This window comes from Chiroxiphia lanceolata, chromosome 2 (genome assembly GCF_009829145.1).
Source record: "Chiroxiphia lanceolata isolate bChiLan1 chromosome 2, bChiLan1.pri, whole genome shotgun sequence".
Taxonomy (NCBI): Eukaryota; Metazoa; Chordata; class Aves; order Passeriformes; family Pipridae; genus Chiroxiphia; species Chiroxiphia lanceolata.
The window spans coordinates 115,332,769-116,486,201 of NC_045638.1; the positions used below are offsets into that span (position 1 = coordinate 115,332,769).

Consider the following 1,153,433-nt stretch of genomic DNA (forward strand, 5'->3'; position numbering starts at 1 on the left):
CCCCCCATGCCCTGGGCTGATCCAGCAGGGAAGGGGGGGATTCTGCCCCTCTGTTGTCTCAGGTGAGACCCCCCTGCAGAGCTGCCTCCAGCCCTGGGAACAACAGCACAGGGACATGGGGCTGCTGGAGAGAGTCCAGAGGAGGCCCTGGAGCTGCTCCCAGGGCTGGAGCCCCTCTGCTCTGGAGCCAGGCTGGGAGAGCTGAGGGGGTTCACCTGGAGAAGAGAAGGCTCCAGGGAGAGCTGAGAGCCCCTTGCAGGGCCTAAAGGGGCTCCAGGAGAGCTGGAAAGGGGCTGGGATCAAGGGATGGAGGGACAGGACAAGAGGGAATGGCTTCCACTGCCAGAGGGCAGGGCTAGATGGGATATTGGGAAGGAATTCTTCCCTGTGAGGGTGGTGAGGCCCTGGCACAGGTCACCCAGAGAAGCTATGGAAGTGTCCAAGTGCCCTGGAAGTGTCCAAGGCCAGGTTGGAGAAACCTGGGCCAGTGGAAGATGTCCCTGCCCATGGCAGGGGGTGGAACAACATAATCTTTAAGGTCCCTTCCAACCCAAACTCTGCTCTGATTCTCTGGCTCTCTCCCTCCAGGTTTGGTAAGACAGAAGCTGAGGAGCAGTGGTGTGGAGAGGAGATGACTGTGCAAACCTCCAGGAGAGGAGGCTGGAGCAGTAACTGCAGAATAATTTCTCTTTTTTTTGTAGCCCCAAGGGGATGATGATGCCCACACAGAAGTGATCAGACAATGGTTTTAAACCAAAAAAAGGGAAAGCAATTTATTTTTAATGAACATTATGCAAGTCATTGCCCCAGGGTGCCTTGGAGGCCAAAACCCATAAGCAAGTTCCAAGAGGGATAAATGGCTCCTCCATGTGTTAGCACTTATTAAGCACAGGGGTCCGGCTGCAAGACCCAGCTCAGGAAGTCCCTGAGCAGTTCTTTGCTAAATGTGTGATATAAAGGGTAAGACTTGCTTGGTGCTTGCTGTATTTTAGGGGGTTTTTACCCCAGGATCTTCTCTCTGAGGGTGCTTTCGGTGAGGAGGGACCTTGTCCTTTGTTCAGTCGCTAGTTGGCCGATTTCTGCGCGGCAAACCTGCCCATGAACGACTACCGCAATCGGCTGTCCGAGGGCCAGAATTGAATACGGACGAAGATTCCTCCCAGACCAAAGGTGCCCACCCAGAAAGCTCTTGATGTGCACTTAGTGCCGAGAGTGGCATAACAAGGGCAGGTGAGAGACGGAGGGCCAGGCCTTTCTTTTTTGGCTGGAAGGGCAGTCGTTCGAGGGCAGGAGCCCCGTTAAAAAATCGGCCGTCCGAGGGCCAAAATTGAATACTGATGAAGATTCCTCCCAGACCAAAGCTGCCCGCCCAGAAACCTCTTGCTGTCCAAGTAGTGCAGAGAGTGCTGCACCAATGGCAGGTGAGAGACTAAGACTCAGGCCTTTCTTTCCTGGCTGGAAAGATAGTCATGCGGGAGGAGGAGAGCCACGCCACACTCGGCCTTCTGAGGGCCAAAACTGAATACGGACAAAGATTCATCCCAGACCAAAGGTGCCCGCCTAGAAAGTTCTTGCTGCCCACGGAGTGCCCAGGCTGCGCCACCAACTGCACCTGAAAGCCAAAGCTCCCAGGCTTTCTGTCCTGGGGCACAGGGCTGCTGTCCCCTTTGGTCAGCCCCGCCCCGCCATTGCCGGCCCCCGAGCCCCAAAACCGATACAAATGAAGATTCCTCCCAGGGAAAAGGTGCCAGCACAGAAAGCCCTGGCTGCCCATGGAGTGCCCAGGCTGCGCCACCAACTGCACCTGAAAGCCAAAGCTCGCAGGCGTATGGACGAATATTCCTCCCAGACCAAAGGTACCAGGACAGAAAGCTCTTGCTACCCATGGAGTACCCAGGGTGGCCCACCAAGTGCACCAGAGAGCCAAAGGTTGCAGGCTTTCTTTGCTGGGGGAAGGGCTGTTGTTTGCTTTTTTCAGACCTGCACTCCAGCTGCCAGTCCCACTGCCCAAATGGTGTACGGATGAAGATTCTTCCCAGACCGAAGGTGCCAGGACAGGAAGCTCTATGTGTCCATGGAATGCCATGAATTTTCTACACACTGCACATTCGAGGCAGAGGGTAATGTGTTTCTTTCCTTGGTTTCAACGCAGTCGTCCCCTTGCAGGAGTGCTGTACTGGAATTGGCACTCCGGCTCCCGAAGTTGAATTTCGTTGAAGATTCCTCCCAGAAAAAACATGCCATCACAGCAAGCTCTATGTGTCCGTGGAGTTCCAAGAGAGGCCCACACACTGTACATGAGAGACGGAGGTTAAGGTGTTTCTTTTCTGTGTGGAACATTTGTTCACTTGCAGGAGCAGTGCCCTGCAATTGGCAGTCTGACTCCCGAAATTCAATACAGCGATTCCTCCCAGAACAAAGGTGTCAGCACAGGAATCTCGATGTGGCCATTTGGTGCTACGAGTTGTGCACACAGTACACGTGAGAGATGGAGGGTAAGGGTTTTTTATCCTGGGTGGAATTGCTGTCGTTCACTTTCAGGAGCCCTGAGTTTGAATTGGCAGTCTGACTCCCAAAATTGAATACTGACCAAGATTCCTCCCAGAAAAAACCTGCCAGCACAGCAACTTTATGTTTCCATGGAGTGCTAAGAATGGGCCCGACACTGCACATGAGAGATGGGGGGTAAGAGCTTTCTTTCCTAGTTGGAAACGCAGTGCTTTGCTTTCAGGAGCAATAAGCTGGAAGTCCGACTCCCAGAATTGAATACGGACCAAGATTCCTCCTAGCCAAAAGGTGCCAGCACAGCAAGCTCCTTGTGTCCATGGATTGTGAAGAGTGGCCCACACACTGTACATGAGAGACATAGGGTAAGGGTTTTCTTTCCTTGGCAGAAATGCAGTCTTTTGCTTGCAGGAGCCCTGTGCTGGAATTGACAGCCCGACTCCCAAAATTCCATACGGACCAGGATTCCTCCCAGACAAAGGTGCCAGCACAGCAAGCTCTCTGTCTATAGAGAGCCAAGAGTGGCCCACACACTACACATGAGAGACGGATGGTAAGGGCTTTCTTTCCTGGGTGGAAATGCAGTTTGTTTGCAGGAGCAATGCTCTGGAATTGGCAGGCCAACTCCTGGAATTGCATATGGACGAAGATTCCTCCCAGAACAAAGGTGCCAGCGCAGCAAGTTCTATGTGTCCATGGAGAGCCAAGAGTGGCCCACACACTGCACTTGAGAGACAGAGGGTCAGGGCTTGCTTTCTTCAGTGGAATGGCAGTCCTTCATGTATAGGAGAAATGCGCAGAATTTGGCCGTCCGACTCCCAAAATTGCATATGGATGAAGATTCCTCCCAGACAAAAGGTGCCCTCACAGAAAGCTCTTGCTGTCCATGTGTCTCAGTTTAATGAGACAGCATTGTTTTTCTAAGGAGCATGAGTTATTTAGGTAGACCAAATTCCTCCCCCTAAGCAATTGTGAATCTGGAATTAATTGAGGAAATATGGAGAAAGAAAACATAACAGCCCTTTTTTAAAGTATAAATTGGTATTGGCAGAACAACAAAAGAGCACAAAAACAACTAAACAATAAAGCTGTACCCAAAAGTCTCCTTCAAAGAGGAAAGAGTTCTATACTTGCTGTCATTTTTTTGCAATTCTAATGACGATTGGCAGGAGACGCTGTTGGATCACTGGAGGAGCAGAGCCTGCAGTTGCTCAGTGTTGGTCAGCACGGGGCTCTTATGGGCTCTGGTGGTTGCTGCGTGAGGTCCCGTTTCATGGGAGAAGCCGAAAATGGAGGTCTTCCTCCCTAAACACTGAGAAGAGGAAGGGGGTCTTCCCCCACACACACTGAGAAGAGGAAGGGGGAAAAAGGGAAAAACCAAAAAAACTCTTCCCAGGAAACTCATGCTGTCTGCTGCTGGCTGTGGTTGGGAATTCCCTTTTTTCGTCGATGAACACATGCCTGCAAGTGGGACAAACCTCTCCAATGAAGTCCGAGCAGGTCCGGTCTGGGGGCAGAATAGGGTGCAGACAAGCCAGGGCCATTAAACAGCCAGATGACCAGGATGAGAACAAAATGACCTCGGAGCTTTTCCAACACACACCTTGCCTGAGGTAAGGCAAAAGTGTTCCCATTTCCGAGGAGAGGAGGAAAAACTCATCACTCCTCCTCACAGCTTTAGTGAGGGCCATCAGCTTGGAATGCAGGCCTGCTAGTTAGTGCTTTTGTGTGAGTCATTTACCTCTTCCTCCTTCAACACCTTTCTCTTACAGTGAGGCAGGGGAAAGAAAAATTCCCTGCTTGATTCTTTTTAGAACAAGTAAACCTATGACAGAACCCTACATCAATGCAAGAGTTTAAAGTGAGTTGGTCCAAAAGTATCATTCATTGTATGCTTGAAGAGTCCTGGCACAGGGGAGCCCACCTGGCCTTTCACAAAGGCTCTTTATGCAAATTACATAGCAGTTTAATTAGCGTCAGGAGAAATATGCATAGAATAGTAAATAAACACTTTTAGCATTCCTTGCTCTGAGCATTGGGGTTGAATATCCAGCTTGAGCAGAATTTGTTGCATGCCTTCGCAGTGCATGTTTGAAAATGTCACTGTTGCTGGTGATTAGGGCAAGAGATGATAAAGTTTTATGCCTTCCTCAGATAGAGGGTATTCCTTTGGGCTCTGGGGGAATAAATGAACTGTCAATATATACTGAACTTTTGAATTCATGAGGGACACCAGCAACATCAGGGAAAATACAAATCTAGTAAAAGGTAGGACAGCAAGGTAGCCCTGAAATAAGAACCAAATACATCATAACAAAGTTATAAGCCTCTTTCTGAAAGAAAATGATATAAAACAGTAATAAGCAGGTGAAGGGTGTGAAACTGTTTTCTCCCCATATGTAGTGGTTTTGGTGTTATAATGCTGGGAACAGTTTTAGCACCTGTATTTTGCAAAGGCTGTTTGGAAGCCAGAGGGAGTATGGAAGAAGACAATAAAATCTTTGAAGATGAGAGAACAATTTCTTTGTTTAGTTTCTCAAGAACAGGCAAGCACACTGTGATGTGATTTCAATTCTGAAAGGCATATGAGAACAAATGCCTGGAACTGGGAGCTAGAGAATGTCCAGGTAGAAACACACCATTGCAAGCAGCTTAAGACAGGCTCCATCCATCCTGGTAAATGGATGTTTTTGGGGGATGTGATTCAAAACAACTCTTAAGGGTAAAACCCCACAGGACATGAACATATAAGCTAGAGAACAACAGCACTGAAGATCAATGTCATTAGGCATTATGCAGATAAAAATGTTGATCAGTGTGTTCATGATCCAGAGGCACAATTATCCATTAGCATCAAACCCATCACACTCCAAGAAGAAGCGCATTTATTAAAGGAATATATAACTTTCAGATGGCAACCAGGGCTTCTGATGGAATCAGCTTAAAGTTATCATTTTTGAAGCGATGATGAAAATCTTTCAGATAACACAATTTTAAACAGTGACTACAAAATTTTTTAAAAGAACATTATTCTGAGTCTGAACAAAAAATTTGTTGCCCTCTTTTTTGTGTGTGTTTATGTCAATGCTGGAAATTGTGACTATTGAGTGACATCTAGTGGATGTGATGATGCTGAACACCAACAATTCAAAGGTAAAAACCTTTTGAATTAAGCCAGACTTGTAGTGCTGGCAAAGGGACCACATAATTAAAATGTTATGCATTGTAGCAACATGTAGGTAACAAGCCAGAGAGACAGAATCCACCTCTTCAAGGAAACAGAAACTTAAGCAAATATAAATGTACCATTTCTTTTATAGGTCCCTCCAATTCTCATGTAAAAAATCCCTATACTACTTCCTGCTCATTTTGCATGGCCTATTGTACTTTATATAATCTACATGCAGAAACCTTTTACCAGCACACTCACTGTAAATCACAATCTGTCACATAACCCTTGTATGGTGCTGAGGGCCTTCTCATGTTGTTTTCGATGGGTATTTTTCCTTTTTCATGTCCATTTCATTTTTTCAGTATTTAATATGAATTTGTCCTTGAGGCTTACTGGCCACAATAAGTCTGAATTGCTTTACAGTGAATTGATGACAGAAAATAGTAGTTTTTCATCAGAGATTATTGAAGAAGAATACCTGAAACACTTGTCTGCCTTATTTCTCTTTTTGGGAAAATATATTTCTGGAAAGACCACATTTCAGAATCTGAAATACAGAGACTTCAATTTTTGAAGCTGAAGGGAAAAAATGCCAACAGAAAGCTTTTATATCCAAAGGGCACGATTCATCAGGTGTCTTACAGGATGCTTAACTTTGCTGCTCATTAAGCACGTAATTATGAGCTCTGGATTTTTCATCTTGTCCACAGAACTTTCCCAGGGCTCTGCAGCACCATTTAAGCTCCCATTTAGTAATTTTATTTTACCCAAGTTCACAAGTGTAAATTTATTTTTTTTCCGTATTTATCAAATAAAATTTAAACAAGTCCCTGGATACAGCAAGACATTGCTATTCTATTGATAAGCTCAATCCCAAAGTTTCTAACTATGGAAGAAGTGGCAGAGAGTACTGATTACTGACAGATTATTACAGTGAAATATAAATTCTACGTATTCAGAATTTTAAGTAATTTCATCTATTGTGCCTAATTTCAGATAAGATAAATGAAATCTATGTTAGACAGAAATGGTCAGTAAAGATATTCTAAGTGTGGAGAATAAAGTGCAGTGAGATCAGTGATTTTATACTGATTTTTGTACCTGAGAGGGCTTTCTTAACAATAAATTAGCTTTTAGAGATATATGTTGTTATGGCATATCTGTTATTTTAAGTATTGGCATGTTGCAGCTTCATCTGTACCCACTCACTGATTCCTCCTGCCCAAGGCCAGTGAGATGTTGGTTGCAGAGACTTCAGACATTCCATGATACATCCCTAGGAGATGCTGCTCCATGTGCTCCACTCTCCAATCTTTATCTGGAGCCTCACGCCCTCTTGGTGCAGTCAGGAGGGGATGCTGGAGCTGCAGCAGTCACTGTTCCTGCTCCAGCCAGAGCCAGGGTGGCTCTGTCTTGTGGCAGGTGGTTTGCAAAGCTGCAGCCATCTGGTAGCAAAATTTCAAATAACTGTTCACGAGCCACTGCACGTTCCTAGCAATGAGCGTGTCAGAGTGCAGCAGTGCCTCATCCATAATGGTCTATGAAGGTGGGGAAATCAATACCACATACCTATAAGAAGGGGAGGAGTGGAGTGCAGGCTGCAAGGAAGGATTTAGAGGTGGTTTGGATTTTAACTCTCTTCCCCTGCTCCTTATTCACTCCCCTTCCCCAGATGAATTGCAGTAGCAATTTATCTTTTAAAGAGATTTAATTTGATTTATTTTTGTCTATACAAAACCCCTGCACTATATTTGCATGCAGATATCCCTTTTTATAACAACTGCTTGTCTTTGTATGACATCTTGTATCTGTGTGTGGGCAAGGGCTATGCTTTCATTTCAGAAAAAATGACATTTTTAAGACACAAATCTTCTTTCTCCTTCATTGTATATTAAGTCCGGGTTCACCAAATAAATAAATTGCAGAATCATTTAGGCTGGAAAAGATCTCCAAGATCATCAAGTCCAACTTTTGACCAATTACCACCTAGTGAACTAAACTATGGCACTAACTCAGTCATTGAATTGGGCAAATTTCATAGGGATTAGGCTATGTGTTATAGATAAACTAATGCCATCAATACCAAATGTACTTAGCAATCAAAATCCACTGAAGGTTTTTTTGTTTTAATTTGATCTTGTGTTACAAAGTCAAAGTTTTCTATCCACACATATTTTCAGCTTGAAAAAATGTGTGAGTGTTCCCAATATTCACAAATGAGAAAACAAGCAAGGAAGACCTAAGCCTCTGATCCAGCCTGAGACAGCAAATATGACTCATGAGTTAGGAGCTGCTTTGTCTGACACCACTGAAATATAGCAGAGACCCAAGGCTGCAGCAGGAGCTGCCCCTGCCCCAGAAAGGCAGGTTGAACATGATATGCTGTTGCTTGGCTGGTGTTAGATCACAGAGGGCTTCATGGGAGCCAATGCAAGAAGAAATGAGTTCCCATGTGGTGCTGCAGCTGAAATACTCCTGCAGTCTTTTAGTGAAATAAACTTGGGAGAATTAATTTAGGCTTTCAGCTCAGCTACGTGATATGTGCCTCTCAGATTACTGAGCATTACACGGAGTTTCTTTCCCTCTCTCTCTTTCTTCCATCCCGGCCCTCAGCTCTGGTCCGAAAACCAGAGATATGGAGACATTCCTGGCATGTGCTTGGAGTTTGCTGAGCCCTTCAGGGGAGGTATGAAGCAACACTCTGCTTGCAGCTAAGCAGTAATTTGAAATCAAGAGCAGCGCTGATTTGAAATCCCAGAACCAACAGTCTTGTAGGTCATAGCTGGCTTCAGCTCTGCAAGGCAGAGTTACTGCACACAAACTCTGCATGAACAGTAGGATCTTAGTGGGGAATAACAAAAATGCTGCTGCCATGAGCCAGGGCAGCTGGATACTAAAAGCTGCTTCTGAGCTTCACAACTTGAGACCATGGAACTTGATACGAGGCCCAAAGTGCAGCTGAAAGGTGGGGCACACTGGTTTAGGGTTTGGGGACACGTTTGTGGGTCGTGGACTGGAACTGATTCACAGCTGGAGAATACGGAGTGTGCAGCACTGCTTAGACCTGCTGCTAGTCTGAAAACATCTCTTTATTACTCTAGTCAAGTGTATGCTAGCAAATGAACAGTGTCCATTTCCCAGGAACAGACCAGGGAAAAGGTGGGAACTCCAAATCTGAGTGAGCTTAGCTGATGGGTTGGGATTTTTTTTTGCTGTTGTAGTTATTTTAGTAGGCAGTCTGGACTCTGACTGCATTTCTTTTTAACACCTTTGCTTATCAGCTTAGTCTGGCCTCCACCGCAAAGTCCAGGAACCACTCGTGAGGTTGTGTACTTTCCCTCCTGCCGTGCATGCTGCTGTCCTCAGAAAGGAAAAGTGAGAGAAATCCTGTTTCACAGCAATTTCATAGAGAGGGCTTTTCTTCTCCTGTCAGTTTTATGAATGTGAGGTTGTTAACTTCACAGATATTTGAAGTTTAAAAGGTTTGGGCATTTGTACTTATTTATTTATTTTAGGGATCAATATCTCATCTACTTCAAATACTGTTAGACTCATCCTTGCCAAAGAAGTTTCCACTTCAAATCTATTTCTTCTCTGCATGTACATAAAGAATTTCTACTTTTGGCTGTCCGGCTCTTGATGATCCAGAGTAAAAATAAAAAAAAATCCAAAAGATTATTTTTTTTTTTGCTGCTACTAAGCCTGAAATACCTGTGGTTTTAAGTGTTGTCTCAGACATTGTACTTGAACCATTAGTTGGATTCTTATTCACAGGGAGTAGATTTGTGAAAGAGAAAGACTCTCAATGTCACAATTCCCTGTTTTCAGAGTGGGAATAATTGGCATCTTTTTTTCATTAGGGACAGTTTGGGAAACAAAAATAGGTGAGCTATAAAATAATTTCCCTGATGTATTTTTTTTTCCATTTTTTTTTGTCGGGAAGCTCTGATCCTGCAAATTAGGCATCACAGGAGAATTCCTGTTGCTGTGCCAGATCGTGCTATCGTTAAAATAAGACAGTCATCAAGATGTCGGTCGTCAATTATAGATTTTAGCAAACCTACCTTTTGCCGAAAAAGTTTTGTTAAAAGCTACTTTGCTAAAGCTCAGAAACATCTTGGCATTGCTTTCCAATGCATTGCTGTGCTGTGCTTTGCAGATATCCAGCCACACAAAAAAGAGCCCCACTGAGACAAATATTGAACACCAAAAATGCAGCAGGAGTAGCTGAGGCAGCGCTGAGACTGTGCTGCTTTCTTTATGAGCATCATATTGACCCATACCCATGATTCCAGCAAGTCACCCAGAGGAAGGGGCTACTCTTGAAAAGCAGAAAATCTGATTAATCCCTTGCTTGGGGGGGGACACAGAAGGTCAAACTCCTGCCTTTCAGTCCCAGTGACTGGTGGAATTCTACTTTTGTACGGGGTGGAGAGTTCTTGCAAAAGTTTGATGCTGAAAACTAAGTGAAAGCCACTCTATTCACCAGCACAAAGGAATATTAAAAAAGCACAAATATTATTCTCTTTGTGAAGGTCAGAAATATTTTTTTATTAGTTAATAAGGGGTATCTTCTAGTACATATATAATGCTTTATGGTGCATTTTGTCTTTCAGCGGTTGCCAGAGTAAAATCTTTAATTAATCTTAAAATTTAGCCATGTTTCACAACAATATAGTGGTCATGTTTATTTAGCAAAGGTAATAGTGAAACAAGACAGGCCTATAAGACCTGAAAATGATAGTCATAGAAGTTAGTAACATTTATTTTATTTTGTAGAAAAACTTAGCAGGAGGCTTCTTTCTTTCGTTTCAACCTACTTCATAAGGTCATCATTCAAATACCCAAAAAAACAAAGCTGGGTTTTTTTGCTTGTTCATTGTAGAGACCCCTTGCTGTCTTTCAAAATCATACTAGAACAGCAGTTCTAGGCTCAGACCCTTAGCTTTCTCAATTATTAATATAAACAGTTTGGAAATCTTTAAAAATGTATACCGTAAAGAAAAGAAGAATTAGAAAGTTTCGAGCTGAGCCGTACACAAGCGCCATGGTGGCACAATCTTGTGCACATGAATTATCCCAGTGACCTCACTGGGATTTACTTGTATGGGCAAAGCTGCTCACAAAGAAAGAACATTTGCAGTTCTGAAGTCATGGTTACTTCTTCCCTGCAGAGAGAAATAGAAAAAGCTTGGTAACCTTAGCTATGGCTGTACAATGTGCCAAAAGCAAAAACGTGTTATTTGCAGTCTGATCAATGATAATAAATCATAACAAAAAAAATCAATTGTTTCTTTGAATCAGGATTAAGAGCAGATAGGATTACTTTGCAAATATGCCATGAGCAGGCAAGAAATATCAACAGCATAAGCAGATGAACAAATTAACATCAATTGCTATTAATGTCCTTCCCTTTCCCTGATAGGCAGTAAATAAAAATACAGAAACAGCACAGCAACTATTTTTTCTGTGTCAAGTCTCTCCAATGTTTAAATTAGGTTCATAAATTAAATTAGACATGTTATTCTATACCAGTTGCTGTTAAAATCGAATACTGTTTACTGCCCGTATCAATATATTATCTAATTCCATTTGTGGCTTCACCAGTGGTCATTAGTTTGTCTTTGGCATACCCTGTGGGGTTTTTACACAGAAGCTATTTAAAACATGTACCTTTCCCTATAAAGTCCAACCATGACACCAGTGATTTGAAAGCATAACCTGCCAGAATTGCTTTCAAGAATAGCGTCCTGAAAATTTACAATCTGTCCAGGTCAAATTACAAAGTTACAATCAATGAATATGAGACTCAACTAGACATTATTTTGTGGAGGGAGAACATCCACACATCTAAATTCTATCGATGTATAGTGTTCTGGTATTCACTACAGCTCCCTGTGTCTCTGTTTTGTCTAGATGGCACTTGGTTCCCACTGTGATCTCCTGAAGACTCTGTAAGAATTTATTGTAACAGTACAAAGGTGATCATGTGAAAAATCCCTGGGCAAACCTCTGGCTGCTTTCATAACTTCCCACTCCATATGCTGGCAATTTTCAGGATGATTGGAAAAGCTTAATGATTTATTTATAATCAGGATTTAAACAAAACAAAACCACAAACGTTTTTCTTGCTTGGCTATGTTTAGTTTTCTCTTTTTCCCTTTCCTCCCCTCTTTCCCTTTTCCCCTTTTTGTCTTTTCCCTTTCCTCCTTTCCTTTTTTTTTTTTTGACTCTGTTTCTTTTTTATTCTTTTTTTTTTTCCTTTTATCATAGCAAAGGACAAATCAAGTTTTGGGGGAGAGGTTGTAGGGTCTTTGTCTCTTGAGGCAATGATTAACATGGAGGGAATATTTTGCAATAGCTCAACAACCTCTGTCAGTTATAGTGTGAGTTCTTGCAGCAAAGACAGTCTTTATCTTCAGCTTTCATTATTCAGTGAAGTTAAACATGTTTTAACAATGTCAAGCAAAAGGCTTTGTCTGAAGTTAGAAAAAGTGGGCAAGGCATATAAAAGCAAGAGAGTTCATTTAGCAAACCCACATCTAACCACAAACACTTTCTTAGTCCAGACAAAAGACACAGTCTTAAACAACCAGCATTTTATTTAGTTTTTAAAAATTTTTAGTATTTTGTTTTCTTTTATTTTCCTTCCTTATTCAGAGTCTTGTAACAACTTCATCAGCATTGTTTCTAGAGTGCAGTAAATCACTGCATATTTATTGGTGTGATTTTTTTTCTCCCATTATTTCCCCAGGGGAAAAAGAAGACCCTCAGTATTTATTCAAGTACTTTTTTTTGGGGGGGGGGGGGAGAACTTGAGTTTGTTCTGTGTTTATTTTAATTTGAAACTTATATGCTTTTACGTATTTCTGTGAGAGAAGGCAAGGACAAAGAAAACTGTGGGTTGCAAAAGCAGCACTAGATGGTGCTGTGAGAAAGATATCTAAGCTAACTCTCAGCAGCCTAACTCGGGTGCTGAAATTTGGATAGCCACATTCATTAACTGTATAAAGCAGATACACATTACTGTTCAGAATGGCACTAAATTGCTTCCTTTAGGATTGGACAGTGGTGAGAACCATCATCTGATCAGTTCACAGCACAGGTCAGGTCCTCCAGCCAAAAGCCATAAAAATATAGATGTTATATATGACCTTTACCTCAGAGCCACAGGTGGCTGCCAAGACATACTCTCAGATGAGAACCAAACGGTAGGACAGGATTTTAAAATCTATGGAAAATCACTGCAGAGAGTGGAACAAAGGTATTACAGGTCTGTTGCAGCCAAAAAGATGTTGAGCACCATTCTGAACTAATTAAGGCAGCAAGGTTTTCCTAGCCTGGTATAGATTCTATGAAAGTGGTAACTACAATTACTGCTAAGGGAGAGAACATCACATCAGGAGGAAAAGTATTCCTCTACCCATTGTTTATACTCTTTCTTGACAGACATGATCATCTGCTCTGATTCAGCCTCCAGGCTTTGTCTCCTTAGGGGAATTTCCCCTTTGTTCTGCCTATCAGCACGGGGCAGGAGCAGAGGAAAAGGTCTGAAAACACAACTGCAGCTTGTAGTACCACATGGGCTGACCTGCCTCTGCAGGCAGTGGTGCTGAGTGCATGGCTTCTGGACTGGAGCAGCGTGGCAAAGTGCTGCATCTTACAGCTTCAAGCCATCCAGCTTGAAAATAGTCCAGTCCAAAGCTAACAAAGAGATATCTGTGCTCACCACCCTCGGCTTTGCCACGAGCTGAGTCCTGAATTGCCACCAGTCAAATAGTTTTCCCCCAGGACAAACAGTGCATGAGATTATCACCTGAGAGACAAGGCCAGCCCCACAGGGTGTCAGTGTTCAACCCCTCTGTAACTGCATTAGACATTTCTGGCATTGCTGTCTCCCTGGGCACCATCAATTCATTCAGAACAAGCCCCTTCTGCTCTTCTTTTCCCTAACTGCTGCAGTCTTGATCTATGAAAAATGGATTAATACCGTTTTATCTTGTGTTGGTGTTATTCCTAAGCTTCAAGAGGCATAATTCATTTTGCCATCCTTATGGTGTTCCTTCTTGTTCTTAAAATGCTTCTAAACACAGAAGATATACAGAAAGGAACTTAAAAACCCTTCTCACCAGACATTTAAGTTAAAATTATAGTATTTTAATACTTCACATGCAATGATCTCTTTGTAAAGTTTTCATAATGTCAGAGAAGTTCATAGAGTAAATTAGTTTGACTTCACTCAGAGTGCTAACATTTATAAATCTACAGTGCTGCCTTTCTGAATATATTTACTGCTGCAGAGAAGAAGGGGGGATCAAAGGGCTCTAATACTTATTTCTGCCATCACTGCTCGTCTACAGCAGAGTTTGAATTTTGTATACATAGCAGTTTTCTCCAGAGATGCCAGAAATTACCTGGAAACTGTTTACAGGACATTAGAATAGGACAAACCTGCAAAAGAGTAGATATTGCATAATAGATATTAATGGCCCACATAAGTCACAAATCCAGATTCTCTTGCAGATTTGTTATATGCTGTATTTTGCAGTGTGAGCTTGGGAATAAAACTAGAATCTGTCTTTTCTGAGTGCATTTCTCTCCTACATATTATTTTAGCTTTGACAGTAATAAGAGGAGATATACAGTGCAATATTAGCGATCAAAAGCATCAAAACACATGAGGAAAATGTCTAATTGTAAAAGATCACCAAAGCAACACCAACAGTAATTTCTGCTTCTGCGTGGCTTGATGCCTTGAGATATTAAATTGCTAGAACCTGGGAGGAGTATGAGTTCTTATCACCCCTATGAAATATCAAGCCACCCAACAATGTGCCCTTTTTCCCCTCAGCAAGAGGAGAATCTATTTTTTAATTTGTCAGCGGCATGGCTCACTCTAGGATACTGCTATTTGAGAAGCTCCACCAGATTGAGTCATAGGATCTCAGGGGAATTTCATGGTTTTGACAAAAAAAGCTGAAGTGACCCCTAGAAGTTTAAACCCTCCCCAAAGCAAATAAAGAGAACCAACAATTTCCCAACCATTGTTTCTTGGCATGGAGTTCATAACTTTTTTAGTGTTTTGGGATGGCAGTACCATGAAGACTACATCCTGCCCTTATTGTCTCAGTGATTTCCCATGTGATTGAATGAACCACCACCACCACCACAGCAATTTGAAGAATCACAGATAATATATTCTGGGTGAGAGAGGATGGAGTGAAGATGTGCCCCCCACTGTGTCTGGTTTTGGGCAGTATTAAGTACCTCTATAGTTAAAAAATGAATAAACATCTGCAGTGATATATTCTGTGAATTTAGAATTCTTGGGGGTCTTTGTAGCCGTGGGGCTTGACATTTTCTGTAGCACAGAGCAAAAATCTCCCCATGCATCTCTTCTTGGAGCCCAGAATACCTGAAGCATAGAATTCCTTCTGAAAGATAGCTGGTCTTAAGTGCTTCTTGTGTGTGCAGAAAAAGGGACAAGTCTGTTAGTGCAGTTATTACCAAATTAGATTTCTAATATTATTAATATCATGATGGCAGTGAGACCTCCTGAGTTGACTGACTTTTGGGCTGTTCCTTTGGCTTACAGCAGTCTAACCTGCTGACATCAACTCCAGATAGTTCTGCCTAATCTGTTCTTTGCAGACTTCCACAACTGAAACCTCCAGAGCCTCCACAGGAAGGTGGCACTTTGGACACAGTTGGGCCCTGGGGACAAAACCCTTCCAATTCTTTTTTTAAAACATCAGAAGGCAGTTTCACCTGGTGAATCAGCTGGAAGAAGTTTTACACTGCAGTTTTTTCTACAATTCCTGTCCATTTCTACATTTTACAACCTTGCCACTGTTGAAAGTAAATCGTCTGATTGAGAAGGAGTTTTTTAGGCTGTGGAATTTTGTGGGAATCAGAAGCACTCTATCATCTGCCATGCAGATTTTGCTGTTCCTTCAAAGCCAGGGAAAGGCTGTTCCAAAGTGATTTTAAGGATCTCTCTTCTTTTTTAAGTTATGGAACAGAGACGAAGTACTCATCCACGTAGCTAAAATTTTGTTACTACCAATAGGTATTAATAAATGTGACTTGCTTTCTTCCAATTTTCTTCTATCCTTATGGTTCTGAACTGCCAGTTTTGTGCCTTCAGTCAAAGGAGGGTATTTAGAAAGCAAATGAACAAGCAGTGGTTACTTGTGAAAATCAGTCATGTTTCAGAAAGTCACTGTGCATATATTTGGGGAGGTGGGAATTTAATCTTCAAACACAGCTCCCTAGGCAGCTTCCTGCACAATCTGGCATTGTGAAGGAGCAAAAAGAGGTTTTTGGGGTCGTCTCACACAACTACTACATTTCTTAAGTTGTAGAAGTATCCACAAATCAACAAAACAGCATTTACAAGAATTCTACCACCTTCTGTAGAACTGTCGTTGTTAGCAAAGAAGTCAGAGGTGAACTTGTTAATCCTCATAAAATCAGAGAGAAATGCCTTTGTAACAGAAAATTTGCAACATGTGAGGAGATCAGTGGATACACTTTTAAAACTGCAGCACAGAGGGTTTTGTTCCTTCCTCTTTTTAATTATTCTTTTTATTTTCTGAGGTAAATTTTAACAAGTAATTTAGTGGAGCATTGTGGTATTTTATTCATTACTGAATTATGATCCTATCAACAGTATTACATTTGTTATTATTGTTATTACTATTATTATTATTCTATTCCTTTATCTTCATGACCACACAATGCAGCTTCTGGAAAATAAGTGAATGCTGGCACTGCACCACCAACAAAATAAATACATTGACTAATATTTAAACATATTCACTTCTTTGCCATGCAACACTTTAATATAATTTGCTTTTCTATTTTATGTGGTAATTTTATTTCTGTCCACTGATAATTTAGAATTGCTTTTTATTTACATTGTTAAACTCATCCTGAATTATGCAACTGGTGTCTGCAATCCTCTGCGTTCTCACTTTACGGTTTCACTGACTCTTCTTACAACATCAACATAATTCCAAGGAAGAAGTGCAAAATATTTGTTTGTAAACTCATTTGGCATCTTTTGGAAAGGAAAGAAAGTAAAACAAAATGTGGATGCCATAAAAGAATGTTACCAAGAGCATTGCTGTGGCTGAATAGCAATACAGAGGACAGATTGAAACCACTAAAATGTGAAACTTAATATCGGAATTGTAATTTAGTTTTGAAAAAATGTTTTCCAGTCTCCTGGTATCAGGAAATAGTTACCAAGCAACACTGTAGATATTGGTAATGCAAGAAGATCTATTCAAATAAAAATTATTCAAAACTTTGTCATTATCAGGGGAGCCATGTTATTGCTTGATTCATAACACTAGGTATCTAGACATTTTCATATTCTACTTCTCGAGCAAAAATTTGCCTTTCCTGAAGAAGTGCCTCTAATGTTTCCTCTGTTAGATTAAGCTTGCAGGGATATGCCACCATCTGCTGTGGTTCCACCTGTATTTTGCTGGGCTGAATTCAGTAAGGGATGCCAAGAACTGAAGGGCAAAATAGATGCACAGTATGTGTGAGAAGCAGCAAAGGAATAGTTTTTTCCTAAGAACACTTTTGCAGTGGTAGACTTGGGATTTCAGCAAGAGCCTTTGTATAGACTTGTTCAGTCATTCCTCAGGAAAACAGCAAATAAATGGCTTTAGATCCAGAATTCTCTCCTTGTTACCTAGAATCAGTTTACAGTTTAGAAGCAGCAGAGTGGACAGCAAAAGCACTAAATTGGGTCTTGCAAGCTGGCTGCAGTATAAAGGAAGAGTCATGTTACAGAGCCAGGGGTTGCTTTTCCCCTGCCATGTGGATTTGGGTAGATCCACCTGGGATGTTGTTGCAGACTGGGTTGGACTGGTGGGAAAAATCATTGTCCTTCAGGTTGGCTGCAAGAGATTCTAGAGCACCTGAAAGCAGGGAGCTGAATTAATGGTGATCTCCGTCTGTTCAGTAGTTCTGTCTGCTCACTGCAAAGATTTGTGCAACTGCAACCCCATCAGTTACAATGGGCTTCCATTTCCATACTCTATTGAGCAGGAGTGTGTGGGTGACACACAAACGTGCTCTGTGGGCAAACAGTGGTGGTGCAGCACTGCCCAAGTATGTAAGGTGAGTCTGGCCTAAGCAAAGGTCCTGGCAGGCTCTTTCAGAAAGGAGATTTAAGGGTATGTTTTTCAACTCTTTGTGAAGTGGCAAAAAAAGAGGACTTTGCCTTTTCTTGAGAAGGTGCACGATTATCTACAAGTTATCTGGTGTCCCCATCAATTTATTATCCTGCATGAAACAGGCTGTAAGACCCTGCATCTTTTGCTTGACTTCTTGGGCCAAGCATGGAAATGGTCCTGAGACCTGTGACAGACAGAGGGAAAAGTGGCAAGAACACAGGGAAGAGCTATAAAGAAAGAGCAGCTGTTTGAAAGGCCTGATTTACAGCAATAATACCTACTCACCTCAACTTGTGCATTGAAAAGTTGCTCTAAAGATGTCCTGAGCAACTCTGCACTTCAAAGGAAGATCTCTTGTTTTGTGCTTTTTTTCTGTATGAAATGGCACAAGGAGAACATTTACTTGAGGAGTTTAGGACATCCCATTCCCATCTGGTATCTGACTCTTTAACTTGAGCCAGATATTGAGTGTTTTATAAAGACTCGAGCTCGGGCTAAATCAGCAAGTCATAACTGTCATCTTCTGCAAAGAGTTCTGAGGCAAACCCTCGTGAAAGGCTGGGGGAGACAGGAGGGGTGTCTGCCTTTGCTGTTATCAGTCTCCTGATTCAAGCAAACCAGGACTGCTGTACTCACCTCAGTAGTGCGAAAAGCAGAAAATGGCAGCAGCCAGCAGGGAAGGGATATTTGCTTTCAAACTCCTCTCTCTTGTGAGGGCTAAGGAAGCTGGGGAAGCCAGCAGCCTCCTGGTTCCCCTTTTAAATTTAGACTGAAGGAGATGCATCCATTTTAACATTTACATCTTCTCAAATGATAGCACCACCTTTCTTTCTTAATGCAAAGCTTGTGAGGGCCACAGTGTAGATCCTCAAGGGATGCATGCTGTGGGCAATTAAAGGGTTCTGATAAACATAAAGGTAATCTTTTATGGCAGCAATCTCTCTTCATAGGCAGTGGTGAGAGTATCCCTCTTACCAGGATGATAAACATTCTAAGCTGATGATTACAATTTTTAAAGGCAAACCCTGTGACAGAAAGCCACACTGCTGATCTTATCTTGTAAAGAAGCTACATGCTGTATGTGTCTGAACTTCTGTCTGTGCCTATCTTCCTATAATGTAGAGAGAAAATTATTTGTTACAGTGTTTGTACCCAATTTAATTTAAGATGAGAAATCAGTGAGTAGGAGGAGAGGGTGGAAGGAGGGGGGCAGGACCTGCTCCATTTACAGCTCTTAAAAATAGCATGTGAAGCCAGAAACTCATATAAAACTGAACTAGCCATCATCCACACGCAATGCATTTCCAAACAGAGGATATCTACAGTACTTCCCAATTATGTTCAGTTCACTGCAGTAGGTGACCCCAATTTCTTTGAAAAATCTTTATAACAGTTCTTTTCAGAAAACCTGCATGGGGTGCTGAGAAGAAAAGTCAAGGCCATAGAGTTTCACTTACTTGGGCTTCCTTGGAATAAAAGTGTGTGTATTACATGACCAGGGAGAAAGCTGGAGGACAAAGATGTGTCACCTGCACACTGGGCATTTAAAGCCACTGGCAAAACGAGTTGAAGATTATCAAAATGAAAATTTGAGACATCTGTTGTATTCACCACCTGGAGGGTCTATGCCCTGACTCTCTTTATTTCTCTTACTGCTCTCATGTGCCCCGTGGCTGCTGTGGGCTTTTGGCAGCCAGGTGGGGTTGACGCTGCTGGGGCTCCCCCAGCACCGGTGATGTTGCACACAGGGATATGTCCTGGCCCTTGGGCTCAGCAGGACTCAGCAGCCCTGGTGCAGCAAGGAGGTCCATGCTCGTCCCCACAGCACACAGCCATGTTCTGTGGCTGTTCTGACTGCTCTGACTCCTGCCTGGCACATCCATAATGGTGTGTAACCCTCTTGGACTGTGCCTCCAAAGGAGCTCTGTGGTGAGGTGCTGTGGCAGGAGGGCCTGTCCTGATAAGGCCTAGAGACTGATCAGGGAGTGCATAAAATTCAAGCTATCACACCAGCTACCTGTGATGAGCTACCAGCAGCACCATGGTAATGTTTTTGGTGTGGAATTATGCTAAAATCAACCAAACTCCAAACACACATCCTGCTCTTTTTGAAGTTGGATGTGATGACAGATAAGCTGGTAGCTGGCCTGTAAATTTGTGACTAGCAGTCAATCACTTTAGAAGTCCAGTCTCCTTTCATACAGTCAGGTTCTTCTAACATAACCCTTCTTGAGGTGTATGTGTGGAGATTCCTCCCTTGGGCTGGGGATGCTCTCCAAGGATACTCCTCAAGGTAGAGTAAAAGAGATCTCCCCATGAGCATCGGTATGGGTGAGTTATACCAAATCTCTACTTAATAATTATTTCTTTTTGCTATTTTTAATATAATTGCTTCAATGTAGTGCACTATCCTATCTTATACTACACTACTAGTAGTTTTAGCCTTTACATTATGTAGTAAATAATTCTCATTAAGGCTTTTTCTCTGATCATTTTTAATAATAAATGATTCATTTTATGTAAATATTCTCATTTTGACAATTGTTAAAACATTTGGGACGAAAGTGGTTCAGTCATACCTCTGTAATTACTTAAATTTATACCGTTGACATAATCTGCGGTTAATTGGAATCAGCTGCACCCAGACTCCTCTCTGAGAAGGAGTTTAGAAACAAGGGAGTCCTTTCTGCACCTTGTGTCTCAACAGCAGGGCTTTTTTAATAAATTTTGTCTAAGCTTTCCACCCCCACCCGTGACAGGTCCTTAGTGCGGATGGATCTGTAGTGGCACAGGGGGGCCCTTACTGGGATGCCTGCACTTGGCTAAGCACTTTTCTAGCTCCACATCTGTGCCCTTGTTAAAAGAATGGGCTCACTTTGGTTTCATGGCTGTTTTCAAAGCAACACAACAGAGAACAAATCTGGTTTTGCTTAATATTTATTTTGGTGCTGTCGGCACAAGAATGCACAAAGGAAATTTGCTGATGACACCATGAGGGGGCACCAGTGTAAAGAGGATCAGGCTGTCATGGGAGGGAGAACTAAATGACCTCAAGGGAAAAAGTAATAGAAGTGGAATTAAATTTTATAGTACAGAGTGTAAATGGGCTTGGGGACTATTATCACTTTTTTGCTCTATACTGGGAGCTCATTAGCTTGGGATGACTGACGCTGAGAAGGATCTGGATGTATTGGCCATGGGACAACTGAGAGCCACCAGTGCTGTGAAAAGTCAATGGCAATCCAAAAATGCCTCTGACAGGTTATTTTCAGTAAAGATGAGGGAGAGTTTGTGCCATTTTACAAGGTACTGCTTAGACCTCACCTGCAAAACTGTCCCCAGTTTTAATCAGCCATAGCTAAGAAAGATGAATTCAAATGGGAGCAGTTTGCAATGAAAGGCTTGGAGGTGTCTGAAAACAGAGAAGAAAAGTGCCTAAAAATCATCATGTTCCAGGAAAATATCAGCTATGTTGGAATTCGTATTTTGTTTATCTAGCTTTCAAAAGTCCAGTGCTAAAGCAAAAAACAAAAAAAAAAGAGCTGATGTAACAAATAAGACAATTTGCTTTACAGTAGAGAATCTCTCTTTTATCAATTTGCAATAATAAAAGTGTGTAGCTTTGTGCAAAAATGGCCAGTTTAAATTGGATTCCAAAGTCATAGTTCAGCCATCAACTTGAAGTTTCTTGTAACATGGGACTGAATACCTAAAACAATTTCCAGTGGTCTATATATCACTTTATGGAATTTGGAAGTGTGCATAGGAATGGCTCCCAAACCAGCAGAAGTTAATGAAAATGGAAAAGACCCCACCCCACAACAACAAAAAAACAGAAAAATGAGATTTATGTATTTTCATTGCAGCCTTAATTCATTGTAATACCTACTACAACATTTACTATTCTTATGCAACCCTGGTTGTATTTCATCATCTGTGTTATGCCACCACACAATTTCTGACTATTTTATCCTCTTTTCACTTCTTTCCACCCGGGCTCCATCTGCATGGCATGGCAGGCTCATGCTCTCTGACCTGAAGCTGGAACAGTACACCTTGACCATAAACTGCAAACAAGTAGGAGCCAAAACACCACAGCTGTCTCCTCTCTCACCCTTCGCCCTGGGTCTCTCTGGAGGCCTGGAGCCAAGAGGTGGTTTGGAGTGGAGAGGTCTCAGCAGTGCCCAAATCGCTCCCCAGCTGTCCCGAGGTTAGTGTGGGACCTGGGCATTTTGTGATGGTGCCACTCATCCTCAGCCTGGTGGTTCTCAGCTCCCACGGGGTCAGTCTGGAGACATTATAGTGGGAGATGCACAGCTTCAGCTCTGTTAGATCCAGGGGGCTGGAGGGAGCTGAACCACCACTGTTGCCTAAGTGCTGTTTCCTGAAATTTCCATCAGTTTTCTGTAGACTGGTTGAGGAGGGAAAGTCTCTGAGAATGATCTCACTATACTTCTTCTCCATAGCTTTTCAGAAAGTGTGAATTATACTTTTTGCATGCAGTTCCTAATCCTGAAAACGGATACATTTCCTTGTTTTTGGGATTACACCATCTGTTTACAATAAAAAACGTAATGGATATTAAACTCAACTGAGATCTTTTCTCAGAAGCTGCTTGGTTTGCCCAGATTTGGGTCCACCCTCTCTCCTCACCAGCCTTGGAGGTGAGGAACGGTTCCTCTGAGACACATCACAGTTACCTGCTCCTTTCACTTACTGCCAAAATACCAGGAATTTAAAAGAATTCCAGGCAATTTGAATGGAAACCTTAAATGAATGAAAGGTCTGAAGTACTGTTTTTTTAAATGAACAATGATTGAGCAAACATTTTCTTAGAGGCATCTCAGGGCAGGCATGAGTAACCCTATGTCCTACTTTCCTCTACCCTTTTCCTGAGGGACCTTCACAGCCTCTCCCTTCCCACACGACCTAATGACCATCTACTGCTTGACTATAATTTGGGACTTGGGTATTTCAGCTGTGTAACAGGTAGGAGTGGGGTCATGTTCAAGAAGCACTCATATACTTCACAGCATGTAGCAGAAGAGTATTTTCCCTGTGTTGTTACCTGTCTAGATGACTCGCCCAAAATTACTGGATATATTTGCAGGTAACGGTGTACCTGCATTTAGACCAGCTAGCAGCTGATGTCCTGTCCCATAATGGAGGATTAGAAGGGTCCCATACCTTCTTAGAGGGTGCAAGCTGTGTCTCGGTCCAAATGTTGGGTTCCAGTGGCCAAACTTCAACAGCACTGCGGTTTGGTTAGCACAGAAAAAAAGTTTCAAGGCATTAGCTAGATGATAATGGAAATATTTGCACCGAGCATCACTGTGCATAGCCTAGAAACCACCTGCTGCAACATTTCACAAAACATATTTTGAGACTGAAAGGCCAAATGGTATACAGATGCTAATCAGCTAAACCCATCAATATCTGTTTTCTGAGCATGGATCAGAGAACAGTATCTTGGATACAGCACAAACCGACAGACAATATTATTGTCAAGCAGAGAAACTATCAGGTCATACTTTAATTCTTCTCAGCTGTCCAGGGAGTTTATTTAATCTCCAGTGCAAAGGAAGGATTCACAGATATATCTAGATGAGGCAGAATTGATGTTGTAAAGGCGTATTTAATGGCATGTTGTTAAGATTTTATCATGCCCACCTGTGAGTTTTCTATGGCAAAAGAACCATTGCACCTTCCACATTTCCAAAGATATTCTTTTTAGTATAGTTTGTGATCTGCAGTACATAATCTTTACTGCAGAAAGCATGCTGAAGATTACAGGTTTTGTCTATTTCTTAGTCAATTTGACTTTTTTTTTTAATAGCCTGTGAAAATACCTGTATGTACTTTCGTACATGTCATCCAAGAGTGTGCCCTAAAGTGCAGGAGAATTCTCTCTGGTTTTGTCCCATTTCTTCAGGAGTATCTGGAAACATTCAGGGATGTTTCCGTACCAGAGGATGAGCTGAAAATAGTTCTAGTCTGAAGCATCCCCATATAAACCAGCTTCAGATTGATCAAATTAAGATAAATAATTACAATTACTGTCAATGAAAGTTACCCATGCGCTCCAAGGCCTCAGTCCCACAAACATGAGTTGTCCCATTAAACTGAACGAGCTGTTTTACGTGCAGGAAGTTTCTCAGGCAGAGAAGGTGCTGGAAAGATCTGCACGTGATACAACACCTTCATTCAGAGGGCACATGCCTACATGGCTTAGGGTATCCAAAAGGAAAATGATGTACAATGTCATCGGTGTTTTGGGTTTTTTTGGTTGGTTGTCATCAGAAGGGTTTTTTAGCAAGACAGAAGTGGATCTATAGAACAGGAATGTGCAACGTTCAACATCTCAGTCTTAACGAATTGCTGAAATCTGGGGAGAGCAATGGGCAGTACAACAGAGACACACTGGATTTGTCCAGCTCTAGTAGGATATGATTGACACTGAATCAGAAGGGAAGAAGCCATATAAGATCTATAACATGTCTGAACATCAAGTTTCACTCACAGCTCATAGCTGAATCAAATTGCTGGCAACTTGCATGACTGATGCATCATTTGTCCAAATATAGGCATCCTGGAACCTCTTTTCTTCCTGCCACGTTATCACTAATTTCACTGTGAAGGAGAAGGTAAAACTCTATGCCTGGTGTAACAGAAGAATTTGAAATAGCTTGTAGCTAAAAAGAAAACCAGGGAACCCCTTTTTGGCATCGTGGCAGGACTGAAAGATATTTGAGGGAGTGGAAACAGTTGAGCCAGCATACAACATCAGAAAGGCAGGCTTTTTAAGGATATTTTTACATTTTTTATTGGCTTAGTTTTAGTGCAGCAGTGCCCATGAGCTTCAGTCAGGGACACGGATAGCGCAGAGCAGCAGCAACAAAAAGTCTACTCCCAAGTATTTCAGACACTCACACAAAAAGGAGTAGAAACTTAAACTTTGGTCTTTTGGATGCTACTCTGATTTGGGTTTCTCACTCCACTCCCATGCAAACTATGTTAGATGTAGCAAACCCCACAGTTCTAAAGGTGATGTGCTAGCAATTTTTATTTAAAAATTTCAAAAGGGTAGACATTGGTGGGTATTTGTTTGTTGAACTTGTCTAGGTTTGCATGTTTGCTTAAGCCTCTAATATGGCATTAATGGTAGGATAGGTAAGCTATGGCCACTGCTTCTGACCCACATCAGTACAATGTCATTACAAATATTTCCTCACTATATGAAGCATCTCCTTCTAGGTCATTTGCATCAAGTCACATTTATTACAGCACTTCTTAACTTAGGACCACAGTTACCAGTGTTATTGATACTTAACCTTGCAGGTGACTAGCCAAAATTTCAACTACTAAACCTAGACATATCAAAGAAACAAATTCGCCCACCTCTTACTCATTTGCACAAATATCACAGTTTCTTACTGGTTAAAGTAAAAGACAAAAAAAAAAACCAACCAACCCATATTCACAGTGACTTTAACTGTGTCAACTCATCACGTTACGTACAGATTGCTTTGCTTGCGTGTCTGAAAACTTGCAAATCTCAAGAATTAGTATGTTAAAAAAAAATAAATTAAAAATTCAGTACCTACAGACAGCACTTTTGTGGGGAAGCCAAGCCCAACCAAAGCCATGTGTATTTGAGGAGTACTCTCAGACTATAAAGAGATAAAGCTGGGTGGGAAAGCATTTCTGTTCTGCATCTGTTAAGATATCTGGTGTGCAGAGGAACAATAAGACCACAACTGAAAGTGCTATTGTGCTGGCCTGTTTCTCAAGTCCTTGTGCCTGGGAAAGAAGAAAGCACAGAGAACATCACTGACAGTTCTGTTGCATAATGCTGGAAATGCTGTTACCAGCCTTTCTGTAATCACTTTTACCTTTAAACATATGATTTAGCTGTAAATTATCCCCCTGGCCACAAGCACTTCCTTCATAAACTTGCTGAAAAGCAAATTAACCTTTTCTGTCTAGAATGAACTCTCTTATTAATATGAAAATCAATTCAGTCCTTTTTGCTTTGGTTACCCCAGCCTGTTTGCACTTCCCAAGCTGAACAGCGACTGTCTAGTTAGTCACTTAAGCAGAATTAATTTTAAGAACCAATTAAAAAAATCCAACCCAATAATACAGTAAGTGATGTTCTGGAAAGCTTTTCATTACTGCATCTGTGGTTTCTAATTGCAAAGCAGAATGTCTAATTATTGCCCTGATTCTTCCATCCTGACCTTGGACCAGCTCTACAGGTGGTGAACACCAGTGCAGTTTAACACACCGGTACAGTTTAATAGCAGTCCATATCCCCTCCACACTTTTCAGCTGGCTGCAGATCCATTCCCTACATGTTCCTGGGCATATCTTTTAGGTCACTGTCCGTTTGATGCTTTTATCAGGATCAAACTTGCCTTTTCAGGTTGTAAATATTATTTAGCACCTGTTTTCAAGTGGCACACAAAAAAAATCTTTCTCACAGGAACACGAGGACTTTTTATTACCCAAGGAAAAATTCATTCAAAGAACAGAAGTCTACTAAGATCAAAGGAACAAAGTCTTCATGCAGTGAGGAAAGAGCTGTAATAGAATCCAAGTGCTGGATGGGTACGGGCATACAGGGTAATGGGAAAGGTTATACAAGGTTTTCTTTTGTTCTCACTTTCCTACAGTCATAGCAGATGCTTAGGAGTATTTTCTCCTCTGCTTGTCAGGCTATCATCTCTCTCACCAACAGACAAATATGGTTAGTAAAATAACATTTCTTCTTCCTCTGCTCTCACTTTTTTTTTCAGACTAAGTGATATAGCTTTGGTTCTCCTATATCTACCACTATCAATGTATTCCTCTTTTGCAACAAGGAATGCAGAGGAAGATGCAGCTATATCCAGTCTCACTAAGGAATGGGCTCTGAAAAATTAATGCATTCAGACTTCTGATAGCAGAAAAATAATTAAAACTGTAGTAAAACACTGACTCATGTGGTACCTTAGCAAAATGTCAAATTTCATGGTGGCACAGCATCACTTCTGTCCCCAGGCTCTCAGGAGTGTTGTTTTGCTCTTTGATGACTCAAAGGAGGTTGAAGGTATATGCTTTTAGGACCCTTTCAGATGCACATAAAAAATAAAAAGAAGAAAGCTGAGATTTTTTGGCAAAGGCTGAAGATCCTGCAGTGAGAAATGCTGAGGAGAGCTCTGTCACACAATTCCTATCTACCTGCAGGCTCAGGGACATGATCCAAAACCACCAGTGAAACCCCGGATCACTTCCAACTGATTAACATCCTAATTTTGGAGCTGCCCAAACACCACGTGAAACTTTCTCCTGTCCTTGTAAGTATATGAAGAATTGCTACATTTCTCAATGACTCATAGCAAAGCCTCTATCAGCTGGGACCTTGGTACAAAACCTTCCTCCAAATGAAGACTGCTCCATGGGTTTTTGGAGGACATGTAGAGAGAATACAGAGGCAACAAGTTGTTTTCTTTTAAAACACGGCCAGAGGAGGAGATGGGCCCACTTCTCACACAGCAGGCTTCTTGTGTGGGCAGTCACCCAAGAGACAAGAAAATGGGAGCTGCTCCAAGGGGTGTTGCAGTGTTTTATGTGCTTTAGAATAAGCCATTATTGGATCAACATCTTTGGAAGTGAGAGACCTCCTCTTTCTTTTCTGGCCCAGAGTACCTTGAGTTAGTTTAAGTGAATGCAGCACAATCTCTTTCTCTCTGTGACCCAGCAAACATTTGACTATTTCTCACAAAGGGAAACATGAGATTTCTTCCATTTCCCTGGGAATAATTGCCACATTGCAAAGCCTGAAAAACTTGCACACTGCCAAAAAAAATAAAATAAAAAAAAAGGGGAGTTGTGAGACCTCTCCCAGTTCCTGGGGGATAATTGAACACACCGGTGTACATGTGGGTTCACATTGGCTGCCGTCACAAGCTTTCACTGCCAAGGACAGAAAGCCCTTAACCTCTGTGTCTCGTGTGCATTTGGTGGGCTACTCTTGGCACTACATGGACAGTAAGAGCTTTCTGTGCTGGCACCTCTTTTCTGGGAGGAATCTTCATCTGTATTCAATTTTAGGAGTTGGACAGCCAGTTTCAACGCGGGGCTCTGAAAAGCGAACAACTCTTTTCCCCCAGAAAGGGGGGAATGCCTGGAACCTTTGGGTTTCAGGTGCAGCTGGTGGGCCAGCCTGGGCACTCCATGGGCAGCAAGACCTTTCTGGTGTGGCACCTTTGGTCTGGGAGGAATCTTTGTCCGTATGGAATTTTGGGAGTTGGACGGCCAATTTCTGTGCAGGGCTCATACAAGCGAATGATTGTTGTTCCACCCAGGACATAAACATTTGTAAGGGGAGTCAAGTGTCCATGTAGGTCTGGATTTAGCTGGCATTTGGGAAAAGGAGAGGGAACCTGGGTACAGAATAGAAAGTTAACAAAGAGTTCAGGGAGGAAAAAGTTCAGGATGCATTTTCCTGACACGTCTGATAATTGTGCATCTGCATGCTTCTGAATTTTGGGCACAAATTCTACTACAAATGTCTTTTTTATTATAGTTGTCTCCTGAAAAAAACAGCCCATCAATTCACTGCTTTAAAATAAATCTTTACCTTTTTACCAATATGTACATTTATGAAGGGAACACATAATTCTTTTTGGAAGTATAAAGTTATTATCTGTAAATATATTACTAACCTCTTTATCTTCTTGTTCTGCCTCTTGTCATGTGCCCTGGGCCAATGTTGCTCTAACAGCTGTATTGAGTAGTACGAGCTGAGCTGGAGCTTTGAGGTATTTTTATGTCTGTTCACTTCTTAAACGTGTACTCTGCTTTTTCTAGTGGTGTGAAACTGAACTCCCTAGATTAAGCAGTTAATGTAAGTCAAAATTAGTCCTTCAGAGATGGGCAGGGCTAAACTGTACTACTTGACTGCTCATTTAATTTTGTGGTGTTGTTGGGTACTTTTCAGTGTTTTCAAACATGAGTGGTAGCTTTGCTGAAATCATATCTCTAAACCTCCTTTATAATAAACTGCTGCCTCATTTCTAACTTTTTTATTGCTGATTCAGACCTACTTTACTAAGGAGGCCCTACATGTCACCTTTGCCCTCATAAATAGAAAGACCTCCTTAAAGCTTTCAAAGTACTTAGCTGCCCTACATAGTGTAGTGAAAAGGATGAAATGGAATATATTATGAAATGTCTTACCCAGTCCAAACTGGATGAGCAATTAGTGAACTAATAATAAGGTTGCAGCACTGTTTCTTCAGAAACCTTTAATTTTGACATCAATAGGCATCAAACATATCTCAGTGTGAAATAAGTCTATAGCTTTGGTTGGTCTGATCATAGCAGTGCTTAGAAAACAAAATAAAGGCATCTATGACACTGTTAATGGAACGATTAAAGCTGCAGATAAAAATGCACAGGAAAAGAAATGTACCATTAGCTAATTTACTTTGTGCTTTTATACTGTCTGCTATGGGAGGCTGTTGAATTCTAGATCTGGTTGCACAAATACAGAATGACTGCTAGCTCACTGCTAGACATATTAATCTCCCTAGGCTTCCTCTGCAGTCATTGAAGAGGCACAAGCCTTGTGTTGCCACTGATTACCCTGTCTCATTAGGCAAAGTTAATTTTCATGAATTAACTCTTCTGCCTCCTGCCATATTTGTTTACTGGATAGGTTAAAGCTATTGCAACTAATCCTCACTGTTTCAATCCCTGAGAGTTGCACATGGCAATGGAAAAGTTTTGTTTTGCACTACATGACCTCTTGCATAGAACTTCCTTGTTGTTTTTTTGAAATTTTTTTTGAAATAAGGGGAAAGGGGACATTGTCCAAGTTTAATAGCAGTTTAGCTTTATAGGCCTCAGTACAGGATCCATCATTAAAATTAAGCATGTAATTAATTGGTTTCCTGCATATGGATGGATTTAAGCACATGCTTAAATGCCTTGCTCACTTGAGGCCCTAATGGACCATGCAAGCTTAAAAGTTTGCATCTCATTGAGATAAATGGAGTGGGTAATCATAAATTTATCAGAACAGAAGCTGCTGCTCACTGTATATGTAGGCAGCATCTTGTAGTATTGTCCTCTCCCTCTGGCTGGGGTATCTAGAGCTTGCTGAAATAGAAAAGAAGCAACTGGTTTTTCTCACTCAGAGCAGATCAGCTGTACAGTATTTTGTGGGATGAGGTTGTGCATTTGCCACAGAGACAAGAAATATTTTTCTATGAAATGTCATAATTTAAAAAATTAATAGAAGTCAGGTGGAAGCAAAAACCCAAAGGAAACAGATGGGATAATTAGGACTAGAAAAATCCATAAACTACTTCATGACTGTGCCCTGTCTTTCCTAGATGTGAATTTAAGATTTTTTGTATGTTTTAAAGAGACAACTGTTGTCTCACAAGACTTGTATTAAGGAACTTAACAAAAATGTCCTACTTCTGGTAATAACAGCAAAGACCTGAAGATATTTCTACCGTAGACTGTGTTCCTGGTAATGTGAACCTTTTCAGCTCTAGTTCTTTGTGTTCTGATCTGATTGTTAAGGAGTATAAATCTCTGTTTCCATTCCTATTAATGGTTCTCTTTGTCATTTTCTCCGTGTTTGGTAGCAACAAATGGAAAATTAGCAGAAGAGTCCTACTATGGTTACCAGAGTGGACACAGCACTGATGAGGGTGCTTGAGGAACACTAATCTGACTCCCTTTTCCCTTGTCTCTGTTCCATTTACAGTGTGATAGGGTGACAAGAGTAGACTTGTAGCATGGGGCTGCTGATGGAGAAGGGCCCATTCCAGCTGTTTTATCCCCAGCTGCTCTTCAGAGCATCAGTTCCGCACTTCCTGTGTTGATGTATGGGGAATCAGAGAAAAACTGTGGTCTTGTTGGCAAGCAAAACTGTAGCAAGAAGGCTGAAGATAGAAACTTATAAGGGTCTTAAACCCACCTTATCTTCTCCCTGTTTATTCTCATTTATTTAGCAATTTTTTTTCCATCTAGACAAGAGTTGTTGCAGTGGCTAGCACTGAACACTGCCCACCAACACATTAACTGGCCAGCAACCTGCTCCCTGAGAAGCAGCCCAGCAAAGACCAGTGAGATGCAGACTTCTGAGTTTTTTCCTGTATTTGATGGTTGTTTCTTGTGTTTGATAATGATTGAACCCATGTTTCCTCAGTTAAAAATCAATATTTATGAGATTACTTGCCCCTGTTTTGGATTACATAAAATGTGGGAAATGGTACAAAAACTTTATGGATGTTTTATTTTGGCCTATTTCCCCTTACTACCAAAAAGATACCATGACTTCAAATGTCATTCCTTAGGAATGATTTCATTAAAGCTAATTGCAGTGGACATGTGCTGGATAATCCAGTGATAGGGTGCTTTTTAAAATAAAGTGTACAGGATAGTCTCATCAGTTGTTACCTTTGCTTATACAAGGCTCTCCATCTACCAGCTTTTTCTCTTTCTTTATATGTTACAATTTCTAGGTTTGTTTTAAACCATATTGGATCACAGAATTAAAAATGCTGGAGGCTAAAAGAGCAAGAAGCACTGTCTAGATAGGTGACAGCCAAGAAATTTAGTACCTTGTCCATTATGATGAATTTTACCAACCTATACACACTACATTATATAACTATTTTGCTATCGCTACCATGTAAACGTTTTATTGAAGATCAAAAAACAAAGTACTTATAAGAATTGTAGAATAACTTGGGGGTGAAATTCATGTTTTACAGTAAAACCATAAAGATAAATCTGTTTCATGTTTCTAAGATGAAAAGATATTAGACAAGATCAGACTGTCATTATGTAGATCTGTAATACAGTATTGCCATGGTTAGTAACATGCCATAAGCTTTGCACTGAGTTTGCAAGGTGTCAGGACTTGCTCTGTCTGAACTTTCCTTGACCTGCGTGCAACTTTTTTTTGGTTGGTTTGGTTGTGACAGAAATTTCTGTAACACTTCAGGATTTTATGGCTGATTTGCTTTACTTTTGTTTATCTTTCTGTGGTGCCACCATGGTTTTGCCAATACAGGTAAATACAGTCCAGGCAGGTTAAGAGAGACATGGGGTGCAGTGTGGAGGGGTTACAGACTTGGAATGATGAGATATGGGGCACTGATTGACACCAGAAACCCCACAGCTAAAGAAATGTGGACCTAGAACTGGACTACTCCTGCTTTTTAGGATAAGCAAGCAAACAAAAAAATAGTATCTAACATGCGTAAAGCCACCATAAAAAATGGCTAGAACATGGAGGTGCAGATTAATGAAATAAAGGCTAGCTGCAAAAGCATGTTAGCAGACATGCTATAAAAGTGACCCTGAACGAATCTGAGACAGAGAAAGAGGAAAACTTCAAAGTGAAATTATATTCCTCCTGGCAAAAGACTTTGGATGCCGACAACTCCCTGTTAACACAATCAGCACCAGAATGAAACCCCCAGCCTTAGGGGTGAGAGGAACACCAGAAGGGTGAGCATAACTTCATGGAAAGAGGTAGAAACTGAGTGCATGTGTAAAAATGTAACTGCATTACTGGTTTTATTACTGAACATTTTCTGCATAGAATTTCTCTTTCCATAACACCTGTACCTGGGCTAATAATCATTCTTAGTTAGACTGTTAGGATTTCAATTGTACTAATGACAAATTTTGACCTTATATATATATGTTTCTCCTTTGCCTGTAAGCAAGACTTTAACTACTTAAGGAAGAATTTTTGAAATCATACAGCTCTTTTACACTAGCAGAAAATGATATACTAAGATTCAGCTGTCAGAACCTGATGTGATAAAATAATGAAATTATATTTGTTATTTTCTGCCAACAATAATATATATATATCAAAACAAAAAGCAAACTGTGCTAAACCAGGAAAATAGTCTTAATAGGGAAATGTTAAACAGGAGTGTTTATTTTAGCTGTAGGAGTTTGCTTTGACTTTGTCCTTTTGCCAATGGCAAGCTTTAGGCAAGAGGGAAATAATGTGCTACTATAGCTCATGAAAATAGTCTGCCCTGCCTTCTACATTTGCCAGGGTGTTGTTGTTGCACTGGCTGCTGGCCCTGTCAGGCTCCCTGTTTATGCTCCCACAAGCTCTTCAAAAGAAGCAGCACTTGCTCAGGCTCATGGAGGTTTTCCATTAGCAGAGCAGAGTGAGGAGATTGTCTACATGCTTCTTAACTCTCAAGCCCAGGAAAAAATGCTCTGTGCAATGTTCACTGAGAGACCTTGGCTTTTCAGGGGCTCCAAAAGCTGTGCATAAAATGAATTTTTACTGCCAAAACGGATCTTATTATTTGGAGTGGTTTAGGCTACATTTGTACAAAGCAGCACGTAACTGTTCTTTGGAGAGCTACGGAGAGGCTTTATAAGAACACGGAATGGAAGCAAAGAGGTCACATTAATTTATGCTTTCATAATGTGGAGACTGTAAGGAAATACATTTTAAATAAGAATTGACATAGGAGACCTCTATGATAACAGCTTATATTGAAGGAAATCATTCTTATACAATATATTTCTCAAGGCTCATAAAAGATAGCAATAACAAACAACATTATGCAGTATCTGGGAAATTCTATTTACTTAAAATGCTTTCTGCTTTTATTATTATTCAGTCTCATTCCTTCAGTGTAAGTTCTGATTGCAGCTTGAGCAATGTGTATGATTTCATTACAACAGGGCTATATTAGAAAACCTGATACTGATAGTTCCAACAATGGCACCCCTCTCTTATTATCTGTCACCTGGCTACAACAAGAGCCGTGCAAATTTCCTGACATCAGATTTTGGCAGGTAGCTAGAAACCAATATAATATGTCGTGCATATTCCACATACGCCCTGTTGCACTCTGGTGGAAAAAAAAAAAAGCATGTTCAATATCCTGACTGAGGCTGTTTTGGAGCACAGCCTGCCCCACAGGCAGTGTTGGGTCGTGGGCAGGTTTATGCTTTGCCTGTGAATGTAAAAAGGGGTCACCATGGAGGCTGAAATATGGAAACACATCAACATAAATCTTTTCACTGTATTTCTTCAAGAATGTATGCAAGCATATATCTCCTTGCAGGCTTTGGTGCTGTGATGAGAGAGGGAAGGAGACAGAGTTTCCTCTAGCTGTCTCTGTGCAGCAATCCTAGAGTGATTCAACATTATTCCTTAGCTATCCTCTACTTTTGTGGGATTTGTCAGTACTGACAACTACACCTGGTGGTGTAGGGTTACCTGCTCACAAGCCCTACACCAGGAGGGCCTTGAAATAAAAAGCAAACCCTTCCCATCAATCAGAAGTTAATGGTTTTGTAGCTGTTTAAATCAGGATTTATTAGGGGGAAAAGAATTCTGAAAACCTCACATGCACTTAAACAAGCAGAGAAACCTCAGAACCTAAAAAGTGAGAAGTAAAACATATGAAAGCTGGAAAACCAATTTCCCTCTTGACAAGGATGGGTCCTTTTCTCCCAGGCTTTCTTTCAAATTTTTAGTAACTTTCATTGTTTCCGTGTTTGAGATAAAGTGACCTCTCCTGACTTCTCTTTGAAGCCCTTGTCCCTCCTTTCCTCTTCTCCCACCACTTGTTCTGCCCTTCCCTCCAGAGGAACTGGGAGTCTGGCTTGTTTGAATGCTCTAATGGAAGGTGTAGTTCCCCTTTCTCTCTTATTTCTAGGGTGTTCCTCTTCAAACCCCAGCACCCGCCTTCCTCTCTGCTATCGCTCTTCGCAGCATTCCTGTAATGACATAGCATGATATAAATTCCATTTGCCATCATGTGAGTACCTGCTCAGGTACTTGTGACAGCTACAGTCACATTGAGCAGCCTGGCCTGCTCTGAAATCTCTTTGTGGCAAGGGCAGTACAACCCCCTGTCTGAAGTGAACAGGCCATGCTCTCCCCTTCTCCTTTCTTCACTCTTTCTCATTCCGTAACATGGGGTTTTTTTTGCTCCCTTGTTGATAAGCCTTGGTGGAAGCCACGTGCTGGCCATTTGGAAGACATTTTCCGACAATCCGGTAGATAGACCTGCTGAAATAGAAAATTTCCATTTTGAGAATGCTACTTTTAATTTTTTTTCCAAAAGAATAAAGGTATCAAAGTTGCTAAAGAGAAGCTAATCCTTTCCCTTGGTTTATAATTTATAATTTATAATTTAACATTATAAATTAATAAAACCATGAATTTCATATAAGATGTTTTCTGGGATGCCTTTCTTGTTGCTGATTGTCATCTTTCTTAGTGGAATAAAGCCTCTTGCTTGGGGTTGTTGCTGACATCTCAAAGTATCTCATTTATTTGGGCAGTAAAACAGATTTAATGAACCATGGGAAACACATGATTTTTCATGAAGTGACCATAATGACAATGGTTCATAGATAATAACGGGCTATTTACCTGTGCCTGAATTGCCTCAAATTTATTTTCTTCGGACAATTTCCTCACCTCAGCTATGGTAACGATATGATAGAGCTGCAGGGCTACAAGCAATTTGTTAATTAAAATTAATGTTGCATATTGGACTGTTGCATTAAGCACTTAGGCCTTCTCGAAGAAAGCAAGATCAGCTAACCAAACAAATCTTTGGGTCTGACCAGCTTAAGAGATGAAGGATTTCTCTCCTCAGCTGCCTACAACCTTCCCGGCGGTTTGTGTGCACTTATAATCAGCATATCCTTAGGATTATTGATTCTCCCCCGTAAAGTGTAAAGCTTGTTTCTCTTGATGTCTGGGTTATTGGACTGATGTGTTTACCAAAGGGAGTAAGAAACTCTTTTACATTCTTATGTGAGCTAATCAGATTTACACATAATCTGGTCAAGTATGATGGATTAGATGGATGGGTGATTATTGGAGACAGAATCAACACTGCAGCTTTTCCTGCATGACAAATGCTTTCTATGCAGAGTTAACTGAACTCTGGGAGTGAAATTAGAGAGGAATTTGGTCTTACCTTGGTCAGAATATGATCTGATACCTAAGACAGCAGCAGTTGCAGGGTTAACATGTATACATATATAAGAAATAGATACAAATTAGTCAGGAAAAAACCACTAGGGAACAAAATAAATTCAGCAGAGGCAGATAGGTGCCCTGAGTTAGTTTTCTGTGAGATTTAGACAACTGAATCAAAGAACAAAACTCACAAGACCCTTTCTTAACCTCCCTGGCATCCCAAAGGCTAAGGATACTTGGGTTTTCACCAGAAAGTTCCCTGCTGCTCCTATCTTGCATCTAATCCCGCTCAGAAGTAACAAAAAGCACCGTCTCCCTTCTAATATCCCTTTCTCTATGAGGAGCCAAAGTTTCTCCTCTTTGCTTTGAGGTCTGTTTCATAATTCCATGTAACTCCCACAAATTCAAGACATTGATCTCACTGGGCTAGAGGATTGTGCTCCATCTTCTGTCCCTTCTCTTTGTCTCCAAAAGTCATATTCCTTTGTAATAAAATAGAAAGAAATTGTCTATCCTTAGATGGTAGATTGAGGTACTGACATCTGTGAGACTCCTTGGGTGCTAAGATACTTTGATAATCTTAGAGTTGGAGGAGCCCAGTGTCATTGGCTCTCCTTGGGCAGGTGGGATTTGCTCTTGGGGATCATTCAAATGCTTTAATGATTTCTGTTTTAGATCTAATTAAGGACCTGAGCTGAGATTTACTTTAATATTTTTGTGTAGCATAAACACCAAAGTACATAGCACAGCTTTCACAGACAAGCTCGCATTTCAAAATGAACTTCAGGATCTACATGACAGAATATGAATTTTAAACATTTTTAAGAGACAATTCTGGCACTTACATAAAGAAAAAAGAGGCAGAGAAAGAGTTGCAGTCATAATTTCCAATGAGCCAAGTAATCTTGATACTTTTTTCATATGCATTCCACACCTTTGAAAGGATACATACCGTGTCTTCTGTAAGTGGAGAGTTTTGAGATGTGCAACATTTCCCATGTAACAACATATCAGTTTCAGGCTGTGATGAGAAAAAATTGCTTTCAAATATTGTGAGTTCAAAAGTGCAGCTCAAATTTTAAAGTATTAGTTTCACATTCTGCTTAAGAAAAACTGTGAAAAGAGAAGCAGAGAGGAGACTGAGGATAAAATTCCAATAAAAATAAGATATCTATATCTAGCCAGACAGTTGGTGTTATATGTATCTATATAATACTGTGTGCATGACAAATATGGTAACAGAGCATTAAGGCTGCATGGTTAGGCAGTCAAAAGTTTGGAAACAGCCTAGTTAAGGTTGCTCGCTGTGCTGCTCTTCTCCCTCACATTGTGAACACATTGTGCCTTTCTTTAACTGCAATACTTCTCTACATAGTCATTTTTCAGACAGAATAAATATTTCCTTTATATAACCTCGGGAAACTTGAAATGTTGTTTATTCCTCTAAGCGTTTGTGGATTTTCATTATCATAGTGGTGCAGACAGTAACACAGATGCTCAAGCTGGTTTTTAGCCTTTTGTACCATTCAGATGACACAGAAGGGCCATAAAACAGACAACACCAACCCACCTCTCCACCCTCCTCCCATATTTCCTTCTGTTGTGTCTGATATGGATGCTTTTCTCCTGCCTCCCTCCCTCTGCCATTTTTGCATTAAGTGAAATGAAACACAGCAGTACAGCTTTTCAAATGAGGAAAAAGACCTGGCAGGACCCTTCCTCCATCAACATTCCTATGCATTGAAAAAGTTGCAAGGCAGCATCTCCTGCAAATCTTCATGTGATTTGTCCTTGTCTGCCTCTAAGGCTGGTTGAAGACCCTTCAAGCCTGGATAATCTAGGTCTGGCTTTTATTTTATACCAATCATAATTATGTTTTACCTCTCCCACCCTACTCCCACAGACACATGGTGTCCCTAAGTCCTCTGTTTGGAAGGACTACTGAGGCTGCAGAGAGCAGTTTTTTCCCACCTGAACTTGTGAGCTGTCCTTCTTGGCTCACTGCTGTGAGTCAACAGAAAAGCCCCCCAGCTACAGTGTGGCTCAGAGTCAGCTCACCTGCAAACTCAACTGCCTGATAAATAAACAAGCATTAACTGCTCTTCTCTCGAGGTTTTTTCCTTGACCCAGAATAGCATCTCTGAATTTGATTCCTTTAATTTTCATGCTGGTGACTTGAATGTATTCTAACCTTTCATTCTTGCAACAGTGCACAGTACTGTAAATCCCGTATCCACAGAAAAGGGGACCAGCCTACTGCCCCCTTAAAATAAAGCTATGAAATCAAAAGTACAGTATCTACATCAATCCCTTGGACACTCATCCAAACCCACTGATATCAATGGTCTCACAACAGCGTTGTCCTAATGCAGACCTAGACAATTACTTCTAATGACAGTCTAAATCTGAGGGTCCAAATAATTTCTGGAGTACCTTGTGGAGAGAGGAAAATATTTGTAATAAATCTGAAAATAATCACTACATCCCTATTCTGTATTATCAGGTAGTCTAGACAGCAAAATCACAGCTGCTTGCCAGTGGGTAAACACCCTGTTTTGGATTGGTTAAAACTTTACTAGTTCCAGATGATTATCTACACCCAGCAGATAGAGATCACTCTTCTTAATTCTGAAACTGCAGAACATGAATTGTCTTTCATTCCCTTTTGGGTCAAATCTGCAAGGTTATTTTACATTGCCTTCATCATCAGTTTAACCCAACCTGGAAACCTCAGAGATGAGGAGTAGCCACTGGCAGCTTTCTACCAGGACTTCTGTGTGTGCCATCACCAGCAGAGAAGCAGGAACAAATGGGGAGGGCTGCATAAGCTTGCAAAGCAAAGGCATTTTTATGCTTTTTATTGTATCTGCTGGAAGCTTCTTATTCCTATATTTGTTTACTCAGAGCCGAGGCTTCAGCATTAGCCTGATTCTTACATGTTCTCTGTAATGGGTGTGCGGGGGATTCAAACCCATTTTACTGCATGGCTGACTAAGAGACTAAAGTGAAAAGGGCAAAATCTAGACTGTCAGTATGAGGTGGAAGCAACATAGAAAAAAAATTCTTATTGTATCTTTTCAGCTTCTATTTCATTTTGGAAGATAGCATAAAATTCTTACCTGGAGTGGTGGTTTTAAAGCTTAAGGAACGCAACATGATTCTGTAATGTGACTCCATGATCTTTTACAAGCCTGTGCTTAGCTTAATAGATATCTATTCTAAAGTTATGTCAGGAAAAAGAAGAAAACATGGTGTGTTCAAAACTCAGAGTAAGATCAGCAGGCTGTATGAAAGAAAGAAAAAAAATGTTTTAACTGGGAAAGTCAGCAACTCTTCAGCAATTTTATTATAAATAACTCAATTATATTGTATAATTCCCATGATTACCAGAGACCTCATTGATTACTCACAATGGTACTGCATTAGGATGCTGATAATGAGATGTTTATTTTAATAACTATTCTCTATGTAGATGTACTAGTTTGCAGAAGCACTAGGTTAAGGATACTTCAGTTAAGTGACTCCTGAATGAATTTAACATAATAAGGAGGACAGATGGGCTTTCAACTCCACAGCAACAGTAAAGAAAACAAGACATCACTGCAGCATAGATCCTTTCACGCTGTTCTTTTTGCACATACAATGTACTGCCTTTCAGCACATTGGTTATTTCTGCTTAGGATGGTTATATCACACAAAGAACTCAGAATCTGAATCAATAAAGGCTAGACACTTCTGACACTTATGTTAAGCAGTAGCTTACCCTGGTAAGAGCAATTTTCTATGTTTCTTTGACACATACTGTAATAAACAGAATTGAACTGGAAATAAGGTAATGCATACCTTCAGCAATGTTTGCAGATTCTGGCCTAAAATTAGTGATTAAAATAATGAGGTTTGATTTTTACCAGAACTTCCATGAGAAATTAGATTCATTCTACCTGTTCCAGTTTCTAATCTCCATTTTGCAGGCAAATCTTGGTTCCCTTTACTGCCCCCGTAACACCTCTTTGATGAGCACATTTCAAAATGTGAGCTGTTATTCAGTGTAGAAAGCTCTCCTGAGAATCCAGCTGCAAGTCCATTTCTATGTTCAAAGTCATTATCACTCTGTCTGGATCCAAAGGCATTCGTAACATCTACAAACAATCAAGGAACAGCTAAAGATGCAGTTACTGAAATTGGAATTTAAAAAATCCATTTCAAATACAGAGGTACTGTAATCTGGACAAAATTATTAAATTTCACACAACTACTGAGCTATTTTGACATTTTAGTCCTTAAAAGTCTGTACCAATAACTATATTGCAAAACACAGAGGTATTGGCACAGCATGATGCAAGTCTCTGATCTCAAGTTAATCTTTAACAATAAAATGACCTAGAAAGAATTTATTTTTGTTTCTTACGTAGCTGAGGGGTTTGTGCTACACTCTGCACACAGGAGACACCTGCAGAGGATTTCATTTGATACTTCTCCTTGTCATTTCTGTTGAGCCTTCACTTACCCTCATTAATCTTACAACAGACTCTGCCCAGCGTCTTCCCATGTAAGCATGACTACCCTGTTGGGAAGCCTGAGCAGGGTGCTTGGTATAGCTTCCAACATTTGGGCCAACACATCATATGTTATGCACGAAAATGTCTCTGGATAGGTTTCAGAGGTGTAGCTGCAGCCATACGGTCACACCGAGGCTTTGCAAAAGCCTTTCCGAGAGAGCTTCCCATCTCCTGTCATCATGGCTTAATCTGCACTGGGCTTTGAGGAAGCTCAGGACTTTCTCTGCCCAACACTTCAAGCTCTGTCGGCATAATGGTACTCTACAGACCCTCTGCTTCCTGTGTTTGGTGCTTTGGTGTGAGGGTGAACCCACAGGGAAGCTCTCACAGGATGGTCTCGTGAGTCTCAGGCACTATTAATCAGTCCTGTCCATCACAGCTGCCTTTCAGACAATACAACAACCCCGGCCCTACTCTGGAGAAATCTGGTCGGAATCCAGATGTAGCATTGCTTCCCAGCAGCAGAATGAAACAGATTCATTGAAATATATACAAGGAAAATGTTGGGCAGGGCCACAGAAGGATAGTTTTGAAGAAAAACGTGACGTGTGTACCTGTGTGCACCTGGTTGTATAAAGAAAGGAATTAGAGAAGGTGCTGCTTTTATAAATACTGGTGTCTGACAAGTAAAGCAACTGTCACATGTATGCACGTCCTTTTCATGGAAAAGGGGTTATAAGGAGTCTCTCCTGATTCTCGGAATCTGCCATTATTTCACATAAAAAAATTACACCCACCATATAATGAAAATATTTTAGTGGATCTTGGTCCTTTTGAACCCAGTTATCCATCACTCTTTGCAAATAAAAACTGTAATAGAGGGGAAAATTCTCATCTTTTCTCTAGAAAAAGAAAAAGAAGTATCAAACCAAAGTTTATGACAGTTCATCTTCTTACACAAAGACAGAGGAATTAAACTGCACAAGGATCAATTCAGGTTCATGAAATCTGTTTTAATAACCATGATCAAGGGTAGATTTTCAGTCAGTTTTTTACTTTGAATCTAAAAGTCTAAGAGGTTCCCTGGAGACTCCAATGTTAGCATGCGTTGTAGAATATAAAACAGGTATTACAGTCAATTTAATAATTTTAACTAAAACTAATTGTCTATGTTTAAAATTTTACCTTCCTTTTATATTAGATAAAAGCATTAACTCTATTTGCTATATAATTCTTTTTAATCTCATCTGTTTTTTACTTTCTAGGATTAAGAATCCTATGGGAAGACTGGAACTCTTTTCTGATTTAATGCATTCACAGATTTGTCTTTCACCACACTCAAATCTCTGTCTTGTTTGTCAGAAGACATTTTCAGGGAAAGGCATTATCTCAAAAATAAGGCTGGCTTTCAGTCAAGTTTAAAGGACAAGATACCATAATGGCTGCTGCATGATTGATTTAAAAAGATTTTTTTTAAGAAAAGGGATGAGACCAAGCAAAGTTAACAGCAGCAGAAGGACTCAAAGAAAAGAAAATTCAGCACTATTGTGCTGAATCCTATATTTTTTTTAATTTGGTGTCTAGCTCTTTTATTATGCTTCTAGTCAAAATTAAACCGCTTAGATATTTCTCTCCACCTTCATTTATCTGAGCTGTAGATTCCTTAACAGCAACATGAGGACCACAACACTTCTCTATTTTAATTACTAAGGTACAGAAATAGGCTTTCTACCTTTATGCTCAGTATAAGTCTTATTTTTATAATCTGTAAGCACTTCTTCCCTGAAATTTCTCTTCACCTGAATAAGGTAGTTGGTTCCTTCCATTCTGTCCTCTGTTTTATGGTCTCCTCAACCGGCATTTAAACAGACACTTTAACACAGAAAATTCATCCTCCATGCCCAAAAGCACGAAAGACAAAAAGGTGAATGAAATCTATATTTGCCTCTCATCCTCCTTTCTTTTCTTCTGCAAGTGTATGGCATGGATAAATGTGTGCAAGGTAGGGCAGACGGGAAGGCAAAACTGCAAAATAAAATGGCTCTTGAAAAGCAGTAAAATATGGTTTGTTTGGTGTTCACACAATATCAGAAAGCTAAATGCAAATTTGCCCTCGAAGAAAGGAATGGAAAGGAAAAAGGTACTGGAAGGGATTCAGGAGGCTGAGTTCAAGTTTTCTTTTAAGTTTCAAGTTTGTCTGAAACAGAGAGAGAGTTTGACTCTCAGTGCTGCTGACATTGCATAAAGTGAACCCACCAGTGAGGTTGAGATGAAACCAGGGTAAACAGCAGCAGATTTCATGCTGTTCTAATACAGACCCCTGTGAAAGCACAACTGTTGGGAAAAATGTGTAATATACTTCAGGTATTTGGACCTACAAACCTCAAGAGGCACCACTGCAATGGTTCTAGTCGAACAACTTCTAATTTGACACTGAAGAGGTAACCTACCAAGTAATAACTATGAAAACTGCACAGGGACAATAATTCAGCTTACTGTAGCTGTGTTTTAAGCACAAGGAGTTCTGCTATATATTAGTGCTAACCTCAACAGAAAGCTTGCATTGCTATCTGATCGCTGCTCCGTGTTTTAGTGTGTGACCCAAACAAAAAACCAAATCACAGAACTTGTTGTATAGTAAACACAGACATGTTTGATGTACCACATTGCATATACTAATAGAAAAAAACAGAAGTATTTGTTGTGAAAGAAATAACAAGAAAAATTAAATAATTTTCCCTCTGCGACAACTGGCAAATTATCCAGGATTTCACTGGTCAGGACAGGTAGTCTCTCTAGATGTTTTATCTTAACCAAGACTAATTACTGAAGCCCTGTTCCATTACAACCATAAACCTTCTTCCTCATATAGCACTTACGTTTTCAAAGACCTGCTTGGGCAGCAGCTGATCAGCATGACAGGTCAATGGTAAGTGCCAGTATTGTGTCCAATTCCCAGAGGCACAATGGAGTTCAGCAGTACCAATCCAGGCCTGAACAGGAATTTAAAATCCTGAGTTCTGACCTGGCAATAGTTACATCTAGTCCCTATGAATCTAAAAGCAAAAATTAAGGAGAAGAATAGACATTTATTGATGCTGGTCTGCACTACTATTCATAAGTTGCATACTGAATTCCCAACTCCTTGCTCTGCAGAGACCACGAGCACTTAAACAAGCATGTCTCATCACTTCAGTAATGACATCTCCAGGGATCTCCAGTGTAGGGCAGATGGGGTACAAAATCTGAAAAGTGACTGATGTTGTCTTTCGTGGTGCAAATGCTGATTCCCTAAACCAAGAGCACAAGAAGCTGCAGCAACATGGTGTTATTAAAATCCTTAAAGATATGTTTATGAAAGAATATGTGAGTTTCATTACTCAGCTGGACCCCTCCGGTTCTGAGAAATCCTTTTCAATAAGGTGTGACACAGGGGTGACAAATTAAGATGCAGAAAGAAAAAAAAACAATTAAAAAAAATTGTATGCTCCGCACAAAGAAAGCGCAAGACACAACGTACGGAACCACACCACAGAGACACCGCAAAACCCGCAGATAACTCGCTACATAATCAGTTTGCTAATCCAGTCATCAGTCAGGACTAATAGGAGCTGCACATTTTTATTCCACCGTGCTTCGAAATCTGGGTCAGCCGAGCGCTCCCCCCCGCCCCGCGGCCGGGCGGCACTGCCGGCGCCCGCCGCTCCGAGGAGCCAGAAGGCAGCAAAGCGCTGCCTGAACAGATAAAATCCAACAGGCAGCGATGGCCATTTTGTTTCTAACACAAATCTCTTCGAGCGTCACGAAACTTCGGAAACGCTTAGCACCTTGGGGAAGACAGGCACGATCGTATTTATCGTGTCCCCGTAGTGAAATGCCTGACCTACCCCGAATGCAGGTAGGGAATTATTATGGCGTTCGGAGAAGATTAAAAAAAAACAAACAAAACTATTTGAAATGTTGGCAGGCTGTTTGCGAGTTGTAGTGTGAGCACCCGTCACGGGAGGGCCGTGCGGGCGGGGAGCTGCGGGACAGCAGCGCCTTTCCCGGCTGGATCCCGGCACCCCGACCTCGGCCGCGTCCTCAGCATCAACCGGTTACTGGAAAAACGCTCGTGGAGGTGGGTTGTGCTGCTGCCTCTCGGAGTTGAGGGCTGAGGAGACGACAAGCAAGGAAGCAAGGGCTAGCAGAGCAAGCAAGAATTCCAAACAGGAGGTGGGGGAGCGGGGGAAGCGAGGGCGGGAGCACTGAGCACCTCTACCATCTCCTGCAGGCACAGCTGTCGGACTGGGGCCACCTGGTGCTCCAGGGCCCTGGGTCAGGCGGCCAGGCTGTTCAGTCCAAAGATAAAAGCATATACCTGTGTTTACACCAGAAACACAGACCACCTGTGACTCTAAACTGAGAGCCAGAGGCAGCACTGCCTGCCCTCTCCTCAAGGAAATGAGGAGGATGAAGAAAGGGGAAGATGCAGCTGTGCCGTTGCCCCGGGAGCTCGTGCAATCCCTTCAGCTACTCTCATGTCAAAACCCCTGTAGTGGCTGCGAGTTTCTTAGAAACAACCTTTTGTCTGAGGAAGTTTCATCCAGCTTCTATCAAAGAGTTTTCAAGTTTTCCCAGAGCTTAGAGGTTTTTAGCTGTGTGAAGGCTCTGCCACGTGCCTGGTCCTCTCAGACACGTTAGGGCTCTGCTTTGGCTGTGGTCCAGGCGTGCACTGGGATGCTCAGGGTTTCTGCAGTTGTGCCATATAGCTCTGCTCATCGAGGATGATGCTTCCAGGACACGTTTTCCAGGATCTACCAAGAAGGAGCTCAGTGTATGATACATCCTTGAAACATTATCTTTACTGTTTGTGCACTGAACAAGTGTTTGGCACGTAGCTACATGACTCTGCCTGGGAAATCCCTTGTAGATATAGATGTGTGGAAAAGAGAGAGAAAGTAAGAAATATAGCAGATGTAGCTGGGAAAACAAAGCTTTGAAGGCAATTTACCCCAGAGGAATGACTCAAGTGCAATGACTTCCTCATGTTTTCACCTATATCATGCTTAAAGCACAAACTTGGATATTAGAGTGCAAGACACTCTCCCACAGACACCTGCATGTCTTCAGCATCTCATACTTTCCATTACAAGTAACAGCAACACCTTGCTTTTGTGGCAGAATTGCAAATAAAATCTCTTATAAAATCAGGCACCGCTGTGCAGGCAGCTTCAACCCCTTGCAATCAATACTTTATGGATAAGTTGATGCGTGCACTCTGAAGAAAATGAAACAAAATGTACCATGTCAGTTTGCATAATCCAAGAGCCAATAGCCTTCATTTTCTGAGCCACCAAAACGAAGATCTAAAATAAGGAGATTTGGAGGCTGGAGTTTAATCTCTGCATGTTTTGCCTTTTTATTTTTTTTTTAATGTCTCAGAAACCTTTTTAGGGGGAGAAGAAACAACTTAGAGTGCCCTAGCACTTCAGACACAGGCTGAGACAAGTTGGGAAAAATGCTTCATAAACACCCTTCTTTCTGTATCATGCTGACTGTGTGACATATTAGATATGTAAAAGGTAAACACTTTCAGTACCCATCATCTGAATTTACCTCAGGCCTTCAGTTTTCAACTTTATTTAGGTTCCCGTAGCACCCAAAATGAACCCGAGGGGAATAGTCCTGGCATTGTGGACAGCCAGGGCCGAGCCCATGCTGTGAGAGCATGATCTCACAGTACAAGGCTCTCCTTGCCTTCATTGCAGTGCAGGTGTTACAGCCATGTGCAACTGTAAAAGGTTTGGATGAGGAGAGCTCTTTAGGATCCCTTGTTTAAGCACCATTTTCACAGGCAGGTGATGGCATCCTTGAGTCCTGTCAGCTTCAGGTACTGGCTGTTCACATGAACATGCACATGGGCACTCTTTTGTGTATGGCTGGATGTACACAAAACTGATGGCTAGGTTGGAAAATATTGTCTTGTATTAAAGATGGAAACATTCATGCTTTGTCCCGTTGTTTGAAATAGATTTTTCTCAAGGATCAATTTCTTCCCATGGAATGATTTCAGACAGTTACTCTGATAATGGCTTATCAGATGTGTTTATGTGAGAGATACTTGGTAGCTAAATGAAAAATAAAAAAAAAATGTATTTTCTATTATTTGTAACAAATATCGCGGCAATTGTCATATAAATAAATGCTTAAAAATACTGTGAGGTGCAACCTCATGTCTTCCAAGCTGGCAGTTAGGTGCCTAAATACCCTTAGAGATCTGGAACACCCTAGTGCTACAGATGGTCCTGTCTCTCTGAGTAACCTATTTTCAGGGAAAAACCTCAGCCAAAAAACCCCAACAAAAGAGCTGAGCACTTTAAGAAAGGAAGAAGAAATAGGTTGTTCTTTATGTAGACACTCATCTTTTTACTGGAATATTTACGTATATACCTTTATGTATGCAGATTTTTACATTTACTTTTTGCATTCCTGCACAGCTCTGTCAATTGTCATGATTTTACAAGATGAAATGAAAAGTGAAAAAGATAAGGATAAAGCAAACACTACAAAATCCCTGAGCTTGAACACTGATACAACTGATACATATTATTTTAATCTAGTACTTCTTGGGCAACATTTACTTAATATTTAATATTTTTTATTTAATATTTAATATTTGGTTACATTTAATCAGGTAAGGTCTCAAGAGAAAAAGCTGACTAGTCGCTTTCTAACTCTGAGCATCAACCAAGTTATCCTAAATCCTCAACTTTTCTGCAGTGTGCTGTTGGAAATGACTCCATGTTAAGGGCCAAAGACATTAAAGAGATGGGCCTCACTGTCTAGGGGACCTTGTGGCAAGGGCTGAGGCCCTGCCAGGAAAGCAAAGTTGGAGTCTGCATGGAAGAACCACCTTTCAGCCATGTTGAACCGAGGTCTGAGGAAGAAGAAAGTGTTTTAGTGTAAATGGAGATATCAAAACCGACAAAGAAAACTCGAAACAAAGCCATCCAAAGCAATCAACGCAGCACCAATTATTCAAGAACAGAATCTGTTGCTGGGTGCTGGCCAGGAAGATAATACATTCACTATCTTCCCTGTTTTCATCTCCCCTGTCAGCTTGCCCCAATAAGTTATTTCTGTACTACTTTGTCTCCTTTACTTTAGTCTTCATTCTTGAATTTTCATCATGGTGCCTCCCTAGAGCTTTTTCTTCATCCTGGTCTACTAATCTGTGGGATGACAAACCCAGAGGACGAGGATTTTTTTACTGCTGTTCCAGTAAACTACCTTTTTTTTCTCTTCTTGCCCTGTCTGTTCTCCCATTCTTACTGATCTCCTCTGAAACACACAGGACAGTAAAGAAGCATAGGAAGAGAGGGGAAGTATAAGTGAAGTTATTGCCCAATGCAGAAGAAGGCTCACGTTTCAACATCTTTAGGCAGAAAAAGTATCAAAAGTAAGATTTTAGAAGAAGAAACGTCTTCCCTGCTGACAGCACCGTAAGGGATAGCTGCAGGGCAGAATTTTAAAACCAGAGGTTGTCTTGACCTCTCTCCAGCCTTGCATGGTGCTCAGCGTGATGGATCAGGGGAAAAAAATTATAGTGGGTCAGACACAAAGACACAGCACATGCAGCAGAGATGCAGTAGCACCCCTGGTTGTTCTGTGGCTGTGGATGGCAAGAACCAGGATACTGCATCCAATATGACCACAAGAAAGGCTGGGAAAGAGGGAGTTCAGAAAAGAGCAACAAAATAATTAAGGGACTGGAGGGATTTACCTGTGAGGAAGATTAAAAGAACTAAATAAATATGTGTAGTCTGGCTAAGTGATAACTAAGGAGAGGCATTCTAACCATCTACAAATATTTGACTGACATACACACTAGGGAAGGAAAGGAATTACTTAGCAGGAAACAAGCAGGTATATCAGGGAGTAATGGGATGAAATTAAGAAATGGAATATTGAGGCAGAATTTAAGGCAAATCCTCCAGACAATGAGTTCTAATAGTCTGAGGAAAACATAGCAGCATATATACAATAGGGAACAGTCCTGCATTGATAAGAAGAGGGACTTAAATGACTTACTGGGCCTTTCCAATCTCAAATATTTATGATTATATAATTAAGTATTATTAAATTTAATGGCATGTGCCATTTTTTTTTTCCAGCAAAGTCTGAATGTTCCCTCGGGTCATAAGTGTGCAATTATTTCCTAAGTAAAGGTCTTACATTTTGACTCATGAATTCTCCTAAAATTAAATAGGTTGGTCTCCTTTTTTTTTTTTTAAGCTTAAATTGAATTTTTGTTAATGCAGCTTCTCTTATTTTCAAATAGCAGCTATCTCACCCTACTAGCAGCTTGTAATTCCCTCTTTATGCAAAACAAGCCTGCACACTTGAAGCTTCATGGCTCAATGCCTGAACCTGGTCAGCCTCAGGTTGAATGCCTGCTGTGTTCAAGGGAACTGCTGTTCCGAAGCCCAGATGAGCACAGAGGCTCCTCTTACTCCAAGGATGAACTGCAAGCAACAAAGGGGAAAAAAAAAAAAACCATGTTCCGTGGTATTTTCAACCGAGAGCTGTTTATGAGGCTTTGAACCCACATCGTGGCCATATGAAAAGCTTCATGTCATTGCTTACCCCCGTGTCACAGCACCGTTCAGAAAATGAAAACAGGTGTTTATGTGGCAGTTGTCCAAGCTCCCAGCCAGTATCACAGCTGGCAGATAGAAAGTTTCCTCTATTTTGCACTGGCAAACTATTTCATTTTGGTGCATATGCTTGCTTATGCCAACATATACTTCAAATTGTCCCCTGAAATAAATGCAAATCTGGGGAGCAATCAGAAGGCTGTGATCTCATTGTGAGCAGTCGTTTTGGGGATCCAAGTGGTTTATTCTGATCTGCCTCAGTGTATGCTGCCTGAGACAGTTGCAGAAGGCAGTGTTGTAGTTTTTGCTGATATTTTACCATACAGTCTAATTCTTTGTGAATTATTATCTAAATATATCTTTTGTCCAGGTGACAGTGCTGCTCACCTCCCACTGTGGAAGGCAATCTGTGACACCCATTGCTTTTGTGATACTTTCTTTGGATTTCCCCCTGTAGTGCAGCTGCAAACTGGGCACACTGTATCATCAATATCTGACATTCATACTCCCTTCTTTCTTGACTACTTCCTTACAGCTCCTTTTTATTATATGTGCTGGACTTCAGCTTCAACCAAGGCAGTAAATGACAGCAGAGTTTCACCTGGCGTCAGGATGTGGTGACAGTAATGCCTGCGAACACGCTGCTGTAGCACAGCCAGCAGGGGCTTCCTCGAGAAGGATGAAATATATCTCTCTCCAGCCCCGACAGACACGTTACCTCTTCGTTACCTGCCACAGGAGTGTGTCTGATCCATGAGCCTGGTGCACTTGTCTGCCAGCGTTCATGATAGCTGCTCCACTGAGGAGACAGAGAATGTGAGAGGCTGGCTATTTATTTTTGCTGTGAGTAAATCCCCAGTGAAAGATCCAGGGTGCCAGCATTACGATATTCTGAACACTAATTACCAGAAATCTATTTGCCAAATCTTTGCACTTTTAAGATAACACCGTAGCAATCAACCCGAAGTAGGATAATTAAACAAAGTACTCGCTCCTCTCCCCTCCTCTCCCCATGACTCTGCAGCCCTGTCTGTCGTTTCTCAGCACTGAGCTGCTGACATGGGGGTGGCTGAGAAGAAAGCTCGATTTGCTGTATTCGTTTTACAGGAGGTGTGGCTTCGGTGCAGCTCCCTCACCAGCAAAGGGCCACAGGGAGCCCCAACTGCTCGTGTGGGTAGTTTACCACCGGACCGAGTCCAGACAGAGGCAGGTGAAAAGGCTGTAAGCAAAGGAAGGGAAGAAAGAACGAAAATATTGGCCCCCTCTCCCAAAGCAAGAACAGGCTCTTGCTCTCTTTTGAAACATGCGGATTGTGAATCCAGTTCTGACAGGCATGATGAATGTCCTGAAGGATCTAGATATTTGGGGTGCAAGAACTGGGTTGCTGCTTGTCAGAACTTGTCTATTTCTAATATTCTGTTCAAAGCATCAAGCAATTCAGTAATAACTTGCTGCTGACAGGTCTTCGTTAAGGTGTAGCAAGTTTCAGTCACTGGTTTAGTACACAGTCCTCTCTTTTCTCCACAGCTTCTATTAAAACAGCTTCTGAGACCCTTTACATGCTGCAGTTTTGAGCTTAAACTGAGAAGAGGAATTATGCTTTCATGTCTTGCCACCTTCTCCAGATCTGGATTTTTCAGGAACCCTTATTAGGTTATGTATAGCTTTCCCATTCTGGAAATTCTTTTGGAGTACACATGACAGTGAAGGTCAGTTTAACCTACGTGTTACTGAAAAAGGGGGAGAAAAAATCTTATGTTTTTAGATTGAAATCTAAAGCCAAGACTTGTGGCTTCTGAATATACATTCTTCAGAAAATGTGTGGAATTCTAGTTTTTTATGCATTTTCTCATTTAATAGCTAGGTATTTTTTTTACTTCCTTAACAGTTTTCAGCATTACAAAATGCTTTCCATTAGGTAATCTACATTTTTACCTTCTTAATTTTAGGCCAAAGTTTCTTCTCACATAGGCCCAGCCCCTGGGAAAACAAAATTCCCAACATGCATATTTTTACATCGTTCTGCTTACCACAGAAAATGAAGAGTAAAAAAACCCCCACAAACCAGCTCCCTTGCATTTTCTGTAGGCTGTTTGCTAAACTTTTTCATCCGCTACATTTTTCTGAACTTCTCTAAGGTGACTATTGTTGCTTGTCTCTTCAGTTTCTTGATTATTTCCATGGCCCTCAGCATAGAAACTGTTCTAAAAAAAAAAAAAAACCAACACAAAACACCCTAAAAAACCCCCACGACAAAAAACTAAAAAAGTCACAAATATAAAATCAAGAGGCTTTTTTCTCAGTCTTCTGAACTGTTAGTCAGGCACCCTGCATAGTTACCACACAGTGCTAGAAGTAATTTATATATTTACTTTCACACAGAGTTTTTGTTGAGCAGGGAAAAAAATACATGCTTCTGGAGATGCACAAAACAAAATAGCAGTTTACTTATGCATAGGAAGCAAATTACTTTTGGGTAGAATAAGAATGTTACAGTCCAAAATTGGTGCAGTTTTCGTGTTATCCTGAAGAATAATGTGAAATCTTTCCTCGCTGCATTTTTTTAAACGAAAATGGGAGATAACTTTGCACCACTGGGGTACTCAGATTCAGGACATTTGCACACTCTATGACTCGTAGCAGACTCCTGGCTTACTTCTGTGAAGGTAATTTCACTGTGACAGCTGTGAGATAGCATCTATAGATTGTTCTGCAAAATGTAACTTTCCGTTAGGAGCCAGGGTGACTATTCTCCAGTAATCAGAACTCTTTGATAAACATTTATTTTTGCCTCCTTCACCTAGACAAGACTCTGTTACAGCACTTGGAACATCTGCCAGGCTAGACCTAGTTGTATTTCTTGTAGCTACTGGAAATCTATATAGTGACAGTTGCTAGCAGTGATAACAGTGGTCAGACAAGAAATGGCATTTTTTTAAATTATTCTGTTTACTAAATCCCATCTCACAGAGAAGATCTTGTCTCCTTACTGCTGAGGCATAGCTGGGAAGGGGCTGGTCAAGGACAAGGGGACACACTGCAATTGCACCATGAGCTGTGCTTTTGGTATCTCCTGTGTATGTCAGAGCAATGCCTGCCCATGGAATGTCTGATCTCTGTGACCTAATGCTGGTAGTGGGCTCAAATCGCAGCTTTTGTCCTCTACATTAATCCCTCTCCTGTGGGAGCCAAAGGAGCTGGCTTTGTCTCCATCAGTTTTCTCTCAACAAGCAGATCATCTTGGGAGGGCGAAGTTCTGGACAAAACATTTGCAACAACTTCGGATTCCTGTGGCATCACTTGGGTAATGCACAGTCACCGGAAGAGTAAAACTGTTATTTACTTCTTCTAATGAAATCCTTGTTTGACACAGCTGGATATGCATTTGTTATAACCAACTTAATTCTTCTCCTTTTTACAAGAAAGGTGGCATCTCATTCCACTGAGCCAACAGTCTGTTTGGTATTTTGTATGTCTTCCTTGTTAATCTTCAGGTTTACGGTGACAGCAATACTTTTTTTTTTTATTATGATTAATTTAACTCACATATGGTTGTGGGGTTTCAAACTCCACAATTTCTCTCTTTTCCCTGCTGTTGCTTTCTGCAGAGCAGCTAATTTTCATTCCAAGGATGGTGTACAGAGCAGCCCACTAGTTAACACAAGAGGCAGCCATATGACAAAGGCTGGGAAAGGACTTGGGCTTTCTGTTCTAATAATCACAAGTGCCAGTAACAGGACAGGACGAGAGACTCAAACACAAATAAATTAATTAGCAAGGACATTATTTATGCACTGGGAATTCCTAGAGTATGTGGTGTCTACTCTAATAACCCATGGACAAATCACCTCCCCTTGCTGTAACACCTTAGGGAGAGGGCCAGCAGAGAAAGACAAATGTAAGTTCCCATCTAAAGGGGAGAGGATAACAAGCAGCTTGAAAAGCTGCAGGGAAAGACCCTGCATGTGCATAAAGAACAGGGCAATCCATATGGACACCTGTCCCTCACAACAGCTCCTCTTGCCCCTGGCTAGACATGTTCCACAGTGATCTGTGGTTACTATCAACAGGACTGTAGCACGAGGGGATCTGAGCTTGCTTTTCCCAGTGCAGTGAAACAGAGGTGAACATGGAGTTTTTGGGAGAAAAGACAGCCTTCCGTGAAGGATGAGGAAAACTAGGAATCTCATCCTTGCTCATGTATCGTTTCTGAAAACAATTTGGTTTTCATGAACCATATGAAAATGAATGAAAATAAATCTGTGGTAAGGACCCTTTACAACCTAGAGTGTTTGGACCAGATTTTTAACTGTTAAGGGGAACAATGCTGTGTCAGGGGAGCCCAAATTCTTATTTCTGACCCACAGTCTCTGTTTTCAGTGAGCAGTTTGGTTGGCTACTTGGGAAAAAAAGGAAAATAATGGAAAAGATAAACTCTTTGATAAACTCTTTTATTTCTTTGCTGTAAGTCTGTATGTGATGGACCATAAGATTCTGACCTTTAGCCCTTGTTTAGTAAAAATTCAAAAATAACATATTTATTAAATATGTTATGACAGCCTCATCTACAAACTACCTCTTTTTCTCCAGTATTGCTCAGTCACTGCAGTGTTCAGTACTATTCACAACTATTTAGAATTACATCTGAGCTTTTCTTGGGAGGTTAAATTTATCTGCTATTTCATAAAGAAATAAAAATGCTTCTCTACACACTTTTTTTTTCTCTCTCTAGTTGACCAGTGGACATGTAGGAGTTAGATGTTTAGTCACATGATGTAATTTATCACATTTGTTGCTGCAATAGTGACAGTCCAGGATGGTATGAAGCTATGATATTTAATACAGAAAAGAGTGATGGTATTGAAATCCACAGTACTTTACAGGATCTGAGGTTTTAAAAAAGGAAAGAAATAAGAAAAACTTTCCACAACATTTTTTAAAAACAAACATAACCATGTAATTTCTGTTACATGGTAATTACTTCTCTGTTTGAGCTGTTCACTGTTTTCTCCCATTGTAATTTCACATACTGGATAATGAGTATCCTCTGCACAGAAACAACGGTAATGGCTGTGCAGCAGGAGAATGGTTTCTTGATGGTTCTACAGTAAAGCATTGTCTCAGTTCTTCTCAGTGCATGACTCAAACACAGGTGTGCAGAGGAGTAAAACTGAAAGGCCAGAATATTAAGTTAAAAAAAAACCAAAAAGAAAGATACTTTGTTGACCAGTCCAGCAGAGCAAAGAAAAACCATACGGTATAAAATTGATATGAACGTGAACATCGGTTCATGGACTGATATGAACATGAGCATGAAATTGGTGTTTTCAAACAGTCCCCTGCAGATGACCCTTGGAATACATTGATTCCACGTGGAGGTAAGAAGAGGTGTCTCTTTGTTTCTGAGGGATCGGACACAAAACTTGAAATAATAAATCTGTGTAGAGTATTGCCTGAATACCCATTTTTAAAAGCTGTCTAATGATACAGTGCAAGAATGTCACAGTTGTATCCAAACGCTATTTCAGTTCTATAGAACAAGAGTATGATGTGGTAGGAAACAAATATGCAGTTTCCCTTCTAATATGAAACAATTGCTCGAGGATTTTATAATGGAATTTTTAAACTATGTAGAAGTGCCTGGATATTAAGTTAGTGGGGACATTTTAAAGCATTTGTTAGAGCCTTGTATGAGGCCTTAGATACTCTTGCCAAACTTTGGACTAAAAGCTATTATACTTATTCTCTGAAATCATCGTAATATTTAGTTTGAAATAGATTTGGTGATGGATGAGGCATTTAAATTTATACACTGTGCCAGTGCTTACCTGTGTTACAGAATTTGTAAAAATATATCCAGTGTGAACATGGTAAATATTGCCAACACAAGGTAAAACCCAATGCTTCAACAGGGCATGAACTTACTAGGACGAGAGAAAAGTCAATGCCAAGGTATGCTTAGGGAAAAAAAGTTTCCATATTTTTTGAGTGATAAAATTTGCATTTACAGATCTGAATAGATGCTTCTGTCCTTTGACAAAGATGCTTTTCACTTAGGTTGTTGTCGTGTTATTCTGTATTTTAAACAGGGTCAAACACCTTTCCTCATGGAGATGACCTGTCTGCTAAAAATGGCAGGGAAAATAGAAAGAGAATGTTCCTAAACAATATTTATTGGTAGGTAAAAACCTACTCTTACAGTCAGTTTTCCAAAAGTAAATATACAACAGTTAGATTGAGGCAACAGCCTAGAATAGTAATTATAGCTGATCTCAGCCAAACTTGAGAAATAATTTCCTGTGTATAGCCAAGAGGAAATAAAAATTCCTCAAACCATACCTGCCAAAAGAGGGTCTAAAGCAATCTCATATGTTGTAGAATCCAAAAGGTAATATTTGAATGCAATGCCATCATCCTTTTTCTAGGAAAGAATGATTTCTAGAATTCATTAGAACGTTATGAATTTCACCATATTAAAAATCAGTTTGAATTTAAACTGCCAGCTAATTCTCAATACAAAGATAAAACCTAAAGAGGAAAAATAAATCCTACAGAATCCTCTTAGAATTAATATTGGATTCTCCAAGTTCAAATTCCAATAATACCATCATCAAGAGGGTCCTCAATTAACCTCATCTGAACATTCCAAGCAGAATATTTTAAGGGTTGTGAAGCATGCAAACAGAAACTTCAATTAGACACTGACTTCATACATTGGACAGCCTGTGAGAATAATGTGAAAAATTATGTAACCAACCCAGTCTTTCGGTAAACACCCACAGATGATGGAGAGGAGACTGACAAAATTGAGGATCAGCATCCTAATTCCTTTCTCAGGCAGAGCCTAGAAGGATTAAGAACTTGTTTACACAGGGGAGCAGGGGCTCCCTTCGCATTCATTCCGAGCTGGGTTTCTGCACGTTCAGATCACCTGCATTCACACAGCATAAATCTTATTGGGTATTAAATGCTGAGATAAAATATATTCTGCGCCGCTTTTGAAGCCGTGGTAGATTCAGAGTGCATTAACTGAAAGCATACTGATATTCAGTGGCTGCAGCTGGACCACACACTCTCCTGGAGCCAAAAGCTCTTGCAGGGGAGAGCCCTGGGCTCCTGCTCCTGTCTTTGTGTGTCGCCGCTGGGTGTTGCTGCCTGTTAAACGCCAGCAAGCAGCTGGGGAGAGCCCTTGGCTGGTGGCAAACACAACCAGGAGGTCATGTTGCTGATACACCCTAATTTATCTAACTGTGCTTTGGTATAAGAGCATCACCTGCCTGGAGTTGGACAGATATCCTAGAGGAGAAAAGATGAAGGGTCAGGCTGCTGTGCGATGAAATGTGGCTACAAGGCTCTCTCTTCAGGTGACTGATTTGCTGATGGGTCAGTGCTGGGCTTTTCTGGACTGAAGTGAGAGGCCAGCATGAATCTTTTTACACCACTGGTATAAAACCTGTCAGCACTTTGCATAGGCAGCTTGTTAGTACCAGGAAAGTGATCTGGGCTTATGCCAATTTTTTCCCTTTACTTTTCTGCCTTTTAACTTTCCTTTTGCTTCCCTTAGATGCAACCAATATTATATATTTTGATACACCTCCACGACCTGTTTTTCCATGTATCTGCTGGAGAGTGTTTCAATTTTTAACCTTTCCTCATGCACTGAATCCAGTGACTGTGGCAGAGAAAAAAAAACTATTTAGACTCACTGTTTGTTGTGTACATTTAAAATTCCCTGCTCCCACTCTGACTGTCAAACAGGTATTCGTACGTATTTGCACAAGCCCTATTTTATTTCCTGCATGCTGATAGCCCTTTCACCTAAATGTTCAAAAGGGTATTTTCTATGTTGAAGCCCAGAAACACTGGTTAAAAAAAGTTGTAAGAATTTCATAGTTCATTATAGCCTCACCCCAGCTATCCATCCTCAACTGTTCTGTTCCCCTTTTCCTTCTTCCATCTGACACAATTTTCTCCTTCCACTCTTGTTTGGCTCTTCCCAGCAGGAAAGCTCCTCTTACCATAGCATCTCAAAATGGTGACTCCCAGCTCCTGCCTTTCCATGTGGAAAAAGAAATAAAAATATAAACACTGCCTCCCTACCCCCCCAAAAAAACTATTAATAGAAGTGTACTCACTGTGCATAGTGCAAACTAAGAATAGTGTTAAGTACTATATCCTAATTAGCAGAGTACAGTAACACTCTCATTTTAATCAATGGGTTTTGAAGTTCCAGCTTTCATGGTATGTAATGAAGTGCATTTCAGAATGCTGTATCATAGAACTCTGCAGCATATCTTATAGGCATTTTCTTCTTCAATTACAAAGGGCAGAATTTCTGTAGCAGAAACATATTTTTGAGGCTTTTTCCCAGGATAAAACTTAGCAGTGCAGCTGTAAGTTGGCTCTGCATAAGAAATGCATAGACTTAGGGAGCGGTGAGGCAGGAGGCTCTGGGCATCCTTAACCCCTGATGTGCTGGACAATTGTTTTGAAACACTCTTACTGCCTCTGTGTACTTTGTACCTGCCCTCGAGAGGTGTGGTACGAACCATCTTGTACAGCAAAGCCAAGGTGAGAAGCAGCAGGAAAAAAATTTATGGCAAATTTGAGGCTTAAAGGCTGCAAGGTTTTTTCTCTTTTTATGAATCAATCATTTCGAAATGTTGCACCGTTATGGCCCTTGCGATATTTTCTGCAACGCGACTGCTTTTCTTTGAAAAGAAGGCTTATACAAGAAAGTTTTCTGTGTACCTGTATGTCTGTCTTTCCTCCTTGCCTTTCCATAATATTCAAACTCACAGCAGCGTTTCAGCCACTTTTGGCAAAGAACTTCAGGCTCAAATATACAGAAACTTCAGGAAAATGCAGGGCTAGGTGGAAGACAGAAATGTGCTGAAGGGCAGGCAGGGCTGGCTCAGCCCACAGCCTTTCTGCTTGTCTCTCCCAGCAGACAAGGGCCATGTCTGGCTGGGCAGGCTCCTCATGCAGAGCTCCAAACCACCAGTAGTATATGGTGCTTCTTGCACACCTCATGTGTGCAGAGGAGATGGTTTACTGGGAACACTGGGGACATGGACATAGAGGGAAAGGAGACACACAGTATGTGAGGGAACTAGGGAAGACAGAGGGATGTTGCTCTGATGTGGTATGTGTGGGAGGGGTAATTGTAGGAGGAAGTATGGGGTTATTGGAGGCTTGGGGAGTACGAGGTGAAGGGATGTAAGGCACAGATCTGTTGGAAACCCAGATTGATTTCTACCCATGGATGGGAAACAATATGTTGGTTGCAACACGAGTAATTTTGCACAGTTTCTTGAAGCAGTGGTTAAATAGTTATACCTTCTTACTTGTATTTTGCAAAGATAAATATTTCCTTTATTCATCTGAGATATGTTTTTTTATGAGGCTAATAATACCAGCTACATAAAAGAAAAGTACATTTCTCACGCTTAAAATTATTTCATGGTTCAATAGACTAAGTTTAAAATAAAATGGAGTAACATAACCACAGACATAAAGTAGGAACATAACCACACCATACAGTATTCTCCCACTTTAAAAGGTCTTTGTTCAATACCCCTTCAACATTCACAAAGTAGTCTGTGTACTCCTTAAGAAATAATCTACTAAATGTTAATGAATTACAGAAGAAAATACTACACTCACAAAAAAAAAAGGGAGGAGGAGGGCAATCATATAGCCCCTAAACTCTGAACTTTTATCATTACTGTTTATCCTCCATAGCCTGTAAACTACAAAAGTCTTCTCTGACTAAGTGATTAAGTGTCCAGGGAAAATGTGATTTTGGGGAAGGAGTTTCTTTTCATTTCTCTGCTCTCTTAACTGTTCAAATCATAGCATGGAATTATGTGAGAAGAGTGGGTACTGCCCAGCAGCTGGTAGCCTACTTACAGTGCAATGTCATCTACCCTCAGTTTCCAAAATCATGTATCATCCTCCAGTAGCTTAAATTGCTCTTTCTTGTGATTTGTATTATTTAGAAAAAGGCAGGAGAGAGTTAGCAGAGTCTCCCGGGACAAAAATTCTCTCACCTCTACTAATGTGTTCAAGTGGGGGGGCCACTGCTATCTGTTTCACTAAAGAGAATAGGTCTGGCTTACCAGCAAGCAGTGCATCTTGTGCTTTTGCTAATCATCCTACAGTGATATTGATAAAGTTGCCATAATAACTTACAAAGCCAAAAGCCTTACAGAAGCTGGTCTGACTCTGAGCTCTGAGTTGCAGAGCTGAGGCCAGCAGGGGGCAAGATGTCAAACACGTGCCCTCTTTCGTGCCTGACACACGCTGATAGAGACCAGCAATGCAATACTGGGCACTTTTTATTCAAAGTAGCTTGCAAGGTACCAAACTGTCAAATGGGTAGGTCTAGGAACGGATATGTGTGAATTTTGACCCAGAATTGCAGTTGCAGAGAGGTAAAGTTCACAGCACACCAAAGGGAAAAAAAAAATCATGATGCTCATCACCTACACACACAAAAAATAGAACAGAGTGGGTAGGGAGGTGGAAGCAAGCTCTGAGACAGATATAGTGCAGAACTGAATATGCAACGGATAAAGGGGTCATGCTTTTGTGCAAACCAAGCAGGACACATAGAAAAGTCTGGGAGAAGCTATTTCTGCTGATATTCAAAGTCATCTGCCCCTTTTAGAGTGCCATTCCCTTGCTCTTCCTTATGTCCATTTGCACAGTGACTCTTCTCTCACATTCTGTAATTGTTTGTTATTTGATATCATCACCTACTCACTAGAAATAATAACAAATCGAACATATAGATTAAAAAAACCCAGCATCTTAAACCTGCCAATTTAAACTAGGTTAAGAAGAAGTGTTAAAAATAAGCTAAAAGCAAATTAGATGAAAACCAGTCTCTGCCCAAGAGATTGCCTCTACACACTAGAGAAAGGAGAGTCAACTCTCTTCCCCAAATAAGGAATCAGCTCTTATGCAGTGGCCAATATCACAAAATTCCTTTTTTTTCTGTCTACTTCTTAGGAAGATCCTCACTACATCCCACCAGGCACAGATGTAATCAGACAAGTTTTAATCTTTTCTTGTAAGTCAGCCCCCTTAGCAATCACTAGCTTTGCATTTCTTTGAGTTCCGTTCCAGCTGCTCTGCAACATTATGGTGAGAGGTTGTCCAGGCTCATATGCTGCCTTCTAAGGGCCAGGCCACTTCTGCATCAGAGGGACTCAAGGGCATTTAGTAGGAAACATTAAGCATCTTGTAGGACCAACTAAGATTTTCCATTTCACCATTCTTGAACAGAATGGGATTACTGTTCCTTCCTGAATAAAAGTATGATAGCTCTTCGTACGCAGACTGAAAAAAATAAAAAGAAAATCAAGTTCAAAGATGGCTGTTTTGCTGTGACACTGCATTGCAGATTCATGTCTAATCTTCTGCCAATGTTATCTACTCAGTCTTTTTCAATGTTGCTGTTTTCCAGATTTTTCCTCCCACTGAATCCGTTACGTTTGATTAATGTTTTCCCAGATGTCTGAACGTGAGGAAAAAAATGCATTTTCAGTCTCATTTTGTTAAGTGCTGGGAATCTCTTTGATGATCCATAACTAATTTTACTGTACTTGTCACAAAGCAGATGTATGGCAATAGTCCCCTAAGCATGCTGCATTCAATCACTACAGACTCCAGGCTTCTCCTTTCTATTTCCCCACCTTTTTTGTGTTTACTTTTCCATTAGTAATTAACCTTCACAGTTTATCATATTCTCTCTCACTGGCTTATTGAACACGTTTGACACCTGAGTCATACAGTTGATCCAATCCCGTTTTATCCCTGTCTTTTTAGTTTCACCCCTTTGTAGAATGTCAGCTTAGGATGCAGTTTCAGGAATACAATTCTTCATTTTGGTTATTTTGTCTCAAACACTTAGTGCATTAACACTTCCTATTTCTAATTTACCTGAAAGACTTTCCCATTCAAAGGATGGAGAGTCTTTAAACATTCAAAAAGAACTATTAACATGAAAGACTGTAAATAACTCCCACTTAAAGAAAGTGCACTCTGTTATCTCTAACTCAGCATCAATAATTTGCAATAGCTTCAAAGCTAATCTTTATTTCAATCCTCTCTCCTGGAAAGGTAGAAATCACCTCTGAATTGTCTCTCTTATTTCTGATAAGCTTTAGCTATTACAAAAACAGAGAGATGACTGATGCTATTGAATCTGACAACAGAAGGAATTCATGCAACAATCTAAAAAGAAACTACCCCTTTGTGACTGTAGAGAAAACATGACTATTTAGATTCACAGAGTAGCTGAGGCTGGAAGGCATCTCTGGAAATTATCAAGTCCAACCCTCTGCTCAAAGCAGTGTAACCTACAGATGTGTTGCTTGGGGCCATGCTTAGTTGGGTTTTGAATATCTCTAATGATAAAGACTTAACAGACTCTCTGGGCAACCTGTGACAGTGTTTAATCACTCTCACAGTGAAAAAGAAAAGAAAAACAACAAAAAAGTGTTTTTTTTAAATTATTTTTATTTTATTTAAAAAGAATTTTTTTTTACATTTCAATTTATGCCTATTTATTACTTTTGAAAGTCACATCTTATTACACTTACAAAACGGATTTGTTGGCAAGGTGTTTTCTGCAGGAGAAATAAATCAGCTACAAAAAGTGAACCTATTTTTCCTCAGAAGTTGTCAAAGTGCAATTGTAACAGCGACCTAGATATTTGTGCTACTGGACACATGGAAGTCCTTATGAAACAAAAGTCATATCTTATTCACTGTGATGCATATGACAAATACACTGGCTATACAGAGAAATGAAGGAATTATTAGCCAGTGGATGTTGGAATACAAGGCATAAAATAATTTATATCAAACAACAGTAGGTATGAAGCAAAAAATTTAGAAGGGGCAAATTCTTGTCCCTTCTAAAACTTCAGGAGAATTTACTTGTTTGGTTTTTACTGTTAGGTTCCATTTCAGTGTATGTGAGAGGTGTGGAGGCACATGTGTGTGAATGCATGCACAGTAGGTCTCTGAAGAAAACACTGAATGCAAGCTCAGAAGAATTTTGTGTTTGAATCTCAAAACTGAACATGGGAGAATCCAGGAGGAGCCTATGGTATAGTGTTTGAGCAGGGGCACCATGTTGACTATCAAAATATTATTGCACTTAAACAATTGCAAAACTAAACCTTGATGAACTTCCCTGAAAAAAGCATTGTTTCTGGTCCCTTCTCAGAGAGTCTTTAGTGCCCAGCTGACCACTTACATACTTATATTTAAGGGTGTTCTCCTTCCTTTAAGGAAGATGAAATACGGAACGCTATCTAATGAAGACAATTGTACCTGAATTTTTATCAAGGATCATTCTGCTAAACTTTAGCAGGTGGATTGCACTGGACATATCTTTTGCAATAAATGCCCAGGGATCATAGCTGGTCACTACTAGGTAAAGCTGTTTTTTATATTTAAGGTTCCACATGAGCCAACAACTCACTGGAACTGAATACTAAAGCTATTCACTCACTACAAGATTTTCCATACTAGGACTTGTAAAGCTGTGTCTAACCTGGGGAGCACTGCAGACTTTCCAGCCCTTGGGTCTGACTACTCATAGCCCCACATCTGGGTGATCTGACAGCCCCATCCTCTGCACAGCAACACTTTGTAGGATGGGAGCCAAGGAATACTGGCTGTGTTTCCCATCTGGATGAGCGGGCAGGAGCTGGACTTTGAAATATGCTTCCATGTATGCCTGCTACTCAGCCCAGACATGGCAAATAGCAGAAATGAATAATTGGTGTAATGGGTGATTTAATTTTGGCAGCTGAAGCTAGTGCTCTGACAGGCACCAAGGCATCATCTCCAGTTTGGAGGTTAGTCAGGTGCAGGATGAAATTTCTGTTCCAAAAAGGAAAAGCAAGCCCACAAAGATGCAAATGGATGGTTAATAGATGCTACTTTTTGCCAGAAAGATACCTGAATTTTAGGTCTCGTAAATCACAGATAAGTTCCTTGACCTTGGTTATTTGTAGCTGTGTTTATCCTTATTTCTGCCCTTTACCGTCCTGATATAAAATGTGTTTCTTCATGATATTTCAGCAGCTATGGTCCACAGCTGTGATCTGAACCTTTTTGATAAAAAAAACTTGGGAGGACATGATAGAAAGGGAAAGTATTACCACTTTTTGCTGGTTTTCTTCTTTTTTCTTTTTTTTTTTTTTTTCCTTTTTTTCTTACAGTGGGTTTGACAGTGGGTGGAAAGTGGTGACTCAGACATTGTCACAATGTTGAAACTCATCTGTCTGGAAGGGTGTTCTGCCATGTGCTGTGGGAGAAGGAGATGGCAGGAGGGAGGGAAGAGGAGGTGCCGTTTCTTGGATTAGAGCTTTTGTAAGCTTCCAGAAGAGAGGAAATTCAGATGTTTAGCTGGCAGCAGTTGGTGATGAGGGAAGAACCCTGGCTCAGTTCCCTGTTGGGCACAGGGAGCAGTTTCCCTCCATCTGTTAGGAGCTTCTGATTAGATGAGGTAGGTTAAATCTTTTTCCCCTCTGCTCTCCCTTCCCAGCGGTTGTGAAATCACTTATTTGTGTTGCTGGGAGCAAAGAGAAGAGAAATGAAACCACAAAGCCAGTGCAGGGCTTTTTATGCTCTTTGCAAGTTGCAGAAGCTGGAAGGAGATGATTAGAGTGATTGAAGATTGATGGAAGTGATAAGGTGGGTGAAAGGGAGCAAGGGAGCAAGGAATGATGCATTTACTTAATGGGATATCTTAAGCTTCTCTGTCAGGCTGCCTTGTTTGCAATCTGTTTAATACTTGCTCTTACCTTCTAAAGAATAATGGTGCCTCATTGTACACTTTCTAAAATTGTTTTGAGAAAGGACAAATTTATATCTGCAAGTGTGTGAATTGGTACTGAGAAAGAGGAGTTACCACACACATTCCATGTGCCAATATGGCTTGTCTCAAGGCCATGCTGAAGTAAAATCAACTGCATCATGTTATAGTGATTGTTTTCCACCTACATGCTCTTCTTAACCAACTGCTATACTGTTTAAACAGTACAGGATTGGAAATAGAGGCCAGAACAAGCTCTTCAGGCAGCAACTCACTGAGCAAAGCTCTGGCAGCTTTCAGAGCATTGAAACAGACACATAATTACAATAAATAAATAAATATTTTAATAATAAACAAACAAATAAATAGTAATAGTGATGGTAATAGTCATAATAATAGTAGTAGTAGTAATAGTAATAATAATGATAAAGAGTAAAGCCCAAATATACACAGGCACACAGACCAAATCTGAAAGAAAAATAAAAATAATATTAATTTTGAAAGAGAGGAGGAACCTTTCTTTGTTCTTCTTCTTGCCTCTTCCCTCTCTTCACCTTCTGTGACTAATCTCCTCGGACTCCTTACCTCTCCCGCTACGATATTGATCCATCTCCAGTCAGGGCATTAAATTGCATAACACACCAATACAAGAGGCTGCTCTATTTGTGTAGCAGCCCCCTGTGAATTCTTCAATAGTTGTCTGCCCTGGCACAATATAGTAAAAAAAAAAAAAAAAAAAAGACAGCCACAAGCATCCCGCAGCCCGGAGCAGCATCCCTTCCCTGGGTGTTGCCTCACTGCCTCCCGCAGTTTTGCCAGCCCAGCAGTTTGCTCTGCTGAGTCTGCCTGCTTTATCCTGGTGTTATCTCAGGAGCAGAAATGACAGCAGCCTCTTTTCTTTAAGAGGGGAAATGAATTTTGTGATGTGGAGTCCACATCAGCCACTAAACCAGCAGCTTTTCCGTTGTTGGGGGTTGACCAGAAATTAGGCTGAGATTATACAAGGCGCACTAAAGGTGGTTCTTTTCACTAAGTTCAAATTTGTAAGGTTATTACAGTCACAAGTTTTCTTAAGTGGGGATCTAAAGATACAGTTTTTCCTGTCTTAATAAGCAGAAAGAGGCCATAGCACTCCTTTCATACAATCACACAATCACAGAAAGGTTTGGGTTGGAAGGGACCTTAAAAATCATCTAGTTCCAAACCCTCTGCCATGGGCAGGGACACCTCCCACTAGACCAGGTTGCTCAAAGCCCCATCCAACCTGCCTTGAACACTTCCAGGGAACACATCCTCATCTTCTCTGGGCAACCTGTTCCAGTGCTTCACCACCCTAACAGTAAAGAATTACTTTCTAATTTCTAATCTAAATCTACTCTTTCAGTTTCAAACTGTTATCCCTTTTCCTACCAACAGACTAACTGATAAAACATCCCTCCCTGTCTTTCCTGTAGGCCCCTGTTAAGTACTGGAAGACCATTGTAAGGCCTCATAAGGTTTTCAGAGATAAATACTCCTCTCCCCCCAGGACTGGAAAACCAAGATGGCCAAGTTCCCACGAAGCATTTTTCAAACCTGCTCATTTATAACCCAAACTAGCTAATTTGCATCTCAATTTACATATGTTCCACAGTACTTTATTCCATTGATTAGATGTCTGTACATTTACATTTCCATCACTTCCACATAACAGCAGTGGTAGGTCACAGTGACCTTACAAATATCTTGTCAAAGCCTTTTGTGTCAAAACAGCACAACCTCAGAAAGGCGCTATCAAAACATCCCCATCATCCAATGTCAAAACAGCTTCATCACAGAGCCTAAGCACATTCAGATCCAACAAATTAACATATCAAGGCTTTATTGCTTTAATATCCAAGTAAAAAACAAAAACCTAATGCCTTCTCTGTGAAAAGAAAATTGTTCTTACTCCCATTTCCCACTGGTAATTAACAAAGCTCCTGTCTACTGGGGTGTCTCAAGAGTGATTTTTCTTTTTTTTTTTTTTTTTCTGACAGTGTCACTACAGTGACCAACATTTTCATTTAGCCAAACTTGCAAAAATGACTGGAAAAGGCTTCTGGGAACTTAGTCTCAGTGACTGTCAAGTCAGTAACATTCCTGGCTAGATACAGGACTGTTCAGCAAAGTGAACAAGACAACAGAAAAATTTCATAAACAGAACCAATGCACAGTTCTGGACCATCTCCTGTTGCATTTAAATTATCTCATTGTTCAATTTTCAGACCGAACCTACCTTAGTGCTTGGTTTCACTGCAAGAGACTAAATAAATTGGGGAGAAGTACACACTACACTCTTTTTTTTTTTTTTTTAAATAATTTAAAGGTATTGAGATAAATAATCCCCAAAGATTAAATCTGTTTATAAATCACAGCCTCAGTGGTCCCCTTGCCCTCCTGCCCATCTGCAGACCAGGCAGAAGAAGCACCTAACTTTTGTGCATAACCACAGTTTCACACCAGTGCAACTGAATCCATATGAATCCCACAATTTGAATTGTAATGCTTCTCCATCTCTGCTTGGTGAGCAGGGTGCTTACAAGAGAGGTTTTCAGGGGCACATCCCATCACAGGGCAGTGGATTTGAGTGTAAGCATACACAACATCCAAATACAAGGACAGTATACTAAACAACAGTGTTTACTGTATTCTTGAATAAAGACATGCAGAGATCATCAACTGAAAATGCAGTAGTACAGTAAACTAGTCTGGAATATCAGCACTGCAAATATTCGTGTTTGGGCAGCAATCACAATTTCAGGCAATGATTTTCTTAACAGGTAAAACATTTGAATACATTATAAATAAATATAAATCAGCTGGTTGCATTCTATTTTTGTTTTCCAGGATATTAGCTAATAACCAAAGCAATTAAATTTACAAGCAAGGAGAAGGTCATAGGCAATCTGCTCTTAACTAACTGACCTTGTAGTAAAGACATTATGTCACACCCATCAGTCCTGGGGCAGGATCTGTTGCATTTTGCTCTGCTTCCCACGAGTCATCCCTGTGGCAGCACAGGGTGCTACCATGAATTCAGATTGATTATATCAGGGTGGAACAAATCAGAAGCTGCAGCTGCAAGTTTGTAGAAACAGACCTGACTGGAGCATTTCTGTTATGCCCAAAAAAATTAAGTGGAGGCATGAACACATATCTTGATCTTGTATAAACCCTTTCTCTTTAATTTTTCAGATTCGGTTCACTCCAAAAGTCATTCTTTTAAAATTCGTTATTTGTTTTGTTTTGGTTTTTTTTTCATAATAGACATACAGCAGCTCCCATGTAAGCTCTCTCCTTAAAAATGGTGTCTCAGCATATAGGAGATATTCCCTCTATTTTAAATGAGAAGACTGCTGCAGAATTCATGAACTTCTTGAGTGTGACTGATGTGATGAGATAGAAAAACAATTCACTCTGCAATAATTGTGGCCTTTAGTTTATACTTAACTATGCTTTAATGGATCACTACATTTATTCATACTTTACTTTCATTTTCTAAACAGTATATTACTGACTTTCAATCTGTAGTCTGAGAACTAATCTCAGGATTTCAACGACCAGCTTCATAGCAGTAAAGTCTCTTAATATTAGTGCTTCTTATTTTCATCTGCTTCTCCAAGTTCTCCACTGAAAATGAGACGAGTAAAATCAATTTAAAGTCAAGGGGGGAAGTTCTTCAAATCTCTCTGTCAGAAACTTCTGCTGCCTGAGAGCTGGAAAGGAGCTGTTTTTATAGATTGATGCGAGCTGAAGGAATCAGATGAAGTGATACACATGTGTGTAACAAAAACATATGGAGGAAGAACAGCACCATGGGGCACTACAATTATAGAAAAGAATAGAAAAAAAGGAAGTGAAGTGATTAGGTGAAGAGTCAGAAGAGAGACATATGTATGAAGGAATAAAAAGATCTCATGAAATGGAAAGAAGGGCCAATTTCTTCCTATATAGCTTTGATTCCACTCAATTTTTGCTATCCAAAGAAAGAAGGATGGTTGAGACACCTGAGCAGCTTTGACAGGAAGGACCAGATGAGGCTGTAGGGCTGCATTTGCAGAAGGATTTCCAATGAAGGCACCTACAATGGTTGCTAATGGTGAAATGGTAAAAAAGCTTCTGGTACTGTGGTACACCCCAGAGAAGTACCGAGAGAAAGGCTGCCTCAACTGGACAAAAGCTCTATTATTAATAGATCCAAGGGAGCAAGAATATTAGAGGACGGCAGAGGATGAAACCTACTTAAAACTTATCTGATCACTTAGTTCTCTGCAAATCTACAGTAGGAGCACCAGGACCCCTCTGTGGCCGTATCACTTGGGCCTAAGGTGTCAGCACTGTGGGAGTCATTCTGGGATAACTCTGAGGCCTCACAGTGATGTGCCAGAGTGCAGAATCAGCCCTTGACATAACAAACTCTCTTGGCAGCAAGGAACCTGGCAAACTGAGGAGATAATTCCAGCATTCTTGTAATTCGTGGCGCAAATGACTTCTACCAGAACCTATTCCAAGCAGCTGAGGGGCTCTATACACAGGGCACCTGTCTGTGTTGCCCAGGGCATAGATCAAAGCTGGCACTAAACACTGTGGGATTCACTTTCTGTCTCTGTGGAGCCTGATAATCACCATGACCGAAAAGTGGGAAGTGACTCTCGGAATAAAAGAGCTTTCAAGATCCAGTTTAGATATGTTGGTGCAAATTACAGTTGCTCCTTGATTTATTATTACATTGGGAACATAACTGAGAAACTTGGTGTCATCTCTCTGACCATCCCCCAGGAAATAATTCCAGCTGGACACAAAGATTCAAACCCTATGGTAGTAAAACACAGCCCTCTTGTTTAAGGGTGTGGGGGTCATATTTTACATAATATTATTATGCAGTGAGCTGTTTGCTACTGTGAAACTCAGTTTGAAGCAGCAGTAACATTACATCATTTCTCCATGGCTGAACCAAGTAGAGGGAACTGTGCCTGTGTGCGCCACTCTTTGAGAGCCAGATTGTCCCAGAATATTGGCAATGGCAGCAGAGAGAAAGGGATAAACTGTTTGGATTGAAGTAACAAGAATTTAAAAAAAAAACGAAACCACAAAAACTTAAATATAAAACATATTTCAGTAACATTCAGCCATCATAGCTCTTGCAGGCAATTTCTCTTCTGTTTCGATATTTTAGCTCAACATGCTTAAGTCTTCAGAGGCTGCACTGACAAGCAAAAGTCTAATTACCATGTTTAGTTTGCTCTTTTTAGCATGCTCTGCAGGCCCTGTCATTATTTCGCTGTGACAAGAAGTTGGGTTTTTTTCCTTGTAGCAAGTTCTTCACTATTCTTGTTAAAGTAACACTGCACCAGAGATTGCTTTGATTGCTTGGTTATATTTAAATTGCCATTAATGCTGTTCTCCTTTGAAACTTCTTCCTGTGTGTTTACTTTTATACATCTGGTGGGGAAATGTATTTACTTTTTTGTTTGTTTACTGTAACACACAAGAGAATACATAAATCAAATGCTTTGTCCCTAGGGCTTTACTTGTCTTGTCTTTATGCTGAATCAAAAATTTCAATAAAAATTGTTTAAGTAATAATCCTATAAAGACACAGAAGTAAAATGTGGCACAGTGACGAATCGCTGGGAGTTGGATATAAAAATAATATTTTGGAAAAAGAGATGAATTGTCATGATAATTAATTTCTTCCTTCTTTATTTCTTTTTCTAACTTCAAGTTTAAATAGATTTGATATACAGAATCATATACTTGTGGAAAAAAAATCTCTTGCAACGCAGCAGAGATGGATAAAACTTGTAAGGCATTTAAAAGACCCAGTTGTATCTAACATGTCCTTATTTTGAATCTGATTTCAGTTATTATTTCTTCTTATTGTTACAACAGAGATATCTCAACAAACATGGATGGTTGCGCTGGCAGTAGACTAAGATCATCATAAGATAGGTGTCTTACTACCCAAAATAGAGTACAAGATCACTTATTTGTGTATTAGTGCAGGTTGCACATCAGTGGGGTACTGAATTTCAGTAGGCAAAATGTTGTTCATGGAGAAAGGTACGATAAAGAACGGAAAAAAACCAATCCTAAACTTATTCTCACATGAAGTGAGAAAGGTGGGAAATAAGAAGCACTGAAACAACTTTGCATTTTCTTCTGTGAAATCAAAAGACCAAAAGCCTGATCACATTGTCAGTCAGTAACCAGTCTAGTGCAACACGGAAAAAGCAGAGATGAGAATGGAAATTTTAAAAATGGCAAAATGTCCTACAATTTTATTGATCCTTTCAGTTCATCCAACTCTCATGTGACTGTTTGCTTTCGAGTCTCTCTTTTTTTGGTGGGTGTTTTGCCTGTTTCTATTCACGGCTTTATCTCATCCCGAGCATTTTTGCCTGAAATGTGACATGGCTTTTCTACTCTTCTGCTGTCTTCTCCATCTGCTGCCTGTCTCCTGCCTGTACAGTCCCAAATCAGTGCAATTCCCACTTTCACACAGCTCTGTGGCAATGGCAGCTTGTGACTGAAGAATCACACAATAGATATGGCAATAGTGACACTACTGTTGTCATTTGGGATAACGGTAATAAGCCTTGCAGAGTTGCTACAGATAAAACAGGCTGTTTTCTGTCATATTAAACCCACAGTTGATCAGCTAGTTCCTCTTTGTCTCTGTGGTCAGAGATTAAGAACTGATACAAAGGCATTAAATCCTGTACTAGAAATTATGGGAAAAATGGCTTCTTTTCAGCTCAGCCATTCTTTTGCTCAAAACACGTATTTGCCTCATTGTAAAGCTTATTATAAGCCACCACACCTATTGCTTCACTGCCATGCTATACACTTTAAAAAGTGCTGAAAGATCCAACCAAAAAAAGAAGTTTGGTATGAACCTATGTTGCAATAAATACATAAACAGGTCAAATGCAACAAGAAGCTTCTAATGGAAGTCAAAGCGTAATCAGCATCCAGAGCCAAAAACTTCTTGCACAGTTTCACTCAGATGCTTGTAATGAATTTTCACTGCTTTGTCTATACTTCTTTTTCCTTCTCAATAGCAGGTAGGAGATGTATTTTTGTTTGTTTGTTTGATTTTAAACTACTGGGGATGTCTGCAGATAAGAGAACTCCCACGTCCTCTCTGCACTGTTTTGCATGTTTTTTTATGGATTTGCTGTTTTGGATGTTTGTGCTTGGAGCTCTTGGTTGGTCATACAATGCAGTATGAATAACAAGTGTCAAATTCTCAGAAATACTCACGTGTGTGTATGTGTGTGTGTGTATTTTGAAATGGCTGAAATGTTATTTTTAAGCATTCATTCAGCTTCAAAGATCCACTTACCATTCAATAGTTGCATTAATATAAGCACAGTTTTAAGTAGAAGAGTTCATTCCTTATTTTGATGTAGGATCAGTCCTGCTGTTTCATCTAAACCTTATACTCTGTCATGCAGTAAAGCTGACAGGATGACAAAAAGAAAAAAAGACTTTAGTGCTAACAAACTTTGTTTCCCCTTCTGACTTCCCTAGTGTCACTGCTATTTATTTAAAAGGGGAAGAGGTCTAACACATATATGATATTTACAAATAACAAGACATTAAGAAAAAGAAAATAAACAAACCAACCAAACAAAACTCCTACAGAATTAGCAATTACAGCACTGCTAAAAACCAGAGATTCAGTTCGGGTGATCCTGTGCTACTTGCAAACATCTTTACCCCATGGGCTATGAGACCTTCCCTCAAAGGACAGCAAGAAATAAGGTTTCTGTGAACACTTTCACTGTCTGCCTTTGAGAAATGGAAAATTAATTGTCAGAGACCAAAACCCAAAAGCAATAGAGAGAATGCACCCCAGACCTTGTCTTCTTCTCCGTCCCACTCTCCCAGCTTTGACACAGCAGAAGAAGCACTTGTGCATGGTGTTCTCCTTGGCAGCTGTGGCTGCAACCCTGGCTTTGCCTACAGTGATCCCACCAGCTCAGCCAGGGAGCAGCCCCCAGCACTGCCAGGAGCCCTCTGAGAAGGTGTATCCCTTGGGGAGGAGACAGAAAAGCTGGGAGGCACAGCAACGCTGTCAGTCAGAGGGAGCAGCACGACATTGCCCCCTCACTGATGCTGAGTGCCTCATCCTTGTTCTCAGGAGACTGGAGCTCACAGGACAGTTTTTGCAAGGTTAAAGGTTTTTTAAACTGTACACATAAGCCAAGATAGTGAAAGGGAAAGCAGGCAACGTTCATCACATCTGCTGGGTAGCTGTAAGCTCAATGACATGCAGTGCGTTAATCTAAAACTTTAACAGCCAGCCTCCTCATATTCGCCAAGGAAAATGGGAGGGGGAAAGCTTCAAAATGTGCCTGATAAACTGTAAGGAGAAATTTCCTTCCCAGTGCAAAGTGCAAGAATGGTGACATATATGAAAGGAATTAATCCCTATTTCACCTCATCACTGGAGACTGCTGGGTAACTTCGAAGCATTTGCTTTACTGTGCTCTAGGTTGGTTCTAGTTGTGCAGGAAGACATTACAAAAGCAGATGGTTTTAGAAGAAGGAAAACATAACATTATTTGTATGTTACCTGTGGTCTTAGGCACTGCTTTCAAACTGGAAGGCTGATGGAAGGAGCCAATAGATCCAAGCAACTGCCCTTAAAGGGGACTGGAGGATATTCCAGCAGCTGGCTTTTTGTGTCTGGCAGGTGGAACAATTTTTCAGGGCCTGTTTTTCTACAACCTATACTATTTGAAAAGAGAATATAAACAGTGGCTTCTCTGAAGTTAACAGAAGTTTTGATATTGACTTCATTGGTGCCAAGATTTTGTAAATATATTTGTTTCTTCTGTTTACTAAAGTATTATTATTGTTGTCAACATGACACCTTAAGGTTGATCCCTGCACCCCATAAGATTAAATGGGCCTCTGCACTGTACAGAATATAACTTCTCATTGTTAGCCACTCTGTCTGCTCTATCTCACATCAATGATCAGAGGAGAAAGTCCTGCTATAGAATGTTATTTTGCCCAGAATACAGGTGCATTCAACATTGCAGAATCTTATGGGAGAGGGGGTATTTTTTATTAGGGAAACTATCATAGCACAGAAGTGATCAGATTTTGAAATGCACAAGCTTCTCCTCTGCTCTGATGAGAGCAGACACTTCTCCTATTCTTAGAACAACATCACAGGTATGTACAAAATGACAGCATATGGGACTTAGGAAGGAGATGGTCCTATCGAAAAGTCCAAAAATCAAATTGTTGTAGATCTGTTGGAAGAATGAAGGGTGCAAAATAGGCTTAAGATTGTGCAATAGCTTTGCAGTGAGAGAAGTCTTAGACTTAAATCTGTGAGCTGAATTTGGTGACCATCTTAAAGAGAGGCAATAAATAAGGGAGATTAACACTTAAATTATTGCATGCTGTGAGGAGCAGCCTGCAGATCAAAGATTTCAAGTTGTTGGAAAAGAACTTTCTTTTACAAACAGTCAGAGAATGAGACAGAGGTGAGTTGGTACTGGCCCTAGTTAGCTCCAATCCCTCAGGAAAATTGCTCAGAGACTGAGAGGTACTTGGCAGTAGCAATCAATATGATGCAGTGATTCTTTGATTGCTAGACACAAGTTCAACTATTAAACTCTAATGCAGAATCTCAAAGCAAATATTTTAGAATTTTCAACTGTGTTAAAAAGGATTAACTGGAAATATTGTCTTAAATTTTAAAAGTGCAGGTATGTAGTAGTAGACTGGAATGTATCTTAGTCAATTTTAGTAAAACTGGACTTATAGGACACTTATTTATTTGTAAGGACTTTTGTGGGGGGACAATGTTTTTAAAGTCCCAGAGTTTAGTTACTAAGCCACAACAGAAGTCGAGTGTTCAATTTGCTTTTCTCTCTTATTATTCATATTATGTACAGAACATGAATTGATTTGGCATCAACATGAGTTCCTGGAAAGGCTTAGATTCCCAATGCATTCAGATTTGTTTAATGGACAATGCATTACATTACCTATACTAAGCATTAATATTGTATTTGCACATCTCTGTCTACCAAAGGAAGTCCTATCTTTTGTTCTTTGTGCTTACCGGGGTCTCAACTATTTTAATGTACATTCTTAACTTTTAATAAATCCAAGAGAATTGTCTACAGCCACTAAATCCAGAACAGTGCAATCAACTCGGCAGATTCATCACCTATGCTGCACATTTCAACACCTTTTACTTCACATTTGTTTCCCTGGATCTCTCCCAGAAGAAGAATGAAAACTTCGAGGAAGTAATAAAGTAATAATTTTATCAATAGTAAAAATTAAAATTTCCATCTGTGACACTGTGCACGTCATGAAGTATTATAAAGCCCAATAGTGTAATTTGATTATATTGTAAACTAATTATACTTAAAACTTTTCATCTTTTTTACCATCCTAACATGCTGCTGATATCTATTCTCTTCATAGCACAGCGTATACAATGACAGAAATTATGGCAGTTCTAACTGATAATGATGCCAGCACAAAATCAGACACGACTTCCTGCAAACTCAGGCTGAAATCCACAGCTGGATCTGTGCAAATGTTTCTTCTGGAAGTTGGTAGGAACTTCTTACAATATACTTATCCAAGGATGGATTTTAGCCCTGGTGTCAGTAGCTGAGCTGTTTTCACTGTTTAGATTCTAATTACAAGTCCTGCCTTTAGTTTGAGCCAATCTTAAAACTGCACAACACTTCTCATTTTAGGATGTTGTCATCATACTGTCGCTTAATGTCACATTTTCCAAACTGCTTGTGTCTCCTTTGGAGTAATTTCTGGTGTGTATTGGGGTCTGTGGGATGAGGGGGAGGGGGTTTTTTTTACAAATTATCTTAGCTGGTTCTAGGGGTAGGATAAGGTTTTCTTAGCATTGGGTTGAAAACTCTAGCTTTTATTTGCTCTGCAGAAAACATTTGGCAAAGTGGCAGTAATAGCAGACGGTATATAGTGGGGCAAGAGACAGTCACCTTCATGTAATGGACATTTCTGTGTTATTCCCATAAAAAAGTTTCATAACCAGACACATTTTAATTTCTGAAAAATCTCAGTTTCATATGCTGAATGAGCAGTTTTTAAGGGGAGACAAGGCAGCAATAGAGACAGAAAGTACAAAACACCTTCAGAGGAGGCAGCAGTTGTTGGGTAACAGTGGAAGACAGTGGAGGATGCAAACAGAATGACACTCTACACAACAAAGAAGCATATAAACATATTGAGGATCATCTAATACCTTCCCTTAAAATCCCCTTCACAGGTAACGAGAATGAAGAAACCAGAGAGGTGAGTCATGAAATGATCTACTGGGTGAACCGTCTGATGGAGGAAGGCGTGTATGAGATCATGTTTTATGGCCAAAACCATTTTGTCCTTGACTGATAAACTAAGTGATGCAGAAGTTCTTGGCATGGAAAAAGTAATGGTCCTAAAATATCTTAGGAAAAAACCCAGCCTTTCTTGTCTGAGTGGAAGGGAGATGTCCCTTGCTGTGTTTCAGTGCCTGGTGACTGTCCTCAGCATGCTTGATAAAATCCTCAAAGCTTGAGCCCATCTTTACTCCAGACAGAGTGACTGGGAGCTCCTGAAAAGGAGCTGGGGGCCAGTTCAAATGCCTCACTTTCTGGGCTGTGAACTTTTGTCCAGGGACCTCTCATCAGGAGCCCACACATCTGACCAGAGTTCAACACTCTGAGGAAGGAGGCCTTATCCCTTGTATCAAAGATGTTGGAAAGACTCCGGAAAGGTTTTCCCAGTTTCCAGAAGCAACACAAGCTCTTGATCCTGTGGTAACAAAAATCATGATGTGGGGACTAACCTTGGCAGCTTGATAACGTTCTGTACAGCAGTAGAAAACCTGGGAGAGCAGAGCAGCTCTTATCAACATGTGATCAGCTTCTCTCCAAGCTGTTTGTAGCACTGAAACCAAACCTCTGAAAGGCACAGGCAGCAGTACAATGCTTTCACTGCTTCATTTCCCTCAGTACCTTATAAGACATTCTAGGTTGTTCTCAATGCACAGGCATCTGTCTCTCCCTAAGAAATCTTGCTGAAGACACAGATGTAGAACCATGAAATCAAATGGCAAAGATGCTTAAAGTCAGGCCCAAGGTTCTCCTCTAACTCCCATTCTTGAAGTCAACATTGATTATCTGTTCACAAGAGTACCTGGTGTGCATTGATTATTGTATTATCAGGAATTAGCTGTTGATGTGAGCTGCTAAGATCATGCTAAAACTGGGTATCTGACTAAATCAAATAAAATGTTCTATTTTCTCTTGAACTGCAGGTTTTCCATTGGTAATTTTTGAAATGTCTTTTCTCTGTTGTTTTTTGTTTGTTTGTTTGTTTGTTTTTTTTTTAATTTCCTCAAAACCCAGTTCCTTGGAAATGTAGTTTTTGAGGTTATTAGAGTGGGACTCATCATTAGCAAACATTAGAGTTACAGGCCTTACAATAATGTTTTCCAATATTATGGCTATTGCACAGACTCAAATAGACTGAAATGGCTCCAAAAGAGTCTAATTTACCACCAAAAGGAGTTTAAAGTAGGTTTTAAAAGAATTGTCTGTGATTTTGTTTGTGAAAGATGGCATTAAAACCATATAACAACAGAATCACAAAATAGTGTACAATAAACTAAAGCAGTTTTAAAGATCATCACACTAAATTTCTATCTTTGAGTCCCAAACATGTCTCAGTGTTATAACTTTGATAACTCTTATCTGTGAGTTGAGTCAGTTGACTGGCAGTTGTTGATAAAACGTTAATGTTGTATTGTCATTACAGCTCTGTGGCAAGGAATCACACAATGAAAGAGAGAGTGAAATGACATTATCAGGAGCCACTATCTCAGAATATGTTTCAAATTTGTATACAAAGCCATTATGGTACCCTGCTCTGGCTGCTGCAGTAATGTTTTACAGTACAATTTCATCTGCTGATGTTGCCAAAGGACAATATTCCGCTACATTGACTAATGTGTTTCTCAGGAAATAACCTTCTGGTTTTCGTGGGACTTGATGCTGCGTAAGATGCCATTCACCATGAATAAAAGTGTCAAAATATGGCCTGGAGTTATTATCTGTATAACCTAAACCTCGGTAAAGCAATGAGATACCCAGATTAATGGCTAATGCCTGGGATAATATTCCTATCTTAACCCATGCTGTCTGACCGAAGGTGAATAATAACGTGTGCATAGTGTGTCATCAGACTCTGAAATACAGTTGCAATAGTATGAAATTTCAGAATAAATATCTGCCTTCATTCTCTTTTATTCCCCTTGTGAATTTAAGTCAGTTCCCTAAAATATTGTTTAATATGATTTCAGAGATTTAATAGCATCTATTGACCAAGAGAGGACAAATGTCAGTTCTCTCCCCAGCTTGTTCTCTGTAGGATAAGTTTGTTCGAGAATGCTTTTTATTTTTAGTTTTACATTAAGAAACATCTTCTCAATTATCTTCGAAGCCAACAAACAGCTTTCCCCAGTTAATGGGAAGTCTTTAATGGTACCTAACAACATGTTCTATGTAGTACTTTGGGATGCTTTGAATATTAAAAGCATTACAACAAGCTGGATTCTATTTTTATGCTGGCTTGTATCATTTTCCACACCAGCTGAATTGCTAATAACAGCAAAGTCTAACTCACATAGGCACAACATGAAAAAAATTTAATAATAAGTGATAATTATGTTATTATGTAATTTTGAATGCTATATGGACATTAAATAAGAACTTACTTTACTGATTCCGTAAAGTAGTCCAGCATATTTATAAATATTCTAATAGAAAAGAGAATAAAATTAGCTATCATTCCTTTGGTAGTTCAAAGTCTTTCATTATTGTCTCTGACCAATTTTTCATGCTTGCATAATTATTTAATACAGCACAAGCAAGTCTGACAGAAATGAAGTCCATGTCCATAGTTCAGCAATCTGGATTCCCCATTGCATTTACAGTAACTATGTACAAATAAAAGGCCAGAGCAACCTAGGGCCAAATTTTGTGTTGATAAATCCAGATTAGGTCTGAAACTCTCTCCTAAGTGAAGACTTTCAACTAATAGTGAGATTCATAACAACCCAAACAGCACAAGTGTTCCCCAAAGAAGTGTGCATTTGAAGTGTTGACTCAGGGCTATAATCTGTATATTCTGTGTAGGAAATGCAGGCGCAAAGAGAGTTTTTGGGGAGGATGACTGGATTTTGGGGCAGCAGGACAAGAAGGCAACATATTATCACTACCCCAAAATTATGCCAAGATAAAATTACCTGGTGTTAGAAGCACAATTCTTGATCTGCCTTAGTCAGAAGTAGTTTAAGTTCGTGGCTTTGACCTTCCTGTGAGATGTGCTATGCAGGCAGCTGTTCACCACTCTGGGGCAAAGAAACACTCAATTGCAACCATACTGCAAAAATATCCATAATTCAGAGGGACAACCACACAAACAGAAGGAAATTAAGAAAATTGTGATTCTAATTATTAATGAGGGTGCTTATCTGGTAGGAAAGCAATAGAGGTGATATTTAAGAAGGGAAGTCTTCCGTTTCCCAGATGGGAGACATATTATGAACTTGTTCAAAAATTAGAAAATGACATCATCTCCTCTGGTTACAGTTTTGATAGAAGTGCCCATCACTGCTGTAATTGCAAAGGCAATACACTGAATTTGCCCAGCAGAACAGACTTCTCAAAGCGTAGAAAATGGTCTTAAGGCATGAAATTGTTGCCATTAGCTCAGGCATGATGACTGTGCTACTGGGTATATACATTTGCAGAGCTCAAACAGCTTAGAAAATAAAAGTTTAGGTGCTAAGGAGGTCTCACAGACCAAAATGGACGTTTGGGGATTTATGGCTCAGATCGTAGCTTTCAAGTGTTCTTATATTGCACTTGAGGGTGTCCAGCAGGGTACCTGACCAAAGCCAAATGTATTAAAAAAAAAATTGTGAAGAACTTGAGAGAGAGAGAGAAAAAAAATTAATTCAACTTCGAAGGAACGCACGTTGACACCTTTTCTTCTGTCATAAATTTATCACAGGAGTGTAGCTCATGCAAACACAGTGGGATCTTTCCTTTACGCTGGCTTCAACTCTGGGAGAGTTGCACTCAAGAACGGAGAGGTCATCCTTCTATAAATGTGTCAAAATATGCACAGCAATGAAACAAGCTGTGTTTTAATAAGCATTTGGTTCATATATATGTGCATGTGTGTGTGTGAAACACAGCTAAAGCTGCAATAGGGTAGGCAAAGTGGTGTATCCATTAGATAGATGTGTTGAAAGCAGAATTGCAGACCTTACAGATAAATAAATATCCTCCATAATTACAAAATATAAGCAACTCTGTTAAAAAAAAAGTTTAATTCCAGCTAAGCTATCTTTGAAATGAGATGTGAGTGTAGTTTTCTGAATGTTTTTGATGTTGACAACAAACAATTGAAATTGCTCTTCAATTGAACACCGCAGTAGGGAAGAAAAAAATGGTCTTACACTGCAGATTTCAGATACATCAGATATGATCTGTAAAGCCTGAGGTATATTGACAACTCAATACCCTTAATTTGGTGGGAAAATAACTCAAGGCAATCTTTATTGACTTTTACTATTACCATTAGCCACAGGAAGGAGAATTTGGGGTAGCCGGGATCATGAATTTTTTTAGGGTACATTTCAAGGGTTTGGTTCCTTCTTGTTTTGGATTTTGAGTAGTTGTTTACTTTTTTTTTTTTAATTGACTGACTGATCATCAAGATAGAGTATTTCTTGCAATTGAAATACAGAATGAGCTTTTGACATGCAGAGCACTATCATGAAACTCTGAGGTCCTGTTTTAAAGTAATTATTTAGCTTTTCTTTGAACAGTACTCTGTGAGAGATTATGGAAAAAAAAAATCATTATAAGGTTGCACATCAGTCAGGATACTTTCTGTCCCTTCTCTTTGATTTAGACATACACTGCCAAACAAATCAAAGATTGCACTTGGGAGCTGCATGTTGCTGTGATGGATCTCTGGAGAGGAGGAGAGAAAAAATGAAGATAAAAAAAAAAAAGGGGATAAGAAATGTGAGGAATAAAAAAAAAGTTTCAGCAAGTGTTGGCTTTGCTGTCAGTCAAATAAAAGAGAAGGGACAATTTGATGTATTGCAAGATCATAGCCAAGGATAAAGAAACAGAAGTTCTCCCTGATAGAAACAAACACACACGCACATTAATTTTGATTCACTCAGTTTTTTGGATTTCACTGTTCTTTTACAGACAAGAGCTTTCTCTGTGTTCTGGTGATATGCCAGTGCACTAGTATATCTCTTGAGCACGTAATGCACACATTCCATGACACCAAATTATATCCTGAAGTTGATAAAGCTGAGAAATGAGAAGCAAATAAGGATATTTCCCCTTAATTTCAGAGCTATTAAAGGATATAATCTCTTAGTGCCTCAAAAGACTTGACTACTGAACTTTGGCTATAAGTACCACTAATTAGAGGTCTGTAATGCTTGATATGCCTTCAGAAAAAAAAAAATTCCACAAACCAGCTCATTAAAACTGGGATGTTAGCTCACTGCAAACAGCTGCCAGCATGGGCAATTGGGGAGTGCATGTGGAATGAGAGGGGGAAAGTTGCTGTAAATGTAGCCTAAAGAAGGTGATGCACCAAAGCAAGCACACTGAGGTACAAGAGGGTGAGTCTGTGAAACTTCCACAGGTGGAAATGGCAAAGGTACGACACCTTGCTTCAGGAGTCCCCTCTGATAACTCCATGACATTTTCCCCTTGTGTACACTTCTCTGTAGTGACAGGACAAGCATTACTTCAAGCTGTGCTCTTGCAATTAGCTGCCTTAATTGCATAAAACCTTTTTTACCCGTGGCCGCACACAGCACACCTTGTACAACCTTCACCACAAAATGCTTTGTGCTGGAGTGAAGGGGACGAGGGAAAGATGCCATTAAATTGCAATCCAAACCCAGGGCAAAACTAAAAACTAAAACTTTACTTTGCCCTAGTAGAGCTGTGATGTTACAACATGCTCAGATTGATGGTGGAAGCGTCTCAATTTCATTTTTAACAGGCTGCCTTATGGAAATCTGTATCTAAGTGAGAGAACTCATTAAAAAGTGTAGCAGAGAAAAGTGTGGAATTAATCTATGAACTTTTATTCATGACTATCTGGCCTTAGAAAATTATTTGACATTGCATATGGATGTCAAATACTTGCAGACTGAATTCTATTGCACATAACTATCACTCCCAGCTTGCAGCTATCACAGGCTTACACTTGAACTTTCTTAACTGTACATATAGCTTAACTGTGCCTTTACATGTGTAAACCCTGCATGCAGAAATAACAACTTGAAGAAAGGGCATGTAAATTTTAATTGAGTACTCCTTTTTTTCTTCCTTTGAATATGTATCTCCTCAAAAGCAGAACATCTGCTTTGGAGTTGAAACTTGTGTTCCCTATGTGTCCGGTGAATAGAACACAAAAAAATGCAAGTATTTTGTGTATGTGTAGGTGAAAGGAACCTAAGTGAATTTTTAGGTAGGATTATTACAGCTGACCTAATGAAATTCTGTATTTTTTATTCAGGGCAGCAGGTCCTGGTCACTGCTTAGTGCAGGAAGTGCCTTTTTTTAAACCTGTGAACCAAACTTGAGTGTTGGATTCAGCTCTCCTGAGTGATGTGGCCTGTTGCCACTTGCAGGATTTGTTCTTTACATGTAATATCCCTGAAAAACAATACATGCTCCAAATAATGTACTATAAATAAAACTTTGCCTGTGTTTTCCTTAATTTTTAAGTGAGACCATGGATCTGTAGGATCCCCGCACATGAATCTGAAGGATTCTGTCCCTGCAAAAACTGGGAAGTAGAGCATAAGCTCATTGGTGCTTATGAGACATCCTGCATTTCTTGCCTTCCTGTTCCTCTTAGTCCCTCAGAAAATCTCCCACCAGTTGTAATCTCTGAGGAATAGTGAGAACTCAAGCTGTCTCTCAACTCTTTCCCACCCACCCTTCCTTTTACCTTGAAAAGTGAAGATTTTTCAAAAAGAATTGATGAACTGAGATAAATGTGCATTTTTGTGAGAAGAAAAAATTAACCCTGCTTTTTCTTAGGTATAGTCTGTGTTCCTTTTCTCCTCAGAGGGATCATATTGCATGGATTCACTTCCTTCTGAATTTATAGTGATTTACAAAACTGAAATAAGGCCGGTAGGAGCCTTCTAGGACCTTGATTGGGATTTTTAAAGGGGATATTTTTATCAAATGGCTGGGGTTTTGGTTTCGTATTTTTTGAGAGTAGATGGGGAAATACAATCTAAACATTTTTCCTGCATCTAAAAACATAAAGCCTTTAGATATATGTGGACTTAACATGCTATTTGTTCCAACTACATGTCAGTAATGTACAATCTGACAACAGTATTTATTTATACACATGTAGAGACATCTCTTAAAATACATTTTACTGTAAATTATAAGTCTTTCTGGTTTTAATCTAGTTTGCATGAGATAAAAAAGAACATTAGCTATCAATAAATAAAGGTTCAAATCACATAAACACTTTCTCTAAAAAAAGCAGTCAATTGGGAGCATTTTATTCACCCCATAACCCTATATGGCTCCAGCCACAAAAGAAACATATTTTTCTAAAGATATGTGCATTGATTTTAATTATATCAGATCAGCATAAACCAGTTTATTTTCAATAGATACTGACATTATATTCCACAACATATTGATTCTAAATTTTTTTTAGAACAGTTATAAAGAGAAAAGAAAATGCAACAGAGGCATGCAACACAGCCTGCTCGGTGGAACCAGGTAAATCACACTTTGCAAAATCATTTTCCCCTCTAATAGTGTCAAAAAATGGTTATTATTCTTTAAGGTTGCTGCACTTTAATTTATTCTTTCATTCCCAACTGCCTAAGCAGTTTTCTCAAACCTTGCACAGTCCATCATATGTTGCATCTATTTTCTGTTTGAGAGAAATTGTCTTGATTTTCATAACAAAATAATAACACTTTGTGCTATTGTGATAACACTACTGCAACAATCTGAGATATCCCCTAGCGCTTCCATCTCTGCCTTCATGCCCAACAAACTGAGATTTCATCAGCACCATCCTAATCCAGTAAACTAGAGCTGAAGCAATGGTCAAGCAGTATTTTGCATATTAACAACGCTATTCAGATGGTAATACCTCTTTTGTATGGAAGGACCTCTTTCCTTTTGGCACCAATAATGTTTTAGATCAGAAAGATGTGACAACTGATCTTGCAGAATGTGTGGCTACTGCTCACTTAGCCAAGAGTAGCCTAAGCAAATTGTTCAGATAGAAAGCCCAACTGTTTTTCTCAGTGTTGCAAAGAGCTGGCTAGCAAAGCAATTTTCTAGTTTTGGTACCGCATTAAAGCTTGAGGGTTTTTTGGGAATTGCAATTCCTAAAATGGCCATCTCTATCTCCCTACCCAGACCTCTCCTTTGAACCATGCCAGCCAGACATTTTCCTTCTTTCACTTCTATTTCTTTCTGCTGAAACTTCCAGCCTCCCAAAACTTCAGTACCTTCTTAGGAACATCAAGTGACTTGGCAGGCTAATTGCTTTTCTGCTCGAAGAAGTTATCAAGTGAGTACACTATTTTCTATAGTAATTACAGAATGACCCCAGGGCAGAATGTGTACAACAATAAACCTCAGTAAGAAAGCAGATATTTGCTATTGTAAGTGGATAAAACTCCTCTGATGTCAATGGGGTTGTATCTATTTCTGTGGGCAGATAATTTGGCTTGCATTAGTAGGTTGTTGGTGGATACTTCCCTTGTCTTTTTAGGAAGTATTCCTATATGAACTCCACCTCTCATTGCGGGAAAGCAATTACACCTTTTTTACCTCCAAGGTTATGATGGCCAAGACTGTCTTAGAACCAACAGTAGCAAATTTAGTTCAAATAATTCTCTCCTTTGCCAACATATGGATCAGGCTGCTCACTTTCATTTTGGAATATTTCAAGCTGCTGCTTGATAAAATCCCCAGATGGCAGAGAATTTAGCTTTCTTTCCTCAGTCAATAGCAAATGTATGCTCCTTTGATTGTCTCTATTAAAAATCTCAGGTGCAATTACATAAGAGAAAATTTTGATTCTCTTTTCCACATATTCAGTTGAGGATGAAACTTCTCTGTCCATTGCTATGGGATAGGAGTTTAATCCCACCAGGAATGGATAAGTCTGTTGCTTGTTCAGATTTGACTGCACCAAAGGGAAGCAGGAGCCATAAGTGGTCGGGTGTGTTTGTCAGTGCCCTGCAAGACAAGAGAAACTGCAAATAGGAACCTGAAGTCCGAGTTGTTACTCTGATTATAGTAAAGGGTTTAACCCATAAAACCATCTTCAAAGCAAGGGATGAAGGCCACGGGGACGAAGGGGATTGCTAGTGGTCAGATGCCCAAGTGAGATGCCTTGAAAGAAACCCCATGGGCAGTCAAACACAGAGTTAACCCTGAAACTGCAAAAAAGTTTGTCTTGTCTGGACTGATCCTATTTTTAAGATTACTAAAAAAAAAAAAGTGCAACATGGAAAGATAAATGATGACAGAGCTGGATCGCAACATCTACATCATAACAAATAATCAAATTAACATACATATATCTGCCTCATTTATCTCTATGAAACTGGTATTTGAAAAGCCCGTGGGTATAAACAGGAAGGTCTCTCATGCGAGCTCGTAGAGATATAAACAATCAAATCAACTCTCTGAAGGAATAGTAACCAAGGTCCTGACAGGGAATCTGTGTTGATTGAGATATGTGATGTTGTGATACCATCCCACATTTTGGTAAGTATTTTAACAAATATTATAACACTACCAAGGCAGGTCCCTGTATTCACCATCAGAACTCTGACACATTCACATTTTGATGCCTTTTTTTTTTTTTTCCTAAATAATAAATACTTCCAAGGAAGACCCATGGCAATACATGAGGATTAAACCGAGAGGTAAAAGAATCTTGGCTACATGTATTAAAAGAAATATTGAAGCTGAACCCTCACACATGCTCAAACTCATTCTCTTCCAGATTCTAGAATCAACAGTATAACTTGCACTGTTTAAATAAAAGTTAAAATTTTCCCATATGTCAAAGAAAAGAAAATACTACTCCTGGGTGCTTCTCACTATATCTCAATGCTGAAAAAAAAATTTGCAGTTATTTCTAATTATCAAGAGCAATGATGCTAACCACTACTTCTGAATGCATTTGTTGTAGTGAGCTGTCTGCATTCCTGTTTCTCTAACAGCAGTTCACAAATAATCCTGTCGGAGTCATTCCTTTTTGTGTTCAAACAGGGTTTTTTTTCTGTTCCACAGGTCAGGTGATACTTTGTTAGTTTTATCTGTACCATGTGTGACTCGATTTGAAAAAATGACTTCAAGTATATTTTGGTTTTGCTTCTTTTTAGTTTTGAAACGATATTTTTATTTTTAAGTGACAAAGTTACTGTATGCTTTTTTATGCAGTGTCTCCCTATGTCATTGTAAATACTCTAATGCCATTTCACTCAAAGAAAGATGGCATTTATTTGGAAAGGGTTGAGTCATTGTCAGCTACCTGGAAGACAAGTATGAATCTGACATCACTCTGACTGGCCCTGTTTGTTTATTTATTTGCACTTCAATTTCTGTCAGGAGTTCTAGATAAATTTACAGTAAAAACACTAGTTGTCACCAGAATTGAAAGGGTTTTAGTGAACAAGGCTGGCATTAGAACACCAACAGCAAACATTACCATGACATGAGAAAAAAAAAAAAAAAGAGGTGAGAAAGGAGACCTGGCAGGTTACCCAGAGAGTCTAATCCACATGGTGGGGGGGAAATTCAGACTAGTAGTCCTTGAGCTCTCCATGAGAATGACTGGTTTCTTCCCTTGAAAAGATAAGTACATTTACCTCAGCACCCCAGCTGTGAAGTTACAGCTTGGGGAATGATTTGCTTGTCATCACCAAAGGTTACAGCAGAAAAAAGAAGCCCAAAGATGTGCTCACAAGAAATCCTGATGAGCCACCTTAGGAAGTGTGTTTCCATCGTTTGTACATCTCCACAACAGTGGTGTTTATAACACCTTGATCCAATTCATCTGTTCAGCCTGCACGTAGATTCATTGTTCATTATCCGCAGATCACTTCCTAATCTCCAGGTACTTCACAGTCCTGACTCTTCTACCATGTCAATAGGTTTTGAAAGAAAGAAAACAAAGTACTCACTGCTTTAATTTTGATTTGCTAAGTGAAGTTAATGGTAAGAACCCTTTTCTCTATGGTATAAATACATGACTATTAAAACATATCTCACGTTGAAGTAAGGAAAAATTTCAGACTTGCTAATAATCTTCCACGTTTTCAAGCAGCCTAGGTAGCAGTTTCCTCAGACATTTTACCCCACAGAGTATGTATCTGTAAGCAGTACCTGTAAACAGACCTTTTTTCCCCCAGGGCACTGAAGTTTCACTTCAGAACAGCAATAAATCCTTTAATCTTCATAAACAAAATAAAAAAAATCTCAATAGTTGCCTGCTATTTGCATTACCCTTTGAAAAGGTCTTCTATGTTCTATATATTCAAGAGAATTTTCACCTTTATCTGAAAAATTCAGATTGATACTAAAAGCTGCATGTTTCCAAAATAGTACCACTCTTCATAAATTATCCTTTTCCAACAGAACAGTTGTGTTGAGAGTTGTTTTACAGAAAAACAATGCAAAAAGAAATTGAGACACTGTATTTACTAGTATATATATATATATCATCCCATTGCAAATTACTCTCTGTCTGACCAGTTACCTTTAGATAAAAAAGTTTCTAACAAAAATGCACTTGGGCATTAGTTGCTTTTAGACTCCTGGGTTTAAAATGTGTCTGAGAGCAGATGTTCCAGGAGAAGGTGCAAATTTCAATTCAGTGAAGTCTAGCATTTTGGAACCTGGGAATAAGATGCTTTTGAAAATTTTATGCATACTTTTTTTCACAGAATCTGCTGAGCTGGAGAGGACTTACAATTTCCTTACTGGTCATACTTTTGTGTCTGTACTTTTTTGTTAGATTCTTCTTTCATACATTTTTTTCTCATCATATACATTCTTTCCTTTTTTATATTCCTCCTGTTTTGTGTGGTTAAAATCAGTTTGCAGTAGAGGCTTTAGGAAGAGCTCCTTTGAATACCAGAGAAAAAAAGAATGGAATATCAGAGAAAAGAGAATATGGGCTTATCCAGTTCTTGTGTGTATATGTATATCTGAACAAGAACATGAAGTAATTAACATTACCTCATTATTGGTTAGCTTACCTGCTTCTCAGAGAGTGGACTCCTGACTTACCAAAATCTTGTAAAGAATTTAATCTGTATTCTAGAGGTTTCTCTAGATGTCTAGAAGCAATTTCAACTTTTCCCTCATATCAAGAAGGAAATTCGAGCCAGTGAGTGAAGAGTGTTCAGAGTAAAAGGCATTACATTTGACAACACTTTAAAAAAATTAGGCATGCAGTGAAAATGCAGCTTGGAGATAGAATGCACGTTTTGGGCAATTATAGGCAAGAGATTTTTTCTTTCGAGTAGCACGTTATTTGTGATGTCTCATTAAAACAACAGCTTCTTAGACAGGGGAGAGCAATTTGGTTTAATACAATATTCATTGCATACATATTACCATTTGGACACTGTAATTCCTTAGTGGAATAAAATTAAAAGCATGGGTTAATTGTGAGTATAGCCAAAAGTGAATTTCAAGAGAGATGACTATGTAGCAAATCCCTGTAAATTAAAGAGATGTTGTGTGTATGTGTCTGCAAGAAGGAAAACAAATGTTACCAGTTATAGGAGATATTTTGGCACACTAGTAATTGATTAAATATTTTCATAGACTTCCAACTGTCTAATGTCTAGATTCTTTTTGAAACTTCAGTGATTAACTTTGTTTTAAGAACCAAAGTACCTTCTGTACCTTCTGTACCAGCACAACTGAGGTATTTGGACACATCTTCAAAAACATGATAATTTAATTGATTCCTTCTTGATTTCCTTGCCTGAATCCATAAACTTCAGAAACAATGTCACACATTGTGTTAATGTCTTGTCTAATACGTGTTTATGTCCTTGTTACTTTCTTTATTTATTCCTTCTAAGCCTTTCACTTCTGTAATAAACTTTTTTTAATGCAATAAATTCCTGAGAAAAATAGAAAGGTTGTTACTTCAACTGCAATGTTAAATGATTTCATGGGACATGTGTCACCCAGAATTCAGATTACACAATTTCTATTTAGAAAACAAACAATAATACTGTATATCATAGGCTAGAGGAGGAAGTTTATATTTAAACTGAATGGATTCACTGTATCTGTTGGAGTACTAGGAAGAAATATGCCTTTTTTTGTTTAAGTGCTTTACTTAAAGCAGCTTCTCTAGAGAAGTTTAATACCTTTTGTAAGGGAAAAAGTTTATTGGTGGTTTTTCCTTTGTCAATCATGCTGTTTTCACCAGTACTCTTTTTTACAAGAGAAATTCCTCAATAAAACATTGCAAGTCATTGCTGAGTGGGCCCTGCACACCAGGTATTCCCAGAAATGGTACGGGAGGTTTTGGAGAAGACCTTTCGCTTTTTTAAAACATTATTTTCTCCATCTGGCCACATGTAAAACCAAGTGTTTTTACTCTGTTTTTTCCTTGTCTCCTGTGTTCTTTTCTTTCCCCTTCTTATATCTCATTTTTCACTGCTATGCCTCTACTTTCTGCACTTCCCTCCCTGCTCACTTTCTTTATTGCTCCCTCTTCCCATTTATTCAAAACCAAGGCAGGTGCTATGTAACCCCACAGGAGTACATTTTTCACTCTCCCTGAGTACTCTAATAGCTGTTTCTATCAATGCCTTATTTCCGTGCTGGACTTTTCCTGTGTCAACAGCCCCACTGAGTTTAGTGCATCTACACACTCAAGTGAAGTTACTCAAAAAAGGTTTTGAAGCATTTGCTGGATGAGAACCTGTAACCAGGGCTGGCATTTTTATAGAAATACTCAGCATGTGTTCCAGTCACTGCTTAAATATCAGGAGAGCCCCTCACAATAGGGTTTGTTGGACTGAAGTGATGCACAGACCTGTCTCAGGCTCTCTCTCCTTACAAAGGAAAATAACAGGAATTGCTGAGCTTGGAACTATGCTTGATCATATTGGAGGGAAAACAATAATGACTCAAACATTCTTGGGCAAAACTCGTGAAGACTAATTCAGAAGGTTAAAGGCTTCTTTATTAAAATTATAAAAAAGTATCAAAAATTATAGAAGTACCTGATGTTTCTCTTTCTGTGCACTTTTGGCACATAGCATTATAGCTGAAAAGTGAAAAAGAAAGGGTTGTGTTTTGCCCTTGAGAGTGATAATATGATTACAAGAAGACAGTTTCAGATCTGCTGAATATTTTAAACCATACACTTTAACGTGTGTTTCATTAACTTTGGGGTGGGAATGAAAAGAAAGCTCCTTCATGATTTTTTTCTTTTTTTTCTTTCTGTTCCACTTCATTATTAAGCAATGATGCCAAGCTGTTCACCGGATTGCTGCTAGCAGGCTTGAACAGCTTCTGCCAAGTGTGATTAATGCAGATCAAACAGAGTTTATTCCGAGGAAGAGATTGGCAGATAACATTTATCATCTCTTAAGAAAGTTGGGATTTCCAGACTGACGTCAGGCTGGTGATAAACTTAGAGGCTGAAGGATGTTTGACCTCCTAGTTTGCATATTCTTCAGAAGAAATTTGAATCCATTTTGATTAGATTTGAAACCTGAAGAGAAACTCATTTACATGCAAAGCCTCTTCCAGTGGTTAACTTTCTTTTAAAAGGACAAGGCGTATTGAGACTTTTATCAGTGATTGTACCTTTTTTCATAAGAAGAAAGACTGAGGGTCACTCATGAGTACAGAGCAGTCTGCTGCTGGCCAAAACAGAATCCTCAGGCTATATGTAGTGTTGGGGGGGTATGGGGGGAAAAGGCAGCTTGGATTTAATTCCTGGATGTGCTTTTTTACCTTGGGCAATCAGGCACTACCATTTTTTTTTTGCTCTTCGCTTGACAGTATAGACTTTTCAGAGGCCCAGGTTCAGAGGAGGGCTGAAACACAAGACAGTAGCTTGCTGTCTTAGGTGAATATCTTTTTAAATAATGAGAAGATTTTAATGAGAACACTAAAAGTTGTTTAGTCTTTACCTTTCTCAAAAGTCATTATCTTCAAACTGGTTTCCTGGCTGCTGAGCAACACAAAAGCTGTGTTGAGAAACTCATTCCGTTTCTAAGATCTATTACTTGGCCTTGAACCTCTAACACAAACCTCTGCACAAAGATCTTCTTAAAATAACAGTTTTCCACTTCCTCCACCTTCCTCAACCAAACACAGCCCTAATAGCAGTCAGTGTAATAAAAAGTGTCCAACACATGAAAGCAACTTGCTAACTGTAGTCAGCTAATCTCTGAGACACCCTGTGTTGTCTCACCTGTTTTGAGGCAGCAAAAAGCTCATTAGTACCAGATGAATCATGTCCCCAGGCTCAGCCAGCTCATCCAGCAGAGGTTATTGCCCATATAAAGCTGTCTTGGGCAGAAAGACCTTTGCTTCCCTCCCATTTTGCCTTACGCTGGCATAACCTATTCTGCCATAGTATGTATTTCTCTGCAATGACAAAAGTCCCTTTTTGATATCACTGTGACCTAAGACCTCTGTTTCTCACCACCGATTTCCATAGACTTACTCTTTTGAAAGTGTCGCAGTTCCCAAGGCTCCAAATTATAAAGTTTGTTTGGTTTGTCTTTTTACAGAAAGGATACCTCAGGGGAAAAAAAAAAAGATTGATGGTTTAGAACACACAGTTACTTTTCTATACAAGAAAAGTAAACAGAGAGAAGACTATTTTTGTTATCTCATTGTATGGCCACTTTCAGCTATTGCAGGTAGTGTTTTTCGGCACAGTGGTTTCCTCGGTATGGCTGAGACTATGGCTCAGATTTTGTATTCCTAAACAAAAACCTTTTAAAGGTGCCCTTTTGTTTATTTATTTATTTATTTTCTGAAGTGTTCTGAACATCTCAGTACTTCTTAGAAACACCTACCTGCTATTGATAACTCACTTTCCTATGGGTAACACAAGTTTAGAAGTATGGCCTCTCAGAGAGACCCTGTGCTAGACCTAATTACTTTAGCGGGAGCCTTGCCCTCACCAGTGACTCTGGCAAAGAGGCATTGCTGTCTGAGACTGAACAGCAATTTTAAAAGAAAATAACAACAAAACCCAGCAGCCCAACACACATAATCTAACACTGGAATTTGTACCATGGCTCATCTGGCAGATGTTCTGAAGCGTGTGCCTCTGACTATCAGAAGTCTGGTTTCTGTGCTGTTTGCAAATGATCATTTCTGCTTTCAGTGGTGATTCTGTTCCAGATCCCCACGGGCAACAGCAATATGTTCCACTTACTTTCAGCTTTCACTGGACCAATATATTTTTAAAGTCATAGTAATTTAGAGTTATGACCAGAGTAATAAGGCTGTACCCAATCTATCCTTGGGATTATTTCTGGACAGCTTAGTCTTGCACTTAGTGCTGGGAAAATGTCGGCTCCAAAGCCTCCTTAACATCTTCCTCCTGCCACACTGGAGGATTTGCAAGCCTTGTCCTTTGCCTGCCCCTGCACAGCAGCACCTTTGGGCTGCTGGCTCAGGCAATAGAGCAGCTACACGAGTTGCTGTGCTAAGTTCATTACTCTGTTTTACTCCTTCATTTATGCTCTAGAGGCAGGAGGTGTGACACTGGTCTGATCCAGGAGCTCAGAATACAGCAATGGTACCCCCATGCATAAATATCTAACTATTTTTTTGAGGTCTTTTTACAGCTTCTGAATTAAATTCTCTTCTCTTTAGTTCTCTGCAATACCGCTCTGGAAATTGTTGCAGCTCATCTCTCCTCTGGCAAACGTCCACCGCTCCACTGTCCCCCCATACCATGGTCAGCTGCAGTAAAGCTGCTGAAAGACCTTCTGATTCACATTTCAAGATACAACTGCAATCAAGCCAGCTCAAGGCTTTCCAGCAGTACAGGCAAAGTCACTTTTGTCACATGAAGAGTAAGGCACAAGCCACTTGAAGCAGTTCTGTTCTGAGCAAGGACAACTCAGAAGAAGACACAAGGCTTGGACAGTGAGGTGGAGTTTTTGTCTGTATCACCTCCAGTGATCAGAGCGTGACTGCCCACCCCAGTCACCATCCCCACCCTGCCCATCACAGCACAGAGGCAGCTGGAGCGACACCCTCCTCAAAGGTGGCAGCTGAAAGCACGGACAACCACTTGCCCCTTCCCTGCACACATCCACACCCAACCAGCCTGGCCTGCCTGTGACAGCAGTTACACCAAAGAACAAGCCTCTCACTTTCATCCCCAAACCTGCCTCTAGCAAAGAATGGCTGCAGCCCTTCCTAATGGTAAACCTGCACTGAAACACAATTTGAACATTCATAATCTCCTATATCGGCTTCTCATACCATTAATGCCACCAGTGATGTGACCTTCCAGCAAAGTGTCAGGTACTAGCAGCAGGCTCAGGATTGCAAACTTTAATTAAAAACTGTATTTTAAAATAAAACTCAGTTTAGATGCACCGATAAGTGATTTTTCACTACGTGAAATTTCATAGGGCTTTACTGAGGAAAAAAAATCATTGCAAGCTTCCTATTAATTTCTGGCTAGCTGGGTTTCAAGGACAATTTTATTAAAAGTGAGCAGAGCTTTCCATAATAAAACCTTTGCAGTTGTTATGACCACCTGTGCTACCTCCCACCTCGATCCACCACGTGACATAGCAAAGCTAATTTTCCCACTTCCTAGCAAGGAAATTGAGCTGTTACAATTTCAGACGGTAGTGCTTACATACACATATTCTAGACTTCATTATTTTTCTGTGTGGTAAGGCTGGAGCTGACAGAGGTTGTGTCTAAACAGCTTTAAGAGCTCTTTCTCTGTGCAGTATGGTATAAAAGTTTAGATAAAATCATTAAAGTTTCTGAATGGATATGAAAGCAAAAAAAAAGAGGGAAATAAAACTGGGTTCCTGGTTGAAGTACAGAGCTCTGACTGTACAGAAAAGGTCTCAAAGGAGACAATCTTAATGGATTACTGTTAATAAACATTACAGTTTATTAAACAGTTTATTAAACAGTTTATAAAACAAACAACAGGGTGGCACTCGTCTGAACTGAAACACAAACAGGGAAATGATGACTCTTGAGGCTTACTCACCACAGATAAATTGCTTCCTGCTCTCTCCTCAGCCCTAGGTCTAGGTTTTATGAAAACACTAATTGCTCCCCACTGTCACTCTCAGCCACCAGTGACTCAGTGAAAAAGAAAAAAACCCAAACAACAAAAAAACCCCATACACCTGCTTGATGGGGTCCCTGTGGATCAGCCTTTTTTGGTTGTGCCCACCTCTTTTTAATTTCACAGGGTAAAACCCGTCAGTCTCAGCCACAAAGAAAGGGCAGGAGAATTCACTTAAGGGAGAAACTTGGCAAGCTGAGAAATGGAAGGTAAGGGAGGAGATTATAATTTATGCATGGGGTAGTTTACATGCTGTCTCCTCTCCATGGTGAGAATGTAGCAAGCTGTCTAATTGGAGCCTGGTTTTTGGCTCCACTTAAATTCCTCAGAAAACATTGCACTCCATAGTCTGCATAGTTAGATTTTGTAGCTTTTGGCCACAGCAGAAGCCTAATAAAAAATACAGGGATGAAGAGAGCAAGCTATTTCAGGCAAAACGTTCGGGAGCAGTGCAAAGAAGTCACAACTGGTGAGAATCTGCACAAAATTGGATTAGGCACAGATGAAGTATCTGATCATCTTTCTGCCCAAATTCATAAATATATTAGCACACACAACCATCAGTGTCACATCTTGTGTTTATATCCAGCAACTGCACTCTTCACTGGTCTCTGACAATTCTGATCAATTGTTACTGCCCTTCAAAAGAAATTTTGGTTTCAATTTCAAATCCTACCCTGGGTGTTTCCAATAGATATATGTTAAAAAAGGTACAGTGACACTCTGGCAGGGGATTGGATGGAGATCCTTCTTGCATTTGCTCAGAGCCTATGCAATACCTACAAATGAACACTTAATTACCTAAATACTTGTTCAGTAGGTTATTAATTTGCAAAAAAGTCCTTAAAAATTTAATTCCCACTATGCAAAAACTAATGTTTAAACAGCAACAATGTCTGCTAATTCAGTCAAATAAAGTGGATACCCATCCACTAAATTATGTAGTTTTGAGAATCAGATCCTAAAGATGCAAGTCTGGAAGCCCTAAAAGTTTCATAGTTGACATTCGGGGGTGTGAATTTATTGAGTGAGGACAACACATCACCGGGCAGGGAAAAGGAAACACTAATCTTGAGTGTTAACATGAGTTGTGTCACCGTGGGCACCAGCCCCAGCTTCATGACCTCCTGTGCCTCGGTGTTCCTGCAGCCTGCAGCCAATAAATAAGAAGAGTTTAAGTAACATATAGACTAGAGGAAATCTGTATATTTTTGTAAAATGAAGTTAGGTATATGATATTTCAACTTCAAATGGATGTTTTAGCAAATTGGTGTGAGTTACCACTTTTGAGTGAAGTTAGAAAGTGCAACTAATAACGAGGTTTAAGGAAAGACAAAGAAAACGCAGAAGGGCAAAACCACAGCTTTGGAAGCATCCTCTGTCTGAAACTGTTAACTGAAGTCGAAACCTTTCTTAACTGCATTCCTCTCCTCCTAAAAGACAAAATTCAACTATAAATTATTTGGAAAGGCCAGGCTCTCCACATTAATTTACTGAGGCTTTCATCCTTCTGCACAGCAGTGTATTTTTAATACTGCTCAAAAGGTATCAAGTACCTTCTTTCCAACCTATTCACCAGCTCTAAATGGGATTTGACATTACGAGGTCAGCTTTGCTTTGCCTCTTAGATGACTAACAAATTTGCAGAGAAAGAGGTTCACTGTTCTCACATGGATCAATGTTCAACAGACCACTGGTTTTGATGGCAAACATTTAACTTTCAGCCATTAAGTAGAAGAGGAAATGCAGGTTGTAACAAATTACCTGGCATCTAAACAATGTTAGAGTTGTCCATTAGGAGTGCCTGTAGACAGTGCAACAGCACATTAGTTTTAAATTGCAAAGTTCAGTCAATGGAGTGATAGAGTTCAGATCTGAAGCATTTTACCAAGCTATTGAAAGGCCTGTACAGTGAAATGTATTTAAAGCGAACAAGAGTGGAATGGAAATACGTTTGGATAGTCAGAAGAATATTGCAATCCCCCTTGTCCTCCCCATCCCCTGCAAAAGCAAACAAAAATACTGAAAAGCACTGTAAACTATAATGATAGTTATAACTAATTTTTCTATAAAGTTTTCATATTCAATTGATTTCACTGTATTTAAATCATGTGTGCATCATGAATAAAATATATTTTTACACTGTTGATATCACAGTATGTTTCTCCTACCTGCTATGAGCTGCCTTTTTCTCCTTTACATTCATGTCACCTATATGTTTGTTCACATCAGCTTCCCAGTCAGGAGTAGTTTCCACCTTCAATAAGACTGGAAACCTATATAAGGCAGAGGAATACAAAGAAGATTATATAAAGAAGAAACACAGATAGTGGTGCTATTTGGGACAGTGGTGTAGGGATGAGATCTTTCAACATTTTTCACTTAAAAAAAAAAAAGCTTCATTGAAAACTATTTGGCAAACTTCATTTACCAGTTGCTTTTTACTACATCATGGATGAGGAAGCACAAAAATTATATTGCTCATGAAAGGTTGGTGTGAAAAAATTTAAAGATGCTGGTGAGAACAAGCTTCCAGAACAGATAGGAAGCATGGGTTTGTTAGTGAACCATGTGGAAATGCAGCCACAGGTGTGATGCAGGGAGCTCTCAAACAGACCAGTTACAGGTGTTTGGTTGGTTCTTGGTGTTTGCCTCCTCAGCCAGACTCCCTGCTTTGAATTCCTCTGCTCCATATTTGCTTGGCTCCAAATAGAAATCTCGTCTATTTATCTCTACTTTCAATTTGTGTTGCAGTTCCTTGAATAATCACATCCTTCTGCCACACCAGGGATCCCAAAAGGAAGCAGACCTGAAAAGAGAAGAGTCTGAGGGTTTTTAAAACATAAATGACAACATGAAAATAGAATTCATATAGATTGCAGAGAAAGTGAGAGTAAATTATGCTTTTCTGTTTCCTAATGTAAATATTGGGTGTATGTGCTTTGAAAAGAGGATGGCTAAACATGGGGACTCTCTTTGGAGGAAACCTGAGAGGCACAAAGGAGAAGAGAGACTGATGGAGAAAGGGTCAAAGTAAGGAAAAAACACAACAGGAATGAACTTCAAGAAACTGGAAGGAGAGAGGCAGCAGGAAGGGGAAACAGATTTAAGAAATAATGAAATTATTTCTTTTATACACTTTATTTGGTCAGGTCACCTAAGCTCTCTTCAAATGATTCCACTTTGTTCACAGTGACAGGTGCAAATTCACCAAGGCAATATTTGGCATAAATGTTTTTTTTTCCATTAACTACCAGAGATGTTGGTTATAAATGTATGAGGCAACCTCCATGCATTTTTACTACTCAAGAAATTTGCAGGTGGATAAATAAATGTCAGGCACAAAACTCTCTCAACCTGGAAGACCAGGAGAACTCCTCCCCCACGACCACTTTTACTTGTCAACACCATTACTTCTCAAGAATGCACAAAGATATTGTCACTTGTAACTCAGTGGAGAAATTTACTCAGCTTCACAAATCTAACAGCCAAAGGAAATAAATACCAGTAATAACATCTCTCATTTTCTTCTACAAAGACCGGATAATTTACAGACTTCATGCTCAATTTCTGCAATTATTGTGGTAATCAATGCATCAATACTCCAGAGACTCATCACTTTAGATATCCATTATAAATGTTTAGCTTTCCAGAAATCAATTGAAAGAAAACTGCCTAAGGAAACTACCTAAGAAAGAAAAAAAATTGCTTAAGAAAATTCTTACCAAAAAAAAAAAAAAAGCAAAATTCAAGCCCATTAAACACAAAAATTTTAAAACGTTAAAATTGAGCATCATATACCAACTTTCAATATGAGCCAAAATAAATCCAAAAATGTCAAAAAGGTGCAGCTTTTAGTCACTGTGCTTGCTTTGCATTATCTTGGAGTAGGAAGCATTTCACAACCAAAGGCCATAACAACGTTGCTCAGAAGAATATATCTAAAGGAAGAATTCTGGCTCCTCACTGCTGTTTGTATGGAAGTTACTGTGACAGATGTTTCTGTTCTTTGTTTGTAACTACTAAGACAGTAGTTGCTCTTATTTTTACAGAAAGAAAAATATTGTTTAGCTTTTTTTAGGACCAAGGACACAATTTCAAATCTAGTGCCTGTTAGTGTTGACCTCCAACTGAGGTTGGAGAAGAAGGAACCTTTCCTTTTAGAAGAAAAGGAAATATACACCCTGAAGATCATGGAACTTCACTGCTATACATGCAGTCGTGCATTATTTTTACTTCACATTAAAAGAGGATTAAGACATCCTTATTAAGATTATTCTGTGCAATTAGAACAAAACCCATCTACCCTGAATGAGGCATTACAAAGACTTTTAGGCATATTAGTACAATGATGCCTAGAGCACAACAGAATCATGCCATGGACCAAACCAAAGACCTCTCTGTTTTTCTTTTCTATGAACCAAGTATTTTGAATAGAAGCTTTTTTTTTTTTCCTCTCTTGATGCATGAAGCCAAAGAGTCTTCATATATATTTATGTTACTATAAGGAGAAAGCAACAATATACCATCTAAATGGAGAACCACCTGTATCTTTTTATACTTGCTTCTGCATCAATATCTCTCAGTTTATTCATCCTGTGGCAATGAAAACCAAGGTCAGATTAGCAGTATGATTAAAAAACCAAACATATATAAATTTGTATTAAATTTTATCTTATACTTCTACCTTACTGTGTGTGACACTTGTTTATTCCCTAATGAATTTGTTTTTTTTTCTACAGCCATTTTTTAACAGGTAGCATGGAAACTACAGTGTTTGAAGTGATTAGTCAGCATTCATTGAGAGCATTAAATACATTTTTCTATGTTAACAGTTCTCTTTTGCTTTCCTTATTGCTTAAGTCTTGTTACCATTGAGCTTTTCAGAACAGCACTAAGATCTTTTTCTTCAGTGGCTACAGGGGCACAAGAAAGGTTAAAAAAATCTTGACAATATTAGGACGTTCAGCAGAGAACAGAGCAACTTGGTAAGATGTGTAGGAGTTCCTACTCAACCATTTTGCACTTGTCAAGGTCAAGACTTCAGTTTCCCTAGTTTTCAGTGTCTTATTCTTGACGTCTTTAAGTTATTCTTCTGCTTTCACATACCAGATAATGACACCATTCTCTCAGGAAATTCTCCAGCAAGGAATAGGAGAGCACCCAATCTCACTACTTTTAGGTTTTTTCTCCATCTCTCCCTGCTCTGTGAGGGAAATTGCCATTATTTCCATGGAGAGAGTGTGAGCAATGAAGTTCTGGACTATATTTTTGTCAGTGATATCAACGATGAAGAACAATGGTACAGATGTGTCAGAGAGATATTCTTCCTGTCCTTTTTTTCCAGAAAACCTCACAATCGTTGCATAAATTAGAGTTGTTTGACGGTGTGTTGTGTTGGGACTGGGTAGCTGACAATCTGGGTACTGGACAGCTTTCACTTCGAGTTCTAAAACTCTAAATTCAGTTTGCTGGAAAATGTTGCCCTGGCAGCAGAGAAATCACAGTTGATATAGAAATAAAAAATAAAAAAAAAGATGCCGTTCCTGCGCACATAAAAAATGAGTGGAAAAGAAAGCATTAGCAGTCAATCAACACCCAGGGTGGGTTAAAGAAATAGCATATTTTCAACAGTATCTTAAGAGAATCTTGGTTATGTAAAGGCAAGGATGCCTCACCTGAAGCACCCATCCCATTTTACAACTGTCACCAGCTAGGCTCAAAAGAAATAAGTGCTAAACTCACCTCTGGTGACCTTGGTATTTGCATTTTAAAAAGAAAAGTTGTGTCATACAAGAAACCCATTTTCTTCCTTCTCTTAAACTTTTTTCCCCCAGTGGAAACATTACAACAAAAGCCACTTTGACAAAAAATTTCCACAGGTATTTCAGTGAAATATCAAACCAGAATGTTTTGGTGAAAATTGACAATGCATCAGTTTGCAAAAGCCAAGGCACAAACAGCTTACTGAATAACACTGGAAAAAACCAAATCTCTCCATGATCCCAAGATAAAAATGTCTCTACTTGAATTTTTTGGTGAGATTTCTTATTTAAGTCAGTTTTTAATAAATTTCATGAGAGTTGGAGTGGGTTTTGTACAGTGTTAACTTTTACACATAACATGAGGCCATATGTCAACTGCTACAGCAGCCCAGTGGGAAATACAACTTTTAAGAAACCTTTTCTATAATACATGTGTTTCCCTCAGATTCAGAGTCAACTGACTAATATAAAGCACCGGGGAATGCAATTTACTGCAGAGGTCTTTAGAGGTCAAAACTGACAACATTATTAATTGTATTACCAAAGAACCCAGCTGCATAAGTAACATAAACATCACCAAGCACTAAGTAAGGAGGAAGAAGGTGTACAGCCAATATCTATTCATCATGCCTCATCTTGATAGAACAGGTGATGCTTCCAGAAAAGCCTGCCAGGCTGTCACCTGTGTTTATAACACTCTTGGTTTCTTCACATATGCATTTTAGCATGGTGCATTATAGCTTTGCTGTTCAGCTTTGGAGAAATTCATCTACTACACAGTAGTGCTGCCTCCTCTGAGTTAAAGCCATATGGTGTTTCCTTACAGATAATAAGTTGTACTGTCAGGAAGATAACCGTATGTAGAGTGGCGATACACATCCATTTTGTGAAGTCTCTTAAAACTTACTTGGATATCAATTTAAACCCACCGGGTTAAAGCATCTGTGAGAAATTACAATTGTAATCGATTGTCTTGGGTAACGTGCTTCTGTCATGAAATCCTATTGCTACTTTCCAGTAGAGTAATGCTTCCCAAAGAGAAGCAGAAGGCTGTAATGAACGACGTGACAAAACTACCAATGCTAAAAAAAAGACGAATCGGGAAAATAATAGTTCTCAAATTCCTCGAGTAGAAATGCATTAAGTTAAGCCTAGGTAATGCCAATATACTGAGAGGATATGTACAAAAGGAACATTTGACATGGATAGCTAATATTTAAACAGTACGCATTTTTGTCCTTCTGAAAAATGTCCGTGTTCAGAGATACAGAATAGTTTTATTTGTACCCAGCATTAATCCAATCAAAAATGTCAGGAAGAAGGATAGTCTGCCTCTCCCTCTTTAAACCAGGGACCTATACCTCAGTGTGAAGTCAGCTGCAGTTTTAAATTCAATTCACAGAATAATGCATGCTGAAGTCTGAAATTTTTTCCAGCTTCTGAATAAGTGTTTGAATAAATAACTTAAACTGATTAAGTAACTCGCCTAAGAAACATAAATGCAGGTATCTTTATGTCAATCGCTGTTTGTGTTTGTGTATTGATATATTTGCCAAGGTTGAAATGTGATAGTGCAAAAATAACTTCGGAAAAACATTTAGATGAAATGTCCTGTTTCAACCTGTAATAAAATAAATATTTTTCCATAATGGCTCACAGGTTTGTAAGAAAACCAACCTAGGCATCATATCTTTCCTTGCGTCTGAAGAATATGCCTAAGGAATGTGAAATGATACTGGCAAATGGTCTCAGGTTGTCACATCTTTGGCTACACAAGACTAACAGCTCTTTTATAAAGCATCTGTCTTAGCAACACTCCTCAAGCCCAAAGGCTCAGGACACAAACTCTTTAAGGGAAAAGCAATAAAGGCTCACTAACATTGCTAAGCTGCATTTGGATCCAGAAGTAAGTCACAGAACTCATTAGCAGGTGGAATTCTAGAGATAATGGATGAGGATTTCTACTGCTTGGTCATATGGAAGCCTAAAGTATTTAAGTCCATTTTGCTTTATTACAGAGTTTTATGGTAATTTGCAGTCATGGTCTGCAGTTTTCTTCTCAGTGCTGTTTCTCTGCAAAGAACCCAAAGGGAGGCACAATAGCCAGAGAATCTATTTTAGTTCTCCAAGTTTAAGGCAGGAGTGACCACTCCATGGCTCACACGCCACAAGGGATGCTATATGTGCTCAGCTGTGACAGAGCTCATGTCTCAAAGAGAGAAAGAATGATAAACCAGCGTGGCACTCCCAGAAAACAAGTCTGTGAAGCAACAAAATTCAAGTAGCAAATAACCCAAAAGAACAATTTGCAGTCAGGAAGACACCCAGTGATGAAAAGTTCTGCATGTAGTCACAACAGCAGAAATCTTTAACAGCTGCCTGCAGGCCTGGTATTGCACAGTACAAGGTTCACCTCCTCCGTGACTGATGATGTTTCAGAAAAAGAAAATGATAAAAAATCCTTGGAGAATGTAGCCAGTGTCTCACCTTCCTCATTTTATGAAATAACTCCAAAAGTTACTTCAAATTTTGTTATAAGTGGCTATATTTGGATCATGGATAGGAAGGAAAAAACATCACCAAAATTAAAATTAAAAAAAAGTGATAACAGAGCAAGGAGAAAAATTAATGCAATATAGGAAAGCCATGTCTTATTTACAGGTTGGTTTTCAGCCTGTTTAGCTTGTAAAGCTACACTCATGAAGTTCGATATAAGGAAGAATTTCATAGAATCCACAAAGAAATTATTCCACAATATCTTGGCAAATGTTTTATGTGATAATCTCTCATGGCAGAAAGAACAACAACCACACAGTAAAATATTTATTTGAAGTCCATTCATTCTGTACACACAGACATCTCTCTCACTGTACTTTTACACACACACACATATATGTATGTGCATGCAGATATATAATGCATAGGATACATATATACAAAGATATATCTATACATATATAACAAAATAAAATGCAATATATGGTGATGACATGAAATAATCCTAATTCCAATTTACAGGAAGCAGTGAAGGAGTGAAAGAAAGCCAGCACTGACGTGCATTGCAGTGACCAAGAAAAAGTAGGCAACAGTTGATGGGACTGTACTTTCACATAATATATTGATGAAAAGGATTTGACGAGGTGCCCAATGCTATATCAACGCAAATTACTTTTTAAACAACTGCATATAAATAATTTTCACTTGCAAGTCACGGGGCTTGTAAATCTACTGTCACTACAGAGCTGAGTGGTTTCTCTTGGTGTTCACATGGAAACTCTGCTATAACTGAAGAAATGGCTTTGCTTGCTTTCTTTTGCCAGCACTGCCCAAAGTTTGTTCAAAGAGTTGAAAAAATGTCCTTAAAGTCTGACAGCTATTAGAAATGGTAGGCTTGGTTAGGACAGTGTATGTTCAAACGGGGTACTTACATTGACTGGTGAGGAGAACAGTTGTACTGTCATGCTAGAACATACAAGAAGGAATATGTGAGCTGCCAATGTAAGTTTTTCAGATACTTTTCACCTAAAAGCCCCATTTGAGTCAAAGACTTGAAGTCATTTGTTCATGTTAACAATTCTGCTCTTTGCTGCATCAGCTGTGTATGTGCTCATTAAATCACCAAAGCACTCATAACCTGTTAAATGAAGAAGCCGGAGACAATATTCTATTGAAATCTCATAGGCTGCGAAAAGGTAAAGACTTTTGGAGGTTTGGAAATTCTCAGGCTACAATGTTTGTATGAGATGTGTGAAGACTTGTTCATTAACAGTGCAATTCATTCAAAGACAAGGACTGGCTAAGCTTTTCCTACAAATTCATATTTGATCTCAACAGCTTAACACAGCTACAGTAGTTTAGAGGTCACCACAAACACAAAAATCCTGTAATTCATTGGTTTGTCTATACATTGGTTTGTAAAGTCCTTGGGTGAAGAAGCTCTGAATAGTTCTTACTTTCTCTTCTGTCTAATTTGGTAACTTGTCCACCGAAGTATTACTATGTCTTTGGAAAATTCATTGCTTTTCTTTCCTTCACTGCAGTGGATTTTTGGAGCAAATCACATTCATATCTTAGTCTTTTTTTGACAGTATTAAAGAAAAGAAAACCCTTCAGTGCATCTTTCCTTCTCTAAGGGGGGGAATGCTTGGACATTGTAAAACAGAAAAAGAAGGAAGATAATGAGATCTTTTCGGAGGGATTTCCAAACCTGTGTCATGGGTTACCTTTCACAGATACATAGAAGTTAGGCTGTATGATTCTGACTTGAAACTAGACTGCTGAAAGATGCGATTGTCTAAACCACTATTCAGGCTCTGAATGACTGAATATCTTTTACAAAATGTCTCCCCATTAGCATTTTAGTTCAAACCAGCAATTAAATTTTGGCTGTTTCTATTCACCATGCCTTTGTCTGCATAACAAAGCAGACTCAATGTGCACAAGCTACATCCTTTTGGTTCAAACTAAACCAAAGCATGTACTTTGTGAGCTCTCCTTTCATCCTTCAGCCATGGTGTTTGGTCCATGGGATCACTCTAAAGCCAGACCAAAGAAAAAAGAAAGAATGACAACCATCGTGTCTGTTGAATCTTCACACCATCTGCTTTTCCACCCTGAAGTTCTCCACTGTGCAGTTTACCTTGTTAAGGAAGGCCTACAATTTTGTTCTGTGCCTAAATACATCTGCAGAGGAATACAACCAGTTCACAGTTGTACCTTGAATGCCATCCAGACTATAACTACAAATCAGTTAGGGCTATCTAGGATGGTTAGGATTACCAAGGAAAAGATGAAATCATAGATTTAGTCCTGAAATAATTGGTGGATTAAATAAGGGCAGCACAATAGAAATAAGTGCAGTTAAAGTTGACTGTGCCATCTGTGAAGTTGGCTCACAGGCTCATGTTACTAGTTGATGTTGGAAATAAAATTGCAATGCACTAATAACCTGCTTCTTAGGATCCCTATAAATACACTGAAGCAGTGTATTTATACTGAACTTGTGAAGAACAAGTCTTCACACATCTCATGCAAACACTGTAGCCTGAGAGTTTCCAAACCTCCAAAAGGCTTTACCTTTTGGTAAAAACAATATGTTTAAGCACTTAGTCCATAGTTACTATTAAGATAAACTATTTTCAGTCAGCTCTGTGTGTAAAATAGCGGTCAACCCTGACAACCACACCACATTTCAAAATTTTGCCAAGTTCCATGGGTTTTAAACACGCACGAAACATCTTCTTGTGACCTATTTCAGACTATAACTATTTTCCATAATCTTTCAAGGGCATCTAATAAAGAAATTTAGTCATTAAACTTTGTAATCATATTTTTTCCCCTGTGTACGTTTAATTTGAAAACTTGACAATTTAAACTTGCATTTTAATAATCTAAATTATGCAGCATGAGATACACTAGTTTTCATCAAAAAGTTCCAAGATTGATAACCTGCCTCTTATTTTATTGTCAGTAGAGAGTACAGACAAAAGCATATCACATTCCCCATTATAACATTTGCAATGCCTCTGAAAAATAATTAGTGTTACTATGGCATTCATGAGATTCCAGATTCCTGAAGTTACACTAGTTGCTTGCATTGAAAAAGGAAGAGTTTTCTGGCTAACCCTGTACAACTGAAGGGTCCCACATTGTCTTGTGAATCCAGATAGCTCTCTCCTCCCTTCCTTATGTACTTCCAGCCAGAATGCTCACACCCTTTTTCTTATTTGGTCTCTAAACGTTTGTAGTGCCTGTGATGTTTCAAATGCATGGTTTCCGCTCCATGGGGCCAGATTGCTCTGCCAGGCTGAAGGGCGAGGGCAAACACATTTCCAATTTCAAAGCTGTTTGTTTTGGTAATTCTAGACAGAGAGGTTCTGAAATTGGTATACATTCATTTTTGTGTTTACCAAAAGGTTGTCTCAGATCAGAATTACTCCCACAGCTCTCAACTTGCCAGAGTCCCCATGTGCAACATAATGTCTAAGGAAGGATCAGAAGAGGAACTCCAAATATTTACTAAAGAAATATAAAGAAATGAAAAAATAGCACCCCATACTCAACATTTTTATAACACTACAGACTTCATTCGACTTAAGAAATAGCTCTTGCTATATAATAATTTATTAGGGATGTGGGGGAAAGTGTTGTCTCAAAGGCAATTTTAGCAAGAAAACTGAGAGGAAAAGCAGCTTTTAAACTATGTGGAATGGTGATAGCTTTGACTGCATCTTTCGCATGGAGAGAGCCCTCAAACTGAAGGACATTTGAGAAACATAGTGGTTTCACGTTACTACGGTAAACTAAACTGCAATCAAGAAGATACCTTGGGTTTGATATTTTGGTTACTAATTTGCAGTGCGTTGTCACAAGTTCTCTGAGGTTATTAACATCATTATGATCTTATCCATGTGAGAGCGGTGCCTTGAAGACTCTGACGAGATCAAACGCACTGTAGGCATTTTAGGAGTGCTCTTGTAGTCACTCTCACGTAAATACCAACGGAATAGAACAAAAGAAAACGACAAAGAATTGGAAAACCAGTTGCTCTGAGTCAAATAGCACAGGTGTGCTGCCTCGTGTTGGTCTGAGTACCCTCGGGCCTGCTGTACCCCCATACCCCACACACACCATCTGGAGGCAGCCAAGCCACACTGCCAGAAGTGGCTCACTTGGAGCAGCTGCTCAAGGCTTCCCTCTCTCCAAGCTCCAGGACACCAGCAAAGTCTGCAGCTTGAAACGGGCTTCTATCCAAAAAAATCTTGGATTCGAATGTCTTCTGGATCAACCATCTATTTCTGGGAGAATAGCCAGGGTGAATAAACCCAGATCCCCTCTCAGCCCAGTGGCTCAGTGTCCAGAGTACATTTTTTTCCCCAATAAATATGTACTCCACAGAAATAGTTGCCATAGCTCAAAACCTTTACTGTTATAAAGAAGTGAGTTAAATCCCCTTCCAACATTTTTGTATTGTCACAGGTTCGTGCAAACAGCAAGAGCTAGCAATATGAAATCTTCAGTGGGACCACTATCTTTATAAAAGTTATATACAAAAGAGAAATTTCATTCTCCAGGTAATTCATGTGTGACTTACACTTTTTATTATCTCTTGGTAATTTTTTCTCTCATCAGGGCAAGTTTCATTTGGTATATCATGTATCATATTTTAAATAACAATTTTTAATGCATGACATCCAATACCACATTCATTTTTTCTAAGTAAGACTAGGGAATCTAAAGCTACACAAACTCTTATTTATATCTAACTTCAGCACAACTCTGTTTAGATGTGAAAAGCCCCATCTGGTATGGGGAAATCAAGGGCACATATAGGAGTACTCACATTTACATGAGGTACACAACTGCATGCAATAATTGTCTAAACCATTCAGCTTTTCTGAGAGTACCCAATTCAGCCAATACATACCTTTGCCATCAACTGTGATCAACATGTAGTACAAAATTTAAAGTTGTTGGACTCCAGAATCCTGACCTATAATCTGTCTGAAATATTTTATCTGGTTTAGATAAAATAATCCAGCCAGTTTTGTCTACAATACTTATCTTCATTACCAGAACAACTTAGCTCTTCACTGTCTTTTAGTGTGAACATTCATTAAGAAAAGTAATTTTTGCTTGGGGTTTATAGACTGTGAATCTCTGAGCAGAGCCGCACAAGAGCTGCTCTGAAACATCTCTCCTACCAAAGAAGAAAGGCAGAATACAACTTCCAAAATCACCTGACAGGTATCAAATTTGTGTATGAAGGAGGAAAAAGTGAGCTCACTTCCTTTTGGATGAAAGCCACAAGATCAACTCAGCCAGCCCTAAGACTAAGAGCTTCCAACCCCAGGCTGCATTTCTCAGCCTTTAGAGTCCTTTCTAACCACTGCAGTCCCGTGCTCAGGGTGAGGAGCACATGCAGGATGCTGGAAGAGATTGGTGCATATATGTGGATTTTCACCAACCTCAGAGGAGTCACCTCACCTAAGCCACCCAGGACACACAGAGTTATACTTTTTCAAGATGTGCAGGTGCATTATGATGAGCTTCAGAGAGGTACCCCTCTGGGACTAAGGCTCTCTCCACCGTTTTGGAATTCTTGGTGTCCAGATGTGCTGTTTGTCACAAGGCAGAGGCTGTGTTAGTGGCTGCCCTGTATTTAATGACCGTGTGTTAGCTGCCAAAGTCCACCACATAGGCTTTCAGAATCTTCTGCTTACTTAACTCCTTGCATATGCAAAGTCAGGCTTTTGGCATGCTCAGAATATTTTTCCCCTTTGAGCCAAAAACCACCCAGGTTTTCTTCAGACAAATTATTTTTCCAGTCGGCAGAACCTGAGGATTTTTACCATCTGAGCAGAAAGTCTGGATGCCCCAAAGTGCCAGACAAATGCCACTGTAGATTCAAGATCAACTTAGAGCAAATGTACTCTGAGTTCAGAATGCCTTAGATGTGCTGGATACCACACAGATTAAATCTGACACATTCTGGGATTGCCGAGCTCAGCAGATGCACAGCCCGGTAGGTCTGCAGACATTTTAAAGTTTATAAACAGAAATAGGGAGAATGTCACTTACATTATTTGAATCTGTATTCTCTATCTTCCAGGGAAGGTGTTCTAGAAATGAGTGACAAGTGTTCAGGAGTGATCAGAGGCTCTCTCTTTCAAAGCTAGAAATAGTTCTGTTTATATTGAATAATTAACTAGTAACTAAATCAGAAAATGGGAGGAGGGAAGCCAGAGAGGATGTTACTACTTAGCCTGATAGTAAGGGAAAATAAAAAAAGGGTACTGCCATGATCTGCCATCTTTTCTGTAAGAAAGCATCAGACAGATTTGCTTTGACACACAGTGGGTCTGGCCATGCAGGCAAGACAGTGGAGGAAACCTTTCTTTGTAGTGGAGGAAACCTTTCTTTATGGTGGAGGAAACCTTTCTTTATGGTGGAGGAAACCTTTCTTTGTGGTGGAGGAAACCTTTCTTTGTGGATTGCAACACAGCTGATCAGAGCTAAATCCTCACCAGCATTAGGTGCTGTGAGGCACACTCACAAAGACATTTGAGCAGTTTTACTTCTAATAGTATAGACCTTCAGTGAGCTATTCAATGCCTTTTGAGGGGCTGTGTAGGTACCTTGCTCTTACAAAAACAAATGTGAATACAGGGATTCACATTATTCACATATCCTGGTGGATCTAGGCACTCACCTGAAAGGATAGCAGGTTTCTACAGCTGGGTCAGAGTGCTGAGCTCAAGAGTCTTGAATGCCAAAACATCCACTAAGCAACAGAACTAAATCATGGATTATCTTTAGCTTTGTAGATGGAGAAATAAACCCCCCAAAACAAACAAGAACAATTCAGATAAAATAAGGAAAATAGAAAAAAAAATCATAGAATTTACATCAAGTGGCAGCTGTTTTGAACTGTCTGGATTCCCTTCAGGTTTCTTTTGCGCATTTAAAGACAAAAAAATGGAATGGGAATTAGATGTTTATGATGATTTCAGTCTCTGATCCATGAAAGCACTGAAGCACCTGCTTCAGCCATACTTATTTTATCATAAACTTAATTATTTGTCTAAAGATTATATTGAATGAAGACATTATTCTAGAATGGGGTATTGGCTTCCCAGGGACACTGAAGCTGGCCAAAACTTCCAGCTCTATTTGGTTGTATATCACTGTTCAGATTTTTCCAGTTGAATTCTATATTGGAGAAAAATACTGTTTAAGGAATATTAAGGGGAACAATGTGAAAAAAAGGAAAGTCAAAGAGAAAGAGCTTAGGCCAGTCAGTTATCCTTCCAGTTTCCCACAGTCACACGACAGCTGAGATTCATATAGCTGCATCATATGGGTCTGAGATTCATATAAACCACACTCAGGAATTATCAAAACCAGAACCCTTTCCCTCCCTCCCCCTGACCCCAGGCCCCAAATCCAAGGGGGAAAGTATAACAAAGATAAAGTGCATTTTAGTCCCTTTTATCTGTCACTCTTCTCTTGTGAACTGGCCATAAATTTCTGCCCCCATAAAAACAATTTGAGGAGTAGCCAGTGTCCTGGTGAGACATCTCTCTAATTGGAATAGGTAAGCAGATTTTAGCAAGGGGATTTAACACATCCTGCCTTATTCTTTTGGCTTTGAGCTATTAGCTGAGATCTCTAAGTTTTGTGCCACAGCCCATTTAAGACATTTTTCATAAAACTTATTTCACATATGAATCACTAAATGCTGGATTTTGAATTTGATTCTTCCCCCAACTTCTTTTATAGATGGGAAAGCTCAAGGCTTTTCAGCTACAAATTCAGTTTTGTCCTTCCAAAGATCCTTCAAGCAAATTCAATTCAGCAGCATAAGCAACAGGCCAGATTTGAAGGAGTCACCTGCTGACAGGTGTGCATGTTGTGGTGAAGGGGAATGCTGAAGGGCCAGGAAGGGCAAAAGGAGCTGAAAACTCATATTTTTGTGATAACAAGAATGCAGTAAAATCTTGAGGCTCTTCATGTGCCAGAAAGAGCTTCAGGTGAGTGAGAGAGAGTCATAGCATTATTGGATAAATGAGAGGGATTTGGAGTCCGCAGCAGGTGAGGAGGAAAGGCAGAGCTGGGGGTCTGTGTGGAGAAAAGCAAATAGAGTAGGAAAGGGTTGGAGGATTTTTGGTGGAATAACCAGATAAGTGAGGGGAGAAGAAAGATGAGCTTGGGAATTTCATCTTTGTCTTGTTATTCTCCGGTTTGTCCCGTTGCTCTTCCTCACTCAAGACCCAAATATCTTTTTTGTGTTGGTGCCACCAGAGTGTGGGACTGCAGGAACACACCCATGCTGACCTAGGCATCCTCCAACACGGGCAGAACAACCTTTCCCTGCTGCAGCCTCTCTCCCTAAACTGGTGCCTATGTTTCCTATGCCATTTGCTGGCTCTGCTCCCAGGCATAAGCTCCAGCTTCTACAAATAGACCCACTGCAATCAGTGAGACTACTCATGTGAGTAATGGCTCACAGCTGGATGCAAACAGAGTCATGAGCTCCCTACATTTTTAGTTTTTGAATTTTAGTATTTTTCTTGTGTGTTTTTTTTCCCCCCCTTTGAGAAATTGGATAAGTAAATTGCTTTTCCTAAGCTCCGCTATGTTTAGGATCCCAATGATCAGCACAGTTAAACAAATAAAAAGGAATCTTATTAAGTGAAGTTATCCCAATGCTGCTGCAAATCACAGCTTTTTTTGTTGTTGTTGTTCTATCAAACGCTTTTGCTGATATAGTCTTTAAGAGCACTGAACAACTGTCCTGTGATTTCAAATCATCCTGAATTCTACTAAAACCAATTGAGGTGTTCTGAGCTTATCAGTTCAGAGATCTTTTGTGAAATCACACTAAACTTACTTTTCACCAGGTATCCCATTTCTGTTAGTATGTGGTTTTGGGTATGTAGTATTAGTCTCTAATGATAGTGCCTTCATCAAAAATCACTAGAAGAAATGGATGCCATTTTCTCAGATTGTTTTATTTTTAATAATCTAAAGGAAAAAAATACAAAAATCTCATGAGAAAGAAGGAAATTTTTGGTGGGGAACTGATTTTTAAATGCTTGTGTCTACAGTAGGACACATTTTTGAAAACTGTTCAGTGTCCAAACATTACTTTTGCTAAAAACAATGTCTAGATTTTGAGAGAATTCAAAGAGTGTGCTACTGGCTACTTTACTGATGCCTTAAAATATTTCAGGTTCTCTTGAGATCTTGACTGTACACAGACAAACTATCATCTGAAAATCCTTGTACTTCTAGCAAATGTCACAACACTCCTCTCTAAGAAGGATGTTGCAAATAACTTTCTCACTGACCCTTAAAAAAGCAAATATCTAAATCAATTCTACCTGAGCTGAAATCTGTTTGGAAATGTACTTAAAAATCTTATTCTTTACTAAATTCCTCCTTAAATTCTTTATACAGACATATTGCTTTGTGATTTACTTCTATGTAATTATCTCTCCATCTTCCTTTCCCTGTAGCTACCTCTGTACAACTTCCTTTACCTAATAGCTATCTTGTCTCTGGGTTGTATAGCTGATCATTCATGATTATTCCTACTGCTAAACCTGTTCTTTGCTTTGCAATGACTAAAATTCCTTGTCCCACTTGCTCTGCTCCTCTTCCCTCCCTTCCTCTAAGACAAGTTCATCTTCCTTTCTTGCTTTAGCTAGAGCAAGATCATTCTCCTTTTTTTCATGCTCTCCCTCTCTCCTGTTCAGTTCATATATTCTGACCTCACATCTCTATAAATCTCTTCTTCTATCCAGACCTGACCTCTTCTTTCCTTATAGTCTCATAATACACTTGAATTTCAGTGAAGGACAAAGAAAGCCACAAAGATTGCATGGGACAGTCCCACTCTGATTTTCAACCTCTTTTTTGCTGGCCTCTCTTATTTCAGTGACTCCCTGATTCTGCCCAAAATCCATTTGTGACATTAGAACTTTTATTAGTAAAATTTTTAGCACTGAAGCCCACATGAACTACTTGATGCGAAATTTTCTTTGTGTCAATAAAGTTTTAAAACCTGAAAAGTATCTCTTGGCATAGATTTCTAAGCAAATGGACTCTCTGGCAAATCACTTATAAGATGGTGACTTTTAGGTTAAAAAGGTAGAAAGATGATTATTTGAAAATCTTGTGTCTTTCTGAGGGGGAAACAAGTTTGAAGATAGGCATGTCCATCCAGTTGAAAGCAGAGGCATGCCATGTGTTTTAAATCCACATTTCTACACATAGCAGTCTTGCAACATAACAAATAGGTAAGGGTAGGCACATTGGCAGGATAATATCTGCCTTCTTACAGAGTTTGTCTGTACATATCAGAACTGTACCTTTGATGAAGTGATAAGGAAACACAAGCTGCAAAGGTCTGCCCACTGCCTCAGCTGAAAATAACTTCATCTACCACTGTCGGGAGAACCTCAAAAACAAACAGAGAATATTAATGCACACATGCAAACATCAGTTGTACTTATAAACTTAAGTCATTTTCTCTAGGCTATTGGTTTTTTCCTTCATCCTGTTCAGACACAGCAAATAGATGTGTCAGCTTTTCGTTGGTTCAGTAACAGAAAAATCTCTGGAATCCGATTATCCCTATTCGTATATAGTCTGCAGTTATTTAAAAATAAGTAGTTTGGAGATTTAGCTTTGCTTCAGAAGTCAAAGTAATCTTATTGTTCCCTAATAAGTACGGCATGAGTCACTCCACTGCAATAGTCCCTCCACATTCCAGCCTTAATTGTCTCCAAATTAAGAAAAGCGTTAGATGCAACTCACTGTGAGAAAATGAATATTTCTGATCCCTGCTGCTAAATAACGTGGCGGAAAATGCCTCTGAATGTGCACCAGATCTGTTTGCTAATATGAAAACTGTCCCTTGAATGCATTATTCAATCATTTTTCATTTCAGCAATTATTTGTAATTTGTTAAACCTGTAGACTAATTTCACAAACAAGAATTGAATGTTAGTTCTTTATCAAGAGGGGTCCCCGTGTGCTCCCAGCCTTCCTTAGTTCTTGACAGAAACTTGATTGTGATAATGAACCATTACAGCTACAGCTCTGTTAAAAAACCCTGCTTTTGTTTTTGAAGCAAGTTGTGACAATTGCCTCCCATTTGAATCAATTTTACACAAGCCTCAGAACAGTTTTTTACTCTGTCATCGTTTATTATGCATTATTACCTGAGTGCTCAGTGACTCCCATCACCGCAGAGGACTCACCCTGCTGAGAGTGACAGACAAACTGATGGGCAAACAGCCTTCTCTCCTGAGCATTCCCAGCCAAGGGTCCAAAACACGCCCTGTGTGTGACAAGAGGTGCTTCACCACCTGGCCACGCCACCAAAGGGGACATCGAGGCTGTGGGTGATGGTACAACCCTGCCAGTGAGAAGTGCACCTGTTTTGATCCAGAAGAGCACAGGGTGCTTACATTGTGCACCAAAGGACCCCATTTACACCATGTCCTAACATTTAAGGCAGGCAAGCCTACCCAGCAAAATTCACTGCGCTGGGAGCAGGATCTCCACCCCCACATGACTGTAAGGTCAGACTCAGATGCACAAAGATTCTCACTTGTTTCAATGGTGCAGGAGGGAGACCTAGATCTTTATGCAAATACTTCTCCTCACTTCAAAGAACTCTGGTTTTGACAGGTTTTAAAGAACAGACATGTTTGTCTTACATTAGTGCAGTTTCCACCTCAATAAAGCAATGTGGTTTAGGAAACATCTTATTAAAAACAGGTTCTGTTTTTGAATATCTAAGAAACCCTGCCCAACAAAGATGGGCTGTACGCAGTTCCTTGTTTTCTTTAGCTTATTCTGCATCATCTAACCTATAAAAAAATTCAGAAAGAGTATTTTTATGTAAAACCTGCCAGCAAAAATCAATGCATAAGTAGTAGAAAAATAATTTTGACTAGTGCTTGCATTATCTCCTACACATGAAATTTAACCAGCAGAGCTTGAATTCAAGGAAAAACATACATATTAAAAATTAAAAATAGCAAGTGCAGAAAATTGAATTGAATCAGGATTCTTCTGAAAATTGAATTGAATCAGGATTCTTCTACCACCTGGGAAAGCATATGGAAAATGTTTTATTGCACAGGAGAGTCCAGACAATATTGGACCAAGCCCAGCTTGAATTTCTCTAAAACATTTGTTGCACTAAAAACAACCCCTCAGAGCAGTGATTTATTTCTAAATTCCCTGGGTGTGTAGGGAGGCACAAAGGTCCTAAATCTGCTGACTTAAGATAAATTGCAGGTTGGAATGTATTTAAAAAATGATAATGCAAAATGCAGGAAAATATACAGAGAAACAGCAGATAGCAGTGGAATGGAGTACATGACCTGCCTGAGAAGTTACTACACAGAGCCAAAGAGCAGATATAACTGCAGACAAATTCCCTCAGCTTTCAGTACTTACAGAATTAAATTACTATTAAGAGAACACATATTTCTCCCTGTGGTGAATCCTTCAACTCCTTAGCAAAGATGACTGGGAAACTGGTATTACAGTAGGAGAAACAAACTCTTTATTGAGGCAGAGGAACAGTTAGGAGAAAGGAATGTGCTGAAATTCATGTAGGGAGTTAAGATTCCAAGACAAGAAATTAAAAAAAAAGTATAAGAAAGTGAGTATTAATAGAGACACCTCCTGCTACTCTGGCTGCCTGCTACACAGTGCCTTGTTTCACACTTAGAAGCATCTGGTGTTGGCCAGAATTTGAGCTGGGACACAAGATACAACGGACCAGTGGTCTAACAGGTCATGGCAATTCCTGCGGTCTTGTTTTGTAGAGAGGTGCAGCCAACCCTGGTTTTGGTTTGTATGTTTGTTTGTTTGTTTAAATCTTCTCTCCTCTCTCTCTCTGCACATGATGACTAAAGAAACATCTCATCAAGCTGTCACTACAAGTCTCTGGCAGACCAGGTCCTACCCTGGGCCAGGGCTCAGCTGCCAAGTAGCAAGTACAGAGATATGAGAGAAGCTCATGGAGCAATGAAGGTGAGAGAAAACAGAACCTTCCACCGCCCTCCACTCACCTGCCTTCAATCTTTTCACTTTTCCTGCTTCCAGGCACTAAAAAAAAAAGGATGAGATGCATGAAAACATCCCTCTGTCCACTTAAGAAAGACCTAATATCAGAAAAGTCCAAGCTGAAAATTGACACAGAATTAAGGGGGAATGTTAGAAGGGAAACTTGTCTTTGGTGGCTGAGAAATAAGACAGCTTGAAAAAAAAATAAATCATGCTTATAAATTAATTTTCTCCTACTCGGACTCCTTCCCATGCTTATGTTGCATTGCTTGTATGGCACTACCACAGTGTGGTGCACAAACACTAGAGATGGAAATAACTCTGCAGAGAATTTAAGGAATTGTTCTGGAATACAGACCTCAATTCACCTCCACAGAATCCATGGTAAAGTAGGGCTAACACCACTTAAAAAAAGAAAAGAAACATGAATATAATTTTGTCTCCATGTAAGAACTGGCTTCACAATCTGAGATGAAAGGAAAGGGAAGACACAACTAATTCCAGGATGAGCAGAACCTTTCCAGAGACAGGTTTCACTATCCCTCTGTTACGAGTATACTCCTAATTCCACATACGACTTAAACCCCTGGTCCCTGTGCCATCAGGGCATTACCATTTTTTTTTTTTTAGAAGGCCAGCCTTAGCACTTCTCCTGAGCTCTGGATTTACTTTGAGAAGAGGCCAGAGGAGCAATCAACTATTGACCTGGGGCTGTGAATTCTCCTTCATAGAACCAGGGACTCCAGTTTTTCTCCTGGATGAGTTTTCACAAAATAGGGCTTTCATCTTTGAGATCTTCTAATCCATCTAAGTCTTGGCTGAACTGGGGAACAATTTGACAAATAAGTGGAAGCAGACCTGAGACACAATGGGATAATATTCTCTTGCTTGGCTGTAAAATCAGAACTGAATTATGTGACTTCAAGCAAAATATGTATTCTGAAATAGAATTATTTATCCAAATATAAATTTATTGATGTCTTCATTCATTATTCTATTTCTCTAACTTTAACAAAGTATATAATCTGTTTTCTCACCCTGAGAAGGTCTGAATCTGCCAAGAAAATCAGATGAGGAAGGGCTTCCAGACATCTCATCAAGGAAAAAAAAAAAAAAAAAACCACAAAAACCTACCTGCTATAACTAACTGGATATTGCCACCGACTCATAGGAGTGTATTCCATTAATCCTCCTCTTTTATCTTTCATCAGCTCATGGACTTTTTTTATTGTGCTAAAGGAACTATTATTTTTAGCTAATTAAAGTTCAGTGAGGTCCCCATTTAGATGTGTCTGTCATCAGATGGGAATGCTCACTCCCACCACATGATTTATATTTGCAAGGCTATTCACCCACCCACCCACCCAGCAGCCTGCCAGCCGTGCAGCCTGCTGCAAGTACAGAAGCACAATTCCTTACTCATCCTGGTCTGTAATGACCTACAACCACCACAGAAACTCTCCTGGTACCCAGGTACCCATATAGGTTGGAGAGCCGGGCTGATTCCAACAGGATGAGGTTCAACGAGGCCAAGTGCCAGGTCCTGCACTTTGGCCACAACAACCCCCTGCAGGGCTACAGGCTGGGACAGAGTGGCTGGAGAGCAGCCAGGTAGGAAGGGACTTGGGAGTGTGGATTGACAGGAAGCTGAACAGGAGCCAGAGTGTGCCCAGGTGGCCAAGAAGGCCAATGGATCCTGGCCTGGATCAGGAACAGTGTGGCCAACAGGACCAGGGAAGTGATTCTTCTGTTGTACTCAGAGCTGGTGAGGCCACCCCTGGAGTGCTGTGTCCAGTTCTGGGCCCCTCAGTTCAAGAAGGATATTGAGGTGCTGGAGCAGGTCCAGAGGAGGGCAACTAGGCTGGGGAAGGAACTCAAGCACAAGTCCTATGAAGAGAGGCTGAGGGAGCTGGGGCTGTTCAGCCTGGAGAAGAGGAGGCTCAGGGGAGACCTCCTCACTCTCTACAACTCCCTGACAGGAGGGGGGAGCCAGGTGGGGATTGGTCTCTTTTCCGAGGCAACCATCAGCAAGACAAGAGGGTTCGGTCTTAAGCTGTGCCAGGGGAGGTTTAGGTTGGATATTAGGAAGAATTTCTTTCCAGAGAGGGTGATCAGACATTGGAATGGGCTGCCCAGGGAAGTGGTGGATTCTCCGTCCCTGGAGGTTTTTAAGAAGAGACTGGATGTGGCACTTAGTGCCATGGGCTGGGAACCACAGCGGGGTTGGATCAAGGGTTGGACTTGATGATCTCGGAGGTCCCTTCCAACCCAGCTGATTCTATGATTCTATGATTCTATGATGATTCCAGGGCAACTCTCCCTCTGTGATACGTAAGCACACAGAAACTTTAGAGGCCAAGCTTTAGATATGCCTTGGTTCTGGCACACAGTTGCATTTAGCAGAGCATTTAGTCATTTAAATCATGCTTATCTTTCAACACTACATGTGTGTGGTATAGACCCTTCACATTGCTCTGCTTTAGCTGGGTTTAATATCAGCAGTCATATCTTGGTGGTCAGAAGGGTATCCCACCAGGGACACTAAGCTTTGCTTTTCAGGGACATGACTTACAGTGATCACAGAATATTCTGAATTGGACAGGACCCACAAGGATCAGCAAGTCCAGCTCTTCAGTGACTTGCCCATATGAGCAGCAAACCCACAACCTTGGTGGTGTTAGCACCAAGCTCCAACCAACTGAGTTGATCTCAGGGTCTAGCAACTCTTGGCTGTGCCAAGCACAGTGTTGATGCTGGAGCCCACTGGCAGCTTCCAAAGAGATTTTTCAGGGTGCCTGGCAGATACAGCAGACAAGCTGATGCGTGTGGGGGGAAAGAGAAAAAATTGCAAGGGTGCAAGGTCTGCTTTCAGCCCACAAGAAGCACTTCCAGGGCTCCCACTTTGCAGAGGGGAGGACGGGGTGGTGGTACTGTGTGTGTGAAAATCTGGTATTTCAAACCATGTCCCATTTATGGAAGAGGCAGAGAACAGGCTGCTTGCTTGTTACGTGGCACAACTATAAGAGCACTACATGCCCAGGAGCAACCTACAGGAAAGCAGCTGACCTGCTAAAGATGGAATACTTGAAAGTAATAAAATTAAGAAAAACAGCCGTTAAACTCCAGAAAATTCTAAGCAACAAGAAAAAATGAGAGATCTGTGGTGAGATTGCTCCTGAGTTTTTCTTTTTTGGTTCTTTTTTTTTGTTTGTTTTTAAATTTGAGCTGTACAGCCAACCAGATTTCTCTGCTACCTGTGTCTTGTTCATAGATGAGTTGTCTTTGTGCTGCCACTGCTCTCAGCCCCTTTCTTCCCTGTCTGTGGCATTTCTTTCATCTGTGCTAATATCTCCTATAAGGTCTGACCAGTTCCAGCAGTTGATCAAATAACAGACTGGGAAAAATTATCTATGACTAAAAGAAGATGCTAAAAACTACCTTTGTTTTACTTTTTCCTTCTCTTCAAACCTGTTTGCCTACCACCTACACCAAGCCTTCTAGTGCTTTATGTAAAAGGCCAGATCCTGGCTCCCTTTGGCAACGTGTTAAAGAAACATGCATTCTTTATTGGATATGACATAGCATTTCCTACATTCTTGATTCACTCTTTGATCTCTCCTGACAATTTACTTTAAAGAATTTTGCTATCTTAAAGGATTATTACTGGTACATGTTTTCCTTTCAAAAGGATTAAAAAAAAAAAAGAAAAAAAAGGAGAAAAAAAAAGTGTGAAACATAACCTATGTTCTTTCTACTTTTAAAAAGTTCAACTAAGTTCACATTTACCAGTTAAGATATATTTATATTTGTTTTCTTTCCCTTCAGCAGCAAGCCATTAATGCCTCACGACACTTTTATTACAGCATTTGTCTGTGAATTGCTGCCTTCATTTCTTTGATCATGCGCCAGCAGAGACCCTCAGTGTGTCACGTTGGTGTCACTGTAAGCCGTGGTAGCAGGGCAGGCTGGTGTTCTTTTGCTCTTATGGACATTTAGTGACTTGTCTCCCTTGGAAAAAAATATTTAAAAGCCTTGCTATCAGTTGGGTGGGTATGTAGATCTACATCCCTGCTAAGATCAGCCAAATTTACTTCTGGAAGAAAATACCACTTCCAGAAAATTTATTAGTCAACAGTACTGCATTTTTATTTGTGTCTGTGCACTTTGGTTGCTCATACTGGCAGTCCCATAACATTAATTCCAGTTAATAAACACAGCAAACGCTCAGTTCCCCAGTACAAGTATCTCGGTGTTCCCCATCTCTTGGGTGGCTCCATGCTCCAGGATGCACAAGGATACAGCTGCATACATTACACAATGTAGAATGAGATACCAGTTTAATGTCAGTTTTTTCTGCCCTCCAAGGTATTCTGAATATTCCTAAAATATTCATCATTTTGTAAAAATCCTCGCTTCCCTTCCTACTTTTGGTCTTTCTGCCACGTGCATGGACACTGAACAGCTCTGCAGGATTCCTGGGGCTGATCTGCAGATGTCCTTTGCAATTCTGCATAGGCAGAAAGTCACCAAGTGTAACTAAAATACCATTTGAAGACACAAAGAAGAGGGTATAGAGCTTGCTGAAGTGAACAAGCAAACAGTGCTGGCTAGTGCAGGCACCTATCAGCCACACAAGCAAGAATGATACTTCAGGGTCTAACAAACAAACACTAACTAACTAACTAACTAGCTAACTAACTATCAGAACAACCCTTTCATGCAAATCTGGGTGTATTGGGAATGGCTGCCAAACTTTCCTCCAGGAATGGTTCAACCTAGATCACACCTCAACAGCTCAGAAGCAGAAAGGAAAATAACTTCAGCAAGAAAAAAGTCTGGTGAACCAGAAGACTGCAACTGCAGCTTGTACCAGGAAGGTGCCAGTCTCTGGGGAACCAGTTTCAGGTCAGAAAATACACAGAGACCAGGGCTGTCACTCAAGCATGCAAGGCCACCACCTGCATTTTTCTGTGCAAAGTCAGAAGGAAATAGCTTCCTGAAGAGCAGTGCAGTCTGAGATAGGACCCATATCCTAATGAGATTTTTTTTTTCCAATGACTACATAAAGAGGAAAGCTGTTAATTTTATTCAGTTATGTAAGCACCTGTCTCAAGTGGGAACATTCAGTGAATATGAATACCTGTGCTGGCTGGTGAAAAGTGGTGTGTAACACCACCTTCACATCCCTAGGAACATAAGTAATTTTCAGAAGGTGCAAAGAAGGATCTTTTCTCTTGACCAAGCCCTCCACATTTCTGGAATTGCAACATCAAGGTTAATTTTGTTCTTTGTTTCTCTCACTTTTGGTCCCATAAAAGAGACATCTGACTTGTACCACACAAAGATTCAGTAAACATTTGAGAACATACACAGATCAAATTTAATATACTTTTAGTTTTCTGAAAGGATATTAAAGTGTATCTTGAGTCAGACTGATATTAGCAAAGTTAATGTTTCTGTTATGATTGCTATGTACAGTGTAGTGAATCATCTTTATAAGCTAAGGCAACTATTAACAGCAGAGGTTAAAAGCACACTAAAATTAGAAAAGTTGTTTGCTAATTTTCAACATCCAGATACAAGGGCCTTTATGAAAGTCTACCGAGAGTCTGCTTGGATCAGAGAGGCCCTACAAGGTCTTAACACTGTGTCTGAGTACTGAATTTCCTACTTTTTTTTTAGAATATTGTTGTCTAGAATATTGCCATTAAGTGCCATATAAACAAATGATATGAATAGTTTGAGTGCTGTTGGAGCACCTAAAATCTTCTAATAAATTTCATAATAAATGTAGGCATTTCATTGAATGCAAGCATCAGAGAAAGAAATGGTGCAAGCACCCCACAACAAGCAGGAAAAGAGCAATGCATTCTGCAGATACTCATGACATTACTGGGGAGAACACCATGCTTGTACAGCACGATTTAGGGGTATAGGGAATGTCACGTATCTTCCTGATTTATCACTGGTATCCATTTGAAATAGAAAAGGATGATGGTTATGTGTGTCTGTCATAAGATGGGGAGTATATGGTCTCCAAAAGGTGGTGAGATAATGGCTTCATCTGATTTTAGTCCATAATAATCTGCATTACTACTATCTAACACTTAAGAATTAGCATTTTGGTGCCTTACTATTTTTTTCTCTAGAACCAGCAAAAGACTTTTTCATAAACAACCTGTGGACAGTACAGGTCCTCTGGCTCTTGATGAGTCTGACAGTAAAGAGGAGAGTCAATCTCCTGGCAGCCCAAACTGCTAGAGAAAACACAATTTTTTAGATTTCTATAGAAAGAAACAAGTCCTAGAGTACTTTTCTGAGAAATTATTTTAAGAGAAAGTGTTTCATGGAATTGTACCTCAGGAGTCTGTCACATCAGAGTGAGACCACAGGAGATGTGACAGAGAAAAGAAACCTTTTCAATGGGTCTCAGGTTTTCGGGTAGGGGGAACAGAAGAGCAGATGCCACAAAATCACTCCAGACGTCTTGATTGTGGCTGACATATTGCTGAGAAGGTTGAAAAGGGCTCGAGTAAGGCAGAAGCTGCCAGCAGCTGATGGCACGAGGGCCTCGTTCTACTCAGTTATTTGTGTGAAGGCCCACAAGAGCTGAGGGAAGGATGCAGGGGGATATTTGATCTGGATGGAAAAAACCGAAACAATTACTCCCAGAAACTTCAGAAAGGGCTTTTCAGCTACTCCAGGAAAATGCTGATGTTTAATATGAAGCATTAAAATGGCCTCTCTGTACACATGAACACAGAGAAAGATGAGCTGTCCTTGGCACGTAACACGGCAAGACAAGAAAGCAGAAGGCACACATCATGTACATTGCTATGTAACTGCCTCTTTACCCCTGTGAAAGTGCAGTGCAGGTGTGAGACATTTGAAACTGGCACAATTGCATTTCTAAATGGGACTACAGCCTTCTGCAATTTCTACATTTTCTGTGTACTAGGGGTTTATGAGAATTTATTCTTAAAAGCCGGGACCTCAGACTGAATCACCACCACTGTTTGTGAAGCATGTCTTGATATAGTTCATTTTATTTTAGTTACTTAGATCTGTAGATTTTTCTTTGTTGCTATGATCTGAATTTTTTGTAGTTCTTACTTCATGACAGCTGAAATTCTACTACTGGTATTAAGATGTGCTACATAACTAATGGTTCTAATATTCTCTTCCTTTATTGCTAGGTCTTTACAAAAAGAGTTATTTTCAAAATATATTCCTATATAACTTTTGGTCATGAAATGAACACTATCTTTTGAAGAGTGTTTCCAATCTTTTTTGCTTGGAAAAATAATTGTATATACTATTGCTACCTTAACTTCCTCCTTTATTGTGTTTTTTTCTGGCTTCTTTTCCGCTAAATTTCAGAGCACTACAAATGTCTAACAGAGTCTGAATTTTGTTGTATGTATCCCTTCTTCCTAGTCTCTGATGAAGTTATCTTTTTGGATGCATTAGTGCTTTTACAGCTACATCCAAGAGCAAGCATTCTCCTCCTTTTTGCATTTGCAAATATTTGTAGAGTTATATGTGACATGCAAACACCCTTGTTTGCCTCTTCCTTTATATATTTATATATTTAGGCAGGAGCAGCAGGGAGTTACCAGATGCTGTCCCAATCCCCTCTACATTCTGGTAGGCCTGCCAGAGATCTTTCACCTGCTGCTGCACCTCATGCCTTCTGTGGCCCTTGACTGCTGTCTCTGCAATGCCGTTGACCTGAATATTCCTGTTTTCATTTCTGCCTCGTGGAAACATCTGCTCAGCCCCTTAAACCACGCAGGGAGTAGGGTTTTATTCAGGTGTCAGAACGGCAGTAGGATTAAACTACTTCAATGGGTGCGTGCAAGCACTGACAACTTTTAGTAGAACAGAATAGGGAATAGGAATTAGTGCTTGGATCATAATGCTTTCTGTGCAGGCAACCACAGACCTACTACCAAAAGAAAAGTATTTGATATTGGGCACCAACTGTGCATTCAAAATAGAAAAGGCAGCAGGCCTTCTCTTGATGAGTTTAAGCATTCAGGGACACATTCTGTCTCCTTTTGTGCTCACTCTGATTAGTCTCTCACTTCCCTTATATTCCTGCTGTAACTGGGAGGGCAGAATGTGAGCTGTACAGTGGTGACATGGATGGCAGAATGAAGTCTACAATAAGCCACAAAAAGTACAATACCCCAAAAGAAAACAAAATTACTAGTATAGCGGTGAAGAACATTGACACTGTGTAATTAAATGGTGGGATATTGGTTAAAAAAAACCAACAAAAAACAACAGAAACCAAAATCACCAAAATTAAGTTACTGTATTTATCATTTATTTGTGCTCCATTATTTTACTGCACCTCCCTGGCATGTTTTATTTCTTCTGATTTTTGGCAAAAAGATTAGATAAATAATCTGGATTTCACCACTAAATAATAGAGTCTTTCCTGTCTTCAGCAATATAAACAATTTCCAAAGTTCCTCTTCTCCACTGTGTCCAGTGCATTTTCTATGCTAAATGTTTTGTTTTAAGCACACAGAGCTACGTTGTCCAACTCCAACACTGTGTAATTTCATGTGCTTTAGTTTTCGTGAAGAAAGAATTCTCCAGACTTATTTAAGCTGAAAAGTCACTTACCTGAGCCTTGCCCAAATCTGTTATGACATCATTAGATTCAAATGGATTAATATGACAAGAATGTTAATATTCAGATCATGGGGTGAGTTCAAATAATTTTTAAAGCCCACTCCAGTTTAAAAGTGTATGTGAAACTAGGTTACTCTTACAGTGACAAAAGCTGTGAAATACTGCTGTCTTTTTAAGCATCACAAGAGATGGATGCCAGCATGGCATCCCAAGGAATGGTAAATTCTTAACGTGAAGAATTGGATAATACATCATTTCCAAAAGTTGGGGGGAGTGATATGAAAGACTGAAAAGCCTTAAAGGACACAGTTGAAAGCCAGCTACTGCACATCCTTGAGATGTTCATACAAGGACTCTGTGATGTACAATGCTAAAAGAAGAGAAAGCTGTGGAGTCTGTTGAGACAAGGTACCTCTGTCAACGTTAATAAGAAGCAAGGTTATCTTACTGCTATGTTTAGGTCAGAAAAACACTGGAGTTTCTCAGAAGACACATGGCTAAAGAGATAATGAAAGAGCTGAAGAGCTACCACTTTTCCCACTGTCTTTCCTCAGTATGAGAAGATTAATGATGGAATTCTGTCACTCTGGAAACTATGCTAAGGCACATAGAAAATAAGGAGGTGACTGGTGACTGCCAACATCGCTTCACTAAGGGCAAATCACACCTGTCAAATTTAGTGGCCTTCTACAATGGGGTGACAGCATTGGTGGATAAAGGAGAACAAGTGATGTCATCTGCCTGTCCTATATGACACTCTTGTCTATAAACTGTGGAGGCACAGATCTGATGGATGGACCATGCAGTGGTCCATAAGGAATTGGCTGGACAGTGGCACTCAGAAGGTTGTGGTCAACAACTTGATGTCTCTGGAGGGAAGACCTCATTGTGGCCTTCCAGTACCTAAAGGGAGCCTAAAGAAATATGGAGAGGGACTTCTTCCTTCCCATAAGATGCAGGTTTAGATTACCTATTAGGAAAAAATTCTTTACTGTGAGGGTGGTGAGGCACTAGAATGGGTTGCCCAGAGAAGCTGTGGATGCCTCATCTCCAAAACCATTCAAGGTCAGCTGAGATGGGGCTTTGAGCAACCTGGTCCAGTGGAAGATGTCCCTGCCCATGATGGGAGGACACCAAATGATATTTAAGGTCCTTTCCAACCCAAACCGTTCTATGATTTTATGGTTCTGTGATAAATGGCCTCTTCATCTCAGTGAAGTGAGAGGTTCTTTTCTTCTTTTTCCCCTTTTCCTTTCTCTGTCTTGCTTAGAATTCTGACTATTTTAGGAGACTATGGAACTTTCTTGATCCCACTGACAGTGTCATTTTTATGGATATGTGCAGTGTACGGGCACTTAAAAGTAACACAACCTTTAAAAATCCAAGTAAAGACAGAACAAACAAATCATCCCCAAACCTACGTGGCTATAAGGTTGCAGCAAAATTAATTCAGGACTGAGGGCTCTGTTTGGGTCAGACCTGTTTAACACAGGTCTCCATAAAAAGCACATACTGATGGCTTCATGTGTTTTGTTTTTGTGTTTCTATCCATCCTTACCTAGCTTGACAGTAGTTTTTTCTTTTTATTTTTTTTCCTCTGAGCCATGGAGATAGCAGCATGGGACATAGAACAGGGATATATTGCCACACTGATACTTGGATAATCAAAAACTGAATAATAAAAAGAGTCCCTTTCCCTTACAAAAGAAAGATGGTAATGAAGAAATCTCACAAGAGAAAGAGAGAACTCCTTTCTGCAGCCACAGGGCAAGTTCTCTTACTCACCATCTGAGCCAGAGTCCAGGATGGATATAGAAAGTATATCCCCTGTTCCCTCTTCCATCTCCCCTTCCTGACCTTTTTTTTTTAATGTTTCTTCTCTCCAGTCAACCAAAGAGTAAGAAATGTTTTGTTGCATCAATCAGATCCAGTTTTGCTTTTAGTTTATTTGTTTGGTTTTCTAACTCATTTTTTTTTCCTGGTTTTTTTTTTTGGTAGGGTAACCTGAGGTTTTGTTTTCATTTCCCAACTTACGTATCTGCTCTAATGCAAGCCAAGACACAGACCATGATTTTTGAGTGGCATATAAATTAGACATTTGACTGGTCCCTTCCTTTCTGCCCACAGGAACTGGCCTCATCCTGCAAAGCTCCTGGGCACTCTGTGAGTGTTGTGCACTGCAGAGGACATGTATGAAGCAGAACAAAGGTGCAATTGTAGTGTCAGTGTACCCCTTGCTATTTTCATCTGGCTGGCACAGTGGTAGTTTTGCAGCAAGGATGATGTGCATTTCCCTGTGCAGGGGCAGCCAAAGCAGGTATAGAAGGTTTCTGGAGCATTTACAAACGCATACCATTGTACATTTAATACTTTTCTCAGTCAGAGACTGGTCTAGCCCCTCCTTAGTGTGTTCAAGCTCCTAAAACTTCAAAAGCAGAACTTTAATTCCTTGCCTTATAAAGCAGGGACAAATTCAAAGTAAGTCTGCATGTAAACCTTTCATGTTTGCAATACAGCAATATTCCTTCCTTAGCTGAGTCTCTTCTTCTTCCTCCAGAGATAATATGTCCTTTTTTTTTTTCTAATTTTCCAGGTTACTTTGATTTAGCATGTTGTTCCTTGTCATATTTTCCTTCCTGTCACATTCAAAATTGCCAGTACCCATATTCTATACATCAGCAGAACTCTATCTGGGGCTTTTTTACACTTGGGACAGACAAGATTAACGATCCCACCTTCTTCCTTGTCTACCAGGGGCATTATGCTACCTTTTGCCTGATAATCCCAACGATTCCTAATCCTCATTTACACAGCTAGTCAACAAACTCCCGAATTCTTTCTCTTCTCAAAGCCCTCCTTATATTCCTGCATCTTCAAATAAATTATATTTACTCTGATATGGCTGTAGCCCACTACAGATTGTGAGTTTTAGCCCATAAGCATGGAGAAGAGATCCATTTTTCCTTCCTTCAAGCAATTTCTGTAGTTTTAAAAAATATTATATGCTCCCCTTGATCTTCTTTTTTTTCTTTTCTTTTCTTTTTTTTTTTGGTATTTTTGGCTATGAAGTTTCAATTTGGTCTTTGATCTCAGATGCCAGTTTCTAGGACTCTAATTGTTCTTGTAAATTGTTAAAGTGTCTCCACCTGATCCAGATTTTTCCTTAAGTGAGCACTCCAAATTCAGTATAACCCTTTAGCCTTGAGGCCCTTGAATCTTTATCAAAGTTGAGCAGGATGGAAACACTACCTCAAGTGCCCTGCTGCCTCCCAGTATGGTATTTGGATTCACCACAGCAGTGTGACATTTTTAACTCATGACTCATGCGTATTAGCTCGTGGTTCAGTACAACCCCTGACCCTTTCCTGTATAACAGCTTTCCAGCCAGCTGCTCCTCATTCTTTATTTATGCAGTCGACTCAGCTTGCCTACGTGAAGTATCGTGCACTTCCCCCCTCTCCACTTCAGCTCATCTTCCCCAGGTTGCCAAGGTAATTTGGAATTCTGTTCTCGTTGTCCAGTCCATGCAGCTTCCTCTCTCTCCACTTCCCAACACCTTGAGGATGGAGATTATTAATGAACAACGTGCAGCACAGGGCAGCTCCAACACCACTCTGGTTTGATAGGAGAACTGATAATCGCCTACTGTGGGCAAGTTTCAAACAATTTTAAACATACACACTCTGTCCCAGATCCCTGCAGACCATACTTTCTTTACTTTTGAGAATATCAGGAGTGACAGGATCAGAAGACTTTCCAAAGCCGAGACACAAGGGATTCAGTCCTTCTTCCCTGGTGTGCTGTAGAAGTGAATGAAGTCTGTTGGTTTGACATAACTGCTTTCCCCAAAAAAATCCATGCTTTGGATGGAGCTTTGGTCTCACATCTTTCCAAAAATTATGACTACCTAATACAGCCCCATTTCACTGACTCATTCAATTTTTAAAGATAGGGATCTTCATGATAATGACCATGTCTGACAACACCACACTGACCTCACTTCCTACAACTGGATTCAGACCTCAGATGCTCTCTGTGAGATTACTGGCAACATCTACTTGAATTATTTAGGAGAACAAAATAAATAAGTCATTAAAATTATTATTCTGACTCGTCAGTAATACTAGGAAATGGTGGGAAAAATCTTTCTATCCATATTCCCTGATGATTTATTATCTTTTTGAATAAAAAGGCTCCATTATAGCTGTAAAAATTATCTTCATTTTTCTACATTTTCCCAAAATCCATTACTATTTTTCCTGTAAAAAAATGTATTTTTCAGAAAATCTACCTTTAAGAAAAGAAAAAAAAAGAGAGTAATCACTTTTACTCCAGACTACATAGTCTCAGTACACATATAACTTAATTCATCATGGATCCACAGTACATTCCAGACCCATCAAGATAACTTTGCCCATAATGTGATTTTCAGTGTTTGTGAGAATAGGTTATTGGTTAAACAGATGGGGGAAGAGGGGAGCGAGGAGAGCTTTTGAAGTTATGAGATCATAGAAAATTTATTCTGATGGTCGAATCAAGGGACTTGAAAACTGGTAATAAAAAAAAGGATTTTGCAATTTCTCATGTCTAGTTAAATTTGTATCTACTCAGGGCATTGCCCTTATACTGCAGCTGAAAAACCTGTAAGACATCCAAGGTTATGCTGCAGCAGGGCACCTTCCCTGGCTTCTAATAAATTTAAACTAAGAGGGCCCCGAGATATTGAGACTAAAGCTGAAATAGTCTTCTGTCTGACAGGTTAAGGAAAGCAAATGACCCTACCTGAAAGGATGCATTTTGCTGAATGGGCACTCAGGAGTCACTCTGCTACAACATACTTAAGGTGATGCCAAAACAAATATTCGTATTTGTGACTGCAATTATCATTTATATTCAGTATAAAGCACCGGACAGAACAGAAGGAAAATCAGCTTCAAAAGGTGGGATATCCAGAAACTGCAGCACCAAAGGATAACTGAAAGCTTCAAGTCATTTAGCAAATAGCTACAAGGGAAAAAAATGAATTCTTTGGTTTTGACTGAGCCAGGTGGCACAGTGATTTACTGTGAGCTATTCCAGGTCCTTGTATCTAAAAGCTTTTGCAGGGATTAGCCCCCAGCTCTGTGTCCTGGCAGAGGCAAAGTGCCCAGAACAAGGGACATAGACATCATCACTCGACCCCAAGATGCTTTGGTTTGAGCTCTTCCCCTGGCTGGCTGCCCACCAGAAACTACACTTCTCTTACCCTGTCCTTCATCCCTCAAAAGCTGCAGTGACAGACCAATTGCCTGCCCTTTCCTTACAAGGATTTCCCTTCCTCCCCTGGCACAAAGGACACAATTTGTATCATTTTGCGTCTGCAGGAGTTCTCATTAAAACTTGTGGGCCACTGTCCCTGGGGTTATCCAGCTTTTCTAAAATTAAGGGCAAAATTAGAGGAAAATAAAAACTGTTCGTGGCTTTCTCAGGGTAATAAATACGTATGCAAATAAACAGATAAAACTCCCTCAGATTTTTAGAGGATTTCCACAGACCAAATGGGTATAATTCTGCTTGCTTGATCCCAAATAGAAGAAAAATACCCCCCTTTTGTCACAAGTTCAGCGTGCTAATGCCTGTTATTGTCACAACTGTTATCTAGAAAAAGAGATATTAAAAAAAAACAGTTCTAGTTTTAAAATGTGCCAATAATTTTATTTTTTTTGTCAAAAAGAAGTGAGGGGCCCTGTAAGGGCTATAGAAGTTTAGTATTGAAATGCTTCTACAGGTATTTAAATAAGTAAATATGGGGGTACATATCTCCTTTTTATCACTTACTTCAACAGTTTTGATGTCAACTATTTTATGCCACTTCAAAAGTCAGACTTGTGAATTTATTCAGCCTCAAAAATCACACATCCACGTCAACAGCATGGATACATATGTAGGTCAGGCACATATCCTGTCCCAAACCCACAGACAAAACCCCTGCTTCTGTCAAAGGGGGTTACCCTTCTGTCAAGCTACTGAGTTAGGTTTTTTCTTAGACAAAGAATTCTCTCTTCTAAACACAGCTTCACTAGGCCACACTGACAGTAAAACAACAATAATAATGATAAAATTCAGCAAAGCATAAAAACTTGTAGAACAGTAATAGTGGTGATTTTGCCTTTTTTATGAGGCACTAATCCAGTTGCCTCATACGGAAGCAGATTATGGTCTCATAAAACAGCACAATGGATCTATGGCATAATGACTTTAGTAGGTACAGCAGCAGCTTTACTACAGCTCCTCTCTCGACAAATTGTATGATGTAGGGTGATAAGTATAAATATAAAATCAATCTAAATTTTATTTGATTGTGATTTCCACCTCATCAGGACAGAAAGGGATCACAAGAGAGTGTGAAGCAGCAAAGACAAATGCAAAAGCCCAACCTATAACAAAAGACAAGGCAAGACTTTCAGCTGCCTAACTGAAAAAATATTTTGGCAGATGCACAAAGCACTAAAAGTGTTTACACAATTCATACAAAGTAACAGCTTTAAAAGCAAGTCATCAGCTATACAATAGGAAAATATAAAAAGGCAGAATTAAATAAATGGAAGTACCCCTTCAGAAGCTGTCATTTCTATCACATCAGGTTGGTTCATTTCTCTGTATACCTTTTAAATGACTGTATCACACATTTTATGCCATCCTGGGAAAAAAGGTAAAATGAAAATTTTGCTTGATTGTATATTTTTTCTGCTTTGTGTACAAAGGAGTAATTATACGTATTTCATTTCATATATACATAAAAAATGTTTACTAACAGAATAAGACTCAGTATCCCAATTATTTACAGTACATAGACTGATAAACAATAGAGTGGCTGTATATATTTACTGAGGGCCTCATCCAACGTTCAAGAAGTCTACTGAATGCATTCTTGCATCAGCTACCAAAGTGATATCATAGTATTGCCTCTTTTTTTTGTGTCAATTTGAATTTAAAGATCAGACAAGGGCCTGCTTTTATTTTAGTGGTTGTATAGTATGTAACCTTGTGAAATCCAGGTTTGCAATTGTAGTGCCTCGTTTCTAAATGCCACTGTACTTCTAAATAAAACCTGAATCTCTCTGTTCATCCATAGTAGGACTTTGAAAATTGAAGTTACTCCCAAATTTTTCTAAACCTTTCATTGGACTTACAGCTCTATTTCAGAGCCATTAAAAAGCAGTTTGGATGGACTGTAATAGAATAGAATGTTGTGCTGTGCTTCAATAACATTACAATTTTTCACAGAGCCCTATGATTCACATTCCACAGGTATATGAATATCCTTGCAAAATCAGCCCTACCTGGTTCCATTTAAATGCTGCTTTGAGTTTTGGACTCTCCTTCTGCTTCCAAAAACCATTTGCCCCAAGCATCTCCCATGGTTGTATGGCAGGCCCTCATACAGGCTGTAATCAAGAATACCTCTCTGCTCCTCCACACTGCTAAATTACTGTTTGCATTCCAGGATTAAGACCTTTAGGCACCAGGAGAACAAATAACAGTACCTGCCCTGAAGAGTTTGTACCCTGAAAGATAAGTTGTGCAAATTTCTAGTATCTCGTGTTAACAAGCCTGCCCTCTGAAGATGGCATCTCAAGAATCTGAAAGCGCTATAACCTTACTCTCCCACATATTCTCTTCAACACTTTCATCTCAGAAACTCCACGAGGCAACTGCTACATTCCCTGCTTTCTGATACACCAATAACAACTGTTCACCACTGTTTCCTCATATTGCCTGATTCTGTCTTCAGACATGGGGTTTTTCTAACAGCAACGTGAAATTTGCCTGCTGAATGAACAGCAGATAAATTACAGATGTTTGCAAGTCCTCCATCCAAAACTGTGGTTCATAGAGATGAGCAAAATGTGGATTTTTGGTGGAGTTGAATAAAGCAGTCCAAGGAGATTTTAGCAAGACTTTTATTTACTCAGCCTTACAAAGCATCAGCTGAAATGCACTGGGATAGCTACAGTCCTTTGCTGCAGGAATTTACCTCAAAGTTGGTGGTTTGTTTGTTTTATACAGCCTCATCTGTTGCTGCAGGTTAGAACCATAATTATAGTAAAAATTATGGAAGACAGCTAGGAGGGAACATTTCAGGCATCCTAAGGGTCTTAGACTGAGCAGAGTAATGCCAAACAGCAGTCTCTGGTGAGACCAGGGGCAAAAAGACTCCTTGATTGAAACTGGGCTTGGCAACAGCTGTACATGCAGAAGACCTGGTGGAACACAACAAAATGTATCAGGAATGCAAGGGCCAAACGTGGGACATTAAAATGCACATATCCAACAGAATCAAAGATGTAAACAAGAGAATCTGTCTGTTAGCAAATAGAAATCAACGTAAATATATATGTCATAAGTGATTAAAAGAGTATTTAAAGATCTTTGAGGTTTTAGCTGCTGGATTTTCTCTGCCTCTCAACCTTCCCTTTACAGTTTCCCTCTCATTTCCATAATCAGAAGTAAGGCCATGAGGCCTGGGCAGCAGGATGTTATTGCTGTGGTTTGCAACAACCAGGCAGCTGTCTGGCAGGGGGATAAACTGACACAGAAGCAAAGTTATCTTACTTTTATGTAAATTCCATCTTTGACCTGCGCGCAGCTGACGGTGCATATTTTATTGTGTTCACTGGGTTTTCATTAGACCCCTTGTCATTTGCTGAAAGGTTTTTTAACTTCATTTAAATCTCCTTGTGCCTCAGAAATGTCAATAAATGTCATTGTTATCATCAGTTTTGTCCTGGGTTGACTTTTCTGAGTTTTCTGTCTTTGGATTTGATTAAAATCGGGAAATAAATAGCGAATAACATATTGATTGCAGGCTGGGAAAGGTTGCAGATAATTTATTATCTGGTGAGCATGATACCAAGGTTTTTTCTAGCAGAATCTTCAGGCTAACAAAATTCATTCTGATGGGAAAGTGGGGTTTATAGCTATTCTTTAGTGCAAAGTAGTTTTTCAAGTCTTTGCTTGGTCATCTATAGACCATAAATCAAGTTTAGATCAATGGTAGTTACCTCATACTGTTAGCTTAGCAGACCTTAAAAAAGAGGCTATTAGAGATTATTAAACCTGAAATCAAAATGCCTTGCTTACAGGTGAAAACAAAAAAAAATCCCAAACAAACAAAAAAGGAAAAATCAGCAGACACTGTCTGTGAACATTAATCTAAACCATAATTCATTTTATTAGCAGTAATTTCATGATATTGCTTTATCCAGCCTCACAGAAGAGCAAGTATTTGGAGCTATATGTTCTAAACTGACATTTTTACATTCTCCAATACTGCATCACTAGCCAAGAGAATGAAAACTTAACTCATCAGCATATGCTTCTGCATTTTTCATCATACCAATGAACCCACAAGAATGTTCCTGCTTTCAAATCTTTCTGTGACTGGGAAAATCTGAGCATAATAATGGTGATGATTTAGAGAAAGCAAAATGAGACAAAACCTGATAAGACATCAATAAGGTTCTTCAGTCTTTCCTGTTTACCTCTCAAAGAGTACCTGATCTGATGCCCATTTAGTCTAGAGAAGCTCATTTACAATTTCAGTAGTAATTACAGTTAGAGTCTTTGCCTCTAACTGCTGCACAAGAGGAGACTGCTGCTATTACTGCAAACCAAATTAGTAATCAGAAAATATATTAATATGTCTGGTGGGCTGAAGAATCACCATTGGATTTTATTCCCCTGAAATACCAACAGTGTTGCTGCTTATTAAGGCTACAGGGCAGCTCGTGTAAGCAACTGTTCTACCACAAAATAGGAAAGAATGCCAGAATGTCCAGAATGCCAGCAAACCCAGGAGGATCACTACCAGTAAGAGAGCTCTTGGTGGAAGCTGGACCCCAACAACAAACCCTCTCTCCACCTTTGGTCCCCCAGAATTACAGTAACCATTCTGTAGCTCAAATGGACATAAAGACTGGATGCCAGTGAATGCCATTGGTGTTAATTCCCGTTAGCACAGAAGAAATACATTCCAGAACTATCTGAGACACCCCATTTCCATCATCTCTAAGTCCCTGACGATCCTAAACCTACTCCTTCTCACTCCACTGAAAGCAAGGAACAGCCACAATCTCCTGCTGTCTGTTTTTCAGATGGAACATTTTGCATTATATGGGATCGTTTGCTGAGCAGGTTAAAACTGGTTCTGTGATTACTATAGCATCAAATTCAAAAGACCCTGAATTATTCAAACATTTCTCTAGATCGAATAGGCCTGGCTCCCTGTATGGCAAGTGCAGAGCAGCAGCAATACATAACCAACAAAGCAAAAGGCACCAGTTTAGGTATGTTAGTCCTAAAGTAACAGCAATACAGTGATACATATTCTATACATTAATCATTCCATTTAAGAGACATAGATAAATAACGCTCAGCAACATTGATATACTCATGATATCCATGCAAGAACAGCTTGTACATAGACCTATCTCTAGCTTCTGATCAGATTTTGCATGCATGTCCACTACCAGGAAAGCTGGCATTCTGAACTGTAACTACCAGCCAAACAATACATTAATAGATGATTAGTAGTAATACTGTGTAAGCCATTCTAGTTGTATTGAAGGGCCTGAATTCAGTGCCTCTGGAGCATTGAGGACAAAAACAGTTAAGTGATACAATATGAAAGGATTAATGTTATCTTCTGGGCATTTATAAAGAGTAAACTTGTTTTCATCCACAAACTTTGTGAGCAGTTGGAGAGCAGAATTGCCACTTGTTATTATCAAGAAAAGGACTCTTGTAAAAAAAGGAGTAGCCAGAAGAGCTGTCTCAACGATAACAGAGATAGAAATGAACTGTCTAGAGGCATGGTGCCCTCATGTAAGGTATTGAGCTACATGAAATTTGCTCTGTGTTTTATTCATTTGTAATGTAAGGGGGTCATGGTGCACTTACTAAGAGCCCAGATGATTGTATTGCTCTTGAGCTACTGCTGTTTCACTAATGTGGAAACAGAAATGTAAAGCATGCTGGAAAAATAGCCCAGATTTGAAGGTGAGCAAAACGGCAAACAGGACACGGAATCAACCCTGTGCTTCCATTTCAAGCTGAACCCTGGCATTAGCCTGTAAACCTTGGTTCCCAACCTCATTTGCTCTGTACCCAGATCCCTTTTCCACCAGCAGGCTCCTATGGTGTTGTTATTAAAGAAGAAGCAGGCTCTTATATGCAGTCCTTTGGGGACAGATTCTATAAAAGTAGCTTAAAGATAAACATTACTTAGGTTGTACTGTTTCTTGCCCCAAATTATCCAGACAGTGCCAATGACCCAAGCAACAAAAGATTACTACTCACTGTCAGTTGCAATAAACAGGGAAAAGATAGGCACTGGAGAGTTATTTTGCATAGAAATGTATCTGGTGCTTCACCTTCCAACATTTCTAACCAAGCTAGAAATGGATTTTCAAGAATTTCTAAGAGATTTCAGCAACACAAATTTCACTGACACAAAAGGGACTTTTGCTCCTAGTTGCTTTTCCCTCTCCTCATTAAGTCTAAGGCATTACTTTCAACATTTTTGTATCCTTGATTACAAATATGTGCAGCATTTCCCAGGGTACAATTAGACTTAGTAGCTTCCTACACTGCCCAAATATTAATACATTCTAGAAAATTGGAAAGATTAAGTCCAGATGCACCAGTTTCATGCCCTGACCACTAAGCTGCCCTCAAGCATTCGTATGTGGGGGAGAATATGTCAATGTCTATGAGAATGAAACCTCACTGGTACAGGCAACACACCTGGCTCATAAAAATACAGAGCATGAGCACTAGAGCTTCATTTCGGTGCAGTTCACACCTATCTTGAACTGCTGAAAATTAGTGTAAGACGTCTAATTGAAAAGATAAGCAAAGAAAAATCTTGGCATAACAGCTTTTTTAACTTGAGCATTATTATTCTGTGTTTCTGCTGCAGCTTCTCTTCTTTGCATCATCGTGTTTCAGGCAATGACAAACTCTTTCACCTTAAAAACAATCAATGGGATGTTTGAAATGGTATGAGGGGGAGGGAGATGTACATATATAATTTTTTTTCTGATTTCCCAAAGCACCCACTTAGCAAGGATTCCATGACACCCCCGCTACTCACTGGGCAGCATCTGTGTTTTAAACTGCAACATTGCATCACTTCAAAGCTAGAACAGAATAGAAATGCTCCCTACACTTGCAATTCTGTGCTAATGCCTGCTGCTGACACGGAGGCAACGCCCAATCAACTGTCTGAGCAAAGTGTTGGCAGATCCCAGAGGTGCTTCTCTGCCCGTGCCGTGATGAGAGGGCAAAAGGAGAAGGAGCAGAGTCCATTAACGACTTGAGGGGGGATGTCGAGGGATTAAATATTGTTCTGAGTTTAGTATGAGATATGGAATGACTCACAGCTCCTGCTGATCCACTGGGAAGAGAGGAGCAGGCTGCAGAGACAGACAGTGAGGAAGAGGCTGCAGAGGGAAGGTAAGCAAATGATGCAGTGGAGAAAGAGTAGAATTCAGCCCAAAGTTTTAGGTACAGCCCGTATTGAGAAGGAACATACAGTTGTGTTGTCTCACACATGTTCCCTCCTGAAGCCCTTGAAGGGTGCAATTTACACTCTTGCAGTTCTCCCTGAGGCCAGCATCAGGGAAGGGACTGATCAAGGAGGCACACTCGCCCTGTTTCTCTTGGTTTTCCCTTTGCCCACTGCCAGTGGAAACACCCAGAGTATGGAGGGGCAGCACCTGCCCTGTAAGCAAAAGCAGAGTCTATCTGCTTGGCTGAGTAACACAAAGCCATAATTTAGCTCCTTGTGACTAGCTGAAGCTTGAAGTTCACCTCAGAAAAGGGATCTGGAAAGCCCCTTTTCAGGCAGATGTCTTCTTAAGGTCCAGGTGTGGCAGTGAGCAGAACAACTTTCCTTACACACTTTGTTACAGTTAAACATCTGGTTCTTAACCTTCTGGACCTTGCAGACCCCTGCACATTTTCATTGTTCATTTCACTACACCACCTTCTTTTTCTGCATAAGTTGTGCTTCAGAAAACCCTTAGCAACTCTGAGCATTGTAAAGTTTGCTGAAATTAATCCAACTCATTAGTCAAGAAGAGAAAAAGCACACCATCCCTGCACTGGTTTAGTGAATGTCACAGAGTGTATAACAAAAGAAATGTTTAATTACACTGTTACTAAGTCTTATTCAGACCCCCACCATCCTCCTCATCCTGGTACAATAGCAATAATCAAGCTAATCAGGAAGCTGGTGTTTATGAATCAATTAATACATCAATTAATGTACTGCTTAATGTGCTGCCTAGAGCAGCTATTACTGGCAGTACATGTCTGCTAATTGCTTCCTTCCTACTCTACTGTCTCAGTGGGAATCAATTGGCAAAAGGCACCTCTTATGTTCGTTTTATGGATGTTGAGAAAGATGCTGGACTGTTACATTTGGGGGTGGTGGGATGCAACAACTTCTCTGTTCCACCGCCTCAAGGAAAAACTTCCTCCTCGACATCCTACCCTAAGAAGAGGGTCAAATGAATTGTTTTGGCAACATGAGACACGTAATCAAGGATGTTGCGTTTCCCACTGCATCACACTCAGCTCCCTCTCCCCTGGCAGCAGTGTCAGGGCCTGCCGAGGGACCGCGTGAGTCACAACGCCAGCCTAAAAATTGATGCTGTAGGATGGATGTGACATGTCAGCAGGGACCCTACACCTTTCAAAAACTGTTAAATGAGTATTCTGTGAAGTAGCTGTGAATAATTGCAACCTGTTTTCCCTCAACACAGCAGCACACCACAAATCAGAAATTAGCTTCGGAGGTGTAGTCGCAGAAGTCACAAAGAAGTTAATGTCACAGTAAGGGAAAGGACCTTATGGACCCCTGTCCATCAGTCTTATGCCCTGATAGTCCCCTGCCCAGTTTTAGCCGTGATATTTTTCCTGAGATTCACTTCCTTTAAATGTCAGCACATAAAACACAGACTCACCAATCAAGAGCAAGCTTGACTGCTAGTGAAACTTGACAATATACCCTGGAAAAGTCTATCACTGGTATAAGATGTCTTGCCTTTTTTTTCCTCTGATGCAAAATACAACAATGACCTGTAGTTTTAAGTAAAATGGCAACAAGTTTTGCACAATACATTTTTCACACCAGCACACACATGATTCTTCAGCACTGGTTAGTGCAGCTGTCAGTACCTATTAAGTATAGCCTTGCATTAAAATAGCACAAGGTGAATTATCCATTCGGATTACAGCGGAGGTTTCTAGGGGGTCGAGGTTAGGATTTGGTTTCATCTCGGGCTTCAACTAGAATATTGTGAAAAAACCCCTCCTTTTGTTCTTTTTTGAATTTGTTGGGTTTTTTGTTCATTTATTTTGACTTGTTTGGGGATTTTTTTTGGGGGGGGGGGGTGTCTGTGGGGTTTTTTTTGCTTTTGTTATCTGTCCACTAACAGAGAAGGGAAACAGCAGTGGCTAAAAATAGATTTGTTCAGTTCCAATCTTCATCTTGCTTTCATCTTTTCTTTTTCTGCCTTCCCTCCCTGAAGTGGGAAGACACCATCTTAACTTTCGTTATTGCTAAAAAAAGGATAAATAAGAAATTTTTTCTCCTGTGAGAGGTTATTATAGACTAGCAATCAAATTATAATTCTACTTAGCTACATAATTGTTCTAGTTAAGTTATATTACTTCAAGCATATGACATATCAATTCATTGGCTTTCTATACAATTAGACTGCAATGAATCAAAGTAATTTACTGCTATATTACATGCAGACACTTATATGAGGTCTTGTTATCTTCAATGTGCCACAAAAAGTTTTGTACCTTTGCACATGCAAAAAACACATAATAGTATATGGAAATGATTTGTCTATTTTTAAACTCTTAGACACCAGGGTTCTTTTGCACAGGTCTTAAAAGAGTTTATGTAGCTCTTTAATAAAAAACCAACAAGACAGAGGCAAACATAAAACGAAGTAGCAACAATACATTAATACTGAATATACTCCACAAAAACAAAACAACAAAACTCAAAAAAACCTCAAAACCCCCAAACCAGCTAATGCAAAACAGAGAGTGAATTAAACCATTTTAGTCCATAAAGTCCTCAGATGTGGAGACGCTGACTCCAGTCATCTTCAGACAAGGTGTTAACTCTGAACAACATCTTTATTAAGTAAGGCAAGGAAAAAGATAAATACACACCACAGTGTACTAGAAAACAAATGGGAAAATTGGATATTCTGGAGCTGGTGGTAACTTTGGAATGGATGATACTTTCAAAGGTCCTCTGTATTGACTGAGCAGTGCTCCGAATGAATGGAAAACAGCTCTCAGCAGCTGAGGGATCTGAGCTAGTTCAGTGCTCAACAATTTTGGAAAGCTCACTCTGTAACACACAAACCCCAGCAGTTTTCAAACTTGCAAAACACTGATTACATAAACTTCCACTATCCAAAATCCTGGGTTTCCACTACAGGTGCAGTTTGCAGCAGCACTTGTATCTTTAATGAGAGATTTGCCAAAGAATCCTTTTTGTCTTGAGCTAGCCACACAAATACAAAACTATTTGGAAAACTTGCAGCCTGTGCAATCTCAGCACTGGAAACAGGGGTAATAGCTCAAAACTGAAGGAGCATGCCATTCCCAAGCAAAAATGAGGGTATGTAGTCATGGTTTGAAGCATGATAGATGGCTTCAGATTGCAACATGAGAAAACAGCTTTAAAGCCCCAACACCCTCTCCCTGTTGGGAGGAACACCTTCTCCAGGATTTGTTTTTTTTGCCAGCTGCAAAAAGGCAAGGTTTTGGGTTTTTTTAACCTAAAATGAAGCTGTTTCACAGAAATGGACTGCTTTATGCCATGAAGTTTACTTTGTAGTTTTCAAGGTATTTAAACAAACAAACAAACAGTCAAAAAAATTGCCACCTTTCAGAAATACACAAGACCTTTTAACTATATCAAGAAATGTAAAGACTCAGGACTGATACTACCTGCCGTACAGTACCAATAATTCAGTTAAAAATTATGTGGAGAAAAAAATTTACATGGACATTTGCCGTAGATTTCTTGACCCTCTGGCAAGGTCTAAAAAGAGTTCTTTGCTCTTAAGGCCATGATTCAGCCCAGAGACATGATCTCCTGGAGAACAATAGCTTACACAACCAGAAACATTCTGCTCCTCTGTGAACTTTTCTTTAATGGACTTCACGGAATAGAATTTGTCAAGTGTGGAGATGCCACTGAGTTTCAAATACACCAAAGATATATTGGAGGAGGTGCTGGCATGATCCACTGTTTACTCTGAACTAAGACATAGAGGGCACATTTCTGGACAGGAATGTGAAACACTGCTAGCAAGGCAGAGCTGAAGGAGAGCTAACAGGGGAGAAAAGGATTTTCCATACACAATTTTTAGGATGAGAAGCTGGAAGACAGGAAAAAAAAAAAGGCAAAGAGAAGGAAAATTAGGTCCAGCAAATGGAGACAACAATAACCAAGATTAGGGAAAGAATAAAAAGAAAAAAGGAATTACCATAGTTAACTTAGTATGCCAATGGGCACCTATTAATAATACTACCATGAAGAGAAATGGAGGGAACAGCAGCATCCATTTTGCCACTCTGGGGTTAAAACTGACACATAATGCATATATATAGAATTAGTCAAACAGATTGTGGTCTTAAAAATACTAGTGAATGCTCATAATTTTATAAATAACAAAGTAGTAAGAGAGAGGATATGCAGCAAAAGAGCAGACTGATTTATATGCTCCACTGAGAAAGCCTCTTAGTGCTGATGACAAGAAAAGAAATCACCAGACTGAAAATAGACGTGCCAGTTCTATACAGGAAAGATTTTGAGAGTCATGGACCATTACAGTGTCTCCTATGAGGAGAAGCTGAGGTTACACTTCCTTATCAAGCAGAAAAGGCACCAGTCTCCTGACTGAACTGATACATTACTCCTGAATAGCTCCAAATCTTGCTCCAAATCTAATGCATCACTCTTACCAAGCAGCTCCAAATCCATCACAAGTTACTACTGAAATGTGAAATGGTGAGAGAAGTTTGTTGGTAGAACCTAGAGGACAGAAAGAAAAGAAGGGCAGACTGCACTTTTCCATCAGCAAGAACCAGCTGACATGTTTCTACAGATGACTCAGAGATGAGATCACAAAAAAGTACTTCTTTTGGTAAAATGGATCAAGATAATTATAGTTGCTTATTTGCAACATTGCAATATTGCAGGGATAAAAAGCCCCACCAAACCCTCAAACAAGAAAAAACACAACAACAACAATAATGTGCATTAACACTATCCAGAAGGCCAGTGGAGAGTTAAAACCACTTTTATAAATACAGATTGTTCAGTCTTTAATGATTTAAGCCTGTAAGGTGCTGTATAAATGTTAAGAATAGATAACTGGTTGCTTTCCCTATGACACTGCTTCTTTCTCCATCAGTGCATAGCTTTGCCTAAACATCAACTATAAAAAAGAACGTGTTTTTTTTCTCCCTCTCTCTCCTCTTGCACAGGTAATTATGTACCCACAGTCTTCAAAGCTATCTTAACTATCTCATATGAAACATCCATTTAGTGTGTTTGAATCACTCAACACTCACTATTGTAACTGTTGCCACTGGAAGAAAAAAAAAATCTAACCTATCTTTTGTTCTATTCCTTCTTATTACTTCTAATTTTTTAAGTGTTCCTTCTATGGAGAAAGATACAAATGAGAACTTTCTCTATACTTTTGATTATCTTCTGTTGTAACAAGGGCTCTGGGGATGTTAATTAAGAACTTTGTAATGCCTCCTGTCCCTGGCCAAGGTCATTAACTTAGCAGAACACATATTATCTTCTGTGTCTCAGAACTGGAAAAGCTGTACTCATCCAGCTTTTACTTATTCTCATTTGTTTAATGCTCTGTCATCCTAAGAGGCCATCACAGGCTGGAGGTGATGGAGGGCCTCATGAAGCTCAACAAGGCCAAGGGTAAGGTCCTACACCTGGGTAGGTGCAATCCCAAGCACAGATGCAGTCTGGGCAGAGAATGGATTGAGAGTAGCCCTGAGGAAAAGGACTCAGGATTCTTGACTGGCAAGAAGCTCAACACAACCTGACAATGTGTGCTTGCAGCCCAGAAAGCCAGCCATGTCCTGGGCTGCATCCAAAGCACCGTGGGCAGCAGGTGAAGGGAGGCTGAGATCTGCTCCGCTCTGGTGAGATCCCACCTGGAGTGCTGTGTCCAGCCCTGGACCCCCAGCAGAAGAAGGATGTGGATCTGCTGGAATCAGCCCAGAGGAGGTCCACAAAGGTGATCAGAGGGGCACCTCACCTATAAAGACCAGCTGAGAGAGCTGGGTTATTCAGCATGGAGAAGAGAAGGCTCTGGGGAAACTTTATTGCTGCCTTGCAGAACCTAAGGGGGGGTCTACAAGGAAGCTGGAGAGGGAATTTTTCCAAAGGCATGATGACCATCATGTCTTAAATGATCCTTGAACATATTAGTACAATCTTTACTGTTAAACCTCCTAGCTGATTTCCCATGCAATAGATGTAAGATTTTGATGATATTCCTGGCTTGTTTCCTACAATACATAAATGACAGCATATCTTAAGTACTATTTCTGCAGCATGCAAACCGCAAAGTGTTTTTCAAGTAATCATGAAATCTAAAGTGGGTTGCCTGCCATGACTGAGTAATGTATTCTAGAGATATGAGTGCTTTTGTATATACAACATTGTGATTTTCTCTTTGATCTTAGCTATCGCATTTAGAAGTATCCTAATCTTGGAGTTTTATAGCTCATCTTGAAAGTTTATCAAACAAAGCTTTCATGAACCATACACAGACACTTGGATATACCACATATTCTGGTTTCTTCCTTTTGGTAATCATCAGCCTCTTCCTCTCTATAATATTTTTGATCAAGGGTCACATCTCTTGACTGTGTTTCAGGCAGCCCATGTTGAAAACGGTCACTGCCTCCTTAAACTGTTATGAATTTTGCAGTTTATTTAAGGTAATTAGAAAACAGGAATGGAAAAAAAAAGCACCCCTGACAACATTGTGCATATTGCAACAAATTATGTGCCTCTACAGAAAACAAGATATTTGCAATGGTTTCGGAATGAAATAGGCTCCAAAAAGAGCAAATCGGTTTTAACGAACAAGGACCGTGTCAAAACCACTCTAAAGTCAGAGTAGCAGAATACACATTTCAAACTTTTCTCTCTACTTCCTTTTTTTAATGATAATGAGTTGATTGACATACTCCCCAGAGGGGCAGACTTCTGAGCACTGATAATATCACAAGCAGCTGAGCAGATTCTTTCACTAACTATTTGAAATTGCTGGGTATTGTCGGGTATTCCTCTGCTAGTGCTGACAGTAATGAATACCTGGTTTTGCACAGCTTCAACCACATGGGGGAATCACATTTTACTGTCTTCAATTTTCAGCTGGTAATCTCATACATGAGCATATTTAATACCCTCCTGATTTGTACCAGAACACCCACTAATAACTTCTCAAGCACACATTTTCAAATCCTTGCGCTTAAGGACTTCACAGGTGGGGGGTAAATTACAAGGATTTGCCTTCTAAAGATTTATCAGAAGTGCTGTTACCCCCTACCAGTGTGTCTCACTGTCCATGCCATATTATAGAGCTAGAATTACAGGATCTACCATAAATCTTAATTTTCTGGGCTTCCTCATGGGAGCAGATCTTGCATCTGGAATCAAATACACAGCTCCCTGCAAAAAATGAACATGCTTTTCTCCCTATCACCACCCCGTGGGCGTGTCCCCACAGAAGTAAAACAATAAACCTCACAATATCTAGGTGTTTATCCACTGTGAAGTTTTCACTGCTGTTACCAATAAGCTGCCAATCCAGGCTTGGTGATTTTTGGTAACATACTCAGGTGGATCCCCAAAACTGTAGGCATGTCTTTGCCACAAAGAACTGTAATGACAGGTTTCACAGGCTCTAGGATCTTGATGACACTTTCAGCTTCTGTCAAAACACCTCCAAAGGAGTCATGAGGTCTTATCTCTTTCTCCAGACCTGTTTTGACAATAACGTGGCACTAATAGCTGATTGTTGCTCTAAGTATCCAGATAACATGTCATAACTTGGTTAGAACATCTGTTATTAATTTACATTGGGAAACAGCCAGCAGGAGCTGCTATTTATTTCTCTTTTTTCCAGCACTGTTCTTGCTGTGTGGATGCTTCGGAAAAATGATGCAAGCACTGTTCACCTGGTACATATTTAGGCCCTTTACAGTGGCTGAACTGATAGTATGTAAAGCATCTGAGAGGACAGCTCTGCTTCTTCAATTGCAGTCAACATGTTAACCACATTATCTGTGGAAGCAGATGGGTTCTGACAATACTTTTTCAAATCTTACTGAAACACAACACTAGTCAACACAAGTGAGGTTGTGATCTATTCTGAGCTATCAGAATGATCTGACTTGTTCAATCATCTCTTTTGCAGCACAAAGTCTTGATCTGATGGTAGCTGTTTTTGAAATAATTTTTTTGTTGTCACTCAAGACACTGTGGCCCTAGAAGTTACGAAAGATGCATCAGAAGCTTGGCCTTTGATTTCTACACAGGCTCATAAAAACATTTGCAAATGGTTCCTCCTGGGATTGTAACACTCAGACTGAATTTTATATACAACCATCTAAATGTTTTCTTTCAACCCCTGAACAGAGAAGTCTTCTTTGTGATCGACTTCAAAGTTCTGGTAACCTGCTTGTCCAAACTGTACACAAGTCAATTTATTTGTAGGACCTTAAAGTAAACCAACAAGATTCCAACAAAACAAAACTGAGTTGTTTCAAATACTTTAATCCAAGGACAGTTACCTATATTTCATTTTGGATGACTGTTCTGCTTTGGTTCTCCACACCATATGTAGTCCTTCAATACTATATTACAGTATCTTCTGCATCCTAAAACCTCTCTTTCCTGCTGTGTTACAAAGCATACAATGCAGATCTTTAGCTCTCGTGCTAGGAAAAAAAAGCAACCCCAAAACTTCTTTTATAGGCTTCTTTAACAATATTTCAGCTATTTTGAGTTATGCAAGAAACCACACACATACAAATAACCTTGTTTAAGGTGCAACAGTTGGACCCAGGGGTGGTCTGGATCAACTTTTAAGCAGTACTGAGACACTTGCCTTCCAGAGCAATTCCACATTTTTCTCTTCAGAGGCATTGTTACTGTAGTGCTGGCTTTTGAACTCATGTTGCCATAGCAAACACTGCATATTGTCTCATTATTATTTATGCTTTGAATGCTTCTGTAGGCAATTATTTCAAAACTTAGGTGTTTGCATTCTTGAGACTGAAATGGTGCTGTGGGTCTTTGAATTAATAGCCCAGTGTGTTTCAGCTAAATCAGTTCTTGCATTTGACCATTGTAGGGGTTTATACTCCTTGTCTGGTATGTGCCTACTGGGAAGGTACTGGAGGGTCGTTTCTAGAGGAGAGAGGTGATAGGAACTGGGGCCTCACAGGCCAGTTTTGACAAAGAACATGGTGGGAGTTTTTGTCACTTCTGAGAGACAGCAGGAAGCCTTGGGATACTGAAGTTCTCAGCTGGTATAAAAAGCCAAAATCCCGCAAAACAAAGGTATCCAGCGTGCACACAAGTCAACCTTCCTTAACTCAGCAAGAGTCAATGGATTTAACAAGAGGTTAAGTACCTAATCAAGTGCATTACCAAGTTTCTCTGAAGCTAGTAAAGCTGCACATATTTTAATAACAACAAAAAAAGGAGAAAAAAGAGCGTTGTGCTTTAGGATTTCCTAGCTTTCCAACTCCATAAAATTGCTCTTCTCTTGTACAGTCTAGAAAAGGACGACATTATCTTGTACAGAGCCTCAGCATCTGCCAATCCTTTGTTACAGAAAGCTTGGTAGCGTGTAAACATCGGGTATTTTCACCATCAGTGTGTTCACCTCCCTTCCTCCAAATAGCTCTAATACTAATAATTTTTCCAGTTACTCACCTAGTGTGCAGTGTGTGTACCACAGAACAAGTAGAGTGAGAATGAGAGCAAAAACCCCCACCTGAGTTTTGTTCCTGTAAACTGTGGAACAAAACCTGGATCCAGCTTAACGCTCTGTGTTCCAGAGTCAGACAATACCTTAGAGATGAACACAAGACTGGAAAAACCCACCTTTTTTCCCAGTTCAGTGTTTTTTTGAAGGTACTGTGTTATCCACATCAGCTTTGAATACAACTAGCAGATTCTCCAACAAGTAAAAATGAAAACATATCAGCTGAATTTGCACCATGTATCATAGTAAAATCTTTCAGATGTCCTTCATTTTTTTTTTGTTTATTTCTTAACTTTACCATGGTGACTTTTTTACATAAATTGAAGGACAAGACCTGTTTTTCAAGATTGGAGTGGGCTTAGAAGATATTATGATTGTAAAGAGCACCTTAAATTTGTATCTAAAGTTGTTCAGCTGATGATCCTGCTATTTCTAGAGGGATATTTGTTATGCAGCTTTGGAAGTGACCCATAAGAATTAGTGTGTCTATTAGGATGTGACATGGTCAAATAAAATTGCATTGACAGCTACATACAAATACCTTTATTTGCCTAAGAATGGATATATAAATGCCTGGGATAGGTCTTTAGTTTCACATTTATTAAAATAATCTAAATTCTTGAACTCTTGTAGGAGAAAAAAATGCTGCTACTCACAACCACTTATCTGATTTTTGCACAACTGAGAGTTAGATTTATTTTCTTATTGTATGTAATTTTGTGTTAATATTGCAATTTTAAATAAAGATACCCTTGCACTAGAAACACAGTTGGCTGGGATTTTTAAAGTATTGGAAAGGCTTTGATAGCACTGTGGTTACCTGAGTAGCCACAGAAAAATGGACAAATTGAAGGCTGGTAGCTAACAGGAATAATCAAAGATGGTCAAAATAAATAACTCCTTAGCACCGACAGATTATTTGTTTGCAAAACAGAAAGAAAGGATACGGGGGAAAATACAATTTTAATAGAAGGTTAGTTGAGTGCACTGCAGCAAGGAATTTGAGTGTAATGCAAAATTGCATATTGTTTCGCTTGGCTTCCACATGCTTTCCTGCCATGCTAATGAGGAAAATGTCTTTAAAAGATCAACAAAGAAATATGAGTTTGTACCAGAGAATTAGATTTTGGACGCAAGGTCATAAAATTTAGGTCACACAGTCCAGCGCACAGAGCAGCGCTGATAAATTCTGACTGAGGTGGTAATCAGTTAGGATGAAAGGAAAATAAAGAATTAAGGAAAACAACAATTTTCACACGGCTGTGGTGCACTAAGCAATTTCTATACTCAGATGTAATACAAATAGCTTAAAAGAAAAGGCAACCTGCAGTGTGATAGCCATTGAGCCAAGTGCTCCGAAAGCTGAAGGGCAATGTTCAGATCCTTTCTGTTTTAATAAATAACACTGGTATGAAAACCAGGAAAAAAGAGGATAACCAGATGAGACCTGTATATGCTTAAAACAAAGAGTTCAGGTATTAATTTAGCCACCATATGACAGACTAGAATTTTCAGAATTCAGAGGCTGCTATTTACCAATATCATTCCAGAGTCAAAATAAAACCAACAACTCCCAGAAAATACATCTGAATTAAAATGCTGGATAGAATCTAATGCAATCCATGTCCTGCCAATATTTTCCTTCCTTGTATGAGTCTTCCTCTGTCTCACAGTCTTACAGTCTGGGTCCTACAAGTTTAAACATAATTTGTAATAGGAGTAGGATGAAGCACTGGCTAAAGCTGATGAAATTCTTTTCTGCAAATAATGATTCTATCAAATAGCAGAGACTCAACCAAAACAAATACTAAACCCATGTAATTTTCAGAATGAAATACCAACATATTCAAATCATCTTAATCTTTTAAAGTAATTCTTGCTTAAAAATCCTTAAAAATAATTGTTTCACCTTAACTAAAAATGTATATGTATGAGATTTTTTTTTTTTAAGTCATATAACGTAAGAAGTCGCTGAGTGCTCACCATTGGCATGCTGGCAGTGCATGCAAGCAGAGAGGCTGTGCTGAAGAGAGAGGAGCAGCACATTTGTTAAATCCTGATGTGACGTGATCAGAAAACAGCATTATGATAGGGCTTGGTAAGACAAACAAGAAATGCTCTCAATCTGAGTACAGAAGCTTGCTCATTTTAGGACTGGGTAATGCACTGCCTCAGTTTCCCCCCTTTCCAAACCAAATGGAGCTGACAGGTTGTATTAACTGCCTCTTTGTACTTTCTTTTTCCCTACAAAGACTAATTACTTTTTATTTAATGGGCTTGGATGGGATTACTTACTAAATCCAGGTTCTACCTTGTTTATACACAAAAGTATCTTATTTCAAAATCAACACCACTCAGCACCTATTCCTAATTTCATCAATATCCAAGTCTCTCAAGGGTTCAATAGTTCCTTTTTACCAATGCCTTACAACTCCATTGGGAACCCTTCTCAAAAACCCATTAAAAATGTTTTGCTCAGAGAAAAAAATTCTGCATGGTTTGTTTTTCCTTGTGTTTCACCGAGACCCTTTCAAGTTCCATCCACACAAAGCTGATATGTTCTACCTACAAAAGCTCTGGGGTCTCTTATTGTTCCGATGACTAAGATATAATATCAGTTTGTCTTATATGCACCTATATGTAGCCTGCCAGCATCATGAAATAGATCTTCTACCCCCAGACATCTACGTATTCCAGCATCCTTTTATCTCACAATACTATATCTCGGACCAGCAGCCTGGTCCTCAACTTCCAGTATTCCCAAAAATGGACAAGATGTTTTGCAGAAATAATTTGGTAAAAATGCCACAGTTCAAGCTGCCAAAAAAAACCCAAACAAACCAAAACAAAAGCCCTCACTAAAAATCTGTCACTGTCCCCATGTAAAGACACCCTGAAGTGAGCTAAATATAAGACATTGCCAGAGCTTAGTAGCTGGAAAACAGAGGCCAAAGGTTTAAAGGTGTGTTGTGGCAGGCAGTCAGCACTGGGCAAAGACACAGCCAGACTGCTACTTTGCTCTGCCTTGCTTGTTGCTCAGGGAGTAATTTTTGACAGAAACAGTGCTATGACTCACTGCAGAAGGTGCTATTTATCATAACTATGTGTAGAAGACTGAGGATCCAGTTTGAATAAAAAGTCTGATTTACATGTTTAATGTATGATAGTTTATATTTTAAGTTATTAATGAGTATGTTGATCTGAAGAAAGAAATTTGCTAAATATTTAATGTTAAACAAGCTTTGGATAAACAAACTGGAACAGAAGAAATTTCTGAAGTTGCAATCGCAGCATTTTTAAGCCACGAGTTTATCAATATTCAAATACATGTAGGAGATGTTTGGGAATCTAAAACCAAATAATGATCTTACACTTTTATAACTCCTTTAAATCAAAAGGATGTCAAAGTGTTTAACAAACTGCAGGCAAGGATCATTTCACCTATCATTAAACACAGTACACAGCTGCAATGAGTTTTGGAAGTGCTTTACCAGCACAGAGGATCACTGAACAATAACACAGGAAAAGAATAAAGAATGCTGCAACTTCAGAGACTCAGCATCAGTAGGGATTTAATCCTCAAGGTTTATGAACTCATACAAGAATGTCTGCAAATTTAGGTCCCCATACAATTAAAGAAAATGCAACCCATAATAAATTAGGTAGATTGAAAGCAACTAATCAACTACACAGAATATTGAGGTTAGCCTATGACTGTATTTTGAAAAGCAGGATAAGACTGAGCTCAATACTTATTTATTGAAATACAGCTTTTTCTCTCAACTGAGAGACAGTATCTTGGTAAAAGACATATTCTGTGGTTCTGGTCATGATATAAAGTAAATAATAATCCCCCAAAACAATTATGCTTATCAAATCGTTAACAGTAGGTCTCCTACCCTTTATTCACCCCCTAAAAAATTGCTTTTTTCGGTTACGAGTCTCCTGACAGAACAATGTCCCCAGGATATTAGTGCATAAACACTGTCATTGCTCAGTGGCCCCCTGGCCCTGAAGTGCTGGACTACAGTCTCTACAATCAGCTGGAAAACTCAGGACAGGAAGGGCAAAGCCAGGATGAATATTCACAAACCTTTGTTCAGAAGCACTTTCGCTGAATTCCACTGGATTTGGTTCGGTATCTAATTTGGTTTGACCTTTTGCTGTTTGAGGTATTTTGGATCCTCACTGATTGGCACTACAGCTCTGCCTCTTAGCCTACATGAATTCCTGTTTAAAAGCATGAAAGTAAACCAGCAGCAATGATGAAGTAAAAGCACTCACTTCTTCAACCCTTGCCTCAAGGAACGCTGACAGGAAACTAAGCGGAAGGCAGTCCATCATAATATACCCCCAATTCAGTTTTAATTCTGGTCAGCCTATTTTTACCTCATTTAAAAGAGATTCAAGCAGAGCTACCCCTGCTTCTCAGCACTGCAATCTGATCAGTTTATACATTTCTCTCAGTGATGCTCAAACTGAAAAATTCTGGCGCAGTCCCTTGGGCACAGAGTACCCCCTCAAAGAGACTTCTGAGGGAGACCAGTCCTCACTGGGTTGTAATGTCAGGTTACTGGGTTCTTAATATCTTTCCCTAGTATCCTGAATTTTTCACTCTGTGGTGCACCCTGTGCCACTTCCCACAGGAAGACAAAATCCATGCTCCTGTCTTGGTCCAGCTGCCCAACAGTATTGCCTTTGCAGCACTCCCCGAAGAGCTGGATGGTGAAAATTCAGTCTCTTTAAGCTGAATTTGCCATCCAAGTGCTGTAAGCACAACATTTCTGCCTAAAAGGGCAGCCCTAAGAGAAATCTGTCCATATGCACACAGATACAGCCTGGTTCTTAGCTCCTGTCAGTAGAATGCAGATAATTGGGGTGTTCCACACTACTCAAGATTTTGTGAAGTAAACTGTAGCAGAGAACAGGAATTACTCAGACAACCAGAGTAATGAGGAGATCATATAGGTTTAATAGAGAACTACAAGGTTGTTCTTTCTTCCTGAGTGTCTAACTTCCTCTTCCAACTGGTGATGCTCAGCAAGTATAATCCATGAGAAAGGCAGAGAAAGTGGCTACCCAGCTGGAAACAGGCAGCCTCCATCCTGCCCTCAGGTTTACAATTTTATAATAAATTGGCACTCTGCTCAGCCAACTGAAGAGCCAATGAGTCAGTGCTGCTTCTTAAACATGACCTCATACAAATCCAAAGTGAAGTATCCTGATGTAGTTTACAATCCAGACAAGTTAGATAACAGTGAGTCATCCTTTTGCTCTGCCCTGCTGGGAAAGAGAGCAAAACAAAACAAACCCCAAAACGCAAAAAACAACGAGCGTACCAAACGGTCAAAATGGAAAATTCCTTTCCAGTTGCACATATAACAATTAGTTTGGCCTTTATGTAAGAAAGAAGGGTCGTGGTTAAGTATGTCATTCCATCTGTTGTTTCCAGGGGGCAAAGGTAGGGTCCTTCCTTATATAGAGCTTTCTCAAGTGTGTGGGTGCAGGCACAAACACACGCACACACATATATTTCCAGGTGGTAGAGTGGCATTCATTATTAAAAACCCCAAAGGAGACAAGTAAATTAAAGAGTCCACTCCAACAGCCACTACTGGAGTTTCACCGGAGGGCTTCTTTTTCATGAAATGAAGGCCTCTGATGGTAATAGACATTGCCTAGGCTGTTTGTAGAATTTTTATGCCTTTTAATTAGCTAAGTTGCTTTATGAGAACTATTTTATATGAGTCATCTTCAGTAATTCTGTAGACAGCATATTAAAATTAAAAATTAACATGTAAACCAATCAGAACTGAAAAGACCAACATATTCCAATTGCTACCTCAATTTGGCTGTAGTTTTGAAAATCACTATCTAATGTAACTGACTGATCACAAAAAGTCCTCTACTCACAGTTGAAAGTGTGTGACTTCAAAATGTGCTTACCGATGTTGGAGCTTGATCTTTTAGCAACATTTTTTCAGCATGTCAGTGATATGGTACAATTAGTTCCTCATCAAAAAGAAATGCAGCATCTCAGAATTCCAATTTTATTATTGAAAGGGTTTGATTTAACATCCTGCATACCTAAACACTGGCAGGCAGCTGGGAGGGAATACGTTGCATTGAGATCTATCCTTTTTATTAAAAACATATTATACCTTAAGGGAAGTATGTTTTTCTATGGGGATTGCTCCACAATTTAATTACAGCAGACTATCCTCTCATTTTATGAGATTCATCGGAGCTCAGAAACCACAGTGTGATTTGTATCAGCGTATCCTGCCCTGTCAGAGTGGAACGGGTAGTTATGCTCTGTTCAGAAAAATAGTCTGGTTGGCAAAATTTCTTTGGACAAACTGCAGAACTGACAGTACACTGTTGCCTCCACAAGGAGACATGCATCATCCCACTAACAAACTATTATCCACTAGAAACAGTGCAGAAACATGTGCTAGCTGAGGGAATATAACACTTCACTATATCTTTTTTTCCTATAGAAGTCAGGTAACTGCTTTAAATTTCCAAAGTGGCTTTTCAGTTGTTTGTTGTTTGGTTTTTTTTTTCTTAGGGGCCCCCATTTCACAGAAACAGAAACACTGAAGAAACCCTCAGGACAACAAACAGTGCTTTTATCTATCTAATATGTTTCTTGGTTTTAACTATCTCTAAGCAATTCAGTTGCATAACACATAATATTCTCGTTCTAGCAGACACACACAAAGGGGGTTTAATTACTGCTGGATAAACCAACACATTTAAGGAAGTCTTATGCTACTGTAGTCCTCAACTCAGGATGGAAAATAGGGAATTTAATCTGGAGAGGGCAGCAAAAATTGGATTTTTTCTGCAAAGTTTGTCTTTGCAGAAAACATGTTTCTACCTAGCATAGAATCCCCATCTTATGAAAGGGAACTGATTATATACTTATATAAGTCACAAACTCATTAAGTAGAGTGGGGGAAAAGGGACTGGCTGACAGTGGTAAGAAAGATTTTCTTAATGACATGTTATTTCAAACACTCCCTAACTAAAGAAAAAAGTCATTCTTTTTCTGCCAGGAAATACCTTCATTAAGGTAAGGGTTCCAAGGGTTCATTAAGCAAAAGGGTTCCAAAAATATAAGTTGAGGGATCTCAGTCAAGACTGATGGTTTGAACATCTTGGTTGTCTCATGGAGTCCTGTTTGTCCTACTTTTTATTCCTCCAAGTAGTCCTCAGTGCCAGCATTATCAGAATGTATGAATATATCAGCTATCTTCTCTTTAAAACAAATTTCCAGCCTACACATTTTTGAGAACAAGAATGAAACATGACTATCATGCAAACTAACACCACAGAAATAAACAGCACAGATTAAAAAAAATAACAAACCTCAAAGTATCATTTTTAAAATATCACTCATGTTCTGTGATATTCTTGAGATTTGTTAATGCTTGGGATGTGTAAAATTGCTCATTTATTATCTGCCTTATCCTATTGTCAGCTATTTTTACTGTCAAGTCTTCATCTGGTAGTCATGTGCCAAGAAAGAATCATATGTCCTTGTTTAAGCATATCACAGCTGACAGATGTTGCTGTCTTCCCAGCAACAGTACACAAGGAAATGCTCTCCCGTCCTTGTTTTCCTCAAATCATGCAGTAGGCTTGCAGGAAAGACTGTCTTTGCATGCCTTCCCTCTCCATACTGAACATCTCAGACAGCATTTTAAGGATAAACCAGAAGGGAGAAGGTAAATGCTACGTCCTCTGAAACTGGTCTGAAACAAGAAAGGGTGCAGTAGTAGGTTGCTGTGTGGGTAGTCTTGGCATGGACAGTAAACAAATGCAGAAGAGCTGGAGAGAAACACAGTTGGCTGAGGGGAAATCTTATTTATCCTGTCCCTCAGGACCATGGAGAATGCATGAAGGACATAAATAATCCCAGCGTCCTTTCACAGTGGAGTAATTATCAAGCACAGTGTTTGTGACTGCCCTGCTTGAACAATATATCAGGTTAACATTCCTGCCATGGGTATATACTTCCCCTAAAACACATACATAATGCCCAAAAGCAAGCTGGCAAACTTTTAAAGTGATCCCGAAGAGGAGGAATAATTCTTGGGGGAAAGTCCCATGACTTCCTTTCCTGCAGCAATAGCATCACTTCTCTGTATCTGTCCTTGAGGGCTATCTGACCTGGAATCTGGTCTCCAAACAATTAAACTGACAGAGGGGAAAATAATGGGGAAATTGCACACAAAAGAAAAGGGAAACCTTGTATCTGAGCAGCTGTTTTGGCAGTATAGGTGCTGAATCACGGGCTACTATCAGTGAGGCCTGGGATATAGGATTTCTCTGGGCAAAGACCATGAAATGATTTATAATTTAAACTTGCATTATTAAAAAGGGGCTCTGTCTCTTTTGAAAGACATTTGTGTCTGTCAGTCATTCTCTTGATTTTACAAGGTACTGCCGTAGTTGGAGGCCAAGTTATTAAAAAATAATCTTCTCTGTTGTTGTAGTTATTGAACTGATGCTATCAAAAGGAATCTATGATTTATAGCATGTGTCTCTAGGGAGGCTTTAGTCCATTTCTTTTTTTTGTCTCTCCTCTTGATGTACATTTAAGTTTGCCACCCAGTAAGAATCCATTTCTCTCTTTCCTTGTGTGAATGCAGACTCTTGGGCTACTCTGCCATTCACAGTAACCTCAACTGGAGATGAGTTCAGGCTGTGGCACACCTTTCTTTCCTCTTTGGAATTTTTCTAAAATCATCCTCACAGTAAACACCTTGACAACAATACTTCACCCTGAAAATGCTTACATAAAAACTCCGTGATTGGTTACACAATCTTCGGTGCTTTCTGAAGCTTTGAAAGCAATATTTCAATGCCCCTGGCAGTTATTCTGCCTTGTTTCCTTTTACCACTTGCTGTGGAAAGGTCACATGCAGCATGTAGGGGAGCATGGTGCACACAAAGCTGTGTTGGCACTGACCACTGCAAGGTCTGCAATTGGAAACAGTGCAGGGCACAGTTAACAGAACAAAAAAATCCTATGAACTGGAAAGGTTTATTAGTCAGAGTGGATATTATAGCTTCTTAGGGTTTGGGATCCTGATTAATATCTTTACATAGCACCAGGCCCCATTGTGGTTTTTTAAAACTAGTTCAGGACATGCAGTGCAAGGCTGTTGAGCTGCCCAAAGAACCTCAAAACTCACACTCTATATGTCCTCAGCACACAGGATAGACATGGAAGGGACTCAGCCATTTACAACCAAACATCAGTCTGCGTTTGAGAGCACAGCAGGACCTCAGAAGTCAGATCAGGACCTAAAACACCTGTCATTCAACTCTTGCAGACCTCCACTTTTTCAACACATACCAAGTAGAGCAGCACTAAATACAAACAAACCACTATTTTAAAAAAATGAACCAAAAGTATTAAATTTTTCCAGGATTTTTTTTAAGGAGGAGAGAAACATGTACAAAAGCTCAGAGAGAATTGTTGTCTCACACAGACACAGTCAGATAAGAGTTAGAGGCCTCCTGAGCTCCTCTGGGCACAGCAAAGCAGGATGCCCAGAGAACTGCTGATTAACAGCATTTTACTCTGCAAGAGGCAGCCCCTCCTGGCTCCCAGTTCCTGATGAGTTCCTGTACCTGGGGAGCTGTTGCCTTTCCTAATGGAAGCTGGCATGTGCTCCTGTGCAAGGCTGAGGTTCTTTTAACACTGGTAACTATGCCCTCTCCCCTTTCCCCTGATTGGAAGCACAGCTATTTGGCAATACCTTGATACAGGTCTACATGGAGATGAAATATTCACAGTCAGTGTAGAGAAGCATTTACTTCCAGCCAGTGGCTCCTCTGATCCAGTTTCTGTCACTTAGAATGAATCAAATAATTTCTTATACTGACATTTCTCTCCCCTGATGATAAGTGGAGTCTAGAAAACTAGCACAGATCTAGATATTGTAGAAATCTGAAATTTGATGATGTGAAACCCTAATCTCCCCAAGCTTCCTGCATAGTCAGTAGAGAAAGTCATGCATCTTAAAAGCATTTCTAAGTTAGGCTCATACCCTGCCAAACACAGCTAAATATTTCTCTGGGAGGAAATAATCTAAGCAAAAAAAAAAAAAAAAAGCGAAAACAATCTTTCTGGAAGGAAAATAGAAAGAAGTATTACAAAAAAGAAATACTACAAAACTAACAGAGAACTGTGTTAAGCCCTTGGAAGTTCCTCAGGAAACATTTTTCAAAGAATTCTCATGTCTTTGCCCTAGTCCCATACCTCTTTAAGTGTTGCTGATTTAAAGCCAAGCTCAAGACATTAGCATGAAAAGAAATCTCAGCAGTTCTTGCCACATCAACAATTATCCCCGTACACTATTAAGTTGTTCAGACTTTCAAGGTCAATTATCTTGACCAGAAAGAGCTGACTCATCTTGAAGATTTGTTTTTTAAGCTATTTTACAGTATTGGGACATGCAGTGATGCTATGTGAAGCAAGGACCAAAAGTTTTCTCTCTTTTCTGCCATGGAATGCCTAACAAATAGGGTGTATAGCGATGTTCCTATCATTCTCTTTTTTCTCTGCAGTCCAACAAATCTTACAGTCTGTTCTGAAAATTGGAACAACTTCACTGTGAAGAGTGTAGTGTGATTTCTCTCCAGCTCAGTCCATAACTGAATCTCCTCAAGGAGATGGAAAATACAGAATTTAAATTTTTCTGGCTGAAACAGAATTTACATTCTTCTACATCTGTTACAAAAGCTTGCAAAGAGGTTTCCCAGCTTTATTTGCTTGCTGTCTGAAGCAAGCTTCACCGTCACTGGCAGCACTCACGCCCAGCTCTGTGTAGATCTTCAAAAAGGCAAAGAGGGGCCCTTTTCTTCTCTCCTTCCTACCTCACTTCTTTACACTTTCTACTAGGATATCCCCTTTCCCACCTATTCCACCTCAGGCAGGGGTCCCAAACCTACATGACCTCGGCAGCTCAGTCTAATGCCATCCTCCTGAGAGGGATCCCAGGAGCAGGACTTCAGTGATTCCCATGGGTCCCTTCCAAGTCAGCATATTCCATTACTCAAACTCATCGTGTGAGAAGCCACAGAGTGAGGTGGTGCTCCAGCCTGTAACAGCAACCAGCAGAGAACCAGCAGATCAAAAGTCCCACACAGGGATAGCTGCTCCCAGTGCCAGCCTTCCCTTCACAGCACAGACAATAGACTGCATGATTTGCTTGTGTGACAGGGCTCTTCCTGAGTCATGGGGGAAGTTTCTGCATCCAGGCAGGTGCTCCCACAGTCCCTGAGCCAGCACGGACAAAAAGAAGCTTCTCAATAGCACCTACAACTTAGAAAAGACAGAAAATGTTACAGTAAAGGAGGGAGGCTGAGAATGAAAACCATACAAAAACTAGGTTTTGGCTTCATCAGTGAGAATCAACCCTCTCATATGCCAAGTAAAATGGGCCCTGGGAGACCTTCTGTCTGTGAGGGTGGGTGAGCATATGAAGAGCGAGGGGCTGAGGAGGGTGGGGAGGTGAAAGCTTCTGTCTTCCCTGCTGTGCTTTCTTCCATCCCATTCATACTCAAGGGAACGCTTCCACTTTCCCTGTGTCCATAGCAGTTACCGGAGGAAGCGAGCCAGACTGTTCCTCAGCAGGAACTGTCTTTAACAAAGGGATATCCTTTCCTTACAATACTTTCACTTCAGGGTTATTTTAATCTGAAGCTTAAGAGAATATAGGAGCTGTTTTGGTTAAAAAGCCTCAGTGGACTAGAAGCATGACAAAGGACCTGAGGAAGATTTTTGTCTCTGCTTCGTCTTAAAAGTTCTAAGTCTGCCTTTCTACTTCAACATACGTTTTAGTTACCAGTGCCTGTAACTGGGCTATTAATAGCTGATAGGTTTGGGCTGGGACCAAAACCTATATTTCTTCTCCTTGCCTAAGGTGACCAATAATTCCTCTTCAATACCAATCACTCCCCAGCAAGGGCTTCAAAGAGCTGATATTAAGCTACAATCCGTTTAAATTATTAAAATATCAATTTAACAAAACCTAACAGGGTCTATAAAGTATTCCTGGAAAATTCAAGAAGTCGTGCAAACACAACATGGAAGAAAGTCTGCTTGGACCATAAAAACTGTTTGTTATGCCTAAACACATTATTTATGTTATCTGACATTGCAGAACTTGCAATGTGAATAAAAATCTAAAAATCTGATCTGTGATCTTCTTTATATTAGGGCTACCCCAATGACCTCCCTAAAGTGTATGGGTGTAAATGGGGTAAGCATCACCTCTCCTTTCCTGAATTACATCTATTCCCTATATTTCCCTACCTTGACATTCACGACAGCAGACAGAAATCACAAGGTCAGCACCCACCCCAAACCATTATAATTCATTGTTTTGAATGAACAGTCTGATTTTTCTGCCTTCATTCAATGTATGAGCATGGCTGAGTGCCAGCTGAACCACAACGATGCCCAAGACCCAGAGAGATTATGTGGGTAAAGCACTTACTGCAGCTGTGATGATATTCAGGAAGGGGCTGGATCATGCTGAGAGTTGCTTCTACCACACAGTAAATCAGCAGAATAAACAAGTATCCTTTATCTTAAGCTCTGTAAGCCCAGTACTTTCACAAAGATTGAGGGATGGTTCTTAGGTGGTATGGGGGGAAAAAAACCCAACCAAGCAAAAAAACCCAAAACAAAAGCAAAAGAAAAAAAACCACAAAGGAAAAAAAACCTGTGTGGATAAATCTGTTCATTTGAAAGGTCGGCCTGCCGCATTTCTGGAAATGTTGTTTGCAACAAAGAGGCTGTGCATTGTCAGCACAAATCTGCAAGGCTGTTTCATACAAACAATGACTGCATCTTTTAAAACTTCAAAATTTTCTGATTCCTCCGCTAATACCTTCAGCAGTGCATTCACACTCTGCTCTGAACAGGCTGTTGCTGTTACTGTAAATTTTTAGGCAGGTGCTGGGAAGGGTCGCCCCTGTGAGCACACACGTTACAGCACAGTCAATGAAAGCAAGCCAGGGGGTTCTGAGCCCAACAGCTCCAACACAGAAAGGGGCTGATACATCACTTATCTGAATACAAGGCAACCTTTCTACTGACTACAAGTGGCTGCTGGCACTTCTGAGCCAGCAGGCAAGGAAGAAGCTATCTGCAGAGCGACTCCAGCACTGGAAATCGCTACGAGATACATCCACTGGCATTCGAGCTGAAGAAAATAGCATAACTGGAAAAGATTTTTACAGTGTGACATTCACGTAAAGTGGCACTAATTTCAAAATTACCATTCACCACATTTGAATGAAATGAGATATTCTTCTGAATAAAGCTGTGATGCTGTAAGAATTATGTATTAATGAAATGCCTAGCGCTGAGAGAAAGATACAGTCTAATTTAGCTAAAATGAACACTTATTTTGAGGAGCAAATAATGCAAAACAAATAATTGAAAACCCAATAAGACGGATATTTTTGAAATGTAGACTACAAAAAAATTCATCCAGAAAGAATTTCGTATTGGATGAAGTTCTCAAGAACAGACATATCTCAATCTCTGCTTTCACTGAGATTTGAAGAACTCATGTCATCATTGTCACTGCACTGGGCTGAAGGGGCATCTCAGTAGCCACATACATGTAAAGCACAAACATAGGGAATATTTGAAGTGATAGTAAGTAGAAAGTCTTTTGGTAAGAGAATTCACCTTGCTTTCAGATCTATGTTTTGAAGCTCTCTGTTCCACCCAGCTTTGAACACTTTGAAGAAATAACACAGTGTACAGGGATACAAGATGATAAGGAATTAAACAACTACACTTTTACAATGTTGTTAGCATCCACACATTATTTGCACAAGGGCATAAACATATTACAATCTGCAAAGCACAGAAGGATTAATGGTTAGCAATGAAATGCAGCAGACTAATAAAGAGTGGAATGTAGGTATTGGTTTAATAAAAGTCATCCATTAGTATATATTTTAAATTTGGAATTTGTGCACCTGTTCCAGTGCATACTTCATGACAGATGTAGAAATGCTAGCAATACCAAAAGGAATATGTGTGGGATACATGACACTGTTTAAATTAATTGGCTAGTTTATTTCCAAAAGATTAATTTCTTACTATGAAAACAGGAAAGCAAGGAATGCAATCCTAATGAAGTTGCTGCTGAGAGGCTGCAAGTAGGGATTCAAGCCACAGTAGGCTTATAAGAATTCATATCAGAGGGCCCCCTTTTATATAAATTGTTAAAATATTGAAGCAAAAGGATATGCAGGCGGTTAGAACTGACAATACAACGAGGTCTTGACTTCTAGTGCAGACCCTGAAGAAGAGACTTCTAGTAAAGCTGAATAAACTATTTGCTATTTAGAATCTGTCCTGTGCTAAATTAATTTTCTGAAAATTTACAAATTAATTAACTTTCTGGAAATTTACAAATTTCTACTCATTCCTCAAAGACTTTCTACAGAGTTCAGACATGACTGACATATCTGATAGAGTTAAAAATGCATTGGATTTATGGGCTATCTTGAGCTGCATTTTAGGTTATATTAAAATCTTTACTTATTCTCTGTTCAGCCAGAAAGTATCTGCTGCAGTATTAGTGATTCTCCACTGCCTTAGTTGTTACATCATCAACAAAACACTGCTGCCCCAATAACAATAATAATAGTAGAAGTAGCGATAATAACTATAGTCCATTAAGATTTGGTTCTCAGAATGATAGACAAACTTTTTAATAATTGCAAAGATAATTTTTTTACTCCTCTTTGTTATCTATAACAAAATAACATTGCTTAAAGCTTTTTCCTTACCAATTTGACTTCTCATGTTGGATGCACACAATGGTTAGTTACAAGAGAGCTGCTCATTAGTGCTGTACTGTCGGTAATGATCACTGGAGCATTTGTGTTTTTACTAAAATAAACAATTAGCAACTGCTCTAAAGATATTGGATGTAGGGGGAAAGGGAACAAAGAAGGGTCAATGTGTTAAATTTCTGAGAAGCTCATAGGCTGGTGAATAACCTCAGTGTTACAACACCATTAATTGCCTTGTAACAGAGCTTACACAGATTGGGACTTACTTATTTGTTTGTGAAGACAAAAGGGCTTATTAGAAGGGAGAAGACAACAAAAAGTCATGGACAAGCCTCCTTCAGCATTAGGCATGCCATTATTCTGAAAGTGCTTATTTTTGTCATAAATATGTATGCCCTGTTTTCTGAGATGACAGTAGTGGTGTGAAGTACTGTTTTTAAGATTAGCAAAACTAGTTTCTTGGCTTCGTTTTCCACCCATATATGTGAGATATAAACCGAAATCAGTGCTGAGCACAGGCACTGCTACACCCCAGTCTGTTTTTTTAGACCTCCTGGGTTCACAGAATCGCTGAATGGTTTGGGTTGGAAGAGGCCTTAAAGCTCATCTAGTTCCAACCCCACCACCATGGGCAGGGAGACCTTCAGCTGGGCCAGGTTGCTCAGAGCCCTATCCAGCCTGGTCTTGAACATTTCCAGGGATAAGGCAGCCACAACTTCTCTCTGCAACATCTGCCAGTGCCTCTTCACCCTCTGAGGAAAGAATTTCTTTCCAGCATCTAATGTAAACCTGCCCTCTGTCAGTTTAAAGCCATTCCCCCTTGTCCTGTCCATATAAAAAGTCCCTCTCTCCCTCCTAGACATGAAGAAATGTGGTGTCTTTTCTTCAGTTGAAGTCTAGATGCTCCAATCTTTTATCCTTCTCTTTGCAACTGATAAGGAACACAGTGTTCTCTAATCATATTCTAATCATCACAGTGATTTTCATCCACACCACATTTAGAGGAGGCTTAGAAGATTATTACTCGATGATCACATGTATAATCTCCACATAAAAAGGAATGGCAACATCTGGGGGCTAATCCAACCTTGTCCAATGATCCTTTTAAAGGGGAAGGAGGACAGCAGGTAAGATTTTATGCAGGAAAGGTCAAAACAAGACAAGTAGGTGTTTTGATCCTATATGAAAAGGAGCACTTTCCAACTCTAATTTGCAATTGAAGATTCAAAAAAGTTTCAAAAAATAAAATTAAAAGAGAGGAAGAAAGGGAGAGACAAAAGGTGAGGTGAGATAAAAATATGAGAAATAAAAATACGGTTTTTTTTTATAAATAGGCACATCATGAAGTTGTAAGATATCCAAGTTCCAAGAGCTGAATTGGGATATCAGGGTCTCTTTTGGCAGGATAAGAGAAAAGAGAAGATTCTTAAAAATCAAATCTTTTAGAGCCATTTTGTACACGAGGTTCCTTTTCTCCTTGGGCTAAGAACAAAGGAAGATCCATCACCTTTGACAGGGAACGGCTTGCAGCCAATTGGGATAAAGGGAAAGCCCCTTTTCAGAGAAAAGAAACCTTATTAAGTAAAAAGGAATACATTAAAACTTATCTGAGAAGGGTGGGATTTTGGAAAACTATAAAATGGATAAGTTGCACGCCCATGGGGTCTTTCTCCCTGAAAAACTTGGTGAGAGAAGGACCCAGTGTGCTGAATAAATTCTTTGTTTCTTTGTTCCCTGGTTTATACCGTCTTTCCAAATTTAAAAGAGGGATTGTCCCCACATAAACACACAAAGTTTTAATTGACTTATCCTCCAGAAAAGATCATTAGGGCTTCTTGGCTATGACTAGCCCATCAACCTTTCCTATCAGCAGTCTGTGTGAAGGTGACACGAAAACTTTCTCTCCCTCCCACCCTTCTTCCTCTGCCACATCTCCAAAAATTCAGATTAGCATGAACATGCAAATTGCCTTTCTTTGCTGGAAAAGTCCTTAAGCAGCTTCCTCTGAAGCCTACCAGTAGGCTGGGCAGGATACCACTTTTGAGCACTGAGCCAGTACCGTCAGTGAAGCCTCAGAACTTGAACTTCCTAGCTGCAGGTCATCCCAAAAACATCTGCATTCTGCTGGGCACGGGAGGAGAGACCCGAGGCCCTGCTTCAGCTGTGCACCCCTTCTCCACCAAAGCACTGCTGCTTGCCAAGCTACAGTGCCAGCAGAGAGTCCCTTTCAGAGGAACTGTGGTGTTATCTCTGCGAGCTGCCAATTCTCTGAATTCCTCATTATCTACTCATGAAGTCCAGTGGGTGTCCAATGCCGGCTTAAACTACAAATCAACACATCACCAGCAACAGGGTAAGTAGGTGTCTGGAATGTACACAAACATAGCATTATAGGCAGGCATCTCTTTATGCTACTGTGCTGTTCTACTTTTGCAGTTACCTCTGTTATTTAGAAAGTTTGAAAGCCCAGAGAAAACTATTTTTCCGAGTAGAAACTTCCAGCCTGCCTGCTGCTGCCCCTGCTTAAGCATCACCAGTTGCACTCTTTGTCTTCCAGAGGGAAGCACCTCTCCTTGGTATTTTAATTAATGCTTATACTTCACATTCTTCAGGAGCTTTTGGAGTGCTGTGTTAACTTGAGGAAATGTGGAATGACCTCATTCTTTAGCATAACCTTGCAAGAGGACTTTTCGTTGAAACGGGATTCGTTCTTGCTCCTGTACATAAAGTTCCAAGGCACGTTACTCCCCTGGGTCTCTCTCCAAGCTGAATTTCAGCTCTTATCTCTTGAATAGCACAGGAGTGAGGTAGAATTACTTGCTGTGAAATATCTATATTTCTTCTGATTTTACAGTTCACAGATGCTCACATTAATTATATGTCTTAAAAATACATGCCCCTAAGATTAACCTGCAGAAATATAGTTTACACACATACACAAGTCTTCCCTTTACCAATAAAATAAAATAAAATCAATAGAAATCTGTATCTTTTTTCATGTTAGCAGTTAACTAACAGGTACTTCAATGACTGCCTTGAGAATGATTTTGCTTGTCTCTGCTTCTCTTGCCTCCCTCTGCATTTTACTTCATTTAAATCTTCAGAGAATCATAGAATTGTTAAGGCTGGGAAAAACCTTTCAGACCATCAAGTCCAACCTTTCACCCAGTGCTGCCACTGCACCACTAAACCCTGTCCCCACGTTCCATGTCCAGTTGTTTCTTGAACTTTTCCAGGGTTGGTGACTCAATCACTTCCATGGGTGGCCTGTTCCAATGCCTTACCACCCTTTCAGAGAAGAAATTTTTTGCTAATATCCAATACAAACCCTTCCCTAGTGCAACTTGAGGCCATTTCCTCTCATCCGTCTTTGTTACCTGGGAGAAGAGACCTATTATGGCAGTGTATACACACAGAGAGACCCATAAACTCTTTTGCTCTGGTGTCTCCAGTTTACTCCACCGTGGTGGATTTTTTTTTTTTTTTTTTTAAACTGAAAACTCTATGCTACTTCTCTAGGCTTCTAAATAGTACCACTGCAAATGGAAAAAGCCAGAAATAATCTTTACCACAGATATTTAGGAGTGAGAAATTCATGACCTTGTGACCTTAACCCACAAATACCTGTGCTTTTTAGGCCTTTTTCCGTGCTAATTTCCAAGTTTGATACTAATGCTTCTTAGCTTTTCTCCTGAGAGTGGGAAAAAGATACCCTGATAGGAATTAATTATGATGCAGTTAGGACCAATTAAAGCCTCTATAGCTCCATTTGCAGAACTCATAACACTTATGGGTAGCCACTACACACATAGAAAAAAAACCCCCACAGGGTCCAATCAGAGACAAAAATGAAGCATCATGGCACTTAACTACTCCTCAGCTGAGCTGTGTAGTTAATCTTTAGCCTTTTTCCATGTTGCACAGTGAATATGATAGCCACTGACAGTCTTCAACATGGGAATATAACTTACTGCATGATAACAAATAAGATAAATATGTCTAGTCTTCAAGGTGAAATTTTACTAACAGGGGAGCCTTGCTCATCTTTATCCCATAGTCAAGGCTTTTGTGTATGTGAGTGCTCAGTAATCAACATATCCAAAATGAGTAATTAATGCAATTGTTCACTCAGTAAAGAAAGAAAAAATTCCTTATTCACAGGCTTGTAAATATCCTTATTTTGTTTAAGAGAAGAAGCCAAGTAAATGAACAAACTAAGCAAATCTCAGGCTGTGGTTGTGGAAGCTTTCATATCTGGACTGAAAAAAACACCTTTGATGTGCTTTTCTGAGAGATGGTTGTAGATAACATGGGCTGGACACTGTTACCACATCCACTCTCATCCCTTTCCTCATTAGCAATGCTGCTTTCAGAACTCTTGGCCCAGTTCTCTGCCTCTCTTTTCCCAGAAGGGATAGGACAGTCTTCTTTTCTAGTTCATTTTTGTCTAAACCCACCCCCTACACCAAGAGCCTCTCCCAACCCTTCGTTCCTGCAATCTTATCTCACCTCTGGACTCTAGGACTTCTTCCCATCTCCCTTCCCTATTTTCTTTCCTGGAACCAAAATCAAAAAACAATTTCATTTGTATTTCTGAGAAATCATTAATTATTTCTGTAACTGACAACATAATGTGACATTCCAATATATAATAGCTCCCCAAAACAGTGGGAAAAACTGCCCACAGTATGAGCTCATTACACATTACATATCTTAGAAAAAAACCATTTTTTTGTGGAGCTGTCAGAAGTGTTCAATAATTCTTTAGTCATGAAAAGACATGGATTTTACCTTGACAATATTTATCCTCTTTATATATATATATATATAATTTTAAGGTGTGATGAGATGGGTAAGCAACAGAGAAAAAAAAAGGCATCTTCACTCTACTGAAATTTTACAGAATCTGTACAATGTTCATGTTTCCATACATCAGCTCCTGTGGGGGATTGCCCCTGGACTCCCTCATGTTTGTAGCAATCATAGAAGTTTCTGTGAGTCTCCCTTGTTGAATAATTTCCATATCCCTTTTCATTTAAAGCTTGTTTATATACAGATTCAAATTAACCAGAAATTGTCTGATTGGAATTCCAGATACTTTTCACTAGCTCTACTACAAATGGATTAATTTGAAAAAATACATAAACACCAGTTATAGGCTGCTTTACATATCTGATGAAAGAATTAACTGCTTGTGCAGAATTTGCCACAGATTACTGTAACAGTCATGGCAACTGCATTTCAAACAAACTGAATATTCCAATAAATACATATAGTTTTCTGAAAAACATATAAACTCACCTAAGAAACACCTCTAAAAGAGCAGGAAGAAGGCAGAAGATTTAAACAGTAGGGTTTGAGATATTACAAGACTTCCTTCAAATAGGCTGAGCCCTACTAATTAAAACACATATTCACACACACAAATCAAAGTGACAGATTCAATATAAACATAAAAAAACCCACCATAATAATAAATCCTTCCTCCATTAGGGACAAGAAATGAACAAAATGAATGTATGACCAATAAATGATAAGGCAACAAAAAGTATACTCAGTGAAGGTGCAAACATATCGGAGAGCCAAATTAATTTTTTACACCACTGTTTATATGGAAATGCCACAGGCTCCCATGCTGTAGTTCTTTTGACTCTGAGACTTGTCAGAGGGTCCACATGAAATTGAAATTGTTGTAGAAAAAGTCATGACACGAATGGACAACCTGAACAGTAGGAGCTCACCAGGACCAGATGGTGTCCACCCAGGATTTTCAAGGGAGCTCAGGGATGAAGTAGACAAATAGTGGGTTATAAATTGTTATAAAACTGTGCTGCTACTTGAAGATAAAAAATATGGTGTCATTAGAAAATAAAATAAAGTCAGGAAAAATATGCCAAAGGAATAAGATGGAAGTCTGATACCTGCACGTGGCCGGTTAGTAAAAGCCTTAATAAAAGACAAGGATGAACAGGAACTTGGACAAACATAATCTACTTGGAAAAAGGCAATATGTCTTTTCAAAGAGGAAACAATGCCTTAAAAACCCGTTGGAGTTCTCAGGGTTGGATTTCCACAGAAATCTAGATACAGATCATATATAACCTATTTAGTCTTCCAAAAACTTTCCAACAAAGTCTTTCACTGAAAGATTTTGGAGAACTGGATGGACGTGCACTAGGGAAAAAAAATCCTGGCTAGATAATTGGCTTAAGGTTGGGATGAAGAAGATGTAATATGACTGGATATCAAGCAGTGAAAGAAAATAATCAGTGGAATTTCACTGGGCCCCCTGCTGCTCTATATGGTCATAAATACAGCCTCCCAAAGGGGAGAGTAGTGAGCTGGCACAGTTTGCTGACAATACCAAGTTATAAAAGTGGGAAGGACAAGACTCGTGAAAAATTGCAGAAGGATATTATGAGACTAAGAGGCTGAGCAATAAAATGTCAGATGTTGTTCAATATAGCTAAAAGTACAGTTAGTCAGACAGAAGAAAAATAATCCCAACTCCATATTTAAAGCGGTGGCTGCTGAGCTGAGAGTTACAGCTTCAGAGTGTGATCTTTCAAATGTGATAGACAATGCCATGAAAATGCCTGCTCAGTGCTCAATAGCAGCTGAAAAAGACAAATCATAGTTAGAAAGTATCTTAAAATGAAGAAAAGAAAATGGAGAACTTCATTATTCCATTCTAAAAATACATGATATACCAATATCTTGAATGTTGTGTGTTCCTTAATCTGAGGACAAATACAGTAATATGAAATATGTGTAGAAAAAAAAAATCAGTGGAAAATCAAAGGTGTAGGACAGTTTTTGTACAGAGCACAATTAAGCTAACAGTCTCTGTCATGAAAATTAAGTAACTGAGGGAGGGTATGAGAAAGATTTACAAAATCATGACTGCTAAGAAAAGAGTGGATAGGAATGAACTGGTTAATTTTTCCTCTATAGAATCAGAACTAGAGGCATCAAATTAAGGTAGCAGGAGACAGACTCTACACGCATGCTGTGGGATGCAAAGCCTGGGTTCAAGAGGAGACAGACCATAGAGAGAAATCCACTGACAGCTACTAAGCAGAAGGAGACAGACTTGGCATATAGAGTTCCCTGACTGAAAACAGCTGGAGACCAGGAAAAATACTGAAAGGAAACACCCCTCATCTTTAACCTGATTTTGCTCTTCCCTAAACATTCACCTACAGGCTCCTACAGAGTCAGAATGAAGCATTAGATGAACCTTTGGTCTGACCCACTGTGATTGTCTTTATGTATTTATAGCTTTAGGATACAAGGCATGTAACCTCAAACACATTAATATTCTCCCCTGTGTATTAAATATATTAAAAGTGAAGAGTGAAAAGTTATTTGTAACTTCCTACAACTCAGTACTGGGGTCTGCCCCATACCCAGTGCTCAACCAGAAGGAACACTGAGCTCATATCTGCAATATTTCTGTCACATATAGCCCAGCAACCTTAGTGACACATCTCTCAAGGTTTTACTAGTAGCGGGAGAAATATATGCTTAATCTGTTATTTTTGCATGGAGTATGTCTGACAGTTTTCGTTTGATTTTTTAGATAATGCAATGGTTATTTAGTACTCTGCAAAGAAAAAAAATGCCAGAGATTATGCCTGAACTAGTTTTAAAAAAAACGGTTGGACAAATAAAATACTTATATTGAATAGATTTCACATTGCATTGCCTGGAATTTGGCAACAGACATGACAAATCATGAGGAATATAGAGAATACAGAATTTAATTAACGAAGCTAAAGATGGAAAAGAAAGCACACTGATATATGTAATGTGGCTCTCAGCTTCAATATTCTGCAATAAAATAACAAGTCAATGCTTCTAAACCAATCTGAAATGAGTGAAAAACAGAAGCAACATAGTTGGAAGGTTATATTTCAAAATGTAATTAGTGTCAGAATATTTCAGAACTGCTAAAAGCAAATAAGTCACCAAGTTCAATACAAAGGGAAACACACATGACAAAGAAGTAATTTAGAGAAGGAAATATATCTCATTATTTTTATTATTTAAATCTAATCATCATCAGATTAATTTAGAGGAAATTAAATGAAAGTAAAATACTACATCTTCATATTACCAAATAATTGGTGTCAAAGAAACTTTAATTTACTGGAAACAATCCCTTCTGTGCAATTAAAGAGGAAAAAAACCTTATTATGTATGTTAAATAGCAGCTTTCACTGTAAAATATAGCTCTCCAAAGATTAGCCATGGTTTAAATGATAAGGCCGCAGAACAGGATTTCCTATGTTCTGTCTTCATGAAATTAAAGACGACTCTGAAACAAGGGCTATGCGAGTATATTAAATAGGAATACTAAACTGTAATTTATTTACTACTGTACATTAAGGGATCTTTTGGACAAAACTAGTATTTTATTGTGCAAAATACTGAGATGCACTTTCAAAAAAACGCATGTTCCAACACAACTGCTGGGTGGGTTCTCATTTTATACCAGAATCCAGGTATTTCCACACTGTTCCCACAAAGCTGCAGCGCTGAGCATCGCCAGGATACCACTTACATGAGCGAGCAAGAAGTGCCACCTCTCTTTGGCTGTGACATGCCAGGTGCCTCATGCAGACATCTGAGCACTGTGAGAACACACTGGCAATGGCCCACATGACAATCCTCAGTGCTCCATCCCAGACTAACCTCTTCTACAGAAGCCTCACAGTCACTTCAGAAAACCCCCCCGGGGGTAGAGATGTTATTGACAGTTTTCTATTGGCTGCTGCAGGTTGAATACAATAGAGGTGGGCAAACGTTCACATTTTTTGATGTGTGCTTGGATTCAGAGAGAAACACCTCTTGCCTAGAAACGCATCTGGTGATGGGGAGACCAAGTGACCTCTTTCTTTCTGGTCAGCAAGAAAATGAGCAATCCTTGCACTGTCCTTCAGCTGTTTTGCAGCAGCCAGGAACTACGGACAAATGTTAATGTGTAAGAGTGAAAACAATAATATAAACTCGTATTGCTTTGACCCTTCCAAATTCAGGTTCAGCTTGGGGTCTGTGGGTAGTCACACCAGTTGTTGTTTTATCCCAGCTGCTTCATCCATCTCTAATCAAGAAGTTAGCAACCAGCTGTGTTGATCCCCTTGTATTCAGTGCACAGCTTTTCTGTGCTCCAGAGAAAAAGATCTCACTTTAGACTATGCTCAGCCAAGAGTGTTTTTCCATCAGGAATCCACAGGTGCAAGCTCTCTGGCTTTGGCTTTGCTCCACGTGAAAGCTAATTGCATATCCCTTGGATGACCACTTAGACCGGTGCCTCTTAACCTCTGCAATGCTGAGAATAAGCACCGTGTTCAGCACAGAAAAGGAGCAAACTCACCTAATTATCCCTCCATGCTTCCTCTTATAATGACATCTTCCAATGCACTGCTCTCTCCTTCAGTCTTCCCACTTCTACTCCTTCCCACTCCCCAGGGTAAAAGAGGTACCTTTTGCCAGTCTGAAGGAGTCATTGCACACTCCTCTCCCTCAGGTCTCTCTCTTCCTAAACCCTTGGGTGGCTTTTCAGAGTAAAAAAGAACTGGTTCCTGTCCCAAGGCTTCAGGTAAGTTAACTAAAGGAAATGCAGTAACAGCTGGGATGAAAGGGAGAATACAACACCAGAAGGTTGTACAACACAGCCAGTTCTGTGCGTGTGTGAAGGGGTTCAACTGGATGGTGCTTGGCACCTACCAGCAGAAGCATGGTGGGGTGACAGCTACACACCATGACATGTTCCAAGGTCCTAGTAATTTGTCAGATGGCACAGTGGGCCAGCAATTCAGTCCAGATACTCTGATTTCTCTAGTTTTAATCAATATTCAAAAGACCAATGCACACAGACTCGCAGTGCTCAGAACGTCTCTCCCCTTCACCCTGGATTTAGGCTTAGCTGAGGAGTCTGGATTTAATGAAGTACCTAGAAGTGGAAATCCATCATGGATTCCAGGTTCCTTTGGTGGAAGTAGCAAGTTTTGCTTGGCTCTTGTATACATGCAGTCCTCTACAGAAAAGGAAAATATACAGTCTTTAAACTACTGCTAAAAAGAATCTTTTATGGTTGGTCTCAGCAGGTACAACAGAGTAAAAGGGGACTGTGTCCTTGTCACTCTTTCAATTACAAAAACAGAGGAAAAGGTTCACTACCAGGCCTTTGCCACAGAAACCTTGCCACAGAAATTAAAAACTCCTGCTTTGCAGAGTTACATTGCTGTAAAACTTGCTAAAAGAAGCAAATTTCTTAGCACCTATTAAGAAAATGTGGCTAACTAACAAGATAGTAACCAGCAAGAGGCAAATGAGGGTGTTGGCCACGAGCACATCTGTGATGTACATATTGCGATGTGTACATATAATACAGCTAGGATTGCCAAACAACAGTGGAGTAAGTTTTTTTAAATATTAAAAAGACATCAGATAAGCTTGTCCAGGAAATTCGCTGATGAAGGAGGTTCTCACAGATCTCACAGTGTGGTGGGCTTTTTATGAAGCACTCTGATGGCTCCAGTAAAAGGATGGGTTATACTAGTGCAAGTGAAGGTGGAAAGAATGAAAAGCCAGGCAGCCACAAAGCTACCTTGGGGCTACAGATTCTCTGAAAGCAAAACACTGGTGCATTTTCTTTTCTGCAGCAGAGCTTAGGGTAGCCCTACAGTTGTGTTTGATTTACCTGATTCCATTCAGATGTCACAAGCATCCACTGCCCTTGAACAAGGGCCATGTCAGGTGTAGAAATGACAGCTTCCATGGGCTGTCTGAGGTGCATCTTGGAGCTTGGGCTCCTCCAGCAATTACACTGTGATAAGAAATCATATCTTGTAAACTTCAGCCCGAAGTAGCTGCTCACAGTCCATTTGTGACAGTGTTTGTTATCCCTGCTGTAATTTTTCAGACACTGTCATAGTCTATTTACTCACATTGCTGTAGCTTTTAGGAGACTTAATTTTAATTGATATTTTATTGTTCTAAGGTAATTCTACACCATTATTCAAATAATATAGGTGCACACATTTCTGCTGTAAATATATAATCAAATACACCCGTTATAATATTGGCTCCTCTCAAATTAAGTTTTAGATATTTTTAACGGTAAGAATACTACTGATGTGTATTTATGGACGGGAAGGCACAGTGCAACCTCCGCCCATCCAAAATAAATCATTATTTATTCCTTAAAACCATAATTCCCCAAAATTGCTGTTTAGTTAATCACTCAGAACCCATGCTCTAGGGATACTTTTATTTCTTTCATTTTATCGAGTAAGCTCTGATATCTCAGTCAGTTTAGCACAATACCAGTAGGTGGAGTAATGGTAAAGCAAATATCTGCTTCAGCTATTTATAAAGAGCCATTTTTAATATCTTTGCAGAGATTTGCATAAACCAGTTGTGTATATATATATATTTCTATATGCCAGAAACTTCTACACATATAAATATATATTACTCACATGCACATACTCAAAACCATATACATTAAAGGAACACACTTAATACTTAAGTGATGAAGCACTTTTTTGTCATAAATCTAGTATTGTCTGCAGTTTTCTTCAATTTATATGTATTGGGCAACAAGTATGCTGCAAATTGTGCTACGAGCTTGAAACCCTACATCCCCATGCACTTAAAAAGAACTGATCAGCGCCTGGAGGGAGTAAGGATTTGCTGCAAGTTCCACTTCGGTATTGAGGTCAGTCAAGATTTGAGAGACAGCTTTGGTTAATAGTGTCATGTCCTTGCCAACCTGCAGTTGTGTAGCGTGCCCAAAGCCTCCAGTACACTGGATAGGAGCATCATTAGCCAGACCTTTATCCCGTGTCAGGGTGGAGGGTGGCTGGCACGGATGAATGCCCTCACGTAAAGAAAAAGTTTCCATGAATGCAGCTGCTATTTTTCCTCCTCTCCATTGCATTAAGTTCTCTCAGTGATTCATCTGGGCTTCAGATAAACACTAGCAACTTCCAAGCATTCAGGTAGGCAACAAAGCAGAGCCTTAACAAGTGCATAAGAGTCCAACAGCACTGCAGCAGCTTGGTCTCTTACAGCAGCAATTTTAAGCTCAAATTAAAGTCACTCCCATATGTGTTATCAAAATATAGGAACTTTGAAAATGAAACTGATATGCACTGAAAGAAATCTCATTTGGACTGCAGCTTGTAGCTTGGTTCAGGCAAAATTCCTGCCAAAGTCAGATACAGGGGTTTTTTTTTCCTTTCTGATAAAATAAGCAGGCACAAGCCCCTCGGTCACTAAAAGAAAACTGATCAGTTATTATTAATGTCTTTTCTGAGTCACTGCTTTCAGATAAGAAGTGTAGTAGACTTCTGCATAGCTATCTCACATTGATGTCTGAACCATAATGAAGACAGTACCTTCCCTAATATCAGTGTTAATTTTGTAAGTAAGATAGCTGAAACTGAGCTTTGACTGCATTCAAAAATTAAAAAAACTTGGCCAGGTTATCACCATCATTCTTCAGGTAGGAGATTCACGAGAAAAAACCATAGGTGCCAGAGCTTCGTTTTGCTCCTAGGGATCATATTAAATTGCAAATACCAACACAAAAGGAAAAAAAAATGAGGACAAAATTTCCTCTGTAAAATTAATATAGGTCTAAAGAACTGTAAATATCAGTCTCATTATATCCACTGCCGAGTATAGGTAAGGTTATTTCCCCTATCACCATTTGTTCTATGCAGCTATGTGGAGATTATTAATATTAAAGAAACTCATTCTCCCCACCAAATCCACCAGTTCAAGAAAATATTTTCTCATATTAATTTTAAAATACTGAATCCATCTGTGCTACCTTCTTCAGTATTGCTCAAGCTTATGATAATTTTACTCTGACTTTGTTTGTAAATTACTTATGATTCATTTGGGATTTTTTTTATCCTTTTTGAATTCAGTAAGCCAAAAGAATCTGTATTCTTGCCCCTGCCAATGCAAGCATTGCAATATGATCATCTTCTACCTCCCTATTTTTCTGTAGGAGAAAAGGGGGAATGTGCAGAATAACAGATATTTCAAACTAACCACCTATTTTCTGTCAGAGAAAATATAGTCATACCCCTGAAAACAAACATAACCTCAACTTATACCAGAGAAAGCAAGCAAGAAGAAGGTGAGTATAAAATGTACCACAATCATTCAATAAAAGGAGCTGGAATATTTAGGGAGTAATGAATTAGCACGGTCTCAAGAGATCACACTCGAAATATCTGACATGTTTTGACACATATGGAAAGGGTAAATGAGTCTTAAAGTCGAAGAAGAAAGGAACATTTCACAGAGCTGTTGCCTCATCAGGGTCGTATTCTTCCATCTGCTGCGCCCCCCTGGCAGCCTCTGCAGCCTCACCAGTGAACGGAGTCACAGCCAGGGCACACCCCACACAAGAGGTGAGGTGGCCTCCAGCACTGGCCCCCTTTGGTAGTCAACAAAGAAGAAGACAAGAGCCCCCACAAAATCCAGGGCAGCACAGGCAGGTGCAAGACTGGGGGAAGGGGCCGCAGAAGTGGTGGATGAGTCGCACGTGGTTGGTGCGGCCTTTTCTCAGAGGGTAACTCCAATTCGCCCTCTGTGCTACTCCTTGCTGGCTTGTACATTGGCTGTTTGTTTCTTCTTGCTTTGTTGCAATAAGAAGTATGACTGTCTGGGGAAAAGAAATACCCTTTTTTTAGCAGCTGAGTGCATGAAATTCAGTTCACATCCGATCGTTTGGAGAAAGGGTGTGTGGGGGGTTGCAACTCATATCCCACACACTAGCACTTGTTTTTCTGCGGCCTTGCATCTCGTACACCTGGCAGAATAGGACCTACTACCTGAATTTCAGACTTGCCTTTTTTAAAAGGGACAAAAATGTCTTTCTTCTTCTTCTGTCCTTGTTTCTATCTTAATGGGGACCAAAACTGTTTTCTGATGAGGCTTTCATTCTCATCTCAGGAGGATTTAGGCTGAATAGGAATTCCCCCAGTTTTCAAAATGATTACTTACTGCTACTCAAAGGTTACAGGTTGATAGCTCAAAAAACCAGAGATAATATTTTCAGAAAAATCATTATCTTCTCTAATTTTCTAATTAGTCAATGTACTTGTTCCCTTTTCCATTTTTTTATTCCCCCCTTCCTCTTCCTTTCTGGCTAACACAGTTTAGATTTTCATAAGTTGTCTGGGAGAAGGGCATTGACACTTCACTATAGTCTTCTGTCTGCTCATGAGGTATCCTGTCCATGCAGAAAAGAAAATACTGTCACATTTATGGCAAGGACCTTCTCAACTGATAACAAAAATGATAAACCAGACTGTTTTTGCACTCATCCTTAATCTGACTACACAATTTTAAGATTAACTTCTAGCTTGTCATTCTCAGTTATGCACAGTATAAGGTCGGGAGGTCTGACATGAGGAGTTAGGGGATGATTTAGTGTATGAATTTGCCCTCTTGATATGTTTCTTCATGTTTCCAAGCCCAGAGAGCCCCTTTGCATAAATCTTATCTGATGCTGCCTAGAAAGGTAAGTTTACAACACAGTAGCCCCTTCTGCTGGTGCTATTTCATAAAGCTGCATCCCATTTCAGTGCCTGCTAGATGCTGTGTCTCTGCGTTATAGTTTGCAGCATTTTATACATTACTCCCTGGGCTCAGAGACATGGAGAAGAAAGCATTTGGAAGGCAAAAGGCAAAAAGGAGGTGGGTCTTAGATTTGCTATGAGGCAGAAATCAAGGGCAAATCTGGAAGCTTCTGACAGAAAATGAGACAAGAGAAAGTAAAGTGGTGGCAGAGGGGCATGAATAAAAACCAAACCACTTCGAGAAGTTGAATATACTGCAGGTGAAATCCAATATTTAGCAGGAATGTTTTTCTTCCCTAAAAGAACTGTAAAAAACTAGCAGAGATCTGCATGCAAATCTTAGACTTATAGATTAATTCAGGTTGGAAGTGACCTTGGGTGGTCATCTACTCTGACCTCTGGCTCAGAGCATGGTCAGAGCTGAATCTGTTCCCACTACTCATTTGTGAGCAGGCATGTAATAAATACTATATCTTCAACCAAGTGTCCTGGTCTAAGAAAAAAATAAAAATAAAAAATCAGGTGTTGCCTCCTAAAGTAGTTTGACATTTTCAAGGTAAAGAACACCCAGCACTAACTAACATAGGTATTCATTATGCTATCAATTCAAAGCACAGCTTTCACACGTTAGCAGCAGCCTTGTTACAGCTCTGCCTTATCTGCAGTAGCTCTAAATCTCAAGTAACATGCAGAAAAATGAACTATAGTAATGCTTCAGTGGTAGGGGGATCAGAGGAAACCTAAAGAAAGATGTGAGGAAAATGTCCTTAGAGTCTTCCTAAATTTTCTATATAGAACTGCAGAATATGCTATAGCAAGAAACGAGATTCCCCACAGAGTTCATGTAAATGAGAGCTCTAAAAATGTGTGCTAGATACCAGAGGATCTGTTCATTATTAAACTTGTATTGTGTTTACCTGTGTAGTGCAAGATCGAGGAAGACTTAATTGCATGCTATGTCCTTGCCCTCTGACCTTCATGTTAATTACATTTTGCTACAGTAAGAAATAGATGCACCATTTTCTCTTATTTCCCTAGGACTAAGACAGTTATTAATTCCTAATAAGCTAGCTTTTTCCATCTGCAGAAGGCTATATTTTCTTTTCATTGCGTGCACAGTACTCCCAGAAGCTTTTAATTTGCATATATTGAAGATCACTTCACCCATTTAACACTTCCAAAGTAAACTTGCTTAGAGCCACCATGTAGCTGTGCTCTGGGGTTTAATCTCCTTCTGGCCTGTAATCATGACACCCACAGAAAATTAGCAAGATGAGGAGGAGTGAGGTGTATGTATATATATATATATATATATATATATATATCTCCTCACACTCATACTGTAAGTGTGCACAAGGAGCATGGCTGCCTGGTATCTTCACTGAGGTTCATTTTTTGAAGTGTTAAATGTAAAGACTGATCTTCAACATTCTTCCCACTCTCTCTTATACGGAGCTGTTATTGCCATTTCATGTGGCTTAGTTTCCAACAAAGATGAGGTTCTTTTCTGCATCAGTAAAGATTATTTTTTTATAATCTTTAAGAATGTTCTTTTTATTTCAGATGGGATATTAATTGAAATTATATTCTACTCCCATCCTCACCTACTAGCTTAATAGTCATCACATTGCACAAATTATTTTTAATACCTTGAAAAATTCATTAAGTGAACAAAAGATCCTGACATAAGTCATAAGGTATTTTTTGTCTTCAAATGTGAAGTTAATAAAAAAGGACTCCAGAATATTAAGGTCTGCTTCTTAAGCCACCTTTCTTCCCATTTTAAAGAAGGGTCTTTCTGCTTATTTCCAGCAAATTTAGACACTAAGCTCTGACCAAAAATATCATTAAACCAGAGGATTTTGACATGCGTGAACCTTCCAGCAAAAAAAGGGAGATTTTCAGAATGAGTCTTGTTTTCTTTGTTAAGAGACTGAGCACAGAAGGTAGCAGTTAAGCCTCTTCTCAGATTTCAAGCAGGGTAAAAGCAGCCATTTGTAAGAGAACTTCTGTCCTCAGAAAAGTCTCTGCCACATAGGCAAATAGAATTGGATGGGAAGGGAAGAGAAAGTATAGCCTATGTGGTGACAGTGGAAGCATCATGCCCTGCTGGAGCATGCAGAGGTGCTGGAAGGGCTGAAAATCAGTTGTCATCAGTAGAGCTCAATTTCCTTGAACTGTCAAGCACAAAGAATGTATCCTTGTCTTCCTCAAAGTCCTGGTGGTTCTCCAGTGCTGCTGTACTCGGGGTTATGTCCATATGTACTCTGACTCCTCACCGCAGTGAACCAAGGTTATTATCAGGCTTCTCTGTTTCTATGAAAAGACTGTCTGCCTTTTTCTTCTGCTTCTTTCACTGTCCAGCTCCAACTAGATTTGGAATTTGAAGGAATTGATCCAGTGAAAGCCCTCAACAACTTGGGTTTGGGATAAAGAAGAATTTATGTCAGTATCGTTGAGGACAAAGCAGCAGAGAAGTGGACAGATCCGTTTATTCTCCCACAAACACATTTTCACCAAGCTTTTCCCAGCATAGGAAGCCATTTAACATAGTTTCCCATTCCCTAGTCAGTGGCAGTTCCTAAACTGAAGAGAGTTTGTGATCAGACACAGATCAACACACACAGCATGTTCCCACAGTCACCAGGAGGGCAGCTGGTGCCTGGGATGATTTTGTCCAACAGAAAACAACCAGGGTGACCAAGCTGGGTTCTGACATGGCACACCAGTGCACCTTTGGAGAAAGCCTTGTGGACAACAGCTAAGCCAAGAGAAAGACCAGGGATAAGCCTCACCTAAGTCCTGCATGCACATGATGCCCTTTGGCTCTTGAGCTGCGTTTTCACTTTGGTCCAGCCCCTTCCTGCAGGAGCACTGTTTCTCTGGCCAGAAACTAGACAGGCCTAGGGCAGCACCTGAGGGTAGAGGGACTGGGATTGATCCTAACAGCATTCCCTCCCAGCACAGCTTGCCTTGCTGGGGGCTATAGGGTGGCTGCTCAGGGAAGGAGCCCACCATACCACCTCACCCTCAGGGTCCCACCAGCAGTGTGCCTCACATTGTCACAGCTCCCTGCACTACTCAATTTCACATTAGTTTGAAGTCATTGCAAAATTAACAACATCAGGAATTTAGTCCATGTTAAGAATAGTAAAAGACAAACCCTATCATTTTTAGAAAAAATTCTTTTCTTTTACAGTTAAATCTGGTTTCGCATGTAGTGTAAATATCTAAACCTGCATGTGCTTATTTAAAAGGCTTCTTTTTTTCTACTTAGTTGAAATTTTCATAGATAACTGCATTGGTCAGAAATCAATAACATTCTCCACAGATGGACATAAGTAACTCATTATGTCACATCTTCTAATTACTTTTGAGGCCATTTTTTCAAGTTGCTCTAGATTCACCCAGTCTATTTGACCAGTGTCTAAAATTATTCTTTCCAGGAAGTTATGGGCAACTGCAACAGAAAACTGCTCATCTCTCCCAAAGCAATGCACCCTCAGTACATACTTGACTGAGGGTTATCTGGTGGGGTTAAACATCTGTCTAAGTGCTGTTTTGTGTGAACTGGCTCCCTTCACACCTGTCAGAGTTTTATGGGTATGTATTTGTCCGACCATGTAGAGCAGAAGTGGTGGGGAGGGTAAAGAAACCAAACACATCTGAAACTTATTTCCCTTTGTTGCATTTGACTGCAAGAAAAAAAACCCTCCCCCTAGATATAAACTAAGCCTTTCATTAAAAAAATCACTAGTTGACTGATTCAGATGGAGCTGTGAAAATCCTTCTGGAGCTCATTTTAGCAAAGGACCCTCCACAGCTGAGGAATTTATCCAGCTTTGCTAAACACCCCATTTTAACACGAATGCTTGATTAATGAGAACTGTTTGTAGCACAGTAACATCCCAGACATGCACTAGAGGCAGGGCAACACAAGACCCTGTAGAACATTTAATGGCTGCTTTCAAGAGGCAGCAAAAATATCAAGTGTTTGCAGTAAAAAGTTTCTAAGATGCGTAGGAAGAAGTGACATAAAATATAGTCACCTCCCCAGGCTTTCTACAGAAAGAGAGTAAATAAAAAATAGAGTAAAATAACGTACTCCAATAAAGAATAATACCTTTTTCTTTTTTCATTGACAACTGTCTTCCAGAAATTATCAAAGCATGTACAGTTTCCCATTGAAATCTGTGAGTTGACATTAAAGAAAAAAAATCATTCTACAAGTCTCTTTAAAACATATGACATATATATACAGAGCTTTTAAACCCTGTTTGACTGCTGTATGTATAGTGCACATTTTAGAGGAGCATCTAGCAACCTAATGTGGTAGGATCTTGGAAATTAATTAAGTCCTTGGCCTTTCTACTCTGACTTCCAATTATTGTCCAACGTAGTGATCACATTCTTGTATGTGACTGAGGGAATTCACTCTTGTTTTCCACTAAAACAAATCTCTGCACAGCTAATCAAACCAGGTACACTAAAAGCAGTTTGTTTGATTTAGCCTGCAGTCTGTAATGATCTCTGGAAGGCTGGATTCAAGAAGCTTCTAATAATCCACATCATTTCATTGTGGAAAATTAGGCTTAAGCTACTAGTTCAAATAGGCAAGAGAATAACATAAAGTTTGGTATTTGATACAACAGCACAACAAGTAATGAACATACAAACACACAAGTACCATCATCATTTAAGCCCTTGGCTTTTGCTCTTGGTTTGGGGTTGATGTTTTTTTTTTTTAAATTCATTCATGGGGACATCATAAACTTTGCAGCTGCAGGCCTCAGCACCAGGTTAAGAATTGCGTAACCATGCCAAAATTGTGTCTGCCTTTGTCCTTTACTGCACATAGTCTTAAATCCAAACAGGGTTGTTAAAGATTAAAAGCAAAACAAATGGTCTTTAAAAGCCAGATAAGATAAATTGTTACACATTATACACGTCTCAGTTCGAAATCATTAATGGCTCTCAGAGTAAGAGATTAAAAGACAAAAATAACCTAATTAGAAGAGATTTACAGTGGGGAGTTGAATTATTTGTGCTCAGAGCAAGGCAGGATTTGATCTGAAGCACATGACAATGCATTGGCAGTGATGATGATGATCAGGAATGTTAACTAGTACAGCTCTGCCCTAAACCAATCAAAATTGCGTGAAGAATAGCTGAAAACAATCTGGATACCATATCTTGGATAAAATGTCTGAAAACTTAGTTCACTTTGCACTGTCTGAACAAAAGGAATGGTTAATTACGAGCTTTCAGATATTGCTTTCGCTATACCTGTAGTATGCAAAGCAGTGAATTTCAACAGCAATTTTCAACAAAAGCATGTATATTTATAAGCAACCCTTATGTTACATTTGTGAAGGGAATACTGAATAAAAGGCAGCTATACTACCGAGGTTGGATGATTTCTTAGCCATCAGCAGGGAAGCTGCAAAATAATTTTGACTGAACTGAGCACTCAAGGGTAAATTCAGATTTCAGTTACCCATGTGTAATACCAGCGATTTGCATTCAAGAAACTGTGGGTAGAATTTGGCCTCAAGGAAATAGCTTGTGTTAGTGCCATAACCTTTGTTTTACAGGGAGTACAACATTTGGCCCAGAGGAGAAATACACCTCTTGTAAACCAGGCAAGCAAATGGGCACAAATTTGCTCACGACGTCCCCAGCATAAATCAGAAATCATCTCATTTCCATTTAAAAGGAAACTAACATTGTATGAAAGATAAATCTGCATGCTTCTTCCGATTTTGGTGTTAGAGAAGGATTTTGGATTGCACTCCTTGGATGGGTGACTAAGGTCTGTCTTTTTCATTCAAATTAATTTGTAATTTACCTTTTAGATGCTGATGGTTGGAATCTAAAGAATTTGTTGCTAGATTTCCTTAGTGATTAAATTCTCCCATAATCTGCTTCACCCATACATGGCTACGACAAAACTGCTCCATGCTCATATCAAGATCTGGAAGGTTGGATTCAAGAAGCTTCTAATAATCCACATCATTGTTTAAAACTACTATGTATCAGCCTACCAGCAATATCCTTGACTAAATGGTATTTAAATGTGATACTTTTGAATAAAAAAAACTTGGGGCGTGTGTAACCATATCGTCAATATTAACGTGTTAAATTCTCAATGCCAAAAATTCATTTACAATTGCCTTTTTAAATTCCATTGTAGTGCAAGATTGCTTATGTTTCTAGTAGTGTCTGTGCTTTCACCATGATTTTTCTGCCCTGCATTTTCACAGGTTCAGTGGGTCGTTTCCAGCCCAACTTACGTCCATTGCATAACGCTGTGGTAATGAAAAACCTTAAGAGCAAGGCTGAAGGAGCTCAGTGTACTCTTTGCCCCTGCCTATAGCCAAATGGCAGAAGAACTTGCTGGTCAGAGGACAGCCAAGCTGCATTAAATCTATTGTGTATTTTTATTGCTAGTTCTGGCCAGAAGGCAATGTATGAAGATGACATCCACTGCCTTATCCTAGTGAAGCTCCATTAGGAATGAGTAACGAAAACATCCCTGTGGGCACACTTCCCCTTGCTAGCATGCTGTCTAAAATTCCAACTCCAAATTTAGCTGGTATCACTGTGTTTATCACTGTTACCAGCCAGTGAAATGCTTATCTAATTACGCTAGCACTTCCTCCTTGTTTCCTGTGGTTAAATCACCTGTAAAAAGAGGTTAAAAATAACTTGCTCATCATTCTCTAGCTTTTTTATAACACTGCTAATCTGTGCAAACATATGACTTGACTGTCACAAGGATTTTACACAATCTCAAATGTTGCTGGGTATATCCGTCTTCTTTCCAAACTCTTACCTGATTTACAGGTGAGCCTTCAGGTACTAACACAAGGAATAAGTTTCTAGCCCATTGTAAACAAAAGGAGCAGGGTAAATGTTCCAAAGAGTGGATATATTCAAACCAGTTTGACAAGAGTGAAAATACATCTACAAATATCATCACTTTTTGTTTTAGAAAAATCTTCGGACAGCAAAAAAATAGACACGAACAAATTCTATCTAAGCAGCCATAAATAAGAAAAAAAACCAGAAATTTTTATTTTCTTGGTCTCTCTGGACTCACTACTGCATTACAAAAAAAAGAAAAGAAAACAAACAAACAAAAAAAACCCCAGCCAACCAACCACACACAAAAACCCCCGAAACAAAATAACACTTCAGTCCTTCTACCACCATGCTAGAGAAAAAAACAATAAGATATCTTCAAGGTACTCTAAAAAAGACCCCAAACTGACTCTGTTACAATAGCTTTAATACCTGTATCAATATGTTCATGAATGACTGAACTTAGGGTAAACAGAAATGAAGTCTGCATTTCAAATTCAAAAGCAAAACACAAAACAAATTTTGCATAAAATTTCAGCCTTAGAGGCTAAGTAGATGCATATTCTCCTGCTAAGTTTCCTTCCCGAGCCAAGGACATATCTTGCTTTCAAACTTAAAATACAAATAAAACATGTTTTCAAATCATAACCATCCAGTCCCTGAGAACTGAGAAAGCATCAGCTTGTCTTGTTTAGTCTATTATAAAACCATATTATTCCCATTGGAAGGAGATGCATCATCTGTGAGCAGGCCATCTAGTTCATCATTCCAGAACACGAGCATCTTTCTGTTCTCACTAAGTTGCACACTTTCTCTAACATGACATGTAATGAATTTCTGCGGGGGAAAAAAAAAATAAAAAAAAAAAATCTACTGCCAAGAATCCCATCCTACTGACAAGGGCATCTCCAGCACGGGGCAGGCAGCTGCTGCCTACAAGGGCACTGAGGGGACACTTCACCTCGGCATCTTCCTCACTCAGCAGGGCAGATTAGCCCCATTTGAGCTCTGGAAGGTTTTAGACACCTTAAGCTGGCAAAGGTATCTTTGCCTTCAGCCCACTCACTTGGAGAGTGCAGAAGTTCTCTGAAATCTGTGGTTTTCAGAATGGCTGTTATTTTTCTACACTGGTCATTGATAGTTAAGTGATAATTAAGCATGAGACAAATCACTTCAAGATCAAAAAGGAAAGCTGTATATCACTTTTATCCAGTACAATAAATACAATTAAAAGGAACTATTGCTGTCTCTCTTAGTTTTCCCCCATATATATCAGCTGTCATTCCAGCTTTAAAGTGCTTGAATAATAAACCCGCACAGAATTGAATTACTTCAGTAGCAAGTTGATTAGTTCCCACATCCAATAAAATGTCTGTGGTATCTCATATATTTGGCATTTAATGTTGTAATTAATAAGTCTTGATCACGTGCCTCTTACAGCCACAGGTCAGTGACAACAGTGACATTCCCTTTCTCAGCAGGAAATTGAGCCTCCAAGACATTTTCCTAAGACACTTTCAGTTATGATAAATTGTCAGATTTGCTTCAGTCATTTTGAAAACTGCTTCAAGTATATCTTCCCAGGTAAAAGCAGTGCAAAGCTATAAAGCAGAGTTGCTTGGTTTTTTGTTGGTTTTTTTTTTTTTTTTTTTTCTTTTGTGCAAATCGTATTTTGGGAGTAGTTCAGATTTTTTAGGATCATTATAGATTCCCAAGTGAAAGTCGTGCTTTGAAATGAGCTGATCTCAAGTACATGTCTTTCCAACTTAATCTAGCATTTCCAATAGAGGGACAGACACCAAATTGCTTTAAATCTGTGTAGCTCCATTGATTTCAATGGGTACATGTTCAATTTATTCCACACAGGGATTTGTCCCTTTAATTTAAAACGTTTTAAAGGCAATGTTGCAAAGGCATTTATATTCTTCTTCTTCTTAATGATGTATGCAGGAGGTTATTTTTTTAGAAATATTTTATTAAATATCAAGAATTTATTTGCTCCATTTTTCCACAGTTATGATGACAGTGTGCAGAGCTGACTATGAGAATACTAGTGGGCCCACAAAGGTGGAACAGGTAGAAGAATTTTTATGAGTTATTATCTAAAACATGTGAGATCTAGTCTAGACAAAAGGTTGGGAAAAAAAGGAAAGTAAAGAGTGTCAGTGCTCTGAAACCAACATTATTATAGCTGCTACTTTGGCATCTGCAGTAAAGATACACTGCTTTTTCCTATTTATGGGATTACCAAGCTCACCTTGCTTATTACAAGTGCAGTTTTAAAATAACGCTCTGCTTACCAAAAATTTTAAATACTGAAGGTAAACTAAGCCTATTAATTTATAATTCCTAGTAAGAGTGAAAGGTTGCAATGAAAGAGTAGAGAAAACCTTGCACTTAACCACTTTGATGCAACGTGCCAAGGGGAGAGCTGGAGGAAGAAGAGGGGAAAAAAACATCCCTTATGTTGCTTCCTTTTCCTGGAACTTTGTCCAACTCTCTGATCAAGAAATGTTTCCTCTGAATTGAATGCAAATGGTTGACAACTCTAATTATCAGCCTCTCTGCACATATTTGACATTTACTGTCTCACCTTCTTGTTCATGTATGTGATGCTGCCAGACCTGACACACACCCCATGGCTTAGACTCCAAAGATATGACTAATTTTAAGAAGAAACATAGTTTGGGTCCTCTTCTTCTCTGTCCTAGTTTTTCCTTTAGTCTTCAGGGAGAGACTTTATCAAGGTTTTCTTTCTTTACAATGACAAGAGCTAGAAACTTATTTCAGCTGAAGCTGAAATTTTTATACAGTCATGTGTCTGCAAGAGCTAGGATGTTAAGAGAAAAAGGAATACAAAATATCATGAGACCTGCTGTTACTGCAATAAACAGCAAGAATTTCTAAGACAGCACGATACAACATAAAATAGTCATACTTTCCTCAAAAAGAAGAATCCCCAAAGCTTCAGGAAGTGTGGTATTAGTCTTCTAAGTTTCACGGACTTAAAACCTTATGATAGAGAGCTCACTGCTTTGCCCAAAATCACAGAATCAATAAAAACCCCCAAACTAAAACAAACAAAAAACAACCCCCAAAACAAAACACACAAAAATCACAAACAAAACCAAACAAACCACCAAAAACAACCAAACAAAAACAAAAAGCCACGCCCCTCCCTAACTTAAGGTCTTGAGGTTTATCACCTGCTGACAGGGGGTGAAAATGCCGCATCTAGCTCTCAGCCTGGGATTCAATAATCCCTGACATGGATTCAATATTCCCTGATAAAATGTGTTACTTGCTCGAGGAGGCAAGCACAGGTGCTAGAGATATCAAGCACTGAGAGGTGGCAAGGGATGAAATTCAAACCTTTCGAGCAGGGACTGAGTTCCTGCCCTCCTGCACAGTTCTGAAGGACCTTCACACCCTTCTTTCTTATGTGGACACCACACAGCAGCGTGGGCAGACCTTTCAGGTTAGCACATGCTGATGCCAGTAACCCCAAATGGCACAAGCCAAGGCTGGACACACCAGCTCAGACCCAACAGCAATCGATTATTGCCTCAGGTGCTGTTCCTAAGTGAAAAAACTTTTCTGCTGCTGGAGACGTGGTAATCCCCGCCACCTATACTCTTCAGAGTCAGTTTGTGCAAAAGCCACTTTTGGCAGTCCAGGTATGTCCTCAGGCTCGTATCTCAGAGGGCCTTTAACTAACATTTAACACGGCAGCACTTGTATCGCAAACAAGAGTTTGTGTGTTTCTGAATAGAGAATGAAAATTCTTTTAGACATAATTTCCTCATGTGCTAAGTATGTACGAAACAGACACAAGTCTTTGCAACTTTTGCTGCTCTCAAATCCTTCTCTATGTTTCAAATACTACACAGTGAAGTTTGGTTTGACATCGCTCTCTAGCAAACAAATCCACCAATTCTGAGAGCGTTTAGGATGACCTCCTTCCTCCTCCAGATTCTGTAATATATTTGCTAGAGCTCCACAGAGGTAGTCAATGTACCTCATAAATGTGAACAGTAATTTATTTAGCAAATTAAAAAAATGTAAATAATCTCATGAAACACTTTAAAAATAATTACATTTGTATTACACATATAAGTAAGAAAGATCCAGAAAATTTGTAGGAGACTGAAACGAATTATCTCCTTGGAAACAATCATTAAAAAAACATGGACACCAACATTAAACAATTCAAAAGGAATTAAAACAACAAGAAGAATATTTAGAAGGACAATTGTTCAAATGATTAGAAGGGAAATGAGATAAATATCATAGACCGGATACAATATAGAGGTCATAGAGAGATGAAATTTAAATAAGGAAAGAGAACAATAACACAGAAAAAAATTACTATAATAGCATAAAAACATGAAGAAGCATCAGTGAAACCCTGATTCTCATAGGTAAACAACCTGACTGATGATAAGATCCCACTATTCTGATCTGTAGAATTGCACCCAAAGGTACAATCAAAGGATTTCCTACCCTTTGTCTTTATAATGTGCTGCTTTCTCATTTGTATGATTTTTATTAAATGCATATGATAATCCAAGCTGTTTAATATTTCCTGTTTGCAATGCACAGAATGTGGGAAATAGTTTGTTCATTTAACTAACAGGTAATCCATCAACCATATATTAGTTATATGTTGTTAAAAACAAAATCACCCACAAACAAAATTATTTCTTGAAAACAACAACAAAAAAAGCCATTAACTTATAATTCATCAGCTGTAAAGTAAATGTTGAAGGAGCTACTGAGAAACTTCAGCAATCATAATCCTCACTGGCTGTTCACAAGGGCTGCCTTTCTTATATAAAAATTAATTCCTGGTGTCTCTCAGATACTTGTACTTCCCACAACAAACTTTGTCTGCACAAAGTCATTTCACACCCGTTTCACCCACACCGGAGGTACCTCCATCACATCAATCTTCACTCACTGCTTTGTCATAAAAACCCTGACTCACCCCTATTCACCTCATTTGTCTGACTCACTGACTAGCAGGGATTTGGAATTTTACTGTGACAAGCCTATTCAATGAAAATAGGAGCATCTTGCCTAACCCACATGCTTTATACAGGAAAATCTCTATTATGTCAACATTTTATGTTTTCTTTTTCAGGATGGAAGGAAGGAAGATTGACTTTTGAGACTACTTGTTCTGAAACAAAACCAAACCATGCCCCTCCATTTTGAATTGGATTCATCAATACTCTCTCTCCCTACAGGAACTGCTGTGGCACCTCACCGGAGAAATTTGCTCTTTCCAGAGCTCACCCTTTCCCCGTAGGCACCTTTGTTGAACTACAACTACAAATACACACCACAGCAACCCCTCCAATTAATCTGTTAAACACTGTCTGACTACAGTACCTGATAGAGGATGTAGTGTGAGCCCAAATCTGAGTCAAAGGAGACAAGGAGATGAATTTTAGTTTTCATAAGGCACTGGTCCCACTAAGGTTGGCACAATGTGACATCCAGCCTAAAAACTTTTGACAGTTCCAATTTTTGTACAGTTTTCCATTCTAAGAAAAATTTTATTTTCCTCTTAATTCAGGGAAAAATGAAACATTGAAATCACAGATTTTTCAAACTCCTTCACATCACTTTGGGCACCGTCCAACTTTCATGCCCCTGCTGTCATTCACAATGCTCCTTAATGGACCCATCTGTCCTCCTCAAATCCAACCATTCTCACCTCTCACACCCATCATTTCACTCATCCCACCAGGTTTCCTGGGGGTTGGTCAACAACTGTGGCTGCACCTTGGCCTGAGTTGGGGCTCTAAGTTAAAAACAGAGTTTTTAACTTGGTCCCAAGCCTGCTGGGAGAGAAAGGAAAGCTGTTCTCCCCTGCAGATTTGGGAAGATGACTAGAACAAAGGAGCTGGAGGATAAGGCAATCCAACAGAGGTACTTGTGTGGCAGGGAAGCAGATGTCCTATGGGCTGAATGTCAGCTGGTTGCAGCACGAAGGGGAACCAGCATAAAGAAGAGGCAGGAAGGATGAAGTAATTGCTGATCTTTACAAGCCCTATGTAAAATACCATTCATAATGGTGATGACAGTAACTTTCTGCAGACAGGCACAAAGGGCTTTTTCTTCCATGGCACTGTGACAGTTTAGGCAGGAAGAGAGAGGTGGCTAGTGGAAGTAAATTGTCAGCGATCTGTCACCGAAGAGCAGATTGCTTTTCCCCTCCTGAATTTTCCCTCCTGAGTCAAGATTAGTCTCTATTGAAACCTAGGGTTCTGTTCATCACCGGCCAGCACCTACAGAGATGAAATTTCTTTATCAGATCTCTCTAAATAACTAGTTGAAGCTCAAATCACTCTGACCTTAGGAAGAGGAGGAACGGTTGTTGCCAAAATCCAAAGAACAAAGCACGCTGTAAAATAAAGCTCCATTTAAAAAAAAAAAATTAGAAAATGAAAAAAAACATTAAACCTATTTTTCTGCATGCAGGCTGCTGTAACACAAATTAAACCCAATGCAAACACAAGGGAATGAAGGCAAATAAAATTATTATAAATAAATTACTAGTCTTAAAACTGCTTTGATTATTCTATATTTAGTCACATATACAATAATAGAAATTAATCTGAGAAGATTCAGTTACACATGAAATTTTACTGCGTAGTACCAAGAGTTTCTGAAAGCAAGGGAAAGACTCTATTGTTTTATTTAACTTTGTTTTGATAATCACTTTGCTGTTTACCCAGGTATAATGTCATCTATGCAGAATATAAAGATCCATGTGGAAACTAGAAATATTTACTAATTATTTCCTTCTAAAAGCAAACAAACAAATGAAATATCTTGTATAATTGAATTTGAAAAATGCCAAGAAAGTTTGTTCTGTTTATAGCCAAAATTAAAGCAAATTATTTTGATGAGGGCATGAAATAGGGGGTGGGGGGAACACAAGTTTCCATTTAATTTCCAGGCGCACACACACTTTGTCTTTAGTTGTCGAAAGGTAGCCTTTCTATAAGAAGCTACAACAAACATGAAAAAAAAGGGCAAAGCCTCTGTCACAGGGGCTCTGCCTTTGTTCTGTGTTTGTGCAATGCCCATAACACTGAAGCTCTGGTTTCTAAGCCAGATATAAATAAGCGTGGAAGGAAATGAAAGAATAACACGAAAGAAATCAAATAGATGGGTAACTTAAAAGAAGGAATAAAATTGTATTTATGCTGTTTAACCCTTACTTTTCAAGCTCTTGATGCTGCCTTAGGAAAAAAACCTTATTTTATTACAAGTCAGCAATATTTGCAATAGCCTTCATTGCAGTGTGTCAAAGGTAGCACCAATGGAACATTAAACACATATATATTTATATAGCAATCACACTCTGTAACAAAATAGCTCAGTTTTTCCCCGTGGAGCGTGTCCCACTTTCACACAGCAGAGCCCAGGAGAGCCCTGAGTTATATAGGTCAACATATTGAACTTCTCAAAGTATTGACAAGGAATCTAGTCACTTGTTCTTGCCAGGGACTGTGGCAGTCTTTGACGTCTATTTACAGCCTCCAGAAACCCAAAATGTCTATTTGATCTCTAGGACAAAAATGAGAGCAAGGTGCCCACCTGCAGGAAAGGTCCCTGCTGCTGCTCCCCATTCCCAGCCTGTCAACCTCTGCAAACACTCTGTCCCAGTGACTCAGACTCTTATAGCACAGCACAACTGAGATATACCTTCCTCACAGGAGTTGTGTTCTTACCCCTTTCAACAGAGCAAATACAACCACCAGACAAAATGTCAGCAATTTTCCTGAATTGGTAAAATTTCGACAGCAACAATAGAATTATCTTGAAAATGATCCACCGACCACAGAAACGAGGCCTGATTTAAACTTACCTTACTGTGTTTGAAGAGGTATTTTTGTGGTGCATAACAACATGTGGCAATTAGATAGGGTACTTAATTACAGGTCTGTGCAAGCAACTAACCACGATGCTGTGTAACGAAGGAAGGAAAAGATGCTACAAGTACAGTCCCTTCATTTACATTTGTGGTGGGGGGAAACAGTTTTCCCCCTGAAGTTATAAAATGGTAAAACCCCAGGGGGTGGTGACCCTTGAAGTTTTGAGGTTTTACCCAATGAGCACTTCTGCAAAATATAAACATATCACAAGCAGCACGGAAGAGAAGGTAGTCGTAGTTGTTGTAGAAGAAGTAGCCATGTTGTGAAAGCCACGAGGAAGGGGCTCGGAGCCCCTTGGGGCCTCTGGGCCCCCCCCAGCCCTGGCAGGGGGGCTACAGAGACTTGGAACAGTGTAAGACTGAGCTAAGTATCTGTAGTTATAGGCTGGGGGATGTTTCTCCACTGTGAGCAGCAGCAAGAGATACTGAAAAGTGGCGGCAGAACTGCACTGACCAAAGAAACGGCGGCAGAGAGCCAGGAGAGATAAGGAGCAGTAAACAGCATGCAGCCAAGGAAGACACAGAGTTGTTCGAGAGAGAAAGAGAGCCAGCAGCAGAGAGACAGAGTTTGCGTAAGAACTGAAACTAAAACCCCTCCAAACTCCTTGGAGACCCCTCATGTCCTAGAAGGGAGGGGTGAAGTGCAGAATGGAGCTGAAAAGCTCCGAGAAGGAATGCAGAGAGGGTGACCTTGGTCCCCCCGCTGCTGGAGACAGAGCACAGAGCTCTGCAAAGGGGACTTGAATCCCCCTGAAGATACAGACTGTCACGAAGACCACCGTGCTTCGTAGTATGACGTGGTGACACGACCATTGTCTGGGTGAACACAGCCCACGGAAGACAAGACCCTCGCTTGAAGACGAGTGGCCGAGGGGCTTGGATACCCCCTCGTGTGTACTGGCAGAGATCCAGCTACAGTTGCTGCATGAGAAGAGAATCTGCTGCCTTAGAGACATTGCTGCTCCGAGAGTGGAAAGGGATCTTTTCCTTCTTCCCTCCTGGACTTTTATTTGGAGGGGAGAAGAGATTTGATCCTTTGTAAATACTTTTATGTCATGGTAGAAATAGTTAAGATTGTATATAATGTATTGCAGTATTTATTTGTACAGTCATTGTAATATATTCCCTTTCCCCCATTTTGAGTCTCGTGTGGTGTCTGGAAAACCCATCTCACATTGGTTTGAGATGTGGGAGGGGGTTTGGACTAGGGAATTGGATTTTGGAGCTCTCAAACCATGACAACATTCAACAGGGAATATTATCAACTGATATGCAAGACAGAACAGAAGACCAAATGCTGTCCACCCAGAGCAGGGTTTGTCCTACTTGGTATGATCAGCAGATAAACATGTAAACCATTTTGTGCTTATTGGATTACTGCTTTTCAATTGGAAATAGTAGAAAGAATGAATGGGATAGTCATGGTTATCTGGATATATTGTATTGCAATATCTTAAGTAGAAGTTTCAGATTTGGTGGTTGTGCTTTAGCTGCTTTGCAAAAATGAAACAAAACAAAACAAAACAAACAAACAAACAAAAAACCCAAAAAACCCCAACCCAACCCAAACAAAAAAAAAACCCACAAAAACCAAGCAAACAAAAAAAAGCAACCAACCAAACAAAAAACCAACCAACCAACCAACAACCAAAAAAACCAACCCAACTCAAAACCATGAAAACACAGTCAAGAGAATGAAAGTTGGCTGCATTCAGAGGGGTGTATAGATGTTTTTGTGAAGGTATAGCAGGAAAACTTTGCTGGGTAATTGTACCAATATTGTTAAGACACAACAGAGCTACAGAGCAAAAATTTATTGGTATTGTGATTTTACAATGTCATGTCCCCTGACTGAGAAATGCATTCATGACAACATGCAGAAGAGGTGAAAAGAGAGAGACAACAATATGTCTGATTTCACCAGATGACTGGAAACCCAGAGAAAGGAAAGGTTAAAGTGTCACAGTGGCTTTTTGCCTTTTTTTTTCTGCAGAGGAACCTGGCAGAGGCACTTTTGCTGTTGGTACAATTGCTGATGTACAACTGACATGAGGTTCCAATGGAGTTATTCTCAAATCATCCATGTGCAAAGAAAGCATCTGTGTTCTGTTTTCACCAGACCACAGCGCTAGTAAGCGAGACGCCAAAGAAACGAAAAGCTACAGCATCATCATGTTGCATTGAAGACAACAAGGCTATTTCAGAAGACAGTAAGCCTGATATTAGTTGATATTATAATCAAAACAAATCAAGCATGGACAATTTGGATCACCTCTCCGGGCTTTATGCACGCAAGAGGAAAATTTGTTGGTAGCCAGTGGTAATATGAATCTGATGTGCTGTGCTGAATGGCTACATTTGTCATTTAGTACTCAGAGTTCCCAGACTCAAATTCTGCAATGTCCTGTGATTGCTGATTGTTTCTGTAGGAGTAGTCAACAACTTTGCTAAATGAAGAGATGATAATACAGTAGATTTTCAAGCTGCAGTTTGTATTGGATTTCAAGCATTTGGGACGGAAATACCAACCTGCTCGCAGCTGTGGCACTTGTTGAATAGCACAGATCAACAAAGAATCAACACTGGAACTTGCAACCACACAGTGACAGCAGAAAAGTGAAGATGTACACATTTAAAAAAACCATATGAAATTTGTTGAAGAAATAAAAACTAGACTAAAAAAATCCCGAATTACAGCACAGTTACATAAACACAGACCAAAAGTCTGTTATATAGCTGAAAAAGCCCCACCCAATACAAAACATAAGTCTCTGCATCGATTACAGATAAAAGCAAAGAGAATAAGATAACGGCTAAAGCATAAAAGTGTAAAAAATGGCAATAAAATAATTTATAAAAGAAATAGAACTAAGGAAATAAATTAAGATAGACATGCAAGAGATGAGAGAAGAAGGTGATAAATGAAAGAAAGGGCAAACCAAAAACCTGCACAGAGATCTTTTAACTTAGCCAATTTAGTGAATGTCTTTGAGTTTTTTGTATTTACCAAGGAAATGCTGCTGAACAACTGAGATGAAAAGACTTTTAAGTTGAATATAGGAAGTATATCATAGGCCAAATAGTGTGAGCCAAACAGTAGAAGAAGCCAACAAAAATTCAACAAAATGCACACAAAGTCCTGTTAGGAGCTGCTAAATGGAGCTAGAAGCTTGATTAGATGGCTGCAGCACAAAGGCCTTAATCCACATTTGCTGATGCAAGTCTTAAATTCTGAGTGATGGAGGCTCAGATCATTTGTCTGGCTCTTCTGAAATTCCCAGTGCCAGTCTGCGGGCCTCTGATCAGACGGGGGATGGCACTTTTCCCACTGAATCACTAAGCCAATGACTCATCATCATGTCAGTGGCTGGGAGGGGTTGGTGCTGATGGAAGCCCTGTGTGTTTGGATTAAGAAACCCAGCAATTTCCCCTCCAAACAGATATACTGGCCCAAACGCTCCGGCTAAGTGCAAGTTCCATTGCAATCCTCCTACCTCAATTTTCGCTGTGGTTTTAATTGAAAGCTGTTTAGCTTACTGGCCATCCCAAAATATGGGCTAATCCTGGGCAGCTGCTGTGTTATGGCCCAGGGGTAAGCGGTGGAGTGATCCCCCTGTACCCCACACTAGTGGTTTCACTGGGAAACAGAGTGTCTTACTTAATGTTTGCAAAGCACTTGGAGATCCTTAAATGAAAGGCATAAGAGCACAAAACACCGTCATCATTAGCTATAAGAGCCACTGCAAAGCAATGGAAAATATTCCTTTTTCCCTGCCCATCTGGGGTTTTGCACACTGCCTAAGCAGTGCTCCCATCCCCTGCCAGCTCAGAGAGCAGGAGATCAAATCTGTGCCTCTGGCAGAATAGTGCAGAGTGCTAATTACAGAACTACCATAAAACATCTGCTGCTATGCATAACTACAATTCCTTGGCATGCACAAACGCAGCACCTAGACGCTCAGGGCACAGTGTTGTAAGCAAATCCTAGGACCCAGAGCGTAAGCGGCCCTCAGGTGAGTCTCAGCCCAGATAAAGGAGGGCAGAGAAGCACAGAAAGCCCTCATGCTCACAGAGGAGTTACAGCTGCGGGCTCTGCACTCACAGAAACACAGAAGCAGAGCCATTGGAGCTGCCATCTATTCCCACCCAGAGCAAGGTCAGTGACCTAAAAGGGAAGGAGGGCTCTACTCAAGAACATACAGATGGGAGCCTTCCTTTCACAGCCCAGGGTCACTGTGAATTAATAGTTTGTGAGACACTGTGAAGCATCACCCTGTCATGGGATGTCTCAGAGAGGCTTTGTATGAGTTAGTCATCCCCAAGACTTCTCATGGCCAGGCATTCCTTGATGCCACTACTAAATAGTAGGTCTTTGCATCAAAAACCATCAGCATAGACAAACAGCACGTTCACAATTAAGGCTTCTATTCATATTCATTTGGAAAGGGCTATTGATTTATGCTTTGAGTCAGTAGTTACTTACGGCAGTGACCAATAGTCCTCAGACACCAAATATGATGCTTTCTTTTTTTTTTTTAGGATTGGAGGGATGTAGACTCCACCCTTCCAATATAGCACTCTGTTTTAAAGGACTTGAGGTGGCCTATCTAAAACTCATCCAATACATCAGGCCTATAAACTGGATAACGAACTCCATCAGGATGGAATCTCAAGGAAAGTCATCAAATGTTTCCTCATTGCCGGCTGATGTGCATGGATTTGAAAAAGCGACACAGAAGGTACCTACACTCTGCACCAGGGTCACAGGGAGAAATTATCTGCTGGAATCTTTTTGTTAGTATGAAGCTTCTTTATGCTGCAGCCCTGATGTGTCAGAAAATATGTACTTCAGTACCTGCAGGAAATAGACGTCCTAGCCTATTACATCTCTCTTTTCGTCAAAGAAGAAGCACTTGCAGCCATCATTGCTATTACTTTAAAATATTATCACATTTTAAGCATCAACATTAAAGTAAATTTGTAATAGGAACCAAATCCAGACCTTGCTTTGCAAGAAAGTAAGGGACAAATGAAGCCATTCATTCCAAAGTAACAATTGATGGGCTAATGTGACTAGCCCTGAAGACAATCAGGACAACAGGAAAAAAGAGGGAAAAACCCCCCACAGAATGGCTTTGCAGCAGCCCTGTGAGCAAGCTCTGTGAAAAATGCAGAAGTGCACTGAGCTGTCCTGCTAATATCTTTACAATAAAACTGGAAATGTAGACGCTTATCCAGGCACAATGGTACAAGAGGAAGGGTATGTGAGAGATGCTTCAACCTGAAATGGATAAATGGAGATGAAACACTGCTTTTGATGCAAGGCTAATCAGAGAAATTGGAGAGTTTTGTGCTGAGCGTCTTGGATTTGTTTTGGCTGCACAGAAGCACCTTTAGACATTCAATATTAAAATAAGAAGCTTTCACAATGCCAGAATTGAATATCAAACAAAACTGGCACATGTGTCCTAATATCTGTGCTGGCTATAATGTATTCACCTGAAAAGTATAACTACAAAAATTCTATCTACAGAATGTAAGGAGCATAACAGACATGTGAACAGACCCTTATAACTGCATTACACTGTCAGTGCACCTAGAGAGGAGGCACTGTGGGGAAGACATAAAAATTTCAGTAATAAGTTGAAACTGTATTTGCAACTCAATGAACAAAATAAACTCCAGCTTTTTGTAGTTGATACAGAACGTTTATTATTTTAATTCATGTTTCCTATTGATTTATTTTCACTTAAGAAATGTTTTGTTCTTTGTCTTTGTGTGAGGTAAAATAATATTCTTAAATAGAAGACCTTTGTCAAAATAGAAATGTGACTCTACTAAACATTTCTAACAGTCAAATCAAAAGTAGCTAAAAGAAACCATCTTTGTAAGGAAAAAAAGCTGTAATTTTAATGAATGGAAGTCAGTAACAAGCATAGACAGAAAAGAGTAAAATACAAATGAATTTTCTGCTTTCCTGAGAGAGAATTACTGGTGCTTCCTGAACACTTCTCAGTTTATTCTGCTGACACAAAGGTCCTTCCCTTTTGTCTTTTAATATTAGATTTTGAGAGATTCGACTGACCACAGTGCTCCATTACCTAAATCAGTCAGCAACCTAACATGCAAGAAGTCTAGAAAAAAAAATTAAAAGGTGTTTTTTCCATAAAACCCAGAGATAAAGGATTTTATTGCTTCTGTCCTCATCACCGACCCGATTCTACCGAAGGCTGCATATGATGTTAAGCTGCTTCAAAAGCAGTGTGGGCAGCAGACTGAGAGAGGTGATTCTGTCCCTCTGCTCTGCTCCCATGAGTCTCCACCTGGATTGCTGCATCCAGGTCTGGGCTCCCCAGCACAGTAAACACATGGATCTGCTGAAGCAAGTCCAAAGGGATACAAAGGTGATCCAAGGGTTGGAGCACCTCTCCTGTGAAGACAGGCTGAGAGAGTTGAGGTTTGTTGAGCCTGGAGAAGAGGCTCTGCAGAGACCTTGGAGCACCTTCCAGTACTTAAATGGAGCCAACAACAAAGCTGGAGAGGGACTTTTGACAAGAGTGTGTAGGGATTGGACAAGAGGGAATGGTCTTAAGCTGAAAGACTGTAGAGTTCAATTACATAGTAGGAAGAAATTCTTTACTATAAGGATGATGAGGCACTGGAACTGTTTGCCCAGACAAATTGTGGCAGCCTCATCCCTGGAAGTGTTCAAGGCCAGATCAGATGCACCTTTGAACACTCTGGTCTAGGGGGAAGTGTCTCTGTCCATGGCATAGGGTCCCTTCAAACCCAAACCATTCTGTGATTCTATGATATGAAAGAATATACAGAAGAGAAATAAGAACACCATATTAGATGGCCATGTTATAATGAAAAGGAAAAGAAAAGGAAATAAATTTTTAAAGTATCTTGTAGGATCTGTGCTTGGCAATGTGATGTCAAACCCTTAAGGCCACTGAACATGCTTTGCTTGAGGTCTTTGGTACTCTTCCAGACACAAAGAATTTATCAAAGCCTGCAGAAACTGTATAAGCAGCTTGACACTGAATCCTGTGAGCTGCTGAGTATTAAGGGAGATCAGTACATTTCTTAAAGTTACGTCTGTGAATTCTTGATTTTCTTTACAGAATGTTGAGAAAAGTCGAGAAGTTGAGCGTTGTAAATACAACTCTACCCATCAAGAAAGAACAGACACATAGAGAGTAATTTGGGACTCAATAAAATCGCGAAATTAAATGTTCTTAGGAAAGTAAGTATTGAGAAGGACAACAAAATTAGCAAAGTGAATTTGATGAAGGAGGCTAATACACTCAGAATGCTGCTAGATCACATCCTCACAGGAATGAGATAAGCCTCAAGAAATTCTGAAGGACTAACAATTCCTTAAAGAAATTATAACAAAGGCACAAAACCAAACTAACCCAGTGTAAAGGAGGGACAGAAAATTTAATTAGACCCCTGTTGTCTAAATCACAAGTTCTCCGTTGACTTCATTTTAGAGGAAGCTACACAAGATTAGTAAGGATGTCAATAAAAGAATAGCTTAGTATATAGGGGGAATGTGAAGCATAGTTTACCAGCTAAGAATGTAAAAGGTAACAAGAAATCATCCTAAAAGTACACTACTGCGAGTAAGGCAAAAAAAAAAAAAAAAGTTAACCTCCTCTTCATAGAGAAACGATGCCCACACAGCTGAAATGGTACATATGCCTTCTTTGCTGTCAGTCTTCACTAGAAAAATGATGTCAGTAGACAAAGACTACAGAAGGGAAAAACAACTCAGAGAGACTTATGATTTGTTTTCAGACTTCATGAGCCTGCTAAACTTAGTTTTGGGGATTTTAAAACATCCGAAATTTCTTTCATATTAATGGCTGGTTTTCAGAATCCCTGGGAAATGGGAAAACCCTAGAACACTGGAAGAGATCAAAACCAGCACATATTTGAGAAAGATGAGAGAAATGGTAAAAATTATACATCAGTCACCTTAACCTAGTGTCTGAAAAACTGTCAGTATAATCAAATAACTTTTAAGAAGCAGCAAGAAAACAAGGACATGAGAAATTGTGAAGAACAATTCCTATCAAATTTATCCAGTATCTTTTTATGGTGAGATAACAGGTCTTCTGATCTCAACCTTTCTGTGATAGGAAGACTGATAAATCATGCACTGAGTCTGTGCTGCTTAAGAGGAAGGCACAGGCAGCAATGACAACTAATGAAGTGACCGAACAAAGTGTTCTAATTGTTAAATATAAAGGTGGCACTAACATGAGAGGACAGCAAGTATAATATAAGAGACCAGGATTCAAAATTATCTTGCATATGTATATAGGATGGGCTTTATTCATTTATTTATTTATTTATTTATTTATTTATTTATTTATTTATTTTTTGGAGTGGCATTCTACACAGACAGCTATAGTTAGAAAAACAAAACAAAATAAAAAGGTTGGACAAACACAGCCTGGAGAGTAACCTGCTAAAAACCAGACAAATACACAGTATTACAGTGGATCAGAGAAAGAATATGAATCAACAGTGCCATTCTCTGGAAAAAAAAGGTGGACATAGAAGCAGGATTACAGACAACAGCATAACCTCTACTTCTGTGTTCCTCAGCTTTCACCCATTTTGCTGTAGTAATGAGTTCAGCTTTGTGTATTGCCCACCAAAAACATGTGGGTTGCTCGCAAAGATTCCTGAGGATCAGAGGTCTAAGACACATCACCTAAAAGGAAAGGCTGAACAAATTGGGGTTGCTAACTGCAAAAGTCTTCAAGTATATTAAAGGCTTTTGCAGAGAGAGAAGTAATAATTTATCCTCCATGTCCATGAAGGAAAGAACAAGAAATAACAGGCTGAAACTGCAGCCAGGGAAATCCACTTTCCATCACCAGAATTTTTAAGAACAGGCAAGACAAGTATTTTTCAGGAAATGCAGACAAAGTTTGTCTTGTCATTTTCTGCAGTGTCTTCCCTCGGGGCATTCTGAAATCCCTTTAAACCCTATAATCTATGATTTGAAGTCAGTTCCCTGCCCATTCAAAGTATTTACTGAATCACTATATTTCCTTTTGCTACCCTGAAAGAATGTGGCTGGAATACTTCGAAAAAGGTTATATTTTTTGGCAACTGCTCTAATTAGTATGATTGTCAGACATGAATAAGACAGTATTTGCTGTAGCGTCTTGGATCTATAGTCTGTTTGTGATGAGACTTTCCATTCCTACTGCGACATTTACTATCTGAGAAAATTGGCCTCAAAATGATTTTTGTTTCTTACAAAGGCAAAAGCACTGGCCCTTTTAATTTCCTGTAACCAAATATCTGTTCTCTGCTGCAGGAAATATTTTATAATCAAATTAATTTATTATTTTTCTTATTTTTTAACTAAATTCTTCTCTGTTCTAGCTTATGGTAATCACCATGCAGTCCTGAATATTTCACGTAGTCACAGGGATATTGCCTAAATGGGAACATATTTTTTCTTTGCTATCATTCGTGTTGAAGCAACACCTAACTGTTTAATTTTGATTTTGGTTGTTTGTTGGTTTTTTTTAAGTTATTCATATGCAGAATCCTAAGACAGGGTCACACAGAGCACACTACCACAGTCTGTCTAGATATCTGGTAAACATAACTAAATCAAATTTACAAGGAATGGGAAAAAAAGAACATACACCACACTAAATAGTCTACTATATTACTTTCCACATTTTCTTGTTTGAAATTTTGCATTCACAGCTTCTAAATCTTAATGCTGTTTTTCGTTACTAGCACATAGGTCTGTACCATTTCCTCCACCCTTCTCTGGAGGTTGTCTCAATACATGTAGGTAAAGATTTCAGTAGAGTTTATTCAAAATAATTTTTACATGAAAGAAAAAAAACCTGAAGAGTTAGATATTTATACAAGAATGAGTAACTTTCATACAATAGCAGATACTGTCTGCATATGCTTTTAAAGTATTCCTGAATATAAATGTTCTGGACAAATTTCTCACATGCAATACTTTAAGATGAAGAGAATATACAATCAGCACCATCAACATGAAACTTTTTCCAAGCACCTCCTGCCCCAAATGTTCTAACAAGATGACCTATTTTACTACATCATCATCATCTACAGTTTGCCTAAAAATACATGCTGCTCCTAAAAACATACTGTACTAAGGCATGCATAAAGTTTACCTTAAACTATGTAATTCTAAAAATCTTCAAAAACACTTGAACAACAACAAAAAATCCCACTTAACTGTAGCAAAACATTTTGTTCAATGCAAAAGAGGTGTCCTGTGATGATATTGTCAGTTATATGTCAGCCACACGGCTCCGTGATGGTGCTAACTTGGAAAATTTCTTACTGTCCAGGCACTGAAACACAGGTATTTGGGGAAGAGGCCCCGAAAATGGTGTACTCCTAAGATTTCCACACCTTGTAACCAACTGAGCAGCTCTTCAGCTGGTCATTCCTACCAGGGCAAAAAGGACCATCAGGATTCAGAGACTGTGCCTCGTGGCCATCAGCTCCCGTAGTGGCACTGCTCCGAGGATGTCTCTACTGGGAAGAAAACTCTACTCTTTTGCTACTACTGCACCTCGTTGAATCTTACAACACAGAACTGTTGCTGGAACTCAAAGACATGAAGGATCAGCAGGACAGCAAATATGCTGACAACTGGACTGGGACGAGATAATGTGAAAATTTGTGAAACCGCTGAGTGAGATGTGGTGGAACAACACTGGCAAAGGCTGACAGCAGAATATATTTGCTGAAAGGGTGGGCTTGCTGAAACAGTGAGTGACAGGATTGCCAAGGAGAATTAGATGGTTGGGTCACTGACCAAACAACGGAAAAGTTTCATGGCTGTGAGATTACGCATGACTAATGCTGAGATGGGAACGGAATTTGCTCGAGAGGAACAGTGTTAAACTACCAGGAAATTAGGAAGACAGCAATGGCACACACCTGTTCAAGTAGCAGGCTCAGAAAAATATCAACCAACAATTTATTACTTGTTTATATAAGAGATGAAGCCAAATAATAACCCAGAGACACTCAGATTAAAATCAATTTGCGATGAATTTCTGGTCTCAAGAAACTGTAGATAAGAAGAAAGAGATGAAGATTAATCTGACTGCTTTAACAATGTAAAAGTATTAAACAGAAAAGGGAAATCAAGAAATATCAGACTGGAACTGAAATAGCCTACATCCATCTTCAGCACAAACCACTATCAGCTGTGCCAGTGCCAGCACTCATACTGGCTATAGTGACTCTTACTGCCCTATAACGAATCCATCAGTGAGGATCTTCTGTTGGAAGCTTGATTTGAGAAGGAAGCAGAGGTTCTGGCTTAGCTGGAAAAACTGGGCATTTTACAGATAGCAAGTATATAAAGAACCTGTGTTTGCTCTGAGACAGAGAAAAGCTTCAGGCTGGGGACTGTGCTGGTGTTAGAGGGGGTTTGCTTCATTAACCCCTCAATGATGGAAACAGTGGGTGATAGCGGAAAAAATGTAGGTTGAAACAGCTCAAGAAAAGACGAGGAGGAATCAGAATTAAGATGAAATGTGACAGGGAAGATAGAGAAAGGAAAAAACTAGGTGAGAAGAAGATGCAAATAGGAACTGACAGTAAGGAACTGCTTGGGATCATAAATGAGCTCAGTGGAAAGCAGTGCGGCACTCACTGGGCTGGAACGACTGAATTATGGGATTACACCCCCAGAACTCAGCACCACAGCATCCTCTCCCAGCTACCTGAGCAGCTGTAGATTTATTATACTCTACAGCTCCCTGCCTTTCTTAGCTTGTCCTTGTAAATTCATTAAAGTAAATGCTGAATGGAAAATCAACCAATCCCTCCCTCTCCTTGTCTTTTCACTTCTCATTAAATTAGAGAGAAAATGTAAATGTTATTTTCTCTCTCTTCACCAACTGTTGACAAGTCAGGAGCTAACAGTGAGAAGACCTCATTCAGGGCTTTGTGCTCTTGCTTCTGAAGCCAGTGGCCTTCACAGCTGTTAATGGGAACTAGTCAAACTGCAGCACTTTTTCTTTCAACTGGTGCTGTGACCAATGCCCATAAAACACAAAGGAAGAACTAAAAATGAAAGGCAACAGGGTGCTTTATGAAAGCATTTCATTCCAGCATTTAGTAATATTCTATGCTAAGCTCATACCAGGGCAAACCTTTCCTAGGACAGTTTCAAAAACTCGGACGTGGAAACTCCAGGAACAAAACCAGAAAATGGACATGGCTGTACGTGAAGTTTGCTTCACATAATTCAAGAAAAACCTGGGTGAGCCCTTCTGTTTTTGAAGGTGGTAAGAAGGGAGGGAGTTTGGCTTACTCAGCTTTTAGTGGGTTTCTTTGTTTCCCATTTTTGTTACTGAGTGTGACTCTAAAAATATTAAAACTACTCAAATACAGAAAGCAAAAGGGTTCTACATCCAGATATGGAACAGAGGAGATGTAATTTGTGCTCACTTTTCCTTCATCGTTCTTTTCTCTCTATTTCATCAGGTCTTCTGTCACAGGAATAAAAAGTAGGGACACCACCTGTGTGGTTCTTCTATTTTAATATATTATTGGGCCAGGAAAAATAAATGGTACAAGACAGGACATTTCATTTAGCTGGCTACCTCCATTTTCACAGAGGTGGGTTCATACATTTAGGCATGTAATTTCAGACCAAGCATTCTCACATCCATTTACCCTTTTGAGGAATCTAGGATTTATTCAATGTCATTACTCCTAGCCTCAGGACTGAGGTTTGCATGATGCCCTGACTCTTCTTCCTGCTTCCCTCAAAGGATCACACATTACAAAATGTTTTAAAAGAGGTAAAAGTATCATCCTTCTCAAAGCAAAATTCAACACTTACAAAAAAGTGCAAGATTTGATTTATTAGAGTGCAGTTGGAGTCAACCACAGGGTACAGATTTCTACAGAAATCTGTGCCAAGTACCATTTCTGGCAGATATGGTACTTGGCTCCTCTGTTGTCTCCCTTTTGCTGGGTAGTGCTTGAAGTAGAGCATGTAGGCTATGGCAGGTTATAATTTTTGTTCCATGGAGTTTCAGTTTATGGCAACCCTGCTCAGAATTCAGCAGGAGCAGATCCAGGCCCATCTCCTCATGCTTGTCACACTGAGGATCATTGTCCCAGGTGAGATGTTTGGCCCCCCCCCCCCCCCAACCCAACTCATCCCTGTTTCTGCAAAACACTGCCAGGGGAAATCTCTTTTTTGTTAGAACCCTGAGTCTGCCTTGCCCAGCATAGGGATGATGTTCTTGTATCTATCAGGATACTGAAAGAATGTCACCTGGAAGAGGCTAAATCTTCCTAATCCCATTCCCCACCAGGGAATTTCCCTAGGTGATGGAGCTGGCAACATCTGGGTGCCACTCTGGGATGGGCAACCCCCATAAGTATGGTTTCTGCCCTTGCCTGGAAGCTATTTGGTCTTTTTCTCCCTTCTATATTTCTCTCTAAATTTACAAAATCTCTCTTCCCTCCTTTCCTCCCCAGAGCTCTGAAAAGTCTGCTCCTGTGAGGAAGCACATGGAGTGACATTCTGCTGCCATAAAAGTCAACAACAAAACTCTCAGTGGTTAATTAGAATTGGCATTTAGTTTAACTTTACTTTTAGTAGAGAGTAACACTCTACTTTTCCAGGGATAGGCACAGCAGAGAACACAAAATCCCATGTTACAGATAGTTACAGTATCTATATATTGTACAGTTTAACAACAAGGAAAAGTTATGTCCTATTTTGCTTCAGTTTACATTTCCTCATTCCCTTCAGAATTGTTTAATCTTTTGGGGTTAGCTTTTTATTTTCTTTTTTTTCCTCTCTTTTTTTTTTCCTCTGTTTTTTTTTTCTTTCTTTTTCAGGATATCAAACTACTTTTAAGTAATCATAAGGGTTCTTGAAGAGTGAGGCCCTTTATCTTTCCACAGAATTACTGTAACACAGGTTCCTTTCCTGTGCAGCTGGAGGCATCCACTTCTAAGTGAAAGAGTGGTTCATTCTCCTCAGCCAGCCAGTTCTCAGCCAAGACTGTAACAAAGGGAAATGATTTTTGTGTTTATTTGAAATGTTGTTCCCCATTTTGCATCACACATTCACGTTGCTATATAGGACCAAGAGAGGACAAATTCCACCCCAAAGAAGTTAAAATAATGCTTTCACAGTTCTTCTCCCTCTCCCCAAGAATTGCACACTAGTCATTACAGAAAAATGCAGCAAGAGCTAAACATTACAACGAGGAGTCAAGTTGAGGAAAAATGTTCTTTCCTCTCTCCACACACCCTGTTCTGCCTCAGGGGCAAGAATACCTACTCCCACCTCCTCCTGGCTGGGAAGAGAAAAAAAGGGAAATAGGAGCAAAATAGAAGCTGTGGGATGAACCAGGCCAGTCTTTCTTCTTACTCTAACTACTGAAATGATGTTACACTCAAGAGCTGGGAGGGAACTGCAGAGAGCCCAGCAGGTCTCTGCTCCCTTTCCCTTCTCCTCTCAGCACTCCCACACTCCTTGGGGGAGGTGGTGCCTGCAGACACCCACATCAGGTCATCCATATGAGAACAGGGGGAGCAAATCCACAATAAGCAAGAGGAAAATCCTCAGAGAAACAAAAGGTCAAAAAGAGATTGAGGGCAGGGGAGGGACAGTAAGTGGAAAGAGTACCAAGACTCGTAAGATGAAGTGAAAGAGATAAGCTGAGTGAGAATAAGGGGGAAACATGGATGAGAATATGGCTTTTGAAGAAAAAAGGGTGAGATTTGGAAGAAGAAAATGAGACATATCAACAGATTATGAAAATGTTTCAGTGTCAAAGGCCTTTCCCTACTCTACATACTCCTCTCCCCCTGCTGCTGCGTTTTTTCTGGTTTTGTTTCCAAAATTATTACTAGAGGAAGAAGGCAACATTTGGGAGACAAGTAGGAACATACTAAAGACCATGACAAAAAAAAAAAAGTGGGAAGAGATGAAACATGCCTTTTTTTTAAAGAAGATATTGAAAAATAAACTCATGGAGTGCACCTGTGGTCCAGGACTCTTTTTACCTTCCTATTTACTAACTATAAGTGTTTAGGCCAAAAATCATTCCACCGATACGAAGTGGTTTGTGTGACAGTAGATGTTATCTACAAACTAAGATCCAACAACACTTTAACAGTAGCCAGCCAGCTGCAATCATGCAGTGGATAGGAATTTACATGGCTGAAGCAGTGACTTGAAAATATTGAAAGTACTATGATGGATATCTTTATCCTTCTTTTCCCACAGGCTAAGCAGAGGCTTATAGTTGCAAGAGGGAATTTTCTCTTTAACCGAGGAAAAGAAAAACCCAACAAACAAAATCAGTAGGGAAAAATAATCCACTGTGCATTCTCAGCTCTGCTTGGTTTTGAAATAAAGAGGGAATAAAACACAGTAAATACTTTCTGTTCTCAAGAACATCTTTTAGTCAGTCTCGATTCTGTCTCAAGTTGTACAGTCACACAAGGGAAATCATCCTCGAGCTACCTGCCTTATCAGCATGTTTAAGAAGAGAAAAGATACTTGCTGACTGTCCTCTTTGCATCTTTTCTCCAACTCGCTGGTGGAAGCAGCTGAGCAAACAAGAGTTGGAAAAAAAGACTTTAATTTACTACAATAGGGTAGCAGTAAATTCTTGCCCCCTCCAAACCAGTAGGATGAGCAATGATTCAGAGAACTGTCTAGATCACAGTGACTCCTGGACCTTCTTAGTCATACAGTATTTCAGGCTGCCCCTAAAATGCAGCTCTTGTTTGCTGAACATCAAGATAAATTTCAGTGCTGTTCTCTTGAACCGAGATGGACTGATATGTTCTTTGATTTCTTGCATGAGGCTCTTATTTAATATAAAGAATCAATATATATCTCAACAAGCTATGAATTTGAGGTCATTACTGAGATGTCAGAAGTAACTAAAGAGATTAGCAAGTGGACACGTATTTTGCCTTATTTTGAAAACAGTAAACAATTTTCGTATGCTTATTTGCACAATAAGGGAAAGCAAATGTGAAATGCAGTAGAAAGCATCATCCCTGTTAAAAAACTCACTCTTTTTTCCTCCTTCATTTGATCTGTGATTGAGGTTTCTGTCTCAAATTCAGGGTATTTTGTCTAGATGAAATTTATTATCAGTTGTATTAAAAGAACATGCACTGTTACTAATTACCTGTACAGGTAAATCTTCTTTAATAAAAAAAAAAGGAGGAAATAAAAAATCAACTTCAATTAGAAATATTAACTGAACCCAAAGTAGTGATTCTTTGCAGGCAGTTCACGTATGTCCTGGTGATTTTTTCCACAGTATTTTTAGTATGCAGTACAGTAGCTTGTTAATGCTGAGTGATACTTTTAAATATGAAAATGTATATCGAGATGGGAGATAAAAGTGTTACATGATGTTTGTCCTCGGATTAAAGGTTCCTTATTTGTTTGCAATGACATGAGAAATGATAATGGCTCCAGAAAAAGTGATATTGTTTGTCATGTCACAGATCCATTGAGATCTTCCTCTTTTATGTGACTTTTAATACAAAGGGAGGCCTAAAATTACATTAAGTCAAATCTTAGAGGCTTAGCTTAAACTTTAACATCAAAATAGTTGACATAATTCTTGATAAGTCTTTAGATGTGGGCAGAGTGATGCATAATAAGCAACGGGTTTAGATCTTGTATTCAGGTTATAAATGACTTCAAGGTACAGTCCCATACCGAGTACATTAACATTTAACCTTCAAGTAAAAAAGGCATGAAGTCTTATTATTCAAAATCAGCTTGAAGAGCAAACACGGCAGTTGTCACCTTGCAAGGCAAAAAGGGGAAAAATTGGTACCTTTAGCATGCAGAATCTCTCATTCTTAATCAGTAGAAATATATGCTTGAATTTCCATTCACCTTTCCATGCTGGGAAAAAATCACTCCAATTTCATTAATGCTGACAGAAAAAAAGACTAGTAGTGTCTCACCTGAGAGACCTACGAGCTGTAAGAATATTAGTCAGGAATTTTCTTTTGGGTAGGAATACGAAAATTCAAATGGCAATTTTAGACCACTGAATTTGAAGCCGAGAGGACCAAATTCATCTAAACAAGAAAGTTTATTGATACACTTGGAAGACCCTGTGAACATCGTATCCAGTAATAGAGAGAAATGTAAGACCAGAAGTTATTAACCCAAATTTGGAACATTTCAAACACCGTCTTAAAGGTAAATCATTCTGGATTTCTTTATTTTGTGCTTTCTGTTGCTTACTCTTCCCTTTTCCAAACACTCATCAGACCTAGAAAAGACATGTTGAAATGCAGGCCAGGGTGCTTTGGCTCAATTCTGAGGCTTGCAACCAGAGGAGACAATTCCTGGGAGCTGCCCAAAGCACTGCCACAATCCTCACAGATTAACCTTCAGCTAATTAATAGTCTTTTATCCAAACCCTCATCTGGACACAATTTAATTCATTCCACTAGCTGAAATATGACAACAACTTGTATGCTCTCATTCCATGTGTGCTCCTGAATGATTCTAACAGCATATAAATCCCTAGCAAAAGAGATGCATTCTGCATTCTCTAACACCTTGACAAGGGATTTTGGGAGACAAAGTGAGGAGTGAGCCTTACTCACATCTGCTTTTGTAGTCTCCCAGGAAGATAAGAATACAAAGAAAGAGCAATTAGAAAAGCATTATTCCCACTCCTCTAATGGAAGATCTGCACAAAGTGTAAAAAAAGATGATGTGACATGACGCGAGAAATGATAATGGCTCTGGAAAAAGTGATATTGTTTGTCATGTCACAGGTGGCATGGCATGGCAAACCTGTGGCACTTCATACCACGAGATGAAAACACTGGTCCACAATCTTCTTCTACCACCAGGACTCTGCAATCCCCTCAGCACAGCCACTTTGGATGCTAACAATGACATCAGCCTGGGACATGGGGAGGTACATGGCTTTGACTGGGATTACACATTAACACAGCATTCTAATGTACTACATTCTATCATTTTCAACACTGACAGGCATCCTAATACAACAATTTAAGTATCCAGAAGGGCTTGGGAAGTATGACTACAATCCAGAGTTTGCCATGCAGGGACTTCACTACGATGTACAAAAGAGTCTTCTCACAAAGATTGATGCTTTCCATGACACTCAGTCAGTGCAAGACCCCCATCTCTGGCACTTTGTTTAAAAGTCCCTTCCAACCCAAGACATTCTATGGTTCTGTGAAGTCAGTGATAAAACAGATGTGCTGAAAGACCAACCATGTTTCTAACTGTTTATAAAGAAAAAAAAAAAAGATAGACTATAACGAAAAAAGAGAACAAGTTTTTTTCCCCACAATCAAAATGAAATTATTTCTCTTTTAACAGTGTAAATATCAATATCCAGAATATCCCCTGTGAAATAGGGAAGAAAAAGAAGAGGTAAACCCATGGAATAGCAGTAATAGGGCTATTTGCATTCTTTTCTGCAAAAGTGGTAAAGGAGTCAGGCACAGAATTCCACAACTAAAATTCCACATGCTTTGAACATACTGGAGGTAGTCCGAACTTGTGTAACATGAGCATACACACACTTATCTGAAACATCTCTGCACAATTAGAAAAAAACGGACAAAAAAAGGTCAACCTGGAAATGAATTATAGCTAAAGCAATATATACTGCAGGAAAAGCAATACCATTGTACCTGGTAGTAATTGCACCTGGATGAAAAGCCTAGAAACGGGAGTTCCTGAACCCATAGTTCCACCAAAAAATAAACCTGTCAAAATATGTTTTTCTATACTGTATATTACGTTACACGCTATAATGAAAAAACCCAACTCCAATCATAGCAACGTGGATAAAGTAATCTATAGCCTGAAACCTATTCTTGATTAAACAGACATTTTGGAGGTTTATTATTCTTGTACTTGCAATTCAGAGTGGTAGCCCCAGTTTATGTAAAAGCATCCGTGCAATTAAGTGTATTGCTATGATTCCAAAAGTCATGTTTTTAGGTTTAAAAGACATGAAATGAAGTCATACAGCCTGGACCAAAAAAAAAAAAAAAGGGAAAACAAAACAGACACAAAAAACCCCAACCCAACCCAACCCAAAACCCCTACCAAAACCAAAAATAATAATAAAAAAAAAGAATAACCCCCCAGGGAAACAAAAATTACCAAAATTTACACTAAGTGTTTTTTGTTATTGCTTTAGTTGGGTAGGAGTTATATGACAGTTATTTTCATTTTAGCTATAAGAGATCTCTCTAAAACCGAATGAACTAATAAGGGGAAAAAACAGCCTGACCTGAGACAATATTACTTTCATTTGCTCTCCTTTACCTGTTAAGAGTTGTTGCAGCCCAAGTTTGTGCCCAAATGTCAGTGACCCCTGGCAGATACTTTAGTAACTGAGAACAGCAAGAACACATTAACAAAGCAACCCAGTCATCTTCTCTGCTGGGGATGCTGATGAATGCTGATATAAAACTGCTTTAGTCCCACTTCACCTGAGCAGCACAGAACAGCACATTCCCTGGACTGATCTCACTCATCTGCTTCCTGAGCTCTCTGTGCCATTGCTACATATTTCTGTTTTTGAAAAGGCAGAGATCTAACAGAAAAACAAACAAACAAAAAAACCAACCAACCGACAAAAAAACCCCAACAAAAAACCCACCACAAAACCAAACAGGGAGGGAAGGGAAGATGCAACAGGAATAGAAGGGGAAGGAAAATTACTCATTCAGACACATGAGGTTCAGGACGAGACTTGAGGAGAAAAAGAGTGTTGTTGAAGTTGGGGTTTGATTGCTGCAGATTTCTGTGTTTCATACAAGACACAACTAGTTTCCTCCTCTATCAGTAAAACAGATACAAGTAATGAGACAGTTTCTTTGTTTAAGTATTCCCAATCTGAGCAGGTTTTTTTTCCAGAAAGGTTCTCCACAGGCTTGCCTTCAAAGTCAGTTTGCAAGGACACTTCTACCACTCTCTGATCTTTGCTGATTTCTACACAATATTCAGGCTGCTGCACCAACTTCTCCACTGCATCCAAGAGCTGGATCTGCTGCTGGCATTTACACTAGGACTTGTTCTTCCATAACAACAGGACCCTTTTTGAAGAGTGAGGAACTGCTGGGGACTGGGAGCATGCCCCTGGCAAAGTGGGGCAGTCACATCCTGGTCGAATTGGTTAATCCTGAGAGAGTCCAGAGGCAAAAAGCAAGCACAGGGAAGGTGGGAACAGGAAGAACCTTTGAAAGAGAGATCACCCATGAGCAAGGTTGGATTCTGAATGGGAATAGTATGACCGGAGAGAGTTGAGCAGAGCAAGAAGGAGGGAGTCAACAGGTAGTAAAATCAAGGTGTAAGAAAATGTGAGCTTGCTGCTGAAAGGAGAGTTGGCCTATATAAGAAAAACATGGAAAAGGCCAGAGTACTTAATGCTTTCTTTGCATCAGAATTTACCGAGGAGGTCTGTGATCAGTCTCAGCTGGGGTAAACAGGAACTACCAGACAGGTAAGAATCAAACTACAGAATGCTTGAGTAAGCCAAGTGTGTCCATGGAACAGGACAAGGCATACAAAAGCACGAGAGCCATGAGGCCACTCTCTGACATCTTCAGAAGGCTGTGCTGACTTGCATGATCCCCAATGACAAGACAAAGGCAAATGTTGCTGCCATCTTTGAAAAAGTAATAATAAAAAACATCAGAAGGAGCTACAAGCCACTTAAGCACTCGTAAGTCCCTTGAAAAATTATTTATTTGACAAGTCCTCATGAAAGACAATTCTGTGCATGTGAATGACAGGAAGGTGCTTGGGAACAGTCAGCACAGATTTACAAAATTGCACTTGAGCAACATGATTACCTGCTGTGATGAAATGGCTGGCTCTGAGAACCAAGGGACAGAAGAGAATGTCATTTACTTTCAGTTTCTAAAGATTTTCACCAGTGTCACCTGGTAGATAAAGTTTCAGTGACTGGGTTTGAATGGGTAGTCTATGACGTGGCTGGACTGGATGGACTTCTGGGTCAATATTTTGAAGCTCAAGTGCCAGTCAGTGTTTTGACTGGGATTTTGCTTTTTTGTTGTTGGGGGGTTTTTATTTTTGTTTGTTTTTTGAAACAACTAACATATGATAGAGTTTGATAGTGGAGGTGATGATGTTAAATATGTATATATATATATATATATATAAAATATCATCATCACCTTTGAGCTGGATGACAGGGGGACTGACCCCTCAGGCAACTTGTGGATGGCACCAGGTTGCTTCTGCTGTGACAAGGTGGTAGAAGGGGCCAAAAAGAATATTCAAGAGGTTCAACAAGACCATAAGGAAACTTCTGGACTTGGAACAGAATACCTCCAGTCAACAGCAAAGAATGGGTACTGACAGGCTAGAAAGTGGCTTTGCAGTGGAGGAGACTTACATTATTTACAGCATAGCAAGTGCCTCTTCCATCTACTATCAATAAAAAGCAGGGCTACTTCATACACTAGTTTCAACTTTTCATTCCATTTCCCAGCCTAAAAATAAGTTACAGTAATCTCATAAGGTGTCAGAAAGAAAATTAATATCAGAAAGAAAATCTGTCATAATATAAAATAGAAGCAACTAGAGCAATAAATTTTCTAGATTTTCTTCCTCTCAAATTCCAAGGCTGGTTATCTGAGCTAGCCATGAAGGGGGACAAAAAACAAAAACCAACAACAACTAAAATAAAAATCTGATGATCCATGATGACCAGAGAGATGGTGAACAAGATGTGAATGAAACATTCACCAGATGCCAAATGGCAGATGTGCCAGAGGCTTATTTTAAAATAGGACTTTATCCTACTTTATTCTTTTGACACCATCACTTGTATAACTTATCATATCTATTAGACAGTGTATACCTACCTGCCTTTTACTTTTCATCTCAGGACGTTTAATCAACATTGATATTTAGAGATAAGACTGAGCTGACCACTTTGCAGTTCATAAGATCTATTAGGTTTTAGTAGAAATGTTTTACAAATTTATACATATATTGCACTGAATTTTGTGTGCTAGACAGTTTGAGTTCATGTTCTGTAAGTTTCCTAAAAAGCAGAACTAGCATCAAAGTAGAAAGTGCCCAGCTTTCTGTTCACTTTGTAGTAGGTTTGCATTTTCAAACAAAGTGAATAATCATAAGTGAAAAAATGAATGGAGTCAGTCAGAATTACTTTTGTAAAACAACAAATTATACACAGAATTTGCACTATAAGGACAAAGGAAAAAAAAAAAGAAAAATAAGGTGGGGAGGAGGAATGTCAGGCTCTCCTTATTTTGGAAAAAGAACAGTACAGCATAAGACTTCTTAGAATTCATTTCCATGAGATTTTAAGGCAACTACTATGCTTGTCTTTATGAAATGCATCTTACTGAAAGAGAACAAATAGAGAGACTTGACTTGGAAATGCTGAGAAACCACAGACAAAGCAAAGGGGCAAAATGCAGAGCACAGGTTCTTGCAATTAAAACTATTTTAGGTGTTTCCCACTGTAAGTACCTGTGCTTTCCAATTTTTTACAAGCCTGACAATTTGAAACTTGGACACCATCTACATTTGAATGAGTTCATCTGCCCGGATGAACCAGCACAACTCCGATAAAGCAATAGAGCCAAATGAGTTTAGAGCCACTGGGGGACTTTGTCTCATGCTATGACAATCAGAAAAAGAGGGGATTTTTTTTCCAATTATCTTTGGAGGCTTGACCATGCCACTCTTGTGAATACTTTCTCAGACTGTTTGGTAATGTGATGTGTTCAGGCAGAGACCACACCGAATCCCGACGACACCTCCAGCCCCGCACGGGCTTTGGCCAGTGGGGATGGCAGCAGAGGTCTCTCCCAGCCTCCCTGACAGCAGCCAGCAGGGCCCAGAGCAGTGTTTGCCCACAGGCTTTGCAGGTGCCAGTGGAGGAGAACAGAGAGGCGAGGGCTGACAGCTTCTGTCAGGCACGACCGGTCATTCCCTCGGCTCCCTCTCCACTCCGTGGGCAGTGGCCGTGTGGCATTTCATGCCCCGTGTGGCGTGGCAGGGTCACACCGTGGCATGGTAGAGCAGCTGCAGGAGGCAGAGGTGAGAGAAGAGGGAAAGAGCAAGCTGCTTTTGTACAGCACAGCCACTCTAGCCACCCAAGCCTGAAGCATGAGAAGCTGGCATTCCCGTTTCCAGTTCCCCTCCCATGCAGTCAAGCGGGAGCAACCATCTCCAGTGTAAGCTCCTGCAGCTTCAGTTCCTGAGGCTCAAGAGGCAGCCATCTGACCATAAGCTGATCTTGTCTGGAGCATCAGCCACAGAATTTGGATATTGCCCCCTGAGTAAATCAAGCAGGTTTCTTCCCTTTTTCATGTGAGTTTTCCAGCTTCTCAGTCAGGCTTTATTTAGCTTACACAGAAAAAAGTGGCATGTTTTTCCTTTTTGGCAAAGTATACATCATCTGAAACTTTTAAATGCAGTCACACACATTAATCACTCTAAAGCAGATGCAGGTCTTAGAAACCTTCAGTATAACTCCTAAAATTAGAAGTTATACGCAGGTGAAGACAGGCTTTTCTACCACAAAGCCATCCATCCAGTTGATGGGCAGCACTACCAGCTCTCCTCAGAAGTCCCAGGCCTTTCAGTCTGCTTATATTTCATTTCATATGTATTGGGCCAAGTCACATCATTTTAAGCTTCAGTCACTCATGTCAATTCTTATTTAGGAGTTGAACAGCCCTTTTAACGAAAGGAAGGTTTGCAGTCCGGGGCACACACACTGAATATTTAACAATCAGGTTCAACATGAGCAAAACCACGAAAACAGTTGAGGAAGCGCCGCAGTCTCCTCATTCTGTGTTCAGAGCAGGAGTTAATGGGAAAGCAGCTAGAAATGCTCCCTGAGCACCACAGTTATGAGCCAGCGTGCAAGGCAGCGGAATGCCAATGGCATCGGGCAGGTGGTGCCGCAGGAGTTCCACCTGGGAAACGCTGCTCAGATCACAGGAGGTCAAGCTTTCACTAGACAGCCACGTCTTTGGTCCGTGTACCTCCCAGTCCTCAGAGACTCAACTTCTAAGACCCAAGCCTACACAGCCCGAGTCATGTTTACTGCATGACACCTTGGCCGCTCTTGCCTCAGGCCTGTTTATCTCTGTTTTCCTTTCTTGCCTAAGGAATGGGACTGAATGCTTCCTCTGTAATGGGACTTTTGAGAGTTTGCTTTCAAACAACTAATAAAATTCAGAACAAGCCTTCCTGCTTTGTTTCTTTGGTACAGCATTCCCACTTCAGCTCCTGCCAAAGCAACCCTCCCAAGGCAGGCAAGAGTTTCTTCCCAACCATATTCCTCCCATACAATCATTAAACATTACTCCCAAGTCTGTACTTGCAGCAGACTTTCTTTTTGCTGACCACAAGGTAGCTGTACCCAGATTTTCAGCCAAGATCCCTTGCTTATTATTTTTTTTCTCTATTGAAGGAGCCCAAATTCACAGAGGTTATGCCGTACCTACCATGTTATAATACACACAGTACACTACAAATATTCTGCTAAAACTTGAGCAATATTAACGTATATAATTACAGAACCATCACATTACCATGTTGTAGAATTAGCAAACAATGTGTAATCCCAGGATTTTTTTTTTGTCTTGTCCTTTTTACCCACTAGGTGTTACAATTAATTATACCAGTGGTTTTTGTTTTGCAAGTATTATTATAGTTAATGATGATTAGTGTAGATAATTTTGTTAGGTCCCGTTTTCTAGCTTAGGGGTATCTCTTTCATTCTAAAGTGTTGATTGGTTCTTATCTAACTTTGAAAATGAGATTAGATAAATTTAAAATTATATTTCTTGTATTGTCAAACTATGTAGATTTATATGGTAATTTAAAATCTGATAAGCTATGAGTGGCATAAGATCGTGTAATAAAGCAATCACAGCAGTTGACACTTCAGAGAGAATTAAATTGAGTCTTGCTTTAAAGGAGAGAGACAAAAAAAATATGTACCACTACATGCTGGGAACCAAAACGCTGGGGGAAACATTTAGGGCTAGAGAATCATTACTTAACTTACAAGCAGTGCCCTCATTTTCTCTGCATGAGTGGACAGGTGCATCCATTATGTGTTATTTCAGGAGGAAGAATAAAGGAAATAAATGGCCAAATACCAGGAGCTGCCTAGAATGACACTGACTCGCTGAAGATTTCTGTGATGGGACTTGGATTACAGGCTTCTCCTAATGCAGTTCCCTTTATGTGCTTTTGCAGAGGCATGGATGGGAGAGTAATAAGGCAGGAGTGCCCCCAATCCAGTGGATGCAGCTTCTTCTAGAGGAAATTCAAATTCTCCTCACAGGTAGGGCAAAGCAAAAATAACCCTTTTGCCTTCAGATTTAAAAGCAGCTTCTAAACCAACATTGGAAATTGAATTATGCATAAGAACTCTGCACAGAGATACCCTCTTCAGCATATATGAAAGGGAAACAAGAAGCGAAACGAGTGCTTTTAGGAAAGGATGATGCCCCTGGGGACTGTTAGGAGGTACATAATTTTGCAGGATGGGAAGGTGCACATTGATTTTCTTCTTACAAGAAGTCACCCTTGTATATTCTTAGGATGTTAACTCAGGGCTGTCATGCTGGAGCTGAAAAGTGGTAGGACAGAAGAGGCTAAAAGTACAGTCCAGAGCGTGCTGGGAGGAATGTCTGTTTGAACTTCAGCTGTTGCACATGGGAAACATGATCTTGGAGCCTGCAAACACTTTAGCTGCCCTAAACAGGCCTGGGCAGCACTGTGACACCACGCCATCGTCACCCTCAGGCCACTCCGGCGTCTTCCTCTCCCAGGGAAGGATAGAGATCCCTCTGCTCCCTAACTCAGAGCTTCAGAGGAAGTTGGCTCCAATAAACAAACCATCATGAATTACCCTATAGCCAAAGCATGTCATGAGGAGGGCAGACTGGTGACTGGAGGAGACTACAGTCACAATGCATGACCTACCCAGAAAACATATTAGGGGGACTTTGAAAGTCTGCATTGTGATGGTGGAGGAAGGGATGGGCTGTGCCTTGTATAAATGATCTCATTTTTAGCAAGGTAAAAAAGAAATGCAGGTACACATGTCAAGCCACTGTGCTTTTAAGAGCAGCTAAGTCTCAGTCTGAGAAGCAGAGCTGTGATCTAGTTGTTTTAGCTATGCAATCCATATTTTATGACCACATTGTGATCAAACACTATTATAACCATTGTTCTTGCAGATTTTACATCTGAATAGTAGACACTGCTGTATCGTCAGACAGCTGAGCCACAACACAAGACACATTCCTTCCCTGGCTGTACAGCATGATTAGCTATCTGAAATAAAGAGGATGCAAGCCCTGGATCAAAGTAGGTGGTGGAGATCCTTTACTCTGTAACACAGTCATCCTGAGTTACCAAGATCCAAGAGATTAGATTCACCTTCACTTTTAGAAGAAAATTTTAAGGCATTTCCCACTCTCCTTTTCACTCCTGAAGTCTTGTATGTGTCTCGAATAATTTGAAAAAGGGGCCTGGAAAGTGTTGCTGAACTATGGAGAAATCCATGTGCTCTTCATTTGCTTTAACTCAAACAAAAATTAATCTAGTATCACATGTCAAGATAAATTAAAAAAAAAAAAAGTCAACAAAAACCCCACAAACTTTTCCATGCCTGAAAGAGTTTAAATGATGCTGTTCTGCTCTCCTCAGTTAACTGGAGTTTTGAGGCATGAATGCCTCTTCCTAACAGCAAGTGCCAACACGATGTTTTATCAGAGCAAACACTACCTCTTAACACCTCAGATCTGCCAGTGAGAGAAACGGTTTCATTCTTGCCTTCTCCTGCACACTGCCTCCCCTTGTGCTGGGCTGCTGGTACCACCACACTTCTACTCCCCTAAGTAGTATCCTTGCCTTATTCTTCTTTCTTCCTCTGCCCATCTCTTGCTCTACCCTCCACATGCACCATCTGCCTCCAGGCAGCCCCACTGCTCATTGTGGTGAACAGCCTCCCATCCTCCCTCTAAAAACCATCCTGGTAACACAAGGCACTGCATTCAGGCAAGATTGGCCACCAGACACCTGCCTCCCACCTTAGCCTCTTCCCAGAATACAAAGTAAAGAGCGAGTAAATAAAAACAGTATCCTCCCTCATAGTCCCAAATAGGTCGTGAGCATCTGAAAGATAAAAGACTTCTAGCAGAAAACCCAGAATAAAGAAGTAAATGCTACCCAGAAAGAGATAAGCCTCAACTCTTAAATCACTTAATGCTTTCCCTGAAGTCACAGATCTACCTTGGGCCAGGAAAGTCAAATCTAGTCTGCTCTGAGGGATGAAGGCAACGAGGGGCACTACAGGTAGGACTCAACTTCCTATCGTGCCCTTTCATCTTCAGCAATCCTTGTTTCTCATCTGACACGTCTGTGCTATAGACTGCAGTGACTTTAATACCACAGATTCATCCAGGATTTTTCTGTGTCAAACCCACAGCAACGAGCAGTTCTAACCATTTCTGGGAAATCTTTTTCTATCCTACTCCACCCCCACCAAACTCTCTTAACAGTATCAGTTAAAGAAAGCTGCATAAATCCAGTATAAATCATATGTTTTGCTCTAATTCAGGCTTGAAACTCTTTAGCATTATTGTGCTTTCATACTACTCTAATTCAGCTAAGTAACAAGCAGTATCTGTTAATAAAATGGCTTTTTTTGTGAGGTGCTTATAGATTATCTCTGCATAACCAAGAGCAAAAACAGTTGCATCCCTTGTTTTGGCAAACAAACAGCTAGGCAAGATCCTTAGCCTAACCAAGCAACATACATTAACACCACACGCTCAAGAATATTCATAATCATGCAAATATCTTTGGCCCATTGACTGAGTTTCCGCAAGTGAACAATTAGTTTCTCCCCTATAAATTTTAATAAGCATAGGGCAAACCATCTATGCTGTAGCTGTTAGCTTTCTCCTCGTCTCATTATTACAGAAAAATCCATTTGGCATTTCTCAGCTTTCTCTGAATATCTCCAGAATAAAATAGTTCTCGGTATTCAGCTGCTTCCTTTCCAATACATTGTCATAAACAAAACCATGCATTCATTGCTCCTCAGATTTCTCCACAGGACTCGAGAACAGAAAGTTTTGTTTGGCAGTTGTCAGACTTGAGGATATTTTTCAAAAGCAAATCACTCACCATTCATCAGCTTTATGTGGATCTACCAAAAAAAGGAAGTGCTCGCTCCACTTTTCGTCGACACACAGATGCAACCTCATTATAGGTCCAAGGATGAGCAACTCTAGATGCATAAACTCATAACCAATTAGCATTATGGGGAGATCTTCTGTACTTTGAAAACACAGTTTGTGCAGGTAGCTAGGGAAAACTTCCCCATGGTTATTAATTAGTGTGGGTAATTAAGACAATTAATCTTACTGATTTTTTTTCCTTCTAATTCACAGCGATTTACTTGGGAATAAACAACTATGATATTTTGGACAGTTCTTTTATTAGCCTTGAAGATGTTGTTGTTTTTCAGAAGAACAGTCCAGCATGGAAAGTGCTTTCTCTATGGCTGGTACAAACCACAGGTAGCAGAGCCCAATTCAAGTGTCTGTATCAAAGACAACTGAAGTAATTTAAATTGCACCTGCCACAGGTCAGTGGAAACCTCTTCACTACCCTCACACACACATTTGTCTGCTCAGCTGATCCCGGGCTAGAGAAAAGTGACAGGTAACAAGGCAGAAAGAGGAATTCCCTAATTTTGTCAGGATAGGGAATGATCTGATGCATGAGTACACTGTGCTATGCCTTTAGGTCTGCAACTCCTGCACTGGCACAGGGGTTCCTGGTATTATGACAGTGACTGCCACAGAGCCCTGCTGCCAGTTTTCCAAGAGGCCTGCCACTGGCTTGTTTTATATATCTAAAGGAATATTGCAACACCCAAAGGCAAAATTCCTTTTGCCATCTGCATTTAGCAAAACTTTTGCCTCTGATTTGTGATTTTTTTTTTCATACAAGCCTTGCTCTCCTGTAATGCTTAGCACCTTTCAAAAGCACACAAACCATTATCTGTCACAGCCAGCTGTTTCCCTCCCACACCTTCCCAAGAGAGCCCTGAACAGGGATTTTATTAGCTGGCTCTAAATGCAATAGGCCAGGTGTGGAGAGTATGTGACAGCAGACACCCACTAATGTAGGGAAATAAACAAACAAAGATTCTGTGATATTGCAGACTTCTGAACTGAACTTTATTGCTGCTATTGTGCAGGCAAGAGGGGTAGCACAAAGTGACACATAACATCACTAAAAAAGGATCAGGAAACAAGTTTGGGCACTGGACCCTGATCACCCAGACTGGCTGTTTCCTCACTGTTCTGACTATTTGAACTACACCTCTCCATCACATTGCCCAAGTACATCCAGAGATACAGCTCAGCTCCAGAGCTGATGTAGATGACACTTACCAGGACATGGATTCTTTTCTCTACAGAGTTATTTGTCACTGACTGAGAAGGTTCATGGCAGAGGAAAACCATTCTTCTAGGCTGCTACAAGAACTTTGATGTGATATGTTTCAAGCCGAGAAAGCCACACAAACTATTTTATAATAAGCAATATATAAATAAATAAAAAATTCCTTGGGACCCAGAGGAATCCCAAGTTCAAGGACCACTTAAGCACAGATTTGGCCAATCTGCTCATGCTGTCTGGACATGACTGGTGGATACCACACAGCCTTGGGGTGAGGGACTAGCCCCTCTTATTCAGAGCTGCAGATGTAGCGTGTGCACTCATACAGCCTCAGGGTGGATGGTGATTACCCCCTTGTAGATATACTTGGTGCTTTACAGACACATATTAAACCTGAGCTCCATCTCTAGGGGGTTGTACTCTGAAAACCATTTTAAGTTTTGAAACACAATCCAAATAGCCCTATAGCTATTTAATTTTCTTTTCAAGCTGGTGTGAATTTACACCTAGGCTTCTTCTTAAAAGGCCATTTTTGACCCAATGGCCCATGATGACTTCTTCAAAGCAAGTTACATTCTATCAGTCAACTTCTGTTTAGTTCACAGATCATTGATGTAATGGAATTTAACAGCTGCTCGGGAGCAATTATAGCCTTTCATGTCAATCTGGTTGTCAGGGGTGTAAAACAAATGTCAAAAATCTTCAAGAATAATTTTAATTGATATTTACTGACCATACATAAGTAGTAAGCCTTTCTGCCCTAGCTTTTTCTCCAAAGGGTAAAGCCAAAATACCTTATAACCTGGGAATTAGAGCTACCAGAACAAATTGGTCAACACAGTAAACATCAGATATATTCTTAAGCTGTAGGAGCTTAACAGCACATTTAGTCAATAAATCCCCATTCCTCATTTCACTCTTATAAAATAAAAGTAGCTAAAGAACAAAAAGAAGCTAAAAAGGGAATATATTTTATTAAGGCTTCACATTTGGTTTGCTATAGGTGTTTTCTGCCCCTAAAACACAATGCTCAAAATGTAATGAATGTATGAAGCCTCCAGAACTAAAAAAAAGGTAGGGTTATATAGAGGAACTATCTTTATAAGGCAGAAAAAAAGATTTTGAGGTCAAATATATCTTTCAAAGCATGAAGTATAATCACAGACAAAGTAATTAGTGGGAAGGAAAAAGTCCTTATGAACCAATTGAAAGTTAAAAAAATAAGAAAAAGTGAAAATCTCAAATTGCAGCCCTGAAATTTAACCTTGAGAAATCATCTGAACTTGCAGACCTCTATAGTATATAAAGATCATACTTTTTAAACTTCCCAAGCTCTAATTTTGCACATGAATTCAAATGTGCACAAAAGCAACTACTCCTTTGGAGGATGCCCTTGCCAAGCAGATGAGCAACTGCCTCTGCTCCAAATGCATTAGGCCTGTGGCTAAAGCATTCACATAAGAAAGGGTTCCAGGCCTTCCATTCAAAAAAAACCAACCAAACAAAACAAAACAGAAAAATCCTGCTGGTTCCCTAAAAAGTACACTAATCTTTAGGCTCTTGGTTAGGAGTTTATTGAACTTAAATCACTTATAGTCAAGAGGAAAAAGTCACAAATAAACAGCATTGTGTCCTGTAAATTCAGGGATGAACCCCCATATGTGTGCCCTCAAGGGTAAGCCCAGATGGGCTCTGTAGACGAGAGAAAGACAACGGGCAATTTGTGTCCCTCAATATTTCCTCAGAAGTGTTCTATGTGTCCTAGAATACACACCAAATACGTATCAAACAGCTGCTATTCAGAAGCCTAAGTTCTTCCACTTCCAGGAAACACTTTCCCAGAGTGACAGGGCTTTCTTTTTTTTTTTTCCTTTTTTCCCCCCCCCCTCCTGTCCCAGTAGATTCTGGAGATGTGTGAAAAGGAAATAGAAAGGAAGACTTGCTACTATAAAGCAGCATTCAGGTAAAGGGTAAGCATCCATTGTCATTCCCTCGGGCAGAGGATGACAGCACATGCTAAATTACTAGATTATAGGAAGTCACACTACCCACCTCCTCCACATCTCTTCCAGTAGGTGACTGTTAAAGAGCAGTCTTAGTCAAGAGCTGTAAACTAAAGGTTTTAGGAAGTGAAACTTGGTGGTTTGCACACAGATCACTCCTGTGCCACAGAAGGGCAGAGACATAAGGGCCAATCACATCTTCTGAGGCTTCAGAAGTATAAGGCAGCTGTATGTCCAGCATGCCGATTTTAAGTGGCTATAAAATGCACAGCAGGCTCTGTGCACCCTGCTCAAAAGAAGGCAACCCTGTCTGTGCACCTGTCCTGGCACCCACTGCATAGCTCTAGATTATAAATTCAGAGCTGAGGAGAGAATATGCTTAATTCTCAGGTATATCAGCTACTTATTTGGTTTAGCCCTCATTTTCCTTGTGAATAAAAAGAAATACTGGAAATCCAAGCCATTGCTGGGAGACAGCATCCCTTGCAGAGACAGTGAAGAGTACTTAGGTATCAAGGCAAATTTATTAGGAGGAAACTGCAAACACAGCCAGCATTGGAGAGGAGAACTTAGTCTCAGTAGAATGGAATGAATTTGAGTCAAAAGAAGAGAAAGGAAAGGGGAAAATTTACTCCTTAGAAAGGTGATATACAGGGAGGCATTATGTACAGATTTATACAAACAAATAACTGATAACATTTGAACAAAAATAAATTCTTAAAGCCAATTTTTTTCTGGTTTCAAGGTCAGAATAGACTTTCCCTTGTATTCAGGGGCAAAACTAGGATGCTGCATCTAAAGCTGTTTAGGACTAGGAAGGAACAACAATGCCCTTCAAAGCACATCACTCAAAAGTAAAAAAATATTAGCTATTAAAAAAAATTGTGTGTTCCTATAAAAAGTTTTTGAAATGTTTGTTCAAGTAGTTTGATTGCCACAGATGCATTACAAAATTGTTGATCTAGATTAATTGACCTGTTCCCTTTCAAAGGTGAGAAAAAGTGGGAAGTTTTACATAGAAACTTTTCTTTAGTTGTGCTGTTACATTTCTCAATCTAGGGGGCAAGAGAACACTCCTGCTTAAAAACTTTTGACTGCTTATTCCTGCATAAAATTTCACCCATATCTAAAATATCAAGGCTCAAAAATAGAGATCTTTTGAAAAGTAGAAATGAACAAAGTAGGCTGATCTTTTCAGTATCAAATCATAAGGAGAAATTAATAAGAAGCAACAGCTGAAGACCAAGTAAAAACTCAGTATTTGCATATCTGTGCACAGGTGGATTGAAGCACTGTGTATCAGGCTGCAGATAAATCAGAGTAATCAGCAGGACACATTAGAAGAAATTAGAAATAAGAAAGCTGCAAAGCGCTTTTTGCTTTCAACTCCATGAAATTTGAGTCTTCAAACCAAGCTGGGCTCCCACGTTTTGGCTTGGTGGCATTTTGAGAGATGAACTTTTGTATCTCTACAGAATTAACAGGATCCTCTCATTGTCCTGTGTTTACATGCTATTTTCCTGAAAGGAGTGACTGCCTGGGAGGAATCCAGGATTCCTGTGCCAGCCATTTGTTCCCCAGGAGCCTCTATACTTGTCAGGCAGGAAGCAGCCTTGATTAAGTTATTTGTATTCCTTAGAGGTTTACTACTGCCTGGGCTTGCTCTGCAGTCCTCTAACCCTGACCAGGAACAGCTGAACAAATGAAAATAGTTCTGGCTCTTATATGCCATTAAGATATAATGACTGGCTTATGAGCACAGAACACCAGCACACATTTAACCTGTGAGGCCAAAGCTTTGCTGCTCTTTTCATTACACCAGTCTATCAGAAATAGCCAGAAGAGTGGGTTTACAGGGACAGCTCTGATGCACAAACAGAAATCCTCAAGAGGACACAGAGTCCTAAACTCCTGCAGTTTACCTGTGTCTCTTGTTCTCTTTCAACTTGGCTTTCAGAGATGTCTCCCAGCTGAAAACATTTCATCAGGGGTTTATGGTATGAATCTGGACCCAAATGTATAAAACTTTGACTGGAGGAGATACTGCTTCAGAAAAAAAACAAGTGGCTCACTGAACAAATGGAGAGAGGACTGGGCTGTAAAGATACAAGACAAAGTGTCTACACGACTGCCTAGGGCTGCCTGCAACTTCTACAGCTGACTTTCCACATTCTCATTCTTCTCATAAGGATTCCCTGTCTAACTTAACCAGGTTAAAAATACTTCTAGCTCACCCTATTTCTGTTTTCTGCATCGTTGCTGATAACAGGGTCAACTGAGGAGGGGAGTTTTTAAATAAAGAAGGAAGCAAAGAACTGCTCAGTGTTCCTATACAAAAATGTAACACAAATGTAGTTTTCTCTCTGTCTTGTTACTCAATTTACAGGTCTGGTCTGAGAGAGTTTAAGTTAAATCAGTAAAACAAGCAAATATGGTAATGGGCTGAAGCAGATGAGTAAAAGCATGGCACTTTTATGAAGTCCTGTGTTTAACTAGCTTGAAAATACAAATCTAAAGTGATTTTCAAAATGCCTTGACTTTTTTTTCCTTATTCATTTCCTTTTTAAACAGGGAAAATAATGAACAAATATTATTTAAACTCCAAATATATTCAGTAGCTAATTCTGTAACCCATTAAAGGAAACTCTGAGGCAGAGAGGAGGATTTAGAAACTGCTAACCATCAAAACCACATTGTTAGGTTTTCCTGCAATACTTTCCAAAAGAATTTTCACATATGTCATTAGGCTCATTATTGCTTAAATATTACAGATATTAGCATCATCATAATACCACCATTCATACATATTCCTTTTTTTCTCTCTATTCCTTTTCTGAACTTGCTATCCTCTTCAAAGCAAAGTTCTTATACTTAAAAAACACTCTTCTCTCTTGTCAGCAAAGAACTCTCATTCTCTTCCTTCAAATCCCTCCATATAACCTACATTTCACTTAGATTGACAGCAGTGCTCTAAATGCTGTCAGTATCACACCCTATCTTACAATTTTACTCTTATCCTCTGTATCATATTCTTCTAAAATCAGATTCTAAATTGCTTGGGGCTTTAAGTTGCCTCTCTACTTTTCTTTATCTTATATCATTCAAAGGGCCAAGCTTTTCCCACCCTGACTGGTTAATTTGTAGGAGCTATGGGACTGCTTTATGGCAGCTAGAAGTACAGCCAACATTATTCTACCCATGAACCAAGAACCAGCTGAGCACATAATATTGCAGTTCCATGTTTTCCACTTCAATGGACCGTATCACTGGCATAGGACTGGTTCCATGGCATCTACAATGTAGATCAAGGTCAGCTGGTGTTGCTCATTTTCAGAGAGCTATCTCGACAGAGTTGTGAATCTGTTTTAATTTATTTCAATTTTTGTAAGGTAACATTAAAAAATATCTGGCGACTTATAATTATGAATCTCACATATATTATAATGTCCTTAAAATTATACAACAGCTGAAAAATACAAATTATTATCATGAAATCCCGACAGCAAAGGGTCTAATCGAGGCAAGTGACCTGTGACTGTGAAAAACAAGATGCTTTCTGATAAATGGGGGGTGCATACTGACTTTACAACAGCAGAATATGGCAAGGACTACACATTCAACACTAAATATAAAATGGATGTCTTCAGAAAAAAAAAGAAAAAAATCAATCTTGACGTTGAATGTGATAAAATGTTAAGCTTTTAATAAAGGAAGAAAAGCCTTTCTTTGGTGATAATGATATGGATTTAATGGAACTTCTCCCTGTCAAAATATTAAACCCAACTCACCCCAGGAGTCCTGACTATCTAAAACATACATCTTTCTCTACTCCTTTTGAAGTATCAGTATATACCAGTAAGCTTTTTAATTGACATTTTTTTTAAAATATAGAAAGCTTTCATAAACATAAAATGAGCCAATTTAAAACACTGATGGTCTTTGTACTGAGGTGCTGATGAGATAAAAAGCATATCTGAATTAGAGAGAGCACAAGATTTTTAGAAAAGGTACTTCTAAGAAATTATTAAAATAATTTTTGCTTAGTGATTTTCTACTTCAAGCACAGAAAAGCCATTTTACACTGACTTATTGTTTCCAGAAGCCAAGGTATCACAAGAGCTTTGGTCTGATTTTGTAGCAAAATAGCCACAATTCCGCTGAGGCACAGGAGCAGCTTTTGATCACTGCAGTGCTCTGGTCATTACAACATGGAGACATTCAGGCTCATTGCAAGTGGCAATATCACATGGCTCCTAAATTATCCCGGTGGAGGAATGGTAGAAGTCTGTGGCACACGAGGGTGGCTTCTTTTCCTTTGTCCTGTTCTTAATGAAGTACCTCCTGCAGGCACTTGCAGGGAAGGACTGCAGGGACTTGCCCTCTCATCAGAGCTGCTGGGAGTTGGTGTCTCACCCTGGGAGGACCCCAGGCCAGAGAGCCATGAGCATTGCACGACACAGAGGTGGCACAGGTCAAATGGGAACAAAAATCTTGTTTATAGCTTCCATAAACTGGAATTCACAAGAAAGAATCCATTGTTTGGTGTCAAAGGAAAAGCGCACATCTAAGTACAAATTAAAAAATAAAGGCCATCATTTCTTTCAACTAAAAGACAGAGCAGAGGTGATTAAAAAAAAAAAAAAACAACAATATAATGGGGACATGGCACTTGGAGAGCAGCTGGAATGCTCTGCATAGCAGCAAGGACAGATGCCTCAAAGCAGCTGGGCAGCAAAATGCACCAACAGCCCATTGCCAGACAAGCAGAGCATGTACACCCCAATTTCCAGCTCTGTGTTCAGCTCAGACTCTGCCTCATTGAAGATTTAAAGCCTCAACCCTCAAGAACTGCAAGATGTGAATCCCAAATATATCTACAGCTACACTCCAACACAGATCATCTGCCCTGTTGCAGCTGAGCATGAACAGGTAAACTTCAGGTGGAAGAATACTGGGATATCTTGGAAGCTTGTCCAAAAATACAAACTCATTACCATTTCCTTACGGAATCCAACACCTGTAAAGGATGCTTTATGAAGTGTCTAAAGCACAGATCAATATTTGAAGCTCAATACTGCCATTGGGATTAGCTCACTTTCCTGTACTCATCTGCTCTTTTTAATCGTGTACTCCAAGCAAAGGTTCAGTTCTACAGCATGGAGGCTTCAGGTCCTTGCTGTATTGGGGAGTTATCAATCTGTAAAGAAATTTTAACAGAAATAAAGCATAGAGGTGAGGAAAAAGCTAATCAAGACACTGCATCAGAGATGAAAAGTTACTGATCCTAAAAGAGAAAGTGAGTCCAGAAAGTTACAGTTAACATTCTCTTTGATCTGTGTACGAATTCTCCATTTAATTTGCTTAGGCTTGAAGAGGTGGGCAAGGAAGAAAAGGTTTTATGAGAGAAATGGTTTCACAGCAATCCAACTTCATTTGAGACTTCTGAAAAAGCGTTAACTTGTCTTTTATGTCTTTTAGACTTCTTCCCCCCATAGTTTAGTACAAAGTGAAAAAAAAATATATTTTATAATTATTTGGCCCTTGAAGTGCTTAGATCATCATGTTATAGAAGAGATGTGTCTCACTAAAGGTGAAAACCTTTTCAATAAGGTTACTTAATAAAACCTTACAACTGAAAAATTTACACTTAAAATCAGCTCTGTATTTATGATTTTTGAAGCAAACAGATAATGAATGTGAGATGGACTGATATGGAAAAATAGTAACATGCACTACTTGAGAGATGCTGAAAATGCTGTATAATAGATCTGCATAGTGCTTAATGCTGTCCAGAGGATTCTCAATGCCATGTTGAGGCCACACCCTCACAAATAGCCTGCAGGTCGAGGATTCGAATGTTTGTCCATGAGGGCACTGGGGTGACCACATTTTATTGCTGGTACCCGTCCCTGTGTCACACAGCTTTGGGACTGACAGGGGGATTTGAGAATGAGAACAAGGTCTTCCCAGCTTCTCCTGCCCACAGACCCTGGCATCTTTCTCACTGCTTTACCACTGGCCCTCAGCACCACAAGCCAGGGTGGTTTTCTGCCCTGGACACTGAGAAGTCACCACAGACAGAGTGCTTGTGCTTTCTCCTGACCGGTTTCCTCCAGCTTGGCTGACTCCTCAGGTAGGAGAAGCGAGGTGTAACACAGGAATGGACCACCACATGATTGTGGGGGCAGTCCACTGACACCATCCCAACATGTGTACCAACCACCCCCAGCACACTGAAGCAGCAATAACTAACTCTGCAGCTGGGCTGTTTTGCTCTCTGCCATTAGACATCTTTACAGAGGAAATGACTAACATGATCTTGTCAACTCTGTCTTCAAATATCCCTTCGACAGCCTAATGCCAGCACAAATGCTCCTATGAACATCAGAAAGGTATAATTCGGTCCTCAGAGCCCCTTGATGCCTTTTCCTCCTTCAGCCTTCCAGATAAAGAGTGCATCATGAGGCGTATTGTGTGCAGTTTTTTCAGAGGAGCCATTTAAAGCTGGTCCCACAGTCACATTAAAGGTCCCAGGGTACCTCTTGTTAGAAGAGAATAAGGACTTTTTCTGTGCTTTCTTCAGCCAAGCTCTCTTCTCCCAGGGCAGTGTACTAAGTACCTGCCAGCTGTCTTCCGTCTAGCAGAGGGAACTGAATGCCTTTCCTTTTTTTTTTTTGTAATGAAGGCCATTACATATATCTAAGCTATTAATTCAAAGACAAACAGGCACTTCTTTGATTGAAAAATGCGAGTCTGTGAGGTAGAAACGGGTTAATAAATGTGAAAATGAATCTTCTAAAGATAATGTGCCACTGTCAAGTAGCAAAACAGCTGAAGCACAGTTCTGACATATCCTCAGGACACATGATATTCTCATAAAATGTGGGCAGGGGAGAAACATTTGATGTCTGGCCCTACCATTTATATTTTTAGAAGGCTACACAACAATACTCTGACACCCTGAGGTATCTAATGGTTCAACAGTCCTGTACAGCCAGGTTCTGCCTCCTTTCTGAGGCACACAAATCCATAAACCCTCACTGACCTGTAGTGTCAGTATGTTCCTGCCTGCAGCCCTTTTTTTCTGCTGTGCTAGAAAGCCTGACGAGACTGCTTATTGAATTTCTTCCTTTCAACATCAAAGATACTAGCCATGCTCTCCAATTATTTAATAGATTCTGCTACAGTGGAGATCACTGATTCATTTTCACTGGAGATACCCAGTCATTGTAAAGAGCAATTACATATAATAACAGCCTAGCTGTTCTCAAACGGTCTTTTATCAAACACATAGTTCAGTGATTACCAAGATAGGCAATGATCTGCTATTGATAATAAAACTTAATGTCTTTTGTGTTAGTTTTACCAAAATATCAATGGTTTTGCTCTGCAGACCCGGGCGCTCAAAATGCAGTGGTTCTGTTTGGACTGCCTCTTGCTTTAACTGTTATATTTATTTCATGGTCACGCTTTTTAAGCCTTAAAGAAAGGTGTCTCTGATTCAGTTTTTTGTTGCTTGGCACTGCTGTCTGGAGGAATGACACAGGGAGACGGGAGATGCTGACTTCTGAGGCCAGTTCTGTCGCTGGGCAGCCTCGAGCAAGATGCTTTGTCTCCCTGTCTGTAAAACGCTCCTACTTAACTGCACACAGGGGCTGAAGATCAATTTGCTAATGGCTGTGCATTAGCACCATGCACAGCCTTTTGAACATATAATACATCCTAAAAATACTAACCCTTTTTGCCCTTACTCACAGATTACTTTTCAGACCCACAGATTAAAGTACTCTTTCACTAAAACTTTCACTGAAATGAAAACTCGGTGGTGATTACTTACTGAGCCTCGTCTCTCAATGGCTGAGGTGGTAAGTCCTCTACTTGAAGTAAAAACTTATCCTAACCCTTCCTTTTACAACTGTGATAAAACTAAAAGCAAAATTAGAATGGTGAGGTTCCCAGTGCTCGCTTGACCTTGAAGCATAAATTGTGAAGAGCAAAATGAGAACATCCACCTTCTCCAGACTAATTTTGAATTCAACTAGCTAACAAACCTGTAGTGATGAAGATAATCACTGTATTGAGCAGATGTTATATCCCCATCGATGGAAGGCAGCAGTATGTGATAAGTCCCCTGCTCTAGAAAGCTATTATGTCCCACAGGCAGTTTTCATGCACTTCAAAAAAATCCTTATTTTAGCCAGACAACATGGTCCTCTGTCTTTCATAACCTGTCCTTTCTCATCTGTAGGGTTACATCAGATACAAGTTTCCCTTGACGTGTTTTCTGCTTCTGCCTTAAAAGTCAGACTCAGGCCGACTGTGGCCATTTGCCTCTTAGGTAGGATACGAGCACAGGTCCTGCTGGAACAGGAATTGCAGCCATCACAGAGCCTGCCCACAGCACATGCGTGGGCAAATCCTAGAGTCACACACCATAAGGACAGCATGCTTGTGCATGAAATAAATTTAAATAGGGCACTTCAACTGCCTAAAGCATTTATCATTCACTCCATCCCCTGGATCTGGAGACTGCTGGACATCTCTCTTCAGGGTTTATCAGGCAGAAGCCTTAAGGAGACAGGCTTACTGGAAGGCAAGTACCTACAAGTACACTGTTGGCAGTGAGTAAAGAACAAACCCTCTCCTGAGAAGAAAGGGTAGGTGGGTGCATTTGTTCTACCACACGAATTCATATCTTGCACTCAGACCAGAGCCCCACACAGTCTGCATGCCAAGTTATCCCCTGGCTTTAGGTTGAAGCAGGTCCAAACTTTCATGAAGCCAGCAAACCTTGGCACAGCACAGGGGGCTGAGTCATAATACTATTCTGCTTCTAATGTCAGCAAGGGTATGGGGAGTATTCAAGAACAAGATATATTTTGTACTGAATTTAGTACAAAATTCATGCCCACGGACCAAAGTATGACCATAAGGCACAAATGCCTCTGCTGGGACTCTGCAGGAGGTCATGGCCTCTGGGAGTTCAGGGACCCTGCAGTGCTGCCAGGTGAAGCACTCCTTGCTGTGCTCTCAGCTCTGCCACCCCCAGTTTCAGCAGAGTAAGTGGCCTAGTTTGCCTATTGCTATCGACTGCTCCAGCTCTGCCTTATAATTGGAATTCATATCCTGCAAAAGCTCGAGCCTGCAGCTAACAGATACAGCAAATTATTCAGCATTAACCAGCATAACCTGCACTGGTTTTCACGGTGCCTGTTTCCCACTCCTCCCCACTCACATACAGGCACAGAGGAGCACATGTGGAGCAGCCACAGCAGCTGTGAGGGCAGCTGGGGGTGGGAAGGAATTCTGCTTGTCCACATGGTCCCTCTACTTCATATTCTAACACCGCATTCATGCTTTTTCCATGCCAGGCAGCTGTGAGGCTTTGGTAATACACCACCTGAAATCTATTTTCATCTAGCATTCAAAACATGACTGTAAATGGTTTATTGTTGTCGTACTTTTAGATTACTTTAACTTTAGGAGCACTGTTTTTCTGCTCTTCATTTTTCCTGGCAATACACAGTGCTTCTCATCCCTGCGAGGTGAAAGATGTATAGACTGCTAGTTGTCAGCGCTTGCAAGTAGCCATTTAAAAGCAGATATTTTTTGTCAGCATTTTTATTTGTGAAGCTTCTATGACAGATTTGGAAATTGAAGCCCTTGATTTATCTCCAGGCTGAAAACTAGACAGAGGCAAGGACACCATGAGCCTTAGGAATGAAATTACAAACATGTCATTACCTCCTTTAATCTGCCCTTGTTTCTGTGAAATTGCTCCAGACAACCCCAAAAATCCATGTGCTTTTACAACAACAACAAAAAAAATCCTTATTTCAAGCTTTTTTCCACCCATATTATTTGAGGCCACTCACTGTTTGCTTGTATAAAAACAAAGGCTAGTAAATATACTGCTTTTCAACGTGTGTAGGGAGTAAGCCAAGAGACCCGACCAAACTATAAAACAGTCATGTCTAAAATCCACCCTAGTCTTTTTTATTTCCCTTTTTTTTTGTATTAAATCTTGTCTGGCTCACAGGAGAAAACAGTTTGATAGTGAGTCACATTTGGCATAACATAACATCACATCTGGCACATTGAAACCATGACTGACAGACTCTGATCAAGATTTGCGTGGTGGGAGTAGCAGGGGTTATTGCAAAGCAGAAGTGAGAGGCATCAGAGGAACTAGAGTGAGAAAGTGGCAAAAAGCCCAACTCCCATTTGCCTGCTCAAGTATTTCTATTAGCTCTTATTTTTCCACTGCACTGTGGTCCTACTCAGAAATCAAAAGAACGACTACACATATTAGTTTGTGTTGTTACCCACGTGATAACATCCATGGGTGACTGAAAAGGCTCTATTCTGATGAGAAAGTCTTGAGTTGGGGTGCAAATAGTAGTGTAAAGTATAGCCCCTTTCCTGAGCCAGTCCCTAAGCTGGTGCTGGCACTAGTGGCAACTCCCAAGTGAGCAGCGCCAGTGGAAAATTGCAGTTGCCTCAGCTGGGTGTATAAAACTCCCTTCTCAGCAGGCTGATGTATGCAAGTACTCCAGTCATCCTTAACCTATTCACTGCTGAGACAGTCATCCAGAGCCTTGTGTTTTGTACATCTTGCTGAGGTGGAGGACAATTGACAGGTCTCATTTTGTCTCAAAAATCAGTCAGAAAACAGCAGCAACCATGTCTTCATATCTTACATAGGTTTAAGTGGGTAAAGAAGTCACCTGCTACAGAAAAGATCCCATTTGGCTTCAGATCTGGGAGAAGGTCACTTTCCCTGGGGTATTTCAAACCTACATCTTCCAGATTCTGTGCTGCTACCACATAGCTGAAACAAAAGCTGCACTGGGAAGGAAGAGGAGGAACGTGTTCTTCCCCTCCTTGGTCAGGTGGTTTGACTTTGCAGAAGAATGGGTTAGGTCCCTAGCTGTTAGCCTCAAGAATTATTCACGTCATCACTGACCCAGTAAAGCTGTGATTTTATTCTTCTGAGAGCTGGCAGTGGTGACAAACAAACCCTCAAGCAAATGTGGGTGTCTCTGCAGCCATATCACTTCACAGAGAGCACTCATGTCAGAACCAAAAACACTGACACCAGGGACCACACAACCCCATTACCCTTCCTGGTAAATCTGCTGTTTGACCTGGTTTCTGGAAAAGGTTCAGGTAAGAGGCTCCAGTACTGAGCCCAAATGAATAGCTGATTTATTATATGCTCAGCTAATTTGACAAAGCTCCAGAGAAGGGTGGAAGTTCAGGCATATCCCTTTTGTAAGCACCTCTCGCCATCCGACACTAGACATTGATTTTAAAAGCACCTGTTTTCAGAGGGCTAAAGCTGCAAAGCCACATCCTAGGCACCCAGATCCACCCACACAGACTTAATGCAGAGCTCTGCACTCTGCTCTGGCAGGTAGGCACCAAAGGTTAGATATCAAAGCACATGGCTGATCCTTAAACCCCTTTACCAATCCATGTCTTTGTGCTCAGATTCCTCTACGTGACATGAAATCACTACCCACCCTTTATCACAGGCATCTTTTGAGAATAAAAGCAGTAATCTCCAAGAAAATTTGGATGCTGTTCTGAACAAGGTTATTTACACTCACTGCCATGCTGCTGAGCCGCTGTAGTCTGTCTTCAGAAGTGAGAGCTGGAAGCTGTAGTGAGTAGCATTTAAGCAGAAGTGGGCTGTGAGCAAAGGTAAGAAATAAACAGTCTAATCTCTTCTCTCCTCCCACACCTGCTCTCCCTTAAAGAGTCAGTGAAATGGCAACAGCTGAGGCCAATGATAGCCAGGTGTCAGCAGCACCACAGTAAAAAACCACAGCCCTGTGTCTCCTGATCAGAGGAGCCAACCAGCCCAACGAGTAAGTGATGGGCAAAGCCTGCGTGGAAAGAAAGGAGAACTGGGCCTTACCACAGAAGAGAAATGGTGTCCTCCCCCCCTGGCCCTCCCCACTCACTTAAAGAATAACACTGTTGTCAGTAGATCAAGCTTCTTTTGGGAACTCAAATCTGTAATGGAATCGAGAGGGGAAAAAAAGTAAATTGTTAATCATCAAGGATTAACAAAAGTCATGTTATCATTAGCCAGTGGACCACCTTAAGGCTGATTTCTGTTGTTAGGTACTAAGGCCACAAATTACCTTCCCACAAAAGTTCTGTCATTGTGGTTTCTTTGTGATGAATGTATAAATTTGCTTCATAACTTGACCACAACAATGCAGAATTCTAGCTGTAAATTACTGTTTAAATCTTTCTTTCACTTATACATAAATAGTCTTCATTGCACAATATGCATAGTTTTGCCTATCGGCCATGCAGCGGCATTTTCTTGTGGGCATGTAATTTCACCATTTATATGGCATTTCACATGATTTGGGGACAGGTAAATTTAAAACACATCGTTGCATAATCTCCATTTTGGAGGAGATCTTTCGAGATAAACACATCAGGCATCAGTGCTTGGTGCTAAAATTAAATCTTCATCTGCTTAAATGTATGGGTTATGAGTGCAGCAGCACCATTTTCATGTCAGTGAGATGAGAATCAATTCCACAGAATGGAAAGATTACTTAATCTGAGATATGTTTTCTTGTTTTAGAACTTGTGATTGACAGACTACCTTATTACTTTTCCTTTTTTTCTTAACTTTAAGAATATCTAATGAAATTAATCACAGCCTGGAGAAGACAGTTTGAAACCTGCTAAGAATTATATATGTCAGTGCAAGCTTTACAACTCACTTGGACTAATTTGCTGCTGGCAAATATATCACTGTCACACACTTCTGTAAACTTTGCATTTGCTATCTTTTGAACTAACCATACAAACCGAAGCACTAGTTTTCAAGTCTAAGAGTCTGATAAAAGTGTTGATGAGAGGTTTTTAACTTGGTAATAGCTCCAATAAAGATGTATTGCTATAATCCCTTGTATTCTAATAATACTTATTGTTTAGACCATATCAGACATAGACAGAGTAAGAAAAAAATAATTTTGCTATTTCTAAATAAAGCATGGAACAGCTAAAATGGAAACCCAGAGAAACTGGTCTGTACAGGAACTTGTACTTTACGCAACCAAGTATCAGGCAATATCTTTAAATCGTTAATATTATTATTAATTAACTCACACAATAATTAATCTTTCTTGAATGGACAAAGAGCATTGTATTATGCTATATCCAGACCATCCAAACATTTTATAAAAGCAGCAAAAGCTAGAGGAAAGTCTCCAACAGTTTTGCCCCTTCAATACCTGTCACTACTGTCAGTCCCCTGTAAGTTACTGATTTCTGTTTGAAACAAATACCAGGAGCAATATCTGTGCTATTAAAACTCCTGCACTAAAGCAAAACCTTAATTACAACCTCCTATTCTCTTGAGTCAAGATACTGACACATCTGACTGTCACACAGCCCATCTGTTTCCAAAGTTGTTTTGCTTTACCTTGCTGAAGATGTGGTAGATGTTGCAGCAGGAGATGAGTTGTCCTGTGGAGGACATGCTTTTCCAGTGTCAGGATTCAGAGATGCCTGCTTATTTCCAGACTAGCTACTGCCTTTTCAGCTCTGACAGCTATCTGAATTGGGATTATTAGCAGATTCAGTACATCCTGCTGAATTCAGTTTCTTTCTACATGTGGTTGTCACAGCCATTTGCTCTCCTGATACCACCCAACCTAAGTGCAAATCCAATGGCATTTATAATATATGTTGAGCTAACATATAAGTAAGAGGAACATGCTAATTTTTAACATGACAATCTTTAGGTAATTTGAAAATACATATTACCTTCATTTCATAGATAGAAAAGATGGAATGATACCAGACTTGCTCAAAAACCAGTAAAACCTAGGTATCTTGATATTGATTTTGTTTCTGTCAGTTAAAGGGCTTTAGGGAAGAGAACACTCCCTAAAGTATGTCCTCCCCACCCAAACATGTTGACAACAAAATATATTTGCATAGACACACAGGGAGTCAGAGACAAAGGGATTTTCAATGATGCCTAGGGATTTGAGTAAATACATTTAGAGGCATCAGCATATATATTTTGAGATCGGTTTAGATGTGTATCTGTATTCTCTAGCCATGTTGCTATGGGACTTTTGGTTAACAAGAGGCACAGGTGCACTAGAAAGGGAGATAATCCTTGGCCTCATTCATCACAGCTCAAGTCCCATCTGAGATGCTGGTTTGCAATGTGTGGATAGACTTTCTAAGTCATTACAGTAGGAAGCAGTAAGAAACCCAGGTACTTCCACACTGTATTTGTGTTTAAAAAACAAGCAAATAAAGCAAAAATTTGCATATTGTTTAAACCTTTCTTTGTTACAATTTTCTTGGGGCTTTTCTTGACTATCATATCTTTCCTAAAGTTACCTGGTACAAATAGAAGTAGGAAAGAATTGGGAATATCGAGAAGCTAAGGGATGACCTCAAGATTATTTTTTAGGGTTTTATTAGTATTTTTTTATCAGTTCATGGGAAAGGGAAAGTATTCTGTTGAGAAATTATTTTTGAAGGGTCCTTTCACACAGTAGTCTTACAGAGACTTCTGCTTTTGGTCTAAAGCCTGGTTCTCCATCGAGGAAACGCTGCTGTAATCCTGTACCAGCCAGATGAAGCTGTCAGATCAGTCCCACCGAAAAAGCTTTTGCTGGTTCTTGGTGCCAGCTCTGTACCCACATGGGAGTTAGCTTCCAATAACAAACTGAGCATTAGAGTGGCTGTTTGGCCAGCAATGAGTGAGGACATGTGGGTTACTCACACTGTACCAGGCTCTGAGATCTTCAGAAATAAGATATTTGCATTTCTTGGAGCTCAGCACAGCTACTGAAAGCAGCTGTGCCCAGTGAATTTTATGAGGACATTTAATTCTCAGACCTTTCCCTGCAGGCCCACATTTCACTGATATAATAACTTGTTCTTAGGAATATCTTCTCATGGTTTTTCCCCTGTCATATTTGCCAAGTCCCCCTGTAGCCTATCACAAAAAACAAACAAACAAACAAACCAACAAACCAAACCACACCAACAAAAACCCCACAAAAAACCCCCCACAAAAAACCAAACCACCCTGCTTTCCCATGACTTCTAGGAAATATATAAACTGTCAGAAAAAACAAATACCGAGCCCCCCATTATTTTCAGATATTTTATTTTTCTGTCCAGCTGTAATTGCACATTTTCTGACTTAAAACATGGACAGTTCGCTACCAGTATATGACTGTGCCAGACACTAATCCTTCCCAATATCCTCCCACTCCAATTTCTATGCATTAACTTAGAAACAATCTGTGTAGTTGTCTCTGCTTCTTGTAAGAGGTCACCGCATTAACATGCTGCTGACTTTTATGGAGGATAGATCAGGCATGGGTCAGTACTGTACCACTTCATGCATTTTTTTTGGATGTCTCTGATGCTGCCTAATGAGAACTTTGACATAAGAGGTCATTCAAAGGGGGGAAAAAAAAAAGAAAAGAAATGAGGAAAAAAAGGCTGAACTAAACCTTTCTTTATTCCTTGCTCCAGGATGACACTACATCCAGCACTTTGCAAAAACAATAATTGGGTTCTATACTTAAGTACATCCAGATGAATCAGGAGTAATTTCGCAGAGGTCTGGGGGAGTTAGGCTGATTTTAAACTGAACCTGCTTTGGTATAACTCAGCCTGATTTCTGTGGTTCTCTGTTTCACCTTGTTTCATACATATGTGATCTCTGCCAAATCATTGTCGATTATTACAAAAACTAAATCAAACCATAAATTAGCTCACTCATTGGGGATATAGGGCAGCAAGGGCTTTCCTTTGTCTTCTTATATAATGATCCTGGTTTCTACAGAGTACTTCATTTCCATTTGCAAGAGAATTTCATGACTTGTACAATGAACTCTGCAGCTCATGAAACTCTGACAGTGGTCTTCACTCCTTTCTTTTGGTTAATTGTAACAAATTTCATTGGCTTCTTATAAAGGAGATTACCTCTGGGAAGGAAATTCCTGCCCGAGGTATATAAGGAGGTGAGAGATTTCCAAGTTTTGTCTCTTGAGCTTATTAATAGTGCATCAAGGTTTCACCTCCTTCAGTATGAATTTAACAGAGGGATTTTACAGTTCCTTTTAGCTATGAAGAAGTGAGAATGTCTCTGCCATTGTCAGACACTAACTATCTGTCATTCTTTTTGGCAAGCACCCGAGTAAATGGGTGGCAGCTGGTGACAAAGGCTATGACTTCACTTGCCATTTTCTTGTGATAGCTGAAGCAGAGCTTTGGCCTGAAGCAATTGCTGCTGAGTTCCTTACGTCTCCAGCACGCTTTGAGAGGGGAGTTGAGCAGATGTAAATATTTATATCAAATGTGCTTGTTCCCATTGAAGCTGCTAGTATACTTTTACCCCAAAAGAACAGGGAATGCTTTAGACTGCATCATCATTTCCCACCAGTTATGGGGAGAGGGTCTCTTGCGGCTACAGGAACCTCCAGCTCTTGCCTTCTGCTTTATTGCCTACTTCAGATTTTATGCTCAAGGTGTCGCCTGTAGGCAACCTGCTCCCTCTTGGACTCCTGAATTCAGTGTGGGTTTTTAGCAGTACCCTTTGTTCAGTTTGAAGGCCGCCTGTGAGTGACAGTGGAAGTCTTTCTGTTGGGAACCTGATGTGATGTCTCCTCAGTCCCAGCTCTGGGGACTTCAGGGCATATCAGCAATGCCGAGTGACACTCTGTCAGTCTGCCATCATCTTCTTTCAGAGGCATTTTTCTCTCTCTGCCTTAACTTTGAAATTTCTTTCATTCCCTCCCTGAGCCCTTAGCAGTTTTTGCAGTCTTATCTGAATCTTTGGCTGTGCCCTCCTTTAATTGTGAACCTCACATTACAATTTAATTATGAGACTTTAGGTGCTGAGAGAAGTATTGCATTTCCTCCTGCCAATACCTTTCTTTTTCTTACTTCTTTGTATTTCTTGTTCTTCTCCACCCCACACAGCTTACATAATTCTCTTCCCTCTCTTTCCAGTTCCTTACAAGACCAGCATTTGTTAGCTTTGTGCATTAAAGGCAAATACGAATTTGTTTGGTTTTGCCCTACAGAAAGGCAGGATGATTGTGATTCATTTCCTAAATGAAAATGTAGATTCAATGTCCCCGGGGCATTGAAACAATCTTTGCTATTTCTCTCCCACTTTGAAAGAAATAAAGAATGATGTTGGCAGAGAAAAGTATGTGATTTGGTGATCAAATAATGCCTGGATCTGGTGCTTCTGCTGACACACACCCCCTCTGCCAAATTACAGCAGAGCCAAAACCAGTGACACAACCAATAGCTTCCTTCCCATCCTTGGTTCTGCAACAAGCAGCTCCAGGTACTGATGCTGAATCTCTCTCCCCCTTCAGTGGATACTGCCCAGCTGTACTGAGTAGGGTGAGAAAATCCAAGATTATTTCCCCCGTCCCACTTTTCATATATTAGGGCCTCTTTTAGAAAGCCTGACTATACCTCTCGCTGAAAAACTTTCAACCAAAGTTCCTGATAAATTAATAAACCTAGAGTTAGTTTACTTATGCCACACAAAGCATCACTAGCAGCTGTGCAGGTAGAAAACAAACATTGAAAAAGAGAAAGCTGTGTCCTGAGATATTATGATAGATACAAAATCATGAGCTTGGAGTAGTAGAGAACATAGAACATATCTATTAGGCAAGAAGAAGGCATAGAAAAATACAGGAAGTGTTGTACTTATGTGTGTACATTTCTGTGCAGCTGTGTCTGTGTGTTTGTGAGCTCATCAGCCTGAAAAATGAAAACCCCTAACTTATAGCCCACCACGAAGAACCAGAGGGAGACCCTTCCTTCACATTTCAATAGCCTGTGGTATTAAAATATGAACAGATTTCTTACAGTCCCACATGACCCATCAGAGAAGTATATGATGTGTAATTGAGACTCTCTATGAAATGATGCAGCTCTCAAAGTGGTTTTTGTGTGCTGCACAAGGGTTGCTGTTAAAGGGGAAGGTGGTGACAGTAGCTTTTTCTGGCACCCAAGGAGTAGTTCTGGGAAACCATACCTCCATCTTGCAGCTGTCCAGCCCCATGGGATTAACCCTCTCCTACATCACCTTCAGTTTGCCCATGCAGACAGGAGGCTGGTTGATCAGATGCACTGCAATCACGTGCTGTCTGCACGAAGGGGGCATCAGTCTCGCTCGTGTCCAGGTAAATAAAATGTAGGGGTCAGTCTGCCCCTAGGGAATGCCAAAAACAGGCCCCAAACCTGATCCAGAGGTATTGCTATTCTCCCAACAGGAGTTCTGCTACCCTTTTCTACAGAGGGAGCTACAGCTTTTTACCACCTTTAGGCAATGAATTATTTTGAATGTGGTGGCAGCAGTTCATCTGTGTCAGCTGACCATGACGAATATCCTCCTGCACCCTCAAAGGCATGCAAAACTTGGATGTATCTCCTCAGTAATAAACAAGCTCAGCCTGCGTCCTACAGCCTACACTGGCTTCTTGTAGCTTTTGGAATTTAGTCTGAGGTCTTGGACTTTATTTTAAAGGCCATCTTTGAGTGTAGTTAAAAGGCTCGCTAGAGCTCATAAATGTAGACCATCATCAATAACTTTATCCCTCTATCACACTGAAGCTTTTACAGGGTGAATTTTCTAAAACTGGAGCATTGAATCTCACAGGAAGAAGGGATTGTCACAAACTGCACTGGCTTCATCTTTGAGTACAAAGTGCTTTTTAAATCTAAACTTCTCACATAAACATACGGGAAACACGAAAAAGATAAATAAATAAAAAAATAAACTGCAATGCTTCATTGCACACACATTCCTTCATGGGGTATAAATGAGAAAATGAATATGACAGCTCTTAGTCATGTTGCTTTCTGCTGTTCTGGAGGGTAATCTCATACCATATTATGTGATGTATTTGAACTGGATCTGCATAGTATATGCATTTTTGTCTCTGAGATTAGCACTAGAAAGAGTGAAAATGCACCATAAAAATTACAGAATTATATCAAATACTCTATTTGTCCTGAGACAGGACTGGCTGATACCGTGATACAGCTAAAAGCTCTTGCAAATTGTATTTTTTCATTTCTGTTGCTTATACGTTCTGTCCAACTTTATCTGTCAAGGTCCAAATTCTGATTTTCTTGTAACTTCTTTTCTTTGTATTCTATAAATTCCCACCACTCTATAAATTCAATCAACTCAAAGTCCCTGAACTGGGAAGCACTGCTTGTTTTCCAGGTGACGACATCAGTTTTTTTGGAGGCAGTTTCTTGCTGTTCAGTAGCTTTGTGATTCTGCTGGTTGGATCAGTTTCTTTTTGCACCTCTTTTAGCTAAATCTCTAGTAGTGAATACAGACTAAAAAGAAGAGTAACATGCTCCCCCTTTGGTCCTACACCCAGAGAGGGACAAACCTGTCTCCCATGTTCCTGGCATGTGCAAAGCTTTGCCTCCTGTCTCTGCTCCCTCTTTTCATCCATCCAGCTGGCACAGACCAGAGGATGTGCTCCCCCTCAGTACTCCAAGCAGGGATGGTTGCTATCCGTACCAGCTGACATCAGTGCTAATTTCCTGTAAGTTGCCACAGAATAAAGAAGAGGCCTCTTTCTAAAAAATCTTTCCGGCTTGCTTAAAAACACTCTCTGTCTTCTTTTCTTCCTGTGTGCAGCTTGAAGAATCAATAAGGCCTCAGCCTCTTAGCCCTGAGCAGCAGAGAAGCTATTGCTACAGACTCAGCAGGAAGAAGAGCTAGGGCAAGTAAGGAGCCCAGAGACAATCAAAAGTCCCTCCCATGGCTCAGGATGTTGCCAAGTGCTTGGAGCAGAACCAGAAGGCAATATACTACAGTGCTTTGTCAAGCAAGGAATCATCTTCATTATCCCCACTTAATTATCTCTGAATTTCACTAATTGCACTTACCTTTACCTTACGCTTACCAACAGGGCTTGGCCAAGTGTTGCTCTGTAATATCACTTTTGAAAAACTCTGTATATCTTCATATAGGTGCTTGATGACTATTAAAAGGGGCAAGTTGCCTCTTTTACACATCAGTGTATAATGCCATGACAGTCTGGTACAGAGATTATGTATGCAATGAAATCATTCTCAGTATTCAATGACATTTCAGGCAGCCTTTACAGTTTAAAAGAAACCCCGTTTGTTTCCCCTTACAGTATTCCTATTGAAAGCAAACAAACAAAAAACACCCCCCACAAAAACCCCAAACACCTCAAACCAAAAACCAACCAAACCAACCAAACACAAACCAAATCAAACCAAAAACCCATACAAAAAGGGCCTCTTTTCATTTAATACCACAGGAAGTAGGGATGAGGGGATGTATTTTGTTGGCTGTTGATCAAAAAAATCTGTTAGTAGCATTTAAAGATTTAGGACTCTTTTTTTTTTTATGGGAATCATGTGAGGGATATATCAGGTTAGAGTGATAACTGTAAGAATCTACTCTTGACTAGGGAAAGTCACAGAGCAAAGTGCAGTTCCCTTTGGGTAAACTTTTGGCTGATGAAGAAAACCAGGATAGCACTGAAATTACAGCTAGAATGCAGAAAACTATTAATATGAGGTGGATTGCATAATTTGCTGGACTCTGTCATTTTGCTTGGGTACACTGTAGATTTCCAGCATAATTTGCCCTAAATCATGGGCACGTGACTTTGAGGATCATGTGGAAATCTGCATTGTTGCTATATTTAAAAGGATTCTTATTGCACATTAAAAAATTGCTTCAGAGGACATATTTCGGTTTAGTGAAAAGAAGCAGCAGAGATAAGAACAAATGCACTGAATCCAACAGCAACCTACATTTGTCAAATGCGTGCTTCATTTAGGTCACAGGAAAACTCTGCCATCAGAGAGGCTCAACAGCACTGGCATATCCTCAGCACAGAGGTACCAAACAGTGTCTCTCTTGGTATCTGGGACTCGTTTCTTTTTCATAAACACGAACCTGCTCAGGATTTCCTCTTCCCTGTGACATTTGTCTCTTTCCCTTTGAGACCAGTGGCCTTCTTGCCCTTTACAACAGCAACTCAAGCACGATAAGTGGTGTAGAAAACCTTGCATGAATTCTCTAGCTCCTTTAAGAGGGCTAATCCACCATTTAAGTCCCACAGGCTTAAATGCTTTTTCATCACTTGACCTCTTCATAAGGATGAATTTCTCCTACAGTGAGGGCGGAATCCAACAGTTGTTACTTTGTCAGTCAGAAGAAACTATAAAGCAATACACAGTAAATAGTATATGAACACCAAACAAAATAATAAAATTCGTAATTATCTGTAAAATACCAGTGTCTCATGGATTATTTTCTTGGATTACTGTTTAAAATCTCAGAAGCAATATTTTGAGAAGAATATGATTACAACGATTCTAGTGGAAACAACAAAATATGGTCAGTGAACAGTCTGTGTGTACAGCCACTGGTCTAAATCAACTCCACTGCCAAACTGGCAAGCACCAGGCATTGTGTAAAATGAATAGACAATTCAGAAATGTCCAACAGATAACTAAAATTGAAATTTTATTTTTTTTTCAATAATATTCATCAGACAATTTTCTGACAAGACTTTTCTGAAAGATGAAGTGCAAATGGGAACCCTGTAAGAATGTTTAGAAGAATTGTACATGACATTTTTAAGCGCCACTAAGTACACATTGAATACTTTGTAAGTATATAGGCATAGCAACATGCAAGTGTCATGTACCCAACATTACAATATGCATTTTGTCTGCTCGAAGTTATTAATGAGGAAATAAAATGAAGTAAATGTGTCTTATCATCAGTGCAATATGTTTAATTCCCCTGGATTTTTTTTTTACAGGTCAACTGTTGTATTTCCGACCCATTCAAATATATCCTTCCCAGTGCCATAAATTGCCAGTGTAAGAGCAGAGTATACTGGAGTTCCTAGGAGAACACACTTACACTGACCATGAATAGATGAAGTTGTTATAGTCCTTTCACAAATTATGCCTTATTATTTATTCTAGGAAACTTCCTGCTGAACTGAAGGTTTTTTTGTAGTTATAAAATATCTAGGCTAAAAGTAAAGGATGCACAAGGATTGCTTTATAATTCTTTTGAAAAAGAGCTAAATAGCAACTCAAACATGTGCATTAAGGACTTGAGCCTTGTTCTCTTCAAATCAATAGGCATATTGTACTCAATTTTTATGGAAGCAGGACATATATGAATCCAGTAATCCATGAGCTCACTCTCTTGCCTCACTGTTTTGGCAGAAGCAGATGACTGTAGGTTATATTTGCATATTTTTATGGAAGCTAGAGAGGGGTATAAGCAAATCTGCTTTCACTGAAAAAGGACAACTTGTGCAACTGCATATTTACTAACATTAATCAATATGCATAGAAAGGAGAGAAAGAGGAAACGATAAAGAAATCAACCCAGCAATTAAAGATTATCGTCCTCTTTATAATCAACACAAAGGATTGGTGATCACCCTTACCATTTTCTTTACAAGTTATTACTTTAAAATCCCTCCCTTTAAACCTATTATATAAACCCTTCAATATTTCATTTTGGAATAAGACAGAGAAAATTAGCATGTTTAGAAGAAAATAGCATTGGTGATTTTCAGCACTATGCATAAGGGCAGGCTAAGGCTGTCTGTTTGTGTTGAAATGTGAGATCAGAGCTCACACATGAAACACTGCTGGCTTGACCCTGAACACAGGGAAAGTGCTGAAGTGCTGACCCCAACAGGCTTGGCTTTGCACCTGAAATCTTAAAAAACAGAAGCAACAAAAATTCTTGAACTTTTCTTTAATAGTAGCTCAGACTGCTGCTTTTAGAGGAGATACTTTTATTTTTTCCCTCCCTCCTTTCCAATTAGATCGCTGCTTTTAGCCCAGCAGAGAATAAATGTTTTAAGACACAGAATGTGGAGGGCAGATCTATAGTAAACATAGAAGCCACAAAGAATTTTTTTTTTTTTTCCATCTACTGCAAGGCTCTGGAAGCCCCTAGTACTGTAAAGTCATCATTTTGGCTTCACACCTTTTGTCTGGTTGTGAGTACATTAAACATTGCTGAAGAAAACGAACACAGCTTGACAACAAGATGATTCCTAGATGCTGGAAGAATTCCCTTAAGGGCTGCTGGAAGCGCACAAGGCTTGGAGCATCCTGAGGATGTGGAGTGATACAGAAGTGTGCTGTTAAACCATGTTTGTACCCTTATTTTCTCCTGAGTTAAAAGAAGTGCAGAGTGCTGGGTTGGATTCCTCGATAGCAAGAAGGAACTGTGCTAGTTTCTATTAATGCACAAGGTCCACTCTGAAAAACCAAGCAGGAAGTCTTACTCTTGAAAAGAGTTTCTACTCTGCTCTGTTGACATCAAAGGCTGTTCTATCCATTTAATTTTCTCCTACTGTTTGCAATAGTCCTTCTCTGCTCCCCACGCATTGAGTGTTTTTAATGTAAACATGCCCTGGCAATATTATGCTTAAATAAGTAAGAGACAAGTCAGGATATCTAAACAGTATTGATATTGCATATTTAATTCAAAAGCTTGCATGTGCTTTTAAAAGTTTCTCTTCGTACCTGCACGCCTTACTGGTAAGAACTGTGTTGCAGTTGGATTGCACATCATTATCTAGCACTGACTAAATATTGATGTGTTATAGCAGTTTATTTTTAAGCTGTTTGGGATGAATCCCCAGCCAGTGTAAATTGGCCCACGTTTAAGGCAACTGAGTGAAGCTGATTTATACCAGCTGAGGCTGTGTCTTTATGCCCTGTTAAAAGCTCAAACTATCCCAAAATTAGACAAGAATAGGGCAAGAATTATGAATCCAGGCAATACTCTTTTCTAATTTTAACAGAAAAAAAAATAATACAGTGATATCATTTCAAGACTAAACCAAAGATTCTAGTAGTATTTAATATGTATAGAAATATCTCATAGCTATTATTTAGACTAAGAGGTAGATGTCATATTCTAGGAACAGTATAGTGAGGAATGATGCTAATGGCAGTTTCTAAATACATGTATTTGCCTGTTACACAGGACACAAAGGAGGGTTATAGCAATGGCAACCACAAGAAGGCTTACAATATTTTCTTCATTTGCTACTCTATGTTATCTGTCTTTCAGTGCATTTCTTCTGGAAGGGAATGATGGAAAAGTGTCAAGAAGCAAAAAGCTCTGTAATACAAAACTTCATGTTTACGAAACGTTAGCTTTATAATTAAAGGCATCCTCTGTACTTTAATGGAAGCATTTTGTACTTACAATTTAACATTACCTGGGGTTACTGGGAAAGTAGTGGTAATTCCAGGTGAGGTGATTCAGCAAAATAGGGGTCAGAAGAATGCAGCTCTCTCTTTCTCTCTCTCTTTCTCTGTTGTTCATGCTAAAAATACCAGGGCATATGGCAGCATATTTCAGCATCTTAACATACTAGGTTCCCTTGAGGACAGAAAAAAGAGGAAACTTGTGCTGTTGAGCCAGAAATAAGATTACAGAACAGTGTTGCCAGACAGAGTGCTGGCAGCCAAGCCGTTAGCGGAGTCAGTGTCTTACTTTGCCTAAAGGTGTTTCAGTGATATTTAATGAGCCTCCAAGAAATGGAAAGCAAAGCTAGTGAGAATGAGGACTGGTATGAGCATTTTTATAAATTAGTTGTCATTGCAAGTAGAGGAATTACACATATTGCATTAGGATATCCACTGCTTGTATATGTACCTTCCACTTCTTCCTTGTGACTGTTAGGGGTCACCCCCTGCCTGAAATAATCAAAATGCATATTATAATTACACGGTTTTCCAATATCCATACACAGCAAGTACAAGATACTTACATGTAAGTACACTGTATTTACCTATATTTTTGCATAGTTTTTAGTGTGTACTTTGTGCCACTTAATAAAAAGCATTACTCGTTATTTTTGCTGTTGTTTGTTTTTCTCCATTAGACAGCTTATTAAATTAAAGTTGAAGTAGCTGGGATTTTTGGTATGTTCATCACAGATTACCAGTTCCTAGGAGTGTAGAGAATAGACATTTGGAGGAGTCTGGGTAAGCGGTGGGGGAAGCTGCAGTGTGAACATGAAGTTTTAAATCACCTCCTTAATTAAGAAATGCAATATCAGATTTACGATGCTAATTTAATAAACTTACCTTTAATTTGAACGGAATTGTAAAGGTAAGAACTCCATTTTCCTTTTGGTAACACTTTACAATAAGTGGCACTAAATTACACTATAACTGCTATGTTACAGGGAATTACATGTAACTACACTGTAACTGTTGAAATAGCTACTGTACATGTGCGTACATGGTAACTTCAGTGCTGTTACAATCATGAATTACATAATTACAGATGATTCTGTCCTTTCTTTTCATTGAAATAGTTATATATATATATATATATTATACTGCAATGAAAATACACAAGATGTTAACTTTCATGTCTTACTTAGAAAAGTTGGTTTTCTTCATGTATTCCTTTATAGAGGGAGTCTCAGTGCAAGACGAACCATCCTTAAGTAAATGTGGAAACTTTTTGAAGTGTTCTAGCTTAAACTCTGCGCCTCAAGTTAAACATCAGGTTCCTTAAACTGTCTCTTGGTTTGTCAGATGACACTAAAAGAGTGGGATGATGCACCCCCTTGTCTTCTGATGCACCGCTTTCTTGTTCAAAACATGAGAATGTTCTTGAAGCATTTAAAAAAAAAATAAAATCTACATCGAAAAGTTTAAAAATAATCAGCAATCGACACTGTAAACAGTACACTGGCAGAAACTAGCTACCTGGTCTTGAGAAAACTACTCTGCAAGTAAAGTGTGGGAGAGGATGTCACCTACATCGTAACAAAGGTGGTTCCCATTCAGAGCCTCTTGTTTTACACGCTCCGTGGGCACCTCACACCATAGTAAAAGCAATTTTTCAGAATGGGAACTTGGACAAAGGGAATGGACAACTGGCTTTTGGCCTACTTAATGTGATTGAGTTGACCATGCTGAGCCATGATTCTGCTTACAGAAAAGAGGGATGCCTCTTTACACCTAGTGTGGTAATTTCAACCCGTGAAAACCAGACAGGCCTGCAAAGTGCTACCCAGGTAGAATGCTCTGTGTGGGGTTTTTCACACCTGTGCTGTGCACAGATGCAAGGGACATCACCAGGTGCAAGATAACGGAAGATCAGCTGTGTTAAAAATGAGCACATGTGAGAAGTTTTAATTGAAAGCCAATAAAAAAAAAACCAACAAAACTGTTTTAACAGTACAATTTATATCAGTACAATTTATATATCTTTTTTTTGCCAAGTTGAAATGCTGTTTCTATGCCACCAGAGAAAATGGTTTGAAATTGTTACCACGAGGCCAATTCTCCTTTGGAAGGTCCTACCTGACCTTGGCAGTGTAATGGTTCAAGTAGCAATCCTGCTATTCCAACAAGCTGGAGTTAGGAAGAATGCAAAAAGTCGAAAACGCCACGCAGGTGGGGAATTCCACTCGAGCAAATAAGGCTCTCATCCAGGGAAGCACTTATTTTTTAAGCATATGAATAGTGCCTTATACTCCAATGGAACTTCTCTGATGCCCAAAGCTGACTATGTGCTTAAAAGCTAGGTTGAACTGGGCCCCAGGTCCTGAAATAAAAATTTGTCGTAAGTGATACTGTACTGTAGCTAATGTAACTTACTGCTGTGACAAGAACCCATATTTTTGGTATCAAATTGAATAACTTCCTTTGCCAGCCTTTCACATGTGTATGTTTTGAAAGACATGAATATCTTGTAAACCTATACTAGTTTTCAATGTGTCTAGTAGCACCTACCTGGTTCTCTCAAACTACCATATTATATTAACATATTATTGCATTTTTCCACAGATGGGTATGGAGTGAACTGTAAAAACAAGCATGCAATCACATCAATGCAGACTTATTTCTTTAAAATGTCATACTGTATATGATTTATTATGTTAACACTCAACCACATCATATTATTTATGTCTGTATATTTTGAAAAAAAGTGCTGCTTTGATTGACGTCACCTTTTTTTCTTAGAAATTAACAAGATAAATGCTTCAACAAAAACAATTAAAATACTCTAATATTGTCCTTAAAAGGTTTATATTCTTCTGATAAATAATCTGACACAGCACCTTTATCTTCCATTTTACCATACTACATGATGTCATACTCCAAACTCTCCCTTCCCCACACAAAAATAAAATCCCAGGAGAAAGTCCTTTACAGCAGACCATCATGCTTTTATGCTTCACAAATACAGCAACCAGAGAGAAATACTCTTTCGACAAAGGTGCAAAAGGTAGGAGCAAAACAAGCTCCAACTAGGCTAACTCACGTTCTCCAGTGTAGAATCGTTCCCAAGAGCTGTTATGGCAACCTTTTCATTTCATTGGAAGAGGAAATAAGCCGATGGGCTTACAGTGTTTTGTTGTCATATTTAAGAGCATGTGATTTTTCAGCTGTCAATTACACAAAAAAATTTCAGAAATAATCCAAACAGAGACTTTCACTGTGGAGCTAAAAGCATGGCAGGAATTCTCTATCATTCACGGTGACATAAGTTTGTACCTCACAAAATGCATAGACAGGAATTTAATATAAAGAATTAGTCCATTTACTGTATACACAAAACATATATATTTTGTTTTAACACTTCTATTTTTCTTTTTTTTTCCCTTTTTTTTTTTTTTTAAATTTTTTTTTTTTTGGCAAACCAACATAGAGAAGCAGCTCTGGAACTGCCAAATTAAAAATTGAGAATTTTAGCAACTCAATAGTATTTTTTAAGGATAGTAATCAAATGTGGTTGTAATTTAAAACCTGAGGCTGTGCACTGGTTGTTAGCTTAAAACTACCTTTCCATATAACATTGTGCTTCCATTGTATAACAAAGAAAAAATTAACAAGAACTAGAAAAGTTTGCTGCTGAACAGTGCTAGGACATACAGACAAAAAAAATACTAACACATGTTATCTACTCAGAATATTGATTTGAGTCATATCTAAAGGGATATAATGGACATTAGAAAATGCTTACTTGTGACTTGACAGCTACTGCCAAAAAAAGTTGAATATGTATCAAATAATGTTTAATTGAATTTATTATATGCACTATATACAGATACTAAAATGCCTTGCAGTTGTGTCCCATGAACACTTCAAATTTGAGTAGGCAGGTGAGTTCATGTTTAGCAAATAAATTATAAAAACATAAATGACTCAGAAAGTTCTCTAATCTTCGTGATTCCAAAAGCCAGTAAAAGGGTAGGACAAATTGTTTCAAATAAAGCACTATTATCTAACTTTGCAGAATCTGTATAGCTATTCAGCATGTTTTCACCACTGAAACATGGCATTGTTATCAAGGTACCACTTAAATCATAACAAAACAAAGCAAAACAAAACAAAAAATTCACTGGACTGATCTTTTTTTCCACCAAATCCAAACGTAAAGGAAACTATACTAAACAGATTTCAAATTGTGTTTCCAAGGGCAGATGTTTCAAAAACAAGTTGCTTTTCGAATTATAGATAGACATGTATAAAACATTCTTTGTAAACCTCTAATCTTAGACTTAACATTTTCTGTAAGTAAATTAGGACCTCACCTAATAGTATTCGTTATGAATTTTGTTCTATGACATACTAGTAGGGACATGATAAAAGAAAACCGAAAAAGAAAGCTGCATAACATTTAAAAATGTAGAAAACTTGGATTAAGATGATGATTAACATTGTTAAGGCTGTATATTCAAGCACTGTATGTTAAGAGAGCAGTGGATATGATTTTTAGGCAATAAGAAATGTCCTGTTTTACGCATGATACTGTAATTATAGAATGATGATGTCAACAGCTGATTGTTGGCATAAACTGGCTACTTATAGCAGGTATGCGAGTTAATAAAGATAGCAGAAGATGGCAGAAATGAATTCTGAGAAATGATAGCCAGTTTTTTCCAGCAGTCAGCCTGATAAGTAAAACTCCAAGATTCTAGCTCTGCATCTAAATGAAATACTCTTTTTTCTCCTCTGCATTGACTTGGCTGCCTTCTGCATTGATAATGGCTGTGTCGGCATCAGGTGCATCTTCAGCTCCTTTTGCTTCATTTGTTAAATATGTTCCTATAGGAATCAGTACAACAGAAGAGAAAAAAAAAAAGAAGAAAGATTAGGGTTCTTTTTTTTTTTAGCTTTACGCTGCATTATAGGAAGTACATTTCTAACAATGCTCTGATTATTTCATGAATGGACAAATATTTTTACACATAAAGGTATGCTCAGCTTTCTCATCTGCCTAAGAAATACTTACAGGTTTTATACTGCTAAGGCACATGCACAAACTCTATTTTATTCATAATGGTAAGGAAATTATATCCACAATAAATTAAGGAAATATTTTAATAAAACCCCACTTTCTCTAACTGCAGTAATATGCAATATATTTTGCAGTTCTAGAACAAGTGATAAAACTTTGGTTGTTTCATGGAGTAATTACCCATCAAAACCAAACTAACTTTGAAGACACAGATTTTCATGAATGTATTGTGTTTTTTATTTTTTTTAATGGTCACTGATTATTTGTATTTCTTTTCTTTCTTGATCATATCTATGCTTTAATTTTACAGAATTGTATCATAGTAGTTTCCAAGAATTACAAAATTGAGGCAGTTTTATTAACTGAACTAGCTCACATTATACTATCACAGCTATTTTTATGCTCTGGATATGAATAAAAAGAATTGTGTACAATAATCAAATTTCCTCTTGTGAAAAGCATTATTTATGTTGGCATAAGAAGTAAAACTGTTCATTCATAAAAGTAAAACAAAAGAGACACACTTTCATTGGCTCATTAAAAAAAAAAAATCTTAGTTTTCCCTCACAGAGCCCAATCAAATTAAAAAGATGTTTTTATGAGCTTATGTTTGCTAGGCATATGATTATCTAACATGAGGCTTAATGAATTAATACCAACACTCATCCTCTCTTCATTCCTTTTTAAAATTCTTTTGAGGGGAGTGGCAAGGAATCAACCTATTTTTAACAACAGGTCTACAAGACATGCAGAGGTTAAACCTCAAGAAATGATTTTGGAATTAACTAGGTCAAAATCAAATCATAGAGAAGTCAGAAATCAGTGTCAACCCATCCCTGTTATCTCTAAGGGCAGAGGGGACTGAAAATGAAAAGAGCAGAATTATTAAGGTGAAATCACTGAATAAAGTAAAGCTTGCCCCAGGAATTAACCCCTTATTCCAGAGGGATCCTTGGTAAACTGATTTGAAAATTCAGCACCAGTTTCTAATATTATATTTTGAACACACACTTAAAATATCAGCATAATATATTAAAATGAAAAGTCTTGTTCACTTGACATATATATATATATATATTTTAAGAATTGATATATAAAACTTTGAGATCATGTAATCAAGTGTCCAGGTTAAGGGCCAAAACCAAGGGGCAATCTTACCTCTTAGTCTCTCTAAATAACTGACTTATAAGAGGATGCATCCTTTGCCTTAGCCAGTCCACTGGAAAACTGGTCAAAATTCACAGGGGCTTCACTTGCAACTGGACTGGGAACTAAGCTCTTTTATTCAAACCATTTAGCAGATGGGGGAAGGCAAAAGGGAATGGCACTCCCAGGTGAATTCATGCCTTGCTTCCAAAAATGATGGAACTTCCGCTAAATCTGTCCTACCTTTATGTCTTGCCAGGTATCGACCAAGGAGAATTATAGAACATAGTGTTACAAAGACAACTACAGCCACTATTCCTCCTATAAGAGCGTGGTCAGGTCCGGTCTGTCCAGCCAGAGCGTTTGGATCTAGAGGGAGAAACAAAAAGCAAGAGTGGTCCTACACAGACAAAATATGACGGGGAAATTCAGAATACCAAGCGTTATACTGATCATCCTGAAAATAGGGCATTTCCTTCTTTAATATTCAGCATGGTTATTCCCACTTTTACCCCCAGTAACTTATCAACAACACAGTGCTGCTTGTATTCCCAGATTGTTAAAACCCTGAGGACATCACTGTTACAAAAAATATTACCTTATTCTTCTTTCGGCAGGGGTTATTAAATGGGAAAGGTTTCTAGTTTTGTCCTCATCATTTTACAACTGAAAACCTGGCCATAGCTATTTATAGAAGAAAAAACAAGGAACTGAGAATTGGGGATTGGATAGCATCAGCAGAATAATGTCTGCATAATACATAATTTATAGAATTGATTCTCAGTGGGGAACCCTTATATATTCTTTTCTCTTCGTTCCTATCCTATTGCACCAGAAATAAAAAGGTAGATAAAGTGCAGCCGTGCCAAGTTCCTCTGCACATGGCTGAGTCTGTATGAATTTGGTCAGATAAAGGTATCAGGCAACCTGAAGGATCATCATTCAGTCTCAAGTGTCAGTTTGTGAACTTACTATGACTGCTCGATTAACACCCAATGTGAGTAAGCCTGCAATAGTTATAACCATGTATTAGCAGGCTCATTTTACTAACTCTGTTCAGGGTTCTAGGAATACTGTCAGATTCAAGCTTTCTGTGCTGGTCATGAGCCCGTTACACTGCCTGATGCTTCACAAAAGTTGCAAAGAAGCAATCATGGGACATGGCACTATTTAGTGGTGATTAATTCTTTGGAGCTTTTCAACAATGAACCAGCAATCTGTGACTGTTGACACACCAGATATATGCAGAAGAAGGTAAAAATTCAATCTAAGGATCGCAGTAAGATTTCTATTAGAATGAAAACACCTCTGCTATGAAGTAATAGTAATTGTCTGAAGATGCTATGAGCATGTACTGTATGCTGCAATCAGGCCACTCTCACTGCTTCAAGGGCATTTCCCTTGCATGAGCTGTTTGTAGCCCACAAATAGTTTGCAAACAACTTCTTTGCTTTGCAAAAGGGAAAGGCAGGAAATATATTTACACAGAAAAGAGGGCGAGTCCGTGAAGATGATTAGAAGGGCCTGTGATACTGCTGGGGCAGTGTGATTCCACAATGCCATAATCACAGTCTGCTGACCATGATCGTTGAGCAGCAGCAGAATGTATGGGTACATCTGGTGTGGGAATCCCATGAGGTTTAAAAATGCCAAGTGAGAAGTCTGGCACCCGGGCAGGGGCAACCCCCAGTATCAACACAGGCTGGAAGATCAAGAGCAGCCCTTCTGAGAAGGACTTGGGGGGTGCTGGTGGATGAGAGACTGGACATGACCCAGCCATGTTTGCTGGCAGCCCAGAAAGCCAATTGTATCCTGGGCTCATCCCACAGTGTGGGCAGCAGGTGAGGAAGGGGATTGTGCCCCTCTGCTCTGCTCTGGGGAGATCCCACCTGCAGTGCTGCCTCCAGCTCTGGGGTCCCCTGCATAGGAAGGACATGGACCTGTTGGAGCAAGTCCAGAGGAGGGCCACCAACATTAATAGAGGCATGGAGCACCTCTCCTACGAGGAAAGGCTGAGAGAATTAGTATTATTCAGCCTGGAGAAGAGAAGGCTTCAGGGTGACATAATTGGGGCCTTCCATTACCTGAAGGGAGCCTATGAGAAAGATGGAGAGGGACTATTTACAACGGGATGTAATGATATGACAAGGGGAAATGGCTTTAAACTGAGAGATATTAATTTTAAATTAGATATTAGGAAAAAATTCTTTACTGTGAGGGTGACGAGGCACTGGAAGAGGTTGCCTAGAGAAGTTGTGGATGCCCCATCCCTGAAAGTGTTGAAAGCCAGGATAGATGGGGCTTTATGCAACCTGGTCGAGAGGAAGGTGTCCCTGCCCATGGAACTAGATGATCTTTAAGGTCCCTTCCAACTCAAGCCATTCTATGATCTATAAACATACAAGTGTACATAAATATAATGTTATATAAATAAAAGAATCATATTTCCTCCTCCTTTTGTAATCTGTGAGGCATTCTGAAACCACACTTTCAGATTTGCTGGAGCACAGAGTGGTATGGCCACTGTTACCGATTCAATTCTGCTCTTCGCGGTCACTGGGCTCATCAGACATGACTGTCACTTGTTGCTGGCTTTCAGAGCTCCCACATCATTCTCTTCTGGCTGCCAAGAGGACTTTGGGGAAGCTGATCACATCATGTGGACATGATGGCAAGTAGTATGTTTAGGGCCTCAAAAAAAGCTACAAACACCTTATAAAGTCAGCTGTGGCTGCTTCCTCCTCCATCTCCACAGAGCTCCCAGCGCGGTGCTGCTGTTGGTGGCACTATGCTGAGCACACATCAGTCCAAGGGCACTTAGGCTCTGTTTTGATGATTTAAACTGAACCCCAAGTTTTGTGTACCAGCAGACTAGCAGGGGGAAGCAAGAATGCCACAGCAAGAGCTTGAAGCGTGCAGCCATCCTTTCTTGTGCCTTGCAGGGGCTTTGTTTTCTGAGAGGAGCAAGGAGGAGGTGACTGCTCACTTGACAAGATGAGAGGTGACAGCTTGCTGCAGGAATGTCAGCCTGCTTGAGCCATCTAGAAAATTCCTCCTTTTGTGGTGCCTGTGGCAATGCTGACGTAAACCTCCTCCCTGTAGCACGAAGGCAGCGCCCACATGGGCTCTGAGGAGCAGGTCCTGGGTGCCACCTGCAGGAGATGCTCTTCTACAACGCTGGGTCAGGAGCAGCCAGAACATGTTTTCCCACTAAAAACTAACTACTCCTGCTGGTATACTGGCAATAACATTAAAAAATGAAAGGAGATATTTTAAGGGCTAATAAACTTCCTGATGTAGATGATAATTCAGACAAGGGTTAGCACAGAACTTCAGAGGCATGTTTTGAAAAGCTGATTGAAGTGCACAGCCTGATTTACAGTGTATGTCCTCTGCGAGCTTTAATAAACATTATAGATAAAAATCCTCACAATACACTGAGATGAGTTCTTCTCTGTGTTTTCATCCTATGTATAGTGAGTCACCATATATAGTGACTCACTCCTCCTCTGACACACTTGATGTGACTACATGAAGTGATCTAAAGCCAGTATAAACATAAGGTTTCCACCTAATAGCGTAGATTAATGGGATTATAATGCTGCTATAGGTTGAAATTTTTAACATTAAAATTAATGTAAGTATTTGTTGGACTGCAAAAGCAGTATTATATATTTTGCTATAATCTCAATCTTGCTATCAAGGCCAAATTATATTGGTTAGCATTGCTAGAAAAGTTTGTCCAGGAAAAACTTATACATGACCTATTACCAATGTACAATATTATACATATTATAATAATACATATTGCCAATGAACAATTTATTTATTGAAAAGAAAAAAAGAAAGGAAGGATAGGAAGGGAAAGATGGAGGAGAAGGAAATGAAGATTGTTAAAAGTGGACAACGTTTTCTTGGGAAACCAGCATTTTTTTTGTCTCAAAATGAAAATCTGTACAACATAAACAATATTCTGAACAGGAAGCATACCTCATGAATAGTCTCCTCATTGAAAAATAATGTTAGCATTAAATATAAATATGCTCTGCATTATGCATACAGAGTAATGCACTATACTTTGCCTTTCATGAAGTGACCTAAGCCCCATGAGTGAATTATAGATTTGGGGATATCTATCACCGTATAAATAATTTCTATATCAAAATGTGCCTGAGCAGTGTTTGAAAAATAGAAATACAGGGATTTGGAAACTATGCCTTTTTGTATTTTAGGCATCTATAAAGCATTATACATACTTATAACCCAGCTGTTTCCATTAAAAAAAAAAATTAGATTACACTGTTACTGTTTCACATATATACTGTTTTTTCCTGCATGGCCACAGACAGCTACAGTAGTCATGGCCTGAAACAGTGAAATTACAATTTTGCAATCAGACTAGATCTTCTTCAAAGATCAGTTCTTCTTCTGTTTATTTCATCTTTTGATGAGACTAAGAAAAACTTATAGAAAGATAATGACACAGAAGCTCTTAATTCTCTTTTATTTGCTTTTGTTCTAAATTTAGGAAGCCTCTTCAAAGTACTGATTGCTGATGCTGTGAAGATGTACCCATTTTCAGCTTCTGGGATTTGGCCATTACTGTTTGTTCACAAACAGTGAGTACACTTAAAGGAAATAACACACATTTAAATTAAATAACACTCTTAAAATGACTAAGATTAAAAAAAAAAAAGTATCATTCACCAGGAAATGAAACACATCAGTCAAATCTTAGACCCATAAAATAAGTAGATATGTGCTTTTATGACCTGCTGACAAAGTTTCAATGTAGAATATTTTAATATGAATTCACACTTTAGTTAAGCAGAGAAATTTTGGAACAGTTTTTCATGCTTTTGCATAAAGTATATGTTAATTATTCATCTAATTTCAGTTTCTTCATGCATAAGTTTCCTTCTTATTTATGCATAGTTGACTTGAAAGAGCAGGCTGCAGGAAAGGGTCAGATAACCCTTTCCTGAGCCAAGGCAGAACAAGCACATTTGTGAATGCTGAAATGGCATATTTTTGGGAATATATGCTCAAGTAGTTCCCTCTACTGCAGAACTTTATCAACATGTATTTTTATCTCACATCTGAATTTTTAAAAAAAAAGTCACTCTGAGATGACCTAGGTTTGAGGCATCCAAAACAATAATTTGTTTTGACCATTTCTACTAAAAGGAAAATTGGAAATAAAGGTCCTAATTTGCTGTGAAGCTTAAATAGCATTCATAAAATGACGAGATATTAAGTATCTGTATTATTCATAAATGACTGTTCCTTAAGGCTGGGAAAAGAACAGGGATGTCCCATTTCTCACAGAAGGACTGAAACCACCAACCTACAGTCACTTTTACTGATTTCATGAATAATCAATTGCTGTGGCACAGAAGAATCACTCCAACAAGGGATCCTGGGGCTCCATGTTACAATTTGGTGGAAAAATCTTCAAATGACTCCTGTTTTCCCCATATTAAGGGTCTTTCTGTCACCCCCAGTACAATTTGCCAACACTTCACACTTTTGTAAAAGCAATTGTTTGAAGGACCTGGCTCAAAATCAGATCAGTAAAGCAATGTGCATTTTAGGGTGGAGAAACTCAAAAAGTACAAAAATTAAATAAATTACTCTGTTATATTTCAAAGGCTGTTGAATTGGTGCAGACAGGAGTAAAAAGGAGTGGTGGGAGACAGTGAACATTTCTGGAGAGAATCTGTCAAGCAACCACAAATTATGAGGTATCTACAACTGCACTACTTTCAAGTGCTCTGGTCAGCAGAGATCAAACTGCAAAAAACTATGGAAAGTAAGTAGTTTTGGGTTTTGTGGAGTCCACCAGTGAATGTAAGTTACATTAGAAATATCACCCATTGACATTTCCCTGCATGTCAGCTTAATTTCCTAAGGAGAGATATCTTGTGTGATCACACTCTCTCCAAATTACTTAAGAACCATGGATCCATTACAGCAAGTTTTAAGAGGCAGCAAAGATCTCAAGATTATTGTTTTCCTATAACTAACCTGAGAGCACCGGTTACAGCAGGAGCTCAGACCGTATTGGATATCAGGGAATGTGTAAGACAGATACCTTTATAAAAACCCTAACAGAGACAAAAGTTTCAGTCAAAATCTCTGCCCGAGAATCAATTTTTCATTAGAGTTCTCAATTTTTCATTACAGTTTTGTCTCCATTGCAAATACTTTAGTGCCCAAACTGGCACAGATCCTGTTTGAAGCATGGCTAGGTGGCATTTATAACGTCTGAGCCCTTCTACCTCACCTTTTTCCTCTTTCCCCCAAAACCCACCCTTCCTTCTTCTCTTCCTTCCTGTCTCATAAGGGGTCAGCTCACACTGTAGTATTTCTATAATTCAGCTAAAAAGGCACTCAGCCACGAGGCATCTCATGGAAACCAGACAAAATTTCCTTCTGCAGCTTATGGCACAAACTTGGGTTTTAAAATGTAGTTAGACTAATATAATCTGCCAGATTTAGCCATAGGACCCATATGATATTTAACTGTCCCACCAATGCAAATTTTGGGAAAAAAAGCAAAATGTAAACCAAACCAAACTAACCAAATGAAAAAACCCCAACAGCAAAACCAAAGAAATCCCAAAACCTCAAAAACAGAACCTCAGTGATTTGGTCTCACATCAGTAGGAAAAAAGATTGAAGTAGGAATTTTCTCACAATATGGATAGAAGGTTAGACTGAAGTGATAGCTGACAAGGTATTTGCATTAGGAAAAGTGGCAGTAGTGTTCTCTGTGATAAATGCTGGTAAGTAGAATTTACCCATTTTAGCATCTTAATTTGGGCACCCCGGAGTTCAATTTCCCTTGCCTGGCCTAGAGTGATGAAATAGGTGCTTTTAATCTCCTTTTGTAATATACTACTAACCACCAAAATAAATGTACGTGAAACTTGTGAAAGTATTGTTAAGGGGGAAAAGAAAGTTTCTGCACCTTCATTTAAATTGCAAAGAGTAGCTGCCCAAAGGGGCTGGTTGCACAATTCATTGAAAATGTGTTTTGTTATTAACCAATTCCGAACCTCAAATATGTGACAAGCTTCTTTTTTCCTTCAGTGCCTAAAGCAAAGAACAGTATACTAATATACAGCATATATAAACTGCTATTTTAATAGTAGAGCATCATCAACCATACAGAAGACAGGCAAGGAAAAAGTTTACTTGTAAATCTTCAAAGGAATTTATAGCCTTTTCTTCCCATGTTACTGCAGTAGCACATTTGGTCCATTTTGCCTGTTTTTTTTTTCACAGTACTGAATTATATATACATTCCTATTAAGAAAAGCCCACATCCCAGAAGGGTAAGTCCCACACTAATGTTTCAGCAGCTGAAAACTACAGCTCCTTTTGAAGAGTTTGTGTTGCTTTCATGAATCTAAGACTTTTTTCAGTGGAGAGAAAAACCCAAATGTCTTCTGATGTGTATTTGTGAGTAGGTGGCCCTTGTCAAAGCGAATAAAAGCATTACCCTTACCTATTGATTTTGTAAATGTATGTTTTTAAAATGCTTAGAAGAGAACTGTATACCTACAATGTTAAGATGAAAAGTTTAACAATAATTTTCAGGGTTCTTAGAGCCTTCTTCCAGATTTTGTGCCTGTGTCATTGATACAGGTTTTTTTTTAAGATTTTTCTTTTTTTTAATGCTGCTTTAAAAGGGAACAGTTCCTCTAATTACAGTACATAAAAGATTTTTCTATTGACAACATTATATTTTTGGCTGTCAATAAACTCATTAATTTCTTCAGACTTTGTCTTAGAAATAAAAAGACCTGAAATCTGCAACTTTCTGTCTTTATCTTATTTTCTGTAGAAGATAATTAAGTCAGTTCTGAGTCTGAAGAAATACTTGCAGCCAATCCAGCTATAACTTCTTCCTGCTGAAACGGGAGGCTGTAGGGAAAGAGACAACTGGCACAGATGACATGAGAATTTCCCTGTTAAATTGAATGAGTTAACTGTTCCAGCATTTTAATTTTCATCTTCTAGTGAAGTTCCAGAAAGCTCAGTGCCTTCATTGCAGAAAACAAAAAATAGCAGACTGAAGTTTGGAAACATCTACCTATTAGATATCAAAAACCCCCAAACCAAACCAAAAAACCATCTCTATCTAGAAAATCAATCACTATAAGAGGATCCCTACTTTTCTTGGTTTTCTTCATCAGAAAAAGGCCAGAGACCAGATGGAGTAGGTGTGTGCACAACTCCTTTTCCTGTCACCAGAAGTTAATTATCTATATAAACATTAAACCATTCCCTAATTAACAAAGAAACTGGAAATGCCAATGTCCTTTCCTGCTCCCTTCCTTGTAATACCTTTTAGTTGTGGCTTTTGGTTGCTTCCTACAGACTTTGGTTTGCTGGAGAAAATGCGAACACGACTGTGTGGGAAGGGATCGTGGCACAAGTGCTCCATGGAATTTGCTGAGCGTGGGCATCTGTTGCTGGCTGCCATTGCAAGGGCTGGGGCCAGGCACTCAGATGGTCTCTGGCAGTCTTATCTTTCACATACTGTGAAAAAGCAACTCATTATCACCATAACTACACACCATGAACTATGGCGAGACTGCTAAGGGAGTGATCGCTCAAAGCATTTAAGAAAGTTACTTTGCTAAATTAAGGAAGTCCCAATAGCTTAAGCCTACTAGAAAGGAGCATAAATATTCCCACTGTGACCTCTTTGCCACCTTGTTTTTTGTGCTGTTATGTGAACTCCCTCACAGATTGCTTCTCAGAGCTAATCAGCGAGAGCTCAAATAGTAAATACCACCTCAAGTAAGCAGGGGAAGAAAGACACACTTTAAGTTAAGAAATGGCATGAAACAAGTGGATGGAGAGGATCAGTGAAGTGGAGAGAGAGAGAGAGATGGCAGAAGCTGGGGAGGAGAAGGCTTTCTCACCAGTAAAGCAGAGCCACACACGTAAAGTTAGCCAAGAACAGGTACGGCTGTATAAGGATCAGAGAGGTAGCAGCAGATTCACAGTTATACAAGGTACAGTGTACTGAATACGTTCATGAGAGTTTTAAAGCCAAGAAGGGCAGATTTAATTTAACTGAAGAACAGCTCTAATTAAAACTTAGTCTGTGGTGGAAGAAAACCTATTGTTCAAATGAATTCTTTATGCTTGTCATACTAATTTTTTCTTACCAAATCAGATTAGAATAATTATAAGCCTATAATGACATCAAAACACCCCAGTAAACCAGCCACTTACAGCCAGAATCTGACACCTTATTCATGCTGAATAGTAATTTAATCTGTCATGGGACTACTCAGAATGAGTAACTGTAACAGAATTTCTTCTTTGGCAGTTAATAGTAAATTTTATCTGTCAATATATCTCCAGAAGATTAGCCAGGCATATTTGAGGTTAGGGTAACTGATCCAAGAGAGGATGTTGACTGATCCAGCTCATCTCAGAAAGAGAGATGTGAGAGACATTAGCAGAGACAGTCTGTTGTAATGCACAGAGTAACTGAAAAGAGGAGTAAATTATTGATAAGAAGGTGTGCACCACTGTGAATATGTGAGGCATCTTCTATAGCTGTTCTAATTAGGGCATAAAATCTTTTGCAAATTTTTTGGGACAGCAATAACATAACGTGAAATTTCTGCCCAAAAAATAAAACTACCTTCAATTTGTTTGAATTTTAGCCTCTGGCTTAATTGAATGCTATCCATTCTTTTATGTCAACAATATTTTCCCCACTTAATAATGACATGCTTGATGGAATCCAATAGCTTTACCAAATTCTCCTGTGGGAACATTAAGACTGTTGTTTTCAGATGCCTTAAAGTTAAATACCATCCATTCAGCCATTAGTGAGACACTGTTTGCTCTTCATGCCATTGATTGGTAACGGATTTGCTAGGAATAACATTGATCTTTGCTTTTCTGAAGCCTTTCTGTATTCATAAAAAACTAAAGCCACAGATTTTGGTTTATGGGTGGTTGTGTTTTTTTTTTGGTTTTTTTTTTTTTTTAAACTTGGCAGCATGCATTCATTTCCAGCAGCATGATCTCTACTGTCAGCACCACTAGCTGCAAGGCATCCAGATTCTACCAAGGGGGTCACATCCACACCAGTTTCCAGCCGATGGATTCATTTCCTGCTTTCTCCTGGGACTGAAAAATCAGAGGTCCACTGTAATTACTATGTATATTTCAGATTAAATAAACGTGATAAAAGCCTCCATCTGGCTGTTGATCAAATGTGCAGAGGCAGGCTGATTTTCAGTGACATATTACAATATGTCTCTTGTAACAGTCCCTAATGCCATCCTGTAAATTACTTACATTTGGGATTACTTGACTACGGCAGACAGAAATATTACTCACTGTTTAAGTGCTGCCTACTGGGAGTATGGGAGACCCGGTCTAATCTTGAAGTTGTTAAGCAAGGCATTAAGAAATAATGGGGCCATGTTTATTTTACTAAATGCTGATTGTGCTCACACTATTTGAAGATGGCAAACCCAATTTAATAGCAGCCTGAGCTTGTTCCTGATGCTGGAAAGCTGTAGAAAGTCTAACACTGGGGAAATAAATGTAAGTAGTGTGCTGGAACAGTTCTTGAGGAGAACTTTAAAAATCAGGCAAGTCTGCAAAATGTGCCAATAGTGTCAAATTATACACTATCTGCAGCAAAAGAAATGCAGACCTCTCTCTGAACGGAAATTCGGTGGTTCTGGGCCTTCCCTTAAAGAAAAATCCCAACCAGCAACTTCAAAAAGAAACAATACAATTGTCAAGGGAAAAAATAAAAAATGATGCTGCCATTTCACCATTTACTCTACAGCTCTCCTTGCAGTGGTAGCTGCAACATGTGGAGAGTCAAAATTTAGTACATTGCTGAAGGTCTTCTAAAAACTTACGGTAAGAAAGAAAAGCTGGGCAAAAATGTCTGGAGGGTATTCACAGAGCAACAAAGGGCTGTTCTTATGATTTACAGCTTCTTGAGCTTTATAACCCACAGAACAAAAATAAAATTAATTCAAAATTGAAAAAACTGGTGCAAATACCATCTCCTAGTCAAACTATGGATATTTCTGGTCATATTGTCATGGTTCTTATGGAACATTCATTCTGCCCAGAAAGTGTACTAGGATATTCTGTGTAAATCAAGATGTTGCCTACCAAGGAGAGCTCTGGCCCTGTAAATTGTTGTTCTAAAGCTGAGCAGGAAGCCCTTGCTGCTCTACAGCTCTTAAAAAGGACAGCATCTTTATATTGCAGTGTTAAAATTAGTTTCCACCTTGACAATGGTTTGGAAAAAGTTCTTGGAAGCATTATGAGCCTAGGAAAAATCTCATGGGTCTTTTTTTGCTCTAGAAATGTTCTGTTCATCTACTATTTCATCACTCCAACAAGTAACTTTCCCTTCCTTTCCCTATTCAGTTATTATTCTAACTGCATGAGATTTTCCATATAAACCCTTCAACCTAAATTGTCTCATTAGCCCACATCACTTAGCATCCACTCTTTCTTAACTGAAGTGGTTCATTAAATGACATTTCCTCTTAAAAGACCTCTAAAAACTTAGTCCTCTCTTTAAGGAAGTCAAGAACACAAAATGTGAAAGCAGAAAACAATGTTCCAAACAAAGTTGGAATTAACACAGCTCATCCAAACGCCACTGCTGAGCTTCTTTTCTTTACCTCTTTCCTTCTTCCTAACAAGACTGCTCCCTTTACATTACACCATGTAAAGCACATGATGGTTCTCTCTGAAGTATTCAGCCTGCTAAAACTGATTAAAAATAAAGATGGTCTTCAATGATTTTGTTCATTATGGTATTCTGCTTGATGCAGAAGCTTTTGTTAGTGAAATTTTAGTTATGACTATGTAACCAACATCTCACCATGTAGCTATGTCACCAGCATGTAGCTCGTAGACAGTACACTCAGCTGAAATCCAGAGATTATTTCTGAAAGCTGTGAAGCCAAATGTGGATATTTCAAGGGTGTTACAGCCCTTAATTAAGTAAAACGTGCAGGCACCCAACAAATGGGACTTAAAACACGATTAAGCACCTTTGCTGAGCTGCAACTGGCATGTTAAATCCCAGCTTCAGTTTGCAAGGCACTGGCTACCAAAGGGGACACGGGTAAATTTAAGAAACAGGTAGGAATCCTTTAGCTGTGAGAAGCAGTGTTTTTGGACTTCTGGAAAGCCTTAGCAGGCTGCTCGTCCTCCCGTGGAGGTGGGATTCATGAATTCAGAGCCCATTGTGCCAGCTCCTCTCTGCCACCAGCACGCCTGGCTCTGGTGCCATCAGCACATAATCAAAGAGCCCCCCTCGATGGCAGCAGCCTCTCATCAAAGACCTGCTCTTGTCACCTGGGCTGAGGAGGCAGCATGTGGTCTGCTCCTTCAAAATCTATTTCTGTACTTAAGGTGGAAAGAGTTTGTTTTTTTTTTGCACCTCACAGTCCAGCAAAATCATAAAAAAGTGGACTTGCTCTGCTGAGCCGTGACTTAATCTGCGCCCAGCGATCTGTGAGGTGTTCCTCCAGGACATCACGCTGGTGACACCCTTTGAGACAAAGGGTTTTCCAGGGAATAAGCATGGAAAATCAAATTTAAACCCTTGCCTTACCGCAGATACCCGAGTGTGTGCTTTGGCAAAGTGTTCTCTTTATCTGAGCCACAGTTCCTCTAAAGTAAAGTGAGACTCATGAACAATGTCTTACCTTGACTAGCAGCATGACTTGTAAAAGAATGATTTTTACATATTGTGGTAGTAGTGGTAAGGCAGGTACTTCACCTGCCCTTACAAACAATATTTCATCTAAAAGTATTTAGAAATATTTGAAATGTATTTCTCTGGGTTTAATTTTTACCAAGCTTTTGTTGGATATATTTTTTTTTTAATAAAAGGACAGAGAGCATCTATTATTATGACTTTGCATAATGAAGAAATTAATAGCTGGATGCCTTTATTTCCAAGAGATAAGACTGAATAAGATAGCCTTACACAGCTACATTACTGAAAGGAATTCACACCAGATAATTGATGAAAATAAAATTAAACATAAATATGGGAATAAGCCAGAAATAAGATGAAATTACTTCCAGATTATAGAAACAAAAAGAGAAGTACTAGGGATGCTGTTAAATGTTGTTAAACAGGTCGACATGAACCCTTGGGTTCATAAATAACCTTGAATTTAATAGGAAAAGTTGTTCCATTTTAATGATGGAATCATTTGAAGATGTATGTCAGCTGATACAAGAAGGTAGAATAGAATTAATGTTTAAAAAATGAACAGCTATAGTCTCCTGGCTTCAGTTTTCTTTTTCATCCCAATAATGCCTACTTTCTCACAAGTGCTAATAATTTATGCATTACAATTAAACTTAGAAATTATGATGAAAACTTCTTTGTATTTAGTTACACTAAATTCCTAATATCTCTGAGGAGCAGTTAAATATTAGATGTTTTATTTGTATGCTAATCAAATGCAACAATACCGTTTGGAACTTTAAAATTACATGAAGCAATCAAACCCGTTTCTAGCTGTCAAGGTTTCAGGGAATGGTATTGCAAAGTAAGCCTACCATTTTTGTGACCACTGAGCAACAAAAGCAATCCCAACAGTTACAATAAGAGACCCATAAAATGTTTATGTTCTAAAATAATGTGTGTACAGGTAGAATGATTTCTCTTAGTAACTGTTGCAGCACATGAACATGTTTGGTAGTTCAAGGGACATTTGTGCCCTCCATTACCATGCTGTCTAAGGGGTTAAAACTTCATGGCACTCTCTGCAAGTAGGAGCCATAATGCAATATATTTCACATGTCTTAAGTATGCTAATGCTTGTGAATGACACATAATAATAAAAGAGCAGCAAATCCATAACCTGCCCAGATCAGCTTAATTTGTGGCTGCTTGCACTCATAGACAGAAAGGGTCAACAAGGTGGTTGGGGGCTGGAGCACATAATGCATGAGGAGATGCTGAGAGAATTACATCATTTTGTGCTTAAGAAGAGACAATTAAGGGAGAAAACACTATTGCTATCTCCAGCTACTACGTGGGAAGGAGAAGAGATGATTGAACCAGACTTTTCTTAGATGTGCGTGGAGATGAGAGACAATGGACACAAGCTGGAACATCAAAAATCCCAACTAGAAATTAACAGATTCTTTTTCACCACAAGGATGGTCAAATGCTGCACAAGTTACCCAGAGATGCTGTGGGTTCTCCACACATGGACATATGAAAAACTCACTAGAATGAGGCCCTGAGCGACCTGATGTATGGTGGCCCTGCCCTAAGGTGGGCTTGGACTAGTTGATCTCCAGAGATCTGCTAAAAATTTTATCCTTCTAGGAAACGGGCCATAAGCCACCAAAACAAAGAATAAATGGAGAAAAAAAAATAAAAATGAGATTTCTGCATCTTAAAATGGATAGTTAATAAATAAATGTCAGTTAATAATAACTAGCATCCAGCAGATGGATGCCAAGATCCTACTACTGCTTTAAGTTGTACTTTCTCTTGTCTTATGTTGTTGCCGTCACTGTTACACTCAAAAATTCAATAAACTCACCAATTACTTTTCTTCTACCTTCTAGTAAAGGACACACATGAATCAAGGAGCAAGAGTTCACATAAAACCTTAGAAAATACATCGCAGAAAGCAGCTGTATGTTGGCAGAGGAAAATTCTATGTGATATAAAGGGCAGTGTGTCTTCTTCTAGTAATTTATTTTTTCTTGAAATGTATATTTTTTTTAATCTCAAAATCAGGGTCACAGCAACCATTCTAGAAAAAAAATAATAAAAAAAAATCCACACTAGATTATTTCAGAGGGTGTTTTACAAAGCATTATACATAATGAGAATGTCAAAGATCAGCAAATTGTTCCAATGGACTTTCCATCAAATTAGATTTACAATTACTGAGGGGTTAGATTTGCAAAGAAATGAGCTGACAGTTCAGCATTCTGTGGCAATTGCAGTATTTTCAGTAAGGATTTCAGTTTTATGGCCAGCTTGACAAAACTAGTGTAATTCTGTTTTCCTCAGGTATAGCTAGGTTTATTTATAGCAAGGTCAACTCATTTGAAACATCCTGTATCTCTTTACTCACTAGAGAAATTGCCACACAAGTACTGCTCTGGATGGATGGTGTTTCTCTGTAATAGCAGGGAGTAAGAACCAGCAACCACAGAAACTGCTTCTCTGCCTGTAAGACTTGATATTCAATGCACAAAACATTTTGTAGATAAAAATATACTGAAGCTTATCTCCATGTAATAACGGTGAGCACGCATTTTTCAAAGTACACAGTAGACCCCAAACACAGCAGGGGCTCTGATGGAACTACCACATGGAAGCCCTCATCTAACAATCTGACAGCTAAATATATGGTCCAAATCTTCCACACAAACCCGAGGAGATACGATCCTGCCGCAAAAATTCTGGCCAGGAATTTCTCTCCGCCCCCAAGTTCTGTGAGAAAACATTCTGGAGTGCATCAGCCATCGCTCTTGTCCTCCTGCTCCCCTACATACCTTGCTCTTTGGTAACATGACTTCAAGCAGAATAAAATTTCTCAGAATATCTGTTAATGATATGACATCCAAGCTATACTTAGGAGTGTGCTTGCACACAGTTTTCTGTGTCTCCTGCCTTCCACAGCTCTCGTACCATCCTTCTTCTCTGCTGCTTTTTCGTGAAAGATGCTCACAAAGCTTCAGCAAAACTGACAATTAAAGTGACTTCCCCAGTGGCACATGCATCTGCACAAATCTTGTTATTGCCTTGCTAGTGTTTCTGTTACTTCCTGCTATTCCTTTGGAAATGAAGAATTTTTCCTTGTCCCAAAAATAGTCTCCAGGAGACCTCTGGCATCATGTTTTTAATTCAAAGTGCTTCTGTACTCAAGATAAGAAACCAACGCGCATTTAAATATCTTTAAGACGTCTTAAATCAAATTTGAGCAACAAAGCCACGAAGTGTGTTCACAAAAGCCTGGCTTAAAGCCATTGAAAGGACAGCAAGAAAAATGCCTCCCTGACAGACACATCCTTGGATAACTAATATGCGCATGCCCGGAGGCAGCAGCTTTTTGGCTGAGCTGATCATCTGTGTACCTGCCTGCCCCATAAAGTTGTTTTAAATTCACAAAGTAGGTTTCTCTGGCCCTAAGTTGCCTGAGGGCCCAAGTAATTTGTTTCACGTCAAGAGTGTTAAATACACACTTGAAAACACTGAATTCGAACCAAACTGTACTAACCACAGACATTTTATTCAAGATGCAACATGAAGAGGAGCAGAATCAGTTATGTCTTACTAGAGATGTGGAGATTAACAAAGAATATTTAAATAAATGCAGTTCTTGCATGCATGGAAGAGGGTGAAAAACCCTGAAAATAGTGAGGGCATCACCACAACAAAATTACATGCCAAGGCCATGACCATTTTTACACTGTGAGACAGAAATGTAGTCAAGTTCCCAGAAGTGGGCAGTCATTTTATCTGAGAAGCTGGGGTTTGTGAACTTAATTCAAGAAAACACCAATTTTGAATGGAACTGTCTTGGAGCACAGGCAGAGTGAACACATGGGTTACTGTACCCAAGAACAGTTTGAAATGTGTCATTCAGCACTGACCTCCTCTTCTGTAGCTGACTCCTTAGCACCATGCACTGAGTAGCAGAGTCTTTGGCCTCATTCTCTGTTGACTAGGTGCCCCTAGAAAGGTGAATTACCCGTGGAAAAATAATTCAGAAGACGGATGCAGTGACACGTCTCCTGACTCATCTCCCTTTCATGCACGAGCAAGTGTGTGCTGACCAGCAATGGTGTGATTTGCCCCTGGGTATGATCAAAGTGTTCTGGCATTCTTAATAAGATATGAACTACTGTCAGCTGGGCAGTTTCTTTAAAACACTTCATCTATGAATGAACTGGGATGCTGTATTTGAAGGTATCATGTATGAAGAACATGGCATCACAAACATGTTCCCCTGCTGTCTGTAATGACTAATTTGATTCTTGACTGGCTGTTCAAGAGAATACAGACATTCAGTTAAAATCTTCCCCTCTCTCTCCATCTTACTTCAGATGTGTGTGCCTCTATTACAGCTGTTGATTGGGACATGATGGTTTTAAGCACATGTTCCTTTAATTGATAGGGTATATTATTCATTTAGATTCACCTCTATTCAGTTTAAACAATTTACTTTTAGCATTTTATGACAGGAATTTATAGTTAATTGAATAATTTTCTTTACAAGTTAATATTTTTATAAGAGCATAGAAGAAAATAGTGAAATCTTGGAAATTTTTCTTCTAAGCATTGCTTTTTTACAGAATTTGTTTTCCAGTTAATAATACAAAATCTGTAGAAGTTAAGATGCACAGTTAAACGTAAATCACATTGCCTAGTGCTGCTTAAATCTGTTCTTTGAAACATCTGCTTTTCAAGCATTATTTACCTGTCTGGTGATAGTCAGACAAATTACTGCAAGATATCTTTGCCCGAAGAGATGTCTGTCATGTCACAGAAAGACGCAGAGGAAAGAAGCTGATGTGGCTTTTTCTGAAATATGCTGGGAAAAAACAAGCTTGCCCATACAAAACAAATACTTTGGTTTTTCCATTAGGTCCACAAAGAACCACTCCAGCCAACCCTTTAAACAAACTCTATCATGACTGAGTCCCTCATCAGAGGTTTAGCCATGAACAGTTTGACATTGTGTATGCTTCATGCCTGCTTTGCTTGCAGTATCTAAGGATGCAGCCTTCCTCCCATCTGACTCAATGCACATTTCAAGCTTTTAAATATTTTAACCAAGGCAAAATTACCACCAAGATCTGCTGGCTGACACAGATGATTCTCAGCCAATACAAACCACTTCTGGGAACTTCTTAGTGTGAAGTGCTCAAAGACGTGTTTCTTTGTATGCAGAATACAAAACCTGTTCTGAAAAGCAGTGAACAGGTATTTTCCTCATGCACATATATATGTCATGGCCTGGCATGCATATAAACATATGCATAACATATCATCAGGAAGACTTCCTGAACTAGATTTATAATCTTTAACGGAAGTCTTTTATCTCAGAGCAAAGAATAAAGTCAAGAAGTATGTACAGTTTGGTGGGACAGAACAACCTTTGTGCTGGTACATCTCCTGTGACCAAGTCCAAGCAGTAGAATTTCAATAAAGATAATATTTATCATTTTGAATTGGATATTTTGGCATAATGGTTTTTCATGGATAGGTGATTTTTTTTTAGAGACAAGTTTTATAACCAGCTACCACAAAAATCCTTGTTTAAAATGCTGGCAACATAATGGAAAATATTAAAAAATTAAGTCCGTAGACTCGCACAGAGAAACAAATACTAAGGGAAGTGCTAGAGAAAGTCTCTCCTTTAAATTCCCAGTTCTCAAAATCTAACTTCAAATTATTCCACCTCTTCATATGCCAACAGCAATGTAGATAAGTTTACTTGAGGAGCAAAATACCACATAGTGTAAGAACTTCAGAGTATCTTCCTTTAAAGAAGAAACAATGTGTAGGGGATCCATGACACAACAAAAGTACAAGTTCAAGGGGTTGCTTAAAGAGACAAAAATGTTGTGAAACACTCCAATACAACACTTTGAAATGTCTCATATGTCCCTTCTGAGGAAACATAAAAAAATGGTGGCTGTGATTGCTTTTCATAACTGACAACAGCGTTTGATATCAGATCTTCCCTTTTGAGGCAGAGCCCGTGTGAAACAAGCAGCTGTGCATCAAAACCAAAATATTCTTCCAAAGAGCTACAAGAAAGGCCCAAGACATAAAAGGACTGATAATTATAACAGCACAAACCTAATGAGCTCTGAGTGTAATTGATGGTGAGTTGAACTGTTCTTTCAAATAAAAAAAATCAAACCATTTTCAACATGCTTATGGAGAGTTATTCTAGTGCTAACATTTTAATAGTGTTTTTACACCTACATTGTGCAGGAACTTTTTATTCCCAGAACACCCTGAAAACTAGATGACTCATTTCAATAGGTCACACCTCATGAAACCTTGTAAACAAACTTGAAAATCAATTATAACAAAAGAGATGTTACACTGGTTCTGGAAATTTGGAAAAAGCAAAACCATGTTTTTTTCACAGCATTATGTGCTTAGTAACATACTCAATACAGGAACATAAACAAAATATTTTAAGAGATTTTAAAGAAACAGAAGAGACTGGAAATACTGTGAAAGGGAGAAAAAAATCTGTCCTATGAATGTAAACCTCTTTCCATCCATTTTTCTCATTTGATTCACTTTAGCTAATAAACACCATTGAATCACAGAGATGCAGCCATGACTTTTGGTGCTTCCTACATGAAAGAATGCTCTAAAATTCAACAGAAAGAGTTACTGTACTTGTGGATGAAATGAACCAGGACCAAGAAAAAGTACTGGATACATTTTTCTCTCTGTTTGGCAGAGTTGAGGAAAAGAGGTTCCTTAGAAGAATAATGAATTAAAATTAGTGTGACCTTCTCTTAGTTATCGCTGTTATTATTAGTAGCAGGAGTAGGAGTACCTGTTTTATTTTACATATGTAGCACTCTGTATCATTCAGGAAAATTAGAATTAGTGTTATAAACTGGTGCTTGCTTCCTCCATAGGCTCTTTTACACACTACTTCAAAGAAACTATATGGGATTCTTTAAATAGTGAATCTTTAAATAGTGAGCTCCCTGAATTTCACTATTGCCCATTTCTATTCTTAAGGCATTGAAAGACAGAAGCATACCGACAGAGAAATTAAACAAACGCCTGCATATCCCTGTGAATCTTTGATTTTTCTATGTGAAAACCACTCAAGCAGAAACCAGGTTTTAGGAGCTGCTGCTGTTTCCTTGCTGTGCAAAACGCAGCCCACTGGTGCCCAGAACTGCTGGTTCCCTTCCCCACACTTTGGGAATTGCCTCCTCCTGGCAGGGAACCAGCTCAGAGCTTTGCCCTGTTCATCTGTCAGAGCAGTTAAAACAGCAATGGCACAAGGGAGCTCGTGGGTTCTGCTTCATATTTGGCGTGTGTTCCTTCAATGTTATCAAAGGGGATGCAGAGGCATGAAATGACATCCTCTCTGAGTAAGGATGGGAAGAGCTACAAAGGTGAAACTCAGCCCCTCTAACATCAGCAAGAAGATTCAACCAGCAAAAGCAGATTTCAAAGCACAATACTGGTCAGTGCTCTATTCACTGTTGCATGATTAGCAAAAACCAGATGGGCAAAAAATACGTATTTTAGGATGCTTTCCCTTTTTGCCCTCCTTTTCTTTCTCCAATTAGTTGGTTGCTTTGCTGTTGCTAAATTCTTTTTCTTTTCGTAGAATCTCATTTTCTGTCCACTGAATCAAAACTGAAGAAAAGAAGTGAGAAAATGATGGAGCAACTAGGCAGGTAAAATCCTTGTAAATCCTACTCTGAACTGCTTAATATTCTGAATCCCCACTTCAGGGAGATAAAAAATCCTGTTGCATAGTCTGAGTTGCACTGATGTCTGAGCAGGAAGAGTTTACTACAGATTTGGAAGCTTTGCTTCTTAAAAAAAAAAGGAGAGAAAAAGCGAGAAATTAGGATTCTTCTGTTATGTTGGGGTTTTCTAAAACACAAGCCTCACTGATAAACAGAAATGTAAACAAACAGAAATTAGAAGCACTAGAAGTGGTCACAAACTGCTGAAGGTCTCCATTTAATTAGCATTCAAACTACTAGTGAACCGTCTAGCTCATTTTGATTCATTATGAAACACTACTGGAGAAACAGAAAAATAACATAATTCCTAATGATTAAGACTGCCATTATGTATATTTGTATAGGCATCAGACTCTTTTCAAGTTGCTGGGACCAAGCCAGGATTCCAATTTTTGCCTGAAGCAGGCAAGAGCCTCTGCTGAAATGAAACTTTACCATCCCTATTGCGAACAAAACCAGGCCTTGAGAGTGAGTGTATGCTCAGTTCAACTGCCTGAATACACACACGGGGGCAGAGTCTTCCTCTGCATCATCTGGTGGAAGAGAAGTGCTGTTACATATATTTGCTATATATTCTTTAATGTATTTCAAGCATCTTGCATAGGACAGTTGTAGCACTGCATTAAGCTCAAGTACGACCTTTTATTTTCTTTAGCACAAGGAGATGTAATTGGGATGTATTTAATGGATGGGCCAAGAATCAACTCAATACCTTCTTCACCCACCCACCCTTAATTCCCCCAGACAATCCAGGCCTGAATATTCCCTCATATATTCAATGCAACATGCACAATATTTTATACATAGAGCTACTAGGTTAGACTCACAGAGCCTGAGCACTGTAAGCTGCTGTTATTTGACAGTCTTTACTGATGTGAAGTAGCAAGGAGCCTGTTCAGGGTATATAAAACCAAGTAACTTGGATGAAAATGTCTACAGAGGTTATTAACTTCTACCTATTGATGCCTCTTTAGTTGTTTCCAGTAATTCTTCTCTCACTCATGAATGGGTGAGTATTGACAAAGAAAGGTAAAATCCAGACACTTTTAAACTTCCAGGGCCCAAAGTCTGTGTTTCTGATTTATGACTAGATGTGAAAAAAGTGTTCTTTCTCCTGCCTGTGTATCAGAGGGGGTTGGGTGGACTGACCAGGATGTGTGTCCTCTTAGCAGCTGGAGTTTCACACCAGGCACTTCAGTAAGAGCAGAAACCAAACAAGGCATGCTACAAATGAGAACAACTGCAGCATCTTCATTGCTCAGCTACAACCTGGGACCTAGAGACAGCATGACTCTCCTTGCTCTTTGCCCAAAAAAGCAGAACACAGCTCCAGTGGGGTGCCAATTTCTGGTATTTACTCTTTCAAGACAATAAGCTGTAAGAGCTCTGGTGATGTACCTCAGGTCACAGCATCACCTTTGCTGCATGATCTTCCTGGGAGCACGCCTGGATATGAAAATCAGCTTGAACTTTATGCATATCACCAGAAGAAAAAAAGATCAATAAAAAGTCTCTAATGAAACAGCATATTTTCCCAAAGAAAAACCAAAACCAAAATCAAAACCCAAGCAAAACCCACTATATTAATTATTTTCTTTAATGTACTACATACAATTCCTATTTTTACGGCTTCATTCATGGATTTTGTAACTTCTGAATACTGAAAAATGTGGGGATTTTTGGTGGGAAAGCCAATGCATCTGTATAAATTATTCACAATGTACTCCATGCTCGTATAAATTTGCCTTCATTGGTACTACATTCAAATTTAGATTTGTCTAATGATCACCAACTTAATCTAATTTTCCAAAAACTGTACCAAAAGTTTTACCAATGTTTGGTGTGGTAAATGAACTCTGATATGCATAGCAGCATATATGCATCAATAAGGTTTTAGCAGTAAATTATACTGCTAGAAGATTTAGGTTAGCTACATTGGATTAAGGTAGAAGGTTGTTACAGTTGTGATTTAATCATCTTGCAATTTTCAGCTTTTTTATCTGTGGCTATAAAATCTGAATTTGTATTACCTCTCTATATGCTTTATGTTGCCTATTCCTACCATTATTGTAACAGATGCTCTTTAGGTTCCCCTATTACTTTGGTTAATTGTGGAACCATTACTGCTATTACAACCTTGAGCCACCCAGACAGTATTTCTTTACACATACCAGTAGTGCCATTGTCAAATAGTTTGATAATTATTTTACCACTGAACTCACACAGCAGCTGGCCATAGAGAAAAATTATTTTTTCCCTTATAGCAATAAGAGTCACATCTGATGAACATTCTCATCAGATGGTATTGTTGATTTTTCTTCTGATAAAGTACATTATATTGTAGGATGAGTAAATGCCTTTTTCATCTGTAATTTTTATTTGCATAATTTGGAAGGAGGAAAACTCATAACTTGTTTTTTTATGATTTTATAATATCATTGAAACTGCGAGACTTGGCAATAAAGAATCTAAGTTAGTAATTCATTCTGTTAAGATGTGTTATATCGCTATTATTTATGTCAGTAATGGGAGAATTAAGCTGCACTCTCAAGCATCTCTGTTTTCTTTGTGACCATTAGAATTTTATTTGGCTTATTTACAAAGAAAAATTTAAACTTGGGGAAAAATTTGCAAATTCTGTAACACCAAAATAAAACATACTTTATTCAGAAGCATCTTTTAGGAAAGCACAATATACTTTACTGTTATGAGTACATGCATAATAAGTTGTCTTCTATGTTTTCAGAGTTGAGGCCTAATTAAAATACACCACGGCACCTTTAAAAAATTATTTTCAGTGACAAAAAGTTCCAGTATTTCCTATTTTTCGCAACCCTTCAAATTTAGCCCTGTCCTAGTCTTTAAATTTTACACAGGCAGGAAAATGTAACTTTGTAAAAATAATCCTTCAAAATATTAGGGACTACTGAAAAAAAAAATCTAGCTTTACTGGTTTATAGCAAGACCACCTCCAGTTGAAACTGTAACTTTTTTTTTTTCTCTTTACCAGACAATAAGGAGAGCTATGGCTTTGGTGTTGAGTTCCAAACAATGTACTGAAATAATAGCCCCATTTTCCAGGTAGAGCTAGGTAGGATGACAAAAACATTCTCACGTCGCATGAAGACGTTTCTCTAGCAGGCTTTGTCTCTCCCTGCTAGACCCCACTTTGCCACAAAATGATAGAAACCTCTTTTAAAAACGCTGTAAGTCAATAGAAATTTCTGAAAGATGAGTTCATGAGAAAAAAGACACAGTGGTGCTTGGAAATATTGATTTGTGTAATCATTACTGACTCGGTCTGATTTTGTAAGATCTGTATCTAATGATATTTACCTATGTTTGTTTGCTGTGCTATGTGAACTCTGACAAGGGCAGCAGTATATTTGCATTGTCTGTACATCAGTAAGGTTTTAATAGTAGATTATATTGTTGGGCGATTTAGTTTAACAAAACTGGAATAATGTAGAGGAATATTATGGTTGTCATTTAATCATCTTGCAATTTTCACTATTTTTATCTGTGGTTATTAAATTAACATATTTAATTATTTGTTCTTAACATTGCAACAAAAACACCCTCAAAGTCTACAATTATTTTAGTCAACAGTTAGAAAGATCCATTTTGATTTAATGATTTTTACGATTATTATTTCTAGTAATTAAAGGTATGGTTTTAGGTTGTTATGTTTTTCTTCATTTAAATGATGATGACTATGAGATCTGTAGTTTTTTTCCTGTGCAGAGCAATATGAGAACATTGGAGTGGCTGTATTAGATAGGAAAACACCACCATCTAGTCCAATTTCCTTTACAACCAGATGAAAAATAGAATACATAAAGTTTCCCTTGTTCACTCACCAATTTTTCAACTCCAGAGCCTAGAAACTTTCTGCATTAGTGACTGTATTCACATCATTCACTTTTTTCATGTCATTTCTAATTTAATTTAACTGCTGCCACCTCTCTCTCCAGCTATCTCTTTTCCAAGGTGAAGAGTGCTAGTCTGTTTAATCTCTCTTAGCACAGACACCATTTTCAAAGACCAGCCATCCTTCTCATTTTTTTTTCCCCCCATATCTATCATATTTCTTTTTCCTGCTGGATAGCCAGAACTCCATGCAGGATTTCCAGAGCAGAGGTGCAGTATTAAGCACGTAAGGTACACCCTAAGGTGCAGTCCTTAAGAGATGCCATAGACTTACGAAAGGACAAGGCAATGATTTCTGTTTGGGTTTCTACTTCTCTCCTGCCTTTCTGTGTCATCACTGAACCCTGACTTGTTGGTGAAGAGCTTGCTGCAACGATCCAACACCTCTTTGCAAAGTATCATCATCAGCTCTTTCAGATCTCACATTCACTGTTCCTGTGTGTAGAGCTGAATTAGTTTTCACTTTTAATACTTTCACTAGGTTGCTTCCGTAACTGTGCATTGCAATTTCGAATTTAGTTAAATGGCACATGCCCAGAATGGTCATGTTTTTTTTGCCTAGTGGTCTCTCCCTGCAAGTTACAATCCAGCTCTTTCTCCTCCTCTCTCTGCTTGGTAGCTGTCCTTTCTCTTCAGCAAAAGGCAGGAGTGCTGTGGGGCCAACTGACTGTGTCCATGACAAACCAGGGCCCTATGGCTTGTTTCCTTGTGGTGAAATAATTAATCCCACTTCAGGTAGCAAATGAAAGATTTTTGTACTCCTTGTAGTCTTGAAATCATAGAATCATAGAATCAGCTGGGTTGGGAAAGACCTCTGAGATCATCAAGTCCAGCCCTTGATCCACCCCTGCCGTGATTCTCAGACCATGGCACTGATGCCACATCCAGTCTCATCTTAAAAACCTCCAGGGATGGAGAATCCATCACTTCCCTGAGCAGCCCATTCCAATGCCTGATCACTCTCTCTGTAAAGAATTTCTTCCTAATATCCAACCTAAACCTCCCCCCCGCAGAGCTTAAGACCGAGCCCTCTTGTTTTACTGACAACTGGGAGAAGAGACCAACTCCCACCTGGCTACAGCCAGGAGTTGTAGAGTTGTCAGGTAGTTGTAGAGGGTGATGAGGTCTGCCCTGAGCCTCCTCTTCTCCAGGCTGAACAGCCCCAGCTCCCTCAGCCTCTCCTCACAGGACTTATGCTCCAGTCCCTTCCCCAGCCTCGTTGCCCTTCTCTGGACCTGCTCCAGCACCTCAATGTCCTTCCTGAACTGAGATGAGGGGCCCAGAACTGGACACAGTAAATGCCTCAAGTTATTTTACAAGTGGCTTGTGAAAACAGAACTACTGGACAGGAGGGATAGGGAGGGATCCCCTTTAATATGTGAAGGAAAAAGATACATAATTTCTGGTAGACTTCTACAAATACGCTGACACTGAAAATTATGAATCTTTCCTAATTTTATCATAAAAGTGATTTCAAATGTTATATGAAGTGCAAGGTAACCATGCATTTTTTTTAAACACTCTCAGAACTTAAAAGATGAAATGGGAATGGGGATTCAGCATATGAGTACATAGTTTTAATTTGTTTTAAAGTTCTGTCATAAAAATACAATTGTACTACTGCTGTCTAGTAGCAGTACTATTTAACATTATCTACTATGGTACTTCAGATTTTCAGATATATACTTGGAAAATGAGTAAAAATTTCAAGTCCCATTACTTTTTCTTTCTTTGAAGCAGGTTCTGTGGACACTTTAGACAGAAATTGGGTCTTATCTTAATATTAACACCTTATCAAAGTTGTGAAGTGTTACATAAAATGAGCAAATAGAGTAAATGCATGATAAGTGCATAACAATATAAATGCTTTAACCTTATCATGAAAATTATTTATCTATAATAACACAGACTGGGTGCCACGAAAAAAGAACAAACCAAAACCCTCATTTTTGTTCTACTTGTCTCAGTATGCAATGAGTAATTGAAAAAAAATCAAATTAATGGAATATTTGGGCACGACTAAGTCACAGTGCCTTCTACACAACCTTCCAAATAAACTTAATAAAGTTCAAAGAATGAGGTTTAGCTCTAATGTTAAAAATGTTCCTAATCTCCTAAAGACACACATGCATTTGAATTAAAAAACAGATGTAGCTTCCCTGATTTCCATGGGATTGCTCATTCTGCACAAAGTGCCCAAGTCTGCAGGATCAGGCCACTATCTGCAGCCCGATTAATGTCATGTGCCCAGAAGACAAAGAAATCCTATCACAGGAGAGCACTTAGCAAAGTGTTAATGTTGAGAATATCCTGTGTGATTACACAGTCACAAACTAGTTCAATTCATATGTAGTTATAATGGGTGTTTAATGTCAGGTAAAACTGATGAAAAGTTCTTAAGCTTTAAGTACAGGCTTGTCAAAAAGACACCACCTATAAAGTTTAGACTAAATAACACTCTGCTGGATTGCAGGTCCCATTCTTTCCAGTGCCTTTGCCTACTATGTATGTAAGTGGTGCTTCCAATGCAGCACAGCTCTGCTGCTGATACATCATTTTCGTTTTGATTGCTGAAAGAATAGCTGTGGAATGCAGACAGGATTAGTTTCACATCCTCTCAACAGTTAGTGGTCATCATGTATTTTGTGGCACTTGCTGCCACAGTCTCAAAAACCCCCACATTTTTCAGTACTACGCGGTTTTATTTCTATGTTTTTATCTGTATTTTTCTTTCACTAAGACACAATGCAATGTAAATAGAGTAATGAATGCTAATGAAATATCAGAGGATGAAACTGGGATCTTAAATTATAAGCCACTGATGGAAAGAATAAATTTCTTGACATAGGTCAATTCATTACGAATCAAATAAACAAAAGGGTTTTTTGACAGAAAAGGAGTGTTCATTCTTACAATAATCATTTTGGAAAATTCCATTTACTACATTCACTAATAAAGAAATCATCCATAGTTATTTTTGACCAAACTCTGAATTTAGAAGTAAGGTTTTAATTGATGTTCAGGACTCATAAAGCTGATTTTTGGAACTCTCAACTGACCAAGACTAACTCCGAGAATATCTGACTGCCATTTTCATTTTTCCCCTTTCCAGAAGACATCCTTTTAACATACTGTTAATATTGTAATATGGCTAAAATAACTGCCCTTTTCCAACGTTAGTCTTTTGAACACAGTACAAATGACCCTCTTCCAACCCTTACAAAGAGAATTAAAATAGCTTTTTGAAGCTTTGAAAAGCCATATACTGAAGGAATCCAGCAACAGATGAGGAAACCTACAACTGTAACACTTCTAAACGTTTGTGTGCCTTTTAAAAAATTATATTATATTCTTTCATAACTTGAATCCTTTGATTATAATTTATTTGGAAGAGAAGATGACCTAGATTTTCACGTGTGATATTAAATGTAAAACTTAGATCTTTTCAGGAACCTATCTCAACTGGAGGCTTGCAGGTCCTAGTGCAACATCAGGTATCTGCTATGGCTAACATGATATAAATCCTAAGGATGAATTGAATAAATTAGAACAGAATAGAACAGAATGGAAAAGTTTTGATGGAAGAGATCCACAACAATTATCTACTTCAACTGCCTGGCTGCTCCAGGCCTGGCAGGTAAAGCATCTTATTAAGGGCATTGTCCAAATCCTCTTAAACACTGACACGGATGGGGCATCGACCACCTCTCTCTCCAGGAAGCCTGTTCCAGTGTTTGACCACTCTCTTGGCAAAGAAATATTTCCTAATGTCCAATCTAAGTCTTTCCTGGTGCAGCCCTGAACTGTTCCCACACCTCCTATCCTGGATTCCAAGGAGAAGAAATCAGCACCTCCCTCTCTATGTTCCCTCCTCAGGAAGGTGTAAAAACCAACAAGGTCAGCCTTTTTTTCTCCAAACTAGACAAACCCACCATTCTTATCTGCTTCTCAATTTGATTAATTAATTCCAATTTTAACTCAGAATGAGTAGGGCAATTACAATATGGGCATATCCCCAATACTTCCACAAGTAAATGACTTCCTTTTTAAAACCAGGTAATCAATAATAAAAGTGGTATAAATAAAAAGTGAATGCTAATAACAAAAAGTGTGAAAGAGAAATACAAGGTGGAAATGGACAAAAATGGGGAACTTAGAGAGGTTACTATGTACAGAAGAAGCCACTAATTTTTTTTCTATTATCCAGCTTTTTCCTGTTGCCTTCCCCTGTTTAGCCAAGCACACACCCATTCAATTTTAGACACTTTTGATTTTAAATACTAATTAAGAGTTTCCTCTGGGTTCTCCATTAAAGTTTCTGAAAGCATGAAGAATTAGCAGCATTGTTCTTGTAGTCATCAAGTCAAAAGAGAGAGAAAGAAGGGTTTAAGATATGTCCAATGCTACAAAACCCAAATCAGATGACCCCAAAAAGAATGGAGACTGTGGTGTGTATGATCTCTCTTTAAAGCACATGCTAACTGTTGAGCAGGTTTAATTTTCATTTACATTGAGATACAAACCTGTGGTTTAGGCTTGTGTTTGAATACTGAACTAAGCTCAAATGCTGATGTGCCTCCACCCACCATCAATTTAGAGAATTTTTCACAAAATCATTATATATGTTACGATTTTGAAAGTAGTTCAGATTAGGAACCAGGAAAATGGCTAACAGGGTTAGTAGACTGTAACGTAAGACAACTCAGACACACTTTCAACAGTAAAAAAAGTAAAAAAAAAAAAACCAACCCTAAAAATATTTGAGCAGCATTAGCATCCAAAGCCCCCGAATCTGCTCATTGTGTTCTGTCTTCAGAACACAGCTTAACAGTTCATCACTTTTTTAATAAAACATACACATTAGAAAATGTTTTAGACTGACTATTGTGTACATTATTTAATCTGTTAGTATATACAAGTCCATGCACGCACTGCCTATAAAACATAAGGAAAAGTTTCCTCCCCTTGAACTTTCATGATGTTCTTAATTTCTCTGTAACACTGCAAATATAACAAGAGCAAGATGTTTCACACTGCATGCAACCCATCTATTTTATTATGATGTGGTAGGCAACCCCACACTACTCTGAATTTCTGTTGTGTATGAATTATTCTCCTGAATGTTTATTTGGTTGAGTGGGATTTAGAATTATGCAGAAATCCTACAGTCCCCTCGAATTTCACAATAAATATAGAGAAGCAAATTCCTCATGGGAAACCAAAACTAAAATCTCTGAGTGCCATAGTAGGAATTTGCAGCAAATCTTTCCACAGAAATGATTTGGTAAGAATTAGTGAATACTACTCAAAAGCACGGGGCAGTGAAAAGGTGGAGATTTCCATTACACAAAAACAATTAACACACTTTCCCACACTCATGCTGTAATACAGGGACTTAGGATAACAACAACAACAACAAAAAAGTCCCATAGGGACTGGGATCTATAAAACCCCTCACAAATTACTTGGCACAAGGTCTTGTGGTGGAGGAGATCCAACCTGATTGTAATAAAAGACTAATTTCTTCTCAGTGTTACTAACTTCAGAAATATTTGGAACAGATGCTTCAGAGATGAACTGGAGGGATAGGGCTCTGGAATTAAACAACCCTTAAAAACTTAAATAGCCCAGGTCTGCTATTGTTTTCTAAAACACACAGCTTATCCAAAAAACCCCCAAAACAACAGACAACCTGACATATGGATGTCCACATACAATAGTAACCCAGCATCCACGGCAACAACACTGCATTGTAGGGGATAAACAAGTTCAGGATTGATGGCAGTAATTGTGTCAAAGAATCTCAAAGTGTGCCTAAGAATGCAATTCAGCCCAGTAGCAGAGAGGATTCCTGCACTGGAGGCAGTAATTGAGTCAAACTCAAACGTTAAAAATATTCCTTTTAGATCTGTATTGAAAATTACATAAAAAAAATTAAAATTTGGAAAGGCTTTGCATATTCATTTTCTATGAGGTTCCCATTCTCTAACCAATTAATATAGTTTTAAAAGCTAGCTTCTCTCAAGTATGTCCAGGGACCTGATCTGAAGTCAATGCTAAAGTCCATTTTTTTTTTTTTTTTTTTTTTTTGACATATTCCCATAAAGATTTATATTCTGGCCTTTGTTGTCTGGGATCCTTGTCTCTTGCTCTTTACAGTGGAAAAGGAAATTGTACATTAACGTAAATTGCTACTCCTGATATTTCTTTCCCTTGACTGATGGTTTTCTATTACAGGCTTGCAGAATTCAGACTGGAAAGAAACCCAAGCATCTTGATTGAAAGGATTTGATACATTCTTTTCAAATTCATGCTATCTAAATCACAGCAGGATGACTTGTAATCAAAGTTTTTCAAAAAGAACATAAATTTGGGGAAAGGGAAAAGGCCATTCAGCCCATTGCAAGTCATCTTGGTTAACACAGTTCTTCCAGAATAGTATCTCCCTTCTTCTTTAATGACCCCAGTGCCTCCAATTCCAAACTAGGCTCAGTAGGCTATTGAAAAATTGTATTTCTCTTTGAGTGAAAAGTACTTCCTTGTGTTGGTTCAGAATTTCATTTTTTTCAGTCACTTCCATTTCTGCTTTCCCCTTCGGTCTTTTATACTCAGCCCAACAGCGAGTCAAGTGCTATTGAATAAGGTTTTCCACCCTGTATTTCTGAGAGTAGATGAGTTTGTAATTCTCTCTTTTTCTCAATTTTTTTACAACAACAACAACAAAAAAAATGGACTCAGCTGTGATTAGGTACAGCCATTTATGATACTGTAGACTTCAAACCAGACTTCTCTCCCACTTTGTTCCTTTTACGGTGTGTTTTAAGCTAATCTTTTAAAACATTGGTATTTGATTTTCGTTCACCTTTTTTTCACTTCGCCTGTGTTGACTCTGCTTCTCTGCACCCAGTGTGATGGCCACACTGTAGCAGAATACTGACCTTAAAAGATTTATGGGTTAGGGGTGTGATTTTGCAATTTATTTCAATGCTCAAAAAAAAAAAAAAAGATAAAAAATTACCTTAAGAATACCCTTTTTGGTATTCGGTATCTGAATAACCTCACATGCAAAAATTTATAGGTCAGATTAAATAATCTCCAAAGTCATTCTCTGTAGATTTTGCTTTTATTTTATTGTTCTGGGGAATGCTGTAGCTTCAAGTTTTACCAAGGTCATCTTTCATCCAAAAAAAATTTAATACAATTAGTATCAATTCTGCATTTTGTGAAGCTCACACTGGAAGTTATTAACTGTGTTTCAAGTGGAATGTCAGAGAAACGAAGGGCAGAGAGAGTAATCTTTTCAGCTTCAAAGGCACAGTTGATGACTTGAGTTCACTGGTTAGTGAGAAAGACGTGCATTTTTTATTAAAGGTGTTAGCAATGCATTTGAAACTATAAGCATTTTTCTCTCTTTTTTCTGTCCTTTCCTCATTTTTAGAACTTGGCACTGCTTCAGTCTTTTTTTTAACATCCCACATGGCAATGGAACAGTTGCTTCAGTTGTCCTTGTTGTTAACTCTAACGATATTTAGTTGTATACTTTTGCTTTTAACAGTGAAGAACAGAACTTGCCAAAATCTGCCTAACACAGTAATATAAAAAAAAAAAAAAACCCAAACACAAAGATATCAGGTTTTGCTGCTATTGTCTTTAAAATATCATAAACATCTCTCTAAATAAAGTAAAATTGTTAGCCTTGCGATCTCATACAAATACAGCAACAGCAAAACTCATTCAACAGAAACTATTATTCTAATCTTTCTCCCTGTTTTAAGAAATGCAATGTTTCCCTTAAGCCCATAACTGAAGATACACTTGACAACACCTTTGAAACAAACCAAAGCAACTAAAAGTCTTAACAAGATCCTAAAGATCATAGACTCGATTCTTTCAACTGAAGTCTAAGAATAAATTTAGAAGCTTATTTTCATAGCCTTCCTTACACTACATATTTACCTTTGAGAAGAAAATACATGTGGATTGTAAAGCCTTTTTACCAGGGAATGGTTTAACAAGAACCAGTCTTCTGTTGTTAACCTCACAGAAATTTAACTGAGAAGGCTCAAGCTTGCAATGAGGATATTTAAGTGCCAAAGAGAAACATCAAGGGGAATTGTGGATTCCCCATTTCTTTAGGCCCTAAATTAAGTCTACATATGTTCTGGTGGATGCTCTAATAAAATAAAGGTTTCTGTGCCTCCTTGTAGATCTATGAGAGTGGAAACCGTACAAAAATTTAGGCTAACTGACCCAGCAGGTACCTCTAGACTTAGCAGATCACAGATTTTATCTGTGAATAGCATACCAATAGTATATAGTCCCATACACATAGTCCCACTCAAAATTAATGGGCTTATGGATATGTAAGGTTTTACTTGGAAGAGAGAAAAGTACAGCCTGTTCTCCTGCAGAGAAGCACTTCACATATCTGCAGGTCATTGTCAAGCTTATGGGGCACTGCAGGCAGCACTGACAATACAATAAAAACAGCCTGTCTCTCTTTGGACTGGAAAATCCAGGTACATCCAAACCTCAAAACTACCTGTCATGTAAATGGGATAAACTCATTTAACCGATTTACAAGCCAAACTGCTTGTAGAGCTGGAAATACTTGATTCCAAAAGTCCCTTGAAACCAGTGGAATTCTGGCTTTTAAAGCAGCAGCTATGAACATGTAACATTATTATTATTATTATTATTATTGTTATTTTGAAAGTCACAAGACTTTTAAGCCTGAATAGACAGTTAGCACACATAATAGAGGTTTCATGCCTTGTTTACGTCTGAATGTTGAAAATCACTGCGACGAGGTCACCACTGGCTAAAGGTCAGGTGGAAATGGTTTCAGTCTTCAGTACACACTGACTCTGATGTTACACCTTGCACACAGGTGGTGACACTGATGACTTCAGTCCTTCCCAAGGACTTTTTCCAAAGGGCTGTGCTTCCCTGCTAGTTACATGTGCAGGCTGAGCTGCTGAGGAGTGCTAAGACCCTCCAGACTGTGGCACCCGAGGGAAAGTCTCAGGATGAATTCCAAGCAAAGGATGCTCTTTGCAGGCAGACAGCCCGCTTCCAGCGGAAGGGACTCTTAATTTGGAAAATCTCTCCTACTGCCAGCTCACAATAGAGACTGTTAGACTGCATAATTCATACGCAGCACCAAAAAAAAAAAAATAAAAAAACCCGCCCCAGTGTGATCAGAGCTTAGGTTAGGAATGTTTGAATTCCTGACGCACTGCTGAAGCCTCTCTGGAGCTCAGCTGTATAATGGAATCTTTATCAGACCATCAACCAATTGTGATACTTATCTGTACAGCGTTGCATTTTGGGTTAAGTGATAATCCATCAAGGCTGGAAATCATTGTGTACTTTTTAAGTTGCCTACTTCATTATTGCGAGCTGACAGCTGGATGGATTTGTTAGCACTAGAAATATTTGTTCCAGACACAAAGAGCAGGTTCCTAATATATGATATTATGATACTTTCTTTCATGTATTCAGCATGCCTGTAGTGTAATCTATGTCTCATTTATGATATTCATTTACTTGGCAAACTATTCAGATTATGAAATCCATCTTTATTTGTTCCAGAATGCAACAGCCTCATTTCATGAATAATATGACCAAATAACATATAATAATGACGACAGTTTTCATCTTACATCATAATAGCTGTTAAGCAGAGAAAATTGCCATTTTCTAAATGGCACAGTTCTTTCCTTAAGTCTGTAAAAGGTAAAAATTGAAAAGCACAAGTACTTTTCGTGGTTGTTGAGTTAACTATCATCATGTGGGTCATGTTGCCAGAATTTTTGTTTGGGATTAGACTGATTTAAAACTGTGCATGTTGCCTGGAGGATTACTCTTAGGTTCATAGTACAACTAAAAAACATCTTTTAAAAGTACTTGAGAACTGGGAATTCCACACAGAAACACTTGGTTCTGATTTTGATCTGCTCACAATAGACATCAGGATACTTCCATTTTTTAGCATGTAGCAATAATGCACTTTCTTATTTAGTTTCACACTGCATGAAAAAATACCTCCTTTCATAACCACATTCTGATGCCACTTAGTGCTCTGTTGTCTTATTTCCTCTAAGACACAGGAAGATATCTTCTATGGATGTACCAACACCCCAAATTCCTAGCCTTAACTTAAATAAAAAAAAAAGGAAAAGGTTATTTTCAGACTATGTTTGTAGAGCCTCTTGCTTGGAGCTGGTATGTTTTTGGTCCATGATCACCATGCATCTAAGCATGTACTGTTTGTTATGATTCTAATTCTCTGTGGACATACTTAGAAGTCTGTAGGAATCTAGCCAATAAAGTAGGAAACTGCTTTATTTTGGTTTTGTTTGTTTGTCTATTTTGCCTTGTTGGGCTTTTTTTGGTTTTGTTTTGCTTTTTTTTTTTTTTTTTGTGTTTTGTTTTGTTTCTGGATGTGTGGGGCTGAAGAGAGGGGTTTAATTTTTTTTTTCCACATGATATTATAAGAAGGCTTTTCCTGGCTCTCTGTCTATCAGATCTAAAAACCAAAGAGTTTTTTGAGGCAGAACAGATGCTACAATCTCCTCTGTTGATCTTAATTTTGTGAGCTCTGAGAATTTGCAGCATTAATTGTACCATGAAGCTTGGCCAGTGGGATGAAACCCAAATTAAATGTTGCTTTGGAAAAGGAACAAATACTCTGTTACCCTTAAAATGGGCACTTTGGGCTATGAAGCCTCATGAAAATATCGCGGTAGAATTTAAGAAACTCCAAGTCCTGTTCACAACAGCTATATTTTGATATAAAAAAAGAAAAATTCATCTATTCGATCTTAAACCAACTCTCAGATCTTGCCATCTCTCTGCTTGCCTGGCACTCTGGGTTTCTGCTTTGGGTTTGTCCTCCTGGTTACAGAGAAGCCAAGACTTGGCCCAGGGAGCCACGTGTCTGCTAATGAGCTGAGGCCAGGCACAAACAAAGCTGTGGTATTTTCTTCCAATGTCAGAGCCCTTGGCAGCAGAGAGAACATGGAAAAGGAAGCAGACAGGGCTGCACTCCTGCATCTCCTCTCTGCACCCATTAGTAGTGAATCTTGGGAAACTGGGCACCATTTCTCTTCCTGGTCTCCTCTATTTAGCCCATACGAGCACCAGTGAATGACAGGATGCTTTCCATCCCTGGCTGCAGATGCTAGGGAAGGTTTTCCAGCTACCCCTCAGCTGTAGCCTGCAGATGTTTCACCTGTGGAACAGCTCTGACCAGAGACAGCCCAGTTTCAAGCCTCAGGGAAAGAGGCTTGTAAAATAGGTTTCTGATTTCATGATGGTCTAACTTAGGTTTATTGTGATTTAACGCATCATGTAAACAGCTGAGAAACAAGCAGAATGGAAAAATAACAGTAATGAAAGAAATCATTACAAAATCGTGAAATGGCCATTCTTGAAAGGTGGTGCTAAAGGCTTGCTTGAATGTCTAATGGAAAAAAAAAAATCTGAAGAATTGTTGGTTTGAATCTCAGATTGTTTGGCCTCCCGAGAAATCTAGACACTGGATTCACTGGTAGGAGACTGGTGTAAAAGCAGGGAGAAAGAAGCAAAACCCAGAAAGTTGTAATTTTCTTCCCCAGCTTGAATAAAACTAAACACAAATTAGGTTTCATGTTACTGCTACAGAAGCATTTGGCTTCTGTCATAGGAAACTGCTTTTAGTGTTAGACAGCCATTATGTTTGTTACCACAGTTGAATGCAAGTAAGCATACACAACTATATTTAAGGTACAAGTCTGCCCTTATCTCCCTTGCCCCTCACATATTCTACAGCTTATCCTTGCTTTGCTGTGTCTTTCTTTGTCAATATCTCAAAGTGCCAAGTTATGTGAATCAGATTATGTGAAAGAAAAATGAAATCCCACGGAAAGAACTGGCAATGTTTAGCATTTTTGGATAGGAAAAGTATATGAGGGCTACAAGTACTGTCCAAACAGTTTCTGCATTTAAGCCATAAAGAAATAGTTATTCTAGTAGGGTTTGGTCTTATTTCTTAATATAGACTTCAAGGTAAAAATAGGAAATAAGAAAGCAATGTAATTTTTTAGCTAAGATGGTTGACTTTTATGCTATTAAACAGAAACATTCACAAACTAAAGTCACAATAGTTTTCAAAATTATTACATCCTCAGACTCTTCCTTAAACCACCATAAACTCTTCTTCTAAATTTAGCTCCACAGATCTCCTTTAAGAAATCTTTATTTTATACCAGAGCCAAAGCCAATAAAAGCAAAGTGGGTTCTAATAAAGCAGGGATTTCATTCACATATAAATGTGTACATTTGCTGGCTTTGTGGTCACCCTGACAAATAAACTCTTGAACTTCACAGTGCAGCTGCCTGGGAGCAGCATCATGTCTCTGCTGTACACAACAACTTCTGGAGATGCTTTTAGGCATTTCTATATAAAGCTTTAAACATTCTGGTACAGTCATTATACAAGTGAGTCAGCTGAGGCTGAATCACTCTGATATGTACAATGAACAGAGTGGATCTATCTTTTGAGCTTGGGATATTCTTGCAAAGTTAATTTTGCACCTATTTTGGAGCTGTTGGTGAGATTTCAATAAGAAGTCAAAATAAACAAGTTTTATAACCTCTTTGGATTTCCTCCCCCCACCCCGTTCTTGTCAGGAATAGTACTTAAATAAAAAGAAAAATTGTTCTGTTTGTGTGTGGGTGATTAACATAATGCCAGCCTGTGGGAGGGTTTTATGTACATTTGTGTACACAAGCTTTTTTACCTCTGTGAATCCAGAAACACAGAGCTATTCTGATTTGAGGTGGCTTCTCCTGGCCTGTTAATCACATGCCCTCTCCACCTACAGGACTTTGAAGCATTGGAATGGCATCATCTAAATTAACTTTATACTAACAAAGAATTTCTCCAGTGGAGGCATCCCTTATTTCACTATTAGGAGCAAATCCACAATCCTCCTGTGCCTCTTTCCAGTCATAAAAGGGAAAAATATCATGGATCCATGCACAGCTTTCACAAATAACATTACATAAATCTGATAGAAAGACAACTACTCACACAGTGTATAATTATTCTTTCAGCAGTCCTCCAGATTTGTTTCTTCTCATACATTTTATTCTCATTTTGTCGTACATTCCTCATCACGGTTATTAGGCTTTAAGATACCCTTGACAAATATATAAAGGGCAACACTCTTCACTGGCATCAAATTATGTTTAGATTTTTTGAGTTAGTAGGTAATGTACCAGTAAAAGAATAATTAATTCCTGAAGGACTGAGCACAAAGGCAAGCATACGTGTGTCTGAGAAAGTGAAAAGTTTGACTGAATAGGAAGTTTAGGAATTATCATGCTGTCATCCAACTGGATCAGTAGCTTTTTTCATGCTGTTTACTAAATGCCATGCAAATTAAGACAGCAATGGATCACACGGTTCCAGAATTAACTGATGACTTTTGGAGAATTTTTTTCCCCATTAATTCAGGCTTTTGGTAATGAGGAGGTACAATCACCATAATGCAAAATGCCTTAGATTTACAGATTCTCTTGCCTCTTTATATTCTGTATCATATTCCTGTGACTGGATGTGGAGTAACATATTCTCAAAGTGGACTGTGTAAAAGTCCTGCAGAATAGAGGAATGTCTTGTAAAATTTACCTGAGGTGATTCTTAAGTATGAAGTGATAATTTTAGAACAGAATTAGTGAAATCTGTCTATCAAGTTTATTATGTCAGCTATTGGAAATCCAGTTCAAAGATATTACTAAATAGATACACTACCCTATGATCTGGGGCAAACTTCTGTTTCTTTAAGGTATATCCAATAACATAAGACAAAGAGAAATGCTGCTTCCAACAACAAAAAAAATAGTTTTGAAGGTTGAGAATATATGAATAGTTTCTCAGTTTAATGTCCTTATATATTCCTTCATGTCAAAAATCTCACTGGAATAGGATGAAGTGTCAAAGGAAAGTATGTTTATGTAGTACTTTTTGCTCAGCCAACAACAGATACAATTGAAAATCTGCCCCTCTCCAAAATGGTTCTTGTGCCATTTGTACCTCTGCTGTGGAAGTGTTCTGACAATCTAGACAAGGTTCAGTCTAGTATTTCAGGATAGAAGAACTCTGCCTTCACAGCAGTCACTGTAAGTTTGCAAACATTATTTGTTTTATGGGTCTGAGAAAGGAGATGAAGGGACCTAAGGAGAGCATCCTGTCCATTTCTCTCTGCCATGGGAATCAAGCACTTTTAATGAAAGCCAGGACGAAGGAAGTCATAGAACTTAAATAGCTACATCAGAGTCACTGCCTCCTGTCTATTTACAAAGTGTCTCCACTAAATGCCTTTGCCACTAAATAAGGGGATTCGTTTTCCCCATTGAACTTGGAAAATAACTCTTCATCAGAGTCATATTGACTTCTTTTTCAAAAGCAAAACCAAACAAACTGATGCCTTCAGCTTCTTTTCAGAACATATCTTTAAATTTTCTGTCCTTGTTTTTTGATCTCTATTTGTGGTCATTTTTCAGTGTGACCCCCCTGGTAGAAATAGCGCTCTAGTTGTCATCCATTGTTGGATAAAACACCAATTGTTTCAGCCTTGTCCTCATCATTCATCAATAGGATCACTAAATTTCTTCATTTTTGTCTTTTATCTAGCGTATTTTTAAACACTTTTGTTCTGTTACATTTCCCACAACTTGCTAGTTTCATTTTGCACCTGGTTTTATGCCCGGTCTCCTGTTTCTTCCACACCGATCTACTCTATGATTTATGTTTACAGCAACCTCTTGTTTTGACGTTTTCATGGTGTTTGATTTCTCAGATTGTTAGATAAACAACTTCATTTAGTTTATTACACATGTCCTGTCTTTTCCTCTGCATTGGGATAGATTTTCCCTTCAATACAAGCTTTTCAGGAAACAGACTTCCCACACTCATTTGTCCTTTTGCTTATCTGCCCAAGAGACCGTAACTACCAATTCCTTGAGGCTGAAGTGGTTTCACCTTCTCAGTCATTTTGCTGGGAAAAGCGAGTGCTCATGTTTTAGCCATTGATCACCTTTACCCATATTTCATAGAATCATAGAATCAGCTGGGTTGGAAGGGACCTTCGAGATCATCAAGTCCAACCCTTGATCTAACCCTGCTGTGGTTACTAGACCATGGCACTGATGCCACATCCAGTCTCTTTTTAAAAATCTCCAGGGACGGAGAATCCACCACTTCCCTGAGCAGCCCATTCCAATGTCTGACCACCCCCTCTGTAAAGAAATTCTTTCTAATATCCAACCTAAACCTCCTCTGGCACAGCTTGAGACTGAGCCCTCTTGTCTTGCTGAGAGTTGCCTGGGAGAAGAAACCAACCCCCACCTGGCTACAGCCTCCTGTCAGGGAGTTGTAGAGAGTAATGAGGTTGCCCCTGAGCCTCCTCTTCTCCAGGTTGAACAACCCCAGCTCCTTCAGTCTCTCCTTATAGGACTTGTGCTTGAGTCCCTTCCCCAGCCTCGTTGCCCTTCTCTGGACCTGCTCTAGCACCTCAGTGTCCTTCCTGGACTCTCCCTCAAAGCAGCATCTCTTTGTAACTGTGGCATCAAATGACATGCATTCTCATATGTGTTAAGAGTTGAGGCTTAGAAGAGAGTTCTCCTGTTTCTGATCTTCCTCTTGGTGCTGGGCACACAAATGATAAAAATGAACGCTTCATAGTAAAGGAAAATGAGGCCCTAAACCTCACGTAGGAGGTAAGACAGTGCCTTAAAAACATGAATACATTACATATACGATCACAATGGTGACATGGTTTAGTTATGACCACAAAACAAACAGAACAAAACAATTCATAAAGGACAGAAGAAACCAGCACAGCACACCAAGAACTTTATCCTTCCAGTACGTGAACCCTCAGAAAGCTGGCAAGTTTCTGGTGCTTGACACAAACCACTCTCTTAGAAAGACATGATAATTCCTGTCATTCTGTTTCTTCTCAGGAAATGTTCTTGCAACCACTCAGACCCATGAGCACGGGACTATTTTCCATGGTCTATCCCCTTTTTTCTGGAGGAAAGGGATTACTATAGCACTTGTTCTCTTTTTCACTGAAACAACAATACGTTTTAGATTAAAAGCAGTACTAGAGCTTAAAAAATGCAATTTCAGGTTTGATGTCAGTTTATTCATGAAGGCCACAATATTAAAATACCAATACACTAAGGAGGAAGAAGTTGAGTGAACTGATACTATCATAATCTTTATACAATGGACTTGCAAATTAGCTCAGCTTCTTCTTGCAAGTTAGGTCACTACAACTGACTCGTAACAACATTTCCAGAAAGAAAAGATTGCATGACTCTGTCTTAACTTTCCTGGCTGGCCTAGTTGTACTTCATCATGTGAACAGCTGCAGTGTGGTAAATGAATATTATTTCCTCTCCCTTTGTGCAATGAAAGCTTTCAAGAGACCACATAGAAAACTTCTGCCATTTCATTTACTGTGAGAGATTCGTAGCTACCCAGAAGATGATAATCTGTGAAACCTTGCACACACATCTTCCCTATTTAACAAGTTATCTGATCAGTTGCTGAATAAAAGAGTAAAATTAACCTTTATATTTTGCACATAAAGAAATGAAGCATTACTAGAAACATTTGAAAAGCTATAACAGACAAAAACCCAACAGGATGGGGACACGGAGGGGAGAGAGAAATTTCAGCTTACTTACTCTAGTTCTGGTGAGATAACAACACCCCTAATTTAGGAATACCTTAAACTGTAAAAGACCAACAAGGGTGATGTAATGCAATGCCTCTGATATCAAGCAAGATTGCATCAACAGAAATTCCAGTGCTGAGGCACCTATCTTGTTTTAAATGGTAGCACCCAAAATAACCACTCTTAAAAGGTCAAGTTTATTTAAAAATAGCTTGCTTGCATTTTACATTAAAGTTAATTTACTAACCTTAAAAAAATTAAATGCAAATCTATACAAATAATTTAAGCATCCTGTCAAAGTTCACATACACACTGCTAGAGCAATGAAAATATTCAAGGTCATATGAAATCTTTCTTAACCGTGTACAATCCTGGTGCTTATTCCATTAAAGATATACAGTATACATTGAATTAAAATGTTTGAACCCTCTCTTTAGCAATATCTACTCTTCTTAGAAACAAAACCTAAAATTTCCTATTTGTAATGTGTTTTCCAGGCCATAACAAAGAAGTATACTGTACCTCTGATGCTGGTGGCTGTTGCCGAGGTGGTTGTGCTGGCTGTTAAGGCTACAGTGGTTGTGACTGTTGCAGTGGTAAGGGAGGGGATGACAGTAGTGGGAAGCAAAGTGTTGAAAACATCTGGTGAGTGGAAAAAAAAATATAAAATAAAATCATATCATGCAAACAAAGGAGAACCATAACAGCGGTTTAATTTGTAAATACAAGAATGTTGAAAATGACTAAATTAAAACATGATTAACATAAATTATTATGGGTACAACAGAGTACCTTTAAATTCTTGACATTTATCACTCTCAATTTTTTAGTCAATCTTTGAGCATATGGAATTTAAAACTCTGTTAAAATGACCGAGCTTCCACAGATCTAGAGAGTGATGGTTTAAGTGACAAGAATCCATTTCTTCACTGAGCCATTTTAAATGCCTCATATAGTAGAAACCATACACAGATGAAACATGCTGTGTCAGAGTGGGAGATGAAAAAAACACCATCATGCTAAAATAAACACACACATGTTAACGAGAAATGGCTGTATGTTAAAACACCCACTTTCAGACAGACTCAATGGAGGGAAAAAGGGGAGAAAATGCTACTAACTATAAGAGTTGCTTTTTCCGGATTGCTTTTCTTCTTCTCACACATTTGATTAAGACACAGTTGTCTGCTAAGATCCAGAGTAGAGTATATTTCAAAATCTTTACCCTAATCAGCAGGTACATTCATCTTTCAGTCATCCTTAACACAATTTATTGTTAGCACACACATCAGTATTCCTCTAAAGCAGCTTCAAACTAGAAATCAGAAAATTCTAATAATATTGCTATTAACAAACCCGTGCTTGCAAGTCAGAAAAAATACATAGCCCTGATGATGACAGTCCTACAAAACCCTTCAGCTCTTGATCAAGTGCAGGTGTGCCAGGCTTGGGGGCACCACTGCTTCACTGCAGAGGAACCAACAATATGTGTTGCAAAATGCTCCAGTACAGGGCAGAACATAACCAGATGTACAGAGAGAAAATCCTTTGATTACACTGCCAAAAGCAATAAAGACCAATAGGACTTTGCTTATAAGGTGATTGCAGCTTTTAAAGAACAAACAAACAAAAGCCCTGAAGAGAACCAAAGAAAAGCACTTCCATGAAGACATAAAAAGCATCTGACATTTTTCAGATTATTTATATCGCAGGTTTAAAAGGAAAGGACTCGTTTCTTGGCAGCTGATGGTGAGTAACCCATTCCATACTGATTTCAGTGAAAATATTTCTGAAGTGTGCTATTCAGTGCAATAAAAGAGCCAAAATCTGACCCACAATCTGTCTTCCCTTGCTGTGGAAAGAAATGCAATTGGTCTCTGAGTACCATCAATTCTGACTGAAATCAATGGAAGCTGAAGTAGCTCAGAGCTTTTCAGTATTGGGCCCTACAGAACACACTCCAGACACAGGGTCCTTGTGTTCAGCATTCCATAATTACTCTTTCAAGACCTCAAAGTAGCATACTTACCTTATTTTCATACTGGACGACAGATTATTTTGCAACTTTAAAAATCTCCTTGTTAGTTAACATCTATAAGTCACCTAAAATTTTCTGTATTCCTCTAGTTTTGATAAACACCAGCAGTATAGCCTCTGGAATCTACACTTCTGGGATTTTCCACTTCTGAAGCCTTCAGAAAACAGCACAAGATCCCTCTTTCATCTGTTGTACACTGATATTTAATCTATTTCTCAGTACAAAATATTTTCAGGCCAGAAAAATTAGAACAGGCTTTTAGAAACTCCCTCAGTGTAGCCACATTAATCACCAGGAAAAATGATAATATTACCTGGAGTGTGAGTACCACAATAATTAAACAGAACTGAGTATAACAAGCATTAGAAATAAATTAACATGTTAAAAAGAGACATGTCACATGTACTGATCTATGCAATTTCTTCTCATAAAGGGAAACTCCTTCCCTGATAAGTATCTGCTAAAAATGAAATCAAACAGAAAAAAACCCACCTACTTCATAAGAAGAGCAAAGCCTTGTTTACTAAGAAAGCTTTACAAATCATTCTTGTATGTAAAACCTAATTAGTGCGACTTATGGTTCCATTAATTATCTTTCTTGAATATGCCATTTACTTGAGACTCTGCAATGGCAAGTTAGGGTTTTATGGCAGTGCTATCTGTTCTGCAAACACACTGCCTACCTATTTTACCAAATAATAGCTTACATGAGTGACTGGTAAACTTAGAATTTGATTGCTTTCTGGTTTCTCTTCTGATTGAAGCATTTCCAACAAGATTTCTCATTTTAAATGAAAGGCTATCTAGGAAAAATTCAAGTTAACAAGAACTAGAATATAATATCAGCGTTTTAATACAGATGTGTTAAATCCATCTTCTCTCATCAGGTCAAGAATAATGAAAACTTTTGCAGAAATTAGTTTCTGACCAAAGTCATAAACTCTGATGCCAAACATCAAAATGGCAGCTTGCCAGAAGCCTCAAAGAAAAACATATGTTCTCAAAAGAAATGTAAATAGAAGGAATAACATTCGCTTTGTTTCTTCCTTTGCAGAGTAAGGTGAAATTCTCTGTGTAAATGGTTACAGTTGGTCTGCTTTGCTCACAGAATTCTAAAGATTTGCTCTTAAAGACCACAGTACAAGAGAGGAGCAAGGAATCAGCAGCCTGAGGAGCACTACACTGCCCGAGCAATGAAATCTGAGTCTGCTCTGGGCTCTAGAAATGTCTGGTTCATGCCTGCCCAGGTTCGAGGCTCTGCCCGGGGGATTTGCTCCATTAATGCTGTGAGAGTCTGCAACAGGAATGTGCAAAGTACACAGATGACACATTTTGGAACTCTTGGACCATATCTCATCCTTAAGTCTTGTTTTGGACAGCCCAAATCCAGGCACAGCACTCTGAAAAGCACCTGAGCCCCTCTTATGTAGATGGGGCCCCTCAGTCCTATCGAGTCTGACAGAAAGGCTCCTATCAGTCCTTCCAAAACTTATGGATTCTCATGAAAACTTTGCCTTTCCCTGGAAAATGCTTTAGAAAAAAACAGAAGTAATGTACAGTGGTCCTCAGTCTCCCCTCTCAGTATTGCAGGTTCAGAAGTTCCCAAAATCAGACAGACTACAGGTAAGAAGTGATACTTAACAGCACAGGCTTCTGATTAAGGCATCTGGATCACTGTGTTTCATAGAGGGTGTGCTGCTTCTTTTTCATGTCAGAAAAGGGAATGACAATTTGACCTGTTTCTAGTCCTGCAGGACTTTTTTTTATTTTATTTTTTTTTCTTTAATGCGGGGCAGAGCTATCTTACATCACTAGTGAGGCACACATTATGTTATCCAGAGCTCCCTGCTGGCAGCTGCTCAAAAACATGCTATCAAAGGGACTATGAAGATTTGTCCTCTTGAGCTTTCTGTCAAGAAGGATCTTAACAGAATGGATTTGCAGATTTCTGCCCAAGAAACCTGTGTCAGAGTGAAAATTCCATTTCCTTGTCTTGCAATTTCTGAATCTGGTTGTACACAATGTTCAGCTGAAAGCAAATTTTTGTTTATGCCTCTCATGCCACTAAACACCAAGGATCATTATGACCAAGAGACCTCATAGAGTGGAACTTTTTAATTCAAGTAGCCATACCCAAATCACTGCACGAGATTGCTATTTCAATAATACTAAGGTATTAATCCCTAGCCTCCTGTGAAGCAGAAAATAGCTATATTTTGCAGATGGGGAGTCAAAGAAGATGGAAAAGCCATGCTCAAAGATCTAGAAGTCAAGCAGTAATTGTCACCATTAATTTTGAAAGCTCACTTCTAAACTGGATGTCTGTTGACAGACAGATATTCAGCCAGAAATCCAATAATGTATTTAAGTTGGTATTAATTTCAAAACCTTGCTAGCTCTGCAATACAAACAATTCACGGAGAACTAATTGTTTCCATGGAAGTTGTTGGAAATAGAAAAGGGGTTGACCTTCATGCCAAGGGGACTTACTGACTCCAGTCCCAACTCTTTTTCACTTATGCTCCCATAGGTTATACAGGTAAGACCTGAACGGGATTTTTAACAAAAAATATGGGTTCCTGACCATGTTTTTTGGAGGTTTGATCTCAAGTGGATAGAGGAAAAAGGAGGAGCACACAACGCCTGGCAGAATAATGTTGTACAAGATCAGCTTGAAACAGTGTCAAGCTGTGCCTGATCAAAATTTCCTGTTTGCCTCCTTTCTTGAATTGATGCCACATTCCTCTTACTAAGGCAGAAGACATTCATCCATTTAAGTGCAGGGAGCCTGGACAATTTACTCTCACTGCCGATTTGGCCTTAAGCATTTTTACTCCCCATCTCCAAAGAAATGAGAAATGGTTCTGTTTGGTTTAGCAGGCTTATGTGAAAGATAGATCTGACCTATTGAAAATATTTGACTTCTTTTGGTAAAAACACAACTGATATTTTGACGTGACTGAGCACAAATTAGACAACAATAGCTGAACTTGATAAAAATGTAAAGGCTTTTGTTTCAAGCTTGACAAAGGCTGACAGAAAAATTAAAGGACAGAGTGATAATGATGGATGGCCCTTGCTGTATTTTGACTGAGAAAGAAAGAAATTTTAAGTGGTAAACTGAACTGAGTGATGACCTACCTGGGAAACAATCTCACTACTCTGTGCAAAATTTAATCAGTCTGTGGTATGTAGCACTAAATAATTTAGCAAGGTTTTAAATTCAAAGGGAGCTGCACTTACCCTTATTCTAAGAAAACGGGATTGAACAAAAGGATCATTCAGCTTGAATATCATGTGCCAATAGCTCCTTAGCACTTAGACTGAATGATCCTGAACGCTCATGGACATGAGGTCAAGGGGTTCTTTTTAGTAATTGATTCAGATTTATGAAGCTCTGAAATGGCAATTATGTGCTTGACATTTTTGCTAGCAAATCAGATGTCATTAAAAATATCCAAATCCTTTTAACAAAAGCTCCATGTAGATCTATATCACTAGTTATAGCATGAGAGACTTCTGGTGAATGAGTTCATATCGCAAGACATACAGCTGGGCTAAAATGGCTAGGCAGCCTAGAAGGAAAATAAAATAAATTCACATAGCCCCATGGTTGTAAGACATTTCATGGGCCTGTAGATGATACTACATGTTAGAAGATGTGAGACATTTCATTAAAGTTTCATTAAACATAATTTAGTTGCACAGTCATGACAGAGAAAAAACCCCAAGTGCTAGGAGATACTACAATTTTAATCCTGCTTTTCTTTCTTCCTGAGTTAGGAAGTGGTAAGAACAATAGCCTTCTCTTCTTATAGAAAGTTTTATGGCTTGGTGGTTGGTTTGTGGTTTGTTTCTTTGTTTTCTTTTCCTCCCATTTCAAAAGCAATAGGTTTCAGTAGCAAACGAAGCAGGAGGAAGTATTTTAAGTTACAGTAAAAAAAAGACTATTTCCATCTGTTTTCAAAGAGGCAACTAAAAATTGGAATCTGCACATCCCTGGACCAAATTCTGTCCTTAGAAAGTTTAAGAATATAACTCAAAAGAACAAAGCCTATTTCAACATTAGTACTTAGTACTGGCAGTATGGTGTCATCCCAAGTCACTTAAAATGAGGGCCTGATATCACACCATGGCACATTTTTACAACACACTCTCTTACCAGAATTGCTTATGACAAAATAAAAAATGTGATGAATATGAAAAAACAAGGTGTAGTAGCAAGTTATTTCTGATTATGCCATCTCATTTGACACTGAAATATGAAGAAAAAGCCAGCTGCCCTAAATTGTCTTGAAATAACTCCTCCAACAAATGAGTGAATATCTCATTTATTTTGTGCACCAGAGCAACAGCAGGATTCACAAAGACTACGGGTGTGTGAAAGGCTGATTTTCCACCAGTAAAGCAGGTCAGGCTCAGGACAGGTGTGGGAGCTGTCAGAAAACAAGCAGCTGTGGATCTCAGGCAGGTGACAAGAAAAAAGCAGTGTGAAGGAAGTGCCTCAGTGTGTTAGGAAGGACATGGTAAGTTCTCAGGGCTGAGAGCAGTGACCAGCTCTGCGACTTTTCTCCTCCCTCAAGGTGCATCTCTGCAGACTCAGGCCATCTCTCAGCAGTGTTGTGGGACCCTGGGTCATGTGGAACGGAAGGGTATTTATGTAAAACCCACTTCTGCCACCTTCCAAGGGGACTCTAACAAGCAGAGCCCCACCCTTCCCCTTGCACTGATCCGAATTTAGTAGGCACTGGGACTGTGTGTTCTATAACGCTCATGACTACTTGCTAAAATTCAAAGAGTAGCAGCAAACATAGAAAAAAAGGGCTTTTTTCTTTCTCATTTTTCTTTTTTTATTTTTTCTTTTCTTTTTTTTTTTTTTTAAATGGATAGAGAAACATGACCTTTCTGCACAGCACAGATGTTGCCACAAACACAGCTTTGTCACCTGGAGACCGGCGGAGTCTGTTGCACACACAGTTGGTGGAGCTGCACACAGGGACCCCGGGAAACCTGAACCAAGCATTTCACAGGGAAGCATCTAACACGAACATTTGAGGATTGCACTGGTGGCTCATAGCTTTCAAAAGGTCGGGTTCGACCTTTGAAGCCCTCAGTGCTTACTTTAGGGATCATCTTGCTCCCCACAGCACTCCACTGAATTTGCTATCAGCAAAAGCACTCTAGCTGCAGCTCCCCTGGAACAGAAAGACAAGTTTGCAATGAAGGCCCTGAGATGCTGGAACACGCTCCCATTTCCCCGTCCGTCAGACTTGTTGTTTGTCACCGGTCCAGCCATTTAAAAAGCTCACCATTCTTGCTCTCAGGGAAGCAGAAGAATAAAAGGTGACATAATGTAGGATCTCTCAACACATTTACCTATTGCTGTTCAGTTTTGGTGGGGCAGATAATATTAAGTGCAACATTTGGACTGTAGAAAATGAGTAGGCTGTAATGTGTTATTTCCTAATTTCTGCTTGTGCTAAAACCAGGTGATACACAGAGAACATAAAAGGATACATTTGATAATAACTTAACTAGGTGATTGGACATTGAAGAATATATTAGTACAAGAAAAAATTATATTCTCAATTAGGCAATTCTTTAATACTGAAGAATCTGTTTTCAAGTACTCTAAGTTTTACTTTACTAATGCTTACTAGTGCAAGATTTACCTCTAAGGACAAATCAAACCAAGTACTCAACAGAAAGGCTAATCTCCCATGTTCTGGAGTTATATGAATATAATACAGACTTCAAATTACAATTTACTTTAGCAGTAAAGTGTAAGACCTAATTTTTTCCCAAACTTAGCATAAGTTTTGCTAGCAGTTAAAAAAAAGTCCTTCCAATTAAAGAGTAGTAATAATAATAAAGGCTATTATTTTAAAGGAGTCAATCTCTCTTGTATAAAAGCTCACCTTTCTCATTAGTTACAAATACTGCACTGGGCAAATCACTCAACCTTATGCAACTTGCCTGAAAGAAATTAGTTAAATTTGCAGAGCATGCAGGAGGCTAAGGAAATTAATTTTGTAATTCAACATTTTAAATAAAAAGGTAGTTTTAGAGCATTGTTCGAGACCACAGCCTGAAATGAAGAAGCTTTACCTATAAAAAGGCATCTATGTATGTCTTGATTTTGTTCACAACCCTACATTAATAAATATATACACAGTAAAGAACGGATCTCTGCCTTGAAGATTTGTAAGGTCATTATTTGGACAGTACAGACCAAATGTTAGGGAAAAAGAGGCAGCATTATTCCCATTTCACAGCTGGGGAAACGAACACAGAAGAATTAAGTGGAATGTCTTAAATTTTACGGACTTGTGAGACTGACAGGGGAGTTCAAAACAGATCTCCTGAGGCTCATTTCAATCTTATACTAAAAAAAACCCAAAAAATCAAAACCACAAAGGAAAACAAAACCTCTCTCAAAACTGCATTTAAAAAAGCAGTTGTCCTTATACCTGCAGTGCCAATTTCACTGCATTCAAGACAAAATGTTACCACAAAAGCCACCAAACATGTTGTATGAATAAAGCCAGCATGATTTCTCCCCACTATTAATATGGTGTTCTAGGCCCATTGCCACTGCTTAAAAATCACATTAGGCTGTAATGTTCATTTTTATTCTTTTTAAGTAAACAGACAAGCCATATTTCCTTGTTTTTCCAAGGCATAAAATAGGGCCATTCAAAATTAAATGAAATAAAGTACCGGCAGCTGGCCCTTGAAAACCTATGAGGAAAAGCTAATGCACGACACAAATTCAGACACCAGCAGCCTTGAACAAAGATGACAGCTTTCCCTGAATGACACTTGACTCTTTCTGCACACACACACAAAAAAATAAATTAAAAAAGCTCAGCCAGAATTGCACTGAGAAGAAGAAAGAGGTCAAAGAGAATTTTCCCAAATTTCCCTGTAACGGAGGCATGTGTTGAAACTAAGTGGAGGCAAACAGATTGCTGATCTCTATTTTATTACAGTTGCTACTTTCATTTCTCTGAGAAATTCAGGACAGATCACTGAAATCACTTAAACAACTCAAAACTCACTTCAATAATTTTAAGGTTAGCAAAAAGAGATAGCAGAGAATGTCATTTATTTTAAATGGTTTTATTTCAAAATATAATCAGAGGGGTCCAAGACTAATCTGAAACACTTTATCACAGTGGCATAGCTGTATCTCAATGAAAATCACCTTGGGAAAGCAAATGGCATCTTTGCAACCTAAAACATAGATTATTGCACTTCGTTGCACTGTCTTTGACTAATATAATTAATTCTCACGTTCCTATCACCAAAGTACACTATATGAGAAAATAAGGCCCTATCTTTCTAGCTGTCAACCTGTAATGCTCTTTTCTTGCTCTAAAGAGTTCTACACATGTGGTCGAATTCCTGTCACGACTCTTTGCCCTTGTATAACACATAACCATGGATGGTGGGATAAATGCAACATAGTCAAGACTTAATTTTGTTAATATTATCCAGCTTGCCATCAGGCTGGCAGATATTTAGTGCCTTAACTATTAAGCCATCAAATAGGATAATTCACCAGCAGAATGTCACAGTATTTTTTTTATGAAGAATGCTTGATTGTATTGCTAATTTATTTTAAACAAAATAATATACAGAGCAGGGCAAAGAGGTTTCACTTCCTGCCATCCAGAGCTCTCCTCAATCAAGCACCAAACTAGCACTTCAATATGTCAGGGTCCTTCAACTCCTCCCTGTCTCCCACCAATCAAGGCTTACGAATCCTGCAGTAAATGTAAACCACAGAAATCACTGGGGGGAAAAACAAAGCCACTAGTGCAATGGCCCACAGTAATATCTAAAGAATAAAACACTTTAATGACAGTTTTACCCTGCCAAACTTTTTTCTGTGCTTCCTCCTCTCCTTTGGTTTGTTTTTGTCTTTGCTTGCCATGAGGATTAACATGGGTGGTTCCAGCTGAAAGATATCCCCTCCTCAGGCATGAGGCTACCAAGAAAAAGCAATTTTTATCTTCCAGGGTGTATGTGGGGAGTAAACTTCCCAGGGTGTATGTGGGAGCTGTGTGGACACCAGTGAAGGAAAAGTAATGAAAATGCACATCTGAGTGTAAAGTAGATAAGGCAAAAAACCCAGGCACTTTAATTCTTCTGCCTTGAGGCCTTGTAACAAAATAAAAGTAATCCTGACTGAAAATTGTTTGGATCACTCTCACAAATGACACATCACCTTCCACCATAACATGAACACCATCAGTTGTAGCTGATACCTGGAGACCTGCTCACAGTCAAGTTTCTTCAAACGGGGTTTAGAGCTTTCTTAGTGCTCGTGAGGGAACCACAGCCTCGTGAAACAAGTCAGGGTGTTGTGGGAGATCCTCATGTGGCATATTCCAGCCAACTTTATCAGCTTTGGTGGCAATGGCCTTCTTGGTTTGGTTTTGGTTCTTTTTTTCTCCTTGCAACTTGAGAATGGTTTTGAGATACACCCTTACTGCCCTGCTGATTATTTTTTGCTGTCTGTTCTCCTTTCTGTGAGAGACACACACAGAAAGATCGATGTGATGAGCTTTCCTGAAAGCTGCCAAAAGGGTTTGGAATCCTTGAGACAAAGTCAAGGTGGTTCACAGGAAGGCAGAGTAAGATTCAATTCAGAAAGTCTATGATAGGATTTAGCAAAAAAAAAAAAAAAAGTGACTTTAATTACAAAACAAAGAGAAATTTATTACATTGCATCAAGAATTCAAGAAGTAAGAGCAGGAAAAAATAGTTTGTGATTGTAGCTTAGAGGATTCCATTTTGGAGGGGGGGCTAAAGACACTTCAAGGTCCCAACACAAATTTTGATGGAACCTATGCTGTGAAGAAAGATCAGGAAGACTTATAAAATTTAAAAGATTTTTTTAAAGATTTTTTTTTTTCAGGAAAATTTCAAATTTTTGTCAGTATGATTTGATTTTTAGTTGAAAGGATACTGAAAACAAGTGGGGAAATACCTTATTTGCTGTAAAGAAAATGCTACTAGAATAGTGTAAGAAACATTTGATTGAATGTTTTCTTTCTTTATAGAATATCGAAATGCAGGCTGAGATAAACTCCAGAAAAATTTACCATAATTAAAATTTCAGATAGGAAAAATAGAATAATCAGTACTAATAATTATTAACATCAAATTACGAATGTTAGAAATATTAATGGCTTGAGATAAGCTAAGTGTCTACTTTTCTCTGAGCCTCCATACTCTTCCCATGTGATCAGAGACCTTAGATATGAAAGTTTTCAAAGGTCTGGTTTTTTGCAGAAGCTTTCCCTGCCCCTCTCAGTCTCCAAAGCATTTTTACCTATTTCCATTCGGTCAGAACCTTCCCAAGGTTCCCAGTCTCAGCTGGAACTGAGCACAGTTCTGATGTATCACCTAGCATTAGCTGTCATTTTAAGCAATATCAGTAACTAGAGTTCCATTTTCTTCCTTGAATTGAGTGAAAACCTGAGCAATCTATTCTCAAAAGAAAGGTGAGTTATAGAAGCACCACAGAGAGAGATAGGGACAGGATGCCCTTATTTGCATTCCACAGCACCTAATGGTGCAGGAAAGATTTCAGCTTAGAAAAATCACTAAGTCACATTAATATTATCTTTATAGTTTGAGTTTTGTGAATAATAAATGATTTAGATGGAAACAGAAGATCATTAGCAACTGTTAGACTATAACTTTATCAGCAGTCTCAAGTGAAGTTATTCAGTTAACAGTTATATTTTCTTCATGAAGATTGCACATGATCTTCACAGGCATGGTAATTTTACAATCTGACTTCTCAAACAGAAAAGCTCAGATGAAGTAAAGTTCAAGAAAACTGGGGGTATAAGCAGTAGCAAAGTGTGAAGTACAGAAAAGCTAGAGAGCAAGCTTTGCTACTGCAGCAAATCACTGATAATAAACTCGACAGCACCATTTCAGAAATACATGGCACTGAAGGTCAGAAAAAACAGTTCTCAGATAAAGCAAGAGTAGTAGATCTAGTTCAAGAAGTACTTCATTTTATATGCTCTACCCATATACAAGCATCCAAAATATTAACTTTATGCACTTATTGAGTATGGACAAACAAAAAAATCCCTCATTATAACTCAAAACAAACACACAACCTTTTCTTTTTCAGGAATCACATAAGAAATTCCAATCAAGAACTATCACATTTGCCAATTATAAGTATACACAGCAAATTAGATATTTTCAAGAGCTGTGTGTTATTAGAGACATTATCCAAAACTACAGGCTTTTAGAATACGTATGACATCCATTCAAATAGGAATGAACTACATATATTAGAATATATTGTTAGAGGTTGGACCTGGAGAGAGATTTGCTGCTGATTAAATGCTCTGGGTTCAATTATTTCAATGAGCACTCCAGTAACGAACAAAAAAAAAAAAAATTTTAAAAAATTTAAAAAGATTCTTCCATATGTTATCTAACAAAATCACTTTATTTTATTTTCAAAGATTTTTTTTTCATTAAACACAGTATTTTAATGTAAAAATGTAGAAGTGTCAAACATATTCCCCAAAAGTGTTAGTGTGGTTTGGAATGTTATTTACTTGACCTTTCCAAAATAATTTTAAGCTTATCTGGAAAAAAATTTGTATCTTATTTTTCTAAAGTCACCATAAATGAAGAAAGATCAGTTCACGCAGCTCAACCATACACCTCATTATTCAAGTATTTATCAACAAAAAGCAATTTCAAAGTAGCTGCCTTGAGAGCGTTCAGGGATAATAGCTGGACAATTCATCCATAAAATTAAGCCAACAATTCCACCATAAGTTTATTGACAGACTTTTCATACCTGAAAATGTCAGCTAAACACTATTCTTCTTTAATCCAATAATAAAAGCTGCATTACGCAATGATTTCTTAATTCATCTGGTTGTGTAGTGCTTTAAGGTTTGGACCACATCTTCTGGAGAAGTCAAATTTAATAATATGATAATTATTTAATAGCTTAATGTCATTTTAGAACATTGATTTATATGCAAAATCAAGACATTTCAACACAGTCTGAAGGGCTATGCTTTGAAGAATAACATATGTATGAAATTCTCAGGGTGTTTATACTGCTACCTTTAACACAATGTTTTAATGACTCACTTTCTTAGGCCTGACACAGTGTAATCTTGCTCCTCCTCACTTTGATTTTTGCTAAAACTATCCAGCTGATGTGGATTTCAAAGGATATGATGATGATGATGATGATGATGAAAAAAGAGATCTCTTCCTGGATAATTTAGCAGACTCTGATTGCTTTTGCTTGTGGGTATGTATGCATGCATGCATGGTGGGGAAGTGGAAGAGAGAAAAAAAAGAGATAGTTTAGGGGGAAGGAAGGCTTTTGAGATAGACAGTGTCTTCAAGAGCATTGTTTTATTTATTTTTCATCAGAAAGCTCAGGCTCCTCTGTCTCTGAGTCTCTATCATCTTCTTATAAGATGGGAATAGGAAAAACTTTTCGCATTTGTTTTAAGGACTCAAAATTGAGGCTTCCTTCTTTTAATTCAAACACAGATATAAAAAAGAAAAATCTCAAAACTAGAAGGCACAGGTATTCAAATGCACTAATTTTCTAATTATGTCCTAAGACGTCTTCTGAGTCCCACATTTTTGATATGCCTTGATAGCTAAAAGGGCAATTTTGTGGTTTTTTTTAACCAAAATTACCCACTATTGTAGCCATAAATGTCATTATCATTACATCACACCACAGGTCTCCACACTTCTCTTTTCTCAAAGCCCAAGTTTTGTTCACCCAAAGGTAGGATATTCCCAGAGGCAAAGAAAGTGTTTTCTCCACAATGTGTGTGTAAATGAGACATTTCAACTCAGAAACTTTAAAAATTATCCTGCTATCTCTCTTTTGGTCTTAACACCAAAACAGAGGGCAACAAGATTACTGATGAGCTTGCTGCTCCAGGTGGATGCTGTTTCCTTTCCTTTCCTTCCCACCTCCCCTGTGCCCCCCTAGTGAATATTTTTTTATGTGTTTTTTGATGTATGGTTATGATGATGAGGTGTCCAAAAGCACTACACAAGATTTATCAGAGTTCTCTAGTGAAAACATTTGCAAATCAAAAGATCTATTGCCTATTCAGTAAGCTTAGTTTTCCAAGAAAGCAGAAAATATCCTCACCTCCTCGGTTTTCTTTCAATTTACTGTTCGACTCAGTTTCTACTTTCTTGGAGAGATTTGAAAAGAAACTTGTATAAATTTAAAAGTGCACCACGCTGGAATTATGAGTGGCCACAGAAGATGGGCCTTTATATATGTATTTGGAGGTGGGATTTAATAAACCAAGGTGGCTGGTGCAGATTTGGTATAGGCCATTTACCAGATGTGCAGAACAATCAATCACAGAGATTTAAAACTGGAATAAAAATGAAGAAAAAAGGTGAAAAAAAAGACCACTAAAGAAAGAGAGTGGACACAAGGGACAGGAATCCAGGAAATGCAGAGTTTAAGATCATAACTAATGAGAAAATGAGACCAGGGTGGAAAAATCTGAGAATCTACTGAAGGGAAGCAGCACAAGTACAAAAGTGATTTGAATTGCCTACTTCCAGGACAAACAGCAAGAGAGGCCAAACAGCTTGTAGAGTTGGGAAGTGAAGAGATCAAGCAGCAGGCTTAAACAAACAAAAGAGAATACTTTTCCCTCAAAGCACGTAACTCAATTCAGAAACTTGTTGCCACAGGTTACTGTGAAAGCTAAGATGACAAATGTTTTGAAATGGGACTGGACAAGCAGGCAGAATATAAATAATGTTATAGTTAGGAAAGGTGCAGTGGGACCTTTGGTCTTACACACTGTAGGAGATCTTCTGTTTGAAAGCACATTTCAAAATACTAATGAGGATGTAACTTGGTCTTTCAGCTGCCTTTATTTGCAAGAAATAGCTTGCCTAAGAAAAAAGTACGAAATAGAGAGGCTGAAGACAAAGGAATATGCTATGACCCTTTTTATTCTTCAGAGATACTAAGTAACTGGCTCAAATGCTTTGTATGTATAATATGGGCAATATTATGTATGTAATGTATCTATAATTGGGGCAGTAAGAACTGCCTTGACCATCCACAGCTGCTGATTCATATTAGTTTCCATATTGCTCTTCTAGAGAATTGCTACATGACACATTATATCTCTGAATATTTCAATTAATTTAATGCTTGTCTGTAGATTGGCATATCAGGATATTTCACCAAGGTTCTCCATTTCAGATAGGTCAGCGAATTGTCAAATGCTGCTGTTGCCATTAAGAAGGTTTCTCAATGATGTGGACTTGTGTCACTCACTCCAATGTGATGATGAACTAAGTCTTCAGCAGTGACCTCCAGAGGTTATGAACTACTCCTACATAAATCACAGGTGTATCTTCAGTTTGATTATTATGGACCACCTCCTTCCTCTACTCCAGCTAAGTCAGTGCACTCATTACCTAAGCTTTGCAAGTAGAATCTATGGTTTTGGACTGAGCAACATGAGTCTGACAGTTTGCTCTGTTTGCTGATGATTAATGACAAGTATTTGGACAAAGGTAAACAAAAATTCTTAATAAATTGGAAGAGAGTGAAAATTGCCTGGGGCACTTTACCAAAGAAAGGGTGTAATATATCTAGCCAGAATGTGCACTTCTAAAGCACCAGGCTTACCAATTAGAATACAGAAATGACAACAGCTACAGGCATTAAAGCTTGTGCCTTTGTTACTGCAAGAGACAAATGTTTGAGCAAACTACATCTTGCCTTTGTACTTCTGCCTATAAACTCTGACTTTGTGCCCACCCTCCTGCTTCACAAAGTATTTTATGACATTCATTATTAACAATAAATGTTAAGAAAAATTAAATTAGCAGACATATTGATTCAGCAAAGCAGCATGAGCATATTTAATAGTCCATGCCGTTAACTTTATTCAAATTTGTTCAATTTCTCTGAAGTCCGATTTCTTTAATTATACTGCAAATCTAAAAAGATTTTTTATGTTAGCAGACACTAATTGCATTGGACAGATTGCCATTCATCGCTTATAGCAATATTTATTTCCAGTGCTGTCCCTTAACATCAAAACAGTTTTAACTCACCATCACTTACTGTGGAAAAAATACTACTTTTCTGTATAATTTTGTGTCTAGGTTGGTCCAGTTAAAGGCATGAGACACTCCGCTTGATTTGTATAATTAATATATATAAATACTTTGCTTGCCTTTAACTTCTAATTATGATAAACTATTCCTTCCATTTTTAGACAATCCTCTCTCTACACTAAAGCTGTCTAAATCTTCTCTCAGTTAGGAAGATAACTTAAGGAACTGACAGAATTATTAGATTGAGTACCACTGAGAGGGGGATTTCATAGGGGGGAAAAAAAGAATAGAAGCCAGATGAAGCTTTTATAACATTAACAAACAGAAAGACAGAAAATCTGTCAGAGTAGAAGTGAAGAAAAGGAAAAATATGTAGTCCACATCAGAGTATACATTAGAAAAGAAAAGCTCTGAATCAGGCTGCACTCCCCTGCCTCTGCAGAGGATACCTTCCACTGATGTCCTCTGTTTCCTCACATGGAAAATCTGGCATGTACTTGTATTAGAAACCTAACATTCAAAGTAAGAAGGCATACTTATGGGATAAATCAATTCTAGCTAAGAAGTAGGACAAAAAAATTACATCAACACATTAAGCACAGGGGAAGGGATGAGAAATCAAAGGATGCTTCCAGATATATTTAGGAAGATAAAAAAATACATCTTCTATTAAATGGAAGGATGCATCTCAGAAAGTGATAAAAAGTAGGTTTTTTAGCCCCCAGAGAAATAGAGAGAAAATATTGTATAATTTGGGGAGGATTATGTTTCACTAGAGACATTCATGAATATAATGAGCTAAAGAAGGGATAAGGCTGCTTAAATTGATCTATACAACTGATTGTTCTACACTTGATAAAATAATTGTGTCAGTCTCCTCTGTACTTAAAATAAACCTAACAGCTCTGAAATGCAGTAAGTTGTTAAGCACTAAACATCATCTCATACTCTGTCACATTATTCTCATTGTTTCAGAAACCTCGGAAGCACCTGACGTTTACCTTCTCTAGTTCCAACACTGGCATTGCAGAAATGCAATTAGGAAAACTCTGGTACTCATAACAGAAGAGGTCAGCAATGAGGGAGCTAAACCTGATAACGTGCCTAATGTGCTGCCAAACATAACAGAACACCTCCCTGATAATGAATGATTTTACGGGCTGCCACGAAGTTGTTGCAAGATAATCAGACCGACAGGGGGGCACGCCACTGCGAGAAAGACACACAGGAAATGATGAAATATTCTTTGGTAGAGGTGTATTGCAGAGTCATCACTGATGGGAAAAAAATCTTACTGTTATCAAAGGCCACATTTTCAGAAATAATCACATAAGTAAATTGGGCAGAAAAGACGAATCACAGAAGTTTCAACATACGGCAAGCGCAGAAGCCGTTATCTCATCAAAGGCAGTGCACTTTGTGCCTGCAGCCAACAACCACCACATCACCACCTCCAGGATGTAAAAGACATTTTTTTCTTTTTCTCTTCTTGTGGTAACCAATGTAACTTGAGGTCAGAGGGTTTCGTTTTTCTGCTTGTCTTTAATACAGAAATACTCACGCAGCAGCACAGGCTCTGTGTTCCTCATGCAAAGACCTTCTCCTTACTTGTGCCACTAATTCTACATAAACTAGCAGTGAACTTTAAGAAAAATGAAAAGTAATCTAAGGGTTTCTTTTGATGAATGACATTTCATCAACAGTGCCAATAAATAGCTCCTTACTGAAAGCAGCACTTATTAGAAGTTTTATGCCAAATACCTAAAGGCAGGTTAAACCTTGAGTGAAAAATGTTTTTTGAGACCTTACAACCATCAAAGAAACATGTATTTGTTATAGCCGAATTAATCATGAGCAAATAAAATCTACATAATTCTCATGTCTATTTACAGACTATCATTTTCATTAGATTTTTTCATTTTATTTTGTCAGTTATAAGAAGTCACATTTTTTAAAAAAATACACACAAAAAAGTACCTTCATGTACTACAGTGGAGCTTCTTCCTTTACATTCACTTAGATTAAAATTCAAATTATGGAAATCATCATCTTCCAGGAATACATATTTGTGATAAGAAAACATCATGTTTTGAGACTGCTAGATCCACATTGCAAGGCTGCATTAAAGGTAAATCCTAATTTTGTATTATAGTTTCTCCTATACCTGTTATATCAATCTATTTCACGATCAACTTACAAGGCAGCTATTCCTTTCACGTGATCCATATTGTTGTCTAATTAATTATGGAAAAAAAATCAACTGGAATTTAATATGAACCTTCCTGTTTTTCAATTTTATTAGAAGTAGTATAATGAATTAAGGACATAGTTTTGACGATTCACTGTAACCATAGGCCAGATGATGACAAGCTAACTTGTATAAGCTGAATTTTCTCAGTAGCAGATCTCCTGATCTCCTATCTTTGGTGGTCTATAAAAAACTGAACAGAAAACCTCAAACACTCATCTGTCTGGTATTTCTCTTCATATATCCTTTTGTGACCAGCTTCATCTGAACAGCTGGGCCTGAGGCAAGTGTTTTTAAAACAGTACCGACATACCGCAAAACATTTTTACAGGTGCTTACTTACCAAAAAGTTCACAGCATAAGTGACTATATTTTGTTTAAACTGTACGAAGAGAGGCATACCAACAAAAGAAAGATAACATCCGTCCCACAACTAGGTGACAGCATAAATAGAAGTGTAATTATACTACCGACTCTTTTCTTGCTATTCTTTCTGTAATGACCATAAGCAGCTGACTGTATTGGCTTGAAATGTTACATATGCATTACATGCACTAACAAGAACACACTCACCATGTACTATCAGGACATATTCTGTGCTGTTTCGGCCAATAGGATTTTTTGCTTCACATCGGTATGTGCCATTGTCTGTTTTGTTTAGGAAACTGATGCTTAGAACCCTGCCATTGACAACCATTCTCTCTGGATCTGGCAGTTCTCCACCGTCCTTTGTCCACAGTACTGGTTCTGGCCTGTTGGAGGATCCAAAGCAATGCATTTGTTTAGATACATGAAACATGTATATGCAACATATGCTTCAGAAATAGTAGCATCAGAAACTCATGAGTAGTAACCGACCATCAAAGGGTAATCAACGATAGTTTGAATTACTGGATAGAATGAACTGTCACTATTACAACCTCACCAGTAAAGAAAGTGAAAGAACAAGCAGAGAAAAGAAGAGAAGTCAAAAAGGAAGCAGAACAGTACTGGAACAGGCCAAGATCTTTCCTAAGTTAAAAAATAGTTCTTGCAAGGTTTTAGGGCCCACAGTTTGGCATGGTGCTTGGCAAGCTAAGTGAAAGCAGCTTTCTGTTTGTGTGATGAACAGTGTGGTTCTGTGTGGGTGACAGGAACCAGAAATCATGCGAGCAGGGTGGGTGAGATACATGTAAGTGATTTGTAAATGGATTCTCAAATTATTTAGGCTATTCACATTCACAAGTACACTCCCATGTGCTGAGGGTTTTCCCTGAACCGGGCTTATCAGTCTCAAAGCAGCACATCTTACACACAATCTAAATTTGTTTCGGCTGCTGCATTGTGTCACAAACCATCCCTTTTCCCGCCCTTTCTGCATCCTTCCCTCAAATAATTGCTTGTTACACGTTATCACAAGCGATGTAAGATTTCACTTAAAATCCTGGATTTCCTTCTTTTGTGAAACCTTTCCTCTTGTGCCTCATGCACTTGAGTCAACCAAGCCAAAAGCAATGCACTGGCAGTGATAACCCCCTAGGCAAGTTAAGGGCACCACAGAGAAGGGAACTGACCATCCTACAGATTCACACCTTCCCACTGGCAAGTGATACCTAACTCTTTCCTAAGACTCTCAAGAAGCTCCCCATTTCAGATTTGCCTAACAGACAGCAGGATGTATTTATTACTGCTATGCAGTCTTCACTCACACGTAACAAGATATACTTTCAAATTTACATGAGGCAAATCACCAAAAATGCAGACTCGTGACTGGGAATGAAAGGCTGCCTTCCTGAATCCTTTCTGTGTCACAAGCAGAGCATCTCAGGCCCTTAGATACTAATCACTCAAGCAAGATATATCACAGCCTGTGGGTTCACTGATACCTTACTTGTAGCTGGTAGCTTTGTACACTGTAACCCAAATATCAATCTCTTTTGGGTACATTATTTAAGTGATTTCAGTCCGAAGCTGTTCTAGATTGGCACATATATTTGATAGGAGAGTATTACATTATATTATCCTATTGAAATATGCAGTTGTATGACTAAGTAATGAAACTAAATATGATACAGTGTTATAAAATTAGCAGTTGCCAAAATGGTCACTAGTCTTACTCAAGAAATAGTTCATTTCATTAATTTGAAGCAGGTGTTCAAAGCCTATTAAATTTAATAAGTGATAAGAATAAGAATTAAACCTAAATACTTAAGGAGAAACATTTTGTCAAAATGTGGCCTAATGATTTCAACAACATGATTTTCTTTTAAGTTAGGCAAGATGTGAAAACAGGGAATTTTTCTGAAATGCACTTACCGCTATATAATTCATTTAACTCTTTAAAGTAAAAATACTGTGGGTCCCTTCCAATTCACAATATCCTGTGAACATCTGAAACATTTATCTTGAAACGTAACAGATTTATACGTGTTTTAGTGATATTTCTTTGACACCTCGCTAAAACATCATTGAACTTAGACTGGTTGTTCTCTGAAGTTATGACTTTTTTCGGAAAATCATATACCCAGAAAATAAAGCAAGGATTAAGAACTGTTGGTGTAATGGGCCTTGTTTATACCTCACCATAAACATGTCATAATACTCCTCCTAAGTGCACTTTCATGAACTGGTATCTAAAGGCACATGACAAACAACACACACACCTCCTTTCTGCTTAGTGCGAGCAGAGACTCTCGATGTCCACGGTGCTGCAGAAACATTGCCCTGCAGAGTTCCCAACATCAGGGTGTGATTTGCTTTGATGTGTTAAGGCGGATTTGTTCAATTTTCTAGCAAACTCCTCATTGTTTCCCCTTTACCAGCTCACTGTGAATCAGCAATCCCAGGAGTGGAGACTCTGAAACACTTCTGCTGCAATGTGCACCATTACCTGAACAAATGGCGTGTTAAAGCAACTTCTGTACAGTGGTAATTTATGGAACTTACGTTTTAAATTGAAACTAGATGGCGTATCCTAGGGGAAAACCCATAGGATAACAAATAAGTATGAAATGGAGACTCAGATATAAATTATTCAGGGGCTCTGTCACATTGTAATATACCAGCTGTAGTCTTACACAGAGCACTTAGCTGTGGTTGCAAAATGATGTGCGGCAGAAAAATCATGGCTTAGAGAGAGGTAGATCTGCATACTGTGGATGTTGGGGAAGCTGCTAATTAACAGTTAATATCAAGCCATCCCGTGCTGTATTGGTGGCAGCAGCAGAACAATTCCTGGGCTGCAGGCCCATAGTCAACACATCCTGGTCACCGGGCACAGCTCTCTGGCACGATGGTGCCTAAAGCAGCAGTTCTGTCACAGCCACAGACTTAAATTTTGCCTGTGCTGCTGGGAAGCTTTGAGACACTCTGGTCTAAACGATTCACTAGTTAGGCAGGAGTGAGCTAAGAACATGAGACAAGCTCATGCACCCAGGCCATCGTGCTGCTGTGGCCAGCGACCAGGGGATGGCTGTTTAAGGAAAGCACATGAGTACATCCCTTTTCTGTGGTCCATTCCTCCTGCACTCTGCCAGCACTCACAATCATTCTGTCAGGGATGCTGGAGGGTACATCTCTTGTTCTCTTTTGTACCTACTTGATATTTAGACCTGTTGCCTATTAATGTCACTAATATCTTTTGGAATCTGCTTATAATGTCCATCAACCCAGCCTCCTGTAGCAATGAATTCTGGAAGTTCCCTACCTGCTATGCAAAAATGTATTTATTTTTATCTGTCTTACACTGATTTCCTAGCAGTGGCAATGAATATTGCAGGATATGGTAAGTAACACTTCTGCATATTATAATCTTGTTATAAGTTATGACAGCCTTGTACTTAGCAGGCCCCTCTCTCCCCCTCTTTCTCTGTTTGAATTTGATACATTCTGAGATTGTCAGCAGGGGAAAAAAAAAATTCAAAAAGAAAGGGCAAAGGAATTTTAACTTTAGAGCATATTGGCTGTTCTTTGATAATTGCCTTGTCCAAAGTACAAATGCAGCTGAAACACTACTGGGGAAGCTTTCCTTCTCTGACACAAGGCACAGACAAGTTCAAAGTCCCCGTAGTTTATCCTATTGAAACATGGGTGAAAACCCAGATAGAGGTTTTTTTCTCTTAGCCAACATTTTGACTTAGGTTTGACACACTAAAACACCTGACAAATATGTACACTCCTTAATATCGCACATTTTTCCTCATTGCACAAATCTCTAACACTGCAGAATTTCAGTGCTTTTTCTCATACTAATGGGCTGCTATAATGCTATCTATCCCTGCATGGACTGGAACAAATAGGGTGTCCCCATGCCTTGGGTTTGCTCTTACTTCAAGTTGAATCACACTTAGCCATTCAATACCTATTTTTCTTCAGACAATCCTGAAAATATCTTCCTTGGAGCCCAGCCCCTATGAAATCAGAATAAACACTTCAGCCACTAATGCAATTGCACGCTGCTGCCTTCACACGTCTCCTGGCACAAACAAGCTCACTGACCCACTCTGTCCTAACAGGAACATGCAGCCTGTTAGTTACAATACACTAACCCAAAGAACTAGTCTGTCCTCCCTCTTCTGCTGCATTGGAGAAGAGCTGCTTTTCCATATCTGCGATTTAATCCCTCCCATGTGGACGCGGTTAAGTGGAAATGAGCTGTGCTACCACTGAGACCCTGCACTGGGTTGAAGGAGGCAGCAGAGCTGAAGCACCAGGGTGCTGTTTGCTTCCCCAAAACACAGCTCTGCTTCTGGCTTACCCATACTAATTTGCTCCCGGTGTGACACCTTTTAAAACAAAAACAAACAAATTAAGCATGCTGTACCGATGAAATACTTCCACAGACACAGCTCAACTGTGGCAGCCCCTGATATTTCTTTGACTGGTACGTATTGCTTTTACTGATTTGACTTTGCACTCAGCTGCTCAGGGTGGCATTATCAGGACTGTGTTAAACAGAAAGAAACCAGAGATACCAATCACAAACGTTATGAAAAGTAATGTCTCTGCCTGCCCCCCAAGAAATCTGAACTCTGCTGAACTGTTAAATGGGCTTAGATTTCATTATACGTTATGTTTAATCCTAACAGAAAAGCCCAGAAGCATTCAGTGACTGACTTATAAAAGGCAACTGGTTTTTAGGATAAATAAATGATTTCGTTGCATGTCTTCCCGTTAGCCTCAAAACCTGACATAAAAAGCAACAAATTTTGGTATTGTTTCCCAGTCAAACTGAAATGGGACTGCAACGAAGGTATCAAAACACTGGTGTGAAGTTGCACAATGACTCATGTTTTATACTGTGGAACAGGAGTTTTCTTGCAAGTAATTGAACAAAGAATTTGTAAATAGAGAAAAATTGTTTTCTAATCTTGAGGTTAAGAAAACTTTTTTTTCCAAAATAAGTCAAAGAGAAAGCTAAGGGTAAACTGAAATGTGTTGGAAAAAAAATGTTTTCAAAACAGAAGTTAGATTTGTTTAGAAAAGAACACTTGGGTGCTGACACCTTTTCAACAAGTGTTTCCATAACATGAAAGTCAACAGTTATATTTAAGTCCATATTAATATTTTCTTTTTATAACTGTGGCCTTTAAAATTACACAGTAATATTTAAAAAAAAAAATTGTTTATTTTCCATCCCTTTCTCCATCCTTAACCAAAGGACTGTGATGTTTCAGTGCTTTCTTATAAATCCTCCTTTCTAGTGGTATTTTTATATCTAGCTATGACAGTCAACTTACCCTTCATTTAAAAATGGTACATATATCTGTTGTATTACCTCTTCTTTCTGAACAAAGTGAATTTGTGCAATGCAATTCAGTTACACTTGAAAGGTTTTGGCTCTATTCATTTTTTTTTGCCCTTTTCTGATTTTTGTGTACAGAAAGGTCATGTACAAAGTGTTCTTCACTGAGACCTTAGTAAACAACACTTGGATAAGTCACTGGCCCTTAGTAATAGCACAGGATAACCTTTCTGCTTCCATAAGATCACACTCAAAAAACAAAAACAAAAAACCAGACCACTAACAAAAAAACAATGCCACCTTTTTACATGTTCAGTCTCACTGAGGATATTATCATCCAACTGGGTATCTAAGCATCCTATCAAAATTTTGTAGCCAGTGTGGGTAAAAATAAGAAGGATGCAAGAATTTGAGGAACACTAAAAAGACAACTATACTCATTATTTAAGTACAGCTCTCTCAAACAATACCTTTTACTTCTCTAAACAGGGTTACACTTGTATTCTCTGAAATCTATAAAACCATAATCTAGTGGATATGTTCAAATGAGTAATGGAAAAGGTATCACAACATTTATCAGAGTGTTTCTTGTTGAAACCCTGCTGCAAAGTTAAAAGTCATCTAAGGGATGCTTTATTAATTGGAAACACAGTTTCTCTGTATCAAGAAACTGGGTTTTTAGCTTTGTCAGTTAATCATCCAGTTCAAAGTCTAAACCCTGAGGGAACCTCTTGTTTATATAAAGCCTCAGTCTGATGAGTCATTTTGGGATGAGCTGTTTTGGGAGCATTTCATTTATCAAAAACATCAATACCCACAGTCACTAGTCTTTCATAAAAGGCTTGGAGAGATGGTTTTTATTTTATGAGATTAGAACTGTCTCTGATTCTCTAGCTCTCCAAAGCCTGAGTAACCTTCATACAGTGTTTTTCTCCCCAGAAGAATTAGTAAAGAATATCCTAAGTACCTTTAATGAAATTCTTTCTTTTTTTTTTTTTTTAAGAAGGAAGCTTTGAACATCTGAATTGTCTATTATATTTGTCTCTATTTTTCTTTTTAAGCATCTCAACAGACTAAGAACAGCCTAAGAACATTTATGATGTCCTATACTAACGTTTTTAAAATGGTTAAGAATTAAATTACCAAAATAGATTAAAAATGAGGTGGCAACAAACTATGGATTTCCACTTCTTACATCATAAAAATTTGACAAGAATTTAAGCTATAAAGACAGCAGGAAAAACAAGAAATTCTGAAGACTGTTGCAGTGTATTATGCCTTTAAAAAAGTTGCTTAAATAATAGAGATAATAAGATTCTCAAATGGTGTTAGTATTCATCATTTACAAGAAAAAAAAGAGAACCTCAAAAATTAGAAGAAAAAAAATAGAGCACAAAAAGAAAGCAAACAATCCAAACCAAACCAACCAAACAAAAAACCCCAAACACCCTTCATTCCTTGCCTTTTGTCCTAGATACAGATAAAGCCTTTGTTTTGTTCATCACAACTGTACTTTGGTGACAGACCTCCCTGCTTGTAGCTTGCCTTAGATAAATCCACCTTCAGTGGATTACAGGTACTAACCATGTCGATGTGATAGACTAAATTTGCAGCTGAGAGTCCTTATCCCTCAGCAGACTGTGACATCAACTGATTAAAGTGAATCACGAAGAGTCTTTTCAAAGCAAAGATATTTATTCTTTTACCCAAAGATACAAGTATATCTTGTTACAGGGCAAAAGAGTAATTTTTTGCATTCATATTTCCTCCCATCTACACTCCAATCTTTCCTTGCAACTTCTTTTAAGGTTCCTTCAAGGTCAAAAACCTTTGTCTGTAGGAATCTGACTATTATATCAATTATAACTGGAACTTTGAAACCAGCTTATCTCTAGCTTTTCCTTTTGCACATATCATGTACCTTCCCCCTCTCATCCTCAAAATGTTTCCTTTGTTAGTCATTTTCAAAAAGGCAAGGCAATATCAGACTAATATTCTGAAAAGTGCATAATCCATATATATATATGTAGGTATATACGAAGTTTCTTACCTAATTCCTGTATTATTCACTATCCTCTCAAAGAAGTGCAAAAACCCTGCTGTGAATAACATTTTGAAGAATGGCTTTCTCATAGTCATGAGACAGATCAACAAGAGAACTTATGTGAAATCAGAAGACAACTTATCAGTGAATTGTACCAGAAATATCCCTTGTATTCTACTATTGTAAGCAGCAGGGAGGCTAGAAATGGACAAAAAGATTGCCTAAAAAAAAAAAAAAAAAGAAACCCAACCAAAGTTTGTGAGTGAGATGCCATAGGGATGTGCCCAGAATTTCATTTAAATAAACTCCAAATCCATTGCCAAGTGAAAGCACATTTGGGGGAGTCCCCTACTTGTTCACAAAGTACCGTCCTCCCTCAGGTAAGTTTAATGCAGGAGGAAGAAGGAGACACCAAAGCAGTGTGCTCACTGCTGTGGGTGATCCACTGTCTTCCCATGATCCCCATTAGAAGTGAAAAAGTAGTTCAGGGAATTATGGCTCATTATCAAGAGTCACTGTGTGTGTGTTGGAGAACCGGTGTCTTGCCAGGGTTAGTTTGGTTGTGCAATTCCCTCTTGCCTACACACAAACGTTCACAGTGGAAAAAAAGAATCTTGTGCTTATACCCTCCACTTTCTTGACACAAATTAAGATTAAAAACATTTCATGCTTTCTAAGGGGCTGTTGATTTTTCCCAACCTTTTTCTTTGGCATCTGTGTCTGCTGCTTCCTCAGAAGCAAGTGGGAGCACTGCAGATGTGCTAATTTTAACAGGCTTTCATAGCAGAGAACAGGAAGGGCCTTCAGCTGCCTGGTCTGTATAGTTCCCATCCTATAACCTCTCCCTCTTGTATTCTATTTTATGCAAATCTCTCCCACATTTGTCGTATACTCCACCTACTTTTGAACTTCTGGTGTCTCATTTCACCCCCGCTCTGATTTTTTGCATTCTCTGAATCTGACCAACTTCTCAAACAATACATTGGACATGTCCACTCCTTTATTATTTCTCAAGACATTTCTGCACCAGGCAAGTAATTATACTCATAAAAGGTAAAATTTTCTGAACTACTTTATTTTGGCCTTCCCTCATCATGAATCTAGAAACACAAAACATAGGAGAGAGGAAGAGACTGCCATATTTCCAAATTTTCAAGGCCAGCCCATCACTTGGGAGCAAATGGAAATGAAGAATACAGGCACACTGATGCATACCATAAAGATGCATACCTCTTTTAAATACACTGTTAGGTCAGGGAATAGGCAATTACTTAATTTTTTTTCAGAATAAATCTAAAAAAGACCTGGATCTTTTAATGCATTTTTAGTAGTTCAAATTAAAAATGACTAATATTTTAGAATATTTTTAGTAACCAGCTAATAACCACACTTTTTTATATGTATTTTAAAATCCAAAGCTCAAAACATCTCAAGTTCAGACACAACATTATAACCTCTACAGCTTACAAACAGGTTTCATAAAAAGTGCTTTAAAATCTTCTGTCTTTAGAAAGCAATGGTACCTATGGCTATACTGTTCATTTTATGTTGCCAGTTTATAAATAATTTATATTTCTTTTAAATTTTGACCAGGAGAAAAAAAAAAAAAAAAAAGTCCTCCACAGAAGTGTAACATCACTTTCAAAAAGATTTTCAAGGCTAAAAATGCAGAAGGAGAGGTGTAGCCCAGTATAGCAGCAGAAAAGGAAAGAGAAGAAGAGAGAGAAAAGGAAAGGAAAGGAAAGGAAAGGAAAGGAAAGGAAAGGAAAGGAAAGGAAAGGAAAGGGGAAAGGGGAAAGGGGAAAGGGGAAAGGGGAAAGGGGAAAGGGGAAAGGGGAAAGGGGAAAGGGGAAAGGGGAAAGGGGAAAGGGGAAAGGGGAAAGGCAGAGCTAAACAAGAAAACCCAAACCAAACCAAGCAAAAACAACAAAACACAAATCACAAACAAACCAGAAAATAAAATCAAAAAACACAAACCACATTAAACAATCTCAAGTCATAAATCCTGCCTTACTTTGTGGGGAACTGAGACCTTGCAGAAGTGACTGCCACTGTCAGCTAAATGACAAGAGCTCAAGGACAAAGCAGTAGGCAATACTTTATAGGAAACATCCCTGGTTTGGCCTGGACTTGACCACAGATTAGATAAGGTGTTTTCCAATCTCTGTAAAGTAGCAATGCCTCTGGTTTTGTATCAGAACTCTTGTACTGAAGGCCTGACAGGGCGAGATTGCACAGCGTTGCACCTGGTTGGGTGGATGCACAATTATTATCTGCTGTGCAGTCGTTCAGCAGCTCCACAGGCAGTGGATAAGATATCCTTAATGACATATCAATAATGAAGGGCAAGTGACAGCCCTGTTTTTAGGGGACTGTGCAAGAAAGCAAAGAGCTAGAGACCTTCTCCCCAAGGTGCATCTCCCCTACTGCTGCAGGTAGAGGGGGAAAGGGAGACTCCGTGAAGAAGAACGGAAGAATGGGAAGTCAGCAGAGCCTGAGCTTGAGGCAGGGAAAGATGTGAGGTCTACTTGCAGAGAAACACTGACGCCCTGAAAGCTTCTTTAAAATTCTGGAGCTGAAAGTACTTTGGATCAGCACTGGAGCACGTCGGTAATATACGCCCTTCCCCTGTTCTGCCTGGGATTGGTGCCATATATTGATGTGCAAATTACAAAGACAAATCCCTTGCCTTTCAGCCTCATAAGCTAAGACCTACACTCTCAGATAAGAGTGGGGAAGTGGGAGGGGAGAGAGGAGAAACTATATACAGATAAGTGGATATAAAGAATAACTGTCACACCTTGCTTAAATATTTTATTGCTATTCCTAAGGGCTTTTTTCTTTCCTGTCAGAGTACAGCTCAAATGATAAATGGCATGTACGAATTTTATTCACATGAAAAATTGTTGATTAAACATTGAAATCTTAATGGCCTGGTTTCACTATAATTCCAGTTCTATAGGTTTCTAATTATGTAGTCAGTGTTCAAACAGCTAAATCTTTGGGCTTCTTATGCTGCTGTTTACACCTTGTTGATTCCTTCTTAACCTTTAAGAGCTATTGAGAAATTAGTAGATTATTCTTTTTCATCAGCTGTAAGTAAAGCATGACTGTAAGAACAAAGGACGATAGAAACTGCCATGGATTAAATGGACAATATCTGAAAAAAATGTATTTCAAAGACATGCAAATGTCAGCAGTATTAAGATAATATGGTGCTCAAGTGGATGCATCAGAAAGGCTGCTGAAAATTACTGGGATTAACCAGGAACTATGTTCTTAATGTTAATGAAGGAAGTACTGCTGGGGATAGGAAAGCAGCAGCAAAGCATAATGATAGGATGTGCACACCGTAGTTACTGTGCAGAGGAAAATAACATCTCAGCTGGCAGGCCTGCAGATCTGTTTATAACATCATGTCTCCTCATACCAGTTTACAAACATACTGCATCCCCAGCCAGAGGAGCAAGAGAATACTGATTTCTCAGAAATAACAGAAAAAAGCCAGCAGAAAGAGCTTCAGGACTGCTTATTTTAAATGCTTTACATTTTCATATTATAGGATTAAGAAAGGTACATTTCCTTAAACTAGCTTGTCTAATATAGGCTATGCTAAAGTGCCGCAACGAGATAATGGTGGGGACTACAAAAACGAGGAAGCAGAAGGTAACTACTGTCACACCACATTTTCAGCTCCTTTTCCTCTTTTTCCTTAATCAGTATTTTGTCTGCTGGTCATATCCCCACTGCCAGTTGAGGCCTGAAGTGTACATCAAGGTATTAATGAGGAAATATTATTAGGAGTTTTCTTTTCCCCTTTGACAAGTCAGGATTTTAGACTGCTTAGATATTTCAGGCTGACACATGGATGGATATTCACAAGCCTAGCTTGCACCGTTTTTGCTAAGAGCTGTGTCCCCAACATTCCTGAGAAACTTTGTTATAATAAGCTGAGAAATCCCATCTAAGAAACACCAGCTGCATTTTTTGAGTTCAGGTCAAATGCTTGCTGGCATGAGAATCAAAGAAGAAAATGAAGAGCGGCTGATTCATTTCCGCTCCTTCCATTAAGTAAACAGTTGAAAATCTCATTCACAGTTGCTTGCTTGTCCAAATACTACTTGTTTGAAATCATTTGCTGCTGATGTAAGACACAGCCAAGAAGAAGCCTCATTAAACTAAAATTCCTTCCTGCACTTGAGGTGCAGTGACAACACACGGAGAGCTGATAAAAGTACCAGTGCTGCAACTTGAATGACAAGCAAGGACTATACAAAGTCTTTAGTACCAACCCTCATTAAGCAAGGTATGCACTTCTTGACTTTCAAATGCATGTAAGAACATCATGAAGTTTGGGAGACGTAGCAGAATATCCTCTTTTCACAAAAGAAGATACTATTAATAACTAGCAATAACAACAACATTTCTGAGGTGTTCAGCTGAATAGTGGGTTCTTCTCAGCAAGTAACCAAGTGTTTGTTGCTATTTATAACAGCTTGTAGGAGCACCAAAGGAATGAAAATATACCATGAAACTTTTGTACCTCAGGTATTTTTTTTTTCACCAGTGTCAAAAAAAGTTGATGTTGAAGCTCACTGTATTAAACCACGATGAATAATAAAATGCTTTATGCTTTCCAGATAATATAATGCTATCTTAATAACAATACGCTGGGAACTCATGATTATTTGTGTTTCAGAGCTAAGTCCTACACCACGGTTTGTGTCAATTCCTTTTGCATCTAAAAATAATTATGAAACAGTAATACAATAAAGGGGGAAAGAGACAAACATTATTTACTTACAGGAGTTTGCTTTTCTTTTCCCAAATGTGTCATTATCTCCAGACAGAGGGGAGTGCTTTGGTTCGCGCAAACTTCTCTCACACAGAAAATTATTCATTAGTACCTTCATGGTAATAATTTTAGCACTGTAAAGGAGATATCTTCAAGCTCTCTACGGGATCCAGCTCCATTAGCATCCAGTCTAGCAAGCCACAACAGCCTATGTTCAAGGCTTAGCAGCACAGGAACAGCTGCACTGAATTAGACAAAAAGCTCAGCTCCCCCAGTGCCTTATCTCCAACACCAGGGATAAGGAAATGTAGGGAAGAGCCCAAGCACAGATCTCAGGCACTTCTGATATCAAGCACAGTTCAAAAATATTCTGTAAACCTTAAGGACTTGCCTTCTCATGAACTTATGCAGTTTTTCCTTGAATTATTGAGAGTTTTTGTCCATTGACAACAAATTCCCAAAGTTTACCAGTCAGTTTATGAAAAATTATGTCCTTATTTTGCAAACACCTGATTCATACTAGTTTAACTTAACCTTAACATTTCTATTTGAAGAGAGAGTAAGCCAGCAATCCTTAACAACTATCTCTGTGCCATTTACGGTTTTGGAAACATCTTTAATGTTTCCCTTCTATACCAAATAAGCCACCACAAGGCATATTTTCTGTGCCCTTCAAGGAACTCCAACGTTTATAAAATAGGCTTTTCCCTCTGCAAAAGGGATTTCTCCCCAAAGACTTTGGTATTACTCAGAGGTCCTTTTTATATTTTTTAGTATTTGAGAAGCTCAGATGTCAGTTCTACAGAAATGCACATTCTGGGATCTCTCCTGAAGCCTCATTGACCCGAGCTGGCAAGGTGGTTGGCATTAAGTTTCCTGTCACTGTTCATAATTCATCAGTCTCATCCTTGAATTCCCTTTGACTGCCTGGGTGAAACCTTTTGGTCATGCTGATTTCTTACTTCTCCACAGACACTTCCACAGTCCATTTAAGTAAATCTTGCTGGTGAGCACCTCAGAAAAAAGGGAATCAGTTGGTAACATATCCCATTTCCTCTACCACGGTAAATATGAATGTAGTAAATTCTTCTGGCTTTCCCTTAAAACTTGATCCTTGGTTGACCTTAAAAATGTCTGGCAAACTTCCCGATATATTTCACAAAAAATTAACTACTTTTAAGTTTCTTTGTTAGTTGCTGCTTAAACACTTCCCCTCCCCCCCCCTTTTTGGTGGTTTGGCTTACTGCTTTTTTATATTTAATCTGCCAAAATCTAAGAATCTTCTCTTTCCTTTGGGAAAAAACTTCAGCTTTTCAAATTATAGCTTCGCCTTTTTTTTATTACTTTGAATTCTCTTCTGTTTAGCCTCACCAACTTCTGCTTCTCAAGTGTTTCTGCTTGGTGATGTATATTGACCCTGTGATTCTGAACTCTTTTTTTTTTTTATTTTTCTAACATAGTCCTCAGGCTGCCTGGAAAGATTTAATTCTCTTAGTTGCCCCTTATAGCTTCTTTTTAACAAGATTCTTTGCCCTTATGTAGTTCCCCTTCTTGATGTTGATTACCATATAATTGCCCAGGCTTTGTTTTTTTTCCCTCTAGGTGCAAAAGGCAAGTAAATACATTTTTAAGAACGAGCTGGAGATGGTGCTGAGAGGTCCATCAGACTGTCAATCCCAGCAAACCAACTGACTCCCTTTGTAGCATTCTAGAAACCACGTGTGTGAGGTAAGAAGGCAGGTTAGGGATATTTGAGAGCAATAGAAAGTTAAAAAATTCCCAAGCAAAACTCATCATTAAAAAGCAACAGTGAGTGGAAACACCATTCTGTTTCCCTCATGCCATCCCCCCCAGACACTCAAACCCCCCTGCACCCCGTCAGCTGGCCCAGGTCTGTGTCCTGAGCAGCCACGGCTGGTTCTCCTGCTCCCACCACAGGGATACCAGAGTCCACCCCACCAGCTCTTCTAAACCCTTGCTGAAATCATTACAATTTCACCTTAAAAGTGACCAATGCCCTGTTTCTAAGCAGTGATAAACCAAAACAACGACAAAGCACGTATGGACAGACACAGCACCCATTCCCTGGAGCGGGGAGATGGAGGAAGTGGGAATGAAGGAGGCAAGGTAAGCCTGGGAGAAAGGGGTGGGGTAGGGGGAAAGGTGTTTTTGGTTTTTGTTTCTTACCATCCAGCTCCATTTTAACTGGACATAAATTAAATTTTCCCCACACGGAGGCTGTTTTGCCTTTGACATTAGTTGGTGAGTGATCTCCTTATCCTCACCTCATCCACGTCCTGCTGAGGGGGGCTGTGTGAGAGTGGTTGGGTGGACATGGTCAACTCACCACAAGTGGTGGCAACTCCCCTTAAACATGGAAGGAGATGCACAGGAGAAAGACACAGGGTCCTATACTAAGTAATAGATAAGGGTTTTTTTCTGTTTTCCAGCGTATAAACACTAAACACTCTCATCTTTTTTTGTATAATTTTGATAATGAATGGCTTGTGATGTTCTTCCCTTGTAGAAGACTCTTCCCTGAACCCTCTGCTGCATAACACACAGAAACAGGTATGCATGCAGCTCAGCACACACAGTTGTGATGAAATTCTCTATTCAGTGCCCCACTAGCCAAAAAAACCAGTAGATTCACCCCCGTCTCCCAGTTAAATCATTCCCTGACTTGGTTATCCACCATTCAGAGCCCTGACATGGCTGCTCAGCCCCTCACCTGCTTATAGCAGGTTCATAAATGAGGGGCACACCAGGCAATCAGCTACAGCAGTTTCTTGGCTGTTGTCTGCTCCATGTGGTTCTGCATCCTGCCAGTCCACTGCTTTTGCTCTGCTGTGCAAGGCTGCAAATCACAGACTCAGTCTTTCCTACGTCTTAAATAAATAAATAAGGCTTGGAAACAGTTTACTGTGATGCTTTATAGTAAGCCTTGAATCTGGAAATCTAATTTTAACCAACCAGACTCAGGTCTGAGAAATCCCTGAGGTCTTCCTTGCAACAGGAGGTCAGACTACCTAAACCAAACAATGATTAATTTGTAATTCACACTAATAATAAAGTGTGTTAATTTATTTGTATTCTTAATTGTTTCCTGCCATGCCCGTCAGAACCACAATCCCACTTATCTTGTCACCTCCACTTGTTTTGAGGTTATGCTCATCAAAGAACAGTGTTAAGCTCCTTTAAAAGTTTGGTGTTTTACCCTGCTAGCTTACAGCTTGTACATGTTTTCAGGGTACTGTGTTGCTATAAATGTGGGGCAAAAATGCAGATATTTAGTGAGCTGGTGCTCCCCATGACACTGGGTGTTTCAGATAACATCTGCTATACATATTCTGGAGTAAGTGTGATGAGCATGACTTGCACTAAAGGAGCAATACTTACGTGTCTTTTTGTACTCTACTGCTAATGGTTGGTTCAAGACCTCTATAATTTTGTGTGTAAGTGTAGCTAAGCACTTGTCTACAGAAACTGAAATATCTAAAAGACTGGGCATCATATCTTCTCCCAAAACTTTTTTTCTCATGTTTTAACTTCCAGTCTATAGAATTACTGATGCTGTATTTCAATTTTATTTATTATTCTATTTCCTGGTCCTTTTTATTTTAGAATGTGTTTCTACCTGAGAGTGAGGAAAAGAATTATCTCAAAAGGCATACACATGCAAAATGGATTTAACAGGCACTAAAAATGCTGCATGTAGTTGTTTTTCACACTGTACTTTCTGCACTTTTATGGGTAAACACTGCAGAAAAGGGACACTTAAAAAAGAGGAAAAGCAATTATTGAATTGAGCCTATTAGGCAATGTGATTATTTTACAGAACACTAAAGGGGAAGTTCTTAAGCACTGCAGGAGGCTTTATTGTAAAGTGTAATTTTCAGACAGGTACTAATGCTCCCACCTGTTTCTTTTTGTGTCACACTTTTTATAACACCTATTTCCCTACTCCCTGCAAAATTCTGGGAAAAAAACCCCCAATACTGTAGAAGGTCCCAGCTGTGAAAAGAAGATACAACCCCCTAGATGGACAGGATGTTTAACACAAACTGAAATTTAATTTATTAAATATATAAGCTGCATCTCAGCAAAAATGTTACCCGCTTCTTAATATATTATCTACCACATCATGGCATAATTTTACAATGGAGACGTAACGTCAATGAAAATTTGGTGTAGAAGGTTACAAGAATATTTACATTATCCTTTAAAATAATTGTGTTTTTTTTTTCTTGCAAAGACAAACTACCTATCTGGACAGTTTCACTAGGCAGATTTTTTTTCTACAATGTGATACTCTTCATAAGATCTGAAAATGAGCACTCAGTAAACACAGCATGTAACAGATGCATGCTAAATCAAGGCAGGAGATCTCATCAGCATGAGCTCCTTCAAAATGAAAATAATTTAAAAAACTGGTCAACTATCCAAAGAAAGTAATTGCAGCAACGATGGCGAAGTACTGGCAAATGTTGCCAAGTTTGACTTCAACAGAGATTTGGGCTGGCATCAGTGACCATTAGCTAGAGTTATTTTATAACTAAGCAGGACATACAATTTGGATGCTGGAAAGGTGCACTGTTGTCAACATTTGTGTACATTCCAACCTACAAAACTTCTGTCACTCACTACGTGATCAGTGTTATGTTGCACACGATACATTTTTATTTTGCCTTCCCGACTGAAAGAGCTTGAATTGTAGTGTTTGATATCAATAAAGCTTTCTTTATATATACAATGCTGCCTATGTGGGTGGAGAATATAGGTGCTTAACCTACAAGTCTGGCTGACAATAAGACATTTCCATGTGATTGACAATAACCATGGGATACAGAGTGATTAACATCAGCCAATATGGAATATATCTCATCAGAACAAATTAACAGTAGGTTAGTTTGGAGTTAACAATTACCTACTCAAATAGAATAAGTTCTTCTTGGAGAAGTGGAAACTCACACTTCTCCAAACAGCAAAAAAGTATACAGACAGCCTAAATAGGATAAAGATACAAAGATGAAAAGGCAGCGTTTAAAAAAAAAGAAGACAAAGGAGAAACATTTCAAGAAACTAGAACAAGGGTGAAAAGACAGACAACACAGAGATACCTTCTGCATTTGTAGGAGACAGGCTTTATCTAACTGCTGAACAAGACAAATTCAAAGCAAGACAACTCAGAATGGACAGAGAGCAAGACAAAAGACATGAACAGAAGAGCCTGAGCTATCCTGAGAGCTGTTCTCCAGTGATAAGGAACGCAGGGCTGGGAACTGTAAGGAGGGTTCCTTACCTTTGTCCAAGTCTATACCCACAAATACAATACTTATTCCTATATATGTAGGCATTTATTCAAGCATATATTTACAGAATCTTGCCCAAAGCTGTGTGTGACATGTGCTCCTGGAAACTTAAATGTAAACTCAGTGTTTCAGAAAGCATAAAATAGACAAAGGAAGAAACTTCAGTTAATGCTAGTTCTGGGATCAAGGCAAAGGACACAAGGGAGACTCCCAGTTTCTCAAAAGCACAGCAGTTTTGTTCAAAACTATCTACCTTTCTGCTAAGACAAAGATTGTCTAGATCTAAATATAAAGCAGTGGAACTCCAGTACCTAACTTCCCTTAATTCTTTTTCACCTACTTAATTTCAGTTTTGGGTAGGCCTTTCCAGAGAAACCTGGAAAAAGACTCTTACAATTCAGGATTTCTGCGAGCATCTGAAGCTTAGGAGAGAAATACTTTGATACTGCATTCATATTTTGCTAGAGTAGTATTTCATCCTGGATATGGGCAAATTCATCCAATTTTCCAAATCATTAATATTTATTGATATTGCCTGAGCATCCAGCTTGGGCTGTGGATTCATTCTGCACGGTGATTTATAAACACAGGAACATGCATGCTTTTGCAGATTCATTATGATAATTCATAAAGGCGGAGTTGATACCAGCATTTCTTTCTAGGCTGCTAGGTGCTCATGGCACAATGCAGATAATATTCTGCAGTGAATTAAATTTATGTAGAAAACGAGATCATTTCCTACAAAACCTCCATCTCACCTGCCAGAGAAGCTGGGAAGTGTATCATGTCAAGGCAGGACAGAAAAAATCATACACAGACAAAAATTGGCCGTCAGACTAATGATTCAAAACCTAAACCTGCCACTATGAGGTAGTTTTAAAGCAGTATTGGCAAACTACCTATACACCAAAATGTTAACAGCTGAATGTCGAGTGGGTTTCCACAATTTTCTCCCCCAGGTTCTGATTTCACTGTTGAGTATAGGTTTGCAGACATGCTAAGAACTCACTGTTCTCATCAAACCAGCTATCTTCTGAGGGTGATGCTATGTCACTCCAAATACTCTCGGGAAAATGGGAACTGTGTTCAGTGTTAGACACAAAATATATGTGACCTATTTGTCAGTTCTGAACTTAGGATTCTTTTCTGCTTCAGTTCCCAGTTGTAAATTCGAGGCCACTGAATATCCTAATCATCCACAGGTGTTACAAAAATAAACTTTTTTTTTTTTTGCTTAGTATTTGCTTATCATTTGCTAACTTCTCAGATACTATAGGGAAGAAATGTGAATACCTGTGAGGGAAGGACACTATTGAGAGGGACTTCCATAGACTGGAGGAACAGGCCAACAGTTCCTTCATGGGAGGTAGGGAAATTCAGCAAGGACATGAAAAATCCAACACCTAAGGTGAGAAGAACCTGAGAGTCCTGGCTGACAGCAGGCTAAACTAGAGCCAGTTCAAGTGCTTTCAGGTGACTGAATACCAATTAACTTCCCTAGGTTTTCTCTGGTTCACCTGGAGCCCTGTCAGGTCCCTCTCAAATGACACAGCCACTCTCTGGGGTCACTGACAGGATGGTGGTGAGTATTTCTCTGTTGTCATTAGTAGTTTTTTCCAGCAGCCTTTTCAAAATGTTTCTCTCACTCAAGGGAGCCTTCTTTAAATAGATACTAGAAAAGACAGAACGTTCTGTGGAAATACCATACACATAATTTACAAAAACTTTATAGCACAAGCTTGATTATTTGGTGCACCCTCATTATTAAAAGTGATCAATTTTTCTGATATTAAAATGTTTACTTGTCCAAATTTTATACTACTGGATACATATAATACTAGTGTTTATTACTGATTGTGCTTTTCTCTATAACTTTTTTGTGACCTTATGAATAATGTTATACTAACGAAGAATACCTATGTGAGTTTTCTGAAATAAAAATCTTCCCTATTTATTTCAAACAAGGCCAAATATTCGCTTTACATTAGTCAACCAAGTGTACTATGATTCCCCTGAGCTGCATGGAATGGAAAGACATTTCTCTAAAGCACACAGGAGACAGCTAACTCTCTGTTTCCTGTGCCCTAATTATTCCATTATATTTTGACATCCTTACTGCTGAAATGACACTGACTTAAAAAACTCACATATTTCATGCATGCTTTGATGAGAGTACTGACTAAGAATATAAAATACTGAACCTTTCTTTCACTATGGGACAGTTTTGAGTTTACTTTGGGGGCAGTTTTGAGTCAACAAGGCTATATTGTTAAGACATAGCATACAGAAGCTACAGCTTTCAGTAAGAAGACATTGGCTTTTAAAATATTTTGTAAGTGCAGATGGCTGTAAATGATCATTTTGTTCTTTACTTTTTATTTTTTTACAGCTATCTGATGTTTATTTTAAAATACTCAAAATATTGTCAGGCAATAAGACTTCAGAAAAGTATAGACATTGCATAAAAGGGATGTCTATGGGCAATAAGACTTCAGAAAAGTATAGACATTGCATAAAAGGGATGTCTATGATTTCTGAAGTTTAATTACATTTATTTCTTTGGAAAATAAACAAAGCCTATGTAAATCTATATTACGCTAAAAAAAGATTAAATTAAGAAGAGCCACTGATACTCTATGGACACATTAGGCAAGTTCATTTACTAAAATGTTATAGACTGACAACTGTCCAGGGATCCAGCCAAAAACATTGGAAAAGACAAAACAGCACGAAGGATTGAAAAGGCAATGAATTAGCTTCAATTTGGTTTGAAAGTATACAATAGTATGTCCTAAAAAGGAATTATATTGAATATTGATACCAATTACAGGGTGTCTTGACCTAAGTTATGTAGAAAAAAGGCTAAATATGTTTCTACTTACAATTTGACAAAAAAACCCAACCAACCAACCAACAAAAAACCCCAAACCTGGACATCACTATTATCAAAATTGTCAATAAGGCTGAGAAACTATCAACTGAGTCTTGCAAAAGGCAAGACTAAGGTAGCTGTTGGAATTTTTCCAAAAGAAAACTCTGAAATTTGGTCTACAAACTGGACATAAACCAATTAGACAAGAATCCTCACAAATGCTATATCTCATGTTCCATTAAAATATTACAGATAATAAGGTATGTTTCTATAGTGAGTTATATTTATCTGTGTTAAACTGATGAATATATTTCCTTTATTCCTTTGCACCAGCAGAAAATTTTAATTGAAATTATCTTTATGCACATAATATTCCAAATTCCAGCCTTCTACTGTTGCTTAGAATTGGTGCCCTAAGTGCCACACAATTGGAACAGAACACCAGCAAATCCAGAAGTGTATATCCATAAGTGTAACGATGTCTTTGGGGAATACTCAAGTTTGATGCTAGATCCTGAGTCAATAAGCAGCCAGAGCTATATATGGAAGCAAGAGGCAGGTCTTTTGGAAGGCAATGGATGAGGAAGTCTCCTTCCCTCCCCCTCCTACCACTGCATTTTGACTCAAGGCTGTGGTCACTATGCCATCCCACCAGGTGGGAGTGGTGTCATGACACGTCCCATCAGAGGCCCAAGGGGCAAAGCCAAGCTCTTGCAGTGACCTCCTCAGCAGCTCTCAGGCAGCCCATCTCAGCTACAACACACACTCCAGAGGGAACTGTGACAGAGTCTGTGAGGATCTGCTACACTTTATCAATCACCCACATGGCCTGCCTCTGCAAAACCATCACAGAACAGGCAGGAAAACCTGGCCTGTTCTTTTTATTGGTATCATCACACTTCTACAGCAGCAATACAGTGCCTACCCAAAAGAAGGTAATTTTCAGCTCCTGCCTTGAAGTAATTCCCCTAACAGAAATAAGCACGGGACAATGACCGGAGTCAGAGCTATTCTCACCCTCACAGTGACGAGCAGAGAAATAAAACAGCACAGTCACAGAATCTGTGCATCCTGTCTTACACCCTCTCATGTTGCCTCACTGAATCACTCAGAATGGCCCACTCACACTTCCATCTTTCTCGCCACCCCATCCCCCCAACTTCTCCCCCTTAGCTCACTCTCAGATTCCCTGTTCCAACATTGGTATCTGCATCAAGACCACAAATGTGAGGTGACACAAACTCATTCATAGCAATCAGGAACCTCAGAGTCTGAGATAATTCCAGCTCATCTCTCACTTGTGCCACACAAGTGCCTGAGGATGTTTTTTCTTGTCTGAAGTCATGGTCAAGCGAAATCTTACACCCTAAATCATGAAACCACAGCAGGGCCCTAGTTCTCCAGTTCTAACACACAGTAAACAGTTGTTTTTTGTCTTTCTGCTGTATCTCTGGAAGATGCTGTTTCAGCAGGAGATGCAGTGTGCAGTTGATCACCCAGAGGTGTTGGCCTGAGCAAATCTTCCTTCCCGTTTCCTGCTACGGGACAGTAAATTAGGCAGCGCTTTTCCTCAGGACTGTGTTGTAGATGGGAAAACCACAGTATTGGTGTAACTGTGATACACACGGTTTGAGGAGCAGAATCCCTGCAAGGAGGAGCTTGGTGATGAGCTGTAAGATGGGGTGTGTATGTTCTAGTTTTAGCCTCATTCTGCTTTTCCCTTTTGGGAAAGAATTACTCTGCAGCAGTTATCAGTATCATCAATGTCACCACAGCCACCACCTGGCTTCATTCTTTATCTGTTTTCATCTCAAATGTCATTTTGAAGCCTGGGAAAATTGCTCTGGGATAGAAGAGAAATGCACCTATAAGTAAGTGTTCATTTACTGCTATGATTCACTGCTGCCTACAGGAAACCAGAGAGACTGTTGCAACTGTGACAAAGTTGACACTCTATAGAAATTAACCCACGGTGGGCAAATGGCTGTGAAGGACCGTGGCTGGCTCTGAGCTCCTCATGAAGCCCAGAGTTCATCACTTACCTTGTGACACTGACATTTCTGGGCTCTGTGGAGCTCTGCAATTTCTCTCTCTCTACAAGCCACAAGGTAATCATAATGCAGGTTGGGAGCATGACATTACTGTTTCTCATGCTAAGCAACTGCAAGCTGCTCCCAGGAGGATGCCTATTTATTACTGGCTCTGCTCCCTGAAAGAATGACCTAATGAAGCAATACAGAGCAGCTGATGTTGGCAGTTCCTGTGGTAGGGACAATTACAGGTGCATTTATTGGCAAAATATTTGTGCCCCAAAGGCTGCCACACAGAGGTGCCCTGCCTTGATAATTCTCTGATGTGAAGTTTTTATTTGGCTGCCCTTTCAAAACCACATGTGAGGTTTGTATTTGAATCCATTAAAGACACAAAAGAGTTTTATTTTTGAAAAATTAATAAATCAGTAAACACCTCAATTGAAGCTCCATCTTAATTACTATGTTTCAACAAGAGCCTCCTAGTGGTATAAAGTATACCTATAATATTAAGTGTGCATGTCAAGGTAAAACAAAACACTTCTACAGTTTTTTTATTGCTTTCAGAAATGACTAACAAATAGAGGGGTCTGCAAGAGAATCTACTACCTGAGAATATTAATTGTCTCTTTTATTAACAGAGTATGCAGGGTTTGGCTGGGATAGATTTAGTTTTCTTCATACTACCTAGTATGGGGCTGTGTTTTAGATTTGTGCTGAAAACAGTGCTGATAATGCAGGGATGTTTTCCTTACTGCTGAGCAGGGCTTGCACAGAGCCAAGGCCTTTTCTGTCTCTCACCCCACCCTAACAGTGAACGGGCTGGGGGAGCACAAGGAGCTGACTCCAGCTGATCAGAGGGATATCTCAGACTATATGATATTAATGCTCAGTATATAAAGCTGGGGAAGAAGGAGAAAGTGTGGGGCATTTGGGATGACAGTGTTTTGTCTTCCCAAGTCACCATTACATGTGACAGAGCCCTGCTTTCCTGGAGGTGGCTGAACACCTGACTGCCCATGGGAAGTAGTGAATGAATTATGAAAATGTCATTATAAATTGTAGACAAAAGGTAAGATGTATCTTACCAAAATTAAACACAGATATAAAATTCGATAAGTCTCCATTTAGACATCTACTTTTGGTATTCCAACATACAGACATCTGACTGAATTAAGTGTCTAAACTCCATGTATTCAGTGGAAAGGAAGTAGCAGAGGTCTGGCTCAGTCTGGCTCTTCTGCAATTGTCTAGTGTACAGCAGAACAGCCATGTCATAACAGTGCCTAAATCTCTCCACTGAATGCAAAGGGAGGCCTGAAAAGAGCTGCTCAAATGTAAATTTCTCTGGTGCAACTGTTTGAAGACAGTTAAAATGATTCCTTACACTCTGAAACTGAAAAGCATCATGCCTACTTGCTGCAATACTCAGATGATTTCACTGGAGGACTAGAACCCCCAGTTGCTCTTATACATCCATTTCTCCTTCCTCCCAACGTACCAATTACATACAGGTCGAATCTATCTGTCTGTCTCGCAAAACTAAAAAAGAACAGAAAGAAGAAACAAACTCATAGCCTTCAAACTTCATTATTTAAACAGACTCCAAGTTTCAAGGGCCAAACTGCCCCTCCCAACAACAAACAACAGGTAATTAAAAATATAAAAATACATAATGACTGCCCTACTTCTAATCTTTTTCCCTCCAGGGAGTGCTAGATCAATAGTGAAAATCAAACACCTGGGGCTAGAACGCCTGAAGTCTATAAGCCAAAGAGAGGACTCTCATGTAATTGTCACCTGTTAAGTCAAGAGGAAAACACTGAGACAGGAAAAATCCTAAGTATCACCTAGCCAACAGTGCCCTCAGGGCAATCAGAACTGACCTCTTTCCTAAAATTAAGCACTTGCACATCTTCTGCTGATTTTAAAAATACTGGGGAAGCAGACTCTGTTCCTTGTGTTACCTAGGGGAATGCTCAAAGTGTATTAGGTAGATGAATAATTCCTTCTCCTTCAAGCTTCTTATAAAAGCAATAGGTGTCTCACAATTGATTTTTGTGTTACCTGCAGAGGTGTCTATCTCAGAAACACACACTACGTCAAAACTGCATAGGTAAGCAGAAAACCAATTACATTCAGCATCATTTAAGACTCACCGGACTAATCATGTAAGACTAAACCAGTGTTTTGGTCTCAAGCAGGGTAGAAGCCTGATTTAGATGCTGAGTTGCTCAGCCCAGTCAAGATCTAGATGGAGGAGCTGCTTTAAAATGATGCAGGTACATAATATAAAAAAAGAAAGGTACCTATGGAGTTTAAATGATGCCAGACATAACTCAGAAGAGCTTTTCAAAGTAGAAATTTTGGACTTAAATGCCTGATTTGACCTAAATCTGACTTCAAGTTCCTACGTAAAGCAATTCCATAAAGTCACTAAATTTACACCAGGGAGAAATTCAGCCATAAGTGACACGATTTTTGTCATGCAATTTGCACCTTTTCTAGACCCAAAGTATTACTGCATTACCATTTTCAAGACCATTCTAAAGCTGTGTATCATCACCCCACTATATATTGATCTTTTGAGCAGAAGGTCAATATTTAAGAAACCTGATGCATATTAACTTAATATCAAGCAATTAAATTATTTATGCAAATTTATGAGTAACTATATAACAGCTCTTCTGAGAAGATAGAGTTTTCAAGAGTGAAGTCTATTTAAATAGTAGATTCTGTACAAGGGCTAGTCTTTGAAGATCTGTCTTTGAAGATATTTATGGCAGAGATGTTAATTTTCAAGTAAAACAATTTATATTCTTAAAGCAGGCTACATCTTTCCAAATTCTGGCAGAAACAGGCGGCCAACTTGCACATATCATTAAACTTCAAATTCCCCTGTAAATGACAGCCAAAGCATCCAGCAAGTTTAATATATTTTCTCTGAGGCCAGCTGATGCAGGAAGATTTTCATGAGACATTTTCTCTTCTATCATCAGTTCAATGATGTAAACAGTGACTGATTAAGCCTGCACTCCTTTCAGGTTGATATACCTGACCAGAAAAAAAAAAAAGTATCTCACAGCTGGAATTCTTCCTAAAAAACTAAAATAGATGACAAAGTAAAAGACCAATCCTCTATAGACACTTAATGAAGACAGGCTTCAAGGGGTTTTTTATACCAGAGATTAATTTGCACTCCAGGATGAGACAAAACCAGAAGATTTCTGCAGTTGAGGATTGCAGTCACAGCAGAATAAGTAAAATAACAAAAAAAACATATTACTTGTTAAATCACTTACACTGGTTTTCCTTTGGATTCACAAGTCAAAATTATAGTTTGTCCTTCTTCAGGCCATGAATTGGAAGAAATGATTTTAACTAAAGGTGTATCTAGGAAGAAAAAAATAGACAACTTGTTGATATACACAAAAAAGATTTATTATCTAAGAGTACATTCTTCTCTATTTACAACAGACTAAACCATAGATTTAATTTACACTCGGAGACAGTTTCATATGGAGCCTTGTGCAATTCCCATTGTCTTCAGGAAGGTAATAAAAATGACCAGTGTAACTAAACCAGTAACTTTTTATATCCCTAGGAAATACAGATAGAAAGCATACATATACTCACAGGAAATAACTTTTTTATTCCTGTGTTTAATGCAAATACTCCATATGACTATTCCAAAGTCTGATATCTAACAACGAAATAAAATATACTGAGGATGAATAACAAGTACTCTATGCAATTGTTTGTCTATTTTCAGGTTGATATGATGGAATGCTGCTATTAGAGCAATGAATGCAATAGTATACATTTGAATAAGAACCCTCTTATTGTTGCAGAAGCTTGAAACTCGTAATAAGAAAGCCACAATGGGCTTTCAGATAAAATACCATGTTACAGACATTTTACAGGATATTATTTCTGAAATGCAATAATGCTGCCACTAAACCAGAACATTTTTTAAATAGAATTTGCAAAGAGAGTGTTTCAGAAATCTGCATAAAGCACCACAGAAAAGTCTGCAATCTGTTCTATATGATGGGATTGGTTTTATAGTTTTAATTGCAAAAAGATACACAATAAAGCTACGGTGAATTCATGTAGAATAAAGCAATTGAAGTAGATATTTAACTTTTGAAAAATTTTGCCAGCTGGCTTGAAAGGATATACTCTCACGGTCAACACAGGAGTTTAAGGGACACCTATTATAAAGAACAAAAAAGATCAAAAAGAAAGGAACATCTCTATACAACACATGTTTTTCCTTAGGAAGAAGTAAAAAAAAGTGAGAAAAATTCCCGGTTTCCTAATTTCCACAAATTCTTTTTTTTATCCATACTTTCCTAATACAAAACACTTTAACCTGCAAATCTAGGGTATCAAAATTTTGTCTCATCCAATTTGCAATTGCTGTTTTCATTAGTAGTGACATGACAGATGTCCTGTTATTAAGCAAATGTGAAGGAGCATGACAAAATGACTCCACAAAAATCAAATGGCAAAAAAAAAAAAAAAGATATGCTGTAACAATATAGTTCTTTATTGAGATGCCCATAGTCCTGTTGAGGGCTAAGTGGGATACGAACAATTAAACAATTAAAACAATGAAAAAAAATTTTCCAACTTTTGATTTTTATTTTCTGGCATGTCTCAGCATGGCATAAGATGAAAAAAAAGGGTAGTGTCGACTAGTTATAATTCCACTGAAAGTATTGTTAGCATCATTTATCTTGCCAGTACAGCTGCACTAACCTTACACCACTAGCAAATCTGTTCCCCAAGTTCATATTTTTAAGGACCCTGCAAGCCATTATGCAGGTGACTAATCCTTTGGAGGTCATGCTGGCATTTGCTTCATTTTTAGCACATGCTTAAGGCACTGACCTCAAGTGCCTTAATAAATCAGGGCATCAAGTACTTCTGTGATTTCAGTGGTGCTGTTGAAGATGAATGAATTACTCTCTTGACTATACATTGAACCAGAGGAGCAAATTAGTATCAGAGAGGAACACAGGAAGAATTTAACTGAGGGAGGGAGACAACTAATGCAATGAGATCAAGAGGTTTCCAGAGAAATATGAAAAAGAGATAAACTTTGATGGAAATAATCATGACAGCCACAAGTGAAGAAAGAAATTAAAGGCCCATCTAGCTACAATTACTGCCTTAAATATTTAAGAAATTATCAGCATTTTATGCAATACTGTAAATGACCCACATTAAAAAAAAAGAGGGGACTTCAGACAATTAAGTTTTCATTTGCATGGATCAATGCAGTGCTGTTTCCCCCAACTTGAAGTTCCCATTTCTACTTTAATAGGCCAGGCAGCTCTGTGTTCTCCTTGCACTTCTAAACAGAGCTTACTAACAGAAACTAAGAGAGGTTATATTTATATTTATGTTTCACTCTCTAATGAACAACAAAGTAGTGTAGGAATATATATTCATTCCCTAGAGGTTTTCCTTACTAATTGACTTAAACAGTAACTACTTGTTTCTCTAAAACAGGAAACACAGGGTTTAATTCAACATACACTTTTCAGGGAAGCTAACAATTGACAACTTTTGCATTTTACTAATGGCTTTTTTTCAAAAGCTAGATATCCTATTTTGAGTGTTTTATTCTCAGTGTTACTGTTTCCATTTTATTTTCATGCCATGCTTGATTTCTCTCCAGAATTAAAGTACATGCTTAAAAGGGGAAAACTTTTAATATAAACTTGTCCTCTACTTTCACATTCACATAAATATTTTAAATGAGAAGAAATCTTTAGAATAATTAAATCAAAACTAACCTAAATATATTGTTTTAACAAAGATGATAAACCCCTGCTGACTGGTATTTTTCCAGAACACAAAAAATACTACCTCCTGCTAGGACTGTTCATTTTAGTAGAATTTGAAAAGTATAAATGTACTCTATCAATACTCTGAGCTTTAACCTGTCACACTTACAAGTATTAATCATTACAACTGGAGCATCACCAGATCTCCAGCAAACATCAACAACACTAGAAAACAGCCTAAAGAAAGAAAATCAAGAACTGCAATAGAGTAAGAGGTTGATTTATTTTCAGTTTTCTCATCAGCTTATTATAAGTAATGTAGGCATGTCCAAAAAAACTTTTACAACCAAAACTAAAGGAATAGAGCCAAGGGTTTTGCTGTGGGTCAGATCTCTTGCTGCTCCTCCTCTATAGTTAGTAAAAGTATACCGACTTACATTAGTTAAACTTACCCAAATTTTAATAATTTGCATCTTCTTTGAGGATTTGGCCCAGTAATTTCATGGTAATAAAATATTGTAGATCAGTATTCAAAGCAGAATTCTTACGAACAAAGGACTGGTGACCACAGTTTTTTTACAATACCTACAAATATGTCCTTATTCTTAGTTCTAAGGACATTATGGAGGAGATAAATATTCCAAAAAGAATAAGCTCTGGGAAAATCCAATTCCATAAAAGCCCCACAGTTGTCTATGAATGCAACATAACAAACCTTCATGGTAAATCCCACTGACTTTTTTTTTTACATGTGTCTCCAACAGTGAGAGCTGTTTGGCCCTCCAGTCTTTAGCTTGAGTAATGAGGTACTTGTGAGCTGCATGGATTGGCAATCGGAATGGAGACTCAAACACATCTCTACACACATAAAAAGACATCTTCTATCCTCTATGTGCACAGAATCTGCCTTTTTTTTCTGAAAATGCCATCTTTGGAGTTGCTACAGATAAGAGCTATGGCACGGAGTTGGGGGCGTGAAATATCCAAAGGCAAAAATTCCACTGAGTGATCCTACTTCATCCGTCTTTCTAGGATTTGGGTACATCTCATTGCACAAGAGCAGGGAAACCATTTCAAAAGTTTGGGAAGATTTATTTATTTTTGATCAGGCTATATCATCTTCAGCAACACACGAAATCGGTAAATGCATGTGGAAAATTGATGCCAGTTTACACTGATAATGAATGTTATCTGATACATGAAGAAGTTAAACACTTTAACACAAGATTTTTGCTGTACTTTTAGCAATAACTAATGGCAGTGTTCACACCTTGTGGAACTGCTTTACTGATTAATTTAATCTCTTTGAAGTTATTTCAAAATAAAGGCAGTTCTTATCAGTCACTAGACCTTTGCTGTTGATCAGATCTTCAATGCTTAAAGGTTTATGTCTCTGTTTTCAAAATGCACTTACTGTTTCTACTTTGCTTGAAGTAAAAAAAGATTTCAGTATGTATTTATATTTTATCATCAAGGCTTTATAAGGTTATATGCAAGATTAAATTTCTTCACATAAATTTCCTTATGTAAAGTAATCGAATGAAAGTTGCTGGAAGATTCCCACATGATAAGTTATGTTATACTGTATGTGTAAACCCTTGACAACCACAGGGTAAAAATGGAAAACTGAATTCTTAAAATAAATAAATTTGCTTAAGATCATAAAACAGTTCACCAACAGAATCAGAAAATTAATCTGTAATAGTTTCTTAGTAATAAGATAGTAAAAAAGTTATTTGGCTTATTTTTCTTATTTATCTTTAGAAGTCCTTTGTCCTACCAGTCCTCAGCATGCTGGATTACCAGAGCTTCTGTGGATACCTTTCCATGGAGCTGGCTGAGTAACTAAATCAAAGTATAACTCTTATGCATCCTAGGGCATTAATCAGCAAAAGGTGTGTAGGAATAACCAGTACCTAGAAGAAAAACCATTTTATGAAACAAAGGGGCAATTATGATGATGTCATGATAGCATCATGCTTTTTTTAATCAAATAATCCCTCCCTAATGCAATTATCTTCAGTTAATGTAATTACAATCCTAGAAGCATAAAATAAGACCACCCTTTTCCTGGGCAGATGAAAGGGTGAGTGGAGTACATACATTGCATTGAGACTTTTAAGAAATGACTACTGGAAGTAGTAGACTGTTCAGGAGAAGAAATATTTCTGATCTCACAGTCATTATAATTCAAAGAGTGCTGGAAATGCCCCTATCCAAAGATACATGCATCAGTCTTTTGTCCAGATAATTTTGAGTTATATATTTGTTTAGCTGTAATGGAAACTACTTGCCACTTGACTTCTCTGCACTTTTTGTTAAAGGGTAAATATGTTGTTCAAATCTTAGTCTTCATTGGCTAAGGAGGATTAACAGAAATCTTAGAGGTTCTCCTCTGCAGAAACTTCCGAAGGAGTATTGTATCAGATCTAGAGATCCCAGTCAGGGCTCCTAATTTTCAAGTTTTTAGCTGAATTACAGGTTTTTTTAAAGAAATAGATGCAATAGCTTACTATGAAATTTAAACTCAGCACCCCAAATATCTTCCAGTGTGGCTAAAGTTCCAGAAAGCAGAACAGAACAAGGACACCTTCTTCTTTTCACTTACAGAGATAGTAATTATTAATCCCTGAAGAAGGGCCCTGTACTTCAGCACTCTACATTTTAGAGGCCCTCTCTAATCCCAAGTCTTAGGAAGCCATTTTGACACTCCCTCACTTACAGGTAATTTGAATTTTATGGGAAATGGTAATCAGTCCACCAAGATTAGTTATTAGAGCCCATACTCTAATTTATGAGAATTTATGAGAAAAAGAGGTTACTTACTCCACTGAGTACTGAAGTAATGACACTGAGCAGATCAGATCCAGCAAAATACTTATTTTACAGTAATTCAGAGATTAGAACATTCAGCCCTTCAGAGCTTGTGTTCAGGGTTTGGTATGATTCAAAGAGAGCAAGGGTTTGTGTGCTGACCTACCATGCAATAGCAAAGCTCTATCAGGTATTCTAAGGCCTCCCTTCCAGTCAGATTTTGAACTAAGATCTTCCTTTGAATCTGAAACAGCTTTTTTTTTCTATGTCCTAGTTTGGAAAAAGTAGGATCTTCTGACACACTATAAAAAACCCAGGTATTAGGACATTCTTAACCCAATCCACATAATGAATTAGAATTCCACAAGTAACTCAGTCCTGTTCAAATTTTCCCTATTTACATTCAGTGCCAACATAACATGGAATATACCCTTCATCTTACATGTAGAAAAAGGTTTCTAAAGCCAATTATGATATTCACAAAAAAAGAAAAACTCATAAAAATTTAATATTCCCCACACATTTCCTAGGAATGTGTCAATGCTTAGCATCAGGTGTAATTGGTGCATCCACTCTTGGGTTTTACATGCAAAACGCTTACTGAAATTTGTTTTCAAAGGCCTTTGAGCTTATGGCCTCAGAGTATCCTTACTTGTCAAAGATGGCAACATTTTTAATGTTTAAACTTTTTTTTTTTTTAATAAAATCACTAAATGTAACCACAGTGCTAGAAGCAGATATTAGATATTTTACTAACACCAACCCATATTTAAGAAGACCTTACTCAAAGTGGTAACAAATATATATTCAGCTAGGGTATTTATATTTCCACATTATTATTTCATACGAAGTGCAGTGCCCCTTCAAGTCTTTTGGTTTTTAAATGTGTTTATTGTATGTAGTCTGTAACTCCTGCTTTTCAAAGTAAAATGGCAACACAGAAGATCTGGGTTCTATAACTTTCCAATTAAAATCACCTGTAGTATTATCCATTTATGGATTTGCATGCTATACAGTGATTTTGCCAAATGTTTGGATCTTCTCTTTGTATATGGCTACCATCGTTTTGTCATGATCAAAGCAGTTCAAAAATAAATATTAAAATAAAGTCATTTACTGTTTAAGTAACAGTCGGTACATAAAGTAGTATTGGTCTCAACTTTTAGTTTTGGGCAGATTGATTCACACAACTTTTGAGGAAATGGGTGATGATGTCAGGCAGAAATCACATTTCTCTTGGCTTCCACTGTTTTTCCTACATCAGAGAATGCATTTTTTTCTGGTCTGTAGGATATCAAAAGACCTGGCACAGAAAAAAATGTCCCACTTAGTGACAGTAACATATAAAGTTCAATATATACAAGGTGTATAGAGAAAGATTAAATTCTTGAATTAGTTTCATTTATGAGCCTTTGGGGTTCAAAAAGAAGAATCCATTGGTCAGGTTCTTTCCTCTATGCATGGAACACATCAGCGTGATATATACTGTTTAAATCTCTCTTTCTTAAAACATGAGGGATTCTGTACTTTCTTTCCCTCCCCCCCCAATTCCCTACTTGGTCTTCCAAGTTCAAACTAGTACCAGAAGGGCTAAGCTTTGTGAAAATGGTAGAAAGAAAAGGAGGCACAGGTGGTGAAATTCTAGCCTGTTGTGAACAAAAACATACACCTCTGCCCAATGTATTACACCAAACATGTCAAACCCCCAAAACAAGGCCCTCCTATCTGATTAGTTTCCATGCAGACAAATTGTCAGGTGCCTATTTCAAACCCAGGGCAAACACAATCCCATACCTAATTGTGTTCTAAATAATTGAAAACATCTCATTAACATCATTTGACCCCAGGCCTCCACCAGAATACTTTGATTCCGACGTGTTTTTCCTTTGAAGGTGATTCTCTCCCTGTAGTTTATGCTATGAACATCTCTCCAGCTGCAGCAGGAAGCTGAGTTTGTTGTAATGAAACCTGCCATCCTTGCTGGACTTACTGTTTGAGTGCAAATTATGTTACCAGTAATAGGAAAGACACAGGAAAGACACAGGGAGGGGCAAATAGAGCACTTGCTGTGTTTGTCAGAGGATGCAAGTGCTCACAAAACATCAGGATATGCTACAAGTGTTACTTAAAATTCCTCCTCCTAAAAGCATTGATACTGCTTTCTCATTTAATCTTTCAGGACGATGACTAGATGTTTTTAATTCCCTTTTGTGTCACTAGAGATTTTCTTCCACGCACAATGACTTCAAAAGCCTTGAAAGCACTGCTAGTGAGAAAAGGCTTTGTTTTAATAACCTCATTGAGCCTTGGATCCAAAGTATGAAATATGCCAGTGGATCCATTCAGGAAAAGAGCTCTGCTCGTGTGACAGAGCAGTTCTTCCCACTGTGGTCAGTGAGCTTCCCATGGATTCCAGGTTTTACTTTCATGGACCCTAAGCAACACAGGTCTTATTAACTACCTGCCAGTCTGGAAAACAGTCAGATGAGCTCCAGGCAGCCCAAATAAAATACATAGGTCCTATCTATAATATAACAATCATGTTATGGTTGCCAGACTATTTGACAAAGGCACTGGAATTAGATTTCTCTTTCTCTTTAGAGGAAATTTTGTTGGGATTTCTAGGAATAACAGGAGGATTCTCATCTTCTCAGCAAGCAGGTTGTGCTTTGTTGCAATATATGAAATTCTGCTTTGGTTGGTTGGTGAGGCTTCCTGTGCTCTCCTCTTGCCATCACCTGCTGCATTATTTCTAAAAAGAGTCCCAAGAGCAATAGATCATAATAGCACATAATACATTAAAAGACAAATAGCTACCTTTCTGTCACTGAGGGTTATTGTTTCATGCTGTCTATGTAGCCAGCAATTGCCATTGCCCAGGAAAATTCAAAATTTTCCTGTCTCACCAAAAGGAAAATATTAAGCCCCACATTCCTACCATTGTCCACTGATTTTCCCAGGCTACTCTGAGATCTGACATAATCATTTAACCCTGTACAGCAGCATCTCCTGCCTAGATCTATAATACTCAGATTTATTTAAATTAATTTATTTACCTTGTTGTTTAATCTTTTTTTTTTGCACACTAACTACCATTTCCTCTTTGTACCAGAGTCTAAATTACTATAACTGATTAATTACAACGCATTTTTCTTCTTACAGGTTTAGCTAAATTATGAGCTGCCAACAGCATGTCTTTACTGCCTAGTTTTATTTTATGACCACAAACCTTCTGAATATTGAAAAGCTTCCATAAATTTCTCAGATATTTTATTGTGGCAGTGAACAACAACAGTTCTGGTGCTATCATTTTAAAAAATGTTATAAAACTCTAACAATCTGATAATAAAAGATTATTGCTACCTGATAATGAATGACTACCAGATGATAAGATTTTAAAAGTATTTCCTGAGAGACTAATTCATTTATTTTCTACCCATTTTTTCTGGTTTGGTTTTTTTTTTTTTTTTTCAAAATGAATATTTGTGAAATTTATTTATGTCACTGCCTTCCACATTTTTCATCGTGCTTTCTCTCTCTCTCATTTCCTTGGAACCTTTCCATCATGTCCAGATGCAAAGATAAAATAAGCAGATATCTCTGAAAATGATGATGTATCTACTTTCTAAATTAATTAGCACTGGAGTAAGCATAGGACATTGGTACTAATTTTTTTCTTTAGAAACCATGAGAAGAATAATTTTCATATATGGATAGCAATTACAAAACTCCTTGAAAATTCTGTATTCCTACATAATTTTATTAATATTTCTAAAAAATCTAAGTAAGCAAACCTAGAAACATATGCCACATGCTCCTAAAGGGAAAAAAAAAAAGACTTTAAAAGTAAATTCCAAGGACAAAACACTCTAATATGCAGAAAAAAACCCCATCAGATTGGATATACCAAATGAGATCTGAAAGAAGAGAGAGGAGTACTCTAATCAGCTCTGGGGAAGTGCTCACCATTTTTAATAGCTTTTACACTTACCAGCTGCATGCATCCTACAGCTGTGAGTCAGCACTCCCCAAAATTCAGCTTACTTTGTAAATGACAAGTAGCACGGCTTTTGTCTGTGCCCTCTTGGTTTGAATAAGCAAAAGACTTGCTTGTGAAGCAAGTCTGCATTGGCAAACTTCATCAAACTTACTCTTACAAAGAGTAAGTTTGATGTTCTGCTTCAGAATAGAAGGAATAACAGATGACAGAAAAACTTAGTGCTGTGTATTGGACAAATTATCTTATTAGTAGTATTTGTGGGTGAGACAAGCTAGTTCAAGTGATTGTGTCACAGCAATGGTACTTAATTTCAATAAAAGTATTCAACAACACTGTAAAATTAAGCTTTATGATAGTTCTCTAAATACTTAGGTTTGATCAAAGTGAATACTCAGTACCATATCCACATGGATATTCTAGTATCTTCTTTTTGCAGTCTTTTAAAAACTGCCTAACAGTCAAGCAGGTTCAGAAACAGCATATGGTCCCTTTGTTTTCCGAGATTCTTTGATGACTATTATGCCATCCTTAATTTCATCTGGTCTAATTTATTTTAAAACTATGTTTGTTGAAATAAAAAGCGATAACAGTTTGTACCAGAGGACCTAAAAAACACTCTCCTGGATGCAAAACAACAAGCCAGATGCCAATGTGGGGGAATAGAAAGATTGATCAGTGAAATATTCCCTCCTGACACTCATAACACATGAGTACCTGAATTCAAGCACCAATCTTGCAGGAAACCATTTAGGTTACTAATTCTGTGAACGCTGATTATCTGGTACTCTGTTAAAAATATTCACGGTACTTGTTTCAACATCTCACCTGTCGGTCATACCAGTCTCCTTCACCACAAGTATTAAAACAAAAAAAAAGTAAGTAAAATGTGATAGTACAAAAAAAGAAGTAAGTAAAATGTGTGGCTTGGGGTTTTGGGAGGGTGATAGAGAAGATGGAGGTTCACTACCAAAGCTCCACGTTCCTCTCTGCTCCCTTTCAAATGTGTTGTGACCTTACCCTTCCTTTGTCACCTAATGTGTCCATTGATCATTCTCACCTACTTTGTGCTTGATCTTAAAAGAGGCAGAGATAAATGTGAGCACAGTGTTGGACACATCATTAGACCCTGCTGAATTAAGTGGTAGACAGAGGGGCACTGTCTCCACAGTTCTAAATGTGTGCCCCCTCAGGAACATAGTTAGCATCAGACAACAACTACTCCCCTTTACATGCTCTTGAAGAATGGGTCATTGGTCTCCTAATTATCCATTAAGTCTCATGCAAACATGAATGATATGGTAGAAATATTATTTTCTTTGGTAGATCGCTTCTGTTTTCCTCAGTGAAAGACAAAGCTTAGTTTTACTACTTTCATCTTGTTTAATTATTTCTGCCATGCCACTTATTCAGACTAAACAATCTGTTCCATTTAACATCTCTGTTGCCCTACACTGTGCTTTCTCCAACTTATTTATATTTTATCTCATGTTTGCCATGTCACCTAAGAGATGTAAAAAAAAAAAAGACAAAGAAAAGCCTTCTGCCTAAACCACAGACATTATAAAGAAATGCCTAACTTTGAGACAGCACATGACCTTCCAATATAATTTCATCTCCTGAAATCCTCAGATTCTTTTGCTTAAGGCCTTCACTGTTCTGTTATGTCTGACTTAAATTATCTTGAATATGACTTAAGAACTGTAGCAGATCCAAAACTGTTGAAGGAGTAAATAAGAGCTCTGGATGCTCAGCATTCCCAAATACCCCTTCAAGCCCTTCTCTGACATTTGTATCAGGTAGTGGACACTATGAAAGTTTAGTCTGTATAAAAATAACTAAGCAGTAGCATCAAGGCATGAAAATTTGACTCGCTTCTTATAAACATACACTACACACTCATGAAGGTCAAGCTTCTCTTCCTTGTGAGGTTCTGCAAATGATCTCTACATGTTTTCCTCCAAACTGTCTCACCTCCTTGACAGTCTTTAGTTTTGGAAATACACAGCCCCTGAAAATGTTCTGTAGAGAAGGCCTGAAACGGGTCTGTCCATCTGTCATTAGGCTGGGGGGTGAACTATTACAGATTCTGTAATTTTCAGTCTCCTTCTAAAAGGATCTCATTTGAAATTACACCAAGTCTAGGATAGGTATCTTAACCATATTTTTGAAGGCAGCATGGAGCTTCATGGATCTGAGTCAGGTACCTGAAAAATTCTTGCACCAGTTGGGGCCTGATGTGGAACTTCTCAGACACTGGACTGCCATTCGACCTTTATTGTCTTGGTAGTGCTACCTGACACAAAGTAGTTATTACAAGTATATTTAAATACTTGCTTTCTAGTTCTTCTATAAATTGAAATTCAACTTTCCACTATATATGTCTAACATAGATCATCTAATATACTTACATTATATCAACCTCTCTGTGCTCCATTTCCCAGCATAGCCATGCCCTCTGTCTTTTCACTCCTTTTCCCACGGGTTGTGTCTTTTCCATGCCTGAAGGCTTACTCCTTTGAAATGGGATTTTATGTTTTATTTCCTGAATGTCCTACTTATTAAACCTTCCTTCCCAAACTTCCTTTGAAACCTTCTTGAGCCCTCTCTTAATCAGACAACAAGCATATGAATAATCTGCCCCAAACAGATTTTAAAGTTTCTGTGCAGAACAGTCAAGCCACTCTGTGGATTTTCTACAGAAGATTTTACCAAGAAATAAATTATATTAGATTATATTTCACTTGTAAACCATATTTGAATATAAACCTCCAGATGGCAAAGGTCAGGATTGTACATTAACCCTTTGAACTTGATATCCCCTTTGAAAGATGAAAGTTTGGCAGTAAATGGACTTACAAGTTTTTGAATTATTTTGCATTTAAATAATGGATTTCTTATTTTCATCCATCATTAACCTAATTGATCTCATTTAAACATGCAAATTGTGGCAGTGAACTTTCATGTTCACAGATATCATTCCTTATTGTTTACAGTAACTATCCTTTATGTTTCATTTGTTGCAAGCATTTGCTAATATGAACAGCTCAAAAAAGGATAATTGTACTTATTAACACAGTGCTTACATAATTATTGAGCTATATAATTAAATACAATAACTTCTTATTTAATTTTCATTCAATATGAAGAGATGTACATATACTGAAACTAGCTTTCAAATTGCATTCTTATTATTGCAATTTTTAACTGCATCTTACACTGGTAAATATAGAAATATCCCTCCTTTAAGGGAGATAGAATGAAAAGGTGATCCTCAAAGTATAGTAGTAACAGTGAGATATATTTATTGCCCGTATTAACATTCACAGTGGGATTCAAGAATAAATAAATAATAATAATAATAAAAAACCCAAACAGAAAACCCCAAACAAAAATCAAAACCTGTTTGGGTTGGTTGAGTATCACAACATGGGTGAGCCTTGAGTGGAAATCTGAATGTGTATAAAGGGTAAACTTATATAACACAGAGTCAACTGGAAGACATTGAAATTCTCTCATTCTTAAGGTCATAGCAGTCCTGCAGAACATATTAATTGAAAGAGAAAATCAGGAACACCACTCATATAGTTGACCTCTAAAGGATGGGAGCATCAGTTGAAGAAATGGTACCTCTCTTTCAGACTCAGGTAGCAAGAAAACACCCAGATTTTCCTCATGAGCTTCTAAAGGATCTAAACATCTTGAAAGTTTTCACTGAAGTGAAGGAAATCCCTGCTTGCTTAGGCTTACAGAGATTGTCTATGATCAGAGAGAGAGGCTTTGTGAGAGACCAAAGTCCTGACTGCACATCACACAGACAATACAGCCTTCTTGCTTTTTAAGCTGGAAAAAAAAAAAGTGGCTTTGATCAACAAGACCATTTAGGTTGGGAGATACAGAAACCCACTTGAAAAGTTGAGATCTAAGAACCTGAGGTCCTTTCCTCCTGTTCTGTACAGGTGGAGTACGCCCTGAAAACAATGCTGCCCAGTTGGTCAAGATTCTTGGTGGTATCTTATACCAACCAGCTGCTACCCTCCATCAACTCAGGGTGGGAAGTACACTTCATTGCTAAGGATAAAAGGACACATGTAAAAAAGATCCCTGGGACATACCAGTGCTGGAGCAAAACCCAGTACTCTTTAGTGTCTGAAGCCAAGACACCCACAGTCCTGATAAATCACTCAAAAAACCCCCCCAAAAACTGTTCTGGGTTTCCCTACTGTGGTCTATCATTCATATCTGGCTTTGTCCCATTATCAGAATGACTGATAAGAGATGACAGTCTGAGAATGACTTAGTGACTTCCAAAAGGCTGGGCCTAGGTAGCTGTATGATGTTGACAGGAGACTGTTCCCTCAATAAAAGAATACACAGCCTAAATGTGGCCAGTTTGCAGAGTTGAATATAAGGACTCTTGAAGAATTAAAGCATTAAAGCCATCAAAAGCATTAGGAGTATATCAGTTTGGAACAAAACAATTCTGCAATTCGGCTTCCTCAAAGGGAAATTTTCTTTTCCATTTGTTATCCACAGAATGCAATGGGATGAGCCGTGCCAGAGAATGTGCCGCTGCATCTGTGCCTCCATGCTACTCTTGAAAGAAAGCTAAAGCTTGGGATATTGGCCACCTTCCACAAATTCCAGAGGTCTCTGAGGTATCACAGTTCCCAAACACTCAAGTTATACTAAGATAAAATGGTTATAGCAAGAAAGCAAATCATGCTCGTTTGGAATAGAGAACCGCAAAGCCCTGGATGCGTAAATGCAAAGTTCTTTGTGGCCCTAGGGAATTATGCCCTTGGAAAACCCGTGTCTTTTCACTGGATCAGAAGTTACAGAATTGTGTGGTTAAACTCACTGACTAAAGTTATCACTAGATAGACAATGGTAAATTCAAATCTCATAAGCATTCCAACTATTTTCACTCCTTACTCAACATCCAGTCTATCTCTGTTTGAGTTGGCCTAAACATTTTGCGGCCCTGTTAAATGAAAAATTGCAAGGCTGTGACACCTTATAATCCTAGTTAGTAAACCATTTTCTGTCCATACAAAGACTGAAGGAGTGTGTAATCACACCAAATGTCCCCAAATTTACTTTTAGCCCAAATGTCTTTCAGGGTGTCACACAGTGTAATGAAGAGATGGTCGCGAGCAAATGAGAATGATCAACAATGCTGTTTACTGGTCAGAAACCAAAAAGCCAAGCATCAGTGAAGGAAATTTCATTTAAGTCTCATATTTTCTTCACTTTGGGAAAATGTGTTCTCTGCTTAGACAGTACAAGCTACTTCCAAAAAAGGGAAATGTGCCTTTTTTCCTAAAGTTATGTGTGCTACTTAACTCTGGGGTAGTTCTGGGAGACATACCACAAGCTAAGAAAATAAAATAATAACAATTAAAATAATAATTCTGAAGCGAAGGAAAAAAGGAGATATCCCAAAGTGCAAAAGCAACACTGTTTTTTAAGCACAAAGTTGGGGAAAATAACTGAATTAAGTAAAAAGAAGGGAGCAAAAGAAAATTAAAATCTTATATCAGTTGAACAGCTTCAAAGAGACAAATTGCCAAACAGTTGAAAGAAAATGAATATGTGATGCATATTTTACTCATTTACAGTACAGAAGGGCCATATGTAGGCCACAGGCAAAACTGTTCCTTCCTCCTCACCCCCCTCATCAGAGATAAGAGGTGTCCCATTTTGTGTGCTTCTGCATGGGCACACATCTGGCCCTTGTGAGCTACAAAAAGACAGGAAGCCCAGGCTGAGTCATCCTGAAGAGCCACCTACTGTATTTAACATGTGACTAATTCATTAGAATTGAACATTAAGACTTAAGGAAGACATTTTTTTTTCTCTAAATACTGTTCTGATGGGCAACTCTAAGTGTTTTAGGCATGTGTCATAGACAAAGAGTCAAGCAGTCCACTCTGCACGACCCTTCTCTTGCCTTCATTTGTAATGCCTTTTTTGGCATAGTACTATATGAATGTACACTACAATATATACTATTTAATGTCTTATATTTTCACATATTCACACACATTTTTACTCATTTTTGTTCATAATGTGCAATTCTAGAAACTCTTTTCCAAGAAAAACTTGAAACCAGCCAAGTAAAGAGAATGAGCTAAACTCTCTCGGTGAGCACCGGGTAATGTAGTTCTTTGATAAAATTACACTGCTTTACACCAGCAGAAATTCCAGATCCCTGTTGTCATCAGAGTAACTTCCATTTGTTGCTACATCTGGAATCAGAGTAGCACACTGTTGTTAGACACACTCACATATACACTGTGCTCTACATGGCTGCACAAGTGCACAGCTGATCTGCTGATCTGTAGTCTGCAGCACTCAGGGTCCTTTGTTTACTTAATGCAAAATCAATAAGTTTATTTCCAGGACAGTAATTCCAGCATTCTCTTGAAATAGCTGCCTAATTTTAAAGTCAAGTTCAGATGCTCGCTGCAAAAGAATCTAATAACCACCCACAAAAGAAGAAACCGCCTATCAGAAGAACATGTTGGAACAGCCTGCAGAAAGCTATAGACTTGTCAGACCAACAATTCACTGCACATCTGTGTCTGCCAACATGGAATTTACTCAAAATTGCCTCTCTAGACACTTCTTTACATAACACATATTTAGCTTATTAGTGCTGTCATTTGGGAGTGTGGTCAGCTTTTGAGCAAAATCTCACCGAGTCCATTAGCTGGGATTGCATCACAGCTGCCATTTTAGGATCACAATGATTAGGTTTGAAGTTCAAATGATTTGATTTCACTTTAAAGCTTCAAAAGCAGCCTCTGGGGTAGATTTACGCAATTAATTTTTACTGAGGTCTGCTGGGTAATTCACTGTAGTCAGAGAATCTTCACTAAGGTAAGGTAATTACCACTGGGTAATTTTACAGCACTCTGTTCAGTACGAAGCAACGTGTTGGCTGACCTGCTCAGATAAGACCTGGAAAAAAGTGAAGATGCTGCTTTTGGGAATCCAAATGTGCATGAGACACTGAGGAGGGATGAGAAGGACTCACTCGCTTCCCAGATGTGGACCAGAAGCTGTACATGCCCTCAAAATGTCTTTTCAGGAGGGTGCATGAGGACTTACAATCTCGTAAATGTTGTACTGAGAAGCTTTCAAAATTGAAGTACAGTACCCATGATTCTTTAAAACAGGAACAAAGAACGCAGCCTTTGTTTGGTTTGAACACAGAAGTAAACAATGAAATTAAACATCCCTTTGAGATTTGTATTTATCACTTACAAGAAACACTTCCTAATAATCAGTGGCAGCTAGGCTGACAAGCAGACTTCAGAGCAAAACCAGAGGGGATACAAGTCTATTTTAGGTTTACTATTGACAGTAAGGGTCAGAGGAAAAATAAACTCAGCAAGCAGTGTCATGCTACCACAAACCTCTGCTGGCCAAGCAGAAACTAAATTACTACCAAACATTTCAGCACGACAGAAACACTTGGGCAATTGGGCTGCCCTGCAGAGCACAGAGCACAACCTACACAAGAACAAGATTAAGCAGAAGTGAGATGCAACACAAATTAGTAACAGAGAAATCAAAAGATTGGAGGAGCTAATTATCCCATACTCTGGAGTGGGGTACATTGTGCTTACCCCTATTATTTTAATATTTCAAGTCTGCAAAATTAATCTGGAAAGTCCTGTGAAAACAAGGATTGATCATACTCTCCTTCAATATATCCCCCTTTTAGTTGATATAGATAATATCAACTACTAGACTGAACTTTAAGAACAAAAAAAAAGAGCAGCAGAAGGATTTATATGCTATTTCTGTCACATACATTTTATTATATATTATAAGTATATAATAAAAGAAAATAAAAATATTTTTATTGTAGAAGTTAATCCTCAGCTTCATTTCATGTACTGTAGTACTTCTGGGGAAAGCTGATTTGATTGCTGTATCACACTAATAAAAACTAAAATTTGTGTAAGGGGAAGAAGAGACAATAAAGCATATTCCATATCAATATTGCTTCTGATGGCTTTCATTTTGTTAAGTTTACTTCCTACTACAGCTAATGATAAAAGCTGCTGTGTGGACTCAAAGGTACCTCTATCTACATCTCTCCATGGACTAATTACAAATATCTGTTCCATATAGTCTCAGCATCTAAGACAGATTTAATTTTATTCTACCTTTCACTAGGCATAAATAAAAACCTGTCATTCCAACCACTATTTTATTTTCCTTTTTCTCTATCTATCATCCTCTGGATGCAAACACAATCCTCTAATTCTCACTGTTCTGTTGTTTTCCTATTCTTTGTGGGTTTGTTTGTTTGTTTGTTTTGATGGAGCCACAAATGTTTTGTCCATTGTCAGGGGCCAGTTGCTTGAAACAAAGAACACTTTTCAAATTTCAAGCATAATTATACAGGACAGAAATGGCCAGACAAGTTCTTAGTGATGATACACTGCTAATTCATAGGGAGCATCCATGTACAACAAATAAAATTTTTCAGATTTTAAGAAGGTGTTTAAAAATCAAGTGCAATTCTAGTGGGTGATACCTCATCATTGTTCATCTGTTCTCTGCCAAAATGATGCTCACCTGTGCTGTTCTGCTTGGCCATTTTAAGGTACTTGATTATCATTCTCCTATAGTTCTCTGCTCATTGGATACATCTCTGGGGCACTCAGAACAAGTGCCCTACTTGTGGCAATGCCACACTACTTGGTTGTAATTTTGGAGCCTGCGGATTAACAAATTCTCCTGACTTTTCTCATGAAGTCCCATAACTCCTCTCTTTTGCCAGCACTACTTTGAGCTGCTGCAAGGTGACACTGAGGATATATATTGGGTCAGGTTCACTGGGTGCTGTGAGCCTGCTTCTCATTAATACAAACAGGATGTCTCTGTATGTTTGAAGTCTTATGGATTGATGGAAGAAAGCACATTCCAGTGACTGCAGTAACACCCATAGTGATGGTGAGCAACACCAGGAGAATAAAATCAAAGGGCCCAGTTCCAGTGCAATGTGCTCCATTCAGTGTATTTGGGATTGCTCTAGTAAATAATTTTTCTCCTCTTTTTTCATTCAAGGCTCTCTGATGAACCACATCAGCAGTTCCTTGAATCTTCTTCTCTTTTTAAAAAGCTTCCTTTTGAAACTTGCCCAGCATTAAGACTTCTGTGTATGTTAACCATGGAGATGTAGGTGGTAAGGAAAAGGACGATAATAGGGTGTTCTTACTCTCCTTGTCACCAAATAGAATACTTTCTCTACAGCTTTAAGTGGTAGTTCCACCCTCTCTTCTAAACTTCAGTTTCTTTTGGCATATTTCTTACTTCTCTTTCCACGTATGATGGCTCTATGTAAGTGCTGGAGAGTATTAAATTGCTTGGTGGAAAATTAATGGAGCAAGGAGGAATGATAGAGAACAATCACTTATGCACTGTGGCTTTTGATAAGTTGGCAGTCTGAGTGGGCAATAACATGCAGCACATGAGTAATTGTAAATTACTCAAATTGCAGTTTGGCCTTTTCCAGAGAACTTCAGTGAACCCAGAGAAGAGAGAAAAGGGTCTTGTTCAAAACATGAAGCAACAGGTGCAGAGGAAGATGCACCTCACAGCTATTTAGCAAGGTAGTGTCTTGCTACCAAGGGTGTAAACTGGAAGGGAACAAAAAATATTCAAGAAGCTTTATATATGGCTTCTTTGCCTTATGATGCTCATGCAAAGCAGAACCCTGCCTTTACCTTCAGTCACATTACATTGCAGCCACCATGGCTAAATTTAAACCTTGTGTAGCTTGTGCCCTATTTCTATATCTACTTTTCCATTCAGTTTGGTTCATCTCCTGTGGTGGAACACCTTGAGCAGGGCACTGAAAGAAGAGCAAGACATTTGGAAGCGAAGGCACGAGCAAGTTCAGTGGCTGATGGTTGTGCAATGTAGAATTCAAGGAAATAAAGCTGGTAAGGATTCACATCTCCAGCACAGATGCATTTGAACACGTTAAGGGAGGTGTTTAACAGCCATTTGGTGAAGAAAGGCTCTGACCTCCCTCAGTAAAATGATGGGTAGAATGTTTCAGAAAACATTTTTATCACGTATGCTAAAATTTTAGCACGTATGCTAATCCATATATTCTTCATTTTCAGACTTTTGTGCAGATGGCATTTTTAGCAAAATTGTCAGCTTCCATGCATCAAGGGCTTTTGCCATCACTGCATTTCACATGTGCTACATGTCTTAAATGCTTATAGAAATATCCCTGTTTGGAGACAAGTTACATATGCCAGCAGTCCTTGACATGGTATCTTGGGAACTAGTTGCAGTTACCGAATGCTTGTCTGCTTTATGGACAACCCTGTCTGCTTTATAACAGGTTGATTACACCTACCCTAGAAACAGATTCATGAAAGGTCTGCTCCCTTCCCCTGTTCTGACATTATTTTGCAGGTGTCTGGTTTTGCCAGCTGGCAGTGAGATGCACAGGTATTCTGCAGAAATCCAAATAGTTGCACCCTGAAGAATGGTGGACGTTATGCAAGTGTATAGGAAAATGTCAGCTGATGGTGAAAAGGTGTTCTCTTGAGACTCTCACAGTTTTTAAGTGAAAAGAAACATTGACTCAAAGGACAACATGACTTCAGAGTAGGGCACACAGAGAAAAAGGCAGGTTCATTCAACTTTGAAACAATGCACTATGGAAAACATCAGGTCAGAAATGCTATTTGAAAAAAAAAAGCCAGTATATAAAGATACAAAACAACTGAAATTTGGATTATCTAGACTAATATCCTGTGCAGACCAAGCCTAAAAATAAATTCTTAAGGGCCTTTCCTCCTGGACTTGTTATTAACAACATTACAGAGTTTCATTGGTAGAATTCAACATTATTGAGGTAATCTGCTGCAAACTTTGCTTATCTATACCCTTGTTTCAAGTTTCTAGATACTTTCAAGGAAAACTGGGAACTAGGAAGTTCTTGATGTTTAATAACATTTTCACATCGCTTCAATGATAAACAAAACAGACAAATGCATTTTCTCTCAACTATTTCTCAAAGCAAACCAAGAACTTAGTCCCACTGGTAAAGCTTTCATTAAACTTTTTAGAGTAACTCCTGTAAAAATAAAATAAAACCCCCCAAACCAACCAAACTAATATAAACCACAGAATCTGGCTAAAAGAAAGACGTTGTCTGTCCGCACGATGGCAGAGAATTTTCCCCTGGTAGAAACTCTGAATCAAAGCAGAACTACGAAAGCAAGCACTTATAACATGTATTACTTACAGTGTATTTCTAGAACCTGCATTGCTATCTGAGGTGTCGAGTTTAGGGACTCGTGATCTACTCTGCAACTTACAACTGCACCATCATCACTGCGATCCGCTAAGAAATCCAGCGTGCTGCTGACTGTGAATGTTTTGCGGTTTGCATCTTCCTCTTTTAGATACTGAACATCTGAAAGAAAGAACAAACAAATGGTTTTCTCGCCGATATTTTTAGGAAAAGTGGTACCAGCATTAGACAGCTAAATTATCTATCAGACTTGTGGAAAAAAACCCAAACATGTCTTTTCTATCTGCATCGATCTCTTTGATATAAAAGTAATGAGGCTGTAGTTATTCCTCATTTTCTGTCATTGTCGTATCAACAGATTGAAAGAGAAAGTTTTAAAATTGGTTCCATGATACTGCATTCAAACAAATTCCATCCACTTTTATCTCCTAAATGTTTAGGACTAAATTTGATATAAACGTTCTCTGCAGGTCATCAGAAAACAATGTGGTCTCCTCCTACCCTCATTATCCTACATATTCACAGTGCAACTGAATATTAAACCTTCTAAGTTCATGTTTACAGTCTTTCACAATAATGTAATATATGAATATTACTGAAGGCATGTGCATGTAGTTAGATTAATCCTGTGCTTACTTTATTCCTTGCTTATTCTATTATTTCAGTAGAATTATGCTAATTTATGAATAAAACTAAACCAAGGTATAGTCATCAGTGGTTATGAACAACTGTAAATAGAGCATGTCATAGTATTTACTGGAATCTACAGACAAGTCTCAAGAAGACAAGAAATAAAATTACTTCAGAGACCTCACACTGACTGTTTTATATCCAATTCTAAATTGACCTATTGCTTTTGTGCAGATTCAGTTAAAAATCCGACAGTTTTCAGCCCAGGGACTAGAGAGCAGGGAGTCTACATCTCTGTTTAAGAAGTATCAACTCAGCTCAAAGTTAAGGTTCAAATTCAGAACATTTCATTGTAGGACATACACGCTAGAACTGAAGATCCAAATATTTATGCTAAAATATTTTAATGTTTTAACTGCAACGTGAGATCTTCTCAAACATACTTTAGAGTTGTTTTACTTGGTTTCCAGCTACTTATAATACTTATTGATCTTAGCTCATTTCAGAAAAATGCTAAGCTTGTTATATTGATTTATTGCAATGAAAGCTTGAAAAGACATACATATATAAATACTTAAACATATATATAAAATTACACTGAGATTGCATATATCCTCTGTGTCCTGAAAAAAAGTGAGAGTTTCTGTTTTACAAATTGTACTAAATCCCACTAGAGAAGAAGATGACCTGAATAAAATTTCCATGAAATATCAATTTTAGAAAGCAAATCTTCAATGGCTTAAGCTACACCTTTTTAGATTAAAAATACCTCTGATATCAGAAAGGCAGTCTTTTTCATTGTCTCCAGACAGATGAAAACACCATGAAGTTATAGAATTTCCATTTTCCCCTAAGAAATAATTATTTCTTGTATTTTTTCTGCCTGTTTGCTGCTAAACTTTAAAAGATTTCAATTTCTGCCATGGTCACTACTAATGTTTAGAGACAAGTAGATGAAGGAAATATTGACAGGGCTAAAGCAAAATTATTATAATCAAACAACAAACGTCTTCACTAATATTTAAAGCAAACACATGAGCTTTTGTTCCCAGAGTTAGGATTCCAGATTTAACAATAAGCACTTGTAAAGACAGCCTTCTGCTTATAAGCAATGTACACATGCCTTTGCTTACTGTCTTCAGGTAGAGGACAGAAGGCCCCTGAAAACAACAGCAACTTTAATTTTAGTGAGAGGTTGTGAATTCTTAATCCTGTAGAAAAACAAAAGCAGTTAATTTCCTAGAAGTCTTTCTCTAGGTATCTATGGTTTGGAAGAGTTCAACTCTTGAGTTAACCACCTCTATAAAAAGGGCAGTGATGCTATTCTATAAACCGTTGACATCCTCATCAACAGAAATAATTAGCTTGTCCTCCTCATCAGCTGTATTTTCTCAGATGTTTCTTCATAGCAAAATGAAGGTGGGATTGTGGCGTGTGCTACTTGAATGTAAGCCCACCTGGATGTAAAAGCACTGGAGATCACATACTGGGTATGTTACCACTCAGAATATTTACCCAGGATTTTTACCAGAATTTTTAAATATGTCAGTTGTAGTCCATTGTTTTGTTTATTTTCTTGCTCTTTCCTAACACTCCCTTGAAAAAAGGTTAAAAAAAAAAATCCATTACAAGAGCACTTTCTCTGGAAAAAACCATAATGGAACAGGTTGGAGGATGGTTAAATACAGAGTAGCTTTACAGAGGAGGAACTAAGGGTCTTGAGGACAAGTTGAACATTAGAAAACAGTGTGCCTTTGCAGGGCTGAAAGCTAAAAAATAACTGTCTTGCATTAATAATAGCACAGCCAGAAAGTCAAGGGAAGTGATTCTTCTCCTCTATTTAGGACTTGTGTGACTGCATCCAGAGCACCAGGCCCAGCTTGGGGCCTTCCAGTAAAAAAAAATATGTCAACAACCCTGAGCAGGTTCAGCCAAAACCACGGAGATGGCCAGTGGAGAGAGCACACAATGCACAAGGACAGCTTAAGATAGTTGAGATTGACTAGCCTGAGGAAGAGAAGACTAAAACCAGATCAAAAAAAGTACCTAATGCATGGTAAAAAGAAGAAAAGGAAAAGCCAGAGTTCTCTCAGAGGTGCATAGCGAAAGCTGAGGGCGAATTCTGATTATGTATCATGAAATATCTACATACAATGAAAATGCTCCACAAAAAGGGCTTTAAAATGCTGAAATATCTTGCCCAGACAGGCTATGGAGTCTCTGTCCTGGGAGATTTTTCAAAACTGAACAAGAGAAGGCCTTTAGCCACCTGATCTAACCTTTGAACAGAGGCTGGGCCATATGAAAAATCTGAGCCAATTATGGCCCTGCTTCTGTGACTCTGTTAGAGAGGTGCACATACATAGATATGCTTTTATTAACTAATACTGGTTTATATCTCATAAGTACACATGGTTGATAGTGAAAATAATAAATGGAAATGATGAAACGTCTTCATTCATCCATTGTTCATTAGAAGCTATTTATAAGAGCACAAACCTGTAACATTCACATAGAAACACTCGTCTTTTAAAAAGACAGTATTTCTGTTTTTACATGGCAGATGTAATTTCTTTTTATATTTAAACTCAAGTTCAGACATGAGATGGTTCTTTTATCTAAAAAAATTTCATATTTGATTTAGAGGTGCATCAAGACAAAATGTTCAGTGCCTCTCTGAATTCTTTGTGTATACTACAGATATATAAACTAATTCAAAATATCTTAATCTGTTGTAACAAAATAAACTTCTTTATTTTTGAAGCCTAACTTTGCTGAGAAAAAAAAATCTATTGAAAATATTCCTGAAACCTAAAAATAATTTTTTATATAACATTGTTGAAACAGCAGGTAACAAGTTCTGTTGATAAAATAGGTAATTTCAAAATGAAAAATATGCATTTATCTTCTCTGGTATTTTTCCTTTTGATAATCCTCCAGAAATGTCACCAGAATGATACAGTGCTGATCACTTTGTTAGGCTGGTGCAGGTATGAGTGACAGAATGCTAAAATAAAAGGTGTGGTACCCAGTGCTTCACATTCAGTCCCTCTCATCACTAACACTTACTTTATCAAAGAGTATTCCTTTACCAGATGATGATTCCTTTTTTGAGTAATAGCAGTGGAGCTACAATTTTAGAATGGCTTTTTTCCCCTTTGGTGCAACTCTGATCTCGATGCATCATTTATATTCGTTTGCACCATGTATAATACACTGTAACACAATTGGATTTACTGGTGCTAGACAGAAGAACTCCTAACCTTTAATGTCAGCTGCATTAGCATATAATTTCATATCTATTTTCTCAGATTTATCATTTCACCTTTTACACTGTACAAAGCTAATGTAACTTCTGCTGATGCCACTGCAGACCGCTTAGGTTATTTTATTTCTAACCTTTGTGAAATGGCAATGTGCTCTTCAGAAGACCTAGAAAACTAAACTGAAATGAATTTGCACAGTACTTTCCTCTGATTTCTGGTTGTTGGTTTTTTTTTCCCCCCTTTACTGTTCTTTTTCATACATTTTTTTTGTTCCTTCCTCACTCTCTGTTTTTTTAAAAAAATTCTCTTTAGGAATTCTTGAGAAGAGCAAAATAGTTAAAGAGTCAATTGCTTGCTGGCTTCAATTACATGTCAGTTGAAGAAAGGCAAGATTCTTACACCAGATTTTAAAATATAATTTTTAAAATAAAATCTTTTCAAATGTGTTGCCTTGTTGTTAGGCCAACTGTATCAGTGTTTCCCTTAAAGTATTGACACTGTTTGGAGTGATTTCTAATCTCTACATGCCTTGAATATATATATTCATCCTGTCAACTTTTCTGGATGACAGAATCTATATTGTGCCATGTGTATTTGCTGTGCTGGTAAATTCTTCTTTTTAATTACATTTGATTAGGTGCTGCATTTCTTTCATCAACTTCCTCAAACTGACAAAAGAATTGTTCTCCATTTCCTCATTTTCTATCCTTGTTGCAAATGTTCAAACACATTTCCAGTTATCCCAGTCTAAAATTCTTGTTTCTTTTAACACTATTCTCATTTTCATTGGAAATACAAAGACACTTCTCAAATAGACTGGATTCCTTATACAATCCACTGTAATCTGATTTATTTACTAATTTTGTATCCCAGCTCTGGTTTTGCACATTGAACTGTGGTAGAGAACAGTAAAGGAAGATAAATGGATTCTGCAATTAATGCCGTAACTTTTCTTGAGGCAGTTTATTGAGCTAACAAAATCCAAAATATTAGACAAATATGAGACAAAACAGATAATAGTGTTGGTTTGGTTTTTTTGTGGTGTTTGTTTGTTTGTTTTTAAAGCTACACAGCAAAAGTGGATTTTTAATCATTTATTTATCTGGTCTTATAGCAGAATGAATAGAGGTGACACAAATAAATGTCAATACCTTATCCTTTTTATTTATCTACTTTATAATGGGCACATCAATTGGCTTACAGATGTGACTGAGCCTTCTGCTGCAGGAAGCTCTCTTCACTCACTCATTCACCAATAAGGATTTAAAACTATCTCAGCATTGATAAGAATATGGACTAGAAAACTAAGTTCTAAGCAAAGAACCTACAAAGTGAAAGAGAAGATAGAAAAGAAATAAATAGATTTTATATGCAGCTCTTTCCTAGCTTGCTGCATTCTCAAAGGCAAATCCTTGCTGTCAGCTTTGGTTTTAGTCATCACCGACTTTTCAGCTCCAGCAGACTTTGTTCAACTCCTCCTAGTCCCTGTGAGGTTTTCCTGATCACCTTTAAAGTCCACCACCTTTAAAGACCACCACCATCCTTGCCTCAGCTGTAGATTCCCAGTTTCCCAGATGAGATTCCCTCAATTGCTGCATCCTGACTTTTCCTCACCAGAGCAGGCCCCATAGCTCCCCTATGGAAAGTGCAATCTCCTGTCTCCTCCAGATGGTCCTGCCTCACCTGGTCACTTTATTTTCAGGGGTGTAATAAATAACATAACTAAATCTGGCAACCGACTGCATCAGACATACCTCATATTAGAATGGCAAAGAGCAATGGAAAGGTAAAACATCAGGGGTGAGTGGTGTGACTGTGATAACAATAATCCACAAAACATCTTTCTATCAAGCCTCACAGTTGAGTTTATTATGCTGAACAGAGTTCTGAGCAATTCAAAACATCAGTTTTTACCGTTTGAAGAAACAATAAAAAGATGCTTATATGGCCATTTACAAGCAATTACCTTGTCTATGTACTATCACCTGTTCATTTAATGACTCAACATGAGAAAGTTTACAAACACAAATTAAAAAACATAATTCTAAAGAATGCATAGTTTTGGCAACTGGACCAAATTACACCAAAGTCCTTTTAAATACCTTTAACTTCTTTGTCGTTCTTGAACCATCTGATATCAGCTGCTGGTTTACTACCAGATGTCTTGCAAGTGAGCTGCATCCTCTCTCCCTCCATAACTGGTGAGGTAAATCCAGTAATTTGTGGCTTCTCAGGAACACCTAACAAGCAAACAAGCAAAATGTCTCTGATAGAGTCAGCTACTGCCATGAGTACGTGACCATCTTAAAGTTCACGTCTTCATATGCTCTAAATTCTGGAAACAGGATAATTAATTCCTTATGCCTTGTCAGTGAAGGCTTTTTCTTATTGTAAATAAACTATCAATCTGAACAGAAGTTGATTCTAAATAAAGAAAGAAAACAGAAATTAACCTGGTTTTCCAAGAGAAACAGATTGCATTTTAATAAATATCTTATCTATGTATATTCTGCATGCTGGTCTAGTCTGACTTGTTATAATGGTTAAACCACTCTGCATAGCAAGTAGGATGACAAAGCACGTTAGAAGCACAGCTGTGAGAATGAAACACAACTGGAAGCAAAAAGCTGAGCTGACCTAAGTTCAGAGCAGATGTTTAAACCTGAATAATGAAGACTTTAATACAAAATCCGGGGAAAAAGGAAGATGAAAATAAATACAGGAATCACTTTATCTTCACAGAACACAAACCCAAAACATCAAGAGGTATAATCAGAGCCCTATTGGCCATGGAAAGTTCTTCAGCTGAATCCAAGTCTTTTGGAAGAGGTCACGTGATTTTGATACACCATACACAAAATACTAAATTTGGAAATAGCGTTTTTTCAATGAACCATGAGTGATTAAAAAAAAAATATGGAGAGAATTGGGAAAGTTTTGATTGTTACCTATGTAAATCCGATTAACTTATGCAAACACAAGATTAAGTTATTTCAAAATAATACTGGTGACTGTAATTTTAAAATCTCAAAAAATGTCAGTTATAACTTGCATCTACAGTGCTGTGAAGCATTCATATTTGTGGCTAGATAAAGGGATCAGTCACAGTAAGTGGTCCTATGCCCTGTATTTCATAATTTGTTTTTTTTACATCTCTTTACCAAAATGACAGATTATGTATATAAAAAGAAAGGAGCAGTACCTATTATATAGCACATTTCTGTGATAAATCTATTCCTCTCTTTCAGGACAGGAAGTGGTGTCTGCTATAATACCTTGGCACTTAAATTTTCTAATCAATAACAGAGCAGTCAATAAAGGCATTATTAGTATATAAAAGGACAGTTTATCTGATTAAAAGACGTAATACATTTCAATGGAAAAGTTCCCCCTCTACAACAGAAAATGTTCAAGGAGTTCAAAATGTTATTCTGAAAATTACAAATACAAAATGAAAAAGACAGGAATCTTAAATGCTGCAGTTTTCTTTCTTGGAAGGTAAGTAGCTGACCTTGGTAAAACTCCATGAAACCGTCCCCTAAAATGAAGACAAAACTCACAGGACTGTGAAAGATCAAGTTACTTTTGTTAATAAATACTGGCTAGATGGGCTTTTTTTGTCTTTATAACACCTTTCTACATCTTTCTGCCATTTAACATGTTGAACTGGTGTATTCATCAATTGTTTAGATCATGAAATGCCTTTCTACAGAAAGGAAGATTAAGCACAGGCAGTTGCTATTCCAGACTATTCTGCTTTCAGTGGGTACTTTTTGTCCTTAATGGCAAACTTGTGAAGATTCTTGTAAAATAGTCTCATAGGGACTGAAAGGGAGATGTATTTCATATCCTAAGCACAAAACCAATTCCCTAGCTGGATTAATGTGAGTATTACCAGCACAGAGAATACCTTACATTAGTCCTATTAAATTCAACTGTCTGCCTATCTACGTATAAAAATAAAACAAAAAGAAAGAAAGAGTCATGTTCAGGGACAGAAAAAAAAAAAAAGGAGTAAGGAATAAAAATCAATCTCTAAAATCATATAACCTCTTTGGTACGCAGGTGTGTTTCAATGAACTACAGCAATTTTGGTTGATTGGGCTACTGACATTCAGAGAATCATATAAAGCTTCGAGCAGAAACTTTATTTCCTGGACATCTCTTGAAATCTATTGCTTTTCTCTGTGTATCTATAACCTTTGGGGAAAACAGCAGAGCACTTAGAGGATAAAGCACAAAAGAAGCAGCAAACCCAGTGAAAATTTGCACTTTATAGACCAAAAAAAAAAAAAAAAAGACAGTAGAATGAGCCAAGAAAATGCACAGCTAAGGAAAAATGATAAAGCTCTAAAGCCTGTTTTGATTTCATGCTTTCTGATTTTCTCCTCTTTGCCCTATACAATACGTTGTTAGGAGATGAACACATGCACCTTCTTTGCACTTCTGGTGCTCGGGATGTGGAGGTTATGTCCATTTTATGGAGCACTCACACCTTAGTGTTTGTCTGCTCCCTAATTCATTATCCTGCCACAGCGCCAACAGTAAGAGGCATGTTATTTTTCAGCCCGGCAATATAAAACAATAAACATCAGGGAAACCAGATCAGACGTTTACATTTATCTTCTGCCAAGCTTTAGAAAAGATCATTCTTATCATAATTTGCCAAAGCCCGAGGAGTTTAACGCTTGCTTCTTTATACTCACCGAGAACGGTAAGAAAAGCCTTGGAAGTTTTGACAGGCATGGTGAACAAAGAGCAGGTGTACTGCCCTTCATCCGACAGGGTCACGTCGCTGACACTGATACTCAGCTCGTGCCACGAAGCTCGGACCAGCTCAATTCTGTTGTCCCTCAGAGCTGAAAAACAAAAATCCACGTTAAGGTAGGACACAGAACGTTTACAAAGCGCTGCATGTTATCCAAGGGGCCCGATGAAGTATCCCAGTGAAACCAGGCCCTGGGACATGGGGATATGGACACAGTTGTCTATGCACAGGAGTTTGTTTTCCCTGTGGAATAAAGTATGAGAGTTTAGCAAGTTTTTGGGTGGCTTGTAACATATATAAACGTAGAAATTAAGTGATTTCAGTTACCTTTGACCTTCCTCTAAAAAACCCAACACCGAGTTTGATTTCTGTCCCCTCACAGCTTTGTTCAGTGCCTAAAATAAATCCTTCCTTTATGTCAGTGCCTAAAATAAATCCTTCCTATACTCAGCTTCTTTTTCACGCATTTACAAATGTTGAGAATCCTGTGTCTACCATTGCATAGTTTGCTTACAGATTTTTCTCATGTCCACTACTACTCATATTGAACTGGAATATCAGATTTCCTGAATTCTGTAACAGGGTATTTCTTATTATGAATAGATTGAAAATTCCACTTCTGCATGCATATATTGTACATTTAACCATTTGAGGTAATTGAGTATAAGTGGCCTTACTTTTTGGATTATGACTAAAATGATGATGTTGTATCATAAAATCCTTTCTATAAAATTTTACTGGCATGAAACCAATGAGGGAAAAGGAACATGTAGATTCACTCATGTTCAAAATGTCATTTAATTAATGCTTTAAAATTTAAAGCATTTTAAAACCTATATTTATATTAATCCCTAAATTCTATGGAAAACCAGCCAAAACATTACCAAACATTCTATTTCTCTGTGGTAAAGCTGTTTCAGGAATCGGTATATATTAATCAAGACTTTCCACAGCATAGAAATACTAACATCATAAGTAAGTAAACACTGTTATTCTCCTAAGCAAACAACAAAAAAGCCTCTTTAACTCAAGAGAGTTTAGCTGTGTACCTCTAGATTCAAATCTCTGACCTGACAGTGGTTGAAACTTCAGTTACTTTTTGTAGTAAACTTCTGAAAATCAAGAGTAAATTAGGACTATGGTATTTGTCAGGAGAGTTATGCTTGCATTTATGAAAAGAAACAAGAAGTTCAAGTCCTTAATGCTGTCCTCACTCATCTCTTTCTAAAGTCCCCAAAGGCTCTTAGTTTTGTCTAACATATATGCCTTCCAATGATAAAAAAACAACAACAAAAAAGTTTTGCTGTGGTTCTTTTGCTACTAAATCTAGACATTTCTGCCCCATTGCTGTTCAAGTCAATCCAGGAAGATTTACACCAAAATAAGCAGCTACAGTGAAGATTCAGCAAAAATGTCACTTGAATTTGTTTTCTTCTAAGGCTCCCATTCAGGTTTGTTTTTTTTTTCTCCATCAGAAATTTTCAGCTGAGTTTACTGAATATTTCAGGGTAGGCCAGCCAAAGCTGGACTCCCTTTCTGCAGGGTCTGATGACTGAAAGGTGACAGCTTAAGCAGCCCTAACACACAGTCATGTCATGAACTACTTCAAGACACATCAAAGTGACTGAGATTGTAGAATGGACATATTCCAAGCATAACTGAGACATTGGCTGGCTGGCCACAACAGGAAAAAGGTAATTACTTAGTCCAAAATATAAAAATGCATACAATGGTGAAAATAGGAGCAATGTTAAAGCAAACAAGCAAGCAAAACAGAGGCTACAAAATGAAAAGCTATGTGTACACCAATATGCTGACATAACAACCAAGAAAAACAAGCTCAGGACAACAAAAAGTACATAAAGCAAGCATCTACCAACCCCAAGTAGCAGGCAAAGCTGATGACTGGGGCTTTACCAGCCAAAACTCCTCACAACAGTGAAGCTGTTGCTATCTTTGAGGAAGCAGATGGGGACTCAGAATTCCTTTCTCAGCTTTTCAATTCTAGTCACATGCAAACTGAGCAGACCTAAGAACGGTAGTTTATTTCACATTATTGACCCTCCAAAAAAAAAATTGTTTTCAAAATGACTCAGTGCTTCCAAGTGGTTTGGTTACCACCACACCCATCTATAAAATTTGGCAGCAGCATAGAAAATAGGAAAGAAAACCACAACAAAATAACAACAAAAACAAACAAGCCAACCAAACAAACAAAAACAAATCCCCAAAACAACGAAAAACCTCTCAGCACTACATAATTTGAAAGTGGTGATTTTTGCTTCCCCTTAATCAGAAACTATCTAAAAAATAATGCACCATATCATATTACATAGTATTTTACTTTGTTATAATTTTCAATTGTTACAGCCTTGTGACAAAGATGATAATCTTTGTTGAAGTATTTGTTGAAATACTTTCCTACAGATGGGGCAGAATTTCATGCACTAAGAACAGTAATGAATTGCACTAGAGCACTGGCCTACAGATGATGCCAATAACACATCATTTCAATCCTACAATTGAAATACAAACCATTTCCATCAACTACATTCCTACTGCTCCCCTCCCTCACTTCCTCCACTCCATACCTTTGTACAATATAAAAACCTCAGCTGAGTCAATTTTCTGTAAAACCGGTAAAAACAGCCACTGGTCAAGAGATGAGATCAGATGTTCCATGTTTCAGTTCAAGGTGAATTTTTGTTGAAAGAACAGAAGGGTTGTTTTGTAATGGAAATACCAACACAGAGCCTTTGCAATGCTGCAAATAGCACCAACATAATACTCCTTTGCAGTAAAGCTGTTTGTCAGAAGCATTTTTGTAAGTGCTAAGTCTAAACACAATTAATTATCTGTGCCATCCCTTTCAAACCTACACATCTGTAAGTTTTCCTGCCTACGCAGATGTGAGAGCAAACCAAATTTTACTGCTATTGCTTAGACAAGGCCGACACTTAGATACTTTTCATAATCTTATTTTCAAGTTGTTTTTCTCTTATCTGTTTGTGTCTGTTTAGAAAGACACCAGTTTCGCTTCACTAAAGTGATAGCTGTGATGGATGCCAGAACTGGTTTGTTTCCATTTTCTGAATTAGATATATTTTGCTAAAAAGGCAAAGTTGGATGACAGAAAGAGTGGCTGTCTGTCTAGTCCTGGCTCCTGCACCCTGGGGCAGAGAGAGCCCTCTGGGAGAGGATGACTGGCTCCCTTAGACAGCAAAGGAAACATCAGCAACATTGGAGAAGCCAGGATTTCTGGCCAGCTCCCGAAATCCAGGCATCGTGACTGAGTGGAGCAGGATCTTGAGCACCACAGAGAGTAAAGTCTTGCCAAGTCTGGCTGATGAAGCAAAGAAGCCCGTGGAGCCCAAACAGAAGCCAGATACTCAAAGGTACCAACTGGAAAGCAAAGAGTTTTAAGGAGAAGACACAATCTGCAAGGAGCTACTGGATGAGAAGGGCATTTATTTACAATGATCTATTCAAATTCTTTCAGCATATCTTAGTTCTACTTATTTAATGACCTATCTCATACAGGTTATTTTTCTCCTTTTAAAGGACATGAGTTTCCAAAGCTTTCTGTAAGCTTTTTAATTGCTCTTATTTGAATGGAGAATTGTCCCAAAAGAGGGGACTTTCACTACGAAGTTTAAGCCAACTTGAGGCTCCACCACAGTAGTTCAAATAAAGTTCCATACAGTAAAATACAAAATGTTCTCTTTTATTTAATTAGCAGATGAAAACAAAAAGTAGAACACACATGGGGACATTCTGCACGAATTTGGAGTTTGGTACACACTAGTACACGGACTAGATTTCCTATATATTGAAATGTCTATTCGTTGTTCAGAACTTCATAATTTGAAAGGGGGTGATTTTTGCTTTCCCTTAATCAGAAATTATGAAAAAATAATGCAGTACATCTTCTTGCATAGTATTTTACTCTTTGAATGGTTACTGCAAGGGGAAAAATGTCAGTATTTCTAGCTCTAACTATTTAGTAGTTGTATTATGGTAGCAACTAGACAGCACAGGTGCTGGGCACAGAAGATAAAGCTTTATCCTTAGAGACTCTACAGGCTCTGTCCTCGTTTGACTTGCATGGTTTCCAGCCTCCTCTCCTACCTCTGCCTGGTCTTTCAAGTCTTTCTTTGAAACTGTTTTTTTTTTTCCATTTCACTTTGTTAGAAGCCAAACAGACCTTTCTGGCCTCTTCCTGGGGATTTTAACCTACATTCCTGAATCATCACCCTATCCATAGTTTGTATCCCTATATTTCGCATGATACAGAGATGCTAGAGAAAGGGTAAATAAACAGAATATGTATTTGACTCCTGGGAAATACACATATGCCAAAACAGTAACAAAGAATACCAGCACTGACATCTCTTTTCTGTATTCTTATGTTGCAAGCCCTTTAAAAAATACAAAATGCAACAAGAAATATAATTGCATAGTAAATTCCAATATGCCGTAAGTACATTATTTCAGTTTTCTGTAATTCCCAGGCACATATAATGTAGTTAATTTGCAAGGCATGAAATAATTATGCATAAAACACTTGTTCCTAAGCAGACACACTTCATTTATTTTACCTGACATTCTCTTTTCCTGTGGAAAAGATTGTCTTTCAGAATGTTTTCTGACACAGAAAAAAGCAACCTCGATAATTTGCATACTTCAGGTAATTATGAGTAAAAGATAGCCATGTATTTCAGCTGTATTAATTAGGAACTGTTGAGACTGACAACCACTGCAATAAACTGGTCTCCTTGTTCACAATCACAAAAAAAAAAAAAAAAAAAAAAAGATCCTATGTTGTCATAGGGAAATCTTGCAAGAGGAGAGAAAAGAAACTTAAAAATTCGCAGAAATGGAAAAAAACACGGAAAAGAAAAATTTGCAGAAATGGAAAAATCATCCCCGTGTCACACTGTCAGGAAAAGGCAGCTGGACCTGTCAGACATAGCCACACAGCAGCATCTCTGTTACTTCATCTAAAATGACCACATCTTCCCAGTATTTTGAGTCATTTATTTGAAGAATGGGGGATAAAACCCCCAAATCCTCCAGAGTAATTTGCCAATGTTTTGACAATACTAACTTGACACATGCTGCTGTCCTGGGATTCATTTAACAAAATTTTCATCCTTATGTTAGAGCTGTTCCCTCTGTCATGGGAATAATGTAACCATTAGTTGGAACCAGAAAGATTTCTGATACTCCACAGGTAATGCTAAACTCCCAGAAATTTAACACTTATAAAATCGAAAGAATCCCTCCGATTTTCACATTCCACCTTTCTGAATGCAGTACCATCATCGAATCTGAAATAGATTTCAAGGGTTTTATGCTGTGTTCCTGGATATACTTGGATAGACTCGAGAAGGCCTTTTTCTTTGCTCCTAATGAATTCAATATACCAAGATCCCTATAGGATGATCCTACACCACTTACTTACAATTGTGCATCAATCACCACCAAAAGAGAAAGAAAAAAAGAGACAGAACAGGAGTAAATGGAAGTAACCAAACTATTATTATTATTTTGTGTCTCCTAAACCTTCATATTTCTTTTCAAAACATTCACATTTCCTTTCAAAGACTCATTATTCTGTTGCTGTATTAACAGCGTGCCCAGCTGATACACAGTTATTCTATTGATGCCCAACCCATATCTAGTCAGTACTTGCATGGTATCTAAACTCCTAAGATTTTAAAACTTCTCAGTTGTTTGCATGTGGAAAGAAAACCTGTTTCCTTCCTCTTTCATTTCCAGTCAAGCAATTTGATTGCTTCCATACAAGTACACAAGGGTAGGAGTGTGGATATTTACTAATCCCATGCTTTTTATTTCTACTTCTGCATGTGGTGAAGCCATTTTTACCTCTCAGTGGAGGTCACTTTTCTCTCACAGCATTGTGTCCATGAAACTATCACTTTTTCCCTAATTACTAGTTGGTCATGACTTCAAATCAATCCAAAGGTCAGAAAGACAGATGAACTCTTAATCAGTCTAGAGCCACGATAGACTTCAGGACTGGGATAGAAGGTAGTGCTAATGCAGAGGGAAAAGCATTAGAAGTTTCTATGCAGCCTATCAAATTGGCTGACACATGTAAGGTTGGTGTCCTTTAGAGGTGACACCATTTATAAGTAAAATCAGCAGAAATCACATAAACTGAAGGTCACAATACTGTGGAGAGATCTTTGGCTAATTGGCTGTGGAACAGCCTAACCAATTTGCAGGTACATGACAATTTTTTCCCCCATTAGGAAGGTGATTAGTAACACAGATGAGTTCAATCAGACATTCCAAACAGTGTCAATTGAACACTTCCAATTCACTGAATTTTCCAACCCATTCATGTACTCAATAAATTCAGGGCATCACTAGGTTTCATAAGAGGTGCTAAGTAAGGTTCCAGAAATGGAAGAAGAACACAACAGTCCTTGGAGATAAGTTTTACTTTCATTCCAGTGCATTTCTGAAGTATTTGGTAATCAAAAGGAAGAAAGAATGAAGTCAATACCTCTTCTACCTCTAATCATCCAGACATCTTTACCTTCTGCTCTGGTTTGCAGTCTAATAAAACAAGACAAGGTTGTTTTCAGCTGAGATACGCTGCTGAAACATTTTATTTGCTTATTTAAAGAACAGGGTTCAACAGCAAGCTGCTTGCTTGCTCCTTTTCGAATTTTTCCAGAACTTTTGCATGTTGGATAACGCATATGCCAAAGGCACACAGCAAACTCCCTCCATCAGAAGAGGTGCTGACAGCCCCACTAAGAGAGGTATCTACTCTGTGCTTTCTTACTGCCTCAAAAAGGCCAAAGCACTGGGGACTCAGAACCTGTCTGTACAACATTATCTATTATTTATCAGGGTGTACAGCCCTAGAGGCTTATGAGGAAAATCCAAACAGCAAGGTAATTTCTTCAGCGAAATAACAAGTCTCTGTTTCCTGCAATCTGGATAAAATGAAAACAAGTTTAAGGTGACTTACAATGACTTATGATCTTGAACACATCTGCTAAGTGAGGTTTCGCCAACTGTTGCCAACCGACAAACACAGTCCAGGACAATTCCATGCCCTTCATGGATGGAATAAATATGGGAAAACTTTCCTGCATGGCAGATTTTCTGTGCCGAGCTATTTTGTCTCTCACAATTATGTTCTGCATTCGCTTCTTTCTCTTTTCCAGAGCATTCAAGAAACGTGACAATATGCAAGAAGAGAGGAACAGCTTGCCTTCTAGGGTGTTTATAATGCCTGTTTCTGGTATTAAAGAAGCACTGAACTTACATTTTTCTTGTCTTTTGAAAATCACAAGGATGACATTCACTGCCTGAGAAGCCGACTCTCTTTCATATAAGAAATATAAGTTTCAAATCCTTCCAAAACATGGAGGTTTTGAACTATGAATATGTTTTACTATGTTGAAATAATATTTAACTGTACTTCCAAATAATAAAACAAAAATCACATTAGTCAGAATGAAACATTGTCTTACAAGGTCTGCTCATCTGGTTCCTTCTGCAACAGGGAATTACAAGATTTCCTATTATACTAATGCAACTGGACATGTGCCACAGCACACTAGCCTAGAAAATGTTTCAAAATCCTACTTCTCAAATATGCAGCTGCAAAAATTAAAATTGCAAAATGATCTGGCAAGGTTAGAGATGGACAGAATTAAAATAAATGAGATTCAATAGATAAAAGTAATTGGTAATCTTATATACCAAGTTGGAGACAAATGTTTTGAAAGCAGTAATGCAGGAAAAAACCCCCGAGGATTACAGAGGAAATTATTTAACAATATGTTCAAATGCAGCACCACTCTTAAAAGATGAATCCTATTCTGGGTTGTACTGATCCTGGCAATTATGGTAAAAGAAAATGTTACAGTATTCCAAAATAGCACACATCACACTGTGCCATATATTGTAAATTACAGACAGAAACAGTCTCTCAGTTGGGAAGATAATTTCTGTAGGGCTACTGATGGAAAACTGCTGCACAACTAATATTAAAAAAAATGAGAATAATACAACAGAGACCTATAATAACAGTCCACACCTACATATGGAAGTAGTAACAAAAGTTAGAATTATTTTTGTTTTCTATAATTTTGAACACTACATTTCAGGCTAAATGAGAGCTCATTGCAAGTGAGAGACTGTTAAATAATGACTTTATTGAAGTAGAAGAGATAAATAAATACTAATCCTCTTGCAAACTAAACCAAAGTTACACAGGTTTCCAAGTTTGTTCCCCTGTGAAAACCAGGTAATTTTTCCTCGTGCACTGATGTTGATACTTATCATTGTGTTAACAGTGCTTAAATGATTGCTAACCAAGGTAGAGTTAAGCTTCTTTAGGTATCAAAAACTGTCTAGCCAAGTAGCACAGGTCTCTCTACCAAGACCATGCATGTATTTTAAAGCACATCAGTTACAATATACTCTCTTTGTCCTTGTCCAGGGACTGCCCTTTAAAGTCACTGCTGGTGACTGGTTTTAGCCAGCTTTGAATGCAAGGAGTCCTAAAAGGTAGGGGACACAGAACAACTAGGACAAATTTTACACTCTTAACACCACTGGAAATCCAGGTTCTGCTCAGAGCTGCCCAAACGCAATAGGGGTTTTGTACATGTCTGCAGCTGACTGTGCCTTAAGGAAGCTGCTGTCCTCTACTTCCCCGTCCCTGTAGATGGTGACATCACAATTCTGCTCATTCACTGGCTAAGCTTAATGATCCCATGACACTGAAAGTGCTTTTAGTGGCATGAATGAGTATTACTCATGGTAGAGTCGTGTTTATGGTACTGCTCCATATTTCTTGGAAAGCCAGAGTCTTCTCATTTCCAAAGAGCCCGCTCCTGTTCAAATACATAATTTCAGCAAAATATGGAGAGACTTTCTTGCTTCTTGATGATCTAAGAGAGATTTCTCTGTAAGTGAGAACTGCTCTGAGAAGCCCCTGTTCTTTCTGCACTTCTTGATCATTCATGTAGATACATAAATGAACATCATTCTTCCTGTAGCAGATGGCTGCATTGGCTAGAGATGCCAACATAGGAATACTCATTCTTCCTAGCTACATTAAGCAGTTAGACTCCCTAAACTCCTTCTGCAGCCAGTGGAGTAAACTATCTTCCTCCAGAGGCCAATTAAGAACAGGTCACTGTCTTGAAAATATTACAGAACCTGGATAAAACAGTCAAGAAATCATCAATGATTGATGAACACATCTGCAATCAACCTAGCAGTTGATTCCAGTACCAATAAAGAATCAAAAACTAATGTATACATCAATACTGAAGATATTAATGCTGTGAGGGATGACTCACAGACCTCACCACTGAGGGAACTGATATATGGAACAAAATATCAGGAGAGATCTGAGATGAGTCTAGTGCAATTCCAGGGAGGATTCTCAGAAAGCTCTTTGATGGTTTTAACAACTTTTATGATAGAGCCCTTAAAGTTTTATAATGTCTCTCCTACAGCCTAGCAGCAGACAATCTTTCTCTCAACCACAAGTACACAGATGCTGCCTCTTTTGTGGTATTTGTCTTAATTTTCCAGATGCAGATGTGCTGTGAAGGAAACTATTAGTGAGAAATGGTGTCAGAAGCAGATCATTAAGGGATTGGAGCATCTCTCATACAAGGAGAGCATAAGAGACTTGGGATTGTTTAGCACAAAGAAGCAGAAAATCCTGAAATTAATCTAAATTCAAAAGAAAAAAATTGCAGCAGAACTATCTAGACCTCTAATTTTCTGAGAAAGCTGCTCTAACTGGACCTAGTCAGAGAACCAAGTTGGACTAGATGACCTCCAGAAGTCCTTTCCAATGTGAAACATTCTGTGATCGTGTGATTCTGGATGTTTTTGGGGGTAAAGAACCTGCATATCACAAAATTCAGCAATGTGACCAATCCTGAAGCACCAACAAAAAAACCCTTCTGGTAGATATTCAGAAAGATTAATCTTCTCCAGCTTTTCCTGAGCATCTTTCCCTCTCATGGAGGGTTTGGATTTGAGTCCCTCAGAGGAGGCTGCCAGTCTCTCCCCTTTATAGCCAATGGAAAAAAAAAAAAAGGAGAGAGGAAGAGAAAAATTATCTTTTCTAGGCTAAATTTCTAGTTTATGCAAATGCACTTCTTCTGCAGCTATATTCCCAGAATATGGTGACACAAATGCAGCAACACAATATTTGGAGTCCATGGTGGTGGCCAGACATATTCACCAAGTGTTACAGAATATTATTCAGAAAAATATAAAAAACATTTGACATGTGATGCCATACTAAGTACTGATAGATGCACTGAATAAAATCTCCACTGTGAATAAATGCACTACTTAACCAACAGTAGATACTGACAGTAATAGATGTGTAGAATCATGCCACCATCACTAGCACTTATCCCCAGTACCTTACATTTTTTTTTGACCGTTCACATATACCAGATATATCTGATTACACCAGGAGAAACTTGTCCATGATTAACACCTATGTTTAGACAAAAAGCAGCTCAATGAATCCTGGCTTTTCCATTTAAACATTTATTGCAGGTATCTCCTTTTATAAGAGTCGGAGAAAAATATTATTCTGGTTGTTTCTTTCTGCAGTTCAAATTGTAGCAACAGGTAAAGGACAAAAGAGATTAATTTGAAAAGCAAATATATGGAGTAACAACAATTTACAGCTACTTACCCCTCACACTTGCAACAGTTGATTAGTATTATTGATTCTCATACTTCACTTCCTTTAACTGATATAGTTTTAAGACTCACTAAGAAACCACCATAACTAAACTGTGTCCACCTTATTGCTTTTGAAGGATAGATTTGTATATCATGATTGTCATATGAAGGGAAGAATTGAATATTTAAAAATTGCAAGGAGTTCCTCCAATGGTGATTGGAAGAACCACATATTTTTGTGGTTATTTTTAATAGACAGTGACTCACTTAAGCATTGGAAATACAGTCGAACAAGAATTTCTGCATTTGCTTTGTACTACTGGATTGTATATAATTGATCAAGGGCATCTTTCAGTTCTGCTTCCAAGACATGGCACAAGCAAAGGAGGTGCTTGGCCTTCAGGGCAGAGAATGTTACTGGACTCTTCCTTGTCTGTCAACAAACTGCCTGTCAAAGGACATTAATTGCACATTTGGATGATAAGAAGTTCACGGCGTCAGAAGTAAGAGAGTGCTGCAGTAACAATCTGCAACACTGCATACATGAATTTTTTTTGGTATCTAAGTTATAATATTCCATTTTTAATTATGCTGTGACCTTGATTCCTCCTTCTCTCTCCTCTCTTCAGAGCTAATTCATTTAACTGTTTTTTACATAGCATTAAACTACTTTTTGCACTTCTCCAGGCATAAAATTTAAGACCTCTATTTTTAAAAGTATTCAGAGATATAAACTTGTTGTCTACATACATGAATCTTCTTTCTCATCTTACTCAACTTCTGGTACACTTGACAGTTCTGGAAAAATTACAGATATCAAATCCACTTCCTGTGGTACATAAAGATATTTTAACACTACCACTTTCAATAAAAGCAGCATTTTTTCTTCCATTTTCTATTTTGTTTTCAAACTCTGTTTGCCAGGTTTGATGCTTTCCTCAGATCCTCCTCTTGCTCTTCTTTAATCAGAGTATTTCCAAACCCTTCAACAAAAACTTACTAAATAAAATTTTATGTTTAATTATTTTCCCCTGTAACAGCCTTTAGTATACTCAATATATGTTTATCTTACAACAGAAAATATTTACCCTGCTTCACTGATCCCATCTTTTCCTCATTCTTTACTCCTCTTACTCTTCAGCTTCTTTTGTTCTTTTTCTTCGAAATCTTTCCTAACTGCACACATAGTGGGTGTTGCCAATCCTTGGAATAAGCTGAGTTTTACTCCACTTTTTACTCCATCTAGTTGCTTCCTCTTCTCCCCGTCATTCTTTAATTGATAAAAACCCTGTTGGCATCCCTATTAGTAACACTTTTCCCATTTTCTGTAGAAAATAATTTTATTTTCTCTGTGTGATAGATGACTTCTCTATGAGAACAAGGTTAATGAAAAAAATATAAGAATAGGTTAAACCAATTCCATATACAATATGCATTGGGAATACTGATTAGCAACTCTCTAAAAGGGAAGAGTACTTAAATTAACTTATTACTTTATATTTCCAAACATAAACTCCAAAGTACATTTCATCTTTTCTGTAACAGAAGTGCAAAAATGTAACAACTGTAGATTTAAATTACTTTGCACTTATCAGCATCCTGAGCTGTACTAGGAAGAGTATTGGCAGCGGGTCCAAGAAGATCATCCTTCCCCTCTCCTCAGCACTGGTGAGATCACACTTGAAGTACTGTGTCCAGTTCTGGGCTCACCAGTAGAAGACAGGGTCATACTGGAGTGAGTAGAACAAAGGGAACTGGACTGGACTAGACAAGGAACTGGAACATCTATCATGGATGCCAGGTGCTCACCAAAGCTGCTCTATCAATCCCCTCCTCAAGTGGACAGCAGAGAGAAAATATAATGAAAGGCTCATGGGTTAGGATAAGGGCAGGGAGAGATCACTCACCAGTTGCTGTCATGGGCAAACCAGACTTGCCTCGGGAAAATTAATTTAATTTATTACCAATCAAATCAGAGTAGCATAATGAGAAATAAAATCAAATATTAAAACATGTGTCCTCCAACTCTCCCTTCTTCCCAAGCTTAACTTACTCCCCATTTTCTCTTAACTCCTCTTTCCCAGCAGTGCAAAGGGACAGGGAATGGGGGCTGTGATTAGTTCAGCACACACTGTTTCATCCTCTGCTTCCTCCTCAGTGGGAGGACTCCTCACATTTTTCTGCTCCAGCCTTGTACCCTTCCCAGGGAAGACAGTCCTTCATCAGCTTAAAACTTAATCACAGAAAAAAATTATTGCACTGTATTTTACTGCACAGGTTGCCCAGAGAGGTTGTAAAGTCTCCATCCTTGGACACACTCAAAATCTGACTGGATATGGTCTGGAGCAACCTGCTCTGGCTGACCCAGCTTGATCAGGCCAGTTGGACCACATGATCTCCAGAGGTCCCTTCCAACCACTATTTCATGATTCTCTGATTTATACAGCTTTAACCTGTCTCATAATCCTACAGAAAAATAAAAGAAATAGAAAAGGTTTTCAAGCATTTCTCTCCGCCTTTTTGGCTTTTAAATTGCTTTCTTATAATTAACAACTGATATCCTGCATAGCTCTCTGCTGAACTGTACTGAAGACAACTGTTTGGAAACTATCCATCCACAGAGATAAGTCTTACCTGCTACTGTCAAAATGTTGACAGATTAATGTTATCTCCTCTGGAAATGAGTGTTGTTCTGAGCAGGCCCTCCCACAAACATGTCTTTTCCCCCAGAATAAAAAACAATTCAAAAGCATTTGATTGAATCAGTGAAAATCTTTCTAGTTAGAACAACAGGCAGGGAGAAGCTGGAGAGAAGGCATCTTGCCTGATGTTTGCCTGAGTACATACAGGTGAGCTCTCAGGATCGTGTTCTAGGTGGTTGTGATCTGTTCTGAGCTGCTTTTGCTACTTGTAGGGCACCACAGGCTCGAGCCTCCCAAGAAAACATTTGCATCAACATTGAATTATAGCACCATGGTCAGAAATAACAACCACCACCAAGGTTTGGAAGCTCTGGCAACTTAGATGTTCAGAGTTATTGAAAAGCCCAATAAACTGCCTGTGAGGTTAACTTCCTCAGTGAGAAAGGATGTTACTACTAGCTGTAAATTTAAAACGTTTCCTCCTCAGACCAGCAATCCCATTGGTGTTATCAGGGTTCAGCTGGAGTCAAAGAAATCTATTTAGGAAAATCCCTAGTTGACAAAAAAGTGAGTTCTATAATCCAGTTATTAAAGGTGCAGTCATGACATACCTCCAAATGCTGACTTACTGAATACACTTTTGAACCCTCTATGCTTGATAGACAAGAATCATACTGGATTAATTTATTTCCACGAGGTCCATTCTGAGAGTAGGAAAAGAAAAATTGAATCATACAGAACTTACTAACCCTTGATTAAAAATCTGAATCAAAAAACTCCCAAGCAATAACTTAGTAGAAAAATGCTCAGAGCTAATCCTTTCTCTAGTGTTTCCTAAATTTGAAACTTTTTCTGCAGATTTAATTTCCTGTAGCTGAATTCTGGAAAGTATCACCAAACAATGACAGATTAAAATAAAACAATCCACCACCACTGCCACCAGAAGAAAAAAAGAAAAAGAAGCAGCAAAAAAAAGGAATGATCAAACAGTTCTAGCACAGAAAACTATAATCCTAGCAATTTAAGAATAGCAGCAGATTTAACTTCACAGTCAGGAGAAGAGTAATCAGAGCTATAGAGATTAACACTAACTCAAAGGCACTGTAAAGTTGTGTAGGAGACCATGGGGAAGCTCCTCCTATAAAATCTAGATCATGAGCTTTACACCAATAATTAGCAGAGTCTGCAATCAGGTTGATCTCTAGGGGATGGATGAAGAAAAAATTATATCCTCGTACGCAAATCCATCTTCCTAATTCTACCAGCAGATGTAAAACACTAAGTGGATTAAAGCCAAAAAGGGGTAAAAACTGCTTTTGTCTGCCTCAATAGAACTTTAAAGGATAAAGTTCCTTGAAGACTGCTTAAATTCAGAGGAAGGGAAGGGGGGTGGGGAGAAAGACTGTGGAACTACTTGAGGAACTACTGGCCCAGGTGTGTCCATCTAGATCTAATATAGACAGCTATAAATGAGCCTAGATGAAACATTTCTGACTGCAACAGGCAAAGTAGGATGGGAAGGATGATTACACTGCTCTACAGTGTGCATTGCGGTAGCCAAGGTGACGTGCTGAATTTTTCTATGAATGTAGTCGTTGATCATCCACCTTAAAATTAAAGGTATATTGTTCCCTGTGAAAATGAAATCAAAGACTCGACTCTGATCTCCCCCATTACAGAACAAATCAGATAATGTAAATCAAGTATCATCTTGTAAGGTGATCTCTACCGGAATAAATTTGGCAGCAGTGGCAGACATGTCAAAAAGCCAATACAACAATCCCAGGAAGCTCACTGGCACTCTGAACCATCACTCGGTCTCTGATATTTCTGACAATTTATTAAGGAACAGCACCTAGCTCTAGCTATGGGTGAATTTAACACAAAAAAATAAACCATAGCAAATATCAAAACCAAAACTCTTTCTTGCCCAAGGTAAACCTTTGGGCATTGATGAAATCCTTCAATTATGCAACGACAGGTACCTTAGCTGAGTCGCTGAGCACAAGGCTCTCAGAAGGTACAAATGCCTAAAGGCAACTGCCTGAATTCTCCAGGGTCACTGAACTGCGTGGGGAGGGGGGAGACGATGCAGTGTCTGCATCAGGGCAATTCACAACAAAGTGCTCCTCTACTTATTTCACCCAGGAGCACTACACATCCTGAGTTACTTGCCAGGTCTCCTCTGGCAAATTGTGATTCTCTCAAACCTATCTATTCACTGTCACCCTTAAAGGTCTGGTTAGAGAGCTCTGCTCAGAAGGGACAGACTCCAGAATTTCCAACTCACTTGACCATTTGAATGCCAGCAACACTGGACTTTTTTGGGGATTTGCTGTTAAAAGTCCCCTTCTAAACTGTCCTACTTTGTATGGATATACACTATACACATATAAATATAAATACATATTAATTGAAGCAAAGATTTAAACATTATTTTCCTGTGTTTCCTACTGCGAATATTGGCATATCTTTGGTAGGTAAAGGTGTGAGCAAAATCCATTAAGAAAGTACAGGGGCCAGATGGTTGGGATATTCTCTGAGGTGATTGGTTGACAAAAGGTCTTATTACTGATTTGCAGTAGACACTGTGGCAGCTAAAGAATTTGTCCCTTCCTTACTCATCCCTTAAGCAATGGTTCATCCAACTATTTGACTACTGGCTAGTCCAAGTAGCTTCTTCTCTGTGTCTTTGTTTCAGTGTGAGGAAGATCTGACCTGGCTTACATGCCACTTTTAGAGAATCCCAAGAAGCACTAAATAGCATCCTTTAGGCTGAAGTTGCTTGTCAAGGTTTTATTCCCCCTCATTAGGATTTCATAATGTTTAGCTTATACGTCTTCTGCTTCAGCTTGCTGTCTTTGGAGTACTCCACTCTTAATTTGTCTTGCTCTTTCCAGACATTTCTCAGAGAGTTTGAACCTGTAATCTGAGGCAGACATTTCCTTTAGGTACATCTGCCTTTTTGTGGAACCAGCCTATGGCTTCCCTAGTGAGGAAAAACTGTACTTTTCATTAAAAGAACATGTTACCAAGTCATTAACAAAAGCCAAATGTTGACTCTTCACACTGTTTGACTGTTTTCAAAGGCCAAACACCAGCTAAGATTCTCTTTTATTCCATCATATAATAAATGGCACAATTAAAGTGAGGTACTGGGTACTAGTTATCAATGTACAGTGCTGAAGTTCTATACAGATTCCACAAGAAAGTTAGAGGTAATTAACTTTCCTGAACAAAGCTTTTTTTAAAAAAAATATATAAAAGTTCTCATTGCTTGTGATATTAATATAATTAGTGTTTGAATATATGAGTTATGAAAAAGTTCTGTATAGACCAGAACTGATGGAGTGTGGAAGACGCTTATTTTCCTAATTTCTATCTTGGTGTAGGTAGGAAAAAAGGGTGACACTTCCACAGTTGAAGTTAAAGACACCTCTCCTCTGAAAAATGGATTCTGCTAACATCAACAATATACAATCTATACAGAGTATGTGTATCAGCTGAGAGGAAAAAAATTAGGAAAACAATCGTTAAGACAAGCAGCACACTAAACTAAATCTGACAGGCTTGAGTGATGACATAATACCCTCTTACTCTGTGATGGTGACACAAAAATGCCAAAGGACACAAAGCTGTCAGTCTTGTTGTTTATCTTCTATCTAAGGCTAATAAAAGGAGGTTGGTGACTGACAGAACAGACATGGGAACAGTCCTAGGCACTCAGTTTGCGCTCTGAAAAATGTATTGATGGATTTAGGGGTGGCTTATTTGTTATTGCCTTTTTCTGCGTTATCTTTGTGAGCTTCCACAAAGTTTTGATATAACTTTTTTTAAGACACTTTTTTAAATTCATGATTAGTAGTTATAATGCTGATATCACAGTGCCCTAGTAATTTATTAGCAGTATCAGCTTCTGGATAAGTGTCCAACTTAGTTGAAAACAAAACTAAGTTTTGCATAACCTCCTAGGTACTATCACGGTAAATAATGGAATATTATCAAACAATTCTATTTGTAGGTGTCTCAGAAAACAAAGCCTAAAAGCATCCTGCCACATCAGCTCCTAACTACTAAAAATGGAAAATGACACAGGTCTCTATAGAGCACAACAGCAAAGCAGCACAATTTAATTTTAGCTCATAAATCTGGTAAGACAGGTGAAACTACAAAGAGAGAGAAAAGGAACAATCTACATAGTGAAGCACTGGTGAAAAGAGGTGACTTTTCTGGTTATTGTCCCAATTACTCTGTAAGACACAGCTGGTAGAAAATACCCTGAAACGAACCAAGTACGTTTCAGAGTTCTGCAGATTAACTCAAAGGGGAAGTAAGTCTGTGTTATAAAAAACACAGGAGATTGCACTGTCAAAATCTTCCCCTAAACAAATGTGTGTGTGTGCACATGAGGATGCAGTGCCAACAAAACTCAAATTACTCTTCTTTATTACTCAAGAACCTCATAAAATTGAAGAAGGAACCCTATAGAGCCACGGTGTCTTGGCCTGTTCCCCAGGCCTGTACTAGCAAGGTACATCTTTAAGACTTCCAAGAGATCTCTTCTAAAAGCAAATACATGTAATAATTAGAAGGGACTTTAACTCCTGATTCACTCTTCCTCTCACAGAGAAACTAACACCGAGAGGCACAATCCTGAGGAGTGACAATGTGTGTTTCCCACTGAGGCTGGCCTGCTCCCCTGCAAAGCACTCAATGTCCTCCTGAGAAATGCGACTTCTTCTTTGGTTCCTGGCCTTTTTGTTTGACCCTGTCTGGAGTCACTTTAGCTCACTGAGCCTATGATTTCTAACCCCACGCGGTGACAAGGACTTTTCCTTCCATCTAACACTTGCTGTAAAGTGCTATTAGGGAAAAGGCAAGGTAACAAAGAAAGGTGGAGAGTCAGGTGTCATTCCGGAATGGACTGGAAAGCACTCCTTTATTGACACAGAAACACGAATTGGCTGAGTTTTAACGGCTCTATTCATCTCCCAGTTTCTGAGTGCTGGGGCAGCAGCCACAAGGACAGGCAGAAGGTGTTTGTTTGGAATAGCTGAACTCAACAGGCATTTGACAACACTTTTAAGTCCCACTGCTCTGTGTCCACGTGTTTGCTACCACGGCATTTGAGATGGAAGGTTCAGTTCTGGTCTCCTCACTGACTGCAAACTGATGCACCCTCCTCTCCCTTATTTCAGTGATTTTGAGTGATCACATACATATTCTTCAAGCTTCAACAAATAATTTTGCTTTAAAGTTGCACTTTAGCAGTAGGTTTAACAGTGGCCAATGTAAGCAAAACAATTCACAGCATGAAGGATAATCAGAGAACTCCCCTCTCTTTCCTGTGTTACAACTGCATCACAATGCCTTTATATATATTATAATGACAAGTGTCAGTGTGCAGCACTGTGCTACAGGCACGTTATTGCAGCTGTTGAATTTATTTCTCTTTGGCATCACATCACAGTACCTGAAAAACACCCAAAGCTCAGAAATGCACATCCTATCACGTCTTATTACTTCAGTAATGTAGAAAACCCGTCCACACAGTGAACTCGGCAGGAGGGAACTCTTCATCCATCCCCTTGTCCTGCACTCCACTCACATGTTTCCAGTGATAACAGAGTATTTCATTATTATTTCAGGTGCAGGAATCTGCCAAATTTTCAGCTATCTTGTCTTCCTTGGAACAGGACGGAGTAAAATATGTGAATGAAATACAATAGAGGTGCAATAGAGGATTTTTTAAGTTGCCAAAGTGTGCATTAGCTGAACTGCTTCTTCCTACTGCAGTATAGCCATTCACCTTCTTAAACAGATCAGCAGGTCTTACAAGCATATCCCTAGAATTTATATGGAATTTCTGCCTTTTAATATGAAGATCTGTCCTTTGTCTACCTTTTTTTTTTTTTCCAGAAAACAGGTTCTTCTTCTCATTTTTAATAATACACTAAAAAAATTTCTGATAACACTGTATCATTTCAGTCTTCTACATTTAAAGCAGTAACATGATGCACTGACTTGACTATCATTTAAAAATACAGCCACAAAACCGTGTCATTACTTCTTTCTCTGTGCCACACTCCACAGTGAAACTTAGTAACAATTAAATTAAACAAATTTAAACAAATCTGTGGTTTCAAGGGCAGCCTAAAAATATTACAAGACAGTCTGAAAGCACGATGTTCTTTGCACCCTGATGTCAGCCTCCTGTCAAAGTAGCTTTATTCTGACTATGAAAGAATGTGATCTTGACCGAAATAACAATGGAGGGAAGCACTGAGTCAGAACTGCTCAGATATAATTCCTGCTCTAACACATTCCTCATCATAAACAGATTCTCAGATGACATCGGATCAGTTAATTTTCTTCCTCAAAATTTCAGGTGCTTCACTAAAGTAACTAACAACTTTACAATAGTAAATGGAAATTACACTCTCAGCCACATGCAACATGTAAAGAAATGCTTGTGCTGGCAAGAAAAAAGCTCTTAATTGGACTAAAAGACTTGGAGAAAAATGAGACACGAGTCAAATACCTAGGAGGTAGGAACTGCAGATGCTTATCTCAGAATTTATACCCATCTCTTCTTAGTTTTTGATAAACCAGGTAGACTTTTTACTTTCTATTCCTACTTCAGAAATGCAGATGATAGTTACTAGCAGCAGAAGAGACACTGAGTCCATTAATGTAGAAGCATTCAGAGGAAAAAGGTAAAGAACATGACTTATTCAAGAAAATAAGTGACATTCCCAGCTGAACTCTTAAAACCACAATATCATTAATGACAACGTGTACAGGGATTTACACAGCAAGGTTTTGGTGGTGGGAGGGCTACAGGGTTGGATTCTGTGAGAAGCTGCCAGAAGCTTCCCCCATGTCCGAGGCAACCACTGCCAGCTCTCTGCTCCTCACTTGGGCATATTTGGCATTTGAAATCCCCAATATGATAAGAGGGTGGTGACTGTGGAGCACTTGAGAAGCAGTTTTATTACTGTAGGTTTTCTTTGTTATCTGGCCAAAGCATGTACCATCTCATAGCCCCCTGAGGATACACAGGAATGACACACCCCGCAAATGTGGGACATCACTGAACATAGTTGAATGCCACTGTATGAGGCTGGACTAAAAAGAAAGCTTGGCTAAGCTGCATCCAGAAGTTAAGGGGAAACAGGACACACAACAAACATGTGCTTCTCTATGCAAATGTTCTTCTTGGTAGTTACAGCTCAAATTAATGACCTTCTGAACAGTCTCAAAGTAATGCACCACGGCGGTGCTTTATCGTAAGGTACTGCAGTACAGCCACCACCAAAGCTGATTTTGCAGTGGAAAATGCAGCACCACGACAGGAATATCAGACCTAGCATGCAACTACAGGCATGGTGCACAGGTATCTGGTACCAGTCCAGCTGCATTAATTGGGCTCAGCAGCATTAATGCAAGCACAGTGATGTGGTTACATCATGCTGAGGACCTGTGATGGTGCTTCTGCACAGTACTATCCTCAGCTGCATACTCAGTGTCTCTGCCTCCTGACTGACATGTAGGTGTTTTTCAAGGCTTCTTGCAAGGCTTTTGTCTCACTGACACAGCAATGCTGCGACTGACTGTGGGAAATTTCCAAGTTTTTCCTATTTACTGAGTTGAATCTGATTTTACTGGCACATTGATTGCTGAAAAAAATAACCCCACAAAACAGAGAACTGTTTTATTCTTGTAATTAATAACGTGTAACCTTCATGTTAAGGCCTTTTATCCTTCAGATACTGTACTATGCCATTACAAAGTGGATAATAATTGTCCAGCAGGACTAGCAAGAGTGCATCAGAATTCACAGTAACGATTTACAGGACCATTGATTGCCTAAATATTTGATCAGCCAGTATCAATCATCTATTGCAATATTTGTTTAAGATTTAAGTAGTTTTCTATGCTCATTATCTCAGCAAATCATATTGGGAGTTGTAGTTCTTCAGATAAGTTTCTAAAGCATAGAATAAAAGGTGGCTCTTTTATCAGAAAGATAAAGCAGAAATTATTTTCTATTTTTCATTGCAAGGTGATCAGACTACCAGAATCAATGCACCATAAAAGATCATTTGGCACAGAGAATATTCATCACTGATAAGCTTAATTACTTTTCAAAGGGGAAAGAAAGTGCTCTGTGAAATATCAGACAGTTCTCATATTGGCCTGACATGAGCAGACAGAGCTGATTGCTGCTGTACCATAGCTCAGACATGTTTTACAAAACTGCTGCCACACATAGGTAAGTTACATCCTGTAACCGTGCTATAACTCACATCATTTTCACAGAAGTCTTTTTTACTCCATTCTACCAGAAACGGGCTCTAGTGGAGTTCCACAGGCCTCCATCTTAGGCCCAGTTCTCTTCAACCTCTTCCTTAATGACCTGGATGCAGGACTCAAAGGAATACTAAGTAAATTCGCCAATGACACTAAATTGGGAGGAGCTGTGGACTCCCTTGAGGGCAGAGAGACCTTGACAAATCGGAGAGATGGGCAATCACCAGCTGTATGAAGTTTAACAAGGGCAAGTGCTGGATTCTGCACCTGAGATGGGGCAACCCTGGATGTACAGACAGACTGCGAAACAAGAGGTTGGAGAGCAGCACTGTGGGAAGAGACCTGGGGGTCCTGGTCAGTGGCAAGTTGGCCATGAGTCAGCAGTGCCTTGGCAGCCAGGAGGGCCAACTGTGTCCGGGGGGGGCCATCAGGCAAAGCATCGCCAGCCAGGAGAAGGACGGGATTGTCCCGCTCTGCTCTGAGGTGGCCTCACCTGGAATACTGGGGCAGTTTTGGTCACTGCAATATAAGACAGATATTAAACTATTAGAGAGTGTCCAAAGGAGGGCAACAAAGACAGTGCAGGGCCTTGAGGAGAAGCTGTACAAGGAGTAGCTGAGGTCACTTGGTCTGTTCAGCCTGGAGGAGACTGAGAGGAGACCTCACTGCAGTTACAATTTCCACATGAGAGAAAGCGGAGGAGCAAGTACCGACCTCTTCACTCTCGTGACCAGTGACAGGACTCAAGGAAAGGGCATGAAGCGGAGTCAGGGATGGTTCGAGGTGGATATCAGGAAAGGATTTTTCACCCAGAGGGTGGTTGGGCAGTGGAACGGGCTGTCCAGGGAAGTGGTCACAGCACCAAGCCTGATGGAGTTCAAAAAGTGTTTGGACAACACTCTCAGGCACACGGTGTGACTCTTGGGGTGTCTTGGACAGGGCCAGGAGTTGGACTCAATTATCCTGATGGGTCCCCTCCAACTCAGCATATTCTGTGATTCTAGGATCTGGTGGAAGAGTAGGATCAGTGAGAGCCCTCTAAAACTGACACTACAGATTTACAAAAGAACAGTTAAGACAATCTGTCACTGTTACTCACATTGAGAAGCATCTTAATCAGCAGGAAGCCCCGCTGCAATCAATTACCAGGCAATTCCAGCCCCTCTGAGCCTTTGGCCCAAGCATGTCACAGTTCGACTCAGAGAGACATCTTCACTTATTTCCTCCTCCAAACAGGAGAATGTGGTTTCAGCAAAACACATATTCCCAAGGACTCATTGCTCAAGCAGTGAGTCCTCAGACGTATTGGCCCCATGGTAGGTAATTTGTGCCAGATTTTACCTTTTGTATCCTAAGCCTAACTCCCAGAGAAGCAGAGACAGGCCATGTTTACTCAGAAATTCTAGTTATGGTAGCCTACATAGCTTTTCATTTAATTGCCAAGATTTTGTTCTCCTTCCGTGAGCCCAAAGGAAGGGAAAAACATACTGATAGGACTGCACCATTGTAACTGAGGATAGGATAAGGGCACCATTTTAATGAATTGTGATTAGATTAACTGATGAAGAGAATTTGCAAGATCTGCCTAGTTTATATCTAAGATGGAGACCTGTGTGATGCAAATTGCAGGACCACTGAGGAAGACAGTGCATTTTTAGGAAAGAAAACATCATAAACATGACATTATCTTTCAAACTGTATGGCACAGTAGACATGCAGCCTCTAAGATGGGTATATAAATACATAAAAAACATTCAAGTACTTCTAGGTGTACTCAAAACAACTTTTTATTATTTTAATGACTTTTTCATGACTTCCCTAGTTCACATTAAGTATTGGTAGCACTGATTTTGTAAAAAAATATTCTTCAAAACACATCTCAGGAGTATACTAGACTATATTACTTTCATTGAATAGGAAGTTAGTGGCATAAAATCCTTCATCAATAATCTTAGTGTAGTCCTATTCCAATGCAATTTATGCTGCTCAAAAGCTTTCGAGGCACTTTCTCCTTGAATAATGATGCTGCTTCTTCTGCTTTGCTCTTTGTGGCTTGCACACCATTTCAGATTTGATAAATCAAGCCCTAAAACTTTTATGATTATTCTGGTTGTTTCAAGACTCCTTTCCACATACTATTTTCTTGTCTTATGTTTTCATTCTCTTTTCCATTCTTATGTCACTGTACTTCATAACTGCACTTTGTTTCAGAGTTTTACTAGCCTGGATTTTATTCTGTCTCTTTATTATTGTCTTCTACTTCTTTTATTCCTTTTGTTTTTTTTTTATCTACTTTCATGTCTCTATATTGTTGCAGTGTGCTGAAGTACACAGTAGGAGTGAAGCTGCCATGCATTCTGAATTTAGAAGGGGAAGGAATCAGCCCTAATCTGGGTACAGTCCCGTTTTTTTTTTGCTACAGTAACAAGCACAGTTACACAATTATGCTTTCAGTTTAATTACATTGAGTATTATTTCATTAGCCTTTCCTTTTACTAATCATTACAAGGCTTGTATGATTACATCTTTTGTATGGATGTACCCAACACAGCAATGGCCACAGTTTACATACAATTTAAATACATTGTAAACTGCTATTTCAACACACTAGAGTGACATGCACATTAGGAGATAAGACAGCATGAAGGGAACTAAATAGTAAATGACTGCATGCTTTCTGGAACAGTTGCATTAAATAAAAAACACATTTGAAAAACACAGAACCTGTCATGGTTCAGTTTCCCTGTTAACTAAATTTCTTCTTACATGGCAAAGGAAGGTGATGGAGCAATGGATTCAGAGCAACCTGCCTGCTCAAGATACAGACACAGTGACTGCACAGCAAGGGAAAATGGCCAGTCTCCTACTCTGTGTAAGAGTACATATCTGGTAAGTCTGTGCTAATGCTGAATTTCCTCTTTAGAGCTTTAGATACTAGTCCTTAAAAAACTTGTTTCCTAAAACCGCGTCATTTTCAGAATTTGCAAGAGCCAACACTTCCCAAATTGTCAACAAGAACAGGTAGAAATCACTGTGTGGCAGGTATTTTAATGAACCATTTCTCACTCCTGTTTCTCTCCCTTCTGTTTTGTTGGTTTTGGTTTTTTTTGTTTTTTTTTTTTTTTACTGTCCCTCTTTTCCCCTGCAAACATATTTCTGCTCTAAACTGTTTTTACACATACAGAACTTGTATACATGGAACTGATCCCATGAGTAGAAGACTGAGTGGCAAATAGTTCAGTTACGTCCGGCTGTGATTTCATATTTATATATAAAGTAGCAGGGTTTTGCTTTATTTTTTTTTTTTTTATAACACCATCTCAGAGGTACAGTTCTACAATCCACATTTAATCTACCAAATAATGATAAAAAAACCCGGTTTACTAATCAGTTTATATAACCATTTGCTTTTATTTTTGACTAGAGGTTCTCAACTATTACCTGCTTTTCTAATGATAATTATTTTGTTAATGCTATGAATCCATACTTCCATTAAAGTGCAAAATAACTGTGGGAGGTAAAGTCCTTGTTCTCTCTCACATTTAATGTTTTTTCAGTCTTTCAGTTATTCTCAAAATGTTATGAAAATTGACAAGTTTCCTATTTCTGATCTTACTTATTCTAGTAATCTAATTACTCCTTCTTGTTCTGTGATTTTTATGCAATTATTATGCCATGAAATCAGCATGTTCTGTCAAATTGTTCTTTTTGTTTCTTCATGAAGTGTTAGTACACTAAAAATAAGAGAAAGTGTTCTCTGTAACAAAGCCACAAATAACTCCTAGCATCTTTTTTTCTTTTAAACATATTTCTAAAACTCTTATTAATAAATGAGACCTTCCATTTACTGGAAGATATTGAGTGTATGAAAATAAAATCTTGCATCACAACACACTATCTCTGAAATGTTCTGTGCCAATCACATCAGATTGTTCTCATTGCCTCAATCAGGCACAATTTAATCAGAAATAAATTAGACTTCCTCTATTAGAGTAAAAATACACACTTGATTCTTATTCATACTCTTAACAGATTTGCTAATATCTCATAAGGATTAAGGAGCTCAGCAGGTCTTCTGGCAAAGTGATGGGTTTTCAGCTGATCCTTCAGTCTGTTTTCCTAAGTGCACGACATAGAAGGCATTATGTGTGATAATGGATGCCTTTTTGGCTGATGACACTGAGATTGTATTAAGTGACAAGCTGATAATATCTCTTTCCCTGTAACTGTACCTGTAGCCAGATGTCAGTTCTTTCTTTCAGCTAACCGTAGCTAAAATGAAGACCATTTTCTTGAATGAACTACATCTTTAGCCTAAGTAAGAATAGAAGGTTTTCTTAAAAAAAATTAAATAAAAATGAGTTTGACAAGAGAATAGTCCCTGTACAAAAATATCAGATGGTGCTTTATGGGTAACTTTCCAAATAAAACTGAATAAAGCACCAGGAAACTATACCCCAAAAAAAAAAAAAAAAAGAGAAATCTTGAATCAGAAAGGAGGTAACCTTCTGAAGAAAGAGATTCATTATCTTTTATCTGAATATCAAAACGTTAAATTAGTGTGGGCAAAATCTTCAGGTTCACCAAGCATATCTCAGTCAACGCTCCTGGAGGTGTTCAAGAGACGACTGGATGTGGCATTTAGTGACAAGCTGGTGACAGGCTAAAGGTTGGACTCGATGATCTTGGAGGTCTTTTTCAACCTAAATGATTCTATGATAATGGTGTATGTTTTTGCCTTTGTCTAGCCTCGGCTAATGCCCCATTTGGCCTAAGATCATCCAAGAAAGCTACCTTTTCCCTGTGCATAAGGCTCTTAAAGTCAAAGTCTTAAAGTCATCACCAAACTAACAGTATAATCCATGAAATAAGGCAGGGCTGAGAAGAAACACTTAGTCATTCTCTCAGAGGAAACATGTAGCCTCCTCAGGTCATACAGAATATGGTCACAACAATCTGCATCAGGCTCCAGGATGGGCTATTACGAGCATCTATCAAAAAAAAATAAATAAATATAGAAATGAGGGTTATCCTCAGATGTGATTAAAGAAAACACTGGAATTGCAGAACACTGAATGAGCTGCTGTCCTCTAAAATCCTTTAGCGATGAGACAGCCTTGATTCATTCCATGTCAGCAAAAATTGTCAAATGAATGACACACTTGGGCTTCGAGCACTCAGGCTTCACGTTGCCAAATGAAAGAAAAAGATGAAAAGGTCCATCTTGATACATTCAACTCTCTCCCTAATGGTTTATATAATGACAAGTATTATGTATCAAGCAGATGGGAGAATTGAAACAGAGGTGACATTTGATGCATATGTTTGCATCTCCTCATTCTCTTGCATGAGGTGCTTCACAAGGCAGGAAAAGAAAGAATGAATTAATTTTCCTTAACTTTAATTTCTATGTGAGGAATCTCCTTTCATGCAAGTACTCTAATGAACAGCTTATTTGCTTGGGAAGACCATGATGGTTGGAATGAAGAAGGTTACAGTCACTTTCATAGCTTCCCTTCCCAGCAAGTAATTTGGATGCTTGGTCCTCAACTCAAAAACTTTTCTTCCATATGGTCCCAAGGCCCAGGGATGCATAACACCCCACTGATGCAAAATCTATGGAAGACCTGCTACCGTTTTCTCCCACGAGCTGCATAACCACACTGATTTACCTCACTGAAAATTATTAAGTATGGACATGCGACTTTTATGTATTTATAAAAATCCTGGCTCCCATTTTTTCTATTAACAGCCGCTACAAGGAAGAAATGTAAGTGCACTCATCATTTTCCCCTTAGACTTTATAAAAATTAGGATAGCTACTCCAGATTGGCTTCTAAAATAATAAAAGGCATGTGCTCTTTTACACTGCTTCATTTTGCACAGAGTAGGAGAGCTCACCACCTAAGATGTTTATCAATTATGGTTTCAGCTTGCTACCATTTAATGGCTTGTTTCTCTGAGGCAATGAGAAGGCAATTTTACACAAACACTTCGTACCTCACATGCTCTCTCATACAGAGCTCTGTTCTCTTTCAACGTACCTATCAATCAATATATTTATATTTCCTTACAGAAGTTGAGTAAGAAGTGAGGGCAGTGGCATTGTACATGTATGGCATTCAGTGCACCCCGAATGTCTTGTTTAGATTAACTACTGCAGTGAAGTGCCTTACCTGTTCTTTGGAACAGGGAATAAAGGTATAGATCCTGTCTTTGTAGCTCCAGGCTGACAGAGCTGAGGCGACTGCTGTACCCTCTGAGGATTGTGCCTGATCATTGACTGGAGGGGGCTTTAATCCTTGAAGATTACAGTCAAAGAGATTGTGGAAAAACAATAAGAAGCAGTGCTTTCAATTTGTTCTTGAGCAGCATAGAGTTAGCCAAATTTTCTTACTGATGCCAGCTATTCTAAAATTGTGCTTCAAAGATTTGAGACATACATTTTATAAGTAGTTTTAAGAGGTACCAGTATCGTGCTGATTTAGAATAAATCTGCATTTGGTTGACTTGGAAAATCCTAAGCATAGAATCATTCGTGTTGGAAGCAAACAAGATCATCTACTTCAACCTCCCTGCCATGGGGAGGGACACTTTCTACTAAGATCAGCTTGCTCAAAGCCCCGTCCACCTTAACCTTGAACACTTCCAGCAATGGGGTATCCACAATTTCTGGCAACTTCTTCCAGCACCTCACCACTCCCAGAGTAAAGATGTTTTTCCTAATATGTGATCTAAACCTACTCTCAGTTTGAAGCCATTCTCCCTTGTCCTATCACTATGTGTCCTTGTAACATGTCCCTCTCCATCTTTCCTGTGGGCCCTCTCTAAGCACAGGAAGGCTGCAATTAGGTCACCTGAGGGCCTTTCCTCCAGGCTGAACAACCACAACTGTCTCAGCCTGTCTTCACAGGAGAGGTGCTCCATCCCACAGATCATCTTTGAGGCCTCCTCAGGACTCCCTTCAACAGGTCTACACCCTTCTTATGTTGGGGGTCCAGAGCTGGACAAAGCACTCCAAGTGGGGTCTCATAAGAGCAGAGTAGAGGGGGAGAATCACCTCCCTCAACCTGCTGCCCACGCTGCTTTTGATGCAGCCCAGGATAATAACCTGGCAATAATCCAGATTACTACAACACATACACTGCATCTCACTCTAAGGGAAGAACATATTGCCAAAACCACACACAACTGTTGGAGGATCTCTCTGGCTGTTTGCTAATCTCCAGAGAGGACATAAGATGTAGATTTGAGCCACACAACTCTGCCTGGGGTAGAGACAGCTGATACAGTGGAACTTTCCATGCAAGGTTGGGATAACCAGAAACACTTGAGCTGGAAAATGCTCAGTGCAGAATGGACTAAAACGAAGGGAAAATGCTTTTCCTGCCCAGCTTTTAATTCTGCAGTTGTTCTTGCCTTTGGCCAAAGCTGCTTACTTTCAGAACATGCTGCAGTGTGCACTGCACGTGCAGCCATGGGAGCTGGTGTCTTCATTTCGGCAGAGCTCGTTCTGTTGTTATTTTTCACTCTCCTGTTAGTCTTCCTCACTAGAGATATTCAAGACCTGCCTGGATGCAATCCTGTGCCATGTGCTCTAGGATAAACTTGCTTCATCTCGGGAGGTTGAACCAGATGACCCACGTTGGTCCCTTCCAATCCTACCCATTCTGGGGACTTTTTGGAAAGTAGATAAAAGCGTTAAGATATTTGCAGAGCTATCTTTGAAAAAGAGAGAGGGGAGCTCTTTCTGCATTTGCAATTCATACTGGACTGTCTGAGTGTTTATTAAGAAGGTAGAACACCTGGATCCATGTATAATCCAAATGGATTTTTTTTCTTTTTCTGTAAAACTCCAAGTGTATCTAAGTTTTGGATATCCAGATGTTAAAAGCATAGTTAAACTTCTGTAATTTCTGTGCAAAGGATAAATGAGGGTGCAGAGTACTAGAATAACGGGGAGACAGATATAAATATTCCTATTTTATCTGTATTTAGAAGCAAAAAAAATCCATTAATACAATGGCTGCTATATTTTAGTCATAATGAGCCACACAGGTTTTATTAATGCATAACATAATTTTTTAAAATTCCTTACAAAAAATAAAGTTATCATACCTGAGTGCTTCAGGGACCAGTATTTCCAACTGAGGCACATTTAGGGCCATTCGCAGAAGGGAAAGAATGAAGCTTTGGAAAAGCCTATGGAATAGTCTTCATTTTTAATCTCAGTCAGCTGGAAAGCAGATGTTTATGTTTTGACAGCTATTTAATGGCAGAGGACAAGGTGCAAGCCAGCTGTGTCAGTCTTTCTAAGCACATCATGCCAACATTTACTCACATGGATGATAGCCTGCTATCACCATAAGAACATGAAAATGGGCACATGAACTTGAAATATTAAAGTTCTAGGAAAAAACCCTACGCAAGGATGATAACTGAGTCACAGAACCCTTCACAGCCTCAGGGCAATACTCCTATGTCACTGTTATAGGCCTGCTTTTAGTGCATAATTTTAATCATGAAAGTGACAACAGTAACCACATTTATGAAAAAAATAACTTCATAAAGGTGGAACAAACTATAAACAACGTTCAGTAAAGCTAAGTGATGTTATAACAACAACTTTGGGTTGTAAACACCTCAAATATCCTCTGTGAGTTATAATACCTTCTTATATCTACTTTACTAAGCTTTAGTAACATATCCTAAGGAAATGCATATTGTAAGGAAAGAAATGGTCCTTTTAATTATGAAGCTTTTATTCACTTAAAATATTAGTGAATATAAAAATATTATCGTGTTTTTATGACTTAGTGGAAAAATACAACAGTGACTCCTTCCCTAGAGAAGCAAAATTTTATCAACTGGACACTACTGGTACAAAAGGTAAGTGTTCTGCAAGGGAAAATGGATAAGAGGATGAAATGAAGTTTCTTTTGACACTTCTAAGAAAAAGGTTCAGAGGAAAAAAATGCATAAACTTGATTATGTTCTGTCCTTATTCGAGCTGACAATTTAGGGAAATTCAGAATTCAAGAATTGTAATAGAAAATGGGTCAGTATTTCATAAACTAAGGTCTCAGGATTAAGGTATTAACACGTAATCATGTTGATTTTGCTGGATACAGTTTCCCTTGGAACCACCTGATGAGCCCACACCAAAGAATTAATTTAAAATTAGAATTCAATCAAAAATTTTTGAAGTACCTACGAGATCAGTTGGGACTCTTCCTTTTCTATAAACCAACTCTTGATTTTTGTAAAATACATTTAAAATGTTGAAATTACTTAAGCTATTAAAAATTAATAGGCCATTAAAAAACAACAATATTTTAAGATAACATTATTTAAAAATAATATCTAACATGACCTGTATGATTGACTTAATAACTGTTGTTACCAATCACAGAGACTTTAAAATGGCAGTGAAATATAAGGCAATAAGGGCTTTCACACTCAAATAACTGTTGTCTGGGACAGAAGAGAAAAATATTGTGATTGAGCAGTTTATGAGCTCAGGAAGAGACTGGAACTGAGTCTTGCAGTGTGACATAAAACTTAAACAATACTCTGAATTCTTAATTTCAATCCACTGCCAAATTTGAGATAGTTCACTATCTATGAGTCTTGGACAGGTGCAAGAATAAACCACTCTTTCTTTTTTATGAATGGCTGATAGAATCAAAAAATGGCAGCAAGAACATTAGTAAAGAAAACAAATTCTGAACAATGTTAATGTGCATCAGGCTGCAAATATAACAATAATCTGGATATTTAAAATGTAGCCCAAGGCATAAACCTAATGAAGTTTCCATTAGAGCATATTTAAAGGTAATCAAATTTTACTGTCAATCAGTTTAAGAATATTGCAAAGTTGAGTTAAAAACACAGGTCTCTCTAAACCACTTAGGAATGAAAGTCTTTCTGTGATTTACACTCCTGGAGAAAGAAACCCTTGTTAGTTGCAGCTTTTAGTTATAGAGTTTAACAAGGTCACAATGTACTTACAGCAGCAGCTGGTAGGACATTTCTCCTTTTAACAGTTTCTGTTTTAATTATCATTGTTATCAGAGATGATACTTTTCCTTGTGGCAGCACATAAAACAATATACAATTAAAAAAAAAAAGGAAAACAAATACTGAAAAGGACCCACAGATAAGAACGAAGTGAGTAGGTTTATCAGAAGTTTAAAAAATGGGTTTTGTAATAGAAAACATTTGGTATTGTTTTATGTGTATGGCATTCCAGCACCTCCAACCAGCCCATGTTACACTTCAAGCCAAAACCAAGACTGTAATCCTCTTTATTGACTTGATTCATTTGAAATAACAGTAGCAGAAACAATTCCTCTGAGTTCTGCTGACACTTACTAGGCCAATCAAATATTGAAACTGTCGAAGAAGAAAACTTTTTTAAAAGCTTGCTCTACTTCATTACTTTTTCAATGAGAATTTGCCTGCTTTTTAATGACAGACACTGCTGATGTCCTCCACACTGATGCAGGAAACGTAACTAAGCATGAATGCCATCCCCTTCTGCTTCTGGCTGACCTGTGTATCCGAATCATCTCAACTCCTTTATCTTATTCAAAAGTCCTCTTAAAATTCAAATCTGCAGAACTTCTTATCAGGTGAAAAAGGGAATTTGTCATCACAAGAACAAAACACACAGCACATGTTTAAGTTTACAGAACTGTCACCTCCTATGGATTAACTTTCTAGAGATGCCATGAACGAGTCCCACAAACAGCAGCTGAAAACTCCAAATGTTTGAACCCTCGAACCCCGACATCTTGGAAGTCATTGAAGTTTAATCAGTTCCTGACCAAGGACACAGCTACATTATACCACATCATCCTCATCCATGAAACATTGTGGAAGATGAGAATTTCCCCATTTCCTTTACACCCTCCATCACTGTGCACATAGCTAAGAGCTAACATGTGCTGGTTTAGAAGAAGGATAGAAGAGCTCTTTAGCATATTTATAGCATCTCTATATATCCATATATACACTTAATTTTATCAAAGAGCAACACTGCAGCATTGATATTTGGTGAAAGTTTCAGAATTAGAAGTAATCACAGATTTCCACCCTGAAAATCTAAACTGCAAGAGCTGGCCTGGGGCTGGCAATTGCTGCTACCACAGTTTCGGCTGAATGAGCTATCATTTGACCCTAAAGCACCTGTCCAGCCAAAACATATCACAGAATGGATGACAACAGCTATTTCAGCAGTATTTGTAGAGACAAGAACGCATCAAGAGTCAATAGTGAAAGTAATAAAAAAGGATAAACTTTCCATTACAAATAAAACCCAAGAAAACCTTTCTGATCCTGTTTGTACAAGAAATTGTGTATAATGCCAAGGATTAGAAGCGGAGGGGGAAAAATAAACTCCACATGTTATAACTGGTCAAATAAAAAAGGATGTCACTATAACCCCCAGAAACAGCCTTCAGGAAAATAAGCACATCTATGTGTAAGTAATTTTGCCACTGTGTTTACAGTTTCTTCGAGTATTTCTTATCTAAAGATATTAGCCATCTCAAAAGCATGGGTGAAAAAAGGAAAAACAAACCTAGGAAACCAACAACGAAATTGCTCTTTCAAAGGCACATTTGAAATCATATAATAAGCATTACTCCTGCCTTTTATCATTACTTAATGATGCATTGTTGGAATTGAGTGCTCAGTGAAAAACTTCACACAAAAGCCTTTGAACCTAGTGATGGCCTGACAATTTGAAAATTTTAGAATTAAAAAGTACCATGGACCTGGGTTTTTAAATTCTGGTTTGGTATTTCAGGGATCACAATATTAAGTATTTGTGAAGAATTGTGAACAGTGCTTTAATTGTACTGGATCTAGAGGAAACAAAAATATGCCTCCACACTATGTTTTAAAGCAATGCTTAGATAGGTATATTTTCTAATGTAACTCTTATTATAGTTCTATGTTACTTGTCAGACAACATAGCAGTCTGTTTCCTTCTAGATCTCATATATTGCTGGATTCTATGATATCATTTAACAAGAGTGGGATGAAAGATACACCAAACAGAGCTAACTATGTCCAAACTCATCTACCAACTGTTGCTGCCAGTAGGAAAAGGAATCACAGTAGCATGGATGCTGCAGAGAACCGTCCTCTGACATCAATTGCCACGCTAAGCTTCAGCTGCCACCTACCTTCACTTTTTACATTTGTCCTCACTGCAATTGCTAAAATGACTCTGACTTGTATCTGCACTGCAATCTGAAGGCAGGCCTGAGCTTGCACTGCAACCCAGGTTTATTTAACCTTCAGCATAACTGGCCCCAAGCGTAGAAGCTTTGAGTGAATCCCAGAGAGGAAAGGAAGCAGCAGTAGTGCTGTCACTCCGTCCCTTAGCACGGGGACTGCTTATTCCATACAGGCTTGTGGCTGTAAGAGGGAAGACAGGTGGACTTTGGGCTTTTAGGAACACTCCCACATCATAACCAGTGGAGGACACTAATAAGAACACTGAGGACCCAGTGTGTGCACCACAATGAAGACATGAGCTACTGCTGGCTACCAAATATGTGTGACATGCTAGAATTCATTCACTCTCTTGTCTGTGCTGAGCTGCCTTGATGTAAGTTGAAGGTAAATACTCGTACTCTTGAACCAGCTATTCCTAAAACCTTGAAATACATTTACTCAAAGCAGAACACCAGACCAAAGAATTTTGTATCTGAATATATAATTTTCAAGTAACGCAAACAAGAAAACTCCCTAAACCACTGCCTTTACACTTTCTACCCTGTGTAATTTTTGGGTAAAGCACCACAAATAATTATCCCCAACTATAAAACATACACCTTCAGCATTCTATTACTGCTTGATTTATTTCCAACAAACAGCAGTTTAAGCTATAACTAGCTTTCTTGAATGTGACCTGAAATTTTCTTTTTACCTTGGGAAAATATTTTCTTATAGCCTAATCTACAGAGTCTTTGGAAAAGGGAGCACTAGTTCATGATGTATATAAAGAAAAAAGAAGTCTCTGATATGCAAGCAGCTGTGACCTTTAACATATGTTTCAAAATCACAGGGAGCATTTCAATTAATAACTTTATCAAACTGCTGCATTAAAATTGCTACAAATTATTTACTCAACTTCATTAACAAAAGACAATTTCTGCAACACAGCCAAAATAACTCTGAGAAAAAGACAGCATGCTGTGTCTGGTCACGGGGCAATTGAGCCCATTTAACACAGAAGGGGAAAACAGCAGAAAGTAAAGGAAAAGTGCCACGATTGAGCTTGGAAATCTTACTGACAGAAAGTGATCACATTTCAAAAAGGCTGTGATAAAGAAACCGTCATTAAGCAATTCCTCTGTGGCATCAGAACACATTAGGAGGCAGGAGCCTGGAATTAGAATTCTGAGAAGGAACCTTAAACACAGAGCACGTCATTTTTTAACTCTGTTATTTACAGATTTATTGTGATTTTTTTCTTTTTTTTTCCCCTACAGCTACTTCTCAGCTAAGTCTGGAAGAACCTACACTGCCATCAAGCACCGTGGAGGTCACTCCATACATCTGATTACCCCCATGCTTGATTCATAGGAGTGTTGCAAGACACATACTGAAAGCTACAGTGAACAATCCGTTCATTCCTAAGACAGATGCATGTTACCAAATGCTTTTGGGCTCTGGATGCTAGAAGCAGCTAACTAAGTTTTATGGTAATAGTATGATTTCCAGAATAGTGGTTCTTCACTTTAAATAGTGGTTCTTAGGAAAAGGTAGGTATTGTTCAGAATAAGTCAGCAATTGGAAACATGGGCAATAATTTTATAAGGATGTTGCTAAGGGAAAGACTGTGATGGAAACTCATAAATTCACAAGGGAAAAAGCTTACTTATAAAGGCTCATATGTGGAATAAATAATGTATCTTTTCTGACTCTAGCTACAGAAACTCTGAAACAACCTTCATAGGGAAGCAAACCAATATTATTAAATTTGCTGCAGGTTATCCACTTGAATAAAGCAGAGTGGCCTCAAAGCCTGCTGCTAGGAAAATAACAATTACTGCTTGCTCTGGTTTTTATACAACACCTAAAACCACATCTTTAATTTAGAGTCACTGTGCACTAACAATGACAAAGACACTTTGTCCTCGAAGGTGTAATAAGTGTATAAGGCAAAGCAGACATAGAAGGGAACATTTAAATCCTCAAAACCATAAGCATCATAGAGAAGCTGAAAAAGATTGATGGTCATATTTTCAAAAATGCTTATCTGATGAAACAGAGACCACACCTGACCACTGTCTCCCTAGACATCCAGAGATGTAAGGGTTCCTAAAAGTCTGTCTAATCCCCATCCCGGTGCTGAAAATACATACAGGCTTATGAAAAACCCTGAACATTCATTTTCTCTGGACCACAATTTTATGAGGGACAGATGCAAGAGCACTTGTTACCAAAACCAGGCAATATACTTTCTTCTTAAAGAAATGAGCCAAAGCCCTCAAAAGCTTTTGCCTGACGGTCAAGGATCCTACCTGTGAAATTAGAAATGTAAATGTGGAGTCTTTTAGATGGAAGATGGCATTGAATATTAAGTCATTGAAGTAGGATTTTCTCTTAATGTTTATTTACACTTTTACCAGGGAAATGTCACAGAAATATGGCTAAACACTACGACTGACTTCATTAAAACAAAAAAATGGGTGACACGTGAATACTTCTTGCAAGGATCTTGAGAGAAAGAAGGAGAGAGAGAGAGGAAGAGAGAGAGAGAGAATAAGAAAATGAGAATCTGGAAACACAGAAAAATTAAATCTTGTCTTTGATACTAGCAGGGCTTAGCTGCTCTAGCTGACGTACTCCAGGACATGAACAGAAGCAGAAATCTACCTCTCTTGGGAGCTTTCCAGTAAAACAGGTATGCCTCTATCCAGTTCTAGACATCCCAAACTCACTGAATCCTATTTTATGGTCTTGTTTAAATCTTCCTTAAACATTTAACTTGCTTAGATGTCTCTCCTCTCTCAGTATGCAGGTATTTTTGAAAATGATAGCCCATCTTATTTACCAAAGATTACATAAGAAAACTTTGACTGAAAGAGAAATTAAAACCACATTTCACTAATCTTAACCCAGTACTTAAAGCATAAAAGTATTTCTTCTGTAATTACCAGCTTCCCCTCAACCAGTTTCTACCTTCACAGTCTCTAACTGAGAAGTCATTCTGCTACTTACACCTTAAGTACTACAAAGGGATTTAAGATTAGCTCTTTTTCTGTCCTGTTCTTTTAGATGTTCTTCTGAGCTCCTTTGGAGCCATTTATGTTCTTTCTTCATTCCTCATTTCTCTTCCCATACATGGCTTCTGCCTCCTCTGTCTCTTTGAAATCCTCATCTTCTACAGAAATAAGCAACACACAGAAGCAGCGTTCTGAAATCTCACCTCCTGACGTTATTTGAGACCTTTCTGACACTCAGTGCTCAAAATCTTGAGTCCTACAGAAATCTTCAGTGAAACTATGCAGAAGTGGAGGGAGTACCAAGGAGTACAGAGACTTCCAGATGATGTCAGAAGTGGAAAGTAAAAAGACCTCTTTCCACCATACAATAGGTTAAACGGAGTTTGGAAAGAACTTAACTTTGCCTGTAAAGTAATGAGTCAGAAAAGCAAGAGTCTAATTCCAGGTCTGTTCATTTGAACTAAACTTCCTTAGGACTAGACTGTTAGGGTGGGAGTTGGTGGTTTTCCTGTCAGTCTCCTCACCAAATGTGGCCTTCCAAAACCACCTGACTATACTTAAAGAACTGTAGCATCAGCCTAACATTTTCAAGCTAGCCAAGCAGTTCTGGAGAGAGACAGGTTTAATGATCAGAGGTTCTGTAATCTCCTATAATCATCAACATCAGAATCAGTGACTCAGAGGAAGAAGCTGTGGGGGAGTTTCTTTAAAAAGAGCAAGCAAAATAGAGCAAGAAAAGCACAAAACTAATTAAACTTCATGCAACAAAAAACTAAAGCATTTTTGATGCAATTTATTAAGGAGAAAAAGCTGTGAAATTAACAGCAATCAAAAACTAATTAAAGTTGATGCAATAGGAGCAGCCAAAGAATGCCTGATAACATTTATTGAACCAAAGAAACATGGCTGTCAAGTTAAAAGAAATCAACCAAACTCAGTTTTTGAATAGTAACACAAAGATAATTATTCTCTGAATGACACTTACAAAATAAGATTCAAGTCATTACCTCAAAAGACAAAAGGACTGACATGCTGTGTTAAACTGCCTGTGAAAAAGGGTCTTAATACAGAAACTTTATAAGTAATTCCTAGGTCTTGCATATAAACAAATATGAGTCATAAATTGAAAACAATGCATTACTACTGTTATATCAGTTACTTCTATAAACTAATATTTGACAAATATTTAGGAGAATAGCTTGTCTAAGAGGGTACTTCCAAGCCAGACTCCTGGTGTTTTCATCCTATCTTTGAAACTTGTTGCCTCAGTGCCTTGGGCAAGTAACTAACATCTAGGAGTCCATTTGTTTTAGGATTAGGATGCAAAACTCAATTCCTAAATGTCAAGCACCATTTAAGGTATGGCCAACTGCCAGAAACTGTTTCTTGTAGAAAGTCTGGGTGGTAAATAGTGAAGTGGATCTGCCTGCAGTGAGTGTAAGGCACTTCAGTTTTCCCTGTGTAGTTGCACATCTTTTACACCATGGTCTCAGATTTATTAAAAAAAAAGGAAAAAAAAACAAAAAAGAAAAAAAATCAGACAAAGCCAGGTGTTCATGAGGGGTATCATGAAAATGAACATATAATTACTTTTTTCAGTAGAATCTAAAGTATGTTAAAAGCTTATGTTTAATTAAAAATCCATCTTGTAACTCCTATAGGGAGGGTCACAGTGTCCCAGTAAAGTCAATCTCGTCCAAAGTACTCTGTTTCCAGCATCTTTATTCTGGAATTGTCATTTAAAACCAAATCAGGATTTTCCAAGTAAACCTCCAACATTATCATCATCCTCCTAAATGCTATCACAAGTCTTCCATCAATTCAATGATCAAATAAAAGTCTACCTTGTAAAACATGAAACCATAGGCCAATGTACAGATCCCAAGCAAACTATCAGACTTCTTTTGTTCTTTTAATCTCCTCAGCTGAGAAGTTAAGTTTTTTATAATTCAGTTCAATGCCTTTAAGTTTCCCCTTCTTATTCTAATAAAAAACCCCTACCTGTCTGTGGTATAAGGCATATCAAAAAATTATGCCTAAAGCCTGCTATACATTTCCAAAGAGCTGCAATCTGGTATTAGTGTGACATGGCTAAGGTAGGTTTCCATGTCACATGAATCCAGTTTTCATAAACCTGGCATTGTTTTTAGGCACAAAATAGTAAGTTAGTCTGTTTAATGGTTCTGATTTTTTTTTCCTTACTGCATTTTTACCCCCAAGGAATTTTTAGTGGTGGGGGAGATCCTCATTACCTGCACAATCTTCCAGCATTACTTCTTTCGTATAAAAATGCTCACCATTACATTGTCAAAATACCCATTTTACTTTCAGAGAGAGTCTACATCATTAACATGGATATTTAATGGATCCTTTTTTCCTAGTCTGTTCAGAAATTGCTTAGAATTCCAGAATGAAAGTTTTCTTCTTTATTTTTCTACTTTATAGCCAGTCAAGATTTTAAACCCCTTTTTACCTTGGGAATAAACACTGGCTTGAAGTGAGCACTTGTCCATGTTCACTTCAATAGCAGATGAAATAAAGTTGATTCCCAGTAAAAAGAGTATTTTCACGTTTGTGTATTATAGACTTCTGAAGCCTGGCACAGAACTTCTTTACACTGAGAATCACAGAGCCAAATTAACTTCTTACATAAGCAAGTTAATGTCACTGATGAGGACAGAGTTGTATCTGCTATTCCAGGTCATGATTTGGTCTGTTACAGACACAACATGCCTATTAGGCAACTGCTGGGAGCGAGACTGCTATAATTTAATTTCTTGAATACAGAAAGTTCTTAAAGGAATAGCTTTCCATGATTTTTAAGCCAGTTTTTCAGCAAAGAGCTACTGAAACATGAACTCCCCAGGCTTTATACCTGTCCTGTTTACATCACAGAAATTAATTTGCCCTTTTTACAAAAATTCCCAGCTTATTTCTCCATCCTTCCCTGCTAGGTAAAAAACAAATGGGATTTACTCTCCCTGTCTGGAGCTCTGCATGAGCTCTCTAGCTGCCTCATTCTCCTATCTCAGCTGCCTGATCAGTCTCTGCCTCTTTGAGTGGAGGAGAAAAAAATGCTACCTACCTTTCTTGCAGTAGCAGAACAAATTTTAATCGCCTTCTTTCATGCTCCTAATACCCACGAATTTATAGATATTCGATACTCACACTTTCTTTAAAACAGACTGGAACTGGACAACAGATTCAAATATTAATTTGGAAGAAGAGAATGTGAATTAACTGATGGTGCAGTCATATATGCTGCCATTCGCTAGGAACACTGCCAGAAAACAGGTTTTCTTCCAACACTTCAGATTAAATACACACTCACAAAATTCCAGAACAAGTCTGAGAAAACCACACTGGCAGTACACCCCTTGCAGGACCATGACTTGAAAATACCAGCTCCTTTCTAACACACGGCAGAAGGGAGCACCTTTGAAGATTCTCAGATCATACTGTTGTCAGCACCACATAAATTACACCAATTCAATTTCTATTACCCTCTATTCCAGGCCTATTAAATCTTTACTAATAGGTCTCCTTCATGTCATGCCCGTACAGTGAGATGCAAGGCCCTTTTTATCATAAGTAAAACTGTGGTAATGGGAGGGATGGCTGGGTGACATACTGCTCTCAGACAAGGAGAGTAATTTGCACATTTTAAAATAAGAAATTAATCCTTATCGCCTCTATAACAACTTGAAGGACGATTCTGATCTACTGCACCTTGATCAGCTTGACATAAAAAAATACCCATTTATTGTTGGTAGTTAAAAGAAGAAAGAGGAACTTGATACAAAATATGAGTGGCTGAATATCTTCCTTCAAAATTGTTACCAAGCACATAAAATGAATAAGGACGTTTTTGTATCACTGCCATTTGATCCTTCCCTTTGCTGCTCCCTCCCGTGTTTGAAAACATAAACATAGATGTAGGCTATTTGACTGTCTCAGGAGAAAGGGGAAGATTCTGTCACAATCTGAAAATCTGTATTAATAAGGGTTTGGGTTTTTTCCCCCTTTGTAAAATGGGTTTATTACTGACCAGTGTGAGAACCATTCCCTCAGGAAGCTGCAGTGCACTGATAGATTGTATACAGACCCCTTTAACTTACTTCATTACAAATTGACAGCGTCATTGCCAGCAGATTTTGTTAAACACAGATGAACTGCACCTCTTAAAGTCTTCAGCAGCAAGGCTGACACTTTTTGGACAGTAAATCCTCTCATTTTTGAAAAAGCAATGATATACACTTTAGGACACATCGATCTGGAGGATGAGTCCAAGCTCATCCAGGCTTAAAAATCTTGGAAATAGCACAGGCTGACCTGAGTTGCATTAGCTTTTCTGAATTCCTCTGTAGGCTCTCAAAAGAAGTGGTTCAAACATAACATGATAGGAAAACGTTTACAACTGTCGTCGGGAGCCTCTGCATTGTGTGTTGATGTGGCACTGCATCATCCTCTGATGATGAACTCTGGTTCGAGCAGTAGAGGCAGAACAGAAAGAAATATGTTTGGAATAAACTTTTCTTACATCACCTTAACTGGAATACAGGCAGACAGAGAATAATGTGAGTAATAAAGCAAGGATGTAGCAGGCAAGAGTGGGTAAAATATGCCTTTCTGCTTAGCACACTTTCATCTATAAATGGGTAAAAGTGTGCACCTCTTTGATAACTTCAATACTCAAACCAAGCTGTATTTTGAAAGTCTAACTCACTACAAAAGGGAGTTATTTTACACAAAGCCACAACATGTTTCAATATCATAGTTTTAATTTCCTCAGGAGCTGGGAGTAGAAGAGTTCAGCAAAAGAGCAGGGCATCAAAACAAAGATACGTCTTGCTTTTTCATCCTCCTATATTATAGAATGGATGTGACCAAGGTCCTAATTTTTAATGAGCAAAGAAAGAAATGGTTAGAGGACTTGTAAACTGTACCTTTCTTTTGTCCCTACTGGTGCTGCTTGCATTCTGAAAATAAGCAGAAAAAAACCCCTCAAGATGGCCCAAAGAGAAAGCAGCAATCTTTGCTTCTGCTGGGAACAAATCCCACCAGAAACTGGCACAAAAAGAATCCAAAATGATGCAGGTATCCTACTGCTAGACCACAACACAAAGTAATGCTATTTAGCAACACACTACCTTGTCATGCTGCCCCTTCACTTTCTACAGACAGGCACTCACAGGTGCCCCAGCCCTCAGCTGTTACGGAGCAGGAACTGAGCCTACAATTCCCAAACCCAGGGGCTTGATCCCTCCTCTGAGAGAACTGGATGTTGTTCTGACAGGGAATACTTGTGAGGAAGAGCCATTCTAAGCAGCAGTTTGTGTCAGTGGGATTTTGCTCTGTGGTGCCAAGGTGGATGCCTTGTTCTTATTTCCCAAAGGACTGAAATGCAGTTTCAGGTCAACTCTTCTACATATGAACCTGATTCTTGAAGTGAACCTTTTGATGGCTCCAACATACCACACCGGTAAGGTGATAAAACCAAGCCCTATATTAAATTTAGTTTTCAATCTGAAGCTATTGAATAGAGACAGAAAAAGGAATGATGCTTTGTCAGTGATCTGTTCACATGGGCTGATGTGAACAGAAACAAAAAAACCCACACTGACAAACCCATGTTATTCATTGAAAAAAATCACTAATTAATTGACGTAGTATTGCCTCACTTTCTACTTTCTATTTTAAAACAAAAAAATAATTGTGGTGATAGGATGGTGTGCTGGTTTGGGCTGGGGGTAGAGGTAATTTCCTTCACAGCGGCTGTTGTGGGGCTGGGTTTTGGATTTGTGCTGAACACAAGGCTGATAATACAGAGATGTTTTTGTTCTTGTTGAGCAGAGCCAAGGACTTTTCTGCTGTTTGTACTGCCGGGCTGGTGAGGAGGCTGGGAGTGACCTGGAAACTGGGAGGAGACACAGCTGGGACAGGTGAGCAAGGGGATATTCCAGACCATATGACATCATGCTCATGATATAAAGTGGAGGGAAGAAGGAAGGGGGACATTCGGAGTGGTGGCATTTGTCTTCCCAAGTCACCCTTATGCGTGATGGGGCCCTGCTCTCCTGGACATGGCTGAGCCCCTGCCTGCCCATGGGAAGCAGTGAATGAATTCCTTGTTTTGCTTTGCTTGTGTGTGCAGCCTTTGCTTTCCCTGTTAAACTGTCTTCATCTCAACCTCCTAGTTTTCCTACTTTAATCATTCAGATTCTCTTCCTGATCCCACTGCTGGGGGAGTGAGAGAGCAGCTGTATGGAGCTTAGCTGCTGGCTGAGGTTAAACCACAACAGATGGAAATGGAGTATTTTCATTTTAGAACAAGTTTCCATTCCATATATATAAATCTGAACTGAAATAAACATTTTAAAATTATTTTTAAAAATAGTATGTTTACATCGAGCAATTTCTCTCCTCTCCCCTAAATCAAGTTTGATACTCAATGTCACATTTTGAAAAGAGAAATAATAAAATGGTGATATTTTCTTTAACGCAGCAAGTCCAGATCTCACTCTGGTTAAGTTCTGAAGGAGCGTAGCTTTAAAAAAGAAATTAAGCTTTCCTTATTAATGCTCAACAGCTTCAGTAAAGAAGCTTGTTAATCATGAATACACAGCTACACCTGAAAGACAAACAAAGGAAAGATGTCTTGATGACTAAGTATGCCTGTTACAGAAGGTGTGGCTACAGGAGTCTAGTACTTTTTTTTCCAGATTTTTTCTGTTTTTCACTAGGAAACATGTTCCCTTTTCATAGCCTTTTACAGGAGTTAAAGGGTGAAAGATCAGGCATGTGTCATTCACATAAAACCTTGATACTTTGTTTATAACATAATTTTTTGTTATGACTGGTGACCAACCACTTTACCTGAAAAACACCCATGAGGTTTCTCAATAGCTTTACTATGGTGATCCTTCCACTTGAGTGCAAGAATAATTCCAGTATGAAATTGTACACTGCAACAAACAAAGAAGGAATAAACCCTCCCTTCCAAGGTTCCTTACCTGGCCCCACACTAACAGATGCTCACCCACAGGAAAAAAAAGCCATTTGAAATGCAAAAAAAATTGACCGGGCTGCATCAAAGCACTGTGAATTGTGAGGAAAAAAAAATTATAAGAAATTATTTTTTATGCTAATAAGGGGAACCTGAAGCCTTTCAACAGGTCTGAAAAAATACCCACTCACAATTCTGTCTTATCTGCCCAGGGAGAATATTCTGTATGTGTGAGTCAGTTGCTAAGAAAGCTCTGACTAATGCAGATACAAGTCTGACTTTTTAAGTTGACATTTCTACTTTTCCAGTGGATCAGAACTGTCAGGAATGTTCCCCAGGCAGACCAGAGGATTGCAGAGCAAAGTTATTCTGTAGCAGTCTGAGTTGTGGCGTAAGTGCTTTGATGGAATTAGTAATGGTGGTTTAAGAAACAGCCTCAGATTCTATTCCCAGCACTAGCAATTACCACTCCCATAACAGAATCAGAACAAAGGAACAAAATCTGATGGAAAAGAGCTGCATATTTTCCTGTACTGGCAGAGAGCAAATTCCCTTCTGCTGCTGTTTTCACAATGCCTTTAAATAACATCTGGTAGTGGGGCAGGACAGACAATTGGAGACAGAAGTATTTAAAGTGTTGCTACTAGACTTGCCAAGAGCTCAGCTGTACAGAGTCCTTCATGCCTCTTCTGGTTTTCTCACAAGATGTGACGATGATAAAACATTTATTCTTCAAAAATTAAAAATGACCAAAAATGTTTTTTTATCAACTACATCAGCAGAACATACAGTGCATCTGTAGAGGGATTAAATAAAATTTTGCTAGGTAGTTGGAGAAACAAGCCTTTAAAGATAGCATTTGGCATGGGTTAATCACCTCTTTCATTAAAGGAAGGAATACATACTGAGAACATCTTTCTGCCATCCGATTAAGCAATGAGCCAATACAATTGTAAATCTTCCAGAAATTCCCCATGGTTCAACTCAACAGAGGCAATTCTTTACTTCTCAGACCCTATCTCTCATTTTCAGATAATCATTGCATTAATTGTGTACAAAAACTTTCTATCATGCTGCTAAAAGAAATGGAATGTGACTGTTCCTTGATTCTCCTTGGCAACCTTTGACAGTTAAGAGATTGAATTATTCATATGTATTTTTAATATAATAACAGTTTTAAAGCTCGCTCACTACTCAATTGTTCAAGCAGCATGCAAAACCCAAACTGTTTGATTATAGTATAAACAGTGCAACTGTTCCTTTTCTACTGTTCTAGTGGCTGATACAACTCATATCTCTGTAACTGAGGTAAAAACGATTTAAGGGTACTATTTTATTCCCACAATCATATGCTGTAATCTGATTTGCAAGTCATTGGAATTTTTTCTTCCTTGAATAAGGCAAATTTTAAGTCTTGTCTGCCCTTTTTTGTGTTAGTTACAGGTATTATAAGTACCAGTTCTGTTCAACAAATATAAGATATATTTTCATGCCAGTTTGGCGTATTCATTGAACATGGTTTTCTCCTCAGTGCTAACAAGCAGCACAACCATGGTATCAAAAATAGAAAGGATGAGATTTGCACTGAGACTAATGATTATTTCTTTCAAGATGGGAAAAAAATACGAATGACACATGCTTTATTTTTAGGCTGAAAAAATGACTGAAAAAATTGAAGACTATCAGAAGGGAAAACATGTCCTGTATGAGGGAAAATAAATACACATGTGCTAAGACTGCACATTTCAATGTACATTTTATAAACCAAGCTTTTGTTCCCTGTCATAAACTGAACCACAACCAGATAACCTCCATGGGAAGAATGATCTAGTAAGATGGTATTCTATTTTTTGCTTCAAAGTGTTATTTTAGATAATGAGAAATTCTATTTAAGTTGGTTTGCTTCCATTTAACATACATTTGAGCTGTCAGTGTAGTTGCATGGCATTTTTATTCTCTTAGGCTGCTACTGGACAATACAGCTATGGATAGAAATAAAATAGTAATAGTTAGTGACAGATTGCATTTAAAATGTTTGATCAGACTGATCAATGGGCCTTTGCTGCAGAAGCTGAGCTGAGGTTCAATGAAGAAAAAGGTAATGGTTGGTCCAACAGTTTGTATATATTTCAGTCAACTAGAAGGCACTTGGGATGCAGCTCCAGACTTAACAAAGCTGCCACATACAAAAAATGCTTCTTTGCTTCTCAGATGTCCTAATGGAAATTCACATCTGCCTTTTTTTTTTTCAAAAAATACTTATATTAGCATCTATACACTAATCTTACATCTTGGTTTTATTTCAGAGTTCAGAAGCTTAATTTTTCTTACCAGTTTTGAAGTTATTTTATATTATTTAGCAGCATCTTGAAAACTTACTAATATTTGACAATGAATATGCAGATATCAATAATTACCCATCAGTTACTGTAGATTAACTGTTACAGGTGTGGAGTTTTGATTAATCTTTTTTAACATCTGTTAACATGACTTGAACTCTCTGTGCTACTGGTTTGTTGGTTTGGGTTTTTTTTCTCCATTTACACAATTACCTTTTGGTTTCTGTGTTTCCTCAAGCTCCTTTTACCCAGAGTACATTCCTCTGAAAGTAATCTCATTCAGGTTGATACAGTTCTCGTTTCTGTTCAATTTAAAGTTATTTTCTTTGGCTCACAGCAGAACATCACACAGTCTCTCACAGAGTTATTGAGGATTTTCACCCCATATCAGCAGCTCATCAGCAATTACTTCTCTGCACACAGATCCTTAAAGATCCAGGACATGATGATTTGTTACAATTTCTGTGCTGAAACAATCATGTTCCTTAAACAAGTTTCTACCAGGAAGGGAGTGGAAAGATGAGCACTTCTAATAATGGTAGATCCTTTGCTTCAACCTCAGAAATTGAAAATACTATTATTTTTAGGAACATCTAGGCACTATAAAAGCATACACTTACTGCCTCTATTTTAAATCTTTGGATATGTTAAAATCCTCAGCTTGCCTGACCTTAATACTGAGGTCGTGCTATGAGCTACTCCATCTGGCTTTTGGATTGGCTTCCTGATATCTGATGTTAGACCTGGTAAAATTTGTCTTTAATTTGTTTCTCACTTTCATTGGAAATTTCAATATAATATTCTGTTTTTGGCAATATAGCAGGATTTGGCAATATATTCACATGATAAGGTGTGAAGGTGATATGCAGGATGCATCAAAAAATTTCAGTTATATTTAGTACTCGTCTTTTACAAATTTGTTTCAGTGGATATATTATTCATGTTTTAACAATTTTTTTACAAGGATCTCTTCGTCCTAAACAAAATAAGGATTTCTCATATAATTCCTTAATATCACATAGTGCCAGTCTTATTTTTAGGGTAACTATTTAAAAATAAAATGTCATGCTTCTTTACTACAGTCTTTAAACATAAGCAGCCCAGTCATTTACACTGAGCCTTCCTGGGGCATACAGAGTGGCTGAAAGTGAGCCTTTAGCAGTATATTCTCTTTTTTTTAGGCTAAAGAAAAGCAAATTCATGCTACCAGTGAAAAAAGACCCCAGCTGTCTTCACTCTTGCTAAGTGTGAGAACAGAAGTGAAGGAAAGCATGCTGCAGAGACATTCACACTCCCTGCCACTAACCCAGAGAAAATTTATCTCCCCTAGCCAGCAGACTCTTAAGCCCTGCTAATGCAACATTACAAGGACATAACATCTTGGGTCACAGGTAGCTTTGGGAATTCTCTACCATATTTGCCTGAGCAATGTGGAAATTTTTCCGCTATCTGGCAAGCCTCCATCTTCTCAGAGAAGCTGTAATTTCAGAAGGAACAGGGTTGAAGTCCACAGGTACAACTATGTTATCAAACCACGTTCTGGGGCAGGTTTGGAATCAATCCAGTTGTGTCAGGCCTAGTTAATGCAGAGTGGGAATTCTGTATCATGCTGATAGAAGATGCTTTTCCTATTCCATTACTGTTTTCCTACCTAGCAGTCACTGTCCTCAAGTCGTATCCTTTGGAGTTCTTTTCCATCCACTTGGGTAATTCTCTAAAAATATGTAGTTGAATCACTCTCCTGAACTACATTTCTCCTCGACCTGCTGTGTTTTCATTCCTCCAGCATTTACTGACTGACAGTTAATCTCCACATTAACCCTTCTAAAAGCAGCTGGGATGGCAGTGACTGTACCACCTGCTGTTAGTCCAGGGCTGCTGTGATTTTATTGCATTCAATTCCAGTTTCTGTTTCAAAGTCAGCTTTTGAGTGACTGTTCCCAGTATCACAACCCGGTGTGTTGCAGAACCTTAAATTTTAAATGTGAGAAATTACATCCATGTCTATAAACTACGCTAAAAAGGGCTGTTCTTTTCAGCTGACCCAATTTGCTTGGAGAAACCTTGTGGAATTTGGACAGACAAATCTGCAACATCTTAGCTAGGTTAAGTGTTAGCTCAGATGCCTCTTCATGGCACTGTGCCATGCAGATATTGTCATGTTTTCAGGGGTTTCTGGTTTGCCCTTGTAAGAAGCTTGTCCTCCAGATGTAAAGTCATGACTATACTTGTGGTGTGGATTTTTTCTTATTTCTATATCCAATACATCAGACATCTCTGTCCAGGGAATACCTGAAAGTTCTGTGACTGTCTTTCCCTTTTAATCATAAATATTTTTATGCTTTTATCTAGTGATATGCCATTTCTAAACATTTGCACTTCAACCTTTTCCACTGCTGCTGTTTTCCGTTGAGAAGCACAATTTTCACTTGATCTGCAAATATCAGTTATCCTTTGCAAAGTCTGCTCTTTCTTTTCTCCAAAGTTAAATTTTCTTGGATTTAACAATCACTTAGAGGACAAAACACTCAGGTTCAGGCCTATCTGGTAATTCTCTTATTCCTATGACTGCATTGTACTGAATACACAGTGATACAACAATCAGCACTCTTACCTATCACTTAGTTTCTTAAAAAAAAATGACCTCTTTCTGTAAGAAGAAATGCTGATTTGAAAATAAATGTCTTTTCCTGCCCCCTTCACGTTTGTGTCCATGATGCACAATGTAGAGCTCTACTGCTCCTGGATCTACTGCTTATGGTCATGAGCATATTCTCCCACTTGCACTTCTCTGCACTCAAATTTTTCCTCACTATCATTTGGTCTAAGAGCTGCCTGAAAAAACACCAACGGGTTCAGAATTTAATGTAATAGGTCCATTTTCTTCAGAAATCCCAGGAAGTTTTGCTCATCCATGTAAACATGGAAGAGAGGGCAGGTATACGAAATTTCTCTTTGCACCTCTTCTGAACTTCACCCCCCCCCCCAAAAAAAAAAAAGAAATCTCACTCTTTGCACTTAAAAGATTCTTTGTCATTTAAAACAAAAACAGCCAGCAGCCTGAGCTGAGTATTGTGAAACTTCATTACAGAGAAATCTTAGCAGTGTCATCACAACTACTGCTTCACTTCATCATATTCCAATTTATCAGCTTCATTCTCCATTTAGCTTGAGTGCTGGTAAACTTAATTTTGCACATACCCACACTTCAGCACAATATAATGCAAACTCCTACGCTTTCCAACCATCTCTACAATATGGCCATTTACTCTCTCAATACTGCTAAGAAATTAAAAAATAAATGCTGTAAGTGGGAGTAGTTCCACTAATTTATCGCAGTGAAATAATATTCTAATGCATTGTAATACATTTTTTAAATGTAATTTTCATATTCATACAGACAATAACTGTCAAGATATTTTAACAGACTCCTGCTCTCTTTCATCACGTTATCTTTTTCAAGATCCACAAATGCAAGCATTCTGAGTTTCAAAAGTGGCAACCTGTTTTTGAAACCGTGGGTTTTAAGGACAAAGTGAGACGTTTCTTGATCTCAAAAGATCTAAGGCAGCTTTCTTTTTCTCTCTGAGCATTAAGGAACTAAATGACCCGAAGTCATTTAAGGTTGTTTCCTATCCATGACCTGGAGGTAAGATGTGCTGGGTTTGATAGGGATGCTTCCTGGCAGCCCATGTGGTGCTGTGGTTTGGGTTCATGACCAAAACCGTGTGGGAAACACGTCAGTGAACTATTTATTGCTAAGCAGTGTCAAGGCCTTCTCTATTTCTCACTCTGCACCCACAGTGAGAAGGCTGGGGTGGCCAAGAGGTTGGGAGGGGACACAGCCAGGACTGCTGACCTGAAGCGACCAAGGGGTGTTATTCCATACAGTACAGCAGGAAAACTTGGGAGTTGTTTTTCCCAAGCAAGGATTGCTTGGAGACTACCTGGGCACTGGTTTGCTGGTGAGAGGGGGTGAGTGATTGCCTTTCCATCACCTGGTTTTTTATTTCCATTTCCTTCACTTATCAGACTGTCTTAACCTTGATCCGTAACTTTTTCTCAGGGCAATGAGTGAGCATAAGAACAAATGTAAGAACCCATTAGTAAGAAACAAAATTGCAACTGAAAGACTTAACCCAGGTTATCTGTCCCTACATGTCATACTATGGGCCTCAAGGGAAGATAAGAGCTGGCCAGAGAGCTACTGAGAGTTGTGCAGCATAAATGTGAAATCAACAGATCTGACTGACATAAAAAATTAAACTTAACTACATACCTAGGGAGGGCTATTCTAAAAGATCTTTATGGAAAGCCCATTGTGAAAATGAGATTTCTTTCTCATACAATCTTTTCTTTAAGTGCCAGAAACCTCTCAAATATTATAAGGCATTTACAAACTATTGCTATTCAGCTCAGGGAGAAAAAAAAAGAAGATAAAATCCTGTGCCTCTGTATAACTTCCCCCAAACTTTTCCAGATGTTAATTAGTACTTCAATATTCGTCTGTATAGTTTTTTTGCATTTTTCCCATTGCTTTTGTTGCTACTTCATAGGTTCACTGCAAGGTATTATCTCATTGAAAGGGTTTATTAAACTCAAAGTAACAGTGAATCTTTAATTTATATGTGTACGTCAGGATGAGGTTAAGTTTGGTCATCATCTACTGTCTGATACCATCTCCACTCTATTATGTAATAGGAAACAGAGCATGTGAAGGTGGAGATGTAAGTCCATCCATCTTTGCTATTTCATTTCACATTACTGAAATGTTAATGCTCTCAGTCCTCCCAACAGTACAGCCTGTCTGCCTCCCTGTCTGCATAACTAATCTAAAGCATGTATGTTCTACTTTCCTTTCTATTGCAAAAAAGAAACATCAGTTTGCTTGCTCCTCTGACTCACATTTTGTACAAACCTATTCCTTTTGTCTACGTGTATACACTGCATCTTAAATTCAACTGTTTAATAGAATCACTAAAAGTCCTACAAGAGGTACATTCATCATTTCCCTCCAATCAGAAATAATCTCAAATTATTTTTGTAACTCACAAGTGCCTCTGCTTGTTTATGCGGATTAGAATCTGAGGGTGAATCGCCACAGATTGGTGTAAATTTGGCTTGTACTTAAATTCAATATCCGGAGTTGGCTTTCACAAAACAAGTTAAAGGGTAAATACAGCTAACCAGGAAGGAGTTCTATATCTGTAACATCAGAGAGACAGGATTTTCATTCCTGAAAGGACCAGTCTCTTATATGGCAATTCAATCACCATTTAGTTTTCAGTGTTATAGTAAGAAATTTCTCTGCAGTAATGAATCCTCCTAAACTGACACGTGTGACACTGTAACTAAAATCCCATACCTTGTGCACTGTGAATGTCAGTCTCCCTCTAAATATCTTTATATTCAAAAAAAAAAAAAAATACTTAAGAGTTGTTTTCATGGAGCTGATAGTACAGCTGGGTATCCCCATGGTCCCAGTGATTTGATTAGAGACATGTCCTCTCTCTAAACTTACACACAAGTTCTAACACAGTAGTGCCACCCCCAAGAGGAAGCAAATGCTAAACCTTATGGGCAGCTACTCTACCCAAACACGTTTCCACAGGATCACCTGAGGCAACGGGCCTATCAGGGAAGCTCTCAGGAGCTTTGCAAGCTCAGTGCCCTCTCATAACCCTTGCCTAGTGCACCAGTATCTCTGAAAGCTTTCAAGATGATAGGGAGTTACATAAATGCCAAGTGCTCTTACATGTACAAAAATCAAAGGTCATCTAAAGAAACATATTCTGCTGCTCAGGGACGAATAATCCTGAGGCTGGAATATGCTTGCTAATTTTTTACTAGGACATGAAAGTGCTACCACTTGAAAGCACTGGGGACCTGTACCCATCTATGATTAGCATCAGGCACGTGTCTCATCAAAATCTGGTGTGGCAGTTTGTGACAAATTTATCATGATCAATGTCAACACACACTTGTTTTACTACCAACAGACCTGCAAACTCCCCTGTTAAGGTGAAGAGCAGGTATTTTACACTTGCACTTGCCTGACTGAGCAAAGCTGTCAGGTAATGCATGCTCCAGGTACAACTTTCTCTTCCTTTTTATGGTCTGATTACACACTTTTGTGTTGACGAGATTGAACACCTCTGATATCAACAGCCATTGTTCAGTTGTACATGCCTCCTCTATAACTCAATATCCTGCTCCATATTTATCTATATTCCCTACTGAATGGGAATATGAGAAGACTGCTGCTATAGCAAGCTGCATAAAGGTGGGTTTTTTTCAGCCTTCCCTTTATCAACTATCTCTGTGTTTCCATGCTGTGCCCTTTTTCCTATAGACCTGCATTCATATTTATGTCTCTCTGTGTTTATTGCCCACTCAAAATCCTTAAGAAGTGACATTGCTGAAGACAGACTAAAATAACCTATGCTAATTTAAAATAATATCCTCCAGTTCTACACGGTTACACGTTGTGCTTCTTCCAAAGGCAGCGATGCAATTATAGGTACTAGGGTGCATAAAGTGATATGGAGGTTTCCATGGCAATTATTCAATTTAATTGAAAATTGTGTTGGGAAAGACTCATTTTAAGTGCAGCCTGCAATTTGAATTTGTTTCCAAAGAACCTGAACTTGCTTAGGCTGGGTTAGTGAATTCCTAATTTTCGGGAAGACACAGTGTTTAAAATTCTATCAGGGGGTGGAAAACCAAGGTAAGGTTGTTAAGCTTGTTAACATTTAAGACCATGTATCCACTTATGCAATACAGTGTTTTTTTTACTGTAAGGTAAATATTTTATGTTTCAAATTAAAGAGGAAGAGTTAAAAATCAAATCGATGCACAATGTCCTTGAAGCTACAAGGTAGAGGAACCAGAAAAAACACAGGTACCACAAAGGACAACAGGCAGACAGCATGCTGAAGGAGACAGGTCATCAATGAGATCAAGTCCACAAGATCAAACTTTTGTGTTTTCATATATTTTAGCTACTCTGTGTTAGAACAATAATGAAGACGAAATTAATTCCAGCCTTAATATGCTTTAGAGTGACAAAGTATGAATTGGAGGGAAGCAACTGGTTTATCTTGGTTAGATACTAAAACAAAGCTATGACTTAATTTCCTGGAGGAAAATGAGATTTCTTTCCTCTCCCAATTTCCATCACCACAATGAGTAAAACATATTTTAGGCCTAAATTTACAAAAAACCCAAAATAATCTACTTAAAGTGATGAAAACCCAGAAACAATCTCTGAACCTGGTTTCATATTCACTAAATTTATAGCATTGCCATTTCTGAAACAAAACTCTATTAAATTTCTATTTGTATCATTTTAAGACTGCATAGGCTGTGTGCCAAAAATGTCTCAAGCTAAAAATAGTCCTTGTCTCCTTCATAAATATTAAATAAAAATTAAATTGATGTGAGAGTAAGGGTAGAAGTGTTCTTTCCTAGCCATAAAATCCTCCTAAGTGGGAAAAACCTGTACCTAAAAACAGGTGGCCGTAGCAGTATGTGACCAGAAGCAGAAGAATAATTTTAACAATGTAGCTTTGGTATTAGTGTGTTTGTCTCATTGCATTTCTGTACTTATTCAGAATGTCTAAAACAGAAAAAGGAAGAATGACTCCTAACTTCCATGTCAATGATTGCATCACAGTTCAGAAGAAAGCAAAGTGACATGAATGTGCTTTTCATAATAGATATGTAATCCATTTTTAATTAACTGGACTCTAATAACAATAATGTCTAATAATAATAATAATGTCTTTTCTGGAAAGGCATGGGGATGGGAAGCAGAAATTCCAGGTTACCAAGAGACTCTTTTCTTGGCCCATGGCGAGTTCTGTTTTGTTCAGAAAATGTCTCTGCAAGACAGGGGAACCAATTTGCTTGAAAAAGAAGCACGAACCTGAAAGGGGTCCCACCAAGGACAATCTAGCAGTGGAGGGCTTTTCACTACCTGGACAATTTGCTCTATTTTTGGACCTGTTCTGCCATATGGTGGTGGTCCTAGGTTGATGGTTGGACTTGATGATCTTAAAGCTCTTTTCTAACCTTAATGATTCCGTGATTCTATAGGCTGACAGGTCTCACCTCCCTCATCTTTTGCTGTACATTCCACCCTCCTTTGATATTTACATGTCTTCCTTCATTTTACTACTTGACCCTCTCATAATTATTAAAATATATAGCAATCAATAGAAAGGTTTCTTGAATTATTTTTTTTTTATGCTTCCGGACATGAAAGAAATATACTCTCATTCCTATGTATGTCATTCATATAAACAGAAAATAACTTATTGAAGTTAAAAGTAAGCAAATTTCATTTAGTTCTGAATGTGGCAACACCCACAGTTACTCATCTCTGATGGATATAAAGGCTACTGGTGATGCTCCTTGTCTAAGCTTCTGTTTCCTACACAGAACATAACTCTATACCTATGCAAACTTTCATTAATTTTCAGGGTTGGAGAAACATAGTATTAAACACCAATGTTCATGATGTTGAAGGGATAAAGTAAGACCTGAAGGTTGGTTTTGGCTAACAATAAGAGACAGGTTTGAAAAGACTCTGGCTGAGGCACTGCTCTCAATAAATTAAATGCAATAACTGGATCCAGTAGAAAGCTACTTTTTTAATAGTCAAATTATGTGCCTGGCTGTGAGAAGTGGGACACGAGGAGAGGGAAAAAAAAATCAGCTTTACAGTTTCACTTGCCATCATTTCCTGAGAAAACCACCAAGATATAAGAGCCATAAATCTCTCCCTCCATTTTGGTTCAAGAATGCAAACATATAAAGAACATAAAGGAAATCTCTTTTTTACTTATAAGAATGCACAGAAAAAAAATTGTCAGTGAAAGTTGTACTTCATTTTCAGAAATGGCAGAATGATTTCCATGCAGGAATTGGATGTACTGCTCACTCCCCTCAGCAGACTCAAGACTGGAAATGTCACACAGAGTGGAAACCTTCACCAGCAGGAGACAGACTAAATATCTCTGATTGAAGGACCTGAAGTTTTTCTTGACCACGGGAAGACATTTTCCCGTCTAACAGATGCAGAGTAATTCCTCCATAAAATGAATTATCTACTATTCCTTGAAGTCTTGGGAAAAGCTGAAAGTTCAATAAAGAGTGTGGGCCTTTAAATTTACACACTTCAGCTCCTCACATTTCCTGTGGGGAATATAAATTGCTTCTAAGTACTTACTATTCTGCATGCCATTCAAATTCTGTTGCTTCAATTCATTATATTAAAAAGTAATACAAACTTCAATTATTCATTGTAAAATTACAAATTTAGCTAAAGTACACAGAAAATTCAATTCACACCAAAATGGCTACAATGTTCAAATTAATGTATTTGCAGTCCTCCCACGTTCTTCTCAGCATCCTTTAAAATGTCACTTATTTTCTATAAAGTTATAGATTTTTTGAGTATTGACGTGCTCTATCAACAGACAAGTTCTCTCTGCTTTTAGTTCTGTAGATATTACTCACCCATCCCAAATCACTAACGATTACAGCTAAAATAAAGGAGTCCATACGAGCAGAGGTTACAGCACTAGACTTACAGCTCAAAAGTTTGCACCTTATAAACCTCTCATCTTCAATCCTACATTCAAAAGGTACTTATGATTTCAAAGAAATTGCAAATCAAATGATTACACGCTACAGGAAATTAGATAAAAGAGAAAGGAACCACTTCAACACCATCAAGAGATTCTATTCAGCTATTATATTAATGGTAAAAAAACATATTTTGATTGCAGCTTCTGCAGGTATCAAATGACAGGGTTTAGATTCTCTTTTATTGAAGTGCACAGACCCACAAAGTGTATTCAGTCCTACAAGGTGTTTTAGTCTTGTAATCATTCAGCAGAGCATTTGGACAGCAGTTCTTTATTTTTAAGCAGAGTAATAAGTGCACTTGTTAAAATATGTTCTAGAGTATGTAGCACCTTTCAGAATAAATTCAAGCACCAGAATTAAGTATAAAAAAAAGGTTGAACTTCTGTACCATCAAAATCAACACCAAAGCTTTTACATTTTATAAAGCCAAGTGATGAATTTACTACCCCTAACTTTAGTTTTAATTTCTTTACAGAATCTAATGTAACCTTTATGTTAACATTCTATTATGTAAAATGCAATGCTTTTTCAGTTCAAATTAAGATAAACATCTCAAAAATAAAAACCACTGCAGATATAATGAACATCTTTTTGTAAGGAATGGATGTTTTCCTGTCTTTTTTTACGCTCTAATTTAACTAAAATTAAAAAAAAAAAAATCAGTGCATGGAAAAATTGGAAATATCAGGGCACAAAACCCAATTGTTTTCATTAGCTGTTAAGCAACTGTGCATTGCACTAACATCCACACTGCAGTACACTTGAAGCTAACAGTGGGATTATATTTTATATATATATATATATATATGTAGATAATATAGATATATATGCATGTACACTAATAAAAACAAGTCACAAAGTTTATTGGCTACTACTTCTCTTGCCAACTCTTGCCACTCATAAATGCTTTTCCAAGATATTTTGCAACAGTATTTTCCAAATTATCTTACAATCAGACTTTCAAATCCTATTCTTTTCCTTTAATAATTTAAATATAATTTTATATGCAAGAGAGTACTCCAGTGAATGCCTCTCCAAAAAAATTAAATTATAAATGGAAAAATACATTCTTAGTAAATATCTTCATATTAGAATATTAAAGAGAAATGGTTTTAAACATTTTTTTCTTACAAAAAATTGTGCAGAAGCATGAGTTGAGGAAACAATTTACCTTTCTTGTCATCGAAGTACAGTGTCTGTTGAGCTGGATTTGACCACTGGAGGGAGGTGTTATCATTTTGATCGACCCTGCAGGTCAAATTTGCTGTTCCCCCTTCAACAACCGTGACGTTCTGAGTAAGTGGAAACTGCCCTTGGCTGCCTGAGGAGGGAGGGGAGGAATGCAGAAGGGAAGAGAGTAAGAGGAAAAAAAAGAAAATATTTAGGTTGTAGAATTGAATCTATTGCAGCAGCTTCCCACAGATGACAGACCCTGAATTCAATGTGATCTATTCTGACCAAGGTAGCACAATAAACCGAAAAAAATTACATTCACAATATATTCTCTGTATTTGAGAAACAGATAGATGAATTAAGAAACAGGGATTCTTCCCCCCCCCCCCCCCCGTAAGACATACTATACAGTTACAAAGAAGTGCCCTGCAATTTTATCTCCTCAGACATACCCACAGATGACTCAGTACAGACAATATAGTTAAATCAGTGTTGAAAACATCACTGAAAGCATAACATAAAAATCCACACAGAGTTTTTCAAACAGAGGCACAGGGCAACCATGACTCCCTGTTTCTTTTTATATATTTTAAAGGCCTCTCAGGATGACGTTTTTCACGTCAGGTTTGGAAAGTTGTTGGAGAGCAAATGTAGTGTGAATCTAATACTCGATGCATACTCTGCTGAGGGAATATAACCTGATCTCATATGAAAATGGAAGAGATGATGTAGTAGGTCTCTTGCACATCTGTGATTCTATCCCAGAGCATTATGAATCACATTAAGTGCTTGCTGAAAAGTCACTGGGAAGATTTCCAAATGCCTCCACACAATACAGGAGCAGTATCACTCAGGTTCTTAAATCACAAGCGTTTTCAATGGCATAGTTAGACTAAAGTGTTTATGTGTGGGGAGAATAGCACAGCCCTTGTCAAACAGCACAACACATTCTGACAAACAGTATTGCAAGAAGGGAGCAGGGTAAAAACGTGGAAGAAAAACATGGAAGACACTTTTAATACGGGCAGGGAAAGAAAGAAACCTTCAGTAATCAGCAAGACACATCATGGATTCTGTGGTCATTATCTAGGACATATACTAATTTACTTAAGGATACTATGCAAAAGAAAGACAATCCAGTACTCTAAATCTTCCCCTCCTTTTATACAAGTTCTGTTAATAAAAGAAGCACTGAAGAGTAGGTAGAGCTGCTCACATAAGAACCATAATGCCAAGACTGACACTCAAGTGGGATGTGTCAGAAACTAAAAACCTCTCTACAGTCCTACAGGAGTAAACAAGCTCATAGACATGTCATAAGTACATCAAGGAAATAATATATAAAATATTCACTAATCATACCAATACAGAATCACAAATCCAGCACAAAACCTTCACAGAAACATCTTATTCTAGTGGCTCTCATCCCAGTTGTTCCCAACGAAGTTAAACTGAAGCATGTCTTCTACATAAAAGGCATGATAATGGAAATCTGTTATCTAGCATACAGGTTTTCAGATGAGCAGAATAAGGAAGTACAAATTAAAAGACTAACAACTGAACTTCTATATGACCTATTGATACTACCAAAGATGTAATTGTAGCCAGATTTCTCTATGGATTGGTTTCCCTATATAAAATAATTATGATGGCCTTAGATGTGGAAAATAAGTACCTACATCAGTGAAATAAATATTTTTGCATCAAACTGCAAATCTGAATAACTGTTATAATTTTTGCATAAATATCAACTTCCTAGAGATGTCTAAAGATCTACACTTACTGTGTACTGATATTTACTCTAAGAGGGTATTTACTATCCATAGGATAACAGACATAGTAAACAAAAAATAAGGAATGCTGAAAACACCATGGATAATCTAAATGCTGCAAACAAAAAATGCTGAAATTCTCACGACATCCTCTGTATCTGACACTTCATTAATCAAACCCTGCTTCCTGAAAGCCACACGTTGAGAAATACTTGATGAGTGAAAAATCATAAACAAGGACGGGAAAAAAAAAAAAAAGAAAACAGAAAAGATTTGTCATTTCCTTCTATTTCCCCTCTTTCAATTCCAATGTGTCAAGGAACCTCAAGATATTGCATAAATTGCTTATCGCTTAAATTAGAATTTTAAAGATCCAAAAAAACGCACACAGCCTGTTATTACTTCCACTAAATTACAAGCAACTTACCAAAGAAATAACCTTCTGAAGTATGAGTTGTGGATAGGAGGCTATGTGGGCTAAAATACTTTTTGCATACAAAAAGCATTAAACAGAACCTACTGCCAGAGATTAGCACAGTGAAATCTGTCATTTACATGAAAGACCTGGAATGAGAGATAGTTTAATAAAAAACCTGCTGTAATGATTTAGGACCTTATTAACACAATTTAGGAGATCTCCCCATAATTACCCTGATCTCCTCATAATTACCCTATATTCCCTTTCAGATATTACAGTTCTCACCTCTAAGGTGTCAGTGCACCTGCAGTCTGTCATGTGCTAATGACTGTGAAGTCACAGACTTGTCTGACCAGAAGAGTGGTTAGTATGTAAACTAGTCTGATCAAGGAGATAAATGGGTAATGGAGATGCCACAATCTGAAGAGGACGAAAGAACTTTCCTTTCTCTGACCACTCTAATGTGTGCTGATGTTTTGGAAACAAGAAATAACCTAGCATATGAAAACGAGACCCAAACATTCATCCTATCCCTTACCAACAGAGAAGCTGTGTGGACCTGGAGAACATGCACAGAGCTGCATAGGAAGCTTGGAGTGGAGAAAGAGGTACAGAGAAAACGAGCCATCTAATATGGAAACTAGCCCAAGTGGAAAGAAAGGAGCCCGTGCAGAACAGATGAAAATAGATAAAGTGAGACCACATGAATGGATACTGAACACTCCTCAATAAAGACAAAATCTATTAGCAAGGGGACAGGAGAAGGCTGTAAAACCCTGCATGAAACAGATGAACACTAAAGAAAGCACCAGCATTTTGTGTTTTAAGTGTCAAAGAGTGTTTTTATACCACTAAAGATTGCATATGGTTCCTGAAGGGATTGACTGTTTTATAGGAGACGCCTTGTTTCTGATTAACAGAGAGGTAGCATGTTCCCAGGAAGGATGCCAGGGAAGGTGCCAGCCCATGCAAGTGCTCAGTGAGACGGAGAATCCAGGCCATAGGTGGTGCAGGTTCCTGCTGCAGCACAGTGACCCGAAGCTGGAGACCACTGACCAGAATCACATCATTCCCCAAGGTACTTGCTTTGGAAAACCCTTTATGGCTGGGGTAACTTCTTACCACTGCCAAAAAACCCATTCATATTCCCAGCATTGAATAGGCTGGTTCTGATCCATTTGAATAGGCCCATTAAATCAAGAATAGTTGGTGATGAGCCTTCAATAAGAAGGGAAATCTAAAGGCCCTGCCACGTTGGGGCTATCGTAATTTCAACAACCCAACACCATCACTATGATTCTTTAGTATGAACAGTTTTTAATACTGGTATTAAACTCCCATTTCCTAATTTCTTCTTTAACTCTGGAAGCAGAGATTAAACAAGAAAATGTCCTCTAACAAAAGCATTTCACCTTGACTTAAGAAGTCTAGTAATGGAAAATTAATGGCCCCTTTGGTAACTTACTCAGAGAGCAGCAGTCATCCTTGTTTAAACAAAACTACAGAATTTACTCCTGGTATGTTGCTGTAACACTTAGCTTCCAGTAGCTCTTATATCTTTTACCCTGCTCTGAAGAGCTGTTTCTTATCAAATTTCTCTTGTAGGCACTTAGAGACTGTGATCATATCACCCATTAACCTTCTTTTTGATAATCTAAATAAATTGAGCTCCTAAGTCTTCCTGTAGAAACCGTATTTTTCTAATCCCTTAATTAGTCTGTGGCTCTTCTCTGTGACCTCTGCAATTTGTCATCTTTTTTTCTGAAGTGTGTTCAGGCCCAGACCTGGAAACCTCACTGCTGCAGTTACAGAAGGAAATAATTCCAAAGGTGATGCCACTTCTCCACCAGCACTTTGTGTTCTTGTTTGCACACCAAGATGAGTCCCCTGGGCCAGAGGATCAGGCAGGAATCCAGCTGTGACTGATGGTCTACCATGATGCTGGGAGTTTTTTCTCAGACACCATTCCAAAGACAGGCCCTCATTCCAGTTCTCCTCCTGTAGCTCTCAGATACACTTCCCTATGTTTCACTGCACTGAACACAGTATTTTAGGTAAGTTCAGTACAATTTATTTCCTACTTTGCTATTACCTGAGGTGATTGACAGGTATGATTGAGATAAGGAATACAACTCAGATGATCACCATTGTAAAGACAGGGCTACCCATCCAGCTGACTTGCTTTTCTCACAACAAATTTCTGGCAATGACATTTCTACCCTCCACCAGCAGGTCAAGTCAATCAAACACATATATATCCACCACTGTATATACAATTACATTCTGTTCCGTGATCAAACCTTGAGGCAGGACAAACTATTTTCCTGTCTGTATGGAGTACACTACTAAAGAGTAAAAAAATAAATAAATTACTGATGGCCCACATTACAATTCCCTTCTATCTGAAAAAGAAGCCAGGAGTTTCAGTAGGAAACACTACAATGTTATGCAAAGGTAAGTTACAACAAGCAGTGAAGCTATGGCAAAAAGGCGACTGCATTTAGACATCGCTGTCGTCATGTTGTATCCCAGTCCCTCTGCTCATTTTAGGAAGCTTTTTTAGCAAAATTATTTTGCTTTTTAGTAAAATTATATCTAGTTTGACTAGATGGAGCTATAGTTAAGTATATTCTACCACAGGTTGTTTCTGCAATGCTTTGTGGAGGACCAATACTGCTCTGCAGTACAACTGACGGGCTCGTATCTCATTAGCCACAGGCTGTTTCCTGTCAAGAAAAGTTTTTATTTTTTTTTTCCCCCACCCAGAAATCATGGCTAAACTGCTTCTGTGGATTTTAACATTGATTTTTACCTCAGTATGTGACAAGTCTATGCAGAATAATTATCATTATTTGGTCCAGTTTGGAAACATTCATCATGTGAGTTCGTCTCATGTTTATTTGTTTATGTTTGGGTTAGGTTTTTTGCTTGTTTTTGTGGGTTTGGTATGTTCGGGGGGTTTTTTTATTTTTTTTATTTTTTTTTAATTTTTTTTATTTTTTTTTTTTGCAATTACAATGAAAGCTCTTTAATGAGTTCAACACTTCCACTTGATGCTTAGGTGATACATTCTAATCAATTTACCAGGCTAATTATAAATGTGACCAGGTGGCTGTAAGCACTGAGAAAACATAATCCTCTCTTTACTTTTGTTTCTGCAAATATCTGTTCTTGTAGTAAACAGTTATGTTACAAATTAAGAGCATTTCACAGTATAAATGCAGGAAGCTTTGTCTACTCATGTCACTGTTTACCAGAAAGTCATAAAAAAAAAAAAAAAGTAGTTGTGGATAGAGAGGAGAGCCTGAACAAGAGGTGACAGCAGTGAATTAGCAATGTTTTGACACCTCAGCTCCACCTGCCCAGTGTCCCTATGAGGTAAATTAAGCTTGTCAGCATATAGGAGGGAAAAAGTAGAGGTTACAGTTCTATAGCAGAGATTTATCCTTTTCAGTCTTACAGAGAACCACAAAGCCTTTTATTTGATACCTTTATAGCATGAAGACAGCCAAAACCATAGCCCATAAAAATGCAAAGCTGTATCAGAGGAAATAAACAAAAAAAAATATTGAACAAATTATTTTTCAAAACTGTCTGATTTTTTACTACTGATTTCATTTGGACCAAGCCCTAAAAAAAAAACATCCCCAAAAACCCAAACAACAGAGCACATGTTTGGTTGAGAAGGTGAGGAACTTACTACTATCTGTGGAGAGAATACATCAATTTCAGCCTTCTTTCTTACTAAAGAAACTAAAACATTAGAAACAAAAGCCAGTATAATGAAACATCTAATATATTGAATCACTTTTTCCTAGCTTTCTCAATTTATATATGAAATAATGCAAACATCTCTCCAAGGAGATGAAGTGTTATTAGCTTGTCTTTATTTAATTTAAAGAGCAATGATACTGTAAACTGCATTTCATCAGGCACAAACTGGGGTCTGCATTACTGTGCAACTAGTGTTTCTTGTAACTTTCTAATAGGAATGAATCCCCTTCCCTATTTTTTTCAGCATGGATACCCAATAGAAGGTTAGTGTGCTGGAAACACCGAAGAAAGAAACTATGTAAGTTGTTGCCTCTATTATTTCACTTAATTTCTAAGAAAAGCCTTGAGAGCGTGGTAAAATATTGATGAGAGATTAAAGAAGATTAACTCTTGATACAAATCTACCTGCTTTGCATTACTTTAAAAGACAATACAGCAATGTACCTGCATCTTAAACTGTGTTCATATGGTGTTTTTAAAGAAAGAGAAATTTGCCTGAGCATAGCTGGATAAACAGTCTTTGATGAGGTGAATTCACCTTTGCTAACTTGCTGCCTTAAATGGCAATAATTTAGTCCTATATCTGGATAGTATATACTTTTTTAGGGTTTATGTCCCGGGGGAATGTTCTGTAAATTTTTGCTCACTAAAGAAACATTGTTTAAAAAAAAGAAACAAAATAAACAGACAAATTTTGTGTTCTAGTAACTGTTCCAAACTCTGGTAACAAAACCACTTGCAGAGAACACTGGAATTAATGACACAACTGCAGAAAGTTACTACTGTTACCTCTAGACTGTGCATTCAAGGTCATTTGGCTTTTTTGAAAGGTTAAGCAATTCTAAAACAATGTGAAGGACAAGAGTGCGCTGGTACAGCCTCTGATTTCAGGCTGCAGGATTTATGTTAGACATCAGTAAGAGAGAAGCAGGAAGTCTTTGTTCCTTCCTTCATTCCCTGTGTTTCAAGAGTATGTTTCCAAACCAGCAGCTAACTCAAGATATGATTAATTTGGGCTATATTACAGTGAAAGAGATTGCATACATAAATTGGGAAAAATGCATAGGGAAGCACAATGATTCCATAATGACAAATAGGAAAATGTATGAGAGAGACAATGGGAAAAAAAAGTATGCACAAACAGTGCTGTTTCCTAGGAACCTTGCATAAGTGACTATTTTTAGCCCCTTCAGGCTATCACCATGGTATTATTTGTTTGCAAATGGAGAAGAGTATCCAGGGGTATTATTTATTTATTTTGAAAGGGGAAAAAAGCATTCCCCTCCACCACCCTAAATTCCTGATGGAAGTTACAGACACAAACATAATTAAAGTGAACCCCATTTTCCCACAACTGTGATAACAAACTGATGAATTTTCTGGTTCTCACAAGTGTAAATATGGCTTAGGGTTTGGTGTCACTTTTCACTTTAAAGTGCTATGCTCAATTCTTTGTGTCTCAATGAAGTCCTTTTTCTCTAAAAGCAGGACAGTACCCAACCCTAATATGAAACATAAGGAATTGGACAGTAAGTCCTTTGAGGATCTGGGCCTCACTGTTACTCCATTTCCATTCCTAATCTTTAATAAAAGAATAGTTGCATTTTCTTACTTCACATCAATTGCTCCAAGAAGATACCTGTGCTAATCTCCCAAATACTTCAGCAGCACAGTCACAACGTTGCCCCCAACTCTACCCTATTTTAATCTTGGTTTGAAATACTCTGGGCAAATGTGAATGCATTTAACCTTAACATTGGTAGAAGATATTTTGGAAAATAACAGCTTTACTGAAGATAAGTAATGTTTAAGGAAGATGGAAATTACAAGAAAGTACAAAATAATTGGGAAAATTTTGGCCATAGAAAAAGTAAAGATGAACCAAAAACATTAGAAATATTCACCTTTCACTAGTATCAAAACTTTTTTTTTTTTCAGAAAAATCAGAATACTTTGGATTTAATTTTTCAAAATTAAAATTTCCACTGAAAGATAATTATACAACCAAGAAAAATGACATTTGTTGATTCATATTTTTCCTCCTCGTTTTGCCACAACTCCTTTAATGATTTCCTTTCTCCACCTGTGAAAAATATCAAACCTACTGGAAAAAAGCTCTCTCAGGCTTTCCATCTATTGAGTCATTATAAAAGAAAATATACTTCCATCTCTCCAGGAGTGCACTTTTCCTCCTTTCTGCATCCTTAAAAACAAATAATGTTGTTTGAAGACCAACATGCTGGTCACTCATGTGGCAAGGACTTTCTTTTTGTCTCTCTGTTTATCTTTGTTCCCTGTCTAACCACTTTTTCTACCTTAGCAGAAAACAACCAGGGTTTAAAATCCTTTCACTTTTACCTTTGTCTCACCACCTTCTGAAATGTCATCCAGAAGAGAAGTGAAAAGACAGAAGAAGAGTTAACTATACAAGTCAGATCCGAGTACTGCTGTTGTTTGAATGTTTGTAACCTCAAAAAGCATTCAGAAATCAAAAAAGGAAAATCCACCAAAATTGAACTGCTTATTCTTAATTACAAATATCCCTGGAAAATGCCCACTGACCAAGTGAAGCCTTTTGTATTTAAATGGAAGCTCAAATGTTTCACTGTACCAAACAGCTGAGCATAACTGAAAATTAAAACTGTTCTAGGTTTGCCTTAGCATGTGCCCACATATAAGGTTTTATTCCTGTTAAAATATACAATTAAACATATACCTTGCACATGTTTGCACATATATACCCAAACAGGACAGGGGATGAAGAAGGAGAGAGATAAAATCATCAACAAACCCCCACTTGTTTCTGTAAATTTAACTTCTCTTTACTTCAGACTGTATATTTTAATTAGACTAGAACAGCATATCTAAACTCTGTTCTTCCACCTCTGGTTTGGAAACAAGTCTCAAACAAGTCATTGCACTAGTACACTAAATAAGCCCTTGCTACTTGGACTTCCAACACTTCCATTGTTCAGCTTGCTTCAGGTGATACGTAATTCTCAAAGGTAAATGAAGAAAAAGCAAAGGTAGAAAAATCAGGTTTTAATCAGAGATGCTGTGTGTGGCATTACACTTATCTGTTCTGATTTCCAGATTACCAGTGTCTTTTCAGTGAAATACTCTGTAGTTGTAAATAGACCCAATAAAACCATCCTAGTGGTAAATGGGGATCAATACCAAGAGGTTTGATCCTTGAGTTTGGTCAATGTAACAAAATATGGACAAATTAAACTTGCTTTCAAAAAAAATCCTTTTCATAAATATATTTACTATAAACACTATTGTGAAGAGTTGTGTGTGTATGTTGCCTTTTGACACACAAAAGGCAATACTGTCTTAAAGGTGGGAAATACTGCCCCTGCAGATGGTTTTGATCTGAACAGGCACTCCCTTGATGACTTTGTATTGATCAATACATTGATACATCCCGGCCAAATGGGAATGTTCCCTGAAGAAAACAGTTCTGATTCTCACAGAGCAGAAGTCAGAATGATAAATAAAACGTTTTCCACTTGTGATCATCTGTATATTCACAAGTTTTTGTTACTGATGATTTCACCCTCCATGTCAATATCTGGCTTCTTTGATGTTTGATGTTTGACTCTTTTTCTAGTACAAAACAAATACAAAACAACAGGTTTAAAACCGACTTTGTACTTGATGTTTTTTTCCCCCTCTTTTGGTTTACACAATAAAACAAGACCAGGAATTTGGTCTGGAGAATGATTGCTGTATACAGTTCCAGTAGCTCTTTTGAGCCTAAGTGGCACCAAACTATAAACAACAAAATTACTTAGGCCAGACAACACTTTTAGGCACCAGAACCCAGGCTTGAACTACAGACATGAAAGGCAGTTTACACCACACAAGGATGTATATTCCACTCTATCTTCTACCCTCATTGCTTCAACACTTGCTCTTTCCTTCTGCTGTGTGTCCTTCCAACACTATTTGTGTTTCAGACAGAGGAGGCTTCCTCTAGTGTAGGCTTCTGACTGAAGAGAATATTTTCTCAGGTGATTGCTTTTTGTCAAATTTCATTTGGGAGCCTCGGTTCCTATTAACAGGTATTAGGAGATCAGGGTTGCATCCTGCTATTCTTTCATGTACCTGTTTCCCTAGTGAGTATCACACCCAGATCAGTCGTAGATGTGGCTCTCATTTGGTGCAATTTAGATATCACTTAACGTAAAACTGCATTAGACTTCAGTGTACTTTGAAATAAAATCACTTACTCGACTGACTTTCTTTCTTCCTCCCTGTGGTGTATGAAATATCTATTGATATGGCAGTGCTGATCTGCAGCAGTTCTCCCTGCTGACTTAGGCCAGCAAGCTGCTCATGAATCTAGCAGATGTTTCACTTGTCTAGGCCAATGGAAACCTTATGGACCCTTTTTTCTTCATCTCCTCCCAGGAGCAAATGTTAGTACAGCAGATATCTGGATGTGTGCCATTGTAGCAGCAGAGACAGGAAAAAGCTGCTGTGGCTGCGCTAAGCGTGGTGTTGTACAACGATTGTATTTTTTCCCAGTCCTCTTTAAAAGGGCTGCTTGTAAATGCCATGTTCCTCGAATATAGCTAAACATAAAATCCGGGGGGTTTAAAAACATATCCCTAGACTTCTCCTGTTGTGCTGTTGAACCTTAGATTAATACACAGGTGTAAGTTAGAAAGGTCTGTTCATGTGTAAGACTTCTGTTTCGCAGACAATACAAATTTAGAAATGCCCAAATGCCAGTTGCATTGAACAGCCTGCCCCCAGCAACAGATGGGACAGACTGTGAGAGTGGAAACTGTTAAGGGGATTTAGGAACAAGAACAACCTAAATTTTTTAAAAATTTGATTTAAAAAATGGAATGTTGCTCAGAGAAGCCACAGATACCCTGTCCCTGGAAGTGTCCAAGGCCATGTGGGATGGGGCTTTTAGCAACCTGGTCTAGTAGAAGGTGTCCCTGCCCACGGTAGAGGGATTGGAATGAGATTACCTTTAAGGTCCGTTCCAACCCAGGCCAGTCTGTATTTCTATGATTCTATGATAAGTTAAAGGAAATTATATTCCTAAATTCTCCAGCTGCTCTCAAAAACTGCTTTCTGAAAAATTATTTTTTTATCACTTGACTTCACTTTCACGGTAGGTAGAAGGAAGTGTCTCTTATTTCAACTCTCCAAGTTCTTATTCTAGAGCCTGTTTTCTTTTTTTTTATTGTGACCTCTGGATCCCTTTTATTTGTGAAACTTTAACATGGGGTCTGTCATTTCCAGTGGTCTATGAATAAAACACTTCAACCCAATTATCATATTTATCTGAAATCCTTGCCCTTACTGTTCTTAAAAGTAATGATTTGGTTGAACAAAAGGAATCAGCAGAAACATGTTTTCCGAATTTCTTCACTTTATGCATTCATGAGATGTATTTTTAGATTCATTATTCCTCTCTCCTAAGCCAGTTAAACTCTGACTCCTCAGAAAGCACAAAAAGGGGCAGGACAGGTGTGAAGGCAGTGGCAGAACTAGGAGCTCAGAGCTAACTTCTAAATTTCTACAAGAGGCATTACCATTATTGACATGATTATCAATGTCACCTGGACTGAAATCTTTGTTTCTTTTTCACTAAAATAGCCTATAGTCCAACAGGCCCAACAGAATAACTTTATTCATAAATTACTTTCAATTAGAAAAACTGCATATTTCTTAGGAAGTAATTCCAGCTCCTCACAACAACAAGGATATCAGTGCTACAATTCAAATCTTTTTGTCTTCCTTAAAATCACATTTTTGTGTGTACTCTTGAAAAAAGAATTCCTTACAGATATGGAATGATCTGTAAATCTGTAAACCAGTTAAATTAACTGCATTCAAAGGCAAAGAATCAAATTAATCAGCTGTGTATAAATCTAAGCCCTACTTAAAAAAATATTATTTTTAATTAAAAAAGGTCAGACTCAGAGGCTACAATAGCTATAATTGCTTTAGTATAGAAAAGTTTTAGTGACTTTTATAACATGTGATACACAAGGGCTCTCTGCAATAACACTTTTTTTAAAATCCACTGAAATGTTAGAAATCAGCAAGTATATTGATATGTGCATTAAAGTAATTTTCTAGATCAGTGACTTGATGTCAGTGATGGTTGACTAGATTCCCTACTTGGCTGTACGAATATTTTAGTTGAAACCTTTTATTTTATAATTTACTGAATTATTCTAAAGGTTATTTGGTACCTAAAAAAAATGTTGACTTGAGTGAGTTTCTTCTAGAAAAGAGAAAACATCAATTACTCTGTGCATGGTCGAAAAAATGTTTGCTCCAATCAAATTTGCAGGATAGCCAAAAATTCTGCTCCTAATCTCATTACCGTATTTCTTGCACTTTACATAATAAATTGACGCAAATATGCTGTTTTCCAGGATTAAATCATATTATTTTGCCATGACCAAAAGGCAGGAGTGCTAACACACATATTAAAGCCCAGTGAGGTAACTCCCAGCTGTGGAGTGACCACGTATCAGAAAAGAAGAAGTGCAGAGCAGGTGAAGGTTTGCTTGCTGAATGACGAGTATCTTTGGAACTAGCTTTAATCTTACTAGTGTGGGCACCAGCACCTCAAGCTGATGTATCCACACGTGGTTATTACCCGAATCAGTGCCACACTCACGTGCCCAGATGGAAATGAAACTCTTGAGTTCATCAAGGGGCGCTGCAATGAGAGGCGGGAAGAAAAACGATTCAGGCAGCGAGGGTGAGCAGCCCCCTCTTTAGGGATCATGGAGGTAGAAGCAGCAGCATTCCTGAAAGGAACATATGGGGCAGCCACAGGTGTGCCATTTCCTTAATCACCCTAAGGTGTGAAATATTGGCAGAACTAACAGAAAAACATTAGGGAAATGCAAAGAAAAGAAGAGTTTCTCAGTTGCATCTATTAACGCATCGCTGTCTGTTGAGCAGCTTTGCAGTTTGCGAGCTCCACAAACGCATGCAGCAAAAACGTGATTCTTCTTGCAGTCAGTTCTAGAAAGTGTTAATCACATTACTACTGACTGTTGATGGTTTTATTCATGAGAGGAAAAGGCAAACAAGAGCAAGCATGAATTGAAATGCCTTAAAATATACTACAAATTCATTTTGAAAATGTAGGTGGCTTACAAAGCATAAATCTCCCACTCGGTAAGAAATTAATTACATAGCAGAGGAGGATATCTGATAAAATTTACCAGACTGATTTACCAGCTTCATTATAGAGATTTTTAAATTCTTTTTAACAGACTAAACAGGGAAATATATTTCCCCATTAGGGAAATATAAATGTCAAAGACCCCATTTGCATATCAGGGGAGGGCAGGAGAGGGGAGGAGGAGACACAATGACTAACATCTGTTGCACAGATTGAGATAACTAGACCTTCTCTGGACAGCAGAGTGCATTTCTCAGGTGAAGAAATGAAAGAGTAATGCAATGAATTAATGTGTTTTGAAGTGGAGGAATGTAAGTTAAATATTAGTTTCTGAACTTTTGAATTTTAAAGTTAGTTTTTAAAGTACATTGCAAACAACAGATGCTTGGGTTTAAGTCTCAGAAGGAGTATAATTATATTAGTGGCTTTCAATCACAGCATGTTCTGAGTAAAATAAGTAATTTATTTTTTTTTTCTACCTGGTCTTTCTTAGTTTTTTAAACCTACACAGTAGAAAATGTAACATGAATATTTCTAAATCTTGTTGCCTCCTAACATTCAACTGATTTTTTTCTTTCTGTTTGCACAAAGCACCTCGTTCTTGGCATTCATCCCCTCAGCAATCAGAATCCCAGCTTGAAATACCATACATGAGGGGAAGGTAAGAGAACTGATCTCACTCACCAAGTGCCTTTGCTTTGAGTATCAAGACTTCTGTATTTTCAAGACTGTGCACTTGTTTATGTACACTGACAAAGCAAACAAGCAAGTGCTTAGAACACAGTGCATTGTATTAACATTGTTACTGCAAATTTTATACCCACACACATCTACATGTTCACTGCACAGGCTCCTTTGACTGCAGCCATTATAGAGTAACTAGTTTTGTTGTGAAGTAGTTAGCTAAGAATATAAAGATTTGAGAAACATTTCATTTGGGAAAGGAAGCTGATAATGTAGTGGGCATTTTCTGTGATGAAGTCCTACCAGTTAAAAAAGAGTGCATGAAGTTCTATGTCTCTGAGCACAGAGCACATGAAACAACAGAAAAGGTGACTTTGTTCATGATTCAAACCTTTTCTCAGTCAATACTAAGCCTCAAGGCATCTATCACACTTGGACTCTATTTTTTTTTCTTTTCAGTCTGTAGTCCAGTGCTCAGTGCTTTCTCTTCAGAACAGTGGGAAGTCGGTAACTGCTACAGGACCAAGTCCTACAAGGGCTCATTTATACTGTTTCTCCATTTCTGACCTAGAGCAAGCACAGCTATCTCCACACTATACCCCAATTTGCAGTGTAACCATCAGTTTTACTGATCTTCCCGAGTTTCCTCCATAGAACCACAAACAAATTATTGAGATAAACTGTATATCTTCCATACCTGACCTTTGGGCCAAGCAGTTGTGGAGTAGAGATCACTGCCCTCTCCAACATTGTTATATGACTGTTTTAAACTGTCTTAATTTCAACAGTAATATATCCCCAATTTCAAGAAGGTACAGCAAAATCCATTAACAAGTTCTTTCTAAACCCTTAGTAAAAACCTGGCTTCTCTACAGTCTTCTACCTCTTGATATTACAAGTGCTGTTTTACTCACTTTTAGATGTTGCTCCTTCTGCTTGACTCTGAGAATCAAAGGAACAGAAAGAATGATAGCAATGAAGACATCTTTTACCATCATGCATTGTATAAAAAGCCTCAGCGAGTTCTCCTGAGCACCACTCATGCACTTATAAATCTTTCTTACAGCATTTGTTGGACTTCCCATTCTTCAGTTCTCCCAGAATAACATCCACTGATCAGAATGGATTTACCAACACAGTAATGCCAACATAAGTCAAAAGTCAGAAGAAATGTAGCTTGTTACAATATAGAACACGTCTAAAAAAATCAGGGGCATAGAAGAGGATTTGACCTTCTCAATTAATCTGATATAAAATTAAATCATGTCTAATTTAGATATCCTTCCACTTCAAATTTATACTTCCTGCCATCAAAAGCAGTTGCCTCAAAGCCTCGAGCATGATCTTCTCATGTGTGACAGGCTTGGATCAGTTAGTCTATCTTACTCTGCCATTGGCAGCAGAGTCTAGAATGTCTCTGCTGCTTTCCTGGAGATGCTTATCTCCCTTGCCAAGTCCTGCTTCCTCCACCCTGTGTGCTGCTGCACCACTCCAGCTGTCAGACTGGCCAGACCCTGAGCTGAGCCTTTGAAATGGGTGGGTTTCAGCAGTCTCAGGTCACGAGGACTGGGAAGAACCTCTCTGATATCAACTTGGAAGAAAGAAAATAATCACCAAACCACACTGTCTGTGATTTCCTGTCTGCGAGAGATGCTTATATGCAGACAGACACATATAAAGCAAATACACACTGAATGCAGTATGGATTACAAAAGATGACTCAAAACCCAGCCAGAGTTCTCTTACTTAACATTACACTGAACTCACTTACAGAAACAACTTACAACAACATTTCATAAAGGAAGTTTGCATATTTAAAAGGCCAAGAATAACTGGCTGGCTTTTAGTTAAACATAACTGCCCTATGTTTTCATGGAAAAACCCAAGGTAACTTACAGTCTCCAAACAAGCCCATATTGCAGTGTCTTCTCCACTGAAAGACTCCAACATTATTTACACTGCTCCTGGGCAATTATTTTGAAATAATAAACTCACAGCAGCTAGTTCATCTCATTCCACATGCATGGAATCTTTCTTTTCTAGGACTATATACAGGTTCTCAAATGTCCTCTGTAAAAACAGCTTTTAATGGCTTTGCTTTGGGGCAAGAGGGAAAAAAATCAAAACTAGGCCTTGCTTATGTTTTCAGCAAGAACCATTTATATACAGCTCTTGTAGAACTGCACTGGCCTATAAAGAGTTGTTTGTTATGTTTTGGTTTTTAGTTCATCTAAGCTTTAAAACAGGTAGAACATCTCAATCCAAATCAAGAAAAAAACCCCTTCGAAATAAATGAACCTGCTCCAAGAAAGGATGAAAACAAGGTGAGAAAGCCAACAACTAAAATTATGAATTGGGATTTACATAAGATTTCCAATTTTTTATTCAAACTATATGGGAAAAAAAAGCATATATAAAATCCAGTGATTCCAAGAGCTGGAGCTTCAATAAAAGAGAAAACAAACAGAACACCAAGCAACATGAGACTTGTCACAGAACAGCAGGACATAAGAACTTTCTTCTTCAGATACAAATGAAAATGTGAAAGAAACAATTGCATGTTGCATCACTGCTGCACTCTGATTCTTTTGTTCCAAAAACCACACAAGATGCACTAAGCTGCTGATACAAGAACAGGAAAAGCATAAAATCTCTATACCAGTCTATATTCGAGAACTAGTACAGTGATACAGAAAACTCACTTACTTTTGACTGCTCTAACTACTGATGTTACAAATACTCTTGCTTCGGGCTTCATATACAGAAGGACAACATCACAGGGAAGAGAGAGGAAAAAAAAAAAAATCAACAAAACCAGCAGCCCCTCTCGCCCCCCAAAGCAATATCACATTTGTTCATATATGGGAAGTTCTGTTCCAAAAGCCTGGAACAGAATGTACAGCAAACTCAGTGCTTGCAGAAAGCCCTGCAAGCCTGAGAAGTGCAGACACTCTGTTCACATCCAGCTGATGCAGGATCTCTGGAAAATTAAATGAAGGCACAAAGGGGTAGGGTATTTCTGCTTTCCCTACCTAGAACACGGTATGAAAAAGTGTTCAATATGGATAAATGCCACTACAGTCATTGTAAAAGAGATGTTAATCAAATTTTTGCTCCCCAATTATGAAAACCATAGTATCTAATGAAACGTAACACAACATCCTAAGAGCTACGGTGAAACTGTTACAATAAGAAGCTGAGACTCCCTCCCTTCACTGCTGGAAGCAACATTTGCCAGCAAAGAAAAGAAACTTTTTTATTTGTTCTCCCTCATATGCTTACAGGTGACTTGACCAAAAGTATTCAAATAACAAATAGAGGTAAGAGGTAGAAGGTAACTTTTTTAGCACTCACAGAGCTGCCCAGTGTGGCTGTGCTATTAAAGATGAGATAGAAAAGCTGTACCCATCCTCTAAGTAAACACACTCCTAAGAAGTCAGAAAAAGCTTTGCTGGTGTGTGATCATACACAGATTAATGATTTCAGAAGGTAAGTCAAAGAGATGGTAAGAGCTAGTTCTGCCCCATTCTCCATTTTGCATTCATGGTGTAAGGTTTCAGTTATTATCCCTTAAAAATAGCTGAGAGACCACATTCCATATAAAACCCCCTCAACATTAAAAACATTAAAGTCTAACAGCAGAAAGGAAGGTTGGACTAAAATGATATTATGTCTTGCAGACAACACTGGAGAAGTGGAATCTGGTGAAGTGGGAATCCTAAGGCAGAGAAACAGAGGAACCAAACTGGACTGCAGAGAGAATATTAAAACAGTGCTTTGGGCAGACTACCTGCAGATGACTGAAACCTCAGGAAGACGGAGAGAAAAAGGTTATGACAAGAAGTCTGAACAGCAATGAGCAATTTTTAATCAGTCTTTAACATACCTAACTTGACACATATAGAAGAGGCTTAGTTTCCAAAGGGTGGATCTTATGATTGGCTGAAAAACTGAAAACCTCCAGTCAATTCAAAATTTCTAGCTGAAATAGTTTGGGTGTGAAGAAGGCTTTAAAAACAAAGAATGATAACAGGGTAAAGTATAACGATCACTGGAGTTGAAAAAAAAAATCAGTACGGAGAAAATTGAATTAAGAGAAAGTTGAAAGTACAAACTCCATCAGAAAGTGCTTATATGTCAACACCAAAATATGTCCCAGAAATGCATCCATTCTGATGACTTTCTGTTTTAAAAAAAATAACTTTACACTCTGATATGCCAGAGAGGAACATTGCAAATTTTTATTTAGAAATGCATTTCAGATTGTTGTCTTTAAATATTGCCTTTTACATTTGATAATTCTTAAAATCACACATTGTATAAGAAATGCTAAACAAACTAATGACAAAGTATAAAAGAAAACCTTTAAGTTTTAGAAAACTAAAGCATTTTAAAGTGACTTTGTTTCAATTTGTTTTGTTTGGGTTTGGTTTGTTTGTTATTTTTTTTTCCTTGATACCTCACTGAACTTCAAAGATGAAATATCCTTCAAATATTTTGAATTTAAAAAAATTTCTAATGTAGACTATTTTAATGTAAAACTTTACAAAAAAATCCCAAACCCAAACATCACACCTCAATGAGTTCCACAACATTCATTTACATTTATATGTAGTCTCTAGTTGCATCACAGCAATAAAAGAGAGATTCACAAAACACAAAGTCTATCTCCATTTCTCTCTTACAGGTAATAAGAAATAACAATAAATTCTTTAAGTAGAAGCATAGAATAGACTAAACCAATTTTCATTCTGCTTCAAGTTGGGTGTGGAGGGAATTGGCTAATAAAAAGTCTTACACACAAAACCCATTATAGGAAGGCTTATTTCCCCAAAAGTGGGTCAGAAACAATTTCAACCTTGTTAACAGGATGTGGAAACAAAGAATGCTGAAACAAGCAATGCAAGAAAGAGATTTTTAAGTCTTTTTTTTTTTGTACCCAACCCGTAAGTTTAAAAAACAAAATTTAAGGGATCAAAGCTAGCCTATTATGAAGCATAAAACTATCTGCACTGAAAACCATAAATTATGTATGGAACAGGCACATTTATTAGTGCTGCTAGTACTGCAGAACATCTCTGAATGAGCACTGACTGGTGAATGCCTCATGTTCTTTTATGATGAATTACAAAGAAAGCCCGTGCCTATAGCAAATGTGGATAGTGCCTTCCCAAATCTTCGTTCGCGAAGCTTGGTCATGACAAAGAAAGCCCCAACACCACAACTAAGGTGCTGGAGTTCATGTACATGAGTGCTTGAGAGTCACAGAATAAGGGGGAGACAAATATAATACCTTTTTCCTTTAGGTCAGGTCCAATGTTTTATGAAGAGTAATTGCCACTAACACAAAAATTAACATACGGAAAAAGTCAGATAAAATTGTCTTCTCCACTTCCAATTTTATTTATTTCTCTCCTCACTCCCCTCAGCACATCTCCTTTCTTCAAGTGATAAAACTCTTCAGCTGCATAAAACTTTGAAGTATTGATTGCAGTGATGCACTAAATTCCATGAAGAAGTAAAAGCATTCGAGAATGTAAGAACCAGCATGTTATGCCAATCTGAACATTTCCTCCATCGTGAACAGTTAATTTTCAAAAGAGAAAGACTTTGCTTCTTTCAGAACAAAGGATGATTTCAAAACAGGTTCGTTTATATTAAAGACTCAAAAGAATTTGAAGTCCTAGTGAAGTGTGGGGAATGTCTATAGGGCCCAGTGAGGCACAGTGCATCAGCTCTTCCCTGCTCCAAACCCCCCACCCACAGTCATTGCAAGCCTGCTTGTTTACTTGCTACTTGTGTGGACACATGGCTGTGAGCACTTTACTATTTCCTAAAACAGATTGATGAAAATCTGTAGGCAAGCTATCAGATTCAACTAAAAATAGGCTGAAATATACTTGATATGCAACTTGCCTTAATATAGTACATCAGGAAAATATGAAGTGCTGCTAAACAATGAAATTTCCCCCCCAGACACTTAAAGTGGTTTTGATTCCAGCTAAAATATAGAATCATACCACAGGAAGGTTTGGGTTGGAAGGGACCTTAAAGATCACCTAATGTCATCAACCCTGCCATAGGTAGGGACACTCTCTGCTAGAGCAGATCAGGTTGCTAAAAGCCCCATTCAGCCTGGTCTTTAACACTTCTAGGGATGGAGCATCCACAGCTTCTCCAGGAAACATGTTCCAATGCCTCACCACTCTCACAATAAAAGAACTTTGTCCTAAAGTTCTAACCTAAAACTGCCCACTTTCAGTTTAAAGCCATTACCAGTTTAGGATCACCCCAACCCGGGCATAGGACCTTGCACTTGGCCTTGCTAAACTTCCTGAGTTTCACACAGGCACGTGTCTCAAGCCTGACAAGCAGGGCATCCCTTCCCTCCAGTGTGTGCAGTCCACTACACAGCTTGGTGTCGCTGGCAAACTCACCGTGGGTGAGGTGAATCCCACTGTTCTTGTCACCAACCAGTGTTAAACAGCACTTGTCCCAGTACTGACCCCCAAGGAAGGCCCGTCCTCGCTGGTCTCCACTTGGAAACCGAGCTGTTGACCACAACTCCAGCCAGTCCATCCATCAAATCCATGTCTCTCCAGTTTGAAGACAAGGGTTTCATGAAGGACAGTATCAAACGCTTTGCACAAGGCCAGGTAGATGTTGTCAGCTGCTCTTCCCTCATCCACCAGTGTTGTCACCTCATTGTAGAGGGCCATCAAATTTGTCAGGTGTAATCTGTCACCAATCAGACATGTGCCTCATGTGCCTCAGCAGAGTTACCACAAGGATCCGATCCATGATCTTGCTGGGCACTGAGGTGAGACTGACTGAGCTGTAGTATCCTGAGTTTTCCTTTTCCTCTTTTTTAAAAAATAGGGGTTATATTTCTTTTTTTGCAGTCAGTGGGAACTTTACCAACTGCCTCAACTTCTAAAATATAATGGCTTAGCCACTTCATCTGTCAGTACCCTTAGGACCCATGGATATATGATAGTATTTTTCAGTCCTTGTGCTATTTGAAAAATCCCAAGTCTTTTCTATTTACTTAGACCTATACAGAAGTAAAAATATATAAATTTCTTCTTTTCATACTGAAGACACTGGTTTAGCACTGCATTTTTTTCCAACTTCTCATTTAAAGCAGGTGGTTTAATTTTCAAATCTTCAGGGAAAAATATCCATCTTGGGCTGAAACTTTATCAGTCTCAATTCAGGAGAGAGGATTCATTTTTTTTCTCCTAAAGAAAGTTATAAACCTCATCTTGAAGTCTTTGAAGATGAAATGTATTTTCCCTATGCTCCTAGCTTCAGCAATGGCCTAGAGATTTAACAGGAAAGTAGGTCATTAGAGTCCCAGATACTTTCTTTGACATAGCTAAATGACATTTCTTCTGGAATCCAAATGTCATTTTTGCCCTTTATTCTTAGAAAAATAGAAGTCAATCCCCACTAGAAAACACTGCAATCATTACTTTTTGATAGAAAATTTAAATCAATGAAAAATAAAATAAGTTTGAGGTACTGCTTCTCTTCAGCTTCTTTTTCATATCAGTTTTCTAGGTTTCCTGAGCTGCCCAAGCCTCTTTCAGCTAGCCAGTATTTTCTGGTCAAGGATGAATCTAGATGTATACAAGACAGCATGTGTGCATTTTGAAAGCCAGCTCACAGAGTTCACCATCGAAAAAATTCTGCTATGTTTCACCCTGATTTAGAGAAAAAGAAAACCCAGCATTTTAGTGAACTTCCATGCTTCGATCTGACTTCGCATTGTAATGCATTCAATAGCCACACAAAGCATAATGACTACATTACCATAGTGCAGATAAGTGAATAGCAATGGCTGAAACACAAAGCTCAACAGGTTTCCAGTCTAAATGGGCTAATTTCAATCACAAGCCACACTAGTTGAGAGAGCCTTGTCTTTCCTTTCACTGGCATCCTCCTGATGCCAGCCCAGATCTCTCCCCCAGCTCAGTGTTTCTCCTCTAAGGATCCCCACTTCTCCCACACATATTTTAAGCATGGCTGTGAAATTTTACAGATTGATTGGCATTTTGTGCTTTTCTATTATGCTCCCCCAGGATACACAATTTATGGCTAATAGAAGCTCACATCACACACTCAAGGAAACAAAGCAGAGAGAAACAGGGAAACAATGTGTTTTCACAAGGCCTTAATATTTGAATGACACAAGTGACAGAACAACACTGAAAATGGAAGAAAAATTACCCAAAACACCCTAGAGCCTGCTGGGAAGCCAAGAGGACGGCCTACCAGGAAAAATTCTGAAATGCAAATCAGCATGGAAGCTGAAAGATCTGAGCACTAGAAATATGGTTTAATTTAATTGATATGTAAAATCGGTGTTTAGCATTTACTAAAAAATCTTCTCCCATTTAATTCAGTTCTTTCTTCCTCCTTTCAGGAGTTCCTTCCTCTCATCACTGTTCACACAGGTTCCAAGTATATCAAACTCCTGTTTTGCCTTCTTTTCTGTAAGAGGTTTGGAGGTTTCAACCTCTGACCCCGGTGTGAAGAAGCGAAACACTGGCCTATAGGCTTTGACCAGAATCCAGGGAAAAGGTTCAGACAACTTCCTCTGTAATTCCAGCAGCACAGAACAGAGTACTTACAAACAACTGAACAAGATCCGCACAGTCACGTGGACTTCTCTTCTGTATAACTAAGATCCTGCTAATGAAAATGCAGGGAAGTCCCTAAAAAACCTCCTATTGTTTTCTCATAATGTTCATCTAATAATGTTCCCTCATAATGTTCATCTACTGCATGTTCCAGTGCTGAGCTACCGACCTTCTAGAAACTCATCCCTTCACCTCAAACCAAGAAGGTAATGAAATTAAGTCAGTAGCCTTGCAAAGAAATATGCTCTGGCATTAGCACAGAAGATACAAAAATCATGCTGGAATTTCCATTACCCACATCAAGTGTGCTAATCTGGACGTGCTCAAGCGCTTTGCTTTGCTAAAGACAAAACCTCTTCCCAGCTCTGACTGAGTATCGAGTCCAACTCCTGGCCCTGCACAGGACCACCCCAAGAATCACACCATGTCTCTGAGAGCATTGTCCAAACACTTCCTGAGCTCAGACAGGCTCAATGCTGTGACAGCTTTGCTGTTCCAGTGCCCAACCACTCTTTGGGTGAAGAACCTTTCCCTAATATCCAACCTAAACCTCCCCTGACTCAGCTTCAGGCCATTCCCTCGTGTCCTGTCACTGGTCACCACAGAGCAGAGATCAGTTCCTGCCCCTTCTCTTCTTCTCACGAAGAAGTTGTAACTGCAATGGGCTCTCCCTCAGTCTCCTCTTCTCCAGCTGAACACACTAAGTGCCCTCAGCCTCCCCTCATACAGCTTCCCCTCATTTTAAGTGTGCTTCCCTGACGTTGGACCTTGCTAACTAGATGGTTTCCCAAACCCCAGAAACTTGTAACTTCTCAATGGAGCTACAAGGCCCACTTTTTCTCCTGAGCTTTTGAAGAGAGAAAAAAAGCCAAAGATCAGAGGAATTATATTATGTCTGCTCTGGAAAAGCATTTTTTACTGGTCTGCTTTCTGGGGAATATTTATTGTTTGAGTGGGATGAGTATTTCATTATGATAATCATTACAAATATTAAATTCTGTAAGAGAAGCCCAACCATGGGAGGCAAAACTATTCATCCTTTTCATTTCTGTACATAACTTTATCCAAAAAGAACGCTGAATTATTAGCTCATTAGTTTTAAACACTTGTAAATTCCTAAAATGCCAATGGACATCAAGGCAGGGATCGATATTATCCCTTAATTTCTGAGCTGCTGCTTGGGAAGCATTAGCTGACACACTTTACATTTCCAAAAGTCAGTGACAGATAAACACAATAAATACTATCCCCAAAAACAAATGAAAACTGTTACTTCTGAAAGAAACTATGCCATGAAACAAAGGGATTTCTGATGACAGACATTTTGAATGAAAAGCAAACTACGTGAAAGCAAAAATTTCTACCTTGAGAAACCCAACTAAAATAAATCCTTTTCCTCCTGATGCACCACACACAGCACGTGTAATGTACACACATAGAAATGAGAATAACTATTAGAAAAACCACACAAATAGAAAAAGGGTTGCAGTACTCTCAGTAAGAGTTAAGAAAAGTGAGGCTGTGGGAAACCAGCTGGATGTATTCCATCATGCACAGGTACTGATATAAATCAGGAATCTAATCTTTGCTTACACCATCTAAACCAGCACGAGGAGGAAAGTCAGGCTTTGGTAAAGTGACAGTGACTTCTAACAGCAGCTCTAAGGCTGTTAGGGACCTGCAAAGCCTAGGTAGGACCTCTACCCTTGGCTGCTGCAAAGGATGTTAATTCAGAATCAACAACTTAAGGCAAACACTGCATATTTCTCTCCATCTCTAGTGATCCACCAGATCTTGTGGTCAATAGATCAGCACAAATCATCCCATGATCATTTTTTGAAATAGCACTGTATGAACAGCACAGGAAAAAAAAAAACTTCCTACAAAGTACTCTGCTCAAGTGTTTTCCACCACCTTTCCCTTATATGCAGTCCATCATTAAAATGTGAGGAAGCCCTTGAAGTTATTAGCCCTTGAAAGAATCCCAGAGTAATGCTGAGCATAATGCCTACTTACAAAGAACTAGAGATCCTTATGGAACTATGGTAACACACATGAAAAAGTCTTAGCTGATTGAGGTCTTTATGCCTCAACCAAGAAAGTAAGCTAATACAAATATAAAGCTACAAATGTTAGCAGTGATAGTGAATCCTCAGCCATTTAAACACCATGTGTTTCACCGACCACTGTCCACTAAAGTGAAATAAATTCTTTGAAGATCTGATGTCATAGAGAGATTTAAGAAACAAATCTTGAGAACTGAGTTAATGTGGAGAATTAGAGTAAGTCTGATGGTGTTCAATAAAGCATTTGAGGAAAAAAGAAAAATCCTTGTATTTAAAACACTTTCTCCACTTCATTTGTTCGTAAAAGCACTCTGGAACAAAGCCAAGCCCAAAAGAAAAGCCTGTGCTTTCAAAAGTGTTTATCAACAGAGAAGTAAAAATCAGTGACCATGGATTTACTGTAACAAATTGTTACCTATTTTCTCCAGTATTTAAGTATAATTATCAAATTCCTTTTCTCTCTAAGAAATTTTTTCTCAACAAAATTGAGGAATTCAGATATTTGGGACAAAGAGAAGCTGACAACCTGCCTCAGAGCAGCAGCTCCATCCAACTGCCAGATTTTAGGCGGTCACGCGCAGCAATTCCACAGCACGTTTAAAATATGACAAACACATCTTGGGAACTCACTACATCCTTTTGATTGTACCTAAATTAACAGTCTGGACTCTGAAGCAGTGTTTTGTCTGGCTGGAATGTGAAAAATTAACTGAGCCAGTACATGGCAATATGTGTCTGTGTCCTATGTGTCTGTGTCCTATGATACTTTCGTATGGGAAATGTAGCTCACTGCCTACAGAAATTCACTGCAGATAACCATAAGGGTTCAATGCTTAATACCATGACTAGATTTACAACAGTACCTTCATTCAAACAGCAAATAAAGGAACCACATTTCCAGCAGAGTTCTATTCAAGTATGGCAAGCTCTCCTAGTACACTGCTTTTGACAGTCTGGTCTCAAATACTTAACACCCAAATGAGGGCAGACAAATTGGAAAAAAAAAAGCAATCAGAATTCATTTTAGCCATTGTGGAGGGAAGAGTGGCCTATCTGAAACCTGGGGAATAAGAACTGACAAAATGCTTTAGTCAATGATAACCAGGTCCACCTCAAAATGAAACATCCTCCCTGGAGTCCCTCTCCCATAACTGTGCTGCACTTCACAAGTGTGAAAACAAACATTATCTGCTCCATCCCAACTTCTTCTACGCTGCCTAAATAACTATTTAGTCAATAAATGACTGACATATTGGCTCAGTGTAGATGTCTCTCAAATGAAAAGGACATGTCAACAGCAATAGCTGCCCCCTACAGATATTGTTTCAGGGAGGCTTTGTACTTTCCTGTGCTATTTCTGTGCTGTTCAAGTGGCTTTATTGCATGATGACCTGCAACTTTAATGAATGTGTTACTCTACCTCCACTGTTAACAGTGCTTTTTTGCATCTGTTCTGGAAAACATACCAAAATAAAGTGCATTAAAAGCAGTAAAGACATATATGCTTGTCAAACTGCTGCTTCCGGTGCTGCTCTACCTCAGAAAAGAAAAGCCAATTCATATTTTCACAGTCTCCTTAGCACATAGCAGAACTTGGGACCTTGAATGGCAGAAGGATTCTGGCTGGAACCACAGTGGTGAGCATTGGGGCTGTGTACACACAACATCATGTGGAAATCTCAGCTGTCTCAATGTTGGAAATATCTTACAGGTGCTAGGGTCAAGTATTTCCCCAATATAATTGCAAAGGGCGAAGAGCAGTGAGCAACTTTGTTAAGAGCTATTATCATCATTATGATTCCAGTTTTTTCCCCTCTGAGGATCAGCTGGAGTTTTTAAGAAAAAAAAAAGTATAGATATATATTTTGTGACTCTTCTAAAAAAACCCCTCTACAACTCAGACAACTGCTTTCTCTCCCAAATTGGCAAATGACATATATAAAATATACTTAAGTAGATACGTATTTTTTCTTGAGAGTCTAACATAATTATAATGGTTTATGTTATCTGATGGAAATATCAGTGAAATAACCTATTATCTTGATCTAATGTGAACTTTTGCATTCAAGATTTTAAAAAAAAAATCAACAAAACCCAACACACTGTCATATTTAGAGACTGAACACTAAATTGAAAATACCATATTATTTTCACCAAAATAGACCAAGAACTGCAGAAACAATAATAATTTCCTGCCTAAATTAATTTCTCAAATACCTGTTCCTGCATAAGTGTTGACAGCAAAAGCGTGCCAGGAAGAGCAATGTTTCATATCTGCCTTCACAGTCTCTCTGCAGTCTTAACATGTTAATTTTCAAAACTTTTTTTATTTTTCTGCCCACTGTCTTCACAGATAAGCATCAAATTTTGTTCTTCAGCACCACTTTCATCCCCCTCAGAAATGCTGAATGGGAGAAAACTCTGACTCTTAACTTCCACGAGAAATCCTGGAGGAAAACTGTGGCAGACATAGGAATGAAATCCACACATTTCAACCTCACAGGTCTAACCAATAGATAGGATTTAATCACTGGAAAAAAGCACTGGACCTCCCGTGTTATACACTGGTAGCAGTGACTAAACTACAGGGGAGGGAATACCAAAGAGGCAGTAAAGGAATGGTTATTAAGCCTTCATTAGCTTTGTTGTTCTCTCCAAAAGTACAATGACTTATAAATACTAAAGGTGCTTTTAATACCTTAAAGTGACATATGAACGTTCTACCTTCAGAAGTTGAAACTGTATTTTGAATAAAAACATCATAAGATTTTACAAAGAAGAGCTCCTCTATTTCTACAGCACTAGCATATCTGAAAAATTTCAATCAGGCTTCAGATCACACTGTGCTACTACAACAGTCTTGGCAAGCTTTTTGTAATGACCTTGTAGTAAAGGTGGAATATGACAAGCTTTTATTTTTACATGTCTCAGGGGTGAAAGCTTATAACCATAAATAAATGCTCCTTCAAACTACTGTGAGTTATCCCGGCTCTACACTGGATTCACACTTTCAAGATCTATACACTTCCACTAGTTTTTAATTTTTGCCATAATGTTGCAGCCATACAATACCCTGAGTTATCCATCCCTCGATAAAGAAAACTGCAACAGCAGAGCTAATACCTGACTGATGCCAATAACTGAATAGCTCAAGAATTTGTGAAGATAATGCAAATAAGACAAATAGCAGTGTTTGTGTCTCCTCTGTGTACATTTATCTCCTCCTGTTCCTAACATGGACAGATGCTGCTGCTCTGTGTTACCTGCTTGATTATATGGTAATTTTACCTTGAATGAGACATATGCTTGTCTAATTACATGTTCTGAAGAAAAGAACCTAAAGTGGTGGGTTTAGACCCTGTAGGTCTTCCAATAGTGTTAATCAATTCTGGTCAACACAATTTATCTTGGTTTATATGGTTTGCAGTCCAAACAATGGAATTCATGAAACCTATTATTTACCAATATTATTTACAAATACTTATATAGAGCAACACAATAAACTTTACCATGTGCTGTAAGAAAATCTAAGAGATGGTTGGGTAGGACACGACCATTGATGGAAATCTGATGAAGTCCAGAGAAACAAATTGATTCCCAACTAAAAGATAAAATGAGTCATTGCACAACTACCCAGGCAATAACAGAGTATATTTGCACAACATCCTTCACATGATCCCTCCTGATTTAAACTTCAAATAAGCTGATACCAATTTCATTGACATAATGAGAACAAACAAAATAAATCAAGTGAATAAAGTCCAGAGTGATCTTTGCCTCCTGGATAAGATGCATTTAGACAGTGTATCAACTGCTACGATGATTTATCTTAGAGACTAAGATGTGTGTTTTAAGTAGCATTGTTAAAGCTAAATTTAATCTTATGTTTAAAGAAGGAGTTTAAATCAGTCTCCTCTTTTAAATGTAAGGCAGAAACAACACACCTCTGCATTTGTAGAGGAACTGACTGAAAGAAAAAAATGTTTAACCCTGGAACTCAAAGATAAAAGACAAAAGACAATTTCTTTGCAGCACAAGTCAAGAAAAAGAGGCATCTCAAAAATCTCCTGGATATTCAATAGGCTAAAAAAATAGTACAGTTAATATCAAACTTGTGAAGCAAGTAAAATAGAGGTAAAGGCATTTAATGTACTTAAAAGTGTAATATTAAAATAGAAGAAAAGTTTGAAGATATCTCCCATCAATAGGACTTCCTCTAGAAACCAGTTGTGGAGAGAGAATACAGTGTTGTGTATATAGAGACTGAAGGGGTACAAAAGTAGTACTTCATCAGGAGAAGCAGTGGGACTATGATATGAAGGTTATTTCCCACCGAGAAAAATTAAAAATAGAGTCAAATAGCTAAGATGGGGGAAAGGAGCACAGCAGAAACAGCTACCAAACCAACACATTTTTATATAGATTGGGTAGTACAAATTCTATAAAGTTAAGCCAGTTACATCTTTCCCCAAACAGCCTCCTCTTAGGGATCTGGAATCTTCTTGGAAATGTTACCATTTCCAATCTGTTGGCCTCAGGAGCCTTAGGAACAGGAAGGAATGTTGTCCTTCTCAACATGTACATGATGAGTGGTCTTTCCCTACTACAACAGCAATGCCTTTACATTCTTCTTTTTTTTTCTTTTTTAGTAAGAGGTTGCCATATTCATCCTCACTATTCCCAACTAAAAAAACCAAACCAAACTAAAAAACCAAATGCAACAACAACAAAATCCCAAACCTTGCCATGAAACAAACACAAAACCCAACAACTCCCACAACCAAAATTACCAGAAATTCCAATTTGCATTTGGAAGGGTTATAAAACCAAGTGCCTTACTATGTGAGCTTTGGGACAGCTCTGGAAATAACTTTTTAACAGTAGAGGCCACAGAATGTATCAAAGAAATGAAAATGAGGAGCACAGAACTCCATTCCTCAAATAATTACATTCAAATGAAGACACTTGGTCCCTCTCTTTCTCTTGCTGACTGAAAACTGACACGTCATTAGCAGATCTGGTAGGACCACAGAGCCTGGAAACCATTGTTAACTGCTGCCAGAAGATATTTGCAATAATATTGCCCCCAAAATGTCACAATGGTCCTTCTTAAAGGGTCAGTATTTATGCACTGAAACAATTCTGATAGTTTGAGATTTTCAGGTGGCATCTTCAGTTTCTGCTTCATCAGATTAAGAGCCATAAATGACCATTTTCATGTCTCGTTTTAGCCCCTACCCTTTAAAATCTTTCTGAACTACACTTCTTGGAAATGTCACAAGTACTCTGTCCAAAACATGACTGTGCTGTGGCAGCACCTGCCCAAAGTAGTCCAAAGCAAGATCCATCCTTCTATGCAAAATCCAAGTATCTGCCCTTTCTGGAGAACACAAAACAATCTCATGCAGTTTCTTCTAGGTAATGGAAAGTCTGAAAAAGAAAACCATGATAAAACAAAGCAATCATTGTGTGAATCTATCCTGGAGCTGTGAAATCCTTGAGATACTTCAGCTTGACTGGAAGGCTCTGAGCAATCAGATTTAAGAGGGTTTTACTTATTCAGTAGTTAGGTCTAGATGACCTGCAGACCAAATGACCTTCCGACCTAAATTGATTCTAAGTGCCACAAAGCAAGGATAAAGTAGAGAGTTCAAGAGCTGTTTTACAGCACTTAATACAAGCAGTCTTCAATAAAGTCTGAGAAAATACTTGAAAGGAAATAGCATTGAATGCAATGTTTGAGAGCAAGGGCTCTAGTGTTCTCCTTACCGACAATCCCACGAGGAGGGGGAGGGAAGAGGGAGACCAGCAGTTTTCCCATGCTAACAGTGCACAAACAAAAGACAGCTGGTCCCACGGAATATCACCTTCTAATGAGCTCAGGAAAACCTCAGATCTCAGGGCAGGCCTGAGCCCCAGCTGCACCTCGCTGAAAATGGCAGCACAAATTCCAGACTTTCAGGAGGGAAAGATGAAGATCCACAAATAAGATCATAGACATAAAAGAGTGCCGGATTACATACTATAAGTACCAAAAGTGAGATTCCTTCTGAGAATTCTCTCAGCTGTGAATTGATGTTTCTGCTGCCATGTTAGACACCTGTTTGCCAGTTAAGTGTGACACTTTAAAAGGATGAACAGAACCGTCTTTAACGCTTAGACAGAGCAACAAGCAAAGCAGTAAGACATCGTTTACTTTATGTCTTCCACCACAGGAGGTTATAAAATAGGTCCTATGCTTTTGTTAAAAGATAGAACTATTGCAAGACTGAATTCCTTGTGGGTATTGGGTGCCTTCATCACAGGGCTGTTCAGCACCAAAGGAAGAGCTGAAGACTTCTTGAAGGCACTGTGCAACTGAGCTCCAAAGATAATGCACATCACAGTGTCAAGCCCAGTTTACCAAATATAGCTTCAGTTGTGTATTCAACATTCGTGTGCACTTCTGAACTAAGGGTGTGTTAATGTCCACAGATGAGTGGGGCCCATGAGTAATTCTGACTCATTCTATAACTCCAGTGCCTCCAGGGCAGTTTCTGTTCGAGTGGCAATATATGGGTATGTGAAGTGATCACTGAATGCAGATGAGATTGTGCTTATTTGTGCTGAAAATTTGCTTCTGTGGATGTGTCTTGGTTTTGCCTTTTTTTTTTTCTTTTTTTTGTTAATTATGAAGGTCCTAAAGGCTTGACCCATTGTTTTACAGCATCACAGCTGAATATATAACAGTACAGAAAAGAGTAAAGCAAATTTCAAAGCATGCATAGGCGAATACATGAACTCAATTTTATTCACTCCCCTCACTCATGACATTCAATGCATGCAAAGTTTCTGAGGAAAAAAAAAGCCATGCAAAGGTTTAAAAAAAAAATAAATCTGAGCTGTATTTTAATTATTGATTTAATTATACTAATACATTAACACCATCAATTGGTTGGTTTTGCTGATTATCTTTATTGTTCCACATCTTAAGCTAAGCAATGTATATAACTAAACTTTATAAACATCCTGAGTATGAGTTTTAACTTTCAAAATACATGTAAACATGCACAGATATTTGCCCTAAAACCTGATGTTTAATTATCAGAAAACTCAATTTTATCTGACAGAAATAACAGAAAAAAATTACCTTTTCACGCTTTTCTATGAAAATATATTTTCATACATATAAATACATTTTCATACATATATATACACAAGCATGTATGGATTTATATGTATATGTAAGTCAAAATACATCCCTCAGGTTACATTTGCTACATCACTGCTTCGTTGAAATTCAGGAAATGGTTTACAGCACTGCTGACCTTACATGATTAGTTCTGAAAGGTTTATTTCTTTGTCACACTGATTTGTGGCAATCACTTTGGTGCTCTGAAGTCATGAATCTCTGTAGGTATTATAGCATGCCTTTCTATATACTGGTATGCTATCAGAAAGAGGGATGATCATTTATACTGGTGTGAGGAGACAGGGAATGCTTAGGAGACATTTAGGAGTTCATTGTTCTCTGTTCAGATATTTATGATGATGATTAGAGATAAAAAATAAAAATTACATTTACATATTTATGATCATTTTTATGCAATATCTTCATTTTGATTAAAATGCCATAAATATCCCTGCATTGCTACAATGCAAGCCAGAAATCTAACTACAATGCACTTGGTTTTATCTTTGTCCTAAAAACTTCCTAAATTAAAGCAGTGAACAAAATACAGCATGAGCAGTGCTGATTGATAAAAACAATGAAAATAGTCTGCACTTAGGTGCAATTACAAAATCGTAAAGAACTAATCTGTCATACGATAAGACCTAAAGATATTTTTCTTTGAGAAGCAGAAACAACCTTGTGGGAAAATGCGTGGGCTGCAGAACCATGCAATAAAAATTGAAGAGTGCAGGCAGAAACTCACCTCTAGCTTTGTTCTTTGTAGCAGCCACTGGAAGCAAGGAAAAGATTGCACAAGAAGAAGAGAACAAAGATAGATTAGACAGAAGTTTGAGCAGGTAAGAATACAGAGAAACTTTATCACGATCGATTCAAAGCTAACAAACACAGTTTCTAGGATTATTTGACCTATTTATTAGAGACACTGCAGTGTTATGAGATAGCTCAGATCTATGATTCTGTCAGAAACCCTGTGTTGAAAACTTAGAAAATATATCAGAACACGCACTCAAAAAGCACGTCAAGGAGAGCAGAAAAATCATGGACCGTTAATCACAAGCAGGTGAGAACATATGTGCACACATTTGTGAATTCTAAAACTTACAGCATGATTTGCCCAGCCAAAAGTGCATTCTGAAGTACTTAAATCTTACATCATTCTTCTGTGAAGCTGATACAAACAAACATTGGTTAAACTGCAGACACTCCAATGATTTATAACCTATGTTACATGATCATTGTTTTTCTTCATTGAAGCCTGTATCTTCAGATTGTTCTTGCACCAATGGAGCACGCAAAGCAAAAGGGGTAGACAAGATTTTAATGAACAGTGACCAGTGTTCAAACTCAGAAAAAAAGGGAGAGACACTAAAGTCTTCCTTGAGCATCCTGAAATCACACAGTTTCATGCTGTTAACTGTGTATGCCCAACAAGGTAGGAAAAACATGAGTAGCAGCTTAAAATGTTCCACTAACCTCTGCCCTACTACCAAAATAAATAGAATCATCATTTTCTGCTTTCTGAGGCTCATAGATAATGCTGTTGATAATCAGGACCCAAAGTTAGAATGGAATCACTCTGTTAGCTAAATTACACAAAAAGATACTACCCGCAACTCCTTAAACTATCAAGCGCACTCTGAAAAGGCTTTCATTCAGGAGCATCTCCAGGGAAAAAAGGCACCTCAGAAAAGAAACCCAAAGTAATTCCTCTTCTGCTGGCCCTTCTTGTAACACAGAACTACATTATTAACAAGTCAGAGGCAGCTACACTTGTGACCAAAAGGCACAAAAGAAAAGGAGAAAGACCCAATTTCCCTTCTGCTCTATTTGCTTCTCTTGTTCATACCTAAAGGAGTTTGTTTAGTTGGTTGGTTTGGTTTTGGTTATGGGTTTGTTTAGTTTTTTATTTTGTTGGGGTTTTTTGTTTTATTTTGGTTTGGTTTGGGCTTTTTTGGTCTGGTGTTTTACCAATCAGTCTTTACTAAGACAAAAAAGGAGACAGAGCAGTGAAGGTCAATTTGCCATATATATGAAGGAATTGCTGGAAAACTGAGACATTTAACAAAAAATGTCGTTTTTCCAGATATTAATTTTTTTTTCTGCACTGATCCCTCCTTTATTTCCAGATGCACTGCGCTGAATTGGCATAATTCTCCTGGCAGTGAAAACAAAACAAAAAAAATCAGTCTCATGATGTCTACACTCAGCATTACTTCATGAAACAGCTCTGCTTTGGGGAGGTACAATGAGTGCAGATGCTCCTGCAGAGCTCTTTCCACAAGGCTATTTAACAAGACATATTCACCTGCAAAAGTGCCTGTAAATCTTACATATGCTCAAAATTGCTTGTGCAGTAAACAAAATTAATGGTGCCGTTCTAATTTCATAAGAAGTGAACGGTTTCTCCTTCATGCAAATATAAGTTGATAATGAATGCACCGAGTTCATCAACCTGTTCATTTTCTCACCCTTGCCCTTCTTTTTCAGCCCTGAGAATTACATCCACGTGAATGCATTATCACTTCTAGTCAGATTACTCATATAAACTCAACAAAGGTCTGGAGGAAATACTATCTCCCCCTCCCCACAGGAAATTTAAAAGGAACAGGAGACTTTATACATACTTAATCTCAATAAAAAAGATATATGTGTGAGTGTGAATATATGAATACGTACATTAAAATACATATGTACTTGAATTCTTCAGAATAAATATATATACACACATATGCATATGGAAATGATATAATCTGTGTATATATACATATATAGATGTATATTAGAAGAATCCATGCATTCTATGATTAGACAGCTTTATTTTGAAGTGTGTGCACTAGACAGAGCATTATTACCTATCATGTATCAGTAAATAAAGAAAAGATATAAATGAGATTGTACATTATAATTGGAAGTAGGGCAGGTTACTTGGCTTGTTAGGCCAATTATAACTCTCTGCAAATCCACTAATAGAGGACTAGATGACAGTAACCTTCTTAAAAATGTCATGTTCGATACTTGTAAGTTTTTCCACTGACAGCATGGTCCAATTACAAGTCAATTCGTAAAGTTCAAATGGCACAACAGCCAAATTAGCTGAAAACGGTCTTTCAAAATATAATTCTGCCTACTGCAGGCAACTAGCTGGAGCTGTGTCCATCAACAATCCATCTTTTTGATACCTAGCATGAGGGAAAATTCCCTTTCACTGTTATCACTGAGGTAGGTATTTCTCTTTCCAAAGGCAAAAAAAAAAATAAATTCTCTCTTCCCTCTTTGCTCTCCTTGTCATTCTGTGTAAAGAGAATACAGCTTTCAGCTATATCCATTATGTTTGAAAATTTTTATCTACTTATCATCATTCCATGAAAAGTCATAGAAGACAAGCGTAGATAAATGTTTCAAACGAGCATCAGCAAGACCGAAATTTAGCAGAGGGAAGGTGAGATCTTGGTTAGAGCACCAGATGTGGGATAACTCAGCTTTTTATGCCACTAAAATCAGTGACAAAAGACCTGTGGGTTTTAACAAACAATGTTACAGTCAAAGGATCCACTTTTGCTTTAAGTCATCAGCAAGGCAGTTGATTTCTCTGCATTTCACATAACACATTCTCTTTTTCCCCACCCAGTCTTCCTTGCTTGCTGATTAAAGAGACAAAGTCTTCAAGGCAGTGAGTCTCTCCTGAAGGTAGTACACTTGTAGGACATTGATTTGAAATTTCTGTAACACAAGTAAAATGGTTTAGGACTGGCCATTTTGGGGTACAATGTAACCTAAAAACTAGGATTTGCTGTATATGGATGGCACATGCTTTATTTGGCTAAATTAACAAGACAAGCAGCAAATGGATAAAAAGGAAAGGAAATGACTTCTGGTACTTCTGTATGTTCAGGGATTTCTGTAAAAACCATTTATAAGGGTGTTTTTCTTTAGTTACTCTGTCTTGTCTTCCTTAGGAAATTGATTCTGGACAGGGAGACATACCACAGAAAAGTGTGAACAATGACCTTTGGTGGAATTTAAGGAAAATTTTAAAGACCAGAGAAGAAAGACAAAGTGGGAAGAAAAGACCATATTTTCCGAAGTCAGGTTGAAAGGCATAACAGAGCCACTAGATTTCTAGGTAAGGCTGAGAAATAAATCTCTTCTACTTTCTCTATCAAGATTAAACCACACTGTATTTTCTGAAGGCTCTTCTGGTCATGGGATATGTAAAACAAAAAGGTTGGAAAGGTCTGTAGAGCGAGGGGATCACAGAACAGCAAGAAGTCAAGGTCAGAGATCTCAGGGGAGTCCACTATGAGAGATCCAGAAAGGAGAGGACAACCATGCTGGGTGCTCAGTCGTGGCAGTTAATTTTCACAGAACTAAGGCTTTTAGGGCATTTTCAAATCAGAAAAGTAATTCTGTTGTAGCTGTGCTGCTGAAACAATGTTTTTTAAAAATCACTGCCTGAACATAAAAAGCTAGATTCAAATTTCAAAGCCCCTAATATACCCTTGCTCTCAAATATCAATAATATATTGTGCTTTATTTTCTGTGATATATCTTCCTGACTTCTTTCTTTTTGTATGCCAACAATTGTTAAATTACATTCTTTGATAAATGGTGGCTACAAGTTGTTCAATCTTTTCTCCACACTCAGCTGTCTCTACAGTGTTCAATTTTGTGGACGTTTTTAGACAGATTTGATATAGCATTTATTTTATTTTTCTCTTATATGTGATTTATTATTCAATTTGGGGTTTTGTCTTCTGTCTTTGGAAAAAACTGCATCTTTCCAATTACTTCAATAGCTCAATAAAAATAAAAAAAGGGAAAAAGTATTTCCCCCTGATATCCAGCTTACTTAACCTTTTATTTCAAAAGGAGAAAGAAAAAGGAAAGTGAAAGGTTTGAGGTCAGTCTTGTTTTCATTTCACCTATTCCATGCACTAAGAAAGCAGACAGAGGAAAAACCAGTCTAAGATCTAAATGTTGTAATTACTGTATTCAAGAAAAGAAACAATATGAAAGTCACATTGCACATAATGTCACATAAAGCACATTGCATTGATTTTCTCCTGAATACAGTAATGTACATTTCCAGCAAATCTGGAGGTCCTCTCATCTTCAATAAAAAATTAAGACACCAACAGTCTACAGGATGGATGTATTTAGTTATCTGTATTTTTGCTCCAGTCTTAAAACCTTTCGTGATAGTGGAACGTGAAAAATGACCAGAGAAGCAGCATACAGAAATACCTCCCACCCCCACAGAAAACTCCACAAACACCCACACAACCCTGCTCCCCAACACACCCAATACATAACGCATATAATGCAGATTTTTGGTTTTCTGAAAAAAGGTCATTATTTTTACACTACCTAAATTTAGAATTTTCCCTTTAATTTTAGGGTGGTGATGACAAGAACATTTTTTTTTTTCCCCTTTGGGTAGACTGATGGATTATCACTGATCATTTAGGTCACCTAAATGCCAGTTCTAATTCTCTGACTGGAAAAGCTCCTTTGTGTGACAGAAGGCTTAGTAGGATCATTTTCTCCAGAAAATAATGCAAATCGTTAGGTTGCCACAGACTAGAGACCTATTCAAAGCAAGGATACCAGTGCTATAATTCATCATGCTTTTCCCCCTCTTTTTCAAAACCAACATTTTCCAAAAGCCACTGAAGGAAAAAGAAACCACTACCATCACTTGAAATTCTTGGTGGGAATTCTGAGTCTCCTGCATTCAGGAAGACATTGCTGCCAAAATTTAGAAGAGTGGTTGACAGACGACAGAGAAATCTGAGATTTTAGGAGTTCTTTTAGCTTTGGATACAGTACAAAAAACCTAGATACATTGTCACAGATAAATTTGTTCACTTCTGGTTTTCTAATCTCTCATATGATTGCCTTTATTGATATACCTTTGCATTTTATACTGAATATTCTTTTTTATACATAAGTTCTGCACACTCTTCTCACGGAGATTTCTAAAACATCAGTTACTGGTATTTGCAGATATAATCAGAATCCAGATATTCCTAGATAAGCTTTCCTCTCTGTATTTATATAACCATTAAAAATCTGTGCAGTCATGCAAATGTAATTAAATGGAATCGAAACATGTGACCTTCTATTATTCCATGTTCTATCTTTGCATCATTCTAACCACAACACAAGTTCCTAAAATGACATCAGCTAATTTCTCTCAGAAAGAGATAAATTTCACTTACTCAACTCATCGATTGATCTTCAAAAAACCAAGAACTTTTTTGGTTCTGAGAATTTAACACATTTTTTCCCCTCAGGGTTCAGGAGAAAAACTACAAATGAAGTGAAATGCAACAACAGTATGTGATTTTGCCATGACAAAAAATGATTTTTTTTAATCACAGTTGTAACATTAAATGTATAAAATATAATGTATATTGAATATATGGTATATAGTAGAGATTACGTGTGTATATAGTAATTTGTAATAATTTTTCCTCTTAGAACGTAAAATACAGTCTTGAAGATAGAACTGAAAAAGGGACAAAAATGCTAATTTGGAAGGGTTTATGAAGAGGTCAGCTACTGCATCCTCTGGGCTTGAAGCATCATGAGTTATCTTTGGACCTCTCCTAACAGATTGACAAACATATTGTTAAAATATGTGGTGATGGGGACTTCAAAAGCTCTCCAGGTAATCTCTTTTAGTGCATAGTTGTCCTCTTAATGGTGAATTGTTTTGCTGACATACAACCTAACCATCCCATGTAGGAGATTAGCTCAATTATTTAACCCTTCTCATACCTTCCATGAGTAGAAACAATAGAACACAAACCTCTTTAACACAACCCTTTGCAAATTAGAACTTTTAACTCTTCTGTGCCTAAAAAATCATGTTCTTCCACTTCCTTAATATAACGTTTTTCAACTTCCACTTTATTGTCTTCCTCAGTTTTAAAACTGACGAGATTATCACATGCAGCGACTTTTATTATGTGGCACTAATCACAAAATATTGAAAAACACGCAGCTCCATTTTCTTTCTGAAAAGTAGACTCTAAATATAGTAATTTTGTTCTCAATACTCATTACAGCTGGCAGGATGGAGATCAGCAGAAATATCTTACAGTCCAAACATCACTAGAGTTCAGGGTTCCAGCTGTAGCTGATCCACATCAGCAGCTGGAAACACGTCACACTATATGACTGTAAAGTGAAAATAGAGGATGACTATAATCATGCCCTAAAGGCTCCTCTTAAAGGCATTTGAGCTAACATGATTTGCCTGTCCCAAAATGCCAACTTTATGCACATTGTAATACAGCTGGACACGTAACTTCTACAAGCAACGTAAGTTGCAAGTAAGCAATTTTATCACAAGCTGGGTTTCCATAAATCATCACAGAAATTTCACTCGCAGATAAATAATACAGTTGATAAACAAGAGTAAATACAATTTTTATATTCTGTTTTATCAAGGTAACAATGTTTTAAGAAGTCTGTATAAAGGCAACTCTGGAGTTGCAGAATAAAGAACTCTGCAAGGCCATAAGCGTGGTTCTGTCAGGCAGAAACGCAAGTACTCAGTTCAGCCCTCAGATCTATTTTGCAGAAATTCTAAAACTTAAAACAAATATTTGAAAAACTTTGATATTTATTCATTCATCATCTCAGACAAGCTATCAGAATCGTTCATCACACAGAACGTGCACGCACACCTACTTGCCCAACTTCTGTGTGTGTCAGGTCTCCAGCACAAACAGGAAGGAAAAGATCCTACTTGGAAACACTTAGCAAACTATTTAGCCACAAATTGGCTGCCATCGTGTGACTGTGATCGGGCAGAAGCAGCTGTAAAGCAGTAAGCTTGTGTTTCTTTTCAAATCTGCAGATCAATCCATGAAAAACACCTCAAACTACGCCTTGTCCATTTTGCTCAACCCAGGAGCAACCTGTGACATTCATGTCTCATGTCAGGTTGTTCTTTTTTTTTGTTGTTTGTTTTGTTTTGTTTTTGTTGTTGTTTTTTTTTTTTTTTTGCTAATGTATATGCTATCTGACATTATTACAAACAGAAATGTCCTCAGTCTGCTGTGCTTACACACATTAGTTTCTAGTCACAATCCACAGGCTTGATAACCCACAAAGGGCTAATGGTTCCTGTGTTTGAAAATAGGCAATCTGCATGAAATCAAAAATACTGTAATCCAGAGCAAGGAGCTTGTTAGACAAACAGCCAGGGTTCTCCTTATGTTACCTCTACTTACAATTAAATCATCTACTGTAAGCCCTAAGAAGGTTTTGAAAAGGTAACTGGTTTGTAATTGCATGGTACTTTCCCTATTATTTATTTTTCTCCTTTTTTTTAAATATCACAGCCCTTGGTATCTCTATATAAGAAGTGTTACATCACAACCATGTTCCCAGATATTCAGAATTTGCAAACTCATAAAACAGCCACTAAGTTTTTCAGGCAGGAAAGAAAGCAATATTAAATTTAGAATTTAAAACACTGTTTAAAAGGCTTAAAAATGAAAGTTTCAAAAAAGCTATAACTGTTTCAAATGTTATACTCTTTATACTGCCATGAGCCCCAGTTTTGTTTGATCTGAGCATTAAATGCATTTCTAGTCTTCCTTGAATTATATTGCCACTGTACTGAAATCATTTGTAGGCAAGATTAATTTAAGATTTTATCTATGCTTATAGCAGTTGTCATTAGTCCTGGCTCTCCATATCACACTCAGGTTACTACATGCAATCGTAGGCCTTAACTGTTGGCATTTAAAAAGCTGGAAGCACTGTCTGTGAAGGAATATTCAATCTGGAAGCTTTTTGCAGCAATGAAATAAAAAAAAAAAAAAAATTTATTACTGGGCACTAAGCTGATGGGCTGAAAAGCTCTGCTTAGGTGGTCGACAATCATAATTAGAAAACTACATTGATATTAAAACTCTCTTTAGATTGCATTCCATTTGAATGAGTTTCAGAAGGGGTGGCTCACACCTTACCAGCCTAACCAGACCATCCACAGACTGCTGACACGAGCTGTTGAGCTGATTTGTCACAGCTTTGTTCCACGCTGGGGCCTTTTACCATGTGCCCTTTAGCTCTACATGTTGGCCGTCCCTCAAAACCAGACCAGATACATTTCATGAACATCTCTGTTCTGTCTCAGAGTCATCAAAATAAGGACTTATTATAGAACATCTTTAGCAGGGTGTGTAGACACAGTGAAAGTATAGTCAGCACATGCACCTGGCAAACAGACACACTGACGGTGGTACACGGATCACTGTAGAGGCAGAGCCAAACAAAAGCTCCTGAGTGACTGCCAGAAATAGGTGAAGCAAGGAAAACAACATTCTGCAAGTTCTGTCACTTTGGTGGCATGAAAACGAGAAGGCTGAAGCTCATAGGTAGCACAGGATCTTTAAAAGCTGAGCCTAGGAGAGGTAGCAAGTTCACATATAAGTTAGGATTAACTGAAAATTTTAGATGACAAAAGAAGAAGTTCTTCAAAGTCAGCAAGAAAAATTAAAAAAAAGAACAGTGAGGTAAAAAAAGATTAAGGCAGAGAGAAGGGGGAAAATAAGCCAAGGGTAACTGAAAAGAGAGGGAGAAGATTAAACTCAAAATCAAGATCAGGCAGCTCAGAGAACCAAATGTGTATGAGACATACTACTAGAGAAATCTTAAAATTTTGAACTCCAGTTATCTGCACTTTCAGATAACATTTCAATATTGAATAAATATAAGAGGGACAGGGGCACTCTCTGCTGGGTTAAGAACAGGCTGATGGCTGGGCCTAGAGAGTGGTGGGGAATGGGGCTGCATCCAGTTGGGATCTGGTCACTGGTGGTGTCCCCCAGGGATCAGTGTTGGGCCCAGTCCTGTTTAGTGTCTTTATCGATGATCTGGATGAGGGGATCAAGTCCACCATTAGCAAATTTGCAGATGATCCCCTAGTTGGGGATGTGTTGATCTGTTGGAAGGCAGGAGGGCTCTGCAGAGGGACCTGAACAGGCTGGAGAGTTGGGCTGGTTCCAACGGGATGAGGTTCAACAAGGCCAAGTGCCGAGTTCTGCACTTTGACCACAACAACCCCATGCAGGGCTACAGGCTGGGAACAGAGTGGCTGGACAGGGCCATGCAGAAAGGGACCTGGGAGTGCTGATTGACAGGAGGCTGAACAGGAGCCAGAGTGTGCCCAGGTGGCCAAGAAGGTCGATGGCATCCTGGCCTGGATCAGGAATAGTGTGGCCAGCAGGAGCAGGGAAGTGATTCTTCCCCTGTACTCAGCACTGGTGAGGCCTCACCTGGAGTGCTGTGTCCAGCTCTGGGCCCCTCAGTTCAGGAAGGACATTGAGGGGCTGGAGCAGGTGCAGAGAAGAGCAACGAGGCTGGGGAAGGGACTCAAGCACAAATCCTGTGAGGAGAGGCTGAGGGAGCTGGGTTGTTCAGCCTGGAGAAGAGGAGGTTCAGGGGAGACCTCCTCACTCTCTACAACTCCCTGACAGGAGGTTGTAGCCAGGTGGGGGTTGGTCTCTTCTCCAAGGAACCAGCAGTAGGACAAGAGGGCATGGCCTTAAACTGTGCCAGGGGAGATTTAGGTTGAATATTAGGAAGAAATTCTTTCCAAAGAGAGTGATCAGCCATTGGACTGGGTTGCCCAGGGAGGTGGTGGATTCTCCGTCTCTAGAGGTTTTTAAGATGAGACTGGATGTGGCATCAGTGCCATGGTCTGGGAACCACGGCAGTGTGGGATCAAGGGGTGGATTTGGTGATCTTGGAGGTCTTTTCCAACCCAGTCAATTCTACTATTCTATGATTCGATATAGCATATAGGGAGATTGGCTTGACTCTACAATAACTGTAAATGAATATTTAGCATAATAACACAACTGGAAAATCTTCGTATCTTATTAACAATTACTTCCTTACTATCATTACAATAGTCTCTGCCTGTGCTCCTTCCTTCTAACACTGACACAAGGTTGTTGCATTACTCACCTTAAAAAACAAACAACTCCCTTTTCTTATATATGGAAAATAAGCACTTTTATTGCACTTTTAGTTTCTCATATTTATTTTTCCTTTCACTTCAGTGAAAATACTCCCTGTATTCAAAATAATGTAAATGTATACCTATTTTTATAAAGAATATATGAATATGATACATGTAATATTTTATATTATATATATTGTTACTATATTTTCTTAATCTATTTTCTATATAAGATAGCCACAGTCTACGTTATATAAATTTATTAATTCAATATCCCTCGTTTTATATAATATATATAAACCATATATAATTATATATTGTATTATATAAAAATATATATTAGATATAATATATATAATAACATCAATTATTATACTCTATAAAAGAGTATAAAGCAATCTATGTACAATCTATGTATGATATTTAAAGTGTGTGTGTCTACACATATATTACAGCCTGTAAAATATAATGTATTTGGGTACATTTGGACAACAATGAATGAAATCAAGTTAGAGTAATGCATACAGTCAATTGAAAAATGAAAGATGATATCAGTTCCATGGAATACTTTAGAGAAACTTTTGAATAATATCACTTTAGGAAAATAAAGACATTAAGTGTAGTCAGAGTGACTATTTACAGAAAAATTTGTGATTCTTGGGGTAATCCTCTCAATTATGACTTATGAAGTAAAATATTCTTACTACTCCTACAATGATAAACGTGTTATGGTAAAGAAATGATTTGTGAATCCTGTACATTTCTGAACTCTACAGTAACTGCATGTTGACTCCTCACAGCATTTTGATTCATAATGCAGGTTTTATAATGTCTTGGAAGAACATATACCAGAAAAATTATCGCTCAAGGTATTCCTCAATAATGCAGCCTGGAACCTTCCTGAAAAACAAGCAATCCCTCTCCCCCCCCCCCGAAATGGATCCCCTGCACGCCCTGGACACTAAACTAGTCTGCAAGGAGAATAAACAAGTTACCATTGAGTATTTCAAATTAATTCCTTCACATTTCTGCCAACATGCATCTTCTAGACAACGTTATTACCCAATTACAATGACCTAAAGAAGCACACAAACCCCCTGTATAGCAGAATGGTGCCTATATATAGTGTTTAGCTTTAATCACTTCTGGAAACAGAGGAAATATTTTGAAATACCACCTGTTTGTAGCACAAACACTGTGCAATAGAAGATACGAAGTAGAAAAAGGCAAAAAGGAGGGCGGTGTTGCTATTTTAATTTGGCTCTCAGTACGCAGCCCAAAGAGATTTGTAGTTCAGTGAAGGAGCACAGAACAAACTCCAGCTGTGAACATGTGCCCTGCAAGAGCCAACCAAGGCCCCTAGCAACTAACTGCGTGGCTCAGCAAATTATACAGACATGTGCTTGCCTTGGACACCTCTTGGAGGCTGCCAAAGTAGAGGGTAATAACAGAGCATCCACATTCTTATCCTAGGAAACCAAAGGAGCATTTCAGGACCATTCCTGAAAGGTTCGTACATGCACCTCTTTCATATTCAGCACAACTTTTGCAGATTAGAAGAAGTTTGCACATGCAGTCAGTCACAGCATATATAGCAACTGGCAACACAACTATGACTGCTCCTCCTTAAAAACCTCATAAGCCTTCTCTTCAAAGAGATTTATGAATAATGGGAACTAAATAATTCATGGCACTGCAGATCCAGCCCAAATAGCCTCTTCCTTTTTAAGGTTTCAGTTTGTAGATGTGTGATCAAAAGCCTTCATCAGTCATGATAGTGGCATTTGTACTCAGTCCAAACAAGCTGTATTTGCATCTGAATGTTTTTCATTGAAATGAAAGACGTAATAAGCGAGCCAAGTTCCAACTAAAAGGCGTTTTATGCTATTTAAATTCAGTCAAATTAAAGGCTGAATGCAACCTAAAAGGTCTACTCTCAGAACAGTAATTTGACACATCGTAAATAAGACCCGTGTTTCTGTTACAGTGCCTCAGCACTTGTCTGAAAATTTTACACAGCATCTCAACAGTGTTGCCTCTCGAGGAATAACAGAGAAAAGTCTCATATATAAAGTAAAAAGGTAAACAGAACCCTAATGCACTGGCAGGTTTAACTTACTTTTTACACAGTTACATGAAACGACAGAATTATTTAGGTTGGAAAAGACGTTTGAGATCATCAAGTCCAAACTTTAAAATCAAGTAGGTAAAAGCAGTTGCTCTGTGAAGGTAACACTAACATGAAAGAAATTGCCACTACATGTTTAAGCAAATAGATACACACCTTGTACATCAAACTCTCACCATGTTTGATTAATCCTATTGATTAATAAAGTGAGGATCATTCTTTGCCATGACCATTCCTCAGATTTACTACTACACTGAAAAGTACCACGAGTCCCTCAAACAATAACAAACAGAAGAAACCAGTCCATAAAGGTCTCAGTTGTAGAAGGTGGTGCAAGAATTTCACGTCATAAAAGGAAAAAAGTAGTAGGATTAGATTAAAATTCTTGTTCTTGCCAAGGGGAAATAAATACAACCCTCATAAATTGAGGTCAACACTAATTTTAAACAGACTGTTAAAAACCTAAAATGCCCTTTTCTTATGAACCTTAGTGGGGATAAACAAGATAATTCTTTATAATTGTCACGGGGGTTTACTGTAAATCCCTTCCTTTTTCCTTTTTTTTTAATTTTAAATTTTGTGAGAAAGTCTTCCTATTGTACTTAGCAATGACATGAGCTGATGAAAGAAGAAAATTAGATATTATGAATGATCCCATATTGAAACACGTCACAGGTGAGTATTTTTATTTCAAGTCCATCTAGGTTGGTTTTTTGTGTGTGTGTTTCATTGGCTTTTCTGATTTTTTAAAAAATAAACCAAACACATTAGTTTGCTTTGCAGAGATCAGAACCTCATTAATTAGTTATCCAAAGTATATTATATCGAGGTTTTAATTTTAAAGTCCTTAAATTTAATTTAGTAATTAGTGTATGCACCATACCTGAGAGACACTACATTGATCCCAATGACACTCATATTAATTCATACACAATCCATTTAAATATTTAAGAAATGCACAATTTCAAAGTATTTCACTGATTTTGAAATGGAAAGAAGAGTTTATGCGAACAAATGGTAATAAAAAGAAGAGGAATGTACTCTAGGGCTCAAGGCTACTCCACAGCTCCTCTATAGACCTCTCAGGAAAACAACAGGGAATGGTTTGTGTCAGACTAGCACAACACAGCACCAACACCCTGAATGCTAATGAGTAAAGCCAAGGAATAGTGCTGGAGCACCATATTTTGGAAGATGGCACTGATGAGGGCAGATGTAGAAAAATGATTATCAGCTTCAGACCCCTAGAGCAGCATGAATGAAATCACATCCTTGTGTTCTGGGAAATAAAACAGGCAACTTGGATATAAATAAAGGCAGCCTTTAATTATCTAAAAGTAAATTGGGAGCAGCCCGCGATAATTCAGAAGTGCCGTTATTATAGAACACAATGCAGAGTTAATTCAGAAATCAGTTTGTTCAAAAGCATCAACAGCTGGGTTTAATAATAGACACAATGAATCAGAAATGAAGAAAAGCTTGAGACAGAAGATTATTGAGCAATTTCAATCATATTATTAGATTTACAACTAAACAGTGGCAAAGAACCTGTACGCTAGAATTACTTAAGAAAAACAATAATTTGGATTGATGAGCTGCAAGAGTGTCAAAAAATGGACTTTTACAACGTCACTTTGTCCAGTTGTGTTTCAGAGATGTTTTTTTATGCTTTTACTATGGCAAAAGGTAACTCACATTCCTTCATTATTTTTAAAATAAAACAAAAGCTTTCTTGACAGAGGACCAATATATGATTTGAATGAAAAAAATGCTTTAGCACTAAAAAAGGTTTTAATTATACAATGCTATCTTCTGATATTTCTAGTCCTACTCAGTAAGATTTCCTTCTGCAAATTCTCTTGTGGTTTTTATAATTTTATAGTTTAGGCATATGACGCTTAAATTTCACTGCAATTGGGAAAGCATGGAAAGGGCATAATCAGACTATCAAATGACTAAAGCCACTACCACTGGCAAAGCAAAAATAGTGTCTGACTGCAAGTTTAGTTAGAATGACTGGGTAATTCATTAATAGAGTTATAAAATTGAACTTGGTAAAACACATGGTGAAATTTTACATATAAAAAGGAAATATGCAAAACAAATGCTGTAGTGCCATAACTTGTTCATGATACACCAGAAATTAACAGCTCTAAGTTTTTTTATTTGTTTTGTCTGCTTTTTTAAGGGAAGACAATAAGGCTGTGTTGTTCAGGCAAACCCCAGCAACTTTTATAACTTTCTAGTTAGCCAGCTAAGCAGTAACCTTTTCAGCTAAAATTACACTTTTAAAAATGTTCTCTTGTACATATAGATTTCAATTGTCATCTTGGTTGAACTGGTAAGTGACATTCTGTGAAGAGGCAAGTAATAGTAAGGTGAACAATAAACATTAGTATTCTGAACATATACATCAGGTCTGCCTAACAGAAAAGATAAACTATAAAAATCCCTAAATCAGGTTTGATGACATTGCTCTGAAGTCAGAGAATGGATCAAGACAGACACAGCACCATGACACACTGCCTGCTAACGTGAGACAGATAAATATTTCTTGTTTCTCTTCTCATTTCACTATGAAGTCTGGCCTACACTGCAGCAGCCACAGTGCTCTGTGGCAGTGCACAAAAGTGAGCTTGAAAATATCCACCTTTGGCTCTGCTGTCAGCTCGCTCACGCCAGAACCAGCTGATTGCAAAGCCTCCCTTGGAGAACCACAGAAATACTCGGTTAAACTGTCAACCAGCACATCAACAGTAAAATGCATTCTCATATATGCAGCTATTTTAGTACTGATTCCCAGTAAGAACAAAAGCAGCTCTAGGATGAAAAGCATATCATTGAAAAGACGATGCTTCACAGTACTATTTCTGAAACCTACACAAACATTAGAAGACGACTTTATTCCGTCTTCCCTCTCTCTCTGCTTTCACCCACAATAGAAGTAAGCATACAGAAAGAGAGACTACTATGGTATTTTCTTTGGTTAACCATTATTTTGACAAGTTCAGTTCATAACAATACTTTCAAGAAGAGAAACAAAACAGCTGCTACAGTCAGCACGTTGTCTGCTGAGCAATACCAAGAAGCAAGCACTCTAAGATGAACATTGTTTAAAATTATGACTTCAAATTAGATTATCTTCAAAGAAACAAAAAGAATGTTGACAAAAAAAGTCACTCTGTGTAAAACACTGGTATCAAATCTGTGAGAAGTCATCAACCAGAGAGTAACAAGTATAAATGTTTTGGCTCTAGAACAACTTACTGCAAACATACAAGTGCTAAAAAGCCCTATTAGACTTGATATTTTTTTATTCTGCATTTCTAATAAAGGAACTAGGAACAGAAGTATCATTTGCACGTAGGCAACACTGCATGACCTTCCGTAATTTGTCATATGATAAATAATTCCAAAGATATTTTTACTACCAAGTATTCCTCCTAAGTTGAAATTTGTAATATACAGATAAAGAATATCCCAATGACAGTCTATCAGAAAACTTGTGGGAGGCAGTGAACTAATCCCTCTACAATGAACTATATGAATATACACATTTATTTGTTTAAAATTAACGTTTTAGTCAACACAGGTTTTCCTTCTAAGATTCAGACATTTTGTTTCCTTTAATGACAGAAGTTTTCCACTCCTTTCTGTTTTGTCTTCTAAGGAAAAAAAACACAAAACAGTCTTTCAATTGATTTTATATTGCTTTCAATCAGAACTGCAATCTGACATTCAAAGAGGGAGGGAGAAAAGGAAAAAGTTTTATCCTGTGCAGCATGAACAAATGAAAAATATTTTAAGAAAAAGGTATTCATGTAAGAAACAATCCAGGCTAAAAATAAGTCTAACACCCACTGAATATGACAGGGATATTTCTACTGACTTTACTAGGCTATGAATCAAGCAATAATTATACCAGTAGATTACTGAAAGAAAAATAACAGTGATTTAGGAAAAATAAATGGAAAAACAGAAGCAGCCCTGGAATAATCTGTATAATCTGATATCAACCTTGGCTAGGTGAAATCGCATTTTTCAGCATCCTGTAATGCAGCAATTATCAGAAGTCACATGTACATATTATTATATACTTATCAGCTAAGACGGATGGTTATTGTACATTGCAAACTACTGATAAAATAAATTAACCAAGAAATTTTATCAGGGAGAATATTCACGGCCAATAAAAACAATTTCTTCAAAAGACTTGCTACCTAAAATGACGACTCAGACAATAAGATCCAGGAATCAACATGCAATCAACACTGTCACAGCAAACAGCTACCTCATGAAGTTACTCCAATAAGAAAAAAATAATATAATGTCAACTTGAGAAGTAGAGCAAAGAGCCATAAGATGGTCTGTCTCCTGGCAGGTATCATGTGTGGTTGATCTGTTGTTCACATCAGTATGCTGAAAATCAGTTCAACTAAAGGGAATCACTAGGAAGGTGATCACTGGCTGTCAATGCTGTGATTTTACTCCCAAAACTGCCACATGTCATTTCATACTTTCCCCCTAAAATTCAGAGACGTACTGAGAAGCAGCATGTAGCTTTATCAGTTTCTAAGTTTCTAAAAGCTGCATAGGTCATTCAAGTACAGAAAACTGTTTTTTATTCTAGATTTTTAGAAGAGGTAAAGCACCTGCTCCTGAGGAACACAGGGTCTTTTATACAGATATATGTGAGAAAGACAGATGAAGGTTCTTTTCAAGCTTAATGCCACGCTGAGTAAACAGTCATGAAAAGTCCATGAAAAACTGTCTTAACAATAATCTCAGGTAATTTAAAACCACAAAGCTCAAAGCACTGGAGAAGACATTAAGGACATAGAAGTATAACAGTAATGAAGAGAATTAAATAGCAAAAGATAATCATCTTGACATCATACATTTTTTTTAACATTAAGCCTTTCTATATTGGGACCATTTTGAATTAAGTGACCATAAATCTAGAGTGAATATTCCTCTCCTCTGTCCAGCCACCAACCACTTGTGCCCCCCCCTCCTCTTTTATGCCAGTACCTTTCAAACTATGTGGAGAGTCCGATGGAGGAGCTGATACAGCTGGAACTAATTTCTTTGCATCGTTGTTGTGGATTCATTGGACTCAGTTCTCCTATAACTTATATATTTCACCCTCATAAAAAGCCTCTCCTCGCATCTTTAATCTGAAAATACTACATAACATGCATTACAGTTAATATCAGGAACACTAAATAGCTATCAGATATAATCTACACCTTGTCTTGTAAATACAAATTGATGCTAACAGGAGAAACCCAGATAAAAACAGCACATAACTTGAAACTTTCAGCATCCACAGACAGGAGATTTTTAAACTGATGTTAATTAACTCAGTGAATTTGCCAAATTTGATTGAAGGTTAACTTTAGAGTTTTAGCTTTAGAAGAACATACTATTGAAAGATGATAAGGACAGTATCAGAAATACAGCACCTTATGACAGATCACAAGATTACTATCATTTGTAGGTTAATTGTGTATTCAACTTTGGACTGAAATGTTCCAAGGAGAAGGTAAGGGTCTGAGGGGTACAGGGGGATGAAGCCCACCTAATAAATGCAATCAGTCATTTAATTTATCAACAGGGAATAAAGCATAAAAAAATAATGAAGGGCATAGTGAAACTATCCAATTTCTTTTGAACTTCATTCCCTGAGTGTGAAAAATCTGCTTCTATGAAATCATGCTAAACTTTCAACTGCAAAACAGAGCCAATTTCCAAGGCAGTGTTTAATTAATTTATGGAGTTACTGCTGTGAAAGTTCATTGAGACAAATATTAAAGCTGTTTTTTAAAAGGGTTGGATAATTTTCTGATGATAAACAACAGTGGCAGCTTTGTAAGCAAAGACAATCATGTAAGAGTAATTAAATCTCAAGCTTCAGGGTATAAATAGAATCCCTCTGCCCCAAGTACAGCATGAACTATTATTAATAACATTTTCTTCATCCCTTAAATGTAAACTCCTAAATGAGCTGTGGTTTTTCGGCCACTTGTTAACCTGTTTGCCACTGCCAAGGGCAGCACATGAGACTACAGAAATCCATGGGCTGACTCAGTATGGAAGTGCTTGTGTTTCCATGGAATGCCACAACACCACGAGAGAAATAAATTCAGAACTACTCTCGTTCCAACTACCCGCTACAAACACCCTTCATCTAATCTAACTCCTGACCACTGCACCATCACCAGTATCAACCACACAATGCCAAGTCATTCGCATTAAATAAAAGTGAAGATGAGAAATTGGCCTATACAAGGAGAACCAGATTACAAGAATACTACATCTTCCAAATATCTTTTTGAAATTCCTACACAATTGTTTATTTTTTGACAGTGGAGCTGAGAAGAGAGCAGAGAAAGTACATTATGCAAAAAAGGTGTTGGGAAACATGAAAAATGTACGTTGCATCCTATCGGATACTTAATTGCTAAAAAGAATCACAACTTTTTAAAATGTATTTGGGCACAGGCAGTGCAAGGTATATGCATTATTTCCTGCTGTAATATTTCTAAGACTTCTTCTGTGCCAAAACATCTCAAAAAACTAAAACTTCAGGAAACATGAATAAGAGCATTGATCTGGCAAAAAAAAAAAAAAAAAAAAAAAAAGAAGGAGGAAAAGTGGAAGGGAAGCACATATATGTGGAAAGTCATACAAAATTGTGCAAAATTGGACTATCCTTTCATTATCCACATATTGAACAGAAAAATTAATGGCTCCAGACAACACATCTCAAAATACTTCACGCTAAGCCTATTATGAAGACAAGAAAAGCCCACAAAGTTTATTAGCGTGTCCTTATTTATAAACGACAAAAGAAAAGCTTCAGAATTTTATTGAAGAAATATGATGTCAAATAGATTTACATCGTGATCATTTTTAGGGACCTATTTTCACACCCACCATATGTATATATATAAATGCGCGCACAAAAGTTAAAATAGCAAAAGGAGTTTAGCTGTGTTGCTTTAAACCACTAAAACCTATACCTGCCCAAAAATGGCAAACAGCACTCCTAAAGGAAACAGTGAGTGAAATAACATGAAGCCAATGAAGGAGGTTAAGTACAGGATCCTGTCGTATTTCCCAATGAGAGTTTTTCATACATTGCAATAGAATAACTCTGAGCCTGCAAAGAACTGCGACCCAACGGCAGCTGACCTTCACCTGAAATCCAGGGGGCTGCATTAACCATTCTCTCCTCATCACTGCTGGTAAGGCATTCATTATTAAGGAGTCAAAGCTGAAAATCCCTGGCTACTGAGATGTCACTGGGATTTGTCCAAGAGGCTCCTTCTTTCTTCCCAATTACCGCCCAGAGCAGCCAGGAGAAGCCGAGCCGCACCGCTGGCTGCCCCGGCTCGCTTGGAGAGCAAGGGCATGAGCTTCCTCAACCTCTGGTACTCCTCTGCTCTCGCTGACAAGTGACAGCAGCAACACTGACTATAAACAGGTTGCAGAACCCCTATAACAAGGACCTGAGCAAATGCATTTCAAGTTAGATTCAATATTCTCCAGTGCCCTCAGGCTTTCAGGACTTGCCATCTGCAGCCACATCAGTACAATGTGCCTTTCTGAGTTACTCTGCCTGCAGTTTCTACACTCTATGAATGCAAGTTGTATCTATATTCAGAGTTCACATAGGAAAAAAAAAATATGAAAACCAAAAATACCACCTTCTTCCTGGGAATTTTCACCTCAACTATAGAAATGAGACAAAATTAGAAAACTAAACAGAGCTTTTCTGAATGAGTTCCTTCTATTTTTCACTGCTGAATTCAAACTTGTTATCTACAGCAAGAACAAAAAATCTAAACCCCCACACCCCTCCCTGTTAAAAGTTTTGTTTTAATAACGATAGACTTAGTTAAAATAGATTAATAGTCACCCTATCCATGTGAGCTTAAGAGTGACCTTCAGAATTAACAGAGCCAGGATTATAGAAGACACTTCAACAGATACCCAGACTCAGAGCTTTTGTTCAATCCATTCACCTGACTGCAACTCATGAACTTGGTCAAAGCATTTTTGTGTTATAGCAGCTGATTGTTCATTTTACTCTAGGGAGCCCAAATGACTTTTTAAATGCAGAAAAAACCCATACAGACACTTATTTTTAGTGTCTAATTTTTTATACCTCTGACAACAGCTGCACAACTGAACATGTTTTGACCAGGAATTTAGACCAGATGACTCCAAAGGTTTATCCCATTCTAAACTGTTCTGTGACTCTGATTGAGTTCCTGTTACAATGGAAGACAACTTATTGGCAGAGGCAAAATCTTTTATTAAATCCATTTGTAGACATGGAAAAAAGTAACCTGAATTTACCATTAAAAAAAACCAAACCAAACCAACAACCAAAAAACCACAGAAAAAAAACCAGACAACTTTTAAACAAACCACCAAAAAACCAAAATCCCAGAAGATAAAAGTGAATTAGTAAAGAGAGGTTACTCCATGGTTAGCTCCCTCAAAAATCACTAATTTTACTTACAATGAGCTCATCTTCTAGTCTGTGGTTCTAAACTTCAGCTTGGGTATTTTAATATAAATGATATGTTGGGTATGTCAAAAGACTAATAGGACTTCTGACCCGTTATGTCTCACTCTATAGTTACAGTTCTTCTAATATTTATTCAGTGTCCTGATTTGCGAACATTTAGAGGAAAAAAATCTAAAGCCATCCCTGAATTATATTAGGAATTAAAGATAGTATTATTTATGGAATTAAGATTTGAATAGGCACAGAACCTCAGGTCTGGCTACAAACAAAGGGATTTTTCTCCCCCCTCTGGTTGCAAATTAAGAATTTTTATAACCTTTCCTCCTACAGTAAAACAGGTTATTAGACAGATTATACACAGTTTCAGTAGACTAGAAAGAACAGTATTAGCTCCATAAAATTGTAAATATGTTCTCATAGTTAGAATTTTTAAATTGCTTATTCATTTTACATGATATTGTAAGATAGTTTATGTTAAAGATTATTAACTGTACCAAGCAAATGCTAAGGCATCCCAAACCCAAGAGTCTGGTAATCTGAAAACCCAAGAAACTAGAACAGCCTTGCAGTGCCTTTACCATCAAACTATTCCTCAGAGTACCAAAGTACAGAAATGTGCTAACAAGCCATTTTGGATGTTGGCAATGGGGAATTCTGCTAGAAAGATGGTAAAACTTAGCCAGGAAAGCTCTACAGCATACAGAGACCTGAAACAGTTACATTGCACAATGCAGTAAATGACAAACAAAACAAATGCCAACAAAGTTTACCTACTTTCCCTGCTGTAACAGTAAAAACTCCATTATACTTTCACCACAGAATGTATTCTCCACTGTTTCAAATGCCAGACTACCTCAGATACACATAGAGACCAGACTGCTCATATCAAGACTCAGCAAGAGCCCAGAACACAACACTGTTTAACAGTGCCTTTTATTAGCAATTTTATAAGATGGTATGATCATCATCAAATCCTTCCATAGCATACATAACACAGACTACTCAAGTATTTTTTAGTCTTGTTGTCAATGCATTTACTAAAATACATCAATGTACTTATTTTCCATAGCCATTTACAAGGTGTATGGTATAGAACACGTCATGAACTCTCTCCTTTTTGTTCCATTTCTCTAAAAAATACACCTTTTTAGCATGTTCTCTCTCAAGTTCCTGACCTTCACAGCTGCAAATTGTATATTGCATCCCATCACATGTTAGATTACAGGTGCTAAGATTGTCTTTCCATGTAATTGCAACTAAAACAAACAAACAAACAAGTTGCAGTTTTAAAGGAGTTTATAACAGCAAGAACAAAAAGATCGATATCTTACATTTGAGGTTATTAAATTTCTACTAAAGATCCTATTCATCAAAAACATCTACACATGTAGTCTCCCCCATTTTTAATCTCTTAAGACACGCACACGAGAAAGTCAGAAAATCAAAGAAAAACATTCCTGCAAATGGTTATTGGTGGTAGCTTAACTCCGATATTGATTAAGCACCAAGAATATACTGAAATGTGACAGAAAAGTCTCCTGACTAGGAACTAATGCAAGATGAATCTGCTTAGACTTTTCTCTGCAGGTTGGGGAACTGCACTGCTGGGCGTCAAGACAGGTTTCCAGCTCTGCCACGGGAAGGGAGCACTGCTGTGTGCATTACAAAGCCACTGGACAACTGGCACTGAGCCCACCCCACATGTTCTGCTTCACCCTTGTCCTGCTTCTCACACATCCTACCAAAAAAGGTATCTTAGTCAGTGGAAAAAAGAGGAGGAAGTCTTTGGTTAGGCTTCCTCTCTGACCTGTGTCTTCCTCTATTAATTTATTACAGAATCTCTTAAAATCAGTGTTTATGGCTAGGAGACATGGCTATTTCCCCAAAGGTATTTCTGGTGTTAAACTAAAGATTTATTTTGGTGTTAAATTAAATATTTTTTTTTTTTTAAAGACTCTGAGGACTCTACCATTCAATAACAAATTATAGGAAAGGAGAGAGAACTTAACAAAAATGTCAGTTGTGTAGTCTCAGTACTACTCCTGAAAATCGAACCATAAAAACACGCACGTATGCAGCTTAAGAGGTTGGTTAAAATAGGCTGCAATTTTTTAATTGTCTTTAGAGCAGCAACAAATGGTTAGAATGTACACTGGAATTTGGATGCTCACTTCCAGGCACAGAACAGAGGGGGGTTAAGGGTCTCACTGGGGTTACAGGCCTTGCTGCTTTTAACATCACACAAACTCTGGCCCACAGAGTCCTTGTCCAGAGAACTGCTGAAGCTGCTGGACAAGAGAACCAAGCCAGAGACAAAGTTGTGTAGGCACACGTTGTGTGGCTTTACAAGAAAGGAGTAGAATGTATGACTGGAATAATGGAAAAGGTATTTTCGAGGGAAAAAAAAAAAAGGAGAGAAAAACAGCAGAGGATTGATACAAATTAAAGCAGGAAAAGAACACAAGAAGAGGAAAACAGGACAAGAACAGATTCAAAAGACAGTAGGATAAACGTGGCTATTCTGGTAAATCAATTAGAATTAAAAAAACAACAAACAAAAACAAACATGACAAAAAAAGAGCCTCAATAGCATCCAGATTCAACAGTGACAAAATAAATAAGAGCAAAAAACCCTCCCATCTTTAATGAAATCCTTGACTTGTCTAGAAGCTCCCTTTATGCTCAAAAAGTTGTCCCCCTACCTGTGCTGTGAGAAGTGTGAGACTGACTCAAGAGAGGCTTAAAGTCTTCTCTTTATTCTTCTTGAGAGGACAAGGGTGAGAAGGGTAGAAAACAGAGGTCAGAGCAATATGAAATAAATTTCCAGACAGCTTTTATTTAGCTTCCTGACAATGTCTTCAGCTCTTATCAGAGGCAGCCAGGGCAGTATCAAAGCACGGAATCACCAATTATCTGTTCAAATATGACCTTTTCTGTGTGTTATTGCAGTGGTTTGGACATATTGCACAAATTAACTCACTGAACAGGGGTCTCCACATTCTTGAAAATTCTAAGAAATTGTGTAAAAATAATGAGTACAAGTGTAATTGATGGTGAATTTCATATTTTCTAAGTCTGTTTTTACCTGACCAGTGTGTTAAGCCTAAAGTCTATCATAGCTGGTATGCATTTGGTTAGTTAGGCTGCTACTACAAAATTATCAAAAGCAACAGACGCTAATCTGCCCTTTCTTTATTGAAATTCTTAGGCAGTTTTTCATGTATTATTTTATCTTTTTTTCTTCCCCTCCGCCTGAAAGAGGAATGTTGAGTAGAAACTGGGGAAAACTCAGGAAACAAGTGTCTGTTTTAACTCCATAGATGTTCTCTCTTACATAACAAATTCTTTCCTGTGGGAGTGATTTAACCAGCTATTATTTTAAAGAAATACTATTATATTGCTAAGAGATAATATAATAAAGCTATGCAATAAACACCATACATGAGCACAAAACTCCAAGGATAGATTAGCAAGAACAATTTCTACATTTACTGGGGAACAAGCAAATGACTGACCACCACCTCTTTGGGAAGGGAAAGAGGCCAATATAGTCTTACACTGCAAACAGAACTGCACCAACACACCCTAAGTGTGCTCAGCAGAAAGAATTAACTCAGGAAGAATACTCTCTTTTTCTGCTCATTTAAAAAAAAAATTCTGTTAAAGAAAGGTAGGAGTGTTTTTGTGACTTAACTTAGACTTCCTGAGAAACATTTTCTTTAGTTTTAGTCAGTGTGCAACTCATTTTTATACCTTCACATAATGAAAACTAAAATAAATAAATAAATAAATAAAAAAATTCAGCCCATGCAAGTTGTTTTTTCCAACATGATGCTTACTCTTAATTAAAAAACCCAAACAAATGAAAAAAAACTTTCCCAAAAGTTTAAAAGCAAGGAGGAGGGAAGGATATTGTTCCAGTTCAACTAAAGCTAATGTTTGTTTGTTTGTTTTTCCTGAAATAAACCTTCACAGTTCTTTTGCTGTAGCAAAAAGCTTTACATCACTCAGGAGCTTTAACAGCACTATAATGAACAGAATACGTGGGAACAGACGTGGAATTTTATTGAGTCAAAATTATTAGTGTTGACAGGAGCAGCATTCTCTTACACATGGCACTGCAGCCTGTACTCAGTGGCACCTCTGCAGCCTCCTGTCAAGTTAGGAGGCAGAGGAAACACCTCCTTGCAAAGGCCTACACAGGTGCACCCTTAGTTTAGACAAAAATCACTAGTCCTGAGATTAAGAATTGTTAAATATAAGCAAATCTCCATTTTGTTGGCCAGCCCAGAGGTTAGAAATCAATACATGCATGAATAAACCTTAAGACTTTTTCCAAGTGGTACATAATAGGGACAAAATAAAAAGTACACTTGTTCCAGAAATGCACAGCACTTTATATGGATTTTTAATTTAAATATTTGTTTTATCAAAAAAAAAAAAAAAAGCCAACAAAGGCCAGGGTTATCAAACACCTCTCCTTTTCCTTCAGCTTCTTTGTAAGGGGTTTGTCAGTTCGTTATTTTATACTCACTCCTCTTTAGACTCCTACCTGCATTATTTAATTTTTCTGCTGGCCTGGAGATAACAAATCTGTTGTCAGCCTGTCTATACATGTCCATCAGATATGCACAGGGAACAAAATGGTTAGAATAGGAGACAAAGGGCTATTCCTTTACTCCTACCTAACAAAAGTCAGATTCACTAGAAGATGAAGCCAGCTATACCACTTGCAGTGGCAGCAGGTTGAAGAATGCTTTCTATTTACAAATATTATTTGTAGCATAAAGGGACATGTATTGCATGATGAATCTCTAACTGTATAATGGCTAAAATAAGGTGTTGCACTTTGAAAAACATAATTTACTGATTCTGATATTTTAAGTATCCACAAGAAAGAAAGCAAAATATATGTGTAGAAAAAAAAAATCAGTGAAATTAAAAATATATTACAAAAACACCCTTGGATATTTTGCATTTCTTTAAAGGGCATCTCCTTCAACGACTGCTTTGCAAAGCATACAAGATGGAGACATCTGCAACCACTTCTTTATAAGGAAGAACAGATTACCACACTTCATGAAATCCATCAGATGTCCAGTGACTAAAACACCAACGCACACATTAAATATCCCTGGAACTTTACAGGTAGAAGCCACTCTGACTTCACCTGCAGCACTTAGCGGGCAAGATTCAGGCAAAAGCTCACATAAATATGCTTGCAATGCCACTCAGCTTTGTGCTTTTCTATTAGTTTACTTCCCAGATTAATCAGCATTTGTGATGCACTTCTGACACCTACATGAACACAGCACACTGAAATAACGCTGACCGTGATTGATAGTTCCTCATATGTGCTTGCTATTAGTGTAATTATTTATTCATGTTATACTCTTATGAAAAACACTATTTCATGTATGAACAGCTCTAAATGATTCCCATATGAAGTAGTAATTATTTATGATATTTTGAAGAATTATTTAATATCCGCACTTAGCCAACTCGTTTTTAAGAGACAAAACTCAAGGCAAGATGCAAAAACCAATTTGATTTGTTAACTACACTTAAATAATTTGCAAACTACGATAATAAAGACATTAGCCAACAAAACCAGAATACTCAGAGCTGTTTGATCTGAGGAAAATAGTACATATTCATGCACACACATTAACAAATATCTACAAAACAAGTAGCAGGTATAAGTAAGTGGCATAAATAAAGGGCCATTCAGAAAGGCACTAGAAGTTCATCTACCCAGGAAAAAAAAATCCATCATGGGATTATTAATTTTCAGACTCCAAAGATTTGAAATTTCAAGCAATTCTTACTTCTTAAAACAACATGATCCAGAATATATCTTCACCACACTCAAGGGAGTGAACAAGGATATCGTTCTGTATCTTTCAATAAATAGGGGGGAAATGTATTACCCTCAGAATAATTATTGCCAGCAATATTTATGAAACCATATTCTGGGTTGGAGATAATACCCAAAGCTTTTCATGACAGTAAAAAAAACCCAAAAAATTAATTGAGTGGCTATCATCACAATAAGTACCAAATTCCATCTTTTCATTATGTACCCTTTTGTGAAAGAGGACAGAGTTCCAGTTTCCTCAGAAAAATGTAGACACACATTACAGGAGAGGTGCACTATAGAGAAGTAATTTGAGGAAAGAAATAAAACACGCTGCAGTGCAAGGACTGTCAACCTTAAAACAGCAGTAGGAACATCAGCAAAGCACAGAGTTAGTCACAGAGGTTGCAGCCCACAGCCAGATGGAGACTGAGAAGCCTCTTTCAGAGATGACAGTATGGAAGTGTTCCAGAAGGGGAGGGAACGGCTGTCCCTCTCCCGTCTGACCGACAGAGGACAGCTTTAGGCAGGAGCTTAAGAAACAGCACTTTAAACAGTGCTGACAGCACCTCAGCCAAGGGAGAAGGGGAGGAGCAAGAGCTGTTATGTACGATCTGACTGACAGCAAAACCATTTCTAGTCCGTGCTGACAAAGCACTGGCAGAAGGAGCTGCACACCCTTGGAGCCGAGCCCAGGAAAGAGAAGATGCTGAAAGCAGCCCGGGTCCCAGCTAAAGGACTGAACAGCTGACCTGGGAGAAACAGTCAGCAGCAATTCCCTGAAGCAGGAAAACCATTTGCTGCTATCCTCTGCAAGTCATGGGACCCAGTTGTCCCACTGTGCTACAGAAGCAAACAAAAGACCAAAGGACTGGCTGAGAACAAAGAATCACAGAGAACTTGAGACGTGTAAGGACCCACCGAACTTAAAACACTTCAGAAGCCATCTGAAGCTCTTCATTTATATATTTGGACACTGGAAAGTAGGGCATGAGATACAAAGGACTCTGTCCTCAACAGAAGAACTCCTTGAGAAGAGACAGAAAATATTAAAAGCTTATCCTCCACAGAAAACAACAAATGGATCAAGGAAAATTTTCTTTGCTGAAACTGTCATAACCTATCATGTCATCCAGATGATCTGACAACTCACATTTGTAACAGTTTAGCCCCTTTGTTATAAGCATTCCAAACACAGGTTCAGAGTTGTTTTTTTTCTCCTCTCTTACTAGATTATGGAAGTCTCAGCCCACTGATACTAAACTCCAGAGCTGCCTTTTGTGTAGAACGGCTGGAGAGCTGGATGGAAAAGACACATCAGACTTTATGGCTCTCACATTAAGTCTTGTCAGACATGCTCATCAGAGAATATCACAGACAGCAAAATGGGGCTTGAGGAACTAGGTATCAAGTTCACATCCATCACTCTGTGCCTCAATCTTTGTCTAGCTCAGGTCTGCTGAAATCTGTGCTCAGCTACACTGGGTGTTTCCACCTCCAGGGAGTTTGTGGCTGTTCCACGATTCCACCATGCAACAAGGGGGAAAAACTCTATTTGCCCAGATTTAAGCAGCTGTCTAGATTTTTACATGATATTTTAGCCTTATTTCAACACCTCCTAAAAAAGAACGAAAAAAGCTTGTAAAAGTTTGTTCCACTCCTTTGGTCCTTTTTTTCCCCAACTGATTTTCAGTATATTAAATTTGAAAAATAGTAGCTCTGCATCACTGAAGATAGGACACTGAGAATTTAGACAGGAAATTTTATGGGTTTTTTCAAAGGCAGGACATTAATCAGTATAATGATGACATTTATTCAAACAAATGACCATAATACAAGGCAAATGTATTAGCCACCTTAACGAGTAAGATGAAGGACACCACCAAATAACCAAAGATACACTTTGTTCTTAAATATGACTGCAGGATAAACTGTTCTCAAAGGAAAAGACAGATGGATGGATTTTTCAGATTATGACACTATGAACATCTTTTATACCCCCTATCTGAAGAACAGTGTGGTGGTTTGACCCCACACAAGCACCTAAGCTTCCATCCAGTTGCTGGCTCACACTTGCCCAGCAGGATGGGGGAGAAAAAAGGAAGGACAAAAGCACCACACAGTCTGCTATGAGGAAAATTAACTCCACCTCAGCAGACTCGGTGCAATTGTCTATCAATACTCAAACTATAAATCTTTTCTCAGGAAAAGCCTTAAATCGAACCATGAATAACTAAAACTGATAAAATATCAGAGCCCTAACAGCTAAGGCCCCAGTGAAACTTCTCTAACAACAAAATGACAGCAAGCAAATTAACAGCTTGGAAAGCAATTTCATTGGGTAAAATTTACCAAGGGAACAGGCTATGGTAGAAGGATCTCTCTTTTGTAAAACAGGTAATAAGTAACCTGTCATAGTTTCACCCCAAAAATTCTGAATGGGGAAACCACATTGTGTATTTTCTGCAATGTTTACTACAGTGAAATTAGGGCAGAACTTGAACATATTCGTTACTGGAAATAAGGTGAAAGACAATGATACACCAATTGAATGTAACAAATCAAATTACTTATTGGCTTTGCTCTTACTTGTACAGTGTAAAGAGAAGGAAGATGAGAATATAATAGAAATTTAAGGTAGCAATAGTTTACTACTTCACAAATCAGTTGCTATATGGTATAAATCCCATACTAGTAAGAAATATGATATGATAATGGCATAATTGTCTAATATTTCTCTTCACATTTAAAGTTTGAATATGTTTCCCGTGAAGTCAGAGGCTGACGATAAAAGAGTCCAAAATCACTTTCCATTGATCGGATGGCTTTTCACTTAGCACAATGCATCAGTGTCGAAAAATGGCAAAGAGAGGTGCTAACAGTCTTCTTAATAAAGACTGTTGGGCTCAGAATATTAATTCCACTGTTTGCTTTGACACTCAGTGACATGAGAAAAACAGAAATCATGACCATTTTCCAATGGCAGTATCTACACTCTGCTTGCAGCACAGCTTAGTACAGAAACTTCTCTTTCTCTTAAGATCAAAGCCTCCTGCCAGGTGTGTGAAATCAGTTCTAATCTTAATAAATGTTCATATCAGTCTCATAGTTAGGTTGCCTATTTCTCATTCAAGATCTCACAGAATTTTGCTTCTTATTGCAGCTCCTTACCCAATGCTTCCCAATATCTTCTGCCTATGAAATTCCACTATTCTCTTCTGGCTTTCCTTTGATGCTATCCATTTGTGCCTATCCCAGGACTCCTGACCCTTGGCACCACCTGGCTCCACAGCTCTTTAATTTTTTATTAAACCAAACCTTTATGAGACCTACTAATGAACTGAAATGTCTTTTTCAGCAACCAATACCTCTCATCTTCCTGGTCACCACATTTTTCTGTTGCTATGGGTTCTTCTTCTTGTAGTAACAGGTCAGAAAAAAAAAAAAAAAGAGAGAGACTTTTCTCCACTTATGCTCCTGGAACACCACCAGCAGCAACAAGCCAGAAGTTGCAACAGTCTGAGTAGAATTTCACCGAGTATAAAGTACATTACAAGCTTAAAGATAGTCAAAAGGTGATATTAAATGGCTTCTGGCAAGGGATCTTTACATATAATATATAATTGATCTTTTTTTTTTTTTCCTGAAGGAGACCCTAGATTCAAAGCAGATTTAATAGTAATACAAAGTCTTTGACAACTATTTGCTGAGGATAACCACAGGATTTTACAAAGATTGTAATATTATAGTATGCTATGAATTATCTGAATTTTTTTCTCAGGAAATTGACTGCTGATGTAAGAGCTGTAGTCACTTCACAGTTTATTCAGTAACATAACTACTGAATCCTGAGAGTACAATTATCATCAGGACCTAAATCAATTTTCAATTAACTTTACTTTAAAATATATTTCTACAGAGCGATGCAAAAATATTTTTTGAGAACAAAACAAAACAAAAGGTTAGCCACAAATATTCTCACAATACCAGTCAAGGAAATTCAAACTCTAATTTGCGTTGGCACTGTCGTCTACGGTTGATACCAGGAAATCCAATAACATTTCAAGAAATAAAATCCATCTCTACAAAAGACCCCAAATTCTGGCCCTTTCTTTTCATACTGCATTAGTTCACACTATAACAGGCTTGGCTAATAGCTACAGGAACTCTGGATCCAAAAATATCAGATGCACTTGTTAGAGTACCTACAGAAAAGAAGTCTGCTTTTTTCTCTGACATCAACAGGCATCAGACTTTTCTGACTAAGCCTGACATTCCTGCTGAGGCATCTAAAGCAAACTTTTCAAAAAAAAAAAAAAAAAAAAAACCAACCCCAAAACACTGATTGAGGATAACTTCACAAAAAAAAAAAATCATGAGTGACAGGAAGCTGACTGTTGAAAACATAAATCACACTCTCTCTCATCTATATGCAAACACTTCAGAAGCTAGAGGGAAGCCACAAAACCTACTTTGTGTATTTATTTTACGTTTTCTTCTGAAAACAATCCCTTGTAGCAAGCTTAAGATAACAAGTAGGATATTTTTTTTCTGCTTGCTTTATGGTAGCCCAGCATACGGGGTCCTGGCCAGGCTGGGGCTGAGGGGTCACACAGGGTCACCACCTGCCACTTGCCCACTAACCAAAGGGCATTTTGCATTCCTCAGTGGCCTTGTTCTGAGTTCTAACAAATGCACTTCAGAAGCACTATTTTTGTAGTAAAAGACTTTGAATTCCATACTCAAAACTAAACAAGGATTTTCAGTGTAAAAATTTCAATTACCTGAAAGTTTCAGTAGCCAGTATGCACTTCCACTAACTGAAATAGGAATGTTTCACTGCCACACTAATACAAAATGCATTTTAATGAACTCCTGGAGGAATGAATCATAGCTCTTCTCTTTGTTTTTCTCCTCCAAGTTGAAGAAAATAATTTTCTTGGAGCAGATCTATTTTTGTCCGCTGACAGAGGCAAACACAACTACGGGCAAAGAAATCAGGCAAATATTCATCACAGTGAAAGAGCAAATCACTGCAGTTACAGCAGTGGTTCAAGTCTCCCTTCCCTACCAGTGGAACAGCACTGCCATGCTCAGGCTTGGAACCACTGGCATTCAGCACTGGCCTGTATGTGAGATTGCTCTCCCTGTGTTAAGTGAACAAAACTAGAAAAGTCATCTAAATTAATGTTGTATCTTAATCACACCATGCTTATTAATGAAAAATGTTTGGGTTTTTTTTCCTGATGGAAGGAAAAACTGACATTTCCAGCTCCGCTAAGAAACAATTGGACGTAACGAGGAAATCATGATTTGCCTCCAGACAGCATTAGAAGATGTAGTAATTATCATGCTCATAAATGAAACTTAATTTGCAAATGAAGGAATAAATTATAAAAACAGCTACAAAACAAGGAATCTCGGTGACCTGACAATATGATAATGGTGACCCTAAACTACTGAAACAGCTGTAAAGCAAAACATCATGTTTGAGAAAGGGTGAGGTTCTTAGTAGGGAGAGTGTCCCAGACACAGGTTTTGACCATTTTATAGAAATTACTTAAAACTCACAATTTACTCGTATTACCATTGATGTATTAAGCTAAACAATTGCTTTAAAAACCAGCAAATCTGCCCCAGCAACTCTAATGCAAAATTGCTGTAAAAATCTCAGGTCAACAACCCTAGATGCTGTTACCTTGTGTGAAGAGCAGGAGTTTCAGAAGAACCAGGTTTACACAATGCCAGTTGCAATGGGTTGGTGGGAAATATTTATCATCACCAAATTTGATATAATCATACCTGTTGTCTTTCTTCGAGACATGTTTTGGACACATTACCACAACTTATTCAATTAAGTGCATATTAAAAATTCAATCACTGTCATACTTCAAAGTACTTTTTGATGACAGATGAGAACTACAGACGTGCTACATTTATTCATTATTTCAGCTTTGTCTTCTAAAATTCTCACTTTTTAATATCTGAGGCATTCCAGGTGACAGTGCTGAAACATTGCCATTTATGAGGAAAGTATTAGACCCCAAAAGTTATTTTTCTGTGCAGTCTTTGTCTTTTGAATGTGACACACTTTTACACATATACATATATGCATATATGCATGCTACATGTAAATTCTGTGTGTACATAAATATTTTTAATATGTGTTTTGCCCTCATGTAAAGACTAGTAGTTATGAGATTTTAAGAGCTTACAGAATAGTGGGTGGTAAATTCATAGCTGGACCCTCAAGAAATACTTTACAAAACAAATTTTGGAGTTCATTATTATTGATGGATTTTATAAATCCCATTAAAAGGCGAATAGGAAAGCAACAGACGAAAACCTTTTTTTAAAGTATGCTTTATATGTATAATCTATTAGGTATCATATGGACTTGCACATAAATTGGCAAAGCTTTGTGAAACTAGATTTTAAAAGGTTATTTAAAACAATGTAATGGCAAAACAAGCCATTATTAGTCATAGCCAAGTTACTTCAAAAAATCTTTTTATTATATAAGCAAGATTCTTTACAAAGAGTTAGAAAGGCTATGCATAAAACATACTGTTAATAAAAATAATTATGGAAACTTATTGTAAGAATACAAATATTAAATTCAGAATAATCATTTTGCTTCCTGAATTAAAAAATACAAAACTTCCTACTATTTCCACAAAAAAATTCTTTTTTGACAAGGCCTTCATTTCTCACACATTTATCTTCAGTGCAGAGGGCCACTGAAGAGCTCTAATTCCTGTCTCTGGAAAAGAATACTTTGCATCTAAAGTCTTCACAGAAAAAAATTCTCTGTCTCTCTCACCTCTCAAACTTCCTTTTGTCCTTACGAACATTTTAAAGTACAAATTACAAAAAATCTAAATTGCATTGACTTAGCCAACTGCTACCACTTCCCACTTGGTTTTAATTCCAGCTGTGCCACTTTTCTCCATGTTTTTGAAGTCTAAACTTCAGATTTTTTTCTTTAAACCTTGTGCCACCCCTTGGTTTTAAATGGCTTCATTTCCTTTCTTGTTCTAATTTTTCTTCCAGTGACCTTCAGCAGAGCCTCCTCCTTTCACCCCAGTGCTCTGCCAGGTTCTTCAAGAACCCCGTCCCTGATGTGGGTCTCACAACTGCATATTCCCACCCACAAACCCAAATAACACGTGAAGGGAAGAGCATTAAGCACCTGTCTCACCAAGCTGCTTCTTTATTCTGGTTCTCTTCTACCATGTCCAAATTAAAAATTCATTACCCTCTTCCTCTGGCCTTTTCTTATGGATGTCTAGCATGCATTTCAGGGATATCCCAGCTCAGCTGAAGCTTTTCCTTCTTCACCTCCCTTCTCTCCCCCTCTCCCCTTTTTAAAATCTCTGTCATGAATACTTCCTATAGTAATAGCCATCTGCAGCTCAGCCTTCTAAACTTGACTTAAATCACTCTACTGATTATACTCTCTGCTAATTCCTTCTCTGTTTTGGTCCACAGATACCATGCAAAAGGTATCTTTTTATACAGAGAAAAAGAAAAGGAGAGGGGAAAAAAAAAAGGCAAAAAAAGGGCAAGAACCAGGCAAGAAGAAAAAGGGTAAGAACCAGGCAAGAAGAAAAAGGGCAAGAACCAGGCAAGAAGAAAAAAATCAAAAAATAAAAAAAAAAAAGGAAACAAAAAAAAAAAAAAAGGGAAAAAAAACCCACCAGGAAACAAACAAAAAAATTCTCATCCTATCTTCTGTATGAATGCATTCCTTGTTTAGGCCCAAATAAATGCAACTTTGCACTGCACAAACCCATTCCAAATGTGGCTACCATTGGGCTACAACCAAAGAAAAGGTTTATCTGTGAAGATATTCACACTGCAGTATTCCATTAGCAATGGCTGCTACAATATGAATCCTCTGGATCATTGTGGGGAAGCAGTGCACTGTTACACAACCTAAAAATGTTTCCATTCTTCTCATTGTAAACCCCAGTACAACTATGTAAAGCCCCAAGAAATCTCACCTGTACTCCACCAGCACTTTTTTAAAGCCATTTACATAATTTTCTTTACTGCATAAACATCAGCTTTCTTCATTTTCACCTTTTTACCCTTCTTGTCCTATCCCATTCTCTACCTCAACATTACGATACCTGTTTCTACTTCTCAACCCAGGCTGGAAGCCTCCAAAACCCATTTAATGGAAAGGACAATTCCACCAGCTGGCAATCCTAAAGTGTTAGTCTTCCTGAAACAGCCCCTTAAAATTCACCTTCCCTGTGCTGCCAGGATCACAACAAAGGCTGTTGCAGCACTGAAACTGCAGCCCACTGTGCCAACCAGGGTTGTGACACCATCCCACTGATTCTATTTCTCTGCTTGATTCTGGTTTCTGCTTTGTATTTGGCTTTTCTATTCTTGCAAGACATGGATCTTTTATTGCCTCTGTGTTTATAGATCAAGTAGTACAGCACAGCCTCATTCACACTTACAAAGTTAATGAGTGGAAAATACTAATGTAAATGAATTGTAACTAAAACCTCACTGTGACTACACCTTTTTTAATCTTAATGAAAGACAGCTAGTCCAGGAAACAGCTACATCATGACTTACATTTTACAACCACATTTTGAAAAAGAGGAGCTATATCAAATTATTAGGTACACCTATATCAGAGAGAGACAGGGGAGGGCAGGAAGGGGCAGAGGGAAGAGTTTTATAAAATCAGCATTATTCTGTAGCAAAATGGTTCTTAAGTATTTTCATTTAAAAGCTATGTCTCGCTGGCAATGTAATCAACAGTTAATATTTATGCTCATATGAGAAATTTCTAAACCAAGACAAAAAAAATTCTCCATCATGTGTTTTATATTCTGGTCTCATGATTATTTAGACATTCAGCATCCGTAAACAAGCAGTTTATCCATGAGATCAGCTATGTGACACCAAAATTAATAGACCCTTGAAAAACACCCTTCACAAAACAAACAAACAAACAACAGCAAAAAAAAGAAAGTTGATTAGTATGCTTATACTTGGCTTAAAGGAAAGCAGACAAATTATGCAAAACCACAAATGCCTCTTAAGGCCTCAGTTTCTGCAATCACATGGATAAAAGGAACATTGTGTATTTTTTGTAAATTTGCTGCTTCATAAAGTACTGCTCATTAAGATACAAGTTTATGTCTGATTCCAGTGACAAAGGCATTATTTCAAGTGCAGTAACTGAAAAAGAAACTAAAATAATGCAGCAACTTAAAGCAGTAAAGGACAAATTGTTTCATAACCCAAAATACTCCATAATATATCATGACGCAGTTTTCAGTTGGCATCACTACCCTTTTATGTGTCTAACTATAGAGAGATCTAAAAATGTATCTTTAGCCAAACTATTTCTCAAGTCACAGTCGTTTAAAACAGCAAACATGCAAAGCCCTTGCAGCACACTCACTGGCTCTGCAGCCCAGTGTTTTTTATGCCAAATGGAATATGGTTTTGCTTTCAACAGGTACCCTTCACTGATTCTTTTTACTTTCCTGCAGATTTGCTGCTAGAATTTATAACTAGCACTTCAAGCCTTTTCTCCCCCTCGTCCACACTGGTTTAACTTCTTTATGATGGCAGATAATTGTTTTGGCCTTAGGCAAGGAAAGTGCTCTCTGCTTAGGAAGATGGCTGCACAGCATCTTTATAAGGGAGCCAAATGAGGAAAAATGAGATAGTTGCAGAACATTACATTTTTTTTATCTTATCAATTATTGAAGAAAGAGTCTTCTATTTAGTATGGTAAGAATACTAATAAGAGGTCAAAATATAACACTAGGCCCTTGGTATTATTGGTTATAAGAGTCATGGTGAACAGCAATTCAAAATAAACATTATTTAACAAGTATGATAGCAACACTATGATTGAACTAACTCTTAAACTACAGAAAACAAGCACTGTTATTAAAAGAATAAAAGAAAGCAAAAATGAATCTAAGTACTTGAAAAACTGAGGGAAGTCCATTTTCTGTACAATCTACATCCACTGTCTTACTGAACCATAAATATATCTTGTTTTTACCAGAATGAGTATAATCTGAGATGTTACAAGCAGAAATAAGTTCATAACACGTATAATGTGCATCTACACTAAAACTGTGCTATTCACTAACAAGGACAATAATCTAATTCCTTCTCCAAGTTCTGTGGATCTGAAAAGGCAGGCTCAAAGATTTTTTAACAGAGGCAAAGACATACTGGATCATTTCCCACTTAGAGAACAGAAAAAGCAGATGCTTAAAACCTTCTTTCTCAACTGAAACGGAAGGTGGATTTTTGAAAGACTGAAGGGTGGGGTCTCTGTAGGTGCCCACAGTTGTATACTACTTTATTTTGCTTCCTCATTCTCTTTTTAATATGATATCAATAATTACCAGATCAAGCAGATTTTTTTTTTCTGCATTGGGCCCAGAATGAAGAAAAAAAAAAAATTGGTCACAAAGCTAACATGTAGAAATAGAAATTCCCTACAAGACTTAAAGCACTGGAAAAGAAGCAAAGGCAAAGACAGTCCTTCTCATCACCTTAAGCAGTTCTATCATAACAGCTATAATTCTTTTTTCTATTTCCCATAGAAGTCTACACCTCCCAAGGACAGCAAATATCATCACAAGAATACTTGGGGGAAATCTCTCCACTGATACTAATGTGTTCATTCTGTAGTGGAAACACCAACCCCTAAACTTTGCAATAGTACATTAGAACACACAGCCTTTAGCTTTCCTCTATTTCCATTATTTTGCAGTTCCTTTTTTCTTTTTTTTTCTTCTCCATTCCTTCAGTACTTTGAGCCCTTAAAGTTACTAAAGAAACAAAAAAATCAGTTTGAATTTAGCCATAATCACAGCACTAACAGAGATGCTTCAAATTACATGTTTCAAATTTATTACCCAGTTTGTTAAAAGTAATTATGAATAATGATCTTCATGAAAAGGTTAGTTAAAAATTCATAGTATTGTCAAACATTTAAATGGTAGAGGCTACTCTTAAATCTCTCAAATGCTCATTAAAAGCCTGCCCTTTTTACTCTGTTTTTATGTTTCTAATGCAGAAGTTTCTAAATCTAAAAGAGGGAGGCTTGCTTTTCCACAGAATAGAACCCAAACTGGTTATTGTTAACATCAGCTGTTCTTCCAACACCCTTTCTGAACCTTTCCTGTAGAGGTAAACTCAAAAATACCACACTGGCAGCACCTGAGGAAGAAAACATGAGTTATCCTTTGGAGATTTCTGCTGGCAGCTGACTGCTGGATCTATTTCCCACTGGTTTTAAGAGTGCAATATGGCAAAAACAAAAAAAAGTCAAAGATGTGGCTTTGCTGATATCTCATACTTTAGATTCAGTTTGGAAATTGTGGCTTGTTTTTTTTCCAAGGAAGTTTGGTTCACAAGTTTCAGACTGAAATTTAAATAAATATCTCTGTTTCAGCTCTCCAGAAAAAGACTAAGATACACAGAATTCATGCAGTTCAAACTTCAGATATCTTCTCAGTCACATACATCACAACTATGATATGCCTGGAGTATTTTAATTAAGAAGAGTTTACATGGCTTTCATTAATTCCTGAATGACTACATGGAAGCTCTAGTATTTAACAAAGGTATGCAGTGAAATCCAAGTGGCTGACATATAAACCTCCAGAGGCAGCACTAACCTGAGGCTGGCAAGAATCTTCTCTTCTGCTTTGGTTGAATGACCTTTTACTTGACCTACAAGCATGAGTATCACTGAGGAATAGCAATGAGAAACACAAGTAGCCAGCTCTCTCCTACACAGGTTCCCTGGACAGTCACTGGTACAGAAGGTAATGTTAAACCCAAAGTTTAGGGTTTTTTTTCTGGATATTTGCATTTGTTCTTCCTAAAAAAATGGACAGATTTATTCCCTTCTGCCTTACTTCCCTCTCTCCTCCAGGCCTTCTTTTTTGAAGTTAGGTTTTTCTAAAACTGCTGTACAGAGAAACAAAATATTGACATGGCTGCCTGATTGCCATGGAATTATTCCACAGAGGAGAATTCTGAATTAACATGCAACATCATTTTAGCTTTCATATTTTGTGGTTCAGTCACTAGACCTTGCAGTTTATTGCGTCTGTGAACTGCATTTGCTTCTGCCAGAAAATAACCTTCTATTTAAGGCACTTGAGGTTAGGGGAAAAAAAATATCCTCAAACAGATTTCATTAATTCAGGCAAGAGAAAGTTAATATCCCATGGCACAGCCGATTTGTTTGTAAGGGTGTTAAATGCATCATTTCCCTAATAAACTAAACCACTAGAGGAATGTGTAGAAGTTGGTCTTCCTTCCCTCAATCTGTAAAAAAGGCAGCAGTGTCTGCCAGGTGAACTCTGAGGAAACGTACTGAAGGGATCCCACACTGATAGGGCATTTCTGAGTGAGGTCAATGGATTGACATACTTGTCTTGGCATCAGAAAGAAAATATTCTGAAAACTTTCGAATGGTCTCTTTTCCAAGACCCAGAAGCATAGTCCATTTATATATACACAGTCCATTTATTTTCTATATACATATATATAGTCCATTTATATATAGAGAGAGTCCATTTATAGATCTATATATAGTCCATTTATATATAGTCCATTTATTCTTTCAAAAGAAAAATCCTGTTCTACCAGTGCATCACCTGTATTGCAGTTTGAGCATCCAGACAAAGTACTCTGAGTCCCTGCATGTTTATAGGCATCACTTTAGAAATAATGGTTTTCATTTTGCTGATCCTCATGAAGTTCTAACTTATCATCTGATCAACTCAATTACAAAAACAAAGCCAGCCATCTGAATAGCACAGATATACGGCATCATTAATTCAGCTTTTAAAAAAAAAATGGAATAGATACAGTTGATAACATTTGCAGAGAAGAGTACACATTTACTTGCCTTAAGTGCAGGAGACGTGCCCTCTTCACCTTCACATAAGCCTCAGTAAAACAGTTTAGGGTCTTACTCCACAAACCCTTCAATTTAAGAAACATATCCCATCTTACATGCCATGGAACTCACTACTGAACTCTCTTTGCTGTCCCAAAGGAGTTAGAAAGCCTGCAAAGCTTTCAAAGGTTCCTCAGCTCCTTCAGTTGTATATCAGATTCAGTGAGAGCTGGCTCTATCAGCCTTCTGGGGTGGAAGGACAAACACATTCGCTGGAAACAAACAAGAAAACCCTACAAACCAAAAGCCTCCCAGACTGTCCACTTCCCAACTGCTTTCCAAAACCTTAGTCTTTAGCCCTTTTAATTTGAACAGTACGTTGTCATGATGGGAAGATCATAGTCCTACAGAATAGCTGAATATATAGAAGATGAAAGCTAAATATTTTTGACGTGTCAAGATATATTTGAAACATATCATTAAGCAAGACAACTGCCTAATGGATCATTGTAAATGTTAACATTGTCACTCAGAAAAATCTCTGCATACATCACTATGGGAAATATCAAGCTTTCTGTTGCCATCCATCCCTTTTTGTCTAGGGAAATATGATATAAAAACAATCAGCCCTCCTACAGTCTTTTGCAGTATCTTCTGCTCTCTACTGAACAAACAAGAAAACAAGACTCTCAGATTTTACTGAACAACAGCAAAATACAAATCTAGCTTCCTAGCCAACTCTCACACATTTTAAACAAATATGGGTCACTTCAAACGCCTGTGAAGACCAAAATCTTCTGTCCTAACTAGTTCTTACATTAACTCTCAGAGGAGTAGAAGACTGGTCTCAAAGAAACAAATAATTTTGTATTAGGGAAGATTAGACTTGGAAACTGGAATGGGCATATTGCTCAAAAGCCAAGGGACTTTCATCCATTAAATTATTAAGTTCCACATGTCCAGACTCCTGGGCCAATGGGCATGATAATAATCTGTAAATTTGTACAGAGCTTGACTGGAAGTGTTTACAAGTGAAATAACAGAAAGACAGATGCATTAAAAAAAACAGAAAACAAAAACAAAGAAACAAGGAAAAACCAACCAAACAAAACCAAAGAAGGAAAATATTAGAAACATTCCCACTCGTTCCAGTTTAACTGGTGCTTCACAGATGCTTCATATGGACTTTTTGCATTACTTGTGTGATGGTCACAGTCAGCAATTTCTTTCCACCAACATCACCAGCTGTATTCACTGGCAGTAGCACCAAATACCCAATTTCAACTGAGGATAAGGAAGATTTTCCTCCAGTGTGTCAAAATGGTTTTCACTGGGCCAGTATCCCGATGCTGAGACCTTCATGGACACTGTTGATACCATGTGTAGATACACAGGAATTCTGTGCCTGCTCAGGTGCCAGCTAACACCCCTCACTGTGCATGGACAGAGGGGCATTTTAACTCCATACCATTTTACTCAAATGTTTGGAAGATCTTTGCATTGCACTGGTATTTCAGCCAAATGGCACGAGGTTTTGTACAGCTATTTCCACCGGGATAGTTTGGTCAGAGAAGTACCAACCTGGCTCCTGTGTCACTTACTTTTGGCCATTTAAGACATTTTTATTACAATGCCCATATCATTCACTGTCTCTGAAGGCCTTCAGTGTGCAGCAAGGTTCATAAAATAGTGATAATCCATGAGAAACACAGCTGTGATTTCCATTCAGATCTTAGGCCATACAAGGGTATGACAAGAATTAATTCACCCAACTCCAGTTCACACCCCCTGTGAGAACTCCAAACTATCAGCACAGAGCCATCTCCTGCCCTGTGGGATGACAAGGATCACAACCAACAGACATTTAAGTTTTCATTTCAGTCCTCAAACTTGGCAGGTTATGGATTTTCACTCAAATGTACAAGTGTATTATACTCAAGAGAACCAGGAATTTTTACCTTTCACTCTGCAAGGTAGTTAACTGAATCAAGTGATTTTGGCATCTCATGATTGCAGGGGTGGGACATATGCTTGTATCCACATGTTGAACAAGCATTTTATTTTAAAAATATATATTTATTCATACTTTATAAGCAATAGTTGTGATCTGCATCTAATCTTACTCTAGTTGTATTTATCCTCCTTTCACTTAGATGACAATGAAAAGAATAAATTTATCAATGGTATTGCAAACCAATACACATTCTGAAAGGGTTGAATTATTTAGCTGAACCATAACATAGTTGCCCATGAAAAGTGTTTGACATAATTGTATGATCTGCAGGGCAGCAATCTAACTTTTAATACTGCTGTGTTACTAAAGCCATAAATATTTTTCTGACACTGTCTGATTCTACATTCAACACTGCTATAATTTCTACCCTAATCCACGAAGAGTTTAAAGGATTTGTAGTCTCTTAATATTTCATCTGCTGTAAATACAGTTATTTTAATGTGCTATGTCTGTTTCTGCAATACAGGAGGGTCCTCGTTCTCCAGCAAAAAAAATAAACCACAACAAAATCCTCACAAAACAGCCTAAATGCAATTTAAAGCACAAATCAAAACTGCTACATAAATAAAGTAAAAATTAATTATACAATTCTGCTGCTCAAACAAAAGAGGATAATCAAAACTTGGAAAAAACAGTTCAGCTTCATGATTATTTCAATAACCACTATTTATCTGACAGACTACTACACTACTACAGGCTGTATACTCTGTAAAAATAATGGCAATTAAACAGGAAGAAACGCATCAGACCAACAAGCTTAATTGAAAGTGAGGAGATGGAAAAATCTAATTAACTCTGTAAACTAGTTTTGCCTTTGTCAATTACCTTAATTGTGCAGTTGGAGTACAGGTTACGATCCTCACTGAAATTTGAATCACAAGAACATGTCTGAAATCGCTGAAAGAAAAACAACTTCTGAATGCTTCTTAATTATGGCAACACATAGTGTGAAGCAGCATCACAACCTGTTGAGGCACAATGCTTCTAAGGTTAAAACCTCTCAGACTTTTATCTACCTATTCAACTCCTACAAATACTGACATTTTGGGATGTCATTAATAATAAGTATTCTCTTGCAAATAGGAGTTTGGCATTCCCTTAACCCTGGATTGTTTACCAAAGAGCAATCTTACTTCACAAAGGATTCCCACTGAAACAACAGAACAGCAGAAACAGAACAACAGAACAACAGAAAAGGTATAAGGGACTTGCCACAGCACTACTGTACCACTAACTGAGGGTCAGCAAGAAAAGATCAGACCTTTTTGCAAGTAAAATTTTATGACTGCAGCCACAGTTGTGCTGACAATGGGTAATTTTCTGGAGGGTGACTCAAGTTTACAATGTGAAGTTCATATTCATAACGTACTGGAATCAAAAAAAGTTGGAGTTGCTCGGGAAAGGAACCTTGAACTTCCCAGCCACGTAAGCTCTGCCCCCTTTTCAGAGCTTGGCAGGTGTCATTTAGGGATGGGACACAGAAGTACAGGATGTTAAGGGTTGGAAGGGACCTTAGAGATGATCTAGTCCCAACCCCTACTGCCATGGGCAGGAGCACCTCCCACTACACCAGGTTGCTCGAGGCCTTATCCAACCTGGCCTTGAACACTACCAGAGTTGGGGAATCCACAACCTCCCTGAGCAACCTGTTCCAGTATTTCACCACTCTCTCATCATTTATCATAGAATAGATTCTAATGAATAAAGCAGTTATTTTGCTTCCAAATTCAGCTCCTGACAGTACCTACAGTCTTCTTCCCTAACATTATCAATAAGAGAGGAAGCTTCCTATCAGCATCCTTTCCTCAAGGCCTGTGAAAGACTACCTCTTTCCCTTCCATAATTTCACAGGAGGCTGACCCTGGCCAGCAGCCAAACACCCACTCTGTGTCTTGCTCATTCCACTCTTTTTTTGTGGGGGGAGAAAATAGAAGGCAGGCAAGAAGACTCATGGATTAGATAATGGCAGTTTAAAAACAGAAAAGCAAAAGTTGCATGTGCAAGAACAGCAAAATCCCCTGCTTCCCATCAGGAGGTAGATGTTCAGCCCCCTCCCAGGCAAGCAGGGACTTGGTGCACATTAATGACTGCTTGGGAAACTCCATAACCCTGAATTGCCCCTTCTTCCTCCTGTCCCTGAGGTTTTATGGCTGAGCACACCACCACCATGTGGTATGGGATACCCCCTTGGTGAGTTGGGATCTGCTGTGGCTGTGTCTCCTCCCAACCTCTTGCCCATCCCCAGCCTACCAGTCTTTGTGGGGCTAGAAAAAAAACACCCAAGATTTTTGCACTATTTGCTGTGTTACCAGCACTGGTTTAGCCACAAATGCAAAGCACAGCACCACCAGGCTGCTATGAGGAATAATTCTACAATAAGATTGAGTGGAAACAATGTAACTCAGAGTAAAAACTTTAAGCAGTTGGAAATGTAAGCAAATGAAAAGATTAAAAACCCTAACCAAGAGAAAACACTAAGCAGCAAATATAGTTTTGAAAATGAAAGTTTCAGTTACATATTCTCTATCCTCGTTGTCAAAACAGTATCTTCTATTTTTTGACAATGCATATTTTTATGAAATGTTGCTGTCTACCACCACAACACCTCCAAGCCAAAAAAATGAAACTCCTCATCCCTTAAGTGAAACTCCTCATCCCTTAAGTGAAAACTCAGTTTTCTGTAACTAAAATCAGCCTTGACAGCAACAAAGTTACGAGAGACCCACTGCCTTTACACAGAAAAATGGAAATTGTTTTCTGTTTGTTCCTTTAAGAACCTCAGATGAAAATTACGAAGTCTAATTATCCCCTTCTAATAGTATGAATTCTATCAGCTTGAGGTTCCAGCTATCAGGCAGCTAAATTGAATACTGGATGGGACATCAGAGAGATCAGCTTAAGCCCTCCCATATCTTAGCACACATCATATAATCCCATTCACAGAGCTATCGACCACCATCTTTGCTTGTCAAGGATTCCTGCCACTTCTGTTCCTCTTAAGATCTGCCTCCTTCAACAGCACAATTTAGCTGAAGGTAAATAAATAAATAGTGTGGCCTCTCTTCAGTACAATTAGAAAAAGGCTTCCTGACCAGTAAACGTAGGAAAAGGAGATATGTACCCAACAGCAGGTTGAGTCTGCAGGAGGAAAGGAATTAGGGAAAGATAAGCACGGTGCAGTTCTTGAGACCTCAAGAAAAAGTAAATAAAGCTTCTGATAAAAAATATACAACAGTTCATTTAATAGCCTATTCAAGTTTGAAAGCCCAAGAGTAATGTTTAAAGCTACTGGAGTCCCCCAGAGAAAGGAAAATTTTATGGGTTAAATAGTTAATCCAAAAGAGAAATAGATCAGCTGCCATACCACAACCTTGCAGCCTGAGGCAGAAATACTCAATATATTAAATTGTTGTATAAACAACCCATGTCTGAAAAGAAAGTGCCCTAAAAACTAAAGGAAAAAAGAAATCAATTGAAAAGAATATCCATTTTTTTCCCCAACTTTGCTAGAATATACTCTGAAATGTAGACTATACAAGGGATCCATTTGTCTTTCAGATGTACAAACACAATGAAGATTCAGTTTACTTTAATTAGTGTTTCGCACTTAGCATTTAAGAGCAGAATTGGGTTCCCTAAATATCAGCATTTCTGCAATACTCTGTACCATAATATTACTAGGTTTATCTCTCTTGTCTTCTGTTTAATTACAATGTATTTTTTATTTTTAAGATATTGGCAGAGCAGTTCCAGGAAAAAAAACCCAGTATCTTATACTCTGTTCTGATTTGTTTTAAATCTCTTGCTTTTCAATAAAGCTACCTCCAAAAAGTGCAGATTTTAAGGCACTTCAATGGGATTACAGCTGGCCTGCTAATTCTGTCATTAAATTAATTCAGAGAAGCTCTCCACTGCAGTTACTTCTGTAACAAATAAGACTCAAGCATAAAAGATGCATTAAAACGTGTCTTGGTCACAATGTAAATGCAGAGAGCATTACAGCTATCTCATCTCAAGAAGACAGACAAGGAAGACTGTAACAAACTGCATACTGGAAAAACCACTCACATTTATTTTTGGCCTCGTGCATATAAAAATCTCATACTTTGCATTTGATTTATGTATCTAGAGGGGCATCTATTCTAGCATTTTAACTTACAGATGTGTTTATTTTTTCATCAGGAACTCAAAAGCTCTATAAGGTGGAAGAACAAAATCCGTGTTCCACAGAAAGGAAAACCAGAAATTAAGCCCAGGAAAATGTCCCACAGGTGACAGAGGTGAAAACTGAACCCTCACACTGTCAAGACTGCTCTCCCTTTTCAACTTTGCCTGCACTATTACAGCACATACATCAATTAGATAATTTACTTTATTGCAGAATCACATGCACAACTTTCACATTTTAAAAACTCCGTAACAACACTGAAGAACTCCACGAAAGAAGAATAGTACTGGTAATGAAAATTCAGGTTGTCTGGGTCATGCATATCCCAAACAACTCTAAGCAGCTACTCACAACACATTTATTTCACAATTTTTTGCTTATCCAGCACTGCTTTCACTGAAGTATCAGTGCTGAGGTGTTGAAGAGCTAAGTACTGTAAGCAATGATCCTCTTCCCGTGCTCCCCTAATACAGAACAGTGTGTAGACAAGAGACATTTCCCCTCCCCCATCATTTAAACAGCATAAACTGTAATTTTAGTAAATCAAGCAAAGAGCTAATCAAGTTTTGATTTGCTAATTACTTCTCAATTTGATTAGAGCTGGCAGCTAATCATCTCTGGAAACGTAAAGTCAATCTTTCACTCACATTTGCAAATCAGGACTTTAGTGTAAAGACACTGATATTGTGCATTACATGCTCAATTTTTTTTTCACATTTCGTTACTTTTAACAACAACCCTAATTTTTATTATTGTGGTAGCTCTCTGAATGAATACTCTGTAAAACTGTATGTGGCCCTGCGAGTGAGCCATTGATAGAAGCTTTGGTATTACTAACACCAAAGCTCAAGGAGTATGGAATGGTACGTTAAAGAAATACAATGCAATTTAAAAGTATTCACACAGGAAAAAAAGTGGTATCAGAAAAGGAGAACCAAACCAACACACAATTTTAAAAAAAAGAACATATTCAGAATAAACTAATAGAAGTAGTTTACTCCCTGGAAAAAAAAAAAAATTGTTACCTTATGTAGAATAAATAGGCTCATCAGAAATCAAGAAATTAAGACTGTAGTTTCATTTTGTTCTGAAGTAACAGTGAAATGGGAAAGAGAATGGAGTTACACTAATTTTGTTTCTGTGAAGAATTCTTAGCATGGAGTATCTACCTATATTTTACTTCACCTGGTTTGAGGACAAACAGCCTTCTAAAACCACTAACTCTCTGCTGCTCCTCACTGCCTGGCTTCTACAGTGTCTTCCTACATTAGTTGCACTGAGGGACAGATGGAAATTTAATTTCCTGAAAAATGTATCATTACAGAAACAACAACAGCAGTTTCAGACCAGAGTGAAGTCCAAGTATAATTTGGTGGACAAAATTCAAGTTAGGCACCTCCCTGCACACTTTCCTGGATATCCCTTTCCTACAGAAGAAAGCAAAAGGCAAGATTAGGATGGGACTGTCAGAATCAGTGAGTGTGGAGCCCTTTCCTTCATCTAACCAAGCCTACCTAGACTGGGCTGCTGCTGCTTCTCTCCTCCCCAACATGAAAGAAAGGAAGGCACTGATGGGCAAGAACAAGGTCCCCTCCAACCACTGTGGGAGCCTGGTATCTCCCCCATCCAGGCAGTGTCACACATGCATGGCATTGTCCTGGCCCCACGTTTTCCTGATCCTCAAGCTCTTACCCACAATAGAGTCCCCGCTTCCTTATTTATATTTCTTTAGGCTTACATTTTAGGCTTAAGTTGAATACTGCACCCACCAGATTGACATCATTCAGGCCATCCACAGTCTTCAAGGATTATCACTCCAGATTCCCATGTCCCATCATATCCAGTTCCTTGTGTCATGCAGACTATTTTCAGTGCCAGCACTGCCCAGACACGCAGGGAGAGCATGAGCAAGGAAGCATCAACAAAGAATAAACAGCAGGAAGCAGCTCTGAGGATTGCTTGAAAACATTTGGGAGGCATCCTGGAGAAGGGCACAGACATGTTCAGTGAAGTGAAATCCTGAGTACAGCTTCCCTCCTTCCTTTCTGGTTTAACACTTAAAGACCTGCAGATCTGCACCATGGCGGAGACCCACTGAAGCACAAACACAGCTGTGGGGAAACCAGGAAAGGACAAAGTGGTACAAGAGGACACTCCTTCAACTCCATAAAACAAGGAAAGGGACACACCAACACCCACTAATACCTAATTTACTAAAAAGCTGTCTTGCCTAAATGCCCTATTGATGATACTGGGACAGAAAAAAAGGAGTCAGAAACAACTGAAGAGCAGTCTTAAATAAAGAGCAGCTTAAACAAAAAAAAAAACAACAAAAAATCCAGTGTCTCAATTTTAGAGAAAACACATTTCAAATTAAAAACACACTAGAGCCTGTCAAAAACATTTTACTTGGAGTTTTTCCTACAAAAATACTTAGCTTTTTTTTTCTTTCAACATTACTTCTCATTTAACATTTTAAAAGCATCTCGTATTTGTATTATAGACTTTTGAAAGACAAGATTAAAACAAAAACTTTACTATGATTCTTTGAAAATGAATTTTAAATACTTCATCATTTATCATTAATTTAATGAAGAATTTCAAATGGTTAAGCTTTGTTACAAACTTTCTATTATTTTTGTAGTTCCTCCCCAAAATAAATTATCTAGCAATCTTTATCTAGCAAACAAAAATAGCTGGTATTAGGAAGGGGTGTAAAAAGTGTCTCTACTGTCTATAATCCTTATGTCTATAGATGTTTCCTCAAAGTTGCTGATTTAATTCAATTGCTATTAACACATATTTTCCCCTCCCCAGAAAGGCTGCCACCCATCCATTTTGCTTTCCAGTTGAATGGTGGAACATCAGAGGAGGAAGTTTTTTGACTGAGGAAAGTGAATACTAAAGACACTGTCTAACAGTGCCATCAATTCTTAGGTGTTATGGATTTCAAATTTCGAGTAGTGTCATTGCTTTAGAGTATCTCACTACAAAAATGACTGATTACTCATAACTGTTATTACTGTCAAAATTCTAAATTCATCATAGTATAGTAATTATAGAAAAAATACATATTTATAACTGTAGCTTCAGTAATACAGTATTTGTGATATTTTAATAATTATCTGAATGTAAAAGGTGAAGAAATCTCTATTCTCTTTACCAGTTGCTATGAAATCACAGCAAACACATCTCTACTTGCCTGTTCTCCACTTTTCCCTCTGTAAAAAAATTTGCAGAAGACATTTTCTTAACTATCCTCAAATTGAATTTGGGACAAGAAACTAATAAAGGTAACTATGAAACTTTCCAAAATATGGAAATGCAGATTTTGTGACATTTGACTTATCTCATATTATAATCTACAGGAAAACACAAGATATACCCTGGTTTCAGATTCAAGTGAAATGAATTAAACATTTTCCCTCTAAAACATTATAGGTGTTGCCCATTATGGAGTATTGAATATGAAATGTATTTTTAATTGAGGATGTGTTTTCTATCTCCAGTTCAGAACATAGATACCAGAAGCTTTCCAAAACATCCTTAAAAACATGAGATTAAAGGACTTTGGAACCCATACCATAACTCCACAGAAATCTTTAATTTTGCTGTTATCACAGGCACAGTCTAAACTTGGCTATTTGTGATTTTGGCAGTTATTTCAAAAGCACAGCTAGAAAATTATTTAGGTATTTTAATGAGAGAGCATGGCTTATATTTGCCAGCAATGCTCTTCAAGAAATGTTGTTCCTATAAACCTCGTTTGCTGTGATTCTATTGATGAAACATTCTGCATTCAAGCTAACTGCCAAGTCTCAAGGACTACCAATAAAATGTGCCTTTTCAAATTTAAGTCATAGTATAACTTAGATATATACTTACAGTATAACTTGAAAACTTACTGTTTACTGAAGTAAAACTTCAGTGAGAAATACATTTCCCACGGAGAGGAACACTTACAATTTTCAAAGCACTTGAAACATGTGGTTGAGATGATATCTATTAAACTAGCTACTTTTCAAACCAAAGATTATATCTGTATGAAATTAGAACACTACCACTCTTTTCCATCAAAGAGGAAAACAACTCTGCAATTCAGTTTGAGTATTAAGTGATCGAGTGCCAAGGACCAATGGTTCAAACGAGTCCATCTATTTGATCTCTGCAACTTTATTCCTTCTTTACAAAAAAAAAAAAAAAGGAATGTGTTCTGAAAAACCAAAGACTTAATTCACACCAAGAAAAAAAATAAAAAGAAGAAAAAAAGAAAATGTGGTGACAAATTAGCAAACCAGTAACAGATAACGTTTAAGTTCTTTTTCTTATAGAAATCTAGAACAAAAAGTCATGGGTTGCATTGTTTAGGGAAAGGAATTTTTCCAGCCAATTCAATTTATTTGTTGAGGAAAAGAGTTCTCTCAGTCTTTGTTCTAGCCACTGCTCCAATAATTGCCTCTGCCAGTTCACGTAACAAATCACTGGAATGATTCATATCTATAATTTAATAAAAAAATCATAACTTAAATAATCTGAGGAACCAGGATGTTGACAAGCTCACTTCGTGAAGAGCAAAGAAATTATGCTAAGGCAAGATAGGAATTTCAGACCCTTTATTATGAATCATACATCAGATTTCACAGGAAATTCAGAAGTTATGAAGCCTACTATCATTCCTTTACCTTCAAATGAATATTCTACTTATTAGCAATCAAATTGTAGTGACTAAGATTTTGCTAATTTTTATGCAACTGTGATCATAAAAATCATGGTGGAATGGTTGTTAATGTTCCTGAGCATTTGTTAGGTGGGTATCTCTGGTGGTTCTGAGAGTTCACCTGCATTTAAAAAAAACCAAAACCTCAAATTCTTCAGTGCATCCTGTACTTTCTCACATTACTCTCCCCTTAAGCACCTGCATGTCCCTTGAGGCAAAATGGCTTTTTCAAATAGAAAAATTTCAAGTTTTGAAATCCTTGCTTTCTGATGAATCTTTTTTAAATCCACAGTTAGTTAACAACTAATTTAATGTTATTTCTAGTTCAAGATATATATTCAGAATATATATCAGCCAAGGGAAGTACAGAATATACAAGAAAATCATACATTTAATTTCTAATATTTCACCTGGGGAACTCAGAGGACAAGCCAGGACATGGAGTTTGAAAAAACTGAGGAAGACACAAAGAGTCTCATTCATTCAATAGCAGTCAACAATATAACAATCAAGTTAATCAGATTAGAGTAAGATTTGAAGAGAGGTAAATTAACACTCCTGCTTTTACTAGGCTGTGGGGTTTTTTTCCCCCCCACATGGCAGTTCTAATCAGAAATCACAGGTTCACTGTAGCAGGAAATTAGGAAGAAAACTTTAAATACTTTTACTTCAAGTGAAGCAGTTATTTTCCAATAAGACTTCATTCTGCTCTTGCTTACTTGTTACATAGTGTGGCAGAACACGATGATGTGATATTGGAAGCAAGCCAAGGATCTCCTCCTTAAACAGATGTTTACCTCCTTTCCAAATTATTTTTTTTTACCTCACTTGTTAACATATTGTTAACTTGTTAACAATTCTCAGTAACTATATAAAGTGCTTGCTCACATGCATGTTAATCTTTCAAGTATCTAGCAAGAGGTCTCATGTCAAAACAATTTGCTCATATAATTAATTCCTGATCAAAACTAGTACTGAAAATTACCACAAATATTTTAACTTGACAAAAAACATCATGTCTTTGTTTTCCATTAAAAAAACACACAAAGATCTGTGTAATCATAGTACAGTAAAATAACTGTCCTAATTAACATGTGTCAAGATATTCTGAGTTGAAACCTGCTGTAATTATTCCTCTGTATACATACTATGTAAACAGTTATTGAGTCATAAATCAAGGGAATGAGAAGTTTTCCTTATTCTGTAGTTAGTGACACCACATTAGAAGTAACAACAATTTCTGCTTCATTGATTTTTATCTGCAAGCATGTAAAAATTTTAAGTGGAGATAGATCACCCGAGTTCAACATACTTGAAAACACAAAAGCTAGGGCACGCTTCTGAGGGAACAGAGATTATGAATTTTGAATAGGAAAGTGAAATCTGAAATTTTGTTTTAAATTGCGCTGTCCATTTGAGAAAATGCATCTTTTAATTCTGACTAAAATTCTCCCAGCCATAACTCTTTGAAAGTGTTGTATATGTTTAAGATAAGATGCAGATATGAAGGATTTGTAAGCACAGACTTCTTTCAGATGTAAAACTAAGTACAGCATCTTTGACTTGATCAGTCTTTGTCCTACTCCTTCCTCTTAGGTTTCCATATACACACCTTGAATTATAGAATGCTTCTAGGGAACCTGTTTGTGCTGACCAGTCTTTTTCAAGACAGAAAAATAAGACTTATTTGAGCAGGAAATTGTTCTTGAACTGCAGACAGAACTGTAAAGAACATTGGTTTCCAAGCATTACTGCACTGCCTAGGGTCTAATCCTGGCTAGACTGAAGTATTCATAGGAAGGGCTTACAAATAGGTTATGAACAGACAAAAAACTCCAGAAAATTACTACATGAACAAAGATACAAACTGAAATCTCATTATAAAATTGAGTATCAGTAAAAAAATTCTATCACAGACTATCCTGGCAATCCCACTGAAGCCTATACGTCCAATAGAGAGGTATTTAAGTGCCTTCTTAAAATTTAACATGAATATCAAAACTTATTAGTGCAGTGCTGTCAAAGACACCTTACATTTTTTCAGTTTACATTTGGGATCAGCAACTGAAAATAAACTGCCATGTTCAATTATAGATTTATGAAGTGAATGGTTTTCACTGAATAGTAGTGCAAATGCAACATTTTAAATCTGACTAAAGTGACATAAAAGTTCTTTCAAGGACTTTCAATGGAAATATTGCTAAACCACCTATTCTGTATTTTATCTCCCCTTCTCTAAAACTGAGATACTACCATTAATTTCTTCTCAGTTTTGTTGTTGGTTTGTTGTGGGGTTTCTTTTCTTGATTAAGAAGCAGAGATCTTTTAGAGCAGTGTGTGGAGGATGAGGAGAGCATCCATCACTCAGATGCCATTCCAGGATCACAGCATGTGAGGTGATCTCAGTAAAACCAGCCTTGCTTATCAAGAATGCCTTGAAGGACAGGTGAAATATAGTTTCTTAGTTCATCATTCAATTATTTATATTTTTCATTAATTTTACACTTGTCCTTCTCTAGCTGGCACAAATTTTGTAATGTAAAACAACCACTCTGGTGGCTTAACAGGCTATTATGAACAATAATATAGCAACCCAAAGTCAAAGTTGCTTTTCTTCTTCCAAATGTGTCAGAAAACAATACATGTCTCAGGAATAAATATTCCTCCACATCAATATAGTTTTTACATGTGACACTGGTGTTCATATATTTTAGATAAATTAGTAGAAAGAACCATTAAAGCTTTGAGGTTTTATGAGAAAATTATAGCATTTTTAAATTATTCTCATCCCCAAATAGCCAAGCTATAATGAAAGTGTTATGAATTGTCTATGAAAAAAAAAAAAAGGCATCAGGAAGGCAATTAAAGCTGGATGCACAGCATTTACTAAAAGACAAGAAGCAGGAAAAGCTGCAATATGTTAAACAAAGTTAAGTTTCTTTCCCACGTCGTTGTAGGTTCCAGAGGGAGACATAAACCTTAAAGCTTTTCTGAAGGAAAGAAAAAAATTCACATAGGAATGAGGCAACCAAAGATGTTTAAATTGTTAACAAATAGCAGTTTGATAATGTATGGTTGACTCACTTGTTTAGCAACAGAAAGTTTGGAGTTATAAGATGCAAGACCTTTCTTTTAATTTTTAATTTATTTGACCTCCTTGCCCTTTAGGTAGCACTTGAACAAAAACCACCAAGTCAGTTGCTGAATCACCACATCCAAATAAAGGGTTTGCTACTCATGCTACTTCTACATACATTGTTCTTGAAGATGGAAAAACTGTGAAAATCCTGAGAGAGGAATGATGTACCAGGAAAACTTGGAATGTATTATCATGAGAGCTTGGTTTATTTGTGCTGAAATTCTGTTTAGAAATGAAAAAGTAAAAGTTCAGGTTGCTCATTTTAACAATAATGTAGTTTTAAAAGTTCTGCTATCAGTTTTCCTTATCCAACACGATTTTAGTATGCTTAAAAATAATGAAATGTTTATTATACCGTATATAGAAGTAGCACCTGTTACTTCACAAGTATGGAAACTTACTTCACAAGAAGGAAATCTAGGACAGAACAACAGTTGAGAAAATAGAAGATGATTATATGGGTGACATATTTGATTAATTTCACTGAGATTAATTACCTTGGATTGTAAATTATACTGTTTAGTACAATATTTTGAGCACCAAGTATAGGAAGGGACACCTGGGAAGACCTAAAAGAGATAGTTAAAACTATCAGTGAGTGACAGAAATTTAATACTGTGTTTATAATTATTTCATTGGGTGAGTTGTTACTTGGGTATAATCTGATCTCTTCTACTGTTTCTGACCTCTTCTTCCTAACAGCAGGCATATTACAGGCATCTCAGAGAACGTTTTTGCAAGAATCTTTTTTTGTTGTGTTTTTCAATCTTTGTTTTTGTTACAAAAGCCCAAGGTCAATATTATCAAGGTAAATATATGAAAATCAAGTCTTAAAAAGACTGTTATCAGATCCCTCCCCTCCATTCACAGAGGAAGGCAAATTTAAAGCTGAATATATTTGTTTTTCTTTCTCGTGCAACAAAACTGTATTATAAATTACAAATGACAGCTGAATACCCTAAAGAATCTCTCTGGGTGCATGACAGCTGAGTTACATATTAGCCAAATATGATAGAATTAAGTGTCACTTTATATTACTTTCAATAAAATTGATGAATAGATTAAATTAAACAAAATGCAAAATCTCTGTGAAGTTTTCATTTAAATTGACCAAAGGAAAAAATGCAATGCTGAGGATGTTAGTCTACTCATTTTTTTCAATATTGCTTCTTCCAAGCATTGAAAAACTACTTCATAGTGCATAGCAAAATTTAAATAGTAATTTGTTTAGCACGGGATGCATGCATGTTTATTCTGTAAGGACAGACACTATACAGTCGAAAATGTAAATGTTACCTCACTGCAGTGTCCCCCTAAACAGCAAATCCCTGTAAGGAAAGTGAAAACACAGCCTGACAATCATCATGGATTCTGAGGTAATCAAAGATCTTCTTGGTTACTCAGGTCCAAGAAAACCCTCAATGCACAAGGGTTATCTAAAGTTTATAAAAAGCATGTGCTGTAACAAAAGCAAATCAGATGCCAGATTAAAGGAAGTTTTTAGCAACTCTTTTAGAGAAATGTAGACTAAAAACCTGTTAGATTTGGAGTTAAAACTACTTAGACTGATTTAGAATTTTATATTTTATAGAAGAAATCTAATAAAATGTTTTGCTAAAATATGAAGCAGCATACAAAATTGCCCTGCAGCGGAAGGAAAAGGCATCATTCTGTTTATTTTATACATTGTTTTTTTGCCTTTGTTTATTTCTTACCCTTGAAAGAATGATTGCCACACAGAGAAATCCTCAGAGCTTATCAGGCCCTCCCAAACTGTTTGAAAACTTTCATTGGCAAATAAATAAAGACATCAAAAACCAGAATCAGTGAAAGTTCTGAAAGCCATGTGGTTCTCAAGCTCTTCTTGTGTTTTTGTGTCCTGGAAATGCTTAAGCTTGTGCTGACAAAAAAACGTTTTAGTGAAAAAATTAATATAACAGTAACAATTAAACTACTAAGTGTGAAATACCTGGTTCTTGGGAGAAATAAGCTACTGGATGTCACTAACAAGTTTTTCATCGCGCTTCCTAGATTCCAAAAAGTTGTTGGGAATATAACATCAGAGGCAGAGAAGCAGTCTTTCCAGAAGGATAATCGAGTTGATATAGGTCAAAACTGACTTGCCAAAGTCCACTTGGAACTCAGCTGCTGCCAAGAGCCAGTGCAGAATACAAGGCTGGTGTGTCCCAGCCATGAACTATCATGCAGTCATTACTCTACTGGAGCATTTCCTGTGCTGCAATGTGACTGCAAAAGGCTTTTAAAAAGCTTAAGAGGATTTTCTGACTGTTTCAACATAGGCAAGAGAAGTCAAAGTTGAAATAGTGTTTGGAGTCTCTTGAAAAGAAAGCATGAAGAGCTCAGTGACTTCCACTGTTTCAGGGGCCACACACATCAGCCCAACAGCTGCACTTTAGTCACCAGCATCACCCAAAGATTTGCTGTGCTCACCTCATATTTATCCATCTATGGATAAGGGTTGTTTGTTTTCCCAGGATAGTTTTCATGCTGAGCAAAAGAGTTTTTACATTTGGGAAGAGGCACTAAGAAATCTTAAAACCCCTCTTAAATACCGCTTTAATCATACTTATTCAAATTCCAGAGGTTTCAGTATGAAATAACAGCTAATTAGGTCACATATGAATAAATGCTTTCCTAGGTTAGAGAATCTGTACTCTTGAAGGTGGCATCTCCAATGACACAAATAGAAATGCAAGCAACAGTGACAGTCTGTAATAGTGTCACAAGATGGGATGTTCTAACAGAGACCCAGCAGGAGTTTGAAGTAGCTTTATTACTTACATGCACCTGGCAAGGTGGTTGGACAGGAGCTCATTTTAACTACTTGGATATACAACACCTGGGTAGGTCAATACTACCTGTTGGCCTGCAATACATCTCCAACTCTGGTGCTGCTCCCACTATACTGAAAACCTGAGTCATGATTCTTACACGGAATTGGATCCAAACCAGAAATCTGGCTCAGCTGGATGTGAGGTACACATATGTATAAGGAAAAAGCTCATAGTAAGAAATTAGACTGGTTTAAGGAGGCTCCTAGAGCCAGGAATTTTACTACAACTAATTTTATACAGAATTGTCACCTGTATATAGAAAAACAGTGCTTTGCCTTTTTTATCCCTCAAAAATTGCTATTAGAATAAGCATTTATTTTACAGGGAGTGAGAAAGGCTCTTTAAGATTAGAGAGTGTCTATAAAGACTAATATGCATATGTGGCTAGTTTAAGAGTCCAACATCTATCAAAATTCCCATATTAAAAACAGTTAGCCTGCAAAATATAGGCTCAGGGAGAGCTAAGCTACGGTGCAAAACAGTATAAAACAGTTTTTTGGTACATTTGTCAGAAGGCAGTGGCACCATAGAGGCAAATGACTTGGACTTCCTTAAATATGACCTGAAATACCGTATGCTAAGATTCTTTTGCACAAATTATTTCTCTTTGTTTCAACATTCATACCATTTCCCACAACTGGCTATGACAGAAAAGGTATCCTTGCCACAAAAAGAGGACAAAGATAGGAGTTCCATTGTTTGATAAAGTATTCTCTTCCAATAAAAGAATAAAAGAGCATTTTGAAGCCATTATGACCAAGTCCAGTAAGACAAAAAGACTACAATAATTAAAATTGGTGAAAGTTACTTTATACCTTAAAGGTTAGAAAAATAGGCAAGATACTTGTTGATACATATCCATGCTACACAGGCAGTGTGCTTTTTCATCAGGCAGTTGAAGTTTGGAATTGAGCTTATTGAAACAGCAACCAGCATTTGTTCAAACAAGAAATTTCAAATTCAGTAGGCTGGCACTTGCACCAGTCAAGACAGAATTACTGAAGTAGGGGAACAAGGCTTAAATCAGCCTTCAACATTTTTTATTTGTGGCTTTCCTGACTGTCTAACTACCATATGCAACAAAATATGTATAAAACCCTTTCATTTTGTGAGCTTTTGACCAACACAGAGTAGCCATTTTATTCTTTCAGTGTGAGGTTTGTGGTATTCCTTGAAGAACACACAACACTATCTAAACACAAATGTAAACTTACCTAGGGAAAAAGCTTTCCAAGTTCACGTGGGTGGAGATGTATGATTTGTAACAAAAGGTTACAGAAAACCTGGAATTTTGTGTCTCATCAAATGCTTGCTTTTTAGGCTGATCGTGTTGTTCCCAATATATAACACATATTTACATCCCAACATACAATGGAGTGAGAATGTTTACTCAATACTTCCCCCTGTCCTCTGCTGGAGGGCACAAAGAGAGGGATTCGCTTTTCAGGGAAAGAGTCACATTTGACTATCAGGGAGGCATGGAAAGGAAAATCCATTTATAAAGGAACTAGAGCAATCAAACAGATGATCTGAACCCTGTGCAGATCTCTCTTACTGAATGTTCTTGAAAACCAATATACAGGTTCCATGTCTAGGCAGGGCTCTAAGATAAGTAAACACTTGAGCGCCACCCAACCCTTTATCTTTTGTGATTCAGGAAGAGTTCATGTTTGGAAAAAAAAATCTCAGATAATACCAACACACTTATACCTAAAATACCAATAATCTTTGTTGTAAGAAAAGTGACTGGTAATTAGCATTCTACCTATATATATCAAGATTAAAATATTCAATAAGCTCACTTTGCTATTACTGTGAAAAATGCAGCTGGAGAAAAGTAAAACCAACAAAACCAATGTTTTGAGTTAGGTATTTTGCACCTTTGCTTTTTTCCAGACTGAATCATCCACACTTGCAATTAGAATTCCTTTTGTGTTTCAGTTGCTTCATAGTGTGCTTATTTCTCACCTTGTTGTTTACAGCATATAAAAAAAGATGAGGCAGGTGTTGCACATAAGGCTGACACTCTGTCAGCCATAAGCTGCTCTCTGGTCAGCATCTGTTTTTATATATGCATGAGGTAAAGTATTACTGTTAGAAGAGGTTTCCAAAGAGATTCAGAAGTAAATTAAAGAAACTACCCAGTTGGTGATTTTAATGAATAGGTAAAAATAATGAGGGGAAAAAAAAAATCATCAGACACAGAAAATGATGTCACTGGAAGTATTTTCTGATTTTCTTTAGCAAATAAAGTAAGCATTTTTAATGTTAAATAACAAACTGGTGTCCAGCATGAACTTAAAAGTAATTTACTGCTCCTGTGATCTAAAACAGAACACACTGTAATGCTCTTACATCCACACTGGGGTAGAGGAACATTAAAAAAAAAAAAAAAAAAACAAACCATAAAAATCTCACATACCTGCAGGTGATGTTTCTAGAATATAAAGTATGTTCTACCAATAAACCAATAGCATGAAACTTATCAGAAATCTAATTCAAACAAGTTGAATGTGCAAAATTAAAAAGAACTACAAAGTCTGTCCAAGCTTCTCTTCACCAAATTAAATAGGAAAAATACCAGAACTGACTAGCATTTATTATTATTTCCTGTGTAAGAACAGCATGAGCTATTTTTTCATTTTGAGAATTCTCATTGCAGTTAAATTATACCCAAACCCACAGCACCTTATTGAAGAAAAAGGGATCTGGGCCCCTAGAGGACACGTCAAAGGGGGCCAGCAGTGGGTCTTTGCAGCCAAAGCCTGGGCTGTGCTGGCACCACTGCAGCCTGCTGGGTTAGGGAAGTGAACCCTCTTCCCTCTTCTTCAGCCTCATAGAGGCCCTCCCACAGATACTGTTTCAGGCTCTTTGCGTGGTGTTCTTTGGTTTTGCCTTTTTTTTATTTTAGTTTGTTTAAACCATGAGAGTGGTTAAATACTGGAACAGGTTAACCCAAAGAGGTTGTGCAATCTCCATCCTCTGAGCTGTTCACAAGTTGACCAAACGAGTCCCCTGAGCAACCCAATATAATGAGTCATAGTGGGAGCAGGCACTTGGACTACTGGACCTCTCTAGAGGTTCCTTCCAACTTTAATTATGACTCCACTATTCTTCTAAGGAAACATCCAAACACAGTTTTCCAGAGTGCTCCAATTCACTAAGGATTTAAACAAGTTTTCTTTGGATGGAAAAATCTTACTTCTTCCTGCAGATTTGTCTTTCTTACTCACTAAACTCCTCTCTCCAGCAGAGAAATTCCCATATCCCTTTCATGAAACAGCCACTGGACAAGAAATCTAACACATACCACGTTTAGCAGGTGTTATTTTCTAGCTGGTATATTTGTGCTGACCGGTGAGTCAGCTACTTTCAAATGGAACACAAATAATGGTTCTTTCCCCTCGATTAACAGACAGCTACCACAATTCTCTTGCCCCTGCTGCTTTCATGGAATTCCGGACACTTGATGTCTTAAGGTCCATCTGGTTTTTTGATTTTTCTAATTTTTATAATTATTTAGAAGCAGCAGCATTTAATTCCTTTACCCTTAACACAGAAGCTACATAGATTACCAACCCTCTAACCCCATTCTATGCTCCCCATATCAATTCTACCCCCTGAATTCCAGTAGAAATGTCTAGTCTCTCTTTAAGATAGGCGTGTTCTGTTTGGAGAATGCTTGTATCTTAGCCTAAACCACAGAGTACAGTCAACTCTGGGTAACTATGTGCCCCCTGTACTCCAAAGAAGATGAAGATTGATGAAGAGAGGGTCCCAAAAAGATGCCTGCCTCAGTTCCCTGGGGGTGGGTCAGGGGGTGGATCAGGGCAAAAGCCACAGGGTGGGAAAACCTCAGATTGGATAAGTAGTGTTATAAATTGTAACATCTGAGACAAGGGGGCGCACATCTTGTAATCTTATGCCTAGGCACAAATTAAAACCCTTTCCTTATCTCACCTTCAAAACTAATTTGCCTCGGAGTATTTTTTCTCCCCGAATTTTCGTTTAAGCATCACACTGAATATTTTTGAAGACCTCTAACCTTCTCAAAAATGTTTCTGGAGCCGTTGGCTCACGAATTGCCAGCAACAGCGAAGAGGCAGGCGGACAGCGCACGCCGCCTCTTCGGAAGCCACGTTTGGAATCACTGCTGGCCACTACACAGGGCAGGCAGCTTGAACTGTGCCTCCACTCGCTCCTTGTACTTCCTGACACCGAGCAGCAGCTTTGATTTAGCAACTCAGAAAGCGCTCTTTGTGTTTCCACACAGGAAAAAGATGTCCAAGAATTACATGTTTCCTTAGTCTTTCTTTCGCTCCTGTCAAACGGCGGAAGCAAATCCCTGAACACCAAGATCTGTCTTTCACAATCGAGTTAGATCAGGAATCACATAGGCAGCATTACCAAGGCTGCTCTAGCAACAAACACCCATTCAAACCAGATCACACTAAATCCCTAGCTTTAAACAAATTATTTTTCCATAGTGGAGGCAGTGAGAGTCTCTAGGATTACCAGAGGATTGAACAGACATAGGTCAATCAGCCTACTGTAGATCAAAATGTATAGACATGGGGAAAATTCTGTGTTCTTCTAGAATATTCATGCTATTCCATACTTACAGAGTTATATTTACGTATATATTATATAAATATATACCAAAATAAGTATTATAAATATATATGTACATATATATTTATCTATTTTCCATGTATATGTGGTACTGTTACATGACAGTCCCTGGCTGGAGAGTAGTTTGTTTCTTCAGCATTTTGAAAGAGCACAAAAACCTGTTTCTTAGGAATTGATCTCCATCAGGAAAGACAGACTTTCTGAAAGAAATATGATATCTCCTTTTTGCTTTTAATGTTTAACTTGCTCCCTGTAATATTGGTGCATTTCTTTGGATTCTCAGTTTGAAGAAAGTAACTTATTAGTTAAATTTTATGCAAAATCCCCACACTTTCCAAGATCCTCATTTAGATGTGAGACTCATTTCAAAACTGAGAACCGTTCACTGAACTGGAGATAAAAATCTTTTCAGACTCCTCCACTGGTCATAGAACAGCTTTGCTTTGCTTTCCCCAGAAGAGGCAAAGAGACACAGATAATTCATCTGGCAGCTGGTCTCCCTGTGGGCAGTATGCTGTACAGACATTTTATCATCAGGCTAAATGAATATATTTAACTTTCACATAAAGAAAATTGCCATTTCAGAAATAACCGCTGACTAATACTATTTTATTTAATAAAAAGCCTTAAAATAATCAAGAGTAGCCACAAAAGAAAAAAGACACGCAAAAAACCCACCTAAAGTATGGGCACCATATTTGAAAAACATGGAAGCATAAACTCTAAACAAGTCTCCATTTTTCCTGACATGATAATTGAAGCATATGTGACGATTCTAAAATTAACCTTTTCAGATACTCATATTTATTTTTTATTAATCTGTCTTTGCTTCTGACCACAGTTGTGTCTAAGCTTGTTTCCTAGTGCCACAGCTATCCCTCTGCAGCTGGGGTTACTTTTCACATACACACACAGAGCCAATTTAACAGGGAAAGTAAGCAGATCAATCTTAACAAAAGAACAAGATTTCTCAGTGCCATTCAAGAAAATACCTTAAATTCAGAAACTGAGACTTTCCAAAAACTAGAGAAAATGGACTACAGTATCTATCTTTTTTTAGTGTCATTATAAAGCTTATAAAGAAAATGCAGATTTTTTATTTTTTTGCCCCCTTACAAGTTACCCTTCCATTTCCTGGTGCTGGAATTGAGGAGTAAGCCAGGCTGGTAATAGTTATTTGCTGCATTAATGATATACTAGTAATTTGCCAAAAGTTATTACTTGTTCCATAATGATTTTTACCTGCAACAGTTCTGTTGTTTTGGTTTTTTTTTAACCACATTGTGAATCCAAAACCACACAAATTCTGAACTCTGTATGTGGCAGTTGGGTACAGACAGCATATCTGTAGCAGAAACAAAGGTACAGGAGAATTAAATCTAAAACTTCAAAATGGTTTTCTGGATTCAAAATGCATTTGATACACATGATGAGACGATTGACACTTGCAATTACATTAATATCTGCTGGCTACCAATTTTTTAAGCTTTATGCAAAAGAAGAATGAATTTTAAAATGGATAGAAGTGATTATTAGCTCAAAAGAGGAAACAATACTCACTGGAGGATAAAAAGGCTTTGATGTGTCAAAATGAAAAACTTTACATTTACCACATTTCTGTTTTGATGTAAGTCAGCATACTGATATTGGTGATTGTACCTATTTTATTCCCCCAGTATGTGCTATTCTAATAACTTCAACCTTAATATCCTTGATCTTGTTGAATCTTGTTGCAATTATATTATGGGTGATTTGCTGAGCAAGCTCCAAATTTGTATACAGGGCCATATTTCTCTTGCCAGATTGCTTTTTGATACTGGTTTTACACTTTTCAATTATTTTCAAAGACCATCATGATCTCCTAATATCCTCTTATTTAAAATTCTTTGGGATTTTTATGCTGTTGAAATATATGTTCATCCATGAATAGAGATCTGTCCACTACAAGCAAACAGTATTTTTGATTTATTTTAATTTGAACAATAACAAACTTTGGGTAGTGGCTATTACAGACCACAGATTACACTGACAACCACCTCTATCTTTGTATAGATATTGGCTCCTTAGTACCCTTCTCACTCCACCCTCTCAAACACTGTCAGTAAAACAGACAAGTAATGTCAAGGGAGGGTTGCCTGATGAAGATGATTCAAGGCAGAGAAGAATCAAAGTGATACCATCCTATTGAGTGATGACATCACACATCACAAAATGCAAATTCATCTACTGGAACAGTTGTCTAAATTATGCTTCTTCTGCAGTTAAAGGAAGAGTACAATTAACCACTCACTATTAAGTATTTTCAAATGCAGTGAGACTAATAAATGTCTGTTTCCAGTTCTAATTGTTTGTACTTTTCATTTTCTATAGGAGAGCTATTTGAAGTCCACTTTACATCCTTCTTTATATTATTGTTATTTTATTTGTGTGCAGAACTCTACATATTATAAATGCATGTAACACACATAAGAGCACTTACATGCTCCTCTATTCAGACTACAGAAGTTTTTCATTTAGCACCATCTCTCCTCCCCTCCAGTGTAAGTAGGTAGACACAACAATAAGTTAAGGCTTTTCCAGTGATCATTATATGGAAGAGGTCGGTCAACAGGAAATCATAAGCTAGTTATATTAAACAGCTCTTTAAAAAGAATTAGATTATTTTTTTTAACTCTTACTTATTAGATGGACCTAATACTAAATATCTGTTCATCCAGGTTACCTGTTCATAGTCATTATACTTTCACAAATTTAGAACATGGGTTCCCTAAAAGCATTGCTTATGTTAGAACTTACATTAAAAACAGTATCAAGCAAAACTGTCTAAACTAAAACTGAAACAATTGGTAACCTTCGTGCTGTTCTCACATGGTATAAACGTGTATTTTAAAACCATGGACTACATAGTGTATTATTGGCTCCTGCTGCATTGCAGGAGTATATCTAAGGTCTATAATGATGAGCTGCTTTTTAAAAAAAAAAATTACATTTATGCACTTCTTATGAAGAAGTTGTTGACAGTTAAAAGCCATAAAAAGCACAGTCTCTAACATAACATTATGGAAAGTAATGAATAATCAGTTTTAGGATTTAAGTAATAAAACTGCTATCTGATCCACCAATAAATAATTGTATCCTCTAAAAATCTAAAATAAACGTGGGGGCAAGTCTCATCCCCCCTAGACATAACATCTTTCTGCCCCTATGACTGCATTAGACTCATTCTCTTACACTTCTTTTCAAGCTCCTACAGCCACAGCTTTCTGCCTTTTTATGATTTTCATGCTGAAGCTTAAGGAGCAGAGATAAGAGGTTTGAGGCAGAGATAACAACAAAAAGTAGTTTCATGGGAGGAGAAAGGAAGGGGAATCCCTTGGGGTTGAAATATATTCTTGGCTCGAGCATTCAGAACAAGCCTTTTACTACTGTACATTGGTAAACTACGTATAGTTTTCTCATCTTTTTAGCTGTTCTGTCATGAAGATGATCCCTCACACTTCTGATTTCATGAAAGACTGTAATCCCATATGGATGAACAGAGTGCTCCCCACAGAACTTGACTCTTAAAGGAAGTCAGAAAAGAGTCTGCACACCCCAACAATTTCATACAGTAAGATATACATCTAAGTAGAGATAATGTTGGGGTTTACATGTATTTTTTTTGTTTTTACTGAATTTTTCTTGGTTTGTTTTTTATTTGTGGTTTTTTTTTTTAATGTAAGCATTAAAATTTGAAATTCTAAATTTGAATTTCTAAATATTGTATACATACACAATTAATATAGACACATGATATACATATACATATATTAAACATTGCTAAGACCAAAAAAAGACCAAAAAACTATTAATGAAGCAAATGGAAGTGCTAGCTCTTCAGAGCCTCAAAACAGTGACTTAAAGCTTTCAATATGAATGCCAAGGTCTAATATAACTATACATTTTTTCATTTGTTTAAATGAAGAAAGGGGCAAGCATAAAGTTACCTGAAACAGGCACTTTTTAAGTGGCTTTCCCTCTTTGGAATGTAATTTCCATCATGCACATTTTCCACATCCTGTACTGCCAAGAGTAACAGCCAGTTAGAACCAACTCAGCACCAAGCTACCAATAGGCTGCTGTTAATAAGATTCCCAATGCATGAAGTTTCTCCACAAGTTATCTTACAATAAAGATATTCATCTCCTGAAATGAAAAAAAAAAAAAACAAAACAACAAAAAAACCCAAAACAAACCAAACAAACCAACAAACCAAACAAACCTGGATATTAATCAGAATGGACTAGTCAAAATACTAAATTTTAAACTTGTATTTCCAAAGGCCTTATAGATCAAGCAAAACTGTATCTTCCTCCTCTTCTGTTGCAGTTCTCATTTTCTCCTTGATGAACCGTCCAGAATCTGGCAGCTCATCCCAATCCCTGCCCCTGCAGCTCAGAAAGCTGATCTAATTCAGAAGCATAAAGAAAGCCCAACACAGTGGCTCTGGGAAAGAAAAGGAAGGTCAATGGCTCTGTGACAGATCATCAGGTTTTTGTATTATTTTTTTCCCCTGATTTGCAGCCTTCAGATAAAATGGCAAAGTAAATTTGGTATGCAAGTCTGAAAGGACATGTAGTAGTTAGAGATTTACGGGGTGGCCAGTGGAAAGGATCAGAAAGGTAATCCAGCACTGAAATACCAGCTCATCAAATAGTATGCTGTGGAAGTTGGTACTCCCTTCCTCCTTTATTTCACAGAATGTATAAATAAGTGAAGCAAATATATTAAAAATATCTTTTTTCCATTTCAGTCCTCATCTAAAATTCCTCTCCCGCTCTCAAACCTTTTCTTACTTTATATGCAGCTTTAATTACAGTGCAACTATTGGCACTTCCTCCATAATCTTAATACTGTTGCAGTAGTATAAACAGCCCAAGCGTCAGAGGGCTTGAGGAGATTTTGGCCAAGACCTGTCAAAGAAAATTAGAAGCTGAAATGAAAATTCTACAAGAGTGTATTGCCTATTTGAGATTACATCTAGACAGTTCCCAATATACTGAGCAACACAGATTAAAAAAGAAAAAAAAAAGTCCAAGTTAATATTTAAATTATCTGTTTAATAATGCAATATTGACAGGCTTTTGCAAGTCATCTGATTATACAGATACTATGCTGGTGCTCCTGAGAAAAATGATGTATACTTTTAAGCCTCAGTAAAATGAATTACCCGATCTTTTTCTCATCAACAATCTATTATCTTCAGCTTTTGAAACAGGAACATGTTTACATGAATCAGCATAGAAATCAACTCTTTCAGTAAGAGACAAGAGTTTTTATAGAAACCAAATTCATTTTTCAGAACACTCAAGTTTCACCTCCTCTAATTACTGCGAGTTCTTTTATACCATTAGTGGTAACGTATCAGCTGAAGACATTCATGTCTTACAGGAAAGTGAAGGCTTTAGAATATTAGTTACACTGACACCTGAAATGAATACTGCTTCTAACAAGCCATCTCTGCACTTATATTTCATCTGTTATCCCAACTTTACTTCATCAGACAGGAGCTGCAAGTTGAGTGTGTTTCAGAAATGTCAATTTATTTGCCACCCAAGCTTTGTGCTGATATTTTCATCTAACTTTAAACTGCCTTCAGTATGGATAAGCAGGACTCATTAGTATTTTTCAGACTTCCTTTTCTAGATTTGTCATAGAAGAATTATCAAAACATTCACAGTTGAGCCAAACAAAGATTATAGAAAGTAAGAACAAACTCAGGTAATATTAAAGGATTGCCACTGAAGACCTTACTAGATTCTCTGAATTTACATTTAAGGTTGTAAACACAGCACCAACAAAATTGGTTTCTCCAGTCTCTTTGCTCCCTGCATATCCACTTAAGACATTACAAAGACAAGGAAATTTTAAATGCATTTGACTCCTGATTTTCACAGTGACAACGGGAAAATTGCAGCCAATAGTCACACCAAAAAGAGCACACTATTGCTCCCTGATAACTAATCTGAAATATTTGCAGTTCTTGGAAGGTAATCCTTGCAAACAGGTGCAATGAGAGCTAGCAGCCTTCCCCTGGAAGGCTGAGGGACCGACTATCATGATTTTATCTTAATCAAGATACTTCCTGACTGAGGGTGAGCCAGGCAGTTTCCACAAAGTACATTATCTGGAATCAAACCCTTTCCCTTGCTAGCAGGCACTGTGCTACACCTCTTGCAGCTGTCTTATCTATTCTAGATTATAAGAAGCCTTTTTACCAGTTAGGCAGGGTAGCAATTTGGAAGTGTTCTCAAAAGCTTGAACTCTTAGACCTGCTAAATAAGGCTTAATGTTTATAAACAACATGTCTGAGTAACTCAAAAGCTTCTTGAAGAAGCTTTCCTGTCTTTTTGTTACAGAGACTCTCTTCCTAGTGCCTGGATACACAGGGAAAAAAAAAAAGGATCAATTGACTTTACAACCTGGAATGGTTATGAAGAGGGGTTGTAGCACAGGACAAAACCTCAAATACATGCTTTTATTTTAAACACAACTCCCAAGTGTTTTTTGCCACTCTACTTGGGTTATTCCCTCAGAGATACTCTCAAAAAGAGTAAAACACAACATCTTAAAACTGTCACTGAATTCAAATGTGTCTTCTGAGGACCACAGACCTTTGGCAACCTACCTTTGGAAAACAGTTTTTAGTTGTACGTTATTGACAAGAAAAGTAACAGTAAAGCAGAACCAGGACCAAGCCTAAGTCTATATTTCTGTCAGCAAATTGTTACAGCTGCTGGAATATTTCCTTTAATAAAAAGCTAATTTGCTCTTTTCTGAGTTCAAATCAACATTTTAATATACAAATAGTTGGAACTGTAGAGTGTTATGAACCAATTAACATCCTTGAAGTGTGGTGTGAGGTAACAAGGTCGCTCTGTCTAGTGCTCAACATCATGTGACTGCAAGGTTTTTGGACAGGAGATGGATAAACATCTACCTCTACAGTGCTCATAGAGACTCACCATACACCACATCAAAGTGAAGCAACTTACCACACTGTCCTGCATCTAACCAATTCACTAACATTCTGGTCCTCAGGTTTACACAAACAAATAAATAAAAAGAGCTAGAACTGTCTATTTTGGTTATTATACCACATTTTAATTACTATTTTATTACCTCTCTGTTAGGAAAAATGCAATGACAACTGATGAAAAATATTAATGAAAACTGTCCCCAGAAGATAAAAGTCTTTAGTCTTGCACAACATATTGCAAAGACTTAGCTTTCATCAGCCAACATATTATGAAAAAGACCCAGAAAATATAGTCTATTCACTGGTAACAAATTTATTATATTTTTCAGTAAGGGAGGAGTATGACTTCCAGGACTCCTGCATTCTAACCTATGAACATGAAATATTGAGTTCCTCCTACCCTTCTACTATTGCTAAAGATATTTCATAGTTAGTATTTGTTAGTGCTAGAGGCTCACTCTCTACCACAACATGCACCTTCTGCCCAAATTCCTCTCACCTCTAATGCTGAATCTGCTCTTACAAATCATCTTCCAATTTTTCCTATCTTTTTGTGTACTAGGTACAAAAACATTCCCAAAATTATTTGCCACTCTTTGGTTATTTGAGAGAGATTCCTTTATTTAAGCATGTGCTAATAGATGGTGACTAAGCTGACTTTAGTCAGTTCAGCAGTCAACTACTTATAGTTACTCAGGAATTAGATAATTAAAAAAAAGACCCTGTGCTGAACTAGTTACAGAAACAAGCCAAGCTTTTGTGGTTTGCCCAGGAGCAATGGTGAAGAAATAAAGGGAAGAGCTTACTAGTGCCACACACTCAACTTTGACCAAGGAAGTTCCCAGCATTGTTTTGTGCGTTTGCTGTTTGAGTAATGAAACTCATTCCACCAAAAACATGAGCACAGTTCTGTAAGCATCATCTGTGCTGTCTGGCCCAGCCTGACAGGTCTGCAGCTTATGCCATCAACGGCACTGAAATTCTGCCTATGCCATCCTGGGGTTTCTGATACTTTACCAAAGCCACAGTTGGAAAGGCATAACATCCTACAGAACACAAGGTCAGTACATCACATTTTCACTTCTCTCTGCTTCTATAAGCTTTTTGATCCAAGTTTAGCATTTGGATGGACATACAATCAATTCCAATTTGAAGATTAGAAAGCAATTACAAAGTATAAATTACTGTTTTGTAGAAAACAGGGATAATACCCTAAGCAGGACAATACTAATAGTGTCTCGGGTTACCTCTAATGAGGTGTCATCACAGGCAGAGGGCAGACAGAATTCCTAGAAAAAGTGAAAAGGATGTGGATGGTCTAAATGGCTGTATCAGGGCTGTACTTCTAAAAGACTTTCAAAAGATATACTGACAGCAACAAAAGGATCCTGTGATTGTTTGTGGCTGGGATTATCTGGCTTTATTCACAATAGGATACCTTCAAAGAAGGTGGTCATGTCCAACACGTCTCAAGAGTTTTTAGAAATAAAACTGCCTCGTTTGTGTGCTGGCATGCATATGGATGTTTGTTAGGTTTGAAGGGTTTTCAAAAGAGAAAGGCACATCATAAGCTTATAACATGCCTTCAAAATTCTACTACCCACCAAAGGGCATAACCCATTTCCTCTGTGTCTGCTTTAGTTATCTTCAGTAGCCCAGGTGTCACATCAATTGCTTGAGGCTTTCTATATTTGCCAGTATTCCTGGTACAGTATACTTGAAAATAAGGTATAGGTGCACTTTCTCTTCCTTTTTTTAAAAAATACACATGCAAGTAAATCTACTGGTGATTAGACTGCAGAAAGCAGAACCATCTCTAGCAGATTTACTGTACCAACTATCAGAAGCTTTATAAACATCCCCTGCCTCTCCTTGCTGGTTTGGAGCAAGAACTAAAAGAGGAAAATAGAAGGTTAAGTTCATTAACACATTGGATAGATGCTTTTTGCTGCTGCTTTTTCAAATTGTTTGGTGTAATTCTTTGTCTTGAACTGGTGCTGAATGCAAAGTTGCAGAAGTTACTATGGATTTAGTCTGATCCCTCTTATTTTCTCACAGAATAGGTATTGTCCATAGTAGTATGATCTTTCTATCACCCATAAAACTATCTCTACATAAACATACTGAGGTAATTTCTAGACACAGCATTCTTCATGCTGCAGTGTAAGAAGCTATCCTAGTCTAAATTAATTTAAGAACACAAGTGCCAACAGCAGGTTTCTTTAAGGGGCACAGACTTCAGCACTGGATGAATCCATTCCAGTTTGTGCCAGAGCAAGTCAGCCCAGACTGAATGTTTTCTGCTCTAGTTAGATGAATACTTGCACTCATATAGCTCAGGTCTATACAGTGACACATTTATCACACTTCAAACAGCTTATGGGCACCCTTTTATTTGGTGCCCATTAACATTTCTGAGCTCAGCTTTCAACCAGGCTGCTTTCCAGCATTAGATAACTAATTAACTGTATTTAGATAAATCTCAAAATAGTCAAGTTAGGAAACTTCAAAAACCAACTAAAGCACTTGCATGGCTTGTTATGTGTTTCATGGCTCACCTTACTAAGTTCCAAAATAGATTGAAATTGATGTTTGCAGATTAATGTACTCAGTAAGACTTCTAAAATATTTGTATTACTCCATTTAAACAGACAATCAACCTTCTCCTGTTGTAATGTGTTTCTTTGTGCTGAAACGCTCAAAGTGGCTAGAAATTATTTCTGCTTTTATATGAATACTTGCTGGTCATATTTAATAATAATAATAGTCAGTACCACTATTAAACAAATAAAAGCATTATAGAAATCAGTGAGTTATATTGTAAAAAATAAAGGGTTAGCTATCAGCTTTAGGTTGTCTAAATACACAGTAAAGACAACTGGGAAATTATTGTGAAAATTAAGGTCATATTAGACAGAAAACTGAATTCACTTTCATGAGTCCTGAAGCTTTACCTTTCTTCAGGTTTTGGTGGTATTTTTTATTTATTTGTTTGTTTTTGTTGTTGTTGCTTGTTTGCTTTTATATTAAAAGTTTCTTAATGCTTTACGATGTTTTGACAGCTTTTGAAAGGACTTGAGTAAATAACAAAAAGCCACAGAACAAAAATAAAGCAATAGTGTTCCCACAGCCACTCTGTGAAGCTCTGAATAGCAGTGTATTGTTTTTTAAACAAGAAATTCTTTGGTCCCAATATGACTCTGACCTCAGCTTTCTGTAGCACGCTTCACTCACCATACATGCAGAATGCACTTTAATTTCATCCTTGGGTTGTATACACACATTCCTGGTATTTTTAGCAGCACTTTAAAAGTATAAAATCTATTCCCTATGCCCTCATCAATTTGAAATTACCATTTTAAGGCTGATTAAATAAGGATTAGTGCCAATGTTCTACTTATTAGTCTGTGCCTTCAGCTGGAACTGATGATGTAGTATTTGTCAATAACTAGTTCACAGCCTTAAATTCCATTAAAAAAAGAAAAAGAAACCTCTGCAAGACAGTCCATCTGTCAGAAGATTTTGTAGCAGCCTCCCATGTAGAAGAAAGCCATCTATTATAGGATGATACAAGCTTAAAAGTGGCATGTATCACAGCTGTTTGATTACTACCAGGAAGATGACTTGCATCCCCCCTTCCAGCCCTGTATCAGAATCCAACAGTGATGGATGGAATTCCCCTTGCTTTAGCGGGATGATGGATTACCTCAGCAGTATGTGTAGGAAAGGTAAAGTCTGGTCCAAAATTAACACAATGACTAAAAGATGCCGGTCTAAGTTGTGATTTCCAGCATCTCTGAACAGCAAATGAAACATTTTAAAGGATCTTTGCAATCTCATAGCTCAGACTTTTTAATCTGGGAAGTCTCCACAGTGATAAAGACCTTTATTACATAAGTACCTGGAAGACACGGATCAGGCAGCAGGGCCAAAAATTTAATCAGTTTGTTCACGAGGTCTGAACTCAAACATGCTCTACTGTCAACAACACACCATTTCAGTCACTTCATACAAACAGTATGCTCCAACTAACAAAACACCATGCTATGAAATGAGATCTAAATTACCCTGCTGGTCTATCAAGTGGAAAAAAAAAAAAAGTATTCAATCAAGTTTGTTAACTCAGTGTTACTACAGACTAAAAGAGAAAGAAGAAAACGCCCAAAGAATTGAAGTTTGCACTGAAATGTCTCATTTTGACAAAATTATTGGCAAGTACTAGTATTTCCCATATAAATACTGCCACTTCAGTACGTTCCTTAAACACAATTTTGATAGCAGCATATTTTTAAGCATTTTGTATTTTTTCTTTACATCTTGAGGTTCTCATTGCAATGGACCCACATATGTTGTAGCAATACAGAAAACTTTGACTAGACTCCATTCACATGCAAGTCATTGAACACAATTAGGTAATTAAAAATCTCCTTAAAAATGTATTGCATCATATTTTGTATTGCAATTTGTTATAACATTTTATAGTAGTTACCAAAATTTTGAGGTAAGTCTCAAAGAATAGGGAATATAGCAACATAAATTAAAAGGGTTTTAAATAACCGTATTTTATTTAAATCCCCAGCTGTACTCAGACAAATTTACCTTTCTACCTAGAGCAGATGTATGTCTATGCTTCAATAAAAGCCTAAACTGAAACCCTTTAATGGTAATTGCTCTTCATTTTTAAGTTTGAGTATATTTAAGTTTTTATACAAAGCAGCTGAAAATAGAGGATCTAAAATTTTGTCCTACTGACAGTTTATCTTGACAGGGTCTGGGGTGAAGAGGATTGTTTTGGTTAAGATGTGTTCCAGCTTCAGGTGATCTTTTGCTACCATTAACTTCTGATTTAACTAACAGATTTCCCTATATATAGGTGTGTGAATACGGAGCTAGAGGAAATTTAATAATAACTTAATATGCCCTTTGACTGAGGAAAATTTTTATATACAAAAGGCATTTAACCAGCTCTTAAAACTTCACAAGTAAGATAACTTCAATACTCAGCTACACCTAGTAGTCAGCTATACCCAGCATGCTGCTAAACATATTTTCAGAAGTCTGGAAAGAAAGGTTAATACTTAAAAACTTATCTACTGTCTTGCATACTCCTGTGGTAGGGTATGATAGCCCTCGGCTAATGAAGTCTCATGAAAAGCATCCAGGTATGGAAACCTTGTCTGGAAAAGCTTTAACATAACTATGTTAAACAACCTATGTCCCACTAAGCAGGAGGCATAAACAGGCAAGAAGTCAAAAGCTAATGGACATTTGAACTGTTCCAATGCATTGAACAAATCTTTCTGACAAAAGAGAAGGGTTAATGAAGAGTGTACTACTGAGAAATTGCATGCTTGAGTCCAAGAAAGTATTTTCCCATTTATCAGGATTTATTTTTAAATCTGAATGCGAATTCAGTATTTGTGACAAGTAGTTTTGTACACAGCAAACCTAATGAAATCTGGTTTTCTATGCATTATACTCTATAACTCCAAATTAACAGAGAGTGAATATTTTTGTTTTATCTTAGGTCATTTCTACTATTCCTCTTCATCTGTAATAGTAGAGCTAACAGCTTCAAATAATACAAAAGCAAATTTCAACCAGTCAGCTGATCTGTACTGTCACTTTTTTCCTCTCTTTCACAAAAGTATTAAGTCTTCTGCCAAAACCAACTCAGTTGGCATACCAGGTCCAACTCAGCTGGCCAGCCTGCAACTCTGCACAGTTTTCAGGATTGCATTGTGGAGGCTTTCTTACACTCCAGCCAGTTGGTGGCCAGACAGTGCAACATGAGCTGATTTGGGACAGCAACAAGGCCTGGAAAAAAATTGTCTCTGTAGGTTCATCCTTCCCTCTTTTGCCTCTCATTTCCTGTGCTTACCTCTGAAATGAAGAGGTTCTGGATCTGATTTGTGGGGCAGCCCACATGCATTTCCCAGTACCAATGAATGTGTTGACTAGATTCATATCACTGATAATTCTAACACAGGAAAAGAGGAGCAAATCTCTCCCTGAAGAAAGAAGTCATGTGTTAAGCACTACCATCCAATTTTTGGACATGCACAGCCAGCAAAAGTTGATCATTAAAACGTGGTGAAGACGTGAGCTTAGAGTGCATCTCAGTAGGCCTATGATACATGAGAGGTGCAAATCTTGCTTTCATCTCCTGAAGATGTTTTTGGAAAAAAGAAAAAAAGAATAATTTGTTTTAAACCACATTTCGCTTACCTTGAATACTTACATTTCCAGACACAAAAAAATCCTTGGCATCTTATCTATGGTTTCCTCACTTCTATTCAATTATTTCATTTTCATATCTTCTTATCCTCAGAAAGTAAATGCCTTTTGAATCCATCAATGCTTTAGGCTTCAATAAACTTTCCAGTAATTTTTTCCATACATCTATTACTCTATGTGTAAAAATGTTTCACTCAAGCTTTTTCTCAACCTTTCCTAATCTGTTGTGATTCCCCCCTTTTCTTTCTGCATGTATAAAGAGCTCATTTAGCACTAGCCATCCTCTCCCCAAATAAATAATTTTCACTAAAATCACCATAAAATGTATTGTTCTTCTTCACTCAAAGTAAGCCTCTTAATCTTTCCTCATAAATTAAATCTTTGAAGCTTGGTATAATTTTTGTTTCTCTTCTTTGGTCACTGAAGAGAAATTATCTAAGAATCATGCTGAAAACTTCAGTCTGGGATTCAGTCTAAACATTGCTTCCAAAAAACTAAAAATTGTCTTTGGAGTGTGGATAAGGCTCAAGAGCATTTTTTCTCTAGTCACAGTGCCATCTTCTTTATTTTGATTTTGCACTGTAACAGGCAGCCAAAAAGACAAAAAAAAAAAACAAAACTGCCATTTTCTTCAAAACTCCTGTAGCCCATTTTCTCTCAGTTAACTATCTTATAGGAAAGAAAATTTAAGAAAAAAAAAACATTCATCATAATTCTCCACATACCACCCTGCCAAACCCAGTATTTTGTTTTTCTTATGGGAACCTTTGTTTTCAACATTTCGTACAGCTTTATTTCAACTTCAAGGAAGTTCCTGTGTTCCAAGTCTCTTCCACAGAATGTAAATATTACTCTTTAAAAAGCCATAATGCAGCTTGGTTAACCTAGAAGCAGCTCTAACGTGACACGTTTTCCCTGGAGCTTTAATTTGATGACACTGAATTGGAAGTTCCAGTTGAGAAACAGTTAAGAGCAAAGAAATTGTGTTTATATGCGTGTTAGTACAACAGGTCTTTGATCGTGATCAAGCCCATGGGCACTATCATTACATAAATATTAAATTGCATCCACAAAATCATATAAAGAAACTGTTGCTAAGCAAAATATTCAAAAGGAGGAAGTGCCACACTCAAGGAAGCCTGTAAAATCCAGTTTTTCTATACTGTAACACAATTCCTAATTGAAGAGTAAAATATTAGCTTTCACCATCAGAGCTCCTCCATATTGGACTGAAAAAGAGTTCACTACAAACTTACTTTCATCCTTGTGTTCACTGTATAGCCCTATACATTAAAACACAAACCAGTATATAACTATTTTCTGGTATACAAAATAATAACTTTCTTTGTGAAGATTTCTACCACATTCTACCAATGTATTTAAAGACCTTCAAACAACCCACAAATTTATTTTGAAATTCCCTCTATGCAATTATATATTCTTGAATCAGTGTTACAGTTGTGCTTCAACTCTCAGTTGTGCTCAAAGTCTCAGTGTCTGGCAGCCACATGGAGCACCTGTAGGGTGTCCTGCTTTCAGCTAGGATAGAGTTAATTTTCTTCTTAGCAGCTGGTACGGTGCTGTGTTCTGAATTTAGTATAAGAATAACATGGATAACACACTGATGTTCTAGTTATTACTTAGTAGTGCTTAATCTAAGACAAGGGCTCTTCAGTTTGCCATGATCTGCTGGCAAAGAGGGGCACAAGAAGCTGGGAGAGTTTGGCCAGGACAGCTGAACCTTCTGGGAGGGAGGAATGAGTGTCTGCAAGGTACTTTGTTGTTGGCTGTGGTTAAAGCACTACACAGGGAAATCCACCTTAATCCAACACTCTCAAGTCTAGTCCTACTCAGGACTACAAACCTTCCTTATGAGCCACAGCCATCAAAACTAGAAAGCCTCCATGTCAGTGCCTATAAGACACCTGTATGATTAACTGCTTGCACATGTTGATTACCTCATTTTGCCTTCATTCTTTTTCTATCTCACGATTTAATTGCAACGCCACGGATGATTTGCTCCTGTTTTAAATCACATACCAGAAAACAAAATAATTTCAAACACAGAACATTGAATTTATATCAAAGTGTTATTGGTCTCTTCTCCCAGATAACTATCAGTAAGACAAGAGGGCAGGGTCTTAAGCTCTGCCAGGGGAGGTTTTGGTTAGATATTAGGAAGAAATTCTTTAAAGAGAGAGTAAACAGGCATTGGAATGGGTTGCCCAGGGAGGTGGTGGATTCTCCATCCCTGGAGGTTTTTAAGATGAGACTGGATGTGGCATCAGTGCCATGGGCTGGGAACCATGGTGGTGTCAGATCAAAGATTGGACTTGATGATCTCGGAGATCCCTTCCAACTCAACTCAGCTGATTCTACGATTCTATGATCGAGTGTTTTTTCACTAACCAGAATATAACTGCAAGAGAGCTCTGCCATTATTTTTCAAAGGACTCCCTTTCCAATGATTTTGAAATATTTTTAAGCTTTACTGGGCCACTCTTCAAGACATAGCTGCAGAGATAGTATACCACCTTTTTAACCAAGCACAAAGGAAGTATAAACATATGGCGTCAGCTTCCACCATACTCCACCATTGTAACTGATATTACTTTAACACTTGGCTTTGCTTCAATCATATTTCTATTTGCAGGCTGCTGTTATGCTGACAACGCACCAACACCACACAAATAGAACCATCTACTGCCTGTACTAGAGTTTGCCAATTTTCCTACTGTTTTTTAATTAATAATTAATTAATAATTTTAAAAGGGGCCTAACATGTAACGTTGATGTACTATTCAAACAGCTTCATTTTCACCTTTGCTCATATATCACCAAAAAAGAAAACCAACCAAAACACACTTATGGGAACATTGCAACAAATCAGTTACTGTTGGAAAGTAGCCAACAGTTCTAAACTAACAGGGGGTAAATTCCATAAAGGTGATTAAATAACTGAGATTTGGCTGGTTGATAGCACTTTACTGCCTGCTAATAGTGTTATGCATTCACAGACATTTAAAACACATGACCAGAAATGAACCAAATCACGTTACTCTTCAATGCACAATGAACTTACCGAAAGACATTCTCAATCTTCCATTACCTCTTCCCCACAACACCCTCAGTTTTTATACAGATTCTGAGAATCTCACTTGTGTGACTGAAAGTGTTACTGCTCACAGCTATCTTGAAGAAAACTTGGAGGAACACGGCTGTCACAACTGAGCAGGCAGCAGTAGGAGACATGAATCTGATTCTCGAAGCACCGTCCTTTGGTATATTAAATTGGATTATCCAGCATGATCCCTCGTGGCAGTAACTCCCAGGAAACAGCTACCAGGACACAGTGGCATTTCACATCATCACCCCTAGAGCCAGAAGAATTCTCAATCTTTAGTCATGGTAACAAAAGCCAAAAAGGACTGCCATGGTTTAACCTGAGCCAACAACCAGGTACCATACAGCCACTTGCTCACTCCTCCACCAGCAGGATCAAGGAGAGAATCAGAAGGGTAGAAGCTGGAAAACTTATGGGTTGATAGTTTAACAGGAAAGCAAAAGCTCCACACACAAGCCATGCAAAACAAGGAATTAAGTCACTGCTTCCCATGAGCAGCCATCTCCAGGAAAGCAGGCCTCCATCATGCAATGGTTACTTGGGAAGACAACATAGTTCACTTCCCTGTGATCAGAGAAGGCAGAATCAGGTCGTAATGGCACTGAACCAAACTTTGAGAGTCTGGGTTCTGTGCTTGGATCAGATCATAACTTCCACCACAACTACAGCCAGGGAGTTTTGCTTCACTTTGGGATTGGTTTCATTATCTGTCCCTCAGTCTTTGTGGTTCAGACGAGTTCAGCCATTGAACAGTTATTGTTCTAGAAAACATCTTCTGAAAATGTTTTGGTGAGTAAAATGGATTACAGTTATTGTGGGCAAAACCAGCAGAATTTGAATGGTGGGGAGTTGCCAGGTGATCCATGAGGAAGGAGGTTATGAGCCACTCTGTACTACTCATAACCAGCTCCATCACTGGGATAAACACACCAGTGTGGGCTGAACTGCCCCCCATGGCACCACAGCACTCGTGTGTGAGCAATAAGAGCCACCACAGGGCAGGAGATGGGTGGGAAGAGGTCCTTGGGGAGAGAAATCCAAACAGACACTCTGAAAGATGTTCTTGGAGACACACAGAGAGAAAAACTTCAGTTAAAGGAGACACCTCAGGATATCTACGAGATTTCCCAGGGTACACAGGAGAGAACAAAAGAGACTCCAGAAGAGAAAAAGCAAATGGACATGCCCAGGGGACCCTGCAGCCCTGCAATCAGGCTGAGAATATTATGTCAGAAATCCTTATGCTGACACACACAACTTCTCTGCCAGACCACCATTTCTCCTGCAAGGCACAGAAATCCCTTAACTTCAAGGAATCAGCATATGCAACTAAAGTGTTTTGGCATCAGTCTCCACTTAATCTCCATATTATCAATGTGGTCTTAAACCACAACAGCAGCACACACTCCAAAATACATGGAAGGTCATCTTTTAGTTGGTGAGCCTGCTTCTAGAGGATATTGATTTTCACTGCCATCCTCATTAGAAAATGAGAAGGAACAACTTTAACCCGCTTTAATGAGTTACTCTTTCCTGAAATACACCTCTATCCTCATGGTAAATGCAGAATTTACGTGCTGCAAAGGCCTTTGCTGTGACATGACCATCATCCTGATATCTTAGGGGCTTGGGGTGCGTTTAAGATACAAACATCTGGCAAGTTTCAGTTTTCTCCTGACAGAGATCCTGCTGGCACTGTCATGCAGTTAACATGGGTGTATTCCCTCCAGATTTCGAGTTGCCTCTGGAGATCAGTGTGCTTGTATGCTTCACTGTTTAATATTATCACTCAGTGAGACAGACTCTTTGCAGACTCTTTCAGTCTGTAAAACCAAAATGTGAATATAATGTCTACCTGAAAGAAGCTCAGGCTGAAGACTGCCTACATATGGTATTTTCAGATACAAATTTTACACTTTTCTGAGAGAAAATTCTTGTATTGAAAGATGTAATTGGAATAAACCCCACTCTTCCTAAATACTTATGGGTCATCCACTGAAGAAGATTGATTTTAAACTTTCCCAGTATTATCTCTCCTCAAAAAGAAGCCTAGTCCAATGCTACTGGACAGCCCTATAATCAGAGGAAATAGTTTCTCATCACACTGAGGTCCTAAGGAATATCCCTTCCATAATCTGAAGCCTGTGTCACACGTTGCTTGGAACAATCCTGCCTGAATCCAGTTTCTGTCCCTGGGATAGGGAAACTGGGAGCAAATTCTTCTCCATAATCACACATTTGCTGTTTCTACAAGTCCTGCTGTAGCCAAAAGTGGATGCAGAACATAGGAAGTGACAGAGAGCCTCTCCTTCCCTCTAATCCTGCCCTAAGCAAACTGACACAGAGTGCAGGGGCAGCACTTTGGCTTTATCTGGTTACCCTGCCTTGAGATTTGATCCTTACTCAAGAGGTAAAAAAGAAAAAAAAAAATCAAAATAAACCACAAACAAAACCAAATAAGATACTCCTAAACAAAGAAGCATGAAACTACAGTAGACATTCCCCTTGGGGGGGGAAATCATTATATTAAGTAAAGAGGGAGAGAAATAAGGAAGGGAGAAAGCCAAGACTTGAAATAGTAAATTGGGGAAAGAGCAGTATGTAAATTCAAATTATTAAAAAGTTAGAAATGTGAGGAAAAAGATAAACCTCTGATTTTAGCAGGCAGGAGGAGTGGTTCCCTAATTCCATTAGGACTGTAAAAATAAAGCCCCCAGAACATCTGACACAGGGCCAGTCAACCACCAGGACAGTTTTCTGGCAGTTGAAACTGCAGCAGATGGGGAAAGGGCAACATCTCTCAGAACTCAGGACAAGCCTCTCAAGTCAACAAGAGTTCACAGCTGACTTGGGCAAAGTCAGGTTTACATCCTTTGCTCTGAGCTTCCTCTGCTAACTGCTCACTAAAAGCATTAAAAAGATTAGTACAATTCTTCTACAGGTGGTAAGTTTATCCAGCTGGGCTGATAAAACTCCCTGTTTATGAGAAGTTTCTTGTTATTAGAACACAGACTTTAGAACCAAATTTCACACGTACCTGTCTCTGGGTGGGTCCTATGCAACTATGATAGTTTATATGAGCAGTATTTCCTTACAAAAAAGCTGATAATTCCCACTTATAATGCTTTGCTTCACATCTTGCAGCAGTCTTGAAAGGCACAAATAGATCACTTCCAGGTGAAAGTAAACTAGAGGTACTCCAAGAACACCTGCAGTGCTCTCCAACCCTCAGACAGATGCTCCAGTCTTCAAACTAAAGCTAATACAGAATGAAGATTTCAAAAAGACACACAGCCTTTTTGGGTCCTGAGTACCAACAAAATCAACTGCCCCCTTCCTCTAATACCACTCTACTTGCTAGTGCAGAGATGGCCTTTGATTTCACTGCAAAAATGTGTGTGTATTTTTAGTTTGGTCTTTCCTGCATGGTGCCAGAGAAAAGCTTCCTAATTTCCACCTCCTCACTTAAAACACATATCCTGTACATTACAGTTATTAAAGTATACAGTACTGGAAAAATGAAGATGTGGGCTTCTGATGATCACCAAAGGAAGATCCATTTCCCCAAATTAAACTCGGACATTATCCAAAAAGAACTTGCTAATAAAACTGATTTGCCTTTGCTTGTGTTGAAAATATATTTTTTTTTAATTTCTATTTAGGCATTTTTCTCATAATACATTCAGTAAAATTCAATCGCTAAATAGAATATAGGACAAGCTATGAAAAGACTGTTCTAACTACTGTGTATCAAAACACATGAACATAAAACAAATTATTTAAATGAGCTTGGGTGTTTAGGAAACTGTGAAATATCTTAAACTCTTACAGCCTCTCCAACTTCAGTTACATGACTGTTTTAAACTATTTATGCCAGTTACAACCTAAGAAAATTGCCCCCCTTTTCCTCCAGGGAGATCCTTTACAACCGTTGCTCACTGACAATCTTCCTGCTCCTGAACTGTTTTATATTTAAAAAAAAAAAAAAGTTACAGGTTCTGTTATCTGGAGTCCACAAGTGCTGTGCTGTACTTAAGACTGGCATGAATCAAACCATGCCCATCATGACCCCAAAATAACTGAGCTGAAATTGGTATTACTACTAACACACATTCCATTAGTAAGTTACTGATAAAGTCAACCTACCTGACTTGGGCAGCAGTTTAAGGGATCAAACATTAACTTCTTAAGCTCACTAAAAAAAGAAAGAGACTGAAGACTTACCAAGGAAAACAATAATAATAATAAAAGTAATAATAAAAAAAAACCCTCCACCACACAATAAGACTGAATGCATTGATTGTATTTAGGAGGATAAGAAAGCAAATGGGAATCGCTCTTCCTTATGCTTTGCTGGTTTTTACATTCTCATGCATATTTTCATTAGGAAAGCTAACTGATTTTTATTGATAATCTAGATCCTGTAATCTCCATTTTTTAATAAACATCCCACTGATGCTCTTTTATAATTTCCTTTGTGTACAGCTAAAATGGGAATCAAATAAAATTCAGTAAAAAGTTCCTCACAAGAAAGTTGTCCAGGGACCCATTATTATCTTCTCTCCAATCTTACCAGGTATAAATGTCAGACCAAAGACATATTTATAATAGCAGCCTAAAGTAAATACAAATTTGTAATTAGATGGACAAATACACAAGGCAGAGCTGACAACCATTCCTTCATTAAAAACAAACCTGCATTTTGCTTCTTTTATATAATACATGAAGAGATGGTTACTTCCACCTCATCATCTGTCCTTTGTTGCTATGGTGTCAAACAAAGAAAGGAAGCACCTCACCCAGCAAGGAACCATTTAAAATTCCACAGGTTTCAGGCAACATCTTGAAAAGGCAGACAGAAATTACAAGCACTGGCTTCCAGTGATGCAGTTCATCAGGTCTATTTGGAAAACATGGCTTAATAAAGGAGAATTCATTACCTGCATTTTCACACTTACTATGGTAAAAAAGAAAATCTAGAGGCAAAAAATAAAACCTAGAGGCTGAGCAGGTTTAAATATTTCTCTCAGAGTCTACGACTTTTCCACATTAAAAATAAATAATAACTCCATTCTACATTTTTTACTTTTCTTAGATTTGCCTTCCTGATATAAATGTTTAATCCCTCACATCTAGAAATATTACCCATTAGCCATCTAAATTTGCAAAGTGCTTGAACACTCTTCTTTACGAATCCCTGTAACAACCATTCAAAGGATACATCAAGCTAATATGGTGTAATTGTATTTGTCCATTGTATTTGAGAGTAAAGGCAGCAAACAACTGAAAAACTTTACAGGAAATTGTAGCAGCAACAGTATTCTTGCTGCAAGGTCACACTACGCATTTGCTAATTCACAAGTGTCTGGGGAAAAAATTGTACTCTCCATTCATAACACCTGGTAAAGCATAACTGGAAAAAAAAATAAATCTTTAAATCAACTCTCAACTCCAAAGAACTTTTTGAATAATGACAACAACACAGCCTTCTCAAAATGGAAACAACTCCACAAGATGTCAAAAAATAGTTTATATACATTCTTCAGTAAAGCTTATTTCTTGCTAAGCAATTTTTACTTTCCTTGTGCTTCATATTCCCATTAGAATGTCATTACCCACATTGGTAGATGAACAGCCACAGGTGTTCACAGAATTGTGTGTTCTTTGCCTCAGAATTCCCCCAGCTGCTTGAGTTCCTTTACTAAAACATGTTTACCTATATCAGAATGCAGGGGTTTTGTTGACAATCAACTGACAGGTAACAGCTTGAGAAGACAAAGATGCCTCCTTCAGCCAGCTGTGCTTCAAGGTATTTTGTGTGTGTCAAACTACAGTTTCAGACAGAAGAAGGTAGGCACACAGCAGCTTGTTTGTTTTTTTCCCCAGTAACTTCTGTCCATGCAATCTCTGGAAGCAGTTGAATATGTCTACATTTCAGAAGTAAAAAGCTAATACTTGTTTTCAGCAGACTATTGCAGCATTTTCTTTTTAATTTGAAGAGCTGTATGACTGGTAAAAGGTGCATCTTTACTCAGCTCCTCTGAATACATTTGTCATTTCTCAGAGGAAAACACTGTAAGAATCATAGGACTTTAACAAATCACCCAGAAGGTACTTTGTGCTTCTGAAGGATACGTTTTCAGCCTCTCAAAGGAAACTTCCAAGACACTGAAACATACTGGCACTACAGAAACAGGGGGAAAAAAACCCCACCAAACAACTCGTTCTGTATACAGAGTATTGCTCTTAATATTTTCAGTCTCTTAAAAACTAGCTATTATGGCCCTATTATTTCAATTTCTGAACTGTAGATAAAATGTGGAAGGCAGAAGTGGATCTTTGGATTTTATAGTTGACATTCTGCTGTCAAAGACAGAAATAATCATTTGTGTTTGGCAATGATGAAAACTACAGTAACAGCTTGAAACACACCTAGAACACCACAGACACTCTCAGATCGCTGCCACAGAGCACATACCCCAACATCTTAAAACTTCACCACTCACTTGTGTCATTTTCAGAAGCTTTAGAAAAAACATCAGAATTTTCCATCTCCTGCACCCACATTTTATAAGTGATTCCAAATAGATGAGAGTCTCAGCCTCTTTCTTTGTTACAGAGAACACTGTAACAGTAAATTAATTGAGGATGGAGAAAAGCAGAAGCTGAAAAGGAATGATGAGAGGGGATTCAACGTGGAAAATCCTATGGACCAGTAATGAAGCCAGGCACCTAACAGGTCATAGAGACAAACTGAAATCTGTTTTCTCACAGGATAAGAGCCTGAATTCAGCACAAAAAATTTCCATGGTTCAGGAAAACATAACGTGTAACAGTACTCTGATGTGAGTCTCTGCATTTTACCAGAGAGCAAAAATAATTCTTTAGACCAGTGAGTAGGATCCTACCAGGGATTGTGCACTTGACCTCTGGCTGCACCTATGTCACCTCTCCATTTTGTCAGCTGGAACAGGAAAGCTGCAGATAGACCATATTTCATCTTCCCCTCCACCCCCCCAAGATCGCAGCTCTTTTCTCTCTTACGTAAATAAGAACTAGTTTGAGTGCAAGATCAGGGCTGATTTATGGCTCTCAGGGGGGAATTTTGTTGGGATAAAATAATTGCTCCTCCAAGGACATCAAGAAAGGGAAGCAGCAGCAGGTCCTAACCCCTCTTTGTACCAGGGGGTGTCAGGTACTGATCCCACAACTGCTGTGCAGGAAGATTGCCTGGGGAGAGCCAGGGAAGAGAGACAGCATTAGCCTTTGCTGTGGTGTACATAAAACTCACTCCTGCTGCCCAACATCACTACTGTGTGAAAAAAAAAAAAAACAAACACCTAAATTAACCCATCCTAAAAACACACGCACATGTACTAAAAACATACAAAGACCAACTGTACTGACACATTCTGCAGTGACAGTGCTGAAACTCCAGCCCTTTCTATGTAGTGCTCACTCCAGTAATACATGTGGATTTTTTTCTCCAAAACAATTTTTCAATAAAATTTAAAAAAACCCACATTTATGCAAAACCACCCACAGAGTGGGCCCAAACACCAAATGTGTAAAGATATGTGTATCATAAAAGGCTTTCTGGTGTCAATTTTGACTATGGAAGGAAAAAAAAAAAAAGCCATATCCTATAAATTGATACTGCAGTTTAAAAAAACCCAAACCCAACAACCAAAAAACCCCCCCCCAACCAACAAAACAAAAAAATCAGTAGCTAAACCAACCCTATAATACTTCTGTGTGAAACACAGAACAGTTACAAGGGCAAACATCTATGCCAAGGTTGTGGGACAGTTCAGAGCAACATTAAGCAAAGAAATGAGAGCTTAACTAAAGCTCATTCCAGGTTTTCTGTATTTCATGGCATGGGCAATTTATTTTTAGTGTCTTAATTCTCTCTAGAGAGAAAAAGGCCAAGCCCACAGTAAGTCTTCCACTTACTCCAGCCATGAAGGACATTAATACTAAGAGTTCCTGACCATACCACAGCTTGTGATGTTAAATTTCCTTTAAATTTGAAACTCATTCTCCTTAACAACTAATAGAATATTTCCGAAAGAAGAAAAGCTGAATAGATTTGTTAGTGCTGCTTTTCTGCTTGGGGTAGGGGGTTTGTGCTTTTATGTCTCAGTAACTATATTCCCATAATATGCATAAAATCATAGTGGGAGAAATCTGTTCTCCAGCAAAGCAATTTTCCAATAGCGTTGCAGTGCCATGGTTATGTACAAACACATGCATTCATGTAGAGTTTGTGGATTTATTATTTCCTTTCCTGATACCGCAATTTCTTTCAGCATAAAGAAGATAATATTCTTCAAATAGGACTTCATTTTCATCCACATAGCAAGCTAAGTTGATTTAACAAAATCTACTTAATCAAAAGTTAAATTATTCAGAAGGGCAAAACAATATACAGTGTACAGGGTCTATTCCTACACCAGCAGCAACTGCACCTCCAACAAGGTCATAGAACACTGCTTCAGAAAACAGAAGCTATGTGCTAAATCACTCTCTGAGAGTACAGATTATTACAGACAAACCTAGCATCAATAAAGTGGGTGATACCAGCTTCATTTTCTTTACCAGTGACATTGTCAGAAATGGAAAGGCAGTTCAATAAATGAAACTGAACTGCTGAGGAGAGTTTGTGGTACAAAATAAAAACGATCCTTTTTTAAAAAAAAAAAATAAATAATAATTTCAGCACTTATTTGGCCCTGCTTCCTTATGTTGCTGGCTTGGATAATTCTGCCCTTAGGATTTTCTTCCATGGATGATACTTGGTCTTTTACTGGAGCCAGCAGGCATGTGATGCATTTGGTAGGTATATGATTCTGGCACCCCAACATTATAGGTTTGCTGATCCTTCCTTGGTAAATATTTACTTTTTGGGCATTTTACCACTAGCTGAAACAGTATAATCTTCTCACAGGCCCCCAAGTCTTTGTGATACTCGTGGTCCTTTTGCCACTGTGTCTTTGCACCTCATGCAGACATGAACTCAAAATGTTACAGATAAGATTAAATCCCTTTTAGAAAGGGATAAACTTTTGGTTTTCTCTATCCCTTTGAACAGTGGTAGACCAGAATACAGCTCACAAATTCCTTCTCCTACAGATTACAGAGCTTTAGCTATTAAATATTTGTTCTATTAAATAAGACAGGTTACCTGCTCCTCCTTTGTATCATATGTTTCCTCACTTAACTGAAGTCAAATTTAGAGACCTGCATTCTCCTAAAAACAGTTTAGAGCAGCCTTAGGATATTGGAGGCCCAAGCCATTAAAGTTTATTACCACATCATCACAGGATAATAGAAGAAAAAGAAAGCAAAACCAACTTTGCCAAGCCACACATGCAAAAAAACCCATGACGCAGAAATGAGCTGTAAGTAACTCAACCTCACTTTCCCTGAGGCTCATTTTCTACTGTGGGGAAATAGTTGTCCATCTATTTGGAATTCATTGGAAGCTTAGGGCCAAAACACTCCACAGCTAAAGACAGGAATGCTAATTCTATCCAACTCTTATATATCATGCACGGTTAGCAATTGTTTCTTTGGCCTTTACAAACAGGCCTGGCTACAAAATGAAAAAAAGGATGATTTGAATGAAAAATGAAGAAAATCACTTTCTGGCAAACATTTTTTACCCGGGAGAACCAGTTTATTTGGATAAAATGAAATTTTAAAGACCACCTCTTTCCAAAAATGAATTGGTTTCTATGAAGGCAACATACCTAGAGGGATGCCCTTGAAAGGACAAGACATACAGATAGGGGTAAAGATACCATCTGTACACCACATGAGACATCGTAAAAATTTTTGATTTTAATTGCATATTTTACTGCAGATACTAAAAATAAAGACATTATACAGAATAGTAAGCCTACTGAAACAGAAGAACAATTCTACTTAATCCAATCATATCTTTTACATATTGTATTTTGCTTTCTCCAGAAATGCTCGTAAAAACCATACTCTCCTAAAGGTGAAAAAAACCCCAAAACAAAACAACTCAAAAGCTATAACAGAGACTCTATATCATATATATCCTACCCGTTTAAAATGCACTGATCTTGTGTAATGATACCTTTTTAAGTGAGACTTCCACTTTTGCCTTTCCACAGTGTCTGGAGAGCACTGACCCAGAAAAGTAAGGAACAGTGAATAGCAAACTCCAAGACACTACTGTGCTGGTAATAAAGTTAGTTGGAAGTGATCTGTCTTCCTGCCTTCCACATACTTCATAACTTCATGGAAGTTTGCCCAATCAAAGCCCAGGAGCACTGCACACATCTTAAGGCTTTCAATAATTCAGTATCTAGCTCACTAAAAGACCTTACCAAGAGTCATGAATTTGGGGTGTCCTACCCATTCCTCTTAGATCAGTCTACAACATAAAAATGCTTTTTACAGATCAACCTCAACAGGCTCTGCTCTTCCACAAGGCAGGAAAATTTCCCATTTCTATCCCAACACTGCTATGGGCAGTTCATCCGGCTTGTTAAAATACATGTTAAAATACTCAAATAAAATAGATACCTAGACCTTGGTGCAGCAATAGATATCCAGGTTCTCACCATTCTGGCTGCACAGCTTAAGGGGTGACCTTTACAATATTTTTTGTCTTTCTCCCTTCTGATCCCATGACCCTTGAATTTAGAGAAACCACTTACTTGGCCTCAGTCCAGTAGTACCTGTAATATCTGTTAAGCCATGAATCCTGGATGTTTCACTCCACCAACTATTGGGATATTGTAACAAAAGGAGATGCAAAGATCACCTCTTTTGTGTTTAAGAAAAGCAACAGGTCAAACAAACCCTCAGATCATGGGCAGCAATAACATAAAAGCTCCTTGTCAGTGGATCATTCCATCCTGAGAGTTCTGAGTGCATAAAGGTATAACCAGTAACACAAAACCACATCCCTAGGGAAGGGCTGTGCACAGAACTTTCCAACCTGTTGATCTTACCTTTTCAAGGGCTTAAGAGTGGGAGACATTAAACCACAGGGACATTCCCAGCCCTGAGTCTTCCCTTATATGACCTAGATATTTTTGTCTTGTTTGCTTGGTTTACTTTAGTGCTAAGATAGTGCGTCAGTAATACTGTACTGTGAAGAAAAAGCAGAAAACTGTGGGACAGATTACAAACTTCTCTTCAATGACTTGTTGGATTACACTCTTGATTTACAGTCTAGAAAGGTACTCTAAATTTATTTGACAAGTAATGTGTGTTGCAGGACATGGACAGAGAAAAAAAAAATACTTTGAAACAAGTAACAAAAAACCAACCTAAATCACACTTATCTTTTGCAATGTTTCCCCCCCCCTTGCCCCCCAAGATTCACATGATTCATGCAGGCAGAAGCATTTTATAAAAGTATATGAGGATAAGAAAACCAGTAGTATCAACCAAAGATCCCAGGCATATTTCTTCAACTGTGATCAAGTATATTCATGAATAAAAACCCTGCTTCATTGGACTAAGTATGTTCTTAGAAACTAGGTCAGAATTCATTCACATGGACATAGAGCAGCAATTTTCTAAGGCTGGCAATGTCAATGCCTATCTTGATTTGTAAATCTCCAGGCAAACTTCTATGCATAAAGAGGCATCAAGGCCTCTGTGTGAACTGCAGAGCTCCCAGGAATCGAGCAGCAGCAGTGACATATTCCAGCAGGTAAATGAAAAAGTCGAACTAATACATTTCAGTTATGTGTATTTGCCATTTTGACTTTTGTGCAAGGGACAATATGTTACATATATTGTCAAAAGAGTATAAAATAATAAAGAGTAATGTTTCTATCAATTTTGGACTTCACTGCTTGAGGACACATATTATAACCTGTTTGTAGTTATATATGTCTGTAAGTATGAACACACAAACAGGAAGTTAAAAGGGAAAATGCATCACTGTACTCCTGCTTACAGTCTAATAAGCTTGCCTCACCTCCCACCTTACTTCCTACTATTTTTCAATATCCCCTACCCTGCAAACTGCTTTCAATATTTTTTTTTTCCTCTGCTATTGCTTTGCTTTCCTAGTAAATGTTCTGATGGTTTACAAAACAGAATATCAGGTTCCAAGAGTAGTCACTTTGTGTTACATCTTAATTTGGAGCACTCCCAATAAAACTGTTTTTCTTTCTAGAAAACATTTCAAATAGGGGGTAGGCAAAGAATCAGTTTGGACACCCTCCCAAAACAAGGGGGAGTAGGTAGGATTCATCAATATAAGCTTCCAGTACAAACATTACAGGAACAAGAGGATGCCTAATTTCACCTTACTTGTGATTCACCTGGAAAAAGAGATACAGGGCAGAGCAAGGAGAAACAACTGCAGAATGTTTAAGTAAAATTTCCTGGCTGACATACTTTGATAAATACATGTGCCCACTGCATTATTTCAGGGGAAAGTTAGAAAGACTGCTAAGTGTGCAAGAAAGAAGAGTTTTCAAAATCTATTACCTCAGGCAGTATATAATAATTAAGGACATTTAATCAAGCAAAGAAAGTGGTAGCTACAGATTTTTTTCTTTCAGAAGAAGGAAAATCCACACACTCTTCCGTAAAACTCTAATTTCAATTTAGGCCGCTTATGCATTCATAAACTGAGAATTTCCTACAAAGTAAAATCTTAATCACTTTAGTAGTTCCTGTGTTTAAGTGCATTCCAGTACATTTAAACAGTATTTCCATAAAGAATAAATTACATCCATTAGCTGACTTTACTGGACATACTTGAAAGATAATATGATTGCTATAATTGATTCTTTTTTTTTTTTCCCCCCACTGTTTCCATGAAAGCCAATTTAGTATTGAACTCTCTCTAAAAGAACTTCCTGGTTTTAATAGTGCACACTTTGATAATTTTAAAAGAAGTACTCATTAAGTCCATTTATCTAAGAATTTAATAAAATATGAGGGACTAGTATATCAGCATGATTTATGTTCATTGCGCTGTGATTTGCATTCTGGCCATATCTACAATGCAAGATTCATATTTATATTCAATAGCAAGTATATTTTTGCTATTCATTACAGATAAAGCCTTATCACACATTTTAAAGGGGGGGGGGGGAGGCCATAGGGTCTGCTTCTGTCCCTAACATTCCAGGTGTAAAAGTAACAGTAAATGACAAAAAACCCAAAAATTAGAATGGGAATAGAAAAAAGCAGTATATTTGTAAAATAAAGACTACTTTGTAATAACATCAGTATAAAATACATGAGGTTAAGTTCCACCAGCAGAATATGCCACATCTCCTTCAGAGTCTTTCAAGAAATGAGCGAAATGAAAGTAGAAATACCACACGTGGTACCACGGTGATCCTAAACTCTCACGACTCACACAGGACAAAGTTGGACAGGTAAGACATTATACATAATGTCACAGTTGGATTCTTCCTCCTTATCTAGCTACCACCACTTTTAAGGCTTAGAAGTTCCCTTTGGTTAGAAACAACATGGGAGAGTTTCACAGGCAACAAACCACCCTTCATTTACAGGCCTAGATGGAAATCTAGTGAAGGACACAGTGGATATAATCCCAAGGTCAGTGACAGAACTAACAGCCTCAGTTTAAAATAAACAAATTTTAAAAAGACCCCTCAACACACAGACATGCAGCAAGCCAGAAATAACCCCCAAAGCCTTTTAACCACGTGAGCCTTGCTACTTAGAATCACACAGATCTGTTGTCTTCCACTTTTATTCTCCAACTTAGCTTGTCAAGCTGACAGAGACTTGTTTTATGCTGTGCTTCTGCTAAATTAGAGTTGGAGAAATGTATTCTACCCTCGTAATACTTAAATCTGTAAGCAAGGCAAGTTGAAAAAAGAAAAAAAACCCACAACTTTCACCAGCGATTCATTGTTCAGCAGCTGAATGGCCTATAGCTGAAATGGTAGATGTCAATTTTTGCTCCTGAGTTGTTGGACATAAACACCAGTACTTTAAATTGATGAAGCTCATTGTAATCAATTTTCAGCTCCTATCAGTCACATCTGGAGCTGCACTAGTGTGCTGCTGGGCACTGAAGTGTAGCAAATATCTCAAGACAGTCAGAGCGTAAAAATATTTACTGAACTGATATGAACAATTGGTCAAGCCATCAGCAACATCCCAACAAGCCTAGGCCTTGGGTTTTCATAGAAAAAAAAAAAGAATTTAAAATTATTGAAAGCTTCCTGATTTTTTTGTAAATCATTTAACACTATACAGTTTTAGTTGCTTCCTAAAAAAATGAAATGCTAAGTTCTGTTTTAATATACATGGGAACTCTTCAGCATAACAAGCAGGTTAAACATTTGGGGGGTTTTTTTGTGTGTTTTTCTTTGTTGTTGTGGGTTTTTTTGTTTTGTTTTGTTTGTTTGGGGTTTTTTTCTTTTTTTTTTGCTGTTTTCTGTTATTTGTTTTAGGGTTTTTTTTTCCACCTACCACACAAGCCAACCGAGACCTAATTTATTAAAATTCTCTTCTGTGTACTGTGCTATAAAACCTGGAAGTACAAATCCAAAACACATTCTGTTTCTATATGGTTCCCCCCTCCTCCCATTTTTCCTTTACACAATTAAAGATTACAGAAGCTGAGAGAAAACAAAATAATTGGCTTACTTATTCACTCAATATTGTGCTGAGAAAAATGGCCTCAAAGAATTGGCTACCAGATTACATCCTGTAAGTGCACACAGCTCTGATCAGGTCTGTATCCTTATTGTGCTAACAAGAGTAGAAACACAGGCTTATCTTGAATGGCCTATGATGTGTTGTAACACTGGTACACAGTAAGTGGTCATCAACAAACACAGGGAATGCAGAAGGAAGGACAGGTTAGTGAGCAAGGACAGGGAGGCCAAGCAGTAACCACATACGCTTGCACAGATGATAAAAACTCATTTTTCTTATAGTCCATTATGATTAGAAGTAGTAGAGACCAAGATGCATCAGCATTCCCTTCATGGAAGAAGCAGTTATCTTCAGTTTTGCCTAAAATCGCCACAGACGTAAATAGGTCAGAGAGAAAAGAGAAAGGGAAGGGACGTTTGGAAGCTGACATGTTCACATGTGAAATTATAGCATGGGAAAAACAAAGCCCTCCTAGACTGGGAGGGCAAGGAAGGGCATGACATAGAAGAAAATGCCATGGAAAGTGGTGTCAGCAGTTCTGCTTGTTGGATGAGATGTGCAAGTGAGCAATCAGGCCAGAAAAACGTAGAAGCAGAGCCTGTGGAAACGAGGTTAAAAGCACTCACTCAAAACCTTCACTGCTAAGCAGGGAAGCGATGAGAGAGCTCCTGGAAATCAGGAAGTGAGAAGACATATGCAGACAGAAGCAGGGGCTTGAGTATCAAGCCCAAAATTTTCCTGTTTTTTTTTTTAGGTCGTGAAGAAACCCTTCTTTCAGGCAAATTTCAGTTGCATTGGTAAACTACATTGCTCAACAAGACCAGACCCTTTCAGGCTTATCTTTGGATCTCCTTGAAGAGTTCTGGGGTTAGCATAAGCCAGCAGGTAGCAGACACCCAGATTCCAAATAATACATGTGTCCCCAATATAAAGGATATCCTGGCCATTACTCACACCTATCTTTGTCACTAGACATGAGTTATTAAAAAAAAAAAAGTAATTTAAATATAAGAGTGAGCTACAAGAAAAAGGCATAACAACACATTAACACCATAATTAAAGACTATGCTTAACTACAACACTCAACAAAGACACACTTAGCACCTCCAGCAGCGACTTTGCCCAGTAGCAGTACATCTTGAAGAGCTCTTAGAGCTCTGTCTTCGGAGAAAGAGAGCACAAAAGAAAGGAAAAAAAAGAAAAAAATCCAGCCACACAAAGCAATTGCTTCTAATGGCCTGACAGCCTGCCCTGCTTAGCATGAGGGAACAGACTTTGCAAGCTCCAAGATCTCTAAAATGGGAAATAGAAACATCACAAGTAATTTCCACTTGGCTCCAACTCCAGGCTCAAACTTGTAAAACTGATAATAGAGTATATGCGACAAGATTAGTGCATACTCTTGATTTTGAGAAGGTGCTTTCCTTTATTTACACATACCTTAAACCAGCAGTTTTAATTAACATCACACTTCATTTCGCAAACAAAAGGCTCTAAATTATTTGTCAAGCTCAATATAAAAACTTTTCAACATTTACAGCGCTCCAACGTTTATAATCCTTAGTTTGTTACAAGCTGTTTGTGTCAAGTCCAAACACTGAGGTATCACTTCACAAAACCACACAGCTCATACTGCCCCTTCCTCTCACTTTTCCACACAGAATCCACAGGCAGGCCTTGGCAGCACAGGCAGCCCTGCCTCCCTGTGCATGCTGTGAATGACAGCTAGCAAGAGAGGAGAGGAAAAAAAGTTTATCGTTTAGAAACTAGGCCTTTTATTTGTTGGGTTAGTATTTTCATTTACAGCCACATCTGATAGTTCACCTACATCATCTGTAGTTAATTAGACTCGTTTTGTGCCCAAGCTGAGCACACAAAATCTCTGCATACAACTCTAAATATACACTAATCTATATTTTTTAAAAAAATCTTGTCATCTATTGCTCCTTCTTTATTTACTTTTGGTATAAGTAGTAACTCATTAGTTCAATGTACAGCATATAACTTTGGCTGAACTCCTACAGTATATAATGTATTCCTTTAATACTAATGGTCTAAATCATAACTGTCAACACCAGAACATGCAGTAATGATGCCTTGTTACTTTATCACTGTATTGGAGGATTTTTCTGCCCTCCTTATGTCAGCAAAATCCCTGTCCACAACAGTTAAAACATTGTTGTGGACCGTATTGATGTTTCTACTATATTAAACAAAGGAAAACTAAAACATGAACTAGTGTTTATTAACAGACAAACAAACAAGTAACTCAAAAACACTGATGTGGATAATTATTCTATAACAAGCTCATTGATTGCAGCAGATAGATTCAGCAAATTACCAAAAGAAGGAGGCAAATGACAGAACAGAAAATAAAATGTCTGCCTTAAAATTCTTCTGCTTTCAATGCTGTTGCATAAAAGTTTGATAGTATAAATTGCTTTAACTCACATGCATTGCTGTGTCCCAGCTTGCTTAATAAAAAAATGCTTCTATCCAAGCCTAACCTTTGGCTGTCATTTCTAAAATGAAATGGAAACCCATTTCATTAATCTTGCAACAGGTGTCAAAGATTGAAACCCAGCTACTACAGATTTCAGCTCCTGTGAAAATACTGTGAAAGTCCAGATAAAAGCATTCTTCTTGTTTTTTGGGGGATACTGGCCTACTTCACAAATGTTTTGTGGAGGTGCGGGGGTTTTTTTCCCCCCTAAAGTAAGGGGCCCACACTATTTCTTTTCAAAGAAATCACAGATAATTTTAAGTAGGTTATTTGCAATAATACAGTTCTCATTTACACAGTTATGAGTGAGACCAACATTTGGACACAGGCAGACAAAAAAGGAAGGGCAATCTACCCACATTTCAGAAAGCTGAAACTAGAGACAACTCTACAGGTGAACATGGTTGCCATGGAGAGGGTCTAGGTGCTAAGAAATAAAGAATAAAAATTGGAAGACAGTATAAACAGGGGTTAAAAAAATACAGAGCAGAAAATCTTAAGGTTCTTTTTCTTGTTCTTGGTGGACAGATCCATAAGCCCCTTTCAGAATAACTGGCTCCATCTCAGCTTTTCCTCCATGTGCAAAAGGAACTGTCAGTTCAACAGTAACAAGCAAATAAAAGAGGGGAGGGCTGTAATAATAGCATAGTCTCCTGTAGCTTTCACAAAGTCTTAAGTCTAAGTATTCCCCAGATCAAAGAACGCTTTTTTTTATGCTGAGAAACCCTTGAGAAGATTTTATTTCCATTATCTGTTTTATATGATTTTTCAATGCATCCAGGTTTTGGCCATGCACAATGCTCTACAGCAACAAGTTACAACAGTTTTGCTTTTAATAATCTGAAAACAGGGTACTTCCTTTTGTTTTTTTTTCCTAATCTACCAATTTCCTAAGGTGTTGGAAGTTGAATCATCATTCAGCACCTATAGAACTGTACCATAAAGTTTAATTCCAACACTATTATTTTTTCTTAAGTACTCATTATTTTAATATCCCTCCATTTTAGCACTCCTCTATGTTAAATTCCTGCCTCAGTCATCTTTCATTTCCAGCCCACTCCCCAGAAAAGATATTTTCAAGCATTTTTCCCCCTTTTACAGCTTCCTCACCCATAAGCATATAATCCATCTAAATCCATAATTTCACTTACCAAGCACTGTGTCTCCAGAATACACAGATTAATTGCAAGAAATCTCTTCAGAGGACAACTGGCTAAGCCCCTGGCCCATCATACACAAAGGAGCTGTGAAAAGGAACTAAGGAGCCCCTTTTAGGAGGGCACACACCTTTTTATACTGATGCTCACAAGGCACCAAGCCTGATGGAACAGCCCTCTCAGGTGTTTTACATCACATCAGCTTCTTCAAGCTGTTGTAATTCCCCACCACGCTGCCATACTGGAATACCTCAGGTAGGCATTGCTCACAGGTACTTCCTATGAACTTCAAGAGGCACAGGATTAAAGTTGTAAAGACCTCTCGCCCTTGCCTTTTTATTTCCTCCTCGTGTTGAGTTTTGTTGAATGACACATCCTGTAAAAGGATTATGATATAATTGGGCAACTTAACTCTGTGTTAATACCCAGGATTTTGCCTGGGTATTTTTGACAAGCGTGTTAGAGAATTTCTACAGAGGAAGTTTTTGCCCTGTTTTGGGGGGGATGGCTCTGATCCAACTAAGAGTCAGCTTGAGGCAACTGAAAAAAAAACTGTGAAGATGACCTCGATTATTATTTTTTCTTTCAAGCTCCATGGAGGGACTACTGTAGCAGCCCAGACCCAGCTGTCAGCAAAAAAAGCTTGGTCAATTTAAACCATAAACCTTGGAAAACAAGGGCTGACAAGAATCTCGTGTTCTAAAGAAGTTGGACCTTCCTCACCAGACTTGTTCATGTACAACCCTGGGATTTAGCCTGGCTCCAGCAGAATTAAAAAAGGACTTTTTGAGATGATTGTTTGAGACCATGTTTGAACCCCTGTTATCCTTCCCTCTCCTGTGTAATCCTGCTTGAAGATAATTTAACTATTTGGAAACTGCAGTAAAACTTGTGTAACTCCCTAATTAACATAACTCGTCCTCTCCATTAACATGTCCAGCCCCCGAGGCCCTTAAAATTGTGTTCTTGTGTTCCGGTAGTACTCCACACTGGAATTGTGTTTAGTTTTTCAGACTGCCACTGACTACCTTTCCAAGGTATTACCACCATAATTTAGCTGCTAATCTATCCATCTGAGGTAAAACAAAACCAACTCAACCCACAAAATATTTAAGACACAGCAGACTGTGTCTAATCCTGGGTTGACTTCCTATCTAGTGTTTTCGGAATAGGAGGAGAACAATCCTAATACAATCTGGGATTCTAAGTATAGAAAAACAATGCCAAAAAATTACAAACAGAGAGAAGGAAAAAATCTAATTATGTGACTTCATGATGAAATCATGTAAATAGTAATATGGAATGGCAACATTGGCTTCAAGTCACGAAGCTGCTGTGGAACTCCCTAACCCAGGAAAGCTGACACCACTGATGGGTGACTCTGCAAAGCCTCAGCTTTTGTCTAGGCTTGTTTTAGGCTGGCCTTGAGCATTATTTTAGCATAATGAGCTGTAATAGCAACTGTCTAATTATCAGGTAACTCCCACCTGACTTGATTTGGTTTAGCTCTGTACAATGGTGTGGTGTAAACCTGATTGTTATTTGAATTTTAAAGCACTTTTTTTAACTGATGTAAAATAGTAGAGAGTTGTTATTCTGCATCTAGCAAGCTATCTATGAATAATATGCCTAAAAATGCAGATAGAGGAGTGCAGGCATGAAATGTCAGCAGTGGCTTTCAAAGTACAGACAACACACCCAGGGCTGAGAAAAATGTGGTCAGCCAATTACTGGTCACCAAAGGATGTGACCTTGGGAGCTGCATCCTAAGAGAAAAATGAACAAGCATCCAACATTTGTAAAACATATCATCTAGGATGTAATGTGGGACTTAAACCAGTGAAAAAAGAACAAGGTGGAGAGCATGTTACAGCAAGATGTTAAATCAGCCTCAAAGGAACTGTAGAGTGAGGGGTAAATAAAGCATTTATGACATACTTGTCCTAGTAAAGAACTTAGAATGCTGGTGACAATGCAACCCACTCTTACCTCCATCCCTGCTTGAGCACAGCTGAATCTGTCAAGGCCCCAGAGAGAAACTGGATGGTATATATTGGAGAAGAATAACACCAGAGCAAAGCAGAAGAAGGGAGTGTATGTAATTTGTATGTAGCAGAGCTTAAATGATATAACTATTTGATTAAACTCGTAAGATTTCAGCCAGACTAACAACAAACTCCTTGCTTTGCACACAAGGTGTGGGGTTTTGATCCACATGAACTGCAAAGACTGCAATGCAAAACTGGTCCAACAAATTGGTAGAGTTGATCTGGATTTAGATACAACTGCTGGAACTCTACTGTATCTCACATGCTTCCAAGAGCAGGATAAGTCCATTTCCTCTTTCCTCTCTACTTTTTAAACAATTCTAGGTTCTCTTCAGTATGCATTTCCTTGAAGCTGAGCCACAGGATAAACCATTTTCATTTTAGCTAAACATCTCAGATTGAATCAAGTATCTATAAGGTCAGATCACTCAACGCTTCAATCCCAATGAAAAACAATGAAATAAAGCCCATATTGTTACACGTGAGGGATATATTCAAGTGCCAGCATAGCTGACAGCTACCATGAATCCATACTATGACTATGCTGGGCAATACTTTTATTTTAATAGCATTATACATAGTGCGTCTTGAGAAACATTGTCCATATCTGCAATCATTTAACAATTCAAACATATTATTTCTAATATGTTTGGGGGCTTGTTCTTTCTTTAGTTTTTTTTTTTTTTAGCTTTGTTTATACCCATTTTGCTACTGCTGTTCTGAACCTAGTCACATCTCGAGCAAGTGCAGTGAAACAGATTTATGAAAACAATACAAAATATAACTCACTTCTTCTCATTGGGTAGCCACTGCAGGGATGAACCAAAGCCATCTGTTTGTTGCTATTCCTGCCATGGTGAGACCACGTACATACTTTATTGTTTCCCATGTACGAAAGCACAAAATTATCAGACAGTCTGCAGCACCCATTTCTTCTTCTGTAGAAGATCAGGCAAGCAAGCACAAAAATTCTCTATTAGAATTTGAGATGTGTGAGATCAGCAGTGGAACAACATGAGCATAGTTGTGTAGTCTATGCCCTACCTGGCGTGTGCAATGAAAAGGCCCCTCATTTTTCACCAGTGTCTTAATCTTCCCAAGTACAATTACAGCATTCCTCAGTAATGGTAAATACAAATTACACTGCTCTGCAAGACAAAGATAAGCTCATTTTTATGTTTCAACAAAAATGAATGTATGATTGGAATAACAAGATATTTATCCCTGCTTAAATGTTAGGATTATATAACAACTTCTGAAATATCTGCACAGAAATTCAATGTTTTCCAGTTCAGCATCTTAAAAGTCCTCTCATAAAACTACAGTGGAGACAAAAAATGCTTTTTCTTTGTTACAATACTCTTTAGAGGCTACAAGAGATCAATCATAAGTCATTTATACAGGTTTTTTTCCTCATAATATATCTATCCTTTGGATACAGACAATTGTTTAAAGGACACCTGTCATATAATTTACCATTGCACAACCAACACCTTGATGAAGTCTTCAGTGTGATTTGAAACTGTGCATTAAGGAAAATAAATTACAATCTATTTACTAACTTAATTATTTGAATAGTTCACCTCATATGTTCTTGGTTAATTACAGCCTTCTATACCACTGTGTAATTGAAAAGATAAAGAAAAACAAATATCCAAAGTGTCTGAAATCACCATGTTATGGATTGGAAGCCTTTTGTACTCAAGACAGAGCAGCCTGTTGCTTAATAGTTTTTTTATAAACAGCATGAGTTCATTACTGCAAACCCACCCAGCAAGTGAGAAAGTTCTGAATTTGAAACTCTTGAGTGTCATGCTTCCTTCCAGAATTATTTAAATGGAGATTTGCTACAGTTTACAGTTTATAAACTAAATCCCAGGGAGTCATACCTAATCCTTATATTTTTTTCTCCTGTAGCTAGCAAACAAGTTTCAGTCGAGGTAATGTGGTTACAATCCATTTGTATATATTGTTTATCACAACAAATAGCATTTATAACAATGCACAGAGCAGGAAAAACACATTTTGCACTAGTTTTATATGTTTATTCTTCCTGAGACAGGGAGTCATTTACTCTGCCTTGCAGAACATTTAATCCTTTTTACCATTCAGATCCAATAGGATTTAAAGATGTACCACACCTCATGGGGCAGGGCCTGAGTGTATTCCAAGAAAAATCCCATCTTAACCAGCTTTACAGCCCCAGCACGGCTCCACTTCTGCAATGATTTTATCTGTTATTTTTAGAAGTGATAATTGTTTATTTTGACATACAATTTTTAACAACTGGCAAAGAAAACTGACAAGTGTATGAAATATTCTATTAAAAATTAGGAGAGGGATATGATTCCATCCTCGTATTTTCTGACAGTGTAACGGAGTAGGACTGTTTTGTACAGAGGACAGTATTTCTTCACATTCACCAGCTCAAACTGTCAGAGCTATACATATAAATATATATACATATATATATATAAATATAATTTGCCCTTGGTGCTCTTATTCCTTCTTCCTCTGCACATTAAATGCCTTGCAAGTTTTTAGGAGGTAGACCTGTTGGCAAGGGAAATGGTGCTTTTCCTTTAGAAAAACAACAAAACAAAACAAACAAAAAAACAAACTGAACCAAAAAACAAACCACAAAACCCCAGCACCCAATTAAAAAAAAAAAAAAAAAATTCCAATTTACCTGTGGGTTGTGAGCCACCTACTGTGCACCTCCTGTTTCAAAGCTTTGGTATAGGTGTTAGTTAATTCTCCCTTTTGTGTGCAGTTTTAGACAATATTTTGTTTGAGTTTGTTATTTAGTTTTGTATTCAGTTTTCTAAACCACAGCACTGTGTACCTTTAATTTATCCTTATTTTAATTTGTCTAAGAAACAGATGTTTAGTAGGCACAGGCTGCCTCACAAGGAGGGGAAAGGAGGACAGCCAAAGTAGTTTTAGGTTCCCTTGTTGAACTGAACAACACACAAAGAAAAAAAGAACTAAGCTAAAATATGGAGAAAAAAATCAAAGTAAAAATCCTAGTGTAGCCTCAGTAAATCAGCAGGTGCTTAATTGCTTAAAAAGAATTAGGAGGTGACAGACAACAGGTTTATACTAGACTTTCCCAGCATGGTGCTGAATTTTGAAGAACACCTTGATCAAATCTCTTGTGTTGGGAAGGCCAGCATGAAAAGGAAGAGTGTTAAAATCTGAGCAGATGCCAAAGGAATCCACAAAGCCTACTCTTTCAAAATGTACTTTGCTGTAGCAGGAGCATTCTGTTGCATCTCCAGCCCATAAAGATTATCACATCACAGTCTGAGCAGTGTGAGGTCTGGACCTTGCCACATATTTGCTATTGGGGAGGTATTTGTAAGAGGGGAGTATGAGGAAGGAGGGCAGGAAAAGGGATCTTCTCTCTGCCCACGCACAAGAGGTCTGTGCTCTCTTGTTTATCTTAGAAAACCAAACTGTGCCTGTACTAATCTCTAAAAGGCCAGGATTGGAAATCTAGAAGTGACACGTTTCCAGCCATTCACTGATTATTGCTAAACAGTTCATACAAAAGGGTTTCAATACACACTGCTCGCGTTACACTGTACTGAAATTCTTTCAGATTTAGAAGAATAAATCTGCTTCTTTGGAAAAAAAGAATCTGTTTGGCTAAGAAGACTTTTCATTCCTACCTTCCTGCTTTGTTTGCTCATCACATTAAAATTACTATTTTTTTTACACTGAAAGCCAAAAACAAAGCATAAAAGATATTTACATAATACTTTACATAACAAGCTCCTTTTGAGAAATGAGAATATTAAAATTTCAAAAGTACAGTCACAGCAAGTGGTAGGCAAGCAACGAAGATAAATCAAATCCTATTTCTTGCCATGCTGTGAAAAGACGGCTGGCTTTTAATCATCATGATGTGCCATATGTAAATTCCATCAAAGAAGAAGTTTGGTAAATGTTATATTTCATAACCACGGGGAAGGAAGCTATTTATAAACATCAATTAAATGATATAATATAGTCTAAAGCCATTAATAATGAAACTATTAATCTAGGTAGACATTACTTTCATATGAAATAGTTTTTGAAACACACTTTTTCAAATGCATATTTAACTAAGAAAATATTACATTTTTTCTACTCAAGGTCATTCTAACTTGTCTCATATTTCTGGTGATATGAGTAAGTAAATTGTTCCAGAAAGGAAATAATACAAAAAGCACTCAAACCTAGAATCACTTTCTCAAAAAAAATCTGAGAATGTTTCAGTCAGGACCTATAATTTATATGTGGTCAGAAATCTACATATGTATGCATGAAGGTTAAATGCTAATTCATGTTGTGCTTTGCCACAGGAAACACTTGGAGATGCAAATTTCTTCAAAAGGAGATAATAGTGAGGCCTAACACCATAAACATCTAATTGCAAGCCTCCAAAGGAGTAAAGAACCCACCACAATAACAATATTGCACTAAAATTGTACCCCAATCACATTAGAAGAATGCAAACTAATCTGAAAACATTGAAAATCATAATGTTTCACAAAATACCTAGAAAAGCTGTAATCACCTATGCCACAGTAACTAAAGCTTTGGCATAGAATACTTTATCTGCCCTGTCTCAAACCAGTGTGGTTAACTGAAACTTGGTCTTTAAGCTTTAAATGTGGAACTAACACTTAAAAATATGGTTTTCTCCCAGAGAAGATGCTGAATTCAACCGGTTTGAAACAGAATTCTACACCAAAGCATGAGGGATAACTAATGACTGCTGGGAAAAGCCTTCTTGCAGTAATGGAACTGACAGGCTACCCACCCGATGCCCCAGGGAAGACACAAGGATACAACATTTTACTTTTCTATGTAACGAAGGCATGAAGGAATTTATTTCTTCTTAATAGGCATCAGGCTTCAGACACAAAATTTCTAAGAGACCAGAGGAAAGGATACACTTAAAAACCCGAACAAAACAAACAAACCCCAAACCAACCAACCCCCTCCGTCAAGCGCCCACACTTTCCAGATATTCTGTACTTAATTTATATTTTCCTTTATCTACAAAAAACTCAATTCTAGTTCACAGTCTCACCAGATTAATAGAACCTTGTGTTTGTTTTCTGTGACACAGGAACAAACGTTTTCAGTTACACATTTAAAACCAAAGGTTTTATTCTGATGAGTTTTGTGAAGGGAGTAAAATATCTCCGTATTTTCAGCACGCTCAGCAATGTCTGTGTGCATAAACTGAGACCTGTCATAGCTGCCTTGTGATTAGGATAAATTTAATGCTTCACCTCTTTGTGATGTTTGTTGTTTTGTTATAACCGGTGTGTAGATTGAATGGCAGGTGACATTTCGTAAGATCTAATAAGGTAAGAAATTAATCAAATTAATATATTCATTTTTCAAAGTATGATGAGTCATTTGCATATAAAATGCAAGAGTCTTTAAATACACCATGAATTCCATTTCTTAAATTTTTTAACACACATATATATATATATATACAATATATATTTATGCACACACACCTCCACTGCAGAGACAGCTTTTAAAACTCTGAAACTCTCATTAATATATAAAGCAGTTTGGACTGTGGAAGTGATAATTCTTACCCCCTACAAGCATGTAAGATACCACACTGCAAGGTTCTGTAGGGGATCTTCGGAGCTACTTATATGTCAGCTGCAAAGGCAGCCTCTGATCTGTCCTTCTAGAAAAGAAATATTCACTTACAATGCTCAAATTTTATTCCAAGGGCAAGGTCTGATTCTGTAAAAGGAGTTAGACAGATCCTTATTCATACATGGAATGCCATGGAGATCAATGAAAACCTGGTGGAGGGGATGAGGTCTTGCCCCGTGGTTGCTTTGCAGAACTACAGTCTTATTGAAATGTAAGGTAACCATGACATGGAGTTCCATATAGAAAAGAAAAGAAAGAGACAGCAAATTAACAGATCTACCAAGAATAAAGAATAAAACACTGACCAGGCTGCATTAAAAAATACCATAGGAAAGTTGCACTTAAAAATTAAGCGTTAGGAGTTTCAGTGTTGCAGGCTAAGTCCTATTTAATGATTTTGCCAGTGTATGCAACAATACGGTGAAACAAAATAAGCTGGTTTTGTTGGTCAATAATTGAAAATCTTTTGTGTAAAATTGATTTGCTACTGAAATTTGCTCCTGTCGAAGAAAGGACAGCCTTTTATTTACAAATTGGAGAGAGCTAAAACTTACTAAAGATGCAGCATAAAGGTGAAAAATAGAAACTAACATATGGTATGAATTCACGTAAATACAGTCATTTTAGCCAGCTGGAGCTGAGCTATAGTGCTAACTGCACAGGTTTGGCTTTGCACAGGGGATTCAAGAATTATTGGTATTTTAGTTCACATGCATATGGCCATTCACACAGGACATGCATATCTTCTTTTGTAAGCCAGAATTCTACTGTCAGAAAGAGAAAGGAAAGAGCTAAGAAATGCTACAGAGAGGTATAAAAATAACTATAATTAGAAAAGGTAAGCTTTAATTGGAAGAATAGTAGGCAGTGCCTAAAACCACAGGCTACCTGTAGGAAACTTGGACTTTCAACATCACTTGCAGGTCTTAAAAAACATTCCCTATTTTCTTCACAACTGCATGCACCACTTCTCGTGTGTACACTCTATGTTAAGAGTCTGCTTAGAAGTAAGACCTGAGTCTATATAACAATTTGCCCCACTATTCCTCTACTTAAAAAAAAGGAGTGAACCTCATTTCCCTCCTGGTGGCAGAAGAGGACTTTGGCCTTTAATTCCTATTTCTCCATATGCCGGGGTCACCACTGGTTTATTAGTATGAACACTCACCAAACTTACACCATGAACATATTCTGCTTAAGGTTATATATTTGACAACCTGTCAAACAAGGCAGAGGACTGGCAAACATGGAGTAAGCCCTACTCCATTCTATAGTCCACGTGATCATACTGAAACATTACATAGACACACGTAGGCCAGTGCAGAAACGAATGACTTTGAATCCCCTATGTCAGCCTGCTATTCTTTATGATTGTTAAGAACTTGGCTACACAAGCTGGGGAAGGCACATGGAAGTTGAATTCCATGCTTGCTTCTCAATGTACCCATTAGTGCAAAGAGCAACAGATCCTCTCTCCAGAAGGGTTACACGAATGGGACCAAAATCAGTCTCCCACGTAGAACTTTTTTTTAAGGGTACTTTATGGGTGTATGTATAAACATGTTTGGGTATGAGATTACCCAACAGCTAAAATAAACTTTGAAAACAGTAACTGAATGTACAAACATTTAGGAATTTGCTTATCCATTTGAACCAGACTGCCAGTTAATGCCTGTGGTCTTACAGACAATTTCTGCTTGGAGGGGAAGCTAAGGATAGAATCACTATTGCTTTGATACAGAATTCATTGTTATTTACAGAAAGCATATGAAAAACTCTTTTCTGAACACAACAGGAATCTTAGATTTGGTTTTGAGAAAGTATGACCATATCAGGAAATTAATTTGAAGAATTCTTTTAATCCACTTACAGTAGCAAGTGTTTCTGTGACACTTTGCCACTCTTCTTTGCTAGGTCTTTTTCACTCCTTTCCCATAATTTACAAGAGTCTTTTAACATTTGCCTCTACGTTTCCATACTATCTCACTGTTACCTCCTATTATTTCAGTTATCTCCTCTACAGTAAAGATCAATTTAATTTCAGCTTTCTTTTCAATAAGAGATGACTGACTCTAAGAGGTATGAGGAACGTTTATTCTTTGCCTTTCTCATTACTACTTTCATCCTATTCCTACAAGTACACACAACTTTGCATACTGCTTGCTCTCACAGAGCTGTCCTTGAAGACTTCAAATTCCTCTTTCATTTTTAAGCATCACTATTCCACGCCCTTGCATCTGAAAGCAAAAAATATTTCCTATTATGATTTTAATTCCTACAAGAGATATACAGCAACTCAAGTGTATCTCCATTAATCCAAGGAAACAGACATTTGATGGAAAGAAGTGAGTGTAAAGGGGGTGTCTGTGAAGAGAGAGGGGGAGGAAAATAGTTACATGTCAGCACAATGGGAATAGAAGCTACAACTCTATTAAACTCTTAATAGAGATATTTAAATTAAAATACCCCTTTGAGTGAAATTCTGCACTAATGTATGTTACCTTAGACGTCCCCTGTCTCCTTTCTCTCATCCTACCAAAGAACCCCGGGAAACATTTTAACCTCCTGCAGTGTAGTCAGCAATCCATCCCACGACTGATTGCCCCACATCATGCTGGCAGCAGACCCTGTGGGTCAGCAGCCCTGAATCTGCACTTGATAAGGAGCCGAGGTAAAAGATTAGAGACAGATAAGGTGGATAATGGGTTCAGCTTCCGCCACCTCGTCTTGTGAACATTCTCAAACTGAAATATTATTAAGAGCTCCTCTCCATTAATTAAATGGGAGCTGAGGGGATATATAACCTGTCAAGGTCTGAATAGCTCAACCTCCAACACTTTCTCCAACAGAAAAGCCTCCCTGAGAAAATGAGGTAAACATTCTTATTAAGCAGGCTCCTGTTTCCTTCTTCACCTCCCTTTCCCCCATGCACTCAGAAGGAGTTCATAAGTATCACCCATTCTGGATACTTCAACAAGTAGTGTAGTCCAACAGTGAAAAACAAAGAGCCCTCAAGAACAAAAAAACCTTTATTTCCATCAGAGGACTTTTCACTGCAGGAGTCACTTTGTTTTACTGAACAGACACGCTAAATCTACTATTACAAAGTCACCGTTTTTCCAGAGAACAAAGTTGCTGCTTAAGCTACACACACCTATGTTTCTTTGATGGCTGGCTTTTTCAGTTTGCTTTTATAATTAACACCTGGTGCCAGCCTTAACAGAGAAACAAATGACTTAGTGAATGAGAGCTGAATGTTATAAAAAAGGCAAAGTATTCAGTTGTGCTAAAAATGAGTTCTTGAATGTACATGCACACTTCAGAGCAGGAGAGTATCCAGCTTCTTGCAGTACCAATTCTACAGGGTTAGGTTTGCCAAAGGAGCAGAGTCTGACTTATAAAACGCAGATCAATAAATGTCTGTGTCCTTCTGCACATGCCCATGGGCACTTCACAGGCACTTCTTAGGCAATGAAAGAAATTGGCAGTAAAAGTAGAAAATAAAAAACTAATTTTCCTTGTAAACCACAAAAGTTCTACTACCAAAGCTAGGACTTGCAACACATTAAATGCTCTGCATGTGAATAATTGATTTCTTCAGTATCTCCAGAAATGGAAGGGTGTTCCTTAGGTCACAGGTGGAAAGCAGCACCAACAAGTCCGGAAAGCAGAATGACAAGACACTTGACCTCTGTTAAAGCCAAACAAAGGTATTTACTAAAAAAGCCAGATTATCAGCCAACTCTTGAAGTTTTCACTGATTTGAGTAATGAAAAAAATTGCTTGCAGGAAACCTATGACTGAAGCAAAGCTTGTTTCTATAAATGTGAGATGTACATTGTATTCAGGATACATCACATTTTCACTTATTTTCAAGAGAAACAATTAATTAAGGGAGTTTAATGAACATCACTTTACTTTTTACCAGGTTTTAGCTCTGGGGAGGGTAGGGGGAGAATGTTTCACCACAGGCACTTAGCCACCAGGTACTCAGTGGCAAATCCCAGTAAGTAGGATCTCTTAAGTTCTTTTCTTCAGAATTACATATCTGCAAACAAGAATGACCTAAATCCTTTACAATTTCTCAGAAATTATAGCCTAGTTTTCGTGTTAATATATGCTTACTTTGTAGTTGCCCACTATTGTAATAAACCACAAATTACAGGTAATAATCTCAACTGAGAAACACCACAAGATGCAGACAGCTTCCCAGTGAACACTGCAGTTTTATAATTTCATAGCATGTAACCACCTCTCTCACAGCTTATTGAGTAAAATACAGTGAAGGAGCAACAGAAGAATCCTTTGTTTACTTCATCTTCAGGGCAACAAATTATAGACAAAATACAGTATTTTTGTCTACTGATGTTTGTAAAACCTGACTTCATTTTAAATTAAAAGTTCAAAACATTAACAATACTGAGCGTGCAGTATGACAAACGATCCGCCCATTTTTATACAGACTGCTGGAATAAAAGTTGCTTCATCAGAATAGCTGTGCCATCCCTTGTGCTGCCACTCATTCTCCAGCTTCATTTAAGCTGTGCCAATTAATAATAAATGAGATTTTGGCCTTCTGCACTGTTTATGATATGCACTTGGCAGAAGCGACAGCATTCCAAAAACCTACCCAGACTTTTTTGTAGAAATATACAAATGTATAAATTGGATAAAAATTAGTGATTATGATTTTATATTGAATTAAGAAGACTTGCAAAGGTAACAAAATTAGCACTTATTACACTAGTTAAACTACAGGTTTTTTTCTCTCAAAAACTTTTAAATGAAAAGGATTAACTTTTTAAAGAGCACCCCAAGGAACAACAGCTTTTTGTGCAATTTAAGTTGTGTGATACATATGACACAAAAGTAAGTGTGGATGACAGAGCAAATTATCATATTTTCATATGTATAGATCTCTTTAAAAAGAACATTATTCTTTTGACAGACTTGCATACTCGGGTCTCCTACTGTTCCCAAAGGCTCACTCCCTCTTTTAAGATAGCTGCAGATTTGGCAAATCCTCCAGGTTTTGACAGAGGTTTGTTTATTTTCTCCTCCAAGGAAACTAAGGAGCTAAAAAACAGAAATAAATGGGAATCTGGGGGTCTCTGAGGAAAATCAGAGAGCAGTTTATGTCACAGGGAGTTGAACACTCCTGGAAGACTGGGGTTGCAGAGGGATTGGTCTATAAACAGGTACGGGGCAAGTGCTGCTGCAGAGATGTTCTCCCACTGTGACTGTGGATCTGGCACCATCCTTGGTTTCCATCAACAAATTATGTGATTGCTGAGGACAGAAGTGCAAGGTACAGTGTGACACAACCACCCAGTGTATTTGGGACATTCCCAAATAGACTTCCCTGCATGTTCATGTATAAACTGGCCACTGCTGAATGAAATACAGAGGACAGATGATATCACATGAAGAACCTGCCTTAGTAATGGTAGTGGTTAACAGAATATGCTTTTTTGCAGCATCCTGCTTTTCAAATAAAACCATAGATTAATGTCCTTTGAAATTCAGCCTCACAAAAAGACAATCTGTATTTCTTTGTCTTCTCTAACTTTGGTTGTTTTTCATTGCTGATTCTTCCTACAGTTAAGTCTGAAAGTCAAGGCACTTTGCCAAAGTGCATATTACATCTGAATCAATTTAGATGCATATTCAATTTAAATAGAGCACCTGAGGTATTTTGGTGTACTATCTTTACACAGATTATTATTATTTGAATTCTTTATGTAACTGTTAAAACATACTTAGAAGAGAATAAAAAAAATGGGTCAAAACAAAGAGTTTTCAAGTGGAGACAAATATGGATCTAATATATCACTCAGGAGAAAACAAGTCATTTGGTTTCTGGCATAAGCTTTTTTTACTCATCTAGAAAATCAATTTTCAAAAATAAGTGTTAAAAATAACTAAATATCCAGATAATGAGAAGGATCTTGATTACAGGGTTATATACCAACCTTCTTTTAACTTTTTTCTGAATATCACAAACTATGCTACTGTGTCTACTGTGAACACCTTTCAGCCTCTGATGGCTTGCATGGTAATCAAAAACTTTACTTCCCTTCTACCTGTTACTACTAAACTGGGTCACAGCAAAATTAAAATGACAGGAAAAGACAGATTTAAGAATGCAATATGCAAACATCTGCCACACTCACGAAAGAACAGTGAGGGCCACAGAACTAAAAAGGAAGAAATACAATTTTATGAGCTATCTCTGAAACAGGAGATATAAATTAAGGTTGTAGAGTTATAGGAAAAAAGATAAAACATAGATAATATACCTACAGACATATGAGCCAATGACTGTTATGTGACGTATATTGAGACTATGTGGCCATAAAAAGTATATTCAAACAAACCTGGAACAGATAGTATGGACCCTCTAAAAACTCTCTGAAAACCCCACCTCATCCCCTCTGGTGATTCAAGAAGTCTACTGTAAAAATGTAAACTTAAATAACTGGTGGTTGAATTAAAAATGTGGCAGGTCAGTGCCAGACTGCCTCATCTGCCAGAGACTTACCCTCTGGCAGGACAAGATGACACTAGCAAGGTGTTGGACTGAACGATCCCTGTGAGTCCCTTCCAGCTCAAGATATTCTATGATTCTCTAATCTTATACTGACCCGTTGAAGCCCATGACTTATAAAGCAAAGGTTTTAATTCCATCCTCAGTACCAGACTGTAACTCAGAGAAGCTCTTCAGAACATACCTCCATCGATTCAGTGAACATCCAAACAGGCTGAAGTCTTCCATGACTTCAAGCAGCTACTTTAATGGGATTAAGTATATGCTAAAATGAATTGCTGCAGCAGAGCCTGCATGAAGAATGTAAAACACAACAGGAGAAACCTGGAGATTTCTTGAAGAGTTTTCCTTCACAAGCTTGATGTTGCTGCCGCGATGGAGTGAAAGGTAATTAGACTGATTAACTGAAAATCATTGAGGAGCTGTCATTGGCTCCTCCGTCGGTGCTGCACAGCGCCAGGATCGCTCTGCTTTGCAAACACCAACGAAGAATACTTAATGAAGAAAGGTGACTAGAGGGTGAAACTATTTTGGGATTTTTTGCACTGTAACGTGGAACATTTGCTATTAATTCCCAATGCACGTTTTCTGTTTTAAGGAGTAGTTGCCACCTTCCAAGTTTCAATTCCTTGATATTTCATATTTTGCCAGGACTGAATTTTTTTTTTGGAAGAATTGTTTCCAAAGATAAATGAACAAATGAAGAGCATTTCACAGAAGAGTTTTCAGCAGTGAGTCTTCCTGTGATTTTTAGAGCACTACATAAGAGGAAAAAAAAAAAAAATCCCTATATCTTCTTCAAGTGGTAATATCAATCAATTCATCAGATTTTCTTCTAAATATAAAAGAATTACTGGTAGGTTTTCTTGGAGCCTGATATATTTCTGGTCAATAAATGAAATATTTGGTGAATTTTTCAACAAAAATAGCAAGAATATTCTGAGAAAAAAAAGCTCTGGGTATATCGACTTATATACTGAAATATAAAATTAAAATTTATGGGTTGGTGTCTTACACTATTTAATTCACTTATTTGTTTGCAAGTGATTTTATTCTCCAATTCATCTTCCCCATGAGTAACAATAATTGTAAAGAAAAACATCCTTAGACAACACTGTTAAAATATTTTCTGTATTCATTCGCAAAATATTTTTATTGATCTAAAACCAAAAATTCCAAATAATCATGGGAACCTCACTGAACTTGACTATCTCTAAGTGATTGTATCAAAACCTACTGCTACCAAGACTAAGCAGTTGAGATCTTACAAAAAAAATAATAAAAAAAAAATTCCTTCAAGGGAATTGTTCTGAACTGTCTATTTATATTTAGGCATGAATTTAAGCTTCATTCATTATAAATAGACATGAGCTTATTCTCTAAATCTTCCTACACTGGAGGCAGGCAAACATTTGGTGGCAAGACAAAGAAGCCTAAGACAATTGTGGATTAGCACTAATCGAATACAGAACAACTGCAAAACCAAAAAATAGCAGTATTTTCATTTAGCTAAAGAGTCTTTTTTTAACCTTCAGACACATAGGAATTTTTGGATTCCTACCAAAGTTCTCGCATTTATACTTCTATCCAGTGTGAGGCATTTGGCAACAACTTCTGTAACAAGTCAGAAGAAGACAATAAATGTCAGTGCCCAAATGAGTCTGGTTAGTTTTTAAGAAATCTGTTAAGTGGACAAAAGAAATCTAGACTTTCTCTTCCCCTACTTCAAAAGGGCTTTGATAGGAGAAAAGAAGGCATCCCACAGGAAGAATTTCTCATCACTAATGTACAATTTTTAGGCGGGAATGTTACATTATTGACTTACATGGCTGGAGTCAGCACGGTTGACTTTATGGGAACATCCACACAGGTAAATGAATGTGTGGTGTCGAGGTGATTATGCCTTTTCAAATGTTAACCAGCAACAGAAGGTGCAGGCACAGACTTTTAACATGAGCAAACAACCACCATCCCACCTTCGAGTGTTTGGCTTGAACGGTTTCATCAGAGATTTGTGCCTTCATTCCTACTTTCACCTGGGTGGGACCATACAAGCAACGACCTGCTGTTCCACCCAGTAAGAACTAGAACACCCTGCAGTACTGCTCTTTTCTATACTGAACTTTGTCAAACCAAAGCTTAAAAAAAAAAAAGCAAAAAAAAAGGAAAAAAAAAGCCAAATATATTTTTCGCGACTGGGTGACAGCGATGGAATGAAAAATGCAAAAAAAAAAAAAAAAAGAAACAAAACGGAATTTTTGAATAGTCAAATCAAGGGGAACAAAAAGAGCACTGATGAAAAGTTGAATGACTCAGATGAGGAAAAATTAGTTGACTGTGTTCCACCAGAATTTGCTTTTTCATTTGAAACCCTATGATCTGGAAAGCAACATATTTGCATTTACTTTTTAATGCATTAATAGCAGCTTAATTTTGAAGGTTTCTTCTTAAATAATCTAGTTATAAATTAATTGGCATTTGACTGATATAAAACCAGTTTTGATTTAGCTTTCTAGCTTTATTTCTACTAAACTTGTATGATTTAAAAAGTAATATATTTTCTTTAATTATTATCACAACAGTACAGTAGTTTTGCTGGCTTTTCTACTGAATAATTTGATCACTTAGAGAAATGAGCTTTGCTTCAACTTGCTATTGATTTGTGTGTACATGCATTAAGATTTTTTGGTCTCTCATTATAAGCTAAATTATAATATAATAATGTGTTCCATGTCCAGGACAATGCAATGTGGCATTGCTTTTGGAGGAATTCTGGACAAGGATTTTGGGTTACTATGCCAGCAATCTAAGGAGTAGACAGATAGCTTCAGATTACTGCCTGTCATAGCATATAAAGCCACAGCATAAGCAAAAGTGCAACAAAGCCTCTGTGAAAAAAAAAGATTTTTCACTTTCATATTCTAATAATATAGTTTGAATCAGAACTGCAGAAGATCCTATGTTGCCCAAGAGAAAGGATTAATTACGTATTAAAGCTACATAATAATTACTAAATATACTTTTGAAGGATATAATTTTTTCTCATTGTACATGATATCATAAGCAATTTGGAACTTTGTTCTTCCTTTCTAATCGTTCATCTACTGTAAGAAAATCTTAAATTTGTTGATCATTTTAAGAAACATGCACAGAAACTATCATACAAGAATGTTAAATCTGGAAAAGGGAAGTACAAAAAATAAATTCTTGCAAAAGGAAGACCGCATTTTCTACATAACCTTTTATGTGATTCTACGTGCATGTTTAATACAAATGCATGTTTTAACAATTTTATCTTAGTGTTTCTGCACAACTCCCTCTTCATTCATGACATTAGACTGTTTACAGTGTGCTTTTAATCTGATAAATCTACTTACAGTAGTCCTGAGTTCCATTTAAGCTTTGCAGTGGCAAGAAATCTTATAGACTGAAGGTGTTTTATTTTACTGGTGAAGTCAATTCTTACGTTTAAAGACACGTCCTAAACTAGGGATACAGAGTAAAAGGAAGGATTATCCATTATCCCTACCCATTTTTATCACAAAGAGACCATACCTCCATTCACAACAGGTGCAGAGACAAAGTTGCCCTAATGTAACCTCACATATAAAACTGCTGCTTATAATAGGCTTGTATGTGAAAATGATATGAAAACCCAAGAATCTCTGCAATCCATACAATAGTTGACAGCACACGCTGTTGTCACAACTTAAAAGTGATTGAAAATTGCCTTGGAAATTATGGCTAATGGATTATAATGGATTATAATAGCCTTTGTCACAAATTACCAAGAGTAGTTTGGGTTAAGCATCATGTAGCTTTATACAACACGATACTGCATTAATATGTTATTTCATCAAACTGCTCAGAAACCTCTATTAATCTTAATGGACTCCCCCAAAAATAGATCTCTTAAGAACTTTGATAACATCTCTTTCAATACAGGTGTGCTGGTTTTGGCTGGGATAGAGTTAATTTTCTTCACAGTAGCAGCACAGGGCTGTGTTTTGGATTTGTGCTGGAAACAGTGTTGATAATTCAGGGATGTTTTCCTGACTGCTGAGCAGGGCTGGCACAGAGCCAAGGCCTTTTCTGCTTCTCACCCAAACCCAACAAGAAGTGGGTTGGGGAGGGGCACCAGGGGTTGGGAGAGGACACAGCCAGGACAGCTGACCCCCCCTGGACCACAGGGCTGTTCCATCCATATGGCATCATGCTCAACATACAGAGCTGGGAAAGGGGTTGGCAGGGGGAAAACGCTGCTCCCGGTTATTTTCCTTTTATTTACAAATTATGTGGATTATTATTATTATTATTTCAACTGTTAAACTGTTGTTATCTCAACCAATGAGTTTTCTGGTTTTTGCCTTTTGATTCCCTCCGTTCATCCTGCTGGGAGGGACTGATGGAGTGGCTGGGTGGTGCTTAGTTGCTGGCTGGTGTTAAACCATGACAGAAGGTCTGACAGACCACTATTTAGCCCAAGAAGTTAGACCTCATTACATAAAATAAAGAGGTACTTGACAGAGAAGCAGAGGTAATGTGTGCAGAAGAAAACCCCACGTGGAACCTGGACTAAGCTATCTACAAAGAAATTCTAGAACTTCCTACTTCTTCATAGAACCCTAAAAAAAATAAAATTTTCAAAGCAGGTATTGCAAATACACTGACCTGAAACCTCGGGGTGAAGATAGAGACAAAGAAAAGGAGCTGCTAAACTGCCTTTTATAACTTCCTAAGTTCTTTTTGGACAAAACATAATCATGCAGAGTTAATAATGCTAACAATTCTTCAGCTATTAAAAGATTCAAACAGAAACATAACTTCAGGTTGCATGATGGTGAAACAGCCATCAACATGCAAACAAACACCTACAGCTACCCTCATTTCTTTGTCTGTGCTTGTATGGAGAATTCTAACAACATTCAGCAGATGTTGTCATTACATGGGACTCTCTTGACTGCTGTAGCTCTGCAACAGAAACCAGGATTTGCATACAGGTAGTAGAATGCCACTTCTACTAAAATGGTATTTACAAGTGGACTTGTTAACAGCAAGAAATATGGGATACCTGCTCTGCAAACATATTTAAGAGCATTGCACTGTACAATATTCTGGTTTTACTGTTCTTGCTAGAAAAAGAGCATTTTTCACCAAAAACTTTCCTCTGACTACAGAAATGCTTGATATCACCCCCATTTTATTTATCTTAAATAAAATATGTGCTATCACGTATTTGTAGTAGGAAACAGTGACTGTCTTAAAATTATCTTGGTCTAGACTACTCGCTAGCACCTATACATGCAAAAGCAACTAAGTTATGGATTTCAGCACTCTCATTGAAACTCTTCATACAGTGTGAAAGGGAAAAATGGTGACAAACTTTGGGAACATCTTGTAGTTCTGAGAAGATGGCTGTTTAGGCAGTTTCATTAATTCACCAGGAAGAGAAAAGAATGGCTACTCGGGGCAGGGAGAGATGGAAGGGAGAGAAGGAAAAAAAAAAGAAGACAAAAGCATGAATTTCCCTCCAGTCAGAAGAATTTGGGGAATAAATCAGAAACTGTTCCAGCTGCCATCCTTATCAAACTTAATGACATTTTACACAACTTGCAGACATCGATTTGACCAGAGATAGACAATTCACGGCTTCAAAACCTGCACTGCAACTTTACTACCATTCATCTGCTACAGGTAACATGGTCCAAGATTAAAACAGATAGCATATTACACTTAAAGGAAGAGCATCTGGTGGAAGTACACTGCAGAACAACAGATGTTGCCACACCAAATAACTATCAATCTTACGCTGATCCAGTGGCACTGGTGAGCCATTCAAAATGCAGCTGGACGAGGAAAGGCTCGCCCATCCCAGTGTTATTCACAGAAGAACTCTGGGTGATTTAGCAAAACAATCTTGAAATCTCTGCACATCTCACCAAACCTTACCTTTAAAAAGCCATTTAGATTTGTCACAGCATTCTGTCTAGCAGTAAAGGATTTAAGCTGTTTGCTTGCCTTTGTGTACCTGTAGGATTTTATCCCAGTATCCAACAGTCCAGACACTGGTACAAAAAATGTCAGTTGCTCAAATGTGAATACAACAGTATTAAGGACACATCAGTCATTATAAAGCCATTATAAAGTAGCATTTTAAAGGCAGGATGCAATAAATGAAAGAAAGACTTCTATAAGTGTTCTGACTGTTTGTAAGATGTTACACATTACTCTTGCTGGAAAAATACCATATCAAGGACCAGAAGAGTATAGATTATTTTTGAGGGGGAAAACACAGAACAGTTTTAATTAAATTTTGCAGGAAAACCTTAGAAAGCTGGAGATGATAGACATTCTAGTACTGAATCTTGTCTGAAACTACTTAGCTCATGGAATCCATTCTATTTTACTTCACTGATCACACTGATAAATGAGGTCTGATTGTCTACTCAAATACAAGACTCTTACAGAAGTTACATCTGTAAATCTTGACTAATGCCAAGGATGTAAAAGGAAGAGAACATTTTTGTTAGCTTGTTTTTAAAGTTGCCCATATTGAGTATTAACTTACAATCAAAGAAAAAAATCAAGTTGGATGAAGAGCTGTTTTAGCACAGAAAACCCTAATGGACACAAGAAACAATCTTAAATTGTTTTTTTTTTTTTTTTGAGACTTAATAGGTACTAACATAAATAATTTGCTATTTCAGAATCTTTCTACTTTAATCTTAATATTGAGAACTACATATGCAGCTCCATACTTTCTTACCATTTGCATCAAACTGTTTTTGTTTCTTCCTGTTTTCCTTCATTTACTAAATCACCTCACAGAGTGACTAAGACAAATGTTGTCTTAGCCTTTGCAAACATACAGACATACAAAATACATCCAGTATGGTAACAACATGAACTAAATAGTTTTCACACAAGAAAAGTAGAACATAACCCAGTGAGACCATAGCACAGAACATAATTTTTTCTATCATATTTTCAAGGTTTGCTAAAGATTTGCTAAACTTGGCTACTTTTCCTTTGGAAATCAAAGGTTTTACTTATTCAGACACTTTCCATATGCAAGATAATCTGATGTTCACATACATACATACACAATTATAGTCCCATCATAGGCTTCAGATACCCGAAATCTGTTACCTTGATGTAGCTGGATTACAGTGTGAAACCTGATATTCTCTTACCTAGAACACAAAAGAGAAATTGTTTTAGATTAATTCATAGCATTGTTCAAGTTATATATTTTGCAAATTAAAGAAGACTGAACTACACAAAACCAACAAATTAGGTTTAGGCTATTGAGTTGCAAAATGCTCTTTAGTATTAAATCAATCCAAGAGATTTGACAGCATCTTCTGTCATAGCTTTGTCATTTTATCTCCTTGGATGAATATAAACTGAATCTTTTTTATCAAGTAAGATCATAACTTGCAACAAAAATCCAAGTTCCATGTTTGTCTGTATCTTGGTACGATTCAGGTTCCCATCTTTCAAAGGCAGTTTTTATACACCTCACCCTACACTGATTTTTTGTTTCTAAGGATACTACCCAAGCACTTAGGTGTTATTTTGTCTTACACTTTCTTTTCCAACAGCCAGCCAACAAATGTACCATGAGCTTTTGCCAGCAGCACCTTAAAGCTCAAGGAAGGTCTGAAGAAGTAGTGGCACCTTCTGTTTATGAAGTGCATAAACTAAGAAATAAGTATGTTTTCAAACCACCTACCCTTTAAATGGTATACATCCTTTTAAGCAAAGTAACTAATGATGCCAGTAACAGAGCAGCTACAAGTTCTTCCAATTGCTTGTTGAAAAATATCTATTTATCTATATATATGGATACTGAAAGTATGTTCCTACAAGCTGTTTATTAACACTTGTGTGGATTACTGGGGCCTCAACCACAACTACAATTGTTCACTTTTCACCAGGTTCACCTCATGAGAAAAGTAAAACAAAGTATCCCGTAATATAGAGCTGCAGCCATAAACCATCAGGTCTCACTGTGCTATAAACTACATTTTTAGGTGAGGGGGATTGGAAAACATAAAAAAAACCCATAAAGTGCTATCATATTTATAATTTTGCATCAACTTCAAGAAATCCTACGGAAGTTTTAAATTTAGTTTATACCTTCTTATGAGCAACACAGCAAGAATGAATACATAAACAGCCAACTTAGTATTGTCTTCAACATGCAAGTGCTTAGAGATAAGTTGAAATCCACCAGTACAATTTCTCTTTCAGGTCTGCTGTGGTCTGCTAGGAAAACTACTTTAACATTTTTATTTTCATTCCCATTGCCATTACTCTTTCATTTAAACTAGCTGCAGTGACACAATGAAATCCTGTCCACCTACCACTGCCTTGCTGGTGATTTTCAGTTCTGACCACCTCTCTCCTTCTGCATTAGGTAGTGTCTCTGCCTTGTTAAAGGTATCCACATGTTTTAACAAGCTACCATTTATCACAGGAGGCACAAAATGTTGACCAACTGCTTGGTCTGAGGGCTTTTAATCCTTCCCTGTACAACAGCATATGGCAGAAGTGTCCTTAACTACCCTGTGAAATTATCACTACCTCTTATTCAAACAAGCAGTGTCATGTTTTAAGACCATGTTGACAGTGTGGATACTAAATGAAGTCGGACACAAAACCACTTTAATCACCGACGTGTGTGCAGTTCTATAAATTACACGACCTGCATGTCCCACAGGAGAGATGGCACAGCTGGGGGGGAAGGGCAAGTGGGCCAGCTCAGAGGCTCTGGCTCTGCTGGCTTTGGACAGCCCAGGGGTAGGACCACTAGGTCCCCTGGATGCATCCTTCAGGCCCTCTCTGGAAACTTTTGGGTTCTCTCTCGTTTAACCCTGTGAGCCTCTCGTACAACCAAAACCGTGTATCTGCTTATTTCTTTCTCCCCACAGGTGCTACAGTTTCTTCATGCTCTGTTTGTGTAGCCATGCACTGACCCAACACTGCTTTGTGACATTCCCTACTCTAGACTTCAAACCATTTAAACTCGAACACAGTTTTTGGTTTTCTTCTTAAACTGGATCATTTAGACAGATCTGGGTTAGTTTCTGGTAACAGCAATGCTTGAAACGACACCACAGAGATTGTGATAACTCTCAGCAGGGAAGGGAAACTAGTTTTGCTGGCAGAGCATCCCAACCTTTCCTTTAACCTAGTTCTGTTTATCCATTAGGCAACCTAACTGATTTGCTCAGTGAATGGCTATGGGACAGGAAAGCCAACATTTTTTTCTCCCTGTTACTGAAACCTGTGGAACAGAACACTCTTTAAAATTATTTTTTTTCCCTGATCCCTTTGTTAAGTTCATAATTTTTTAGTAACTAACTTAGCTTAGATTTTCCTTGGTAATTGTTAGTCGAGATGAGTGATGGTTGTGGAGGGGAGAGGAGAAAGAAAAAAAAAAAAGGAAACATTACCAATGGTAAATGGTTTCTTGTGTTTGTTTCTCTGATTTTATTCTAGAGAAAAGCTGCTTGGCTTCATCCCCACAACTTCCAATAAGCGTTTTATTACTCTTGAAGAAATACAGAATATTCTGGCAAGAATATCAACTATTAGAGTTTTTTAAACAACAAAGTATTTAAATTTTAAATGCCAATGTGTTTTATTTAGAGGTTGCTAAATACCTTGCAGAAGGATGCAAAAGTGCTACAATCTGAAAATATTTCAAGACAAAAATTTGGGCTTCCATCCAGACAAGCCAAGCAGGCTTTGAGAAAGGGAGACTTTGCCAAATGGACGTCCTGCTACTGCAACTGTTGTGATAGTTCTACACATCTTCCCTATTCAGTGGTTGTGACATTTGTCTAAGACAAAAAAAGAGGAGCTCAGAGAGCTCAGAGACAGACTCTTTCTGTTGCATCCTTCCACCCCTTCCACCCCTTTATACTCCTCTTATCAAACAGTAGAATAAAAAATACATTTATCTTAGGATTTATATGTATTATTCTGTTTTTTTTTAATGACTGCCAAAACTGCAGCCATCAGCACTGTCTCATGTTGTGTGAGAGAAGGTTTAAAATGGTGTTTGGAAAAGAGTAACGAATTCTAGGAGCATATACGGGGATTTATTGCTTCCATCTGAAATACCAAAACAACACCTGTAAGTTTTAGTAGTCAGGACATGTTTTATAGAGAGAAAGAAAAAAAAAAAAAGAAAACAAGCATGGAATAGAGTATTATACCCTGTATTTTCAGCTGTCAAACTGAGCAGCAGATGTTGGTGAGCAAAAGCAATTTCGATTTAATAATTAGTAAAAGAAGTGCTTTAGTGTGGGATAGCAAAATGGCACTGACATGCTCTGGTCTGACACAGTCAAAGGGAACGAAAAAACTAGACCAAGGGAGAATTCTGTGGGACATGGACTTAAGAAACAGGGAATGGCACAAGGAAAAAGCATCACTGGAGACTTTTATAAAGCTTTAGAGTTCATTTCCAAAGGATTTAAAGAGATCAGAGCCTTACAACTGAGGTGTAAATTGCAAGTTATAGGTTTTATGACCAATGATCCAGGAATAAGCCAAGTTCAACAAGCATCTGACCAGTCAGCAATCAACAGCAGTCCTTATGGCACAGTATAAATTAGTAGCCTTGAATAAACAGATACACTGTTCTTAAAACCCAGTTGGGAAATCCATTATAAAATAATCCACAGTATCAAAACACCCCATGATTTTTAGTTGTGGTCACTACTGATGAGTCAAACTGCTGAATTACCATCCCTTGAGACAAATTCCTTATTTAAAATCTTAGAACTAGTGGATTTATATATTCAGTCTTAGCAACCTCCTTGTTAATTTCTCACTATAGGTTAATCCTTTGAGCTCAAACCCAAAATACAAAAAAATAAATATTTTCATCTTCACCACAGTTCTGTAGACTGCACAGAGTACAAGACTTGCTCACAGCTCTCAGGGTAATCAGGCCTGCTTGCATCCTATGAATTCTCCTTGAGCTCGACTTTGAGCTGACTTTGAAGTCTATGAGCTGAAAAGCAGCTAAATTTAGCAGAACAAAACAAGCAAATGACAGCTAGAGAAGCCTTAGACCCAAGTCTATCCGTTCAATTTACTTGCAGTTCTACCCACTCTTCTGTTCAACTGCTTTGACGGAAGTACCATATGATTCAATCTATCTGATGCATGACAATAAGATAAATACCTGAAATAAAGACAAAATAGCTAATTCAGTACAACAAGACCCAGTAAAAAATAAACTCTCATTCAAATCTTTGCCATTTTAGTTGACTTTTAAATGTATGCATTTCGTCCTTACAGGCAATTTTAAATTTTGTTATTTTATAAAGAAAGAAATGAAATAAAACTCAAAGAGGCAGTAGAATATTCAAGAACTGAGATAAGGAATAAGTGTACACATTATAGAAGCCTTCAAGGGAAAAAGGCATAGGAGACTCACAGAGAACTGGTAGTTCCTTTGTTTCTTTATCCTATCTGATAGAATTCTTCAGCCCAAATAACATATGAACCCCATTAAGATATGAAATCAGTCCTAAATAGGATAAAGTGATTCCTCATTCGGGTCCAGCAGCTTCATCCTCAGTTATTTGAAAGAACCCCCACCTGCCTTCTCAACCTTTCAATCCCGATTTCCGCCTTAAACGTTGCTTCAGATACAGGTGGAACAAATAAGAACATAAACCAAAGACTGATGTGAAAGCTACAGAATCCTTTTATTTTCAGACAGATTTTTTTTTTTCATTATTATGAATATGTAAGTTCTCATGACAGAACTACTTAGCTGCACTTTTCTAACAAAGGACCGTGAGAGCCCCCTTCTCACTTCACAGGTGAGAGCAGAAGCAGGAAGACGAAACGTGTTGGGTAAGTTTAAAGACGATGATAATAATCCTTCAGGAGTATGTTTATACAGAAGAGTGCTGGTCACTCTTGAGTCTTCTAGAGACAAACACACTTTGCTCTTCTCCTTTTTTATTCTTTTTCCCCAGAAAGATGGAGCACAGTGTCTCTATAGGGTGCATTGTAAATTTACCCAGGCCAGGAGGACCCTACAGCCCTACTTCTGCAGCTCTGTTACCACTGTCAGGGTGAACCTACTCTGTGTGTCTGGTTTGCCTCTCTCTGTGGTGAAGAAAAAACACAAACAAAAAAGTGATTTGCATCATCACTGTGCATCTGCTTTAGTAAACACTTTCTACTCCTGTCCCCACAGAGTTCCTTATTGTTGTGAAGAGATTCTTCCAGCAAAGAAGCTAGCTTAGTAAAAAATAGAGCTTGTCACTTCCTGAAAACCAGATGTGAAGTATGTCAGTTTTTTATCCTAGTTGATGTGTCTACATACACTGCACTTCCAACACAAAAACTACTGAGCTTGAGCTAGAGAATTTCCAACAAACCCATCGAGGTGCTAATTTTCTCAGAGGCATTATATCCATACCAGGTCTGGACAGATACTTATGGCGATAATAAAATATGTCTTTTGACCCAAATACAGTCCCACTCCTGTTGTCTAAATTACAGAAACACCAGAACAATTCAAAGAAAACAATGAGAAAAATTGTGTTATATCAGTAATTTTACTCTCAAAATAGCTGACTACGCATTCCATTAACTTTATTTTTATGTGATCAAGGTCATTAAAGTCTGCTGAGCACTTCACGTACACAGTATTACAAAGCATATGCAATAACCAAGTCTTGTTTTCCACAATTTGAATGTAAGCATTAACAGAAGTAATTCTTCTTTAGAAAATTATTTTCTGACGAGTTTTGAAAGCTTGGATGCAGATGTACTTATCTGTCCTCTAAAGCCAAGATAAACAACAGCACAAGCTTTTTTTTTGCATGCATGGTTGCTTTTCAAATTGTGCTTGAGACAAACTAATAATTATACATAACTAGAAATATAGGAAAATGTCCCTAATTCACACTACTGACAGGAAAACCACTGCCAATGCCTAAATCAGAGGAAGAGCAAAAATACACTAAGAACACCCCAATAAGCACAGATATATGCATCACAAAAATTGGTTTGTACCTACAGTTTTCCTTCAGTCTATCTTCCATTACTTAAAGCAATAATTCACTAGTGTATTAACCAGCTTACTATGTCACAGTCTTGTAAGAAGCGACAGTAGTTATCAGAACTACATATTCTTTGCTTAAGGACTAAACAAACAAAAAAATTAGTTGGCAGTGTTTTAAATGCCTATGTCAAGTTTAAAATGGGGTTAAACTAAAACATCTAATTTGTCTGAAATACCAAGATTTTTCTCCATCTGAATTTCACAGTTGTTCTATTACATAGATTTTATGTCCTGACAGACAGGCTTGTAGCCTTGTCTCTCAAAGCCTTGAAGGACCAGATGTAGTCTCCCAAATGTAATTTGGGGTAACAACCTAATTTACACCTTTACAGATATCAAAAACTTATCTGTTAACTCCAAATTCTGGAGTAGGATTTCCATTACTTTCATGCTTAAATTGTAAGGTAGGCAGATCAGAAAACTACGAGTTAGGAGAGCTAATATTCTGGGTAAGTAATCACATATTAGGTCCTATGTCATGAGTTTCTTTTGAACTTATGTAGAAATTAAAACAGTGATAATTACTGTATGTCACATTCTGTTTCACAAAACTGCAACAAGTTACTTTAATAAAGAGCAGCTACAAAGTCTGAATATTATTCGGCATTACACACTATACCTTACATTTAGTGTAAATGTAAACACCTGGAAAATAATAAAGAGGAAAATATGCGTGTGCCAGATATAGGCCTGGATTAAGATGCTATATCAAGACAAAAAAAAACAACAAAACACACAGAGAAGCAGTGGTGGGATGACCTTGGCTGGCTGCCAGACACCCACCCAGCTGCTCTCACTCCCCTTTGGCAACAGGACAAGTAAGATGACAATGCTCTTTTTTTTTTTTTTTTGGTAGCCACAAACAAAATAAGATTGACTTGGGAAAAATTAATTTAATTTATTGCTAGGTTAAAAACAGAGTTGGATGGTGAGAAACAAAAACAAAAAACCAAAACACTTTCATTTCTTCAACCCCAAATCCCCTGCCTTCGTCTGTACCTGAGCAGAGGAATGAGGGCAAGGGGCAGCTCTGGCTGCTCCTCACAGAGGGCACCCGGCAGCCCCTGCCAGACCTTGGGCACCTGTACCCTGTACAGAGCCACAAACTGGCCTCATAATCAGGACTGTCAAGGCTGCAAATTCCCTGGGGAAGCTGGGCAACGCAGTCAGCTGCAATTTGTCAACAAGCAGATGTGCCCCATCTTAATTTCCCTGTCAGTCTCTGTGCTCAAGGTAGGTACTCTGAGTTAGTGCTGTGGCTACTCCTGCAGCATAGAAAAAGGCTAAATCTTGCTGTTTATAAAGCATTTTGCTTTAAGTAGACCTCTGAGTCAATTACAAAAGTGTGTGTATGTGAAATTTCTATCAATAATACTAAATAGATAAAGGAAGAACTAACACTATGGGGGACTTAAGAACTGTTTGCTTATTGACATACACAGTAATTGATTAGGTTTCTCAGCTTCTGTTGCTAGAAATTCTGATGTATTCCACTTAGGATTACTAGTTAGCTTTCATTTCCTTTCAACTTTTGCCTCTGGATAAGCTCAACTATTCCCAAGAAGAAACACTGATCAAGTACATTTGTCATGCGAACAACTATAATAAGGTAATTCATCATAGTCTGTCAGACTCTTATTCCAGGAAGACTGCTGCATTTTTATCCTTACTTAAAAATCTGCTGTCACTCCTGCTGGAAATTTTGGTAGACACTTTGGACATGTTTAAAAGCCCTTCCAAACTGATAGTGGCAGATAATTAAGTTATCACCTATCAAAGTCTTTTTTCACTCTCTGCAATGTTTCTGACATCATGAACCTTTCTGTCTGGTTTAATCTGACCTGTTCAGAACAGGTGATCCCTTGCTCCTTTCCTTTTCCTTTCCTAATGGTAGCTAGTGACCAATGTAATTCACTACAACAAATGAAACTCTTCTGGAGAGTCTAATTGAGCAATTCTGTTTTCTTTTCAAGGTCTGAACTCAACCACATCCCACAATCTATTCTTCAGCACTGCAGTGGCAAAAGATTTACTTGAAAGCAAAGCAAGCTAGATTTTAGGTTTCCAGAGGGAAGAAGAATAAACCAACACTGGCTCAGAGTTGTGCGTGGGTGAAAGTGGGAGTTCTTATTTAGGCTGTCAGTAATGCTTAATGTTTTTGTATATTCTCTAGTCAAAGCCGAACATTTTTATTTGTTTTTTTGCAAGCTTGGTACTTCACCTGCATGTTAGGTGTGAAATTTCATGTACTCTTCTTGTATTTTTTCTTACATTTCTCTTACAGTGTTCTGCGGATATAAATATTCTCTTTCCAAAAAATTCTGCTTTTTGTCACAAAAAAAATACGGCATGAAGTTTTAGCACCGGTGAACAATCTCACAAGTGGAAATGCACTGAAGAAAAAAAATACTGGGAGAGAAGCAGGTTCTATTTTCATCTTCCAGACCAGCATTAACAATAGCAAGGAGAAAATAAACTCAATCTTGCAGATCTATTGCCTCACATACGAACACAAAAACGGGGCATAGTTTTAATCCTTGCACCTTGTCCATCAGCCCCTTTTATCTGTGGCTTTTCACCATAGCAATGCAAGCCTAATGACAAAGTGATCTTAAAAGCTGGACTCGATTCCCACTTCAGTCACGGCTGTCAAAAAGGTAGGGAGAGAAGTTAGATCTGATAAGCAAAAATAAAAGTAATATTAGTTAAATCTACCAGGAGATACACAAGGTAGATTGCTGGCAATGCCATGCAATCTGTGTGCACTTGGTTTATTAACAGCATTTCATTTAGGAAAGACGAAGTAGAGTGACATAAGATTTATCCCGAAGCAAGGCTTCATCAAGTGTGAAAGATGAGGATTCACCACCAGAAGATAAATGAGCACTATTCCTAATACTGTGGAAAAGGGAAGGAGCTCTGATAGCTCTAGGTGAAGCAAGGACCATTCTTAATGCTTACTTCACTTCTAGTAATAGTCTTTGATAAAAATGACATATATTACAAATAAGAAGTCTAAGTATGCAAGGAGCCAAGTCAGTAATATTTCAGTCTGCAAAATACCACCTTCCAAGCATTGTTTGTATTTGTCTCATATGGAGGAGATAGAACAAATTTTAAAAAGACACAAATAGACTCATACACTCAAAGATTCTCATGCATTCGGAATTAAGAACATTTGTAACCATCTCACATTTGGATTTAGAGTTTCTACAGTTTGGTCCCTGAGAAGGGAGATTCAGGAGCTAAAGTAAACATTATTTTCAAAACCAATATTTAAGTAGTATCATGCTCAGCTCTTTTTCCTAGTCTTTTCACTTCAGCTAAAAAGCTACAGAAACAAGATTTCCAGTGAAGATCCTGAAACAATTACGCACCGACGAACGCAGCTCATATTGCTGACATTAATTCCAAATCAATCCGACTGCACCCCCCAGCACTTACAATTGGAGGGACACACTTTTTACCTCAGACTATCAGCAGAACTTGGTAGTTTTGGCCATATATTTTGCCTCATCCGGTTTCATTTCCTTTTGAAGCAGCGCTAAAAGGTGAGAAGAACTAACAGACCTCTTGGTTAGAATTTCTCAGCTTGAGGAACCCCGAGCTGAGACAGATCTGCATTATCAGCCAGTGTGATTAGGTGCTCCTCACACTAAGAGCTGCTTATCAGACAGCTGCTTCTGATGTATACACTGTATAGATTACTTAGGAACAGTACTGTGACTGTCTAACTGTCCTACTCTCATGCTAAATTTTTCCCTTCCACCACCGCCCATGTTCTCCCACCACAAGCTCCACAGCTGGATCTCTGCTTGCCCATACTGTGGCTCCGGGATTGAAGCGAACAGATGTGCCAGGCAAGCAGATGTTCTAAAACCCTTGGCTGTACATTGTGTCCCCTGACCAAATACAGCCCCTGACTGTGTGTAAATGGCCTTTCCCCAGCATATGCACCTAAAAATGGCAGAACCTCTCATTTTCAATTCATAGGGGTTTTTTTTGGTTGTTTTTATTAATCCAGTTGCCCCTATCAGTCACAACTCACCTGAGATACAAGCAGGGCTAAGAAACTGAAACCTTTCCCTGAAATTACAGACTCTGAGACTAAAAAGAAGAGCTGAGTGCTCATATTCAACTTGAAGACAATATCTTATTCTAATGTCTTCATATTCTGAACAGAAAATCTGGTGCCTGCTCTGCTGCAACTATTTAGTATTTGGTAAAACCTTGTTACTCATATGACTGTTATGAAAATCTGCCAAGAATGCAATGAAGGTAAAGCTGATGGAGTACATACAATGAGTCAGAATTGCAAACAATCCCCATTGTTTTAAAATAACATTAAATTTTGATCCAGAAGCCATATCAATGTTACAGCACAGAGAAGCATAGTTCTTATTGCCAAAGGGACCTGGGGACCATTACAACAAATTTCAGGATGTTGGATTTTAAACTGGAGGCACTCCTATCACAAAACAATCATTCTATCCAGGGAGTTGTAAAGACAGCCTAAGCAATGCAAGGCCATAAAATGTTTGACCTCTTCCCCATAAGCCGATAAATCAGGGTGCCAAAGAAGTACAACACCATCCAACTAATAAAGCCATAAGGCTGGTGAGAAGGTGTCAAAATTCAACTGGGAAGCATTTCATTTCAGATTTCCGGGGGGAATTCTTGATATCAGATAGACTGAATTTCTACTCAACTTTTCTGTGTGTATCTGGTCATCATTAGTTTTAATTACTTCTGACATTTTGTCTGTCACACTGGATCCTTGGAGAAAAGTAATGAGTCTCCTCATGTGAAAGGTGAAAAGAATGAAGATCATATTAAGATCCTAGAAATAATTAAACCACATGAGTTTAGAACTATAAACCCCATAAAGGATCCCATTAAACCACTTGGAACTACCAGTGTGACTACAGAAACCTCCTCATTAGCTATAAAAGCCAACTAGCAATATCTTAATTCCAGCATTTCAGTTTCAGTAGTTGATTGTGTATGCTTGTTTCAGATTTAATATCAGCAATTGTCAATTGTCTGATAACAATGAGCATGTCAGAAACAGACAATTAATGAGGGCTATTTACCCCAGGAGCTGAGCCCAGTCATTTTTAACTGTTTCCTTTTGAGTGGCTGGGAAAGAAGTTTGTTAAAGTTATCTTTAACCTTTTCCTGAAGGTCATGTTTGTACTACAATAAAACTTACTCAGCTTTTTGGAAAGAATATACCAATCAGTTCAAATCAAAAGCTCTGGAAAGTACAAATTACATTCTCTCTCTTCCCAGCTTACTGAGAGAAACACTGTGTGATAGTCTTGAGCAAAATTAAGCAGTCTAACAGTCTGTATTTTCTTATCTTAATAGAATTTTACAACGACAATGAATGCTTCAGAAATACTAGTAAGGAGAAAAGCTAATTGGCAGAAGATTATAAATTATATTTCCATATTCAACCAAATAAGTACAAGATAATTTATTATTATATTCAAAACTGTAACTCAATGGGTAGAGGTAGAATACTTCAAAAAATAATTTAAAATACTTTCCTCTGAACAATATTGTTTTATGAACTATTAATGTATCAATACATTCTATAAAAAAACACTTATACATTAAAATAGTCTATTTTCTCCCTATTTCTATACATAGTGCATTTACTAAGCAATGTTGTCGATATATGCACCCGTCTGTATATGTAAAGTAGCATAGAATAAGTAAATATGTTCTCAAATTTCTACTTTATAAAGTAAATTGTCTGCCTTCAACTGGAAATGATCATACAATGCTTCTTTTCTAAGGTGCATAAACACACATCTAAATGTAACACCTTAAGCAGTTCCACTGACTGGTAAATCAAGTTGATTGTACAAGTCTTAAATGATGAGTCTGATTACTCCAATCTTGTCCCAGAAATGATAAAAGATGGGCAAGAAATAAAATGTTACAGTAAATACCATCATATTTCTAGATGACAAAAGCTTCAGAATCCCAAGAGTGCCGAGTTCCATTTTCCTTGATCTTTTACCACCTTTTACATTCCTAAGTTTCTTTAGAGGAACTCCTGTGGCTCTTTGTGTCAGAAGAATATATTAAGCAAATTAATTGGTTACATTTCTCCTGGGGCCACCAGTTACACCACACATTCAAAAGGGGTGATTGTGTTGTCACTTTGTTATTGCCAGACTTTGAATGAAGTGTTATTTGACATATGCTTTCATAACTGTTTGTTAAAACGAATTACAATAACAGACAGTGAAACACAGGCAGTAGCACAGTGGTGACTTCATGGGCTAATTGTCACTGCAGATCTCTTACTGGTGCTTAGAACTCCTGATATAAATTTTTGAGATAAACTTTACTACAGCTGTCAGACATAAAAGACAACTTGTCATCCAATTTGGATGAGCAATTAATGCAATACAGGAATTAAAACTCCAAGGTATTTTATATCTTCCTATCTTCTTATTCCCTTCAGTTGACCTAAACGTTTGACCTAAACGTTTAGAAATAATTATTTAGCCAATACTGGAAGCAGTTTATAGTAATCTATAGAGTCCATAACTATGGAAATCAATCCATCAATCAGAGGAGTTATTCTGCAAATTCTCATGTACAGGGCCAGCAGGGAACTGTAGAGTAATTTTACTACAAAACAAGAAATGCACAAAAGGCTTGGACCTGTATAAATAGTTCTGACCATGAAAAAAACACACCATATATTTTTGTATAGCCAAGTTCAGCAGAAGAGCCAAGAGTTCAGCAGTAAGTTCTGAGTACACAAGCACAGAAATCTAATGTTTATACTAAAATGCATCTCTTTCCTTCCAGTAGTCTTGGAGTATAACAAAAATGACACATATATAAAAATGAAAGATCAGCAAACAGGAAGGAAATAAGCCATTGAGAATATATTTGAATTTAATACCATGTCTAGTAATTGCTACAGTGCTTATCAAACACTGTTAGAGTAGTACAGTCATGAGCCATAATTTTGCAAAATTTCCCTTTCAAGCTCTTTATTGAAACTAAAGACAAAATCTTACTTACTTCACACTGACACAATCTCATCTTCTGGGATAGCAAGCACATTCTTTGTTGCACTAACCTCATACTTACACAGCTCCTAAATTTCACCCTGAAGAAAGAAGGAGCAGCTATTTCAAGACTAATAAATACTGCTGCCATTGAATGTGATGGTGGTAGCATAGGATATTTATTACAATGTCTCTCATCATATATAAGTGCCAAACAATTAGTATTTTTATCATCTGCAGTTATTTGACTTCATATTCACCATCACAGAAGCTAATGCTTAACTTTAAACAGGTTTTAAATATTTCTTTAAAAACAAAGACCTTCTATTATTTTATTTTATTTTATTTTTAAAGTTTCACACATTTGGGAACTGCATTTTACTTATTAAACTGCCCTTGGTGTTACTTCTGAAACAGATACTCTGAGAAAATAAATGAAATAGATATCTAAGATTTTCATATATCAGTATATACCTATGAAAACAAGAAGAGTATTGTCTTCTCATCTTTGAGACTTACAATTAAGAAATACTTCAGAAGAAATCAATAATAAAAACAAGACCATGCCCTAGTTATTACAAAGTATATCACTTTAAGATGTGGAATGATAGTTAACAAGAACAGAAAGAAACCCTGCAACATAGTTTTTTTAGTATGAATAAAAATCTAAGTGTTTGAATTGGAAAAATGATCAAGTATCTGCATTATCTAGACTTTCTTCTTACAGAACAGACTTTCAGAAAGATGAGCTATATTTTAAGGTAAGAAGGATCTTTATTCTTCTAATTGCAATTTAAGATAAAGAAAATACCAGAAATAACCCACTCACCTGTAAAGATACTGTGCACCACATGCTGTTTTATCCTGTCCCTGATATTTTATCATTTGTGCTCCAAACATAGAATATTGGAAGAGTCACAAATCATCAGAGTCAGAGATTTGCTGGAAGTCATCTAAAGTCCCTTCATGGGTTGGAAGAGACCTTAAAGGCTATCTAGTTCCAACCCCTCTGCCATGGGCAGGGACACTTTTCACTAGACCAAGTTGCTCAGAGCTCCATCCAACCCGGCCTCAAACATTTCCAGGAATGGGGTATCTGCAACTTCTCTGGGCAACCTGTTTCAGTTCCTCACCACCCCCACAGCAAACAATTTCTTCCTGATAGACAATCTAAACCTGCTCTCTTTCAGTTTAAAAGGAAGAATAATGGTGGCTTTGGAACGCAAATGCTCATTAAAGACTTAGACTTTCTGAAAATGAATCAGTGGTCAATGGGAACAGTGTGGCTTTACCAACTCTTTCCTTGCATCAACTGGCAAAATGCAATTCTATCATTTTGTAGAAATAACATATAGCTGCTGCTGTAGTGATTAATGGAAAAGGGACTGCCTCTCTGTTCTGATGCTTGATTTATCCTTCTAAATGAACTGAATACCACAAGGGTCTCACTTTGCTTACTAAGCTGAGAATTGCTGTCCTTTCACAGCACAGAAAATAAGATCACCATCTGTTTCTTTGCAAATACTTTATCTGAAGAGATTGTTGTAAAACCAAAATAAGTTTTGAGAGTAAAATAAGGAAAATGTAATTTGAAGTCGTCACAATAAAAATAAATAGAAGATGAAGATGGATGATGGTGGGTGGTCTGGCAGCCTGTCTAAAAACATATGGCCTGATCTAAGACCCAAGATTTAAGTTAGGAGAGCTTTCTGGTTTCCTAAGGAGACTTCAGCTACAGACAAGGACCTATGTAAGTCATTAAAACTGCAGAAATAGAGTCATATTGTTACTGCTGCTTATGGGTTTCTTTTGTTATTTATGAGCATGGAAGTTTGTTATTTAAATATTGTGACATTTGCAAATACATTGCATGTTACCATAAACTCCAATTTATAGCAAAACAAACTGCTTCAAGCTGTGCTAGATGTGGCAAATGGAAGCTGCAGGTGTCTAAGGAGTAAATGGATGCCAGCTTGTTAGCTGAGGTAAGAGGCTGAGGCAATGAACACTGTGAACTTGCATAATGAAGAGCGGGTTTCAGGCAAGGCTGAAATTCAGCAGGCAGATGAGAAAAGGGAGCAGAACCAAAGGTAAGTTGTGGGTTTGAGAAGGTCTGGATATATTAAGGGAAAACAGGAGCTTGTTGTAAGAAGCTGGGTTTACGAAGGCACCGGAGGAGGATAACTAGAACTGTTGAGTAATCTGGCAGTAGCCAAACACCTTGGAAAGATTTGGAGGTGGTTCGGATAGCAGACAATAAAGATTCATGGACAATCACCAGTACAAGATGGCCAGATCGCAGAACAAGCACATTTTCAGAACCCTTTTTAAGAAAAGACAGAAAAAAAAGGAGTGCTAACAATACACTAATTACTGTACTAACAACCATCTTAGTGTGATTGCTGAAACGGTGCTTCCCCAATTAACTCCTCAACAGGAGTCACTGTTTCTGTTTCTTCTTGCCCTCATAACACCACTTACTTTGTATCAAAATGGGCACTTGTGTGGCTGCACACTGAATACCGGGGAACTAATTCAGCTGAAAAGCAACTTTGAATTCTGCTCACAGTCTCACCTTGAGTTAGACTGAGCATCTACGAGGTAAGTCGTTAATCAGGGCTTTAGTGCCTGAGGCAGCAACCACTTTCCAAGGGACATGAATACAGTGAACGAGCAGGTGTGCAATGGCATGGAAAAGAGCAAAAAAGTCTAAAGGAGTCAAGCCTTCTCTGCTATCCAATAAAGCTAGCAGAGACTGTACCTTCTTCAGGACTGAAGCAGAAGTCACCACAGAGATTCAGTGATTTCCATTTCTACTAAATATTATTCACAACACAGGCTTGCTGAAAATTGTCTATTAACTAGAAAATTACCATAATGAGATTCAAGGACCTATCTACAATCACCTCTAGAGGAAGCTCTCAGATTTTTTGTTCTATATTTCTCTGTGTATAATTCATGGACCAAAATTAAAGGGGAACTTCCATGCAGCAAGAGGCACCGGGTTTAGCAGGAGAAGTTACATTTCCCCCTTAAAATACTGTCCTTTTAAATACAATGCAGTGATAAATCTTTGTTTCAAACCTGTGTGATCTTATACGTCAGGAAATCTCCATTATAAAAAGTGTGAGCAATTTTCAGATGCATGAGCCTGTTTTACTACCCTACCATTAACATTTTACCATTTACACAGTTCTATTCATAGGATCTTTGAAGCTGGCATTATGAACAGTAGGAAGAAACACATGCAAAACAAGCTCACTCTTTGGCTCTTGCCCAGCTAAGTCACAGAAATCCAGGAGCTCACAGTCCAGGTTTGTCAGATTTTTTCCTCAGGTGAAATGTGTTCTTTCCTCTCACTTCACTTTTTAGTTGTGAACACTATCACATGTGTAGTGCAAAACCATATCAATAACAGGAGACAAAATGACCTTGGCAACATCTTTTAGAATTTCACTCTTCCATTCACGTGTTTTTTCCAATGAAAAATTTCATTGGTGGAAAGATATTGCTGGCACTCTAAAGCAACCTAAAGAAAAGGGGAGAAAACCTCGGTTTGCTTACAAAAGAAATCAGATCTGAGTTCAAATATATTTGAACTCACTTGAACTAAAAATATACTTGAGGTCTAAGCTGATGATATCTTTGAGAGAAATTAATGTCATCTTTACCATGTGGCCATTAACCACTCAGTCAATGGTGACTGGAACTTTCTTGAACTTTAATTGTACGTAGTGTCAGCTATAAGACAAGTTCATATAATGAAAGTGCCCCCTTGTTCTACAAGAGTAGATGGTGGTCAAAAGTTATATACGCACACATACACACACACACACACACATATATATATATATATATATATATATATATATTTAGACATCTCACTGTCCTTGCCACTTGTCACTGTCACTGAAAAGCATCACTGCATTTGGCATCAATGCTCCAATGAATTACATCATTGTGTTCTTATTTATAATTGACAAAAAAGCGAAGCAGAGAAATACAAAATACAGGGCCAGAAGCTGAATTCCTAAACCCTTATGCTGTCAGCTGCATATCAACAGACTGACCACCTGCAGCTCTGGTTTGTTAAAATGCACCCTGATTGACACCTCAAATTCTCCTCTCCAGCCCCAACCCCAAAAGACCACAAACCATTTAAAATTACCAGGTTTCTAGTTACAATGACTAATTTCTGTCACTTAAATTTTCAAGTGCTGACCAAAGCACTTTAAACATTATAAGGAGGCAATGTGCATTATTAAATTAGTGGCATGACACAGCCCTTCTCGGAATGAAGGATCTGTAGGAATTAGTGGCTACATAATTAGACCACGAAAGGAAGATCAAGACAGAGGTCCCAGAATAGCAAGTCTATACAGGGCTGCTGGAAATTATTTGTCCTGCTCTGGAAGCAGTCTGGCCACATTAACATGCTGCTGTGTTATGCCAATAAACCTTTTGAGGTTAGAATGCCCTGAGTGAAACTGGATAAAATAAGTGACTCAGCTCAGGCTGGAAATCGACAGCTCTTAAATCTTGCATTTCTGAACACTCTGTTCCAGAACTGAAACAAGCAGCTTAATTCTGCTTCTGCCTGACATTAGTTCTAGTAAAGCTTTTCTGTGATCAAATCTGGCTGTGCTGCTATGCCTATATCCCAGACAGGATCCAGTTATTGCTAAGCTTCCTCAGTGTGAAAAGAGATCAGATGCAGTCTCTGACACTAGGTTTTCTAGAAAGCCTTCTAGGAAGAAATTGTCTTGGGAAAGGATTCCACAAAAAAATTGAGTTTTCAGTTTCTCACAGTATGGGGGGGGGGAGGGGAAGACATGGCAATAGTTATTCTGGACTCCCTGTATTTACTCACAAGTTCCAGCTACCTAAGCACCTTAAATCAGAGCTCTAGGTTTGTAGCTAAACTTTTCTAATCCTCTGCTAAAGCAAAAGAGAGTAATTTCTTAGAATTTATTTGAATTGCACTTAATGTAGCCTTACTATTCAGACCTGGTCAAACCATAACACATCCCTAAGTGCTTCCTTGGTGTGACTCATTAGCCTTGATTGCAGTGCAGTGTGTGGTCAATATGGCTCAGCACGCTCTCCTTCCTCACCCTGGTGCAGATCCTGGCTTCTCTTCTAACAATAGGAGACTCTCTCGGTGCCTGTACTTGTGTTCAACATTCTGCCCTCCTCGAACTGTCCATGTCCAGTCCCTGTCAAATAACCTGGCAATCAGTTTTGTCAGAATGCCTTTTGTCAAAATGCTAGATGATCCCTCGGCTGCTCACCAGCCCATTTGGCAAAGCTGCTCTCTTGCCCGGCCAGCTTCTTTAGTATATCCACGACGACGCCCAAGTGGACCCCTCAAAATGCCAATGAGCTTTTTTTAATCTTTCCACTGGCCTTAACCAGTTATTACCTGTCATAAACAATGCCCATGGAAATGGTGAGTACCACGGGTAAAACCTTTACTCTTGGAGGTCAGTCAAGAAGCAACACAACACGTGCATGCTCGCACAAAATAACCAGGTAAACCAAATCACGGTATTTCACAAAACTAATGCAAAAAAAAAAGAAAAATCTCTTTTGTTTTTTGAGCCTTTGGTTATACGCAAGGATAAAAATGACAAGAATCTGACACTGTTATTCTGTGGCAGAAAACCCAGAAGGCTTTCTGTGCCCTGGAATAAAGGAAGACATAAAACTTCCACATAAACTCCTGGGATACTATAAAAAAGCGAGTTTTCAAATTCTGACCCTGAACACTGTCAGTAAGTATGCCCTGCTTTTGCAGCCTATAAATTTTCAAGGTTATTTGGAAAGTGAAGGGAAAAAAAAAAAGTGCTTCTCATGAGAAAAAACTCCTTCGTACCAACAAGGAAGGGATTTTTATTTTTTTTTAACTCCCCTAGACATTATTACCTATACAACTTAAAAGTTAAATAGGCTAAGGCATGTTGTATTTTTTCATACATTTAAAATTCAGTTTGATTATAGTCCAGCATGCAATTTTTTAGGATATAGCCATAACTTCTCTTGTAGTTTTGAAAGATGCTGCTAGATATGAGCTATGGAACCAATTAGAGCACCAGTTCTGTCTAAGGAAAAATGAGTCTCCAGAAATAGAGTACTTGTATCACATAAAAGAAAAAGCAGGCATATCTATAAACCCAAACTAGAATATCACAAAAATAAAACCCAAACTAGAATATTCACAAAAATTAAACTGAATTTTCTAGGAAATATGACATAGCCAAATGAAATACCTGCAAACATATTGTACAGAGGATTTTATGCTGAGCATTTCAATTATCCAACATAGGCATGCCAGTGGCTAGTTTACACTAGAAAAATACAACCGAACGATTTGGTAGCAGTATAAAAATGAAATTAATATCTCTCTCAACTCCTTTTCCCTCCTTTAGGGACTCAAACCATTCAAATAATTGACCTATACAGACTTCTCTGTCTATTTTAAAGAAAAAATGACAGTAGAAAAGAGGAGCAAAAAGATTGAATCCAAATATGGGTTTTGTTGTTTCTGAAAATACAACGATGTGATGGTGCTACAGTGAACACAAGAAACAAAAATTAAAATGGTGATGGGAAACCATTCAGACTTACTTGTGACTGAATGTCTGTTCCTAATTCAGTTGCCAGTTAGATCACTTCCCTCAGAGTTATGAAATGTTATGGTGCACCTTTTACTTTCATCAGTTGTAGCACTCCAGCATGCTACAAAGACAGAAGAGTCATTGATGTTCTAATCTCTACTTACTTTTTTGGTCAGCATTTTTAATCCTTTCCAGCTTCTTTTGAGGTACAACTTCCTTCCAGCTCACAAAGAGGTCTAATGACATCAATAGATTGTGCATGAGGGCACTTGCAAAGAAATCTTTGCATAAGAATTCCAGTGCTTTTGAAATAATTCAGCATTTTTCAGACAAGACTGAACTGGTTTTATCCCTCCCCCCCTCATTCCCCCACTTCCAATGTACTAGAAAAAGAAATACACACACACATACACCCCTTTTTGTTGTGGCTTTCTGAAACATTATAAAGCAAAATCTCTTGCTTGTCTTTGTGTTGATCAGTAAGAATGAAAAATACTTGCACCAAGTTGGAAACAAGTCAAAATGCCCTTTCTGACTTGTTAATGAAATCTTTCTGCTGTACAAAAGGCATTTATTCACCACCTTAATAGTCACACTGCAAGTAGATTTTATCTGGCAAGAGACTCATTTATTTCAATGAGAAACTAATCTCTTTTGTGGGATTCACATAAAGGATCTGAATTTAAAAATAAATAAAAGGAATTGTTTACCTGCAGTAGCTAATAATACCTTTGGAAATGCCATCTATGGGTATTGACTACTGAATCATGAAGCATTAGTCTGGCACACTAAAAGAGTTCATGCTAGAAGATTATAATGAGCTGGTTCTAGACCAGCACGTAACAAAATGAAGACAAAGTTAAAATTAGATTCCGACCGCACTCGGAAAAATTAATGGAAAATTGTGGAAAATAATTTCAGAGAACAGGTTTGAAAACGTATGTGAAAAGCTTCTGCTTGAAGCTCTGCAAATTGCACTTGAAGGGACTGACCTGACATAAGGTTGGCAATGGATGCAACTGGAGCTTTAATTGAATAAGCCCGGACATCTGTCCCAACTGTCAATCCTCCTAACAATAAGATTGATAGATGCAAGCTAATCGCCAATTAGAGGGAGCTCTTGCAGATACAGGCTGTGAGTCGAGAAGCTGCATGAACTCGCTCTGAGGTGGATGAAACGAGTGTGCAGAAATGAGAGAGAGAGAGAGAGAGTTCTGCCTGCTTCTTTCCAGACAGACACCATGAGATCTTCTTAGGCTGAATCCACAGAGCAAAGAATCGCTGGCACGATAATGAAGGTGAGGGAGAAACGCTGGCTCCACAACTGCGTGACCAACCTCTCTCTCATCCTAAGGCATTTTTAAGCAATACCCAGTACAGTTTTACTTACATAGTCATTAGCATCCCTTTCCTTTTAGAATGCAGAAGATTTCAGCATTACCTAACGTGACTGCATTAGCTGTCTGTTGTTCTTCCTCCCCCAAACACAAATACATTATCTAGTCCTCGTATCTCTTCCACATCCTTCTTAACAGATTACTATTTGTAATAAAAATCATTAGGATTCCTTTTGCTCCTAATATATTTAAGCTTTTTCTGGACTGTCCTTGCTGGCTGCTGGTTAAAGATTATGTTCCCATTTTCTCTGTCAATTTTCTACCATTCCTTGCTTTGGATATATAGGAGGAACCTCCTTTTTCTTCCTAGTATAGCAACTGATTTTTTTTATTTTCATTGGCCCAGACTTTTAAAAATCTTGTCTCTTCTCTCCCCTTTCCCTCTTCAAGGTTGTGGAATTGTGTCTTTGTGAAGGCAGTCTGTGGTTTTCAATAGTTTAGAGTTATCCATATTGAGTTTCACATGTGATGCCACCATGATATACCATAACTGCCCTTTAAAGAAGTATAAATATTTTTGGAACACAAAAGTAGTACAGTGAATTTCTTCTTCTCTTTTCTTATCTCTACAGTATTAAAAGTTTGTTCTTCTCAAGGCACATTAATTTCTTTAAATACCACTTTTGTAAGTACATCTGCACAAGTATTTCAATTTGGACTTACGTGCTTGTAGAGCAAAATTGATAAGAAATGTGGTGGCTGTCAGGAGCAAATATTTGTTTCATTTCTAGTTTCTCTCTCTATTAGGTCTCATACAAATGGGAAAGTTGAGGTTATATCAGCAGTTGCCAGGTTTTAAAAAAGAACACTTGGCAGCACAAAACCTCCAGCATGGCATAGACAGATCTACCACCTAATAGTTTGGTGGTTTTTTTCCCCAACAACCCACAAATGTTTTCTGGTGCAATTTAGCAACTTGAAGTAGACATTTGCAGGTACACCACATTGAATTTTCCCTAATAAGCTGTCGAGATAGTCTACTTCTAATTTGCCTATGACTTGGAAACATACAGTCATATTAACCATATCCAGAATAAAAAGACTTTCTGGATGGTTCACAGGGATGATGTTCCACTTTGACCACAGGAGTTATGCTTTTTTCTGTACCAAATGTTTCTTAGGTATCTCAACACAGCCAAGTTTCACTGTTCAGTGCAGTTCCCAGAAAAATATCTGAATTCATTATGCAGTGCTCAATAGGAAACCAATACCTTTGGCAAGGGGGGGGGGAAGGAGGAAGCAAAAGAATTTAGGCTTGCATTTTTATATCTCAGCAGACAAAGAAGTTTCCACCTACCTAAAAAGCCCAGAAAGTGACTTCCAGATACTTATACCTGCACCAAATAAATCCCATCTCTGCCATACAGACATTTTGCAGTGGAAATTGGCTGTGCTGCTGATTGCTGGTAATGGAAATGCCAGAGATACCTGAAGTCCCAAGGGTTAACTCATTTCTGTAACAATAATGATCAAGCCATTAAATGTACATGAATATTTAATTTCAGCCGCACTTAGTTCCAGTCTTAATTGTCAAAACCACTTTGCTAAAAATATGCAAATAAATTATCTATTCTCCTCGTTTATGCAACATCTTCACCAGATTTAGGACAAGGAGTTAAATCCATCAAGAAGCCATTTTAGTGGCTTGTTTTGCCAATTCTGTTCACCGTGCAGTAAGAACTAGGACTAAGCACAGCTGTGGCATCATCCATTCTCCTTCCCCAGCCTTTCTTTTTAGGCTTTTTTCACAGCTTTCTCATGATCTACTGAAAATAATTCCTGTACAGTGAATTGGTTTTCTCACTAATGCTTTTCACTTGATTAAAAAACAAAACAAAACAAAACAAAACTCTGCTGTCCAACTTTAGGCTTTTAAAAACATCCTTACATTCAAAGTGAAGGAATAACTCAGGGTTAAAACGTGATGTGTGGAGAGTAATTTGCTTTAAATATAAAATTCTTTTAATGGCACTATTGAAAGTGCCCTTAAGCATTCTCCAGAAGCTATTAAGCCATTCAACGCATCCTGCAGTGTTACAAACTCCACATACTCTGTCCCAATGACAACTCCATGTGGATCTTTTATCTAGAAGAGCTATATAGCTATGAGAAACAGTAGTGGCTGGCATATCACAATTTAAAAAAAAAAAAAAAGGTTTATTTTTAATTAGCTTTCTAAATGTCTGTTCTTCCGGAAGGTTTACTTTGTGGGGACGAAAGACATATAATGATATTACTTAAACAACTGGAAGATTAAAACCGAGCAAATAAAGCTGGACAATTAACAACTATTGGAAACAAAACTTAAAAAAAAAAAAAAAAGCAGATTTTAAGTAGTACACTACAGCCATTACCAAAGAAAGGAGCAGAGGATTAAGTGACCAGTATAGCACAGGTACCCTCAGAGGCAGGCAAAATGCATGCCTAATAGTTATGCCTTTAGGCAAAAAGTCTTAATTCATGGAGTTACAAATCCATTTTCCAGTGTCACATGCTAGAGGCCACACAGCCAAAGAATGTTTTCACATACTTTTTCATAAACTGGCAGTGCAGCTGACTGCTCCAATTAAGTGCATTTCAGTAGCGCGAATGAAATTGTTTTTCTGTCATTGGGAGAAGGTGAACTTTGCAAAGCCTAATGATTTAAGAAACAGTAACTATGTTTCATACAGCGTGTTCCAAAAGATGCTTAAATTTTACAATAAAAAGCTGGTGCAGATGATGGTACAGCAACCCAGCTGAAGCCCTTGCATCAAAGATCGATTGTACACAATGTGGTTTTATTATGTTTGAAAGATTGAACCAAGTTGAATCAGTACCAAAAAATTATTTTATTCAGCTAGCTTAGAACTGTGATCACCTCTGGACTATATCTTCGAGGTATAGTGTGTGTCCTAAAAGGAAGATGAGAAGATCAGCCTCTTTCACCCTCACCCCACACTCCTACTAAAGCAAACAGCATGTGGGAGATGCTTCAAAAGGAACAACGTTGAAGGGAAAGATGGAAAAAAACACAACCCTAGAACATATTTGTGAATATGGCAGTGTGAAAGTTGAGTCTAAGAAAATCTGTCTGTACATTAATTCAATGATAGACAGCACAAGAAGGATTTTTCAAAAATACTGAACTTTTCAGTTTCCTTTATGTTAATATATATGTTTAACTGGTACAAGGGTACACTGTCACTATCTTTTTCTTTTCAATCTAGGACACAAAGTGAAATTAATTCAACAAAGAAACATACAATGCCATGAATTATTCCCTCATTTGTTGTCTAATCTTCCTCTAAAGTAAAGCAGGAGCAGAAAAAGACATTCCCAGGTTATCCAACTAATGCATTATTCCAATGGAAATACTTCTCAGCATTGTCATAAAGTGTATGCAGAATTACTCTGCCCTATTTGCCTAAAACTTCCTGCAGCAGATTACATACATGTAATCAAGCTTTGAGACACTGTGGCACTGACTGTCCTCTTTACAAAAACATATCAAAATGTAAGCATGAAAAATCAGTTCTGGACCAAGCCATTACATTTCAATATTTTATCTTTTCAAGTTGTAAAAGGATAGAACATTATTTATGACTCTCAGTGCGCACTCAGATTTTTCAGGTGTTTAACATTCCTGGTGAAGAGGTTAACAAAATGAAAGGTAGACTTGTCACAAGTTATTATGTAACTTCAGAGAAAAAGTCAAAGGAGCTGCTATGAGCTCTGGCCTGAACAATCAGATCTTTTTTTCCCCCTTTTGTTAAGAGTTTCTGAAGTTTTGCAACACACACTGTGTTAAGTAAACACCATTAATACCAGAAATCAACATTTTCTAGAGAATGCAGTTTGTTGCCACATAATCACTATTATTCAGAAGCCTCAATATAAATACTCAGTTCATAACTCTCGGGATCTATGTATTGTTATGTGTTGTACAAGTAGTATTTTTGAAAAAAAAAAAACATAGCACATTTTCTACAAAATGCTACTAACGAACACTTCCTATGAAATGCAGCTTACCTGCTGTAGCTCTAATAATGAAGGGAATGAATACTCAAAATTTTATAAAATGGCAGGAAGTGAAAGAATGGTAACATTCCTAATTTCCTAAATTCCTGGCATCACGCACACTTATATTTGGGAAAAATAAAATATATTAAAAAAAAGAAAAAGAAAAAAGAAAGAAGAAAAGGAGAGGGAGCAAAAAAATATTCAGGCATATGCTCCTTTCCTCCATTTTTGTTTTATATAGCAGGCAGTAAATGAGAATTAAAAAACTTTCAAAGACAGTTACTTTAAAATGGCAAAAACACCCTGATGACCAAACTAGAATCAAGGTCACTCATGTTGGATCCTACAAAGGGCTATAATAGGTGAATCCCTTTTTTCATGTTAGCTAGAGCTCAAGGACTTAAAAGTTACACCACTTCATACTTCTTACTATGTAGATACATGACTCTCTTGCTCAGTGAGAAGAGAAAAGGGTCCTAGGGTTGGATCCTGCTTGTCATAGCTCTTAGTCACAAACACCTCAATGAAAAACAAACACATACATTCACTGAAGCAGGACTGGGAATCAGGATTCCTGTCACTCCCAAAGGAGCACAATTCACAGCAGGTCACAAAAGGAAATGCTCTCTGTTCTCCCTCTCACCCTGCAAAACTTTCTGCAGAGTGGTCTGGATTCAGTAGCAGAGAGCAGAAGAGCCCAACCCAAGGCTCACTTAGCCACCCCAACCTGCAGGCTGAGGTTGGGCTCCTCTAGGGGTTGGGCTTGGACTAGATGACCTCCAGAGGTCCCTTCCAACGCTAACAATTCTGTGATTCTGTGATTTGAGTTTATAACCTGCTTGCAAATATGCGTGTAATGAAATATTTAATGCAGAAATGTCCAACCACCCTCTGAAGTGAGAGGCAGGATTCAAAAGCAAGAAGGCAGAGGAAGAACAGAACTGCAGTCTGCCATTGAGCAGTACACATAGGAGTACCAGTCATTTTGTAGCAGCACCTCAACATGACTTTTTCTCCTCTTTCCTCTCATCTTCTTGTCCCTCTGACCCCAGGGCAGCTCTGTCTTACCCTCTGCACTCTGGGATTAGACTACTGACTGCTCAACAGCGATTCTAGCACCAGGGGTGTGAAATCCCACCTACTGCCCTAAAACACCTGAGACTGGGAACTCTGCAAGATGTCCCCAGGTAAGTTAAACTGTGCCCTAGCCCCACTCAGGAAAGGATATTTACCCTGATCTTGCCTTGCAAGGTAAGTCCACTCCTTGAGCACATTATCAAGATACCTGAAAAAACCAGAAATCTTTGACAACAAACTGCAAGTCTTCGAGTCGACACTTAGGCCAGTAACGGAGAAAAAAAATCAGAATCTTCTTCATTTTCCTTTTTTCCTATTCCACTCACCTCTTTTTCATATTCTTCTCTTCAACACACAGAAATGCCAGTGTTATCCACCAACTTGAAGGTTTACTTCATTGCTCAGCGTGTTGCTTCCTTGGATTTGACTCTGTACTGTCCAACTTCCCTGTTTAATGTTATGGAACTTAGAATATCTTTATGTGGCAAAGTACAAATATATTTAATACCAGAATTCTCTAAGGCTAGACATGCACTTTAGCCTTGATATGTTCTATTTTCTGATTTAAGATATCCTGACACAGAATATGAGTGACTATAAAGTTCGTCCAATGTTCAAAATGACCTCATGTCATCCTTAGACCCTTCTCATCACCCATTCCAGTGATTCCCTTGCTTTATTCACGAAGACCAAATGCACTGTGCAGCAGGAATAGTAAAGTAAAAAGTGAAGTCAAAGAAAGTGAGACCTGTGACTACATAAAAAGGAAAATCTATTTCTAAAGGACTAAGGTTTTTCATATTCTAAATCTGTCTTTGTGACACATAACCCATACTCGAAAATACAGAAAGAATAAACACGAGTAGAGAGTCAATTCTGCACACACAGAATTCAAAACTCCTTGTACAGTTATCAATTTTAAAACAGTGTGTAAGTCAATCCTGATAATGAACAAGTAATGAAGATCACATCTGCTACATTATCTGCAATTAATGGAACTCTACCACTGCACTAGGAAAAAACTACAATATAAACTGCCTAAGTACCTGTTAATTTAGGCTATATCCCCCTGCAATTCATAGCATTGTACCAGAGGAAGGCAGAAAGGGAGAAACAAACAAGTCAGAACAAAAAAATCCCACAACCACAAAAAAAAACCAGAAAACTGGCCAAAGTCTCTCCAACCCAACTCACAACAAGGTGAAGGAAAGGTTGTATTCATTTATCCAACCACAAAGTCTCTTCTGCTGCTATCAAGGCACCAAGAAGAAATACCCAAATTGTTTCCTCGAATAACAGCAGACAATCCATATGAGTAAAAAAATCCATAAAAATGAAAAAAAAAAAAAAAGGCATAGACTCTAGATCACTTATGCAGCCACACTGACAGAACACAATCTCTAATCATAAGCACTGAACCTGTGTATGTTGTGAATAAAGATCCTCTAGATTCACTGGAATAAACTACAGTTCAATATTCACTATTTCTAATGTTTCTTATAGATGCTTGTGAAGAGAAAAAAAAATGACCCAAGTGATTCTGGACATCTCATTCATTAATGAAAAAAGTATCCTAAAATTACGGGGGATAAATGCTACTGACATGAAAAGTATAAGAGAAAAAAGGACTCTTCTTGTATATTTTGTTATGTTTACATGTTCCTCTCAAAATTTTCCATCAAACGGAAAATCATTTCTATGTGTCTTTTTGCACAAAAAGAAAAAAAGCACCTTGCTTTGAAAAGCAGACTATTCTGACAATAACTACAGGGAACATATAGATATGCAAACATGCAGCAAAGCAAGAAAGGAGATGCTTTGTAGAATGGTGGCTTCCTCCTTCTCTCCACATAAATTTATAGCAAGAACATCAATCTCCCCCTCAGCAGATGATCACCATTGTCTTCTGCCTCCACACAGCAAGGTTAGAAAGCCTTTCCTTCTCACATGATGAGAATGAAGATGAAGGAAAAAGACATTTTTGTTTGTTTTTTGGCAGGATTTATGTTATACCCTACTCCCCTACTTCTCCATATATGTGAAAACTTTCCTGTGCAACGAGCAGTAATTGAGATTGGGGAATTAGAAAGTTAATACAAGCTGATGGCCAGGAACAGAAGCATACATGTTTCCAAAAGGAAAAAACCAAACCAAACCAATAATGGTGGGATAAAGTGCATTTAAAAAAAAAAAAAAAAAAAAAAAGCAGTACCATGAAGAACAAATCCAGTTTTTATTTCAGTGTGAGCAGCTGAAGTTCTGAATGCATTTGGATAGAATGCCAGATAATTTCTCTTGAAATCTTCATCAACATGAAGCTGTTCAATACATCTTTGATTTCTGTAGGCACTCAGTATAATTTCTAAGGTTATTAATTTCTGAGTGAGCAACTGCCTAACTCCTCACACTCCTCAGACTAATTTTTCTTAAGCATGGTATCCTTACAGTAAAAGCTAACACATTTCTGCAGCAACTGAGCTAAGGTTAGTTTACATACTTCCCTAGATCCTACACACATTTCCTTCCCACAGTAGATGGAGGAATTTCCAAAGCTGAAAGCTATTTTGAGCAGCTTCCAGAGCCTCTCTTTGTAACACCTTCTTGACTGTGATTTCCTAATCACTATGCAGAAGATTTCACTGCCTAATTAAAGGACTGGTGCAGTGATGAAGATAAAGAATACAGAGCAGGGCTGCAAGCTAATCTACAAGCAAAACACAGGAGCTACTTGTCAAGAGTAAGGGCATATTTTATCGACAGCTGTGTCCAATAAGGATGAGTTATGTAGTGAAGGTTTAATATTAATGCATTTCAGTCTTTCCCATTACTTACTCGTTATACATACCTAGGGCATTTCCAATTCTCTCACTCTCCCTTCCTATTGTAATGTAATTAACATTTTAACCCCTCTGAAAATCCTTGTTTTTACATCATCTCAGCCTTTTACAGACAGTGCTTGACAGAGCTGTAGGTCTCAGCAGTTACATTTTTGGCCCATAAAATGCAGGTGGGGTGTGTCAGTCTTGGTGATGAGTGAATCTGGAGGCCAAATCCACTATTTGCACCTGTGAAACTTTCTCTTCCTTTATATATCTCTCCCTATGTATATAGGGTGAAGTATGCATGTCTACTTATATCCAAAAGGATATAAATAATGAAACAGTTACAGATGACTAATATTATACACTGAAGACATTACTTACTGTTATGTAAGACAACTATTTTTAAATAATATGTGGTTATCAATTTAAATATTGTTCCTTTGGACAGTCGTGGTTCAGCTCCCTTGAGAGCTGGACTATCTCTGTCCAAGTCATCCATTCCCTCCATGGAATCCTGCCCATTTATAGAAGAATTGTCACCTGAGAGACTGTCCCTCTACCATGGATGTAGAAGCTCATTGATGTCCAGAGAGGAGGAAAGAAGCAAAAACCACAGAAGAATAATCTTACAGCTGAAACCAGCAGTCTGTTCTACCTATACACTGTCATCAAAAAGTATGAAATCAAATTCCTCCTCGTGGCTACTAATTGTCTGTTCCTTATTTGGAGGCAACTAATCTGAGACACGTGGGACATAATATGCAGACACAAGCCTTCAAAACACCACAAACAAGGAGAGTGCTGCTATCAGCACATAAACATCTCCACAACCATACCCGAGGTGTGTCAAACTGAAGACCCAACCGATCCTTTTAAATTGTTGGACATACATTGTCCAAGTCTGGGTTTATCCTATACAACTTAATAGTAATAGGGCTTGTAATCACAGAGGTGTTTTAAAATTGAATTTGTCATATGGATATATATATATTTTACAATAAAATTCTGCTTCAGCACAAGCTACGAGGTGCTCATGATCTCACCTCTCCCTCCTTCTGACACTTGTGGGAAGGGAGATGTCAGGACCCCAAGCACATCTCACCTCCTGGGGCTTTGGCTAGCTGGACTCAAGGCCAACTCAAAGCACAGCTGGCGACCTTGAAGACAGATATTGTAAAGAAAGTGAGAAGAAACCTCAGTTGGGACTGACTGCTCCTCCTTCCCTTGGGAGCTGCTTTTGTGCAGAGCCTCTCATCCTAGATCCCTGTCAGTGCTGAGCTGGACACCAACCTGACCCAGCCTTGACCCTCATGGTTCCTACAGCCACAGCAGATGATTCAAGACCCCTGGCTGAATGTGCTTACCATCATCCCCAGGCCTGCCTGGCTTGCTGCTGTGGGATGGGGTTGTTCTTGTTGAGAGCACTGCTCTGCCTCCTGTGCTGCCCCCAGCGGTTTTCCCCAACCCCAGCACCATCAGGCTTGATTCCAAGCCTCCCCCAGACCCCATCCCCAGTCCACCCACAGCTCTGTTGCTGTTCCCCACTACTGTATCTACCCCAGCTCGGGATGCAAGTGACACCCAGCCCAGTCCAGGTTTAGCAGTGGTCTCTGGTGACCTCTGGCAGGAGGTGTTGGCAGGGTTGCCACTTCAATATCACTTGGCGAGTAGTAACAAAATTATTCCCAAAAGACTATATTTGCAGATATGAAAGCTCACTCAAAAAAAAAAAAAAAAGGTGAGAAGTAAACCTAGGTGTCCCACAGTTTGAGTATCTCACTGAGAGCCAGAATGTAAGGGGGTGGGCAAGAGGACAAAGGTTTTACCACCACAACAGGAAAAAAGACAGAATCACTCTCCTTTCCTACAGAAATAGAATCACAGAATGTTAAGGGTTGGAAGGGACCTTAAAGATCATCCTAATTCCAACCTCCACTGCCAATGGCCAGAGACACCTATCACTGGGTTAGGCCGCCCAAGGCCTTATCCAAGCTGGCACTGAACACTGCCAAGGTTGGGCTATCCACAGTCTCCCTGGAAAACCTGTCATATAAATAAAGAAAGACTTCATATAATATGCCCTGGCTGTGTTTTCTCACAGTGGCAAAAGGCCCCTGTGTTCAGACCTGACACGTACAAGCACCCCTTAGACATACAAACATCCACGGTCAGCCTGTGCAGTGATGGATTTGCCTCCCGACTGCCAGATCGGGCACCAGAAGCTATAACTTGGGGTGGTACACTAAGTTAGACACGTGCTGAAACACCTGCACTACTGCAAGCATTCATGTCACCTAAACCAAGCCCAGGATTCCCTGTTCTGCAGAAAAGCCTGCAGCAGCAATACCCTGAGGCGCCCGCACACTGGAAAGGGAATTTCAGTCGGGATTGTAGGAGCTAAGCTGAGAGTCAGACACCTACAAATTAGGCATTGCAATGCTAAACAGCAAAATACCTGTGTCCCTTTGAGGATCTAGTCATAAGATATAACAGCTGAAATACCTGGAAAAAAGCACACGAGGAAATCAATAATTCCGTCTGTGTTCAGTGTGAAGACTGGACTGTGTGCTGTAAATATCACAGGCAGGATGGGAATGGTGAAGTTGGAAGGAAATACTGAAGAGCAGCTCGCTCAGTACTCAGCAGAAGTTTGTGTGGTAATACCAGTGTGTGAGCAGGTAATTAAAGACTGTACTAGTGCACCTGCCTGAAGGGGACAAATCAGTGTTGTACAGACAATCTTCATCACAGCGTTTCCTAGGCTGTAAGAGCTTGCCTTGCCACCTTGAAGTAGCCTTGGTATATGTTAATTTTCATTCCTTTTAATGTCATATTATATAAACAATCCCTGTGTAAAGATTGACTTCAGATATTTGTATTAAAAAAAAAAAAAAGGAATTATCCTCTTTGTTTTATTTGAAGGATACATTATAACACCTTTCCCACTCAAAGGACACACTCTAATTAAAGATTGAATTTTCTCAGGATTTTAACTAAATCTGTCACTTAGCTTATGAATTAAAAATAATTAAACATAAGGTCTCATAAGAATTGTAGCTCTGCACTTGCTCACTTCTCTCTGGTTCCTCTCACTAACAAATTGCTAGTTTTCCAGTGTTTGTGCTCTCTACGTAATTTGAAATAATGAATGCACATGGGAAAATTATAATTAAAAAATATTTTTCCCCATTATAGTCAGAACTTTGTCTTTCTCAGAAACAATAGTTATTCCGCTCCTGTCCGTGGTGGAGAAAGGCAACAGTTTCTCTACAGGCAATTTTGTCAGGGACCAGCTAGTCCCTACCAGAAGATGAGACCCTCTTCATTTGTCCTAACACCTCAGAAGAGTTTTTGGGGAAGATGGTAGCTGTTTCACTGAAGCTTGGTATGGTGTGTGTGCTACCTGTGAGCAGCAAGAGCTGATGTTCCCACTTCTGGGAGCGAGACTGCTCTGGAAGGCAGGCCACCATTTCATTAAAAAGTTTCATTGAACAGCAAATTTGTTAAACATTTCACAAAATACATGAAACATAGAAGTTCTGAGTTTTACTATGTACTGTAAATAACATAAAATAGATCAATGCAATACCTGCCCTAGACCTTTTCTTACCGTGTGAATGAAATCCATTGTTTCCACACCTATTCTACAAAAAATTCAGCATATTTAACCCAGATATTTGCTGTCTCAGTTACCTGCTACCAGCAGGATTAGCAGATGACCTTATTTCATGAGCATGGACATTCTCATCCACGTCATAAGCCTCAGCTCCTCTTGGCAGCTACTATTTCCCTTTCAAATCTCAAATATCCCAAGCATTTTATAATTGATTACTTTACTGACTAATAGCAAAAATGAAACTGTGACAAGAGAAGAAAAAAATTCAGATGTTTCATAGAATTCCTTTGACCTCTGGAATTGTATGAACTCTTTCCCTTAAGCAGTGCCATTTAGGGCTAGTTGCTCAGGATGGCTTTTTTTAATCAAGATGGCTTTTGACTGTCCCCAAGGTTTGAGACTCTACAAACTCCCAAGGAATTTCAGCTTTGCTTATGAAAAAAGGAAAGAAAAAGAAAATAAGGGAGCATGCTAGCCACACATTAATTAAAACATTTAATCTGTGCATACAATGTCAATTCTGATGATTTATCAGTGTCTATAAGGCTGAAATTCAGCTGCATGTTGTTCTGCAAAAGAAGAAGTGCTAATGTCAGGAATATTTGCAGGAGCACAACATAAATGCAGTCTCCACTTCTTCACAGATATTAATCTCAAAATTGCTTATTTATAAAGAGTAGTTAAAGATTCATAACCACTTGTGGCTCCATTTCTCCCAAGCTGACAGCAAAAATTAAATACGAAACATAATTCTTGCTCAATTTTAAAGATTAATCCATATGTCTGCCATCATCCAAAGTATGCAATTAGAAAAATGTGGAATTCTGAGTGTTTCAAAAGATACCACTCTTCAAAAATGGAATTTATTTTTCTGTCAAGTGCTGCCTTAGTTTAGAAATGCAGTTCATAAAAAAGTCATCCTCTCTATATCTCAGCTCTTCTCTCTCTCATAAGACGAGTTAATGATGTTTTATGGCAGCTGCACTAACTTTTTCCTTTCCTCTGCTAAAACAAAGAAACGCAGAGGAACAACCAACCAACCAACCAAAAAAAAAAACAACCAAAAAATCCCCTTGCTTTCCTAAAACATTATGGGTTTTGCTTGATTTTTATTTTAACTTTATCACATCGAGATTTTCCATCGATTTTGCATATGCTTATACATTTCCCTCCTTTTCTCAATATAATTACTTCCCATTTCCTTAAAATTCCTCTCCCAAAACAAGCATAAAAGTTCTTGAAGTCAATTTGTGATAGTTCAAAGCTCATTCTTTTCTTGACTCTCTTTATGAAGTTTAAAGAAACGTAATTACCTTGGAGACCTCGAGCCTTCTGTCAGATTTGACTGAAATCACCCAATAGCTTCAGATATTTTCAGAGGAAGAGAGAGTCATACAAAGTCACAAACACTGAATAATTGTGAACTCTTCCTTTAAAAACCAAACCAAACCACTAAAAAAAACCCCAAACCAACCAAGCAAACAAAACCAGTGTTACCTTAACAAATAAAATGGAAGCTGTCTTGTCTCTGAGCTGTGTTTCAGAAGTATGAATTTCAAAAATTCTCCTTACTCCAGGAGACAGTCATTTAAATTCAGTCAATTTTAATGAGCACTATGAAAAGTCTATGAAGAAGGTTCATTTTCATAAACCAGTCTGAACTTCCAACTTTTGCTCATGATGTTCTATTACTTTTTAATGCTATTTTAATATATGCCTCTAAAAAAAATAAAAAAGAAAAAAAGAAAAAAAAAAGGAGGAAAAAAAAAGAAAAAAAAAAACCCACCACCATTTTGGTGGCTTTTAAAACCAACTCAGAAATAGTAATTTTCAAAGAACTTTTTTTTTTTTTTGGTAAATTCAAAGTTTCTTATTTCAAAGTAAAAATAACTTGGCTGAAACTCCTCCTAAGATTAGCTTTTGTTCAAATCCTAGTGCTCATAAATGACAGAAAAATCTGCAAAGATAAATCTCATCTTTTAAACTACTGAAAGCCTTCATTAAGCCTTAATATATGCTGTCAGTTTTTAACTAAATAATAGATGAGATTTTAACATAATCAGAAAGAAACTGCTGGTACCTGCCTCTGTTACCATCACAGTTAAATTGACATGGTAATTTTCAAAATAATGCCTTCTCTAAATCAGTTAAAGACTGACAAGTACCCATCATTTAGAAAACTTTTCTTCACAGAGAAGGAAGCCCCTTACCATGAATTTACTGGTATAAATGATCAAACATCTCTTCTGCTTGTACACTGTGGGAATAAAATTAGGTGGCTGGGTTAACCAAGTAAACAGATCTGAAAAAGTCATAGTAACAACTTTCTCTTGGAAAAAATATCCTTTTGTTACGGACTACTTGGCAAGTCTTGTGTTACTTGATATTTTGCTACTCATGGGTGGAGGGAAAAATCCTGCTGGCATTGCCTAGAACAAGAAATCAATGGCTGGCAACTTCTAATGAGGGCTGGGCTGCATCTCTGCTGGTCCAAACTCCTCCTAAACTTATCTTATGCACCAGCTAAGAGCCTTTATGCAAAGCACCACCAAAAAAAAGACTTCCTGCACGTGAACGTAATGATGGTGAAATGAAACCTAGTTATAAATAGTGGCAGAGGAGGTATGCCACCAATGAAAGTTTGGTTTAGGAAATGTTGCATTTCTCTTCCGGAAGGTCACTGGTGATGGTTTCAAAGTCTCTTTTAAGATAGTCATGCTTTGTGCCTATCAGCTGTCACTATTAGAGACACATTTCATTATTTTAGCTGCAAAAAGAATCAACATGGGATGTAATCATTTCAAGTACTTCACAAGTAGCTCAGAGTTCTAGTTCCTGGATCACTTGATAAAACTAGAGAAAATATTTGAACACTCAAGGAAGGCAACAGAACTGTGGATAATAAAATGCCATGACTCATAGCACTTTTTCAGTGTTAGGATTTATTTTCTGGTTTTGTGAAACAAAACAAGAAATGTACAGCTGAAAACACCTGCAAAGATTTCAATCCCTCTGGGCTGAGTCAAGCTCCCCTGGGATTTGTCTGTGGAATTTGACCAGACCTTGGAAATCTGGAAATTCTTTCAGGTCGTGCAAATGTCCCTGGCATCTAGGCATGAACATACATAAAAAATAATTTAAATAAAAACAAACTCCACCATCTACCTGTGAAATGAAATTTATTACTCCATCCTCCTGAGGATTTATGGCTGATGACAAAACATAACACAGACCCACTTATTTTTTCATCTTCCAAGGAAAATAAGCAGGATGGACTAACCGAACAGGAAAAAGAGAGAGTTGTAATTCAAATAGTGGGATTAAGGTGTGAATATTCTTTTAAATCCACTTGCTCCATGAGCTTAAGCAGCTAAACTCACCATTAATAACCAAGATTCCTCCATGATTAGAGAGTAAAGTAAAAAACTACTTACTAGACACTCAACTCTTCATTGGTTTGACTGATGGGGCAGGCAGAAGAGAGAGAGCTCTGGTGTGCATGTGTGTAAGAAGGGAAGCTTTGCATACTTTATTAATAATCCACTTTTTTTTTCCTAATACCATATGCTAAGGTGAAATGGAGACTGCTCAGCTTTTGTTTTGGCCTCCTTATACTGAAGTCTTGATTACTGTTGTTGCTTCATGTCACATCTATCCGTGTGGCACGTACTGCATATATCCAGCATGAATATTTCATGAATATTGGGGAAGCAATTGCAAGGTGAGACACAATGCATATTTCAGATGACACATGACTGATGTGTTTGGAGATCTGAGTTTATTATGTACTTGCAACATTCATCTACTATGAGAAAGCTGGTCTTTCCCTCTATTGCACTGACTAAAGTCAAAGAAGGAAAACAAATGTGCATTTTGAATGTATCTGATCTTTTACTGAAACAATGAATTAATGTACTGTCATGTTTGTTTTCTACTTTCTTTCCCCAAAGACAGAGCACAGAGATAAAAACATCAAAACTGCTTTGTATTTGCTTCAAAACATAAAAGTTTCCTTTTAAAGAACTTTTCATGCACCACATCATTATTAAGCTTGGATTAATAAAATCTGGTTTAATACTACACTTTTTAAGTAGGGCTTCTACTATAGAAATCATTCCATTGATGTCTTTGATTTTCTAAAGAGTACCTCTATTTTACCACCTCCAAACAATTTCAAGTTTATAAGCAATGACCCACATCTATATGGGGGTCATTGTTTTTTTTTTATATTTAAGACAGGAACAGTATAATAATAAACAGTATTTAAGACAGGAACTTGGATGAGCATTTGTTGCACTCTCATTTCTGCTGTAAGAATACTCATTTTTCAATTTCTTTGGTTTCTCTCTCTTTCTTTATACCAAAACAAAACAAAAATAGAAATACCATCCCTCACCCACAAACTCACACAGATGATTTTGAAGAGGCTTCATTTGATCCAGTGAGGAAAAAATATCTATTTGGAAGCTCAACGAGTTTCACAGAGAAGAGTTTTCCTCCAACAGGTTATCTTTAAAAACCATGTAATACAGCATCTTTGTTATAGCAACACAAATATACCTGCTTATTTCCTACAAATATTGCATATAGCCAGAGGAATAATAATTCTATGTATTCCCCAAACCAAGGCAGCTCTAATGATTACTTTTAAGTTGTTTTGAAAAATCAAAAAAGACAAAAACTTTCAAGAGAGTGTAGAGAACACAAATAACCCAGGGAAGACAGAATTGGTCTTCAAAAGCCTGTCATCAAGTTTTTGCTGTAATGATTTTAAAATTAAGAGCCTTCTTTTCTCCATGAAAATATGTCTGGGCCATTTTTATGGCTTCTCTTGGCAACCTGTTGTTGGGATGTCACGTATTAGATTGGAACAGGAAACCTGGGAAGAGGTGGACGCTCCCATGTTACTGACCCGCAGAGATTTGAAATATTTTTGTTTGTTTGTTTGTTTTAACACCTTCTCTTTCATAGCTCATGCAACCTATTCCTCCCTTGAGGCAAGTCCTGCAGGGATTTTCACCTGGGTCTCCAGAGGAAGGAGAATGTTGGGGATGTGGACGTGCACAGTGCGCCGGCAGAGCTGCGCGCTTCGCAGCTCCTCGCCCACGAGCAGCATTAGGAGCTCCAACAGCCCCCTGAGTTCAGCCCACATACAGAACCTGGCACACCTCACTCAGGAATGCACTGGAAACTGTGTGGGAAGTTTGAGCTAGCTCTGAGTTAATTTAAGAAGCTGATGAACAAATCCAAAATCAGGTACCGATCGAGCAGGTAGTGCAGCTGTTCTACGCTCCCTCCAAGTTTTCCCACTGCTATAAGAAAATTTTACCACTGGAGAGATGCTTACTCGGTAGAAAATTCTTTGGGTCGTAATAAATTTCTAGATGTCAAATGGAAAAATGCCAGCAACAACTCAAAATCAAACAAACGCATTGCTGAGTCAATTGGTCTAATCGTGAAATTCCCTCATTGCAGTTTCTCAAACCCACTTGTTTCCCATTCAGTGTGGACTTTTCAGCTTCTGTACCTCCATTTTTTGCCCTTATTTAAAGGGTACATATTGCAGGGTAGAAAAGGCTGCTTTCCTCTTCCATCCTTTCTTCCTTTTATAGATGTTGCAGTAAGAAAGAATAGAAAGCCTATGGATTGCTTATAGTTCATTATATTTATTTATTGTATTTTAAATGTAGCAACCCTCTGAAATGAAACAATTCTGTCATAAGTTCTAATGTTTCATGGTCTGAGAAAAAAAAAGGATACAAACAAGCTAAAAATATAGGTACATCTCAATTCATTATGCACAGATGTTACTGAAAAAATCAAAGCCACCTGCAACATTCAGAGAAAAAAGTTTCTTAATCCTTCATAAGCAGACCTAATAAATGAATAGCATTCATGGACGAACAAAAAAAAATATTTCAGAAAAATTACATGATATAATTATATGTCAGGAATTGTAGAAGAAAAAAGAAAGTAGATATCCCTTGGAATTGGTAAGCACTTCCCAACAAAGCAGCTAACTGTAATTTTAAATGAGGCCACAGGTGCTGGTTACCTAAATGCCTTCCTATGTGGCAGCTGCTTGTTCACTGGTCTTGGTGGACAGTTCATCACATCAAGGAGCCCATCACAGTTATTGCCCTTGTTGGCAGCCCTGGCATAAGCCAAGAACTGAAGGGCCATCTCTGTTCCCCCTGATGTGCAGCACGTTGATGAGGTTTGTTCGTGCTGTACTTGCTTGTTCAGTGCTTTGGTAGTTGATTTTAATTCCCATGCTTTACTGCCCAGCAAACCTACATTCCCTCGAAAATATATATTCTTATCTAATCTTGTCTGCCTCAATTAATCACTGTGGCTTAAGATAGCATCCCAGTCCTTGAAACTAAGAACGGGAGGTCAGCCTCCACAAACCTCTATTCTTACCTCAGAAGTCAGAATTTGTTACAAAAGACAATGTGGAATGGTCAGCACTGCTAAATAAGAGATGGGAAGATATTCTTCAAGCAAAAGCAGCAATGAATCATCCGTAAACAGAAGTGTCATGACCACACAGATCACAGAGTATTTTCCTAAATAGAGATGCTGTAACATACAATGCAAACACTCACAGAGAAGTGAGGGAGAAGAGAAAATTAAAAAAACTGAAACCTTCCCATTGTCCTAGCTCAGCAACAGAACAGAAAGAATATGCAGCTCAGCCTAGAGACACAAATCTAAATAAAATCTGATTGATCACTCTTGTGTATTACTGTTAATATAACTTTAAAAACTACACCTTTGCTCTCCTGGGTGCTAGCATTTAATCCATTTCTGATACACATTAATAAAACAGTGCATACACACATCTTATGCATACATACACACATATATGTTTTAAAGTAGCATATGAAATTTTGTGTTATTCCATGGTCCTGACCAATAGTTATTAATTTTCTTGCTTTCAACTGAAATTCATTCTACTTACACTGAAATCGCTAACAAAAATCTAATTTATGTGTAAATATAAGAGTGTTAAGTCACTGTGTTCTGTTTCATATGGGATTCTGAGCCACCACTTAAAGCATTTCTAATGTTCCCATCACTACAACATCTCCAGTAGACTATGGTTATTTGAATTAAATACATGAAATATAAGAAAACATATTCTTCAGTGGTATTTCTCACATTCCTCTTTACAAGCAAAGAATAACTGTCAGAATAAGAATAATATGTGTATATATATTTAAATAGGAAATACACATATTTGTGTATATGTATTAGAGCCCAGCATCATTGATCTCTAGCCTTCACACCTGGTAAGTGGCAGTTGTAAAGATGTGGATTCTCTTCCAGTTCTCATGCTACTGAGATAAGGAAAACAGCATCTATATGCTCAGAAAAAAATGTAGTGAACACAATTTGATTGTCATATCTGAGTCCTTCAACTATGGGAAGAGTAATATAAGTGGTTAGTATTACTCTGGTGAGTCTTGATTTTCCATACAGACAGCTCTGGGGTACACTTTCTAGTTAATGATACATTTTAATTTACTATGATGGTTTTGGCTGTTGCCTTGTGAGTTATTGTATTATGTTTAAAGATTTCCCATGATAAAAACACTTCAATGTATTTATAATCTCTTGACTTTCTCTGTGTTCATTTGGTCAGTTACCACTTCTGGTTATTGATCATCTGAGATGGTCACAGTTCTAAGCAAGTGCCCTCAATAAAATTGCATTACAATAAAAAAAACAATGACACTAACTAGGAAAGAAGGGACACTATTATTGCCATTTCCTAATCTCAAATGCCCAACCACCATTACAAACAAAAGGAATGAATATGAAAAAATCAGCCATGTTCAAACACAAATAAATTCAGCTTAAAGTACTGCCTTGGGAAAACAAAATTGTCTGTTAATCACTTAAAATACTAATGAAATGGAAAATTACTAGAAAGATTAGTTTCTGTATTCAGTATGTGGCATCCCATTTTAGTGACACAGGAAAATACAAGGCTGATAAATCCCAAAGGGCAAAAAAGTATTTTTTATGCAAACACAAACAGAACAGAGGTCAAGACTCGTATCCCCACCTTGACCACAGCCAGGCTCTCCTTTATGCTCACTGAATTCTTCCTCTTACCTCCCAGTTCCTTTGTCCTTCTCTGTTTTCATCTGTTCACCAAGCAACTTCTGCCTCTTTTTGCCTTTATCTTAGGCTTCTTTTAACACATTTCTTCAATCATAATCCCAGATTAAAAAGGGAACTTATATTCTTGCATACTCAGTGAAATTTTGTTGTACCCTTCCCGCCTACAAGGAGCTGAGAGATCTTTAACGAGATCTTAACTCTCTTGACCAACTCTATGGTACTACTGCAACCAGGGAGAGAGGAAAGGCTTTGTAGATTTACCACTTCTACTTGCAAGTGGGGAATCCTCCCCATTTATTCATCTCTCTGCTGGAAGTGATCATGAATTTTCCACCAGACAGTTTCCCCAGCAGACCATGCAGGTCTGTCATAACTGAGCTCAGGCACTCAGTTGTCAAACTGAAATACAGTGTTAGGCCATTCCTGACAGTTATCCTCTCTGGTCCTTTGACATTATGTCTATCCAGCCCCTGAGGATTTTCAGTTCCCACAGTTCTAAAAATCCCCCATCTCTGCTGACAGCAAGAGTGGAAGTGGTCAGCTCCCAGGCTCTGAGCCTCATATTGAAGCTGCAGAAGTGAGCTCCCCAGGTTGTCACCAGGGCAGTCAGGAGCAGGAATCACTTCATTTTTACAGATAGGTTTCCTTTCCCTTTCCTTTGCCTACTCTAAACCGCAGCAATCATTGGTTTGGTTTCTCCTTTAAAACAAAACTTGAAAACAGAACCATTTGCTGGGTGGCCCTGTGGTAACTCACCCATCAGAAATAACAGACAGGCCCAGATGGAGGAGAGGAAAACTTTCTGCATTGCACAACTTTGTATGACACCTATTTACAGTGAGAAAGAAACTGGTGTCCCTTTCCCTAATCCTCCCCCCGCCTCGTTTCAGTAGCCAAGCCTTAAGTGCATGAAGTTGCTTTACTTCCACACATCTGTTGGCAAATCTGGATGGCTGTCACATAATTACTAGAGGTTAAAATAGCAGGGTTAGTAATGGAGATAGCAAACTAAATCTTGTTTGAGAAATCTCTGTATTCCTTCTGTCATGCAGAATCAACTCTATCAGTCATTAGCTTTGGAATCTAAGCTGTTTACCACACCTGTGGGCTTTCAAATGGAACCGAAGGAGTTAGTTTTGACCTTTAAATGGCTGGAAAAAGGGTACTTGAGAGACGTTTTCTCTCTTGTGTGATTGTGGTGCAGAGAAATTTGTGCTAGAGTTCTGTCAATTTGCTGAAGTTGGAACTCCTAGAAGGGTGTTCATTGTCAAAGCCCCCTGACTCAGAAATGGAATGCCCCTTTAGCTTCCCAGGCTGGATTTATTGATTCTTCTGTGATGATATTAAACTGCCTTCTCTACTAGAAAACTGAAGGAAGTTTTGATTGTGAACACTGTATGATAGAGAAACAAGAGCAAAGATATCTGTTTTAAAGGAACTGGAACAAGTCCTGCTGCAAGTTTGGATTTTGGGTCTAAGAAGAGATGAAGTGAGTCATTAGAGAAACAGCAGCAAAAGTTCCTGTTGATGAGGTAGTCTATTAAGTGATATGTGAACTAGCAAACTACTCTCTAGATGCTGAGACATGTATTAGTATCTGTCCCCCAGCTCCCTAAAAAGTAAATGCCAGAACAAAATTGCTTTAAGAGCCAATTTCACGTCACTCATTACTTGCAAGTAAATTCTGCATCTTCCCAGCACTGAGATGCAGGCAGGAGCTCTTGGTATAAGTAGAAAGAATTACCTCAAGTCAGATGAACACCAAAATGCCTGTCCTTCTAGCCAAGCTACTGGGAGTGAAGCTAAATGCACCCTCCTAAAAAGACAGTGTTACGTTCTCCCTTTGTGCTTCCCAAAACAACCAGCCCTTAATCTGTCAACCAACTCGACAATAACTCTCATCTCGGGATGAGAAAGCATTTGATTCCTACAGGTTAGTTTCAAATCTGAAATCTGAAAACACAAAATATAATTTAGGTTAAGAAGGCTCCTCTAACATTTGTCATTTTAGGCTTTACTGCTCCTTTCATGACAGTCAGCCTTTGTACATCCACACTGATGTTTCTTAAGTGATGTTTTTAGGGACATGGTTTAGAGGTGGATTTGGTAGTGTTTGATTTACTTGGACTTGATGATCTTAAAGGTCTTTTCCAACCTAAATAATTGTGATTCTATTCTAAGTGATTTTAGACGTAGGTTACAATTCGACAGCTGAAAAATTTTCAGCTTATCAGCTTATGGGTCCTTCCTCTCTGGAAATCCAAACAATGGTACCTTATTTAAGGCCATGAGAAGTAAGCAGAATGATGTGACTGCTTACTACTTCATGACAATATCCAAACTATATTTTGTCACCTTATAATCGATTAAATTGAAAAATAATTAAAGTAACAAGCAAAATAATGGAGTGATACCTTTAAGAAACTATTGCATCCTTAAATCTGTTTCTTGTTTCTGTGATACATTTATACCTCTCAGATTCTCTAAATTTAAAAATACCATTGAAATATTTTACACAACTCTCTGTATAACTGCCAGCACCAATAACTTCATTCTATTAGGTAGCTGCTGTTACAATTTTGTATCTGCTTTCATAAATCAAAAAAATTCTGAGATAAGTTAATCACTTCAGTTACATTTAAAACTATCTGTCTTACTCAAATTGATGGAATAAAACCCACATAGAAATGTCCATATTCTAAATTATTAGAAGTATTTCAAAGATTTTTTTGACACTTCAATATCTAATACAAGTTTACTGTCAGAAAGGTCTGCCATGAAGTCCAATGAGCCCTTATGGATTATCCTGAAAAAAATCAAGGAACTGGAAAATTATGGTAATTTCCTTACAAATGGACAAATCAGGTGGTCTTTCTTTTTTCATAGTATTTACATTATCCAAGCATGTTTAAAATGAGACATTATAGTTTCTTTCCATTATTTTAGTTTCATATTGGCTGGAATGCAGGTAAAATGTAGCTTAAAAAAATGCATTGCCTTTTTTATCTATGGCCACTGAAACTTCACCTAAACTATCAATGATAATGTTTACCTTCACTACAGCTGGGTACTCTGTGGAAAGATGTCAGTGCTTGGCTGAAATTCAAATGTTTCCAGTTTTACTTAAATATTACTATTACAAAAACAAGTAAACCCCTTAAAAATTATTTAGTAATTCAAAATACACTTTACTGCACGATTCTACAGCGTTTCCTCAGTGGTTCCAACTTTGGCTCATAAAAAACCAGACAGATAAAATTCACAAGGAGCAGTTAAATCTTGGCTCAAAAGAAACTTTGAAGGCAGTTTGAAACTGTAGCTCTAAGAAGGTCTCTGTTAATACTGTTGCATCTGCAACTGAACCAAAAACTTTAATTATAATTTTTGACCAGATCAAACTTAGTTTGAAAAGTTCTAATTTCTTTCTTCTCATCCTAACCTTTGTAAAGCAAAGGCTTATCCCTTCCTACTATGTTCCAGTTGATATGAAATTAATGTGAAAAATTAAAGCAAGGGCAGTGAGAGTCTAGATTCACAAAGCTAGAGAAGATGACTTACAGTATCTCCAGGGCTGGGAAAATTAAACTGGAGAAAATTAGAATCAGACACAGTTCTTGAACTTGGTAGTTAAAATATAATCTGCAAATACCACCTCCTGCTATTATTTTTCTTCTCACTCCCCCCAAGAAGAAATACTACTTTTGCTAATGTTAACGTGCATCTCACATCTCTCCCTCTCAGAATGAGAAATCTCTGGTTTTACTACTTGCTCTGCACCATATTCCTCATTCCAAAAGTGGACAGCGTGAAAACAACTCAGTGAGAAAGTTGTGTTAAAAAGGTCAAAGTTTGTGAAATAATATACATATTATGAGATATCTTTTTAGTGAAAAACCATCTCCAGTTCCCCCTAAAATAAGGAGAAATAAAACACAACCACAGCTTCCAAAGTCTCAAGACAGTTTTAGCTTGTTTTATCACTAGTTTGCAGCAATCTCTGAGTTACTCTGCATTAAAATTGTTCATAAACTTCCCTGAAGGTACATCTATGTTGAATGTAAAACATGTCTAGAAGTGACTCTGAGCACTGACTCATCCTAGATCATTCACACTACCTGTTACTCTGGTCCCAGACTCTACTCTGGAATGGACAAACCAGCTCTTCCCAAAGTAAAACATATGTCCAGTTTTTGACACGATTGATTCTCAGGTCTGCTCTCAAGACACAAGTTTCCTGTAAGTCACCTGGAAACTGCCTCCCATCAACCCAAAAGAGTCTCTCAAAACCACCCTGGCATATTTTGCTTCCTCAGACATACTCCAGCCACAGCACAGAGTATCACATACATTCATTTATAGTACAAAATAAGAAGGTGGTCAGCACAAGAGAGCCCTGATATTTTATGCAGTGTGACCTTAAGCAAGAAAAAAAAAAGTTCTGTCTGTGGACTCAGACACTGTAAAAGGTGGAGGAGACTCAGAGCAGAGTGACTTGTAATGTGGACGAGACCAACATGTACTAGAGAGTCTGAACCATTACAATCTTAGCCAGGGAGTGGGATTACTCCTTGGCCTTTTTTCAGCTGCAGTGCAGACCTTCCTTGGAGAATTACCAAAGAGTAGAAACCAGCTGAAGCAAAATACTCAAACTAAACCACCCCATAAATATTGGCTTAACCCAAATATTTGCTTTCAGGGCAAAACTGTTTGCCAGCTCTACTGACTTTTCATCAGCCGAGGACTCATTTTCCATGGAGAGTCCTTAGCTGGTTAACAACTATGTCAACCACCCAAACAAATTGACTAGAGTGGAACATCTTTTTTTCTATTCCCCTTACCTTCCCATGAAGGCTAGGGCAAAAAAAAGTTAGGTCACATGCAGGCACTGGAGTCAAGGAAGGTGAAAAATTCTCCCAGATGTCACTAAATCAATTTTGTATATTAACTTGTCCCCATGGAGAACACCACACAGCATGTACACATGCATATCCACGAGAACACTGCATTAGTATCAACCTGGGCCTAGCTATTTTTGCAGAAAAATTAAATGAAAAAATCACTGACTTTTGCACTGAGTAGTTACCCTTCCAGCATTGTCTAAAGCAATATAGAAATGCTCTCCCTTTTCTAGATGGTCATCTTGTCTTGCACTGAGACGTGATATTTCTAGTAGTGCCTACTGATGTTTATTTATTCTTCATTTCAAAATTAAATATATTCCTAGCTAGCAATCTATAAACTGCTCTAATGATTTCTAGTTAAATAAAAGTATAAATTCGTTTTTTTTCATCTATTATTAAGCATTTTGTAATACAGGTGAAAAAACCTCCTTTAAAGAACTATTCTTTATCTTGTCAACTTTATATGTTACCAGCCATTTGTGACTGATTATTACTCCTTACATTGGCTAACTAAATCTAATATCAAAAATCCATTGATAGCAAGTGGCCATAAATTCATCAATGACATGTGACCATGCTATGACACGTGACCTCATGGAGGTACAGGAAGGGTAAACTTCAATTAATTTAATTTCAAACAATTTTTCTTGAGATTGCAGTAATAGTTTAATGATAGAGAGATGTTAGAAGGAAAAAGGTGTGGAAAATGAAATTAAGCTGTCCTTAGAGACTGAAAGCTCAAAGAATTTTGAAGAAGAGTTCAGCAGTTGTCAATGCCAATAGAATTTAATGGAGTAGATACAAAGCAAAAGACAAAATCAATACCAAGGTGCTTGTGCTTCATTCCTTTGTAGTTGTCAAACCTTTGAAGTTGTTAAATAATGACTTATAGACTAAGAATGTCTACTTTGACATTTCCTTAATGCCATGTCAAGAATCCAGCTACTCACACTCAAAAAAAAAAAAAAGTTTGTATTATATGGAAAAGAAACTCAACCTCAGAATGATACAATGTGAATTTACACCACCTGAGCCTTCATAATGTTTTTGTACAACGTAAACAAAATAATTAAAAAAAAACCAAAGAAAAAAACCCACAAAACCCAGTCATTATTTCTAGACAAATCTTTCTTTCAGACAGACACATATACAGAACAAGAGGATTCCTTTGCAGGCTCAAATCATTCTGCAACAGACAGAAGATCATTCTTTAAGGATTCTCCAATGAATTGCTTCTCTGAAGCATCTCTCACTCAACTCTGTGAGTCAGTCAATAACAGAGTCGGGTTGAAAATGGCCTAGTCACTGAGGAAATAGCCTCAAGTTGCACCAGGGGAGGTTAAGATTAGGCATTAGGAAACATATCTTCACTGAAAGGATGGTCAGGAGTTGAAACAGGTTGCCCTGGAAGTGGTGGAATCACCATCCCTGGAGGTATTTAACAGATCTTTAGATACAGTGCTTGGGGACATGTCCTAGTGGTGAACACAGGACATGTGTTCACCGTGATTTGTCTTTTTACAAACCTCATACAAACCCATGGTCCCTCCACGAGAACTCAGAGCATTCAAAACCATGGGATAGAGAGACTGTTCCCTTCCCACTATGTGCCTGCTCCCCATCCACTGAAGCTGGTACAAGTTGCCTCCCCATCTCCCAGACTGGGATGTGACACAGATGAAAAGCTAACAAGTTTTGCTTCATAAGGTAGCTACTGCTCTCTGAGCCAGCAATTTGGTGCTGTGGAGCTGGGGCAAGTCAGCCCAATGGTGTTGTAAAGCAGGAAGGCCAGGTGAATAAACCAGAATGCAAATTAACCCCACTTCACCAAGTCATGGGGGAGAAGCACTACGGTTTTGATTCATGACTCTTACCTGATTAAGTTGCAGCAGCTGAATAGGTTACTGTCCCACCCCCCTACCCAATTAGGCAGTTAAAATAAACCAACACTTTGCAGAACTTAATTTCTTAACTTGTTGCAGCTAAATCCTGCAGGGATTGTGAATCAAACCTCTCAGGTACCATGGCTCATCGTCTCACCCATAAACTTAAACGTCCTTTGGTTTACCCTAATACTACCGGGGCTCTGGAGCAGAAATGCCACTGTTCCATCCTCCCCACTCCTGGAACAGAGGCTGCCAGCTGAGGGAGAAGGAGGACGGACACCAGCCAGATCCTCTTCAGCTGCCCAGCAGGAATCAGCAGAGCTCATGACTCTAAGTTCTTACTCTGACCCAGAAGCACCTTGCCTAGTTTAGGTTAATCTACTTTGTAAATGCAGCTTAGGTGTCAAATTTTAAATTCACCTTCTAACTCATTCTGTATTCATCCCATTATGTAGAAATACCTGTGAAAGTAGAACTAATCATTTGAAATTTACATCAGAGCAAAAACAATACTTAAATTTTATAAATACTACTGTTTCTATTAGCAATTAAAAAAAATATCCCTTATAAAGGCATTGCACAAGAATATCAAATTAAAGGAACTGAAATATCACTGAGATTCAATTCTGAATCATCCTGCAGAGAAGATCAAGGTTAAAACTAGTCCCTTCATTACCTCAAAAAGCCAAGGAGGAAGCAAAAGCAAAGCTGCAAAACATTCTTTCCAGCCTTCTATATGCATTCAATACCTCTGGTAGAATCTTGTAACTCTGACAGCCATTTTATTCCTTCACATATTTATGGAATACCAAGGAGAACAGATTAGGCAGATTTATTTATTTTCAAGGTCACTCCTTCAGTGATCTGAAGCTAAAGTGAAAGCTCAGACCTTCCAGAGTATTCTTGTATTCTGATAATTTGGATATTCAATGGATTTTAATTTAGACAAAACAGGCAGGATATTGGAAGATGAATATCTTTTTGGGAAACCAATCACTTAATACTGGAATTGATAAGTGTAGGCTGCATTTTGTGCTCTCAGTATTATATCTCCATGAGCTGTTAGGCTACGGTGGGTCTTCTTTACAGTGCTCTGTAAAGGGTTTGAGCTGGGATTTCCTAAAATGCTGTTACAGGGTTCAGACAGAGGTACTGAAAACAGAATTGGCATAACTGAAATTCAGCATGGGGCTGATTTTGTGGTCTGGATGCCTGAATTTCATTAGGACTATTCATTTTTTTCCATGACAACACATAATTAAAACAAATACTTCCAGACATTGCTGCATTCAAGGTGCTTTTTTTTTTTTTTTGCTACTGAAGTCTCATTTTCCTTTTAGGAAATTTTGTAGAAATACAAATTGATGGGAAGGAGCCTCCAGAGAATATTTTGTCTGCCAGTAACATGTATGGATGAGATGACTTGCTGAGCAATACCTTGTTAACAACTTTAAGGTTTTAAAGAAAAGTAGGAAGGGGTTTAGTTTGCCTGCTGCTTGCTTTAAGAAGGTAGTGTATAATCAAAACAAGATCTCCCACAGGAGAGATTCTTTAGCAGAAAAGGAAGGAAGGGAGGCATTACCCCAGACATTTGATATAGAGGGTATGACAAGAGGAAGAACAAAGGAACAATTCAATGCCTCTTATTCTTGCTGTAGCAAGTGCTACAAGGAATAACAGGCAGGTTAGAGGACACTGCTGCTGAAGCATTTACTTAAGCAAAAGGACAGAGGTAGCTGGTGCAGATGATAGTTAGTTGGAAGGCATACATATCCTCATTCCATGCCACCCACTGTTAGGCAAATCCTGGAAATATTCCAGTTTCTCAGCTGGTAAGGGCAGGTCTCTATTGTGTCTCACAGTAAACCTAATTTTTGCTGCTATGAACACTTTGAAGCATTTCCATTTCATCCCTGTAACTTCCAGAAAACAGCCCAATACAAATGGTAACATATATGCAATGATCTCCCGCTCCAGAGGCAAGAACAGACAGTTTGGGGTCATGTACAGATAACTGCATTTCCATATTTTCTAATTTTCATGCTTTATCACTGGGATCTCATTGCCTGTGCCAGTTTTTTGGTGCCAGTCAACAGATATTATCAAGACCGTGTGATGATTCACCTGACCATTTAACTAATCCAGCTCTGATATTGCCAATTAGAGTCCTGTAAGAGATGACATGTTCAGGGAGTAAAGGAATACAATTATATCAAAACTGTTGCACACAAGACTTGAAAAGTTCCACATTTTAGAAGTGCATGGAAAGAAGTGCCAGCAGAGCCATTACTTTCTTATGGAAAGGAAGCAAGCTTATGAATTTCTTGTTAGGCTGTGAAGCAGCACAAGTAAGGGAAAGATTTTGAGTCCTAAACTGATGTATGAAATGGTTGTTTATCAAAGCTATTAACTGAAATAAAGTAAAATTGAAACAGCGTAAGCTATCTGATCTCTTGCTTTCATCACTGGCTAGTAGCCAGTTAATTACAGCAAGTTAATAATGTATTAAATTTTGTTTGCTCAAGTTATTGACAATTTTCATTTGGTGCAAATATTCAAGTTTTGTAGAAGCTGAAGCAGCTATGGTTTATCTTTGCTTTATACCATTTGCAAAGCCAGCAACTGTATAACCTAATGTGATTGTACTATATGGAAAAACAGCACAAAAGAAACTCTGACAGAATGTCAGGGATAAAGTTTAATCTGTGACAAAACTATATTTTAACTTATATTTTAACTCATACTTTTGTAATGTCCCAAATAAAATTATTTCTAAAACGATTATAAAAGACAGGCAAGTATAATAATAGGTAATTTGCCATTGCAGACAAAAATCTCTGGAATGGGTTAGAGGCTGAACATTATTTCAGGTATGCCTGGCTGTGACTGAGAACACTGAATTGGAAACATTTACCCATAACTGTCCTCGAAAAAGGTTTTATACACCCCCCCAAAGTGAAGAAACTTGACAAATATGAGTTACTGAAAACCCCAGTGGACTCTTTAGGAGAAAGTAAATCAGATTTCAAGAGAATGAGCTAAACAATAGATGAAAAGGGTTTTATCTGCTTTACTGACCAGGACTATAGACCTTTTCTATCCACTTTATTCTGGTTCAGAAACCTGTACAAACACTAAACAAAACCACAATTATATGACATAGTTTAGTTCCACAGAGAGCATTGTAATTTGATTCTGGAATGTTACACATTTCATTTGTTACTATAAATATCCAAAGAAATAATGTCAATGGAATATTTTTGAACTTCCAGTCACAGTAACCAGCTCTTCACTAGCTCTTTTTGCACAACCTTTTGGTGGGGCATGAATTTTATCAATGCATTTGCTTCTTCCTCCTCCAAACTCCAGATCTAGGATTCCCTGTTAGCCCCAGTGCATTCCTAGTGGCATGATGTTGAGCCTGTCTACTTGCCAGGATTCTGGTCCTGTGCCCCAGTTCCCTCTTTTCTCCAGCCACAAACTCCCCTTGGCTGGGAAGTTGACTGCTACATTCAGACAAATCATTCCCAAATGCACCTCACCGACTCCACACAATCTGATATCTCCAGCTGCCAAGCAGCAAATGTGCATTTGATGATGGCTTAAAATGTAACAATATTCTGCCTCTGAAGTAAAATAAGGAATGCTAACAGTCTTCCTGTTTTATTTTAATGCTGTGTCTGTATTCAAAAGTCTCATTAAGCAGTGCTGCACTTTTCCCTCTAGAAGGATGCCTGTGCAATGCTTTTTCCTAAGGGTTTAACGAAAACATACATGAATCACCTTTATTTGTGAGATTATCTCCAGGATGTTCCTTGCACAGTGAAGGTTTAGAAAATAATTTATATTTCATTTTCACAGATCTGTATTCCACCTGACAAAAAGAGGAACATAAAAAGACACTGTTTGTCTACGTTATTATGTTGTTTTGTTTGGCTTTTTTTGTCACCTCCATATAGCATTGTAGACCTGTGATCCACCTGGGGCAAAAATTTTGGTGATATATGAAGACATCTCTAAATATAAAGAGAGTGCTGGATATGATGGGAAGTTTGAAGAGTGAAACAGAAGCTCTCTGGTAAGATAAGGTGAAGAGCTGACAACTCTAAGGAGACAAAGCTTACTTCACTCAGTACAAGTATACAGCCACTGTAGCACCAAAATAAAGCTACTTGGAAGAGAGACAGATATGTCCTGGGGGGGGGGGGGAAGTTTAATTTACCTTATTCTTCTTAGGATACTAATACTATAAACATTATTACTATTATTAAGTGGCTGAACCCCACGTTCAAGTATATTTGAGAAAATTTAAAGAGACAAATTCATTTGCTTTCGGAGTTTCAAGCTAACTGCAATCCACTCATTTGTCACTTCTATGTTAACTAGTCTCCTACCTGTTCAAATACAGTTCCAAAAGCTCATTCTACATTCCTACTACATGATAATTATCTGTTGAAATCTGTCTTTATGACCAGCAGGAGATAAAGTGCAATCACATTCATCCAGAAGCACTAAATTTCTTCCTTCCTTTCTCAGTACACTAGATAAAGCTACAGTGAATTTTTACTTTCATTTTAGGGTAATTTTAATCTTTCGTGTTTCAGCTTCTTTATCATCTTAATGGCCCAGATGTGTTTTTTGGAAGAAAACATTGACCTCTATCCACAGACTACTCCTCTGAGAAGTTCCCTAAAGCTACAGTTTCTGTACCAAAGTAATACAGTGTGTTTACTTCCAATTAACTGAACAGATTTTAAAAAGAGAGGAAAATAGATCAGCGTGTCAAAAATAGGACAGTGTGTCAAAATGTGGTTATTTTTGAGTCATAAACTTAAAAAAAATGTCCAAAATTCTCTAAAATAACACAATGCATTATCTTGTCTGCAATAGATATCACAGGGAAGCTTTTTCCAAAACCTATTAGATTTTCTTTTGTAATAAATATTTTTTTCCAATTAGGTTTTCCTAGAAGTCTGTAGAAGACGTGGAACCCACGCAGAACATGCTGGAGAAGAGGCAGACTAAACATTTGCTACAATATTTAGTTCTGTATGTTCCAGTTACAATATTTGGAAATTAAAAGTATTAATTCAAAAAGAATTCTTTATGTTCCAGTTACAATATTTGGAAATTAAAAGAATGAATTAAAAATTTAAGGGTATTGCAGAAACTCTATGAGTTCATTACAAATCCAGTTTATCTACCAAAATACCAATAGTATCTTCCACAGTGTCTGATACCATTTACAATTTTGATGACAAAATCAGTGTATATGAGGAAGGCATTGCTGTATTTTGTTTCCCACTAGTAACAAATATTGGTGGAGAATACAGGCTGCAGGAATTAAAAGAAACTCGCAAGTATTAAAACTTCTGGAAAACCAGAATGCCTGAAGAAGAAAGTGTTGTTTGTACTGACTATGTAGCGAGAAAATTACTTATTTTTATTAATTTTATCCAACTCTGAACCTCATGAATGAAAACTTGCATCATAGAGTTAGATTGGCAGAGACAACATATCTAATCTCCAGTATTTTCACATCTTTAGATAAAGTAATCTGGAAATAATTTATTTCCATAATGGGGAAATGTGTTTGTTTAAATTTTGTGAATTTTAGTGTGCAGGGATTTTTATGTGGCAGTTTTGAAAGAAACTGTTTAATGTACATAGTCACCAGAAAAGCATAGCTTGAAGATCATAATAGCTATAATTTGCATTTGCATTACATAAAGGTGTGCTAAAATAGAGGTGAGAAAAACAGAGTTTGAATTTGCCAGTTCCCTCTCAATTCAAACTCACATTAAAATAAATACTATTAAAATAAAAAAATATATAAACTTTTTCTGTGTTCTCGGGTGTAAAAGGCAAAACACAGAGAGGCCTTTCAAGTGTGACTGAATTTCTTTGATAGTTCAGAATTTCATATAACTCCTGAGCACCCAAAGGAGTGTGCAGCCAACCAAAACCCGTTGCACCCAAAGATTCACAGCAGATTATAAATCCCCAGCCTACTGTAAAACAAAAACAGAGAATGAGACAGAATTAGAAAGACAGAAAAAACATGGAAGAATAAGAATGAGAAAAATGAGAGAAAGGTGAAAGCAAGGAAAGGAAGAAGGAAATGGAGGAATGGAAGAGAGAATGAAAGAAAGAGAAAAAAAGCAGGAAGGAAAAGAAAAAGAAAAAAAGAAAAAAAAAGAGAAGAAGAGAAGAGGATGAAGAGCAAAAGACTAAAAAGTGAAGTGAAAAACAGCTTATGTATCCCCAAGAATCTCATGACTACATTAGAACTAATGGAAGCTTGCCAAGGCTGGCACAAAATTAGTAATGTTATCTTTCTTCTCAATAGTGGTAGCCACCACAAGTAAAAGGTGATGAGAATTGGAAGCCTTCCCAGAATTTAATTTTCTCAGGAAAGCACTCAGTAGATAATTCTATTAAATTCTAAAATGTTGGATACGAAAAATATAATCCCAAGTTTAAATGACACGCCTGTATAGACTGTACAAGGTGATTTATTTTTTTAAATAGGGTAAAACAGTAAAAGAAAAATGGCTTAAGCATCTGAGAACAGTCATCAAGGGGCTTGGGAGACAGAGAGGGAAATGGAGCAAATTTAGGTTCAGCACTCTCTTCCTGCTTTTCCTATTTACAGGTGGCTTGTTTAAGCATGGTGAGGGTAACATAGAGTGAAAGGATGAAGATTCTTATTAGAAACGTGTCATATGGCTTACTAATGAATGAAATATAATATAAAATGCCTTAATATGTGATACTAAAAAGAAAATCAATTGTATTTGCAAGTTGTAACAAATATCATAGTTTTATTACATGATGTAATACTCTAGAAGGACTCTGCTGAATTTATTTTACCACTCGGTTCTAATGTTAACAGGTGGCAACCACAGATAGAGGAATTTAGCATTAACTAATTCCTCTATTTATCTATCTTGATATATTTATGCCTGTAAGGTGCTCAGGATCTCCTTAGTAAATAACACTGAATGGCAGTATAAAGTATAAATAGCAAGCAAATAAGTCACATTTCCACTGGTAGCAATCAGGTCTGCTGGGAGGTTGGGCAGCAGACCTTCTCCAGGAGGAGACACTGGCTACTTGAAAAGCTGTATTTATATAGAATCCACTGGAGGTTACATTTGGTGATAAAACAGAAGATGAAGTTCCTCAGTAGTTTCCAAGTTCAAGACTGTTTCCCAAAGAACAGCCCAATGTCTGTGCTTGTCTTGTGTCCAGAGAAGTTATTTTTTCTACCTTAGGACACAGAAACATCTCTACTAACCAGTGCAAGATACTCAAACAATACTTAAAAAATTAGACTTCTATAATACGGTTTAAAACAAACAAAGACACAGTAAATACCCCAAAGCTAAAAACTTCTTCTTTAACAACATTCTAGGAAGAAAACATATATTAAAACATAACGTGCAGACTTACAGTAGAAATTAGTGGTTTCCATTTTTCAAAGGAGATTTACTCTCTTTAAAACAAAAATCTATTTTCTCTTTTCCCCCACAAAAAGTGACTCATTTTCAGTTGAATGTCCTTTCATTCACTCCCAAGACTTTTTTTTTTTTGGTTAATAAATCTTACAACCCTAATGTATAAAAAGTAGTCCTGCAAATAATCAGGTCTTAAAGAAAGTATAAAAGAGATACAAAGCCTGATGAAGGTTTTTTTTTGTTATACCACTGTAACTACACTAAAATATAGTGTTTAGTTCTGAGGTAAGAGGTGTTATCTTTAGAAAAACTCATAAAGTGCAGAGTAAGAAACTATTAATTGGGTGTGAATTTTGCAAGTCCTCCTCTCAAAGCATAGCAAAATATGTAATGAATTACCTCTAAAACTGCCCTGTAGATTAATTTTGTGTAATGACTTACAAAAACAAGTACTTCTGCTTGAATTTAGAGTTTAAGGACACTAAATACTTCAATATTTTTGAAGTATAAAGTAACCTCACTGAACAAGGGAGAATAATAGGTAGAGAAAAGAAACAGTGAAGCAAAGCTATATTTTCATGTGACAAAGCAACAGAAAAGAAAAAAAAATCAAAAAAAAGGTCATATGGAGATTTATCATATGTTCAATATCATACACATGTACATAGATGTACCATAAATTATATCTATGAAGGAAAATTTGATTTGCTTTTATCATCACAAAAGACTATCAAATTAAAGGCAAATAAACTGCTGCCACTAAATTGACAGGGATGCTTTTTAATTTCCTAAATTCAGAACTCTGTCTAATTTTAAACCATTAGATTAAAAAGCAGGAGGATATTTAAATATTTACAGTTAATAAAATGTACTAAAATATAATTAAACCAGGAAATTCTAAAAAAGTGGCTTCAAGAAGTGAAAAGGTAATATGACGATCACTATATATTTAGGTTAAATAGATGAAGATTGGTACATATCAGTGGTTCAGAGAAGAAAGAAAAGGAAATCTGGAGGAAGGAGGGAATTAACCTTTTCAACATTAGTACAGGACAAAATTTGCAGTAATTTTTCCACATAATATAACTACAATATCAGAGTAGTGCTGTGCATTGCAAGTTGGTTTGAATTTTTAATAGGAACATATTTATAAAGACACAAGCCAGTAAAATAGTATCTCATTTTTAAGACCAATCTGTGACAAAAAGCACTAAAAGAGAAGCTGGTAAAACACTTTGTTTTTAAAGAATGCACATATCATTTTACACAGTGTTATATACAGCACAGACTGTAAAAATGTTTCCTTGACCATGTTTTGATAAAGCCATCTATTCAAGTTTTGTTTAATTATATAAGAAAACTAATGAGGGAATAGTATCTTCAGTAATTAAAAGGTATAAATTTTGAAAGCACAGAAATGTCTTTTACAGCAACAGGCTTCTAAATAGAAAATATCCCTATAATCTACAGTAAATAGGTTATTTTTTTCAAAACAAGTATTCAGTTATGAATAGAAAACTTAATTTTGTTTTTCAATCACGGTAAGAAAATTCCTCCTTTAAATCCTGTTCAAAAATTTGATTTAAATCTCATAAACGGAAATTTTTATTTCCAAAGTTCAGTAGGGGAGCAAATGTTTTGAGAACTCTTCTGAACAAAACAGTAACGATATGTTCTAGTGTAAAATAACAGCAAATGTACATTATTAATTATGTACTCTTTGCCCATAGTGAATACCCCCCCAAATGCATTAAGGGGAATACCACACAATTCTAGTACCCCTGGTTACAGAAAAAGATTATATTTGATAGCACAAACTATCAAATTCTTATGTAGTTTTTTATAGGTTCGTTATAGTTTTACGTTCTTGAAAATCTAAGACTGATAGGATTTCCTCTTCAAACACACTTCTTCCAAAAGTATTCCTTCCTTAATTTTATACTTTATTTTTTCAAAATGTGTCTTCAGGGCATGTGTGTGTGGTGGGTGTAAATAAAGTCATTAATACAGGTATGGAGAGTACTCAGTTAAAAAATAGACTGTATCAGTTATTTCAAGACTGAACCTTAGAAGAGCTGTTCTGGTTACTATTTGTCTACCTCAGCATACACTAAATCTAAATCCTAATACGAGGAAGAAGTAAAAAATACCCTTCCTTCCTTCATGACCCAAGAATGGAAACATGGCAAATAAATGAAAACCGGTAATTTCTATAAAACTATCTTCCTAGAATACAGAGAAATCAAAATATTGTAATTTGTAAAGGTGAAATTTGCACCAGAGTACAACCTTTAACATAAAGAATTCAAAAGGTCCCACTGGCATTAATTCAATACTTCTTAATAACCTTGTCATTCACTATGCAAGAACAGAAAAGTTTGAAAAAGTCAGTGTATATCACTTGTGCCATTTACACCTAACAGAGGAAAACAAAATAGTGACATTTGCTAAAAAATTAAATGATTAAACTTCCTAGAGTTCTTCTAAAAAAATCGTTATTAAGGAGGATCTGGGACCCTGGAAACTTGAAAGTCTGTCACATCAAGTACTTTCAGGTATATTTTCTGAGGTCTGAAAAGAAAAAGTATAGTAATGAGAAAGCCAGTCCTTCTGTTTTGCTGTATCCACTATCATACTGACTTCCCAAAATACTCATCAGAGCATTGAGCTGTTGGATAACATAGAGCTCAGAAAAAAATATGTTTCATTATTCCTTGTACATCTAAATCCACTCCTTAAAAGCTACAAGGGCTAGAGCAAGGCTTATTGCACATATGAAATAAACACCTGGAAATTCTCAATATGTGCTTGAAGAACTATTTTTCCTACCTTAATAAAAAACAACAACTTTGAGAGTCAAATAATATCCCTTGTGCATGTGGCATTTGGGGTTTATCACTGTGGGAGTGGGGGAGAGGAGGAAATCACTTTAGAGTGAAATGATAAATCCCTCTTATGCAATATAAGATGCTTTCAATGCCGACTTCTACAAGGCAGAGAAAAGTTTTCCACTTAATTCTTTCTAATTGCCTGCCTTAGTTAATACTGTTTCCTGACCCTTTACCATCAGAAATTGGAAAAAACAAGTCATCTTGCTGCCAGGGAGTAAAAAAACACCGTGCACAGCAGAATACCAATTCAGGCTGCAGAGCTGGTACCATTCCCCCTTGTTGTCTTTTTTCTTCTTCTGGTGAAGTACATCCCTAATGAAGACTGCAGAATAGCACAGTAATTTGCTTTTCATATGAACCTCTTCAGCTCACTACCATGCACAGCAAGGCCCACTGCAGCACTACTGGAATGCTGGCATCGAAATTACCCCCTTTTCCTTCACAGCTGCTCATTTTGACAAAATAATGACCTGCAGACAACCAATAAAGGGCATTTTTTTTTTTCTCCCAAATAATTGATGATTGAATCTACTCTTGTTACAGTTTACTGGGAGTTGATACAGGATTACAATTCGAAGAAAATGTGTTCACCGAAAGCTTCCACACAGCTGGACTCTCTGTGTAGTATTGTAACAATCTGAAGCCTAGGGTTAGACTACAAAGACTGACTCATTTGCTTTGTCAGAGACACAATTTTAAATTCACTGTATTCACTGACTTAATTTCACTTTTCCATAATGGCAAAAAATAATGGTTCTTAATTACCCAGGCAAAACTTACACATATTGCCTCAGTTTTGGAGTTGTTGATAAAGCCTTCCCCCTGTTTAACACTTAGCATTATGTTTACTTTTCAAATTACCTAATAAATACATCCTCCAAATTCCTTAAGTAGCAGCATAATTTCTAACTGCCTTTGAAAAGCAGAATCTGAATTAGTGTTATCATTCCTTTCTATTTCTGAAATAATTGAGAGCATTCCTGGGAGCACTCTCAATAGCTTTTTTTTTTTTTCTACTTATGTTGAAAAGTTGTTAAGGTTGATTTCTTCTCGAGCTGAGTTGTTTCAGGCTCTTCCATCAAGCAGTGGTGGCTTCTGGAGAACTTCAAAGCCTGAGTTGGGAACTGACCCCACATCAAATGCATCAGCTTCTCCAAGACTTGCCTCCCTTGTAGCAGTTGACAGAGCAGTAGAACAATATTTCCTTCCCATCCTCATGGCCTTTCTACAGGCTGAGGAAGCAGATGGACTTTACTGCTCTCGCCATCTGAGGTGGTTTTTGTTTGAAAGTTGAACTGCTTCAGTGACAGGATGGATTTTCTCATGCCAGCCACGGGAATTGAGGGGCGTGCACGGGTGTGAGGGTGAAGACTGTAAGGCTGGGGGTGTAAATGGCAGATATAAACTCTAAAAATCAGACTATGGAACTGCTATCAGGCTAGAGGAAAAAAATGTAATCAATAGGAGCTTTATGAGAAACATCCTCCACCCTTTGCCAGACAGGTGGAACAGATGGGAGAGAAGCCTCTGCCCCTCATGCCCAAATAATATTTCTCCTTGTAATGATTCTCTCAGCTATGAACACAAACTATTTCATAAACAACAATAAAACTCAGGAAGATTTCCTTTCAGGATAATTCCTATGACATCACGGCTATGGGTTTCTCCAAATAATTTTTCAGAGAACAGTTGTAACTACACCCTACAAGGACCTGAGGTGCTGAAGCCAGAAGAAAGTCATTCAGTTTGTGACTGCACATCCTTGGCATTGGTGTTTTTAAGGGCAAGGTGACAGAGGAAGTATTGATATGTATGGTTTTGATGATAGGGATGTATTATTTTAAAATAACTTAAGAACCAGTAGCAAAGTATGAGTTTATGAAAATAAAATACAAGGCTAAGAAATGATCCTCTTCATAAATCCAAAAGCCAGTAAGATCAGAAGTGAGCCACAGGCAGAAACGTTTGCATAGGTTTCTCTATTATTCCTCTAAAAAGAAGGATTACTAGTTTTTATTAATGCTACAACATTAAAATCAAAGGCATTTTAAAGAAATGTGAAGAACTTTTTTCTCTGCTTTGTGAAATGCATAAAACCATACTATTAAAAAAAATAAAAAGACACATTTTCGTAAGCATTTGTGTACAGATATAAAAGCCTTGCATATTCATGTTCATGGGCTTTTTGCACTAAATTTACTAAAGATGCCAAGAAGAGACAGAATATTCATTTTTAAATATAAATCATCGAGGGATGAATAGTCTCTGACACTCCCTTGGGTTTATACTCTTTGTTGGCTGTCTTTCTCAGTGGCTTCCTGAGACTGATGCTCATACAACCTGCTGCTCCTACATACTTTTCCAGAGCTGCATGTGAACCTTTGGAATTATATTTGAAGGTGCCAGAGACAGCAGTTTATTCTCCCCACTTTTCCATTCTGCATGTAGAATCTATTATGCTTGCTACTAAAGTATTTCTCGTTTCAATGAGAAGAACTGATAATTTATCAGAGAATTTACTCTGATATAATCTGAAAATATTCCAGCATATGAAATAAAACAAACCCAAGCCAATTCAACCCAAAATAATAATAATAAAAAAAGATGTCTGCAAGAGACACTTAAAAATTGAAGCTTCTGGACCTGGTACTATTCAGAGTAAAGGCTTTTGCAGGAAGAACTCTAGAGTGAAACATGTTCTTGGAATCTCCCAGTTCAGGTAGGAAAGAAATAGGGAGACAGTAACAGGTACACAAGGAAATCTGAAAGCATTTTCTGCAGAAACAATACACTTGTACTTAAAATAGAAAATAAAAATGTTTAGTAGTGGAATGGTAAGTGGTACAAAGCAGTAATTAAAGAATAAAAAATATACCTTTCTACTTTATTGCTGTTCATTGTTATAATTACTCTCTACAGATAGTTGGTTAATTAACTTCCCTTGTTATTTGACTGCACATGATGAATGAAGAATCAACAAAACAGAGGATAACAGGACACAGAGAGTACCTAAAACTCCTGTTGCTGATGAACATACATGCTGCCCCTGACATGGAGGCAAATATAATAACACATGCATTTCTTCACACACAGTGAAGTAGTTAGTACTACCTGATTTATTTTTAAACAAAGTAGAAAATTTATAATGCATTTACAGAAAAGCTTTGCTTCAAACAAGACTTAAGTCTTACTTCTCACGTCTGAAAATAAAAAAAATAAAAAAAAACCACTAGGAAAGGAAATAGTAAGTTCTTATTTAACATGAAAACTTAAAATTATTGCAAGAAGAAATATCAGCCTTCCAGTGAATGCTATTCCATCAATATTTCAATATAATATAAAAGGAAAAGTTGAAGAATATTTAAATTTTACATGAGAAACAAATGACAGTTGTTAGAAGAAGTAGAATGATACCTCACAGAAAAATGCTTTTGGGGAAAAAAAGCACAAAGTTTCATATAAATTATGTTTTGTGGAACTGAAAAGCAGATTTAGAGTGATAAAGAATATATTACCTGTAAAGGGGGGTAGCATATTACAAAGCTTTCAGAAAAGAACAGCTGGATTGCAATAGAATCTCTCTTCTAGGAGACAAATAGTACTCGGTATTTAAAATATGACTGCCTTCAAAATATTTGTCCAAACCCAATTACAGGTCATCAAGCAACTATAATTCATGTACCTCCCTTTTCAGTAGCCTGATTTTTATGTGTTGAGAAAGTGCTCTGACAGTCACCTATCTACTTTTTGTTTATTGCTCTTGCTCCACTACAGTTAATTCAGGTGATGTATAACTCCTCATGTAAATAGACTCTTTTCACATGTCTTAACTGCCAAGTACCTTTATGATGCTTTCTGGGACATCAAAAGTATTAGTGATAGGAAAATATTACTCAGCCTACTTATCACTTGAAAAAAACCAATAGTTTGGTTTTCACACTGCCATTTAATAGATGAACAACATCATTTAAGAGCATGAAAACTGCCCACAAAACTCAAAATCTGTAAGGTGGAGTATGACTTTTTGAAAAGCTGTATCTTCACAGAGATATTGAGGAACTGCTGTCTGACAGCAGAAGAACAAATCTTTGGACTGATCCCTCTTTTGTGAATGAATAAGTCATCCCCATTACAGGGAGCAATATTATCAGCTCATTCAATTTTGATGGAGTGTTCGGTGTATCTTTCTGTCCTGATACTACTGTTTTCCATTGTGTGGTTGCCTTTACCCAAATAGCTTAGTCTATAGCCTTGTTTTCTGAGAAATGCAAATACTACAAAACCTCTTTTAAATTAACGCTAGGACTACATAAAAGTGAACCTTAGAATGACATGTCAAAAGCAGTACGCATTAAAAATGCACAAAACATTATTTAATATTCTGGAAATTAAACTGCAGAGAATTAAAAGAAGGCTCTCTCCTCATTCAATGACTTACAACATTAAAAAGTTTATAATAAAAACTAATAATAATAACAATAAGGAACCAGGAGCCAATTAGTGAGTGATTCTGGGAGTGGTTCTATGGCTCAGACACAAGTGTCCTGTGCTGTATGAGAGACCTGGGTGTAATTTGTCCAGATACTTTAAGCAACTGAACTAAGTTTAAATAAATGCTACCAAAAGAAAGTTCTGCAATCATTTTGTTTGTTTGTTTTGTTTTCTGGAGGACTATGTAAGCATTTACCATCTACTCCCCTTAAAAAGCAGATTATTTTGTACTTAAAGATACTGTCTATAATTTTCCTTCCTGAACAGTAGAGGTTAGTTTATGCTTTGATTTTGACCCACAACATTATTCTTAATTGCCAATATATTTTGCAGTGTGGAAAATCTTTTTATAAGACTCTTAGACAATCAGGAGTAATTTGATGTCAAGCAGGGTTTCTTGCTTGATCTGATTCTTTAGATGCTATTTCCTCTTTCCCAAACTGGGGGTTGGATGAGGATTTTTCTGTTTTCAAACAGTGGTGTAACAACAGACAACACTGTCTAGAAAACATTCATTCAAGTTAAATTTCATTGAGTAATATGTGCAGAGATTCTTTATAAAAATAAAAAAATAATAATAATAATAATAATAAAAAAGGATCAGAGGTGAAATGAAGTCTTGTTTGACATACATAAAAAGAGAACCAAAGGACACTGGAAATCTAATAAATTCTTCAAAGTGCCAGATCTTATCCAAATCAAGAGAGGAGTAAAATTGCTCGCCTCTTCAGCAAGGATTTATTTCTCACTTGACTTGGTCGAAATACAGACGGGGAAGAGAACAAGATCCTGAACTGATACACATCCTTATAGCTCCACCAAAGTCAAAAGAATAAAGATTTCACAGCATCTGAAGATTAGCCCTTAAGAGATCGAAACTTTACGGGTTTTTTTTCATCCCTGAAAAAGCCCCCACAACTTAGCACCTTTCAAATCTGCTCTAGTGGAGTTCTACTCCTAAGACAGATGGTCTGAACGTCGTGTCACACTAAGCACTGGTTCCAAAGAGTAACTTCTTCCTTGCAGCAAACTGATCTCTTGTCCAGGACTGAAACAGTCACTCTGAGACAAACCAATTTAATCATAGAACCTCTTTTGCTTTGGGGGTGTCACCTCTCCAGTCAGTGCTCTGCTCCCAGGAACTTTACAGCTGGCTGAGAAGACATGCAAATTTCCCAGTAAGATTGTACTGTAAACATTTTTGTAATCTTTTGTGTAGGGCCACGCAAACAAAACCCCTGAATAAAATGTTGCTTGTACTGGGATGAAATAACTTACAGCACAAAAACTAATCCTTTATTCACAGGGAAATTTGCAAGGAGTCTGAGGCTTAAGAGCTGTATCATAAATTCCCAGTGAAGATAGGAGTTGTGCTGCTCTGGCACATAAACCTATTCATATTCACTACATTATTTCCAATGGGATATATCCATGAGCCACAAGATAACTCCATCCATTTTCAGTGTGGCTGTTGTATAAAATTATCATAGAATAAGTTCTGAAAACATGTACCAAATTTTTATTGTTGTTGTTACTTGTTTTTTTTAGTATTTCAGGTATCTTTCTTTTTCTTAATTATTTTCTTTTACTGTAGATTTCTTTTTCCTGGTGTCATTAATAAATTCTCAGGGAAGCAAACTTTCACCTGAATGATCTGAATTGAGTCCAGCCTCACCAATTCAGTGGTGGTTGTAGACAGAGGCAGGGGCTGCTGAAGAAAGCCAAAGATAAACTAATGAGCACATTTTTTTCCCCTTTTCCACATGATTATGACTTGCTGAGGGTCTCGTTTTCTCTGGACCCAAATGCAGAGAGATCAGTAAGTTAAGTGACTGGATAGCTCCAGGGGAGTGGTTGGTTTAGTTCCCTACTAAAAGTAAACTCAGGATAGTAGGTTGATAGTGGTGTAATGATGATTTTTTTGTTGGTTTTTTTTCTGTTTGTTTGTTTCCTTGGTTTGTTGTTTTTTTTTTTTTTCCAATTTTTTTTTAATTCATTGACAAATATTGATTTGAAATCAAGTTTTTAATCTTTCTCATTTATGCATTCTTTCCAATAACAAGAACTAGATAGAAATACAGTTGCCAACTGCTGTTCTTGCACAAGCTAGAAAATAAAGTGTTCAAATTCCCAAAATAAGAATGGATAAAGAAATAAGATTCTACCCTAGATTTTACAGAATTTTCCTTCCTAATAATTACCTAAAACCAAACCAATCAAAAAAACCTTAAGATAACATTAACTATTATCTAGTCCTGATAATATATTATTATTGCTGTTCTTGACTCATAAACTCTGCAATTTAAATAGAGGTTGTATTTATATTTTATAATCCCTCAGTCATCAGAAACTAAGAGAATTCAGAAAGAAGATTTATCTTTTTTTGCCTTCTGGTGTTTATACCGACTACAGAGAAATCAGTCATACCTTAAAAACCACAAGAAAATTACATTTTGTCCTGAAGTTCCCAAATATGACAATGTTTTTCTGGCTGTGGGAGAGAAAGATACGATCTCCTTGTCATCACTTTACCATCTGTCTCTAAACAAATTCTAAAGGTGGAGAATTTATTTTCAAAGGTCAAAAAACCCCCAAAACCAGCAACAACAGCAAGAAAAACCACGACCCGCAAACCCATACAACTAAAATGGCCAAAAGCCAAATTATTTTTGAATGGACCATGCACAAAACGCTATGCATTCCTTCACTGCTGTTCAAACACATGCTGTTCCCAGTGCCCTGCAAACACTTCACCTCAGCTCACTAAGATAAAGCATTCAATGCAATTCCTCAGAAGAAAAATGTGAAAACATGCCCTGTCTACCATAATGGGACTACCTATGACTTCCTTTTTCATTTTTTTCTTGCCTATTTTATTACTTTCTTCTAATAAGCATTTCATGTGAATGCCATACCACAGACAGCAAAGTGGGTTTGTCTGTAGTTATCTTTTGTACAGATCTCGAAGCGTGTATGTTAAGGATTTTCACAGGCCAAAGCAGACACTCTGTTCTATTTTGTTCAATTGTGGACAACACAACCCTAAGCACTGCACTGTATCAATCTCTATATGGTGCTGCTGGACTCAGTAATTGGCTATAAATTTACCCAGGACTGACAAAATACTTGACTCTGCTCTACAAGCAACTCTGCTGTTGTATTGCAGAAAAAATTCCATTGCTGTGCTCCCATATCTTGTCTCCAGACATGAGGTCAGAGGATGACAAAACAGGTTGGTGGGATGGCAGCAGCAGTTAAAGCTCCTCAGTGGCACAGTGTTCAGTTTGTCACTTAAGGGTAGAAAAATCAAAGGAAAGGACTGTGCTTATTCAACCCAGCAGGCAGCTAAACACCACACAGAACCAGGACACAGCAATTTATTGAAACTGCTAATACAAAATACATAGGGGTTTCTGGCAGAAAATGTGAAAATAAGGGGAAAATTATAATCTTCTGCTAGCTGGACATAATAGAATCCAGGTAATCAAACTTGTGTTACTAGGAAAAAAAAAGCAAAAATCAAATATATTTATTAAAAGAATGCCCACAAAACAAACAAACAAACAAAAAAGTGACCTGAAATTTAGATGAATATTTGATGTTTTAAGTCAATTTCCACCTTGATATGACAGTATATTTATTAATTATCATTAACAGTTATACAAAAGATAACTAAATGTTTGTTGGAATCAATAACCTGAAATAATGCACTGAAAGTCTCTAACTTAACTAAGAGATAAAACTAAGAGACAAAACTAAATTTTCTTTCTAGACTTATGAGAAAAGAAAAATGAGAAGAAGGACCAAAAAGTATTAAATAATCTAAAAATTTCTACTCTACAAAGTTAAGATCAGCAGCAAGGTTGTTTTGACAGCTATACTGCATTTTTATTTCAGATAATGTTTTTAACTAAGAGCTTAGCTGGTTAAGTGGTATTAGATGACTATTACTGATTCACATAGATTATGACAGAACTGATCAGAAATAAGAGTGACTTAAATCTACTACATTATTCTTTAGAGACCTCATATACCTTTAAAGAGTTGTTAAAATATAAAATACATTTTTTTTTAAATCAAGACAAAAATTTAAGTTATGATTTATATCAATACCCCTCTAAACTTTTAGTATCTCCATATTAAATAGACAAAAATTCTCTGCAAGTCTCAAGTTCATTTCCTATCATCCTCAGCTGATCCAGAACAAGAACAACACAGTTCACATATTGTTGACATGACAGTTTCAAGAGAAATAGCTAATAATATACAAATAAAGGCATGTCTCCTGATAAAACTGGACAGAAAAATAATTTTGGGTTTTTTTTTTGATTTTTGTTTCAGTTTTTGCATTAAAAACTGGGAAAGTGGGGAGTTTTGCCTCCTTTGATATTTTTTGAGAGTGTGGGGTTTTTTGATTTTTTTTTTTAGAGACTGGTATATAATAAAGAGGATCAGGGTACATATGGATCTTGAGGGTAAAGGACTGCTTTAATTTCATTCCAAGCACAGCATTAATAATAAATTCTTTCTAAAGGCTGTAGATGTTATCCACACAATGAAACTGTAAAGATGAATCTTAACTCCACAGCGGGAAAAAAATGCATAAACCCCACGCTTGTACAGAGACACAGAGTTAAGAGAGAGTAAACATTCTGAAGAGAGGAAATAAGGTTATGTGCATTTAAAAATGAAATGAGCATCTGAATGCAACATATTTTTCTAACAGCATAAAAGCCAGATGATGTCAAAGCAAGAGGACTTCAAAGCTCCAAAGAAAATAGTGTCCAATGACGTCAGTACTAGTCAGAAGTTACAACACACTGAAAGTTGTTCTTTTTCCAAGGAACAACTACATAAAAAAAGGATTCATTTGACAATTAATTCCATCAGCTTTAATTTTCACATTGGCATGAAAATAAAATTGTATTTTCTTCCTCAGCAACATTCCTAAATTATTTTCATGCCAATATCTGTAGCATTCTGGCTTTTTCCCATAGAACAAATATACACATAAGAAACGAGTTAAAAAAATTCGTGACTTTGAATTTCTTAAAGTGCACAACAAATTAAGAATTACTTTACAGGAGCTGTGATTTTTCCAGTGCTTCCTCTTAAAGCTGATAATATGTAAAACCAGTACTGATAAACAGGACAAGGATGCAGACTAAAGAAGGTATGAATAAAATGACCAGATCAATATGAAGTATCAAGGGAGTCTACTAAGAACAAGGATATTCTACTAAACATGCAAGACCACTTACACCAGCAGTCATTACCTTAAAACATATAGTCTTTATCTGAAGTGATGAAGTGTTGAAACTACTCCTTCTAACACATCTTTCTCTTATGCAATGCATTTTTCAGCATGGATACATTTTACAGGGTGAACTCTTTGCCCTAGACAAACATCCATTTGAAACTCATTTACAAACCCCTTTACTGTTGGTGAAACAATGTCTTCAATAAAGATCACACCTCGAGGGGTTCAGATTGATTGTTTCACAAAATAGATAGTGACAAAAAGATTTTTGATCAGCTACTCAAACAGGCAAAGGCACCGGGTGGTGTCACTTCAAAGACAGCGCACATTTTTTGACACCATCTCCCCACAGCATTCTCCTGGAAAAGCTGCAGCCCATGGCTTGGACAGGGGCACCCTGTGCTGGGTCAGGAACTGACTGATGGCCGGGCCCAGAGAGTGGTGGGGAATGGTGCTGCATCCACTTGGGATCTGGTCACTGGTGGTGTCCCTCAGTGCTGGGCCCAGTCCTGTTTAATGTCTTTATTGATGATCTGGATGAGGGGATCAAGTGCACCATCAGCAAATTTGCAGATGACACCAAGTTGGAGGGGAGTGTTGATCTGCTGGAAGGCAGGAGGGCTCTGCAGAGGGACCTGGACAGGCTGGAGAATTGGGCTGATTCCAACAGGATGAGGTTCAACAAGGTCAAGTGCCGGGTCCTGCACTTTGGCCACAACAACCCCCTGCAGGGCTACAGGCTGGGGACAGAGTGGTTGGAGAGCAGCCAGGCAGGAAGGGACCTGGGAGTGCTGATTGACAGGAAGCTGAACAGGAGCCAGAGTGTGCCCAGGTGGCCAAGAAGGTCGATGGCATCCTGGCCTGGATCAGGAACAGTGTGGCCAGCAGGACCAGGGAAGTGATTCTTCCCCTGTACTCAGCACTGGTGAGGTCACACCTGGAGTGCTGTGTCCAGCTCTGGGCCCCTCAGTTCAGGAAGGACATTGAGGTGCTGGAGCAGGTCCAGAGAAGAGCAACGAGGCTGGCGAAGAGACTGGAGCAAAAGTTTTATGAGGAGAGGCTGAGGGAGCTGGGGTTGTTCAGCCTGGAGAAGAGGAGGCTCAGGGGAGACCTCCTCACTCTCTACAACTCCCTGACAGGAGGCTGTAGGCAGGTGGGGGTTGATCTCCTCTCCCAGGAACCAGCAGTAGGACAAGAGAGAAGGATCTTAAGCTGTGCCAAGGGAGGTTTAGATCTGATATTAAGAAATTTTTTACAGAGAGACTAATCAGACGTTGGAATGGGCTGCCAAGGAAAGTGGTGGATTCACTGTCCCTGAACGTTTTTAAGATGAGGCTGGATGTGGCATCAGTGCCGTGTCTGGTAACCATGGCACTGTTGGATCAAAGGTTGGACTTGATGATCTCAGAGGTCTTTTCCAAGCCGGTTGATTCTATGATTCTATGATTTTGAGATGAATCGGGCCATATCACTGGGGAGATAGCAGGCTTCAAGTGTAAAGTCACAATTTGTTCTGACTTTGTTTCATTGCTATAGTCTGGCCCTTCATTTCATATATTTAATAAAATAGTCATTTTATATCAGAGTTCAGTATTTTTTTTGAGAAAAATATGCTTCTGTGGCCAAATAAGCATGAAATATGGAGGTCAGCCTTGCACAGCACAACCATAAAGCCAAAATCCAAAACTACAGGGTTTTACATTTCTTCCTTCCAAAACTGGGCAAGAAAAGTAACAGGAGTCAAATTATGACTTTTTGTACCTGAAAAAGCATACGAACTTTACAAAAATTTCATTTTATAATGAGGAAATTTGTAAAAATTAGTTTGACTGCTACAGGATTAGCTCAGAATTCTGCAATTTTATTTCTATGTCAAACCACTGCTTCCTTTTGACAGAATTGTCGAAGGAACAGATGCAGAATGCTTCTTCTGGGGAGTTCAGCTAGAAATCAAGCAAATCAAACTAATACATACATTTTATATTTTTTTTTATATAACATAGAATTATCTTTCTTTTTTTTGTGATCCTCATCCATAGTGGCTAAAGAAGTAATTCTTCCACTTCAGTCATTCCTCATCAATCCTGGGCCAATATTTAATAATTAATTTATACTTCAGGAGACACGTTGAGACTGCTAATTAGTTGAGATGGATTTTATGTATAATAATTTGATGTGTGTCTATGTCAGACAGATGAGTACACACTTACAAAATTCACACCCTTAAAACTGCCATATGCTCTAGTGGCTTCCACTTAAATAGAATTAAATTAAATAAACACAAACTAAAAGTATTTTCTTTTTCACAAGATTCCAAATCCATTAATTTGAGACTGCTTAGAAAGACACTGAAGACAAATGGACATACTTAAAAGCATGTTTTGACTCTCATAAGGAGGATTTGGTCTAAATATATTAATTTTAAATGACATTTCTAGTAAAAATATAGAATTAAAATGAAGCTATGCCAGTTACATTAAAAATAATTCACTTAAAATACTTTATTATAAAAAAAAGGGGGATGATAGAATTTTAGGAACTTATTTCAAATAATAGGTGGCAATAGGTTATGATTTGTCTTTGGACTGGTGTAGTCTCCCTTCTATAATTATTTAACTCCCAAGAGGGCATCATCACACTGCATTGAATTTGAATCACTTTCAGAGTGCACTTTTCAAATGTTCATAGCCTGCCTTTTTCCATAACCAAATTCTTTGGGGATTGAATGCTGCAAACACATTTTGTTTGCACACATGCCTGTTTAGAAAGAACCACCTTCTTTTCACTTTTAATTAATTTCATATGCTCGTGTTCTGGTATTTTGTGTCTTAACATAAGGCTTCTTCTCCTGTCAAATATCCATGCACCATTTCAAAAATGCATTTTCATGTGTAGCAGCTGTCTTAACAACTGCCAGATAGATGGATCAGAAGCAGTGTGACTGTCTTGCCTTTTAAAAATATTTTCTCTGAGTGTTTATATCATGATTATAATGCATTTTGCATAAACATAGCTTTTCAAACAATCTTTTCCCTTATCTTTAATTTGTTTTCTGCATTGATAGGCATAATCAATAATTCATCAATTTGTGAATTCAAAAGTATGCCTCTTGAAATGTATTCTTTTCAAAGTTTTATTTTTCTGACATAACAAAATGAATTCCTATCACACTAACTAGCATATCTGAAAGTTCTCCTGCTCTCAGTTTCAAAACACTACCTGTGTAATGTAAGGGTCTCCTCAAATGAGCTGCTAGGACTAAACTTCCAAGCAAGACCAGAAGAGATTACCAGTTATAAACAGAATTTTAAAGCTATTTCCTTAAAACTGGCATGTCAGAAGACATTTTGGTCAGCTAAGTGGAAGTTCTGAACAGCAGCATGAGAAATAGAAATATTTTGAAGAAATAATCAAATTCCATAAATGAAGCATTACCTTCCTTTGGCTTCTTGCTGGTTCAGCACAGCATGAAGAACAACCACCTCTAAGAGTCCTCAGATAAACCATTGTAACAGCAAATAAAGCAAAATCCATGAAGAGTGCAACTGTTGCACAGAACTACGTTTTTACCCTTGAAGAAAACAAAAAGCCCCATAAATTAATTATTTCCAAGAGACCCAGGCAAGGTGAGGGCCAAGGCCGGCAGCATGGCACAAGTGCATGGCACTGTGGTGGTGCATCCTCCACCGCCAGGCTGCACTCTGATCTCAGAAATGCTCATTAGGCCTTGGCCTTGACAACCAGCACCTGGGCTCAGCCTCACTTGAGCTTCTCAGAACCACTGTCTGCTTCCTGGAATTGCTGCTGTCTAACGAGCTCCTGGAGTTTAACAAACAGCCTTGGAAACGCGTTTCTCTCGCCCGAATAATAACCTGAGTGAATTAATATTTTTGTTATCAAACTTCCAAAGAAAGTTACCAACGTGAATTGTGGCCAGGATGGACAATTACTATGGCTAAAGGCAATTCTCTTACGACCCTATAAACAGTGGTCCAAGATAAGACCCTTTGAGCTCTCCTGGACCACAGTAGGTCCCAATCTCCCTCTGAGTGGGACACCTCTCAGAGCCAGCGAACTCTCATGTTTGCTATACTTAGAGGATCACCAACAAACACCAGTGATGGAGCCTGGGATGAAAGCTCCACTCCTTAAGGCTCAACTCTTCTCTCAGCACTAGATTATTGCAACTTGTTCTACGTGTTGAATCCTTGCTCTTAACTGATGCCTTTAAATCTCCCAGTCAAGTCAGAGGTGGTTCCTGTCACAAAAGAATTCTAAATATTATAGCTCAGATTTTGACTATACCAAAGTCTGCACATTCTTCACAAAATGTAAGACTTAAAAAAAGCCTTTCCTGCCTGTTTTTAATCCTAATGGTTGTAACATTGCATTGTTACCATAGAAAACGCTGGATGAATACACAGGTAATTAATGTAGAACAAAATTATTGCATTATTCTATAAAGAACAAATGAGATATATAAAATCGATACCCATTTCTAAAATTGAACCCATGCATCTACAGGTCATTTGCAAGACACTGTGATTGTATAAACATGACAACCTCTTTTTGCTCTTTGAAAATTCGCACAACATCTGTTGTGTACATTTGTTACAACTGAGTAACTTGCTGAAATATTCTCTTTTTCCTACGCTGAATTACGATGGGAGGGACTTTGCTGGGCTGTAACCGTCAACATGCAAAAAAAAAAACCAAAAAAAATGTTTACAGGTAATGTTCTTGAGATTAATTACTGACAAACAGTCTGAAGCAGTACTAGAGCTGGAATTCAGCTGCCTAAACTAGAGGCATCACCCTTCCAATCCTTCCAGAGAAGCAGCTACAGGCCAGGTGCTACTGCAATGAAACCATTAGTTCAAGCAGCAAATACCCACCTAAGAAATATAACTAAGTTTTAGTAACAGTTGTTAAAAACAAGTATAGTTTGATGTTATTATTGTCTCCTTCTCCAAATGGCATTGGTAAGTGTCTAGAAACTTCCCACCCACTGGAAGAAAAAGAAAAAAAGCTGTATTGCTCTTATTTTTGTTGAGTTCTTTTGACTGTTTTATATAGTTTTATGAAGATAAATCTCTAGACTTTAATTTTACTTCTATACTTTCACCAGAAATGTTAAAAGCATCTCCACTGATATTGAAAATAAGATTCTTGTAAGCTATATTATATAGAAAGGTAATGGATATGGAAATTGTATGTAGTAGCAGTATGAATACTGAAATATAACTATTTTATGTACATAGTCTGTGAAATCAATATGTGACTATGATGAGGCACCAACATTTTTGGTTTAAATACATTATGCTAAAACTCTTGGGACGCTCACCATATGCCTATAATTCTTAAAATGAATGTAATTTGCTCAGGAAGACACTGCCACCTCTTTCCAGAAAACAGCTGACAAGCACAGATTTGAAAGACAACATCATTTTCCTAAGCTATACATTAAACTGATAACTGTTATGTGAGATTGAAAGCATAAGGATTGAGAAAGTTTCAAGTACACAAATCCCTGTGAAGGAAAAAGAGTTGCCTTTCAAGAGCATTTTTGTGAGTTTTGAGAAAGGAGAGGAGTTGACCTATGAGAACATTAAAGAAAATCTTTTAAAAAGTTAAGACATGAGATGAGAAGTATATTAATTCTAGTTATATGAGGTATCCAACTACTCCTGTAGCCCTGTATTTCAATTTTTCTAGAGTCTTTATGCAGAAGATGTAGTTATTTAGGTGTTGATGTCTGTACAAACAGGCAGCTAATTTACTTTTCCCTGTTTTTCAGATGCTGTTTTGTCAAGATATGTTTTCTCAAAAATAATTTTTCTTCCTAATACATTGTATTGTCTTTCAAACAGTTTTTCTTCCACTTAATGCATTCCTTCTGAGAGAAGCAAACCCAAAATTAGACCTTCTCAACACTTTTTGCATAGTACATAAGGACTTATAGTCCAGGCACAGCTGGACAGGGAAAGGTAAACCATAGTTTTATTGTGAGAAATGGGTGGTTGATACAGATCTGAAACTGGGAGGACTGCAACAAGAACTGCAGCAGTTGGAGAGACAAAAGTGAAGGATCAAAACAACTTGCTTCAGAAGTTACCACCAGTCACCCGGAGCTCTGCAACTGGCAGGGTACAAGATCTCATCCTGTTCCAAATATAAACTTATTCCATTCAACAGTTAGAGCAAGCAGAAACTAAAGCATAATCACGACAACGGACATTCAGTACTTTGCAAAACGGTGGAAATTCTCATTTGCCAAGTGTTGCTGAAGCAGCACTTATCCCAGGAACAATGAGAGATGATACCACTCCTAAGGACAAGTAGATTTTCGTATAAATAACGTTTGTCAGCTTCAAGTTAATCACATTTTTTGCTGAGATCGCCACCGTCTAAAACCAATGCATAATAATATTAAACAAGATAAATTGGGGTTTTTTCAAAAATAATCAAGCATACTTCCTTTACACTTAGCTTCATGTGATAAAGACCTTTCCACTTCAAAGCTTGGTAATGCTTAACATAGCTTTTTAAATTTTTTTTTAAAACGTTTTTAATGCTGAACACGGCAGAGTATATCATCTTTATTACTTAATGAGTAAATAAGCAATTCACTATTGCTCACAATGCAAAACTGGAAACCATGATAAGAAATCACTAAATAATGAAGGGTGTGAGGGAGTCCTTTCCCTACACAATGCACGGCCAAATGCTGCAAGTCATTATCACAGACAGCTCTGGCTGACAGACAGACACAGATTCCATAAGAGAATTAACTTAAATTCATGGCTGAAAAATCTTTCCAAGACTATGGTGCAGATAAGCATGTCCTCTAGTGCAAGAAGATCCTAAACTGCAGTATCCCAGGAAGCTGAGAATACAAACAGATGGAAATCTGTTTTCTCCAGCATCTTCTATTATTGGCTAGACATTTTACCATAATAAGTATATGTAGGATCTTGCACATATGGGAAGTGAGAGGGAATGGTTTGCAGCCTTTTTGGTTTTTTTGGTTGGCAATATAAAATACCTGCATGCACTTATTTCCATTTAGAAACATGTGACCTTTCTTTTTCCCCTGAAGAAAATTCTTTTAAATATGAGACTCCCTTTGAGAGTCATATTTGATTTCAGAAGGGCTGTTAGTACTTAATTTTCTTTTGGTTTTAATCGTTTTGGTTAGCCTTTAGATGTGCATTCTAGAAAATACACAGCAATAGGTACTAGAGATGTATAAATATCAAATGATCTGCATCTAATTGAGAAAAAATACACACTGAAATGGAATACAGTATAGACAGCTAATTGATCTTCATGAAAAAATAGGACAGTGTTTAGGCTTCAAGTGAATGAACTAATGTCAGAGAATTATAGCTGTTTGCTTCACCCAATATATATCATGACCCGTTTATTAGAAGAGAAAAAAATGCAAGTCTGTCTTTGTTTCAATCTCCTCGCGCCCCAACAGCAAAAATCCAAATATAAGACATGTCTTCTCCTTCAAATATTAAATCACAACCAAAGAAGTGTTGACGAACAATAAAATATGGGCAAAACCATTAAAAATTGTCACAAACAAGTGAAAAAAAATATTCTGTTTCTAATATTACAACGATAAACTCTCCCCCACCACTTAGCAAATAAACAGCAGTTTCATTCATGAATTTTTAAGATAGTTTTTGACAGCTTAATCTCATTAATTCTGCTTAACATTTTTTTTCCACCAGGATTCCCAGGATGTAGTGAGATCTCTGAAATGTTTACTGTCTTTAAAATAACCATTTCTGACACATAACATTATGTCCAGCATATACCAAAGTTTTCTAACATGGAAGGACCAACGTCTATAACCTCTAATGAGGCAATAAAGCTCTAAGATGTACCAGTATAAAATAAGATTTATTGAAGGACGTTCCTGAGTGGTTTAAGTTTTTTTTTGGTCATCAAGAAACTAGTGGAACCAATTCCAAGATGTCATGCCATTAAGCAAATGAAAATCTATGTCAATACAATTGTTCTCTATACAGTTTTACCAAATACTATAAGATTACAGTACAATATTGCCTCTCCATATAAACACATAACTGATAATAAACCAACCAAAACAAACAAAAACCCACAAACAAACAAAATCAAACAAAAAACAAACCACCACATACAGCAGAAAGAAAAAAAAAAAACAAACAAAACCCACGTGTCCTCAGAACTGAGTCCTGCATCCTTCACTGCTATATTAAAATGAAACACATCTAATATGAGATTTTTAAAAGATGCCCAAGTTCTTGGGTTTATTTTCACAGGAGGATTTCCATCTGGAAGTAAGAAAAAAAAATTACTTCCAAGGACTGTTAGGCAGTGAAGCAGGTTACCTCTCTTCAGCCTGAGAGATTTTCAAGTGCAGACTGAAGAAAACCCTGGGTAACCTGGTCTGACCCCATAGCCAACCCTTCTTGAGCAGGAGGTTGAAGTGGAGACTTCTTGAGGTCTCCCTTTCCAACTGATATTATTCTATAATCCTACATTAATTTCATTGCTTGTGTAAAACATCGAATAAGGTGTTGATATCAGCTTTGGAAGAACTACGTGTTACTAAAGATTTGCTTCACTTTCAAAATACAAACTGAAGAGTCAGCTTTGGTTATGTATCTACTATAGGCATTCTCAAAATAATCTCATGCCTAAAAGGAGTTATTCTACACATAGACCAGAGCATTTCAGTCATCCAAAAGTCTTCATCTCACACCCAATTCTGCAGTCTTTTATCCTCAAGTGGTTCATTTGGTTCCAAAAACTTTTTGCTTCTTAACATGACAAAGCCAAATACATGATAAAACTAAATGAAATATGAGCCTGAGTTACTTAACCTTTGTTACTACAAAGCTTTCTCTAAATTTTAACTTTTAGCAAGTTAAAAAGTATTTGATTTTGAAACAAATTTCCTATAAACAAAAAATCTGCATCTGCGAGTGGTTGCAGTTACTAATATCTGCCTTTTGAACAGATGACAGGAATAAAACCCAGAGAGCAGGTGTATTCTTTAATCACAATGCTGCTGACTGGCAGTTTTATACACCTGTTTTTAAATGAAAGGTGTTTATATCAAAAAGGAGCTCTGTTTGGGCAATGACAGATTCAAAACAAGACAAAGAGAAAAAAAGATTTCCACTAAAGAACTCTTTCTAATTGGCATTCTGCAGATCCTGTGCACAAAGGAGAATGTTCAAAATACTTACTAGAAAAATAAACTTCATTATTGTTCCAAGAGTATTCAGGGGAGAATAAGAAGAAGTATGTAAGACACTGTCTCAATACTGAAGAAAGCTTCCTCTCAAAGAGAATATATCCTACCATAAACAGCAACAAACCAATAATTTTGTTCGTTCATATATACAATGTATTTTTTTCACTAAGACATCATTTTCCTCTCCCACTTGCGTCTAAAAACTTTTAAAAAAAAAACTATTAGTATCTGAAAATTGATGATTCTTTTCCTTCTTCCTCCTCAATTCCACAAAATAAGTGCCAGAGTCAGCTGCCATGAAAGCACAAGTAAAAAACCAAACCATGATAAAACTAACAAGAAATTTCCTTAGACTCCAGTCCCACGAATGGTTTCTATAAACCTCTCCCTGCCTCTCTATTTACTAGAATCTTTTTGCTTTTTAGGCAGGAAATATCAATCGTAGCTCTTTGAGACAGAAGAGCTTTGCCATCTATTCCACAGCAAGTCACTGACGTAGCCAAAAAACCGAGGAAAGTGAGCACAAGCTCCTAATATTTAAATAAAATGTAAGTATCACCTAAGAGCACTTATTCCTCTTTCAGGAGTTTTTCTGATACCGTTTAGAAGTTTCCCTTTGAACCATTATTTAAAAGCCTTATTGTATTAAAAAGGGTTAAAAAAATGTATACCCAAAAAGCTTATGGATCAACTCCCTCCCTTCTCCTTCCTGAATTTTAATTTGTTTGTATTTGTTTTGTTTTGTTTTTTTGTTTTTTTTTTTAAGATGTTCTCTACAGATAAGTCACAAACAAATACAGCCTGCTGAAATATTAAGTAATGTTAAATTATTTTAGCCTAGGCTTTTCTGCTGTGCACTGTTACTTGCACTGAGCATAAAATAACAATCAATCTAATATTGGCGGTAAGTGACATTAAAATTTCATTTAACTCAGTGTTTTCCTCGTATGCATCATTTTCAGGCATAACTGATGTAGCATTAGCATTGACCTTAACAAATTCCTCTTACCATTAAGTTTGAAGTTACCTAGACTAATTGTTATCTAAGATTCCCCCAGCTACCATGTAAAGTCTATTAAACTAGATTAAGAGCTGAGGTAATTTATTCAAAAAAGCTTATATAAGAGACCTTAGATTCATATTACAACAAAGGAATGTAAAATATTTAAGAGTTCTAAACAAAAAGCAAATTACTAACTTTATCCATAAACCCTTCAGTCATAAAACTGTGCAAAGATTAGAAGTGCTCTTCTGTGCTTCATCATTATACGTTTTTTTATACTGCAGCAGAGAAAAAAAGATTTCTTTGTGGATGTGGATGTGAAATGCAACACAGATTACGGAAAGGTTTTATTAAATAATTACTCTTCTTAATCTAGTGCATTGGCAGTGACAGAATCAAGTGTTTCCAGGTTACAGTTGGGAGAAAAAAAAAAGTAACCTGAGAGTAATGCCCATTTCCATTTGCCTCTGCTCTGGATGGGAGAGCACCCGGAATCTTTGGTGGCAAAATGTAGTGTGACAAATAGCTTCAAACCTTTTATCTTCAGCTCAATGAAAAATATTTGGGAGAAACTAATAAGACCACATTAATTTTTCTTGTGGATGGGTATTTTATATTAGTCATTAGGTTTATCAGTTATTATTAGTTATATGAGTTACGCAGCAAATTTATTACATTTGTTTATCTTCAGTCACTTCAACCATTTTCTAAACTTGCAAATGCCAATAATTTATTTCCCAGTCAAAGCTCAATAAATAATCACAAGAGTCTTCTAATTCTTAGTCATTAGGAATCCTCAGTCCTCTTTATATCAACAAAGAACAAAAAGTCCTACGTCAATACTGTTCTTTTCATGCAAGCTGAACAAAGTGGCCTCAATGATCCAAGGTTTTCTGCCACTTGGAAAGAAATTACTTCTGCTGTAGGTCCTACATCCATGTCAGTACATGTCCACAAGTAGAGGCACTCAACAAAACATAACTGCAGCTTCCTGGGAACTTCCCCCTTACCTTCTGCCTAGAAGAAGACTCAGTGTGAAAAGCTTAACTGAAAAGCAGCATAGAACTTTCTTAATCTTAGTCTTTTGTACTTGGTTTATTAGACAGCATAAAATAACACCAGAAAGAGATTCAAAGGAATGCAGAAGACAGCTTGACAAAATAAAAAAAATTGAAAATATCTTGGAAATAAAAAAGAATCAAAAGAAAGCACAAACTGGAATTTTCTACTGGCAATGCTGACTGAACCAAACTGTGAATAGTTCATTGTAAAAGCTTCTATTAGTAACATCTGGTTGCCTTGTATATAAAATTTAGACAATTTCATATTAACGACACGGTCATAAAGATAGGTTTTCCCTTTATATTCTGTTCCTCCTACATCAAAGATAGATTAAAGCAAAGGTTCCCATCTGCAAACACTTTAAGAGCTTCTTTGCAATTTAGTCTGTCAGTTCTGGTGAGCTTGGTTTTACTTCTCCCCTAACAGAATGTTCATCTGGTAGTAACATTCCAGGTAACATTCAAAGTTTGGAATATAAAGTTGCTATTCTTTCTGATTGCCTTTGTAGTGATAAATTGCATACTATTACTGTAAGTGCACTCTTTGTTTTACATGTATTTTATCAGCCATTGCAGGTTTTATCAAAATATTTAAGATAGTAAGTGTAATTCTCCTCTTTGCTACGACAGCTTTGTATACAGTGACAGGTTTACTGAGCTCTCTTCCTCAAAGAGAAAAAAACCCAGACAGTATCCAGGTGATGGCATAACTCAGATGTTGGAACTCAGTGGACAAGCTCCCACTTCACCACTGACTGCAACGAGAGAGCAGGATGTGGCATTCTTGGTGGAAATGAGCTTCTGCAAATATACTCTTACGCAAATATGCCCAAGCTGGTCTTACAAATAATGTACAACTTGGAAGAATGCAAATCAAAGATGAATCAAAGAGGTTTGACAGCAAAAGGAGGAAAGTAGAAAACTTTTTTTCCTCCCCCAAACATAAGAATTCTGTTGTCTAAGTAAAGATCAGATTATGTTTTACAGATGTCAAGCTGAAATGCTTGTGTTGCTTCTACAGCTGGCATGGGATGTAATGGAAGACAACCCATAACAGATTTCTATTCTATGAAAATCATCATAGAACAGGCAGTTAAAGTGTTAACTCTTAACACTTTAAAACTGAAGCAGTACTCTTGCATTCACAAAGACAAATGAATATAAAACATCTGTAATAATATACCATGTAAGCAAGCATATTGATGTGTGTGTTTTACCTCATACTTCTCTTTTGTAATACTGTTTTGTTAAACTTTGCCTAGTTAAACCGAGCTGCTACAAGAACATGTGATATTCAGCCTTTAAACTTTGTCTTTCAATCAAATTCAGATTTTAGGAAACAATAAGAAGTCTTTCTTTTTCCTCAACTCTTATTAGAAATATTGTAATAATGCAAACTGTCAAGAAACATTACTATTAATCTTCATTCTTATGTAGCTGCCACTTCACATATCACTAAATCCTCCACCCCTTGCATCTCTTCCATTCCTTTTCACCTTGACCATCAAAGCAGCTACAAGCTAGCTAGAGACAAAAATTTTATAGAAGACTATACATTATTTATGTGGTTAAATAATTCATCTGTTTTAAATAGTTAGGAAAAAGAACAGAGAACATATTCTGGATTATTATAATCACCAAACCATTAGCACTTGTAAATCATAAACAGTTGCTTCTAAAAAAAAAAAAAAGGAGTAATTATCATCAGAAAGAGATTCTTTGTACAAAAAGGATGTCATACCTGGGCACTTTATTCTCTGAGCTGATAGAAAAGGTCTGTGTACTTCGTACCAGCTTTGCACTGAGCTTTTGGCAAGGAGCTCAGTTCAGAACATGGCATTTGTTTAGTTTCAGATACGTCACCTTTTCTCTTTTTACATTACTACAGATCCACTAAAACCTCCGACTTTTGCCACTATACAAATGAGGATCACAGGTAAGTTAGCAGTCTGTACCTCCTTTGGACAGTAGTCATGAAAGACCACCTCTTGAATTTTTCTCTCAAAATAGGCATTTTTTGAAACAGCTAAAGAATTTCTAAGAAGTCTACATTTACATGTGTGCAGATGTATAACTATTTTTGTTATTCAAGCATTTTGGTTTTTCGTGACAAGTTAAGATGAGATTCTATGAAATGTAGACAGCCAACTTACTTCACTTTGAAATGGAGCTTCAGAGGAAAAATACAAGACAATACAAATTTCAGCTTTTTCCACAAGTAGAATTGTATGATGAGCTTTTGGCACAACAGCAGTGTTTATCATCTATTTTCCAGATATGCACAGTTAAATACTGGACAAGTTGAATGTTGAAACATTCTGTGTGGAGCTGGAATTGGAGGAGATGCAAGGTACACAAACCCACAGGTACAAAAGGAGCTCTGAATATGAAGGTCCATAAGGCACATAATTTTACTTTCAAAAGTAGAGTCCATTGCAACCAGTTGCTAAAATTCTTTTATTCTAAATTGTGGATGTGAGATGTAGAGTTCAAGATTCTAAACTCAAAACAACTGGAATAACAGTTATAAAATACTAACCTATATGTTTTTGTACAAATTCTGAAAACATTAGCTTAATCAAAAAGAAAAGTAAATGAAGTACTATTTTTTTCTGAGTATATTAATTCATAGTCTGTCCAGTTGTACAGTAACATGGTTTTAATTAATCTCCATCAACAAGATTAGTTTACCTGTGCACTTGCCTATGTGAAATGAATATAAATATTACAATATCACCTATGCATTTAAATCACAAAGCTCATCAACTTCTGTTGGCAAGGTGAAAGATAAAAGCTACAGAAGGTCCTTCCCAGCCTCTGTCACTAATGATAAACAGCATTAAATGCTTCTGCAGACACTAATGCTGCTATCTTGGGAACACAGGCAGCCACCATGAGAACTTTACAGCTTCACTAATCATACTCTTGTTTGTCACAGAACACCAAATAAAATCTCAATGAGAAAAGGCAATAAATATTAACAGCTATGAACAAAGGAAGGTCACATTAATATGTAGATCTTTAAATACAAGATGCTTTCTTCATTAACTAAATAACTTGTTCATTATTATAGAGTGTCAAGGGGGCGTAAGGGAGAAAACGCATTAAAAAAATTCCCTGATTGATAGGTTTAATATATCATCTACTCAACGTTTAATATTTACACAATAGGGATTTTTGCTTGCTCTGCTTTTATTTCAAGGTTGTAAGACGTTTGCATCATCTACTTTATAACCTATGTACGTTGTTCAGCTTTTGGTTTACCCAGAAACCTTTAAGCTTTTATTTTTTTTCTCTAGTTAGAAAGAGTGTTGAGGGCATATCTGGATACTCTCCTGTTTCTGATCACAGAGCCACAGTGATGGCTTTCAATTTTTTTTTTTCCCCCCTCAAGAACTGGATGCAATATCCCTACCACAAATTGGTAAATACTCCTTTAAAAACATGGTATTAGGTAGACCTGAGCTGCCACCCGTGCCTCAGCACGTGGATGTATGCTTAGGTCTTACAATTCATCTAAGGCAACAGTACTTTTTATTACACAAATGCTTGGCAAAGGATTAGCAAGAACAAAAGGAAGTGAGCACGTCCAAACTCCACTCTCTCTTGTATAATGCTGTACCTAATGCAAATACATTGTTTATACCCAAGTGATTCAAAGGCTTTACACCTGCATTTTTCCCCTTTAGTTCCCCTAAGCCCTTGCCTGTACTTTGACAAGCTGTTCCCAGCTTCCATTCACCCAACAGCATTCACAAGGCCCTTCCTGTACCAAACCCTGGGCCACAACTCCTTGTGATGCCACGCACACTCTTGAGAAAGGGGAAAAATAATATCAGATTAACATGACCAGACACTCCACCGTTATTACTGCAGAAGAGGTGCACAGGCCGGTTCCAGAAGTTGTTGTGAAGCGTGTTAGCAAGGCCATGCATGTAAAGCCTCTTGGGAATGCAGGGAGAAAGTCGGAGTGAAATAATGAACTCTGCAAAAGCAGTGGGAGAGAGCCTCCCATATCAGCCCTCCTTACCGAGGAACCTTCCTCTCCCTTCTGCTGTGGTACCAACTTGGCCCCAAACACTCCCTTCCCAACAGCCACGGTATCACTCAGTAGCACCACATTTATGTGATCTTATCTTGTGCACAAGCACTGAAGATAAGATTATCAGAAGTTAGTGGCCTGTGAAGGGCACAATAGTCCTGTGGCAGCTCAACCTCAGATATATTCAACCCCCGACTCAAGTGCACGTGAGAAACCTGAACATTAACATTATTCAAGACGTGTGGTTAAAATGAAAAATTATATTTTAATAATCACTTTAATATCATGCTAGGAAGTCAGAGTTCTTAAGATGCAAACACATTTAGCGATATATTCAAATTGATCTTCAGTTGGATGATTCTTTCATATGTATTACTTCACTCAGAATAAATTAAATCAATACCATTTTTACATATTGTAAATACTTACATTTTTGAATTATTTGTTGCTGATTTATTATCGGAAAGTAGGAAACACAAGCCAGCCTTTATAGTGGTATGAATTAGTCACACATCTAAAACTAATCACTGAAAATTAAGCATGACCAGACCTACCAACGTTACAGATTTTTAGTGGCATGCAGAATTTCAGGGACACACACCTGAAAATGGAAACAATATTTTTTGTGTGAATCAGAAATTAAAATTGTAAACCTGCAATGGGATGTCTTGGGAGGTGTTAAGAAATAGCTGGAATTTTTTATTGAGAACAGACTCATCTACCAAACAAGCTGAGAATATATTTCAGTACATGAGTTTCAGATTTATTTTACCTGTCCTTGATCTAATGTCTTTCAGCCTTCAAGTTCTCCAGGAGGTTTCAAAAACAAACAAATGAAACATTTGCTTTTGTGGATTTTTTTTTTAATTAAAAGAAAAAAATATTTTAATAAGCTATTAGTTAGAGTATAATGGAACTGCATACAGTAATTAATAACATTCATACAGTATAGGCTTATTTAGATCTATTCTCCAGATTTTCATACTTATATAAAAAGAATGAGTGTATTAATGTATCACTTTAATCAACACCGAAAAATGAGTTTGACCTTATTTTAATAAAAATATGGCATAAATATTTTGTTCTGCAGTGACCAAAAGACATGAGGAGTATCCATAAAAGTAAGCAACATTATTTTTTTTTTCACGTAAAGGTGTAGAAAGCAGATCAAGTTACAAAGCAAGGTATCATGAGCAAATAGAAGTGAAGTGCTGGAGTTTGTATCTTTCAATCTAATTTTGCTCCAAACATCTTTTTTCATCTCCTACCCAGTTGTTTGCCTTTTTAGCTTACATAAACTTTTTGGCATCTAAAACATCTTGTGGTGGGGAGTTTCTCAACCCAGTGGTGTGCTGGTTTAAAGACAGATTTCTTCTGGAAGGTTGAAACTCAACTTCCCTTTTATGGCCCACGTTGAGGAGAGACTCCTCTGGAAAGTAGAGGGAAATACTTAAGGAGGAGCCTATCAGATAGTCCATTATCTTATGGCCATTTCCCCTTTCCTTTTACTGGCTATAGAGCCTAACAGGTTTCTACCTTCTGCAATACATGTATACTTTCTAAACATGGAATTCCTAGATTGCATGCATACTTTATAAACATATCACATATCACAGAGCTTCCCCCCCCCACTAAAGTGATGGATATTAATGGTGAAAGGTTCAGAAGAAGAGAGTAAAGTCAGTCAGCCACTCACAGAGACACCCGATTCTTTCCTGAGTCCATTTAAAGCCAAATTCAAAGAGAACAGCAGGATCCCAAAATGGTATTTCAGACAAGACATTTTCAAACAAGACTGTTGTTTGACTTTCAAGCAAAAGACTTTTAGAACTCATTCATCAAAAGATAAACAAACATAAGAGACCTTATCACACAGGTGCAGCAGATGTAACAGAAAAAGGAGGAAAAAAAAAGTCACACCTTTTTGACAAAATGGGAGATAAAAGTAGATAACAAGAAGCAAACAGGGAGCCAGATTAAAGTCACTCTCTCAAGAACTTGTTACAACTCAGATCCATTCAGCAGAGACCTACTTCACAGCAATACCTTCTCAGGCTTTAAGAAATCACAAAAAAGCTGTCATACCCAAACATGTGTTCAGGTACTAATTGAATGCCCTACCCTATTACCCTGTTAGGACATAAGACTTCCAGAGAAGCAACAGCAAAGCAGTTTACTTTCACTGCTTGGATCATGAACAAAGGAAGAGTAGGTATCACCATCATAGGAAAAAGGAGAAGAGGAAATGTGAAAGTTTCCTAAAATAAAACCTTTGCCTGTTTTGAGCAAATGCAGATACTTTTGGTCACAAATTATAGGCTTAGAAAGCACTTGTCTCTCAAGGAAGCAAGCTATTAAAAGTCATAATAATAAGACTGAAAGGGGAAACTGGATAAAAGCCATGTGCCTCAGACAGAGTCAGGTCATTAGCAATGGCTTCCTTGCGTGGAAATATCTTGGCCCACTCCCTAGTCAGTAAAGAGAGACTGGTTGTTCCTCCAGAGACTGAACTAGAGAAACTAAGCACTGTTCCAATGATTTCTGTGGAAGAAGGAAGCTTAGAAGTCAGCAACATTCGAAAATCAAGAAAAGTTTGGGAAACAAGCCCAGGAACATTAGCTTTTCACACGGAGAAAATTTGTTCAAGAATAGAGTGCGACAAATTTCTTGTCAATCTCTTGCATTAAAACCCAGAGTTGTTAGACAGTAATCCAAAGGGATTATCCTAAGACAGAGAAATAGTTGAAAAAGTTGTAGATATCAAATCCAGTAAGTGAGGCCAACAGTTCAATCTACATTGGTTTTAGACCTAAAATTCTGAGAATCAAGAATGCTCACAGTGCAAACTCTTATCCATACGGTCATGAAGTACCAGTGATTTTAGGTGAGTTCCTGGAAGAAATTCTTTTAAAGTACCATAAATAATATTATGGCTCCATATGAAAGACTTGTCTGAGGTTTTGAAGAATGATGGATTCATCTCTATGACTAATACCAACCCACTGGGCATTATGATAGATATGGGCACTTATTTCACTCCCCTTCCAAGGGACCATATCCTTCTCAGTCATCTCAGGATGCAATAAATCATATATATCCATTTCAAAGCTCTGTTTGGGACATAGTCTGTGGAAATGACCAGCACGAAAAATAGCAGCTAATTCCAACAGTAAAAAAAACTTTTTATTTGCCTTGCAGAGAAACGTATCAGTTGCTTTACTTCCCAATTGATTGGGAAGACCATCTTAGGAAAAAAAAAATCAGGAAAATCATCCAATCATCACCTTTTGGGGTGAGTTTTGGGTGATTTTTCTTCTTTGATTCCTTCCCAGGGAGATCATGCCTACTCTTCCTCAAAACTCATTTACATTATTCATATTGTTTCTGAAAATTACTCTGGAAAATATATAAGTGGTCATTTATCTGACAGCAGGAGCTACAAATTACCTTTGTAATTATATCATACCCCAATGTTTAAACTGCCTATAACCTAGTTCAGGGATTACGATGATGTCATAATGCCTCAAAAGAGGCATCAGAGGGATTCAGCCAGAACAAAATACAGCTGGATGATGGAAGAAGCTGTCACAGCAGGAGGAACAACAAACAAAGTCAGAAGCAATTTTTCTGTGGTCAGCAGTTCCAGCAGCACTATGCCAGAAGCAGGAAAGTTTACTGTTGGAACAAAGCAAGAGTTTTCAACAGCTGCCTACAAGGCACCTTTGGAATCTGTAGCCAACGGAGAGTAGCAAAGCCATGGGAAGAAGTACATCAGAAAATTAAACCTTGTGAAGTTTTACCCAAGTGTTTAATTTCAGATATAGTTCCAGTGAAGCAAACCAGCTTAATCTTGTGCTTGAAGTTAAATATCTGTGTAAACATGTTCAGGTTAAAGATCAGAACCTGAATCTGTACATTCTGTTAGAATTGGATACATAATGTATCTGTATTTTTAATTAAACCAATTTCAGAGGAACCTGTCACCCCTGTATAAGTAACTTAGAATCCACTAGTCCAGAGAATAAGAACTGTACCTGCATTTATGGCAATGTGATAGGAAACAACACCCGTCATGTTCTAGAACAACACTCGTTCCCTGTCAAGGTGGCTAAAATGGAGCAATTTCTTTCCCAGAAAGTCTTCTGAAAATTATTTTATAAAGTTGCTCAAAAAATACATTCAGAAGTAATTCTTGATACAATAATTCACTCACACAGAGCAGTACATATACTGAAACAACAGAAGAGAGTAGATTTTGTTTATGTATCTGAGAGCTGCTTATTCTTCAGCTTTTAGTAGTGTCATTTCTATGATATAAAAGTCCAATATTCTCATATGGTAAAACTGCTGATTATTTAGAAGGATAACAGATTATAGGCTCCTTCCTATAAACAAGGTGTGACTAATCTATATTATTTCAAGTAGAATCTATGCATTAAGTAGATATTAATAGACAACTGTAGTGCATTTTAATTTCATATATTTAAAATACACATTTTACATGTCTCATAGCTACACTTCATTTTTTAATTACTTCATCTTGAAAACAGCATACAAATAAAGGACTATTTCTTTCAAGTGAAAGGATTATTTGGAGGTCCCAGATATGTTTCCCCTCCAGTACTATTGTAAGTGATAAATTACAACAAATTGCAAGCCTAACAAAACAACACTTTTTACTGCATTGTCATATTTATTATAAAGTTCCTGGTTCATTGCATTTTGGCATTTTATACAACTGTTTCTGACAGTGATTAACATGGTTTGGGCTTCTGCTGTTTCGCCCAAGAGAAATAAAACACCAAAATCTCTGCAGGTGTGTAATGGGCCAGGGACTCACAATCTGTTCTGCAAAGTCAGACTTCAAAGACTTCAAAAACAAAAATCCTGAAGTTGGCATTGCCTCTGTAATAATTTAAAGCCTTTTGTATATTTCAAGGAATTCTAATTTCAGTGTTTTAATCAGCACCATTATTCAACAGTTTTCTGCAACAATTTAACCAATTGCATGACAAATTCTCCATTAGCTTTGAGTTTCACAAACCAAATAAAACAAGGAGTAGATCTGAGACTAAATAACAGAGTAACCTAAATTATTAAGTGCTTACTTGAACTCAAAAAGGGTTTTCACTTATTTGAAGCACACTGCACAACTTATCTGATGCAGATGGGTGGTGAGAATTATACAGTAATTACAAAACAGCAATCAGACAGTTGCACCTGCAGTAAAGGAGCCTCAGGACAAGAACTTAATTGTTTCTGTGATTACATGTCTAAAAGTAACATAGAACTTATTGAAGAAGAATTAACATTCAGGTTAGAATTTCAAGTTCTTTACAATTTAAAAATAAAAGACCCAAAGAGAAACTCCAAACCAATACTTATTTCTGCAAACGTTAATACAAAAAAAATCTCTTGTGTGTTATAGCAATTTCAAAAACATTTTATCACTAAATATCTCTACTAGGAGATACTTCTTTGTGGTTTGTTTTCTTTGAAAGTGCATTTCCTTATATACAATATACTTGATTCTATAAGGACTTTGATAATTTCTTGCTCCTTACCCAAGTGGTATTTTTCTTGAATTTTGGCATTTAGCTTGAAATTCCAACTTCAAAAGCATAGATTTTCAAGTATGACACTAAGTATTTTGGTCTTAAAAGGAAACTGAAGCAGTACTGTGTACATTTGCACTTTCCCTTAGTTAGAAATTATAAACCTAATTTCAATGTTCACTTCTAAGCCTGATATTCATAGCTCTAAAATACTCATGAGAACAAAATGAGTAATTGTAATACAACATAAAGCAGTGGGAAATGCTTGCACGGTTTTGCTGAAGACTCAGACAAAACCACTGTTCTAAACCAAAAACTAAACCATTCTCTTATTCACAATAAAATAAGATTATAACGAAGATAACAACATAATCACAAAGGTGAGCAAAGGCCTGGGAAGCTGCCACATGAAGAGAGGCTGAGAGAACTGGGTTTGCTCGGCCTTGAGAAAAGGTGGCTTACAGGACACCTTGGCACCATGTTCCAGTGTTTAAAGGGTGGCTACGAAGAAGATGGAGACTCCTTTCCTTACAAGGAGTCCCATGGACAAGATGAGGGGCAATGGGTGTGAGTTACTTCTGGGGGGGTTCCAATTAGACTCAAGAGGACAGTTGTTCACAAGGAGAACAATCAGCCATCGCAACAACCTCCCCAGGGAAGTGCTGGATCCCCCAGCGTTGGACGCTTAAGTTCCATCCGGACAAGATGCTGGGCCATCCTGTCTAGATTGTGCCTTTGCCAAGAAAGATTGGACCAGACAGCACTCGAGGTTCCTTCCTAACTGGTGTTCTGTGATTCTGTGATTAGTAGAAGGAATAAGCCAAACAAATTTACCATAAGTGGAAGGAGAGAAGTACCATACAACCTTCCCCCTTGTCCTTACTAGATGAGGGTTGACTCAGGTCCATTATTTAATTCCATAGATGTTTGTGATTTAAGATGGTTGGGTCTGAGTGAGTCGTGCAGAGGAGCATCATCCTGTGCACTGCCCTGCTGTGCTGACTTGGCTGGCTGCGATGGATTGCTGCCATCCCAACACTCCTGCTTCTCTCTTTACTTTCTACCAGGTTTAGGATCAGACCTTTAAAGTAGAGGGGGAGGTGAAACAAGGAGATCGTCACATACCAGCAGAAGCCAGAGCTCCTGAATTTTGAGTCCTATAAAATACTTATTTCAGCATCATTCATGCCAATTGTTATGGCTGGGGGCTTTTTGTTTTGTTTGGGAGGTTGATTTTTTTTGTTGTTGCTGTTGCTCTTTTGTGCAGAACCACAAAATGAGAGAAAAACGTTGAACTGCATTTATTAAATCCTTATGCTTATGGTCAGTTTTTTCCTCCCTATTTTTACTTTATAGTCACAGAATTCTACAAGTCTGAGTATTATAAAAGTGTTTTGATTCTTTCTTTTAGCAACAAGACAGGACTAAACTTTGACTCATTCACTCTGTGCCAAGAATGAAATTTAGCTTAAGTAAAAACAAATAGAAAATTAATTAAAAATAAACAAAAAAAAAAGCCACAGCTTATTCTTTATTAACAATTCCATACTTCTAATTTTTCTTTAAAATTTTAGAACTTTGGTGCTCTGCATGAGTTATAATAATGTCAGTCTGAGAGAATTTAAGAGATAAACAAGTAACAAAAGCAATTTTATTTTCTACTTCTAAACCCACATACTTCACATAAAACTGTTGCAATTCCACTTCACTCAAGCACTTAATTAATACTAAGTAAATAACGCAGTTAAAATACAGTACTAAACATGGCTGAAATGAAAGCACTACATCTATAGAGAGAAACTACAATATATAAAAAGCATAGTAAAATCATGGCATAGTAGGAAAAAAGGTAAAAGTCATACTCTACACAGGAAAGGGCATTTAATAAGGAAAATCCACCTAGTAGGGAGCATTTCTCAAGTCTTTTGCAAACAAAAAGATTGCATAGATGCCTCACAATGGGAGTTTCTTAAGAAACTCACTATAGAAACTTCAATATCCATTCTTCCAAAGAAACTTCATCCATCCATTAGATAACAGCTGGAAAGGTAATATACATGACTTTTCAAAAGTAGATTTTCCATATATCATCATATGCTGCCTTTGTTCTGATCACAGGTAATTCATAACCCTCATAGGAATGTTCTGATGGTCATTATTCACCACTGTTTTTGATGCTGAGGAAACAACTTCAATAAACAATATATAGCCATGACTATATTGTAAGGCCTCTGGTGTGCCTGCATTTGAAAGCCCAGAGGCACAGCACACAAAATCAGAATGAGAAAAGTTGTGTGTGCCACCAAGGAGACCAAAATAATGATTTCATCTAACATATAGAGTAGAAGCCTGGCTGGTGTCTGCCTTCAATATGTCCTGTAACTACATATAATCTACTTGGAGAAGTAATTAATAAATGGATAAAGTACTTCAAAAGTGAAATATTCAAAACTGAACAGCAGAAACGAACAACCAGAACTGACCAGAATATTCATGTCACAGATTCAAATACCAGAGAATGTAAGTCGTAAAAAAAATTTGCTGCTTTCCTCCCCCTTAAATAACAAAAAGTAGTACTACCATCAATATCAGCTAAGCATGTGTGATGAAATATTAGCTTCCTTCCCTATTACACATAAAAACACGAGACATGTAGGAACTCAGTAAGGTACAAATACAGGCCATTCACAGAAGGTTTGGGTTTGGTGGTTGTTTTGGTTTTTTCTTTTTTAAGTCATCAGGCATCCAACCAAAGAACATAACATTAGTCTTTCTTCCACTACCTATAATCCACAATTGCCAGGTGAAAGGCAACCTCTAAAGTTGTTTGTGTATGTGTTTTTTCCAGAGTTATACTCTCCTGGTTCTAGGTCTGTAACACCACCAGCTTCTGAATTGTAATAAGCATAGCACAGAATAAGGATGATAATTTTTCACATTAATTCAAATGTTGCAATAAAGTATTACCATGTCTCCTTGATATGAAAGTTCTGTGATATTATTCCTATGATTATTAATTCCTTTGGCATACACACAGAAGTATTTATACTGTATATAAATTAATAAATTATGCAGCTAGCAGTTAGCTGAAGTCACTCATTCCAATTTCTGTTAATTAATAATGTGGCTGTCATGTTAAACCAAAGACTTTGTGAAGAAAAAAAAAAAAGTTAAACTGTTAGCTGTCAAACTTTAAAAATGCTAATCAATACCGTTAGCCTGAAGACACTTTTGGCCTTACCTGGCCTCACTTTTCTCAAACAATTACTTTATCTCAAAGGCCTTCTCTTCAATGCTTTGTTTTCAGAGAAAATGAGAAGCTGGGGAGAGCAAAGGATACACTTAGATGATTGTTTGGTATATATTAAATGTTATATGTATGATGTTGGGTAATGTAGAATTAATACTGCAGATCCAAATGACTGCAAACTATCCAGAGGCAATAAACACTCCTGGCTGATAATGACTCACGTCCCTAAAAGTTTCATTTTGACAGATCTCTGCAGGATTTTCTATCGATACAAGTCTGCTGAGAAAAGACAAGATGTGAATGTGCAGCTTCAGTAATCATTTTGATGCTTAACTATTATAAATACTTTTCATGTTAAATGTGGGAATGCAAAATAAATGTAGCTTAGCACTATGGTAACTACTGTACCACGTTTTGAGATGCAAGCAGTAAAATTCCTTTTCTACAAGTAACACAATCATTTCACATCAGACAGAAAAGGTAATCATCACTATGATTGTCAACCAGACAGTTGGCTTAATTACATCAACACTTGGGGGTTACTGAGTACCCCAGTTTTCTGACAGTTAAAATTTCCTTCCTATTCAAAACTGATTTAAGACTTCTCTCTAAGACATTTTATGAGTTGAAAAACCAGCCCCCACAAGACAAAAGAACAACCCACCCCACCCCACCCCGCTCAAAAGAAAACCTAGCAAAGCTCCACAGAAAATTATTAATTGGGGTATGAACTGTAGGGTAGGTGGGTGCAGTTTGAAACTAAAATGATTTAAGCACTGCATTTGTTTTTATGAAGATAGCTACTAAAAAGGGACTTTAATTTTTCCTTTAATGTAACTGTCCTCTCTGTATACCGTGCTAATTCTACAAAATGGCTATTCCTGACTAAAACTGGAGAGGTTTTAGTTTAGAAATAACCTTTACATAGAAAATGTGCATAGAAGACAAGAGTTTTCTTACAGGCAGCACAACTCATTTAATTAGACATATTATCACATATCCATCTGTTAGTTATCTCCTATTGCAGTTCATAGGCATTGACTTTAGTACACCACATGAAAATACCTTCACAAAACCCAGAAACCACACACTACCAGAGGAAGAGGATGATGACCACTGATGTGGCATTCACAGCAGAAACCACACAACTTGTCATTGGCATTTTGCTCCTCTGCTACTTCTCAATTTTTAAAACATTTAAACCGAAAGAAAAGTTCTGGAAACTCTGAAGCAGGTACCCAGTGAATTACTCTGACTGTGCAGGGACAGAGGGAGCTGTCAGCTAAAGCAAGAGAACATTCAACATTAAGCTGTTCCATCCTATTTTCCTAACGAGCCCAGTGGCCAGCACCGCCTGTGCAGTGCTCTGCCAGTGCTGCCCAGAGCCTTGGTGAGTGTGGGAGGGAAACCCAGGGGTCAGCTGGATTGGGAATGTGCAGACAAAAACCAGCTGTGGTGGCTCTGGCACACCCACGTTTGGATTCCGGCCGTGACACCGTGTCAGCACAGCAGGTTTCATGAGAGTATGCAGCTAACTCAGAAGAACTATCCTATAAATCTCATCAGGAGGACCTGACCTGAGGCTGCTGCAGCCCCACCGAAATAACCTTTAATGTGACTCAAGAAGCATTCAGGATTTTCTTGAGATCTTTCTTAGCAGGCAGTCTAATATACCTCGACCTGTAGGATATGGAGGAGGAAAAGAATAAAGACACACACAATAAAATAAAATGGGCAGTAGAGAAGACAAATTAAAAAAAGAGGGTTTAAGAGTTCATAATTTCAAATTGCTCTGCATTCTTTTTGACAAGCAAACTTGAGGGACGGGAAGAATGGAGCTTGAACGTGGTATTTCTAAACTATCTAAAATCAGAAGAAAACATCCAAACTATTTCTTTGTTGAACAAAACAGCACCAACACTTTAATTTTAGCAAGAGCCACAAATGTTCATGATTCATCTTCTAGAGATTAGAGGGTAGCCATAATATTAAACATTATTCTCAAATTCTTCTGCCATAGACAGGAAATGTTCAGATGGAACCTGCTTAGGGTTTATATATCTTCTTCAATGTTAATCTTCCTGGAGTCTAGAGAGACTGCTCTAGAATCTATAATTTCTATGTATCTTTCTAACACCTTCAATTTTTTTTTCCATCTCAGAAATATCCTTTCTATTTAGGCAAAATCTCAGAAAAAAAATGACCAATGTATGCATTGGTCACAGAGAAAATGGGAACTCATACAAAATGGGGTGATGGTAGAAAGAAAAAAAATTCAGCCTCTGAATGATTCAACAATGTTCTGACTATTCATGTTGATAGATGTGTTACAGAAACACAGACTTTGTTTATACATATATAATGCCAGAGTAGTAAAAATGTTTATTTATGCTCCAGTCCACTTATGCCTTCTCTGTGTGTCAACTTAAGTCTCACCTTTTTTCCTCAGGCAACTTTTACACACCCCTTATGTTTATAAAGCAATGACATTCCAGACTTGGGAAGCTGAATAAATAAAACTGAGAATGAGGCAAAAATCCTCTCTTTCTTCACTTCACCTAAGATCTTCTTTTTGCCCCCACTCAAATAAACTGGCTTTTTAATGTTTTTTATAGCATCATTTCTTTACCTAATTTTAATGCCGTACACGCATACTCTAACTGCTTAAGATCTCCCTACATCACACAGGGAAAGTCCAAGAGGGTGATTGTTCTGAGAAGAAACAATTGGATAATTCTTCCCAGAACAAGGTCCAGTTCTTTGTAATGAAGATAATTCTCCCTAAAACCGAAGATTTCCTGTGGCTTGTAATTTGCCAATCTAACGACGTGTGGTCTTTTATAATTCCTGACACCAAAAATTTAGTGCATTACATATTTGATGAGAGTGAAAAAAAGAGCATGTCTGGAATAAAAACCGTAAATATAAATATTTCACAGCCCATCATTCTCATTAAAAAGTAAAAATATTTCTCATTCATTTTTTATATGCATTTGGACATGTGAGATGTATTTTTGAAAGCACTGTCTAAAAAATTAAAATAAAAAACTTCTTCCAAAATAGCTTGAGACATATTGTAAAAAACCCAAAAGCACTCAAAAAATTTACTTATTCATATATTAAATTTCAGATTCAAACACAGTTGAAGGAAATAAATAAAACTATTGTAATGGAAGAGAGAGATTACTTATTAATTTAATGTCTCTTCACAGCTATAATAAATCCATAATGCTTTCTCTTTTAGTGGATAGAAGGTCTAAGAGAAATAAAGGAATTTTTGCCTTAATACTTCAAGTTATAAAATATTTTGTCCTTAAAAGTGAAAAGCACCTGAAAATGTTGAGTTTTTTGTTGTTTGTTTGTTTGTTTTTCTAACATAGTATCTGACCAACGTCCCTGAAATCAACAGAAGAAAAAAACCTTCAAAAATACTGAATTTGACTACTGATTTAATTAGTGCTAAAATGACTTGCAATTTCATATAACACATCTCAGCCAGCCTATCTTTAAAATCATATTCTGCCATCACTGTCCTAAAGGCCACCACATTTGCAGGAGCACAACTCAAGTGACAGGAGTGTGAGAATAATTCCAGTATCCCACAACACATCGCAGCATTTTATACTCATCTCAAACCTCCCACTCAATGATCATCACTGAATCAAATTAAAGATTCAAGTATAAAGCTCCTATCCTCCAGAACAGACCCACATCATTATATTAACATGCCAAAAGAATATATTTAATACATTCATTATAAATCATTTATTTTTCTAATTTGATATTTTATGCATCATGCATAGTGGGAAAAAAGGTGCCGTGGCACTTATGAGCCTTTGTTCTTGAAATGATGTGTTTCTGTACCAATATTTTAGCATTGTAAAGTGATTCCTAAATAGCTGTAAAATGGCATCTTGTTGGTACGACTATATATAAAGTCAAACATTTCATGGAAGTTAATATAAAAAACTGAGCCTACATTCTGCTTCAATATTTATTTTAGACAGTAAATGAACTTCCTCCTTCTTTGCCCAGAAACTTCAATTCAAATCTAAGGGTAAAGCCCAGCCCTTTGTAAGAAGTTAACTCATAACAATAGTTTTCAATAATACACAAACAAAATACAAGACATCTATTACTTTCAAAGAGGAATTTCAGAAACATGACTGAAGACATTCACAAACTGCATTTGATTAGATATTTAAAAGGAAATTTGTTCAGTAATTAACACAACCATTATACCAATTGTTTTGATTACCTTTCTTTAAGTTTGTTGGTTTTGTTTTTGTTTTAATTGAGAAGGAAAATCAGTTTATGAGCTCAAGTTTTGAATACTTATAGACCTGTCAACTTAACGCCATGTGTTCTTCCTAATAATACAATTGCAGCACAAAAACACCATCCTCGTTTAGGGATATATATTTAAGTTTCATTTTTCAAATGAAACACTGACAATATATCTACAAATATATGCGTGCAGATCAACCTGTCCTGAAAGTTCGGTTCTTTTGTTGGATACACTGTTGATGTCACAGTTTAATTGTTCTGCTATCACAGTTCACAGCTGTGAAAAAAACTGAAAGAATTAACTACATCTGTTCTCACTATTTTTCTACATTGCAACAGTTCTGCCTATAGTTTTATCACATATACTTTGGTGATATCTGAAAGAAATTATCTGAAAGAATTATGAATAAACTGAAGAGCATCAGCACTCTTCAAGAACTATCCAGGCAGGAACCCACTCACAACTGTGTTTCCTAAGGTCGTTCAGATGAGAACTACAAACAAATATTATAAGTAATCCTTAATGAACAGAAGGTTACTCTTTGTTTTGCTTTTAAATTTTCATATCTTTTTTTTTTTAAAAACTGGGAGAAAAATGATTGATATTTTTTTAAATAAAATTTCTTTTTGAAATATTCTTAAATTTATTTTTTAGAAGATAAGTATTCAAATTTCAATATTCAAATTTCAATTTAGGATGAAATTTTTTTCTATTTTTTCTATTTTTTTTTTTTTATTGTTAAGAAAAAAATGATGGTTTTGGCTGAACCAAAATATCAAACTCACTCCCAGCCCTTTCAATTTTTTTTCCCATTGCTGCTATAAGGTACTGAATGGGAAAGACGTTCTTCACTTTAGATCACATTTTATTAAAAAAATAAATAAATAAATTAAAAATTAAAATCTAGTAGGAAGAAAAGAAATTGATACAGATTGAGATCATGACAGTGAATTAAGAGTAGCTAAAAATGTAAGCTGCAGGATATAGTAACAGCAACCAAATAATTTTTTATTTTACATTCTATAATAGACTCCGGTGTAGTGATTTCACTAAAAAGATGTAGTTCATGTAGAAATGTTCATGTACTGATTAGCAGAAAATAAGTTAAAATACTCTCATCAAATTATTCATAGATTTGTATGGATTAGGCTTCTGACTTCCCATGACTTCCCAAGGCTTAAAGCCAGTCTTCTACAGATGCTGAGTCACTCTGACTTTCCCTGAAGGCAAAGGAAAACCTTGAGATTTATCAAGTACTTCCTATGAATAAAACATTTTGATTCTACCATAAGTAACTCTGTGTAATACTGAGTAATACTGCTGACAATCCACTAGACTGAAAGACGTAGAAACAAATCCAGCAACCCCCTTACTTTTTTACCCAGAGCTAAAGGGAAATCTGGCACTAAAACAGAAAACCAGGCAATTTATATGGTAAGTCACTGATCATAAACTTACTTAGCAAGTGAATGCCTGTTGGTTAAGATGGTGGGATACCTCCACATGATGAAACAACATTGTTGGAACAACATCCAGCCCCAGATAACGCTTTCCCAAAGACGTGTCCTTTTAACTGATTAAAAACATTTTTAACATTACAGAAAATGCAGCCAGCTCTGTTTTTAAGCAAAGAGAAACTTCTCACCGTGGAAATCCAGTAGTACCAAATTTAATAGAAGATATGAATTGAGTTTACATCTAACTTTAAGCAGGAATAAATCTCTGTAGGGAAATGCAGTCAATCCTGCTCACTCAGTTTGCCTAAGTAGCTTGTTAGTAAAGGACAGTGACCCTGTGGTGTGTCTTGGTGCATGAACGTGTGAACTTCTAGAGAAGGGACTTTTTGGGCAGATGGTTAAGACTAACCTCATCAGTGACTTTTTCACAAGTCTCCCAATTAGGGATGAACTAATGGTGGGGATGGGGAGGGTGGAGATAAGCTCATAAACCAAAGCTCGAGATCAAAATCTGAATATTGCTTCTAAGTAAAGTAAAAACAGACGAATTTTCAGGCCTTGTTAAATAAAAACAAAGTGTATTTGGAAATGCCATCAGGCATTCCTGGTATCAGTATACTTTGTTACTCACATGGGTTGAATTTATATCCCGAACATTTTCAGTTATTTCCACTTTTCAGAATACCATCCTTAACTTTTTGGCAAAATAATTTGATAAGAATGTGTCAAATAAGTTAACATTTTTGTTGAATGCTCTTTGGGGCATTTTGAGGATACAGCATATTTTGTAACATATTAGTATATAGGAAAACAGTGGCATTAAAGAATGTACTAAATTTTACTAGTATACGCTTAGATATTGAGTCTTATTTCTGGTCCAGAAGCAAAATTACTAAATTTATAGGTGATCTTTTCTCTGCAGATGAATTAACTTTCACCTGAATCAGACAATTTTACTTACTGCAACAGCAAATTACATTTTTATTTCTGGATTGTTTTTTCCACTGAAGTTTCGACTACATGGACAAGAAAGATTCAAATTGCTCAGCCTCAACTTCACTCTGCAAACTGTTTTTTACAGAAACTTTTTGAAGATGCTTGACATTTATCATATTAGTTAAGCCCATTACAATGGATATAAAGGAAAGTTTAAAAGTCTCTTGAATGTGTATGGGGTAGGGGGGGAGGGGAAGAAGTTGTGAAAATCTAAATGGAAGAAAAACCAGAACTGTCAATGCCATAATTCTTGGCCTGAGAGTCTTCACAAGTAGAATGTGTAACCTATTGGTGAATAATAGGTTTTTCTTCTGCAGTTACTACCTCAATAACTCAGGAAAAAGCTGCCATGAGTCCAGACAATCTTTGTCCAGAAGAAAAGAAGTTAGGCTAAATTTATGCATACAGTTTTTTGCTGCAGCTTTATTTATAGTAGGATAGACTAAGAATAACCTCTTCTTGAATTACGCTTTTGCTTATTTTTCTCCAAGAGTCGAATCAAATAAATCTGTTGTTTTGAGCAAAAGGTTTTTTTTACTCCTGCTTTCAATTGCACTGTGGTTGCCTTACTCTAGTCACTCTCTTCCTTCTTTACTCTGTGCACTGTCCTCAACCCTTAGGTCGAAGAAAATTCCTCATTTTCTCCATCCCTCATACATCCAAACCTGGGGAGCCAAGCCTGTGATAGCTGCTCAGGAGTGCAAATCAAGCATTTCATGCCCAAAGCTATTACACAGAAATGACTGTCTGGGGTTGCATCATCAGCATTACTGCTGTAGCATGAAGGAGAAAAACAAAACAAATATTAATGGCAGAGATGGAAGGACAGCAGTGAACACAAAGACTTGCTAAATCACTGTTGCTGGTTTTCCATTGCCTTCTCGTTTAAGGGAGTTATGCAAATCGACCCAAGTATTGACACGCAGGTGTTTCACCTCACATGTACTATCCTATTACCTTTGAGGTTTCAGGGGTTTGTCATACATGGGTGAGTCAGGTAATTAAACTATTTGTTGCAATTAAATAGCATGAATACTGCAGAATCTATTCCTTCTCCCCTTTTAACTTTCCAACAGAAATTTTAAACCGTTTTAAAAGTAAAGAATTTGACCGCCTTGCCCAACAGATGGCAAAATTTTCCAGGTTTTCATTTTAAAAAGGTCAAGCACAAGTCTCAACAAGGTAGAGTAAAATATATCTGACATGTATAGCATAAAACCTTCTATTGAGTTTTAGGTCAATGATTTCTTAAAAATATATATAATAGATTTATAGATCTAATACATACCTTAGACACAGAAGAGTTTCATGGCAGTACAGCTTTCCCTTTTTATTTCAGACTCGATTAAAACATATTCCACAAACCCCAGCAAAGAGAATGCACAGATCTTGTGGAAAAAAAGGATTTAAAGGAGTGGTTTTGGTGAGCACTTATGATTCCTCCCTTTTTTTTTTTTTTTTTAATTAGGTTTGACATTTTTGACACTATACTGTATTACAGGCTATTAGCCTAAAGCAGTGATTGGGCAGATTAGATTTTTGCTGAAACACAGACTGAGAAATGTGTGAAAAATTGAAATTACAAGCCTATATTAGCAAGTTCTTTTCTGAGGGTAGCTCCACCTCTGTTGTACAATGAAGTATAATAATTTAGACCCTGCAGCTTACATCAGCGTAAACTGAAAGCCATATCCAACATGCCCTGACACTGAAGACATCCTCCAGGAAACAGCTCTATTTAAGCAAATGTCAACAAAACATAGATTTTTCCTTTGTTGTTTTTTTTTTCCACCCTAAGACTTTTGATAATATTTGTTTCTTACCTCCCTTTTTCCTTCCCCATCTGCTCCAGCTGCAGATTCCCAAGCAGAGCTGAACCAACTTCCCTGCCTGGATGAGGCCTTGGTAGCTCAGCCAGAGGGGCAGGTGGGAAGTACATTCCCTGCAACCCACCCACCCCTGTCTAACCAGAGCCCCTCGATGGCAGGGGCACATTCCTGCCCTTTGTGCCCTTGAAAAATTTGCCCTTCAAAATATCCCAATGTATCAAGTTCACACGTTGCCTTGGGGCTTCGAAGGGTTCTTCACAGGGTTCATTCTCTGCAAAAAACCATAGCAAGTAAATTTTGCTGCATTTCATATTTATCATGTGCTAAAAAATTCAGATACACTATGTAATATACACTACACAATAAATTAGGATAACACAAAGCCAACATGTTCTGATTGCAAAAAGAGCACGGTCGCAGTAGAAATATATAAAAGTATATAATTTTTTTTTTATGTATCAGTGTCTTTTTTGCATTCTGTGTGATTGTAATAAAGGAAAGTGAATCCATAGTTGATGGATGGATACTGCTTTCAGAAAGTTGATAAGATGGTAATGATACAGGCACTGAACCATGTCTCTACCATCTCATAATAATATTCATTATAAAAGCAGGCTTTAACTTAGCAAGGGGCATAACTTTTGCTCTTTCTGGCAGAGTAAAAAGAAACTCTCATGTTTTTAAAGTTTTAAGTTATAAACAGCCTACTTTAATTCACTGTATTTACTCTTTCAAATTTGCAATGTCACAATGTCAGCCTGCCTCCCTCTGCAGAACCACGATCCATTGCTTCCAGAGGGTGGCTGCAGAAGCTCCACGTTCCCCATCCCTCTGAGCTGCAAAGAAAATTGGTCAGCAAAGCTTAGGCCAATATTCTGGGCAGCAGGGTCGGAGTGAGGATGATGCCACGTTGGATAGGAGACAGCAGATGGGAGTTGAGAAGCACGAGGCAGCACATTCATATTTCCAAGCAGGGCAATGCTTAATTAATCCGCAATTTATGAAACTCCCCGTGCTCCCAGGAGCCCTCCCAGGGAGCCTTTGCTGGGTGGTACCTGGGGAGGTAAAAAAGTGCCTCCCACAGTGCACTGTGCCTATGGCACGAGACTGAAGACTCTTAACAGCACAGAGGGAAAAAAGTACATGAGGAAGCAATTAATACCTAAACCAAAATATCCAAACAGCACCGGGCTAAAAAGTGAGCACTAGATTTTAAAGCCACATCAGAACAAGGAGTCTGAACAAAAGCTGCATGAAAGGGGAGCAGATACACAACACTATAATTAGGCATTTAGCAAGAAAACTTATCTTCTACACTCAAAGGCAGCAGCTGGTATTTGCTTTTAACTAAAGAGCCTGCTTTCCTTAACACGATATTTAGTTCTAACCTTTGCCTGAGCTAGTTATAAGGTACTCCTAGAATTGGTGGTGTCATTTTAAACAACATCAAAAAGGAATGGGAAAGATTTTTAACATTAAATAGTATTTTTCATATTCCTTTCAATTAATTTTAAATGCAGCTAGTCAAATGTAAACATTATGCCTCACAGAGTGCTTTCCTTGAAGAAAATGATCCTCCAACACACAGAATAATCACCATTATGCCAGATTAGATCACTGAATCACCCATGACAGCAAGGAAAGCCTCACAAAATGTAGTCTTCTCAGTTTCTAATACATAAAAATGACTTCTATATCTCTATCATCACTTCAAGATTGACCTTCACTAGAAGTTCATCTTCCTGCTTTCCTCCTGCTTTTGCAAAACTTTTGTTCTTCCACTCTGCAATTTCAGCTTCAACTGCTCTGCTGATTCATTCCTGAATTCCCCCATTGCTTGACTGAAGCACTTACCATTTTCAGTATCTTTCCCTGGGACCAGATTACAGCATGTAGAGAATACCACTACTCCTCTCCTTACAACAACAGATTGAGTCCTGAACTATTTTCACTCGGATTCTCTTCACTAGTCTCATACTTGTTACTTATTTCTCTTTTCATATTATTTCCACCGTTGTCAATACACAAATGTTTCCCTCTGGATGTATGCCATCTGGAACAGCCTCTTTGCATTGCTTTGCCTCATCAGCTCCAGCTTCTATTAAAATCTCCTTAAAACCAGAATTTTAAAATATAAGTATATTTAATATGAACATTACGCTGTAATTAAAGCAATAAACTCTCTTCGCTTCCTTTCCAAAAATTACGCACTGTTCATTTCAAAACCGCGGTCAACTTCAAAGTGCTATGCCTAACATTTCTGAGTTGGTAAAGAACAAACAGAACCTAAAGACAGAACCCAATTTGTAGACATTAAGTCTTACATGGTCTCTGTGTATATACATACAAGTGCACACACATATATATGTACGAGTCAAAGGGAAAAACATTCTCCCATCTCTTAGGAGAAATGGGAACAAACAACCCAACCAGTTTCACTCCCTTTAAATGTTTCATTTGTCTCAAACCCGTGAAGAATGTCGTGCTAATAAATGCTGATAGTCTGTTTTTGCAGCAGGCAATCTCCTGGTTCCAAGTGAGTGACTGGAACAATGTTTTATCTCCCAACGGGAGACAGAAGATGTCACTTGGACTGCTGGAGTCGGTGTCGCTGTTAAGAACATCTTGACCAAGATTTACAGAGCAGAGTCTAGCCAAAGAAACGGTGAAAAATTTGGACCAATCCAAGGGGTTACATAAAAAGGACAGGATATTAAATATTTTACGTGTTACTGATGAACTGCAGCCAGTAAGAAACTGGGTTCACTGTGTATCTCTTAGCTTTTACAATTTATGCTTTGTAGAGCGAGCTATTTAGGTAACATCATAGAATAGGATCATTTTTCTCCTCATCTGCATACTTCTCCATCAACCTATTTTCTACCAAATTGAAGTCCAAGTTTCATCTACTCTTCCTAAATACTGAATATATTTCTACTTAGCCACGTGCAGAGCACTCTGCTCTCATAGACATCTAAATAAGTGCACTGAAAGCAGTGTACAGATATTTGCCTGCTTTGCTGGAGCAGAAACAGAGACGGTGAGTTTTTGATCACAAATGTTTGTCATTGTTGTGGTGCATCATCAGTAATTTCTGACTGATGTTGTACTTCACACAGCGTTCTGCTATTTCAGCTGCTGTAGGTTTCCAAGAAGAAAGAGGTTCCAAGACAAATGACTACCAGAAAAGTCATTAATAATTTTAGTTGTTTTGCACTAAACAAAATTACATTTTAAGGCATGCAGTATTTTCTTTATAAATTAATGACATGTAAGATGTCTAATGAGATTTGACTAAGGTTTTAATTAAAAAAAAAAGACACAAAACCAAACCAAACCAAACCAAAAAACCCCAACAATAACAAACAACACACTGATTATGTACTCATACCCAAATTTTACAATATGGCAAAACTTGGGGGAAAAAAAAAAGAAAAAAGAAGTAGCCTGATACATAAAAACATTCAAAAGATGTAAATACCTACAGTAAATGCAGACCATTCATTGCTATTACACCTTAAGAATGCTCTTTGCTTATCCTTTAATTTATTCAACAAAACACAGGGAAGGAAAAGGTGGTTCAGCATAGTAGGAGAGTCTCAGAGTGTCTGATACTTGACCACTGTGAGAGATTACTCTGTAACAAGGCTTCTCTTTCAGCTTCTCCATAACTAAGGTCAGCCCAGACTCCCAAAACCACAGGAAACACCCTTAAAAATTGTAATGAAGTACAAACTGTTTCAGTATGGCTTGCTGTTGGATCCACTGCATATTTAATTTATGTAACCCAACTTCCCATACTAAACATGCAGCTCAGACAGAAAAGATATGTCTGGTTATAGATTGGCCTAAGTACAAAGTACAATTCATCCTGACCAAAAATCAGATATATTGATACTGTACCGTATTATTAGACACAAAATTATGCCTACAGAGATAGATCTTTCTGCAAGTTTTCTTTTCAGAAAATCACCCACTTAAATCAAAGATGACATGTTGATCCAGCCTACAGGATTTCTGTCTTGTTGAGAAAAATCCAGATATTTTGTATACCATGCAAATAATCCAGCCTTATATGGTCCATAGAGTTCAGAGTAATGTTCCTGAAAGAGGTTTATGACAAAAACCATCTACTTAACAGAACAAGTGGAATTTTCTATTTTTTCTTATTTACGTGTTCCTAATCAGGCATTTGCAACAAAATCTACATCTAACAAGCCACTACAGTTTGACCTGATATCATAAAAGCCCAGGTACAAAAAAACTTACCCTTAAGAAAAAAAAAACACTGAAAGAACTAGTTAGTTGTCAGCAACAATTCAGATGTTATTGTTAGGCTATCAAGGATTAAAAGCCCCCAAAAATTCATGTGAATACCAACTGAGTTATACCCATGTTCACTATTCATACCACTCCTCTCAGTGCAAGCAGAGAATAGAGGACAGGGAAATTTAAGCTTAGCTTTATGGTATACATCACACAGATGACTTTATATATATATATATAAACAGTCACACAGAAGAGTGCCTGGTGGTGTCTGGTTTTTAATTTAGCACCATGCAAGCCATTGTAAACAAAAATAAATTATTTTAACCCATTAGGTCCCAGATATATCTATTTACTTGCACTTGATTTTTTTACCCTCTGTTTTGTAAAGCTTTATTTTTAATATTTATACTATTTATTCCACAACATGAATGCGCACAAGTTCATTTTTTACTTTAATTTATAGCTACAACAATGAACACGAAAAAAACAACCATCATCTTCTGAGCTATGGCATGCAATGGCATCATATCTTCCCTTTTGTAAGGGATCCATAATGTTTATTGACATACTTTTGTCCAAACCTTATACAGCTAGAAAATTTTATCTAAATCAAAAAAATTGTATCAGAGGATAGAAAGCAAAATTTTACAGTTTTGCAGTTTCAGTGATTTTTTTTTAACAGATTTGAGATTTTTTTACTGGTCAATTGTGAAAAATTCGCCAAAACTGGATTTCCTTTGAGAGATGGGGAAAGGAAAATGGAAGATTTTTTACCTCTTTCCGAGCAACTAGGGCAAATTCTCACTGCAAGGAGGATCACACCTCACCAGTGCTAAGTAAGAACTTTGATTCCATACTATTTTCTCAGCTCAGTTACAAATGACTTAAATGAATTTTTAAAAAAAGCTTTTCCTCCCCCCCCCCCCACTTCAAAAGCAAACACCATTAAAAAGTGCAAAGGTGGAGAAAGGCACAAATGATGCAACTCAATTTATCAGCCTAATCCACATCACTTGAAATCCAATGAATTGTATGTGGTAGTTCAACAGGGAACATCTCTTGTAATTACTTGCTCATGAGCTTCCCACCAGCCAATAACTATTTGTCTTAATTGACAGCGTGTAATCCTCAAACAGCTCAACCTTCCTGTTTGGATGAATGAATTCCGCTGACAAACTCTTTGTTAATGTTTTGAAAGGAAACCCAGAAATTGCACATTAGTGGGATATGAAGACAAACAGCATTCCACCCCCAAAATAAAAAAAACTAACTGTCCAAAGCACACAGCATCAAGTTACGTGTATCTTTATTTAGAATCTTCAGATTTTAACACTAATTACCTTTACAGACAGTAACATTTGATTACTTTCTTTTCGGGTTTTTATGGCATATATGCAGCCACAGAAATGAGCAGATTCTAAGTGGAGATGAGATAGAGGCAATGAATACTTCTCATGAGGTCTTTATCAAAAAGAAATCCACTCAGCCTTTCATCTAAAAATACAAACAGAAAAAAAACCCGCCCAACTCACAAGTCTGCTCTGAACAGCAGCAGCCCTTGGCCACCCAGAAGAATACAGGAATTGTCAAGAACCCCAGAGCTAAAAGTTTCAGTACCAAGAGAACACAACAATTTTTCAAAGAGTCTACTTTAGAAAATACTTTTTTTTTTCCCCCTACTGTCTCTGGACCATCCCTCTAATCCCATCACCTTTTCAGAAATAAGAGTTTTCAAGCACTTTTCTTCTCAAGAGACAACTACGTAAAATACTGCTGAGCCATCACAAGAAAAGCTGTTCAGAGAGACAAATTTAGAAAAAAAAAACAATTTGAGCCCTGACTACAGATAAAATTTTATAAAATACTCAGCTATAGAAAAATCTCTATGTGTTTAAATATGAGTATTTTAAAACCTAACAGAAGTTACCCACAGATTAATGACTGGCAAGATCATCCCATAGTACCATGACTCAGTAAAATTAGTACTAGTAAATTTATTGAAAACATTTATAGAATGTGAGCTTTAAGCAAGTTAACGTACCTATATTTTTTGTTTGAACTGCTTTTCTTTAAAAAAAGAGATATTCAACTTCTGGTATATTTTTGATGGGTATCTTTAAAATACTGTCTTCACTGTAGAATTTTCAGTAGACCTATGAAAAGTCCATGAGAAACCCCCTTCTGACCAATGCCTTATCATGAAAGATATCATGTATTTATGCTCTCTCATCTGTGAATGACACTGAATGTTTAAAATCAGAAAATGAGCTGCTTTCTTGACCTTAGCTGTTACCCATTTTTAGCTACGAAATCTTTCTGATATTGTCATTATCGCCTGTCTAACATTATCCCACCTATCCAGCTTTGCAATGCAGTATTGTCTACAGCCTTTGTGCCTTGGGGAAGGATTTTTCATTTCATATTGTTTGTTCAGACTTTAATGAGATTCTTAAAAGAGCAATCCCTTCGATTGTAATAGAATCCCACTGTAGATCAGTGACTGGCAGAAAGTGTTTTGACGTGACGAGTTTCAGAGAAAGGGAAATTTATGTTCACAAAAGTAGACTCGATCATGAAAGGTAGAAGGAAGAGAAAAGAGAATGAAGCAGCAATGGGCACTCACATCTTATTAAATGTATAACATCAGAAGATATTAAAAAAAAATGAAAAAACCCACCAAAAATACTACTAGAAGTCATATTTTAAAATTAAATTGCTTTTTTCCTCCCTCATTTTCAAAGGACTCTTTTCAAAAATATGGATAATGACAACTAGAAGTTACAGGATCCACAAGAAAAAGACAGGCAAATTGGCTTGAAAAATCTGCTAATGAGAATTGTACTGGAGTCTGTGATAATAAAATTTAATTTTTGTTTTAAAAGACAACTTTTTATACCATCTTCTCTAAAATAAATTATTTCTCTAGTAAGAATCCCATGGCTACATCCAGAAACAGAAAATACTTTGTGTAGAGCAAATCTACATATCAAAGTAAAATAATTACTTAGTTCCCCTCAATATACTTTTTTGACACGATTTTTAGGCGTGCTTTTGAAAATTTAAGTATATTTTGAAGAAACAGAAAGACAATACAGTTAAGACGATGAAAATATTAATTTACAAGTAGATCTACTAACATTACTTTTATGCATTCTCTGGTATAACACATAATTTTACAAAAATTTAAAAATTGTCTAAACTTGCAGACCACCTGTGGATTCAGCAAGACTTGGCAGGACAACAGAAACCTCCAATACAAATGTGAACTGCTGTGATCAGCTCCACATTTAATCTCTCGTGGTACCCTCAAAAGCACAGAAAACAGAGAAAAAATAAGCAAATCACTCTTAAAGCTAATGCTCCCCGAAGGCAAGAGAATAATGATATCTGGAAGAGAAGCTGGAGAGAGAGTAAAAACAGTTATTTGCTCTTATTAACTAATAAGTTCCAGCTGATTTTCATTGCGCTTTAAAAAGGAAACAATTTTTAAAAAATAATAAGCTTTTTTATTCTTCTCCAACATATCTTGGGTTTAGCAATTATTAATATGTACCCGTAATAATATATAATATTATTATTATATTCCTGTAATAATATATAGCATTATGACAGGAAAAGTTTAAATCATTGAAGGAATAGAAGACATTACTGAAGTAATGTAACAATGATATTTGTTCTCCGTTCATCTCTTATCATTTTGAGTTGACAGTTGGCCAGTTTATCAAAGTGACAAGCTAGATTATTCATTTAACTAAGCTAAATTTCTAAATCATAGGTTTACAGAAGTAATTAAATTACTAAAATGTTTCAGAAAGATATGTGGGTGCATTAATTCACAGCCAGTAGCAAACTGCACATGAAGACACCTTTGTTTTATTGGCTTTCAAACAGTTCAGAGCAGACAGATCAGCCGACAGCTCACGAGAGGAATTTTAGACAGCCTCCAAAACGTGACTAAGCAACACGCAGTGCACACAGCCAGGGACAGGCCCGGAGTAATTATGAACTAACTGGTTAACTAGCTGCTGGCCAGCTCATGATTCCTCCCAGCTCAGCCTTCACTGCCCTCTCAGTCAACCAGGGAGCTGCAAACAGGGGGAAAGGGGAAGGTGTGAAAGAGTCGGGGACGGTTTAGTCGCAGGGTCACACTTTAAAAACACGTTCAGCTCAGAACTATCCACGTGCACTTTATCTGGGCTATAGATTAAGTGCCCCACAGATGCTGAGATATCAGAGCTGGCAGTTTGCAGGGGCACCCTCCTTCCAGGAGGATGCTCTAGCAGAGCCATGGGCAGATGTCTGAGCCAGGTCAGCAGTGCAGCTGCTTATGGCAACGCTTCAGTTGACTCCGAGCTGCTCCGGGTTCCTATCAGCCTCCACTTAATCCCAGGCAAAACCTGGCCCTGCAAGGCCGTGCACCTGAGCTAATAAGCTGCTTATGGATCCAAAACACTGAGGAACAGGGGGCTGAGCCAGCAGAGCCAGTCTGGGTCCTGTTGGCGTGGAAGGGAGCCAGCACTAATAAGCCGGGCCCATATGACAGCTTTCACACTGGGCTGTGCTGCACATCCCGACAGTGTGGGTATTTTCAAGGGTTTTTTTCCATTATCCACTGTTTTCTTGCTGACTGCCTGGCATGCCATCGGGTTAATCTGGCCCTAAAACAGCAAATTGTGGGCGGGGAAATATGGAAAGGTCTCCTACACGTACAATAAAAAAGTGTTGATTTTTTTTTAATCTTTGATCGCATATTTCAGAATTTTAATTTTTTTTCTGCCTGTAGCATGTGTTCAATAACGTTTTAAGAAGAAAATGTGTAATACTTCAATGTTTGAAAACTATGAATGACATTTTCATTATAGGTTGTGCTTAAAGTAATCCCTATGAGAAATGAATTTATATAAAATATGCTCTGGCGAATTAAAATTTATGCTGCAGCTACAGAACTCTGAGGAAAGACAGATTTTGTAGAAAATGTATCACAATCCTCTTATTTCTCCATTATAAAATACTGTTAAAAACCTGCCACAACTTCTGTTTTGGTTTTATTTTGGGGGAAAAATAGTGTGTTTCCTTCATTGGAATGCAAATCTTGAGGTAAGTACATAAGATATGCCAAGTCATCTTTTAAATCTTACAAGCCTATATCTGAGCTATAAACTTTTTTGTTTTATGGTGAAGTTTATCTAATTAATGCCTAGAAGTCCAATCATTCTTAAAACACATTTTGGAACAGATATATTGCTTTTGTAAGTAGTGCACAGCTGAGTTCAAATTTACCCTTTTCCCCCTAATATGAAATTAATGTACTGCACTCTTCACTGCTCAACACTCATATTTTTCATCATGGGGTGGTGCTTTGGTAACCAACAAGACCAAATGGCCTTAAGCTGCGCCAGAGGAGATTTAGATCTGACATTAGGAACAATTGCTTCACCAAAAAGGATTGTCAAGAATTGGAACAGGCTGCCCAGAGAAGTGGTTGAGTTACTATCCCTGGAGATATTTGCATATTCCATATTTTAAGAGGAGACTAATGTAACCTAAAGACTAGGTAACCCCCCCACTGGGAAGTATAGAGTGTTATAGCATATGCAATATCCATTTTGATGGCAGACCTTTTCCTTTCATGAATCACGAACATGAATCACCTACAATAAAACTGAACTCTTAAGGGTTAAAAAAACTCAGCTATATTCTCTTTGTCTTGAGTGTTGCATTAAAATGGATATTCTACCCAAAGATAAAAAATTAATAGAAGTGATATCAACCTATACTCTGCTGAAGAAAATATGTCCATTTATGTGAGAAAAAAAGAATTGTTATTAAAGGGTAAACAACACAGTTCTACAGAAGATAAGACAAGCAGATGAGGAAAGACAGAGCAAACCTTGCAGTCTCCAGCTCTCTGTTAGCCTGTGATTTCTCCTGGAATTATCATTTGGACATTTTAAGTGTTGCCATAAATATACCATGTATAGTTTCTTTCTGGTCTGTATTACTCTTTCACATTTCATGTTTTTTTTCTTTTATTGATTTTATTTCTCTTATTGATTTCTTAAATATTCAAACTGGAACAGACTAAAAAAAAAACAGCAAATGGGCAATACACTTGTAAGCACTGTCTGTCTGTCCTGGGAAGAAATAACATCTGACTTCTCTGATTGTTCGTTTTATATGAACATCAGTCAACATTAGTTCTTTTTTTTATATAATTTATACTACATATTTGGAATGCTGTCTGAAATGTTGCCTGCAAAGCAAGAACCATGCACATGTCTCTTAGTCTAAAGTTTTTTCATTCACACAGTTATAAGCAACTCCATTCAGCCTTCAACAGGCAATTTCCACACACAGGGAAAAGCTCAACTTAAAATCTAAGAAACACTCCTAGGTGATTTTACACAAACTCTCCTTTCTGCTGTGAGGTCTTTTTGAGTGCAATAAAATTCAGAAAATCTAAATGCCAAGGGAGATGACTGCAGTCCACGTGGACAGCGCCACAGAAGACATAGAACAATTGGTATAAAACAGATGTTAGATCTCCTCACTTGATAAACTCTCCGTATGGAGTTTTCCTTAGACTGCAGGATTCCATTCCTGAAGTGTCCTGTAACTCTGTTCCACCACCTTTCCAATTTCTTAAGGCTTTTGTTTTGTTTTGAAGTGTCGATACTGAAACTAAGTATATTATGACAGCAACTGTTTTAGCAGTCACCTGCAAAATCAGTATTACTTTCCTAATTTCCATCTACCATCCTTCAGCCTGTACATCATACAATAAGAGCTGTGTCAGAGGTTCACATCGGGTTATCCAGCAGAAAGCTAACAATCTGCCTCATCAGATGAGACTCTTGATGGAACTCTAAGGTGATGAGTAGCTCACAAAGAAGAGAAGTTTGTGTTCTTTACCATGATCTACACCATTTATTGACAAGCCACAAGAAAATGCGAAATCTGACCTTTTGTTCTTAGCAATTGTTATATTAAAACGCCAAGATCAAAACTTTGGATCTCTGCTCGGGTCTTCTGTGTCTCTTTTCTCCTAATCCCACTTCTTTCAGATGCCCTAGATTAGACTTGCACTAAAACAGCAATCTTGTCAACATTGCCCCTCTTAGCTGTTGTGAAAGCAAATTGCAAAGCCACATATGGCACCTCAGGGTTTGCCCAGAGCTGCAGAGCATCTGCTGAGCTGATTTTCCTGCAGGACAGTTATAACACATGTCCCTCAAACGTGCACACTGGCAGACCACTGCAGCTTGTTAGGGATGGCTTCCCAGTGCTTGGGTCTCAGGTTTTTTTGCCTCAGAGGTGTGTATATAGATTCCTTTGATGAAATTTCACAATATCCTGGGGTTTAAGCAGCAGGAAAAACCTGTTATAGAAAATACTGATGACAAACCACAAGGGTCACATGGCCTATCAGTGATTCGATTTTCAGAATGTGTATCATCAAAGTTGCAAGATTACTTTGCCTAGATAGACCAAGCCAAGACTTCAATCTTTGTGACCACTTCAATGTGTCACAGTTTCCAACCTCCACAGTCTTTTCTAATAGGTTTAATTTTCATTTTTGTTTACCCAGTTTTGTAGGTGCTTTTATTATCTGTGAATAATAGCCTGTAATCCAGGCTAACGAAGATATACAATTATCAGATCAGTTGCTTTCAAATACCCATTTCTGCCACAAATAAATGCATCATAAAAGATCTTGACTCATAGTTCGCTAAAAAATTACCTATGTGATAGTCCCGTTCTTTCCATCTCAGCCAGCCTTTGGTTTTGATGCTATACCTGTCTCTGACTAAGCCAGAATGCCATTTAACTACAGGAAACAGCCCAGTGGTATGAAACACATGACTAAGAAATTACAAAACATTCTTGGCCTCGAAGAAAAGGAACAGATGAAAAAAAATCACCTTCACTTTCTGATTTGCTAGAAGGAGATATACACAGAACATAAAAATATGTGTTTTACATGACACATAAGACAATATTATTGCATAATTAGGAGGAAAAACACTGACTGTCAATTATGGCACATTATATGTGGGAGACTACTGACAACGTGAATCCCTGCAGGGAGGGATTTGTAAGAAATTCCCATTACAGCCCATTGTGTCCTGCTGTTCACACAGAGAGGGATTTCCTAGAGTTGACATAAAACTACACTTACCTTTGGCTGTCACCAGGGTAAGTGCTAATTCAACATAAGTGATAGTTTTATATGTTTCATTTGTCAGAGAGTAACAGGCATACTAGTAACACTGTGAAATACAGGAACTCTGCTTCACTTTTACATGCAACTGAAGGGGACCTTAATGATCATCCAGTTCCAATGTAACATAAAGACATAAATAACAGTTTTAGTGCTCACTGTGAGTGGGAAGCTTCAGAACCAGTTCAGATGACAGTGCAGACCTAGTCACTGATTTCTGCTCTGAAAGATCTTATTAATATGGTAATTTGCAGTACACAAAATGATTTTTGATGCATCCAACAAGGATGAGTACATAACACTGAAATCACAACTTAAGTTCACTATCGCCTGGTTATGTATTTTCCTGTTGCCAGTCACAGGACATTTGAATATGACCCAAACACAAAAAGCCAACAAAATTTTTAAATATTTCATGCTTGCATTAGTTCAGTGCCTGGAAAACAGGCTACTCTGGCAATTTGACTGTTGACATTCAGGTGACAGAGGTGAAGGCGATATAAGAATCTCTGCAGACTATAACGACAGAGACGGCGCATGAAACACATTTTGCAAAACAGAAAAATTGACCCATCAAGGGAACACAGACTCTTCCACAAGTCAACATGCTAATAAAGTAGTTGAGAAAGCTCAGAGCAAGTTTAAGCTCTGCCCATGTTGGAAATTAGCACACTGACCTTCTAAGCTGGGATCGCCAACGCAAAAGTAGAGTGTCACCAAGGTCAACAATTAAACATAGGGGCAGCAGCTGCAATATCATTCATGATATTTGTTTCCAAGAACAGGAAAAATTAAACTATACAGTAATATGAGAGCTGTAGAACTGTAAGAGGTTAAAAGTACAAAAAGGTCTGTTGCTTTCAAAGCCTAAAACAATCAAACAATTGTTGCATTTTAAGCGTATGACAATAAACTGGTGATTAAATTTATTCCATGTATATGTTTTAAAGGAGCTTGATATTAAAAATAATGAATAATTAACATAAATGAAGTAGCAATTATTTTTCTGCTTTTCACATTTGCCATAATAATTATGAGACTCGACAGTGAAAAGCAATAAATATAATCTCATTTCATTTTGCTGATCAACAGCAATCAGTTAATGTGTTATCACATGAGATAAAACCGATATAACAGGAAATTTATAGAGAGATGTTTATTGCTACTTCGTGGGTACTTCGATTGATATTTTAAATTTATAATTAGAATAACAGCTCATTTGCCTTTCATCATAAAAGCAGAAAGCTTCAGTCTTTGGGTTTAGATATCCAGATGTAAGAGCCATAATTTTGCTCTGACAGAATTTATAGGAAGACCAGTTTCCCCACCCACTTTACAGCAATAAAATGCTCAACAAATACTAGCCTTTAAAAAATGTTCAAATTAAACAGCATAAAGAGATATTTCAACCTCATTAAGCAAGGGAATGAAATGCCAAGAACTAAATAAAAACATATTCTTATACAGTCCACGCTGGAAGGATTTCAATAATATGCATTTTTACATTACTCTTCATACCATGGACTTTATTCAGGAAGATATTTATGCATATTTCTAATCTTATTAAAAGCTTACTCACTGATGAGCTCATTGTATTTCAAGATGTGTCTTTTTTTTCTCCTGCCATGATTCCTTTAGAGTTGCACTTCATAGATAAAATATAAAAATTACAGCATAAGCAGTCTAATAGGATGCTCCATCTGTGACATTGACAGGATAAGGTGTTTCAGAACACATAAGAAAATCTCGAGGGAAAATTTCCTCCCAACTCCAGGCAGCTAGCAGATGTCATTCTTTCTCTTCAAAAAAATTAAAGTCAAATTATCTCATTTTTGAAATATCTAACGTGTTCTTAGCTGTTTCATTTTCCCTTCAAAACCATCCCTTTTGAATATTTCTATAAAGTCAATCAAGTTTCAATTCTATTAGTTAGAACTAATGTAAAATTAAATTTAAAATTAAAAAAAAAAAAAGAAAACAAAACACATACCATAAAACAAACTAACACACAGATAACCCCCAAAAGAATCCACAAGATCAAGATTTAAGAACAGCAGAAGGGCAAAGAAAGAATCTACATTTGTGTGTTCCTTCTGTAAAGGGCAGGTCTTAGCCTCCCTGTGGAGCATAAATAGTTATCACAAATAAAAGTGGGAAAGCACTGCAGTAATTGTGCCATCTATTGGAATGGCACTACATAAGTAGCAATTAGCAAATAACTTTAGTAATATTGAAAACAAAACTCTGAAACTGAAATTTAAACTAAAGCTTAAAAACATACTCTTAATTCTTTCATCCTACTTTTTAGACAACATCGTGTAAATCTCTGTTGTTTATAAAAATTTTGCATCTTCTGTAGTCTTTCACTTCTCACAAACAGATGATTGAAATTCAGACTTTTCGGTATGACTGGACCGCTGGAAAATAAACACTTTGAGGACCATCATAAATTTTATAGCAACCGTGGCATTACACAGTTCAAATTGTATTGTTCAATATCATTCACTGAATGCATTGAGAAGTTTTCCCCAAAAATGTACATAGCCCACAAACCACGGAAGCATATTCCTTGTCTCATTTACTACCACGTAGGTTTATATAATATTTTATACTGGCTCTGAATTTGGCTTCCCATACCAGTTCCAGTCTGGCTAGATTTTTGGGAGTTATTTAGGAATGGCCTATAGAATTACCAGCACCACATTAAAAGGAAGTGTGAATTAGAGGACCTGAGGAGGAATTATCAATCACACAAAAATTAGATGAGCCCTAGTGATAGGAAACACACGGTGTAGAAGAGCTGTGGTGAAATGAGCCGGGGCACATAAAACATCTGCCTGTGGAAGTTGTGATCTCTCCCAAGCCTTGTTCGTGAGCCCACTCAAAGAATGTGAGCAAAGACAAGCAAGAGAAGTTATTCATTCTCATTTGACCTACCTCATCTTCTAATTAGCATTTGGTAATTGGCTGGAAAAAGTCCAATTTCTTGCCCAGTAGATGCTCTTCAGGTGTGCTGACTGCTTTGGGTTAACACCTGGGAATATGGCAATCTGTACTAAGTGATTTAGGGATACAAATCTCACTGTAATTAAATAGAATCCAAGCTAGGGATTTTTGAAAAGATGACATGAAAAAGCTGCCAAAGAAGGATAAGTAAACAAAGAAGAGAAATCTTGCTCTTCTTTTCTGCTTTTCAGATCATCAAACCTGAAAGATTCAGTAAAAGCTTTACAGAGAGGGGAAAAGAGAACATAACAACAAGGTTGGGGGTTGGATCCCTGTATAGGCTTAAGATCTGGACTCAATCTTTGTGAGTCCTTTCCAACTCAGACTATTCTGTGATAAGTTCATTTAAAACTAATTGTAAACTAAGTTATTTTTAAGAATAAGTTTTAGCTTCAGGCAAAATGGCAAGAATATTCTGGAAAACCAACCAACCAAACAAACAAATCAAACATGGTTAACGGATAGGGAAAATCTAGATAACAAATACTACAAAACTACTTGACTGGCAACTCAGTCAAGCTACCAGAAGGAACAATGTTAAAGCAATCATTTGCCAAAGTGTTAAATGAACTCCAACTGTCTGCTCTGCAAATCTCAATCTGAAGGCGTATCCCGAGGCATGTTATCAAATCTGAAAAAGCTCCAGTTGAATAAAGTCTCGTCTGACCCTGGAGAATCAGTTCAGCTGACGAAATAACAATACAAAAAACACACAGAAATCTCTCTTGACACATTTTTCTGAGGGTGGATTATTTGTTGGTTTGATCCCAACTCTCAGTCAGGATGAACCACAAGAACCTTTATAGCAATGTGTCAGTCTCAACAAGAAACTAATGACTAACAGTACTGTGGAGGCTGCATCCCATTAACTCTATCAAGGTAGGCAGCATTAACCGGCAAACAAGTAATTATATTTTTACACTAAGAAAATGTAAGAAGTCTGCAAAGTCAAACAAGTGGACGGTAATTTTGATGGTACCGGTCATGAAGTTTAAAAATTTCAGTGAAGGTTGATTTGATAATAGAAGGGTAGCTGCATCCTTCCAGGTTCATTAAAGAATGTAAAGAAAGCCTTTCCTAGAGATAGAGAAGTGTTTTCTACTGAATCTTATCTACTGCAAAGTTCTTATTAAGGATGAGGATTTGAGGTCAATCCTCTAGTTTCAGAAAGTTAATTGAGTGATTAAGCTTTGACTAGAAACTTTGGGGATAAAGTTCTTCCAACTGAGCTTAACCTCAGCATGTGTGATGGAATTAAAATTTACTAAATCCTCACTTCCCCAGAAGTGTTTGGAACAAAACTGATGAGTTGTTGTTAGCATCCCAACCTTACACCATATATAATTATTACAATGACAGGTTAATCATATTCATTTGCTTTTCTTGTTCTCAGTGGCTGTTATATAATATTTGAGAAAATAAAGGTAAATTAGGAACCTGCTCCTGCAAGTACAAATGTAAATAGCTCAGCTCAGTTCTGTTTTGCTCTACAGAGATTAATACTTGTGTATTGATCTAGCCACATGCATCCACTTGAAACCAAGGCCACTAATTAGATGTTAAATGTGCCAGGAAATTTGAGTTTCAGTTATGGGTTCTGTCACAAATGCGTGATGCACTTTAAAACCTTTACCTGAAAGATATTGAGTGAGCAGAAGAATTAGTGAGTTCCATTTTCACATCAGCTAATCAAAACTTCTGACAAAAAGAAAAAAAAATAAAACAGAAAAGACCACCAAACTTTTTTTTAAGCTTTGGTAAATTCTTCCAAAACATCTTACTTATGTATCCCTCAGACATTTTTTGTGGTTTTCTCACAAAAATATTCGGTATACTCAAAAACTTATTTCTGACTTGGTTATAATCACTCTACACACAAAGAAAGTTTTAACATTAGGTCTTGACTCTGTGACCCATAGTGACCAGTGTTAGTGTGGTTTTCAAAGCAGAGAGTGGGGAGAAGTGGTTCTGTCCACAGCCCAGGCCACAAGCCAGGCTATTCAAAGTGAACCATCTCTCACACATCTCAAATTTTGATGTTGGAGCAGATTTTAGAAAACCTTCAGAGTACACAGACGTTGAAAGATTGCTAACAAATCCTTTTGCTTGTGGGGAAAAAAAAACAAACAAAACCACCAAAAAAACTAAAACCAACCAACCAAACAAGAAAACCAACAAACCAACAAAACTGTTAAAGGAAAGTCCCAGTGTGACCATTCATGGGACTCTCTGGCAGTCTCACTCTCATCATCACAGACTTTCACTGCTGGGACTGAGGCCCCTTCACAGCAGTGGCTCCACTAACCAAACAGGTCTCCCCTTGACTCCCTGCACATCCCACTCACACAGACCAGTTTTCCTCACCAGTTCAATCCCAGGTTCTCCATAGCAGAGTCTCAGATGTCTCATTGCACAAATCAATTTATTTATGGTGCAGTACCACAGAAACAGCCCGAGCTGGTGTCTCCGAGGAGAGACCCTGAACAAAGGACTCCCCAGCCTTTTATCCCCTCACAGTCCAAGCATGCCACAGTCTCACCCTTCCTCCTGAGTCCCCCACTCCCGCTCTGTCTCCCAGTGTCCACCCCCCTGGCTGGTGCCACCCATCTTCATGCCCTTTGTTATCACAGCCTCTTGCCTCGGGCTCCCACCCAGAGCTCAGTCTGTGGTTTGCAAACCAAGCTAGCTGCACCAAATGTATTCCTCAACAAAAACATATTTAAAAGCCCCTTGATCACAAAGAAAGTTTTTGTAGAGCTTGTTGAGGACACAGTTGAACTGCACAGTTGCTGCCATGTTTGCCTGAACCTGTACAAGCTGGAAGAAAAGTACTGAGCAAAACCGAACAGGGCTTTTTTGGTTTGTTTTTTTTTTTTCTTTTTTCCTTATATCTTTTAAAACAAAGAGCAGATGGATGAGCAATGCTCACACTTACTGTGCACAGTCTTAATGCACATAGCTGCTGAAGGTGCTGTGGACTGCAGGCATTGACTTTGTGCCTCACTGCTGATTTGAGTTCAACTCCCACACAAGCTCTGCAAGAAGGGTCAGACCACAACAAGATGCCATCTTCCAGTGGACTGAGAAGTCACTAAGCCTTGCTGCCAGCAAGGCTACATAGTTCAGGTTGTACACTGATAATTTATTCTGAAGCTATTATGTCTGAAGCTATAATGCAAACTGTTTTGCAGGGGGCAAGATTACTATATTAAACTGTTCCCATGTTCAACCCCTGAGCCTCCTGGCATATTTCCTGGCTGTGACATCTGCCTATTACTATTTGACAGGAAAGCAGTCCAAAAGCCAGACTGTTCTAGGCCTCCAAGACCAGTGTTGACCTTATTTCTAATAACACACAAGAATTTATGTTCCACATGTACTTCAGGTTCCGTGTGAAAGAAAATACAATACATGTAGAACACAGTACAGCTTTACCTAGCAGCATGAGGGAACACATGGACATAGGAAAAAAACAAGCAAACAAAACAAAACCACACACAGACAAAAAATGATCCCCTTACCCCTGAAAGAGAAAGAAGAAAAAAATTATTATTGCATTGATTTCCTCACTGTTCTGGATAGTTTTCCTACAAATCAATGGATCTCAAACTTCTCCCAGAGCTTGTAACTTTTCTTAGCATCCTTCAGTCTTGGCATGAGATCTTCCACTCCCTGCTTTCCTCTTGCTGACAGTTTCCTGTGGCTGTCAGGAGGCTTTCCCACATTCCTGTGCTCTCCCTCTGTCTTTGCACGTTCTTTGTCTGCTCTACTAAACACCAGAGAAGACATATGGAAGATCAGACTCATCTTGAAAGGTGTGGTTCCAAGTGCATTCCCTTTAACAGCAGCATGGCTTGAGTAATCTCTGTTCTCCCTCTTTATTCCTCTGACTATTAATCATTTATTCCCCCCTTACTTACATTGGCAAAAATATTTTTGAGGTTTAATGTTACTTTATGCATGAGATTCTTCTAATGGATCATTATTGTTGTCATGTGCATGATTACTAGTCTTAGAAAAACAGATTTATATGTGACCAGTTTGTGGCCATGAGACTTTACTCAGGCTACCAGGAAACCACGCCTTGAAGAAAAACAAGGGATTTAAACACAGGTTCCCCAAAAGCACAAACACTTTTGCTGTCATAAACACTATGACAGCAAAGGCCTTGACAGAGGGAATACAGGATGATGGCAATGGCAAAGCTGCCAGAGCTATGAACACAAATCAGAAACAGCCCAGCACAAGTCACTAAGAAAGTGTAAGCTTGTGAACTGGGGGGGGAGGGAAATATATTTTCCCAGTCAATAAAGTTATTAGACTGGGTTAGCCAAACAATAAAAATGAACCAAAGCAGACCCCAGCTGTGGAGGAAGTTTTCACTGTATTTGCAAATTAAATTGTAAAAAGGTACAAATTACTGAAAGTTTAGTAACAGTTGTAAGCAGCTGTGATGGATATCAGACCATAAATATTTCTGCAGTTTTACCTGGTCTCAATACCACATGAAGAAGGGGTGAGCAATGCTGACAGGGGGGTTGTTGATAATTTATATTGCATGATAAATATCACTGCTGGATTGTTTCCCCTGTCTCCTCAGCTAAAGTCCTGCTTAAGACTCTGTTTATGCTTTGAAGTTTGTACATTAATTTACCAACCAGATTAAAACGGTTCAAATCAGATTAAACTGGACCAAACTGGTTTTCAACCAATTGAAACTGAATTCGACTGGACCAAACCAGACTAAACTATTTTAAACCCACCAAAATGGTTCCAACCAGATCAGAGTGGTTTAAACTGAATCAAACTGGTTCCAGCCAGTTTCGACTGGATTCAGCTGGTTCAACGCAGACTAAATCAGATCCAATCAGTTTCAACTGGATCAAAATGGATCAAAAACCATCCTGTTTGGTTTGGTTGGAACCAGTTTGATCTAATTTAAACCAGCTGGAACCAGATAAAGCCAGACTGATCTGCTTTGAATTGATTGGCACTCGTTGGAACTATTTTGATCTGGTTGAAACAGGTCTGAATCGCTTTGTTATGCTTTGAACAAGATCAAAATAATGAATTATGCCAGTATTTAGATTTTAATGAAAATCCTTGGAGGTTCAGGTCTCCATCTTCTGCATCATGCTGTTCTGTCACTGTATTATGTGGACTCCAAAAAAGAGCAGCAGCAGTAGAAGTAAGGTAAGGTAAGTCGTGGGCAGAAAGGTCAGTCAACCCTGTCTTGGCAACCATGCACTTTTCTTCACTATACATTGAAAAGCTACCAGAGTTTAATGGATGTAAAACAAGTTGAAGTCAAATAAAATTGCTGGGATAGCAGTTTCAGAGAAGATAATAAATTACAGCCGCACCTAAAAATGGGAAGCTAATTTGTATTCATTTTGTGGCATTATTGACAGCTACACAGGAAAATCAATCAATAATTAACCTGTCTTATTTTTCTTTAAGGGATGAAGCCCTGTATCAAATGGGTTTATATTTTAAAAAGGTAGGGTTATCAGATTATAAAAAAAGCAAAGTTTCTGTGCTTATCTGCACAGAAGCTTTGTTTTTTTGTAACGTAATAACTTTTTAACATGGCATTAAAAAAATACTAATGTTGATATTTATTACAACATTATGGGTAATGTTTTCATGGGAGGCTGAAACTTAAGCCCATTAAATGCTCTAATCTGAAATGAGAAATGGCTTCTATGAACTGCCATTGATAATGCAACACATGAAAACATTAACCAAAATATTTACAAACATTTTTCAACAATGTATCCAAAATGTGCAATAATTTCTCTGAAGAGTGCACAGAATAAATTAGGATACACACTTATCCCCAGTTTTGAGACAGAACACTTGTAGCAGTTTCTACTTATTAGCTCGAAAGACTTATACTAAGAATTAAATACACCTAGTAAAGAATTATTTAATGAATGAATATACCTAGAATGCTGGTAAAAAAATTACAGACTACACCTAAAATGTACTAAATAAAAAACTGATAAAACGACACAGTGAGGCTACATCAGACAAACAAGGCAGCAAAGGTAAAATCAGAATATTTCCAGCTACCTGAGTGCCACAGAAACAGGGGAGAATTTCTCTTGAGTCATTTTAGTGACATCCCATTTTGTCTAAGCACTATCTATGTCTGCACAGACACTGAGGGCATGTATCCAGTTAACCATGTTTGGGAAAATTAAAGGGGAGGAGGTTGGAAAAGATTGATATGGAACACCCTGAGGAAAAAAACGAAAGGACTCAGATTTTGCTGTTGTGTGGTCTAAGCTCATGAGGACCATACAAAATGTAAATGGTGGTGACCTGAAAACAATGTGCCACACAGCTCTGCGGGGTATGAGAATGACAGAGAGCATGAGTTTCTGAACACAGCATATGCCCCACTATCGCAATATAAACCCTTTTTCACCTGGTCTATGGCCTGACACAAATGCTACTGTAGCCTGTGGTCATGTGTGGAGGGAGGGAGGGGGTGCAGTGGGAGTTTGTGGGGGTCTTGCTCTATTCTTATTATTGTTGTGGAAAAACTTACATCAAAGTGGAAAAATCTTAGATGCACAGAACGTAGCTGATATATTGAAAAATGATAAAACAATTATAAGAACCATCAAACAAAAAGAAGAAAAACAATAGCAGATAATTGTAAAAAAGAGCCAAGAATGCAATGCTGATGAATTCAAAGAAGAGACTATGAATGGTTCCCCAACACCAAATGAAGGCTGAAAGCCATAATACTTTCAGAATTATTTTAAGAAAGTGAACAAATATTGTTAAATTGTTCATTTACTTTTTGGTCATCACCTCTTCAAGACTCATCTCTGTTCCAATTTGCTGGAGCAGCAAGACATAAGAAATAAGAGAAAAAAGAATGTAAAAGACAAATAATGCTGAATAAAGAATCAACTTTCTTTTTTTTATGTCTTTAGGTAACCGAGAAGGTAACACAAGTAGAACTCCAAAACATTTTTTAAAGGTCAGCAAAATACAAGGGTAAAAAAATATTTTTGTGATAATTAAAGAAAAAAATCATAATGGAGAGGAAGTAGATAAAAAAATTTGTGTTCTAAGAGTTTAGTACTTTTAAATTTCAACCTTTATTTAAAGTCGTAACAATGCATATGTGGCATGATACAAGACAAATCTGATAAATCATTGTTTGAGATTCCTTTCAATATATGAAATTATGGCTGTCCTTGGAAGGCTGCAAAGTTTAACTAGTTTATATTTTATTTAGTACTTATGATCCTGACGGCGGGCTGCCTTAGGCCTCATTTCCACTTAATTCAGAAAAACAACATTTCTTATTCATGTACTGTCTGATCAAAGGCTTACATTTAGCACAACACACACACAAAAAAAAAAAAAAAGAAAAAAAAGGCACATTTTGAGTAGATTTCTTACAGCTAAATGAGAAACTGATGGAACTTGTGGAAAATGTATTAGTTCAGGTCATACTGGTTTTGCAATTTGTGCATGAAGTTGTCTTCCAAAATTTAAAGTACTCAAAATCAAAAAGAATAAATGTATGGTATGATACGGACACATAATGGCATAAATGCAGGCATAATAAGCACTGAACAAAAAAAATATGAGGTGAGGCTTCTTACTTTTCTTGAGTGGTTCACGTTTGCATTATTTACATTATTTGTATGCTGATTAAAAGCACTTTGGGCATGAAGGATTCCAGACATTTACATAATTGAGTTAGTGCTGATGGATCTTTGGGCCCAGCAGTCACAAGACTGCAGACAGAATAAAATGCCAGTTCCTTTGCCTTGAGTATTATGGGCAGATTGCTTGTGTTTAGACAAGTCTGTGTGTACAGTCAGTCACCACCTGTCAAGGAACATAACAAAGTTCTACTTAAACCACCAGAGTAGAATAAGGTCAAGTCAATCACATCCCACTTCTAGGATGCTCTAAATATCTGATATGCCTCATACAGCCACTGACAAAACAAATAAATTGTCTGTACGGTTACATCAATTATTATCTCTTAAATTATAATTTTCTTGAAATCTGATGTGATGGTCTGCCTGACCTTTGATACATCCTCAGGAGTTTTGCCATCAAGATGCCTCAGCTCCCAGCAGCACCCATGGCCTGGGTAAGGCAGAATGCAGTTAAAGTATCTCACAGCTAACCACCAAAACAAATTCTGGCTGAGCTTTGATTCATTTTGCTGTGCTGAAACTAATAAGCAGATGCAGTTTGATCCAGTCAAAGACACAACCGTAGGGAAGTGAACAGGTTGTTTCAGGAACCTGTGAACTGACAACGTTTCTGGACTAGAATTAATGTCATGGAGCTCATGACATTAACACCATCCTGGCTTATGGTGTTCTAGTGCCAGCTTTGTTTTGCTTGAAATGCAAGTTTGTTATGCTTGACAAACTGAGTGTGACCAGAAACACTTCATTTGTTTTACTTCAGCTGCTGCAGAGGAGACAGGCAAAACAGCGTTCAATACAGTATTGAATGAGCTTTGTCTGCTTAATTTCTTCTGTTAAATATCTACTTGTGTAAAAGGACAGGAAAATGGCGAAATTAGTGAAGTTTCAGGTGCGTGAGAAACATGAACATAAAAAAATAAAAATTCTTGCAACAATTTACATTTTACATTTCACTGATCATAAAAGCAGTAATTTTCTCCATTTTACAATGTCTCTAACTTACTGCTTATTAAATAACTCTCTCTCCTGACAGTCTGTTGTCCACTCAAGGGCAAACATTTCCTTAGATATAAGTGTAAAACCTCACTTAAAGCTATAATTTTTTAATAGAGGGTTTTTTTTGCTCTGGGAATTTCTCTTCTTTAATCATCATGAAAGAGATCCTAGCTAACTTAAATGAACTATTTTCCAGAACCTTTCAAGTGAGAAATCTGAAGGAGAAACAATTTGGATATAAATTATCTTAGAGTTAGCCTTACAGGCCTTGAAAAACAGATTTGCCTGCACACCCCCAACAGCAGGAGCTGGAACAATGTGTCCTCTTCTTTAGTCGAAAGAATGGATCCCTCTATCCAGATCCATTTAGTCCCTGAAGTACTTTGCACGCTCATCGATTTTTTGACAGACTCTCACTGGTTTTGATTGAGATTCTCTCTTTTTTTTAATGTTCAGTATAGGTTACAGTATCAATTCTGTTAGTTCAGAAAGTCCATTTCGCTCCTGCACGTTGTTAACCATCCCTTTCTTTCACTTTGTCCTAGAAACCACACGAGACAAGAAAAATCCTAAGATTGACAAAGCTGGAATTTTTCTACCGTGAAACAGAGGATTCTTTAAATCCCAGTATGAGGTCTTATAGAGAAAAAGAAGAGGCTTTCTGAGCAATGGAGCTGATGCCCAATTTTTGAAATAACATTTATCCACGGTAGTTGTCTCCAAATCAGCATTTCAGGCACTGCCTCTGGACAAGCCAATTTCTTTTTCAGGCTTTGGTCCTTAACTTGTCATGATCACAGCCCTGGACTGTGAACTGCTGCTTCAGCATCCCCTGCCCACCACACAGGGGGCTCAGCAGCCACACAGGTGGACTGGGTTGCTGTCAGTGCCTGACAGGCAGTACTGCAACCCCAACACTACGGTGCAGTGGCTTTCTGTAGCTCGGTTTTGCTGGGGTGGGGGCTACAGAAGTGGCTTCTGTTAGAAGCTGCTGGAAGCTTCCCCTGTCCCATGGAGCCAATGCCAGATGGCTTCAGGACGGGCTTCCTGCCGCTGGCCAAGGCCAAGCCCATCAGGAGTGACAGTAACACCTCTGGGATAACATATTTAAGAACAGAAGGTTGCGGAGCAGAAAGAATTCCAGCCAGGGAAGAGCAGAGTGAGAACATGGAAACAACAACATAGACACCAAGGTCAGTGCAGAAGGAGGGGCAGGAGGTGCTCCAGGTACCAGAGCTGAGGTCCCTGCAGCCCGTGGTGCAGACCATGGTGGGGCAGCTGTGCCCCTGCAGCCCATGGAGGAGCCCATGCTGGAGCAGGTGGGTGCATGAGGGGCTGTGACCCATGGGAGGCCCTAAATGGAACAGGATCCTGCCAGAGACCTGCAGGTTGTGGAGAGGGAAGTCCACGCTGGAGCAGGTTTTTCCTGAGTAGGATTTGTGGCCCTTGTGGGGGACCCACGCCAGTACAGCTCATTCCTGAAGGACTGCACCCCATGGAGGAGTGACCCACGGGACAGTAGTTTGGGAAGAGCTGCTGCCCGAGGGATGGACTCAGGCTGGAGAAGTCCATCAAGGACTGTGTCCCATGGGAGGGACCCCACGGGAGCAGGGGAAGGACTCCAACTCCTCTCTCTGAGCAGCGGCAGAAACAACAACTGACCATAACCCCCATTCCTCATCACTCTGCACCACTGGGGGGATGTTTTGTTTCTCACTCTTTGGCTCTTACCCTGTTAGTAATAAATTTAAGTGCTATCCCCACTTTGAGTCTGTTTTGCCCATGAAGGTAATCAGTAAGTGACCTCTCCCAGCTGTTATCTCAACTCATGAATCCTAAGCTGATTTTTTTTTCTCTCTCCTCTGTCCAGTTGCAGAGGAAGAGTGAGAGAGTGGCTTCAGTGGGTACCTGGCATCTGCCCAGGGTCAACCCACTACATATGAGCATCAGATGACTCATACAAGATCCTCTCATTTTTTATTTTCCTCCATTTTATGCCACAAATTTTATTTGATATACACTTCCCCGAGTTGTGTGAACCCAAGGTTGTGCTCCCTCAGGTATTTTCTCCAGTCTTGAATCAAGTTTTTATATTTCTTCCTCCTTCCTATGCTTCATTATTCCGCTGTTTTTACATGCTAACCAAAAACCAAATTAACTTTCTGGTTTGCTTTCTCAGTAAGGCAAATGGAATTCGTTGCCTCCACAACAAATTAATACAATATAGCCAGGAAAAAATAAAAGTATATAGACTTGGAAAACTTGTAACACACTTCATGTCACTAGTTGGCACATGAATAATTCAATTTCAATTACTCAGTGACAGAGTCACCATGCAAACTGTAAAAAAATTAATCAGTTATTTCTTAGAGTGAAGTAAGGTAGTCCCCCCATATTCAGCATCCAAAATAGATATAGGACTAGAATGTTTTAGGGACAACATGAGGACAACCAAAAGACATTGTTTTCTTTCATAGTTCTGGATTCTTGGTGTTACACTTCAAATTTAAGTACTAGATGAACTGATGATTTTACCTGTAGAGTAGCAATTTAATTTGACTCTCATCCACAGAAAAGACAAATCTTAAAAGATGAGACATTTACTGAAATAACTGTAACAAAGCAAACAAATTAACAGTCAGATTTGCAACTGAGTGTATCTTTGTTAAGAGGAAAGTCTGCCAACTTCTCAGAAAAGCTGGAGACCACAGCAGAGCAGGAGACCTCAAACAGATATTACTTTCATCAAAACTCTGCTAAAAAAAATCTCACAATCCAATCCAAAACACGAAACAAAACAAAACACACACACCCCCCCAACCCACACAAAACAGCTTGAATCTAAGCACCTACACTTCAGTCTTCACCAAGGGAGGAGGAAAAGTTTGGATTTCCCCTTCAAAGGGAAAAGGAAGTTGATCCACCAGCCAGTTTGGAGCAAAGTTGTTAAATCCATTAAGTACTTCACGAATAGACTCAAAATCTCATGATTTTATATTAAATTTGATTTTATATTTAATTTGATTTCCACTTGCATACTGAAAACATGCAAGCTTAAAACATCTGAACATTAGATATTAAGGAGGAAAGAAGAAAGGTCAGAACTTCTTTGAAGTTGAAAAAGTAACTTGAATTATTGTCTAATTTAATTTTTAAGAGAGAGATAAGATTTGCCACAGGTACAGGGGAAAGATAAGACAGTGACACCTTTACATCTACGTAACAATAAGCTGACCCATGCTATCAAACTGCAGATATGATAATTATTTGCTACCACAAGGCAAGTAAGCTTGCATTTACCCCCCCCAGGCAATCATTTATCTGTTTGGAAAGACTTGCATTTCAATTTGGGGAGTTTTATTTATTTTTTTTTTTAACCAAACAAATATACATATAGTCTTTGCCTCATTCCAATAAAAGTTTGACGTTCCCTTGCTATGGGAAGAAGTCATTCTAACCCCAACAACAGAGAAAATTTAACTACGTACTTGAAATTCCTAACAGGACAGAAGAGAGTGCTGACTTGCACACATATCAAAAAAACCCCAAACAAAACACAATTTCTGCCCCTTTCAGCAGAAACAGTTTTTGCATGCTTGGACTGAAGCCCCTGTTAGCTCTTCTGATACAGTTTGCCAAGGGAAATGCACAGATAACATTGGCTTTGATGATTAAATGCTACAAAACAACACTAATAGATAGATTTATTTTTAAATTACAAATGGTAATTAAGCATATTTTGCTTTTCCAGTACTGAGTTCTCAGTGAAAACTGAGCATTTGTGTATTAGGGAATTGCCTTTCACATTTAAATTCAGTTATTCCTAAACTTTATTAACTTTGAGACTAAAAGCAAAAGCCTTGATTAAGATGTTCAGTAATTAGATCTGAAAACAGCATTTGTTACACAGTGAAAATCCTAATAAAATGAAAGGAGTAATTTCACTTTTGGAAAAGGAAAATGCCACAGAAGTGGTCTGTATGACTATCCTAAAATATGTAATAAAGTGATTCAAATTACAGTTAATTTTTTACAGCCAGAAGTATGTTTTCATGGGTGGCATGGAACCTTATGGGGGTTTAGCTTTTAACATACTACAAATTAACTGCTTCCAAATATCCTAAAAACAACTGTTCTAAGAAAACAGGGTTTATTGTGAGTTGGTGATTGATTCTATAGGCTGCTGGAATAAACAGAAAGCATTTGCAAATGAAAAAAAAATCTTGAATAAATACTTTTAAAAAAATTGAACAGTTAGACGTGGCATCAAAACTAAACAAAACAAAACAAAACCACAAACAAAAGCAATGCTTGCACCATTGCTAAGATTATTCAGAATTAGTCAGGCTTTGCTTTCTAAGAGGTGATTTTGGTAGTGGTGATAAATTCAACTGAAATGTGATGTATGCAAACTAGAATTAAATGAACTGGATTACCTGAAAATTGGAATACATCTTATTTGTTATTTCCTTGCATGCAAAAGCAAAGATAACGTTTTAAAAGGCGTGGACAACATTACAATTTATTACTGCAGCACAATCGTGACCTGCTGAATAAAGCAATTAGACAGCTGCAAAAAATGCCTGCTTAATTATCCTTTCTCGTTTAGGTTCCTTCATAACTCAACTCCAGAATCTTAGTTTCATCAACCTCAAATTCTCCCGCCCGTACACCAGAGACAGTAACATTCACAAGGTTTGGTCTGGTTTATGATGGTACCTGGGGAGGGCTGCAGACAGGCTGACACAGCTACTCTGAGGTGTGAACTGATCCTCTTTGTCAAAACAGGTGCTAATGGAAATGCAAAATGACAACAATTTAAAAGTCGGTGTTAATTGTTCCACTGTCAAACATCATGGAAGGAAAAAGGGCACTGTAGAATCTATTGCTATTAAATGCAGCAGCAATAGTGATATAGTGGATGGAGAAGGCAACATGATACTTCTCTCAAAGGGCTGCTAGAGGTGGGAAGGAGCAATGGATAATTTCTGATCTAGGATTTAGAGTATTATCTGTCTTGTTCCAAGACAGACATGAGAGCAACAGATGTAAATTTATGGGACTGCCTCTTAGCTGTGGCACGATAGGACCAAAGGAATCAATGAAACAAAGTCCTGAAGAAAAAAATTCTCTTTCCTTATTTACAGTACACTGCTTATAAAATGATGCTTGTACTGACCCCTGAGGGTCAGAGCCCAGGCATTATCCAAACAGGACATAAATCACAGAATGGTTAAGGCTGGAACAGACCTTGAAGATCATCCCTACCACAGGTTGCTCAAAGCCCCATCCAACCTGGCCCTGAACACTTCCAGGAATGAGGCATCCACAGTTTCTCTGGGTAACCTGTTCCACTACCTCACCACCAGCATAGTAAAGAGTTTCTTCCTAATATCTAAACACGTTCTCTTTCCATTTCCCCCTTGTTCTATAGCTAAATACCCTCATGAAAAGACTACATACCTTGTAAAGTGAATGAAGCAAATAGAAACAACAGGCTGGGCTTGCCCTGGTTCTCCACCAAATTCTGTTCTATTCCATTATTTCAAGTGTGGGATTGTTTAACACATTTTGTTCCCCTTCTGCTTTTCTCCTGCTGTTTTGCTCATCCCTGGGAGTATCCACTTCTGGCAAAGCACAGCTCTCTCTTCCAGAACCTGGAGGAATGGTGAGGGAGGCCTGGTGCCCCTTAGTCCCCACCTGGCAGCATCCAGGAGGTGACAAACACAAACTACAGGTTGGAGACTATCAAAGAAAGTTTCCAGTCCTCTCCCTGTAAACCAATGCCTGAGTAGCCTATGGATAATACAGTTCTCCACATGCTGTACATACATACATATATTCTTTTGAAAATGTAGACATTATTTTTTAGGTCAGTATGTAAATTGTTACTTTGAAATATTGCTCTTATACTTCCAAGTTCTCAACTACTCTCCATAATAAAATTCACCCGTGGTACTATTAACATTCAAAGATCCTGCTTACTGAAATAAGGCACTGTTTTCCTCATTATGTTAAAGTGAGCACAACACCACGCAATTGCACAAAATTTGTTGTAGATATTTAAAACTGATTACATTTTTTTTTTTTTGTTTGAGAAAGCAATTTGTGCAGGAGCTTTTTCCTATAAGCAATATCCTTAGCTGAGATTACATAGTGCCTTTCAAGCAATGCATGTTAAATTGCTATTACAGTCAATTAAACGACACAATATGAAGTGGTTTTACCCTATGCAGTTCTTTCAACCATACGAAATGACTGGCAAATGTTATCAAACAACCAAACCTACGAAAACTTTTTATAACTAACAACATACCTTGCACACAACAGACAAGTCATAGAGATTCCCTAAAACCAAAACCATTCTGGCACCTCTGTACCTGCAGTACAAATCTTCACATTACTTTACATTACAGTATGCTATTACCCATTTCAGCTAAAACAATTTCTTTTTCCTGTTCCCTTTTTGAGGCTTGATGTTATCTGATGTTACCAAAAAAAAAAAAAATAAAAGGAAATATTTTCACATATACAGAACTTTAAAAATCCAACCCACAACTCTAGTGTTCCCATTCCTTTGTAGGGCAAAAAGAAAACAGATGGCGTTTTTTCTAGTGATAAACTAAGTAATCTGTATTCCCTTCTAGAGATGCTAGTCTTGGTCTTCCTATTTTTCCTTTTATCTGGCATTCTAGCTGCAATATCATCCTGTTTTTACCACCAGTTCTCCAGACAACCACTAATTCTTGGTGAATCAAATGCAAAATTAGATGGTTTAACCTGTTTTGTGCAACTCTGTACTATGTCACTGATGGCAGCTTTCTGAAGAGACTCTGCACAGCGTATTTTATTAGTAAAAGTGAAAGTTTTAAACTAAGTCTTCAGAAGATTTTACCGCTGTAAACAGAAACAAAGGAGAACGGGACAACCAACCAAGTTCAGTAAATAACTGATAGAACAGCAAAGAGCAACAACAATGAATCAAACAAACGTCTACGTTAATTGATTCTGCCAAGTGCCTTTTCATTAATAACAGGTTATACTTCTACATTGTGTCAATAGGTGTGTGCAACACACAGCCTTCAGGAAAGAGCAATCCCTGCTGCTAACAAGCAGATCACTTGAACGATCGCTTCTTTGCTTAAACATTTGGCTAAAACACCCCTCCACACTCCACTTCACTGGCTGTCTCTGATTTGCTCTGGCTGACATTAAGCTGGGATGAGATCTCGGGGCAGAACAGCCCCTGGTGCTCTCTGGAGCATGTTCCATGGTCATTGCCATCCCCGAGGCTGGCTAATTCCCGTGAAAACCACAGTGTGCCAAAGTGGGAGACGAAAGTGCAGGAGTGAAGTGTGCCTAGGTCCCAGACCAACTTGGAGTCAGGGCACACGCTTCATTCCAGAGCCAGGCAAGTTTCTGGATGCCATGGTAGAGCCTAACACTGCTGCCTGGAGCTGAGTGGTGTGGCTGTGCTCACTGCTTTTCTCACTGAGCTTTTGAAAGGATTAGATAGCTAATATTTTAAAACCTTTAAAAGATTAAAAACTTGCAAAAGACTTGCAAAGTGACCTTGCAAGTTTTAGTTGTTTACAAACCTCACCTTATGAGCTCGATTTGTTTGTATTTACAGGGGCGACGAAGATATACTTCAGTCTTCTAGAAATTAAGATGCATATTATATTTGTCCCCTCAAATATTGTAAATCTACAATGCTACTGCACACATAAAGAATATATAAACAGAACTCCATTTTCTGATCAAAATCTAATTTCATGCCCAGTTTTTTATTTGCTTATACCGGTACTACAGTGGAATAAATATGCCCATAGACCAAGTAGCCTCACAGTTTGAAGTTAAATGGAAAAAAAAAAATATGCAGATTTGCATCTATTTAATCACAAGTAAAACCCAGTGTATTTTCTTGCAGTCTGAAACTGTACCACGTTACCTTAATCATCAACAGAAGGCAAAAATCTATTTTACAAATGTTTCAAAAAAGCACTCAAAATGTAGATTTCAATGTGCTGACTAAAGCTGGAGCAAACCGCTAAGCAAATAAAACAACTGAACCTTTGTTATTGATAGAGAGCACTCAGACAGAGCCAGGTTTCAGTGGCATACTAAACAGATTACTGGAACCACAACTGACATCACTCACCACTGGTGTCGATTTAATTTTCAGAGTTTTATAGAAGATGGAAACTTTTATTATTTTTCAAAGAGTTGTAGCTGACAAATGAGTTATCAGGAAGGTTTTTTGTCCCCCAGCATTTTCTTCTCTAGGCTGTGTTAGATATTTCATGGGAATGTACATATAACAAAGAGTCCTTACAGTTACATCCCCATACCCCAAAATGCCTCGATGGATGTACAGGTATAGATCCCACCAGAGGTGACAGACAGACTTTAAGCTCCTTCTCAATTCAGTAACAGAGCTACAACAGGAGATGCTCTCTTTTTGAGGCTACATCTCATACATAACGTTGCTACATGAACTGCTTTAAAATAAAATAATGGTTACTGTTCAGCCAGATCAATTTTCCAATATAATTCACCTTTAGTTTCACAAACAATTAATGCAGTAAATGTTGCCCAGTCTATCACTGCTGCTTCAAACATGCTCCCTGGATGCAGAGCTTCAAAATTAATGCAAATGCTTTTCCAACAATGTGAGCTGTTTGGTTATGTCCAGTGTGGGCCAACCAGAAGTAGATACGTAACAGCTGGCAAAGAAGATTTGTTGCCCACTTTTCACACATTTCCACAACAAATCTTCCCTCTCATCAGCTCTTTGAGCTGCAGAACCACATTAAGCAGTAGAGAAATTCATAGATTCTTATTGCTGCCACCCTGTTTAAATTTCAACTGGTTACAAGGATTCTTTTCAACAGAAAGAAGGAAATGAGTGGTTTCTAAAATATTTATGTGTTAAGATTCCTAACACAAATGCATTGATTTTTTCATTAAAAAAAAAAAAGAGAGGTTACAAGTAAGGAGGATCCAGAATCCTCAAACTTTCATGGAGTTCTGGGAGAGAAAACAGCCAGTCTGAAAAGCATCCCTCAAACAAAAACAAAACAAGCAACAAGAACCTGCTTCCATCAAGAAATAATGTGGTCAATGTGTGTGTAAGCTATTTCAGCTGAAGACAAAATAGAATTTCATTTAAATAAAAAAATAAAGTCTCAAATGAAGACATTGTTAGTTAAATTAAACTATCAATGCAGTTATAATAATTTTTACCCTTATGTAACATTTCAAAAACCTTAGGTTATTTTCCCCATTTTAAATACAAAGTTTAGGAAGATGTAGTAAAACAGAACAAAAGCTATCTCTTCACACTAATACCGTTGAAGTGGGTGGAGGTATTGTTTTAAATACAACTTTAAACACTTGTATATTTGTAAACTGCAAATGAAGATTTCCAGAAGCAGTTCACTAGTTGTTAAAGTGGTTTGAATAGCATTTTAAGAACACCAATCTATTTCTTTAAGAATTTAGTACTAAGTATATTACTAAACCATGACTCAAGTCAGCATTTCTTATTCTGATAGAAAAAGTGTTTATATTTCACTTACAGAAATACCAAATTTATGAGATCTGAAGATTGTTTAGTTGCTATGCTATGTGCACAAAATTGGTTTCACTTCCAGAGGTACTCAATACTATTGTACTTTCCATTATTTATTTGTGATTTGATTCATTGCTTAAGATTCTGCCAGGTATTTGCCATTGGTACTTCAGGAGTAATAATTTAGTAACATCACTTTTCAATATTAGCTTAACTGGTCCTAATTAATCACAGCGACAACCAGGGGATGTGGCCTTTACAACATCACGTTAGACCCAAAGAAATTAGGAAGGAAACACACAAGCAACTAATCTGTCATTTTATGGCTATTCCCCTCTGCAGCACTTACCAGATGCATGCCTAACAAACTTAAAAACTTTGGCTCAGCTGCTGAGAGCTCAACCCACAGCCGCAGGGGCTCGTGGGCTGCTCCAGCTGCACTCACCCTCCTTCACCACCCTCTTACATGGCTTATGCACATTTGGTTTGCTGTTGATTATCACTCTTGCTTTCAGCTTTTTTTTTTTCTTTTCTACCTAATTGCTTCCAAGTTTCCTTAACTATGTTATCCATCTTCCAAATGCCCCTCGTGAGATCTAATTGGACTGCATTTTCTTGAAGCTGAAGCTCACTGTGGTACTTCTGCCAGTGTTTCTAATATCTCTGTAGGCCTTGCATATTTTTTTTTTAACTTTCAAGTATTTCTATTCCCTCACAATTTAGTATTACATGTTAATTTTATTAGCACGTTGTTAACACTCTCTCCCAGATCATTAATAAAGACATTAAAAATGACTGATTCTAGCAGTGATCCCCGTGGTACCCTCAAGACACCCTTTGTTTGTAGTCTTTCAGCCAAGCTTTTAATCCACATGACAGTACTCTTATCCAAGCCAATTTGAATTAATTTTGCAAGTCAGGCTTAGCAAAGCAACAGCCAACCTTCTGCAAAAATCCAAAATTACTACATTGATTTCTTCCTCATTCCCCCCTCCCCCAAGTTTTGTAGGTTTTTTTGAATCAACTCATATACTAAGATTTATTTACCAAATTAATTGGCAATTATAGGCTATGTATTTGTTATGTTGCACCTTTGAAGATTGCATACAATTTTTTTATAGTACATCTGCTTTTTTCCTGGTTATTCTACATTTCCTTCATAGCTTCTGGTATTTCAGGAAGTCATAGGCAGAGTTGTGGTAGACACTGCCTTTCCAAGCACTGATCTGATGACTAAAAAGTGGTACAGCCTTAGGCTTTAGAGAGAAAGTAAAAGTGGGTTTACCTAGAAATTAATCTACATGTCCATTGATAGGATTTCAGTATATGTTCTGAGTTGTAGGATACTGTAGTTTTATAGGAATGGAGTTATGACCAAACTAATCTATTTCCAACATAAATGAGATCCAGGCTTCACCACAAAAATTGTAAAGGTAAATATCAAAAGTCATAATCTATGTCAGTTGTTGAGTAAAATAGAAAATAAGGAATAAATATATGCATCTTCCTGTGTGACTGTATGCATAATAAAAGGCATTTCCAAGTTATTCCATTTCTTGGTTTTAATCAATAATTATTAATTATTTTGCAGGATTTTAACTTACTCATTTTCTAACCATAAATGCTTTTTCTCGGTTTTCCTTGTCTAAGAGTCCTACTTAAAATTGATTTCAGTATCCCAGGCAACTGATCTCTCATATTTGGTAACTTGCCTAGGATTTTGTGTGTGCATGCCTTAACCCATAGATGTAAAATGGATCTCTGAAGATTTTTAGTTTACTTCACCTTATTGTCACGTTTATAAAATATTTCATTGTTGGTGATAACAGTGTCAATTTATCAATTTCAAGAATGTAAGAATAAGAATTTTTAATCTTCTCATATGCACTAGACCCCTTATTTCTAAAATTCTCACAAAATACATTTCTAAACTTTGATATCCTTCTATTATCACATCATGGAAAAATCACTCTACGTTTTTGATGAGTGCAAGTAGATGGCATTCAGCAGTTCCAAACACTTTAATTTTATAAAGGGTTCTAAGAACAGCTACAAGAATCAGATCTGAAACTTCAATTTTACAATGATGGGATATATAGTTTTACTACCATCCACCTTAACAAAGGACAACTGTTATCTCAATACCCATAAGAACCCCTTTAAAAGAATTAACAGAATCATAGACATAAAACACACCTCTTTCTTTTTTTTTAAAAGCAACATGTTTTCCTCCTCAAGGAGGGAAAAACCCAAGCCAGTGGGTCTTTCAGTGCTACACAGCACTGTGGAAGTTACAGAGATGTGAGGAGACATGATACAGAAGTGTTTAGTTCTGTGCTATTGGAGTCAACACACTTCATGGAGAAATAACTAAACCCTTCTTTATGAAGTGCTTCCTTTTAGTCATCAGCACACTCAGTGGCCCATTACGAAGAAATTATACTTGGACTTGAAGGCTGGAGACTTCAAGCTTAATCCTTGTTTAACTTTGTGAAGTGCCTTCACTGGACACTTTTTGAAGAGGTATGAGCATTCTTAAAGATGCCACTTCCTACAAATATCCTTTTTTAATCTCTGCTTAAGATCTTCTCAATTATTGCTTGATTAAGACTCCTGTTCTTGTAAGTTTTCTGTTAACAGAAGGGGAAAAATGGGTTTATAACCTCTGCTTATGTGTGAGCTTCTGGTGGAAACAAGCACTGCTGTATTGCTGGTACATATTTGATCTGCAGATCACTTCCTGTATTTCTGGGTCAAGTGGATGAAAAGAAACTATTTAAACTACTGTAAAGAATGTACAGTTCAAATACATTTGCAATTGCAATTTTTTCGGTCTTGTTAATTATCCATTTTACTTGGTGCTTCTATACTGTCAGTTATATCCATTCACATTTCTATATCCATTTCCCACCAGCTACCTCTACCTAGAATATTTTCATTTCAGTGCTCTATGGGATTATATCCTTTCTTCCCTGCTTTCTCTACTCCCTCTTCCTCCTGCAGTGCTTTCTTGTAGCCCACTCAAAGCTTACACTGCTGGATGGTGCCAAGTGCTGTTCAGTCCTCATGATCTTGCACAAATACAGGCAGTTTAAACAGGAAGATAAAATCGAGAAGGAATAGATGGAGTCAGCAGCATGGAACTAGCAATGAGCTGCCAAGGGAATGGCAAGGCTCCTGGGTCTTGTTCTGTACAGATCTGCTGGGCCTGATGGCTGTGCTGCACCTGAAAGGAGGAGCTGGCGTGGGCTGAGATGTGAGAGGAACAGGATATTCTGGATCTTGGAGAGTCTCCTTTTCCATGACTACAGCCACAGTCATCTTTCCCACTCACTGAAACGGAGAAAACAAGTAGCCACCCCCTTTTGAGCTCTCCAGTGCTCGATTCCGATGAATCAGAAACTCATATGCAGACCTATCTTCCCCCTTAACAAAATTAAACAGTTAAAAGTCCTTGCTTTCAGAAGTTCCTTTCGCTCTTTCTTTCTCAGGTTTTTCTGTATCCTAAGTATATTCCTGTACACTCTTAAAAGCAAATATTACATGATAGAATGTATTATCTGTCGTTCACACTCAATAAGCATTTTTTCATAGGTTTCACATTCAAATTTCAGAGATTTTTGTGGAGCGATTTATGTAGGTACAAGCTCCTTAAAGTGTCCACTGGGGACATCTGTCTTCCCAATTTCATCATTTCAAGTGAATATAATACTCATGTCCCCAGGTAAAAGTCATGATGCAATTCTATCAGACAGTTGCTGTACTTTGCACAGTGTGGGTGTGAGAGCTAATTTTGTCCTCAGATTCAGAGGCTTCATTAACAGTCTTAACACATTCACTGCAGCTTTCTAAATCCTTTCAGGCTTTAACACTTAAGCTACTGCAAAAAAAAAAAAAAAAAAAAAAAAGAAAGTTCATATACAGAAAATGCTGTTGCTCTAACCCAAGTGAAACAGATCTTTTAGATAATGCTAAATGCCACATTGCAGCAACATCACTCCAGCAAAATGAAATTTATGAGAAATAAATCACAGCTAGTAAAGGTTGTAAATCACTATTTTGGACAATTTATTCTGATATAAAATATGTGAAACTCTGAATTGAGATGAACAAAGAGAAAGAGTGGAAATCATGTGTCAATTATATGCAGGCATACGAATGTCAACATAATGCATATTATACCACTTTGCTGTTATGCCTTTTTATTCAGAGAATTTCATCATGTGACTAATTGTTGAATGTTATTATCAATACATCAAGCATATGGAAAAAAAGCCTTTTTCTCCCTTAGATAGGCATTTTTTCCATCTACAAAACATTTCATACAGTGGGGTAAACTTTAGATATTTTCTATATAAAAAATTTAAAAAAAACCCTGAAACTCTCAAGAATACTTTTTTTAATGTATGTCATGAGAATAAAGATAAATTAGTCCTTCTTTTGTGTCATGTAAAGCTTCCATGCACAAAAATATTTTCACCAACTGATACACGTTGCATGGGAGAACCTGTCTCTTCATAGTATTTCATTACTTGAAAGCTGTCCATGACAGCAAATCATAATACAGACAACCAAACTCCTACATGTTGCTGTTCAGGAGCTATGAGAATTAAAATTCTGCACTTAAATAATACAGAATCCAGCTATATTTCATATTAATGTCAAAAGCTACAGCTAAATTTACAACTTCTGTAAAAAAGGGAAGCTTTACTGTTATCTGGATTATTACTTGCTGATTCATTTCTGTTCCTTTTCATGGTCTCTAATCCCAACCCAAAGACTGCTTCTTTTTGATTCTTCAGCCTTTACGATTGAAGTAATATAAGACATTTTAAATTATGGATGAACTTAATTCCAGTTAAGACTTGCTCCACAAAATGACTTCCAACAGTTGTAAAATACTTTGCATACAACTTCAGCAGCAACGAGGGACGCTTGGAATAAGAGGAATTTGTGGAAATTTTGCTTTCCACAAACAAGCAATAATCTGGATGGGTGTCTCCCAACAGCAAATACTATTGTTTTCAGACTGAGGCCTTTTATAGAACAAATTGACCCAAATTGGATGAAAAACAGCCATTAGCACATGAAAAATTATTGCTCATTTTCATACTTACAATTACATGTTTAAAATCTTCTAGGAGCTCCCACATTACTCCTTTGGTGCAGAAGGATCCAGAAGCAATGCAAGATGAAAGCTAATTTGTTTCAGAATGCAAAGGCCCTTGCTTACAGTGAGTCATGTCCTCTCATATGATTAATTTATTAATACATTGAGAAAGGGTAGACTTGTCCCCTTGTGCTAACTACAGATATCCCGGGGATGAAAAAATACTGAGATGCAAATCTGAAGAAATAAAAACAAGGCAAAGAGGTTGGCAAGTTCAGATTGTTTTTTGTTAAGTAAGCAAAAATATGTAGGCAGAAAGGGAAGAAGGGAGACAAAGGAAACGGATGATTTTTTTCATGACCATAAGAACAAAACCTGTCTGGAGTGAAGAGAAGAAAGCAAAATGTCTAATTTTCCTACTAGTCTTAAGGATTTCTGAATCAGTAAGCTTCCATTACCTGTTGTTCTCTAAACTGAAGCAAGACCTATGCTGACTTCTGTCCTGCAAAGTTGGAAAAATACTTCCCTACTCCTCGACAACCAGGTATCTGGAAGGACTATCTGTTATATGGGATCTGACAGTTCTGGGGATGTACCTGTACTTCATGTGCAGGGTTTTTATTTCACTGATGGCAGATTTCAGCTCGAGAAACATGCTCTCATTCTCTCAATCAGCTAAAATGGTCCAAATGTTATTTTTGCCTGCATCTCAGATTTTCTTTTGTCTTATTTTCTTCTTCTCCTCACACATAGAGCTAGGTTAAAATCTGATTGAAGTTGCTTTGGATGAAAGTTATTAATTCCCTATAACATTAACTTCATTTGAGAAACTAATCTTTTCCTAAATAGTTTATTATTTTTAAATGTATAGAATACAAAACACATAGCTTCTTTTCCCACATCCACTGAAAATAAATAAATAGCCAAAATGACGGTAATTTGAGTGATAAACTTTAAAAATAAACTTAAAAAGTATATTCTGTGTTTTGTTTTTTAGCATTTCTTTTGTTTTTCAGTCTCTAAATATACAGTATCAATTACTGAGTAAAAATTTTATAAAAAAGGAACTTCCCTTTCTGGGATGGATTACTGCCCTCTAAATAGGGTAAAAATGAATATAAATGTAACATGACTTTTTGTGACTCTTTTATCACTTATATTTGTGGGAAAAAAAAAAGAGAGTTTAAGTTGATTAACAAAACAGAGAACACGAACAATGGATACACTACCACTTCTGGAAAAGCTGCCTGCAATAAAATAAAAGTATTTTATCTGCTTTATATATGATATATATATATATATATATAATATAGTCATCTGCTGAATGGCTATTTTGCTTCAAGTTTTTTTCAAGCTTTGAGAAACATTTCCAACACTGCTTCTCATGAAAGTCTACAGACATTTAAACCCTTTCCCGTCTCTGCTGGTCCCTGAAAAAGGGAAGGTTAAGCTACAGTAAGAAAAGCAAACTATTTCAAGGCGGTTTTCTTGCTCTGAAATACTTTGTGGGCAAAAGAATTACCTCAAGGCCATGAGCTACACTGTGCTTTGGTGACTCCTCCTTTCACCAAGAGCTTAGTAAAGCATGCCAAGGGAATGGTCAGGTGACAGGTTTGCAGTAGGAGCTTTTGGTCCTCCACATGGCAGTGAAGGGTGGTGGCCTGTCAGTAGATACAGCACAGTGGTGGGTGAGCTCATCTGGTTTCCTCCAGCTTGCAGAGAAAGACCAGGGAAAAAGTAAATTCACAATACAGGCTTAAGCTCTGTTGTACTATAGCAATGGATTTCAGTTACTGAAAAGACATTAATTTGTAGTCCCAATGTGTTTGGCAAAAAATCCACTGTCTATGTAAGTGGCTTCAGAGGTATTTTTCTCCCTAAAGGACAGTTTTAGTCAGACATGTTAGAGCAAGGAGAATGCAGAAGTCCACAGATGTTGACACAAATTTGATTTAACAGCCTTTGGGACATCTGTCATTTGGAAACTTCAAGTCTGACTCAGCAAAGGCTTCTATTCCTTAAGAACTGCAGGGTAAACACAAGATTAATTCCACAAAACTCACACTGGTTTGGTACTGGTAAAGGTGGATCCCTGTGGTCACCTGGATGGCTTGGCATAGACTTTGCCCACCTGCTAGCTGGTGTGAGACTTCCCAGTCTTATTGATGTGGACATCCTTTCTAAGAAGCTTCAATAAAGCTGGACAACTTCCTACCCTTTCCCTTCCTCTTCTGGCAGAAGATAAAGCACATTTACCAGCTCTTCTCAGAAGTGTTGATTCCTTGCCAAAGGATTAGCAATATTGAGGGCAAAAGCAATATTGCTTTCTGTTCCTTGCTGTGAAAAGCCTTCCTCACTTTAAACCTTTTCTAGCAAGAGGGCAGTAAGTATGGCTGCATTCTCACTGAACTCTCCAGATAAAAAGTGCAAAACACTCTGAAATGGAAAGTGCCATGTAATCATAGGATATTACAGGATGAAATTGCACTTCAGTGGATCACTACATATGAAGACATATGTTTTATTGGGTCATCTTTCAAAAGACAGACATAACTCCCTCAGTGTTTTCAGTAACTAGTGGTAAGCACTGCCATGAATAATAATAACAAAAATAATATATAATCAGTCAACATGTATAGTAATTAAACAGAGCAATCTGTAAAAACTTCTAGCCATGTTAGCACATCAGGAAAACGAGAAAGGAGTAGGAAACGTCTTACAAAGAATTCATGATATTCAGCATAATCAAATAAAATTAAACGACAAAGTTAAAAAAATGAAGATTTAATCTATATGGTCAAGATTTTTAAAGAAATAGATCTATAATCACTGTAAAGAACAAATGACAGGAAAACTAACATCTAAGTGTAGGACTTTCCAAGAGTAAGTACAGGTTTATAGAAATGTGAATACAAGTAAATAATATGGATATGAGACCACCAGAAGTATCAGGGTAAATGGTAGAGTGGGGTTCTCCACCATTAGGCTAAAAAATAATCCCTGTATCAGTCCTGAGGCATCCCAACCCTTAACTTCAGACCTGAACCCTCAGCCCAAACTAAAAAAGAACAAAATTAAACTACATCAAATTAGAGGTGAATGTATATTCAAGAATTTAGGTAAAATTAGCCATTTTGGTGCAGTTATGCTAATAGTTATTTAGAGGAGGATGAACAGACGAAAGAGGAAAACTGAACCTAACAAGAGAATGAAAATAAATAAACGTCAAGTAATATCAAGAGGGTTTATTATAATTAGCTACAAGAAAATCCTCCATTTTCTATTGTAATTAAAATCTGAGAAATAAGAGATAAATCTAGTAGTACAGCTCTAAGCTACATGAGAATGATATGAGAGAAAACAGCATTTAAAAAGTAAATTAAATATGACAAGAAACAAAAAAATGTCAATTTGTCCTTCAAATACTACACAGCTTCTGTCAGTGAAATGACTTTTAAACTCCAGTCATATTCCTTGCAAACTCATGTTATCATCTGACATCTGATTTTCAGTATATATAAATCCTTTAACCATTGCAGATATCAGTATATGACAGTGACCTTTTCACATTCCCTTTCACATTTACACATCACTAGTGTAAATTAGTCCTTGAATTGGTATTCACTCCACATATGCTCATAAAAAACCAAACAAAAACAAAAGAGAAACAAAAATTTTGCATGACACAACTTGGATTTTTTTTGCAGCTACCCTTCACAGTGCCAAATATCCAGATAAAATGAAATCTTGTTCTTGGCAGTGACCAACCAAAAATGACTGAAAAGGCAGACTTTAAAATGTCATAGTGAAGATGGCAGCACAGTATATAGTGGTTACCTGGAAATAACATCAGCTAGGGAACAGTTCTTGTGGGGAATAAAAATAACACTTGCCACATACTCTCAGGCACGAAAACAGCCTAGTATTCAAACATAGCCCACATGAGTCAGAGGGCTGGAGCACCTCTCCTGTGAAGACAGGCTGAGAGAGTAGGGGTTGTTCAGCCTCAAAAAGAGAAGGCTCTGGCAGTAGTTTTTAGAAATATTACTAGAAATCCTATGAACTTATGCTCCAGAACGAAATAATCAGAACTTACATCACTAACCCCAGTTTTGAAGATTTCGGTAATCCAAATATTCTACTTTTAAAAATTAATCATTTCAAAAGCAGAAAAACAGGAGGAATGAAGGCTGATACAATGAGAATGGACAGTGACAAAACCAAAAAAAACAGATGGTCTCAGACCCTGGTAACTATAATTGCAGTAATCCTGAGGTGTGACCACTCATTCACCATTGCTTCCTGGCTGTGCATTACAAACATTACTATTGCCAGAAATCACCTCAGAGGCCTTAAGTCTGAGACCACTGTTTGCTACTTAAGACCAGTGTTTTTGCCAAACCTCTTACAACAGGAATTCAACTTGTATGCTGGTAAGGATTTTCTTTAATGATGGTTCAAGCACTGCTTACAAAGAGAGACAACTCTTTAAATAGCCTTTAGAAACAAAACAAAGTAATTTATACCAGAGAAAGTGCACAGAGGTATGTGGTTTACACCTCAGCTTCACAGCCTGATAATTTGCTTGGTATCTTGGCTTTATCTGTTTATTCACTTTTTTTTTTTTTTTTTTTTTGCACAATGACAAAGAGCTTTCCAAGGTGTTAGGAGTGACCAAAAAAAAAAAAACAAACAAACCAAAAACAAAAAACGAAAGACCCTGCAACTATACAGCCCTTCCCAAGGAGAGTTGCTAGCTACAGTTTTCGGATTAGCACAACAACCAAGCTCATATTTGATGCACCACATTAAGGAAGTTCCATTCACTTCTTGTGTCTTCCTCTCCACACCCACTGAGATACCAACTAATTCAGAAAGGCCTCCACAGGACTGGCCAAGAGGAACCCTACCCACAACTTCTAGGGCTGAATAGGTGAAGGAATATCAGAAAGCTTACACATTGTCTTCTGGAAAGATTCTGCAGATTATGTACTCATGAGAAGCTGTTTTCAGGCCTTTGAAGGTGAAAATACATGCCTTAAAACAAATTCAGAACTCAGCTTTGAAAGTTGGTCTATGATAATAAACAAGACCAATGTAGGAACATTAAGTGCCTAAATAAGGACCCTAAAAAAATATTTTGTATATTTAAAACTGTTGAAGCACCTACTGTACAAAGTATGGAATAAAAGTACCATCTATCAGTATAAGTTTGCTGCAGTAACTTCTTGATGTTAATGTGTTTTTTACATTAATCAGGAGCCCACTAAAGAGGTTCATTGCAGCAGCAGTATTAGTTACACAGAAGGATATTCTTTTCAACCTAAGCTAATTTGGAGGTGTAAATATATGTAATGCAGACAAATTGTCTCTTTAACAGAGAAACAAATGAATTGGAGCACCTGTCCCCTGGTTTTCTGTGACACACGCTTTTCCACACAAAGTTTGTCCTACTTACAACACTTTTTATCTCTACATCCTAATGACACTAAAATCAATCATCATGCTCTCTGTTCCCATGAACAGCGAGATGAATCTGCCACAGCTTGAATTGCTACTACAGTATACTTAGGGTAAATTATCTACTCAGGGATGACAGAAATCCTGCACATCACACAAAGTTATTTTGACCTGTTAAGTGTCATCAGGTGATGATTAGAATCATTGACACCCTGGATTTCAATATATGAGATTTAGGAAAATTAAGCATGTGTTCTGCATCTAGAACACCTTGGTATACAGCTTCAGCTCTTAACAGATCCAAGTTGTTTCAAAAAGTAAAGATCATACTGCAAAGTGCACAAACTTGGTACAGGATACTTAAGTTCTAGTCAGTAACATTTTTATCATCCATAGTATCCCACTAAACTGTTACTATTATCTGGATGGGCTCTGCTTCTCGATAGCAGTTGTCTCTCAAAACATGGCTTTTTCAAATTCTGAGCATCGTCTTTGTGCTGCTATCAAACCATTTTGCAATAGCAGTATTTCTGAACAAAGCACTTTTATCACTGGGTAACCGACACTGGTGAGGGTTAGATGACCTTGGTGGTGCTGCAACATTTGTAATTCTTCAGCACAATCAATTATCTCATGATAATGTCTTTTGTCAGAGAATATTGTAAAGGCAGTGAGGATTTGATTTTTTTCTGTGAAAGAAAAGATCTGCTTTGACTGGTATACAGAAACATTCATACATGGGTCACTGACTGACAAGGGAATTGTAAATTACTTTGTAATAAAAAATAATAGTAGACATTTTATATAGCACTGTACCTCACACACAATGACCTCCATGCTCATTATAATATGTATCATTTGTCAAAAAGAAATTGCAGTGACCATCATATCTTCCAAGAGTGTTTATTTTAAAATGGTGAATGAAGAAAATCTTAAATTTCAAATATTCTCTATCATTTAAAGGGTAGCTTACCACCTTACAGCACCTATACTAACCACTTGCAAATAAAAAAAAGGATCCTAAGAAAAATCTGTTAAAAACTAAGCATCATAAAATAAATTGAAAATTTCATGCAGGAAACTTGTGCTTCAAATTTCAAAAACTGTTAGCAGGGAGGGAAGAGTTGCATGCACACACATGCACAAAGACAGACATCACTTCAAGCGCTGACACTAAAAATGGAAATTAGAAGAAGAAATATTTTATTGGAAGCTAATCTTTCATAACATTAAATCTAAAAATCTTCAGTGCAATAAAATGTATCAACTCACAAGATGGGCATGATACCAATCAACACTAAGACATTCAAGTAAACACGTCACAATAAACTTTACTGGAAGAGGATGACATATAAAAAATGATTGATGACTATACTCCGAAAATTAGAATTTTTCAGAGCATTGCTATAGTTAAAAGACAGTAACATCTGAGAATAATAATGACTAATTAACAATGTTCCTGCAGTACATTTCATGTCTAACTGGCACTGTTTCTGGAGAGTTAGTTCCTAAACCATTAATACATCACTGAACATGATCTAGGGCCTTACACATAAGATGCTACAATCAAGATCACAAATACACAAGATACATAGGGACTAGTTCTAGGATCATCTTCATGTGTTCTGAAGACATGTTTTACTTGAGGTTAAAAAAATTACTTCTTTTCTATAGCCTTCCAGCTACTGAGGTAATAGAACACTATATATATGTGTGTGTGTATATATATATAGATATATAGAGATATATATATATGCATGTGTGTACACTCAGATGCATAAACAGCACAAAGAGCTGTTTTACCTTCTCTCTTCAAGCACTGTATGAAGAAACCTAATAAACCATTGTAGCTTGGATTTACTGTCTTGCTGTTAATCAATCTTAACCTCAGATCCTCCTGTTTTTTGCAATAGTAGTTTTTGTTTATATGAATAAAGGGGTGGAAACATCCTCTGTAGTTAAGTAACTTTTGAATTTCATCAAGTCTCTCTCCATGGTGACAAAGTCAACTTTCTCTCATTAGAAAACAAAACCAAAGCAGAATCTAACTCAGTGATTGATTTTGTTGTACATTCAGACAAGGTGGAATCCACTCTGTTTAAAGACTTGTAATTTAGGGAAGTAACAACAAAGTTTTTCTTGAACTCTCAAGACACACCAGATTTCAACATTATCTAAAAGGTAGTTTCTTGACTATAAATATTGCAAAAGCCTCTAGGTCTGCCACAGACTCTTTCCTTCCCCAGTCTCTCCAGATCAAGGTCTGGATATTTTTCCCCCCCCTTGGTGTTATGACATTTATTTTAAAGTACTTGATTTCCAGTTTGCCCAAACTTGACAAACTGTTTAGTCCACTATAACAGGATTATTGTTCTGGGTAGAAAGAATGCTCCTCATATCCTTCCAATATGCAAAAACTTGCATTAGACATTATCAGTGTATTCTTAACCTATTTTAGGAGCTTTTACACATAACACACACCCCTTACTGATAGAGAAACTCACTCATGACTGTGTTTACATTTTGAGTTATTTTATTTTTCTATCACAAGTTAAAAACACACCAAGCACAATGCTTAAAGCAAGTTTTAAAAAATAAAAACTGAGAGAGTTGTTAAATCTGGCCCTCAGTAGTTTACCTAAGATCACAAGAAAGTTGTGTGTCAAGAGGAAGACTTGTCCAGGTTTCCTTTGAATTATCTACTGATACATTGGCAATTGAGCAATTATTCCCAGCTTCTGAAGCTCATATTTTTCTCATGCATACTCATAGATTTGTCACATAATATTGTCTTAGAGAAGATGAATGTCTGTAATATCCTGTACACCTGCCACCTTCCACCCAAAGAGCATTACAATGAAAAAGACTCACCATCTTATCCTACACCAGCAGTAACAAACACTGCAGATCAAAATACCACATGCAGAATCTAAAATATGCAGTTTTAAATTGTCACACTGAATTTTGCCTGTGACTCAGCACTTAATGGCAATCACATTCTTTAAAACACTGTATGTTATGATGGTAAACTTATATAACAGATCAACTAGAAACCAGAGGTTATACAATGCTAAAAAAAAATTTTTTTCTTAGTTTTCCACACAAAAGTAAAATAGAAGGCAAAGATTAGGCAAAGACAGATGTCCTCCTTTAATAACTTAAAGGTAACAATTCATTCAGCACATATTTACAAACTATATTTTTATTATTTTTTAATTGATCCATTATGTGTTTCTAATCTGCCACTTCATAATCAGAAGACTGCTGCCTTTTTAGTGACTGAAATTTCTGCAAATACAATTTGATTAGAAAAGGGCTACAATAAATTTGGTTTACCTTTATACTCACTTTTTATATCAGGAATATACAGTTAATGCATCTCACCACAAAGTCAGTCATGCATCAGCCTTGCTCTGAATGCATGTGAAAAGCTGTTTCTTTTTAATCCACACATGAATGAGAGTCTGGTCATTTGAACTGTAGAAATGAAAGGATGATCATACCACTTTCTTCTTCAATAGCCCCTATAGAAGATTAGCATGCCTTAGGTTCTCTTGTTGGGTGAGCTATTCAGCCTTGGAACAGGCTTCTGGATACATCATTTTAAGTAAAACAATTTGTAGTCTTACTTCCTTCCTTCTCAAAATGCTATTATTGAATGAATTGAAATGGAATGGAATTCTATTCCACCACCCAAACCATGCAATCCACCTTAGTTGCCCAAACTTCCTTTTGAGCCCTGAAGCTGAGTTCTTTGTCACCTATGCTCTGCACACAAACTCAACTAGCTCTCCTTTCATTCTTTTCTTCTGCATTTCCCAAACATTTTATTTCACTTATCTTTTTTGCCTTAAGAGCATTGCTTTACATTTCTAGAAATATCTCTGTCCTCATTCATCAATACATTTCTCCTTTCCTACTTGCCCCTCAGGGTCAATCTCAGACCTCTTAAAATAGATCTCTTAGAGGTAATAATGGCAAGAGGAAACATCTCTCTATTATGCACCTTTTTTCTTTTGTTTATAAGTTGTTTGAGACAGGATAGAGCAAATTCTTAAAATATCTTTCAGAACCACAGCATTAATATACTTCTAAAAGGCATTTATTGGTTCTGTGTAAGTGCATATTAATGAAAATAAGATGTTGTTCTGCACTGAAATACAGAATGAAATATAACATTGACGTGAATCACATCGGCTAGATGCTTCAATAATTTAATAACACTATTTATAGCTATTTATACTTCTTCAGTGAATACCATAATGCTGTAAAGTATTTTCATCGTAAATAGTATAAACTAACAAATACCTTCCCTGACTTAGCACAAATTGTAAGTAAGCATACAGACTGTGCTAAAATTACAGTGTAGCACAGAAGTACCAGGTTCCTATAACATGGAATTAAAAATTAATAAAATCCCATATTGCGAGACTATTTCATGACAAAAGCACAATCATATGCCCTGTTTCTGTGTCCCAGTTAAAAAGTGTGAAGGGAAATAAGGAAGACAAAGATGGAAAAGGTCTGGGAGAAGGAAGACGCAGGAACAAAATTTAGGTTACTGCTTCCAAATTAAGACACAGTTACCCTGAGATTTATGCAGGGAACCTGAAGGAGTTAAACACCAAACCTCCTTCAGAGTTAAATGTTGGTTTAGAAAATCTTAACTTGCTAGCACCACGTATCGATCCTTGAATTTACATATTGCTAAAGGTACAAGCTAATGCTTTCAACCTCTGTAATGAAAAAATGCACCAAATATATCATGACAGCAGAAAGACAGATCAATCTCATTCTAAAACACTAAAAGATTTGAAAAATTGCTGAGTCAGCAGTAATATCTGGAATCCGAAATTGTGGAGAAAAGATAAACCAAAAAAGATAATCGTTATGATAGGTATAACTTATATTTGCAATGGTGTTTGTTTTTTCTTTTCTGGGAGTATGTTTTGATTTCTGAGAGTTGGTACAAGTTTTGATTTAAAGAGTACTTACAAGTAGCTGATTAAATATTTGTGGTACGCAGTGCTAAAAAGGAAAATACAAGTGCTTAATGAATTAATGTATCTGATTTGCTGCTGCTATTAAAATGTTATACAAATTTTATAAGGTAAGATTCTGGGAGTAAGGAATGGGCACAGAATTGCATGGTTAGAACACAACCATCTTGTACAGACAGGGAGGGCTGTCACAATTGTCACATTGTGATCAAATGTAATCCAAACATTTGGAAAAGAGGACAACTGCTCTCAGCCAAAAAGATCCCAGGTTTTATTTTCCAAGAGTCTGGTTCATATATACCACCCAGTGGTATCCTGATACGATTATTCACTCATACTCTTTGGTTTATACTGGAGGGGAGGAAATTCCTCACTCTTTCCACTGTCTTTCTCTCCAAAGAACAAGTGTTTGATAACAGAATGATACAGATGAGTCTCTTCCAGCTGTACTTGCCAGAACTCCAAGGCAGCTACATTTAAACGTCAATGTGAAGATGGTAAACTTCTGCTATCATTTCTTGAACTATCACAGATCAGGGTAGCAGGGGTGAAGGTAAAAACACTAAGCTATTCTCTAATCAAAACAACTGAAAAAAAGGTCTTTCAGAGCTGAAACTCAAAGCAAGAGAAATGAAGAAAATCCCAACAATCATGTTATACCCACGAAATGCACAGGTTCACGGTGGATCCTAGAAATTGTTTTGATAGCTGACTCTTCAGTACACAAAAAAGGAAAGTACTGCACAATTATATAGAGCATAAGGTACAATTAAGGATTTACTGGCATTTAATTGTTATTAATCGTGCCACTTTGTGCCATAAATCACCAATTACAGACAATATGTTGTGCTTAATCAGTTTACATAAAACCCATATGTGTTTGTGCATATATGCACACGCATGCAGACGCTCAAAAAAAACCCCTTATTTTTTTCCTCTTAATTAAAACTGAAACCAAAATCGCTATTAAAAGTTCATTTCCAATCTTATTTAATGAAATATGGAAGATACACTTTCAGTTAGGTATTGCTATAAAGGAATTAATCCTCTCATAATGAGACTATCATCTTGCTCTCCCACCTAAAGGAAAGACAGCCCCACTAAGAGTGAAGCCGACATTCCTGGAAACCAAGACCTTCTCTTGGTCCTCAGGGCAGCTGGAGCTTGGGAAACCACAGAGTTTTCCTCAGAAAAATGCCTCAGCAATGTCCTAAAATGCTGGATTGTCCTTGACCTCTTGCAAAGACTGCTGAAACCAATGCCAATTACTGTCAGTTTTGTTGGTTTATTCTGCAGCGTAGATACTTGTACACTAGGAAATCAAACACAATTGCAATTGCTTTCACACAGGTCACCACACAGCCATCAGCTGGTAACAACTGTCACTCATTACCTACTGAAAATGTCATCAGATTGACAGCACAGATATGAAAACCTGAGGTTTGCCTCCTCAGGTATCTGAAGAATCCCTTCCTTCCACTGAATGAGTCACACTTTCCCTTCTTAAGAAGTTTGCAGTGTTACCCAAATCCATTAAAAAAGGCTATAAAATACATGTCTGTACTATACTAAACAAGTACAAACACAAAGCAATTTGTCTACAACAATGAATGTTCTCAATCCACTTGTGCCTCAACAGCACTCAAAAAAAGTATGTAGATGTGCTGGGCAGGAGAAAACAGGGGGAAGAGAAGGGAAAGAGTGAGTTTTGTAGTGTTTTGGCAGTTTAACGAGTTCAGGTGCCAGCAGACTAATGACAAGAGAAAGCTGTAAGTCAGATGTCCCTCACAATTGCATCCTGCTACTGGCATCTTTCCAGTTACTTTAAGATATCCCTGTCTCTGCCAATACGAGGTCCAGAAATACAGAACAGTAGCAGCAAATTTTTAGGCAATCAGTCTTTACGTAAACTGATAAAAAAAGAACATTTACAGGCCTATGAAATATTCTGCCAGTCTAACCTCCGAACAGTAAGAATGTAGACCGCGCTCACAACACATTCTCCCAGAAAGAGAAGTTCAACTCACACCAAGCCATGGTGGACAAGGAGCACTTATGACTTGTTCAAGTCACAGGTAGCACAAGACCCTAAAACATGCTCTGCTGAACATCAGAGAATTAACTTCAGTAATTTCCTCTTGCCATCTTCTCATCATTTGTCAGGAAATTATTATACCTGCTGGTTTTTATTAGCTAACAGGCATATAGCTCTCTCCAAACCCTAAGCTCACATAAACAGCTTTCTTTTGATCTACTGCCCCAGGAGAGCTTGACAGATAAGGACAGAGTACAGATCTTTTCAGCCTGCTGAAAATGTTGTTTCCCATCCCATCTCTCCAGTTTCCTTAGCAAGAGAGAAACGTTCAGGCTAAAAAGATCAGATAGTCTAATAAAAATAATGGCAGTCTCATAAAAGTCTAATAAAAGAAGATAGTATAAATAGGAGATAACAGTCCAATAAAAAAACCAAAACTCAAAATCAAAATAAGTCAAACGATTACAAAGTAAAAACCAAATGACATCTTGGTTAGTGCAGGTTAGCAATTTTTTGCAAACAGATAAAGTTCAAAAATCTCAGAGAACATAATGATTGTCAGAATGACCTTCCCTCAAATCAAGGAAGAGGAGACGTTTTAGCAGTGAGAAACACTGTTAGTATTAAGCTGTTAAACCTCTTACAGATTCTGTTGTTAACAACTCAGTACTCCCCTTCTCTGGACAAAACTAAACAAAATAGAAAATTTGGTAAATTTTTCTTCCTTTTTCTGTATTTTAAAACTTTTTTATACCTATATATCTTTTTTTTATAGCTATGCAAAGGATATTTAATTTAGTTTCCCAATTCAGATTTAATTTAAGACTGTGAAACATGTAATGGACATTACAAAAAACAGACACATTATATTCAGACTATCATGACACATTATAACCTGCCAATAAAAGTCACTACAATGATGAAAAAGCTACTATTACTACTGCCTTACTTCTCCCCACTCCAGTCATACAAATAAGTAATCTACAGGAAAGCAAGAAGGGAACATCCTTTCCTTTTTGAAAGGACCTTCTATATTTGTTATGAATAGCTGTTCACATTTAAATATTTAGAAGTCATGGACTTTTATGGTATTGTAATAAGGTTTGTCATTTTACTTCTTTACAAAACAAAAATAATTTCATGGATGCCTTTTCTGAGCAACATTACAGGTCTGCAATTTTGTGATTGCCCTTGAAAACAAGATGAACTTGTTATTTAACCAATCTAGTAGCAAAATACCACAACATAGATTGACATACTGCTTTCATTTCACTTGTGATCAGTTATTTAATAAGAGATTTTAATTCAAGTATTCTCCAGATTTATCTAATGTTTCAAATTAACAAAAGAAGATATGGAGCAAGACTGTAGAAGTAAATAGCTCTTTCTCTTACTATTAGCAATTGAAATAATTCTTGAATGGCTATTAAAAATGAGTCCTCCCAGTTGTTTCCTGCACAATGAAAAATTCAAGTAAGTTGATTCTTTGTATTTCAAGTTGACAACATTAGGTCAAGTACCTCACAAAACATTTTTTTAATTATTCTTTATTCTTCAATATATTTTAGTACTTCAACAATACCACCTGACAACACTGATGGAAACTCTCTTAAGCATTTCAGGCAAGTTATTTAATAAAAACACCTGATTGTGAACTATCTACTATTCCTTAATATATTTTGGTTGTTTTAATGGGCAATGAATACCCTCTTCACAAAGCAGATTTATGAAAAATGAACCTTATGCATCTCTTGCAGAGTAACCTTTACTGTAGAAGGGACATCCTACTAAAACAACAGGTAAAGAAACCCCAAAAATAAAAGCAGAAATGAAAGAAGGTATTTAAAGAAAATAATTTAAAAAAGCAAAAATAGTGGATAGTCCTGGCTAATATACTAACAACCATTACTATATTGCCACTTCCTTACCACTCATAGCACATCAACAAATATTTTGTCCCATTGCACTATTCATTACACTGCTAAAAAGGCTTCTGATTCTCTGTGCTTGTTTTACATTTTCAATAATTTCTTCTCAAGTGGATGTTAGATACAGTAATTAATTAGATTTAAGCCACTAATTTCTTACATTCTCACAGATAAACTACATACAGAAATGCACAAGAATATGACAAAATACTAGTTAACAGAATTACAGAGTGATTTTTTTTTTTTTACACATAAATAATTTTACAGATATAACCATCAAGATATCTGAAAAATCACATAAGCACATATTTGGTAAATTCTACTCTGACAAAAGAAATGACATAGTAAGTTATTTATTGTGCAACTTACTACCAGTCTGGTTATGATATGATGTATGTCTTACCTTGCACTGAATTCCACTGTAGCTCCTGAGAACACACTCTCTATGCATTCACTACCATCTTAACTACCATTGTAATAAGTCTATTTTATTTGAACTCCTAAAGATGTAGAAAGAACTGTTTTGGTGGTTTATTTGCTTGGGTTTTTTTGTTTGTTTTTTTTTAATTATGTCTCTAAGTATAAAGAACAACTTTTAAATATTGTCTTCAGTTCCAAGACAATGAAAAGCATGTTTTTTACATAACAGTTTTTTACCATAATACAATTAGTTCTGTTAAAATTACAGATTTTCATAGAAAATTCCTTCCTTCTGACATTTACAGGCTATAATTGTAAATCCTGCTTGTTTGCTTCAGCTTGAATCTTATCAGAGACATTATAATTTTCAATTAAAATTGAGAGGAAATCCTAGAAGTCAAAACATGAAAACCTGAAAAAACCCCCCAGTTACAAAGATCTGTACACAAATGAGACAGGACCCAATTCTTTTTGACTTATGGCGAGAATTAAAAACACTTGCTCCTAAAATGAGGCAAACACATGCTCACAATTGCATCTTTTGATGAGTAACAACAGTTTGAAGCTTTAGATTGACCTAAATAATCTGTTTTCCCATTAAGGACTTGGGTCAAGAAAAGAAGATGGCCATAGAAATTCCTCTAACCACCCACTTCTCTAGCATACTTTCTCCAATGTCACATTGAAATAAACAGCATAAAAAATAGACCCATTAGTGACCATCGTAACAAACTGAATTATGGATAATTTTGATATCTCCTACAATGTTTTTAAAATCTTTTCACCTGTAGGAGGGCAATGACAGAAAAGGAAAAGATCATAAAAAACAGCTGAGCTTTTTCCACTAAAAAGCATAATAGTACAGAATAAACTACAAAATCCAGATTACTTTAATTATTATTTCACTCTCAGATTAATATTGTTTGCTGATGACAATTTCCCTTTTTTTTTTTTTTTTATTTTTTCTTGTATGGTTTGCAACCTTCTCAGTTTAAAAACAGTTTTTGATGTAAAACTCTCTTCCCACTACCTTCAATTCTATCTTCTAATCTTGCTTCAGTCCTCCAACCCTTAGTGTAAAAAGGCCAAATGAAGTGGGGTTTGTTTTTTTTTTTTTTTGTCTTGTCATTGGTGGTTTTGAGATGATTCTTTTTTTTTCATAATACTAAGGTGGCTTTCTGTTCTATTTACTCTCCAACTCACACATGCACTCTTCTACAGTGAAACTGTCCCAAACTGATGAATATCTGCTATCTGTGACTCATAGAAATTCTAATTTATTCTCAGCTACAGCAATCACCACTTTTACTGTAATGAACATTCCTGACCCCAGGCTGTTAAAACCAGTGTCAATTAATAGCAGCTTAATATTTTGGAAATAATGTAAGCATGATGCAGGAACAGCAAAATTCTTGAATATGGTACAGCAGCAGCTGTTCTGTTGCTCACTTTTATGTCATTTGCTTTAAGTTCTTGTGGCTCTGTGCTCCTATGTTCTTGTACTAAGCCTTGCAAAATCCAGTCTTCTGGACAACTCTCAACTATAAATAATGAATACCACAGCATCATGAAAACTGAACATAAAATTCCCAGCAGGTAGCCATAACGACACTGCTTTAAAATTATAGTACATTAAAACTTCAGACGGTTGCATAATAAAATTGCTAAATGATTAAATTAATATACTAATCGTTGCAACGATGATTGCAGAGGCAAGGTACTAGCAGGTGTGGAATACATAAGTGTTGTCTGAGTGATACAGCCAGGTGTGAAGAAAATTTAACTGAATCCTGACATATCCCAAATAAAGAACAGTATGAACTGCTAAAATTGGAATGCAGGTTTAGTTTACTGCCTTTGTTTCCTTGCAATAAGGTCAAATGAGAAATATGGAACTGTGTGTTTTGGACAGAACCGTTTATTCCACTACACACTAAATGTTTTACTTTTCACCAGCACTACTGCCTGCAGCTTATTCCTTTGTATATCACCACTGTAGCTGCGTACATTAAATTTCCATGTTAAATATTTTCCCAGTTTCTCTGCATCAAAGGATCAGCTTCATCTGTTCAAGAAGCATTTGGATGATACTCTCAGACACGTGGTGTGGCTCCTGGGGATGGTCCTGTGCAGGACTAAGGGTTGGACTCGATGATCTTATGGGTCCCTTGCAACTCAGCATAATCTATGATTTTCCCAAGTGGATCTCCATATTTGTTCAACTTTCTCTTTATTATGTGCAAGTCCTGATCTAAGCCTAAAGCATGAAGGCAATCAATGCTGAAGAATGACTAGAAATGGTTTCTTTATTCCACTCCTCACTGAATAGAAAGTTTCCATTATCTCCCTCAACATCTCCACTTTATCAATTTGACAGGGGCATGCAGTTCTACACTCCACTGCCCTCACTCTAGAACTGTATACAGCTTTTCTATCTTTCTCTAATAAAAAAATGATAAATGATAAAGTCTAGTGAAAACTACTTGTCTTCCCTCAAGTGTCATCTCCCTTTTAATTGCTCTACACTTTATCAAAATGCATATTAGAATAAATATCCAGTGTCAGTCAGAAGAGAGGCATACAATACAAAAGCGTATTTGAACAAGCAGGAAAAAGGAAATCATCACAGCACAACAAATGCTAAACTAGTTAAGTCTGTATGTAAGACACCTGTGATAAAATTTATACTATAAGATCCTAATGTTTTCTGGCAGATCACTATACCTGACAAATATTTTTCTTGCAGAGAAGCATTAGTTAAGATGCATTGTTCAAAGATAATTGGAACAAAGCGGCAAATAAAAACATGTTCATTCAACTAAAGATTTTATCAAGCCTCAGACAGTAAGACAGCACACTGCTAACTGTAAAAGCAATGCATACCTGGCATCCAGGGAAGCACTTGAATTGAGAACAGTACAAAAAGGGGAGTTCCCAGCCTTCATCCCCCAGTGGTTCTGGCACAACAGATTCACCCTGCAGGGCTGTGTTTGGTTCTTGCTAAAATGATCTCCAGTTTACCTAACAAGGATCCTACTTCCACCAGGGATGCAAGATACCAATGATGATGGTTTGTACTCTTGTTTTCTCCTTACTGTCCCATTACATTTCTGGCTTTCAGGTTTTAATGAAGACAAAGTTCATTGTGTAGAGTGCTGATGAGCTGTGGTATTGCCCATGTCCTGTCAACCCTTTGAAACCCATCACCTCCTATGTGTTTACTGATGAGTTCCTTGAGGACTTAAGTTTCCACGATCAAAGGAGGTGCCAAGTAAAAAATTACACTTCTTTACATTCTTTAATTCCTTATAGCTCACGAATTTGAATGGTACATCTGGATATTAAGAACTTGTGGAAGAGCATGGGATGTAACGCTAATATCTCTTCAGGTCTCAACTGGCAGCATAACAGGGAGGATGAACCATTAGTGATACTAAAACATACTTTTAGAATTGTGATACTACAGTGTTATTGCTGTATTACCCAGCACTTTCTTAAATGGTCAGTAAAACAGACCTCTTTATATTAAATTGTTCCCCACCCTAAACTTGAACTAAGTTTATAGCAACTTCTGCTATCCCATCGTAAAAACTAAAAAAAGATGTAGCACGAGCCTCTTCCTCTTGTTCTATATTCTATCAAGCCATTCTATAAGTACTCATTGTCAGAGAGAAAACAAAGTTCAGAAACTCAATTTTTCTAGTATTCTTCAGACATTTTCTAGAGAAATCCATCAGAAAGCTTGCCTGGTCATGTTGCAGAATTCAAAGAACCTAGGCTTTAGGTATCATAACCACCTTTTTTTTATTAAGCAGAAGAAGATTAATTTGGGTCTTTGGTTATATAAATTGAAATACTTATCTATTAATACTTGAAAAACTTAATCTACTAATCAGCCAACAGATTCTGCAAAGCAATCAGTTCCATAGCTTCAGTTTGTTACTCTGTTTACCTTTAATAGATGAGGGGAAGTGAAAGCACTCACTAACAAAATAACTCCAAAAACCACTGCCCTGTGGCCTTATGAATGCTGCTTACTCACTCTATCTACTTACCAGCAGGGTAAGTAATTCTCTGTGTTCAACTCATAGTGGTTATGCACAGCCCTTGCACAACAGCTGGACTAAAAAACTCAGAAGAAAAGAAGAAACACAAGAAAAAAGGACACATACCCTTTGTCTGACTTGTAGAATAATTTATTTCTCAATTTTATAAAGAAGCAGATTAAGTTCATCTTTGCTATCATCACTGCAATGAAAGTGTTCAGTACATCTATCAGTGTCCTATATTTGTCATATCAAAGAGGACTTATTTGATAGAGTCACTTCCTCAAAAATTAAAAGGATCTAAATTGCTTTTAATTAAAAAAATATAAAAACTGAGCTTCAAACTGCAGTTTGAACTCTGAAAATAAACAGAAATAAAACTGTTCATATAATAAAACATGAAAGTTTCACAATCCAACTTTTTCTCCATGGGAAATTATTTAACAGGGCTGGCACTTTTAATCATTTCATTCTGGTTTTATCCCTGGGCTTTACTTCTGAAGCACCATAATCAAATACCAGGTTACAATGAAAAGTTGTTTCAGTGCCCCAGTGCACATTCTCTTACTGAACTCCCTGCCCTTTCCTACCTGTCCTTCCTCCCTCCCATCTTCAAATAAGAAGTACAGCTTGATCTTTTCCTTGATCTTTCTGTAAAAAGCAATCTATAATATTGACCTCTAAGAAGCTGCTAGCAATTAGATTTCCCAGGGGGGTTACCAGAGCCCAGCCAACGTTAGATGATTCAGGAATTGCAAGTATTCCAAGGACTTTTCTGAGTGAAACTCCTTCACCTGGTACAGCTGCAGACACACGTTAGCTATGCAAGAGGGTGAGTGCTGCCCTCCAAGTTCCCTCCCCCTACAACTCAGACCACTGCTCCATGTGTTGCCAGCCTGTGTTGGCAATCCATCCTGGAGCAGACCTTAATTCCTGCAAGTACTGGCCTCTCTGCCAAAGATTCCACTGCTCATAAAAGCTTTGTATGTCTCAAAGTACCAACCATCTTCCACAGGCACGTAACAATTGGAGGGTTTCCTTTCTCTTTCCTCAATGAAAACGTGGGCTGCTAAAAACAGACCATCAACACAGGGGTCTCAAAGAAGCATAAAAAGAGCAGATAAAGTCCTGTGTACTATCTGCATGGATAAATAATTTTCATTACTCAGTAAAAACATTATTGTTCTTTATAAAAAGTGCTCTCAGCCACTTCATTAAGTTCTACTGAAAATTCTTAATTGCACTCTCATAGTCTCTTCCTTACGAACAATTATTTTTAACATAGTAAGTCTCTTGGGAGCTTAAAGACACAAGTCAGTAGCCATCAGAGGTCAATACTTCTTGAGAAATTTCTCACTCGAAAATTAGTTTCTCTACACACCCAAGCTTTGCTATTCTAAGAGTTACTCCGTAGGAACAATATAATTTCATTTTGTTTTCTGATCTTGAAAGGACAAACAAGTCTCAGGGTCAGATCAATTTTCAGATGAATCCTTTTGTTCCATCTCAGACATTTTATGAGGTCTTTTTCCAAATAATTTCATCTCCCAATTACTACAACAAAGGCTATTCAGGAAACAAAGTCAGGACACCTCAAGCTGTCTTAACATCCCCTTTCTTTTGATAGGCTGAGTCACAGGCCACCGAGGTATAATGACCACAATACTTAAGGACTCCCCAAGCACCTAGAATCTATAAATCAGAGGGATCTCCTGTCTTTGAAGTAAGTTTCTTTCAGATGATTAGTGAAAGAATGGTAAAGTGTGTAGCCATCAAAATAAAAGTCCTTTTGTGGCCACAGCAAATAATGCAACAACTTTCAGAAGGTAACAGCACATATTCACCTGAAATTAAATGTATTCTGAAGTCTCTGTTATAAATTTGTATATAACATTTTAATTACAGATGGATGTGTCAAACTGCTTGATTTTTTTTGTGCCTGAATTTTAAATGAAGAGGTCTGCAAGCAACTGCAGAATTCTACATGTGCTAAACAATCTCCTTTGAAGTGTTTGTAGAAGGAAGCCAGTTAGTGATTGTCTTCTCAGTCTTTAAGAAACTGAGAAGTCCATTCATGCAGTAGACAGCAATTCTTTAATGCAATCGAGTGGAAGTACAATTGTTGATTTTTGCAATGTCTAAGTTACAAAAAGTTGGGACTTTAACTGTTTTTTCCCTTCAATCTTTTCAATACAGCATTAGCAAACCATCTGACTTCCATCTCCTTCTCCTTTATTAAGAAAAACACAAACCCTCACGTTATATGAGCTGTTCGGGTGGCTGCTAGTTTAAGTTTAGAACATCAAACTAGGAGTGAAAAGGAAGAGGCTAAAAAAGCACCCTTAAAAAACACACTTTGTAAAATTAATTACGTATATGTAGGTACCACACACATGTGCTCAAAAATAAAAGCAAAAGATCCACACCTGAAGTTTTTTCTATGAGTGATGGACAGGCCAAATTTGAGGATTGCTGGAACTGAGAATATCAGTTTCCCTCACATATCCTAATCTAATGTAATTCTTAAGTAAGAAGGTACCAGAATGTTCCTGGAGATTTTTCCACTGAGAGCCCATAGTACATTCAGAACAGAATACAGGAGCATAAGAGCAATGCAAATGTAGAGAAAACATTTATACAAAACTTGAGAACGAATCATGTCTTGATTATACAAAGAATATTATTATTATTAGAAAAACATCCCAATTAAGAACAAACAAAAAAACCACCCCAACAAACAATAACGAAAAACCAACCCAAACTGTTGAAAAACCACTTGACATTGCAAACTATTGCATGATGCATTTGGGACTATTTACTGAATATCTAATCCAAAACAGATTATCAGAGCATAAGAGAATAATCTGCTTAAAGAGTTCACTATGGCCTGGAAAGAATTAACCTCCTTTGACTTTTTTATTTGTGGACTAAATCTTCATTTAAAAGAAAAGGAAGGTGAGGCAAAAGCATCATTTCTCTCTGGGATGTCCCATGAAGTGAATGCACAACAATAATAGATAGAATTATTCTATTGAAACCACTGAGTTTGAGTTGACAGATCAGTGACTGTAACAAAAAAAGTGTACTACTAAAAATCCACAATCCAAGTGTGCAAAAAACGTGGCGCTAAGTAGCGAGCCAAGGGATGAAAGAGGAGGATGTTTTGCACATGGAATTTGGAATGGAATTACTCCATGCTGGCACTGATGAAAACAGAAATAAAATTAGGGAGAAATAGGACCCTTCCTGCCATTCAGTCAGCTTCTGGGATTTGAGGAACAATTGTTTTGTGTTTGGCGCTTCTGTGCTGTTCCAGATCAAACAAACCAGAGAGGGATACAGAGGTTTTCAAAGCACTTGCAGCTTCTATTGATTTCTGCTGCTTTCTGAAACAGGTCTGGAGTTTAACACCAGCATTTCTGCCCTTTCTCAGATTCCCCTTGATTTATCTCTTTTCTCTCTTTTTTTTTCTTCATCTTTTCATTCCTTGACTACCTTCCCGAAAAGGGTTTTGATTTAGCTAGTCAAGACTTTCAATTGCAACACTGCCATGAGTCAACGAACAAAAAGCCCAGCAAAAATCGATGACTAAGGGCATAAAAAGATGAATTCTGGCACAGCAAGCTGGAATGATTGAAAACTTACTGCACCAGATGCTCATTATGGACTCTGGTCATCTCAGCACAGAGTTATTTGGATTTTCTTAGAGCCCTACTGTGATTTGAAGAACAGAATTCAGACAATCTGTTAATTCAGCTGCAAAGGTGCTAATTGCCAGTAAGGTGGCAACCATTTTAAACAACCACATTTACTGCTAGAGGAATACTTAGTCTGTATCCTAAAATGGGTTGATCTTGGCAACCCTGTGCCTTGGCTTTTAGCAAGGAGTAAAAACCACATGTTAAGCTTTTGCTACTCTAGCACATCTTCCAATAGGTCAGTGCAGAGAAGGTACATCTTCCAGTCCTACTTTTTATCAATTTGTCTTATTCTACCTTCACGGAAACAAAAATCTTTCATCAGAAATAGTAGTAACAAGGGGTTTTAGCTCATTTTAACTAACTTTTTTCTATCCAAAAGACCTCCAAGCAAGACTTTTGTTAAAGAACAATCAAAACAAAAAAAATTATCACCTCTAAATCAAAAATGTAATGAGAAACTTTTCAAGACAGACTTGACTTGGCAAGTGTTCCAATATTTTTGTTGCGGTTTAAATAATTTTTTAAAAAATTAAAAATGAAAGAAAGTATGATTACAATTGCCACTGGACCAAGCCAGATCACTTTTAAATTCCTAATTATTTAGCACTAACAGAGCTAACATTTTAGCACTACTTAATTCATGAAATAAGTTTAATATTATACAGTTTTATTCTGTACTGAGTCACTTCTGCCCTCAAAGAATAAGAGAATTGCTTAGTGCAGGATCAAAGTCTCAATTACTTTTTCTTACTGACCACTGAAACTACAAAGCAGTCAAGAATAATAAAGCTAAGACGTATAGAAAAGGAAAGAGGAAAATTAAAATTTGCTGTGGGAACGACGATGAATAAATAGCAGAAAGAGCATTGTTACAAAATATTAAAGAGGATGAAGTGAAAAGGAGGAATCCAGAAAGCTAGAAAAGAACATGTCAGAATTTGAACAGAGAAGAGACAACAAAAGCAGAAAGTATGTTCATTCAAATATCATTTTCCCATTAAGGGTTCCTATTGATAGATTATGGGTACTGGATTAAGAAGAGACAGCATGTCACAAGAAAGTATAATTGAATTATATAAATTTATAACATTGCATCAAGTGCAGTCATATCATTTTTAAAGACAAAAATGAAATAGGGAATGTCCAAATGAAGAGCAAGGAAATAGTGTAGCATAATTTACCTTACAAGGAAAAGTAATAATAATTCACTTCAAAAAGAACCCCCTCTGAACCAATAAGGATTATAAGTATATGAAGCATAATAATATCCAACAATTACAAACTAGTTTTACATGGAGTCAGTTTTTTGCCTCTCTCCCATAAAAACCTCAGGAGTTCCTTATGCTGAATCCATTTCAGTAAATGCATCCAATGTTATGCCAGGGCTTTTATTGAACCCAACTGAGTTCAAGACAATTTTTCTAAATATATCCACAATAAAGGGGGTAACATTTTATTAACAAACCATGCACAATATTATCAAAAAGGGCACTGTTTTTCTTTCTGTTTAATGGACTATATTACAGACGTTCGTGTCTGAAACCTGTTATTACTTCCCTAAAATAGCAGTAAGTGAAATGATCCCATTCATCCAGCTTGTTTAGCAGGGACAAAAAAAAAAGTCAGTAAAGTCACTTGGCACATAGAAATAAAATAGAAATAAAAAAAAAAAAAGCCAGAAAGCACCAACAAACCCAAGCAGGCCTATATGACAGAAAAAACCCCTGAACCTTCAACAAGTCTGTTACACATAAATAAAAAGTGTATACTTCTTTTGTTTGGTTGGTTTGTTTTTGCTTTTTGGTGGGTTTTTTTTGTTAGTATTGGGTAGCGAATTTCATTTTTCTCCTTTCCTGCAAGCTCTATAGACCTAAACAGTAACTTACATAACACAAATAGGTAATTTATTTGACAACAAATTAAAGCTGATCTCATTGACTATGAGTTACAGACATGCTTACTAGACAGATTTTAACTAGGTACTTAGCCTGCAAAAAACTTATGCCATGTAAGCAACTGTAAATGTTATGGAAAAATCTAAAATATTTTTATAGTAGAAATATTTAAGGACTATTCTAGTGTTGAAAAGCTAAGAGATATACAACACTGGGCATGCTGTATCTATAGTACAGTAGGACAGAAAGATAAAGCTCTATGTAGAATTTTACTACAGCTGTTGAAACACAAAAGGTGAATCACTTGTGAATTTTTCAGAGGAAAAAATACACTTTACTATTAGTCCAACAACTTTTACTGCTCCTAGTATTATTTGGAAAATAAAAAAGTTTGAAAAATTCTCTAATTCAAACTAAATTTGGCCAGTCTTTGGCCAGAAGCACAGACAACACTACCCCACACCGGCATGAACAGCACATTGCTTATGATCTTCATCTTGCATTCAGAAGAACCATGATTTAGCTCCTCTTCCAGAAGAGCACTAGGATCTCAGGTCTCCACACACACACACACAAGTTGCCTGGAATTGCTGACTAATCTCTGAAAAGTCTCCTCATTTCCTGTTGAAGCACCTGGCACTTGCTAAAAGAGAAAAAAAAAAATATTTGTCTCAATGTTTCCACACAGAGTAAAAATAATGAAACTACGGAACTATCTATCTGATCCATCTTTCTATGTGGCCTCACATGTTTTTAGCAACTCGGGGAAAAAAAAAAAAAAAAGACTGACAGAGACATTTCTGGAGAGAAATAACCAAAATAAGTCTTCTCTCGTTCTTTGCAGAAAATATTAATTTATCCTTTCTTCCTTAAAAAAAAAAACAAACAAAAATAAAAACAAAAAAAACCCCTAAATGATCCACATAAAAAATAAGGCATGGGAGGCAGCTGAAGAAACATAAAATGGGCTTTACTAGATGAAAGCTGTAACACAGTAGAACAGAAAGAGCCTGGAGTGGGGAATGTGAGAGACAATAACTCACTCACAAAAGTCCCCGTCACTGAATGGACACCCAACTAGCACAGTTCTGTCAACCAGCCAATTTGGCTTGGTACTTGTCTCCACTGAAAACAAATGTATGAGCACCATGGAAAAGAGCATCCAGGTAGCCAGAGAAACTCTCTGGCAACTTTATTAATCAGTAGTGTTAATTCTATTCTGATTCCTGCACAGTACAAACTGGACTAGAGTTTATCTGTGAGAACAAGCAGCAGCTTAATTGCTCAGCTGCCTTTCCTGAGCTAATCCAGGTAGAAGTTTAACCTTTGTCTTCTAGAAGTAAAAAAAAAAAACAAAAAACAAAAAACCAAAACCAGTATTTTTCCTTATTTTATTTCTGTAACATCAAATGAAGGCTCTTTATATCAACACACTGTTTTAGCTCCCAGTGAATGTGGCTGCAGTGAGCTTATGTTCCCTCCTTGGCTTCTTTTTATCACCTTACTCCTGCACAGCACTGCATCTTGCAAGCTGAATGAAGGATAATATATTTACACTGGAAGTCACATAGCATATTTTGTGTGCTATAAGTAATAAAACAAACACATAACAAGATGTTCAATTAAGCTTCAGATCACAGACAAAGTACATCATGCCCCTTAGCAACGCTTTCCATTCACTGCATAGGAATATGCTGCAGACATGACAAAATTTGGTGAAGTTTCTCTTAGCAATTACTCTGCTTAATGCAAGTTGTCATTACATGGTAGCTTTGATATGGAAAAATATTTACTGTCACATACCTATGCACAAAGTTGCTAGAAACAAACATGAACTCTTTCGGCAGAGCCATCATAAACACCACACACTGTTTGCCTCTTTAAACTTGAACTCTGCATGCTCTTTGCCCCAGCCTGGCCCACCTGGCCAGCAAGCTGCAGCTCATCCCATGTTTCTGGCCAGAATCAACCATGTCATCTACTTAAATAGCACAAGAAACCCCAAGTGGAGTAATCTTCACATAGCTAAGGTGTGCTACACAAACAGGTAGTCCCCATGAAGCTTAACTTGCCACTCTAAAGACTAATTTGTCACCTTTCAACAGAAAGCTACAAAACCATCTGCAAGTTAAGGTGTGTTAGTCCACACCATGAATTACCAGTGACACTACGTTCTGCCTAGTGTATACAGAAAACTCATCAATAACCAAAAAAGCCGAAGAAGAAAATCACACCTTATGCACAAATTTGCAAATGACAGGAATAAAATCTGATTTTAAGCACATTACACAGATCTTCTTCTGCATACACATATATTAGCAAGAAAGCATTTAAAGACTACAACAAAAGAATAACTTTTCAGGGACAGCGAAGCATAACTGGGCTCAACAACTGTCTCTTACAGTGTATAAAACAGACAAGCTTCAAACTGATCTTAGTTTCACATGACTTACAGATTCTATGGAATATCTTTCATTGCTGAGATCTCAACAATGCTCCACAAGCAGTACTTCCATGTATAAAAATTTAAATCTATCAAGTCTCAGTGTTAGACTTCCTATTTTATTGTTTCACTTTGAAGTACAATGCAGACATTCTAAAGGATTTGTTTGCCCTACGAATAAAAGGGTAAATAATCAGCCTTTGTTTTAAATGAAGAACGCACGTTTGTCTAGAAGGGTAAAGAAACCCAAACAAACAAAAACCAAAACAACCCACCCCCCCAAAAAAACCCCACCAAAACCACACTCCCAAACAAAACAATTAACCAAAAAAAAAACAGCTCCAAGAAAAAAAGAACAAGTAACAGGTTATCAGAACACTATTTCTTTAGTTTATTTTACCTTCAATCAGAATAAAACAAGGCACAGACACAGCGCTCAAAAGCCTATTAAATTCACATTTCATCTCAAACTGGGGTGAATAACAAAGTATTAAAGTTACCTGCAGATGAGAGAAAATCCTTTATCAAGGCATATCTGAAACACACCTTTTTCATCAGACACGGTCCTGACTGCTCAAATTGTTGAGGTACTTCAAAAATCGTGCACTTTGGCTGCACCTTGATTTTGTAGCTGCAGGAGAGTCACCATGGATGCAATGCCTCTGGTTTTTGACAGCAAGTACAATGCCTGCTTTTGTGTCAGCTGAATTTGAAATGTTTTCATCAAGAGATTTGGGAAGGTGTTCCTGTTGTCATCACTTATTTTCAGATTCGGGCATTTTTATGGTTCAATTAACACCACAAGACAATTTTAAAGGTCTGGGGGAGGAACAGTAGGATGGAAGGATGGACATGCTCTGGTTTATAGAACCAAAGATCTAAGCAGTCTTAACTACAAATTGATGAAAAGTTCATACCAAGTTTTATGTGAACCAAAGAGAAATACCAACCTGGCTACAACAGTGGGAGTTAAAACTTTTTTTTTTTTTTAATAGTGCAATAAAATGTCACTAATATTTACAAATGCAAGTGTTTTCCATTACTGCTGTACTTAGTAACACAAGCCTACTCAAAAAAAAAATATGAAGAATGGTTTTAGTATGTAAACATAGGTGATGTAATTAATCAAGGTGGCAGAAGACGTCATTCCTGTAGAAACTTTTTAAGGCAGTTATTTAAAATGTAACATTTTATGTACAGAATTCTATATTTAGATGACACACTGTATCCATCCACACTTAGTGGTTACTTAATCAGGTAGCAATGAAAATAGCATTGGCATTTTCCAACTGACTTGTTCCTAATACTGTTTATTAACATAACTAATTTAAGGTTCTCCTGCATTTAGCTTTGTTTTTCAACTTCATTAAATGCAATTCAGACTATTTCTGTAGAACATAAGATGAATACAATCTATTTCTGTGTTCGAGAGATGTATGCCACCAACATTTGGGTTTATTCCTAAATTACCAGAGGCTTCTCCAATAGCTAATAATGCTGACATAAAAATTCCAGGTTTTTGGAAATACTGCTTTTATATTAGCGATTACTTACAGAGTAAATATTTTTTTAATTCCATATTAATATTCTTTTTCCTGGACTACCTTATTCAAACCTACACTCCTAGATAGAATCTAACCTAGCAGATAAATCCACGGCCTCAATATTTCCTCTTGTGAACTTGTTGTAAGTTTATTTATAAGATACAGGCAACCATGAATAGTTCTCAGTAATAGAATTGATACAGAAAGCAGACAATAAACTACAGTCCAGCTACTTCATTTAGTAGATTTATATATCCAGGTAGCTGGAAATTAATACAAAATACCTTTTTAGGTTTGCAAACTACAGTCACATTTGAGCCCATTTAGATTCCATCAATAGTCTGTACATCATAGCTATTAATTAGGGAATCACTGAATAAAAATAACACCACACTGAACACTGGTCAGTGAATTACTGACCATTGAAAGCAATATTTCCATTCACTTCCATGAGGCTTATCCCTTGATTATCTGTATTTCAACTGAAGTAAATAGTCTGAGATTTGCTAAGATAAGGTTTGGAAAATCAAGGTTTTCGATCTAGAGAAAAACACGGCTCATTGTTTTCACAAGACATCGGAACTTCAAAGGTGTCTTATTAGTTCTTGAAAAGTTAATCTGCTATCTAAAATATAAACTCAGACACACCTGAATACACAAAGTACCTATAAAATCTTTCTTCCACATTTTTAAAGATTGTTCTAGAGCATTTAAAGAAAAAGTATAGCAGATTTTTTCCTTACGACTTCTGCAGAAGAAATACAACTCCAAAGCATAATGTTGCCCATCAATAAAATTTGAAAATACAACACATTTATTCATAAGTGTAGTAGCCACAAGCACAAAACAGTTATCCAAATCTGTGAAATAATTTTCTGAATTGGTGTGCACAACTGTGAATTTTAGCCTTTCTTGTACAGTTGTTCCCATAAAAACCAAATCATTTTGACATCTACAATTCTAAATGCTTAAAAGTCTCCCCCCCCATAATTTAGATGACAAAGGGACACAGCAGTCAGAAAGTTCCATGGAACTGAGTAATGCCTCCAATCCAAGCTTCCCTATATAAAACTCTTTTTCAAATCTGTTGCATGTTTTCATGTCATGTTAATATAGCAGCCAATTACAACACTGATTAAAACACCATTGTAGAAGTTATTATAAATTATTCATTTTTGCTTGTGTGCTCATTAAAAAAAAAAAACAAACAATATCTTTTTTACTTACCCACCACATACTACAGAAAAGCATTAAGCACCCTTGAAAATCAGGAATTCTGTTAACCTTCAGGTACTCACCTAGGAAAAAGGAGAGAAATGCATAAGCAAACTTTGTGTGAGGAGGAAGATGACAGTGCTACTTCTTAATTTACACAATAAGCTCCCACATTCATGAAATTTTTGAAATAAAATATCTTTAAATTCAAGCTTAAAGGAAAGATATGGAAATATTTGGCACAGAGAGGCAGATCACAAAGCAAGAATTTGGTTCAAGTTGCATTTGTGTAAAATCCAACCAGCTCGTGTAGCTGCAGCACTGATACAACACTGTTCTGCTACCACAAGAGGAGTCTCAAAACCTTCTCAAACCAAAATGGATAAAGACTGTGTGTTCAGAATATGCTGCCGAAAGCAACATTTTAACAGAACACAGTTCCAAAACTAATTAACTTTTGTGACTACTATAATCACTTTCAAGGTTTCCAGTCAAGCCTGGTGAGAGATCCAAAGTTTTGCCCAATAAAATTTGACAGCTTTTCTAAACTGGCATATTTATATATCTTATCATATTCTCTCTTCAACAGAATAGTGAACACACTGTGCTTTAGGCAATGCCAAATGAGTATTAATGATGACATGTTCTTCTAGAGGTTTAATCAATTCACCATTTATTAATGAGTAGTATGAATGGAAAACAATTATGTTTATTAGAACAAAAGTTTTCTTCCTCATTGTACATGCATAAACCACATTTGTTCAAAAAAAGGTCTTAACTCTCCTATATCTAAAATAGATAGAAAATCCCCCAAACAATAAAAGCAAATTAAATAGCACCTTTACCAAGAAAGTTAATATCTTTCTCTAATATATTACACAAACTTGCATTAGCTTTAGGAAAGGCTGTGCCTTTTTCAATCTGGGAGATTTTGCCAAGGAGTTAAACTACAAAGATTGCAATAAAATGGAAGTTACTAGAAACTGAGCATACATTAAAAACCTAAGGACACTACATTAGCGGAGCAACATGACAAACAACATGATTTTTCCACAGTAGATTTAAAATGGTAAAAGTGTCCCTATAAATAATGTTTTTGACACATAATTCACTCTGGGTTTTAATGTTGAGATACGAAGTACTTAGAATTGAATACTGTCAATAGTCATCATCATCTGTTAAGATTTTTGTGTATCTTTCTGCACCCAACCAATGCGTAGAGCCACAACCACAAGGAATCTAAAATACAGTTCTTTGGAAATATCACTCAGAAAGCCCCAAAGCACTGCAGCTGCTGGCTCAGGGGTGATCCTAATGATACATTTCAGTGCACGGAGAGCCACTGGCACATCCTGTAAATCTCTCTTTGGCTCAACTGACAGTGAGGGGTAAAGCCATCCACACCAAGAAGGACACCAAGATGGGCTTTGCAAGACTCACAAGAATTTCCAGAGGCATGGAAAGGACTGTTCAAACTGCTTCTGTTACACCCCTGCCAGTCTTCACAGGACAAACTCAGTTCTCTTCCAGAGGTTCTTCAGGAAAAAAAAAAAACGAGCTTTAAAATATTATGCCTAGAAGGTCAGACTGGCTTGCTGCAGATAAACTAACCAAGTTTCATATCAGAGCATCTCTTAGACGTCACTCCAGGCTCTTACATGCATCCAAGGTTTAGAAAAAGCAGTTTTCTTTCTATTTTATGTTTTCCTAGAGCAAACTGCCTAGTTGAGCTTGCCTCACACTTTTCCAAGAGTGTATGTAACAGTGTTGTAAAAATATGAAAAAGTACATAGCGTTTTCCATAACAGAATTTCCAATAACCCTGCAGGGTAACAGCCAGTCTTTAAACTGGTTCAAGACTATATGTTTCAAGTTCCAAGACCTAAGTACATAACTTTAAGTCTAACTGGAGATCTTGTCCTCCCCATTTTACTGTCTAAGAAGAGACTGCAGAAGAAATCTATGGCTGAAGGCCCAAGAGAGAGTCATGGAATCATTAAGGCTGGAAAAGACCTCCAAGATCAAGTCCAGCCTTCAACTGAATATCACCATGGCCACTGAACCATACCATGAAATGTCACATCTACTCATTCTCTGAACACTTCCAGGGATGGTGACTCCACCTCTTCCCTTGGCAGCTTGTTCTAAACTTTAACCACCCTTGCAGTGATTTTTCCAAATATCCAACCTGAACCACTCCCGGCATAACTCAGAGCAATCATTAAGCAAATAAAAACCACAAACAAACACGTTTGGGGAATAAAGATCTGAGCATCTCACTTTAACAGGAAATTCAGCTGAGGACAAAACTTGACCCTATTCATGCAGAGAGAGAGAGAGGATTAATTTCTGCCAGTGGCTGATGGCTGTGGAACTTCCCAGTGTAGCAGGTGAACAAATCTGCACCCAGTAAGGTGACTATTTATTTTTTATAACTTCTTTAATTCTGCGTGTAAAAAGCCTTTTAAATGCTGTCAGTGCCAGCACAATTGTGAAGCCCCCAAGTTTATATTCCAAACTAGCAATATTGTTAATCTAAGCTAGCAAGGATAAGACTTACTTAGCTTCAGGAAATGTAAAACTCATGGCAGCAGTATAAAACACTCTAGTGAAGTAAAGTTTTCCTAAGCAAGCAATTGAAAATCAACACAGAGAGCATTTAAAATATTTACCATTACCATGTAGCTTAATGCAATACATCAAATTTCTACTATGAAACCAAACCATCAAGTGTGCATGTCTGCATCCAGTTTCTGCAAGGGCAAACAACAAAGCCATGCACCAGCAGAGAAAAGGTTTGTGAGGTTCTAATATATGTTATATCGCTTTTGTTGCTGCAATGTTATTTACAGGAGATGCTTTTTATTGTTTTAAATAAAAATCACTCTTTTAAAAACAGCCCCTATACAGAAGTGTAATATAGAAGCCAAAAAAACTTAACTCTTTTCATCAAGTCCTTCAAATTGTATAAATGCTGCAGTGAAAAATCTTCTAAGCAACTGCATTTTCCAATGTTATGCTTTTGTGATTTCCCAGTGTCAGACTATTAATGTGACAGCAAATTGTAGTCATTAGTCAAAAATAGTGAAAATGGTTTACATGCTTAAAGTGACCTTGAGACTGTCTTGTACAATATTGATAGCCAAAACAATTCCTGTTTCATGATTGCTCCTGACTAAATCAAATTATATTTCAATGTAAAAAGCAAACTAAATCTAAATTTTATTTATTTTTTTAATTCTATACTGGGTTGTTACTTTCAAATGTATGTGAGACTACATAACATAAGTAAATGTTAGAAATGTTCCTAAAATGTTAGAAATATTCCTAAAATTCAAAGATCGCCACGGTACTAGTATGCATGGACAGCAATTGTATTGATAAAGTATGGGATAACTGTGTATTAAAATTCATGAGAAATAAAGATCTGTCCACACAATTATTAATTGGAATACTGTATAAAGGCATCATAATTCCAAAAGCACTGATCAGAAATCAAAGTCACAGAGTTCTGGCTGAACTTCAGTCTTCTTAAGGTTTATGTTTGGCGTGTGACTTAATACGAGTGGAGAAGGGAGACACAATGTGACACAAATCACCAACTTTACTTCCTTCTTTCTTTGGCAAATAGGAAAATAAGTAATTTTTTTTTTTTTTAAATTAATACAAAAGTGTGTTGGTGTCACTTTTCAGAGCAGAGAGCATTTCAGAGCATTTCATGGCTACTGGAAGCTATCCAAAAGTGACATAAGCAGCAATGGTTACTGCAAACTCCAAGGTGATTATTATGCACAGGACTGTTCTGCCTAAAAGCAAAGAGACAACTCTATAATGATGCAGCACTACTGACATTCACATAAGGTAAGAAGTACTGAAAATGAACTCTTTCTTCTAATACTTCCTTTTTCCCTGCCCATTTTAACCTTCTCTTTCCCAGCATTCCCATCCTCCTCACTCATCTCACCACCAACATCCCATCAGTCCTCTTTCTTTCAGATTTTACTGCCCTACTCTTTGAGTTATCCTTAGATATTTCAAGCACCACAATTTCCAAACTCTTTCTCTTGATGAGAGTGAATTTACAATTCCTTTGGAGTTTTGTTTGGCTATCTAGTACTTCTCTGTGTGACTCAAGTAACACTGAAACCACCTTGCCTAATTTCACTGAAGGAAGATACACACATGGTAAATAGCCTGCTCTGCTTGGGAATACATACATTAGAAAGTAAATAGTTTCAATCCCAATTATAGTGGCATTCAACTGGACTTCTAGTCAATCTTATTGCCAATCATGATAAATTCCACTCCCAAAGACATACAATCAGCCTTCAAATGAAAGAACACTTGAAATAGATTAGGCCTAATACATCTATTTACTTAAAAGGAAATAAAAATCATTTTACAGAGGTCAGCATTAGTAATTATTGAGCTTTTCAAAGGAACGGTGAAGAGGTGTATATTTAATTCTAATGACAGGGTTCCTTTGAGTTTTACATGAATACTTTTATCTAAAAGTAAATATATGCATGGTGTTAAGGACCGACATTTCAAGGTTTTATCTCAAAAAAACAAAACAAAACAAAACAAAAAAAACCAACAAAAAAAAATCCCATAATTTTAAAGGTTAGGATTTTCCTGGGTTTTTTGCTTCTAGCCATCTTCTAGGTACATTGTCTTACAATCATGCTCAATACCCAGGCCAAATAAGACAAGGAATCATACTATTAGTAAAAACATAGTATATAGCAAAAAACATAGCGTGTCACAACAAGGCAAGCAGCACTACCTCTTTGCTGTAACTTAGGTCAAAACTAGACTTTTTTTTTTACAGGTAGAAATCTGTAAACTCAAACTTCACATAAAGCAAAGCAGTAGTTAAAGCAGTCATTAAAGCACCAGGTTACTTTCTGTAAACATCTGTTCAGTGCCAAAGACAGAAAAATTACCTGCTCAACAGATGAGGCAATCGCTGTGGAAGTTTAAAGAGAGAATATTCTGTGTCGTGTGGGCTTCAACTGTAGAAAATCTAAAATTAAGGCTGAGTTGTACACCTAAAGCCAGAATTCAGCTGTCTATATATGAAAAATGATGTGACAATTGCATATTAATAGCAGAGGTTAACTCCTGAAAACTTGCTAGTCAATTAAGCATTTAAGAAATCATTTAACTAATTGAAGTGAATTCTTTATAAAACTACAAAAAATTGTTAAGAGGTATATTTCTTTTCTAGTTATCTTCATACAGACTCTCCTAACTTCCAGTGCAATTAAGCTTAATGAAAACTTTAATGATTTAAAGACAAATGAACGTCATTTTGGTTATCCTAGATAACATATATCCCTCACAAAAGCCTGAGCAGTGATATTCTTCACACAACTTCCACACACCAATGCGCTTCCAAAATGGATGACATCACTTAGCATCTCATCTTGGGTGAAGCTTAATTTAACTATTGATTTCATTTGCTTGTAATGCTAATTATGGCAACAAATTGTAGTAAGAATGTGGTTTTTTTTCATTAGCTACTAAGTATTTTTTCCATCAAACACTAAACACAGAAATTTTTTTTTGAGTAAACAACAGGTATTTGCCATTATTGGTGTAGTAACTCTTTCACTCGTGCAAGAAACCAAGTAGATCACCAGTAAAGATGCACAACAGAAGAACTGTCATATGATAACTCAAAATCCATGAAATACAGCATCAGTAGGAAAGACAGAGCACTGCTCTGAGAGACAGGAAACCTCCTCAGGCAGGGTTGAGGTGTCCATGACCAGGTACTAGAAGCCAGAGCCTGCTGTGGGTCACAACAAACAAGGTTCATTTTGGTGACCTGCTTAGGAAACAAGAAGCTACTGACTATGTAATGACAGAATAAAACATTGTCAACTCACTAATTAGCTCGCTCCTTCTGTGGACAAGTCAATTAGTTCTTATCAGGTGATAAAACAAATCAACACATATAAAATAAAAACTAACTTAAGCTGAAATCCATTCGAAGTTCAAAGCTTTGCATCTGACCTACCCTCAACTCACTTTCTAAATATTAAAAACTCCCTCCAACAACTGCTTAAAAGCAAGCAGAATTATTTAGAAATACATTTTTGTGAATAATTACCTCCTGATATTTTGCATAATCTTCTTCAGAGACACAAGGCTACTTTTGTGCTGTGTTTCCCAAACAAAATGTGCTTCTTTTATCTATACACAACATGGATATGAATATTAGAAAGTAATTGCAATGATCAAAAGATCAAATGTATGATAAAATTAAAGTATCGGATCAAAGCTTTCACATTTTTGTCAAATACATTTGGAAACACACTCCACAATTTAAGAGTATAAAAGAGCTCATGTATATTCAGACACAGCCAGATGAACACACACACACATACAGTGCTACAGAGGTGCTCTTGGAAGCATACTAGATCTGATACTAGAAAGTTTACATTTGTATTTCTAAGATCTCTGCATCACTGAAAAAAACTTTCAGTCTAGTGACAATCACAGTAATATCAGCATCACACCAAAATGCATGCAGAGATTCATGGGTTTCTGCTTTCTGAAAGTTGACAGCACTTAAATTCAAAGATTAAAAAGGAGCCCAGGTTTTCTTCCTAGATTTAGTATTTGCCATATAAAACTTCAAAACAAGACATGAAAACAGAACACACTAAAATTCATCGGTGTCAGTTCTTTAAGTGTCATCGTCACGGGTTTATTTTTTGACACATCTATAACTAAAATAACAAACCTCTTAAAGTAATCCTGTGCTAACTGGAAGCTGACATGTATGACAAGTAAATAAGCTTATCTGAGCTGAGCTTTGTCTAGTCATTACTAAAAATTACAACCGATAAATAGCTTGCAAATAGTATATTAGACCTTTATACTTACTGCCAATCAAAACTGAGATTAGCACCTTAAGATAATGAGGTACTGACATACTACATCATACTGGGATAATGATTTGACCCATTGTCATTTAAAAGCCACTTTTTCAAAGACTGTAAATATTTAAGTATTTATAACATATTCTTTATTTATTCTAATATAAAACTAACAAGCCCTCTCTATCTTTTCAATGCCAAGAGCCAAAAAAAAAAAAAAAAGTAATCAATTCTCAAGAGGAATCTTACCATTACTTTCTGTAACATGAGGTTGTATGATAACCTTCCAGATATTAATAACACCTTGCTTCTTTTTTGTCAGACCCACATTGGCTCCAGTAAAGTTTGGCACCCCTTGCAGACCATGTTATGGTAGTCCTGCATTATGCTGCATATGTCATGAGGAGCAGATTGTTACAACCACCAACGCTGCTCCAACACGTGTCTTTTTTGGGCTCCAGGACAGCACAGACACTGGACTTGCATAACTTCATCTACTCTTGGATTTCTGAGGCTTCTCCTGACTTAGCTCTTAAACCATGACCGACTTACCTCACTGGTACAGGCCAAAAAGGGAAAAACAAGGGGGTTTTTACATGTTTTGAGTGTTCTGTACATATTTAATGTTGACATATTACTGTAAAAAATATAAATGCAGCTTTCTATTTTTGCCTATTGATTTCCACAGTACTCTAAGCTACGGGGAGATGAGCAAGATTGATGAGACAAAAGAAAGGGAAACACGATCATATTTAAGAGTATAGATTACAAGCCAAGAGGGGTATTTCTTCATTCACCTTTAGATGTAACCACGAAAAAAAAAAATCCATAGCACATACAACAGTTGCCTGATTCATCAATATATTACAGTCAAAACCACAACACTTTAAAAATCTTTGCCATTGCTTCCAAATTGCACAGTTTCACAAGTTATTTTTAAATACATGGGGAAAAAGGGGGAATTTGATTTTCATCACACTAGACAGCATTCCCTTAGTGGAAAGGCATCCACTGATGCCTAGGAATGCCATTTTTAAGTAATAAGTGATGTGCTTGTTGTTACAAATCTTCCTAGCACCTGGTGAAATTTGCAGCTGAGAAGGCCTAACAATTTAAAAATAACCAAATCAAAGCTTATTTTTAATTTCAAATAAAATAATCACCTGTGTATTTAGCATTAGACATATTTAGACAAGCTGCCTGTCTCTGTTCCCAACCCTTTTTCCCTCTGTCATCTCGAACTCGTCATTTTTCAATTCCAAATATGCAGATTTTTTCTTTTTGCCTCGGACGACTTGTCATTAAAACCGTCCAAAACTATAATTATTTATGTATACCTATTCATTATTAATCTTGCAAAATCTTCACAGACATCACACTGTTACTGTTTGCTCATGTCATTCTGCTGCCAAGCCCGGTTTTCACTGCTGTTGGTTTGATGCCTTTTTACATACATCAGCCTCGTTTCTCTGGTTGACTGTTTCCACAGCACAGCAGGCCCAGACATGCTCACTGCTTTTCTAGTTGTATTTTGGCTTTCAAACATTTTATAAGGGTCACACCTTTTAGAACATTTTAATGTGAGACCACAACAACTATTAAAAAACTAAAGTTATATAAATGTTTTATAAAGATAAATAGGTTTGACAGATCTAAGTTTAAATTTTTTTTCACCAAAAATGGAAAAATTGTCTGTAACTGATATTTTGAGGTCCCCATCTTTAGATGTTTTCAGATATGAACACTTCAGTTACGTACAAAGTCTTGAAAACCCATGATTAAATGGGTCCACCTAAGGTTTAAATAAGGTGAAAAAGGAAGAAAAAAACCACCAATCTTTCTGCTTTTCTGAAGAATTAATTTTCTGTTGTGTGTATACTTCAGTAAGCCAGTTAGTAAAAAATTTTATGCCTTTTACTTGAGCTTCCCCTCCTTATTATTCAATTTAAAGCACTGCTGTACCTTTCTTTTCAAGATATCTGATATACCTCCTAAAATAATCCCTCTTCTCCCTTACTCCCCCTCACTCCTGTTGTTAAAATTTGGTTCCAATCACTGACCAGGGTATTTTTATTTTTTTTTTAATTGTTGAATTGAAGATCTTAATGGGTGAAATGTAAATATAAACCAAACCAAGTCTTCAACAAGACCCATCACAGACTGTACATGATGATTGCTATCAACAACTCTTCTGTATCCTGGGAATTTTCCAAAGCAAGCTCCTCCCAGTGGATGAATTGCACCAGCACAGAGAGATGGAAACATATCAAGAACACCAAAATATTTGCAAATACAATTTATTTTGAATCTGGAGGAATTAACACCTTACTGAAGAGCTGGACAAGCTGAAATAAAATCTCCATCAAAACCACACAGGCACAAACTAAAAATGTCCAGAAAAATAAACTTCTGCTACTAGAGGAAGAGAATTGCAAAATCATCTACTCAGGAAGGAGATTCTGTCTCAGCTGAACCTCACCACTTACAACCAGCAAGGGAGTCATCCTTCTTTCCTTTCCTTCTCTTCATTTCCATGAAAATTTAAAAGGCATCTAAAATTTAATTGTTTCAACTTTGACACTACCAGCAAGATTACCTGCACCATCTCTCATAATTACTGTAAGAACTACACCTTTCTTCCACTGCATTCACAGTGACTATTTGGACCAAACTTCTGCTTTATTCCCTCATTTCTTCTTACATCAGCCTGCTTCTCACAAAAAGCACCCCAGCTGACATGCAGTTTGGTTTATTTTATTTCTGCCACAGCACTTCCCCTTCCAAAATGGAATGAGTTGCTTGATCAGGATCCATGCAACACATTGTCTCCAGATTTTTTAATCAACTCTTAAAAGCCATTACTGTAGAAAATATTAGTTTATTAATAACAGCAAAGTTTCAAGAGTCACATGAGATCTTTTCCACACAGATCACATCGCCAAAGATCTGGCCTTAAATGAAAACCAATAAGGAGCATGAGCCTGCTACTCTGTTTCCTGCTTCTTTCCCATGTGTCCTCACTAGTGGCTTGTTTATTCTGTTGGTAATTTCCCCTGGGCAGCAGAAATTGTTGTAGGGTTGAGAACAGCAGGTTTTGGGCTACAGACTTTCAGATCAATTACTTTTTTTTTTTCCAGTAGCACACACACAGGGGGAAGGAGTCAAAGCTTTATCCTCATGACAAGTCTGAGAAATGCTGTTCAAACACCATACTGCAAGATCCGTGTGTCCAGTTGGAAAGTCTTCTGTACTAAATCTGAACAGAGAAACCTTTTAAGAGCTTGTTTATTACTTATAAAATGTGACTTGACATAACCTTCAAGTTGCTGCCACGCCAAACCAAAAAAAAAAAAAAAAAAGACTGAAGTCAGTTTTGCAGACTTAGTTTTGGAATAGAAAAAACCTCATTGTGAAAGGTACCAAAAAAAATAACAAAAGAGCAAGCATATTCTCTAAGCTTAAGATCCTGGACATTTTCACATCAAAGTGCTTAAAGAGGTCACTAAAATGTGGAAAGGCTACTTGGTAGGATGGCTGCCTCACTAAGTGGTAAAATGCAGTCAACAAAATGAAAGATGAATTTAAAACAATTACTCTGGAAATACTACTCAGGCTTGAAGTACATCCAGTCAGTGGCTGAACTCACAACAGCCACGTTATATGACCCTGCAAGCACAAGAACAGCACAGCTGATCTCATATTCTGGAGCTGCAGTTGGGCATGCAGATATTTAAATTATATGTCCACTAATTGACATGCTGCCTAGTGAACTATTACTTCATTATATTTCTCAGTGAAGCAAATTTTTATTAGCTTTCCCTCATATTACAATGTTACTGCACGAAGTAGGATGATTTGACAAATAGTCTTCAGAATGTCAGGTGCATTAGAATTTCATCGAATTTAATAAATTGTTTAAGATATTTTAGAGTTCTAGGTGGGCAGAAAAATTTTATTCAAGTGGGTTTGGGTTTTGGGGGTTTTCTTGTTTTGATATTTTTTATTTATTTTGGGCAGAACACATAAGAGGACTAAAACTTATAGGGAAACTCAGTCCAACCTGAAACATGATCAGGACTACATGTCATTTTATCAGATGATTTTCCTATGTGGAAAAATAAAATAAAATGTAAACAAAAAACCGAACAACAACAACAAAAACAAACAAAAACCCCACCACACACGAGAAGGGAAATGTGAATCTAGGTCTTAGGGGTGAGTTTCTAAAAAAATCTCTAGTGATAAATACATTGGAACAGGTCTCATTTCCTCAATCAGTATCAGAGGAAAGCTCCTAAAAGTCTTGGGTTTATAAATCCATTTTATGAATACCTAGTCAAGAAAAAAAAAACAAACCAAACATTTGTTGATAAGGGGAGGTTTCCCTTTTTCCACCTATTGTAGACCAAGCAAAGCACTCTGGAAGAGGAACAAAAAGGAACAACCTGCCTGCAGCTGGTCAGCACATCATCTCTGTGGTGCTCTGACAAGAAGCAAGCAGGTACAGAGAAAACCTGGACACTCCCAGCTCCTGTGATTGTGAAGTCCAAGGGAATAGCTCAAGCATGTTTTTTTGTTCTTTTTTGGGTTTTTTTTTCATCTATACTGAACCACCACTTCAGAAATTGGCCCAGGGTACCACCTAGGCATGAAAGAACATGATCCCCTGCTTAGGCAGGGAAGATCTCAACAATTGAGACCCACAAGAGACTAGGGAGTCAGTAGTGAACTGCATTTCATTCCTGTGGCAGTCACAGAACACTGTTCAGAACACAGTTAGGGCAGCAATTTAAAAACAATGACTCCAAAATTACAATATTCAAGTATCAATTGTGAGTCATGAACTGCAAGTGATGCAAAGTGTGCTCAGGTACCCTCCAAGATACTCTAAAGAGATGTCATCTACAGATCTGCATCTTTCAATATAACCACCACATACAAAAGTGTATTTTGTACAAAATATACCTCATTTGAGTACTATTTTTTCCAAGAGCACATGTTCACAACTCTCTAGACCTCTTATGATACAATCACAGATGTAAGTATGTTAATTTTTCTATTAAAGAAAAGTAATTTAGTGTATACTGAATTTGGGGCTTATAATGGTTACCTGCAATTCACTCATAGTTATTTGTAATAAGTCCCCCATAGAAAAAAAAAAAAGCATATGTCAAGAACTGAGAATCTATAATTTCAATAAATTCTGAATATTACTTAAAATTATCTTGAGTGCAAATATATATGTGTGTATGTATATATAAAAAGATACTTAAAAATAGAACAAGAATTACAAGCTTCTGTCCTGAAATATCTGCCTAGATTCCAAAGACAGAAAAGATGTCTCTAAATCAGGGTAGAATCATGAAAGTGGAAGAGCATGAAGTAGTGGTAGTGACAAAGTCATACTGTTCTGTGCCAAATTCATCAAGAGTTCTCACAGATTTAAAAACCTCAAATGAAAATTCTCTGACAACACATATATATACACACAAGATACAAAGAATCAACTGAATTAGTAAATGTCCAGAGTTTCAGGAAAACTAGCACCGATGCCAACTTGCAATAATCCCAAACAACTCAACCATGAAGTAAAGCAATAATTTAATCACTGCCTTTCCAGATCTCATTTCCTTCCACGACTTGAAAGGAAAAGTCTTAGAAGTAGATGCCATAGGGGAAGAGCCAGTTTCAGGTTGAATGGATCTGAATCACTGAATACCAACAAATTAACTGAAGTGGACTAAAAGAAAGTCATTGCCTTTTAATGGTCAAAGTCACTACAGGTTAAATACGAAAACATGAATTTAAAAATATTTGTTATTTCAAGTTTTGAAAAATTTTCTGTTTGACATTTCTCTAATCTGTTAAGATACTCTATGACTTTTAAAGCTAATAACCAAACATGTTATTTTAATTCTAAACTATTTGCCAAAAGAAGTCCACATGTTACATATGAAATAACTGTTGAAATTAAAGCACATACATATTATGTTTTGGTATTTTTAATTCAATGGTATCTAAGAAAAATTAAAGAAATTGAATCAAACCATGCAGAAAATTACTTCTACATGTATTTGGTGAAATCTACATCTTTGTTTTTTGTTTTCCTAAGCACATTTTCCTGTTTACTTTAAACTGGACTTAGAGTGGAACAGGTTCTACTCCTTCACAGCTCTTTTGTGTGTTTAGAGTTGCATTTCCAAATGTCTGAAATCAAACATTGCTCTCTGTTCTTTACAGGAACTGTAGAAATACCAAGTCATTAAAAAAATTCCTCTACAGTTCCGAGTTTGAAAACAAATTTTCCTCATCCCAAAAAAAAAGTGAGCTGAGCTTTTGTTTCCTTCATAATATTCCAGATGCAGATTCCCAGCCTTGTCTACAGTTCCACAGATGATTAAAATCACATTTACTGTGTTAAAGGCCAGGTACAGCAACTGGGAGAGACCAAAGCTGGTGTTGCACACACCTTCTGTGCACTGTGCCTTTCATGCAAAGTACTTACAGTGTTTGAAAGCTAAACTCTATGAATATCATTATCACAAAGTCTTTATGCCATTTAGCACACAGACATTTAATATATTTCCAGTTTGGTAACTACAACAGGTAAGAAGGAGGTTCAGTAAAGACGTTTGTTTGCCTTCAAATTAGAAGTTCAGCTGCATTGACATACTGATCTGACAAAGATAATTCAAAGGATGATTATGCCTAAAACTAAATTCACATTCCTTTAGAGTCCTGGGATTTAAATAAATAAATAAATAAATGAAAATTTAAAGACCTGTTCCATGATGAATTATTCCATCTATGTGTGCATGTTTTACACAGGAAGGGAAAAACATCCTACTGAAATTGTAAACCTTCAATTCTTACAAGGAACCTTTAAGGTGTAAAGGTATGCCAGTGGTTGTGAGAGCACAGAAGCAGAATTACATATAAGAAGCAATTTTAACACAAAGTCCTACCTGAAATTTTCTAAATGAAATCTGACAATACGTTTCACTTCAAATCACAACATGCTATGAACTACTATCTCAGGGCAGTTAAAGAAAAACACTGAGCCCGAGTTCTATAAATTCTCTGTTGATTTTCTGCTAATATACACAACTATTGCTATCTTGAAACAAGAACATAATTTTTAATAATCCTGTAATGAGCCTGAAAAAGGTCATAAAAAAAGAACAGTACCTTTTATATTCGGATGACTAATTAATTGCTTAAAAACTGTATTTGTTAAAGACCTCCTGAAATACTTTAAATAGTGGGTTTTACTTGAATGGCTTTTGTTCTGGTTTTAAAAAAAAGGTTTTAAATCATCTCATTTCAACTTTCTTCTTACTACTTCTTCCCTGTTCCTACTGCTGAAAAAGAATCCTGCTTCCTTTTATAATAAGCTACTGGTTTAGTTGATGGAGTTTCTGTCAGTTTATTTATTTCCTACTAAAATAGATTCATGCAGAGGAATGACAAGTACAATTTACCTGTATCTTATATAAAGTGACTGAAGAGATCTATTTAAGTACCATATGAAGCAGAATCCACATCATAAGCAAATGCAAGCTAAACTTCTCCAGACATGTAAATTACTCTTAAACGTAGTTTACGCAGTTTTGAATTAAAATATTGTTTAACAATTCTTTCCATAAGAGAACAATTCTGAAAAGAAAATTTAAACTAGTCCAATTTTACATTTGTTGATATTTCAAAACAGAACACTGAAATTCTTCAAAAAGTTCAAATGCTGAAAACAATTTAGCAGGATTTTGTCATCTTTTTCCCAACTAAATAAAATCTGTCTGATGGAGTAACAAGGAATCTGTGTCAGGGCAAAGACTTGAAGCTGAAAACATCTAGTAAATTATACATTTGTACCGGGATTCATTATTAAAACATTATCAATTCCAAAAATTTTATGCCAGTATGAATTATAAATTAGGATGATTGACATAGTAGTGAAGGCTCTTCCATCAAATTAAAACCTAGAGCAAGATTCCTGAAGTAACTTTTACGGGAACATTTCCTTGTTTAAGGAAATTTTCTCATCTCTTATCTTCTCCACAGGCAGTTAGTTACACTTCCTGTTCCTCTGAATTTCCAAAGCATTCTTTTATTATATTCTTTATTTTATGTATGTGATATCCTACAAGATTAACACACAAACCCAAGGAATTGAACAGAAAGTGAACAAATCTCTACAGTGGCGCATGATGGTCGAGCAGCACTGAATTACAATTTACACTTTTGGACTCACTGTAGCATTTCAATTAACAGGATGCTAACAACAGTACATCCATATAGATTTCATCCACTATTTCCCTGAAAAGACAATTTTTGCTTTACTTTTTAGAAGGTAAAAGCTAACTTCTAAAATAAGGGGAAAAAACGGTACTTTCTAAAAATAAAAATAATTATAAAAGCTATTTTGAAATCAGATTCATGATTCCTACCTGTAATGTTACATTAATAATGACATAACTAATGATAAATGAATGTCACAAGTTCCACACTGTTTACTTTTGAGGAAAGTGCTATTTTGCCACCTTCCATGAGGGAAAAAAAAATTCAATAGAAAAAGAGTCCTACATTACAGAAAACTGGAGAACTCTTGGTTTGAATCAAGATTATAGTTTGGCACCTGGAATTCTAACAACCGTGAAGCAGTGAATAAAAGCAAATGAGAATAACACAAGCTCCCCTGGCTCTGCAAATACTGGAAACGTGGTTTTAGTGGATGTACACACTGAGACAATCTATCAGAAAAGGAATGACCTCGGACCATCAGACACATGAACCTGATGGGCACACAAGAAAGGCAGGTTCTGAAGACCAACCTCCTACACAGGCATCCATCACCCCAAGTACTTTCCTCACTTCCTTCCACCAGAGTCTCACACTCTTCTAAACCCTTCTCCCGACACCTCTCTGCTCCCCAGACAATCCTCTCTTGAACAAAGAGAAGAGAGAAGCACCTGAAACTCCCAAACTGAAAGGTGCTTCACCTCTTCAGTTTATCCAGCAATAGAGTGAAAGATGTTTTGAGGCAGCATTCAAACCAAGTTGGGACACCCTGCACAGTGACAGCTGATCTGATCTGCAGAGATGAGAGCAGAAACACCCACGAGGCAAGAGGTTACTGTCTGGGTAGCAAAACCAGATCTTGGTAGCCCAAAGACTCCACCACCAAACGCAATCTTTCTAAGGCAGACGAGTTCTGAGGAAGTGTTTCCAGACTGCCCAGGACTGCTTCGTCTCAGTGATGGCAAAGACTGAGAAGACAAAAAAAGACTCCACAAAAAAAAAAAGACCCCAGTCAACAAAAACCAAAGCACTGTTTTCTTTTTCATTCTTTTTTCACAACATATTAAATCAGTAGTTTTACCAAACCAGTTTGTTGAGATCCACTGGATTAACACTCAAGGAGATATTGAGCAGTACAGAATAGGGTATTTTCCTGAGTTTGGTTTCTGGGTTTCGTGAGGTTTTGGGTTTTTTAAGTGGGTTGTTTTTTTGGCTGGTTGGTTTTTGGGTTTCTTTTGCTTTTGTTTTGTTTTGATTTGATTTGTTTTTTTGGTGGGTTGTTTTGCTTCATGCCTTTTTCAAAAAAGTTGATATTATCTGAATTGTCTTAATTACTCTTGGCAAAGTAGAGGGTGTCATCTTTAATTATTAGCTTGTTTACTGTCAAATTAAATATACATTGTTCCACTGGAATTTCTATATACCCATTAATCTTGGACATAAAAACAAGCTGACTGATTGCAAAATATGGTAATTGAAAACATAATATTAATTTACTGTACTGACTCGCATTTTTTATTCTACTTATATTCTGTTCTAATATATGTATATGCGTATATAACAACTCAAATCACAGTTTTTTAGAAAACAACTGGAAATGTTCTTTATATAGGAAACAAGTGAGAAAAAAAGCAGTGCTTCTTCTGGAATTATATTGTTACATGATATTTGACTGAATGCTACAGTTATGAACAACACACCGCACACTGAACTAACGTTTTACAGTTTTCCATGTGACATGGCTATTTATGTACAATGTGAATTTTAATGAGTGATTCTGTCATGGAAAATACAAATGTGTTCATGGTTCAATAAATGAGTCTGTTGATTAACCAGACATGACAGATTTCAACCTCTGATGTTTTAATCCTCTGCCACTATCCATGATGCCATTTCAGCAAAGCTAAATATTTAAATTTGAAAGAATAATTTTTGTTTGCATCATCTGGGAAAAAAAAGCTTTACGGATCACCTTTTGCAAATTGCAGCACATTAAAAATTTATAAAACAAATTTGAAAACATGTATTCCAACTACTGGTTTATATAATTCAACTGAATTAATGTTCTATTTTTTATACAGGAACACATTATACATTCTAATTATCAGCTAAAAAAAATTAACCTATCTCCAAGAATGCATAAACATTAAAAATACCTAAAAAGTGTTGTCAGTAATATATGTGAGAATTTGCATGCATACCAAAAACGCATTCACAATTCCTTCATGCTGCTAAACCTATTTCTTTTTTTTTTCCTGTTTTCTAATTTTCAACTTAAAAGTCAAAAAATAAAAGTTTGTCTATAGTCTATCATCTCACATCTGCTACTAGTAGTAAGCATGCAATCAACAGGGTGTTTATTATACTGGAAATACAAAATGAACCTAATCATTATAAACACAGATTTGATTTATTAGGATATAGCCACGAACATAAGAGCTGAAGAAGAAAACTTAAGAACACCAAACTGGGAAGGTAATGTACCACTTTGAAGACCTTGAAAATCAGTTTAATATTCAAATCCTTTAATTTATTCCTTCCTCCATTCTAAGAAGAATTAGCTGTAAGGTTTATTTCACTCTTATGAATTCTAATACATTTCACAAGTTCCCTTGTGCAATAAGGCAAGATCATTTTTTAAGCATTTGCAGTGAAAAGGGTCTGCTGTTTTATTTTATTTTCAGGGAGAAAGTAGAGTTTGTCTCTTTTACAGCTGCAAGAATTCAGAAAGTCATAGTTCTGCTCTTATTTTCTTACCATTGTTATAGTAACTCAAGCTCACACAACAGATGCTACCACACTTAAAGCATTCAACCTACTTGCTCTCAATGCCTTACTCCTAGATTTAAAGTGCTCCTACATTTTCATCAGGTTCTTTCTTAACACTTAATATGGTGACTGTTATTCAGATTTTCAAGTTCATATTTTAGGCTTCATAAATATGTTCATATCAACAAAATAAACAACATTGTAAGGAACGCTTTTCAGGAAAAAAAAAAGAAAAGCTATTTTTCAATAATCAGGAAAAGGCTTCTCAGGATATCTGGAAGTTATTAAAAAACTAAGTAACTAAAATATATATGTACACACACACACAAAAAAAAAATTAAAAATGAATGATTATCAATACCTATGTCCTGCCAATACCTGAAGTTCCCACTCGGGAAGGAAGCTTGTTTCTGATGTTAGCTGTGTTCTGAAACAGCACAGAAAAGCAATTATGTGTTTACTCTGAAGGGCTCTTTATTTTTTTCTTAGCTCTTCAGGAAGTTAACTTGGTGCTTAGATAACATGGTTACCTTCCAGTTGAGAACTTACTATGTAGTGCTGATTTCATTAATAGAAAGATGCAGAGATAATTACAAAAAAGTAAGATTCACAGAGCAGTTAATCTTACACTGTGTTATCTAAACCTTCACTGTGTATCAATCAAGTAAACAAATATAGAAACCAACCACCTCTTTTCAGCCAGTAAACTATTTTCTGAGGCAAACTTATTTCGAATTATTGTTTTCTCTGTTTACAAAATTAATTTTCCCACCTTTCCTTTTACTACAGCATGGCTTAGAACTACAAAACCTACTAAAGATTTATCTAGTACAAGAAAAACAACTTTTTTTAAGGCTCATTAAGCAATACTTTGAAGACTGACAATCCTGCTCACAAGGCTAAGTGAATGATGCTGTTCATATGTTACTTCGATTTGAGGACTGGTTAAGGAAATTTTCTTTGGCTTTCCTACATAGAAAATTCAAGCACCACAGTCTTACAAAAACTGCAAATGTATAATAATAATGGGCAGATTTTGCTTTTGAATAGCTACCAATCTATACTAAGTGGTCAAAGTATGGGTGAAGTGGGAATTTAGAGCAACACTTATTCTTCTTAAGTAGCTTAATTTCCTCTACAAGGAACATAAAACCAGGTGAAAAATCAATCTCCATGTACTCAATCATGCCTCGACAAGTACCCAAAGAACAAATAAATTGAAATACCGGGTTTTTTTGTGACAGGGGCCTCTGCATTATCCCCACCTTCAACAACTTGCAGTTTGGTTACTTGTAGTTCCAAATTGGCACGAGTGGTCATTACACACACAGGGAGGTGTGTGTGTGTTGTGTAGTAGTTTCCCGAGTTCATGTTTGGGCAGCTGTAGCACTCTGAATCCATGAAGCTGATTGTAATTACCTGACTTGAGAATAGGCACCTTCTTTAATTTTAAGCCAGTTGCCTGAGATTTTATTCGTATTATAGCCAAGTTGTTATTTTGTGAATCAAATTTTTGTTCTTCTTGTCCGTGTACTTTACAGTGCTACACTACTGTGTTATAACTCTTCTCAGTTGCCTCTCTTCCAGGTCATAGTGCAGTACCTTTAATCTCAGCTGAAATGGAAACCTTTCCAAAATTAACATTTCTGTTATCCTGCTGTGTAACTTCCCTATTTTTAATTTATGACTTTTCAAGATAGTGTGGCTCATGAATTCACAATTATATACTGATCTTTACTCTTGTTCCTGATTCCATTTCCCTTCTGAAATTCCATAATAGTAACTAAACACTAGGTTGACCCTGTCAAGCAACTACCTATAACTTCTCTATGAGGGTTGTTCTTTTCTTTCAATTAATAACAGTAGCTAATTTAGAGACTATGATTACTATAGATTATCAAGCTTATTTTTAACACGAGCATCAGCTTTTAAACTTGAATCTCAGGAACCCTCTAAGTAGCGACGGTCTAAAAAATGATTCATGAGATCAATTAATTAATTCCTAGGAAGTACCTGTCCACATCACAGGGTGTGGTGGATGCTGGATCTCACCAAAGCTGCTTTATCAGTCCCCAGCCCCAGCTGGACAGGGAGAGAAAACACAATGAAAGGCTCACTGGTCGAGATAAGGGCAGGGAGAGATCCTTCACCACAGATATATTCTCTCTCCTCTCTCTGGCTGCAGTTGCCCAGGATTTTTTTTTATCCCTCCCTTCTCAAATACATTATCCCAGAGGTGCTCCTGATCACTGACAGACTTGACCTTGGCCAGTGATAGGTCTGTCTTGAGGCCAGCTGGTGTTTCCCCTGTTGAATATGGAACCTTCTGGCAGCTTCTCACAGAAGCCACCCCTGTAGCCCCCTCCAGCTACCCAAACCTTGCCACAGAAACCCAATACACCAGGGAGGGGGGGAGAAGAAGTATCACACTTCACTATTAGCAGTCTCTGCTGGTCCTTTCTACAGCCAGGCCTGTGGTTAAAGCAGCATGAAGACTGCACCACCTTCTCAAATGTGCAGGCTGGCCTCCAACTCTCTTTATCTCTGCTTAGCATCTCTGCATTTATTCAACTTGTTCTCATGTGCAGTTGCACTCTGTCTGGGCAGCTGGAGAATTAGCAACTGAGTGCTCTAAAATTATGCTTAAGGGTTGCATGACTCAAAAGAGTATACCCATGGAGAGAGTGAGGATCGTTTCTGCATTAGTAATAAAATATTTTAAGATTCCCATAGCCTGACAATTTTGCAGTTCTCCTAGTAACTTAACTTCATGATTAGACTAAAAATAATGAAATAACAATTGTTTTTTCAAGTTCTCGGTGTCACATCCATTTTTTCCATGGTCCAGCCTTAAGGTTTTGCCATGTATTCAATTCACAACTCTAGTAGCATTTACTTTATTTCAAAATCGAACAGTTTTCCCCTTACACTTCAGAACTGTGGCATTTGGAAAAAAACTTTCCAGTTAAAAAGATAAGAGTAGTTTTGCCCGTAATTGACCACTCCCTTGAAGTTTAATATTCAAACATGCTTTGAAAAGGGATGCTCTTGGATTTGACACAGCAAGACAGAATATCCCTTTCCAGGACAGAGTCCCACTCCAGGATCGCTGGGGCAAGTTACTTCCCACACACATTGCCTAAATTCCACCCTGTTTAGAGAGAGAAACATGTCTTAGATTTAACATTTGGGGGATATTTAATGGAAGGATGGACAAAAGCAATCTTACTTTTCTGTGTACCCCCTCTTTTGCATGAAACCAGGTTTGAAATCCAGGCTAAAAGAAATTGCTTTGTACATATGAGTTCCCTTCACAACTACCAGTCCCTCTGGTAAATCAGAAGAAGGAAAATTAGAAGCACTTTTGAATATCTCTCTTATGAAACCAATTCCTAGGAAATTAAGAATCTCAAAACATGGAGAAAGTATAATCTGAAACAGAAACAAAACATTTATCATGAATAAGCAAGGAGGAGTCATTCAGAATCAATTCAAGGAAGGTTAAATTTAAAAAACCATGGAAAGTCAATGTTCACATTACTGTTGTAGTAGTACTGTTCTAGAATGACTTAATTTAATTTGAAAAAAATTCCAGTTCCTAAAGTGAGCTGTTTTAAGTGAGCAAAGTGTTTCACTAATGTACAGTAGATATCGACAGTTCCTGACAAAGGACACAAAAAAAAAAAATCACATTTGACTTAAAATAAATAACAAACCTATGTAACACAAGGAAAGGTGAAGATGGACTAAATATTATGGCTCCATTTCTGCAGTGACCTCTATGCAAGCAGATGCCTGCCCCAGCTCTGATATCAGTTCTGCTCCCCAATGGCTCCTGGCTCTAATAGAATGAAGGAGACCAAATCTGGCATTATCAATCCCTGTCACTCCTGTTACCTGAGCAGAGAAGATTAACAAGTCTTTAACAAAGTGTGCCCATAGATATTTTGATATCTAGTGACACATTACATTTGCAATAGTAAGAGATGTTCAAAATCCAGACTTGGACATATTTTTAAGTGGCATTTAAAAGTTATTTAAATTAACCACTGAGCACAATTTCAGTAATGTGACTGTTGTTCTGGATATATAGGATGTAACATGAAATTAATTTATTAGGTACATAAGTTCTAATTCTGGAATATACACAGATTTGTTGTTAAACCTTTTCTTCTGAGACAGGTGAATTTTCCTAAAGGCACAGTAGTGAGGATTTCTTTTTCTCTTCCAAAACCAATAATTTTTTCCTTTATCACTTACATTAGGAAACTTGAAATATGAAAAAGCCATTAAATCAAATAGGGACAACACTATTACATGACAACTACATCTAGAATTCAAATAACTTGTTCATGCATGAGAGTTTTCTTTTAAAAAAAGAAACACCAAAAGAAACCCACCACACAGCACATAATTTCAATTTCTCAAAAATGCAGGGAAACCAAGTATTACATTTATAAAAAGAATAGTACAGCAAACTAAAAGTTATGAAAACTACAACATTAACAGTTACTATTAAAGAGGCTGACTATATAAAAAAAAATCATTGTATACAACAGCATATTGTTATGTTCCCATTATGTTTGATGTACTGCATGCAGCAATAAGTATAAGTGCACTTAACTACTGTTCCTGTCTGGTGTGGATTTGTCCGTGTTCCTATCGAACACCTGAAAAGGTTTTCAAAAGATACTGAAAAGAAATAAAGTGAAATAATATGTACTGTATGCCATGGACAAAACAGCTACACAGTTTCTCAAACAAAGCCTATTTGTGTCAGGAATCCTTTTAAATTCAAGTAAAATACTGCTAATAGATTCAAACCACAGACCTGCAAATGGTTCAATTCAGTCGTTTTCTTGAACACCACACAGACAGACAGAATATTATAGATGCAGTTTAACTTAAATAAGGTACCACAAGGAAACAGCAATCAATAAGTAGCCTACTGTTAATCCATCCCAGCAAGAATTCCTTCCTTCCTTTTCCGCAGCTCCTCTGTTCCACTTTGATGGAGGAGACTAACAGGTCTGCTTTAATACAACCAAAACTCATCTGACACAAAAAAGGGAACACAAAAAAGGGTCTGTTGTCCTAATAACACCCACAAAAGGTGTGGCCTTGATAAAAACAAACCAGTCAAAAGGATTAAGTGCCATGGTAATGCAGGGAGACTCCTGTTTGGGTTCATGAAGAGCAGTCTTCCCCACTGGTTAGTTTACTGCAGTTTAAGTAAAACTCACAGAGTTCCAAGGTTTTTCAAGATCTTCACAAGTCAAAGCCTCACAATATAAAAGGAAAGAGGAGAGGAAGTAATTTCATCTCCCACCACATGAACTTCAACAACACCTACTGTAAAACCCCAAAGATCCAGAGTCAACAATGCAGGATGGTTAAGAGGGGGGTTTACAAGGTCTCCTCCTGAATCAAACAGCAAGTTTGGTTTGTTTTCAGAATTCTGTCCCAAACATCAGTAATTTTCCTGAAAGTCCTAAGATTGCCTAATATTCAAAATGAAGTAACATGCTGAAAAACCTTCTGCATATCATTATGGGCACATGAACTGGGGCCCATTCTCAACATTTTACCATGAATTCTTTATTATCTAAGAAATGCTCTCTTGGATCATTGCCTACCCTAACCCAGTTCTGTCAGTTGAGTGGGACACTAGTAAAAGCACACCAACAATCTCTTTCCAGGGTTCATTTCTTTTATACTCAACTGGTCAGCTGGAAGCCTTCACAAGCTGAGTAGACATGGCACCTCATTATATGGTTTAGTGTGCACAGTGCTGCTCAGTCAAAGGTTGGACTTTGTGATCTCAGAGCTCTTTTTCAACCTTAGGGATTCTGTGATGTACTACAAGGTATATTCTTGTCTAGACCTTTTGGTATTCTTTTATACCCATTGCCCACATATTCATGTAATCATTTCTTCTACGTGCTGGTACCACCTCCCACAAATATCCCGTGGCAGCAACTTCCAGAAGCTCATTAACCAATGTAAACAAGTATTTTTGTTTCATCTGTTCTATACAATTCCACTCATTTCATCAGATGCCTCTAGGACTGACATTATTTCCCAATCAGTTCTGCATTCTCCTGACCAATTCTGTGAATTTCCAAACTTTAGTCCCATCCCTCACTCACTTCCATTTGAAATGTTGAGGCTCCTCTGATCTCTCTTCATTGGCACCTACTCCACACCCTTGAAAATATCAGCTTTTTTCCTCCATCTTCTCTAACTTCACCAAATCACTCTTGAAATTAAGAGGATGCAATTGCACACTGTGCTAAGAGGATGTTGCATGATTTTTTTTTAATATTCCCACAAAAAAACCCCATGGCCTACATTTTCTTTAAGGAAAAGAAAAACAAAATGAAACCCACTTTCAAAAGGGTAATCTAACTTGACTACTGTTGTCAGTCATTGTCATCAATAACTGGAATAAAAGAATCAGAATTTATACGAACCATATGAGAAAAGAGAAGGTTACTTCAGCTAGATTGCTTTCTTGCTTCCAAATCCTAGTAGGCTCCATGGTTTGGGAGAAGGGAGAACATGCTTCTTAAAAAAAAAAAAAGTAATTTTTTTCACAGCAGAAGTAAAATAGAGGTTTAACATCACTTCTCTAAAGCATCTAAACTTGAGAAAATCCTATCAGTCCCAGTTATTTCAGTTCTACCAATAAGGCTCAAAACCAAGATACAACATACAAACTTTTTAAAAGTTGCAGAACATATCCTGCACAATAAAACCCTAAATTTGGTGTTTCTGGAATTTGTCACTTTTTGACATATGATGAAGATGCAGTTTTTCAATCACCTACATTTATTTTCCACTGACTACAATATTTAAAAGAATAAATCTCACCCTTGACGAAGTACAGAGGATTTGAAGTGATATTGTATACAACTACCATAAATCTTCATTTAGAAAGTCCTATAGCAAAAGACTTTTTAATGTTTATTTTCTGTCAAAAAAGATAATTAAGTAGATAGTATTGGGCTAGAAACAACATTAGTGAGTCACAAGACGTAATAAAGCAGAAAGTCATTTGTCGGGTTGTAGGTCAATGCATTCTCTTTTTATCTGGCAGGCATGCACAGTAACATATCAGATGGCTGGTTGGCTTGGGTTTTATCCTAATTTCATGTGAGGGGGTTTCCAAATACAACTTCGTCACAAAAATCAAAGCCCACAGAATTGCACAAGTGCATTGAAGATTACTCAAAGACAATGGAAACAGCAACCAAAGAGTCCTGATTAACCTACAAAGAAAGAAAGAAATCTAAAACTACTTCAGCAAGGCTTTTTCTTACCTTCGAAGACATAGTGAGATATGATTATGGTTTTTATTAATATGAAAAAAACCCATGAAATTGTAAGAAAAAACTAATTGCCCTTAATAGTGGTGGTTGATGTAGCTATACTTAAGTTTCATTACAAACATTTGCCTGGTGGATAGTAGGTAGTTTATGCAAGCGAGTATTGTAATCTATTTAAATAACTGAAACTACTCCCTGGTGTAAATTAAGTATATGCTGCAGATATTATAAATATTTTTTCTCATTCTTATAACTACTACAAAAAAAAGTTTCATTTCTGTGGTGTTTGAAATCAGAAAACACAACAGTCCACAGAATACTTTACATGTACAGGTTCCTGGCATGTTTCAAGCATTACCATCCTTCAGGTGATAAAAGGCAGCAATCACTCTTTAACAGATGGGAAAAAAAAAAAGGTCATGTGGCTTGTTCTTAGTCACAGAGAGAAAATTATCCTCATTTACAGCATATGAAATCAGAGTGGCTTTAAAGCAAAGGATCTTAACATATCTGGGCTAGTTATAACGATTTATTTTAACTCTTTCTATTAAATTCACAAACAATAGAACTGAACTGACTGTAAAAGTGATTAAGGTAAAAACTTTACATACACAGTCATTAGAAAACTAAAATCCAAGATGAGTACTTTGTCTTTTACTTTCACAAATTTGGTAGCGTTTTCAGAAAGAATACTAAAACAGTACTTTATGCAGGAATAATGTCTAGTGCCTTCAAACACAGAATGTGTACCCACTTAAGCTCGTGGTAATGTGACCCATGTTTATCAGAAATAAACTCCTGACAGTCACAATTACAATATTAGAACAAAACATTCATTCTACAGCACAAAAATGCCATGATAAGGCTGCCCTTTTTTTTTTAAATAGTGTGAATTCACCATGATCTATGAGTTCGCTTTGAAGTTTCCATATCACAGTTTGAAGAAATCCTTAAAAAAAACACATGCCAGACCTAAACACTTGCCTGCAAACTTCATCAATACCTGAGATTTTCATTCTCGTCTCCCTACATTAAAAATAAGCAGAAAACACTACTTCATGTCATAGCTGACAGTGCACTTAGGCATGACTGACAACATATTCCTGAACACTACCATGAAGTTCACATTACTTCAATAAATTTGTGACTCTATTTATATTAATATAAACATGATGCAATTTAACTCAGAGCAAATTGAATAGACTGTTTTCTGTTAAGCTCTTACATCCTGCTCCTGCTCTCTGTGCCTCTTACTGCCACACTTTTTTAAGCAGGACTGTCTGAATAGTACCAAAACCATTATAACCTGTCTGCCCTCACACAAACTTTGTAACTTCTTCAAGTACTCCACAGTATCACCCAAGTGTAAAGCACAAAACATCAAGCTGAGCAATCAAACTGAATTAATTCAGCCTTCTCTGGATTTTAATGCTGTATTTCCACTCAAAAAAGCGAAAAGCTTCTTCTCCTATGAACTCTTCCACCCCAACACACCTCCACTTCCATGTTAGCCTTGCCTCTGTTAAACTGCCCATAATCACACCCTGAACTGCAGCAGAAGCTGCCTGACAATAAATTTAAAAATACAGATGTGCTGAATCACATTGAATCACCCATGCAATTAGTCAGCAGACCAAGCACATCAAACAACTGGAATATCAGATAAAACCAATGGGAGTATTTCATTTCCTTCCAATTTATGCCAGTTCACAAGGTGGCCAAACAAGCAAGCAAGGCATGAAGGAGAAATTACTCAAATGGTTGAATTTTTTAAACTTCACTTCCAGAGTCATTGGTAGATGGGACTAAAGAAAAAAAATCCAACAGAACAAATGAACTTTTTAATTTTTTTTTTCAGAAGTAACAATAAATTTCACCTGGAAAACTAGTCTCTGACACTTTCACTTTAAGGAAACCTGAACACCACCAAAACAAAAAAAAAACCAAACCCCAAACTAAAATCATCTATATTACGGACAGAGAAAGTGTTATTCATCCATGTAGTATTTCTGCTTGTTTACTAAAGTTGTCTTTATGAGCTGCAACCTGACCACAAGCACTTAATGAAAGAACTCTCAGAAAATTCTCAGAATCGCATATAAAAAACCTTATTACACTATGCTGTATCCATGTAAGTATAAAAAACCACACAACCAAAATGGAAAAACCAACTAAAACCCCACAAACAGCAACTAAGCAAAGTAAGAAAATTGTGGTGAAACATCATTTATAGCTCCTTCTCATTAAAGTTAATGATATTAAAGAGGAAAAAAAAAAAAGCCTGTCATCTTATGAACCCCCCCACCCCAATTCAGGAAGTTGGGACTCAATTCCCAGCACAAATGCACATATAATTCAACACTAGATCAGCTTCTCAAATGTAGTTTATAGCATTATAACTAAGGGGTAGTTAAATTGATTTTTCAATTCAAGTGAGAAATCAAGTTAACCTCAGCCTCCCGGCAGACAAGTACATTCTAGCAGAGTAGGACAAAAAAATATCTAAAGGTTTCTGTGGTTAACAGAAAACCCAGTTGCTAATGTAGAAAACAAACAAGCAAACAAACCAAACGAAAGAGAACCCCACACATATCACTGTAGAAGCCCAAAGAGCATATCTTCCAGGATGAGAGGTAGTGTCCTTTTCCACCTGAAGAGGATCCAGCTACGATATATTTGCCACTTTCAGGCTGTAATACTGTAATTCAGAGAAAGTAGAAACCATGTGGTTATCCTTGAATTCTCACAGTACAACCACCTCCATGGGTCACCTCAAAAAAATCACAACGCACTGGTCTGACTCTCAGACAGTGTAACATCCTCAGTAGCATCACCAACAAAGACACAAACATGTCACACCCTAATTACAATTCAATTCCCCTGCTTGATCTTCCTCTAGGACTCAGCAAACAAACAACTGAAAGGGTAAAAGCCAAAACACACCAAATATCCACATTTTCTACATGTTCATTGTGATCGTGGTAATAGAAGTGTGGCTGTGGAACAAACAATATAAGTGAAAGCTAATAAAATTAATTACTTGCAAAATACATCAAGGAAATTATCCTTTGACACAACCCATCCGTGAAAGACCTACTACAATTTTTTTCTCTTATATCCACTCATCTCTTAAGAAGAACAGCATTGACAGCAAATGGGAACTTCAATTAAAGGTCCAATTTACTTAAGAAGTGTGAAGATCACACCGAAAATTTGTAGGTATTTCTGTGTGAAATTATATACACAGAATAAATGCTCTTGGATTTCATAATGGCTAGACAGAGTATGAAAACCCTTTGAAGGCCAGGCTATTCAAAATGTTAAGGTTCAGAAAATCCAAAAGTATTAGTGGGCTTTCCATTATATTATTACTATTCCTGTTATTTACCTAAGGGTTTTATTTCTCTTGAGAAAATAAAAGTCAGAGTGCAGCTGAATCACTTAACATCGCCCATGCTGGAAGGTTAAACCTCTGATCAGAAGAAAGGTTTTCATTTTGGGGGGGGGGGGGGGAAAGTCAGCTAGGAAGAAGACTTGGATTATCAGTAAAATATCTTTGCAGAATTAGTTGAATATTTCAGAAAAAAACATGCTTTTAGAAAATAAATTTCTGAACAGGAGAGTTAAGTAGTTGAAGAGACTGAGATGAATACAACCTATTGTTCTGGGAATCTACGCACATGGACGGTAACTTTAAAGTTATTGCTGCCTACTAAAAAGCTTTCTAATTTGCCTGATAAAATCTAAATAAACTCAGGAATAAACATTGTCTCTTCTCATAAATCAACAACCGAGCAAAGATTTTTCTTACTGTTAGATACCAATTAAGTTTAAAGAGATTGTCCATGAATGAACAAGAGCTACATAAATGAACGATGCACCGAGTGCAAATGTTTTAAAGTAGTGTTCTGGGAAGGATTTAGTAACACATTCTGGTTCTGAGTGGGAAAACTGGTTAATTACTCAGAAAACACAGTAAACAGTTCTTTTAAATAGATATATACACACATATGAATATATATTTATTTTCAGTGGTGTATTTTCTTCCTGGAACAAGCACGATCTCTACTAAAACCAAAGAGTTTCTTGAAAGAGAACAGCCAGACCGTAATCTCATCTGCCACATAATAAAGAAAAATACCTCCCAGTACAAGACAATACTTTTGACCTGAAACAGATATGTTTAGGTCTCTTTGAGATCACTAAAAACACTGCAAATACTGCACTGATGTATTCTTGGTAAGGATTGGGGCCCACCTACAGTATAAACTCTAGAAATCCAGTCATCCAGGCACAATCTGAGAATGTACTAACCCACCATCAAAAAAAAAAAAAAAAAAAAAAAAAAAATCCAACACACCCCAAAAACCTGGCATTCAACTGAATCACGTTAAAGACTCCATGTTAATTTATGGTACATTTCAATGCTGGACACATATATAGACTTCAGTATTTTGATGTTTACTTAAGAATTAACCGCTTCATAAATGAAGGTAATCACCAGCACACCACTGACATGTACTCTCAAATTAGGGAAATAAGCCTCTATCAGCCTATTTTTTCCTTTTAGCTAAGACTATAAGATATATTGATACGTCAGCACTTATTTATCAACACCCTCTGAAGTTATTTGTTTGATTAACTTCCATACATTTGTATTTAAACTCTACTATGTAGGCTGAAATCACACACACTTATTTTACATGAGCAGGCAACTCATCCTTAAATTATAAGTTAGAATGACAGTCAACCTGTACCCTAAAATTCAAGCACAGAAACGTTAATGAAACCTCACTGGAATGGACAGATCATTACATTAGTAATTCAGAGTGTTTCCTGATGGTTTATTTCACAGCAACGTTTTCTGTTAGTCATCTTGGCAAATAATAGCAACAGAAACATGTACTAAAAAAACCAGATGCATTCTAAGACTCTACTCTAAAAATTAAAGTTTCAGCTGTTATGAAAAATTCTGAAGTGTTTTTCTTCACTGCTGCCTAAGGATATCTTCTACTACAACCAATTTTGTTCTTAAACAAGAGGCAGGATTTTTTGGTCTGGCCTGGATTTTTTGATATATCTACAGTAAGTATATAAAAACTGCTTCTCCTATTTGCACGTACACCTATTTCATCACGTGTATCATCAGCACTGTATGATTTCTGTGCATTCCTCTGGGGTTACACAAATTCAGAAAATCTGTTTTACCGCTTTTGTTGACAGCACAACTCCATGCAAAAGTACACAAACATAGAACTGATTGTTTCTGTGCCATTTCTCCAGTTGGCTTTGCAGGAGATCTCCTTACATTAATCCCTTAAGAGCTGCTTAGGAAAGAAAGCACCCCCCCTCACTCATCTCAAGTTGGTTTAGACAAATATAAATGCAAACTATAACTCTGTGGACTTCTAGATGAGCAGCCTGATTGCCATCCACTGAATCCCTTGCTGGGATAAGAAAATTTCAGTTAAATATTTTAAGTCAGGTCCTTAGAAACATGGAGTTGATGCCTATTGTGAGTCATACAAGATTTGTTGTACCTTTTGAAATAGGTACTATGATGTTCAGCAATGGAAATGCAGCACAAGCAGGATGCCCTCTCTCAGCCTACCATTTTTACAACTATTTTCTAGCTAACTTTACGTCATAATAGTTTCCACTACCTCATTTTCATCTGTGTGATGTAGCCTACAGGACTTCAGAAGGATAACAAAAGTCATACACTGGTTCATCAAAAATGTATTTTTATCAAAATTGGTTTTGTTCAGAACAGTTAGAAAATATTCTGTATCTTGCTCAGTTTCAAAACATTTGACTGGGATTTTTCTATTTTGCTAAAACTTTACTTTTCTGTTTCCCTTTTAGAATTTTGATGCATTTCAATCTATAAGGTTTTGAGTTTTTTCAAAATCAAATAGGAATGATCCAACATCACTTAGGCAAAAAGCCTTCAATGCATCCATAATGAAATGATTAGGGTGTTATTTCTATGGTAAACAGTTTTTGTCCTGAATTGGAGTGACAATTAAAAAACAGGATTTCCTATGGAACAGTAACTGATTTCCAAATCATTGTGCCAGAAACTATACAGAAGAAATAGTGAGTCCTTTCTATACCCTCTTAAATCTGCTTCCCAGTCATTCATTCCCATCATCTACATGCCATCTTTGACTACACTCTCTAGATTCTGTGAAGCTCCCAGGAGCATCCACATTTTACAAACTGGTTTTTTATTTGTGGCAACGCTCTTCTGAGATCTCTGCAGATAGATGCTCCATTGCAATCTTTTGTTTTTCCAACCTAAATTAAGTACATAAGACAACAATTTTGCCATCTTAAAAAGTTATATGAGATCATTTTGGCTACAGTTGAAAGATTTCATGGTAAAGGACCCAAAAGTAAAATATCAACTGCTCCTTTTTTCTAAGAAAAAACAAGGAATAAAGACACTAACAAATAGAGCACCACAAGGTGGAACACAGAGCATATTAAAGCTATAGCATGGAAGTTGGTGTGCTTTGGCAATGCTTACCAAAAGCATCAGTTTAGTTACAGGTATAATTAATTAGCAGACAGAAACAAACACATGTCCTCCTTTTCCTCTGGAGAGCACAAAAAAACCCCACTGATTTACACTCAAGGGTGCCAAGCAAATGTACACACAACAACAAGAAAACCAAAATAACAAATACTCGAGGATTTCACTCAGTTCCTGGAAGAAACAGCGGCTCAGTTGTCACAGCTACTCTACGTAAGGTACGTGAAGGATTGAACGTGGGCTCAAGGAGTGAGCAAATTCCTTCTCAGGAGAACAGCAGCAGTGTCACACGTTGATATGCAGTGCTGAGGGGTAATGGAGAACCACACTTTCAGTGTGCAGGAGAGCTTGGCTTCTGTCCCAGTCCTACCTGAAATGACCCTGTGCAAGCTGTCAGTCAACCTGGTTGAACGACACATCCCAAGGCAGGAAACTCTGGTGTACAATAAGGAATGTTAACAGCACAGCCCACGGAAGGTCTGTGACTACTGTACACAACCTTTAGATGCAAAGTTCACTGAATGTCCCAGTGGGCTACAGTGCACTCAAGGAAAGGGGTTGAGTCTCCCCAAACACACACTAACAGTGGAATATTTCTAGGTCTCAGTGATTATTATTTTGAGGATGCTCTTGTGGCTCTTCCGAGTTCAGCACTGCAGGACATTAAGGTGGTGACACTAAACCCACAGTAGATCTCATTTCAGGAGGTTGCCTGGCCAAAGCATCCACATATCAAGACAATCTTATGTGTAATCAGCTGCACTTTTCAATCACATCTAGAGCCCTTGGTTTGTTTTGTGTACATGTACATTTAACATAAGACATTTTTATAACTACAAGTCCAGAAATGACCACCAGACCCATCACTCTAAACTCCTGCAGACCACAGGCACTGTTTCACATAAAGAGTGCTAATCCAGGACCAAACAAAAAAAAAAAAAATCATTGCTTGGCAAATTATACCTTCATCACAACCAGATCATAGAGCAGGGCAAGAAACCATCATGCACCTGTCCTTTCAGTCTGAGAACACAGACACCACATGGCAGCCCATTCATCTTCCCCCTTGCTCATTCTGGTTCCTTCTCTTTTCCCACCCTTACTCCAAGGTCAGGCTTGCTTTTAACTGGCCACCACCATTGCTTTTGCTGATGCTGTGTAACCTGCTACCAGCCATTTTCATTTTCTGGTACTGCAGTGGACAGAAAACCTAATACTTTCTACTTTAGTAGTTAATAGCTAGATTCACCTTGGGATGCTGGGCCAAAAAGGCCTTCCCAAGCCTGAACAGTTCAGATTGGTGCAGGCTGCTCATGAAACAGCATGTTGTGTGTTTGTAAGCTATTACTCAGCATTACTCCCTCCTACCTCAGGCTTCTTGTCATTCCTTTCCTTCTTTAAAGTACTGACAGCACATAAATGCACACATCTTCCATCTTCTGTATGGAGGATTTTCTTTTCCAGTTTTCTCATCTCATCTCTAGTAATAAATTGGTATTTATAGGCATTAAAAAGTGAGAGGGCATATAGTGTCCAAGAGAGGAGCTTGCTGTTAGTAGGTTCTTAGCTTGACACTTTGAGCAGGTCACTTAACCTCCCCCTGGAAAACATGAGTAACATATTTTGACTTTGAGACTTTCAGCAGACCTGAAGAAAAATGAAACGTAGGTTTATTATTGAAGAAAAAATATTGATAGATGACCATCATATTCCAAATTAAAACTGATCTGATACGAAAGCACAGGGTTGCTTGACCAATCTCAATTTTTCTGGACTGAAATAAAGGCAATGAGTAAGAGAAACAGCTGCAACACAACATTCCTATTACATGTACTTTTCCTACTTACTTAATATTGTATTTGTGGGGGGAGGGAGGAGATCTATTTGAGAGCATTGCTTTTCAGGCAAAAAGAGAAAGGAATAAAGATCATAAAGAAATGAAGGGCATTTACCTACCCTCAAATGTTTCTTGCTCCAAATCCAAAATAAATTAATGCAAACTCTTGCAAAGGAGGAATGTACAAGAGCTGGCTTTGAAAATGTTAGCTCAGAACATCAAACTTGGCCCACACGCTCACTGGAGCTCAAGGTAAGCTTAAGTCATCCTCTTATGAACACTATGGTTCAGTGAAAGGTAGGTAGGTAAATTGCATCACTATCCATACTTACAGGCACATTTATAGATAATACATTTTTCCTTTAAATTCATTTGATAAGCCTTCTGAAATGGAAGGGGCAACCTGGTTTTTTACCCCCTAGAACTCCACCCCGCTTTTAAAATATCGTGGGATGGGACAGTCACAGATTTACTACAGGGGTCTCTTGCAGCCTCTCAGAATCTGAATGCTTCTTCAAGTGAGAAAATGTTTGTTAAATTAATAATACCTAAAAATTACAAGCAGTGTACTGGTACCTGGTAATTTTAACACAGCAACAGTTCTCCACAATTACTAATCGGTAATCTATAATACTCAAGTAAAAGTATTCACTTTATTACATCATTATTTAAACAGAATAAAAATATCAAAGGCTGGGAAGAGATGGGAGGAAGGACAATTTAACTGGGAAATGACTTAAAAACTGCCTGGCCCACTTTCCAGCAGGATAAAGAGATGGGAAGGGGTGTTATTTCTCCTTGCTCATTGTAATTTCTAGTAGCTGTGTCACATTGGCCACAAGACACAATCTGAGGCTAACAGACTGCATACACAGAACTAGAAAAATGCAGTGTAACTTAAACTAGGAAAAAAATAAACAAAACACAACAAAACCCCAACCAACAAACAAACAAACACAAAAAAAACCAAAAACTCACAACACACCATCAAAAAACCTCCAAAACCAACACAAAACAAAATCACAAAAAACAGACAAACCCGAAATCACAAAACTACTCTAAATAGAGGTTTCTTGAGATTTGCTTTCTTTAGAATGAACTTCAGACTTCTCACTCAAAAACTTTTGAGTTGTTTTTCTACTCACTGAATCAAAGTTCCACACAAAACGTTCATGTACACTCTCAATTCCTAAAATGGGGACTGAGTTCACTGTAAAATAAAAATAAATTTTTAAAAAACTAAAAAAAAAAAAAAATTGGTGAATAAATCCAAATCCATTAGACTTCTACCTACTTTGAAGAAATATGAAAAAACCCCTAAACAACTGTTTTCAGTGTTCTAGTATTCTAAATTATGGAGTAAGAACCTCCAAATGTCATTAGGATAGAAAATTTTACAGCGTAAGTGACCAATTTAGTATTCATGCTGAGCACTGGATACATCTTAGTAGCTACTATTATACATTTCATACAGTAATAAAAAAAATGTCTTCACCAGTCACTGAAGTGAGGCAGGAACACTCATATATTTTCACATTTGTGGGCATCTTACAATACTAAGTAGTCCCCAAATGAAGCAATTTACATACATTTATTCATGTAGAGATTATGGCCAACTATTACTAACAGAAGCAGCTGATGATGTCTTTCTCCCAATTATTTTTTATTAGAAATTCTCATGGGATTATAAAATCCAATATTCACAAAGGTTTTTAAACTGGAGACACAGAATTTCCATTTACCAGCCTTAATCTCCATTTAAAGCTGCTCTTCACTACAGTTTCGTGCACTCTCCTCCTCGGCTACCTAGGAGTGTTCTTTTTCAGACATAATTAGATCACCATAAATCATATTGTGCTAGTGTAGAACTGCATAGATTTTGAGGCAATGAAAATCCTTTCCACCACCCCACCACCTTCTTCCCTACCCTCTCTTTTTTTCTAAAGCATTAACCTTTAGGTGCTCCCTAAATCTCACAGCAGACCATCTGATGCTTCTCAGACAAATGAGCATATTTAAGCAGGGAGTTACAACAAACCTATTAGAACATGTTCAATAATTAAAAATACCTTTTTTAAAATTTGGTCTTCCCTGTATCTCTTCAAGGGACACATTAAAAAAGAGGATAATATACATAAAAGTGTTAGAACACGTAGCTAACCATGCAACTGTATGCACTGCTCAGTTCCATTCTGCTTGTGTGCATTAGCAAGGCTTCCTGCTGGGGAATTACCCTTGCACTCATTTCCTCCTCGTGAGGAGGAAGGACATTATCATGAACCACAGCTCATTAGAGAAGCAAGAACAAACTTTGAACGGTGCCTTTCAAAGAAAAAAGCGCCAACGAAACCACACTCCCAAACTAAATCAAAGTCAACTCCCACCTCTAAAAATAAATAAATAAATAAATAAATAAATCATCAGCAAAACCCTAATTCCTCCAGTTTTGTTTTGCCTTTTTTCTTGTAGTTTCTGACAGAACAAAGCCCTTGTGACAACCATTTCTTTGGATTTCAGCAGAACATGTTTTGTAGAAGTCTGTGTTCTTCTTTTTTTTAGTAATAATCCAGATGCATTTCCCATGCTGTGATCTTCCTGGCAATTCTGACTTCATATCTCATGGACAATGAAGTCTAGCTAAGAATTAAAAACCTGAAATGCTTCTAGTAATACTGATACCTGCACATGTGTTAGGCAGGAAAACTGAGTTGATATATTCAGCTCGGATGCAGAAATTCCTTAGCTATAATGCTGATTTTTGGTCTATACTGTCTGCAGATTCCATTACAGAAAAGAGCAACTAAAAGTTACACACATACAGGGGTGCAGTTCTACACAAGAATTCAAATTCATGAAACAGATAGTCAAAGTTGCAAAAATTGGAAAATTTTGTTTACATTTGCTCTAGACCAAGAATAAATTTGAAGTCTGTTCACAAGGGCATACAGTGCAATGTCATCCAACAAAACTAAGATGATTTTTATGGGGTTAGGTTGTAACAAATGATTTTTTAAATCCACAAAAATAACACACATAAAAAGTAGCTTGATAGATGTTCCTGAAGTTCTTGAGTATACCACACAGTTCTTTCCCTCGTTAGAATTATTTGTATGTAACTAAATAATATCAGCTTGAGCTCTGTATGACATCATCCAGCAAGTCCTCTGTTTTTTCTCAGGAAGCCACTGTTCTGCAGAAGGCAGGGAACATTTGTGGGAGGTTGATAACCAGGGAAACTGCATACACTTGACTCATTTAAAACCTCAGCAGAGGCATGGTAGAAGATACAATTTAACAAAGCTTCAGAAAAGCAGCTTCATCCTAGAAAGAATGCAGAGAGGTTGCAGATCATATTGCTGGTCATTTCCAGCACACCAGCTTTTAAGATATTTCTCCAAGCAGGTAGGCATTTAATTTTTACACTTGGCTCACTCCCAGTGCTCTAGGGCAGTCTCATCCTAAACAGGTTTGAGTTTAGTGCTTCAATATTTTTCACTCCATACACTCCATGCACATTTTACTTTCATTTTTAGAGAAGTTTCTTTCAGAAGAGCTGCCTGCTGAAACATTACCTGCTTTGAAGCACAACAGCAGCTGACAACCCTACCAAAATACAGCCTATGTGGTTTGTACTTGCTTTGCCTTTTGTTACTCACAGTGCAACAAGTCTTGCAACTGTTCTTTAAGACAGGTCACACAGTGTTGTTTGCAGTGGCAACAAGGACTTGAGAAATATGTCTCTGAATAAGAGACCTGAGTGTATGTAAGATAGTGTGATAAGAGCTCCTCTGGAGCTAAACCCAGTAATTTAAGAGAAGGAGACTATGCATCAGACTAAAATACTCTTATTTTGAGCAAGCTTTATAGTACTTTAATTCTCATATAAAACCAACCAGAAATTCAGGACAGAGTACAGAAGCTACAGCAAGTATTTGGACTAAAGGAAACAAGAGGCCTGAGTTCAAAGCCTCCATTATGAATACCCTGTAACCACATGTACCAGATAAAAATACTTGAGTAGCACTCACAAAACTACCAAAACGTCTCAGTTGCTTCTGAACCCAATTTTCTTTCAGATGGGCATATTTGGAGGGCTCATTCTACATCTGGTTATCACGCAATCTCATCCAGGTTTATACAAGACAATTCTGATCTGAAAATCCTATGAAAGACAGACCATGCCCCAGATAATCACCTACTTTTATGGAACAGTAAATAAAAATCAATGTTTTGCTGACCCCACATGCACAGCTTCTCCACTGGACTTGTGCTGCACGTGAACAGTTTGGAATCTGCAAACAATGGTTTAGATCCATCCAAGTTAATCTAAAAGCAAGCCTATATATGAAATGCAACTTAACAGTTTGAAAGAATAAACCTAGAACGTGAGTTTCACAAAGGCAGAACTACCCAGTAATTCTGTATTCTAACCTTCTCTTTTAAAGCATGGTTGAGAGACAGGTCAAAAGAGAAAAAATACAACAGCTGACTGTGCAGAAGTGTCACGACTTTGCAGACAAACATGCTTTGTTGGCTAATAATACACCCTTCATACTCCAGGGAGAATTGCTACCTGTGCAAAATCCTTGAGATTCAAGATCAACCTAGGAGAAACCCAAACAGTGTCAGCAACAGCATGTGCAGAAACCCAAATGTCACATCAAATGTTTAACTACGAAAGACACACATCTGAAAAAGGGAATCTGCAAAATCAAACAGCACTGAATTTGTGTATGCCAGAGACCTCTCAAGGAAAGCAAACAGAAGAAACCAAATAAAAGAAAAGCAGCCACAGCATGTGAGTCACCATGGTCCAAAAACCCTGCCAAGGACCACTAATATCTGACTAAAAACTCCAAATTCTAACTAATCATATTAACTTAGTCATTAGATGCTGACAATGGATAATTAAATATATTTGCAGTTTTTGCAGCCTTAAGCACAAGGGATGGGCATTCATCCAGGTAACCAAATGTTCACAGAGGGAGGCATCAGCTTTTTCATAGAAATATCTTTCAGTAAAATTGTTTCATGTAGCCAACTGTAGCAGCAATTCTTTCTCCCCCCTTCAGTACTTTGCTATGGATCCTTGAATGTTTTGCCACATTTTACAGAAATAAAAAAGCTGTTTGGGTAGGTGACTTGCTTTAAAAAGAAGGTATTTAGATGAGGAGAGAAAAAAAACCCGAACACTGAATGCAGTATTTTCCATGTTCACAGAATGATACTGCATTTCTTAAAATTAAACAAGGTTAACATACAAAAAAATTAAGCACAGTCATTATGTTAATTTTCTACAATTTTTTTTATTTTTAACTATGGTAACTCAACTATGAAGAACATTAAAACATTAGTGTTCCTCCTCATTGAAATATACCATATCTACTATCCTCGAGGGAAAATATTATACCTCTTTTCTAAATACACTATAGAATATGGTCTTATATGAAGCTGCCATTACAGGGCAGTAAAACTTTATTAACAAAATAATGGACTTTCCATTTAGGCACATCAAGCCCAGAACAATATTGAAGTGCTCAGTTTGAATCCTTCACATCAACGGCTTTCAAAACAGACTGGAAAAAGTACGTAGTCAGTTTAATTGCCATACAAATTCTTTCTTGTGAAGGTGATGAGGCACTGGAACAGGTTGCCCAGAGAAGCTGTGGATGTCCCATCACTGTCAGTGCTCAAGGCCAGGTTGGACAGGGCACTGAGCAACTCAGTCCAGTGGAAGTTGTCCCTCCCCAGGGTAGGGGGTTGGAACTAAATGACCTTTAAGGTCCCTTCCAACCCAAACCAATCTGTGATTCTGTGGTTGGTCCCCTCACAAAAGGTGTTACAAAGGAGAAGGAGTAAGGCTATCAGCTTCCACCCACACCAATTCCCCTCGAATGACACATCTGAAGAGCAGAAATCACCAAGCTGTGGACGGGCACTATCGCTAATAGGAAAGAATCAAGAAGATTAAAGCTCTCTCTGTAGGAACACTAGAAAAATACTTATAGGGGACAGAGAGGAACCTATTGCATCTAGGTGCAATGGCTATAAAGCTCCAAAGCTAACCCAGAAGTATATGTAGACCCTGTAATAAAGGGAGTTACTTCAGGCATTACAGCTATTTCAAAAAGCTGAGATATGACCCCCTCACTGTACACTGCAACAAAGTGTCAACACAAAAATATTTCTTGTGCCTTCTCATTTGGCCTATTCACCCGTAAGCTCTGCTAGGACTTCATATTTTAATGTGCATCTTTCTGTTCTCTAGAAATATTTTGTGGTTGACTAACAGAAGCTGCTTTTATTGTGGCAATCAGAAGATAGTGTTGCTACAATGTTATGATCAGCATTTTGGTATAATCTAGAGCTTAATGGTTTGTATAATTGCTATAAGTTCTCACTCAAGTATACATCTGAGGTGCACCAGTGTTTCTGCTTCACAGCAGATCTGACCAAACGAAGTTAGTTTGAAGCTCTTAACACCATACAATAAACTGAAAACATTTTTCATAAAGAGAAAGATTTAATTACACACCAAGCTCTATGGAAATGTTTATATAGTCAATAGTACACACCTAGAAGGGAAAGAACAATGCCAGGGAACTTGCAATACAGAAGTTCTGCCAAACTTCAGCAAATTACTACAGAAAACAAGCCTCACCAGGATAACTGCTGAAGAACTTGTCCTTTTTTTGTCTTTGACTGGAGAATGCCCTAACTAATTTTTATTACCTCACATGAAAAGTGCAATACTCATTTCAACATGAGACAAGAAATATCAATTACTGATAGGCTGCATACTGTTTTCAATAACTTCAGAATAGAAAGGGAATTTTAAAATAGACATTCTTTGACTAAGTCACACTACTTCATCATCAAAATAACCTAAATGTAATACTTTTCCAGGAAAAAAAAAAAAAAGTGAAGTAAAATGACACTTCTGAAAAAGAAACAAGAATACAAGAAGTCTAAGAAAATGTGATTGGGTGCCTGCTATCAGAAGGGATTTGCTCAACAACAGACACATCTAAAAAGTAAAACAGCTTGTAGTCAAACGGAAGACATTAATGAAAGAAAGAATATTTCACCTGTAGTTCGTAGAGGGACTGAATAGTGATTTTGATTGTACTAGATTGCATTTATCTAGTGTGTGCATTAAGTTCTACACTTCTGCCCTAAAAGTACTTTTGCCTACAGCACTCTTGGACTCGTTTACTTTCTATTTTAAACTAAAAATGTAGAAAATGAAATTTGTAATTGTTATCTATCAGTTAGTCTTCTATTTGCTCTCTTAAGTATGTCTTTTGTTACCCAAAAAACCTGCAATTAAGGATTTTTAGATTCCAGCAAAAAGACAACTTGACGAAAAAGTGACCAGGATCTACATTAACACCCTGTGAGCAGTTCTGAGTGAGAAAGAAACAAGCATTTTAACTTCTCTACAACATTCTTTCCTCAGTAGAAACCAATTCCTTCTTGGTAGTGCTTGATTTTCCATCAAATATTTTCTTACATTTCAAATTTCCACAGTTTTTCAATCAAAATTAAATAAAAAACCCCCACCTTGATATTGCTTTAAAATCTATTCCTCACTATTTAAATCTGCTAATCTATTTCTCCTGTCCCCTTTGATACCTGCAACTGTAACATCCACAGACATCCTTTTTCTCTGCTTAAAGTGCCCTCAAAAGCTTATTACACAGCTCAGCCTTCTTAACCTAATTTCTCTCTCCTTTCAGAGCACCCCCCCGAAACTTTCAGCAATAATTTTACTTCTTCCTAGCCAAATAATTATTATTATTTCTTATATCTTCATATTCTTCATATTGCTTTCCCTTACGAGCCCAATTTTTTTCTTCACATCTGGTATCACCTTTTTAATATACTGTTATATTTTCCTTCTAGTCCATTGTCCATATGACAGCAGAATTGTTCTCACTTTCCCTACTCATTTTAAAAACCTGTCTTGAGCAATAGTTTGCTCCTGCCTTCCTGCAGATAAAGGATAGAAAAAAACCCAAAGTTTACACTCTTATGGCTTCCACTGCTATAACATTCAAGGGGTTTAAAATTTTTGCAGATGCTTCAGTGTCTTTAAATTTATAAATGGTTTGCCAATACACTCAAGACAATTAATTTTGCAATTGAGCTTCATATTTAGCATTAGTTTCCTCTGTAAGGTAAAACTAATCACCAAACATAGTATACAATAAATGTCAATAACCAGAAACACTGCTTTAGATTGTTTTATTCTGTGAATTAAATCAACTCTTGTAGAATGGAAACAAACAATAAAAAAGTCCTAGTTTTTTCTTTGTAGGCTAAATTATTAATCACCTAAGTACTGGATATGGGACCATTAAATAACAATTATTTCAAATAGGCATTTGGTCTTACATTTCTGATTTCTACTCTTTTATATTCTCCATAATTACTGGATTGGCTAAATATAGTTACAGGGTTACCTAAGGTCACGGTCAAAATAATTTCAAGTGTAATCAGCAAGCCATTGCAAGTATCCATTTGTCAGCAAGAAAGAATTAACCATAGATAATTTTGGTTTCATGTTTATTTGGAGATTGAATTTTCCAATTTGAAATTTAGTCCATTTAATTTTCTTCCTTTTAAAAATAAAATCTTCTGAAAGTGGTCTGTAACGCATGGGTTTTTTGTGATACCCTTCTTAAAGATACTTAATTGTTGGTTTATTAGTATCAATTAGACTCTCATTTCTATTTTTTTTCTGATTTGTTTTCTCCACAAGCATCATTAACAGCTAATGATGCTAATAAAACATGGGTATATGATAAAAAAAAAATGCAGACTGATATAACGGGTTTTATAACAATACGACACTGCAATAGGGTGTTTTACTTCTCAGACAAAACTGAGATGAAGAACAAAATTATTTATCACAAATCCGAGAGCTTCAGAAGGTATTTTTACACACATCAGAGTTTTACAAAAGCCTTGCTGAAGACCCCCAGAGAAAACACAGAAAAAAAGAAATTAATAGCTAATAATCAAAGAAGAAACAGAACTGTGAGCAAAACTGAAGTGCAGATACACCTACAGCAGAGAATCACTGTGCTTTACAAAGTTAACCCAGGTCAGATGGGACACGACCAGAGAGGGCCCAGTTGGTAAATACAAACATTTCACCATAGGCTTATTCACTAGAGGCCTTTGGTCTCTTAAAATTTACTTATCTTCCCCTCATCTTTGCCAGCTGACAGTGACTCAGTGAGTTTTAGTCAACCATTCATAGAATCATTACTTTGGAAAAGCCCTTGAAGATGAAATCCAACCACGAAGCTGCCAAGTTCAGCCCTAAACCACAGTCCCAAGTATCATGTTTGGTTCCCACCCATACTGTCTGTGAATGCAAAGATCCCCTAAAAAGTAACTTGAAAAGTCCTAAGTTGTATGTATCAATACCAGAATTAATAATAACCATGCTTCACCTTTCCTCTGTACTTACTCTTTGACAGAAGTAAGGTGATGGCAAAATACCTCAGTTTCAAGCACTGTTTAGATACTATTCCCTACCCAACCATGTTTTGGTGCTTGCAACTATTTTATTTCTTCTAATAATTTGGAGGAATAAAAGGTATTTTGATGGCTTACATCCTCACATTTCTCCCTCCACCCTTATTTAGTTCCCTGCTGTCTCAAATGGAATTAACAATTATTAATAACTCCAAATTCTATCATCCTGCTTGAAGTCCCCTCAGATTAAGTTCATCAGAAGTAACAGCCTTCAGCAACCTATTTCCTTGGCAGTTTGAGGTTTAGATACTCTTTGCACTTACTAATATTAATCAGGATGGCTGATCTTTCTGAACCCTTCTGTTAACTATCCTTTACCAAAAAGGCTCTTCCATGGCCCTGTGATTTTACAGATTAGGATGGTTGATCACATCAATCAATTACCCCATTAAAACACTTCTCAAAAGTACCTCCTGCTATAGGCAAAAGATGAACTGATGTTTCTCCCTCTCTTCGGTGCATGATTAAACACAGAGCTCATAACTAAGTTTCAAATGAGAGCAGATGTATTTATTAAAGAAGCATCAGGTTTCTCTGACATGCATCTGAATGTATTTCAGCTTTAAGAATATGGAAAAGTTTTGAATTTTAGAGAAAGTAGCAGACTAACATGCATGTGGGAAAAAGCTCATAAACCAAAAAAATAACATGGTTAGAAAAAAAAAATTGTATTATTCAGAATCTAAACGCTTTGCCTTTTAGAGTTTCTTACATAAATTGTACCAAGACAAGATAATGTATATCCAATTTGCATGCAATTACTACTGTTGCTGCATAAAAACCCAACAAATCATTCATATCTGATTTCAACATAGGTATTTTAAAATTTATCTGCAAACACAGTGATAGTTTTATTTGTCAGTTTTTAGGAGAATAACCACCTAAATAATACCTCCATGATGTCTTTGTTGTTGACAAAGACATTTTACTCCACACATGCACCCTATGAAGAAATTACTAAACAAAAACATGCTCTAATTTCTGGTGAGAAAGACAACTTAAAACGGTGAGAATACCTTTTAAAACAAACACCCTTTAGCAACAGCAGTACTGGACTATTTCCTCCCCACCAGATAATATTATCCAGACTCTGCTCATCTGCCAGAAAACTATAAACTGTTAACAAGTGCTCCATTGAAATAAAAATTAACTTGGTCAGTTCTGTTACTGGTAAAATATTATTCCAATCTATTAGATCTTTGTTAACACAGTATGAGGCAGAATTACATTACAGTAATAAAGCAGGCTATCTTTCAAGTTTTTTGCTTTAAACAGCCATTCTTGAGTTAGAAGGAAAAATAGCTGAGTATATATTCATTTTCAATGAAAGCAAAGTTATCTGATAATAAATGACCCATTAGTTTGCTCATAATTCTGTCAGAGTTATTACAGTCTTTATGTTCTGAATGACTGTAATTTACTATAATTGGTTTGCAGGACAAGAGATAAATTTGACTTGCTCAATTGCCGATTCACTAAAATAATTTTGAACATTCAAATTATTTCAGAACATAACAGTCATGACAAAAATGCAACAAAAACAAAACACGTTAATGAAAGAAATGTTATTTGATTTTTTTTTAAAAAAAAAGACCGATTACTGAAAATTACCAGTCTGCCTCAAAGTTTATTCCTAACATTGCATAGATTTTGTCTTGTTCATAAATCTTCCCATAATCAATCTTTACGCTGATGTTTCGAAGGATGATGTGGCTAAGATAGAACTTCAAATAGTTCTACACATGCTGCATGGATATGAGGCTCTACTGAACATTTAACCTTAGTCTCAAATACTTAGACACTAAAATATCAATACAATACAGGAAATTGAGAAATTTGAAGTTTGCATGGAAACGTAAAAGCTATTTTTGGATGGTTTTTTTTGTTAGGCTGCAGCATTTATCCAAGTTTCTAAGTTCAGTTATCCAGTTCAGAGGTCTTCCGAACCTTGAAATTGGAATTGGTTTGGTTTTACTAATTGTTGATCCTAATGCAAACTATGAAATGGAAAGCAATATGACAACTGTGGTGCAGAGATTAAGACATGTTTTAGAAATCTTTGCTTAAATTTAATCTTACCACTTCAGAAAAAAAAACACTAGTAACTACACTGATCTTGTAAAGTGTGAAATGTGATAACATCTTTGCTGCTTTGACCTCCCTTCTGTTGACTTGCTACTCAGAAAGGAAAAGCTATATAGTCTCTATATTTATCTTTCTTTCAGAATCACAAAGCACTTCAGTTTCAATTTTTGTGCTCTAATTGTTCCTAAGATAAAAATCAAAGTGCAATTGTGTTTAAGTAAAATAGCCTTTTTTTTTTTTAAAATACAGTGAAGTATGGACTTCACTGGTTAATGAGATATTTGCTCCTGTGCAGTGCTCTGAACAACATATCTTGGTCTCAGAAATCTTCAGCCAAGGAAGGCAAATGTGTTGAGTGGTAAGCTCAGTCTTCCACAGGTGGTACAGCAGCAAGATTAAAACTAAGTTTCAGTTCAACATTGAGAGTCTTATTTCCATGGACAAATACAGTCTGTTACTGTGATCAAGTCAAAACCTAAAGATCCAGTCCTATCATCACATTCGGATTTCGTTCACAGTGGATAAAGCTGAGATTAGCCTGAATGGGATGTCTCAAAGGAAAAGAAATGGCAAATATTTTTTATAATGGTTGATTTCAGCTGGAGCTAAAAGGCATTGGTAAGTCTTGAATCTCATTTTCCCCTAGTCATACTTGAAAGCTGAACCAGCCAAAGATGCATCTTAAATGAGAGTTTGTTCTTCCAGCAGCTGAGCTTGAGATATATTTCCAAGTAACAAGGTACCAAATTATTTCTGCAGGAAGAAATAACTATGACCCTTCAGCCTGAAAAAGACATGACAGGTCAAGAGAGGACATGACACGATTCTGAATTAAACACAAGGAATAAAGAATAAACTCGCTTTCTCCCCACAAAGACCCAGGGTGTGTAAAATCAGCACACCTTTAAACGAGGTGTACTTTGACAGCTATAAAAAGCAAAGCATTTTTTTTTTCTCTGGGAGAGCCTTGCAGGAAAAATTAAAATAAAAACCAGAGCCTCATGCACGAGTCACTGAGGAAAGGGACACACGTCCCTTTCCACCTCCCCAGGAACTGCATCAGACACTGTCACACTAATGAGGATGCAGATGTTTGAAAACCCCAAATGGAAGCGCTGGTGCAGACAGGGGATTGATGATGTCCTGTGCCACCAACTTCACAGACACTACAGGTGTCTGTTATTTTGACCAGAGCTTCTAGTTACTTGAACTGAGCTGGACTGATTGTGCTAAGGAAGTTAAACTACAAGAAATCCTTGAGAATTCTTCCTTACACAGACAAATTTTTCAAAGCCACGGAAAGTCCGAGGGCAGCCAGGTTTGCTGTGCTTGTATTTGATAGGGCATGAAAATTTATTACTGTTTGTGGGGTGAAAATAGGGAAATTCTAGGCAAAACTACAGCCCCTTCCTTAAAATCCACTCCATTTCACCAAACACGACAGCCCCTTCCGTTACTCCTTTCATTTTCCTCGAACTTTTAACAAAGATCAGGTTAACATTAACCCTGTTGAAATCAGTTTGTCAGTACCCAAAGGTATTATCACCATCAAACACAGTGATTCAGAAACCAACTTGATAAAAACGACAAATCATTAGTGATAAAAAATAAGCTCAGAAAAGGGTGAAAGGTTAGAAGGTTAGCTTTGACTTTTCACACTCTGAAATATCAGGTTCTAAGTGCTCTTCAGTTAATTAGAAGAAAACTGAATAGTAATGGTTAACAGCTCAACTATAGGTCATCCTCAAGAATTCTAAAACCCTTATTAATTGAGCAATTAGAGTCAGTGTAAATATTTTAAAATTCACATTCTGTTTTATTGTTTTTGCTCTTAGTCTGCTATTGACTACCTGGCAATAAAATCTTTCAGGACATTTTTTTTTTTTGGAAGCTGCATTTCTAAAAAAAAACCTGAGTGCATTTAAAAGGAGGAAAGACTAGAAGATAATGATCAAGAAAATGAAACTGATGATTCTGAAAAAGAAATTGTGTTCCAGCTCTGTTGAGAATTTTAAATAAAAAAATAATTAAGATGAAAATTTGCGAGGAAAAAATCCCCAGTTTTTCACCTGTAAGGTGGGAGTTCATTTTCCTCTTATAATGTCAAAAGGACAAAAGTATACATTAACATCAAAAAGTAGAACATTCTGCTAGCTTTCCTTTTGCAATAGTGGTACATAATTAAGCCTAATTACCCACAGTTGAAATTTTACTTTTTAAGCTAAAATTTACAGAAAATCTTCTTAGAAAGGCTCATACTTACATTTGTTACATATGACATTAAAACTAGAACAGTATTATACAGGAAAATCTTGAAAGTTCATTCTATAAAAGATGCACTAGTACTTTAGATTTTTTTGCATCCTTAAATACGTGTTCCTATTATTTATTAGAAATAACTATCTTTCTTTGAATTGAGCACTTCTGTTTTCTATCATCTTCATCAATGTAGTATCTCAGCACTCTAGAAACATTTTATTTATGATTTGTTTTTACCAAAAAAAAAATTGCATTAGGTAAAGACATATATTGCTATATCTTTAAGGATGGGGAAAATAAAACATCACAGTTAATACTGAGAAATACGTTTACAGTGGCCCAATAAAATTTCTGTAGCCTCACAACCACCAACTATCCCCCCCACACATACACTCCAGAGAACTTTTTTTCCTTTGTTCATAGACTGATTATGGACTTAATTTTGCTTAAATTCTCGACATGGGTGTTGTGCATGGGTACAAATGTGTGAGCATTTCTAATAATGTTTGGTGATTTAAAAAAATGATGCCAGACAAAATACTTTTGTGAAGGTGATTTCAGAAAGATCTAGCAGCTGCTTTGTTAGTTACATGATACTTTTCCAGACACTACCTAAAAAAAAAAAAAAAATAAAAATCACACTGACTGGTTTAAGTACAACGTCACAAAATATCAAGTTTACTGTCCACCCTTATTTTATACACCTTCTCACGCGGGGATGTCAGATCCAATATCAGACATGGATGGTGGGGAAGGGTCTTTAGCATCTTCATGGGCTTGACTTCGTGGCAGGGCAACAAGTCTCCCGCAGCCAGAAAGCCCCAGAGTGATGGGATCCACGTGGAAGAACCTGGGCTGCAAACCTGCAGTGTTTTGGCTCAGGAGATAGAACCAAGGAATCCTGCTGGGCAGCCTTTTACATTTCAAAACCCAACATCTCGCCAGGTAAGTACCACTAGTACAAAATGCCGAAGGGATTCCAAGGCATCTATTTTTCAGTCTATAAACACAACCGCTTTTATCATGCAAATGCTGAGCAGTTCACACCGAAGTCTGCCGTCCCTGACAAGAGGAGCTATTCTGTCACCCATTTAGCTTTCATGCCATTCTCTGGTAGATAAACTCACTTCACATCAGAAAGTACTCAACCCTCAAATAGCCTCTGTTATTAAATAAACTGTCCGGTGAACAGGGCCTTAACTAGATAGTGATAAAAAAGGCTGTTTTCTCATTTCCTTCCACTGGACTTATATGGAAAATGAGCTCAACGACAGTGAGACAGACCAGCCTACAGTACTGTCCCAGCACCTCCTCCAAACTGATAGGAGGAAAAAAAAAAAAAAAGTCACACAATTCTGGTTTAGAAACCCCTTAAGCCCTCTGCCTTTTTCAAATAGGATATTGATTCTTCAGTGTTGCACAAGTTTAAGGCTGTGATCCCTGGCACAACACCTGTAGCTATGCTTCTAAGAATTTTCTTATTTTCTTCCTTCAGATTTCCAGCAAGGTAACTGAAGTCATCCTTCTTCCTTGCTGTGCTGGTGTCTACAAATCCACTCTGAGACACCTACCATGGAAAACACTAGATATTAAAGTCATTTTGATGAGCAACAATTTGGAGACATATATGAAAAGCTGGTTTAAACTACATCAAAGTTGGAAGCCATGAGAGCAGTAATCTTCTGGAATGGCTTACAGTGGAAGACCATTATTTTTCTTCTCCCTAATTTATCTATTTAATTCACTACATGACTTTATTTCTGCACCAAGTTACAGCAGAGACCCTAGAGACAACAGCTTCATTAACTCTACAACTCTCATTCATTCTCCAAATACCCTCCATTAAATTGAGTAAGAATCCAGTGAAAGACAGTGTGTGAACATGTAATTAAAGACAATTATAACACATACTCACAGGGAGAATGGGGGGTAAATTAAAATTGAAGAAGTCACATGAATTCTGACATTCCTAACTGATCCAAGATTATAATCTACAACAGCTGTGTGAACTAGCAAGAGAGGGAAATGGAGCACATGTTTTCTCTGAGTGCATTTCGTGGCTACTTGCCAACATCTGGCAAAGTCTGAGGCTCAGGAATTCTGGGTTCTCTTCCAGATTCTTCAAGCAGTTCAAAACCTTTTGCACCTGCCTCTCCTAATGAAGTTTATCGCTCCCAAATAATCTTCTTGATTCAATTCCTAGTGCTTTACTCCCTGTTCTATTATATTCCCCATTTGCCACTTCAGCTGAGCACAACAGGTCCATTCTTCACCCACATCCAGACAACTCATTGTGCTAAGCACCACCCCATCACCTAACTTAACTTCGAATATTAACACATACATTACACATACATTCTAATAGTGTTTAAACATTCAGATCATGCAAAAAGCCAGCTCCCAAAAGCAAGAGGGTATGGAAAAATAAAACGTATCTCCTGTTGTGCTTGTGTGCTTGAAAAATCACAGTGCACAGTATCTTAGCAAATAAAAAAAAAAATAATAACTCCTTTTCTTTCCTCAACTTTAACTGAAAGCCTAATGGTACAATACATATAAAATTAGAATCTCAGTCTCCATAACCACAGTAAGTGTCCTTATTGATGTGCATGATTATAGAGGACTTCCACCACATTTAGTGACATCTGCTCCTTTCTGTATAAGATACTTCATTTACCTGTGGTAGTAAAGCTCATAAAACACAGACCAGTCTCCTACTAACTCAACATCTATGTAACAAAAAAAAATCCAAACCACTAAACAAAAAAACAAACCAAAACAGAAACAAACCAACCAAACAAAAAACCCTCACACATGGAAAAGAGACCACACCCAAGGAATAACTAGAAAGAGGAAGAGAATGTCAGCCAGAAGTTTCAGTGTAATTTCATGGAAGCTGAACGAAGGTGCAATGACTTGAAACAAGTCAAGACTGTTTTCCCCGGAGTCCCTGGAAAAGGACAGCACTTATCTGCAGTTGGCAGCAGTGCTGAGAAGCAGTTTGCTGGTGTTAATGTAGGGGTGCTCACACACCTGAAGAACACTGAGGGGGAAAGTTTAGAAGTGCCAATAACCAGGCAATGGAAGCTGCCTTAGTAAAAAGGAGAAAGAGAAACCTTGGCACTGAGCAGGAAAAACAAGTTAAAAACATCCCAAGGGATGTTAATCAACAAAAAGAGATGTCTAATCTGATGGCATGGGCAGAGACCCATCCCATAAACAGCTTGTAAATTATTGTCTTGACAATTCTAATCCCAGGGTTATATTTCAGTCCATCTAAAAGCTCAGAAAGTTTATAGATAGCAGTAAGCCAAAATACACACAAATTGTCTAAAAAAAAAGGGGACAAACAAAAAATTGACATGCTTTTAGTGATGATAATAGGAAATACAATGGGCAAATGAAGACTTGCAAATCATCTTAATGAGACTTTGTGACTTCCAACGAAATTGTACATGAATTTCAGTACAAGTCATGTGATACATATGGCAAAAATCCTAAATTCATATTTGCATTTGTGGAGGCTAAGCTGACTACCTCCATTCAGGAGTGAGGCTCGAGTGAGGCTCTGGTTTAATGCTAGAAAATGCTATAAAAATCAAGCCAACCCTCTGGCTCATTGACCAAAAAAATGGAATCCTAGTGATTATTAGGAAAATAAAACAAAAACAGAGGTCATCATTGAACCACAGTACAGATCCAGTTTGTCTGCATCTTGAACACAGTGTCAGGTTCCAATCACTCCATCTACAAGGACACAGGAAAAAAAATACTGGGGAAAAAGTCAGAGCAATAGCAATGACAAACTTATGTAGCAACTAAGGAATTTAGCAGACATGATTACAAACTCTATATGGTCATCAGTGGCACAGAGAGAGCAGTTAAGTATCACTGTACACTCTAATATGTGAGCTAGCAGTTAGCAAAATGAATTAGTAATTTAAAACAAAAGGGAGCCGTTTCCTTGCAAGGGCAGATAAACCTGCTGTACTCCTTGCCAAAAGATAAGTGAAAGCTAAATATTACACTGGGGACCAGGCAAATTCATGGAATAATAATCCAAAGAGGGTAGCCAATTATGTAAAACCCCACATCTGGCTCTAGAAGTTCACAGAATTAAGGTATAGAGATATTAGAGGTAATGTCATAAACACTTGTGCCACTGTGTTCACTGCTGGAAACAGAAAGATTTATGGTCCTCAAGACTGATTCAGTCCAGTCACATGTTCTTTGCATCTGGGCTACAAATAGCTTGCTTATTAGGAATCCAAAGCAGGATGAAAAGTTTAAGCTGTAAAGCAGCATCAGCTCCTGAATCGAGTGAAATGCTGACTGATTTGCCACTTCAAACCTAAATTTCCCTCCACTAACTGGAAATCAAGAAATAAACACTTCTCAACACTCGTAGTTTGCCAGTGTTTACAAGTCACGGAGTAAAAGCATCTTTGTGTACCAAGTGGCTGCTTTCTTAAGGTCCTTGTCAATATACAGAATAATTTGCCCTAATCTTGGGGGGGACGGAGGAAGAGGGGGAAGAAATCCTCAGGGCAAAGAGCTTTGTTTAATTTACCTAAAAGACAAAATATAATTCTATTTGAACTGTAAGAAAGTTTGTCAGTTTGCTTGCCTTCAGTTTTAGTAGCTCTGTTTTTGAAATGAGAGCAGAACTACTCCAAAACCTGTTGTTAGTCCAAAGGAAAGCCCAGCAAGCCCTAATTTCATTGCTTCCACTTGCTTTTACCTACCTATATAGCCTGTGCCAAATTATCAGAGAGAACCAAGCATGTTAATCCCAAAAAGCCTTATGTCACAGTATTTAGACAACTGACAAGATACAAATTTCAAACATCTTCCTTACACATTAAATATAGGCCTGAAGACTTATTTTGTTCTGACTATTTCAGAAATATTGTGTAGGTTTTCTGGAAAAAATGGTAACTTTTTCAACCTGTTCAAGTTATCTTGAAGAACAGAAAGATCCTTATTGGTTGATAAAAAATATGTTCAATTAAAAAAAAAATAAACAGAAACATCACAGCTTCCTACAGCCACTGTGCTGACTATTCTCTTTCCCTATATACTGACCTCCATTCTGATGGAAACTGGCTGCAAACATACATAAGAAATGTGACATAAGAAACGTCACTGAGTTCTTCTTTTCTAGGCAGATATGGAAAGACTGTGCTCGTCTGATAAAGTTTTGTGATGAGTTGAAGGACAACTGCAGAATGAACTGCATCTCTGCACTTCAGTTCCAGTTACATTGCCAGGTTAGATAAAAATATAGGAAAACAGAATCAGAAGACAGAACCTCTGCTAAAGGTTCCAACTATTAGCTCAGCATAACAGAAGAAGAAACTTGCTAACACTGCAAAAACAAGTAGGAGAGATAGGTCAAAGTTTCTGACAAATCTGTTACTGCATATTTCTAATTTAGCTGGTATTGCGTTCATAAAGATTCAGAAGGAAAAAAAAAAAGAGAATACTCAAAAACTCCATATTCTTTCAACATAAAAACTACTTTGAGTAGTTAATGCTTCACTGTATCCATACCAATATTACTTCTGGTAGTGGATGAGGGAAATCCAGTATTTTTATATCAGACCTTGACATTTGAAAACAGAGAAACCAGAGCTCGACTGCACTGGTTCATTTCACCCAGAAAACCTTAATACATGATTCTCACACTTCAACCCTGTTATTTGCCTCAATTGCAACCTTCGAGAGAGTTTTCTTTGTTCCAGTCAGCTGAAAAAGCCTCTCACTAAGCTTGTTTCTTTCCTAGCAGAACCTCTGCAATCTCAACAATTGTTCCAACTGTTTTCTGTAGGTGCAGCACTCCAGTAACTTTCTCAGTGGGTATTTCCTAACAAACTTTAATTATATCAAATGAGCTTTCCTTTGTTTCTGCTTAAACTATCTTGATCTAACCCCATATCTAATATTAAGCAAAATGGTTAACTCGTGGAGAGTCCCCACCCAATAGCTCAGCTGTGATCTTTTTATTATTACCTAATCACAGATCACTTCTTACTGCAAAGTGAAAAAGAAGGGGGGGGAAGTGTGACCTCTTCCACACTTTTTTCAACTAAGACAAATTAGTTGATTGTGTCAACTTTGCTTTAAAGCATTACATATGCCATCACTTTTGCTGCACAACAATAATCAAAAAATGATGCATAGGGTTTCTTATATGTAATGATAACCAGATTCAGTCAACAGTTAAGATTTCTAGTCAGTAAAACAAAGGGAGGCATTTAAATCGTTATTCACTGAATTATTCAAAACTATCTGAAATTTGCTATCTCCAAATATTAGTAACAAGCCTGATCAGACAGAAGAAAGCCACATTGAAAGTCTTCTGCTTTTATGCAGGTATCCTCTACAGATTAAGCCTACAACTTACTTACACAGTATAAATAGCCTAAAATCTTCTACATAAATTTTAAGCAACCAAACTCTGCTGTGAAAGCTGACTTAGAACAAGTGGACTGATCTATATTTTTCATTATTTTTAGTTCAGTAAAACAATGCTGCACATACTGAACTCTCCAGCATGCTGTGCCCCATCATCAGAGGCTCTGTTACACAGAACTACACACTCATCGTTTTCCTTGGTGTGACACAAATTTCAGAAGAAGCAGCAAGCCACCAGCTGCCTCCAAGTATGAATTCTGTCAGCATTCACTTGCCTGACAGACTAGTGCCAGCACAGCTGATCTGATTTTTGCTGCAGTTGTACAGATTACAAGGAGCATGTTCTCTGTACCACTGATGAAGAAACAAAGTTTCTCCACGTTTCTCAACTGTGTTGAGTATTTCCCATCCCCTTACGGCTGCAGTGTAAGAGTCAACAAAACCAAGCTGTCCCTGAGCTTGAAGAAGTGTAGCTAACAATTACAGATGAATTTACAAAATTACTGTTTGTTAGATATCCTGAAGAAATTCAGTATCCACACTGACTGCTACTGTTAAGTCTTAAGGTTCTGTGTTACACCACTCTGTCCTGGTAGATACTGTTCATCACACATTCCTTCACAAGTCTAGATCTCAGCAAGTGTTATTTGTCTCACTGCCTCATAAAAGTAAATCTCCAGTCTCCATAGAAGTAAATCTCCCATTCAGCACAATACCATCTTTAACAATATTCCCTTTCCAGGAAAGTTCATATCAAAATCTTATTTTGAAAATTCTTTCTAACTCTAAAATCCTAGCATTTCCTCTACTGATCCCTGTTACTTTAGTTTGCATAATTTATCTTTTTGCATGTAAGAACTTACTTCAGAAATTAAAGCTGCAACTTGGGCATCTGAATGTTTCTTCTGAAACACACAACATAACATCTTGAACCCCTCATATTCTTCCCCAACTCACTGCTCCTGTCTTGTTTGATCTCTCTTTCTGTTTTATTCCATTGGAAATTATTTTTAATAAATTACATAAATGAACTTATGTATTTCCTATTTTTATTTCCCTTCCTAATACTTCTTAGTCCAGTGCTAACATGGAACATAATTTTTTTTATTTTTTAAACCACTGATTGAAAACATGCAAGTATTGTATGTAAACACATATGAGTAACGGTATTTGTGGGGAATGGTCATATTATAAAATCCAGGTATGTAAAGTCCTTTAAAAAAAAAAAACAAACAAAACACAAACCAAGAAAACCAACAATAACAAAACACCCCCCCCCCCAAACAGAAAAAACATCCTAACTACAAACCCCAAACTGCAACAAAATAAATGTTACTCTTACTTAATTTCCATTACTGCAACAACATATTCAAGAACTTGCAAGGTGTATTATTTTCCAAAAGTTTCTTTATGTCCTGATGAGCTAGAGAGACAAATTCAGATCTACCTGGGTAACAACTGACAGGAGACATGAAGCCCTTGAAATGCTGCCACAGTACTGGTAAATCATTCTCCTAAAAAGATGGAAATACAGACAGATTCAGACCCTCTTCTATGTTACTTTAATTCTTTCTTGAAATTAGCTTCCACAAGCCATCAAGGGTTTCATTAGATAAAATTTGATTTATTTTGTGTAACTAACAAGTTTGGGGCACAAATCCCCAAATATTTTATATCTATGGTGCCAAAATTCCTTCAAGGAAGAAACACAAGTATACATTGGCATATGTTTCAAACATAAATTGGTTTAAAGAAAAAAAAAAAACAACAAGAGAGCTTTTTCCTTTCCTATATTTACATATCTCTACAGTTTAGAGAACAACATTTCTGCATCATACCACAAATCGGGGGAAGTTTAAGTGTTTATCAGAACAAAACTTTTACAGAAGTAGACATAAATCTGTTTCAGTGAGTGCAAACTCCTTTGTAGTTAAATTTGTTGACGTGTTTCCTGCATGAGCTAAACTGAAACATTCTGCTTTAAACTGACCTGAGAGCATCCAAACGAGATGAGCTCCTGTGAAGTAACATCTGCTTAAAAATCACGCACTGAAATTCAGCCAAATTAGGTTTTGTGGGTGCAGCCTGACAGAACCTCAGCAGCTACCCAATTTGTGTCTGAACATCTTTTATCTCCATCATTCCCTCCTCTCCCATCAAATATGGATGTCTGCTGCACCAAGATCCAGCTCTCAAGCTGCTGCTACATGCAACAGCACAAGCTATCGTTTGTTATGTTCATAAATTTTCCATAGAACCCGGAATCACTCACTCCTCTCTGCCCCAGCCCACGAGTGCAGCATACAAATTTCAAGATAAATCTCATTACAAGAGCTGTAAGTTGAAGATGGCAAATAAAGAATCTCTTACCACACCAAAACCAAATTCAGTGCTGCTTCTCTGTTACATGTAGGCTACTGGCTACATGGATAGAGATAAAGACTTTAAATTTACCTTTACTGAAACTTTTCCAATATTAATTAGATAGTTCAGATTATCAGACTGTTAAAAACATTAAACAGAACTAACAATAAATTCTTGGCCCTGTATACATACATAAAGTTTCTTTTTGCCCACAAGAAGAGGGAGAGCAACAGAAGTAGGGAAAATAAATCCTTTTCAGTTTCAACATGATTTTGGCACTTTTGAAAGCTTCATGTGGAATTCAAGTTTCAGGGAAAAAAACTGTACAGAAGCGTGCCAGCCATACCAAGGTGATAGTTAAGGGTATCTTCTGTTCATTGCAAAGCTTGAAACACGACAGACACGGAAAAACTTTCACCTCAGGCTTTCTTTGAAGGATTGGAGTTGAAAATGTTGTGGTTATGTAGCAAAAGCAGACTCCAGACTACAGAGACAGGTGTACCTTCTGTCATAATGTCAGTTCTTGACATGAAGTTTAGACACAGGTAATAATTTCATAGATTATGAACTGTAATTATGAACTATATCAGATCATCAGTCATGATTTCTCTAAACTAGAAAGCTGCAATCATATAATTTATATTTTTTTCCTTGAGGTTTAAGTCTATTTTGGGATTCAAATAGCTATTGGAAAAATTATCCATATAAATAAGTACTAGAACGGCAACTAAAGAAATCAAATCAGACAGATTATCAGACAGAATTCAGCACCTAAATTGGACCTGCATTCTACAAACACAGCTAAATTTCTGAACTAAATTCAGACAAAAGCAGTATCAAAAAGTACCAACAAAATAAAAGGAAAACCCACCACCTCGAGCTAACAATATAAGAAAAAAAATCATCTCATTGTTCATACTCTTGTATAATATCTTTTAGACCTTTGCTTAAAAAAGAGTCCAAAACTAGAAGACTGTAGACACTAACAGGCACAAAAAAAATGAAGTGCCTTTTATCATTTGAATTTTATCACATCTCACACTGAAGATATTCACAGCTAAATTTAACATCCTGCTTCTTCTGAAGCCAAAAGATGGTTCAAAAACTAAAAAGGTAAATGGGGATAATCTCACCATGTTAAGCCAAGTATGTTTAACAACCTTTTATATACACGAGGTAACAACTTAGCATGTATTTGGCAGGAGAGAAATGTTCTCCACTATCTCAGTATTTCACTTACTGATCAGTCCAACAAACATCAGCAAGGAGCTCTTTCTGATAAGGAAAAATAATTAAAATGTATATATACTATATAATTTGGGAATGCTTTAAATACCACGACCAAGACTGCACAGATTAACACTGAACACACATCTTGTAGCAGAGGGTTACATTTCATAGCTATAACAAGAATAAAAGTCATCAAGAGAAAAGAATATTATGTTATTTAATTTTTCTTTCAAGTAAAATTCCTTAAGGATCTAGCTAGGGACCATAAAAAGCATCATGAATTGGGAAAGCCTGGAGCCTGAATATGTTCTTACAGCAGATGATACTCCACACTCTTCAACATAAAACATTAGAGACATTTGGGAGTACTTCCCAAACAGCATGGTTCCTTCTCAAATAGCAGCCTACCTGCTTCCACAGAGTTCAAAATTAGCCAAGTTCCCATTAATTCAGTAAGGACCACAGATAACCCCGCAGAGTTTCAGTTCCAAAGTTATTTATCAATCCATTTGATCTCGAATTTCAAACAACTTGGAAAACTCCAACAGGCACACTTTTTCAGTAATGCAAGCTGGTACAAACACACTCCATACTTCAGGAGGAAGACCTGCCAAGCTTAATCAAGATGGATCCCTCAGTTATTATCTATGATCAGCCCAAAATATACAAAATGCCCTCCAAAGTTTCTGTGCAAATGTGATAATCAACCATTACAAACTTTTGCCACAAAACTACTCTTTTAGGACAGTATTAATCAGTCAGAGGAATGTTACTAGGATTCCTGTTTATAAAGGTAGATGGAGTTGTAATGACTACCAGTAGCACCTCAGCTTTCACTCCTAATAAAATATATTAACAACCTTTTCTTCACAAAGTAAAATTCACAACTTACTGCATATTTATGCAAAAAACATCCTAAAACCTGAAAATCCTCTCAAGTCTGCATTTCTCCCCAAGAGGAGAGCATAGAGAGGAGCAACAAATATGTTCTTATTGGCTAAAGTTCCTATCCTTGGCAAAAACATCAAACACTTTTTAAGCCAATACAGTAATGTTATACCAAAAAAAAAAAGGAAAGAAATGCTTATTTTAAGAACTTAAAATGAAAAATCCTGAAGTCCTCTCATTTAGGCAATGTTAGTTCTATGTTAACACAAGTACAAGTTCTGTTATGCAGAAAGTCTGTTGCTGGCACAAAGGAAACAAGTTTTAACATCAGCAAAAACTATGAAAGATGTATAAACCATGGGGAATAAAACCAAAATATATGCATCTAGTTTAGCTCAAGACTGGAAATGAGGTGAAATACATGGAAACCTTTTATACATGCACTTTCCCAGAAGTCTGACCTTTTTTTGATTTTTATCCCCCACTAGTAGTTTCTACTAAGTTAACCTGTATTATCTGCATCACCTAGTTAGTAATTTTTACAGAAGCTGGTAATTCTGGACACACAGTTCACATGAAAATGTAAAATATTAACTTGCATTACTTCTAGTTAAGTAGCTTTTAGATTCAGCCAAAGCCCAATTGTATTTCTCAGCTACCCATGAAACTTATATAGCTCCTAGTTTATATTAATTTTATCAGCCTAGTTGTATAAGTTACCTGACCAAAATAGCAACATGTCAAGTATCTTCAAAGATATTAGCTCTAATATTTCAAATGCTGCAGCAAAAGTCAATTTTAAACACCCTGAAAATTACCAAAAAATGCAATACATTTAATGTTACTAAATGACTTAGGAAGCCTTGAAAAGTCTGTGTGCGTGTCAGAACTGTTCACAAAACAGAGAGACCTTTCACACTAAGGGGTTTGTTTCCAATCCCAGCACTAACAACCCGCCAGAACCGAAAACAGCAGGGCAGATAATAATTGGGTACCTGTTTGCATATTAACGACCAATATTCTGTCTACAAAAACGAAACCACGTGATTTCAATGCCAACGATAGATAAAGATATACTGTGTTTAAAACCTGACAATTTTAGCAGCTGCAGAACAGCACAATCCCTGCAGACACCACAGAGCACATCGGAACAGCGCTCTGACTGGCGCTGCCGAGGATTATCTGGGAACGTTTCGTGAGCTTCCAAAGTAATGACACACGTTTTCCTTCTGAAAATTCAAACAGCTGGGTCTCACCAACACACAGCTCTGTCGGTGCCAAGTTAAAGGAATCCCACACAGGATCACAGGAAAACTCTGCTTTCACTTTTCTAGTCAGAAGAAGTAAACAAAGAAAAGCGAAAACACACACACATTTGGGTTTATCTGCCACAAGCGAGGTCTTCAAGATCTTCATTTAACCTGAGAGTGTCCCATGTTTGCATAACATGTGCCAAAATTTCAATATGGAGAATATTCTTTGGAGAACACGACAGAGTTTTCTACTAATAGAGCTGGAAACGTCACCAATAAGCACTTAAAAAAGAAATAAAAGTTTGGAACTTGATCTGTAAACAGGTACTCTTCCATCAAAACTAAATGTACTAACAGTATCAGATCTTGGCAGTTAAGACAGAGTTTATTTTGTTCTGAACTGCAGAAGAGGTGTCCTGTTTAATGGTAATTTCACTGATGCTTCCAGAGTTGAGAGAAGGATGCCTACCGAGGAATCTCCTTGTTACATTAATCCCAGGGTAAAATCTGAAGTATATTAATCATCAGGAAGTATCTTCCAACTTCTATCATCTCTCTGACTGTGAGTATCACAACAAAGAAAGAAGACAGTGATATCCTGGGCCTTCATTAGGCATGAAAATCAACTCTCTTCTTTATTTCCCTTTTATAGGTGCTGCAGCTACAAAGGCTACTTCTTAAACACTGGAAGTAATAAACAGTATTTTGCCTCTTCACAATCTTGGATATTAGCAATGGTTTCAGAGGAACCAGTGGACATATATAACTAATAACATTTTCGCAGGGTTTCTTTGTAACTTCAGCAAACTCCTCTTTCATTGATTTTGGTTTTTGACTGACTGATGACCCAAAGAGCAAATGGAGAAGAGGGCTTGCTTTCAGACTGCAAAAACTACCACTCAGGAGGTTGCAATTGGTGTTCTTTCCCACTTAGAGGGAGTAATATTAAGTTTGAAAATAGGCATTTCACCTTTTCATTGGGAAACACTCAATTACCTCTTGCTTCTACCACAAACATGCCTGGCCCTGTGACTATTTTAGTTTTGAGGACATAAGCAAGTTCATCCCCACCTCCCCCCCTACTGATAATGCAGAGTGGGCAAAGAATACAAAATATTATCTGAAGTGTTACTGAGCACACCAGAAAAGCTTCCATTTCACTGGATATGGTACAAATTATTCTGTCAATGAAGGAAGACACTCAGGGTGCAGAAGAGTCCAGTTACTTCAGAATTCCTTCTATCCGTGCACAGCCAATGCACACATCAAATTATTTAACCACAAGCAGCATACTATGCATAATTCACAGAATCTCAGTGACAGTGAAAAAGCACAAGTTATTTATGACCAAACTGTAAAAGAGTAAGTTACTTGTGATTTGATGTATTGCATTCAGTTGTATTTTTCACACATTAATGTAACGGAATTAAAACAAGTATTCACAAACATTTTCAGTGAAACAAAAGCATCAGATCTTCCCATCCCTTGTAACCTCCCCTTCCCTCACTACATGGTAACCTCTTAGGAAACCGGTCACTAGAAGAACAGGAAAAACATATATTACTCAACTGCATCAGTCCTTCAACTCCATTGATTCCTTTCACATGCCCATTAGTATTCCAAAGAGAGTGCAGGAATCCTCAGCATGACCTGTTGTGTTTTTATAATCCCGTAAAAGAAAACAGTCAGCATTTCAAGCCTTTCCAAAGGCTCGGCTTATAACGAAACGTGTCAAATACCTCAACAAATTTTCCAGCTCCCAATAAAAATTCTTCTCAACAGTGTATACAGTAAGCACATCAAAGACAACAGCGAGGGGTGCAAAGGGTTTTTTGTTTCCTTCTCAAGGCGGTAAGGTTTTTCCATTTATGAATTTTTCCTCTCTGCAAATTAAGCCTATGGTGCAAAAGCTAAAGAATCAAAAGGCTCAGATTTTTCAATCAGGCTTTCTTACAACCATCTGCTTAGGGAAAAAAGGCTTTATTTGTTTGACATCATTCAAGTTTTCAAAAGAACAGCAGCAAAATTTGCTTTGCAAGGTGAACAAAGCACAGAGTTTGCTAATATCATTCTGGCTTTTAGAGACCCCGAAAGTTAAGTTTAAACTAATAAAATCAGCCCTAAAGCCTTTGGAACATTCAATCAGTGTGGAGACAGAGCACAGCAAAGGTAGTGGAATGGTATAACTGTGGGATCAGAGTCAGATTAAGACTCTTGGCAGCTGGTAACTGAAATAAAATGCCTCTTTCAACATAGCAAGCCAGAACATCAATATATTTCCTTAAAATCAGGATATTTTAAATTAATGTGTTCAGTCACATTATATCTATGGAAAAGCAAAGTAAACTCAAGTTATGGTAAAAAAGGTATTTGCAATCCATAGGAGCTTTGGCTATTCTTGAAAAGCTATTTCCTTTCCAAAAAGGCAAAATTGATAAAAGACAAAAATGGGTATCATTCATGAAATTTACATGATGATGAAGGTGATGCTCTTTAGTAACTGGATTTAGACAACTAACTCATTTCAAGTAGGCCATTGGACAGATGGTCACAACTTTCAATCGTGTCCAGCCTCATAGCAGTTCAAACTCAGGACCAAGAGGTAAAAAGCTTTGTATGCCATTAATAATCTCCATGCCATCTGTTCTCTGTAAATGGAGATGCTCTAGGACAATTCTCAACATATTTTTTATTACAATATTTATTTCAAATCTTTCCAGAAGCTTACTATTTATCACATCGAGTTCTCCTAGTCTGCCAAATATTAATTTCTCTCATTGGAATTAGAGGAAAATACATGAGTCATTTCAATTTAAAAAACTTTACCTGGCACAGAACCCTAAAATTGAAGCTCCTTTTGCATGACTTAGTTAAGAAGTATGTGTTGCTCAAGAACTTCTCCAAAATTTTAAGTAAAACATCACTTGAATTTTGCTGACCTCATGATGGGCTACATTTGAGCACACAAATTCTGAAAAAGCTTTAATAGGAAAATAATTGAAATTAAATAACTGTGCTAAAAATCCTCAACAGCACACGTGGATTTCAACTTCCTAGTGATGATGAGGTGACCTTGACCAGCTGCCAGGTACCCACCCAGCTGCTTTCACTCCCCCTTCTCATCACTGGAGAAGATAAGATGGAAAAGCTTCTGGGTCAACATAAAGACAGGGAGATCATTTACCAATTAGTACCACAAGAAAAACAGACTTGACAACTCAGGGAAAATTAAATTAATTTATTGCCAAATAAAATAGAGTTGTTTAGTGAGAAACCAAAACAACTTCCCCCCTCCTTGCTCACCTTGGCTCCTCTATGTCCAACCTCCCTGAGCAGCATGGACAGCAGTTTCTGGTCTGTCCCCAGCTCCTCTGTGCTGCTCTTTCCTCCTCATGCTTTTCCCTTACTCCAGCACGGGACTTTCCCACTGGTGCAGTCCTTTATGATAAATGTTCCTGTGGGGGCTCTCCATGGGCTGCAATGCAGGTATTTGCTCTGGCACAGGGAACACCTGCCCCAGCACAGTTTCTCTAGGAATTGCAGGGGAATCCCTGCTCTGGCAGGGAGCTGGATCACTTCCTCCCCCCTCTCCCCCTGGGCAGCCCCTGCACCCCGTGCACTGCACTTAGGACTCAGGCACCTAACATCACCAGCTCAACTTGGACTTAATTTTTTTTTTTTTCAACTTTTCTATAAGATTTAAAACCCATCTCAGCAAGAATGATGTTGAAAGTGCAGTGTTAGTTGTTTCCCCCCTTCCTTCTTTTCCATTTCTCCCCAGGCTTCCATAGAAGTTCACAATTGGGAGCTTGTTCAGTGTTCAGGAACAAATTTTTTTGTGGCGATGCCACCTCTAAACCTGAAGCCTGAGTGGCAAACCACCATCCTGTTCCCAGGTGCCAGACAGGGCAGGCTGATCCCAACCCTCCCAAGGGGCAGGGACTCCACACAGGGCAGCAACAAAGCTCCAGTCCTGGCAGCTTCAGCTCCCCAAAGGACTTGAGGGCACAGGCAGGCAAAGGGATTGCAGGGCAACTCTAACACACACAGGCTCAGCTGAACTAAATATTCTACTGACTGAGGGGTTTTTATAGCCTTTTCCCTTCTGCTGGCAGAGATCTGAAGTCCCGATAAAGCAGGCTGACAAATCCAGGTGCCATAATCCATGGATGCTGGCAGCAAGGGCAGAGGTAGAGCTTTTAGGAACACACAGCTCAGTGCCACTTCTAGGTCTGGACAAGCTTTGCAATTAAGGTAGGATTCTTTCTCATTCCATAATTGTTTTTTGCTCCTCTTATTTCCTTTTATTCCTTGAAAAGTTACTTTTTAATGTATCAAAAATAGCTAAGAAATAAGATGCCACTTTAAGAACTGGCAAAGCAAATTAAAAAAAAAAAAAAGAAAAAAAAAAACAAACAAGCCCCAAACAAAAAGGGTGAAAAACTCCACCAAGAAGGGGCTGAAGGAAGTGACAAAGATTTATGTAGAAGGCAAATTACCTCTCTATGACCAAAAGCAACTGCACAACATCAGTCAAAAACTCATGTCAAAAAGGACTTAAATACGCTTTGCCCCCACACTGAGCACTAATGCTCAACTGAAAAGGCAAGAAAACTAAAACAAGACCTTGAACTTCACAGAATACACTTGCTCCCTAACTAATCTTGCTGATTCCAAGTTAAAGCCCCTGCATCCTTTGCCCCAGTAACTTCTTAGAGATCACTCTCATTGAGTGAGCCTGGGCAGAACAATGGAGGCAATGCAGTCTTGAACACATGGGTGAGTAGGGGGGAAAAAAGGGCATTGCCAAAAACAGAAGTGATAGAACACTATGAAGAAAAAACCCCTAAAACCCCACACACTGAACTTCTTCAGCTTCTTATAAAGAGAAGCAGGTATAAGAATTTTCATTGAGTTTGCAGGTGAAGTAGTAGGAAATACAACCATCTAATACTTTACTGCTTGCATTTTAGGTTAGAGTTTTGCTTTTCAGAAAAGCTAATGCACAAGATAAACAAATCTCAACAACTTGTATGTAAAAGCCAGACACATTAATTTGTCATGATTTCTACTCCTTTTTTCAGAATGGGCAATACAGCTTCCTGAAAAAGTTGCATTTAAATCACTTTTCATGATGCTTTAGAAAAAGCAGCTATTTTCCAAAATGCTGACAAATACAGAAAAAGACACGGCCACAATATAAACCAGGAGCTGGAGTGCTACTACACAGTCAAATGGCCTATTATAAAGCTGTCTTATTGGGCAGAGGGAATAGAGAGAAGGACCAACACTATATCCTGATTAATCCACCTTCAAATCATCACTTGATCTTCCAAACAGCAGCTGTGGAAACAGCAAGCCTACTTCCTTTACGTTACAGCTTCAAGTATTTGTGTCTGGAGTTCCAACACAATGATTCTCTTCCCTAATAAGCAGTGTGTACCACATACTCACAGTAGAGAGAGCTCCTGTTCAGAGGCTGTGACAACCTTTTACACAAAAACGTTTTCTGAGGATTCTTTTGCCTTGCTGCCAAGGCCACCCCCTCTCTGAGCCCCCATTTCATGCTGTATTTCAAGACTTTGCCCTGTTATTATAGTCACAGCATAGTTTTCCTTGTCCTTACCCTCACAGAACTCTTATACAGGATCACAGAAGCTACCAACAGGCTTGGAAAAACAACACACAACCTTTCCTGGTGTACCTTCAGACCTAGCAACACTACCAATACAATTTACATCAGCTGTTTTATCAAGTTACACCTTTTGGGAAACATCTGGCCACAGCTACACAAATAAGTGGCTGTACTGGGTTTGCATGGCAAGGTTTTGGTAGCCAGGGGTGCTACACAGGTGGCTTCTGTGAGAAGCTGCCAGAAGTTTTCCCAACCTCAGTCCCTGGAGGCTTTCAAGACCCTCCTGGATCAAGACTTCAGCAACCTGGTCAGACCTCGCAGCTGATGCTGCTTTGAAAGCAAGAGGATGGATTAGAAACCTCCAAAGGTACCTTCCAACTGGAATTATCCTCTCCTGTGCTGGAATTTTAGAAACTGGAGGTATAAAAATCTTTCCCATCAATTGAGTATCATCTAGCCATTAACTTGCAGTTAAGTCTCTTGCAATAACTGTGAAGCAGGACATTTTAAGTACGAGCAAGTACAGTAATTTCTTATGTAGAAGTATTAAGTAAACTGAAATAACTAACTCAAGGAGGTGACATTCTCTCTGAGTTAGCCTCATTGAAGTAGTGCAAATGAGCAAGAAATATTTCACTGTCTCCTCTTTATATTTCCTAATTTTAGTTGCAGTTTTTAATCAAAGTATTTGCAAATAACTATAACCAGGCCAACTTAAACTTCAGAATTCCCAAACTTTAAAATCAATTCAACTATTTTTTTGTAATTAAAACAGATTACAGTAGAAACATCTGCTTCAACTGGATGTTTTCCAAAGTATTTACAATTCAAATGTAGCTGCATTGTTTAAATAAAGAAGTAGAAATAATAAAATAAGAAAAAAGCCAACCAGTAATCAGAGGAGAGCACGTCCAAGTCTTTGCTTATGCCTGATCAAATGAAAAACTAATTTAACAGCAAGACAGTGTTAGCTGTTGAAATAACACCTTCAGCTGATGTTTGGAATTCAAGGCTGCCAGCTTCCCTTACCAGAGAAAAATTATTTCTTCAAAATCTCCAAAAGCAGAAAGAAATAAAATTATAAGGTGAAATATAAGCCATCACCATAGTTCAAAAGCATTCAGATGGCAGATAATCCTCTTTCAGATGGACTCCCCATTACTTTGTAGTTCCATATCAACTTAAACACTGTAAGGAACTGAAGGAAGGATCCCCATCTCTCCCTGTAAGTCCATATTGTTTATTTCTGCTGCTGTGCCAACTACACTGTTGCTGCTGGCTTCTGGACTGTGGAAGGGATTCAAACACAAAATAACTTAGCAGAATGATTAGCTGTAATCTGCAAGTTCTTAGATCTCCTGCCACCACACATACACTTTTTCTGGCCTCACTGTTGGACCAGTGACCAAAAGCCGTTCTGAAAAAACAGCCACCGTACTTAAAAAAATGCAGATGCTTTTGAGTGTGGTCAAAATAAAATAGGGAAAAAAAGCAGTTTTATAGAAAAAACATTAAATGTTGCAAAATATTGTCATTATTTACTTGGATAGCATTTGGTCTTCTAACAAATTCAAGAAAACAAGAAACAGGCAAATTTTTAAACATTTAAAATTTGAAGCTTATATACAAAGCAGTCAATTTTCTTATCCAATATTTGATGCTCACAAAATTCAGTCATCCTGCTTATACACTAACAGATCTAAGACAAGCACCTTTAAATCAAAGAAACTACTGAAACAACTGGCAACGGTAGGTTTAAAGACCTCCAAACAAATATTCAAGACAAAGGGAAAAACTGTCCAGTTAAACTCAACACAATCTTCAAAGAGAGAAACTTGCCACAGCACTACAATAACAGCCATGAAACACTGGCTAGTAAATATGATCTCATTTCATAATATAATTCCTCTTTGAAGCAAAGATTCTAAGCCTATGTATTAAAAAACCCTGAACCATGTACCAAATTCAAATATGCATCTAAACGTGTGGCTCAGGAGCAACAGGAGAAGTGCATGTCATAATTATAGAGTTAGAGTATTAGTACCTCTCAAGGTCTGAGACAAGTATGATCTGTGGCTCTCACTAGAGAAATTAAGCAGTCTATACACTACTGCATCCCTCCAGGCATGTTTTGAACCATGTAAGGCTTTACCACACATATACTGAAATGCCCACCACTGAAGAGGGACATTTAAAAAGCTTAGAGAAACACAACAAAACCATATTTGAAATAATATATACTTACAGAAGTATATAAACAAGTAGAGTTTCACCAAGTTCTGACTGTAAATATTTCATTCTTTGAACCTAAAGAGTTTGCAGATCAAAAATATTTGGCAATAAAATACACTATTTTCAAATCCCTATCTCTACTGAGTAAAAAAGTCAGTTTCCTTGAGATGGGATCTACATCCATAAGGAGGTGGAAGAGAAGGTAGATGATAGTAAAAAGGAGTTGACAAAACCATAAGTTAAGGGAGCTCTTTGCATCTTAGTGCATGAAGCGATTCTTGTATTTTCTACTGAAGTTCTCTCAATCTTCCATCAGCCTTTTATCACAAAGACAAAATTTAGTCTGGTGAGCGACTGGTAGCAGTACTAGTTTAATTTCAGTTCCTGCTAGCAACTGAATCCTTAATAATTGGTACAGATTAACTTTGAGGAGCAGAGACTGCAATGTAAAGAGAAGCTCTGACAACTACATATGGAAGGAAAACAAACGAAAAGTCCCCTGCTATTCTATGTAATCCAACTTAAATTTGGACAAGGCCATAGTGAGAAAGTAATGTGAATTGCAATACGTAACTGAGGACTCAAAAGCGGAACTGTTTTTGTGACATACCAATTCTTACAAATAGAAACAGACATTCCTTAAAAGTTACAGTGGGTTTAAATGCTATTGCATATATCCTTTAAAACATTTATTTTCAGTTGGTGTTTATTCTCAGTTTGATTTACTCCTTTCTCCTATTTCAGGCAAATATTTGTCTCATATGACTGAGTTTTTGAAACAGTGAACTCTTTTTCCATAGTCAATCCTTACTGCAGTTTTGTGACACTCTTCCAAGATTTGTTCTTCTCAAAAAAAAAAAAAATCAAGAAACTAAACATTAAACTTAATTTCTGAGGGCATCTACCCAAAGAATAGCACCACCATAGGGTTATACTAATCTAGACTGATTTATTACCTTTAACAATATAAGGAGATTGTTCAGTTCACAAGAAAAGATTAAGTTATCTTTAGCTTGCAGCTTCTCAAACTTCAACCTGGATATTTAGTTACAAGTATTTTGCATTATCCACAGTAAAAATTTTTTTTTACAGAGAAACTGCTTTCCTGCTGTCGCCTGTGAAACCTCACCCTACAGAGGGCTGCCTCCAAGACAACAGGCACGTCAGCAGCGCTCACATTCAGCCGGCAACTGGTGTAAAACGCTGTTTACACAGACACAGCCTTCAGTCGGCAAAGAGAGCACTGGCACAGGGGCAGCCAGAGAAGAACCTCGGCACCGAGGTGAAGCAGCAAATTCTTACTGCATTGTTAAGTCTTAGAGAATTCAGGCAAAACTTTCATCTAGTTGAGCACTAAAAACATAGAGAATGGGTAAAAAGGAACATCAGCTTTCAGTTTAGCTGTCTTCCGTGGCTTTTCTTTACCTTTAATTCTACATTTACTCAGTTACAGGTATGTTTGTGCATCTATGCTGCTTAAAGCAGCACACTTGCATGTTTTAAGCAGCAACAACTTTTCTTTGAATCTGTACTTTCTTTCCAGCGTTTTCTGAGCGTGCACTGATGGCGACAGAAGCCAAGCTTCTTCTTTAATTACTACAAAGTACAGAAAGTTACTCTTTACTAACTATGCGTTGTCAACTTCTACAACACATTTCAAACAGTCAAGTCTACAATGGATTTTCGTAGGCAGACGTGAGCAACTAATTCCTCTGACAGCATTAGCTCTGCCCACTGAGCACAGGGAAAACGTTGGACGTAAAGCAGTAATTCCTGCTGAAAGGCGGGATACATGAGTTTAAATGTGCATTGCTTACAGCTGTTTTTAAGAACAGAGAAAGTCTGTCTCATGTCTGCCCATAATATATCATGCAATTAGGTATACAATCCAGTATCATGTACAGAACAGAATAACTCAATTTATGTTCTGTTGCTTAGGAAAAAAATACATAACAGATATTACGTATCAAAACACATAATACATTAGGTGGACCTATCTCACTGGTGCTTAGAACCTTTTGTGTAGCTACTAATCTCTTCAAGGGTGCAGTACAAAGTTTAAAAAAAAAAAAAGAAAAAAAAAAGGAAAAAAAGCTGTCATGTAATCATTTAGGTTATATGAAAATACCTCCAAGATCACCGAGCCTGACTATTAACCTAACACTGCCAAGTGCCCCACTAAACATGTCCCTAAGCATCACATCTACACTTTTTTGAATGCTAACAGGGACAATGATTCCACCACTTCCCTGGACAGCCTGTTCTGATGGCTGACCACCCTTTCAGTGAAAAAGTTCTTCCTAATATCCAATGCAGACCCGCCCTGGTGCAATTTGAGGCTATTCTGTCTTGCCCAATGGCACATTACTGAACAATCTAGAATATGATTGTCTGTCTGCCTGAAAGTACCAGAAGAGCCTTTTCATTTATGTAACAACCAGAAGCTGCAAATACAGATAATGAGAGGGAGAAAAATGAGACAGGAAAATTAATAAACTCATTAATAGCACTCCTTGAAAGTATGGGGCTTCGGATACACTTTCAGTTAAATTTCTGAAAAGAATAAGTTAATTGTAACAATGCTAAAACAAATATAAGATGTGAATACAGGGCCCATATTGAGCATTAAAAGCATACTAAGCTTCAGTATTTGCAGCTTGTAAGTGAGAAATGGAGGACACAGAAAACTCTGCCACTGCTGCTTATTTGCAATATATATCACATCATTATTTTTTAAAAAACAGGAAAAAAACTCTGCTATTCACAGTATATCTTCCTTGATATCTAGAAGAAACAATCTCCAATACTGCTTCAGTTACTTTAAAAATCTTAACCCTTAAATCTCTAAAACTCACCAACATCATGGCCAGAAAGCAGGAAGAGCTGGGCTACTCCCCAGGCAGGGAGCTGTGGGTGATCCCAGCACAAATGGTGCCCCCTTGGCAGGGCACAGTGCCTGGACAAGTTGAGCAGAGCCACAAAGTGACAGTAACACATCCCCATAAGCAGCAGGCCAAGGAATGAGCCAAAGTCAAGCTGGGGAATCCCACTGACATTCAGGAGTAGGCCTGGAGACAGACACTCAAAACAGGAGCAGCTGCCTGGCCTGAGCTTAAATGGAGCTCCAGGGCTCATGAGCAGAGGCTGTGGGCTTCAGTCCCAGGTGATGCTGGTCAGGGCAGTTAAGGCCTGTTAGTGGCCTTGGGGTCTTGACACAGCAGAATTTTTTCTATTTATTCCACTCATCACAAATTAAAGTCGGTTTTCATAAGATTTGTTTAAATGGGTACCTTTCTGTCTACCAGGCTTTAATTCGTTTTGGAATAAAATGTCATTTAAATACTTGAACAAGCATTAAGCAGATGAACTACAAGGCTTAACACTGAAAAAGTGTTTTGCATACATTTTTCATAGCTCTGTATCAGCAGTATTCCCATGTTTTATGGCTGTTGTGCTTATTTTCAAAGAACATTGCATAGAAATAAGGATACTTGTCTAAAAAAAAAAATGCTGAAAGGAAGCTCAAAAGAGATCATCTTCGCAGAGCATATAGAGGCCAAAAAACAAGATCAAACCCCCAAAAATATAGAAAGGCCAAATCAAACTGATATTTACCAAAGATGATTCAAGTATGCACAAAAAGATGCTTGACAGCAGGGTAAACCAAAATAGCACAAATTAGAAGAAGGAAACATCATAAAATTTGGTGAGTCTGAGGTAAGGACTCGGTAAGACAGTCTGAAGAATATTTGGGGAACAAGTTCTATAAATGAATAGCAAATCCTTTCCCAAGCATGATGGGAGCAGGAAACATGTCAGGAAGTCAGCAGCACCTTCTGAGGAGTGATGGATAAGAGAATGTGCAGAGGGAAGGGACCTTCTCCTGTTAATGTGCTACTGCATGGGGGACTTTAAGGGCTGGACTCCAACCGCAAACACATAAGGGGAACACAAACAAACGAGCAGCACTAGATGGGATAAAATAGCTCAGCTACTAATTACAGCATGGTATTAAAGGACAAAATATGGCTACACTCGATTCTAACAAGCTTTTTGAATATTGTACGAAAACTTACAGCTCTGTGAACTTAATGTGTTTACTGAGTAAATTAGTAAGTAAAAACATTCCTCTTAAGAATCAACGTGGCTTTTGTAAAGGGGAGTAATACTTCAGGAAGCTTTTAGAGTCTTGTCAAGGTGTCAAAAAGCCACAGACAGGGGTCTCCCTGTTAATAAAAAAGGCTTTTGACAATGCCTCTTCCACAGGTGCTTAAAGAAGCAAAGCTGCCACCAGATGTAAGATCCAGCCTGAGGAAATACCTGCCTAGTTTACAGCAGAGAGAAGTCACTGGGGGAGTGATTGGTATCGAAACTGGAGATGTTCAATTAAGTGCTCTAAGATAGCAACTAGAAGGTCATTATTAAATTATCTCAAAGAAGAGATGAATAGGAAAGTAATCAAGTTGGTTGATAATAGTTAGCTATTGAAGATGATAAGATGACCAAACACCTAATTAAAGAGGAAACATCACTTGTAACACAGGTATTATCTTAATCATTATTTATTGGAGACTGGGATAATATTCCAGAGAAATTCCACCAAAGATTTTCATCTTGCTTTTACTTTCTTTTGGCATCTTTTTTTTGAATACTGCTGTGGGCATAACCAGTCTTACATTCTGTGTGGAAAAAACACCTACAGATTTGACTAGGAATTCACATCAGCTGGAGTTACACAAATTCCTATGTGACTAACCATTAAAATCATCTAGAAACATCCATGCAGTTTTAACAAAAGATATGCTTAAAAATAAAAATTAAAAAAAAAAAGGTCTCATTTTGGGCAAGGCAGGCACCTAATTGCACTGAGACTCTGCTTTTGCAGCATTTACAGAACTTCAAATTATTTGCACCATTTGGCTATTTAGACTCAGTTTAAACTGTATGCACTAGGAGAGGTCACATTAGAATAACGGAGACAGCTATTACAGCTGCTATATTTACAAAACTGTTGCTGCTGTGTTATTTTGTGACAAGTTCTACACTGTGAAGATGACTGCTTCTGTATTGCTCGAGCTGCCTGTGCTAACAACCTCTCCTGGTCTCTGCACAGTCAGCACATCATAAACTTTCCTTTCCAAAGTAGATTTTTTCTCTCCATTGGCCTACTAAATTTGGATAACAGCAGTATACATTCCTCTGTGTGATATCTTAAGCCTGTTGGAACAGCCTAACGTTACCAAATTAGGGTGCAAACTGCTTTTTAAGAATTATATTTAGCTAAAACCAAATTATTATCTTGATCAGCATCAGGAATTGATAACGGATCCTCAAGGCAGCCCAAACTATATTTCTTAGTTAAAAAGCCACAAAAAAACCCCAAAAATAAAAACCAAAAAATATCCTCACAAATGCTGAAGTTGGTTGGGATCCATCCCTCCGACACAGTTTTTTGCTTGTTATGCAATACTTCACATCTTGCACATTTAACTCACATTTAAAATTACCTACCTATCTACGAAGTGGAAGCAAAACTTGTTAAAAAAATTTTAAAAATAAAATTAAAAAAAAAAAATAATTAAAAAACGGTTCCATGTTTTATTAAGGGAACTGCAGGTTCCATATGCCTGATCCCTACATCGGGCAAAACAGCAGGGACCATAACAGAGAGCAGAGTTAGTAAAATATGTGGATAAATATGATTTATATTGGAACAGTGAACATGGCTTTTTTGAAGAGAAGCCTGGAAACATATTGCAGTTCTGTGAGGAACAATAGCACAGGGTTAACGATGTTCCATCTAAGGAATCCACAAAGATTTCCAAAAGGCTTTTAAACAAAGCCAGAACGAGTCGCTGTGGGTTCTGGGTTTGTTTTGTTTTAAAAGGAAATCAGGCAACCACCTGAGATAATAAGAAAGGCACAAGCCACAGATTGTAAATCCTTGCAATTCATTTCAAAACGTGTTTAAAAAGGTCAATCAGGAGCAGTCAACATGGATTTACAAAAAGCAAATTTCCCCCTGTGACAAAATGACTGTCTATGCAGATAAGGAGAGCACAGTGAATGCGATATACATTGACTTTTGGAAAGCTTTTGACCATCTCACACAGCATTCAGATTTGAAAGCTGAGGAAGCCTTCCAGTTGACAAGTAAAAACACTGAATTAAGTGCCTCAAGAGATTCATCTGGCATTATGAATAATGCACAGAGGCATGGAAAGTATTCTGTCCTGTTTGAACAATGCATTTGTCACATCAGTTATAACATAAAAACCTTCTGAACTTTAAATATATACTGTAAAGAAGGACACTGTCTCAATGGCAATAAGCCATGGCAGAAAGAAAAGCAAAGAACTAGATATAAACCTGAGCATCAAAAGGCAGCACCAGAAGAGCAACATAATTCAGGAATTAGATTAACAGTCATTATTAGCTATCTCTCCCATCTAAAAATTCTTTTTTTCAATTATTAGCAGGATCTAGTTCAGAAAGCTACATGAAATGGATGTGGTTCAGTGGATCCCAGATTGGTGGGGTTTTTCTGTTTGTTATTTTGAAGTGTTTCCTAATTCTCTGGAGTTAAACAAGAATATGGTTGTCTGGTTCCATCTGACAATTTACAAGAACCAAGGAAGCATCAGTAAGAATCATGGCTAGGAAGCCAACTACATCAAACTGTAAGCAACCTGATTACCAATCTTTAATAAAGGTTAAAAACAAAAAACAGGAGGCCGCACTTATCAAAACAAAGTGTTTTGACAGGCCCAAAATACGTTTTGTTTTGAGAATTTGTCTCTTGGGTATTTTCCATTTTCATCTGGAATGGACAAAACAAAAACAAGGCTTTCCTACACAACAAAATAAAATGCAAGCTTTGGCTGTGTCTCTAATCAGATTTTTCAGCAATGAAGAAAAAAACCCACTGATGTCTTCCATCTCCTACTTCACCACTACCAAAAGGAAGTTAGATGGAAATAAACTAGTATTCCCAGAAGAGAAAATATCTGTACCACTGCCTAAGAGTCCGGCTGAAGCTCCATTTCAAGCACTTTCATTGATCCCAATAGTCTAGACCAACTGGTGTACTGGTGTCTGACAGCCAATTCCCCCATGTCATCCTTCTCAGAGTTGCTTCACTTTGTTTTCGTGTAATTTAATTGTTTACACACAATATTGGCCTTTTCTGGTATGAAGCACAGTTCCTACTTTCATAGCAAAATAGAGTTATTCTAGGCTGTGCCAAGAAACTACAGCATGCTATTCAGTAAAATTAGAACAAACAGGAAAATTTGTCATCACATAAATGCAGCACTAATTCATTTTTCATGACTGAAAGAATGTAATTATAGAGCATTTCTAATATAAAAGGCTTTGCTGCGTCAACTTAACACACATTTTCCAAGTTCCAGCTAAATAAAAAAAAATATTTAAAAAGTGAATGGGTTCAGAATGTTGTCAGAATTAAGGATGTGAGAAGAGTGACACAATATTCATTCATACTTATTTTTATTCAACCAACTGGGACATATAGATATTGTTTATGAGGTTTCTGAATATATCAGGATCAAATGGAATTACAAAATAAATATAATTCTAAAGCTACTTTGCTAGTGAAAGTCACCAATATGAACACCTAAAAAACTCAGAAGTCAGTTATTTTAAATGAAACATAAATACTTACTGACAAATTCTCTTCTCTAAAAACATAAGAAATTGAAAAATAATGAAAATATTCCTGGAATCAGCCTGTTGAGTTTACTTCAGAAGTCACTGACTGCTTCTTTTATCTAAATGCCTTGGCTAGAGAGAGGGGGTTTTTTAGTAATAATCAACGTAGAAGACTCAATATGGTAAGAAAAGGAAGAACAATTCCCAAAGAAGGGAATTTCTTCCTCTCAAAGGAATTTCATACAAACCCTTCTTTCTCCCTCATTTAAGTGATTTCAGTTCAGCACCTTTCCACTGTGCACAAATCAGGGTGGACAGCTAATCAGTACAGACTGCAGGTATGGAACCATGAAAAATTTCACACTAACCTCACTTAAACCTGGCTTGTTATTTTTGGGCTGCTAACACCTATTAAAAAGTACTTCGACAAACAAATATATCAAAGCTATTTTATTCAAATGAGTTACTCATGCAGGAACATAAGCCTGGAACATTCACTTTGGTGGTCAGAAGAAAAGAAGTGTACCCTTACAGCAGAATCTACGGAAAATTAATTTGGTTTTTCCAACACATCCCAGCTGTGGATTCAATTTTGAAATGCCATTCAGAACTGCCACTATCATCTTTCCTAATTTCTCCTGTTGTTTCTCTCTTTGTACAACTATTACCCATGGTTTGTATTGAAGTGAGCCAATTCTTTACTCTAGCAGCCACAAGTAATCATAACACTTCCTTTTGCAGGCATCAGCTTTGTCAGGGAAAAAGAAAAAAAAAAGCAAATCTGGAAAGTGTGTGATTTTGAGAAAACTATGAAGTTATTATGAAGAATTTCTTAACTTCACACAAAGTGTTGAAAACTTAAAACTTGCAAAAGCCATCTTTAATAAAGTCAGATAAACTATGGTACTTCAGAGCAATGATACTCAGCATTTACACTGCAATTAGTTAACAGCTTTGTATCCAAGTCAACAGTGAGGGTCCAGTTTGCATAGAGCATTCACAGAAAAAAGCAATTTAAGGCTAGGGGATGCAATTTAGAGATACTGAGCAGGAAAATATACAAGTTGGATGACAGTGAACAATTTATTTCATTCCACAGGTCTCAGAGGTTTAAGCATCTAACTGGAGAATCTAACACTGTCAGATAAACAGGTCTGAAATTTGCAATCCCTAGAAATGGAATTGTAATATGAGGAACCTTGTTGTATTTCAAATTACAATCTTGGAAAGCACAAGGGAGCAGGGTGTTGCTGATCCACTACCATTTAAGTAGGATGTATAGAACTCCAAAAGCACAGTGGTTTGAATAATAATAATAAAAAAAAAAGGTAAAGTACAGACTCACTACCCAGACAGAGGATTTTAATCCATCCTGTATCACCAAGAGAATATTAAGTTTTTTTATCAAGTGAAAAAAGTTATTTTACACTTCACACTCCTCCTATCACAACTCTAACATTGCACAGCAAACCTGATGTTCTAGAGAGGGAATTCCTGGAGCAGGATTCTCCAAGCCCTCTGGCTGGAGCAGTGATCTGAGGCAGGTGACACCTGCCTATCAATCAGCCCCTGACGACTTAGGGCAGAGCTGGTTCCCGATTTGGTACAAAAGAGATGATGAGATATTAAAGTGGTGGTTCTTCTTCATGTACAACAGGAGATGTCTTGGAAGTTCTCGTAGTACACATTCTTTAATTTACATTTAGAATCCTTGACAAGTAACTAAAGCTCATCCTTTAGATATCTTACTTCCTACATCACATTCTGTGAATCTGGACTTCAGTGTCTTGCCCAGAAAGAGATGAGAGCAGATTAAACCAAAAGTATACTCAGAATTTCCTGATGATTTCCAGCTGGCAAGAAAGGTATTTAGTGTATCCAAACAGTCAGGAACTTTTATAATGTCATGTGGTGAGACATCAAAACATGATGGCTATAATCCTCCTCTACATTAACTTCTTGGAGAAGCAGCAGTAATTAGGGGTTACGATGGTGACTTACCACTCATACACTTTACAAAGAGAAAAGACTGATTATGACAGCAAACTATCAGTCTCCAAAGCCAAAATGCCAGTGTAATGGATGGAGAAGGTACACCAAAAAACAAACACACAAAAAGTACACAAACAAACACACTTTCTTGCTTTATAGAGATTCTCAATATTTTACTCAACTCAGTTGCCCCTTCTCAGACTAGATACTCTGTTCACGGCTCTTTTCTCCCTCATGTCAATTCGGCAATGAACTCAATAATATTGGAGGAGGGAAACAAACAAATAGACAGATACTTAAGAGCCACTGTATTTTATAATCTATGAAGCCAAACTAAAAGGGAGCTGTCCAGCTGGAATTTCTCTCACCCCCCACCCCCCCCCACTCCGTTCTCCTGGAAAAATTAGTTCTTTCAGATTCTAAAATAAAGATCATTTTAAAAAGTGAACAGCAATTGAAGTGACTAAATAATAAAACTTAACACTTAATTAGGCAAAGCTTTGAACCTATTTTTTTCTTGATAGAGATTGGGCATACAGACTGTACAAAACTTCAGTAATGTACAAAACTTCAACTCTTACTTCTCTGTAGGAAGTAAGATCACAAGAACCACCTCTGTGATCTGTTACAGAACACACACTTTTTGTAGCTACATCACATATTAGTTTCTTTCAGAAAATATCTTATAAAATGCATTTCAAATTATATTCCAGTTCGGAGACATAGACTAGTATCTCGTTTTACACAGCCATAATAGGCTGCATTTCAATATTGATTCTTAAACAGAGCTATTTTCTAATGGATTTTTGGAAAATGCTAAATACTACCAAAATGTCTCAGAGGTGATTAACCTTTTATGAAATCAGAAATTTCAGGGCACACTCCCTGGGAAGGTTACCTGCCACTGTTGGCAATTTCAGGACATACTGCCATCATATCAGTTATAATTTATTAGCTTGTGTGAACAGGCAGGGAACAGCCTTTCTGTGCCCAGGTTTCCATTCTCCTTTCTGTGGAACACGGAGCCTGAATCCCGTCGGAGCACAGAAATCTGAGAGGGCCTCTGTTCAAGAGCACATGAAAGCTCAGAGCTGGTCTGTGAAGAATTCCAGTCCTGGCTGAAGAACTGGGAGCTTTCTAGAGCGTAGACAACTGTGAGCAAACTGCCTTAAAAAGCTACAAACTATTCAGTGTATCAGATGTTTCCAGCCTGCTGCACAACTGCTCTTCCTTAAAACACCAACTGCTATTTCCTACGGGTTTGGGGGTTTGTATGGTTTTTGTTTGGTTGGTTTTGTGGTGTTTTTTTTTTTTTTAAAGGTATTTCCCATAACATTTTTTTTCCAATTATTGTTGAAGTTTTTTATCCTAAAAGTAAACCTGCTAAAAACAAACAAACAAACAAACAAACAAACAAACAAACCACTTTTAAAATCAGCTATTTACAGTTTTTTCAAATATTTCCTGCGGATTAGAAATAAAGATGCCTGAAACTAGCACACAAGGCCTCTGATAAGACACAGTTACATGGTTTAATATCAATCATTGCTTTCATAGAAGGAAAATCCTGAGATCTTTGCCTTTTCCCTCCACCTCCCAAGCTGCATACAGGAAACTTTGTTCACCCCTTTCCTGACTGCACACTCTGTACTAATGGCTTGGCACCTTTTTGGACCAGGACACAAGAGCCTTTCTGGCCTGGGTAGAAACATGGACAGCATGTTATCCATAAAACCTGTCTGCATCCTAAATGACTCTCCACCATGCCCTGTCCAAAAGAGATTAATGAGACAGATTTCCTCTCTGTCTGCTGCTCTGCGTGTTTGTGTTCCATGCTGAAATCATGAAGAGCTTCAGGGCAGAATTAATAAAAATTGATTAAAACAAACCAGATCTCTATTTTTCTTCATTTGTGCCTGGAAAAATATGTTCATATATTACATTAAATTTCATTAGTAAAAGCCACAATTCAGGATGTATTAAATATCCTGATTACTGATATTTATTATTTGAATATCTTCTTAATCTAAGATGCAGATCAACTTTTCTTTTTTTCCTGGGAATTCTAATAATAACTACACATTTTCTTAATACCCTTAGTACTGAAAGCATAAGGAGAAGGGACTGGTAAGCAGTCTTCCATTGGGAAGATTCAAAAAATTTAACTTTGCTTATTAACCGGCATAAGCATTCAATCCATCAAGTGAAAAGGTGAATCAATGACTAAATATCACATGCAAAGATAAAACTCCAGAATCTCAGGAAACTGGGGAGAGGGGGAAGGAAAATTATAGTCATGTCTAAGTTCACAGAGCACAGAACTGCAGAGTTCAAGCTGAAGCGATGGCTTATCCCTTCCACAGCAGATTTGTGAGAGCAGATTTAAATCTGCTTTGCTGCTTTCCCCAAGGGCTGCCAATGCCCAGCAGCAGCCAGAAGGTGCAGCTGGGATCCTCTGTACATGTGCTTCTGACCACAGGGTTTCCTCAGGAACTCCAGCCCTCCCTGGTTTTCCGAGTTTACAGCCTCTAAGACAGGTATGCTGTGGGAATAGGTATTTACAGCCACTCTTTTTCTAACAAGTTACTTTTCCCCCCAAAGCAACTTAAAATTTTATTTTGCAAAAATTATCTAGTATCATAGGCATTCTCTCTGTTCCCAGAAACAGCTCTGTCATCTTTGTGATCTCTAAACAGGTTCCTTACAGCCAAAGAGTGAAATTCAGTACATCAAGGTCCAGTCATAAAGCTGACCCCCATGTTAGCGAGCACTTCAGTAACCAAATATATTTTATTTATTTTGATGTTTAACTTTGTAATGTCAAAAAAGATTTTAAATTCTTCTCAGCAGGAAAATACATATATACTGTACTTATTTTTATCAACGTGTCAGCACTGCTCTCATATTTAACATATCTGTATTAGTTTATATGGAAAGACATCTGCCCTTTAATTCCTCTGCCCAGCCCACTTTCAAATAATTCCAGCTGCACAGTACTCCAATTTTCTCCAAGCTTGATGTTAATCTCAAGTCCAGGATGATGTTTGCTTTCTATTTCAGGGCCCCAAAATATAAAAGAATATAAAATATAAACAAATTTATATAAAATATAAACAAATTTCTTCCCAAAATGTACTCTGCAATAAAGGAACTAACTGGGAGAAAAGTGATGCTAAATAAATTATAATTTTTATTTCACTTTAACAGCAGACACGTCCAATCACTACAAGCACTCAAAATCTAAAAGGAAAAAAAAATTTAGTCGAACACATTTAGATACCCAATATACAAAATCTATTTGCTACAACATCAGGCATATGCAGAAATAATAGCGTTCTTTGCATTTAGTTTCCCAAACAAATAGCTTTGGAGATGAAAACACACACTTGTCAGGACGACCTCCCCAACGTGAATGCCAATTTTTGCAGAACATAACTGTGTACACACTAAAGATTAGAAAACAGTTTTTCAGGGTCAAGAGAGATTTCAAGGCAAAAAGCTACATTTACCTCATCTGAATAAACGATAGAGAACAGAAATCCATTAATACAGCAAGAAGATCCACATTGCATCAGTTTTCAGTAGACTTGACTAATCTAGAATCCATTTCTATAACTGGATAGTCTCCATTTTATTGAAGAAATAAATGTCAGATTAGACAGAGCCATACTTAGATTCACATTGCGAGAGACAAGAAAAGAAAAGGTTGGTCAAACTGCAGAAGAAATACCAATGAAGTAAGAAAAATTACCAAGGAATTAAGTTGCTAGGATACTGCGCACTAATGTGAAATCAGATATAACAATTAAAGTAAAACTATACTTTCAGGATGTAAGAACAAACCCATTTATTAGTCTAAGCCAAGTAATTAAATGGAATATTGAAAACAGAAGTAAATGAAAGAAAGCAATTCAAAATGCTACATAGTCCATTTGGTAACACAAGCTCAAAAGGTGAATTGATACACCATTACAGACACCAATCTGACAGTAGCAAATACAGATTAAGGACTACATTTGCACTTATACCCTCAACATGATCTTCTATTTGGGAAAGTTGTGTTTAAGTATTTTCTCAGTGTTACTGAGAAGCCAACGGTAGCACAGAATAATAAAAGCCAAGCGGTAAAACCACAAAAAAACCACCTGAACAAAACAAAAGAAAAGCAAAAAACAAAACCCACAAACCAACTAACCCTGCTTGACATCTACCTCCAAAATTCCATTAGAGCTGCACGGATAATAACAAAATAGTCCATCACCAGAAGTATTCTGTAACAGGGAGAAGTAAATTGAGTCCCCACTTTTTCAGTGTTTTTCATTTTCTAAACCCATCTTAGACACCTAAATTAACACTCATCTCCCTCCACCTTATGAAGGCATGTAAGAGCACCTAGACTCTCCTTCTTTAACACTACCAAACTAATCTCCATTTGATGAATTTGGTTACAGCCATATGAGGTACAGAATTGACTATGAGAACTCTCAGTAAACCTCCAAGGTATCAATAAATTAGCTGCCATTTGTGGTGGATTGACCTTTGCTGGATGGCAGATCCTCCAAGCTGCTCCATCACTCCTTTCCTCAGCAGGACAGGGGAGGTAGGAAAATAAGATGGGGGAAAAAAAAAACAAACATGGATCAAGACAAAGGCAGTTAAACAAAGAAAAGTCGAAGACTGCATGTGGAAGAAAAAGAAAACAAAAGATTCTTTTCTCTACTTCAACAACAATCACCAACCTTCCTACTCCTTTCTCTTAGCTTTTATTGCTGCACTGACACCACATGGTATGGAATATCCCTTTGGTCAGTTTGGGTCAACTGTCCTGGCTAGGTCCCCTCCCAAGATCTTGTTCATCTGATTGGTACAGAAAACCTCAAGCCTCTGCAAAGTGTCCCTTTTAGTCAGCTTTTATCTCCTTAAATACTATATCTGTGCAAGGAGAAATTCCTCAGAAGAGTGAAACTAATTAAGTAACCAAAAATGAACAAACGAACAAAATCAATAAAAGTAAGGAAATATTGAAATGCAGAATTTGCTTCAACCTTGTAGATGAAACGAGCACACCATCTTAAAGCAATGATTTTTCTAGGCTGTGCTAGCATTAGCTTCCTTTGTATGAACAGGCAAATTATTCTTGCCCCATTTTCACTGAATCAAGATTTACAAACTCAGCCACAATTATGAGAGATCAGTGCACCTGCTAGTATGCAACACTAAATCTTTCACATCTTTCTTTAGGCACCTGTGATTTCTTTAGGTTATAAAAATGCTGACTGCTGCATCCCAGGCATACAAGGGATGCTTGGTATATACCAGATATGCAAGTTCCATAGTTGCATTAACTGAATTTACTTATCTGTATTTATGTGTTATTTGACCAAATGATAGCAAGTTGAAGCACTTTTTAATGGTGATGAGACTCAGAAAACCTCAACAGCTTCTTAAAAAACCCTAAACACAAAAGCTAAGTGTCCAAAAAGATCATCTACAACCACTATGTCCCAGTAACAGAGCTAATAGTGTTCACTGCCAATGTACTGAATGCACTTACCTTGACGAATATGGAGCATCCACTTACATAAAACTACTCTGCTGTAGCAATTTTACTGTGCAAAAAACACTGTTCTCAAAAAACAGATGATTTGAGAGTTTTTGAACCAAGTAGGCGCTGACATTAAAATGGGGCTATTCCATAAATAAAACTCTCCAGGCCTTGCACTACAGTCAAATAATACCCTGGCACATGGAGTTGGCAACAGATGCAGCAGAAGGAGCACTGACACTTGCAGTATCAAAGGATCTCCCTATTTCTGGGAATTCTAATGCCCTGAGAATATTCTCAATTATTGCTATGAGGGATCTTTAAGATAGTAATCATTTGAAAGCATGCACACACATGGCCGATTTAGAAATTTTTGACAACAAAACATAGGAAGGAAGAACAAGCTCTCAGTGGAGATTGTCCCCCCTTCTCTTTCTCAGCCACAAGTCACCCAAATTCCCTACTCCTCAATATCCATTGCATTACAAAAGCTTCTACAATGGTGTACATATCTAGTCCTTGAACACAACATCGTCCCCATCCAAACACAGGCTCTGCTTTGAAGTGCCATTGAATCAGGCAGTTCTTGCAAACCAAGAGAACTTGCTACCTTTTTTATGTCCAATAGATGGGCCATAAACTTTTGAGGCAGCTACAAGAAGACATAAAACTGGCAAAATAAGTTCTGATAAGCAAGAAGGAAGCTACATTCACAAAAGGATACAGGATGCTCTCCTCTGTCCCCTGACATGTAGAAAAACATGCCCATGTCTTCTACTGTTGTATTTTTCCCTTTCACCTGAAGCATCTAAGACATGCAAAAAGGAAGAGGGAGAGGGAAGTATTAGCTTTAGGCTTTGGCTGTTTCGTTGGGGTTTTTTATATTTCTAAATTTGACAATTTCAGACAGGCTCTAAGGATGGATAACAAAAGAGTATTCTTAGCTCACGCAAAAGCCAGACATGAAACTAAGAAAAGAGCCAGACAGAAATTCTTCCTGATTTTTTTAGGATGACTATTATGAAATCAGGGTTTACTGCACAGTTTAGAACAACATAAGGTCTCAGAATCTTATATAAATATATATCCACTCAATTATTTTAATTTATTTATATACATATATAAATAAAATAATCAATTATTTTTATTTCATACATTAAATTCTTTCAAATGAATACAATATCTATATTTGAAATACGTTTGATTCTTTTTTTACTGACTCATATTTGGCACATTGTCAAAGTCCCAAGTCAACTGTACTTCTTGTTTGCATTTATTTTTTCGTCACGTGTGGTACAGTCAAAGCAACACAACTCAAAATGAAGAAAAAGGACATACAGGTATATTAACTGTTTTAGCACTTGTAGTTAGGAAATATTTTACAAGTTAATGCACAGGTAAAACCAATTCTATGACATAATCAAACCTGCAAATGTTGGCAGCTGTAAAATTTTTCTACCTAGCAACAGAGACAATTTAAGATGTCTTCAAATTAGAGCAAAATAATCAGTGTCCCAGAACACTATCCAAGAGCAAAGACACACACACAGGTCAGCAGCATGCTGGCTATGCCCTGAACTCCAAGCTCATGGATTAAACTTTGAGCAGCGTCAGGGTCACCTCTTTATGTTGCTACATCATCAGGAGGGACGAAGGATACATCATTTTATTTGTACGTGTTCTCGCCTGGACAATTTTAACACTGATGATTATAACAGTACCCAAATGAAAGTTCTAAGAAGTGTCTGATTCGCTTGTTCCACCTTCTCTGAAAAGCTCCTGCTTCCTCCTCCTCCTCCTGCGTATTCCACAGACCATTGTCTCCTCACTGCACACTTCTCTTCCCTCTTGCTCTGATCAAGTCTCACTGCTGCATCCTCTTCCTCACGGCTTCCATTTTCCTCTCCTGCAGGCAGCACAGTGTTTCCTCCTCAGTCCCTCTTGGCTACAGCTCTGACAACCTTCACCACTCCTCAGGTGTGCTTGTGCCACCTCCTTCCTCCCGACCTCCAGCCGCAGCTCTGTCCCTCCGGGCGAGTGCAGAACCAAAGGCGCTCAGAGATGGAGCTGCCCGAGGAGCTGCTCTACGCTTCCCAGAGCTGCCAGGAATGCCACCAGGAAAACTCCCTGTCGAGGCACACAGCCAAATCCTAAAGCTGAGCAGCACTGCGTGCTCTCCCCGTCACCCTTCCCCAGCCTGCTGGAAGACACAGCAGCTGAAGATGCTGACTAACACTGCCATCCAACCGATCCGTAATTTCTGGAGTATTTGGAGCATATCTAACAGCTTTAAGTCGCAGAACAAATGCAACCTGGCAAAGCCAGAAATTATGAAAAATTTGGTCATTTTCCCAAGCAAAAATGTTTAGAAACAATGTAGGAGGATAGCAATGTTTCTGGCAACTGACCCTCTTAAAATAAACAATGAATCAGTCTTTTAATTTGTCATCCCCAGCTTAATAATTTAAGTAAGTGATTTTTTAAATGTGCACCTGGATTTAGTAAGATTTTAGCAGGTGCCCCTTGTGCTAAACACACCAAATAATGACAACTTTGAACGTTTTTTAGCTATTGCTTTCTAATCTGCTCCAACATTAAAGTCAATCTTTGAAAACAATCTGCTTTTCAAAATGGAAATGGAACAGTTAGCTGATACCATTGGTTTCTCTTTCTTCAGTAACTATGATGGAAAGAAATCTTTAACCATTGCCTTGGTGCATACTGAAAGAACTGGATTCTAAATTGACTTGTAGATAAACACAATTCTGCCTGAATACCATACAATGGGTAGATTTCATAAGGCAGCTATTCAAGGGTCTCACTTGTCTTAGGAACCTGCAGTTTCTGATGTAACACTTCAAAAGATTTGCTGTACTATGCTCTGCAAAGGGAGCACTTTAGAAGTATGATTAGGCAAAGGAGAAACAGAAGATTGATCCTGAATACCCATTAGATTTTATGTTCGATAACACGCTTGCAAAATATTCTATGAGAGTTTACCTCTACATGCCATCTGCTTTCTCTCTTTTGTGATTTTAACACACAGAAGAACTTTGCAAGTCCTGCAGGAGAGCCTCCTTTTCAAGTTCAATCTCTGCTGACAACTTGGTGCATTTGGTCTGTCAGCAGACAACACAAGAATTTAATTCATTTCTAGAGTTTTCAGCTTTCCAGATATTCATTCAAGAACATCGAGTACCAGTATTTGGAGTACAGAAATCTGATTGAGATGGGATTTTTTGGTTGTTTTTTGGTTTTTTTGGTTTTTTTTTTTCCTGCAAAATATCAACTAGAGGTCATATTATCTTACACATTGTTTTGGTAAGTAGCTAAATCAAGAGAGCAGAATATAACCTTGGACTGAACAGCTAGAAAACATTTCAGAGCAACTAGAAGATAAAAAAACAAGCCTAAAGTAAAGCATTATCATTTCAGAAGGACAAAATGAAGACTTAAAGCATCTGCAACACCAAAATGTGGCGACTCAGCACTTTCACATGAGTTTGTCTGGAAAGAGCATCTTAATCAAAGAACAGAAACCCAAAAAGCTACTGAGAAGCTTCTGACTTTACTGAATAGCTCCATCAAGAGACCACTCTGATCAATTTTCACCTTAACCTTTTGAAAACAAAGGTATTTACAAAAAAAACGCAGTCCTAAAAATGAAACAAGGCAAGAGTAAGTTAATGCTTACAAGGAGGATAAAAAGAACTGTCAACAAGTAAAGTCTTGCAATGAATGTATAAAGAAGATTGACTAAGGAAAAATATTTTATCTGTATAATTTCTTTTTAATGCAATGCAAATGAAATTTTGATTCAAAAGTAAAGCAAATTTCAAGTTCCACGTCAGAAGCTGCAGAATAGTTTAAGTGTGAGAAATGCCATGCTGGATATATTAAAAAAGAAAACAAAAACCTATCCTTTTTTACAACAAACACTAGGAATCAAATATTCTCAGATTATCCCAAGACAACAAATATTTCAAATATCATATGGAAAACAAATTCTACTAGCTTCTGCTTCATATCTGGAGAGCCTCAGGTTGATCTTTGGACAAACTTCATTTAGCATTCCCATAATCAACATTTACCACATAGGTAAGAATGTTCTAATTAAATTTACTGATGATAATCTTTGGAAGAACTTTCAGTGTAGGGAAAAAGAACCATTTAACATCTAAAAAAGCTTCATATCTTAAAGCACTAAGCCAATACAGCAGCCTGAAATGAGAAATGGTAGAATGGTAGCTATTCACTCCTTTTGCGTAGAGAGTTTCCTGTTTTAAGCTGATAGTTCAAGACTTGGAAGCAAAAAAGAAAAAAAAAAAAAGAAAACCAAACAAGTGTGAGCTCCAAATGTGACAGTTCCTATAAATGACAAGTGGAGTAATCCAGCAGCAGTGAACATTAAAAATAAGGCAGGATTAGTCACAAAAATTTCCTAGTCTTAGTCACAAAAGTTTCCTAGTCTTATTTATAAATGAATTCTTGGTTCACAAAAGGGACTATAGTATGTGGCAGCTCAGAATACCAGATTAGTGCTGATATATATTCTGAAAACTATTAATATAGGTTCTGTTCACAGAGCGATATTCACCCTCTGGATTGTGGCTAGTCAAGCACACAGCATTTGGAATAGAAGTATGAGATACTTGTCACAATATAAAAACTGAATTGAGGAAATCATTCAAGCTGTTCTTCTGAAATCAGGCACAGGACGAATCAACCACAGAAACAAGTATATCATTATTAAACAGGTGCCACATAGAAAAAAAAAAAGGTGAAGAAATAAGATAACATAAAATTGCACAATTTAAAAATTAATAATCAATAAGAATCAGTTATTCAATAAGTAATTAATCAATAATAATAATAATAATCAATTGATAACCATACATTGTTATCATGTGAGTGCAGGTACCAAGGAATCAGGCAACGTTCACCTGTCCCCGGTCTTTGGCTGTGATCTGGCCAAGCAACAACAGCAAGTGCCAAAAACACATTTACATCTGCGGTACCAAATGCACATGGACCACGCTATTCATCAAATATTCTTCTTTTCCAGTACTTCACTTGGGCTTTTGCCATGTTAAATTTTATTTCCACAGTCAATAACGTTATGCCTACCTCTACCCAGACAATTTCCTGAAGATTTGGAATTTTAGGATGTTCATTTGTGTTGGCATAAACAAAAATGCCACTCAGCCAAATAGAAGTTATGATACACTGACCAACTCTGCTATTCATTTTTTTTGCCCATATCTCCTTTTTTTTTGGCCAACTCTCCTTGAATTTTCAATTATTTGCTACTCTTTGCAGCGATCAGTAAAGGGACATATCTGCTTATTCAGTTCAGTCATTCTTCTTGTTTGTCTGCCTGCTGCCTCAGTATTTCTCCCAAATCTCTCCTCAGCTGACAGAGAGAGGTACCCATGAGAAACACCAACATGTTTTGTGGAGTTGAGCTTCACTGGGAAGGTGCAAGAATTGGCCATGAATAAATATTCTGCCACATTCTAAAGTTCCTTAAGTTCTAAGCTGTGTAAGCACAGCCAGCAGCTTAGTTCCATATTAAATACCACCCCTACAAATTTACCACTTCCTGACTAAAAAGGCAACACAGTAAAAACTTCAGTAAGGGGATCAAGAGACAAAAAAACTAAAACTCTTCTTAAAGAACCCACACACCACCACAACCACTCATACTTAACACTATCCAGGAAGGTGGGGATATTTTTGCACAGAAGGTGCTTTGGTTAGGTGGTCTCTGAGAAAATGCAACACATAAAAAGCTATTCTTCCAAAAAACAAAAGCAATCAGGCATTTTGCCATAAAATTAGAAAAGGATCTTGTGAGACAAGGCACTGTCCAAGGCAGGTGAAGTGACATTATCAGGTGCAGGAAGTATTCATGTTTAAACTACAAATTAGAGTAGCTGACTCAAAGTTACACACAAGTTTGACTTTACCATTAACAGTTTTGTGACAAGTACCTATGAAACCCCACAGCGAAATTTCCAGCTTACACTAAAACACAAAATAAGAAGAAAAATATTTTTTTCTCCCATAAAATCTTTCAAACACTTCTAGGTTGTCATTATGAGTTTAAGTGTGATAATTGCCAACTCCCATTTCAGTTGCTCTCCCACATATGCTTGAATTTCAGGTAAACTGATCCAGCATATGTTGCTGCTTGTTTTTCAAGTGAAGAAACTAAAACTATGAAAACTTCCTGCTTGTATTTCTTTATATTTTTAGCAAAACACTAGGGAAAAAAGTCGAAACTTGAAGCCTCTTCTTTACAGACTTTTATTGTTCATGGTGGAGACCAGCTGGTTGAAGACAGAGACAGGAGAATAATAAAAGGTTTTTTGTTTATAAGAAACTAAGCAAAAATGGATTTATGATCCTTTTTCTCATTGCATCAAATTCTTAAAAACTTTTTTTCATGCAGAAGTCAGGAAAACTTGAGAACAATTACACAGATACTACAGATAACACGATATCATCTGAGGAAGCTTGATCCGAAATTCAAGCTTCTGAAAAAAAAGGAAACAGGGAACAAGTTTAGAAGTTTGTCAGAGAATTAACAGCAGCATTAATCTCACGAATCCTGCATCCAGGAATTCTGCCATTCTGTTTTTCTGCTCTGTTTTTGTATTAGTATAGTTTGCTTACTTCTGGATTCTTCTGGTTCACTATCAGCAACGAAGCAGATTTCTGAACAGGTGTTCAGAAAGAATATTTGTCGTTTCTTAGAAAGTCCTGGTGCCTTCCTAATTCCTTAAATCCTGTTTAAGAAGAACCTGATCTAGTAGTTCTGAGGGTCAAATCACGGTGCTTAGTCCAGGCATATGTGCACACTCAGGTCTGTAGATTAGCAAGATTAGGCTCTAAACTCTGGTATTAGCAAAGTGCACACACAAGATCTGGCTTGGCAGCTCCCCTCGTTGGAGTCTGTGGAAGCCAATAATAAAAAACAATACATCTGCCACTGAAAATTTAGTGGATGTACTTCCCATACACAATAAAATTCATGCTATTATATTTTACTAGATGTATTACCTTTTAATCCTGCTAGTAAATAATCTTTTACAGGGGAATTACTGCTTAACAAAGAAATCTCAAAGAAAGGAAGAAAATGCCTATTAAACTATATTCAACACTAAACTAGAGGCCTTCCAAGTGACCTCCTGGTGTTGCAAATTTCAGGTTGTTTTTGTGGGAAAAGGAGGTTGCATTAACACTTACATTTGTTACCATTTCAAATTACCTTTTTTAGGGTTAATAAGCTCAAATGCTTGCAAAACAAGCGAAAAGCTTAAAAACACTGGAAGTATTTATATCAGACACTTGTGTTTCCATTCATTCTGCTTATCTTGCAGCCTAAGAAATTCACAAGTTTAACACATGAACTCCTGCAGCTACCAAAAAAAAAAAAACAAATAAAGAATTTAACCAATTTTAACTAAAATGGTTGCATTTGATGAATGGCAAACGGACACCCTCCCATTTCACAGAAATTAATGATGCCTCTTCAGCGAAGAGCATCTGTTTCATGAAAGTAGGACAAAGGCTGGAATGTAGCACAGCCTTTCACATCCAGCATTAACCAGATGACCCACGATGACCTGGAACAGCATAATTCTGACTCTGCTGAACTAGCCAGTGCCGGGTCTTCCATAACTCATCTGTAGTGACATCAACACTCCAAAACCAAATAGCACATATTTTTTGGTGTGACTTTTATTTACAGAGGCAAAAAAACCCCCCAACATTTCTGGGGGAAGTTTCCATCTCTCCCTTCCAGAGCACTTCAGTTATTGCACTTAAGTTCACTTTAGTTTTGCCCAGTTTTTCTCGTCAGAAGACAACTTTTGCATTGAGATTTAATTTTTGAGCTTTATCAGTGCAAATCAAGTTATGAAAATTATAGAGTTAAAAATATATATTATATATAAAGTTATACGTAGTTTGCAAGTCTATACATAAATACAGTTAAAATGTGCATATTCAATAAATGCAGCCTATACAACACATACTGCTTAAATAACAGAAGAAGTAACCTGACTCTTTCCAAACTTCTGAACAAGAAATTTTACTGACCACAATGGATACTGCATTTTAAGCTGGCCTAGATCTCACTCAAAACTCTGAATTTCAGCATGCTTTTAGCCTTCTACTACAACACTACAAATAGAAAGCAAGACCAATGACTGGATCTGTTTTAGTACAGCTATTGGAGGATCTGATACTAAAAAAATTTCACTGAGAAAAATGGGACAGGTACTCACAAAACGTTAAGTGGCTGTGTTTGCAAACAGAAGAGTAAGAAAAATAAGTATATTGAAGATGAACTACACGAGGCTAATCAGCTCAGCCACAGCCCTGTGATGTTTCTAGTCTGGAGAGCTCCTCTTTCAGCCTCCTCCCCTTGCTATAGGCTACTGAACTGTAACTACTCAGAAGATACACTTTATATAGAATAAGAAAGGCTCAACACAAGAGTTAGTGCAGAACCAAGAGTTCTCCTTTACTTCATACTTTGTCTCACTGTATTTTGAGAGGAGAAAGCTTCAAAAATGCAAATGTTGAAAGAAGTTTGCCAGCAGACAGAGCAACACAAAAAGGACAAACAGCCACTCCTTTAGCCAACATTCTAGGTGGCTGAAAGCATCATTTCTTGTATCATTTTAATGAACAAACTTTAGCACTTCCGCAATCTCAACAGACTATTTTGAGGTGGGGGAGAAAGAGTTTTTGAGTTGCTGGGATCATCAGACAACTTAAAAGTATTCATGAGTGCAAACTACAGAATAGTAGTACTTATTTAACAAATTCTTGCTGGGATGCAGCTGCTGGCAAATAAGCCTAGATAAAATGGTCCTGTTATATGTATGAGGTTTCTACACGGCAATTACTTAAGATTTACAGTTTATGCACTCAGCAAGTTGAGAAAAATGCCAACACGCTTGTGTGGCTGAATGACTCCATATACTGTGACTGCACCTTTGAATTTTCACAGACAAGTACACAGCACATTCCTACAATTCCAGCTGCAATTGCAAAAAAATTATAGACAACACACAAGTAATTCCGTTGCAGTAACAAAATCTCAATTTTATCTGAGCATTGATACCGATTACTTTTGTGTTTCACAATGAAAATAAACAGAATTGCAAATGATACAGTTCCCCACAGATGAAAGGAGACAATCATCTTTGATTCATCTTAGATAACTGGCTTTGTGGCAGAAGAGTTAGTGTTTTATTTATTTTATTTTATCATTTTTTTTTTAAGTGTTGCCAACAAAGTTTCACGCACACTTAAAATTCTTCAGGGGTGGGGGGAGAGTGGCTGGCAAAAAAAACCCCAACAACTTCTTTCCTGGATATTGGGAACATTTGCAAACAGTCAGCTAAAAAATTGAATTACATTCATCAAATAAAATAATTGCCCTATCTTCTTGATCATTTATTTTCAGTATTGATCTAGATGGATGTACACAAACAATTCTTTGCCTATCTCATAATACCTATTTAATTCCCCTATATTTGCAATGTTATGCACAGATAGAGGTTTTCAAGAGGAATTAATCATGGCAAACACTATGAAAACCTCTGAAAGAAACCTGCATACTCTCATGAGCCTGAGCAGCCTTGGAGCTCAGTTTAATTAGTATTAATTTTAAATCGTTAAATCCAAAGTTTCTGAGATCTCATTATCAGGGAAAAGAAAGAGTAACCACTTAGCTTACTCTAAATATTAAATATTTCCTTTAAGTTACATACTTGGAAGAAAGACTTCCAGTTAAATTCTCTATATACATCCGTTTAGTTTTAATCTGAAGTATGAGTTGTCTAGAGTTGTACTGAAGAAACGAACCAAAGTCATACCCTATACTGAAGGTAAACTAAAGAGTTTTGTTTTAGCTATATTTTAAAGTAAACAGCTACTGTAACTGTGGCAACTGAACCTATGAAAACAACGGGAAAGTCCTTGGAAATATCAAAAGAAGCTATTCAAGAACTATAACCCCAGCAAAAGCTGAGGTATTGTTACGAAAAACAAGGTAATTCTCTATTGTCCCCTTTTCACAACCTGCACCCCTTCCATAGACACAATGAAAGTTAAGTTGTTCTTACTTGTCATTTTTACCAAATCAGACATTAATGTTTAGTGTTATCTCCATTATCCTCACTCAAATCCAAGCAAGGGAAAAAAAAAAAAAAAAAACAAAATCCCACAAAATTTTGTCTTATATCTGAGATAAGAAAATCCTGTGCTGAAGTTTCAGATGAGAATGGTTTCCTCATGTTTTGGCCCAAAACAGATGACAATTTCATGTTCATTCAGACTTCTTCAACGGATTTAATGTATTTAAAATATCACGTCTTATGTCAGCACACTGACATAAGACCAAAAAAAAACCTAAACACCTAGATAATGCAGGAAGAAGAGATGAAAGAGCAGATTAAAAGAGAATAAACCTGAAAATGGAACACAAAGCCTAAAAGATCTTGGAAATACAAGAATGTTAAAAAAAAAAATACCATTTTCTCACAAATAAAAATGCAAAGTATATTATGGTTCCTTTAAATTGTGGCATTTTCTGGGATTAGAAAAGTAACCTTATATATGGTGTCATCTTGCACTTCATGTTTAAATTATTCATTGTAATGTAAGCCAAGGGAAAAGCCTGCAGTGGTAATCTCAATGATTTCTAACATAAGTTACCTAAAACTCAGTACCTAATTCAGATCTGGTAATATGTGGGGGGGGGACCCAACAATCCAGCATTATTGTAATGTACTCAGAAAGCAAATCTGAGCTTTAGTGATCACAGAATCATATGAGTTAGAAAGGGCCTTAAAGATGATCTAGTTCCAACCCCCACACATTTCATGCTTTCAGAATCACTGTGTTTCCCAGAACCTACACAAAACAGATGAAATAATTTTTTATCATGTATTTGCTCTGGTTTATTTCAAATAATAACCCTCTCTCCTTCTCAGGTCTGAGACTCAACCAGCATCCATTTTCTAAAAATTATTTTGGAACGCTGTCGAAATCACAGGACATTTCCAGTGCAACAGGCTAAAATTAGATTCCTAAATCTGTAACTTAGAAAAATCTCTCAGTAAAACAACAGAACTTCTGACTCTATCACCTCACTCCTTCTCATGTTCATGCTTCACCGCTTTGAAAGGAGTGGGCTGGTGCAGAAAGACTTAGAAGAGGTTCTTTATTTACTTATTGACCTCCCAGACCCACCTAAAATACAGCACACAAATGGTCAATTCTGTTTGTTTTGAATGAGAATAACTGAAAAGAAGTAGCTACTAGAAATAAATTATCTTTCTTTCCAGTCAAATGTTTCTTTAGGAGGATGCCTGCACACAGGAGGACTTGATTCAGGTGTCCAACACCTTCCTGGGAAAAAAGAGGCAAATACTGCAAAAATTCAGTTCTTCCAATATCCATGAGTATGTGCTAATCCACAGACTGCAGGCTGTGGGAGAAAGCAGAAGCTTCTTAAGGTAGTTAGTTTAAGAGTTTTCAATTTATAATAACATGCATTCAGAAATCTTCTGCACATTTGTACCCAATTACAGGTAGGAACGCATAACCTATTAACTCACCCCTTTTACAACTTAATATTCTGCTAACCTGTGCAAACTGAACCACTATCTCTGAGATACAATTCTGGAATAAGCAAGTGCTAAGCACTGCATTAACTCTGGCAGTGAGTTTTTATTAACAGTTTCTAATGGTACAAACCAAAAACGTTCCACAAAGCCAACTAACACATGCAGTATACCAAAACTACTGAAGTGACTTCTACTTCAGAGACAAGAATATTTAATTCTCAGGAATAAAAAAAGGATTTTTAAAATTCTTTCTTTGTGAATTAGAGTTGTTTTGGGTTTCTTTCCTTTTTTCAAAAAAATATCAAAACACCTTTTGGTGCTTTTCAAACACTGGAACAACAATAACTACACCTGTGACACTGAAATCTTACCAAAAAATTAACATAAAACGAATCATCATAAAATGAATTACTTTTAGCCTTGGTAGATATTAATTTTCAATTGTATGAGTATTATTTGTATATGTCACAAAATCTCTAATTTGAGTCAAGGAAAAGCATTTTACTGTTAATAATGAACAATCAAAAAGTACAACTAAAACTTTCTTCTCTATACTCCACTGTATATATTGCAGTGCTTTAGAAGGAATAGGGGAGATAAATTCCAAGAAAAAGTGTTGTCACACTCCTCCATTAACAGCTGCAGCTTATTTTTTGAATAAGTAATTACATACTTAGAGCAAACACATTTATAACTCTGACCTAGCTAGAGCACATTTTCATCACTTTTTCAGTGCAGAAGTACATTTTCCCCTTATTTATCCTCCATCTGTTCTTTCAACATTTTAGTTTAAGCAGTGGTCAACGAGAGGCACTCTCTACAAAAGTGCTGCATACTGAAGTTGGATTCTAATTAGACATTTATTATTCTGCTGCAACACTGAACACTGATAAAACAAATCTATCCAGATTCTGGGCAGTTCATTATAATCTAGCATCACTATGTCCTACTGCAGCATTAATGGCATCGAGACAAGACAGTGATTAAAAATTTATATCTTTCTGTAAATGGAAGAAAATTTAATAAATTTGTTTTCTTGCTTAATTAATTGTGCTTTATATACTGCTACTACACAATTACAACAAATGTCTTCCAGCTATTATTGATGATCTCATTGTGCTGTTACTAAATTAGTCCCAAAGTGTTCAAGAAACTAACAACAGAAAAGGATTAAAAAGGTTCACACATGTAAACATGCTAAACTGACCTGATCAAATAATCCTAAATATACAGACAAGTAAAGAGTCAAAAAAGTTATTTGAATTAATTCTGAATTAATTCAAACTGAGAATAAAAGGAAGTATATATCGCCATGCTGAATAAAACTAAAACATTTGTTCAATGCAAAAGTTCCTTTTCATAAAGTATAAAGTGCTATATTGTGCAGTTATTAGCTCTCAGAGTAGCATTGCCAAAGAAATCTGGAACAATACCTTCTTCAAACATTTAAGACAGGTAAATTCATTTTTGAAAAGTAGTAGCCTGGTGTTCTCAGCCCATACTTAAGAATTCAGCTAAGCAACAAAGATGAAAGAACAGCACCACCTAGTTCTCTATTTAAAAGTTTTCAAATATTATCATCCATTGATTTATTTTTGTAATCTATATTCACATATGCCCGTGTATTCTGCAGCGAAATCTGTCACATTGCCATAGGAAACAATACTAACAAGTTTGTCAGGAGTTATTAAAACATCTGATGTAGATACTTCACAAGTGTGAGCTGTGAAGGAAAAAAAACACAACAAAACAAAACCAAAAGCAAAGACTTGATATGACATATGCATAGCATATGAATGCTAGAGACTTGTAGTAATACATATATTGTTCTGAGGCACCATAAACACTGGATGGATTTCTCATCCATCCCTGATACTACTTGTGGGACCATTTCTCTAATTTGACCAAAACATTGTATTTGTACTGATTCCTCCATACAGCAATCTGATACTTCACAGTATGTATATGTGTTCCAGATACAAAAAAATATATTCATGGAGCAGACATTCTGAACAAGAGGTTAAAAAACCAAATTAGAGCTCAAGCAAGTTGTTTCACAGTTACTTTTCTATTCTGCAAACAGTAGAAGCCCTTCAGAAAAGGAGTAGATATTTCAGGTGCTAGTTGGACTCAAAGTTTTCATCTCAGGAATTCCCCTTCCAGAGAACAAGAAATGTGTATTGGAGCAATCCAGAAGTTTACCAGGAGACAACGGCAGCACCTGAGAAGTTATCTACTCCTGCCCCAGAAACCACCTACTCCTAACCAAGTTTTACTAGCACAGTTGCCAGTGTTTAAACGTGATAAGCACATCACTACATATGCAGAATAGGCATTCTGTTTTGCTAGACATGCTAGATTTCCTCGGATCTCACTCACATCAGGAGGAAATAACAGCAGGGAAACAGCATTTTTGAAGACTTCTTCTGCCTTGACATTGACATTCCTAAGTCAGCTCCAATTTCTTATACTAATATACATTTCACTAGATTTTTCCTGTAAGCCTCTTAATTGAAATAAAGCACAAGTGACATTGATACTGTGAGTATTCTGGATAGCACTGTTTTACACTGAGATGGCTTGACTTGCAATATCACAGGGAAAAGGGGCGTTAACTGCACCTACAAAGTGTTTCAGCTGCATTTGAATCAAACGCTCAAATCAGCCAGTTGATTTATCTTAACTAGGAAAGGAAAGAATGAAATGCAGCCACGCTGAAATGCTCTCATGTAGCACATTTGTATCAACATGCTGAAATTCATCTAGATTGCTGGTTTTCATATGGTAGCTTTTGAAGTATTTTTCTACTCTCAAATTTGCCCCTTCTCACCGATGCCTGTAAGAAGTCTTCCATGCTGTACTGACTCAAAAAAATCAGGCTATTAATGGATGGAAGAGACTAGAGCCTTATGCCTACCTCACTAAAAAGCATTTGAAACTGATGCCCCTGGCAGGACTCAGGCTCCAGTGCCAGGGACTGACTCCCACTGCTTCCCCTCCTGCCTTCTCTCAGTGCACATTTGAGGAAGGTAGAGAAGTAGTGGGAAGAAAACAACAATAATTTTAAAAAATTAAAAAAAAAAAAAAAGAAAAAAGGAAAAAAAAGTCTAAGCCAGCTATCATATCCCTCTCAGGTATTTTCTCCTCAAAGTAGGGAGAAGGATGTCCTCTCACAGCTTCTACAGAATGCACGTCCCCTAAAATCTTTCCTTGTTGCGTTTTGTTTCCTGCGGAGAGGAAGAGGTGGAGAGGTATGGCAGGAGAAAGGAGAAAAGGCACACTTCATCTTGCAACCCTGCAGTCATACAGGGGTTTGTCCCAGCCTAACCTTCATACATGTCCTTGTCTTTCACAGTAAAGGCTTCTGTGGAGACTCTGGAAGGGAAGTTTTATTCCTAGAGAAAATTAAGTGCCCACATTCCCTGCCCTCCATCTATCCATGTACCTACGTATCATCCACGTGTTGTCATGGCATAGCTCACTTGTTGCAGAATTGACACATCAATGTAAACAGACTAGACAGGATCCAAATTTGAGGCCTTTATCCTCACAATCTTAAGAAAGCAAATCCCTCATGCACACAGATCAGGGCTACTGCTGTTTCCCCACCACAAGCCTTGCAGCAGCGAACAGAAGAAAAAGAGAAGTTTGTTTTTCTTGACAGGTTTCCCAGGCAGACAAGGCCTAAAGGGAGATTACCCTGCATTTATCTGTGACCAGCCAGTCACCTATCTTGAAATTTCTTTCTGAAGATGTTAACTTTCTGGAAGAAGTTTGAATCATAAGAGTTTTTAAAGACCAATTAAAAGAAAAAAATAAGCCTATGATATCAACTCATTAAATGGCAAATTTTCATTTGTTTAGTTTATGTGATAAAGGCTACTACATTCTGGTTTCCTACTGTGATTTACAATATATTTCAGTTTGCAATAGACAAAATCTAATGAACAACAAATGTGTCTGCACTTCCAAATCCTGCGGTACAGATGTCACAGTAAATGACAACTATCCCTTATAGGACATGTTTAACTACCTCCTTTATCCAGATTTTCTGTTACTCCATTTTGCATCAGACCAGGAGAAAACTGTGCTTTGGTAGAACAGGAGTATCCCTTGCTTTTGTAACAGAAAAAGACAAATCTGTATGAAATCTGATATAACTCTTTTCTCAAAATTCAAAAATGGTTTGGGAAATTCTGCAATCACATCATTTTCAAGGACGTTCCCAACTATTGCTTGCACAAGATATATAAAAACCTAGTCACTTAAACCAATCTTATCCTCCAAGCTATTTTCAAATTACATTAATCTTGTGTGTTAAACATACGTGAGCGTTCCTGTAAATAAGTCTATAGGCCATTGAGGCTTTTCTCTAGCATAAATAAAAACAAATGGCCCATGTATTTCTATTGATTATGTGCCTTCCCCAGCGCCTCCAAAATTCACCATTCCGAATGCAGCAAAGCAATAATGAATTAAAGTTTGCAAAACAAAGATGACTTAGGAAGCAGAAAACAATTTTACTCCGATCTAGTTCAAAAACTCAAGCTTATTTTGTAGGGAAGGTACCGAAATTATGCGAGCTTTGGACCATTCTTTAAAGAGTGAATGAGATTTACTTGCCCTAAGAACGGTATGCATTTCGCATTTTGCATACCAAAAGGAAGCATTAACCAGCAGTTTGTAAACCATAAAACTTCACATTGACTAAGGAGAGAGATGCCAAATACTTGACAAATACTTGATTAAAAAATCCGGATAAGGTAAGAAGAATGTTCTGAAGAAGTCGGGCAAATCGTCAAGGTGCTAGCCCACACATAACTTATACACTGCCTGGGTTCAAAACCACATCATCTTGATTGTGTTTATATAAGCAGCAGTCAAGATATTCCCTAAGACATGTTAGACTGAGGAGTCCAGCCTTTAAAGGAAGCACAGTCTATAAAGCTACTTCACTGCTAATTTGGTTTTATATCAAAAGATGAGACACACTCTCTTTTAATATGCAATGTCCTATTAGTTGTCAAATTTTATATTTAAGTTCTGAAAAGCTCCTCAATGTTAGGAGTTGCTAATTTTGGTACAACTGTTTTTAATTTAAAATTGAAGGGATTCTGCTTCCACTGCACTGATATAATTTTTCATTAACCGCGATTATCATTGAACAAGATGGTACTTATAGCTCCATATTAGTCCACATCTCACCTATTTTTCATAGCATTACAAGGCTACATGATACAAGCCTGGAGACATCAATAATGCCATTAGAAACCTGCAATGGAAAAGTTAAAAAATGGTAAAGTTAAGAGAAAACTGCAATGCCAAGCTTACTGTACTGAAGAAAATATTTCACATGACACTTAAAAATGGCCATGTCCGTTTAAGATTTCCTCCAAAGAAAAGAAGTTCTCTCATTTCCATTACTATTATCTTAGATGTTAACAAAACAATTCATATACAAGAAATACTACAATATATTTCAGTATATTATGCCATTGTATGACCTGTCACAGATTTGGGATACTATGTTATGTCAGTCCTTGATCAGTAATCAGTTTAGTAATATTTCTAGTCACTGCATTTATTTTCCAATTTGCAAATGGTTGCAGTTAGACATTTTTGTGTATTTGAAGACATAAAAAATTTCTTTCCATTCATGGTCTGTAGTGTTTTCATTTATCAAATGAAGTTTTACTTTCTCTGTACTAACTGTGCAAATGTATGGAGAATTATTCACTGTTCTCCAGTGTACCACAATGAAGCATCAAGTAGTATGTGAAGATTTACACCTCACATATAAAAAACATATTAACATTCAGGAAAGAAAACAAAAAAGAGACTTTGAAAGGGATAAATATGAGTTTGACATTGACATTAGAGCATATTTTGTACAGTCTTTTAATTAAAAGAGATTTCATTGCTTCTGCTTCAACTAGTACAGCTCTTCTCCTCGTTAAGGACCAACCAGAACAGCCTTCCTGCCTTATAGCATAGCAGGAATAAAAGCAGGTCAAGTTACACTCTTAATCCAGCAGATGTAGGTCAGTTTGGGATAAATATCGGAACAGACAGAAAATACTAAAGTGCCTGTGCCTACTACAACTGCTGCTGTGAAGTAATTTGGCCTCACTCTCTTCAGAGCTGTCAGTCAGTTGCAGTTGTTGAATTTCCATTGCTGAACTTTGAAAAAAACCCCAGAGTTTTAAGACTTAGATAGGCCTGTACAGCTGTGCTGCCTATTCAGCTGCTGCCAGAAGCAGTGGTAATAATGCAGGGGATCATTTATTGATGATACCCAGAAAGGCGTAACTGCGCTTTCAGATCTGGTCACGAATTATTTTTGCACGTAACAGCATACTCTGGTTACTTAACCAAAGGTTTTGTAATTGAATTACCATGATTAGAACCACTGTTTGTTTAATGCTGTGGTATATGAGAAGTTTAAAATACAACCAGGGTATTTTTATCTCTAGTATAAGAAAACAGTCTCTCTCTTGCGCTGTCCTTCCCATCCAACAAAGAAAATGACAGGTAGCCAACAAACTGTTTGCACAAAGATGACAACAGAGGGAATGTCAAATATACAGCTACTTAAACAACCACCATACTACATATATGATGACATACACTATTTTACAAAAAACCTAAACCTTGCCAACTCCATTCACAGAACAAAGAATAAGCTGTAGAGTTCAGTAATGCATCTCCATGTAAACAAAACTTACACAGAGGAGCTTTCAGCTCTGGAGGAGCTTTAGGTGTTCAAATTGAGAAACATAGACCATACACTAATTATTTTTCTCAAATTGAAGAGCAGCTGCCTGTGGACACTTAATATTCTTTATCAGCTATGTAAGAAAAAAGGAGAAAACTAAACTCAGTACTAAAAAATAGGAAAAAAAGTTATATGTATGAATTTATAGTAATGTAAAACTATATTAAAAGTGATTTGCTGCTACTTAAAATGTGAAAGCTATAAAAGCATTCACACTCTCCAGGAGCCATTGGATTAAACTATAAAGCAGTAAATACAACTCAGTTGTTCGTGGTTAGGAAGAAATGGTCTTTCCCTCAAAAATCCCAAACTTTTCAAGACAGCAGAAACATTTCTCCTGTAAACAAGGCTCATAAAGATCCCAAGATGTCTATGCTGCAAATAAAAGGATGGCAAAGGATGCAAGTATTTTATTTTTCACATTTACAGACGTTAGGGAAAGGAGATAGGATGACAGGTATGCAGACATTGGAAGACTCCAATGTCTCTTCCTCTCACAATCTCTGGAAAACAAAACTGACCACCTACATTCTTCGCTGAATCCTCTGGCCCTTAAAATGTTCTACACACAAAACACCAGTATTAGAAGAGAGCCCTGGAAGATGCTCTACACAGCTTCCAATGTTTTGTCACTGAAATAAATGTTCTCTGCTTCTTCCTCTCCTCTTTAAGATGCCCTTATGGTAAAGTCTTATTTATTGATACTATAAGCACCCATCCTGAGCTTAAAATGCATTAGCATAAAAGAAACTGTAAACATTTGGGCTTTGTCTTTCATTTTCATTTATAAAAGGAAAAGGAAAAGATCCTGAAATAGGTTCAGAGACAAAAGATAGAAAACCCCCACCACATTAAGAACCCTTGCAAAGACACCCACATTTCTTTTTGAAAATACTCAATTCTTTCTGAAATATTTTCATTATGTAGAAAGATAATTGTTCAAGGGAAAATTCCTGAGAGTAATCATGATTTTACAATGTATTCCTCACCACTGGATGTGATATTTGCCTTTCTTCCTTTCAAACACACCTCAAAAACTCCTTGGGAAGAAGGGATATGCTCATTAAGATCATACTTAATATCGATGCAATCCCAGAGGACTCACATACTAAACTGTGTCTAATAGTTTTACCATTCTACATTTGTTTTAGAATGCCACTGCCATGCTTTTTAAAATACACACTGTCTCTACAGAAGACCCTGCATTGTTTTGAGAGGGTCTAACTTTTAAGAATTTCTGCCTGCTGGTTAATTCAATTAAAACAAATTGAAGTAATCCTTCTTTCTCTTGGAGAAGGCATTAAGAGGACAATGACACCTTCTATTTCTACTTTTTAAATATTAAATGGAGAGGGAATAATTGTTCTAATCATTGTTCTAACACAGTCAACCACACTCTGGTTATACTGCTGTTCTTTTGGCAACTACCAGATGTCCATGTCCATTCCATACATAACAGCTGTTATCAGTTACTTAATCACCATTTGTGATGCACAAGAGAAAAAAATCACTTCAAAATCCAATCTTGACTTTACATAGCAATATTAAAAGATTAATTCTTTGGTGGAAAGAGTAAGAGTAATCAAATTCAACACATTTTGTCAATAGTAGGATCAGGTCAGAGTGATGAGAAAGCTAATTATGAGAACTAAGGCTTCTATAATAATAAACTATAACTTCAAGACATTTACAGTACATTATAATGGAATTGCAACTGACAAGTAAATTTAAAAGCAGAGGGAGATTCACTGCTTTACATTTCTGAAATAATATTAAAAAAAAAAAAAGAAAAACAAAACCAACAAGAAAGTGGACAAGAAAAATGAATTTGTTTCAACAGAGGTTCTTCTCTTGATCAGCATTTCTACGGAGTTACTTCTTTGATGAGAAACTTCAAAACTGTTTACTGTTAATTTGATGATATTAACTTGATAAATACTTTGAGTGCAAGAGTGATAAATATTATGTGAGTGAGTCATCCCTATTCATGTACTCCTCAGGGAAGTTGTGTGACATCATCAATGGGAATTTGGATTGTTTAGTTACGTCGTGTTCTAAACCTGAATGTGAACTGCTATATGATGACTATCAATAAAAATGCATGAGGAAATCAAGTAAAAGAATTCATAAAATATGAACTAGCCTGGGAACTAAGCAGCTAATAAACCTACCAGGCCTTGGATAGAGTGATGGAAGTCATAGAAAGAAAAACACCGTCAAGTAGAGTAATATGTTTGATGTTTCAACTTGTGCTATTCCAAATAAAGACTGTATTAAAACTACTGTCTTTTATTCTGTAATTGTCTACACCCTTGCAGACCTTACAGAATTACAACTGCATGTGTTTGACTCGCTGTACACTGTATTAGCACATGAGCACTTTGCTGTCAAGACAACCCCTATGCACGCAGCATTAGGTTGCCTGGATTTTGCTAACAGAAACCCAACAGAAAATTCAAACCAGAATCTAGACACAGAAGATACTGAGTAATGTACGATAACTTCATCTTAAATCAGCTTACATGATCTCAGAAGTAGTCATTTGCATATTCGTCCAGGTTTGTTTGCGGGTTTCTTAATTCTGCCCGTAACAGATCTGGGCTAATGAAAAAAAGAGTCTCACCCAAAAGCAATTACCTGTCTTCACTGATTTGTTGCATCAGTGACCACAGTTTCAGACAAATTAAAGAATCCCTACATCATTTTCATTAGTAGACAGGTTGCACAAGAAGTATTTGAAGCATAGGAAGAAACCACGTTGAGAAGGTTTGCCCATTGTTGGCAAATCTTGGAAGCAGATCATTTGCTCCCACACCCGGCACTATCCAGTGCCTTCTTGGAGCGGAGCACATTAAGGCATTAGATGCCATTTGCATTATCACACAGCAGGGGGCTACAGCAGCTACAATTCCAGGATAATCCTAACCTGTATCTGTACCCTATGAATCCAACGGAACTATTTTTATTGTTACAGTTTCTCACGTGGTACCTCTTGACAACAACAAGCTTACTCGTCAGGTTGCATAAAAACAGCTCAGACGATGTACCTGAGTTATTCTAAAAACATGCCCCCCTTCAACTGTTAAATTTTGCCTGAGTAAGAGTAAATTCATGAAGCAAAAAAGCAATCAGAATACAACAAAAAAGTAAGGCTGGCTGTAAACATAAATAACAGCTTAACCCCTTGGGACATCATTTAAGTACTCCAGAATCATTACAGAGCACAAGCTAAGAACAACTGCAGCCAGAGATCCTACTATTTTCACAGCAAACGCTGGAGAGGGCAGAGCAGACTAATATCGTACCCGAACTCAGCTGACAAACTGCTTCTCAGCCCAACATGTTATTAGTCCCTCCTCCACCTCCATCGCTCCCCTTTCACAGCAAGCAGTTGACACTGGCCTCTTTTACTTCTTGTTTGCCTCCTTTCTGAAGGGACTGCTTGCTGCTAATGCTATTCTGTGCACAAGCTGAGAAGAATTATTCTATGTCCTCTTCCCTCAGCTGATGCTTCATCAATACTCAGGACAGATTTCTTAAGCAAGTCTCTCCACAGACCATGCCAGAAAGGCACACTTCCATACAGGACACACGTCAGCTTGACTCTCTGTCACCTTGTGTTTAATTAGCTTCAGTTTCACCAACAGAAACCATCCATAATTACAGTCCAGAAGTGCTTCAAATCCTCAGAACAAAGATCTTATTCACGTAAAAAGCTGACGAAAAACCTGCATCTCCCATGGCCCACAAGCAGAAAACTGGAGGATTCTAACAAATCCACTCAGCCACTTCACAACACAGTTTGGGCAAGTCAGTCAAGCCAGCAGCAAGAACTACTTTTAAATGCAGCTATAAAGCTATCAAAAAGCAATGTGTCTAATATGGTAACTGACTGCTATTTGTGTCAAAATAAATGGCAGAAACTGAGAAAACAACGTTTATGAAGTTGCACTGTAAGGTGAGCTGAAAGAATTTGATATTCTGTCAGATACAGTTGCTACCGAGGACAGTCTTCCAGAAAATATTTACTCCTCTTCTCCATCCTCCTTTACCTTAGGAGAAAAGGATAGGAGAAATTACTTCCTCTCACTCCTGCCTGAGTGTTACAGGTTCTTTATATTCCCTTGAAGCAGCTCTCTGCTGAAGTGCAGTACACAGAGTGCCTAAGTATTTTTGATTGAAGTTTTAATCAGGAGCTGAAAAAATAACTGTGTGAGAAACCGAAGAGAGGGGAGATGTTTTACACACGCAGAGGGCAAGCTGGGTAATGTGTTAAGCATCGCTTTTGCCCATCTGCAAGGACAGGCCCAATCTGGCTGTTTTCACACAGTCGCAGTCAGGTTTGTATTACACCCCGTTTCTTGCAACATGTTTTTTACCTGACGCAGTTCACAGAGTTACATTCTGCCTGGCACGCTCCCTAAACTGCAGTGAAAGACATCACTGTTTTTAATCACTGGTTTACTCTCAAAACTGCGCTGCGCTGAATGCGGCTGATTGCATCTTAGGAGAGATCAAATCCTCCTCCTCCAGCAGCAGCCCCGATTTTATTGGTGACAGAAAGTCAGTCCAGACGCTTCCCACCCCCCCGCTCCTTTGCAGGGCAATGAATTGACAATTCACAGGGAAATGCAAAAGGCAGAGAGGAGCCAGCCCCCAGGTGCAGCGCGCCGCACATGCCCCAATAAATAATCCTGTATAGCACCAACACAGCGGCTCCTTGTGCGGTGACGTACCGGGCAACCCATAAACATCGGGAAAGAATACAAATAATCCGCCCGACGGAACCGTCCTTCGCAGTTGCCCAGAGCACTCCCTTCCCCTTCCATCCCTTCTCGCCTCCTCGGCCCGTAACTTCCCCGGGAAGTGGAGTGCAGGGCACTCCGGGGGGGGGTCTGGATGATGTGGGGTGTGGGGGGTACGAGGCTCGTGTGTTTCGGGGAACCCGGGCGGCTGCCTGTGCCCCCGCTCCGGGCTTCCAGCCACAGCTCCCTCCGGAGATCGCCCGACACATGACGCAGCCATGTGAAACGCGAGATACATTAAACTTGACGTGAGATGGCACAACGGAGGCGAAAAAAAGAAAAAGGAAAAAAAGAAAAGAAAAGGAAAAAAAATCTTACAAGGCCACTTAGTTTTAATCGACTCTTCGCTTCTCTCTCCCACACCGAGACGCCCCGCACGCCGAGCGAGGGAAGGGCAGGGAGATGCCCCGCCGGCCAGCGGAGTTGCTGCGCGGTGGTTCCCCGACCCCCGGGGCCGCCGCCCCCCCGACCGTCACCTCCCACCGTGTGGTCCCCAAAGCGGCCGGGGGGCCGCGCCGTCATCCCGAACACCGCTCAGGGAGGGAGGGAGGGATGCAGGGGGCGAGCTCCCGGCGGCAGCGCAGCGGGCTCGGCTCCCGGCTCGGCTCCCCCCAGAGCGGGAGGGGGCTCGGGAAGCTCCCGCAGGCACCTCGCAGCGCCTCGCGGGGGCTTCCCTGCGCGGCGGCCGCTCCATCCGACTTGGCCGGATAACGGGAATGAAGGGGAAGAGAGCGGCGGCGGGGAGGAGGAGGGAGAGGGGGAATATACATCCAGTCTGCAAACTAGCCGCAGGATGAGCCGCCTGGAGCAGGATGGTGAAGGGATCTGGCTGCTGAACCCGCGGCTCATCCGATTACCCTACGTGCACATCTTATGCCTCGCACACAGACACGCACTCCCGGCGCCATCCCCCCCCTCCCCCCCGATCCCGCCGCCCCCCCCGCCGGGGAGGGAGGCACGGCTGGAGCCCGCACGTTCCCCGGGATGTTGTTGCGGCGCTCACGCCGCTGCTGCGGCTGCACCCGCACTTTCGGGGGCACGTTTTGCGGCGGGAGAGCGGGCGAGGAGGGGACGGGGGAGCCGGAGGGGGATGAGGGGGTTCCACGAGCGACTGGCGGCGGCGGGGGAGGTGGTGGTGTAGGTGGAGGGAGAAGAGCGGAGGGCGAAGGAGGGCGGGAAGAGGCTGACGTTGGAAGGGCAGGAAGGGTTAACAGCCGTGCGGCGCTTCAGCGCTGGATAGCGCTACCCGGGCGGGAGGCTGGAGGAGCCCGGGGAGGGGGGAAGCCGGGAGAGGAGCGAGGGAGGGAGCGGGTCAAGAGTGGGGCGGTGGGCAGGGGGGGAGCCTGGGATGCCCCGGGCCGCGGCGGTGCCCCCCCGGCGTCCGTCCCTCCCCGCGCGTGGGGCAGGGGTGGGGAGGAGGCGGTACCTTGTACGAGGATCCCGCAGAGGCTGTAGAAGCGCAGGAGCGCGCCGGGCTTCAGCCGCATCCTGGGGGCTCCCCTCGGGCTGGGTGGGCGCCAGGCACGCAGATCCGCAGCCTCCCGCCGCTCCGCTCTCCGGGCGCTTCCTTCCCCCCGCAGGAGCCGCCGTCGCCGCCGCCTCCGCCGCAGTGTCTCCCTCGCTGTATCCAGTGGGGTGAGGAGGAGGAGGAGGAGGAGGAGGACCAGGGTCGCGGGGGTGGATTGGGGAGGGAGGAGGAGGAGGAGGAAAGAGCGGCTCTCTCCGCTGGCTCCGGCGCTGCTGGGCAGGTTCAGGTTCCCACCGCGGAGCGGTGCCAGGTGCCCCCGCCGGCTCCCCTCGCCCCTGCCGGCGCGTCCGTCCGTCTCTCCGCTCGCCTCTCCTGTGCTGTCCCGTCTCGTCCCGTCCCGGTGGCGGGAGGAGGGGAGAGGAGGGGTGGGATGCGCAGGGACTCGGCTCCGCTCCCGCCGCTTCCCGGCGCGACACACAAGGGCACTCTGGGCTCGCCGGGCTCCCCCGGCCCGGCCCCGCCCACCGCGCACGCCCCGCCTCTTTCTGGAGAAACCACGCCCCCTAAGCCACGCCCCCAGCGCCACACCCCGGCCCTCCCCGCGCCGTGGCCACGCCTCCGCTTCGCCCTTGGCCACGCCCCCACCCCTGCGGCCCCGCCCCTCAGGTGGGCGCGTGAGTGGCGTGCGCGGCAGCCCAATAGCCGGCGCCCGACATCGGCCGTGCGGCCAATGAGGTGGCGCGTTACAAAGCGAACGGGCGTTCCTCTGCGCCAGGCTCGCTGAGTGGCGGCCGGCTCGGGCCAATCGCGAGGGGCGGCGGCCGCGCGGCCGCGCTACAGCCAATGGGACGAGAGAGCGGCGTGGGGGAGGCGTGGCCGGCGGCGGGCGCTGTCCAGGGCCGGTCCTGAAGCGGCGGCAGAGCCGGGGCGGCCCCGGCGGGTGCGGGACGGGTGGTGCCGGCTCCGAGCGGCCCCTCACTGCGGGGAGTGAAGCCCCTTCTCTGCCCTCTGCGTCTCCTCCCGCCCCCCTCCGAAAACAGCTGGTAAAAGGATGAGTCTCCGGATTCCTCGGAACACCGGAATTCCCGTGCAGGCGCCTTTCCCGCGGCTCCGCCTGTGAGGCCCCCGAACAATGGCAATAAAGAGCGTCCTGGACTTTTCGCGGTGTTGCCCGGTCTGTGAACGGCTTGGAGAAAGTTCTTCGTTTGGAGGGTTTCCCGGGAGGGTTGGGAGCATTTCCTGGTCCTAAAGCGCTTGTGGTCTAATAGATAAGGCTCTGAATGTGGCGAGGAACCCAAGAGGGCAGGCAGCCACTCCATGTTCGTGTGATTGGTATTCAGCTTTAAAGAATCTGCCTGTGAACGTCCTGTGGAGGAATTGCGCTGCCTTATCTGGGAGAATGCAGGATTCTCGTGCACCCAAATGCCTGTAGTGATCAGGTGTTTCTCCACTTCTGGTTCCGTTCCTTTTCTGTTGAGGTTTTTACTGTGTGTTTCCCACAGTAGCTCTCTGTAGTCCCGACAGTCTTTGAATCCAAAGAGCTTTACTTAGATAAGTGATGAAACAGTCTTTCCTGCAGGAGAGGGAAGCTCTTTAAAAGCTCATTTCTCCGAAGGGTCCATGGTCTCAGGTCATCAAGGAAGTGCAACCAGTTGTCAACTTCACCTCAAAGAGCTTGCGCTAGGGTGGGATCTGGGAAGTTACGTGTTCTGTATTCATATCTTCCACTTTGGCAATTAGCAAGTGGTGATTATACCTGGCAACAGTTGATACTGCATCAGGTTTTATATTGACTTCCTTCTATCTCCAAAAGAAGCTCACATAAAATACAGAATCAAATTACAGAACTCCATTTTTATGTTTTGTCATTCAAATGCTTTTTTATCTAAGGAACCTCACATACATCCCCATGCCTTTGGTAGGTTACATGAACACAGTCAAAGATGTTGCACTAGAACGTCCCCTAGGAAGGGAAGATTTGAAGTCTGTCTCTAATGGATGAGTAGATTGGATGACACTTGTCTTACCTCCTTTTTTTTTATTGATGCTGAAAAAACACACAATAAGCGAAGGTTTTACAACTATAGTCAGAGTAAAGTGCAGGTACGGCAGTAATGATTGGGGAATGATTATCAAAATATTGTAGAAGTCTTACAAAAAGGATCAAGCAATCATTTTTAAGGCAGCACTATAAATGTCAACAAATGCCTTTTTTTTTTTTTTTTTTTTTTAGCTGGGAGAGGAAATTAAAAAAGCAATTTCCTCAAAATAAGCAACTTAAATCCTTCACTAAGGCAGGACTATAATCCATCCCGAAGTGCTTTTGCATTAATTATGACAACTGACAGCTCTGTACTTCTGACAAGACATACTTTTGATTGTAGCCTTGTTCCAGGAAACATTATAAGAAAGATACAAGTGTCTTCCCAGCTTAGTGATTAAAAGGTGTAAAAAGAGGTCCCCTGGCAAGTGTAGGATTGAAATGCCTGTCTGTACATCATGGGGGCTTCCAAGGCTTTGCCACAGTAGTACACTTGGAAAAGCTGATCTGCATGTTTAGACACACCAGCTCACATTTTCTTCCCAGAATCCAGTAACATGGACATTACACCACACCCTGTGTTAGAAGCATAACCAAAAACACTGGTACTCACCCTTATTTTCTGGCTCAAATGTTTCCAAAATGAGTTGGCAACATGTTGGTAGGAAGCTGGTTCACAGGGAATGGAGTGGGGAGGGGAGGTTAGCATTATTCCTCTGCATAACAGAGCAGAAATATTTACTAAACATTAGAAAATTACACTTGGGATTCAATAAAGCCCCACCAAGCACTGCAGTGCAGAGGAGTATTAAGAAGTCTTTCAACTGTATGTGCTGAAGTGACCTCTCTGTCCATTTTTCAAAAAGAGAAAAAATTCACAACAAAACCCTGTGATTTATCTGACTAACTATATAACTGAAAAATTTGTGATTAAAACCATTAGAATCATGCCAGACATGATGTCACACTTCTTCTGATTAACTTAGCTGTGCTAATTTGACAATTTAGGTAGGCATAGTATCACATCTTGTGACATCCAGTGGCAGCTGACACCAAACATAAGCAGAACTTTGTAATTAGTCTGTGGAGCTGGAGCTCACACACAGCATGGCCAGAAGCATCATTACTTCCAAGAAGGCAACAGGGACTCTTCAGGAAACACACTTCAGAACAAAGCAAAGGGTAAACCTCTAAAATATTAACACAAGAGAGCAATGAAAATCAGATGCAGAGGGTAAACATCTTATCAGAACCAGAAAAATGTTCTTCTGCATTGTTCTGTTATTTATCAAGGTGATATGTACAAATATTCCTATTGCTAAGCAAAGCAAAAGAATTTCATTCCCAAGCATGATTTAGAAAGGGTCCTCAAGTATTTCCTCTCACTGAATCAATAAATAAAAGTTGCCCAGCTTCCCATACACTTCCAGCATAGATCTTACGTTACCTCCTCCTACCTGACAATTTTTTTCTTGTTCACTCAAAAATGAACAGACAAACTCTTCCTCTAGCAGAGCAACCAGCTTTCTTAGTTGTTCCCTCCCAATTATTTCCTCTTCATCCTTTTTTAGATGGCATAGATTTCACAGGTATTGGTGTATAGTACAAATCACTCCATGTCTGGGTCCACTACATGATCGGTTAATTTTCTTGCACACTTTTTTACTGCTGATAAACAAGACTTTGGGATTCCCTCTGAAAAGCTAAACTCCACCTCCTCTAGAAGGAGCCATCTGTATTGCATTGGGCCAATCTACCCCTAGAGTTTGCCTTGAAAGACAAGCAAAATCTGGAGGGATAAACATGTTTTTAATTATGCTCCGTGATAGCATCAGTCTTCTATGATTAGGGAGAGGAAATGATGCCCAAGGAAAGCTTATTTGCTTGGCAAAATATTGTGGCTTTGTTGAATTCAGCAAATGGTGGAAGATGTAGAGATCATTTAAGGGAGAGAGAACCTTCCCATGTTACAAGCTGAGAAACATAGCTCTAGAAACACTTGCTCTGTGTTATGTTCTATAATACATACTTTAAAGTAAATTTTGTGTAATCTAGAGGGTAGTGAAGAAGTAGTCAAAATATGGTTGCAGAGTTCCAACAACAACAAAGAAGCCCCAGAGGAAGTAAGGTATGGAGAAGGCAAGCTGGCAGTGACAGAAGTTAGAGACAGATTCCATCCTGAGCTGCAAAACTGCTGAACACTCGCAAGCACATTTAAAATAGTAATTTGAAAAGTGAGACTTCTTTATGTGGCTCAATAAAAAAATCCGGTGAGAAAACCCCACTACAGCTGCCACCCAGCCTTGAGGAATTATTTGGTTGGATAACAGCCACTTTTTGCAGCAGTCCTTAATAAGTCTTTAGTGCTTATATTTTCCCCCCTGTACCTGAAAACGGCAGCAGAGCTTCCCTCATGTGGGGAGTCCCTCTCCTGAAGACAGCACAGTGTGATCACAGAAAGGGTATTTCCCTGCCCAGTGCATCACTACTGGCCTAAGTCTGTGTATTTGCCTTTTACATCACCCTTTACCATCCTTCAGCAGCTGGAAGAGAAGAGTCGGGGTTTTGTTTGGTTTGGGTGAGAAATTTTGAGTGATGGAGGTGAGTTGGTGTTGTTTTAAATGATGTGGGTTTGGTTAAAGCTGATTACTAAAAAAAACCCCAAAAAACAACAACAACAAAAAAAAACCCAAACCCAACAAAACCCATATGACATTTACTTACCAGATGCCAGCAAAAATGCATTGGTTTGAACAAATACTGTAACTACTAATTTAGTTAAATCTATCCAACTGTGAAAATATATTGGCATGAATAAAAATATATAGACATGAAACGCATTGCACTTTTTTTTTGTTGTTTGGAAAAAAATTGGCTTCTGTAAAGAGCAATTGAAGTTTGAAAATATGCTGCCGAGAAGAAATGTGTTCATTTCCATAAAACATATTGGTGTGTAAATTTACAGTATGTATCTCTATCAGTTCCAGAGCAATATTATGAATTCAGTGAAATTTTGTTCTGTGTTAGTTAGTAAGATGAAACAAGTAAAAGGAATGGCATGCTGCAAATACTACATATAAAATATGTGTGAGATGAAGTCCCATTTATAAAGCAATTATAAATGTGAGATATTTCACAGACTTTGGGAGGAGAAAAAAGTCTGTAAAACAAAAAAACTGTCAATGCAATGCCAATGCAAAATAAACCAAGGTCAAACCTCATTGGTATCATTATCATTGAAAAATCCCTAATCTACATTTTGAGTTGGTGAATATAATTGCAGGAGAGAATTACCGATGGTGAGTGGAAGCAGAATTACCTTATTCATTACCTGACCTCTCATCCATATAATTTGTGGAATGAAGACATGGAAAAAGATGGTGCTGGTAACATAATTCTCCATACATTCTAGTTAGCTCTCCTTCCTCCTGGAGTAATGGATAATTAGCAAAAGTCTGTGCTGTTCTACACCTTCTAACTGTTAACTAAGAAGCAACTACTTGAAGAAACATTTAAGTTACCTACCCCAGATGATAAAATTGTAGTTATATCCTTCCAGAGTTCAAGAAGCATTTGGACAATGGTCTCAGGCACATTTTGTGATTCTTGAATCTGTCCTGTGCAGGGCCAGGAGCTGGGCTTGATGATCCTTGTGGGCCCCTTCCAGCTCAGGATATTCTATGATTCTGTATCATGATTGTTACGGTTGGCCATAAAAACATATTAATACATGAATTAAACAGAGACTAATTGTGTTTTAAATATGCTTGAACATGTTAGCATATGGTTTAGAATACATCCTAGGTAACATCTTTGAAATATATATTTACCCAGTTATCTATTAACATCTTTGAAATATGTATTTGTCCAGTTATCCAGTTTTGTTATTTCTGATGCTTTGCAGTTTTTAATTGCTTTGCATTTTATTACTTATGCAAAAAATATATCTTTAAAAATCTCTCTTGCACTCAGCTGAGGTAATAAACATTCAAAAACTCGGTAAGAAGGAAGTTGTTCATTCTGTAGAACATCGTGTAATCCATTTTACTTTCTTAAGAGCAGCTTCAATTACTGACACCAGAACATTTGCAATGGTTATTTTACATGTTCTCATAATTTTTAAGGAGGCTCTAAACATTTAGATCCAACATTTGGGTTTTTTCAGACCAAGATTTTCATATCTTGTATTGAAAATATTTTCAAATACAAGTTCAAGTGGTTCAGCTGATCCAGAGTAAGACTCAAAAAACTGAACAAATACCTTGGTTTGCCAATACTAAAGACTCCTAAAATAATTTTTTCTAGCACTTCCATGCTTTAAAACAAGGTTCTAAGAATTGATAGGACCTTTCTGATGAGAGTATTTCTCTTTCTGTCTCTGTGAAAATCAGTCTAAGGCATAAGCCTCAGGGAAATAAAAAAATGTACACGACACAAGTGTGTTCCTGGCTCACCTTTCCTCAGGAAGCAATCCCATGCTTGATGATTCCTAGTAGATGTGGTCTGAGAGACCAGAGTTCCCAAGAAGTGGGAAATAGATCCAGGTCTTTGGTTTCAGAGATGTGTGCTGTTTTTTAATTGCTGACACGAGGCAGAATCAAAGGGATGTCATGTGACAAAAAAAAAAAAAAAATAGAAGAGAGAGAGAGGAAAAATCTATAAGGGAGGAAGGTAAAATATATTTAGTCAAATTATATTGGGAGACTAGCTAAAGAGAAATACAGGTATGATGGAAGGTTAGGGTAAAAATAAGACTACAGGTTGAATGGATGAAAAGGCTGGAATAACACAGAGGTTGAAATGTGGGGGAACATAAATCTTTAGTAAGGAAAAGCAAAGCAATGAAAACATACTGTTGAGGCCCCAGGAGGAAAGAAGTGTGTGATCACCCAGGCAATGAATTTAGGACAAGCAGAAGATTTGGGAAATACGAAGCATAAGATAAATCTGAAAAGAGAGTAAAGCTTCAAAGAGGGACTGAGAATCCTTGAGCAAAGAAACTGGACTGAGGAGCCACAGGATGGGGAGCATGAGTCAATATTAGAAAAGAGGTAACAAAGGGAAACTGTGTGGTGATGAAGAACCAGAAAAGAAAGTCCACCAGTAAAAAGAGACAAGAGCAGACAAAAGAAGATACAAAGCGTGGAAAAGAAAATCAAGATTTAAGTCATAGAACTTACACATCATGAGCTGAGAAGTCAGAGGAATAGGAAGGGGAATTCTAAAAGTAACTACTGGTGGATGAGACAGAACTAGGAAAATAACAAAATTTCAGGCTTTAAACAAAAAGAAGAAATGTTGGTACCCAAATTGCTTTATAGGGCCTGAAACTCATTGTGTCTCATTCTCATAATGCATCTGCTTTTAGTAAATACCTAAGATTCTTGATAAAGTATATATGAGGTTACTCTTTCCTTTAGGAAGTAGTAATTTACTATACTGCTCCCTAACTGATGAGCTCAAAAGAACAGGTGTCAGGTGGATTTGAAGACACTAAGCCTTCTGGTGATGTCTGTGGACAGCATTTTTTCCACCTCATTCACTTTCATAAATTTTGGGGAAACACATACATGTACTGTATGTAAGTATCATAGAGTTAGGAAATGTTCATAATGAAAGAAATGAATTTGTTACTTATACAATCTTTGTGTTGCTTTAGCATTTTCATATGATGAAGTATAACTGTATGATAGGTCTACCTTATGTTTTCTTCCATGCCTTGTCCATCCATCGGCCTGTTCCACCCCTCCTAACACAAAGCCTTGGTCCTATACAGCTCAAGGAGAAGCTCTGGGCAGGATTCTTGGTTTTGGGGAGAAGGAAGATTTTGATAGATAGAATCTCTAATTCATTAACTGAAAAAAAAAATGGAAAATATGTAAACAATGTGACAGAGGTCTAAAAGAAGAAAAGACAGTCTTAGAGTAACTGAACGCTACCTTTGAGAATTGGATTATGTTCCACTGTGCCACAGAGTTCCTCTGTGATGTTAGGTAAGTCAACCAACATTTTTACAGTGCTAATAAGTTAATATTAATGCTCATTTTCTCAGTTCCCAACTTCATACTGAAGAGTCTTATCTGCAGAAATGTGAAGTACTGCAGACATCCTAAAGCCAGTGTGAACCGGACTAAGAACACGCAGAGCTGTGTAATGAAAATTGGCCACTTGGAATTAGTGGTTACCTTTGACATTAATCTTAATTAAATACTTCATTATAATGTATCTGCAGAACGAGGACAAATTAAGGTTGCATAGGCAATTCTGAATCCTGGCATTTCTCAAGTCCTTGATTTTTCAATTTTAGTGATGTTAATATGGCTTTGTATATCTATTTGGTCACATATTAGAATTTTTTTTTTTATTAGCTTATTAGCTTTGATTTAGTAACTTTTTTGAAATATTTGCCTAAGACTTAAATCTGTTAGATCTCAGAAGTGTAATCATCACAAATGAAGTCAGTGAAAGTTTCAGGATTTTTTTTTTTTACCCTGAAGAGTGTGAATCTCGTGGATTAAGCCAATAAATCACAAATGAACACAGACATTACAGCTACTAAGATAAATAATGACTTACATTGCAACTTGTTACTGGCTCCAAATATGGAACTGACTTCACACATCCTTTGAAGAAAAATGGTGGAAGTATATTAGGAAAGAAACAAAACAAGGAATTACACAAAATACAACTTGTCATTCTCTGTTGAACTGTACCAGTTTCAGAGTAGGTCAGAAGTGTTTGTTACTGTGATCACTACATTATTTGGCATGTAAACCTTCTAATTCTTTCTTAAGCAGAACGTTGTTATTTGTGATCATATTGAAATGTATTCGAATCACAGAAATCCGTGGAATACAAACATTTATAAGTTTGCTCGATTTATTTTTATTAAGTGTCATTCTTGACCTGCAGCATAACAAGCCCTGTTAATATGTTGTTTAATGAACACCACATATTAAGTGAACATGGCATATTTTTTAATGCAATCGAAACATAACGAGGTAGTAAAGTGTTTCATTATATCACTAGCCAGTGTGATATTGTTTGATCAAGTCAAACAGTTTGCTTCTGCGTGAAAAATGGAATTAAGGATAAAAGAAAGTATATGTTGCACTGCCTGCAGCCATAAGGGGGTGCATTGTTTGTTTTCCCATAGAAAAATCATAAAGCAGAAGATTTAACGGATTAGAATTCAGAATTCAAATTTCTATAGCAGCGAGATGCAAGAGTTATAAATGAAAATATTCGTGACAGAGGAATACAATAAACTATAAGAAGGTTTTCAAGGTGCTTGTACTTAAAAAGCAAATCTAAGTTCTCTGATAATCACAAAATTAGTTTGTGGCAAGTGCATTTGGCTACCATTAATACTTCAGTTGTTAAAAGATGGTACTAACAGCACTTTAAAGTACTGACATGAAAAGCAAGATTTTGGATTCTTATGGGTCTAAATTATTTCCTGAGATTTTTCTTAGTATCAGGACTGTGTTTTAGCCTGTTGTCAGTAGTTTTTCAAGTGATAGATGTTGAGATTGGAATGAGCTGAAAATCAGCCCTTGGTAGAGGCTCCTTATAGAAATAGTGTTAAGTAGGGACACATTCTAAATGTCATGCTAATAATTGTTTTTCTGGGTCTCAATTGTCCGAAATTTTTCAAATGCAACAGAGATTCTTCAATTAATTGGTTTAAGCTATGACTTATTTCTAAAGATCAGAATGATTTTTTTATAGTGCCAAACTACAGAAAATCCCTAAATACAACTATACTACAAGTGTACCCTTAGTTTTTCCTGTGAAAGTATAAAGACTAAAATTAACAAATGCTATCTGAACAGCAGGCAATCCACTGGAGGCTGGTCTCTTGCCTACAGCAGAACTCAGTTTGATTTGCTTCATATTTATAGCTTTTGCATTTTACAGAGGTCAAAAGAGGTTAATTAAATAATTTCAATATTGCACTTTAACAGTATACAATAACTATTTACTATATAAAAGGTAAGTTGAAGAGAAAAAAAGTAGGAAACATTATTTATGTTCCATTCCTGCATTCTGTTCAGGCATCTGTTATATGAAGAAAATAGAAGGTAACAAAAGATACTTTCCTAATACTCACACTCCAAAATGTGTTTTGATATACAAAAATGCTTCATCAAAACTGAATATTATTTTAACGTTATGAAACACATAAAAGAATCTTGATTATTAATTGAGGTATTTAATGAACATTCAATTTACGGAGTAGAGATTCTCTCTTTTATTTTTTTCATAATTGTTTCACATTCAACATTTCCAAAAGCGATGATGGATTGAAAATGGGAACTAGGATTACTAAATGACTCATCAGAATCTGGGAAGATGTGACACAACTCCTTTTGTGTCTCCTGTAAGCGTACTCTGAGGTTGCTAATTGTGTGTATATATGAGATGATTTGAAGTTTGGAGTAGTTGGAATACATTGTGTTCTTCTCTCTTCATTTATAGAAAAGGTCATGTAGTTTTCTTATGCTTTGTTCAGGTGTAGCTGAATGTGCTCCAGTTCTGCTGAAGAAAATTTACAGCTTCTTGCCTGCTTGATAACTTGGTTTCTGTCCCCACACCTTGGTGCAGATTTCTAATCTTGTGTAATCGACTTCAAGAGGGATCTTCCCTTAGGAATGAGCCTAACCTGTTATCATGATGTGATTTCTGCATGTATATTTGCAGAAAGAAGCAGATCAGGTGCTGCTCCTGGACAGTGTTGTTACAGGCAGAGAATTCAGAGGGCTTTCATTACCAGAAGATTCCTATGCAACTAGTTTGGAAGCCAAGGTGATCATGCAGACAATCATTGTTGAACATTTCAGACTTTTCAGTGTACAATAGTCATAGCACTTGACAGTTTGAACAATGGATTTTTCCTCCATACACAACAAGAGGTTGATGAGTGTAACCATCGTGTTTAAATTTCTTTATAGTTGACCAATAAAATACAGCAGTAGGTCAAGGCTAAAACATTAATTGTTTCAAGATGACCCTAAAGTCACTGTAAGTGAAGGTACTAGAAGAACCTGGGACAACTGCTAAGCAACTGTATTTTCCTGTAGCTGCTAGGTCCATGAATTTTCTGGCCTTCACTGCAGTGTATTTACCAAAATATAACTTTCGATTTAAATTTGTGTGGTGGTTGTCACATCCAGCAGCTTTACTGTAAGTACAGCACTCATTAGTCTTTTACACTGAGAACAGTAACAAAATTAGAAAGGCAAAGGAGTTTCCAGGGTTTTTAACTTGACCTTATAAGAGCTGTGCTCACTGGTATGTTTTGGTTTTCTCCAGGGATTTTAGGGGAATGTTTGCTGTGTGAGGTTCTGCAGTTCATACTGTTAAAGGAATCTCTTTATCCTCTCTAGCCTGTGACTGTTGGACTCCACTACTCCTTTGAGAGATTAGACAGTCTAATTTGATAACAATATATGAGGTTTCCATGACAAGCCTTTTGACAGCATTTTGATAAGGGACCCAGACAAAACATTGCAAATTCCAGTGAGCACTAGGTCTTTGTCTGATGCCATGCAAAAATTGATTTACATTTAGCCAACACATTTATCTGTACTACATAAATTAACATTTTAAAAGTTTAGTTGAAATTGTGGTTGTTGTTATTATTAGTCATTCACTGTTGGTAACAGCCATGAGTAAGGCTGAAGATTTACAATTTTTATTATGTCATATCATGTGGAAATCAAGTATCTGACACTTCGAATGGTGCCAATATAAGTGTTTTGTTTGTCTTCGAAGACCATGATTTGCACTTCCAAATATAACCATGAAATGGCTCTTTCTCAGCCTTCATTTTCATTTTGTAGTGTTTTCATAGACTACTTGTCTGGCTATATGGATCAGAAGTATGGTGTAGCAAAGGTGGAGACATGTTCTGTGCTTATAGACATTCACCACAAGAATGTTACCATTTTAAAACTAACTGTACAGGATTATATACCCTGAGGTCCATGGTAGTCCACACTAATTTATGGATGATGAAAAAAAAGAGAAGTAAAAGAGACTAATTCCCTGAGTTTCTTGAAATTCAAATGTTTTGATTTTTTGTGTCTTTAACAGTTTTTGGTATGTCATACAAGGGTGAAATAATCAATCCTTCCACAGGATTTATAGAAGCAGAAAATATTGACTTGGTGGGGTGACCCTCAGAACACCATTAATATTGTTTTTCCAACCTCTTTCTCGGTCTACACAACCCACACACTTGTAGCCCACTTATTGGATGGGTTAATAAGCCCTGAGTCTTTTCTATCAAATCCAACTAAGTTCATTAAATCAGCAATAGAACAAAATCTTCAAGGACTTTTAATTTTAAGAATACTTTTTATAAGTCAAGATGGGGAATGCTTTTTCCTTTTGCTGAAGAAAATACGGATTTTTCCTGAAGAAAATCTAAACCTTTAATGTATGTATAGCTCTGTTTCTTTACACTTTTTAAATTTCCAAAAGAGTGAATTTTGGTGTGAAATTGCTCGCACAGTAGTATGAAGTAAATTAATTGTCTTAAAATATATTGATCTCAGTGTATTATGTAATTTCTACTGATAAGTTAAGATTGATAAACTTTCCTTACGTTAGAGTAATAGAATTACATTTGTGATATTTTAATTTGTTAATTTGGTATCAAATAATATTAATAAATATTTATTGAATAGGAAACAATAAATAACCCACAAGTGAGCAATTGAGTCGTTCTGTACTTCGCTGGTGATATTCCCAGTCTACATAGGTCTATGCCCCAAAAGAATTGGCCTAAGTACATTTTTTTATTTTTGGAGAAAGAAATAATTGATATGGAAAATTCACTTCTATTTTCAATTGTTTAGCATTTGCATTCTTAGGTGCACGAGGCATCATTATTTGAACACTGGACAGCACAATTCTGTTGTTTGACTGTTGTGTTGGCAGTCTAGATATTACTCTGCAATGCTTTAAGAAGAGCTTCCCTTTCTAAGTGCTGTCCCAGTGACCATTTGTTATGGGAGAATGTTGTTAAAGGATGTCCTGAATAAGGCTGTTGTACAACACAACTGACATTTACTGTCTGTCCCACCTGAAAAAGGTTTAGCAGTGCACAGCCAGCGATGTGCAGATGCATCATCCACCTTCCACATGACTTCATTGAAGTTCACTCTCAAACTATCAGAAATGTCTCTGAAATTGCTCAGCTCTCTTTTTTTTTGGTATGAATTTGTCCACGACCAAGCTGTCATTTGGATTTACCAACTTCTCTCCCATCTGGTGATAATTTTGAGTATTTAATTACTTTTTTTTTCCTGTGACGTTGCTCTTTTATGTTTCTTGAGAATTTCTCTGCTTTCCATTTGAGGAGCTCAGCATGTGAAGGGAATGTGTTGTGTAAAAATTCCTGTTCTGCCATGGTAGTCTAAAAATTCCATGTCAGGAAACTATAATGTTCAGTGATAAAGGTTGCTGTTGATTTTTGTACAGTTACAATTTTCCAAAAATTAGATTAATAAACTCTGGTAAAGTATGTTTTTCTAAAACAGATATGCAGTGTGTTCAGGACTGTGTGTAGGACTCCAGGAGTCCTACAAGTATGAAGTGGGCTCCTCATTAGTAAACATTGCCCAAAAAATCAGAGCCAGTGCCATGTAGAGGTACACATCAGAAAGAGAAATATTAAAAGAAAAATCATCTATTTTGCTACTACTACTCTTTGATACTTGAAATTAAAGGAATTTTTCAGGAACGCAGCTTAGCAACCTAAAATATAAACAAGCAGAAAGGGAACAGTTTGTATGTCCTGATGATTTAGACTGACCAAAAGGGTGTGAAATGACAATCTAGAGCTTTGTGTGCTTCATCCTATGGGGTGAAAAATGTTTTTACTGGTCTGAAATTAGTGGGAATAGTCCTAGTCTGGCACTAGTGATGGACACAGCTGGAAGAGCAATCATTAGCAGTCACAGAACTAATGAATATTAGGAAAGACTCATAAAACTTCAAGTTATAGTTGCTTAAACAGAAGAAAAGAATTAAAAAAAAAAAAGAGAGAGAGAAGGTAGAACGGTAATTAAACCCCTCAATTAATGTACCAGACTTCTCTATGAAGGTTATGTAGTCAAGAATATTGTGTAGCACTGTGAAGGGCTTGGTATCTGTAGGGAAATCCTAGGGAAGATCAAAAAATTCATAGAAACCCAATATTCCCATACCTTTTGGGTGCCTCAAGATAACCTGCTCGAATAATTTCAGCATTTATTTTCTCGCTTTTCAGGTTTTTTTTCTTAAGTAAGAGCTAAATTCTCTTACCTATTTGAATGGAAACTTCTTTTGATTCTCTGCATTCCAGTGGTTTCCTTCAAAAGTTTTTAGTTCTAGCGAAAGGGACAAGGGCTTTACAAAATATCCAAGTACAGTTCTGAGATAATAATACTGCAGAGAAATTTCTTCTGGTTTATCTGCGATGCGTCCACTGATGTTGTCCATAACTCAGTACGTTTTTTCACTCACTGAATAGTGTCCTGAAAAGGTTTGAAACTTTATGCAGTGGTTCCTGAGAACATCTGTTTGTTCAGTTTCGTGGAGCATAATGCTGTAGAGATTATATCATAGACTGTCCTTTTTTTCCTTTCTGTTTTTGGCCCTGGGCTTGTTGTTTTACACTTCTCTACACCAAATTGCATAAGTCATTACTGATAGCTTTTCCAGAATTTTCTGAGTTTTATTGTAGTTTTTTTTCCCTGTTGGTCTGTCTTCATTCTGTGTTTTGTTATCTGCATGTTTTGGCAACTCACTTCTCACTTTTATATAAATTGAGCAAAACAGACTGTAAGGCTCTTGTGGCATTCCTTTAGTAACCTCATTTGAAGTCCAACGTTTTTCCTGATATATATTAATTTAGCTGCTGCATATCATTAACTATATGATCTCTTGAAGCTAACAAAATCAAAAAACTGCTTTTTTTTTGGATTCCCTTCTTATAAATCTTAAAATTAAATTCAATATAATAACTGTACAACTAGCATCGTAATAGTTCTTTTTCTAATGATTCAAAGCCTTGGATACATGCTGAGGGTTCTTTACTGCTGTGTTTGTGAAAAATCTATTGTCTTGGTGTCCTCAGCATGATGCAAAAACTCCTGGATAGTACAGCTTCCAAAGGTACTACCTGAGCAAAGGATGCAGCACGTGTTCAAACGTAAATGTTTTAATGGTCCCATTAATTCCTGTGGCCTTTATATGGATTGTTCCACTGAGATGGAGTTATGTCCCTTCCCTGTTCCATGTCAGTAGATGTAAAGTTGCTCAGAGAAGTTCTGGATTCCCCATCCCTGGAAATATCCAAGGCCAGGCTGGATGGAGCTCCAAGGAACCTGGCCTAGTGTAAGGTGTCCCTGCCCATGACAGGGAGGTTGGAATGAGATGAACTTCAGAGAGCCTTCCAACACAAACTCTGATTCTATGATTCTGTGTTCTGTTTCATGTGGATAATATGATATATTAGGAATGATGAGGTTTATTATTCAGCTGAAACTTGCTGAAATAACTCTTTTATTGTTCAGACCCCGAATAACACAAGAGAATAATATTTTATGTTCTGTGTACAGGAACAATAGGTTTGTATTTTTCATCTATTTGTTCTGAGTCTTGCTACCTATTTTACAGAAAAGGAAAATGCTAGAGGTGTGGGCTGGCTGTGGACTGTTTTAAATATTGATGTCTTTAACTTATTACAGCTGGAAATCCAGAATGCAGCTTCTGTTGGTCTGAATGGAGGCTCTAACTCACTGCTGTACACCATCAGTGTTTGGACTGGATATACAGAGAATCTGACATAAATATTTACAGCATCTCTCAGTCAACCAAACCTTTTAATTCAGAAAAATAAATTACTGTAACAGTGAGTCCATAGTCTTAACACCTTCAAACAAAGTTCTGTCAAAGGGTAATAGAGAAAAATTAGATAAAATAATAAATTCTCATTAATTCTTTTCCTACTTCTCCAACTAGTAATAAGGAATAACCAAAGGAAATGGGGATTGCATTTTAAACCATAGCAAATCACAAAAGTAAGATTACCTCATCATTCAATCATCTTGCTTACATTTTGGGATATAAATTGAAATGGAAAGATCAGATGCTTCAACATTTTGCGGATTAAATTTTGCACAAGTGTTACAGCTGCTGTTTAATTTCATAGTACTTAGTACTTTCACAGGGGTTGTCTCAAAGAGAATTTTAATTCTGTGGGAAAAAGAAGCATAGAAAGCTGATGAAAAGTGGCTATGTGGGTTTACCCAAAACAGGCAATTTGAATTTACTTTGTTTTTCTTGGAAGATGTAGTGCTGAGTTCCAAATTAGAGCAATTTATGACCATTCTTTCTCATTTTCATTGCATAACGGGGGATCACTTAAAATGGAAAAAAACCAAGTAATTCCAGTGTTCAGATGTCCAGTCTAGGATTTGCTTGTGTTTTTCAAGGTTGCATAGCCTATGCAATATTGCATCTGAAGACAATCCAGAAACTTGGCTTATTACAGAAAATGGTTATGACTTGTTCCATTTGAGAACAGACTTGTTCCATTTGAGCTTGTGAGAGCTATGTTATTCCCCTTTTCCCTTTTCCTCCCTGTTTTTTTCCTTCATCTGGTTTTAGCCTGGTCATATGGCAGCTGGAAACTTTGTAGGGGGGTTCCAAGATGGCACTCAGGTTCCAATAGTGTCTGATAGAATCATCCCTTGCAGCTCTAAAAATCAGCCTCAGGGCAGTGATACTGGAAAAGAAGCTTGGGAGTCAGATAGGCAATAGTTTTGCAGTAGGCAACAGATTTCGATGTTCTTTAATATGGAGAAATAGTTACAGTCTCTTTGTGGCAAAATCAACTACGATTTTGAATGTGTGGTATAAGTCATACTCTTTTTGTTTTGTATTAAGACTACTTCTTGTTCTTAAGTCCACTGTCTGATAATTTCTTTGGTTGAGCAACAATTACTCGGTTCATTACCCCTTCATGATTTCCTTACATGTTGGACAAACTTTCCTTCCCTTTTCTCCTCCAAACTAAATGGTCCCATTCTGTTCAGTCTGACTTTGGTAGTGGAGTATATTGTTTCTACAATCTTCCCATGACTTGCTCCTTATCTATTCCAGTTCTTCTCTAGGCTTTTTGAGAAGCAGCAGACACACAGATAGCATTCAAAATATAGGCAACCATAAATTCATACAGTGAGATGCTGTGGTTTAATTTTGTTCTAATTTCCTTCCTTGATATTTTCTAACATTGCCTTGTTGCTTCTTAACCCTGACTATCAGTTCTTCAATAGTAAACCAGTCAGGATCTCCGTGATGACTTAAGGGAAACTGTTTGTTTTTCTGTGTAGTTGTGTACATATGTTGGGAGAAAGGAGAAGAATGGGCTGTATGTGGATATAATATGTAGGGGGTGCATTTGTTTCTGCCAGACATATATTCTTCTGCATTTACTGATACTGAATTCCATTTCCTATTTTACTACATTAATATGTATGAGACTCTTCTGTAACTGTTAGGAATCTGTTCTAGCTTTGACTCCTGATTATTCGTGAAGCAGTGAGCACTTTGTCATGTCATTCACCCATCCAGTCCTCTGTAAACAGATCTGTTTCCAGTTGGTCCTGGAGTATCCCAATTTCCAAGCCTTCTTTGTTTCTACTACAATGTTATTTTCCCTGGGAGTTTTTTCTGTTGTTTATTTGATTTTTATCTGATTTTTCATGGTATATTTGTGCACATTTCTTATCGCTTATTATTGTTTATTATTCAAAGAAAACCAAACAAAAACCGAACCAACACTTTTCCCAGGCCATATGTTTGACGTTCTGCTTAATATAGCAATAGCTTTTCTGAGATACTGCAGTTTATATCAGTTAAATAACACATTCTTTTATCTCATGACACTTATTTATTTTACCACAGGCTCCACAGGGAAGCCATCACAGTGCTGAGCTGTCAGAGTTCAAGGACCATCGGGATGATGCTCTTAGTTATATGATTTAGTTTTAGGTAGTCCTGTAAGGAACAGGGAGTTGACCTTCAGGATCCCTTTGAGTCCCTTCCAGCTATGATTCTGTGTTTTATTTGGTTGAATTCTCATATGTAAGGCAGTGAGAAGGTTTAGTTTGGACTTCAGCAAAGCTAATAAGAAACAACTTTTAAGTTACTTATCGCTATTTTGAAGGGGAACCTGTCTGATCAAGATTCAGTATTTTTAAAATTAGGAACTCCTTCATACTGAGGATTAATAAACTACTGTGGTTGTATACCTTTCTTTGTCTAGAAATGCTCTCTCATATTCCAATAACAGTGAAAAAAGATTGTGATTTTTTTCTTTGTTTCTCTAATAGTAGTTTTAAGTACGTAACATGCATTACATGATTTTCTATAATTACTACTGGCAAAACAAAGAGAATAAAATCTGTGTTTTGCAAGTATAAGAAGATATAACCTTAAAGAATGCTTTTATTTACATTAAGATATTGGAAATCACCTTATTGTGTTGAAAATAAATTGTCGCTAGAACCTCTTTCCACTTTAGCTTATTTTTCTCTTCAGCTGTTTTGCATATTTATTAACTTCTTATCAGAGATACTTTGAATATAATTTTAAAATAAGAAAGTAAATATTTTCTTACTTTTTGTATCAGGATACTTGTAAAGGAGTACAATTTCTGCATGGTGTACAGGTATGCAATTTCCATTAATAATGAACCACGCAGAAAATTTGCCCTTGAGAGGTACATATATAGGTGATGTTAATCATTAAAGTTGTCCAGCATTCCTGAACTACTTTCTTATCCAAAAATTATGGGATACATAAAAACTTAATTTCGCATCGAAACAGTTGGAATTCATCTGATTCAACTTATGTAAAGAAATGCCCTTGTCCAAAGTCAGGAAAGTGATGTCCTCTGCTGTATCTTCCATGGATTGTAGCTGACAGACACTCCCAATCCCCTGACATGTGCAATTTGTTCAATTTTAGAGCTTGCTCTAAGTTTCCATACATGTCCTTTTCAAGTAAGTATTAAGCCTATTACTGTTGTTGTCAGAAAACAGGTCTGGTGGTTTATTAGGGAGTCTATAAGACTTGGATCTGTTACTTCATTTACAAACTACTTCTCTCAGGAATTCACGAAGTTATATCACCACTTTCTGTGCCTGAGTAGGAGTAGAAGGGTGCTTGTTTCCTTCTCTCCTTATCTAACAAGCTCCCTCTTCAGAGTTAGGCAACAATCCTGTAAATATTCATATATATATATATGTGCACATATTTTCCACTGTAAGAAGTGTTAATAAATTCAATAGGAGGTACAGTAATAAAATTGAGACTATGCATGAAAATTTTGAGCGATAAGGGCCTTTGATTTTTAGTGGACTGGCAAAATCTGAGAGATATTTTCCTTTCACCTATGTCCTTGATGGAAAATGATATTTTTTTTTGGTGGTCCACATTTGTAGGTGTCCCTTTCCTGGGCTCAAATAGAAATAAAATATAACCAGAAATATAAGCTGCCTTTTTATTTTTTTGGTTTTTAGTGAGAGTGTCTCAAAACAGTTTGAAGACCTAATTCCAAAAAATAGTAGTGTGTACTGTGTCTGAAGAGGTAGCTGGAGAAATCTGAAACCAGTTTATGAAGCCATGTTTTTATTCCATATTAGTTGTCTTCTCTTTCCATAGTTAATGCAGGAATGCAACTAACCTTTTCTTTGAACATGTATTAAAAAATGAGTTTTCACTGTGTTTTGTGTGCACTTGCATTAAACTTCAGTTCTGAAAATCATGAATACTGAGTCTTTGGGAAAAAAACCTTACCACTACACACAAAATTTGGGGGGGGGGGGAGTAATACTTTAAAAACTTGTCCTGGTGACATAACACTTGATACTTTTCTTACAAACTGTGGATTCTTTGTTAGATCTCGTAGTTTAATCAGTTGATATCTTGAAAGAGAATGAGGTTTCAGCTCTTTAGGAATGTTTTACACAACTGGTAGAGGAATTAAAGCAGAAACATAGGTATTTAAGAGTGATGATTTCTTGCAAGTGTAATTTACTTGGTGAGCAAATAAAACCTTTAAAGCTTCTTAGGTGAGAAGGGTGAAAAATTTCCATGTGTCCTTGATTTTTAGGGATAACACTCAATTTAGTCTTAAAGATACCACTTCTCTGCATAACTTTTATTTTCCAGTTTTCAGACTTTTCCTTCAGAACAAAAAGAAGTAAAGCAGATTAAAAAATATGCTGGTTTTGAAGTGCACTCCCTCCTCTTACAGTGTTGCTGCTTTCCTTCAAACTCGTGTTGGCTTTGTTGAGCTGCCTTGACTGAATTAGCAGAGGGGCAAGAAGTTGCTTGAAGAAGATTACATCAGTCTTTCTAGAGAACTCCATTATGAATAAAATGTTGATGAGATGAGTGGAACTGACATCAAACAAACCAGACTTGACCTTAAGCAGTACTTCTTTTCTGACTAAACACTTCATACCTCAAAAGCAAGCATACATTTGGAATGAGTAATGGCACTGAAGTTCTTAAATTCTGAGCTGTCCATCACTGGAGAGTCAAGCAACAACAGCAACCTCCAGGTAGCATCATTCTCAACTGTACTGAGCCTTAAGGAAAAGACTTGGGAAAAATGACACAGTGATACTGTTTCTCTGGTTGCAGACTAGTCTGAATGCAGTATCTCCTATTTCAGTGAGTTACAGAATACTGCACATGCTCCAGTGAGTCTCAGTGAACAGAAGGGAGAACTAAAAAAGACAGGGGAATAACATTTAGCAGTTTAACTGCCTATAATCTTACCACAGCTCTAACAGATGGCTTTCGTAGTGTTACTCTGCATTACTAAAAAGCTGGCATATAACCTCAGTGCAGTTAAATTCCAGTATTGCCTTAAATACGTGGTGTGTTCACTATGTGGGAGTGTGTATGTAAACACATTACCTGCCTGGAAGATACATCATATGAAAAGTCAAGATTGACAATTCTTGTGATAGCATCATAACTCTCTTGGTATTCAATACTAGAGTACCAGGTTAAGATGCTGTAGAAGCCCAGAAGATACATCTCAAACACCAGTAGCCAGAGGGCTGTGGAGCCAGCCAAGGACTGTTGGCAACAACAGCCAGGGATTGTTGGTAATAACACACTGTGAGAAAGAACAGGTTGTGGCTGGAGAAGGGGCCCTGTGGAGGTAGGGCAGCACCTTTCTGCTCGTTGTAGCTCCTGGAGATAAGCACAGCACAGTACGGCACAAGCACAGGAGTGAAGTCGAGAAATGGGTGTGAACATCAGGGAGGGGATCAAGACCACCTAAAACCCCCAAAGCCCTCTGAATCATTTCCAGAAAGGTCTGGAAGAGTGGACTGTGCAAGATAACTAATTTGCATAGAAAATGAGAAACTTATCTCCAGCGTGGGGAAAAGTTACCCGTAAAAGGGTACCCCCAGCCAAGGCCAGGCTGTGCTCCCAGGACTGTATATCCCATCAGCTGGATCAAGGCTGGAACCAGGAGTACTGGGGATCTCTTTCTTTCTCTCTTCCTTCCTTCCCTTTCATGCACATGCTTTGGAGTCACTCAGTGGAGGAGAGATGGTAGTCCTGGCCAACAGCTGGGAAATAGCAGGGGCAGTCACATATGTCTCAGTGCAATCACAGCAGCTGTTTAAAGCTTCCCAAAGGTGAAAGCTTTAAATTCTGTTATGGTTTCAAAAAAGGAATAGAGACAGTGGGTAAAAGCAGATCAAAAGGCAATAGCTGTCTACCTGTCCTACAAGCAGAAAGAAAGAGTATCTCATGCTGTAATACTGTGTCTGGGACTGAGCAATTGAGAGTAAGGAAGATTACACAGAGGACATGGATGATTGAAAAACAGCTCTGAAGGACATGGAGTTTAGAAAGCGACAGCATATTCTTGCTACATATTTTTTTAGTTAGCAATAAAAATGCATTTTTCTACTTTTTAGTTATATGCATATGCTTGACTCAGACAATATAATTAGCTACTTATATGGACTTAACAGTGTATATGCATATGGGGCAGCTTAGAAAATGTATAAGGGACTTCCAGCCTCACTGGAAGGGGTTCAAAATTTCTAAAACTGAAGCAGAAAAATCAAGGAAAAGCCTTAAGGATTCCCTTTTGAGAAATTGTAGAGGAAATGTCCCCTAGACTTTTGAAATCTAGGTGCTTCTTTCCTCCACCTTTGTTACAAGCCACTCCTGGCAACCTCCCCTACAAAACTGGTAGCTGTGTTGAGAGGCACAGTCACAGAATGTTACCTCTTCTGTAAGCAGCTTTCAGTGGAACCAAAGCCACTCTGACATCATGCAGACAAATCCCAACTCTGCTTTCTGTTTTAAGGGGTAGCAGAGGTTGTTTTGGGAAGACAGCAATAATTTTCCATTGTTCCCTTTAAAACTAAAACTACATCTCCAGTATTACATTCTGCTACAAAAACTGGAGACTGAACTGAAGAGATAAAAATGTCATGGTCAAGGAAAGCTGGCAGAAAAGTTGAAGTCAAAGAGGGATTATGTGGGAGTTCAGACACGCTGTAGAAACACCAGGAGAAACACTGAAGAAGGAGATCACGAGTATTGTTGCTGCTCACATTGCCTTCCATTAATTTGTTTTCCTTTCACATTTTCTTCTCAGAATTTCCCACTTAGTTTCTGAAACACAGAAAACCATAACTACTTCTCCAAATGCCATCTTAATTTCAACCCAGTGAATTTAATTGGAAGGAGTACACAATGATTTCAAGAAGAAGTGCAGCCCAAAGCCACTGCTTATACCACTGGGGCTTGGTATATGCAGAGAATTCATTGCATGAAGCTCAGCAAAAGTTCAAGACTAAAATCATTAGTTAGGCTGACTTGAAGAATTTGGAAACCAGTTCTACAGTGACCTAATTTGCATGAAGCCTACCCTGTGAAATTACATATAGGTAGGGAATAAAATGATTTGTAAGACTGGACAATTTTCAGATTACTGGGTCAGTTGAATCAAAAATATCATCTTTGTCAGAGAATTCGTAGTACAGTGAAATCACCACAAAATATAGACCAGAAGACCCAACATCACCCTTTTCTTACACGTTGAAATTCTTAAAACATAATCCTCACAATAGATGAAAACCTAAATCTAAAATATCTATTTTAAATATTTCTGTAACTAGAAATGCCCCTAAGTAACAAAAGACTGTAACTCATTCTATTGTATTTTGCTCATGCAAAGAAGGTGCTGTCACTGTGGGAGAAGGGCTGGCAAGGATTCACAGGAGGAAAGAGGGTAGGAATAAAGAAGAATAATGCATTCTTCTATAGTTAAAAATCCTGTTTGATATTTTTTGATAATTCAATTGTCCCAAATGTGAGTTCTCACCTTTTGTCAACTCAATATGAGAGAGAAAATTAAAAGCACAGCTTCAAATGAAAAATAATGAAAAGAAAGCATTCATCATTCCAAACTGACTAGAAAACAGCAAGAATAAATCAGGGAAATCAAGCATTGTGGTAACTGTTTTACAGTCTTATGCTTCTTTACACCTATTGTTAATTGAATGACAATTCCTGTTTATTGTGGGATATCCAGGTCTTTTGAATTCAAAATGAAAGATGCTTGTGGTAAAGGACTTTGGTATACATTGCTGAAAAGCATCTACTGATTTAAGGAATAACTTATTGCTGGGTGCAGAAATCTAGTTGCTCTTTCTTTATCTTTCTTTCTTTGCTATTTCTTTCTTTTTCTCTTTTTTCTCTTCCTTTCTTTCTTTTCTTTCTTTCTTTCTTTCTTTCTTTCTTTCTTTCTTTCTTTCTTTCTTTCTTTCTTTCTTTCTTTCTTTCTTTCTTTCTCTTTCTTTCTTTCTTTCTTTCTTTCTTTCTCTTTCTTTCTTTCTTTCTTTCTTTCTTTCTTTCTTTCTTTCTTTCTTTCTTTCTTTCTTTCTTTCTTTCTTTCTTTCTTTCTTTCTTTCTTTTTCTTTCTTGTTATTAATAACTGGTAAATGAATCTTAACTTCCAGCCAGGATTTCAGCTGCCATGGTAGCTGAAATCCCCAAACACACTGACATCCTGATCGCAGCAGAAGTGTCACAACAGGGGGGCTTTTGCTCAAAGGTTTGAAATTGTTAACACACATCCTGGTGAACAAATACACCTGTGGTGACATTTATGAGTAGGATCTATGCAACATGAAAAATATCCAACTAAGTTAATAGCATGGCTGACAGAACTCGAATGGTAGCTTTAAGCCTATGTATCTTTGATTTCATTAGGCTTAAATCTTGAAGGATTTGCCATTCTGTAACACATTGTTTGAAGTTATCATAATTTTAGGTATTACATGAAATGTTTCTTTTTATGTTCCCCTTATTCTCCAGTCTAATTACAAGAGCACTTAGGAGTTTGGAAGATTTTGAATATCCTCAAGCTGTGGAAACCAGCATGGCCCTGTTTCTAGGAACCGTCATGTTTCTGAATGTGGTTCAGATGGTGCTTAGGGTTAAGCAACTATTTGTGGCTACTGCAACCCCTGTGACAAACACTGAAGCTATTCAAGCCCCAGTACTGGCTGTACTTGCCCTAAGCACACTATATAGTCTATTGGTAAGAATCTTACACATTTATAGAACATTAAAGTCAACTTGCAACATAATATACGGATAAGATAATCCTCCACTCTGCTACACGGTCATCATGTTCCAGACAACCTTCTATATAGGAAAGAATAAAACATTAAGGATGATTTACAGTAAACCTGCTATTAATCCATTCCTTTTCTTTCATAGTCTTGAAGAATAGCTTTGCCTTGGCAAACATTTTTTGCTTCTTTCGATATTTTGTTTCATTTGGGTTTAGACTGTGTATTGACTCTGCTGTTCACTCTGGATAATAGCTGCTCTCACTGAATTGGTTGTTTTGGTGTCATCCTTTTCTGCACGAGGATTTGTTTGCTCTCTGTCTTCCTCTGGGGGCAGGGTCGTACTTATGGTGCTCCGAAACCTTCTTATTTTGAGGATATATCCTCCTACCCAGACTTTTAATACAGCTGAGATTGCTCTGTCTCTACTAGTTTTGTGTGTGAAAAGAAAATAAAGGAGGAGACAAAATTGCCTCAGTAAGTTTCACTTCCATTCCAGTTCACTGCTGAGTACCGTGGCACGCCAACAACGAAGATCAGCAAAGGACAACAGCAGCAAGACTTTATGACCAGGGATAGATTTGTATCATTAAGATAAATTCACACTTTGGGTAAAATTGAGAAGCACTCTAAGATGAGTGGATACAATCTGTACACAGATTATTACACAGTTTAACAAAAGTGCAGCAATAGATTAAGATTTGAGTGACAATGAAATCAGTTTTACTCTCTTTCCCGGTAAACAAGTGGTAACTTAAACTATCAAAACAGAAAATGGAGGTTACTGATTTATGGAAAACATATTTAGGAAGTCATAAATAATGTGTTTGGAGGCAAAAGGTGAGAAGTGGATCAATTTACAAACTTTGTTGATAAATACAAGGACTATTCAGAATGAAATGTCACAAACCTGAAAGGAACTTTACTTATTAGTGATTTGACAGTAGAAAACCCTGAAAACACACAAAATATGTATTTTTAACTCTACCATAATCTTCATTTCAACATATAGCTAAAAAAAAGGGGGAAATTAATCAATAGCAGAGAAAAATGCTTAAATTTATCAAAGGAAATGCCTTATAAAGATTAATTATTAAATGGAAAGAAAATATAGCCAACTCTGAATTTCTTCTAGGAGTTATAGTAACAAGCTATGGACTTGCTTTCAGCAAGTATTTCAGCATTTATTGTCAGAAATATTTCTCCTGATGTCAAATATACGTCTGTGAATGAAAATTATTCCTTGTTGATTTTCTCCAGCTTCCTGGGAAATGACTGATTATGAACTTGAATATAGTGCCATTTCTTTATTTGAAAGCAAATTCTCCTCAAAATCTTTATTTTTTCAGGCTGAACAACCACTATTTTTTCAGTTTTTATTCACGACCATATGTTTTTAAGCCTACCCTCAGTGGTGGATTTACTCAGTAGTGAAAGATTATGTTAATCTCTCTAGCCTCTGAAATTATTTTAAATCTATTGTGTAGCAACTAATATTTCTTTTTGTAGTTACTAATACTGGGTAATACATTGGGAGAGTTTGTGTAATTTAATGGGATTTTACAAGCTAGAAAATCTTCTTTAGGGCTGACATATTAATCTATTTTCTTAAATCTAGGAAGCATAGGGGTTAAATTTAAAATTCAGTAGAGATGAAAACACTGAAATGTAATTATACAACATCAGAATTCCAATTCTGCACATTTCCTGACTTTTTCAATGTTTTAAGCTTCTACAGTTTTGGAAAATAGGATTATAATAGTCTTTTCTTTGGGAAGAAACTCACCAAACTGGCTTGTTCTGGGATTTCCTTTTTCTCCAGAGTGTACTCTGTATTTTGCAGTCAATGACATAGCAGTGCACAGGTGAAAGTATTATTTCTGCCTTCAGCGCTTCCTTTTTGTACAATGCGTAGAATAACAGTAACAAAATATAAGGAGCATGTGTATGGAGAGAGAATGAGTTCTACCAAACCACAGGATGCACAAAGTGCTTAAGTTCTAGACATTTTCATGAATTGAATGTTGATGCTGTGGCAAATATCAATTTTTGCAGTACAAATGCATGTCACTGGGCATTTTTATTGTCTCCCCAACTATTTGAGAAATTGTAGATGTACTGGGAAATCTGCTGATTATTTTTCCTTTCATCTTGCTTGACGTCTGCTCTCTCTTTCCTAAAACATTTTTGAAGTGTGTGATTCCCTCTTGCTTTTTTTATGAGTGCAGATTCAGTATGTGTATAGAAAATACAATATTTTTTAGGCAGGGCTATGAATTTTTTGTTGTATTGCTGACTTGTGAATTCCTACTTTGGAATTTTGTTAGTTATGACTTTCGCTCTGTGCAGTCCTTTCAGCAGCTCGTGTTCTTTCTCCTGGAAGAGTAAGAAAAAAACCCCTCCTTCTGCAGATGAGATGCAAAGGGCATTTACCAGAACCAGCAGCAGCCAAATGCCATGCTGCAGGTTGGCAGGCTGCTTTTCTAATCCAGCTTCATTTGCCAGGGCATCACTTGTTCAGCTTATACAGTGAACGTAGTAACTTGAACATCACATCACCGAGCCTTTAGTAGTGGCTGCAATATTCCTGCTTTAAGTACTTTATTAACACATTTGGACATATAAAAAAATCAGTTTCTTTTCTGTATTTGCTTTTCTGTGGCTATCACCGACATGATTGATTTTGATCCGCTCAGGTTTCTTCTCCTGATTTGTATTTTGCACAGGAAACACTTCTTCTTTGTTCCTTTTTGGTCAGAAGGAGCGGGTGCGATGTCTGGCTGCACTTCATTCAGCAGAGATGCCCGGGGTGCTCTGGACCTTCATCACATTTCTTTGGTGGAGCCCTCAATTTTGGTCGACTCCTGTAACTTTCCAGCACTCAGTGGTTTCTCTACCCTGCTGGTGTTTGCATTATGCATGTCTGCCCTGCATCCTGTGTGGGCACAGCCGGCCTCGCCCGACCCCTGGCCTGCCGTGTCAGAGCTCTTGCCGAGCTCCATCTGTGTCGCCTCGAAGGAAAGCTGTTGAATTGTGCACCTGCACCTATTTTGAATATCTGAAGCCATTTTGCTGCTCCAGCAAATATTATGGCATGAGTCCTTTTTTTTTTTTTTTTCCTAATAGATGTTATTCTGAAAATTAATCACGTTGGGCCTTTTTTGAGAAACGAGTCACAGTAATGCTGTCCTGTATCATCGAGTACGCTGTTGGCAGCTATTTGGGGATGTAGCTTGAGCTTCACACTTAACTGCACTAAGCTTTGGCTGATGTAAGCATCACCACTCTCCTGCTCTTACCTGCCTGTTGACATAATTCTGAGCAATCTCAGCTCTGCCTGGTGTTCTGGCAGTGCCACTGCCATGTTCTCTCCACTGTACAGGTCTCTGGAAGGATGTCACTCTTCACAGTGGTCTGTGGATTGGAATTGAATTATATTTCTTGGCAAATAGCATCCCTTGATATTCATTTTTTTCTGGAACATTTGCTTATCTACCTTCTTGTTTTCAGGTAGGAACTTGTTTTCTTTCAATTCCATAGAGATCCATTCATTAATCACTTGTTAATTATCATTGATTAATCAATGATAATTAAGCAGGTCATAACATGCTTTTAAATATTAATCATTTGCATACATGAATATTTAGTCTTTTATTAATATCCAGAGTAGATGAATTATCTGTGGTCTTTCCTGTTAACTCATATAACTTGTACAGTGTTTTTCTCTAAAACATATTCATAACCTGAAATAATTTATCATTCTCTTTTTAATCCATTCTGTGCCAATTTCTCTTTGAGCATTGATGTTTTTGGAGTGAAATTGCTTCCTTTTTTCTTTCCTTCTGTGCTGTTTAATAGTTTTGGTCTGGATTGCCTACCCAGAGCCCAACTCCTGCTGTCCAGCTTTCTCCTTTTCCCCTTTTCCCCTTTTCAACTTTTAGGGAAGGCATGCTGAGAAGTATATTTGGCTGTTGCTTTTGAGACAACACAGTGTTAACATTTAGACTGTAAACTTTCACAACAGAAACACCTTCCTTCTTTTTGCTGCCTTTAAGAGTACTTTTGCCACAGAGAGCTTCTCAATATAAATTTACTCTTTCTTTAATGATATTTTCATACTTAAAATCAATAACAATCGATACAGTGCTATTCCTTCCTCTCTGCACTCCCAGACCTCTTACCTGCAGCAATGTATGTTCTTTTCCTTTTGAATCTTTTGACCCTCATATTATAATATTGGATCTCAGTGATTGAAAATCATGTTTTATGTGTAAAATTATAGAATATATACTGTCGTATACACCTTCTTGGAACTGTTGAAGCTCTTGGCACACAGCTAGGTCTAGTGAGGATACACTGACATTTCTGCTTTAGGGAAAAGTATTTATTCTTCCAACACTTTGTCAAACTCTCTAGCTATCACGCTATACATAGAACAATTTAATTTATTCCTATAGCTTTTTTGTTCCTTGTTACTCCTTGAAGCTTGTTCCCCCACTGATGGAACTTCTGCAGCACCTTGTTACTCAGCTTGTAACTTTCCCTTTTGCCCTTTCTGCTTATGTCAGAACCAGTTCCAAGATCCCGGCTTTGATCCTTTCGTTACTGAGACTCCAGGAGAAATCACTGCACAGGATTTGCAACAAATCCCTCTATAATTTGTTTTTGTCTGGTAGGCTTGTGTGATTTATGTACAATGCTGTTCTCTTCCTACTCCTGCTGTCATCACCTGCCTTAATGCATGGCTATGACGATGGATGCTATTATTAGTCTCATAGGCTTGCAGAGTATGGAACCATTACCTTCTCTGTGGAGGAAAGGGAGCTGAATGAATCAAACATATGGGTTTTGGAGGAAGAGGTCTATGAGTCACAGTACTTTATTCTTCTGTCTTTAACTTCTTAGCCCCTCTCCTTCCCTCAGTGTAAACTATCTTAAAAAAATTCCTCGCGCTGCTTTTCCTCCCAAGTTCTGTGATACGAAACGTCTCTTTAAATAGTTCAAACAGTTGCTTCCAAGATTCTTCTTGTTAAAAATCAAACTCTAAATCTTAATCTGTGTAAGTTACTGTTATCTAAAGATAACAGCTCTAAATAGTGTATCAATTCTGCTGTATCTGGCTTCTTGTGTGGCTTTTTTCTTTTTAACTGATAAATTCCTTTAGAGTGAACTTCCTTACATGGATGACACTTTTTAATTCTGAAATGGTAGAAATACAAAATATATTTTATCTAAGCATGCTACGTATAATATTATAGTATAGTATATAATACTACATACTATACACTATATACTATATAATATATACTGTATACTATATAATAGATAATATATGGGGGGAGTCCTCTGCCTGAGACTTAAAAATAGGAATATACCATTTTATTAATAATACTGTAATTCTCATCATATAAGTAGTTTTTATCTTGTACCTGTTTAATTCTGCGTTAGTAAGATCATATTTGTACAATAATGTAAGTGACAATGTCCATTAAAGAATATATTGTTGGCAATTCTTTTACAGCTTCTGGAGTTTCTCATATCCAATACTAATGAAAATTTGTCTCAGTTGTCAGTGTTAAGCCAGACATCTAAAAAGTCAATGAGTCAAACGCAAAAAAACCCCAAACATTTTTGAAGGCATTTGTAAAAAAGTCAACACGTCTAGGAGATAATATAAAGAACCAGACATTTGCTTTGAGACATTTCAGCATATTTAGATTGGCATTCATTGTGATTGGAAGATTCAGAATATTCAGATAGGAAAGCTCACATAGTCAATTTTAGTTAGTTTGAAGGTGCAAAGAATTTGTTTAGGGCAACTTCTTTTGGAAGACAGTGGTAGGTGTAAGATTGGTGCTTGAATGAGGAAACACACCTTATCTGCAAAGCACATCAGTGTAACTCTGTGGGATAATGGCCAATGGACTCGAGTACTGGGGCAGGACAAGCAAATGGGAAGACACACATGGTCATAGCAACAACCCAGAAAGAATAGAGGAGCTCAGGTGTGGGGTGTGGGAGTGGTGGAGAACAAAGCAAAGAGAGCAAACTTAGGGGTAAAAACTGTGGAGAGTTACTCCTGGAAGAGATTAGCGCTGCTTCTTTGGGGAATATGCTAGAGAAAAAAAATGCTGGTGTAACATGCTCCAGATTCCACATTTATTGCATTCTAGTAATGGGAGTAGTTGTTCCAGTAGACATACATTTTTTTTTGTTTGTTTTTCATCTTTTCATAATTCTCTTGATAAGATTGGTTATTTACGTAATACAAGGGTAATTATGAATCGTTCTGTTATAACTGGATTACAGATTACTTAAAATGACTACTTATAGTGCCTACTAATTTTATTATTAGTTTGAATGGATTATTCTTGTACTTGGAGGATGTTGTCTTTAAAGACCCGTAAATTTTTGGGCTACTCTGCTCTTCAGAGTTATCTTCCACAGGATTCCACCTACTAGTTTTCTGAATAAGGTTTTGGCAGCTACAACCAACTGCGTGGTTCCCTCGTTCTGCACTTTGCTTCATATGTGCTTTCTCAACTATTTATTGTTTATCAATTTTGTGTGTGTGTGTGTCTTTTAATTCTGAGTAAAAATGCATAAGTTTTTCACCACAAAATGACAAATTACTTGAACTTGATGGTGGGAAGCACTGTTAGTGAAGTCAAGTACTTTCACCAGCAAAGCACAGCTGTCTAGGGTGCCTACATTTTTACTAGCTTATTTCTAAGCCTCCTGAATTTACTGCAATAAGGTTCCTTGGTGTTATATATTTGTCTTATTTTCCTCTCAATACTTTCATTTTGCAGTGGAAGCAAGACCCTACTTTTCCTAAGGAACAACAATCACTCCTCCATCCTACTTGTCTATGGATACTTTCTGGCACCAGAAACCTGAAGCTTAAGAACTTACTTTTGTAATAATAAAGCAATGTAACAGAACTAGAGAGTAAACATAATTTTCAGTCCAATGTTTTTGCCTTTTCCTGAAATCAACTTTGCCAATGCAACTAATGACTTGGCAAAATAAGAGGATTCCATGAGCCTGCACTTCATTATTATGTATTGAACAGATGTAAAAAGTTCATGGCAACTTAGTTTGCTAAGGTTTATATCTAATAGGTAGGCTTTTTTTAAAAAAAACCTACGTAGCTGAATCTGAGAAACAACAGATTGTTCCTGGCCCTGATGAATACCCACAGGAATGAAGAAGGCAAAAAGGGATCTGTTGCCACCTGTGTGCATGACACCACTTCAGGCTGTTCTTTGTTCTTGTTCCCCTTTGATGTTATGGTTGGTTTGACATATAGGGAAGAGCTCACTAAAATACCAAGGTGTGAGAGTACAAGCACACCAGCTCAAGAGCACTGGGAACTCCTACAGAAACCAGGAAGGCTCAGTGTGTTTTCCCACAAGAAAATGCCATTCTCTACCCCCTCCAGTGCAGGCCAATGCCACAACCTGCCCTTCCACTTTTAATTCTGCATAAGTAATTTTCTGTCCCTCCTGATGTTTGTGCCTTGCGTACGTGTATTCCGTGCGCTGCTACCCTCAGATTTCAGCTGTGTGGGTGATGATTTGCCACCACAGGCCGTTGTACATTCTGTAAAACATACTGGTACTGATGAAAGGGAAGAAGGGCATCCAGGTGAATTGCCAGAAGCAGCCCTCAGGTTTCATGAGCCTCCTGAAAATAAGAGAGGGAGAAGAATATCCTTTCATCCCTCGCTGCTGGTGTATCGCAATGTTCCTATACCTGAAACCACTAAGGTTATATTTTTTCAATGTTAAGTTTCTTTTTATCCAAATCTAGCTCTTAATTAGGTGAATATTGTGAGAATTCTATTAAATAAGAAACACCATTCTTGCCAAATTCCACCATCACATTCCTCCTTACCTAAATGTTGAACTGTTTGAACACAATTGATTTTCATGAAGAGTCTCTCCAGTGGGTGAATATCTAAATGCTTAGATAAACTTGAAAATGTATACAAATGTTTATTCCAATTATGTTTCTAAATAGATTTTTCAAGGCAAGAAAACTAGATAGAATTCTATCCTGGGCAGAATTCACAATGGAGAAAAGTTTGTTTCAAACTTAGCTCTGTAACTAAATTGTCCAAACAAACTGCAACTCAAAAACTAGGCATTATGATAAATATAACAAGGAGAAGGTGTTCTGTCACCTGGAGAATATTTCAAATGTTGATTCCTCAGGAGGATTTATCTCTGATACTTCTAATATACTGTCAAATATAAAATTTGGTTAAAATTTCACTTATCTAATTGAAAGATTATTCATCCGTTTTCCCTTTACACTGAAGTAGTACTTTACTGAGATGAATTCAATTCCATTTTTGCAAATTGTTATGTAGGTGGGAAATACTTGCTCAGGTAAGCAATGCTTTTTGATTTAAATGGAAATATCTTGCTTGGCTAAATGACTGCATGGCTAAACCAATTGTTCCTCCATTTCCTTAGTCTTTTATTCTGCCTGCAAATCATCAAACATGCATCTGTTCACTCTGAAATGATTACAGAAAGAAAAAAGTTTCATTCTTCAAACTTGCTGACACAGATTTTATCTGATAGGCCATTCCCTGGTGCAGTGGGATCTCCAAATTTATGAAAATTCAGTATAAAGTTAAGTCCTGAGGATTAAAGTCTTTAGTAAAAGGAAAAAACCCCCACACCTTGTGGCTCTCTACTAAGGGCTTAATCAGTGTGTGAATGACTTTCTTTTACTTAATCTATGTACCCTGAATTTAAAATATTTTCTGTTTTCCCTCCTTTCCCCTTTCTTAGGCTTTCTGGATTGTCTTGGGTGATCAGACCTTGCCAGGGCTGCATAAGTAGTCATGACAGCAGAAAAGTGCTTCAAAGATAAGCCTTAAGCCCTTCAGAACACACTGATGTGAGCAGCAATAAAGGTGGCCTGGTAAGAAGGGGAAAATTGCTGGGAAAAAGAAAAGATGTCCTGAAAAATACTGCCAGAGGAAGGCCTGTCAGCCTGGATGTTGGAGCTGAGGAAGCAGCTCTGTGATCCAGAAACTTCCTTGAAAAGTGCAGCCGGGATCTTTGGAATACAACGGGGGGAATCTAGAAGCCAGAGGCACCCTGAGGCACCACTGAGAGGTGCAAAAACAAGGGACTGTAACAAAAACTTATCATTTGCGGTGGTGGTAAATAGTCTGCAAAAATCAAATTGCTCTGAAATAACAGAAAACATCATCACCTGTTGGCTGTTACAGGTGCAACCCCAAATTTAGCAGCATCTACTGGCTGGTCAAAGTAGTAAGTCCTACACCCACTCGCATCTTAAAAAGGACTTAATTTTCTTCCCAAATGGAGTCTCTCTCTCTCTGAGAATATCCCAGGCTGCACATAACCTTCCCTAGAAAGGTTGAATTCTTCTCAAGGGCTTTCTGGGAGAGTTTGGACTCTCTCCAAGGAGTCCCAGACAACTCCAGGCTCTGTGATGTGGATCATCTCATAAGGGAGGCTCTGTTATCTTACTTTTCCTCCTTTGGGCCCACTTTTAGGGTCAGTTCAGTTTATCATTCCAGCTCTGAGACATTTGGATTCCCCTCCGGGATCAGTTCATTCTCCCCTTTGGGATGGTTTGGTCCCTTCCGAAATCTAATTTACTTGGTATCGGTTTATCTTATATAGGTAATATTTATCTTGTATTTTTTAATAGATATTCCTATACATGTCTGTATCTATCTCCATATAAGTAATCTATTACATTTGCTGTTATGTTGTTGATAAATTGCTTCACTGGTGATAAGTTTACACTGTAATGGTATGTGATGACTGGGCTGTTGCTGTCACTGATTCTTGATATACAATTGATTGGTGCTTTTGCTGATTATTCCTATATGTTTGATTGATGTTGTATTATTGCTGGTAGTGATTTGTAATAGCTAGAGATATATTTGCTTTGCTAGCACTGGTATACTTGCCACTGGTGATTTCTGTGGTATTTGTGGTAATCTGTAATAGAGAAATTAGAAGATAAAACTTCTGTATCTTGGTTTATTGCAGAATCTTATGAACTCATGATGGTGATCTCTATACCCACAGACTGGGTAATACTTTAGGTCATGACAGTTGTGCATGATTCCTTGTCTGTTTATACAAATTTTTTTTTATTCAGACTCAACTTCATTATTTTTTAAAACCATGCATATTTGTTTATTTTAATGAATAAGATTTTTTTTTTTTTTGGGGGGGAGGAAAATTCCTAAAAGCATAACTAGTTTATTTTCTCCATTAACAAGACATTTCAAATTGGTGCTTTTTTAAGTATGTAAAAGAAATTACAGTGAGTTTATTAATAGCATTATATAACTTAGAGATTACAAAGGGCATTTCTAGGCATAGTACTGGGAATGAAAACTAGAGGAGAAACATCTAAGCAACTTTACTTTTCAGAACTTGTGTTGCAAGGCTCTTGGGAGATTACATTTCCTTTTCCATTGCACTTGAACTCTGTCACTTTTCACAAGAATTTTTTCATGTCTAATGATTTCTTTTACCTATGAGAGGAAACCAGCAGTAACTGTAAACCTCCTTTTGTGGGTGTAGCTTTTCTTTCTTTGAATTGCTCTAATCTCCACTTTTATATGAAGGAAAAAATGAAATTGCTTGTAAGTCCTCACCAATATCCATGTCAATATTAATTCTTATTTTTCAGCCTAGAACTGTAGGACTCACTGTGACTGTGATCTGCTTATTCTACTTAACTCTGATTTGTTCCACTTTCTGGCTTTTTCAATTTTTTTCTGACTGCTGTGGACACACCTTCAGCTATGACCTTCCTGTGATCACTTTCGAATTTTTATTTTAGGCAAATAACTGAGGAGCTACAAGTAATGAATACTATGACTCTCTGATTTGAAGTAGAGAGGGTATATTACTAGAAACTTGTGAACAATTTTTTAAATAAGGATGAAATTTAGCACAAAGATATGCCTTTCCATATATGCTATGTGGTGAGTGAAAACCTCCCACCAAGCAGGTTTTCTGGAAAAGTAATACAAGATTTCTTCAGGGTCAAACAGATAACTTGATCCAAGTCCTCAATTCTCTTACGTGTTCGAAAGAATTCTGTTCTTTGTGAAGGCCTTTGTGGGGAAGAAAAGACTAGAAATTAAATCAGAAAAGTTCTCAAGATGTATGTTTTCAGAAACTCCTTTAAAAAATATACCTGCTGGGTGGGAGAAAAATAGTTAATATTCTAGGATCTCTTATCCTGCTGTCATTTAGTGCCTTGAGAGTGTTATTATTCTTTCGCATATTCTTTATCCCTGTATCTTCTCTGACTCGGATTTACAACATTGAAATGGAAAGCATTTAAAATATGATCTCATGTCAGCTGAAAAGTCTGAAGATGTGATCATATCACAATGAGATAGTCTAGCAAATCAGGAGGACAATAACTAAGAAAAAAAGCATTTTACAGTGACAATTGTTCTTTTATTTTGAAATATTTTTACCTACTAACATTAATGACCTAAGTGAAAAGTAAAACTTTAAATGCTACCTCATACGTAAGAAATAAGATTTCAATTTAAAAGATGGGAAAAAAGGGGAATTTTATCTAATTCCTGATATTTAAAAAAAAAAACAAATTCAAAACCAGAGGCAAGCTTCTGCAGATAATCTTGGTTTATTGCCATTGAAGGGCTATGGTAATAATCGTACAAAGGGACAGTTCATTTTTTTCTATCTGTTTGAATCACTTTTTCCTGAAATTAGGTACTGTATTTTGTGAAGGTGGGTATTTCTCTTTACAAGACCTGAGCTGAATGTTCTGTTGAAAAACAGTTGACTAACAGCTGTGGAAAGCAATTAATTACTACATTTCACTCAAATATCTGACATTTTGGGTTCTTTTGTACACGGTTCTGTTTGACTTTGTTCTGAGTGAGTCTCAGGTCTGCTCTGGGGTAACCACCTATATCTCAAGAATTATAGGGTTTCTATGTACAAGTTTTAATCAACCTGCATTTTGCTAGTGAAGGTAAAGCAATGCATGATTCCGAAGATAAACTGCCCTACAGTCTTTGGCTTTATCAAAGAAAAGGCAAATTGTTCACAGGTTTTGCCTTTTATAAAATTTTTTAGAGAAACAGAGAATTAATATGGGCCACGAAAGAGGTGTTATAAGACTGTCCTGGTTAATACTCTTGTGATTTAATTTTGAATTAGTTTATCTGAAATACCACTATAGTGAGAATCAACAGGATCTAATATTAAAAAATATCTTCCCACAAAGAAGGATGGGTTGACTACCAAAGTTTATTCTGTAGGATTCAGATGCTTTGGATACATGTGGCATACTCTATCAATGTAGATTTATTTCTTACATATATAAGCTTTTTTTTTTTACCATTTCAATAAACAAATTCTTTCTCATGATAGGCATAGTAGTCTTTCCACATCCATGGATATGGATTCTATCTTTATTTAATCCACACAGCTTTTACAAATAAATCATAACTTCTAAATTAAGAAAGGAGTAGTTTAACATTGCTTGTTTATATGCAGGCAGAAATACCTTATCTGTGATTTATATATTTTTTTTTTTAATGTAATGTTGTTTATGAGCCCTGGAGATACCAACATTAATTTCGTCGTTGTTATACTCCTGGATAATCTGTTCTGTTGACATACAGTGTTCAGGGGTTTTTTTCCCTTATTGAAGCCTGGTTAGTTTTGCTATCACTAAAGCTTTTTATCATCTCTCCTGCTCATTCAGCTGCAAGGTTCGATTCCTGTCCCTCTAATTTCCTTAATGCCCCATGTCTTTACTTGCCTGAAACTCTTATAATACAACTTCCTATTTTAATGCAGTGGCATCATCTATTTTTAGCTCAGAAAGGTAACAGCTGATCGTGTGTGGATGAACATTTATAGCTTACTTTGGGTTATGGTATAGTGCTTAGAATTTAGGAAAATGAAAAGTCATGGAAAAGCAAATATAAAGCGAAACAGGAAAATTGTGGGAAATAATATAACATGAAAAAATATAGATATTTGTAGCCAAGATTTCTAATAAATTTCCTTTTCTAATAAGTTAGATAAAATGGACTTAGCTCCTGATTTGTCTTGATCTTCTGCACAAAGAGATCTAAGAGAATAAGAAACTTCTTCACCTGACTGAGTAGGGACTAGCTTAGCACTGGGCCCTGTGATGCAGGAGTAGGTACATGTCATGGAGTCATTCTTTCTCCCATGTCTAAGAGGATGGACAAGCCAAGTCTCTACCCCTGGAATCATATAGACCACAACAGCTGATCTGACAGGGAAGAGAGAGGTCAAGATGCACTGGGATACACAATGATGTGAACTGGAGGAAATCCTCTTGTACTGGGATAAAACTATAGCTTGTGGATAGTCTTTTCAGAGTCTTTGAGGTCCTCTGGGCTCTGAGTTGCTGACAGCTGATTCCAGAAACAATATTCCCTTCCACACTTCCTCAGGACAAGGCGTTATTTCATAGTGCCAGTTATTCAAATAGGTAAAATAGACATTACATCTGTGGAATGATCTCTGTTTCTAAGAAAGAAATGTAACCAAGCACAGAGGCAGTTGTGTCACCACTACACCTGTTTAATATACAGTGGTCTAGATGATGTGCTTCTGAAATGAAGTACTGCATGGCAAAAATAAGGAAGGTTCAATCAGGTGCTCAACTTACAACGCTGATCTTTCGAAAACAGCAGACTGACCTGAGCTTGCAGACATGCACACAGCTGCATCTGTGCACACAGATCTGGTATTTGGACAAGAAACCATTCCATATGTGCATATCTTCTTAAGGAGGCATAAGTCAGCCTGCAAGGATGTGTTCCCTAAAGCCATTTTCCAAAATACAGGTTCTTGCAGAGAATGACGTTTTCTAGTATTTTTTTTTCGAGATAAACGTTTGCTAACGTCCTTTACTAGGTCCTTCGCTAAAATGGACTTTAAAAAATTTTGTGGTGGGATTGTCACTGTGACTAGCTTCCTACTTTACTCCAAAACCAGACTAGAAAATAGTAGGTTGGGAAAATGAACTTTGTTATTTGACAACACAGAAAAGGAAAATAATTTATACTAGCGTTTCTAAAATGAAAAATTTTATTTTTTTTCACTGTCTTTATGACAAATGTATATTTAATCGTATACCTTGATTCATAGCAATCTTTCAGATATCTTTGCTGTCAGGATGTTTTGTAACAGCCAGATTATTTCCTACCAGATTTCACCCCTAATTTCAATGGAAATTGCTGCTGGCTGTTCTTCTTTTTCTTCCCAGAAAACTATGTCTGCAAAGTACTGAGAGTTTTATACTTGACTAAAGAAGCAAGAGCTTTGCTATGCTATCATCATGATTATTCAGATGACCAGAAATGGTTAACACCAGGGATTGAATAGTTGTCTCAGCTTAGTCCTCAGAATTCTTAGGTTGAATTTAATGCAAAATCTGGAAGAGCTTTTAGGTAGGAACTCTTAATTGTTGGCATCTTAAGAGATTAGGTTATGGCTTTTGAGCTCACCCTTGACCTATGTAGAGATTTTTGGGCCCCTCTGCCTCTGTAGTGCTTCCAATCTGAAAAACCCAGTGCTGAAAACCTGAGGAAGATGATGTTGCTGTTTGAATATTTATCTGCTGATAAAGCTCTTCTGTCTGATATCAGCTAATGCTATTTTTATGTAGTACTCTATTAATGAAAAATAAATGTTATGGTATTTGTGAAAAATAGATATAAAAATTCCTATTAATTTACCTTTTACCTGTTTGAAATTTCTCTTCCCGTTATATCCAAGCTGATCAAGTTAATTAAAAAATGAGTAAGATCTTTGCTGCCCACTGTATCCTAACAAGAGAAATTACTGCATTTTGTATCATAATGGCTCTTGTTCAAGTGGTAAAGGACGTGTACAAGAATGGCCACGTAAATGTAACTTGTCATTTAACTCTTGAACTAAAATATCATCAACTATAGAGGTTGCACCATACAAAAAAAAAAGCAAAATAGAGTACCAGGAAGGACCTGATACATGGGATGTGTCTTTTACATGACAATAGGGATTTACACTCAGTAGACTTCCAGAGAAAATACCTTGCAGGTAGAACATGCTGTCCTGGGCTGTTGACAACCTTCTCTTTCCCAGTTATAATAAGTGCTTGGGTTTTTTTCATGCAGTATTGTGCTGGCTCTGCTCCTGTTAATGCTGCTTAGGGTGCTGGAGGCTTTTTTTGGCTGCCAGGGTATGCTGCTGGCTCATGTTGAGCCTACTGCCTAGAATCCCCTAAAGTCTCTTTTTCTATCCTTTTTTTACATTTTTAGTTACCATGATTTGGAGTAAATTCTGTCCAGAACAGTTTAAGGAGCCTAAAGGTGCACTGTGAAAAGGAATCACTAAAAAAAAAAGTAACATGGAGATTGGTATTTCTGTACATCCCGTGAGATTTCCTTCCTGGTACTGATTTCTCTGGAGTCATTTCATTATCTGACAGAGAAGACAAAAGACAGCTTTTTATTACCCTGGAGAATGACGATTTTCCTGCCTTTTGGATGGACTGAATTGGGCCACATTCACATGATTTCTGTAAGTTTTGCATTTATTAGGAAATCTCATTTGTGCTGTCTCCTGGTATAAGACAGGGATAGGTCATTTAAGAGCAAGATGCCTAAAAGAATATGTACTGGCAGAAAGAAGGGCAGTTAAAAGCAAAAGGGAAAGTCTCATCACCCTTATGCTTATGGTTGCTTATAGATCCAAAGTTTAAAATATCTAATAAACGAACAGTGCTCCGAGAAAAAGTTCTTAAACTCCAACTAAACAACCCTCCTGCACACCCAAATAAGCAAAACTGTACCTGCCCCAAATAGATACTAAATAAAACCAGTAAAAAGCTTGTGATGCTAACACAAACTAACTTGATGTAAAACACATAGTTCTTGTGATCAGAGTGTTGAATTTCCAGCATTTTTGAAGGACGGTAATGTCTCATAATTTCCTTTTTTTTTTTTTGCTTTAACTTTCGTGTTGATATGTCATAAATGCCCAAGTCTCGTTTAAAAATCAGTTGCTTCCTTTCCTCAAATCTCTCAGAAGCATGACAGCACATATCTATTTCAAATCAAAGTACTGCAAAAAAAAAAATGACACTCAAGATCCTTCCCACAAGAGACAAATTGTAAATAGAATTGGAGCTTACTCCGAACTGCTTGGAAGAGCAAAACTGGCAGTGAAGTGGGTATTAATTTGCACTACTCTGACCTTGAGGCATCACCCCTGAGAGGCATAAACAGTGAAAAGTAGACGGCCAAAAAAAAAGGCAATATAAGAGTTGGTGAAGTATCGAAGGAAGTTTAGCATATTTTTCTACTAGATGTTTTAAACACTTCCTTTAATAACACTTGAAGAAATATTTAGAAATGTCATCATAGGCTTTCATTGGAATAATGCCTATTAAAAAAAAATATTTTATATTTAGTTTCTAGTTTATTTTTCTGTTTACTATTAGCATTATGATACAAATCATATGTTGTCCTCATTAACTATTTAATGGTTCTCCTAAAAAACACTTCATGGATTCCACATAAAGAACCAAAATCTGAACTAAGTGGCTTTTCACCACCCAGGTTGGTAATTCAACATGAAAGAAGCAAAGTTACATATCCCTTCTCACAGTTTTTTCACAGCATTAAGATGCACAGAGAAAAACAAAATATATTCTCATGCAAAATTACCTGTCTTAAGCTGACCAGTATCTTCACTGAATAAAAATTCATAATTCTACTCTGTGGCTGCTCATTTGTTTATTCTCCCTTAAAACAGAAAGCCAGTAGCTAATGAACCACACACTGGATAGAAAAACTGAAAACTGAAATCCCATTTGTTCTGTACTTGGCATAGAAGGATACACATGAAGGACCAAAAGGAAAGATGTTTATCTCTTCATTTATCCATCCATTCTCATGCTACTCCCCTTTCTGCCCTTTTTCTGATGTGCTCAAGAAGTTCAGTCTTTGTTTTTAAGCTCAGTACTTATGTCTGAAGGATATAATGAGATTTTTTTTAAAACATGCTGCAAATGAGATGGCAGTTTCTCAGTTGTAGTCCATGAAAACTATTATTGTAGATTGATTATTAACTTTTTTCTCATAAAAAGTTTTATCTCACAGTGTGATCTTCTCCCCCCTTCACAGACTTGAAGTTAGAAATAAACTGAAGTTTGTACAGTTGTTATTTTATTTTCTCTTTGCACAAGACTGACATTTGGACAAAAATGACTTTTTACTCCTCCTTTCATTTTTTTCCTAAAATTTCATTTTTTCTACTGAATATTTCTGAAGAGTATATATTAATTGTTTGTTTCTTCTTCTTCTACAATATTCCTTCCTTTCAAAACTTTTTTGTCAGCTCTTTTGGAGATATCAAGAAAACAATGTCGCATAGCTGCCCACAGATCTTTATTTTGCTATACCCAATTATTGGAAAATAAAAGTCAACCTACCTGTACTGACAGGTTTTGCTGGTCATTTTGTTTAACAGAGCCCTGGGCTATTCCACCATTTACAATTCTAGCTGAAGGCAGCTTGTGCCATTTTCATCTGCCAGACAATAATCACTGTTACCTTATTTTGTGCTACATGTTATCTAGGACAAATGTGTTGAATTTTTTAATATGGAAAACCTCAAATGTTATTAGGCCTTTTAAACTGTAAAAAAAAAAAAAGTGAATACAAATAAAACAGTTGTCCAGCTATCACACTCAATATTCTTTTGAATTATTTTATGATAACCTTCACATTTCGATGAAATAAGTATGATCTAGAAAAATATTCCTGGAAAGACTTTCAAGTAGCATCCCTAGACCCACGCTGCCTAGAGAGGATTCTGTCAGCTAGAAGCACAAAACCTGCAATGATTAGGCCTTAGTTCTAAACCAGTAATGAAGGCAACTGATTTTCACAAGTTGGCAGGAGTGCATTAAATACTGCAAAGACAGAAATACATATTAAATCTTCGGTGCCTACAAACAAGCTTTTATTCCTTCCTTTATGTCATATGGATCTTTTAAGAGATGGTTTGTTTGCAAACAAATGTCTGTGAGATGTTTTAACTTGCTACAGGCTTCCAGAGGAAAAAGTCTAGAGACAAAAAGGGTAACTTTAGTTCAGTGATCCCTGCAACGCTGCAGCCAGGCCCTCGATGGGGTTGGAATGACACATTTATGTCTGTATCTCTGAATGCCTTTTCACTCCACCATGATCTGTTGCCATTTCAGATGTTTGAGACCACATGCTCCTTATTTTAGGAGAATGTGGGCATTTGAGTGTGACAGTGTGCAGCCGTGGCACATCTGATGTGTGTTGTTCCTGTTGCATCCATAAGGTCTGTGGAACAGCACGGAACATGCCACGTCTTCAGCTGCTCTGAAAGTTCCAGCTCTTAGTTTGGAATAAATCAGCAACCTGGGTACTCTTTTCTGGACAGTTAATATTTATTCCATCAATAGGTAGATCATGTTTTATTATCATTTTCATAGGTTACCCTGTTCACAAATCAGACACTGAGGAGAGATACATTCAAGGAGATATCAAATAAAAGCTTCATCCAACAATCAGCACAGTCAACCAGACATTTTTAAAAAGCAGTGAATTTTGCTCCGAAACAACACCCTTCTCTTAATACCCTGCCATAATTGTGCCTGCTGTTACAGACATTTATTTTGCTGGTGTTAAGAACAGTATGTATAATTGAAATTGGACCGTTAGTACTGAAAACGAAACAAAGAAACTTATGAAGGAAACAGACGGGAACACCATCTTGTACCCGGGTTGAGATCTGGTTGGGTATGGAAGATATATTTACGTAACGGAGTAGATAATGTTCTGCATCCCACAGTGAGAGCACGAAACAAGCAGTTTTACTGACGATTCTGCGAGGCTGCATTTGTTCTAAATCCTGTAGATACCTAAAATCAGCATAGTAACAAACTTTCATGCAGCCTAATCCTGAATAACAAAAGCGATAATAATGTTCTTACTCTGTATGCTTATGTCATTTGTTTAGTAACAGAGCTGCAGCAACACATTTTGGAGTTTCTCCACAGCCTCTTCTTTACTTTTTGTCCCATATTTAGTGCAACTCTGGTCAGTAAGGTACAGAACACTGAAACTTGTCCTGGTGAGGAGACTAACACACTGTAGTTGTACAAAAGGTAGTGAACTGTGACAAGAGCCAAGAAAGCCTAATTTTCATTATCATTGATTTACCAACAGTGTTTCTGGTGCTATTATGTCCCTAAATTAATCTATCTGGAAGTAGGCTTCCTTGATAGAGCTCTATGAAACTAGTTTGAAGTATTTGCTCTTCTCCAGAGATGCTCCTGTATTTGAATTAGCGTAATGTAGGAAAGGAACTTTATGTTTCCTGATTCCCTTTTGGACACAAGCTCTTTGGAAAACCCCAAGGCTTCCAAATCCTAACTTCATTTGGAGCTACTTGCATAGCTCCTTCAAATTCCCCTGGAAATCTTTGTTGAATGAATTCCTTCCATGTAGCTGTCTTTCTCTTGGCCCTTTCAGGATCCAAATTTAAAGTATCAAAAGTGACCTCTTTTTTTTTCCACAAGAGACAATGATACACTTTAAAAATCTGATGATGTTTTTTATTTCATTTTGAAGTATGATGAACATATCTTTGGGGCACAGGAAAAAAAAAGAGGTTTAAAATTGTTTTCTCCCATAGAAGGTTTGAGTTTTGATAAAAATAGGCTTTTCTGAGATATTTTAATTTTAATTTAATTAAAAGTTTCCCTAATATAATAAGCTTTGCAATTATTTAACAGAAATTAATAATATCATCATTGTCTAGAACATCTCTCTCATAAGGAGAGACTGCAAAGACTGGGCCTGTTCAGTCTAGAGAGAGAAGACTGAGAGGGAATCTCATTAATACACATAAGTACCTCCAAGGTAGGTGCCAAGAGGATGGTGCCAGACTCTTCTCAGTGGTGCCCAGAAACAGGATGAGGAGCAATGACCATAAACTAAACCACAAGAATTTCCACCTCAACATGAGGAAGAACTTCTTTACATTGAGGGTGGCAGAGCACTGCACAGGCTGCCCAGAGAGGTCATGGAGTCTCCCTCTCTGGAGACATTCAAAACCCACCTGGACATGTTGTTGTGTCACCTGCTCTGGGTGATCCTGCCTTGGCCAGTGGGTTGGACTGGATGATCTCTTCAAAATTGTTATTTGCTTTTCTGAACTCTAAGCACATTCCTCACAGAGAAAAAAATAAAAATACATATTATGAAAATGCTCACATTTGTGTAGGGCCAAAAATATAAGTCGTCAACCTTGCCACCAAGCAACCCAGTTGCCTTTTTCATCCAACTCACAGAAACATATTCTTATCTAGCCTCTGGAAATCACCGCAGTGGTCAGAGTTGTTGGAGCCAAACATTGGCTTTGTATAACTTAATGCTGCCTGTTCTAGTAGTAAAATGTTAAAAGTAATTATGGGAATAATCTTGTCTTTCATTATTATCAAAATAAACATCCAATTATTGTTAATTCGAAAAGCCATCTATCTAAAGCTTTATATTTATATATATACACATATATGTGTGTATATATATATTTAATCAAGCTTTTTCTTCTATGTTGATCCAGATGCTTCAGATTTTTTAAACACATTCAGACTTCCAGGATGACCTGAAACAGTGCAGTGGAACATGGCTCTCACATACAAATATGTCTGAAGAATCCCAGTTTCTTTGTCGTGAATGGCTGGAGTAACACCTGTAACAAAATACAGTGGCTTGCTGCACCTTCAGGTTTGTTTCTGATCGTATGTGCTGCCTGCAGATTCTCATCTGTGTCCTTAGACTCACTTAAGATGACAAAACTTTGATCTCAGATATCCTTTCTGCCAGAGACATCCTCTATGGAGTTTTCGAAGTGTGCTTCTTCTTGAAGATTTATGTTTTGAGATATAATTGAAGGTCTGCAGGAATCACCTTCTTCCTGTCGGGAAGGATGCACAGCGCTCTTTCACTGTTTCCTAGATCTTTCTTACATTCTACTACACCATTTCTACCAGCTTTATTTTAAGGAGAATTTCTCTGTGTGATGCTCTGTGACATGTACATGGGGCATAAGGTGTCAGTTTTCTTAATTACTGTGGTCAGCTTAGTTTACATCAGGAAGAATCCGTCTTCACATTTGATTTTCTAATTAAAATTAATACAGCAAATTCAGACCTGCTGTGAGTAAATATTGTATATTAATTTCACTGGACATATTAGGCCTGATGATGAACCAGAGTTATTTTGACTTGGCAGAAGGTTAACACAAAAAAAATTCAGAATTCTTTGTATTGGTGCTGTTGGTAAAACTGCTCAGTGCCTAATAAAGAAATGCTCTTATCAATTTAGTGAGAAATTAAGGGTTAAAGAAGCCTGACTTACTATTGTACGTATAATTTTTACTCAATGACATATGTATCTCAACTCTAACAGCTAGCTTCACAGTTGGATACTTTTTGTAAAAGCAGCTGAAAATAATTCTTAGTGTAACTGATAAATCTATTTCTGATCAGGCAAACTTAAGCACTGCATTCTTCCTCTCTAGTGACCAAAATCCACCCTGAGTAGTAATCCTTTCTTTATAAGAGGAGATATCAAATCCTCTCCAACTGTTCTCCATTGAGAGAGAGCTGCAGGCAGCCTCCTGCATCTCACAGATGATACAAGATCTCAAATTCTAATTTCTGAAGGCTTTTGATGAAATGCATTACTCGGATTTCCTTGTACATCCTTTGGATTGTTCTCTCATCTCTCATTCCCTTTCTTGCACAAATTATGAGTTGTGCATATACTCTATCATCTAATTAAGAAAATTCTCCTCAAACATTTTCTCTCTTTCTTCTGTAAAATGTCATTACCACTTATGGAACATGGGTTCAGCACAGGAGCTCTAGGTTCTCAAATGGCACATATTTCTGCTGCTGAAAGGATTTCTCACATAGCATCTTCTGGAAATACTTTAGAAGCAATTTGGAACAACAAAGCTTTCTACATCCTTCTGATCTCATTAATTTTTAACAAAAGTAAAAGAAAACATAACTACTCTTTAATGTCAGGCAGGCAAACAGCCCTGACACTGCAGCCTGGGAAGAATCAACATTGCTTTTCAAAAGGCCTGTATTTTGACTAGTCACTCCAGTTCTCAGAAATCAGAGCAGAGATTCTTGGCACAAATATTTAATATTAAGGTTAAGTTTATGGCCAGGTCCTTTATTCACCTGTGACAAGGAGGAGAAAGATGAACGCATCATAAAGAAGCATAGATGTGATGCATACAAAGCAGACGTCAGTGAAACTGTGGAGGAAAACATCTTCTGTGCTTGCTATGATGAAAGAAAATAAAAGCCAACTAACCATCATTCCTAAAAATTAAGGTATAATTATCTTTTGTGTGTGTTAAAATATAGCTCTTTTTGTATCACTGCATCACTTCCTAAGTTTATGTGGAAGTTAAGATTTTCTAACATCAAAAGAAAGCATGTGTTTAGATAAAAGTAAAATCAATAAACCCACAAGTCAGAATAAAGAAAAAGTTCTTATCTGTCTTTTTTTTTTTTTTTCACCAGTTCCTTCTCTTATAGGACTTGAAAGTTCAATAACATTTAAAAAAATAATATGAAGTTGTGTTACTGTTTTCTAAATAGCTGCCAAATATAAAAATCCTGTCTTGTTTTTTCTTAGCAGAGAATCAAATGTCTCAGGGAATTCAAGTTTTCCTTACTCTACCATGCATAGAAGAAATTTGATTCTTATGCTGACTTTCTAATAATTATACTGATAATGTAACAGCTCACTGAGTTACCTTCATGAATTTCAAGACTCATTTCATTTTTTAGAGACAGGTAAAGAAAGCTCGTGGAGGACACCTGCTAGGTAGTGAATGCTTTCTGGAAAATTAGAGAAATGAGAGGGAGATTGCATTGGAACCAGACAAGAACTTGCAGCTGTGGGGGCATCAGTCCTAATTTATGAAAAAGACAAAAAGAATCAAATCATATTTTTAACGAGGTTAAGCCCTACACTGGGGCACTTTCAAAATCAGAATGCTCCTGATAAACCAGGTTTTTCTGACCATCAGTGATCTCTGGGAAGGGATTTCAATCTTCAGTTCCTTTTCTACTGGTGACGGGTAAAGAACACCCTTTTGTAGCTGATTTCATCTGTCACTTCAATCTTCTTCTCCTCCTTTGAAGTCAGAATTATCTAATTCCTCAGTTAAATCAAATGTCAGTTTCTGTTTTTATTTTAAAAGAATTGTATAAGACACACTGCAGATTCAGTGCTTCAGTAGAGTGTTTATTTTTTTGTTTCATTGATTTTGCAGACAGTTTTCTCTTCCCTTCAATGTCCCTTTTCTCTTTGAGATGCCAACTGTGCTGCGGTGTTGTTTTTTTTTTTTCACAATGCCAAAATAGTATCTCAACAAGCTTTAAGATGTGCACTTTATTATAAAAGGGAAATGTCTCTCTGCCATGCATGTGATTTTGGATTGTTTTGTTTTTAGAACGATAATGCTTCTTGGGGGACTGAGGTCAGACCAAATATATCACATCAAACCTTCAGGTTCCAGAGACAATGCCTTGTCTTTGTCTGACTTTCAGGTTAAAATGGCCTGTTAATTGAATGCAAAACTGAAATGCCAAATAAAAAAATGCTTCTTCAAGGAGCTATAGACTATGGAGCTGGATTTCTGCAATGAAGATGCAGTATTAACAGAAATATCACTACACAAAACCCCAATCTGCACTTTACTGTGCTTTTTATTACACAATGAACACTCCCTCATTCTTTGGAACTGTTGTTTCTTGGGTGCTTATCTACGGTGTTCTGTGATTCAGAAATCACTGGATGAACCATTAACTTCACAAAGGCCTTTTTCAGGTCACCTTAAGTGCAGGAGTTCTTAATCCACAAACAAAGGTATCATCCTTGGTCTCACAATTTCCTGAACTAACAACTGAACCTGTGGGGCATGTTGCTGATGAGAAAATCGAATAGAAGCTTCAGAGTTACTGAACTGGGTTGAAAATGTGATTTCAGTCCCTCAAAAACTTTACTTCTCCCTCTTTTTGGACATGGGCTGGTACACTAATCCAAGAATAACTTTGCTCAGGCTTGTAATTCACAGTAGGATACTCTGAGGTGTGTTTGGGACCTAGACAAGTTTGGACAGGCTGTCCCAGATCCTTCCAGTTTAAAAGGAATGTGGTGGGTTGACCTTGGCTGGACACTGGGTGTCCACCAAAGCCATTTTATCACTTCCCCTCTTCAGCTGGGATTGATACTGGAGTGTTTTAATTTTTAAATCATAAGAAACAATAGCAGATCACCCACCTGGTACCAGATAAAGATAATTTTCTGAGTCTTAAGCATCAGAGACAATGTTTTAGTCAAATCCAACTACAAATGTTGTTGTATGAACACCATGAAGGATCTGTCAGTCTCTTGACATTTAACTTACATCTCCATTTTAAATTAGTGACTTTACCAAAGACTTGTATTCAAATCCAAAAAGTCAGTGATAGTCAGCTAATAATCTGGGTCTGTGTTTGGGTATTAGAATGATATCAAAGTGGATGAAAGAACTTGACAGGCTGAAACAGTTGAGGTTGTTCAGCCTGGAGAAGAGAAGGCTCCAGGGAGACCTTATAGGAGCATCCCAGTACCTAAAGGGGGCTGCAAGAGCATTGGAGAGGAAGTTTTTATGAGGGCATGTAGTGACAGGAAAAGAGGGAATGGCTTTAAGATGAAGGAGAGTAGGTTTAGCTTAGATCTAAGGAAGAAATTCTTTACTGTGAGGGTAGTCAAGCACTGGAACAGAAGCACTGGTTTCCCAGTGAAATTGTGGATGCTGCATCCCTGGGAGTGTCGAAGACCAATTTGGATGGGGCCCTGAGCAACCTGGTCTAGTGGAAGGTGTCCCTGACAATGGCAGGGGAGCTGGAACTAGATGGTCTTTACGGTCCCTTCTAACTCAAACAGTTCTATGACTCCACAATAAATGCTGCCTGTATGATTCCACATACTAGATATTATGCTAAGAGATGATTGATACATAAGTTGTCTTTCTTAATATCTAAAAATATTCATGAGAGATGCAAGTGATGAAAGTGAAGTGATATCTCTTTAACAGATATAACCAGTCCCCAACTTATGGCTTCAACTGAGAGCCCTTCTGAGAAGATGTCTTGATCCAAACTAGTTTCAAAATTAATAATGAAATAGAGTGAAGTGTCTTCTTCAGTGAGAATAAAATGGTGCTTTGCCATAAAACCCCTACAATGTGTTCGCTACACTTCTAGGACTGTGACTCCCTCTGCTAAATTTTTTTTTTGTGTTTTCAGACCAAGGGAGTGTAAGAAAATGGCCTTGCAAAAAGCACAGGATATAACTCAGGAAGATGCTGCTACTTTGAGTGCAAGTCCTTAGAACTGTGACCTGTAGAATAAGAATTGCATTGTTACTTTAATGGGAGAATCATGTAGATGTCTTTTTATATGAAAAGTCTCTTTGTTTTTAGTCGGCTTGTGGAAAGTACTTTTCCCAGAAAAGCTTATCTAACACCCGTTGAGCTAAATTGAAAAATTACTATTGATCTGAATGAGAATGAGATCAGCCCCACGCTGGGAAAAATGACACACACACACATATATATATATAATATATATATGTAACATATAACAGTTAATGCAGGAAAGTAATTAGTTCCTTGCTTGATACTTTGATATAAATTTAGCAATTAATCACCAAAAATTAATGATAATTTCTAGAATTCTGTCCTACATTTTAAAGTGATTTCTTAGATTGTCTGTATGTATCACACACTATCTATTTTTTTGCATGAAATGAAATAATTCTACAAAATGTTATTTCTCCTTGAGGTACTTTAAGGATTACATTAATCACATTAAGAGTTAAAAATATAAGGAATTGTAAGCCTCATTAAAAGAAGTATTATTGTACTTGGAGTAAAGGCACAGTGTACCACACACAAAAGGACATGGTCTTAACCAAATATAAGATATTGCAAAGGTGACCAGAGGAAGGTACTGGTATGACTTGGAATGTCTAAGTAGTCATGGTTAGTCCAAAACCAGCTGTATCTCTGTATCTCCCTGGTAAACAGCAATCTCCTAATGCAATAAACATTATTGTGCTGATTGAAAATTAATTTGTTGAAGAAGCTTTTAATTGTTTGGGAGGTAACCACTTCTAAAGAACATAATCTTCCTGTGTCTAGCTTTCCAAAATGGAATACAATTAGTTACTGGAAGGAAAACTAAACCACAAAAAGTATAGTGAGGTATAAATCATCACTGAATGCAAATGATCTTTTATATTTGCGTGGTGCTTCCTAAGTTTGAGTGTCATTTATGGATTATGTTGGGCCTGGAAAAGGAAAGAGAAAGTCTGTGTAGTAGGAGCTGGATGTCTTCAGGTCTGAGGGGTTTCTCATTCTGGTAGAATTCCGTGGGCACATGGGGAATGGGGCCTCCTGTCTTCTGCGTGTGCTGAGCAGATAGGGAACAGATTGTGCTGGTGGTGGAGATATCTCCATGATCTCACATATGAGCTGTGACCAGTCAACACCAGCACCATGTTCCAACAACCGAGCAAGACAAAGGTGGGTTGGGAAGGTCTGTATTAGCTGCCTTATTGTCACCTACGTGAGTGACATTTAAATCACTACTGGTTTCATCTGGCTGCTACACCAATCACAACAGTCTTATGAGGGAAAAACCACAAAAGCGTGGAAAATGTCAAGGAACTGTGAGCTAAAAACCATTCCAAGTTTTGTCTAAAACTGAAATTGTCTTTCATGACACCAGTAGTGAGGAAAAAGGCAAGTTTTATGGGATTGTATAAACTGTTTACTTTTATCTAGGGGACAAGAACGCTCATTTGAAACTTCAGCTGAAGAAGAAGCAGAGCACTTTGCAGGAATGAAGTTTTTCTCAGCTGGACTCTGTTACCAGCAAGCTGACTTAAAGGATGCTTTGACATACAGTCTAATCAGATTAATCCAGAGGAAAGATGAGTCCTGAAATCCTAACACTGACAAATTGCAGATATGTGCTGATGAAAGCCACTCACACTTGCTCTTTGCTGATCTTCTTGCTCAATATGGTACATGACAATGAAGATCAAGAGCAGAGAAAAAACGCAAAAATCACAGATTGTGGAGGCATAAAAAGCTATTGTACCTTTCAGCATCTCCTCGTTGTCAACACATCCACCTCTTGAGGTGTGTGAGATTTCTTGAGATATCTATTTTCACCTTAGGTAAGCTGCCAAGTGTACGTAAAATGAACAGTGCAGTCATGTCCATCTGGACAGCAAGGTACACAGTTTGGAAGGTACTTCTCAAAAAAACCCTCACAAACAAACAACAAAGTGCAAGAAACTCCATGGAGGGATTACGCCATCTATTTTGAAGGTTTTCTCCTGACCATGTGGTGGAATTAAATCTTTTTGATGGATTAGATTGGTCTCTGTACACTGATGAAAGTGAAATTGCAGCAAATACCCAGACAGATCTTGTTTTAATTGGTAGGTTGCAGAGCCTGTGATACAGACAAGGCAGGAGCTCTGTTGTCCACCTTTCAACAAACTGGGGGCTATGTCTGTGCCAGTAGGTAACACCAGGCCACTTGCTGCATCAGAGGGCAAGTGACATGACACAACTTACATCCCCTCAGCTCTTTTACCCTCCTAAAATAGGGTTGTCTTGTATATGCTGCCTACAAAGATCCTGAATACATCCCCCAGGCTTAGCTGCCCAAGTCAAGGTCAATCCTGCTTGCCTGCTGCCTGCTCAAGGGCTGTTGAGTGGCTCCTTGATCCTGAGATTACCTCAGCTAGTTAGAACGTGGTGTTAATAACACCAAATTTGTGGGTTTGATCCCCATATGAACTTAGGACTCTATGATCCTGGTGAGTCCCTTCCACTTCAGAGTATTCTGTGATTCCAGCCTTGGTTCAGAGCGTTGTGTGAAAGATCTGCTGCCCCTCGCTTCCCTTGGGGTCTGTACTGAAATCCAGGCCCTCCTTGCTGCTCTGGCACACATGGTGAAATTATAGCCTTTGTTTACACATTCAAACCCCACAGTTTTCCTAGTTTTACGTCACAGTTTACGCAAAATATCCGGTTAGAATTTATTTTCCGTAATATCTCATAAAAATAATGCCAGCAGGTAATTTTCTTAGCAACACACCATTAAAATAAATATCAGATTTCAGTATAGATTTCATGTTTTTCCTGTTTCAGAGTAATCTGAAAAATGTTTTTGTTTTACTCTGCATATGGAAATTAGATTGAACTTTCTCCTTTACTAACTATGTAAAATATAACCCTCAATCTCTTGTAAGCTTTCTAGCTGATATCAATGCCATTGCTTCAAGATATAGAAATTGAAGATAGAGAGGCTTTCCATAACATTTTTTTACATCTATTTTAATACCTATAACTTTTCTATCTTCAACAATTAGTTTCTGTTATGAGGAAATAAACTGTTCTTTCCAAGGTCGTATGGACTCCAGAAGAGTCCAGTTATATCACAGGTTTTATAATACATTTTTAATTTTTCAGGCATATTTCTGCTGAAGATCTAGCAGCTTGTTTGTTGCTTTACACTGTTTAAAATTTGAATAGTTAATTAGGAGAAAATATCATTCTTGACGACATCTCTGGATGGGACAAGTACCAAAAAACTGGCATACAGTAAAAAGAACAAGGGTTTCATTGTTGGTAAGATGGCTGCAAAGAAACACATGCTTTTTAGTATTTTTTTTTTCTATTTGTTTATGAGGTTTTTTTTTTTTGTTTTTATTTTTGGGGTTTTTTTGGTACTGAAGTAATTCTTCAGGAATATTTTTTTACTTCTCATTGATTTCAGTTAAAAAAAAAAAAAAAAAAGTCAGTGACCTGGGGAAATTTTAAAGAAGAGCTAAAACAACGATTAAAGAAGTGGGGAAAAAAGCTTACAATGAAAGAACCAAGGAACCAAAGATGAACATATTCATCTTTCATGAAACAGAAGTTTGATAGCAATTTTATTAAAAAATGTATTCAGACATAGTCATATAACATGTGCCTTGCTTGTTCTCTTCTAGACTTTAAGTAAAGCTGTTGGCATAAATTTATATTTTTATATGAGCAATTTAAAAAATACCAGAGAACCTTTTTACCACTGAAATCTCAGCTGACCATGCTATTTGTAGCATGCCCCTACCATGATTCTGGTCCAGTCCATCCAGCATCCTCCTGAGTGATCCCCAGGCACAGCTCAAGCATCACCTTGGAATAGGGAATGTTCTTAAATGACCCTTTGGATGCATCAAGACTGTTGTGGAGGGGGAGAGTCTTTAAAATGTGCTGCAGGGGCTACTCCATTCCAGTTGGCCTTAATGTCAAAGAACAGTTTCAAGGGTTCATAAATTACTAATACTAAAAGTTTGCACTGTCAAGACCTCAGACCTGAAATGTCTTCAGATGAGCTGTCCGTGTTTGACCCTCTTCTGTTTTTACCATACCACTGTACATTCAGACATACCCAGTGATCAGCTAAGAACTGACTTCAGATAGAAAGTTGTTTATGTACCAGAATTAGTAATCAGAATTAGTCTTCATTTGGCATCATAAACAGAAAATCTAGAATGTCAGAATGCATTTGATTTATATATATATATATCTTTTTTTTAATATTAAGAGTATTTCTTATGGTGCTCCAGAGATGCATCATATTTATCTCCAGATCAGAGCTGAACAGCCAATAGTCACAAAGTAGAGATGTGGTCTTTCTTTTCAGGTCTTTGAAAATGCACAAAAATAAGTATATTTTGCAATTTTTTTCAGACATTGAACACAATACATGGATTCTTTGTTCGACAAAGTGAGACTGACACAAACCTTCTTTAAATTTTGATTGTGCAAAAGAAATACTGCCATTCTCCTAACATGAATCTGATCAAGTTAGGATTCCACTGTTAATATGGGTAAATGTTAAAGTAATACTGGGATTTTGCCTAAATAGTCCAATAAGATAAGCACTGCATTCCTAGCTTGTCTATAAAGCACACTGCTCAAGGTTGCAAACAGCAGCATTGCATCTCATGTCTTGGTTTAATTAAACATGCACCTACCCTTAGGAACACTGACTCCATTTAACTCCAGCATATTTTGTGTGATACCATGACAGAACTGCAGCCACCAGAAAAGCACTATAAGGAAAAAAAATATATCAATTTTCAGTACTGTGGGCTAAAAGTACCACTTTTTTTTTTTTAATAAAAATACCTTTTGATTTATAAAAACGATGGTTTGAAGGTATTGAATGGAGAGCGACAGTGTTGAGACAGGAATTCTTGTTTTCCCAAACAGTGTTCTGGGATACCTGTCCCTTGATTTGTGACTGCTTAGGAACGGTAAGGTAGCAATTACTTAATTGTATAAAACCAAATTCTTCAGCTACAATGCTTAAACAGGCCACGTTTAAATTGCAATATTGAAATTGTCGGGTAAAACCTGTGGAATCTGGTAAAAGCACAGGAGTTCGCTGATGATAAGTGCTCCCGAGCTGCTCTCTCTGCGTGCCAAGCTGACACCACGCTGTACTGCTAGGATGAAAAAAGAGCCTCAAAAAATTATTGTAACAGGCTATTTCGGAAGTAACAATATTTCTCTAGAATTAAACTGATGTGATATCATTATTTATTCTGTTTGAACAGAAGAACTGGTGGTATCTGCTCATTACTTTGCCAGACTTGATTTATCTCAGCTTTTATCTCTTAGGTGATTATTATGATGGCTAATATTAATATATATTAAATTATGTATAGTTACACCACACAAGTGGATTTGATAATCAAAATACATGTTGATATTTCACCAACGCTTACAAGTACTATCATCAGAAGGCTTTCAAAATTTGTGAGGTTTGGAAAAAAAAGTTTCATTACTTTTTGAAACGTCAAAATTTGCTCTTTTCCCAAGTTTGTGGTTGGCTTTAACAAACGTTTAACAGCAACTTGTATTTCTAACAGAAAGTTTTACATGGAAAAAAAAAGCTTAATTACTGATTTTAAATACTTGCATTTTTACCATTTGCAGCTCAATAGCCATTCAGGCATCCTTTGATATTTTTATAGTGCGCTTTTGACCAAAGATGCTGTATATCTTTGAAATGTTTTTTAAAAAAAGCAAACATAAGGAGCAAAATGCGTATTGTGACACACGTGTTGACGGTGTCGCTGTTAACAGCGCCAGGAAATCAATTTTTCTCTCCATGAAAGCGATAGAATAGGCTATGGGAAAGGTAACAGTGACTCTCCCTCAGGGGATAAATCACAGCTGCGGTGATGCAGACCCTATTAATTTGTCTACAGGAAACTCCTCTTGTTCTGTCACGCTGCGGGGGAGCAGGCGGGTTTTATGCGGCTCCCGGAGCAGCCGTGTGTGCATTACGAGGAGCTGCCCCATCGTTAGGGAAGTCAAAGATTCAGATTCATGCTCCAGAGATCTCCACGCGATGCAGATCCCAGAAGGGATGGACCGGGAGGAGGCGGCCACCACCATTTGGAGGGCGCAGGGCGGGCAGAGACCCTGCTCTCCCTCCCCAACCTCCACATCCCACAGCCCCAGGCTGGGCAGGATGGGGATGAGGACCGGGATCACAGATATGCACTTCCTCATCTCCTGCTTTGCTCCCGGAGGCTCTGAAAGGGGAAGAGGAGCCCGGTCTGTAATCACAGACATGTTTAAGGAGTGAAAGTTAAAGGGCTCAGCCCTGGGCAACCACGCTCCTCATCCTCTTCGTGTGCATGAGCAGAAGGACATCTGAGGTACTGCGGGTGCTGCCCAAGGAGCCAGAGAAAAGTTCAAGGTGCCCATTAAACCAGCTCTGAGTAAAACTGATAGATTTACAATTTGCTTGCTTTGTTCCTATCGTTTCATCCATCAGCATGTGAATTACATCAATTCAGGCTCCTGAGGCCTCATTCTCATTTGTAAGAAGGGCACTTCACATCACTCTGGTAATATAAAGAGGCGTTAAAATGGGAGTAATTTATATTTACATTATTTTTATGGCTCTGTTGTTATTAGAAGGGTGTAAAGAGGCATTACTATCAGGCTCTTTAGGGTCTTTATTTCCGGGGATTACAATTCAGAGCCTAAATGACTGAGGGATTGTAAGTGAGCACATCTAAGAAAGGCATCTGTGTCATAAGGTACATATTAGAAAGGCCAGGAAAAAGTACTAGTTTAAATCTACTAAACTCATAACATAGGGACATAAGATCTGTTGGAGCAATGGCATTGTTAACCTTTTTCACAAGAGTATACTGAATAAAATGTTGCTATCATCAAAAGGCTGTTTGCCACTCTACATGACGTAAATAAATTTGAGATAAATATATTGCCTACTGGAAGTTTATTCATTTTATCACGACACCACAGAAATCTCCAAAGTTGTCAAGGATTTATAATAGACACAAAATTAATGAATCTGGAGACTGAACATCCTGCTGACGTGGGATGTACAGATGGAATAATGCTGGAAATGCCTATGCTCCCTTTATGTAACTTCTGAATATTTGTACAAATCCAGTATACTTCCAAAAGCTATTTATATCTAAAAAATAAAACAGTGATAAAAGTGGCCTAATTGTGCACCTTGTTTTTTTGTAACTAATATCTCAGCATTGAGAACGAATTTCCAGATCTTAACCACTACTAAAATCTGTGAACACTTCAGTTATTTCCGTATTGTTGGCAACTTGTCACAGAAAATAAAGAACAAAAATTTTTATGAACACTAAACACTTTTACCTATAACCTGTAGTGTTTGGTGACATAAAAAAGCATTAGTAAAACAGAATTAGGGAAATAAAGTAAAAGAAAATCCACTTGTTCCTGGACCTTGTTCATATCCTTTCCCTTGGTATCTCTGCTATTCATTTTCTCTCAGTATGGTTTACATTTATAGGGCCAAAATTTTCATTGCTTGCAGACAGTCTTTCTCCAGCCTGTTTACTTTTTTAGGTCACTTTGCAATTTACTGTCTATTTATGTTTGTCTTCTGTCCTTCCAGCTTCAATGGCACCAATATGATTAAGAAAGAAAGAAACAAGGGGAAAACAAAACAAAACAAAAGGTAAAACTAGCAAGATACACAGAAGAGCTCAGTGTTCGTAGTTTGGTTGAATAAAAATCTCCAAAACAAACACACAGAAAATCCCCTTCTGAAATCCTAAAAATAACTGAACTTTGATTTAACTTCGTGAGCAGTCGTTGAACACTAATTAATCTCCTTTCTCATCAAAAGGCATCCTCATCTTCTGACTGTGTTGGTCCATGGATCATACCAATAATTCCTGAACAAAAATTAAACCATGTAAAAAACTCCACCAGTCTGTGCAGTGTCCGTGCAACTCATCCATGAACCTGTGAAACAGCAACTGAAAAAGTTTTGACACTTTTAAAAAATGTTTCTGATGATGTATGTGCAGTTTTCAGTCATATGGAGGCTAATAAATTTCTGCATTTAAATCACTTTCACAAACCATTCCAATAACAAATGAACCCTGTAGGGAGAGTATAAAAGGGATAAGACAGCCTCTGCTGGTGGACTACGAAAACTTGGCTCCTCACAGCTGCCTTCCAGAAGGGATAACCTGGGTGGGTTCTGCTCATTTAGGTTTTTGCAACATGGGTTATTTACTGTGGCCTGATGACCTCTGTCTGTGGGACTCTTGTTAGTGGCTCACCTGTGGGAGCCTAAGAGAACTATTCTTTCCTCAGGAAGAAGATAACCATGCTGTGGTCCTAAATGCAATCACAGGATTTGGATTTTCTTAGATTCTCTAAGACTGCTGAGAAGGAGCAAATTCCCTTGAGACTTGGACAGTGGGCTAATCCTCTGGGCCTTGAACCTCTCCCTGCCAGCATTAGGAGCAATAAGTAAGCACACAGAGTATGCTGCTGTACTTCGAGAAAAAACAGCTCCATGATGAATTCTTTAATTTTAAACTATTGCAAGAACTGTTGTCCAGCTCCTGTAAACATCTGTCACTTTTCCACTCATTGGAAACTCTTGATGTAAGAAAACAGTTACAGCAAAAACTATTCCAGCTCGGCTGAACAATTAATAAACCTACTCTACTTTTTTTGCTTTCAATCATTATCCTCCAAGGGATTCTTGGACTATTCCACTATTCTCAGATTAAAAATTTAGGACAATAAAGAACTGCAAGTAAGGCTTACGTGCCTCTTGGGAGCAAGTAGCCAGAGATTGTTGTTTCCATCAAATCTCTGCTGACATCAATAGACAGCTGAATGGTCCTAAAGTAGCAGAAATTGCATTAGTTTTGTTTGTATCGGCGTTTCTTGGAGCTCCACAGTCCCAGGCCAACAGCAAGTGAGAGTCTGAGCATCCATCATCCATAGCGGTTCTTACACTGTGCATTCTCAATTTTGGCACAGAGATCTTTCGTTTGAGACCGCAGAGGCTGGTAAATTCATAACCCAATGCCTGTGATTATTAGTTCAGGCTGATAAACATATTATTCAGATCCCATTTCAGGCCAGATATTCATGTCAAACTGAAATTCTTCAGACTCCTGACTGAAAGTAAAGCTTCTGAAACTAGGTCCTACTGAAGTAAAAAGGCCTACCACGCTTCAGTTTGTGAAAATTTAGTAATGGGAATGTGAGAAATAAAAAAAATAAATGTTAGGAGCTATAATTTAGCATGACATGTAACTTGTACATTTTAGGTAGATATGAAAGCATTTTCTGGCAAAGTATAGAAATAAGTACTTGCTTTGTGGTTTTCTAAATACCTTCAGAAAATTTCTTTTTAGCAAAACATAACTCTGTTTTTACCTGGAATTTCATATTTTATTGTATAAATGTACCTATCTACAAGTCAATGTATATAACTTAATTTATAAATCAGTTAACTCAGAAAAAAAAGTAAGAAAATAAATTTCTCTGCTCAGCACTTGTAACGGTTTATTTTACACACGTTGTTCAGCTGCTTGTCATAGCAGGTATCTGTATCAACCAACCAGGAGCTGGATTAGTCCACTGTGTCTTTTCCAAAGAAGAGTTTTCCCTTATCATGTTTATTATAAGAATACAATTTCACATAAATTTGTACCAGAATAACAATTCACTGTTAGCCAAAGGAGAAACTGAAATTCTCCTTTTTTTGTTTTTTTTCCTTGTGCTGCTGCAGCTTACTTTGTCCTTTCCATCAGCTGATTTGACTTACTAAATAAGAAGAAAACCTCTTTTTTGTTTTCATCCTCCACTCCCTGTTTGTTTTATGACGTTTTAGTGAGTTGAAGAGACTAGTGGAGCAATCTGGCAAATTCCAGAGCCAGCATAAGGTAAACAATGGGAATGTGTGTGTTTAGAAACAGAGAAAGGATCTCAAATTCTCAGCAGTTTTGAGACTCGATGTTTTTCTGCATCTGGTAAAATTATGTACCAAGGCTCTTACTCCAGGCATTAGTACAGGTGTCAGGAAAGTAGATTTTGAGCTTGATTGCTAATCTGAATAATTAAGAAAAAAAACAGTAGAGATGGGATTGAAGCTTTTTTCGTTTTAAAAATTAAAAACGTGGGGGGGTTGTTTGAAATGATTTTTAATACAACTAAGAATGGAGTATTTTTTTTAATTTTGGGATAATTTAAAATTTTTCAACCTATTTTTAAGTTTGAAGTCAAACATAACCCAAATTTTAAAGATTTTCAAAATGAAAATGGAAAGCTATGACTTAAAAGGGTAAACAAAATATTAGAAAATTACTGAAATTTAATTTTTCCCTCACCCTTTTCCTATTTTTGAAAGATGTGAACACAAAATTGCAAATGGTTTGGCTCCTGAACACTTTCCATTCTCAGTGATTCATCAACTGATGTAAAAATGTGTGTCCACCTTGTGTCACTACAGTTTATAATTTTATTATGCACATTAGCTTAAGCCATGCACGTCCTTTTTCCAGTATTAGATTTTTGTAAAATCATTTCTTTGAAGTCCTGTCCTTTGGCTTTGCAGTAGGTACCCAAAATCTGGCAGGAGAATAGTCATTGGGTCAAAGAGACTTTTGTTATCTCTAAAAAAATTCCTCTCGATTTGGCTGGGGTATAAACTTCCGAAAATCATAATTTACATTTGCTCAGGAGAGCATAGTCAGGGGCCCGATAAGATCTTTTGGAGCATTGGATCATCACTGAAGCTGCTCCAGTACCAAAGGCTTTGGTACGTGCCAGGTTCAGAGAAAACACTGCCAAACTCCACCAGGTTTCCTCTACAGTCTGTTCACAGCTAAATATTCAGAAAGGGCAGATTGTCCAACCATTATCCAAATATCCCCCTGCTTAAGATGATGGACCTGTGCTAGTCTGATAATTGCAATTAAGGAATTGGGTAGATACGACTATTGCTGTCCTATTTCACTAATAATTAAAGCTAAAACGTGATGAAGCTATCCATGGCAAAGGCCAGGAAAAGAAGCAGGGTTCTGTTATGTCAGGACTTCTCCAAATAATTCCACTGCCTTTCAGAATAAAAATGCCAGATTTTTGCCCTTGACTGTGTGTTGACTTTGACTGTGAATGTGACTCACCAACAGCGTTATGTCTTATACAAAGCAGGGCAAATGAAGGCTGCATCGTTATACCTATTTCTAATATTTGTTAGACCACCTGTATTAGACTCTTATGTGTTGTTATTTAAATAACTTATAAAATAGGATTTATTCATCTGCACTTTTTGTGAAAGTGGTGAGGTAACATATATCCACTTGTAACAATAATGCAAATTTCGGCCTGGCAGCGATAATCATCTACAATATGTTCAGTTCAGAGAGGAATATCAGTTTCATATGCTTCTCTATTAAGACTAATGGAAGTGGGTAATTTTGCATTGCATTTGCTTTACTTTGAAAATAGAACAGTAGTATTAAAACAAACAAATGAAAACAGACTAAAAAACATATTAGAGCTAGACTTTCTAACACTCATTTCCTATAAACAGCATTTCCCCCCCCAACTAAATAGTTCTTGGCATCTAGTTCTCTAGATACATTTCTCTAGATACATTTCAGCTGAAGAGCTTCTGAAGAGTTCCTCAGTCAGAGAATTTCCAAGTTTATGAGTGCTGACATTTAAGACAAGCTCCTTGTTCTGGATTATTAGGCCTCCTTTCCTGGAATTCAAACACCTGGCTCATTTCTCTCTCCAGACCATGATTTGCCCTTCTGTCCTTTGCAAATTTATTCTCCTTGTTGTAACATTTAAAGTAGCTTCAATGTTGTTTTCATGGGGATGGATCCTCAGGTAGTGAAAAGAAGCCTGATTCGACGGATTGCTGGGAGCTACTTCAGTTTTCAGCAAGAACTAATCTGGTTAAAAGTGGGGTTTTTTTTCCATTTTCTTGCTTAACCCACATTTCTAGGGAAAATGAGAGTCTGCTGGCTGCTCATCTGAAGCCAAACCAACGCTCTGAAATTTTGACTGGTTCATTTGCAATGTGTTCCTTACTTAAAGCTTGCTAATGTATTAGAGCATTGATGGTGACGGTGGTGCAGGTAGATGCTGTGGGTCTAAACAAGTTATCTTGTCACTGTCTGGGACAGGATTTAAAAGGGGGCACCATACATCTTTTTGGGAGGAGGAAAAGTTCAGTCAGAAGGTGAAAAGACAGGAGTGTTTTGGAGGACAGGAGGCACTGTTGGCAATGCTTAAGAAGAATAGTACAACGTACTCTGATGAACGTCAAAAAGCAAAGTTACTCTTGATTCATGCTCAGTTTAAAATATTCCTGTAAAATAATTATTTTAACCACTATGTTATTTCTCTAACAGTGACTGCAAGAGAAAGCCTCTAGGAAGAAGGTCAAAAAGAGGTGGATACTCGTTCTTCATTGCAGGTTATTCGGCCGCTTGCTCCAGGGATTTGTGGATTCACTACTGTATCTGGAGTGCAACAATATTCCCTACACTTTTTGTTCTAGTAACTTGATAGTACCTTAGGGATTTCAGCATTATTTCCAAGTTATGCCTTTTCAAAATTTGTTTATTTCAAAATTTATTTTGCAAGGAAATACTCCTGAACTGCTCCTGAGAATTCCCCTTTTCAAAACTTTATCTGTTACAGTTAGAAATTGCATTTAGCTTAGGGGATAGGCTTGTTTTTATTCTTATTTCCCTTATATGACTCCCCAAATAACAGTCAAGATATCAATAGATTTTTTCTAAAGTTTATTCAAATAATTAACTGATACACAGCTTTTCTATGACTGTGAACTAGTTTCAGGTTAGTATGGCAACATGTTCTTCTTAAAAACATTTAAAATTCCTCTTAAGAAAAGAGCCTTGAAGAATTAAAAAAGTTCCTGTTCTCTGTGCAGATGTCCTTGTATCTGCTTTACATACAAAAAATGTCTACTGTATTTACAATGAGAACATAGTAAATGACTGGTTCTTTTTTCTCTTCTCTTTATTTGAGGCTGTTATTTGAATCGAAGTCCACTTAAGGCAGCAAATATCATTATCACACTGTGCAACAATACACCTTGGTATTATAATTGAGATTAACTTTCAATCGCTACAATGTGTGAATCAGTAATTTTGAAAGGTTTCACCAGTTTTTCCATGTGAATGGAATCTACTCCCTACTCACAGAACGAGGCTTTTCTTTAGGAATATGGAAGACAGTTTAGTGGATCTTTAAAACATTTTAACCGTTGAGACAGAATATATCCAGCCAAATATAACTGATGAATGAATTTGCATCTGAGATAAATGTAATCCTTATCCTTGAGGCTTCATAAATAATGTCTTTCTTTGGATTTCAGACTCCAAATGTATTTAAACTTAAATAATGTATTTTATACTTAAATAAAAGAGCATTTTTACTGAAGTGGGAATTGTTGATAATGTAGGATCAGGAAATCAGGGGTAAATTGTTATGTCATCTATTGGGCTGATTCAATTTGAGCAGGTTAATAGTACAGGCTATGGACTTCAGTACTGATTTCAAAGCAAGTAAAGCCACAGCCTAATGTGAAGGCACAGATTAAAAATGGGGAGATCAGATAGACAGATATAATATACTCTACTGATCTACCTAGAATAGGATTTAGGCAGAGTTTAATTTCAGACCTAAAACTGATTCAGTCTTTTTAGCGATGAGCTAGATAGTAGTTAAATCTGCTCCTAAAAAGAGACATTTGCCTCTCCGCATCCTGCAAGAGGTCTCACCTAGTGGATATCCTCAGAATAAGCATCATGTGTATGTAAAGGTTAGGTTTTTTTCTCTTCCAGGCAGTGGTCTAATTACCAGTTTATATTTTATTTTGTATGTGCATGGGAGAGAGGAGCACTTTCTATTCTCGCCTCCTAAGTTTGCTTGGTTAGCAGCAAAACAGGAAAGACTTACTAGATCAAAAGACATGGAATAAAAAGCAACAAAGCTCTTTTGTGGTGGTGAAGGGGGAAGATCTGGAGTAAAATTCATTCTGTTGTTTTCCATATCTTGAATATGGATATGAATATTCCAAATATTCGCCAGTATAAAATGAGCAGGGAATGCTACCACTTCCCCCTCCGTCCACTTCCTTTACTCCTTGCAGTAATGCTGCAAGGAGTACGTCCTTAATACTTATAGAAGTTTCTTATAAACCCATATTGCAACAACTGAGCTATAGACCTAAATTGAAGGTTGGCTTCTCCTTGGGGTTTGAAATTAGATGCTTGTTTCTCAGTTGCATTCCAGTATCCGGGCTGATGAAGAGTAGGGGTGGTAGCATAAAACTTCCTTTTTATTTTCCCTTTTGTTTATTCTTGGACACACTCTGTGTGTTATTTTTCAAGCTACTGCTGATCTCATTGGGATCATTTAACTCTCTCCATCCATAAGGTTTTGATGCCTTATCGGGAACAATGTGTTCATTCTTCTTTCAGGCCCAAGCAAACAGAGTCTGGCACTGGAGTGCTCAGGGTGTAACCTTTTGGTGTGTGAGCAGAGAGCGGTTCGATGCAGCTCAGACATGCTGCCAGGGCTGCTGCAAACTGAATGGCCATGTTGCTAGTCTGGGTTTAATTTGCCAGAGGTTTAGTAACCCCAGAAACCCTGCAAGAAGATGACGGAGGCATCACTCGCTGCACTGGAAGGGAGTTTCGAAAACTCAAGTTGCACCATATCCAAAACCTTGAGCTTTTAGCTGTCCCCAGAAAGGAAGCTTTCTGCCTCTGTTTCAGTTTAGGAAAATAAAACAAAAATAATTTGAAGGGAAACTTTCTTTTTTTAAAAAACTAATCTCTTGAGTCAGTTGAAGAGTTTTCCTAATAACTGTTCAGATTTCAAAAAAACTTAAAAAATCCCAATAAATGGGCTCACATAAGTTTCACTTAAAGAACCACCTGGTGAATATTCTAAAGCAATAGCTACTTAAACTAATTTTGAAAAATTAGAGAAATTCCTAATTACCCTAAGTGTACTAAAGGAAAATGTAGGTGGCCAAGAAAGATTAGCCTGACATGTAAAATAATGGAAATATAATTTATGAGGTCTGTAAACAAAATAAAGGATAGCTAGATTATAATAAAGCAAACACAATAGAGAGTGGCTAAATCATAATTATTGTCAGGCAGAATGGTTTGAGGTTTTCAACCAAGTGTAAAGGTCTTACTGATAAAAGCAAATGTGTTTGATGTGGGATATTTGATTTTCCCAGACATTCAACTTGATACTACACGACATTAGGTTTCAGAAATTTTCACATATATAATAAGGAACTGATTATTGAATTGGTTAAAGACTTGACAGACATCATGATGTAGTTATTGAAAAGTATGTATAGAATCATATCTAGTAGGATTTGTAGAGTTCAGAGCTCTTTTGCTCTGTGACATTTCTATCAGATCCAGATGGCTCTATACAATCCTGCTGATGAAGCCTAGAGGTAATAAAGATCTGTGGGATAAGATATAGTATAAAGCCAGTGAAATCTGAACCACTTGGATAGAGGATCAAACATAAAAAACATCTTTAATTTAGCCAAATGTAAGGTAATGCCTCTGGGAAAGTTATTGTAAGAGGATGGGACAGTCTGTCTTGGGAACTACAGCACTGATGGATATAAAGGTAATCCTGAATAATTGCCTCAGTATGAGCTTTCAGTAAGTCTTAAGAGTACACAACTAAGCAATGAATGGTATTGCTGTAGAAGACAATGGCTCACAATTGCTTCATGTCTAGAGAGTGAAAACATGCATTTTTCCAAGAGCTATTAGATGATTCTCCTTTTAGAAGAAAATGTTTTCCATACATTTTTGGTTGAGTGTTACTCCCATATGTGTGTTCTGAAGCCTTCTACACCTAAGTGGGAAATGTGAGGTAGTTTTAATATGAAATTTGATTATAACTAACTTCTCAGTATGTGTAAATAAAGGGGAGTCAGAGAAATTTGATCTCCTGCAGTTCTCCAAATGTTTACAGTTATATTGACGCCATTGCATTAAACAGACGATCACAACAGACACAATAGAGGCATAGATGCTACAATATTTTACCAAGAAATTTATGGCAGAAAGGAATCTTTTGCATTAACAAGTTCGAGTCCCTGGATAATACAGGCAGCCATAATATGCAAATTATTTCAGATAACTTACTTAAAAAACCACAATTAAATTCCTGTATATGCAAAAAAGGCCACACATCACAAATTAACAAATACCCCTTTGTTGTAAGATTTGTCTAGTGGTGATCCAGGCTTTATCTGCATAGCTACAAAATGTTTACTCTGGGGTTTCTAGTTCATAAATCCTTCATTTTATGCAAGCTTAATGACAGCCAGTCTTGCCAAAGCTTACGTTCATTATCCATTTGGAAAAACTGGTCATGACAATACTACTTTGTTCTGAGACAGCAAGTTTCCCTTCCTTCATTGTACATTCTCCTGATTGCAGAAATGGTAGTTTTCAATACTTAATCAGCATGGAATTTTCAAGGCTCCATTCTGTAAGGGCAGCCTTTTGACATACTCTTAATGAGGGAGACCTTGTACCTGAGAGGTCCTATGATTTCAGGTTGTTACCTCCAGAATAACGTGTTAATCACTTAGATAAAAGGTATCAGACCTAATTAATTAACTGTGCTAAGTAGGGAAAATAGCTGCACGATTCCCTTGGAACTCCCCTGTCTTCAAACAGTGGTAAAAATGCAGGAGAACATGCAAGGCATTCAAACCTTGAGTGACTTTTAAAAGTCTCTTTCGCTAGCTTTTCTGGTCATCTCCTGATGTTTAGTGTACATGTTTAAAGTGCTGGTTGCTTTTTATTTGTACCCTTCTTTCTGCTCGGGTTTTCTGCATAATTTCTTTCATGTGCTCAGACAGGCCCTCCTGTGCATGTAGGAGTTCCATCACTAGGGTGTTACACCTCTGTAAAAGTAAAAACACCTGTACTTGCACAGAGTCAGTTGGTATCAACAAATTCCTTCATTAGTTGTAAATTAAGGATTAATATGACTGGTGTTAAGAATAGTGTCAACATAGGAAAGTAATTTCTGTATTTGTGATACTCTAATTTTTGAGCCCATATAATTGTATTCCTTAGGTTGTCTTCTTAACATCCTTCTTTCCCCGGCTTTACTGTTTGTTCTGACTGGCTTTTTTCATCACAATGCTCTTTAAACATCCCTCTGTAATGAGTCTGTACATGTAACTGCAATCAATCCTCTGCTAGATACTCGCCAGACTGAGGATCCTTGATGCTATAGGCCAGCAAATAAATCCCCTTTTCCTCTGATTGTAGAACACTTGAAGGAAAAAAAAAACAAACCAGTAATGGTAAGAACACTAAATCCTACCGATTTCTAAGACCTCTAATTCCCTTTAATTTGTTTGGGACAAATAATTACTTCACCATGTATCTTAAAAGGACTGTTCCATCAGGTAGTATTGACTAGAGTAGCTGTGTGTCTGACTAGATTGTTTACAGACAGTGCTCTTTAACATGATTATTGTTAAGAAGCAAATTTAGGTTAGGATTTGTGTGTGTGTTATCAGTGTCGTATGTATCTGTTTTGGAAGCTGAACATGGTCCATGAGGTTTCTCAGACAGATCAGCTTGCTAAGATATCCCTCTTGACTGGAAGAAAAAATATCTTATTACTTTCAGCACTGAGCAGGTTTAGTATAATCAACCCACTTTTAGCAACAATAATTTGTAGGTGTTGAATACCAATAATATCCTTAGATGTAGGCTAAATCCTGTTCCATCCATCTGTTAGACTGCTAATATTTAGGGAGGGAAGAGGAGGGAGGAAAAACGTGATATTTTTGTAGGAAAATAAATATAGTTGGAAAAGAGTCCCCTTGAATTAAAGAAAATTATGGAAGAAAAGCAGGTGTTCCAACACTGGTGAGTGTTTACGTTCTGAAAAGAGAAACCTTGACAGACAGGGCAGAGAAAGATTTTAGCTGATTGCATTTAGTACATGTGTCCTTGATGTGGCCCATGAGTTGATCTGATTTATTATGTAAGTACACTTGCAAGGAAGTGATGATGGAAAACATGGAATAGTGCTGATGTAGGACTTGTTCAAAAACAGACATGCTCTTGTTCAAACAATGCTTTAGCTTTTGCATTGTGCAGATTACAGCAGTTGGGTATCACAGAGATAATTAAGATTGATGGGGTAATATTCAAATTGTAATACATATCAAATTATTGAAGAGCTCCTTTAATGAAGAATGAGCAACCTGAGAAAGACAGTGTTGGTTACATTCACACATAATGCTGCAATTGGTTACTGCAGAAATTGTTTTATGCTGTCCATCAGCTCCGTTACAGTGCTCATTAGAGGTGTTGTACCGTGTATTCCACTTTTTGGTAAGTCTTTTGCTTGTGAGAAAAACATAATTGTATGACTCCAAAGCAGGATCTTTCTTGCCATCTCACCCTCTTATCTGCTGTCATTGCATCCCCTTCCCAGCCCTAGAGTGGCAGATTGCTTAGATGGGAGCCAGCCTGGCACAGGTGGCAGCTTGGAAATTTCACAGTGTTTATCAAAAAGGGAAGAAGAACCATTGATCTCGTCGTATCAGATTCATTAGATAACTTCTTTTTCAGCAAAGTTGGTAAATTCATTCCCATTTGTGTGGATCTTTGCCAAAACAGGCTTACACTGTTATAAAGTTGGCAAATTCCCCCTTCCTTAAACATGTTTGACATTTTTCAAACTGTTATATCACTAGCTGGTAGTGAGAGAGAATGCAGTTCTGCTGAGATAGCAGATATGCACATGCAAAGGCCTGTAAGGAATTTAAATTTAAAACAGAAAGTGAAAATAGAATTTCTCTTACTGGAAGGAAATACAATGGTCTTGTTAATTCATTTAGTATGAATTGTGTCCTGATTACTGCTCTAACCAGTCTGCTCCTCTCTTCTGTCCTATAGTACCATTAACAATTGTTGTAGTTGCAGCTGATGTCTCTAAGTTTATGAAAACATTCTGCCAAATGAAGCTTGCTCACAAGTATTTCCTTGATTTCATCCAAAACCTTTAACCCATCCTAAGTGTAGATGGGTTTTGTATATTGCAGAATAGTTTTTGAACAGATAACATACAATCAATATACAGTTTTTCTGTGAGAATTTTAACAAAATCTTGGGTTAAAAATCCTTGGTTAAAAAAATTTTGATAGGATTCCTTGCATTTCCTTGCAGAAATTTTGGTGCAGAACTCTATGGTGTTCAGAAAACTCTATTACAGAGCATAAAGCAGATTAAGTTTCCCTTACCCACCCTTAAAATAAAGATGATATTATTCTCCATGTGGTTCTCAGGTCTGTCTTCTACTCTTTTCAAAAGCAGAGCTACGTCAGATAAGCTAAATATTACTCTAAAGGCATGTATCCTGTCATTTGTGACAAGCCACCTGTTGGTTTCTCAAAAAATCAAGATATTTTGGATTTTATAATTCCTTAGTAATCAGTAGACTCAAAGAAAGACTGTCTGGAAAAGGGAGGACATTGTTGTTGACACAGTTGTCCAATGGATGCTTTTGTAAAAATCTGCCCCAGGCTTTGTGACCAGCAAGGACCCTGGAAAGAGCAGATTTGAAAACACTAAGGAAATTTAAGGGAAGAAAAGACAAGACTGAGAATATGACCGTACTATAAAATAGTGTTGTGATCTTTGTGAACATGTACAAAGGATATAGAAGTTATTCTCCATTTATTAACCTTCCCAGAGCTCCAGTTCATTGCTGCACTGCCATGAGAACACAGCCTAGAAAAACAACCTGTAGTTTTGATACAACCTAATATGAAGAAATGCTGAAAAATTCAGAAAGAACAGTAAGACCCTGGCTGTGCTGAAGTAAATTCCTACTTTCTGAGAAGGGAGGCCAAAAAAAAAAGAGTTGCCTTTACCTGCAATGACACCAGGAAAAAAGAGCAGGATATCTCTAGAAACTGAGAGTCAAATCAAATGGGTGTTTTAACTTCCTCTCCTCCCTTCTGATCAAGGACCCATAAACCCATGCCTATGTTAAGTTGCTGTAGTTTTTGATATTTATCATATCCTTATTTCACTGACTCAAGCAAGTGTGTGTATTTTTCATCTGTCAGTTTGCCACCATAAGTCACTGCTATAGTGACAACGAGATGTTAGAAAATCATTTGGCTTTCACATTCTACAATTTAAAGCTGTAGATGAATGGAGTAAATCATGTATATCTCCTTTAAAATACTTACAGTAATCTGTTCTTAAAATCCAAACCAAATTCTTACTCTACCAGAGGTGCATGAGCATGTGATATTTTGCTTGCATCAGCAAATTTAAACGTACATTTTGTAACTTCTATGCTCTAAAGGTGTATTTTCTCACTTTGCAACGTGCATGCATTCCTCTGTCTAAAAGAGAGGAAAAAGGAGAAGAGAAATTCATGTTATAATTAAAGTTCAGTGGTGAATTGATCATGTGTCCTCAACTTATGTCACTGCACTTTTTTCCTCCTCTTGATAATAACGTCGAGACCACAAAAACCATGAATTTTTCGTCACCCACTTCTACCCAGTTATGACAGAACTTTCATTTTCTTCCCATAAGTAGTTTATTATTATCATTATCATTTACTTTACAAATAGCCTCTTCTGTTGTTTGGGCATGCTGCATTTTCCCCCCATTATTTTCAGAGGTCTCTGTGGCCTATGAACTTGGAGGAACTTATTCCATGCTTTGAAAAAGCATGGGTAATGTATAACTTGTTTACTGAATAGGGCAAGGGAGGTAGCTCCCAGATTCTAGAAGGTAACCCTCGAGAGCAGTATTCCTGCATTTGGGGATTTTGGTCCATTGGTATTGATATTCTTTCCCAGGTGTGGAGAAAATTGTAAAAAAAATTGAGGTTTGCATAGTGTATCAGCTGCAAGGTAACCATGACACTAATTTTTTCACCACAGAAATCACAAATAATGAAATTAGCTAAACAGTTCCTAAATTACCAATTAAATGGCTAATAAATGAGTGTGAGTCAGGTATTCAGTCTTTATTTCTGAGTTTTCCGTATCCTTCGGTGTGTTGCATTTGCACACTGCATGAATCTGATAACTTCTAGAAGGGGAACTAGGACTGTAGGAAGGAAGAAGTTGGAAGGGGAGCAGAAGAAGGAAATATTTGTCATCTTCCCTAACAGTGAAAAGCATCAGAGTCAAGAGGGATACAATACAACAACTTGTTGCTCATATGAAATCAGCGACAGCTGCTGGACAGGGTAATTGATATTGATAACACTGTTCCTTGGGAACTCTGTTAATAATTTAATGGCTGGATTTTCAGCAAAATTTTTTAATTGCCTACTCCATTCCACTGGGAGATCATTAAAATAGGCATTTTGCAATGGTGAAAGCGAAAATAAAGTTCTAAAAAGCTTGTCCTCTGCCAGAGTAGAAATGGACAGGATCTAACCCCATCAAAATTAACAAGGACAGAAAGTCAAGGCTACTTATGACCAGCAGGTACCAAAACAGTAGATAAAAGTCTCCACTTCCTAAGTGCTACTGAATTATTTCTATTTGGTGTCATAAACATAACAGATTTTAGCTTGGATTCCAAAGAAAAAAAGGATCCTGAGTTCTTGTGTCCTTTGACAGCACATTGTAAGGAGCTAGTGGAGTTCTCTGTAGCGTAACTCCTCTGTACCTTAGAGGGGGTTCTACATTCTAAGTTTGTTCGGCTTCCCTAAAGCCAAAGTTCACTTTGAAATATGTTGTAACTTGGCAGGAATCCAGTGAGCTGAAATTTGAAAGGGCCTTCAGTAACACATGACAAGGCAGTAATGTAAGATGGGTTGCTACAGCTAAATCATCAGGGTTCCTAATTTTCTTAGAAGTTTAAGTTCACCTGAATCCCTCCTACAATTTTATGAGGTCTTCTTTTAGGCACCTGTAGTGGTTTGGACTTTGTTTTCCCCCAGAGGATAAGAAAAGTGGTAGACCCCAAGGGGTGGAAACCCCTGGAAGTTTTGAATTTCTGTCCAATGAGCGCTCCTGCAAAAAATGTAAACATATCACAACCAGACCGGAAGAGAAGAGTTGTAGTTTGAGGGAGAAGAAGGTGGCCATGTTGTGAGCCACGAGGAAGGGGCTCTGAGCCCCACAGGGGGGCTTTGGCCCCCAGCCCCAGCTGGGGCCTGTGGGGACCTGGAACAGCATAATGCTGGGCTAGGTGCCTATAGTTATGCTGGGAGATGTTTTCTCCATCGTGGGCAGTGGCCGTGGCAGTGGCCGGAGAAAGCAGCAGCCAGCACTGACCGGAGAAACGGTGGCAGAGAGCCAAGACAGATAAGAACTGAACCGAAGAAGCAACAAAGACATGCAGCACCAGAGAAGGGACTCCTGGAAGGAGACCTGAGGGAAAGAGTCAGCAGCTGAGTTCTACAGAGTTCTTGGGGGTAAGAACTGATACCAGACCCCCCAAAACTCCTTTGAGACCTCCTGGAAGGAGGAAGTTGATAGACTCTTACTTGAAAGAGCCTTGAAGTGCAACATGCACTGCAGAGAGGAGCTGAGAAGCTCGGACGTCCTGAGAGCTCAGCCAGGACGGGGTGTGGGAGGTTGGCCTTGAGGCCCTCCCTTGCTGCAAGCTACAAAGAAGCTCGCAGCCTGAGACAGGGCACAGAGGCCCTGCAAGGAGCTTGAATCTCCTGAAGATACCAGACCGTCACGAAGACCCCCTGTGCTTCGTGATATGACGTGGTGATACGACCTTGTCTGGGGTGACGAAGCCCACGGAAGACCACTCGTTTGGAGAGACGAGTGGCCGAGGGGGATACCCCCCTCGTGTGTGCTGGCAGAGATCCAGCTATCAGCTGCTACAAGAAACAGAAGAGACAGAGAGAGCCTACTGCCTTAGAAGATGCTGCTGCTTAGTGACTGCTACTCTGAAGAAGCTGCTGCCCTGAGAGACTGGAAGGGATCTGTCCTTCTTTCCCTCCTGGACTTTTATTTGGAGGGGAGAAGAGATCGGATCCATTGTAAATACTTATGTCATGGTAGAGATAGTTGTAGTCGTGTGTATAATGTATTGTAGTATTTATTTGTACAGTCATTGTAATATATTCCCTTTCCCCATTCTGAGTCTGGTTGTGTTTTGTCTGGAAAAACCCATCTCACATTGGGTTGAGATGTGGGAGGGGGATGGAGCTAGGGAATTGGATTTTGGGCTATCTCAAACCATGACAGCACCTCCAGTTCCTCAGAGATGTTAGAAGCCACTGTAATGTGGTTCTCCTGTGATTATATGAACCTGCTCATCCCAGAATCCATATTCTGTTCCTTCACCAGGACTCTAGGATGTAAACTGTTCCCTTTCTGACAGGCAAGCCAGTGTTCTCCATTTCTTGAAATTGTAGTCTTTCCTTCCTGTCTTCCTTATTTATCCTCACACTCCTTCTGTTCCACAGTGCTTTTTCTGTCTCTCCATGTTTCATCTCCCCCCCCCCCAAGTCTTGTTATAAAGCATATGCAGTCAGTGGTTTAGGGTCTAATGTGAAGAAGTATCTTGTTGAACCCTTCCATCCTCACCTTCAACCCCAGCTCCTTGATGTGTCCTCACCCAGTATCCTCCTACTTGCAAGAAATGACAGTTTTGTTGAATCTTTGGGAACAAACAAATAGTTTCTCTTCATGTGGCATGCATTTCAATTAATGAGGTTGTTAAACAGTTATTTTAGGTTATGACCAACCAATAGCAAACAAAATAAACCCCAAGTAGCCTGTATAATATAAAATCAAGAATCAGCCAGATTTTTCAAGGGTGAAAATGCAATTCCACAAGAATCTGGTGTTGATGAATGTGAAGTTTTGTCAACACAATACATGTAGACAAACTACATATTTTATGTTGTTTGTGAAGTTTGCCATGACTCCATGGGCAGAAAAGTGCACCCTCAAATAAGCACATTCAGTCTATGTTTAATTTCTATTTTATTAAGGCAGTTCCATGGTGAATTTTTTTATGTGAGGCTTTTATGTGGAAAGGTAATGATGGTGAAGGGATAAACATTGGTTCTATTATACTGTCTTAAAAATAAAATAAATAAAAAAAAATGAAGAGGGTTTTTTATTTGGTTGGGTTTTTTTGTTTGTTTGTTTTTTCTAAAGAGGCTGCCATTGAGCTCTTGAAATATGTGGTGTTTGAAGATCAAATATCTACTCATCTACTTTTCAATGGAAGATTAATTGGAAAATCTACAAAGAACATTCTGGTCATCATTAGGTATTTCCTTGACTTTTACACTGTAAAGATTTTTAAAAAAGAAATTAATTCCTCTATTGCAGTGTTCCAAGACACATGTTTTCAATAAATATCCATACAAATATCTGTATATTGTCTGTTAGGTGGGTTTAGATTAATTCTTTCCTTTCACTGATTTGTGAAAAGCCTAGTCACTGTGAGAGCAGATACTGAATTTCAGGAAATAAGGAGCAGGCTTCAGAGTCTGCATCACTCCTTTGCCAGGTGGTAGAGCAGCTTGTTGCAGCAGTTAAAAGTCAGAGCCATATGGCTCTGATCCACTGCAACTGCTACAATGGAATGAAAAGTTTGGAAAACAGAAAAAAAAAGATGAATGAATGAGTGAAGAAATAGTCAGTTACTTTGACAAATGTGACAAGGGCTGCTCTGAAAAACAAAATAGTCTCAATCTGTAGAGTTTGATAAGTATCTGCTTTGAAGAGAATAAACATACAGTCTCTTCCAGCTCCAATAAGACATTTAGGCAGATGGACCCTTATGCCTGTGTGACTTATCAGAATTGATGGATATATAAGCTTAGAGGTTTATATGGTCTGATATTCCAGTTTTGGAGGATAGGGATTAACCCAGCGTGGAACGTGTGGAGGATATGGTCAGATTCTGTCCTTGGCAGATGTAATGGTGGATAAGAGAACTGAACAAGCTGATCAACTGATATGTGCTGGCTGGATCTGAGGCAAGTCAGCCCAGTTATGTAGATTGCACCAAATAAAGGGCTAGCCCAAATCCAGCATTTGTATTAGAATTTCATAGATGGATACAGTTTAATATTAGTATCCTCCTTCTTCCCACCTCCCTAAAGCTTTTAAAGTGAATAATTGACAGTAAGAGTGCCTCTGCACCATTCTTGCACCACTACAACAGTTTTTTGAAAGTCTTGGAAAATAGCTGAAGACTATTTTGCTTCTTGGATTTATATTACGAAGGATATATTCTCCTTGACAAAATGGAAAGTAAGGCTAAAATATTATATAAAGAAAACACTGAAAATTGTCAAAAATACAGACTGACACGATGGTAAATTTTCCCCTGTAATCACACACTGCATAGTGCTATGCACAGTAGCTGCTCTTGTACAAGGCAGAATTCATGACTTCATTATTTTTCCAGAGTTAAAATCTGATAAACCTCTGCTATATTTCCTTTTGGAAGAGTTTATTTCTGATTTTACAAAAGAATTTCACTGTAGAAAGGCAATTTTAGACGTTGAATGCTGTGTGTTTGGCTCCAAAACCTAGTTTCAAAGAACCTCAGTCTTGCCAAAGCTTGCGTGCTCAAATAAAGTTGAACGCAGATTTTCAGGTTGCATGCTGGATCTGTAACTGCAGCTACGGAGCTAGACAATTCTTGCACAGTAATTCATGCTTGCAAAGTGTTTTTACCACCAGCAGAGCAGTCATAGGAAACGTTTGTTGGTGTCCTGGCTGCTTCTGGAAACGCTCAGCCACAGGTGTGTGTTATTCCATATGGCTGTGACCATATTCTTACCTTGAAGATAGGAATCATGTTACATGTTATTCATTTTTATGGCTTTGTCCGTGGCTCTTTTAGCCTTGCAGTACTCTTTCCAATGCCTTTGGGGAAATCTGGATTAAGATGGTCCAGAATACAGATATTTTTTGCTTAGTGAACAAGATTTGGTCATCTTTAGGCTACCGGAATTTTTTCTTCTAAATGGATAGACGTGAAAATGCGTCAGAGAACAGGTTGTGGTATTGCAGAGATATTGGAAACAAAAAGCTCGTGGCTACATTTGAAGCAGCTGTCAAACCTTGTAAGTGAAAATATTCACTGCTACTGCCTTAAAAATTTACAGGAAGAGGGATTTTGTATTTTATAGAAATATATTTTGCAAACACCTGGAAGCATCATCAAACATTCCAGGTTCCTAGCTTAGGAAAGTATTGGTCTCCGTTGGATTTTATCATAGTTCCACGGTCATATAAAAATTTGTAATTTTACGTCAAAGTTCCCCAACTCTTGAAGAATTCTCCCTCTTCATAGGAAAAAACCCCCAAAAATCCAAGATGAAGAAAGGTATAAAATGAAATGGTTCCACTCACATGTGGAAAAGACCAGCATTCCCACATATGCTATTCCTTCTCTACTATGATCCACAAGTGGTAGATTTTTAAGTTTTAATCAAATTTAAGTTTAAACATGGGTAACAAAAAACCCACAAGTAATCCAGAACTACATCAATCATGATTTTTCCAAGGTCATAACCTTGTTAACATTAACTCATTAATATTTTGTTCATTTGATAATTGTAGCTTTAAATTTGTGGTTTATACCTTGGTTCAAAGCTTGTACCACATTAAGTAGGGTGAGAGTCCAGTAATTTTAATTAGAAAAATTTAAATCAAACCTCCTCTATCCAAGTGTAAAAATGCTGATTCAACAGGTTTCTCAGTTTTGATTTTATATTTGCATAATGTGATTGCAAGAAAAAAGGGGGTTTTATCTATCACAAACATGTTACAATCCATGTTTTCAAAAATACATCATGTAGCTATTGGGCCAACATGAGAAAATTTGGATTTTTAGGTACAAAGGTGTTGGAAAGGAAATGTGATAATATGCCAATGATACAATCACTTTATTGACCCTATTGGAAATCTCAGACACAGGAGTAGTTTTGCTCAAATAACTTAATTAAAATATGAAGGCCTACTTTTTTGAGAAAGGATAGCCACTGGAAGCTGTTTGGTAAAACAGGTTATTTGGGATCTAAAAGTTGGGGAATATTTAAACCTCTGATCTTGCTAATACTTATCTAGGGACTATGGATCAAAAAGTTTGCACTGAATACCCCGGGTACTCTCAGATGTTGAAATTATACATGATACCAAAAGAGATAAAAATAATTCATTTTACTAATACTTCTTTTTTTTTTTTTTCAAATGTCACCTGCTATCAATTTTAGGCTGCTTGCATGTCCAGCATTAACATATAATAATGCAAGTGGTACATTTAAATTTTCTACTAGGTGTACAAAAACTTCCCCAGTTTTCTCTGCATTCTTTTAGGAGCTGAGTTCTGCTTCTCCATATAAGATTAAATGAGAAAATATACCTTGAAACAGCTTTAAAGTGCTTTCCTTTAGCAATATTTTTCTTGATGTTGCTATTATTATGCAATGCTTAATTCTTTTAGTGCAGTGCAACAATTCAGTAGTCAAAAGAAAGGGAAGTGGGATGTGTTATTCTGTTGCTATTGTTAGAGAAATAACATTCATCTTCAACAGATTGCTGGAATAAATGACCTATACCTAATGTTTTAATATTCAAGACAGAATAAACTGGTGAAATGTGAAGGATACCACAATGAAATGACATTAATGTGTTATCCAAAACGTAATTTAAGAGTAAGTTTGTCCACTTAATATTTTATTAAAAATATTTTATGGAATATAAGAGAAAGAATATTTGCTTTATTCTTAGATTTATACAAGCCTTTTCTCCTTCTCCTGAGGTCAGCTGCCTGATTAAATAAATGTACTTTTATAAAGCAAGGGGGCAGCAAGAAACTTCTGATGGAAAAAAAAAAAATGGTCTAGGATGCTCATTTTTCATGAGTGCAGCAAAAAGATGAGATGCTAACCATGACCACACTGTGCCTTTGCTCCTTCTTTCTACGTATTGTTTGTACCCACCCTCACCCAATGGCTCTTATTGTCTCAGTTTGTGTTAAAATCAGTGATTTTGTGAAAACTCATCAGTGATTCGTACAGAAGTATTTTAGCTCAGGTGCTGAATAAAACCTTCTGGTTAAAGCAGCTTCCAATAACTCTTTCATCCTGTGCAAGATTTAAATCATATGTGTCTGGGGATGTATTTGTAGAGGGTAGATCAAATCATCTCCTATGTCCATCTGATGTGTGTAGTCTCTTTTTAAATAAAGTAATTTTTATCTCTGCTGTTCTTGCTGGAAACAGAAGTCTCTGATGGTGTCATTTACTTTTGCAAGAATGTAGATTTTTCTTTTAACTGTGGATACCAGCCTATAGGAGTTGCTTTCCTTGGTATATTTGCCTTTTTAAAAAATAATATAGAAGCAAAAAACATCTAGGAAACATCCTGAGAATAAGATCTCTCTACCTGTGACTGCTAGAGGGGAAATAAGCAGTTTCTAAAATAAAAATCAATAGAAAAGCTGTCAGGCACTGGCAACTTATTTACAGGAAAAAAATTGTGTCTTTCCAAATTTCTTTAATCTTAACTTGGTTTATACAGATGGGCTTTTGCTTTAATCTGTGTTAGGAAAGTTAATCTCCTTTAAATTTTTTTGGGTTTTTTGTTAATTGTGCCTTCAACGAAGGTACCAGTTTTTACATATATCAAGAATTTTCCAAAAATCCATTTTTTTAATGGTATTTTAAATTTTTCAGGCTTCTTTTTCCTGTATTTTTTTTTTTTCACTTGGAGCAAATAGTGCATTATCGACTTTGTCTGTTCCGTAACTGAGCTCTTTAAATTCTTTCATTATGTTTCACTCTTACCTGAAACTAATGCATCTGGGATCCTGTCTTGAGACCTGGAGCACTAATAGCTCTTAGATGATTCTGAAAATCTTCTTTTAAATTATAAGACCTTGTCTAGACTAGGATTACTGTTATAAATGTGTTTGTTGGTTAATTCTGATGAGTCATTTCATATCAGTTTAGATCAGGGGGTTGTGTGCTTGGTAATATTTTCCTGTACTTTTTTTTAAGACCTGTGGGTTTGATCCTCCTTTTTGTTTTATTTTATTTTATTTTATTTTATTTTATTTTATTTTATTTTATTTTATTTTATTTTATTTTGGTGGTTTTTTTTAGTATGTGCAACTATCTATATGAAATATGGCCATATATGCCATTTCTACTTGTTCATATGTATCACCTATGTAAACTAGTTGCAAGGGAATGGATAATAAAATCCCTTGTGTTCCTGTGTGTATGTGTAGAACATAATTAATTGATCTCTGAATAAAAGACCAATAGAATAGGTATTTTGAGGGAAATTTGGCACTTCAATCCTGTTTTAATAGAAAAGAGACTGTGATTTGAGGAGGAAAAGTCTTCAGAATATTTGGGGAAAAAAATTTTATATAAGTAGAAATAGTAAAATTGCATAAATATAAATGACAATATTAAAAAAGTAGAAATTTTAATATTACCAGAATAATTTTGATGGAGTAAAATATGCAATTAACTAAGAGTTCTACTCTCAGTAACAATGAAAATATGTATTTCATGGATACAAAATGATTTTGATGTTATGATAAGAATAAGCCATATTTTCAAAATTCTGGCTGGGGACTTGGATTCCTAAGGAATTACCAAATTCCAGTTCAACTTGGCAAAGAAAGAAAGGAAGACAGGAAGAGAGAATTAACGAATGTCTGGACAGAAATCTCTGTGCCTTGACACATAAACACGAGATTAGATACTGCTGTAACAGCATTTTGTGCTACACTTTTACAAATAAACATAAAAATATTTGAGCTATCTTTTTGTTTGCATTACATACACTTACCCTTAGACCAGAAGATCTGAACCATAAAATTAGTGACACTAGAAAACAAGGCATGTCTGAGGGGAGGGGAAGTGGACAGGAGGGGAAGAAGTTCAGTGGGGTTACTGAGAAGTAAAATTACTCCTCTTTGTAACTCCTACACGTGGCACAGAACACTGGGAACTGTGTCCTGAGATCATTTCTTGGCTGGTAAGAGCTGGTGGGTATGCAAGAGGCTGGGTGTGACACCTTCAGATCCATTGCATTTTCATACAGAATATAGCTATTATTATTATTATTATTATTGACACTCCTGGACCACTATTATCCCTAGAGAACAGTGTTCATAACCTGACAAGCCTGGCTTGACAGAACAGAGCTGTCCTGGTTAGTCTGCCCCAAAGTGCACAGTCCAGGGCACTGAGCCATCCAGTGCATGCCAGCCCTGCCAGCTCTGTGCCACCAGAGGAAATATCACACTGGTAGAACAAAAGGCCTGGCACAAGGCAGGGAATTTCTCTTTAGGGGACTTCAGAGTCCATTCATTATTACCTGTAGCTTTAACCAAACAGCTTTTCTACAGATCTTTTAAAAGTGACTGAACACACTGTTTCTAATAATCCTGCCTAAGGAGTATACCTGCTGATGACACACAGAGGTGAAGAGTAGACTAATGCTACAAAAGAAATTTAATTTAAAAATTAATTTGAAATTTGAAAGTATAAAGGCTTTCACTGCACTTTCTTTTCGTTATTTATTTTGTAGTCAAAGAGAAGTTGCCAGGGAACACTCTGCCAGGATCAAACATGAATCCACTCTGTCTCCTTTTGGAAGCAAACACAAAACCTTGCTACTGCAAGCACTGTCACTCGTTTCAACCTGCAAATTTCAAGTAATCTTCCTTGCCTTTGCCCACCAAATAAGTTAACTAAATTACAAAAAAAAAAAGTCTCAGGTAAAAGCCTTCTCTTACATTTAAATTGGGAAAAGCTAGACTGAAATCCAGTGTGTGTTTCAGCAGTTCTTTTTACATGGAAGGCATCTGGCTACTCCTGGGATAGTGACACTATATATATATATATAGTGACTAAATTTGTATATGCAGGAACTATTAGAATATGAATTCTGAAGTTGCTCATTGCAGTTACATGCAAAAAAAGCAAAATTTCAAAAGTCTGATGTAGGAGTCGGATATCTGTGCATTTTTCCTGATATAATCATAATTAATTTGTGTAAGTGCTGGATGATAACATAATGAAGACATTGACATTGGGAATAATACTCTGGTGGCCAAATTACTTTCAGAATTTTGTCTTGTATAAAGTTGAATTCTGGTCCTTGGAGGTAGCATGCTCTTACAAAGAAAAGCACATATTTTTGCATGTGTCTAACAATATTAACTCCACCTCAGTGTCAGAACAACTTTTCAATGCTCTACAAAGAGGCAGAGTTGACAAAGGAAGAAAGTAAAGTTAGGTCATCCAGGAAATGGACTAATTCAGTCTTGCTTTTATCAGTTTATTTTTGACAGAGATCCTTTCGAAAGTATCTGAATTCCTCTCTGTTGGATATCTGTCAGAAAAGAAAGGAAGTTATTATAAAACAAATCCCTCAAGCTGAGATGAATCTTTCCTGCTTTTTGATACAGCTGTAATCCTATAATTCTGCACAAACCGGTATTAGGATAGCAATAATGCAAAATACAATATATCACAGCCGATTTCTTGGAATTTGATAAAGAATGACGACTTCAGATGAGTGATTCTATCATAAGGAACATCTAAGTGTGTTGCAAGATTAACCCAGGAAACAGTGAAAAGTATTACCCAAGTGGCATTGGCTTCCATGTCACAGAGAATGTGTTCATCATTCTCTGCCTGTACCCAAGGCCAAAGACAATGAGCAGAACCCCTTGCAGTGGCCACTGATGGTTTTCAGGGGATATTGAGTCAGACAAGGTCAGTGGGTACAGGGACATTGCAGCTGTGCAGGTCTCAGTACGTGAGACTTTTCTACCTCAAGATTCAATTTGACAAGTGCTTCACTGAGATTTATTTAGTAATAATTTTCTCTCCTTTGAATGAGTATGCTGTCTCTTCCAGAAGAGCTGGGAGCTACAACCTAACCCAAATTATCTTAATGAAGGAATCTTTCTACCATGCCTATGACTGAACTCTTTAATAAGGAGGAGAAGGTTGAGAATGGGAGATAAGACTGCATACTGGATGAGATGAATCTGAGGGTTTCATTACCAAACTCTTTAGCGTGTCTTTGCTGCAGTGACAGCTGCTTATAGAGTAAAAGGTAATGAAGTTTTGATTATTGCCAATAAGGAACTTTGTGCCACCACAGCTAATTCTCCAAGTACCCAGTGTTGTCTGAGAGGTTTTGGAGCAGACTGGTAACTGCTATTGCTCTGCTGATATAACCTGAAATTGGAAGCTGTGATTTGCCACGTGTGTGACAAGAGTTAGGTGCACACTGACTTCTTTCCTCAATCTGTTCCTCTCCTCTCACAGCCAGGTATCTGCTGGAAAGAAACCCTAGGGTGCAAGAACATATCATCCAGACCAAGGTACCAAGCTGGTAACCCTCAGACCGCATCTCACCAAACCTATAATTTAGGAGCAGTTGATAAACTGTGTGGAAAATACTATGACTTTAATCAAGCCTGTGTTCTGTTGGAGCCCTAATAAAGAGTATCTGTTGGCCAGGTTTGGCTTTTCTTACTTGAATATTACATGTACCTAAAGAAGGTATAAAGAAGCAAACATCTTGATGAAAAGGGGCAAGTGTTGTAGCAATGACTATAAACAGATGTTTGCTTGCTTTCTTTCTTTGTTTGTTTAAATAAACTGTATCTTTTCACTGAAGCCACAATCAATTTTCGCTTCTTTCTTTAAATACCCCTTACTTTTGCCTACAGATTTATTTTTCATTTAATATTCAAGCTTTCTTAGTACCTGCATAGTCTGAAATGCCTGCCTCTGTGGAGGAACATAACTGAAAATTGGAGCATTGCTGTGTTTTCATTCTAATTGAAAATAAATACATAAAGCTGCCAGTTGTGCTATGTCTTTTGCCTGATGAAAGGTCATTCGTAATCTTTTTTATAGTTAATGGAATGCACCATTGTGATTATACTGAAATCTGAATGCCTTCGGAAAGTTTGAAAACTAAACAATTGCATGCAAGATAACAGAGAAAAATAATTTCCTTTGAAGAATGACCTTTCAAAAGTGACTAGTCCACATCTTTTCAGTGATGCCAACATGTCAGCTTCACATTGTGTACAAACCTCTCTGTCTCTGCCATATGCAAATGTCCTCACTGAAATGGTAAAATAACGCTACACATCGTAATATTTATTTTTTCACAAATGTTCATCAGATAATAGCTTTTAAGCATCTTTGAATACAGAACACTGTAGGGGCTGTCAGCTTAGCCAGTTGATTTTGTTTACAAAATGTCAGCATTTCCTTTTTTTCTGAAAAGGACAGATGATAGTGTCTTCTGAAGAAGGGAACCTCAGCCCAGCTCTCAATTTACGCCAACAGCAGTGACCTCTACTGTCTCGCTCACACTAACAGCAGTAACAACAGGGAATTGTTGCGTACGTGGGAATAGAAAAAAGGTGCAAGAATTGAAAGATAATGAGACAAGATTATACCATATCCATTATAACTTTCTAATAAAAGGTTGTGCTATATTTATTTGTGCAATTTCTTCAGAAACCCTCAAATTCAATTTTGAACGAATTACGGTAAAACTGGGGATGTGCGACCTTAAGGCCTTTCTTTCAGATGAATGATTTATGGTCACTAAAGCTCATGGTTAGCAATGAGAAAAATGGGAAAGAAAAATACTTGAGAAAATATTTATAAATCCTCTTAAAGACTGATCAGATCCTTTCCATTCTATAGCTAATTTTTACAAGGTACTAAATAAATTTTGTTTTCAGAACACAGGCTGCTTCACAGAATTAATTGCATATGATAAAAAGATAATAGGAAAAAAAGCATGGATTCCTATTCAGAAAAGCATTTCTGTGGCTTTTGAGCAAAACAGTTAAGAACACATGCTGTTACTGGACCCTTTATGACATTGGAATGTATGTCCACAGTGATGACAAGAATTACATGGCTAGATCCTATAACCTTATGCCACATTCTGACTATACTTACATCCTTCTAGCTTTCATTTTCTATTTCATCCTATTGATACTATATTTTTTTGTCCATCATAGACTCGTGGATACAAGTCTCTGTTTTTCGGACTTGCGTGCCCATAAAATGTCATCTAAACAGAGGTAATGCAGCCTCAAAGGATGAAAAATTCATATTGAGCCATTGAAACACAAGCATTGACAAGCTCTGTGTACTAAAGTTACTTCATGGATTAAAAAAAAAGAGCCTAAATGCACATACTGCATTGAAATAGCACTTTTCTGTGAATAATGTTCTGTATATTGATGCAACGTATCAGGTATTAGGTGATCGAGGTGTTACAGACTGAACATGCCTTCTGGAACCATATTGTTTTGTGATTCCATGCACTTAAGATTTATATGCAGAGTAATCAGTTTATATCACCCAAATTTTAACCAATTGCTGGGTGACAGGTGATCTGTAGGACTGCTTTTGACTTTAATTATGTCGTATAATGACCTATAACTTTTTTCATCTGATGCATTATGATAACGTAGAACACGGGCTTCTTCTGTCTCAGCAACATCTCTTCAGCATATGTAATCCTTTCAAAGATTTTTAAATAGAAGCCAAAGAATGCTGTATCACATTTTTCATCCCTATTATGTTTCATAGAGTGATAGGAGAATCCAGCTGCACGTTTTCTTGTTTGAGAAAGGAAAGATTATCTGTTTACTTGGATTCCTTTTGTATACCAGTTCTTTTTGTCAACTGCTCCTTCTAGCAGCAACAGATCTTTTCCTTTGTTGGTAACACGGAAGCATGAGTCACATTTTAGGGACATCAGCATTATTTTAATACATTTAATTATATTATATGCATGTCTACCCATTCATATTTTATTTCAATAACTTTCAATCTCCTATCCAAGCCCAAAAGAATAGTTGTCATAATATTTGACTTCCTCTGATTCTAGTCTCAACATCTACAGGGACAAAGGTACATCCTAATAATCTATTATAATTGGTCCCTTTGCACAATTAATAAGTCAAGTCTTATCAATCAGTGACTTTCTGTTTGTGTTACAAGTGCTGCAGATACTATACAGAGAAAAATCTTAACTGTCAAAGAAAGCCAAGTAAGAAGAGTGAGTGTGCTGGTTTTGGCTCAGGTAATTTTCTACACAGTGGCTGGTGTGGGGCTGTGTTTTGGACTTGTGCTGGAAACATTGCTGATAACTGAGGCGTATTTTCCTTCCTGCTGAGCAGGGCTTGCACAGAGCCAAGGCCTTTTCTGCTTCTCACACCACCACACCAGTCAGTGGGCTGGGGGGCCACAAGGAAATGAGAGGGGACACAGCCAGGAAAACTGATCCCCACTGATCCCAGGGATGTCCCCTACTATGTGGCACCACACTCAACATATAAAACTGGGGGAAGAAGAAGGAAGGGGAGGATGTTCACAGTGATGACATTTGTCTTCCAAAGTCACTGTTAGACGTGATGGGGCACTGCTTTCCTGGAGGTGGCTGAACACCTGCCTCTCCATGGGAAGCAGTGAATTAACTCCTTGTTTTGCTTTCCTTGTGTGTGTGGCTTTTGCTTTCCCTATTAAACTCTCTTTATCTCAACCCACATGTTTTCTCAGTTTTACCCTGCTGATTCCCTCTCCCGTGCCACTGGGGTGGAGAAGGGAGTGAGTGGCTGTGTGGGGCTTAGTTGTCAGCTGGTGTTAAACCACAACAATGGCTTGTGATTTGAGATTTTTCTTCCTGACTTTTGAGGTGAGATCCCATTCACAGATCCGTATTTGACAGGGTGAGCCATCATCTGCTGTACATAATGAAAACAACTGTTAGGGCTTATCAGAAGCAAGAGAGTAGTTTTGGAAGCCTAAGCTACTTTGCATGGCTGCTTTGCATGATAAGTAGTCAGTGAAAGTAGCAGCCATGAATATATCAGAAAACCTCTCATTACCACAGATCCAGGATGACTGGAGCGCATCAGTGGCTTCAGTGCTTCTTGATAAAACACATTCTGAGGGAGGCCGCTGCAATGGGAGGTAAGACACAGCCATCCTGAGGTATTTGAGATGGTCCAGGTTTAAACTGAATATCAAGCATGTGAAGGAGAGGTGGGCAGCTTTATTATTCCCTAGTGGCCCTAAGGTGCTCCTCAGCTGGGCAGAGAAAGTGGGGGAACTGTCAGTGTGTCCTGCAGGGGAGACAGGAGGCTCATTTAAGTTTCCCTCCCTCCTTTTCCACCACTCAGGATGGATGGGCAGAAGAGGTTTATTCACACCAATTACAGACATCATCGGTCCCTTCTGGTCTACTTCCAGGATAACACCTTCAAGAGCCAACTAAGGCCCTCTCATCTGTTCTCTGTTGCTGAACAGCTGGTTGTCAGAGGCAGAAGTTGACCTTTCTTAGGCATCCCCTGAGAAAAGCCCCATCAAGGTAATAACTAAATAAGTCGAGTGGGGGTTAGAAGGACTGTATAAATTAGGTGAGGAGAATCTTCCATAATGACTGAAAGAGTGGTAGAGCTGCAACTGCCTCTTTCAATTCTACCCTTGAGGTTTCATCTGAAGATGATGTATTTCTGAAAGTTATCACTGCTGAAGTTTTCCAGTTCTGGAAAGACACTACCAGAGAGCAGCAGAGGGACTTTATATAAGGGCACGTAGTGACAGGGCAAGGAGGGAATGGCTTTAAACTGAAGGAGGGCAGGTTTAGATTAGATCTAAGGATCTTTCCTGTGAGGGTGGTGAGGCATTGGAACAGGTTACCCAGGTAAGCTGTGAAAGTTCCATCCTTGCAAACATTGAAGGTCGAGTTGGAGAGAGCTCTGAGCAGCCTGATCTAGTGAAAGGTGTCCCTGTCTATGCCAGGAGGGTGGGAATTGGATGATTTTTAAGGTCCTTTCCAACCCAAGCCATTCTATGATTCTGTGACTCTGCAGGCTACTGGATTGTAGCAATTTTAAGGGTTAAATACTTGAGGATAGCTTTTGGGAAGGAGGAGGAACACAAGTGAAATCAAAAGAATTACGCAAAAAACCAAAAACTCCCATATACAAATTTTCTGGGGTTTTTTTTTGTCCTTTCTATTGCCAAAGACATTAAACAAGACAGACACTTAGAAGTTCTTATCCTGCTGTTTTGTTCTGGAATTCATGATCTTTCCTTGGAGCATCCTAGTAATTATCACAGTATCTATTTGTTCATTTGTCAGATCAGTTAATGAATGAAACATCACTTTCAGTAGACTGACCTTAGTGAAAGAAAGAAGCAGGTCTTCCAAATGTTTGTTAATAAAATTAAGTTTAAAAAAAAAGGTAATGAATGCTTCACTTAGAAGAACATGCTGATTTACGTATTTTTCAAATTACTGACTATCTACTGGATTATGGAAGAAGTGTAAGCATGATAATGTCAAATAAAATATGATTTCTGAATGGATATCACTCTGATTTATATTTGCAGTATCTTTATTTAGAGTGTTGGTTGTTTTTCACATCTGAGATGCTTGTGTAATACCCTAATATGGAATCCATTTTGGAATCAACAACAGCAAATTACATAAGATTTCCTTCCTGATGATCTAACCTGACTCTTGTCATGTGCATACAGACGACAAGTTAGTCAAGTAAGATGAAAAAATATGAATGCATTTAAAGTGACATAGAAACAGGCAGAAATTGAATCTCTTGACTCCCATTCTAGCACATTAGAAAATTACCATCTGAATATTTAATACTCTGTGCTTGAGATTTACAGCAACTTGTGGGCTAAACATCTGGAACAATTTATGTTTCAAACTTAGGCTACTGACATAGCAAAGCAATTGCATGTCAGCAATGAATCCCTACCTTGTTTTTAAGGGACAAAATAAGGTGATTTTAATTCTATAATATACAATACATCATTAAGCAAGACCGATCATTCAATTCAGAAGGATACAGATTTTTACGGTGCATTAGAACTAATTTGATCACACAAATAGATAAGCTACATACAGGAGCTAATAATGTGTTTGCTAAAATATTTATGGAGTTAAATTATTCCATAAATTGAACTGTAGATAGTTTCATTTTAATATTAATATGGACAAACTATGTCACAGATGCTAAAAATGTTGAACTTCAAACACATTTCTCGATCATTCTGATTTATATAAGTGCTTTTTGGGTTAGGGCATGTTCAGTGAAAGATAAAAGGAAAGACATCTTGATATATCTTAAGGTGATAGGTGAAAAAAGTGAAGGCCTATATAGGTCACAAACTCTCACTTGCATATAATAAATATTTTAATTCAGGTTACTGTAAAATGCTGTTTGCAGTAAATTTGCAGAGAAGTAGTTCAGAGTAAAATAGCTTTAAAACAGGAAATCAAAATTATATTTTCTGGCAGAGTTTTATTTGAAAGAAGTGTTTATCATTTTAAATCAAAATGAATTCATTTCTTACAAATCATATAGTGGATGTAAAACCATTCCTCTGACATGTGATCAACCCACACATACTTTAGTTTGTCATTCTTCCCTTTCTTCCTGCAGGTGTTGTTAAAAAAATGCAAAAGCTTCCACTTGCCAAAATGCATGTGTACTTAGCTATTTACAGCTTTAAATGAGAAAATAAGCCTTCTTAGAATTCTGAAAATGTTGAATTTGTTTTTCCCAGCTGGAGAGTGGGGTTTGCTTCATTTTTACAAATATGTCTGTGTCAGAATGTTCTTGAGCTTTATGCCAGGAAACTGTGCATGTTATGGAGTTCAGAGCAGGGAAAGAGGACTCTCTCTGCCTTTGGCAACTGCTACATCCACCTGATGATTAAAATAAACTTGGTGATTTTCTAATATGATTGTTCCTGTGAAGCAAAATGTTTGATTAGGCAGCGGATTTTGAGATTTCTTCATGCCTTTTTTTTTTTAAACTATGTATCTCCAACAGTTGCATATAAAAGGTGACCTTCCCTCTGAAATATTCCTGCATTATACTCCAGGGGTTTTTAAATGAATTCATATTGGTTCAAGACCATCATGCATAGAGAAAATGAGAATTTTTTTCTATAAATCAAGTATTTGGGGTGTTGTTTTTCTTTTTAGAATGTTGTATATGTGTCCCAATAAAAATGAGATTCAGAAAATGAGGATATATTAAAGAATCTGACTGTCTCAGTGTCCACCTTTATTCTCATTGCTTTCCTTTCAGTATGCAAATATCTTAATAGGGGGTCATGATGAAAGTCAAAAAAATACATAGTTACAATTACTTTTTCCATCCTCCTTTACTGACCTTCTTTATCCCACTCTATTCTCATACATATTTGCTATACTTTATTTTGCATTTTTGAAAAGATCAGTCCTCAGGTCTATGAGACAGGCTTTGCTCTTGAGATATGCATGATCTGACATAATCTCAAGAGGTATACCCTTACCTGTGCTGATATGAGGTAAATAAATTAATGTGGGAAGCTGTGATTTAATCTCTTCAGTGAAAACCATATTGATATAATCCTCTTTCCTTGTTGTGGTTTTTCTACAGTATAAGAACATTTTAAAATTCTGGATATAAAATCCTGTGAAATACATCGTGTATCTTTTAAGAGCTTTTAAATAATGACACATGAATTTAGTGAGCTCACTCTCCCTGTACCAATAGAACTTTAATAACACTATGAATTCACTAATAGTAAATACAATGTATGAATAACATTTTTAAATTATTCTTAATAAATGTTGGCCATTTAGCAACTAAAGACATATCTAGACATAAATATATATAAAGACAGATACTCCTTTCGTCAACAATTTTTTTGCTCCTACTAACCCATTTTTTTCATTTAATTTCTCCTGTGGTTGCCCCATTTGTGAGTCTCTGTATATAACTGTAAGAACTCAGAGAACAGAAGTTGAACATTTTGGTGTTGCAGGAATACAGTTCAACCTGCTGTTTGTGCACCTAAGACAAAATCTAGTGTCTACAAAAGGGAGGAAGCTCTTGCCGTTGGAGAGCTGCAGATGGAAGAGGCAACACACTTTCTGCCACTCCCATAACAATTAACTTTTCACACTTCTCAGATCAACAGTGCCCTATTACTTCTGAACAACAGCAGTTTTCAGGTGTCCTTGAAATCTTAACGCCAAAACCTGGCATTTGGTTGTCTTTCTCTATGCTGTGACCGATTAGTAAAATGATATATCCCGTGCATATTTAGCCATCAGAATGAACTTTATTATATAATTATATTGCTATTTATATCACTGTCATTATAACTATTAAGGTCTCTCCCAAGCTTGTAAATCCTAAGCACTAAAGTTGTCTAACTGATTTCTCTCCAGGTGGAATTATGTGAGACCCTGAGTCAGCCCCACAGCTGATGGCTGCAGGATAGGGGGATTTCCCCTCATGCTGCTGCAGGAGCAACTGCTCCTCCCTCTTTCTCAGGGTGTGATTCTGCCCCTTTTTAGGCTCTACTCAAGATCATTTCAAAAAGACTGATTGCACTAACCCAACAGAAAAGCATCCGAAATAGTCTCGTGGAGAGGCCTGATGCATGTTACAGCTAAAGCAAGGTAAACAGAGACAGCGTGCAGCAGGGAGCAGTGACAAGGTGTTAGATTGGCTCAAGCTGTCTTGTGTAATTTTGTTTTTTGAAAGTGAAGTGGCACAGCTTTTGTAGCTTGGGTATGAAAAGAAGTGTTAGTTGTGGTCGGTGATTTTCTTGTTTGAGTTTTGGTGTTGTTTTTTTTTTCCCCTGAACTGCGTGTTAGTGCTAGGACTTATCATCCTTGCTGGTTTTGCTGGGATAGAGTTCATTTTCTTCACAGTAGCTAGTATGGAGCTGTGCTTTGGAGTTGTGCTGGAAACAGCATGGATAATTCAGGGATGGTTTTGTTACTACTGGCAGCACTTACGCAGAGCCAAGGCCTTTTCTACCTCTCACACCACCACACCTGGAGGGCACAAGGATTTGGGAGGGGACAGAGCTGGGACAGCTGACCCCAACTGACCCAAGGGATATCCCAGATGATATGGCATTGTACTCAGTGTGTAGAGCTGGGAGGAGAAGAAGGAAGCAGGAGGAAGGCTTAGAATGATGGTGTTTGTCTTCCCAGGTCACCATTACACATGATGGAATCCGGCTCTCCTGGGAACTGCCAAACCCCTGCCCACCCGTGGGAGGTGGTGAATGAATTCCTTCTTTTGCTTTGTGCTGTCTTTATCTCAACACACAATTTTTCTCATTTTAACTTTCTTGATTCTTTCCCCCATTCCACCAGGGAGGAGTGAGGGTGCAGCTGGGTGGGTCTTCATTGCTGGCTGGGGTTAATCCATGACATCACCCATTCAGAAAGCTCTGAAACCATTCAGAGACCCTGGAATTTGTTTGAAAAGAGCTACTAAAATATTAATGAGTTTTGTTTTTTTTTTCTTTTTTTTAATAATGTGATTTTGCAACTCCTGCTAATACTCAAATTAAGTTGGTCAAGGCTTTGAAAAAGATATGTCGGGTTCTGTCTCTATTCCACTGTAAAATGAATTACCGGTGATTAAAGAGTTGCTGAATATTTTTAAAAATTTTACTAGAAAATCGACTATTTAACCTTTTTGAACAGTGCACATTGATCTATTAGGGAAGAAAAAACTCAAGTAATAATGGATTATATACAATTTTTTTCTGCCTAATGTATCCTTGCTTTTAGGAAATCCATGATTTTCAAGCTCCAGCAAAGTGTTCCCAATTCCCTTTCACTCCTAAGAAGCCCTTCATGTCCTATTCAAGGCCCCATTGGTACAAGCATCCTGATGTGACCCTGCTGGACCATATGGTCACTGAAATATTCTCCCCCTCAGCATCTCTCTGCAGGTTGCCTTGTTGTCCATTTAGAAATGTATAAGAATACCTGGGGAATAGCTGTGAACAAAATTAAACTCCCGAATATGGCATCTATCACATGATCATTAATATAGTTTGAGCTGTATACACAACTGCAGTTTGTTACTGACAGTCATCACTATGTGTATATATAAAAATTAAATTCTATCTATAGAAAATAATTACTATTTCAATTTTTTTGTTTCTACATAAATTTATTTTGGAACAAAAAAAAATTAATTTCAAACCAAATCTTCCATAGGTAGAAATTTCCTTCTTTCCTTCTTCCTTCTTTCCTTCTTCCTTCTTTCCTTCTTCCTTCTTTCCTTCTTTTGCCCTAAAATAACTGTATTGTATTTTAAATATCTTTGAAACTTAATGTTGGTGATTCTTTATGGCCTTTTTTTTAAATGAAATAAATAAAAATTTCATTGGAAAAGCCATGCCATGTTTTAGTAATGAATATGGCAAACAATGTCATTAAAAGGAACATACAGATCTAGATTCAGACTAAATATTGACCTATTTAAATTGTAATATAAGGCCATGTACATTTATAAAGCCATTGAGTCCAGACATATACAGAAGTATTACAACAACCACCTGTTTATTTCAGAATCAAAAGTTGCTGTACAACATGTTTAATTCAAAATTATAGCAAAACTATAATTAAAAAAAACCCCACAGCATAATAAACTTTTCAGTATAAAGTACTGACAGAAAAGGTGAGTGCATACTTTTTAAAAAAATTGACCAAAGGAGATTTATTTTTATGATCCTACAAATATTTATTTCACTATCAGAAAAAACAAGCAAAGAAAAAAATACCCCAAAATCCCCCAAATGCACAATAAAAACAGCAAAATCAGTTTATCTTCCTCCTCATTTTTTCTGTGATGAACAGCAGTTACTTGGTCTTATAGCAGTAAAGATCTCTACAAGAATTATTTTTACGAAGTTAGGGCTTAGTTATCCTAAATCATCTGGGATTATTAGCATTAATCAAATTAGTTTCAGCAAAGAGGGTATAATTTCTCTGCTTCCTATAAAGGTCTGCTGAACCTTTATAATTTTTTTAATTTTTTTTTTTTTAATGTTAAAAATCAGCTGGAGTCCCTTTCTGTAGCCATACTACCTGATGCTGGGAAGGATTTTGAGAAAACAGGATAATGTTATTCACCTAGAATCTTTGAACTATTTTTTGTAGGGTACATACTATTGACTGTGTCAGCATCTCTCACACCTCATGCAAAGACTCAGCATGGAACAACAACTCATTCTACAATGAAACATAAGACATGATTGCCTGGAATCGATCTTATTAGCCCCAAAAGCACTACAATACTTTCCTCCACTGAATTGACATAGAATTCACCCTAATTGATTTCTAAAAATATAAATATATGCTGCTGCCATTTTATTTTATCCTGTTCTAGACACAAAACTCTTCTGACATATTGAGCTTTGCAACCAAATACCTACATAAAAGGTTAATTGGAAGAAAAACAAAATACCTGTGCTCTGTTTCAAAACCCAACCTTACTGAAGCTTAGAGAGCATGTTTTTCAAATAGCATATTATCCCTGAAAGACCTTCTGTATGGAATAACCTCAACTAGCACACCAAATCTGCCCACAATTTCTTCCTATGCATTAAATTGGAAGCGTATTTAAAGGTAAGTGCTTAAGCTTTAAAATATGAGCTTTGGGATACTATTTTTCATTTGATGTACTATAATGAATTGTTGCACCAAATTGATGGGAACAAATGTTGCAATATAGTAACTATTGGTGATGCTTGTCATAGAAGGCTTGTTATCTATGAAAGTTGCAGATAGAGTTCTTCATTCAGTTAAATTGTTATGAGACCAACATCACTCCCTTTCTCAGGAGTTACAAGCAACATCTTTCAGCAATTGCACGTCTGCCTTCTGTGGGTAATTTTCTAAATCTGATGGACAAATTGAACCCTAATGCAAGCTGAATGTCTTCCAGTTTACACCACAATAAATTGAACCATTTCAGGCCGTTTTTGAAGACTGTCCTTGGGAACTCTGTCATAATATACCATAACTACGTTTGTTGAGTTTTCAATTCAATCCTACAGCCTGACTCCACTGTGATTCTGGAGGAAAACTGTTGAAGTCAATGGAGATACATGAGTTTAAATAGTTGTACAAGGAAATGCATCATGTGAGTTAGAGTAGACAAGGATGAATCCACTGTCCTCATTTAAATTGTAGCTTAAGCTTGTGCCATTCCCTGACATTTCCGAAGGTAGAAGAATGGAGCACTAACTCAGTATCATCCTGTCAGGTACATCTGTATGGCTTCTATTATGTCTGCAATTTAGGTTCAGTATGAAAAAAAAAATAATCCTGATTTATCAGTTCTATGACACTGGCACTCTTTCTGTACTGAAGAAAGTGGAAAAATGGTTTCCTGGCAGTCCAGCTGCTGAATGAGGCAGATATGTATCTACTGGGATTTAAGGGGCAATACTTTTGGGACATTAGACCTTTCCTCATCCTAAGGAATAAATCTGAAACCTTTGCAGTTGAAACCTTAGTTTCAATTTGTGTGATATCATTTAGGTGCAGTTCTAGACAAATGACATGACAGAAGATGATCATAGTGCCCCATCCCATGATTTCATCAGGCTTTAAAAAAAGCACAGAGAGAGAAGGGAAGATTTTAGTTGGGATATATAGTATATAATCCCAAATACAGAACAGCATTTGTATACAATCAGGAGGCCAGCTTGGGCTGGAACAGCATCAGGTTAGGAAACAGTCAGACACATTTTCAGTGCCTCTTTCACAAGATTACAGTGATAAGACAGATCTAAGGGCAAGGCAGTCTGTGGGTCAGAGACAGAGGCTGGATTGATGGGGAAATGATGGGGCATGGGAATTCTACAACACAGATGCAGTGCATTAAATGCAGTGTATTATATGCAGCTGAAGCCAATCTTGAGAGCCACAGTGTGAAAGCAGAGCTCAGGGCAGGGCTGTGGAGTTTGTTAATGTTCAGTAGCTTCTTTTTATAGCACTGTGTTCTTTCCTGAGTCTTGAGGTAAGGTAGCCAAAACCTTAGGAAAAGAGAGGATGCAGTAAAGGTCTTCAGACTGTGTATTTAGATGTTATATTTGTGTTTACAGTAAGATGGAAAAGGTCATGGTTAGAGGGAATAGGCTGCTGTTTTGAGCTGCTGTAGCCAGGCTTTTAGAGCCTCTTCTGGTTAAATGTTTGCAAGGATAACTTGGGCTACTCCAGGAGATTCCTTCTGAATGAAAACCACTGTGGACTTTTCATTGAGTAAGTCAAGTTGGTGATAACAAAACTAAGAATTCTTATAAACCTCATATTCCTACTCACAGAAATATTTTGAATCTTGCTTGTGGATTTTTGTAATGTACTTTTAAAACAAAATTCTTAGTCTTTGAATTCTGAGGTATATAAACTTAACATTACTGTTTTAATATCTGTCCCCTATTAGAAGCAGTGCATCTGTTTAGAAGGGGTCAACTTTTGCATTTTAATCACTATAATTTTCAAGGTGTAATAACTTCCTCCTTTATTTTTTCTTCCTACTTACCCATGAACTGCATGATACCTAAAATGAGTTTAGTATTTCTGCTGGTGGTTCCTTCAGAATTGGCTGCAAGTTTCGTGTTTGAGCTTTTCAAAATGATCATAGTAGCTCTAAAAATGGATTTTGTTCTTTCAAACAAGACTGATTTCATAGCATTAATTTATGAATATCTGTTTGGAGAGATCTTGCTTTTCTTTGTACTAGATGAGGGGTACAAAAGAGTCTTTCCACTGACACGTTTCAGAGTTTTTGATGAGCTTCAACTGACATCATCACCTCAGAAAAAGAATTTCTTCAAAATGTGAAATTGATAATATGGTTTTTAATTTACTGTACTGCAGCTCTACTTAGAAATGGTGACTTTTGCCTAATTTACACACTCATACTAGTTTCACACTGTTCTGTGAAAGCCAGATGGAGTTTTGTGCCAAATTCTTAGTACGTTACTTGGGTGAATTAGTGTCTGCAAAGTTTACCAAGCATCTGCCTTAAGCCTTACTCTTCTCTCTTACATTTGATACAAAAAAATGCCCTCCAGTTGTTGACTTGACACTGCAGAAATATTTTGGAATTGGACCACAGTGGAGCCTTCAGGATACGTATTGTGAAACCTAACATTGCATTTTACCTCAGTTGTTCTGTGTGGATTATTTTCTCATTTTCTATCACCATGTTCAGCCTCCTCTATCTCAATGCATCTACCATCCTACGTGGCAAAAAAACTCAGCTTGTTATTGAAAAACTCCTTTTAAATGCTTAGTATACAGACTTTAGCATGATATGATACCAGTCATTTGCACATGAAGATTATACCAGTAGAAGTGGAACTGTGCTGTCCTTTCTGCTCAAGGCACTAACAAAGCAGGTTCTGGGAACTCATACTAAACCTTAAGTGCTGTAGTTTGTAAAGCATCAGTTTTGTATGTCAGCATCTATTCTTACTTGTGGTAGCCTGGGAAAGTGTCTGCAATCCACAGCTCCTCTATTCTTGATCCTGTGAAAGAGCATAATAGGTATGTAAACTCTATTTCTCCATTTGCACAGGTATTCATAACATAACACAACACAGAGTATTCTTATCTGTGAACACACCTTGCTTGCCTTTACTACCAAATGAAGACTTCAAATTCTTTAAAAAGAAGAAAAGTTGGAGGCGAATCGTTAAATCTCTGGGACTGTTACTTTTTGACAAGTGATACAGACAACCAGGCAATTTGTTAAGGCTTTTTTATTAGTTATCAAATGCTGAAACCCGTGGTTTTAGTCCGTGGTGAAGTACAAGGATGGTAGGTACTTGAAGATCCCAGCCATACATTGATATCAAGGTAAAATAAAAAACTGGTAGGTAAACGTCTCCCTGTCCTGCAGAGCCAGAATTACCGTCCTCTGTCACATGGGCCAAATAAAGAGTAGCAAAAAAAGATTCCATATTACCCTTTGGGGTGGTCATGCTCTCTGTGGTATTTCTAGCTTTGCTTGCTTTTCGTGGTGATCAAGTGAACTGTCAGAGTGAAGCAGGTTGGAGTGAGAATGTTTATAGTGAGAGAAATGTCCTTGGTTAGCAATATCCATGTTCTTTTCACTGGTGTTGAAGATTTGTGCTTTAATCCAGCAGCAAAGCTCACAGCCTGTCCTCACAGCTTATTTTCTGCTTGATCCTTTGGTTAAGTCGTAATCCCAAAGTGTGGCATTGCAGTCATGAAAATTATGTCACAAATCCAGCATAATATTTTTTGCTGTAGGATGAAGCAGTAAAAGGAAAGGAGCTGAGAGAGGGTGAAATATTGTTGATTTTAGAAATCTTTGAGAAATATTTCTTTGAATTTATGAAATCCTCAATATACAGTGTAGAGACCCTAAACCAGCTACAATAAAAGAGGCTTCAGTTTGTATTTTCCTCTTCCTGACCTTTTTTCCCCAGTATCAAACACATTTTCCTTTGTTTGGGAAGAGAACACTTGTAAGTAACATAATTGCAATAGTCAGTGTGGAGAGATAAAAAAAAGGTGTGGTATTTTTGCTGGAGGACTGAACTGGGACTTGAGAACTCTGGAATGGTGGATAACAACTTTTCAACCTTGACTTTTAATATATGGTGTTATTTTGGAGTGGATGCTGTCTCTCCACATGGATTTACAACAAATACTACAATGGGTCTCTTTTGCTGAAAGCAGACAGTAAGTGCTACTACAATATAATACAATCCCACTGCATAGTATTTATGACACTGCTAATAAGAAGCAGGGCTGAACGTGTCTGTGTGCTCAGATCTGCAGAGTTCAAGAGAACAGTAATACTGTTACATCTTTAAAAAATTCCTTTTATTTACTACTTTCTTTACAGACACTTGTAAGATGTTTATCACCAAGTTGCCTTTTTAGTATTTAAGTGCTACATACTTTATGAATGTCAACACAGTCACAGGGAAGGGCAGGGATTAATAGATAAAAGGCCCAATTCTGTGTTTTTGTAGCACAAATATTGTACATGTTAAATTAATCACGTGGAAATAGTTTAAGTTACATTAACTTGAAATCCAAGCAGAATTTGGACTACACTGGTTCTGCACTAAGTTGGCTGTAAACAATACAAGAATTTGTATCAGATGGCAGTAGTAGAATGACCACTAGCAGGTTTTGTACTTTGTCAGCTTTCAATTAAAAGAAACCCCAACTTTATTTCATTGTTTAAACTTCCCAGGAATGATTCTTATTCTCTGATGGTTTAGATGTAGCATGGAACTGAGAGGATAAAATGTTTCCAATGAAATCATGTCTTCTCTTCTCCTTTGGCAATTGGGATTATCACTAGCTGTAATAAATAAAGTGATTTCTAAATGGAGTGTGTCTGTGTAATGTATTTTGATGTAGTGTGGGCATTATCTTTTATGATATTCAGTTTTGACTTCAACTGCACATTATCATAATTTGAGACAGGCACATGTAACTCTGTTGTAACTAAATGAAAATCCAGTCTCCTATTAAGCGAATTTTGCTTCTAACATTTAAGTATTTCTCCTTCAAAACACTGCCTCCAGACCTTGTACACTTAGGGATTTATACAGTAGCAGAAGCAATTTATTTTTATTTTTAATAAATGGCCCTCAAGGCACTTTGGACAGTTATAACAGAATTAACAGTTTGGTCACATTTGAAGTGTTCCCTCTCAGCAGCAATAACACAACCTTGTTATTTCATTATGAAATAGGATCTAAGTTTCACGTATATCTTGTTAGGCTGCAGTGCAAAAAAAATAAATAATCTCATGGGACTGATCGTAGTTCATGTAGTGTGACCCCTGCTATTTTCAAACTGGCTGTGTGGTCCTGCCTTAATGCAGCCACAGCAAAATGGTCCTAAGAACTTTTTGTAATGAAAACCAAATTCTGTGATACCTACAGATATTTGTGTGACATGTTCTACAGTGTGTGTGTGTGTGTGTGTGTGTGTGCATGTAATATGCTGGGTGATCTCAGAGACACATCAGAGTTGAGTATAACATGTGTGAAACTTCTTAGTCTTGTCAAAGTCTGGATTTAAGGTGGCCTCCCTCAACCAGCTTGACCATGTTATGAAGTTGATAAAAATACCTGTATTTTTCCTTTCTCTGGGCCTACAGTGACTGTAAACAAAGGTAGGCTTTCATCACTTTAGCCAATGCATCAACAACATAAAAATATAGTGAGCAGCCTCTAAGGAAGAAGAGATAAAGGTACCTTTTTTGAAAGCATAACAAATGTGACTTGTATTTGTGTTTAGATATACTCTTTAAAATTCTTTCAGTATGATCATGTGTTTGTCCTAAAAAATAAGTTATTTGATTTTTGGAACAGTTTCAGAGCTAATTTGAGGATTCGTGAGATTATTCAGGGAAGATTGTCAAATAGTGAGAAGTAAATTAATGGTAATGATTAAAAATTAGGCATGAAAATCAGAAACCAGAAAATGTGAGTGTAAATCAAATTTTTAGTTTGTCCAAAGGCTAACAGTTGTTATCATATTTTTCGTGTCAAATTTTCTACAGATAATTACATGGTATGTAAAAAGGGAGGAAGGTACTTCAGAGAATCAAAATTTGGAGTTGACACTAAATTGTTGAGGGTAGTCAAGTATAATGAAGGCTGAAAACATTCTGAAGTAAATAATAAGGTTAGATGAATAGGCAGTGGGACAGGTAATGTAATTCTTCCTATCAACTGTAAGGAAATGCTAACTGGAAGGAGTGATTGGAGTTGTTCATACCTCTGGCATCAAAAAGTGAGTGAAGCCACTGAGGAAATAAATCATGCTGGTGGTTCAGTTTAAACAACTGAATGAAAGCAAAACCACACAAGCAAGTTCTTTCCTTATTAGGTGCCTGCAGTCTGGGTGTGTGGTGTCAGAGACACCAACAGGAGGATGTGAGAGGCACAGCCCGTGTTTGGCTACAAGCAGCTTTGGAAAGAAGATTAAATGATTTAGGTAGGACTGAAATATTTTCAGATGCTGTGTCGATGCTCTTCTGAAATGTCAAGAGGAGTTTTTGTCCCTAGAAGCTCAGAAGCATGTATCCCCTTCATACACAAATCCCAATTTAAATGAAACTTTTCCCATTGATTTTTATGACCCAAAATTTCATTTTTAACAGGAGGTGAAAAGCTGACAGTCTCCGCTTTAAAATAGAGTTTTTTCTCATTTGTGAGAAAAGAGAAAAAGAGAAAAACCTTTTTTCTCTTTTCTCTTTTTTCTCAGTTGTGTAAATCTCTAGTATGTGCACATTGCAATGGAAACTTCCACTTACAAAATCTTGGGATAGAACTTGAATTATTTTGAATTAGCATATAAAAATTGGAACCTTGCTGATTTACTGGGAATCTAGCTCCTCAATCATTGAGTTCATAGCTGGTTTTTGAGCTAAATTAACTTAGTTAAACTTTGGTTTCAGTTTTTAAGAGTTAGTGAAATTGTCCTGCAATGGATTTACTCTAAAGCTTTGACAGAAAATATTCATTTTTACATCTTGGCATTGTAAACATGCAAATTCATGAAATCAAAACAATAAAGAAATTCAATAATAAAACTCTATTTCACTTCATGTTGGAATTCATGATCCAAAATAGGTAAAGATGATAGAAAATCAGGTAACTCACAGTATGATGGTGATGTGTACTTACCTTGGGAGGCATCAAATAGATTTTGATTTCTGGACAGATAATTCATGGCAGTGACTTGAAACCATGTCCTCCATTTTCATAGATATGTGCAGGTTGCTCTTTTTCTCAGACTTTGCTGATACAGTTATTTTTCTTTCCTATAAGAACAGCCATATTGATTTGCTCATGGACTAGAATATGTTCCATTTTTAAATGGCCAGTGTTTCATTTGTGCTGAATGTTCAATATTCAACTCGGAAACACAGAAAACCGAAAATAATTTTACGTGCTTTGAAGATGGAAAAAAATAAAGTGTGTCAAATAGCATTGGTTAATAAATGCTTATTATCTTGGACCAGACAGCTAATTCCATGTTCAACAGAGTTAATACTTATTTATATGAAAAATATTTTTCTACTAAGAATAAGATTTAGGCACATCAATCTTTTAGGGAAAACTCTGCAGCATCAAAGATATTTTATACCGAAAAATGATAGACTGTTTATAGAGCCATTTCTTAGCTCCTCAAACTCATGTTGACAAGTAGTTTAAATCAGTTGGATTTTTTTAAAGAACAAATAATCTCCCCCAACAATATTTTAGAATATATTTCAGGGGGAGAGTAGATGCTTTTCTTGTTGACTTTATTACTAGTATTTCAAGTATTGATTTTTGGTAAATTCAAGGTATGAATTGTACTAATACAAAAGTGATCAAGAACTTAAAAATTCAAAATTGTGTTGTTTATTTTTTAATTTATTGTTCTATTCTACTTCCTCCTATATTTCATAGCATGCATGGGAACAGAGCAGAGTGACTACTTTCCCAAAAGGGTTTTTTTCCAGACAGATTTGAATAGTTCATCTTACGTTTAGTGAGAGAAATAAAATGGCTGTTATGGCTGCTTTTCAGACTATACTTCTCAAGGAAAAGTAATTTCAGGAAATAATTAAAATCTATGTAAAATAATTTTATAAACCCCCTTTCTAATGGTAAAACTGTAAAAAATTTTGTTAGTCTGGAAGTACTTTTTTAAACCTTGCAACAAGTTTTGTCTTATTTTAAAGAGATAAATAGGACACTATATATATTCAGATAATATACATACAATAGTATTACATAGTAGAATTATGGATATTTTTACTCTGTACATTGCATATGCCACTCTTCACCTGGAAACCTGAAGTGTCACTGAATTATTGGGTTTTATTGGTCCAGTTGTACTTTAGTACTTTTCCACTTCAGAGTGGAAAACAGGACTAGACAATGATTACTTTTCATTGAAGGAGAACATCTGTAGATTTAGGATTTAGAATAGAAGTTGCAACTCTAAATGGTACCTGTGTTTTTAATCTGACTTGATAAAGCAAAGAATTGTATGTGAACTGGTTATATCATGAGTGTGGTGCTAGTGTGAGTCCCTAAGATGAGGATGCCTATGAATAGACATATAAATTTAGATGAAATCCATATCAGATTTCATTAGTTCTGTTAGTTGTGAAATAATTTATGGTATTTGAAGTCACTTACTTATTGTAATCAAACTGCAAGTCTGATTTATTGCACTTTCTTGTAGTAAGATTTGAGACATCAGAACTCACTGCATAATTGAGTGAAAAAGGTGACAGGAGAGGTAGAAAAATAAATCCAGTTCTGGCAATTCACGTTGCAGAAAATCTGGAGATAACTGGATATTAATTTGCATTGCTCCTTTCCTGGTAGTCCACTTCATTGCAGAAACTGTCTGCTTGGTAACAGAGGATTTAATAAAACATTTAAGCTGAAATGTGCTGATATTCATTTGGTTCCAATTAGATTAAAATTATTACTTTTAATTAATGTGCTTAAAATTAAGTGCCTAGGTAAGGTGCTGCTGTTAAAGTTGTAACACTCTGCAAAGAGCTAAATAATCATGCTCAGCCCTGAAGGAAAATGTTAAAAATAAAGCAGTATAGTTTGTGGACTCTGTACAGAAAGTAAGGGATGAATTATCCCAAACTTTGCTGGTGTTTTGTCAAGCTTTGTCAGATGAAATGTCAAATTCAGAGAGGATGTGGACAGCCATCTGAATATGTACTCTCTAATCAGGCATATGGAACAAAAGTCAAGGTTCAGACCGGACTCTGAGCCTCCTCCTATTCGTACCACTCATCATGTATTAGTGGAAGTCATTCCCTTGGTTCCGGTGCCACCACTTGTGTGTTTTTCACTGCTTTCCAAGAGTTTGTAATTTGGTTTTAAGTACTGAGTGTTAGATCTGCCCATGTGAAATACTTTAGCATGTGTCTCATCTATCATAACTTGGATTTTAGCTAATGTATCAGTTTTTCCTTAACTGGAATTCTTTTCCCTAATAGTTTTTTCTTGTCCACAGAAAACACTCAATAGTGAGTGTAAATGCAGGTCAAATATATGTAAGTGTATATATTTTTCTTGTGTTTTATTTTGTAATCCATACAATTAGTGTGGCCCACTTACCATTTTAACAGTTTGTCATCCAGCCTGAAGATGATTATTAAGCCAAAGATAAACATTTAAAGTTGTTTTCTTTGTGCTAAATTTTGCTTGCTGTATTTCTAGCAGACAACTGAAGCCTGATAAATGGGAGTAAATTCCAGCTTAATGACTTTGAGAAATTTGTAATGATTAATTTATTCATTTTTTTTGTCAGAGTTTTCCAGTCACAAGTGAGAATGTATTTTAAGTAGTGTTAAAATGTGTTGCTATAATGGTATTATAGTGGCTGAGAAAAGCAATTTGCAAAGAACAATAAATGCCAAAGATAAAAATTAAGCGCTCTGGCTATCAACAAAACAAAACACTAACCTAGCAAAGAGTTCATTTAGCACCCTTCCAGATGGCTAGAATTTTCCACAAGAGCACATCTTTTGCAATCACTATTGGAAACATATGTATTTTTTTTTCCTCTAATAAAGTTAGGTCTCAAATCATTCCTATAGCAACACGCAGCTCTAAACCTTGATCCTTCTTGTATGCAGCTAGACTGAAATAAAAATGTGATATAAAAGGAATTGTACAGCATGATTTGTCACCAAATTGAAAATGAATTGTTGAATGGAACTTGATCCTCTAGCGTTTTTGTGCAATCATTCTGCAAAGTAGCTAATTTGTTAATATGCTAATTTTCTAATTTTCTGTCTTCATATTGGATCCTCTTCATGAAAGTGTAACCTAAATTTTTGTTCAATAGGGATTCTGTTTCAATGCTTCTGAAATAAAATGAAAAAGTTATCGAAGCTATCACAGCATTTTATGAAGCATGATGTAACTCAATTATGGTAGCAAGTGAATTTGAACATCTTTTTGTGTAGAAAAGTACAGGTATATTAAAACTTTTAAGTACTGGATTTCAGAGATATTTGAAGGGGTTTTAATTATTATTTCAATGGTTAATGAAAAATAAAATGTAAAAGAGAAATCCACACAAGGAAAGTCAGTATTCAATAAAAACTATATACTTTCTCTTTATTTCTACTGAATGATTTTCATTTTAATGTGTCTTTCAATAAATAAATACATTGCTTGAAGTCTGATGTTTACTTTAAACTGTATTGAAATGTTCAGGAAATTCTTTGTTTTGACAGTTTTCCCACAGAAGTCGTGATCAGTATTCCATGACACGTGACACTGTGTTGTGTGTCGCATGTTGTCTGTAATTTACTAATTTGCATTTTTTTGTCCTTGTAGCGGTAACCTTTTCAGTATTCAATGGCAAAAATGGCCCCGGGGAACCTTCTGATTAACATGCAAGAACAAAGTGTCAAGGAAAGCAGGAGCTAAGAGCATTGCATCCTGTGATTTGCAGTTTAAAAATGTGTACTAACTCGGATGTAGCTGTGCATCACATAGGAGACTGCCATAGTTCTGTGAGGAAGAGATGGATGCTTAATGTCAAGTGAAAAAGTTTTATGTCAAAGCTTTTAGTAGGAAAGTTAATAGAAGAGATGAAGGAAGGAATATGTTTAGAATAAATTAGTTAATTTTTAATAGCAGCACTTGCTTTATATCAGCTGGGCATATAAGATGGAACAGACTGACAGAAAGGAAGAGTGCCTTTATACCCTCGGCTGGATGACTTTAATGGAAAGAATTCTGGCCTTAGATCTGTTCTACTTTTGGAAGTTTTACTCTTTGTGCCAATTTCCTTCGTTCTGATTAGCCAAATTCAGACATCTGTCCCTCAGCACCTCCAGCCAGGGAATTGATCTGAACTGCATTGTCTGTTTATATTGAGTTCAGCATGTTTTGATTTTTCTCCTGTTTTCATAGTATCATTCTCCCTGTTTCTTTCTGTTTTGACACTAAAACCTGTTTAAGACAGCCTCTGTCAGAGACATCCAATTGCAAAACCCATGAAAATTCAGTTAATTTCCTAGTCTAGACAATGAGGTTACAGTTCTTTTCTCTTTGTGTCCTCATTCCATTAACCTTTACCATAAGGATTTTACTAATCAATAACAGTGGAACTATGGACAGTGCGAGGGAGTCAGAGAACTGTTTCCTGAGTTGTGATGACAGACAGGAGTGAAATTTTGATCCCTCCCTGAAGGAACTTGGCCATCCTAAAGATCTCCCAGATTTTAGGACAGAAGAAATTTTTTTTAATACCCTTTCGTGTGAATGGCAGAATGAAGGGACAGACACTTAAAAAAATATCATGAGGAAAAAGAAGCCATGAATATCATGAGAACAAAAATAGCTGAGAGTTCTTAGGCCCCCACAAACTATGAACATGTTGTAGACACTGTAGTACTGAAGAAGATAGAGGAGTTCAACAAAACTTCTTCCCTGCCAGGGAAATAAATACTTCTGTAATACACCATTCCTCCTCCTGAGCTGATATCAAGCATTTGAGGGCATTAACCAACAGCTTTGGTGACACTTTTGATAGGAATGAGCCAATTGTGTGTGTTGAGTCAAAACAGCCACAGAGATTACATCTTGTTGAAAAGATTTTCAAGTGCCAAGTGTCATTGACTCTTTGTGTCAAAACCATTCTAACCTTCTAAATCAAAACCTTAGTAATGGTATGTATTGTCTTTGATCCAGATATTATTAAAGAGTGAGAAAATAAAATTTTCTTACTAGCATTCAATGGTTTTCAGCAAATGTTTTCTGTGTAAATGTGTGCATGTATTCCCAGAATGCATTTTAAGGCAATTTATTATTTACAAATGAACTCGCATATCAGTGGCATATAGAAGTTGTAGTAGATCTGTATCAAGATATCCATGGAGATGAGTTAGTGGCAAATTGTTCTGGATGGCATATCCATATCTGTCAGTGAAGTAGAAACCAGAGGATGCCTTTTATTCCCCCATCCACTATTTTCTGCTTTCAGTTCTAAATTGTACTAGGCAGGGGCCTGCAGTCCAGCAGCTGCACAGATCAGATTCAACTGAGAATGAAAGTGTCCTAGAAACCCCTTACTGTAAACTAGGAGTCAGTGGGACAGTGAAGTTCAGCTTTCCAGTCTGTACCTTCCTATTTTGTTATAAAAATTGGAAAGGTAAGTGAAAATTCTGAAAGAATGGAAATGGCAGCAGAAGTCCATAGTAATATGTAGTATATTATTTTTAGTACTTGTTCCTCTTTTGCTATTTGTTTATCTCTGTCCTCATTAACTGTTATAATCTGGAACAAATTATTTTGAATGTGAAACTTAATTTGTGTGTGATTTTACATGATGGTGAAAATTAAATGAGAAGTCCTATGTTTTGGGCAAACGGTTCCAGATAAGAAAATAAATGCATGAAAGGAAAGTCTGTTTTATATAATTTACATATGTCCCCCTATAATTTTCATACACATATATGAAAGCTTGTGTTACTTTATTTATTCAATCAATAATGCTATCTAGAAGTACCTTTACTGCATCAAGTCTCTAAGGTATGACATTCTAACAGAATTATGCATCTTTTTGCAACTACACTTTTCTCTAAATTTGAAGGTTTATTGCTTTCCTCCACTTGTGAAAATATTTGGTGAATATTTGGCAAAGGCCAATTCATTAAACTGAAGTTAAACTTTACTGACATTAAAAAAGAATTAGTCTCTCTCCAACCCGGGGAGAAAAGGTGTTGTGTACTTAACACTGCAGTTATGTTCCAAAATTTTGCTCATAAATATGCTTTGAATTAAAAAGAAGCACTTAATGAGAGTGTGTAAATAACACTTCTGCAAGCAGGTAAAAATAAGAGCATGCTACTGGTTGGTAACCCATGGACTATGAGGTTATATAGTAACTGTTATGTTATTTTGCTGAAAATATTTTAGTATAGTCTACATGGAAAACTACATTGGGATTGAATACTTGAGTTTAAAAGCACACTTAAAGGTACAATTGGATTTTTGAACTTTTTTAGGCAGTTCAGAAGAAACTTTCAGCTGTGCGTATATGTTAATGAAAGCACATCTCAAAATGATTAAAGTTTTTGGAAAAGTCTCCTAATGCCAGCTGTAATTCTGTCTGAATGATGCAGCTCAGCATCACTGAAGCATTTCCATTTGCCCCTTATTTTTCCATCCCCTAAAATGGGAAGATCCCCAGCACATGTCTCAGCTGGACAGGTTGACACCAGAAATACTGAGCTCTGTTGTATCATGATTTAAATTTATACCACCATTGAACAGAAATATTTCCTTGCTTTTTGATTAATATTGTCATTCCAAACCAGAATTATTGTGCATTTAGTGTATCTGCCTTTGACTGCTGTTCCAGTGTAATCCAATGTCCAGAGTATCTCCTCTAATCTCAGTGTCCTTGCATGAGATGATTACTTTAGAAAAAATACTTTGAGTACACTAGATGTCATATGATGTTTGCTATTTTCTATTTAGAATGTTATCTCCTTTTCCTTTTGCTTATAGTCTACAAGTAATAAAATATCTAAAACTTTTCAAGTTTTAGGCAAAAAATCCAGTTCTAGAGTTTCAAGTGGAGTTATGCCTTGATATAAGATATAGGTATTTTTATCACAGAAGAAATCAGGGAGAAAGAAAAGCTCTTAAAAACAGTCTTCATACTCTACAGGGAACACTTCCTGCTTCAAGCAGGGATTGTTGACAAAGTGCTAAGTAACATGAGAAACTAGCTAAATGTAGTCTCTTTCTAATAAGCATTTCTTGTCAAAAAGACTTTTTTTTTAGGAGTGCAAATTATTTAAAATGAGCGGTTTTAACTTCGTTTTTGAGACAGTTAAATGGAATTTCTTGCTGAGATATTGCAATGAGGAACAGGAAGAGGTTTTGGATCGGTTTTTCAGCACTTTTCAAGTGATAGAGGTAGAAATCAGAGATGTGAATATGTCCTTCTAGAGCATTTGGCCTAATTCTGAAAAAAGCCCTTTGCTGATGTCTACGTTGTGTTCTTTCTGAATGTCTCCCTTAAAAGTTTTTCTGTGTAAACTCTGGACGCTTTAACCTTTACTTCCCTCCTAAGTATTTTTCCAATGGATAACTATTGGCCTGGTGCTGTGTTGCTCTGAATTCAGAGCTTTATTTTCATTTAAAACTCCTAGAAAGCGGGCTGACATTTTGTTCACTATTCCATTGCCTATTTACATGCCCAGTGAGGCAAGAAATGTATTTGTGCCACTTCTGCAATGACCTCTCCATCTTTCAGCGAGTGCATCCGTAGAAATGTAAATATAATGGGCAAAATGAGAATATGTTTTCAGAATCCATAGAACACAGAACAGTCTTTTGTATCCCACCTCAAATACTGGGTAAGATCAGATGTGCATCACGTTTCAGAGAAACATAGGTTCTGACCCACCTACTCTTGAAGAAAACCTCTTGAAACCGCTGGGATGCTGTGCCAAAAATAGAAGTGTTTGTAGCAGCTGTTGGATTGAAGGAGTTGGAGTGCCTGTTGGGAAAAGCAGGCAAGAGCGAGAGAAACAGGAATGGGAACAGCTGAGACGGGCAGCTAGAGCAGTCTAAGAGTCTTGGGCTGTGTGAAGAGGCAAAATCGCTGGATACGTTAAAAAGGACAGATTATGAGACATCAGTCGGTAGAAATCTGTGCTGTTGAAATTATCAGAACCAATTGCAGAGTAAAGTGCTGTTTAACATGAACCAGCTGCTCCTCCCTCTCCTATGGCACAGCAGGGTTAGATTTCCTCCCGGTCATGTATTCCCATCAATATCTCAATTCTGCTGCACTGCTTTGGGATTTATTTTCTTTTCGTAACCTGTCCTTTGATTTCTCTGGTTTATATCTTTCGCTGTAGCTCCTTCTTTTTTCTTTGTAGGAGTCAACTTTACAGACATTATCCACCTTATCAGCTACTGTGGGTGATTTAGGGTTTAGAATTAGTGAGCTAGGCCCTAAAAAAAGCCTAAGCACATTTATTTTGTAATACATGTTAATCAATCAGTTACAATTTAGGGGTCTTACATGTAGAAAAACTTATGTGGTGGATACAGCATTAGAAAACCAGATGGCAAAGAAAATATTGGAAATAAAGCAGGTGGACAATGAATGATATGCAAAATAAATAAGGTTTGAGGGATCTTGGAGTCTAACTGTAAATTTAAAGATCGAAGCACCTATTAAGTTAATTTTATTAGTCTAATTTTTTTATTTATTTATTGCAACTTTGCTTTTTCAAATAAGTTTATTTCTTAGCTTGTAGTTTGGAATATTAAAAAGAATTATATTTTACTGAAATATCATCACAAAATACACGTCTCTTATGGTGCAGTTTCATGAAGGACAGATTAGAACTTAGAGTCTTCTTGTGCATAAAAACTTACTCTTGTTCTGCTTAAGCAAAAATATCAAGTGTTATTCCATTTTGATGTTTATCAATGCACAGAAGGCATTAGTAAGAAACTCCTCTCTCAGAAATTTGGTTAACCTCTGTACCTGTAATTTCTCCAGTGAAACATAATTACTACCCAACTTTTCCCTCATAGCTTAAACTTACTCTACATTGACCTGAATAATGCATTATGGCAGATGATAGATTTGTCATGGAGCTTTGTTTACATTACATTTGAAGCTGCTCAACTGTAAAATCAGTTTAAGAGTGAAGTTGATTTCTTTACATGATTTAGTTGGCTTTTCTTTTTCAAACAGCAAGGTCCATATTGCAACAAATATATTAACGTCTATTTCTGCAGAGAGAAATGGATTAGCCACCAAATGAAAATGGACAGCTTTGAATTTTTAAAACAAAAAGCCCAAACAAAAAACCCCACACCAAAAAACAACACAAAATCTAATGAAAATCCACCCCACCCCCCCCGCTTAAATCTAAATGTCAAAGCTGTTCTCCTAAAAATGGAATCATAGAAAGAGAAATAGATTTTGGAATGTACTACAGTTAAAAAGAAATAAATAATAGAAATAATAACAATAATAAAAACACCTCATATTTATACACACACTGGTGGTCATTTTTGAACTGTCCAAAAATTTCTTTCCTAAACCAGTGTCTCTACAGTCTATTCTTAGAAGCGACCAAAACTTGATTATTTTTTTTTTTTTAGGACTTTTTCTAGATCAGTGTTAATTTCAAATTTTTCTCCTGCCTCTCCTGTCTTTGTGGCATCTCAGTAAGGGTTTCTTAAATGAACAATTATCTTTAGACAAAAGTCAGAGAAGCACTGCAGAATGATTGATCAGTACAGTGAAGCAGCATGCACCAAAGCACAGTTTCATTGTGAGTTTAAGGCATAGCGTGTGTGTGTGACATTATTAGGACTTGGGGAGAGCTAAAAAGGAACAATGCATGGTTACTATATAGATAATTATATCAATAATGAATAAACAGGAAATGCAGCATAAATAGCCATATAATTATAGAATTTTTTGGATTGGAAGGTACCTTAAAGATTATCTAGTTCCAACCCTCCCACATCCAGGGGGCCGCATCCAACCTGGGCTTGAACACTTCCAAGGATGGGGAATCCACAGCTTCTCTTGGACTATTCAAGCAGAAAGGCTGATAAGAGAAACTGTATAGTGTACTTGCAGTGTGAATGGGATGAGAAAACTTAATTGAGTGGGAACAAAGACTTGTTTCTTGTTTCATGGCACAGATGGCCTTTGCTTTGTGAGGTTGGTGCACAACAGCATGTATCAAATATTGCAAAAACTGATAAAAGTGCTAGAAAATTTCTTTTTGGGGTAGCCTGAATTAACCCAAAATCTAGAAAAACCTCCAAGAATATCAGCTTTTATGATGTGGTCACAGGTTTTAGCATCCTTCCAGAGCAGCAGATGTAGATGTAGCCTTAGCTCGTAGTTATGGTCCACTGTAGCAAATAAACACGGGAAAAAAGCCAAGAGTTTCAATGATTCTTATAACAGAGATTTCTAAATTCTTCATGAACAGCAATTTTTTAACATTGGAACATAACTAGCTCACGTAACTATAAAAGTGGCAAGCTTTGAAAAACCCGAATTTATTGAAATTATGGTGAGATTAAATCCAAAGCCTCGGATCTGAAAGTTGTTCATAAACATGACAACATTAGTGTCTGTGAACCTTATAAGAACAGGAACAGCTATTACTTCTTCATGAGCATCAACTCTGATGAGTAGGTAGCTTTGATTGTTTTTGATTTTTAGTGATCTATTTAGTTGAGTGTTTAGAGTCTGGATTGGCTTTATTGTCTTGAAAGATTACAGACTGCCTTTTCTAGATTATCGTAGGCAGCTAAAATAATTCATTTGACACACTGGCATTTTAATTTCATATAAAAAAATTCCTTTTCTTTCAAGATTCCAGAGGAATAAGTGTATAATATATTTCTCTCTTAATCCACATTTACTCTGTGGTTTTTTTTGTAAAGTTCCAGTTCATGAGATCCATAGCGAAAAAGGCAAAATAAATACTTCTACAAAGTCCAAATCAGAAAAGAAATTAAACTACTCAGTCATGCAATAGTAAAACATGGGCTTAATACCATTAGATTTAAGTAGGCAGGTCTGCTGACTAACATCCAGTTTTTCTACCTTCACCTCAAGAATTTCATTAAAAGTAGTTTTGCTTGCATCTGTGAGGGCACATCAAGGCAGGTGGATAAAAATCAAATTCTAAGAAAGTACTGATACTCTAGGATTGGTTAAAACATATAATAAGAAAAGGCATCAATCAACACATTAAATATTGCATGGGCAAAATTATATTCAAACTTATACTCAAGCATTGATATAAAGGGTTAAAGATGAAAGGGACTTGCTTCTCTTTATGGGTGTCTCCAGATGTGTGATGGAGCACTTTCTCAGAGATGCTGTTTCAGTCTTCTCTTTTTTTTTTTTTTTTTTCCTGGTGAAAAGAGGACTGACAAAGCAGGAGCATCTGCAGCAGGAACAGTGAGAGGGTTTGGGTTTTTTGCAAATTTCCATCCGGGAGGAAAAGCAGCTGCAGAACTCAATAAGTAAAAACTTTGGGATGAGGGTTGCTGCTTGCCCTGGCTAGCAAGGATCTGATCTAAGACATGTAGAATGAAGAGTTCAGAACATCAGGATGCCCACTGACTTTTCCTACCTTCTTTCCCCAACATGTGTGAGGTGCTACCCTGTTAAAACCTCATTTCAAGATAAAGAACCTTGAAGTTTCACTTTACAGAACTTTTCTAGGGGGATATGAAATATTGCCACAACCAATTTATCACAGTCTTGTTTTTGTTTTTGTTTTAAATATGCCAATATTCTACAGAAAATTACATCTATACTGACTTTGTCTTGTCAGTCCTTCAAATAATGGGGACAGTTGCAGATGGTTTTTTCAAAACCTTCTAATTGTAAACCTGTTAATATTGTTCTAGTGGATTATTACAGTTCAGCCTGTTTATAATTTGTCATTATGATATAACCCATCCCACTAGTGTTTGCATGTATATAATTTGCTAAATTAATATGTAATCTCAGGGTCGAAATAACTGCAAAATCGGATTGTTTACGTAGATAAAAAGATACATTAAAAGAAAAGGAAATCTTAAGTAATCTTTATAGTTTTAAGGCCAAACCCCCAACTTTATGTGTCAAAAATGCCTACCACAGTAAAGAATATGCAGAAGTGTAGACTGGGCTACCAGAATCACAAGCCAAAGAGAAAGTAGAAGAAGTATGTTGGTATGTATTTGTAACTGAAAGGTCCTGACAAATTCTGGTACATAATTTTGAACTATCCCATTATATACTTCACTCTGTGCAAAGACGTGTACTTGAATCTAAGTCTTGGTAAAAGTCAATTCCTTCCAGTTTGTATAATTTTATTAAAAGAGAATTGAAATATGTGCATAATGTAAGGATTAGTAATAGAATTCTTTGCCCTGGAATGTCATGTATGTCAAAGCGCACTTTAAAATTATGAAATTAAGTGATGGAATGAAATACTCTTAAAAATTCAAACATGTGGTGAAGGCACTCTTTTAGCTTAGAAAAATCCTTCTCTCAGGTGGTTGGGGTGAGAGGCCACCAATATAGGAAAGAGCACTCTGTCCTGGTTTTGTTTTCACTTAAATAATCTTTATTGGTCAAAACATTATTATTAATCATTTCCAGAGATGGTATCCTATACTAAATGGACCTTTAACCTATCCAAGTTCAGCTGCAGATGTCCTCTCTTGGTAGCTCTGTCTAGATATTTCAGCTTGGAATATGGAAAAGATTCACTTAATACAGCCACATTAGGACAAGATACTTCACATTCCCGGGATATTTTATTAAACATCACGTATTTCCTTATTTCAACCCTACAGGTGCTAAATGAAATTTTCCATTTTCAGTTAGAAAATAACAGTTGCAGTGGTAAAATGGGCTTGTACTGCTTTTCACCTCCTAAACTGTCCAATTGAAAGCTCATACTTGAGGCACATGCTCGGTGTGCCTTGTGTTGTTATTAGCAAAGCTAAGACCATGGGTGACTTTGTAGAATGATGATGTGTTACTATGTACTTTCTCAGCTTATTCCAACAGTGAATCTGTGTATTTCACTCCTAAATATTATGCCATTGTTTGACATCTAAATGAATTTTCATAATTCTATATCAGTCTTTGGACAGCAGCAAAAAATAAAGATGTTATCAAGTAGGAGACGATCCTACTGTAAGACCCTGGAACATGGACATTTTGCTGGTCATAGCACCCAGGGGAATGAGATCCTGTGTGAAGCCTGCTAGTAAGGATTAGCCTTAGCTAGTAAGGGCTAACCGGCTAGTAAGCCTGACTAGTTATTTGTTAAAAATAACCAAGAAATCTTGAGCTTACTTTTTTTTAGTTTTTACTCTAATTTTAAAAATCAGTTTTAAGTTGTTTTTCAAGTTTTACCCTAATTTTAAAAACCAGTTGAACTGTAACGGTGCATATGAGCTGAGACTTGGGGATTTTCATATATAATGAAAGCCAACGAGGCACATTTAAAAATATATTAATTTGGAGAACTTCCTAGATGCATCTGTTATTCAGCTGGTGGAGAAAATGACAGGTAGGCTTTAACAATCCTTCCAGTTAAGTACAGTGGGTACATAGCATTTCGACTGACATATCTGTGGTATATCCTCCTACAATAAATATATATATATTTTGCATATATTGCTGTTCATTAGCTAGCCCAGTAACAAATACAGGCTTTTGCAGAGAAGAGGTATTTTTGTGGCACTTTTAGAAAATGAATGGAATCTTTTCCTGAAATACTCTCATTTAAGATTGCTAGAAAATTATATACATGAGTCACGAAGTTATGATCTGTGGGCTGATTGGAAGAGTTTGATTATTTGATAACTTTATCAAATGCTATTAAAATCTTAGAGAACAAAGGCGTTAGATAAGGAGAAAAACAATCATGTTTAAAGGGTTTTAGGCCATAGGGAAGGGATTTATACAAGAGAGATTTCCCTCACTGTAGCAATAGATATGAAACAGCTTGTGTTCACACTGCTCAAGACAAATCCTGCGACAGGCAGGCCTCGCCTCCGCTTCTTAATCCTAGTTGGCTCAGCACCTACTCCACAACCCTTTGCAGCTAACTGGGGATGTTCTTGCATGGGATAACATCCACAATATTGGACATTCTCTTCCACCTCACACTCTGTATTATTAGGATCTCTGACAGAAGTCAGTACCCTTCCCAAACGTGGGAGTCATTTGGAGTCCCATGTTTGCATGTTACTCTGTTAGCTCCCGACTTGGCTATCATCCTGACCACATCACTGGGTGTCCTGCTCCCTCCTTGGCTCTGGAAACCTTACAAAATGTGAGGAAATCCTGATTACAAGACCCTGGGACAGTGACATTTTGAAAATAGCTCCTAGGGGGGACAAGGCGGTGTGTGTACCTTTTACGTGCAGAGAATCACATTTAAAGCTCTGTATCAGGATCAGCATCCCAAACAAGACTCAGCATATCCTTCTCTTAAGCCCTAATGCCAGCTGGAAAAAGGGTCACTCGTGAACTTCTGATGCTTGTCAGCCATAGCTTTTACTGGCTACTGTGAAGTCATTCCACCACACGTGGAATCACAGCAGAGGTCTGAAAAGCTCCACCAGACTGCTGGCCCACGAGCAGACTTCATCAGCAATTTCTCTGGGTACCTCTCGGGGCTTTGGTTGGAGAACTGTGGTCATCAATGGGATTTACATTCTCATGTCACATGTCCTATAAAGAGCTCAAATATCCTAGCTATAAGGATATTAAGCAAGGAGTCGGAGACTGTCATGGATGGAATAGCTGGCTGTCATGGTTTTGGGTTTGATGGGTGCTTCAAAATCCAGTTTTTTACCATTCTGGCAAATCAGAGATTCTTCTGTGACTGTGTATCAACCATTCTAAACTCTGAGACTGGGGTAGCCACAGAGGTGTACCTGAACCTCAGTTAGTTTTTTATGAAGCTGGTGGGACAGACAAGAGGTGCCAGAAAGTGATACCTTGGTCATCCTGTAGGATGATGTATCATCCAGGGAGAAAGTAGGGAGAGAGTGAAGAAGATGTGAGGCAGATGACAGGATTGTGTTTGATTTTTTACCAGAGTGGTGCTCTGTAAAATGAGTAAGCACTGTCTCAGAAAGCTGTATTCTGTATTCCTTTATTTCAAAATTCAGTGAATGCCTTTTTCTCTTTTTTCATCTGAGGAGCAGAGTGTCACTGTGAGAGCAGTACTTGTTCTCTGACCTATGCAGAAGGGATACCTGGCAGCTTATGTTTTTGCGGTGTTTGTGGATATTTGTTCTTGATGTTCATAAATGCGAATGGCTGTGATTTATCAGTCTCACTTTGTGTTCTTGGCCAGCAAAAACCTGAGCTATAATGCAGCTTTTTTGTCATGCAGACCTGTTCTCTGGATGTAGAGTCAGGTAAACTGATGATGGGAGGCTGCCAGGTACAGAAGCTGTTGCTCCCGCGTGTAGCCTGTGCCCTGCTTGTTTTACCCTGCTCCCTGTCATACTTTGCCTGCCCCCAAACACAACCAGTACCCCCTGCCCCTTTCCTCCTTACTCTTTGTCCTCAGTCAGACGTAAGGAAAGCTCAGAATTTGCCACAGCACCTTTCTAGTGATGGTCCCAAAGGTCCTGCTCTGGCCGTGTACGCCAGGCTGCACTAGACCTCTGGCTGGCTGTCCTCATTGGCAAGCTTCTCTTCAGGGAGTTTGGATGTTTGAGTTGACATGGCTGGTAACATGTTCCTACCCTGCAGCATCAGCCAGTCCAGCAGAGGTTTGATCCTGCCAAAGGTAAGCCTCATGAGGCCTCTACTCTCCCTACACAAATGGACTCCGGTTTCCAGGTCTCTTCTGTCTTCAGGGATCCCCTCTGTGAGCGTGTGGTTTGCTTCCTTTCTCAGTGACTGAGATGAGCTGAAGTAATGACTGCTGGTTGCAGCACAGTTGTGGGCACAATTGTACAAAGAACACAAGGTCTGTCACCCAGGGAGTGGTGTGGGTGTCTGTGACCACCGTGAATTTCAGAGGACTGTCCCAAAGTGCAATGGTCCTTGACATATTGTCTGCATGGAGCAAACCATGAGATGACCTTGGTCTTAGTCATGTTTCTGTTCAGAAGGAGTTTTTTTCAGAAGGCTTGCTTCAAACAACAGCCCAGGAGCAAAGTAGTGTGCATGAGAGTATCAGAGAAGTGGGACCAAAGAATAAAATGAGATATTAGCCAAATTGACAGTGTAGACATGGCTATAATTTAGGGAATTTTGAAACCAATATTTTGTATCTTCTATGAAAAGCACTTGTTGTAATCTTGTGCCTTCTCACACAGTGCGTTTTGCATAACAATAATAGAGATAATTATGATAATTACAATAAAAATTAATAATAGTTGCCCTTTTTTCCGTAGATTTTAAAGTGCTTTTCAACATTGACTAATTAAGTCTAACAATATCTTGTGAGGTGGGTAGCAGGTGTTTGCTCATCTCTCTGGATCATGTCACCCACCATGGTAGTACAGCTGCTTCTACTTAAGTCTCATTGACTTCTAAATCATCATCATGGTTTTCAGGAGATAATTTTCCCACATTCTCTGCATAGTGTGTTAAAAAGTGGAAACCCTTTCTTACATGACTCTATTTTGAGAACTCTGGAAATCTGCATGGAGAGGATTAGTGGTTAGACCAGTTATGGATACATCCAGCATGATGGGAATGGGAGGCTGTGCAGGCATGTGAACCCAGAACATGCTTGCCAAGTGAAAAGGTGCAGAATATCTCAGGAAGGAGGTATAAAAAGCCCCTAATCTGTGGGAGAAAATAACTTCCAGATATTCTTTAGTCATATGATTAAATATATCCAGGCTTACCCCCTAGAAAAAAAAAATTAATCCAGGTTCTGATCATGCTAATTACATATAAAGAGGGAAAAAAAAAGGAATCATAGAAAAAAGTTTTAAAGTTTTTTTATATCTCTTCTCTCCTTTTCATTTACCCCCTTAAATGTATTTGCACACTCATGGTGCATTTATTTTATTTTCAGATGTTAGCAAAGAGCTTATTCATATCTAGGCAAACTAACTGGAGATGCAACCTGTTCCTTCTAATATTCATGGAATAATCTGGACTCTTTGCAGCAAAATAAAGGGTTTTGAAAGGGATATGAAACGACAGATGCTTGATTCAATTTTTAAAGGGTAAAGTGGAGGATGTAGGGTAAATTTTCTGAACAGTGTACAGAAGAAAACACAAATCCTGTTGTTAATTTACAAGATATGTAGGTGTTAAGTAATAACAAGATTCCTACACAGAAATTTTTAATATACTGCTGCACAAACTTACACCCATGCACTCAGTGAGTTTAGACACCGAAAACTGGAATCGGTCACTCAGTTCTTATACACTGTCCAAATAATTATTCTTATTCATTTTCTTAAGTAGCACACAGCATGTGTTTTAAGAATAACCTCACATAAAAAACCTGGTTCTAATTCTGGCCCTCAGGAAATTAATGATGATATCTCATGATCTTTGAATATGGGTAGCCTATTTGGGCCCATATTGTGCAGATCAGGCAAGTATCTTTGCCCAGGAGAGCACTCGTGCATCTCTCAAGTCAGAAAGCACTGAAATCAGATAGTATGTAAAAGAATACTGTCCTGAACAGGGGAGACTGAGCATTTGTGCCAGATTTCTTCTGAATTGAGTGTTTACATGGTCATATGAGAAATCTTTGTTCCTCAGAACTGAAAGTTGTAGGAAGAGCAAAGCACAAATCCTCCCATGCAGCATAAAAAGGAACAAAGGTGCTACTAGAACATCTGAGTAATTTTAAATCACTGTGTTTCCAGAGACCAGACAGATAGCTTACATTTAAAATGGGGAAAAACTATTTTATGATAACTAGTATAAAGATGTAAATAATTAAGAAGTGAAAAAAAGATGTCTCTGACTAGTATTAACAAAATTGTAAGGATTAGGGATTAATAAATGTGATGTAGATGAACTCCAGACATGTATAATTTTATTTTTTTTTAAATCTTTAGAGGTTATATATCTTTACCAAAAACTCCAAAAAGGGAATCTTGACAAATATTTGAAATAGAGTTTTCAAGTATCTTTACTGGATTTCAAACATATCATAAATTATTCGGCCTACTTAAAGCAATATAAAATTTAAAATAAAATACAACTCTAAAGTTATGTATCTTCTTGCTATGTGTAATGTACTGTTAAAGCCTAATAGAGTGACATATTAAAGTTTAAATTCAGCCTGTTTTAGTAGTCTTCTAATACCTATTGGGAGAAAAAGTGACAAGTGTTTTTCTGCTGATTGCAGAATAAACTGCTGATTCTACAGTTGCAGAACTGCAATAATACTGTGCATTACTGTATAAGATGTCCACAGTAAATAGCATCTGAAAACTTTCCTTCCTTCAGCGTGGCCCTAGTGGGGTATTCTGTTACTCCCCTCTCAGGAATCAGTATTTTAATTTGAACAAAAAAAAAAATAACATGAGCAGAGTTGTAACTTGTGTCCTGGGCATCAGGGGAGTTTCTGAATTTATCTTAATTAATCTTGCTGAAATTCACTTTGGCTTTTGGCAGAGCAACCAGTTAAAGAGAGAAGGGCTGCGATGATATATTTTGCTAGTTCTTGAACTAGAACAGTTCAATTTTAACTCAAGGTATATAATTCAACTAAAAAAAAAAATCCTGTTCATATGTGTTGAGATAAATCATTTAGTAGCATAAGGCCTTTCTGACAGCATCAGCAAAAATATCTAATTTGACATTCTTTACTTTTTTGAAGTTTTTTCCCCTTCTTTAGGTTGTTGCTTGCAGAGCACTGGGAGGCTTCTTTCCAGACATACTGTATTTTAGAGTCAATATGACATGTCTTAGATTTTTCCCTTGTAGATAACACCCTTCCCTGTACAATAAATGGCCTGGGCACTGATACATGAAAACATCCTCAGTTGGAACAACTCTTAAAGCACTTGCTTAATGTTCTGGATAAGAGTGGATTCAAGCATATGCTTATGAGCTTTCAAAATTCAGGCTTGGTACCTGAAAGAATAAAACTCCATGTGTCATTAACCTTCCTATCCTGCTCCCATAAAAAAGAAGATCTAGCTGATCAATTTAAATTGTGGTGACTGGCAAAAGATATAGGGTTAGAAATGAAGCCAACTGCAAGTTTAATGATAGAAACTCAATGTAAATCATGCAGGATTTTAGCAGAGTTATGATACATGCTGTCAGAGGAGACTGCAGCAATCATACTTTTAATAGAGGACTGAAATAGGCTTCTTTAGTTAATTCTTATAACCCCTTTTATTAAAGAAGTAGTAGTTGCAATCTGTAATTCTTTAAAAAAATGTTAGAATGTAGAAAGAGGAATATTGATTTAGAAGGTGGAAATTTTAACATCAGTTATTTTGGTCTGTGAAAATTATATAGTCTGCCTGAAACGACTGCACAGAGCTGGATTAGACCTGTCTGAGCAAGCTGCTCTAGAATGATTTCAGATGTAATATGGAGCTATGGAGATGGAAGTTCTAGTTTTAATCTCTTTTACTTGCATAACTTTGTCCAAATCAAATGAAGATATGTTTAAACTAACTCAACCATTGCACTGTACTTTAAGCTGACATAATATAATATTTATTTTAAGCAAGACATATTAAGAAAGTCCAAATGTGACACAATTTTACCAGAATTCATAAAGTGCAAAATTGTCATTTACTAACTTTATTGAAAGAAAATGAGTGAATGCCTTTATAGACTAATTAAAACATATAGTTTAGGCTTTTTCCTTTTGCTTTTCTTTTTTAACTAATTTATGAAGAAACTTTAGAAAAGGGAAAATCCTTTTTTAAATTTTATTTCTTTATTTCCGATTATAAATAATATATACAAGGTATGCAGTGCTCTACCTCGAATGGCATTTTGAATGTTTATTTGCTTCATTCCTTATTCTGTTTCTTTTTCATTGTTCTGATATCCACGTATTTATGAAATCACTGCTTTCTCCACGTTTGCCCAATGTAAAGTCCTCTCCATTTCAGTCACATTTTATGTAATTTTCCATATTCTAGTGTATTTTAACTGCCACTGATGATAACTGTGGCTATGATAGGTGAGGACAGTAGTTGTTTTGCAGTGTTCACAACTAGAAGGAGGGTTATCAAAGGAAATATTCAAAGTACATGCCCAATGTTACTTAAAGAATAGATGAGAGTGCAATAGGTGCTAAACTGTTGCTAAGGCAGCATGTAATGTAACCTAGTAAACAGCTGTGTATGTAATCCTTTCCCTTCAATCTGAGAGAAGTCAGGAAGCTCAGAGAATCTTAAATTTGTATTTCGTCTCCTTTCATACTCCTTGTATGTACAAGACTACCCATACCTGCTTTTTAGTTTCAACATGGGCCTATCATGAACTTCTTTCAAGTTGTCTCACTTCCTTCAGCAACTTGATGTATTTATTTTCACTTTAGAAACCTCTATTTATTTAGGAAGTCTGACTGTAAAATAAAAAGTACACAAACCAGCAAAACCCCCATATTAAAAATTCATATATTGACTCCTTGTTCTTTGTCCTCTAGGCTGCTGTTTCTTTGGAATTGGACTTTTGGTTATCTTACTGTGATAGGGAAAACAGTTAGCCAAAGAAAGATTTTTAATAATAATAATTAACCAGATAACACTGCTTTCTTGGTGTTAATGACAGTATTCCCTGATACAGCATTGTTTGGTCATTTTGTTGTTTCTGTTTTCATAAAAATTAAGGTCTATATATATTTATTAGATGATTTAATGTGACAGTCTGTATGATAAAGCCATCTGTTTTTCTGTAATTACCACAATATTAGGTTCAATGACTTATGCACAGAAAATCCAGGTTTTCTAGAAGGGCTTTTAGACTTGACTGGAAATCATCATGACAGTGAAAATCCACAATTTTGAATAGCAGTTTGTTCTGATGCACAGCTATTTCAACCTCAATTGTATGTCTTATCTCTTGTTTAAATGTGCCTCAGCCTAGGATCCAACCACAGATTCTCGGAATGACTCTTTACTAGAGTAAAAAGCTCGTGGCTATCCATCACTTTTCCTCAGCAAGTGTTTATGACCAGTCACAAGTCTTTCAATGTTGTCATCACTTTTTTGTTTCACAGAAATATTCAGGATTGAGTTTTCTAATGTATGTAAGGCCCTTTTTTTCACTTGTCCTTTGTGTGACACACACTTCATGTTTTCAATCTCCATTTCAAAATCTGGGCAGGTGCAACTGGACACAGTCTTTCGTTGTCACCTTCACCACCATTGTTTATGAAGATAAAATTCTACTCATCATTTCAAGAATGCATTATATTATAATATTTGCCCACCATTTTTTGGATAATTTTTTAAGCTTTAAAATTGTGTTAAACTAGTTATCCCCTTTTCATTCTAACTCATTTTCAAAATACTTGGTTTGCAGAATATAGCATCCAAAACTGTAACTATTCTTCTTTTCTTTTAAGATTCATAAAACTAATATGATTTTTTGACTAGGTTCACCATACAAACTAATTCACAGTCCAAAATAAGTGCTGCTAGGTACAATGTATCTACCATAGAATGATACAGTCCATAAGACTTTAGAAATGTATAATGTTCTTTCACACATATCTCATATGAATGTTCTGGAAAATCATTTCTCCTAACAGTTATTATAAAAAGATAACAGAGGATTAACTCCATTTCTTCTCCAGCTCTTTTTTTTGAGTTCAATTCTATTCTCAGATGTGTCCGTGCTTTTAGACGATGTTACAGAAGTGGAAATGCATTTTACATTTCAGTGGTTATACTAAAATTAGGTCTAATCCCTGCTGCTGTTCCCATTTACTGCACGTAATGAACTTCCGTGCGATTGCACGTGGCAAAAACTGTGGCAATACACCCAGGAAGAATCAGGGCATCTGCTCTGGAATCAGCCACAGATGTGCGTGTATGAACCTTGACTGGGTTTTGTGCATTGCTGGAGAGGAAAAGTGTGTTGTATCCAGACTCGTATTTCAGCCTTGTTATGACAGATAACAGCTCAACTACCAGAGAGGCAAGTCTCTTCTGAGAAACATCCCTTATGCTACGTGGAACATGAAAACCAACAAGCTTTGTACCAGTGTTTGACAATAGACTGAAAGTAATGTCATGTGGCTTGGGGAGTTTCTGAAAACAAGGGCTAGATGTGTCCTTGGAGTAAATTTATTTTATGCTAGACCTCTGTCTTGCAGATGTAAATGTCTGCGTAGAATCAGTGGTTATGGCTGTGCAAACGGGAACGTCACAGCAAGAGCAGCTTCTCTTTTGTGAAGGGGTGGCAGAAGAGGGCTATTAGAGAATTTGCTCACAGCTCTCACCTGTCAGAATCAAACATCTCCTACAGCTCAAGCTTTGTGCTTGTCTGCAGCAGTTTTTTGTCATTCCGTATGTCTAATTAGAGATACCAACTCCTGTGTCTAATTCCTGGAATTTCCACGCTTTCTGTGTCTAAGTGCACAGGTTCCCTTCCCTGTAGCTGTCATCTTTATGATGGTAACTACATCCCAGTATATTTGTATGGAACTGATAAACAGAACTTACACTGCAGAAGAACATACCTTGGAGTGAACACAGTATGAAATGATGACTTTTTATTATAGACCCATCCAATTTTAATCTATTTTTGATGCCAATTGCAATCAGAGCTGAGAAAATATTGTATGCAATTTTCTATTTCACAACTTCCACGTTATATTTAATGTGCAAATTACAGATAATCAAAATCAGGATTTCCTTTTTCAAATATATTTGCTATTCAAAATGTTGCACTGAATAATATCTGTTGGGTTTTGGTTTTCTTTTGTTTGGTTGGTTGATTTTGTTTTCTTTTAAAATACTTTTTTTATTTTAGCACTGTCATTCAGTCACATTGTCTGTACAGTATTTTGTTTCAAATGGAATACAACACTTAGATTTGGACTTCTGATATAAATTAAAATAAAGAGTCTTTAATATATACTGCACTATTTCCTTTTGATTTTCTATTGCAGGGCATAATATTGCTGTATTATTTTACAAATCTATCCAAATAAAGTAAACAAAATAAAATAAACAGGGACAATAGAAAGTATATTCAAGAAATTATTTGGAAAAATATATCAGAGAGTCATAAACTCAACAGTGTGTCCTAACTGAATTCTGGTATCACCAAGAAAGACCCTAAAGTTCTTTGGATGCAAGTGTGGGACTTGACCAGTTATAAGCTGCAGCAGTCATTATCAGCTCAGTGAATGAAAAAAAAATTCAGTTTCAGAGGAAAACAATCATTTTATCAGAAAATTTCAACACCAAAAAAGAACTTAAAATAATGTTTTTAAGCCTTCAGTAATTTTAACACAAACATTGAGCTATTCCTTGCTATCATTTAATTCCTCAACTCCTTTTTTTTTTTTATTTTGACTCATATTTATTTCATTTCTCCTACGTGGAGGAAATATGAGGCAAAAAAAATTCTGCAATCAAATCTAACAAATGAGGTCACGATGTTAATGAAATGGTCAGCGCAATAGTTTTTAATTTCAGCAAGAAAGCAATGTATGTCTCTTTTTCTTCCAAGGTAACATATCAAAACAATGGACATGTCTCATGTAATGCCTTCAGTCTAAACAATCCTTCCACGGTTGTCATCCACAACAATTGCAGCAAGGCAGTACTGAAGCAACAGTCAATATCAAGACTCAGATAATAACAGAAAAGGTTTGGGCTCCTGAATACGACAGTATATTGCAGTAAATACTTAAGAGCTGCTCACTTTTTTTAAGAGCTTTATTTTAAAGGAGCTTTTCGTGTGAGTGAAAAAAAAACCCAAACAAACTTTGGCACTTTTGAAAGAGTTTCACATTTTGTAAAGATGATCTGTGGACGTGAATGCAGGATACGTTCTGTGCACAGGCGTTTGATTTAAAGGAATTTAAATCTCCCCTTCCTTGCAGCCTGTTTGGGAACTTATTCCATTTCATGGTGAGTGTAACAGTACAAGTATGATTAAATTTGGTAGCATTTAACACCTGTTTTTCATAAAATAAAGGGTTTTCCAGATGGAAGTGATAGAAAATCAATCTGAAAGGCAAAATGATTCATTATTGGGATGAATTTATGGTGCTGTTTGATGTCACCACCTAAGCTGGTGGCTAACAGCTGCTGCAAGGAGTGATTCTGCTCCTCACTCCTCACCTCTGGCCATGCAATTTTACCCTCCCATTGCTATGACAGCACCAGGCTTCAGGGCTTGCTGTCAAGATAGTAAACCAGGAGAAAATAATTCATATGTTTCGCTTAATTTTCTTCGTTTTCAAAGTATCTTTCCGTAGATTTTTGGATGATGCACATTCTTGCAGTGGCAGCTGTTTGCTGAATTGGCTAGGAAATGGTGTCCTTGGTGTGGATCAGCAGTTGTCTATCTGGCTGTATCCAAGTGAATAAGGTGTGTTTGGAACACTTAAAAAAAGAGCAATCAGAATGCTTGCCTTGTGCAAACACAAATGCAGACTGCAAAGCCCTTTTTCAGTGCTATGAAACCCCTCACTTTGCTGCCAGGTGTGTGTCCCCTCTGCCATGTGCCACAGAGCTTGCCCACGCAGGACACGACTGCTCGGCCAACGTTTTCCAAAAGACTTTTCAAAACTTTATATCAAAGACTTCACTCTTACCCAAAGAAACTGGCTAAATAGCAAATTCCTAATTAATCGCTGTGCTTGGTGGGTGGGTAACTTCAGGCCATTTAGCCCTAAACAAGGCATAGAATTACTGACTAGTGCAAGGAGATTGATTCAAAGTGATCCAGGATTATTTTAGAGGAATTAATCAATATTTTTATCTAAAACTGAAGACACACCCTCAATTTACTAAAATATTGTGATTATATCAACAGAAGGCTTAATTGGTATATTCGAAGGTATTCATAGGAATTCGTTTGGATGCAAAACTCTGGAAGAATCCTCCCCAAGAGGCTGTAAAGGAAAACTTAACTTCTTATCCTTCAAAGGCTGTTTTAAATGTTCTGCATTGTGAATACATCACTGTGACATCAGTGTGTTAAATTACATACATGTGAAACTGGGCCTGTATTTCTTAATTAAGAGTCAACGAGTGTTTAAGACCTAAGAAACTGCTGCAATACATAAAATAAAGTAATAAAAAAAAAAATAAAAAAATGTGGATTGGGTTTTTTGCTGTTGTGGTGTATTTTGTTGTTTTTTTCTTTAACGTGGCACAAGGATGATGGAAAATGTCCCAATATTTAAAATTTGATGTAATTAAATAAATTTTACAAGATTTTATAACATAATGAATAGAAAATATGATAAAATTTTAGATAAGTGAAATTAGAAGAAAGGTTGAGAACTGTTAGAAGAATCACTGACAAACATAACTGAAATGTTAACTAAAAAAATAGTCATTTTGAGTTTGATGCATCCATGAAAAATACCTGACAGCAGTAATAATTTGCTCTACTGATACAAGTTTTGGTGTTACAAAAATAGCTTAGGGCCACTGAGGGAAAAAAAAACAAAAGCCACAAACAACAAACAGATAAGCAAATCACTCCATTTAGGTCAGTAAAAATTTCCCCTTAATGTAGGGTGATGGCATAATATAAACCAAAATAAATATATGAGAACATCAGAATGCTTTAAAGCATAGCATAGAAAACAATAATTGATGTTATAATTCTATCATGCACTCTTGGCATGTAGGTGTGATGTAGTATTAATTTCCAGCTTCTCTACTTCAAAAATAAAGTTGTTTTAGGGATAGATTATTAGAAATCTGGTAAGGCTTCTTTGTGAGAAGAAGGTGAAAATACTTCTTCTCAGAGATTATTAAGACAAGAACTGGCATAAAAAATGACTGTCAAAAGGTGGGTTTTTCTAGATTGTGTTATTTCAATATGAAATTAAAAAAACCCCACCCAACAGTTCAACATTTGTTACTTTATTGCTGATTTTGTCCATTATTTATTATATTTTTGAACAACTCTTTTGCTCCAAAATATTTCCTAAAAATGATTTATTTCTCTCTGTACCTTTTCCGACATAAAGCTTTCTATTTGTTTCTGGTTTTATTTTTGAGTCTTTATCATAAAATTAAGCTCATTGTATATATTTACCTTAGGTTTTATTTTTTATTTACCTTATGTGCATTTATTTCTTAGCCATTTTCAGTACCAATTGTTTTGATTTTAAACTGTCAAGTGCTTTGTGAAAATATTTTCCCATCTTCTGCTCTCTCACAAGTTTTATTTGCTTGTTTTTAAACAGTCGTTGTCAGTAACGGCTTTAAAGCCACATAAAATACTCCAAGCAGTGATAAGCTTCATTTTAATGTTAAAAGAATGAAATATGGTTTTGAGACTCATTTTAGTTTTCACACTTAGTGAATTCCTCATGTTTGTGCTGAGTTACAATACATTAGGATAGAATTTTATGGTGTGATCATCACCACTAGTTGTCAAATGCTTTTCACTTGTCCTACTGGGGTTATAATAAATGGCTGTGCTCTGTTCCCTTTTGCTTTGTTCTTAATTCAGGTAAAATTTTGGAGACATGGCACTTCAAGTGTGGAGACAATTTAGAAAATGTGAAAAAATTAATTCTGTTACATACTTTTTAAGGACTTACCTACCACACCAGATGCATGCAAGTATTAAGGAAGCAACGATGAGGAAGACTCTTGGTCTGAAAATTTTCTGTATTTTAATTTTTTCCTCTTGCTTGTAAGTGATCTCCACAGAGTACCATTATGCATGATTAGTTGTAGTAAACAACTAATAGAATTATACTAACAGTATCAGTAGTTCCTAGTATTTTCCTATGGAGTGGCAAACAGACATTGGGAACTGGGTTGTACATATCTGAAGGCAGAACAGAAGTGGAAAACTGAGCAGTGGGCATGAGCCACCTTCTTGGAACACTCACCCCACAAAATATTGAGCACTTGGGGAAGCTGCTCTATGAATTCCACTTCTTTTGAAGGGAGAACTAATACTGAACTTGAATCAAGTAACAGCAAAATTACCACTCCTTGTCTTTCTAAATCTATGGGTATTTTGTCATTTTTATTATTGTTATTATTTCAAAGAAAGAAAAATCAAATTTTGGCAATAATCAGATTTTATGGTATATAGTGCTCTGGAACAATTCTGATAACAAACCAGTGATTCTGCTGGGATAAGTAAATATAATTTGCAATGGTTAGCAGAGAATTGTAACTGGGTTAGGTCTTGGTTTGGCTGTTTTGGAGCAGCTCTCCTGGTATTTGTCCCAGACACAATATTCTTTTTTTTAACCTTGCTTTATTTTTACCTAATTTTTGGCCAGACTTTTTTTTTGTTTGTTTGTTTATTTCTACATGTGAAACTACAGTGATCCAATTTGGTTGGTGAGGGTAAATATGTAATTTCATTCCTCTAAGCTGTTGTCCTCCCATTTTTGAGGTTATTGCTTTTTCTTCTAAGATGAGATGTAGATATAACTTCTGAAGATGAGATTCTCAAGTGGACAATATACATGTGATTTGAACACTAGATTTCTTACATCCCTTGCGTATTTTGCAAGGAGGTTCTTTAGGTGATTATATGGCACAATAAATATAATTGCAATTTTCTGGAGAATTCTGCTATTTCCTATCTCAGTGGGTGGTTTCTTTTGGTTCTTGATTTAGGTTTGGTTTTGCTGTATTTTGGGGGGTTTTGTGTGGTTTTTTTCTTCTTTTTTTTTTTTTTTTTTTTTTTTTTTTTTGGTAATATATACTTTGCAGCATAGTGAGTACAGTCTGACACCTCTGTAGAAATTTAAGATGAAGAAAACTTGGAAATTGGAACAAACAGGAGAAATGTTTTGGGTAAGATGTGCATGATGGGGTGACCCAGACCCAGTGCAAAGGACAAACTTAATTTTACCATTTTGGAATTAGCAAAGCTTACTCTTTTACTCTATTGAAGGAGTATTCTTTTCAAGGGACCAAGTCCTAGGTCCTCATTTAGCATTAGCTCCACTGGGACATAATATGACAAGTAAAAATAAAATTCCAACCATGCACTTTACTGATGTGTTGAAAGCAAACTGTACTCAGAAATACTAATGCAGTTAACCAACACAATACCTAATTAGTTCAGCACAAGGTATTTTACATTTTCTCATCAGGAAATGGTTAACAAAGCTATGGTGGCAAGCTTTTGTTACAAAAGATCAGCATCCCTGAGAAAAAACCTGCCTTCTATAGGATCTTTCTCTGTGAACTGTGGCAATAGAGCACAATATAATCCTGTTTCTTAGGGTGTAGAGTGGAATCTTCTTTTTTATAGAAAGAACTTCTGAAACTCTTTTTTTCACACTGTCTGTAGTAGCTGCTAACACAGAGGTCTCTTCCAATAGCAATTCTTCTTCCTGCAAGGTGTATGAGATTCGCTGAATGTGTTTGAAGGATTCCTCCTTGAGAGCTGAAAAAAAATATTGGAGTATTCTTCTTCTGTGCTGCTGCAGAAAAAAATAGGAACATTCAACAGTGAGTTGCAAAGAGGTAATGGATACACTGTCCAATCCATTACAGGTTTTTTTCCAAAGGGTTTTCTCTGGCATTACTAACATGCACGATCCTAAAGAACTGAGAACTAGGCAGGGCAAACCTTAACAATAATGTCCTTTAGTCACTCAAAGGATGACTCAGTATTTTATTCACGTTAGATTAATGTTTGCTGTCTCAGGGAACAATCTAATTGAAGACAAGCAAAAGAGCTGTAACGAGTTCCAGTAAAAGAAGGAAAAATGAGAGCAATAGGGAACACAAGGAATAAATGCTGGTTTCTTCACCTAACTGCATGTTTCTTTATCAACACAGATATATCATCTTTAAAGGCAATAATACGTTGAGTCAAGTATCAGCTTTGTAAGTAAATTAAATTTAAAGAATATTATTCTCTGAAGTCAACGTATCCTGCCTTCTTATGCCTTAGACTATTTAGTGCAAGTTACTCATGGGCTACAGAGCTTTGTTTAATAGTTGGAGAATTCTCTTCAGTTTATAATGAATAACCTAGAAAGTGTATAGGTGGACTAGTGAGCCATCTTATCCAGCCCATGTAACCAAATAAAGTATTTAGACCAGTTAATTAAAAGAAGTCATTAAAGGTGTATTTTTGCAACAGGTAATTATTGAGTAGAAAATAGTCTTGAAATGTAATTAAGTTCAACTGTTTCTCTCTGTTTACCAAGATTAATTTCTGCCTCCTTGCCGGCACAATGTAACTTTAAGATTTATAATTTGACACAGTGCTTTAAGACACAATTATCGTCTTAAATTTCTGTTCATAACAGAATTTCAATTTTCCATTGAATCTATTATAAGAATAAATGATATCCCATTTCTTTATCTATGCTTTAATAATTCTTGTTTCACCAGTGAATGCTGTAGACCTGGTGATTTTGTTACTGGTTAAAAGTAAAATATGATTCTAATTTTTTCAGTATAAACAGAGCTAATATTCTTTTTTTTAAATTACTGATGCTGAACATCAGAGGTATTTCAATTTTGTGAACATTGACTTCATGCAATGACAATACTTTTTTGCAGTATTTTTAATTTGCTGTTGTATAACTTTGTCACAATTCTGAGTAAAATTCTTAGAAATATTTGGACCAGATTTGGAGCTTGTTGGCATTGAGTCCTTTAGATTCTCTTCTTGTGTACAGTGTTAGGGTTATTATGTGAGAAGGATAATGGTTTTGCATAAAATTGCACTGTTTTAATCCAGAAGCTTGAAAAGTTTACCTGGTGTGAAAATAACCTTTTGAGACTTAATTTATAAAACAAGTTATAAACTATACATAGTCATTCAGGAAGCCCTTCTTTTTCTTAACAATTTTTGGGTCATTGTCTTCTGTTCTTTTTCCTTTTGAACTGAGCTACTTACATGTTTCTAAATACCTAATTAACTTCATAATTAAGATAAATACTTTATACTCAAATGGCTTCTTTATACTCATAACCAGTTGTAATGCAGCCACTGTCCTATGTACTGGAATATAAAATGTTTTATTTTTTGCATAGCACTGATATTAAGACATAATCACAAGTTATCTGAATTTACACAAAAAATGTTTCCAAGTGTAACACTTGAGATATTTATGTTATCTTTGAATATTTAAGTATTTGTAATTTTTTCACCATTAAGAAACAACAAGAATTTGCAATAACCAAAATATCTTCCAAATATAAAATAATTGCTTAATGTTAAATAAATGGATGTTCTACAATACCTTTATATAAGGTATTCTCTGAAATATAGTGATTCATGTGGATGTTTTTAAATATTTTTTTACTTGAAATAGAGGGGAAAAAAACCCCTGTTTTTGCAGTAATGTTTAAGGCTTTCAGTAACACATTCCCTGAATATTGTATTTCTCTGAATTTTTCATAGTAAAACCTACTTGAATTTCCACAAGTAATTTTACTTGAAATAGAACTACTGAATAAAAATAATAGAAAAAAAAAGTCAGGATTTTTATAGTTTTGCAAAAAATGATCTCAGTGATCTCTCTCTCTCTCTGTTTTGATAAAGGGCTCTTAGGATTGCATGCTATTATTTATACCATTTATCATTTTCATTTTCATTTAAAGATTCCTTGTCAAACATTCATAAAAAATAACGTATCGGTACTTTTACGTGTATCTCAAAACACACAAAATGTTATACGATGTTATAGCACAATACAGGCTAGAAAGTGTCTTTTATTTCCTTTGTAAATGCATTGATATAAAGCAAATACAGTTTAATACTGAAAGGGAGTTTATTTCCCTTTAAAATAATGGGAACCTCTCAGGGTGAAAGAAAGAATGACCCAAAAGCTATGAGGAATCATAGCTCAATGATTCCTATTAATGAAATAACCCCCCCAAAAAGATAAGATTATTTTTTTCCTCCATAGCCATCTTAGAACAGAAAATTGACTGCAATCACTTCTTGACACTTGGCAAAACCACAACTAAATCAGTAATAACTGATTTGGTTGAAATGATATTAGGGCTTATTCACGTCAGTTATCAAAGTAATTTCTGGGTAAACTTTGGAGAGGGTATAGTAAGAGAAAATAATATTTTAGATAATTATAGGTGGTAAGTTGATCGCAAGTTTAAGGATATTAAGATAAATTTAATTTTAAATGTTTTACCTGCTCGGTCATGTGTATGCAAGCGTGAGTTGGTCTTGCATCTGCTATACTAGATCGTGCTACTGAAGAGTTCATAGTCCTTATATTATTTGTCCTCTGCAGTAAATTTACATAATGGTCTCAAACCAGGAATTGAATTTTCATTTAATTAGGTATAAGTTAAATGTGTGCTACGTAGTTTCTTCAATTGAGAGTGGAATGTTCTATTCCAGTTATTATACCAGCACTGCTTTCATTCAAATGGTTGCTGCTTTTTACGTAGCACAAAATCTTTGAATCCAAGGGGATATGACAGAACATGGCTTTTCTTCCTCCATTTGGAGACACACCAGTCCAGAGCCATTGCCAAGTGAAGAGAGTAGTGCCTCAGCAGAAATGCACATTCCCAGTTTATCCAAGGGCATAACAAGTGGCTATTTTTTTTACTAAAAATCAACTTCTTATGTTCCAGGACGCAATAAAATAAAAGCACTTCATGCATTCAACAAAGCAATTTTGAAAATAATGTGCAAAATACCCATTTTGGATCATAGCAGGAGTAAACATTAATGCCTCTGAACTTGAACAATGCATATTAAATGGCAAGATCACCTTCAGGATCTGGAAAGGAAAAGTAGCTGGTTCACAATATCCCAACCTAAAGCCAATTTCATTTTCTGATTTTTATTAGTATATGTACATCTGTTTTGTATGAGATCTGACATTGCTAGAAAATTATGTTCCTATGAAAATGCATTTCACTTTAGATTTTTCTAAGAGCCACATTCAGCTGAAGCTGCTAAGCTATTTTCTTTTAGCATTTAAAGACAAAATATAATGAAAGAAATGTGAAAATAAGTACTTTTCCCTGCTAATATATATATTCTGTTGCCATTTCTTCCTATACTAATTAAAAGATTTTTAATTACCACATTAAAATACTTTGTAAACTGACATTTTTATAATGATTCATTTAAGTGGTATACATTTTCTTAATGGATAAAGTCTATTTGCTGAGCAGAAAACTTACATCATTAACAGAGTAAAGACAAAACTTACGTCATTAACAGAGTAATTTCTTGAATATTGAAAAAATGTCTGCAAGACAAGAAAATATTTCTGTCTTTACATAAATAAAAAAGTAAATGTCTATTATATATAATTACTAATTAATGTATATCATATATGGTATGAAATTAATGTATAATATACATGCCAATAATTTCAGTGTATAAGAAATAACTATATAATGGTTGGATATTTCAGAAGAATTCCTCAAATCAGGATCCAGGCAGTAAAACTACTATAAAATGGTTTTGAACATGTAGACGGTGATGCATCATTTTATTGTTGAATTTATTGATTTTATTGTGGCACACAGTACAAATCTTTCAGCAATAAAATAAAATATGATGATACCAAAATGTATGGAGAGATATTTCATTTCATGCATTATGAAGAAAGTTGTTCAACTGATAGCAATGAACGATACACAGAAAAGTAATGGCTTGTTACTTCATACTTACTTGACCTGTGTGATTTCAGCTCCAGAAACACCCCAAGTATTTCAAGTATCATTACTCAGATCAGCTTTAGCAGGAGACACTCCCATTCTTATGGAAAATATTTTTTTTTGTGGTTAGTGAAAAGAGGCCCTCAGGATTTTATTTCCTACACTGTAAATATCCCAACTCAAATGTTAAACCAAAAATGTGCAGTCACTGAAACACTTCAAGCTATGATGACAGGGCATGTTTCTAATGTCTGTTCCTCAAAGAACTCCTCGAACCAGTTCAAAATGTGGAGAGATTCATGATCTGGGAGCTGCTAAACCACTGGCCTCTTCCCCAGCTGACCAATAAGGAAGCTGGATATGCTGCAGGTAGGGAATAATTTCTATTTCTCATGTCCAGTGAGAGATGCAATGTGTGGATATCTCTGACAATGACCAAGGCAGGAGACGATTTTACCACTAAGAAAAATCTGGGACGAATTGGCCGCTGTCAAGGGGATAGTTTTTTACTTTTTTTTTTTTTTTTTAATGCTTGACTCTAGAATAAAATTTCTAAAGTTTCATAGTGTGCCCTAGTGACAATTTCTCGATGTAGCTAGCCCTTCAGATAAAACCGAAATTTTGCCTGTGGAGTCCTCTCTCCTTCAGTATCACAATTTTTCAGTCTAATAGTCAAATCTCAGTCCTACCTTTTAATGTGGATTGTTGAGCTCTGACAAATGGCTGAGTATCTGATATGAAAGTCAATTTTTGCTGGAAGATTTATATTTTAAAAGAGAAGGTGAAAAAAAAAAGTAATGACTTCAGCAGAAGAACTTAACTTTTTGTGTCAAATTCCCGAAACACACAAGCAGTGTGGGGTTTCTATTTGCAGGACATGTATATGTTACATGAAGAGACTGAAAATATTCTTCTGTGTGTTGTATCATTTAAATACAGCCCTGGATTTTAAAAAAGGACCTGGAGATACATTCCTCCTTCAGGAAATGTCACTGCATGATAACAGCCATGATACAAAGATGGTGCTGCACAGCTATGCTACCATGAAATAGAAAGCAAAGGAGAATTAAATGGAGAAAAGACAAACATAAGTCCCCTTTATACCCTTTCCCATTCCTCCCCCTCCTCCCAGAGGGTGCACTCATACCTTCCTGTGCACTCCTGGAGACTACAATTCCTTGAATTTCTTATGCTATCCTCAGCCTCTTCCCTGTTGCCCCGGAGGAGTCAGCACAGAGCAGTGCTTTAAACTAACATCCCTCACACAGCTCCACATTTCTTCCTGCCTTCCAAGCAAGCTGTCATTTACCTTCTGTCACACATTATTTTTGTTAAATCCACGTTCTTAGTTGCTGCATTTAATGTACCAAGGCCCTTTCGTGCATCTGGATTGATACACTCCAAAGCGGAAGTTGAGTGTTTCGGGCTGTAATCTCTAAGGCAGCACAAATTAAAACTCTTTTCTCTCTGCACGAGGTGTAAAGATAGAACCTCAGAAATAGCTGAGCCTGGGGAATCAGATGCCCAGCTGAGACAGACTGCTGTCTCACACTCAGGCACCGGGAGAATCAACGGCGCTGCGTTTCCGGCACGAGATTCCCCCGGGGGATCGGATACCGTAGGTGTACTCGGAGCATGTAAGACACACCATGACAAGGGCACAGCTCGCTCAGAACAGCATGGCAGCTGTCATGTTTCTTGAAAAACATGGCTAGAATACTACATGATACTTGTTTCCAACCCTTTCCCTTCATCCTTAATACCAGTGGGATGTCTGGAGGTTTTTCCGTTCTTTTCCTGAAGGTTTGCTCGCTTAAATCTCTTGCCACAGTCTGTGTTAATCACCAGGTTACTGACAAGCTTTGCACATGGGAATATGTTTTCTTGAAACTGCTTCACTTTGCAGAAAATTATTTAAAGTTTCAGAAATAAAATGATAGAGAAAAGGAAAGAAAGACTGAGTAAGGAGCACTGGGAGTGGGCTGAGGAGATCAAGTGTTGTTCTCGGAGCAGTGGCTGATTTTTGGGGCAGCCTCTGAGAACATGCACATCATGGGTGAGGGCAGCAGGGAAGCACCATCCTGCTGGAGCTCTGCATTCCAGAACACTGCAGAGCCAGAAGTACTTTTTTGTTTTTCTTGTTCTTGGGCAATTGAATCCCTAAGGATGATTGGACATGATGTCTCTTTGGACACAGGGCAGGATTTAGTCAGTGATCTTGATAATAGGTATGGAGATAGTAGCTGCAAATTACAATTATAGGTACTAGTCCCCATAAGTCCTGCTACAAAATTAACGTCTTAAGCTAAGGCCTAAACGTTTTCCCTGTACATAAACATGAAAGACTTGATTCACTAAAATACTTTTACTTTGGTTTAAAGTGAGGAGTTTTATACAATATAGAAAGATACCAATACAAGGCATTTTTAGTATATTTTTAGACATGTGTAGTATGGCACAATAGTTGCATTTCCTTTCAGAGTGCACACATCATTTTGCATTTCCAGTGATTCCTCTAATATAAGAAACACTTAATTTGGTACTATACATCGAAAGTACTGAAGAATGAGTATTGTGAATTTTATGTTAGCAAAAAATACACAAATAACCACTGTTTCAAAAGTTAGATCTGCCTTACCACACTTCATATATTCTCAGCCTCCCTTATAAGTATTCTACAAAAAGAACAGTTGACTTTTTTCACAATTTTTTTCTTTTTATAGGCAAATGTCATTTAATGAATGCAAAGCTGCTCTTGTGGAAATTAGTACTGATGAAATGTGAGTAGTGAGGGTTTCTCATATTCAGGATGGAATTTCTGCTTATAATGTGAGAGAAGCAGAGACAGAACTGAGTTTGGGATAGTGACTTAGTCCTTGAAAGGTCAGGTGGACATTATGCTACCCAGGCTTCTAGAACAGAACTAGCTGAATTCTTTTTCTATGGCCAGTACAACTTACTGAGTAAATATTGATTGATCTGGACTAATTCCAAACAATAATTAGTATTCACTGTTACAAGATTTGGCAAAACAAAAGACAAATTCTTCATTCTAATTCAAAACTGGAACTGAACCCCAATTTCATACATGTCAGGTGGTTTTCATAACACGTGTAAGGTTGTTGTAAAAATTTTTTCCCTTCTAATTTGGCATTTTGGGTTGGTATCTTTAGTCCAAAAAATTATATTTTTTTTTATTATTTTGTAGCTTCAATGCTATTTATTTAGGAAGGCTAAGCATTGGCTTTGCTCCCAGTGAGACAGGAAATGGACTGAAGAAAGGTTTTCCACCTCACCAATAAACATTTTATACTTCTTTGTTACTCTAGAGTGGGCAATACATCTCTCCATCCCTGCAATATTTAAGAAAAAGTGTTGCAAGTTTCCAATATTTGTGTTACAAGAAAAAAAAATCTGAAATTTTGAGTGAGTTAATAGACTGGGAGATCTATTGCCCCCCTGTCTCTCTGACACTTTTTTCTTTGTTTCTTTATATACACGTATTTATTTAAGATATATTCTGTTTTCTGATGTTACAATTCTAGCGATACTTGCTGTAATTCAATTAGGAAACGACAACTAGCGAGTTAACTTTTTTAGCTCAGCATATGTGGGTATGCACAAACTCATGCATAAACATAAACCAAACTATCCAGTGGAAAAAAAAAAAAAAAGGCTGATACCTTTTTTTAGAGCCCGAGTGAAAAATAGCAACCAATAAGAACCGAACCTAATTGCTGAGAGAACGACTTATTTGTCCATGCCACCCAAGAAGGCAGAAAGCTGAGGAGTGGGTAGATATCTTAGTAACAAAAGATAACTTTGCAGTACATCAACTCTGAGGGTTTAATGCACTGGTATTAAAGCATGAGTGTGTGGAGGCGTGTGCAGTGACAGGCAGAGAGCTGCGTCTGTTATGCAAGTGGAAAGGAGCCAAGCACAGAAGATGAGGATTAATTTTTTTTTCTGCCATTGGCTTCAAACTCTCGGTTTACTTGCTTATAAAAGCGAATTTTCAATTAAGTTAACAACTACTGTTTGCCCAGTAACTGGAAGATATACTGAAATAATGTAAATGACCTTACTAATTGTATTGGCTTTGAACTTGCAAAGGGTGCTTTTACCTCACTCACCTTCATCCCGACTTCCACAGCGAGGATGTCCTTCCTATTCTGTCATTTTGATTGGATTAGTTGTGAGAGCCTTTTCAATGTATCATCTACTTTATTTTGATTCTAATTTAAAGACTCCTTAAGATGCTTTCTTCTCTTCCCATAAACTTGAATTCCGTTTCTGAGAAATCACTCTTTGTTGCCAATTGGTAAACAATACTGATGCCATTCCTTGCTAAGCCTCTGGGCAAATACTTTCCTAGTATTTTTCATGATGCCCTGTAGGTGTGGTAGACTATCTTCATAAACATCAGAAAGCTCCCCAGAAGTCTCCTTTGCCACGCTAGCTACAAAAAGCTCAACATATGTTTGCTGCATGTGAGTAGCCGCATAACTGTGTGATTCACTGAGCTGCATTTTGGTAATGGAAGGATTTGTTAGAGACCTGTGTTGAGGTTGGTTTTGGCTTTGATCAGCCATCACCTGCCTTCTCAAGTCTTTTCCACTGTACCTTGTCCATCTTCCCATTTTTGTTGCTTACTAGAAAAAAAAGGATTAGATCAAACAATCAAACATCAGCTTGTTACACCCACCTTTGCAACACGCAAAAACCTTTTCTTGTCAGAAGCGATGAAAAGTATTCAGTACTTCAAGGTCAAATGTTGCAAAAGAAATGTCAAAGACTTTTGAAAAGGTTTGAAAGAGCTGCAATTCATTAAGTTTCTCAAAGAGAAGATTAGGGGAAAGAGAACAACCTGTCTGACTACCAAATGGAAAGAGAAGTAGGCCAACCAGAATTAGGTGCAATAGGAACACAGTAAAAATGACAAATACCTTAAACAATATATCGTTGTTGAATCAAAACCTGGGATGAAAACAGCTGTTCTGAGAATGATATGTTGGAATATAAGCTACAAATGGACTATGGAGGAGAAAGTAGTGCCTACAACTGTAATACCTCCAGCAGCAGCTATTTCTCATTTCCTTTCCTCTACCCCCCAATAGTGTCAGGAGCAGGAATAACACCTTCAGGAATTTCCCATCAGCCAATGGAGAAATTATTTCACTTATTGTTTCCTATGTTTGGGATTCCATTGGTAACTGATGGATAATCTCAAAGACTTAATAATATTGACATTTTCTTTATACCCAGTTGGTTACTGGGAAAAGCTTTCAATCATAAGACTAGTTAAGGTCATAACACTAGTTCTGAAAGTACAGTACAGGCAGACATCAAAGGTAAAAGAAAAATAAAAAGGTTTATTAGGAACATTCTTAAAAGGAAAAGTAGAGGTAGAAGAAAGGAAGTAGCAAGTTTGTACATGAACTTTATTATTTTCAATTTTCTTGCAGCGTGCATAACTGGATTAGCATTTCAGCCCTGAAAAAAAAAACCAACAGAAAACCGAAACCAAATCAATGACATACTTAAAAGTCCCAGTTTGGAATAACTGTTTAGGGATCCTAAAGATGACAAACTTCTATTTGTTTTTCCTGAAGGGATAAAAATATTTTTGGAGTAACACAACAAACGTAAGTTTAGAACAGGTTCTTGAAATTTGTTCATATTTTGAAATTTCTTCCTTATGTGTTACATCTGGAAAAAGAGTTAAAAAAATATTGCAGCTATAAGCTTGGGTGTCTTTTTTAGCAAATATATTAACTGATCTTTTCAGAAACATTCTGTGACCCTATAAACCTTCCCTCATGTAGTATTAGACTAAAAGGGCTGCAAAAGCTCTGCCATGAGAAAACCTGAAAGCCTAAATATCTTAGGACATCACAAGAGCCTATGCATCTGTTTTTTTTTCACCAGCCAACAGATTTTATATATTATATACATGATTTATGAATAATATATGTAATTTTGTGTATAATATAAATAAATATAAGTGTGTATCATAGTTTATAAACCACATATAAGACATATAAAATATATAAATACATACAAACGTGTACTTTACCTTCATATAAGCAACTCTAGCCTCAGATGTATAAACTCTACAAATTATAGTCTTTGGTAAAAAGAAGAAGGTGGGGAAAAAAAGGCAGTGAGATAGGAAGGAAGCTGACATGACATTTTTTATCTTTGGAGTGTGAAGCTCCCTTTGTCCTGAGGTTAATTTTTCACACCTGCGTGCGATTCATTCAGAGCATGAGATGCTTCAATTTATAACAAACTCAGAGATGACGACTTGCAGCTGTTCCTTGAGATAGGCAGTGACACAAAAAGTGGAGGCCTTGGAAATTGTGAAGAATTTGAATGTTTCTTGATTTTAAACTGGTAGGTGTTCGGAACTGCTATCTGATCATTAATTTGGATGATAATGCCTTAGTAGTGCATGAATATGATAAAAAAGAAGATGATCCTTTCCCTCTGATCAGAGCTAGATCTGTTTTATCTTTATTACTTAAATAGGTTTGTTTTGATGATGATTTCTGTAATTGTTTGTGGAAAGAATTAGAAATTAGGTTCTGCTTTTCTTTTTCCTTTTTTTTTTGTCAGTTCAAGTAATAAATGACCTTCTCATTTTTTTTCTAAATTTCAACTTTTTTGTAAAATTTCCTCAAACTGATATGTTTATTTTTGTTGCTAAATACTCTTCTCACTCCTTAAATTTTTATCACTTCATAGTTGTCAAAGCCTGTCAGAAAACAGCTTATATGGTATTTTTTCCCCTCCTTTTCTTATTTTTGGGTGTTAAAAGTAGTTTTCTATTCATAATGAGCAAATGTGTTAAAAGTCCTGACAACTTTTCTGACAGATGTGAAAATCTGAGTGATTTCTGGCATGGATCTATTTTTCCCCACTGAAGGGATTAATTTACTCATTTATTCTCCCTTCCTTAGGGAGCAAGCTGATATGAGAGACAAGGAGGAGTAGAAAACCTGCCAGAATTAAGAAATGTGTAAATATATACTATCCTTCACTCAAGAGTTAAAAGAAAAAAATGCAAATAGACTAATTGCTGACATTGCCAATCTAAACTGAGCATTTATAAAACGCCTTGATTTTTGGTATGGTGCAAAGGCTTTTTACTAAGTTTAAGTCTTGGGTAAGAGATTCAGGTATTTTCAGGCTCTGTATTGAGAAATGTTGAATATTGTGAAGATCTTTACCACTGTGCAATTTAAAAATGTTATTATGAAATACCTGGCAATATTTTAAACCCAGTTTAAAGGAAGGTGTAACAAAGAGTTTGAAATCACTAAATATCTGAGAAAGGGATTGTTTAACAATTCTTCAAGAAGAGGAGAAACAATCATCCAGAAAGTCTTTTGAGAAGCCAGGAAGGGATTTTCCATGGACGGGATAGATCTATTAAAAGAGGTGTCTACTTGAAATTCTCATGAAATATTGCAAGCCAAAGTTGAGTTTGCCCACATAATTAAAATTTGCTTTTCTGATTTGCATGAACTTTGGATACAGTTTTTCAGCAGTAATCTCCTTCTTCCAGGATCCCCTTCCCTCTGCAAAATCCTCAGTTCACTTATTGAGCTGGCTGGGCAATCTTGGCTAAAGTTTATCTTTTGTTTGTTCTCTGGTTTAGCCCATGGTGCCCATGCAGCAGTCATTATGCATGCAGGGTTTTGTTTAAAATTGTCTGTGTTTAAATAAAGACTAGGCAAAGAAAATAAAGCTTTACAACTTGGGCAATAATAACTGTTTCCTTAGTGCCTATCTGGTTGTACTCTGCCATACTCAGAAATGAGCAGCTTCCTTGGAGAGACACAAAAATTCCTGCAGGATTTCAAAGCAAAGAATGGTTTCTCCATTTTTTAATTTTTTTTTTTCCCTGTAGCAGGTGTGACTAGGGTTAGAATGTTTCTTTCTTATCTTCTGAGTATAATTGCCATATCACGGAGAACAGGAAAGAGGGTGCCTCCCTCCTTTCCTTGCGAAGTCATGTATTTTGGCTTGTTGGAGCTGCAAGGGGAAAAAGACCCATTATAATTTATGTCCACTTGTCTCTTTTCATCTCTACAAGTCTCTTACTGACTCCAGTTACCTTCAGATTCTGTTCTTAGCCAGTTGATGCTGATAAATTAGAAAAAAAGTCTGTGAATACTAAAAACACTTGATTCCAAGTAGCACAAAGCAGATCTGTTGGGGGAGTTGCATTTAATGACAATTCTATATACATTTCAGGAATTTTGCTTCGAACTAGCTGTAGTCAGGACTGTGGGCTGAGAGACCATTAGCATTGGGAGCATATTTGATGTGTTCCTGGAGCACATATTCAAATTTATTTTTGTCTCAAAGGAATCCAGTTTGTTTACTCCCAGGCCTCCCCACAGAGTGACACAGGAACAGGCTGTGGCTGACTGGGAGAGATGCTTCAGAAACACTGTCTTGTGTGGATGGATGATGCAGTGCAAACTACAGTCTTCCTTTCCATTGCTTTAAACTGCAGTGTCTGTTTCTTCAGTATGGAAACACTTCCCACTGAGTTTATGGGAAAAATAAGCAGACAGTGAATTATTTAACACATGCAAAAGGACTTGGTTTCTTTTCTGAGAAACTGCCAAACTGGTTTGAATTATGTTTTCTAAAAATCAACAGTCTGAAGCTGACACTGGCATAAGCAGTTTCAGCCCATATGGTTGAGTTTGGTGAAGTTAATGACAGATGAATCGGTGTAATACTGGAATGATGAGCTGTTTTATAGACACTTCTCTGTATCTCTGCTGGCCATAATACCAGGGAAAGGTGATTTTTTGGGGTTGGGTGGTCTACAGATAACGAGCATATGCAGAGTCCATATAACAGTGTCTGTACTGTGGTTGCCTCAGGTATAATCAACCACAAAATAATACATAACAAAACTTATCAGACATCATAAGTTTTTTAGAGTCATACAATCAGGTTGGAAATTAAGGTTGGAAAAGACCTCTAAGATCATTAAGTCCAACCCTTAACCCAGCAGCACCCTGTTCAGCACTAAACAATGTACTCAAGTGCCACATCCACAGGCCTTTTGAACATTTATTGTTCATACCTGAAAATAAAGTAGCCTTAGTTCTAGGCAATGTCAGTGCACAAATTTTTCAGCAGCACAAAGGACACTGTACAGCACCAGAGATGGCAATATCAGGCAAAAAAAAAGAACAGATTTTGGAGATAAAACTAATTCCTCAGGCCACCTGGACTGATGTATAATAATAGGTTAGGGGGGACAGCACTGCCACAATTGAAACTTTATGGTTCTATAAATAAAATAGATCTCAACCAACAGATCAACATCATTCGCAAATACTACATGCATAAAACATTTAGGGAAAAGGTTTTAAAAAGGAAAAAATGTAGTGACTTACAATGATGTGCCTCCCAGCAGTGTGAATGTCTTTATACTGCAGTACAATAGAAAAGGGACTGGCTGGCTATCAAGCCTGTGAGGGGTTTAGCACTTCACTGGAATGCCCAGAGGTTGTATCCGTATGGGAACAAGAATTTAGAAGTTAAGATATTTGCTAATTTATCCTATGCCCATTTTGAAACACTGATTAGTACAATTAATCTACCTTTGTGTTTGGAGGCTATGGGAAATTGTTGTTTTGATGGCAAAGGTCTAACAACAGAAAAATAAAAGTACCAAAGGCCTTGTAGAATACATATTTGTGAGAAGTGAAAACGTTTTAATTAACAGTTAAGTATATTGCCTTTGAAATATATACATCTATTCATTATTCATATGAATATATAAATGCAGATACACTTGCATTTCTGGAGTATCTTCCATGTGGGGATTCCAGTACTTCACTACAGTTTAACAGTAAAGCATTAATGTGAGTAACAGCATGTTATTTGTGTGTTTGTTTCAGCAATACCTGGAGATATCTTGCTGTCAGTCAAGACACACCCTTGTTCCTTCAAAGGAGGCAAACCTGTTAAGCTCTCTGTCATCCATAACACCATTTTACCTAAGTTATGTCAAATTCTTAATCAAACTCAGCACCCCTGAAACAGCAGTTGTGGTACTTCACTTAAAAACTATCAGGAGAGAAAACAGGACAACTGCTGTGTCAGAAAAAGAATACTTCCTTTACCTTCCTCTTCTAAAACACAAATGATCACAAACCATTACTTCGACTAAATAAAATGGACCTTGAATCTCGGAACCTGAAGCAAAGATGGCTCATATCTCTGTGATATTTAATATTATTCAAAAAGGAAATCTTAGTCTTCATCAATATTATGGTGCAGTTTTGTCTTCAAGGTATCATTTTCAGTGATCCCTGTTGATATCACTCTAGAAAGACTAAAGTTAGGCCGCTCTGAATCTGGTTTTAAAATGCAAAAGCAGAACCCTCTCTAAGCAAAATGTCACAATCTCTTCAGCTTGACTTCTTTCAGCAGTGTTTCCAATGCGTTTTTTCTGCATTTCAATTTTGCCCGAATGTACGTTTACTCTTCAGAAGCAAGGCAAGACAAAGAAATGCAAATGTGTCATGTTTTTATTTGTATTGTCAGGAAAGGATAAGAGACACATGAAGGCCGTCTCTGACGCTCAAATTTTGCATTCAAGGTTATTGTTTCTTAGTGTAACTCTGCAACTAAACAGGGGAACAGACCGTGCATTCTGAACGCAATTAATTTACATTTAAATACTCCATTTATCAAAATATTTTTGCTTGTAAAAATTCACGCTTTGTACCAAGTATTGTAAATCTAGTTTGCTGTATCTCTCAGACAATATATGGTTATTTATTATAGAAGATACTTGTCTACAATTCAAGTTTTGAAAAGTTATTGCCATTGTTCCCTTGTGCAAGAAGGAAAAAATCCATACTTTTTAATGTTATTGCACGTTCTGCATTTGTCCACAACATTACAGAAAAATGAGAACAATTGGCTACATATAAACACTTTACAATTTCAAACAATAGTATATGTTAGTCATGTAAAATGTGTATTTTCTTCAATCTAATCAGAGACTCAGCACCATGACTCTACCTTAGTAGATGTGGGCCTTTCTTGGTAGTCTGAATATCCGACTTAATGTACCATAGCAAAATTCTGATTTCTAATTTTTAGTCTTTATTTTTCATTCATGACTCTATCAAGAACTTGAAAAAATGTCAGTTTTGAAAAGGTAGGGCTTTGCACGTGCTTTCTTTTTGACTTTTAATGAAACTACCTATGAGAGGGTGGATGTCTTCCCTGGGATCCAGTAGTGTTGGTGTCTTAACTGGTCACATGTACCTGGAGCCCACAGTAAACGAGTGCAATGGAAGAGACATTTTGCGTAAAGAGTGATTTCTGGAATTAGACCTTTAAAAAGTCGTTTAGAAAAACACATATTGCAAGACTTGCAGCTTATCAGACTTTGCTCTAATCTTCACTGGCTTAAGACAAACTGAGGAAGTGATAGCTTTTTCAAATAGAAGATGTGGCCTATGCTCATATAATTTAAGAGATTTGTTTGATTAGCGAGTATAAGTTTGCTCAACATATTAATACTGTGGACAAACGCAAAGGAATTAGTGACCTGAAGCCCATTTTTCCTTACAGTTGGAGTGACGTGAGTTCTCTGTGTCATCTATTGTAACTGTTATATGGAAGACTAGTAGATGGGTTTACAGTGGGTTTTAAACATGACAAATCTAAGGATGTCAAGGGAACTAAGAAGTTTTTATGACCTGAAACTCTGCACTGGTAGGAGGAAATATCGAGCTGTTAGCTAACTCTTAAATCAGTCCAGTGGATGTGGAGAAGCATGTGATGGGCTTTGTATACAACCAATGGATCTCTCAAACTGATTTATGGCCTTTAAACATTAGGGCTTCGTTGGATTTTACTTTGCTTATTTCTTTTCCTTTCTCTTTTTTTCTCCCTCCTTTTATTTTCTCAAGTATTTAATGCACCAGCATCGTTCATAAACTCTGTGTGAAGAATGCAGGAGAATTCCCTCCCCACACCCCAAACTTTTTTTTGTGTGTGAAAGTAGGCTTTTGCTTTTCTATTTTTTTCTTCTATGTTTATCTACTAAAGTGTTGGAAAATGGGTGAACATCTGTAAAGATGTGAAGGAATTTCACTTTAGAGTAAAACATACATTCAACTTAGAAGAGGCTACATTGTCAAAAACTGCCTAATGTCTTCTATCCTTATCTGTGATATTTCATTTTTAAACATCTGCAGACTCAGCCTGAAACAACTGATATTTCCAGAGAGTGAAACAATGTGAAGTCTTAAGTTTCCAATATTTTTTTCTTAAATTAATTATCCATCTCACCCCCATATTTTTGGGTTTTTTTTCTCTGTTATTCCCCCCTCAAACCATGCTTGGTTGGCCTAGAGGTACAAAACCTTCAGAAATCAGGGTTTTTTAAAAGTTCCAGGTAACAGTTTCAAGACTTATTCTGGTAGTAATATCACATGAGTATATAAATATGTAATTTAAGTTTCCTATATTTATTGAAATTTTGGAACACATAGAAGAGATGAAGAGTTAAAATCAGATTTTGAAACGTTATAGATTCTAGAGAGGCTTAATAAATCTAATATAACATTTGTATTAACCCTTTCATTTTCTATATTACTCTGACTTCAACTCCTAAGAAATACTGTGAGAGGATATTAGTCACCTGCATAGCAAAATTTGCGTGGAATGTATGAAGATTAATGAATTGGGAGATAAAACAACATCTCTTTGCTTAAAAATGCAAAGCACTAGACATGGCTGATACGTGGTGCAGTAATAAAGAAGGTGAAATAAAAATAGCTGTAGGAACAACTTACAGCCCAGTGGAGACTGTGCTTACTTTGGCTGCTTTGTTGAAGTACTTGTGAATTGAGGGAAACACTTTGGGTTCCTATTTGATGCACCACCAAGCTGAGAAACAATTCTGTCAGATGAGAAGTTTTTCCCTGTTTGTATTTAACATCTGAGAAACTATCTTTTTAGGTTTTTTTTTGTCTATGAACGGATTATGTGTTGAATTTTTTAAACTTATGGAAGATTCTGGCTAAAAGATCTTTTGGTTCTTTTCTGGTTCGCTTGTCACATATTTTGCTCTAATTCATAGAATTTAACTAAGAAATGAAACATGAACTTTGGATAAGGAAAACTTTGATCTAGAGCTAGAGCCATTGCTCATACCTGACATCATTAAACACAAAGAACACTTATAATTGGTAATGAAAACATCAGGTATATGACATAAATCATTATACATATTTCATAAAATCAACTTGCAAACATTAATTTCTTTCTTCATTAAGGGATAGATTTGGACTACTTTGCCTTAAAAATCTGTTTATGATAATAGAAATTAGAGACAAGTGCACAAAAGCTTGCATTATAAATAAATTATTTTCTAGTTAGAGCTTCCCCACAGGGACTTAATGTGCCAAAGTTATGCATTTTATCATAACACATTTAATGTATTTATCCCAAATTTTGTGAATACAGAAAAATTCTCTGATTACAGGTGTCCCAGTATAGCATATTAATACTCATTAAGATGTCCTAGAGGTTTGTTTGAGTCAATTCTGAACAAGGTGCTGCACTGCCAGATGTAGATATTTTCCTAAAACAGTTATGAAGGATTAATCCAAGTATGTGTCAAACCCACATAAGGTTGTCTTGGACAGATGACTTGTCAAATAATAATTATTTTGGGTTTGTGTCTGAGTTCATGATTTAGCTGCATGTTTAGATATGATGTGTAATATAGGTGTCTCCTTAATTTTTTTTTTTCTATTCGGTTTGTCTACTTAATACTTCCTATTCAATTTCTTTTGAGGCAGAAGTATTTACATATTTATAAATCGGAGGGGGGGGAAAATAACCACTATTTATGCATAATACTCATGCCCCCAGTGTCCAGTTTTGGAGTGGATGTGCATTGGTTAGAGTATGACGTGTTCTGAACGTGAAATTCAATCTGTCTGCCATGTCCCAATCCTAATTTTCATAAGCTTTCGTATGTTACTGAGCTCTTCAAGTCTTTTACTTATTGAAAACTAAGTTAATAGTGAATGCTCTTTTTTTTCTGGTCAGTACTCTTTTACCAGTTTGACCTGGCATGTTTAATAAAGACTGGTGGAGGATTGGTGGTTTCCTGACAGCAGTTGATACTTATTCTCCTGATCATTCCTTTTGACATGCTTTTGAGTAGCCAGTCCCCTTGGTAGATGGGCTATATCAGTTTATAGGCTGTCCCCATTCTACCTGGCTATTTAAAAATTCATTGTCATCAGCTCAACCTCTATGAGAAATCCATTTTATTATTGCAGATCAGACTCCTTCAAAGTGAAACAAAATGGTAAGAATCAATACTGGCACTATTAAAAAGTAATCAAGCTGTCATTCCCTGGCAGTTATCAGACAGCTTGTGCAAGACAGCATATTCTATGCATTATTTAGAATAGAGAATTCTATTGGCAATTTAGAATTGCCATCAGTCTTCTGTGCCATTTGTTGGATACTGTTGTAATTTTTAAAGGCATTTGCTATATAATACTCTAGACATGGTGGCAAATACAGATTTTTGGAATCCAGTGTGTAGGTGTGGATTTTAAATTAATTTATTCTGAATACTTAATATGGTCGTTTTTATCAAATTATTTAACTTGCTTGTTGTACCTTTTATTTTCCTTCCCTTACTTTGTATAAGTATCCTTCACATACTTTTTTTTTTTTCAACCATCAGATAAAGGTCAAATTGTGTAACATTGATCTAACATGTTCAAAGGTTCTAAAGGCTCAAGTAAAGTCATGGATGGGAGACGTGGTATTATAATGTCATTATTTAAATATTGGATAGTTATAGATTATAAAAAAACCCCAAAGCTGGCACTTCTGTTCATGTTGCACAGACCAAATGTAGCTTCTTTCAATTCCTCATAGCTGTGCTTCTAAAATTCCTTTAATTTCTGGAATTTTTATAGATATAATTATAAACCTAGTAGTGTCAAACACGTCAGAGGGTTTTTTTAAGTGTCTAAGTCATTAAAGTGCTCAAACTCTATTCTGAACTTCCTGAAGCATTTGTGCTAGCATGCACAGATTTTACAGCAATCACAAATAAATATGGAAGAGTTTTCCTGGATTCTGAAGGAACTTAATAAATATCTGCCTACCAGAATTGCTGAATCAGGGCTGTTTGTTTTTAAGTTCCTTTTATCCCTCAGCCAAAATATCACCCACACCTAATGTACTTACCCTCTGCTCACCTTGATTATGAATAATTTAAGTGTTGAAATATCCTTCTTCTTTAATTCAGCGTTTTGTATTTGAAAGAAAAACATGCAACAGGAGATGTAAACAGATAGTATAAAAATGTCCTCGAGAAATGGGAGAAGACAATGATATTTCTTTATTATCACAGCTTCTGTTTTCCTTTGTCATCCATGACTTCCACATTCTCTTTACCTCCTCTTCCTGCATCTTGTTTAGTCATTGTGGAAAAACCTTCTTTAGCTTCCTTTCAACAAAATAAATGTGTTCTATTCATATTTGTCTTTTCTATAACAGAATTCTGTATTATTTCACTTAATCTTGCCTACTTCCTTTATTTTTTTCTCCCTTCAATGTAGCTTCTGCTGACATCTGTAATTCAAAGTTCTCTCTGGATCTTTCCTGTGTTACTTTAGATTCTGTTCTGTAACAATTCTTCTTACTGACCAGTGGGATACCTCATATTTTTGCAAAAGGACTCAAACACCACAAAATTGAAGTTGGAGTTTTCTGAAAACTTTGAAAGAAATTGTCTAAGCAGCACCAGACACTCCTCTTATTTCATATGAGAAAGGTAGGAATACTTTCCAGACACACCTGACCAACCAAACATTGTATCCTTGTTTTTCTAAGAGAGTTTCTGAATTAATGGCTTCAGTGGCAAACATTCTCACTCAGGTAAATGCTGTATGATTTGTAGAGGTGGATGAAAATCATGAGGCAGCAATGGAAGTGATCAATGTCTTAAATCAGTATTCAGCGAACTTTTGTTTTCCTGCCTTTATTCCCCACTTTTATTTGCAATCCACACAACCCCCTTTCTCTCTCAGTACTAGTCCAGCTGACAGTTTTTCATTATTACAGAAAGCCTAAACCCTCTGAACACGGTGGTTTTGCTTCGTTCTTTGTTCATGACTATGACCTTCTCTAAGGTATTTTCATCTATTTCATGTCCTTACTGCAGATATGGATGAAAATCCAGTCTGTTTCTATTAGCAGGATGAATGGAATTGTTCTTCAGTTGTACCCAAGCACTTCTATATTAGATCAAATTGCCTCATGTTTAGCCAGAATGTCTTTCATTTTTTTTTCCTCTATCACTAGGATCACAGATAGCTCAGGCACTGGGAGAAGTTCTACTGAAACTGCTAATTTTTTTTCTGAAGTTATTGCTTGTTGATACCTAGGTTAATGAATAAGGCATTACTTTTCTTTTAGGTGAATTTGTGGCGTTTGATTTAAAAAATGTCAACATGGATTTAGATGAGAATTCAATATAGGAACTGTCTTTCCAAAGTTTGACCTAAAAGCAGGTGTTCGTGTTTCATGCTTTTTGTATGCTAGTTTTTCTGAAAAGAGGTATCTTTTGAAGGCTACTCCTGATGGAAATGCAATGCCAACATTAAATCTACACTAAAAATATTTTTTCATGAATAATATAAAGTTTTTCTAATTGTTTACAAGAGGTGGAGCATTCACAGGACTGGAGCATTAACAGAACTGGGAATTTAAAGTCAGACAACTCTGTCAGCTCCACTATTATAGCAATATTACCGTAAGCACGAACGATCCATATAGGAAGCTCATTTTTTTAATGAATATTTTATAAATTTAATTTCCAAGGTCAGAGTGTGTCTATGATGGTAGATTGTAAGAAGGGAAATTCGCTCCTTTGGTGTGCATGATAAGAGACAGCAAAGGGCTTCAGTACTCTAGCATTTGAAAAGATTTTATGCAGAGAGCCCAACAAAAAATTATTTATCAGTGTGGCTACTGTAGTTTGCCTTTTCACTCAGTGGAAAGAACAGGGAGAAGAGAGGCATGAAACTGCTTCTAGCTTTGAAGTATGGAATTAACGGAGAGTTTATACCTAGTCTGTTCCTACGTAGTCAGTTCTTTACAGCAGCTAAAATGAGAATATAAGAACAGACTAGCAGTGGTTGTGAATGGACCATGACCCTTGTCAAACCTAAAAGTTCTTATAAGCGTGTTTTAAGAGTAGTGCATCTAAATCTAAGATTTCTGCATTCATATTAACTGAAAACTCCACACCTCTTATTTATATGAAGTGCTTTTTTCATTGTGTTAAATTAATTGTCTTTTTTTTTTTTTTTTCCTCTGTGGAAATTCCCTCAAGTTCTGCTTTGCTAGAACTTGTTACAACTTATATCTTTATATATATATAATTATACAGCTCGTGTTGTTTTCTACACACTTGTTACTTCTGAAGTATCTGCAGCACTTTTTTTTCCATGGCAAGCAATCAGAAAAAGAAATATTGAAAAGTTTAGTACTGATTTTTTTTATTTCTTTTTTTAAAAAAAAAAATAATTAATAATCTTTAAGTATCATGAAGGTTCTCTTCTTTTGCTGAAATTTGTCTGATATTTTGGGGAGAAAGACTGTCTCTTTTGAACCTCGTTGTTTAATAATTCTTTGAATTCCATAGCGAAAATTACATTTTCCTCCGTGAATAATTCTGAATATAACCGAGTGGTTTACAAGGACTCTCACACGTATTTTTCCTGGTTGACTGATGCACTCCAGCTTTCTGTTTTTAATAATTCTAATACTTGAACACGCTTCCTCCAACCTTAAAACAAATGCTAAAATGAGCCATAGATCATTTGAACCACATGATTTACCCCGGAAAAGTTGTCATTGATAATGACTGGGAAGGTAGTTTTAGCAAGATGTACACTTCTACATCAGGTTTGTCGAAGTTGCATATTGTGTGATTAGTCATGATAACAGGATTTCTTCCCTTTATTAAATGAGTTAATTCCTTGTTTCCAAGAAGGTAAGAGCCGGGAATTCCCAATGCATTTTTAAGTTCCAATTCACTTTTTGCTGGAGTAGCATTGAGAGTATTTTAGTCTGCACCTCACTGAAAACAGGTTCAGCCATGAAAAACATATGTGGTCATGCTTTTATAGAACTTTTGGGCTTAAGTACAGCAAAACCAATGGTATTTCTATATTTAGTGCCTGTTCTTTCAAGCGATCCTGAATTCAGAGAATTAGAGCCTGTTTTCTACACCAGCCTTGTCTCCTTTGACAACGAGCTCAAATCTTCAAAGAGAAATATTTTGCTTAAAATTAAATACCAAACCAAACCACCAAAAAAATGAACTACAACAAACCAAAATCTGTCTGAAAACAGAAGGTATTTTGATTATTTTGGCAGTAAAAAGTGGATACTTTTTGAGATTTACACAGTTTTACAATTTTATTGGACAAAGTGGTAATTGTGGAAGACATTGCTATTCCTATCTAGTTTTCTTGTAAGTATTCTCTTGCTTCTACCAGAAAATAAAAATTTGGAAACCAATTACAAATACAACTAGAGAAGGAAGAAATGGCATGATCATGTATTCTTTTATAAATAAATATCTAGATAAGAACAAAGATTCAGATTAACAAAAAAGGTTGTGTTTTGTTTTTTTTTTTAAACAGTAACTCAGCAGCGGAGACGTATATTTATCTTTTAATTTTTTAAGTAAGAGAGAAGCAGAGTTTCATGTGTGAAATAGCCTCTACCATAGCATGGGATACTAAAATATGCATCCATTTATATTTTATAGGAAAAAATATTGAGATGTAACAAGTAAGTAGCCTAAGATTTCTGATGCCCTTTTGGGTTTTTTTTCTACTACTTGTAAGTGATGAGGGGATGTAAATGATACAGAACTGCACCTTTTTAGCATAAAATTATTAGTGGATTTTATAAATTACTTTTGTGGAGCTTTGTGGAATGGTGCATGGATCCACATGGAATCAAGTAATGGATACGTGACTGGTATTTGGGTAAGAGATTTGTCTTTTAAGATGAAGGAAATGAAATCCTCAAAATTAACAGTATTTTTGTTATTGTCCTTGTAGGATTTGCCTTTCATGGCATGTGTGAAAACACCCCTTAGGCTAATCACATAGAAGTGCTAAAAAAAAAGCATACTTGGAATAAAATTATAATATCATGATTTCTTTCATAGTATCCCTTTTGGAGAAGGACAGAGAGGGGAAGAAAGGGCAATTGGCCCATAGAGGAAAAAAAGATCACTATTATGAAAAAGGCTGACATGTTCCTTATTTTTGTTTGCCTTTTTTATTTTAATGTACTACAGTCCAGTAACAATGTTATTGAATAACACCAAGGACACACTATCATCCACTCTCTACTTTTTATTTAACTGAACACATGTTCAAAGGCAAATAATACCTATTAGCTAAAAGATTTGTTCACAGAAGTGCTATCCCTTCACACTTATTCCAGACCAAGTAAATCAGCCCTACAATTCTTTTTAATGGTCACCTTTAAAAACAAGAAATAACCCCCACCACCAAAAAAAAAAAAGTCACCACCATGCCCTGCCCTCCCCTCCCCAAACCCTATTGATATTCAATCAACCATCCAGAGAAAAATTCCAGTTTCAGTGTCTCCTGCTATATCCTGTATCAGAAGCCTTAGGTGGGATCAGAAGAAATTTGTTATCTAGAGATACTAGGTTTGTCCCACACTGGGTTTGTCTGGTTGAGAGAAAAGCAGACTGAGGGGCGACCCCTTTGCTCTCTACAGGTTCCTGAGGAGGGGGAGAGCGGGAGGTGCTGATGTCTTCTCCCTGGGATCCAGTGATAGGATGTGTGGGAATAGCACAAAATTATCCCAGGGGAGGTTCAAACTGGACAAGAGTAAACATTTCTTCGCTAAGGGAGTTGTGAAGCACCAGAGGAGGCTTCCTGGAGAGAGAGAGGTGGTCAATGCCCCAAGCCTGTCAGTGTTTCTGGCATTTTTTTTTTCCTAATATGACAATTACACCAGTGAATCTGTTAAACTGAAAAGCTGAATTTTGAAATGAAACAAAACTGCATCTAAAGCTTTTCTTATTCGAAATTTTTTGTATATGAGACAGTTTCTGGTCACAACAAAATGAGATGGATGAAGAAATGGTCAACTGAGAACAAATAATAAACCTTAGTTAAAAGGGTTATAGCTATAATAAAAAACTATAAAGGCTGTACCAGTTTAATGCTAATGCTTACTTGGAAGAAAAGTGGTTTATTGGTTGGAAACTTGTTGTAGGGTTCTTATTGTAGGTTCACTGTTATTGTTTTCTTGAAACATGGTCTTGCACACTCCTGGTCACTTCATCCCACAGCTCTCTTGTCCATTAACTTAGGAAAAAGGAAGAAATGTTTGAACAATGTTAAAGGAAATAATTTCTATATAATGGTTTGGATGTACAGAAAATGTTATAAATATTAGACAAGCAGGAATACCTGGAAACTAAAACTAAACTGGAATGCAGACATCATCTCAAGAAATGAGCAGATTAAATTCTCTATATTTCTATGTAATACCAGTCTATGGTTGTACCTTTAGAGATTTCAAAACAATTCATGAGAAAAGTAACTCAATATTCTGGCTAATATGATGACTCTTGGCTCACTAATGAAAACATGGTGAGTGAGAACTGAAGATATACATAACAATGAGGATCCAGTAGCACAGTCCATGCTTAGAGTGAGAATCATTGATTTCTCTGGCTTATCTGAAAAGTCCAGAAACAGTTTTTCTGGAGATAGTATTATTAATGACCTAAAAAATCAAGCTTACTGTAATTAAAATTTGAGGGATGTCCCTGAAATTCATGATGAGGAAAAATGTAAATAAGAACTCTTAAGAAATGAAGCCTATGCAAGAAGTAAAATCTCTGAATTTGAGTTTCTTTATTAATCAGAGGAGGGAGGTGGTTCTTCAGCCTTGTTTTATTACACATATCTGTAGTGCATAATCTAAATTTTAAGTTAATCTAGGATGGGATTCTCTGAAATTTCTTTGTGAAAATGCCTTGGTTTTATCCTAGTGAGAAATAAGATTATTTTTTTAAACTGTGAAAATATTTGAAGAACAAGTAAAATATTTTTAGACCAATTTATGATAAATTTTAACACTATAACTGTACACAAATATTTTGTGTATATGGCCACAGTACATGCCATTTTTATGTAAAATTATATCTATTTTATCAGCCATTTTTTGTTTTGCCATGTCAGATTGCAAGTCATGTTAATTTTCTGTTTATTCTCTTCATTTAGTGTGATTTCATTGTTTCCCATTTAGACTAATTCATTAGAATAATTGCTTTGGAGTTGGAGAGTCAAATGCACTCAGCCTTTGTTCACAAGACAGCAGAGCTAGTTGTCCTTACTGTAAGTGGCCCTTCTGGAAACCACAGTGCTCGAGAGCAATTGCTGAGAACGCTGCAAAAATACATCTTGTAAATTGAAACTCACTGCGTTCTTATTGATTCTGCTACATGTGCCACTTATCCACGTGATAGTCAAGCTCCCCTTTGTTAGGATGATGATCTGTTCAAAGCAGTTCATGCATCAGTACTTCAGCAGTGAGGTTGTAACATGGCAGCACCTGAGGCCTCACACCCACACACCTGGGCAGTAAAACTCCTGCTGATATTGCAAGTACGTCTTTCTAATAAAGAGCCCATCTTTGATTCTTCTTCTGGGTGTTGAAACGAAGCACAGAGTCACAGGATAGTTAGGTTTGGAAGAGACCTCTGGAGGTCATTCCATCTCCAACCCGCCTGCCAAGGCAGGGTCACCCGGAGCACGTGACACAGGAATGTGTCCAGGTGGGCTTCGAATGTCTCCAGAGAAGGAGACTCCACAGCCTCCCTGGGCAGCCTGTTCCAGTGCTCTGCCACCCTCAATGTAAAGTGTTGAGGTGGAACTTCTTATGTTTTAGTTTTTGGCCATTGCTCCTTGTCCTGTCTCTGGGTACCACTGAGGTGAATCTGGTACCGTCTTCTTGGCACCCACCTTGGAGATATTTATATGTATTGATGAGATCCCCTCTAAGTCTTCTCTTTGCTAGACTAAATAGGTCAGCTCCCTCAGTCTCTCCTCATACAAGAGATGCTCCAGTCCCTTAATCATCTTTGTGGCCTCTGCTGGAGCCTCTCCAGTAGCTCCTTGACAGCGGAGACCAGAACTGAAGGCAGCACTCTACACGTGGCCCCACTAGGGCTGAGTAGAGGGGGAAGATCACCTCCCCAAACCTTACTTCAGTAATACAATACCCATTTATGATTGCTCTGTGGATATCATTGAAACATTTAATTGAAACGTAACCCAGATATTCAGGAATGTGTAACTATATTATAGTCAATAGTACATAATCCTTTATACCATTAAAAAAATACAATTATATAGAAGAAGAATGTGTGGGTACAAATATGCACACACTTACACATGAAAGTGCACATAAAAACATGAGAGTGTACATCTATTTGCATTACTTTCTTTGGACTATTACACTGCATTGCTTTGTTTGGACTATTACATATATATTAATGAAGTGTTGATAGATTTTTAAAAATGTTCTTTTTAATGCTCTTTGAGGGACTTCAGACATTCATCTTCTTGATGCAAGAGAACTAAATATGACTAAGTCTCCTCAGCAGCTATGAAAATCTTAATCATGACTGATAAATTGTATAGTAGCTAATTCCTGAATCAGCAGAATTATTCAAGAAGCTAAACTTCAGTAGAAGTGAATACTGCTACCCTAAGAATCAAATTGCAAAACTGAAAAATTCTAATGTGTTTGACTTCTATGAAATTACACACCTCTAGTAGGTTTAAATTTTAAGGGCTAAATTTACAGACTCAGTCTGAAAATGCGATCTGACATTACAGCATTGCTTGGGGGCCTTTGACACACTTGGAGGGTTTATGTTTTCATCCTGTGATCCCTTATGAACTTTAGCAAGACAATTTTCAAGTGTGACTATTACCACAGACTTGCTTGGCAGAATGAACATGTTAAGTCTTCAGAGGTTAAACTGCATCTACGTTCCCTCTGTGATAACTTCCTGCTATTGAATAACTGTAACTCTTCATAAATAAATTCAAAATTTGCTTTGAAATAAAACATACCCATTTGTGGTTACTTAACAGACAATGAACTTTTGCTTAATTTATTTAAATTTTCTTCCTTACTTTTTACCTTTTCATTGTCTCATTTCATCTGTCTCCTGTAGCAATTTGAACAAGTGAAAATGTTGAAGTACAAAAGAGAATAATGGAAGGACTATGCACACGCAACTAAAATTCAGGTTCCAGGTCTTATTTTGACTGCTTCTAAAGCCATAACCAACAAAATAAACAAAGTTTATATATGTTTTTCAATAAAGTGCTTTTACTGTACACATAAAATACAGTGTCCTGCTAAAATACATTTAGCAGTCGTAAGTCAAGATATAAGGAATAAACATCGCACTAACAAAACAGTACAAAACAACAAACATTTTTGTGTGGTTATACATAGAAATAGTAAATAATATTAATGTGTTAATGAAGGACGATAATGGCTGTTTATAGTGCTTACAATTACAGGGAAAATAAGTCTAGTTTCTTCATACAACTCAGTTTCTAACTATTTTCCCCTTCTTGTTCATAGAAGCAGAGTACACTAAACTGTGCTATGTATAGGTCATTTAGTAAAGAATGTTTAATTACATTTATTTTGACTGTGATGTCTAAATGCAGGGATAGGAACCATATCAATAACTTTTCTCATTAATTTTTACTTATTACTAGAAGGCTTTCTCCAAGATCTACCCCTTATTAACTGTTAGAGATACCATTCATTCACAAGAGATCTAAATGTCATTGGTTAGAAACCCATTCATCATAACTTCTATTTTGTATAGCTTTCCTTTGCCATATGTCCAGACAGAACTACCTTAGTCACTTAGGTACATACTTCTTTCTAATGAATTTTCAGACCTGTGTACACACAAACACAAAACCCAAACAGCAACAATAAAAAAACCCCAAAACTGAGAATTGCATTTTTAACTCCTTTCAGTACAACATAATCTCTTTTAAATAGCATTTAATTTGAACCATGGTCGCAGTTCAGTAAGATATAATACAGTTCCCTTACTACAAATTATCCATTGAAAAGAAAATGGTACTCTACTGGAAGAGGCAGTGTTCTCCCAAGTACAAAATTCTGAACCAGTACTCATGGTTGTTTCCCCTCCCAAGCTATGGGTGGTGTTCAGTAAATCCTTCCTACACCATCCCACCCTTTTCTCACTTCTAGAAAAGCAGTTTTATTTTCCTCGGTGTTTTGAGTGAAAACAGTGCATAGTAATTAAGTATTTCAAAATAATTTTTCTAAAAATTCAAAAGCTTTCTTTCTCAAATTTGAAATTAAGAAATGCAAACATATGCTACTGATGTTTCCTCACAATCACCAGATCTGATTTACAACCCCTAATTTGCTTCTCTGCAAGAAATTGCAGAGACTGTGATAGTCCAGTAAAGGTGTGGAAAAGAAGCAAACCATAGTTTTATAAATATTTAATACTTTAATTACTACTACTACTAATTAAAAAAAATTTTAATAATTGGATACTGGTTTAACAGCAATTAATGAATAATAAAGTAATTATTACTTACACTTTAGAAATATAGGAGCTCAATATCATTCTTGTACGGATTGAATGTTTCCCAAGTTCTTTTCTCGGACACTTCATACAGTTATATAACAGTTAATAAAAAAAATTGATGTAGCTGCTTCATAAATATAAAACCCCTCTAAAATTAATTGTTCTGCATTCTAGTTACATAAGCAATGGCAGAAGAATATGTCAGGGGAAGTTTAGGTGGGATATTAGGAAAAGGTTTTTCACCCAGAGGGTGGTTGGGCACTAAACAGGCTCCTCAGGCCAGTGGTCACAGCACCAAGCCTGCCAGAGTTCAAGAATTGTTTGGACAAGGCTCTCAGGCACATGGTGTGACTCTTGGGAATGGTCCCTTGCAGGGCCAGGAGTTGGACTTGATGATCCTGATGGGTCCCTTCCAGCTCAGGGTATTCTGTAAGTCAAAGGTGCTGATCCATCAAAGGCCACTGAAAAGGCAGCCTACACTTAAAGTTTGTTAATTGTACTGTTTTATTCTACTGGTTTTAAATGCAAGGACTGTCTACAGAAAATCTGATTTATGCAAAAGTCAGTAAGAGGTAAACTTAGTTTGTTGGCTAAATTTTACTTAGAAGCAGCAGCTTTCTTGTCCTGCCTAGAGAGTCATGCATGAGATCTGTTCCAGTTCTTCAGTCTCCTCAAATGCATCTTGTGAGAGGATGACTTCTCTTAGCTTTTACTCTACTTGCCTAAACACTGCCTCCAGAAAAGGAGTAAATTAGAGTACTGTGACCTTGAATGACATGGTAGAGAATGTGTACTGAAGTCAGAATATGTTTGAACCCTTGAATGAGGGTTAGCAATGGTTTAGTAGTGATTCAGCAAGGGTAGTTATATAAGTTGCTAAATCTCTTCTAGTTTCAAAGCAGACTGTGTAAGACAGATTCTACTACCTTTTGAAATATGAAATGGTCACATATTTCTATTGTGGCATAATGCTTTTAATGAGATCAAATTATTTAATTTTGTGGATATGTCCTCATAATAAATGACTCTAAGTTCGTGTTGAATGTATCTGTCTTACAGAAATGTCTGTCAAGTTATGCTAGACTGTAGGTAAGGTACATACTGCTTCCTGCTTCCTGTAGTACTTTAATTTTTGTCAGTCAAGGTCTGTTGTATGAAATTTGAGATTTTAAAGCATGACTTAAGTTTGCAAAAATTGATGCTAAATATAAGCCAGTGTTTAGGATTCAGAAGATAATGATGACCAAAGGATACTTTTGCTGCCAGAAAACCTGTGATACACTTTTTTCACTGACTTCTCCGAATTTACATCCCTGTACTTAAGTTGGTATTAACTTTTACCTTTGTCCTGTTTTCAAGGGGGTCAGAAACCTTTTGTTTGGACAAAAGTTACAAATCCAAATTACCAGAGAGTCATTAGCTGGCGTCTTTGGGATATTCTCACTACAGAAGAGTTTAGTCATCCAGATTTCCTCCTCAGCTTTGCCTATTTGACCTGTGTCTGCTTCCCCCACACCCCAGCATATTTCTTTCTAGGCAATCTTTTTCTTGTGGATCTGTCACATTGCCACAAAAGGGCTGAAGAGCTTTTAGATGTAGAAGAGAACTATTTGCCCCCAGTGCTGTGAAGCAAGCTGTGCTGCAAGCACGCAGCACAGGCTGTACTGCTCCAGAATACCATTGTCTGTCTCTTCCCATCTGCTGCAAAAAGCATCACTTCCCTTCAGTCAGATTAGAAGGACATAGTATTTAAAATCAAAAAAGAAACAATGTCCACCAGTGCTTTTATGCCTATAATAGTCTTCATATTTTTTTTTTATAGCTCCTTACATTTGAAAATTTCAGAGTGTCATGAATATTAGTTGTCTTGGCATTATCCTTAATAAGTAATTTTATTTTTTTTTTCTCCACAGATGAGCACCACGATGTGCCTGTCCCTAGAAACCTTGAGAGCTATCAGGGACAAAGTGAAGGATTCTTACTAAGAAATTACACATGAATTTATTTTTGGGCAATCTCTTGGTGACAGGAGACGTCTGTTTCAACAATAGCCTTCCAGTCAAACTCAAGCTTATGAACTGAATTTCAGAGTTTGACAGATCTTTTGCTTTTCAGCTCATTAGTTATGACACTGGTTAAAAACAAAAAAATAAACAATACCCTGCCAACCCCAAAAAGCAAATCAGTTTTACTGTCATATGGAAATGTCATCTTTTTAGTGTACTACATGAACATATACTACTGTTATTGACATAAGACAATTCACAGTGTAGGTTAAATAAACTAAGAAAATGACTTCACTGTATTGGAAATATCTCACTTTGAGAGTTGTACAATTGAAGGATATTTCCATTCTTGAATGCTACAAATGATTCTGGATTAAATACTTTTCATTAAATCTTTTACAGACAGATTCTTCAAACTTATCAGGTTTGAGAGTTCCACAGTAGCAAGCTGAGAGGAAAAGCAAATCTTCAAGGAGAGCTATGCTCAAAGAGGTTTAGAATTTAAAGGAAAAAAGATATAATAATGCAAGCTATCTTACAACAAAGTAATGTGAAACTGAAAATGGATTATCTGAATTAGAATTCTACCAGAAGAAAAACGTATTTTCCATTTGATGCTAAGTAGCTAATATGAGATTAAAAGGCAAACAAAACAAAATTCAAAACAATTAAATATCAGATAAATTTGGTAACTGATATTTTATTTTTTAAAGAACATAATTCATAGGTCAATGTCATAAAATTTCTAGTCTATAGCAATTTTGTACTTTTCAAATCTACATTTGAAATCATAACACTTTTGGTTGCACACCTGCATATTAAAAAAAAAAACCAACCAAAACCCAGACCCTATATTCCAATATTAAGTATTGCTTTGTCTTCTTGTGCTGTGATTGATGTTATTTATTCCAGACTTTATGTCTGAATAGGTGTGTGTATAAATGCACAGAAGAAAAACTGAAAAATGCACTATGTGTGCAAACAAAACTGAAAAACTGGGAAATATGTGGTGATCAAGGATAAATGCTGTACATTGGTAACTTTCTATCAGTGTTTTTACTAAAAAAAATGTCAATGGATATCTCTTAAGCAGCTGCCAAATTCTTAAGTTTTCAGAACATGCTTTTGAGAATTATGAAAGGTATTCTGGGGGTTTTGTGCCTATGTAGTGATCTAAAACAGTCACTGAATACTTCACTGAAAAGTAAAATACACAGAAAACAGTAAAACTGAATGCAGGATCCTCAAACTAAAAGGAATTGAGAGAACAAGTAGGAGAAATGATACTTTCTCCATTTCTTGCACATGTATGAGCAAAGCCTGTCTTTGTTAAATACAGGGAGTACGTAATGGAAGTAGTTTGCTCATATTTTTCTGACTTCAGTGGAAAGGTTGACTTCTAGATCTGAAGCTCTAGAAGAAAACATTAAGAAACTTTTTAAAGATGGGAAACCCTTTTGCTTTAGCTTAGCATCACTCTTCTCTGGCTGCTGTTTGTTCTGCCCAAGTCACATCCTGGGGCAAAGCAGATCATGGCTGAGCTGCAACCATTCCATCAGTCTTTAATTCCCTACTGCTAAAATCCTTTGCAACCTCTAGGCAATTTTTTAAGGAATTAATCCCTTGTCAGACTCATGGCTTAACAGCTTGGGTTTTTGTAATGATATTCTCTATCTCCATGCTTCATAGTAGGCAGATTGTTTACTAAACAGATTAAAATCCAAGAGAGAGAAAATTGAGCCAAATCTCTACTCTTATGATTACACCTACTCTTCTAAGAATTAATGCTAAATGTTTACACAGATTCAAAAAGAAAAACATCAAGTGAAACATGATAAGTACAAAGGGACCACCTCAGATTTGGAAATCCTTTGTGGTGTTGGAGGCTGTAAGAGTACCCTGGAAAAATATCTGGCTTCAGCCTTTTATTCTGGAGGAATCCAGTGCTACATAGAAAAATCAGGCCTGGCTGGTCTGATTCCTCTGACTATTCCTATGATTTCTCTTATAGTTTATACATGTTCTCACACAAATTTTAACATGGTTGAAAGTAGAAATATAATATTTTTTGTGGTTTGTAACATTTGTAAGAAAGTGGAATTTCTCCAATTCTACCCCAACTTCAGGTCAGTAACTATATGTCAATACAACAGATTTTTAGTTGCTTTAATGTTGTAAGGATTTGGAACGTTTCTATTTGAGTACTAACCTTGTTCTTGAAAACAAAAATACATTGATGCTGAATGGAAAGATCTGGTTCTTTAACTAATCTCAATGTTTAAACTCATTAGTAGGCTTGGATTTTCAAACAATTTGAACAGTTTGAACCACAGTGAAACAAACAAACAAAAAAATCTGTAAATTGGTGCTAAGAGAAAAAGACATCCTGTATTAATATAGTTAAAATTGTTTGAATTTTCTATGCTGATGATACCAGATAATAGTAATGTGAAAAAAACCCTGAGATTATTCTAATCTGTTAAGCTGTTGAAAATCCTAGGAAGTTTTAGAAAATTCAGGGGTAGGGAAAGAGTTACTGCCCTTCTAAATATGAACTCTATTTGCTGGCTGAAGACAAAATGTGTCATCCAATACAAACCGAATAATAACTGTGCTGAACATTCAAATCCAGTGTTGAATATTTCTGCTTTTAAAGATGACTTCACAGAAGAGTGTGATATTAGGAACATATTTAGTAAATAATAAATTTGAGATGTGGAGACTCCACAGTTTTTATGACTCCAAAAGCCACCTGAACAATCTGGAAAAGGAAACAAAATCTTTAAAAAGATACTGGGCCCACAGTGCTCTGCAGGGCAGAATTCATACATTGAGCCAAACCAATAATCTGTTAAGATTTTTTAAATAATCTGAAGAGAACACCTGTAAATGACCCTACGTGTAGTTCTAGTTTTGCCCTTACATTAAAAAGAAGCAGTTTTACATTGCAGAGCATGTTGTAAAACTGTGTCAAAATCAATAACGTGCTACAAGTATATCTGGGCACTTTTCTTTAAAAGTCTTTGGTTTAGAATTCCTGTCTGTACTTCATTTCACCCTATGCTCAGCCATTAGACCACCAAATGGGAGATGAGAAGTGTTGGGTATTGCTGAACACCTGAAAAAAAATTGAGTAGCTCAGTACAAGGTTGCTTGGCGCAGGTGTTTGTGTAATTATGATGTATTAGAAAAACCCTTTGTTCAGTAGCCTTCAAGCTGCCTAGAGAATAAATTCCAGAACAGGCAGAATGTTTAACAGAGATGAATACATGAGAGCAAGGCTGCAGCAACCACCTTTTAGAGGGAATATGGACATCTCACTTTCAGAGGTCAAGGCACCACTCACTTGAAAGTGGTTCTTGCATGCAAAGTAATAGGCACTATGGCTTCTTTCTCCACCTCCATCATTAGCAGGCAAGTCAGAAAAGAGCACTCAAGACAGACACTATTTGAGCAATTGCTGCAAAAAAAAAAGGCAGAGGGAAAATGCTACAGTTGTTCCAGCAGCAAAGGGTGTCTTTGAGACTGTGTCATTAGGATCCATTATATCTGTGCTAAGGACAGGGGAAACAGGAGTCTGGAAAACACTTGAGTTAGAGTATTCTGGGAACAGCAGAATGCTAGCCATTTATTTGTATTAAAATGCAGTTTAATTGTGATTTTATAGATTTTGCACATGTAGCCACAGGCTTGCCCAAGGAGAACACTGACAGTCCTCACCTCAAAAAACACAAATGGTGGAGTGTAGAATGAACGTGCCAATACAATTTCTACTCAAAGTCTTGCTCCTTAGAAGTCACAATAACTAGATGAAACTGTCTCCAAGTTATTTAGAAGACATTTAAAATCATTTAATCACAAGCAAATGTCAGAGTATTTTTGCAATCAGAACTAGAACCCGCAACCTGTGCACCTGAAGTACCTTTAAGGACATTACAGAAAATCTCAAATCATAACATGCTTCCAAAGTAAGGGGGTATGTATTTTTAGCCCCATTTCACAGATGAGAAGCAGAAGTGCCACAACTAGAAATAAGCCATGCAAGAACATAAAAACACTCTGAAACTTTCATCCACCCAATCCTTTTGCTTCTGACACATGAGAAAGAGCAGGGTGTCACCTCTCTGGTTATTTCTTTTGCCTTTTCTCACCCTGCATTTGAGCTGGAGGCTGTAATTTGGCATTGTAAGAGTAGCCTGTTAAGGCCCCTTTTCCATGATGCAGGTTAGTCTGATTTTGAAACTCATTGAAAATCCAAAGCATTGTATGGCAGCAAATTCCACAAGGTATTGATTGTACAGAAAAAAAATGTATTTCTGTGTTAACATTTCTGTCTACTAACTTCATGTTTCTTAATTCTGATGTGAAGAAAACATAAAATAACCATTCTTTGTTTTCTGTTCATGATTTTAAATACCTGAGAGTTCACTTTGCCAAGCCAATGACAGAGTCTCTTTAGTGCTGAAAGCAATCCATACCTTTGTTTTTATTTATTTCTGCATTTTTGACAGTCTCAGCTTTTGTTAAGGAGGCTGAAATGAATTTGTAATTCAGGTTGTGACTATACTGTGACTGTACATGATGCTATGATGATGGTCTCTCTTAATCCCTGTTCTTTTCCTTAGCTGCTTTTGTCTTCTTCTGCTTAACCTTTGCCCATCACTGAGTATTGGGCTAGTAATGCTTTCCTAGGATTATGGACAATCACAATTAAATACCTTTTCTGAATGATAACATCTTGCTTAGTGTCCATCACTCTGTATTTCTAATGAAGATCTTTTCCCCCTGTGTACATGAACTTACCCCTGCCAACAGTAATGTTCATTTACTCCTTGTCCCATAGTTGATCCGTACCTTCAAATCTGCTACAACTCTTAGCAGTCAGTTTTCACCATTATTATTTTAAAGAATTTTGTATCATCAGAGCACTTAGTCACCTCATTATACACTTCTTTTTCTAGATCATTTATGTTGAACAGTAGATATCCCAGCAGAGCTCCCTGAGGGACTCCACTGTTAAACCTCTACTTTTGTTGAAGCTGATCACTTAATCCTACTATTTAAGCTATTTATTAATTCATGAGAAGACCTCTCCTCTTATCCCATGACAGCTGAATTTCTGATGAGTTGAGATTTTATCCTAGACCACAGTGTTTTTAAATTCTTTACAGCTACTGTAACAAAACAATTTCCTACCTAATACAAAAATTCTAGGTCTATATATTATGATACTAAAGTAAAAATAGAATGCAACCCCTTCCCTCTCCAAAACCCCAGCTGATAACAGCAGAAACACATAATGCAAACCTTGTAAGACTTAATATTTTAAATTATGTGGCAAAAGGTTCAAAATCGAATTTAAGTTAGCTACCCATACCATGAAGAGTCTTCTTTGATGTATTCCTTGACTATTTCTGGTTTACCAATGAGACATTTTTCTGCAAATTAGAGATGAAATTAAGTAAGAGAAGAAGTTATCAGGCTGCAGTGTTAATGGTTGTTTCCGTGGAACTGAGTTCATTTTTGAAAGCACAGTTTACAGTTCTTAAAATCTAGGTTGTAATATGATAATTGATGTAATACCATTTGGTCCCACTTGAGAGAGAAAGCTTAATATTAAAATATTTTTGACTGACAACATTGCCATTTATCTTACTAGCAGGAGTCAAGTGAGAATAATGAGGTGAGAAAAGCTCTCTGTGCTCCATCCACATCAGCTGCCATCGTACTTAAAACAAATGATGTGAGTAACCACAATAAGATTGTGTTCTCTCAGATTTTTGGATTTCAATACCCATAGTGGACCTTCAGTGCACTGATAGGATCTGAGAAGTTCTCTGGGTCTGACACTCTGTGGACTAGAGAGAAAAAACCCAAAAGCTTAGACATCCCAGGTGTCATCAATTCAATCACCAAAATTAGATGGCTGTTATGTAAATTATGCAAATATGTGACTCAACCTCTTTGTTCATATTTGAGGAATGAAATATTTAATGATGTTGACATTTTTAATTATCATCAGGCCTCTGAGTTAACTCCTAAGTGGGATCAGTGTTATTATAGTATCTCTGCAGACTCTGGTGGACATCTCTGCATCACATCAGACTTTATTGAACACGTTTGTGCATTTGAAACTCTGAGAAGATGGACAATAAAAAGAGAACTTCTCAAAATCACCAAACAGTTAAATTAATAGGTGCTGTGCAATTGGTCTGTTCATTGACAGTGGTCAAAATCTGACTGTATTATGATGAATGCTTTTCCCATATCTTTTCCCATATCCCAGTATTACTTATGATGTGAGTTCCGAAGAAAATCATCAAACTACACTATTGTGATGGGAATCTTATGAGAATAGAAATATCATGACTGTGAACTTTTTAATTTAAATATATTTGTCTGTCTCACATCACTAAACTATATAGTTCCTTAGATTTACTTAGCAGGCAGAAAATAAGAGTCAAAAGATAGGTCATTCCAAAAATTTAATTTCAGCTCTGTCATTGACATGCCTCAGAGAAATTTTCTGATAGGTAAATCTCAGCTTTTCCATCAACAGAAGAGGGATAACGGTGCTTAACTAATTCACAAAGCCAGTGATATTATTGCTGTTGTTTGTCCTATTTTGTAAGTAGATGTAATCATCTGTGGTACACAGAACTTTCTAAGAGGAATCAACCTATCTAAATAGAGATCTTAAAATCCTGAGGATTAATTAATTTATGTTTGCATAGTTCTTTGAAGCTGTGGAACCCTATATAAATGCTAAATATTATCTACTCTTAACCACTAACTATGACTTTCAATAGGTACTGCATATAGTTCACACTGTCAGTACAGCCCAAGTCCTTCTGTAAAACTCACAGAATCATTAATTTTCCTCTTAATATTACTTTTACTGCATGGAAACTCTCCATCTTTCTTCCAAGTGGCAAAAGAACAGAGAGTGATGTAAGAAAGCTGCCTGTCTACTGTAAAAATCCTCAAAACCGTCTCAGCAAAGACATAACTGCCTTTGATATCTATAATGTATGTCTACACATATGTATATAAATATTCAGCTTCTCTTATTCAAACTAGACATTTTTGCAGGAAAATGTACAACAAAAAAAGGCAACTGAAATCTTTAGCTTCTACTTCATCAGTAGCAACAATTGATTTCACAAATTCTTCATTATACTAAAAATTTTTGTAATGTCCATTTGTACTGAGCATGGAGAATCGACAGAAAGGGCATTTATGGTCTATTAATGTAGTAGACAATGAAAACAGCACATTTTTATTTAATTTTTAAGAATTAAGTGATTTTAAATGCTCAGATCACTGTCCTCCAGAGTGTGGGACTGTATCTAAACTGTCCACTTCTATGTTTCTGAATCTTCAAGCCCAACTTCATACCCTAAATGTATCCTGACTCCTCCTTGAAGTGAGATCTAGGAAAGCACCATCCCTTTTCTCTTCTGCTCCTCTGCTCTTTTTCTTGATGGAATTTTGGGCACCAAGTCTCTATGGGACTTGAGGGTAAAGTTCTAAGAGTACCGGTCTGGGTTATTAGGAAAGAGGGGCATGTTATGACACAGACCTATCACTGAGTATTGACTTGGCCTTCAGGGGTGTTATTTGCTTAAAAACGAGAAATGAGAATGATTTTCAACTGCATGTCAGTGACAGAAGAGGCCGAGGCATCCCTTAGCAGCTTTGAAACAAGAAATATCTGGAAATGTCAGGGTGGTATTGAAAAATTGTTTGCAAGATTTCCAAGGAAAGTAGAATGAAAGAGTCTCTTTTTATTTCCAATGGAAGGATGGTGCATCCAAGTGTAGTTCCCTTTGCTGCAACTTGAGCAATTCATGAAATCTCTGCTGTTAATTGTGATGTGAGTTTTCCACTCTGGTTTCTTCACAGGGGCATAAAATTGTCCTCTGGCAATGCTCCTTGTATATATCTGAGAAACTAAGGCAAATCTTCTTTTTCCACTTATGCTTCTCTCCCTTGGGATCATCTTCTGACACACTGCAGAGAGAGATTTCTTGGTTCATCATTTCCTTCCCCCGACTGAGAAAAAATGTCAAAGATTTACTCTATATAAGCCTAAAATACCAGTCCCTCGTATCCTGGCTGTACAGTGTGTTTCTATCACATCCTTTCAGAAATATACTAAAGTGTGGCTTAATCTCATGAAAACAGGTAATTTGGCCATGGGTGATACAGTGTGAAGGGTATCCTGAAAATTTTGATTGCTCCCCATTTTATTTATCTTGGTGGGGCAGATTAGAGGCTTTGCAGATGGCAATCATTCTTCACATTAGCTGTCGAGCAAGGAAGGAATGAAATCTGCTCTACAAACTTGAAGGCCTCCTTATCTGCTGCTGTAACTCAACTTTCTGCTCTCTTTACCAAGTTAAGGGGACCCCTACTGAAATTCTGTAAAGCCAAGCAGAAGAGGAAGAACCTTCTTGTGTCCCATAATAATTCTCAGGGCAATTCTTATCACACGTGTTATGCGACTCCACTAATGTTTTCAGCATTAGGATTTGGTTAACAACAGAAAATACCTGAATGACGCTGTTTAAGTAACTACTTTGTGATAATGGTGGTCATCAGTGGTGTTGATAAGTACATATTCAGGCTGAAAAAATGTATCCATATTCTAAAATATATCACCCTTACTTAAAAGTAGGAAGCATTTCTTTTTTTTATTAGAGATTGCATTACTTGCTAAATTTAGTTAATGAATACATAAAGTAATAGTAACGAACAATAACTAGAAAAAATATTAATGTCTTTTTCTCTTATACTTTCTAGTAAACTGGAGGGAGAGAATATGACAAATCAGTAGATTTCTTTTTCTTTGCTGGTACTTGTCCTCATATAGCGATAACTAGATAAACTATCCAGTTGTTCTTTCTTGAAATTAATGAGAGCTTTTCATACAATTGAGATTTTTGTCTTGGTGTTTTTTTCCTACATAGCCCTATTTTTATATTTTTTTCAAAATCTACACCCACATATACCCAATATGCTGCCACTTTATACAAATCTAGCTAGTGAATCCTAGTGGTAATTTCAATTATATCAATGTAATAAAAACCTGATCCAAACATTTCTTCTCTAAATTCCTTTAACTTTTTTTTTGTTATCTATTTTTGAAAGTGAATGCCTTATTTACCTTTCCTGTTTTCCTAATATCAATGATTGTGAATGTGCATACTTGCAAGTTCCAGTTTTGAACTGCAATTTTAACACGGCTTTTGTGCTGTTCTCTTGATATTTTTCCTTTCACTTCTATTTTGAAGCTGTATTGCAATGTTAAAAAAATCATTTTGCTCAGAAAGAACAGTACTGAGTTGATATATCTGCATTCTTATAACATTCATAGCTTATAAAATACTGGCCTTGTGATTACTACTCCTTGAATAACCACATTCGAGTCCAAGGCATTGGAAGGAAACATGAATCATATATCTGACTACAGCATTTCAGTGAGTCAGTGAAAGGCTGACTGGTTTATGCCCCAAAGCCCATGGATTCAATAGATGTCTTTCATATAAATGAGTTTTAGGTCAGATCTACTGTAGCTGCACAAACACCGAAAAATCAACAACATCCTTTAATCTGACTGAGTAGCCTGTTTAAGATGATGAAGTATTATATATTATGTAACTAAATCTGTATGAAGGGCCTGGGTTCAGTTACCTGTTTAAACAAAATCAAAGGTAACTTGAAAGAACTCAAATGTACAGAAAGCTGTCTGAAACTGAGTATGCTAACAGGAAAACTGTCACTTTTATCACTGAAGCAGAAATTATGGGATTTAGGAAGAGATATTTAACACTTTATCTATACCTCAGGAACGTAAACCTTGTTCAAAGACTTTCTGCTTGGTCACACATATTTTTTTTATTGGAGATTCATGTGTATTTTGTTAATATATTCTATTTTGCCACATTAAAGAAACGTGTGGGTGGGAGGTGCAGGGAAGAAATCTTTCCAAAGATATCCCTTCTTTAACTCCACTCCCTACTTTATCTGCAGGCCTTGACTATTTTGAACATAATTTTTCTCCAACAATTGCTTTCTCCTTGTTCCCTAGCATTGCCTCTGTCCTTGGCTGCATTTCTGTCTTGGGATCTGTATTTTTTTTGCTGTGGACTAAATGTTTGCTTTGTTCATATTACTTGCAGTTTTAGAATTTTTCTAGGTCAGCGAACCTAGAAGAAATGATAAAACTTTGTCTTTGGGGAAAGCTCTGAGTTCTTAGAGCTGACCCTACAATGAGAATATCAAAGTCAGTGACAGACCAAAGGAGTAAAGAAGATATTGTGGAATTGACTTGCTTTGATGGTATAATATAAAAAAGAAAATAGAAGTTGAACCAAGCACAAAACACTTGTCAAAAAGCTTCAAAAAATCCAAAACTCAGTTCCTTTGAACATTACCGAAGTCATCCTTCATATTACTATACAGTTTTCTAAAACTTTCTAACGATTTTTTTTTTGCTGCTTATCTCCAAGAATGAGGTAGTCTGGCATATTCCTCTGCACACTATTGTCCCATGGGGAGTCAGGTGGATTTTAAGACTGTTGGTGTTCTTTCTTACATTTAAAATTTTTAAGTCTATGAATATTATTGAAGAAAATCTGGGAATAAAGAGACTCTAAAATCAAGCTTTTGAGCGTTCTAGAAAGACGACGTCAGAGGCAGCTGAGCAGCTCAAAGAGCAGTGCCTCGTGATTCCTTTCAAAAATTCCCATGAAAAGCACGTCGCCTGCAAGGCTAGAAAGACAGGATAAATGCACTCAGAATGAAAGCGAGGACTAAAGAATAATCTGTCAGGAAGAGAAACCTGTTTTCCTAACAGAGTCGCAGTCCTCACCCAATTCCATTCAGAAGCAGCAGGGCCATCTTTCTCTCCTCAGACAGCCAGCAGTGAGGCTCCAGTTCAGTTTGCAAAGGCAAAAATGAGAGCAAACAATGGTCAGATCATTAAAGAAACGAGCTCTGCAGCACGGGAGTGAGACAATGAGGCCCTCTCTTTCACAGGAGCAGATTTCAGCAAAGGAAGACTAAATAGCAACCTCAGATCTCAACAGGACTAATGGAAACTGGGGCTAGAACAAGCTCGCTGCAAAAGCAAAGCACTCAGTAGCAAAAGTGAAGGATCGGGGGAAAAGATGGGCAGATCAAATGCAGGCTTTTGCTGCAGCAAAGGCATCCAGAACTGACATGATTTCCCTGTCAGTGATGCTTGATTGACTAAGCAAAGAAGCATCCCCAAGCCCCACCGAGAGAGAAAAGGAGCTCGTGAAGTCCCACAGCCAGAAGTGACGGCTGGATCGGGCGTGCTTCTCACTTATTTGTTGAGTTAAAGTAAGGGAATAACAGAGTGAGGAATTATAAACATTGTAATTGTTAATGGGGAAAAACACAGCTCGTGGCATAGTGCAAAAACTTCTCAAGTTTGACTACAGCCTCCTTCACAAATTTCTTGTATACCCTACTTCAATCCTCCTTGTTACCTAGGAAATGGGGACAGATAATAACTTGCCACATGTGAATAAATATGTCCTTTAGGTGTTATAAACTGTTCAGAAAATAGGATGGTGATAAAAGTCATTAACTATATTGCATGAAGGTTTTTTTTGTAATAAGGTATGGGGAACATTCATATCTAAATTCTAAAGAGTAAACATCATGATTTTTCTGAGAAAAAGAAGTGTTTCTTGACCTGAGAATTCAAAATTTTCCCTCCAGTATGTCTGGGATCATACACAGAAAATCTTTAGGGAATGAACATCCAATAATGGGTACAAAAAAAGCCCAAACTCTTATCCTGAGTCATCTTTCTATATTTTCTTTTCTTTTAAAACTGTGAATGGTAGATATACTTAGAAATGTGTGCTTTTTACATCCTGTTAATAGATTTTGCAGTTCAAGGAGAGCAAATCTGCTTTTTAAGCTATCACAAGAAAATAATTTCCCTCCACAAGATGGCTCCCACAGTGAGAAACACTGGGCTCTGAAGATGTCTTTTTTTAGTTCTTCAGAAAGTAATCCCAACTCATACAGTTTAATCTGTCTACTTTTAGCTTCTGAGGATTGATGTTTATTAAAAAAATGTTTTTCATGCTGAAATTATTCTGTGTTTCAAGATAAATAACTTCATTATTGTGACTGCTCACAATATGGGGCAAATTTCTTGATGCCTATTTTTATTATTTTTGCCAACTGTGTATTTTTTTTACAAAAAAATCTAATACGAGTGGCCATTTCATGCCAGGGATGTCTAATAAGAAATCCCCACTGAAATCAATAAAGAACTATGGCTGAAAATCAATAGTAACATATGATCAGTGTTGCTTTATTCTAGAATATTCTATGACAGTCTGTTGGGATACAATAGCAAAAACCAATTCTGGATATTGTGCTTCAGAGACACACTGTATTTATGGTTTATTAGTGACAGAGTTTCAAGGAGCTTACCAGATTAAAGGGAAAAGAAAAATCTCAGAAAATATGTGAAATCAAATCTGCAGAATTAAACCCTTCTGAACATGTGAGCAGCTTGTTCCCGATACTCCAAAATAGTTATGTGCATTAAAACATTATATACGAGCTTGAACCTGTGAAAAAAGGTGGAGCTGCGTTATTTTGTCTTGTTTTGCTCTTGGTGAAGAGTATACATGAAGGAGACAGCGATGTACCTTGATCATAGAGCTGAGCCCTAACATTTTGGTTTTGAGCCCTGAGCAGCACAAACAGACAAGTCCAAGTTTTTAATACTTGTGGCTCATAAGGTGTTGGCACCCCAGCAGCACCTGGGGTTCTCTGCCACTGGCAGATCTGTGTATAGAAGATGTACTTGCAGTAGTGTGAATATCTGTCTCCAAAGAAAGTGAGAGGCTGAGGATAAAATACTAGCTTTGTTTCCCTGCATCTCACTTAGGCTAAAAGTACAGTGAAGTGCCCAATATTGGTGCCTTTGCACATGGTAAACAGGTTTTTTGTGCTTAATCTCAGGAGGACATTTTTGTTTTACCTTGTTCTTCCTTCTGAATGATAAGTGTGTAAAATAATTTCTCCTTTTGAGCTTATAACACAGAATTTTGGAAAAGGAAGTCCCACTGAAAAAAAACCAAACCAAACCAAACCAAACCCAAAAAAACCCCAAGTATTTTTATTTGCTTTGGTTTTGCAAAAAAAAGAAGAAGATACAGGTATTTGTAACTTTCAAGAGATAGTTATTGAAAAAGATTTTAGGTCATTTATAAGTTCAGGGGGATTTATTATAAAATGGGTGTTGATGTTTCCTCTGACTCAAGTTACCTTCTATTTAACTGGCATATAAATGAGCTTTAATTAACCTGTTTGAAAATGATAGAGAAATACAGAAAGACCCAGTGCCAATTTAATAACTAATGTCCCTATTATCCATGCCTGCAGGAAAGCCTGTGGGAGAAAGAAAAAATCACTGGGCGTTTTATGATGTTCACCTTGCAGAAGCTTTGCTCCCCCAAGCCTTCTGTATTCAAAAATCTGTCATGCAAAAGCGATGCAAATCTCTAGTTTACATAGGATGTATAACCATAGTGTTTGGCAGAGCTTGGGGAACTTCCAGCAAAACACAGTTTAATTGGAAAATGCCATTTCGTTGAACCCACAATCTTTTACTCCGGATTTCTACAGCTGAGCAAATATCCAGTGCTCTTAACCGTGAATCTGACAAGAACATTAGTTTTCCTGAAAACTGTAAGTGTTGGGAAGGTTTGTGAAAAAAAATCAACTTTTTTATTTTTCTGTGAATGGGAAATGCTGCTTTTCATCTCAGTCTGGGCATTCCACAGGGATCATCTATCACCTGCCTTTCCCTTTTACTGTCTTTCCTGACTAGTATGGATTCACATTTGTAACTACTGTGTTCCCCACACAGTAGGGGAAAGTCAGAACCTAGAAATTACTTAACTGAAAAAAAAACAAAAAACAACAAATAGCTAGAGTGATATATAATCAATGTTGGCTTTCATTTTTGTGTGTGTCACATACATATCAGCTCTTTTGGCATCTTAAAAGCTGAGGCTGCACAGGACAACAAAGAAATGGGCTCAAAAGCTGAGGCTGCACAGGACAACAAAGAAATGGGCTCAACGCATGTCCTGAATCTGACTCTGATTAACAGAAATGTTAATTATATGGAGAAAGCAAAGAATTAAACTTTTACTAAGATTTTATTAGAGGAGTGTCACTGAAGAAAACCTTATATAAAGTTTGTTTCCTTATACCTAATTATACTGTCAATAAGAAACCCTTATAAAGCTTAATCCGAAAGGTGCAAAAATTTGTTTTCTTTACTCACAGATCTGCCCAGTCATTGGACTTAAATCTAGAGAAAAATCATGTGAGAGTTGTATTCTGATTTGAAAGTACTGTGGAACAATGATAGGTAAAAGGTAAGACAAGGAAAAGAAAGGAAGAGGCAATTGAAAGAGTTAAAGTTATATCATAAGGCACTAGCTTATACTAAACAGCTACAGAGAGTGGAAATAGTTTTTTTTCCCTGAATCTATGATAACTTCATTACTTCAAACACTAAAAGAAATCCTTAGAAAATTAATTCCTGTAAAGATAATTTTTTTTTTTTAAACTAATAGCAAGTGTAATTCATTCATAAATAAAGAAAATGTAACTTGACAGTTGAGAGAGCTACATCCGAAACATTAATTGTACTTTGTATATTCTGTACCGACACCTCCTTGGACACCTCAGGCTTCATTACACTTGGGCTCTGGGGAAAAGAAGTTCCTGGGTATTCTAGAAAGCACTTAATGAAAAATGCAGGTCTCTTCCAAGTGTAAAAGCAGGTTAAAAAAAAAAAATTCAATAGAGATCAGTTTTTCAGTAATTTGTGTGTTTTGCCAGGGAATATGTATCTGAGGTCTTCTGGTTCCTTTTGAATAACTGTCATCTAAAATCCTTAATACTGGGGAAAAAAAGGAAATCTACAAATATGTTGTAGGAAGAGTTTACAAACTTGTGGTTTCACATATTTCTAAATGAAACGATAGACGTCCTTGAGCCTTTCAGGCAACTCCATCTTTGTGAATGTTAAAGACAGTTTTCTTCACTCAGTTGGGGTTAGAGTTGTCCTTTTTAAAGACAGACCCATATACCATATTGTGCTGGTTTTGGCTGGGCTAGAGTTAATTTTCTTCAGGGGAGCTGGTGAGGAGCTGTATTTTGGATTTGTGCTGGAAACACTGTTGATAATTCAGGGATGTTTCCATTACTGCTGAGCAGTGATTGCACACTGCTACCACCTTTTCCCCTCTTCACCCCACCAGTGAGTGGGCTGGGGGGTACGAGGAGCTGGGAGGGGGCACAGCCAGGACAGCTGACCCCAACTAACCAAAGGGATATCCCAGACCATGGGGCACCATGCTCAGCATACAAAGCTGGGGGAAGAAGAAGGAGCAGGGGGACATTTGGGGTTATGGCATTTGTCTTTCCAAGTCCCTGCTAGGGGTGATGGGGCCCTGCTCTCCTGGGAATGGCTGAACACCTGCCTGCCCATGGGAAGTGGTGAATGAATTCCTTGTTTTGCTTTGCTTGTTGCACAACTCTTGTTTTTCCTATTAAACTGTCTTTATCCCAACCCACAAGTTTTCTAGGTTCTCTCCTCCATCCCACTGGTGTGGGAGTGAGCAAGAGGCTGTGTGGGGCTTGGCTCCTGACTGGGGATAAGCCATGACAGTCCTTTTGGGCACCCAATGCAGGACAAAGCATTCCAGATAATTGCAGATTTGATTGGAATGTGCTAGGTAGAATTTATACCTGTTATTACTGTTCAGCTATTAATGGGTGGCTCCTGTGCTTGCCATGGGCCTCACCTGCCTGACTGTGTGTTAGTCTCTAGGGCTTGTTAGCAGCTGATTTTTGCTCTCTCTGCTTGCTGTAGTGCTGTGCTGCTGATCACCTCCCTCTGCTGTGCCTGGGAACATTTTGATAACTGCAATGGGGATGGCTAACAGCCAGTGCTGCTGCACTGGACAGGCTGGAACTCCAGAGTGAACTCCAAATGTGTATCATTTAACAGGAACTGTAGGGATTACTGTGGAGCCAGTGAGCTCCACAAAGTACAGGAGACGCCAGCAGCGTCCACTGCAGATTGAATTCATCAACTAATTGAGACAAGTCTGTGTTTGTGCAAACAGGTTCTGATGATACCCTGACAACAGTGAACTGTTGGAGAGATTTAAAGGTCTTTTATCTGTGGTGGTGGCCCTTTGAGACAAAGAGCAGACTGTAAGGGAGGAAAAGTATTTTCTCTCAATTTATGCTGAATTAGAATAAATTGAACTATGTGGCGAGTATAAAATAATTTCCTGTGTATTCTCCAGAGATCAATTAACTAGAAGTCTTGAAAACTTTCATTAGAAAAGGGTATAAAGAAGATGTCCTGTCACACAACTGTTCGCTTTTCTTGTGAATCCTCTGTTCCAATGATTTAACATGTATCTCCATAATTCCTGCATGAATTTAATGATCTTTCTCATCATACAGAATGTCACTGCCTCATACTTTGTTGTAACTAAGGTTATTGGCCTACTGTATGCAGCTATACTTATATAGCTGTACACATATGCACGTGTCTATTCACATATATATGTATAAATTCACGCATACACAAATTACCTCTTTCCCCAGTGTACCTTCCACAGTGCACATTTCATAGCTGAATTTCTGTGAAGGGAATAAGAATCATCACTGATTTAAAAATACCTTCATTTTGACCTATAAGTCTCAGCTAGATCTACATAGAGGAAAAAAACCTCCCTTTTACCCGGAAATATTCTTATGATGAACCAAAAATACGTATTTAACCTTGACAGTGTTCTTATAGAATGTATGCAAGTATTTGAAAGATATTATAGCTAATATATTTGGTACCTTTGGTATAGATTTGGTTGCTTCTATTTTGAGAATAATTGTTCAAACTATATCAAGGTTTGCAGACAAATATCATAAAATTAGAACATGAGAGACTCATCAACACACTTGTACAGCAATTATTTTTCTGTTTCTTTTAAGCTGGTACCTTTTTAGTCCAATGTAATAAACATTCACAGTTAACAGCTCACTAAAATAATATTAACAATATACTGCTCCAGTTTACCAATTGTTCCATTTCTTTCTCTTTTATTGCATATTTTTATCGGAAGTAAAGTTTCAGAAGTGGAAAACATTTTGCAGATTGTTTCAGAAGAAGAAACCAATAGCAATTTCTTCTTATCAAACTTTATTTCCGATTTTGATGTACAGAGGAGAAGCCAATAAAAACCAGTTGTTGACAAAGGCAATGTCCAGGTAAATGGAGGTCAGTGCTGCAATAATTTGCCAAAGCCACTCCCTGTTCTGTTCTCAACAAAGAAAAAAATTTGCATCTGAAGTCAGCCAGGGAATAGACTGTTGAAATTGCTTGTTGCATTTTTAATTTGATGTATTTATTTATTTACAGCAACCTGTAAGACACACAGACATACCATCACGGGATAAAGGGACCTCAGGAAATCTCTCATCCAACCTTGTAGTTATGGCATATCAGCTCTGTGGTCAGTTTTTGTTGCTCAGGGTTTGATCCAGTCAGACCATGAAAACCTCCAAAGAAGGTACCTGTAGTGTCTCAGGGAAATGTCCTCCAATGCTTTCACGCCCTTAGTGGGAAAAAAAAAGGTTCCTCCTTATATCCAGTTGGATACACGTCTTCTAATATTTTATATGCTTTTCAGTGTTTCAGAACTAATTGCTATTTTTTACCCATTGATCACAAAAGCATTGAACAGGTGAACCAAGTCCATACTAGAACTCTTCTTTTGGATGGATAAATTTTTAATTGGTTGTTTGTCACTGTACCTGTGTATCCAGAATTCTGTGCTTCTTGTCTTAATTTTGGAGAAAATACATCTAGAAATGGCTATAAAAAGGCATTTTTTTTAATTCCATAGCAATAGAAACTGAAGTATAGGAGGAAGCTGATAACTTCTGAGGGCACCTTTTCTTGGAGTACAGCTCAAGACCACAAGTATCAAGACTTCAAAGATATTACTATTTTTTTATGTATCCTGAGTAATGGACTGGAGCAATTAAAAGCTCCTCCAGTTGAAACTCCTGATTAAGGATGGTAACCTGGGCAAGTTCAAGCAGTTTTTTTCTCAGGGCATTTGCTGCTAATAGGAGGGAAAACCTTTAGAGTGCTGTCATTTTTGGTGTTGTCTGGTTTTGATGAGTTTGAATTTTTCATGGATTTGGAGAATTTTTCAGGGAAGACAGGTAGAGATGATTACTGATGAAAGAGTAGTTAAGGACTACTGGGAATATTAAAAGTTGTACTAGATTCCACATAAGGATGGGACATATGAGCAATTTGGCATTAACTGGAAATATTACATGTGGAAACTGGAAAACTTGCAATCCATCTCAGGAAAGCAAAGCCAGGATTCACATTTATTGTGGGAGAGGGAGGTTAACAGCAAATTGTTGGATTATTGCAGACAAACAGTTCATATGACTTTTTTCAAGACCAAATGCCCAAGGAAGACTGCAAGAACAAGACACCCCTGTAAGTATTAAACCTAAGAACTTTTTCCCAGGCTCCAACAATTTTTTGACTCTGGGACTTCCTCAGCCACAATTCTTTTGTTTTAAATATCCTGGTTGGATTTTAATTCTTTTCATTTGTTCTGACACCCTCTGAAGGCTTGGAAGTCCTCAGCATTCCAAACATCACATGCCAGGGGACATTTCTTCACATATCATATGAAAACCTGCCACCTAGTTTGACTTTTGCTGGTCCGTGCAGGGATGACTGGATTGTTATACCATGGCTCCTCAAAGGCAACCTTTGGAATTGGGTCCTGGGTTTGAGAAAATCTTCCAAAAGCCAAATGGGATTGCTATGCTTGATGCAAACAACACTGCACTTTTTGTCACATTTTGATGCTGTGGTTTGTTGTTTTTTTTTTTAGTTTTAGGTGTAGAATATGCATTTATCTTGCTCAAAAGTGCCATATAATTGATTACTATGTTGTCATGTTTTTGGCTTTAAAGATCAAATTGCGCTACCATCATCTTAGCAACCAGCCAAAAGACTTTCAATAGGATTTGTGTGTGACTTATTTCTATCTGCATTTGATCTTAACAAATTGCGAATATAAATCCCCTACTTGGAATACACGCTTGTAAAGAGGAGCCGAGGTTACACTGACGTGTTTTCTGTTCAGAAGTGTAAATCAAATCAGCTACTCAGCACCAGGAATTTCAGAGATCGACACAATGTCATCTCCAAGGAAATACATTTTAGGGCGGGTTCTCTGACACGTGTCAACATTTTGGCTTAATGCCGTTATAGAAATAAAGACATCTGCTACTGTATTAGATCCCCTATGGTATCTAAGAAATCCACAAGAGGCTGATGAAAATCTGCACTGGATCTGTGGAGACCCTTCAGGAGAGGAAGCCCGAGGCGAGAGAGTATACCAAGGAGCATCCCAAATATGCTAAGTCCTTATGTTGAGGCAAGTAAGGATATTCACAAACCATTAGAAGATCACAATAAATCACATTTTTCAATAGCTGTCCTTTCAGCAATGGCACTGGGACTTTCTGTCCTAGGAGACTGTGGAGGCACAGTATTGTTAAGTCCAAAAAACGAATAGAAAATTAAAGGATGACATGCCCATAAATGGATGCAATAGGAAATATGAATGAAAGTATCTTCCAACTTCCACACAAATTGGTCAGGCTCCCTAACACTCCCTCACACTCATTTCTTTTCTCCTTTGTTGGAGAGTGTGTATGGGATTAGGTGGTCTGACCAAATAAAGAATCTCTTAAGTTCTTTTATCCTGAACTGATAGTTGTGTAGGAGAGGAAGAGAGAACTCCTTGAGTAACCAGAAGATTATTTGAACATTATTTTAACTTTAGAAACTTTGATTCACAAATTATTTTAACGAGATTTCCTCTACTTTTTTTTACCCCCCATGCTAAAACTCTTTCATCTGTGAGCTCTCTGGGCTATTCTAGGCAACCTTGCATTTTAAAACAGATTACCTGAGGTCTTACACTAAAAAAGGATTCCCTCCTCTTACTAAAGCATCCCCTTGTTCAGTTAGTTCACATATGATGTGGACAAATTATTGGCATTTAACTGAAAAATCTCTTTAACAAAACCATATTCATTCTGTGGTGTTCAGTGGCTAAGTTAACCAAATGCTTCCAATTAATTTTCCCCTTAATTTGCAATGAAATTCTATAAAAAAAGAGTTATGCTTTTAGACAGAAGAAATATTTCCCATTTTCACTCAATATGAAGAAGAAAAGTAATAAAAATATATGACACAATTGATATTAACTTTAACATGGCCACACAGTTTGTGCTGGCCAAACCATGGCTTTAAAAAAAAAGGAATTGCTGAGAATCACTAGTCAGTGGCTTAATTGACTTTTGGTGGCTTCAAAAGACCATGAACACAGCTAATAGTTTTTGGCAGTTCCAAAGGCATTAATCATGATCCATGTGCAATATTAAATAAGTCTCCTTCAAAATGAATATAAATTAAGACTGTAATTCCATCTCAGCCTTCTGGTGACATGAGGAACACACTTGAGTTTCACTCTCATGGTTTATGATGTCCCCCGAAGCCTTTGATGGAATTATAGCCTTATTAAGTACAGTTGGGGTACATTATTCCTTAAATTATTGCAACTACAACTCATTATTCCCTCTAGAAATTAGAATTTGCTGTACTTCCATCAACCACGTAATCTTGAAGCGAGTTGGGGGGAATTTCATCATGGGAGGATATCTGCTTTTTAATTTCTGTCACTGCTATACATTCACAGCTTGGTAGAGCTCTCAGCACCTAATATTACCAGCCCTCAAAAATCTTTGTTTTGTTTTAAGGAACACTGTTCACAGCAATATAATTGAGTCATCACTGGTGTTTATATAGATTTTATAGGAGATTTCAAATCAGTTTTTTTGACCTTTTTTATATAAGATCATTCGAAGACCAGTGAAATGAAGTAGAATTCAAAAAGATGGGGAGGATGGGGATACACAGATAGACTTTTAGGGAAGTATGATAAAAGTATTAAGAGCATTTCAGTAAAGACACATGCAATCACAACCTGAGTAAGAGAAAAGTGTAGTTTATAATACCAAAATGAATTTTGATTTTTATATCAGTTGCAAGACTAGTGTATGTAGTGCGAGTTAAATATTTCTATTATGGGCAGATCCAACTTGGCAGGAAATGGGCACAAGTTCTGTGTAGCTAAAAGGAATGAAGCCATCTGGAAAAAAATGCACGGTGTTTATAAAGAACACTTCTAAGATGGGAATTTTTCCTATTTAATGGTAGTTTAAATCATCACAGCCTTATCAGTTTAGTTAGCTTTGCGTGTTTTCTTCTTTCAACAGTTTTCACACTGCCTAGGCTTTTAAATAGTGGTAAATATTATTCAGTGCTGCATGCTGAAAAGAAAATATGTTAAAGAAAAGTCCTTAGTGAAGCACATATATCATTAAGGCTGAAGGATTTCAGGCCTGTTATTCCCTGTGTCTCTTTTTTTTTTTTTTGTGTTGTTCTTATTTTATATGCTATTTTGAGGACTATATCAAGTAGAAAGATTTCTACACCCTGTGGTCATAGAACTTTTCCTACTGTAAAAAATATCTAGCTATAACTAAAAAGAAATAAAATTTGTCACTACATTGCATAATTCATGTAAAATTTTGTGGGCTTCTGGCAAAGATGGAGTCTCCTTTTTGAGTGAGTCTTAGAAAAAGAAGAATCTTTGGTTACTCAGAGAAGTTACAAAACTCATTTATTTGCATCTCCAACAATAGGTTGAAAAATGTGGCCTTGTACTAAAGAAACACGTTGGATGACATACTTAAATTCTAAGATGTTATATTATTAGTATTTTTAGAGTGGTTATATTTTTATAAGTATGTGAGTATAGCAATCCTGTTCCATCCCTGTGAATAATTCTGTCTTGAAAAGATATTTGCAGATCTTTTAGTAGTCATTGTTACTATTTCCAATGATTTTTTTAATAGAGTTCACATCTAAAATTTTAAGACGTGGGTACAAGTCTATGAAGGATTACAATGAAAGTGATAATATTTGTCAAAAATGAGATCTGAAAATATAGCATGTTGGTTTAGCTTGGTTAGATTGATTATTATTCAAAATTCAAGCGCTTACAAATAATACAAACTTAGCGTCAGTGTGGTTTCTTTGCGTTTCATTTTTTTCATTGAAAAAAAAATCACTTCCTGCAATCAGAGGAAAATTCTAAACAAAATGGCATAGAAAAGAAATATTTGAGGAATCAAAAAAGTCATGAGCTCCTCCTATGCTAAAGCATAGTTTATCTTGTAAATATTTCAAAACGTTTTCATTTCACAGAATCACAGAACAGGTCAGGTTGGAAGGGACCACAGTGGGTCATCTGGTCCAACCTCCCTGCTCCAGCAGGGTCATCCCAGAGAGCACTGCACAGGATTGCACACAGATGGGTCTTGAATATCTCTAGTGAGGGAGACTCCACACCCTCTCTGAGCAATCTGTTCCAGTGCAAGGTCACACACACAGTAGCAAAATTCTTCCTCATTTTCAGATGGAACTTCCTGGGCCTCAGTTTCTGCCTGTTGCTTCTTGTCCTGTTGATTGGCACCACCGGGGAGAACCAGGTCCATCCGGCGCTTGGGGTTGTGAATTTCTGAGGATCAATACTTTTTAAATTCACGTGGAGGGCTTCCTCTGAAATAAATGGTGGCATGAAATGTTATAAATCAACACACACAAATGGCCTGCTGTCTAAATCCATGGATAATTTGTAGGTGTGTACATACTGGAGATGGTTGGCTCAGTAAGAATGATGTGTTCTGGCAGGTATTAGAATCATATAAGATATGTACAACACACAAATTAACACATCACTATGGTGATGTAAGACTTGGTCTTCTTCTAATAAGACAAATGTGATGAAAAGGATTTTTCTAATATGTACAGCTCAAAAATATTTTACATCTGAACAATCAGGAAGTACTGGAGTAATGCCATAACCATAGCTAATGTGTAAAATCCTGGGAAAGTAATGATCCATATTAAATTCCATGTGCCAGTTATAAATATCAGCAACAACAGAGAAAGAAGACGTGTTTTATCAGTTGCATTCTTTAAATATAATTATGCACTGCTTAGTATTATGAATGCACATAAATTTGCCTTTCAAGACTTACACGTTTTAGATCTAAAGCCCACTACAAAAGCATGCTGAGAGTCACAGGGAAAGATGAGAGATAACAGGAAGTATTTCAAAGGAACTTTTCTATTTACAGTAGTCTTTTTATTTTAAAATGCAATTAATATGTTAAAGAATTAGACATATAAATACCACCAGATGTTCAAAATGTATCTTCAGCAAGAATACACAAATAAATTATAGTTGGCCAGACAGAAAACACCCTGAAAGTGATATTCACAGGACTGTCATGGTGATAGCTGCAGTGGATAACATTTTTCAGGACAGATTGTTATGACTGTATTTTTTTCACAGCTATATTTGTCAATTTAAGTTTAGCCCCCCTGAAATTCCATTAAGGTAACTAATAAGGTTGGGTGAAGTATAATTGTGTCCTTAAAAAGAAATTTAATTGTGACTTCACTTTTTGAAGCTAATTGTGATAAGTTAGCCAAAGAGAGAGAGAGACTAAGGTCACTATGACATGAATATTACCAGAGATGTCAAAGACCTAAGTTCAAGACCTTTTTTCCAAACTCAACACAAGAAATGAAACTTGGCCTTCTGGTCTCAAATATGTGACCAAACTATGGTGTTATTTGTTTTCAAACTCTTTCTCTTACTCCCCCAATGGTACTTTGAGAATATTTAATTTAAGGAATCTTCATTAATAAGTCTTCTGCATATGCCAGACTCTAAACATGGAAGTTATTTTGTAAGACACAGTCTCACAGAAGTACTTTGATTTTTGCAGAGCTGTAGTAAGACATCAATTTACTTCTACTGTAGTCTGGAATTTATGAGAATTTATGAGATTATTGCTGAGTAACTTGCTCAGGGAGGGGATTTAAAAGCTGGATGGATGGGAGGATGGATGGATGGATGGGTTCCAGTAACAGCAATCCCCCGGGGCTGCCTTGTCAACTCTCCCTGTTATCTAAATGATGTTCAGCTTTCACTAAAACCTAACTCACCTTGTAATTCTGAAAGACTGGTAACCTCTGTCACATGGGAATCTGCTTCTTCCAGGCACTGACCTGAAAGCAGTGCTGCTGCATCCTCCCCGTGCTCTTGCAGGCTCTTTAGTTCCTTTTGTGCCACTAACAACAAACAGATTTGTTAGTTTTTAATTACTGAGAACTGTGTATTTTGGCAATGCAGAGGAAGATGTTGCTTGGTCTTATGTTTCTGGAGTGTTATAGGGTTCCTAAAGAGATGAAGCTTTCCAGGAGTACTTATTGTAGGATTCACAATTTTGGAGGGAGAAATAATGGCTTTTCAATTTCCAAGTGCCCCTTCCATCATTAAAGTTTTATCATAACTCTATATTCTTCAACTGAACTCATTTTGTAAAGCAAACACACAGAAAAAAACCCCCTCACCTTTGATTCAACACTGTGGTTTGCTTGCTTATGTGGGCAATGCATTGCAAAATTTATCCCATTGTTTTGTGCTAAGCTATAAATTTGAAAATATGATTATTTAAAAGCTTCAGTACTGATGTACAGGGTATGGGTTTAACATCCTGCATATTAAAAAGTGAATTTGAGACATTTGGTGAATCTCAGTCATAGTGATACAATTACACATTTTATCTCCTTTTTAGTTTTAACATATGGTTCCATTATGAACACTGTTAGTAGTTTTCTGGTTTTTTTCATCAAACTAAAATAAAATAAAAAAAAAGTAGAAATTGTAAACTTGGAGTTGAAATTACTTCTCGACCAATGAAAAAACTGTTTCTAACAATATTGAGATTTTAAAAGCTTCTCAGGTAGTCTCCTATTTCTGCCCTGGTTGTGTGAGGGATCTTTAGCAGAAGAGAAGCTGTATAAAAACCAGACTCATGTCCACTGTGCCCAGGAATGCACGGCCAGACATTAGTCAACCTGTTTGAAACAAGTACTGAAAGAGGCTGATTCCTCTGGAAATGTACTTCAAGTATTTTTAGTCTGACTACCTATTGATAGTTTTTAAAATGTGTGCTAATGGTTAGTTTAGGTTACTGTATATATAGCTGCAGTGGGCTCTAATGTGTGATTTTATCTATGTAATAGACACGTATATGAGCAAACACAGAAGAATCATTTCACTAGCTAGAATTTTGTCTTTAGTTGCCAATTTTGAACTATCTCTCTAGCTCAAAGAAAAGTATCTATTCAGCAGGTTGTGATAATGCTAAAAAAAACTGTAGCATAGCAATTAAAGGTAGTTGAAGAAAGCGACAATTTTTTATGGTTTAGGGATCTTCCAAGGTGATGAACTAATGTGAATATTGATATGATGTTAAAATTTTCATTTCATTAGTTTATAAACTCAGTTCAGCATTTTTTTTAACGAGAGAAATCATTGGAATAAGGTGCCCAAAAATTACTCTCAACATTGATGCATCACCATCTACTTTAATATGGCCCTGGGCTATGTACCTTTAAGCAGCTTATAGAAACTTCTGGGGTTGTGAGTGTAATTATGGGCATGTAGTGAATACAGATTCATTTTATACAGATGTTTTTGTTCTAGCTTGTGAATATCCACCTCTTCATAAACTTCATAGCGAAACTGGGGATAAACATCGGTCACAGAAGTTTAATGGTGTGAATGGAAGCAAGAAGAAACAGTTAAACAGTGACCATCTATAAAACTCCTGACAATTTTTATTTTTAAAATACCTGTCTTGTTCGTAAAAACTTATGATTCTGACAAGAAAGAACAAAAGTGCTAAGTGTAAGTTAGTAGGAAATATGTAAAAGATGCTATCCTTACCATATGTAAAGAAGTAAGAAAATCTGTGTAAAAATATCCATACTAATGAACCAATTTGAAGGACTGAATAGAAGAAATCTTTATCTGGTTGTACACCACAATAGATGTGACTCCTGCCAAATCTACAGATCTTGCAAAGCTTGCATGGAAGTGAAATTACTGTAGATAGATGGATCCATCTCTTAATAACCTCTCCACAGCGTCTTTTCAGTTTAAAAAATGTTACAGGGGCTGTTCTATATAAGGCATCAGTTTGATAGCTGACATAATTAAATTAGGTTTACAGAGAGGGGTTTTTTTTTGTTGTTGTTGTTGGTTGTTTTCTTTTTGTGGAAATTCTAATACTGACCTACTTCCCACAGGTGTTTAGAATCTGTCATCAAGTTTTCTGCTGAGTTGGCTTTGTTAATTTTAGTGAAAATGTAGCTTCTAAAAGACGTGTTCCAGAAAGCACATCTCTGCAGTACTTTGGAAGGGCTTCATGGCCCTCCTCCTGTTACTCATGGATAAGTAATACAAAGGCAAGACCTGGAAGTGTGATTGTTTTCCAAATGCCATGATAATACATGACCTTCTTTATTTACTTATGTAAAATAGATTTTTTAAAAAATCAAAATAATTGATAGTGGGTTAGAAGACTACACTTTCCAGTAGTCTGTTTATCCCCACAGTTGCAATTTTCATGTGCTAAATTAATGCTGAGCTCTTTCTTCACTTATTAAGCTGAAATTCCTGCTTTACAAAGGGAAAAAAATCAATATATTTTAGAAATGGTTTGAGATCTGGTGTGATTTTATGAGATTGAAATAGGAAAAAGTGAATTTTACATAATGTGAATGTGAATGATTAAAATAGCTCCAAAAAAGCATAGATATTGCCTGATATAACGTTGTGTTGCACATCTCATGTTTTGAACATTTAAGTTCTAGTTTATGGATTCTGTCAGCAGGGAATCTAATGTTAAGCAATATGTTTTAATGGAGTTGCTGTTGTACTTCTCTAATGGGGAGATTATAAAATTATAATTAGTGTAATCCTGCCTCTATTACATCAAATGACAAAAATACCATTTACTTCAGTGGAAACAATATTAATTATGCTGCTGTAATTAACCTTCTCCATCCCTCTTTCAAACTTTCTACTCTCAAATAACCATGGAGCACTTTACAGCTGGCAACAGAGACTAGGGACAGATAAAACAAAATGAAAGAAGGAGATGTAGTTGGTATCAGTGAACAGAGCAACTCTACCACAGGATCCTCAGGAAGGGAGGTTAGAAAATAGGCTAAAATGAGGCAAAGAGGAAAGGGGAGCATCCTGCTTTTCACAGCCTTTGCAGCATCTCTTAGGAATTGTACTGATAGATTGTGCACAAAGTTTCTTTGTGTGTCTTGCTGGAGTCAGCAGAGCTTTTCTGTGAAAAATGTAATGGATGGGGAGTGGCACTGCTGAATAGTAAAAAAAAAAAGAATAAAAAGAAGCAAGACACCATTATTGATCAATATGGCAATGTTACTGACTGTGCTACTAAAGTTAATGTGCTGTTCAGAAACCTCTATTCTGAAGAGGGTAAAAGCAAACTTGGTAACTTGCTTTCTCTGTACACAGTTAGGGAAAAATAGTTTAGAAACTTAACAATAAGTTAGGAATTTCACTTCAGATTTACTTCCGGTTTTAGATTCTGCAGATTAATTTTCTTGCAATTCATAAAATGATCTACCTACTGTGGAAAATAGATTAAATACAAGATGTACTTAGTGACTGTGTACACTTTGGTTTGGTCTTCATCTCACTCACAGGAATACGTTTTCTCTGATGTGCTTTCTTTTTCTTTATTTGGATCTCTCTTACCATTTGATCCATACCTTTAAATGGCCAAAGTACTGCAGGATCAATAGGGTATCGAAAATACAATATTCTTCCAGGATGGAATAGCTGAAGACATATTAAGGTAAAGGGTACATGTAAATTCATGTGCATTTTCTCCTTTCACAAAGCCCAATTTAAATGAGTAGTAAACTGAAGAGTGGCCAAAGCAGTGACCTCTTAAACCCAGTCAGTGGTGAAACCATGGGGTCAAATCACACTCTGACAAGAAAATTGAGCAGAGCCTTCACCTGAGGATGAGAACGCTCATCTGCAAGGGGAGAGAATCTCCACACCTATAAATATTTATGCATTTTGTACAATTATTGTTGAATATAGAACGTGAACATTCATTAGTGCAGGAACCGAAACCCCACTTTCTCTCACCCGAGGTAACTGTTCAAATCATTTAGACTCCAAGGTCACATCCGACCCTCAGTGAAGGCAATGAATATTTCACTCTGCCACACCAAGTGTAACACCTCCTGCAACAGGGAACAAGGAATCTGAGCTACTTTGAATCTAAAATCCTCTAAATTCACATATTTACTGGGGTTTTTTTCAGTTGTTTTTTTGTTGCAGTTTTTTTCTTTTTTCCCCCAAAGAACCATTTGGCCATATGTTTATGCTCCCAATTTGATGATTGTAAAATGTGTATGTTTAAATTACATATAGCCTTTATATTTTCTTTAGCTACCAGTGTCATTATTCAAATATGAAAATGTATCAACCATATGCAGCAACCACTTATATATAATGTTGGACTATATGATATAGATATATGAACAGTATATAGTCTTGGCAACATAGTTACATTATGACTCTGAATCCATAAAAAAAATTAATTAGTTAGCCCAGAGGCTGCATTCTTTCTGAACAAACAGTGCAGGTCTAAATATATCTGATTATGTGACCAGTGTAGTTGCACACTGTTTCAATCAGCATTCTTCTTGCATTTATTCAGAACCTTCACAAAAATTAGCCATGACTTTCTGCAGATCACCACTATTTCATTAACCTTAGCTAAGGTATTTCTTTGAAATATATAATTTGTATATTTCAAGATGTGTACTTCAAGTTACTCCATGTAGCATATTCCAGATTTTGGGAGATTTGATTGGCATTTCAGTTTTAGTATATTTATAGCAATGCCATGGATTAAATCATGGAAATGTAGACTAGATTTCTCTCATAACTTTGTGTCTTCCTTTTACAAACAGTTTAGGAATCCCTATTTGTTATTGCTTCTTTGGACAATCAAATATCCAAATATCTTTGAAACATTTTAATTATACTTATGAAAAAGTTACCACTAAAAGTGCATTTAAGAAAATATACACACATGACTCTATTCATGCATGTTTGTATGAATGCTTATATTTAGAAATTAATTTAAAGTACAATAAAATCAGTGAATAGTTTTCAGTTTCCCATTTGCATTCATTAAACTTCGTATTAACGCTGCTTCTGAGTCACAGCTCGATAAAGGTTACATAGGGATGAAACATTTTTGATACAAGAATAATTTGAGAAATGTCTAACCAAGGTTCCTTTTCTAGTTCTAAAGAATTCTAGATAATTTAAAATGCAAAATGTACATGCTCCTCCTCTTTTGCTTCTATCTGAAATACAGTGGAAAGGTTTTGTTTCATTATTTCTAACCTAGGAGTACTGGAAATTTTGGGATTGTATTTCATTAAATTAATCCTCCTTCTGTTTTATAACCCAAAGGTTTGCTTTTCAGATCAGGCACCTAATATCATTTATTCCAAAACTGATGAGTGTTGTCCAATTACCTATTCTTCCACTTGAACAGTAATTGAGTTCTGCTTAAGGACTCTTGTGCATTGTTTGAATAAGCCTGATGGAGCTCTAAAACATTTCTCAAGGACAGTAACAAGGTGCTGTGCTCATGAGACAGCCCCACAAGCAGAAAGAGAATTAGGAACCACATTTTATCCAAGTGCCACGGACAGCTGGATAGTAAGGATCTGATTCCTCTTAAACCTCTTTTGTATCAGTGGAGTTGCTTGTCATGTAACTTATTGGAGATCTAAAGAGAAGCAGGACCTTTGTGTTTGAGAGCAAACTCTTCTGAGATTTACGGGTGAAATCAAATCCCTCCTCCCAAAACCCACAGAAAGGTGAGCTAAAGAAGAGCAGGGCATGGTAAATTATGATACCACATGTTGCTCACATTTATTCTTTTCTCTTCCAGAGCTGTCCTATGTAAACTACTGTGACAGCTACAATTTTCTTCGATTGCTAAACTGGGAAAGCTGCAGGACTCAACCGTGTACCAGAAATCAACCCTCCCATTTTCTCTGAAAGGGTTATTACCACAGTTAATTACAAGGGTTATTAAGGGTTATAAATAGGTAATGAACTATTTCAGGTGCCATTTCTCATGAAAGTTGGACATGACTTTACTTTGCTCTTGGCTTTAAAATCATAAGTGCTAAAACTGCCTAGTTTTCCACTGGTCTTTTGACACCAGGCAAGATGTCCAGCAGCAAATATGCTGTCAGTCAGTCTTACACAGAAGTTGTCAGCTTTCTTCCACAGTGGGATCAGTGACCTTTCACTGCATGAAGGGAGCTGACATGACAACACATCCTCTATAATTCCTCACAATATATACTTTTTTGCTGCTACAAACATATTGACCTTCTAATCACACAGATATGAGACTGCTGGCAGTGCAATATGTTCACTACTATTTTTTCCTATTGTCCTTTATTAAAAAATATTCTTTTTAAATTTCACATATGTATGTTTAATCATCCAATTGTTTGATAGCTGGCTGTACATTTATTTCTTAAAAAATATATATATATGATCAGGTTATGTATTAATATTAATGAATAATTATTAATAATATTAATACTTTGTGATTACTAATATAATTTTAAATTATTCAGAGAATAGTCTTTGCTCATGTGTTGCATAATTCTAACTTGCCCTAGTTTGCAACAGATTTCTTGGTGATAAGAAATGGCTTATGTTCAAATTCTGAAATTTAGAGATACAGCTCCTGTTTAGATACACAAACCATCATGATTTGAAAAGTGTTAGGCTGTGTTATGTTACACCAGATTTTTTTGACTTGCAGAAAGTGGATACCATGCACGTATGGATGTTTAGAGGTTCCCTGCAGCTTTGTTTCTTTGTGAAGTCTGTCCTCAGACTTCTCAGTGGTATAGGCTAAGCTGGCTTCCTTGCCCCAGTGACCAAGAGGAAACACTTGGAGAAGGATGGAGAAACCATTTTGCTGTGTAGACAAGATAAATTCCCCATGCACCATTTTTCAAGGTAGTGTCCAAAAACGCCTGCTGTGCACCTGGTCCTCGTGTCCTTGCCCTGCTCTTTGCCAGGCTGACCTAGAGTCAGGTGCTGCTGAGCCCAACATTTTATTCCCTCTGTCATTTCCCTGGTGGAAAAGAGAGTGCTGGAGACCAATCCTGCAGCCACTGCTGAGCTGGGCACTCGGCACTGGACAGTGTCAGACCCAGGAGGTCTTAAAATTGTGATTTTTGCCACCCCTCCCAGACTAGGAGGGGTGTCAGCAGTTGCCCACGTGGTTTATGCTGAAAACTGGTGCTGATGTTGATATTATCCCTTTTCAGGAGTGGTTCTTCAGCCAAGCAAAAGGGTAACCTCAAGGGCAAGGTGCAGGGAAGCAAGTGCAGTGCTCTTTGCACAAAGCTGTCTGCTGCGAATTTTTAATCTGTGTCCCACAAAGTTTAACAGAGGAAAAATGTGGCCTCTGTAACATATAACGGGATGATTAAAAAGGAAAACTTCAGAAAGGCTCTCTTTCATTTTGAAATTGTACAGGTTTTCAGAGTTTCTATTTTGATGCTTTTTGAAATCTTCAGCCTCTTACCAGAAGAAGCCTTTCTGAGAAAGGGAATGAGATAATTTGAGCTATTTGGCAAAGGCCTATTATTAAATTATTCTGCTGAAGCCATTTGCATTATCTCATCTAATGTTTGTTGATCACTTTTAACCTCATACCCAAAATTCGCCTAAGAATACCCTGAAAAATATGAATTAGTTTTATTGGTGTGGTGGAAAAACTGACTAGTCATCTGGTTCTGTTATGTATTTCTCTATTTTATGATATGTGGTTATTAATCATAATCCATAAGTGTGCCTTTTCTAGTAATCACCGTGTATTTTTTATTCCTAGAAGTGCACTTTCAGATGGTCACTTCTCTAGTTGAATAACCAATTTAGGTATGCAGGTCTGTGCATTTGTGCTTCTGTTTCTTAGGCACAAGAGAGTGCTTCTAACAGGAATGGCCCAAATAAATTATTTTAAACAACAAATTTCTACAATTCTGGACATAGCATTTAGATTCTCCTGACTAACCTATGTCATCTAAACAGTGCCATTTGGCAAATGGTTCAGATTTTTTTTTTTTGTCAAGATGTCACATGACACAACAGAGAATCTAAAGAAACTAAATCTGAAGCAATATTTCAATTTTCAATTTACAGCTGTATTGGTTTGGGGCTGGGACAGAGTGAAGTTTCTTTGCAGTAGCTCATATAGGGCTGTGATTTGGATGAGTTTTGATAATTCAGGGAGAAGTTTCCCTTACTGCTGAGCAGGGCTTACACAGAGCCAAGACTTGTTCTGCTTCTCATACCACCCGACCAGCGAGTCACCAGGGGGGTACAGGGAGCTGGGAGAGGACCCAGCCAGGATAGATGACCCCACCTGAGCCAAGGGGTGTCCCAAACCATCATGCTCAGCATGTAAAGGCGTAGGAAGAAGGAGGAAGTGGGAGATTTTCAGAGTGATGGTGTTTGTTTTCCCAAGTCACTGTTACGTGTGCGGGAGGATGGCTGAGCACCTGCCTGCCCATGGGAGGCAGGGAGCGTATTTCTTGTTTTGCTTTGCTGGCACATCCAATTTGCTTCAGCTGTTAAACTCAACCCCCAAGTCTTCTCACTGTCACCCTTCTGATTCTCCATCCCATGGGGGGAGAACGAGGGAGTGGCTGGGTGGGGCTGAGCTGCCGGTTCATGACAACCGTGAAGATGTCCCAAAACTGTAACCGGATAATCCCAGTACCTATTGTTCACTTGCCTGAGGAATTTATTTGTCATCTGCAGTCTTTGAAGCCATTCATACTCCTGCCAGGTTTTGCTAGAGTCAGCAAAGTTTCTGGGTGCTGTTGTTTCCAACGGAGCTGGCACACTGAGCGGATGAACAGGAAATGCACATACGTGTGCTGGAGGATCTGTCACGTGTGAGATGTAGGCTGTGTTCTCTCTTCTGGTGTGTAAACATCCCTCGTTAAATATTACACTTTATCAGGATTTATTTTGTTTGCTTGGGTTTTAGGGGAAGTAGGGGAGGGGAACACCTTCTCTGCATTTTCTCAGTCATCAGTTTTTCATAAAGAGCTTTATCCTTATTAGAACTAAAGCGTCTTTATTTCTCCACAGCTCTATAGAGGTTTCTTAACTTAAGAGACAGTCCCATTTTCAATATAATATTTTTCCTGTACTATCTGCTATTGATTTTTCTCTTATTTTAAACTTTCCTTTTTTTTACAGGCAAAGTAATTTTTCAGATTCAGAGGAGCAAAACATTTTGTGGGTGAATAATTCCAAGCATAGCATAAGGACTTTCTGCTGAACTTGCACGTAACATATTTTTTAAATTCTCCTTTATTTCTTCCACAATTTTCTTACTTTGTTATTTTAGTACTTCTTTTGCTTCCTTTCACGAATACCTGTTTGGATAAGCACGTTTTCTGCCTGTTCCTATTTATTATCCTTTGCGAGGCCCTGATTCAGTAGTTTTCATAAATGAATATCAAACTTAAACTAAACTGCACTGCTAAACTCCATGATTTCACAATACATTCACAATCACAAGATATTTATGAATCAAGTCTGCAATTCTATAATTTCTCATTTAGAAGCTGCCTTTGGTCATTTCATTTTTTACCATCTTCTATCCAGCTGCAACTTTTCTTATCAAATTTTGTTGCCTTTTCTTTCCTCTGTGCTTCTTTATACTCCCTTTTTAAATTTAAAAAAAAAAATTCTTTGGTGCATTTTAAAATGTTTTTGTATTATTTTGTTTGCACTGCATCTAGAATTATGAAGGTTCCAGGGTCCAAGATGGAACAATGGTGAATGCTTGTCTTTGTCCAATTGCCTTCAGCTGTGGATATTTTCCCAAGAAGATTATTCTGTATCTAACATACTCTGATCTTCCTATATCCTTTTTCCCTCCCTCCTTGCTTTAAAATATGGAGGCTTTAAGGCATATATGATCTATCCATTTCTGGTTTTCTTCAATAGCATAATTATAGACCTATGAATCATGTAATTCTGGCACGTTAATGGAGTGAACTACCACATTTAAAAGAATAGATATTGTTGGGCTACGTTCAGTGTAGGTATCCTCCTACTTGAAATAATCTCTGTGAGTTTTGATTAGTAATTATGAGACGGTTGACTTCATAATTATGCAGATTTTTTTTTCAGCTGTAGAAAAAATATTGTATTGCTTCCAATAAATTTGCAGAATCTTCATAAATAAAGATAGTATCTCATATAATCCGTAGTATATACATGCACTTGTGTGTGCAACACCTGAAATAATTCTGCTGACACTGCTGGTAAGTTTTGAATTGCTTGGTTGTTTAGTTCCAACAGACTTCTTTATAAATGCAATACAAAATTTTCTAAATGTAAAAATGAAGACCCTTCAGTATAAAACACTCTATTATTTGGGGCAAAACTGGTGAAACGCTTTTTTGCAGTGCTGGGCTTTCAGTACTACTCTCATTATAGACTTCAGAGAGGCAATCCTACATAATTGTTCACGAACAGACTCAGTAGAAGCAATTAATTCACTAATAATGTCAGTAGTCAGGGTCTTTTAAAATGGATCCCAAATCTCCAGAGGAATAAATGTCAATATCTAATACCCCTTTGTCTTACAATAATAAATTTTCTGTAACAAAAAGTGGAGGACTATTGAATAAGTCTGTGGGTCAAAATCAGAGCAGCCAACTAATGCAAATCTCTCATTAAGCATGTGACTTTTGCTTAATTATAATAATTTCATTATAATAATTTCATTTGGGTAGGTTTGAATAACTTTTTTCAGTTACAAGTGTTTTGTCCTCCAATTCTGTAAAAAATTTTTCAAAAGTATTTACTTTCTGCAGTAATAAAGGTTTGATGATTTTCTAGTTAAAAGGGTATAAAAATCCAAAAGCAAAAATATTTGTTTTTTAAATTCTTCGTATAAGCTCCACAATGAAAGTGATGCTATTCACAAGTTTAAATTATTATCCAGTGACATTAAAAAAACAGGGCTATACTATGACCTGTGAATAGTATAGCTTGAAAAGATTAAATCCTTTCAGGTAGAGTTGTGCTACTGTGTACAAATCTCTTACTACAAAAATTATATATACTGGTTGCACATAGGTTTACAAGACAAATTAATTGCATAGATCAGAATTTATTCCAAAAGAAGAAGGAGTAAAGAAATTTTTCTTACAGGATTTAAATGATGAGTACCTTATTTTAATAATATCTTCAGAATCCTTTAGATTGGTTTAAGATTCTGGTAATTTATGGGCCAATAACCATTTCTAAATAAAGGAATTAAAAAAAAATAAAAATTGTGAGATAAAGACCAAAGAGAGAAATCAAACCATGGGGGTTTACTGGTAAATATTATCTGAAAGAGAAAGGGAGAGCCAATGATACTGCAAGTAAAGAAGTTTTCAAAATGAGCAAAATCCTCTGGATGGGATGATGAGGAACCATGTGATGCATTATTTATTATCTAGGGAGACAATTCACCACTATATCATCCATAAATGCACATATAAGAGTTTGAGGCATAGAGGGTAAAAGGGCCTATTACCCTTCCTCATGCTTTAGCTGTCATTATGGGCTGCCATTGCATCCACTTACCCATGTTTCACTTTAATGAGTGCACAGAGATGAATAACACAAACAACTGAATGAGGCTACAGTCTACCGAGTAAAGATAGTTAACATTTTTGTATTAAAGATACCCAAAGAAAGGATTTATGTTCTTACTTGTGGTGGACCAGATCTCACCTACTAACCATGTGTTGCAAAGTGCTGCAGCCAAAATACCTAATCTGACCTGGTTAATAGGATTATTATCGTGGTCCTTCAAAAATTGCCTCTTGTACATTCTTGCATCTTTCACTCTTTTCTGTTTGCCATATCTGCAGTACTACTGGATCCACTTCTTACTTCTCTGTCATAGCATCCTACTTTTTTTCCTAAAATTCCTTACTGCTTATTTAGAGTTCACTTAAACTTTGATGTTCACACCAGGACTGGAAACATTTAGAATATGCTAGTCTACTGGAATTGGCCAATATTTGTTTCTATTTCTAAATAAATATACAATAGTGGCTCTGGTTTTGTTTGGGTTTTTTTCCCCTTTTTCAGCTCAATCTTGATTTCCTCTGCAAAACAGGTGAAGAAACTCTACTCAACAGGTGTGAAAACTGGTTGACATTGATAAGTAAATACCTAAGCCAGTGCTATATAATGTGAGCCATGCTATAGCAAGAGACAACCTCAAAGGCAGAGGGTTGCTTTGTTGGGCTTAGATGCTGAAAGGAATTTAAAAGCTAGTGGGAAAAAGCAGCCTAGAAGCTTTTTGTGGCCCTTGCTGCTTCTTTTCCAGTTCATCTCTTTGAAGGGGTACCAGCAGCATGTCTTTGTTTCACCAACACAAAGAGCCATTTTCAGTGTTGCTTTCCAGCTCCCAGAGCTGAGTGGGAAGTAGCTGGGCACACAGGGAAAAGGAGAAGCACATCTCCACCACCAAGCTGGTGGCTTGCTTACAGGACTCCTTGGTGCATCTCCGGACCTGGACTAGAGAAAGGTAAGAGTGACCTAGACTTGCATGCTCTTGTAAAATATTGGCCATGAACATTTGTAAAGACTCAATTTTACATTCTACCTGAAATTACTGTATTTTTAGTGTGTGGTTTCACTGTTTCAGACCCAGAATAAATTTATTATCAGTGGTTGAAATAACTTTGAAGCAGATACGATTTGCAATGTGCCATTTAAACAGATTCCTTAGCTATTCATTATTGAGAGGCTGAAGCACTGATGCTGCTACTTATTTCCTGAGCTATGAGCTGTTCTTTCTGTCTGATGTCTCTTTGAGGCTTTGTAGCACCTCCTGCTGTAGTTTTGAACACAAAAGCTTCAGCTGAAATGAAATTACTCTGTGAATTAAAAAGGAAGCACCAGATTTGAAACAAAACAGGCCAGAAAAATTTTATTCCACTGTAGGTTATATGTATTTAAACTTGTGTAGTGTGCTTAAAGAAGGATTCATAGAGACTCACTACTTCCCTTGATACTGTAAAATATACATCTTGGACTCAGATATACTTAGATACTGAACAATGAGAACCACCAACTACCTTGAATGAACTGCAAATAGCTATCTAAATGATTGTTCAAATCCAGCTGATGTGAAAACATTCCCATTTGTTAGCAGGGGAAAACTGAGAGACTGGCTTATATAACATCTCCAAGTGTTTGAAAATTTAATTTTTATTTCTTGGTCTCTCAGGCTGCCAGTTAAAAACAACCCAGCAGACAAGAACATAGCAAAAATAGGAGCATTCAGGCTGCATGGTGTAGAATAATGAAAGCAATTTAGATACATCTGGGATAATGCCACATTAACTGCATTAGTGAAGCATTTTCTCCCATAACATAATCTGTCAATGGCCTAGTCTAACTGGCAGAATAAAACTTCTTGTCAATTTTATTTTTGCATATCCATATTTTCTCTAACAATGGTTTTTCTTTGTGAATTTGTGTGTTACATCGCAGCCTGCACTCTTACTGCTTCCTTGTGAAAATTCAGACCTTTTGCATATGTTTTATCTGTGCTTTTTCACCATACATATTCAGAGAGCTCTTCTATACACACCTCTACAGCCTGCTTTGAGACATAGACAGAATTAATGTTCCTCTGGTAGGAGAAAGCCTGGGCTTTGCAGACATACACATAAAAGGTTATCTGACTACTGGAAGGAGATAAAACAAGTACCGTGTTATAGGTTTGCCTTCCTTGTTCCCAGGTTGGCTGAAAAGCCAGGAACAACATATGTCATGTCACTTGTGTTAAACCTCTAGCTATACTCCCAAGCAATGGCTGGAAATGGTTAACACGGATCTGCTTGGAATCAGGGCATCTTTTCTCCATGCCATCCAGAAGCAAGGAACTGTCTTTGCAGCAAAAAAGGATTAAGAGAAGAGTCAATCTGTTAACAGGCTAGAGAATGCCACCTCTTCACAAACACTGAAGATCTGTCCTCAAGGTCTTCAAATACTTTGAATTCTTTGACAGAAATCACTCGACAAGCTCCTGACATTGCCCCATACACTTCACCTAGCGGCTTTGGAGAAAGCTGGTAAATTCTTAAAAGCTGAGGCTCTTCTGCCCTTATCAATGATACTTCACTGTAAAGGCAGTACAGGTAATTCATCAAATAGGTATTACAGATAATTCCTGTCTTTCTGATACCCTGTCTTGACCTTTAGGACACGTATACCTGTTGTTACAAATAACAAAAATGATGCAACTGGTGAAGATCAATAGAAAAATTAGCCAAAATTGGGATGTCATGCCAATTAGTTTTTCCAATAACACCTTTGCAACACAACTGGTGTGAGGTATGCCCTGAAAAAGAGCATAAGATACTGAGCACCAAGAAAATGCCATTGGGAAAGATCTGCAGCTGTGAGCAGTAATTGGTAATGTGCTATCATCAAACCCCACATGGTCACATATGCAGAGGGAGATTCATAGCATATCAAGTGTAAAATGAAAGCTGTGATATAGCAAACATGAAGCCAAAGGAATATTGGTCAATATGCTGAAGCTGCTGGCTGAAGCAGTCTCCAAAATGTTTTTGACTTTGAAAATAAAAGGAGAAAACTGGAAAAAAATAGTGTCGTAGTTAGGGGAAAAAGCTGATGTAGAGAAATATTCCACAGAAATGAGGTGCAGATGCTGGAAAGCTGGATCATTATCAGTGAGTAATACCACAGTGTCAGTACTCTCACAAGCATGAAAATGATATACATCATCACTAATCCCTATGGATTTATCGTGTCACATGGTCAGTCTACATTCCTCCATCTCCATCAGGCAAAGGCTGCGGACACTAACCAATAAAGCTGATGTCCTTCAGTCACAGTGAATGGGTGAACGAGGAACACAGTAACATCATGGACTATAATGGTGTATTAGTAGGCTAAGACACATGAAATATGTGCCAGTATAAAGTATTAAAATAATTATGAAGAGTGGTTCTGCACAGCCAACACCAGATGCTTTGATTCTGGTTCCTAATCTGTTTGAAACACAAGGCTGTGTCACATAGAAGTGTGGCCCTGCACATTGGCAAGGTGCCCAGAGATTGTGAATGCTGAGAGTGAGAATTTCTCTCTCTCTTTTCTTGCTTTAAATAGTAGTCACAGATATTTCCTTCCCTCTCAATCAATTCTCCTATATGTTGAAAAAAATTAAGGCTGTGTCCCTAAAAGAAAAGAGTTACTCAGATTTCGGAAAGAAAGAAAGAAAAAGGTCATAGATATCAGCTGGTCCTCTGGCATTTCCAGCATCATTCTGTCTGCCAAGCAGAGAGTGGATGGTAAGATTTGGAAGATGTATGGAGGTCCCCAAGTGGCTACAGGAAGGGTCCATTTTTCCTTTGTAGTTCCTTGGCTGAGTCAAGGAATGAAGAACAACTGACTGTCTCGAAAATCTCTGCTTCAGTGATGCTGGGTGTAGTTTTCTATTCTCTTGATCAGGGAATGAATACTTGGGAATTTTTGTATTTAAGCATAAATCCACACACTGTGACTTTTGGAAACACCATACTATACAGAGAGAACAAGAAAATCCAGTTACTTGAAACTGCAAATGCTTTTAATCATAATCTTACTCCTCGGTGATGTATCACACTGTGTATAATGAAGGTTACCTGGTCAAACTCGGGGCAATTTGCATGGTTTTGAAAGCAACTGGGTGAAACTGGGGAAGAGGAGAGGACTCTTCCTTGGAAGAGGAGGGACTTTGTGAGAAGAGCAAGACATCTGTGTATGTTTGATGTGGAAAGGGCAAGGCCACCTCAGTTGTATTTCTTCATTTCTCTTGTGTCTCACCTGCAAAAGTGTTTACAAATCAGAGGCAAAATTATAGTCAATAAAGCCATAAACATAGAAAGTGCTGTCTAATATCAGGAATGCTGAAAAATCAGTTTCTAGCCACCTCTCAAACTTCACAAGTCAAATCAATTGATCTTTTTGACCTTAAACTCCCTGTGATTCAGTAACCCCTCTTTAAAATGTATATAATACTAAATACATCCCCATCATTTTGGAGGGGTGAAAGTCTGGGAAAATAATTTGGTATTTGGGAAACCATCACATAGTAGAAATGTGTGAATTAAGTTTCTGTTTTTAGAACAGTGTTTGAAGAGTGTGCCACTAATAATAGCTGGAACTACACATAGAAAATGAAGAGAAATAAGAGATTGAGAAGCTTTTGGTAAATGATTTCCATCCAAGCTGTGCATTGCATGAGGAGGTAGGGGATTCATTAGCTTTTAATGCTTGTGATTTTAAGTCTAAGGAGTATCATAAGCATGAGGACTGAATTCCAATTACACAAATGTAATTTTCAAATAATTAGCAATGTAAGCTGATAATGCTTTTAAATGTCATTTCATGGTTATGTACATATGCATTCATGTTTGTGCATGTGTGTTGACAGACACAGTTACAAATCATACTCAGCTATCAGTGAATACCTCTTTAGGGCTCTGAGGCATTGTTACATGGGGATATCTTGGGAATATCAAGCTTTAATTTTTCATGTATTTGCAGAAGATTTCTTTCTATTAATTTTTGGCTTTAGTCACATAGTTGGAAGTAGAGTTTCATCTGTAATGTAATTTACATCAGTTGTGCAAAATTGTTGTCAAATGACCTTGTTAATATGGCAAATCACATATAAGAGAGGCTATTTAAATGAGATCTAAATGTTTAAATAGCTTAAAATCTTAGGATTAATAACATTCAAAATGTTGACTGTGCTACTTGAGACTTATAACCTTTCTGGAATGGATCCTTAGTTAATTATCTCTAAAACCAGCCTTTTAAAACATTATGCTGTGTCTAGAGATTGATATTTAACTTTTTTTCTATTAATCATATTTAGTTTTAAGATTTGGAAAGGTAGTCCTCTAAGGTTCAGCTGACATTTAGACAATTATGTTGAGACTTAGCATTGATAGATTTTGGTTGCTTAACCCTTCTTGTCAGCAGTTCTGTATTTTATGCAGACCTTGCTGGTGTGGCAATGGCATTTAAAGCAGAGTTCATTTATTTTAACAGAACAATTCTTGTCCTTACAGCTATAGCAGTTATGACCATTATCCTAAAACAAAGCAGTATGAAGCTGTAATCAATCTATAGGAAACAGTTTCACATGCAGGCATATGCACATCTCTTGTGAAAACTGATGGTATTAAACCGTAGGCTTTTTATTATGAAACCATTATATCTGCTTCCCTTTTTACAAAAAACGGGAACAAAACCCACCAACACCAAAAAAACCCCAAAAAACACTAAAGTAGAAAACTTATTTTTCAGTGGTTAAGTTACTCCATGACTCTGTTGAAGGCTACAGGAAAAAATCTTCATGATATGGATTCAGGAAACTGGGGGTATTTAACCTATGGCAAGGTTTCTGTCATGCTTCTTTCAGGAGAGAAGAGCTCTTATTCTAGCTCCATCCTAACTCACTGTTTCTTAAAGGAATATTTTTGAGGGGTGTGGGGAAGATAATGTCAATTAAGATGACCAAAAATACAACACCTGGATTTTTGTCTCTTTAAACGAGCTGGTATTTTTGTGCTGTCAATGTGTCACCACCATTTAAACAGCAATGCAAGTCCTTTCTCTGTTTCTGTGCAGTAGGAGAAACCTTTGATGGCTGTGTCATGAACTGGAACTAATCTAGCATAATATAAAGTAGAAATAGTAAAATGAAAGTTGTCAATAAATTGGTGACAGACAGAGGGAGAATGAACTGCTTGTTTGGTGTAAATGCTGGTTTCAATTCATCAGCCTATGCTTTTTTTTTTTCTTTGAGAGATCAGAAATGGACTGAAAAATGCTAATTTATATATAAAGAAATTCTAAGATTAATTAACATTTTAATGCCTCTGAAGTTTTAAAAATAATAATCAGTAGATATTAGATAACGTATAGAACATATTAATTATTTTTCTAAGATTACTCACTTTTCTAGACATTGTCCTCTGAATTTTTTAATGATGGTATCTGAAGGTCGTTTGTGAACAATTCATGTGACAATTCAGAGCTAATAAAGAGCCTCATGTGGAATGAATTCCACCTGCTCCCTTTTTGCAAGAAAGCATCTTTCAATATCCACATCACAATAGTGTTTATCACGTTTCAGACCGATGCAGTCAGACTTTATACAGGAGAACCTAAACAGGGCATGAGAATTACTGTCTAGTTTGTGTTCTGCTCTCAGAAGCTTTTCCCTGAATGCTCCTCATTTCTAATCCGTGTCTCATAAACATTTGTCTAAGTACCAACACCAGGTTCTCCTGGGGAGGAGGGCAGAGTAATCTTTTCAGTAGACCACATCTTTTTTCAGTGGTAGTGTCCTGTCTTTGTCTGGGATGGACTTAATTATCTTCCTGGTAGCTGGTGCAGTGCTGAGTTTTGGAGTTCATATGAGAATAAAGTTGGTAAGAGACCAATGTTTTGGTTGTTGCTGAGCAGTGCTTACTCTAAGACTTTTCAGTGTCTCATACTCTGTCAGTGTGGAGAAGCTGGGAGGTGGCATGGACAGGACAGTTGACCTGAACTGGCCACAGGGATATTCCATACCAATACCCAATCCTGGAGGGGAGTTAGCTGGAAGGGCTGACTCAGGAACACACTGAACAAGTGTGGTGAACAATTGTATTGAGCATCACTTGTTTCTCTTGAGTCTCTCTCTCCTTTTTGTTGCTACTAGGATTTTTATAGTTTATTTTGTATCAATTATTTAACAGTAAAATTATTTAACAGTAAAACCCAAAAGTTTTATCTTTTTTTGACTTCAATTCTCCTCCCAGCTGGGGAGATGAGGGGGTTGTTTGAGCAAGTGGGTGTGTGGGGCTCAGTTGATGGCTGGGGTTAAACCACGACAGGTTGGAAGGACCAAGTGCAACCATTTCCTCCTTCTAGAGGACTTGACTTGTATGAATGCATGGATTGACATAATGCTCAGTAGGCCCAGATGGAAAACCTACAGTGTGCCAAACAGAATGCAGTATGTGTGTAAAAAGCACTTGGCTGCACAGGTAGGGGCTGCTGCTGACACCACTGCTGGTGCTCAGCTCCTTGGTAGCCTTTGTCCCCAGCCTCTCCTAATTCCTAGCAGCCTTTTCCAGTCCAAACAGAAGAACACCCTTTATATTGCCATTTCTTTTCCCTCCCTGTGCCCAACATAACAACCAGACTGAACTGTGCCTGTCATCTTCCTGGGGACTAACGGGCTCCCCTGCATCGGGATGGAAAATGAAGGGAGAGAGTGGGTGGTTGTATGAAGGGAGGCTGCTCCACAGGTGGGAGCTGCTGCCCACATGGAGGGAACTTTTATGTGTGTGTGTGTGCAGGCTGCAGCCTCCCACAGGGACAGGAGGTGGGATGCTGCAGTCTGTATTAAGTTCCTGCAGGCACCACTCCCAGCCTGCCTGTTTTAGGGGAAATATCTAGAATAACAAAAATAGTCCTGTCCTAAATTAATGTCGTAAAGGACTGATACTTCTGTGACTTAAAATCTGATGTTAGGTGGGATTCAGATTTGTGAGAGCATGCTGGGTTGTATTCAGGGGCACCAGGGAAGAACCTGGCCTTTTATGTTGCTCATACAATTCAGTAGTTGGTATATCCTGTGCTATATATATACTGTTGATATATGCTTTTACAAATGGTAAATTCCTGGACCTATGTGACAGCAAAGCAAACAATAAAGGATGTAAGGAGCTAAAATATAGAATAGGTGCCAGGATTACTCATCCTTCTCCCACTCTCTGTTGGTTATACTTTCCTTTAAAGGTAGAAGCCAATGGTAAATTTTAATGGCTTTTTCCTTCCTATTTTTAGATTTATAGGTAGAACAGACTAGCAAATATTTCTAAGTTTTAGTGCTCACAGAAAGTTCCAAATGAACAGTCCTTGAGAATAAAAGCTGTAGCTCAGGCAGGATGTGTATAAGCTTCAGGCCTCTGTGATGTGGTTCAGATCTTTCTGCAGAGCACCAGTAAAAGTATAAATTAATGTTAACAGTTTTATGGTGTGGGCTCTTGCACCTTGAGAACTATGCTAAGACCATTTATTCACCTTATCTGATGTTCTGAATAGTTAAATGGACTGGGTTTTTGTTCTTTTAGTGCTTACTAATCCCCTCAATCACTCAGTCCTTCAGCATCAAAAATGACCATTTTTCTGCAGACTGATACAGTAGTGTATTTATGATTCACCATATTCACGTAAAATGTACAATCTTGACAGATGGTCATATTTACGAGATTCTACATTTCCAGGTTACCAAACCACACCATTTGTTTGATTCTCCCTTTCTGTATCACTCTGAAGTGCATGAGATGTGTACTTTGTTCGTGCATGGTAAAATGCAAGGAGGACTGGCTGCAGCTACTCAAAAAATTCCATCTGAGTTTGTTTGCAGTCAGTGACTGCTATTTTGGGGAGGAAACCTGTTTCCACCTGAACTGAGGGAACATTTTGTGAGGGGGAAAAAAAGTTTTCTATCAAACACTGACTGTTTAAAAAAAAAAATAAGAATTACTTGGAATCCTTTATATGAGCTTTCATATGACCTTTACTGAGGATAGTTGCTTTTATTGTCATTTCCTTCATCCTGTTGTGCTATACAAACCAAATTTACAGGTGGTGACCCACCTGCCCAGTCAGCATTAGAAATTCCTTGTGGGAAATGCTGTACTATCATATGGGGAAAATCCATTAATGATAACAAGGACTTGTATTCAAAGACAAAACAAGCCTACAAGTGTGTCAAACTATGAGAGGGAAAGCATGGATAGCCATGGTGAAAACACAGTATTACAAGCTCAGTTTAATAGCTTTGAATCATTTAAATGTATAGAGTTTGTTCATGTGTCTGACCTTGTTGTGATTAATGTTCAGGTCTAGAACTACAAATAATATTCCCCTTTGCTCCACAGGAGGCTTCTTCAGCTTCAGTTTTGGAGGGCATGTGCTTGCCAGTGCATAATTTCTAAGGGGGTGTTGCTTGATCTAGTGCCTTAGTCATACTTCAGGCGTTCCTATGCTATTCCAAGAGCATAGGAAAAGAGGCAGGAAGCCAGGTGTCATGTATTAGAGACCTTGTCTCACTTTGGATGACACCTCTGGAATGCAACGTTTGGCACATTTCTTGCATCAGTAAAAGGGAAATTGGAGAACAGTGTGATCTTCTCACAGCTCATATTGCATCCTGACTTTTGGGAGGACAAACAATTGCTGAGCAGGTGAAGGTGTTAACAGCCCTGCAATTTTTTTTTCCTGTCAAGTGGTTTATTTCAAAATAAGGGAAGCAGTGAAAGTTACCAATTATGCTTATTGTTTAACAAGTACCTGAATCAGTTCCTGAGTCCTTGGAGATGATGTATACCTTTATAAGTGCATAATTTGAATACAGATTTGAAGAATTGCTTCTAGATTTACCAGAAGTAAAACTAATTTGTTTGAGTTTATTCTTTCCTCTATAACTTAGGCTCTGGATGCCATATAATTTGTAATAATGAGTCCTTATAACTATGATGCATTGAGTAAGTAAGTAAGCAAGCACACATTCATAACTGAGTTTACCTTTTCCACAGTACCCCAGTTCTTTGCACGATCTACACTAAATATATGACATGCTCAGATAAACATGACAAAACCCACTACCCCCAAAGAAAAATAATCCTCCCTTATCCAGGATCAACACGTGTCTTTCTAGTGAAATTTTACCTACTACTTGGCCATAGCCAGAAACAGTGTCCCTACTTTGTTCAGAGGTGTGTTTCTCTGAAGGCAGTTTGAGTTATTCCATTAGAAAGTAAGGTGAAAATCAGTTTTCTACATCCCGGGAGCCAAATACATGCTGTACACCTTCTACACTTAATGGTCTATCAGTAAGAATTTCCCAAAGGCAATTCAAATGGTGGAAAAAATTAGAGAGGAGGATAGACAGCAGTTTCCTTACCTAAGTTACAGCCTGTTGGATGTTTCACAGCCAGAAGCTTGGCACTACTGCGATGTATTGCAAACAGCTGGATATTGCTTTCTTTGAAAACTGCCTCTGTAATTAATTTTCCTTCCTAAACACATTTTGTTTAATCATTGAGGGGCGAGTTCATTACTCGTTTATCCAGATTGCTGAAGCAAAAAGATGGGGCAACTGTGCAAAGCTTTAGGTAGCAATATAGTATTTTTTGAATACCGTAAATCTAAGGAGACACTGTTTAGTCATGGTAGACAAAATTATTAAGGTCTAAAAGGGAACTCTCTCACTTCTATCTCAAATTATTTGTGCTGTTCCAAATACTCTCCAAAAGATATTTTAAGCTACAATGCCTCTATAAATAGTTAAAATGAAAAAAAAATCTAAATCCAAAAATCCAGCAGTTCTGTGTGATTAATTTTATAGTTCTTTTTCAAATAATGTCTTCTAGCTATCCAAGCACTTTCGAGTAAGAGCTGATGCTTCATTACAAGAATGTACTTTATCTGACTTGCATTTTCATGCTTAAACTTCTATAAAAGCTTACACATTTCTACAACTAAATTCTACATAAATATTGTAATGGCTTTCCATAAACATTTACTAGTTATTATATTCCAAGTACAGTATCTTTAATCAGTAATTTCATGTTGCTCTCTTCTGTTGTTTTTCTGATTCTTCTAAATTCAACCATATTGTGGTAGGGTCACATTGGCTGGCTGGCAGATGCCCATCCAGCTGCTTGTCCTCAACAGGACACGGGGCAAAAATGGGATGGAAAAGCTTGAGTAAAGGACTGGAAGATCACTTACCAAATACCATCATGGGTAAAACAGACTTGACTTAGGAACAGTAGATAGAACTTATTTTCAATTAATATAGATCTGAATGGTGAGAAATAAAGATAAAAAACCCCATAAAACACTTTCAGCCCACATATTTTCTTTCCAGTTCCTTCAGAGAACCTTCACCTACTCCCTACTCTGGTGTGGGGTCCTCCACAGGCTGCAGTGTGGATATATCAACTCCAGCATCTGGAGCACCTCTTTCCTCTATTTCTCTCACCTTGGGGCTGAAAGGGTTATTCCCCCCCCCCCTCACTCCTCACACACCAGGCAGGGTTTTTCCCTTTCTTAAATACGTTTTTCCAGAGGTACAACCACCTTGGCTGATGTTCTCTGCTGTGTCTGGAGGTGAGCCTGTGGTGGAACAGGCTTTGTTCAGCACTGGGCACTCCCTGGCACCTCCTCACAGAGACATTTCCTGCAGCCCTCCCACTAACTAACTTGAGACAGACACCCAATATACAAATTATTAATTCAAAGTAAAGATAGGCAGTGGTGCTTTCTACAGACATTTCTCCCTTTCTGCCCATAACTTTCCAATTTTCAAACTCTGAGAACTCTATGCCAAAGTCTAACTTTGCCTGTCCTTTGGCAGCTGCCCACATGTTGTTTGCCCCAACACAGACATGAGGTTATTTAAAAAAACCCTGACAACCCTTCTCTGTTCTGTGAATACCTTCAGTCCAATAGTTATTTATTTCAGGAATGAGGGAAGGAGTAGAGAAGAGAGGTTCAAGCTGTTGCCACCCCTGTAGCCCTTCCCAGCCGCTGACACCCTTCTGCTGCCACACCCTTGGGTCAAAAATGTCACTGGTAGTCCTTATCTCAGCTGGACATGGAGAAAGTGTAGTGAAATGAATTCAGCAGCCGTTCTTTGCACCAGTGCAGAGGGTGTGTTAGTTTGGCATGGGGTGGTAGCTCCTGTAGTGGGTAACATAATAATTAATAATTAACATATTTTTAATACTTTTTTTTTTTTGGTCAAGTACTGCTGAAATTTACTCAGTTTTTCACTGTTGTATACAAGCATGGTTTTCCATTCCCCCACACTCGCTTTCTTAAAACTGACAGCAGGTTGATAAGAGACTCTGACCATTTTTACCTATTTAAAAACACCTTTTTGCACTCTTTCCCCTTCTTTTACAATTGCAAATACTTTATTTGGATTCCATGCTTTTGGGAAAGTTTCAAATTAGAAATAAATGGCAAAAATTCTCTCTGTATAATTACCCAGCCTTATTATAATTGCAAAATGCACAATAAGTGCAAGTTATTTAAAACCCTTGCTAGTTAGAGAATATAAAATGTGAAGTTAGAATCTGAAATTAAACTGAAAAATATGTAAGATCCAGTAAAATGCTGTTCTGTGTATTTTATGTGATATGTATTTCTGTCAGGAAAAACAGACTGCCCTTTACTCCTCTTTTGCTTGTAGGACATATGATTCCACACTATGGTGATGTTATCTCTCAGTCTGCTTTGCTTGTTACTTCTCACAGTAATAATAACATATAGGATTGACATTAGAATAAAATTCCTTATTAAAAAAAAAAACACACACTGAAGCTCTATGAGCCTGAACTCTGTTGAAATCAGTGGAAATACCAAGGGATAAAATTAGTTTGGGTGATATGTAGAAGAAACATTAATTATCAGGAAACCAATAGAAAATGTCTTTATCACTGAGGTTTTTTTCCAATATATTTTACAAGCGAACACAGAGTACCTTTCACAATCAGTACTGCAAAATACCAGATTTATATCTATTATGGATGAGTCAACAATGGAAATAAATTGGTAATGGATTATGCTTCAATTCTGTTTTGCCATAATCTTTCAACCTTACTTAAAAAGATTTGGACTCAGAATGGTTGTTCTTCATTTTTACATTATTTAATCAAACAAGTAAATTGTGGGGATATGCTTAGTGTGAGACAGTCATATCTGGGTGATCACATACAACTCTTTTGCATTTTGTAGTGACATGGTTATGCTACTTCAGTGCTAATCTTGGAATTTTTGTGTGTGAGTATGGAAATAAAAAAAAAATCCATTCATTTATTCTTTGAACACTTTCATTCCTACTAGCAGTAATTAATCATTCAATATCCTTGGATGTCACTAAGGATATGTATTTGACAAGTTGTCAGTTTAACCAGAACCATGCAATTCATGTACCACTTCGGCTACTGTTGACTTTCTAGTTAAGCCACTCAAAATAGTTCTTTTCGTGTCTGCTTCTCTAAAAATCTGCAGATCAACTTCTTGGTCAAAAAATAGGTTTAGCCTTCAAAAACAAACAAGTCTACACTGCTTTATATAGTTTTTCTTGAATCCAACCTCGAACAAGGAAAAAGATAGGTGTTCCTATCCTATAGGTGTTTGGGATAAAGATAGGTGATCATATTTCTTAGTATCATAGCAATGTGTTTCATGTAATTTTGTACGTTTAAATTTTCCCAAAAGATTTTTTTATGTAAAATGATGATTTGCTGAAAATATTTCTGGGAAATACATAAATCTTGGCAGATTTTCTTTTCATATACTTTTTTGACATCTTTAAGGCAAAAGCGTTTTCAAAATGGAATTTTTTTTTCTTGAAGAACAAATTGTTGGTAATTATTTTCATTCAACAACAATTTCAAAATGCTCTAGTAGACTTTGTGAAGTTGAATCCCAATGAATATTTAGTGTTTATTTGTTTTTTTTGAGAAGTGTAACATCAGAATTAAGCACTGTATTAATTTCATTCTTGTTTTTTATTAACCTGGTTTTAATTTTGTTTTTCTTCTGAGTGGGGAATAAACGTCCCAAAGTCCAATATTTGTCAAAGAGATAATTGGATTCCAAGGTGTAGTGTGTGCCTCTTGGTTAAATTTCACTTTTATGAAGACAACTGACTGACAACAATTCCTAATTGGAGGATTCTGCAAGGGTGTAGATGGTATCTGTGAAGGGCAAGAATTTTGACCTTTGTGGAAAGCACTTGTGCATGTCACTTCATGGTTCAACAGGACAAAGCAAAAGTGAGGGCCAATGGGAATAAGAGTGTACTGAAGACCAAGAAAAACACTGTCCAAAGCACGTTGAGTAGTTTTCTAACCAAAAGCTCCCCACACAGTCAGGGACGTCGCTTGTTTTATGTAGAGCTGAGCACTTGTTTTCTAAATGCCACTTGATTGCTAAATGCTGTGGACAAATTAGTAGCATTCTTGAGAGAAGAAAATAATTAGGGTGCCTATTTCTGTGTTCAGAGAGGTCTTAAAGCGAAACATCCAGGTCCTGGTAGTCATAGCACAGCTTTTCTGCACACTCACACGCCTCATCATCTCCTTGCATCCCGATGTGCTACACAAGCATCTGCACCTTCAGTTCGTTCTTTTGAAGGGTCCAGCTCCTCCTTTTACATCTTTAATTCCAGCATAAGAGAACTTTCCATCTGTCAGGATTAAGATATGACAGATTTGCTGTTTTTTATGCAGATGACAAAAGCTGATGTTTGGTGGGGAAATTCCGTGCGGTCCTTTCTCTGGGCGTGGGGATCGAGTCCTGTGGGATTTGTTTAATTCGGAGGTGAGATACTGACTAAGAGAGATTAAATCTTCTGGAAGATTTCGGTTGCTAAGTTATTTTAAGCATAGGAGTTCCTTCTTTTCCAGTAGGAAAAGTGCATAATAGCTAATTAGGCCCTTAGGGATCAATTTTCAAAACAGTGTGCAGGAAGTGTGAGCACAAACCTTATTTGTTAATGGGTTTTGTGAATATCCCTCCTGCGATTTTTTTCGAAAATTTAGAACAACAAAACAACAACCTTATTGGAGAAGCAGATTTAAATATATAGAATATGATATCTTTTTCTTCAGGGCATTAGATAGATGACATACGTTAAGACCACGGAGTTTTTCTGTGGTTATTATGCTTTACTTCCTCAAACCTGTAAATGCAATGAAATAATAAAATAATCTCTGTGGGCCTGCAGAAGAAATCAATCCCATGGTTCTTACCTGCCTCCTCTTTACTTAAAGGAGGAAAAGCAACAAAACACTAATCCCTAATTTTTGTGATGAAAAAATTATTAAAAAAAAATAAACATTATGAAATGCAATTGTAAAGATTATGCAAGGTGTTTAGAATGAAAATAACAGAAAGCATACAGAAAGATTCCATAGTAATATTGGATCTAATTCTCCATTTAAACTGCCTGGAAAAGGTTCCTTTTCATTGCATAGGAAAACGCAGGAAATACATGTTATTTTTTAATAATATTAAATAGGAGGAGGAAAATGTGATGCAAGAAATATGTGGATATTAAAGTATGCTAATGGAAGTGATTATTATCATTTGTAGTAATGCTGAAGGTCATGACTACAAGTAAGGATTCAGAGGCAGGTGGATGCACAGGTGACAAGGCAAAGCTGATTCAGGGGACATTCAGCTGTAAACTGAGTGCATGCTGTATTTTTTTTGCAGCTCTCTGCTCCAAGGGGTGGAGGTAACTCATTTCTGGCCTGGTCAGAATGTGGGCAGGTGAGTTCAGGTTTGTTTGCACCTTGACATGTCAGTAAGCCTTAAAAGTTAGATTGGGGATCTGAATGCAGGTAACTGGATACTGCTAACACATATTTACATTGAGGAGTAGACTCATCAAAGCCTGGCTGCAGAAAATGAAAGCTGAATATGCCGTGTATATCTTCGTTAACTATGCACTGCACATATATCAGTTCTGAAAAGTGTGCAAATCAAGAAGGTAAAAAGAAGGGAAGTAAAAAAATTATATTTAAAAGACTTAAGTTTTTATTGTGACCAAAAGAGAGTCCATGTACCAAAGTTCTTATAATTTAAATAAGAAAGAGAAAGGGTGTGACATTCCATTTCTATTTTACTCAAAATAAAAGCAAACAACAAATGTAAATGGAGCTTGGGCTTCAGCAGGTCAATGAAGGTTTGACATTGATTTTAGTGGAATCAGGATTCTGCCTTAAATTACTTTCCCATGGATGCAAAAGAAAATTGTAACTTAGAAAATAAATGTAGGTCTGCTGAACACCAAGCTGGTGTCTTATCAGCGTGAGTTCTTCAGTCAGTTTTAGGCAGTTGGTGCTGATTATAAAACAATCTAAAGAAATCAGCTCCTTCTGTGCTTTTCAAACTCCAAACATATAATTGTGAAATTCACAGATAATGAACAATCACGCAATTCCAACCCACACTTGTTAATAAAAGCTTTTAGTTTCAAATGCTTGAAGCTTCTACAAATGACAACAATTTCTGTCCTGAGCAGAAAAAGATTTGTTGTCTTAAATATTTCATTGCTGAAGTGGCATCTATTATCTAGAAAATATTAGATCTCTCAGGAAATATAAAAGATATTTAAAAATATGTGAGCACAGATAATAATTATAAACTGGTGATTTTAATTCTTAATGTTACCGGACAGTAGCCTAATATGGCAAGATTCAATACAGTAGATATTGTTTTGACCTAAGTGGGCAATTTTTTCCTTCAATGCTCATTTAATGGAATAGTACAATAGTCTTAGGACATTTATATTGTGGTACATGATTGAAAAGTTCAGAATATGTATTTGTTGCAGTTACATTGTTTTATTAATGAATATTGAAACTCTGGCTTTCAGAATGCCAGTTTTAAATGGTTTGTTATGTATGTCTGAATTTGACATAACACGTTACTAAAGTGATAACTCAAAGGATCATTAGCACTAACTAAAATTTATGTGATTAAGTGCTTAATTTAAAATCTTTTGCTTTCAAAGACAAATTTGCATCTCACAAATCCCCTGCATTTCCAACAAAGACTGTCTAGGATGTCAATTATCATATTGACACCAATAAATGATGATGTAAGTCTGCACTCCAGTTTAAGGGAGATTCTAATATAAGGAATGATTACTGGAGCTCTAACATTGCCTGATATCTGAATAAATGCATTCATATTTAGCTATATGTCTTTGTACTTTGATAGCTTTCATATATAATCTTATAATTTGTCTCTTTTCTGTTTTTACTCCTTGACTGTAAGGACTGAAAGACAATTCCCTCTCTCAGTTGCCACATGCACAGCCTATAACTGTTGAACTATCTAGGAAAGATAGTCTACCTGGAGTAATTATTCAATAATATGTGGACATTCCTAGTTCAGGAATATATATATATATATACCTACCAATTTTGTAACAGTATTAAGTTAAGCTACTAGGAGCTTTTCTCCTTCAAAAGTCCTTATAGGGTTGTTGTTGAAGCAATTTAATTTTTTTTCGTATCTTTGCTTAGAAGAGTTGCACCACACGCAAGCACTGAAAAAAGAAAGACAGTCCTTCCCCTTCCTACCTTGGCTTCTATTAGATAGGGGTGCACTGCAAAGTTTCTGTTCTTTTCACACAATTTCATAGCTCACAAATGCATATTTCAATTTAATACAAACAAAAAATATTTTGATCTCTGCAGCAATTTTCCAATAGATGATATGGGTTTAGTTTCCCCGTTTGCAAAATTGAGATGACTAGTCTTCCTGCACCTCACCCATTCTCTGTGCATACTTTAAATTCTCTGTCCTACAAATGGTTTACAGTGCCCAACAGCATGACCCCTTCACATTCCTGAATACTAACAATAATCCTTTTCCACAGGCCACAGATTCTTTTTAAATTTAATTTAACCAAGACTTAAATGGATAAAATTTCTCAACTTTTCCGTGCCTTTGTGACTTCTTCACTTTCAGCATCCTGTCATAGATTCACAGAATCATTTAGGTTGGAAAAGACCTCTAGGATCATGCAGTCCCACCGTTACCCCAGCACCACCGTGTTCACCCCTAAATTATGTCCATGAGTGCAACACCTGCATGTATTTTTAATATCTCCAGGGTTGCTGACACCTGACTGAGGGTGCACTCAAAATCCCCTTGTTGATCTTAAACAAGACTGACCCCAAAACTGGGATGCCCCTGGGAAAACACCACTTGTGACCAGCAGCCAGTTGGATGTAACTCTAGTCATCACAACCCTGGGCCTGGCCACCCAGCCAATGTTTTAGCCAGTGAGCAGTGCACCCGTCCAAGTCATGAGAAGCCAATTTCTCCAGGAGAATGCCGTGGGAAATGGTTGCAAAGGCTTTAGTAAAATCTGGATAAACAACACCTTTCCCTCACCCACTAAGCAGGCCACCTTGTTGGTCTTACCCTGCATGTAACATGTAAGACATCCTCTGTATTTTCCTGTCTCTCACCACCCTATAGAAAGTCTGTCCAGGATCATTATTTTCCTTCCTTTTACAAACATAATTCATTCCCTTCTCCCTTGAGTCAGTATTACTTTACTTCTAACCTGAAAATTAGGTGCCAAATCAGCTATCTTACTAACCCCTTATGACCTCCTACCAATGAGCTTTTTTTCCCCCTACTAATGTTCCCTGTTGCACATACTAGTTCTCTAACACTTATCTCTGGTCCCTTTGTCTGCTTTTAAGGTACCCCCATCACCTTTACTACCTTTTCCACTATTTTTTTTGAGTTTTTTTCTACCTGGCTGTGTATCCCAGAAGGGCAAAACTCCTTTCCTACCACCTTTGCTACTTGCCAGAGTTGAGCTGGGTTTTGTACTGTGCTTGTTAAGAACTACTTGATTAGTATTAATGTAGCATAACCAGGCTTTTAAAGACTTTTTCTAGCCTTGAAGGATTTCTCACGTGACCTGTGTACTCTTAAGAGTTCATAATTTCCTAAAGTGACAATCAAGCTTCCTGTTCCTCTTTGAAGCACTCTTTACAATGATTCTTCAAGTTCCTACTTTGTCTTACAAACACAAGTGCATTAGGAAATGCTGATAAGTGCACTCAGGTACTTGTCTAAAGGTACCAATGTGTAAGTGCTGTGGCCGTGTGTGACAGGAAGAGCTGCAGTGAGAAGCTCTTTCAAAGGAATAAATATAATAAAAGGAGCATTAGGACCTAACAAATACCATTTGGGACCACGAGTTTTTGAAAAGGATGAACAGCTGAATATCAAGTTGAAATTTATCCTCCAAATAAGGTTGGTTTATTACAGGTACAGTGTAAGTTGGGCCTAATGTTTATGCATTACAAAAGTCTGGGAAAAACAGGACCCAGAAGCATTAATTTGTAATGTATTGTAGTGAATGTAGCAACTTGGTGCTGACATGTATTGATTATTTTGCCCTCCGAGGAAAACATCTTTGATCAATTAATTACCTTGCTAGGGTACTCCAGAAATTACAATAATATTTGAATGAAACCTGGTAATTATCATAGGTGAAGACTGCTTTTTTTTTTGTTTTTTTTGTCTAGTGACCTCAGAGATCCAATTTCTTGAAATAAAGCTGATTCATTTCTCTCATTAGAGACTTCTGTGGTATTTAAAACCAGCAATAAAATCAAGAAAATCTGAATAAAAATAGGTGAAAATTAGTTGAAAATTTTTCCTATGTCAGCGCCTCAGATTTATGGGATGACTGATTGTGGATCCTGAATCTCTATCTTCATTCTCCAATTACATTTACCAGCAATAAAATTATTATTTAGTTGATAAACTGGAGATTCAGAAATAAAACCTAGGTTATATATCTTTTAAAGTAGAGGTAATCTGGGAACCTGAATGCCAAAGTTGCTGTATCCTTCAGGACTGTTTTAACTGTCCTTATGCAACTACTGGACTTTTCTCTCTGCATGTCTGTTATAGAATGTACTTTTCAAAGATACAGGTAAGCTATGCATCCAGTGAAGTACAGTGAAAATTGTGTTATTATTGTTATATATTTGTCACTGAAATACCGTGCGATCTGGAAATATATTTCATGTTTAGACAATGGTGTATACAAAGAAAAGGAAGAGTGAAGGAGAGATTGCTATCTGATCTTTCAGAGAAATAAACCTCTAAAAGTATCCCCTTCTTTAATTTTCTTTTAAAGCAGCCTCAACAAAGAAAATGCACGTATTACATTTGTCATACCACAAGCTGTCTACAGGTATAGTTTGCACCCAAGCTGTGTAAAATGTGAGGTGGATCATCTGAGTCACTGCTCTTATAAAGTTTACTCTGTCTTTGAATAGATCATGAGGACACTTTAAATTACTAAATGTAATGCATGCACAACTTTGTTACCATTTATCTGGGTAAAATCCTGTGAATACATCACCATGCATGTGCTAAGGTAGATTTTGCTCGATGTTTTTAATGCGGTGGTTAAAAACTTACCATCCTGAAAATTTTTTTTTTTGAATAAGTAACGAGCACAACTGAAATTTGGGGCATTAGGGTTTATTTTGGTATCGATTCCACTCTTTCATATGTCAGCTTCTATCAGCATATCCCAAGGCACAGAGCTCTGGCAGCATCAAAATCAGAGGAAAAGACTTGAAGAAAGTTGTCTTCACAAAAGATGCTGTCTCATTCTCCAGTTCTTTGATTTAGAGCTGGAAAGCTTATTCCTCAGACTCTTTTTGCCTCCTGGAGACAGCCTTGAGGGAAAGACAGCTAAAGCACAGAGGTGCTTTTCAGAGGAAGAAGTTCCATCTTCATTAGCGTAGTCTTTAAATAAAGGTGTCAGTGATGTGGGGTTGTGTGACTTGGGCCAAACGTGTGTGGATCAAAACTTAGATCGTTCTGGTTCGTGTTTAAAGTAAGTTTTGGTGTACAAGGATTAGTTCATTTTCCAAAAGTTCCTCTCCAACAGGGCAAATTGTTCCTGGTGAGTAAAGCAACTGCCATATTGGTTACCAGAGGGGTGTGAGGTTTAATAGACATTTTAAATTTTAGATTGCTCTGGCTCCGTGGAGGAGTTCGAGCTGTAAAATAGTGAAATGACAAAAATGGCATGAAGTCCTGACGCCTTCACCTGGAAGGATACAGATAATTGAGTTGGACTGGGTTGCTGGAAGCTTGTCATCTCGGTGCACTTTAATGCAAAATTAATATGCAGCCAGAAATTCTTGCATCTTAACAAAACTGTGCACTTTTATAATACCATGAATCTAAGCATTTCCAAGGAAGCTTTCAAGCGGGATATAACTTGCATGTAAGAAAGATGTTCTGAGGGGGCTAGCACATCATACAGCATTTTCCAGGCATAAACTTATATACACCTGTTTGAAACATATGTGCATCTATTTGAAGATAAAAAATGTGCAAATTAATATAAATTTTAAGCTTGTGTAAAGGATATTAGGGAGTCTGTATTTGAAGAAAAGCTCTTGGCATAGGAGCAAGAATATGCCTAAAGTGTGCCTAAAGATGTTCTCATCCCACGGGTATATCCCCAAACACCATGGCATTACAAGTGCCAGGGGGGTTATTCATGATGTGGTCCACAACTGGCCACTGATCCCAAATGACAAGAGAGGGACACAGCATAAAGCTACAGAGCTCTAATCTTGCTTAACCTGACACCATTTTTATTTGCAAGAATTAATGTATAACGTAGGAAAGACAAAGTAATTAGCTGCTCTTGGGTTTAATTTTGGAAAAGTCATTTAAAACAAACATTTGGACTACTTCAACATAAAATAAGTATGGGATCAGACTCAGATGTTGAAAGCAATTGTCTTTGTAGAAATTACTCCTTGGATTAATATGAGTAGCTGAAAAATTCTTTGCTTTGTTGTAGGAAAAAGTAAAGTACAATTATTAGAACACTGTAGTTGTTGCTGTACTGGGGTGATTAATCTGTAGCTGAAGACTTGAAGAACACAGTTAGTTAAGTCTCTTTTCTCACATTTGCATCAGGCAGGCATTGTCAAACGCCTTCAGACTGCGTAGGGGATAAAAGGCAGTGATGGTTTGAAGCTATGTCATGCTAAGTAAACACCCACATGATGGTATGTATGAAAAATATCCTACACAGAGTTCTGGAAATCTTAAGAACATTTTAGCAGCTCCTGCAGCTCTGTATAAGACAAGATCAAAACCAGGGAGCCTGTCACAAGTTGTACCCACACAGCAGTGACTGCACTACAGTCAAGAGCTACCTGAGCTACCTTTAAACCGTGGGCACTGTTAGAGAAGCCTGAAGTTTAAGATGAAGTACTTTACCATGATTTTTAAGGCAGAGAAACATAAAAACTCCATAAACAACAGCAGTGTTTTAAATAACTATATTGATGCTAGTTCAGAAGTCTTTCATTATACCAGACATAACCAAGTGATGTATATTTAAACAAAATAAAACCCCACCAGAAATAGAGACGTTCCCATCACCTCCTAAGGGAGGGTCTGAAAGAAGCAGATTGACTTTCATGTGATGAAAAGCTCCACTGATTTTAGTGGGGCTGCTCTAGAAACTTCTGTCTTAAACCAGGTCAGAATCCAGCCCCTATTTCAGATGTTCGTTCAACAGAAAAACAGAGGCAAAAAAAATTCACAGCCGTGGATGAAGGTGGGATGTTTGTTACTCAGCAAGAAGCATCTCTGAGAAACCTACGAAAAAGGAAACTGTTTTTACAGTGTTTGTACCTGAAAAAATCATTCCAAAAATTTTAATATCTTGCAATATTTTTACTAGGGTTTGCCATGTAGGAAAAAATCCTCTTTGAGGAATCCATATGACTTTGCCATCCACATCAGCCTATCATTTCCTTTTCAATCTACTTAGTGATGCATTCATCAAAAATTTAGGTGCTGAGATTTTTGTGCAGTCTAGATAGCTGTGAAAAAAATGCTTTGAGATATTTACAGCATAGTGCACTTGGAGGAAAATGTATGGGAAAAAGCATGAACCAGCCTTTTTCAAAAACAATAACATTCCACTTTAGTTACGAAAATCTTGTGGTTTGAAAAAATATAGTGAAGAAAAAGCAATGTCAAATACTGGATTTGTATTTGATACGCAGTTTACGATGCCAGATCATCCTTTGGTTTTCCCACAAAAGAAAAATGTAGACACAATTAAGTATATACACGGTATCAGCATTAATTTAAGAGTAAGTTAAGTGGTTCTGGATCAGAAAATTAGATTATAATGAACTCAGTGTGATTTCATTGAGGTAAAAGAAATTTAAACTTGATAACTATTCATAAGAATAATAGGTACTATGTTAGTATTCTACTTCCCTGGAGGTAAAAGTGCCTTTACAGGACTGTTTCTCTAATTAAAAAGCTGACATGACTGTGTCCTGTAGGATTTTTTGGCTTCACTAGAAAATTTGCAGTCATCTGACACACATGTTTTTCTATTCCTAGCGGATGAAGAGGTCTAATTTAGTCTATACACATACAATTCAATCTCTCCATGGCTCTGTTGGAGTGGAAGTTTGCTAAACTGGTTTTTAAAACAGATTTAAATCAAAACTGTTGGGCACGGGATCTTATAATTCAAGCTACATATTTCTAAAGGAAAATGTCAAGATACTCCATCAGTTTGGAAAAGGGAGCAGCTATGGGATAATCACACACATTGGGTCAGATCTGAACACTCTATAATTGTACCAAGTCCTTTTATTATTGAACAGATTCTAAATTATTTGATGAAGCTGTTGCAAATTGGGTTCTATCTAGACTTGACAGTTAAAAATATTTCTAACTATTTAATTCAATTTTACTCCTCTTTCCAATGAAATAAGACCTATATTGACCTTAAAAACTGAGGCAGTAAAATATTGAGTGGATTAGCACATAGACCTGTGGACAGCTATTACAGTATCTACAATTAATTAATTTGGAGTGGAGATCAGTAAGATGTATGTTACAGTTTAAAAATAACTATCAGAACATTTGATTTTAATTCATATCTCTGCACAAAAGTCTTTCAACCTTAAAATATATGTTAAAAGTCAATATCAGTGTAAATAAAAAGTTCAGTATTTTTCTCACTAATTTATATTTCTGTGCTCCCATAAATGACCTTTCCATGACTCTAAGCATTTTCTTGGGAGGATGCTGTCTGAAACACAACACATGAAAAATGTTTTCTAGATGATCATCTCTGCTAAACTGATGAACAAACAAGCAAGGAAGAAAATTTCCAAGCATTTTGACAGAAAATTTGAGGCATGTTTGAAGACAAGATATAATTAGAAGGGTCTGACCTTCTGCAAATTGTGAATACTTTCCAAGTATGTAACTTTTATGAAGTCTTATACAGTCAGCTTTAGTTAGAATTTCCCAGTATTATTAATCATCTATCAAAAGCCCCAAGGGCATGATAGAGGAGTTAGTTTTAGCAGCTGAGTTATGGGCTTGCAGGCTTTTCCAGTGGCTGTTCTTTGCACTCTTTTCTCTGTGTCCCCACACTGTTCACCCTTCCTGCTTCTCCAGGATGGGATTCCCAAGGAAGTGCACAAAGCTGGCAGCAGGGGCTACAGACCCAGGCATTTGTTAGGTGCTGCCAAATCTGGCTGTTTCCATGAGCTATCTTCAAATATAGATGGAGCACAGGGCAAATTTTGTCTCTAGAGCCTTAGACTGAAAGCCTGAGCTGAATACAGACTGAAATTTTAATTCCACAAGTACACAGTACAAGGAACACTGCACAGGAACACTGCACATTTGCAGTTCATATAATTATATAACCAAGTCTTTGAGAGAGAGCTATAATCTTCATTAACATTAATGCTCACAGCAGAGCTCTAAAGTACCACAGAATTTGGAGGAGGCAAACAATCCCAGAAGCTGTAGGGAAGAAAAGCACCTATTTTCTAAAAGTTGTTTAAGGACTGTATTTATTTTTGATTCTCCTCTCCATTTCCCTGCCTCTACTCTTCTGTGTTTAGGTTATCTAGCACTTCTGTGGAAAACTGACTTCCAAGCACTAACTGCTGACCTTCTTGCACTTTCTTTTTCCTCATCTCTTCTCTTTTTGTTACTTTTCCCCAGTTCTGCTTTAATTATAAAGACCTCTTACTATCCGGTTCTACTTGTACTAGCAATGCTTTTGACAATGTTTTCTTTTGAGCACCCTTAAGGAATAGCACAGGTGCTTTTTTCTAGAGATGGCTAAAAGTTCGTTCCAGTTCATGCAAATAATTGGTTCTTTTTCTCATTAATACCAGTATTTACTGGGTGAAACTTCATTTAAGTCATCTGACTTCCAGCAGATGCCAAAATGATGTAGTACATCATTTTGGGGACAGAAGAACACAGGGATTTTTTCTATATGTTTTTTTTGCATTCCTTTCTGTGCTTCCCTAAATGTGACAGAGAGCTGAATCAGATTTTGTGTTCCCTTCATCTGATTACACCACAAGATCACGTTACCTTTTATAATATGAAAATCCCCCTGCTAGGAGAGATGCACTAAATCCTTTAGGGAAGGTAGAAGCAAATATATTATCCAGCAATGTACATTTCAGGTCACACTTAGACCTAGACCACAACAGAACTAATAATTTTACATACTTAGAATTGTTTGATTGTGTGGGTGTTGATTTTTGGTTTTGTTTATTTGTTTGGTTTTGTTTTTTTAGTCCAAGAGGCCCTGGTATATAAATTCTCTAGTAAGATTTTTTCAGAAATTTCTAAGTCATTTACTAACTAAAAGCTATAGATACTGTGTGAACATCCTTCTAAACTTATGTAAGACATAAAACCTGTTTTATTGTAGGTTGAAAATCCTGTTTAAGATTAAATATTTTCAGAAATATGGTTCCTTCCAGGATGTTCCTTTTTCAGTGGTACAATTCCATTTTCTAACATATGCATTTTCTCACCTTGCACTAGTGTGGAGTCAGAGATTCTACAGCAGGTGTTGGAATGTCCGTTTATTAGCATGGACTTTCAGAATCATAGATGACCCTATGTTAAATCATCAGGACTCCTTCTGGGTAGAATTAACCAAACTTCTATTTCTTGGGAGGTACCAACATCTTAAAAATGTTTGTTCTGGTCTACCATAGTAAAATATAATTCATTATATCCCTCTCAGAATAAAATTCTTATGAACCTAAGAAAATTTCAATCTTCCTGTCTTATGTGCTGGCATGAAATAGGATATCCAAGTTTTCCAAATCACTCTGGAACATTCAGGATTTTTGGCGGGGTTCTTTTTGGAGGTGGGGGCTGGTGGTGTCAAAACCTGAAGAATCAGCCATTACTGAATAGGGCAAATAGACACATTGAAGCTTCATGATCCAGAAATTATTTGTACTAATCTGTTTCGCTATTTGGGGTATGTGTTCCAAACTGTCTTGCCAAAAGGCCCAAAATACTGTAAAAAAAGACAAGTTAAGCTTGTAATTAATACTGAGTACAATATTTGCAAGACCACTGTAATTTGAAAGTTAATTTGTAATTCTTTGACATTGTTGAGCATGTTCCCTGCTAAGGGCAGCAGAAAAGCCAACTACATGGACCACATGTATTGAAGCAAATCCTTCCTGTCAGGAGAAACGTTTGTCTATACACACTCATAGACTTCAAATTATAATTTGAAAATTGTTCATTAATGAGTTCAGTATTTTCATGGCACCAACTACAATTTTTCCCCTTTAAAATCAGAATATTAGGCCTTATATATATAGTTCAAGGTAAGTGAAGATTTTGTGCAGTAGCACATAGGTACTTAACCATGGCTATGTTTCCACTGGGGCTCTGATGTCGAACTTCAAACAAGTCTGAACAAGAGAATCAATTAAAGCAAGCTAGAACACAACAATTTAGAAGCTAATCTCACAGTTTTTATATTTATTTTTTTAATAAAACTTACCCTTTTGATGTCTTTCCAAACTAGACCTCGGAGGCCTCTAATAGAAGAAGAAGCAAGTTCTTCTTATTCCCATTCATTATGCATCAGTTATTTAAAAAAATCAGCTTGCTAATAATACCTGGCAATTGGCTGTACTGGTATAAAATCTTGTATTTATGAAGTTTCAGTGTAGCAGACTCAGATTCCATGGTCAGCATATTCCTTCAGTATCCTTACAGAGATTTCTAGAGTAATAGTATAAATTATTTTCTTACAGTCATCTTATGTCTCATTTTCCTCAGTATGAGATGACAGAGCTGGATCCTGAAAGATGCTTAGGTCCCTGCTGGTTTCATTAGATACTGAAAGAGCTCCACTGCTCATAGGATGGAATATACATGTACCCTATCTTCAAACTGTGGGGCCCATATCTTCCAGGATTCTGAATATAATCCCTAAAGTAAAAAAACCCAACCAACCAACCAACCAAAGAAAACAAACCTGTATCACAAAGTGAATTTGAAGGAGATTCTTAGGCAGCAACATGGAACAAATTGAATTATCAATGAGTTTCTCCTAAATATGTGGTCTCAGATGGGCAAGTAACATGATGAACAGTAGCAGTATCTCCTACCACCAGTTGGTGCTGTTACAACGTCACTCTACATTGGCACAGCACAAGGGCTACAGAATTCCTGTCTTTTTTTTCTTGTAGCACATCTGTCATGGAGAGAACAGTCAATCCAGCTTCACACTGTGTCTGACAGCCTTGATGTTGCTGCATTTTTTGTGTGCCTGCACTGATCTCTGAGCTTCTGCCTTGTAATGTCTCATGATAGGCCTGAGCCCTTGCATAAGGAAAGGGATTTTCTAGAGAGCTGCCCCTGTTTAAAGCTGTCCCTCCCTATAAAACTGTGCATGTCTTTGCTGCCTAAAGGGCACTGTAGCCCTGATTCAGCTCCCAAAGCCAGGAAAGTCCTTGTTGTGACTTTAACAGGAGTTGAGAAAGTATCTTCAGATGATGATATATGTATTGTGTAATAACAATGTCAGCTAATCTAAAAGTTGTCTTCCTTTTTATACAAACTGGCAGTGCCTCTGTGTCCTTTGCAGCAGGAAAATGGACAATAGCTGCACTCAGGAGCTTGGCTTTGGGAGCACAGCAACAAAGACATTGGGAGCAACTTGTTAGAATACTTGCCACTGATAGGCCTCTTTGGCTGTGAAGTGGCAATTTCAATAATTTTGAAATTTACCCATAAATATTCTTGTCTGTTGGATGTAACATTTGCGCTGTGCAAAAGACATATCACTTCTAAAAATGCAGAAATGTAGTAGGGAAAAAAAAAGAAAAAATCTATTTCCAGAAATGTTTTCAGCATAATCAGTCTATTGGAATCTTTCAGCCATAACAGGTTATCTATTTAATAATCATATCTGGTTATACCCACTTCCTGAATAGTAGCGACTGTGATTTTTCAAACTATTAAAATGATGCGTTTTATAGGGTTTTACCTCACTGACTTTAAATGAATTATAACCATATTGAGGAGTTTTTGAATATCTGTCACTAAGGAAGTCTTCAAAATAGATTGTCAGGTAAATTAAGGCGGTAGTAAAGGATCACACCAAGAAGATATTTCTCTTATGAGTGGTCACTTTTCAAGTACATTGAGAGCGCCTTGTCTTTGAGGTAGATTTTATATGGAGTCAACTGTTCAAGTGTTCTGTTAATGCAGAGATGATGACCATGTACAAAGACTTCTGGGCAGTCTGTGGCTGAGGTAGACAAGGAACTTCATCTCATTCACCTTGCTCAGTCAACAACAAACACTATGTATCTACACATCTTACACATGTTGTTTGTTCCCATACACAAGGAGGAATGTCTACTTGTAATATATATACACACACATGTTCATTCATGTACAAACAACTTATGTGGGTACCTATAGAAAAAAAAGACCCTGTATGTGTATATATGTTCTATATACATTTTGAGTACTATTTATTTAAAGTGCAGATTATGTATTGTAAAATATATGTAGGACAGGCCTGAACATGATAAACTCCCTTCATGTATTGTTCACAAGTTGTAATATGAAAAATATTGTCTTTCTATATTGCTAAGAGATAAACATTTTTGACATTAAAAACTAGAAACTAGAAATAAAAAAAAATAATTCTAAGTTTAAATTCTGAATATATGTAAGATTTTCTTTGGCAATGAGACAACGGGGTATACAGAAATATTTTTTATAGAACTTGGGAGTTATTTTCATAAAGAATGGAAATTTGTAAAATTAGAAACAGTCTTTCAGTAATGATGAGTTTTTTGATTGTTATGCTGTGCTTCTTAATGCAGAACTTTTCTGCAGTAAAAGGTTAATTAGTTGGGAAATGAAATACAGAAAGCTATCGTGAATGAAATGGTATTAAGTCTTCCTTTTTCTGCCTGTCTCCCTGTCTTTTTCTAGAATATAAACTCGAAAAGGGTAAAGGTGCCTGTGTAATTGGACATTCCTTTGTGAACTGCACTGCCTTGATTCATACACACAGGGGGAAGTAAACGAATTTTAGTTCCCTATAGAATATTACCAGCTTCAGTGGGTCTTCAGTTTTGACTGTTTTTTGGGTTTTTTTTGTGTGTGTGGTTTGTTTATTTGGTTGGGACTTGGTTTTTTTTGTTGTTGCTGGGGTTTTTTGTTGGTTGGTGTGTTGATGGGACTTGTTTTGTTCGGTTTTTTTGAGGTTTTTTAGGAGAACAGTGCAATTGCTCTCTGGCTAAACTTGCCTAAAGTTGTTTGGTAGGAGCGTGTGGGTACAAATCACAGACTTTTCTGACTGGTCCTCAACAGGTATCACTGACAAGGTATTTTCTCACTCCACAAACTCCACCACAGGAACTAACCCAAGGGAAGCAGGTAGTCTGTGTTAACACGTCAGGCTTGACATTGTGTCAATGCATTGCAGTCCTAGAAAATACAGTATCTAGCCCTTTTATTTCTGTGTTCAGCTTAAAGTTTCATAGAATAACAGAATGGTTCGAGTTGGAATGGACCTTTAAAACCATCTACTTCCAACCCCCTGCCATGGGCAGAGATGCCAGGCACTAGAACAGGTTGCTCAAAGTCCCATCCAGCTTTCAAAGCCATTACCCCTCGTCCTGTCACTACATACCCTTGCGAAGAGTCCCTCTCCAGCTCTCTTGTAGGTCCCTTCAGGTACTGGAAAGCTGGTATAAGGTCTCCCTGGAGTCTTTTCTCCTCCAGGCTGAACAACCCCAACTCTCTGAGCCCATCTTCACAGAAGAGGTGTTCCAGCCCTTTGATCACCCTTCTGTCCCTCCTCTGGACTCACTCCAGCAGGTACATGTCCTTCTTATGTCGTGGTGGGTTTCATGAGAGCAGAGCAGAGGGACAGAATCACCTCCCTTGACCCGCTGGTCACTCAGTCCATTGCCATTTGCCACCAACCTGGGACAAATCTGTATTAAATGTAATGAAAATGGTGAAAATATGAAAGCACTTAAAGCCTCAAAGCACTTGTGTGAGAGCAACAAAAGCTAGGTTAAAGCTGATCGAGCCATTACCTGGTCAGGTTTGTGTCAGCAGCTATGTCTTTGTACATACAGATGCGGAGAAACACAAATATATAAACTAGGCAAACTTGCACACACACACACACATACCCAGTATTTGATTTTCAGTCTCAAAATCTCTTGCCTTCACCTTCACTTCCTATGCGACTCTTTTCAGTTCTTTTTAAATTTCTAAAGCTTTTACCCTCTGCCAAGGGTTTAAGAGGGTGTTACACAAGAAGAAGCTGAATTTTAGGTAAATATTAGCTAATTTGACATTTTTAATTGTTATATATGTGTATTTTTAATCATTCATTCCAAGTATTATTTTCATCCAGCAGAGGAGCAGAAATAGGACTACATTTAATCACAATTCAGCTTGAATTTTGAATCTTAAATGTTCATAATTAAAGCTTCTAAACAATTTACAGAGCTAGTAATAATTACAGGAATTAATTTGTGAATTTCTTTAATTAAAACTAATTTTGGCAAATTATAACTTGCTCCTGAGGAGTTTAAGAATAGAATTTGAAGCAAGGTTTTGTACAACTTTGTTCAGTGTCTCGAACCCTCTAGTTTCTTCAGACTACACATGACAGCTAAATTTTGATTGTAGTAGGATAATTTTTAGGTTAGCACGTGTCTATGCTGTACTTTCATGTATATTTAAATTTAGGGGAGGCGGGCAGGAGTACTAAGAGATGTCTTTATCATCACCTCTTTCTGATGTATTTGAAGCAAAGCAGTCGAAGCAGCTTTGGAAAAGGGGCTTTTTACTTTTCATACTTGTTTTTCCTATAACTAAGCAGAAATGCATACTGCAGTGAAAAGTTCAAACCAATGGTGAGCATATGGTACATCTTGGACTAGTCAAGGCACATGACATTCCCGTTAGGAAGGAAATATAACCCCTAATTTGACATTATTTCTTCTTATTTTGCAAGAAAAGACCTTTAAATCTGGAACATAATGAACTTGCAAAATTAGCCCAAACTCATTCAAACTCTCTACTGTGTAATTCTGATGTGTATGTGTATGGGAAAGCAGGAAATGTTCTTGAGCTTGTTATCAAGTGAGACAAGGTTAATTAGTGACTAGAATAGCTTTAACATTTATTTCACTCCATTATATTTTACCACCTGTCCTTTTTACTTCTAATAAAAGATTTCCTGGTTTTAAGATGAGAAAGGAGAAACTGTTGCTTTTCACATTTTAAGTCACTAATGAAAGCATATTTAATGTGCAGGTTGGTTGTTTTCCTGGTTTTGTTTTGAGGATTTTTTTGGTTTGGTTCTTTTTTTTTTTAATTTTATGGCCTATCTAGACCTGTATTTTCAGAATGGAACAATGATTGATTTTTCAAAGGTTTAGTACCCAAAATTACAGCTCGATTTTCAAGAGCTCTGTGCTGAGAAGCCTTCAGTAGAGTAAGGATTTTCAAAGGTCTCAAAATGCAGGGTCTCAGTACTTTGAAAATAAAACAATTTATTCGATATTTAAATAAGAAATGATGTACAGTACTGCTTGAACAAGTACTTGCTTGAAGATGGAGTGTATGGAAACACCGTTTTCCATACAAAGGAAAAAACCAGAACTGCTAATTAAGATCCAGCTGAGAGTTAAATTTGAACATATTTACAGCTCTTCAGGTATACACAAGACTACCTGTGTTTCATGCTCTTCATATTGCTTTGTAGTCCAGAATAATGTAATGTCATTTAATTATGAGGGCTTTTTTTACCTAACTGTATATGTAGGAACTGAGTTCCACTTGCCATGGGGATTCCCACACAGATTTGAATTCTGTCTTGGGTTCTGTCCCAATTATGTATTCAGGAAATACTCTATTTGTAGATCATAAAGCACTATTTATCGCTGAATCTTATAGACTAAACTATAGTAAGCTAAATTTCAGATTTCAGTTAAAAAAAGGAATGCAAAACACTAATTGAGTTAATATTTCAATATTCCTTTCTACACTTTCTGCTTGGTATTTATATATAATACTCTATTACTTCATGTTCTTCATAAATATAAATGACCCTTTTTCTTTTTTTTTTTTCCAAAATTAAAATGTAGTACAGCTCAGATTCCTTGATGATGGACAATATTTGAAAACATTAGGAAAAAAAGACACAGACCAAAAAGCTACCTCACCACAAAGAGATCTTGTAAGAGAGAGAGAGACGAGCTTGGGAAAAATAGTGTGTGTGCGTTTTCGTTTTGCTTTTCTTCCCTCTCCCTCTGTTCTGAAAAACAAGGATTTCATACTGCCTTTGTGAAAAAGTGGATTTCTTTTGGTGCAGATGCTGAGCCCCATGGATTGGTCTGCACTGCAGACTGTTGGACTACACAGCAGACTCTCCTCCCGCCTGAACTGAACAGAGGGCCACAGTTAGAGAGGGTAGGTGAGCTCAGCAGCCAAACAGACAAGAAATTCGGTGGACAAAGATCAGATTCTGCCTCAAATATGTCTGCTGTCACCCCTATGCCATCTAGCTGCTGCTGCCAGGGCGCTGCAGTGCCGAGACACGGAGCAGGCACCTGGAGACTGGTGGCCGTGCCCTGCGGTTGTGTGCAGCAGGATCTCGGGGGGGTGTGCACACAGCTGGGAATCCAGCTTTCCTTTACACACTACAGTGGTGCTCCGTGGAGTGACAGCTTCCCTGTAGCTCCCGAGACGTGCACTAGACCAGCTAAGTCCAAGTCAGCTGCAAAAAGCAGCTTTAGCCCTTGTGGGTGTTTGCTCTGCCTGGCACTGAAAATGCACGTGGGTAGGAAAAAACACAGCCAGCCAGGGGCTTGGGGTCTAACAGGGGTGGTGATGCTGCAGGTGCCCACAGCTGCCTGTGGCCTCTGCTGCTTCCTGGCAGCCCAGTTAACACTGTTGTACTTGCAATTATTATGTCAATATAAAGAAACGACCTTTGCTGTCTGATGAACTGCACTGTATCTTTATTCATGTTTTGTTGTCTTAAGGAAGATCTACTCACCCACACTCTTGCAGTCACCTGCTGTTAATTAATAAAATCCAGCTTTTAAAGAGGAGTTAAGAGTGTTTCATCTTTTGGTGACTCGTGGGATTGGGTAAGCATTGACATCCTTCCTAATGGAGCGGGGCCAGGCTGCCGTTCCCAGCAGGGCTGTTACACGCACACTTTGTTCCTTCAAGGCTCTTGGCTAATGAACACATTTAAACAAGGGAACACTATTGTTCAGTTGTTCGATTAACTGACTTGTAACAATTAAGAGGTGGCTCCCTACCATCTTCTTTAATACGGTCTTAAAAATCAATGAGATTTTGAGACTTCGACTCTCATTCTACTTTGAATTGGCTTCAGGGAAGAAATAAGACCCTGAATCTCATATGAGGAATGTATGGGCAGAGTGAGTGTAAACACCATCAGTGTTCCTCTTTGTCACAGTGGTGTGATATGACCTTACAGAGCTTTCTGTGTTTATTTTTATTACAGGAAAAGAAAACTCACATGTAATATTTGATTACATCCAGTTTTCTATACATGCAAATTTAGGATGCCAAATGCAGAATTTATTTTCAAATAAAAATCACCCTCTATGTTGTAATGTGATTTATCAGTATTTCAAGACATATAGGAAGTAACTGTATAATATTCAGTGTCTACATCTATGAGTACACTTTCCTTGCCCAGCTAGTGTTAAATGTTGCACTATGTATTTTATTTTTTTTAAAGAATCATACAGTAATTTGGGTTGGAAGGGATCTCAGTGTCATGTAGTCCAGCCTTCTGCATTATATAAATCCAACTTAGTTTTACTCAGAAGAACTCTCAGATTAAGGCTTGAATTTATTGTTAATTGCAGCAGTTCAACAGTTGTCTTCAATCCACGGTGGAACAGACTTTCTATCCAAAATCCAAAGCCGAAGTGCTTTATCTCAATTTGGAACCTGTCCTATTCTACAATCTGTTAAAAAATAAAATTAAATCTAAACCAAGATGCATATATGTGAAAAACTCATTTAGGTATTTTCAAATAAAAGGGATTTACTTGAGACTGCTAAGCTCGTTAACATACCTACATTGGGTTTTGCAGCTAAGCTTTGCTGGTTTTTTCCACTCTGATTTCCTTCTTCTGGTACACTCTTAATAAATATTACATGTACTATTCAAGAATTCAGGTAAGTGGTTCTCCTTGTAAAGAAAATAAATAAATAAAAATTAAACTGCAGTATTCAATCTTTCGTAGGAAGTCCTCTGCTAGCTGAACAATGGTTCTCTCTACACTTTTCTCACAGCCTTATCCACTAAGGACCTTTAACAGAACATACCTCAAAATTTAATCCAAAGCAGAAAATTACACTCAGACTTCATTATAAAAATCCCCACACATTAAATTACTACAGAAAAGTCCTAGTATGCAACAGATATTTCACTCTTTTCCTCTCTGTGCCCAATCATGAAATGCAACTGGTATAGAGATGCCTAGCTGGGACTCAGAGATGAGGCAGTAGGTACTAAGGTGGTGTTAATGCATTGTTCAGAGATCATTATTCCTGACATTTAAGCAGTGCTGTTATTCCTCATCAATGAAAGGAGAGATCAGTTGCAGCCCTGACAGAGTCAGCTCATCTCGTTGCTATGGATGACAACTGCAAATTACTAATACTTCTTCTCCATTTTATCTCCTACACAATTCTGCCTTCCAACTAGTCCATTTTTCTTCAATCAAAAGATAAACCCAAAGACCTCTTTGCAGCCTGGGGTCCCACATGAGGGCTCACATGAGTTCTCACAAGGAGGAGACAGCAAGCAGCAGCCCTCTGAAACAGTTCATACAGTCAAAGCTTCGTGTCATAGCATTAGCTATTCCAAGAGTTGTTTTAAACCACCATCCCAGACTTCAGTACCTGGCCAGGAATATATGTGACAAATGATTAATTCATTGCATTACAAACACCGTTGGTAATAGAAAAGTGCTCAAAAGAACTATAGGTAAGTTTTGGAAAATTTACCTCACACTAAAAGCCTTCAGTAGTTTCTGCTTAGTGCAGAGAAGGTTAAGGGAGGATCTGATAATGGATTATAGATATCTGCTATGGAATAAGATATTGACCACTGGAAGCCACATAAACTGTCAGTAAAAACACAGACCCACAGTTGAAAACTGAAGTTTCAAAACAATCAAATTGAGGATAATATTCAGCTTCACAAAATGAAGGTTATATTCCACTGAAGCGGATTACCAAGGGAACAGTTAACCTGTTATTATACAATTAAAATTGCATGTGTGTTGAAAAGACATACTTTAGTTCACCTGCAAGTTACTGAACTTTGTATCTCTTGTTACACAGAGAGAAGAACAATTCTTTCCATGAAAGAACTATCGAAAAAAACCTGTGGCCTGCTTCACAGAGAATGTTCACTCCTGGTTTTAAAATCTTTGTGGTGTCAAACACTCAAGAACAACAGAATAAATATGAAAGGATTTTAGAAAATGCACAGATCACATTCCTTTTGCCTGAACAATGCTTTCATTTGTCACAGAATCATAGAAGGGTTTGGGGCAGACGAGTCCTTAAAGATCATCTACTTCAAATCACCCTTCCATGGGCAGAGACACCTTCCACTAGACCAGATTTCTCCAAGTCCCATCCAATCTGACCATATGTCATGTGGCAATGTCAGAATCATGTTTGTTCAAAAGAATTATGACCCGCAGGCTCAGAATGGGAGAACAGATGAACACTACCATGAGAATAAAACACATCCACCAGCTCATCACTTCTTTGTTATTTGGTAATTTCTTTATACGTGGCATTTTTAATGTTCTTTCTTAAACAAATGTATATATACTTTAATGAAATATTTTCATGCTACCCACAACTTTAAAATGAAGTTCCAATTCTTACATTTTGTATTTGTTCTGTATTTCACTATTATAGGGTACTCATTTCATTATATTGAATTATCTCTATGCTGTAATGAAAACCATTAATTTTTTAAAATCAGCATGAGTATAAACAAAAAGGAAAGAAAAAACCATGTCATGCCACTCAAACTTGATTGCTTTTTTGATAGACTTATAAAATTAGTGGATGAAGGATATGTAGTAGATATATCTGCATTTTAGAAAAGTATGCTCATGCCTTTGAAAAACTTACAAAAAGGATCCACGTTCTCTTGAATATGATTGCTATTACATGAAGGAAAAACACAGATGAAAGACAATGAATAAAATGAACTTTAATGTGGGGTGAAGTGCAGATGGATACTCAAAATATGTGCATTAAAATTCATTTTGTTCAATGCATTCTGACCTGATCTGGAAGATGGAGTAAATAGCACAGATGAATTTGCAAATCATAGTCTGATGGAGAATGATTTGGGCTGGATCAATGGGCATGTCTAACTTTTTCCCTAGTTTTATGAATGGGTCTTCATGTTACTGTGACATTCAAAACAAAAGGCAGTAAATGTACTTTGGCTGAACTGGGGTCTCCAAACTAAAAAGAGAGAAACTAAACTGAACACAATTCAGAAAATTTGCTTATTCAATGATTGTCTGTTGAAAGCCTAAACGATTTAGTATTTTCTGGCCTGAAATAAGTCCAGGATGTATTTTGTTTCTCTTTTAATGAGTCCTTAATGATTTATTAGCAGAAGTAACCCTGCATACCGTTTAAAAAAAAAGGTGTGTGAGTGTGCTAAGTTTTGTCTGAGCTGGGCTAGAACACAACTGTGCTGAGTCTTTTGTTAGGGCAATTAAAATTACTCTCTAGCTTTTATAGGAGGGTCAGTTTACACCCTGTGAATTCCTTAAGGGGAGAAGATTGTCTCTGTTTCTGTTCTCTCACTTTGAGTAAAAAAAGTAGAAGATGTAGCTCTAGTGCTCAGAGAGGGAGAAAGGGAGAGATTTGTATTTCTTCACCTCTTTCTCTCCTTAAGAGCAGTCAAAATTGGAAGATGGCAGTGATGGAAAATGGCTGTACCCACAGCTGTTTGCTGTGGAGCACAGGTGAGGATGTGTTCTGCCTCAGTGAGGTGACTCACTGGGGAGTAATAGAAGAAGCTGTGGGAGATCCTGGACTATGAAGCATAATTTTTTTTTACTTCAGCATCTGCTGAAATTAGGACTTTTGCTAAACTGTCTTTCATTTTGTATTCACTCACCCTTCTGTGGCCCAAAAAATAGAATTTTGCTGTTAGTAGTAAAAGGCTGTGGGGTTTGTACTGAAGGGCTAAAAAGCCAATGAATCAACTCCAAGTGGACCAAAGACTGAAGAAACTTCCACTATGGACATCACATTTCTTCCAGTAAGGACCTCAGGATGCTGCTGATAAACTGTTCCACATCCTGCCCTTTCCCAGTCTCATGGAGCAAGACTGAAGCTTAGGTCCCAGAGGCACGTGAGAAAAGAGAGTCTAGCACCAGAAAATAGGAGTAAATATGAGGAAGTTTTGCATGACAGTTTTATTACCAAAGAGGGTTTTCCTGTATTAATTATTTGGACAATTAGACTGTTGAAATATTAAAAAAAAGATTTTGAGTGAAACTCCTTTTCCAGTGTTTGGCAGTTACAAAAGGGAGTTCATCCATGAATTAAAAAAAAAAGAAATAAAAAGAAAAACCACTTTACTTAACATCAGATGTATGATGTCACTGATGAAAGAATGTTTAAGGCATTTTATAACTATTAGTTGGGTACACTTATACATTTAGAAGCCCAATAACTGAACAGAGATAGAATCTTTTATTCTATTTCTAAATCCTTTCAGAAAGACTTTTCTTTGTCAGCTTTAGCCTGTGTGTTACCATTATTTTGAAAGCATTACCTCCATTCCTTGGAAAGCTCTTATGACAAAAAAAAACCCCAAAATCAAATAATCTAACAATAAGAAATTGGTTTTTTGTTTTTGTGTTTGTTTGGTTGGGTTTTTTTTCAATATTGGGGGATTTATGATTTGAATCCTTTGAACTGTGAAGTATTACATGTGATAATCTCTTAAGAAATACAAAGATTCTGAAAATAGATAATACAGATATAGACTTGCAGTTTGATAGTGGGAACTTACCCCATCCCTTCAACACATTAGTAAAGAAAAAAAATCGAAATAAACCATATTTATTAATATTTTTATCATCAACATAATGATTAACCCATCGAAGATTATAGAACATTCAAAGTAAGATACTTCTCTGATTAAAAATTTTTGAGAAACATATCTGATACTATGATTTTCCTTTTGATAGGTTTAAGAGATATATTCAGTTTCAAGATTATCTTAAGGTCAGGTTCCCTGTTCTGATTCCCACTGAGAGTCCCATTCCCCAGGTTATTCACTGAGTACAGTATTTCTCAGTATGATTACAGGATACATGGTCTTGCCTTCTTTACTCTTTCTTTATACAGAATTTCCTAAGGAAAGGCTGTGCTGGTGTTTCTACAAGGCTGAAACATATATAGAAATGAGTCACTCAGTCTGAATAACTTGCTTTGAAATACCATCTATTTCCCCAACTGCATTTTTGCCTGTTACTTGCTGTTTCCTCTGTACTCCAAGTGTTTCAAGGCATTCAGTTTTTGTTTGTGTGGTCCTTACCACATGGTTTTCCCAAGCTAAGAACGCTCAGCCTAGATTCACTCATGGCTATCAGGCAGCAGGCTCACCCAGCTATCTCAGGTTAAGTGGAACCCATTTAGTTTTGCCATGTTGCAGTGACTTGCATTTTCATCCAAAGACACTAAAAAATTTACTTCCTACCTTTTTTTTTTTCTCCTGCTAGTGCATATTACTGTTTATATTGAAACATGCAGTTGTTTTATAACCAGGCATTTCCTAGGTGATTTGCACTGTCACAGGAAAAGTCACAAGATACTGAACTTTACAGAAAAATAAAAATATTGCCTACCAATGTGCACTCCTTCCATTTCCACCCTATTTTTAAAAAAGGAGCAACAAGGTTTCTCCTATTTTTCTGCCTGCAAGTTTTCTCTGAATAGGAGAAGAGAAATACATGCGAACTTTCTGTCCTGCAACATGTGAGCTATAGAATCCATCTGACTGCAGTGTCCTGGTGGGGCAGCACCTACTAGTGCTCTGCTAATGAGACCTACTGATTCTGGACATCTCAAAGTCACCACATATAATGCTCAGTGAAGGCAAGCATATTTCTGTCTCTGAAATATAAGGCAGAAGTGCCCTGGCCATACGAGGTGTAACCTGGACACAGCTTTCACTCAGTTAATACCATGACAAAATTAAAAAGCCATCGGGGTAGCAGTGGGGGGGAAAGACTGGCCATACAGAGAGAGAAAATAATTGCAGCACTGTTCACTAAGGGATAATAGATCATCTTTTCACACTACTAATTTGCCTTGCTGCCTCTGCTAACAGCCTCTGAATCCTACCTAATTGTACCCCTTTGTTCCTTTGCCAGAGCACATTGTCATGTCTGCTTCTGTGGCTGTCTTTTGCTCTCTTCTCATTGTATTCACTGACAAGTGATGAGATGCTGAAGTATGAAGAAATGCAAACTGCATTACATGAAGTCTTCAGATCACTCCAATTAGCCAGTTGGCTGTGGAAACCTTTCCTTCTACGTGTTGCTCCGCTGCTGAGGAGCAAAAGGGTTTGTACAGAACAGGTCAAACTTCATATCTGTGGCTAAGATGTTTGTCTCCATCAGCTTTTTACAAAAGGGAATATTGACTTTTCATCTTATCTCATTCTGTTATTTCCAAAACTCTTTCTAAGGTAAGAAAAATGAATTATAGGTATCAAACTATTTCAGGGTCTTTTCAGATTTAAATTCACCAACCACTCAGTCCTTTCATCGCTCAGCCTCTCAGATATGAACTTTGGGGAGCTACAATTCTGTTTTTAGATACAGTTCTCAGTTCTCAAGGTCCAGCCAGTTATATTCTTTTGTACATTAACTTGTCATCTGCATCTTGAGTATTTGGGAAGGAGCAAAACCTGGGGGTACCATTTACTCTGATATTTTCAGCAGATCAATAATGGAAATATCTCCCATCGTCTTTCTAATGCCATGAAAAAAAATTCAAATATCCATAAAATAGAGTATTATAGTGTAGACACAACAGGAAAACTATTTTCCTTCTATCTGTCCCTTTTCGGTACTTTGTGCATATCCTACGTATAATGCCTTTTATTAATAACTGATCTGTTCATCATGCTATCAACATGTTCAATACTCAATTCTTTTGTTTTCTTATCATCTTCCAACACAGTCTGAAGGTTTGTATTTCTACCTATTAGCAGATCCAAACTATAGGAGACAGTAAATATTCACAGAGGATTTCCTCAGGTCTATATTTTGTGCCATCTATTTACTATAGAAAAGGACCAGTGTCTGAATCAAAGTTATCACACATATTCATCCAATTTGGTCAACAAAGCAGGAATAGCATAAATAGTCTCTCTAAAAATTATTCTGGTCTCTGAAATAAGCCTATGCATATGATTCAGGAAGCCTAGAATGCAGCTTATTTTTCACTGGTATGTACACAAACCTTATGTTGATTTTCTGTCCAAAAGCTTTTCAGGTTGTTTGTTGTGACTTGTCTATCATTTCTTTGTCATCAATACAGTGTTTTAGGAATTGATTTCCAATTTCTTAGCTGAGGCTGCATGGTAATTCGGAGTTAGACTGTAGCACAAAAAAGTGGTTTTATACCCAAATGAACATGGGCACGAACCAAAGTGATAAAAATACAGTTGCAAAATAACTTTATAATTTTTCATACTACCAGAAAAGGAGCAACAGTGTCCAAGTGTTAGGAAGTGGCAACAACCCCCCTGCCACATCCCCCTCCACCACTCAGGGAGAGAAGGAGGAGGCAGAGGACTCAACAAAGGGATCAAGCTGAGCCAGGGAAGAAGGATGAGGTAAGGGTAAGGTGACGTGGCTTTTTGTTTGTTCCTCACAACCCCACTGCACCTTTAATAAGCCATAAATTAAATTAATTTCCCCCAAATTAAGTCTGTTTTGCCCATGGTAAGCAATCTCCCTGCTTTCATGAGCTTTTCCATATTTTCTCCTTCTGTCCTGTTGAGGAATGTGAGTTAGGGAGTGGCTGGGTGAGTATCTGCCAGCCAGACAAGGTCAACCCACCACACTTTCAAAGACAGTTAAAATTTACTGTCACTCAGAATCTCCTCTCTGCTTCTGAGGCCATAAACTCAATATTATTGTCATGAAATGACTATATAGTACAATATCACTTTCCAAAAATGTGGCAATATTATTTAATATTATAATTTTTATGTAGAAGTTTTTTTTCAAGTGTAAGAATAAATATTTCTAACAACACAGCTGGAAGAGTAACTGAAATTACATTGGTAATAAGTTGGTTTTTAATGAGTTTCTTCCTTGAGGGAAGCTGTTCAAGAATTAGCCTTCACATTTTGTTTCAATGGTCTCTCAGTATATTTTTTGTGGCTAGGAACACACTTTCTAATATACAAGTTCTGAAGTTTTCAAATATATTATTAAGTTGGGGAGGTAGAAATAATTTACAAAGTTACAGTTTTTATAAAAGATATTAGTTAAAAAATGTAAAAGTAACTGTAGGTTATGCTCAAAGTAATAGTTCTATAAATTTAAAGGATTTTCACATTATTATTAAAAGAACTGTCAACAATGACTCAGTATTTTTGTATTTCATTTATTATACATTACAAGACTTCGTGATTAAGCTTGAAGAAAATTATTTTTGATGGATTTACAGTAAATTTAATCTTTGATTAACATTTCAGAAGGAAGAAAAACAAATGATCATGCTATAAAACATGCTAATGATGATCATGATAATTGAGAATGTTCTTAGAATAGATAATGCCTTAATGAAGACATCAAGACTTTATGTAGATATTCCCCTCTGTAGGTTTTATAACAGGAAGAAGAATCTTTATTTTTGAAAAATTGTACTGGCTTTTAAAACCTTTCTACCATAAACCAAAAGAAAAATTGAAGAATATTCCCTTGCCAAGTTTTAATTTACATTAATTATGATGCTGCTTTGTTTCTTGCCTCTTTCTATATCTGTTCTTTCATTTACCTGGCCACTAGGTTTTGCATTTACTAATATTAAATCTCCCCCATTGACAGAAAATTTCACCAAACACATCTTTTTAATTTCACTTTAGTCTCTGTTATTTACTTTGCTTCTGTTTGTAAATTGTGGTCAAAGCTGAATAATCACTCTAAAGTTACCAGCAACAGATGTGGAGTTGCTATTCCAAGCACAGGAAAAGAGAAACTGTATGGGGATTTCAGATTAATTGGTCATGAAATCACCTAAAAACTTCTTAAAGTCATTACTGAGGTACGACTCCTAAAAAAACCTCGCTATGTACAGACCAATGATCTCCTTAAAAAAACAAAGAACTGCTCTCTGTGCCTCCAGTGATCTGCAAACGAAAGCTTGAGAACTACATCCTAAATGAAATGGGCAGGATGTAGATAAACCTTTCTTTTCTAGATCATTGGTAGGAATATGAGAATATAAAATGGTGAGTAATGGTTCATTATGAGATGAATATCATACATAATAAAGTAATTTCAATTCAGATTGTGCATCTGGGCCCAATCACAATTTGGCCAGAAGATCTGTTCTGAAGCAGGAAAGAAAAAAAAAGGACATAAGGGAGTTAGGCACTTAGCAGCAGAATTTTAAGAGTATTTAGCTTCTGTCTGTCATGACAGTTAGTATGAGTGAGCCATCTAGCAGCCCGTGAAAAAAACTCATCACCCAACTTCCACTGTATTTGAGAGCACCACCATTGCTGTTTCCACAAGCTGAAACCTCGTCTCAGTTTTTCCCTTGGGTCGCCTTCTGCACACCAAAGTCTCCTAGCTATCAGCTGTTCTTTATCAGCACCCACCCTTCCTGCTCTGAAAGTGCAAGCACAACAAAAAGACCTTAACTTCATTCCTGGGCATCTACTATTTTTGTTAAATACTCAGGTCTGTGCATCCTAGAGACCCTACTGTGTTTTCAGATACAAAGACATTTTTTTTTAACTTGGTATGTCTTATAACATCCCTTCCAGCTTGCAGCTGGAGCTTCTTATGCTCAATTAACTTTAACTCATTTAACCTGTTAAGGGCAGATGCTCCCCACTAGGCCATGCAGTCTTAATAAAGAAACTAGTCCTGAGCTTCTGGTACAGCTGTATTAATAAGAGAGTGGGAATTACAAACTGGGGGAAGGGTGGAGTCCTTTCCCAGGCAGCCTTTCTCCAGGAAAGTCTCTGGCTCTGTCTCTCTGAGGTTGGTTAATGTGGAAGTGCTGCAGAGCAAAGGCTGTAGATTGAGTTTCATCTCTGCTCAATGTTCTTGCTGGGATTAAAGCAAATGGAGTTCTGCTACCAGAGGCAGAGCAGCACCACTTCTGCATCCTGTAAGTGTTTATATGCTTTCTAGTAGAGTAGAATCTCTTGCTTGCCGGCAGAATAGAATGCTCTTGATTTCAAAACCGTTTTGAGAAGGATGCTGCTGTGGATTCTTTTTATCTGCAGGCTTTTTATTTGAAACACTTCATCCAGGAGATGGGATAACAGGCCTAAAGCCAAAGCTTGGAGTGTGAATTTGGGCTTATGGCTCTCAACGTGTAGGTGCCTTTTTTAAGCATAAGACCATAAGTTCACCTGATAGAAAAGAGGACAATTACTTCTTTAATGTGTTTTCTTTCTTTTTTCTTCTTCCAATGCCTCAAGAAGATCTATAAGGTTTGTATCTGCAGAGTGCTGAGCATGGCATGTATGTCCTTTGAAGAGAGGAAAGTATTGAGTTATAACCTTTCATTTTGGGAGTATTTGTGCTTTTGGCTGCTGAGCAAGGACTGGCTTTTAGGGTGATTCACAACTGTTTTTAAGGTGTGGCAGTGACTTCAGTCCTAGGGTTTAATGCTTAGCAACTCCCTCTCCTAGGTAAATAGCATGTTCTGTCCTTGTGTTTTGTGTCCATCTCTGTGTACCTTTTACACATGATGTAAAGTGACAACTCATACCAAATGATATTGACAGGGATTTATTGAACTTAATTACTCTTCAGAGACTTGCATGAATCAATCCTCATAAAATTCACCTATCACTTTGTTGTGTGCCAGCTTTAGTACGGAGAAGATGAGGGGAAAAGTCTTGAGAGAGGAGGAATTCCTCCATTTTACCAGCAACACTTTATTTCTTCTTAAATCATTGATGGACTCTGTTCAAGTGAAAATTGCCATAAACATCTATCAGTGAAAATAAAGATAAGAACTCGTTGGTAGCATTCAGTTCAGCTGTATTCTACAGTGTAGTAAAGCACCCTAAACTGAATTAGTTTAGTGAAAAAGTGAAAATGCACTCTCTGATATGGCAGATGAAGTCCTTTGCCAGCATAAAGTTCAAAGTGTAGTTATGTATTAAATATTTTACACTGTTTTGGGTGGCTTTTCTTGTTGCTTTGTGTGTTTTATGTCTTTTTTTTTTTTTGGGTGTTTTAGGTGGGTTTTTTTTGTTGTTGGTTTGGTTTTTTTGTTGGTTGTTTGGAGGTTTTTTGTACTGGTTACATGAAGCTATGAAATTATGCTTTTTTATTGTAACTGTAAGTATCATGCAAATCTGGAAAGTGGCATGTTATGAACTTTACAGAAAAAAAAAGTATAGGTTAACATATACTATGCTAAGGACAAAGAAAGCATTTTTAAGAAGGTGTCTAGTTTGCAGTATTTCTCATGAACTCAACCAAAAGCTGAATAGATATCAGCCATTGGTAACATCATGTCTCTTAGGTAGAATCCTTTCACATTCCTTGATGTTTTGCAAGCTGAGGATGTTGACTGAAGGCAAATTCTTATTTTTCTTCTTAGTTTAACGTGGTGTGTGTTTTCTCCATGCGGAATGGTGATATTTGTGAGAGCATTCTTTCCTCACCTTTATCATCCCAGCCCCTTTCTGTGGTGAAGGAGTTAAACCACTGGTTCTCAAAAGTGATGGAAGGTAGGAGTAAGACTGAAATTAAAGGTAATTGGCTTAAGTCAATGTCTTTATTCTTCTGACACTGAAATAGTGGAAAATTCATACAGGCTGATTATTTATGGAGTGATCACTCCAATTTCAGTTGTCTTGCAGGGTTTTCAATCAATGTTGCATATCAAGTAGGTGGAGGTGACTCAAAACTGCTTCTAAGACTTCAAAGAGTGGTCAGGGAAGATAAGCAGTTTAAGTGGTCTGTAAGTGAAGACTCAGCTATGAGTATAGGCCTAGCAATTTCCTTCTTATCAGCTAAATAAACAGTCTGAAGTATCATATCTGACTATTCCATGTAACTGTCTAGTCATCCTCACAAGAGAAGTGCTTCCTGATGTTTAGCCTGCATGTCATGCCTTTCAGTTTGTGCCCTTTGCCATTTTCCCTGTCACTGGGCACTGCTGGAAAGAGTCTGACTCTGCTGTCTTTATGTCCTTCCTTCAGGTATTTATATACATTTCTAAGACTTTCTTCCCTGAGGCTTCTCTCTCTATCAAGTCCATGTCTGTCTTGTACCGAAGAGCCCAGGAATGGGTTGAGTATCAGGAAAGAATCACCTTCCTCTCCCTGCTGGCCACACTCCTCCTAATGCAGCCCAGGACACCACGGGCTGCCTCTGGCAATGGTGCATTGTTCTCATGGGTCATCAGGGCCCCCAGGTCCTTTTCTGCCAACCTGCTTTCCAGCTGTGTGTGTGTGTGAGGGGAAGGACACCATTTCTCTTCAAAATATATAGACCTCCTCTCACATTAGTTGGAAAATTTACTCAGTGAAGTGTGATTTTGGGTCATTTTAGAAGCAATTTGTGGGTAATGGGTTTCTGTTCCTTCCTGTCTCGATATTTTGTCCCTTCCTGTCTTCATATTTTATCTAATTCACTAGGAGCTGCTTTTGAATTTATCCTTTACCTATTCTTATCACTTGACCAGCCCATCACTGCTTTGCCTATACAAGTAAAGGCATCAGCTGATGTGCAGTCACTGTACTAAAACTTGCATTTAAGACTGTTAAAGCAATTCATTTGGAGCAGTCTTCTAAAGTGGCTAGTGTTTTTGCCTGCTGCCCTCCACTCTTACTGAAAGGCTGTTCCAATTCTGATTCCAGTCTTCAAAATGCCAGTTAAACTTGTGTGACTCTTTCACAAGCAATATGCTCCCAGTTCTTTTCTTTTGTCTGTCCTCTTCTTTTGTCTTCTGTAGGTTGGTTGTGTTGGGTGTTGATTTTTTTTTTTTTTTTTGTAATTAATCCTCCTACAACTCCTCTAAAGAGAAGTATCCTCTCCTGTGTTTCCTGTTGCTAGGCTATGTGACTCGTGCTCATTTAAGGCAAATATATATGGCATAAAATAGTACCACGTAGAAATGTCCAAGCTTGGTTGCTGTGAGGTAGTTTGGGGTATTGGAATCACTATTTTCCAAAATAGTGTAATGTTCTATCCAAGCTGAATTACCCTGAATTAGCTAGACATTTCTTCTAGCTAATGTAACTACCTTTGTAAGTCGTCACAGTTCAAGTATGATTTTGGGATATCTTTGATAGTCTGTATCTTTTGATACTCTGCACATCTTTTGGGTAGACCTTCTTGCAGCTTGTTCTAGTTTGATAACTTTTTTTGTCTTGAAATCTTATCCTATTATTAACAACTTGAAATACACTGGAAGCTGCTTCTTACCCCATTTTGCTGCTAGAGATTAAAACTCCAGATAGATATTCTTTAAACCAAAGGTTAAAGAACCCAAGCTTTTCATGTGCTCAGCTTCTTTGATACCTGTGAACACCTTGTAGTGAGCTTCCTTTTTGGAGTTAGCCCTTTTGACAAAAATACTGGTAAAGTCTCCTAAAACCATTTTTAGAAGTTTGGAGTATACATGGACTGATTAATCCCTTCTGAGTGTTTTCAAGAATGCACCAAACAGAATCAAAGATTATGGTCAGGATTTAAAAAAAAAAAAATTGTTTGCCTTCTCCAACCTGATTAGCTGCTATATAAGCTTTTTCAAGCAATGCATTAAGCAGCATAAGTAAGCATTTGTAATTGTGTAATTTGACCATTCTCTTCACAGCTAGAAAATATGCAAAGTGTTTCTTGAGAAACACATTTGGTTATTTTTTTTTAATGTATTTATCCCTATTTATGTACTCAATTACCAAGTGAGGAGATGAAGTTTGCACTTGAAGAACAGTGGGATTTGTGTCTGTTTTCTCAAGGAAGTTTTTATCTTGCTGTTTCATATTTGCTCCTGAGAAAATTGCCTACTAGTTCAAGCAATATAGGACTGTGAAAATAAAAGCAAGTTTTAAAACAATTATATATTTTCTGTGTAGAATACCTGTGAGAAGATGATAAAAGGAGTAAGAAATGTTATGCAAGTCCTAATTGAGTTCTGTTTGTGATCCAGTGTGTCATAATGTTATCTTTCTATGTGATGTGATTACTTCTCTCTATTTGACTATAAACAAACTCAATACTAACACAGACCCATCCAGTTGAGCACATGGAATGTATATTACTAATACGAAGATTATTTGAATTAAATTGTCTTATAAATGAGGATTAGTGGTCTAAAATGGGTCTTATGTGGTTTGATGAAAAACACTTTGAAAGGCTGTAAACACAGCAAGTCCAAATGCACAATTGGACAACTCTGTCCATAAATTCAAGCTTTAAAATCTTGTACTACTGCAGAAGTCTTGAAGGATTTTCCACTAATAGTGCTGACTTGCCAGCAAACTTCTGGCATCTCAGCCTGGCATGACCTGAGTCAATTGCTAATTTCTCATCTGGATAACAGTGAAAACCTGTCGTGCATTCAAGCAGGGAGCTTGCTGGGGTCTGAGAAGGCCAGATAGCAAAGAATCCTAACAGAAATCCTGTGAAACAAACTTGGAAGAAATTTTAAAGAGGTCACTTTTCACTTTCAGCCCCAAGGTAGAATTGGGTCTTCCTCTGTTATTCCTGATGCATATTTAGCTTGCTTTTTCTAAATATAATAATGGAAATTTGTCTGCCTTCCCAGGGAATCTCTTCCAGTGCTTTAGCCATCTACAGTACTGTGTACTTCACCTGAAAGTCCCTTGTTCCTGTTAAACCCACTACTGCTTCCCTTACCTTCACTGGATGTGAAGAAATTTTTTTCTCTACTACTTAATAATTTACCCTGTAAAAGGTGGAAGGAAGATGTGATAACAGCTTTTCTATCTTTGTTAGACCCAGAACTACAATTTCCTTCCAACCCTGATCCTTCTTGTTGCTCCTCTTAAAATTCTTTCCCCCTCCAATCCCAACCGGTGTATATTTTTCTCGAATCACATTCCCCAAAAATTGTAACAGTTCTTGCTTTGGAGCTTTACCAGCACCTAATGACAGCGCAGTAACTGAAAAGAGGATCACCTTGGATGTACAAGTAGTAAAGTTTGCTATTTATTTTCTGTACCATCATTCAGACAATACGAAAGAGAAGACTTTGCTTCAAATTATCTTGTCAGAACTCTTTCTGAAAAACAGATTATTTCAGATCGTTGTTAAATTTTTACATAAACCAAGTTATTTTTGGAAAAATTATGATCAGTAGAAACTACCTGTTAATTTATGATGTTCCCAGTATATTGCTTGATTCATCCTGTGCAAAAAAATACAGCATCTTAAGAGATCCCACAGCACAGTCCTAGAAATGTTTCTATTTAAGGGGTTCTCAAGTTAGACTGAATTGTCATATCCCTGAAAGATAATGATGACTTTGGGAAAATGGGTTCCCATATAACAACATAAGTAGCATGGATGTCCTATTGAAATTCACAAAGCAATGCAGTGTGACATGGTTAGCTTTATTACATGACAAGTTATACCATGCATTATCACCACCAAGTAGCTAATTACATTTTGTAGAGCCTGCAGCATCCCAGGTTCAAAAACTGGGGCACTTCACAAATTGACATCTTGACTGTGCCCCTCGTGTGCCCTCTTCTTGCATGTTGCATTAGTCTTTTGAGTTGGTCACTAATGAGATGAAGGGAGATTGCCCAAGATGCAAAATGCTTTGTGTTGGGAACAGATACTCTGCATCTGTAAACAGCATCTCAAAACAAAAAGCTCACATTGCTCTCCTCTTCCATTTTTCCCCCCATTTCCCCTATTCACCCTTTTTAGAGGAATGACAGAAATAATGACTTGATGTTTGGCTTTGGTGAATCATGGCCTTGGTAGGAGAAGTGCTATAATTATCTCATTGCTATTATCACAGCATTGTAAATATTAAATGCAAAAAACAATGTTTCAATAGCTTTGAGGTTTTGACACTTTACTGAGGAAAGCCAGGGAGTTCACAGTTAATGTTTCTTCTCTTTAAGTTAATTTCTTCAGTATTTTTAGTACACTTCTGGCTTTATAAAGCCACAGATTCTCATTATTCCTAGAATAAGCCGCTGAAAGTCCAACTCTGTACTGCTGATTTCAGTCTATTGTCAGCCATACTACGGGATTCACCCAGTGGAAAGGATCCTCTGATTAGCTTTCACTGCATGCCACCTATGTAATCAGGCTCCTAAGAACTGGAATAAGCCTTCACATCTGCTCATGTAATAAGATAAGGTGCGTACACATCCCGGCTCCAGCAGCAATGGGAGGAAAGGTGACATTATTGTTGAACCTCTATTGTTTACTTCTCGGGAAGGTGGCTCTCCAGAGCTGTATTAAATACAAGGGCATTAGAAAAGAAAACGAGAAGTGGAGGGAAGAGAAATTTGCGGGTTTGTCTGAATTCATTCTGTCGATGTTTGGAAAGAAAGGTGATTGCCATAATCGCCTTAGAAGAGCTTTGTAGTACCACTCTTTGGGGTTTGGCTGCTGTTCTGCACTTACTTAAGGAACCTTGTTTCTGGCCTACCCTGAAAAAAACCACTTAATCTGTGCCACTTAATCACTTTTTTTTTTTAACCCCAATTTCAGTGGCTTCTGTGTGATTGTTACACAGGAACCGCTTCCTTTAAATGTGATGAATTCTATTCAGAAATATTCATTGTGATGCCTAAAGCCAGAGTGGAGGCATCTGTAGTAGCTCAAGGAAGGGTATATTAGGAACAACTTCTGACACTTATGGTTTTTAAGGCACAATGTGCTCTTCTGTTTTTATGCTGAAGAACACAGGCTGCTCCTTGGTATGGTCTTGGAGAGAAGAGCTTGTAATTGGATGCATCTTTGAGTCAAAACAACTAAATTAAATGGAAAAAGTGCTAAGTAATATCCTTAGGCAAGGAAAATGACCTGAGAAAGAGCTACTCTTTTTTTACTGAGTACTTGTATTTGATCAAAGGTTAATTTTGAAGGATTATGTTGTCTTTGTGTGTTTATTTAGAGTAAGATTAGGACAAGTGTTTAGTTTATTTTTAAAACGTTCTACACAGAATTTTCCAAAGGACACTTCATACTTGACCTACTAAATATTTGTAAACCAAATACTGTTTCTGACTGAGGCAAAATTGCTAAAATTAACCACAGCATAAGGTCCCAAAATGTGTTTATTGGTCTATCAAAATGTTTTCATCTGCAGTGTTTCGATATTTGCAGTTAATCTTAGTCCTAAACTGCATTTTTCTATTCAAGACTAACCAGATGATGATTCATATTTTGCAGTTCAGCATAGAGGAAATAAGTTGGAAGTTTTTTATGGATGTTCCATCTTCCTTTTCTGTTCCACACATTTATTTACATTTTACTGTTATTTCTGGCCTTTAAAATTTAGCAAACACATACCCAGACATTTCCTTTAATACCATTCTTTACAGCATGCAACAGAACAGGAGATGGATTGAAGAATCTAGCTGACAAAATGACAGTGGTAAACTTTCATGTAACCTACCTATATCTGCAGGACATCTTTCAAAACATTAGATTAATTAAATATGAGATGTAAACTTTTGAACAATTTTTTCAAAAACTCCCCATTTCTCCCCCTCCCCCCCCCAAAAAAAATTAGTAATGATTTTATAGAGTCCAAAATATTCACAGGTCTTGGAAGAAATACATTTTTATTGCTCTTTTGGAGGGTGGTTCTGTCTTCCGTACCAAAGATTTTATTCTTTGTTCTTTTCCTCTCTTTTCTTAGTTTCAGCTTAATAGAATTGCTTTCACTCTGTGGTGTTAGTTGTCTAAGAAAAGGACAAATGTCATTAGCACATGGGCAGAGGGAGAGGAGGAAAACACCAAACCAAACACATCAAACACTTATTTAGCATTTAATGTCAGCACTGTGGTTTCAAAGGGGCTCAAGCTATTAAGTGGCTCAAAGCAGAGGGCAGGTAAGAACACCAAAGGATGCTCTAACAACTTATTTATTTCAAATATATGAAACTTCTGTTTAGAGCTAAACTAAGGACAACTGTTCATGAAAAAGCCAAGAATAAATCTCTTAAGCTTGTTGTAGAATCATGAGGCGGTATTTTGAAAATTAATCTTCAAAACTTAGTCTGATTAATTAATCTCCTTTTAGTTCTTTCAGACTAATTCTGGAGAATAGCAGAGGAGCAAACAATTAAATATAAAGCAGAGGACAAGTGTTTAAGCTGTTTCAGATTGCTGAATTTGGGAATGTCTAATTTGAAGTGGGATTTCCATAAATCTTGAAACACATAGAGGAGTAACATACTATTCCCATGTAATGTGAATTTGCATGGCTATACAATTTCTTAAAAAATCAAAGTGGCATTTCGAAATAGTACTTGATATTTATTTAATTGAAAAATGAAAATTAATCTAACCAACTCTGCTAGAGCATATTGGAACTGGTTAGGACACTGTGGGAGTTGATGCAATACGTGTCTGCCTTCCACTGCCCCTTAGTGTGGCAGTAGCAGCAAGAGGAGGGGAACTCCCTGTCAGTCTGAGACAATAACTGCATGCATGAGGCTGAAGCATGGAGCTCTAGCAGCTGTATCTCCTTGCTGAGGGTCACATAAGAACTTCAAAAAATGTGTAGATGTTGGTGCTTAGGGACATGGTTCAGCAGTGGAAATGGCAGCCTTAGGTTAATGGTTGGAATCTGTGATCTTTTAGGTCTTTTTCAGCATTAATCATCCCATGACTCTGGAGTTGAACATGTGAGTGTGTTACTACACTGCATTTAAGAGATAATGAAAATTGGAGCTGGTAGTATGATGAGGTTTTTAATAATGGGCCTTTAAAAATCAGTGATGCCTCAATGGCCGGAAAGGTCATGTCTAAATTTCTTACTGCTCCCTCCTCGCCCTTTCACTACCAGCTGCTTCTTCAAAGTAGCTTGAAGGCTGCAATTGCCATTGTGGAAACTTCAGTTTTGTTGGCCTTGGATACAACCTTTTTCTGTAAGCACTGAAGACTTGCCCAAAGATGGTGAGTCAGAAGATGACATTTGGAGGAGAAACAGCAGAAGAATCATGGGAGATGCCACAAAAGGAATGGTCTTCTTCCTCTTTACTCTGCACAGGTTTTATTGTTAGAGAAATCTACATCTAACCTGCATTTTCAGATTAGTTGCTCTAAAAATGGATTCTTGTTTCTGTTTTTACTATATATAGGCTGTTTTTTTATTTTTTTTTCCCCCCTTTGGTAAACCAATCTGCCTAAGTCCATTTGTGTTTTACTCCCACTTTCCTCCTTTGCATATGGACTACAAAAATAACATGTAGACATCATCCTTCCTCTGAAAGCTTCTGTTTCTTTATTAATCTAGGAAGACACTAGTTCTGCTTCAAAAGATTCTGCATTGCCAGAACTGCTACACTACTGACTTATAATGGCTTGTAAGAGCTTCTTCTGCACATGCATTTTATAAAACTCATCTCTAGTTTGATATTTGCTTTCTACTGATGCTAGACATGACAGTATGAAGGTACATGATGGATGCAATGGGATTTTGCAAGAAAGATCATTTGGATAAAGCACTCATAGCTCCTTTTAGGCTTATAACTGGTTACCACTTTTTAAATTTATAAAAATTATCCTTTGTTTTGTAGCATAAGATGCTCTGTTGTCTAGGAATTTTACTGGAATAAGGATTCTAGCTCTGAAACCTAATCCCCTAGAATTTTATTTATGTGAGTGCTTAGTCAGTAAAATGAGTCCAAGAAGATCCGAACACATGAAAATTTTATTAACCTTAAGTTCTCTAGAATTGAATGAGAGAATAATTTCTAGCAATACCCATATAGTTACTTTGTAGAGTTTCTAGCTTAATTTTAGTATCCTAAAATAAGTATTAACAACCTATCCAATTAAAAATAACTCTTATTTATTCTTCCCTATTTTTATCTGCTCTGATGAAGTGCGTTACCTCATCTCCAAGAGAAAATTGGAGCAGTTTAGGGCTGGCTTTTTTTTTTTTTTTTTTAAACTCTATTACCATAAAGCAGATACTTCTCTGCCAGATGACAGCAGTCTGTCCTGCATTCTCTTATGTCTCATTCAGGTTTACTGCAGGTACTGAAGGGGAAATTAGGATACGCCCATAACCCAGACAGGTGCTGTAGTTTAAGCCCAGCCAGCACCATGCAGCCACTCACTCACTCCTCCACCAGTGGGATCAGGGAGAGAACTGGAAGGGTAAAAGACAGAAAACTTGTGAGTTGAGATAAAACCAGTTTAATAGGGGAAGAAAAGCTGCACACACAAGCAAAACAAACCAATGAATTCATTCACTGCTTCCCCTGGGCAGGCAGGGGCTCAGCCATCCCCAGGAGAGCAGGGCTCCAACACACGTGACGGTGGCTTAAGGCAAACACCATCAGTCCAAATGCCCCCCCTTTCCTCCTTCTTATCCCCACTTTATATGCTGAGCATGATGTCATGTGCTCTGGAATATGCCTGTGGTCTATTGGTGTCACCTGTCCTGGCTGTGTCTCCTCCCAGTTTCCCAGGCATCCCCAGCCCCCTCACCAGCCTGGCAGAGCAACTGCAGGAAAGGTCTTGGCTCTGCGTAAGCCCTGCTCAGCAGAAACAAAACCATCTCTGTTATTATCGCTGTGTTCAGCAAAAATCCAAACCACAGCCCCATAACAACCACTGTGACCTCAGCCCAAACCAGCACAACAGATGTGGAATCAATAACAGTATACTTAGAAAGCAAGAATTTTATAATGTTGGATGCTGAAAACAGCTTCCAAAGTCAGGGCAAATACGTATTACTAACGTCACAGTGCACTGCTAATTTTCACTATAATATCATTAGACTGATTCTACAAGCAAATTTCCTATTTATAACTCATTTTTATACTTGCAAGTTTGATTTTTTTTTTTTTTTTTTAATATGTGTGCAGTCTCTTTAAATAGTGAATCCATGTAACTGAACTGTAAAACCATGAGAGCCTTGACTGAGAACCTGTGGACCCTTATGTGCCACCCAGATGAAATGCCAAATGTGGATTCAACTTTGGCAAACCGTTCACTTCAAGTCACTGGATGCTGCATCTGTCCCTCCCTATTGATGTCACCTTTCCATTTAGCCTGTATAACCAATTCAGGGCATCTCAGGTCATCCTACAGTATTTCCTGTGTGACATGCTCCTTCTACTAGAGAGCCACCCAGTTTGGTGCACTTTCTGTAATCAATTGCATGTAGATTAAATTTGTGAGGCCTGTGGAGGATAAATTTCTCTCTATAGCTTCTTTTTCTTTTTCCTCTTTACCTTGAGGCTGAGCCAGCCATGCTTTAATATTTTTTAACATGTGTGAATCCCCTTCTTTTATGATAGAACTTGTTGTCTTTTTAGATCTAGTAGTGTCTCCTGCATGTAAATGTTGTTTATACTGCTTGCCTTCTATGGCAAGTGGAGAAGCTTTTTTCCTTGTCTTCTGAAAAATAAGTGGCTTCAGTGTAAAATACCTCCCACTAAGCCTAGAGGTACAGTCTTTTATGGTGAGGGGTCTCCATGCTATATCAAACACATGCATGGCCTGCACACAGTTTATTACTGAAACCAGACCCAAGAGTAGTTCAGCTCTTTTGGGGATGACTAGCCCCTAGTGACTTTTTCTGAAGCATATTGTATTGAACTAAGAATTATTTTCCAGCTCTAGAAGAAAAGCAAGACTTCTGTATCCCACATGCCTTCTCTTTCTCCTCCCTGATCTGCATTTACATAAGAATGTTTGTTTTCTTTAATGGAAAACAGGCTTAGGTGTTTACATTGGGAGTACAGCAGTTGGACTAAAGGTGACTAATTTCTTCTGTCTTTTCTGTAAAGCTTGCACAGAGAGATGAACACATGTGGCAGTGCTACTGATAGTTCTGATGGGAACAATTAGCGTGTCATGACTTCCTTTAGTGGTGTCTGGACTCCAAGCTCGGTGCCCCGTGTTAGGTGGAACCCAGAAGGAGCTGTCCTGAGCAGACCAGGCAGCTGAGGACCCTCTTCAGCCCCTGGCTGGCCCTTTGGAGCTGGGGTCCAGCCCATCCCATCCCTGGGCTGCCTTCCCAGCTGAGCTGGGTCTTGTGTCAGCACCAGAGGGTAACTGGGCTGTGAGCAGCCACAGAGCCCAGCCCAGCTGGCCTCATTGGGACTGTGGGATGTGGCTGCTCAGGGAGGGAGGCACTGCACTGCTCTGTCTGCTTCTGGTTGGGGTGGCAGCTTTCTGATCCCTGTTTGGAAATAGCCTGAATGGGCAAGATTCAAGAAGGCACGGATGCAGGATCCTATGTGCTGGCTTTCTTTAAAGCACAACAGAATGGAAAATAACACCCCCAAATAAAAGTTGTGAAAGTACGGGCATAGGCCTGGTACTGAGCTCTTGAACACTGTTTTGCAAGAGGAAGGAAATGACCTATTTCCCTGGCTGTTGGTATTCCCAGGGGTAACAGTGTTCCCTTGATGTGTGACATCAAAGCGTGGGCTTTCTGTCCCTGCCCTGAGCTGGGAATGGGACATCCTGGCAGCACTGGGCATGGCGTGGGGTGTGTTCCTCTACACAGCAGTTTTGTTTTCTGTCCCTGAGATGGTGGCATGTTTATGTCATGCTGCAGGTAGAGCACTTCAGGGAGGAGCTGGTGTGCCCAAGCTCTCCAATTCACTTTCCCAGATGGAGCCACTGAAAGCGGGGAGAGTGAGCTGGGAGATACAATGAGCCATAGGCCCTAAGTGAGGCACTTACTGACTCAGCCAGAGTTAATCAAACTGTCATTTTCTGCAGTAAAAGGTCAATTTTAGGTGAATTGGATGCCTCTCTGTGTGCTTGCAGGAAAAAGTGAGATGTGTCCAGTAAATCGAGGCTTGTGGTTGAATGTGCATAACTTTTTGGCTTTGATGTTTGACTCAGTAGCCACTTCTTTGTTTTGCTGCATCTATTGTTTTGTGGGAACTTGCCACTGAGTCATATTTTCTCTCTTTTGCTCAGCACTGGCTTATTTATGTCTCTTATCCTCTTTCTTGCAGAAGAATTCTTGCAAGCTGTAAAAAACAAAAAATGGGGCAGGAAAAAGAAAAGTCTCTGCAGAAATGTAACATTGGTTTCTATCCTCTCTACAGTTTCTTTGCAGTGCTGCACAATAAAACTTGTAGCTCAAGTGTGTTTTTGTAAGCTGAGGGTGATTAGCCTTCATGTTCAAAAAAAAAAAAATCAACAAAGCTCCTTGATAAGAGATCAAGAAAATGAGCAGAGAAGCAAGAATTATCTGATCAAAGAAAATGGGACAAGTAGTGCCTTTCAAACAAAGAGATGACAAAGACATAGGCAGACCCAGGACTAAAATAGGCCTCTGATCACTCACCCTTTTAATATTAAAAAATTTTAGGTACTCATCTGAAGGGTTTAGATTGGACCTAAACCACTAAAAATACTCCACTCATTGACTAACAAGCAGAAAGCCTTGACATTTAGATTAATTTGAAAATTACAGCTCAGAATTTATCTTGTGTATGCTTAAAACATTAGCAAACCAAATTTATCCAGACTTGGTAAAGAAATTGGGAAAATGGGGAAAGTGCTTTCACAGTTTATATTTGATTAACTGAGCATCTGACAGTGTAAAGCAAATCCATCCTTTTAGAACAAAATTAAATATATACTAGCAGCTACTTCCTGACAATCAGAAAAATCAGATTTTATGTCATCACAGTTAATATTAGCCAAATGTCCTTTAATATGATAGCATTCAGAGAATAAGTTTCACCTTTTACATTACATACAGTCTATCATCCCCTCATCCATTTCTCCTTTTAATCTTTTTTTCTTTATCTTACCTACAAAAGCATCTTTATTAATAGTGCTATAGAAGTTGAGCCAGCAGGATTTCTTAGATCTTTTAATAACCCTTTGAATTTAAGCTTCCCTTTCTTTTTTATGGTGTACCAAGTCTAAAAACTTAAAGGTTGGTCTAACTTTCCTTTTTTTGCTTTGACCACCATATAGAATGAATATTTCATAAGGGGAAAAAGTTTTTCTTTCATGTGTGATTAAGCTGTGCCCAAATCTATATTTGTCTCTAGCAATAGTGTCAAAGTGAGATACTGTTGCTGACCAGTGGGCTCATTCCTCTCTTGCTCTGAGAAGTTGGGGAAACAAAATGAAAACCCTGTTTTTAATTGTCAAATGTAGCACTTGCTCCAATGTGAGATTTCTCTAGAAGTAGACTGAAAAGTCAAAAAAAAAAAAAAAAAAGAAAAATTGTCAACAAATATCAGAAGGGAACAAATATATTTTCAACCAAGAAGTATGCATTTTAATTTCAGAAAGGACAAATAAATGTGGTATTCAAATATTCTGTACAGTAATATTCAGTTTGGTTTAACAAGTGGAAAGAAATTGTACAACTTAGATATTAAAGATTCCCTTTTAATGACTCTTCTGTTCATATGGATTTGTGGGCAATAATAGTCTTGGAGTAGAAAAAGTAATCTTTGGATCAGATTTTTTGGTATTTTACTAACAGATAAAGATATTGGCTTACTCCCCTGCAGGTTACCTGCCTCACTTTCTCCCCAGAATATCCTGTACCTCAGCCATGGCCTCAGTGTCACTGAGGAATTTTGGACTGGTTGATTCTGACCCCGTGATTTTCAGATGCCAAGACGCCAAACAGGTCTGAAAGGAAAGCCTTGATGCTGATTTTGTTATTGATCTTCCCTCCCATGCTAAAGGACTGGAATCCTTCTGTTATTTCTGGAGATGGCAGCACGTGCAGGTGTAGGGCTCTACCAAGCTTTTGTGCAGCTCCTTCCTTCTTCTCAAGGCCCTGCTGCCCAGAAACTCAGGAGAGGCTGAGGGAACTGGGGTTGTTCAGCCTGGAGGAGGCTCAGGGGAGACCTCATCACTCTCTACAACTCCCTGACAGGAGGTTGTAGCCAGGTAGGAGTCGATCTCTTCTCCCAGGAAACCAGCAGTAGGACGAGAGGACTCGGTCTTAAGCTGTGCCAGGGGAGGTTTAGGTTGGATATTAGGAAGAAATTTTTTCCAGAGAGAGTGATCAGGCATTGGAATGGGCTGCCCAGGGAGGTGATGGATTCTCTGTCCCTGGAGGTTTTTAAGATGAGACTGGATGTGGCATCAGTGCCATGGTCTGGGAATCACTGTTGGATCAAGGGTTGGACTTAAAGATCTCAGAGGTCTTTTCCAAGCCAGCTGATTCTATGGTACCACCTCATATTTGTTTCCTTGCTGCTCCTTGCTCGTGTTAGGCTCAGGAGTTAGGGCTAGGACAGTGCTTCATCTGTCACACTCACACACAGCTCCACCAGTCTACGAGTTTGCTGTAAAAGCTCCAGAGAGATTCTGCAAGAGAAAGAAATGTGTTCTGTTATACAGTAATGTCACAGCTGGGGTCCTCGGGTTATGTCTGACCTTTTCCTTGTTATAAAGGTAGCATGTTTTCACAGGGAGCTGTGATTGCCCTCACTGGTCTTTTTGTTGTTGTTCAGTTGGCCTTTTGCACATTGTAAGGAAGTGTAGATTTAAGGTACTGGTAGTATCACACGGTGAGGTCAAAATTATTTGTCTACACTCATTAAAAAAGCTGGAGATGGAAGATATGAAACTGCACCTGAACTGAGTGTAGTGTTTATCAAGTTGTTCTCTTATCTTGACTGAATCTGGAAGTGGCCATTAAGAATCTATAGCAGGAACAGTGGGACAATAATCCTCTTTAGAGATTGCATTTTAATTGAAATCATGGTGTGCTAAATAGTATTGTGGGTCTTCACAAAACTAGATCAGAAACCTCGTTTCCCAGACTCCATGCTGAGTATATTACTCTGATTTTTTTTTTTTTTCTTTTTATTGAGAAACAGGATTTGGACTCCTCTTTGAGTGCTTGGAGTTATCTAAATAGATAAACTGGCTTCTTGAAATTGATATGTTTAATACCTTGACTATTTCTGACAACATTAGCTCATCTCTTATATGTTATTTCTCTTCAGAATGTCCAACACTGATATTTATTTTTTAACTTTGTACTGTTGTCTACCTGCATAGCTAAATTTTTAGGAAATTGATATAAATCCATAAGAAAATGTGCATATTTTTGTATATTTTATTATCTCACAAAAAATATAGCTTTTCTTTTGAATACTGAAACCACCAGAACTGTTTCAACTATGCCAGAAAAAGAGACGATTTACTGGTATGTCTGTGGTGCAATAGCTGTGGATAATGGCTTCTAAAAATTGTCTCAATATGTGCAGAGATGTTTTGCAGGCTTCCTAATAGTATTTTTTTTTAAATTGCTGTATATCACATACACTGTATTTGCTGTATATGACATAACAAGAATAAGAAAATATGTTAGATTTGGGTCCAAACTAGCAAGACTTGAGGTATTTCAACTGTTAGCAAGTATAGGATGAACTAACAAAATACCAAGCAGTCTTTTCCTTTTTGTGTAATATTTATGCTGACTGCACTCAAAAAGTGGTTGTGCACAAGTGCTTTCCCCTAACTCTTCATTCAACTCACTTTGTTAGCACCAGAAGATGAGAAATATAGATTGAGGTGTGGATAAAAGTTATTTGTAGAGATCCTAAACCTTTGCTAGGTAACAATGCTATTTACTGCGAAATGCCGTTTTTCCTGAAATAGTACTTAGAGACCATGGACCAATTGTTAAACCTTCGCACCAAAATGCCCCAAACAAAAACTCTACTCGAGTTTTCAGTCTTTCCCTGTTTTATTGTAACTGGATCCACTTTATGGATTCATGAATGGTAATAGACTACGGAAGTAATGTTTCCTCATGTACATCACTTAAGGGGAAAAAAAAAAATGTGGAGTAAATGAGACATAACCTTGGGTTGAATTATCTGAAAGACAAATTTTTTATAATTACTATCCCAATTTGGGAGACAGGGACTTAGTTTACCTAAATATCTGAAATTATTCCAGCTGTACAAAGTGCTCTTACTTTTAAAGCTATTTTAATCACGGAATGGGGGTCTTGGAAAGCTTAACGTAGTTACTTCAGTGAATTTTTTGTTTAATCACAAAACAAACTGTGAAATTACTTTTCTGTCTCCTCTGCTTCACATCCTGATTGTGTCTTTTGAAATGAGCGACTGGAGACTATAATGACAGTGGGAAAAGTTTGTGGCAGGCATTTACAGTAAAAAGTAAATTACTTTCTGAAAAATACTGAAGTCAAGTGAGATACCTTTTAGTTTCTTCTCTCTCTCTCTCACCTTTAGGTGAGTACCTTTCTGTCTTACCAAAGATCTGTTTTCCTTATTCAAGATCGTGGCTGTTTGAGCTGACTGTCTATATCTTTAGTTTGTTTTGGAACTCAGGGAGAAATAAGTTTAATCAAGCTACATGCTGGGATAATGGGGAATGTCTTTTGCTATATGGTAGCAGTGACTAAGCAGTCTATGCTATTTTGCTTAAGGAGTGCTTATAGAGGTAATTCAAAGGAACAAATCAGTAGACCTAAGAAAGTGTTATGATTAAGTATAAAGCTCTCTACTGAAAGTTTTTGACCCAAAAATCTCATTTTGATATCTTCTTCAAAGCTCCTAAGTCAGTACAAAGTGAAAAAAACCGCATCACTTTTAAAACATATCTTAGAAAATAAGATATCTGAATTATTGTCTTGCCTTTCTAAAGCCAAAATGCTTTGCCTGGTAGTAGAAAGCTCAAAGGCTACCATAACATTAAAACATTAATGATAGTTTCTGAGAAACAATTCTTCAGTGTGGTGGGTGATCCTAAAAAAATTACACTAAGCAGCAGCATCATATTCTTTTAGAAAATTTGTCATGTGTTTCTAAGTAGAATTGTAAAACAGCTGAGATGACTGCAAGAGTTTTTTTTATTCCCTTTCTCACCTGACAGTGCTCTTATAATTAGCATATTTTAAAGGGGATTACCAGAATGTCTCTCATACTATATTCTAATGAAATATTTATATGAGCTCAAGTGCCAAGTAAACCATTAAAAAGAACTTAAACATTCACTTGGGTGAAGGAAGATATAAAACAAGCTTTATCACAGCCAGAGTACAACCCACAACACTACAAATAAATGTGCATAATGAGCATTTTTCATACTGCTACGACTAATCAAGGGAATTAGTAAGACTTAATGGAATAAGAGCGCAAGGAAAGTTTTTTTTTGCACCACTTTCCAGGAATTGGGAGAAGTCTTTGAAGTGGAAGACCTTTTTTATGATGCTTAGGATCTGGTTTTAAGGCCCATGACAGTGTAGGGTGTAGTAGAGAACGAGGAGAGAATAAGCAGATAAATTAAATTAAAAGTAGAAGGTAGCAATTTGTATGTTTCCTTGATCTAAGGCTAAACCAAGTAATTAAAAGCCTAATCAACTAAGACATGATGAAGGAAGTGACCTGTGATAGTTGGTGACTATTCCTGTATTCCCAGTTTAATATTCCTATTTAGGATAAGGCTTATGATGCTGCACTGTGGTTTGATTTTTATTTTTTTCTTTGCTCTTATTAGGAGTGTAATTCCAAAATGGACTTCTTTGTTTTCCTTTGAATATGTAGCCCTTCAGAAGCATAAGCTGCTCAGAGAGTATCCCCAAAAGACATGCCTGCTCATGGTTCCCTTCAGTTAAGAATTCACATACAACTCTTCCATCTTCAAAAAAAAGTGACAGTATAACCCTCTGTCAAGCAGACATTAATTTAACAGAACTTCTAAAAGATTTAGGTAACCAGTGCCATAATTAACACATTCAAAAATTTTCCCTGCTTGGTTCCTGCCCTGTGTGGTTGCTATGTGAGTGGGAATTGTAGGTCCTACAGGCTTCTTCTGACTGCTATTAAAAAACCCCCAAGGATCTCAATTTGCATTTGTTCATAATCCTTATCATGTGACTAGACAGATGTGATAATCTTGACTATCTAAATGCTGATATTTTTAGTAAATTGTATAAGTTATAATATTAAGCACAAGCTGTAGAAACCAAACCTCTGAACATTCCCACAAACCACAGTCCCATTCCATTGTTGCTCCACTGTTTATTTCCTAGAGTGGTAGAGAAAAACAGCATTTCTATTGATTTTCCTGCTTTACAAATATTGTAATTTTTCTGAGAAGTGTCATAGTGTTAGGTTTTACTGCTAAGAGGGATGAGGGACAATATACTGACAAACAGGTCAATCACAAGTGTCAGCACATTTTCATACAGTTGCTCCCAGTGTTCTGTCCCTGCTCCAACTTCATCCAGCAGCTCAGTAGTCTTGCTGAAGCTACTCACCTGACTCTTCAAACACATTGATGGTCTAAAACGTTTTGCATTCACAATAATGAGGTAGTTATATTTAATTTTTCTTAATATAATTATAGGAAAGAACCAGTTTAGTCTGGCATATGGTTTTGGTGCTTTTTTTATTAAAGGGACTGGGGGCTGCTGGTAGTACAACTGAGATGGTCTAGGATCAAGTGCATGTTTCTTTGCTGAGATTTGGAGAAAATTACAGTGCACACATGCTGCTACCCACACACAGGCAAAGTGAAAATGCTTTGCCAGCAATCGCAGCATATTTTTGAATTTGAGGAGGCACTTGCAAAGATGGGTTTGAGAGCTCTCCTCCTTGCCAATCAAACTGCAAGTCTTTCACAGCTCTTCCATTGGGGATCGTCTGTTATGTTTGAAGTAGCAAGGAAATGTATTGCTCCAAAGGCATTAGAGTAACTCCTGTTACACCAGTACACCTCCCCACCCCCTATGTATTGAATTGTTCCTTTGTACTGATAAAAAAAACATTATCCACTGTGCAATTTATGCATTTTGATACTTATTAACACTAGCAGGTGAAGTAGAACTCTGATTCCAAGACAGCAGGTAGAGGTGAATGTGGTTTTTGGGGTTTTTATGCTTACTGCTGAAGTGGAGGCATGGCTTTTTTTTATATATCAGTGGCTCTATTATGTTGGAATGTGCTGCTCAGTGGGGAGGTGGCCAAGGATTTTGTGATTTGGGAGGAGAATAATTTGGTTCCATTATGAATAGTTATAAATATCTTAGAGGAGAAAAGAAAGTTCTATATTTTAGTATTTACCTTCTGTGTCTGTAATAAAAAGGTGGAAAGCACTTTGTAGCAGGAACTTATCGTGCTATGTTGTCCAGTGTGTTGTGCAGTCACAACCTGGTCCACAGATAAAGCTTTCAATGGTTACTACAATATAAGTAATATGGGTGAGTGGTTACTACAATATAAATAATATGGGTGATTGAAAATAGCAATGTGTTGGACAAGGCTGGCTTGTTCGGTAGGATGGGTTCTCTATGTAATTTCAGATTTTCTCTGCTTCCCTTTAACTGAGATGCTAGTCTTCCTTCAGCTACTTTAATAACTGAGATAGTGGAAAAACAAGAAGGAAGTTCCTCAAGATTTTGAAATTTGCTTGAATTAAATCAAGTTCCCATAAAAGGCAGGGCCAGCCTCTATGGCTAAAATATTCTCTATGTGTTAGGCAAGAAGTCTTTTGAGTTCTATCTTCTGGCCTGATTGAATGAACTGGTTCATGTGACTTCCCTCCCACCCCTTCTTCTGTAAACAAGTATCCCTTTTGCCTGAATACAATTAGATGCTCAAATGAGCTCTTAAACTACGAAAGGAGGACTTGTATTTGTCCCTGTATGCTGTTTGGACTTCAGTATCTGCCATTTACCATCTTCAAGCATTCCTGATGCTAGTGGAAACTAACAATTTTCCCACCCTGGCTAGAAGAATATGCTCCCTTATCCAGTGTTCATTTTGGGTTATAAGATTCTTATTATCGTGTGCCTCATGCTTCTCCCTCCCTCTTCCCTATACAGGATAGTAGCTAATGTTCATTAATCAGGAAAAAAAAGAGTTCAGTTCTCTGAAGTAACACCAAAGAACAAAAATAAGGCTGTTTTCAACGGCCAACAAGAAAATTGAGGGCAACAAATGTATCCATACAGAACTTCTTTGCAAAGTAGCAATATAGTATCTGAATTGAATTGTATTTGAATTGCTGCCAATAAGCAATAACAAAACAAGCCTATCTTATCCTATCATCTAGCAAAGTTTAGCCCATGCTATCCTGTTGTAATTTACTGTGTGCCCTTGCAGTTTTGAAACGTTTTTGTTGGGAAAGAAATATTCTTGGTTTTAAACTGAAAGAGCTGCTGGAAAGAAAGAGCCAAAAGAGTATATTGCTTTATGTACTTGTTTGTATACACAGTCAGTAAGACATCTGGAAACTCTGAGCTGTGTTGGAATCGTTGTGACATTTGGGCCTCGGAGAGATGTGAGCACAAAGTCTTTATTAGTCACTTACAGGCATAATTTTTGTTGCCATTTTTATTAAGTGATTAACGAGTTTTGTGAGATTCTTCTTCTCATGGACATTGAGGAAGAGGAGGGAAGGTTTTCATGTGTCATTATTAGTACTGGATCAGTCAATGAATACAGTTCAAGGGAGGAAAGGGAGGCATTTTGACCATGGTGACTGACAAAGTAACAAGCAGGGGATGGAGAGGCTGTATTTATTATTGCTTCTGCAGCTCTTCCCATCAGAATTGTGTTCCAACGTGCATGTAATTGAATTCTGCATTCCCTTAAGACCTATATTATCCTATTTGAGTGAAAAATGTTATCAAAATTCCCAGACCTTTATTCTAGTACGAATAAAGAAAATTCGATATGAAATTGAATAAGAGAATTTTATTTTCACTTCTACTGTGGCTCAACTAAATGTGATGGGATTTTCTTATGCAGACCACTGTCTAGTTAGTGTCTTGCTCTCATGACAGTACAGTATGAATGTCAGTTCTTACCTGTATTTGCAAGTGTGCATCTGTCTTTATCAACAGCAGCTACAAAAGCTAATTCTTTTTAGCTTGTGTCATGAAGTGCCATAAAAAAATCCACCAAAAACCTAACCTGAGAGAAAGCTTAACACCAAAATATTTAACTTTAACAGATATTATTTTCCTTTTTTTTTTTTACTGTGTAAATGCCACCATTAGCGTAACATAACCTTCACTTTAAACCCCTGAAGCGTTATTTATAAGCATTATTTTTTATTTTTTCATTTGCCATCTGCTGAATAATACCATAGTATTACTGTTAGGATCAATTTCAAGGAACAGTTGTGCACTGGTTTCAAGGATGTGCTGGAATTCCTGTAATGGGAATGAGTGGGATGCCAACATAGTGCATTTTCAGAGCTAGCTGGACTTGGAAGGTCAGTCTTTTGTGCTGAGATCCAGTTGTGCTGCCACTTAGACACAAGCAAACCCAACCCTTCAATATAAGTTCCTAGCTACAGCAGTGTGGCTAAGCCTTAGGTTAAAAAATAACAGTGAGGGAGGAAGAAATAAAATCCTCAGCTAATTGGTCCTGTCCTCAGTTTGTGTATAAACGTGGAGGCAACACATCTGTGCATCTAAAACTGATTCTGGCCTAAGAACATCATTCAGGTGTCTTTCTTTAATGGGGCATGTTCTTGTGGGAACATCGCTGACTTCAAGAACAGCCTACTTCAGAGGCCAATCTCTCTTTTTGAGATCAATTTATGATATGGTACAGCAGTACTTAGCTGAAATTTTTTTTTAATCTATCTTTTTTGTGGCATTTTTAGTGCTTCTCTGGCTTCAAAATGTATGCTTGTAACTTAATTTATAAGTTTAGATGGGAGGTAAAAGTAAAAATGCAGCATAACAGATGGATGGTGAAAACTGGAAAGTCCCGACTGTGACTTTTTTTTCCTACCTTCTCTAAAAGAGAAGTTGCAGGGATTGATGTAATGAACTTGTAATTTTTTGATCTGATCTTTCACTGATAGGACTTTAAGCTCTTATCTACTTTGTTTTAAACTGAAGAATGGCTCATCCTCCCTGAGCAGTTTTTCCTCTGTTCAGTCAGCAGAGAACTGAAAACCGAACCATGTTTAGCTGAGAAGATTTAGGTACATCAGGCAAGCATCCTGAAAATATTTTAGGGCTTCTTTCTTCTTGGGCCTGCTCCTAGGAATATTCATTTAGCTAAACTGTAGAGCATCTGACAGATGCTACACATTCTCATCACACACACATTCTGTGAAGGTTGACTACTATCATGGGCACACACGTGGGAGTAGAGATGCAGAGACATATGCATCATATTTAGATTTCTACATGTGCAAATCTAATTATAATCAGAGAGGCATAGTACATTTTAAATGGGTTTGTTTTCCCCTTTACAATTGCATTCCCATCAGATACATCTTCTGGAAGGAAATGTCTGTGAGCAGTGAAATACTCAGAATAGAGAGCAAGAGAATGGGACATCTAACAAAGCTTCTGACTCTGTAATGCTGTGGCAATTTCCTAAATGTTGGTCTGCTATGTGGTGCCTTTGCAGGCTGTTTCTTGAGAGATGACTAAACAGAGCAGAACATGGGCAATCTATTTTGCATCTGAAATGTAAGACAAGTGTAAGAGAGGGGAAAAAACTTTTACTGACTGAAAAATAAAAATTGTTCAGGTGTAACTTAACGCTATAACAGTTAGAAAGAAGGAAGTAGGGCAAGAAGGTATGCAGTGTTTATTTAAAAGATAATAATGATTAGCAAAGGTCATTATTTTACAGATATTTACTGAAAGTAAAAACATGCTATCTGAAGTTTTTTTCTTTGTCATCATGATCCCCTTATTGTTTTGATTTTTTTTTTTTTTTTGCACAGTGCAGCCTACTCTCTATTTTGTTCATCCTTATTTCTGTATTATTTATTACCAGTCTTAAAATATATTTCTTCCTTCTCCTTCTGCCACTTTTATGGCTGAATGATCTCAATTCACTGTTTCTACTTTGAATTTTTTCCTTATTTCTTGATATGATGGCTTGCTCTAGAGTTGAGAATTACATTGATCTTTATCATGTAACTTAAATATTCTGTCTGCTTTTTTCACTATGAAACTGCTAATTTGAATCCTTAGTCTTTTAATAATGTTTAAAAAAAGAAACAAAAACCCCACAACTGGTTAGCCTCCTACTTCATATATAAACATACTCAGATTAAAGGTTTGTGGGTTTGTGTTTGCATTCCTGATATTCATCTGAATTCTCCCATTTTACTCAAGTTTCTTATACAGAGTCTATTCTGTAAATAGCTATATCTTTTAATCAATCTCTCTTGGAATCTTTTAAAGCTCTTCAGCTTAGAGGTTCACATGACTCTATCCCCTGTAGGACTCACCTCATCATTCTGTCACAGTTTAAGTACAGAAATGCTTTTTCAAAGCTGCTATGTTTGCATTTCTAGAGCACCTGAAGTCACGAAAATGTCTCTCTTCTTTCTCAATTCATATTTTTCTTTTATTTCTTTTTTTTTTTCTTGCCTCCATTTTAAAAGGAAAGGACAGAAGGGAAATGACCTTGTCATATAACAAGTGGCTAGTCCTCAACTAGCACTCTGTACTTAGTCTGGTTTTGCTGCATGCTTTGCAGTATTTGCTCTGAAGCTCTCATACAAAAAAGTAGCAACTGTCTTCTGCTCTGCTTTGCTCACAGTGAATGGGGTCCCTTGATAGCCCTCAGTACATCACGTACTACTGAACTTGTTCAGGCCCACTGTTCTTCAGAAGACTGCACACAAAATGTGCAGTGTCTCTGCACTGTGCAGATGAGAGCATCTGGGGATGGGAAAATCCTCCAGCAAAGCTGAGCGTACTCCTGTCCCTGTAGGAAAGTTCCAGAACTATGAAGGCTTAATAAATTCAGCTTTGTGTTGCAGAATAGTGTAAAATAGAATTGGTATTTGATCGGATATGTTCTGAGTGAAATAAGAGTGTATTTTGCTTAAAACTCATCCACCAAGGCAGTTAATGTGATTAATCACGTAATTAAACAGTTCAAGATGAAGGAAACACATTTGCTTTGTGCTGCCTACTATTTACCACACTGGAAAAAGTGTTACTCTTCACCTTTCTCAATGAAAGACTGCTCTCATTTTGCTCTGTGGTGGGTAGACTGAATTTGTTTTCATGAAGCAAGGGACAAAGGGTTGTAAGTGTGGTTAAACAGAGAAAAAAGCCTTCCATCAATATTTATTCTTTTCTGCTTGTTCAGTACTCCTAGGAACACTTTCAGATGTAGTATGAAAGGGAAGTGTGGCATCTCTTATTACCAACTGTTTGCTGCAGAAGACAATACAAGAAGAGGATTTCAAAAGAGGGTGTTCAGCACACCTTAGTCAGTAGGAGGAAAAATGCAGAAGAAATTCAGAAACACATCACAGTCATCATGCCCTCCCCAGAAGGTAAACTCCAATCTGAATAACCCAGCTGGAAAAAATAACAAGTGTATTCATCTGTAAAATTAAAACAAACAAACAAACCAAAACCAAACCAAAACAAACAAAAACCCCCAAAACATTACCTGTTGCTTACAAAGTTTCCTGCAATATATCATTGAATGTCTAGTGTCCAGCTGTTAGCTAAACAGTAAGAACTGGGCTGGCATGCTGGGCTCTTACCTGTATTACCTGCAAATTGCTAAAGCTTTCAGCCCAGCTGGTGAACGGGTCTGACCTGTGTCATGGCACTGACAGGAAATGCATGCCTTGCCAAAGGAAGCTGTAGTCTCCTGCCTGCAAACCTATTTAGCTGTTATATTTCATTAGATAAATTGAATATTAATGAACACTGACAAAGCAGCTGAGCTTCTGTATTTTTTTTGTTTTGAGTTTGTTTTTTGGGGGTTTTTTTTGGTTCATTTTAAGTCTTGGGTCATGCAGTGTTGAGCCTTTTAATCTCATTACTCAGGACAAGATTTTAGCCTGCTAGTGTCGCTGAGTCAATACAGGCAGGCAGCCAGAACAACCACAAACCCATGGCTAGAACACAAACAGTAAATTTATTTCCTTTACCTTGCCAGCAGGGGTATCCCTGAAGCAGCACCTGGTCAGAGGCACACCAGCAGAGACGCAGGCACTGTTAGACTCTGTCCATGTTAGAGGATCACTGACCTGCTGTTCACACAGGTTTTCTCCAGGGTTTTCTCCCAGCTGCAAAGTCACCTGAGCAATTTAAAGTCCTCTTCAGTAGCCTTCTGGTTTTTAACCCATTCCCTCCAACAGTGCCTGATAGTACAGTCCAGAGGTGTTGCATAAAGAAGGGATGATTTACAAAACGGGGAGGAAACTTTTCCCACCACAGCCTCAAACATGAATGTGGGGATGAAGTAGCCTTGAAGAGTAACTGGAGAGATGGAGAAGCCTTGTCAGTTTTATCATGAGATAAAATGTGATGTTGATATATCTGCTTTTGATGTGATGGAATAATGTAGCATTAAGATAAAGGAACAGTACATTTCTGAGGTTCCATTTGCAATGCTCCATCATTGCTTTAGTGTTTTGGCTAGCAGCTGCTGCTGGTTTGAACTTAATGTCTTTTATTACTTAACAAGAAATCTCTGTTGGAGAGAGCACCAGGCACCTTGTGCTTCCTTTTTGCCTCACAGTGTGCTGGCTTGTGAAAAGAGCAGAACACAGTTTTTCTGTGTCATCCCCAAATAGACTGCCTGGTCACACCCTTATGCTACTGCAAACCTTCACTCTTTTTTTAAGTGAGAATGTATCTTATGAACTACCATGAGTCTCTTCTGAATTGCCTTGGTTGATGTTTTCCATAGTTTGTGGTGCACATACTTGGCTTTGGAATTATTCCTTTCCACCTCCTGCTGTAGATTTCTGGGAATGTTTGCTTGCATTATGTAGTTAATAAAGGCAGAATAACATGGGGTCTAGAAAAGTTTGTTTTATCTTTCCCTGCTGGGGTATCATCTGAAGATTGCTCTTGATAGTGGATGGGAATTTGGGAATTCCCATTCCAAATCTGGGAATTGGACTATTAAACAATTTCTTCCCATTCTTCCATACTTCATTCCATAGGATGTCTGTATGGGGGCTCTGTCACAATAATATAAACTTACTTTGAGATCAAGTTGAAACACATTCCCTGTATGGAGTCAGGATCTAGATGTATATATTTTCAACAGATGCTTTATAATTCACGTTTGAATTTTCCATTTCTAATTTCATTATCTCGCACTGTGTTAAAGAGTCATAAGTATAATGTTTGTTCCTCAGAGAAATGCTAAATCATCCTTAGTGTGCTATAATATCTTATTTCATTTCAAAGTCTTGTTTTTAAAATGTTAAATTATTAGCTAGAACACAATGTAAGTATTCCCTGAATGAAGCTTGTAGTCTTTTTGAAAAGGAACTGTTTCTCTGTGGGATTGATAGCTATTAATTCCAGTGCTAAAACTTTGAATCTTGAGATTAATACTGGGTTTACTGTTAGCCTGAATTTCTGAAGACCTCCATTGCTTTTGCCTCCATATATGTGGAGGAGGAAGAGAGGGAACTGCATTAATATAAACAGGAATTGCAAGCCAATTTAAAATGCTAAGCTTGCTAATGTTAGTCTTTGGAGTTATTAATTGCTTTTGCTTTCTTGCTAAAGCAGACATAGCAGTGTATTTTTGGTTTGCACACCTTCTCCTATACCTTATTTTCCTTCTGTGTGATAGTGGAAGTGTCCATGCTCTGTACCATAAGCTAATAACTTTCAGCCTGCAAGATTGCTGTTGCCTGAGAATCTGAAACTGTGCCATTGCCTGACTGGATAGTAAGTCCCAAGTCACAAAACACATGTTTATCCCTGTTAGAAGCTGGCAGTGCAATTGTAAAAAAGACAGAATGTTACCAGCAAATTCATTGAAGTACATAGCTGTGTATTAACACATACTATGGTTTCTTACCTTTTTTTTTTTTTCCAATAAAAATTGGTTAGGAATGGGGAAAGTTATGAACAGCTAAATGGGTTAATTATATTTCACATTCATTATGCATCAGTTGAAAAGCCCAGCATTATTCAAAAGCTTCACTCAATTAAATCTTCGTGAACTTAAAATTCTTATTGGCCCCTAATTAAATTAGGGAAATTACTAGCAAACTGAATTGGAATTGATCTGTATTTAGGGACCTCTTGAGCAAGGTCCCTCATCAATATAGTATCTTGCATATCGCTGCCTTAAATCCACCCCTGTGATGCTTCCATCTCAGTTGATCTATTTCATGGTTTTAATTTTGTTTCCTTCTCATGAATTCTGTATCTCTGGGTCCCAAAGAAGGAATGCTGGTTAGTAGCTAAAGTAAATCTTTCATTTTTGAGCCACTATTAGGGTCTTAACATGTGAGTGTCTGAGCTTCCTGGCTGTCAAGTGAACATGTAGTGTTTTCTAAGCTGGGCAAATCCCTAGAAGACATCAAGTCAAGATAAAAAATTACTAGACAAAGGTGATTAAATAGGGATTTGGCTACTATATCTAACAGTGGAATGTCAGGGTTTGTTTTAAAAATAGTCTCCTGAGTTCTGAAGCCATTACCATGGCAAAAGGATATAGTTCCATCAACAAGACATTAACACTTATTGTGGCCTTTAGGCCAGTTTGTAGAATAAAACTTTGGAGTTCTGCTAAACAAATTAATTCATACTTTTGCCTAGCTTTAATAGAAGTTCTTGAGGATTTTCTCTATGGATTTTTTCCATCTTTTTTACAAAACAAATTAACATGGACTTTTATTGCAGGATCAGAAATTATATAACTTAATGCTAAACAGTTATAACTTGAACTATAGGGAAATTCAGTTTAAATGCTGATGAGATCCACGAGCAGTCTTGATTGTCTTGATTAATATGCCATTGGGTGCATGTTAGAAAGAGGAAAACCAAGACTCCAGAAATATCACTTCATTCCAACACCCAAAAGTTTTCTTTTTATGTACCTGCTGCAATAGTATCAGAGGTTCGTGCCTGTATGTGAAAAGCTGGCTGTCTTCCAACGCTTCCTGCCAATATAAATTAATATTTACCATAAGACATACTTGGATGGTACGAAAGCTTCGTCCTGTGAGAGATGCTTGAAGAACAACTGAGTAGTTCTGGCTCCTATACATCAAATCTAAGGGTATATATTAATTAATTATAAAGCAATCCATTATTGTTTCTTGCCAGACCTAGTATTTTGTGTGTGCACATCAATAGCATCATATTGTCAAGGAGGGAATATCTGTCTCGCAGGAAATGGTATCTAGAGGAAGATTAATCACTCTGCTAGTCAATTAAAATAATGGTACTTATAGCTTTATGGTATATTTTATTTGTACAGCCAGATGGATATTATTACTCTTACTTGATCCCTTACCATTTTCAAACCTCATAAAAGACATACTAGCATTTATTTTACTTATTTGTTTAATTTTTATTTTCTTTGACTAGAAAAATATTGGGGCTTATGAGTTGAAAACTATGGGCTCTGCAGTGGCTAGTTGGATTTCACACTACCTTTTAAGTACCTGGATCTTAAATGTTAGCTACTTCATGCCAAACACAGAACCCAAATACAAAGTCCCATTCTTCACCAAGGCTATCTGTAAATGGAATGATTCTACTAAGTAGGAGACTGCCTATGAGTAGAAAGTAGGTGTCAGAAACAGCCAATAATTACTGCTCCCCTGTTTGTGACATAACCTGCTTGGGAAAATATTTTCTGTAAAAGTAGGAAATGAGGCCTCACACTGTTGTCAGCTGAGGGAATGAAAAAAAATTTCCTAAGAGAAGGTGCAGAAGCTGCTGCTGAAACAATGAAGCAGAGAGGAGTATGTAGCTTGGTGAGATGAAAAATGGAGAGTCATACTGCAGTCTGTAGTCAGGTACTCATAGCAATAGGTTTTATTTTCCCTAAAATCCAGAATATCATTACTTAAGTAGATGTGTCAGACTACATATGACTTGTTGCACACCTGAGACTGTATTTTGTCCCCAAAATCTGCTCTATAACATCAGTGTAAAACTGGTTCAAGAAAACTTTTGACTCACATTTGAATTCTGATCTAACCCCTTGGGGTTTTTCAATTTTTTTTTAATGAGGTGTTTCAATATGTGTTTATTAGGAGTTTCTTTAAACTAGGGACGATGGGGAAGGGAGAGAGTTACCAGCACCCTCTGAGAGTGTGTTGAATGGGGTGACAGAAAGCAGCTACAAATTGAAGCAAGTGGGAGCACTTCCATATAAGCAAGGGAGTGTCTACACTCACAAAGCTATGGATCAGATAGGGAATGTTAGCTGTTCCTAGGAAAGGAGTCATTAGATCCATATTAGAGTGTATTTTTAAGGCCCAGGCAATTGAGTTTCTGGATGCTTTGAGATATTACAGTGAACCTATGAAGGGAAATGCACATATTAACTTCTGACCACGCAAAACACATTGTCCTGAAGGGAATCATGGCTGCAAGTAAAATTTTAGGACAAAACAGTATAGTCGAAATTAAATCTAATTACAATTTTAAGTTCTTCAGCTTAATTGTCTCAATGTAAAACTGACGCTCGAAAATGTGGTTTTAAGAGTACTCTGCAAGTAATAATGGAATTAGGAATAATTCCAGTGTTGAACTTTATTACATCAAAGAATTCTTGAACTAGCTAAGTCTTAGTTGTATTTGGTAAAAGATCTTTTAAATGTACATAGCATTGACTTAACTCTTAATAATGATAAGCAGTTCTGAAAGGAAAACAGTAAACATTTGTTTTACTTAACTGCTGCTCTCTGTGGACTTCTCAGTCTGTGACAGAAGTCTCTAGAGGAGACAGGCAAAAATCATGGTGTGGGTTTTTTAGTTCTCATGTCTACGACTTTCTTTTGCTGATATTCTACTACACTGTTAATTTACTCGGAATTGCTGTTTCTCAAGAACACTTGGAAACATAAGGTATTACAAGTGCATGATTTTTCATTCAGCCTCTGTATTTTTTTGTCATTAACTACAGTATTAATAATACTGTGTAGTTAAACCTGCTGATCCCTGCTACTATAATGAGCAGCATGGTAATAATAAAGAACTTAAAGCTTTTCTTTTGCGATAACAACATGCCACGAGGTTCACTGTAAAATTGTATGGTGAATGGGGTGGTGGTGTTGGCACTAACAAGGCACAGGTTTTATGGTGAGCTGACAACATGGATCTCGGGTCTTGTTTTGGCCTGTTGGGGAATACATTTAGTGCAGGCAGCTCGGTGTGAAACCATAGGTTGAGCTCAAGCCCCAGGCAAGAGGCCATGAACTGCTGACCTTTTGTACAACACAGGACATGGGGACCTGTGGCCCAGCCAGGTGACTGAACACTCAGAGACACATCAGGAGCCAATGGCTTCGTGCTTTCACCTGCTTGGACAGTGAGGGTATAAAAGCCCAGGGTTTCCATTGCCTGTGGTCCTTCCCCAGAGGCATCAACTCAAACTGTTATTTTATTGTTGTGCCAAGATCAAACTATTTTAAGAATTGAGATGTCTGAGCCTGTAAGGAAACCTGACCTGACCGTGAGTGTGGGATGTACAGCTGTGAAGGGGCTTCCATCCCACCTCAGGTGGGGTGTGTGTGACTACCAGAGTGGCTTCTGGATGGTCAGACAGGGAAGTTTCCCTAACAGGCCTGTCTGCAGTTTTTCTTGGCTTTAGTTGTGGGAGCAATTATATAATGACCATGTTTGTTTAATTTTTACTTAGCTATGTACCATTGCGTGGTCCAACATCTCTTGTGGGATACCAGTTGTGTTCCCATACAACACCACCAGCAGTTATACCAGCATAATAAACAGTGTGAGCTATTGGTGATGCTGGAACGAAAATGCAGCCTGTGGGAGTAAAGGTGTGGGATGGTAGTGAAGGTGCTTGGGCTATGAGTGGTTCTCTAGTGATAAATAATAACTATTAAAAGAATGCTACTTGAGGATCTGAATTACAACCTGATTTAAGGACCAGTAAACAGAAAAAAGAACACGTTACAGACATGTGAAATGCATTGTTTATAGGGAATTATTGTGCAGCTCTAAAAAGGAGTAAGATGTAAAGCACATCAGATGAGAAGGAAAGCTACAGCAAGCTCATGGTAACCCAAATTTTTCACAGGAGCTGTTATTATTTTGATGATGAATATTTCTTCCTCACTCCTTGGGGTATGGTGGTTTGTTTTTTTTTTTTTTTAATTTGGTAACACACTCTACACCTCTGTCACTTGTGCAAAGTTTTATTCACAATGAAAATGTTATCAGTATCAGTAATTTTCAGAAATTATAACTTTGTGTTCCTTCTAAGGGTCAGAGACATCCAGTTATTGAACAGAACTGATATTTTAAGGATCAGTCAGATGTGTGAACAAAAACACTTAAAGAAAACCGGAGTTCAGATCTATCCACGTTCAGAAGACCAATGTGGTTTTTTTTTTCTTCCATTTCAACTCGTACCATTTTAAGCATTCTTTGTGACATAATGCTTTATTCTCTGAAAAGAAAAATAGGAATCATGAGATACTTTCATAGTATTTTTTTCTGTAGCATTCTTCAAGACTTGAATCAGTATAATAATGTGTCAATTAAAAAAAAAAAGTCAAAACCAAGAAAGCTACTCATATCTGAAGATGAGTGAGAAAGCATTCTATTTGGCCAGTGATCTTTCTGAACTGACAAGAAGTTAAAAACCTGAGTCTTTCTCCCCGTGTCCACAAAGTTTTTTAGGCCTTGTCAGAAATATATGTTGGTACAAAACTTTGATTTGCACATCTGGCTCTGTTGGCATGGTTTCTAGGTACTATGTGTATATCTTGTCTGCTGTATTAATTCTGAAAACAAATGTCAGGGAGTGGGATATTTTACATGGGATGAACTTTTCCATTTGGAGAAACTTGTTAGTCTTTGTCAGTGCCCCCTGTCAGAATCAGTGCTGCAACAGCTGTGTGTTTTCTGGGTGCTGGGACTAAGTTTTGGAACACAATCCAGGCACGGATGTATTAAGATCAGAAGAATTTTGTCCTTTTGCTTTTAAATATGCTTTCTAAAAGAATATATAGGTAAATGAATTATTACAGTGATACTAGATATTCAATATAGAAAATGGGGGAGGAACAGGATTGAGCATGATTCCAGAATTTCAATATCCAGTTCTTCAAATGGCTGACAGCCTAGGGACTTACTGGACATGTCCATGTTGAGCAAAGGTGACAGTGGCTCTCCAGATGCCACCATCACTCAATCAAAAGATGGAATAAAACTGATCCCTGGATGACTTTGTCATCAGTGTTATCTGATCTTTCTGGTGCACTGGTGAACTGCCAGTGCAAGCATGGCTCTGCTGCTGATTATGGGAGTGAGAGACCAGCACAGGAGATGATTCAAATCACTAAATTGCATGCATCTTGTGAGCAATAGGTTGGTTGATACAGACCACCTCATTAGAACTGTAAAATGCTTTTAATAAACTTGGGCAGTTTTTAATATGAAAAACTATCCTGGACATGCTTTGATGGGACTCAAAGGTATGTGTCTAGTCAATGACCATGCTCTTACAAACAAATTTTATGTGAAAACATTAATAAGGAAGGGTTATTTTTTAGGTGTTGGTGACAAGATTGTGTGCTACATGTTGGTATGTGGTAAATGACAGGTAATGAATTAAAATATTTCCACTCTGAAGAGCTCTGGAAAGGATTGATCCAAATATAAGCACTTTTCTTGTAGTTGAGACTAACTATGGAAAACTGATGCAAGAAAAGGCACTGAGTGCTGCAGCCTTTTCCCTGTTGCTTGTTACTAGGACTGCTGCCTCACTGAGCCAGTGAGCCAACATTCCTCCTTAGTCTTCCTTTTGCTAGTAGTGAACACGTAGAAACTCTTAATTCTTGTCCTTCATCTCCTTTGCTGGTTTGAACTCCAGCTAAGTGTTGCTGACTCTATTCCTACCTAGGCAGGCAGTGTCTGCATTTCTCCAAATAGGTGTCCCTGCTTTCAGTTTCTGTGTCCTTTTCTTTTGTGTCTGAACCCAGGAACTCTCCTTTTTATCTCTGCTGGCCTTCTGCTGTGCTTGCTTGACTTCTGCAAAGCGGGATGGACTGTTCTTGAGCTCTGATAAGGCTGACCTTGAACTTTGCCTTCCCATGGGAGGTTTCCCATGGGATCCTTCTGAGCAGGTCCCTGCAGAGGCTAAAATCTGTTCTTTGAATTCCCAGACTGTAATGCTGCTGAGCCTTCTCATTCCTCTCAGTCTCTTGAACATCTGGATTGCTTCTGATCAGTTGTATTGACTGTCCAGCAGACAACAGTGGCTATGGTTACCCAAGATTGACAGCTCCTGTGGCTGTGAGATTTTTTTCCAACTGCCTGGAGAAGGTTTCATTTGCCTCCCCTTCTCAACTAGCAGCCTCCAGCAGACATCTACATCCCCTGTGTAGACCTACCCTGTAATTCTTGCTCATAAGCTCCTGAGCTCTTCATCACCCAACTTACATCAAAGCTCCATGCATTCAATCCTGTTATTGATCTGGACCATAACTCCTCCTCTATACCTACTTGTTCTTTGCTAAAGAACCTGTATTCCTCCCTTGCAGCTCTCTAATCTCACAATGTCTCTAATTAAGACTATATCAATTTGTGCATATCTGCAGAATTAGTTCTTCCTGTTTGTTCCCATGCTATGTGTGCTGGTATACGAACATTTAACATGAAGTTGTGTTGTTTCTATGGGGTGAAAGCCTCCCTGTTCTGCTGGGGTTTTTTATACAATTTCTTTACCACTTGCTCCCTCATTCACATCTCTACAGGTTGAGGTAGCTTTGTCCTGGCACGTTTAATTTAAAACCCTTCTCCCTGGAGTTTTGGTAAAATTTTTTCTTTAATGCTTTCTCACGTGCTCCCACCCTCACTTAGGAGCCCTTAATTCCAGAGATCCTGTGTTCTTAGAAGGCAAATCCCTGCTTACAACACCAGGTATTAATCCACTGGAGGACCGCTTTTTCTCAAGCCTCTCTTCTCAACCTTGTTGTTGAGAGATGCACCACCTGGGCCCCATATCTTTCATCTTTTATCTCCCCACCAGAGTGTCCTACTTTTGAGTACAGAGCAGACAGGCATGCCTTGTCTAATTATTTGATTCTGGGATGAGGAATTAAGACGGGAATGAATTTATAATTTCGTAGTACATTTCTGTGGAACAAGTTTGATCTTGGTACTCATAGACATGGTGGTCTTTCCCTTTCTTTTTTTTTTTTCTTCTGCCTCGAGATTGATTCTCTTGTGCACTGTATGGCAGGAGCTCGTGTACGTGCACGTCTCAGAGTATTCTTAGCTAAGTGCTTGGGGGCAAGGGGGAGAAGTAGAAGGTAATCTTGGAGTCTTTCATCACAGAAGCCCTAGAGGATCCTTTTAACATAAAACTACTTGTACTTAACATAAAACACACAGTAAATGAAATGTTCCTTCAGGAAAAAGTGTGACCGTTTGGGAAACTTCCCTCACTCTGTCACTTAACCAGTTGCTCTAGTGAAGAGGAAGGAATTGGAGGGGGAGTTGGCATGATTAGCACATTAGCTCGAAGTCTTGAACAGTAAAATCCTCATTTTCTTGGTCTTGTCTTCTCTTGTCTAACTTGACAAGTCTATATGAGATTGTCTTTGTAACTTTTTAAATAGTAGTAATCTTCCTTAGTTCCGAATATTTGCTTCAGCTGCAAAATGTACAAATAAGCTCTGCCTTAATGTGTTTGAATAGACTTTTTTAGCTTAATGCTCCCTTCAGGGATTCAGATTCACAACTTATTTTTTTCTTCTTCCTACTTCTGTCTTTGAAAACATCAGCATCTCTTTAAGTATCTCCACTTCCTCCTTGGGCAGTTTGTCGGGAGGTATTTCTCCTGGTCTGTGAATTCCCTTTAAGCTGACTTTCTTTGCCTTTCATTTTTGGTGGGTTTGTTTGGTTTTTTTTGTTTTGGTTTTTTTTTTTCATTTTATTTTATTCTCTGTTCCACGTCAGCTCCCTTGCTACAGCCTTGACACTTTTGTGATGCTGCTGTTTGGGAAAAAAAAAAAAAAAAAACAAAACCAAAACAACCAGAATGAATTTTATTCACTGTTCATAACTGTCTTCTAGCATTTGGGAAATTGAGTTTACATAAAGGAAGAAACTTTTTACAGGCTGAGACTCTGCTATTGCAGATATCTTGCTATACTCTGTAATTTAAAACATGACAGTAGACTCATTAGTTTGAACGATATCACTGACATGCTAATATTGGATGGATGTACAGTGTTTGCAGGATCAGGACCTTAAAGTTCTTCTTGAAAGGGCTTGTCAGGCTTCTCCTAGTTATTGGAACATAATCAGAAAAAAAAAGAAAAAGAAGAAATTGCATAAATTGAAGGCTTTTTCCTTGGAAATTATTAGGTTTAGTCAAATTGTGCTAGTTTCAGTAACATTTTGCACGTCCTTCTGATTTTAGAGACATTATTCTGATAGGAATAGATTTCTCTACCTATACACTAATAATCTTAAACAAAGACACCATGAGTACCATTCTATGTGTTCATTTGTTTCAGTAAAAAAAAAAAGAGTGTAAAACCACCTCCTTGACATGACAGTTACTGGTATAAATGACAAAGTAAAAAGTGATAATGAACATTGTTTTAGGACACCTCCTTTTCTTTTTTATTTTTCCAGATCACTTTTTTCTGCTGCTCTATAGAATCTTTGTTCCACATCCTCTGTCTTACACCAGCACCAGAAAATATTGCCTGCAGGTTGGACTTTTTTCTTTTCTTTTTCTAGTTTTCAGAATAGCACTTTCTCAGGAACATTTCACTACTGTTCCTTTCCATCACTGGGCATGATAAAATGCTGTAGTAATACCAAAATCATTAATTTACATTTGCATTGTCTTGTTTACACTTGTTTGTCATGCAGGTTAGGCTCCTCTGCCTGGAAAGGAAGTCAACAAACGTTGTTATACAAAACAGCTGGTGAGTGAGTATTTTGGAACAGCTTTTTAAGCATCAAATACCAAACTGACATATTTCAGGGAATACTTAGGAGTGGAAAACTGTTGGTGTTCTTTACTTAAGAGTTGGCTGTTTGCTTTTGCTCCAAAGACACCTGCTTGCTGAATTTTCTATCCAGTGTTAAAAAATACTGAGTTCCTTGTTATCCGATCAAAGTGATTTTGACTGTCACAAGAAACATCTTGGGAGGAGCTGGATATCATAAACCTGATTTAATATTAAACTAAAGGTATTGGGTTTTATTCAGTGGTGGCAGAAAGAGTCTTATGCTTCTGACTTGTCTTATTTTTTTCATGATGCATGATGGGAAGTTCTGTCTAGTTGGTTTTCTGCTTGGTCAAGGATACTTTATCTGCTTAGCTGGCTAATCTCTTAGCTCTGTCCACTTTTTCTTGTAGCACAGTGTCTAGTTTTTCACAGTAGTGTTTTTCCCTGTACAGAATACCTTCTTTATAAAACACATACTAAATCATGCTTTTGAAGGAAAATGTGCAGTATCTGTAAATTCATCTTTAGGCTAAGACATATACAGGGCAATGTCCAAACTTGAGGGGAATGGAAATGGGACAAGAGTGTTAAATAAAACTGGGGCATGGCATTTTTAGCCAGATGAGGGGAACTGGCTCTTGATGGAGAGAGCTGGTAGCAGGGAGCACAGAGAATGCTGTGCTGCAGGGTGCTCTGAATGCTAAAGTTATCAACGTGCCCAGTATGAGGAACAAACAGAAAACTTCTGGGAGGAGAAAATCCATCAAAGACCCTAAATACCTAGATGCCACCTTAAATTCTCAGGAATTCTCTCAGTTGCAAGCTGAGGGAATACTTGAGGAAAATCTTTTCTCCTACTTGTGGGGTTTCTTTGTTTTGTTTTGTTGTTGAGTTCTTTTACTTCCCCAGCTAATCTCTCTATAGTTTACCAGGAGAGGTGGCATATTGTGCTAGATAGATTTATTTTTTAACTAACTCTTGTGAATATTCATGTTTGTGTTTATTTTCTTATTTACATAGATAGGATCTGTGACCCCTAGCCCCCCTATCCCATCATTGGCCTGAGGTAGCCAGTCTCCACAGGCTTCTCCTGTTGCCACTGAGAGGAGAGGCTACAGCTCCTAGTGAGGCTTGGTGTTAGTTCTGGAGAGGAAAGGCAATGGAAACCATTTCTACCTTTTCACTGACAACAGGGGAAACATAGAAGGTTTAGTTTCCTTATGCTAATGCACCCTGTGAATACCATGGTACTTCCCCAAATTGCTTACAATTTAATTTGAAGCAATGCATAACAATTGACTGTAACGAACAAACAGGAGGAATAATGAGAAATGCAAGAACAGAGGTGCCTGTAATAAAATCATTATGCAGTTCCAAGTGACTTCCATCACTGGAGCAGAATGAAGCATTAAAAACAAAGCAGTATGATATGCAACATTCCAGCATATTTGAAGGCACTGTGGGAGTACTGACTCTCTCATTCAGATAGGGATGATTATTTCTGTGCTTAAACTCATAAAACAAAATGTTTTAAAATATTTGTCTGTTCAAGTCTTGTTATGTTGTGAGGTCAATGTGTTGGTGCTAGGGTCAAAAATGTTAACAAAATAGCCATTTGGCTCTGAGTACTCCTTTTACTACGGCAATTCTCATCTCTGTTGTGTGGTGCTGCTCCATGTTCTGCAGCCCTCAAATAACAAAAAAAAGTACCAAACAAACAGAAACACTCTGAATAAACTAATTCTCTCATGCATTGCCAGATTGAGTTACTCAGAACACTAAAAACCAAACCAAACCACTAGATGGATAGAGCAGAGTTGCCATCCTATGTATAACTTGTGTGTGTGTGTGTGCATGTAGACATACACAAAGATGCCCAAAATACTGGGGGGGAACATATGTTTGGGCCACCCTGTCCTTCTAATATGGAAATGAGAACATTCTTTCCTTATAGCTTCAAATGTGGAAGTAATTACTTTCAGATCTTCAAACTGCACTGAATTATAGACTCTCGCTCACTGCTTCACTCAAAGGAACCTCACCAAGATGTCCTTTTAGGTTCTTCTTGGTTGTTTGAATGCTGTGTAAACTGGGGGTGGTTCTTCACTGTCCATGGGTTGAAGTTATGTAGAGGAACTTCAGGAAATAGAAGTTCAAAGTGTGTTCCTTCTTGCTCACTATGGAGAGGGAAAAAAACCCTAAAGATTTAAATGAAAGCCAGTCTTAATACCCAGTCATAGACAGACAAAGTATTTTATATGCAGATCTTTATGTATACAGTTACACATATAGATGAATGTACAAGAAATCTGGAGTGAATTTCATAGGAGATCTTAGGAACAAGGGGAAACAGCTGAGGGTTTATTGCTGCAGTTCAACTTTGCTGAGCATTGCAAATATGGGATGTTGAAAGAAGAGCTAATAAGAGGATAGCTGTTGGCATAAGAGGCTCACGTTTATCAGCAGTTTCAATTAGAATTAGGTGCTGCACTAACAAAAGCTACAGCAAATGTGAGGATCAAAGAAGTGACTTGATTTACAATTACCTCTGTGCCACTGATGTGTTTATCAAACAATTCAGATACAGTAACGAGTAAAAATACTAATGCAAAAGGAGAAGCCAGATCAAATCTGTCTCCCAAGTGTAGCATACAAATATTTAATGAGAGAGGAAAGAATTAATAAGGGGGGAAGAATGGAAAACTTGTGGAAGATGAAACCAGATGTCCTAATTTAGCATAATTTTAAAGATTCACAATGCAGGAGATGATTAGGTCTTCTAGAAGTTAGTCATAATCAGGTCTCTGGTCTTAAGCAGCCATCTAAGTGGAGGAAAAAAAAAGGGTGGTACTAGTAAGAGATATGGGAACAGCAGGCAATGCAATTCCGACACCTAATTCTATAAAGATCAGAGAAAGTTTGACAGGGAATAACTTAGAGAATTTGTGGCCATTTTGTTCAGAATGTGAAAGATCATTCATCCATCTCTATTGAAAATGTCATTAGAGTGTATGACATGCAGCAGAGAAATCTGAATGTCAGTGAAATAAAGCATGAGAGATTTTCCTGGTGAGGCATGAAGGCTGCCATCTGTAAGTCCCGGTTCTTTCATCTTCTTCCTTTACCTTTGGAAGAGAGGGAAGAAAAAACAAATTCCAGTGGAGTAGAAGATACTGGGTTATTTCAGAAGATGTTATAGGAACATTACACTCTTGATAATTACTTGGAAAAAATAATGACTTCTGCGGATCTTTCTGTACCATCTGTGTGAGTCTCTTATTTGTAGGAGACAAGGAGGTTTGTCAGGAGAGACTGATCTGCAACTCCGGTGTTTCAGAAAGCTTCCTGGCAGCTCCCCTTTGCTACAGAATGTGTGTTGTTATCTACATTTGTTACCTTGTTTGGATGGCACTTCATGCTGGCTTCCCTTCAGCGTGACTTCAGTGCCAAAATGCTTCCAAAAGAGACTTTCAGGTTGTGACAGGCTTGCCTGGCTTTCTTGGCCATGCATGTGATATGATGGTTTCCAACACAGATAAAAATGAATGCAGCAACTACACGCTGTTTGAGATGTTTACAGCAAGTTGTACTGGCTGCTGGAGAGGAAATGTGAATTTGAATGGGAGCAGATAAACCTTTGAGGATGCATAATTAGCAAATGGCATTCATCTGACCTCAAACAAGTCCTTCTGGTCTGGGGGGAAAAAATAGCGTTGAAAAATTTATGCGAGTTAAGCCTTATGAAATTTAGTAACCTAAAACTTTCTGAGACTGAAAGCTATTCAAATAGCTCACTCAACTTTGGTATGTAGTACCAGTCTAGAAACTGTAGGGTAACTGGCTAAGTCCAAGCTGTTTGTCTCAAAAAGGAGTGGTTGTGCTGGAGCTCCTTTGTCACCTTGCAACAGTCCTGTGAGGGTGTCCTGAATACAGAACATAACTAAAATGTCATTAGTCCCAACCAATAACAGCACACTGTCACAGTGAACACAGTATAAAATGCTTATCTAGGAAACTGTTTTCTGAGTATTAATTCCATCCGAATATTAGCACAGAAACCCATTTTTATATTTTTATGAGATTTTGCTTCTGCCAAGTTACTTGTGGTTATCTTGTATTCGTGGCAGGTTTTGATGAAACTGTTAAATATGGTTTCTCTTGTCTGTAAAAAGAAAGAATCAAGGTGTGAAGTTTGAACAGGCCAACAGTGCATTGGAGATTATGCCCCTTAGTCACATTTAGGTGCTCTTGGAATCCTTTAGCATCTGAAAAAGAAAAAATTATCAACTCTCATAAAATTATAAGGAAAGATAACAAACTTATCTTTTTTTTTTTTTATAAATGGAAAAAGAAATTTGTGTTCTCAAAATTCCTTCCAACTTGAAGTTTTAGTATTTTGTGATGCTAAGGGTACTTGATGTTGATTCATCAAGGCATGACTAAGCTCTGTTCTGTAATTTTTCTCCCCTTTCTTTCTGCCTGTTCAAGAATTTTTAGTCTGTTTACTTAAAACAGGTTATTTATTTTAAGATTTCTCAGCAGTGAATAGGAAAAAAAATGACTGTATTCCTACCCATGGCAGGGGGATTTAACTAGATGACTCCTAAGGTCCCTTCCAACATAAACCAGTCTATGATTCTGTGGTTCACATCAGCTGCAGTGTTAGATGCCTTTTGCTGTTTTCTGTCTAAGATTGAGATATTCACTCTGAGAATAAGGATATCTGAGAAATCTATAGGAATATTTGAGAAATCTATAGAAATGAGTTTTATAACAATACTTCTGATAAGGTTTATTGTTCGTCTTAGCTCCTGAGATACAAGAGAACACAGTGAGCCACGTGATCTTCTCAGCTTTGGTGCTCTACATAAGACAGCACAAGGAAGGAGGAAGAGAGACTAAGTAAGTGATGAATAAAATCAGTCTGAGACCAAGGGGAAAGCGATGTGTTAGAGTGGTAAAGGTCAAAATATAGGGATAGAAAAGCAGGGAGACAAGCTACAGGTGTTCTTTAAATTTTTTGTGTTCCTTTTCCTCTCTACTTCATCCTTCTTGCAACTTCATGTTACCTTTATTTTGAAATATTTTCTAGTTATTTCCCCCCCTAATCATTTTATTTTGCTGTTTGATAATCTGAAAGCAATAGGCTTCATTATATTTGCCAACCTGGAAGCAATGCTTTCTGTGAATTATGGAGATGATATTCTGAATATCATCATGGTTCTAGTTGAATAAAACAGTGTGCTATATCATAAGTAGCAAACAGTCAGAAAAGTTCTCATGTACAGGAACAGAGTTTCATAGTCAGCTTACCCTGGAACACACCTGGGAGAGAGACCAAGGACTGACATCTCTCCTGCCCCCATCAAATTCCTACTATTCATTCTTAACAAAGAAACTCAGCATCAGATCCTTTTCACTGAGACCTAAAAAAACCCAAACCTTTTTAAGGTGTGCCTTTGACATAGGCCTGGATAACCGTGGAGGAGATGTGTTCTTTACAATATCCTATAAGGAATAACCTCATAGCAGTAGTTGAAAAAATACACATCAATCAACATCAAGGTTATGTTGTAAGTGGCATAGATAGACACATAATGTATAACAGCATCTGTATGTAAAATCTCTCGAGTAAAAGAATCAAAATATTTCTGTGAAAAAAAATCACCATTGTTTCTTTTTATTGGCCTAGAAAGTTTATTTTTGTTTCCCTCTTTGAAATATGCTACCATATATGTTTTATTTTCCTCTGAAATATTCTTTACAGAGATGAAGTACTAACATGTTTGCTATTTTTTATAGTTCTCTGAATTCTAGAAGTCATCTGTGGTATTTTGATCTTTCAAAATTCTGCTGTTCAATTGATAGAATTTTTCCCTGTCGATTATTAAAATGTTGTTATAACCAGAATAATAGATGATATAATAATTTTTGACATGGTTAAAAGTTAAAAAGATGTTGATATTTGGCCTCAAAATATCTACAGGAATCACATCGCAGTATCTAATTCATGCAATACAGGTTTATAATATAACTGGAAAATAAAGTAATTCTTGGGGTTTTTTGAGTTTGAAGAGCCAGCTGCAAAGAGAAGTGAAGGGAGTACTTTGAAGAATAAGAGCAGGATCTCTTATGTCAGTTTTCTTACATGGTACTATTTGTTGCTGCAGAAATGAGGTAAGACGACAGCTGTTTATGCAAATAAAATGTCTCACAAATCCACATGAGAAGGTGTGCACAGCACTTATAAGAAAGAAATGTTCCCTCATGCCCATACTGCGTCTGTTCCCTGAATAAATCCCACACCAGCCTGAATTCCTGTCTGCCAACTTGTGTTAATGAATATGGAACTTGCTGAAGAGCCAAAGCATAATGGAAAAAAAAAAAAGGCATAAACATTGCTTTTAGTTTGGAATGAATGCATGACTAATCCAAATTAGACATACAGCACTGCCCATTTCAAAGGGCAGGCTCTCTGGCTGGCTTTGCTTGTTCACTTGTTCTAAAGAGAAAAACAAAAATACACTGGAAACTTGGTTGAATGTAATGGCAAGAGGAAGAGAAAAGGGTAGAATTGGAATATTAAAACTGAGGGGGGGAAAAAAAGCCTAGTGCAGAAGTGCAGTTATGTATGTTGTTTTGATGTCTCAATGAAATACTTTGTTTTCTAAGAAAGTTAATATTTCTTCTGGCAGAACAATAAGTGTGACATATAGCATCAGGAATTTGGTGGGCTTTGTTTCTTCAAGAACTGACCACAATGTCTAACCACTTCATTTGTGAGGGATACAGTGCATCCCTTTCCGTCTACCAAATTTCAAGTAGAGTTAAACACAAATGGTTAAATAATAAGTGGAATTTCTTCTAACTGGCTTCCATATGTCTGTGAGAGACAGGGCCAAAATGTTTGGAGAGCTTATGACGGTAGTGCATATGAAAATTTCTAAGTGCTACCATGGGTTGTCGTGCCTATGAAGTTCCCTGATTTATGTAAGACAAAGACTAATTTGCTGGACTTGGGTAGGTCTTCTGGATCTTCATAATTTTTTTTAAGTGCTGTATTTCACCATGTTGGCTTCCAGACACAAAAGAAATAGAAGGGAAGAGGAACTGTTGTTCCTTTGACTTTGAGTGAATCTTAATTTTCATTTGCGTGTGGAAATCACAGGGCTGAATATTAGCCCTTGGATTCTGGAGTTGGTCAGTAGCATTGAAGATTACTTTTATGGTGCTTTAACAGTGTCTGTTTTCTCTATTTTAAAAAAATAGCTGAGGAATCTGATGCTATTTCAGCATTCTTATTAACTTGTTGGTAAGCTAAACCATATGGCAAATGAGACAGCAATTTAGAAATAAAAAGTTTATATGTAAAATTTCATCGTTACTTGGTATTATTAAATACACAGAGTTAGCTGGTGGTACCTCTTGTGAACTCTTTCATCTGAATTTCTTATAGGTAGGAATCTATAAAAGAATATAACTAATCTTACATAGAATTGCAACTTTCTATAACTTTTCCCTTGTTCTTCCCTATTTCCTAACGGTGGCTTAAAAAAAAAAAAAGGCAACAAAAATCCAACTTGACAGACAAGTGCACATATGGGGAGAAAATAACGTTGAGCTCTAAGTGCAAGACTTTCTCTGGACACTCAAATGTGTGTTATTTCATTGCTTAGGAAAGTAAACTAATCCCTCCTAGAAATTCTATTATGTGGAACCGTATCGCTACCGATACAAGTCAACAGCAATTTTGTAGCTGTGGAAACCAATCGTATTTATTTCTGTCACCTCCAGTGTGTTCCAGCTGACTGATGACAGCAGCAGTCAGTCCTTTGCGTGGACCAGCTGCTATAATAAGAGAGAAAGATAAACCTCTGAAACCTATTGACAAAATATTTGCAACAAGAAGATGATAAAAGTCAGGAATTTGGGTTTCATTTCAGCTTGCTTGGGGAATGTGTTCTAGTGACCTGTGCACTACCTCTTTCTTCCGTAGAAACAACTGTTTCTGAACATCACAGTTATAATTCTTCCTTCCCACTGCAGTAGAATGAGGGGAAAAGCACATGTAAAGAATAATAGAGATGGCTTTCTTGTTAGTTCCAGCCTGGTCTTACAGCAGTGACAGCATCAGTCTCTTAATTTGAGGTATAATCCTACTGAGATCCTACGGATCTGAGGTGGAACAGATACAAATCTGACAGGCTTTACAGTGACTTGTTTTTTCTACTGAACTCATTAAATGAAATCTCCTTAGCATGTGAGAATTGAATTTATTCTTCAGTCTTCTTTTCCTCAACTGCAGTGAACAAATCTGTGCTGCATTTAGGAGGCGACCTAATCTTAATATTACAGGAAATTATGGTAAAACATTCACAAGCTTATTAAAACTAGAACAGATATCAAAAATCTAGAATTTTAATGCTGTGACTTTTGGAAGGCAGTCCAGACTTGTATCCTGAAAGACAAGGGCTAAATAAACAAATGCAAAATATAAGACAGAAAAAAATGGGGGGGGGGGGGGAAAGCCCAAAACAAATCCTACTCCCTTAATTTCTACTGCAACTTTATTGGTAAAAGGAGATAATCATAAAATAAATCAATCCTATCTGACACCTGGCAAACTTCTATCCGTGCTTCAAAAGAAAATCTCATTAAAAAAACCCCAAACAAACAAAGTCATTTCATTAGTATACACATAAGGTTGTAAAAAGTCTACACCAGTTATCAGCTGAGGATAACCAAATATTAATGTTACCAAGGATCTGGGTTTCCTCCTTTCTCCTACTTTGAGATCAAGACCTGCTAGTCATGTAGTTGGGACAATGAGTATTGGCTGTTGATTCTGTATGAGGAAAATAAAGCTGGTCTGGAAAATCACAAAGTGTTTGTGAGGTGGTGAAAAGGCCCCCTAATGAGAATCCTTTGACATGTAAGCATTAACAAAATACTCATTCAGAAACAACAATAATTTGGGAGCAGAAGTTTACTCCGGTAGAAAAACTCCAACAAAAAATCCTGAAGAAAACTCCTTTTTTACAAATGTCACATCTCACATTAGGTGGTAACTTGTACCATGGTCTTACTTTGCACAACCAGACACGACACAACACAACCAGAAGTCTCACCTGGCTGAGTATGATAAGGGAACATGCAGATCAAGGTGCAAGTATCTTATTTTCTGACAGCTCGATCACTTTGATGACCTGGGCATCAAGAGGAAAGAGGAGGGCTCTTGCCTCTGTGGTCCCAATCCTGATGACTAAAGGTGGATTGCCTGGTAGGAGATGATGCTGCTTCATACCCATTAGAACCCTCCCTTTGCATCATCTGGGGTTTTTACAGCCCTGCTTGTGCCCCTGAGTGTGTTGGAGCTGTTCCAAGGGAGTGACCTTGAAATGAAATGCCTCAAGGAGGGCACCAGGTCCAGGTGTCCCTTATCACATGGAAGTGAGAGGGTGGCTTCCTTCAGCCACTGCAGGCTCCAGGGTTGTTGATCTATAGGCTTCGTTACAAGGACAGAGAGGGAGGGAGGGGTTTTTGTTGGGCTTTCTTCAGTTAGGAATAGCTTTGTGGCAATATTGGCTAACAGAAAGGCATTTTCCCCTCTTTTTTTCTCTAATCTCTCTAGTAGCAGTGCATAACTTTCAGTTCTCTCAGTTACACATTGAAGGGCTTGTGTACACCATTCTCAGAATCATGGATTAGTAATGAGATTCAATCCAGCCTTCATATTAATGATTTCCTGTGTTGGAACAGCTGCTACCATCCATAGAAAGCCCTATGGGTTTTTCCCTGAAGTTTTTGTATAAAGCCTCCTGCCTTCTCTTGGAAAAGAAAAAAGGCATAAAAGGTATGGTGACCACTGATATTTTAAGGCCTGCCCCGTACTTGTGACTGATTAAACCCTTAAAAGGTGTGGAATGTGACCCTACAATGGAAGAAGGATCAATGGAGAGGGACAGGGTGATGTGCCCATGAAGGTCAGGGAATAAGGCAAAGCAGCTGATTATCTGAACAGTGAGGAGACCAGAGGGTGGCCTTTGCTTCAGATAGATAAAGAGCTATCAATGTTTGAATGGATCATCTAGTGATGTCAACATCTCCCTGAGTCAGCCAGACCAGCATGGGGGCTGTAAATACTTCTCTCAGTCCAGCACAGAGTTTGAAAACAGGACAATTATTAGAGTAACTTGGAATAGAGCAGCAGCTTCGAGGTGACTTCACCCACCTATGCCTTCCTGGAGACTGGGGATGTTAAAGGTTACACCTTTCATGTATGGAATATCTGAAAGAAGCTGATGAGGGTGTATTGGACTCTGGGAGTACTAAAGGTGGATAATCGCTGAAGTGTCTCAGTAGACTAGATCCCTGAATTACCAGAGGGATTACCAGCTGATTCTTCCTTATGATGAATGTTGTGTCACCTGGGATTATAAAGTGCCTCAGCAATTTATCAAAGTTATGGAGGGGTTCTTTTCCTGTCTTGTGAGTGACCACAAACATCTGGTTTGTCACCTGGTTCTGGGTAGTGGCAGTTCTACAGCATGTTGCAGTGGAGGTCAGCAGCATTCTAGTCACCCACTGAGGTCTTCCTTTAACTTCAGCACTGCAAAGTGGGTATGGCAATAAGCAGTGGTTTGTTTTTTTAGTCTGTGGAAAAATGTAAGCTTGGTTGGAGGGGCCCAATTTGTGCTGCTACCTGGCAAAGCATGTGACCTCTCCTCTGAGAGTCACTAAGAGGTTTCTTGGCTTGGCTGGCCTCCTGTGTATAATCATCTCCATGACATCTCTATTGAAAAAAACCTGCTGAAAAGAACAAAATAAACAGGCAAGTCAGAGGACTGAGGATGGCAGTTTTTCTTTTTCCTTTTGAAAGCAGAATCTTTTCAAAAAAATAGTTCTTTCTAAATTCAATCTATTTAAACAGCTCACTTCAGACAGGAATGACAATGGTACTGAGTTAAGTATGTTGTTCTCTAAGAGGTGTATGGGAGATGAGGGCAGTAAGCCTGCTCTTTTATATAGCAGTCCTGAGGAATAGAATACTTTCAACCATTTAAGAGGAGAATTTAGCAGTTAGACACCCAGGTATCAGTTGCTAGATGATTCCAAGCACTGATTTGGAGTTACCCAGATGTTGATGTTGCTTGTAAACGTATTCAGTAATGAATCAAATTCCAAATAAGGATGTTTGAACCTATGCTGGGTATGGTATTCTCAGATTATTTGGTTAACTAGTCAGAACTAATTCTTAACACACTAGAGCTGATCTGTTGATTTCTGTGGTGATACTTCTCTTGTTTTCTTTAACAGCTTGCAATACTGCCCAGGACTGCTACATATATTTATATGTAGTGATTTAGTCACTGTATTGCAACTTCTTGCAGACTTTTATAAGGACATTCATGTTATAGACTGAACTAGACAGCTGTTGCTTTGACCAATTAGAGCATATGACTTTCTACAACACCTGTGGTAGATATTTCATTCACCTCTCTCCCCTATATTATATTTCTTTGATAGTTATGGAAGGATTTGCCCTTGGAATATTGGTTAGTGATGTATCTTGTACCTCAGCAGAAGTGCTTTAATGGGAATAAGCTTTTTAGCACAAAATCATTACTTTAAACCATTTTAGATCCTTTTGCTATCTACTGGAGCTGAAATCAATATGCCAGGCCATAGATACTGAAATTAAGTGCAAACTTGATTTGAGTATCATATTAGTTTCCAGAATAACACTTCAGAGCTATTTAGCCAATAAATTATTTTTAACTAAAGGTTTTCCACTGGTATTTTCATAATGTGCTTTCCATGTATTTTCATTACATTTATATATTGCTTTCACTCAGAGAAAATTCACATTTTGCAAGTATATAGCAAAAAATAAAGACCTGAAGCAAGATCTTTTTCTTAGATCTATTAAGGGCAACAATTAAAGTAGCATAAAATGAGCACATCATAAGAATGGAATATCATATGAGCTACTATGACTACTCATATGTTTGGTTCACTTGCATATTGTGTCAGGTAGGCACTGTATTAAGAATTTAGTTCTAAGCTTTTATGTGACATCTTCTTAAAGGGGAACTAATCCTTTATTTGGCACATCTTTGCACAATGTAATTGTGAAGAGAGATTTTTCAGTTCTCTTTTAGGTGCATATTTTCTCATTCTCTTTTTCTTAGCAGTAGTGCTCTTGCATTATTAAAAAGCAACATAATTATGTTAAGTAGAATCATAAACCACAATGAACAAGTTATCATCTTCCAAGATTTGATCCTGCTCAGTGAAATCGTGTAATAATTTTTTCTTGTCATTACTTAAGGCAACTTTGAATGGTGCCAATGGGAAAGGGTTCCAACAAAGCAGTTCTGTTCAGAAGTCAGGAAGATGAAGTTGAGGTAGACAAAGCATTAGAAGCACAGAGAGCCACCAGAACAAAGCCAGTGGGTGAAGATATCGAGCAAGATGAGACTTAGGAGGAATAATAACTTAGTGTATGCATGGATGAAGATAAATGAAAAATTCTCATGGGTATAGCATCTATAACCACTCTCCATAAATCACAGAATGTACAATTATGGTCATGCCAGAATGAATAGGCTAAATGGGTAACAAGTTGCTGCTTGCCAGGACTGAGGGTAGCACCTTGTCAGCAACTTGTATGAATCCAGACATTTTAATCATAAGTGAAAAGAATTTATTCTTAACTTCACTTGGTAAAAGATTGGAAACGGAATTCATCAGCTTCTGAAAAAAACTTTATTTCATACTTTAGGAATAATTTCCCTCCTCTTCTGTGCTAGATATCAGAACAGTGAGAGATGTGAATTGTTGTGAAGACAGCAATGTGTATGATGAGTGACAGATTTTTACCCATTTTAACACTGGACCTCCAAAATGATTTTATAAAGTGATATTTTGAGACCCGAGATCTTTACTCTGCCTCTGATTTCCCCCTCCCCTTTTTTTACATTAAACCAATATTCAGCTAATGTAGTTTCTAGAGCAAGAACTATACCCAGTAGAAGCTCACTGTGACATTCAAAGGCCAGAGCAGCTTTGAAGTGTGAGTGCTTTGTGCATCACAGTGTCCCATAGTAGCCGTCAGCTTATTGTGGAAAGCTGTGTGTCCTCTGCTGCAAATCAGTCCATCTGTATCCCTGTGAAAGTAAAGTTAAGGACTCAATTGCTGGTTGTTAAGTAGAGAGTTATATTAGAGGTCATAGTCAAGATTATGAGGTAGTGTATAAACTTGTAAAATTATGATGAAACTGCAAAGTTAACTAAATTTTTGACGAGTCTCAAATGTCTCTGTTTTGGAGGTTAGTCTTCCTATCTAACCAGCACACAGAGCTGCTCCTGCTTTATTCCAAACATCCTACAAATTTCTTGAATGACTGCATTTTTTCCTCTCCAGCCTGCTTGTGAAACAGGGGCAATATTTCTTTTTATCACGTATAAGAAAAGTTGAGTAAGTATTTTGTCTGAGAAAGCCTTCAGTCATTGTATTGCCTAGCATGGGAATCAATAATACTGTCTGGAGCTGCTGAACAGTACTATAATATTAATAAAATAGTGTATTTTTTTCTGGAAAGGTTCTTCTGTAAGTCAACTACTCGCTTTTTTTGTGCATGTCTCAAGCCAGAAATACTTTAATAGTATGCATGTTCTTTCTCTGAATAGCTTTTTTTTATCACCTTAATGTGTATTCAAACTTAAATGAAAATGTTTCATTTCGAAATCTTTCAACATTTGATGTTTTGACTGTGTTATGTGAGACACTGATTTGGAGTGGAAACTTTTTGTTCGAACTAATCACATTGTTCACTGCCTAACTTCAGTTTGAATAAAATAATTGGACGTTTAGTTTTAAGAAACAAACTTCAGCTGTGCTTTGTGTCTAGGTTAAAAATAATCAATGCACTTGGTTTTGTTTTCTTTTTCAAGAAAGGGCTAAAACAGTCTTAAACTTTAGTGTACTACTTTAGATCTACCACTACTATATATTTTAAGTGATTAATATGTTTTTCCCCAAAATTTTATTAGTATTACATCTATGATTTAAGGAAATTGCAAAAGAGATTATTTGCTTTGATTTGATTGTTTTCAGCTTTAGTAAAATGGCAAAAGATTAACTGAAAGTGACATTTTTAGAGCATGAATTTTTTTTTTTTTTGCTTTGATACCTGAACATAAAGTTAGTCTGAATTTCCTGAAGGTAATAATGGAAATTTTGACCAATAATGTTTGCTTATCAATACTTTTCATGGGCAGAGACAAAATGAGATAAACTCTCTTTGTAACTACTTTTTGGTTATTATTCACAGGTAGATTTTATGTTTAAGGGAAAAAAAAAAGGTAGATCCAGAAAATTTGATTTAAAAAATTGTACAGTTTTACAAATTCCTAGGAGGTTGACTCCATCCCAGCCCAGCTGCTGTCTTTTTTTTTCAGACCAAAAAAAACCTCTTGGAAGGAAGAGTTAGATTCTGTACACAGAATTATTAGCAGTAGGATCCAAAATCTTCAAAATCATGATGAGACATCTTTTATTTTATAATAACAATGAAAATTTACTTAACAATGACTTAGTATAGCCTTCTTCCACTCATGTTTGTATATTCTGTGTTTGGATTTTTAAAAGAATTTTATTTAACCTAGCAGATAGTTAAATGTTAGCCTATGTCTTTCATATGGCTTGTGCTTGCATTTCATAAATGCTTATTCCAGGACAAAGTTTACTGCCTTGGCTATTATTTTTTTTTTGTAAATAACTTCAGTCATTATCCATAGAGTAACCAAAATTATGTAGAGCAAGCATTTAAGTTCGCTTGAACAAGATTATTCATGAGTACATATTTCAGAACATGGTTTATAACATTTATTACTAGCAATTCAAGCCTGTCTGTGAAATCAACTTGTGATAAGCACTTTGTGTTAGGGAACTGATTTTAGAGGATATTCTCTCTTGCAGCGCATTGTGTGCATTTTTTTCAGTGTTTACTTTGCACCCAAGTGCTAATGGCAACATTCACTGTGTATTCAAGCTTCCCTTTCTCTGCTCCACTGGCACAGGGAATGGACTAGACTCCTGTATCCTGAGAGATAATAAAATTACATCTGAACTAAAATTATCCTTTCAAAGGACAACTTATACCTTCTTGCACTCACCCATCTAAGTCACCTGCATACTGATGAAAGTGCAGCTGTGGCATGGCAGAGTGTGGTGTGCCTGCCCAATCCTGCCTGCAAAGCTCCCTAAGAGGCAATGGGATGGGTCTCTTCCCGAGCTCACTGCTGTGTGGCTTCCTGGCTTTCCAACCACCTCTCTTCACACGGAGGAAATGTCAGCTGGTGCTGGCAGGAGAAGGAACTTTTACCTCTAATGTTTATTTTCTGCGTGTGGATTGCAGTTCTGTCACTCTTGCAGGCTTGGAAAAACCTCTTTTCACTTGTGCTTGTGGTCAGAACACCCCAAGTGATGCTTCTCAGCATAAGGCTGGTGCTGCTCATTTGTTTCTTCCGTTTGATTTCTGTTCATAGACCCAATTTGCTCAGTCTGGTCGAGCTGTGTCACAGCTTCCACCTGCCTCCTTGCCCCAGAGCACATCTGATCAGCTGTGCATCATGGCTGAAGGGATTTACAATGTCCAGCTGGAATTACTTGGAAACCTTGTGTAACTCTGTGATTATATGCGCAGATATACGTGGCTGTCACTTAAGTCTCTTGGGCAAACAAAGGAGAGATGGAGAACCCTAAGATGTAGTTCTATCTTTAGCTGATAAATTGTAACTTAATTATAATAGCGTGAACCTCAGGGGGAAAAAAATCCTGAATTTAATCAGAATATTTCGGGAGCTGAAGTTTTTTTCCTTGAGTTGGTGATATGCTGGGAGCTAAAACACTTCAGACAAATCACTTGACATAGAAATCAGTATAGTTAGTCACAGTTCACATTGAGCAAAATTTAGCTAGTTCTCAGACATCTAGTTGACTGAAAGTGAATTGTAAATTGTCCGTGCTCTCTGTGCATGGTTTTTCTGGCAAACAAGAACAAGCTTATTAAACAAACCCTGCCAACAGAAGCAAACTGGAAGAGCATCAGTAGGACTTCAGAAACTATGGCAGCATGTGCAATACAATCGTCACATTGAGTGTAGGACACAGTATGCTAATGATCTTTATGTGGGTGCCACTGTAGAAGTGTATAGGAGAGATGGTTATAGAAAAGTTTCTGAAGAGGTACTTTGATTCAAAAGAGACCAGGCTGGAATCTCCTGGAGGTTCAAAGAGAAGAGAAGAAACCCTGATGACGTTGAAAATTGGTAGGAAAGATTTTTATGCAAGTTATTGCAGGTCTATACATGGTTTATGCTGTTCTTTTTAAGAGAAAATATGTAAGTGTGACAAAACAAAAGTGTTTGGTGAGGATTAACCAAAGTTAATTAGCCTCAGGATTAGCCTGAGTTTGGTAATAGCAGGAAGACAGGCATCAAGCTGAAGGGGAAACTATTTTTCCCTCAAGAGAATTCAATCTGTGGTATATTTGCGCTGTTTGATTTCTGGTTTAGTCTCCTATGTGTTTATGTGGGTTTGATGTGACTTGGGCTCAAGATGGCACATTTGAATTATTAATTGATAAGATTTCTTAAGTCTTCAGACACTTAGCTGATGTAATAATAAGGATCCTTCCATTTGTTTTGGCACTGTCACATCATATACAAGCCACTGTAAGAGCCCTTCCCTTTCTTTAGGTAACGTTGGCTGCAGAAATCATGAAACTTCATAAGGTATGATCATGTACAAAATCTTTTTTATTATTATAAATATTACTTGGCACAAGCACAGCTTTTTTTCCTAGTGATATATTTGCAGCAATTACCTCTCACTAAATGGTTAATCATTTATGCTGTTACAAAACAACATACAGACAAAGTGTAGAGAAAGCGTCTGCGTATTCTATTCAAGCCAGTTACCTTTAATAGTGAAAGGATAGATTTTCACTAGCTAGATTTGAGTCTACTGTACACAGATTGAAGCTATCATTGATTTCAATGCCTTTTTGTCTTGGTAGCTTGCAGTAAATTCTGATCTTAAGTTACTAAGGTGTATTGCTGCAGAAGGATCCTCTGTGTGAGTAATAACGCCTCATTTTCTCCTGAGCGTGCTGTATACTTAAACACATGATTTATAAATAGTCTATAAAATGAGAAACATCTATTAATGTCTAAGTAATCATAGAAAGAATTTAATCATAAATGACTCCACTGAGCTGCTGATTTTCTTTTTCTTCACAGAAAGAATAAATCATTCCTTCAAATATAACTCTTCTACCAGTTGTTAATGCTAGCAATATCAGTTCTTTTTCAAAGCTAAAACTCTCACTTGGGCCTCTTCCAGAGCTCTGCTCCCTTTTCTGGATTTTGTAGAACTTTTTTCCTTTGCTTTCTTCTTATTTTACCTTTTTTTTCCTACAAAACTAGACAAAGCCCTTTTTTTTTGTTGTCACTTTAGTAAATGGCTTTTCTCCTTACAGAAATACTTGCACCCTTTCCACTTGTGAATCAGAATTTATTATTGCTACTATTATTTTTAGTAGGCAAAGCATAAAGTGTTCAGAATTACCATGCAAGTACATTTTGTGTGTGCACAGACATGAAAGTGCACAATTTGCAGACAAACACGAGTCAAATGACACAAAAAGATTGGAGAAAAAAAATGTTATGTTGATTTTTCTTTTTCACATGGCACTTTTATATTATCAAAAATAACTTTCTGATTTTCATTTCAAAGGTCCGGTGTATTGAAATAACATAAAAATACGAATTGAAATAAAATGTTTTCCTTTATTGAGTCAATAACATTTTATTGATCAAACCCATATTGTGTTTCTGAAAATATTGATTTAGCATTATGCTGAAATTCAGTGTTTGATAAGGATTGAAAATCTCTCTGTACTTTTAGTAGAACTAACCATGTAAAAGAGATGACTGGTTCCCAGTCAGCTCTTACTGAAGCAGCCTAAACCAACTCCAATCAATCTAGAACAGGCTCACTTAAAAGCCTTCCTCAGTTTTGTATGTGTACTTAAAGAGGCTTTAGGGATGGAAGTCTGAGTAAGTCTGTGTGCTCTCCTTCCTTTCCCTAGAAAATTAGGACTGCTCACCAAGAAAGGGTGAAGAATTTGTTTATAGAGGGGCAAGTGTGCAGTATATATGAGTATGTCTGAATTCACAGCACACTGGTAACTCCACAGTAATTATCCACGTGGAGAATCTTGTTACTTATTATAATTTTGACTGTTGCTTATACAAAGCATACACTGTCCTTCGCCATCCTTCCCAGGCAGGCAAGCCCTTGAAATCATTCACCACGAGAGAGGTCACCAGAAAGTAAGAGGAAGTCATGACCTTGGAGCCCCCAAGAGGTCAAAAAAATAAACATCTTGGTGGATGTAATCTCTGGAACCTAATTCAGTGAAGCTGTATTATGGACATTACTCAAGAAATATAGATTTGGAGGAAATCACCCCTTTGACTGTATTTAGCTCCAGGAATCTTTAGGGAGATTATTTGCTCAATGGCTGAAACTCCCTTTGTTGTGTCTAATCGAAGTATAATCATTCAATAATATGCAGTTAACCCTTCAGTTGCCCAGACATCTGGGGACAAATCTTGTGAGGGCTCTGTGTGTATATATACATGTTTCTGTGTGTACAAACACTGTAGAATGTTGTGCATGTGAAACAGTATTCTTAAGTAGCTTATATTTATTGTTGCAATATTTGTGCTCACCAAAACTATGGCTGCAGTCAAGAAGTTCATACTCTAAGAAAATGCATATGAGCACTTATCAGTAGAAACCAATATTGAGAAGAGAGTTTTGGCACAGGCCAGTTAGACTTTGCCCATCTGTTGTGGTGATGGAGATTAGTGTAAATCTTAGTTTGGTTTTTTTTGTGAAAAAGCTTTCACTCTTAGGATGTAGCTTTTAATCATTGCATGTGGGAGTTGGTTTTGTATATTAATTTTTGTGTGCAGGTACAGAAAATAGTCACCTGATGTACAACTACCAAAAGAAATTTTAAACTCTACACGCTTCCAAGTGGAAGGAGTTTTGCCTTATGCTATCAAATTCTTTTTATATAGCACCAGGAATCCTGTTTTAAGCACTGGTGTTTCACTTCGAAGAAGCCTTGGAAAACCGAACCTTCTCAGTTTTTTACTTTCTGGATTTCTCATTGCCAGGAAAGGCTGAGGCACACACTTGTGACAGTCGGCAGCAGCATTTGTCGGCTTTGCCCATCGCACACCTCTCTCCAGCTTGGATCTCGAACGGCCACTTAAGGGGCCTCCTATGCAAACATAGGAACATAAAATCAATAAGATGAACATTTCAAACAAATAGCTTACCTTTATTTTTGATTCAACCATCCATTATGAAGGTGCATTATGCTGCAGCTCCCGTGGAGACGAGCGCTGCAGGAGCGGCGAGCGGAGCAGGGCTGGCTGCCGTCCTGATCAGATCACCAGCCGAGAAGCAGTGATTTAAACCAAATTGGCTGGCCAGTGGCTGCTGATCCACTATTTTATTGTTGTTTTTTTAAAGCCACCGAAGCATGGTGAAGTGGTCAGAGCATGGCTCTGGAAACCAAGTATTCTGGGTTTTGTTTCTGCTGCAGAAATGTCAAATTTGTGACCTAAGTTTCCCTTATCTGAAAAAATGGATTTCTCACCACTGCAAGGTGGCAAAGTGCTATTTGGAGCACAGTTTTAGCTAGATTTCTTTTTTTTTATTTACCAAAGTGAATAATTTCTCTGGGATCTTCCAGGTGATTGTAGGTGTGTGCTCTTCTCTGCTCTTTCTTATGCACACATTATCTCTGTTTGAAAAAACTGAACTCACGCTCAAGGGGAAAAGTGGGGTAAAGTCCCTGTAAATACATGTACTTATTTATTACAACTAATAAGAAAACATCCTGTTGCTTTCACATGTACACATGCACTGCTTCACAGCAAAACTGGAGTTTACTTGACCTGTTGTAACATACCTGTTTTATCAGTTTAATTTCTTGATCTGGAAATCGTTTAGAGATGGAGGTTGTTCGTTCTCTTAAAGATGCCCTGGGTAGATGGTAGGATTAATCTTTAACTAGATGGTTGCAAAATTATTGGCAGTATGTTTATGAAATACTATTATTTAAGTAATTATAATTTTTATCCAATTAATTATCCAATAATTTTATTTTTTTTAAAAATTCGATGCCTATGTAAAAAAATTCCCCTTTAACAGCATCCAGAGTCTGATAACAGTCTTTTGTATTAGCTTTATATTGTATTAGTTCTTTAAAATGTGAAATTTCCTTCTGAAGTTTATGATTATTAATTTATACAAATGTAGCAATTTTTACATTTGAAACTATGTTAGAAGGCAAGAATAGGATTGATGTTATCTGCTTTCTTTCCTGAGGTGTACACCTTACTTTTCTGTAAAGGCAGCATAACCAGAAATGCTTTTTGGAAAAGGTACATTTGCCCTCTGTTTTTTAAAAAAAACAATATTTGGGCAAGATTTACCTTTTAGGTTCTATATCTATAGGCCATATTTGATCCTCATGGATGTATGCTCACAGTCTGAGCAAATTCTCAATTATCAGAGGGCTGTATTAAAAAAATAATAAGTAAATCTTTACTTCAAGCTCTAAGCCTGAAAAGTTTAGTTTTTACCAACAGCTTCTATTAATAGATTCCAAGTTGGTTCAGAACTCTATTTACACATATAGTCATTTTTATATAAATTATGACACTTAAGAAATTGCATTTTGTTGAACTCCTGGGCACTGACTACTTCTTAATCCTTTTTTTTTTTTTTGGCTAGTTTAAGGTAATAGAAAATATAACTAAAATGCAAAAAACTCTTGGGATCTCCAGGTGAATGTTTTCTAACCTGAGGGAACAATGAACTTCAAAGCTGAAATAGCCCCTTCTTCCACTCTTGAACCCAAAACATTAGGTGCCACCTCTTTTTTTTCCTTCTATAAAGGTTTCCTGTACTATTTCTGTCAAAGATCAGATGCAGGTGCTTTGTCTTAAAGGTTTGTCATACATTTAATAGGCCTCAGACTTTGTACTTATCCTTGGCTTTTGTGACTCCTGCATCAATGTGCTTCCAGCTCAGGAGCTTGAAAATTTAAGGAGGCCCCAAATGTCATTATGTCAAGTGTGTTTCATCCTGACTAATACATTTTTAAAATTAGAGAACAAATCAGTTGCTAATGTTAATTAGGATCTCAGGTGCCATGCAACACATGATTTTTGTTGCAAGACTTAAAATGAATCTGCCAAAAATGGAGGTGGGGGAGAAATAAAATCTCTCTTCAGTAACTGTTGGTTTAAATCTTCTGACTGCCCTGCAGTAATGTGTTGTAGCACCTTCCTTGCTTTAATAACTATATGTCAAGATCTGAAATAGAGGATCTGTTTTGGGACTGGGATGATGTTAACATAGGCAGAGTAAGGGAAGAGGGTTGGAGAGATATTTCTGCAAGCCTGTTAGTACTACAATCCTATTACTGAAAAAAAAAGAAAAGAAATGAGAAAAAACCCCACAATTTCCCAACAGCAGGTGCACAGAATAAACTAGCCAGGAGCAGGAATAGTTTTTGCAGTCATATATCATTGTAACCAATGCTTCACCTCTCTAAATCTCCAAGTATAAACCTTTCCAAGCAAGCATGTGTGTGTAAAAATGCTCACACAAACAGTAAAAAAATATATAAATTATCCTTAAAATTACTGCAAAATTTTGTTATTGTGAATCCTGTGGTATAACAGGAAGATTTTGAACTCCAATCACCTTACAAAGCAGAGTACTTTTATTAGAACCAAACTCCTCTAAAAGGGAAGGATAACCTGTTGTTGGGTGAAGAGTCTCAGAGCAATGTAGGTGATTTTAATGGATGAATCATTTTAAATGTAGCCTTCACCATCTGCTCTACCCTCTTCACAATTGGTAAAGAACATAATACACAACTGTATCATGAAATGAAAGATGAAGGTGTTTTCAATGGGTTTATGTCCTTTAATGAATAAAGTTTGAATGAGTTATGTTTTTTTTTCTTAAAAATTGTGGGAGGACTGAAGGACTGCTATACACTGCTGCTTTTTTAAGTCTTAAGGCAAACAAAAGTTCTGAGTCATATTTGTGGGGTAAATTCAGGCCTGTTGACAAAATAAGGTTGTTCTGTACAGGAAAACAAAAAAAAAGTAGTACAACAAAAGAACCCTCCTATAGAATTGACTGAAGAATTCAAGTTATGTGTCTAGAACAGTAGAGATGAGGAGGAAAACTGTGGTCTGTGAGAACCAAGGTCTGCTCATGAGCATTCTACCAATGCTCGGTGTCTGTCTGTTGGCTCCGGTACAGACTGTCCGTGGGACTTGATGGGAGGGGAAGGGTAATTCCTGCGAAATGTCAGCTCTGCCTTGGTCTGATGGGCTTTTGGTTTGTGGTTTTTTTAACTCTCAGAGCTCGAGTGAAGTCAGGTCCAGATCAGTCAAGTCTGATGCATGTCCTGGGAAGTCCAGGTCTCTCTCTGTCAGGGCCAGGTCTAGGTCTGTCACTGTGTCCGGGTAAAACAGGTCAAGTGAAGTCAGATTCAGCTTCAGGACTCCAAGCCATGCCATCATTCCTCATGGCCAGCTGCTTGGGGAAGAGAAGATAAGCCAATAAACAACCTGCAGGCTGAGATAAGGCAATTTACTGAAATAAAAGCTAAAGTTTATGCATGCACAAGCAAAGAGAAAAGGAAGGTATTATTGGCCACCTCCCATCAGCAGGCACTGCCCAGCCACTTCCTGGAAAGCAGGGCTGCAAAAGAGAAATATTGTATGTAACAAATACCCTCCCTTCCTCCTCCTTTTCCTCATTGTTGTGTCTAAGCTGATGTCTTAGGGTGTGGGATAGCCCTTTGGTCAGCTTGGGTCAGCTGTCATGTCATCTTTTCTCGGTTACAAGGATCAATGCAGTTGCTTCAATCCCCTGGATCACCTGGAGCTTGTGGATGGCACTGTCTTCATCATTTTACTGGAGATTATGCTGCAAGTTCTTAACAGATCATGAACAGAGATGTAAATCAGGCATTCCTCACCCAGGGAAAACTCTAAGGGCCGTGCCCAGAGTGGCATCAACGTGTTTGGCAATCAAGTTTGACAGTTTGTGTTTAAGCTTTCAGGGTAAATGTGTGCTGGGAATGTAAATATGAAAAGTAAAGAAATTCACTTTCGAAGGGGGGGAAAAAAAGAATGCATTTGTTTGGGAACCTGACTCTTTGTGTGCACATGAGCTCAGGGAATCACAAATATTTCTGTAACGAGCTGACTTTCTTGCTTGTGAAAGCACTGAAGAATTGAGTTCTAGGAACATAAGACTGTTGTTTCCACAAAGCTTGAAAGATGTGAAAGGATTAGGTTGAAGTCCAGCACAGTGTGATTGTTTAATCTGAAAAGAAAACAAAGTATGGAAACAGGAGATACAACCTGTATAATTCCAGCTGCTTTCCTCTGCTTTAATGTAGACTTGAGTTTTGGACAGAAGCTCGACTACCAGATATATACATTTAAAAAGCATTTTATGTGCTTCAAAGCAACTACTATAGGGTGGGTTGTTTTATTTGTTGTTTTGGTTTTGGTTTTTTTTATAGTCTCCTTTTAAGAATTACATACTGTGTTTGGTCAATGTGTTGGCCATAAAAAAACTCCAATGCTTTTTAAAAAATATAGGTGACCAGAGAAAGGTAATGGAGCTGGTGAAGGGTCTGGAACAGGTGAGAGAGCAGCAGGTATTTAGCCTGGAGAGAAGGAGGCTCAGTGAGGACCTTAATGCTCTCTACAACTACCTGAAAGGAGGTTCTGACCAGGTGGGGGTTGGCTTCTTTCCAGCCTAAATGATTCTATGATTTTCGTGATGTGAGAAACCTTTCTTAAGAGTTGATTCATTCTCCCAGATAAGACTTTTAAATAATTGTGTATAATAATTTAAATAAGTGTGTATTAGCTCAGTAATTTGGCTATTCTGTACATAAAAGTGCTGGCTGTTTGTGAAGTGTGGCCTGTAAAGAGAAATTTAAGCTGTCTTGGACAAAAGGTTAACCAAAAAAAAAAAAAGTTTAGAGTTCCCTTGGAAAAAATGGGTTCCTCTTGTGCCTTGAGTTGCAGGAAGTTGTGCATGGAAAGGAAAACAGCCTGGAGATGAGGCTGGCAGTAGTATGCTGATTATTTCTTTATTGAGGACAACCTCAAAAACTGTGTTTCCAACAGATAGAAATTATCTTGCTCGTGGCAGTCTGAATTTGGCCCACAGTTTGGTTTAAGTTTGTTCCCCTCTTATTAAGTCCCTTAATAGAGCCACCACGCACAGGCAATTTCCAAAAACTGTACGATTAATACTGACTCGAGTGGGGAAAGGAGTTCAAAGTGCCATAAAAACATAGTGATGGCTATTAAAGGACCACCTGGAAAAGGAAGGAAGAAAAGCACCCACTCTAGACTTATTAAACATATTGATGTAGATCCTCAAATGTGTCTTTAGTCAGTTTTATGAAATGCACTCATAGTAAAATCACAGGATTATTTCATCTGACTTGATAAGGCAATACAAGCATAGTGCATGTATTTACTTCTTGGAAGTGGTGTATCTGTATTTGAATTGATTTAGTTCAGTTGTCTCCTTAATTATCTTTAGGGGTTTTTTTTAAGTTCTGATCTATTTTTCCCTCATATCTAAAAGTATGCAAATAAGCAATCAAAAACTGAGCATCAATAGAATCTTCTATGAACTACATTAACAAAAACTTGTCACAGATCTGACTCCACAGTAATTTTCTACCCCTTTGGTGGAAATAGCACCATGGGTGGATTTATGGGGTACCAGTAAAAGCCTTTAATTTAAGAACATCCCCAGAGACAGTCTTTTATATACTCTCAGAAGTAAATAAATCACTGACAAATCTACCAGGAGAGTTTGTTTAGTAATTTGATTTGTTAACCAAGCCAATTTAACAGTTTACAGACTTGTTCATTCTAACTTGTTAGAGATGTTCTCTTTGTTCAAAACACAACTAAATATATATATATGTGTGCCACTAAATGATAACTAAGGATATCATCATTTACACATTTCTCCCATTCCCCCATGCTTAATGTAATATGCTAGAAATGGTGATGGTGTGCTACAGCATCTTCCTAGAGCATTTTGTTTTGGATATGGTTATTAAAGAACATCTCAAGGACTATGACAGTCCTAGAAACATATCTTTATTTCCAGCCAAGAAAAGCTTATTCTCTAATGGTTAAATTATCATTGTTTCCTTCTTACTCCGAAATTTCTCTCTATGCTTTCTGGTTTATAGAACAAACAGGTTAGTGTTACTGTTTGCAGATGGACACATATCATCACATATACATCTCTATCATGTAGCCTTTTTCCCTCTTAATAAATCGGCCCAATTTAATGAAAATCACCTCTCTGCAGCTAAGCTGGCAGAGGAAAATCTTACCCTCTGCTTTTTCTGAAAGGAGGCAACCTGCCTTTTTAAATGTGGCATTAGCAGTCACATCCATCAACAGAATGTTTCTGTTTGAGATTTTATTAACCAAGAAGGAGGGAAAAGTTCTCTCAGTTAATGACAGACTGAAACTCCAGCCGTTAGATGTTACTGAACTAGGGTAAAGGTTAGGAGAATTCTGAGCTCCAGAAGTGGTCTGCCTGCCAAGAAAATGGACCTTAGCAGGCTCCATCAGCTGCACTTTCTTGTAGGGTATGTGACTGTAGGACTGTAGCACAATGAATGCACATCTCCAAGGTATTAACATTCCTATTACCCACTTATACAGTCACCATAATTAGGAGGGCAGGTGGAGGAGGGGGTACATGTCTGTTAGCACACACTTATACTAACAGGTTTGAAGCTTCTCTGTGTGAATTAAGCATGCAAATAGGAATCCTTGATCTCAAATTATCAGTCTCTAAGCATAGTTTCATATAGTGGTTACTCAGTGCTTTTTCAAAATAAGAGATAATGTACTGGGCTGTTTTCTTATGCTAAAATGCATAGATCTCAATTTCTGTTTGCTTTTTAAATGGTATTCAATGCATTAGTACTCCAGGTAGAAACAGTTATTAGTATCTCTGTTACTGGAGAATTGTTAGCCTGCTAGACAAAAATATCTTGAGGACCCAGAGAATTCAGTAAAATCTATTATAAAGATAAAAACTGACATAACAACAGCAACAACAACAACAGCAACAAAAAATTCAGAAAGATAAAAAA

General features: G+C 37.7%; 1 protein-coding gene and 2 long non-coding RNA genes across 5 annotated transcripts; all 3 read right to left on the minus strand.

The window, feature by feature from the left end:
• Nucleotides 1-242,862: 242,862 nt before the first annotated feature.
• CADM2 (cell adhesion molecule 2) lies at nt 242,863-850,545 on the minus strand. Of its 3 annotated transcripts, XM_032678663.1 has the most exons (11): nt 849,961-850,545; nt 456,351-456,377; nt 423,900-424,049; nt 366,746-366,898; nt 364,142-364,279; nt 358,135-358,305; nt 337,535-337,625; nt 312,031-312,209; nt 293,555-293,674; nt 252,066-252,191; nt 242,863-250,483 (listed from the first exon to the last, which is right to left on the minus strand). In XM_032678663.1, the coding sequence occupies exons 1-11, from the start codon at nt 850,019-850,021 to the stop codon at nt 250,365-250,367; spliced, it is 1,335 nt and encodes a 444-aa protein (XP_032534554.1). In that variant the 5' UTR covers nt 850,022-850,545; the 3' UTR covers nt 242,863-250,364. The 3 variants fall into 3 exon arrangements, with proteins under 3 accessions (XP_032534554.1, XP_032534556.1, XP_032534555.1); XM_032678665.1 differs by lacking the exon at nt 293,555-293,674; XM_032678664.1 differs by lacking the exon at nt 456,351-456,377 and having other exon boundaries at nt 849,961-850,518.
• Nucleotides 850,546-1,032,763: 182,218 nt separating this feature from the next.
• LOC116782818 lies at nt 1,032,764-1,056,804 on the minus strand. The gene is made up of 4 exons (XR_004355364.1): nt 1,056,690-1,056,804; nt 1,045,868-1,045,941; nt 1,034,653-1,034,778; nt 1,032,764-1,033,194 (listed from the first exon to the last, which is right to left on the minus strand). It is a non-coding gene; the product is annotated as an uncharacterized LOC116782818 (long non-coding RNA).
• Nucleotides 1,056,805-1,129,341: 72,537 nt separating this feature from the next.
• LOC116782654 lies at nt 1,129,342-1,142,674 on the minus strand. The gene is made up of 3 exons (XR_004355300.1): nt 1,142,288-1,142,674; nt 1,140,122-1,140,263; nt 1,129,342-1,131,359 (listed from the first exon to the last, which is right to left on the minus strand). It is a non-coding gene; the product is annotated as an uncharacterized LOC116782654 (long non-coding RNA).
• Nucleotides 1,142,675-1,153,433: the final 10,759 nt, after the last annotated feature.

Bases quoted from the DNA above. Each gene is read 5' to 3' on its own strand.
- CADM2 (XM_032678663.1), bottom strand. From the start codon at position 850,021: ATGCGGCTGAAGCCCGGCGCGCTCCTGCGCTTCTACAGCCTCTGCGGG. The intron at 366,899-423,899 runs GTAAATTGTTTC...TTTGTTTTTCAG, and splicing joins GTACTTCGATGACAAGAAAG to CTCTGAGGGACAACAGAATT. The intron at 337,626-358,134 runs GTAAGTAATACA...TTTTCTTCCTAG, and splicing joins GCAGGTTCTAGAAATACACT to ATACACCTTTAGTTAAAATC.